The 1153433-nt window shown below is 40.8% G+C and overlaps 2 protein-coding genes and 2 long non-coding RNA genes across 21 annotated transcripts; 2 read left to right on the plus strand and 2 right to left on the minus strand.

Annotated features, from left to right (window-relative positions):
* The first annotated feature begins 165138 nt into the window (after window positions 1-165138).
* Window positions 165139-805788, plus strand: MAGI1 (membrane associated guanylate kinase, WW and PDZ domain containing 1). Of its 18 annotated transcripts, none has more exons than XM_019984506.2 (25): window positions 165139-166085; window positions 542571-542687; window positions 674108-674227; window positions 688147-688353; window positions 696287-696488; window positions 705330-705412; window positions 709324-709362; window positions 714891-714948; window positions 716758-716867; window positions 719596-719688; window positions 725392-725574; window positions 726102-726722; window positions 758522-758553; window positions 769025-769241; window positions 772834-772917; window positions 775731-775822; window positions 778126-778318; window positions 781259-781552; window positions 784566-784769; window positions 793469-793562; window positions 793702-793762; window positions 794739-794882; window positions 797992-798130; window positions 800188-800276; window positions 802187-802460. In XM_019984506.2, the coding sequence occupies exons 1-25, from the start codon at window positions 165773-165775 to the stop codon at window positions 802241-802243; spliced, it is 3846 nt and encodes a 1281-aa protein (XP_019840065.1). In that variant the 5' UTR covers window positions 165139-165772; the 3' UTR covers window positions 802244-802460. The 18 variants fall into 18 exon arrangements, with proteins under 18 accessions (XP_019840065.1, XP_019840067.1, XP_019840066.1 ...); XM_019984508.2 differs by having other exon boundaries at window positions 784569-784769; XM_019984507.2 differs by having other exon boundaries at window positions 709327-709362.
* LOC139178685 (uncharacterized) lies at window positions 267039-271221 on the minus strand. The gene is made up of 3 exons (XR_011563125.1): window positions 271132-271221; window positions 269825-269904; window positions 267039-267650 (listed from the first exon to the last, which is right to left on the minus strand). It is a non-coding gene; the product is annotated as an uncharacterized lncRNA (long non-coding RNA).
* A 101853-nt stretch (window positions 805789-907641) lies between the features above and the next one.
* Window positions 907642-922478, minus strand: LOC139178697 (uncharacterized). Its single transcript, XR_011563184.1, has 3 exons — window positions 922395-922478; window positions 910661-910759; window positions 907642-908017 (listed from the first exon to the last, which is right to left on the minus strand). It is a non-coding gene; the product is annotated as an uncharacterized lncRNA (long non-coding RNA).
* LOC109576006 (thymosin beta-4-like) lies at window positions 915478-915612 on the plus strand. The gene has a single exon (XM_070777265.1). It carries the CDS (start codon window positions 915478-915480, stop codon window positions 915610-915612), a length of 135 nt encoding a protein of 44 aa, XP_070633366.1.
* Window positions 922479-1153433: the final 230955 nt, after the last annotated feature.

Below are 1153433 nucleotides of genomic sequence, written 5' to 3' on the forward strand. Positions count from 1 at the left end.
TTGTTCAGTTTCTAAGTTGGATTGGACCCTTTTCGACCTTAGGGAATGTAGTCTGCCAGGCTCCTCTGTCCATGGGGATTTCTAGGGAAAAATAATGGAGTTGGTTGCCATTTCTTCCTCCAGGGGATTCTCCGGATTCAGGGATTGAACCGGGGTCTCCTGTGTTGGCAGGCAGATTCTTTACCACTGAGCCACCAGGGAAGCCCCTACTTCTCCTTACGGACAGTTTTTGCACTTAATATTATTCACGTGTTCAGTTATTCATTTGCTCATCTTGTTAGCTGTGGTACCAGTTGCACACCTCAAAGACCACTTTAAGTACATAATATAAACTTCTTGGAGCAGACAGTGACTTTACATTTTTTAAATAAATACCTTCTAAGTTTTCTTCTATTAAGGACCAACAACATCTCAGATAAGGTGCTCTGATACAGCTGCTTTGTAAGGTGAGCACCATTACAGAATCCCGGTTCTGCAACTGGTACAGAAGCTGGCCCAAACCTACAGAGAACACAGGCCACCCAGGCTTGAAATTTGACTGAATATGCCTTCATCATCTTTCCTCAAACCCTGTGCTACAGCCTTAGCAGGCTCTATCTGCCTTTCTTCACTGTGTCTTTCATACCACTGCTACAGTCTTTATTCTCGTCCAGTGGAAATGATCTAGAAATGATTAGCAGAATACCTTTAGCGTTTCAAATTCTGAACATCCAGGAATTTGAGCGTGGCTTACCTGAGCAGTTTTGTTACTGAAAATTGAAAAGAGGCCAGACAATAAATTCAGTTAAGCCTTTACTTGGACTCATGCTGTAGCACAAAGGAGTGAAAACAAGTAACAGGTGCCTTTGCTTGCTCCCTCACAGACAGTGGAGAGGGGAGCGGGGAGGAGAGCTGGTCCTTGGAGTGAGGGTGGGGGCAGATCCCAGGGTTGGGCTGGAGGGATGCTTTGGGTGCTTTGTGCACCTCCTTGGAGTTGCTGTCTGCAAAGACCATGTGCAGTACCCTGCTTTTGTTCCCAACTCCTCAGATGTGATAGTTGGGTGTTTGGTCTTTTTTATCTTGTTCATAATTTGCCCTGGCAGTGCATGCATAACTAGTGCATGCATCAGTTATTTTTAGTCCCTTATAATTTCTCTACTGCTTGATGAGATGTTTGTAAAGGTGCAAGCACTGCTGCAAAGAGTCCCAAGTCCCAGGTCCCAGCCAGTAACTGAGCAGGACCCTGCGAGGCCTTCCCAAGATAGAGCCCCCCACCCGTTTCGTCCATCTGCCTTCTGTCTGTACAAAAACTTTTCAAAGAATACATTTAATCAGAGAAGTGACAAAAGGCAGAAAGAAAGGAAAACGGTCAAGCAAGACAAGATAATAATACTTTGGCCATTAAACAGTCAAGAAAGGACCTTTAGTTCTTCCTCAAGGACTATAGATAATATCCTAAGTCATGTTCTTTGAGTTGTTTTGCAGATACTGAAACCCCCACCAGGTGGAAGAAGTTAACTGTGTGCTGCGCACAAACATGTAACCTCAGACCAATTAGAACCACAGGTTAGATACTGACTCCTAATTACCTCACTACCAATCAATCAGAAGAATGTCCACAAGCTGATCACGCCCTATTCCTTAAACATGATAAGGCTCCTCGCTACCCACTCCAGAGTGGGACTCACAGTCTTAAGGGCATTATTCTGCTGTTGCCCTTTTGCCTGGCAAAGCAATAACTATTTCACCCAAAGCTCTGTCTCTGAGATTTAATTCAGCACCAGTGGACAGAGGCTGAATTTCAGCAACAAGCCTGTCTCAGTTCAGACTCAGGGTCTCTCTGATAAGACTGCAGTCAAGGTATTGGCTAGGGCTATATCTGAAGAGTTGGTGAGGACTGGAGGATCCACCTCCAAAACGGCATCTTTCCATGGCTACCAAAGTAGTGCCAGCTTTTGGCAGGTGGTCTCAGTCCCTCACCTCATAGACCTCTCTCCAGGATTGCTTGAGTGTCCTCAGCTGGTGAGTAACCTAAGAGAGAGCAAGACAGAAATGTTACATTCTATTGTACAGAGGTAAAAGCTCCATCAGGTATTTCATGATGCCACTGGAAAGCCTTTAGGAAATACAGATAAAACAAACATGACCTGGGGCCCCTGTTCTGTGAAATGCTTACCAGAAGATCCATTACCAGTTGTGCATGCCTTTTAAATGGAAAATTACAATGCATTGTCATTGTCACCACATTGCAAGGAGAGTATATACTCAGATCTTCTATTTCAAAAAAAAAAATGGGAAATGCAATAACTACTGGTTTGCAGAAACATGTGAAATTATACTAATAATATTGTTTTCTTCCATTAAATCTACCTCTGTAAGCCAAGTTTACGTTTAAACAAGTTCTGAAATATTGAAAGTATTTATAAAAATAAGGAAGACATCAAAAACAATATATCAGAAAACAAATTAGGGGACTTTCCTGGTTGTCCAGTGCTTAAGATTCCATGCTCCCAATGCAGGGGGCCCAGGTTCAATCCCTGGTCAAGGAAGTAGATTCCACATGCCACGACTAAGAGCGATGCAGCCAAGTAAAAAAAACTTATATCCACATTAGGGGAAATAAAGGACATAATCTTTAACCAGAACTAGACCCAAGTTCTAAGTTCCTGTTACTGATCTTTATTGAAAGATAAAATAATAGAATCATTTTCAATACAAATATTCACATATCTTAACCCATATGCAAAGAAAATACAAAATGTAAAAATTCTGTTTTAAACGACAGTCTTCTTTTTGAGTGAAGTAAGTCAGAAAGAGAAGGAGAAATCTCATATGACATCCCTTATATGTAGAATCTGAAAAGAAATGATAAAAATGAAATTATAAAACAGAAAGATACTCACAGGCTTAGAGAATGAACTTAAGGTTTCCCAGAGGAAGGATGCGGGGAAGGAATAGTTATGCGGTTTGGGATGGACATGTACACACTGCTAAATTTAAAATGGATAACCAACAGGGACCTACACCTCTTTAGCTCGTAGAACTCTGCTCAACGTTATGTGGCAGCCTGGATGGGAGGGGAGTTTTGGGGAGAATAGATCCATGTATATATATGGCTGAGTCCCTTCCATGTTCACCTAAAACTGTCACAACATTGTTGATTGGGGTATACCCCAATACAAAATTAAAAGTTTAAAGAAAAAAAAGGACAGTCTTCTTTTAAGTAATAACAACAAGGTTATGCTTTCCATGTGGGTTTGTGTTTTCATTTCATATGAGTAAGGAAAAAAAAAAAAAAACAAGGCTGTCCTTTCAATAAATGGCTTTGAGACAGTTCAGTTCAGTCGCTCAGTCGTGTCCGACTCTTTGCGACCCCATGAATCACAGCACGCCAGGCCTCCCTGTCCATCACCAACTCCCACAGTTCACCCATACTCACGTCCATCGAGTCAGTGATGCCATCCAGCCATCTCATCCTCTGTCACCTGCTTCTCCTCCTGCCCCCAATCCCTCCCAGCAGCAGAGTCTTTTCCAGTGAGTCAACTCTTCGCATCAGGTGGCCAAAATACTGGAGTTTCAGCTTTAGCATCATTCCTTCCAAAGAAATCCTGGGGCTGATCTCCTTCAGAATGGACTGGTTGGATCTCCTTGCAGTCCAAGGGACTCTCAAGAGTCTTCTCCAACATCACAGTTCAAAAGCAACAATTCTTCGGCGTTCAGCCTTCTTCACAGTCTAACTCTCACATCCATACATGACCACAGGAAAAACCATAGCCTTGACTAGACGAACCTTTGTTGGCAAAGAAATGTCTCTGCTTTTGAATATGCTATCTAGGTTGGTCATAACTTTCCTTCCAAGGAGTAAGCGTCTTTTAATTTCATGGCTGCAGTCACCATCTGCAGTGATTTTGGAGCCCAAAAATATAAAGTCTGACACTGTTTCCACTGTTTCCCCATCTATTTCCCATGAAGTGATGGGACCGGATGCCATGATCTTCGTTTTCTGAATGTTGAGCTTTAAGCCCACTTTTTCACTGTCCTCTTTCACTTTCATCAAGAAGCTTTTTAGTTCCTCTTCAATTTCTGCCATAAGGGTGGTGTCATCTGCATATCTGAGGTTATTGATATTTCTCCCGGCAATCTTGATTCCAGCTTGTGCTTCTTCCAGCCCAGCGTTTCTCATGATGTACTCTGCATAGAAGTTAAATAAGCAGGGTGACAATACACAGCCTTGATAAACTCCTTTTCCTATTTGGAACCAGTCTGTTGTTCCATGTCCAGTTCTAACTGTTGCTTCCTGACCTGCATACAAATTTCTCAAGAGGCAGGTCAGGTGGTCTGGTATTCCCATCTCTTTCAGAATTTTCCACAGTTTATTGTGATCCACACAGTCAAAGTCTTTGTCATAGTCAATAAAACAGAAATATATGTTTTTCTGGAACTCTCTTGCTTTTTCCATGATCCAGCGGATGCTGGCAATTTGAGACAGTTAGATGACCCTTTAGATGAAAATTATGTTTCATCCCTGTCTCATAATTTACCTCCAAAACCAGTTCCAAATGGGTTTAAAATTCTCACTTGACATAATTTGACTATTAAACTACTAGAAGGAAAAGGTAAATATTTTAATATTCTTAAGGTAAATAAACAGGTTTATGCATGAGTTTTTTTAACTAGGAAAAAATATTTGCAACACATATGACAAGAATGAATTCTTAATACTAAATAGCTCCTGTAAATTAAAAAGGGACTTCCCTGGTGGTCCAATGGCTAAGACCCCAAGCTCCCAATGCAGGGAGCCTGGGTTGGATCTCTGGTCAGGGAACTAGATCCCATATGCCACAACTAAGACCCAGAGCAGCCAAATAAATATACATTAAAAAAGAAAGAAAGAAAAACACCAATATCAATAGAAAGAAATGGAGAAAGTCACAAAGGAAGAAAAATAAGTAGCTAATGAACATGTGAAAATATTTTAAATTCCTTAATAACATTGAAATGAAAATTAAAACAATACATTTTTTAAACTTATCAAATAGGCAAAGACTTTTCTAGAGTGTGTGTTTGTTTAGTCGCTGAGTTGTGTCTGACTCTTTGCAACCCCATAGACTGTAGCCCACCAGGCTCCTCTGTTCATGGGATTCTCCAGGCAAGAATCCTGGAGTGGGTTGCCATTTCCTTCACCAGGGATATTCAAGACACAGGGATCAAACCCTCAGCTCCTGCCACATATCCTGCATTGCAGGAAGATCCTTTTACCACTGAGCCACCAGCGAACCCCAAGATTTTTCTAAGGGGAGCATCAAAGCAACTTTTCTGGTGAGTGATATGGCAAGATATCAAAACCCTAAAAAATGTTTTCTATTCCTCAATTTTTCTACTTATTCCATTGTACTCTAAGGAACTATTTTTTTTAATCCATAGAAATATGACTATAAGGATACTCATTTCACAGTTTTCCAGAGCAAAAGAAGAATTTTTCTACAACCAAAAATGTTCATCATTGCATGATTGAGATAATGTGGTTATAGTATCCATATGTATCTGTTTAAAGCCATGATGTAGAAGAATCTTTAATGATACAGAAGGATGGTAAACATAAAAACAGTTGCACAGGGACCTACCTGGTGGTCCAGTGGCTAAGATTCCGAGCTCCCTATGCAGGGGACTCAGGTTCGATCCCAGGGGATCAGGGAACTAACTAATTTCCACGTGCCTCAGCTAGGTGTTCATGTGCCACAGCTAAGACCTGACGTAGCCAAATAAATAAGTAAACAAATAAAAATATTTTTTTAGAAACGTTGCACAAGAGCACTTGCATATGTTGGTTTCTCTCTTTATGCCCCAGCAAATCCACTCTCTATTTTCTCTTCTCTAATTTTCTGTCCTAGAGAGCCGACCCTTAGGAATTGCTCCCTAGTTTCCAATATGGTTTGGCCAATGAAAGTCATGGACAGATGTGAAGATTGCTGGAGAAAGAGGTCAGGGTAATTCGTCTGTGCTCCCTCCCTGCGCCCACCCGGATCCCTCCCATGGAACAGCTTCCGCTCTCAGGCTCCCTTTCCCCTGCAGGTCTAGGGAGCATGATGGCTTCCCACTGTTGTAAGCACTGGCTCCCTCTTTGTACCTTATTGATTTTCCAACATTGCCCAAGTTTCTCTTCAAAATCCCAGTTGGGTGCCTTCTGTTTGCTGCTAGAACTCTGACTGACAGAAGACACTCTAATCCAGTTTTTTGAAACATTTACATAGTAATTATCTATTGCTACAATAACAAACTACCCTAATAACTTGGCAGCTTAGAAACATGTCCCACCTAAGAGTTTTTGTGGGTCTAAAATCCGGAAGTGGCATAGCTAGGCCAGGCTGCCTCAGAGTTTCCCATTACGCTGCAGTCAGCCAGGGCTGCAACCCCATCTGACGGCTCAAATGGAGACCTTCTTCCAAACTCACTCATATGGTTGTTGCCAAGATTCAGTCCTGCAAAGAATGTTGGAGTGAGTGGCTCAATTCCTCGACGTCTGTCAACTGGAGGCCTCCCTCAGTTTCTTGCCACGGGGGCTTTACATATGGGAGCTTTCGACATAGCCCCTGGCTTCCATCAGAGAGAGAGCACCCGAGACAGAAGCCACAATCTTTTATAATCTAATTACACTCAAAGGGAGGGGATTATACAAGGGTAGGCTATAAGGCAGCGACAATCAATGGGGACAATCTTCCAGGCAATATATCAATATAATTTACAAATGCACAGAAAAAATCTGTATGACGACTGGTTATCTTTGGGTACATTAAAAATGATTTCTATTTTCTTCCGGCGTGACTGGCCATTTCTAATGAATAAACATTACTGCTGCAAATTGTTACCATCATTGATTGTTTCTGACCCTCCAGCCAACAGCCACTCACATGATATTGCTTAATTTCTTTGCCTTTTGCATGGGCCAATTTATATAAACCTGCCTAGATTTCACCAAGCATGAATCAATTATCTCCCATTATTGGATTTTGTTTAGTATTTGACCCAAGAAGAAGCTCTAGCTATGTTTCTAAAACACACATTAAAATAATCAGGGTGAAATTTGCTCAGCTAATTTTTACATTTCTCTGACAAAGATCTCCACTTCGTTGGATGTGGGGAAAAAAAAGTTGTTCAGTCGTGTCCGACCCTTTGTGACCCTATGGACTATACAGTCCGTGGAATGCTCCAGGCCAGAATACTGGGAATGGGTAGCCTTTCCCTTCTCCGGGGGATCTTCCCAACCCAGGGATCAAACCCAGGTCTCCCGCATTGCAGGAGGATTCTTTACCAGCTGAGCCACAAATTATCCTAAAACCTTGTGCCTTGTGCATCTACTGCCCATCAATTTGGCAAGCCTGTCACACTGAAATACAACAAGGAAGTGCCTTTGCTGTAATTGCTCTCCTCTGTTCAAGTGGCAAGTGATAATTATGTCACCTGTGTGATCCCTGACACAGATGACAACAGCAGGTGATTTTTCTCAGCCACTCACTACTGAAATTCAAGGACAAATTGAGCTTTTTTTTTCTTTCTCTCTGCAGTAGAGGAAATAATGGGAATACAGAAATGAGGTCCATAATCTTCCCATTTTAGGAATTTAAAACAAAAATGTCCACCATTAAACCACAATCTTCTGGCTAATCACAAATAAGAACTTTATTAGTCTTCAAATTAATTCCATCAGCAAGTGCTAACCACATTGGTGTCCATAACAGACTTTCTTCTTTCTAAACATCTGATCTTCCCAACTTCATTTTTTATCATGGTGTTCCTTGATTCTTACAATCTGCTAGGCTAAGAAGCCTGCCTCTTGTCCAATTTCTTAATTATCCCTGATGCCTAAACCATTGCCTAATTCTTTAGAGGACTTCTTCCTCTCCTTTCTGCAAAACGACTTGGTTTAAGCCTTCATAAATCAAAACTTAATGACCGAAAAGATCATAAAGACCTTCTCCCAATTCCATATCCCCATTTCCAGTTCATCTGGACAACTATGCAAGAGTAAAGGAAAAAAAAAAAAAGAACCATCTTATCCCAGGCCTTATGTAGATGACTGATTTCCCTATCAATTTTCTCAGTTAATTTATGCTGCCGACACCTGTGACTTAGGTATTAAAATCAAGTCTGGGCTCCTGGTTTTTGAAAGGAAAACAGTAAAACCCAAAAGGAAGTCATTGACACTTTGAAGGACAGTTTGGCAGTTTCTTACAAATCCAAATGTAGTCTTAACATATAATCTGCGAATTGTGTTCCATGGTATTTATTTCGTGTATTTCAAATCAGTCAAAAACTTATGTCCATTCAAAAATCTGCAGATGGATGTTTGTAGCAGCTTTATTCATAACTGCCAAAACTTGGAAGTAACCAAGATGCCATTCAGTAAGTAAATGGATAAATAAACTGTGGTCTACCCAGATAATAGAATGGTATTCAGTGTTGAAGAAAAATGAGCTATCAAGCTGTGAAAAGACATGCTGGAACCTTAAACACGTGCTACCGTTTGAGAGACGTCAATCTGAAAATGGATTGATATATATATCAATGATGATATATACTGGATGATTTCCAACATTCTGGAAAAAGGCAAATCGAGACTCTTCTATGTGATGCTATAATGGTGGATATATGTCATTATGACTTGTCAAAACTGATAGAATGTACACTACTGAGTGATTCACCTAATGTAAAGTATGGATTTGGATGATAATAAAGTTTCAATGTAGACTTATCAGCTGTAACAAACACACGCCTCTCACGAGGGATGTTGATAGTGGGGGCAGCCGTGGGGTGTGGGCGGACAGGAACCAGGGAGCATATGGGAACTCCCCAGTGAGTACTGCAGATGGAGCACTCTCTGCTCAGCTTTGCTGTAATCTAAAACCGCTCTAAAAGATAAATTATATAGTAATAATTTTGTAAAAGGTAGTCATTGTACTATACCCTGAGATTCCCACTGAAAACAAACTTCAGTCAAATTCTATCCTCCTTCTACAGGGGTTGCAGCTTCCCTGGTGGCTCAGAGGATAAAGCGGCTGCCTGCAATGCGGGAGACCAGGGTTCGATCCGTGGGTTGGGAAGATCCCTTGGAGAAGGAAATGGCAACCCAGTCCAGTATTCTTGCCTGGACAATCCCATGGACAGAGGAGCCTGGTGGCCTACAGTCCACCGGGTTGCAAAGAGTCAGACTCCACTCGACTTCACGTCCACTTTCACTTTCTACAGGGGTTGGGATTAGCAAGGAAGGAGAGAAGGGAGGGATGGGAGAGAGGGAGGAAAGGGGGAAGGAAGCAAAGAGAGTGCAAAGAAAAAAGGGGATATAAAACTATATATGAAAAGAAAAATATGTTGTCTCTGCTCCATGGGCTGGAGATGCTTTTTCTCCACCCCAAAAGTTCATTGACACATGAATAAACAAAATGTGGTGCATACATACAGTGAAACCGCGTATGTATGCTCATTCACTAAGTCTTGACCGACTCTTTCACAACCCCATGGCCTGTAGCCCACCAGGCAAGAATACTAAAGTGGGTTGCCATTTCCTTCTCCAGGGGATCTTCCCAACCCAGGGATCAAACTCACGTCTCCTTCATTGATAGGCAGATTCTTTACCACTGAGCCACCTGGGAAGCCCATTTGCTTATTACCTTAGGTCAAACAAACAGCAGTCCTCCATTCAAAAGGACATGACCTTTTACTCTGGGTTACCAGCATGAGTCCTAAATGAACACTTTAGGCTTCGTGCTACACACTGAATAATCGTCTCCTTCCATCCCCAGGTGAACCAATTAGAGCTCAAAAAATCACTTTTAAAAGGTGACTTAATAGCTTTGTCATGTCTCAGGTCTAATGTTACTGACATTGCAAAATGGCCTCTGTTCCCCCAAATAATCACAAGAGAGCGTTGTGTCACTTAGGTGCAAGTCCCATGTACTCTTAATTTTTAGTTCCTCTTGCAGGTTTTATTCCTCAACAGACATTCCTCAACAGCAGCTGAAGCTACTGCTTCAAGCTCGTGGCCTGCCAGGCACCTTTCTCTGCTCTTGATCCCCCGGGGAAGTTGATCTTCTCCACACCTTCTGCCTCAGGGCTTGTGCACAAACTCAACCCCTACTTCCACACCTTTCCTTCTTACTTGACCTTTACTGACGGCTCAGCTTACTGTGGTTTCCTGACGCGTTGTCTTCTGTCACATCGCCCTCATCGTACTATATTTCTCCTGTAGCTTTTCCCCCGCACTTATCATAATTTGTAATTCTATGTTTGTATGCTCATATGTCTCCACCATTAGATTATAGAAGACATGAGTGGGGACTTCTCTCTCAGTCCAGAGATTAAGAATCTGCCTTGCAGTGCAAGAGATGCGGGTTCCATCCCTGGTCAGGGAACTAAGATCTCACATGCCATGGAGCAACTAAGCCTGCGCAGGACAACTAAGACCCGATGCAGCGTAATATATAAATAAGAATAAAATCCGTGAAGACAAGGTCCACGTCTATCAAGTTCACCACTGTACTCAGCACCAGACACATAGGAGGAGTTCAGTTGTTGGAAGAATGAAGGACAGACAGGAGAGAGGAAAGGAGGAAGGGAATGAAGGAGACCATAAGAAACAGATGCATCTTCAGGCATGTCGCAAAGCTGATGTGCATTGGGAAGATTCATGGGGAAGCCAAGACTTCTGGAGACCAATTCTAGAGGGTCTGTAATGCTATGTGAATCTTCAGGTGTCCTTTGCTCCAGAAAACTATTCCTCCTCTATGTCTGAGGGTTGGAAAGCAAAGGATGTCAATTCAGAGCATGTGGTCCTGACAAAGGAGCATATGTAATCCATACAGCAATCCCTAGCCTAATTTCCCTGATCCCTTCCCCTCCCAGAGTTCACTGTCATTGGCCTGCCATGGTATTCATTCAAAAAATGAGCTCTCCGGACTTCCCTGGTGGTTCAGTGGCTAAGACTCCGAGCTCCCAGTGCAAGGGGCCTGGGTTTGATCCTGGTCAGGGAACTAGATCCCACATGCTGCAACTAAAAAAGATATTGCATGCCATAACTAAGACCCACTGCAGCCAAAATAAATAATTTTTTTTTACAAAAAGAAATGAAACAAGCTCTTTCAGTAGCACAAGTGAATCCAACCAGTGCCATGAGAAACCAGTTGTGCTGTGACCTGGTTGGAAATATAGAATGGCCATTTCACAAAAGCAGGTAATCATCTCTCTTTTTAAAAGTCATTGAGATGATCGATGAGATTGTGTTGCTTGCAGATATTAAACATGAAGACTAAAGAAGAATCTAGATTTTATCTTAGTAAATCCAGAGAAAAATATCATTAAAAATAATCTTCAAAAAAGCTAGAATACAGTTGGCAAATCCCTCAGAAACAAAGTGATTTTTCTGTAGTGTTTTAATTATAAAGTCTTTTCCCATGCAATATATGGTTTACTCTCGGCAAGTACTCAGCGAGTACTCAACCTACACAAGTACTCACAGTATGCTTACTTTATGCTTGCATATAATGAATTTTCTAAAAAGTTTTAATTGAATTTGTTACAATATTGATTCTGTTTTATGTTTTGGTTTTTTGGCTGTGAGGCATGCAGGATCTTAGCTCTCCGACCAGGGATTAAGCCTGCATCCCTTGCATTGGAAGGTGAAGTCTTAACCACTGGACCACCAGGGAAGTCCCTACAATGAATTTTTAAATCATGAAAAATAGGCAGAACTACTGTTGTGCTGATAAACTGTTTCAACAATTGATCAATAGTAATCAGTTCAGTTCAGTTCAGTCTCTCAGTCATGTCCGACTCTTTGCGACCCCATGAGCATGCCAGGCCTCCCTGTCCATCAGCAACTCCCGGAGTCCACCCAAATCCACGTCCACTGTGTCAGTGATGCCATCCAACCATCTCATCCTCTATTGTCCCCTTCTTCTCCTGCCCTCAATCTTTCCCAGCATCAGGGTCTTTTCAAATGAGTCAGCTCTCCACATCAGGTGGCCAAAGTATTGGAGTTTCAGCTTCAACATCAGTCTCTCCAATGAACACCCAGGACTGATTTCCTTTAGGATGGACTGGTTGGATCTCCTTGCAGTCCATAATAGTGAAGAAGAAAAGTTAAAATTTTTACATAACCTCCTGCCCTTTCTGCCTCTGTAACTCAGCTTGCTCTTTGCAAAGTCTAGATCATATAGGTCTCAGAAAGTGGGGACTCACAATACTAGGAACTGGAGCTTATCTCATTCACTCTTGTCCTACTCTTTGCAATCGCCCTAGCCCCTACAAACCCGCAAACCCGCTTAATCATGCCTGTCTGTGTATAAAAACTCTGTAACCCCTTTGCGGCTCAGAGGTTGGCATGTTAACTCCTCTGGGCCTGCCGGCATAATAAACCTGAGTTCTCCAATTCTCCAAGTGTGGTGCTTGGTTTCCCAAGTACTGGTTTCTGCAATAATAGTAGATGATTATATCATACTGTCTTTCTTCTCTACTTGTATTTCTTCTCAGCTTCTAAAATAGTCCTCTAAAAGAAAGCTTAGATGGACAAGAAAATTGGGACAGTACTTATGATCAAGATTTAAAATTATAGCAAGACATATATTTCTAAAATGTGTATTATGTGCCTATCTTCTTTTCTAAATATTTTACAATTAATGATGAGACTCATTTGTAATTTTTTTAAAGGTTGATTTTAACTATGTATTTCTTTTAAATGAAAGTTTATATTGTTGTTGTTTAGTGGCTCAGTCATATCTGACTGCGACTCTGTGCACAGGATTTCCCAGGCAAGAATACTGGAGTGAGTTGCCATTTCCTTCTCCAGGGGATCTTCCCAACCCAGGGATCGAAACTGTGGCTCCTGCCAGGTCTCCTTCATTGCAAGTGGATTCTTTTAACTGCTGGGTCACCGGTGAAGCCCAAAGCCCATGAAAGTTTGTAGCATTTGTCAATTGCTTTAGGTAGGAATTTGAAGATGAGGGCCAAGTTTCATATGCATTGTATTCTTATTCATCAAAGAATCATGCAAAATATTGCAAGTGAATCATGCACAATATTGCATCGGGCCCTGGGCTGAACCAAGATCTGCCTTTGAAACCACTTCAGAGTGTGTCTTCTTGTAGTTCTGTCTCATTGGAAATGACAAACTAAGATACACATGGAAGGTTTTATCTGCCTTGTTTGCTGTGAAACATCTAATTGTTGGGACAATACCGGACTAGAATGGTCTAAAGGATTGGTAGAAAACTGAGACTGCAAACTCTCGGAGCTAATGTAACACACCTATACCTTGTACGCATGGCAGCTATGCCTGTCCATGTAGGTGAGGAAGGCCAGAGGACTGGGAATTTGAATAGCAGCTGGGTCCCTCAGTGAGGTGCAGATGCTGTGTGTGTGGTCTATATCCATCTAAAAAGCTAAGAAAAGATGCTGTTAGGCAAAGGTTTCTGGATCTCCAGAGTCTGACAGCCATTTAGAATCTGTAACTACCACTGGGCTGATACAATCATATTAACTGAAGTCCCTTTTTTCCTGAAATGTCTTCTGTCTGATGCTTTACAAAAATTTATTCACTCTTGCAAAAATAATATCTACCCTTCAGACTTTTTTTAATATAAAAGAAACTGTGTGGGGACTTCCCTGATTTAGTGGCTGACTCCACACTCCCAAAGCAGAGGGCTCAAGTTCGATCCCTGGTCAGGGAACTAGAACCCACGTGCTGTAACTAAGAGTTCAGAAGCTGCAACTAAAAATCCTGCATGCCACAACAACGATCAGGTGGGGTGGTGCAACTGAAACCTGGTGCAGCTAAATAAATACATACATACATAAATAAAGAGAAACTGAGTGCACAGCTTTGCAGGTTGTGTGCCGCATGGCTCCAAGAGGAGACAATCACAGAGTAGTTCTCGTGAACGTTTCACACAGTGCTCATTCATTGCACAGCTCTGGGAGACAAACATTACATTTCATTCCGTGTAACTGGCAAGCCTCGGAGCGGTAGTGCACAGCCTACCCAGCCTTACATGGCAGCCCTCGATCTACCTCAGTTTGATGTTTGTTAGTTCTAAAACTGGACCTGCCTTGGAGTAGAGAAAGTGAGGATTTTGCACTAAATGATACTGCTGCTTGGCCCCATATCTCTTTGGTTCGCCAGCAGTTGTAAACAGTCCCTGGCACAGTGACAACATCTCAACTCAGCAATCAGTGTCTCTTGTCCTCTATCTGAATGCTCTCCTGCTCCAAGAGCTTGGCGGGCACCATCAAGAAGTGTAGGTAAATCAGTGCTCCACCCTTCACTCTAACAGGGACATTTTGTACATGTTCTACATCATTTCTCAGAGGTTCCCCAGGATAACTGAGCCCTAGTAGCCCCTAGCCCTAACCGGCTATTTTATGCACACTTTGTCACTTTTTCCCCTTTCCTGTCTCACTTTTTCCACTTCCTCGTTTGTGCTTCCAGGAAGTGTCTCCCCCCAGAAACTACCTGCATCCAAGTCTTTGTCTTAGGGTCTGTTGTAGAAGAAACTGAAATTGAGACAGATGTCCTTAGGAACAGATGACCTTAGTTGGTTCTGTAACCTGAGTGCTGGTCTGGGGCAAAATGCTTATTGGATGAATGAATGAATAATTCTCACACAGGGCAATGGACTGACTCTACTCATCAGGAAGGTGCAAAGTGACAACAAATTAAGCAATGAGTTTTCAGGCCTCAAACTGCATCTGTGACAACGTAACGGGAAACTCAGCTGCCCATCACAGAGCCAACAAAGCGTGCTGCATTCCAGATGAAAATGACTGCTCCTTGAGCAAGCACTGACATAGTTCACCTTGTAATTTTGAGTGGGGAGAAGTATAAGACCCTTTGTATTTATGCTATAGAGGATCTTTCTCCACCTCTCAGATTCTCTTCAAGCTCTTAGTAAAATAGCTGCAGACACCCCTAGTCTGATCTGGGACACAAAGCCTTGAGATAATCTAGCTTTGGAAAAATGACAAGTGCATCTGCTTTCTAACCAGAGAAAGATATAAGACTCTGGGGATGAGGAATTATAAATCCATTTCTTTGTTCTTTAAAATCACTGCTTTATCTTTGAGCCTCAACAATGCTTTTTTTCTCCCTCTCTAATTCAGGAAGGAATACATGTGCAAAGAGTGTGAAATTAACAGAATGCATGCACAATCTTAATAAATAAACATGAAAACCTTTTCGTTGCACATCACTAGCTTCATTCAATTAGTATCATGTTAAAACACTGTTGCATTGCACAACCTTTTGATTTGTGGAAAAACTAAATAAAACAAACAAAAAGCTAGTGAATTAAAAAAAAGCCTAAAACTCTTCTATTTCCACCAGAGTACTCAGCCAAACATGGAAGCAGCAAAATCTGTCTTCCAGAATTCTCATTTCCATCTCAGAACCCCTTTAGTCCTCCTGGTTAATACACTTCTCCCATCCAGTACCACAGTCTTCCTCTTTGCAGTCACCTAACTGTCCAGAATGTTAGCTGATACCTAAGGCAAGGAGAGTGGTTTAACACATTCATGGCAAACATATTACAAAAATCCTCACTTTGCCTCGTTTTGTACATGCAGACATTGCTAATCTATTGCTGAAACAACATCACTCAGCTCAACGAATTGCTGCCAGCAGACAGCAGCTATTAATAAGAATTGGTACCAGAAAGTCACTCCTTCAACTAATCTTTACAGAACTCCAACTACGTTCCAGTCACTATTCTTACTCAAGGAATGAAAATGAAAATGAAAGAGCAGTGTCCTTGATGACATGATAGAGTGGTGAACACAACAGACAGTATGTGCCTGTCTGTTGAGTATGAGGCATCAGCATTTTAACAAGTGCTTTTGAAAACAGAAAACTCTGAATATCCAAAAGAGTGAACCTACAGGAGTAAATGTTATGGGTGCTTTCGGCTGCATACACCATCCTGACACTTTCATTAAAGCTTCCAGCTATATGACAAGCAATTCTAGTACTGTATCATTAGGTCAATTATCTCATATTGATTACAAATTCAGACACAAAGGAAGGAGGTACATAAACTGAGTGGAGTATCCCTTTTTTTCAGTTCTTCCCAACACGCTGCATGAGCACTATTTGCAGAGATGGTGATTGACAGGGAGGCCTGGCGTGCTGCACTTCATGGGATCGCAAAGAGCCGGACACGACTGAGCGACTGAACTGAAGTGAACTGAACTGAAACTATGCATGAGGATACAAAGATGACTAAGTTCCATTCTCTGCCATTGTACTGCTCACAGTGTCACAGGGGTTATGAGGACATCTTTACATTGTTTCTGACCTCCCCACCCTTGTAGCTTACTTGACATTCAACCTGGCTCTGACTCTAACTATACCCAGATCTTGACTCTGATGCTCACCCTAACCATCATACTACCTTCACCCTGGACCTGACCCTCACCCTACCTTGACTCTGATAATGACCCTGACCCTGATTATATACACCTTCACACTTGTGTCACACTGATACTAAATCTGACTCTGATCCTCACCCTGACTCTCCCCTAAACAGTGACCTTGCATTCCCACCTTTTCCTTGATCTTAATCCTCACCTTGTTTCTGAAGCTGAACTCAACTTTACCCCAGATTTGACCCTTATGTGGCCTCCCTCTGTTCCTGATTCCCACAGTGAACCCAAGAGTAACCTTGATCTCCACCTGCCCTCAACATCCTGACACTGACCTAACAGCACACTCGCCCTCAACCTGATTCTGATTTCTACTTTCACTCTGACTATAAACCCTTCATTGGTCATGACTCTTAGGTTGACCTCAACACACATTTTGACCCTGATTCTGAGCCTGATCCTTTCTGTGACCCGAAGCTCACACTCACCGTGACAGTGACCCTGAACCTCACCGTCAAGCCTGTCTGTGATCCTCTTCTTGACACAAAACTTGGTCCTGACCCTCATTATTAACCTCACTGTGACCTGAAACCTACCCTCATCCTGAGCCTGACAGCCTCTGTCATCATGAACCACTTAAACAATACCTTGACCCTTTCCAGAGCCTGATACTGACCCTCATTCTTATTATGACCTGTGCTCTGATGTGAGCCTTGCCTTCATCAGGAGGAATTTAAATATAAAATCTTGTACAATTATACTCTGGTTTTATCAAGATTCCTTGTAACTCAAGATAAGAATGTATTTTTGAAAACTATGTATATACACTTTTGAAGTTTTGAATTCATACTGCATGCTTTCAAATATGCTGTTTTGATTTGTGTTAAGATAGTCTACTTCAAAGTAAGAAAGTGCAGTTGAGAAGAACGTGTGGTCCTCATTGATTTGCCTCAGAGAATAGGCTCAGTTTTGTTAATTCTAACAGTCATTAAGAATTTTCTTTAGATATGAAGGTTTTCTTTTCCTTCAGCTAAATAAAAGTAAGTTTTTCTTTTTTGGTAGCATCAAGACCATCATCTTTATTAGAGATGAAACTTTGATTCTGAGCTTGATTTCTTCTTTACACCTTGTCTGAACACATATATACAGTTTTCAACTATGTTTGCTTTAACTTACAAAAAGAAGTTATTGTTGGAAACAATTCATAAATACGAGCTCTTTCACATACACAACTTGAGTTCAGTTCAGTTCAGTTCAGTCGCTCAGTCGTGTCCGACTCTTTGCGACCCCATGAATCCCAGCATGCCAGGCCTCCCTGTCCATCACCAACTCCCGGAGTTCACCCAGACTCACGTCCATCGAGTCAGTGATGCCATCCAGCCATCTCATCCTCTGTCGTCCCCTTCTCCTCCTGCCCCCAATCCCTCCCAGCAGCAGAGTCTTTTCCAATGAGTCAACTCTTCGCATCAGGTGGCCAAAGTACCGGAGTTTCAGCTTTGGCATCATTCCTTCCAAAGAAATCCCAGGGCTGATCTCCTTCAGAATGGACTGGTTGGATCTCCCGCAGTCCAAGGAACTCTCAAGAGTCTTCTCCAACACAACAGTTGAAAAGCATCAATTCTTCAGCACTCAGCCTTCTTCACAGTCCAACTCTCACATCCATACATGACCACAGGAAAAACCATAGCCTTGACTAGACGGACCTTTGTTGGCAAAGTAATGTCTCTGCTTTTGAATATGCTGTCTAGGTTAGGCAAGCCTTAAGCTTGAAGCTTGTTCAAACTTATAGGAAGAAAAAGCAGTTGAGATGAAATGCATTTGAGTTTTTTTGTTTTTTCCTCACATAAATCTTGCATATGTCTCAGTTTAGGCAAACAAGAAACAGTATTGAGAACAATTCATATTGGTGCAAATCAGCTCAGCCTCACACAATCCTTTCATAAGAAAGTCCTTATTTCTCCTTAGAGTAAACCGAGATAAACGTAAGGACAGCAAAACAGATTCATTTCAAAGGTACACGCTTCCCTGAAGAAAAAAAATATATAAAACATTGTTTATAAACCATAATGACCCCATATTAACTGACTCCATATTTCTTAAATTATCAGTGAGTTAAAATATGCACAAACTTTTGGGTGATAATACATATATATTTGTATTTGTCTTACCAAAATGTTTAATTAATATGAGATAATGCTGACACCAAAAAATTACCGGGATGGCTTTTAACTTTCTGTCCTCTAGGTGTCACTTATGACTACAGAAAAAGAAAGAAAAGAATGATTACTTCAATTAAAAATAATAATTAATGTAGTTGATTGAGAGATTCTATTCGATTTTCTATGTGTTTATTTTAAAAAGTTGCTGCAGTTCATTCACATAATAAATGTAATATGATCTATATATTGCTTTATTTAGTAAACTGGCAATTACATTACATTTTAGGGCTGTAAGTATAAAGTTTAAATTACTACCTAATTATGAGTTTGTGTATCCACAAAAATACTGGATTATAGAACTGGCCCCGTTTTCTAGCAACAGCCAGTCTACAGCAAAGCCTTCACTTCCCTGGGCCTTCCCCAAATCACCCAATAAAAGACCAAATTCTGTAAGAGTTGTTTGTACCAGTCTTCTACTGAGACGCCCTGTGGCACACCAGAGCTGTGCATTCTCCCTCCATGCAACCAGTAATAAGCCCAGGTTATTCAACAGCTATGTTCCCAGGAGTCACTGATTCAAGGGCACTGACAAATCAAATGCACGCATGGGCTCAGGCCTTGTGGGTCAGCCTGCGTAGAGTTAGAATACCTTTTTTCTTGTTTTCCTTAACATTCAAAAATGTTAAAATAATAGAAAATAAAGACTATTTTCAGAAAAAAAGCTGGATGGTTTTAAACTTTCTACCCTCTGGGTATCTTTAATATTTAAAGAAGAAAATAGGAGTTGCTTACTTTAATTAAAGATACTAAATAATTAACAGTATTAACTAATTGATGCTAATTTATATAAATTTCAATAGAAACTATACGAGGTATAACGATTTCACAGACTTACAGACCTACATATAGGGTAATTAAAGCTATTGCCAGAAACTTGAAATTATCTCCTATTTATATGTTTGCATATATGTGTGTGCTTGAATTCATACAAATAAATGTATATCAATAGACCCTTTACTAAAATGCATTACATAAATAATGTTAAGAAATAAATTTGAATTTAAGATTTTCGTGTAAAATTACTTTAATTCGGGATAAACAGAGGTTCCTTTTGTCACCAAATTATTGTTAATTCTCAATGCTTTATGCACACTCTTCAACTATTCTGTTGAGATTCCCTTGCATAGCCCTGACCTAATTTGACTTGTTAATGGTAAAAAAAAAAAAAAAATGCCATCGCAAACTTGAATCCTTGCCTAAAATATGGACCACAGACCTGCAGGTGGAGACACCCAGCGCGTGCCGTTGAAGCGAGCCCGCTGGCCTTCCCAGCGCAAGCGCACTTTCTCGAAAGAACAGGTAGTCACAATCTGATATTTATCTGAGCCTCGACCCTGCCTGCTGTGTCGTTCTTCCTTTTGAGGAAAGAGGAAGATGCAACAGATCTCCCTGTAAACCCTTATCCTTGCCGCTAACGGGCACTCCAGGGGCTGCGTAAGGGTTCCCTCGAGCTGGAATTTGCAAAGACCCAAGGGACAGAGGAACCTGGTGGGCTGCAGTGCATGGGGTCACAAAGAGTTGGACACGACTAAGTGACTCACACACACACACACACACACAAGGGTTTTTGAAACCTTAGTTAATTTCAGTTCTAAAATTCCTTTAGTCTTCTGGGTTGTTTGTGACTTGTAAGTGATAAGGACAGTGGAGTTTCTGTGTAAAAGCACTTAATCGCAGTGATAGTGAAATGAGTATCTCAGTCATTAAAGGAGTAAGTGGGAATTTCCCTGGTGGGAAAACAAAACCCACCCCCCGACCCCCGCTCCACCCCAAGTTTGGGCATAACTCTCCAGCAAGGAAAAGCTTAGATGCACTCTGACAGTAAATATACAATGTAAGCAACAAATTCCTAATTTACTTCAAAAAGTATTTGTATGAAGTCCATTCGGAAGTATTTAAAGGACCCTGGGGCTCTTGGTTCCTGTTCTGGATCCACCCACCTTGACAGTTTAAAGGTTGTATGATTGGCAAGTAAGACTTGTTTTGGAAACATCCCTGGTGTCTACTTGTAAAATTAGGCCACTGGTGTTGATCTGATACTGTTGCAGGTTTATCTTTGCTTCCTAGGCAACGTTATGAAGTACTGTTGTACAACTCCCTTCTGCAGTTGTTTATGGAGAAGGCAATGGCACCCCACTCCAGTACTCTTGCCTGGAAAATCCCATGGATGGAGGAGCCTGGAAGGCTGCAGTCCACGGGGTCGCTGAGGGTCGGACATGACAGCAACTTCACTTTCACTTGTCACTTTCATGCATTGGAGAAGGAAATAGCAACCCACTCCAGTGTTCTTGCCGGAGAATCCCAGGGACAGGGGAGCCTGGTGGGCTGCCGTCTATGGGGTCGCACAGAGTCGGACACGACTGAAGCGACTTAGCAGCAGCAGCAGCAGTAATTGTTTTGGCATAATCAGCCATCCAGAAATGTAATGAACATCTTAAGTTGAATTAGGGACGTGTTTCTGACATTTTTTGAATTTCTCAAAGATTTCTCTTGTCTGCATGATTATAAGAGTATTTATCTAGGTAAAAAAAAATTTTTTTAACATAGTAACGGTCTGCTGAAGCATTGCTATGAGATTATAAGTCTTATTCTTTGACCTTTTATTTTTCATTACAGCTATTTTCTTAGGTACTAACAAAGTACCTAAAAGTTCTTTAATGTGTTGTCCACTTTATTTAGATTTTCAAGGTTAGAAAAAACTTTTTTTTTTATATTTATTTAATTAATTTGTTTGGCTGCATTGGTTCTTAGCTTCAGCATGTGGAATGTTTGATCTTCACTGTGGAATCTTTTTGTTATGGCATGCAGGATCCTTTAGTCCCAACATGCAGAATCTTTGGTTGCAGAATGCAGTTATTTGTTCCCTGACCAGGGATTGAACCTGGGCCCCCTGCATTGGGACCAAGGAGTCCTAGCCACTGGACCACCAGGGAAATCCCAGAAACACCTTTGTTTCTAAGTAACTCTGAATTTGTGAGCTACCTCAAGAGCATATTTGTATAAATATTTGCACTTTTATTTTTTGAGAGCAGGCAATCACGAATGAGGACAATTATGCTAGTCACCTGAGCTCATTTATTTGTGGAAGCTGTCTGTCTAAAGGATGACTTAACTTTGTTAAAAAGGATGCTTTTTAACTTTCAACAAATTGGGTCAAGGCTATCCAAGGGGCTTGCCGAGAAAGTGGTTGAAGAGTATGCAAAAAACATAAGCGTTAATAATTAACCAACAGTTAACATTTGGTGACAAAAAGGAACTTCTGTTGATCTGGGCATAAAGTAATCATTTTACAGAAAAGTCTCAAATTTTAATATTATTCTTTGGGTACTTCACTTGTGTGACAAATTGTAGCAAAAGATCCATACCTATTCCGTATGCACCAAGACGTGTGCCTCTGTGTGCTCGGTCACTCGGTTGTGTCTGACTCTTTGCAACCCCTATGGACTGTAGCCTGCCAGGCTCCTCTGTCCATGACTTTTCTAGTCAAGAATATTGGAGTGAGTTGCCATTTCCTCCTTCAGGGGATCTTCCCAACCCAGGGATCAAACCCGCATCTCCGGGGTCTCCTGCTTTGGCAGGCAGATTCTTTACCCCTGAACCACCTGAGAAGCTCAAGAAATAAATAGATATAAAACATATGAGTAGATAATTTAAAGTTTTAAACTTTAAACTATAATTGTCAGTATACTAAATAAAATATCATCTTAAATTTATTATGTGAATGAAGTGCACAACTTTTAAAAATAAACAGAAAATCGCTTCTTATGCGTACACCTGTATCTCTGCAGTTCAGTAGCTGTCCACACCAAGTACTTTCTTTAAATAATCCTTCCTTTCTTTTCTCTCTAGACATAAGGGACACCTAAAGGACAGAAAGTTAAAAACCATGTAGGTAACTTTTTATAAGCATTTATGTCATATTAATTAAAGGCTCTGAGAAGGCATATACAAATAAAAATGTATTATTCATCAAAATATTTGCATATTTTTTAATCCATGGACATTTTAAGAATAAAGGATTAATTAAAAATTACTTAGTAAACAGTAAATTTTTATCTTTTTGTCTTTTTAATAAGAATGTGCCTTTTCAAGTGTTATGCTGTACTTATATTTATCTTGCTTTCCTCTGAAAAGCAATACAGAGTTATCTTTGAAAAGAATGTCTGAAACTGAGCTTGTTAATACAAATACGGACTCTTTTCCCTACTGCTGCTTAGACTCTTCCTCATTGGCTCTAAGGGTGTGCCTTTGAGACGAACATCCACACTTGTGTTCATCTTAGTTTACTCTAAGAAGCACCAAGGAGTTTATTTTTCGAGAAATACCTGAGACTGAGCTTTTTTTCCATTAATATGAATTTTTTTCCATTCTCCTTTCCGTTTGCCTACGCACAAACATATGTAAAATTTATATAAGCAAAAAACCCTCAGAAACTCACCCTCATCTTCACTGCATTTTCTTCCTGTGAGTTAGAACAAGATAAGAGGACTGTAACCCATATTTATGAAAATAAGTTCATATTTACACACTATTCTCTATAGTAACTTCTTATTGTGAGTTAAGGCATGTATCACTGAAAATCACATTTGTGTGAAGAAACTAGCAGTACAGAAATCAGATGTTAATCTCTAAAGAAAATTCTTATTGAGAAATCAATGAGAACCACACATTCTCAAAAGTAGACCCTATTAACACGTCAAAGCAGGACATTTGAAAACATACAATACAAATGTAAGAAAGTTCAGAACTATACAAAGTTCTCAAAAGTATGTTCTTGTTGCTAGTTGTAAGAAATCTAGGTGAAATTAGTATGAGAGTATACAAGATTTCATGTTCAGACCCAACTTGGTGATGGTAGGTAATTGTTAGGGTCAGAACCATTCTGAAAAGCATTATGAGAGTCAGAGTCACATTGAGGGTCAGGCAGGGTGAGGTTAGGGGTCAAAGTCACAATGACAGTGAGCTTTAGGATCATGACGAAGGTCAGGATAGGTGTTAGGATCTGGGTCAGGGTATACGTTGAGGTCAGGATCAGTGAGGGAGTTACTGTCAGGGTGACAGAAGAGAAGGTCTGGTACAAGTTCAGAGTGAGGGTGGGTGTACATTTCAGAGTCAGTGTCTGGGTGAGGGTCAGGTTGAGGATCAGTGATCACCATCAAGGTCAGGCTAAGGGTCCTAATAAGTGTTAGGGTAAATATGTGAATGAATTTCAGGGTCAAGGTGGAAGTGATGATGAAACGCAGAGTAATTGTCCTTCTTCATACGAGGGACAGGATGAAGATTTGCTCAGGTTGAGATTCCAGTCAGGTTCACTGTCAGTGTGAGGAAAAAGTCAAGGTATGATCAGGATTAGGGTCATGTTGAGGATCAAAAAGGTGACAAAAAAAGTCAGGGTCAACTTCAGGGTGAGAGTAAGCAAGGGTCAAGGTCAGGGTGCTAATCAAGTTCAGAACGATGAACAGGGTCAAGATCACCCAAGAGTAATACTGGGGGCTTAAGGAAGTCAGATAGAGTCAGGGTGACGTCAAGGTCAGAGTCAGTTTGAGGTAAATAAGGTAAATATGGGCATTAGGGTCAGAGTGAGGATCAAGTTGATGAAGCAGAGGTTCTGTGTATTTAGGGTCAAGTTTATCGAAATGGTGAGAATAAGGATGAAGTTCAGGGAGAGGGTCAGGGTCAGAGAGTCAGAGAAAGGGTTAAGTTCAAGCCACATTCAGAGAGAGGTAGATGGTCAGAGTAAAGGTTCATTGATGGTTCTGGTCAGAGTCAGCATGAGGGATATGTTAAAAGTCAGCGTAAAGCGTAGAATCAGGTCAAATCCAGTTTCTGGGTCGGTGTGAGAGTAGAGCCTGCATCAAGATCAGGGAAAAGGTTTTCAAAACAGGGTGATGATGCGGGTCCAGTTAAAGGCAGGGACAAGTTGAGAATCAATTCACGTAAGGCTCCGGGGTGGGAAAGTCAGGGGCAATGTGAAGGCTGACCTTAGAGTCAATTCCACTGAGAATGAGGGTCACAGTGAGGGTCAGGTTGAAGGTCAGTGTCAGGTCAGATCTGGGGACAAGGTCACTGTGGGGCTTGGGACTAGGGTCATTATTTATGCACAGAAAGCCGATAGCTACTTCATGATCCTCCACATTTTTACTGTCCAGTCCACCATGTCGGGTCTTTGGAAAGACCTACCTGAAAATCCGTGGCCTCTTAGGGCACATCTAGAATGGCAAGAAGTATCCGCAACCTCCATTGCAAAAGCTTCCATCACGCCCCTTGAGCCAGTGCCCTGGATGAGTCCTAGCCTCCTCCAGGCGTATTTTAATTCTCTGTCAAAGAATTAGAGCACGGCTGCTTGGAGGTTCCCTAGCTTTTCACCCACACTCCCCTCCCTGCAAGCGCTGGTGAGGCCCCGAAACCACTGGCCCTCCAGCCAGAGACTTCTCTCTGGGTCTTAGTTGCCTCACCTGTAAAATAAGGAATTGGATGGTCTTTTCAGACTCCACGCGATCCTTTCAGGTGCCGACTCCTAACTTTCAGGCCCTGCTTCTCTTCTGAAGACTGGAGAATAATGTCTCCCAGCTTTTAAAACTCCCATCCCACGCAGCCCAAAATACAGGGTGATTGTCTCACCTCACAATTCAGAGCCTACCTCCTACACAGTTTCAGGGGTCAAGGAGATTCGGCCGAGCTGTGATTTCTATAGTTTGTGTTGTGAGAATAAGAGAGATTTTTGACGTTTCCCCAAACATGAACATCATAATGTGAGATCTGCTTTTTCAAGCAACACCGCATCCCTCACTCCCTTAGAAGAGCCCAGCGAGCTCTCTCAGGCTGTCATTTTCAGCTCTCTTTTCAGCTCTCTTTTGGGAATCTCTGTTCTCAAATCACTGAAAGATATTGATTATCTGCTCTACCACTGCCGTGTTCTCCTTCTTTTTGTCCTGATTGCCACTGTTTGCTGTCAGTTTTCAGATAAGAAAAGAGAGTGCTGTTGAGGCTCTATTTATAATATGTCCTTGAAGACTGAGTGCCGACTTCTTTGAGCTAAAAACTGGCAGGTTAGCAGCAAAGACTCAAGGTGGAGGGTGGTCCTCAGGCAGGTGTGTGTGCACGCACACACACACAGCACACACTTAGCCTCCAGGTCAAAATGAATAAAGAGAAAAGAAATATAGATTCAGGGAAAGAGGGGAAATGCCAGAAGCATAATAGAAACTCCATACAAGTTTGGTGAAAAAAAGACCAGAAAAGAGAGAATGAGAGAGGAAGGGAAGAATTCAGAGAGATAGCAAATTTAGTTCAGAAAGCATGAAACTTGACGTCAGGGGACTTACATTCGAAGCCTTTAGATTAGATTTGTTAGGCAATCGAGCTTGGGAAAGTTTCTTGGCTTCTCTGAACTTGGGTATCCTCTTCCCTCAAGTGGGTGTAATGTTTCCTTTCCAACGAATCTTAGATCAGATCAGATCAGATCAGATCAGTCGCTCAGTCGTGTCCAACTCTTTGCGACCCCATGAATCGCAGCACGCCAGGCCTCCCTGTCCATCACCAACTCCCACAGTTCACCCAGACTCACGTCCATCGAGTCAGTGATGCCATCCCACCATCTCATCCTCTGTCATCCCCTTCTCCTCCTGCCCCCAATCCCTCCCAGCATCAGAGTCTTTTCCAATGAGTCAACTCTTCACTTGAGGTGGCCAAAGTACTGGAGTTTCAGCTTCAGCATCATTCCTTCCAAAGAAATCCCAGGGCTGATCTCCTTCAGAATGGACTGGTTGGATCTCTTTGCAGTCCAAGGGACTCTCAAGAGTCTTCTCCAACACCACAGTTCAAAAGCATCAATTCTTCAGATGGCTATAAAAACCAAATGTAATCATAGTTATGGAAGCTCTTTGTAAACTCAAAATATTGGGGGGAAAAAAAAGCAAAAAACCTGAAAATACACAAGGCTCCCACCCTCCTTGACAGAGCTGCGATTTAGTAGAGCAAATTTAGTAGCAGCCTTTATGACTTGCTCTGCATACATTAAAGCATCTAACCTCACAACCATCTTGCAGGTATAAAGTACTACTATTCCTCTTCGGCAGATGAGGAGCCGCCAGCCATACAGAGAAACGGTCTTTTGGTGGAGGTCACGCCCTTAGGGAGCCATTAACTAGGATTTGAACAAGACCCTAGTGCAGCAGCCACTTCCCTTAACCACAGGGCCGCCTCTCAGACCCTAACATGCATCCTGAGCTGTTTAACATCCCCTTACGTGCGCTTAGTCACTCAGTCGTTCTCTGTGTGACCCATGGACTGTAGCCTACCAGGCTCCTCTGTCCCTGGGGATTCTCCAGGCAAGAATACCGGAGTGTGTGGGGTCATGCCCTCCTCCAGAGGATCTTCCCAACCCAGGGATCGAACTCAGGTCTCCTGCATTGCAGGTGGATTCTTTACCATCTGAGCCACCAGGGAAGCCCTTAACATCCCCATTGAGAAGAAATCCATCTTCCAGTGTTAATTGACATTGACACTGTGTGAATTAGGGAGGGCCGCCACAACAGAACACCACAGGCCAGGTGGCTTCCACAATAGCAGTGTATTCTCTCACGGTTCTGGGGCTGGAACTCCAAGAGTGAGGCGCCAATGCGGCTGGTTTCTGGTGGGAGCTGTCTTCCTGGCTTGCAGATGGCTGCCTTGTGTCTGGGTCTGCACGTGACCTTTTCTCTGAGTTTGTGGAGAGACTGGGATCTGTGGTGTCTCTTCCTTTCTTCCAAGGACACCAGTCCCATAGGGTTAGGGACCCACCCTATGACCTCATTCAGTATCAGTTACCTTGCTGCTGCTACTGCTGCTAAGTCGCTTCAGTTGTGTCCGACTCTGTGCGACCCCATAGACGGCAGCCCACCAGGCTCCCCCATCCCTGGGATTCTCCAGACAAGAACACTGGATTGGGTTGCCATTTCCTTCTCCAGTGCATGAAAGTGAAAAGTGAAAGTGAAGTCGCTCAGTCATGTCTAACTCTTCACGATCCCATGGACTGCAGCCCACCAGGCTCCTCCATCCATGGGATTTTCCAGGCAAGAGTACTGGAGTGGGGTGCCATTGCCTTCTCAGTTACCTTACTAAAGGTCTTATCTCCAAATACTGTCACATTAATGGGAAAGGGACAGGATTTCAACATACGAATTGGGGGAGGACGTAATTCAGTCCACACTAGACACATACTCCAAAAAATAAATAAATACTCTGTCAACTTTTTCTCCCCAAGGAGGAAATTTTTTAATCCCATCAGCTCAACAGCAGCCACTGCAGTATAATTCTTGAGCTCTGAGTCCTGCTCAGATAACTCCCATAATGACAAGCAGCTCTGCTGTCAAAGGAATGAAGCGGGTTTCGTGAAAAATACTTAAAACATTCCAGCTCGCTCCCTCCCTCCTCTCCAGAGCATTCCACAGAAGTGAAAGGTCTGTCCCTTGTTCCCCTCTTGCCAGGAGTTCCTATTTATAGTTTCTGGCGCTGACTCGTCAGAAGAAGTCAAGAGTTTTCACATCACTTCCAAGGCTTTACAGCATGCCGCCCCTTCCCTATCCCCCAGGCCATTATAAATTATTATTCCTTGTTCCCACAGGGTAGGAGCTGGGGGGAGAAGGGAAACAGAGAGGTTTGCAGTATGCAAAGCTACAAGTTCTTTTAAAAAGCAAAGCAAAACAAAACCTAGAGGAAAAGGCATTCTGCTTTGTATCTCTATAGTGCTTTCTGTTGGCTGGCGGTGGTTTAGTCAAGTTGTGTCTGACTCTTGCGACCTCATGGACTATGAGTCCCATGGAGCCCTGCCAGGCTCCTCTGCCCATGGGATTTCCCAGGCAAGAATACTGGATTTCTATTTAGGTCTCTTCAGAACCAAGCCCTCCCCATCTGTTCCTTAAAACTTAGAGAAAAATTTCCTGTGGACTTCATCCTTGAATCCTACTTCAGAGAGATGCTGATGCATTCGAGGGGAGAGAGACAAAGGCCAGAAAGGTTTGTTGCCTGGAGGCCAGAAGCCATTAAAGCGTTTTACAACTCATCTCCCCACTTGTGCCTGCACATGATAAATTACCAGCATCCATCTATCTAACAGGATCAGACTTCAGAATTTGTGAGCCATATGCTCACGTCATTGCTTTGTGCAAATAGAGACTCTAAATATGCAACAACCTGGCACATTTCATGCGTATTTGTCAAAATGTTCTCTTGTCTCCCAACACGTATTAATATATTAATAAAAAATAATACTGAATAATTCCAAGTGGCAGCTGTGCACATGATTCCAAACTGGAAGTTCAGTTTGCACATTTAATGAAAGTTATTTTTAATCATTTGAAGGGGAAAAAAAATAGCCCAGCAACCAGAAGTCCTTATAGAAGATAGAATGAAGCTCATATGTTTACAGTTTTTATAGATGGCTGCAGTCCATGGGGTTGAAAAAAGCCGGACATGACTGAGCGACAGAACAGCAACAGAGGAAGGATAGAAATGTGGCTGAACTAGATTTATCCCCAGTAAAAATTCTGGATTGGGGGATCAGCTATGCGGGGCAATAGCAAACACTTTACTTTGGGAGCCTTATCCAGGTGACAGGGAAATCGATCACACCCCATCTTTACCCCCATAATGCTAATCTCACAAGATTCTGGAGAAGAAATTGATACATTTTTAAAAATTTGTCTGTTACCTGTGCTTCCCCCTTGGTCACCATAGTCAACAACAGAAGCTTTGGGCTTCTAAAGAAAGCAAGAAAGTTGCATTTCAAGGCAACAAATTATAAGTTAGAAAAAAAAAATCTGGAGGAAAATATATGGAATTGAGACTACAGGTTGTAGCTTTGAGCTGAATTTATGTAGGTCATTTTAAATCTTTTTTTAAAGTTTGAATTCACTGACTTACTGGGAAACATGTAATACTGCTTTAACTTTCTAATCAGGGAACATTTTAAAGTACATATTATGAGAAAATATAATAAATGCCTGCATACTTTGCAACCAAAATGAACAAATGTTAATATTCTGTCCACTTCAAATCTTTTCTTTAAAATACATAACAAAAGTTACAGATTAAGATGAAATCCTCTCTGGAGCCCTTGCAAGCTCCATTTTCCTGTTTACTTCCCCAGAGGTGGCCACCACTGTGAATTAAGAATGCATCCTTCAGCCATAAGCACAGGTAGCCCATCAATTACATATGATATTGTATGTCCTTTGACAATTGTATACACATCTTACTGTATCATTCTTCAACTTAATTTTGCGTTATTATACGCATACTTGGGCTTCTCTGGTGGCTAAGTGGTAAAGAATCCACCTGCAATGGAGGAGCCACAGGAGACTTGGGTACAGTCCCCGGATTGGGAAGATCCCCTGGAGCAGGGCATGGCAACCCACTCCAGTATTCTTGCATGGAAAATTCCATGGACAGAGGAGCCTGGAGAGTTACAGTCCATGGGGTAGCAAAGAGTTGGACACAACTGAGCAACTAACACTTCCACTTTCATGCATTCTTGAAGGCATTCCTCCTAATACTTGATGACATTTTTTTAAATGTTTAATAAAATTTTTTAACAATTTACATTTTTACTTTAATTTGCAGGAGGAGACATTTCATAAGCTCAATAAGTCTAAGTAATTGGGAGACACCTATATAGTTCCAGCACTTCACAGAATATTATCAGAGAACAGCACTCCCTCAATGATTTACTTTGGGAACCTCTAAGACAAAGATTTTGGGGCAATTAATCTCTTGAGAGTCCCTTAGACTGCAAGGAGATCCAACCAGTCCATTCTGAAGGAGATCAGCCCTGGGATTTCTTTGGAGGGAATGATGCTAAAGCTGAAACTCCAGTACTTTGGCCACCTCATGCGAAGAGTTAACTCATTGGAAAAGACTCTGATGCTGGGAGGGATTGGGGGCAGGAGGAGAAGGGGATGACAGAGGATGAGATGGCTGGATGGCATCACTGACTCCATGGACGTGAGTCTGGGTGAACTCCGGGAGTTGGTGATGGACAGGGAGGCCTGGCGTGCTGCGATTCATGGGGTCGCAAAGAGTCGGACACAACTGAGCGACTGAACTGAACTGAACGAATCTATTGAGAGAGTCCCAGGAAGCAAATGAATGAGAAAGTGTGGGATGAGAACATCAGTACCAATGAATATGACTGAAACTGCTTTGGGTGGGGCCACAGAACCTCAATACCACCAGGACCTCTTGTAAACACACGAAACACTGCCCAGGATTATCGGTCTAAAGGCGTGGCGGATGAGAAATTCAACCCTAAGTTCCTCTTCTCCACTGGTTGACGATGGGCTCCAGGGCATTAACTTCCCCCAAACTTCAGGGCTGCACCTTCCATGGATGGCGGGGGCATCAGGAACCACCCCAAAGGAGAATAAGACAGAAGCCCACCAGGATGCAGCCAGCCAAGGTGGAGCTGAGCTCACCCTGAATTGCTAGACCTTCTGAACCCCGACCTCCAGCCGCAAAAGCTAGAACACAGCTAGTGGCAGATCTTTTTGCCTTACAACTGAATCTGATTTCTCCACACAGAGTCGGCTTTGTCTGTCTTTAAACAATTAGAGAAGCATCTTACTGTGTCATTCTGCACCTTATTTTTGCATCCTCATTAGGCTTTCTTGAGGGCTTTCCTTCTATGTTACTTGCTCGGGCATTTTAAACATAGTTATTACATTTTAACAATTTACATATTTAAAATGTAATTAGCAGGAGAAGACAGTACATCACCTTAGTAAAGTCAAAGTAACTGAGAAACCCCCTCTATTACTTTGAAGTGAGCCTACTTGGAGAGAGTGGGCTGCTCCCGCAAATTCAACAAATATCAGGAAAATCAAATTTTTTAAGTCTAAAGAGCTGTCTCAAGTAGAAAATTCCACACAAGGGGTCACCATCTTTGAAGTCACCCATCTCCTATAGCCCAAAAGACAACCAAAGAAATAAATCAATTCTGTTTAGTTCACTCATTTTACCACTTTCTCTCACAGAAGTAGAATAAGAGAGCAGCTGTCCAACAGTGTGAGAAAGCCAACAACATCTTCCTCTTAGGCCTGTACTTGACTAAAGTTAAAGGGAATGAGCCACAGCGGTTCATAAAACTCCAGCACAGGGACTATCCTGGTCGTCCAGTGGATAAGAATCTGCATGCCGATGCAGCGGACACGGGTTCAGTCCCTAGTCGGGGAAGATTCCAAATGCAGTGGAGCAACTAAGCCCCGCGTGCCACAACTGACCATGCGCACCTAGAGCCTGTGCTCTGCAACAGGAGAAGCCCCTGCAATGAGAAGCCCACAGACTGCAACGAAAACCCAGCCCAGCCAAAAGTAATAAATAAATGAGTGAACTAACTACTTAAAAAAAAAACCTTCCAGCACATAATAAATGCTCAGTAAACATACTGTGAACCGTTGACCCCACTTTGTACCTAAAATGCCAACTTTACTTAGCATGATTCTTGAAGGAAGGACAAGTCCATACCCTGAGGGTTTCATACACCATCTGGGTCACCCAGCGATCTCACTGATCCCCATCTCCTGGACAATCACAGGACGGACAGAAGATGGGTACCTCAGAGACATACAGGGGACCATTGCATCTGTTCTATGTGGGGGCAAAACGTAGCATGTGGATTCTATCTGAGGTGGAGGGGACAAGAGATGCTTGCCAGGAAGGGTAGGAGCTTGAAGTGTGTTAATCGCTCAGTTGTGTCCAACTCTTTGTGCCCCCGTGGACTGTAGCCCTCCAGGTTCCTCTGTCCATGGGATTCTCCAAGCAAGAATACTGGGGTAGGTTGCCATGTCCTTCTCCAGGGGATCTTCCTGATCCAGAGACTGAAGCCAGATCTCCAGCATTGCAGGTGGATTCTTTACCATCTGAGCCACAAGGGAAGTCCTTGGTAGCTCAAAGCAGGAGAGCTGCTCACCAGGAAGTGTTGTGAATTTTTACTGAAAACAAGTTTCACTGGGGGTCCACTGTGATTCTCCTTTTGTCATTTATTCTAGTGGTTTTGGGAATAGTTGCTCTGTTCAGAGCCTCCTTGTTACTTATCATTATCACTAAGATTGCCGAAACCTAATCTACTGTGTTCAAGCCTGCTATGTCAGCACTTCCAAAATTCTGCAGGCTAGAGATCACATCATCTGATGTTCACTGTGGTACCCAGGGAACCGTCCATTCACTCAGTCAACAGGGCCCATCCTTCGATTAAACCTGCCAAGCTCCCAATGCCAAAGGGAAGCTGAGGATGACAGTAATTGACCGGATGACCCCCACCATCACCTCGCTTTTGCCAAAGTGTGATTCTTACATTAATTGCTTGATGACTGGAGAGAGACTTTATTCTTAGAATTATAAAATTATAAGACTAGAAAGAGATCTAAGAAGGTCATTTATCTCCAGGACAATGAGCTCAGTTATGTGGTACAAAAAGATGTAAAGAACAGACTGTTGGACTCTGTGGGAGAAGGCGAGGGTGGGATGATTTGAGAGAACAGCATTGAAACATGTATATTAACATATGTGAAATAGATTTCCAGTCCAGGTTCGATGCATGAGGCAGGGTGCTCAGGGCTGGTGCACTGGGATGACCCAGAGGGATGGGATGGAGAGGGTCAGGGTGGGGGACACACGTACACCCGTGGCTGATTCATGTGAATGTATGGCAAAACCACCTCAATATTGTAAAGTAATTAGCCTCCAATTAAAACTTTAAAAAATAATAATAATTTTAAAAAAACAATAAAAAAATAAAAATTGAAAAAACCAGAAAGATATGAGACACCTCTTCCTTTCCACGCGTAGTGGATGGGGGTTGGGGAGGGGAGAGATTTGTTACCCTCCCTGCCCTCATCCTTCCCAGGTGGCGCAGTAGTAAAGAGCCAGGAGATTCAAGAGATGCAAGTTTGATCCCTAGGTTGGGAAGATCCCCTGGAGAAGGAAATGGTAACCCACTCCAGTATTCTTGCCTGGGAAATTTCATGGACAGAGGAGCCTGGCGGGCGATAGTCCATGGCGTTGCAGAGTCCGACACAACTGAGCGCACGAGCATTGCTCTCGCTCTGTCTTACCAGCTTTCACGCCTTCCCCAACAAAAGCAACCAAAAATGAAGTCCTCAGCAGATCCTACAGATTCTGAAGTGTCCCTTAGGATCAAAGGATGATGCAGTTGAGGGGATGGGTGAAATGGGCGAGGGGGGGGTAGGAGGTACAAACTTAGAGCGATAAGTAAGTCACAGGGACGTGATGGACAACACAGGGAGCAAAGTTAAAAACGTTGCAGGAACTCTGGATGGTGATTGATGGCAACTAGACATAGTAATCATTTCATAATGTGTGAAGATATAAAAGCATTGTGGTATACACCTGAAACTAACATAATATTGTGTGTCAATTATAATTCAGTTAGAAAAAGGACAGGGACTTCCCCGATGGTTCAGGGGTTAAGACTGTGTGTTTCCACTATAGGAGGTGTAGGATCGATCCCTGGTCAGGGAACTAAAATCCCACAGGCTTCACGGCACAGACAGAAAAAAGAAAAAGGACAGTGTAAGCTGTCCTTTGACACCTGTCTTCAATGACCATTTATTTTGTTGGCTAGATATAAGGTGATGTTAGACTTGGAAATTGTGAATTTAAGTATACACAGATGCCTGAGAGCTTCTAAATTCCCACCCTCTGCTTTTGGCTGATATTTTTTCTTTAACAGTCTCAATTTTCCGGCAACATCCTGTAGCTGCAAATAGGTTTCAGAAGATTTGATTTCTTATTTAATCAATAAGGCTCAAATCTACTTTTGATTTACTGAGCTCCAAGGCATCCTCTGAATTTGTATTAGAGCAGCCTGCAACAGGCACAAGGACTGTCATTTGTAAACAATGCCACCATTCACCAGCTCTCTCTGTGTTTCCCTCTTCCGGCTGTAACAGCGTTCGTCATTTCCAATTTTGGGGGTTTTTATGGTTATAAACACCTCAGTCGGAGAAGGCAATGGCACCCCACTCCAGTACTCTTGCCTGGAAAATCCCATGGACAGAGGAGCCTGGCAGTCTGCAGTCCATGGGGTCTCGAAGAGTCGGACACAACTGGGCGACTTCACTTTCAGTTTTCACTTTCTTGCATTGGAGAAGGAAATGGCAACCCACTCCAGTGTTCTTGCCTGGAGAATCCCAGGGACGGGGGAGCCTGGTGGGCTGCCGTCTCTGGGATCGCACAGAGTCGGACACGACTGAAGCAACTTAGCAGCAGCAGCAACACATCAATACTTTTCTCAGGTTTGATGGAAGATGCCAGAATATTTGCTCCAGTTTTTCTCTCTTTCTTGAAGAACTCTATGTAAGCATAGACAGCTTTTCTAAACCATTAGGTGGAGGTGTAATACTCTTATACCACAAAGTAAAAACAGGATAAAACACTCCCTTTGACACGGCACCTCCTTAACGATGGGGAAAAAAAAAAATCCCGGTGTGGGTTTTCAAAGATTCCGTTTATCTAAACACCATATTCAAGCCAAAGATCAAGTGCACTTAGATATTCTAATGACTAAAGAAAATTTGCCTTTTTTTAACTTCATAGTGGTTGCCATTTTGCCAAGTGCTTTCCTTCGACACTGTGCCCTGTAATCTCACAGGTTAATTATTTAATCCTCAAAATGACCATAAGGGCCACATATATTTATTGCCATATTGTAGATGAAGAAACTGACGCTTAGAAGTCAGGTGTTCAGATAAACTGTATGCTCAGTGTACCAACTGTGTTTCATTCAACACAGAAACACAACTTACTTTCTGGATTAACTAAACCAATGCAACTTACTTTTGGAATTAACTAAAGTGGGAAGCCAGGTAAACTGAAATGGACCCTCTGAACCTGTAAAGCTTCGAGTGCTATGCTCTGCATAGCAATAGTTGGTGACTTTTCATAATGCATTTTCATATGTCTGACATCATTTCATTTTAGTTTTCATTTAGAAATAATGATGAATATTAATAAGTGCTCAAGGCACTGTCTTTTCTTATGAGAGCCTTATCACACGAGTGGGAGAGCGTCTAAAAGTTTGGTTCAAAATGGAAATGTGGATATAAACGCTGAAGTGCTGAGATGTGGGGATTCTGGGCTGCATAACTTAACTACAAGTCTGCAAACTGCTCCCTAGCCCTGATGAGTTTGGGGCGACTGTACTTTCCAGGGAGAGTCGTTTGTCGGCCATAACTTTATACAGAAGAGGAAAATAACTCAAATTTGGTTGAATACTGAACAATGGCATCCTATCTGTTTTCTGCTGCTTGTTATGTCAAAGACAAAGAAAGGCAGAAAACCACCTGGGCTGGGACAGCGGCAGCCTCAGGAGAAACCAAACCTGTTCAAACCTTGACCTTGGATTTCTACCCCCAAATCTGTGACAGTAAAGAACTTTGCTTTTGAACAAAAATGTCCACCAACAGATCAACGCACAAAGAAGTCGTGCTACACATATACAATGAACTATTACTCAGCCATAAAAAAGAAGAATGAAATAAAGTCATCGGCAGCAACATGTGGACACCGAGAATGATCATACACTAAATGAAGTAATTCAGGCAGAGAGGGACAAAGAGCCAATCACCTCACTTAAAAGTACAATGGGAAAAACAGATACAGCAGTTCATTTTGTAAAGAATAAATTTACAAAAAAGGAAACACACAAAGTTAAACCACCAACATAGGATTACACACTGGAAAGGTTAAGGAAAAAGAACACATTAGAAGGTCTGGATTCGCATGTACACAGAAATATAAAAGTAATAGGAATTCACGAGCAATTGACTTCAGACAAGAAAATCTACTCCACCTCCAGCTCTAACTGCTATGGGAAAATAATCAGAAAACTACTAGATGCACTGTGATATATGTATAAATGAAATTATTGGCCGTACATAGAAAAAGCACACCATTGAAAACCAATTATTTTCACGTCAAAACAAATATCAAGTTTCAAAAAAAAAATAATACAGGAATGGGAGGTATATTGGTTTCAGTCCTCGGGGACCTGGGCTGGAGACAGATCCCTGGACCCAGAGCAGCCTTGACTCCCAAGACTGGACTGGGCTGAATACAGGGTGCCAGGGGACAAGGGACTAGCAAAAGGAGCACAAATTTAAACAGAGAGCATTGAGGCCTGTGAACGGGACGTCAAACTACAGATCCTGGCAGTCTCTGCTGCTGCTGCCGCTGCTGCTAAGTCGCTTCAGTCGTGTCCGACTCTGTGCGACCCCATAGACGGCAGCCCACCAGGCTCCCCCGTCCCTGGGATTCTCCAGGCAAGAACACTGGAGTGGGTTGCCATTTCCTTCTCCAATGCAAGAAAGTGAAAACTGAAAGTGAAGACGCTCAGTCGTGTCCGACTCTTCACAACCCCATGGACTGCAGCCCACCAGGCTCCTCCATCCATGGGATTTTCCAGGCAAGAGTACTGGAGTGGGGTGCCCTTGCCTTCTCCTAGTGCACCCAAAAGACAGCGGGGCTTCTGGGCAGAGAGCTCCTTGAAAACTCCCCTGGCCTCCGAGACTCTCAGTCCCGGGCGTCCCCGCTGCAGCCTGTGTCTCCCGAGACTTCGGGCCCGTTCTGAAATTACCCTGAGCATCACTGTTTGGGCAGGACTTGGGAATCTTCCGGGGAGGTGGGGGGAAAGGTGCAGGGGAAGGAGAACAAATGTCAAAAGACACGAGCCTTGGCACAGGCTTCCCACTCGAACCCGGGAACGCAGCTCTCTGTAGAGATCCAGTTAGCCTAGGAGCCCCAGTAGCGTATGAGACAGTGCTGCCGCCTTGTGGACATTTCTGGTAACAGCAAGAGAAAAAACGGTGCTTTAGGGACACTTCCGGAGAAGGCAATGGCACCCCCACTCCAGTACTCTTGCCTGGAAAATCCCGTGGATGGAGGAGCCTGGTGGGTTGCAGTCCATGGGGTTGCGAAGAGTCGGACACGACTGAGCGTCTTCACTTTCACTTTTCACTTTCATGCATTGGAGAAGGAAATGGCAACCCACTCCAGTGTTCTTGCCTGGAGAATCCCAGAGTCAGGGGAGCCTGGTGGGCTGCCGTCAGTGGGGTCGCACAGAGTCGAACACGACTGAAGCGACTTAGCAGCAGCAGCAGCAGGGGCACTTCCGATGCACAAAGCCTGAAGAGCTGAAAAGGATACCTGACTTCAGGTAACTGTCCAGGGCAGATAGTTGAAACAAACTCAACAGAGCCCATCTTCAAGAATCCAATCTCAAGAGTTCAACTTAATAAAAGTTGTTTGTTTGTTTGTTTGTTTGTTTTTGAAAGCCCTTGTAAGGCTGATCCACGTCCCTAAATGTCAGAAAAATGAAAATGGAAATTGCAATGAGGCAACCCTCAGAACCACAGTCATCAAAAAATTAATAAGTTCTGTTTCAGGAAGAACGGATATATGGGAATGAACAACTGAGCCTCTGGCTCTTCACCTTATACTGTCACATTCACGCTAATCAGCTGCTCTCCACAGTAAAGTAAAAAGTTAAAAGAAAAAAAAAAAGGGCATTGGGGTACAAAGAGTAAATTCACAAGAGGGCATGGAGAACAGAACCGTACTACACTTCTTGGGAACCGTGTAATTGGCAACAGGACAGAGGACAGTATGGAGTTTCCTTAAAAAATGGAACATTGAGATGCCACGTGACTGGTCCTTTTCGTTCCAGGCCTCTTCCTAGAGAAAGCCGGGACGTGGGGATGACACAAGCACTCCAGCATTCACTGCAGCATTATTCACATTTAGCAAAAAGCGAAGCACCTACAAGTCCCAGGGAAGATGGATGGATCAAGAAGCTGTTTCGTATACCTAGAACAATATGCCTCAGCCATAGAAAATAGAGAGCTAAAGTCATTTCCAGAAGCATGGGCGGACGTGAGATGATTACACTGAGTGAAGACGGACTCCCGGAGGATGACAAGATTTCTGTGACACCCTGATGGGGGGAACATGAACAGCTATACAAATGAACTGGTTTTAAAAGGAAAAACCGACTCAGAGACTTGGAAATGAGATTTCTGGTTACCAAAGAAGAACGGTGGGGTTCAGGCAGGTTTCAATACAGAGCGTGGTTTGAACATCAACACAGTAATAGAGGCAATATAAATTATCCACAAGAAGCTAAGGCATAACTCAGTGAGCTCTACTCAACACTCTGTAATACCGCAGACGGAAAAAGAATCCAAAGAATACACGTTGACATCTCTATAACTGAATCAGGATACCGAACACCCAAGACAACACCACTTTGTTCATCAACTCTACCCCAGTAGGCAATGATATCTAAATAAAACAGAGAAGAAAAACTCAGAAACAAATGGTTTCCAAAGTTGGGATTTACTTCTGGGGTGAGGGGTTATGGTGAGGAAAGAACCCCTTGGGGTTTTTTTTTCCCCCTTTGGCTGCCTGGCAAATGGGATTCTAGTTCCCCCAAGAATTGATCCAGTTGCTGGATCAAATAGAAGCATGGAGTTTTCACCACTGGGCCACCAAGGAAGTCCCCTTGGGTACTTGTTCTAACACGTAACACTTGAATTTGCAACCCGGGAACGGAACTTTCCATAAAGCTCTTGTCTGAGTAACCAGAACTGGGTATGAAGAAATCCTGCCACCTTGTGGCCATTTCCCATAACAACAACCTTAAAACCGGGGCTTAGGGACACTTCGTGGTAACAAAGACCTTCCCTTGGTAGGCTCAGACGGTTAAGAATCTGCCTGCAATGCAGGAGACCCAGTTCGATTCCAGGGTCAGGAAGATCCCTTGGAGAAGGGTATGGCAATCTACTTCAGTATTCTTGCCTGGAGAATCCCATGGACAGAGGAGCCTGGCGGGCTACAGTCCATGGGGTTGCAAGAGAGTCGGACACAACTGAGCGACCAACACTTTCACTTCACAAGACCTGGGGGACTGTAAATGACCCCTGCCCTCAAGAAAGGTCCTGTGTGGTAGGGAATCAGAAAAGAATGTAAAACACACAGCCTGCGAAAAAGTCGATTTCAAGACGTAATTTTACTCACACTGTTTAAAAATAAAACACATGACATGATGCTCAACATTCGTAATTATTAGAGAGATGCAAATCAGAACTACAACGAGGTATCACCTTGCACCAGTCACAGTGGTCATTCTCAGAAATTCTACAAATAAAAGTAGCTGGAGAGGGTATGGAGAAAAGGGAGCCCTCCTAAGCTGCTGGTGGGAATGGAAACCGACAATCTCTGTAAAGAACAGTATGGCAGTTCCATAGAAAACTTGAAAGAACATTATCAGGTGATCTGACAGCTCCACCCCTGGGGTTTATCCAGAGAAAGCCAGTATTCAAAAAGACCCTCAACCCCAATGTCCATTGCAGCAGTTATTTACAAAAGACAAGACATGGAAGCAATGAAAATGTTCACAGACAGATGAACGGGTCAAGAACATGTGGTATATACGATGGAATACTACTCAGCCATTATAAAAGAATGAAATAATGCCATCTGCAGCAGCACGAATGGGCCCAGAGATTATCATACTAAGTGAAGTGAGTAGAAAGAGAAGGATGAATACTGTAAGATACCACTGATATGTGGGATCTAAAATATGACCCAAATAAACTTATCTATAAAACAGAAACAGACTCATAGGCATAGACAAGAGTTTTGTGGTTGCCTAGAGGGAGGGATGGATTGGGAATTTGGGGTTGGCAGATATAAACTATTAAATATCGAATGGAAAAACAGCAAGGTCCTACTGTATAGCACTATACAGGGAACTATATTCAATATCCTATAATAAACCATAACGGAAAAATACGAAAAGAATATACATACATATCTGAATCACTTTGTGGTATAGCAGAAATTAACACAATGTTGTAAATCAACTATACTTCAATAAAATAAATTAAATGGGTCTATATATATCTCTCTCTGTCTCTATACTTCTTGTTTAAAGCCATCCATCATGGAGGACTTTGTTAGGATAACCCTAACACATGCATACGGAGCCACTGACCAGTCTTGCCTGAACTTGATTTGCTAGAATTTTCAGTTTTCTGAGCCTGTGTGTGTGTGTGTATATATATATACACATATTTTTTACTTAATCCAATATGATTGAGTTTCTAACACTTGCTACTTAAGATTCCTCACACATACTCCACTGAACTCTTAGAGCATTGGTGGTGGGAGGCCTACAGAGAATAGGATGGTGTTGGACTAAAACTGTGTCAACTAGGCATGGTTGAAGAAGCTGGGGATATTTAATCAGCAGAATGACAGTGCAGGAAGGGAGTAAAGGAGGAGTGAGGCTATTTTACATGATCTCCAGGAGAGCAGGACCTTTTCCTGAGAGGCTCCGTGCTGTATCGCCAGTGCTTGCCACAAAGGAGTTGCTCTATAAATATGTGATGAACAAATGCCATGAAAATGGCAGAGGACTTAGTTGCAAGTAATAGCACATGTTTAACAACAATAAGGTGGGGCAGGGTTTATTAAAAGGCTACTGAATAAACCAAATAATTTCTGGGATGACTAGAGAATCTGATCAGAGGAAGCACACTGGGTCATAATCAAAATCATGCTACCAGGCACTTCCTGGTGGTCCAGTGGTTAAGAATCCACCTGCCACTGCAGGGGACACTGGTTGGATCCCTGGTCCAGGAAGACCCCACATGCCACGGAGCAACTATTGAGCCTGTGCCCCAGAGTCCATGAGCCACAACTACTGAACCCATGTACCGGGAGCCTGTGGCTCTGCAGTAAGAGAAGCCACTGCAATGAGAAGCCTGTGCTTTTTTGCATCCAGCTAATATTCTTTGAGTGTCTACCCTGCATCTGGCATAGTTTCTAGAAGCTGGTGATACAGATGTGAACAAGGCGAACAGGCCTGTGTCCTTGGGGAACTGAAATTCTAGGGGCAAGATTATAATAAATACAAAAAGCAAGATACAGAACGAGATGAGATACAGTAACCAAGAGTGACTAATAGGTGGCTGTTTTCATGGGTTGGGCAGGGTAGGTCCTTAGGAGTCTTTTGTGTTGATACCTAAATGGTAAGCCCAATGTTTAAAGAACTAAAAATTGTACTCCAAGGCAGAGGAAATACAAAGTGCAAAGGGTCTGTCTAGGTAATGTATGTTGTCTTAGAGGAATAGAGATGGGATCAGTGTAGGTGGCATATAGTAAATTAACACTGGATTTGAGGCCCCAGTAACTCAATAGTGCAATAAGCTTAGTTTCTGATCACTTCGTAACTATTTAATAGGCTTTTAGAAATAGACTCTGTGTGTACTAATGACAATTTAGGAAACCTAAAAGTCCTTGTAAAAATTCAAGAAAGGGCCAGCATTTTTAAAAATTATTAATTGCCATTTTAGGAAGACCTGTGGGCTATAGATCAATTTTTAGAAATTACTTGACCTACATGGGTTCTGAAGGGCTCCAAACCACCTCTATCAGTTGGAAGCTCTAATTCACCAAATTTTTAGATTCCACTGCAGCCCCTACTTTCACTTCAACCGTCGACTCTTCAACATCTCTAAATTATACTCCAAAATGTCCTACTTTTAGAGAAAAACACAAAGTCCCATGTTTCCAGCAGAGATATTTCAAGTTTGGAGGAAAAAATAAGACTAATTATGGTTCCGACTTGAAGTCAAGGCTCCAAAAGGACTCCCTAAAAATGCTTTAGAAATGCAAGCTTTTGTAAAGAGCTCCCCACTCCAAAAGAGAGAGAAGTTAATTTGAGAGAACATCTGCAAAAGTTTTTCCCTCCTTCAGAATTTCAGGAATGTCACTGTAATAGATTCATCTTAGTGCAGATAAAATCAAAGGCAGTGAATGTTGGAGTGTTCTATCATCCAAAATGGCAGCCATTTCACTGCAATTTAAGCAAAACATTAAGGGAGCAATGGTTTCCTTAAGGTTCTTGTTATGCAAAAAGCTGTTTGCACTTAACTCTGAGCAGCGAGGCATTTTTAACCCATACGGAAAGAAGACAGAGCTCTGTCAGGTTATTATGTAGTTCATTGAGAAATTCAATAAATGAAACACATTAGCCTAATATCAAAGGAGGGAAAATTGAACATTTTCTCCACCATCAGGGCAACACGACTGCAGGACTGTGTTGAAGGAATCACGTTTATTGTGCACTTAAGGACACCTGGAGAGATTAAAGGATCAGCTCCAGAGAACATTATGGCAGTTTTTACACTTTCTGCTGGACAAAAGGTTTTCAGATATTTTTCTTGTCCTCATAATAACTCTTAGAGTTTGCAGGCTAGTAAGGATTCTTTAGGTTGCAGATGAAAGACACATGTCTTAAGCATGCTTAAGCATAAGAGGGAATGTATTAGCATATATGTGTGTGTTAGTTGCTCAATCGTGTCTGACTCCTTGCAACCCCATAGACTATAGCCCGCAAAGCACCTCTGTCCATGGAATTCTCCAGGCAAGAATACTGAAATGGGTTCCATTCCCTTCTCCAGGGGATCTTCCTGACCCAGGGATTGAACCTGGGTCTCCTGCTTTGATTCAGATTCTGTACATCTGAGCTACCCGGAAGCCAATTGGCATATATAAAATGTATTATGTTCAGGTCTGGCTGGGTCCAGAGGTCAAACAACCTCTCTCCCTCCCTCTCTTTCATTCTCTCTTAACCCTTCCCTCATGTATCTTGGTTTCATTTTTCTTGAACACATTAGTGTGATCTTCTTCTGTTGCAGATGGCTTCCTACAAGCAGCTAAAGCTTATGTCATCCTTGTAGATCGTACCTCCACATGAAGCAGAAATCAGATCATGTGGGGAGATTCTAACGGGCCCTGCCTCAGTCATGTACCCATCCCTTGAGCCAACCTCTGTGAACACTGGAGCAGTTTGTCACCGTTAGCTGGGCTCACGTGTATGGTTACTATGGTGACCAGACAGTAAATGTGATTGACAGTCCAGCTACAGCCACATGGAATTAGGGCTGGGGGTACTATTTCTGCAATGGAAGGAGGCATGCTAAGCTGATAAAGGCTACAGATAGGCAGAGCCAATATCGTTAGTTCCATTTTGCCAATATACAAATTTTAACAGTGGACTTGCCCAAATTAAAACATGTCTGTTAATCATGACCTCGTTAAACTTCATTCCATAAGACAGATGAGGTTTAAAGTGTATGGTAACACAGATAAGTTAAACCAACATGGAAGAAAAAGTTCAAGATTCTGCTGAGAGTCAGTCTTATGTAGGAAGATGTATATAGTCTGTTTATGAAGGAGGAAGGAGGAAACACGGTAAAGAGAGTTATTTGAGTCCTTGTCACTTCCCCTCTAGACTGCAGACTTTTTTGAGGAAAGAGTCTGTGACTTCCCCCCTTTCCCCCATGTAGGTCTTGGCAAATAATCGCAAGCAGCAGTAAATGTGTGCCGAATAAACAGAAATAAATTAGCACCTTTCCTTGTCCTCTTTTCCTTGGTAAATTGATGTGAGTTCACTATATCAACCTCAGCACTATGTCCATCTGATAGACAAAGCTGACCTTCTACACTAGCAGGAACTGAAGGCGTTGACAGGGATCTAAGAGCAGTACAAAGAAGCTGGAAGCATGAATTTGCAGATTAGAGCTGAGTTTTAAATAGCCTATGATTCAATTCCTCCAATTTTACATATCAGAGAATGGATGCCAGAAAATGCATATCAAGCCCCAAGTTGCCTGTGGAGGGAAGTGGCAGAGGTGCACAGGCTACTGTCCTTGGTTCTGAACCATTGCTTTTCCTAATGGTGGACACTTGTATGCCAGTCCAACCTCTCCTGGTCCTATGGGTGCTTTTGTATTTCTATCTTTGAGATAAATGGGGAAAAAAGATAAGTTATTTACTGCCTCAGAGAAAATAACTGAGACTTGTATCACAATATATAGGTTATTCTACAAGCATTTGATAGTTCTCTCATTTTTTTTTCTGACAACTATACCCTCTTCTTCCAAGATGTGCTTATGTCATCCCAAGAAGTGAGTCAGTTTGCCTCAAAGTTCACAAATGAAGCAGAGATCCCAGGCTTCCTGAGTCCTAGTCTGTTGGGTTTCTACCCACCTCTCCCTATTACACCTTACTGTCTTACTAATATTTGAAAATTCCATTTCCAAAGTCTTAAGACTAAGGCTTGTGTAAACTAATCACCCCAAAACTAAGGGACTTAATCAATATGTATTGTCTTACGGTTCCTGTGGGTCGGGAATTCGGAAGCTGCTAGCTGAGTTCTGGCTCAGGATCTCTCATGAGGTTAAGATATGAATCAGAGCTGCAGGCAAGCCGAAGGGTGTCTGGGTCTGGAGGAGCTGCTTCCAGGGACATTCATCCACATGGCTGACAAGTTGGAGCTGGTCGTGGGTGGGAAGCCTCAGCTCCTCTCTTTGTGGGCCTCTCAACAGTTCCTTACATTGTTCTCACAACAAGGCAACTACTTTCCCCCAGAACGGGCACTTCAAGAGAATGAGGGAAAGGCAGCAGTGTCTTTTAGGACCTAGCCTCTAAAGACATATGCCGTCACTTCCATTAGTCAAAAAAACCAACCTAATACAAGCAGATAAATACTAGGAAGCAGGGATCATTGGGGCTCATCTAATGGCAAGAGCCTCTTTTATGCATTCTTATCACAGCACTTCTCCTGATGTGTTGTAATTACCTTTTATTTGCACACCCTTCTGTAGCATACACAGCTGTCTGCTTACCAAGAGTCTTTATTCCCATTCTCCTTGATAATAGAACGCTGCTTTTGTTCAGGTATTAGAAAGCAATTTTTCCAGGTATTAGCAAACTATGACCCATTGAGCTAAAGATAGTTTCAACAGTTATAAAAATTAAAAGAAGAATGAGCAACACAGACCGTATATTGCACTCAAAGCCTAGAATATTTTCTGTATGATCCTTTACAGAAAAAGTTTGCTAATTCCTGATGGTAATCTCATTCCCAACTTTCCCTGAAGGGTTTAAGGACAGGTAGGGGTCCCAATTCTAGTCTGAGGAATAAAGAGAAAGCCTACTGGGCTTGGGGAGCTTTTGGAAAGATTTTTTTCTTCTTCATAAGAAAGAAATGATATCACTAAAGGAGATCCCATATACTTTTCATCTATCCTGCTTTTGGGGTTGTTTTGCAGTCAGCAAAAACAAGACCGGTAGCTGACTGTGGCTCAGATCATGAACTCCTTATTGCCAAATTCAGACTTAAATTGAAGAAAGTGGGGAAAACCACTAGACCATTCAGGTATGACATAAATCAAATCCCTTATGTTTATACAGTGAAAGTGAGAAATAGATTCAAGGGACTAGATCTGATAGATAGAGTGCCTGATGAACTATGGACGGAGGTTCCTGACATTGTACAGGAGACGGAATCAAGACCATCCCCGAGAAAAAGAAATGCAAAAAACCAAAATGGCTGTCTGAGGAGGCCTTACAAATAGCTGTGAAAAGAAGAGAAGTGAAAAGCAAAGGAGAAAAGTAGAGATATAAGCATCTGAATGCAGACTTCCTAAGAATAGCAAGGAGAGATAAAGCCTTTCTCTGCGATCAATGCAAAGAAATAGAGGAAAACAATAGAATAAGAAAGACTAGAGATCTCTTCAAGAAAATCAGAGATACCGAGGGAACATTTCATGCAAAGATGGGCTCGATAAAGGACAGAAATGCTATGGACCTAACAGAAGCAGAAGATATTAAGAAGAGGTGGCAAGAATACACAGAAGAACTATACAAAAATGATCTTCATGACTCAGATAATCACGATGGAGTGATCACTCACCAGAGCCAGACATCCTGGAATGTGAAGTCAAGTGGGTCTTAGGAAGTATCACTACAAACAAAGCTACTGGAGGTGATGGAATTCCAGTTGAGCTATTTCAATTCCTAAAAGATGATGCTGTGAAAGTGCTGCACTCAGTATGTCAGGAAGTTTGGAAAACTCAGCAGTGGCCACAGGACTGGAAAAGGTCAGTTTTCATTCCAATCCCAAAGAAAGGCAATGCCAAAGAATGCTCAAACTACCGTGAAATGACACTCATCTCACAGGCTAGTAAAGTAATGCTCAAAATTCTCCAAGCCCGGCTTCAGCAATACATGAACCGTGAACTTCCAGATGTCCAAGCTGGTTTTAGAAAAGGCAGAGGAACCAGAGATCAGATTGCCAACATCCTCTGGATCATGGAAAAAGCAAGAGAGTTCCAGAAAAACATTTACTTCTGCTTTATTGACTATGCCAAAGCCTTTGACTGTGTGGATCGCAGTAAACTGTGGAAAATTCTGAAAGAGATGGGAATACCAGACCACCTGACCTGCCTCTTGAGAAACCTGTATGCAGGTCAGGAAGCAACAGTTAGAACTGGACATGGAACAACAGACTGGTTCCAAATAAGAAAAGGAGTACATCAATGCTGTATACTTTCACCCTGCTTATTTAACTTATATACAGAGTACATCATGAGAAATGCTGGGCTGGATGAAGCACAAGCTGGAATCAAGATTGCTGGGAGAAATATCAATAACCTCAGATATGCAGATGACACCACCCTTATGGCAGAAAGTGAAGAAGAACTAAAGAGCCTCTTGATGAAAGTGAAAGAAGAGAGTGAAAAAGTTGGCTTCAAGCTCAACATTCAGAAAATGAAGATCATGGCATCCAGTCCCATCACTTCATGGCAAATAGATGGGGAAACAGTGGAAACAGTGGCTGACTTTATTTTTTGGGGCTCCAAAATCACTGCAGATGGTGATTGTAGCCATGAAATTAAAAGACATGTACTCCTTGGAAGGAAAGTTATGACCAACCTAGACAGCATATTAAAAAGCAGAGACATTACTTTGTCAACAAAGTTCCGTCTAGTCAAGGCTATGGTTTTTCCAGTGGTCATGTATGGATGTGAGAGTTGGACTATAAAGAAAGCTGAGCACTGAAGAATTGATGCTTTTGAATTGTGGTGTTGGAGAAGACTCTTGAGAGTCCCTTGGACTGCAAGGAGATCCAACCAGTCCATCCTAAAGGAAATCAGTCCTGGTGTTCATTGGAAGGACAGATGCTGAAGCTGAAACTCCAGTATTTTGGCCACTTGATGTGAAGAGCTGACTCATTTGAAAAGACCCTGATGTTGGGAAAGATTGAAGGCAGGAGGAGAAGGGGACAACAGAGGATGAGATGGTTAGATGTCATCACCAACTCGATGGACATGAGTCTGAGTGAACTCTGGGAGTTGGTAATGGACAGGGAGGCCTGGCATGCTGAGGTTCATGGGGTCCCAAAGAGTTGGATACGACTGAGTGACTGAACTGAGTGACTGACTGTGAGAATGGTGCTGTGGCAGCCACTTTGTAAATATGAAAGGAAAGCCAAGAATATTCTGGAGAAGTTGACTCACACCTGACATTGTTGAGTTGCTTAGTTAACCAATCCTAAAACAACCTATTTCCATATTTTTGTTACATGAGAAAATTTAAACTATCTTTAAGCCAGTCCTTGGGATCGTGTTACTGGCGGCTTAAATCACACCAAATTATATATACCTTCCTCTAGACAGTGAATTTTTAGAGGGTAAAAATGCGTGCTTATCACCGCCGCCGCCGCCACCAAGTCGCTTCAGTCGTGTCCGACTCTGTGCGACCCCACGGACTACAGCCTACCAGGCTTCTCCGTCCATGGGATTCTCCAGGCAAGAACACTGGAGTGGGTTGCCATTTCCTTCTCCAATGCATGAAAGTGAAGTCACTCAGTCGTGTTTGACTCTTAGGGACCCCATGGACTGCAGCCTACCAGGCTCCTGCGTCCATGGGATTTGCCAGACAAGAGTACTGGAGTGGGGTGCCATTGGCTTCTGCCATGCTTATCACAAAATCTTTTATTTCTACAATAAGGCCTGGCATAAAGTCTAAAGTATCAGTTGTATAAATCACGGTTTCTCCACCTCAGCATGACTGACTCTGGGGACAGATAATTCTTTGTTGCAGAGGCTGTCATGTGGATTGTAGGATGCCTAGCAGCATCCCTGGCCACCACCCCACTAGATTTTTACTTTTTTTTTTATTTTGACAGCACCACTCAATATACAGGATCTTAGTTCCCCTACCAGGGATTGAACCCAAGACCCTTGCAGTAGAAGCACAGGGTCTTAACCACTGGTCCACCAAGGAAGTCTCTCTACCTACTAAATCTTACAAACAGCCCTTCCCTTATATTGTGACCAAAAAAATGTTCCCAGACATTTCCACATGCCCCCTGGGGAACAAAATCACTCCTGGTTGAGAATTACTGGTATTGTGGAATGATTCCTAGGATATTCGTTTCTAGTGTACGTGATGTATTATGCAAAACTTTAGATCAAGTGTGGGGTTCGGCAGAGAGGCCTTCAAGACAATGGGTACATTGAGAGAGGGTGATGGAACCATAAAAACAAAGGAAGAGGAGGGAGGTGGGCACAGTGGAAATCCTGGCTGTTCCTCAGGCTGGAGAGGGTACAGAGATAACCACTCCCATCTCCTCTTCTCATGCTTTTTTTTGTTGTTGTGTGGAAGTTATTGGGCATGATGACAAAGTTTCTTGGTCTGGGTCTTGGACAAAATGGTCCTGGGGACCACAAAATTTCTGATGATGAAGATGAAAAGAAAGAAATGTAATCTTGCTAACAGTACCCAGGCTTTAGGGAGGCCATGGCCCTTTGAGGCCAAGGTTTTGATAAAGGATGGGGTAGTGGGGTGGGGGGAGATTAAGTAGCACCCAGGACTTCCCTGGTGGTACACTGGATAATAATCCACCTGCCAATGCAAGGGAGATGGTTCGATCCCTGGTCCAGGAAGATTCCACATGCCTCTGAGCACCTAAAGGCTGTGCTCCACAACTACTGAGCCCAGGTGCTGCAAGTACTGAAGCTCGAGCACTCTATGGCCTGTGCTCCACACAAGAGAAGCCACTGCAGCGAGACGCCTATGCACGGCAACTGGAGAGTAGCCCACAGGCAGCAATGATGACCCAGTGCAACCAAAAATAAATAAATAAACCAATCAATTAAAAAATAAAGGAGGTAGCACCTAAAAGTGGTTGAGAAAACATAACTCAGCAATGAGAAAAATCATTGTATCAAGAGTGGTTCCCAGCAATATGCCTATCTCTTTTGAAAACACAACAGAAAAGCTTCCAACAAACTGTTTTCTGTCAAACGCTGGCCCCTGACAGATTGTGGCATATGGAGTGTGGTTTGTCTCTTAAGTCATTGGGGTTTTCTCATTCAACATCACCAAATGGCGGCTGTAATTATGGCAGTCAATGCTTCTCAAATGACAGCTTTCTTTCTCCCTTAAAAGGGTGAATGTTTTTAACAAGGCTGTGGAGTAGACCACAAAGAAATATGTGCTGCAGGGCTTTTTGGAAGGGCGGCTAGAGAATGCAGTTGATCACTCAGAAAGGAAGCTGGTTTCCTAGAAAGAGCCTTGGGTGAAGAGTGAGAGAGCAGAGTTCCAACCTGGATCGCGTCTCCGCCTCACAGGCCAGCTTGGTGACCTTGGCTGACAGGTCCCTCTGTCTCTCTGAGCCACGGTTTTCTCAGCTGTGACTTTGGAGGACTGAACAAAAACATCTTCATGAAAGAGCTTCTTTAACTGCACCTACATAAGCAAGGAGGATTATTCCTCTTATTACCTCCACAAATTGTATTCTACGAAAGGTGCGGGAGTTCTTCCCAGGTGGCACTTGTGGTAAAGAACCCAACGGCTGTGCAGGAGCCACAGGAGGCACAGGTTCAGTTCCTGGGTCAGGAAGATCCCTAGAGGAGGGTATGGCAATCCACTTTGGTATTCTTGCCTGGAGAATGCCATGGACAGAGGACCCTGGCCAGCTATGGGGCATGTGGTTGCAAAGAGTTGGACATGACTGAAGCAACTTGGCATGTGTGAAAGGTGAACAGCCTCCTGACTGCTTGTGCAAAGTCTTGCTACGTAAACATGCACTCTTGAGCAGCCTCTAGATACTACATTAATATAAATCTGGTGTTCAGCCTTTTGCTTAAAATCCTTCCCTGTACCTCATTGTCCCAATGTTACCTTGGATGGCTGGGCATAGTCTAGCCTTTCTTATGCTCCAGCCCCAAATCTTATTGCTTTCCATGTTACTTCTAGGCTCTAGCTACCCCAAAGGACATGCAGTTTCCTGCAGCTGCCATTTCCTCTAACTTGCCTTGATAAATAGATATATGCGTACCTTTGGCACAGAATGGTCTCCCTCTACCCAGCCCTTCACCTGACTGAATCCTACTTTTGGTTCAAGTCCCCGTTTAAAAGCCCCTTCTTCTGTGTTATGGGCTGAATTGTGTCAGCCCTCAAGTTCATGTGCTGAAGCCCTAACCCCCAGTATTCTGAATGTGAGTATGTAGAGATAGAGCCTTTTGGTGGTTCTGGGTGTTCATTGGAAGGACTGATGTTGAGGCTAAAACTCCAATACTTTGGCCACCTCATGCAAAGAGTTGACTCATTGGAAAAGACTCTGATGCTGGGAGGGATTGGGGGCAGGAGGAGAAGGGGACGACAGAGGATGAGATGGCCGGATGGCATCACCGACTCGATGGACGTGAGTTTGAGTGAACTCCGGGAGTTGGTGATGGACAGGGAGGCCTGGCGTGCTGCGATTCATGGGGTCGCAAAGAGTCAGACACGACTGAGTGACTGAACTGAACTGAACTGAAGGTGAAATGAGGTCTTATGGGTGTACCTGATCCAGTATGACTGGTGTTCTTATGAGAAGAGATTAGGACACAGATATACACAGAGGAAAGACCAGGTGAAGATGGCTGTCCAAAAGCCAGGGAGTGAGGCCTTGGGAGCAATCAGCCCTGCCCACATCCTGACTTTGGACTTCCAGCCTCTAGAACTGTGAGGAAATAAATTTCAGTTGTTTAAGCCACCTAGTCTAGGGTACTTCATTGTGCAGCCCAAGCAAACTAATATACCCTAGGAAGTCTTCCATGAATTCCAGAAGACCAGCTATGACCTTCTGTCGCCATCCTTTATTTTTCTTTTCCAAACACTTATCATATTGAAATGTTCTGTCTCCTTAGTGTCTGAGTGTGTGGGCGTTGATGGCCTTGAGTTGTGGGCCTTGAGGGGTGGATGACTGAAAGTCTTGAAATCGGGGATTATGTATCTTATGTATTATCAAGACCTCCCTGAATGCCTGCAGGCATATAGAAGGCATGCAATGCAGTATGTTTCCATAGATGAATGGATGGGTATGAATGGAAAACATCATGTCAGTTATCCAGTAATTTAGGTAAACAAAACCTCTCTCACTTAAGAAAAGACAGATTCGGAGCGGCATTTCCCAGTTCTTCTTCCCTTCCCTTCGCTCAGTCGTGTCCGACTTTTTGCGACCCCATGGACAGTAACCTACCAGGCTCCGCCATCCATGGGATTTTCCAGGCAAGAATACTGGAGTGGGCTGCCATTTCCTTCTCCAGGGGATCTTCCCAACCCAGGGATCAAACCCGGGTCTCCTGCATTGCAGACAGACGCTTTACCGTCTGAGCCAATAGTTTACCTAAATTCAGTAATTTCTAATCAAATTATCTATACCTCACTAGATCTATGAAGGTACACATTTCAAGTGTTCCCCAAATTTTGCCTGAGAATCATGAATAGTCAAAGAAAATTTTCTGGTGGGTTTTCCATTATTTATCTATTTATCTAGGTTCTGTGTCTCACCATGTCTGTTTCACTCACATTCCCCATAAGAGTAAGAGTAAGTGACGATGGGAGGAGAAGATGAAAGAGAGAAGAGTTTCTTGGTGCATTTGCTGCTGCTGCTGCTGCTAAGTCACTTCAGTTGTGTCTGACTCTGTGCGACCCCATAGACGGCAGCCCACCAGGCTCCTCCATCCCTGGGATTCTCCAGGTAAGAACACTGGAGTGGGTTGCCATTTCCTTCTCCAATGCATGCATGCATGCTGTCGCTTCAGTCGTGTCCGATTCTGTGCGACCCATGGACAGCAGCCCACCAGGCTCCTCTGTCCACGGAATTCTCTAGGCAAGAGTACTGGAGTGGGTTGCCACTTCCTTCTCCACTTGGTGCATTTAGGGATCCACAATCTGGAAGCATCTTAATATCTCCTGTGTGCTCAGTCACTCAGTTGTGTCTGACTCTTTGTGATCCCATGGACTAGCCCACCAGGCTCCTCTGTCCATGGGATTTCCCAGGACAGAATACTGGAATGGGTAGTGATTTCCTTCTCCAGGGGATCTTCCTGACCCAGGGATGGAACCCACATCTGTTGCATCTCCTGAACTTGCAGGTGGATTCGTTACCCACTGAGCCACCTCAGCAGCCCTAATACCTCCTGCTGCACCTCAAATCCACGTATGCTGATTCCATAGGAAAGCAATTGGCCTCCACTTTCTATGTAACCACCAATCATAGCTCAAAATGATAAGAGTTTAAAGGAATAAATACAAGACTGGAGAAATTCTTTAGAAAATAAAATCCTATTTTGCACTTTCAGTAATTAAAATCACCCAATAATACCCAGACAAGATCCGCTTTCTTGATATTTGGATAATGAACAACTGAAAGCCAAGACAGCCAGAGGGAGCAATTAGGGAGAAAAAGAAAATTAAGAACTTGCCAATACATTCTATCTGTCAACTTCATCAGTGAAGTGTTCCCTTTAATTGCTATTGATTTTCATAATAGTTTATTAACCCAATATGTTAATTTAAGTTTGTCACAGGCTATACATGTAGAATAATGCATTTTTTTGGTCTTGTTGTGGGGGGAGGGGGACTAGTGTAATGGGAATAAATTTATCCCCCTTACACTTTTGTGTCTGATTTTTAAAAATTGTTTTGCTTGGGCAGAACTTTATTTTATTTTGGGCAGAACTGACCCAAATGGATCAGTCATCCTGACAGTGTTTTGGTTTCCAGCATTAGCTTCTGAAGTACTCTATTTACTCGTTGGCTTTGGAGAGTGGTGGTGGTAGAGAAATGGGAGACAGACTGATTTGACAAATTAAGTCAATAAAACCATCTTATAACTTTCATTATTAATGTCTTATGAATGCAGCCTAGGACTTGTGTAGAACTGAGAGAATCCCTGTCAGAACTCATTTGTTTTGCCACTGAAGACACTTTGTAAACCTCATGAGTTAAAAAATGCGGCTTCATGAACTTCCTTGGTGGCAGAGTGGATTAGAATCTGCTGCCAGTGCAGGGGACATGGGTTTGATACCTGGTCTGGGAAGATCCCACATGCTGCTGGAGCCGCTAAGCCCAGGCACCGCAACTACTGAGCCTGTGCTCCTAGAGCCCGCGCTCTGTAACAAGAGAAGCCACCACGATGAGAAGTCGTGCACTGCAGCAAAGAGTACCCCTGCTCACCCCAACTAGAGAGAGCCTAAGTGCAGCGAGAAAGACCCAGCACAACCAAAAATAAATTTAAAATAAATTTATTTTTAAAAAATGGGCCTTCACGATACCTGCTTCATCCTACCTTCTCAAGTGGGCACAGGGCCCACATCAGGTCGTGGAAGGGCTTCTTAAAGGTAAGAACACAAAAAGAAAAGATGTTACAGGCTTCCTTGTTTACCAGAAAGTATCTTTAACCTCCAAACACTGAAGGACATAGCAGACTCTCAGAGCAAACGCCTGGAACCAGAAGCTTGCAAGATTTACCAATCTTGGCTAATAAAATAGAAATTAAACCCCGATTACTACAGAAGGGAAATCAGATTAATGGGGTGGTACCTTATCTGAATAATAATTATGAATTAGGAGATTCCATTACAAGGCCCAGGCAGGGCATGCTTTATTGGTTCATCAATAAGGCATGCATTCTAATGGACTGGCATAAAACATGCTCTGAGGATCTTCCCGCTCGATACCAGAAACTCAAAATAATTTACATGGTACAAAATCGCTTTTCTTCCAATCTGTAAAACACTCATGAGAAATACTGGGCTTTGTAGAAATATGAGGATTTAAAAGGTCACGGATGCTTCCATCTTTCCTTCCTTCAGTAGGATCACAGCTACTGTGCTTATACTTGTCAGGCCTAGAATTCCCTAAAAGGCAAAAAGCGACCGTGGATTTGCACAAGGGTCTTTGAGGTAGGGCCATGGGATGTGATCATGGTAGTTGTTAGCCTATGGGTTAAAGATTCATTCCCAGATCGGGCTGACACTTGCCCCCGAGCCCTTCCATGTGACAGTGCGTTCTCGCACCCAGGCCTCTTTGTGGAAGCCACTGCCCACCAGCTCATGTCCCTCAGCCACCTCCTTGTTGGCCCTCATTCCAGCATCAAAATGGGGACACAGTTCTCATCATATTGAACCCCATCCTTTGGGTCCCAAAGCATCCTGCTGGGGCACAGAGTATTATTACCAGGTGTTTCAGGAACTTCTTGAGCTCTTAACTATTTCCTCTCTTCCCTGAGACTCGAGATCAATTCATGAGACAAGGTTGTCTCTACCTTTCCCTTTTTCCCCTGCCTCTTCACATATAAAGAGATAACAAAAAACTACCTTATATAGTAATTGGTGAACAAAATACCTATAAGATACCAAAACACCCTATACCAACAAGAGAAACCTATAAAATACCTATAAAATACCAAAACACCCTATAACCAACAAGAGAAACAACAGCACTTAGGTTTGTACTTAAGGGAATTAAAAACAAGCATGCACAACACTTCTACGTACATGTTTCTTGGTGGCAATGTTATTCATAACAGCCAAAACGGAAAGCAACTCCAATGGCTATCAACTGATGAACAGACAAATAAAATGAATTACATCCACAAAATAGAACAGTATTAAGCTTTAAAAAGGAATGAAGTACAGATACGTGCTACAACACGGATGAACCTCAAACATATGTTAAGTGAAGGAAGCTGAACACAAAGACTGCATGCTGTCTGATTCCATTTATATGAAAAGTCCAGAACATGTAAAGTCAGAGAGACAGAAAGTCAGCAGGCAGTTGCCAGGAGCTAAGGGAAGAGGGGAATGGGGAGTGACTGTGGGTTGATTTCCTTAACTGTAAAATGGGGATTATAATTGTACCTCATAGTATAATTGTAGAAATTAATACATGTAGAGCTTTTAGAACATAGCTGTGATACTTCATTTTAGAACAAGAAATATATATTTGGTCTTCATCCCCATTTCTGGCACAGAGCTCCTAAAACCCTAAGTGATAAGTGTCAAAGGTGTCTTTTTATGTTAACAGGTGTGGGACTGAGTTCTTCACCTGTGGAACCTGGAGCTATCTCTCCTTAGAGACTGTCAGAATTGACTTGAATTGTAGGATACCCAGCTGACCGTGTAGAGTATCTTCTCTTACTCTGAAATTGTTGACCAGAATAGTTAATTGCTTCTTATAATTAAGTTTGCAGTAAACGTTATCTGTTGCTATTTCAAAGGATTCTGAGAGAATAGACTTGCCCATTGCTGCCTCCTTTCTGTGGAAGACACTGGGAAAAGTCCAAGATGACTTGAAGTTAAGATAAACAGATGAACGTCTCTCCCATGCACTCCCTCGGCTCCCCCCACCCTGCTGATGCCGGCACTAGGCAGGCCCCCAAAGAAAGCAAAGGTAGGTGGCTCTTCGAATATGGCTTGTCCTGAGCCATGGAGAGTTAGAGAAGGTGACTCCTGCACCTGGTTCTTCCTAAACCAGCCCAAACTCCATTCCTTGCCGCAGATTGTTCTTCATATCATGATAAGCACAGAGAGAATTGCAAGGAACATTTTGGACTCTACTCTTAAGTCCTTCTTCATAAATAGAACAACCAGATCCTGGCACTATTTTGGATATTTTGGGCCATAATGACAGACTAAAACACTGTAAGTAGCCATTAAAAATAACCACCTCACTCCTTGCCCCATCGTCTTACATTATATTGCCAGTTCCTCCATGCACTTATCTGAAGTTATCCTGCTAGTGTTCACATTTGCTGTAATGTACAATTGTTGGTCTTGTAGAATGAGGGTTCCGGGAGGACAAAGTTCCTGACTGTCTTCCTTGTCGCTGCTGGATCCCAGCACCTGGAATAAAGACCAGAACATGGCAGGCATTTAGCGGCTATTTCTAAAATAATAAATGAATGGTCATTGCCCCAGCACTCAACACAGTGCCGACGTTCCAGACACAATAATCTCTCTCCAAAATCACCGTTCAGCCTCCATTCCCGCTCTGAGAGAACCAGTCAGCGTTTGCCCTCTGCACCTCTGCTTCTGGGGCCCCTCCATACTGGGGGTGGCTCAGAGGACCTCCCTCACCACACACACTGCCTCTGCCATCATGGCTGGTTAGACCTGGGCTAGATTCCTTCTCTAAGCTGAGACATTCCTAATTTTGTTCTGGAAAATTTGGGCTTGGCACTCAGAGATTCCGATGAATAAGAGTTGGTGCTTAAAATGTGAAGCTGGAGAGGTCTGGATCTCAAATATATTCAAAGCAGAAGGAGCTAGTATGAAGGTAAAGAGAATAAAACTCACTGGCACCCCACTCCAGTACTCTTGCCTGGAAAATCCCATGGACAGAGGAGCCTGGTGGGCTGCAGTCTATGGGGTTGCTGAGAGTTGGACCTGACTCAGTGACTTCACTTTCACTTTTCCCTTTCATGCATTGGAGAAGGAAATGGCAACCCACTCCAGTGTTCTGGACTGGAGAATCCCAGGGATGGGGGAGCCTGGTGGGCTGCCGTCTATGGGGTCGCACAGAATTGGCCACGACTGAAGTGACTTAGCAGCAGCAGCAGCAGCAGAGAGGAAGTGAAGAGATGGGAGAAGAGTGAGGAAGAGAGAGGGAGAGCTAGTCCGGGCAAGTGAACTCATTGACTGGAGCATGCTGGTTTCCAGTTTTTCATCTTGCGCCTCAAGACTCGGCTGTGCTTCTAGCCTTGGTTATTTCTTTCACTTTACATTAGTTTGACTGGGTTTCTGTTTCTTGCCCACAAAAAACTCCTGACCACTAAACCCTACATGTGGGAGGCATCCTCAAAACCTTTGTTGACTTGACTTCATTTTTCATATATTCGTTCATTTGTTCACTTACCCAACAAGTATTTATCAAGCTGGGCACTGACCTAGAAAATAGAGGAAAACAGATGTGCAGAAAGTTAGACACTGCCTCTGCCTTGGTGGAATTAGGGCAGGGAGACAGCATTCATCAAATAAAGACAAGAAGAGAAACAGTGAATGTTTGCATCGTATACTGTCTGGTATGTGCCAGGAATGTGTTGGGCTTAGGTCATCATCAGTATTAAGGGGACCAGCATCTGCTTAGAATGGGGACCCACATACAGTTCTTTACCAACTAAAGAACCAAGCACTAATACACATTTTATCTGATTTGACCCTCAGACTGATCCCACATAATTGATTTTTAAAAGATGTCCATTTTATAGGCATGTTTGTAAAACTGAGCCCCACCCACAAGGGTTAAGTGACTTATCCAAAGTCAGTGAGGCTGGTCAGAGGCAGAGCCTGGACTTAACTGCTGTCTTCTGTCTCCAAAGCCCAGTAGGGTTCTTTAGCAGCCATCCTGCAAAATGCTGCCTCTACGAGGAGATGACAAGTGTGGCAGAACCATACACACTGCACAACCCTGAAGAAACATCGGGCAGAAGGTATCCAGGCAGGACTCTGCTCTGCTATTTTTAGGATAAATTCTGCTAAAACTATGCAAGCAGCAAAGGGAAGAGGCAGTTAGTTAGCTGTGGCTGCTGGAGCAGCATGTCTATGCCCAGTGCTGGGTCTCTGACAGAGGCCCAGGATCCCCCACCTCAGGAGGCAGGATGGATGGCTGAAGTTCACGAGGCCTCCTATCTCTTCCCTAAATCTCCGGGCAGCCAGGGTCTGGTACCTGGGGGTTTCACATGCAGGCATCACAGTGAGATGATAAACACAGTCCTGGCCACAGAGTTTCTAGGAGGCTCAGACTAGGCTCACTGCAACTACATTAAAAGACTCAAATAAACTGGATGTTCCTGTGGTGGGGTTGGCGGGGGGGTGGTATCTTGTTTTTCTTTCTGACTCATCTCTCAGCATTCTCAGAAAGGAGAGAATTTACCTCCTCAGAGCTATAAAAACGAATGTCAGTGAAACCTTCAGAACTTGCTTGCTGCACTGGAACCCTGTCTTCAGGCAATCTTTCCTCCAAAGAAGACGAGAGCTGGGTTTTTATTTGATTTTACAAGGACAAGCAACATTCTGTTATTGTTTCTCAAGGTGTGCTCTGTGGAACACTGACATTCAAATCAACTTTATCAGAGTAAGTGTTCGGCTAACTGGACTCTCATTTCAGATTGGATGAATTAATTCTTCAGAGCATGGGACCCAGGACGTTTCATTTTAAACAAGTACTCTTCCTAATCCTTAAGTACAATAAAGCTTGAAAACAACCATTCTACACTATATGTTCCCCTACCAGGGTGCCAGAACACGCTGCAAACAAATGACTGGTTCTAACATCTTGGCCCTCTAGGTCAAATGTTCTCCACTTCCATACTATCAACACCTGGGCCAGGTAGTTATTTTTGCAGATGGGGGTTTATCCTCTACATTATAGAATGTTTAGCACCATCCTATTAGATACCTATAATGACTTCCCTCCAGTTGCGGCAACCAGAAACAGCTCCAAATGTCAATAGAATGTCAATGACCAATGACAAGTGTCCCCTGGGGACAGAACCCCCCCCTTTACACCCTACTGAGAAGCACTGTTGTAGATAAGTGGGTTCCAATCCTGGGTGAACATTGGAGTCACTCAAGGATCTTTGTCAAACTTGGATTATTGAACTTAACCCTAAGAAAGTCTTGTTTGTTTGAGTTGGGGTGGAAGCTAGGCACCATTAAGTTTTCCCAGATGATTCAATATGGCAGAGTTGAGAATCCCTGCTCTAGGGAGATGCTGGAGGCATGAGTCTACACGTATGTTTGTGACTTCATGGGAGCTATAAACACTCAAGTCACATTGATGGCATTATCTGAGCACCTGTGTATCATCAGGACCAGGCACCCAGATAGGATGACAAAAGCCACCTCTTTTGAAACTAACAAACACAGAGCTTCAGCCAAATACATTATAAATTCCTCCCATCTCACCCCACATATGACCTAAATCAGAATTTAAAACAGAACTTTTCTTGATGGCTAGGAAAACAGATACACTTTTTTTCTACTGGACGGTAAAATATAGAGATATGACAGCTGAAAAAGCTGCAGTCATTTTGCTACTATCAAAGACGTGGACCAAATATGGAAAGGGTGCTCAGAGGAGGGCAGCACCAAAAGAATCACAGAGCAACAGAGCTATAGCCTTGATCCAATTGTACCTGAATTCCACCCTGCCAAGTTGTAATCAGTTACATGACAAGATAAACCATCTTTATTTTTTAAGTAAGCCAGCTTGAGTGGGTTTTCTGTTACCTGCAATCCAAAGCACTCTAACTGATATACCACTCCAGACCAGTATCCTCTTGCAATTATAGATGGTCCCCAAATTACAGTGGTTTGACTCACAATTTTCCAACTTTATGATGACATGAAAGAAACACACATTCAGTACAAACTGTACCTTAATTTTGAATGTTGATCTTTTCCAGTCTAGCAATATGATATTGTCTTGAGATGCCAGACAGGGCAGCGAGTGTAGCTGCCAGTCAATCATCAATCACAAGGTAAACAACTGATACACTTAGAACCATTCTGTACTCTGAGAACCACTCTGTTTTTCACTCTCAGTATAGCATTCAATAAATTACATGAGATAGTCAAGCTGCTGCTGCTGCTAAGTTGCTTCAGTCGTGTCCGACTCTGTGCGACCCCACAGACGGCAGCCCACTGGGCTCCTCTGTCCCTGGGATTCTCCAGGCAAGAATACTGGAGTGGGGTGCCATTTCCTTCTCCAATGCATGAAAGTGAAAAGTGAAAGTGAATTCACTTCAGTCGTGTCCGACTCTGTGCGACCCCATAGACAGCAGCCCACCAGGCTCCTCCGTCCATGGGATTTTCCAGGCAAGAGTACTGGAGTGGGTTGCCATTGCCTTCTCCGGAGATAGTCAAGACTTCATTATAAATTAGGGTTTGTGTTAGATGATCTTCCTCAACTTTAGGGTAATGTAGCTGGCACAGTGGTAAAGAATTTGCCTGCCAGCACAAGAGATGCAAGAGATTCGGGTTTGAATCCTGGGTCAGAAAGATCCTCTGGAGTAGAAAACAGCAACCCATTCCAGTATTCTCACCTGGAAAATTCCATAGACAGGGGAGCTTGGTGGGCTACAGTCCAGGGAGTCACAAAGAGTCAGACATGACTGAGTGACTGAGCACACACACATACAGGGTAATGTAAGTGTTCTGAGCACTTTAAGGTAGGCTAGGCCATGGTAGAACCATGGTATTCAGCAAGTTAGATACATTAAATGCATTTCCAACGTATAATATTTTTCAGTTATGATGGGCTTATCAGATATAAACTCATTATAAGTCAAGGAAGATCTATATAGTATATTGCTTAGAGCTAATGAAACGAAATAATTTTTAAGGTAGGGCAAGAAAAGAACTTAACATAAAATTTTCTCTATCTTTTGAGCTCCTAACCCTCTCCCTTTAGTGTGCATTGTACCTTAACTAGATCCCCTAAGAAGACTCAGGAATGCCTACTAGTCAAAAAAAAAAAAAGAAGAAGAAGAAGCAATTTCTTCCCCCAGCAAGGTAACACCCTTTAGGAGATGACATTCCTTTCTCAATTCTGTAAGGGGTTACAGTGACCCATTACTAGTTTTATTTTAATGTATAAAAATATACTAGTTTGTCTCAAAAACTTATATAAATGTGGTTTGACCTCTAATGGGTGGAACAGTCCTCAGAAGTTCCTGAACAACTGTCTCCTGGGTTATAATCCTCTGATTGGCCTGAATAAAATGTTCCATTTCTTTCTTAGATTGACTATCGATTAATTTTTTTTTTATCAACAAGCCTTGATGAAGAGTGGTCCTTGAACCAGCAGCCTCAACATCATCTAGGAACTTCTTAGAAATGCAGAATCACAGGCTCCTCTTCAGATCTAGTGAATCAGAAACTGTGCTGTAATAAGAACCCTGAGGGACTCATATGAACATTAAAGTTTAAGAAACCTGGACTTAGGTAACTGGTCTCTTAAGCACTGAGCTAGATAATAGGGAGCCAAGGATAAGCAAAAAACAGACTTGGTTACTTGGTTCTATGACTTGGTTAAATGCCCTGTTTTATACTTGCCAACACTTCAACTCCATCAGTTCATCCATTCTTTCACTCATTCAACAAATATATATTTAGCACTACCTTTATGAGTTAAGGGCCTCCCTGGTGGCTCAGTCAGTAAAGAATCCACCCGCAATGCAGGAGTCTACCTGCAATGCAGGGACAAAAGTAGCAGAAACATTAAAAAGTGTGCTCAGAGAAGAGAGAAGAGGCATACTCTGCCCTTTAAGAAGCCCCTTGTGCATTTGAGAAAACAGATACCGAAATCACACAGATAAATGTTAACGTGCCAATGATACAAGTGCTACCCTGGAGAGGTCCTGTGGGGGTTCCTCCCATCCGGTTCCTCCGTGGGGGATATTTGATTTTATCTGAGTGGTCAGGCAAGACTGCCCTGAGGAGATCTGAAGGGCGAGTAGAGAAGAGTGGGACACATAAAGAGGAGAATATTTGAGGCACAAGGGAAGACAATGTGTAAGCTTTTCAAGCTGGAAAAAGCGAGTGAACACAACAGTTGCCAGGAGCAGGGAGCAGGGAGGGTCAGAACGAGATCAGGTAACCAAGGGTCAGCGTCTTTAACAATATAAAAACCACGTTAAGGATTCCTCCCTTAATCCTCATAAACTAACAGCCACTGATGAATTTTAATATTTATTTCACTTTGATAGGAATACTTAACATGAAATCTACCCTCTTACCACATTTTTACATGTACATTATTCTTGACTTTAGGCTGACAATGTTATACAGCATTTCTAGAGCTTATTTATCTTCCCTAACTGAAAGTTAATGCCTGTTGATGAGTATTTCCCTGTATCCCTCACTCCCAGCCCCTAGCAACCACCCTTCTTTGATTTTATAAATTTGACTATTTTACATATCTCAAATAAGCAGGGTCATGTAGTATTTGTCTTTCTGTAGCTGGCTTATTTCATTTAGCATAATATCCTTGAGGTTCATCCATGCTGTTGCATATTGCAGAGTTTTTTTTTTTTTTATCAGTAGTATTCCCCCATGTGTATATACCACATTGATTTTATTCATTCATCCGTCAATGGACTTTTAGGTTGCTTCCACACCTTGTCTATTGTGAATACTGCTGTTTTGAACATGGAAATGTTAATTTCTCTTTGAGACTCTGATTGCAGTTCTTTGGATCAGATACCCAAAGTTGGGACTGCTGGATCACATAGTAGCTCTATTTTTTTTTTTTAACTTTTTTGAGGAATCTCTATACTGTTCTCCATAGTGGGTGCATCAGCTTGCATTCTCACCAGCAGTGTGCAAACCTTCCCATCCTGGCCACAACCTCCACCTCCTCGCCAACATTTGCTGCCTCTTTTGAAAACAGCCATCCTGGCAGGTGTGAGGTGAGACCTGATTATGGTTTTGATTTGCATTTCCCATGGCAACCCACTCCAGCGTTCTTGCCTGGAGAATCCCAGGGATGGCGGGGCCCGGTGGGCTGCCGTCTATGGGGTCGCACAGAGTCGGACACGACTGAAGCGACTTAGCAGCAGCAGCAGATAATTAGTGATGTTAAGCACTTGTTCATCTGCCTGTCAGTTGTCTGTTTGTCCTTCTTTGCAGAAAAGTGTCTTCAAGTCCTTAGCCCATTTAATCAAGTTTTCAGTTATCTTGCTATTGAGTTGAAGGAGTTTCTAATACACTTGGACATCAGATTTGTGGTTTCTATGTATTTTATCCCATCCCATAGGATAGCATCACCATGCTGATTCCTTTGCTGAGCAGGAAGTCATTGACATCTTTTAAATATAGTGCTTTCCCACGTAGCACAGTTTGTCAGCTGAGAGTGCACACAATCTGAGCCCTTGTCCCAACACCTTTCGTTTTTGTCTTCCCCCTCCTTGCCTTATCACCCAGCAGAGTAGACCAGCATGGCCCCTAGCGTGTTGACACCACACTTGTTATTTGGGGCTGACAGACAGAATGGAGCTGTGGGTCAGGCTGACTTGAACCCAGTCCGTTTCTATATCTTCGTTGCTGTGAGGGCCACAATGACAGTGATTACAGGTGACAGCATCACAGCATGCTCAGCACTCCACCACACACCTGGGCACAAAGAAGGGCAGACTAGGGACTTCTCTGGCGGCCCACTGGTTAACATTCCGTGCATCCAAGGCAGGAGGTATGGGTTCCATCTCTGGTTGGGGAACTAATGTTTAATGGTGAAGCCAGAAAAAAAAAGGACAGACTAAATAATCATTAGGTGAATGACGTAACCCAGGGAAGCTGCTGGGGGCTTCCTTAATCATCACCCCTAGTGACTGCTGGCATCAAGACTCCCTGGAGAGCTGGCTCTCTGTCTACTGAGGGAGGCGCCAGGTGGATGTACCAGTGGGGCACTCAGAAGGACCCCTGGCTTTGCAGAGGCAGCTCTGGAAGCCCAGGTCTATGGTCTAGGCCAGGAAGCCTTGAACTTGGGCCTGCTTGGTCAGGATGCATGTCCTGTCCCCAGGAGAACCTTCTTATGCAATGTTCTCCAGGTCTTTGCATGAGAGCCAGTCAGCCTGGTCCCCCATGGAGCGTGCCCGCACATGTGTGGTTTTGGAGCCGTGTGTAGAGCTGGTGTGCCGGGGACGTGTCTACTTCTGCAGCCAAGAGTGTCCTGAGCGGGATTGTCCTGAGTGTCCTGCTTTTGTAGACAGCTCTACGGTTTCAGAGGGCTCCCCAGGCGGCACTAGTGGTGAAGAGCCCCGTGCCAATGCAGAAGACATGAGAGATGTGGGTTTGATCTCTGGGTTGGGAAGATCCCCTGGAGAAGGGCATGGCAATCCACTCCAGTATTCTTGCCTGGAGAATCCCATGGACAGAGGAACCTGGCCAAGCTATAGTCCATGAGGTTACAAAGAGCCGGACATGACTGAAGTGACTTAACATAACATTGTTAAAAAAATGTGAAAATATAAAAAAGAAAAGAATCACACCTTATCTCACCCTTAGAGGTGATGATTACGTGCATTTTGGGATATACCCTTTCATAATTTATTTTTTGCAGGTAAATACATATGTACACAAGGCTGTGGTTCATGTGATTAGTTTGATTCAGTTCAGTTAAGCCGCTCAGTCATATCCGACTCTTTGCGACCCCATGGACTGCAGCACACCAGGCTTTCCTGTCCATCACCAACTCCCAGAGCTTGCTCAAACTCATGTCCATGGAGTCAGTGATGTCATCCAACCATCTCATCCTCTGTCGTCCCCTTCTCCTCCCACCTTCATTCTTTCCCAGCATCAGGTTTTTTCCCATGAGTCAGTTATTTGCATCACATGGCCAAAGTATTGGAGTTTCAGCTTCAGCATCAGTCCTTTCAATGAATATTCAGGACTGGTCTGCTTTTGGATGGACTGGTTGGACCTCCTTGCAGTCCAAGGGATTCTCAAGAGTCTTCTCCTTGCTTTTGGATCATCAAAAAAGCAAGAGAGTTCCAGAAAAACATCTACTTCTATTTTATTGACTATGCCTTTGACTGTGTGGATCACAACAAACTGTGGAAAATTCTTCAAGAGATGGGAATACCAGACCACCTGACCTGTCTCCTGAGAAATCTGTATGCAGGTCAAGAAGCAACAGTTAGAACTCGACATGGAACAACAGAATGGCTCCAAATTGGGGAAGGAGTACGTCAAGGCTGTATATTGTCACTGTGCTTATTTAACTTCTATGCAGAGTACATCATGAGAAACGCTGGGCTGGAAGAAGCTGGAATCAAGATTGCCGGGAGAAATAGCAATAACCTCAGATATGCAGATGACACCACCGTTATGGCAGAAAGTGAAGAGGAACTAAAGAGCCTCTTGATGAAGGTGAAAGAGGAGAGTGAAAAAGCTGGCCTAAAACTCAATATTCAAAAAACTAAGATCATGGCATCCAGTCCCATCACTTCATGGCAAATAGATGGGAAAACAATAGAAAGTGAGAGACTTTATTTTCTTGGGCTCCAAAATCACTGCAGAGACATTACTTTGCTGACAAAAGTCCATCTAGTCAAAGCTATGGTTTTTCCAGTGGTCATGTATAGATGTGAGAGTTGGACTATAAAGAAAGCTGAGCGCCAAAGAATTGATGCTTTTGAACTGTGGTGTTGGAGAAGACTCTTGAGAGTCCCTTGGACTGCAAGGAGATCCAACCAGTCCATCCTAAAGGAAATCAGTCCTGAATATTCATTGGAAGGACTGATGCTGAAGCTGAAACTCCAATACTTTGGCCACGTGACGCAAAGAACTGACTCATGGGAAAAAACCCTGATGTTGGGAAAGAATGAATGCAGGAGGAGAAGGGGACAACAGAGGATGAGATGGTTGGATGGCATCACCAACTCAATGGACATGAGTTTGAGCAAGCTCTAGGAGTTGGTGATGGACAGGAAAGCCTGGTGTGCTACAGTCCATGGGGTCAGAAAAGGTCGGAAATGACTGAGCGACTGAAGTGAATTGAACATATATACATATTTTTTAAAACAAAGGTGAAATTATTATTCAGTTTTTAAATTAAAAGTTCTCAGAAGTGAAAAGTGCATAATAGTCTACCTTTCCTATTAAAACAAATCATAGGAAGTTAATGTTCTCAGATTAAATTTCAATCATACAAAAGATAACGTTATCTTTGCAGAACATTATTATTATTATTATTATTATTATTATTATTATTATAACGTCACCTTTTCCCAAAACAATTACAAAAAATATATTTTCAGAGTTCTGGTTTATAAAGAAGTGACTTAACTTTCAAATTTTACTCAGGCTGGGAAAAATAAACGTGGGGAATATTTTTTTACTTAGCTGGTTTTCAGTGAATTTCTTCTATGATCATAGAGGAGAAAGGGGAAAAAAAGAATTAAAATAAGATAGCACATTTTCTAGTTTCAATTTCCATCTGGAGAGGTTATATTTAGCTTAAAATGAGAATATAACATTTTCCCTAGGTACCTCACTTTCAAAGGAAAAAAAAAAAAAACTGCCAAATGATGATGAGTATTAAAAAAAAAAAGGTATGTGTTTCACGATCTGAATGGAATGCTGAGTCAGCAATGCCTGTCAAAAAGGCAAGGGAATTTGGAATTTTGTATATTACCAAGGACCATCTTATAACTGGATGCCCGGACATGGCTGAAACCACGCAGAACATTCTCACTGGTTGGTACTTCCACAGATGTACTGAATATGATGTACACTTTGGAACCTGATATGGCCAGCAATGGGCTTCCCAAGCGGTTCAGTGGTAAAGAATCTGCCTGACAGTGTAAGAGATGTAGGTGGCACAGGTTCAACCCTTGGGTTGGGAAGATCCCTGGAGGATGAAATGGCAACACACTCCAGTATCCTTGCCTGGAGAATCCCATGGACAGAGGAGCCTGATGGGCTACAGTCCATGGGGTTGCAACGAGTCAGATGTGACTCAGTATGTACCTAAGGACATGATCAGCAATGAGCTACATTATTTGTATACTTTACACCCCACCACCCAATTCATATGTTGAAATTCTATCCTTAGTGTGATACTATTAGTTGGGGGAGGAGGGACTTTGGGAAGGTAATTAGTTCCCAAAGATGGAGCCCTCATGAATGAGATTAGCGTCCCATTTATTAGATCCTTTATAAAAGGGACCTGAGACAGCTCTCTCATCATCTTTCCACCATGTGAGGATACAGTGAAAAATCCATCTTTCCACCTAGAAGAAGGATCTCACCAAACCCAACCATGCTGGCACCCTGTCCCTAGAATTCCAGCCTCCAGAACTATGAGAAATAAATATTTGTTGTTTAAGACATCCAGTCTGCGGTAGTTTGTTACAACCACTTCAAATGACTGAAGCAGTGTCCTTTAAAATGAATATGATCACATTTATCTGTCCGTGCATGATCTAAGATAACAAAGTGTTTATCTAACCAAAAAGAACTAGGAAATATTTATTCATGAAAATCCTGTGAAGTGTTTATAGGGCCACATGATCGTTTCTGTGATCTGATATCTTCATTTTCTCCTCTTAGATGATACTCATTACTGTTCTCTCTCAGTTTCTAGTACTAGCATGCTATGGGAAGACTTGGCGCATACAGGTTTCCCACCACGCCCCCAGTCTCCAACTTTATTAGCTCAGTTTTTTAAACCACTGATTTTACAGTAATTCCTAAAATATTCCTTTTGGACTGCATCACCTCTCTGAGTCACCCATCCTGCCCTCATGGCTCCAGAAACTTCTTGGCTTGGGTGTAAACCCTACTTCTTGGGCCAGGGCTTCCCCAGTTGCAGAAAGAACTGCTAGGTCAGCCAGATGTCTGACTGTTTCACCTACTTAGCGCTTGTAAATGCTGTCTGGCATCATGTTCTCCACATTCTTCCCAGTTTCCAGAGTACTGAAGTTTTGAAGGCATGCTGTGAGGGATGAAGGGACACGGAAGCCCTCAGCAGTGATGGCAACGCAGCGTCCACTCCCGTGTCTGGGTGGTGCGTGCAAGAGTGTGCACAGAAGTCATTCTGTGCTCTTGGCCTCAGTTTAGCCTCCTTCCCCCCACGACTCTGCACTTAGAGACTCCTCTTCTAGTCCATCCCAGGAGATGGTCTTTGACCCTGGTTGGCATTATGGTATGCTTCTTAACATTGACTTGCATCACATTCTCCACACACACCACATCCGGCCACCCCTCAGCTCAGCACTCCTACAGACAACCACAAATTCTCTGTGAAGCAGAGTACATTTTACACATGCAGTGAAATCTGACCCCCACCCCGGCCCCCGCCGAGAAGGACCTGGGGAGCAGCGGTGTGCCACGTTCTGTTCATTGAGAATGATGGGTCCAGAGTCTAAAGTTACAAGCTTCACTGCCTTCACTCCAAAAACAGGTCCCAGTTTTTACTGAGTAGAATTGTAAAAACTCGGGGGCCCTCTTCCAGGAACGTATGGTTAGAAATCATACTTCAACACATGCTGAAGTCACAGGCTCCAGCCACAGTGGCCTGATTCTGTTGTTTTGGTTCTTTAACTACACCAAGAGCATTTACGCCTTGGGGCCTTTGTTCAGTCTATTCCATCTGCTTGGCTGCTCTGCCCTTAGATGGAGATAAACTGTTTCCTTTTTATCATCCAGGTCTGAGCTTGAATATAACCTCAGAAAGGCCCTTCCCCACCACCTATACTAAGTAGCTCACACATTCCTGCTTGTTGCTGCTCATCAAGTATCCCCATTTCATGTACTTGTGGGTGCTTGGCAGCTGAAATGACCATACTTATGTTTTTGTTGTCAGGATCAGCTTCAGCATGAGTGACACGTAAGTTCTCTTGGAATCCCGTGTTTATTCGGGTTCTCCATGTGGTTTAATGCTCTGCTGTCACTGTCTTGGGATTCTAATTTTTTTTTTTTTCCAAGAAGATCTTCATTTTCATTTTATACCACAAGTTATGCACCTCTCCAGCTTACTGTTTATTATCTCTTTGCTGGTAGGTACCCAGGAGAGCAGGGTATCTCCTAGGTTCAATATTGTGTTGTCAGTACTTAGGACATTACAGAGAATACTGTAGCTGCTCAATGAGTATTTGTTAAGTTAGATAGAGGATTATTATGTGACCCAGCAATTTCACTCCTAGGTATATACCCAAAAGAACTGAAAACAGATGTTCAAGCAAAAACTTGTATACCAATGTTATAGTGGCACTATAACCAAAAGGTGGAAACAACCCAAATTTCCATCAGCTGTTGAATGGATGAAGAAAATGTGCTATATCTGTAAAACAGAATATTATTTGACCAGGAAAAAGAATGAAACACTGATATGTGCTCTGATATGGATGAATGTTTTCCATAGCAAAATATTATGCTGAATCAGTCAGTTCAGTCACTCAGTTGTGTCCGACTCTGCGACCCCATGAATCGAAGCACTCCAGGCCTCCCTGTCCATCACCAACTCCCGGAGTTCACTCAAACTCACGTCCATCAAGTCCGTGACGCCATCCAGCCATCTCATCCTCTGTCGTCCCCTTCTCCTCCTGCGCCAATGCTATGTCAAATCAAATACAAAAGATCACATATTTATAATTCTGTCTTGTGAAGTATCCAGAAACAGTTAATCTGTAGAAATAGGAAGTAGATTGATGGTTGCCAGAGGCTAGAGGAGGCAGGGGAGGAAGGAGAGATGGAGAATAACTGCTTGACGAGTATGGGGTTTTATTTTGGTATAACAAACATGGATGGAGTTGGATAGAAATGGTGGTTGTGAAGTGAAGTGAAGTGAAAATTGCTCAGTCGTGTCTGACTCTTTGCGACCCCATGGACTATACAGTCCATGGAATTCTCCAGGCCAGAATACTGGAGTGGGTATCCTTTCCCTACTCCAGGGTATCTTCCCAACCCAGGGGTCGAAACCAGGTCTCCCGCATTGCAGGCAGATTCTTTATCAGCTGAGCCACAAGGGAAGCTGTTATCGCACAAGCTTATTATGAATGTATATTACTAAATGCTGCACAATTGTTTCTTTTTAAAAGGTTAGTTTTGTTTTAACTGTGTATTGTTTTAATTTTACCTTGTTTTTTTAAAAAAAGAAAACTGAAAAAAAATAAGTATTTGTTGAAAGAATACATATTTATAGAACTTGTGACCAAACTCTTTCCAAAACCAAGTATAGCGTATTCTTAACTTAGCCTAGGGCTTCAGTAATTTCAGTCCATGAAGATAAGGGCACATTCACACCTTTCTTTGAAAAAACATTTTAAGTACTTGCTTCCGTCAAGTAACCTTGAGAGAAGGTTAAGGTTACGTCCAACAGCAGACCTTGTTATCATTAAGATGCCAACTTTTTTCTATATTTTTTTTTTTTTGGTGGTTGTTTTGTTTGTTGGTCTTATGGTATCTTTATTTTAAAAAAAATTGTAAAAGAACTTTTTAGATAATTATAGATGCATATGCAGCTGTAAAAAATATTGTACAGAGAGATCCTGTGTTCCTCCTCCCAATGGTAATATCTTTCAAAATTATAGAACAATATCACAACCAGGAAATTGATATTTATACAATCCATCCATCTCATTCAGATTCAGTGGTTTTATCTGTACTCATTTGTGTGTGTGTGTTCTGTCTCTAGACTGAAATGTAACAACAGTTCCTTTTAGTATTTCTATAGTCTGTCAACGAATAAGACATTCCAGAGAGATTGTGGCACAACCAGAATAACCACAAGTAAATGACTCTGAGCACAAGTTAAAAGAAAGAAACATTTCCAAAGAAGTAACAGGGGCCTAGCAGTCTGGAACCTGTTAGGTCAGCCATGCCTTATTTACATTCAGTTGACCCTTTCAGCGCCAGGATTCTCAAAAGGGCTGGCACATATTTTGGTTAATTCAACAGACTGAGGGATGGGGTACTCTAAGATACTCCTCTTTCATTTGAGAAAATGGGAAATGTAAAAGCCAGCAAACATTGGTGGGAGCATAGAAAAGATGCCAGCAAGATTGTTTTTACCTGTTAAGAACACGTGTTATTTCGTCCTGGTAACAAACGTAATTTGGAACTCTGCAGGCAAATTCATAGACTTGAGGACATTTCCCAGTGTTGATGTAGGCTCCATCCTGTATATTAACTTAATTTATGTGAAGGTTCTAGTGAATGTTCCTTTCTACATTGCATTTGTTAAAGGGTCAGACATCTCTTTTGCCTTGTCAACATCCCTTCACCATCATCTGCTAATAGCATGTAGGTTTTCCCTTGAAGGGCCACTCACCTCCTCCCTGGTTTTGGTAGTGTTACGTACAAACACCTCACCTCTCTACTTGTTTTGGTAGTGCTACGTACAAACCCTGTTTTCTCCCGCTCTGCCCCTCTGTCACCTCCCCCACCCCTGCCCTGACACACACACACTCATGGCTCAGTGGAAGGACTCCATCAAAACATGTTTTTCTTCTGGACACAATGATTGGTTCAGAAAATGCACATATTCAAAACTGGTCAAAGAGATGTAATCCATGATCTTGCCCGATTATGGGCAATGATGAAGAATCTCTTTCCATTGGGTTTGAAGGTGTTAATACATGTGGAGACCGTCAGGGATGTCATGCTGGAAAGGAAGCCAACAGGGAAGGGAGCAGAATTGACAGCCTTATTGATGGTTCTAAGTGTCTAGAACCAGCTATATCTAAAGCTCTGAACTTCTTAGTTACATGAACTAATAAGATTAAAAAACTACATTTTGGGGTGTAGTTTAATTTTTGTTTTGGTTTGGTTTTTTGGTCACTTGCAACTCACTGAGTAGGATCAAAGTACATAACATTCATTAGGCTAAGCTTGGAGCCATAAATCCTTAAGCTAATTTTAGTCTCTGTCCTCTCATCGTTCAACAATCCCCTTATCTTCTCATGTGTCTGCATTACTGCCTGCAATAATTTGCCTGACCCAGGCTTTGGTGCTTACTGCAAAAGAAGGAACTCAAGTAGCGTGAATGAATGGCACTGGGAGTACATTAATTCTCCTGCCCCTACAATGCTGTCTTTTAAATAGGTTATGCATGCGTCATGCTGCAGCTGACCATCTGTACTGATTATTTAAGTTCTGTAATGAAATGGTCAGGTCTCTCATTGTTTATTTATGTGATGCAGACAGCCACTCTCTAAATCCTACTTCAATCTTCAGTCACTGTTTTGTAGGCTACGCGCTCTAATGACTGCAAAAGAAATGTTTGCTGCTTCAGATGGTGTTATTAAAAGAAAATTGTTCCCAAAGAAATTCTTATCTCCTGATGGGGGGAGCTAAATCACTATAAATTATGGAAAAGGAAATTGCAAATGTGTCTTGCTTTCTCTTTATTGGAGGCATTGTTTTATCACAACTGTCAAGGAGAGCGCACACCTATTTTGAAAGCTTTTTACAGCTTTGAATTAAGCCCAAATGGAGAAATAAGAGGCTGCACGATTAGAGCAGCTGACTGGAGTTGTGCTTTGCAAGGCAAAGGCAGGGTTTTACTTTCTTATTCACAAATGGCACCAGCGAGGGGGTGGGGCGGGGCAAGGCGGTGGAAAAGCCGAGAAAAGCAACAGCAAAATACAGTTAAGAAAAACAACCGAAGAGATCACCGGAGACCTGGCAGGAGGATAATAAGAATCTTGAAAAGAAAGGGGAGACCTTTAGAATTGCATTACTCTGGGGAGGAGACGGGAGGGGGGTTGCGGATTCTCATTTGTTTCAACCGAATAAGCACAATCAGTCAATCCATCAGTGTTGCTGTAAACTTTGTCCTTATAAAAATTGCATAAAGGGTGGCTGTTCCTCGTCTGTCCATCACAGGCGATTTCAATGGACTCGGCTCAAAGCATTACGCAGCGAATGTGTTCGCGGAGGCCAGCAGAGGGAGCGCGAGATTAATGGGTGGGCTCCCAGCGTCACCAAGGCGACCGGCTCCTCGCTCAGGACTGCCCAATCCAGTTTGTGCAGGTGAAGCTGTCTCCATGGCTCCTTTCCTACCCACCACCCTGCATCTCCTCTTCCTGACCTGCCCCCGAAAACAGCCATGAGCTCCCTCCAAGCTGTCTGATTGGTTCATCTGGGAACATTTCTACCCAAGGGTTCACAGGTTGACGTTCTCTCGGCAGATCCCACGATGAGCGCAAAAGCAAGGCCCTACTGCGGGGAAACATTAAAAATGGTGCTGAGGGAAAAGAATTCCGTAACACCAAGTAAAAGGCTGATGATCTAATGTTAAGTGAAGATAACTGGTTGCAAAACTGTGTATACAGTAGTAGCCTGGCGGGCTACAGTCCACAGAGTCGCAAAGAGCTGGACGAAACTGAGTGCACACGAGCACTCACACATATACATATATATATTTTTTTAATTATAGAAACACTGAGTTTTGACAAGTTAAGAATGATTGACTTTGATGCGTGATGTGTGTGTGTGTGTGTGTGTGTACAGGGAGGTGGAATTTGAGGGAGGCCTTTTTTATTTGCTTTATTGTCTTTTCGTATGTTTCAAATGTGTATTCTGGGCACAGCGTATACAATGTGTACACTGACCACATACAGCTTTGATAATTGTGGGGGAAATGAAAGACTGGAAATGCTTGTATGTATTTCATGTGTTCATATGGTATACTCTCTATAATAACACAGGGAATCATGTGACAACACCAAGTATCATCACAGAAAGAAAGAAGCAAACGAGGCTCTAATTAAGTCCTGTGTGCTAAGGACTGTGTGCGAAGCTGAAGGATTAAAAAGATAAGCTAGGTATACTCTGGGGAGCTTATAGTCACCTGTATCATCTTATTCCTTTGTCACAATGACTCTGGGAGGTGGATGGTAGTGTTCTCAGTTTGATGGCTAGGTTCCTAGAGGTGGTAATCGACCCAAGGCCACTTACTTAATACACAGCTGACTGTTTTTCATCTGGATTTTCACCTCCAAAGACTCTTCTCCATCCTAAATTTGAGGCCTCGTAAAACTCATTGGAAAAGACCCTGATGCTGAGAAAGATTGATGACAAAAGGAGAAGAGGGTGGCAGAGGATGAGATGGTTAGATAATTTCACCGATTCAATGGCCATGAATCTGAGCAATCTGGGAGATAGCGAAGGACAGGAGAGCCTGGCATGCTGCAGTTCATGGGGTCGCAAAGAGATTCGATTTAGTGATTGAACAACAATAAGAGTCATGGTATTTGCCATCTCCTAGTTCATCACTTCATGGTAAATAGATGGGGAAACAATGGAAATAGTGGCTGACTTTATTTTTGGGGGTTCCAAAATCACTGCAGATGGTGACCACAGCTGTGAAATTAAAAGACACTTGCTCCTTGGAAGAAAAGCTATGACCAACCTAGACAGCATATTAAAAAGCAGAGACATTACTTTGCTGATAAAGGTCCACCTAATCAATGCTATGGTTTTTCCAGTGATCATGTATGGATGTGAGAGTTGGACTATAAAAAAAGTTGAGCACCGAAGAATTGATGCTTTTGAACTGTGGTGTTGGAGAAGACTCTTGAGAGTCCCTTGGACTGCAAGAAGATCAAACCAGTTAATCCTAAAGGAAATCAGTCCTGAATGTTCACTGGAAAGACTGATGCTGAAGCTGAAACTCCAATACTTTGGCCACCTGATGTGAAGAACTGACTCATTGGAAAAGACCCTGATGCTGGGAAAGACTGAAGGTAGGAGGCGAAGGGGACGACAGAGGATGAGATGGTTGGATGGCATTACTGACTTGATGGACATGAATTTGAGCAAGCTCTGGGAGTTGGTGACGGACAGGGAAGCCTGGTGTGCTGCAGTCCACGGGATCACAAAGAGTCAGACACAACTGAGCAACTGAACTGAACTGAGTTCATAACTGTTATTGCAACCTATTTTTGACAGCAATCTATTTTAAGAGAAGTTTTATACTACTAAGGCAAATTCAAAACAGAATAATTTTCCATAAATAAAAGATAACCGTTAAATAAGCACAATAAAAACAAACAAAAATAATTAAGTACTGACCGTGCTGGGGAAGCTCTGAGGCTCTCTTTGTTGTAAGAGAGTAGCAAGAATGAGAGAGATGTGAAAGGCTCACAGCCACTACATTGAGGCTTTCTTCTCGAATAATCAGAAGACCTGAGCGAGAACTGAGAGGGAGTAGCCACGTATGCAATTTAATGCATACCTTAAATGAGACCAACCGAAGCTTTCAGAAATATGGTATCATTTGATGCAAAGCCAAGAAAAACATCCCCACCAAAGCAGAACAGAGAAACCTAGCAGTTAGAAAGACAAAGCTGAGGTGTGAGACTGTATAAATCAAATTTATTATGAATCTCAAGATTATGGGGTATCCTTTTTTTTTGATAACAAGTAATGACTTTGAATATCAGCATCAACTGGAACATAAAGCTAAAAGCAATCTTTTAATGCATAAAAATCTGTTTCTCAATAAGAAGGCAGTGCTAAGGGATAGAACAAAACAACAGTTTAGGAAGTGAGTGGACAGGATTCAAGTCCAGGTCGGCAGTTTATTGCCTGTATATAATACTCTGAGTTTCTGTGAGCCTAACTCTCTATCTATAAGCCTAGGGAGAATGATAAGAGGTTTTCTATGATTCAGTGGCCATTTGTATAATACCTTAGGTTAAAGGATAATTTTCACAAAAAGGTAAAGGCATGACTCTCCTTAGATACGAAGGGTTAAGTGAAAGTGGAAGTCACTCAGTAGTGTCTGACTCTTTGTGACCCCATGGACTATACAGTCCATGGAATTCTCCAGGCCAGAATACTGGAGTGGGTAGCCTTTCCCTTCTCCAGGGGATCTTCCCAACCCAGGGATTGAACCCAGGTCTCCTGCATTACAGGTGGATTCTTTACCAGCTGAGCCACAAGGAAAGGAATACCTTGTAAATATTTTATTTCACTATCAGTGAAATGTGACAACTCATTCAAAGAAGAAGTCAAAGAGAAGAGACATGTATAGATGGGAATGCTAAAATAAATTTACAAATGGATACAAAGCTGTCTTCTTCCACAACGAGAGGAAAATCAATAGACTGTTCACGGGACACTCTTTGCTTGTCTATGGACAAGAATTATTTGTATTACTAGAGTTTCCTCATCAAACTCTGAATTGTTCTGGTCAACTAAAATAGTTTTCAAGTTGAATTTTAGCTCAATGGACTTGTAAAATAGTTTAGTCACAGATAAAAATGTGTGTTCCTGTAGGGGTACGAGATCCCCAGAGGTATCAGTATTCTGCTGAAAGACTATCCAGTCATCTCTTTTTTAAAATTCCAAAGTCTTAAATATTTCTTTATGCTTATGTCAAGACCTGATGTGCAGAAGTTAACACCACTTTGAAAATAAATTTATAATACAAAATAGATGAAGTAGGGGGAAAAGTGTGCTCAGAAGCTCAGTGGTGTCTGACTTTTTGTGACCCCATAGACTGTAGCCCACCAGGCTCCTCAGTCCTGGAATTCTCCAGGCAAGAATACTAGAATAGGTTGCCATTTCCTTCTCCAGGGGATCTTCCTGACCCAGGGATGGAACCTAGATCTCCCGCATTGCAGGTAGATTCTCTAGTATCTGAGCCACCAGGGAGATGAGGTGGGAAACCTGGGGAGGGAAGAGGAAGGGCTTCCCCAGGTGGCTCAGTGGTAAAGAATCTGCCTGCCAATGCAGTAGACAGAAGAGACGCAGGTTCGATCCCTGGGTCAGGAAGATCCCCTGGAGGAGGAAATGGCAGTATTCTTGCCTGGGAAATCCCATTTCAGAGGGGCCTGGTGGGCTATGGTCCATGGGGCTGCAAAGAGTTGGACACGACTAGGTGACTGAGCACATAGTAATCATCTAACTAATGGAAAAGATGGGACAGAAAAGGCCCTTTCCAATTCTCAAATTTTAGGGTCCCATCACCTAGCAGTTTATTTACATTTTACAAAAAGCTAAGTTTTAAAAAGGCTGGGAGTAAATTGAAAATCATCCTGACACAGCCACTGTGGAAAGAAATATGGAGGTTTATTCAAAAACTAAAAGTAGAACATTCCAGCAATTCCACTCCTAGAATATACCAAACCCCCCCAAAAACACTAATTTGAAAAGACACATGCAATATCATCAAATTCACTTAAAAAAAATCAACTTGAAATAAAAATAATTGCTGAAATTAAAATGTAAGTCAAGAAAAAAGAACTGCTTATAGGAAAACAAAATTAAATAACTTTCAGTAAAAGGTGTTATATAATCCCAGACTTTTCCTTATTTAAGAAATACTGACAAAGAATGACACTATCAAAGATGAAAGGTGGCAGAAGCTCTAACTCAATGTTCTGATCAATACAGAAATTTATGGTAAAACAATTTCCGAGACTTTCTTCAAAGTGACCAACATAATGATTTTAAACTCATTCTTTTGCAAAGTTCTCTAACACTGTTTCAATAACAAAGAGTATCATTTTTTAATACAGTCAAAAAGGTAAACCAAGCTACATTTCCTAACCAAATTAAGGTAGCTTGTGAGCATCCGAAAGTTGATTTCCTAATTTCACTAATTTCTTAATTTTACTGTGAACTCCGATTTCCCAGGAAGCTCTGTAAGTCTCTGAAATAGTTCACCCCGGCCCCTAAATGGACTGGTTCTTATGGTCAGTGCAGGGGCCGTTCCCAATGACAGATCCACAATCCAATAATTCTCTCTAAGCCTCTTAAACCACCCAAGCCTTCAAATAAATTTAGTGAACAAAGCAAAGGAGTTCAAGTGACATTTCCTTCTATTCACAAAAACTTCAACTTTTATGTTCAGTAATTAATGGCACTGTTTAACCAGGAACGACACTACAAAATGAGGGCAGTTGTTATTTACCATCACCGTGAAATAGAGTGTCAAAGGTTATCACAACAGGATATCTGTGTTTAAATGGAAAGAGATAAAGAGACAAAGTCAAGCTAGTTATGCCTGTTTTGTTTTCCAACTGGAGGGAAATCTGCTAAAATAGACTTCTGAATACCTACAGCTGCCATCTCAGCACCAATGGTAATTTTGATGTTCTAGCCCTTCTTTCCTTTCAATTGGGGGTGACCGAAATGAACATTAGAATACAGCAATTCTGAGTGCCTGCAATGTGAATTATTTTACTGGCATCTTCTCTTGATCCGGATGGAGTACGCATTTTCATTCTCATATTATAGAAGGAGGGTAGGTAGGTTCTAGAAGCAGTCTGGAAACACTGATAGTGAGCCTGTGCTGATGTTGGTTTGGGGAGTGCAGACATCCCCATGTCTTCACTTTAACCGTGAGAGATTGTGCTTTCTCACAGATTCCTCTGCCATCTTCTTATTAGGATTCATTAACAACTGTCATTTTGACCCTTCATCTTTATTTTTATTGAAAAAGGCACAGCTTTAGAGAAACACTCTTCCCTCTCCCTGAACTTATCCAGGAGAGATGTTGAAGCTTAGAGGTTTAGCTTGCATGTGCAGTCAGTAACCCACTGGATTCAAACCCACATCTGCTCAGTTCCTAAGCTGATGTTCTTTCTTCTTCATGCACTCTGTCCTCGTTGAATGTGTATTCATTTAAAAATTGCTTTTAGGAAATTCCCTGGTGGTCCAGTGGTTAGGATTCTGTGCTTCCAGCGCAGGGAGCATGGGTTCGATCCCTGGTTGAGGAACGAAGACCCCACAAGCTTCAGTTCGGCAAAAAAAAAAGAAAAAACATTGCCTTTACCTGTTCCGTGTAAAAAGAACTTAAACTTTGCAAGTAAAAGCAAAATAAGAAAGTAAAAATAACTCAAACTTCTATCCTACAATGTTTAATACATAAATATGGTGTTTTCCTGGTTTTTTAATGCATCTTAGGAAACTGGAATCATTCGGTAATTACATTATTTCATATCTTCCATATTTTTATTCAAGACATACTGCTGCTACTGCTGCTGCTGCTAAGTCGCTTCAGTTGTGTCCGACTCTGTGCCACCCCATAGATGGCAGCCCACCAGGCTTCCCCTGTCCCTGAGATTCTCCAGGCAAGAATACTGGAGTGGGTTGCCATTTCCTTCTCCAATGCATGAAAGTGAAAAGGGAAAGTGAAGTCGCTCAGTCATGTCTGACTCTGCGACCCCATGGACCGCAGCCTACCAGGCTCCTCCGCCCATGGGATTTTCCAGGCAAGAGTACTGGAGTGGGTGCCATCGCCTTCTCCTCAAGACATGCTAACATCATATTAATGTTTTTTAGAAAGTGGTTGCTAGTACTTGCAAGTAATTCCTTTGTATTCGTGGACCAGTTTCTTCAAACCATTCAAGAAACATTTAAAAATCATTTTGATTATCAAAATCTTTCATCATAAATCTTTATCCTATAAGTAGAATTATTACATCAACAAGCTATGGAATTCAGAAATTGAGAGCATAGGGTTTTGTTGTCAGCAGTTTCAAATACAACTGAATAAGCAGCAGGGACTTCCTCTAAATAGATTATTAGCAAAAAAAGTTGTAGGTGATAAAAACATGAAAAGGTCTGAATCATTATAACTCAGATTTTTCACAATTAAAAAGAAAAACCTTTCACTTAGGCAGCATTTACACAGTACCAAAACATCCAGATAAAGAATGAAAAACCATCTTGACGTGGCAGTTTTGTAGAAGTGCTGAATCATCTGGGCAATCTTGGTAACATCAGGGGTAAAAGAAAGCAACACACAGCACAACACTGCAACCAAAAAGTGAGATGCAAGGGAAAGCCTTTTAAACATCTGTATGCAAAGTATAGGACTTCCCAGCGGGCTCAGTGGTAAAAAAATCTGTCTGCAATGCAGAAGACCCAGGTTCGATCCCTGGGTCAGGAAGATCCCCTGGAGAAGGGAATAGCTATCTATTCCAGTATTCTTGCCAGGAAAATCCCATAGACCAAGAAGCCTGGTAAGCTACTGTTCATGGGGTTACAGAGTTGGACACGACTGTGCAACTGAGCACACACACACACACACACACACACACACAAAGCATAAAAAGTCACTGGTGAAGGTAACGGAAGGTAGTATATTATATCCATGTTACAGTCCCAGTGCTCACTGACATTGTTCCACCTTTCTCCTTAATGATTCTCTTGAAAGTGGACTTGGATGCACCTGAGGATTTGGGTCTAGGAAAGAGTTTTAGGAACCATACTTGTCAATTTGCACAAAGGTGCTATTATAGCATAAAAGGATTGGGAGAAAAAGAACTGGCAGCAGGAGACCATACATTAGCCCAGTCTCAAGAAAAAATAAATCCGATAGCATTTGAATTTGCAATTATGGTCAACAAACTTTCTAGATGCAAAAATAACATATCTGTTGCCATTTCCTTCTCCAGGGGATCTTCCCAACCCAGGGATTGAACCCAGGTCTCCTGCATTGCAGGCAGACACTTTACCCTCTGAGCCACCAGGGAAGCCCATCTTATAACACCTGAGCACCTGAGAACCTTTCTAAGGCTGTGTGTGAATCAGAACATAACACAGAGTTTCACCCAACACGGCAGCCTCTTGACGCTAAAACATCAAGCTCTCAAAATGCATCTTCTTTAATATTAACCTACATTCAAGAGGATATATGTACACATATAACTGATTCACTTTGCTGTATTGCAGAAACTAACACAACAGTGTAAAGTCACTATACCCCAATAAAATTTTTTTAAAAATTAGTACATTTACCAGATGGGCTCATGATTGAACAGAATGTCTCTAAAATTACTCCCTCTCTTATAAATTGCCTGCATCCAGTTTATTTTCTGGAAACATTTTTTTCTTGCATTTGCCTATACCAAGCTTTAAAAACAAAACAAAACAATGCCCTCTGACCCCTCCATCTCATGATCATTTACCATTATTTCCAGGAACAATATCACTTTTGCTCTGTGTGTCAGGGAGAAGAGAGGAGAGAATTTTAAAAAGCATCAAAAAGGAGAAAAGGACTCATCACAGCTTTGAAAGAATGTTTAGGAAAACTAAGGATGATTTATCCCACTTCTTGAAAGCTGGATTTTATAGAACTAGGCAGACATGGTTATACTGCTTCCTTGTCCTGGATTAAATTATAACCAACAAAGGATCAGTAAAATTGCAATTGATCTTGGCAAGATTGCTTGTTTCCTCCTTGAGAATTCAGCTGAAATGTCACCTCTTTGGACAGCTGCTTCCCTGACTTCTAGGTACAATGTAGCGTCTGAGTCACTCTAATGTCTCCCCTTATTTTACTACTGCAGCTGTTTGGCATTGTTGGTTTCTGGCAAGTGGGTATGTATTTACCGATGGGTGTGTGTTTGCTTTCTGGTTTTCTGTTTGCCTTAACTACAGTGACAGGTCTGAGGGAGTATGGTTCTTAGAAGTCTCGGGGCAGCTGGCATTGCTAGCCGCTTACTCAAGGATGCCTTTAATTGTACTCTTTTCCCCAATTTTGTTTATGAAATAACACAGCTGACCAAAGAAAATGAAGTAAACAAAAAATGCTGTGTTTCTTAGTATTGCTGCTAGGTGGCCAAGAGATGGGTACGAAGAAGTAAGTGGAGATTGTGCGGGTAGAACTTTACAGGAAGAGATTGATCATAGGCTGAGGAGTCCTCTGGAACACACATTTTCCTTTGGCCGTTCCCCTGTTCCTGCCGGGAATGCAGACACTGACAGAGTTGAGGCAGCAAACTTGGGACCGCATGGAGAAGGCAGAAGCAGACAGGGTCCCTGGTGGCCCCTTGGAGCCACTGCACGAGCCCTGGACTGCCTTCGTCTAGACTTCTAATTATACGAGAAAAATAAAACCAACTCAGTTTAAGCCGTTGCTTCCGGTGTTTCTGCCTTCCAAAAGCCATTCCTAGCTACTATAAAGCGACGTTCCTAGTATTTAAACAGTGCCTGGTAGTTGACGGTCAACATTTTTGAGAGAGCATGAGGGCCGTTGAAGGCCATTCATAATCAGGTCCTAACGGGTATATGTTAGCATGTGTAGATGTCAATTAATCATATTTTTTCATCTCTTGGGGATTATAAGTCAATTGACATAGAGACACAGGACACTAATAGAGACTTTTTAAAATGACCTTTCATTCATTCATTTCATTCATAAATATTAAATCACTTTTCATTTTCATTTAATATTTATTGAACATCTACTATGTACCAGCCACCAGGCTAAGCATTGCAAGTAAAGCCACAAACATAACAGACCAAAATTCTGCCCTTGTGGTGCCTCTGTTAAATGGGGTGAGAAAGACAGTGAGCAAGATACACGTGTATGTTAGAAGTGGAGTGGCAATTTAAATACGGTGATCAGGTAAGGCCTCGCTGAAGAGTCATTTGAGCATAAACCTAAGAGGTTAAAACTCAGTCATCAAAGGGAAAAGCGTTCCAGGCAGAGCAAATGAGTGGGGCTGTCGTGGACATTTTCAGGGTCTTGCCCTTATGCCTCAGGCTTTATTAGTAGAGGGCCGGCCTGACGTCAAATTACCAGCATTTTTATCCTTTCTGCCTGTAGGCTTTCTCTGGGCGCTGGAGCCTTCTATGTTCACACAGGCAGATAGATGGACATACACGCACACGACTAGCTGGCAGTCCTGCAATCAACAGCTGCCAGAGACAGGAGAGAGTTGGGGCATCACCTCCAGGCCCCGTGCCTCTCGGGAGGGCTGACCCTGCCGTGTCCGTTCCCCACTGGCTCCCACACTTTGCCAGCGGAACTGAAATCAGTGGTCCACAGTGGCGGCTGCTTCAGTCACATTCCATATTAGGAGACTTTCCTTTCCAATCTCCCTTCCCAATGTCCTGTGGTATTTCCTTCACTTCCCCAGCTAAATAACTGACACTCAAATCCTTGTCTCTTGAGTCTGCTGCTGGGGGTGCGGGGGGACACAAACAGAAAGGCCCTGAGTGTGGGCACAGAAGGAGGCCTGGATTGTTGTATGGAAGGAGGCAGGGGAGTGACAGGAGAGAAACTCAGAGAACAAGACAAGATCACGCCACAAGGCCTGGAGGATGCTCAGATGTAGTAAAATGGGCTTCATGGGTGGCGCTAGTGGTTAAGAACCTGCCTGCCTATGCAGGAGACAGAAGAGATGCGAGTTCTATCACTGGGACATGAAGATCCCCTGGAGGAGGCCATGGCCACCAACTTTAGTATTCTTGCCTGGAGAATCCACACCCTGTAGGGTCACAGAGTCGGACACGACTGAAGTGACTTAGCACGCATAAGATGGGAAGCCATTGGAGTGTTTTATTTTTTGGCTGCACTTCACGACTTCTGGGATCTTAGTTCCCTGACCAGAGATAGAACTCACGCCCTCAGTAGTGAAAGTGTGAAGTCCTAACCCCTGGACTGCCAGGGAATTCCTGGGGTGACAAGTTCTGACTGATACTTTAAATGTTTGCTCCAGCTGCTGTGTGGGGAACAAATTGTAGGAAGAGACCATATTAGAAACAGGGAGACTTAGCAGGAAATTATTACAACTAACACAGATAATAGATGATGAGAGTTTGGACCAGAGTGGAAGTTTTATCGTCATTAAAGTTGGAGGGAAGAATACTGCCAACACAGAGCCAAAATAATCTTCCTGTCTCTCCTCGTCTCGGATGAATTTATTCTCCATGTAGAGCAGCTAGAAAACTGCAGACCTCCCAGCACCGGGCAGGTCAGCATTCAGTAAGCTCCACATCCCTGGGTTTGAGTCCTGGCTCCATCACTTGCTATCACTGCATACTGCACAAGTTACCCAATTTCTCCAGGGCTAAAGATATTACCTTCACAGCTGCTGTGAAGATCAAACTAAATGAGAGAATGTTTGAAAATTGCTGCAACTGCCTAGACCAATAAATTACAGTTTTAATATCATCATTCTAATTACCAGATTTCATCAAAATATAAGACACCATTATTGGTAAATGCATTGTTATTTATCTACCTCCAAGGAAAAGTAAGGATTTCCCAGGTGGTATTAGTGATAAAGAACCTGCCTTGCAATGCAGGAGACATAAGAGATGCGGGTTCAATCCCTGGGTGGGGAAGATCCCCTGGAGAAGGGAATGGCAACCCACTCCAGTATTCTTGCCTGGAGATCCCATGGACAGAAGAGTCTGGAGGGCTACAGTCCATGGGGTCAACAGTCCAGGAGTCAGATATGACTGAAGTGACATAGCATGTAAGGAAAAGTAAAAATGCTGCCAAATGACAACACAAGGCTTTAATGACAATCCTGCATGATGCCTGAACAAGGTAACACCGGCTTCTCGATGCTTTAAAATTTCTTTCATCTATTTTGTGGAATTTGGCCATTTCTCCTTCCTTCAGCTCCATGACTTGACATGAGATGAGAAATACTTTTGCACATACCTGAGAAACAGCATGAACTCAAGTATGATTGGCAGTTTCGTCTCCTTGAGGGAATCTGTGTTCTTGGGTTTCTTCTACAAATATTTAGAAGAACTGAAGTAATCCTCCCTAGGTGAATGTTTGTATCAATCACATTATTTGTACCCTGCTACTCTGTTTCTGAATTCCCTTGGTGGCTCAGCAGTAAAGAATCCTCCTGCCAATGTAGAAGACGCAAGATCGATCCTTGGGTTGGGAAGATGCCCTGCAAAAGGAAACGGCAACCCACTCCAGTATTTTTGCCTGGAAAATCTCATGGATGGAAGAGCCTGGCGGGCTACAGTCCACGGGGCTGCAAAAAAATCAGATATGACTTAGTGACCACCACCAACAACTCTTGTTTCTGTATCCATGAAAACTGTGGATATAACTTTCCATTTTAATGCTGAATCATTATGTTCTCTTTTCTCAAGTTTATCAAACATCAGTTAAACCCAATGTGTGTAATTTTAACAATGTACAAAATGTCATCGATACAACAAAGATGAACAGACATGACCAAGTTAATTAACAGATCCACAGGTAAAAACACCTGCATCACGACCCAAAAGAAATGCATACACATGTGCACCAAAACTCATATACTAAAATATTCACAGTCACCCTCTTCCTAAGAGCCTCCAGATGGAAACTTCCCAAAGATCTATCAGTGGTGGAATGGATAACGTTCAGTGTGTGCATACTGCGAAATACACAGCAATCAATAAGAATGAATAACCACTGTCAGCAATGACAAATATCAATCTCACAGACATAAGGTGGGGAAAAAGAAGGCAGATACAAAATGTAATTTTATTTATATCAAGTTTAAGAATAAGCAAACCTCACCTATGAGGCTATCAGAAGACAAGAGAGTTACTTGTTGAGGGGAGTATGGGGACGGTGGATGGCTGGATTTAACCATGAGACGAGCATTCAGGGTGCTAGCAAAGCTCCGTTCCTGGAGCTAGGTGCTGACTTCCTGGGTATGAAGAGTTTATGAAAATGAAAACTCATTGAGCTTTACACTTAAGGAGTTGTGCGCTTTTCTGTGAGTATATTATAGACCAGAAAAGTTTAAAGTATTGAAGCTCTGGATCATTACATACACACATACACAGGTATGCGTATACAAAAGCAAAACTGATCTTTTTTGTATTAGGCTAAAAAAGTGGCACTTGAGTTAAGGATGACGTGTCTTGCCCTTTATCATAAAATTTTATGTGTGAAAACTTTATGCCAAGCAAAACAATAAACACTTAATTCATTCTTTGCCTCTTGCATGTCGTTGCCATCAGAAACAACATTTTATCGAGTAAGAAATCATTTCTTTTTATAATTTCTTTCAAGGTCAAGTCCCGCTAAGCCTGCTCTCACACCAAACACACATCCACATTAAGCACTGAAGTTTGCACCTCATTTGAAGTTTTGATCCAGTGCCAGGGACCTCTTGTGAGCATAAAATACTACAGGGACACAGCAGGACAAACAACCAGTTCTGCCTGGAGGAATCTGGAAAGCATTTCCCGAGAAGTATATGTAACAGGGCTTCTGCACAAGGATCCGTAGGTCACCAGGTCAAGGCTCCTCAGTTATTAGATGAAATGAGAGTGATGAGCTGGAGGATGGGCCGTGCTCCGATGGGATTCTGGTTTCTTTGTATGTGAGTAAATTTGTCTCTTCTTATTTATGCTGCAATTTACCAAACGCCTGATCGCTCCTCCACCTTCTCTAACAGCCTTAGGGTCTGGGGAGGCTTCAGTCTTCTCTCCAAGACTGTCCATCCTGTCTTCCTGAAAAATACAGTGTCACTTATTTTTATCGGCTCTTAACCTGCTCTGCTGTGAGAGTCAATTTACATCTCTCCTCAATGAATGTATTAGTTTATCCCCTAGCTAATACCATGGATAGACCTCCAGCTACCCCCACAAGGATCAGAAGAACTACTCAGCCCATATTCTGCACCCACAAAACCAGGAGATATAACAAAATGTTGGGTTTTAAAAAACTTTTTACTGGAGAATAGTTGATTTACAATGGTATGTTAGTTTCAGGTGTGCGGCACAGTGAATCAGTTATATGTATATCTACTTGCCATTGTAGAGTATTGAGTAGAGTTCCCTGTGTTGTACAGTAGGTCTTTGTGAGTATTTGTTTATTTAATTTGGCAGCACCTGGTCTTAGTTTCAGCATGCGGCATCTTCAGTCTTCTTTGCAGCATGGGGGAACATTTAATTGCGGCATGAGGGATCTAGTTCCATGACCAGGGATCGAACTCAGGCCCCTTGCTTTGGGGGCACACAGTCTTACCACTGGACCACCAGGGAAGTCCCAGTAGGTCTTTGTTGATTATCTATTTTATATATAGTAGTGTGCAATGTCAATGCCAATTTATCCCTCCCCCTCTTCCCCCCTGGTAATCACAAGAATGTTTTATGTATCTATAACTCTAAATGCTGGTGTTTTATGCCACTCTTTTGGTGAAGCTTGGTATACAGCAAGAGATGACTGGAGCAGTAATAACTGGATTCAGACGATGAATAATTTAAAGGAAATACACTGAATTTGGGGAAAGATTGAGAAACTTATTAGCCCAAATGAAGATAACAGAATAAGACAATAGAAATGAAACTTAGAGAACCACTGGGACAAACTTTCACGTTTTGGTGGTCTTGAAGCTCAGTCCTTGGCCTTCTGCTTTTCTCTAAATAAATACTCCCTGAATGATTTCTTTCAGTCCCATGACTCTAAACATCATCTATATGCCAATAACTCCCCAGTGATATCTCTGGCTCAGATCTTTCTCCTAAAGTCCAGACTCACTGTTTCAACTACCTACTCAGTTGCTTCTCTTGGATGTATATCTAATAGACATGTGGAAATTAACACAGCCAAACTCTACACTCAATCCTCCACTCCACCCCTGACTTGTTCCCTTTGCAGTCTTCCGTATCTCAGCAAATTTCCACTTCCTCTCTCCAGTCGCTCTGGCCAAAAACCTGGGATTCATCCTCGTCTGCAATCTTTGTCTCACTTTCTGTATCCTATCCACCAGGAAATCCTGTTGGCTCTACCATCAAAATGAATCTATGCTCTGTGCTCTTTTATGAGACAGTCAGGCATGGCCATAAGAACAGACACAGGAGTGGCTCAGGCAAACAAGTTTTAATATCCTTACAGACCCTGGAAACAGGAGGCAGAACAGGTCACCTAGGGCCATATGAGGGACACCAGGTTGGGTCAGGGAAAGGAAGACAGGAAGGAGGGGAAAATCTAGGTCAACCTTTACTGAAGTTTCTGCAGGAACTGCAAAGCAAGGCACAGCTGGGTGAATGGTTTAGGACTGGCTACTTGGAATAATTCTTTGGAACTTAAGCTCTCAGGGTGGTCTCTAGTTACCTGGTCCCTGGCTTCAGGATGATTAAGGCAGAGGAATGGGAAGCAGAGGTCAAGGAGAGGATGTCTATCTCTGAATTGGTTAGTCTGCAAACCAAAGGCATGCTGAGCCCTTTCCTATCTCTAAGAATAGCCTTGTGAGGGGCAGTCTTTTCCTAGCCAGAAAGGTGTGTGTTTTTTTTTTTAAGACGTCGAAACATCACAACATAAAGAAAATTTAAAAACATAAACAATGCAATCCAGAATCTGATCCCCTGTAACACTTCTCCAGACAATACCATGGCCTAACTCATCATCTTCCCTCACCTGCATTAGTCCACGCTTGCAGCCGCTGGAGGACAGATAAAGGCGATCAGGCCAAGGCACCGGCAGTACCAATTGCAGGGACATCACACAGAGTTGCACTAATGACCCGTGTCATCTGGCTTTCCACGTTAGAGTGCTTCCAGCACAGACACATGCAGACACGTACTCATTCAATGAACGTATCATGAGCGCCTGCCCCATGCCATGCACTTTGCCAAGCACTGTGGACACAGTGGTGAGTAGGGCAGGCAAGTTTTGTAGAGCTCATAAATGCACCCCGTCTTGTTCCAGAGGAGGCAGTAACGAGCCTGAACTTGGCAGTGATCAGATTGATTCATTTCCTTTATTTAAGTATGACCAAGATTTAATTCAGATTCTTCCTTTATATATCCAATTGGTCTCCAATGGTGGGTCTTCCTACCTCAAAATATTTCAGGGACTCAGAGTGGATCCTAGCCTAGCCCACCATCTTTTCTTCTTCCTTCCTTTCTGATTACTTCTCCAGCTGATGTCACTCAGTGCCATGACTTTAAAATACACTTACTTATTTGTGGACCACCCTTGGTTAGAAAAAGAAAAAGAGGAAACACACTAAAGGAATTGCTTAATACTATGTTATTATGTACTGGCAGTAAAGGAGATTGCCAGCTCAGATTTCAGTCAGGACCACAATCTTAAAAGTACCCCTTGGTGAACTTAGAACAGAAATTATAAATTATAAAGCAAAGGCTCCACAAAGAACAAGAGGCCCAGAGTCTGAACCTGATTTCCTATCTTCTTCTATTACATATGGACATTTCCCATTGGAAGACTTTAAGAGTACAAATGTGCTCCCCACCCCACCATATTTAAAAACAGCATCTCCAGCCTAAGAAGCCTTTAGACTTCTGCATAGTAACAGAACCTCTAAACACCACTAAGGTGAGGGCCACTGTTCTCAGCTAAGGGCTATTTTGTTCCCAGGGGACATTTGGCAATATCTGGAGACATTTTTGGTTGCTGTGACAGCCAGAGGTTAGGTGCTAGAGGCATTTAGTAGGTAGAGGCCAAGCAGGCATCCTACAGGGCACAGGATGGTGCCTACAGCAAAGAATGATCCAGCCCCAAATCTCTAGAGTGCTGAGGCTAGGGATAAGTACCTTCCCTCCTTCCTCCTCACCCCGCCTCACTCTGTCCCTCTCTGCACCTCTCAGCCCTTCAACGATCAGCTAAATTCAATAGCTATGACTCTAGCAGCTTAGACCACCAGCCTTCACAGTCTGGGTCTCAGTTTCTGAGCAGTTAATACACACTGTCTCCAATAAAGCACACTTGCTGATGTGCATGCCCTTGGGTAATTCTCTACCCTTGAATCTAATTTAAATATATTGGCCATATGGGATGTGGGGATCTTAGTTCCCCAATCAGGAAATGAACCTGTGCCCCCTCCAGTGGAAGTGTGGAGTCTCAACCACCAGACCAGCAGGGAAGTCCCCTATCCGTGAATCTAAATGTCCCTGTAATTCACTGTCTCCAGTAGGTGCGTGCATACTCAGTCGCTTCAGCTGTGCCCGACTCTTTGCAACCCCATGGACCGTAGCCCACCTGGCTCCTCTGTCTGTGGGATTTTTCCAGGCAAATATACTGGAGTGAGTTGCCATGCCCTCCTCCCGGGTAACTTCCTAACACAATGATCGAACCTGTATCTACTGTGTCTCCTGCACTGTAGGCAGCTTCTTTGCACTGAGCCACTGGGGAAGCCCCATTGTCACCAGCAGAATGTGGCAAATGGGACACTATGCATGATATCAGCCTAAGCCTTGGGAAGGCCTGGGGGCATCTGCTTTTGTACTTGGGAATTCCTGAGGTGCCATGTAAGACATCCAGCTACCTGATTAGAGAGACCAAATGGACAGGCGACATGGAGATGGGGAGGGAGAGGCTCTGAGATGACATGTAAACAGAGAGCAGCCCAGTGTCCCAAGTGAGTCAAACTTACAGGCATTCCTGTCAAAAGAGACAAGCTCACTGAGCCCCCAGATAACTGTAGCCCCGGAGATGTCACTAGGAGCAGCAGAACTGCCTGGCTGAGCCCAGCCAGCTCACAGAATTGTAGGAGACAACAGAAAGGCCGTTGTGTGAAGCCTTTATGTTTGAAGGTACCCTGCTCTGCAATGATGCTGCTGCTAAGTCGTTTTAGTCATGTCCGACTCTGTGTGACCCCATAGACGGCAGCCCACCAGGCTCCCCCGTCCCTGGGATTCTCCAGGCAAGAACACTGGAGTGGGTTGCCATTTCCTCCTCCAATGCATGAAAATGAAAAGTGAAAGTGAAGTCGCTCAGTTGTGTCTGACTCTTAGCGACCCCATGGACTGCAGCCTACCAGGCTCCTCCATCCACGGGATTTTCCAGGCAAGAGTACTGGAGTGGGTTGCCACTGCCTTCTCCACTCTGCAATGATAGACAGTTACAACTTTTTCCTTATCTTTAAGATGAGAAGAGGAGACAAGATCATGGTGTTTCAAATTCTTTTTAGTCTCAGATTCCTGATCTAAACAAAATCTTACCTGGAAGCACCATGTTTGTATATCTGTCAGGAACGCCTTTTTGAATGCAAGTGAAACCCCTGGAGTAATAGGCACATTTGGCCTTGGAATACGGAATGAAGCAGGGCAAAGGCTAATAGAGTTTTGCCAAGAGAATGCACTGGTCATAGCAAACACCCTCTTCCAACAACACAAGAGAAGACTCTACACATGGACATCACCAGATGGTCAACACCGAAATCAGATTGATTATATACTTGTAGCCAAAGATGGAGAAGCTCTATACTGTCAGCAAAAATAAGACCGGGAGCTGACTGTGGCTCAGATCATGAATTCCTTATTGCCAAATTCAGACTTAAATTGAAGCAAGTGGGGAAAACCACTAGACCATTCAGGTATGACCTAAATCAAATCCCTTATGATTATACAGTGGAAGTGAGAAATAGATTTAAGGGACTAGATCTGATAGAGTGCCTGATGAACTATGGACGGAAGTTCGTGACACTGTACAGGAGACAGGGATCAAGACCATCCCCATGGAAAAGAAATGCAAAAAAGGAAAATGGCTGTCCGGGGAGGCCTTACAAATAGCTGTAAAAAGAAGAGAAGCAAAAAGCAAAGGAGATAAGGAAAGATATAAGCATCTGAATACAGTTCCAAAGAATAGCAAGAGATAAGAAAGCCTTCCCCAGTGATCAATGCAAAGAAATAGAGGAAAACAGAAGAACGGGAAAGACTAGAGATCTCTTCAAGATAATTAGAGATACCAAGGGAACATTTCATGCAAAGATGGGCTCGATAAAGGATAGAAATGGTATGGACCTAACAGAAGCAGAAGATATTAAGAAGAGGTGGCAAGAATACACAGAAGAACTGTACAAAAAAGATCTTCACGACCAAGATAATCATGATGGTGTGATCACTCACCTAGAGCCAGACATCCTGGAACGTGAAGTCAAGTGGGCCTTAGAAAGCATCACTATGAACAAAGCTAGTGGAGGTGATGGAATTCCAGTGGAGCTATTTCAAATCCTGAAAGATGATGATGTGAAAGTGCTGCACTCAATATGCCAGCAAATTTGGAAAACTCAGCAGTGGCCACAGGACTGGAAAAGGTCAGTTTTCATTCCAATCCCAAAGAAAGGCAATGCCAAAGAATGCTCAAACTACCACACAATTGCACTCATCTCACACGCTAGTAAAGTAATGCTCAAAATTTTCCAAACCAGGCTTCAGCAATACGTGAACTGTGAACTTCCAGATGTTCAAGCTGGTTTTAGAAAAGGCAGAGGAACCAGAGATCAAATTTCCAGCATCCGCTGGATCATGAAAAAGCAAGAGAGTTCCAGAAAAACATCTATTTCTGCTTTATTGACTATGCCAAAGCCTTTGACTGTGTGGATCACAATAAACTGTGGAAAATTCTTTAAGAGGTGGGAATACCAGACCACCTGACCTATATGCAGACCTATATGCAGGTCAGGAAGCAACAGTTAGAACTGGACATGGAACAACAGACTGGTTCCAAATAGGAAAAGGAGTATGTCAAGGCTATATATTATCACCCTGTTTATTTAACCTATATGCAGAGTACATCATGAGAAACGCTGGACTGGAAGAAGCACAAGCTGGAATCAAGATTGCAGGGAGAAATATCAATTACTTCAGATATGCAGATGACATCACCCTTATGGCAGAAAGTAAAGAGGAACTAAAAAGCCTCTTGATGAAAGTGAAAGAGGAAAGTGAAAAAGTTGGCTTAAAACTCAACATTCAGAAAACGAAGATCATGGCATCTGGTCCGATCACTTCACGGCAAATAGATGGGGAAACAGTGGAAACAGTGGCAGACTTTATTTTTCTGGGCTCCAAAATCACTGCAGATGGTGATTGCAGCCATGAAATTAAAAGACGCTTACTCCTTGGAAGGAAAGTTATGACCAACCTAGACAGCATATTCAAAAGCAGAGACATTACTTTGCCAACAAAGGTCCGTCTAGTCAAGGCTATGGTGTTTCCAGTAGTCATGTATCGATGTGAGAGTTGGACTGTGAAGAAAGCTGAGCCCCGAAGAACTGATGCTTTTGAACTGTGGTGTTGGAGAAGACTCTTGAGAGTCCCTTGGACTGCAAGGAGATCCAACCAGTCCTTTCTGAAGGAGATCAGTACTGGGTGTTCTTTGGAAGGAATGATGCTAAAGCTGAAATTCCAGTACTTTAGCCACCTCATGGGAAGAGTTGACTCATTGGAAAAGACTCATGCTGGGAGGGATTGGCGGCAGGAGGAAAGGGGGACGACAGAGGATGAGATGGCTGGATGGCATCACTGACTCGATGGACGTGAGTCTGAGTGAACTCCGGGAATTGGTGATGGACAGGGAGGCCTGGCATGCTGCGATTCATGGGGTCGCAAAGAGTCGGACACGACTGGGCAACTGAACTGAACTGAACTGAATGAAAGCCCAAATGAAGTAGCTTAGACAGTAAGGGGTTCCTTTCCTCACATGGCAAGAATTCTGGAGCCAGATGTTTGCTGGCATTGATTCAGTAACTCATTGATCAAATTCCATGTGTGCGATTCCAGGCTTTCCCATCATGCTTATGGACACATGGTGACAAGACTGCAAGTGGAGAAGCAGACACAATGCTGGCCATGAAGGGAGGCGGGGGAATAAAGGCAAGGTCAGAACCAGCCACACACGTCCCTACTACTAAGGAAATCAAAGTTTCCCCAAAGCTTCAGCATCACGGACTTCTCATGTTTCCATGAGAAGCCATAGTTGGGTCACGTGTCAATCCATAGCTCCCAGCCAGACAGGGACTGAGGGACAGGATTGTCGTGAATGACTCTGATCAGACCCCACAGCTTGAAGTTGGGCCCACTGCCACTGCACAGAAAATCAGGGTGTAGGAAGGAAGTGGGGGAAGAGGACTGAGCAGTAAATAGCTAGCTTCTGAAACAGGGCAAAAAGCATAAAAATGGAGTTGATCCGTCTGGACTGGGGAGGAAGGGCATGAATTCCTGTCACTTCAGTCTCCCATCTATTACAATTTCCCCTTTACCACTGTGAGACTCCAAGGGGGCTTCCAAGAAGACCCCAGGACTCTAGAAATCTGACTGTAAAACTCACTTGATTATAACTTGTCATTTATTTCTGCTTTAACTTTCTAGAATCTGTACAGTCAACTGATGTAACTTCTTAAGGTAGTAACTTCCATACTTTTTTTTTTTCTGAGTGGGATAAGCATCTTAAATTTTAATCATCTCAAGTGGTTAAGACTCTCCACTTTTAATAATATTTCATTCATCCATTCACTAACCAGGTCTTTTACAAAACCCTGGGATTTCTCCCATATGTAATGATAACAGGTTAAAAATATATTTTCAGGATCATTGTTTCAATGATCTTCACAGGTCCTCTGTGAGGTAAGTATTATTATTTCTTTTTACAGGTGAGGGACAGAGATCCAGGAAGATGGGGAAATGAGTTAAAGTTGTTCATTGTTGGAAATGCCACCCTAATCATCTGACCCCTTGTCAAGTGCTCTTTGCACCTAGTAAGTACCATGATCTTTTCCAGAAGCTGGGGATGGAGTGGTGAACAGGGCAAGTGAAGGTCTTGCTCTCATACACCTTATGTGGAAGATGAGAAAGACATAAAATAAGCCAACTTGTAGGGCATTCCCTGGCCTTCTCTGGTGGCTCAGTGGTAAAAAATCTGCCTGCAAAGCACTAAACTCAGGATCCATCCCTGGGTCGGGAAGATCCCCTGGTGAAAGAAATGGCAATCTACTCCAGTATTTTTGCCTGGGAAATTCTATGGCCAGAGGAGCCTGGAGGGCTACAGTCCACAGGGTTGCAAAAGAGTCAGAGAGGACTTAGTGATTAAACAACAGCAACAAGGGAATTCCCTGGTAGTCCAGTGGTTAGGACTCTGCACTTCCATTGCAAAGAGCACGGGTTTGACCCTTAGTCAGGGAACTAAGATCCCATAAGCTGCACAGTGCAACCAAACAAAAAAGAAAAGTGAACTGGTAAGTGAATAAGCAGTTATTTCAGAGTCCAAAGGATTAAGGAAACAATAAAATGGGGTGAAGTGTTGAAAGAATATTGCTGGAATAAGCTGGACGGGCTTCTTTCAGTGCAGTGATGAGGAAAGCTACTCTGAAGAAGTGATCCTTGAGCTGAGAAAGTGCCAAGCATGAGAAAATCTGGGAGGAAGAGCTCCACGTCATTATGGAAAAGCTTACACATTTGAGGGGTTGTGAGGAGACCACTGTGGTTGGACTGGAGGGTGGAAGAGGCATTGAGTCAAGAGGAGTGGTCTGAGAGAAGCCAGCCCACTTATTGGTCCATGACTTCATAAAGTCTCGAAATTCATCGTCCCCATCATTCTCTTTACAAGACTCTGGTTTCACTTTTGTCTTCTTTGAGGGTCAAAAGCTAGAAAAGTCAGATCCATTGATGTTGATTCTGGAACCCAGTGGCTTTATAAGAGTAGGCTTAGAGGAGAAATGGTGAGAGAGAGCCTACAGGTGAATCTCCCTAATGCTGTTTCTTTTTTTTTTCTTTTCATTTGGAAGCTGGCATTCACCTGACCAGATGAATCATGGTCTTTGCAGCTAAGAACTGCTGAGTCAAGAAAAGACGATGCTTTGCTTTATGGAACGTATGCTGTATCTGTAATATATCTATTCTGAAGTGGAGGGGTGGGGTGCCACTGTGGTGGTATATACTCCAAAATATGAAGGGACAGCCCTAATGTCCTTAGTTCCCCAGCTGCAGAATTTATGGGATAAGCCCTTGGTATCTGTTAGAAACCAATCAACAGATTTTATAACTGCCAAATTACCCTAGACCAAGTGTAAACAAATTGATTAATGACATCCGCCGGCAATGAACAGTTTCACAGGATTATTGCCCTAACAAACTTTGTTCACATGAGATAGGAGTTTTTGTTTTTAAATAAGATAAAGAGTGGAATTTGAATGTTAGGTGAGGTCCTGTTGAGCCTGAGCATCAGGAAGCTTCAGTGGACAAGGAGAATCTTTCACTGCGCAGGGATGATTTGGCATCTTCACAGAGTTTCAACAATCCCCAAGTACTATTTATAAGGCTTCCTAACAAGACAATGGGAAATAAACTTGAGGTAACTACATTTGCCCTTTGACATGAGAGCTAAAGTGACTTTTAAAAGAAGCTTAACATAATGGTAATATAATCTGTAACCAATCAACAACTGACTGAGGCTGCAAGCACCACCCTTACGTGCTTCGTGATTTATGACAGTGGCCATTATCCCTTTAACAGAATGAAAGGCCACTAACAAAACCTCAAATATTAACAACAAGGATATGTCAGTGAATGGAATAAGAATGAATCATACCATAAAATAATGTCGATAATGACAACGATGATGACCATGATAAATTTTGCCATTTATTAAGAGCATATTATGTGCCAGGAACTTGGCATGTTTTATCTCAGTTCTTACAACATCCCTGTGAGGTAGGTACTAGTGTAATGACAGCTACTGTCATAATACTGCTGCTGCTGCTAAGTCACTTCAGTCGTGTCCGACTCTGTGTGACCCCATAGACAGCAGCCCACCAGGCTCCCCATCCCTGGGATTCTCCAGGCAAGAACACTGGAGTGGGTTGCCATTTCCTTCTCCAATGCATGAAAGTGAAAAGTGAAAATGAAGTCGCTCAGTCGTGTCCGACTCTTAGCGACCCCATGGACTGCAGCCTACCAGGCTCCTCCATCCATGGGATTTTCCAGGCAAGAGTACTGGAATGGGTTGCCATTGCCTTCTCCTAGATGCTCATTAAACAGAAAATAAAACTAGTCTAAGAATTTGGTAACATGCACTGAGATACTTAATTCTAGGTGTTCTGATTCTACAAGAAGTGAACTTAACCACTAGGCATTCTGCCCCTTAAGCAGCGTTTGTGCCAATTAGATCAGATTTCTGTTTTTAAAGATCCTTTGAAAACAGGTGTTTCAAAACCCACTGAGCCTGTTTCTCCTCCGAGAGGGGGCTTTTAGTTATGTTTTGATTTGGCTGTATTTCTAAATTCACCGATTCACAGTAAACAAACATGTCGAGCTCAATCAAAGACAGCTTAAAATATATACTGGTTTGGTTGGCTAGCCATCCATGTTCTATGTCATTTGAAATGGTTGGTTTGCACACTTGCTTGTTTGCCAGGAAAAATTCCATGATGGAGTTGATTCCATGAAGGAGTTTAACCTTCTTAACACAACAAAGGTAGTCACACACAGATCTCCCTTTGGAAGGAAGGGAAGAGGAAAGAAAGGTGGAAGGACAGCCTCTCATCGCATCCTAATTGGTATCCATGAGGGGAGAAGAGCAAAGAGCAAATCATCCTTTAGGTTCCTGAGATGCCCAGCAAACACCATCCCTATGTCAGGAGAGTTACTGGCCGAAGATGAAGGGAGACTCCCCTCTCCCTACCAGCCTCTGATCAGTTAGTTTATTTTGTAAGGCAGCGAGCAACAGGTTCAGAACTCCAGGAGGCAGACTTCAGTTAGAATAGTTTTCCAAGAAGTTCCTTTTAGTGTCTACTCAAAATGACAGTAAATCATGTACTAAAACACACATTTCATAATTTTCTCAGATTTTAACTGCCCCCTTTTGTCTCCTGGTTAGTGCCTCATTCCTGTGTGGTCATTCTTCCACTTCATGGGCAGGGCACCTGCTTCCTGAGCAGTTGCCAGGGGTTGGGCGGTACAATAGGAAGAGACGCAAATTAGTTCTCCATGAGGGTAGACTTTGACAGTTGGGAATGGGAAGAGGGAGGGAGAAGAATAGATAAGTCCCCTTCCTTTTCTCCTTCCATGAACTACTCCCATGCACAATGCTTTCTTGCAACCCAGAGAAAAGCACAATGTGTAAAGCCTGAGGAGTGGTTCATGCATCTCTTCATGACTGACGGATAAAGCTAAGCATCACCCTGCTTCCCATCTTTCCTTGTCTGGCTACACTTTTTCCCTCACCATCACCTCCCTGGGTTTGAACATCCAAAATCAAAGTTTTAGTGCCGTACTCATGGCTTCACTGCGAGAGACCAAACTCTTGGATCTGGGTGTGGCTATTTGACTAAGTTCTTGCCAATGGGTTATGGGAAGTGGAATATACAAATTCTAGGTCTTGCCCTTAAAAACAATTTAGTAAACGCCTCCCTCCCGTCCTCTTTCTTTCTATCATCCCACTCACCACTGGCAGGGAAGTAGCACTTATCTGAACAGTTTTGAGGCTACAAATCAGCGATAGCTGAGCTGCCTCGCCAGTTCTGGACCATTCATCACCGGGTCTGCACATGAGAGAGAGAAACTTTGGTCTTTAGAATGAAAATGCATTGGGTGCCTCTATCTTTCCTTGGGTTCTACTTTCTGAAGAACTCAAGCCAAGGCCGGTAATAATCAGGTATTATCTGTATTCCATTTGCCAGCTTTCTTCTGGTAAATATTTTCCCCTGAATTATACGAAACATCCTGGCTAAAACAAAGGTGCTACTCCCACTCAGGAGGTTAGATACATCTGAGAAGAAATGCTTCCATGCTCAAGCATCGCAGCTGTTAACTTGGACCCAGCTTTTCCCCTGTAGGGTGACCTTCTTTTATACCTGAAATGATTGACAGATGACATCCAAATGCAAGCATTGATCTCTGGACCACTGAACAGTTGGTTTGCTTTATTCTCAAATATAAGTATGACAAAGATAGAAAGCATGCTCAAATTCTCATAATGTAGAGAAAGATAGAAAGACTCAAGAAGTTCCCAGGCTTGCATTCACGTCCCCAAGTAAAATCACTAAATTAACCCTTACAAATAAAATAGTCTGTGCCATAATCCTTAGTGCTCAACTCTTTGAACGTGAAGGAATGGTCACTGCAAGGCAAATAGCCGAGGTCTTGTCCTGCTGAGTCAGGGTCAACCAAGAGTCCTCTGACAAAATACCAAACCTAAGGACAATGTATCTGCAAGTAGACTAGAGGGATTTCAGAAATGAAACAGAAGGGAAAAAATGCCAAATATCTCTCCAAATATCAGCAATTCTACTTCTAGGAATTTACCTTAAGGAAATTACTCAGTATAGTAAGTGCTTTATGTTGTTGTTGTTTAGTCACTAAGTCGTGTCTGACTCTTTGTGACCGTATGGGCTGGGGCCTGCCATGGGATTCTCCAGGCAAGAATACTGGAGTGGGTTGCCATTCCCTACTCCAGAGGATCTTCCCCACCCAGGGATCAAACCCACATCTTTTATGTCTCCTGCATTACAGGTGGACTCTTTACTGCTGAGCCACTGGGGAGTGGCTACCAGATAGCCACTGGATAGTCAGGAATACCATAAAATGATATCTATGGCAGGATTGTGCATGTTAATAAAATAATACAACCCCCTGCTGAATAGAAGTATCTATTATTTTAGTATCTATCTATTAGTAGCATTGTTTTGCAAGTTCTGGTATAGCTGCACAATATATTACTAGGTAGTCACTCAAAAAGATGATAAAGGTCTGTACTCACTGACATGAAAAAGAAGTTCATGAAAGATTTGAGTCTTAAAAGCATGTTGCTAAATACAGTAAGATGGTGGGCTTTCTTGGTGGCTGAGTGGTAAAGAATCTGCCTGCCAATGCAGAGGATATAAGAGTTCGGTCATTGGTCATGGAAAATCCCACATAACTCGAAGCAAATAAGCCCGAGCATCACAACTATCGAGCCTGTGCTCTAGAGCCTGGGAGCCACAATTACGGCTGCAGCTACTGAAGCCCGCACACCCTAGAGCCCAGGCTCTGCAATAAGAGAGGCCACTGAGAAGCCTGAGCCCAGCAAGTAGAGAGAAGCCCCTGTTGGCCACAACTAGAGAAAAGCCCACAAAGCAATGAAGACCCACCACAGCCAAAAATAAATAAATAAATAAAATTTTTAAAAAGAAAATTAAAACAAATAGATACATGCAGTAAGATGGTGTCTAAATTCTAGAGCTGCTGCTGCTGCTGCTAAGTCGCTTCAGTCGTGTCCGACTCTGTGCGACCCCATAGATGGCAGCCCACCAGGCTCCCCCGTCCCTGGGATTCTCCAGGCAAGAACACTGGAGTGGGTTGCTATTTCCTTCTCCAATGCATGAAAGTGAAAAGGGAAAGTGAAGTCGCTCAGTCATGTCTGACTCTTAGCGACCCCATGGACCGCAGCCTACCAGGCTCCTCTGTCCATGGGATTTTCCAGGCAAGAGTACTGGAGTGGGGTGCCATTGCCTTCTCCGAATTCTAGAGCAACAGTTCTCAAAGAGTGGTCCCAGGGCCAGCAGCATCAGCACCATTTGGGAAAATGCCCTATTTCAGACCGACTGACTCAGAAGCTCTTTAATGAATTAAGGCAAGCCTTTTTAATAGCTTTGTAGGTGATTCTAACACATGCTAAATATTGAAAATAATTAGCATCCCTTTGTTATTTTAATACAGCTTAATACCAGGGCTATTAGTTATAGTGTCCAGTAAAAAATACTCAGCCAAATGGTCTTAAACAATATGTAAATTTATTACTTCACGTGAACTTGAATAGGGTAGGTTCTGAGACCTCTGTTTAAGGCTTCATCTCCGTTTCTTATGATTCTTTCACATATGTGCTTCATCTTCAGTCCTGGCAGTCAGGTGGCTATCGTAGTTCCATGTATCACACACCACATCCAGAGGCAAAATGGACAGTGTTTTCTGGAAGCTCCTTCTTAATAGTAAGGAAACTTTCCTAGGAGCTCCTGTTGCCCTCAGCAGACCTTTATTCCTTTCTCATTGACTAGACATGGTCACAAGCTTATTACTTAGTTAATTACTGGGGAAAGTAATAGGAAAACCAGGATTAACTTAGTAATGATTTGCCCCTGAGCTGGTCATCAGTTCACCTCTCCTGAAATATGGCCACTGAACAAAGTTGAGGTCCTGCTAGTAAGGAGGAAAAGGGGAAATGAATTTTGAGTTGAACAACAAACTGTATTCTACCCTAGGTCTGCATTAATAACTGCTTTTTCATATTTATTGGGCCAAATAGTTCATTCAGAAAAATCCAAATGAACTTGTGGGCCAGCACCATACTTTTCTACAAAACTAGAATGGGTTACCATTTACTTCTCCAGGGAATATTCCAGACTCAGGGGTTGAACCCCCGTCTTGTGCACTGCAGGCAGATTCCCTGCTGCTGAGCCACCAGGGAAGCCCCATCCACCACTCAAGTGAGTTAACTTGTCAGGTGTGATGAAAAATGGGGTCTGCTGTGTGTTTTTATTTTTTATTTCTAGGGTCTTCCTTGCTTTGGAAATGGCTCCTCAAGCTCCAAAAGAAGGATTTATATCATGCAAGGTTTTCCTTTTTTCTTTCTTTTCCTTTAAGACAACTTAAAAGACTAACAGTATCACAAGCTCTGTGGTTGTGGGGCAACTGGAAACCACATACATAGTTGGTAGGAGTATAAATTAGTACAAACACTTTGAAAAAAACAGTCTTATTCTTTGACCTAGCAACTTCATTCCTAGAAATCCCAAAGATATGTGTGTATAAACATGCATAAGAATATTCATAGAAGCTTTCAAACTGGAAACAACTTATATGTCTATCAACTAAGAAATGGATGAGACAATTGTGGTACAAGGCATACAATGCAATACTACATAGCAATGAAAATAAACAAGCTCCTGATACTAACAACTTCTGTGAATGCATCTCACAGATTTAAGATTTAATGAAAGAAATAAGACTCAAAGTAATATACACTGTATAGTTGTATATGAAGATTGAAAGCAGGCAAAATTAATCTAAGTGATGGAGTCAGAATAGTTTTTACCCACGCTAGAAAAGAAAAACTTCAAGTGTGGTCTTGGTCTATCAAATAAATAGCCTTTAAAATTAAAACAGTGTTGTATTTGCAAATGAAGACGCACTGACCTGTGCAATAGGAAGCCTCAAATTGACTCAAGGATATACAAGAATCTAGCATACGATAAAGGTGGCATCTCAAATCACACAAAGGACTATTCTTCAACCATAAAAAAGAAGGAAAAAACGCCATTTGTAGCAACATGGATAGACCCTAGAAATTATACTAAGTAAGTCAGAGAAAGACAAATATGTGATATTACTCATATGCGAAATCTAATTTTTAAAAAAATGATCAAATGAACTTATTTACAAAATAGACTCATAGATTTTGAAAACAAATTTATAGTTACCAGAGGGGAAATGTAGAGGAGGGGAGGGAGGGATAAACTAGGAGCTTGGGATTAACATAAACATGATGCCTGTGTGCGTGCTCAATGGTGTCTGACTCTGCAACCCCATGGACTGTAGCCCACCAGGCTCCTCTGTCCATACCATTTCCTACTCCAGGGGATCTTCCTGACCCAGGATTGAACCCAAGTCTCTTACGTCTCCTGGATTGGCAGGTGGATTCTTTAGCACTGAGCCACCTGGAAAGCCCATAAACATTGTACTATATATAAAATAGACAACCAACAAGGACCTACTATATAGCACGGGGAACACTACTTAATATTCTGTGATAACCTATATGATAAAAAAGAATCTGAAAAGGAATGAATATGTGTATAACTGAATCACTTGGCTGTACACCCGAAACTGAGACAATGTAAATCAACTCTACTCCAATAAAATTTTTTAAAAAGCAGATAATAAAAGGTCATGTTTAAAGGACACAGGAGGCAACAAGAAGGGACTTCCAATGGCCTAAATCTACCCAATGGACAATCTGAGAAAGAAATACTGATAGTAATGAATTATAATGCATAGAATAAAAGAAATCTCCATGAGTACAGACTAATATTAATAAATAATTAAGTGAAGAAATAAATGTAGGAGAAGGGACAGTTCTTCCTTACAGGAGAGTTTCAATTCATAAGTAGGAAAGGAATGGTAAAAATAGAAAGGCACCGGTTTGGCAAATAATGGATGCTAAAATTAGTCAGTAAATGCCTGATGAGTAATAAGGTATTTGCATGGTCTCAAAATATCTCCCAAGATAATTATTAATTAGAAAGGGGGGAAATATCTTTACATTTGAGAACTCTGGGAGCTATTACCTTCATCGTGTGATCAAAGCTAATGTCAACAATATCGAGATGTTATCATACGTCTCCAGTTAGAAAGCACTAAGCCAAGCACATCATTTCTGAAGCATTCTTGCCAAAATCACATAACCTGAATGTAATCTGGGGAAACATCACACGGACTAAATTGAGGGACTTTCTGCAAAATAGTGGAATGGTCTCTTAAAATGTCATGAAAGACAGGAAAGACAGAGGAACTGTCCCAGATTGGGATAGACTAAAGGGAGAAGAAACCAGGATACAGTGTGTGACCCTGGCTTGAATCCTGGATCAGAAAAAGAACTCTAGTGGAATAATTGAGATAAGGTCTGTAGAAGAGTTAGCAGTATTGTATCAATGTTACAATGTTCTCTGGGTTTTAAGGATTGTCAATGATTAAGAAATATGTCACCACTGGGGAAAAGTGGGTGATGGGTAGACAGAAATTTTTTGTCCTACTTTTGCAACTTTTTGTTTTTGGTAAAGATGAGATTATTTCATAATGCAATGTTACGAAAAAACAAAGGAATATTGTTCCCTTCCTGAGAAGTATCGACTAGGAGGGATATAAGGAAAGCTGGGGTATAGATATTCTCTGTCTTGATGCTGGTTGGGGGTACATGGGTGCATACATATTTAAATTTCCCTGTACATTATGCTCAAGATTTATGCATTTTGCTGTAGGCATGTTGTTTCTCAATTTTTAAAAAGTTTTTTAAAAAGGGATCAAATCAACTTAAAGTACAAAGTATGAGCAAGCTCAGCAATGCTCAACCCTGCATTAGGCTGGGCTCTTAATCTTTAAAGTATTAGTCGCTCAGTCATGTCTGACTCTTTGGCTCTTTAGCCTGCCAGGCTCCTCTGTTGATGGAATTCTCCAAGTAAGAATACTGGAGTGAGTAGCCATTCCCTTCTCCAGGGGATCTTCCCGACCCAGGGATCAAACCTGGGTCTCTCGCATTGCAGGCAGATTCTTTACCGTCTGAGCCACTATAAAAGTTCAGACATGTACTATTTATCGTCATGTTGCTCTCAATGACTATGGCAAATCCCAGAGAGACATCACATGTTAAATTCACAGCCCAATTCAGGTTTTCATAGGTGCTTGTAATTGGCAGAGATTATGTGACATGGTTTTTATTTCACCAATTTTTCACGACAAAACATTGAAGGAGATTTCAGGACCCACTTCCAGCCTTTTTAAAGATAAGGAAACCAGGTCTCAGAGAAACAAGAAGACATTGACCACTCAGGCAGAAACTGGCAAAGCCAGTCTTTAAAAGCCAGATCCATCTAAGTCTTAGGTGTTTCCTGTTATTCCATACTGCCTTAAACAGGAAGATTTTTTATTTGCATGTTAAATGGATGAATTCCAAGACATTTTATAGCTCTTAGCACCTGAATTATGGTCATGATTTTAGCTGCAGTCTAACCCCCACCTCCCCCACACACAGACAAAATAGCTAATTTAATAAGGGTTTGGACACTTGACACTTGATAAAGAAATGTGACTTCAAATGTTTAAGAAAGAAATTTTTCCAGTTTAGCTTTTTATCAGTTTGATTTATTTTCTCCTTTTGCTAACTTTCAGACTTCACTTCATTAACTTTCCCTTGAATTTAAGTTGAATGCCTATCACTATTTATAATAAAATGAAAGAACAAATTAAGACAGGCTCATCATCAAGTCAATGAACAAAGACTAAGTGCAGTAATGCCTTCTCACAGTGCTTCTTTGTATCTCTTTGCCACACATATTAAAGACAGGTCTGCTGCTGCTGCTGCTAAGTTGCTTCAGTCGTGTCCGACTCTGTGCGACCCCATAGATGGCAGCCCACCAGGCTCCCCCGTCCCTGGGATTCTCCAGGCAAGAATACTGGAGGGGGTTGCCATTTCCTTCTCCAAAGACAGGTCTGCTGCACCTCAAATACCTCTTATTCCCATGAGTCCAAGAAATCCTGAAATCATCTCTATCTAATCCACAGAATTCAGCAGGCCCCTCTGTGAGTAAAATAGGCATGCTAAGTTGCTTCAGTAGTGTCCAATTCTTTGCGACCCTATGGACTGTAGCCCACCAGGCTCCTCTGTCCATGGGAGTCTCCAGGCAAGAATACTGGAGTGAGTTGCCATGCCCTCCTCCAGGAGATCTTCCCCACCCAGGGATCGAACCTGCGTCTCTTATGTCTCCTGCATTGGCAGACGGGTTCTTTACCACTAGTGCCATCTAGGAAGCCCTCTGTGGATAATACAACCAGTGTTTGAGACTGAAAGAAAGTGTTAGTCACTCAGTGGTGTCCGACTGCTTTTGACCCCATGAACTGTAGCCCACCAGGCTCCTCAGTCCATGGAATTCTCCAGGCAAGGATACTGGAGAGAATAGCCATTTCCATCTCCAGGGGATCTTCCAGACCCAGGGAATGAACCTGGGTCTCCGCATTGTAGGCAGACTCTTTACTGACTGAGCCACCAGGGAAGAGCCCTTCAAATCTGAGATACCTGGGTCAAGTCCTCACTGTTTTTTCAGTGATATGACCTTGGGAAAGTTATTGAACTTCCCTGAAGTCCAGTTTTCTGATCATTAAGATGAGATTGACTGCTACCAATACTACCACTCATAGTCCTTGAATTTGGAGTAGGTGGAGGAGGTCAAACATGTAAAACACTTTGCATATCCTTCAGGACAAAATCATTGTTAACTATTATTATTTTCTGGCACGAACGCAAGCTGACAGATATTCTGTTCACGGTTCAAGCGTTCACTCTTGTTATTTGCGTTGATTACTTACTATGCACAAATCACTCTGAAAGACACAAAGATGAATCCTTTCAGTATGTCAAAGCTGAAATAATTTAACTCTGGAATACATTCTAAAGACAAGGAATGGGCATCTACAACATGCCAGCCATTGTATTAGGTACGGGACAAACAGTGGCAAATAAAGTCCCCAAACTCCTAAAGCTTGTATTCTATTGGGAGGAAACAGGCAATAAACAAAAAGATGAAAGATGATTGTAGCTTGTGCTGAAAGTAAAGCAAGTTCATGTGACACGGTGTGTACCTCAGGGGGTCACCGGGTGACTGTGCAAAGCCTCTTCTAACCCTTCCAGCCCCGACCTGACCTTTCTGATTGCTTAAATGCCCACAGAGCCAGAGCATCCCATGTGGGGCTGGACAACAGTGCAGAGACAGGGGACCCAGACAGAAGGAGCCTCCATCCTGGGTGCCCGGCTGCCCCTGCTGCTCTTCTCTGAGCTCCTGGGAGTCTGTGTTTTTGTCACTCGCAGCCAAAACAATGACTTCCTCTTGGCTGAGGATGTTTCTGCTTCCCATTTTATCAAATACATAAATCTGGAAGAAACTCATAATTTGATTCACGAAAGTAGAGAGAAGGACAGACTATAAACCAGTGACAATTTAGACTTATTTTGTACAATTTTTGTTTTTTTTTTTTAGTATTTACTGAGTACTAAAGAGCTTGGTGGAGAAGGCAATGGCACCCCACTCCAGTACTCTTGCCTGGAAAATCCCATGGACAGAGGAGCCTGGTAGGCTACAGTCTATGGGGTCACAAAGAGTCAGACATGACTGAGCGACTTCACTTTTCAAAGAGCTTCCCAAGTGACTCAGTGAGTAAAGAATATGCCTGAAATGCAGGAGACACAGGTTTGATCTCTCGGTCAGGAAGATCCCCTGGAGAAGGGTATGGCAACCCACTCCAGTATTCTTGCCTGGAGAATCCCATGGACAGAGGAAGCCTGGCAGGCTACTCATAGGGTCGCAAAGATTTGGACATGACTGAGGCAACTGAGCATGCATGCACTGAGTACTAATTTGTGAAGCTTCATTCATATTCACGTGTGAACATCACAGTAACTTTACTGATTATCTACATCAATCCTTATTTGAAAGATCCAAGCAAACACAATCCCCATAGTCAAGCACTTACACAGGTGACTGAGGCAAGAGTTAAATCCAGGTGTGAACTAGAGTCAAGGCCAAAATTTGACCTCCTCCCTTTGCCCTCTCCAAGGTCAGCCAGGAAAGGAGAGAAAGTAAACTGAGAAGATAGAGGCACGTGACAGAAGGGGGAAAATGAAGAATTGGTTTTAGACTCATCTCCAGAGTCCTCTTGATGGTTCAGATCAGTTCAGTTCAGTTCAGTCGCTCAGTCGTGTCCAACTCTTTGCGACTCCATGACTCGCAGCACGCCAGGCCTCCCTGTCCATCACCAACTACCGGAGTTCACTCAGACTCACGTCCATCACGTCAGTGTTGCCATCCAGCCATTTCATCCTCTGTCATCCCCTTCTCCTCCTGCCCCCAATGCCTCCCAGCAGCAGAGTCTTTTCCAATGAGTCAACTCTTCTCATGAGGTGGCCAAAGTACTGGAGTTTCAGCTTTAGCATCATTCCCTCCAAAGAAATCCCAGAGCTGATCTCCTTCAGAATGGAAGGGTTGGATCTCCTTGCAGTCCAAGGGACTCTCAAGAGTCTTCTCCAACATCACAGTTCAAAAGTATCAATTGTTCGGCACTCAGCCTTCTTCACAGTCCACCTCTCACATCCATACATGACCACAGGAAAAACCATAGCCTTGACTAGACGAACCTTTGTTGGCAAAGTAATGTCTCTGCTTTTGAATATGCTATCTAGGTTGGTCATAACTTTCCTTCCAAGGAGTAAGCGTCTTTTAATTTCATGGCTGCAGTCACCATCTGCAGTGATTTTGGGGCCCCCCAAAATAAAGTCTGCCACTGTTTCCACTGTTTCCCCATTTTTTTGCCATGAAGTGATGGGACCAGAAGCCATGATCTTCGTTTTCTGAATGTTGAGTTTTAAGCCAACTTTTTCACTCTCCACTTTCACTTTCACCAAGAGGCTTTTTAGTTCCTCTTCACTTTCTACCATAAGGGTGGTGTCATCTGCATATCTGAGGTTATTGATATTTCTCCCGGCAGTCTTGATTCCAGCTTGTGTTTCTTCCAGTCCAGCGTTTCTCATGATGTACTCTGCATATAAGTTAAATAAGCAGGGTGACAATATACAGCCTTGACGTACTCCTTTTCCTATTTGGAACCAGTCTGTTGTTCCATGTCCAGTTCTAACTGTTGCTTCCTGACCTGCATACAAATTTCTCAAGAGGCAGGTCAGGTGCTCTGGTATTCCCATCTCTTAAAGAAGTTTCCACAGTTTATTGTGATCCACACAGTCAAAGGCTTTGGCATAGTTAATAAAGCAGAAATAGATGTTTTTCTGGAACTCTCTTGCTTTTTCCATGATCCAGTGGATGTTGGCAATTTGATCTCTGGTTCCTCTGCATTTTCTAAAACCAGCTTGAACATCAGGAAGTTCATGGTTCACATATTGCTGAAGCCTGGCTTGGAGAATTTTGAGCATTACTTTACTAGCGTGTGAGATGAGTGCAATTGTGCGGTAGTTTGAGCATTCTTTGGCATTGCCTTTCTTTGGGATTGGAATGAAAACTGACCTTTTCCAGTCCTGTGGCCACTGCTGAGCCTTCCAAATTTGCTGGCATATTGAGTGCAACACTTTCACATCAACATCTTTCAGGATTTGAAATAGCTCCACTGGAATTCCATCACCGCCACTAGCTTTGTTTGTAGTGATGCTTTCTAAGGCACACTTGACTTCACATTCCAGGATGTCTGGCTCTATATGAGTGATCACACCATCGTGATTATCTGGGTCGTGAAGATCTTTTTTGTACAGTTCTTCTGTGTATTTTTGCCACCTCTTCTTAATATGTTCTGCTTCTGTTAGGTCCATACAATTTCTGTCCTTTATCGAGACCATCTTTGCATGAAATGTTCCTTTGGTATCTCTAATTTTCTTGAAGAGATCTCTAGTCTTTCCCATTCTGTTGTTTTCCTCTATTTCTTTGCATTGATTGCTGAGGAAGGCTTTCTTAGCTCTTCTGCTATTCTTAGGAACTCTGCATTCAGATGTTTATATCTTTCCTTTTCTCCTTTGCTTTTCGCTTCGCTTCTTTTCACAGCTATTTGTAAGGCCTCCCCAGACACCCATTTTGCTTTTTTGAATTTCTTTTCCATGGGGATGGTCTTGATCCCTGTCTCCTGCACAATGTCATGAACCTCCATCCATAGTTCATCAGGCACTCTATCTATCAGATCTAGGCCCTTAAATCTATTTCTCACTTCCACTGTATAATCATAAGGGATTTGATTTAGGTCATACCTAAATGGTCTAGTGGTTTTCCCTACTTTCTTCAATTTAAGTCTGAATTTGGTAATAAGGAGTTCATGATCTGAGCCCCAGTCAGCTCCTGGTCTTGTTTTTGTTGACTGTATAGAGCTTCTCCATCTTTGGCTGCAAAGAATATAATCAATCTGATTTCAGTGTTGACCATCTGGTGATGTCCATGTGTACAGTCTTCTCTTGTGTTGTTGGAAGAGGGTGTTTGCTATGATGGTATCCAGTACTAATTGCGGCAATCACGACTGAGGCCATCACACATTTACAAATTTTTATAACTTGAAGGTACTGCCCAGAGTAAGATTTCCCATGCAGGAGAAGAGAGTCCTCAGACTCTGCTTTTTGGCAAGCTTAGGTATGGCTCTCAGACCCAACCCTACTCATTGCCTGTTTTGTTTCGTTTTGTTTTTAATAAAGTTTTATTGATGTAGAGCCACTCTTGTTCATTCAGGTGTTGGTTTTGGCTATGACTGCTTTCATACCTCAAGTGACAGAGGTGAGAGGTTGTAACAGAGCCATTAAAGCCTTAAATATCCTCTACTCAATACTCTATAATGATCTGTGTGGAAAAGAATTTAAAACAGAGTGGCTATATGCCTATGTATAACTGATTCTCTTTGCTATAGAACAGAAAGTAACACAACATTGTAAATTACCTATACACTCCAATAAAAATTAAGTTTTAAAAAGCCTTAATATTGACAATCTGTCTTTTGTAAAATAAAATAAATAAGCAAACAGAAGTGAAGTGAAAGTGAAGTCGCTCAATCATGTCCGACTCTTTGCAACCCCATGGACTGTAGCCTACCAGGCTCCTCCGTCCATGAGATTTTCCAGGCAAGAATACTGGAGTGGGGTGCCATTGCCTTCTCCACGGGACCTCCCCCACTCAGGGATTGAAACCGGGTCTCCCGCATTGTAGGCAGACGCTTTACTGTCTGAGCCACAGGGAAGTAAACCTCAGTTAAATAGAATCAGGAGACCAGAAGGGGGAGCCCTCATGCCCTAGGAAGAAAGACTTTTCTTTCCTGGCAAGGACTCAGCCAATGAACAGTCATGGAGCCTTTGTTTACTCTAGCCCTCCCAACTTCCTTTTCCCCTCTATAAAAGCAGTTTCCTTCCCTGGATGTGCAAGGCTTGCTGGAGTTGCAGATTCAAATTGCAATTCTCTACTTATCCCAAATAAATGACCCCCACCTTTTTTTTTTTTTTTTTTTGCTGGAGAAATATCCAGCGGTCTACTTATTTCAGGTCAACACCCTTTACAGAAAAGTTTACCAACCTTTGCTCTCTGATGTGGCTACAGTTCAAAGATCTTCGTATTTATACCACACCAGTTCCGTTGTAACATCAAGCTGAAGCCTTGGGACCAAACACTAAAAATCTGTTTCCATGGATTTTTCCACTGCTGAACACATACATTCAGGGATAATGCTGGACCTCTGTATCATAATGAAAACTTTAATTAAATGCTCAGCAATGCAAAACCCATTCAGACTCCCACTCTTTCGTGTATGTGACCAGTCTGTACACCAGGAGACACCCCCGAACCTTGTTAACACATGCCCTTGTGCACGCCAGCTACCTCGACAAAAAAACGTGACAATAATCTTAATTAAGTTTAAATCCACTGGATTCATATTCTATCCAGTCACAATAAATGAATGTGAAAGAAAATGAAGAAAGTCGCCTTAGGGAAGATGACTTTTAGAACACGGTTGGGAAATAGAGGGAAAATGGGCATCCTGGCTGTCTTTTTGAACTGACAGAAAACTGTACTGATTACATTATTCAGCAAGTAATGAAATGTTCCTACACACTTATTCTCAGAGGGGAGAACCTGGGGTTTTAATCAGTTGGTAATGCACTTCCCTCAAATCTTGCAGATTTGTCAAATGCTGTAAATGAACCACAGTTTTCTCTCTTTTCGTCTCTGGGGCCCAGCTCTAGTTTTTCAATCAGCACAGGCAACTTTAAGCAGACAGGACAGCTGGGAAGGGAAACAACCCTTCCAAAGAAGGCTGAGCTCCACGTGCTGGCCCCAGCTGTGTGTGAAGGGCTGCTGACCCCACCGATCCCTCAGGTTTTTCTGAAGCCTCCTTTAAGGCGGCAGAGGCAGAAGGAGCTGCAATATTTAAAAATTTTCTGGTCTCCTAATGGGAAAGTACTCTTGGTAGGTAAAGCCTGGTTTCTATGCTCGGTTCACAGCGACCACACAACGTGCTTTGATGCCTGACTCGGCTTGATCCTTTTCCTGTCTAATTTCAGCCACTTGTCATTTCTGTTTCCTCTTGGCTTCAAATGCATCGTGGCAATCCTTTCCTGAGGGCGGGGGTGGGGGGCTGTACCATCAATCTTCCTGCGGATTATTCACTGGTTGGATTATAGGACGCATGTTTCTAATCCCAGCTGGGCTTCCACATGCCACCCAGCACGATCTCAGCCAAACCCTCCTCTGCCATCTTACATGCTGGGGAAAGGAAAGCCAGTTCGAATTAGTTAATTCTGGTCTCTGCCTAAGAGAAACAGTACTACCAGAGGATTAAGAGAAAAGGCTTTTGCAGGGAGATGAACTTGGATCTGAGCATCGGTTTTGCCTCTTCCTGGCTGTGTGGCCTGCGGTTAGTGTCTTAACTGTTCTGAATCTGTTTTCTCATTTTAAAATGGGGTGGCAATACCCAACTCCCAAGCTTGTTATGAGGATTAATTGAGTACATGTATAAAAAGGACTTAGATCCTTAAAATAAATGTTCACGAATAAGAGTAAATCCACCTAGAAACTGTGAAGGAGAAAAATATCAGCAAAGCAATAGAAATATGACTGGAACACTGACAGGTCACAGAAAAATAAATATAAATGGCTCTCACACATTTGAAAAGATGTTTGACCACCTCACTTATAATAGGAAAACTGCAAGTCAAAACTGCATAAGGATATCATTTTTCACCTATCAAGTTGGCAAAAATTCAATTCAAAAGTTTTACCCAGTACATTCTGTAATAAATAGTGGAATTGGGCATTTTCACACATTGCTGGCAAGAGTGAAAAATGGCCCACAACCCTTTGGGGAGCTTATTGGCAATCACTATTGAAGTTATGAATGCGTTTACTTTTTAACTCAGCAATTTCACTCCTGGGATTTTTTTTTTTTTTTTTTTTTACAGCTCTACTTAAACCAACGTGAAGTAAAGTGACAGATAAACCTCATTATTGATTGTAAGATTGTGAGCATGTGTGAGCAAGTGGCTGCAAATACCCAAGTGTCCATCTAAAGAGGAGTGGATAAATAATCCATGGTACTTCCATACAGTATCACGTGGCTGAGCAAAGGATGATGCAATTCTCCATGCCCTGTGGAAATATCTCAGGGAAACTATTAAGTGAGAGGGGAAGGATGTAGAGTAGTATATATAGCATTTCTATGTAAACAGGGGACGAATAAGACTATGTTTATATTTGCTTATATCTGGAGAAATACAAACACCAGAAGGTTATACAAGAAATTAATGAGTGGGTACATATAGGAGGCTGAAGGTGGAAAATTAGGTAGGTGGAGTCAGGAGATAGAATAAGACCTCTTTTGACTGCAATATATTTTTAAGTTGTGTGAATATATGACCAACTCCAATAATACAATCAAAATAAAGAAAATAATTAACATCTTCTAAAATGAATACAGACTTCCCAACTCAGATCCATATTTGACTTCTCTGTCATTTTGAAAACCCTAATGGTCCTGTGCAAGGTTGTACGCAGCGCCCATAAAACAGGTAGCCAGGTATGTCTCTTACTCTCAATCAGAGAGTTTAAGTCATACTTTTTCCTGAACAAATGAATAAATGAATGAGCTTGCTGCTTTCAACTGCAGAGAGAATGATCATTAGCTGACTCTGTCAGAAACTATCAAAGAACCAAGGAATGGCATGAAAACAATGAAGTTTTCATTTTTCAAATGGAAAGTAGAAAGCAGACCACTGAAGGAAGAGCTTAATGACCTTAGATAGAAAAAAGAAAACTATAAATGTATTCCTTCTCTGAACCTGATGGAAGGCTTTAGTCCAGCTTCCTTTTGGAGGATTTCCATTTGAAATTGAAACCCCAACGCGACAGTGGTGCTGTCTCTACAGGCCAGGAAAGCAGCACTCACCTACCCGGTCGTGTTAAACCTGGAGAGAGACTTGTTAGGTCAAAGAGGATGTTCCTCCACAGAACTTTCAACTTTTTCCTCATCATCAATCCTCCAGGAAAAATGGAGGGGAAGATCAGCTCAGACAGATGACCAGTAAAGTGACTTCTACGCCAAGAAGCCAGTAAAAATTTGTTCACCCATGATTTTCCTTCCTGGATCCACAATAATTTATACAAAAATGCCATCTCCTTACCGCAGGGTGCCTGATTTATAAGATGGGGCATCTGTTTCATATCAAGGGCCTCTGAATGGAACAACACTCCACGTTCTAACAAAACAGAGAACTCATTTCATAAATCACTTTCAACCTATCAGATATCTCACACTGAACTTCTTTTAAATCCAGGCACATTTTTCTTTGCCTCAGAGCTTGCCCTACATGTTGCTATTGAGAACACAAAAACACTTGAAGCTTTGAAAAGACTCCAGCAGAGCAATAGCAAACCTAGTTATCGGTCTATTTCTTTCGTTTGAGCTTAGAAGAAGAACCTGTTATAAATGTTTTCAGGAAGAAATATTTTTAAAAAGTTACTGTCCTCAGGGAGCCCAGAGAGTCCAGGAATTTGCAAACAAATGGAACTTATTTTGTCACTTCCTGTTCCTTTGCCCAGAGCAGACATTACTAATTGATCGACTACTTTCCACTGAGCTTGCTTGAAGTCCTGCTGTCCTTCTCAGGCCCCAAATGCCAGGAAACCTCTGTTAGGGAGCAGCAGTTAACATGCAGGGTGAAATAGTCCAATTCCATCACTTTAAACAAAAAAAACTTTTTAAATTTATTGTTGGCTGTGTGGGTCTTCGTTTCTGCACAGGCTTTTCTCTAGTTGTGGCAAGTGGGGGCTACACTCTAGCTGCAGTTCGAGGGCTTCTCCTTGCCGTGGCTTCTCTTGTTGTGGAGCACAGGCTCTAGGGCACTTGGACTTCAGTGGCTGCAGCACATGCGTTCAGTGGTGGTGGTTCCCAGGCCCTAAGAGCACAGGCTCAGTAGTTGTGGCACTTGGGCTTAGTTGCTCCGAGGCAAGTAGGATCCTCCCAGATGGGAGCTCAACCCTTGTCTCATACATTTGCAGGCAGACTCTACCTCTGTGCCTCCAGCAAAGCTCCTGATCACTTTCAAGATAATAGAACTGAACCCCAGAAGAGGAAAGAAATTTTGCTACAGTCGCATTGTGAATCAGTGATGCATCTGACACATAACCCTGAGTACTGAGCCCCAGAGATCGCCTTTATCTGCACCAACACATGACTTAAATTCAGAAGATCAAGTAGAATTTTGGTGTATGTGCAATGGGGAAGCAGTGTGGGTTTTGTTTTTCAACAGAGCTTTCTTCAGAAGAAGTCCTTTTACACCAAACCGATCCCAATTAGCCATGCTTTTCAGATAAAGAGTTTACTAATCATTCTAATACAAATGATTCAGAAGCTCCTGGAAGCCTGCTGCTCTAAATATTATTTTGTTTTAGCAATAATCGTCTTTTACCATCAAATATGCTTCCTCCTCAATGCAGAAGAGATAATTGTTATTAAACAGGAAATTACTTTTCATTTGGGCTAACACAAAGGACATTCTTCATCACAGTTACGCAAAGACATGGTGAATCTGCTATGCTAAGTCACTTCAGTCGTGTCCGACTCTGTGCAACCCCATAGACGGCAGCCCACCAGGCTCCCCCGTCCCTGGGATTCTCCAGGCAAGAACACTGGAGTGGGCTGCCATTTCCTTCTCCAATGCAGGAAAGTGAAAAGTGAAAGTGAAGTCTCTCAGTCGTGTCCGACTCTTAGAGACCTCATGGATTGCAGCCTACCAGGCTCCTCCATCCATGGGATTTTCCAAGCAAGAGTACTGGAGTGGGGTGCCATTGCCTTCTCCGGGTAAATCTGCAGTGGCTCTTTAATCAATTGATTACAGAGTTTATTAAATCTCAAGTGGGTTTTTTGTTTTGTTTGTTTTGTTTTGCTTCACTGAAATTTCTTAGAATTACAGAATGTCAGAGCCAGAGGGGACTTTACATTTCATCTGATGAGACAACTAGGAGAAAGCAGAAGGAGAGTCCTAGACATGACTTGCCCAGGGTAGCACAGTGAGGGCCCGGGTATCACAATTCCAAGCTCCCTTTAACCCAGCATCTCACAGGTCTGAGATCAAAACGAGCAATTCCCCATGTAGCAGACAATGCAAAACATGCTGAATTCTCTGATCAAGCTTCTGAAATTGTAATGTGTGTATAAATCCCTTGGTGATCTTGTTAGAATTATAGATTCCTCCTATGTAGGTCTGGGATAAAGCCTGAAATTCTGTAGTTCTGACAGGTCCCAGGGGACACTGATGCTGCTGATCCCTGGACCAGTCCTCTGTTTAGTCAAAGATAGCCATCTCAATAGAGAAACTTGACTTAATTCCAAATTTATAAGTCACATATAACTATTGGGTCAATCAGATTATCTCAGGTTGTAAAAACTGAATTACAGTTTACATAGTAATGAAGGTTTATGTGAGAAACTGGTTAATTAAATGAATTGAACTTGATAAGAGTTCCTTGATAAGGAAACAAATCAATTTCCCCCATTGCCATCTTCAGATCTTCTCTACTGTGTTTGTCTCCTCTACCCCAGGTCAATATCTAGGCCAGATTCCATGGCTTGTTCGGGAACATCTGAGATTAACAATCTCATTTTCAGGTATTAGAATGTCCAATGTAGTGTAAACTTCAGTTTCTCATCCATTCCAGCATTTTTTCCCAAGTAGCTCAGACCTGACCCTACATGGGAGAGCAAAATGCTTTGATGCTTCTCTCCTTGTTGTGCCTCCAATTTTAGCCACTTTTGGGTACTTCTGGATCACAAAGAGCTGAGGCTGGGAGAAAGGGAAGAGCTTATGGTCTTTACTGAACTTCAAATATGGTCCTGTCAATCCCTTCTTCGAACCTTTCCATTGTACTCCAGTAGGTGACATTTGCCTTTTTAAAAATACTCTTGACAACTATTATATGTATAATCTATGGACCTTAAATCCATAGAGGTGTATATTTGTGGACTAAAGCATGTTTTTGAATACAGATGGTTTTAAAGGTCTAATAAAATGGTGCTAATTCTACTAGCATAATGGTTGGCTAAAATGGCATTGAATATTTCTTCTACTTCCATTAATTATAGCAATTGAGCACCTACTAATTTCTAGGCACTCCTTGAAGACTTAAAATCCTAAAATTGCTATGAATTAATGATAAAAGTACTATTAGAATTCTAGTAAGTGACATTTTTTTTCTCCCCATGAAAAATGAATCATACAGAACCTTAAGCTCCTGGTACATTCACACAGTAAAATATCTATCAATGTATTTCTATAGAAAGACATCTATGATAGATTTAGTGAAAAAAATGTTTATAGAAGAGACTATACATAGTATGTATGTGTAATTACAGTTTACAAGGGTATAAACCATCATGTTAACAAAAATGATGATTCAGTTTGTGGGAGAGCTTTTATTTTCTAATTTATTCTTTCCTGTACTAACTTTTTTCTTTTTTACTGTAATCCATTTACAAACAGAAAAAAACATTATTAAGAACTAAATCTCCAGTTTTTCCCTTTCCAGGTATCTTTTGTGAGACTCTGTAATACGTTAAATTAGCCTACCCAATGGAAATAAATATATACGAGCTACAGATAAAATTTTATTCTGTTGACTAAAAAAGATGTACAACTTGAGAGTTGTGAGTTAAGTTTTATTTGTGGCAAAGTGAGAACTGCAGCCCGGGAGGCTGCATCTCAGATAGCCCTGAGAGTGCTCTAAAGTGGCAGTGGGGGGAAAGTCAATGTATATAAGGTTTTGGTGAAGGAGAGGTTCATGAAGCACTCATTTTACAAAAGGTTTTTGTTAGTCATGAAGATCTGATGTTACCTTGAAGGGATTTAGTGCTTCTCTAGATATGAGGAGATGCAAGGATTGAGATAATAAAATCTGTCCCTAAAAACATCCAACTATCTAAAGACCTGTCCCACGAGATTCCCTGGAGCACAGAGTGCCTCTCTCCATCCTGAACTCCCTCAGGGGTTGTTGAAGGTCAACAGCTACATCAGCATGGGTTTCAATTCCCGTAGAGGCAGATGGCAAGAGCCTTTGTGTTCAGCCATGGGCAGTGCTCTTGGTAAGTGCCACTTTGTAGTTGACATAGTAATAAAATATTTTACTTAATCTACTATATCGAAAAGATTGTCATTTTAATATATAATCAATATAATGCCATTGATATATTCTTTTTTTTCCTAAGCCTTTGAAATTCTCTGTATTTTACATAGGACATCTCAGTATGGCTAGAGTCTTGCTGTATAGAACAGAGTGGTTTTAGATGGGCATATGCCCTAATTCTCCATAACAATAGGGTAGCCAGTTCTGTTATTGGTAACTTTCCGCTTTTTTTTTTTTAATTTAAACTGATCATTAAAAAAAAAACCAAAGCAAAATAAAACAAAGACCTGCTCAAGAGTTAATGGTGTTTATTTTTAGAAGGAGAGTCTTTAATTTACAGGTTGTTTATGTTAAAATTCTATTGTTAAAATATTATTATTACATATTATATCAGTAATATTCATTTATTTCAACTTCCCTGGTGGCTCAGACCATAAAGAATCCACCTGCAATGCAGGAGACCCGGGTTCAGTCCCTGGGTTGGGAAGATGCCCTGGAGGAGGGCATGGCAACCCACTCCAGTATTCTTGCTTGGAGAATCCCAGGGATGGAGGAGCCTGGTGGGCTACAGTCCATGGGTTCACAAAGAGTCAGACACGACTGAGCAACTAACACTTTCACTTTCAATATATATTTATTTAAATAGAAAGGAAAATATGGGGACTTGCGCTGCGGCCCAGTGGTTAAACCTCTATGTTTCCACTGCAGAGGGCCTGGGTTCAATCCCTAGCCGGATAATGAAGTTCTCACATGCTGCTGGGTGCAGCCAAAAAGAAAAAAAAATATAAGAAAGGAAAATATGTATAACAGGTTTTAAAATTTTTATTAGAGTATAGTTATGTATCAGTTTAAAAGAGAGTTGGTGCTGGGTTATTTGTTTGAAGAAACTGCTGCTGTCAGGAATGCCTTTCCCTGCACTAACACACCTTGGGTGAAACCTCTCATCCTCGTCTCTACTTTCATTCTCTATTGTTGACAGGCAGAGTCAAAGCCAAAATCTTCACGAGCTACAATTTTTGCTAAGCCCTGGAGGAAGGAAGGGCAGGGAGATAGCAAGAAAAGGCCACACTTAGCAGAGATCACTCAACTGCACCATGAGAGAAGGACTGAAACTATCTTCAAGCTTCTCTGAATAATCGAAGTGACATTGCAAAGGTCTGATTCCTTCTAAAGAGTAATCCTGTTCTCTTTTTTGCAGTAACACCAATCCCATGGGGATATTTTCATTGCCTGATCATGAACAAAAGAGAATGGCTACAGTGTATCCAGGTAGGCCTGGGTTTGTATGTCTCTGGGCTTCCTCAACTGTAGACATCATAATATATAACTTACTTCATAAGACTGTACCATAATTTGATGACTCTTTCATAACATTATCTTGCTATTCTGTAACAATATACAAAATACAGGGACTTCCTTGGCAGCCCAGTGGTTAAGAATTTGTCTTCCAATGCAGGGGATGTGGGTGCAAGTCCTGGTCAAGGAACTAGGATCCCACATGCTGCAGGGCAACTAAGTCCACCCACTGCAACAAAAGATGCCACGATGAAGATCCCACGTGCCACAACTAAGACCCAACAGAACCAAAATAAATAAATAAAATAACATTTTAAAACACATATACAAAATACAAATAGAAAAGTGCATATATCCTAAGTATAAAGCACAATGAATCGTCACAACTTAACAATATACTGCTGTAGGAAATTCTCTGGAGATCCAGTGGTTAGGATTTGGTGCTTTCACTGCTGAGGCCCAGGTTCAATTCCTGGTTGGGGAACTAAGATCTTGCAAGCCTCAAAGCACAACCTACATATATATGAGTGAGTGAGTGAAAGTCGCTCAGTCATGTCCAACTCTTTGTGACCCCATGAACTATACAGTCCACGGAATTCTCCAGGCCAGCATATTTTTAGCCGTTCCCTTCTCCAGGGGATGTTCCCAACCCAGGGATCAAACCCAGGTCTCTTACACTGCAGGTAGCATCTTTAACAGCTGAGCCATCAGGGGAGCCCAAGAATACTGAAGTGGGTAGCCTGTCCCTTCTCCAGTGGATCTTCCTGATCCAGGAATCAAACCGGGGTCTCCTGCATTGGAGGCAGATTCTTTACCAACTGAGCTACCAGGGAAGCCTATATATACATACACACACACACACACACACACACACATAGAAGTGTAACCATCACTTTGATCAGAAAACAGAATACTTTCAGTGGCCCAGCAGCTCTTTCCAGTCTCTATGATCTATGTTAATTTTCTTTTGCTATGTAAAAATCCAGTTTAGTGCCTTAAAACAAGATACATTGATTACCTCAGCTTCCACAGGGCAGGAGTTGGGGTGTGGCTTGGCTAGATCCTCTGCTCAGGTCAGAGGTGAGAATCAAGGTGTCACACAATGCTTGGGTCTTATTTGTGACCTGAGCTCATTCATGTTGTTGTTGGAACTCAGTTTCTTATGGCTCAATAACTGAGGTCCCCTCTTTCTTGCTAGTTGCTGGCAGGATACCAGTCTCAGCTCCTACAGGTTGCCCACAGTTCTTGCCATGTGGCTTTCATCCAGTTAACCCTGTTGCTTTCTTTCAGTCTAGCAGTAGCTGATCTTTCTAATTTCTATCTCTGACCTTTAAATGCTCTTTCAAGAGCTCACCTGGTTAGTTCAAGCTACCCAGGTCAATCTCCTGGGTGATTAAGATCTTAGTCACAGGAATTATATCCCATCAAATCACAGGTTCCACTGTATTAAAGTGGCAGAGGTTATGCTAGGGAGTAATACTACTGGTACGGATCATGTGGCTGCCTTGGAATTCTCCTACCACACCCTTCTCTAAGGGTAGCTGCTCTCTGACATATATATAACACAGGAGTTTTACCTATTTTTGATCTTTATAAAAATGGAATCATACAGTATGCCTCTTGTGTCTTGTTTCCTGGATTCAACATTACAGTTGTGAAATACACTCATCCTTCTATATGTAATTGTAGATGGTTCATTTGCATTGCTGCGAGTGTGAATATAACACAATTTACTTACTCATTTAAAAGTTGATGGGTATTTGGGTACTTCTTCTTTTGGGGCTATTACTAACATTGCTCCTATGCATATTCTAGAAGATATCTTTTGGTAAGCACTTGTACACATCTGTGTTGGATATATTTTTACTAAGGAGTGGAATTGCTGGGTCATAGGGTATGCATGTGTTCAGCTTGGGAGAGAGTGCTAGTTTTCTAACGTGGCTTTACCAAGCTGTATACCCACCAACAATGTTAGAATATTCCATAAGCCTGTTTTGAAGAATGTAAAATATGATCATGATAAAGAACACAGGACAGGATCTGGGATATATTAATAGTAATAACTAAATAATAGTATTCCCAGTGGAAATTAATTAATGCCAGGTGTTATCTTCTGTTACACTATTTTTTGAGATATGTGTGTCCTGCTTATTGATGTACCCCTAGTGCCAAGCCAAAATGTATTAAATAACCTAAGGAACATATCTGTGTAGAGTAGTTTCCTGATCAGAAACAACTTCTTTAGATTTGCATTTACTTTCCTTTTCCTTGGTCCCTGCATCAAGGCACACAATAAGAAGATACTGAATCTCCATTGGTCAGATCTGAAAGTTGTACAGGACTCACTGAGAAGGTAGTTTCTTCAAACTACAAGCCAGCCAGCAAAATAAAGGACCACGGTGATTTTGCATACAGCATCTATCTCTAGAACAAAACTACTCAGATTGTGTCTTGCAGGACAAGATTTAAAGAAAGATAGCTCAGTTGGTGGGATCACTAAACGAAAAGAAATGTTTTGCTTTAAAACCTAGCCTAGGGACTTCCCTGGTGGTCCAGTGGTTAAGAATCCGCCTAGCAACGCAGAGGACAGGGGTTCCATCCCCCATCTGAGAGCTAAGGTCCTACATGCCAAGAGGGCCCTAAGCCACAACTAGAGAAATCTTGTGGGCCTCAGTGAAGAGTCCATACCTGGAAATAAAGACTCAGGGCAGCCAAAAAACGAAAAACAGAGCTTAGGGAAAGATTTTATCTCCCTTTGCACGGGATTAAGGGCTTCCCTGGTGGCTCAGACGGTAAAGCATCTGCTTGTAATGCGGGAGACCCAGGTTCGATCCCTGGGTCGGGAAGATCCCTGGGAGAAGGAAATGGCAACCCACTCCAGTATTCTGGCCTGGAGAATTCCATGGATTGAGGAGCCTGGTAGGCTACAGTCCATGGGGTCGCAAAGAGTTGGACACGACTGAGTGACTTCATTTCACTTCGCTTTGCAGCTTTGCTTGCATGGGATTAAGACTTGAAAGAGGACACTTAGCAGTAAAGAAATGCTAATCTTCTGTACTGGGTTACCTTTTTATCCAAGGGCTCAAGCATACCAGCTCCTCCTAATTGTTTGTTTGTCCTTACTCTACTCCTAATAGTCTTCTAAGGCTGCAATTGCATGCCTTAGAAGGCCAAGTCAAGTTAAAGGGAGTAGTATCAGTAATAACCAGCTCTGGAACACCAGCCTTGAAATTAAAGTTCTTGCCTAGACCAAAAACTCTTCAGAAATTGGTCTGACTTTAATTAGTGGTCACTTCGCTCCTCTAAACTTCTAATTCCTCATTTGTAAAATAGGGCAAATAAAGGCAACAACTTTAAATCACTGATTCAAGAAAGATTTCATTTCCATTATATGCTAGATTCTGCTTCAGGCAATGAATACGTTTATCAAATGGTAATCATAAATCAGCTACTGTTTAATAATTAATAGTAATAATAATTAAATAATTATTTGCAAATCAACTATCAACTTGGTGAAAATGTATCTGAAAAATGTGGAGTCTTATGTGCTGTGTGCTTAGTTGCTTCAGTCATGTCCAGCTCTTTGTGACCCCATAGACTCTAGCCCACCGCCTCCTCTGCCCATGGGATTCTCCAGGCAAGAATATTGGAGTGGGTTACCATTCTCTTCTCCAGGAGATCTTCCTGACCCAGGGATCAAACCTGCATCTCCTGGGTCTCCTGCATTGGCAGAAGGGTTCTTTACCACCAGCGCCACTTGGGAAGCCCATGGAGTCTTGGGCTGGCTTAATTATTATCAACAATTATTTGCATACCAACTCTTCACTGGGTGGGAAAGTATCTGAAACATCTAGAGTCTGAGGCTGGCTTCCTAACCCACCTAACCCCAAACTTACACCCACCCACAAAAATAAATCATATGCCCACTGACGACCACAGTTAAATCCAACTCCTCAAGCCTGTATCCTCCAATTATTGTGAACCAGGAATGACAACTGGGTTTATTGTCAGCCTAAGAGCTTCATAATTAAAAAAGGGAAATTTGCCACGTTTTAAAATCATAGAAAAATTGGGGGATTATCTGCCCCACATTTCCCCTCCCATGGGCTAAGAAGATTAGGGGGCAGATCATGAGATGGGTCTGAAGGCAGACAGATTCTCATTCTCCTCTATTTTCTTACCTTCCCCACCTTCTGTCCCCTCCTGAGTGCCATCCCCACCTCCTAGAACAGTACAAGAAACTACCAGTGAGAAAACGTTTCCAGAGTGTCTTTTTCTTTCCTATTAGAGAAGAGTTCAAATTTGCTTATGGCCTTATTCATATGATTAAAGAGTAAATACTAAATTAACATTGAAAGAAGAACAAAACCACAGGAAGAGTATGGTACTAAACAGAATATTCATCTCTGGAGGGACTTCCCTGGTGGTCCAGTGGCTGGGACTCCCGGCGCTTCCACTGCAGGGGGCATGGGTTCTATCCTAGCTGGGGAACTAGGATCCCAAATGCAGTGGGAAGTGGCCAAAAAATAAAAATAGAAATTGAAGCAAAAAAAAAATAAAATTCCATGATAAATAACAACAAAAAATAATCTCTGGAGCCAAAATTCTTAGGTTCAAATCCTGGCCACTTCATTTTAAGGCTGCCAGATAAAATACATGGCAGCCAGTTAAGTTTAATTCTTAGATAAACACCAAATGCCCATTTAGCAAAAATACAGAGATATTTGCATTTACACAGTGGCGCTAGTGGTAAAGAACTCACTTGCCAATACAGGAGATACAAGAGACGTGGGTTCAAATCTGGCCCAGGAAGATCCCCTGGAGGAGGGCACGGCAACCCACTCCGGTATTCTTGCCTGGAGCAATCTCATGGACAGAGGAGCCTGGAAGGCTACAGTCCATAGCGTTGAAAAGAGTCGGATGGGACTGAAGGTGACTTACACGCACACACACACTAAAAAATTATTTGTTGTTTGTCTGAAATTCAAATTGAACTAAGTGTCCTGTATTTTTATTTGCAAAACCTGGTCCTTCTACTCTGTTTACTGTTTTTGTGACCTGATGCAGGTTCCACAAATTCTCTATGCTTCAGCTTTCTCATCTGTAAAATGGATGAGAAATGGGTGTAGTAAAAGCACATTCTTCACAGAACAGTTGCAGAAGTTATTTTCCTTGTTCAATAAATATGTGTTTTTCTTCCTTCCAGAAACACGGGTAGGGCAGTACTTTCTTGCTCTCTTCAAATTAGGTGAGGCCTACAATCTGCTTTCAGTTCAGTTCAGTCGCTCAGTCCTGTCCGACTCTTTGCAACCCCATGAATCGCAGCACGCCAGGCCTCCCTGTCCATCACCAACTCCCGGAGTTCACTCAAACTCATGTCCATCGAGTCAGTGATGCCATCCAGCCATCTCATCCTCTGTCGTCCCCTTCTCCTCCTGCCCCCAATCCCTCCCAGCATCAGAGTCTTTTCCAATGAGTCAACTCTTCGCATGACGTGGCCAAAGTACTGGAGTTTCAGCTTTAGCATCATTCCCTCCAAAGAACACCCAGGGCTAATCTCCTTTAGAATGCACTGGTTGGATCTCCTTGCAGTCCAAGGGACTCTCAAGAGTCTTCTCCAACACTACAGTTCAAAAGCATCAGTTCTTCGGCGCTCAGCTTTCTTCACAGTCCAACTCTCACATCCATACATGACTACTGGAAAAACCACAGCCTTGACTAGATGGGCCTTTGTTGACAAAGTAATGTCTCTGCTTTTCAATATGCTATCTGCTAAGTCACTTCAGTCGTGTCCGACTCTGTGTGACCCCATAGACGGCAGCCCACCAGGCTCCCCCGTCCCTGGGATTCTCTGGGCAAGAACACTGGAGTGGGTTGCCATTTCCTTCTCCAATGTGTGAAAGTGAAAAGTGAAAATGAAGTCACTCAGTCGTGTCCGACTCTTAGCGACCCCATGGACTGCAGCCCACCAGGCTCCTCCGTGCGTGGGATTTCCCAGGCAAGAGTACTGGAGTGGGGTGCCATTGCTTCGGGTTACATGTGCTTTAATTTGCTTCCTGGGGGTCCCAGAGGCTGCTCTCCAGGCGGAGGCGCTAGGCTCGGCTCTCCTGCAGCGGGCCCCCCACGACAGCCCTGCAGACCCTCGGGAAGGGCCGTGTCCTCCTCCAGGCCGCCTGTGCCCTCCATGAACTCCTCGTAGGTGATATTCTCTGCAAACGGCCGCGGGCCGAGCAGCTCCACCATGTCGGCCCGCTCCAGCACCTCCTTCTCCAGCAGCCGCCTGCCCACCTTGTCCACCTGCTCGCGGCAGCGCGTGAGCAGGTCCAGGGTGCGCGCATGCGCGGAGCTGATGAGCCGCTGCACCTCCTTGTCTGTGAGCTGGGCCGTGGCTTCACTGAACGGCTTCTCCACCAGCGCCTCTCCTGGCCGCAGGAGATCGAAGGACACCTGGCCCAGTTTCTCGCTCATCCCGAACTGCACGATCTGGGCATAGGCACTCTGGGTGACCTTCCTCAGGTCGTCCTGGGCACCCGTGGTGACCCGCCCGAAGAACAGCTGCTCAGCCACGTGGCCGCCCAGCATGGCACACATGCGGTCAAAGAGCTGCTCCCGTGTGTACAGGTAGTGCTCCCTGGGCAGGCACTGGGCATGTTATCTAGGTTGGTCATAACTTTCCTTCCAAGGAGTAAGCGTCTTTTAATTTCATGGCTGCAGTCACCATCTGCAGTGATTTTGGAGCCCCCCAAAATAAAGTCTGACACTGTTTCCACTGTTTCCCCATCTATTTCCCATGAAGTGGTTGCTGCTGCTGCTGCTGCTACTAAGTTGTTTCAGTCGTGTCCAACTCTGTGCAACCCCATAGACGGCAGCTCACCAGGCTCCCCCATCCCTGGGATTCTCCAGGCAAGAACACAATCTGCTTTAGCCAATGAGAAGTGAGCAGAAGGAAGGTATTACTTCGAGCAGAAGTCTTAAGTACTGCTGCACAATTTGCCACCCTCTGTTTCCTAGTCAGAGGGGCCTGCAATTTTCCAGGTGCAGCCAAGGTAGACAGAGGATGATGTGGAGAGGAGCCTCCCACTTATACCCACAAGGACCCAGAAAAACTTAAGTGTGAAGGAGAAATGAACATATACAGTTTTTATTTTATGGAAGTATAGTTGGGAAAGGTCAGTTTTAATTCCAGGCCCAAAGAAGGACAATGCCAAAGAATGTTCAGACTACCACACAATTGCATTCATTTCACATGTTAGCAAGATAATGCTCAAAGTCCTTCAAGCTAGGTTTCAACAGTATGTGAACCGAAGACTTCCAGATGTACAAGCTGGATTTAGAAAAGGCAGAGAAACCAGAGATCAAATTGTCAACATCCGTTGGATCACAGAAAAACCAAGAGAACTCCAGAAAAAATTCTACTTCTGCTTCATTGACTACACTAAAGCTTTTACTGTGTGGATTACAACTAATTGTGGAAAATTCTTCAAGAGATGGGAATACCAGATCACCTTATCTGCCTTCTGAGAAATCTGTGTACAGGTCAAGAAGCAACCGTTAGAATCGGACATGGAACAATGGATTTTTTCCAAATTGGGAAAGGAGTACGTCAAGGTTGGATATCGTCAGCTTGCTTATTTAACTTATGTGCAGAGTACATCATGAGAAATGCCGGATTGGCTGGAGCACAAACTGGAATCAAGATTGCTGGGAGAAATATCAATAACCTCAGATAGGCAGATGATACCACCCTTATAACAGAAAGCAAAGAGGAACTAAAGAGCCTCTTGATGAAGTTGAAAGAGGAGAGTGAAAAATCTGGGTAAAACTCAACATTTAGAAAACTAAGATCATGGCATCTGGTCCCATTACTTCATGGCAAGTAGATGGGGAAAAAATGAAAGTAGTGACAGACTTCATTTTCTTGGGCTCCAAAATCACTGCAGACATTGACTGTAGCCATGAAATTAAAAGATCTTGCTCCATGAAAGAAAAGTTTTGACAAGCCTAAGGCAATGGCACCCCACTCCAGCACTCTTGCCTGGAAAATCCCATGGACGGAGGAGCCTGGTGGGCTGCAGTCCATGGGGTCACAAAGAGTCGGACACGACTGAGCGACTTCCCTTTCACTTTTCACTTTCCTGCATTGGAGAAGGAAATGGCAACCTACTCCAGTGTTCTTGCCTGGAGAATCCCAGGGACGATGAAGCCTGGTGGGCTGCCATCTATGGGGTCGCACAGAGTCAGACACGACTGAAGTGACTTAGCAGCAGTAGCAGTAGCAGTAGCAGACAGTGTATTAAAAAGCAGAGACATCACTTTGCCAACAAAAGTCCATCTAGTCAAAGCTACAGTTTTTCCAGTAGTCATGTACAGATGTGAGAGTTGGACCATAAAGAAGCCTGAGCACCAAACAATTGATGCTTTCAAACTGTGATTCTGGAGAAGACTCTTGAGAGTCCCTTGGACAGCAAAGAGATTAAACCAGTCAATCCTAAAGGAAATCGATTATTCATTGGAAGGACTGATGCTGAAGCTGAAGCTCCAATACTTAGGCCACTTGATGGGAAGATCAGATAATTGAAACAGACCCTGATCCTGGGAAAGATTGAAGGCAGGAGGAGAAGGGGACAGAGCATGAGATGGTTAGATGACATCACCGACTCAATGGACAAGAGTTTGAGCAAACTCAAGGAGATAGTGAAGGACAGGGAGGGCTGGTGTGCTGCAGTCCATGGGGTCAAAAAGTGTCAGACAGGACAGTGACTGAACAACAACAATAGTTGATTTACAATGTTGTGTTAATTTCTACTGTACAGCAAAGTGATTCACATATATATATATATATATATATGTATACATATTCTTTTAAAAATTATTTTCTATTATGGTTTATTCCAAGATACTGAATATAGTTTCCTATTCTATATAGTAGGACCTTGTTGCTTCAGATTTGCATCTGATAACCCACACTTGCAATCCATCCCTCCTTTGCCTCCCCTCCCACTTGTCAATTGCAAGTCTGTTCTCTATGTCTGTGAATCTGTTTCTGTTTGGTAGATAGGTTCATTTGTGTCTGTGTTTAGATTCCACGTATTTGTGTCATATGTTTAAATTCCGCACATAAGTGACATCATATGGTATTTGTTTTTCTCTTTCTGACTATTTCACTCCACTATTATTTCTCTTTAGGTTCACCCATGTTGTTGCAAATGGCATTATTTCATTCTTTCTTAGAGCTGAGTAATATTCCATTGTATATGTAAACAACATCTTCTTCAACCATTTATCTGTTGATTGACATTTAGGTTGTTTTGAAGTCTTGACTACTGTGAACAGTGCTTATATGAACATTGGGGTGCATTTTTCTTTTTGATTTGTAGGAGTTTGAGTAAACTCCGAGAGTTGGTGATGGGCAGGGAGGCCTGGCGTGCTGCAGTCCATGGGGTCACAAAGAGTTGGACACAAGTGAGTGAACTGAACTATTCAGATTTACATCCAGGAGTGGAATCACTAGATCATATGGCAACTCTATTTTAATGTTCTGAGGAGCCTCCATACTATTCTCCACAATGGCTGTACCACTTTACATTCTCATCAACAGTAAAGGAGGGTTCTTTTTTTTTTCAAACTGTCTGGAACTTTTGTTATTTGTAAACATTTTAATCATGGTCATCCTGACAAGGGTGAGGTGGTACCTCACTGTAGTTTTGTAAACACCTGTAGTTTTAAACACTGAAATGTGAGAGCTGTTCCTTAGCATCTCTGAACCCACCCTGACAGAGTCCATAGGAAGACTGCATGACATAGCAGTTAGCACTGGGAACATGAATGATATATAGCAACACTATGTAGGTAATTTGACTGTGCGGATCACAATAAACTGTGGAAAATTCTGAAAGAGGTTGGAATACCAGAACACCTGACCTGCCTCTTGAGAAACCTGTATGCAGGTCAGGAAGCAACAGTTAGAACTGGACATGGAACAACAGACTGGTTCCAAATAGGAAAAGGAGTATGCTGAGGTTGTATATTGTCACTGTGCTTATTTAACTTATATGAAGAGTACATCATGAGAAACATTGGTCTGAAAGAAGCACAAGCTGGAATCAAGATTGCTGGGAGAAATTTCAGTAGCCTCAGATATGCAGATGACACCACCCTTATGGCAGAAAGTGAAGAAGAGCTAAAGGGCCTCTTGATGAAAGTGAAAGAGGAGAGTGAAAAAGTTGGCTCAAAGCTCAACATTCAGAAAACTAAGATCATGGCATCCAGTCCCATCACTTCGTGGCAAATAGGTGGGGAAACAGGAAATAGTGGCTGACTTTATTTTTTGGGGCTTCAGAATCACTGCAGATGGTGACTGCAGCCATGAAATTAAAAGACGCTTACTCCTTGGAAGGAAAGTTATGACCAACCTAGACAGCATATTAAAAAGCAGAGACATTACTTTGCCAACAAAGGTCCGTCTAGTCAAGCCTATGGTTTTCCCAGTAGTCACGTATGGATGTTAGATTTGGACTATAAAGAAAGCTAAGCACCGAAGAATTGATGCTTTTAACTGTGGTGTTGGAGAAGACTCTTGAGAGTCCCTTGGACTGCAAGGAGATCCAACTAGTCCATCCTAAAGGAGATCAGTCCTGGATGTTCATTGGAAGGACTGATGTTGAAGCTGAAACTCCAATATTTTGGCCACCTGATGCAAAGAGCTGACTCATTTGAAAAGATCCTGATGCTGGGAAAGATTGAGGGCAGGAGGAAAAGGGGACAACAGAGGATCAGATAGTTGGATGGCGTCACCAACTCAATGGACATGAGTTTGGGTAGACTCTGGGAATCGGTGATGGACTGGGATGCCTGGTGTGCTGTGGTTCCGACACGACTGAGTGACTGAAGTGAACTGAACTGATGTAAGTAATTATTAGTTTAAAAAAAAGTGTGCAACACTCTTTCAGTACTAAACAGGGGTTGAGATAGGCCTTGATTGCTGTCCCAGTTTTGGTAATAAACATGTATTGTCCAATTTTCTGTCTCCAGGCCAAAGAAATCTAATCTACCCCTTCCCCACAGTGTTTGGTAATAAGCTCTGTAAAGTCAGCAGCATTGAGCTCAGGAAGTTTCTTTAATCATTAGACAGAATTTTCATGTCGAAAGCACTCCTGATATAGGTCCACTCAAATTGCAGCATCGGTTCTAACTGAACGGCGGACTGGATCGCAGATGACCCGGGCTGAGCAATCTGCGGAAGCCAACCATGTGCACAGTAATTCAGAGAGGGCAGAGCCGCAGGATCCAGGGGAGAAATCATGGGCAGTTAATGAGAATCAGATGCAGTGTAACTCCGACCGCAGCGCTCGTCCTGATCTCTGGGCACAGAGAATTACATCCATAAACAGACCAGACTTGATTTTATACAGCACTTTCATCCCCCAAAGAATTCCAAAAGCGTTCCAAAAGAATGCTCTGGTTGCTGGTAGCTCAGTGATGGGGAAGACAAACAGGGAAATTGTTGTGTTCACAACCCAGGCTCTGAACCTTTGTTAGAATCTCTGCCCTCCAGAATAGGCTAGCTTGGGAGACCAGGAACCCTTTCCTGTTATGAAAAACATACTCCCCCTGTCCCTTTCAAATATAAACATGCTTATAAAAGAAAGCCAAGCGTGCATTCAAGAGGCTTTCAAACTCTAAGAACCATAGTAGAAGCACATAGTTCATATCAGATTCAATGATTCACTATATTGATTTCTATGTATACTTGGATATATACATATTTTTAAATATACAACTTAAACGAAACTTCACTAAATACTACTTACTCTTCTCTTCTAACATGTGATGTATTCTGATGTTATCTATTCTATTTCATTTATAAAATGCTGACCACTCTCCATAAGTTAATACTGTTATTGTTTAGTCACTAAGTTCCATCCAACTCTTTGTAAACCCATGTAGTGTAGCCCTCCAGTCTTCTCTGTCCATGTGATTTCCCAGGCAAGAAAACTGGAGTGGGTTGCTATTTCCTTCTCTGGGGGATCTTTCTGACCCAGGGATCAAACCAGCGTGTCCTGAATTAGCAGATGGATTCTTTACCCACTAGCCTCCTGGGAAGCCCAAGTTGATGTTACAATCCACATATATGCAGGATCTTACATTTTGAAATTTGTTTCACTAAAAGATAGTGAAAGAGAGTGGAGGACTCTAACGTCACAGCCCTTTAGTTACACCACAACAGACAACCCTGGGACAGTTACTTCACCTTTTTAGGTCACAAACTTTCTGGGATTCTTTCTGGTTTAACTTGCGGAAATTTTTATGTATGGCACTTATGTAGAAAGTGAAAGTGAAAGTTGCTCAGTTGTGTCCGACTTTTTGCAACCCCATGGACTTACAGTCCATGGAATTCCCCAGGCCAGAATACTGGAGTGGGTGGCTTTTCCCTTCTCCAGGGGATTTTCCCAACCCAGAGATCAAACCCAGGTCTCCCACATTGCAGGCGGTATCTTTACCAGCTGAGTCACAAGAGAAGCTGAACCTAAATTCATATGCTGAGACTTTTCCCCAAATTCCTTTGTTGATTCAGAGTTGGGTTTAAGGTATGGAGAAAGTCCACTTTCTTTAGTACTAAACACAGTTTGGGGCGGCCCCTGAATCAGAATGGTGAGCTTTTTGTCGTCGTCGTTGTTGTTTTTCTACTGCAGGTAACAAAATCCTCCCTGTATCCAAACACACACAAAGGAAATTACTGGTTCAAATAGTAGACTAGTCTAGAAGCTATAGATTTTAGCACAGATGGACACTGTCTTCCCTCATCTCTGGGTTCTACTTCTCTCTCTCAGCTATTATTTTGTCCTGTTATAGATAGGATTGCTCCTTGAAACTAGTGAAGATATTTGTTTGTCAACACCTCTAGACTTAAATTCTTCCAGCCTAATAATCCAAAGGAAAGAGGGCACCTCTTTCCTGACTGTTTAAGCAAAGTTCTAGACTTCTCATCAGCCCAGCTTAGGAGGTCACATTCCCATTCTTGAACCCAATACTGTGGCCAGGTATATGCACTGTTCCAAATGGTCACGTCTGGACCGCGTGTCTACCCCCAGGGCACAGTGATGGTCTCAGAACAAGCAAAGTATGTGAACTTGAGAATCTCACACAGGAAAATGAATGGGCCATATCCAGAAGTCAGGGACACGAATTGTAAGTAGATGATGAAAAAGCAAAGGCCGTTACTGACCTCTGTGCAGATGTCCAGATATAACTCCAGTTTCTGCTTCCTATTCAGTCTTAAAGTACAGAGACAAAGCTGGCATTCTATCACTCCACTTGAAGAGTACTTTTCTCATCAAGAGAAATCCTGACATTTTCTCTCTCCAATCACTTTGAGAAGTTAGAAGCTGTGGCAAGGGATTCTCTTAGCTTTCAAATGGAAAACTTAATGTGCCATGAACTTCTGGTCATAAGCTAAGAAGTAAAAACTCTCTTTGGGCCTTTTAGAAATCAGCTCTCCAACTTTATGGCCATGGTTTGTAGTGTACTAATTACCTCCCTGGTTGTACAGCAGCTGCCTTCGCAAACAGAGTTGAAACCTGCAGGTCACCTTGGATTAACCAATGTATTGTGTGCACAACTGCCAGGGCCCAGAATATGTGCTCTGTCTTGAACAGAAAAGCACACGAAGAGGGAACACACACAGGCACACAAAACAACTTTGGCTAAATCTGACAAACAGGAAGAAAGCATATTGGAGAAAGATGGCTTGGGTATGATTATTTTCCTGCATTTTGCTAAACACCATTTATCTTCTGGGAAGAAGTACAAACAGAGCTGTGGCTTTCAGACTGTGCAAATATTATTGCTATGCATGCGAAGAGATTAACTCACTGAAACATAGAAAAACACAGACTCTAAGGAGTAGTACAGATTCTTTCTTTTGACTTGCGCCTTTCTCTTGTCAGATTATCATGGCCAGCATTTTGGTTTTTTGTTGGCTTGCCTTTTTAGGGTGTTTGTTCCTTGCTTTAGTTTGGGGTTTTTCTCTCTTTCTTCTTCTTTTTTAAATGATTTCTCACAGAGTAGTTCAAAACAAACTGAGAAAATGCAACCTTACTGTGATGTAGGCTCATTTATCACCTTCAAGAAATTGACAGTTTTTCTTCGATAACACTATTTTGCCTTGGGTTTAAGATGCAAAATACAATAGTTATTACTTTATAGGTATCCCATCAGGAATAAAGAAACTGGTGTTTTACCCACTGCCTAGAACACTGTCCCCTCCTTTTTCCTTGGCTGTTTCTTTTTTCATTTTCATATCTTTGCTTAAATGTCAGGACTTAGTTTCTTAAAAATTAAACATACTCAAAAGTAAACAAAATTACCACAACAACTGAGCAATTCTATTTTTAGGCATGTGCCCAAGAGAAATGAAAACATCTGCACAAAAACTTGTGCATGATTGTTCGTAGTGACATTATTCTTAAGAGCCCCAAACTGGGAAACATCCAAAGATTTGTCAACTGGCAAATGGATAAAATGGATAAACAAAAATGATATATCCACAGATCGAAATATTATTTAGCTGCAAAAAGTACTGATATATGCTACAACACTGATTAACCGAAAAACCTTTATGCTAAATAAAAGCAGTCAATACAAAAGATCACATATTGTGTGATTCCCCTTGTATGAAATCTCCAGAAAAAAGAAAATCTATAGGAAGTACTCAACAGATTGCTTGTGACTAGAGATAGAAACAGAAATTAACTGTACATGGGAATGAGGGAGCTTATAGGGGTGATGAGAATGTTATAAATATTGTATTTTGATGATAGTTATACAACTCAGTCAATTGAATGAAAATCACCAAATTATACAACAAAAAAATTTTAATAATAATAAAGCCAGGCCTTTTTTAGCCTGAGATTAAATAAAATGCCCTTGCTGTACCTTCCCTTGGCTCCTGCTTTAGATAGCCTCATTCCATGTGAAAGTACCTGGATTTGGTCTCAGATACACATGGATTCTATTCTCAACTGTGCTATTTACTGGTTTGATCTTGGACAAATCACTTCCCCTCCTTAAGATTTCAGGGTGCAGGTCTGTTTGTATTGAATTATTTGTCATAGCATCAGAATGTTTTTGTGTTTGTATCCTTTCTACCTAACTAGACCATGCACTTAGGGCCTGTTCTTCTGTCTCTCTTGTACTATGCCTGGTGACACAGCTGACATCTCTGGGCAGTGCAGTGTGGTGGGTAAAACCTCTGCAACCAGGGTGCTTGCATTTAATGACCCACTCCCTAGCTGTGTGACCGTGGCCAAGGTATTTAACCACACTGATTCACTATTCTTAAATGTTGGTTTTTTTGGTGTGTATATGTGTGTGAGTTATTAAAGTCTTCTGAAAATTAAATGAGATGATACAAATTACATGAGGTGAAGCATGCTGACACATATACAGTGATCAGAACAGTGCCTGGGGGCCCATTAGAAGTGCTACGTGCTAGGTATAATCTGTATACTCCATATCTGGACAGATACAAATAACACACATCTGCTTGGCTTTTCACTTCCCACAAGTGTTTGGATCCACTCTCGAAATGCATCACCACCAACCAGCCTTGGTAACACTCTTCAACAGAAAATGCTCACCTAGACCTCTGAACAGCCTGGGTGTTTATGGTTCTCCTTTAATCCTCCACCTCAGTTCCTCATCAAAGTAGGTTGTCCTTTAGTAAAAACTTAACAAATGCTTTTGTACTTGGATTTTGTACTAGCAAATTCCATTAATTTGAAGAATTGTGCACTTAGCATAGTAATTGAATGCTCACTGAGTATTGGAATTCTAGGAGGTGGAGACCGAAATACTTGTCCTTGAGAAGTTTGAGATCAGCATCAGAGATTCCCAAACTCCCTGGGTATCAGTGACCTCGAGAAACAGTAGGTGATAAAGTGTGGCAGGAGGAAGGAAGGATTAAAAAATCACTCCTCTACCCCATCACCTCCAGAAAGTTACATCTAACTAAAACAATTTTTTTAAGTAATGTAATATCTGCAGAAGACCATCTTTAGAAAACCTTGCTATTTTCATTGATCAGTAATATGCAATCAATATAAACATAACATATTTGCTATGCAAACACAGTCTCAGTTAAGTCCCCTATGAGATTGTTCCTCAAAACGAACTTCTGACTTACCCCTATGTTGAAATTTTGGAATTGTCATCCAAGTATAAAGTTTTGTTTGCTCATTTACTTATTTAAACCAGTATTCTGGTGGATTTAAAAAATACAGATCCACTGGACTTTCTGACTCAGAATCTCTAGAGGTAGAACCCAAGCATCTGTCCTGTTTACTGTCCCCCAGGGTTCAGTTAACAGATCTGTGTTGGGGAACCACTGCTCACAGGTGGCAGAAAGGGAGGATGGGTTACACTAAAGACAGGGAGACCAGTGAGGAGGTGAGAAGTGAGGAAAAGGTGAGCAAGGCAAGGATGTGGGGGGCTTAGCCCCTCAAGATGTCCATGTCCTCATCCCTCATCTGACATGGCAAAGGACTTTGCAGATGTGATTAGGGACCTTGAGAGAGGGAGGTTATCTGGGTGAGTTCTTAGTGTTATCACAGTATCCTTGTAAGACGAAAGGAGAGAGAGATTCAGTTGTACAAGAGGAAGAAGTCTTTGGATGGGTGACCATAGATGCAGGGAGAGGAAAACTGTTGTTCTTGTTGGAAGCAGCCATTAGGCTTGATCAACGCTGGTGTTAATCCACGTATAATTTACAGTTGGGCCTCCATGTCTATGCTTCTTCTGCAGCCATTGATTCAACCAACAGAGGACCATGTACTGCTATATTATTTACTATTGAGAAATATCCCCATATAAGTAGAAACATGCGGTTCAAACCTGTGTTGTTCAAGGGTCAACTGTACAGAAATATGTAGGAATGAAGCCATTAAGAGCTGGCAATTGTTAGATTATGCAAGGTTTAAAAACAGATCGAGAAGGAAGAATCAAAAAAGAGTCAAGATTTCTAATTGTTGATGGATGAATTGATTCCTGACCCCCTCAAAAAAAAAAAAAAAACCCAAAAACAAAAAAGGAGGTTATAAAAAAAAAAAATAGTGTTTGGGCTTTTACTCAGGGAAGGTACAGGTGAAGATGGCCAACAGATAGCTGGATATACAGGTTTAAGATTTGGGTTCTATCATCTGCAAAAGGGAAAGCTGAAATATAATCAATGTCTGCTGGTTGTGGGGACTAAAGGAGACAATGTATGTGGAAGTCTGGTGTGTGAAGGTATTCAACACACCAGAGGAAATACCTCCACCACAGCAGAGTTCCATGATCTGGGGTCTGTTTCCAGGCAAAGGAGGCCATGAGACTTTGTCCCTTATCCCCACGGTCACCCCATTAGTCTATTTGGCAGAATGCAAAATGCTAACTGGAGTGGTCATTAAAATAGTCACTAACATCAGCTAAGGTTTAAATGCCTGGTGAAAGGTACCTCTGTTGACCCCAGAGGAAGACGCAGGCTAATGCAGCCAGTCAATATTTCTTAATTGAGTAAAGCTTCATTAATTGGGGCACAGAAAGGCTCAACTCTTAACAGAGTTTATGTTTTCCTTCTTTTTAAAGAAAAGGGAAGCAAATGAAGAGTTTAACAAGATTTCCAGAGGGAATATTTAAACACCTTACAAAAGCAAACTGCTTTTAATCACCTTCAAACACTTGAGAAGCACCATTGGCCGTCCAGCTGATTTCTGAATGGCAAATCATTTCTAATTCTTTATTAAGCAAGTACTCGAGGGAAGATGAAGGAATAATTTTATAACCTGGTTCTATTTCTTGGAAATAGAGAAACTGTTTCCTTTAAAATATGTCACCATTCTGACCTCCACTCATTCTAATTGGCTTTCCTCTAACAAGGAGTAGGGGCGTCCCTGGTGGCTCAAATGGTAAAGAATCTGCCTGCAGTGCAGGAGATGTGGGTTCAATCCCTGGGTTGGGAAGATTCCCTGGAGAAGATTTAGTGAAAGCTATGGTTTTTCCAGTAGTCATGTACAGATGTGAGAGTTGGCCCATAAAGAAGGCTGAGAGTGAAGAATTAATGCTTTTGAGTTTTGGTGTTGGAGAAGACTCTTGAGAGTCCTTTGGACTGCAAGGAGATCAAACCAATCAATCCTAAAGGAAATCAACCCTGAATATTCATTGGAAGGACTGATGCTGAAGAGGAAGCTCCAATACTTTGGCCACCTGATGGGAAGAGCTGACTCATTTGAAAAAACCCTGATGCTGGGAGAGATTGAAGGTGGGAGGAGAAGGGGATGACAGAGGATGAGATGGTTGGATGGCGTCATTGATTCAGTGGACATGAGTTTGTGCATACTCCGGGAGATGTTGAAAGAAAGGGAGGCCTGGCATGCTGTAGTCCATGGGGTCACAAACAGTCGAACACGACTGAGTGACTGAACAACAAAAACAAGGAGTCAGATAAATGAGAGTTTCATAGATCTTCTCCAGAGCGCCTTCTCCACCACCTGTCTTAGCCATGTATTTTGAGGTTCCTGGACTCAATTCCAGTGTATGAGTGTGTGTATAGGGTTAGGGCTCCTTCCCATATCAACAAGCAATTCTCAGGACACCAGGTGGCGTCCTATGATTCAACTCAATTCTGACACTGCACACCCAGAGATAGCGTCAGGTTCCAGAGTCAGGGTTCAGTCCCATAGGAGTGCCCCATCTGCTCTCTGCTGTCCCACTTCAGTTATCTCCTGTGCTTGTGACCAGCTGGCTAGAGACTGGAGGTTCTGATGATTCTAATTCATGATGCCAAATGCAAGTCCAGGTTATCAGCTGTGCATCTGACCAACTAGCTATAGACTGAAGGTTCCCACAGCCTCCTCCCTTAATTTGCTGGAGCAGCTCGTAGAACTCAGAAACATTTATTTACTAGGTTACTGGTTTATTATAAATGGATTTAAAGTTAAAAGGATTTAACTTTAATAATAGCCAGATGGAAGTCAATAGCCCAAAATCAAAAAAATTCAATTAAAAAATAGGTTCAGTTCAGTTCAGTTGCTCAGTCATGTCTAACTCTTTGCGACCCCATAACTGCAGCACACCAGGCCTCCCTGTCCATCACCAACTCCTGGAGTTTACCCAGACTCATGTCCATTGAGTCGGTGATGCCATCCAGCCATCTCATCCTCTGTCGTCCCCTTCTCCTCCTGCCCTCAATCTTTCCCAGCATCAGGGTCTTTTCAAATGAGTCAGTTCTTCGCGTCAGGTGGCCAAAGTATTGGAGTTTCAGCTTCAACATCAGTCCTTCCAATGAACACCCAGGACTGATCTCCTTTAGGATGGACTGGTTGGATCTCCTTGCAGTCCAAGGGACTCTCAAGAGTCTTCTCCAACACCACAGTTCAAAAGCAGCAATTCTTCAGTGCTTAGCTTTCTTTATAGTCCAACTCTCATATCTGTACATGACCACTGGAAAAACCATAGCCTTGACTAGATGGACCTTTGTTGGCAAAGTAATGTCTCTGCTTTTCGATATGCTGTCTAGGTCATAACTTTCCTTCCAAGGAGTAAGCATCTTTCAATTTCAGATATGCTGAATAGATATTTTTCCAAAGAAGACTTACAAATAGCCAATAGGTGTACTAAAAGATACTCCATGTCACTAATCATAAGGGATATGCAAATCAAAACCACAATGAGATGTCCCCTCACACCTGTAAGTAGGCCTATTATCAAAAGACAAGAAATAGCAAGTGTTGGCAAGGATGTGGAGAAGTACTGGAGAGAATGTATATTAGTATAGCCACTATGGAAAACAGTGGGCTTTCCAGGTAGCCTAGCTGCTAAAGAATCCACTTGTAATTCAGGAGACCTCAGTTCGATTCCTGGATCAGGAAAATCCACTGGAGAAGGGATAGGCTACCCACTCGAGTATTCTTGGGCTTCCCTGGTAGCTCAGATGGTAAAGAATCAGCCTGCAATGCAGGAGACCTGGTTTCGATCCCTGAGCTGGGAAGATCCCCTGGAGAAGGGAATGGCTATCCACTCCAGTATTCTGGCCTGGAGCATTTAATGGACACAGGAGCCTGGCAGGCTACAGTCCATGGGATTGCAAAGAGTCAGACACAACTGAGTGACTTCCACACACATGGAAAACAACATGGGGGTTGCTCAAAAAATTAAAAATGCAGCCGTAATGTGATCCAGAAATTCTACTTCTGGATATTTATCTAAAGACCTCAAAAACACTAATTTGAAAAGAAAAATATGAGCCTCCATGTTTTGCACACACAGACACACACACATACAGTGGAACATTATTCCGCCATAAAAGAGAATTAAATCTGGCCATTTGCAACAACGTAAATGGACTTTGAGGGTATTACGCTAAGTGAATACTACATGATCTTACTTACATGGGGAATCTAAAAACAAAAAACCAAGATGATAGATATAGAGAAGAGCTGATTGGTGGTTGCCAGATGTGGCAGGTGAAGGATGGGAGGAACAGGTTAAAAGAAAGAAAAAATTAATTAAAAAAAGGTTTTTTTTTTTTCGTCCCAGCTCCCATCATCTTCTACCTGGACTCCTGCAACAGTTCTTCCTCTAGCTTGTTGAATCTACTCAACAGTCTTCTAATTTCCCCAGTGACAAGTGCCAGTGAGATCTACCCAAAACAAAGTGTAGTCTCTGGAGTCAGACTGAATGGGATCATTAACCCTGGGACTTTTGCTCCTGCATAGTGTTTCCTAACCTCATTGTCTTCATCTGCAAAACTGATAGCAGTCACTGCCTCTGAGGTTTCAGGTGAGGATTAGGTGAAGGTGAAGGGCTTTCCTTGGCACCTACAAATAACAACTGCTAAGTAAATCTAGGTTCCATGACTGTGACCACTTGGCCTGTCCACCAGCCAACCAGTTTAGACAATCTCACCCCAGTTATTACAAACTAGCACGTGTTTATTCTGCAATAGTCATTTATCAGTTTATGAAGTAAAGTGCAAAAGGAGGTTTATGCCTTGTTTTTTTTTCCCCATAATTTTTGAGAAGCATAATTAGGAGAATATGCATATAACTTAAATGAAACCAATCATGCTTATGAACGGTCTAAGTCATGGATATAAAAGGAGCATTTAAAATATGAGTAGATGGATTGTTTCATTATTCTTTCTTTAAAGTGAATACAATTCCTTTCATATGCCTAACAGACTCTTCCCACAACTTATCTCCTGTAGCTCCCAGTAAAAAGATCAAAAACATCTTTAAAGAAATTAAAAAAACAACTCTGAGTGAGCCATTAAATATTCAGAAGGGCACTTAATCTATGAAGAAAGAATGCAATCCGTAGCTGACCGGAGATAAACAAAGAAAAATTAGAAAATAATGCTACTCTGAAATCTTCATTGTAATTCTCTCTAGACACAAATAATGTGTTTTCTATCAGGTGATTCCTTTTTTCTTAGGAGCTGTTCTAATTGCTTAAAATTTGCTCTGAGTTGGGTAATTCAAAGTGTCTCACCATCATATTTTGTGGAAAAGCTCATTATTTTAATGTGAAGGAAGCTTTCTCTAAAATGATGAAAAGAATATATTTAAATGAAATGCCATTTTATTCTTTTTAAAGGACTTAGGGCTGCAGTTTGTACTTTAAGAGGCTCTAAAGACCGAAGACATTACAATGGCTACTCTCCACACCCAACCTCGTATTTCAAAATAAAAACAACTCTAAAATAAGTGGGGGAAAAGGCCAAAGTTCTACTTTTCCCACAAGGACTACATTGTTGATTTCCTTCAAATAGCATATACTTAAATTCTTCAAATTTTTTCTTGGTGAAGTTACCTGATCGGCTTAATTTGCCTAGTACAGACTCAGCGTAGTACGGACCCACAGGACTCGAACTATTTGCTAATTAAATAATAGTATAGAGCTCTTTGCAATTAACCCATCACTTGTACATAAACAGTACCTCAGCAAAGCACTACTGATTTCCTTAAGTAAACTAAATGGGCACCCTTACACTGTTTATTTTTAAAACTTGTTTAGCATGTTCAGACAGCAGAGAATATTTCAAAAACTCCACAGGTTTCAGTTTATCAGAATTTGAGTTAATGAGTTTTTGGTAGGTAGCCTAACATGTGGAGAGAAGGAATGAACAAAGAAGAGAAGAAAATTATGTACAATGGCTGTTAAAGATAACAGAACACAATCTTTTCAGTGGATTTTAAGCATTTGGGGAGTAAACAAAATATTCTTTTGTAGGAATATGCTTGACACCTGCTGGGAAACCCATTTTCCCGGGAAGGTGAAGGCTTTCAATACCTGCTCAATTACTTTGTGCCTTGTCACTTGTTAGGCGACTGAAATTTTAAAGAAAAAGATGGTACTAGTTAACACCTCATTGCTGCAGGAGTCATTCATTCAGCAAGCAAACTTTTTATTGAGTCTATTCAGTATCAACCTATGATCTTAGATAATTAGGATGAAATTACCAACAAGACTCATATATAACCCTCGTCACACAGAACATACATGTTTGGAGAGGGGAAGAAAGCTACCCTTGAGGACATTTATTTCCTAGTAACCATGTGCCAGGCACTCCTTTAGCACATTACATGTGAATGCATTTTTATGAATTTCACTGATAGGACTGAATTAGAAGCTATGCAATTCCTGTCTCTCCTTGCAGTTACCATCAAAAGTTGTTCAGCAGGAATAAATTAATGGTTAGGATTAATACACACACATTACTTTACATACACATATATCTATTATCTGTGTATATATACATAATAGATAACCAAACAAGATCTACTGTATAGCACAGGGAACTATACTTAATATTTTGTGATAACCTATAAGGGAAAAGAATTTGAAAAAGTATATATATATGTAAAACGGAATCACATGTATTTATATATATAACAATCACAGTATGGTGTGTGTATATATATATATATATATATATATGCATGAATGTTAAGTTGCTTCAGTCATGTCCAACTCTTTGCAACCCTATGGATTGTAGCCTGCCACCCTCCTCTGTCCATGGAATTCTCCAGGCAGTAATACTGGAGTGGGTTGCCATTTCTGCCTCCAGGATATATATATATACACACATACACATATACGTTAGATATAAACATGTATGTATAGGTTATATATATAATGCATATATGTTATATATATAACCTATACATATATGTTATATGTGTGTATATATATGTATGTATGTATATATAACACTGAATCACAGTGTCATACATATGAAACTAACACAGAATTGTAAATCAACTATACTTCAATTTTTAAAAATTTGTTAGCTGAAAAATTAAAACCACCATCATTAAACCTAAATTTCTCCAAAAATTTTTTCTATGTAATATATTTAAAAAGGGACCTATGTTCTTCAAAAATGTCACTGTTATGGAAAAAAAAAAAACGTGAAGAATTGATCAAAATTAAAGGAGACATAGTAACAGAATGTAATAAGCAATCTTGGTCTGAATCCTGTACTGTAGAAGAAAAATACAATAAAGATCCTTATTGGATCAGTCAGCAAAATTGGAATTTTGTTCCAAAAACAGTAGATTGAATAGAAATATTGATTAATTACCTGAAGTGGGTAACTATAGTGCAGTTATGTAAGAGAATGTTCTTATTCTTAGGAAGACACAGTAAAGAACTTAAGGTGGTATAATGAATGCAACATAACTGCAGATGGTTTGGGAAAAATATTCTATATATGACAAATGACAAAGTAAATAGGGCAAGACATTAACAATTGGTGAATCTAGGTGAAGGGCATTATGGAGTGTTTTTATACTATCTTGGTAATTTTTTTTTCTTGATGCTTGTAATTCCTTGCAAATAGAAGTTTAAAAATACTGTAAATCTAAAACGTAGGCTCCCTAATAACACAAAGGTAGGGATGAAAATTCCAAGTACATACTCTCTGCAGCTGGGGATCATTAAGAATGATGTCCTGTTGTGACCAGATATTAAAAGTCTGATCTACCATGGTGAATTTCTATGGATCTGGGCAATAAAATGGAACATTCTCCCAGCCTAGGATTTTATTATCATTCCTCTAAGGATGTATTCTTGGTTAGATATTCTTTATTTTGGCTCCAGATCACCTACAACTTCAGGATGTGTTTTGAAGTCAATTCATCTCCAAGGCCTTCCAAATATTGAAAATGTCATTAAAATATGAGGTAGAACTGAGCAGACTTTTGCGTTAAAATTCTCCCAACCTATTCCCATTTCCACTCATCACTGTGTGTGTGTGCGTGCGTGCACATCCACACGCACTCCATCATGTCCCACTCTTTGTGTTCCTTTGGACTGTAGCCTGCCAGGCTCCTCTGTCCGTGGAATTTTCCAGACAAGAATAAGAGAGTTGGTTGCCATTTCCTTCTCCAGGGGATCTTCCCAACCCAGGGATTGAACCTACGTCTCTTGTCTCCCGCACTGGCAGGTGGGTTCTTTACCAGCTGAGCCACTAGGGAAGCCCTGAGCCACCAGGGATGCCCACTGCGGAAGTTTTACTGAAATCTGAAATCCCTAAGTAGCTTAGTCTCTTGATAGCTCAAATATAACTTTTTGCCCTGATTTAAAGTTTTCTTTAACAATGTGATTTATGCGCTAACTTAGACATTTCTCAGGAGATGAGGGATTCAAAGAGCAGCCATGACTTGGGACCCAGGGAAGGAATAATTTTATGGAGGCTCAGTTATAATGGGGAAAATAATTCTTACCTCAGAGGGGATGATGTAAGAGATAATTGTCGTTTGCAAAATGCCTCAAGGTCTTGAGATAAAAGGGGTCATTTTGGTGTATCAGGCTGTCATTTTTATTATGTGCTTTCTTATTTTTCTTTTACAGATTATGGAGCAAAATCGTTTTAAATGAATTCAAAGCGGTTGCCTTACTTCACCGATTAAACCACCTACTTGCCCTTGGTCACGGGCAGAGTTCTTATCAATGGAATGAAGAATAAAGTAATTCCTAGCTTTGTTGCTTCTCCTTTTAATTTCACTGGCTTTCTAAATGAGCTACTTTATTTTCAATATATTATTCCACTTTAATTACTTCCATATTATTCTTCTAGTTTAAATTATACAAATGACGCTTGCCTTAGCACATTAATGGTAAGTGTACAGCCAGGGAAATTCAATTTCACCGTCTTAGTCTAATTGGGCTGCTCTAACAAAGCATCATAGACTGTGTGGCTTCTAAACAACATAAATGTGTTTCTCACAGTCTTGGGAGACTGGCAGTCTGAGACAAGGGTGCCAGTATGGTTGGGTTCTGACGAGCGTCCTCTTCCGGCTTGTAGATTGCCCTCTTCTCCTAGTGCCTTCACATGGAGGAAAGTGGACACAGGAGTACTCTAACCTCTTTTCATAAGGGCACTAATCGGTGGCTCAGACAGTAAAGGATCTGCCTGCAATGCAGGAGACCTGGGTTTGATCCTTGGGTTGGGAAGATCCCCTGGAGAAGACGACAACTACCGGTTCCAGTATTCTTGCCTGGAGAATTCCAGGGACAGAGGAGCCTAGCAGGCTATAGTCCATGGAGACACGAAGAGTCAGACAGGACTGAGCGACTTTCACTTTACTTCAATCCCATTTACCAAAGCTTCATCACATGACCTAATGACTTCCACCTCCAAATTCCATCACATTAGGAGTTAGAATTAGGGGTGGGGAACACAAACATTGAGTCCATAGCATCCACCAATATTTACTGAACACCTGTCATGTGTTAGGCACTGAGAGAAAACCGGTGGACTCACTTGCTGAGTTTATGAAGCTTGGAGTTTAGTGGTGCAGAAGCACAAGGAATAATCATAAAATAAATAGTCCATTTTAAGGTTTGACAAAAGACATAACCAGAGGCTTGATACTATTAGGATAGAGCCTGGTATAAACTTCTAATAGATCTTCCTAGTTCTGTTTGTAATAAATGTGATTGCAGATGTCCTCAGAGGTAAGACATTTTAATAACACACTAATTTGTCAGGAACAGTGTATCTAGGTCAAAGGAAGAGCTCAGTCTCAATTGTTAGTGATGATTTTGGTTTTCTCTGAGTTTTAATATTTTTGAGGATATGATGGAACATTGCAACTGTAGAAAAAAATTGCAGACACTGAGCCAAAACTGGTTCTTATATAATTGACTGTAAGCATCAAGAGGAAATTAAACATTTTTAAAAAGAAAAATACAAAATAAACAACACTGCAGTAATGAACTTAGGGACAAAATATTTATGAGTCATTGCAGTTCCCTAGTGGAACATCTAGTTATCATTTATTGAATGCTTTCTCTTTATACAGAGTAAGGACTCAAAAAATGATACCTATTACTGTGTTCTATTTTGGAGGCTCATATTGTGGTAAGGACTCACTCAGATTAGCTCAAATAATGTGGAGATGTCAAAAGGACCTGAAAATACAGGCAATCAGCAATTTCAGTTCTGTGGTAAATGATCTCACAGGGACCTAGAAAATGAAATGTTCTATCTAGTCTAAGAGTAAGAAGAGGACCCATCTTACTTTAAAGAGATTTGAATGCATGGAATATTTCTGTAGAGTGAAAGTGAAAGTGAAGTCGCTCAGTTGTGTCCGACTCTTTGCAACCCCGTGGACTGTAGCCCAAACCAGGCTCCTCTGTCCATGGGATTCTCCAGGCAAGAATACTGGAGTGGGTTGCCATTTCCTTCTCCAGGGGATCTTCCCAACACAGGGATCAAACCTATGTCTCCCACATTGCAGGCAGACGCTTTAACCTCTGAGCCACCAGGGAAGCCCTTCTGTAGAGTAGTGGTTCTCAAAGTTTGGTCCTTGGATCCACAGTATCAGCATCAACTAGGAATTTGTTAGCAATGCAAATTCTTGGTGCCTGAGACCCACTGTATCAGGAATTCGGATTTGGAACTAGTATCTCTATTTTAATAGGCCCTCCAGGCAAGGAGAGAAGATTGTTTCTAGATTTCCATCACCTTTACCATCCGGGATAATTGGGACATCAATCACCAATTAAACAGAAGTCTCAATTTAAACAATAAATGGAATTATGGACTGACCTAATTTACAGATATAGAAGCTGGGACTCTCTGCCCAAGTTTGAGGAAAACTGCCCTAGACCAGACCTGCCCTGGTTAAGTCTGGCTAGTCACTGGGTATGAAAACCTTGGCTACAGGATTTCATGACTTGACTATATGACTCAGCCTCTTCTCTCTTTTGGGTTTTGCTTCCTTAGCTAACACTTGTTTTATTTTCTCAGTATCTCAATTTGAGAGGGTCTGATTAGTGCCATATTGTAACAAATACTCCTATTGGACAGAGCTCTGGAGCCAGGCCAGCCTATCAGTCATCAATCAGCTTATAAAGTGGCTGTCTTAGGGTCCCATGCTCACTCCTGGTCCAGTCAGCCAAGGCCAGAGAGCTGGGCCTATAGGGAAGCCCCTGTAGGTGGGGCTACTGATGCATAATGAATGGCTTGGAACTGTTTATAGAAGTATTCTATGGAAGGCTCTTCATCAAAAGGGACTATTGGTCCTTTACTTTTATCACCTAGAAATATTGAATGACCTAGCATAGACATGACTTCTGATACAGGTCCAAAAATGAATTGGCTTGTACTGAAATAACTGTGAAGCTGTTATAATAAAGTCCCTTAAATACTAATGTGTCTAAATAACTACAGATGACTGGACATTCATCGGACCTACCACGTTTTTCTTCAATGAAGGTCCTTGAGGTAAGGATCAGTACCCAAAATACTCCCTGGCACATAGTGAGTACTCAGTAACTATTTATTGAATAAATGAATGGATGGATGGGTGAGTGAGAAAAAGGAATTTATCTGGACCTACAGATTACCATATGAAGTGAAGTAACCAGAGAAAGACATATATCATATGATATCACTTATATATGAAATCTAAACAAATGATACAAAGTCATTTACAAAATGGGAATAGACTCACAGACATATAAAACAAACTTAAGATAACCAAAAAGGATAAGATGGGGGAATAAACTGGGAGTAAGGGATTAACAGATACACACTATACATAAAGTAAACATTAAGGATTTACTGTACAGCACAGGGAACTATATTCAATATCTTGTAATAGCTTATAATGGACAAGAATCAAATAAAAATATGTGTAATATAATATAGTATAATATAATTTAAAACTGAATCACTTTGCAGTATACCTGAAAATATCCTAATATTGTAAATCAATTATGCTTCAATTTTAAACTCTTTGTCAAAGGCAAGGGTTAACACACACAAACAAAAAAGTCAACAAAAACAAATTTTTGAATTCTTGTATTCAGAGTCTCAAATTTAAAACTTTTGATTCAATAGCCTATATTTATACAGGGCTGTTGTTGAGAACATTTTACATAGCTTTCAAACATAGAAGCATACACAACAACATTTGCTGTAGCTTTATGTAAAATAGCTAAAGGTTATAGTCTAAATGATTCTCTAAAAGACCTTGGTTAAATAAATCACAGAACCAAAACAGAATAGTTTGGAGCTGTTTCATAATTTTAAATGAATTTCTTCAGAAATGTGCAACAGGTATTTGCCACAGTTGCTTCATTTCACTGATTAAACAAACAAACTAATTTACTCACCCTTGTTTGCAGGTAGCAGTGAAATAAAGAATGAAAAATTCCTAGCCGTGTTGTCGTATTTAAGAAGCAGTTTTCCCATCAAAAAAAAAAAAAACACAAAACACAAATATGGTTGTTGGTTGCCCATCAACCACATTTCAATTGAAATAAAAAAATAAAGAAGCAGCTTAAATATTTTCTGATATGGAACAACCTCTGAAAAATATTTGTAAGCAAAAAAAGCAAGATGCTGACAGCATATATTAAGTTTGCCAAAAGATTCATTTGTATTTTTCCATAATGTCTTATAGAAAAACTCAAACGAACTTTTAGGCCAACCCAATAGCACCATTTGTGTCAACTGAAAGGAAGATCTTTGTGCAGAATATCTTTAGAAGTATACTAAGAAGCCTGTAAAGGAATTAAGTGTTGCCTTTGAGGAGGAGAACTGAAGAAAATGGGATGGAGACACCCTCCTCACTGTCTATCCTTTCATACTGTTGCCATTTTTAAGAAAATACACGTATTCAAAATGTTATTAACATATTTAAGGTGTTAACACTTGGAAGATTTCACTTAAAAAAACTAAGAGAAAATAGATCTTGCAGCAATTACAGCTGCATTCTGATTTCCTATCAGATCAGACCAGATCAGTCGCTCAGTCGTGTCCGACTCTTTTCGACCCCATGAATCGCAGCACGCCAGGCCTCCCTGTCCATCACCAACTCCCGGAGTTCACTGAGACTCACGTCCATCGAGTCAGTGATGCCATCCAGCCATCTCATCCTCTGTCGTCCCCTTCTCCTCCTGCCCCCAATCCCTCCTAGCATCAGAGTCTTTTCCAATGAGTCAACTCTTCGCATGAGGTGGCCAAAGTACTGGAGTTTCAGCTTTAGCATCATTCCTTCCAAAGAAATCCCAGGGCTGATCTCCTTCAGAATGGACCGGTTGGATCTCCTTGCAGTCCAAGGGACTCTCAAGAGTCTTCTCCAACACCACAGTTCAAAAGCATCAGTTCTTAGGCGCTCAGCTTTCTTCACAGTCCAACTCTCACATCCATACATGACCACAGGAAAAACCATAGCCTTGACTAGACAAACCTTTGTTGGCAAAGTAATGTCTCTGCTTTCGAATATGCTATCTAGGTTGGTCATAACTTTCCTTCCAAGGAGTAAGCGTCTTTTAATTTCATGGCTGCAGTCACCATCTGTAGTGATTTTGGAGCCCAGAAAAATAAAGTCTGACACTGATTTCCTATACATACTACTATATTTGGCCAGCGAATCCAGAAGTTTCAGTTTGAGTAACAGAACATATAGACTTTGTGGAAGAGTCCAGAAACAGGGCCAGATTCAGTTGCTATCTGATTCATGTTATGGGGGCTCCGCTGCTCTTTCCACTCAGTTCTCTCATCTCTGGCCTCTGAATTAGCACTGGCCTCGGGCTGGCTTCCCCTATCAGTGGTAAAAAAAGGTCACTGCTGTTGCAGGGGTTGGCAGCACCACCACACAGCCCAGCATTAGGGGAGCCTCTGTCCCAGCATTCCAAGTGCAGCGCCCGAGGTTCATGCCTGGAACCAGCCTAGCTCACAGGTGCAGAGCCTGGCATCCGTGATTGTGGCCAGGTGAACCAAATGGGCCACACCTGGGTTCCCTGCTCCTACCCCTGGGACTACAGAATTCACTTCCGTGGTACCATGATGTAATGTGATGCATGCATGCTCAGTCATGTCTGACTCTTTTCAGCCCCCCCTGGACTGTAGCCCTGCCAGGCTCCTCTGTCTATGGAATTTTCCAGGTAAGAATGCTGGAATGGGTTGCCAGTCCCTTCTCCAGGGGATCTTCACCACCCAGGGATCCAACCCTCATGCCACCTGCTTTGGCAGGTAGGTTTTTTACCACTGAGTCACCAGGGAAGCCTCCCTGGTACCACAGGTGGCCTCAAATGCAAGATGAGAATTGTTGGGAAGCAGGAACTCAAGAGTGGAGGCTGATAAGAAATATCAGAAATTCTCCCCTGAAACTTGATTTCAAGTTTGGAAAAGGAGGGGTTGGCTAACTCTTTGCACTTTGTCCCAGACTCATGCTATACCTTTTGTTTGTTTGTGTGTTTGTTTCCTCGCAGATGAAATGCCTTGGCAATCCATCTACTGGATGGGCAGTGGTATCTTAGATAACACCACACGTTCTTGAAATAAAAGAACAATATTGTCTTCTCATCTGACAGTTTGATTCTTTAAGACTATGCAGTAAGCACCCATCGTAGACTGGAAGTGCACTATGGCTAAGTCAAGATGAGAATGTCATCTTGGTATGACAAAGGGAGAAAAGTGCCGCATGGACTCTTTCTCACTGGGAGGGGATCTTCAGGGTCACAGTCAGCTTTTATCTACGATTTTGAAACAGAAGTCACAGCTTTGAATACTACCGAATTTGCTGTGCTGTTCTAAACCCAGAATCTGGCATAGTCTACTCAAAAAACTCTAGTTGCCTGTTACCACTGAGGCTTTCAGCTGGTTGTAAGACTGCTGGAGCTGTTAACCAGTCAGCCAGCCAGTCCACAGATAAAACCCCTGCCCTTGGGACTTCTCAGCTTGTCCAATGGTTAAGAATCTGCCTTCCAATGCAGGGGACATGGGGCTCCATCCCTGGTTGGGGAACTAAGAGCCCACATGCTGCAGGGCAATTGAGCCCTCACACCACAGCTACAGAGCCTACATATGCTCTGAAACCAGCATGTACCACAACGGGAGAGAAGCCCATGTGTGTGCAGCTACTGTGCCCTTGAACTCTGGAGCCTGTGCTCCACAACAGATCCTGCGAAACTGGGGCTGGCGCACTGCAAATGGGAGCCATCTGCAGCCCTCTTACCTCAACGGAAAGATCCCATTTGACACAGGGATGATGCTGAGGGCTGCCTCCTTTCCCCTCAGTTCACCCTACTATTCCTAAGGGAACCCTGTGTTCAGATTTGATCAGGTATCTTTTCTATTTTTCTTTTGCAGGGGTGTGGGAAGGGGACATAGCAAACAAGCAGGATCTTCGTTTCTTGGCTGTGGCACTTTATTACTTTCTTTAAATACATGTATATAATTGAATTTGTTTATGTTATTTGGGGCTGTGCTGGTTCTTCGTTGCAGCTAAGGCTTTCTCTAGTTGCAGTGAGCAGGGGCTACTTCCTAGTTGTGGTTCGTGGTTGTGGTTCACGGTCTTCTCACCTCCGTGGCTTCTCTTGTGCGGAGGGCGGGCTTCCGGAGTCCTGGTGCAGGGGCTTAGTTGCGCTGAGGCAGGTGGAATCTTCCCGAACCGGGGATTCAACCCTTGTTTTCTGCATTGGCAGGTGAATTCTTAACCACTGGACCAGGGAAGTCCATTTCTTAAGATAACAATGACTCTTCCTTTCACAAATTATTTCTCTTTAGCATGCAATTTGATAGCATTACCCATAGTAGGACTTCTTTCAAATTACAGTCAACCATTTCCAACTCTGCTGCTCCTTTATCAACTAAGCTTATGTCATATTCTAAATCCTTTGTTGTCATTTCAATAATCTTTACAGCGTCTCCTCCAGGAGATGAAGGAAATAATGATCTCAAGAAACCATTTTCTTTGGTCGTCCACAAGAAGCAACTCCTCATTTGTTCATGTTTTATTCTGAGATTGCAGCAATTTAGCCACATCTTCAGGCTCCACTTCTAATTCTAGTTCTCTTGCTATTTCTACCATAGCTGTGGTTACTTTATTCACTGAAGTCTTGAAAGTTATATAGTTATATGTATATATATATATAAAAGTTATATGGGAGGGTTAGAATCGACTTCTTCCAAACTCCCGTTAATATTGACATTTTGACCTCTTCCTATGAATCTTGAATATTCTTAACAGCATCTAAAATGGTGAATCCTTTCCAGAAGGTTTTCAATTTCTTTTGCCTAGATTCATCAGAGGAATCACTGTCTGCAGAAGCTACAGCCTTAGGAAATATATTTCATAATAATAAGACTTGAAAGTAAATATGACTCCTTGATCCACAAGCTGCAGAATGGATAATGTTGCTAGCAGGCATGAAAACATTATCTCATTGTACATCTCCGTCAGAGTGGTTGGACGACAAGATTCACTGTCACTGAGCAGCCGTAATATTTATTTTTAAAAATAATTTATTTATTAATTTTTGGCTGTGCTGGGTCTTCATTGCTGTGTGGTCTTTTCTCTACTTGTGATGAGTGGGGGCTACTCTGTAGTTGTGGTGCGCAGACTTCTCATTGCTGTGGTTTGTCTTATTGGGGAGCGCAGGCTCTAGGGTGTGCGGGCTTCAGTAGTTACAGCACGTGGTCTCAGGAGTTGAGGTTTCTGGGCTCTAGAGCACAGGCTCAGTAGTTGTGGCACATGAATTTAATTGCTTCATGGCATGTGGGATCTTCCTGGACCAGGAATCAAACTCATGTCTCCTGCATTGGTGGGAGGATTCTTTACCACTGAGCCCCCCAGAAAAGCCCAGTGAACAGTAATATTTTACAAGGAGTTTTTTTTTTTTTTTTCCCCTGAGGAGTAGTTCTCAACAGTGGGCTTAAAATATCCAGTTAACCATGTTGTAAACAGATGTGCTGTCTGTCATCCAGGTTTTGTTGTTCCATTGACAACGCATAAGCAGAGTAGATTAAGCATAATTCTTAAGGGCCCTAAAATTCTCAGAATGGTAAACGAGCATTGGCTTCAACTGCAAATGACCAGCAGCAATAACCCCTCACAAAAGAATCAGCCAATCCTTTGAAGTTTTGAAGCTAGGCATCAACTTCTCCAGTCTAGCTACCTCTCTAGCTATCAAAGTCCTAGAGGACATCTTCTTTCAAAAGAACATTGTTTTATGTATATTGAAAATCTCAGGATAGTCACCTTCATAAATTATCTTAGCTAAATATTTTGTATACCTTGCTGCAGCTTCTACGTCAGCACTTGCTGCTTCTGTTTGCACTTTTATGTTACAGATATGGTTTCTTTCCTTAAGCCTCATGAACCAACCTCTGATAGCTTTAAATTCGTGTTCTATAGCTTGCTTACCTCTCTCAGTCTTCATAGAATAGAAGAGAGTTAGGAACTGGCTCTGGATTAGGCTTTGGCTTAAGGGAATGTTCTGGCTGGTTTGATCTTCTATCCAGACCACTAATATGTTCTCCATATCAGCAGTAAGGCTGCTTCACTTTCTTATCATTTCTGGGTTCACTGGAGCAGCACTTGTAATTTTCTCCAAGAACTTTTTCCCTCTGCGTTCACATCTTGACTAACTGGTGCAAGAGGCCTGACTTTTGGCCTGTCTAGGCTTTTGACATTCCTGCCTCACTAAGCTTCATCATTTCTAGTTTTTACTTAAAATTAGAGACATGAGACTCTTCCTTTCACTTGAAAACTTAGAGGCCATTTTAGGTTTATTAATTGGCCTAATGTCAATATCATTGCATCTCAGGGAATAGGACAGCAGGAGGAGAGGGGCCAAGACGGGGCCGGGGGAACGAGCTGTTTGTGGTGCAGTTGGAACACACACAGCATTTATCAGATGAGTTAACTATGTCCTTATACAAGCACAGTTTGTGGTGCTGGAAAACAATTACAATAGTAACATCAAAGATCACTGATCACACATCACCATAACAGATACAATGTTAATGAAAAAAATTGAAATACTGTAAGCATTACCAAAATGTGACACAGAGACCAGGAGTGAGCAAATGTTGATGGAAAAATGGAACCAGTAGATTTGCTTGAGGTGGGATTGCCACAAACCTTCAATTTATAAAAATATTAATACAATATCTGCGAAATGCAGGAAACTGAGGTATGCGTCAGTTAGACTTTGTTACATTTGTTGGTTAAGACTAGAATGTTTAAACAGGCACAGAAACTGTTAAACCTTTCCCTCCCCAAATACCCGTCAGACCCAGCTCCCTGCTCTTCACATAGTCACTCAGTTGGCAGTTTTGTTGGCCTGTAGTTTCTTGCCACAGAGGAGGCAATGGCACCCCACTCCAGTACTCCTGGACGGAGGAGCCTGGTGGGCTGCAGTTCAGGGGGTCGCGAAGATTCGACACGACTGAGCGACTTCACTTTCACTTTTCAGTTTCATGCGTTGGAGAAGGAAATGGCAACCCACTCCAGTGTTCTTGCCTGGAGAATCCCAGGGACAGGGGAGCCTGGTGGGCTGCTGTCTCTGGGGTCGCACAGAGTCGGACACGACTGAAGCGACTTAGCAGCAGCAGCAGCAGTTTCCTGCCAAGAATGGAGATCGAAAATCTCCCATAGAGCAATTAGCGTCAGGGTTGACCAACTAGAAGCCAAACCCTGCAGCTATTTTTCTCCCCACATTCCTTAACTCCCAGGAGAGCCCAAGAGGATGAGGAACAGGGGTTAGAGGGCAGGGTTCTAGAAGTTTCTTTTTCTTACTTTAGAAAGGCTGACTTGTGTGGCTGGAAGAATTGTGTACGGTGTAGAGCAGAGAGTGCTGTGTCTGAATCTTTGGGAGATGAATTTCCTCTACCTCTTTAAATTTGGCCTTTCAGTTATTAATGACACTAAAGGAGCTACATGGTTTCTTCCTGAGCTGTGTCAGGATTTGCTCCATAAATTACCTGGGAAGATGCCATATGCAAATTCACAAAGAAATAGCACTCTTGATATTCATGGTGACAGCTTAGTTATCCTCAAGGGGAAGGGAAGGAAACGTAGGTATCTTTTTTTTTTTCCTAATAAAGCCTTTCCTATCAACTCCGATTCCATGACGATTCTTTTGTAGTAACAGTTGGAAGCAGCCTAGAAATTTTAGTAATAGCAATTTAGCCTAAATTTCAATATAACCTCACAAAATAGTTTTAAAGATCTGTTCACGGGATACTTTTCCTGGGATGTAAAAAGTCACATATGGTGATAAAACTATGATTGTTATCTCCCCAAACCCAGATCACTTTCCTTTTAATGAAATTATCATTAGGAAGACTAGTAACACTCAATTCACATATATACAAAGGTGAACAAAAAAAAAGCATATATTAATCATCATTATTTTTAGGCTAGGTGACAACTTATATAAAAAGTATTTCATTATAACCAATAGCAATGACACACGGTTGACGAATGAGGACTCTGAGTCTCAGACAGGTTATAAAACTTGCCTAAGGATAACTAGTCATTATGTGAGAGCACTGGGCTTTGATTCTAGAGCTGCCAGTTTTGAAAGTCCATGCTCTAAATCAAGATGCTGTACTGAACGCTGGTATTTCATGTAATATTTACTTTTTTTCCTTTTTAAGTTGTATTGTATCTCCAAGCATATTCTGTTTCAGTATACTACCTTTTAAAAATGGTATCCCAGTGAGCTTTTAAATTGAGGTAGAATTCACTGAACATAAAGTTTGCTATTTTAAGCTTATTATTATTATTATTGACACATGGCTTTTGGGACCAGGGATTGAACCTGGGCCACTGCAATGAAAGCACCAAGCCCAACTACTGGACTGCAGGGAATTCCCTATCTTATCCATTTTAAAGTGTACAAGTCAGTAGCATTTAGTACATTCAAAGTACTGTGCAGCTATCACCATTATTTAGTTCCAGAACATTTTCATCATCCCAAAAGAAAATCCCATGATCATTACCTAGCACTCCTCCTTCTGCCTCCCCACAATTCTGATAACCCCCAATTTATTTCTTATCTCTATGGATTTGCCTGTTCTGGACGTTTCGTATAAATGGAATCACACATTATACGGTCTTTTGTATATGACTTCTTTCACTTAATATCATGTTTTCAGGGTTTTTTGCTTTATAGCATACGTCAGTCCTTTGTTCCTTTTTTACAGCTGAATACTATTCTACTGTATGGAAAGCTACATTTTCTTTAACATAATTTTTTGATGGATTTTTGGGTTATTCCCATCTTTGGCTATTATGACAATTGCCGCTATTAACATCCACATACAAGTTTTTGTTTGTACATCTGTGTTCAATCCTTTTGCATATATAGATATATACCTAGGAATTAAATTGCTGGGTGATATAGGAATTCAACATTTAGCTTATTGAAGAGCCATCAAACTGTTTTACAGTGTATGCATTATTTTATAGTTCCAGCAAAAATGCATAAGTGTTCTAATTTCTTTGCATCTGCATCAACACTTGTTATTTTCCATTAAAAGAAAAATTGTACCCATCCTAGTGGAGGTATAGTAGTATCTCATTGGGGTTTTCGTTTGCATTTCTCTAATGACTAATGAAATTAAACATTTTTCCATGTGCTTCATTGTGTTCTTAAAAAATATTTTAGAATAATTTTAGATTTATAGAACATTTGCAAAAAATATAACACAACATTTTAATAACAATTTCCATATCAAATGTACTGGAAGGCATTTCTTTGCCTCCTCTACTTCTTCCACCTTGAGTTTTTAACTTTTTGGTAGAGAAATATGTCATTGGAAAATACAGTTATTAATGATCGTTCTGATACATTATCTATTTTGGTTACAAAATTATAGGGGTAGGTAGTATTACAGTGATATTAGAAATTAATAAATGGAGGTACATAGCATAGAATTAAGAAGATCATCTGTCTTAGTCACACCAGATCTAACTATAATGGTCGTATCATCTTAGGCAATGTACTTAACCTCTTTGGACCTCAGTCCTTCCTTTTGTAAAACAGGAGTAGCATCTACCTCATAGTGTCCTTATGAGGGTTAATTGAGTAAAGATATTGAAAGCAATTACATAAAGTAGTTGGTGGTGGTGGTGGTGGTGGTGGTTTAATCACTAAGTCATTTTAGACTCTTGTGACTGTAGCCCGCCAGGCTCCTCTGTCCATGGGATTTTCCAGGCAAGAATATTGCAATAGATTACCATTTCCTTTTCCAGGTGATCTTTCTGACCCAGGGATTGAACCTGAGTTTCCTGCATCTCCTTCACTGCAGGTGCGTTTCTTTACTGCTGAGCCACCAGGAAAGCCCACATGAAGTATTTAGCACTTAATAAATGAAGGATTTACCTTGTTTATTTGTTTGGTTGGTTGCTTTTTAAAGCAACAAGCAATCACCTAATTTATCTGTATTCTCATAGTTGGTCAGGGTCTACGGGATACCATCAATCTATCTCTGGATCATTCATACATGTATTCACTCATTCTTCGAATATACATTGGGTCCATATTATGTATGAAGCTATGGTCAAGAAGGTGAAAACATCAATAGTATTAAGAACCAAAAGTTTGGAAGCAGAGAAACCTAGGATTAAATCCTAATTACCACTTCCTAGGTGTGTAACCCTGTGCGAGTGATATAGCCTCTGTTTTGTCATCTATTAAGTGTGACTACTAATATCCCCTGCCTCATAGAGTGAAAGAGAAAATGTTGGTCACTTAGTCATGTCCGACTCTTTGTGACTCCATGAGCTTGCCAGGCTCTCTATCCATGGAATTTTCCAGGCAATAATATTGGAGTGGGTTGCCATGCCCTTCTCCAGCGGATGTTCCCAACCCAGGAATTGAACCCAGGTCCCCCTCATAGCAGGCAGATTCTTTACCATTTGAGCTACCTGGGAAGCATCATTGAAAGCACTTACCAAAGCATCCTGCACACTGAGCACTCCCTCAAAATGTGTTAACCACTAAAGATTTAACAAGTCAATAAATGCAAAGGCTCAGAAGAGCACATGACATATTGTAAATGTGTCTCATTATAACTTGTTTGCTTTTTAACCACTGAAAAACATAAAACCTTTCTTAGCTTGTAGGTAGTACAGGGAAAGGTTAAGAAATATGGCTGTGGGCCATAACCCAAGGCATAGTACATGATATGCAGAAAGGATAAATATGGTTTCTTGAAATTTTTGTTTCAATCATATATATATGTGTGTGTTTATATGTTTATGTGCTGTTTCTTATTCTGAACAGCAATCAAAGAATTTGAAAACATTAATCTAGAGAACAGTCTCAGCTCTCTGGAGAGCAGTGTCAAAATACCAGCTTGCCTTAGCAGGTGGGTCACACAGCTTTACTAGTTTTAGGCTTTAGTGGTATCAATTCAAAGTATAAAGTCATACCAAGAGGATAGATTTAAATAAAATTAATAACTGAAAGGGAAGTTGGGTCTAGTTTAAAACAAAGTAGCCTAAGATTTAAGCAAATAAATAAATAAAAGAAAAAGAGAATTGCTATCTGTCTAGTTTTGCTCCCATCACTCAGCTGTGAGTGTTCCCAGGACTCTCAGGATTTTAGAGGAAAGGTCACAAGATCAAGGTCAAACATTTTAAAAATGCAGTTGCTGTGAGTTTGGAAACAGAAACATTCCCAAGCATATGCCAACTTGTGCATTCACTAAAGCAGGGGGCTAACTTAATAATTAAAACTGCAATGTCTTCCAACACTTAGCTTAATTCAGCAGTTCTCTGCTGCATGTAAAATCCTTGGGGTACCCAAACTTAGGCAAGCTGAATTTCTCAGCCAGAATTGTCAGGAATGTTCAGAATACAGGCACTCCAAATTTGGGAACTGACTTCCTAGGGGATGTTGCTCATAACTGTTTCTGGCTTGGCTAAGCCCCCCCTCACCTGGGCAACAGTCCATAAAAATGAGTTTAAAATTCTAGGAATGTGCTAAATCTGGAAAGTGAGTACCGCATCTTTGGGGGTCCTCGTTCATCTGGCTACAAGATTTTATAGGGAACAATTTTCCAAAGATAGTACAGTTCAAGGAGCAAGGCTGCTCAGATTCCAGATTGCTGAGTCATTTTCCAAAACTCCACCTAGTGTTTGCTGGATCACTTTGTGGCAAGACAGAGTTGTCCTTTATGGAAGCACATATTCACACTATATTCAACTGTAACCATCTGGGAACTCAGTGAATGGTTCCATAAAACATATCTTCAAGTATCATAACGTGATCATAAAACGACATTCTCTTTCACTTATTAAAATACTATTAAAATAAATTATAGGTGAAGGAGGCAAGAAGTTCTTCTAAAAATGGCACCTTTAATTTCTGAAGCCATGTTTGCAAATTATAATTTTCCTAAAGAGATGTCTACCAAGATGACCCTAGCTCCTTGTCACTGAACTTACCCAACACAGTTGAACTTGTATTTTTTTTTTTTTTTGTCTATGTATCCAATTAGGAGGTAACCTTCCTCCAGCCAAAAAAAAAACAAAACAAAGCCTAGTGGGTCTTTTAGTTCTATATCATCAGTGCCTAGTGCAAACTGACAAAATAAGTATTTAATCAGCATTTGTTGAAGGAACAAATGAATGAAAACAATCTAACAACCTACCAACTGTCACAGATCATCTTAAAATATTTAACTTTCTCTTTTTTAGTTTAGCTTCAGAAAAACTTAGGACTCATTTCAGAATATTTGAAATTGATGTTATGTAAATAATTTAACAAACCATCTGTATTAAATAAGTATAACACTTGACTGGCTTCCTTTGTAAAGGGTACAATCCTGCACTACTGCCAGCTTCAGAGTTTATTCATAATAGCTACCAATGTGTGGGCCAACCACTGCAGCTTTGATTGAAATCAAACTCCCACTGTATTTGTATTCTTGGAACTCTTGGTTAACTGCGTTAAGAGGCAACCACCATAGGAGCTTGTAGAGAAAAGTACCTTAATGACCTTTCCCTGAGTCTCAAGTCTATACACACACTGCCAGGCTTGATCAGGTAGCCAATCATGTTTGTGCCTCGCTTGTGTTTATTCTCAAAGCCGGTGAAAAGTACACCAACTCCATCTATACTCTCCACAATTGACACTGAAAGCTTTAATACAGAATGAAATTTCTCGCATTGCTTTTCCCATCTGTTAGTGAAAATCTTTCTTTTGGGATTACTAAACGTAGATGCACGTGGTTGTCTTTCCTGGATTTTGGAAGAAGGTCAATCCATATGTAGTATGAGAGGATGAGGGCAACTAAGGAAAAAAGAACCAAGAGATGGAGGGATAAAGCTGACAGCATTGCTTGAGCCTCTTAATCTAGGCTTGCTGAAAACTAGTTTCATCTCTAGTCTTGCCAGTTATAATGGATTAATACATTTCCTTTTATTCCTAAGTTAGTTCAACTAAGTTTCTGTCCCTGGCAACCAAAACATCCTAATACAAATAATTACTGTAGTCTCATGCAGAATCCTAAATGATCATGAATAGGGCATTGTTTTAATAAATTTTGGAACATTTAAAGAATGGAATATTATTGAGCTGGTAAAAGTGATAGATATAGGTTTATATTTAACAAATAGAAAATTGAGGATATATTGGTGAGTAATAAATTGGTGGCACAGTGGTAAAGAATTCACCGGCCAATGCAGGAGATGCAGATTTAGTCCCTGGGTCGGGAAGATCCCCTGGAGGAGGACATGGCAACCCACGTCAGTATTCTTGCCTGGGAAATCCCATGGACAGAGGAGCCTGATAGGCTACAGTTCATGGGGTCTCAAAGAGTTGGACACAACTGAGCAACTGAGCACACAAACACACACACAAATAAAAGGTATAAAGGATTATTTTATTCCATAAACTATAAATCCTAAATGAGGAGAGAGACAGCTAAAGAAAGTAGATTGTGTCAACGTGTGTATATTTGTATTGGCCAAAGTCCAGGAGGAGATAAACCCAAGTATAAAAGTAGGTAATACAATCTTGAATGATTTAATTCTGCCTTTTTATTTATCTATTTTTAAAGTTGTTCAGCAATAATTTATACTATGCAGTATTTTTAAAAATGCCCGTATTGCATCCTTGATTTCAATGTGTAATCTCCTCTTCTTTCATTCAGTTCTGCTTTAGTGCAATAAAAATTGTTAAATATATAATAAGACATACACAGAATGAACACCTTCACTAATCAAATTATTATTTAAGCATCTACCATGTTCCAATTACTGTATTTTCATAGAGTTGGTGGGAGATAAAATAGATACAAATATCTATTATGAAGAAAATTGCAAATATCCTGTTCATAAGGAAATTTACTGTCACCACGTATATTTTCAGTGGAATTATGCAGGATGATATACTTCAGTATAGCTGAATATTTGGGAAATTTTAGGAGAGATTTCCATAATAAATTCTTGGGTTTCTCTTGGTTCTTCACAGCCAATATTGAAATTTCAAATCTTCCAGTTACCAGTATTAATTTTTTCCCATGGAAGTGAACCAGAACATTAGCCAGGATTAAACTCTCTTCCTGGAGTTCTTCCTCTAGGATATGAAAATAATAGTTCACATGCGATTGCTTGGAAGATCACGAGAATTAACATTTTATTTTTTCTTCCCTAGCTGAAAGGACTAGAGGGGTACTGTGGTCAGAAAAAACCTGTCTGCCTCCCTGTGAGGAAACGAACATGTTATCAAGTGAATCATAAAAGTGCCTCCAGGAGGTGACTCAGAAAGTGGTCCTCACTATCTGTTTCCCTCTATCTGAAATAAGGGTTTTAACTTCCTTTGTTGATCTGCTCTAAATTACCAGTTTGGAGTCAGTTACCTTACTGAATATGAAGCATTTACCTTGATATCTATAATATATGCTTCTTGATGACATTCTTCAGAAACTAAAAGATAACCAATTTTTATGTCCTCTTTTGCCTCACAGTCAACCAACTTATCTCCTGTCTTCACATTTTCAAAAAAAGGAGGTAAGTTACCACTTTCGACTGCAGTAATGCTTTCTTTACTCACAACTAGAAACCTTTGAAAAGAAATGTCTTTGGAAGAAAGAAATGCACAGTTTTACATTTGTGGATTTTCTTCTTCCTTTGAGTGGAACTACCTATAGGAAAATAAGACCATCGTTTTTGCAGTTTATTATGTCACAGTTTACTTCTTAATCATGTTTATTAAGATTTTGTTGTTGAACTGCTTCTGCAGTAACAGTATATTGGCATATCACCTGTACCAGAGCCCACAGATCTCTAGACACTTCAGAAATGTTTGCAAATTAATCTCTCTACATTCCAGTAAATTATTTGATCTTCAGAGCCCACTGAAGGAGGACTGCAGATTGGATTCCAGAGTGGAACACTGTATTCTTTCAGTTTATAAGGAAGAGATGGGAGAGTGTCTTAACTGGTATGCATACACTATGTGGTGGATACTGGAGCCAAAATATGCTGGTACCCAAATATGCTAGATGGTGGATGGCCACATCCTACCCCTCCCATAGGGCTGTAGTTCTGAATGTGGGCTTTGGTTCGGGCCCCTGCGTTCACATCCTAGCTCTATCATTTCCAGGCTCTTGAGCAAATTTCTTTACTTAACTAGCTTTACTTTCCTCTAAAATCAAAGTCACTCATACAAAATCAAGGCCATACCTACCTCACACAATTGTTATAATGATTAAATAAAATAATGTACATAACTATCCTGGCACACATGGTAAACCTCAAAGTTAGGTATTTTATGGCATTATTTCCCCCACTAGAATGTATTGTCAAAGTCATAATGTAAGTGAGGGAAGCCAGAACACAGGGTTCTTCTTTATATATATTCAAGAAAAATCTACTTCAAGATAACTATAAACTCTTAAGAAAACAGTCTATAAATATCAGTTTTAGCCACCAAATCTAAATGGGTTTCATGTTTTTTTTTTTTATTTTTTACTTACTTAATTTTTTGGCCATGCCACAGGGAACTCATGCCCCCTGCAACAGAAATGTGTAGTCCTAACTAACCACTGAAAGGCCAGGGAATCTAAATGGGTTTCATGCTAAAGGTCACATACTACATAGTTTAAGGTCACACTTCACCCATGCATTCACACATTCATTCATCAAGTGTGTAAGTGCACACTCACCTCAAGGCATGGGTTTAGGTGCTGAGGATTCAAAGTTTGGATAGAATAAATATGATTTCTGCCCTGAAGCTCCTTCCAATCTGGGACACAGAAACTGAACCAGGAGAAATAGAACAAACAGAAAGGTTCAGAGGAGAGGCAGAGAGTTTGGGAACATCATAAACTTAATGTCTGGAAATTGGCAGTCTCAGCTGTTTTGAAAGCTCAAACTACTCCTTTTTAAATTCCTGGATTTTAATATGTCTCTGTATACCTCTCTCTACCCTGGTGTCTGTGCCCTCACTTTTCCCTTCTTTTTTGGGGGGGTTATTCCACACCTAGAATCTGAAGTAGGCGAAATTCCAAGTCCTTTCCTCTTCTCTGCTTCAGGGTCATGTGGAACCCTGGAGAGGGAAGATGGTGCTGCTGCCAGTGGAAGGAACTGCCGACCACTTGATCTTGTTTGGACTCCTCTAGGTAGGTGACCGCTGATTAGAGGCAAGTGGGAGAATTCCTGGCAAGTGGGCACCCACAGTTATAAAATATGGAGTGTGGGAGGTGGGAAGTATAGAAGGGCAAGCTTACCAATGATCTGTAGGGAAATCTGTGATTTCACTCTTAAGGTGGTATGCAAAAATGTGCATTTTGGGAAGAGGATTCACTCACCAAATACTTGAACATTAACAAGGTACCAGATACTGTTCTAAGAACTGGGACTACATCAGTAAACCAAACTGCCAAAATCCACTACCTTCCTGGAGTATATGCTGTCCAAGAAGATGTGGACATAGATTCTTACCCTAAAAGTGTCTGTGAGCTCAGGAATCAAGATGATAGACTGTGGTCCTCGGTGTTGTGTACTAGCACCATGCATGTAAAGGCAAGCTTAAACATCCGGAGGATAGAACCTATCCTTAAGATTCTGACTGGCTGGATCTTTATTTGGTTTTGGGACTGAAGCTTTTTAATTTCTCATTCATTTTGATCCAGTCAAGCTGGAGACAAATGGATATCTTCTGAGAAAAGAGGCTGAAGATGGTTTCCCTTACCAAGAAGAGCCATGGAAAACTGGCCACTTCCTTCTTTTACAAATACTAGAAGGCAATAGGATTTTTCAGTTTTGGATATCTCAAGAGAGAAGTAGCAACGTTCTTCTCTTATATTTATTGGCTTAGAAAAGTGCCCTATAAGCAGTGCTTTAAAATATTTAAATGTATGCCTATATATTTTAAGTTTTAGAGAGAAAAGGAGGAATTATCATGTAACTTGAAACCCCGAATGATTCCTATTTTCAAACTACTACTAGTAAGCTTTTTATTATATATCACTTTACAAGTGTCCTCCCCGTAATACTCCCCAAAATCTTGTCAGGTATTGTTACACTTACTTAAGAAACTCAGGCTCTGAGGGGTCCCAGCGCTTGGTCAAGATCACACGGACACTGGACCGGTGAGAACCTAAACCTCAGAGCCCGCCTCTCAACCCTGACCTCTGCGGCACCCCGTCCTTTCGGAGTCCTTTACACTCACTTCCCTTATTTAGCACTTGAAATCTCTCTTGTGACCCAAGATGGATAAATAAGTTATAAATCACTGAGGAAAAGAAAATGTTTAGGAGACTATCGCCCAGGCCGATTGGGGAGTATTTGGGGAGGGAAGCCTTGCCGGTGCAGGATATTCTTTTTGTCCGCAGCCCCCGAGCACGTTCCGAAACCTAGCAGGGACATTATTAGCTGGCTCTGCCCCCGCCCTCGGGCACCGCCCGAGGCAGAAGCAACTCCCGGCTGTGAATTCCGAGAGGTGGCTGCCGCGCCCACGCCCCCGCGGGCGCCAGGACTCGGGTGCAGATCCCTGACCCAGGAGTGATCCTTATCTCCTGGCCCCGGGGCGGGTCCAAAGGCTGCTTAGCTCAGCCAGGAACTTGAGTCCAGGACAGACGCCTGGTTCCAGAGGTCTCTAGCCGCAAGGGAGTTTTAAAGAGCTAGACCCTTTTCGGTTGAAGACCCCAAGCCCCTCTTGCTTTTTGGCTTCTTTCCCTCGCCTTATACTTTATCTGCGTCCAGAAAAGTTGGCCCTAAAGTTTAAGGATGCAGATAAATGTGTGTATACGTGTGTGAGCGTGTGACGGATCCCATTTGGGGGACCACCACAGCACCCCCCGCCCCCCTCCAGGGTCGCAGAGGCTGGAGCACACCCTGCTCCAAGACCAGAACCCGCCTGCACAGTGCAGGTTGGGGGGAAGCCGGGCAGGCGCACTCCTCTGGGTTGGGTTCAGGGTATTAGAGGGAATTGCGGCGGGGGGTGGGCTGGGTGACCGACAGCGTGGCCAGCCACTGGCCGAGGGCGGTAAGGAAGCTTAGGCCGGCGTGTGTGCGTGCGTGTGTGCGTGAGTGTGAGCGCAAGGGAGTGTGAGTCTCCCCAACCCCCACCTGTTTGAAATGGTTTTAAAATGCCCAAGCAGATTGCCTATGTTTTCAAAAGTTGCAGACAGTTGGAGTAAAACACTTGCTCGTCTCCCAGACCCCCGAAGGGCTATGCAGAGTCGTGAGCACTGAAATAAAAGTAGGAACGAGAAGGGCGTGTGAAGGGGGAGAAAAGTGGCTGATCCTGGAAGGGTCGGACTTAGGACCCAACGGGAAGCATATTGGAATCTCTCACTTCGGGAAGGCGGGGTGGGGCGGGCCGGCCGGCAGGCGGTCGCGGGGCGCATGCGCGCGCGTCTCCTCTTGCCGGCCGCTGCGCTCCGCGGCGCGGAATAGAATGAACTGTAACAAAACAAGCCGAGCCTTTGTATCTGCTTAAAGGGGACGCAGGCACTTCCCTCCTGTCCCCCCCCGCCCCCGCTCAGCTACCGCGTCTCCAGGGCTCCCAGCAACTGCCTGGAAGGGCTTCCCTCACCCTCAGAAACTGCCCGCCCGCGAGGAAAGGCGAACCAGACGGGAGGCAAAGAGGAGACACCGCATTTCTAAGAGGCAAGAAAGAAAGAAAGAAAGGAAGGAAAAAAAATAATCCAAGCGGCGCAGAGTGGACTCTGATCCCAGAGAGCACGGTCGGGCGCCGGAACGTGGACCGAGAAGCACCGGAATGCAAACAAAGCTCGCGGGCGCCTGTGCAGGGCTCGCGGGGAAGCCCAGAAAGTTTGTTTTATGATGGCTTGAGTGAGCGAGTGTGTGCAAGGGAGCGAGGCTGCCAAGTTTCTCTCTCCCGCTGCGTTGTTTGGGGGGGAGATGTCTCTCCCATGAACCAGTAGGGGCTTGGGGGCTTGTGCTGTGGGGGGCACCTGTCTCTCATTTTATCATTATTTTTTTTGGCGGAGGTAGGAGGGGTGTAACTCATCATGTCGAAGGTGATCCAGAAGAAGAACCACTGGACTAGCAGGGTTCACGAATGCACCGTAAAGCGGGGACCCCAGGGAGAGCTGGGGGTGACGGTGCTGGGGGGCGCGGAGAACGGAGAGTTTCCGTATGTTGGAGCAGTGACGGCTACCGAAGCGGCGGGGCTTCCCGGTGGCGGCGAGGGCCCTCGGCTGGGCGAGGGCGAGTTGCTTCTGGAGGTGCAGGGGATCCGGGTGTCCGGCTTGCCCCGCTATGACGTACTGGGAGTCATCGACAGCTGCAAGGAGGCCGTCACCTTCAAAGCCGTCAGACAAGGTAAGTCGGGACGCGCCTCTTGGAGGCGCCCCCAGAAAAGGGAACCCGGCTGAGAAGCCTCCTCCCGCCCCCCTTTCGATTTCCCGCTTTTCTCCTGCGAACGCGGTATAGGGGCGATGTTGAGGCCGTGTGCCCAGTGATGGTGAAATACACCAAGTTGTTGAGAGGCTGTGGATTGTTTGCCCACCTGCGTTGGGAAGAGGGGCTTGGGTTAGCTCGGGGAAGCGCAGAGATTTTTCCCTGGCCCGGTTTGCTAACCTGTTATCTCTGCCACCAAGTGCAGCAGTGGCTTGCCTGCACCGGGAGGAGAGTTGGGGAACTGAGGCAGGGGCAAAGTGGACGCTCTCCTGGTTCCCTGGGCGAGTGTTGCAGCGGGCGTAGCTACGGCGTTCTTTGATCTCTTAGCTGTTTTCAGACCTGGAGAATGGGTATGAAGGAGGTGAGGGTCTTTGATTGTTGGACCTCCTTAATCAGAAAATCAGCATCACCCCGTGACCGGCCAGGTGGGCTAGGGCATCACCACCTTTCAGTCCCAAAGCCTGCAGCCTGAAGATCTTGCATTCACCCCACAACTGGATGACTCATGTGTCTCTACCGTGTGGCCTGGCCCCAGACTTGTGGTTGGCGGTGGGGGGAGAGAATAGAGAGGGTATTTCAGCGCCATTCAAGCCCAAGTTTATACTACCACCAACATCACCACCATCCCCATCACTGCAACCATCGTTATCATCCCTGTGAAGATGATTATAGCTGCTATTTCTTGTCGCTTATTATGTGTCAGGTTCTGTGTAAAATGCTTTCCTTGCACTCTTTTGTTCTGATGCACAACAATTCTGAGAGCGAGTTTTTCTTATAAACCCCATGTTACGGATGAAGAAGGTGGGACTGACGTTGTTTCATTTACTGATGTTGGTTCAGTTACTTGCCCAAGGTCACACAGATACCAAGAGTGAGGGTTTGAAAATCCTTGTTGCAGAGCCTTAACCATCAAGGAGGAAGAGGTGGGGGATGAGTGTGGGAGACCTGAGGGGTGCACTTAAGAGAAGGGAGTGGAAGCAAATTCACCTCTCAGAAGCTTGGAGAGGAGTGATGACCCTTCTGATGGCTGCTGGCTAGGGGGAGTCCCTTGCGTCTTAGTTTGGTATAGGCTCAGGGCTGTCCCTGAGTAGAGAAGTAGAGAAGGAATGGATTCCGTTAAAGGGGTCCCTTGTATGATCAAACACCGTGATCCAGGTTCTTCCCTGCAAAAGCACCAGGTTGAGCCTTGGTGAAAAGTTCATACATGTGCCTGTGTGCTTGAAAGGGCAAGCAGCAGAGGAAAGGAGGGCTGGGCTGAGCTAGTCCTCTTTTGGAAACAGGCCTGTTCCAGATGATGTGGAGGAGGGGGACAGGGAGAAGAGACCGGCCTTTTGGTAGCTTTGGGAGCTGAGGGACTGACAGTTATGGAAATCTCCTTACATTTGTGTCCTCAGTATCTGATTGCACACCTCCTCCAAGAAGCCCCCAGGCATCCTGCCAGGATGAAGAAATCAGCCTTCTTCTGGATTCCCCTAAATGTGTGTCTTGTCAGTTTTTTACTTATTCTGAACTATGCGTTAGATCCCTTCCCTTCTTTCCATACAAGGTGATAAGCTCATTGAAAGGAGAGAATATGCCTCATTTACTGCATATCACCTCAGCTTTGCTTAAGGTCCAACACCTTGTCTCACCTGGAAATATGTCTCCCGAATCTCTGAACTGGCTGTTTTGTATTACATAAACTTATAAAGGGTGCAGAATAGTGCCTGACACATAATAAGTGCTCAATAAAGACTAGCTATTGTTACGTTTCAAGTGAAATTGGGGCAGTTATTTATTTCTGTGTCTAGCTTTTAAGTTTAGCTTTAAAAAAAAATGTGTTAGCACTTTATTAGATATTAGGTATAGAATGATAATAACCCAGTGTATTACCATTACTCCATTAAAACAGGTTCCACTTACTCCATATATCACCAAACATTTTGAGACATTTATGTGCTATGTACTGAGCTGGCAATGTTAGAGATAAAATGAAGTTTACAAAACAGTCCTCAATCTCTAGGAGCATCCAGTCTCAGGGAAGAAAATAATGCCTATGTACAAACAGGATCTTAAAGTGCAATATAAATGATACTTAAAAAAATGAGCATTGGCATTTAGGAAACTAGGAACTAACTTCCAGTTGTATGATCAGAGAAGGTTTCCTAGAGGACTTCGTTGTTGTTCAGTCTCTAAGTCATGTCTGACTTGGGTTTTTTTAGTGTCAGGAATCTGAATTATGAGGTTAACACCATAATTCAGGTTCCTGCATTACTAGGACTTGATACAACTGTAGAGAAAATACTGTCATAGCATTTGATGGGGTCGGCTGCAGGTCATCATGCAGGGGCATCTTGGAGACATGGCTGGTAGAGGATGGGCACGAGTTCCTGACTATCCTGGAGATTATGGGCGCAGGGAGCGTTTTACTAGTGTCTAATTGATCGATGGGAGCTCATTCTCAGTGTGTGAGATACTATAGGTGGCTGAGCCTCCCTCCACCAGTTACCAAACATTGGGATGCTTTGTCCCAATGCTGCATCATCGTGAAACTTTGGAAAGGTCAATCAGGTAACCCAAGTGTGTTTGGAATCAGAGGCCTCTGGGTTTGAAGGAAGCTAGTGTCTTCCCATCTTATTTCCTTTCACCCGGAATTATTCTGTGTGCTATGCAAGAATGCTCATAGAAAGTGTGTGTGCATGTGTGTGTATGCAAACCTACTTGTTCTTCTTATAGTGGAATAAAGTTATGGATGGGGACATTTGAATGGCCTGAAATCCACCGCAATGTGAAAGCTACTATTTCCTGTCATGATTACACAGGCGCAGGCAGCTCTTCTAACATCTTCATTACAGAAAGAAGGCACTGGAAAGCATTTCACCAGCCTTCTCTCTCTCTTTTTTTGGTAGCTTGAAACTTTTTATTTTGTATTGGGATATAGCCGACTTAACAGTGTTGTGGTAGTTTTAGGTAAACAGGGAAGGGACTCAGTCATACATATATATGTGTATCCATTCTCCCCAAACTCCCCTCCCATCCAGGCTTCACCATCACCAGCCTTCTCTTTCATATTGAGAATATGATTTAAATTATAGGACAAAATTGTTCTTCTTGTGTTTTTATTACTGTGTTTTAATCATATTAAATAGGCTCCTACTTGGTAAAGGAAAATAATGCTTTTGAGTTGTCTGCGCCTTAAACTAGCTACTCCCAGGGCCACGGGTCACTCTGGGTGCTGTCTGTATGGAAATGTCATGGTCCTCTTGTGGGAGAGAATTCTGCTCTATTTCACGGCAGCTCTCTGGAAAGTTGCACAGACTAAACTAGTCTGTTGTAAATGGTATATGAAATAGGACTGGTCTGTGAAAGAATCAAGCTAAATGGATCTACTTGGTTGGAGTTGGTTTATTTTAAATGAAGGATGACAGTTTTTTGTCATAAAAGTGCCTTAAGAAATTTACATATATATGCTATATAAAATAAATCACTTCATATATATAATAAGATATATATATACATGTACTATATATACTATAGGTTTATATTTACCTGTAGTAAAATGCACAGATCTTAAGTATATAGTTTGATGGGCTTTGACAAATGTATATGCTCATGTCTGCTTCACCCAGATCAAGATACAGAGCGTTTCCATTACCTCAGAAATTTCCCTCCTATACTTCTCCAGTCAGCTCCCTCCACCTCTTCCAGAGGCATTGACTCTTTGATTTCTCTCACTTTGGGTTAGTCTTGTCTATCATTGAAATTCATATCAATGAAATAATGCACAAAAGACACTCTTTTGTGTCTGGGTTTTTGCCCTCAACAAAATATTTTGGAGATTTCGTACTGTGTGTATCATGGTTGTTTTGAATTGGGGAGTAGTATCACATTGCATACATATACCAGATTGTTTATATTTTTGTTTCTCAATGGACATTTGGACTGTTTTTTTCTTTCACCTATTATGAATAAAGCTGCTATAAATGTTCCAGTTCTGCCATATCTTTTCCAATCTTTGATCTTATCTATCTTTTGAACTTTATTCTAGTGTATGTTGAAAAAGGAGAAAAGTGAAGTATTTTTGAATGGTATATTCCAAATTAGGCACAGTGAGAGATTAACAAAAACTTGAGAAAACCGAACAAATTATAACACTGTATACTGTAATAAAAGGTATGTGAATGTGGTCTCTCAAGATCCCTTACTGTACAAATTTAATGCCTTTTCTATCTTATCAATATCAAAGCATTTATCATGCACTGCAGCTGCAACTTTGCAATTTTAAGTATGAAAGCAAAACTAGCATGTATTTCTTTTTTCCTTCTTTATGATTTTACAGATAGAAAATTCATTCTTACTGTAGATCTTAGTATCCACAGCTTATGATTTTTTTTTGATTGTGCCATGTGGCATATGGGATCTTAGTTCCCAGATCAGGGATCAAAACCTTGCCTTCTGGGGTAGAAGTGCAGTCTTAACCAGGGAAGTCCCCACAGCATATGATTTTATTAAGTTGAGAACTTGTACCTTTTCACTTCAAGGAAGTACTTTATGGTTTCTCTTTGGCAGATCTGGACTACCAGCATCTCTCCTCTTGTGCTTTCTGGCCATTATTGATCACAGTAAGGGTCACTTGAATACAAGAACTGCTATACCTGGACAGTTGATTTGATAACGGGACTTCTAAGTGACTAATAGGCAGGATACCCTGGACAAAGGGATGATTCATGTCCTGGGCAGGACAGAGTGGGAAGGTGGGAACTTTCATCATGTTACTTGGTGCACAATTTAAAACGTGTGAATTGTGTATTTGTGGGATTTTCTGTTTAATATTTTCAGACTGGGGTTGACTGTAGGTAACTGAAATCACAGAAAGTGAAATAGCAGATAACGGGGAGCCATGATGATTAAGGAAACATTTCTGTAGGCTGTAACTAGTATTTTTTGAGCACTTGCTTCTAAAAGGCCTTGCCCTTGGCTGAGCTAGTGCTTTATGGGCATTTCTTTATTCCTCCCAACTGGACTTATGTGTCAGAGACTGAAGTCCAGAGGGTTTGGGTGGCTTTTCCAAGGGTCATACAAGTGGCTGAAGTGGAGCTGGAACTCAGCTGTGTTAGGTGGCAAAACCCATGCTTCCAGTTCTTGGATCAGTGAATTTCAAGTAGGGTCCCCAGACCAGTGGCATTGACATCACCAGGGAACCCGTTATATGTGCAGATTCCTGGCCCTTACCCCAGCCCTACAGATACCTAAACTCAGGAGTGTGCAGCCTGTGGGTGTTTTAAACAAGTCATCACGTGATTCTGATGCATGCTCAATTTTGAGCACCGCTGTCCTAGGATATAGAGTGACATTGAAAATATTGCATTGAACTTCCCTGGCAGTCTAGATGTTAAGACTCTGTGCTTCCAATGCAGAGGGCATGTGTTTGATCCCTGGTTGAGGAACTAAAATACCATATGCTGCACAGTGGGGCTGAAAAAAAGAAGAAGAAGAAAACAAATATGGCATCAAATGAAACAGATAATCGTGAACAAGCTAGGTGACTAGTGCTGTTATCTCCAGTATGTTACCTATTTGGACCTTTCTTTATACCTAAAATAAGTGGTTATGCCTCTTCAGTTCCTTTGCATTCATAAAATGCTAAGATTCCCTGAATAACCCAGACTCCAAAAGTTTAAAAGGGTGTGATTGTAGTTTCCCAAACTGGTAATATTATAGGTCACGCTTACATATTTTTGTAAGTGAATTTTGTGGTTTTGCAAATTACCCAGGAACCAAAACTGTCCCTCCACTTTTTTTTTTTTACAGACAGAATGGAGACAATAAATAAGACACAATTTAAAAACCACAACACCACCACCAGACCCTTCCCCTCGCTGTAATGAGGGACTTAGGACCATTACACAATTGAATATAGTTCTTTGTGCTTTTTTGAGTTCTGTTTTGACATTGCGTGTTTATTTTGACCAATTGGAATGTATTACAACATTTTAACAAAATAATTCTGTTCGTGTTTTAAAACACAGTGCTTTATCTTGCTTGGTTTCCTGTGAATTCTGCTTTTGGGGTCTCTGGGCTTGCTTCCTCCCCCACCCCCCGACCCCACCCAAGATGGTCACAAGATTGACTTGTCTATTTAGTGTCTCTTCAGAAAGACCTCCTCATCTGGTGGTGTGCTCCTAAAGGCTTAACAACTGGCTCTGGTGGCAGGGAGACACTGATTTGTTGCATCACTGGAGTTGGAAAGAGATGGATGTAATTGGTTCTCCAGAGCCAGTCTGAGCTGGCCCCTGTGTTCACACTGATCCCCATATAAGAGAGCTCCCTATATGACATGCCGTCTCCCCATTTTGGTTTGTGTTTTCATAGCCTTGATATAAATTCACATTATCTTCTTTTGTTGCTTCTTTATTGTCTGTCTCTCTTCCCATTGGAATGTAAGGCTCATGAAAATAAGAAATTTGTCTCATGTGTTCATGCCTCTGTTTCCCTAAAATAGTACCTGGCAAGTCATCAGTTTGGTACAGTCGCCCCGTCGTGTCTGTTTGCAACCCCATGGACTGCAGCATGCCAGGCTTCCCTATCCCCAGCTCCCAGAGCTTGCTCAAAGTCATGTCCATTGAGCTGGTGATGCCATCCAACCATCTCATCCTCTCTTGTCCCCTTCTCTTCCTGCCTTCAATCTTTCCCAGCATCAGGGTCTTTTCCAGTGAGTCAGTTCTTCTCATCAGGTGGCCAAAGTATTCGAGCTTCAGCTTCAGCATCAGTCCTTCCAGTAATTATTCAGGACTAATTTCCTTTAGAATGGACTGGTTGGATCTCCTTGCAGTCCAGGGTACTCTCAAGAGTCTTTTCCAACACCACAGTTCAAAAGCATCCATTCTTCAGTGCTGAGCTTTCTTTATAGTCCAACTCTCACATCCATACGTGACTCCTGGAAAAACCATAGCTTTGACTAGGCAGACCTTTGTGGGCAAAGTAATGTTTCTTTTTTTCAGTATGCTGTCTAGGTTTGTCATAGCTCTACTTCCAAGGACCAACCGTCTTTTAATTTCATGGCTGCAGTCGCCATGTGCAGTGATTTTGGAGCCCAAGAAGATAAAGTCTGTCACTGTTTCCACAGGTGCTCGCTAGAATTTGTTGGCTGCATGAATGAATTTTCTCTTCCTGCTTCTTATTAGGATGGTGAATGTAGATCAGGCCATCTACAACATGTTTCCTCCTTTCCTCTCTATTCCTCTTTGATTTCTTCTCAGTTTGGATCCTAATATGTTCATTTTCTCATCACTAGGCATTCTGATCAGCTGGTTCTCTAATAATTTATACTGAGCTATAAATAAATAAATAACTGACAAGGCTTCATGAATTGTACTTAAGTATTTCTGCCTGTGGACTCTAGGTGGGGTTTAAGAGGTGAAATTTCAGCTGTTCATTCAACAGGATGACAAGGAACTGTCCTGTTTTCTGTTTATGTGGGACCTGGTCTATGTCAGCATCCAGAAGAATGACACTTTACCTCTGTCTTCTTGTAGCCTTGTCCCTGGGTGCAGTTTTTCCAGCCAAGAGCGAATTGGATCTTTGCTGCAGAAAGCAGCCTGATTTTTGTCCTCTCTTGCTCTTAAACTGAGCTTTGTGTTTATGTCTTCTTTTTTTTAACTTAAACTTTCAAAAATCAATCTGTTTTTGTTCTTGGTGCCAAAAGACCACTCTCTGAAGGATATATTTAGGTTTTACTGTGGAACATTCTACAGCTTTTACAAAAAATAATGCAAGGACAGTGAACCCAACATGTCCACTGTTTCTGGTGGCTACTCTTTGCCAATGGCCGTGTTATTTAAAAATCGAATAACTTGACCTTATGATGCTGTGGCATACAGTGGGCTCACTGCATTTGTTGGCATTCATTACCCAGCTAGTTTCGGATGGCAGAATTGATGATATCCACCAAGGGGAATTAAGTGGTTTATAAGGGAAAACATTCTGACATCTCCTTACCACAAGGGTTTACATGAAGGATGTTGCTTTATAAACGATGATTATTTAATGCAAAACACCAGTCTGTGATGTCAGTGGTCCCTTCCTTAAGTTTGTATATACGTGTAACAGAATATACTGATTTTTGTATACACTGTGAATAAAGGCTGTCAAATTCGTTAAGGGCTGACATTCATATCCTAAAAAAAGGAGGTTACTGCCTTCCTGCCTGTCTTTATGGAGCTCATATGTGAGATCTATAACCTTGAAAAATCCTTGGTAAACACTGGAGCTTTGCTCTACTGCGCTCCTGTGGATGTCAACATCCATGTAGTATGTCTGGGGAATTTGTTTTGGTGTTTTTCGTAGCTGAACCTGCATGGATGTCAAGCACAAGCAAGTAATGCTGACTTTCGCTTTATGGTATAGCAGCCTGTGGAGGGTCCAGTGTGTTCTAGATGTTATCCTTTCTGAAAGCATGTAGCAACCCGAGAAGATGTAATTTGAACAATGTCTCTTATGATTAAATAGTAATCTCTTTTTATAGCTAAATAATTAAAGAATGGATAATCTATAACACAGTTGTTTCTCTAGTCCTTCTCTCTCTGAGTAAAAACTGAAATCCTCCTGGTGACTCACAAGACCCCCCACCCGCCAACGATCTGGCCTGTAACTTGTCCTCTGTCTCCCCGGCCGTGGCCTGGTGGTCCCCACCTGGTCACCTGGGAGGCTTACTCCCTCATGAACTTCAAATCTTTCCCACTTGTCTTTGTCATTCCCAATCCTGTCCTCTGCTTTATTTTACTTTATAATATGTGAAGTATTTCAGAATGACTAATTTCCTTACTTTGTCTCTCTCAAATATAAGCTCCAAGAGGGTAGGGTTGTTGTAGATCTGTTTCCTGCTGGATCCCCAATGCCAAGAATGGTGCCTAATGCATAGTAATTGCTCAAGTATTTCTTGAATGTCCACTGTCAACTTTAGAGTTAGAAGAATTCTCTCTGAGCTTGGTTGCCTCTGAAAATTCTGATATTTGAAAGTCTCTGAAAATGTAGGTACTTTATGATAAACTGCATTAAACTTGATTTAACTTTTGCTGTCTATAACTTGGGCTAAATAGAGCTTCACTGATTGATTTCAGAGTAACCTTGAAGACAGTGAGCCTTGTAGGCTGGTCTCAAATGGTCTTTATTTTAGGGATTTAGACCAGCACCGTGCTGAGTGTGCCAGATAACTTTGCACACTCTCTCACCCTTCAGTGGATGATGGTGGAGATGTTCCAGGCACCGTCAGTTGTGTGTATCGACTTTTCCTGTTCCATCTGCAATGTGGTGAGAATGAGTTACGTAAGAGAATTACATCCTCCCGGCTAAGGTGTCAGCCCTGTTCTTACTGCCAGCGGAGGCATTAGTGTGTGACTTTAATGGGATGCAGTTATGTTTTCCACAATAAGGCTAATCTTTCAGTCCATTGTGAGGAGAGACTCGAAGCTCTCTTTATGGACAGTGGCATGGTGGTGCAATTAAAAGGCCATTATGCCCTGATTTAAGCCATGTTTCACAGTTATTGCCATATACAGTGTTAACAGGACTGTATGCATTTATCAATGTGTTGTAGATTGGCAGGTTTTGGACTCAGGCTGGCCTGGGTTAGAAGTCAGGCTTTTCAGTATAATACCTGTGTGACTTAGGGCAAGATACTCTTCCTCACTGTGCCAGGATTTCCCCTTCTGAAAATGGGGATAATAATACCTACTACCTGAGGCTGATGGAAGGATCAAATTAGGAGACTGAGGTAAACCACATGGCCCAGGGCCTGGCACGTGGTGAGTGCTCACGAAATACCGGCTTCTGTTATTGTTTGAATGTTCCCTGTTGGAAAGCACGTGCGGGAGAAGAAAGGATCTCTTGAGAGATAGCAATTGTGGTACACAGTTCCCTAGAGAGCTTTTCAAGTCTAGAAAAAGCCCTCATTTTTCTGCCTGATTCAGATGCCACTATTTAAAAAGGCTGAGACTGGATTAGTGCAGACAAGGAAGAAGGAAACCTCTGGATCTCTGCCTGAATTTCTTCCGTGTTGTCACTGGTGAAGAATTAATTCTAATGAGTGTCCTCAGGACCCTGGTTCAGGAAGGTGTAGGGAGGATGATCCTCTCCCAGTTTCCTGGGGGTCCTGGGTAGGGCAGTACCAGCAAAAGTGATCCTTAAGAGCTTGACCCTGAGGTCCTCTGGCCTTCGTGGCACCATACCTAGACTCCTGAATCAAGAAAGGCTGGAGAGGCAGTGGGACTTGGTGGTACAAGCTTTTGAAGTCAGCCTGGTTGGGTCTGACTCCAGCTGAAGAGCCATAGGCATGTTAACCTCCCAGAACGTCAGTTGTTCCAGTTGAAAATGAGAATAATGCCTACCTCATGGGGGTGGTTGTGAGGATTAAATGAGAAAACATATGCAAAACAGTTTATCCTGTGCTTGGTGTGTATGGTATGTAGTCCTTACCGCCATACCTACCTAATAGCAGCCATGATAATTTTCAGTTCAGAAATGAAGACCCATCAACAAAGACCCAACAATCCATCCTCTGCAGAAGTGGTTTTTCAACTGAAGAGGATTTTGATCCCCAAGGGACATTTGGCCATGTCTGGAGATGTTGTTGGTTGTCTCAACTCTGCTGCTGCTGCTGCTAAGTCATGACAGTCGTGTCCGACTCTGTGCGACCCCATGGACGGCAGCCCACCAGGCTCCCCCGTCCCTGGGATTCTTCAGGCAAGAACACTGGAGTGGGTTGCCATTTCCTTCTCCAATGCATGAAAGTGAAAAGTGAAAGTGAAGTCGCTCAGTCGTGTCCGACTCTTCTCGACCCCATGGACTGCAGCCTATCAGGCTCCTCCATCCATGGGATTTTCCAGGCAAGAGTACTGGAGTGGGGTGCCATTGCCTTCTCCGTGTCTCAACTCAGGATGGGGCAATGCTAAGTGGCATTTAGAGAGCAGAGCCCAGAGATGTGACCAAACATCCTACAGTGCAGAATACGTCCACCTGATGTGAAGAGCTGTCTCGTTGGAAAAGACCCTGATGCTGGGAGAGATTGAGGGCAGGAGGAGAAGCGGGTGACAGAGGATGAGATGGTTACATAGGGTCACCAACTCAGTGGACATGAATTTGAGCAAACTCCAGGAGATAGTGGAGGGCAGAGGAACCTGGCGTGCTTAGTGACTGGACAGCAACAACCATCGCAGAGATATCCAGCCCCAGAGGGCCCTGAGACTGAGTCCAGAAGCTCTTCTCTCAGGTGTAGTTTCATGGTTGAGATTGGGAATCTGAATTAGAAGCAGTAAACTGATCATCATAATTACTATATATTCATCTTCTGCCATGTCTCTGAGACCCCGGTTAGGGTTTTGCCTGGGTGGATGATGTCATTCTCATTTTAGCTATGAGAAAAGTAGCTTGAGAGCTCAGGTAATTTATCCTGGTCCCCAGGTAGCTTACTTATACTAGGTAGATTCCAGCTCAGATCTGCCTGGTTCCAAAATTCTCGTCCTAGGTTTTTCCACACTAGAAGTGTGTTGACCTCTGTTAAGCTGTACCATTGCTGTCTGAGACAGCAAACCATGCCCGGTGACCTCACCTATCCCCAAAAAGAGTCCCAGAATTAATAATAATAATCATAAAATGGATTTGCAAAGTGTTTATTGGGCAGAACACAGGGTGCTGCTACAGAGTTTCAAACAATTCTGCTTATTTGCCTTCTCTTTTCACAGATCTCCATCACCAACACTGTTGATTATTTCCTCCTCTGTGCTCTGTCTTCCCGCATGCACATCATGATTTCAAGAGTCACAATAGTGTCTTGAACGCAGATTTGCTTGTCTGTCTCCTGCACTGGGTTATGTGCTTCTCACAGTCTTGAAGGCAGCATCCCTGTTTTATGTCTCTTTGTAATCTCTGCCCTCTCTAGGTTCTCAAGCAATCACCTTTGAATCGAAATCTTTTGAGGTAACGAGTAGGCATAACTTTTAAATAAATAAAAATTCTTGCCTAAGATCTCGTTGGCTCAAAAATCTGTGGCTTATTTTTAAAGCATATTAAATATACTTAGCCATATGTCTGACTTTTCCGTGATGATTTAAGATGGTTGTCTGCCAGTTGTCGTAGCATTTTGAACTGTCAGGAAAATATTGAATTAATTGTGTTGAAGGTCTTAGAGGGCCTTTATTCTGACCAGATGTGTGCAGCAGTGGAGCCTATTGCTTATGTAATGTGGCCACGGAAGGCATCACTTTGGCTTGATTTAAATAGAGTCAGTATTTTACCACCTGGATTCTTGGCTAAGCGTTGGAATTTACATCAGATAGGGAGAGCCTGTTCATTTCCTCCTCCAACTATCAGCCTGTTTAAGTCTGTGTGACTTGGTTAAGAATTCAAAACTCAAGATCAAGTTATTAAAAAATGACTTTCTCTGGTGTTGGAGCATGTAGTTTTTTTTCTTTTCCTCTTCCCAGAAAGCACAGGCATGTAGATTTTTTTGGTTTCTAATTTTTTAAAAACTCAAAGTTGTGATCTTGGATGACTGTCGATCACTCTCCATTGTTGTTCTGTGCTTCCATAGCTTATGGTTTTTTCATGGTGAAATTCAATTTGTTCCCTCATTTAAACAATGTGTACTATACAGAAAGATGTGACTGTATGAAAGGAAAATGTACCCACATTGCACATAATCCCGTCTCAGAGAAATACATGTGTTATTCTATTTTTACCCAGACATTTATATGTATATATAAACATATATAAATACACATACTTTTTTTTTTTGCTAGACTTTTTTGGAAGGGTCTTTTTCTTCTGAAAATTGAATAGTACTGCACATGTAGTTTTAGTGTGATTTTTCTTTGTGCCTAACGACATATCATAGACTTTTTTCTTACACTTATGTGTAGATCAACTTTACCATTTTGATGGCTGTGGAATCGGTTTTTAGTAGTGCTATAATATGTTAAATCATGTTTTCAGAGTGAACATTTAGGTTGTTTTTAGTTCTTGTTTTATACAACACATTGCTGAATATCCTTATATATACATTTCAGTGAACTTCTTCAGCTATTTTCTTTGGACAGATGTCTAGAACTTCTTGTCTCACTTGAATTTTATCTTTTTGAAACTAATGCCTTGAAAAAACCATTCAGGCTGCTTATCAACTTAACTCCCTGCCACCTGGATGTGACAGTCCTGTAGATTTCTTAACTTAGCTCAGTTAGAACAGATCCTACCTAGCACTGGAATTGTTCCTTTGCAATAGTCATCACAAACGCAGATAATGAGTGGACATTTTAAAGGGCATCAGGGAATGGTGGGGACTGGGGTAAATTGGAAGGAGCTGTTTTGTTCAAAGGGAGCAGTTGCCACTCAGCTTCAGCTGGTTGTTGACTTGTCAGGGCACTGCCCATCGTTGCCAGATTTTTTTAAGCTTTAAAGAGAAGTGCAGAATCTTTGATTGTTAAAAAAAAATGAACTTTGCCAATTTGAAAGTGTTAGTTCAAAAATTGTCTAAAGCATGGATAAACCAAGCAACACATCTGGGAGCCATATTTGGTCCTCAAGCAACAAGCTGCAGCCTCTGGTTGACCTGTTTGTCTCTCTCACTTGATGTCTCTCATACTGTTTCTTCAAGAACATTTATCACATTTCTTACTCATCTGTGTTTTCAGGGCCCAGAATAGCCACTGGCTCCCAGAGAGGGCCCACAAACGTGTGTTGAGGAGAATAAGAAGTTCCAGAAGTGGTCAGGTTTGTCTCTTTAGACCATGTTAGTTTATTGGTCGCTTGGCTGGTGACAGCTCTCCCATTCGAGTCACAAGGAGATGGGGAGAGGCTATATTTTGACAGCTGATCTTGAGTCTTGGACTATTTTATTTCAGGGTCCTGGTCTGCTGAGTCTTAGAACTGGGTGCAAAATAACATCTTGATGACATTTATGTGAGTATGTACTGGGAACAGTATATATTCTCTGCCCTGAGGTTATTGTACTCTAAAATGTGTAGTCTTCCAAATTAAAGAATGAATGACTTTTATGTGTATTTCTTAGGGAACTTCTAAATATGGCAGGAAAATCCCTAATAACATGTCTCGTTTGGCTATTCTACAGGTAAATCAGGACCCTGACCTTTAGTCCAAGAGCAGATGCTTTCAGAGCACGATTCACCTCTGTTCTCCAGGCCAGCATTATCTGGTAGAATTCTAGTTTTTTGAAAACCAGTGCAGCCCTTCTTGCTTTCCTGCCTGCATCATAGATCGTTTTGTGTTGCAGGATTCATGGTGGGCACCAGGCTTGCTGACCTAGGATGGGGAAGGGGACTTGTGTAAATCAGATTTGAAATTTAGGGAGTGCAGTTTTTCTGTCATGGAGCCAACCAAGGACGGGCCTCTGTAAAATGAAAACTGTAGAGTTGGCAGTGAGAACCCGGCATAGAGCTCAGATTGTGCCAGGTGTGGATGGGGACTGTGTTTCTATTCTCTTCTGCTCCCATTGCCTTCTTTCTCTCCATATCTGTATCATAGTGAGAACATTCCAAGAGACTGTCTAGGAATTCAGATTTTAGATAAGATATACTGTATGTAATTCAGGACTTTGAGTGTGAGACAAAACTAAGGAGTGTTTTCAAGTGGAGACTGCTGTATGCTCTGATCCGCCTCCTTCAGTATGATCACCACTTTTGGGGCACCCATGATTCCCCCAAGTTAGGATGAAATTTGGCTTCTGTCCTACTTTAAAATGCCCAAGGATAAGATGGAGCAGGAAAGGCTTATATTCTGCAGTGTTTTAACTGTTTTTATTTTTTTTTTTAATTTTAATTTATTTGCTGCCCTATGCCACATGCAGGATCTTCCCAGACCAGGGAATGAGCCTGTGCCCTCTGCAGTGGAGTCTTAACTACTGGACCACCAGGGAAGTCCTCTGCAGTGTTTTAGGCTGGACAGACATTGGTGAGCTTCCCGAGCTTTGGTATTTGGCAGAGAGAAGAGTCCAGCCATGAGGAATCATGCCACAGTGCAAAGTCACTGTTTAGTACCTACACAGGGTCTAGGAAGACTCTTTAGAAAGCACAAAGTGTTGTCTCAATATTGATGTATTGTACACATATCATGATTTGAAAAAGGAATGTCAGAGAGTTAGGATGCCCAGCAGAGGAAAACTCAGTGCAGCTCTTGGCTATTTCTGTCTCTGTCTGTGGGAAAATACTGCCATAAGGAAGAAAGGCCTAGGCTTTCTAAAGCAATGTGAATCTGTTTCTGAGACATTTTAGCTAAAAATGTAAGCTGAAGCTATTCTGCGTGAATTATCTCTGAGGAAGGCGATTGTTAGAAGACGGCATTACTGGGGAAGATGATAGCTGGTTGTCACTGCTGGAATCTGTTTTGGTGGAAGGAGCCCGTCCATGGGGTTTGATAAAACATGATGAGTCACCCTATTGCCTGGATTCCTGAGGGAAGAAAGACATTCTGGAAGGGCTGTGGGGGAAATTGGAAGCCCTGGGTACCTGTTACCAGGCACTTGTAGTCACCTGGTGGCTGCCAGCAGCTTGCAGGCAGAGCTGCTTGGAGAAAATAATCAACTTCAGAAACAGGGGCCCGCAAATTAGGTTTTGGATAAATGGAAAGTACATCAGAATTACCTGGGAGAGTTTGTGAGCTCTGGACATCTGCGGGCGAGTCCGTTGGTGCCGCTGACTCATGTCTCCCTGCCCAGTGGAATCCTGATAACCCCAATTCCAAAGAGTGGTTCATAAAACGGTCACCGATTCAGAATCATCCAGTGTTTATGAAACTCGGGGGTTACTTGGCCCCATCTCAGACCTGTGGAATCTAGAATCCTAGAGGGTGGACCCTGTGAATCCACACGTTTGTTTAAAAAAAATTTTTGGCTTGTTGTTGTAAGTTTAAAGCTTGAGACTCCAGGCCTTGAGACATCCTAGCCTTTTCAAATCCAGTTCCCTAATAAATGATGGTAGCAGACCCCACTCTACATTTAAATGAACATTGATTGGGGAATGGAGTCAAGAATAGAAATACTAATTGAGTTATTTGAGCTGCTGGTTCTTTTAGGGTGCACATACTGGCTGTGTGCAGATGCGTATGTGGAAGGTCATCTTTTTGCTTCAGGATCCTAGCATTAGCCTAGTAATTTAAGAGACCTCTTCCTCATCACCGTGCTTGCCTTTTTGTAAAATAGAAAGTAAACTCTGGAGAAGGAAAGTATTAATACAACCCAGTAGAGTTTTTTTTTGCAGTGATGGAGATGTTCTTCACCTGTGCTGTCTGCTGTTTTATACACTAGCATAAGGAGATTGTGTACTTGTCATGCGGTGGCGTGGCTACCTCTCACCAGCCATGCTATGAAAAAGGTTTTTTTTCCTTTTTATTTACATAGCATTAAATTAAATTTAGCCATAAGTAGCCACGCTGCTGGAGAAGGAAATGGCAACCCACTCCAGTGTTCTTGCCTGGAGAATCCCATGGAAGGAGAAGCCTGGTGGGCTGCAGTCCATGGGGTTGCACAGAGTCGGACACGACTGAAGCGACTTGGCAGCAGCAGCAGCAGCCACGCTGGAGAAGGCAATGGCACCCCACTCTAGTACTCTTGCCTGGAAAATCCCATGGATGGAGGAGCCTGGTGGGCTGCAGTCCATGGGGTCGCTAAGAGTTGGATACGACTGAGTGACTTCACTTTCTCTTTTCACTTTCATGCATTGGAGAAGGAAATGGCAACCCACTCCAGTGTTCTTGCCTGGAGAATCCCAGGGACGGGGGAGCCTGGTGGGCTGCTGTCTATGGGGTCGCACAGAGTCGGACACGACTGAAGTGACTTAGCAGTAGCAGCAGCCACTTGTGGCTAGAGTCTACCAGACTGAACAGCATGGGAGACGTTGCTATTACAAATGGTGAGGGCAGTCATATTTCTTTAGTGACACATTTATCTGTTCCAAGAAAAAGAGGCTGAAGTGACCCTTTGTGTTGATGTTTGTTAAGTGTGAAAGCCTGGGACAGGTAGATTTTAAGTGTCCTTTTGACCGTTTTATCAATATATTTACTGGTGGCACTTTTCTTGAAGAAGCTCGGTATGGCAGTGTGCTGCTTGTCTCAAATGGAGTGGTTTACATAGAACAGATAAATTCCATGAAGCTAGGGATGATGTTTTTCCTGTGGACTGCTCAGTCTCCAGCACCTAATATAACAGATGGTTGAATAAATTACTTCAATTTGAGTATTTTATGCAGGGAGGGAAACTCTTAAGTTACCTGGGAGTCGCATAAGCCATTTTATCACTTGATGCTTTTGGTTGCAAATCAAAGGAAAAAACAACTCAAATGGCTTAAACAGCAAAGAGGATTAACTGATATATGTAACCAAGGATTTCAGAATAAGAAGGGAGCTTCAGGTAGGGTTTGATCAGGGCATGGGCCATGTTTTTCTGATTTGCTTCGGAGCTGCCACTAGCCCATATGATGTCTTTGTTCAGAGTAGAAATTATATCTCTGCTGGGCAAACACATCCCTGCGTGGCGTGGAGAGCAGAGAATGGATTGGATTTCAGCCTATACTTACCAACTGTAGGGACACAGCCTAGATACTGTAAAGGGTAGCCTTGATTCTCTCAGTGCTCTCTTCACAATGCTGGCTTGACCTTAGGATGGCTTCTCTTGTTTGCAGACAGGTGACCGTGGCAAAAGGGGTGACAGGCCTGCTTATTTATAGCCAGGGGGAGAGAGATGGAGAAGAATGCCACATACTGTGTGTAAACCAGTCCTTGAGGCTTAAGCAGATCATTGGCCACTTGCAGTAGGACTGAGTTTAGTCATCTGGGTCCTTGGTATTGTACCAAGATTTAGAAATCCTGGTCTAGACTCGTGTTACCTTCTCGTAGAACCTTCCCCTCCTCCAGTCACTCACCACTGCATCACTCTACTTTTGCTTTTGCCCTCATCGCCATCTGAAATTAACCCCTTTATTATCTGTCCCACCAGAATGTGATTACCTTAAGGGCAGGAACTTGAATCATATACTTTGCTATTCGTCTTTTGGCTGCGCAGTGCAGCTTTCAGGATCTTAGTTCCCCAACCAGGGATCCAACCCAGGCCATGGCAGTGAAAGCACTAAGTCCTAAGCACTGGACCACCAGGGAATTCCCTGCTTTCTTATTCTTGTGGCCAGGCAGTTTCTGGCACTTGATAGCTGAGCAGAACAAACCAATGAATTGGTCCATTCATTCCATGGACCAGTGAATGAATGAAGCTGAATGGCTGCCTTCTCATGGTGGGTAGGTGCTTTCAGATATATGCATGGCTTAGGGAAGAGATGAAAATTATCCAGGAATTTTGATTGAGCAGTGCAGGAGAACTATGGAGACACACCATGGATTCCTGAAGGGCAGAGTGAGAGATGAGCAGACAAATTTTCAGTCTGCTGGCAAAGCTTGACAAGCATGGACTTGAAGAGAGAAATGGAATTAAGTAAGCAGAACAAGCATTGTGTTGTGCTGAGTGAGGTAACAGCCTGAGCACTCAAAATGCAAGGGATGTGAAGAAGGTCACCAGCCTCATTGGCTGTAGCGGGTATCGCTGGAATACATACAGAATCAGGCTATAGGGAACCATGAACTCTGTGAATCAAAAGAGCTAGGTGGTTACAGTGGGCTGCCCTGATTTCAGTTCCAGTCTACTCTTTACCTGCTGTATGGCCTTGGGCATGTGACTTCACTTCTCCGTGTCTCAGTTCCCTGTCTGTAAAATCCAGTGATAATTCTAGTTCCTGGCTGCAGGCCACATAGCTAGCTTCTTGCTTAAGAGTTTTGGAAATGCAGATTGGGTTCAAATGCTGGCTCTGAATACCCTGGTAGATGGGTGTAGGAGGGGGATGCCATCTTTAGGGAAAGATAGTGTGGCCAAATTCTGTTACCCAAGCATACCGTCTTTGGAGGAAAATAGTCTTCTTTTACGGCTCCCAAGTAGTGGTAACAGAAAGTTGCAAATGTGAGAAGATGCCTCGGTTGCTCCTGTGTGTATTGTGTGTATGAGAAGTACAGCCAGCAATAATTAGGGACCCCATCTCTGACCAAGATAAGAGGGGGAAAGTTAAATGAATCCCAGATAAGAAAGCAATTGGCAGATTTTTAACTCCCACAGAGGAGTAAGGATGCTTGCTTCTCCTTTATTAAGTTGGCTCCTGGCATTCTCACGGTTCAACTCTAATGCCTTTCTCCTGCTTTATTGTATGAGATCGTAAGTCCATCTTTCTTGTCAGAGTCGGGAAGCCTTCTGGCCCTCACCTCCTCATAGTTTGTCCTGTTGTCTGCCTTTTGGACTTCACGTATGGGAGTGAAAACCCAGCAGAGAAAGCTAGTACCAGTGATGCCCTCAAGAGCAGAACTAGGTTTAGTGCTGGGCAGGTCAGGCTTTGCTCTGAGGGCTGCACAAGCCTGATCTTTAATCCTCAGCACAAGCTGTGAAGTGTGTGTGGTGGTGGAGGTTGTGGTTTCATCGCTTAGTCATGTCTGACTCTTTGCGACCCCATGGACTGTAGCTCGCCAGGCTCCTCTGTCGGTGGAATTTCCCAGGCAAGAATACTGGAGTGGGTTGTCATTTCTTTCTCCAGGGGATCTTCCTGACCCAGGGATTAAACCTGGATCTCCTGCATTGCAGGCAGATTCTTTACCACCAGGTTCAGAACCACCAGGGAAGCCCATATATCCCCTCCTATCACCATCTGATTCAGCCTCAACACAGAAGTCACATCTGAACAGAAGACCGCTGCTGCTGCTAAGTCACTTCAGTCGTGTCCGACTCTGTGTGACCTCATAGACAACAGCCCACCAGGCTCCGCCGTCCCTGGGATTCTCCAGGCAAGAACACTGGAGTGGGTTGTCATTTCCTTCTCCAATGCATGAAAGTGAAAAAGTGAAAGTGAAGTCGCTCAGTCGTGTCCGACTCTTAGCGACCCCATGGACTGCAGCCCACCAGGCTCCTCCATCCATGGGATTTTCCAGGCAAGAGTACTGGAATGGGGTGCCATTGCCTTCTCCAGAACAGCAGACAGGCCCTGCCTAAAACTGAAGTGTGTATACCATCCTCCCATATTTAATTAATTAAATTAATTATTTTAAAAACTTTTAATTTTGTTTTGATTAACAATGTTGTGGTAGTTTCAGGTGAACAGTGAAGGGACTGAGCCATACATAGGCATGTATCCGTTTTCCCTCATACTCCCCTCCCATCTAGGCTGCCATATAACACTGAACAGAGTTCCCTGTGCTATATAGTAGGTCTTTGTTGGTTATCCATTTAAAATATAGTAGTGTGTACATGCCCATCCCAAACTCCCTAACTATCTTTCTAGTTTAGAGGTTGAAGCATTGAGGCTTGAGAGGTCATTACAATCCTAGGGTTCTCCTCAGATTAAGTGCCAGCGATGGCATTTCTGCAGGCTTCCACCAGGATGCTGCATTACTGCCTTGTGGGATCAGCTTCAGATGGCACCACACCACTGTGTGAATTCAGGGTATGGGGACTTCTGGAGTGTAGTCTGGAGAAGGCGGGGAAGGCCGGAAGCCAGGCACCCTTTCTTGTGTTCGGGGAGTCTACAGTCCTTGTTCCTCTCTAGGGAAGGAAATGTCAGTGCCTGGGAGGTAGTTTGCAGTGAGTTTGCTTGGACCATCGCAGCTCAGAGCTTCTGTTTATCTGTCTGTACCCGTGCCCTGCGTAGATCCCGACCCAAGTGCCTGCCTTTCCCAGCACTTAGCACGACTCTCTTCTTACGGTTCCAGGCAATGGGACTTGCTCTTTATGGCCATAGCAAGGTTGTATTTGACTTTTTGAAAAATGGTGGTAAAGTATGTGTAACATGAAATTAATTTAACCATTTAAAAAATGTACAGTTCAGTGGCTTTAAGTACATTCACATTGTTGCGCAATCATTAGTCATCTGACTCCAGAACTCATCCATCTTCCCAAACTCGGTGTCCATTAAGATCTCAGTCCCCATTCTCCCCTCCCCTAGTGCCTGGCAGCTACTATTCTAGTCTCTGTCTCTATAACTCAGACAACTCCAGGTACCTCATATGAGTGAATCATACAGAGTTTGACCTTTTGTGTCTTGCTTCTTTCACTTAGCATATTGTGCTCAAGGCTCATCCAGGTTGTAGCATGTGTCAGAATTTCCTTTTAATGGCTGAGTAATATTCCATTGTATGGGTATACCACCATCGTGTATCCATTCTGCTGCCAATGGGCATTTGGATTTTTACCTTTTTCTATCTGATTTTTCCCACTGCCATCAGAAGCAGGTGCAGTTAGATTTTCTTGAGATCTTGGCTGCATCTGTTCTGCTTTTTCTTCTTTCTCATAGCTTTGCCTGACCTTCCCAGGTGTGTCAGGAACACCATTTGCTTGATGTCTCTGGCTCAGAGGATGGGGAATTTGTTGTCTGGGTTTGCCAGCTTTGCCATCAATACTTCCTCATCATCTCTTTGGCACTTAGAGGGGTATGTATATTGGTCACCAGGTTTTTTTTTTTTTAAGCTGTCCCTGGTCAACTAGACTTGGAGGCGTCAATCTTACCATCAACTTTGATTTGGCCAACACTTCTTCCTGAGTTTGAGGCCATAAGCTTAGAAGTGATACTCACCAACTTTGCATTTCAGCTCTGTGTGTGCACTCAGTCTCTTTAGTTGTGTCTGACTCTTTGTGACACTATGGACTGTAGCCCGCCAGGCTCCTCTGTCCATGGAATTCTGCAGACAAGAATACTGGAGTGGGTTGCCATGCCTTCCTCTAGGGGATCTTTCTGACACAGGGATCAAACCTGGGTCTCCTGCATCTCCTGTATTGCACATGGATTCTTTACCCACTGGGTTCAAATCCAGTCCCACTGCTTGACTGCTGTGTGACCTTTGATGCATGGTTTTACTTCTGTGACCTTGTATGGTTGCTGCAAGGATTAAAAGAAATGTTGCAATGAAGCTCTTATTGTGGAACACAGAGCATTGAATGAATGATATTATTATATTACATTTGTCAGCTTCTCTCTTTTGAATCTGATTACTTTTGATTTTAGGTTTATGGAAGCACTGAATTTACTGCATAATTGACTTAAAACACTTCTGTTTAACACTCTGCATTTTTATATTCTTCCTTGGCACTAACACCTCGTCTTAGATTTTATGGAGCTGAATTTGTTGGACCAAATTATATGGAGCAGATTTGATAGAGACACATTCTAAGTATACTCTCTTTATGTCTTTATGTTATTTTTCTTAGATCTCTCTCTTGAGGTCTGAATTTAGTCACCACTCTGGAAGCTACAAATGATTACAGAGCAATTAAATGATTCCTGAGTCTTTAGAATTCTAGAATGATTGGTATAAAGATAGGCATTTTCCAATAAACTTGAGGCAAGAGCAGTTACCTAGTTCGGTCAGTTATTCTTGCAAATGTTTATTCCAGCTGTGAATGGGATCACGAGGGAACCACTAGACATTTATTGCTTATTAAATGTTTTGTATACTTTTCTCTCATTTAATGCTTCTTAAAAGTACTAGTTAGAGCCTGACTGTGTGCTATGCTTTGCTGTCAGTGCTCTATATTATTTTATTTACTCCTCAAACAATTCTGTGGAGTGTCGGTACTATAATCCTTCCCATTTTATGGAAGAAAAAAATTGAGGCTCAGAGGAGTTAAAAGTATTCTCTGCCATTGCTGTTAATCTCAGAACTGGAATACAAAGTGAGTCCAGGGATGATGGATGCCCTTCTGAGCACTGGGAGGTGGTTGGCATCTTTACTTGTTGATAAAGAAATGGACCTCTCTGAGGATCAGCAGAGCCCATAGAGGTCTTTTTTTTTTTTTCTTTTTAATTTAAGTATAGTTGATTTACAGTGATGTGCTATTTACAGCTGTACAGCAAAGTGACTCATATATATATATATATATATACACACACACACACACACACACACACATACACATACATTCATTTTCATAATTGTTTTTCATCGTGGTTTATCATAGGATATTAAATATAGTTTCACCCATCCAGGTCTTTGATGCTGTGTCTTGAGCTGATTTTGATTTATTATAGCAATCTCCATTATGTACATTACATCTTCCATTTTTCCAGGTCCAGAAAAACCACTGATATATGACAAGGGCAGTTTGGACAAACCCTGCGAATGATGTAACAGATCAGCAAGGTGGTTGAAGGGAAAAAACTCTGTACTTCCCAACTATTCCATTTTACTCCTACTTTCAAATGATCCAGGACTCTGCTACTTTGTACTGCCAATACCTCAGTTTCTTTGTCTGTAGAAAGAGTACTATGCTATATTTGTGGATGTCAAGACATATTTCTAGAATTCAGTGAGGTTATTGTTTGCGTGTCTGCCGAGGTTGAGTGTCTATCCTGAGCACATGGCTTCTTTGCCCCTTAAGTGCTAGCAGTGGCTTTGGCTGTGCACTCCTCCCCGGTGGAGCTCCAAGTTGCTCATATGGTGCAAGTCTCATTTTGGAATTGTTCCCCAAGCTTCTGCAGTGCCCAGTCGTGTTTGCTGTCTTGAGGCCGCAGGCTGCAGCAGGGCTATATGAATATGTCTTGGGCTTGCAGAGTGCAGCGTGGGGCAGCTCCGGGACTGGCGGGACTGAAAGAACCCTTGGCTGAGCCTGGGTTCAGAGACCTGGCATTCTCCATCCACAGAACTGTTTCATCTGTCCCTGCTTTATATTTAAAATAAATATTTGGTTTCATTGAAAGGGAGAGCTGGTGATGGATAGGTGATTCAAGGTCAGGAATACCTGAGTGGTGATTCCACTAAGTAGCAGGTTCCCCCCCCCCGCCTGAAAATCGAGGCCCCATGCATATAAAGATATTTTATAATCCAGGAAAGAATTCATATGTAACTAAGGCAAGGAGGTCTTGGGACTCTGTTGATTTCCCTCTCAAGTGGGATTTTAGGTGCAGCGTGGGGTACAACATAGGGACACAGGGCCACTGTGTTAGGTACAGACTCTGGGGTCAGGCAGTGGAGAGTCTCAACCCACTCCAGTGTTCTTGCCTGGAGAATCCCAGGGATGGGGGAGCCTGGTGGGCTGCAGTCCATGGGGTCGCACAGAGTCGGACACGACTGAAGCGACTTGGCAGCAGCAGGCAGTGGTGAGTCTGAATGTCTGATTCGCCTGTGGCTTTGGGTGAGATTTGTAACCTCTTCAAGTCTTAGTTTTCTTACATGTAAAGTACCTACCTTATAGAATTATATGTGAGGATTAAGTTATGATAATGGATGAGAAATATTCATCAGAATGCCTTGTACTTTGTAAGTGCTCAATTCATGTGAAATACCATTGTTATTAGTATAATTTGAATCCATTGAGCAATAACATTAAAGGCTCCATTCAACAAACGCATATATTATATGATTTCTATGTGCAATTGAATGTGCTAGATTCCAAAGGACTCACAGTCGAATGAAACTTAGCCCTCAAGGGTGTTCTCTCATTAAATAGTAATAAATTAAATTGTTAGCATTTCTTTCTGTTATCTTATATGTTAAGTATTTTCTATACATTTGCTCATATAATTTTCAAAATAAACCTTAGGGTAGTTACTATATAACATCCCCATTTTATGGATGCAGAAACTGAGGCCTGGAAATTGGGTTAGGGCAGGTCTTTTGCCTGTGTGTGCCCATTGACTCTTGTCTTTGAGTTCCTGTGATTTAGTGGTGATTGTGGACTCTAATTCAGGTTATGGGAAAGGGGTTACAGTGGGGGGAATTAGCATGGTGGGCTTTCGTAGGAGGAAAAGATGATGTGAAGACGGTTTGTAGTTAGTCTGGCTCAGGACAGGTCTTATGGAGGTTGTATTTATTGTTGGTAGCATATTTAAAGAGATGGGTAGAATGTTATTCTAAGTGGAGGGAGCAACAGAGTAGAGGCCTGGTGGCAGGAAAATTCCATATACACTCATGGCCCAGATTGTCTGGAATTGAGGGAACATATAAGGAAATCATGGAATGAGTTAACATCCTTTTTTGTTTGTTTGTTTTGTTTTCAATTTGGCACAGTTGATCAGGGTATGAGGATAGAAATACCTTTGACATCTCATCTTGGATCATTTGGTCAAGGCTTCTCGGGCATGGTCTCTGACCCCTACCAAAAGGTCACTTACTGCCTATTCTTTTTTTCTCTCTCTAATTTTGTATACATTTGCTTTAAAAAAAGATCAGAAGATTGTTTACATTCTGTAGTGCTTTACAGTTTTCAGAAGTATCCCACACATGATTTCACATAATTCCATAATAACCTTTTTCATCTCCCTTACCCCTATATTGTCCCTCTCACCACTGGCAACCTATTTCTCTATATCTCTGAGTCTTCTTCATTTTTGTTTTATTTGCTAGTTTTATTTATTTATTTTTAGATTCCCCATATAACTGATGTGGGGCTTCCCAGGTGGCTCAGGGGGTAAAGAATCCACCTGCAGGGCAGGAGATGCGGATTCAATCCCTGGGTCAGAAAGTTCCCTTGGAAGAGAGCATGGCAACCCATTCCGGTATTCCTGCCTGGAGAGTCCCATGGACAGAGGTGCCTGGTGGGCTACAGTTCACAGGGTCGCAGAGTTGGACACGACTTAAGAGTGAGCATGCACGCACATAAGTGATATCATACAGTATTTGCCTTTCTCTGACTTACTTCACTTAACAGAATGCTATCCAAGTCCATCCATGTTATAAACAGCAAAATGTCATTCTTTTTTATGCCTGAGCAATATTCTATTGCATATTTCTGGCCCATCTTCTTTATCCATTTGTCTGTTGACGGACACCTAGATTACTTCGATACTGTGGCAGTTGTAAATAATGCTGCTATGAACACTGGGGTACATTAGCATGCTTCCTTTATCAGCTTGGCAGAAACTCAAAAACTGTCAAGGAACTGTCTTGATATGACCCGGGAAAGCATTTGGGGAGATCCCTTCAAAAATTGTAGCCTTTGATTTAGCATTTTCACCACCAGAAGCCTATTCTCTGGAAATACTGCTGCTACTGCTGCTGCTAAGTTGCTTCAGTCGTGTCCGACTCTGTGCGACCCCATAGACGACTCTGCCGTCCCTGGGATTCTCCAGGCAAGAACACTGGAGCGGGTTGCCATTTCCTTCTCCATTGCGTGAAAGTGAAAAGTGAAAGTGAAGTCACTCAGTTGCATCCAACTCGTAGTGACCCCATGGACTGCAGCCCACCAGGCTCCTCCGTCCATGGGGTTTTCTAGGCAAGAGTACTGGAGTGGGGTGCCATTGCCTTCTCCGCTCCGGAAATACACAAGCCCATAAAAGATGTGTTTAAGGTTATGTTCCCTGTAGCACTACTTGTAATGATGAAAATATGAAGTTGCCTTACATGTGTTTGAAAAATTATGGTACCTTATACAGTAGTATATTCTGCATTAACAACAACCAAAAAAATGAGGTGATCTCTGTTTTCTGACATGTAGACACATCATATGTTAAATTAAAAAAAAAAAAAACACCCCACAGGAGACAGCAGAATTTATAGGCTCATCCCATTAGTGTGACTCATTCACAGTTGACCTCATGGGTGCCTGTGTGTGTCCCTTAAAATTGTGAATGACAGGTAACTATGAGCCATGGCTACCGCTGAGTGGGATGGCATCTGTCACACTTTGCTGCAGAAATGCCTGGTCCACACCTGTTAACTCAGTGTGATTATTCTCATGCTCCCTTTCAGCCTTAAGTGCCCTGGTTGGGATGATGAATTACATGGTTACTTTACCTTCCTCTGAGGATTAGAATTGGGGCAAGAGGAAAGGGAAAGTGGATGTCACACACAGGACTTGGTATAGTTTATAACAGGCAAGTATTATTTTTATAAGGTAAACTGAGGATATGCTCCTAAGATATTATGCAGTGGTGTTCTGCGTAGCCACAATGTGAGGCCATTACTAAAGGATAAGTTACCTTTTTTTGGTTTTGTCTGATATCTGAGCATCTACTTTGTTCTGCTTAAATAAGTCTTGGGTCCACTCATTGAAGATACTCCTTTGTCTGAGAAAAGTGCTTATAAGGCTTCCAACTAACAGCCTTTTTCATTGATCTAGTGGGGGTTTTTGCATTTCCTTCTTTCATTTGGCTCCTAGGCCATTAAATTGAAATTCTCTTTTGGAAAAACAACACACCTTAAAAAAAAAATGTAAAAATTGTGGGCTTCCTCATCCCTGGGTTTCTCAAACATAAAAGACACAATAGGAGTCAGAATTATTAAATGAGCTAGATGTAAACTCTTGACCTAGAGTGGGCTTCAAAGTTGGCTGGGTTCCTCTTTTCTTTGCTTCCCAGTAAAATCATAGAGGAAATAGAGATGGGTGGGAAGTAGCTGCAGTTAAAAAACAGCAGTGATTCAGACTGCCCAGACATCATGGGCACCTTTGATGTGCTGAGCCATTTTCTCACATGCCATCTCATGTGTTCCTTACCAAAACTCTTCAAGAGTGTTATAGGCCCTGTTTTAAGCCTTTGGAGACCAAGGCTCAGAAAAGCGAAGTTCCTGGCCCAGGTACGTGGGATTCTACTTGGGTTCCTTTGGGGATTCTAGAGCTCCCTCCACGCCACTAGGATTTCCCCTCCTCAGCACTATAAACATTTTGTGCTGGATAATTATTTGAGTGCCACTTTCTTGAGTAACTTGACCAAGAAGATACATCTGTAAAGTAGATGTGTTTGGATTTGAGTTCACACACAAAAATTACTTTTTATCTTTTGGCTGTGCCACTCATGTGAGATCATAGTTCCCCGACCAGGAGTGGAACCAGAGTCCCTTGTGTTGGAAGCTCAGCTTCTTAACCACTGGACCGCCAGGGAAGTCCCCTGAATTCACATTTGACTGGTCCCCAAACCTATACTGAGACAGCTTGCAATGAGAGTTGCCACAGAAAAGAATACCCATGGCAGTCTGTTTCATTTTCCATGTGGCTTTATATCTGCTGAGTGTGGGGACCCCCTTGAGGTCTCTGAATTGGCTTTCTCTGACACTTTTGTTACAGGGGGTGAAAGGAAAGGTAAAATCATTTGTCCTAAACGAATCATCAGTTGGAAAAAACAAGTCTGAACTCTATGCCTCTATTATGTTCCTCAGCCAGGGGTGACTTCAAACACATTGGTGTCCCTCCAGTTCCTCTGGGAAGCACTTGACTCACCAGGTCCTTTACCATTAAAATCCGGTGGGGAGCACTTGGCTTCCTTTCAGAAAGCTCTCAAGTCCTGGTGCTTGGCTTACAGCTGACTGGCATTCTGCTTGCCCCTGATCGCACTAGTACAGGACCAAAGATATAAAAGATTTCTTCTCCACTTTTGTCGATGCCTGGAAATCCTGATTGGTGGTGGCCATGGTGTGCAAAAAATTGGAAAATAAAGGTAGTTCAGTTTATGGTTGAATGAACCCAGAGTTGGAGCAATTCCTCTAAATACCCCAAACAGGAAATTCCGAGGAAAAAGTTACATTTTACCAAAATTCAGTCCTGAGGGATTTTCAGGTCACTGCCTGCTGAGGACATTGCAGTCCAGCCAAGACAGAGAGGTATAGTGAGGTGCTCCCGGTAAGTATACTTCTCTTCAGCCTTTCTTACTGTTTTCTTTTTACCTTTTCTTTTTTTGGCCTTGCCATATGGCATGTGGGATCTTAGTTCCCCAACCAGGGATGGATCCCATCCCCCTTGCATTGGAAGTGCGGGGTCTTAACCACTGGACCACCAGGGGAGTCCCCAACCTTTCTTACTCTTCACCTGACTCAGAGGGTCAGATTCTTTTAGCAGCAGCTTCCTTCATCCAAGCTTGTCACTCACCTGGAATTTGGGTGCATCAGGTCTCATTGGGAATTGGTGAATCTCATGCTGATTGCTTCAAGGAGTGGGAGAGCCCTTAGTGGGAACTGCCACCCTACCACTTGGTGTGTGCCCATAGGGAGCCCTCAGGATCCATGAGCCTGCTTAGAGCCTGGGCTCACACTTGGCACATGAGCCGGCAGCTTGTCCTCTTTGTGCTTTGTTGTGCAGTGGGCTTAATAAAAGTGTCCACTTTGTAGAGCTGTTGTGGTGACTTAATGAAATAATAAATGAGAGATGAGGGCTTTACATTGTGTCTAAGTATTTGCTTCTTGGTAATGAAGATGATTTTTTAATAGAGAAGAGTTAATGTGTTCATGGAGACAGGTTGAGAACCACAGTGATGTGTAAAGTAAGACATCTTTTGTTGAACACATACTACATGCTAAGGGCATTGCTTAGGGCTTGTAGACTCTGTTTCTGCTTTGTTCAAACCAGTCAGACCCCTGTGATGTAGGGATTATTATGGCCTTGAGTAAATGAAGGCTCAGAGATGTCCAGCAGTAGAACCAGGTCTGAATTCAGACATTCCTAGAGTCTCAAGTACTACTTAACATCCCTCCAACATTACAGGAAGCCATTTAGGCTCATTGACTAGCTTAACTGTGTGTTTCTCTCGCTTTAGCGTTGGGGCGCTTCTTGTATACTCTTCTGTAGGTAAGGGGCTCACTTTGTGTTGTGGGGTGGGTGGCAGGCAAGGTAGAGCCAAGGTGCAAAAGGAGGGAAGGTAAATGGTACAAAGAGGATTGTCTGAGATCTGAGTCTTGCTTCCAGAGTGAAATCTCTGCAATCTGTCCACTTGTCTTTTACTCTCTTTTTTTCTCACCTTGGGGAGCCTACCTAAAACCTGCCAGAGACTTCCCTCTGTTCTTAGGATCAAATCTTTCATGGATCTACAGGAGCCCGTGTGATCTGCCCTCTGCCTCTCTTGCCAGTCTCATTTTGTACGTATTGTGCCAATATAGTTCCTTTAATGTGTGGTGTTCCTTCAGGCCACAGGGCTTTTGCATGTCTTTCCTCTCTACCCGAATGCCATACCTTCTCCTTACCTAGTTAATGTCTAAGTCATCCTGCAGATCTCAGTTCTATCATCAGTTTCTCTACGGAGCCATCCTTGACAGGGTCTGATCTCCTTATTTTCTACTTTCGTAAGACCACACATTTTCCTTTGAAAGCATTCATCACACTTTTTATGTTGTACCTTTATATGTATTTGTGGTTGTATGAGTCTTATCTTCCCTCCACCGCTCCCCCTCCCCCCGCCCAGTGCTCAACTCAGCTGCATGAGGGCCAGTGACTTTCTGTTTATTTGTTTATTGCCTGCTCTGCATCTTCATTGCTGCGAGGGGACTTTCTCTAGTTGTGACAACTGGGGGCCACTCTCCAGTTGCATTATGGTGGCTTCTTTTGTTCTGGAGCACTGACTCTAGGGCACAGGCTTCAGTATTTGCAGAACATGGGCTTTGTTGCCCTGTGGCATGGTAAATCTTCCTGGACTAGGGATCAAACCCATGTCCCCTGCATTGGCAGGGGCATTCTTAACCGCTGGACCACCAAGAAAGTCCCAGCATGCTGTTTTTTATATCAGTTTTATATATCTACACGCCCTGCCAGAGATGGTGCCTGCATTCCATGGGTCTTCACATTTTGGAGACTAACTGAAGGAAGAGATGAAGAGAAGATGGGTGGTTCTTCTGGGTTCACCAGATGGTGTAGAGCCCAGCAGAGTAAACTTGAATATGTATATGAATCATATGGGGATGTCAATTCTGACTCAGTGGCCCAGGTTGGGCAGCTCTAACAAGCTGCCAGGTGATGCTGATGCGTTGAATAGTAAGAATCTGTGCGGCCAGGTAAGATCCAGAGAGCAGGTGTGGCTGGTGTGCACACCCCTCCCCCATTTGTACCTTTCATTCTCTGTTGCTCCCGAGGAAAGTAGAACAGATACACTGACATGGTTTCCTCTTCTCCGTGGCTTGTCACATTTAGTTGTTCTCTGTTTTCCTTCTTGTGTGCAGTGTATTTTGTCTTTTGTGTCAAGCTCATCCGTATCATGTTCCAACTCCTGTGATGAATGGTCCTGAAGTATTTCCTCTGAAACAACACTGCGGCAACAACAGACCTTACCGAAGGTGGCTGCTTGGGATGCAGTTAAGGGATTTCTCCTCCATGTAGCAATGTTCTTTTCCTTGTACATTTATGGAGCTGAGTTTCTTTGTCCGCTTTCCTCCTCCTCGTCAGGCTTGGTCTGTGCCTAAGACATGTGGTGCCAGAGGACTTGGAGGCAACTCCTGGTGTCTTAGGCACTGATTAGGTTCTGAGTGTGTGACCCAACTTTTCTGCTTCTTGTTTTTCTTATTCTCTTGTTTGCAGCTTGATTTTTGCCTGTTAATTAATTATATAGGAAAAGAGGCAGTGACTTATTGGGAAAATGGGAATGCCACCGTGACCAGGGGGCTTAGAAGAGATAATCAGATAGAGCTGATAATAACCTGAAGGTCTACCAGGATGGGACTGGGGACTCACCCTCCTCTCCTGACCCTCAAATCCGGCCTCTGCCCTGTGCTCTGAGCTTGGTAGAACTCAAATACATTTTATAGGAACTTTGTGCTTTAGATAAAACTGTTGAACTAAAAACAAACCAAACCAAAATTTAAAAATGTATAATCCCATTCTCCCTTAATATTTATGTGTCTGTTTAGATGTTTTTATATCATACTCTTTAAACAGTATAATATGTGACATCATTGGAAACTTCCTTAAGTCCTGATACCATAGGATGGTTAGCGTTAAGCAAATAAAAAAGCTTTATTTGGCATTTGCTGAAAGTAAATCACTTTAGTTTGACTTAGGCATACACACATACATACATACATATACCCAAATATATGCATGACTGTAGTTACATATAAACCCGTATACATACATGTGTGCACACATTTGTGTTGCAAGTTAAAAAAAATTACTTGATTGACATTATGAGAAGTTTCTAAGACTTTAAAACTGCAACTAAAATCCATGGCACTTTTCTCTTTTAGGTTGGAATTCCTTTTATTTTACATTTAACCACTGGCAGTAATTTCTCAGTCTCTAGTGAGTTAATTTTTCTTTGTTGATATTATTTGCATAGTAGCAACACAGATGCCTCCTTTCCTGGTTGCTTGTCCTGCCTGGTGAATAGTTCATGCTGAGGAACAATAGATGAATCTGTATGATTTCTATTTGCCTACTGTGTTGCTTGGTAAATCACGTTCTTAGGCAGAACTGAGTTGTCAGTTTTCCAATTAAGCCTCAACTTATTATGATTTTTTTTTGGCCCTGCTGTGCAGTTTGTGGGATCTTAGTTCCCTAACTAGGGATCAAACCTGGGCCCCCCTGCAGTAGAAGCGCTGAGCCCTAACCACGGGACAATCAGGGAATTCTCTCTAAGCCTCTCTAAGCCTTTTTATCAGCTGTGTGGACCCCATGAAAATCCATAGGTCCTGGTGCAGCTTCTCCTTCAAGGAAAGTCTAGGGCCAACCGTAGAAGTGATTCTCATCTTACATCTCTTGAAGAACGTTCAGAGGAACTCAGGCAACACTTGCATCCTCTTGACAGTTTGTCTTCAGTCCCATTCTTGGTACCTGGTAGATGCCTTGACGGTCTCCTCATTGTACATTCTTTATTCTCTAGCAAGTCTCTCCCTGACATCCTGTTGCCCTTCTTCTTGGTCTCTTCCTCCCTCTCTTTTTCTTTATCCTTCAGCTGCTATCTTCTAATCTCCCTTTGCATTTTACTCCTCCACCCACACACAGTGATTGCCTCAGTATGTTGAATAAGACACAAGGAGATTTAGGAATGGAGTAAGTGCTAAGTGGAAAAGGCCAAAGTTTTCTTAGGAGGTGAGGGGAGGCAAAGAGGCTGTGGATATTGATTACTGAACAAGTATCAGTAGGGCAGTTACTTACATAATAAGTATCCTAACCTAATATCAGATAGCGATGATGGTCCTGGTCGGTGATGGTACTAGAAATCTGAAAGATGAGTCTGTGTGTGTGTGTGTGTGTGTGTATGTGTGCACGCGCATATGCACTTTCAGTTGTGTCCCACTCTTTGTGACCCTGTGGACTGTGGCTTGCCAGGCTTCTCTCTCCATGGGATTTCCCAGGCAAGAATACTGGAGGGGGTTGCCATTTCCTCCTCCAGGGGATCTTCCCGACCCAGGATCTAACCTGGGTTTCTTGTGTCTCCTGCATTGGCAGGCAGATTCTTTACCACTGTACCACCCAGGAAGCCCAAAGATGTGTTTGTTACATGCTTAAAGAGGAAGAGGCATGAATAGGTATTTTAGGTTTAAAAAGGGGAAAGTTGCTGAAAAACCATGGGATAGTGTCGATCATCTCTGCTCTGCCTCTCCTTCTTGCCATCTTAGAGAGCAGACTTGCTTTGAATGCTACATTATCGAAGACTGAAGTCTCCCTTGCAGTACATCCAAAGATCTGTAGGTCACATCAGCTCTGAATTAAACCTCACCCATGGCTTTGCATGTGGGGCTGCTTTATAAACAGCTGCTCTCTGTGTTCCATTACAAATTGAAAAAAAAAATCTATTTAACATGGTGAATTCAGGGTTTCATAGATTTCGTCTCAATGTCATCTGAACTTTGGAATTGTAATTCAGCAGATGTTGTATTACTCTCGGACGTTTACATCATATGTCAATGGAATACAGAAGGAACCAAACTAATAAAACAGGGGAGGTACATATTGTATGTTGAGGACGCTTTTAATTGTTACCAGGGCCAGTGTTTGTAATCATGGCTTCAAAGGAAACTCAGTGGGCTTCTGTGGCTAAAAAGCCGTTCCTCTGGCTTTGGGCTGTGATCTTTTGCCTATCAAAGTGTTGGCTTTAAATTGACAATTGTCAAGGATACCTGAGATCCAGACTTTTGTACTTACCTTGGTCATGGGTTTCTTCTGTCAGGGGTCTGTCTGCATGGCAGACTGCATTTCCAAAGGTGGAGGCAAAACTCTGTCCCAATCCACAGGCTTATCTTATAACATGACTGTGACTCTTCTTCCATAGAGTAAGGAGGGGCTGTTTATATCTTCTCCTCTGGAACCTGGGCAGACCTTTGTGACCCTCTTGACCTACAGAGTATGATAAAAGTCATACTGTAACTTTTGAGGCAAGACCATAAAAATGCCATGTGTTTCTGCCTTACTCTTGGAACCCAGCCACCATGCTGTGAGGAAGCTCAAACTAACCCGTGCAGAGAGACCACATGGAGAGGCCATGTGTAGGTGTTCCAGCTAATGGCCAGTGTGAGCCTCCAGACATGTAAGTGAAGATGCCTTCAGACGTTCCAGTGCTTAGCTGTCAAGTCACCCCCAGCCAAAGCCCCAGACACTGTGGAGTCCAACTGTCTCCATTTTGCTCCATCTGAATTTCTGAATTCTAGAACCAGTGAGCCTAATAAAATGGTTATTTCGTACCACAGAGTTTGAGGGTGATTTGTTTCAGAGCATTAGTAATCAGAGAGAGAGGGAGTGAAACAAAAAGTGTTCCATTCAAGTGAATTTTGAGTGTTCTTCCCCCCCCCACATATGTATATTTATAACATGAAATAATTCAAAACCTCTTGAATTATTTAGCTTGCCTCCCAGGTATAAAGGAAGTAGCATTGTTAGCTCAAGAAAGAGTACAGGTAGATGCTGTGATGTACTCACCTTTTCTTGGTACTGTTCTGTTACTAAAACAAACTAACAAAAAGGTGAGAATGTACTCCAGGCAGTTACCAGGTTAGCCTTAAATTACCAGGTTAAGCCTTAAAAGCAATTGAGGTTTCTCTTTAATGTGAAATGTTTGAAAACTTTTGGTGTCCAGACATCCCATAGGATCTGCAGTTTTCTTGGTTTTGAGTTAATATCTTCCTATATAGCTCCCTGTCCATGATAACTTTTCTAAACCACATTTGACAAATATTTGGTGAAAGGCACTTTCTGGTAACGTGTGTCAAGGCTACAATGACCTTGGCAGTCACATGTCTGTTATCTTTATCTTTTGTATTTTTTTGGCCATACTGCTGAGCTTGGACATTATTAGTTTCTTGAGCAGGGCTCAAACCCATTCCCTCTGCAGTGGAAACGCGGTGTCCTAACCACTGGACCCTCTCTGTTATCTTTATCTTACAGAAGCTGATACCGAGAGAGAGATGACTTGGCTGGGGTCACACAGCCAGGATGTGGTAGAGCTTAGACTGGGGTTCTGGCCTCCTGGCTCTCAGGCCAGCACTATTCTTGGGACATCATGCTGTTTTCAGACAGAAATTGCCTAAAGGAGATTTTTAGAAAGTGTTACGCACTCAGTGTTGTCTGACTCTTTGTGACCCCATGGACTGTAGCCCGTCAGGCTCCTCTGTCCATGGAATTCTCCAGGCAAGAATACTGGAGTGAATTGCCATTTCCTTCTCCAGAAGGTGATTTTAGTGTCAATAAAAGCTGTTTGTATTCACAGGAGATGTCCTGAGGACTATTATGTTCCTTTTTTCCTGGTACATAAATAGGTAAATACATTTAAAAAATTTATCTGTCCATGAGTGATAGAAACAAATAATATGACAGGACATTTCCCCCTTTTCTGTAGTGGAGTAGTTTTCTCTCATGCCTACCCTCTTTTAACCTGAGGAGTCAACAAGCCAATTTACTTGCCGTTACACTGTGGCCAGACTGCCAGTGCACAGGGCCAATGCCAAAGAAAGGGGAGGGGAGGAAGGGAAGGGACGAAGAGTTTGAATGAGAGTTTATGGCACCGCCTGTCTGTGCCTCATCACTACATTATTAGGTACCAAAGTTATCATGTCTTCTTTTGTATGTTCATGGCGAACAGGTCTAAGTAGTTCAAGCAGAAGTTTTGCCTAATATTAATGAATATAGATCTAATACTGCCTGGATGGTGTGTGTATGTGTTTGTGTATATGTGTGTTTATTGTTAATTCCACCCCTGCATTAATTCTCCTGTTGGGTCAGTCATTAATTTACCTGCATAAGCTAATGGTCCTTCTTACGCCCATTGTACCTGGAAATATTAGAGGCCGGCTCTGAAATGTAGTGAATCAGAAGCACTGCTTGGGACATGCAAGTGTTAAGTAGTCCTCATTCGTTTTGGAGAAAACACGGATCATCTTTTCCTCTCTGAAATGTCTTAAAAATAGTCTCCAATTCTTGCCTAAGACCTATGTCCTTTCACATAAAGTAGGGGCGGTAGCGTTGTCTGCTGTATGATTGCATAAAAAGGAAACAAAATGTCAAGTGGTTAAAGTGGATAGGTAGGGAATTTTTTTATTATAGAGATGTTTTAAAATAGTGAGATCTCACTTCTGCAGCCAGACTTATTTTTTTTCTTTTCTGCAAATTGACCCTTTGTTTTGAAAAGTGCTAATTTAAAATGCTTTATTTATAAGCATTGATTAGAAGTTGATTGTAAGCATGATTATAAGTATGGTTATGGAAGTTAGTGTTTTTGTCTGAGGAAAATGAATGCCAGGGCCTTTACTGGCAAGAGATTTCCGTGTTGACCAGTTGTTTTTGTTTATAAGGCTCACTCCATGGAATTGAAGCAGCAAGCGTGTCAGGTGACTTCAGAGGGTCTGAAGTCTAGAGGCAGGAAGTAGTTTGTCAAAACTGAGCTTTCTGTTGGGAGGGATCAAGTATAGAAGCCGGGGAAATATCTGGACCTTGACAGTCATCACAGAGGATAGCTTTTTTTTGGCCACACTTCCCAGCACATCAGATTTTTGATTCCCATTCAGGGATTGAACCCTCACTCCCTGAATTTGGAGTGCAGTCTTAACCACTGGACTGCCAGGGAAGGCCCCAGGGTAGCTTTTCGTTTTATATACAGGAGAGCTTTCAACGTCCATCTCTTTCTAAGGGCTTTCATAGCTTGGCCTGTGGGCAAGCAGTTATTTCATTGAATTTGGCATAAATGTCCAAGATTTTCCATTGTTTTTCAGATTATTTGTGTTTTGATTAGGCAGACATATTGTTATGAACTGCAGAGGAAGCAAAGTCTGAAGGGCAAGTAGGAACAGTTTTTAAGGCCTCAGTCATGTACATTTCTGTATTGTATTGGAATGGAGTCCAATCAGTTATTTTCCTTGTTACTCAAACCCTCATTGAGGCTCAATTTTCCCTTCTGTAATATAGGGCTCATTATAGGAACTTCTTTTAGTAGTCATGAGGATTTAAGAGAGATCCTGCCTGTTAGGCCTTTATGACAATGCCTGGCACATAATAATCACAATTATTTTTAGATATTGTGCATGTTTTTTGGAGTATTCAATGTTTATTTCAAGATTTTCCTTTTAAAACCCCATTGGGGTGAATTCTTTCTTTTTTTAAATGTATTTTTTGAATTTAAAATTTTATAATTGAAGTATAGTTGATTTACAGTGTTGTGTTGGTTTCAGGTGTAGAGCAAAGTGATTCAGCAGAGTCATTCAGTTATGTATACATGTGTGCTCAGTCACTTCAGTCATGTACAGCTCTTTGCAATCCCATGGACTGTAGCCCATCAGGCTTGTCTGTCTATGGGATTTTCTCAGCAAGAGTATTGGAGCAGGTTGCCATGCCCTCCTCCAGGGGATCTCCTTGACCCAGGGAGCAAACCTGTGTCTTAGGGGCCTCCTCTGAACCCTTGTATTTGCTTCTTATTGAAATATTCAGTTATTGTCTGAAAACTTTTATATTTCTTCTGTTTGATAAGCAGGTACCTTAAAAAAAATTACATTTCTCCATTTCACCACCTCCAGTACCAGGACAAGGTATCTTCCTATTGTCTTAGTACATGCTGACTGCGGCTCTTGGAGCCTCAGTTTCCTTATTGCTCACTAGATCACTGGGGTGGTTAAATGAAATAATGTGTGTGAAACACTTTAGACAGGGTTTAGCCTGGCGTGGATTGTCACTGAGGTTGGTGGACTGAGAGTAAATAATTCCCACCCTTTCATAAACTCTGATAGAGAAGATTGAACCCATGATCCAGGGGATTGCATTCCTTAAGTGCCCACTCTGGGCCCAGCCTTTGTGCTAAGTGCTGACCACCCCGACATCAGCCCCCAGCTCTCCTGTCCCCCCAGGAAGCATAGGGCCTAAGCCAAGTTCTTAGCCCACCTGCTTACTTTTTGAGATACTACAGATTGCAATACCTTTCATCTTGTGTGGTGCCATTGGATAGTCTTCATTTTTAATCCCTACCATTACTTGGTAAATAACCGGAGTTGAATCATCAAAGTATGTGTATATAGGAAGTAGTTTTTGCCTTAATTATATATATATATACACACACACACACATATATATATATGTATATATATATATATATATACACATTTTTTGTAAGCCTGTTTTCTTCAGTAAGAAAATTTAATTGGGATAGGAAGAAAGAGAAGGGAAATTATAGATTAAAACCACATACTATCTCTCAACCTGGTTTCCTGTGTCACAGAGTTCTTAAAAAAAACCTTTGGGGAGGGGGAATCTCAAGTTTTTTTCCTTGTTAAATGAGAACAAAACCTACTGGACTAGAGTTTGTTTTCTAAAGATATGGTTACGTAGGTTAACTAAAATGTCAAGTTTCTTAAAAGTTGGAATTATCTCACCTCTGTTGGTTTCATTGGCTATCTTGGGAACAGATAAGTTTCTCATTAGTTCGTAAGTGCAGCTGGGGAGCTCAGGCTTCTCATGACTGGGCTGTATTTGCAAAGCATGATGCAGTTAGTTCTCTGGATGGCAAAAAGATAATGGACCACTGGTATATCCTACTGTGGCTCTGTTAGGTGCTTCTCCCCTATTTTTTCACACTTGGAAGGGACGAAGGCATCGATAGATTATACCCATCTGCACGTACAAAATTTTAGTATTTCATATGCTTGGCACATTCAAATTAAACATATCAGTACCATAGCTGGGAAACATATTGGTCTCAGATTTTATTGGTCCTTCCCCCTTTCTGTCTGTCTATCCTCCACCCCACTGAAATTGTATTTATGATTGTATTACAGAGGGGTTCTTTCATAGCTGTTGCATTGAGTAGTGAAGGGTCAAAATGAAAAGATACTTAGAGATTGTAATGTGGCTTTACTCCCATTTCAATGTGATTCTAGTCTCTGCTAAGAAATGAAGTAATTGTAAATACAGTATGTAAGTGAACTGTAAAACTACTTCCATTTAGTGTTCAAGTAATGGAAATAGATCAACAATAACCCTACAAAGCTATATGCCTTAAAAGTTTACAGCCTCAATTTTATGAGCTTCAAGGCTTTCTGCACTAGACGAAAGGGATAGTACCCCATTAAAGTTGGTATCTTATGAGCCTGAAGCCTTCACCAGCATTTTAGGAAAGGAGGAGGTTAAAAAAAAAATTCATGGTTTCAGAGTATAATCTATAAATGGAAGAAGTAGTTATTATCTTTTGGTTCTGGTTAAATAAGAAAGACCAAACTGTTGGTCTCTTTGGTCCCAGTTTCTGAATATGTATTCTTTATTACACAAAGGAAGCAAAACCAGGCTTAAAACTTGATGTGTTTAGAACTGTCACAAATAGTGGAGTTTTAGAAGGGCTAAGTGGAATGAAATTTTTTTCTTTAGTTACTTTAGCAAACGTACATGGGAAAAAGTGAAAAAAACATATCGAGAGGCTGCTGTATTAGTCATCTATCGGTACAAAAATGGTGTGTAACAAATCACTCCAAACTCCTTGGTATTCAACAGTAAGTTTTTATTCTCACACTTCCACGTCTGCAGGTTGGCCAAGGAGCTCTTTTCTGCAAGTCTCTTTCTGGGGACCAGGCTGGTGGGGGCATTGGTAATTTAGGGCAGGTTCTCCTTGTGGTGCAAGAACCCAAGCTCCTAGAAGGCAAGCAGGTATACATGTAGACAGATAAGTCTCGTCTTGGAAGTGACATGACACTGTCATTTAGACACATATCCAAGGCATGTTAATGAAGTTTTTCTCCCACCTTGGTTATAGGAGAAGGAGGGAGAGATATTTGCCAGGAAAAATTTGAATCCATACCCACTACTATTTGCTGTACCTTGTAAGTTCAGAGTTACAGTGATGAACAAGACTGATAAAGTCCTTGCACTCAAGGATCATTTATTCTTGTTTCAGGGGAGCAGGGGTGGAGGGAAAAGATCGTAAACACAACAGGAAATACTGGGACAAGATAGTTTAGGTAGTGGGTGAGATGATGAGGTAGGACATACTGCCTGAGATATCATATATGTGTATTTTACTTTGTCATTTGTTTAGAGTTCTTTAAGGCTGATAGTTTTTTCTTCCTAGTGTGATATCGCTATAGTTTTATAGGTCTTGGCAAATCTGAACAGTGGTCTGTGGTCAACGTGGTGGAGGTTTTCGTGGTTTGGCTCTTGTATGAAGTTTCGCACATGCTGGTCAGAGGAAGTGAGGAAGTTTGTTGCCAGACCACGTCCATCAAGGCCGAGGTGTGCACTCACACACATTTTTAAGTCGTCCCTGGAGCAGAAACTATTCTCTTGAGAGTGTCAAGGGCTGGAGGCAACAGAATCTGCGGGATGTAATCTAAAGAACCATCTATATCCCAATTAAATTTCTGCCTTCACTAAGCATATTTGGAGCCAGCAGGCTGTTTCCTTTTCAGGAGTGAGAAGTTGAAAGTTGAACACCCAGCAAGGTGTGTCCTGGTGATGATGTCATTTGATACTGCGTGTGGCCACACATGAGTTGCTTAAGCAGCAGGCATGTCCTTTGGTGATTAAATCTTTAACCCTGGCTGACTGGGGCCCTCTCTCAGATTAGGGTGCTTATACTATCAGAAACACCCCAGAAAGAATGGTAGAAAGCTTCCTGAGTTCCCAGCCCCTCCCCTGACTGTCCCAGCTGTCAACACAAACTGGAGTGTCTCTTGCTTTACCTGGCAGAGAGCTCCTGGCTCAGAACAGGAAATGTGGGAGTTCTCCACCCAACCTTGACAGACAGGAGTGGAAAGGAGCAAAGCTAGAGGAAGTCTAACTTCATTTTTGGTTTTCAGACCGGCAGACTGGGAGGGTGACTTGAAGTTGGGGATTTTTTTTTTTCTTAGTTTTTCATTTATAGTTATCACTAAATATATTCCAATGATGGAAAATTACGGCTTTTCACTTGCCATTTGGCAGCTGTGCCTGTATCTCTTTTTTAGTTTTTGGTGTATATTTGAAATTCAGTTAGACTTGAATGGGATGGAATTAGACTTAAAAAGAATGAAGTGTCTCACTGCTAATGTAGGGTTAGGTGTGGTATAAAAAGGCGAGTTATAATAGTAGCTAGCAATTATTGAGAGTTTATTGGGTGCTGTGTCCTGAGCAAAGCACTTGACGTATCATTTTTTTTCCCTAACTTCCTAACATCTTTATGAGGTGGGTGTTATAATTATTCTCTTATTATAGATGAGGAAACTGAGGCTTAGAGAAGTGCAGTAGTGGCCCAAGGTTACTGAGCTCATGACTGGTGGGTCCTAGATTCTGATCCACACTTGTATGTCTAGGACGCAAATTCATAGAACTCTGGTTATTATTAGGAAGCAGATAAAGAGCCTTTTGAATTGTTGTACAAACTCTCGTTACGAAGAACCTATTGCCAGGGTTCACACAGCATGGACTTGGTACTTGGATGTTGAGTACTATGGAAACCAGTGCGCTTGAATAATTACAGATGGGAATAGAAGGACCCAGTGGAGCAGTGCTCTCTCAGCTGGAAGAGATTATGGGAGGTTGTTAAGTTGGTGTTTTAGGAATGCGCTTGCTATTCCTTCATTTCCCCTGCTCCCCTGACTATAGCTGGAGTAGGATTTGAATTCGTTGTTTGGGGCCTGGAGACACACTTCGAATCTGACCCCTTTCTCAAAAAAAAAAAAAAAAGCCTGTAAGGAGCCATCATTCCCTAATTGCCTACAGGGAAAATGGGAGAAAAGATTGTGTCCTCTTGTTTCCATCAGCTGTATGGTTAAAAAAAATATTTTCAATTTCCAGTTAACTTGAGCTTTCAGGGGGACCAAACCTGTCTGCCTCTTATTATTTCTCGACTTCCCTGTGTTGGGTCAACTCAAGCCACTTACCTCCTAAAGACTCATTGTAGTAATTGGCCAAACCCTCTGGACAGGCACTGTCGAGTAGAAAATTCATCCTGAGACCAGATTGCTTGTGTTATTTATGCTGCTGCTTATCTCGGCGCCTTTATGGAAATGTGTTTCTTGTTGTCTGCACCAGGGAGATGCCAAAGCTGTGTGACTCATCAGAGGGTCATGGACGGTGCCTTCCGTGTTTGTCTGAGGCCTGCAGTGTGTGAGCCAGGGGCAGTCAGCGAGGAACAATACAGTGTTCTCCCCTCCGAATCTTGTATGTTGGTGGGGAGGCTTCTGGTCCAAGACTCTGTGCTCCTCACTTTTAGCACCTGATTTCTTAACGCTCTGTAAGCATTTCTAACCATTCAACCGTTCTTGTTGGGACCCCCAACTCGTGGGTGTACAAGGCGTCTCAGAGACCTCAGCTCTATTAGATAAGATACCACTTTGAAAATAATGAAATGGTTGTTGAATTTGTTCTAAGCCCCTAAGTTTTGGTTAATTTGGTTTTAAAAAGGTAATTGAAACATACGTTCAGGAGATAGTTCAGTCTCTCAGGTGTGTCCGACTCTGCAACCACATGGACTGCAGCACGCTGGGCTTCCCTGTCCATCACCAGCTCCCAGAGTTTGCTCAAACTCATGTCTACATAGTTGGTGATGTCGTCCAATCATCTCATCCTCTGTCATCCCCTTCTCCTCCTGCCTTCAATCTTTCCCAGCATCAGGGTCTTTTCAAACGAGTCAGTTCTTTGCATCAGGTGGCCAAAATATTGGAGCTTCAGCTTTAGCATCAGTCCTTCCAATGAATATTCAGGATTGATCTCCTGTAGAATGGACTGGTTGGATCTCTTTTGCAGTCCAAGGGACTCTCAAGAGTCTTCTCCAACACCACAGTTCAAAAGCATCAATTCTTCAGTGCTCAGCTTTCTTTATGGTCCAACTCTCACATCCATACATCACTACTGGAAAAACCATAGCCTTGAGTAGACGGACCTTTGTTGGCAAAGTAATGTCTCTGCTTTTTAATATGCTGTCTAGGCTTGTCATAGCTTTTCTTCCAAGGAGTAAGCGTCTTTTAATTTCATGGCTGCAGTCACCTTCTGCAGTGATTTTGCAGCCTAAGAAAATAAAGTCTGTCACTGTTTCCATTGTTTCTGCATCTATTTTCCTTGAAGTGATGGGACCAGATGCCATGATCTTTGTTTTTTGAATGTTGAGTTTTAAGCCATCTTTTTCACTCTCCTCTTTCACTTCATCAAGAGGCTCTTTAGTTCTTCTTCGCTTTCTGCCATCAGGGTGGTTTCATCTGCATATTTGAGGTTCTTGGTATTTCTCGTGGCAATCTTGATTCCAGCTTGTGCTTCATCCAGCCCAAGCATTAAAAATATCCAGGAGATATTTAGTCAGCACTAAGTGTGGGTGCCTCACTGGGCTGGTCTCTGTACCTCCTGGAGCTTAGTGTATGTGTGCGTGCTAAGTTGCTTTGTTTGTGTCTGACTCTTTGCCACCCTATGGACCATACATTGCATGTAAGGATCCTCTGTCCTTGAGATTTCCCAGGGAAGAATATTGGAGTGAGTTGCCATGCTCTTCTCCAGGGGATCTTCCCAACCCAGGGATTGAACCCATGTCTCTTATGTCTCCTGTATTGGCAGGTGGTTTCTTTACCACCGGTGCCAACTTGGAAGCCATATTGTATGGATGGGAAGAAATAGATTTGATATAGTTTCCCAAGTTAAAAGTATTTTGAAAAGGGCAATGAGTTGCTCATGGGATGCTGAGTTCTAGAGGATTTTGTGTTGGAAGTGTTCCCTTTGGCTTACCATTTACCATTTTCTGTGTTTGTTGAATTGCCTTCAGGCTGTGGGTTGTTCTCTATTTTTCGTGAGATGGTAAACTTCTTGAGGGCAGGCATGGAGTTGATTCTCCTCTGAGGAGGTAGAGCAGGCTCGAGATGGAGAGCATGGATCTTGGAGTCAGGCGGGATGTTGTTCCTTGGTATTTATTAGCTGTGTTGTGAGAAGTTTACTTAACCACCTGAGATGGGTATGTGTGTGTGTGATCTCTCTCTCTCTTTTTTTTTTGTCTATGCCATGTGGCATGTGGGATCTTAGTTCCCTAACCACGGATCAAACTGCTACCCCCTGCAGTGGTGGTGCAGAGTTTTAACCACTGGGTAGCCAGGGAATTCCCTGTGATCTCTTAACTACAGATAATGTTAACCTCCTGGAGTTCAAAAACTGTAAGATGATGTAGCAGGTAGTCTGATAAGATCTGATAAGATGGCGTTTGAACTGCTGAAGGCATAGGCTTGTTTTGATCAAATGTCATTCAATTTGATTAAAAAAAAAAAGAGAGAGAAGCTACCAAGGATTGTTAAGGGTACAGTTGTGAACAAATTTCTGAGTTCGGTCTGTGGAACCTAGAACAGGCTTGGCACACAGTGCCTCGCCAGCATTTGTTGAATGAATGACTAATGTGTGAAGTCTGTTTGGATGGAAGTTATTCTTGGTCAGTAGGTGTTCAGTAAGGGCTTGCTGGTTTTTGTAATTGACTCTCAATTTCTACAGCAACCCAGCCTCTAGCTACCTCGACATTTGTTCCACCAACGCAGGGCCACACCCTGTGGAATAATGGGCCAAAAAACTGTCAGTTTGAAGTGTCATTGGGGAATCTGACATCAGATGAGTTGCTGGTAAAATCATGCAAAGCAAGCAGATTAGCTTTGTGTCATTATAACCAGCACCTTAAGGCCTGATCCAATGATTCTCCATTAAGTGGGGGAATTGTTTTAGACATTTTCTGCTTGGAACATCTGAAGATAAAGCTGAATGACAGTCAGACTCTTGGAAAGAAAAGGAAATTTGTGAGAATCTGATAAGGTTCTTCCCTTGTGCTAAGTACTGGATCTGGAAGGTGATGATGTTGTCTGGGTTTTTGCTACCTAAAATGTAGTCTTTGGACTGACTGGCTGCTTCAGCATCTCCTGAGAGCTTATTAAGTATGGAATCTCAGTCCCCTTCCCAGTCCTATGAGATGAGAATCTGCATTTGAACAGGATCCTCAGGTGATGCCTTGGCCCATTGAACGGGTGATGGGAGGAGAATTGGAGAGTTTTGGTTAAATGGGCCTGGTATTGAAGGGAAGGCAAAACTAAAAGTGCTGTATAAAGGCAGACAGGATACACTGTTAATTGACAGTTAACTTTGGTCACAATTAACTTTGGTCTGTTTTTGGCTCAGTACAAACAGCATTCAATCCATGTATTTTTATTACAGAGAATGGAGAATATCACTCAGGGATCTGAGGAAGGAGAGCAAAATACTTGTCCTAAATTACTTATGGGCTGAATGTCTGTGTCAGGACATTGGTGAGGTCCTGATTCCTTAACTCTATAACTGGCTTTTTTTTTTTAAAAGAAAGGGAAAGCAGGCTGACATATGCCTATTATATGTCAGTTAGTACACGACCCGCCTTTTGTGCGTTGTTTCAGTTCATCATCTTACAGCTTCGGGAAGATGTGGAGGTTTGAGGAGATTAATTTGATTGTGAAAGTTAAAGTGAAGTTGCTCAGTTGTGTCTGACCCTTTGTGACCCCATGGATTGTAGCCTACCAAGCTCCTCTGTCCATGGGATTTTCCAGGCAAGGGTACTGGAGTGGGTTGCCATTTCCTTCTTGAGAGGATCTTCCTGACCCAGAGATCCAAGCCGGGTCTCCTGCACTGCAGGCAGACGCTTTGCCACCTGAGCTACCAGGAATTTGATTGCCCATGATCAAACTCTGCATCTCTCTGGCACGTAAACACGTCTGTGCCATCATCCTGCACACTTTTTTTCTCGTGGCTTTGGGATTTATTTTTTTTTTAAACTAAAATCAACATGACACTGGAAGGGTGAGGGTTTGATCCCTGGTTGAGGACAAAAGAAAAAAAAAAAAAAATCAACATGAAATTTAGGGAGGAATCTAAGCAAGAAAACCACGTCTTTGGTCAGTTAAAGTCTTAGTGTAGTAGTGGTTGGTAAATGTTTGAATTTTATTGCATCAGAAGCAGGCCAGGAGACAGCTAGGATGAGCTCATGTGAGCTATTTTTTTCAGTTTTCTGGGAACGAGAAAAAGTGATGTCTAGTTCTGCATTTCCAACACCTATGTCTCATAAATATACTGAAGCTGTAGAGACACACATATAATGCCATTGAAAGAGAACACTAAAACACATATCTGAAACAGAAGTCCTCAAATATGAGTCATTTGGAAACCACCTTCACAATTTCCCCCCTGTTTTTCTGTAACTATTAACCTGTTTTTCTGTAACTGAGTCACTTTTAAAGAATTAGATGTGTTTTAGGAGCAAGCTTTATATCAGTTTTCCGTGGAAACCCGCACTGTTTGCCATGAATGTAACCCATCTTAAATACAAGCTTCTGGGCCTGAGTCCCGCTGTCCATTCTTTAAAGAGTGACCTGGAGGAGTGGGGTGGGGGAGGGGAGCGAGGCCCAAGAAGGAGCTGTTATATGTGTAATTAGGGCTGATTTGCGCTGTTGTATGACGGAACCAACACAACAGTGTAAAGCAGAAAATGCGATTAATCAGTGTTAGATGGGAAAAACCCCATCTAGTTCTAAGCTCTGGCCTTCTGAGATCCAAAATTTGAAGAATTGAGAGAGAATTAGACAGGAGTAATTTTCTCAAAATGTGATTCACTCATTTCTGTGTCTGTCTACCATCGGAATTCTCCTCCTGTCTATTGGCACATATGACTGAAGATGAGTAAGTTTTCATGGTTGGAATTCTCTTCCTTGAGCCATCCCTGACCAAGTGGTTTGTAGACTTTAGGAACATTGTATTATACTGAGTTCATGCTCATCATTTACCCTGTGTGAGGAGGCAGACTGCCTCAAAGGAATATAGTGCCATGGCAGGAACTGAATTTGAAGAATGAAACTTGAAGCATGCGTGTGCCTGAGAATGGCTTGATAGCTATGCTCGGATGGTTTTAGAAACTTCAGCTAAATAAGGAGAGTCTCTTTTGCTCCAGGGCCGTTCTGTGGCAGGCTGCCATAGTAGGTGGCACCTTCCTCAAGGGACTTGTGGATCTTTCTAAGGCAGCTGGCCTGGGCATTTGGTTTAGATGTTGGTCTTCCATCAGCAACCTCCTTAATCTGTAATAACTTTTCCTTTTTCTGCCTGTGGTGGAATGCTTACTGAAACCCTCCCAGGTATTTATAGTACTTGGAGCAAGATAGAGAACTGAGAACTTGACTTCATTCTCCTGTACTTTGTCATGGTCCACTCTTGTTAACTCCTTCTGCCTCTTCCCGGCCACTTGCTGGTTCCTCATCCTGTGTCTACTTTCTCCTGTCTGCTTTCTCTCCATTCCCCTCCCCACCTCCATCTTTTATCATCAAAGATCTAGACTTGAACCATTCTTGAACCACCTTCATAATTTTTTTCTCTGTCTGTCTACCACCCGTACTATTTTTTACTTATATTTTTCTGTTGGTCAGAAACTTTTTACAAGATAGTCTGTTAAAGTCTGTAAAATCCTTGGTTTTATAGGATCACTAATGTTTTCCAAATATTCATAAAAATGAACATACAACTGTTAACACACAATGTGCCTGGTATGACAAAGTCATTTCACATACCATCCTGGCCCATGTATTTTGGGTACTGAGCTCTGACCTGTAGCAGCGGTTTTTCAGCTGAAGTACATTAGATTCATGTGGGAAGATATTTAAAAAAAAAAAAAAAAAACACAACAACCCAGCAAACTCCATGTCCCAAGCTTTATCAGTTAAATCAGAATTTCTGAGAATGGGTTACAAGTAGAACGTGTTTTTCTAAAAAGCGTCTGTGGTGAGTCTGTTGTGCAGCTGGAATTGAAAACCACTGAGCCTAGAATAGGGTCAAATAGTCTTACTATCTTTAGTCTCTACCTGTTTTAACTCATGTTTTATTTTATGTCTATGTTAATCTTCTCAACGCTGTGATTATCAAGGCTCACTGGTTGTATAGAAATAATTATAGTGCTTTGAATAGTATCTGCAGAGGGAACATTTTAGGTATAGTTTGGTGATACTGGAGTGAAAATGAGCAAACTTGGGTTCTAGGCTCAGGTCTGCCATGTTTTAACTTGAGGACTGTAGGTAAATGGCTGTATCTTTCTGAATTTTAGTTAAGTCAGTAGTCACATAGAGAGACTAATCCATAACCTGCATATCTCCCAACTCAGTAATGTTCAAACGAGAAAATGCATTCTTAACATGTGCCATCAGGATATATAATATAATTATGATTGATTCACGTTGGTATGACAGAAACCAACACAGCATTGTAAAGAAATTTTCCTTCAGTTAAAAAAAAAAATACCAAAAAAATGGGCCATCAAAAGTATTAAGGCTATCATGTCATGCAAGTATGATTAATTAGCAAGTCTGGGGAAAAATAAGAAATAGCATAGGAAGAGTATGAGGAGAGAATATTTCACATTAGTGGTGGATGATTTAAAAAAATGACTACTTGCTAATTATAATTATAGAACCTACCCTATATTTTTGCTCTCGGACTGTTCATAGTCCCCAAAATGGAACAGCTGGGCTCATCGTAGTGCTTGAAATGAACAGTGGCTGTTAATTACAACTAAAATAAAATATATATTTGGGTCTGAATTTGGTGTCTTGAAGTTAGACTCCCTTTCCTTGTATCTCATTGTGTTTACTTTGTTTTTACTGCAGTGGGTTAGCTCTGGATTTGCCCTCATTTGTGGTAGAGTCTTGGAAGTTGCGTGTTTCCACACTGGTGATAGAAGTCTTGCTTTGTTCCAGATGACAGCTCAGATGCAGGAGTGTGGGTGAAGAGAAACATCTACCTTCCCCATCTCCCAGGGGGCTTATGGGCGCTGTATGAATTCCTCCTCTTCCTAGGGACAGTTTCTAACATTATCAGGAACTCAATTATGCCTGATTTAACCTTCAACTCGAAAATTGCTGGCCTTCCTGGCTTCTGGGAGCCATAGGCTAAAGAAAAATTGGATCTTACAAACAAAAACGTTAAGTTTCAGGACAAGTGGACATCTGAGTGACTTGGAGAGGCTTCTGAATATTTCCATTACTTACTGATGTAGGTTTCTTTTTTGATTGGAATGTCCTAAGTCCCTATTAATAAGCTCTGAAAAGTTGAGAAGATTTTTGTTTTTCAAACTTTAAAAAAAAAGTATTCAGATAATAACTTACACCTGTTTTATATTTTCAGTGCATTTGCAGATCCCTGTTCTCATTTTAGCCTTATAACACACTATGAGGTAATCAGGAAAGGCATCAGCTTCGTTTGATAGAAGTAAATGGTGCTGGCAGTTAAAATCCAGCTTTAAGTAAGCTGGAGTCAGAAAGTAAGTGTTTTGAATTCTGGCTCCTATCACTTACAAGCTGTGTGACACTGGGCAAATTAGTTAGTTTCTCTGAGCCATATTATCATGGGCTGTAAGAATGTAGTACGTGGCTGTATGAAGAGTTAAAGGATAACACGTGGGAATCCTTGTGATTTAGCACAGAATTGCTGCTGCTGTTCAGTCGCTAAGTCGTGTCCGACACTTTGTGACCCCATGAAAGGCAGCACGCCCGTCTCCCTTGTCCTTCACCATCCCAGAGTTTGCTCAGACTTGTGTGTATTGTGTTGGTGATGCCATCCAACCGTTTTGTCTTAGTTAATAGCTAAGTTTCACAGTGGTTAAATGATGGGTATAGGTCAGAGAACTAGCTTGTACACAGAACTCCTGATGTTTGATACTGTGGGAAAGAGCACTGGCCTGAGAGTTTGAAAGTTTACTTACTAGTGCCAACCAGGCCATGGATCATCCATGTGCTCAAGAGCTTACCCTGTCCTATGTTCGTATTATTTACATTTATATAATTACAATTAAATGAATAGAAATCAAATAAAATAATACATTTAATTCCTTAGTTATACTAGCCTCATTTCAAGAACTCAGTAGCCATGTGTGGCTGGTGGCTCCTGTAATTGGATAGCTTAGCTGGACAACAGTGGTCCCCAACCTTTTTGGCACCACTGACCCGGTGTGGAGGAATGGTTTCAGGATGATTCAAGTGTGTTACACTTGACAGGAGGTGGAGCTCAGGCAGTAGTGTGAGAGATGGGGAGTGGCTGTAAATACAGATGAAGCTTTGCTTCCTTGCCCACCTCCTGCTGTGCAGCCTGGTTCCATGGAGCTGCCTATATCCTCTGTCCATGAGATTCCTACTATGCCACCTTGAGCCTCCCCCGACCCCACTGCACATAATCCCTGTACAGACTTGTAAATATTCTATGAGAAGTTTTATACACTAAGACTCAAAAGATGGTGTATATGTATTTTGCATGTAGAGGCAATGGCACCCCACTCCAGTACTCTTGCCTGGAAAATCCTATGGATGGAGGAGCCTGGAAGGCTGCAGTCCCTGGGGTCGCTGAGGGTCGGACATGACTAAGCGACTTCATTTCACTTTTCACTTTCATGCATTGGAGAAGGAAATGGCAACCCATTCCAGTGTTCTTGCCTGGAGAATCCCTGGGATGGGGGCGCCTGGTGGGCTGCCATCTGTGGGGTTGCAAAGAGTCGGACACGACTGAAGTGACTTAGCAGTAGCAGCAGCACTTACCCCTACTGTTGTAAGTGGGGACCTCTGGCTGCCTTCAGAGTTCAGATTAAAACAGCACTGCAGTGCAGCACCTTCTGACCTTGTAGGAGTGGACATCTTAATTATGTAACTTAAAATAGCAAAGCGATATTTTCCCTGCAGTGCTGTTTTGGCTGCAACTGGGTTTTATCTGAAGACAAGCTCCTTCAGTCTCTTGGCCTAGGCCCCCTGGGCATCTGACCTTTTCCTAGTGGCTCTGAAAAGAACCTAGTGATTTAGGGAGGGGATTTCTGTGAGCACTTCAGCCTGAGATTGGCTTGGGATTCAGTTCCCACCCTCTCCTTATCTCTGGGGCTAAACTTGGGCAGGCTCCCTGCTCCTTGTGTTGTGCTGGATATTCCTACACAAGGTGCAGCTTCCAGAATGAAGGCAGATCCCTGTTCTCATTTCCTCACTGTTGACATACTTCAGTCCCAGTCCTGGACAGAGGTTGGGAGACACTTGGGTACTTTCCACCGTGCATTCATAAAGGGAATAAGTGCCAAACAGGCTATAAAAATGATGGTATATTTTAAATATTTATGCCTAATAAATTTGTGCTTTTAATGCATACCTAATATGCCATGTGGAGTTACTGCCATTATTATATGGTTATGGTTTCATAAAAAATATTAATTACTAGTGTCTTAGAGGATGTGCGGTCTGATAATGGGGCTCATGTGTAAAGTTGTATTGACAGTGATGTAATTTCATTCCTGTCAGTAGATTATAGTCACGTATATCTAAACTCACTATGAGACAATGTTGCAAGACTGAATTTGAAGCTCCCTGTGACTAAGAGACCCTGGAACTAAGAGCTTGCAAAAGCCTTCATGATAGTTTTGGGACGGCACAGTCTAGCCTATAAAAATTTTAAAAAAGAAAAAGTTTTTTAACAGCAAGGAGCATGGCTTTTTTAATGCATGGGGTTTCTTAGAGAAGAAGAAAAATCCAGGCTACCTCATAAAGGAGAACTTGTTTGCTTTCTGACATAAATATTTGCTTCCTTTTCTTTATTATGTAGACTTACTTTATTTTTCTCCTCTTGCTTTCTGCTTCAATAGCTCCTGATTTATAGACTATTGTTTACTCGTGTTCCCCTTTGAAGTTGTGAAAATTAAATGAAGTTCTTTCATCCCAGTAATGCAGAGTACAGCGTGGTTCTCTGAGGTCTCTGTGAAGTGACTTTAAAACAACTGGTGAGCATGGCAACTGTAGGCTTTTCTGTCTTTTAAAATTTACTTACAGAATTTGGATTAAAAGAATTGGAATGAATGGGACTTCCCTGGCAGTCCAGTGGTTAAGACTCCATGCTTCCAGTGCAGGGGGCGTTGGCTCAATGCCTGGTCAGGGAATTAAGACCCTGCATACCAGTGCTGCATAGCCAAAAAAAGAAAAAAGAAAGAATTGGCACTGACAACGAGATTTAGATAGCATGATTTCAAATTTGAATGCTTTTTTCTAAGTACATTTTCTTTTTAGATAAATATTGTGTTTAAAAAAAAATCAAATTAAAGGGTTTGGTGGCCAGTCCTTTAAATAAATCATTTATCCGCCCCTCCCATATTCTTCTCTTCCTCCCAATTATCCTCTCATTATTCCCTCATGCCCTCATCTTTCCATCACTCAGCATTCCTAGAGTGGACAGAAACATTAGTTGGGAGCAGCTACTTTCTTGGGTAACTTTGCCAGGTTACTTAACCTTTCTGTGTCTCAGTTTTCCAGATTTGTAAAATAGGAATGGTGATATTACAGCCTCAGATGATAACTACCATAAGTACAGTATATAAATTAGTGGGAGGTTTAAATGAGTTAATGCATATAATGTACCTGGCACCCAGGAAGTACTAAGTACATTGTCATTAATATTACTTTTCTGATGTTATTATTAGTCATCATTATCATCATCCTTCAATTCACCTGCTCTCTCATTCATCCACTATGAGCTGAATGCCTTCTTAGAAGGGAGTATGTTAGTGGTTAATGGAAAAATGTGGTCTTGCATTCATGGATGCTTGAACTTAATATTTATTAAAAAAAAAAAAAATTCTGTTTATACCAGGGTGGGAATGCTTAATGGAATTGTCGTGGCCAATCTGTATGTTTATATCTTCCCCCTTTTAAAATATATAAATATAATAGACCATTATGTATTTTCAAAAGATAATGCCATTTTATTCTCAGATTGGGACTTCTCTGGTGGCTCAGATGGTAAAGAATCTGCCTGCAATGCCGGAGACCAGAGTTTGATCCCTGGGTCAGGAAGATCCCCTGGAGAAGGGAATGGCTTTCCTCTCCAGTATTCTTGCCTGGAGAATTCCATGGACAGAGGAGCCTGCTGGGCTACAGTCCATGGGATTGCAAAGAGTTGGACATGATTGAGCACCTAACACTTTTTTTTTCAGATTAATATTGTGGAGAGGAGGGGAGATTTTACTTTTGTTTTTCTTTGGAGTAATTTGAAGTTCTACCTTAGTCCAGTTCTTTGTAGCAGCCCTTGCAACCCACTTTTGGTACTGATGGCAAGCACATTTCCTCAGTTATTAACTATGTATTGTGAGCCTTTTGTAAGGCTGTTAGCCTCTCGAGTTCCATGATGAATTAGATAGCCATTCTCTTACTCTGAGCATGTAACTAGAAGTATGCTGAGTATTGGATGGAGTTCCCAGAGTTTCAGGAACATGTGAGAGAAGTTGTTCTTTACACCAACTGTATAGGGAGTGGCAAGTCAAGGACTTGGCAGAAGATAGCATTTAAGCTGAGACCTCGTTCTTGACTTGAGTCTTTTCTGAGAAGGGCCAAAATGATCACAGTGGCCTATTCGGTAGCCTGATTATTTTTGTCATATTCAAGGATATTGTCAATGGCTGATTGGATCTAGTTGATAAGTCAGTATTTAGGCTCTTCCTCATTGCAAATGTATGTGATAAACAATTGGGAAAAGTTTGAAATGTCTATCTATCTGTCTTGATCTCATTGAAAAGTCTTTACATATCACATTCTGAAAAGTTCAATAGGATTGAAGGTTATGGAAGGGAGTACAGGACTAATAAACTGTATAAAGCAATGAATCCCATGCCTTTTCCCCCTGGTACTTTGAGAGGCTAAAATAAACTTCATTTCCAGTATTTGATTGTTTATTTACTAACCACCTTTTTGGAGGAAATGTCATATTGTCTCAGAACAATGGGGGTATGATTTCAGACAGTGATTTGGGATAGACCCAATTTGGCTCAAGTGTTTTGCATCTGTGAGTTCAGGTGAAAAGGCTAGTGGCACTGCCGAAAATCCAAGAGAGCTGAAAATGGAAAACTAAAACAAAATAGTGTCCGTTTTGAGTCTACACCATGTCTCAATTTAGAACCATTAGTCAAGAGGGATGTGTTACATGCTGCAGACTTCTGCCCTAGTTGATAGATTGCTGTCTTTCACTGGCTTTTGGATGATCAACTCAAGGGCAAGGGTTTAGGATCAGAGTAGCAAATGGGTTAAGTCTATGTGGTCATTGTTTCCCCAAGCCCATGACAGACACAGCTGATCAATTTTGGCACCTTCTCCCACCAAACGCAGTTGTGGTTGCAGTTATTCTCAGGTTATTAGAATTGGCACATGAAATGAAACTGTGTGTTATTCATAATAATATGACATGATTTTTTTCTACTGATGTGTCCTAGATTTTACCCATATTAAATTAACTTAGAAAAAAAAGATCAAATTATCTTAGAAGCAGAGTTAATATTTGCAGAGATCCTTAGGTTCAGATGAAGACATAGGTTCTATAAATACATTTACAACCTATCCTAATTTTATCCATGGATGAGTTGGGGTGTGCATCTGAATCAGGGCCAACCTCTACGCTCTACTAGTATAAGTGTGTAATTAAGGTAAAGGGTTTGGAACACGCCAGCTAGTCCTAAAATTAGCTCTTGCTTTGATGTTCCCCAGGTGCAAATGCATACATCTCAGATTCTTTCACCCTTGATTTCATTGTCTAAGGCATGTGCGTGGCCTTACCAAGGTTGCAGCAATTTGGTTCTGGCTCAGATTAAGTAACTGAGGTTGTTTTTCTCTTATGGTACATAAGACATATTTGAAGTATCCATTGGACTTGCAGAAGCTTATATGCTTGTTTGTCTAAATATTCTTTTAAGGAAAAGTCTTACGTTGCTTGTATTTAGCTTGTGATAGTCCAGCACAAGCTATTTCAAGTTATTTTTGGTCTGATACATTGAGGGTTATGTTGTATTCCTTGGTATCTTTTAAGTGGAGGTAGGCAGTGCAATGCAGGAGGGGGTTTGAAGCTTACTTGTCAAGAGATACCAGTACAGCTACACATTCCCTCTGGCTCCTTTAGGAGGGAAGCCCTTGGACTCCCTGCAACCTTGGGCAAGTTATGTAACTTGTCTTGAGTAAAATGGGGATCATAACAGTACCTGCCTCATAGGGTTGTTATGAGGATTAAATCAAATGACATAACAGAGATGAGTAAATCCACTGACCTTGGTTGCAAAATTTCTGGGGTGCCAAAAGCTCAATAATCAAGGTGCTGCCGCTACTGCTGCTAAGTCGCTTCAGTCGTGTCCGACTCTGTGTGACCCCATAGACGGCAGCCCACCAGGCTCCCCTGTCCCTGGGATTCTCCAGGCAAGAACACTGGAGTGGGTTGCCATTTCCTTCCCCAAATAATCAAGGTAAATAATAACAAATGCAATACTTTTAAATTTATGCAAACATTTATGACAAATACTAAAATTGAAAATAAATTCAGGATCTGACCCTGCACACGGTGCCCCAGCCTCATTCTCCCCGTCTGCATCTGGCCCTGATGGTTGTTCAGATGTGCTCTCACCCAGGACCAAGGACTCAGCAGCTCTTTCAGGAATGGTGATCTGCTGTACTGACCCACTTTGCAGGTCAGTTCGTTTTGAGTCATTAGCACATACTTTCAAGATGGACTCTCTAAAGCCAAGAGTGCAGCCAAATCCTGAAATATTGCTGAGCTGTTTATCATGAGAGACTGACTTTGCATCCTTGGTCTCATAGCCTGGTGCTAGAAACGTCTGGGGCTTCCCTTGTAGCTCAGTTGGTAAAGAATCTGCCTGCAATTCAGGCAGATTCCTGGGTTCGATTCCGGGGTTGGGAAGATCCCCTGGAGAAGGAAATGGCAACCCACTCCAGTATTCTTGCTTGGGAAATCCCATGGACAGAGGAGCCTGGCAGGCTACAGTCCATGGGGTTGAAAGAGTTGGATATGACTTAACTAAACCAGCACCAGAAGCACCTGAATGATGGAGTCCCCAGACACTGGAGTAATCAGTATGTCCTATTATTGCATAAAATATTCACTCATAAAGATCTCTTTAGGACCCCGTATCTTCAAGTGTATCAACGCAGCTGTTCTTTAGAGAGTTGAAGTGTAAGTTCCAGTTCCTACTGCTGACCTGGTTTCTAAAAACAAAATGAGGAACAGGGAGAGACAAGATTCCGGAAGAGTCTTCAATTGTTGCTCATATGTCTCTGAATATTTTATGTAGTAAAACAGAGATTCTGCCATTCAGTTCCCTAAAGTAAAGAGAGCTAAGAGTTCTATAAGCACGTCCCCAAAGAAGCTAATCAGGGTTCCTTGGGGTTACTGGGCTACACTGCTTTGAGGAAAAATAGCACAGCCCTGCAGAGTACAAATAGCTGAAACCACACATCCCAGCCAAGTGCCCTTGAAGGAAACCGTAGTTAACTGCTGGGAAGGGTTTGTTGGATGGCATTTTGATTAAGCATCAGGCTACTTACTTCCCAGCCCTGGGAATGTGATCTCTTGAAGATAGAAATACTGTAGTCCACAAAGGAGTTAGAGGAGCAGCAAGGGCTTGTAGGCTGAGGTTGTGCATTGTGTGATAAATTACCGTAAAAGAAAATTGGACTGGATTTTTAATGTTCAATTCTTATTTATTCAGAGATCCTGAGATCTCTGTAAGTTGACTGCGGCAAAAACAATAAACAACAAAACATGAAAACCCCCAAACCTGGCTGTGCTCTCTAAAACTCTTTTTTTCTGGAATTAAAAAAAAAAATGAGTGAGTTGAGTAGCTATTTAGGCCCACTGGATGAAGAAAGAGATGCTCTCTGGGTACTTAAAATTGTTGCTCTGTGATTGAAGAAATTTATAGCTGAGTCACCCGTATTATATTATTTCAGATTGTACCTGGCAACAAAGAAGCTGAGTGCACTGGTGGAGGCTGGCAGTATTTGGGGGGATGGGGTAGGAGATGAATTAGCTCCCTTCTTCTAACCCTTTTCTTTCCAGCATCCGGCAGTGAGTAGAACAGAGAAGGTCTCTGCTCTGACGGGAGGGCAGCAGGATGTGATAGTTAAGAGTATGAATTCTGGACCCACACACTTCTGGATTTGAATCCTAGTTTTATCCCTGAGTAGCTGTGTGTCCTGGGCAAAGTATTTAACCTCAGTGTGTTTGGTGTTCCCATTTGTGAAATGAGGATGAAAGTATTGATTAGTTGCCTTATGTGGTTGTTGAGAGAACTAAGGTACTTGGAACTATGCCTGGCAACCTAATGCATTTTATATCCAACATCAGCCTTAGTTTTTTATCAACTGCTGTTATTACAGAGCTTGTTGCCTTATGTGTACCCACATGCCAGGCACTAGACATGTTAATGAGTAAATGCAGGTAAAAATAACAGCTAATGATAAGAGAGAATGGGATATGCAATATTAGTTTGGTTGCGGAGAGCTGTTCTGAGAAGTTGATACTTGAGGCAGGACCTGGATTCTAAGGAGTCTCCCTCGTGATCATCTGGGGGAAGAAGGAGCAGCACCACCAAAGGCCCTGAGACAGAAAAGAACCTAGTGAGCTTGAGGAAGAGCTGCAAGACCAGTGTGACTCAAAGATGAGGTAGTGGCCATTTCACGTAGAGCTTTGTAGACCTTGGAGGTGAACTTGAGTAAGGGTATTTGTAAGGTGGGTGTCCAAATGAGCAGGGTCTTGACTTGGTTTTGGAAAAGCTACTCTGGAACCTGTACCTGAGTGTGCTCTTAGAATGAAGTAAGTGAAGTTGCACACAGGTTGAAGGTGACCATGACACTGGCAGTGATGTTGACAACCTTTGAAGCATGTCATTGGATGGAGGAGAGGTCCTCAAGGGTTAGAGTCTATGATGACCTCTGGTCTCCTTTCCAAGGCTGAGATGCTTAAAGCACAAATTAAATGGAAGGAAAGCCATGCTCTTTTATAAATAAGTATTGAACATCACTAAAGAGGGCCAAGGTTAACTGTTTTAATTGACATTTAGGTTTCCTGAAATTAGAATTTGAATGATTGCTGGAGTGGTTTCCGTTTCTTATTAACTTAAAATATTCAAACGATTTCTGCTTGAAAATACCTGAAAGAGATACCACAGAGAATGAAGGTGTTTTTTTGAAATGCCTTCTGCCTTTGTTGCTTCTGAACAAAGCAGGTATGAAAGTGTGATCTGAATTAGGGCAGGTAATAAAGCTTCTACCAATTTAGTATTACAACTTCTAATGCCTTTTCGTGGTTTAACTGCCCTTTAAACTAAGTGTGTTTTGATTGACTCATGTATGTAATTGAGTTTGCTTCAAAAGACTGACAGAATCAAATTCAAGAGTAATTAACTCTAGAATATGGTACCATCAATAAACTTAGTGGTGAGAAATGTCTTTTATATATATATATATTTTTTTTTTAAAGCATTGAAGTATATAGTTAGTTGATTTTTGTGTTAGTTTCAGGTGTACAGCAAAGTGATTCAGTCATACATACATGCAAATACATGTGTGTTTATATTTGTATGTATATATTTTCCAGATTCTTTTCCATTATCGGTTATTACAAGGCACTGAATTTCGTTCCCTTTGTTGTATAACAGCAGTAGGTCTTTGTGGTTTAGCTGTTTTGTATATAGTCATGTATATCTGTTAATCTGATACTTCTAATTTATCCCTTCACCACCTTTCCCCTTTGGTTACCATACTTTATTTTCTATATGTGTGAGTCTGTTTCTGTTTTGCAAATAAGTTCATTTGTAACATTCTTTTTCAATTCCACATTTAAATAATATCATATGTTATTTGTCTTTCTCTCTCTGAGAGACCTGAAGAAAATTTTATCATTGCCTTGTGCATGGCCTATGTTTTAACCCCCCTTCTCACTTTGAAGAGCAATCATGAACAATAATTTCCATCATTTGAAGGTGTTGCTGATAATTTGCCTTACTTATGAATATCCTACTACTCAGCAGCTTTTACAGAATCATCTAGGGTCATATATGGGCTGAACTGGGAGGGGCAGCAAGGGGTTACAACCCACAGAAGAAGGACGATTGAGGTTACCAAATGCTTCTGGCTTTTTTAGCATTTGCAATAGAACTTTGATGTATGTGTGTGTGTGCGCGCTCAGTTGCTCAGTTGCATCTGAATCTTTGCAGCCCATGGACTGTAGCCCACGGGCTCCTCCGTCCATGGAAATTTTCCTGGCAAGAATACTGGAGTGGGCTGCCATGTCCTCCTCCAGGGGATCTTCCTGACCCAGGGACTGGACCCGCGTCTCTTGCATCAGCAGGTCGATTCTTTACCACTGTGCCACCTGGGAACTCTAGAATACTGATGAAATATTTGCAAAGGGCAGTTTTGAACATACCAGAAGAGGAAGCAGCCATAAAGACTGTCCTTTGGGAGAGAGACCATCTCCATCATTCAGCAGTAAAACTGAGTTCAGCCTGGTGTTTGTTTCTTCTTAATTCCAGATCCAGAGGGGGGAAAAAGATTTAAAGTACTTTGTATTAATGTATGCTGGCCACTGCCACCATCCTCTGGAAGCATTTAAAAAGAGGAAGAATGTGCCACATAAGGGTATGCAGGAGCTTGATCCAGTCACGGAAGAAGAGCTCAAAAACAAGAGTCAACATTGGTCAGTTATAACTTTATTTTAGTTCAAGTCTGAGTGATGTCTGATTACAGACAAAGAAATAGAGGGAAACAGGTGCAAAGCTTTCGGTGATGTAAAAACCATCTTCCAATTCAGACTTGGGTAATAAGGCATTCTAAAAAAGTGTTTCCTTCTATTTTATGCCTTACTTAAAATGTAACTTATTTATACAAGGGCTCAAAATGACAGCTCGTTTTGTGGTCTAGATTGTTTCTTCATTTATATCTAACCTGTGCTCCAGAAAGAGCGAGATGTGATTTTAGAGATTTGCCTTTTTGGCATTGATGTGTTTGCTAAGTTAAGTTTTGAATTTTTAGAGTGTAAACCACTATTGCCATGAGTTGGGAGTTAGACAGCAGGAGCACTTTGGTCATTTTTGGATCAGGAAGAAAATTAAAGTTGACATTGCTCATAGATGGTTACTTTGCTTTTATAAAACCAAAAAGGTATTTCCCTTTTTGGTTTTATAACATAATATGAATGCTTTGTGTAAGCTTTTGCTACTGTACAAAAAGAAATCTGCCTCTGATGCTGTGTTACTTTGTCAGCATCTGAGCTTGGCTCAGAGATTTAGAAGAGTTGATGATTTCAAACTTTACAGCCTTTAGAGTGGTCCTCCATGATTCCAGGTATTCACACCCTTGTGCAGGACTGGCCTGTGTGACCCCTAGCAGACTTGATGGTGCATCTTTATAGAAGCCTGCCTTCTTTCCTCAGCACTTTTTCTCTTTCCCTCTCTCTTGGGATCCCTCACTCTGGGGAAAAATCCATGTTGTGAGCAGCCGTGTGGAGAGGAACATGCAAACAGACATATGCATGAGCTTGGAAGAGTATCTCCAGACCCAGTCAAGCTGTAGATGACTGCAGTCCTATTAATGTTTTGACTCCACGACTGTGAGAGATCCTAACCCAGGACCACCCAACTGAGCCATTTCTGGTTTCCTGACCTGCAGAAACTGCGAGATAATAAAATTTTATTGTTTGAAGCCAGTGCATTTGGGGTAATTTGTTATACACAAAAAGAAAATAAATACAGTCTAGTAATATAAGATTGGTTAATTTATCCACTCATGCATCTACCCTTCCATTCATCCATCCATCTACCCTCCCCACCCATTCCACCTACTTTATCCATACATTCATCCATCTATCCAACTCTCTGCTTTCAACAAATATTTGAGGAATTACTCTTTCCTATGAACTATACTCAATGATTAGAAAGCTGAAGTGAATGCCACAATCAGTGTTCTCAAGGACTAAAAATATCTACTTTTCCCCATTAAATCAGAGTGGAATACTACCTTTCCACTTTCCTAGGATTAATTTTTTTAAAGGTAGAATTAAATATGACTTTAATAACTGAATAAATATTTAAAGGAAATTCTTGTTTTGTTCTCTGTCTTTCCTTTTTTATATTCTTTATGCTACTCAAAACAGGTAACAATAAACATTGCATGCTAAGTCAGTTCAGTCTGTTCCTACTCTGTGTGACCCCATAGACTGTAGCCTTCCAGGCTCCTATATCCATGGGATTTCCTAGGCAAGAATACTGAATGGGTTGCTCTTTCCTCCTCCAGGAGATCTTTCTGACCCAGGGATTGAACCTGAGTCTTTATGTCTCCTGCTTGGCAGGTGGATTCTTTTAGCGCCACCTGGGAAGCCCATAATAAACATTACTTTAAATCTTACTTGGTTTACATGATAAAAATGAATTTTAGATGAAATTAATGCAAAATATATGGCATCAGTATTTATAAGTTGTATATAATGCTTTGATTGAATTCTTGATATTCATTGTTTATAATTTTCCCCTGATTATATGAATGATTCCAAAAATAAAAAGTTACTAAGGAATTTCAGGAAGAAAATGTGATTTGAGCCAGATTAATGCATGGGTACATGCTCTGTCATGTCTGACTCTTTGAGACCCCATAGACTGTAGCCCACCATGCTCTTCTATCTATGGAATTCTCTAGACAAGAATACTGAAGTGGGTTGTCATTTCTTCCTCCAGAGCATGCCAGACTCGGGGATCAAACCCACGTTTCCTATGTCTCCCGCATTGACAGGTGGATTCTTTACCACTGAGCCACCTGGAAAGCCCCAATTAATACTTAATTGTAAATACTATTAATAATATTTATTGGGGTGCTTTCTCTATGCCAGATTCTGTGCTAAGCAGTTTATTTACATATTTTCTTTTAGTCCTCAAAAGGTATTATAATTATTATCCCTATTTTGTGGATATGAAACTAAGATTTAGAACAATTAATCAGCACAGAGTCCAAAAATTAGTAAGGGTTGGAGGTGATTTTCAAGCTCGGGTCTCAAGATCTTCGCTACTCTGTTCCACGTCGATGTATGTGCTTGTATACCGATACGCAGTGCCATACAAGATGTTTCAGGAGTTTGTAGTTTTTGCAGGGTACTCTCAGTTGTCCTGTTTTTTATGTGTAAACAGAGCCCTTAAAGCATGAGTTGGCCAAATTTGTATCAGAATATCCTGGGGGCTGTAATAGTCAGAACTGTAAATAGAGGTTTTGTATTAAGTCCTGTGCAGCCTAAAGGAACTCTTCCTTCGTAAAGATGCTGAAATTGGGGGAAAAAGGGAAAGAAACATAGATTACAGTTCTTATGAAAACTTACTTTATCTCATTAAATTTTGATCACTGTTAAGAGAGGAGGCCGAGATGAGTTGACTTATGCCTCCTGGAGGAGAACAAGTCCCCTTTCCTTTGGTCTTTAGAAAGCCGTGTTTGTCACCCACCTCGAGGGCAGTGCACTTGGGAAGGTGTTCCGAGATCAGGACTGGAATTAATTGGCCCTGGCTTTAACCCAAGCACCACTATTTACCAAGGGTATGACTTAAGTCAGAGGCCTAAGCATTTTTTAGCATATTTCCATATATAGAATTAGAATAATATTAGCATACTATTATGTTGTTCTGAGGATTGAGTAAATGCATATATATGTGTGTTTAATAAACGTTGACTATTAATAGTTTAATATAGGGTCGCTCTTCTTTTCCCTTTCTTCCTCTCTTCATCATCATCATCCTCATCATTAGCAATGATTTTACCAGGAATACCTGAGATTTTAGGCTGGCTAGAAACTTCAAATAAAAATTAAGGAACAAAATGGTTCCAGCCAAGTGAAGGTCATATGGTGCTGACTACCCAGGAGGTTACATAATAAAAACTGAGTTAAGAGGAATACTTTTAGTTAATTTACAATTTAAATAAAAGAAGAAATGTGTATGCATATGGCATACACATAGGGGAGTGGAACATTACTGCATCAGGAAATATTCAAAATTGCCAGCAAACCTCCCTCCCACCCAACTAAAAACCAAAAAACTTCTAAAAATAAAAATAGAAAAATAAATTTGTCAGCGAAATTTCATCTTTTGGTAAACATCTTTCTAAAGTATTTCTATTCTGTCTTTTTTTTTTTTAGCACTAATGTTTTGGATTTAAAACAATATGCTTTGGGTCACAAATTCCTCTTGTAATAGTTTTCTCCTTTCCACTCTTTTCTCTGCTGCGAGTGTGTGTTTCTCTTCCCTGCTGTCTTGTATCCCTGGTGGTTTTCCAAATAAGAAATGGATGCTGCTTTGCCATGTGACGTGACCGAATTTGGAACCTGCTAGAGGCTGTGAGGATGGAGGGGGTGGGTGTGAGAAAACTTTGTCTTCATGCATTCTCTCTTGTGCCCCAGGTCAGTCTTCTCCTAGGTGCTGTTCCTCTTATTATCCCTGGATCGAATCTTTTTCCATTTGCCCTTGGATTCTTCTTCTGCTCCTTCTTGTATTGGTGCAGTATGATTATTGAATATGCCCCAAGGGTGAGCTTGGGGCATAGAAGCATTAGAAGTTTGCCTCTTGGAGAAAAAAATCCAAACCATTCTTCCTCCTTTAGGCACTTAGTGCAGAGGTGAAGGGAGGCTGGAGCTCTTGAAAGCCCAGGGAAGCACATCAGGCAAGAAACAGAAAAACTTCCTCCCAGCAAGATGCAGGAAGGCATCTCTGTGTTGTGGACATGATGGAGCATTGGAGTTGGCTTCACCGATCTTTGTGGATGTTGACAGGGCTCCTGTGAGCCTTCCGATGGTTCAAGGTTTGGTTTCTTTGACTTGGATCAAAACATGCACTTGACTTGATGTGAATTTTATTTCCTCCATGGGTGAAGGGTCTCGGATAGTATAGTCTGTTGGCTGCCAGCTTGGAGTGACTACCAGGGACTGCTGAAAGGAGAAATTTTGAAAGGAGAGTGCTAAATGAAGCTTGTGCTTCAGGGAGCAGTGCAAATTAGATCCTTTCTGAATCAGATGGTCTTCTCGGATGATAATGCATTATGAGAGGTGCCAGAATTTGTTTTCTTCAGATTTAACACCATTTAAGACTATAAGCCACCGGCCCTTAAGAAATGAAGCACACTTCTACATTGGACTTACCTTCTGCAAAACTCTGAGGCCTAGTGGGCCTCCTAAATAATTCATAAAAGTTTATAGTTCAGGGCATTACATTTAAAATAACCTATACACATATAATTCTAGAATGCAACTCCTAAGATACTTGTGGCAGGTACTCATTGATGATTCTCTTGGTGGTAAAACCATGACCACTAAAACTCTTTGTATCAGATAGCTTTTGGTATAAACATACTGTGTAACAAACTGCTCACATATCCCATAGCCTGTAATAATAACATGTCTTTCTCTCAGTCACAGGTTGGTGAAATGGCTTTAAGGCAGGCTGTGGGTTAATAGATCTTGGCTTCAGAGTATGGGGTTGGGTTTGGATCTGTTCTGTTTATTTCCTCTTTCTTTGACTAGCAGCTACTCTGGCATTTTCTTCTGATGGTGCATCAATCGAGTGTGAAAAGGCAAACCAGACTGCAGAGTACATGGAAACCTCTGTGTCTTGTCATCCTGCCCAAAGCAGATCATGTGGTTAGATCCAACATTAATGGTACAGGGAAATATACTGTATCCATATCAGAGAAAAGAAAACTATAAATTTACAGGGGAAAAGGGCATGGATGTATAATTTTTATGCAGAGATAGCATGAAGAATCATGAGGCATGGTTTAGTCTACCATACTGTGTTAGGTTTTATAGGTCCAACCATCCATTCATCCATCCATCTGCCCTCCCTCCTTCTCTTTCTTTCTTTCTTTTTCTTTTGTGGTAAAATATACATAAATCCGGGCTTCCTGGGTAGCTCAACTTGTAAGAAATCTGCCTGCAATGCAGGAGACCCCAGTTCTATTCCTGGGTTGAAAAGTTCCCTGGAGAAGGGATAGGCTACCCACTCCTGTATTCTTGGGCTTCCCTGGTGGCTCAGCTGGTAAAGAATCTGCCTGCCATGCGGGAGACCTGGGTTCCATCCCTGGGTTGAGGAAATCCCCTGGAGGAGGGCATGGCAACCCACTTCAGTATTCTTGCCTGGAGAATCAGCATGGATAGAGGAGCCTGGTGGACTACAGTCCATGGGGTCACAAAGAGTCGGACACGACTGAGCGGCTAAGCACAGCACAACACGTACATAAATCCATAGTTCTTTATGTGGCATTAACTACATTCATGTTTTTGTGAAGCCATCACTATCACCCAGAACTTTTCATCTTCCCCAAGTGAAAGTCTGTGCCCATTAAACACCAACACCCCATTTCTTCTTTCCCCCAGCCCCTATCAACTTCCCTTCTATATAATGTCTCTATGAATTTGATAATTCTAGGAACCTCATGTAAGTAAAATCACCTAATATTTGTTATTTTGTGACTGGCTTATTTTACTTGGCATAATGTCTTCAAGATTCATTCATGTGGTAGCATGTGTCAAATTTTCCTTTCTTTTTCGGGCTGAATAATATACATATACCATATTTTGTTTATCTAATCATCTTTCAGTGGATACTTGGATTAATTTCATTTTTCTGATTCTTTCTCACTGATTTTCCATTTTTCCCTATGGCTGGAGTCATCTGGCTTTGCCTAATAATCCTTTCCACTCCAGACCCTGTGTTCATTCTTGTTCATTCATTTATTCATTAATTCAACAAATATTGAGCGCCAGTATGTGCCAGCAGTTTTCCTCAAGCACCCTAAAATTTCTCAATAGACAGAGTTGTGCTCTCCTTTTTGGTAGCCAGTAGTTACATGTGGCTATTTAAATATAAATCAAAGTGAAACAAAATTTTAAAATGTGTTTCTTCACTTGCAGTAGCTGCCTTTCAAAGGATTAATAGCCACATGTGGTTAGTGACTACTGTATTGAATGATGCAGATATAAAACAGCTCTCTCCTTCTGGAAACTTTCTTCTTCTAAACCACAGACCTGTCAAAGTCACCTTTTGAGTGCAAGATGGCCATATTTTATTTGTCTAGATCTGAGCAACCAGCTAGCCAATCAGAGCCCTTCCTCAGCATTTAGGAAAGTAAACTGAGCAAATAATTTAGGTTTCTCTAGATCAGTGGTAATTTTACCCACAGGAGGCATTTGGCAATGTTGGGCAAGAGTTTTGGTTGTCACAGCTGCAGGGAGAGGGAGGTGCTACTGGCATCTCATCTGGAGGGTGGAGGCCAGGGATGCTGATAAACCTCTTACAATGCACAGGGCGGTCCCTGCACCACAAAAGTATATGGCCCCAAATGCTAATGATTCCAAACTAGAGATATGTTCCTGCTCCTGGTGAACTGTTTACAGATGATAACCGATATCTGAGAGACATGGTTTCTGGTATGTAGAAGAGGTGGAGACCCCTGACCAGGATCCAGTTTCCTTGTTTCTGAGACCAGCCTCTTTCCTTTGTTGGGGTTCTGTATAGGACCTCAGTGTTATAAAACTTTCTTCTTTCACCTGAATTCTTTTGAGTTGGGTTTTTAGCCTTTTGCTGCATGTTCCTAATAAGGCAAGTTATTTAGTAGTTCCTTATCTTAATTCCACCCTGTGTAAACTGGCTCAGAGGGTAAAGCATCTGTCTGCAGTTGTATGAGACCTGGGTTCCATCCCTGGGTTGGGAAAATCCCCTGGAGGAGGGCAGAGCAACAACCCACTCCAGTATTCTTGCCTGGAGAATCCCATGGACAAAAGGAGCCTGGTGGGTTATAGTCCATGCGGTCGGAAAGAGTCGGACATGACCGAGCGACTAATACTCTCTTACTCTTATGTCTACACAGAGTAGGGATTCACTGCAGTAATTTTATGGAGATGTTTTAACTACATTCCAAAGGGAATATCTCATTCCCTATGAATGAAGTATTATTTTACATAAGCAAATCGTGGGACCTCATCATACTTTACTAGTGGCCTTTGGGTTGGTGATAATCTTTAGCCCTACTTGTCAAATCAAAGGGCATCAGTAAAATGCTTATTTAAGATTTTATCAACTCAGCAGGCAGTGGTGGCACCTGAGGATTTTCTGTCTTACATCACCTGTATGGACCGAAAGACCTGTATGTACTTAGTGAAAGTGTTAGACGCTCAGTTGTGTCTGACTCTTTGAGACCCCATGGACTGCAGCCCACTAAGCTCCTCTGGCAATGGGATTTTTGAGGCAAGAAGACTGCTTTATTCTCTTCTCCAGGGGATCTTCCTGACCTAGGATTTTTGAGGCAAGAAGACTGCTGTATTCTCTTCTCCAAGGGATCTTCCTGACCCAGGATTGAACCTGGGTCTCCTTCATTGCAGGTGTATTCTTTACCATCTGAGCCACCAGAGAAGCCCATATGTACTTTAAGGGGGACCTATTTTTTATGGACATGCTGCAAGGCAAGTAGGATCTTAATTCCCTGACTAGGGGTTGAACTCATGCTCCTTGCATTTAAAGTGCAGAGTCTTAACCACTGGACCACCAGGGATGTCCCAGGACCTGTGATTTTTGAAGAAGACTTGAATTTTAATCACTTGGAAACTGTATGAATTAACATGATTTCCCCAAATTGATAGCCCCTGAGATACTTTGATTTTATCCCTGAAAAAAATCCATGGCAGAACGTCCATGGAAGTGACACATTTTTGACCTGGATATTTTAATCAACAGCAGTTAATTAGACACATGCATACTTTTTTCCCATTTATCACTTTGCTGTACAGCAGAAATTAACACATTATAAATCTTTAATAAGAATATATAGAAAAATATATAGAAAAGAAAATTTACATAAATACATATACATGCATAGACTCGATGTAATTTTTTATGTTCTGTTCCTTATTGTTTTCACTTAATATTTACAACTTTGTCTCAGAGCTGTTTTTCCATCAGTAGTGAAACTGGCTTCATTCTTTTCAGTGACTTGGAGTTCGCCCTCCTGTCAGTGTTCCATACATAATTTATTGAACCAGTCTCCTGCTAATGTGCATTACAGTCCTCTCCAGCCTTTGGGTTTTATAAATGCTGCAATGAACAATACACTCTTGTATCTTAGTCTTTATGCATATATAATTATATTTGTAAAATAAAATCCCAGTAGTGGACATTCTGGTTCAAAAGGTAGGTACATTTTATGTTTCTGTGACATATTGCCAGTTTGCCTTTTAAAAAGATGCACCGTTTTCTACCTTAACCTGTTTATGGACGTGCCTAAAATTTCGTCCTTGTACTTCGTTATAGTCTTTACCACCCTGTTTCCCTCTCCCACTCTGCTTCCTGCCCCCAGACCCAGTCTAGAAGTTGAGAAGCCTTCAGTGAAAGGGTTTATGTTATTGAAGTCTGTAGAACACAACCTGCAGGAGCTTTCATGAAGGACACAGACCTGTCCCCTGTATGAGCCCTGCCCCGATTTCCTTCCCGGCGGGGTAGGCAATGCCGCCGGCCAGCGGCCCCCTTCCCCTTCGTTTGCTGGCTCAGCCTCATCGGTGTGAATCCCTTTCCTCACTCTTCTCTCTTCATTCCTTTGGGAAGCTTTTAAGAGCTGGTATTCGTCGCTAGCACCCCGAAAGTCCAAATCTGCTCACTTGTCCTGGGCGCGTGCCAGCACTTAAAGATGGGCATGGTTGGACCACTGCATTCTTTGCCCTTTCGGACGAAGATGTGTCTTGTTTTATGTACAGTGTCAAGAAACGATTTCCAGATGACTTCTTCGGCCTGGCATCTCCATTAACGCTTTCAGTGGGGAGATGGTTTCTCTAGTGAAGCTGGCAGAAGACCAAGCTTTTCATCCCCCCAGCTCCTCTGTTTCCCAGCCCTCCATCCCATTTGGGGTTACCTGTAACTTGATTCTGTGGCTTCTGGAATTTAATGGGGACACTTAAAGAAAAGGGGATTAAAAAAGTCCTTTCAACATGACATCATTGGCAAATCCTTTTTTTCAGTGTTCTTCCATTTTTGAGCAAGAAAACAACATCCTGGGCTCATCCTCACTCTCCTTCCAGTATTTTATTATGAGAAATTCTAAACATCTAGCAAAGTTATAAAAATTTTATAGCGAACACTCATATGTCTGCTAATAGATTTTGTCCTAAACATTTTACTATACTTGTATTATTATATCGCTGTCTCCCCATTCATCATTTGAGGCTTTATTAGTGATACCTCTGACATTTCAGAGGCATCATGGCATGAGTGTGGTTTGGAGTGTGAGCTGTGGGTTTGAATCCTGGCTCCTCTGTTTAAAGCCTGTGACCTTAGGTAAGTTACCAAACCTCTCTGTCGCCTCGGTGTTCTCATCTGCAAAATGGAAATAATAATAGTGCCTACTTCAGGGGGTTTGTGAGATTAAATGCATCAGTACATGTCTAGCATGTAGAACAGGACATAACATATCAGTCACTTAGTACATGCCATAAAGTAAGTGCTAAGTTAAGTTTGATTTCCTGGATTAAAAAAAGAAGCAATAAATTTCCTGGATTTTAAGGAGAAGCAACTGTGTACCTGATATTGGGTCAGACATTGTATGTACATTGCCTCATTTGAGCCTCAAAATAACCTTCAACAGGTTATCCTATTTGTGGATGAGCTAACTGAGGCCAGAAAGTGGCAGGGATTTAGTCACAAGTACATCCTACTCCAATGGTCATTATCTCCATGCTTTGTTCTTTCTTTTTTAATCACAAGATGGAGACATTGCTGGATTGTATAAGGTGGCAGAGATTTCTATGGCTAAAGAAAAAACTTTTCTTTGAATGCCAGAAGCAGGCACCAGCACTCAGGTTTTACCACTTTGGTTTGACCTTGAGCTGCTGAAGGTCAGTCTTGCAGAAGAAAGAACTTGCTGTTTTTTTGTGTCTTGTTAAAATTCTTTGCCTTCCTATTCACACTTCCAGTTCTGGGTCCTCCTGCTGCCTGGTGTGCTGATTGACCTTGTGGGTAGGAACTACCTTGAGGGTGTTTTGGAGTACCATTGTATGTCACCTGTTTAACATCTCAAATGCTAGCTTGCCTGCTAAGTGGCTTCAGTTGTGTCCAACTCTTTGCAACCCTATGGACTGTAGGTTTTTTAATCCAGGAGATCCTGGTCCATCAGGCTCCTTTGTCCATGGGATTCTCCAGGCAAGAACACTGGAGTGTGTTGCTATGCCCTCCTTCAGGGGATCTTCCCTACCCCAGGGATCAAAGCACTTGGTGTTAGTGGCAGGATCTGCCTGCCAATGCAAGAGACAAAAGAGAGGCAGGTTCCATCCCTCTGTTGGGAAGATCCCCTGGAGGAGAGGAAGTCTGCAGTAAGCGGTGTTATGCACACACCTCAGGTAGTAAAGACCAGATTGAAATAAAGCCCCTAGGCATTTTTTGTCTTCTCCCTGGAGTTCCTGCCTCCATTCAGATTCAATCTTTTCCCCTGTTCCTCTTAATTCTAGTTGCTAATATGTCTTTAATACCCTTTAACATTTGCTAATCTCCCTTTCTGTTGCTTAGGTAGAGCAACGGTAAAGAATCTGCCTGCCAGTGTTGGGAGACATACGTTCAGTCCCTGGGTCTGGAAGATTCCCCTGGGGTAGGAAATGGCAACTCACTTAAGTATTCTTGTCTGGAGAATCCCTTGGACGGATGAGCCTGGTGGGCTACAGTCCATGCCAAGAGTCTGACACGATTGAGCGTGCACACGTGCACAAATCTCCCTTTCTAGTTGAGAGGCCCTAGTTTTTAATGACATCATTTTGCCTTGCTTGTATTTGCTTTTGGAATTACCTTATTTTTATGGCAACTGATTCTATATGTCTGCTTATAGAAGTGATAAAGTTTCCATATAAGATATGTTTATTTACATAAATATAAGCTGGGTTTTTTTTGGAAAGTGAAGATGGAATAATAAAATGGTACTCAATTGTGACCAGATTTGTCAGAATGAGTATACAGATGATGGTGTTTAAAGAAATACTGACCAGTCCTCAAGGTTTTTTGTCCTGTCTCTTGACAGTAAATGCTTTGGGCAGAGTGAACATTTATCAGGAAGTTGCTTCTGTTTTGAAGATACTCAGTGGAAAATGCTCACCCTACATCTGTCTCTTGGCTGAGAAGACATGTGCAGTAGGTTTTGGCCTTTCTGGAAGTTTTCAGAGCAAGGCTAATTAAAATTATGCCTTGGAGCTCTGGGCAAGCACACTTGTTTTTATAAGACAGCCCTTGGTATCATTGGTACCTAGAGTGGTTGAGTTGGATGCTGATGTTTTTAACTTCTCCTTGAATTTCTTTGCATTTCTTATGTGTCCGGACACCCAGGAAATGGTTACTATATGTCTTGTTATTCTTGGGGCGACTTCATAAGGCCAAGGGACATCAAAAAGGGTGTTCTCAGAGAGTGCCTGAAAGGGAGTCCAGGATAAGCCTCAGGATTGGCATGGTTCTCAGTGATTCTGTTCAGGAGGATAAATGTGTACCCCTGCTCTCAGAATCTGTCTGAGCTGGGTTAGTGCTAAATTATTGGATCATCCTTTGGAAAGGAGGGAAGGTAAGGACAGGATCTAACCTCAGAAATAGAAGCAGATGCTCACTGATAAGAACTTGTTCCAATTCATGGACCCTTGAGAAAGGTGCAAATGAAAAAGAGAGAAACCGATTGATTGATTGGGAGAGACCGAGAGATTTCTAGGTATATAAAGGAGAACTCCTTTTCTTTGCATCACTTGGTAAAAGGGGAAACCATGACTCATGCCATTGTTCTGTGAAGAGTTTTCTTTCCCTTTGATTCACTTGCTGACACAGGGATTGGGGGCCCATTCAGATTGTCTGGGTGATTTCAGATGAGCTCCCTCTACCCTTTGCTTTCTCCTTCTTCTTGGTACTGATTTTGACATTAGTACAGAAGTGACTTTCTCCCACAGGGGCTATGGTATCCACAGGTCCATGGTTTGGCTTCTCCTGAGTTCTGGTGGTCTTCACTTCCCCACGTAGCTGTGCACGTGTGCTAGGTTGCTTCAGTTGTGTACGACTCTTTGTGACCCCATGGACTGTAGCCCGCCAGGCTCCTCTGTCCACAGGATTTCCCAGGCAAGAATACTGGAGTGGGTTGCCATTTCTTCCTCCAGGGAGCTTCTTGACCCAGGGATCTATCCCAGTCTCTTGTGTCTCCTGCATTGTCAGGTGGGTTTTTTTTTTTTTTTTAAACCACTGGGGCCACCTGGGAAGATCCTGTGGAGCTGTGGTGATGGTGGTTTAGTTGCTAAGTTGTGTCTGACTCTTGCAACTCTGTGGACTATAGCCCACAAGGATTCTTCTCCAGGCAAGAATACTGGAGTGGGTTGCCATTTCTTCCTCCAGGGAGCTTCTTGACCCAGGGATCTATCCCAGTCTCTTGTGTCTCCTGCATTGTCAGGTGGGTTTTTTTTTTTTTTTTTTTTTAACCACTGGGGCCACCTGGGAAGATCCTGTGGAGCTGTGATGATGGTGGTTTAGTTGCTAAGTTGTGTCTGACTCTTGCAACTCTGTGGACTATAGCCCACAAGGATTCTTCTCCAGGCAAGAATACTGGAGTGGGTTGCCATTTCTTTCTCCATGGAGCTGTAACTCTAAAGTAATTCTTGGGAGTCAGGTTTCCCGAAAGAGACTGGAAGGAGAGTGAAATTCATGGGCAGGGCAGTTACTGGGTTAATGGATTAAAAATATGTTTGTTTCTCATTCTACAGGATAGTGTCTTGTAGCTGCCTTGCAGGGGTATGATGTGATCTTAAAAGTGCTAGAAGTCGATTCTCTTTGTCTGAATCTCTATTCCCGGACTTGTGGACACAAGGGAAGGGAAGGGGAGGTGTGACAAATTGAGATAGTAGCATTGTCCTATATACAGAATAAAATAGATAGCTAGTAGGAAGCTACTGTATAACACCGGGAGCTCAGCCTTGTGCTCTGTGATGACCTAGAGGGGTGGGATGGAGTGTGTGTGTGTGAGGGAGTTTCAGAGGAAGGGGATATATGTATACATATAGCTGATTCATGTTGTTGTACAGAGAAACTAACAATAGTGTAAAGCAATTATACTCCAGTTAAAAAAAATTTTTTTTAATGGCATTAAAAGGACCAGTCCTGCCAGGACTCAGGAATCCCACCACCTTTCATTGGGAGCCTGGCTCAGCCACTTCCTAGTCTTCTTCTGGTCTCCGACAAGGTGCTTGAGATTTTTGAGCTTCATTGTCTAACATATGACTTTAGTCAACAGATTTCATTATATACCTACTGTGCACCAGAGACCATGTCAGCTCTTAAGATAAATGAGTGAAAAAGCAGGCAAAGCTTTCTGCCCTCACAGAATTTTTTTTCCCCTTCTCACTTAAGATTATTGTGAAATTTAAATAAATTAGTGCCTGTAAAAGGGTATAAGGCTCTTGTTAAAATTAGAAAATAACTGTTATCGAGAAGTGATGAGCTGCCCATTCTACACTGGGGTGTCATTATTTAACAATAGAATTATTGAAAAATGACTTCATTATTCTACACACAGTATTTTTTTAAAATTTGTTTTCTTTTAATGTTCTTTTTTCTTTTTTTTTTTTTTTTGCCTGTATGAGAGAAACCAAATTTCTTTGTCCCTGTGTCTTGACTTTTTAATCACTATTTTGATGTAACAAAGTCCATCTTTTTTTTTACATTAATTTTTATGGGAGTATAGTTGATTTACAGTATTGTGAAAATGTATCTTCTTAAACAACTCAGTAGGAAAGTGCATTTATTTGGTGTGTGTATGCACACGTTTGTGCATGTGTATAACTCTTGGAAAAACTTGAATACATTTGAATAATACAGTTGAGTAGTGTCTGTGAGGAAAAAAAATAAAACTGGGTATGCTTCCTTCTTATCTTGAACCTACTGATTATGAGAAAGGTAGTAGAAGAAAAAGAACCTGCTGTTGAATATTATTCCAAGTGGGTCATTGAAAAGTGTCCCAATTGGAAATAACCTCTTCCGAAAGACCTTAACTGATTTGCTCAGGTGGCTCCTAAGTGTTTAGTTCAAACCAAGCAACTTGATGTGAGCTTCTTTCTTCTTGGCACAATGGAATATTCATGATGTTTATCAGGGAGAAACTTCATTAAGGGAAGCCTGACAAGAAGGTCATGGGAAAGAGGAATGAGTCTGTTGCTACTGGAAAGCTTGATTTTTGAAACATGTAGAATTACATAAACAGATGTACTTCTGTATGATCTTTTTGGCTCCTGACTGTATTGAAAATGAGGATACTTATTCTTCGTAAAGTGTTTTTTGAGGCACAGTCTAGGTGCTAGGTCTTCCTTACTTCATTGTTAACTCCAAAGGAGCTCCATTAATATTATTGCTTTGTGGTAAGTTGAGTTGTATATTGAGGGTCCACCATGTGCTGTATATGGCTCAGGTAGCCCATCATGTGGGCCCTGTGGTCTGAACCACAAGGGGAGGGAGGCAACTGTTCCATCCATGGTGGAAGGACTAGATGGCCCTCTTGCAGATGGAATTTTGCCTCTTTGAGAATGCAGTGTGAGGTTCCCAGCATCTATTGGTAATACAAGGATTTCATGTTTTTTTTAGTAATATGGTGGGCATATGTATGTGAGTTTTTAGAATTGGTACTAGGACGGTCTTCCCAGGTGGTGCAGTGGTAAAGAATCTGTCTGCCAAGGCAGGAGATGTAAGAGATGTGGGTTTGATCCCTGAGTCAGGAAGATCCCCTGGAGTAGGAAATGACAACTCATTTCAGTATTCTTACCTGGAAGATTCCATGGACAGAGGAACCTGGCGGGCTGCAGTCCATTGGGTCCCAAAGAGTTGGACACAACCGAGTGACCGAGCACCCATGGTAACAGCAGAGCACGTATACAAAGGTATTTCAGCTGCAAAAGACGACCATACAGTTCGCACGTTATTTTTCAATGTACTTTTTTAGTTTTATATTTTTTCTCAATTTACATAAGGAATCTTCAAGACCCTAGTAATTTATTCAGTGCTGACAGTATACAGTTCATTTGCACACGTTCAGGAGCTTAAGCAACTCTCTCTTAGGAAGGGATGGGCTGAGTCACTCAGTGAATTCAAAGAGGTAAGGGGAAATGAATGCTGGGCAAGTAGCACTAAGATCAAGGTGACTTTTGTTTCTACAGATCTGTATTGAATAAGTTTCTGATTTGATCAAGAGTAGTTTTCTATCGTTTTCCTTCTGATGTATCTTAACACATGGGGATAGCCTTATGCAGGTTGCAAACAGCAGTAATCTTACCCTTCTTCATTCACAGAAGTCTGGTGTCAGGGAAGTTCAAAAGGTTATTCTGGAATTTCGTGTATTTCAAAGCAGAAAAGGAGCCTAACTTATCCATCTAGCCTATCAGCCTTTGCATGCCTGCTATGCCGACATATAGGGTGTACTCTGTGCTGAGAGTATGGAAAAGATGGATCAGTCCCTGTCTATCAACAGCTTAGAGCTTAGAGTCAAGGTACAGAAAGTCAGCAAGGGTTACAGGTTATTAACAAACAAGGAAGGAATGCATGTATCTAGAGCATGAAACTCATTTCTTACAATTTTTTCCCTCATGGCCATATAGGAGGAAGGATAAGGAAATTGTATGTAAACTAAGGTGGGGACATTTTAGGGGAGAAGTGAGAGAATGGATATGGGTGAAGAGTACCCAAAACCCACTGCCCGGCACAGTTCTGCTCCCCGGCAGTCTTGTGTATTAACATATGTATATGGGCACTGAGATCCACAATTCTAGCTTGAAACCTGGGAGATTTTCCCCTGTGGTTTCAGCATAAAAGATTGTAATTAGCTCATGATTAAGCACATTTTCACTGTTTTGGAGCCACTCCATAGGACAGGCCTTCTTTTTTGTTCAGCAACCGCAGGGACCAGTGACATCCTAGCCTTTTAGAATTGTTTGTACTTACTGGTTTGTTGGAAACCACTCTAAAGACTGCAGTCTGTCCACCCATCCCCCAACTCTCTTCTCCAGAGATGTCAAAACCCTCTTGTGGAATCTGTGAAATGTGAACTATGACTTGGTTATATGAGGTTCAGTGAAATAGCTGGAGGTTTTCCCAGCAGAAGGCTAAGCGGAATCGTCTAGACATCGCCTTCTCCTTATCTCGGCAAGCCTTTCTGGGAGCTTTTCCACATGGGGAATCTAGGCAGAAAGGAAAATGAACTTGACTGTCTAAAAACCCCTCTGACTTTTAGATCTCTCCTGAAACTTACCAGGCTGCAGTTTGTTGTTTTGAATAGAACAGGAAGATATTTGCCTTTGTTGTTATTACGAGAGAGATTTTTCATTTATCCATTAAGACTTTATCAAGCACCCACTGTGCACAGATATTTTGCCGTAAGCAATCAAAGATGGACAGAAAAGTGATGTTCTTTGCAGCAAATGAAATTAAGTAGATAAGGATATATGACAGTTTGAGTAAAGGGCTGATTGGAAAAGAATAACATTCTAAGGGTCTAGAAGATGAAAGGACCCACAGGGGAAGGGGAGGTCAGAGGAAGCTTGGAAGCAGCAAGCTTGAGGCAGGTCTGAAAAATATCTGAGAGTTAACCAAATGAAGGGACCAGACAAACAAACCACTTCAGAGTCCCAGGATCTGTATCTCTTGGAGGTACCATACCTTCAGGGGCTCTTGGAGAGTTTGAAAATTTTTTTAAAAAATGTGGTTTTATTTTTATTTAGTTATTTAATGACTGCACTAAGTTTTTGTTGCTGTACGCAGACTTTTTCTAGTTGCAGCAAGTGGCCGGGGGGCAGAGGGTGCTCCTCTCTAGTTTTGCTGGATGGTTTCTCCTTGCGGTGGCTTCTGCTGTTGCCAAGCAAGGCTCTAGGGCATGAGTTTCAGTAGTTGCTACGCATGGTTCTAGTGTACAGGGTCAGTGGTTATGGCCCATGGGCTTACTTGTTCCACAGTGTGTGGAATCTCCCCGGACCAGGGATCGAACCTGTGTCTTCTGCGTTGGTAGACGGATTCTTAACTGCTGGACCACCAGGGAAGTTCAAGTTTGAAATCTTATTTGTCCTTTGGCAGGTTGAGAAGCAGTGCAATTCTTTCTATACTGGCCAAGGGGCATAGTGAGTATTTTTCCTCACTAGGAGCATCAAGATTTTTTTTTAAAATCTCAGATATACGGGCCATATCATACTTAGCCCTGTTGTCTTATAGGATTGCTGAAGTAAGTCTGCCATGGTAAAGATGACATTTAAGACCAGGCTGGTCCTTTGTTTTCTCTTGGTAGCTGATGTTGAGAATGCTCAGTTTTTCCCCTGGCATAGAGGATTTTGTACCAAAATACCAAATGACTTCATCATTGCAATAGGAGAGTTATACTTTCGAACCCCTGGCACTGTGTGTGTGTGCGCATGCGTGTGTGCCCCTTCCTGAGATGGATCACTATTGTGTCTCTTTGATGCCACAATAAGCAGGTCTTTATTGAATACAAACATGGTTTACAATACTGCTGAGAAGATTTCTCTGTAGAGCTTTTCCTGTGTGTTAAGATCATTGAACTTGATTTAGAATGTCTTATACAGTACCTACCCCTGCCCTCCCAGTACAGATCTTAAAAACCTGGTTTATTTTTCAAGGTTTTATAAATTTCCTTACTTTGTTTGTTTGTTTGTTTTGGAGGGAAGGGAGAGGAAGGTCATCTGAAAGAGAGTCACATAAGTCTTAAGCGGACAGCGGATAAGTTTACCCCGAAGGCTGGATCTGAAATTAGAACTTGGCAATAACCAAGAAGCTCCTTCTTAGGACTTGCTTCCTTCTCCCCGAAAGTAAGCGCTGTCCTGACTTTGCTCCCCACTGATGAGTTGTGCTTGTTTTGGAACTCTGTATAAATGGATTCATTCAGTGTTGTGTTCTTTTGCTTTCATTTCCTCACCATTATCCTGAGGTTTGTCTGTGTATAGCTGTGGTTCATTCATTTTCATTTTGGTATGGTATTACAATGTGGAGACAGCAACGTTTACAGGCATGCTTTACTTTTGGTGACATTTATGTTGCTTGCAATTTGGGACTCCTTTGAATAATATTACTGTCAACTGTGACCATCGATGACCATCCATGTCTTGGTGCACATGCAAAGTACTTGCATGTCTCAGGGGTGAACCCTGGGATGCAATTGCAGGATTGGGGCATAGGATATGCATTTATCTAATTCTACTAGATAAGTTTAAATAGTGTTCCAAGGTGGTGGTGCCAGTCCACATTCCCACCAGCAGTATATGAATTTCTGTTGTTTAACATTCTCACCTACACTTGGTATTGCCATTCTTTTCATTTTAGACATAGAACAAGTATGCCTACTTTAAATTTTAAAAATTGGTCATTGTAGAGTCTAGGTGTTTTTGGTGAAAAGAATGAGATTTGGAGCCCAGAAACCTTGAATGAATTTCGCTTAAACCCTTGTTGAGGGACACTGAGGTACTGTCTGAGCCAATTTTCTTAAAGTTTGACCTCCAGAATCTCACAGACCAGGGTCCAAAAGCCAATGGCAAACTTTGTGAACCTACACCGTGGCTTGACCTCCATGAGCCTCAGTCTTCTCGCCTACAAAATGGGAATAATTTCGAATTCATCACAGCGCTGGTATGAAGAGTCTGTGGGTCAGTCCACCAAAGAGCATGTCATTCCTGGCCCATGGTCATTACAAAAAAGAAGCTATGAGATCGTTGTGAGTCACAGGAAGAAGTGGCTGCTGACTACAATGCTTTGGAACACTCCTGTATTTGTTTTAGTTTACCTATTTTTAGGGGAAACAAAGTTATTTCACTCGGCGCGTTGGACGTCAAAACCCAATATATCCTTTCTGGAACATCCTCGCTTGTTTGATGTTGGGTGGCTCTGTGCGTTGTTTTGAAGGATGGCGTGTTTATAGCTCCGCGGGACTATAAACACTCCTTGAGCCCAGGGCAGCTCTGAATTTGTTTGCAGTTGACACCAGGGCAGCAGAGAAGGAAATCATCTTCAGCTTGTGTTTTGACACAGAGGAGTTTTTGTTTTTCCTTTGTCAAGTCTCAGCATCCTCCACCGAAAACTAACAAAACATTCCAGCCCTGGTAAATATTGTGACGAGCAGCCCTGTGTGGTTGTTTTTTTCCTTTCCTTGCCATCACGGGTGAGCGAGGGTGGCATTTTGAAAGATCAGTCATTGTCATGCTGATATTTGAAGGACAACCAACTGTAGCAATTCCAGAGATGAAAAAGTGATAATAAAGAAAAATAGGAACCTTAAGGTAAATATTTCTTTCGAGGGAAACTGGGAGACTTCTCAAGGAGGAAAAAGCAGAGGATAGTTATGTGGGTTGTTTGCATTCCCTTCCCTAAGCGCCTGGATTTATCATGCTGCCTCTCTTGAGCCTTAGGAGAGATTTTTCCAAGAAAGTTGAGCTGTGGTTAATTGAGTCTCTTCCCTGTGAGCATGGCCTTCCTCTGCTCTATTTGCCTGGCTGGGGAAGATCAACTACAATTGGGGTGCAAGCCAGGCCAAGAGGGCAGGAGAAGAGTAGCCCCTTATCTCTCAGCCTCCAAGAGTTTGACTTGGTGGAATTTCATGTCATAAAGATTATTTTTATTAATTAAAAAAGTATAATATACCCTATTTTTTTTAAACTTCCCCTATCATTTTCTTTTTTTTAAGAGAGAAATAAGTCAGTAAAGAAAAGCCAGACAAGAGACCAAAGAGACCTGCTGGGTTGTGAGTTGACACCACTGGTGTGCATCCCTCCACATGGTCTCTTATTAACTCCATGATGTAGAGCAAATTCTGTAATTTCTCTAAGCCTCTGTGCTTTCATCTCTGCATGGAGAAAGTAGTCCTACCTTTTGTTAGAAAGGTTGTGGCAAATGGGACAAATGTTACCAAATAACATGTGAGAATTGCAGTTACCTTAAGTACTTGGTATATATACGTTCATTAATTCTTACCACAACCGTGTGGGTTGTGGGCTCTAATCTACAGAGGAGGAAACTGAGGCAGAGAGTGTCTAAGTAACTTGACCAAGCATCACTCAGGTAAGAAGTAGCCGAGCTGGGATTTGCACAGGAGACAGTTTGGTTCCAGAGTTTATGTCTTTGTTACAATATTGCCAGTTTTCCACCATCCCTCCAACCAGGGTATCCCCATCCTTCACTCTTATCTAGAGATAGGCATTTCACAGGTTGGCATAACTCCTCCTATGTAATTTGAAGCAAGAAAGCAGATCCAAGAAACCGGGTCCGTGTTGCTTGTTCCCTGACACACTGTCATAAACATTTTTCCAGGTCAGTACCTATAGCTCTACCTGGGTCAAAATTTAACCGCCTTGGCGAGAGCTGGCCATTTTAGCCCAGCCTTGGCGGGGGCTGGCTGGCTTTCAGAGAAACCCAGTTCTAGCTGGCTTGTTGCCTAGGAACTGGCTTTCTTTCCCACAAAGTAGCTTCTGAGAAAAACTGTGGGAAACAAATGACTTCAGAGGTTTTGAGAAACAAAAGTGCAAACTCTAACAAATTTCATCTGGCCCCAAAATGTTATTACCCCAAATCTTGAAAATATTTTCTTATAGGATTATTCCCCTAAGGTTGTTAATCTGAGAACGGGCCAGGCCTATTAGGCCTGACTTTTTGCCCCCTGATATTGAAATCCTGTGTATTTGAGTGCCGGAGTGCGGGGGTCGAGGTAAAAATATTTCTCTGGAGGAAATGAAGTCATTTTATTTAATATTATAGTTACCACTGGGCCTCCATCATTTCAGCAAGGGGATGGCGGTTAACATAGCCAAGAAGAAGCTTTTGTATTAGTCCAAGAAATCTTTTAAAAGAGAGCAGTGGGTTTTCAGAGCCACAAATATTGATCGATTGTATCTGCCCTAAAGATTCTTGATGTAGTTAAATTTTACCTAAGAAGCCTTGTCTATCTAGATGAATGTTATTGTAACATTATCAGACTCTTTCTTTTAGTGGATGGCATTCAAAGCTTTTTACTTTAGTGTTACAGAGTGGCAGCGTGCTAAAATGTTTCTGTGTTGAGATTACTGTGTGTATTTTTGTGGGGCTGTTATCTGGCTCTGGGAGCCTAGCACAGCCTGGAGACAATTCTGCGTTTGTTCACAGAAGGCAAGAATGTGGCCCTTGTACACCTGCCTCCCTGGATACACCTGTAGGGCTGGTTTCTCTGGTGGAAGCTTATGGCTGAGCGCCTGACACAGGCGGAGTTCGTGTGGTCCTGGCAACAGTGTCAATAGTGACTGGACACCTAGGAACTAAGGTTTCTGGGTCATTCTCCTGCTAGTTCAGTCCCATGAGCATATGTGTAATCTCTCTTGAGCTGGTGTGGTGAAGTCGAAACTTGGCTTATCACAGGCCTCAGTTCTCCTGGAATGTATTTCAGATAAGAGTTGGAAGAAATGGCAGGCCTAGCATTCTCTGTGCTGAGATACAGAGGAGCTTATTTTTCATCACAGACAAAGAAAGGCATTTGGTTTAATTTTGAAACCTGGTTGTGAATAGGCTGCAAGGTATAAAGGTGGCCTTTATTATATACAGGTGGCCTTTCTTACCTCATCTAGCTTTACTTTTTCAACGAGTGATTAAGAAGCAAGAATGAAGATGGTAAAACAAAACAAAACAAAACCCTTAGCTCACTTTTAATGAGCAGTCTTGAGGTTCCATTGTTTGGTGTTGACCTCACCTTGAAGAATACAATAGGCAGCTGGTTTCTCTTGGAAGCCCAGCTGTGTGACCTTGGGAAAGTTATTTAACATCTCTCTGAGCCTCAGTTTTCTCATTTTTATTAGGGGATAATACTGATAATACTTAAGTCATAGGATTGTGTTAAGGATTTAGGAGTTATTACTTGGAGTCCTTAGAACAGTACCTCACAGACAATAGGTATAGGAGAAGTGTTTGTAAATTAAAATAAACTGGGAGATACTTTGTGCAATTATATTTAGTTGCTTAGTTGTGTCCGACTCTTTGTGACCCCCATGGACTGCAGCATGCCAGACTTCTCTGTCCATCACCAGCTCCTGGAGCTTGCTCAAACTCATGTCCATCGCATTGGTGATGCCATCCAACCATCTCATCCTGTCGTCCCCTTCTCCTGCCTTCAGTCTTTCCCAGCATCAGGGTCTTTTCCATTGAGTCAGTTCTCTGCATCAGGTGGCCAAAATACTGGAGCTTCAGCTTCAGCATCAGTCCTTCCAATGAATATTCAGGACTGATTTCCTTTGGGGTGACTGGTTGGATCTCCTTGCAGTCCAAGGTACTCTCAAGAGTCTTCTCTAACACCACAGATCAAAAGCATCCATTCTTTGGTGCTCAACTTTCTTTATAGTCCAATTCTTAAGTTCATATATGGCCCCTGGGAAAACCATAGCTTTGACTAGATGAACCTTTGTCGGTAAAGTAATGTTTCTGTTTTTTAATATGCTGTCTAGGTTGGTCAAAGCTTTTCTTCCAAGGAACACGCATCTTAATTTCATGGCTGCAGTCACCATCTGCAATGATTCTGGAGCCAAAAAAAAGTCTCTCACAGTTTCTATTGTTTCCGTATCTATTTGCTATGAAGTGATGGGACTGGATGCCATGATCTTCATTTTTTTTGAATGTTGAGTTTTAAGCCAACTTTTTCACTTTCCTCTTTTACTTTCATCAAGAGGCTCTTTAGTTCCTCTTGCTTTCTGCCATAAGGGTGGTGTCATCTCATATCTGAGGTTATTGATATTTGGTCCGAAATGCAGTAATTGGGTGTAATCTCAAAAATGACAGAATGATTTCTGTTTATTTCCATTCAGTATCAAACCATTCAGTATCACAGTAATCCAAGTCTATGCTCCAACTTCTAATGCCGAAGAAGCTAAAGTTGAACAGTTCTATGATGACCTATAAGACCTCCTAGAACCAACACCAAAAAAAGATGTCCTTTTCATCACAGGGGACTGGAATGCAAAAGTAGGAAGTCAAGAGATACCAGGAGTAACAGCTAAATTTGACCTTGGAGTACAAAATGAAGCAGGGCATGGGCTAACAGAGTTTTGCCAAGAGAATGCACTGGTCAGAGGAAACACCCTCCTCCAACAACACAAGAGATGACTCTACACATGGACATCACCAGGTAGTCAGTTATATTAAGTGCCACTGAAATTTCTGTGGTTTTTGTGGTTGCTGAATATTCTGACACACAGAAATTAATCATTAGGTCAAAAGACTATTTTTTGATACTATGCACTTAAAAATTTTTTTCTTTCCTTTTAAATATACATTCTTCAACAAGGTTCTCCTGTATAGGATAGGAAATTATATGCAGTATCCTGTGATATATTATAATAGAAAAGAATATGAAAAATATATGTGTATAACTGAGTCATTTGGCTGTACAGCAGAAAATAACACATTGTAAGTCAACTATACTTCAATAAAATTAAAATATATACATTCTGAACTGCTCTTCCTGTTCCCTTTGGAGAGCAAAAGTATCGGAAAAACACAAGTGCAAGCGTTTCCTTATAATATTGGTTTGGTTGTGGTCAAAAACAGGAATTGTGAGTCATGACCTCCAAATGAACAGGAATGAGCCAAGGTAAAATGACATCCTAGGGATAGGGGTCATTTTTGACAAACAGATTCAGGAATTCACCAGGTATTAAAACAGTCCTTTTAACCTGGAGTCCATGGATCCCCACGGGGATCTATGAGTAAATATTAAGGGGTTTATACATTTGGGTGGAGTAAAAAGTAAGTACATCCACATTTCCCCCCCTCACCCTGAACTGCACTTGAGCATTTCCTTCAATTATAAATGTAGGCAACAAACCTCAGCAGCATAAACAATACCCATAACTTTGCCATCAATAGAAATCTTGGAAAATTTAATATGGCATGACAGATTCATTTATGCTTATCTCTAGTAAGAAATTTTACTAGTCATTAGACTCATCACTATTTATTTATGGTTTTTCAGTTCTTTAATTATGAAAAGTACAATTAAAAAAAGAAAAGCACAATTATAAAATTATTTTTGAAGTGTTTGGGCAACAGTATTTTAGTATAATTGGTTTCATTTGTGAAACCAATTTATTTTATTGTATTCATTTAATAAAATAAACCACTCATTTTATTTATTTATAAGCATCATTCTTAGAAGGGTCCATAGGTTTTATCTGACTGCCAAAGTCCAGACACAGAAAAGGTTAAGAGGGAGTTTTAAAGCTGAAAGTTTAGGCTGATTTAAATCTGAAGAGTGGTGCTGTGCAATTAAATATAATGTGAACCACAAGTAGTTAAAAATTTTTAATAGCTACTTTAAAAGAATAAAATGAGTATATATAATTACTGTTAATAATACAGTTTTATTATTGTATAAATAAAGTTAATTTCAATTGGTAAATTAATTATAATAAGTTAATTTTAATGATACTCATTTTGACTGAGTCCATTCAGAATATTATCATTTCAACAAGTAGTCAATATTAAGTTACTAATGAGATTTTTACCTTTGTTTTCATACCGGTCTTTGAAATCAAGTGTATCTTTTACGTTTAGAGTACATCTCGGTTTAGATGCTATGATTTCATTGGAAATACTTGCTGTGTGTGTGTGTCTCCATACTTGAGTATATACGTTTAAAAGAATTTAGTTGGAAAAGTAGATTCAGGTGGTTTAAAATAAAATGAAAAGTTTTCCATTAACTGCACTATCTTTTTAAATCAGTGAAGATGAAATTAAAAATAAAGTTTCTCTGCCACACTCGCTCGCCTTATAGGTATGTAAGCAGTCCTGTGCGTGGCCTGTATTCATTCTGTTAGCCCATCTTGGGAGCCAGACTAGATATGAAGGCCTGGGCAAGGAGAAGCAGGAATAGGACTCCAGGGAGACTTCCTTAAGATAACATGCGCTCTTTTGCTACTTTGTTTAGTGAACCAAGTGCTTGTTTTGTCCTCTCCTTGAAGTCTCCCCAGCACTCTGTCTTCCAATAGACGCTCATCCTTCCTGTTCCCCACTAGACCTATACAGAATGCAGAACTCTGCCTGGAGCTTTGTGTATTACAGGGTAGACATTTCCATTCAAGTGTTGGCTTTTGAAGATCAGTGCGAGCTGGCATTTTGTAATTTCCATTCCAACTGGTAGAAGAGGGATTTACAAATTCTTGGAGAGGAGAGATTCTAATTATTTTCCTTGAGCAATCCTTTGGCATAATAAGGGAATTAATTTACATATGAATTTATAGTAGTTATATCTGTGTTTTGCAGGACTCAGTTTCATCATTTAGTCTTTTACTTTAGTCCTTACTTTTTGGATTCAAAGCCTATCTTCTTTGACTATCATTCACGAGGTTGGGCAGGTGCAAGCCTAGTGTTTTGGTTTTGTGCCCGTGAGTGTGTGTGTGTGTGTGTGTGTGTGTGTGTACTGAGATATAGTTGGTGTATAATATTATATGTTTCAGGTGTCCAACATAGTGATTCACAGTTTTTAAAGATTGTACTCCATTTATAGTTATTGCAAAATAATGGATATATTCCCTATGCTGTACAGTATATACTTTTAGCTTATTTTATACATAGTACTTTGTATCTCTTAATCCTCTGTCTTTATCCTGCCCCTTCTCCCCTCTCTCTTCTCACTGGTAACCACTAGTTCTCTATATCTTTAAGTCTGTTTCTTTTTTTGTTGTATTCACTCATTTTAGTTTTTAGATTCACATATAACTAATAACACAGAGTATGTATCCTGACCTGCTTATTTCACTAAGCATGAAACCCTCCAGGTCCATCCATGCTGTTGCAAAAGGCAAAATTTCATGCTTTTTTATGACTGAGTGGTATCCGAGCCTAGTGTTTTTCAGTCTTAGCAGGGCTGAGAGGAGATGTAAATCCATGTGGAGTTCCTTTACCAGGAAGGTTAAGTGAGGCTCCACATTTTCCACAATTGACTGCAGTTGTTCATGTCTTTCCCTTCCAGGAATGGATCTCTGAATTAAGCTAGGTAATTTCAGCCAAGACTAAGCTCTCCACAAGACTAAGCTCTCCACTTGGGCGGTCTAGCTCTATTTTTATATCCTAACGTGTGTGTCTAATTTTTGATCCTGAATGTGGCCTTTTCATTTCTTCTGCTTAAAATTGACAAGCTGTGAAAACATTATGAACCAATAGAGTAGCTAGTCCCAATCCGGTTTATTGTTTCCTAGACATAAAAGTTTAAACATTTGAGGTTTAGATGGATATGGAAGGCAGTCAGATGCTGTTGGTAAATGAATTCTATACTCCTGGGTGTATTTGGCTCTTTGACAGAATGTTGAACTCTTTGGGACCTTAGAAACCTAGAAGCATGTCCCACCCTTCAGCTGAACTCTGGGCCTGCATGTTGATTGTCATGGTGTTTCTAGGGCTTCTGAAAGAGAACCAAAGGCACATTTCCTGCTCTTGGGGACTTGGAGTCGTTAGTCTTGGTAAAACTAAGCTGTGAATTTGGATAAGCCTGAATGATGATTGAGACAGAAGGTACAATTGTCAGTGGATTCTGTTTTGTTTATTTAATCGCACACCTAACAGAAACTTAGGAATTTCCAGCTAAGCAGCAGTAATAACATCAGAAACAACAGTGGGCATTTACTGGTTCATTCAACAAGTGTTTAGTGGGTGCTTCCTGTGTGTCAAGCACTGTTCTAAAATATAGCTACCCACACAATGGATGCAGAGTTCTCTTGGGTTTATTGTGCAGATGTTGGGGACGTATCAGATGTGACACAGGCACACTTGTACTTTAACGAGTTGGGTGACTAAAAATTTATAGCTGAATGTTCCACTGCTATGGAAGTGTGCTCAGGAAGTGACAAATGCTTGGAAGAATATGGAGCAGTTAGTCTGCTGAGTGCATTTGAAGGAGTGACATTTGCCTTCTTTTCTCTTCACTTCTTCACTCTGCTCTTGTCATCTTTTTAGGTTGGTTACTGGGCAGTTGAAGGAGGCTGGGTGAGTCAGTTCAGTCCTTTTGCTTTGGGACATAAAAATTCAGCTGCATGGTTCCCAGTGTATCTCTGCAGTAGCTTCTTCATGCATTGCAGCATTTGTTTCTTAATAAATCTCTTGTGAGATTTTATGATGCTAAAATGAAAACAGGTTTTAAATTGTTCAAACAATTTGAAGCAGTTTAAATTTTAGATAATTTAAATAGTTGCTTAGACATTATACATTGGTATGAATGAAGTTTGAAATGCTTGAGTTGAAGAGGAATGTCTTTGCTTGTGATATTAAGGGATTTGTTTTACAAATCTATTGAATAAGCTGAGCCAGTATGAATTATATTCTTATCGTTTAAAGGAAAGATGTCCAAAGTTCAAACATGGGTTTTGAGGTTTTGAGTTAGTCCGACTGAACTTTCCAAGAATTTTCAACCTCTTGGGTTTAACACAAACTGAAGTTTAATGAGGCTTGCCCAGGTGACTTCTAATCCTGTTTCAAAGTTTACCATAGCTCTGCTTGAACACTTTGAATTTTATTACAATGAAAGGGAAAATTACTGAGCATTTTATTCAGGCTGCTGCAGTAGGGAAAACTTTCATTAATGAGGAAAGTCTCAAAGTAGAGAGAGAAAACTCGACATTTTATAGAACAAGAGAATCCCTGAGAGAGGGCCAAGGGAGGTGGGTCTCATCTCAGAATATTCCAGGTCTTGTCCTTTTGCCCTTAAAGAGGGAATTATTGAACTGGTCTTCTTTTCTTGGGCTTAAAGTTCCACACTGTCTTAGCCACACTGGGCAAAGTAGTTTTAAAAAGGTACCACTGGTAAAAGCTTCAATAGTTAATCAAAGATGTGCAGTTTATAATTAGTGTTATTTGATCACAATAATTTCATGATAGCTTGTCTCAGTGTAGTCTTTTGGTGATTTTAAGATATAAATACAGAATTTTTTTATATGGGCTTCTCTGGTGGATCAGCTGGTAAAGAATCCACCTGCAATGCAGGAGACCTTGGTTTGATCCCTGGGTTGGGAAGATCCCCTGGAGAAGGGAGTAGATACCCATTCCAGTATTCTGGCCTAGAGAATCCCATGGACTGTATAGTCCATGGGGTTGCAAAGAGTTGGACACGACTGAGCGACATTCATTTTTCACTTTCACAGGATTTTAAAATGCTTGCATATTATCTTAAGCCTGAATTTAGAGAAATGTTGTTTATTCTCCCCCTTGTCCCATTTTAGGTTGAGCATACATTTTTCTAGGTACTTAAGCCTTTGTGGGGTATAGTTGCATCTTGCAGTTATGTTTGGGAGTTTTACAAATTTCAATCCCAGCCTTAGTATGGATACAGGTATAAATATAAAAGGACAGAGGCTGACTCTCTTAGCATTTTGCTGGTCTGCTTTCAGAAACTGTTTACTGTGGCTTATAGATCTAATTCTCTTGTAACACTGGAATTCTGTTTCCTTTAGGGACTGCAGGAAGTGCAAGCTGGGAAATTATTTTACATAACAGTCAGGAGAAAATGTTATTTATTTATAAGCTACTCAGGGCCTGAAGGCCTTAGGGCACCAAACATAATGCCCTGTAGAAAGCAAACCAGTTTTCCTTGACATTTAGCTGTAAATTGAAATTAATTCATATAAAATACCTGAGATGAAACACTTTAGTAGTGGAATTTTGGGTACTGCTTGGCTTTCCTGGTTTTGTCATTTAACTTCAGAAGTATGCTGTATCAACTTATTAGTTGGATAAAATTCTCCAGCTATCCGCATTTTATTCTGTACTTTCTCTGTAGCTGAAAAAAATCTTTGTGTATTGAAAAATTTTATGTGTTTTGTTGCATGTGGATTTTATCTTTTTTGTTTTTGTTCCCTTTTGTCTGGCCCTGCTTCTTTTGAAAGGCACTGGAAAGGTGGTATACCCTGGATATGTGTGTGTGTGTGTGTGTGTGTGTGTGTGTGTGTGTGTGTGGTCAGGATACCATTTTTGGGAAATGGATAACTGCAAAACAGTCAGGCCTGCCTACTTGTGGGTGAATGACATAACCAGCAGCTTACTGAATGCCTTGCCAAGACAAATAGGACTGAGTTGTCCTCTTTGGTGGCTGATCCTGCCCAGGGTGAATTTCATACCCCCATTGAGTCTGTCTTTCTCTAACCTGGAGATGCTTTTGCTGAAATTTGGAACCAAAGGGGATGGGTGGAGGACCAGAAATAGAACCTAGTGAAGCTTTAATAGTTTAAATCAGGAAGTAAATGATAAAATGCAGAAAAGGGAGGGAGCAAATTCTAACTGCACTGAGTTCAGAGGTCAGCATCAGTAACCAGAAGGAGGAAGAGGAGGACTTGGAGCTTTGAAAGTCCTTTAACTGGGGCTTGTTGGCAAGAGAGCGGACATATTTTTTTGCTTCCTCTCTATCAGCATCCTTTCTGTTCTCCAGTGATTCTCCCATGGTCCCAGGGAGAGGGCATACACAGGACTGGCAGGAAAGGCTGGAGCCTCCTTTGTAGACCCTCTCCAGGTGGCTGCTAGCCCTTGTGGTCAGCCTACTCCACTCCTTCCCAGTCTCTACATCTGAGACCGACCCTTGGGTCAGCCCCAGACGGCTGCCTAATGGCTTTTTCCTCTAATGTAATAAATAAATTACAGCAGGGAAATTCTGGTTCCTGAATTATTTTTTCGAATTTATTTGAGGAATACTATATTACTTTAAAATAATTTTTAAAAAGTTATTACCACCTGAATGCTTGTTTCTCATGTGTGCTTTTCTCACTGATTGGATTTTAGCACCTCAAACTGGAATCACCATGTATTAGGTACCCACTGAGGTTTCACTGAAAGAATGTGTGGTCTACAGACCACCGCCTCAGAAGCTGCTGCGTGGTTGTTAGAAATGCAGATTCTCAGGCACAGCACAGGCCTCAAGAATCAGAATGTCTGGAGAGTGGCCAGAATATCTGCATCTTAAGATTGATTTCTCCAGCAGACTCCTGTTGAGAACTGATGCCCTAATACACCAGCTATCTTCAGTTTTTCCTGTTGTAACGTGAGGATGTTAGTTCCTGTTCTCCAGTCCAGACTGCCTGCCTCTCCACAGCAATATCATATAAGGAATATCCCCTGTGTAACAGATGAGTGCTGATATTATATAATTCATATTTACCCAGTTACACATTTTGGTGTTATCCAGCGAACCGACAAGTCTCTATATTGCCTAAACAATTCCCTGTTTTTACCTTACCCCCCCCCCCCCCCCCGCCCCCGCATTTTTCATTGTTTCTTGTTTTGTTTTTTGCCTTGCTTTTTCACTTTTCCATTTTAATACTCTGGCAGACTAGAATTTAATAAACATTCGATGAGTGAATCAATGAATGAATGAATGGGTATGTGAATGGCACACATACATGTGTGTGTGCGTGCACGCATACCCTGTTGCTCAGTAGTGTCTGACTCTCTGTGACCCCATGGACTCTAGCCAGCCAGACTCTTCTGTGGAATTTTCCAGGCAAGAATACTGGAGCGGGTTGTTATTTCCTCCTCCAGTGGATCTTCCAGACACAGGAATTGAATTCAGTCTCTGGCATCTCCTGCATTGGCCGGGGTGTTCTTTACCACTGGCGCTTCCTGGGAAGCCCTCTGTTATTCTTTAATGCTACAAAGAATAATTTAGGCATCAGTTCAGTTCAGTTCAGTTCAGTTGCTCAGTGATGTCCGACTCTTTGCGACCCCATGAATCACAGCACGCCATGCCTCCCTGTCCATCACCAACTCCCGGAGTTCACTCAGACTCACGTCCATTGAGTCAGTGATGCCATCCAGACATCTCATCCTCTGTCGTCCCCTTCTCCTGCTGCCCCCAATCCCTCCCAGCATCAGAATCTTTTTCCAATGAGTCAACTCTTTGCATGAGGTGGCCAAAGTACTGGAGTTTCAGCTTTAGCATCATTCCTTCCAAAGAAATCCCAGGGCTGATCTCCTTTAGAATGGACTGGTTGGATCTCCTTACAGTCCAAGGGACTCTCAAGAGTCTTCTCCAACACCACAGTTCAAAAGCATCAATTCTTCAGCACTTAGCCTTCTTCACAGTTCAACTCTGGTGAGCTAGTGGTTCTTTCTAGAAGTATCTTGTAGAGAGGAGATAGACTATCCAAAGGATTTTCTTCATGGTCTTAAAATGTTTTATTTATTTAAAAGACTGTATTAAAAAATTGCTAACTCTGTAAAGTAATAGATGTTAACTAAACTTACTATGGTAATCATTCAGAATATATATATATATATCAAATTATTATTGTTGTATATTGTAATACAACATTATATGTCAATTATATCTCATTTAAACTAGGAAAAGAAATGCCAACTCCTTCACGCTAAAACATTTATGTCTATATATTATATAATTATTATATTAATAATATACAATTAATATAATTATATGCACACACATACACACATATATATAGGCACCTAGTGTAGTGCTTGTACATAAACATTTGCTGGGTAGAATACTGCATAGATGGATGAATGAGCACCTTCCCCCAAAAAAAGACTTTGAAAGCTTTTAGCATCTATATAGCAGTTTTAATCTCATTTAATCTTACTTATACAAAAAAGATCTTCATGACCTAGATAACCACGATGGTGTGATCACTTATCTAGAGCCAGACATCCTGGAATGTGAAGTCAAGTGGGCCATAGAAAGCATCACTATGAACAAAGCTAGTGGAGGTGATGGAATTCCAGATGAGCTATTTCAAATCCTAAATGATGATGCTGTGAAAGTGCTGCACTCAATGTACCAGCAAATCTGGAAAACTCAACAGTGGCCACAGGACTGAGAAAGGTCAGTTTTCATTCCAATCCCAAGGAAAGGCAATGCCAAAGAATGCTCAAACTACCGCACAATTGCCTCATCTTAGATGCTAGCAAAATAATGCTCAAAATTCTCCAATCCAGGCTTCAACAGTACGTGAACCATGAACTTCCAGATGGTCAAACTGGATTTAGAAAAGGGAGAGGAACCAGAGATCAAATTGGTAACATTGGCTGGATCATGGAAAAAGCAAGAGAGTTCCAGAAAAACATCTACTTTTGCTTTATTGACTATGCCAAAGCCTTGGACTGTGTGGATCACAACAAGCTGTGGAAAATTCTTAAAGAGATGGAAATACCAGACTACCTCACCTGCCTCCTGAGAAATCTGTATGCAGGTCAAGAAGCAACAGTTAGTACTGGACATGGAACAACAGACTGGTTCCAAATTGGGAAAGTAGTACATCAAGGCTGTATATTGTCACCCTGCTTATTTAACTTCTATGCAGAGTACATCATGAGAAACGCTGGGCTGGAAGAAGCACAAACTGGAATCAAGATTGCAGGGAGAAAGATCAATAACCTCAGATATGCAGATGACACCACCCTTATGGCAGAAAGTGAAGAAGAACTAAAGAGCCTCTTGATGAAAGTGAAAGAGCAGAGTGAAAAAGGTGACTTGAAACTCAACATTCAGAAAACTAAGATCATGTCATCTGGTCCCTTCACTTCATGGCAAATAGATGGGGAATCAGTGGAAACAGTGAGAGACTGTTTCTTGGACTTCAAAATCCCTGCAGATGGTGAATGCAGTCATAAAATTAAAAAATGCTTGCTCCTTGGAAGAAAACCTATGACCAACCTAGACTGCATATTAAAAAGCAGAGATATTACTTTACCAACAAAGGTCTGTCTAGTCAAATCTATGGTTTTTCCAGTGGTCATGTATGGATGTGAGAGTTGGATTATAAAGAAAGCTGAGCGCTGAAGAATTAATGGTTTTGAACTGTGGTGTTGGAGAAGACTCTTGAGAGTTCCTTGGACTGCAAGGAGATCCAACCAGTCCACCCTAAAGGAAATCAGTCCTGAATATTCATTGGGGAGACTGATCCTAAAGCTGAAACTCCAATACTTTGGCCACCTGATGAGAAGAACCGACTAATTGGAAAAGACCCTGATGCTGGGAAAAATTGAAGAAGGGAGGAGAACGGGATAACAGAGGATGAGATTGTTGGATGGCCACCTGATGTCTATCACTGACTTGATAGACATGAGTTTGAGAAATTTCCAGGAGTTGATGATGGACAGGGAAGCCTGTCGTGCTGCAGTCCATGGGGTTGCAGAGTCGGATACGGCTGAGTGACGGAACTGAAGTGAACTGAATTTTACTTACTCAATTAGGACATTCCTTTATAAGGGAAGAGGAATTCAGGATCAGTTCAGTTCAGTTCAGTTGCTCAGTTGTGTCCGACTCTTTGCCACCCCATGAACTGCAGCACGCCAGGCCTCTCTGCCCATCACCAATTCCCGAAGTCCACCCAGACCCATGTCCATTGAGTCAGTGATGCCATCCAACCATCTCATCCTCTGTCATCCCCTTCTCCTCCTGACCTCAATCTTTCCCAGCATCAGAGTATTTTCTAATGAGTCAGCTCTTTGCCTCAGGTGGCCAAAGTATTGGAGTTTCAGCTTCAACATCTGTCCTTCCAGTGAACACCCAGGACTGATCTCCTTTAGGATGGACTGGTTGGATCTCCTTGCAGTCCAAGGGACTCTCAAGAGTCTTCTCCAACACCACAGTTCAAAAGCATCAATTCTTCGGCGCTCAGCCTTCTTCACAGTCCAACTCTCACATCCATACATGACCACAGGAAAAACCATAGCCTTGACTAGAAGAACCTTTGTTGGCAAAGTAATGTCTCTGCTTTTGAATGTGCTATCTAGGTTGGTCATAACTTTCCTTCCAAGGAGTAAGCGTCTTTTAATTTCATGGCTGCAGTCACCATCTGTAGTGATTTTGGAGCCCAGAAAAATAAAGTCTGCCACTGTTTCCACTGTTTCCCCACATATTTGCCATGAAGTGATGGGACTGGATGCCATGATCTTAGTTTTCTGAATGTTGAGCTTTAAGCCAGCTTTTTCACTCTCCACTTTCACTTTCATCAAGAGGCTTTTGAGTTCCTCTTCACTTTCTGCCATAAGGGTGGTGTCATCTGCATATCTGAGGTTATTGCTATTTCTCCTGGCAATCTTGATTCCAGCTTGTGTTTCCTCCAGCCCAGCGTTTCTCATGATGTACTCTGCATAGAAGTTAAATAAGCAGGGTGACAATATACAGCCTTGACGTACTCCTTTTCCTATTTGGAACCAGTCTGTTGTTCCATGTCCAGTTCTAACTGTTGCTTCCTGACGTGCATACAGGTTTCTCAAGAGGCAGGTCAGCCTCTTTCATATCTTTCAGAATTTTCCACAATTTGTTGTGATCTACACAGTCAAAGGCTTTGGGATAGTCAATAAAGCAGAAATAGATGTTTTTCTGGAATTCTCTTGCTTTTTCGATGATCCAGCGGATGTTAGCAATTTGATCTCTGGTTCCTCTGCCTTTTCTAAAACCAACTTGAACATCTGGAAGTTCACGGTTTATGTATTGCTGCAGCCTGGCTTGGAGAATTTTAAGCATTACTTTACTAGCGTGTGAGATGAGTGCAATTGTGCAGTAGTTTGAGCATTCTGTGGCATTGCCTTTCTTTGGCATTCAGGATCACTTGTCATTAACTCATCTTTAGAGACTGCAAAATGCTTAACAGAATTGAGTGAGAATTCCTAAGCACCTCCCTTCAGTTAGTCACAGGTTCAAGGCATTTGTAGGCTGCGTCACGAAGAATGCCTCTCTGAGGCTTTGTTTTCCTTCCATTTAAGAAATATGAGAATTAGCTATGATTCCTCAAGCTTTGTAGTACTACATTTTTTTACCATGGAAGAAAAAATATTCCCAGTCCATAAATAAATTTGAGGTCTTTTGAGTTCTACAGAATGAATCCATTTCTTAATTTAGAATTTCTTGGCTTGCATTGTGTTTGAGGTATATGACATAAACTGTTTCCCAAACTTATTTGACTACAGAACCCCTTCTTTAATGCCTGCTGGTCTTACCTCTCTACAGGGCACCTCTGGCACATATGGTCCTGAAGTGGTGTTTTCAAATGGTAGGACAAGGTTCATAAATGATGGTAGGGAAATTTATGTAGTAGGTTGCAATCAATTTACATGTAGGAATATGTATGTACATAGGATTAGTACATCACATATAGTGGGGTGTTGTTTTCTAGGAAAAATAATATGACTTTTCCCCCAAGGTGTGAGTGTGTCCTAAAAGTCAGAGATAGAAAGGGACACTTCAAAACAGTGCTCCTACCAGAAGAAAAACAAAAGAACACAAAAATAACAGCCAATTTAACATGAAGAATGCCAGCATATAAACATTAAAATATCATGTTCAAATAACCAGGCCACATTAACTTTATTTAGCAATCACTTACGTTGATTCCTATGTTGCAACACTATTGTGAACCTTTTATAAATATTAATTAATTTGATCCTCATAACAACCCCGTGCTATCATTATTCCGTTTTATGGATGAGAAAAGTGAGGTGCTTGCTAGCATTCTGTGTGATACAATGAACTGTAAAGTCAGAAAGTGGCAGTAATCATTTCTCCAGTATGTATTACTTTGACCTCTTGTTTAATAGTGGTCATTAAAAGCCAAAAAGAGAAGTCAACCATATAATATTGGAGTGGGTATCATGCCAAGTATTCTTTCTGGCCCCATAGTAATGAAGTTGAGGGACATAGCAAGTTATGCTCAGCTGCTGGAATGATCAACTGTCTGCTTGATAGCTCTTAAAATATGACAGCTGTCCAAAACATCGATGAAACTTCTTCAGATACTGTTTGCCAGCCATCCTTAGTAAGAAATATTTTTGTTTGATAATAAAGTGTTTCACTAATGTCAGGATTACTCCTCTTGTTGGTTTTGTATCTGTCTTCTCTGAAAGCAGGATAAAGCTTTGATGAAAGGAACGGTTCTCACAAACTCCACTGTGTACATAGTGGCATGCTGAGTTGGCCACAGGTGAAGAAGAAAACAGTGTTCAGGACATACTACCCCGAAGTATGACCCTTGGCATGTTGGATATTCTTTTTATTGAAGTATAGGGGTTGGAAAGATCTCCTGGAGGAGGGAATGGCTACCCACTCCAGTATCCTTGCCTAGAGAATTCCATGGACAGAGGATCCTGGCTGGCCACAGTCCCTAGGATCGCAAAAAGTCCGACATGACTGAGCGACTACCACTACTACTACTACTATAGTTGATTTACGCGGCTTCTCAGTTGGCTCTGTGGTAAAGAAATCGCCTGCTAGTGCAGGAGATGCGAGTTTTGATCCCTGGGTCGGAAAGATCCCCTGGAGAAGTAAATGGCAACCCACTCCAGTATGCTTGCCTGAGAAATCCCACAGACAGAGGATCCTGGTGGGCTACAGACTCAACAACAACAGCTGATTTACAGTGTTGTGTTAATTTCTACTATACAGCAAAGTGACTCAGGTTTTCATGCATATATATTCTTTTTCATATTGTTTTCCATTCTGGTTGATCACAGGATATTGAGTGTTGTTCCATGTGCTATATAGTAGGACATTTGTTGTTGGCATTTGACTGTTTTGAACTGAAGGAGTTTGAGAAGTGGCATTGGCATGAAGGGCTCTCTGACCGCCCCCTGAAGCAGGCTCATGACCTTTGTGTGCCCTGGAGGAAAGGAGCATCCTTGCTTCTCCTAAGACACCACATGTGTGCTCATTTGCTCAGTCATCTCTGGCTCTCTGTCAGCCTTTGGACTGTGTAGCCTGCCAGGCTCCTCTTTCCATGAGATTTTTCAGGCAAGAATACTGGAGTGGGTTGCCTTTTTCCTCCTCTCAGGGATCTTCCCAGCCTAGGAATCAAACCTGCGTCTCCTGTACCTCCTGCATTGTAGACGGGTATTTACCCACTGAGCTGTTAAGACACCAGGAGAAATCTGAATTAAGAGGTTTTGCCAGGCTTCCCCCAGTTCACTACCCTTGCCTCACGTCCTTCTGTCCTGTCAGCTTTTTCATGACTTTGTGCTCTTCATCAAACAGTATAAAAAAATGCTCAGATACTACTTTGGTCTTCATTTCCTTATGAAGGCTTCTGTGTCATGTAAAACTTATATTAAATAAATCTGTGCTTCTCTCTTGTTAATCTGTCTGTTGATATAGAGTCCTGGCTGAGAATTGAGCAGGACAAAGGAAAAAAGACGTTTTCCCCCCTCCTCAACAAAGGAAACTGGCATTCTCTAAGAAAGTTAATATTTTTTCCTCGACTGCCCCAGAGCTGTTGAGAACTACTTTTTTATTTCTAAAGCAGTTATTTGATTCACTTAGGAGAGAAGCTAAACTCATGAGCCTTGTGACTTTATACTAGAGTTGTGGTTCTCATTTCAGTGATGTTAACCTAGCAGTGGTTCTCCACAGGGTTCATGGTATCTCCCAGGAGACATTTGGCAATATCTGGACACAGTTTTGATTGTCACACCTGGGAGGGTGCTGTTGGCACCTAGAGGGTAGAGGCCAGGGATGCTGCTTAAACGTGCTGCAATGCACAGTATAGTTCCTCAGAGGAAAGAATTTACTAGCTGTGAGAGCAAACATTGCTACAGTTGAGAAAGCCTGCTTTGGAGAAATTAGATGCAGTTTAGTATTAGTGAACCATCTTGGGTTTAACTAAGGACAGTAGAATTCAACTCCTTTGCACCTTGATTATATTAATTTTTTTTTTCCCTTCGCTACAGTTTCATATGCAGTTGCAGATTTTAGTTGGCAGGGAATAGAATCCTGCAGTGGTGAGGAGAGGTGAAAAACAATGGCAGTTGCCTGGAACATCATAGTATTTATAGAGTTTCTCTAATTGTTGAACTTTGGAATAACAGGAGGTTGTTTGGGGTTTGGAATTTGTATGTTGGTAGAGATCTTCTGCTGAAATACATGCTACAAACAAACTAAATCATGATTAAAAATTTCAGGTTGTCCCTGTGTTAGGTAGTGTGACAAGTGCTTTGCATATATTATTTTGCTTACTCATGATAGTCAATAAAATTTAAAATCTTAGTCACTTTAATGATGAAAAAAGAATCTCAGTAGTAAAATAACTGGATCCCCTAATTCTTTCTTTAAGCATGATGCAAGGTCTTTGGCATCACGGACTTGATGGACATGAATTTGGGCAAGCTCCGGGTATCGGTGATGGACAGGGAAGCCTGGCGTGCTGCAGTTCACGGGGTCGCAAGGAGCCGGACACGACTGAGCGACTGAACTGAACTGAAAGTCTTTGAGTGGGCATTCCTAAGAGTTGCTTTCCTTGTGAGCTTTGCTTTGTTTGGGATAAAGAGAAGTTGGATGTAGAGAACTTCGTGAGTGTGACTCTGGTACTGTGAAACCTTTCCTCCCTGATGATCTCCTAGCCTACCTCCGGGTACTTGATTACCAGTAATGTGAAAGTTCTCTTACTAAGGGGCAAAAGGGTAGAACTGACAACAGGCAAGTTACAGCTTGTACTGCACTGATATTTCAAAATTCTTCTTTTTTTTAATTTCACTAAAAATTTGTCTTTCTCATTTTTTCTTCCTTTATCTGAGAAACTATAAATTGATCCAGAAACTAGGTAATATTTTGAGTGGACATTTATCAAGTGGCCACAGTGTGCATACTAATGTTCAAAGAATATGAGGAATGTCAGTTTTGCTTCCAAATCCTCATTAGCCCTGAACTACTTGATATCGTGACTGCTTCAGTCTTTTTACTCCCCAAATCAATCACCCTTTCCTTTCTTGTAGGGTCTGGGATGTGGATGATACATTCTAGGGAAGATCAGAGGGGCTAGTCTGAGTGATGGAGAAGTAGGAGTTGGTGTTTTATATGGCCCTTGTTACTCCTACTTAATAATTTAAATGGGCTCATCTTTGAACATCCACCATTGAAACATTTTCTCAGAAACTAGAAAATGAACCATCTTTAAGACCCTTTGACGGTGTTTCATTGCTATACTTTCACATTACTTAGTCTGTGAGTAATTCAAGATCAGTTGTCTACATTTAGCTGTTTGTAATTTGTTTAGAATTAGCATTGGTGATCCGTCTGGTTATTGATCCCCGCCACCAACCCAGTGTTTAAATATGAAATACTGTGAAATACAGATAGTAAAATGTAGTTTGTATATATTTTTAATAGTAAAGATTACACAGTTTGCTGTATATAGGTCTTTGTGCTGATAGTCATAAAATGTGGAAGCCTGCAGGACTTGAAAAAGGAAATTTAAAAAAACAGAGGAAATAAAAAGACTTCATGTCCAACTAGGGGGCCACCGTAAGTTCAAAAGAGAATATTTCATGGATGATCTGAGTGTTCTAGTTTCTGCGTAAACAGTCTACTTATTTTAAATTAATCTACATTAATTTAAAATATAAGTAGATTGATTTATGTTTTTCTCTTTAGCTGTATAATCAATCACAAAGGAATTACTAATGCTAGTGTTCACTCTATAAGCATAGGGTCTCCTAAATTAATGAGTTAAACAGGACAGGATGTAATAGCCTGAGAGTGTTCTTGCTGTTTACCTCCAATGGCTGCATCCTCTGTTCGTTTTTTTTTTTTTTTTTAATGCCCCTCCCCCTGCTACAAAGGCTGAGCTCTGGCAGCCTACCACAATAAAATGATTTCAGTGATGTGGTCTCATTTCAGGAAATGTTTAATGAGTCTCAGGAAAACTATAAATAAATCTTATGTCACTGTTACACCAAAGAACAAGGACATCTTGAGGCCTGAGATAATTAGGATGTCCTACCTACGTACATTACAAGCACTCTGCATTTAAGGGGTGTGTGTTTGACACTTGTTTTAATTTATTCCATTCTGGGCTTTAAATTGTTTTGTCTAAATGCTGAAAGGGGAAAAATAACAAGTCTCCATGAATAATGGCTAGTAGTGAGGTTTTCCTTTTGAACAATGTCAAAGGAACAACATCCTTAAGAATGTTGTTCAACAACATCTTAAGAATGAAGGAGACATTCAGAGATTGTCCCTCCTGTCCCAGCCTCTATGTAGTGCTTGAATCACCTGGAGCAGGTAAGTGAGAGCAGAGCCTTTGTGTTGTACAGTTTCCCCCAAGTAACACTTCAGTTAACTAAGCTAAATTGGAAGATAGTGCATCTTTCCATGGATCAAGTTCTTTATTTCTCATGGTAGCTCTATTTTTATTTGTACCATGGATAATTGAAAAAACATTGGCAGTAGCTTGTAGATTGTCTTCCTTGTATGTATTTGAAGTTGAGCGCAAGGATGATCATATTGATATTTAATGTGAAATATATTCTCTTAAGGTAAATAAAATATCTGATAAAGACTTAAAAAAATATTCTCTTGAGGTCACGTGTGTGTGTGCTCTGTCGTGTCTGACTTTTTGTGGCCCCGTGGATTGTAGCCTTCCAGGCTCCTCTGTCCATGGAATTTTCTAGGCAAGAATACTGGACTGGGTTGCCATTTCCTACTTCAGGAGATCTTCCTGACCCAGGGATCAAAGTCATGTCTTTTGCATCTTCTACATTAGCGGGTGGATTCTTTACCACTGCACCACTTGGGAAGCCCCCTTAAGGTCTCAGGTGTGTAGTTAAATAGTTCATCCTTAGAAAAATGTTATTTTGGCCATATTCCTTTGATTCTGGCAATTGCTGTTAAAAAAACTAAATACATAAATAAAATTAAATAAAAAGTAAAGAGCTGCCATATTCTTTTTTCATTGAATTGATTGGGAGGCTTACTTCCCCTGTTTAAAACTCTTTCGGGCTAAAGTAATCATCAAACTGAAGAATGTCCTTTAGGGAAAATTCTTATTTAATTTTGATGTAATTTCATTACCTCTCTCTTTACCCTTCTTGGATTGAGAGGTCACCCTTTGCAATAGCACTCCTATTTATCAGAAGTGAAGTTGGGGGAGAAAAAAAAAAAAAACATGAAAATTTATGACTTAAAAGTTCTATTAAGCAGGTGAGGGATAGTGAGTCCTGGGTGGTGCTTATTTGAAGCAGTCCATACAGCAGACACTCATGCAGACAGGTAATTCACACTGCAGAGGCTGCCTGAAGCCAGGTGGTTAGCCCAACATCCACAAGTTGACCAGCCCGGGGAGACAGCTCCAGAGACAGTCTCCCTCTCTCCCTGTAGGCAGTCAGGCCACCTTCAGGAAAAAGCTGACTTCTAAACAATTTCCTGGTGAGCCAGCTGGGGAAGGAGGGGATTTCCTTAGCTGAACACTGTGCCCTGCCATTCAAAACAGACAAAGCTGGGGAGCCTGGGAAATAGGAGGGAAAGGGCAAAGGAGATGTGACAGGGAGGGGCAGACTGAGGTCCACAAATTGGTTGAAAGCATTTTCAAGGTATTTGGCTGCCATCCTTTTGACAGCTCTTGGTGATCTCCAGCGGTCATAACTTGCTGTTGGAATTTAGATTCCAGAAAATAGGCCTTCTTCTCTTTTGCTAGTTTACTTCCCTGATGAGATTCTCTGCCTGGTATAAGCACACGGGTATCAATTTGCTTTTGGTCATCTGTACAAACTGGCTCTTCATTGGGATGAAAGATACCATCTATAGAGAAAGTTAGGGAGAGAATTGTTTTTTTTAAGCAGTTTGACTCAAATTTTGCTAAATTTTTGGCCTGCAAGATAGATAAAATTTCTTTGCTGTATTTATGAGTTGGCACCATGGTGTGGTAAGCCTTTTGGTGTCTCTGATCACTACTTTCACTTCTGAGACCTTCTCTTTGTTCCCATATTTGCCATTTAAAGACAAGGCTTTTTGGAAAGCTCTTCTTCTGTGGCTAGTCTAACAGGTTAAAATGAACCCATCTCCCAGATAAAAAATAATGTATGTAACTATCTAAGAATTAATTTGTAGTCATCCTGCTGCAGATTGTAGACAATCTAATGAAACATGAATGAGCTCAGATTCTGCCCCTTTTTTGTTTTTGTTTTATGTTCTTTTGCATTTCATAATCCATTCTGTCTCTCCTTTAACTTTACAAGATTTTTCAGCTCCTGGAAATCTTGTTGGCCTGGGCACTGTGTCTATGGTACTCATAGATTATGTTACTATATTCTAAAAACCCATCCATGTCTTGCCATTGATTTCAGGATGAATTTCAAAGTCTTGTACCTGGTCCTGTACAATTTGGCTTCTTTCTATTTGCTAACAAAATCCCCAAAGCATAGTAACTTAAAAAAAAATAAAAAAAATAAGAATTTTTTATTTCTTATGATTTTTTGAGTTGACCAGATGGTAGTTGGGCTAATTTCACCTGGGTTCATGAGTCAGTTGGAGGGGTAACTGAGCTCTAGAAGGTCCAAGCTCATCTCCATCATGTGTTTGGTCTTTGGTTCTGGTTGTCTGCTGGGGCACCTTGCTTCTCTTCCAGGTGGTCCCTTTGCCTCCATTAGCCTAGACTGGTTTCCTTACCTGGTGGTTTTGGGACAGCATTCCAAAGGAGTGAAAGAGGATATGGCAAGGTCTCTTGGGGCCCAAACTAATAGAGATCACACAGTGTTACCTTCACCACATTTATTGGTCAAAGCACATCCCAGGCTGGCCAGAATTTAAAGGGTGAGGAAATAGACTTCTCTTCTTGCTGGAACTTGCTGCACAGAATTTACTCTGCTAAACCATTCCTTTCTCGTTTTCCACTTGCCCCCTTTCATTGCACCTTTTAGTCTCTTACTTCTTTCAGTTCCTTAAATTCATCTTGTTTTCTAGCTTTTGGCCTTCAAACATGTATGTCTCTCCACCTGGAATATACTTTCTTGCCTAACTCTCTCCGCCCCCCCTGCCCCCCTCCCCCATTAATGTATACACACAGTTTAGTTTTTAATTTCATTATCCTTACTAGAGTTTTAAAAAAAAAAAAAAAAAAAGTTTTTTTTTTTTTTTTTTTTTTACCTTTCCTGGTAAACTGGAAACTATCAGAGATCAGGATTGGTGTCTATCTTGTTCTTACTTTGTGTCTAGTACCCAGCACAGTGACTGGCTTATAATAGCTACCGTTAGATAAATACTTATGGAATCCCAAGATCAAATTGGTGTAGATTCGTTATTGTTGTTTGCTCACAAGATGATTTTGAAGTTCCCCTTGGAATACTACCTCCTAGCCACTCTAAAAGTTTTTTTTTCCCCCCTTCTCAGCCCAGCAATCTAGCATCAAGATGATAGCCCAGTTGAAGAGGTACTTGGTTGTGGAGTAATTAAGGTGGAACCTTTTTCTTGGATTTAATGAGTCATTAGAGCTGTTAAATCACTTGCTAGCCTCAAATGAGTGTTTGGAAGAAGTCCTACCTGTAATCCCTAAAATAGGTGGTTAAAAATGTGAAGTTAAGCTAAGCTTTTGTTTGTAAAGGGTGGAGAATGGCTTTCCAGTAGCTCAGCCACCCTATTAGTTCTTCCTTTTCTGAGTCTGTATTATACTTAGAATCAGTACACTCTAATTGCTCTCTAATTATGCCATGTGCAAATCTAAACCTCTCACCTAGAATCAACTTTTTGAAGGAATAGAAGTGTATTTCATACCTCATTTATTTTCTTCGCAGGGCATACTATCATAAATAATTAATAGACTCTGGCTCAGCCAAAACATCCTCCTTCTTTCTTCTTTTGCTCCAAGCATTAGATTTACTGTTAAGAGTTTCAGCGAATATGTTTTCTAATCTAGTCATTTGTGGTAGCTAGTCTCTAAGACAGCCCTCCCCCCTCCCCCCGACCTCAGCAGTTCTTACCTCCTTGTATTTATGTCCATGTATAGTCTCTTCCGGAGAAGGCATATTTCTTTTCCAGGTGGAACTTTTCAAACAAAGCTCTAAAAACAATAAAACAATGACATCTGCCATTCATTGAGCTTTTGTTTCATGCTAGGCCATATACTCGGAGAAGGCAATGGCACCCCACTCCAGTACTCTTGCCTGGAAAGTCCCATGGACGGAGGGGCCTGGTAGGCTGCAGTCCATGAGGTCACTAAGAGTCGGACATGACTGAGCGACTTCACTTTGACTTTTCACTTTCATGCATTGGAGAAGGAAATGGCAACCCACTCCAGTGTTCTTGCCTGGAGAATCCCAGGGACGGTGGAGCCTGGTGGGCTGCCGTCTCTGGGGTCGCACAGAGTCGGACACGACTGAAGCGACTTAGCAGCAGCATAGTCTCTTCCCATACCAAATTATACCGACATTTGAGCCGGTCCAGTATGGTGGAATAAAAGACATTGTGGCTTCTGGTATGCTTTTTTTGATCATTTGCTGTGAGGTAAGCCAGATGCCACTTTAGGATATGCAAGCAGCCTTTGAGAATTGTCCATGTGGTCAATTGGACTATGATGTGAGGAACCCAGGTCTCTTGCCAACAACCATATGAGTTAGCATCTTAGAAGCAGATCCTCTAGCCTCCACATGACTGGTCAAAATCCTGACTGCACAAACATGAGGGACTGAGCCAGAGCCACGTAGCTATTTCCAAATCCTGACCAACAGAAATAGTAAATATAGAGATAATTCATGACTCTTGTTATTTTAGGCTTGTTACATGTTGAGTAGTATGTTACATGGAAATAGAGAAGTATATATTGGCCATTTTGCATTCTCTCTGGATTCTAAGAAATAAATGTGGCCTTTGTCTGTGACAAGATTGACTGAGCTTTGCCCTGGAAAAGATACATATTACATAATATATCTATTTATTGGGAGAAACATAACTATAACTTTTCCTGGATACCCAGATTTCAGTGGAACATTGGGTTAGATGCTACCTAGAGACAGATGAGAAAATTGTGTCATCTTTCATATCATTCATACCTTATATGATTAAAACTTTGAAAAGATAGAAATGTTAAGTAAGTTAAGTCTGGTACAGGGTAGTATAGCAGAGTGCTTTATTTAAACTTACAAATTGGCTTTGGTTTAAAGTAACAGCATGAGCAGAAAGGAGATTTATTATATAGAAAGAGAAATGTTTCATGGAGCCCCAGGTTAAGGATGGAGGCAGGTCTCATAAAGGATCTAGAACTGGAGTAGAAAATTATAAGGACTCTTACTTCATCTCTTCTTGCTCTAGATACCTTTTTCTCCAGCTGGACTTTCTCTGATTTTCCATTTACGAGGTGCAATTTGGAACTACAGCTCCCTTTATTATGTGAGAGTTTTAGTCACACAGAGACTCCATTCAAGTTTCCCCCAAAGAGAGAATTTGATTGGTAGAGTCTCAGCCAGATGCCCATTCCTGAGCCAATCAGCCATTGCCCTAGGGGAGGAGCTGGAGTTGGGGGGCGGGACTATGGGACTGCTTGTAGCGTTTTCCTGTTGATGGTATAGGTATGTTGGGTGGGAGTTGGGTGGGGAGAGTAAGGATACTGTAGGGGGCGTTAGGTTCTAAAGGAGCCTGTGGGACAGACAGAAATCTCAGAGGTATTTGCTCAGATAAGAGAACCAGTTTTAGAAAACATGATGTATTATCTAAACTTTTGTGCTGCTTTGAGGCAGCACATTCTCAGCCTGTCGTTCTTTAAAATGGCAGTTGATGATAAAACCCTAAATATCATTTCCCTTCTCTCCCTTATTCCCACTTAGATCCTGGGTTATAAATGTTACTACCAAGAACTTTAGTGAGAATGTAGTTTATTACCCATGTTAAAGGTCAAAATCAGAGACTGGTATCAATAATGTACTTTTATGACACCTATGAGGAAAGTCAGTGTTCTTGGCCATTCCAAATCATCACTTGGAAATATACATTTGAAAGAGTGGGAGGAGTGAAAACAAACACCCTTCTTCTAGTCCATGTACACTTAAGCTTTGTCTGGGAATTTGGGCAAAATACATGTGGCAGTTCTGATGTTCTTAATTTGCCACATACATCTTAGAGTCAGGATGTCTGAAATACTTCCTCCTTGAACAATATAATGAAATAATTGGGATATGGCACTAGTTTCCAACAGGGCTTTCTCTGTGTTGTTTTAAACAGAATGGAAGAGAAAAATGAACAAGAAACTGACGTACTAGTCAGATTAAAAAGAGCAAGTCTGACGCATTCCTCGCTGAAAAAAATAGTTCACTGAACTCTTCTGAAATGTTTCTAAGCATTTGTGTCTTCACAAGTTTACTTTACTGCATTTTTTTTTCTATTCAAAAATGCTTGCATTCATCAATCTCTTGATTTATCTGTGGAATATTTGGCATTTCCCAGTTTCAGTGAAGTATTTGGAATAATGTATGTGATGGTAGGGCTTTCCTGGTGGCTCTGATGGTAAAGAATCTGCCTGCAATGCAGGAGACGAGGTTTGATCCCTGGATCAGGAAGATCCCTTGGAGATGGGAATGGCTACCCATTCCAGTATTCTTGCCCGGAGAATTCCATGGACAGAGGAGCCTGGTGGGCTACAGTCCAGTTCACAAAAGAGTCAGATATGACTTAGGAACTATTGTAATATTCCAATGGGAAGGGGGTATTTTAAAACACGTGTTTTAGTTAGTGTCATAAGGCTTTTCTTTAAGTGTACATATCCGCATACGCTAGGTATAATACTATTACAGTAAGCGGGAGCCCTTCCCAGGGCTCTAGAGATCCTGTGTAACACTCAGAAATGCACGTGCTGATAAAGCAAGACTTCTGTTGGGAAGGGGCGCCTGTGCAGAGAACAGTAAGGCAAGGGAATCCAGGAGAACTCCTCTGCAATGTGGCTCGAAGTCTCAGGTTTTGTAGTAATGGGGTTACTTTCTGGATGGTCATCTTGCTTGGCTCATGTCTGTCTTCTTGGTGGCACATGTGTCTCTCAGCCAAGATGAATCAGTGAAAAGGACTCTGGAAGGTTGGTCATCTCCTTCTTTTGGCCTCTCCCAAATTCTCATGGCTAGTGTTCTTTATTGGGACCTCCTGTTGTGGGACAGCTCAGGCAAGTAGTTATCAGTTGCTTGGCCAAGTTGTGTGGTTCCCTAACAGTACAATGAAAAGTCAGTTGCAAGAAAATATAGGTGGGGATTTTCCCTGTGCCATACATAAAATTGGGTTCAAATCCTTTTTTAATGGTAGTATTTTTTGTGCCCTTGGGAATAATGCATAACTTGTTTCTTATCCTATAATATTGGAGAAGGAAATGGCAACCCACTCCAGTGTTCTTACCTGGAAAATCACATGGACAGAGGAGCTTGGCGAGGTACACACCCCATGGGGTTGCAAAGAGTCGGACACGACTAAGTGACTAACACACACATCCTGTAATATAACTTGAAAAGAAGTTGAGCAAACACAAGAATGCACGTCATCTTTTCGATAAATACTTGGAGAAGCTGAAGGCCGAGACATAATCGGAAGAACCTAATGCTTATTTTAGATACAATATACATTTTTGTTATTCAGAATTTGCTTTTAAAGAGTTTACATTGACATACTTTTAAGGGATTTACCCTGTAGGAAAGGTGTGAGGTCCCCACAGAACTAACTTCATTTAATTGCTTGCCCAAAGCCATGAAGGTATTATTACATCAAAGAATGAACTAGAACCCTGGATTTCTGACTGAGTACACCTCCCATGCTACATCCCCTCAGCTTCTCATCCTAAATAATTCCCCTGACTTGGTTTCTGGACCAGGCCTCCTGGTTTGTGGTTTATGGTACCTTATTTGTAAGGATTTGTTTTCATTTTTTACTTTATAACTTTGACAGCATGAAAGGATCTCAGTTAAAGAACAGGTGAAATTGTCCAGTATCTTACACAGATTGCATTACATTCTTGCTTTAAATATTTTGATTCCATTTCTTTGTAATGGTGGAGTTTTTGTCACCATTTTGTTACCACCAAGGGTGGAGAGGGTACTTGTGTAAATGAGTTTTGAATCAGAATGAGGAGAAAGGATGAATGAAGTAGAGATAGCTTTCAGGACAGAGGCGCTACAAAACAGGTTCATTGTCACAGGCTTTTTTCATTGAATGCTCTGCGCACTCATTATCATTGCATCTCTGAAAACTGCTAATTGCATCATTTTCAGGGTGTGGGGGGGTGGTGGTGGTGGGAGATGTCCTTTTCATTGTTTTGCCTGTAGGCTAGAATGGTAACACTGCAAGCTATTCCTTGTGAAACAGCTCATTGTAACTTTCTTATTTGGAAGGTAGGTTTTAAAAGGTGAAACTGTACCTTTTATATTTAAAGGAAGGCATTGGCTGCTTTTCTGTTGACATCAGGACCATGGAAATCAGATCTAATGTAATTTGACATGTATTACAGAATTTTAGAATCTTGAGGGAGAAGGAAGCATACAGCCAACTTATGCAGCATGCTTGCTCCTGTGGCAGTGTTGGAGGTACGGAGATGGGGACAGTGGAGATTCCCGTGCGCACAGAGCTGAGTCAGTGGGAAAACAATGCATTGATTGCATTTCATGTACTTCTGACAAATGATGTCCATTTTCTGTTTAAACATGCTCCTGGGGCCACTTTGGAAAACTCTCTCACTGAAAGTTTGTCCTTAAGTTGCTCTTGCCCTGAATTCTGTCCTCAAATGTAATTAGTGGTATGCTGGTTAATGGTTATCAACCTGCTCAGGGCAGGGAGTGCTGATTTGTAGTGTTTGCCAGTTTCCACTGTGTAAATACTCACACTTTGGCCAATGTTAAGTCACTAATGAAAAGACACTGAGCACAGGATTGGGAAGAGTTGCACACAATTGGCTCCTTGGTGTTAATATGAGTGGTTTCTGCCACCACTGAGCTCTATACACAGTAAATTATCATGGCTGTTAATATAATAACTGTAAATGAGAATGGATAACAGTTTATTGGGAACAAGAGTTTTAAAAGCTCTTTTACACACACACACACACACACACACACACATTACCTTATTTGAGCACCATGATAACTGGGAAATAAGTGTTATTACTCACCTCATTTTAATATAGTCTCTATTCCCAAATACTTGGATTCTCAACTTATTTATAGTTATCTCTGTGAAACTTGAGGTTATCCAAATATTTAGAGTGTAATTGCTTGTAAGTGGCAGATTCAAACCCATGTCTTTCTGATACCAGAATCTTCACAGAGAATCACTGTAAAATACAAAATTAAAAGCTGATTGCATTTCATCTAAGCATTTCCTTTCTGGTTGTATGCACCCACAATTCTAATAAAATAGCTCTTTCATTGATTGAGTTTACTGAGCACCTGTGTGTGTTAGTCATTGTTCTGGGCACTCCTGGTGCATCTGTTAACAAAACAGTAAATATCCTCCCCTTTATGGAGGGAGATAGACAACAGACTCATGTAAAAGCAAGCAATTTGCATGTTAGGAGGTGAAAATGCTGTGAAACAAAATAGAAGAGAACGAAGAGGATTTATGTATATTGGAGAGACTTGGGTTGCTGTTTTAAATATGGGGATAATATTCCTCACATGCCTTAATTTTCAGACCTTTCACGATTGCTCATTGCCTTTTCTCAAAAGGACATGCTGTGTTAAGTTGTGTGTCCTGAGCCCCAGGTGTCATAGTGCAAACTGGTCCCTAATAGGTTAAGAATGCAGCCTGAGAGGCCCTTCTGTCTCCAAGGACCCAAGTCCCATTCTTGGCTGCTGTTGTCTTGCGGTCAGTGCAAGCCACAGGTCCCTAACCACAGGAATGCCTGCCAGCCATATTAGCTTTCCCTCATCAGATCGTTTTACCATTGACTGATGGAACCTAGAGGCAGTACTTTTGATTTCTGTGGTTTCTCATTATGCAAAATAACTACAGGGGCAGCTTAATTTATTGGCAGATGAATTTGCATTTGTGACATCTCTAGGTCTTAATGCTCCTTGAGGCAATGTTTTCCAAAGTGTGGAATCACTCATGAAAAGTGAGGGGATTGGCACTGACTGACGTTGAGTCTTAAAGAGAGTTGCTCCCCTTGTAGTTCACTGTCAGTGAGTGCGATGCAGTTGAGGATACAGTCTCATTTTGGTGCCAGTGAGTCTTTAATATCTTGTATCAGTTGGAAAGAGTTGGACACAACTGAGCAACTGAACAAAAACAACAATCAGTTGCTGATGTACCTTTTCTCAAAAGAGAAAGGAGACAGGGAGAAGAGGGTGTGTAGGAACTTTAGAGTCTCCTCAGATGACTGGTTTAGCTAGAAATGAACATTCCTTTAGTTACAATATATTGTATTTATTTATCTTTAGGGTTGTCTTATAGTAGATGATATTGATTTTCTTTCAAATTGAAACAGCTGCTGCTGCTGCTGCGTCTGCTGCTAAGTTGCTTCAGTCGTGTCCGACTCTGTGCGACCCCATAGACGGCAGCCCACCAGGCTCTCCCGTCCCTGGAATTCTCCAGGCAAGAATACTGGAGTGGGTTGCCATTTCCTTCTCCAGTGCATGAAAGTGAAAAGTTAAAGTGAAGTCGCTCAGTCGTGTCCAACTCTTCGCTACCCCGTGGACTGCAGCCTACCAGGCTCCTCCATCCATGGGATTTTCCAGGCAAGAGTACTGGACTGGGGTGCCATTGCCTTCTCCGCAAATTGAAACTATTCATGTTAAAATGTGTTTAAAGAAATTTGAAATAAATAGCAGATGGTTTTTAAGTTTGACACATGATGAAGGTAAATCTTCAAGTTCTTAAGTTTGGTTAATGTTTGAACTGAATGTTTGTCTAAACAATGCTGCAAGATCAGAAGTGGATACAAAGCTCTTTAAGAGGTCAGATCATAAAATAAGCAACACTTTAGAATCTAAGAACATTTCCTCATAATCATGGGTGTGTATAGCAGTCAGGAGTGTGAACCATAAGTCTCTTGACTTGAATTCCTCTCTTACTAGTTGTGTGATCTTGGGTAAGGTTCTTAATGCTTGGTGCATCCTCAGTGTGCTCATCTGAAAAATGGGGATAAAAGCCCTTATGTCAAAGGGTAGTAGTGAGGATTAAATGAGTTAAATACGTTAAAGACAGTTATGGCTATGTAAGTGTGAACTATTATAATTATTTTAAGAGAGTGATGTTCTTCATGGGAATTCTTCATGTTTATCAGTCTAACCCATACGTTCTAGTTCTTAAAGGAGTGTTACGTAGGGTTCTAGGTTATGTAAACAGAAAAAAGAATGAGCCACATTGTGTTAATATTATGAACAAAAGTTCTTATTGTTTTCCTCCCAGCTCCACTTTGGGAAATTATGTTTTCACTGGCCCTGGGTTGTTTATAATTGTCCTTGTTGAGTCAAGGTGGGCGTTTTTACACTAAGTCTGGGCAAGATGCCCTTTATTGTCATTTCATGTGACCTCTCAGCCAATTTCTGATGTATAAATAACACATAAAAACACCACCTGGATTGAGGCCTTTTATTACTTTGGAATTAAATTTCAACGGAAATATCAAGGACGATGCAATAGATGAGGAACTGGAAATTTAAAGGTGGCCTAAATATGGGTCTGCTTTTTCTTCTGCCATCTCGTGACTTCTGTTATAAATAAAATTTCCTTCTGGATTCCTGAATGAGCAGCTGCGTGTCCCATGGTGAGCTCTGTAGGACTTGAGCTCCCCTAGTGATAGAAAGTGTTTAACAGGTAGAAAAAAGGATCTGCTGGCCAGACAAGTTTGGGAAAGACTGGGACATGTAAAGCTCAATGGATTTATCTGCTCTTATGTTTGTTCACACGGTTTTATGCATGGAAACCCATCATGATGCTTTAAAAATGAAAACAGCAGTAACAGTTAACTTTTATTTAGCACTTACTATGTGCCATATGTGGTTCTGAGCACTTCACGTGTATTACCTTGTAAATCTTCAGAGTGGCTCTAGGAGGTAATAAGCATGACTGTTATTCTCATTTGATATGTGAGGAAACTGAATCCTAGATTGGAGAATGTAGGATTTTTTAAATGTTATCTGACCAGAGACAAGTTTTTTGACTCACCTTATGTAATGAGAGCCGTGGGAAGCTTGGTCTAACGCTCTAAACACACTAATTCACATGTAGATAATTTTGGATGTCAGATGACCTTTTTCTGACCTCACGTTTCTAGGCCTTCTGGTTTCTGTGGAGGAAATGATGGCTTCTCTTAAAATCCCCATGTTATATAGATTTGTTTCCCAAAGATTTTCTTGCTTGCTTTGATGCTTTAAGTTCTGAAAGTGCAGGACTCATACATCTTAAAGTGACAGATTTAATTTTCCAACTTGACAGTCTCCTGGATGGAGAGAATAGATCCCTTTTCTGCAGACTGAAAAGGGATCTTCTTCATTTGAGCATTTTAGTAGCATCTCTTGAAGGTGAGAACTTGCTGTGTGGAAATGGAAGATAGCTTTGCATAGGGCTTGTGATCTTACTGGAGTCAAATGAAAGTACATCTGATTAATAAAGGGTTTATATCCTCCTGAAGTTAAAAGAATGAAAAAAAGCTATATTTTTCATCCTAGTTTTAAATGCACATCAGCTGGTAAAATGCCAAAATGGCATTTTGACAAATGGTCTTCACTTCAATTATTTATACATTTCCCTGAATTATTTCAATATTACACAAGTGATGAAATCATCTTGAGTAAATTACTGCCTCTGCTCCCATAGACAGTTGAGTCTAGTATGTACAGAATTCTTCCATTATTTCCCATCACTCTTAATATACAATCCAAATTTATTATTGCTACCTACAAGACCTAACCCCTGTCCTCTGCAGCTTCAGGGCTGATGCTAGTTTGAATCGCCTCTTTGTGGTAATGAGGAAATAATGCTCTTCTGGTCAGGCTCTACATATGGATAGGGCTACACATGTTCCTTGGCCATGTGCCCTTGTGCAGTGCACAGCCCGTACAGCTGCACATAACTGACCATCTCATAATGTATTGCCCGTAACATCTTTTATGTTTCCTCGGTAATTGTTATCTCACTTAAAATGACTGATTGAATGTCTCTCATTTTTGCTAGAGGGTAAACTCTCTGTAAACTGTGTCTGTATTTGTCATTTTTACCACTGTATTGTTAAGAACAAGCAAAATGCCAGGTACCCAGTATGCTTTTTATGATGTTTATTGTTTATGATGTTTATTGAAGGCAGGCTTGACAATTGCATCCATGGCTGGGGCCATGGATGTCTATGGAATGAATAGAGAAAGCATAGGTCTAACATGGAAGGATTAGAAATCTTTTGACTGAGGTGTATGAACCTGGGATTTAGAATCAAACTTGATGGTATAGAACAATCAAGTTTTATCTAGGTACTTTTCAGCCCTTAGGGAGGCTATATTTTGCACATATCTTCTGTTGTGAATCTCTTATATTTGACATAACCAGATGTTCCTGCTATCAAGAAGCAATGGGGTGTTTTCTCATTATGTGCTGTGTTAACAGAGCTCATCTTAGGTGTATGTAGTAGTAATAGAGTTGGGCAGTACACAGCCCTTAGCATGCGGCTGTTGCTCTATGCCATTACAGCACAACTTCTTACCAGGCAACGGTTACCGTGAAACCACTAACGGGAGACCACTGATGTGAGATGGTTAGAGGTCCCTGCTCAGCCATTGGTTGGTGACACAGTGGGCTCCTCCCCCAAGTGAGCAACTGTCAATTGTCAAAGAGCGACTGTTAGTGATCCTGCTCAGACATTGGTTGGTGCTGCAGTGGGCCCCTCCCCCAGGTGAGCACCTGTCAAGAGTGACCGTTGGTGGCCTGTTCAGCCAGCAGTCAGTGGAGTGTTGGAGAACGAGGTAAGAGGTGGATCCCAGCCTTATCCCATGGCTCCTCGGTTCACCTGGCCTTGGGCTGGCACGTGAATTGGGGGCCCAGGGAACAGGCTGGGGCCTTTGTCCTGCAGGGCTTCAGAGCCCACATCAAGGCTGCCCACTAGCCAAGCCCGGGCCTTGAGGCAGCGGTGAACCTCTCTTCCCTTTCCCTCTTCCTCGACCCGATGGCAGTGGCTGTCTGCTGTTCTTTATTTGACTTTGTGCATGTCATGTCCTGTATTAGATACTCAGTTTCAGTCGAAGGGCACCAGTGATAGTACTTGTGTCTTAGGAGGTTTTCAGCATTAAATGTGATAATGCAGATAGTGTAATACACAGCCAGTACAGGGTAAAGCATTTAATACTCTCTTCTTGTTCTTTTCTTTCGTATTTAACCTGAACCTAAAATTACTTTCTAAAAAGAATTTTTTTTGTTAACTTTTTCCAAATCAGTTCTGATTTTCTTCTTTGTTTCTCTGACTTTTGTTAGTAGGTTGCATACAATTATCATTCTTTTTAATTCATTCTTCTACGATTTCAGGACAAAATGATCATTCCTTGGGGATCAGGGAAATGGAGAGTGGAGAGTGTATACAAGAGAGGTAATGGTGTCTGTGTTGATTGGAGATTATTCTGATCTGGAGGTAGAGTTTTTAAGAAAGTTGTTAAGTTGAGGCTAAAATACATACTTTAAAAAAATTGTCTTTTCAAGTCAGTTTTTTTTATGATTGCACATTGGCTTGAGCAGATATGTGATAGGGTTCTTTCAACTTGGTGAAACCATGTTAAATAATTTCTGCAGTGGGTTGAAATGGTAATAAAAAGTCAAAATCGTACGTTTGCACTTTTAGTGCAATTATCACTTTTTACTGAACTTATTTTGGCAGTGGAGTAGATTATAAGTATAAAATTGCAACCTAATTCTATTTTGTACTTAGTGAATGTAAATATAGTATAAATTAAAATCCATGTATAAATAATCACAAGGGATAATTTAACATTAATTTTCTTCTGAAATGTGAAATTGAATAAATGTTGTTAAGAGTCTTTTTGAGAAGTGGCAGAATGGACTAAACTTAATTATACTGTATTGTTTAAAAAATATGTAAGTTCCAGGAGAGAATGAAGTTTATAAATATGGAGTGCCTTGAGATGATTGAATCTAAGAGAAGTTAGGTTTTCTTCTGACTCATGTATTATGGCTTAAAATGAGATGGTTCAGGATTAGAAATTCATGTGGTGTTTGCATGTGACTGTCAGAATTTGATTGAAGATCCAATATGTTTTGTTCCACACAGCTTAAAACTGGAAGGAAAGTAATTTTAGAACAACTTGTTCTTGAATATTACCGTCTTTAATGACTATTAACAGAGGCCTTAGAGAAAATGAGGGCAGAACTCGAGGAAATAATACAACAGAAAGGAGGTGGAGACCAACACTTTGAATAAGTGAACAACTGATATTTGTAAATGAACTTCCGTTTGTTTTCTGTGATGTGAACAGGACCATGGCCGTAACTGGTGACGTGTGAAGTGCCCTAAAACAAGATGTGGCCGCCTTGAAAGGTGGCTCGTTCATTGGCATCTGAGCTCTCCAAACCCACCCTGGGTCATTCTAAGCAGAAGCTGTGAATGGACTCAGACATTAGATGAGAAGTTGGGCCAGGTGACCACTTAGATTCCTGTCATTCTTGCATTTCCAGAAATTTTAAACTGAGGACCACTGGATACAATTGAAAAATTTAAAGGCGGCAACATGATTGAAGGTCTAGAATGTGTGTGTGTGTTTCTTTCTGTTTAACTGCTCTTGATTATCCTAAATCTGTTCCCTTACTCAGCTTAAATGTCCTCCCTTTGGAGAGGCCATGCCTAGCTAAAGATTTGTTCTTGTTTAGTCGGTAAGTCATGTCTCATTCTTAGTGACCCCGTGGATTGTAGCCCTCCAGGCTCCTCTGTCCATGGAATTTCCCAGGCAAGAATACTGGAGTGGGTTGCCATGTCTTTCTCCAGGAGATCTTCCCGACCCAGGGATTGAACCTGCGCCTCTTGTGTCTCCCTCATTGGCAGGCGACACTGCCTGTTGCAGGCAACACTGCAACACCAGGAAGGTCCTTGAAGGTCTAGAATATTTAGTTGAGAAGTAGACTTTTGATACACAAATGAGTATCTGGCTATTAATGATACATTAGAGTATCATTAATACTCTAATGGCTAAGAGTATGTATGAGCAAAATTTTTCCAACAGTATTTAGTGTTCATTGTCAGCAAGGCCTCAAATGGTGGAAAATTGCCTTTTTCTCACTTGGCACAATGTGAGAGGTGTAGAGGATGGAGGGAGGAGAATAAATATGAATGAGAATATATCCAAATTCCCTCTTGGATGCCTTCTCTTGTGTAAGCATTTTGGGGATTAAGAAATAGCAAATCTGTATAAAAACATTGAATTCTTATGTTGTATACCTGAAACTAGTATAATGTTATATATCAATTTTAACTCAAAGAGAAAAGAAATGGAAAGCTGTGTTGTTTTTACATATATAGTTTCAGAATGAGAAGTCAGCATTTTATCTTCTGGGTGGGAAAAAAAGAACTCCAAAACCAGTTATATTAATTCACTCTTCTCCAAAATAAATGGTGATGAAATTCTCTTGAGTAGGGTCATGAAAACTGATCTTCTCAAATCAATGCTTAGCTTATTTCCTGGTTCCACGTACTCTGAATCCCCAGTAGACATGCTGTTGTTGTCTGCCAGAATAATATAGGACTCAGATTTTATGCCCTTTTGGCTGGTGTTCATTTTGTAGTGGTTGTTCTATTTATTTTTATTTTTTGGAAAATGAGGATTATCATCTTTCCTTCAGAAAATCAGGTCTCTCTGGGTTTAACTGTTCAGCACTTTTTATAAGCATTTTCCATATGAGACATTTGTTTATGGGGATGGGGAGTAATCTGAAGTAAAGAAAAATATTTGAAATATTTCAGACATAAATACCTTGATTTTCAATTCACCTGCCTAGCCCCTAAGCAGTAGGATGAAAACAATTTATTTATTGTAAATAGATCAGTTGAAGAATGTTGTGGAGCTAGATATTTCTATAGATTCTCAAAAGAATACATTGTACAGGTAAAAATTTCCTACTCTAGATTTTTAATCAAGATAAGCTAAGTAAAGAATGCATAGGGGAAAAAAGAGGTTATTATATGAAATCATGTGTATCAAACTTTTGAAAATTGTAAAGAACTGTAGAATATAAATTCTTTCATTCAATAAAAAATAGAATTTTATATTAAATATCACACTGTGATTAAACTCAGAGTAATTACAAAATACATTGGAAGCCCAGTTGCTGCCAACAGTCAAATGATATATAAACTATTTGAGGGGGAGAAGCATCTTAATTTTAAGTACTTTTTAATTGTAAGTGCAGAAGATCTGTAATGAAGAAATAGGAATATTCCTATATAGTAAGTTAAATCTGGAAGATAAAAAAAGAATGCAGAAAATTAACCTGATATAATTAAGTCCCTGTTTAAACTACAGTTGTCCTGAGCATTTAATAAAAATGCTTAAAGATAACAATTTATTTGTTAGGATTCTGACCCTACCTCAGTATGTAGCTATTCTCTTTATAAAATTAACTCAGTCTTATTCTGACATTTTTCTGTGTAGCTTAAAAAAAAATAGATTTTGTTTTTTAGAGCAGTTTTAAGTTCATAGCAAAACTGAGAGTAAAGTACAGAGATTTGCCCTATACCCTCTGTCCCGACATGCGCACAACCTTGTGTGTTATCAACATGCTTCACCAGAGTGATAACGTTTGTTATAATTGATGAACCTACACTGACACATTGTTATCACGCAAAGTTCATAGTTTCCATTAGGGTTACCTCTTGATATAATGTAGTCTGTTCAGTTCAGTTCAGTCCCTCAGTCCTGTCCTAATCTTTGCAACCCCATGAATCGCAGCACGCCAGGCCTCTCTGTCCATCACCAACTCCCGGAGTCTACTCAGACTCATGTCCATCGAGTCGGTGATGCCATCCAGCCATCTCATCCTCTGTCGTCCCCTTCTCTTCCTGCCCCCAATCCCTCCCAGCATCAGGGTCTTTTCCAATGAGTCAATCTTCGCATGAGGTGGCCAAAGTACTGGAGTTTCAGCTTTAGCATCATTCCTTCCAAAGAAATCCCAGGGCTGATCTCCTTCAGAATGGACCGGTTGGATCTCCTTGCAGTCCAAGGGACTCTCAAGAGTCTTCTCCAACACCACAGTTCAAAAGCATCAATTCTTCGGCACTTAACTTTCTTCACAGTCCAACTCTAACATCCATACGTGACCACTGGAAAAACCATAGCCTTGACTAGACGGACCTTTGTTGGCAAAGTAACGTCTCTGCTTTTGAATATGCTATCTAGGTTGGGCATAACTTTCCTTTCAAGGAGTAAGCGTCTTTTAATTTCATGGCTGCATTCACCATCTGCAGTGATTTTGGAGCCCCCAAAAATAAAGTCTGCCACTGTTTCCCCTGTTTCCCCATTTATTTCCCATGAAGTGATGGGACCAGATGCCATGATCTTCATTTTCTGAATGTTGAGTTTTAAGCCAACTTTTTCACTCTCCTCTTTCACTTTCATCAAGAGGCTCTTTAGTTCTTCTTCACTTTCTGCCATAAGGGTCGTGTCACCTGCACCTGAGGTTATTGATATTTCTCCTGGCAATCTTGGTTCCAGTTTGTGATTCCTCCAGCCCAGCGTTTCTCATGATGTACTCTGCATACAAGTTAAATAAGCAGGGTGACAATATACAGCCTTGATGTACTCCTTTTCCTATTTGGAACCAGTCTGTTGTTCCATGTCCAGTTCTAACTGTTGCTTCCTGACCTGCATACGGGTTTCTCAAGAGGCAGGTCAGGTGGTCTGGTATTCCCATCTTTTCAGAATTGTCCACAGTTTATTGTGATCCACACAGTCAAAGGCTTTGGCATAGTCAATAAAGTAGAAACAGATGTTTTTCTGGAACACTGTTGCTTTTTCAATGATCCAGCGGATGTTGGCAATTTTATCTCTGGTTCCTCTGCCTTTTCTAAAACCAGCTTGAACATCTGGAAGTTCACGATTCACGTATTGCTGAAGCCTGGCTTGGAGAATTTTGAGCATTACTTTACTAGCGTGTGAGATGAGTGCAATTGTGTGGTAGTTTGAGCATTCTTTGGCATTGCCTTTCTTTGGGATTGGAATGAAAACTGACCTTTTCCAGTCCTGTGGCCACTGCTGAGTTTTCCAAATTTGCTGGCATGTTGAGTGCAGCACTTTTACAGCATCATCTTGTAGTCTGTGGGTATCAACAAATGTTTAAAGACTTATATTCTTGGTTATGGTATCATACAGAGTATTTTCTCTGCCCTAAAAATTATCTGTGTTCCTCTAGTCATCCTTCCTGCTGCTCTAACCTCTGGCAACCACTGATCTTTATACTCTTTGAGTAACTTTGCAGTTTCCAGAATGTTATATAGTTGAAGTTATATAGTATAGCCTTTTAAGATTGGTTTTTCATTTAGTCATATGCATGTAACATTCCTCCATGCCCTTTCATGTCTTCATGGCTCATTTCTTTTTAGTGCTGAAAAATATGGTCCAGGTTTACCACAGGTTATTTATCCATTCTCTTACTGAAGGACATCTTGGTTACTTCCAGATTTTTACGATTGTGAATAAAGCTGCTCTAAACATCTGTGCATAGGTTTTTCTGTGAATGTAAGGTTTTTCCTCCTGTGGGTGAATACCAAGAAGCACAACTGTGTGGTAGCACTGTTTAGTTTTGTAAGAAACCACCAAAATGGCTTCCAGAGTGGCTGTACCATTCTTTGTTCCCACCAGAATGAATGAGAGTTCCTGCTGCTTCTATATCCTTGTCAGCATTTGGTCTTGTCAGTTCTGAATTGTGGCCATCTGTTCTAATAGATGTGGAAGTGGTATCTCTTTGTTTACCCTCTGAATTCAGTTCATTTCAGTTGCTCAGTCGTGTCCAACTCTTTGCGACCCCATGAATCTCAGCACGCCAGGCCTCCCTGTCCATCACCAACTCCCGGAGTTCACTCAGACTCATGTCCATCAAGTCAGTGATGCCAACCAACCATCTCATCCTCTGTTGTCTGCTTTTCCTCCTGCCTTAATTTTTCCTAGCATCAGGGTCTTTTCCAGTGAGTCAGTTCTTCACATCAAGTGGCTAAAGTATTGGAGTTTCAGCTTCAGCATCAGTCCTTCCAGTGAATATTCAGGACTGATTTCCTTTAGGATTGACTGGTTTGATCGGCTTTTACTTTATTATTATTATTTTTAAATTTTAAAGGTGACACTGTTACAGAAGGCTAGACAAAAAAGCGAACCTTCTAGTCACTTCTGCTTAGAGTTAGTGGTCTGATGTATGCCTTTCTAGATACTTTATTTATGTGTGAAAAAGAGAAATATCCATAGGTAAATTTTAGTTAAAAACAGATTAGTGTAAACTTCTTTTTTCATAGTTCTTTGATATGTAAGAAACACCTGGCAGTCCAGATGAAATTTTTAAAAGTCAAAGGTACATTTTAACTAAGAAAACTAACTAAGTCACTTCGGTCGTGTCTGACTCTGTGTGACCCCATAGACGGCAGCCCAGCAGGCTCCCCCGACCCTGGGATTCTCCAGGCAAGAACACTGGAGTGGGTTGCCATTTCCTTCTCCAATGCAGGAAAGTGAAAAGTGAAAGTGAAGTCGCTCAGTCGTGTCCAACTCTTAGCGACCCATGGATTGCAGCCTACCAGGCTCCTCCGTCTGTAGGATTTTCCAGGCAAGAGTACTGGAGTGGGGTGCCATTGCCTTCTCCAAGGTACATTTTGGGGGCTATTAATATATTCATCAGGTGTATAATTTCAGAAGGTAAGAGGGTGTACGATGAAACCCCTAATCAACGTGGTTCCCCTCAGCTCCCTTGGTGGGTTCTCCTGGGTTAATGACAAGGTATGCGTAGGTGTATATTGTGAAACACAAATGGTAACTTTATAGTCATTTTACATCTAGCTTTTTTATTTTTTTTTAATTTTTTTTTTTAGCACTGACAGTACACTTTAATTTAAAATAAATTAAAGCTTGATTTACTAAGCGCTGAGCCTCTTGCTTCATGGTTACTTAATTATTTTTAGAATTAAGGAAATACAAATGAACTGAGATGTCCATAGGGAGGAAAGCCAGGAAGCAGAAAATACCATTAGTTACCTGATAGTCATCATTTTACCAAAGCTAAGAGACGGCAGTTTTCAGGAAAGCATATGGAATATGGCTCTTGATGGAGCTACGTGCCACTTGAAGGATATGTGTGGATAATCCACAGGGATGATTCACTATGGTGCAGCTGTAAACTTCTTTTAATTAGGTAGGAAGCACCTGGGTGTTATTACTTCATCATTTTTCCTCTTCCCAGTCCATTTTCTTCAGGGATTAAAAAAAGAAAAAAGCTCAACAAGTTAGAATTTAAATTTTTTGTAGGGGAAAGTGTTCAGTGTCCTAAAAAGGGGAATTATACTGATCATCTGCTGGAAGACGAGGTGAGAACAGTAACATTAATCTGTGTGAATTATAGAGGGAAGATGACTGTGTATATTGCAAAGTGTTTGACAGGGAGCTGTGTATTAGCATCCTATGTGTATTTGGATTTGCACTTCTGATTTGTGTTTAAAAATATTTAATAGAATTAATGCTAAATGTGTACAAACTACTGTTCAAGTTTGAATGGCACTAGTATTTTTTAATCTTCTCTGGGTTCTGAGCATTTCCATGAGGTGGCACTGGCATCTTTCCATGACTTCTGGAAAGTGACTGATGTTGGTCACAAGATAAGTAGCTTCTCCCAAGGGATTGATCAAGGTTGTTTACCTATGAAATTTACTGTGTCCTCCAGTGAATCATTCTGTACATCATGAGTAGTAGTAACTAACATATCAGTTCAGTTCAGTCACTCAGTTGTGTCCGACTCTTTGCAACCCCATGAATCGCAGCATGCCAAGCCTCCCTGTCCATCGCCAACTCCCAGAGTTCACTCAGACTCACGTCCATGGAGTCGGTGATGCCATCCAGCCATCTCATCCTCTATCGTCCCCTGCTCTTCCTGCCCCCAATCCCTCCCAACATCAGAGTCTTTTCCAGTGAGTCAACTCTTCGCATGAGGTGGCCAAAGTACTGGAGTTTCAGCTTTAGCATCATTCCCTCCAAAGAAATCCCGGGGCTGATCTCCTTCAGAATTGACTGGTTGGATCTCCTTGCAGTCCAAGGGACTCTCAAGAGTCTTCTCCAACACCACAGTTCAAAAGCATCAATTCTTTGGCGCTCAGCTTTCTTCACAGTCCAACTCTCACATCCATACATGACCACTGGAAAAACCATAGCCTTGACTAGTCGGACTTTTGTTGGCAAAGTAATGTCTCTGCTTTTGAATATGCTATCTAGGTTGGTCATAACTTTCCTTCCAAGGAGTACGCATCTTTTAATTTCATGGCTGCAGTCACCATCTGTAGTGATTTTGGAGCCCAGAAAAATAAAGTCTGACACTGTTTCCACTGTTTCCCCATTTATTTCCCATGAAGTGATGGGACTGGATGCCATGATCTTCGTTTTCTGAATGTTGAGTTTTAAGCCAACTTTTTCACTCTCCTCTTTCACGTTCATCAAGAGGGTTTTCAGTTCCTCTTCACTTTGTGCCATAAGGGTGGTGTCATCTGCATATCTGAGGTTATTGATATTTCTCCCGGCAATCTTGATTCCAACTTGTGCTTCTTCCAGCCCTGCATTTCTCATGATGTACTCTGCATATAAGTTAAATAAGCATGGTGACAATATACAGCCTTGACATACTCCTTTTCCTATTTGGAAACAGTCTGTTGTTCCATGTCCAGTTCTAACTGTTACTTCCTGACCTGCATACAAATTTCTCAAGAGGCAGGTCAGGTGGTCTGGTGTTCCCATCTCTTTCAGAATTTTCCACAGTTTATTGTGATCCACACAGTCAAAGGCTTTGGCATAGTCAATAAAGTAGAAATAGATGTTTTTCTGGAACTCTCTTGCTTTTTCCATGATTCAACGGATGTTGGCAGTTTGGTCTCTGGTTCCTCTGCCTTTTCTAAAACGAGCTTGAACAACTTGAAATTCACGGTTCACGTATTGCTGAAGCCTGGCTTGAGGAATTTTGAGCATTACTTTACTAGCGTGTGAGATGAGTGCAATTGTGTGGTAGTTTGAGCATTCTTTGGCAATGCCTTTCTTTGGGATTGGAATGAAAACTGACCTTTTCCAGTCCTGTGGCCACTGCTGAGTTTTCCAAATTTGCTGGCATATTGAGTGCAGCACTTTCACAGCATTATCTTTCAGGATTTGAAATAGCTCAACTGGAATTCCATCACCTCTACTAGCTTTGTTCGTAGTGATGCTCTCTAAGGCCCACTTCACTTCACATTCCAGGATCTGGCTCTAGATGAGTGATCACACCATCGTGATTATCTGGGTCGTGAAGATCTTTTTTGTACAGTTTTTCTGTGTATTCTTGCCACCTCTTCTTAATATCTTCTGCTTCTGTTAGGTCCATACCATTTCTGTCCTTTATCGAGCCCGTGTTTGCATTAAATGTTCCCTTGGTATCTCTAATTTTCTTGAAGAGATCTCTAGTCTTTCCCATTCTGTTGTTTTCCTCTATTTCTTTGATTTGATTGCTGAGGAAGGCTTTCTTATCTCTCCTTGCTATTCTTTGGAACTCTGCATTCAGATGCTTATATCTTTCCTTTTGTCCTTTGCTTCTTGCTTCTCTTCTTTTCACAGCTATTTGTAAGGCCTCCCCAGACAGCCATTTTGCTTTTTTGCATTTCTTTTCCATGGGGATGGTCTGATCCCTGTCTCCTGTACAGTGTCTCGAACCTCAGTCCATAGTTCATCAGGCACTTTATCTATCAGATCTAGGTCTTTAAATCTATTTCTCACTTCCATTGTATAATCATAAGGGATTTGATTTAGGTCATACCTGAATGGTCTAGTGGTTTTCCCTACTTTCTTCAATTTAAGTCTGAATTTGGCAATAAGGAGTTCATGATCTGAGCCACAGTCTGCTCCTGGTCTTGTTTTTGTTGACTGTATAGAGCTTCTCCATCTTTGGCTGCAAAAACATAATCAATCTGATTTCAGTGTTGACCATCTGGTGATATCCATGTGTAGAGTCTTCTCTTGTGTTGTTGGAAGAGGGTGTTTGTTATGACCAGTGCATTTTCTTGGCAAAACTCTATTAGTCTTTGCCCTGCTTCATATACTTCATAATAAAAATTAACTATTGTTTAATTGTGTGTGTAGGTCTGCAGTAAATAGATTGCCAGAAACTTCTCCAGCAAAAATATTTGGGATCAGCAGAGAATCAAAGTTTGATAGTCTGCAACCTTGGCAAGTCACCTGCAAGTTCCTTCTTTGGCAAGGGAAGGAGACCACTTTAGCAGAGAGGAAAAGGAAATTGGAGGAGGGCTATAGTAAACAGAGACCCTGGCTTTTCATTGGCTGAGTCCTTGCCAGTTTCTTCCTCCCATTGGGTTCTTCTATCATAGCAGGTATTGACCCAGCTGTATTTAATTGAAATTTCTTTTTATTAATATTCTTAACAAATGCCTGCTATCTGCTAAAAGTGTTACAAATGTATTCTTGTGTAATCTGTACTGCAGTACAGAGGGCTTGATATTATCATCTTTATTTTATAAATGAGCAGACTCAGGCTCAGAGAGGTGACATATATTGCCTGAAGTCACTCAAGAGTTGATTGTAAGGCGTTCAACTCACTTGTACAGTGTTGAAAATCTGGTATGTTTGTATGTACACCTTGCAAATAGTCATCCACCATAAGCAAATGTATTTGACACATCTGGGTTGACACTGTATTCTCAACTTGGCAATTTGTGAGTTTAATGTGCTCATCAGGCATTTGCAGAGGAGTTGGGTCAAATCCTCTTAAGAATGGTGGGTCTCCAGAGGTCTCAAGCCAGAAGCCTGTAGGCTGAATGTGGACTGCGCCTGTTATGTTTTGTTTTGGAGAGGGGAGGAAGGGAGAAGCCAGTACTGTGTTTTAATTGAATGGAGCATGAAGGCCTTGAGGCTTATATGTGCTCTCAAGCTCCGCCTTAGTCCCCATAACTCTTATTTCCTTAGGCCCTGCCTGCTTCACTCATTAAGGTTATCTACATGGGCCCTGATAGCATCCACATTTGCAATTGCAGAAACCATTAAATCAGGAAGTATGCTTGTTAGGATGTGTTCATTTGTGGGTTCAGATTTATTTACATTACTCTCTGTAAAACAATGGGTCGACTTCATTACCAATTTACCGTTAACATGTTTCACAGAAGGCCTTTGGTAGGTAGAATTTCCTGCCTAACTTCTGTCTGCTGACCTGTGGTAGAGTCAAATGTTGCATCCCCTGAAGACTGATGTTTGGTTGATTAGAATAATATACCCCGAGGTGAATTTTTTTGTAAGTCTAAATCTCTTGACTGAAAAAAAGGTGAAAGCAAGTTTGTTCATCATCATTAGGAGAGAAAGAAGAGTCTGATTTTTTTGTTTTCCTTTCCTTCCCTTTCTTCCTTCATTCCTTCCTTCCTCCCATCCTTCCTAATTGACTCTCCAGTTTTAGATGACTTGCATTTTGGCCCCATATGAATGTTTTCTAAGTTATTAATAATGTTCAAGGAACCTTAGTACTCCTTGAATAGTAGGAAGGGAACTTGGGATACTGAGTCAGCAGTAGAACTCCCCTCCCATGCTGCTATTTATGTGCATTGCTATGTTTTGAAAAGAGGTCTGTTTCATGTATTTCCATCTTTAAATATTTTCTACCATATTTTCAATGTGTCTCGCATTAAATACTTACCTGTAGGATGCTCAGTACAAATGTTTGGGAAATGTTTTTCATTCCAGCATTTACTCAGGAACTTAAAGTGCGTACTATATTAGAGTATGTGGGCAGTACCATATTTAAGGAATATACTTAGTTTACCAGAGAACTCCCCTGGAACCCATGCTTTCTGTACATCACCTCCTTGTCCTCCAAAACTGCACATACCTATCAGCTTTCTACAGAACATACATTGAGATCGCCTCTTAATAGAAGTTACCTAAAAACCATGAACCATGGTTTTTGTTGGTTTCTTTGGCTTTGTTTGGGCAGGGGGAGGGGGAGGGTGAGAGCATGATCCCAATTCCATTTCATTGGATTTATTTTGTGAAATTCAAGTTTGTCAAGTCTGAATAATTTTTAATGAAGCATTGAACTTCATAGCTTTGTTGCATTTTAAATGATTAGACTAAATAAAGCCTATGTCATTCTTCATGATGTCTGTGGGTGGATTGCTTGATGACATGGGAACTGCATTTCTTTCTGTTTTGGTGACTGGCAACTACTCTTATCCTGCAGTTTGTAACACATTGGACAAATTTGACCAGAAGTCGACTCAGGTGGACCTGCTTTGCTTCTCCTGGTCATGTTTGTTAATATCTTGTCTTGGTCGTAAATCTTTCCTGAACAAAATACTTTCCTTTGATTCTTAAAATAATCCTGTGAGATTACTATAGGAAACATATTTCCCCATTTTATTAAGGAAGCTAGTTCTAGAAAATCAAGTCACTTGCCCAGGGTCTCATGGTGAGTTGATTCAGTGACTTAGTCTTTCTAGCTGGAGAAGGAAATGGCAACCCACTCCAGTGTTCTTGCCTGGAGAATCCCAGGGACAGAGAAGCCTGGTAGGCTGCAGTCCATGGGGTCGCACAGAGTCGGACACGACTGAAGCGACTTAGCAGCAGCAGCAGTCTTTCTAGCTGTATGTCTGCATTCCCAAAACTAACCCTGCTTTGCGTATGACTTGAAAAAAATACCTTTGTGTTAACTTGATTTTTTTTTTTTAAGCCCAAAATGAGAATTCCTTACATTTTGGCACTTGTTTATTAGACAAAACAGGGAGTCCAAATAAAACCAGATGTGAGCTGTTTTTAACTGTGCCTGAATCCTAATGATCCATATGTAAATTACCACTTGTAGCTAATTTTTAATCCACTGATGGATTCTTCCCAGCTTCTCTCTTGGCTGTTCTGTCACCCTGTCCCTGCCTTGGTTTTGTCAGAGCTGCTTATAAAGCAACTCTAAAGTCTGTGGACATTACTTTGCCAACAAAGGTCCATCTAGTCAAAGCTATGGTTTTTCTAGTAGTCATGTATGGATGGGAGAGTTGGACTATAAAGAAAACTGAAGAATTGATGCTTTTGAACTGTGGTGTTGGAGAAAACTCCTGAAAGTCCCTTGGACTGCAAGGAGATCCAACCTGTCCATCCTAAAGGAGATCAGTCCTGAATATTCATTGGAAGAATTGATGCTGAAACTGAAACTCCAATACTTTGGCCACCTGTTGCAGAGCTGACTCATTTGAAAAGACCCTGATGCTGGGAAAGATTGAAGGCGGGAGGAGAAGGAGACAACAGAGGATGAGGTGGCTGGATGGCATCACCGACTTGATGGACATGAGTCTGAGTGAACTCTGGGAGTTGGTGATGGTAGGGAGGCCTGGCGTGCTGCAGTCCCTGGGGTCGCAAAGAGTTGGACACGACTGAGCGACTGAACTGAACTGAACTGAAAGTCTGTGGACATGGCATGTGTGATTTAGGATGCTGACATTTTTCTTAAGAGAACAGCACTTTTTTTTTTTTTCTGTTTAGATGGAATAATGGATTGTTTCATTTAACTCTGAATAGTTTTCAAGACAGGGCTTGTGGACATTCAGATTGGCAGAGTTTTTAAATGAGACCCAAGGGAAGATATGGGTTGGTCATCTGCAACCAGTTAACAAAATAAAAATCGCCAAGGTACAATTAGTTTCATACCCATTTCCTCCATCCCAGTCAAATGTTATCATTGGTGGTTGGGAATTGAGGTTTTTGAGGGTATACTTGGATTTAAATCCTGGCTTGTTTTTTCCAGAGCAGTGTATGTATAGTCTTCGGCAAGATAATCTCTTTTCAGCCTTAGTATACTTGTCTGTTAAAGGGGATTGCACCACCTATCCTGTGTAGATTAGGTGAAATAAGGTATGGTGAGAGTAAACACCTAGGGATGGGTAGATAAAATAACTTTATCACCTTGTTAGCAAATTCAGTGCTGGAAAATTACAAGTTAGTGGGCTATAAAATTATGGTTTTGTATTTGTTTGAGAAAGCAGAGTACATAAAAAAGTAAGAGTACAGGATAGGAGTCATAAAAACTTTGAGGAAGGAGGTTCATGGTGTTGGGATGTAACATTGAGGGTCTTGAAAATTATCTGTGATTGGGTTTTGGTACCAAGCTGTCAGAATGATCTTGTCAAGCATGTGGGCTTTGTGTGTTTTGGGTGCAAGTAGCAGATTATCTGCCCTGCATACACTTTAAGCAGAAGATGCATTTATTAAAAACCAACAGTAGAGACATGGAGGAAGTAGCCTATGGAGTCTGAGGGTCACCTGAAAAATGGAATCAGAGTGGTTAGAAACTGGACACCTCCAGGGTTGCTGGGTGAAGGAACTGATGCAACCATCTCTGTCAAATGCCCCCTGTAGATTGATTGCCCCCTGGCCTTTTTTAGCCTTTTTCTGCTGGAACAAATGGTCCAGTTTGGGAAAGTGTCCACACAAAGTGCTTTGACTCTCACTCAACCAGAGCCAGTGAAGAAAGGATTTTGTCTTTTGAAAAAATTGCGTTACTCCTACCAGATGCAGGGGAAATGCATGTTGGGTCGCAAAATTTTACCATGTACGGAAGAGACCTGAAGGTAGAAATCAATCAGTGATGTTGCATAGGTGATGAACAGAGATTTGATGAGACCAAGGCCTTTGCCTCAGGAAGATATTGGGAAGGAAAGCTGGAGCCATTGTAATATTTTGGTGAAGGTTGAAAGTCATGTCTTGTTTTTACAGCAAAATATTATAAGTAAATAGTTCTTATTTACTTATAATAATTCTTTACAAACCATCACTGACTCTTTCCTTAGATTAATTTCTAATTTTTCCTGGCTACCTCATACCTCCATCATTATAGTTTTTGGCATGTGCTGACCCAGCAACCACTTTAACATATAAATAAGAAAAACACTGACTAATGGTGACATGCTTTTTTGGTTGTTTTCAACTGTCTTATTTTCTAGGACATTTGATTTTCCTCTGGAATGTGTTTTTGACAGATTTGTATATTGTCAACACAGGATTTATCATCATTTTCTATATATCTGCTTTGAACTAACTGGTATAGTTAGCTCTCTGTATCCACGGGTTTTGCATCCATGGATTGAACCAACCACAGATTAAAAATATTTGAAAAAATTTTCCATAAATTTCCAAAAAGCAAAACTTTAATTTGCAGCACATTGGCAACTATTTACATAGCACTTACAATATATTTTACAACTATTTATGTGATATTTACTTTGTATTAGGTATTATACCTCATGTAGAGATGATTTAAAATATGTGGGAGGATATGCACAGCTTATAAGCAAATAGTGTACAATTTTATATAAGGGACCTGAACACCTGCGGAATTTGATTTCCACGGGGAATCCTGGAACCAGTTTCCCTGGCAGATATTAGAGGGATCACTGTATATTCTTTTCATGGGGATAAAAAAATCTCATAAATTTGACATTCCTAGCTCATGACATATCTAGCTCATAACAAAGATGCTCTTTAAGTCTTTAAATTAATAGCCCAAGCTACTTAAACTACTTATTATTTTGTATTCAGTTATTCAGTATAATGTTTTCTAAACAGACATATGGTTATGAACTAACATTGTATTGATATTATTTGTGTTTGCTTATATTTGGAATCCCCAAACCTCTGAAATAAAGCTGGCAGCAGCTACTTTGGGAAGATGTGGGCTGTAGAACATAATATTGACACTCGCACTTCATTGATGGTGTCAGTGTAGGAAGAGGGATTTTATACTTGTGATTATAACTTGAGAGTCGCCTCCTGGAGCTGGGAGGCACTGTGAGCAGAAAGCACCCTCTAAAAAGAATTCAAATACTGTTCTTGGAAGTAGTTTCACTTTTGAGTCCCAGTTGTGTATAGGGTTGGCACTGCAAAATGAGTTAATTCCTCATAGCTGGGAGGAAATATTTTAAAACCATAAATGTACCATTTTTATTACTAAATTGATCTTCATCAGCATAACATGCTAGGGAATGAAAAGTCTTCTGAGTAGCAGGCCCACTGTGTTACAGATGGAAATGAGGGGACTGTGAATAGCCCTTATAGCTAATGACCAAGAAAATCCTCTGATGAGGTACATGGGAAGGTTGCCCTGCATTGGTGTTGGAAAGACTGATCAATGTTTTTTGGAGGGGCAGGTGGCCAGAGAATCCTGATCTACTTTATTTTGGACAGGTTAGTCAGTTTTTTCTTAGCTGATTGTTGTATCCTAACCTATTTCTTGGCAACCCACTAGAGTATTCTTGCCTGGAGTATCCCATGGACAAAGGAACCTGGTGGGCTACAGTCCATAGGGTTGCAAAGAGTTGGGCATGATGTAATCCTCGTAGGCCTCTTGGAGGAAGTAATGTTTGAGTTGCAATATTGAGCCAAGCTAGGCACATGTATATTGGGGAAAGAGAGTTCCCTGCAGAGAGAATGGCAAGTGTCAAGGGCCTCAGGCAGGAACAAGTCTGAATAAACTATTGGATGTTTGAGGAAGGAAGTGAGATGGAGAAGGAATAGTTAGAAACAGGTTCCAATGACATGACAGTGAAGTTTCCCAGGAGGATTAATGGTGACTAAATGAGGATTCTGGGTCAGGCAACATGAAAAGCCAGGTCTACTGAAGGCTTCTACCTGAAAAATGTCAAGCCTTTGATTGGCCAGTTCTGGAGAGCAGAGTCTTCCAGATTTTAAAACAATTTGTCCTTTTGCTTTTAACCCGATTCTTTGCTTTCATAATTCCTTATGTTTCAGTAGTGGAAGCTTGACTGATTGAGCTGTTATAAGATCCAGGACAGAGGTGGGAGTGGAAGCATTTTGCAGGTGGTAACCTTCAAAGTGTTTGGAACCGGAGACCTGGGTCTGAGTCTTAACTCTGTCACTGACAATCTATAGGACGCTGGGCAAATAACTTCATCTCACTAGGCCTCAGTCTGTGAAAAGATAGTGATATTCACCCACTAGAGTTTTCTGAAGGATCAATGGGTATAACATATATAGAATGTTTATTATTATTAATACATATGACATCATATTTGAAACCAAAGAGAGGTAAGCAGTAAGATTCTTAGGATTTAAAAACTCTAATTAAAGGGCTTTTTAGGCAGTAGCATGACTAAAACTAATGTTACTGTTGTAACTGAGCTATTTCTTTTTGAAAATCCTTAACCTGCACCAAGATGAGCTTATTCCAGTGGTTATTGTTTTAAGTAAATAAGAAGCAAGATTTTTCTCACTGAATGTATGGATCCATGCTAGATCCAATGGGCTTCCCAGGTGGCTCAGTGCTAAAGAATATGCCTACTAATACAGGAGACATGAGGTTGATCCCTGGGTCAGAAAGATCCCCTTGGATGAGGAAATGGCAACCCACTCCAGTATTCTTGCCTGAAAAGCCTCATGGACAAAGGAGCCTGGTGGGCCACAGTCCATAAGATCACAAAGAGTTGGACATGACTGACCATGCACACTAGATCCAATAGGGAGATCTCATTTTTCTCACCCAACTCAGATGCAGAAGTACATTCTTAATTTCTTTTTAAAACTTCTTGGGAAGACCATGGACTTTGTTTTAGATTTAGACTTTTAATTGTCTTTCCCTTGAGAGTTTAATGAAGGCATTGACTTTCATGGATACTGATGACAAGAAAGGTCTGGGAGCCTGGGGGCTGTTTCCCTCTAGGAAAAGATGTATACTCACTGTACACCTCCTCTCCCCGCATGGCACAGCTCTTGTGCTGCAATTAGCTGCTTGTCTTGGCTGTTCTTCATACTGGGCTGAAATCCTTCCTTGCTTCTGTGTGCCTGCATAATCCTAACCCTCTACAAGTCCCACCCCCAGTCTTTGAGCCACCTTAATCTCTCCAATCCTTTTATTAGACCATGAGTCTCCCTTTACTCTCTTAGTCCTGATTCAAGTCCTCCATTCTCTTTATGGTTAACTGCTATCGTTGTGAACATGTGCTTTCATGATAGCAGCATATTTTCAGGCAGAAGAATGACACACCTCTCCATTATTAGGTAATGCAAAACACATGTTCCAGTACAGAGATGTTAAAATAAAAAGTGAACAAATGCAAAGTTATTTTTTAAAAAAAGGAATACTTTAATTGTATATAAACCACCCCAGAGATTCCATTCTTTTAGCATTCTGAAAACTCTGGAGAATGCTTCCTTGTACCCAGAAACAGCACACACACAAAAATCTATCAGAGGACAAGTCTGTCTTGATCTTTATGGCACTGCCCTCTGGTTTAGATATATTATTTTTCCCTGCTGTGTAGTATAAGTTGAATGGTGTACAGTCCTCAACTGAATTGTTAGACTATATTTTCTCCCATTTCTGTACTCTTTGGGTAAGTGCCACTCTGAACATGGGTATTATAGACTCATGTTGCCTCATGTTGGGTGCAAATGGTGTTTTAATTCCTGGTGCACAATTATTGATACAATTCAACTTTTAGAGATGTAACAAGGGCCTTGAGATTGGATGACTTTAATGCCTCTATCAATCCTGAGAATCTGCATTCAGTCAAGTAGGGGAAATAGAAAATGAATCGCGGTTGGTCAATGTAGGTAACTCTGGCCTTCACCAGCTCTCCTCACCTCATAGATTGTAGATCTATCAGCCATGAATGTGATGGTGTTTCTGCACTGTCTAGAATTAGTTTGAAAGGTGAGTACTGAATCAAAAAGTTATTACATAATCTAGATGATTTCCCCAAAGATGACATATTCTGTGTTCCAACCTAATTTGCTAGGTTTGAGTGTTTTCAAGGAATTTAAAATTTTCTGTGCCTGATTTCCAGCACATTGTAAACTGGGCCATTTGTAAAAGGTACTTAGGAATTTTGATTAAAGTAAACCAATTGGCAAGGAATAAAAACAAAAACCTTTCAGGAAGTATCTTCTTTTCTTTCTTTTCAAGAAACTGGTCTTGAAGGTATGGGTGTGTGGGTGTGTGTACATACTCCTCTGTTCATTACCCTTAATAATGACATTTCGTAAGTGCTTTTTGTGTGTTCAGAATTTAATTCTCACCGCACCCTATGAAGTTTAGGCACTGCTGTTATCGCTGTTCTGTAGATGTAGAAACTTTACCCCAGAGAGGAGCGACTTGTCCAAGGTGGACAAGTTCCAACTAGGAACTGGCGGAGTCAGGATATAAACCAGGGTTGCATAGCTGGAGCTTTTATCTTCTGCTCTCCCACTGCATGAAGACTAAGAACTTCTGGCTGAGTGTGGACAAATTCCATGGCTCCTTTTTGAAGGGTTGGCCCTGTGCCTAATTTCAGCCATTTGATTGACACTCATGATCTCTTTTGTTCTCTTCCTTTGATCTTTCATTTTTGATTCTGTTAAAGCTCCTTAGGGCAATTTTGGTTTCCTGAGACTAATAGTAATGTTGGAAGGTCAGTGCTAGTGTCCTGGTCTTGCTCTGAAGCTCCAGATGAAGGTGGTATCCTTGCCCTGGCATCTTCCTTGGGAGGGAGCATGATCAGTTTCCTGCACGCAGGTGTGAGCAGTCATTCTAGCAGCCCCGCCCCTTTCTCGGAGTTGCTGGGAGAGCCCTGATAGCCTGTCCCAAATTGGAATAAGGGGGAGGGAGCCGCAGGCTGGTACAGGTAAGAGAGCCCGAGCTCGTTCTGTTGTTTTACAGCTAAAACTCAGCCCTTCTGCTTGTGACTCCAGCAGGGCCGTGGGTGCTTTCTGTAGGAACGAATGACTCCATATGGGGGTTTATTTTTACACTTTCAAGGGGCTGGGGCTATCCCTGCCTCTGAAATCAGTTTTGGTGGGTGGCTGTCTTCCTGCATTGCTGGAATTTCAGTGTGAAGGAGCCATCTTGGCTCTTTTTATTTTCATTACACTCTTGGAAGCTGGGCTTCATGTTGAGGGCTGCCAGTCTGTGACTTCCCTCCTGGAGGGAGAGGCAGTGTTCCTGGGACCAGCTGTTTGGGAAGACAGAGCTCAGAGATGTGGGAAGTCCTTTCTCCTTCCACTTTGCTTGTGTGCCTCCCTTTCATTTGTGTAATGCTAACATCCCAACCTGTACAATTGTTTAGGAAGCAGAAGCAAATCCAGCTGTCTATTCCTTATTCTTACTGTATTAGAAGATATCATTGGTTTATAGCAGAGAATGCTCACAGAGGTTTTATTGTTACATTTTTTGATGTTTAGTATCATGGGGAAAAATTAAGTTATGTTTGTTCTTTTGCAGAAAACAGTCCTGGAAGGTTTTTGTTTGTTTGTTTGTTTGGTATGGTGAAAGGGGTGTATTTTAATAATAATGATTTTTTTTGAACCTGGCAGGTGTCTTCTGAAGCAGAATGAGCATGTTCTAGTAAAAGTGAAGACTATTGGAACTCTGTGGGATAGCAGGCATTTGGGGGATTTTTTAGCCATTCTTGGCTATTTCAGCCCAAGTGTGTGGAAATGAGAACAGTAGAATTAGTCTCTACAAAATTTGCCTTTTTCCCAGAATCTGGGGATTGGACAGAATCTTCCTGTAGCTTAAGCAGAAGTTATTTTTGTTTGTAGATAAATGATTTTCATCCTTCTGAAGCTTAGGAAAAATAGTTTTCGATAGAAACCCCCTCTTGTCACTGCAGTTCTTTCTTTTCCACAGCGGTAGCAAGTGGTGAATGAGAGAATGTTTCTAACTGAAATCACAAAACTTCATCTCAGCCAGCTTTCAATTGCATCCCCTGTGTAGATTTGCCAGAGTTTCAAACAAGACTGTACAAGAAAGGAAAAGAATGTGGTATTCACAGATACTAAAACATTGTAAAAACAGCGCTGATATCTGTAGCCAGTGGGATCACTGTCTTTCCCCAGCCCTTACTCAGTGGATGAACAGAACTGCAGTTCATCTGCTTGCTCTGAGCTCTCCGGGCTCGGTCTTGGTTCTGTGTGGTGGATTCTTCTTCTGTTCAAGTGCCACCTTGGATCATTTGCCCTTCCCTTTCTCGCCTTTCTTATCTGTTGATTATTTTTGTTAATCTTTCATGTAAGGCTGAGTTGCAAGTAGTATAATGCTTTTTAGCAAAAGCAAAACGAAGGTATGTATTTGTAGGAAATAAGGTGCCTAAGAGATAAGGTAAGGCATGTAGTCAAGGTAAGACATGAAGTCAAGCCTTTAAAATACCCCAGGACTTGGGGCTTTGAACCTTATTTGGTTTTGCTATAAGTATCTGCCCTTTCCCCCTTAATATGCTGTTGCTTTAGTCTTCTGTTTCATAAAAATAGACTCATCTCCCTTCCATACCAGAACGTGATTCCCTGCAGTTCCCAGCATACATTTCTAAACTCTCACTGGCTCAGCCAGACTGAGGTTGGAATCATGTAGTCCCTGTTGAGAATTCCAGGGAGAGGAGCTCTGATTGAGAGAGTTGGGTCCATAAGAGCCTTGATCCATAAACGGTGCAATGGCGTTCTATGCAGCTGTGGTAGCTGGAAGTGTGTCTGCTGAAACCAGTAAATAGGAGTATAACAATGCCTAGATAATTGGTGGCAGAGTATTTCCCAGGCTTCCCGGTGGTATACACCACAGTTGGACTTTATGCTTGTCCACTGGACCTTGTACGACCTCTTGCTAATTCCCTCTCCATCCTAACTTCAGCTTTATCAGAACTTAAACACTGGTATTTATATGTGTGGTGTTGGACAGACAGATATGGCAAAGTAATTATGTCTAGAATATTATTATTATTTAGTGAGCATTTGAGTGTCTACTGTGTTACACTTTGTTTCAAGTCTGGTATTAGACATTAATTACATGACTCATTTTATTTTTGTCCATATCTTTACTACCTCTTCCCAATTTTAACTGTTTTTTTCTGTCTGCTTGTCACGCATCATGTTGATTATAGTGAACAGCAAGTTATTTTGAGAGTTAGGTAGTGATGTTTGATATGTATCTTTTATGTTCTGGTGGTGGTTGTGATTTTAAATAGTTAATGAATTCAAAGATGCCCGATAAAGGCAAGATAAAATCTGTAAGTAACTGCATATGTTCTTGAAGGAAGCTGCATGTATCTTTGAAGAAATATCCATGGCATGAAGATTGGATATCTGCTGCCCATCACTTGTCCCAAAGACACTCAAAGAATAATTTACCAGTAGGTAAGAAAGCTCATTATATTCTGGGTCTAGGTAATTGAGGCTAGATGTGCATTTGCATGGGCTTAAGGCCATTTTAGTACTCTCACTTTGGACTTGACCAAGACTTCTGTTTTCTCTGGAAAAGGAATGCATCAGGGAGAGTTTGTTTTAATTTGCATTCCTTAATCCAATTTTAACTTTAATCCCCCTTTGCACATCTAATTCAAAATGTAAGCAAGTTACCTGAAGTATATTAGAAATTATATTAAAAATCTCTAGGGGTTTTTGGTGCATGTATGGAAAATTAACATCGATGCCAAGGTCCTTGCTCTAAATTAATTTTCCAGCATAAAAGTGAAAACAACTCATAAGTGTTCTATTCCCAGTCCTCTTATTTTATTTCTCTGGTATTGTTGTCTACAAAGGATTTTAGTCCAGTCATGGCACAGGGGTTGGTAGTTTTTGGCATGGGTGATATTTCCATTATCTGTCAGCACCTCTGAAAGGTTCTCTCTCTCTCTTTTTTATGAAGTTGACATTCCTCCTCTGCCTTCCTGTGATCTGTTTTCATTTCATGATAAGCCTGATTTTTTTCAGATGAATGATCATGAAGGTACATGTTGTTAGTAAGAGTTATAGAGAGAAAATAGACCTGAGTAAGTGGGAATTTCCTGCCTCTGGTGACTGTTTTCATGGACCTGAATCCTCTTGGTGTAGATTTCACAGTGTGAATGCATTTTTTTACAGTGTATTGCTTTGTCATTGATTTCTGTTGTTTTTATTTGTTGCTCTAAGTCAGTTTTTTGAAGGACTTTGTATAATAAGCATTTCAAAATGGTAATAGAAACTTTTGCTGAAATGAATCATAGGAATGAATGAGCCATCAACTAACTTCTATTGTTTGTACTTGCCAAAATTTGAATTTCAGATTATATTTTTTGTTTGATATGTGTATGTGTGGGTAACTATACACACATACACATATAGATCCATAATACAAACAAATATGTATATTCAATTTTTACAAACAAATGACTACATTATATGTTGTGGCCACACTAAATTCTGCTATGTCACTACTTTTTCTTAAGGTATTAAAAAATAATACTTTTTCCTGCACCCCTTACCCCCACCCCATTTGTATTTAAAGTTTTCAGTGGAATATCATTTGGTAAGACTCAGAATTTGATTCTTTATAATTAATGTTGGACTTCTGGGTGAAAATACCTAGCAAAAATAGATAAATTGAAAAAAGTTATTTTGAGCACTGATTCTATTGAAAGAATTATTAAACTTGTGGCATATCAAATGTTCTGGCTGGCATATTAAATGTTATCTCAAGCATTTATCTTAAGAATTGTACAGAGAAAAAACAGCTAATTATGAAATTATCTTGAGTTAAATATTTGGATTTGGGCTACAAGTTAATTTTAGGGGCAAATATCTCTTTGAGAACAATATGCCTTTAAAAATGCTCCATTTAAAGGCATAGAATGTGGGAAACTGCTTATATGATTTCCATTAACTTTCTGATGCAAAAGAATGCTCTGTGTTTGTTAGAGTAACATTAGAATAGATTTAAAAAAACCTTCCACCAATGTTATCCTTTTGTGATATGTTACTCTAGTATATTTGTATATAAAATTAAGATTTATATTGAAGTGTGTACAGGTTGCTACTTGAATTTTCACTTTGCAATAAATTGTGAATATTTTGTTCTGCCAAAAACATCCCCATATGATTTTTACACTGTCACTTTAAGGTTTACTCAGTATGCACCGTGCGTGCGTGCGTGCGTGCATGCATGCGTGTGTGTGTGTGTGTGTGTGTGTGTGTGTGTGTGTGTGTGTTGTCGCTTCAGTCCTGCTCGACTTTTTGCGACCCTGTGGACTGTAGCCCGCTAGGCTCCTATGACCATGGGATTCTCTAGGCAAGAATATTAGAGTGAGTTGTCATTTCCTTCTCCAGGGGATCGTCCCAATCCAAGGATCAAACTTGCATCTCCTGCATTGACAGGCAGGTTCTTTATCACTAGCACCACCTAGGAAACCCACACTGTGTGTGTGTGTGTGTGTGTGTGTGTGTGTGTGTGTGGTTTCCTTATTGTCAGACGTCTTGGTTGTGTCCCCCTTTTCACATTTTAAACAACTCTGTGATAAAACATCTTTATACTTAAATCTTTGCCTGACCAATGAATGTTTTTCCTGGAAGGGCTTTCCAGATACAGAACAGCTGAGTCCAAGGTGTTTATTGTTTACTGTTTCTAGCCCTTTTCTTTTTGACTCACATATAATAACCAAGTTTTCTGCTATTGATCACCTTCGCATTGTTGTGACTACTGCTGCTATTGTTGTTGTGATGATAATGATGGTGATTTCACATCCTGGTGGTTTCTGTTTTAACTAGGACTTCAGTTTTCTTCCTTGCCCAAGTATGTCTACTCATGCCTGAATTTGAGGTTTTGTAACATTTTACTTTTGGCCTCAGCCTGTAAGAGGGAAAATAACCACAGCTGGTAGAGATGTGATCTGTCTTGGACTTTCTCAGCCAGGCTGTTGGATGTTATTGATAGGATCCTCTTTGAGCATCCTTCAGCAGTGTGGCCCAGACGCAGTAAGAGTGAATCTGTAGTCCTCTCCTTGCTGGAGGAATGCTAGGAAGTGTTTCCATTGCAGAGCAATCAGGGTACCTCTTGGTGTCTAGGCAGCTAAGGAATGTTGAATAATTAATTGGTTTCCAGAGAGATGTTAATTTCTGTCATTGAATATTATTTTGGGCTTAATGGCAATTATAGTTTGATTATTGGAGAATCCAGTTAGAAGAGAAAAGCATTTAGAAGTAAGTATGTTGATGACATAAATATGCACTGTTTTCCAACATTAATATGGAGGTTGACTTGGTATAATTTTGGATGAGGCTTCTCCATCGAGATGGTTTGTTTTGATGTGAGCCATTAACTATGCAATTGGCACTTTGAACTACAGTTTAAATATGTGATTCCCTTTGATAAAGCTCCAGGATAGGTAGATAGTCATTAGTCATTTCAAAATTTATGGTGGGGGTTTGGAAAGAAAAATTGTGATTATTGTTTGAAGGCAGAGGTAGTGTCTCTGCTGTGCCTTGCATTCTGGAATGACGGACAGTAATTTTGAGAATTCTGGCCTCTGACTCTGGAGCATTAGTTTGATTCTGAACTCTTAAAATGTCACTGATTAAACTCAGACCAGGAAATACTGTGTGTATTTCACATGTTATATTCTTGGGTGGAGAGAAGAGGGATTGAAAAAACAATAATTTTTAAAACCAGGCATTCTATGCTTCCGTGATGTCTCAGTGGTAAAGAATTCGCTGCCAGTGCAGGAGACACGGGATTGATTCCTGATCTGGGAAAATCTCACATGCCATGGAGTAACCAAGCCCATGTGCCACAACTATTGAGCCTGTGCTCTGGAGCATGGGAACTGCCATGACTGAAGCCTGCACTCACTAGAGTCCTTGCTCCACAGCGAGAGAAGTCACTGCAATGAGAAACTCACACACTGCAACTAGAGAAAAGCCCCCACTTGCCACAACTAGAGAAAAGCCCATGCAGCAGTGAAGACACAACAGAGCCAAAAAAAAAGATATAGTGATTAAATAAAATAAGGCATTCTGCTTATTACACTTGATATGAACCCATCACGGAACAAGTGCTGACCCTGCCCACTGGAAAGATGCATTTGTCACATTCATGCCTGGCATTTCCTCAACCCAATGATCCAGTGGAGGATGGATGGATTTATTGTCAGGTTATGCAAGACCATGTGCAGATTTTTAAGTCTCCCGCAAACATCCCAGACCCCTATAAAAGAGAAATCTTGAATTGTTTTAATAGATAACATGAAGTGTTTTCATTTCTGATCCTTGTTGTATCGTTCAGTCCTCTTTGGAAGCGTCACAGTAATGGGTGTGTGTTATCTTTGCCTCATGTGAGGGTGCTATGACAACAGTAAACATTCACATTACAGTTTTCATAAGGCAGTGACTGGGGATGATGCAGGCAGCCTTGGCTTGTAATAAAGATGTGTTGTGAAATTTCCCATGCCAGAAGAGTCACTCATTGCTGGGCTTGGCACTTTCATGGCTGTGGATGGTGATGACTAAGGATTCCTTTCTTGACTTGACCTCAGGTGAAGATGGTAGCTCACTGGGTTCTCTGTGTTGCCTGGGTCTGTCCTATGTAGGCTTCTCTGGATGGTGGCATAGCTGCCCTAGGTGGCTCCTGTTCTTCTCAAGGACTGTCTTTACAGAATGCTCTTGGTACTCCATTTCTCTTAACACTAATCTTAACCCAATTAAAAACAAGCTCTAGTATTCAACATGCTTGACAAGGCTAAAAATATAATAGGATTTTTACTTGCCACCTTTCCAAAATCTGATAATTCTATATTTGGATCATCTTTTAGCATAATTTTTATGAGATGCTTTGCTTTTTAAAAATTTTTTTTCAAAAACACAGGTATGCTACCTTTTGCCAAAGAATAGCACAATTTCAGTGGTGGTTTTACAAGTAATGGTAAATTGTATAGGTTTTGGAATCACCATAGCCTGTTTTAGCATCTTAATATAGTTTATTAGTTATGTCAACTTAGGAAGGTCACAGAGCCTTTCTGAAACTTAGTTTTTCAGTCTAGTTAGGAATCATAATACTCGTCCCTTGGGGATTATGGCACCAATTGCCTGTTGTGATAGCTCCCATTCGACTGGACACTGTTTCCATGGGGAGGAAGCAGGCAGTGGAGTCTATGTTGCTTCTCTTTTGAGTCAAGAGGAATTTGTGGTGATGATGGGAGTGGTGCTGTGAGAATTCCAAGACAGTGTCCTGAAAACAGAGCTATTTGCTGAGTTGTCTTGGGACATTTGCCTTTGGAATCCAGCCAGCAGGCTGTGAGGAACCTCAGGCAACCACTTGGAGGTGCTCCCACTGGTGTTGTAGTGGACAGCCCCACTTGAGCTAGGGGGATACTGCATGAGTTACCCCTCGCTGTTGAGTCACCCTCAGTCTTACCAGCGGAAGCTCCAGGAGTCAAGAAGCAGAGACAAGACATTTCCACTGTGCTATGTGTAAAACTCTGATGCACCACAGCTGTAAAAGGTAATACATGTCTGGTTGTTGTCTGAAGTCATGATATTTTGGGGTGATTTGCCATGTGGCAGTAAGTAACCAGAACAAGTTAATTGCGAGATTCAAATGAAGCAGTCCTTCTTCTAGATTTGAATCCTGTCTCCACTTTGTATTTGTTTCTTTAAGTATAAATGGGACTCCCTCTAGACTTATCATGATATTTAGTGTTTTAATACTTGTGAGATGTCAAATAAATGATAGTGGTTATTTCCTATGAAACTATATTGTTGGAGTTTGAGAATGTGTGGAGGGATTTATGTTGATTGTTGTGATTTTTAAAGGAGTTACGTAAATGTTGTTTAAGCACTTTTAGGTAAGAAACCAGGGGGGCTTTTGGATATCAAAGTTTGAATGTAATTTTTGTGAAATGAAAAAAATCTTTTACTAATATCTGTCAAAACATTTATTTTACACATCTTGCTAAGATTGTACATGTCCAAGAACCTTTGGTTTCAGTGGGTAGAAAGAGGAATACATATTCCATTATAGAAGATCAGATGAAGAAAAGGGCAGCAGAAGGAAATCTTACTTTACTCGTGTTACATACCAAAAACTGTGCTATAGGCTTTTATTTACTGTGGCTTTCGTAGGTACTTTGAGGCAAATAATTGTAGAAGAATCTTACTAAATCTTTGCTCTCACTGAAATTGAGTTCGTTACTGTCCTTCTTTGTTGTGTTTTGGGGAAAGAGGAGTTTGTTTAAAGTCACTGATAGTATTCAACTAAGGGTAGTCAAGAATAGTCATTACTATGGCTCATTGTGTTGCAGAGTAGCTGAGAAGACAGAGAATATGACTCTGGATTGAAAATGTTGAGCTCATTGCTAAGCCCAGAAGAGAAGGATTTGTGCTGATTCAAAATCTGTGGAAGCAGTGGGACCTTTCCAAGGACTCCCAGAAACAGAAAGGAGTTCTTGGCTTTTTCAGCTGATAGATCTCAGGTTGGATGATTGGGTCTTTTTGCTTAGTTACTTCAGCCATTTCAGTCTGACCCAGGTCTGATTTAGTAACTCTCCCTGGCTATCAGACAGTATATTACCCAGGTTAATTGAAAGATCACTCTGGCTAAGGATGTGGTTTCTATTTTTTTAGAGTCTGTATTAAAAAAAAAAAATTAGACACTTACTTAATATTAGTTATACTTTTAGGATCTGGTAGTTTTGGAAAGCTACTATGAATCTGGTAGTGCCTATTTATTATACATTGCATCTCTGTATTACCGTATCTGTTACATATGTGTGTAATGGAAAATATTTAGTTTATATTATTTATTATACAGATAATATAGAGTACCAAACCTCTTGGAATAACTGTTTTCCATCTATCAGATTTTGTCACCTGAAGTTCATAGCAGCATTGGATTGAAATGTCTTGAACATCTGGGCAATCTTTATGCTTTCTCTTTCTTTTAGAATGGGAGAATGAAAGGCTTTTAGTTTTTTATAATCAATATTTTGTTTTTGAGAGTTTGTTTTTAATTGTAAAGAATATTGTTTTAGCATTTTAAAATTTAATATCTGTGTGTGTATGTAAGACTGTAGTGAATCAATTTTCCAGTTTCAGGTTCACAATCTGAATCGTTATTATAAATTTTATCCCATTTATTATTTGAATACTTTGATTTTCTTAACTTCTGCCAGTAATAACTTGCAATAAACACCAACTTTTTTTTTTTTACTTCTCAGCTTAGCCTCATAAGAGTTCATTTGGACCTTGAGAGTTATAATGAGTCTCTTAAAACTTTGGCTGACTGTATTAGACAGTCAACATGATGTATGCTCAACAGTTTTCCTTGATTCTGGCCATGAGGATGAAAGACAGTCCTTTTCTCCAGCTCTCTTTGAATACCCCTGGGCTTTTGTAAAGTTGTTTAGGTGAATTCTAGATGCTTAATATTTAATTCTAGATACTCTAATATTTGCTAACATTCAGTGTGTGTGATGTTACTCTGTTTGGTGTGTTACTCTGTTTGGTAGTGTAGCTGTGCTCTTACGTGAGAATAAGTACTTGGCAATGGATAGTATACCAGTGCCCAGGTTGGGTAACAGCAGCCTACCACACTCTCACAAGGTCTTGATAGCCTTCACACACTGATCCATGTTCAAAGATGTACTGATTTAACATTCAGATTGAAAATACTGTGCCTTAGATCCAGGGATGCCCTTTGATTGTTAGTTTATTAATATCTTAACCAGATATAGAATGTGTGTATTTCTGTTCCTTTAATTTTATGTGTTTCTTTTTTTTCCTGTTTACTGTATTAGTCTGAGATAAATTATGTCCATTAAAGGAAAGAAAGTTTAAAAAATAGGTTTAAGTTTTGTGGTGTGCTGTATTTATTTTAATGTACAGTAGAACTTATATGAATGTATGTATTTACTTGATTGACTTCAGAAAGCTGTGGTTTTATTTGTAGATAGAAATTTCATTGCCTCCTCTTGCCTCTGCATTTTCTTTTTTAATTGGTGTAACTTACAGAGTTCTAATATATGCTTTATTTTTGAAGTTTTTGTATATTATTAAAGTAGTACACATTTATTATAAAAATTCTAATAAAACATAGATTTTTTTAGGAAGAAAACTACATTTTTTTCCTGTTACCTACCTCCTTCTTTCTCCAACCCAAATGTCCAGATCTATAGAGGTAAACCAATTTCACTTTTATTTATTCTGCACATATAAAGTATGTAGATAATCTTTAGAATTTAAAAAATTTAGATGATTTTTAAATAAGCTGCTGCTTTGCTGCTAAATCACTTCAGTCGTGTCTGACTCTGTGCGACCCCATAGATGTCAGCCCACCAGGCTCCCCCATCCATGGGATTATCCAGGCAAGGACACTGGAGTGGGTTGTCATTTCCTTCTCCAATGCATGAAAGTGAAGTTGCTCAGTTGTGTACAACTCTTAGCGACCCCATGGACTACAGCCCACCAGGCTTCTCCATCCATGGGATTTTCCAGGCAAGAGTACTGGAGTGGGTGCCATTTTTCTTGTTCGTTTAAATAAGCAGATATACTTATTTAATTCTTGTTTGAAAATCTGGCTTTCAACTTAGACTATCCTTAATATTTTATTATAGCTATACTTAGTATTTCACGTGTTGGCTCAGAAGTCTTGTGTCCAAGGCTACTGACTAGATTAGTACTCTAATCTATTAGAAATCTATTAGAAATTAGATACTCTGTTTTCTTAAATGATTAAGAAGCTACAAGCGTTATGTACAGCTTCTCAACTATTTTTTGAAGAAGAGATATGTAAGATCAAGTTCGAGAAATCAAACAGCCAGTTCACTGCTTCCACTGGATTCTAAGAACAGGTTTCAGTCAGTTCAGTTCAGTTACTAAGTCATGTCTAACCCTTCGTGACCCTATGAACTGCTGCACACCAGGCTTCCCTGTCCATCACCAACTCCCAGAGCTTGCTCAAATTCGTGTCCATCGAGTCGGTGATGCCATGCAATCATCTCATCCTCTGTCGTCCCCTTCTCCTCCCGCCTTCAATCTTTGCCAGCATCAGAGTATTTTCCAATGAGTCAGTTCTTCGCATCATCTGGCCAAAGTATTGGAGCTTCAACTTCAGCACCAGTCCTTCCAGATCCTTAAAGGATCAATTTCCTTTAAGATCGACTCGTTTGATCTCCTGGCAGTCCAGGGGACTCTCAATGGTCTCCCAACACCACAGCTCAAAAATATCAGTTCTTTGGTGTTCAACTTTCTTAATGGTCCAACTCTCACATCAATATATGACTACTGGAAAGACCATAGCTTTGACTAGATGGACCTTTGCTGGCAAAGTAATGTCTCTGCTTTTTCATATGCTGTCTAGGTTGGTCATAGCTTTTCTTCCAAGGAGCAAGCATCTTTAATTATTTCATGGCTGCAGTCACCATCTGCAGTGATTTTGGAGCCCAAGAAAATAAAGTCTGTCACTGTTCCCATTGTTTCTGCATCTATTTGCCATGAAGTGATGGGACTGGATGCCATGATCTTCATTTTCTGAATGTTGAGTTTTAAGACACCCTTTTCACTCTCCTCTTTAAATTTCATTAAGAGGCTCTTTAGTTACTATTTGCTTTCTGCCATAAGGGTGGTGACATCTGCATATCTGAGGTTATTGATATTTCTCTCAGCAATCTTGATTCCAGCTTGTGGTTCATCAGTCTGCCATTTTGCATGATGTACACTGAATATAAGTTAAATAAGCAGGGTGACAGTATACAGCCTTGATGTACCCCTTTCTTAATTTGGAACTAGTCTAATCTTCCACGTACAGTTTTAACTCCTTGACATACGGGTTTCTCTGTATACAGAGAAAAATAAAATCTGCATACAGATTTCTCAGGAGGCAGGTAAGGTGGTCTGGCATTCTCATCTCTATAAGAATTTTCCACAGTATGTTGTGATCCACACAGTCAAAGGCTTTAGCACAGTTAATAAAGCAGATGTTTTTCTGAAACTCTCTGGATTTTTCAGTGATCCAGCGGATGTTGGCAGTTTGGTCTCTGACTCTTCTGCCCTTCCTAAATCCGACTTGAACATCTGGAAGTTCACAGTTCATGTACTGTTGAAGTCTAGCTTGGAGAATTTTGAGCGTTACTCTGCTAGCACGAGAGTTGAGTACAATTGTGTGGTAGTTTGAACATTCTTTTCCATTATCTTTCTTTGGGATTGGGATGAAAACTGACCTTTTCCAGTCCTGTGGCCACTGCTGAGTTGTCCAAATTTTCTGGCATATTGAGTGTAGCACTTTAAAAATATCATCTTTTACAGTTTGAAATAGCTCAACTAGAATTCCATCACCTCCACTAGTTTTGTTTGTAGTAATGCTTCTTAAGGCCCACTTGACTTTGCATTCCAGGATATCTGGCTCTAGGTGAGTGATGACACCATCGTGGTTATCTTGGTCATGAAGATCTCTTTTTATAGAGTTCTTCTGTGTATTCTTGCCACCTCTTCTTAATATCTTCTGCTTCTGTTAGGTCCATACTATTTCCGTCCTTTATTGTGTCCATCTTTGCATGAAATATTTCCTTGGTATCTCTAATTTTCTTGACGAGATCTTTAGTCTGTTACATTTTATTGTTTTCCTCTATTTCTTTGTATTGATCACCGAGGAAGGCTTTCTTATCTCTCTTTGCTATTCTTTGGAACTCTGCATTCAGATGGATATATCTTTCCTTTTCTCCTTTGCCTTTCTCTTCTCTCCTTTTCCCAGCTATTTGTAAGGCCTCCTCAGACAACCATTTTGCCTTTTTGCATTTCTTTTTCTTGGGAATGATCTTGATCATGGCCTCCTGTACAGTATCATGAACCTCCATCCATAGTTCTTCAGGCACTTTGTCTGTCAGATCTAATCCCTTCGATCAATTTGTCACTTCCACTGTACAATTGTAAGGGATTTGGTTTAGGTCATGCCTGAATGGTCTAGCGGTTTTCCCTACTTTCTTCAATTTACATCTGAATTTGGCAAGAAGGAGCTCATGATCTGAGCACAGTAAGCTCCTGGTCTTGGTTTTGCTGAGTGTATATAGAGCTTCTTCATCATTGGCTGCAAAGAATATAATAGTCTGATTTTGGTATTGACCATCTGGTGATTTCTATGTGTAGAACCGTCTATTGTATTGTTGGAAAAGGGCTTTTCCTATGACTTCAGTATTCTTGCCTTGAGAACCCCATGAACAATATGAAGAGTATGAGAAGACTAGGTTTAGTTAGATTATTAGCTGCACTTAGTCACTCTTGTCTGACTCTTTATGACCCCATGGATGGTAGCCTGCCAGACTCCTCTGTCCATGGGATGTCCCAGGCAAGAAAACTGGAATGGGTTGCCATTTTTTTCTCCAGGAGATCTTCCCAACCCAAGATCAAACCTACATCTCCTGTGTCTCCTCTTCTCTTGCATTGTAGGTGGATTCTTTACCCACTGAGCCATTGTAGTTGCACATGCTCTCAAATGATAGTGGTTTTAGTATCACAGAAGTTCATTTCTGTCTCATCTAATGGTCAAACCCTATAACAGTTCAGGGTTAATGTGGTGCTTCTGTGGGGTTGTGAAGTTGGGTTCATTTCATTTATTACTCTGCTGTTTGCAACATTTTGTTCTCCATAGCATTCCTGCTAGTGGTCAGGGGACCATGGGAGTGCAGGGCTCTGCTTTTTGTAGACATGTCTTAGAAATTACACACTCCACTTCTGCTCACATCTCATTAGCCAGACCTCATCATATGGTCATAAGCAGATGCAGTAGAGCACTTTAATCAGAGCAGCCATATGCTCAGCTCAGAAATTTGGAGCATGTGGGGAACAGGTATTTTAGAAGGCATCTCACAGTCTTTGTGATGAGTATAACTTTATCATTTTGTTTAAAAGGAATCTTGAGACATAAACATTTTTTTGAGATTAAGTGAAAAATCCCCTTGATGGTACCAAATATAAGTTAACCAAATAGTTTTCTCTTTTAAGTATTTTCCTTGTTATTAATCATTTATGTAGTTTGACTGTCAAAAAGTATTACATATAATTTTGCTGATAATGAAACCTTTTTGTTGTTTTTTTTGGTAGTTGCTAAGTTGTTTCTGACATTTGTGACCCCATGGAGTATAACCTGCCAGGCTTCTGTGTCCTTGGGACTTTCCAGGCAAGAAAATTGGAGTTGGTTGTCATTTCCTCTTCAGGGGCATCTTCCTGACCCATGGATCGAACTCATTTTCTCCTGCATCTTCTGCATTGACAGGCAGATTCTTTACCTTTGAGCTACTTGGGAAGTTCAATGAAACTTTACATATGAATATTCTCTACAGAATAAGTATAAAGCTAAAATTAGGAAACTATGTAAAAAATAGGGAGTTTTGGAGTATAATAGTTCATTTCTCAGTCTAACGGAAAGTTGGCTCGTTACATACATAATATGCCTAATCTTTAAGAAAGCATACCACCTTATTCTTGTAGAGTTACTTTTACTTGAATTTATCAAACTTGTTTGCTATACTCAGAAAATATAGACAAATAAAACTGTAATACCTCTTCTCAGAGATTACTGCTGTACAACATTTGATTTTTAAATAGTATTATATATATGTGAATATATCTGTATATAGAAATATATACACATAATACCCACAATTACATAAGCATTTGACTCAGAGATGTTAACTGCTTCATAGCCTGAATTTTTCCCACGTGATCTATATTTGATAATGTAGGATGTTCACGCTTCTATTGTGTTGTTGGAAGAGGGTGTTTGTTGTGACCAGTGTGTTCTCTTGGCAAAACTCTGTTAGCCTTTGACCTGCTTCGTTTTGTACTCCAAGGCCAGCCTGATTTGCCTGTTACTCCAGGTGTCTCCTGACTTCCTACTTTTGCATTCCAGTCCCCTTTAATGAAAAGGGCATCATTTTGGGATGTTAGTTCTATAAGGTCTTGTAGGTCTTCATAGAACCGTTCAACTTCAGCTTTTCCAGCACTACTGATCAGGACATAGATGTGGATTACTGTGATATTGAATGGTTTGCTTTGGAAACGAACAGAGATCATTCTGTTGTTTTAGAGATTGCGTCCAAATACTGCATTTTGGACTCTTTTGTTAACTCCATTTCTTCTAAGGGATTCCTGCCCACAGTAGTAGATATAATGGTCATCTGAGTTAAATTCACCCATTCCAGCCCATTTTAGTTTGCTGATTCCTAAAATGTCGACGTTCACTCTTGCCAGCTCCTGTTTGACCACTTCCGATTTGCCTTGATTCATGGACATAACATTCCAGGTTCCTATGCAATATTGCTCTTTACAGCATCAGACATTGCTTCCAAAACCAGTCACATCCACAACTGGGTGTTGTTTTTGCTTTGGCTCCGTCTCTTCATTCTTTCTCGAGTTATTTCTCCATTGATCTACAGTAGTGTATGGGCACCTACTGACCCAGGGAGCTCATCTTTCAGTGTCCTTTTTGCCTTGTCATACTGTTCATGGGGTTCTCAAGGCAAGAACTCTGAAGTGGTTTGCCATTCCCTTCTCCAGTGGACCACATTTTGTCACAACTCTCCACCATGACCCATCCATCTTGGGTGGCCCTACACGGCATGGGTCAAAGTTTTATTGAGTTAAACAAGGCTGTGGTCCATGTGATCAGTGTGGTTAGTTTTCTGTGATTGTGATTTTCATTCTACCTGCCCTCTGATGGAGAAGGATAAGAGGCTTATGGAAGCTTCCTGATGGGAGAGACTGACTGAGGAGAAAACTGGGTCCTATTCTGATGAGTGAGGCCTTGTTCAGGAAATCTTTAATTCAATTTTCTATTGACCGGCTGGGCTGTGTTTTCTCCCTGTTGTTTGACCTGAGGCCAAAGTATGGTGGAGCTAATGTGGACATCACCAGATGGTCAATACTGAAATCAGATTGATTATATTCTTTGCAGCCAAAGATGGAGAAGCTCTATACAGTCAGCAGAAACAAGACTGGGAGCTGACTGTGGCTCAGATCATGAACTCCTTATTGCCAAATTCAGACTTAAACTGAAGAAAGTAGGGAAAACCACTAGACCTTTCAGGTATGACCTAAATCAAATCCCTTACGATTATACAGTGGAAGTAACAATAGATCGAAGGGATTAGATCTGACAGACAGAGTGCCTGAAGAACTATGGTCGGAGGTTCGTGACATTGTACAGGACACAGGTATCAAGACCATCCCCAAGAAAAAGAAATGCAAAAAGGCAAAATGGTTGTCTGAGGAGGCCTTACAAATAGCTGAGAAAAGAAGAGAAGTGAAAGGCAAAGGAAAAAAGGAAAGATACATCCAACTGAATGCAGAGTTCCAAAGAATAACAAGGAGAGACAAGAAAGCCTTCCTCAGCGATCAGTGCAAAGAAATACAGAAAAACGGTAGAATGGGAAAGACGAGAGACTCTTCAAGAAAATTAGAGATACCAAGGGAATACTTCATGCAAAGATGGGCTTGATTAAGGAGAGAAATGGTATGGACCTAACAGAAGCAGAAGATACTAAGAAGAGGTGGCAAGAATACACAGAAGATCTATAGAGAAAAGATCTTCACCACCCAGATAATCATGATAGTGTGATTGCTCATCTAGAGCCAGACATCCTGAAATGTGAAGTCAGGTGGGCCTTATGAAGCATCACTATGAACAAATCTAGTAGAGGTGATGGAATTCCAGTTGAGCTATTTCAAATCCTAAAAGATGATGCTGTGAAAATGCAGCACTCAATATGCCACCAAATTTGGAAAACTCAACAGTGGCCACAGGGCTGGAAAAGTTTAGTTTTCATTTCAATCTCAAAAAAGGATAATTTGAAAGAATGTTTAAACTACCGCACAGTTGCACTCATCTCACACACTAGGAAAGTAATGCTCAAAATTCTCCAATCGAGGCTTCAACAGTACGTGAACTGTGAACTTCCGGATGTTCAAGCTGGATGTAGAAAAGGCAGAGGAATCAGAAATTGAATTGCCAACATCCGCTGGATCATCAAAAAAGGAAGAGAGCTCCAGAAAAACATCTATTTCTGCTTTATTGACTGTGCCAAAGCCTTTGACTCTGTGAGTCACAACAAACTGTGGAAAATTCTTAAAGAGATGGAAATACCAGTCCATCTGACCTGCCTCTTGAGAAATCTGTATACCCGTCAAGGAACAACAAACTGATTCCAAATCGAGAAAGAAGTACATCAAGGCTGATATTATCACTCTGCTTATTTAACTTATATGCAGAACACATCATGTGAAATGCCGGGCTGATGAAGCATAAGCTGAATCACGATTGCCAGAGTAAATATCAGTAACCTCAGATATGCAGATGTCACCACCCTTATGTCAGAAATCGAATAATAACTAAAGAGCCTCTTGATGAAAACGAAAAGGAGAGTGAAAAAGATGGCTTAAAACTCAACATTTAGAAAACTGAATCATGGCATCCTGTCCCATCACTTTTTGGGAAATAGAGGCTGAAGAAATGGAAACAGTGAAAGACTTTATTTTTCGGGGCTCCAAAATCACTGCAGATGGTGACTGCAGCTGTGAAATTAAAAGATGCTTGCTCCTTGGAAGGATAGCTATGACCAATCTAGACAGCATATTAAAAAGCAGAGACATTACTTTGCCAACAAACGTCCGTCTAGTCAAAGCTTTGATTTTTCCAGTAGTCATGTATAGATGTGAGAATTGGACCGTAAAGATAACCGAGTGCCAAAGAATTGATACTTTTGAGCTGTGGTGTTGGAGAAGACTCTGGAGAGTCCCTTGGACTGCCAGGAGGTCAAATCAGTTAATCCTAAAGGACATCAGTCCTGAGTAATCATTGGAAGGACTGATGTTGAAGCTGCAACTCCAATACTTTGGCCACCTGATGCGAAGAACTGACTCATTGGAGAAGACCCTGATGCTGGTAAAGATTGAAGGCATGAGGAGAAGGGGATGACAGAGGATAAGATGGTTGGATGGCATCACTGACCCGATGGACATGACTTTGAGTAAGCTCTGGGCATTGGTGATGGACAGGGAAGCCTGGTGTGCTGCAGTTCTTTGGGTTGCAGAGAGTTAAACATGACTGAGCGACTAAAGTGAACTTAACTGTCATTCATGCTACATGTAAAAACCATTTTGTACCACTATTAAGGTACCTATTTTATGGATATTTTAGAATCGATATAATGAGTTCCAATTTTGAATATTTAGGCTGTGTCTGCACTTCTGCTGTTCTAAACAATACCATGATGAATATTTTTGTGTACATAATGTTGTATATTTTTCTGAATATTTACTTGAGACAGGTATTACATGCAGAACTGTTTGGTGATGGGATTTATACTTTTTTAAGGTTTTTGATAAATATCATGTTAATACAAATTTCCTTGTATCCTACTGAACGCTCGAGTTTTATCTTTCACTTAAATCTGTGATAATCTGATAATAAATATAGTTAATTGTTTTAGTAATTGGGAAATTGATTCTAGTTATTAAAATTTTTTTTTCTCCTTTGATTTTATCCCTCACTTGGAAATAGTGTCTCTTTGTATTCGAGGGGGTTATTTTTATTCATGGTTTGCTTATGTTGTGTGTTTGTAGATGGTGGTATAATTGAGTTCTCCCTTTATTCTTCCACTCCATGTGGTACAATTTATCCTTTCTTATTGGTAATGAGTCTGCACTTGGATACCTCATGTTCTGTGCTTTCTGTCAATAGCTCCCTGTTGTATCTAAGGATAGGCAGCAATTGGTTGGCCATAGGGAATGGAGATTGGTAAGCTTTGTGTGGGCCTGCAATTCTTTTTGTTAGATTGTGAGTTTGGGAATCACATTAGTGGACCATCACTTTAGATCGCTTTAATATATCCATCTGTTGGTGAACTACCTCTATTTATCTTCCTCTTTTCATTCTTGTTCTTTTCCATAACTTGTTTTTCAATTAGAATCTCTGTGTCTTTCTTTCTTTTTTTAACCTACTGGAGTATGATTCTGAAAGAATTCCTGTCTTCTTTCTTTTTGGTAAACTTGGGGAATTAAGACTGAAATGCTTTTTTTTTTCCCTAATGAACAAGAAATATAGTAGCCCTGGTAGTTTATTTGGGAGAGTCACAGTTTATTGAATGCCTGTAGGCAATTCACATATACATAAAGCTCAAGATAAACCATTGTAATTTTTGCAGTTTCCTCTCTCTTTCTTTCTCAGGGTAAGAGACAGGGAAAATAAGACCCTAGAGTAGGTTAGAACAGTGGCTGTCCTGAAATACATCATTTGTCTCACAACTGGATATTCTGATGCCAGTGTTTAGAGTAACAATTTCTGTCAAAGAATATCTTTTGAAAACTGTCAATATTAGTAATTCAGTAATTCACACATTCCATCTTAACTGGGTGGTCTTCCAGCAGTAGAATCTTAGTGCAAATTGCCATTTTCAGTGGAACTCCACAAATATGTCTTTACTGTAATTGTTGCAGAGTTATTTATCTTAACAAGTATGAAGTTCTTTGCTATGATCCATCCTGCTTATAAACAAGATACTGTTTTTCATTCTTGAGAATTACATTTCAGAATTTTTTCGACTATTTTTTTTAGGCAAGAAGTTTCTAGTGCAACTTCTGCATGCTTATGCTTTTTTAAATTGACTTTTAATTGGAAAATGATTGCTTTACAATGTTGTTGTTGCTTTCTGCCATGCTTCTGCTAAGTCACTTCAGTCATGTCCGACTCCATAGACAGCAGCCCACCAACAACATAAATCAGCCATAAGTATACGTATGTCCTCTCCCTCTTGAACCTCCCTCCAATGCATATGTTTTTGAAACACTATTTCCAGCTTGTTTGGTTAACACAAAATCCAGCTTCAAAAACGATTGTATGATGAGGTACATCATAAAAAATTATTTCTTATGATTTTCACTGACTTTGGGGCTCCTTTTTAATATATATGTTTTACTTGTGCTCTTCTCATGAGAGTCCCTTGTTATATTCGTACCCAGTCTTCCACTTTTTTAGTGTAGCTAGGCCCATGAAAAGACTGGCATTTTAAAGAAATTGGAGAGATCGGCAGTTGTGTAAGCTGCTGCTGTGGGCTTCCTAACTGCACTTGAGATGACTTTGGGCATTTTCTTCACGGAGGTGATTGGCCCACATTTTCTTTGATCATTTTTTCCTCGTTCTTTTGCTTCCTTTTTCTCCCCTCCCCCCTTTTTTGCCCATTGGGGAACATCTCATTTAGTTTTAATGGTTTGGACAGCCAAAGTTCTCTGACTTCTGCTGGGAGAATATGTGACTTAAGCTAAACCCATAAGACCCTTCCAAAAGTTAAATACAGAACTGAGTGATGTGAAAACTTATTCACCCAGAGGTGAGAAGAGACCGTGGCCCCTGCTTCCTAGATCTTTAGAGTTATTTTGTTACCTGTTCTTCCTAAGGCTGTTTCTTCAGCCTTTTATTTTTTGGTCACATAATAAATTGCTTTTTTTCTTTTACATTAGCCAGAGTTGGTTTCTGTTGCTAACCAAAGAAGCCTATTTGAAATGTACAATGTACAATTGTACAAATGTACAATGAACAATTTCACAGTGGCTCAAGGGCAGCTAGTACAGCAGCCGGGGAGCCTCCAAGGAGGGTATTTACCTAGCTGCCAGGAGCAAATTCACATTAGTTCATTTCACAGAACACCTGAGTTAGAATGAACACATATGAATTTATAAAAAGAAAGGCTGCTGTCAACGTGCAAGCTTAATATGACATTTTAATGCTTGCCTATTGGCAAGCCATGTGGAATTCAGGAATTTCCCAGATAGAAGACTGCTTGATGAATAGGGTAAGATAGTTTAATGATCCAGGATAGAAACCTGATTTCCTCTTGATAGTGCTTGAATGGACTCTGTCAACCCATAGCCCTTTTCTCTGCTAGATTTCCAGAGTGTCCCATGCCTTTTTAACCACTGTCTACTGTGAGGAAGAGAACTTTGAATTTCCTCTCCTACCCAGGTCACCTGCAAGGAAAGTTACAACTAATTTAGAAAGATGTGAAGAGCTGAGGTGCTCCACCATAAAATTGAGAGCACTTTCTTCTTTAAATTTATACTTTCTTAAGGCTAAGTCGTATCATTTTATAAAGCTACTCCAAATGTTAAGATGAGCTTAATACAGCTGCATTATGTTCTCAAGTTCCTGGGACTTAAACCATGCTACCTGGATTGGACTCTAAATGCTTCTGAATTCTTCAGTGTATGTTAGAGAAAACCTCATGTTCATGCTCTAATGTGGCCATTCACAGTTGCTGGCCCAGAGGAACAGCTTTAGTCTCTACCTCCTTCTTATCCTATTTTCCTCTCAAGATCTTGGAGGAAACTTGACAATAACACCTCTAGATTAGCGGCTGAAAAAGGACCCAGCCTTCCCAGAAAGATAGCTAGACTTGATTTCCCCAGATGTTTTATGTGTCCAAGACTAGAACGTCTTAGGACTGTTGCTGCCCCTGATGTTTATTTTTCTTTTCTGTCACCTTCCCTTCCCTAAGGATTGTTATAATAAGTTTACCTGGTTTCCCTGACTTTAATCTCATCCTTTTACTTAATTTTGTTGATGTCATCAGAATAACTTTTCCAAGAAATTACTTTGATCCTTCTGGTTTCCGTATGCTTTCTGTCTGTAGAGGGGCTGTATAGCACACTGGTCTGGAGCACAGGTTCTTGAGTTTAAATGCTTGGGCTGACTGATTCTTCTCTTGGGTAAATTACTTCCCCTCACAGTGGCATGATTTCTTCATCTGTAGAGTGGGGGATAGTTATAGTACTTAGTGACTATTGAGAGGATTAAATATGTTTGATATTAAATATCAAAATGGCCTTTGTTCTACTTTTTAAGGCTAAAGTTGATTACCGTTTCTTAATCACTGGTATATGCCATGTACTGTGCTAAATTTTGTTAATATGTTGTGAAATAGCTATCCTCCAAGGTAGTCTTCAGCTCCGTTTTTCATGTAGGAAAATGAGACTTGGAAAGGTTAGGGCCTGAAGTCAGATTACTTAGCTGGTGAGGTGGTAGAAGAAAAATTCAGAGCACGAACTGCCCTATCCACACTGTTGCTCTTGGTTCCTCTTGGAAACTGCACTGTATGAAGTTCTGACACACCTGGCCGTGGTCATCCAGCCAGTAGTGTGCCTGCTTGTGACTTTCAGTGTTGCATGCTCAAGAATTGTGCCATATATTATTTTTCTAATCAATGGAAATGCTCTAGCACAGATTTTTAAACTACTTAGGAAAAAAAAAAAGACATAATTTCTTAGAATAGAATTCCTCCATATCAAAAGACCAAACAATGTTTAAATACTTTAAAATAATTTGTAAAGTTGACTCTCTTATTGAATCATTTTAAAGCAGATTCAGTGGTACATCTTGGCAGTTCTCATAAAATTTCAGTGTATTTAGAAAAGAGGGTCATTCTGGATAATGATTTTGTAGATAGAGAATTGAAGACAGAAGGTTGTTTATTGACTTGCCAAAGGCCACCTGGTAAATTAACAACAAAACTTGCTTTACAACCGTGTTTTCCAGCTCCTTCTGTGCAGTTTTCTACCCTGAGACCATCTTGTCCTTTACGGCAAGAGAGTAATTTAAAATTTATATGTGATGCTTCCTGGGAAACCAAATCTGTTTGAAATTTATTTGGGAGGAATTGACACATCTGCCAGGCAACATCCGTGTGTGGATTTCAGTGATGAAGGACGAAGACATATAGGTGCCTAGAAATTGGTTATTAATATTTTTTAAGTGTTGGGATGTCTATAGTGTGCTGGTTATTTGTAATCTTGACTTCAGGCTTGATATGAATCTGCTGTTCCTTCCACCTGGGAGAATCCACACCATTTCTGTTTCTCATCCTTCTCAACACACCTATTCTTGTCATAGTCCTAGTTTAGGTCTCAGTGTCAAACTCTTTCTCAGAAAATCCAACCCTTATTCACTGCTCTGATTCTTCCTCATCTGACCTCACTTCTGTTCTTCAAATTTCCCCCAATTCCCATTTCAGTTTCTTCCTCCCTTTTAGGGGCCAATGTGTCAGAACTTGACTTTGAATCATGCCTATGGATTCTCCTGCCCAAAACATATTGTCCTTGGTGAAATCATGGTCATCAGAATCTTCAGATTCAGTACATTCTACTACTGGCTACAAAACATCCAGTGTTCCAAAATAATAAGCACCTTCATTCACATGGAGAACCTCTCACAAGAATCATTTTTTTTTAACTTGTTACTTATCCCAACCATTCCTAATCATGTAAACATAGGACACTTTTCTCCTGATCAGTACTACCCATCTGTATTATATAATTAATTCTGTAATATGATTCTTCATTTTTAAGAGTGAAGACTGCATGGCGAAAGGTTCAGTTCCTGTCTTGGTCATTGATACATCCGCAGGGAAGTGTGTAACACAAAGGAGAAGCTTAGTAAATATTTGTTGTATAAATGCACATTTTGATGAGTATGTGCAAATGGGCAGTGGTTGAGAGATTAAGGGTGAACGGGAGGGTAGCATGATGAATCTGGGCATCAAGGAGCTTCCAGTCCAGAGGAAGAGAAAAATGATGAATGATAAAATTCATTTACAGGATCACTGAACTGAGGGTTAATTGGCAGATCAAGGAAAGGGATGACTTGATAAGAGAATGAGAAGTAATTGGTCCTAATTGGGCTGAGGAAAGATAAGGTAGAGCTCACAAAGTAGATGAAATTTAATTTGGCCTTGAAAGATAAACTGATTTAGGAGGGTGGGAAGGGTTCGAAAGCATGACAAATTGCTGTTGTATTTACGCATCCCTGGATCCCTCGTATGATTTCTCTCCTGTCAGGATAGGAGACAGATCCTACGGTTGGGAATCAGGGAACCTGAGTTTGTTGCTGTTTATCGTGGGACCTTGCTCACTGCTCTGTATTTCAGTTTATTTGTAACAGAAAGGTATTACACATGAGGTTGAAGGACTCTTTCTCCTCTAGAATTCTAGGATGCCACTTTGTCCTCTGACTCACCTGAGAAATGTGCCTTTCTATTGTGACCTTTCTTTTCTGCACGTCATGGAAAATGTCAGTGAGGAATTAGGGTTGTGTCATGGTCCTCTTTGTGGCTTGCTGAGTGCGGACCTATTCTAGTGTTTCTCTGGTTTTGTTTTAATAGATGAGGTGTGCAGTTAGAGCACAGAGTGGGTAGTGGGATTACAACCTCTTGGGTTCTCCTTGGATCGCCCCAGGTCTCCAGGTCAGGGTTTTGTCAGGCTGAGTTGGGTCCACTTGACTTAGTGGAATACTGATGGTGAGCAACCCCATTGATACAGACTTGGTCATTCTCACTTCCTACATGTGGATTTGGAAATGCACGGCCTTTTGACCCATAGCTGCTGAAATTCCTTCTTGCACATGAGTTCCTGGGAGAGGTGTCAAGTTATGAAACAAGTGGAAGGCAGGGGTCTGAAGAAAGGAATAAGGCTGGAGTTGAGCCCAAACTGCAAATATTTACAGGGTATCTGTGGCCTTTGCAGATCTAAAATTATCTTATGTTAATTATACTATAGTTTGAGAACATCGAATGTCCTGAGTGTGATTTTGTTTTCATATGAAATTACTACATTTCTACTCTTCTTCCATGGTAAATTGAGAAGTTTGTTCATTAGATAATCTTTGATACTTCTTAAGTTATAACATGCTATGAATTTTTTAATGAAGGTAGGTGTAAGAGTGAATAGGTAACAGAAAAACTGGGATAGGGGAAGCATCTCCTGTTTGTTAAAACATCATTACCCTGGCACTTCCCTGGCAGTCCCGTGATTAAGACTCTGCAGTTCCAATGCAGGAGGCATGGGTTTGATCCCTGGATCAGGAAGAAAGTAGTAATCTTGCATTTCTCTCTTCTTCACTTTTTGCCCTCGAGAAATTTGCTTTCTGGTGCAAAGAGAGGAATCAACAAAGATGAACTTCCAGGTTGTGAAAACAATAGTGCCATCTGGTTAATTACCTTTTTTGCTGTGTGGATTTCTTCTGTATTTTCTGGGAAGGAAGTGTTCAATATATACACAATAAATTGTAGGAGTTGTGTGTCTGTGTATCCATGATTCAGTTTGATTTAATCCCTCGTTTATGATGGCAGGGATCTGTTTGTGAAATGATGAATTGCAAATGTTCATCTTTTTTCTTCATTTCTGAGATATTAATGAACTTTGCATGTAAGGCTTGCAAACTGTGAGATCCAGAGAAATAGATTAATCCTTTTGTAGAGGAAAACAGAAAATATTAATAATCAGATACCATTAATTTAGTGAGTCCTTAGTGTTTGCCTGCTAAGAGATTTCGAGATATCATTTATGCATTCAGCAAATATTTAATATCTGCTTAGTTTGTGCCCAGGTACTGTTATAAGGTATTGGCTGTTTACTGGTGAACATGACTCAGTCCCTGTCCTTATAGACATTAGGGTGAAGAAGAATTAAAATCAGATCCAGAGATGTTTCATTGTTCAAGAAAATGATGAAAATGTGGAAGATGAAAGTGATGTGACATTGTTGAGATGTGTCCTGGACCAAGAGTACTTTCCTAATCGTTAGTTCAGGAGTTACAACGATTTCGCCAACTTGTCTTTGATTTTCTCTATTGAAGAAAAATTAAGGCCATTTCCTCCCTGCTTAACCTGCTGAGATGGTTTAGTATGGACACCTCCCTGTGATCTGTGACTGTCAGCTGTTCTTCAAGTTCTCACTTGTGAGGTGTGTAATGCTTACTTTTATGGCACAAGCATTTGATCCTCCCACCCCGTCTGTTATAAAGATCCTTGTTTGGGTACCATTCTCCAGTATTTCTTGTCCATAATTGTCCCGCCAAAGCATAGCTCCCTTTCTGTGATACGACTTCCAGATCCCTGATGTTTTAGCTCATATGTAACCCTTGGATTCTCTGCTGACAGAAAAGGTGAGATATTGTACATACACACTTTAGTCCGCAGTGGCACGCAGAGGGTCACTGAGGACTGCTATGATGGTGATAAGCACTGTCAACACCACCCCTGCCCCTATTGTTAGTACTGTATGGGCTTGCTAGGGAATTTTAATTTTTCTTCTAAGTTTTTTCTTTTTTTTTTTTTTTTATCATATGGACAGGCCAACAGCTGATCTCATGTATCTGTTGCGGTTGATAAGGGGAAGGGTATAGGGGAGAGGAGGGAGGGTGATAAAATGTGAGATCTGGGGCCCATCAGACCCACTTCTGCAACTTATCAGGTGTGTAATGTTAAGACAAGTTTTGTATGCCTTCTAAGCTGGTTTCCTTATCTGTAAAATGGGAATAATAATAACCATGAAATGATGTTGATTACTTATTATGAATCAGACATTTTACTCAGATGGTCTACTTCGAACCTTTTAAATAACTCCTCTTTGGGTTGTAGGAATCGTTATTATTTCCAATTTACATATGATTCTTAGCATGGAGAGATTAAGAGCTTTGTGGACACACAGCCAGCGTGAACTGGGGCTGGGATCGGAACACAGGCAGTCTGGTTGCTCAGGTTGCTGTAATACATGAGACTTTGTACATCACTTCCCTTGGTACATTGTCATGTTTATTCAAAGTGTAGTATCACGACCACAGACTGGGCTTTCAGCATCAAATAAAGCTTCTTCTTCCCTCATGGAGGTGGCCTTGACCGCTCTCTCAGTTCAGTTCAGTTGTTCAGTTGTGTCTGACCTTTGCGACCCCACGGACTGCAGTACGCCAGGCTTCCCTGTCCATCACCAACTCCTGGAGCTTGCTCAAACTCATGTTCATCAAGTCGGTGATGCCATCTGGTCATCCTCTGTCGTCCCTTTCTCCTCCTGCCTTCAGTCTTTCCCAGGTAAACTGCTCCCTACCCAGAACCCTTATTCCCAACTTGGAGTTCTTTCTGCCGGCTGCAGGTGGAGGTGGGTCTGATGTTCCAAATTCCTTAACGCAAAGGAAGAATGATTACTTATCCAGTGTTTAACTGTTCATCCTGGGACTTCCTGGTGAACTTAGTCACTTCTTTTCACTCTCTGCTTCCACTTCAATTTCTGGTTTGGCATCAGCATGTTGAGAAATGTTAGAGGAGCTTTGCAGCTAGCCTCTGGTGCCTCGATGAGCTTTTGCACCCACAACTAGGTGTCAGACCTGCCAGGTGGGCATACTTTTTGTTTACTGAGAAGCATTTCTTTCTTTCTTTCTTTTTTTTTTTTCTTAAGGTGGCTTGATGGCATGGAAGTTACTCCAAAGTAAGATCTGTATTGACTTTGATCACTTCACCCCCAGCTGGAGGAGTTCTGGCCCCAGGGGCAGCTGAAACCAGCTCCGGTGGGGTCAATGATGAGGATTTGGGGGAAGAAACTCTCTAGTGCAAAAGTCAGTTCCCACCTTAGCACCTCTGTTCATCCCCCAACCTGTTGCCTACATCAACTGGAGGTGGCTTCTGGTCTGAGCTGGTCACCAAATCAATCCAGGCAGCTTTCCTTTTGGGCTGTGACAAGGAGCTGGGTTCTGGACTATTTGTAAACAGGTTGACAGCATCGAAACAGTGTAATATTTAAACCAAAACACAGAACATGCAGTCATGGTGGCAAGCCTGTCCCATCTCTGGTGTGATTTGTCCTTTACTTTTATTTTTTCCTTCTCATCTTGTGGTAAAGATGTACTCATTTGAAGACTGGAGAGAATGATTATTTTGTCTTTATTTGGATAATTAAAGGATGGATATACACTCTCACATCTAAAATTTTGATTTGCAATGTGAACCCTATGACCTGAGTATTTCATCCAACGCCAGAGTGGTTTGGCTATGGACCGTGGTTTGTTTTTGTTCTGTTTTTTTGTAGGTGATTAGATTCTTCTTTAAAAAACAAAAACAAAAACAGTTTATTTATTTAAAAAATATTTTGGCTGCGTGGTATAGCATGTAGATCTTAGTTCTCTGAGCAGGAATTGAACCCACATCCCTTTCAGTGGAAGCTTGGAGTCTTAACCACTGGACCGCTAGGGAAGTCTCTGATCGGGTTCTTTTCTGATGCTCAAAAAGCTTCAGCACATAAGTTAACTGAAAATTCAGGTTTGTATATTTGGTGGGAAACACTTTCTCTGTCTTTTTCTTACCATACTCATTCTGTTCCTGAGAGCTAAGACACTTTCTCCCTGGTTGAGGCCCTGTTCACTGCAGTTGGATGCAAGCTGAGATCATCTCTAGGGAACCAGCCCTCATGGGTGGAAGTGGAGAAAAACACATTAAAATATCTCTGGGCTTTTGAGAGCTCCTCATTTTTATAAGGAGGCTGCCGATGTTTATGGCCCTGACTAATTACTGGTGTTACTCATCTCAGTTAAGCGTTAGAAGACAAGGAGTTGAACTGTGGAGGGTTTCATCTCTTCTGTGGAATGAATAAACTCATATTGGTGGTTATGTCAAAATGTCTTAAAGATGTTTTCTAAGACATCTCCAAGATAATTTTTTTAATAAATTTCAGAGGGAAAAAGGCCCCGTAGGTTGGGCCACAGAGTGTGTTGATCGCAGCATGAATTTTGAATTGAGACCTCCTTTTGAATCTCAGCTCAAACTTGAAGAGGGATTTTGGGTTTAACTTAATTTTTATTTTAAAAAATTAATAAAGCAGTACACATAGATAATTTTAAGAAGCTCGAAGATTTATAACAATAACTTTAGAGTCCCCAACATCACTCCTCCCTACCCTTCAATGGGATCCCCCAGAGGGTACCATTTTTAACTGTAAGTTTTTCTTTTGAAATTTCCCTTTATATTTAGAACTCATATGTTTGTGTCTGTTTTGTAAAGTTTCAAATGTAGGTATCTTGTCTTGTTATGTCTTATTATCCCTTGAAAGGACCCTGAGGTTTGTTTTCTCACTCCATCTAAAAACGCAAAATTCTTCCTCTGCCCTCCTAAAATCTGCATAGTAGTATCAGTGTATCAGCATTTTTGGATGAGCATTCACAGTGAAGTCTTATAGTGTACTATAATTACGTGTTTTTTTTATGGCACAAGTGCTTTGCTTTTTCTGTTGCTTGTTTTTCTTTGTATCCTAATTCTTCTTCAAACTCTCTACCAGAACTGAAAAATCCTCCCAACATGGTCAAACCAATCAAATTCTTCAGTTCCTTTAAAAATTTTCTTTGGAGTCCTGTCTCATGTTGTTTACTGTCTTTCTGCCCTAATCGTAACTGGGTGTTTTCTGTGTCTGTCCCATAGTGTCATCTTGGAATTTCTCTTCCTAAAGTCTTTGAAAGGGAAAGTGTCTTAACCCTTCTCAGCCATGGTTCTTCCATCTGTGAAATGGGGATAATATTAACTATCACAGGGAGTTATTGTGAGAACTTAATAAGCTGAGAGAACTGGAAGGCAGTGGCATGAAATAAAAACTTAATCAGTGTTAGTTACTGTTATTCGTGTTAAAGAAAAACTTTCTCCTCTTCTTTATCATGTTAAATTATGCTCACTAATCTGCAATGCATCTTTAAGAATCAGGTGTATTTTTATAGCTGGAAAAGACCTGAGATATAACCTTTCATTTTGCAGGGAGACCCAGAGTAGATAATGTGTCTTTAACAAGGTCATGGGTCTAGTCAGTACAGAGAAGTGGAGCCGTAAGTAGATCCCTGTATCTCTAACATTAGTTATAGTCATGTGTTCTTTCCATTTTCTCATGTAGCCCAGTAGCTTGCAGGGTTTTTAATTTTGTTTTTATTGTGTTATGTCTTAGCCACTTCTTCTTCCTTTGCCTAATTTCTTAATTTAAAACAAATAAGTTGTAGCTTTATTGAAATACAGTTTGAATATCAATCACTCACTTAAAGTTTGTAATTCAATAGTTTTAGCATATTTACAGAATTGTATGCCATTGCCAAAATCTGACTTAACATTTTCACCATCTCAAAAAGAAATCTTGGAATTTTGCTATTACTCCCCTGACCCTTAACCCTCAGTTCAGTTCAGTCGCTCAGTCGTTTCCGACTCTTTGCAATCCCATGAATTGCAGCACACCAGCCTCCCTGTCCATCACCAACTCCCAGAGTTCACTCAAACTCATGTCCATCGAGTCAGTGATGCCATCCAACCATCTCATCCTCTGTCGTCCCCTTCTCCTCCTGCCCCCAATCCCTCCCAGCATCAGAGTCTTTTCCAATGAGTCAACTCTTCACACGAGGTGGCCAAAGTATTGGAATTTCAGCTTCAGCATCAGTCCTTCCAGTGATAACCCAGGACTGATCTCCTTTAGCAGTATTAAACACAAGTACTTCATCCAGGATTTTCTGGAGTAGTTCAAGAAGGAACAATGATTGTATGGAGTGAAGGACAAAGGAGAGTTGGCGGATCTCTTTCCATAATATTTAGCCTCATCTTCATGGCAAGTTTTTGAGTTTCTTTTCCAGCATTCACTAGAAACTTTGCGTGAGGGTAATGATAATGGTCCAGATCACGCCTTCCTGCCACTTCTTTCTGAAGTCTCATCCCTCAGTCTGGTCCCAGGTAAAAGTGCCTTCTTATTGTATTTTCTTCTGGCTCTACCTGCCATGTTTTGTGCTCTGTCGGCCTTACACCATGTTTCTGTTGCTTTCTAAGATCCTGCATTTGCCTCCTGGGAAGCACCCAGGGTTCCACAGATATTTTTGTTCCTCTTCCCGTCCATAATTCCCCCATTGTCTTCTCTCGGTGCTGTGCTCTTAGCTGGATGGCTCTGCGGTATTTCCGTAACCCCAGTACTGGAGCAAGTCACGTATTACAGAGGTGCAGGAAAGAAATGTTAACCTCCCTCCTTCCCCCTCCAAACTCACCCTTCCGTCAGCCCCACTCCAGCCAGCCAATGATGCCAGATTGATTAGCTTTTTGTACTTGTAGGAACATATAAAAGCCTTAAGACCATAGTCTGTCTTCCTTTCTTTACTAAAATGGTAGGGCCTCACTGTGCACACAGTCCAGTTTTCTCCTTCTCTCTCCTTTCCTCTTTCTTGTGATTTTTCCTCCTTCCCTCTCTCGCTCTCTCCTTTCTGCCTGCTTCCCTGCAGATCCATGCTCTCTCCTTTTCTGGCTCCTTTCCCCTTCATTTCCCCCTCTCGCCTTCCTAATTTGAGTTGCTTGCTTCGTTCAGTCATCGTGTAGGGACCAGGGGGTTTAAAGATGCCCTGAGACAAGGCCATCACTTTCTAGGAGACCAAGATCTTGTGAGGAGATCAGAATATGAATAGTTTATTGTTATAAAAGCTTTCTGTCTTTTGGACAGTCCTCCTTACACACTCAGAATGCAATTGAAGAACCATTGGCGACCCAAACTCCCTTCTCCAGTATTGAATTGACCTTGGGTCCTGAGAATTAAAAAAGAAATCATATCCCAGTGCTCAGGCAGCCTATTAAATTAAGTCCATTCCTATCCTTCCCATGTTTGTTTACATTATAGATATTTGTCAACATTATAGGCTTCTGTCTACAGTAGAAATAAACTCTCAGCATCGTTGGTAGAATAAATAGGTCTTTCTAAGAGGAATTGCATTTAATGAAGAATGGCTTTCCCAACCTCAGAAGTAACTTGATCCATTGTAAGGGTAGCAATCAGTGATTCAATCTGTACAGCCAGCTATTGGAATGCAATGCAGATTTCATTTTCTGGGTTGAAGAATAGGGGAGATATATTGACACTTTATTACTCTGTGCCCAGTCTTATACTGCATGGTCCACACCTCTCACCCTCTCATTCTCACTCTCAGACATGAAATAGCCGGCAGTGGAATTGTTTAATTGCAGACAAGAAATGTGAGGTGCTAAACAGTAAGCATCTCTATTTCAGTTTAGCTCACTTAGAAGTATTCATTGGGTGCCTATTGTGTGCCAGGCTCTGTTGTAAGACACTTGGAATACAGCATTAAAAAACAAAGAGGCTCGCCCTTAGGCAGTGTACATTCTAAAAAGGGTAGGTAGGTAGGGTAGGATGGATACAAAAGTATGAGCATAATCAATTATAAAATTATAGAATACAGTAGAAGTTGGTAAGAACTGTGGGGGAAAATAAAGTAGAGCAAGGTAAGGGAATTGAAAGTGGTCAGGGTTTAGCAGATTATTGTAGTAAATGAAATAGTCAGGGTAGACTTCATGGAGAAGCCAAGAATTGAGTAAAATATGCAAAATATTACCTATTATCTCATTAAGAGTTGGAAAACTCATCTACCAAGTCTTTGTGGAGCTGGGCAATGCAGGAATGGTTCATCCTGTTACCCATGCCCCTTAATGGCTTATAGTTTCTCTAGGGAGATCCATTAGCCCCAGCAAGTGACTGGGTGGCGGAAGGAATAGAGCAGACAGTTTTTCAGAAGAGTTCAGAGGATGTGAGACTGTATGTCGGTGGCACCTCCTGCAGGTAAATACTTAGCACATGTTATGTGGAGACTTTGTGACCGACTTCCAGAGATTTTGAGCCATTTTTCCGGAAGACTAGGAACCTCTCTGGGATTTTAAGTGATGGAGCTCTGTGTTCAGAGTCATATTGCCTTTTGAATGTGAGTTTTACCATTTGACAATGATGATTGTGTTCCTTCACCTCTTTCAGCTTTGCTTTCTTCCTCTGTAAAACAGGAAAATTGATACTTAGCTCAAAAGTTGTTGTAAAGCTGATATAAGTGTTATTGACAGTGTTTAGTATGGGGTCTGACACATTGTCACAGTGGTGATTATTCTTATCCATTCTCATCTGTAGAAACATCTAAGGTTTTGTTTCAAGAAAGGAATCGTTGGCAAGATGGTTTAGATAACAATTAGTCTTGCAAGGCCCCTTGTCTAGGCCAGGTGAGAAGCCCAGAGTAGGGAGGCCCTGGCACTTCTCACTTCTGCTTCCTAACACGGGGCCAACTTTTCAGAACAGCATATGGACCAAAAGAACTCACGGGGATTTTTCTCAGCAGGTAGACTCGTAAACAAATGACAGGACAGAGAGAAGTGACTTGTGGAGTCTTGACAGATCAGCAGTTACAAGGAGTCACCCCTGGGACCACCATCTGTTCCCAGTCCTCCCCTGGCTGAGGTTAGCTTTACGTGGTAGCTGTTTTCTGTGCAGCCCATTTACATCCTTTAAGATGAGGTGGGTTCTCGATTAGTGATACAGAAAGGAATTCTGGACCTTAGCTCTTGGGGAAATATTCTAGGCCTGCTTCATGTATTCAGAAAGCATTGCTGCCATCAGTGTGTGAGACACTGCACTAGGGGTTGTGTAACCAAAACTAGTGGAGGCACAGGCCCTGCTCTCAGGGGGCTTCTGACATAGTGGTTCTTTGGGGTGACCATGGGAGCGTGGGTGGATGATGGTTGGATGATGATAAACACTGGGTGTTTATTTTGGGCCAGGTAAGGGCTGATTCACACAAAGCACTTCTAGGTCTAAAGTCATTTATATGTCACAAAAGCCTTGGGGGAGATACTGTTGTTATCTCCAATTTACAGATGAGAAAACTGTGCTGGAGAATGGACACTTAAAATATCAGATTTCCCAGATGTCCGTGTTTTCAGCTTCTCCTTAAAAAGACCTGCAGATGGATGGACGTGGATGGGCTTGCATCCTGCTCAGTGACGGCCGGCAGCAATTGTGTGGCTGCTCATCCTGTTGGCTGGCTTGTCCTTACTGCTCCATAATCTCTCACCCTCTTCCCTGTGCTGACTACCTGACCTCCTCCACACTTGGTGAGCAACCCTAAGTTATGCTGTTATTCAAGTTTATTTGATTAATATGGCAGCACCTCAGTTGTGGAAAATGGTCAGCCTTAGAAAGAAGTGAAGTTCAGATGCCTGGGGAAGGAGAAGGGAACGGGGACAGAGGAAAGGTGTAGGAGGCAGTGCCCACGGTGGAAACGCTATCTTGCCTCTATATGCATATAATTGAGACACTGCCTCTCTTTAGTTCTAGAGCACATATTACATAGGTTATTCTGTCATAACCTGGCCTTGATGCTGAAACCTGACTTCTGTGCACTGTTGCAGGATTGATTTTCAGGGACAGAGTGTTGGGTGAAGTAGAAAAGAATAGCTTTAGTGCTTTGCCAGTCAGACCGGGATATAGTGGGCTAATGCCCTCAAAACTGTGTGTCCCAACCCAGGAGGATTGGGTGAGGAGTTTTATAGCAGTGGTTCAAGGGGAGTTGCTGATAGGGATTAAGGTATGTGAAGGGCCTGCACTCCTTTAATCTGGTTTCAGGTGGTCTCCTGATCAGCCTCTGTGGTTTTTCACGTTATCAGACTGTGGCCTTCTTCTCTGGAATGAAGAATGCTTCATCAAGTAGTTAGCATCTTCCATTCGTTGGGGGTTCTAGTTCTGTAGAAGAATTCAAAGATACTGTTCTGTGTATCCCTTGAAGAGGAAGCAGGATCCTGGCTCAAGGTTTCCATGCCCAGGAAACCCCCAGGGTCCTGCTCGGTTTCATTCTTTCTCAACTGGCTTTTCTGAACCCTTGTTTAGGTAGTCTTCCTTTTTGCTTTAGAGTTTTCTTTGTTCCCACCTTTTAAAAAAACCTGCATATCTCATTTTTAAAGAAAATACGGGAGAAAAACATAAAGAGGGTCAATATCAACAATCCCTCCCAAGCATATTATGCTATTCATGTGTAGTATAACTTCAGTTTATATATGACTCATATAGTTTTATATCCTATGTAATATTTATATTTTAATAGAATAATATAAATGTTTAGTTTATATATATGTTATGTGTTTATGTTAACAAAATTTGAATCAATATATGTAATATTTTGAAAACAATTACAGTATTTTGAAGTTTGTTTTTCATGTAATAATACATCATGAACATCATTCCCTGTCAGCAGATGTACCTGTGATTTTTAAAGTATGCAAAGTGATCCTTGTTTCAATGTACTAAAGTTACTGCTTTGGATATTTCCATATTTGCATTTTGGCACACATCCTAGATTATTTTTTGGCTGCACCACACAGCATTCAGGGATCTTAGTTCCCCGACCAGGGATTGAACCTTGGCCACTGCCTTGGAAGCATGAAATCTTAACTAGTGGACTAACAGGGAAGTTTCCCTAGATTATTTGTTTGACAAATTTCCAGAAACAAATTGTACCATCAAAGCGTGAAGAATATCAGTCTATGCTGTCTTAGTTTCCCCTACTTCTGATTTTTTAATTAGAACATTATCATATGTATACCTTCCACATACATAGTATATGTATGTGAGTATGCGTGCATGTATTGTATGTATAGGCATGGATGAGCATGTATATGTGTGTGTGTGCATATGTACGTGTGTGTGTGTGTAGCAGTACTGTAGATGTCCTTATCTAAAGTGTTGAAGGGCAGAGCTGCTTTTGTATATCCTTATGATAATGGTAGATATTTACATATATTCCTTTATCCCTGCCAGCTTTCCCTACAAAAATCTTCATTTCCCTTATTATGCAGCCTCATGAAATCTCCGTGTTGTGACTGAGGCTTGAGACTGAAGAGCAGAACAGTGACTAGGCAGAACTGTCCTATTAGTTCAGTATGTCCAGTGAATCACCTCGAAAAGCTACCTGGGTCTCCACCACAGCCTGGAGGCAGGTAGCGGGGAAAGGGCGCCAGTGCTTCCCTCCTTCTGTAACTCATCCAGTGTCCATAGTGAGCCTGCTCAACCTGGGAAACTGAAAATGCAAAGTGCTGTTTTTTCCAGTTTGATGTGCAGCTGGCAACACAGTAGCAGGCCCGGTGGTCTCACTGCTCAGCTTGTGCCCTGGGCCCTGTTGTGGTGCTGTGGCTGATGGATGGCCTGGACCATCCACACTTGCTCATCACAGCTGCTGTTTTCTCAGTTGGCGAGCAAAGCAGGGAAGCAAGCCACCTCTTCCACCTGCTCACAGAAGTGGTCCATTCCATCCATTGCTCAGGAGGAAACTCGATTGGACTGGACCAGGAAAAAGAAAGAGAAAGGGCCTGGAATCTTCTGATCAGGATTATAATGCCCTACAGACATTTCATCTTGGGTAGAAAAGCCCATTTTTGGCATTTTGGTTAAAGATCTTCCATAGGTTCCTTACTGTGTGTGTGTGTGTGTGTGTGTGTGTGGTCAGGCGGATGTAAAATTTTTCTTTTGCAAAACAGGACTATGTTGAATATGCTCTTCTGTAACCTAAATTTTTAAATTTAGAAGTATATTATTTTTTCATGTCAGTATTCTGTTGAATATTCATTTATGTATTTATTTATTCACTAACTTTTAAAAATTACACGAAAGAACATGCTTTCCACCATCATTCAATATCATTGGGAGAGACAGATAATAGTCAAATAATTGTAGCAATGAATGTGAAGGAACTCTGAAGGAAAGTTACTTGGTGGGCATTTAGCAGAGAGGACCCAATCCCCAAGGAACTGTCACTGCAGTTGCCATCTGAGGTCTGCATCTATTTTTATAGCTGTGTAATAATTCCATTTATGGATATGTCATAGATTATATCGGAGAAGGCAATGGCAACCCACTCCAGTACTCTTGCCTGGAAAATCCCATGGATGGAGGGGCCTGGTGGGCTGCAGTCCATGGGGTAGCTAGGAGTTGGATACGACTGAGCGACTTCACTTTCACTTTTCACTTTCATGCATTGGGGAAGGAAATGGCAACCCACTCCAGTGTTCTTGCCTGGAGAATCCCAGGGATGGGGGAGCCTGGTGGGCTGCCGTCTATGGGGTCGTACAGAGTTGGATACGACTGAAGCGACTTAGCAGCAGCAGCAGCAGCATAGATTATATAACATTGTTGGGCTTTTTTTTTTTTTCCAGCTTTATTGATGTATGTGGTGGCATTTAGATTATTCTGATTTTTCATCCATTGTGTTCATTTTTTATGGATGGATTAGAGCTTTGAGCTCTTGGTCTGGCAGTGGAATGAATTTGCATGTATTTACCAACATCCTTATCTGGCTTCTGATACTCAGTGGTCCAAGTTTCCAAAGCTCAGACTGGACTGTAGACAAAGGTAATAGACCTGCCAAGGAACTGCACAACGAAGTGGCCTCATTTGGTAACTGGACTATGCCCCTTTTCCTTTGTGCCTCTATGAATCTACTTGTGTAACATTTACCAGGGCCCTGCTCCTGCCAAAGAGTATGTTAAGGGTTGAGAACATGAAGTTGGGAAGCTCTTAGCCTCTTCCTTCAAGTACACCCAGTATATGTGATGATTTAGAGGCTGTTCACTCTATAGTATTATAAGGCAGCTTCATGTAGTAAAGGATTGAACCTAGTCTGTTCCATCTGTTCTGGAAGCCCGAGGACATGGTCACCAGCTCCACATGGGTGGCTCAGTGGAGGTTGTATATGAACTAATCCTTGAAGGCTGATTGGAATTTTGTCAGGTATTGAGGGATTTGGGCTTCTGATAGAAGGAACCCTAAGAGGAACAATATCAAGGATTACAGAGGCCTGGCAATACCTGGTACTTAATGGAAAGTAGTAGGTGTATCACTGGCGTTTTGGTGGGAAATGGGCTTGTAGAATATTTGGGGCTGGATCGGCAGAGACCTTGAATGCTGTGCTAGGAAGGTTACATCTCATTCTGTAGGTAGTGAGGAGAGAATCGTTTCATCATGATTATGTTGGGGAATATTAGCTGATTTAGCAGATTAACTCCAGAGCCTCTGTGACTTCACACCATAGAAATTAATTTCTCCTTCACATAATGTCCAAAAGCAGTGTTTGTAATTGACATGCAGCTCTCTTTCAAGTGCTGATTCAGGACCCCAGTCTTTTCCATTTCGGGGACTCTGCATCTTCAGTCTGTGGCTTCCATGTCATATCTGCAACAAGCTGGTGGAAGAAGAAAAAGCACAGAGCAGCCTGAAGTTTTTGTATGCCAAGTTTATAAATGGTCTCATGTCATATTTGTGCACATTTCATTGGTTATAACTAAGTTCCAAGGCACCCTCAAGCTGGACATGGGCTTGGGAGTGGAGCCTAGGTGTAAACGTTGCTGCATCGCTGTTTTAGTTGTGGTGGATTGAGTGTGATCTAGAGGAGAAGGAGCCCAAAGACAGGGAGGGCAAAGGGCTCAGCATGAAGGCATGAATAATTAAGGCTAACATTTTTTTGTTAGTAAATGTGAACAGATGTCACTGTAAGACTGGAGCTAAGTTACTTCATAAGCACCAACCCTGTGAGGCAGTTTGGAGAAGAAAATGGCAACCCACTCCAGTATTCTTCCCTGGAGAATCCCATGGGCACAAGAGCCTAGTGGGCTGCAGTCCATGGGGTCACAGCAAGTCAGACACGACTGAGCGACTAGCATGAGGTGGTCACTGTTGTTGCCCCCATTTTACAGAAGAAAAATCTCAGCCTGGGGATGGCTTGTTGAGAACTGGAAGAACCAGGGTTCAGAACGAGGCAGATCTTAGTCTAGCATCTGAGTTTTTAGTCTAGACTGACTCTTGCTGGGCTGTGCTGCCTTCCTAGAATGTAGGAGGAAGGGGAAGGTGAGCATTTGGACCAGGTGTGCACAGAGGTGGCCAGTGCCTCATGAGATGTGAGGATAAGAAAGAAGTCCAAGCTGAACAAGATGTCAGGCTTGGGGGCCCAGGGCTGCCCATTAGAAACAGGGCATGCTCTGTGTGACTCTGTGTGAGAGACCTTACCGGTTGTTCCAGATCCATCTCACAATGCCTGACCCTGTTGTTCGCACATGGACTGTACATGCCTGTTCACATCTTGACAAGTTGCCTTGTAAGTAGTTTTATTGGTTTTTATTGGTTGCTCTGTAGTAAGGGAAAGTTTGATGCACTTTTAGATGGGACAGTGGAGGCACAGTCCCTGTGACTCAGCCCTTGAGTCATTCTGATCTTCATTCTCTCAGGCTGCCTCTCCCCTCTGCCACCTTCCAGTCATCTTCAAGACCAAGGTCAGATGGCCTCTCCTTGGGAAGCTTTCTCTAACTTCCATAGTCAGAGGCAGTTTTCTCTCTTTTCTGTTCACGCTTTGACGTTATCTCTCTTTATGTTTATTTTTTGTAATAATCTATTCTGGACTCTTTCCTTTGTGAGGATATTAATTAACATCCCCAGTTTCTGGGGTTTATATACAAATGGGGTTGCAGGGGGCATACTTTTTGTGGACATGAGGTTTGTTCTTTTCCTCTTATGAATATATAAAATGGAGGTTGCAACAGAAAATGTTTAGGGGCCAGGGAGGTGACATAAGAGTGACCCTCACCTGTCTGGGACAGTCAGTTGGTGGGGTGGTAGCTCAATGAGAGAGTGCACACGTGGTCTGTAAAACTGCCTAAACTTAAACTTAGCTAAACTTAAGAACAAAGCAAAATATCGTTTTGGCAAACAAAATAGTTACATGAGATATGATCAGCCCTTTGGTTTTTTATTTGTGATCTCTGATAAAGAATATAGCTCTTTGGAGAAATCATAGAAAACAGGGATTATTAACATCAAGAGCATATAGCCAAGCCTACCTAGCCCCCTGCCCATCCCCCAAAGCTGAAAACTAGTGTGAGGAGACCTTGTTTTCTGTCACTCTTAAATTTGGCCTTGTGGTCACAGGGTATGCCATCAGCTGACCCGCTGACATCCTTTGAAATACTGCTGAAATCAAGACCTTCACTGAGACACGAGCTGCTGCTGCTGCTAAGTCGCTTCAGTCGTGTCTGACTCTGTGTGACCCCATTGATGGCAGCCCACCAGGCTTCCCCGTCCCTGGGATTCTCCAGGCAAGAACACTGGAGTGGGTTGCCATTTCCCTCTTATTTGAATTCTGCATGTTACTTTGGAAGTAATGAGAAAACAAGGGAAGGTAATGAATGTTGTTTGTTATTTTGAAATGGCTCAAAAGCGTAATTTGTCATGTCAAACCCAGTTGAAATCTATGAAGGGCAGTCTCTTCTCAAAGGAGATGGTGGAAATGGAAGAAGAGGGAAAATTACTCACGATGAGTTTACTGTACACACATCCTGCTTTTCTCTCCTGAGGACGCCTTTCAGAGGCACCAGCTGCCTTGGTGGAGGGCAGCTCAAATCACAATCCCAGAGGGATGTTCTCTGTAGCATCTGACTGAGGATGCCATCACCATGGCAGATCCCCACAGGTCCTGTTAGAGATGTACCCAGAGATCCCTGTGACCTCCCACAAGGACGTCTTTCTTTTTGGAACCGGAGGGAAGGGAGCAGGGCACAACCTTTGAAAGATGACATAGCCCAAGGAGGCAACATAAGCTGATTAGAATCAGATGGGTCTAAGATGGCAGTCAACTTTGACTAGAACTTGATCCTCAGTATACACTCATCGTAACACATTAGAAAGCTAAATGACACACTCAGAGGTGCCATGACAGTTCAATGACTGACCATCAAGGACCAAAAGTGGGAGGTGGCCCAGTTCCTGGAAATCTCTACCTCTTCCCCCAAATAGTGGGAATAATCCTCCCACTGATGGAGAAGGATAAGAGGCTTATGGAAGCTTTACTGAGGGGGAAACTGGATCTTTCCCAAATTGGGAAAGGAGTACATCAAGGCTGTATATTGTCACCCTGTTTTTTTAACTTATATGCAGAGTACATCATTAGAAATGCTTGACTGGATGAAGCACAAGCTGGAATCAAGATTGCTTGGAGAAATATCAATAACTTCATATATGCAGATGATACCGCTCTTATGGCAGAAAGCAAAGTAGAACTAAAGAGCCTCTTGATTAAAGTGAAAGAGCAGAGTGAAAAAGTTGGCTTAAAACTCAACATTCAAATAACGAAGATCCTGGCATTTGGTCCCATCACTTCATGGCAAATAGATGGGGAAACAATGGAAACAGAGACTTTATTTTCTTGGGTTCCAAAATCACTGCAGATGTTGACTGAAGCCATGAAATTAAAAGACAATTTTCCCTTGGAAGAAAAGCTATGACCAACCTAGACAGCATATTAAAAAGCAGAGACATTACTTTGCCGACAAAGGTCCATCTAGTCAAAGCTATGGTTTTTCCAGTAGTCATGTATGGATGTGAGAATTGGACAATAAAGAAGGCTGAGCTCTGAAGAAGGGATGCTTTTGAACTATGGTGTTGGAGAAGACTCTTGAGAGTCCTTTGGACAGCAAGGAGATCAAACTAGTTCATCCTAAAAGAAATCAGTCCTGAATATTCATTGGAAAGACTGATGCTGAAGCTGAAACTCCAGTACTTTGGCCACCTGATGCGAAGAACTGACTGGAAAACACCGTGATGCTGGGAAGGATAGAAGGTGGGAGGAGAAGGGGTGACAGAGGATGAAATGGTTGGATGGCATCACTGACTTGATGGACATGAGTTTGAGTAAGCTCCGGGAATGGACAAGGAAGCCTGGTGTGCTGCAGTCCATGGGGTTGCAAAAGTTGGACATGACTGAGTGACTGGACTGGACTGAGGTCCTGAAACCAGGTGTTGTGATCTCAGTTGACAGATTGTGGGTTTTGGCTAGGTTTGAGTCCCAACCAGATGTGTTCAAGTCCCAGAGTGGGTTTTGGCTGGGTCCGAGTCCCAATCTGAGGTGAACTGTTTCATTTTGAGTAGTGTGGAGGGAGGGAGGGGAAGCACCAGCTCTCTCACTGCCCATCTGTGAAGCTCTGGTTCATCCTTGATCCACTGTTTGTGTCCATTTTTGACGATGGCTCTGTTAGTATGCTTGTTTACAATTCTGGTATAAGGAAAAAAGAAAATCATATATTTAAAGCACATGCCACAGTAGTGGTGCTGAAATCTCAGCTTCTCTGTACATCAGTGCTAAACCAAATCTTGGAGACAGGATTTTGGGTGAAGCATAAGAGTAGCTTTATTGTTTTGTCAGATAAAGGGGGCCACAGCTGGCTAATACCCTCAAAAGCATGTGTCCCAACTTGGGGGAGATAGTGAGCAGTTTTATAGCAGTTCTTCAAAGAGGGCGTGATCAGCTTGTGGACATTCTTTTCATGGATTGGTGGTGAGGTAGGTAGCAGTCAACATCATTAACCTTCAGGTCCAACTGGTCTGGGGTCTGCATTCTTGTGGGCAGCATACCATCATTAATTGTTCCCTTCTCCTCCTTTCCTGCCCATGGTAAGAATTTTCTTGCTCTTTAAGTTTGAAGATTCTGCTTGTATTTATAGTTGATACAGAGGAACTTGGTGTTAGCTCATTCAGGAGTGAAGATGAGTTAACTTTGAATTACTAATGAAATCAGTGATAAAATGCAATTTGTTTTATTGCTATTGCAATTACATGTAGTTGGAGAGTATGTATTTTTCTAAAATAATTCTTGAAAATTGCAGTGTTGTTTTACCTCATGTAATCACACAGGTGGAGTTTCTTGCAGAAATGAGAAATACAGGTCCTCGGTGGGTTTTTTTTTTTTTTGAGTGAGTCATTAAACATTTATTTTCAACTTTCTCAGTGTTTTTACAAAGCAAACTTTTAGGGTCATAATGCTACCCATGACCCCTTACTTCTTCCCAAAAGAGGGAGAAAGTCAGAATTGTAGCACATGAAGAGGTAAGGAGTAGAATGGAGTTAAAAGAATTTTAAGTTCCTCCTGGGAAAAAGCAATGATTTAGTGATCTCTTATTAGAATTTTGAAATCCTGCTTCTCATCTTTTCAAATTTATAAATAGCATTTCCCATCCAAACAGAGTCACAAATCCACAAGGTTAAAAATTTGTAGAGTTCACGGACCCACTGATGTATTGTCTCCACAACAACTGGCTTGTGTTGTGAGTATTAGGCATGGAACTTTCTTTTTGCTAATCACGCTGTTTTAGAAACATCCCTTCATGTTATGTCAATGTGGAGCAGAGACTTCTGAAGTCATCTGGAAGCTTCATTTTGTCGTGAATTTTTGTTCAATGCAATGATAACGTTTAAGATTATACCATTATTAAGGTATTAAACTTATTATTATAATTTTGCAGTTAATACTGTTGAAAACACTAGGTTTTTATGAATCTTTACTTAATAGTGTAAATGTTATATCGCTTGGTCAATGCATTCCTTCCCTCTTCCCGGTCGTGTATCCTTTTAAATGCCTAAGGGATGTTTTCAGGGTTTCCCTCCAGAAAGGATGAAATACAGGTAAAGCAGGACCCACCTGTGACTGTCCCATATATAGTCTGACAGACTATAGCACCATCTAACCAGCTTCCTAGGGCATAGCACTTTTCAGGATTTCAAGAAAGGCAGCATCTCAGGTGTGCACATTTTTAGCTTTTTAGGGAAGGGAAAGTAATATTATCTTTACCCTGTTGGTTTTAGCTGAGACACAACCCCCACCACCCTCTTAGTAATAAATGAAAGATTCACAGGAGGAAAACAAATAGAGATTTAATAACATCTTTACCTCTTGTATACAGGAAATATACCTAGGAAAACTGAATAAAATTCCCTGAAATAACCCAAACCATATCTTAAATGCCATCTCCAGTAAAAGACAAAAGAAGATGTTAGGGATGAAATAGGGGCTAGTCAGTTATGGGAGATTCCTAGAAAACCACAGTCAACCAGAGTATGGTTAATATGCAGCTTTAAATCCTTTATTCTCTGTTGATAAGAATTTCTTATTCATGTTCCTCTTCCTGGGACAGACAGGAAGATACCCTTACAAATGGAAATTTCTCTTATCAAGTAAATGTCTCTTAGAAAAGGTAACTCTTACTCACTTTTCAGAGCTTCACCCTGTCGGCTGTTTCTTAAAAATGATCAGCCCTAAAACAGTGTTTTTGTCTGAGAGACATGACATATTTTGGGGTGGCAAATTCTGCTTCCCTTCAGGTTCTTCCTTTAGGGGAATACTGGGCAGAAGAGCCAAAAAAATCACAGCCTTGCTGATCAGCTCCTTGTAGCATATCCCTGAGGGGAAGAAGATCAGAGATGCTGAACTCCGAACTGTGTGATCTGGCAGGAAACTCGACCTCCGTCAGTTGGGTTCCAAGATCTCTGCTCTGGCCCGAGTAATGTGAGGCTTAACCTGTGTAAATTTACAGAATAGCCATGAAAACACTAATTTTCAATGATTCCTGGGTGATAATTACACAGTTTTCATCAATTTTAATGTTGTTAAAATGTGAAAAGTAGGACATAGCTGAAATCATAGATGACTTGGCTTCATTTTTGTGTTTTGCTGGTTTGTAAAATCTACAACAGTCTCAGACTTTGGGCAGGCCTCGTATGTTTCCTCCCTCCAGAAAACCACTTGCCAGTCCTCATAAAGACCAGTTCTGTTTCCTGTTCTGAATACCTCTGACCATGACTCTAGCAGCTGCCCCTAGGAAAAAGGCCAGCTCCTATGGAGAAATAAGGTCTGCCTTTCTGCCAGGTGTGCTTGTGTGTGTGTGCGGTGGCCATGAATCCCGCTAAGCACCATTACCTCTGTTTGAGCTGGCTGATTCCTGTCAAGTGAATAGGGCAGTTAGGTTATATTGGCTTTCATACGGTTCCTGCATTTTGAGGAGACTGGTTGACAGTTTTTCATATGCCACTCAATTAAGAAAAAAGGAAGTCTGGTGCAGTTTGAGGTCCACTTCCATTTGGCATCCTATAAACTTGAGCATGTATCAAGCCTCCCAGAGAAGAGAAGATCCTGTTCCTTCGTGTGCTGACTGCAGTCAAAATCATGTTCCCTTGCCAAGTTGATGATTAACCTCTCTCTATTGAACTGTGGTGTTGGAGAAGACTCTTGAGAGTCCCTTGGACTGCAAGGAGATCCAACCAGTCCATTCTGAAGGAGATCAGCTCTGGGATTTCTTTGGCAGGAATGATGCTAAAGCTGAAACTCCAGTACTTTGGCTACCTCATGCGAAGAGTTGACTCATTGGAACAGACTCTGATGCTGGAAGGGATTGGGGGCAGGAGGAGAAGGGGACGACAGAGGATGAGATGGCTGGATGGCATCACTGACTCGATGGACGTGAGTCTGAGTGAATTCCGGGAGTTGGTGATGGACAGGGAGGCCTGGCGTGCTGCGATTCATGGGGTTGCAAAGAGTTGGACATGACTGAGCGACTGATCTGATCTGATTGAAAACTGCAAGCCGTTCAAACCTGTATCATTTAAGATTAATTGTATTATATCATTTAGGATTAATTGAATTAATGTCATTTAGGATTAATTATATTGGGATGATAGTGCAGAGACCCTAAAATGGTAGCCTATACAAGATTGACTTTTTTCCCCAGGAAATGAAAAGTCTAGGCAAAGGTGATCTAGGGTGTTAACAGCCCATTGTAATATCATAATTTTTGTTTTCTATTCTGCTGTTCCTGAGTCAGGCTCTTATCCTCACCTTGAATGAGAGAGACTCCTTTGTCAAATTCCAGGTAGGAGGGAGCAAGAAGGATGAGAAGGAGGGTAAGATTAGATGACAGCTGTCTGTCCTGTTTTAAGGACGTTTTTGGAAGTTCCACCCAGTGACTCTGCTGGCACCTCCTTGACTTTCCCTCACTGCAGGGGAAGCTGGGACATGTAGTCTTTCATCTGAACATCCTTTCCCTAGTGACATTGACCTTCTGCCCACAAGTGCTAAGGGAAGAATGAGTATTAGGTAGGCACCCTGTAGCCTGGCTCAACCCCATGCTTTTATTTCCATTTTAGAGGTTGTGAATGCATATTCCATGGATGTGGGCAGGTTCTATTCTATAAGCCCAGACCTTAACTATTTATTTTTATCCTTAAGGATAAGGCATACCCTCTCCAGCTGCAGTCAGCACACCCCCTCTTGTGTAATGCCCAGCACATGTGCTTGTTTATGGTCACTTTCCTGGTTTCTGCAGACACTTGAGTCTCCAGCCCCTGATCAGAGGATGCTATTCCCATCTTTCAGGTGCCACACTTTTCCCTAGATTGTGGGGTTTTGTTGTTTTCTTTGCAGTACCAAGCAGCTTGTGGGATCTTAGTTCCCCTGCTGCTGCTGCTGCTAAGTCGCTTCAGTCATGTCTGATTCTGTGCGATCCCATAGACAGCAGCCCACCAGGCTCCCCCGTCCCTGGTATTCTCCAGGCAAGAACACCAGAGTGGGTTGCCATTCCCTTCTCCAGTGCGTGAAAAGTGAAAATGAAGTTGCTCAGTCATGTCCGACTCTTTGCGACCCCATGGACTGCAGCCTACCAGGCTCCTCCGCCCATGGAATTTTCCAGGCAAGAGTACTGGAGTGGGTTGCCATTGCCTTCTCTGCTTTGTTCCCCTACCAAGGATTAAACCCAAGTCCTTGGTAGTGATAGCACGGCGTCCTAACATCGGGGCTGTCGTGGAATTCTCATTGTGGGCTTTTAACAGGCATTTCCCTTTTCAGGGACGTGACCATCTGTCATGGCTTATCATCCAGGGGGTATGTGGGAACTGCCCTTCATAGTGCAACCTAAAGAGCCAGGTGACACAGCAGATAGCTTGATTTGTAGATCTCTGCTTTTTTTGTGGCACAGAGCACCGTCTGGGGGGATGTTGCAAATTACCCTGAATAGGATTTCCTGGAGTGGTGTTTTTAAGACTAACTTTAAGCTTTTCTATGAATATATTTGAAAGTTACCCATGTTGTAGAGAAGATGGTTCTCCTAAATCTAGCCTTTGAAACCACTTTTATTTATATGGTGGGCTTTTTGTATGAATCATATGGAAACGGCGATTCCTACAGTATAGGAATTACAGTATGGGAATTCCTGAGCTTTTTGAGTGGAGAGTGGATGCATGTGATTCACTTCATTCTTTGAACCATCCATCCATCCATCCACCCATCCCTCATTCACCCATCCAAAGATCTGATATTTTGTATGTACAAAGCACACTCTAAGTTACTGGGTTTACAAAATCCTTGAGTGCAAGAAAGCATATTGCATTTGTTTATGTTTCTTTGTTTTTATCTGCTTAATTTTTCCCCCCCAAATGAAAGGTTAGACTTTTCATACAATCGATCTATTTTTGTCAAGGGCATTTCTGAGAGTTCTTGGTTTAGAAGACCATTTTCTTCCATAAAGATTTCTGCTTTTAGTATTAGCTACAAGATATGCCAGGGAAATCATTTTATCTCAATTTCATAAAATATGTTCTTGTATAGATAGAGACTGCTTTTCTTTCCTTGTCATCCAGTTACCCTTTTTGGACACATCTTAAGATTTATTTATTGATTCAGAAATTCATTGTATGTTTCTTTAATATTAAGCTGATGGGGGAGGACAGTATGGACAGAGCAGATTAATGAGTAAGTTTTAGATGTATCAGAACTTGCCAGCAGCCAAGAAAAGTGTAGTGTTCGAAACTTTTGATAGTAAGGCATTTGAGGGCTGGAGTGTGTGTTAAAAATATTATTAGCACAGGGTATGCATAGAAAAATGAGCTAAGATCTTGCTGCTGCCAGGAACTCACTTATCTGTATCTTAAACATGCACTCATAGGACTGTTCATATCACACAAGTAAGGTAATGCTCACAGTTTCCCCTGAGCTGTTCACTACATCCATGTTGTGTTGGGCTAGCTAGAGATTGTCATCAATATTAAGACACTTCCTTTTGAATCTTGGGTTACAAATCAACAGAGGATCTGGTGGTGTGCCTCAGAGTAGAGACCACAAATATTTTCTCATAGTTTGCCATTTATTTAAAATATGGGTGTAAGGCATGTCTTCTGTACCGCTCCCTTTGTAATGGACATGTGTGTGAACACACCTGTAGTGTTGGTTTTTACTTATTAGGTATGAGCGCCACACTTCTACCCACCATCCTAAATGTGTTTGATCACTGTCCTCCTCTTACTTTTCTGGGCAGGCTCAAACCTGATGCTGACCAGGGGCGGGAATTCCATCCCTGTCAGCCTGCTGTTCCCCTGACTGGGTGCTGTGTCACCTCATGGAAGCCACCAGGAGAAATGCCTTGGTCGGGATCTCTTCCTTGTGCTGGGGTGAAAAAGAGGGCAGTTGTAGGTAGTGCTGACCCACGGACACTTGATACATAGGCCAGTCGTAATCCCAGCTGGTAGAAGAATCGACTACTTGGCTTGGGCCCTTGTGCTCTTGAGCCCCCAGGTCGATTTATTCTCTTTTAAAACCTTAGAAACCTTCTCTATAGGATCTCAGCGTTTGGCCTTCATCCACATTGCTCTCAAATTCTTCCCCTTTTCCTCTTTCTCTTGTAGATCAAAACTCTGCAGCTTCTTCTTTCTTTTGATGCTTTTGTTTTCATACTTTTTCACTTAAACTTTGTTTTTTTTTTTTTTTTAAATTACTGAGTATAAACACATGATTTCTGCCAGCATAATATATTTTAGAAAATATTCCCGAACATATGTGGCCATGTCAGTATAGATATATATATAACTTCGCCTAACAGATTTCCCCCAACTTAAGTTTACAAATATACACCCCATCACTACTACCCAACAAAATCCAAATCAAGCAATAACATAATATTTATAAATCACTGAAGTGGGAGAAAATAAGATAAAGAAATTTACAAAAATAAATGAGATCACTTTCATACAGCTATTACTAGTATGCTTCTGTAAATATGATCATCTTTGATAGTTTCGCAAGGGTGGTAGTTTTATCTCTGACTGGAGATTTAGCTACTCATTTAGTGAAACATTGCAGAGTGAGCCCTTCCTGTGTGCCAGGCCTAGTTCTAGATGCCAGGCACACAGGACATCATTAACAAAGCAAAGTCCCGGCCTTCTAGTGGGGGTTGTTTGAAAATAAAGGAAGTGTGGTTGTGCCTTTGCGGGGTTCAAGGCCTCGCCTAGGTTCATGTAGCAAGTTAGGGAGGGTGTGAACGTTGCATCCTAGATGTTTCTACGTCAGCAGTTTTTCTTCTGTAGTCTTGTTTATCAGTTCTTTCCACCTGTGCACCTCTGTAAAAACAGAGCATGAAAAACTCAACTACTTTGACTGCTTGAGTTTTGTTTTTTCCTGAAAGTTCATCCAGAGTTTATGTAGTATTCTATTTTATATCTTTGTTTTCATATGATGTAATGTCCCTCCTTTTATCTTTACATTCCAGGAAGATGTTTCTTGTTTACTTGATGCTTCAAGGATGTCTTTTCTTTACTGCGTGGCCCAGCTTCCTGGTTTGTCCTGGATTGAGGGGACTCTTGGGATGTGTGACTTTCTTAACATAGAGACAGCGCTGGACCATCCTCCTGGTTTGCCTGGGACTGAGTGGTTTCCTGGGTCTGTGGGACTTCCAGTGCTTAAACTGGGCAGGTGTCAGGCAAAACGGTACTTGTTGGTCATCCTTGATTGCATACCGGAAGTGGGAGGGGACTACATTTATCTCAGTTTGTAGCACATCACAGACATGCTGGTACATACTCTTAGAATGTTCTACAAATAGTTACATTTAAATTAGCATTATTATTATTTTTTTAAATAGAGAAGGAAGTTTAGCTGCTGATATTCTATCTTGCTTCTTGTTGTTGTTCAATTGCTAAGTTGTGTCCTGTTCTTTGTGATCCCGTGGACACAGCACACCAGGCTTCTCTGCCCTTCACCATCTCCCAGAGCTTGCTCAAACTCATGTCTATTGAGTCAGTGATGCCATCCAACCATCTCATCCTCTGTTGTCCCCTTCTCCTCCTGCCTTCAATCTTTCCCAGCATCAGGGTCTTTTCTAATGAGTCAGCTGTTTGCATCAGGTGACCAGAGTATTGGGGCTTCAGTTTCAGCATCAGCCCTTCCAATGAATATTCAGGGTTGATTTCCTTTAGGATTGACTGGTTTGATCATTATTTTTTAAGCAGAGAAACCGGGTATCTAAATAAGTTTGGCTGGTGATATTTTGTCTCACTTCTAATGTTAGTTATTTTGGAGAAAAATATACGGCCTTTAAACTATGATAGTGCATAATTGATAAATTGATTTTAGGTATGTATACATGTTTTGTACCTTGCTAGCCAAGTATCTTATTTATCTGTACTGCAGAGAAAGGCTCTACAGTCTATGTGTGTTTGTATTTGTGTGTATTTTCCTTCTTGTGCTGAGAATTTTCAATGAAGGGAAGAAAATGAACTTAAATTTATAAAGAGATAAATACAGTTTGTAGTAGTGGGCGAAGAATAGCAGCTGTGTAATTTAGTGTCGAGGCTTGGGTTGCTGGACCCTGACAGTCCTGAGTTTTACCCCTGCCCATGTCAGCAAGATGCTCTTGGTTGAGTTGCTTAAACTCTCTTAGAAGCTGACTCTGGAGGAAAGAGTTTATTTCTTTGGGATTAAATTTCTGTAGGTTTCCAAACACCAACATCAAATCTTTAGTGGAACCTGGAAAGAAGGAAAAAAAAAATGTTTATTGGTTTATATTTTAGTTCTGTTAAATCTCTTCTGTGTTAGGTGTGAAGAAAAAAATATACCTCCAGTATACCCTCTGAGAAGGCAGTGGCACCCCACTCCAGTACTCTTGCCTGGAAAATCCCATGGATGGAGGAGCCTGGTAGGCTGCAGTCCATGGGGTCGCAAAGAATCGGGCATGACTGAGCGACTTCACTTTCACTTTCACGCATTGGAGAAGGAAATGGCAACCCACTCCAGTGTTCTTGCCTCTAGAATCCCAGGGACGGAGGAGCCTGGTGGGCTGCCGTCTATGGGGTCGCACAGAGTCGGACACGACTGAAGTGATGCAGCAGCAGCAGCAGTAGCAGCAGCAGCAGCAGCAATACACCCTGGGAACACCATTTAACCATTTGTACGAGTTTGGCAAAAATGTGTATTTCTTACCAAACAATCAAATGACAACAAACACAACAACAAAAAATCAGTTATTCATTGACTACTTAGGGACATCTTAACTTTACTCTTTATAATTAACTTATAAAAGTGGTCTATCAGTTGGTATTGTCCAAAGTAACAGATGCAACCAATTCCCCAAATACCAGTGCTACCAAAAAAAAAAAAAAACAACAACAAAAAAAACACAAAAAAGAAAGAAAAAAGACTTGCTTTTTTCTCAGCGTACTTATGCATCAGTTGAGTCAATGAGTGGGGAGTGGTCCTTCCCACTGTAGTCACTCAGAGCCATGGAGAACTCACCCTTCCTGGGTGGTTTTGAATCTGGGGTTCAGAGTTTGGAGTGGACACAGTACAGTTGATTTCTACATACATCTGATGGGCTAGAACCAAACATATGCTCTCCTACCCACCTCTCACTTATAAAAGAGGAGACCAGGTAGTTAACCCTTTCATGTCTTCACTGGCAAAAGGCAAAAAATGGTGAACTGCTCTGATGTCCACCACATGTGGAAATCTCTATTTGAAGATGAGGGACAAGAGACTAAGAAAATTTAAGTAACTTGATCTAGAGCATCCTGCTTGCAGGTGATAGGACTCAGTGCAGATTTTTTTTGGGGGGGAGGGTTCTGTTTATTTGGCCATGAAACTTCCCTATTAGCTCAGACAGTAAAGAATCTGCCTGCAGTGCAGGAGATGTAGGTTTGATCCCTGGGTCCGGAAGATCCCCTGGGGAAGGGAATGTCTACCCACTCAGTGTTCTTGCCTTGAGAGTTCCATGGATAGAAGAGCCTGGCGAGCTACAGTCCATGGGGTCACACAGTCAGACATGACTAAGCGACTAACACTTAATGTTTTCATTTGCCAACACCATATGGTATGTGGGATCTTAGTTCTTCCCCAGGAATTGAACCCACACCTCCTGCAGTGGAAGTTCAGAGTCTTAACCACTGGACCACCAGGGAAGTCCCTGTCTCTGTATAAATTATCGTTTTTTCCCTTTATTGAAAACTCTCAGAAGAGAAGGAACACACACACAAATACAACGTAAGTTGAGTAACTCTACCAAAAAAGTAATTTTCTTTGTACAAAGTATGCCTCAAGTTATTTTCAATGTATTTTAATTAAAATTTGCCTGTCAGCTCTTTGTAAGTGTTACTGTAAGCTGAGCACTAGTAGGTCTGTGGGACCAGGGGTAAATGTATTTAAGTGCTGAAGTAGATTCTCAGTTCATCGGACTTCAATGTGAGCATCTTATTAAGGTTGTTCAAGCCTAGCATGGGATGTGAAACATTCTAGGTCACTTGACTTTGCTTCATCCACCTCTTTAATTCTCCCGTATATTTCCCATTTGGTTTTCTAATGCTCGAGACCATTCAGGATAACACACAGTTCTCATGGTCACCATACTTTCAGTTACTTAGAGAGACAGAGTTGGACAGAGTGGATTTCTTCAGACTTGTGTCTCCTTATTGATGCTTAGTTTAAGTTTACCAAACATCCTTCCTATCCTTTAGGTAATTCTTACCCTCTGGTTATCTCTTTTGTGCTTCTACTGGGCAAAGGTATTTAGGACTTTAGAGCTATCAAAGGTGTACTGAACTTTTAATTATTTAGCTAATGTTTGAGCACTTGTGTGTCCAGTATAATTACACCTATACTTAGTAGATTTCCAGCCAAGGACAATTTCAACTTGACTGCAGTTAGTTAATAGGATTTAAAGATAGAACTCTTAAAACAGAACTGGAACTTCTCCATTTTCATGCACATATATTTGGATGAATCATCATTGTGGTCATCATGACAAAGCAAATCATAGTATAGCAGTGAGGACCATTAAAGACAGGTAAAACAGTATTTAAATCCCTAGTTCTGGGAAAAGTTTTTAATTCAGGCTGAGCCTCATTTTTCTTACCTGTAAAATGATGACATGGACAGTACCCAGTGGAGTCACATTATCAGAAGCACATTTACCTTAGAGGAAACTGTCTCCCCATCCTCAGCATGAATGAATGTTGTGGGTGGTTCCCCATGCTATATGGTTTCAGAAGTGCTCCAGCTGAGCCGGGCGTGAGTCTTTTCAACTCATGTATTTTGATAGAAGTTCTGTATTTAAGAGAATGCTCTGGAGGTGAGTGTTTCCATGTAGATAAAAACTAAATTCGTTCAACACTTTAGTTAGAATTATGTGAATGAAATATAAAGATTGCCTTCTTTCTTCCGTGGATAACCCTGACAGAATATCTTCCAGGTCTTAGTTTCCTGGTTCGGTGGAATTTAGGTTTTAGAGGAGGAAGAAAGCCACCAGGTGGTGCCAGCCATTTTCTGATGCAGAAAGAAGACAACTCAGCTAAGGAATTTCATCCGGGATAACCTTAATAGTTTGGGATCTCTTAAGGCACTCAGCCATCTGCCTCAGATTTAATGTTATTAAGTACTTTGAAATTCTTGCGCTTTAAATCCCTATGGAGAAGACTGTGTCTCTGGCTTGTGATCTGTCATGCTATACTCTTAGCTGATTGGAGTTTTGTATTTACAAAGGAAAAGTAGTTGCCTGTAGTGATCAGCTGTTGCTTTTTTGCATAGCCATTTCATTATGCAGCAATGTTTAAGTACCTATTCTCAGGGTAGTAAAAATTTGGTTCAGCAAATTATTGTGTTAAAATCAGTACAAACAAATAATGCTTGGTATTTAGTAAGATAATTCTATCTGTAATCTGTAGGGAGAACAAATCAATGTTGCCCTCTTTTACTTTGGAAGGGGAAAAAAAGGCCCTGGAGGATGAAAAGATCAGATGATTGTATTAATTAACCCATCCATCCTTTCACATATTAAATGCTTCCTTACGGAAGCGATGTGGTCTGCTGGCTGTAACCTCAGATCCTGAAGGCAGATTGCCTGGGTTTGAATCCTTGCTCCAGCATTTCCTAGCTGCCTTGGATAGAAGTCCCTTGACCTCTCAGTCTACAGTTATCCCATCTGTTTTGGGGGTAAGAGGACCTAGTTTGGGGTTGTTGTGAGCTACAAATATGAAACATTTTTTTTTTAACAGAATAAATGCTCAAAAGACATTGGTGACCATGAATATTGGTACTTTGATCCCAGTTGCTACCTAGGATTATTACAAGGACTTTCAGGGAGCCAGAGACCCCATCCCACTTTCACTGCTCTACTGTGCCATTGGTGGCAGAGTGTCATCTAACAACCCAGAACATCCAGAGCGTGATCCCCATTTTGCAGATGAGGAAATGTTGCTCAGAGTGGTTAAGTGACTTACGAGACCAAGCTGCATCCAGCGACTCAGTGTTGCTGTAGGTGTACAGTGCTGCACAGTCTAGGGTGAAGTTTACCTTTTCATCTGTTGTTCACTTGAAACTGTATTGTATCAGGGCTTGTTGCATCCTAGAATGACACCAGTGTTCAGTCAGCCCCTAGTCAGCTTTGGAGCTTCCTGTGAGCGTCTTGAAAATAACACTTTTACATGAACACTACCTTCTGTTCCTGTTAGGATGAGGCTAGCAGTTGCTGCATTTATAGCTGCCTGATCTCCTGTGCCCTCGTTCTCTGTGTATGCCCGCAGCCCAAGTCAGTTTCTTTGGGTTCAGAACTGGCCAAATGAAGGGCTTAAGGTTAGTACTTCTGATTTGTAGCTTTGATTCCCAAATTTTTCATAAGGAAGATTTTTGTTTGTTTGTTTGTTTGTTTGTTTTAATCACAGCCTTCTACTTACTTTTTATCTTTTAATTCAATAAGGAGGGCAAAAGGATTGGATAGGTTTTGCATGTAGTCTGTCTCTAGGTCATAAGGTCAGTAACATACTGGGTGATATCATGAATGATCTTGGAAGTAAGATAGCAAAGCTTACTCTTTGTAAAACACGGTGAGCTCTGAAGCTTGCTAGAAGGAAGGAAGGGTGGAATTATGGAGAAGCGTTTTGCTGTAGTCCAAATATTTCTTTCAGCAGGAAAAAAATATTAGGTTAAAAGTACACATGTATAAAATTCAAGGGAAAGAGAATGAAAAAGAGGCGAAAACAGGTGTGAATTTGTTTACTTGATTAAATAACCTTTTATACTTCCTCTCTTAGAAGAGTATAAATTGTGATGTTACAAATGCTGATATTATTTATTTGTTATCTCTTAAGAAACCCAGGAGGGAAAAATCAATTGCTTCCTCCTCTCTGGGAAGCAGCTCCATAACTCAGGGCTGTGACATCTGTTTTGATGTTAGGGAAATGGTAATAAAAATTTGATTGAGGCAAGACATTTCTGTGGGTGGTGGGGAAGGTATGGGGCAAGATCTAGAAAGGTAGAAATAATAAAACATTCTGCTGCTGATGTTTAAATACAGAGTTGTTTAAATACTAATTACCAGGATTGGCTTCCTTTATGTCTATATTATCACCCTAGATAATGATCCTGTTTTTGAAATGAGCCCCCGATGTCACTCAGGCGTTTTGAGTTGGCTCCCTTCAAGCCAGTTGTAATATGGATCGTTTGTTTTCCATATGTGAAAACCCTCTTCACCTCCTCCCTCACTCACTCCTGGATAATGTCTGGACACATTTTTGATGAACTTGGTGGTGGTGGGAGATGCTCCTGACAGAGGCGAAGAATGCTGCTAAACATCCCACAGTGCACAGCAAAGCCACAGCAGTAGAGAATTATCCAACCCCAAACGTCAACGGTGTGAGGGTCGCAGAGTCGGATACAACTGAGTGACTGAGCACGCACACAGCGCATAAGGAAGTGTGAGATTTGGGGTTATGCCTTTAAGTAACCAGAGAGCAATATCAGATAGGAGCAACATAGCAAAGACCATCATAGATTAGCATGCGGACAAAAACCACTCATATCTCTAAAGGAGAAAACAGTATAGCAAAAGAGAAGGAAAATGACAACATGTTTTGAGTTATTTTGTGCTTTACAGTCACCTGTGGTTTTTAGGCCACAGGTAAATGCTCATTGTTGCCAAGCAGCAGGAGCTTGGCTGGAGCTTGGGTGAGCAGCTGGTTGCAGGAGCTGCAGATTTCATACAAGCAAAGGATGAAGACCCTGCTAGTGTGGTATTCCCTTGTGGTGAGCTGGAGGAATAGAGACAAGGGTGGTCTGACTTTACAGGTGTGTGCGTGTTGGAGAATGGGGCTGGAAGAAATCCAGGGGCCCTGTCTCACCTATGGGAGGTTGTTGCATTTCCCACCTCTTTCCGCTTCAGTGTTGTGCTCTGTCTTCTCTCAGCAGGCACTGCAGCTCGTGTTGACCCGAGGCTTGTTCAGCCAGCTGCTGCAGAAACACCAGACAGGTCCTGGGATGGAGGAGGCAGGAACAGGGAGGCACACATCTGCCTTGGAAACTACATTTGCCTGGGATTATTCCTAGTAGGAAGTGGTTCCCATATCCCACCTGTGCTGCCTTGGAGCTGAGATATCATGGTTGTTTCACAAGGAAACTGGTCTGATTCCATTTTCCTGTGTGTGTGTTTTTAAAGATTTCATTTTGTTCATCATTTTTTTTTTATCAAAGTATAGTTAGTATATTAGTGATCTTAATTTTTTCTTTGTTGACATCCTCAACCTCTGTTGCATTTTAGAGATCCTTTAAGGAACTAGAAAAACTGCAAGAGCACTGCGCTATGCCTGCAGAATTAGATTAGTCTCTTGGTTACTTAGGGCTAATCAAGGTAACTATCAGTACCTAAGGTTGTTTACTGTCCTGATTGTAATCTCTAATGCAGAGTTTTCAGATTTTCCAATGAAAAAGTTATCCTTCTTTGGCTTTGTGATGTTGTGTATTGCTCCTTTTACCTCTTACACGGGGCTGGATTCCCTCACTTCAATCCTGGATCCCACAGCCTGCTCTAGGCAACACTGAGCTGGTAAACCAAAGGAATATGTACCCGACACTGCGTGGGTGATGTGGCAGAAGCCACCCAACTAGAGTGTCCTGATACTGGGCCCTCAGGGTGAGCAGCCTGGTTGTATGCAATGATGTGGACTTCAGTTTGCCTTTCTTCTCTTCTTCATGATACCAATTTCGTTATTAAAGCAGAAATAAGCAAGAAGCCTAATACAGTCTACAAGGGAAGAAAAAGCATGGTTGAACAGAAGGGCTGCATTTTGGTTTCAGGCCAAGGTGGGAGAGCCTATGTATGGTGCAGTGGGTGCTGAAATTGTAAATATAAATCATTAAATCTGCCAAATAATGGTCTATAAATACCTAGTGTAAAAGATGATTCTCATTTACATTTAAATAGTGTAGATTTCTTAGGTTTTACTATAAAAATGTAATATTAATGCAAATATTATTTGGCAGTGAAAGTAAATATACTACACAGAGTTATTAATTTGTTATACACAGTCATCTATTTTTAAATATTGGCTTATCATGAATGGTCTTTATCATACTTATGAGCCCGATTTGTTAAAGTGGCAAGAACTAGAGACAGGAAATGGAGATTCACGGAATTAGAAAATGCATTAGGTTTGGATTGAAAGTGAATCTTTTTTGTATTTGTTTGATATAAACTAGCTTCCTGGTACATTTGTCATTGCTATTAAGAGGCCCATCTAACACTTTTCTCTTCCTGTCAAACATACCTGAACTAGTGAATTTTAGAAAAGTTATGACCAACCTAGATAGCATATTGAAAAGCAGAGACATTACTTTGCCAACAAAGGTCCATCTAGTCAAGGCTATGGTTTTTCCTGTGATCATGTATGGATGTGAGAGTTGGACTGTGAAGAAAGCTGAGCGCCAAAGAATTGATGCTTTTGAACTGTGGTGTTGGAGAAGACTCTTGAGAGTCCCTCAAGGACTCCAACCAGTCCATCCTAAAGGAAATCAGTTGTGAATATTCATTGGAAGGGCTGATGTTGAAGCTGAAACTCCAATACTTTAGCCACCTGATGCAAAGAGCTGACTCATTAGAAAAGACCCTGATGCTGGGAAAGATTGAAGGCAGGAGGAGAAGGGGACGACAGAGGATGAGATGGTTGGATGGCATCACCGACTCATTGGACATGAGTTTGTGTAAGCTCCAGGAACTCACTTCAATTAATATGAAATAGGCAGGCTCAATGTAAAAGGATGGAAAAGTGTATCATGGAAACAGTAATCAAAAGAAAGCAAAGGTGGCTATATTAATATCAGATAAGGTAGGCTTCATAGCAAATAAAATAACTACAGATAGAGAGAGACAGTTTATAATAAAAGGATCGTTCACCAAGTTGATATAGGAATTCTACATGTCTGTGCACCAAACAACAAAGCAGCCAACTATGTGAAGCAAAAACTTATAGATGAAAGGAAAAATAGACAAATCCATAGTTATGGTAGGAGACTTCAACACCTCTGTTTGAGCAATCGTGAGAACAAGTGAGAAGATGAGCAAAGATATTGAAGAATACAGCAGCACCATCAACCATCAGGCTGGCATTTATAGATCACTCCACCCATCAAAAGTAGAACATGCATTCAAGTACCCACAGACCATATACCAAGATGGGCTGTATCTTAAGCCATAAAACAAGCCTCACCAAGTTTGAATGAATTGAGATTGTCCTTTGACCACGATGGAATCAAAAGTAGAAATCAGTAAGGGAATGAGAGCTCCAGCTATTTGGGCTTTCTGTTTTGTTTCTCTAACATATTAAACCCATCCACACCACTTGAGGTCTCTGTCTAGATGTCTTTCCTCAGGTTTTCTGCCGACTTATTCATCTAAACTCTAAATTCATCACCATCTCAGAAACTTTGGTAGTTACCTTATCTAAAGAAAATTTGGGTTTCCCTGGTGGGTCAGTCAGTAAAGAATCTGCCTGCAATGAGGAGACCTGGGTTCCATCCCTGGATTGAGAAGATCCCCTGGAGGAGTACATGGCAGCCCACTCTAGTATTCTCCCCTGGAGAATCCCCATGGAGAGTGGAGCCTGACAGGCTACAGTCCTTGCAGTTGCAAAGAGTCTTACCTGACTGAGTGACTAAGCACACAAAGAAATTTTGCACAACATCGTCTGGCTACTATCTTCTTGACTTCACCACCCTCCATCAACTTTTGTATTAGTCTGCATTTTCTTAGTACCAGGTGGCTTAGTGGTAAAGAATTTGCCTGAAAAATCCCATGGACAGAGGAGCCTGATGGACCACAGTTCATAGGGTTGCAAAGAATTGGACACGACTGAACATGCATGCATGCACTTATTAATATCTGAAATTACCTTTTCTGCTGTTTACTTATTTATGAGCCAGTATTATACACAAGAATATTAGCTTCAGGAGACTTCCCTGGCAATCCAGTGGTTAAAACTCCATGCTTCCACTGCAAGGGTGTGGGTTTGTTCCCTAGTTGGAGAACTAAGATCATGTATGCTGCATGATGCAGCCAAATAAATATATGTGTAAGTTTCAGAAAAGTAGGGATTACACTTGCTGTATCACCAGTCCCAGCCTCTGGGGCAGTAAGTGCTGAGTAAGAATTTGTTGAATGGATTGTAGATTTCAATCACCTAGGTAGCCACATATACTAGTTATCCAAAGATACTCTCTCTGTCACAGAAAGCCACTAGGGGTCTTGTGAAAGTTAATAAATAAACTCTTTACTGCATGCAAATGAGACAAAGAGAACTAGCCTCTCTCTGTTTAGCTAACCTTTGGTTCATATATTTGTTTTCCCAGCTAAGGAAACTCTTAGGGGAGCTTGGGTTGAAATAGGAGAAATGCTTATAAGCATTCAGAAGCCTGCAGAGTTAACTTGTGGAACAAGGCTGGTGGTTCCCTGAAGCTGATTGTAATAATGAAGTAAAAATGGAATTTAAAAATTAATATTCTCTATTTTATAGAGCATTGCCAAGACTTGAAAATAGGTAAATGATTACCAAACAGCGGTTACCCTATCAAATAGATAGTTGAACATACACATGCATATTAAGTGAAAAATCATTGTCAAATTTTTGTTCCTTCTATTTTGGAGTTGGACATGTGCTGTTGGGTAAATTGAAGAGATCATAGTGCATAGGTTTGGGAGTTTGATAGATCTAGGGACCCAGTCCTTGGTTTGTCACTGGTTTTTCTGGGAGATACTTGGAAAGTCATTTTACTCTTTCAAGACTTAGTTACCTCAACCACAAGAAGGGGAATGGCAAAAGCACCACTGTAGAGTTGCTGTATGTACTTTAATAAGAAAAAAAAATAATGCATTTTTAATTTGTTCCCTTGACACTGTCATATACTGGGTGAAAGTAGTGAAGTAGTAAGTAGAGGTCAAGTTATCTCCCTCCCTCTGTCCCCAACCACATAAAAATAATCAGACTTGCAAACTCAACAGTATCCTTGATGGTGTGTCATTTCCGTCAAAGTGGATGGAGACCTAGATGGTTATATTTGAGGCACATCCTTTTCTTGATTGACAGTCATGGTAGTGAATGTCAAGTACCACTTGTATGTCTGGGGTGGGGCTAGGCTGTTGAGGTACAGAAATGAACAAAAAAATTAGGTCTTGGGAGAGAGATGGTCAGAAAAAAAGGACCAGCTACAAGGCATATAGTAATTGCTGGAACTGACGCTGTGGGCTGGGCTCTTTTGTACCGGAGACAAAGGAACATGCACCTTCCCTCAGCATTCTCCAAGGCTGAGTGACTCTTCAGCCGACAAAGGTAGAGGAATCAGGCGGAGTTTACTTGCAGAGCAGAGAGGTATGGAAGAACACACATTCAGAGATTTGCTAGCAGTCTGGCTATGAAGAATTGCCATAAACTTTTTAGTTTTGTGATTTCCCAATCCCTAGGAATTTTATTTTCAATAGGTTTAGTTTTATTACATGTACTGAAAACACACTGAAAGTCTTTCCCCATTGTTAAAAAAAAAAAAAAATATCTGTTTGCTTCTCCCTTGGCATAATTTTTTGAAGGCTTAACCAAATTATAAGGCATGAGGACCCTACAGAACCAGCTGCATTTGCAGGCACTGATGTGAGAGACATCAGTTCTGCCAATTAAATGTGGCAGATAGTGGATCTGCAGCGTGATTTATGCTGATGGCTGTGTGGTTGTTCCTTTTCTGTACACGATTAAACATTCCTCTGGACAGACGAGAGAGGTGCTCTCGAAAAGAGAGATGGTTGAGAACAACAGAGACCAAAAGGCATTCGGGAGTGATGACAAGAAAGTGGTAGAGACTTCTTGATAAATAACGGTATGAAGTCTCTCAAGAGAGTATGGGCACTATTACTGAAAGCAAGGTCCCCACAATTATTAGTCACCATTCACTAAGTCCAGGAGGGGATAAATGACATAAATTAGAATTCTGAGGATGTTCTCCTCACTGTAACCTTGTGTCTCACATTGTGGTGGCAGGATTCAGATTTGCCTTTTTCAATTTCATATATGCAGTGAAGACTGATTACCTGCCACCTTTCTTCCCTCCCTCTCTTCCTTTCTTTAAAGTCCTTGCCGTTCAAGTGGGGCATTTAATCTAAAAGTCCCATTCTTGCAAGTAGGTTGTCTTTAGTAGGTGCTTTTAAAATTCTCTCTTGCAAAAAATATTTGTGGAATTCTGTTTTGTTTCATTTTGCTTTCCTGCCCAAATCTTAAGACTAGGAGTCATTTAGCCTGATTTTTTTTTTTTTTTTTTTGGTTCAGAAACTTGGCATTCTTTATTGTGGTTGCATGCCAACTGTCAGGAGTTAGAGGCCAGTCTTCAAGTCTATTTTATGGATTAAGCATTCTATTTTGTGTGCTTTGGAAGAAGAATGGCCAAGTCCAACAGTTTGGTCCCAATGAGATGCTCTCCCTTTTTTATTTTTCCACTCCACACACTCCATTCTTAAAATTATAAAGGAAGTGGAACTCACTAGCTTGGAATTTAATCTGAGCATTGTTTAGTTTTTATAAACAGGGATGCTACTTTGATTGTATAGGAATTTCTCCCCAGGTAGCCCTATTCTCTTCACAGTTAGAAAAGGAAGCTTTTAGCAAAGGAGAAGCTGAGGCTTGCTGGGAAATCCACACTTGCTTGAGGTTGCTCATCAAATCAGGGTTCAGAGCAATGGGCTGACTGACTCCTAGCTCAGTCTTAGACGGAACATCCTCAGAACCTGACGACAATAGGAACACTGCTATTCCACTTTGCACTTGTGAATTTAGAGTGCAGAATCAAATGATAACCAACCTCATCATTTTACACGAGGGGGAAAATCTTGAGGCCCGATTATTTGTCTAAAGATGTACATCAGATTATTGGCAGAGTCTAAATGCCAGCCTTGTTGTCACTTTAAAAATTTCATATAACCATCCTAAAACCATCAAATGCTGCCTTCTCTGTGGTTTTACGCACTTGTTTGGTTCAATTTAATATTATAAATCTCTTCATTGGTTATCACCAGATGTCACATTTGGGATTTGTGATAAACCATGGAATTATTTTCATCTATTTATATGTTACTTACCCATAGTATTGAAGTAAGATTATATTCTAACCTTGATAAACTTTGGGCAAGTGTTCTGGTATTTGATTACATGGGCATATCTAATTATTTTTAATGGATTGTGCAACAACATACTGTCACGTCGAGTGAACTCTGGGAGTTGGTGATGGACAGGGAGGCCTGGTGTGCTGTGATTCATGGGGTTGCAAAGAGTCGGGCACGACTGAGCGACTGAACTGAACTGAACTGAACTGATAAATTATATTGGAACTTGATTGTGTTTGTCAAGTCAGCCTTGTATTATTTGAGGTTGGTTGCTGGATCTCATATTGATATAAAGTCTGCCTTTGGGAGTCTTGTGGACATAATGTCTACTGCTGGAAAATGAGTATAGCAGCATATTCTCCAAGTATTGGTTTTGTGTGATTTAATATTTAGAAATATAATTGAATCATTTTTCTGTTTTAAAACATTTTCTGTTTGTCTTAAGAACTTAGTTGAACCAAGTTATGGGTTGGTGAAAAACGGAAAGTGCCAACATGCTGCCACATGTATTTTTGGGGAAGTGATTTTTGTTAGGGGAGAGGATAGTCATTCTGTTTATAGTATCTTTCCCAGGTGTGGTTTTACCAGTGTATAAAATAACTTCAGGTGGATTTGTGATTATTAAAAAATTCCTTAAAATGTTAAGAGAATTAAAAATTCTTAGATAGTAAAAATATCTTAAGACTTATCCATAAGATAGAATTTGGAAATCCTGCGATGCCTCTAACAGAGGTACCCTCTGACACATATGTGCCAAGACTAATGGTGGTATTTAGCCCATGATGCTGGTTTTCATTTTATGGGTCTGAGCAGTGCTGGTGGCCAGGACCCAGAAGAATCTTTACCCCTCTCTGTGTACCAAGCTTTGTATAAATAATTTTCTCCTTTGTGTATGGGATGCAGTTTTTCACCTGTGTGTAGATTCTGTTGTGGTTAATAAGATGCAAAGTCATTTACAAGCATTAATGAATCCAAACTAGATTTGGGGGATTATGTCAATATATACTTTACTAAAAGCATAACTATTCATGTAGGAGCCCATGCCATTTATTGCTTCTATAATAGCTCCTTATACTTGAAAAAAACTTGGAATTTCTGGTCAAAGTTAATTATCTTTGCTTTTGAGGATAATCTGGGTTGATTTAATATTTTTGGTAATAATCTTTCAGAGACTTTGCTGAACACCAACAGCTGTTTTTGGTATTGCAAATGTGGTTCTACAGCCGCTCTCACTTACTGAAGAACATTTGTAAACAATGTACTATGTAATTTGTTCCTTGTGATTTTAAAGACTGAAATCCTAGAAGATATTCTGTCTCACAAGGCTTCGTTTTGCCTGAGCTCATGTATTAGTTTTCTCTTGCTGCTATAACAAATTGTCATGAACCTAGTCTCTTATGACAACACAAATTTATTTTATATTTCTGACACAGAATTTACTAGGCTAGTATCAAGGTGTTGGCAGAGCTGCATTCTTTTCTGGAGGCTCTTGGGAGAGATCTGTTTCCTTGATTGTTTGGGTTGTTGGCAAAATTCATTTCGTTGTCATTGTAGTAATGAGATCTCCATTTTCTTGCTGGCTGAGAGCCATTCTTAGCTTCTAAGGACCCTCCATTTTCACTAGCTGGTTACTATATAATCTTCCATCTTTAAGCCAGCAACAGTGGTTGTGTTCCTTTTGCTTTTGAAATCTGTCCTCCTCCTCCTATCCTATCTCTCTGACCAGGACTTGTTCTCAGTTTTTAAGGACTCATATGATTTATATTGCACCTACTGGATAATCCAGGATAGCCTTCACATCTAAAGGACCGTGTGTGTGTGTGCATGTGCTCAGTTGCACAGTTGTGTCTGACTTTTTGCAGCCCCATGGACTGTAGTCTGCCAGACTCCTCTGTCCATGGGATTTCCCAGGCAAGAATGCCAGGGTGGGTTGCCATTTGCTACTCCAGGGGATCTTCCTGACCCAGAGATTGAACCCATATCTTTTGAATCTCCTACATTTCAGGCAGATTCTTCACTGCTGATCAACCAGGAAAGCCCCTAGAGGACCATACCTTTTCTTTATCCTCCCTGCCAAGTCCTTTAATGTAACATAACATAATATCTGGGCATTAGGATGTGGACATCCAACGGAATACTATCCTGCCTACATAGCCTAACATGACTTTAAAATTTGAAACCATGTTAGTTTGCTTAGATTTCTGCCTTCAGGATTTGGTGATCAGAGTATTAATCATTAACCATAGGGTAACATTGTAGTTCTTGCTCCCTTTCCTCTAGGCCCCATATTAAAGAGTCATTCAGAGAAATCTGGCCATATATCTAAGATTAGACTACCTCAGAGAATAGCCACAATGCAGAAGCTAGATTTAACTGTAGAGAAGTGGAGAGAAGTTTTGGTGGTGGAAAATCTTATTGCTGTGGGATGACCCTTCTTTCTCCTATCAAAGTTCAGCCCCAGAGTTAGCCTGTGATGCTGATGTTTGATGTTCACTCACCTTGTGATGGAACTTGATAAAGAAATAGTCCTCCTCTGGCCTTGAGATATGTTAAGATGTGCTGAGTTAAGACAGTGAAAAGTAGACCTAGAGGAGAACTTTCGGTTTCAAGTACAGATAGAAACATCCGAGACTCAGATCTTCCTTAAACTGACTTAAAATCCATCTCCTCTACACTGCCAGGAAAGCAGATGGGGTCTTGTCATTGCAGAGTGAAGCAGTGTTAATTAATATATTATGAAACTGACTCCAGTTGAACATGCACTTTATATGAATGAGTGGTTACGGATTCCTCTGAAAGGAGGTGCTCAGGGAATTTTTTGGATGGATATTAAGTCTCAGCATCGTCATGATTGATGTAAAGATGCTATTTATTTTTACACATAACTTTTTATTGTACTGCAGGCAGTTGAAAGGACTTGATGGGATATAACTTACATACTACATAAATATGAGAGCTGTATTTTTCAGTACTGAAGTGATATCAGAGAAAGCTTATCTTTCTCTGTGATAATTATCTCAGTAATGTTATACAACTTCCTCCATGCTAATGTGCATAGCTGGGGAACTAGAAATTTAGTGTGTGGTGGAGGGAATGTAGGTGCATAGGGCTTGAAGAAAAGATGCACCCGAAAATGCTGTGGTTTGCCCCCTTCACTCAGGCATCCTGGGTCAAAAACATAGTAAAATTTAGATCCTGGCTTGCTTGGAGGTAGAAGGTTATAGTGCTCAAGATAAAGAGTTTTGGACAAGGGTGATTTGACTTCATAGTTAACCAACTTTGCTGTGTGTGACTTTGGTATTGTCTTATTTTACTGAGTACGATCTGGATGTTAGTCTCCAGAAGGGATTTTTGAGCATTGAGAGACTTTTTCTTTTTAAGTAATATGTTGGTACTGTGCTTGGCATGAGATGAAATGATCAATAAATGGAAATAGTTGCTTTCTTCTTCCCTTGCACCCCCACTTGCTGTCTGACATTCCAGTTCATCATTAACTTTCTCAAGTTCTGCAGATCTCTTATGCTTCTGGTCATGGGTATTCCTGTTTTGCTGCTGTATCAGGGAAACTAGTGGAATATAGAAAGGAAAGGAAAGAGTTACCCAGTGATTAGTGGTGAAGATAACAGGAATTCTCTCTCTCTCTGTGTATGTGTGTGTGCGTGTGAGTGACCAGTATCCCTCTGGGGCTATGCAGTGTGGTAGTTCTCAAGATGGCATACATTTGTAGACCAAATCTCAGATTCCTGGTACTATGGAACAACCACTGAAGCTGTGAAAATGTAACTGTAAGATAAACGAAATATTTCTATGTAACATAGCTGATGAGAAGATCCCAGATCTCAATTTCTCAAAAAATTGTGCAGGTTAAAAGTATAAATAGCAACAAAACAAATGATAACATTGAATTGTAGGCCAAAGAATAAAATGATTATCCATGAGCCCACAATGAGCCCTTCACTCTTAGAAGGGGGAGCTAAATTTACCTCCTATGAAGTGTGGTGTGAACTCAGTAACTTGCTTTCAAAGAATATAAGGTAGGGAATGGAAAATAGTGACTTTACCATGGAGAAACCTGGTAGACACAACTTTACTAAGTGAATATGGTCAACATCACCATTGATAAATCAGCCATGCTAACATCATGTGCCCCTAATATGGTATGATTAGAAGCGTACCTCACCTGTTCGTATTTTTCCCACAAGTTTATAACCCTAGTCTAATGAGAAATACATCAAAGAGAAATGGAAGGTTGTTCTATAAAATACCAAATCAGTATTCTTCAGAAGTGTCAAAGTCATGAAGAAAAGGCAAGTCTGAAAAACTTGAAGAAAAGAAGGAAGTCCTTATTTTAGGAGCCTTATAATCATCTGATTACTCTGGATTATGGAAATTGAACTCCCACGGGAGATGCTGTATCTCCTGAGATCTCTTTCCTGGAGTAGGATACAGGCGCTGGTGGTACAAATTCATATTAGATTCGAATAACTCAAGTAATGTGAGAAGAACCTGGAGGATGTTGCTAAGCACAGTGCTAGTAGGATGGATTAATTTCCTCTTATTCGTTTTTAAAGACTTTCTCATTCCTCTCACTAATGTTATCGTTTGCATTATGTTTGATAAAATGTTTAAAGGCATTGGAAAATACTCACATTTGAAATAGGAAATGGGTCATGTTTCTGCCTTCAAAACCTACTGCAGACGGTTTTGGAGAATCTTAGATTACTAGAGCATCCGAATGGCGAAACTGTTGATTTCTCAATACAATGATGTCTTTGTGGTAATTAGAAAGTTAAAAAAAAAATACGTGCTGGTATATGTCATGTTGGCCTGGTCTTCTGAGTTGGGCACAAAATTTTCCAAGTGTTGAATGCTATGGACCAGTGTATGCAGTGATAGGAAAGGTTCACTAAGAAAAGAATTCTTAATTATATGCTAGTTTTTTTTCAAAGTTTCATCAGACTATCTATTCTTAATTAGTCTGGAAGCAGGTAAAGGTGCATTTAGGCCAAAACAACTTCTCAGAATTTACAGGGAACTCTGATACCTAATTCATTTCAATATTTTTTAAAAAATAAATAAAATGAAAAGGAGAGAATACTCCCCTCTACTTCTTACCCCAGTCATCTTCACATACAGGTGGTTCATGATTCTAGCATTGAAATTTGTATACTTGGGCCAGTATCATAACACTAATTTCTTTTCATTTAAGTTTTATTGTAGTCCCCTGCCCAGTTTGAAATTATAGCCATTTATTCCAAAAACTTTGGAAAATTCAGAAAAGTTAGATAAACTAGAATTTACTCATACTCTTACCAGCCATTGATAGTGTGTTTTACATATTTTTCCAGATTTTTCTCCCTTTGTTTGTGTATGTATATGTATTTATACATATGTAAGTTACTAAAATGGGATCCCATGTGAAAATACATATATATATATATGTAGTTTTAAAATTACCTCTAATATATAGTTGTAACTTTAAAATACTGTGGACACCTTTCTTTCTCCATCAATATATAGTTCAGCATTACTTTTCAAGGTGTTTTGGAATTCTTTTGTATAGTTTTGCCCTAATTTATTAAATCTGTCAAAAAAATTTTTTTTAATTTTTAAAGTTTTGGCTCTGCTGGGTCTTGGTTGCTGTACAAGCTTTTCTCTACTTGTGGTGAGCAGGGACTATTTTCTAATTGTGGTGCATGGTCTTCTCAGTGTGCTGGCTTCCCTTGTGCTACACGGGCTCTGGGGTGCACGGTCTCCAGTAGTTGCGACACACGGGTCAGGAATTGCAGCTCTCGGGCTCCTGAGCACAGGCTCAATAGTTGTAGCACACAGGCTTAGTTGCTTTGAGGCATGTGGGATCTCCCCCGACCGGGGATCAAACCCATATCTCCTGCATTGGCAGGCAAATTCTTTACCACTGAGCCACCAGGGAAGCCCAAACCAGTCCCTTTTGGATGGCTATTTTGCTCTGTTGGTGTGCTGGAAAAGAAAAGACTTCTGATTTGTAGCACTTGGTGATTTCCAAGGTGTAAACGTAGCCACCGTGACTGATTTCAGCCTATTAACATGAATGTCACTGAACCTGCAATTGAAAAGAGATACTGCAAGCCAGCTTCAGCTACCTAGTGCTAGGGTTCAAAGTTTTATACAATTGATGTTAAGAACAGTTTTTTAAATAAAAATACTGTTTAAAAGCAAGGCCCTCAGGTAGAGAAAAGACAGTACCATTGGCCAAAATGGTTAATTGGTGAGCTATAAAGTATGTTGCTTCTCTTAGATTTCCCAAAACTAACCTCAGGCTTATGTTTTCAAAAATAATACATTAAAATGTCTTAAACCAAGATGCTCTTTACAAATGGTTCATTCATTGTCTGCTCTACTTTTTGAAGATAATTCTTTCTCCACTTTGTACTTCAAGGATCTTTTCCCTTAAGCTGCTTGTGTGTGCATGTTTGATTGTTTGAGGTAGGCAGTGCAGATCATGCTTCTCACAGGGAGCATTTGTAAATATTTAGTATCCATGTAATCTTTAAATATTTTTGAATATTGCCACAGATTCGTTGTTGTGTGGCAGCAGAAGAGTTTATGATGGAAAGTAACATGGTGCTTTTCAGCAAGCAGATGTTTCCTGTAATTTACTGAGAGGTTAAATAATTGATAGGAAGAGAAAATCCACGGCTTCGAGCAATACTGGCTGCTTTCCTGACGTTTTTAAAAACCCAAACCCTAGATGCTGCTATAGATTCCAAAGGTATTTAGGTGGCCACTTTCAGGAGGAAGTGGAGGGCTATTGTGTCTCGTTTCTTTGTTGGTGAGTCCATTAATGATGGAAAGAGGTTGAGTCGGCTGAGAGCAGTGGATGGATTTATTTTTGAAGATGGTGAAACTCATGCAAAATCCTTTCAACAACTCATTTGGCTTGTACATGCTGCTTTCTAAGGGTCTCCCTCACCATTCCTGTATATTTTAACAGCTCAAAGCTAGGGAATTAACTTTGGGCCTTCAAGACCTGCTGACCCCATCCCTTGTTTGCCTTCATCCATGCAGTGGAGTATGGCTCATTTGCCTCATGCAGCAAGTGTACAAATAATACTTAAAACTTTGGAACTTGTGAAGTTCCAAAAAATTGGAACTTGGCCACCAAGGAGTTGGAGAGAAGTCCAGATGTGATGAGCAGCCAAGTCCTGTTATCTGCATTTCTGCAGCTCTGGCACTTGTTAGGTCTTTCATCTTAGACTCCCCAAGGGCTTAGGAAAAGAACGGGATGGGGATTCTCAAAATCATGTGCAATTCCAAGTTAGCAGGGGTAGTGAGTAGATGTGGGTAACTTGGCCAAACAGCCTTTAATCCTCTTTTAATTAAAACAAGTTAATCTTCAGACTTTTCCTGGGAATAAACCTGATATGACAACCAGTAGCCATAGTCATTATTTTAGCTAGGTATTGTGATAGCCATTTTGTGTTTAATTCCAACAACTCTAGGAAGTAGAATTTTAAATATTCTCTGTTTTACCAGTGAGGACACTGAGGCAAAGAGAGTTTAAAGGATTCATCTAGTGTCCCACCATCTGGTCAGGGGCAAAGCCAAGATTTAGACACACGCTTAAATTCTAGAGCCTTCCTGTGCATTGCTGCCTCCCATGGTGACATTGGGGAGGGGGTGTGCCGGGCATGTGTCCATGCTTCAAAATGAAAGCCCCGTGAAAGGCTTATCATCCTCAGGATCTAGATCAGTACAGGTGCAGTAAATACCATTTTTCAAAAGAAAAAAAAATTAGATTCCTTTGGGTTGGACTTTTCTCACTGTTATTGCATTCTAGTAATCATGGAAATGATGTGCCAAGCTGTGAGTACTGAAGGAGAAGCCCCCTGGAAGCACAACAGAAGTGGTAGACGGGAGGGGATGCTGTTGACAACAGCGGTGCATACAGCGTATGGAAATAACAGTAGAAGAAGGCTGGGAAAGGTTTTATTCAGATTTATGTAGGCCTCACCAGTTGCCACTAGCCTTAGGACTAGTGAAGTGAGTAATGTGAACCAAATGAATAATATGAACTAGTGGGGATACCTCTACATTCATTTCTTTTTTTTCTCTCTCTTTTTTTTTTGGTTGAAATGTAATTGATGTACAATATTATGTTAGTTTCAGCTGTACTGCATAATGATTTGACATTTCACACATTATGAAAAGATTACAGTAAGTCTAGTAACCATCTGTCTCCATATAGTTATTAAAATAGTTTTGACCATATTCGGTATGCTGTATTTGACATCCTTGTGGATAATTTATTTTATTGATACAGTTGGAGGTTTGTACCTCTTAGGGCTTCCCAGGCGGTGGTAGTGGTAAAGAATCTGTCTGCCAGTGCAGGAGACACGGGAGACACGGGTTTGATCCCTGGGTCGGGAATGGCAACCCACTCCAGTGTATTCTTGCCTGGGAAATCCCATGGACAGAGGAACCTGGTGGGATACAGTCTGTGGGGTTCCCAAAGAGTCAAACATGACTGAGCATGCATGCACCTTGTACCTCTTAATTCTCTTCACCTATTTTGCCCTCCCACCCTCTGCCTTCCCCACTTCTGGCAGCTACTCTTGTTCTCTGTATCTGTAAGTCTGTTTTCATTTTTTTTTTAATTACACATATAACTGAGATCATATGGTATTTGTCTTTCCCTTACTTTCCAGCATAGTACCCTCTAGATTTACCCATGTTGTTGCAAATCACAGTATTTCTTTTCTTTAAAAAATCACTAAGTTTTATTCTTCTGTATGGGGGGTGTGTGTGTGTGTGTGTGTGTGTGTGTGTGTGTGTACCACATGTTCTTCATCCATCCATCTATTGATGAACGCTTAGGTTGCGTCATACCTTCGCTATTGTAAATAATGCTGCTGTGAATATTATTATGCATATGTCTTTTGAATTAGTATTTAACCCTCTCTTTCATTTAACAAATATTTATTATGCTTTTTCTTCTTTTTTAATTACTGCAGTAAGGTTATTAAACATCCAACATTTTATATATATATATATATGATGCATATATATATATATGCATGTAACATTGCATATGTATATGGAATGTTAAATGAAACAAAGTTTTTTCCTTGTATGAGAACTCTCCTATGATACACTCTCTTAACAACTTTTATATGTAACATACAACAATGTTAAGTATATTTGTCATGCTGTACATTACATCCATAATACCTATTAGGCTAAAAGGTTAAGGACCCTTGGTGCAGCTGTGTTTAAATCAGAGTTGAAGGCATACTTCTTGACTTAAATGGAAGAGATTGTACTCTGTCACTGGGTTTCCCAGTTGGCGCTAGTGATAAAGAACCTGTCTGCCAATGCAGGGGACAAAAGAGACACAGGTTTGGTCTCTGGGTTGGGAAGATCCTCTGGAGAAGGAAATGACAATCTCCTGCAGTATTCTTGCCTGGAAAATTCCATGGACAAGAGTCGGACAGGACTGAGCAATTCAGCACGTAAGCGTGCACTCTGTCACTACCATTCTACCCGCTGGCCCCTCGAAATGGAGGATGATGTCACTGATGTAACTGGAGATGGGCTGTAAATAGCAAGAAAACCATGGAGAAATCTCAAATGCTAAAGAGCAGACTTCTAAACCTGTTCGCATTTGTGGTAAGAGCACCAGAGACTCATCTCCAGGGATCTCCCAGAAAATGGTAATTTTATGCGGTGCAAGCTGAAAGGCAGAAAAAAATATATGCTACAATAAATAACACTATTCAAGTATGGTGATTTTTTTTTTTTTTCCTCTCACTTTGAAATACTTGCTTCTGTAGCAGTAAAGACTTGTTTCTCTTTGGGTACTAATTTTTGGGTATTCTAGAAAGTCAGCTTAAAGGTCACTTAGCTAATTTATAAATTGCTGGGATAATGCCTAGTATGGTCCAGTGGGATGCTTCTTGAGTGCAAATGCAGCATATTTGCTTGATATACAGGTATATAATTCTGCTCAACAATTTCTGGATGGATACGTTTATCCTTCAACTTTGGTTTTTATTGGTTTAATGCTGGGTGGACTGTATTATATTGGTAGAATCAACACTGTGTAAAAAAGAAATTACTTCAGTTCAGGGGAGGATCTATGTCTTAACTGTGACCTGCTGCTATGCAGGTGTATCCATTGATCACTAGAATGACTGATGTGAAGGTGGTGGGAAGAAGATAGAGTACCTAAAATTTGGGGGAAGCTAATTTAGTAATTATGAAACAGCTTAAACTCCATATCCTTACCACCTATGGATGGTAAGCACATACCTTGTTAGTAAAGAATGATAGAAATATGTATTTGGGGCGTGAATAGGTAAATAGATAGGTTTTCCAGCATGAATTAAGTTGAATCAATGCTGTCAATTGATCTTGCATTGAATCCTGTTAAAACTGCCTTCTGAGAGACAGTCATCAGGAGTCTTATGTACATTGGCCTCCTCCACACTCCAGTTTCTTTTCTCCAAGGCTACCAGGATAATTGTCCTATAAAACTCAAATCTGGCACCTCCAGGCTGTTAAGGATAGAAGCTGAGACTCCTTAATGTGATGTATAAATCCTTCACTGGTTACCTCTGCTCATTCTCGGGCCATGTCTTGAACCCACTTTTTTCTTGAGCTTAGTGAGCATTGCCTTCTCCTTCATTCAGTGCCCTGCTCTCCACTGAACTGTTGTACATGTTAATTCTTTGGATAGTGATGCTCTTAACATCCCATATTCTCTGCTCCTCCATTGGTTCTGTTTTCCAACTTAGATCACATCTTCTGGAAGGCGTTTTCTCACTTCCATATGTGGGCTGGATCCACCCTTCTCTATGTTCTGACAGCATCCTGATTGTGCTCCTATTAGAGCACTTATCAGCTCTTTTTTATCCATAAATTTATGTTGTTCCATCAGACCATTGAACTTACCATGTTCATTGTCAGATTGCCAGTGTCTGATATGGCACTTGGCATATGGAGCCTCAATAAGTATTTTTTGAATTAGATATTGAAGATAGATGTGCAAACAAAAATAGTACAGTGAATACTTTGATAGGAAAATGTATAAGATATCCCATGGAGGATCAGTTAACCAACTTTTTTTCAGGCCAGGGTAGTGTTTGAATTATATGGAATATTGTCTTTAAAGAAAAAAAGGACTATAAGCTTTAAAACAAATTCTTTTTAAAAAGATAAAGTGAGATATATTCATATATTTCACTCGTCCTTTGCTGCAGCTAATGTGTTATGTCTTTGACTTTCACTGTGTAATTGGAAAGGAGCAATTAGTAGATATCATGGTCTCTTCAGTCCTGGGTGTACATTGGAAGGACTGATGTTGAAGCTGAAACTCCAATATTTTGGCCACCTGATGTGAAGAGCTGACTCATTTGAAATGACCCTGATGTTGGGAAAGATTGAAGACAGGAGGAGAAGGGGACAACAGATGATGAGGTAGTTAAATGGCATCACTGACTCAATGGACATGAGTTTGGGTAAACTCCGGGAGTTGTGATGACAGGGAGGCCTGGGATGCTGTGGTTCATGGAGTTGCAAAGAGTCGGACGTGACTGAGCAACTGAACTGAACTGATGGTCTCTTGCATTGGAAATGACTGTTTTAGGCCATTATTATAGTCCAAATTTCTTTTAAGATTTGCTTTTCCTTTTTATTGGACCATTGTGTCTTGTATTACATTTGTATGTCATTTTCTTGGAAACAAAGGCAATCTCTTTCTTTTCATTGCTGTCATAAAAGGGGGGTTACAAAGGCCAGAATAGTAGTTGTTACTTAGATGATATAGAGTAGAATAGGAATGGTCCAAAGGAACTGTACCCGGAAAGCAGCTGATGATCTTGGATCTTGGATACATTCAACACATTTTCAGTGTTACTAATCCCTCTTCCTCTCTCTTTTCTAGCAGCTCTTAGTCGTTAGCCTGTCTTGATTTTGGAAATTGGACATTCAAATATATTATCAAGTTAATAAGAAGTGTATCAGGAAGTTTTTGGTGTTTATCTCCAGACAGTTTAATTTACCAGATGAAGTTCCTGGTTTTGTGTAGATTGGTATTATGCTCAGGTTTTGCACGACTGCATTATAAAGGTAAATACAGAGCCATAGAGGATGTTTCTTTTTGAAAGTCCCATTCAGAATATAGTAAATAGTTTTAAATAATTGAGGTATTCATATATATAATTAAACGTTAAGTTTTAAATTCAGATATAAAATATTTTAACATTTGATATGCAAAGTGCAAATAATCTGAACTTTTGAAAAACCCTCTCACTTGATGGCAAAATTTAGGGAAATACACACATCTCTAGAATGACTACTGACATTTAGTCTTGTAGCCCAAATTAAGGAAAGTTAACACACAGGCATGTTTCTTATCAGAGAATTTTTAGAATTCTTATTGAAGTAGAAGTGAGGCTTTTTGGTAGACTGTGGATATTTTTTTGACTTTTCAGGTGGTTCAGTGGTAAAGAATCCACCTGCCAATGCAGAAGATTTGAGTTCCATCTCTGGGTTGGGAAGATTACCTGGAGGAGGAAATAGCAACACAGTCCAGTATTCTTGTATGGAAAATCCCACGGACAGATGAGCCCATGGGCTACAGTCTACAGGGTTGCAAAGAGTTGAACACGACTTAGCGACTGAGCACATATATTTTTAGACTGTAACTTGTGTCTAAGCTTTTATATTCCTCAAGTGTTATTAGCTACAATATTCACGATATTAGATAAATGTATTTATATTTTCTACACTATTACTAATCAATCCATGGAATATGTGTGTGTGTGTGTGTGTGTATATATATATGTATATATACTTTAGTAGATGCCAAAGATATGAAGATGCAGTTTCTTCACATCCTTAACTGTCTTCATTTCTTTGCATTATCTGTATGATATGGTGTATATAACAGCCATGGCTTGCAGGTGGTACTTGCTTTATACAGAGCAAATAAAGAATGATTCTGAAGACTTGTGTCCTCAAAGCATATTTGGCTGGACATACTTTCTATGGCATTGATTTTTTTTTTTTTCCTGTAAGGTACTCAGAGCATCTGAATTGTTAACAAAGCTCCATTTTGGGAAATTGGTCCTGATGGATATGAACAGTAAGGCCTTATCTACCTTGCCTTGTGGCTTACAGTCCATATCCCTCTTTTTAGCTGTTGCAAACCAAGGATGCTGAGATGCATTGAGGGACCTCTGGAGCTATGTTATCCATTATAGTAGCATCTATTCTCGATTAAATGAAAAATAATTGAAATTAAATGTTAAATTGACTTCTTCAGTCACTCTAGCCACTGTAGCTAGTAGCTACCATACTAGACAAGGCAGATTATAGATTATTTTGAACATGGACAACACTGTGCTAGAGTATTCTAAAACTTCGTTTGGTCACTTAGCTCCTTTTTATTAACATTTAATTTCCACGCTGCATCATTCCAGATGGTAGTTTGACCTGTACTCTCTGTGTAAATCACCTGTGGAAGTATATAAAAATTCTGATGTAGAAACTTAATTGGAATCAGAATAGGGATCAAGGCCTGGGGCCTGGGCACCAGCATTAAAAAAAAAAAAAAAAATTCCCTGAGCCAGTCCAGTCAGCTGCTGACATTAAGAGCCAGCATCTAGACAAAAAACATTTTGTTTTTTAATGGGACAAATCAGTGTCCTTTGTACTTGCTACCTCTGTCTTTTGTTAACCAGCCTCCTTTGGAACGTGGCTGGAGAGAAATGTAGATATAATGTTAGAGTTCGCATTTAGAGTCAAATGACCCTGGGTTGTTCTGCTTCTTTACTTGTTGCTTGACTTTTGGCCAGTTACTAAACCTGGCCAGACTAAGGTTTCGTAACTAAAATATAGATAATAATAGAATTTGCCTTGAAGCATATGAGGATTAAGATAAGGTATACAAAACACTCCTATATAAACTGCATATAATCACAGTTCCTGGCACAAAATCCCTTTATAAATATTAATATATCTTATAATAGAATATATTTTACAACATAAAATGGATTTTATAATTTAAAAATATAATATAAAATTCATGCTAAGATAATACTACAGGATTTATCTTCATGGGTTTTGCCTTTTCTGACAGGGAAATTTTAAGTATTTCCTTACTATATCTCATGGTAACTCAAGGTAAGAATTTAGGCATGCCTGTCAAGTGAGTAGGGAGATATTTTGCAACAGGAAGGTTCCTTTCTTTCTTTTAATAACAGACATTTATTTCTCACAAATGTACATGTTTGGAATCTCAGATCAAGGTCCCAGCATTTTTGGCTTTTAATGAGAACTCTTTTCCTGGCTTTTCCATAGGAAGGTTTCTGTAGAGTCTGCTGTACCTACTAGAAGTTGCTTGCTCAGCTTTTCTGGTTCACAACATAAAATTGCTGAGCAGGCTTGAATTTGAGTGTTCTTAGCAGGTGTTCGGAGAAGGCAATGGCACCCCACTCCAGTACTCTTGCCTGGAAAATCCTATGGACGGAGGAGCCTGGTAGGCTGCAGTCCATGGGGTCGCTGAGGGTCGGACACGACTGAGCGACTTCACTTTGACTTTTCACTTTCATGCATTGGAGAAGGAAATGGCAACCCACTCCAGTATTCTTGCCTGGAGAATCCCAGGGTCGGGGGAGCCTGGTGGGCTGCCGTCTCTGGGGTTGCACAGAGTCGGACACGACTGAAGTGACTTAGCAGCAGCAGCAGCAGGTGTTCTCTCTTGAGACTTGACTGGATTTGGTATTGCCTCCATGCTTAGAGCAGTCAGGGCTTCACTGGTGGATCAGATGGTAAAGAATCTGCCTGCAATGCAGGAGACCTGGGTTCATTCTATCCTGGGTTGAGAAGATTCCCTGGAGATGGGAATGGCTACCTACTCCAGTGTTTTTGCATGGAGAATTCCAGGGACAGAGGAGCTTGACTGGCTACAGTCAGTGGAGTTGCAAAGAGTCAGACATAACTGAGCAACTAACAATTTTCACTTTTTAGAGCAGTCAACAACCAGTTGGCGGCCCTGGTTTGGATTAGGCTGGACCAATTTATTCCCAGACATCAGGCCCAGACATGTCAGATTTTGAGGAAAGAAACTCCCTTCTAGTTCTCTGAGTCCTTGAGCCTTTCATGAGGTTACATGTAGAAGTGGTGATGGAGGAGCACATGTCAGCTCTGCTGTTCGCTGTCGGCTCCTGGAACCCTTTAGACAAGGGACGCTCATTGCAGCAGCTGGCTGGGAATGTACCAGGTAGGACTTAGCAGTATATCAGTGGATCTATAGATTGAGTTTCCCAATGGATGATCTTGCAGCTTTCCCAAGTCAAAACTAAAATGCAGTTTAGTTTTATGAGCTTCATCCATCCTTTTCCTCTCTGTAGACACTAGTAATTTCTTTCAATAGGTATGTTTTCATAAGCTGCCTATTAAAATGCCAAGACTCTTAGCAGCTGGTTATATAAATGAACCATTCTATGAGTGAATTTTAAAATGATCAAATCAAATTACTATAGAAGTGAAACCTGAATTATCGCCGTTTCTCAAAGACATAAAAACACAACAGCCATACTTTTCTAGATAAAAGACTTTTGTAATGTTCTGTGATGCTCTGAGTGTTCTTTGAATTGTCCTTTGGCTGTGGGGGAAGGCAACCTGTTGAGTTGTTAGTGAGGATATGCAGTTGTTTTAAGAAAATGAAATGCTTGCTTTGTTAGCTGCAAATGTCCCTGCCCCTGCCAACGCCTGTACAGTTCAGATTGGAGTCCTTAAGGTGAGATTTTTGACTATGTAAAAGACATGGCTTTGAACTATCTATAATGTGAAACATGCCATTTTAAAAAGCTTTGTTATCCTTTGTTGGGGAGGGGCTTTGAAAAAAATTGCTTCTATATTTGCTTTTGTTACTTATAAATGTATTATCCATTATTCCAGTTATCCATAAAGTTATTATATTTTAATAGAACAGCCAATAGAATCGAAACGTATGCATTCAGTTCAGTTCAGTTCAGTCTCTCAGTCCTGTCTGACTCTTTGCGACTTCATGGACTGCAGCATGCCAGGGCTCCCTGTCCATCACCAACTCCCGGAGTTTACTCATACTCATGTCCATTGAGTCGGTGATGCAATCCAACCATCTCATCCTCTGTCATCCCCTTCTCTTCCCGCGTTCAGTCTTTCCCAGCATCAGGGTCTTTTCACATGAGTCAGTTCTTCGCATCAGGTGGCCAAAAGTACTGGAATTTCAGCTTCAGCATCAGTCCTTCCAATGAATATTCAGGAATGATTTCCTTTAGGATGGACTGGTTGGATCTCTTTGCAGTCCAAGGAACTCTCAAGAGTCTTCTCCAATACCACAGTTCAAAAGCATCAGTTCTTTGGCGCTCAGCTTTCTTTATAGTCCAGCTCTCACATCCATACATGACTACTGGAAAAACCACAGCCTTGACTAGACGTACCTTTGTTGGCATAGTAATGTCTCTGCTTTTTAGTATGCTGTCTAGGTTGGTCATAACTTTTCTCCTGAGGAGTAAGTGTCTTTTAATTTCATGGGTGCAGTCACCATCTGCAGTGATTTTGGAGCCCCCCAAAATAAAGTCTCTCAGTGTTTCCACTGTTTCCCCACCTATTTGCCATGAAGTAATGGGACCAGATGCCATAATCTTAGTTTTCTGAATGTTGAGCTTTAAGCCAACTTTTTCACTCTCCTCTTTCACTTTCATCAAGAGGCTCTTTAGTTCTTATTTGCTTTCTGCATAAGTTTGGTGTCATCTGCATATCTGAGGTTATCTATATTTCTTTTGGCAGTCTTGATTCCAGCTTGTGCTTCATCCAGTCCAGCATTTCTCATGATGTACTCTACATACAAGTTAAATAAGCAGGGTGACAGCATGCAACCTTGACATACTCCTTTCCCTATTTGGAACCAGTGTATTGTTCCATGTCCAGTTCTAACCATTGCTTCCTGACCTGCATACGATTTCTCAAGAGGCAGGTCAGGTGTTCTGGTATTCCATCTCTTTAAGAATTTTCCACAGTTTATTGTGATCCACACAGTCAAGCCTTTGGTATAGTCAATAAAGTAGAAATAGATGTTTTTCTGGAGCTCTGTTGCTTTTTTTAGGATCCAGAAGATGTTGACAATTTGATCTCTGGTTGCTCTGCCTTTTCTAAATCCAGCTGAAACATCTGGAATTTCGCGGTTCATATATTGTTCAAGCCTGGCTTGGAGAATTTTGAGCATTACTTTACTAGCGTATGAGATGAATGCCATTGTGCGGTAGTATGAGCATTCTTTGGCATTGCCTTTGGGATTGGAATGAAAACCGACTTTGTCCAGTCCTGTGGCCACTGCTGAGTTTTCCAAATTTGCTGGCATACTGAGTGCAGCACTTTCACAGCATCATCTTTCAGGATTTGAAATAGCTCAACTGGAATTCCATCACCTCCACTAGCTTTGTTCATAGTGATGCTTCCTAAGGCCCACTTGACTTCACATTCCAGGATGTCTGGCTCTAGGTGAGTGATCATACCATTGTGAATATCTTGGTCATGAAGATCTTTTTTGTATAGATCTTCTATGTATTCTTGCTACCTCTTCTTAATATCTTCTGCTTCTGTTAAGTCCATACAATTTCTGTGCTTTAGTGAGCCCATCTTTGCATGAAATGTTCCATTGGTATCTCTGATTTTCTTGAAGAAATCTCTAGTCTTTCCCATTTTATTGTTTTCCTCTGTTTCTTTGCACTGATCACTGAGGAAGGCTTTCTTACCTCTCCTGGTATTCGTTGGAAGTCTGCATTCAAATGGGTGTATCTTTCCTTTCTTCCTTTGCTTTTCACTTCTCTTCTTTTCTAAGCTATTTGTAAGACCTCCTCAGACAGCCGTTTTGCATTTTTGCATTTCTTTTTCTTGGGGATGGTCTTGATCCCTCTCTCCTGTACAATGTCAGAAACCTGTGTCCATAGATCTTCAGACACTCTGTCTATCAGATCTAATCCTTTGAATCTATTTGTCACTTCTACTGTATAATCGTAAGGGTTTATATTCGTTAGGCATTTTTACTGAAGATAGTTTGCATTCTATTAAAATTTCACAGAAATAAAATATCTTTCATTACCAGGAAAAGAAAAGACTTGATTTTATGGGTGCCTTCTAGAAGGACTGAGCTGCTGATGATTTTAATTGCTACATTAATGGAAAGTGAAGGTTGAACACTGGCTAAAGTAAACTTCTAAGCTTTAGGCTGACGTGTAGGAAAAGGGCTTCCATTGTGGATTCTTGTGTACCAGACACTGAGGCAAAAACTTTTCTATCATCTTAATTAAATTTCCTCACCATCTTAAAGATGAATTTTATCTTAATTGCCTTATGCAGATAAAGTTAAAGAGCATGTTAGAAGTACATTTATGTATTTTCTTTTAAAAGATGTAAGCCAATTTTAACTAGTCATTTTGTGTCATTAATTTTAAGTCATCTAGAATTCCTTTAAAACATAGCATGCCAAGTGTCATTGCTAAATCTTTTAATTATCCTGTAATTTTATTCAATCCTTGCTAGGAAAAGATGTTTTTACAGTTCTGGACCACAGCAAAAATGTGCCCCCATCTCACACATCCTACTGGGGAGCACTGGGTCAGAAACAGATAATTAATAATAGCAACAATAACAGCTATTAACATTCCTAAAATACCCACTTTGTGGCAGCTTTTATGTTGTACCTACACTGAGTCAGAAATACCATGAGAGTCCAACTTGGTGGGGCATTCTTATATTCCCTCTCTACTTAAAGAAATTATCATTTGTCTAGGAAAATATGTTTCCTGAAAACTATTTACATGGCTTGTCTTTGAGCTTCATAAAGCAAAAAAAACAAACAAACAGTTTCGTGCTGAATTAATTTAGAGATGGTGTGATTCGGAGTTTTTGTGGGAGTTTGCAGTAAAAGAAAAAGTTTCATATTCATAGCCTGTTGTATGCCTGTTCCCATGCATATGTATATAAATACATAAAAGGTTTTCATTTTCTTGGGGTATGTAAATATACATATTGGATTGTATTCAGTTAATTAGCTAGCAACATAAGTAGCTCAAGTAAAAGAAGAAAAAGAGGGTGTCTCTTATACCAGGGTGTTACATGGTGTTCACCGTCACACGTGAGCTGGTACTTGGGAATGAATGGGCTGTCTTCTGGACCTGAAAAACTACTAGGACATTGTCTGGCTCTCTTGCCTCTGCTTTTTAGTTTTTGCTGCATTCTGCTGAGCAGCTTTCTTATTGAAGAAAACATGAATAACCCCTAGCCACTTCTACAATTCCAGCCACCCACGGAGACTGGCTGGCTGGCTCTCATTCACAGTTCCAATTTCCCTGGAAAGTTAGATTCTGCTTTGCCAAGCCTGGGTCATGTGACTGCTTTTGGCCAATGAGTGCAGCCTGGATTCACTGTCCAAACATGGCTGCCTGGGGCTCCCTTGGAGATCTGGCAAGAAGCTTCCCAAGAAGATGATTGGCTTCTGGGCTTGGCAGACAATCCAAAAGATGTCCAATATAATAAGAAAAAAGCTACCCAGGATTCAGCCACTAATCTCGTAGACTCTAACCAGGAAATGTTAGCAACTGTAGTCTTCATTGTTTGTTCATGTCAGTACTGTCTGAATTATAAGACCAAGGAAAGTTATCATAACAGAAAGATGTTCTGTTAACATTGAGGGGCCAAGATGCAAAGAGTTTTTTCTGTGAAACGACATGCAGATAAATAATGAAGTATGTATGCCAACTTTTTGCTTTCTTGTGTACTTGCTTTGGTATTATAGAATATTTTCTATTGTTAACTTGCAGAAGCTAAAAGTCTATGATGAATCAAGCAAAAAATCATTCTTTCCTTCTTCCATATGTGTTATGGACTGAATGTTTCCATCCCCTCCAAATTCATATGTGGCAGCCCTACTTGCTAATGTGATGATATTGGAGGTAGTGTCTTTGGGAAGTAATTAGATTTTGGTGAGGTCATGACCTTGTAGCCCCCTTGTTGGGAATAATGTCCTTATAAGAAGATAAACAGACCAGAGTGCTCCATTTTGTCACCATGTGAGAAGAGAGTGAGAACGTGGCCCATCTGGAAGCTAGGAAAGAGCTCTCCCCAGGAACCAAATCAGTTGGCGCCTGAATCTTCCACTTCCAAATTTTATTAACTCTGAGAACAAAATTTCTGATGTGTAAGCCACCCAGTATTTTGTTATATTTCTAGCTGATTGGGGCAGTATGTAGCAATTCATTAAATTATTCATCAGTCTTTTGTTTAAAACCAATGGATTAATTATGCCAAAAAATATGTATTAAGTGTTTATACTAGGTCAGGAACTTACAAGGTAATGAAGATACTGCCAGAAGCCTTCCTGAAACATGTGGTCTTGCATGGGAGAATGGGGAGAGAGACTGAACGCGTACATACATAACAAAACAAGTGCAATATCAAAAGTATGTAGGTGCTTTGAAGCACAGAAATAGGTTGCTGAAAATGAGAGTCTGTGGAACTGAGGATGAAACAGGGCTGTTTCCATACCATTAATTTTAAGTCATGAAAAAGATGCATAGGCTTGAGACTGGAGGAATGGGAAGAATTGGGCAAAGACTCCTCCAGATAGAGGGAAAGACAGTCTTTCGGCTGGGTCATAATGAGCTAGGCAGATCCGGTGTGCCTGATCCTGGGTCATGAAGGCCTGGTAGATGGTGAGTTTTTATTTTTTAACAAGTCTGCGTGGTTTCTAGTCCTTTTTTGGAATATATGACGGATATGACAACAAGCAAATACATCTGGGAATGAGAGGTCCAGAGAACTGTGGGGCCACGGTAAATGCAGCATCTAGATTTCTCAGGAGCGAGGAAAGAAAGTAGGGAAAACTTCTTACCATCCCAGGCTGAGTGAGGTGTGTCAGTGTAAGGTCTAGAGGCTAGATATTTTTGTTTCATCTCAAGGATCTGGACACATGGGGTGTCTTATCCCTACATTCAGAGGTGTGAGTTGAGAAAGTCGCTGAACAGGGAATGCCGTTGAAACTGGAAGACAGATCTCAAGGTTGCCATTAAAAAAAAAAGAAAATCTTTATCTGGTCTTCCCTAAAATACCTTTAGCAGATATTTAATGAAATTACTAAGAAGGCAAACCTATCCTTCTGGTAGTAACATTATTTGTGAGTCATTCTGCAGTTTGATTAACTGCATCATTATGTGTTTTTGTACATATGTATGTTGTGTAAGTAGCAGAGGAATGAGATTTGAACTTGTATCGCCTGTATTTTGTGGAAATGTAGAAACCTATTTGTTGCCATATGTTGACACTGGTCTGTGCCCCTTTGGCTGACTGAGGAACACAAGATATCCAACAGAAGCCTGCCATCATCTTCCCTGTGACTAACCTCTGAGCATCACTGACAGACAAGGAACCTTTGTTGGATTTTCAGAAATTAGAGAAGGAAAATACCCATCTGTTCATTCAGTTCTCTCCAGGGAGCCAAATTGGAACTCATTTTCCATTTGTTGTTGTGGTTACTATTTTCTTGTCTGGAGTAGTTTCTGCCTTGTGTTCGTAATCAACACTCTAATGGAATTACTCATGTTTCATTTAACAGTCTGTTTTGAAATAACCTTTTGGAAGTATTACTTTTCTGGGTGAAGACGTTACTAGCCATGCATATCCTTTTAGGTGGATGGAGCAGAAACTGGATAAAGAGAGAGGCCTCCTGTGGGCTATCTTTGTGGCTTGTCTATCTCTGTGGCATGATTTGAAACCCATTTGGAAGAAAGGTCTTCTTGGTCTCCCCAAAAGTGTCACAGTATCTGAAATTCCACCATTAGCATGCATGCCTTCAAGTTAAAATAACTTTATGTACAGGGACATTACAGGCAAAGAGGAATATGACAGCACCTTTTGGTGAATTAATTCTTATACTGGCTCATGTTTGTACTGTAGATTAAATTATAAGATACTTGTAATAAGTGGAGATCCTGAAATGGAGAAAAATGGCAGATAATGGAGAGAAGTTTGTGTGTGTTGAGTGGGGGATCAGAAGGGGGACTCAGACGAGCACACAGAAGAAGTAGGAGTACAGTTAAAGGAGGGGTGGTCAAACTGGGGATGTGTAGTAGGGCAGTAGAGATGAAAGGAACATAAATGAGTTTGAAAGACTGTCAGTTTTTCTAGAAAGAAGAGCTGTGCAGTATTTCGCATTATATGTACATGATACATGATTGGAATGTGCAGTATATGTTTTGCCTGCATCATCTCCATTCCCCTTACTTGATAACTGGCTACCACCTCCCACCCTTTTCTCCCTGGAGCTTCCAGGCTCCAGGGCTGGGCATGTCACTAGGTCAACAGGTGAGAGTGTCCCCGTCTTCAGCTTCAGTTGGGTTTTCTGTCGTAACTGAAAGGGTTTTGTTTTTTTAATTGTTTGGGATTTTTGCGTTGTGGTAGAACTGAGCCACCATAGTGTCAGAACTAAGTGAACAGCCCAGTGCAAGGTGTTCCTGAAAGACCCCTAATGTAAGTTGTCCTTTCCTGCTCCGTAGTTGTCGCTTCTCCGCCACCTTTAACGCCTCCAGTTGTCTGGCTTGTGTAAGCTCTCCTTTGCCTATTGCAAAAGAACTTAAGATGGATGACATCTGAGAACTGAATTTCTGTGATCCTGAAAAATTATATAAAATTCTTTAACCTACTTATTTCACTTCCCTTTGGAAACAGTTGTTGCTATATTCTAATGGCCTTACATGTAAATTTATCTTCCACATGTGAGCTGCTGAAGTGTCCAGAAACAAGCGTAGGATCCCAGTGTGGTCAATTATCCTAGCTTTTAGATCATCTCATCACTGCCTGTGATGGGAGGGCTCTGTGAAACCTCAAACAATGCTTTTTAACTGGTGTGTGTAGGTAGAATAGTCTCTCACTTAATAACAATCCCTGGGCCCTTTTAAACCATAATCATGGCCTCAATTCTCCTGTGTTATTCCCAATATCCAAATATTTCTCTCAGATTAAATATCTGTACTGTAGATTATTTCCTCCTTGAGTGTTGCTCTCGTTTTCCCACCATAAATCTCCCTTTGTGTCTTTCCTCCCCTTTTGGATTATCCGCCAGACACATTGTTCATGGACCTCACATGTCCCAGCTGACCTTCAACTGTGAAGTTAATATCCTGGTAAAGGGAAATTTCACTTAGAAAAAAAACCCAAAATATCTGGTTCTACTTAAAATTGAAAAAGCCAATACCTAAATGGAGCCTGAGGTGGTCCAGAGGGACAGGATACCGGAACAGTCCCCAGTTTGTGAGGTGGTTGGATCATGAGTGAGTTCTGTTGGTCTTCTCAAGATCTCACCACAAAGTGGGACCCAAGGGGATTTCACCTGCATCGGTTACTGCCCATGGTATGTGTGCTGTTTATATTATTATTCTTTCTCAACCCATAAAATCATTGTATCCCTAGCAGTTGAAGCTCAGTTGTCAGAACAATCTCATTTTAAGTCTTGGCTCTATTCTGAAAGTCAGTTATGTGACCTTGAATTATTTATTCAAGTCTCTCCGGATGTAGTTTTTTTGTTTTCTTTTTTTTCTTTTTGTTTTTACCTGTAACATAGGAATGCTGGTGTCTATCTTGAGGGGTTGCTCTGAGGATGATCAAGATGGTATGTAAAGCATATGTTATTAACAGGAGCCTCCCAGGAGTTTCCTGGCCAGTGATGCCCTGCTTCACCTGCCTCTCCACAAAGTCTGTTGTATTCTTTGGGTACCACACTATACATTCACCTCTCTTTGCAATAGCCTATTAGTGTTGCATTAAAAAACACACTCATGATTCTCCTTGGGGAGATGGCAGTATGTAGCATGGTGGTTAAACTTACTGATTTAGAAATTGAACCCTTGTCACCCCCTTAATAATTAGACTTTGAATAAGGCACTTAACTTTTTAAAACTTCAGTTCCTATATCTATAATATGTGGAAAATTGTAGTAACTATCTCATAGGGTTGTTTTATAGGATAAAGTATAGATAAAGTCCCTAGTACAATATCTGATGTAGAATACTAAGTTGAAATTGTTTTGATCTGCTATTATTACTGCTTTTTTACTATCTTCATCATCATCATTATCATCATCTGTGTCATTGTTGTTTCTTAGTGTTTCTCACCCAAGGGCTGTTTCAGCCCCCAGGAGATATCGGGAATGTCTGGAGATTTTTTTTTTTCGGTTGTTGTGACTTGGGTGTTGGCATCTAGTGGGCAGAAACTTGGTATGTGATTAAGCATCCTGCAATGCACAGTCGCCTATAAAAAATAATTGTCTAGTCCCAAGTGCCAAGAGTGTTGGGGTAAGAAACTGATGTAAATAAATTGTCCATAGCAGTCAGTGATGTCATCTGGAAATCTTTCTTCTGTTTTGATATTCTGGAATTACTGTGTCTCTTTTGCTAAGCCATCTGAAAAATGCTCTGTTTTGAAGCATGATGAATTCTTTGGAACTTTCTGCCTTGCTTGTATTCTGCGCCAAGCAGAGTCTGTGCCAGGCTGTGTCAAGGAGCTAATGGTGTGATCCTTCTCTGGGTTTCTACATTGCTAAGACAAATGTTTGTTTTTCAAACTTCTTGAAGGTTACAAATGGGACTTGAATGTCCTTGGAGTTGTCCCAGGGAGAGATGGAGAGTGGATTTTAGAGATTCCTTAAACAGTTTGTGCTAGATTCATGTTATCATTATTATCTTAAAGATTTAAGTTGTTTTTATGGACCTTCTTTAAGAAAATTTTGAGGCCTTCATGTTATCATTCCTGTGTGAAAGAAGGTATGAGGTATTTTGTCCTTAGCAAAATTTATTTAACAAAATATTTTACCTTCGAACATTCAAGTGATGGGTGGAATAAGGTTTCCAAAGGGAACAATTTTAAGATGAGAAGTTTGAAGGGACACATTGTGTCACCTCTGAATATTTCCTTAGTGTATCTTTTAGTTTTAGTCAACAAGCATATGAATAGAAAATTATTTAAGCATTGACTATTGAGAATAAAAGTAATTTTCAAATAGAAATGTTTAATGCATTCTTATTTGCAGAATACCCTTTATAATATCACATATGTAGTTTAGATCCCAACAGTGTTAAATTTTCACCTCCTAACAGAATGCTGTTAGATTCCTCATACTATTTTTGGTCTATATCACTGCTAGATTAGAGATATTTTCTCTAATACAAAAGAAAAAAAAATCAACTTGTTTAATCATTGTCTTATTCAAAACCTGTTTCACTTTCCAAGTAGCAGAAAACAAACAAAAAGTGGAGGAAGATGTTACTAAAAACATAAAAGGAGGACCTACTGAGGGGGTCTGTTGGGATTGTTTACAATGTTGTCTCTGTCTTTATCTGCTTGATGGTTTCGTGGAATTAGCCATCAGCAGAAGACATCTACGTACAGGCCAAAATTTGCTCCTCACGGCAGCTAGGCTGTGCTCTGCTTAGTAGTGTCCCACTCTCTGCGACCCCACGAACTGGAGCCTGTCAGGCTCCTCTGTCCATGGCGATTCTCCAGGCAAGAGCAGTGGAGTGTTTTGCCATGCCCTCCTCCAGGGGATCTTCCCAACCCATGGATTGAATCCAGGTGTCCTGCATTGCAGGCTGATTCTTTACCATTTGAGCCACCAGGGAAGCCCAAGAATACTGGAGTGGGTAGCCTAGCTCTTCTCCAGGGGATCTTCCTGACCCAGAAATCAACCCGGGGTCTCTTGAATTGCAGGCAGATTCTTTACTATCTGAGCTACCAGAGAAACCCAGCGAGTAAGCTAGCTGTCAACAAAATACAGACACTTAGGAGTGATCCTTTGAGGGGAGTCTTGGATAGTGGGCTGAAGTCACCAAGGAAGGAAAAATGATCAGCATTCAGTCCTTAAGACATGACCCTGGAGTTTCTTCAGGCACTTATTCTTTCAGCAAGCCATTTGATAAGTACATAATTCAGTGTTGGTTGTATGCCAGTCACTGTGTACTTGATGGGCTTTACAGGGACCAACAAAAGAAAGAGGATTCTTGCTTGAGTGTTGCCAGTTTGCTAATTCTCATTGATGTGAACAACTGCGGAGAGCCACTGGTTTCTCATCTCAACATGCAGTGTAGAGTTGGCTAGTCTTGTATGCTGAGGATGGCAAGGGCGAGGAAGGCTTAAAGTAGTTGCAAAGGACTGTTTACTTTTTCTAGGTATCTCTTAGTGTTAGTGTTAGTAACTCAGTCATGCCCGACTCTTTGCGACCCCATGGACTGCAGTCCACCAGGCTCCTCTGTCCGTGAGATTTTCCAGGCAAGGATACTGGAGTGGGTTGCCATTTCCTTCTCCAGGGGATCTTCCCAACCCAGGGATCGAACCCGGGTCTCCTGCACTGCAGGCAGATTCTTTACCGACTGAGCTACAAGGGAAGCTATCTCTTACATAATTATTTTACCCCCTCCCATTATGTTTAGTTTCATGACTAATTCATGAATACATGCAGGTAGTCAAAAATTAAAACACCAAAGATAAAGGAAAAATTACCTCCATCTCTTTCTCTTCCCTCCTTCCCTCAACCAAATAAAATTCAGAATTCTTCTGTCAGAAGAAGCCATTTTGTTCAGACCTCTTTTGAGACAGAGAGGTCTAGGAAGGAGGGAGAGAAGGAATGAGAAGTTTTGAGGGGCAAAATTTGTGTCTCAAGTTCTGTGAACAGTGTCTAGCACATAATAGGGTGTCAAATATCAGTGGAATGACTTGTTTTTAAGTGAATGCAGATACTTTGGGGATTAATAAAATACAAACTCTCTTGGTTTTTAAATGTTTTTAAAAACATGTTTGTTGGGGGTATAGTTGATTTACAAAGTTGTGTAAGTTTCACTTGTACATCAAAGTGAAACTGCCATACATGTACATATATCAACTCTTATTTTGATTCTTTTCCTATATCGGCCATTACAGGGTATTAACTAGAGTTCCCTGTGCTATAACAGTAGGTCCTTTTTAGTTATCAATTTTATATATAGCAACGTGTATGTGTCAATCCCAATCTTCCAATTTATTCTTCCTCCCTTGGTGAATTTCTTAATGGTTTTTAAAATATGTATTTTCTTAAGCAACATATTAATAACTGAATACTTAGTCATTCCACTGAAGTTTAAAACCTGTCTACATTGTTGGAAAAGTTGGAGCCACTGAGTTGGAGTGCTGGACAAGCAGTGGGTGGGCAAGTTGCTGGAAAGTGAGACAGGCTTCCAGGATGATGGTTCCTCAGATTTTTAGAGATCTTCCTCAGACCTTGATAATGTGAAACTTTTTTCAGGCCAAGTTTGTCTAAGATGGTAACTTCAGTGAAGTTACTCAAGTGAAGAGTTTTTTTCTACAGAGTTTGCAGTCATCTTGATGGAATCTAAAATCTAAGGGGTCTGTCATTTTTCTATAATGTTATGACTTTGCGTCTGATCTCAAGACATTGGTACTTTTATCAGTTCAGAGCTTCCAATTGTTTTTTCTTTTTTTTAAACCCATCCTTTGAATGTATAGGATTAGATCTGGAAATCCTCAAGCTGTTGATATTGACTCCATCAGTGTTTTTGTATAACTGGAAGCTAAACACCTGCTGTTTAGGAAATCTGTATTCCCTCCCCCTCCTGACTGTGGTTGTCTCTTGCCATTTCTACAATGAATATTCTCCTGGAATTTTTAGCACCATGGTGTGAGTCTAAAGAATGTTACCCAGAGTTGTTCTTTATCTCTCATTTTCATAAACATCTAACATAGAAACCAGTGTTGCTTGGCAGTTTGCAAAGAAACATAAGGTGACTGAGAAGGAGAGTTAAGTAAGAACTTGCAGAGAAAATTGCTTGTACTCACTCATTTCATCCCACCCTCTTGTCTCCAAGAAAAACTTAAAAACTATGTAACAAATAGCCTCATTCTAAGGCAAAGAAAGTATATATGCTGTGGAATTTCTGGTAGAATATAAGAATACTGAAGTGCTTGAAAACCATAGCAATGGACACATTTTTATTTTTTCAGTTTTTATTTCTCTTTCCCAGAAGTGCCAATTCTGCCAGTTTCTTGTATGGCAATTTTTTCTTGCTTATTTAAAAATATGTCTCATGGTGGGTGTTACCTCTTTCAGTGAATACATTTCACACATTTGAAGCAGTTCCTGGTTTGCTCACAGAGCTCCTGTTTTCTGGGCTGTCTGGTGGATGATCAGGAGGCTGTGATAGTGTTGAGTTGGTCTCACTGACCCTCATGTCTGGCCTTCTCTAAAGATCCCTCTATTTCCTCCTGGGGATAAGAGAGAAGTTCAGAATTACTAAAGGCTGGTCTTCAATTTTAAATAAACTAAGTAATGGACGGTTGACTGTATTTAACAGTTAATGCGTGTGCCACGCCGCCCCCCCCCCCCCCCCATTTTAATCTACTTGTACATTTAACTTTTATGGGACCTTTAAATGAGAGTACCAAAAATTGATGAAGAAAAAGATGATAATGGTGGTGATGATGATGATTAGCGCTTACTAAAGGCTTGCTATCTGCCAGGTATTTTCCTAAATACTTTACATGCATTGAGTCATCTTTCTTCCTTAGAGCCCAGTATGGGGGCAACATTATTAAGATCTCCATTTCCAAAACAGAAAACAGAGGTTTTGGGAGATGAAGTAACATCCTTAAAGGTGGTTCAACTAGTAAATGCTTGACCTGGAATTATGTAGCCTGAATATTCATTCATGGTATCAAAAAAAATCTGGAAACACATTATAAGATTATTTTTGACCATTATGTTAGCTGTTTGTTCAAATAATATGCTCACTTTTTTAACTACTAGGCAGGCATCTTTTCAACTGAAGAACATTGAAACGTTCTTTGGGTCCACTTACTCATCTGGAAAAGAATGTACAAAATGCTACAGCATTTCCAAATATTTTTTTTAAACACGAATCAAAAGAATATACTTTAAAAAATATTTAAATATGGGTTTTATTATGCTTAGTCCTTTCAGATGCTTTGTGACCCTATGAACTGTAGCCTACCAGGCTCCTCTGTCCACAGGATTCTCCAGGCAAGAATACTGTAGTGGGTTGCCATTTCCTCCTCTAAGGGATCTTCCCAATCCAGGGATCGAATCCATGCCTCCTGCATCTCCTGCATTGCAAGCAGATTCTTTATGCTGAGCCGCACATTAAAACTACAGTTGTCTGATTTGTGAATCAGTCTTTAATATAGTTGTAGCATTTCTGTAAGTGTTTTAATTAAAAGAAACCTCAGTTCACAATGAGGTTCTCAGTGAAGATTGCTTTAGATCTTGGAACTATTTATTTTGATTGCAATCTTCCTGAGTGTTGAGCTTAACGAAACTCAAGGCATTCTTCTGAAGCCACAGTAGAGACATAAAAGCCGTAGCAGCTCTACACTCATCTTGATGGGAGTCCTACCACTGATGTCTTTCTTTGAAACCTAAAGGTGACGTCTTTAATGTTCAGAATGATGTCAGCTCTCTGGGCTCTGATGACTCCGTTTCCTGTGAGGAAGAAGGACATGGAAGGGTGGGGAGGTCATTGTTCAAAGCACCTGTGGCTGTGTTTTTAAAAGGAAGAATTGAAGGTATGTTTTAGCAATTCAGGCAAGTTAAATCCCTGTCAAGAGTTGTACTGCCCATATACGAACATTCCAGGTTTATCTAATCCAGGGATGTACTTACTCATAGCACTGTAATCATAACATACCTTCTAATGTGCTGAATCAAATTTGTATCTTTTTTCCCATGTCTCTATTTTGGACTCTTCTAAGTTCCTGATTATTAATATTGGTTAAAATGCTAAATTTATAGAAAATAGGTTTTTGTTGTTTTTCTACTTCAAATCTATTTCATCAGAAGAAGAAATTGAATTCTTATATCGCAGTAATTAAAAAGCTTTTCCAGAATAATACAGTTAGTCCTAGACTCTCTCAAGGCATCATGACTCCATTAGATGACTCCTTAGAAGCTTCTTCCCTGTTGACTGTGCTACAGTGTTTATCTGGCTCCACTTATTCTTTTGAAAACTTGAAAGACCATTGAAGCTGGGTAATGGCTTGTATTGTCCATGCTAATTACACTTGCTTTCTGTCTCAGAGAATGAGGCTTTTAATCATTTTTCCTTACAGTTAAAAAACTGCCAGCGGATAGTAATAACTCAAGATTCAACGTACAACAAGTAATCATGACTCCTGAGGCATAGCCAAAGTTTTCTAGATGAATAGCAAGTGCTCTTAAAAAAAAGAGAAGTATGATTAGATTCACTTTAAGATCACACCCTGAAAAGTTGAAGGGGAGAATGAAAAATTCTTGAAAATCTGTTGGTAATAGCTAGGGCAAGGATCTTCAAACTGTGGCCCTCAGACCAAATCTGCCCTGTGATCTGTTTTATAAGTAATGTATGTCCCCCCCCCCCCCCACCCCCCCACCATGTGGCATGCAGGATCTTAGTTCCCTGACCAGGAATTGAACCCATGCTCCCTGCAGTGTGTAACCCCTGGACCAGAAGGGAAGTCCCTATAAGTAAAATTTTGATGGAACACAATCATTCTTATTCGTTTCTGTGTAGTCTAAGGCTGCTCTTCCAATACAACAGCAGACTTGAGAGGTTAGGGTAGAGAATGTATATCCTGCAGTGCATAAAATACTTACCAGTCCTTTCTTATACATATTAAGGTGAAAAGTGAAATTAGTCACTCAGTGGTGTCCAGTTCTTTGTGACCCCATGGGCTATAGCCCATGAGGCTCCTCTGTTCATGGAATTCTCCAGACAAGAATCCTGGAATGGCCAGAAAAATAAACAATCCAATAAAAAAAATGGGCCAAAGAACTAAACAGACATTTCTCCAAAAGAAGATATACAGATGGCTAACAAACACATGAAAAGATGCTCAACATCACTCATTATCAGAGAAATGCAAATCAAAACCACAATGAGGTACCATCTCACACCCGTCAGAATGGCTGCTATCCAAAAGTCTACAAACAATAAATGCTGGAGAGGGTGTGGAGAAAAGGGAACCCTCTTACACTGTTGGTGGGAATGCAAACTAGTACAGCCACTATGGAGAACAGTGTGGAGATTCCTTAAAAAACTGGAAATAGAACTGCCTTATGACCCAGCAATCCCACTGCTGGGCATACACACCGAGGAAACCAGAAGGGAAAGAGACACGTGTACCCCAATGTTCATCGCAGCACTGTTTCTAATAGCCAGGACATGGAAGCAACCTAGATGCCCATCAGCAGATGAATGGATAAGAAAGCTGTGGTACATATACACAATGGATTATTATTCAGCCATTAAAAAGAATACATTTGAATCAGTTCTAATGAGGTGGATGAAACTGGAGCCTATTATACAGAGTGAATAAGTCAGAAAGAAAAACACCAATACAGTATATTAACGCATATATATGGAATTTAGGACGATGCATTGCAGGCGGATGTTTTTACCATCTGAGCCACCTGTGAAGCCCTTTCACATACATAAGATATGCCAACCCCTTAGTTAGAGCATCAGAATCAGTGTAACTATTATTCATTAGGTTTAAGCTTTAAGTATTCAAACTGAATGAATAAAAATACCTTAATTCTGTTTCATGGAAAAGCTGAACTTACTAACAGCTTGCTTGCCCCACTTAGATGTCACGGTGCTCAGAGCCAATTCCTGTGAGAGGCGAATGCCCCAGTCCCTCCATGTTCTGTTTAGTAGTTGAACACCGAAGAGACAAGTGCAGGATGAGGGCCAGGTTGATGCAGGCAAGCCTGGGGACAGAAACGGTGGGGAAACCATGAAGTGAAAGTCTCCCCAAGGTGGCCTTTGCTTCCCCAGTAGGACTGAGCACTGTAGCGGCAGCTGAGGAAAAGAAAGGGTTGAGTTTTGAGAGTTGCCTATATATTCTGGGTCCTAGTCCAGTATCAGATACATGATTTGCAAATATTTCCTCCCAGTCTGTAGCTTGTCCTTCCGATGAGCAAAAGTTTTACATTTTATATCTCATTCACGGTTTCCCTTTCCATGGATGGTGCTGTTAGCCCTTCCAGATCTTCTGTCCATGGCTTTCCTCTCATCTTTTTACTGTTACTGTACCTCCTAGTTTGAGGATGTGGTCCAAGAAGGGGAAAACCTGGGACCCAACATGTATTTTTTATCGTGGATGTGCAGTAAATTCAAGATACTGTGGTTTCTATGTCCCAGGAGAAAAGAAGGGGATGCGTTTGCAGGCTCGCTGGAGTGCATTGTGAGGAGGAGGTTGGATAACTTCTCAGCCACTGGGAGCTTTAAGTATCATCTGGGTCCACAAGGTGCCAGCATCACATAGTGGAAAATAGACTTGTTTCTGTTTGTGTGGTATGGATGCAAAAATATATCCGTGTAATAATGTATTTATCGTTTCCATAACTAGAGTCTCTGTTGAGTATGGAGAAGACAAAGCAAGGAGAAGAACCAGGGGCACAGTGCTCTTGAAAGGCAGTTCTTCTGGACCAAACAGCTCAGATATCTGCTTCAGTTATTCTCTCTGAAATCATAATCTCTTCTAGATACCACTCCAGATTCTTAGGCTAACCACCTTGAAGTTAACTCAGTGGTTATTTTGATTCTCTAACTTGTCCATGGTCTCTTTTTGGATAAATACTTTGATATGCATAGCCCATGCCTCAGGGTGGGTTTTTTTTTGATACTCCTTTTCTGATCTGCTTTGTGTAATTTCTCAGTTCCATCTCATATCTATCATTCTGTGATTCTGTGATTCACAGTGGGAAACAATTGGTTTCTTTATCTCAGGCTCTATTGGTGAGAACTCTTTTCATTAGTACCATTGTATATAATTAACCAACTTATGTATCAATCATTTTATCCTTTACCAGGGCCAGTAATTTTATTAAAGATGATTGCAAATAGATTCATCCCATGTACAATCTGTCACAACTAAACTGGCTTTTTCCCTTCAGCAGAGCCCAGAGAACCTAAATGGTCTGAATCCAGTTGAATATGACCAAGCCCTGCCAGTAATTGCCACCTTGGCTTCATGGCTCTGCCTTCCAGATTCCCTTCTTTCTGAGGTTGGCTCCCCCAGAGACAGCCTTCAAAGGGTTTCTCAGCAAGAAAAGAAACCTATTCAGCTTAGCTGGTTGCCTGAACAAATCATTTGGATCAGAATTTAGCCTTATAATAAACCAATTTTTAAAACTCAGAGACAGTATTTCTCCTACATTGATGTGCTTTAGAGTAAATCACTGAGAGAGACTTAAAGTACAAATTCTAGGACTGCCTCAGAAGTTCTGATTTAAAAGAATGGAGTGGAGGTAAGAACACTATTTTGAAAAGATACTCACAGGCAGTCGTGTTGCTTGTGGTTCCACAAGCCATACTATTATACTATTATAAAGGCCTTAAAGAAACATCAAAGGGTAGGTTTGTGTGTGTAGGTATATATGTATATACATATACATATGTTTTTCTTTTTTATAAATTATGGTCCAGTGGTCTTATAGTTGTTCCTAATTCTTTAATATTGTATCTTGATTTTTACATGTTGGGTTTGTTTAGTGAAATTCAGTTCAGTTCAGTTCAGTCGCTCAGTCGTGTCCGACTCTGCGACCCCAATGAATCGCAGCACACCAGGCCTCCCTGTCCATCACCAACTCCCGGAGTTCACTCAAACTCACTTCCGTCAAGTTGGTGTTGCCATCCAGCCATCTCATCCTCTGTCGTCCCCTTTAATTACTTTGTAAGGTTTTTGGTTTGACCTCAAAGAAATTTAGAAGAGTCTAGAAAATATGGAGGAAAGGAAAAGTGCAGCTTCCAGACATGCAGCCCATTGTAGCCATGGCTCCCGTAGGATCTAGCCTAAATAAATTTTTTTTTTTTTTGTGATTGGCTCCTCTTTACCTCCTTCATCCTTGTCAGCCTCTGTTCCATAGTTGGTTTCAACTATATTAAACCCTGTTATTTCTTGAACTTGCTAAGCTATTCTGCTCCCAAGTTTTTGTACAGGCTTTTTGTTTTCCTGCCTGGGCTATTTTTCTATTTATGTCAGTGGTTAGATTCTTCTCTTAAACTTCAGCTATATTATCACATCCAGATATAGTTCTTAGTAACCACCCAAAGTTAAATTAGGTGTTCAACCTCTGTGTTCCCACACCACCTGCCTACCCTGACATTCCTGTCTCTTTGGTTAGCACCGCTTTATATCTGTTCATCAGCTCTACTAGGCTCTGTGCTTCCAGAGGGCCAAAAGGGAATGTGACCTTTTTGGCCCTTTTTGCTGTTATGTCTCCAAGCACCTAATATAGCCCCGAGTTACATGGAATAATTTTTAGGTATATAAATGAATGACGTGTGAGAGTTAGTTTCCTTGTCGCTCAAGTACAATGTGTTTTGGCGTTCTATTTAAAGTTTCTGGGCTGCCTAGAACTGGCTAAACATAACATCTTTGTTTTGACAATACACTCTTCACTAAAAAATGGCAGAGGAAGACTTTTCAAGTTGAGTTTATCGTTTGGTGATCCAGTTTCTTGCAAAGTGTGTTGCTATGAAAGTGTTTGAGTGCCTGATGAATTCAAGGTACCTTAAAGATGACCAGTGTCTGTGTCTGCAGCAGCTCATCCTCTACCCATTTGTTAATCCCAAATGAAAAAGCAATCTAAAAAATCATGCCTAATTTTTATTGTAGTTGAGCCTAGGGGGTAATAGAATTTTTGCAACTACACCTGGCTTCTGGGTAGGAAGTAGGGCCAGTATTATTATTGCTTTAGATGCTATTCTGATGTCAAACTGTTTGAAATATGAGAGGGATGGATAGGAATATGATTTCTGATGAAATGTTTTGTGCTTGTGGTTTATTGAGAGGTGCATTGATTGAGGAACTTTAAATAGGAAGACCAGAGACAATGCATTGAGAGAGAGACGTCAGTCAGTATTAAAGGATTCCTTGGACAAAGAAATTATATTTAACACCACAGAATGTCTCTGAGAACTTGTTTGGGAGATACTTATTCGATGAAATGACTGTAATGTTTTATTCATTTTTGGTATGAATCAAGGGAAATATTTTGATCTTGCTTCCAAGGCATAGGTAAAACTTTTTTTTTCTTATAAATTTAAGAACTGTGGATTTCACTCAGTCATTCGTTTCTCTGATTCATTTAATGAATATTTATTGAGTGCCACTTATACCAGGCATTGTTCCGACGGAAATAAATAACAAAGAACTGGAGACCAAGTATTTATAACATGTTTCATTTCTTTTTTTTTTTGTTGTTTCATTTCTTGTAAGGATTTTTTATTTTATGCTAAATAAATAACTTTATATAATGTTATATAATGTACAGCTAGAAGGGAAAAAAAGAATGAGACACAATGTCATCCATAGTTTCTCTGAAGGAGGTTAATGTTAAACGTTTACTTTTTATCTGTGTTTAAGTCATGATTTTCTAAACCTGTCACCATCTCTGCTCACACTATTGGCTTAAATGTACTGGATGAAATATACTCTAGCATTAACTCCAACAAAATTTGGAGAAGGAGATCAAACTGGTAAATATTATCCAGGTGATGTAAAATTGGTCTTCCCCTGGTGGCTCAGATGGTAGAGAATCTGGCCGCAATGCGGGAGCCCTGGGTTCAATCCCTGGGTCGGGAACATCCCCGGAGGAGGGTATGGCAATCCAATGCAGTATTCTTGCGTGGAGAATCCCCATGGACAGAGGCTGGCGGGCTACAGTCCTTGGGGTCGCAAAGAGTCTGACGCAACTGAGCTACTAATGCTAAGCACAGTGTAGAATCTCCTGAGTCTGAAGCTATGAAGAAAGCGCCCTCTTGTGGCTGCCTGTGGTTTTAAATTGTTTTTCAAATTGCTTCCTTATTTAAAACTATGGAGCAGTTCATAAATACATATGGAGAACAGAATAGTATATTAATTATGTCTCAGTAAAGCTGTTTACAATGTAATTTAACTTCTGTACCCCATATGGTTTTTTTCCTCTTGTGTATATACCTAGGAATGGAATTGCTAGGTTATAGGGTAATTCCGTGTTTAACTTCTGAAAACTACAGGACAGTTTTTCAAAGTGACTGACAGGTCTTAATTTCTCCACATCCTCACCAAAACTTGTTATTATGCCTTTTTAATTTAAGCCACTCCAGGGAATGTGAAGTGGTGTTTCATTGTAGCTTTGATTCACAAGTCCTTAGTGAGTAATAATGTTGAGCATCTTACATGCTTAGTGGCCACTATGTATCTTCTTTGAAGAAATGAGTATTTAAATTCTTAGTGAAAGTCTTCTCAGTCGTTGCCAACTCTTTGCAACCCCATGGACGATACAGTCCATGGAATTCTCCAGGCCAGAATACTGTAATGGGTAGCCTTTCCCTTCTCCAGGGGATCTTCCCAACCCAGGGATTGAAACCAGGTCTCCTGCATTGCAGGTGGATTCTTCACCAGCTGAGCCACCAGGGAAGCCCTTAAATTCTTAAGCCAGTTTTTTAATTGGACTGTTTTTTTACTGTTGAGCTTCAGGTTTTTTTTCCATCTTATAGAAGATAATGGACCCTAATCACTATATGGTTTCCAAATATTTTCCCCATTCTTCAGGTGTCTCTTCCCTTTCTTAATGGCATTGTTTACAGCCCCTAATTTTACTTTTAATGTAGTCCATTCTGTCTGCTTTTTTCTTTCTTTGCTTATGCTTTTGGTCACACCTAAAAAACATATTTTGGTTAAAGGTCATGGAATTTACTTCTGTTTTCTTTTAAGAGTTTTAAAGTTTTAGCCCTTAAATTTCGGCTTATGATCCCTTAAATCAGTTTTTGCCAGCGGCCCAACTGTATTTGCCTCATAGGTTGTGAGAACTTAATGAGGTTGTATTTGCCTCACAGGTGGTGAGAACTTATACCTAGAACATAGCCAACACTCAGCCAATATTAATGGTTGCTATTGAACTTGAAAACAGATCAATTTTACTAAAATAGAATCCTCCACCTATTAAGATCGTACACTAAAACTATAATAAAAGTGAACTTCAATTACTCTGGAAGGCAGATATCGTGAGGAAAATAATACTAATAATAAACAACTGTTCATCTAACTTGTGATTTTTTTTCTTTTGATAAAAATAATCCATGTAATTCTTTTAAAAAGAGTTTATATTATTCTTTGTTTAAAGAGGTCTAGACAAAAGTTCAGTAATTACTCCCTGTATTAATTTCCTTTTTACTACTGTTAAAAATTAAACAAATTTATGACTTATTATACTTTTTTAGGTTAGAAATCTGACAAGGGTCTCATGGGGATAAAATCAGGTTATCTGCAGGGTTGTGTTCCATTCAAATCTCTAGGATTCCTTGACTTCTCAGTTCATTTTGGTTCAGTCACAGTCGTGTCCAACTCTTTGTGACCCCATGGACTGCAGCACGCCAGGCTTCCCTTTCCATCACCAACTCCTGGAGCCTACTCAAACTCATGTCCATCAAGTTGGTGTGATTGCAGAGTATTTCCCTTTGATAGCCATGAGTTTCTAGACATGGTACCTGTGAGAAACTGACATGCAAGGCATCTCATTCCAAGCTGTGTGAGATAGTCTGCCCAGGAGGATGCTCTTCTCACGTGTCTCTGTTTTTACAGAACCATTTGCAATGAGGGGCTCTCCAGTCATATGGTTCAGCCTCCCCCTGACCCTGTGAGGAAAGCTACCTCAACTGTGTTTTTGTAGCCTCAGAGGGAGAGGCAGAGTGATAGAGATTAATCAGAATTGACTTCAAACTGTTACCAGTTTGACAGCCTCATGGAGGCTGTTTTCATTATGGTTATTGCCAGTATGGCCCCCAAAGCTGTTATGATCCTATAACAGCATCTCAGTCATGAGATGAAACTGAATTATCTATAATATGACTTTAATGTCAAGTCAATTTCATTATATCCTTCTTTTTAGAAAAGCTGTAACTGTATATAATTTGTATAATAATTATTTTAATGAAACCGTTTCTATGAAACAAACTGTTTACTTAAAAAAATAAGACTCCATTCCCTGATCAGGGTTGATGAGGAAGTTAGGACAAAGAGAAAACCAAATGCTAGTAGCATCGAGAGAAACCCTTAGCTTAGTGCCTGGCACATGGATGTGCTCAGTGGATACTATGAACTAGCTTATGGAAGTGAAAGTGAAAATTGCTCATTCATGTCTGACTCTTTGCGACCCCATGGACTATACAGTCCGTGAAATTCTCCAGACCAGAATACCAGAAGGGAAAGCAGCCTTTCCCTTCTCCAAGGGATCTTCCCAACTCAGGGATCAAACCCAGGTCTCCTGCATTGCAGGTGGTTTCTCTACTAGTTGAGCAACAAGGGAAGCCCAATAATGCCGGAGTGGGTAGACTATCCCTTCTGCAGCGAATCTTCCTGACCCAAGAATCGAACCAGAATCTCCTACATTGCAGGTGGATTCTTTACCAACTGAGCTGTCAGGGAAGCCCGAATGAATTATCTTATGACGATGCACACCAGTATTTGTTTTTGAGGATTCTATTTGCAGGCGTTGTTCTCTTTTCCTTCCAAATTTTAAAAATATAAATACAGAAGTATTACAACATAAAAACTTAAAAGCACTGAAAAAATAAAATTCATCCATAAACAGAGCCCTGAAAAGGTATAAGTGGTGCTAATACCTCCTTCTGCCCTCAGTGAGCTAGATTTTTTTCCTCTTCTCTCATCAGCCCCCCTCTGTGGACCACTGTTAATAATTTGATACCCATCCTTCCTTAATTTTTTTAAGTTTTACACACAAATCCACATTTGCCCTTAAAACACACAGTGGGTTATTCATCTAATTGATCAAAATGGTGATTTATTTTAATGTTAGGATCATGTTGTTTTAGAAAAAAAAGAGGAACTTTAGTTCAACTGTTAACACTTTCTGACCTTGTGTAATCTTGAATATGAATATAAAAACTATTTGAAAATTAGCCTTCCCAGATTCTTCTTCATTTTAAAATTTCATTTACTTATTTGTGACTGCACTGGGTCTGCACCGCTGCTCACGGGCTCTTTTCTAGTTGTGGTGAGCAGGGGCTACTCTCTGTATTTGCCCTGTGAGGGCTTTTCATTGCAGGGGCCTCTTTTGTTGTGGATCATGAGTTCAGGTTCTAGGGCTAAGTCCTCTGTATCTGAGGCGGGTGGACTTGGTTGCTTAGTTTCATGTGGTATCTTCCCAGACTGGGGATCAAACTTGAACTTGCATCCCCTGCATTGGCAGGCACATTTTTAACTACTGGACCACCAGGGAAGTCCAAATGGTTTCAGATCTGCTTGTTCATCCTTTGGGGAAAGGGAAGTCGCTCAGTCGTGTCTGACCCTCTTCGACCCCATGGACTGTAGCCTACCAGGGTCCTCTGTCCATGGGATTTTCCAGGCAAGACTACCGGAGTGGGTTGCCACCTCCTTCTCCAGGGGATCCTCCCAACCCAGGGATTGAACCCGGGTCTCCTGCGTTGAGGGCAGACGCTTTACCATCTGAGCCACCAAACTGGATGAGAACAAATCAAATTAAATTTGTGGCTTTCTTATTTTCTGGAATTAAAATACCTTGAAATTAAAAGCACCTATGTTTAAATCAGTGCAGTTATTACTAATTTAACATTAATCAAAGAAAATCAACCTGTATAATCATAAATGGATGGATAAAGTTAGAAAGAAACTGTGTTCAGTAAATAACTATTACGTACATCTGTTGAAACAGTGTCCCTTTCGGTCAGCTTCTCATTTTAAAAATTATCAAGGTCTTCTCTCTCTCTTTTTTGGTCACGCCTTGGCATTTGGGATCTTGATTTCCCAATCAGGGAAGAATCCAGTGCCCCCTGCGGTGGAAGCTGGAGTCCTAACCACTGGACTGGGACTTCCAGGGAATTCCCGGGTCTTCTCTTTCTAAATTACAAGTCCAGTTTAAAAATATGTCAGTTGGGTGTTAGTAATTTAGCATTAAGTGTTGATTTAAAGTACTCTGTGTAAGTTTGCTGCTGCTGCTTCTAAGTCACTTCAGTCGTGTCTGACTCTGTGCGACCCCATAGACGGAAGCCCACCAGGCTCCCCTGTCCCTGGGATTCTCCAGGCAAGAACACTGGAGTGGGTTGCCATTTCCTTCTCCAGTGCATGAAAGTGAAAAGTGAAAGTGAAAGTTGCTCAGTCGTGTCCGACTCCTAGCGACCCCATGAACTGCAGCCATCAGGCTCCTCCATCCATGGGATTTGCCAGACAAGCGTACTGGAGTGGGGTGCCATTGACTTCTTCGGTGTAAGTTTGCTAGGGAGAGTATTTTTGCCATCCTGCTTACATGTTAGATGGCCATGGCCTTGAGTAAATCTTTCCTTTTTCCTGCTTCTTATTGTGACACATTAAGTTGACAGCATCATCTCACAAGGCACCACCTCTTTTTCAGGTTGTCAGAAGTGCTACATCTGTCATCCCACCCCCTTCTTAAATGCTGTGATTTGCGTGACAATTCAGATACCCATCACAAGTGATCTGTAACAGATCTAGCCAGTAAGAAGGTGGTTAGAATTACTTGCTACTGTCGTGGCTTAACAACATACTTGTTACTTTCAAAAGATGGGTCTTGGAGACCTTAAGATATCAAGATCTTTTTCTTTATGATGTGAGAAAAGTTCATTAGACTGTGACTTTACAAAAAGGCTTGTGTTCCCACGGGAGAACTATCCATTCAACTAGACCCATAAATCTTAAGTTGAATTTTTCTGGGAAGGGGCAGAGGCTATCCAATTAAGGGATAAATCTATCAAGTGACTATGTGGTTCCTGCCATTAGAAAGCAGATTTAACTTTGCCCTTGCAAAGTTTAATTTAAAATTTTTCCACAATTTCTTAGGCTGGAAAACACAGGCAGAGGAGACCTTATCACTAGGGTGAGGATGTATTATATCTGGAAAAAATTTTAAGTGTGAAAATGAATGTCATCTGAAAAAGCCTGCCCCTGACCTTCCTTACTTTGGGCTGAGTCCTTCCAGAAGCTAATTGAGAACCTTCTGTATCAACTTGAATCCAACCTCGGTCCATTTGTTGCCATCTACATGGAGAAGAGGGCCATGAACACGAATGCTGGCCAAGCCCAGGATGTGATGGATGAGGTCATATTGCCAGTAAGCTGAAGCAGAAACTTAATAGTGAAGAAAAAATGAGTATATTAAGTGGTTATTTGGAGAAGGCAATGGCACCCCACTCCAGTACTCTTGCCTGGAGAATCCCATGGACGGAGGGGCCTGGAAGGCTGCAGTCCATGGGGTCGCTGAGGGTCAGACACGACTGAGCGACTTCACTTTCACTTTTCATTTTCATGCACTGGAGAAGGAAATGGCAACCCACTCCAGTGTTCTTGCCTGGAGAATCCCAGGGACGGGGGAGCCTGGTGGGCTGCCGTCTATGGGGTCGCACATAGTCGGATAGGACTGAAGTGACTTAGCAGCAAGTGGTTTATTCCTGTGGAATTGTGGAGCATGACCAAGCACAAGCACAGTACAACTGTTTGGAGAGTCAAAGATTTTTACTTAATTGATTAATACAGGATTTCTTAACCTCTGCTCTATTGATGTTTGGACTGGATAATCCCTTACTGTGTATAGAAGGGCTGTTTGGGCTATTTTATGTATTGTTGTATATTTATCCACGTTGTTGGCCTCTACCTGTAGGCACCAGTAGTACCTCAGTCATCGTGACAACCATTAATGTCACTGGACAGTGACAGGGTCCCTGGGAGCATCGTCACCCCTGTAGAGAGCTTTTGGAAATCATTGCCATCTTTGGAAATTTGTTAATAATAAGACCATGAGCTGAGATGAAGAGTTGTCTTTATAAAAGTTACTAAATATAAAGATAAATTCTGATTATTTGGCTTTATTCATCTCTGTTTATTTTTCTGTTTATGAAATTTAAAAAGAGAAGGGCATGAAGTTGGGTGGATCTGAGTTTGAGTTCTGGTCATTTCTGGTCCTGTGTGGTCTTGGCAAGTGGCTTAACTGCTGTGTTTCCTCACCTGTGCAGGTGAAATGATGGTATTAATCTTCTTGGTATGCAGTGAGGAAGAAATTAGATCATATATGTGAAGGGCTGTATAGAGGGCCTGGAACGTGCTGGATATTCAGCAAATGTATCTCTTGTTCTCACCTACATTCCCCCCAAGTTTGTTTTTTTTTTTTTTTTTTTTCTTTTCTTTTTAATGCTTTGTCTTTAATGAAGTTAGTGCTGTAAACTCTCTCGTTTGGCTCTTGTGGGACTTTTCAGAATATGGATCTAAAATTTCTTTGTATGCTGTAAGTTCTCATAAGTATGAGTAAATGATACACAACATATAAATTATTGTACAAGATCTGTTTAATCGTGATGTTGAAAAAATGAAAGGGAAAGTCACTCAGTGATGTCTGACTCTTTCTGAGCTCCTGGACCATACAGTCCTTGGAATTCTCCAGGCCAGAATACTAGAGTGGGTAGCTTTTCCCTTCTCCAGGGGATCTTCCCAACCCATATTACTAGGTCCTCAAATAGCACTCTTGTAGTGTAGCTGAAATGTATTGCTTGTTAACTTTGTGCCAGGGATCTTGCTAAATTCCTTACAATACTATTAATTTAATCTTCACAAAAACCCTATGAGACGGGAACACAAAAACTTACCATCTCCATATAGAGATTGTTTACACAGACGCCCATAGATTATATTAATACAGCACCCTGACCAAATAGGCAGGATTCAAAGCCAGCTGTGTGTATATGATCCTCATTTTTTAAGGAGACTGAACATATTTTTCATATTCATTTGATATTATACTAAGGATGGCCCCTTGAGTTTTAATAAACTAGTGATAGTGAACTTGGTGTTTATTTGCTTCTAGTTACTTTTCCCCCTTGACTTCTATTCTGCAATCCTCATCCTGTTCCAGTTACAAGCAGTAGCTAATTTAACCCTTTCATGACAACCCCCTGAGACAGATACTATTACTCTTTGTTTTCCAGATGAGGAAACCAAGGCACAGAGGCTAAGGGATTTACCTGAGGTCACATAGCTATTGAGCACAGTATCTGTGTATCTGCTTCTGAACTTAGAATAAGGATCCTCAAAGACTTAAAAATAGAACTACCCTATGATCTAGCAAATCCACTTCTAGGTATGTAACCAAAGGAAACAAAAAGATTAACTTGAAAAGATATCTGCACCCCCATATTCATAGCAGTGTTATTTACAATAGCCTAGACATGACAGCATGCCAAATGTCTACTGAAGGATGGATGAATGAAGAAATTGATATATATACATACGATGGAGTGTTATCCATAAGAAATGAGGAAAACCTGCCGTTTGCAGCAACATGGATGAAGCTTGACTGCATTATGTTAAATGAAATGTCAAATGGGAAGAGACAAATATGATCTCACTTATATGTGGAATCTAAAATAACCATCTAAAATAACCAACCAACCCCCGCCCGCGCCCCCGCCAAACTCGTAGAAAAGGAGAGTACATTTGTAGTTGTCGGAGGTTGGGGTGGAAAGAGGGAGAATTTGAGGAAGGTGGTCAACAAGCTTCTGGCTATAAGGTAAATAAGTACTAGGAATTTAACATATAACATGATGACAGAAGGTAACACTGCTGTGTAAGATGTAGAAAAAAATGTTACAGGTGTAAATCCTAAGAGTTCTCATCACAAAGAGAAAAAATTATTTTTGCTCTTTCTTTTCTTTTTATTCTGTCTATATGAGATGATGGATGCTAACTAATTGTGATTATTTCACAATATATATAAGCCAGACCATTATGCTATGTACCTTAAGCTTAAACAGTGATATATAATAGTTATGTCTTGTCAACTGAAAAAGATGCACGTTGTGAGAACTGTAGCACTTTTATTCGGGGACCTGACTGTAGCCTGGGAGACAGCCTCTCAGATAGCTCTGAGGAATCACTTCAAAGAGACAGGAGGAGATGCCAGTCTTTATACCGTTCTGGTGAAGGAGTACATGCAACCCAGCATACATCTCAGTTACTGTCTTTCAGGAGAAACAGATGGCTCAGGGAGTTTAGTGCTTGTCAAACTATGGAAAGATGCAAGAATCCAGATTCATAAAAAATGTTTTCCCCTGAAGTATTACTAAGGACCTGTTTTGCTTGTTTTTCCAGAGCAGAGAGTGCCTCACCCTGTTTTTCATCGTGAATTCCTTTCAGGGTGGACTGTAAGTCAGCAACTGCAGTGGCTAATAACTTAATCCTTGTAGAACTGGATGGCAGGCAACACTGTTTTTTAATCTCAAGAAAACTAGAAAAAACTTTAAACAATAGGAAATTTTGTTTTTATAAATTTGTAAATGTTACAAAGTTTTAAAATTTTTATTTGTGAATAGTTTTAGAATCAGGAATGTGTTTTAGTGTTCAGTGCTTGCTTTTGGTACACATTCTTTATTTTAAAAAATTATTTTATTGACATATAGTTGATTTGCAGTGTTGTATTAATTCCTGCTTTAAATTTTAGTGACTGGTTATACATATATATACATTTTTTTAATTCTCTTTTCCATTATGGTTTATCACAGACTACTGAACATAGTTCTCCGGGGGATACAGTAGGTCCTTGGTAGAAAGCTTCGTATCTTTCTGTGTATAATGGTTTGTGTCTGCTGATGCCAAATCCCCAGTCCTTCCCTCCCCTACCTTCCTTCCCTTATTAACCATAGTCTTTCTTTACGTCTGTGAATCTGTTTCTGTTTTGTGTTCGGTTCATTTGCGTCATATTTTATACTCTACAATAAAGGGATTCATATGGTGTTTGTCATTCTCTTTCTGACTTACTTTACTTAGTATGATAATCTCTAATTGCACCCATGTTGCTGCTTATGGCATTATTTCATTCTTTTTAATGGCTGAGTAATCTTCTGTTAGGGCTTCCTTGGTGGCTCAGTGGTGAAGAATGTACCTGCCAATGCAGGAGACGCAGGTGTGATCCCTGGGTCAGGAGCATCCACTGGAGCGGGAAATGGCAACTCACTCCAGTATTCTTGTCTGGGAAATCTCATGGACAGAGGAGCCTGTTGGTCTGCAGTCCATGGGGACACAACTTAGTGACTAAACAACACCAGCAAATTTTCCATCGTGTATATGCGTACCACATCTTCTTTGTTCATTCATCTGTTGATGGACATATATGTTGTTTTCCATGTCTTGACTGTTGTAAATAGTTCTGCTCTGAATATAGTGATGCATGTATCTTTTTGAATTATACTCTTGTCTGGATATATGCCCAAGAGTGGAATTGCTGGATCATCTGGTAGTTCTGTTCTTAGTTTTTTGAGGAATCTCTACGCTGTTCTCCATACTGGCTATACACATTTACATTTGCACTAACAGTGAAGATGGATTCCCTTTCCTCCACGTTTTGGTGCACATTCTTGATCTGTGCGTTCATTTGCCACCCAGCCTGTCAATCCACGGCCTCTCATTGAGCATCTGCTGTGTTCTTGGCACTGTGCGAGCCCTTGAAGCCCCTCAGGGCTGGAGGCAGATGTAAAATGAGGAGAAAATAAAGGCCTTGTTGGAATCAGTGATAGAAGCCACAAGTGGTGTTCAACCCAGAGATAATCTGGGTATGAATGAAGCAGCCAGTGATGGGAGTCAACAAGAGTAGCTGAAATGCAGAAAAGGTCTGATGGAAGAGATCAAATCACTCTTTGTTCATGAATGACACAAATGTCTTTCAGCTGTTCTAGGCTAGAAGCCCTGTGGATTCATGTTTTACATTAAATCTGTGGTTATTGGGGCGGGGAGGGGGAGCGGGTGTACCGTTTTTTGTTGCTGTCAGGATTTTTTTTTTTCATTATGATGCCTGAAAGCTGGCATTAATTATTGTAGCGGTGAGTCTGCCCAGAGATTTCTTGCAACTGCCAAGAAAACCAAATATTCGCAAAGTCAAAATCACCCCAGATGTGTTCTATTATAATTTAGAAATCAGCCTTTACAAAACTGATGTCCAATTTATCGTTTAATGTGTTTGACAAGGAGATCTTTGTGTATGTTTTAAAAAGCATTACCGTTTAAAAAATTATGTTTTCTGGGACTCAGAAACCTTAAAAATTCTTGGGAAGTATATCTTTCCTTCATTCACTTCATCTCTTTGGAAGTATATCTTTCATTCTTTCACTTCATCACTTTTTTTTTTTTTTTGATATTAATGTTCGTGTGCTGTTTTAAAAAGAAAAATTGAAAGGAGGATTTAATTAATGGAAGGTAAAACATTCCAAAGCCATAAAAAAACCCCAGCTGTCTAATGCCAGTAGTGTTTCATGCAGAAGGTAGTAAAGAATGCTTCATTAATTTCATTTATTCTTTCTGTACCACCTATGGAGAAGACAGAGGAATGAGTATTTATACCTCAAGGAACTGGTAAAAATTGCCAACTGGGTAGCAAGGGTGACCAAAAAAATGCATTCATGTAATATATTCACCTGTACTTTGAACACTTTGTAAGCTGGTGGTTTTTGTTTTCTTTCTTTTATAGAAGCCCATTTTCATTTCTTTATTTCATAAGTAATATTTGTTCATTGAACAGCAGTAAGAAAATGCTGTTAGAAAGCCCTATGGTTTTACCATTTTTTATAACCTTGGCTGATACTCCTGTGTCGATTAGTACAGATATTTTCTGTGTATGTCCGTCAGCACACAGTCTTTGTTGTTTAGTTGCTCAGTCGTGTCCGACTCTTGCTACCCCATGGATTGTAGCTTGCCAGGCTCCCCTGTCCATGGGATTTCCCAGGCAAGAATACTGGGGTGTATTGCCAGTTCCATCTCCAGGGGATCTTCCTGACCCAGGGACTAAGCCTGTGTCGCCTGCATTGCAGACAGATTCTTCACCACTGAGGCACCAGGGAAGCTATGCTTTCTTTGAAGAATAGATACTTTCAAATTGTGGTGCTGGAGAAGGCTCCTGAAGGTCCCCTGGACATCAAGGATATCAAACCAACCAGTCAGTCCTAAAGGAAATCAACCCTGAATAGTCATTGGAAGGATTGTTGCCAAAATAGAAGCTCTGATACTTTGGCCACTTGATGTGAAGAGCCAACTCATTGAAAAAGATCCTGGTGCTCGGAAAGATAGAAGTCAGGAGAAGGGGACGACAGAGGATGAGATGGTTAGATGGCATCACCGATTCAGTGGACATGAGTTTGAGCAAACTCCAAGAGATAGTGGAGGATGGAGGAGCCTGGGGTGTGGCAGTCCATGGGGTCACAAAGAGTAAGACGTGACTCAGCAGCTGAACAACAATGACAGCAGCTTTTACAATGTCTGTCATTTTCCCCCAAAGTAAGCAGCAGTGTTTTTGCAGAGTGGTGGGGGGAAAGGTGAAACTTTTTTATATAACATGATTTCAGAAAATTTAGAAAAATACATTTGAGATTAATGTGTATCTATATTGTGTTAATGTGAGTCTCCTGTATTTAAGAATATAATGATGATAAAATTGTAGCCAATCTTACTGACCTCTCTTTCTCAGTACCAGGCACTATGAACTTAATGTATATTGTTCTATCATATTTTCACGACTACCTTGTCATGACGGTAAAATTTTATCCTACATTTGTAGACAGATGAGGAAACCGAAGCTTAGAAAGGCTAGATAATTGGCTCATGTAGCTAATCAACTGCAGAGGCAGCAATCAACCCAGTCCTACCTGGTGCCAAACACATGACCTCTTAATATGGTCTCCCACTGGCCAAGGCCAGGAACGCCTTGCTAGGCACAGAACACCTGCTCATCTCCGTTTGGCTCTTTGTTTCAATTTCTTGACTGTCTTACTGTGATTTTAAGTTCCACATAGTTGTTCTTCAGCAAATGGGAAAGTATTGTGAGTGTGCTGTTTCTCTTAGCAGAATAGTTGAATATCAAGATGAAGAATGAGTACACAGCGCAGTCGTACGCTGTATGAACAGTAGCTTGACTGACTCTTGAGCTTTAGAGGACACCTGCCAGTGACGTTCTAAGGAAAATATGTGAGCACTTACTCTAAGTCCTTTTCTACCAAAACCTGGGTATTCAAAATAAGAAGGAACCTTTTGCTCCAAGAAGATTTTAAATGGAGGGCAAATTTGGCCTTTGGAAACTAATTATTCTAGAAGTGTTTGCAGGACAGAAGTTGTGCTCATTTCAAATGTATTTACAGTAAGTTTGTTGGGTGGGAAGAAAATCACAGGGAGATTTTAGAGGCAACAATAATATTATCTTGGTAATATCACTGATAAATGCCTTCTGTGCCTTTGATGGCAGCAGCATAGGTGATAACCACCGTTTCGTCCTGCTCAGGACTTCTGTGCTTGTCAAAAACAGCATTTTACTTCAGCTGGAATTATATTAATGTCATAAACAGAAATTCATAATAATGAAAATTTTCATTCAGTATTAGGATAAAACGGAGAAGGCAACGGCACCCCACTCCAGTACTCTTGCCTGGAGAATCCCATGGATGGAGGAGCCTGGTGGGCTGTAGTCCATGGGGTCGTTGGGAGTCGGACATGACTGAGAGACTTCCCTTTCACTTTTCACTTTCATTCATTGGAGAGGGAAATGGCAACCCATTCCAGTGTTCTTGCCTGGAGAATCCCAAGGATGGGGGAGCCTGGTGGGCTTCCGTCTCTGCGGTCGCACAGAGTCAGACATGACTGAAGCGACTTAGCAGCAGCAGCATTAGGATAAAATGTTATACTCTTTTGGTTTTCAACTTTTTTTTATTAGCTAGAGAATCTGAGGCAATGAAAACAAATATCCTGTGCCACTTAATTATTGAGTTGGTTTCATTTGGGATTCCGTAGTGTGTAATTTTTACAACAGAGCTATGAACCCTTTGGAATTTTCTCTCTTCCTGTGAATTCTTCCTCTTTGTTCGTTGTTCAGAATTATTCTAATTTGTAACTTGTTCAGCAACCACAAGTAATTCATATTAAATTGAAAGTACAATGGGATATAAAAATTCTAATCTTTGTATCTAATTACAAAAAATGTCATTAAAATTAATGACTTAAGTATAATTAAAGCATAGCCAGCCTAGTCAAGGAGATCTGAGGCCTGAGAAAAGCAAATTAGAACAGTTATATTTTCCTTCTGAATTGACCGTACTCTCCAGAAGGCAGTCTTGTGCACTTCTTAATCATAGAGGAAATTCAAAGGTGATTGTAACTTAGAATTCCAAGTCCTGTCTACCAGCACCACAGCCTGTGTAACTTTCTAAGCCAGTGTTTGACTTTGTACATTCAGAATGGTGTTTTCAGACCTGGTGTCAGAATATTATGAGTTCATCTGCCAGCAATCCTTACCCAAACCCCATCCTGTTAGGTCATTAGTCTTCAGAAGGCGTTGACTCGTGTTTTAATGTGTCAGTCCTTGGTCATTGTGATTCAGGGTCAGTGAGAACATGAGAGTTCGTGTTTTTTCTTTAACTTTGCATTTTATGGTGGTTAAAGTAGTAATAGCTAATATTAATGGAGAGCCACCATATTTGAAGAAGTCTGGTTATATCTCATTTTAATAGCCAGTTTTTTTTAAATTGCAGTATGTAATATGATAATTGTGATTTTATATTATACAGTTATGAAATTTTCCTTGTGGTTTATGACACTATCTCTTCTCTGCCACCTGAAAACACTGAGAACCACATTTAAGATTTATTTTTCCCACTTTCACATATTACCTGTGCTGATATTTGCCTAATAATAGGGCGCTAGTGGACTGCAAGGAGATCCAACCAGTCAGTCCTACAGGAAATCAATCCTGAATATTCATTGGAAGAACTGATGCTGAAGCTGAAACTCCAATACTTTGACTACTTGATGCGAAGAACTGACTGTTGGAGAAGACTGATACTGGGAAAGTTTGAAGGCAGGAGGAGAAGGGGACGACAGAGGATGAGATGGTTGGATGGCATCACCGACTTGATGGACATGAGTTTGAACAAGCTCTGGGAGTTGGTGAAGGACAGGGAAGCCTCGTGTGCTGCAGTCCATGGGGTCGCAGAGAGTCAGACATGGCTGAACGACTGAACTGAACTGAATTGAGTGGTTAAGAACCCACCTGCAAATGCAGGAGACATAAAAGATGTGGTTCGATCCCTCGATTGGGAAGAGCCCCTGGAGGAGGGCATGGCAACTCACTCCAGTATTGCCTGGAGAATCCCATGGACAGAGAAGCCTGGTGGGCTATAGTCCCTAGGTCGCAAACAGTCAGACATGACCGAAGCAACATCGACTTCCTTAAAAATTGGGGAAAAAAAATTACTAATGAAAGAAAACTCACCTGTATACGAACCGCTCATTTTTTGAATGCTTATTACTTATTAAAAAGCATCTTTCATAACCCTTTCCCACCCCTCTGTGCAAAGTGCACCACACTTTGAAAAACACTTGAGTCGAATAAGTGTCTTTTACCCATTTGAGCTGAGGCACACAGAGTGACTTGCTTCTGGGAAGGGCTAGTGTGTATGGTCAGAACAAGAACTGACCAGTGGAGTTTTGCCCAGCTCTGGTTCTTTTCACATCTGGCAAGATGAATGGCAGATTAACTTTACTAAGTGATGTCCTGTGGTATTGAAAAGGGTAGAGAAAAATGCATGTTAGCATTTTAAACACTAGTAATGGTGCTTGGCCAATTTTGATATAAGGACAGGAATGACAGTTTTCTAGGAGGCATCCTCTTTAGAACGGGGCCCAGATAGAGAATCCCAGCGAACAGTTGAATGGCCTGAAAGCTTTTGTCCCAGTGGATGCATTTCTGTAGGCAGAAAATTCAAATAAGCCTGTGGAAAACAGAGAGCAGTTAGCATTATGGTATATTTTCCTCTCTATCCCTCACTTGCCCTGTATCCTCAGTAATAAGGTACATGAGAGCTATATCATGTCAGGGACCCAAGATAGCAGTCTTCCAGATGGCATATAGATCTGCCAGTTGAGACTTTCAGTGGTGAATTTTGGACACGAACATCTTTGCGCAAGAACCCTGTTGGGTGCATTGACTTTCATTAGAAGTTGTGACAGCAGAAGCCGTCTCATTCATTATGTTTAAGTGACTTTATTGGAGAAGTGATGCAAGCTGGGCAAACTGTTCCCAAATACCCTTCACCCCTCCCAAAACCTGAACTTTAAGGGTCTTTTAACATCTTTCTGCTTCACTTTCCTTTGTGTCAAACAAGTACATGAAATTTATTGCACCAAGATTAAATGAGATGGATAATGAGATTAGGTAGTTGCTTACAGTGGTTCTGAAATGGTTTTTAAATTGTGCTTTTGTTTTCACAACAGTTTAGAGGTAAATAAGACACATTATCATCATCTGTGGGTCCATTCTAGAAAAATCAGATCGTGCTATTTTTTTTAAGACATTGTTATATAGAGATGGTAGCAACACTTTTAAAACAAGGTGCATATTTATTTCCTTGGTGTCCCGGGGTATGTGTTATCAGTGTCTGGATCTGGATCTTCTCCCCACAGAAGAACAGAGAATAGTGCTTTAGAATCCCCTTACAGCCCAGGGCTTCTTCAACTTTCTTTTACATACGAATCCCCTTGAATATCCTTAAAATACAGCTAGGACCTGGGGTGGTGCCTGTCACTGTGTATTTTTAATAAGCTTCCTGTGATGCTAATGGCCTTTGAGCAGTAAAACCGAGGAAGGGCAAGTGCAATGTGAGCCCATGTTTGTAAAAAGATTGTTGCAAGAAGGGGACTCCTTCCAGGGCCCAAGAGTGTGTTCTTGTCTAACACTGGGAAATGAATTGTTCGAGACACATGTGCTGACAAAGCAAGGGACTTTATTGGGAAGGGGCGCCTGGGTGGAGAGCAGCAGGGTAAGGGAACCAAGGAGAACTGCTCTGCCACGTGGCTTGCAGTCTCAGTTTTTACGGTAATGGGGTTAGTTTCCCGGTTGTCTCTGACCTATATTCTGACTCAAGGTCCTCCCTGGTGGCACACGCATCACTCAGCCAGGATGGCTTCCAGGGAGGAGGTTTCCAGGAGGTTGGTAGGACATGTGGACTTGTGTTTCCTCTCTCCTTACAACATGTCCTGAATTATTCCAGTTGGTGGTGGTGTGAGTTCCACGTTCCTTCCTAGGACCTCCTGTTGTAAAATAACTCGTGCAGACGGTTGCTGTCAGGTCTGGCCAGCGCGGTCAATTTTGGTCAGTGGTTCTCCTGAGAAGATCATGAAACAACCTTTAAATACACACATTGATTAGAATTATATACATTAAAATAACCATTTTGCCTTGCTTACTTGGATTCCTTTGTCATTAAAAAAAAGATTGATGACTTTTGAAGAATATTTTCCTGATTCTTTTCTTTGATGATAAAGCAGACAATGAGTTCAGACTTTGCAAAAAAATATTTTAAGTCACTGCTTCTTATTAAGGAGATGTTGACTTTAAAACTGAAGTACTTCGATTGAAGTTACCAAGATCTATTTGCTAGTTTTACATTTCCTGAATTCTTGCCACTGAGTTTGGGATAGGAAGGCTTACTCAGAATCCCAGCGGGCTGCAGTAAGGTGGCACTGGAAAAATTTACCTTGTCCCTGGGGCTTAAAGGGGAAAATATTATTCTCTATGTGGTGCGGTTTTTATCTTTTAAGAACATATTTCTCACATTTTATAAAAGATAATGATTTCTTTAAAGTAATGCCACCATAGAGTTGTCTAAAGCAGAGATACTAAAAATTAAATTTTAGGAAGGTTCACACGCACAGTCATGTGTGCTTTACCTTAACTGGAAAAAATGGGCCTTGACTGCTGCATTTCATCTTTGTCATTTATTTAATAGACGTGAATAAAGTCATTCCACCCCACAGCTGGCTCTATTATGTAAACCCCGCAGGAGTGATTAGTTTTTCAGAAACCATTCTAACTTTCTGCTCTTAGATTTCAGTAGTTTTTGTAAGCATGCGTGTGCACTTTAGTCAAGCAAAAATGATTAAAAAAACTTAATTGAGGCAAGTGACCTTTGTTTTACCAGTTCTTGAATTTGATATGGTAGAACCAATATCCTTAAAAAAATGTTTTTTTTTTTTTTTTCCCTGCAGTTTGTTTAGAGGATTTCCATTAGGAAAAGGATGCTTGCCTTATTCTGTTGTCAGAGCTTCATCCTGGGATGTTCTGTCCTTCACAGAAGAGGATGGCTTTGTGCTTAATTAATTTTTTCCTTTTCTTTTTTCCTTTTAGCTGCCCTTGGTCTTTGTTGCTGTGCACGGGCGTTCTCTAGTTGTGGCATCAGGTGCCACCCTCTCGTTGTGGTGTGAGGGCTTCTTACTGCAGTGGCTTCTGCGAGCCTGGGCTCCAGGGCGCACAGGCTCAGCACTTGTGGCTCCCAGGCTCTGGAGTGCTAGCTCAGTAGCTGTGGTGCCTGGACTTGGTTGCCCCAAGGCATGTGGAATCTTCCTGTATCAGGGATCAAACCCTTGTCCCCTGCATTGGTAGGTAGATTATTAACCATACGACCAGCAGGAAAGTCTAGCTTTTGCTTTTTAAGTGCTATAAAAATATTCTCCAATTTAGGATGGTGGGGATTTTGGAAATGCGTTGAGGAAAGTCTTCATTAACCAAACAAAATTATGAGTGACTCAGAAAGAGAAAGCATATATATTTTTGGATCATACAGGGGTTAGGAAGGAACGTTAAAAGTGTGAATAGGTGATTATTGATAAGATGGAGAGGCAACAGTGTGAGGATCTGAGGAATTCTTACTGACCAAATGGAACCTCTGTGCTGGTTGATTTTGCATGCCATAGTTCTACCATTTCTGCTAGATAATCGAGACCAAGCACATAGAAGATAAAAAGAAACTGCAAGTCAAAGAGAGGCATATGACTTGCTCAGGATAGTGGTCTGCTATCAACCGTTAGGACAAGAACCAGGCATTTTCCCCCCACGCTGGTGTATTTTGTATTGCTCCATCACACTAATGGCTGTGGTGAAGGTGTTCCTTTCACTTCAGCAGACCGTGTTTCCCACTCTCGCCATTTTATTGAACTTGCCAATTTGTCTTTACAGGTGTCTTGAAGCTCTTGTCAGTAGCTGATGTCTCAGCTTTTTTTTTTTTTTTTTTTTAAGGGGGAAAAAAGCCTTTAGCATCTCTTCCCTAAATGTGTCCCTAAATGCTAAGAATGTTAGTATTTTTTTTTTATCTCCAGTAGGAAGATATTATGGTATCGTATCATTTCCAACTGTTTTGACATACAACCCCCCCACCTTGTTTTTGTTTTTTAGTGTATCCTATTAAACTCTTGTTTTGACCTAATATAAGGAACATTTTTTCTTAGGTATATACCTCCCGTAGAATCCTTTTCAACCTGGTTTCAAATCTCTCTTACTTACATTTCCTTTGGGCAGAGTTTGGTTTGTGTCCCTCTTAAGGTGTGGCACCCAGGCTGAATTACAGTAACTTGGGTGTTTTGTCAGTACCATTGATCTCCACTTATCCATGGTTTCACATTCTGTGGTTTCATTTATCCCAGGTCTACTGCGGTCTGAGAACATTAAGTGGAAACTTCCAGAAATAAACAGTTCATAGGTTTTAAATCATGTACCCCTCTGAGCAGCACGGTGGAATCTGCTGACCTGCCCTAGGAGAGCATCATCCCTCTGTACGTCATGTCCACCTGGTAGTCACAGGAGCAGATCAGATCTACTGTATTCACAGTCCTTGTGTTCTAGTGGCCTTTATTTTACTTAATGACCCCAAACGGCAGGAGTAGTAGTAACACTGGCAGTTTAGGTTTGCCAGCGAGAAGTCCCAGAGTGCTTCCTTGAAGGGAGTCCATGAGAGTTCTTGACTTAATGAGGAAAGAAAAAACTGTGTGCAGAGGTTGCTGAGATCTCTGGTAAGATTGAATCTTCTATCCGTGAAATTGTGAAAAAGGAAAAAGACATCCATGCTAGTTTTGTTGTTGCATCTCAAAGTGCAAAAGGTGTGGCCACAGTGAGTGATAGCTACTTAGTTAAGATGGAAAAGGCATTAAATTTGGTATTGAATATGGTATTTTAAAAGACAGATAATATTCACATAACTCTCATTACATTATATTGTTATAGTTGTTCCATTTTCTTATTAATTATTTTAGTCTCTTACTGTGCCTACTTTGTATATTAAACTTTACCATGGGTATGTACATCTAGGGAAAAACATAGTATACATAGGGCTGGGTATTATGTCCAGTTTTAGGTATCCACTGGAGGGGGAGTCGTAGCACATATCCCCTAGCAATAAGCGGGAACTGTTATATTGCCTGCTAGAGCAGGATGCCTCCTTTTTTAATTTTTTATTGAAGCATAGTTGATTTACAATGTTGTGTGAATTTCTGTTATACCGCAAAGAGACTCGGTTATACGTGTGTGTGTGATTCTTTTTCATATTCTTTCCCATTATGGTTTATCACAGGATATTTAATACAGTTTCCCGTTGTTTATCTATTCCACATATACTAAATTGCATCTGCTAATCCCATAGTCCCAGTCTACCACCTACCCTCAACCGCAACTGTTCTCTAGGTCTGTGAGGACACCTCCCTTCTTCTAGATCATGTGCTACATTGAATACCACCAAAACTCATTAAAATCTCTACTTCTGAGCTGAAGCAGATTCTTCACACTTATACCAATTTTCTGAGCATTAATTTGTTAACTTGTGCTGTGCCTTGTAGAAAGAGCTGTGCTAAATCTGTGAAGCTTAATTAGTACTAAATATGTTAGGAAGGCAAATGCAAATAGCCATAGTTGTTAATTAAATAAGCAGGGAAATGTTAGGTGTAGTTCATTCCTACCTCTTTATCTCAGGTTAGTAAGTAGCAAGAATAAAGCCACAGGTGGGACTGGTGTTTGGGATGGTCAAGTAATCAAGTTATTATTTAGTTAAGGGCAGCAAGTATTTTGGTTATATTAAGCAGAGTTATGTTCATATTAACAGGTTAGGCAGATTTTGAAGAAATGAGAATATTGTCCAGGAAAAATCATTACCTTGCTTAGAAACAAGTTTAAGAAGGACAGGAAATCTGAAAATGTTAACCCATGTGAAGATTGTCCATTGACTTGCTTACAGAAACAAAGGAATTGATTCCATAGGGAAGGAACCACTGGCATTCACCAGCTAGTGATAAATTCTCTACAAAATTAATTCCAAAATGCTGTATAAGCTCTGGTTGAATACTTCTAAAGGCTAGTGTCACACTTTTTTTTTTTTTAGTGTCACACTTTTTAAGGCAAGGTAACGATGGAGGAAAGGCACTATAGGCTAGTGAATTTGGGGTTAGGCTATGCTGAGCTTGATTCCTGACTTGTCCAGATCTCTAGTTGAATGACGTGGGTTTATTACTTAAATCCTTTAAAATTCAATTTTCTTTATTATGTAAGATAGAGTTAATCAGACACACTTTCTAAGATTGTTAAGAGCACTAATGAGACTCTTGTGTTTTACAGTTCTCAAATATTAGTACCTTTATAGTTGTCATTGCCATGACCAGTTATTGAAGGAGAACCAAATACTTGGCACTAAATAAAAATCGAGCCCCATATTAGCTATCTTGTTGTAGTTGGGTGGCTTTTACCTTTAGTATTAGCCCATTCCTAACACCAGTACTGTAAATGGGATTCATTGTGTTTGCTAGAGATTTTCATTCTATAGGAGCTGACTGCATGTATTATACTTTTAAAATAGAACAGATCAGTCAGAGATAGTGTTAATCACATAACATTAGCTTTTGAGTTCTGTAGGACTGAGGACACTATGGCAAGAGCCATCCATTGACCTCTAAGATGGAAAGTATGCACTGCATCCCCAGGGACATAGCCCCTTAGGAAAGCCAACCTCACTGTTTGGTTGACTTAATTTATTTCCTATGATTTCTTTGATGATTGAGTGTTCACTTTTCTGCCATAATCTTGGTTTAGTGTTGAAACTGCAAGGAGATAGTACACAGTGTGCTGCCAGGGTACTTTGAGTCAAATGAAAAAGACATGAAAGTGGACAAAACAGGAGTTGCTGTTCTTAAATGTCTGGCAGAAATCAGGAAACCCCAGGCATGAACTGTATCTGTTGTGTAGGCGCCACTAGTTCATGTCAGAAGTGAATGAATTTCCGAAATTCCATTCAAAAAGTCATGTTAATTGATACTTTTTTTCCCCACATCTTGTGCTTTTTGTAAAAAAGAAAACGGTAGATATAAATATATATATATCTCGATAATTCAGTATCATACCATTTTTGACATCTCTTTTTTTTTTTTGGCAGAGGAGGGGTTGAGTTCTGGAAATTCTGCTAACTGTATGAAGTATTTTGTTATAAAATGAAAGAGAAAACTTTTAAAATACCCTATTATAATTTTTTTTTTGAACAATCGGGGTTTTTTCTTTATTAAAAAATGTGTGTATAAGTAATAAAATACGGAATATACATACATTCCCAAAAAGGAGATTGTGTTGTTTTGTAACGATTAATATAGGGTTCTGCTTAAGAACATACACTTTGGGCTGACAGCCTGGATTGGATCCCTAGCTTTTGAACTTAGCAGTCACGTGATTGGGTGCTTTGTCTGTCTGTGTCTCAGTTGTCTGAAGTGGTTGAGAGGATTAAATGAGCTAATAGGTGGAAAATATCTGACAGACAGTGAGTGCTATGTAAATGTTGCTGTCATCCTTTGCATATATTACATCGTATGACTTGATCACAATTTTGTGACCCAGCCCTACTTGGGGGATAGATGATATTTTCATTTTTTGGTTTTACTCTGTTGCAGTGAATATCCTTGTATGTACACCAATGCCTGCATTTAGTAGACCATGTCCTGAAGGTGATAGAATGATGTATACATTTAAACCATATAGAAAATGCTGCTCTATTTCTTTTTCTAAGTGCAGACCAGAGTTTAAATCCTATCTCAAGCCACTTACTAGCTATATGACTGGTAAGTTATTCAGCCTCTAAGGACCTGTTTCCTCTTTGATAAAATAAGAGGAACCAATAGTATCTACTTCAATGCTGTTTATAAGGATTATATGGAAAAAGCATGTAAAACACTTAGGGAAGTGGTTGGGCCATTATAAACGCATCAGACATGATGTAACCAAAGGAACAAATAGAAACAGGATCATTATTGTTAATGATAGCATTCTTGCTTCCCCAGAGTCCTGTTCACGATTCTCCAGTAAATGAATAAATGAAGAATGAGTGGTTCACTACTTTCATGGGATTATTATAAAGTAGAATAATGATGGTGTCTGTCTGAGAGCTTGTGCATTTTTGCTTTTTTTTCTTCCCCTTCCTACTCTTTGTTACCTCACTGTCTATCTGCTCTGCAATACTGAGATTCCTAAAAGAGGCTAGGTTTTAGAGAATGAATAGGTGCTTTGAAAGTACCTCTGCTGCAAAGATCTCTTTTCCATCATCAGAGAGGTCTATACAAAATTTCTGATTTGGAGAAGAGCGAAATGGATTTTTAAGGAGGTGCCAATGGAACCCCTTCCCAGGATACGTTTGTGGTTTTTGTTGGAAAGGAAAGTGAAACCAGATGAGCTGCGATTGTTTACGGCTTGCCTGCCTGAAAGGACCTGGGCATTTGAAGTGGTTTTTACCTGTTGAAATGCAATTGTTCTGGAGTATGTGAATGCTGGATACAGAAGACTGAGTTACAGAAACAAGAAAGGAAAGTGCTTGCCCTCACTGCCCTCTGGCCTCCTGAAACATTGTGGGTTTCTTTCACCATCTGCTCTTGAGAGGCTTGGATCTCCAAGGGTTAACAGTCCTCGCTTTGTGTCCATTGAGTCCTGTATACAAACAGGATGGAAAATGCAACTTCATCTTGTCAGGGCCATTTTTCATTTCTCTCAGCAGCTGACTTGTTTTCACAGACACCTGGAAGCCCAGCAATCCTCCCCTTGGAGGGGAAATAAAACCGATCGCATTCCCTACTATGTGGTCCTGAGAGGCAAGACCCGTCAGGTTTACCTGCAGTCGTCACTAGCCTCTCTTTGCTGTGACTGCCATGAAATTGTGCATTCCAGGCTCATTCTTGGCTGGTTAATGAGGAGCAGGCTGGCTGACAGAATAAAGACTTCTTTTGCGGCTTTGTGCATTCAGTTTGTGGCTTGTTTGAAACAAAATTGTTCTCTCCTCTTAACCTTTCTGCCTTTGCCACTGTAGACAAGAGACAGACATAAAAGCGTTTGGAGAGGTTAGGAATGAAACCTCATGTAATTACTGTAGGAAAAGGCTTAACAACGTTGGGATTTGGTATTCTGTTGTAGTTCTTTACAGTCCTTACTTGACAAGATTACGCCTAGGACTATTGGAAATGCTTTATTCTTCATAGAAATGTCTATAATGGTTTTCTTAAATTGACTCTATTTGCCTTCTCTGGCTGTGTTGGTATCTCCAGTTACAGTCTTGAGTTGAATAATTATTCCTCTGAATTTGGTTGGTGATCATATGGTGAAGTTGTATAGGTTTATGATGCCTGAAGGCTGTTTTCCTCCAAATATCCCATCTTTTGCCTTCTACATCTCAGGGACACTCTGGGAATTGGACTTGCTTGATGAGAGTCAAGATTGAGGGTTTAAAATAACATATGTTATTTTACTTCATCTGCCATGTGGAAAGGCTTCATTTTTTCCTTCTTCAATATCTGCCTTTTTCAGGGATCCTTGATCGTGCCTTTAGGTCATCTGTCCGTATACACTAAATATGTTTAATGACAAGCAAGCTCACTGCACTCAAATACAGTTTCCCACCTACCTCAATCCCTTATGTCAAAGGTGTGTTTCCAGAAGCTTCCCTCTACAGGCCAGCTCAGACATGTAGTTTCTCTTCATGGTCTTGAGGTGAAGCTCGTGTGTTGAAATTTTAGGTTCATGAGAAATTTCTCAGCCTCAGTTTCACTGTTCCTCTTTTTTTTTCCCCTCGCCATGCCTCATGCATCATGCGAGATCATAGTTCCCTTATCAGGGATTGAGCCCGCACCCCATGCAGTGGAAGCCCGGAGTCCTAACCACTGGATCTCCAGGAAAGTCCCCACTGTTACTTTATTTTAAAACAGGGTGTCAGGTGGGTAAGGACTTAGACTTTGAAGCCTGACAGCCTGGGCTCCAATTTCAGCTCTGTTGCTTCCCAGCTGTGTGACCCTGAGCAAGTTTCTTAACCTCTCTGATGGCCAATTTCTTCCCTTTTCAAAGGGGATGGTAATAGTAACTACCTCATAGTACAGTGTTTGGCATGTAGTACACCATCATGAAATGTTTGCAATTGTTAATCAGTAGACATTCAAAATTGTGAGCCTGCTGTGAGCCTGGTCTTCCGGATGATGATGGTGTTGATGACAGTCATTGTGATGATAACAGAAAGCAACATCAGTAATGATGGTTAGCATTTATTCTGCATGTACTGTATGTTAAGAGTTCAACATGTGCTTTTTCATTTCAATCTCAAAGTAGTTCTATGAGGGAGAGGTACTGTTGTCATGTCCAAATTTGACAAGAAAGCTGAATTGTTACCAGTATTATGTAACTTTCTACTGATCAGAGCTAGAAAGTCGTAGAGCCAGGATTTGAATCTGGGTTGTATGATTTGAGTTGGGCTTGATTTTAATTTCAGTGCCACATCAGTCATGTTAAAATGAGCTTCATTTTGAGTCTGTTTGACCTATCCCTTTCAATAGGGAGATTAGATTCAGATCAGTTTTACTGGACAAAGATATTTATGATAGGTGCTGCTTATGGTGGCTTTCCTCTCCTTCCATTGGGTTGCTGGCTTAAATATTATTCTGCTATAATTACACACTTGATCTGGAGTCCCACTTCATGCAAAGAACAATAGCAGCTGTTTGTTCTTCAGAGAGCTTGTTCTGTGCCAAGTTCAGATTTTTTTCCAAGTGTTTCACGAGTGCCTTTCTTGGGTACAAGCTCCACATGATTAAAAGAAAAAAAACAGTGAGACAGACTGTCCAATATGTGGAATGTTTTGAGTATAATAAAATCAGCTGCTAGATCTTTAAAGACAATGAATACCTTTCTTTCCCTCTCTCCTCTTGGTTTTGTCAGTTTTAGTCTGCCCCAGTCTTGACTTGGGAAGGTGATTAGTTTAACAATGTGTGTCTCTCGTTTTCCTTTTTTTGGTGTGTGTGTGTGTGTTCCTCTCTGTGCTTCTTTGAGACACTCAACTAGAAGTCAGAGATTTATCTCCTAGAGGGTCAGTCAGTACACTCTTGAAGTCAGCAAGTGTCCTTTTTTTGGGTTTGAACCACTTAATTAGGCTCTAGGATTTCAGGTGCCTTTAAGCTGTGTGTAACACACTGAGATATCACAGAAATGGGCCTCTCATGTTATCTCTTCCTTGGAGAAGTTCCTGGCAAGAGAAGAAATACTCCTAAATGTCTCCCTGGAGCAGAATGTCTTTCAGTATTTTTCAGAGGAAATTAGGTGCTTCATTTAGTTAAAATTTAAGTGTGTCTTACTTTCTATATCAAAAGATGGAAATCTTAACTTTAAACCAGGGAAAGCAGAAATGAGTATTTTTTTCTTTTTAATTTCTTTAAGAATCCATTTTAGAGTTCCAGTTTAATGAATCAGACTGTAAAGAAGCTGGCAGAGAAACCTCAAACTGAAGTTGTTATTTGTCCCTACATCTTCTGAGAAGATGGTTTAAGTAACTAAGTGGTTATGGTTTTATTTATAGAAATTTAATTTACACTATATTTTAAAAAAATCAACTGGTTATATAGCTACAGTAGAGTCCGTTTGTTTTCATGTTCAGAAAATCTCTTTTCTGTAAATGCCCTCCAAAATGGTTATAAGTCAATGGTTATAAGTCACTTAATGGTTATAAGTCGCTTATTTATAAAAAAGAGTCCATATAGATAGTCAAATATAGTTTTTCTCCAGGTTTCTGGTTAAAAAAAATTAGCTAATGGAAATCTACATAATTTGGGAAAGGCTTTTGAATGATTTTATGAATTTTGCATTCAAAACTGTAATAACCTAAGGCTATGATATATTACAAGATTCTGAAGTATATTTTAAGTGTCTGAAAGTGAATTATTTCTTCACGGTTTTAGAGTTATTTTCTTGAACTGAAAGCTTTCAAACTTCGCCATCTATGTAAAAGTTTAAATATAAGTTCCAAAGGAATTCTATTTTTTATCAAGGTTCAGTTCAGTTCAGAGTACTCTGCACTGATAATAAGAATGTCTGCCATTAACCTCACACAGAATGTGTCACTTGGGAATATTACCATAATTTTCCATACATGTAGTTTATAAGAAAAAGACTGCCACCATAATTCACATTTGAGCATGTCCAGTGGGCAAAGGGCATATTTCAGGATGTCCAGATACCATGAAAGGCTTGTTGTTGTGGACACCTCTGCAAATAGCAGGTCCTGGAGGCTGGCGTGCACACATCATGTTTATAACTCTGTACTCACCCTGTCCAGTCCCAGAGCTGTGTTGCATTTAAAGAAGCATAGTCCCATGTGAATTTTGATCTTCACTCATGTTTTTACAAAGAACCCAGGTGGTACCTGTAAAGAATTTGCCTGCCAATGCTGGAGAGGTAAGAGATGCAGGTTTGACTCTGGGTGGGGAAGATCCCCTTCATGGCAACCCACTCCAGTATTCTTGCCTGGAGAATCCCATGGATGGAGGATTCTGGTGGCTTACAATCTGTGGGGTCGCAGAGAGTCAGAAACAACTGACGCAACTTCACGTGTACGCATGTTTTTACGAGGTATTGAAGGTTGTCCAAAACCACTGACTATATGACAGCTCTTACTGAAATTTTCTCGCGGCTCTTTTCTCTAGCTACTCAGTGCTTGAGAACTTGGCTTTCACTTACACCATCATGTACCACCATTCAGTTCCTTAGCTGTGCTGCAGAGAAATGTGTACAGTTTCTTCCTAACAGACTTTGTTTCCCCAGCGGTAGGCAGCCTCCATTCTAACTCTGATGTGGAAACTCATCAGATTGTCCCTTTCCTTTTCATCCAGTGGGGGTCAGGGAGGAAACCCAGTTGGGAAAGAGAAGAAGAAATCCAGGAATTCTCCTGTATTAATGTTTTCATCACCTGCATATTGTGTCGTTGTTCCCAGATTCAGAATATTTTTGGATATTCAGAATATTTTTAGATTCTTTCATTGTGAAAGTTTAAAGTATTTTAAAAATTTAAAGTGAGAGCTTATTCATAAGTGGAGAAGTAAAAATAGTAATGCTGTATGAATGTAACATGTAAGAGATCAGAAAGGACAGATTTTGAATTATCCAGGTTCAAAGGTGATTCATTATTTGTATTATAACATAATAATGCAGAAAGTTGCCTCCGGCGTAACAGTTTCCTCGAATGGGCACTATTTTAAATAAGTTGGCGCAGGGTTAATGAGATTTTATTTTAATAATTATGGTAACTTTGAAGAATAGCTGTTGCCTTAATTTTTTTCTAGACTTGATTGTGGTAAGTTAATTTCATTATTCACATGAGAAAATATTAAAGCATTATACTAACTTTCCTGTAGGTCATCAATATATATAGTCATATCCTTGGGTCTCATTTACATTTTTTAGAAGATATTTATTTTGTATGCTTATATGCCTACCATCCTCATGCTGAATTCCATCACATACGGTGTGGAAGAAATTAATTCTGATATTGCCCACGCTCTTTCCCTGCCTCGTCTACAACTCTGCACAAAATACTGATTTTTATTTCAAATAAACTCCCCTGTGTTTGTGTAAATGTCCTGCTCTTAGAGACTGCAGGTATAGGGCACAAGAATATGGGCTGCATCTGGTCAGAAATGACCATGAACCCAGACAAGTCAATTAAGTTTTCTAAGCCCTTTCCTTAATTGTCAAAAGAAGGTAACTACCTTCTTGGGTGAATTGTTTAAGCATTCATTTGAGAGAATATGTAAGTTGGTATAGCTACTGTGGAAAATGTTACAGAGGTTCGTCAAAAAATTAGAAATAGAACTACCATAGAATCTAACAATTCAAATATATCTCAAGGAAATGAAATCACTGTGTCAAAGAGATATTTGCATCCCCCTCCCCACCATGTTCAGAGAAAAGTATTATTTATAATAGCCAAGACACAGAAGCAACCTGTGTTTCCATCAGCAGATGACTGGAAGAAAAAAATGTGGTGTATGCATACACAATGAAATGCTGTTCAGTCATAAAAAGGAAACTGTGATTTGTAACAACAGAGATAGGCCTCGATGCTACCAGGAAAGATAAATATTATATGATCTCACTTATGTATGAGAACTCATAGAAGCAAAGTAAAAATTGGTGTTTTCCAAAAGCCAGGAGCGGGGATGGGGTGGGGTGGGAAATGGGTGAAAAAATTGAAATATTCTAAATATACTGTGTTTTGGGGGATAGTAGGTGTTGAACTGGCCCTTCTTCTACCCTCCTTTAATTGGAAGGTACTCAAATCTTTTAAACATGGAAAATAGCAATCAACTGATATGGATTTAACCTCTAAGATATAGATTTAACCTCTAATATTCAAATCAGTTGACTAGGAGTTTGCCATGTGTTTATCTGTAACTTGCATATTTGGTTTCAAATAATGAGAAGATAGAACTTAAAACCTAATAGGGCTTTTCCAAAGTTTTACTTCTTTTAGCTTCCTGGAGCTAACACTGCCTTTGGGGGGTAAAACTGGTTTATATAAAGCTGTTTTCCTTAAGGTATTTCCTTTCACAGTAGCACTGCTAAAAAGGTAGACTCAGCAATAAAAAAATTACATCATAAAATACAGTTAATAAAATGCTTGTCTTGGAAACCTGTGAAATAACTTACTTATTACTCTTGAAAAAATGATGAGGGTAAAAACCTGGGGACTAGAACAAGTGAGTAAGCATCAAATTGGTTGAACATGTTTTTGAGTGCCCATAATGTTAATAAGTCTTTGATAGATATTTTAAATAGTTAACTGTTTCATTTTGTTATTACCAATTAGCTGTTTATTTTTTTTTCCTTCTTGCAACTGTCACTTGAATAGAGACAAATTAATTTTTAATATGCCATTGTTTTTACATCAGATACTGGCATATTTGCTTGATTTACTGTTTGTGGTAATCATCAAAATTCTGTCTCTCATCAGTAACTAGGACATAACAGTTTTGCTTTTATGCCTTAAAATAATTGGTAAAAAGTTAGTTTTTCCAGCAGGAGCCATCATGTGTTAGATTTCAAGTGACTAGGAAGGAGAAGTAAGGTTTTCTAGGATAAATTTTGGAAAAACAATGAGAAAGATTTTGTGTGATTATAGCTAACGTTGAGGCAAACTAACTTGCTTCTTCTGTAAGACTTTGTGTCTATCAAAAATTGCCTGCATCCACATGGTCCGCTAACAGGATTGCGGCTGAAGGCAAGTCAAAGTAATTAGGTATCAAGGAGGGGAGAGTTATTATGATTTGTTAAAATGGAGCTAGGCAGGCCAAAAGTGGGATGAGGAACAAGGCCAAGAAGAAAGCTTAGAGGAGCCCAGCTGAAGTTTGGTCTAAGAGAAAGTCTTTGTCAACACACAGGGATACAGGAAGGTCTGTCCCCTTAGTCGCTTGGCTCTTTCTGGATGCTTAAAAATCACACCTCTGAGATTGCACTTATATCTTTACAAAATCATTTCTAAAATTTTATGGAGAGAAACCATTTTAGATTAAATATGTGATTCATTTTGACTTTAAATTTTCTTTATGAGCTGGGTTGCCATTTGTAAAGCACTTTCCTATACATTATTTCATTTATGCCTCACAAGAAACCTAAGTAGGCATCTTAAAGACAAAAATTAAAGCTTAAAGAGATTAAGTGACTTGGCTGACATCATACTAAAGTAAACTTCAAAACCTGAGGTTTGAATCTCGATCTTAAAAATATCTTTAAGTATCTTTAGAAACAGCTTTAAAGGTAAATACCTTTAAAAATTTCTTCTGTAAGGAATTCTGTATTTGCAAAAGACTGAACAGAACAAAGAAGGAAATTAAGAAAATTAGTGATCAAGTCTTTCAATTATTCTGTTTTCTTTTAAGCTGTAAAAATGTTACATGAACTTAATTGTCGAATTCGTATATATTTCAGTGAAGGAGAAAAATATGTTTAATATATAGGTGCATATACAAATTCACATGAACACATATTCTTGCAATACCTACCGTCCACATTTGCCTCAGTGATACGTACAAAGAACATTCTTCAGTGACATTTGGAAATCACTTTTGTCATTGGTGTCTTTTTCCTAAGGCTACTATTAAATGACACAATTGTCGTCTTGTCCTCTTGGTAAGAAGTGTTGCTAGCGTCTAGGAAGTGTTTTTTAGAAAGCAGCTTATCAGAACTGTGTAGAACAGTGCCCTTTTCTCTAAAGGTTAGTGCGACATCATAATCTGAGACTGAAAAGAGACATCAAAGTAGACAAGGAGAGACACTGTTTGCTCTTTGAAGCTGACCCTGCCACACAGTGAAACCACTCTGGCCTGACTGATGCTGCAGACGTCTCATTCTTTCTCTCTCTGTGTTAATAACCCGTTGCCCAGCAGGGGGCAGGACAGTTTCTTTCTTTGTGAGAAGAGGGCAGCCGAAGGCTCCTTGTACTTCAGGGAGTCTCAGGGCTAAGGGCAGAAATGTAATTGGCACTTCCCTCCTCTTTTAAATGCAGACCTAGCTATCTGATTTTAAGCAAATATTTTATCCAGATAATTATAGCTTGTAACCATTAGGCACTTGCTCTCTGCCAGGCGCTGTGCACATGATGAATGTATTAGCTGGGTAAGTTCTCTTAAGATTTATGACATTATTTTTAATACCCGTTTTAAAGATGAATAAAGTGAGGTTCTGAGAGGTTAAATAGCTTGCCCACTGCAGCTTTTTTTGGAGGAGGGTTCAGGATTGGGAACACGTGTACACCCGTGGCGGATTCATGTTGATGTATGGCAAAACCAATACAATATTGTAAAGTAATTAGCCTCTAATTAAAATAAATAAATTTAACAACAACAACAAAAAAACAAAAAATAAAAATAAAATTAAATAAAAAAAAAAGCTGGCATTGAGTCGTTTGTAAGTCATTAGTTGATTTACAATATTAAGTGTTTCAGTTGTGTAACTTAGTGATTTGCAATTTTTAAGTTATACTCCATTTATAGTTATTATAAAACATGGGCTATATTCCCGGTGCAATACAGTGTATCTTGGTAGCGTATTTATTTATTTTGCCCATAGCACTTTCTTAATCCTCTGCCCTGTCTTGTTCCTCCTCCGTTCCCTCTCCCTACTGGCAACCTCTAGTTTGTTCTCTGTATCCCTGAGTTTGTTTCTTTTTTGTTATGTTCACTCTTACGTTTTGACTGCATCTTATATAAAGGAAGGTTCAGAGATTTTTTTATAAGCTGCTGCTTCTTTGGTAATTCATTTCAGTATCCAAAGACACCTCCTGTTGTAAAACTCTTTGACTACAAAAACTCCAAGTAGTATTTTATTTCTTACGTTCATTGAGGACAGTTCACTGAGGACAGTTGCGTATGTAACAACCCGTCCTTCAAGGTCTACTTCCTTTCCTCTGGGGCTTTCAGATTTCACTGTTTGTAAAATTCTTCGGGGGAGCTTGTGAAAACTTCGTATTCCTGTGACCTGAAGATTCCAATGAAATGAATCTGACTTGAGTCCTAAAGTGTGCTTTTTTTGTTGTTGTTGTTTTTTTACAAATATCTCTAGTGAGAAAGCACTAGGTTTGGAAAATTCTAATCTAAATAGCAAATTTTGAACTTAAGTCTGATTCTCATAGTCACTACATGACATTAAATAGGTTGTCTAAATGTATATAAACCAGTATTTGTGAAATAAATCTCAATTTAGAGGACCTATGTTGTGAGATCTTTTATAAAATTTGTGAGTTCATCTTCTTCATTCATCTCGTTTGTTAATGCCAGATTTTGTCTTAGAGGGAGATGCATCTCTACATGAGAAGCAGCATTAAAGATTTCTTTCCTACCTCTCTGCTTATAAATCCCAGCTCCTCAGTCACTTTTTAAAAAGCCTGTTCTCCCAACCCCTCTGTGACATGTGTACCTCCCTTTTGAACTCTCAGGTTTCACATATTTTCATCCCTGTCTCCATTAGCACACTTGGCAGAATTACAGGATGCTTCCTCGATGGTCCCCGACCATCATTTTACTGATTACCCACTCGTCTTGTTCTCCTGTTTGCCTGAGGGCTTTGATTTTTCTGATTTTAATTTATGGCATGTATCTAAGCTTTAGCAGCAACTGGACCCCATCCTGTTTTGCCTGCCCTTAACCAGAGCTTTGCCCTCCAGGAAGTTGGATTTTCCTCATTTGTGCTGTAGTCTTTCTGACCTGTCTTCCATTGCATCATTATTTTGACTTTAAATCCCACCCTCAAGGTTATGGAGCCTGGTGGAAAGAGGATGCTCTGTCTGTATCACCTGGACTTTGCCGGAGGAGGCTCAAACAAAGTATGTATTTTAGAATAAAGATTCCAGAACATGGCTGGAGGCCTTCCCTTTGTTTGCTTGGCCACGATTTGATTCTGTAATATCAGCTCTTTCTGAATATAACTTTCAACTTCACTCACATAATAAATGATAAGCCTGCAGCACAGTGTAATAGCTGATTTTGGTCTATGTTTTATGTATAACAGAATCAAATTCATCTTTATTTGTCCTGATGCTCAGTTACAAGGAGAACTCCAGTAATAGCAGTAACAACAGTTATTATGAATCACATTTTTCAGACACTTCCAGGGCTTCCTTTCATTTCACGTTCCTTACAATCTTGGCTACAGTTTGCTGGCCACCACCAAATGCTTTCCACTCCTCTGTGACCAAGTCTTAGATGCCTGTCAGCTCTTCCACTAGAGAGAATTGGCTGTTTGTGCTGTTTTCCTCTCTTTAATTTTGTGCATCCTGTCATTTGCAGAGTCCTGGGCTTCCCTGGTGGCTTAGATGGTAAAGAATCTGCCTGCAATTCAGGAGACCTGAGTTTGATCCCTGGGTCAGGAAGATCCCCTGAGGAAGGGATTCGCAACCCTCTCCAGGATTCTTGCCTAGAGAATTCCATGGACAGAGGAGCCTAATAGGCTACAGTCCATGGGGTCACAAAGAGTTGGACACCACTAAGCAACTAACACTTTTACTTCATTTTCATCAATGGTATTCCAAAGTATCTCTGTATCCATCTCCTTCTATCACTGTTCCTAACTGGCCAAGCTGACGACGCCAATCACGCCCACTGTCATCACTCCTCTGTCTTCTCCAGCATTTAGTTTAATCCCCTTTCCCAGAGTTGCTTTGGGATCCTGTGTTGCTTCTGCCTTTTGTACGTGTGTTCCCCCCAAGTTTCAACATGGTTGGACCTTTCATTTCCTCACCTGGCCAAATACTACTTGTTAACCAGACTTCAATTTTGACAACGTCTCCTCCAGAAAGATATGTTCTTCTTATTGTCCTTCCTTTGGGTGCCTATAGTATCCTTTCTTTATCTTTTAACATATATCAGACTCTATAATTCTGGTCTTTTTTTAAAAAAAAAATCAGTTCATCAACTTGATCACCAGGTCCTGGATGTCAGGTCTGACACACAGTTGGTGTTTAATAGGGGTCAGTTGAAAGAATTAATGGACAGCTGAACCTAGCCTGTCCTGTACTGAGTAGCAGCACAAAGCAGTAGCTATAAATTTACATCATCCTGTGTCTGAAAATTGCATATCTTTAATTGCCTTTCCCTAGCATCCTGTACTCTCTGGGGGTTACTGCTCGGTTTTTAAAAACCCTAACCCAGAAGAGAGCTCAAAGATCTAAAGGCTCACATCCTTCCCCTAGCTTTACGTTAAGCATGTCCAGAAGATTTGAACTTGAGAAGTGGAATGTCTGTACAGTCTTTGCCTAAGTTTCCTTCTCTTTGCCACAGGAGAAAGTGACTTTAGTCACTTTAGTCTATGATGACATTTTCAAGTTACCTGGTATATATTAAAACAAGAAAATCTTAATTCTTCTAATCTTGATAAGAACGGACCTGAAAAGTCTTAATAGCTAAATTCTGCTACTATGGTGCCTACAGCCATTGGTTGTAGCTTGATTGTCTCTGAGACTTTTTGTGTTCATAGTCCCTCTTAGCTGTCATTAGAGAGAGGAGGTGTTCTGTTTCAGGCAATCATGCTGGGAAGCATTTATCTTATCCATAGCATTCTTCAGAGTCACACCTTAGTTCTAGTCACCATCGCCTCTCATCCTGGTTGCCAAGCACTCCGTTTACAGGTTTCTCTGCCCACCTCCTTCAGTAGCTTCAATTCTTCTTTTTTATAGGTCAGTGGTTCTCAAACCATTTGATCTCAGCATTCTTAATCCCCCCTCTTTCTTTTGTAAGGAATAATTGATTTACAGTATTATTTTCAGGGGTACAACATAGTGATTCAGAATGTTTATAGATTATACTTCATTTATAGTTATAAAATATTGGCTACATTCTCTCTGCTGTACAATATGTCTATGTTGCTTGTCTACTGTATATATAATTGTTTCTGCTTATTAATCCTCCACCTCTATCTTGCCCTTTTCCACCTTTCCTCTCCCCACTGGTAACCTCTAACTTGTTCTCTGTCTGAGTCTGTTTCTTTTTTCTTATATTCATTCAGTTCATTTCACTGACTCAGTCATGTCTGACTCTTTGTGACCCCATGGACTTCAGCACACCAGGTTTCCCTGTCCTTCACCAACTCCTGGAGCTTGCTCACACTCATGTCCTTCAAGTTGGTGATGCCATCCAACCATCTCATCCCCTGTCATCCCTTTCTCTTGCCTTTAGTCTTTCCCAGCATCAGGATCTTTTCCAGTGAGTCACTTCTTCGCATCAGGTGGCCAAAGTATTAGAGCTTCAGCTTCAGCATTAATCCTTCCAATGAATATTCAGGACTGATTTCCTTTAGGATGGACTGGTTTGATCTCCTTGCAGTCCAAGGGGCTCTCAGGAGTCTTCTCCAACACCACAGTTCAAAAGCATCAATTCTGCGGCACTCAGCTTTCTTCACGGTCCAACTCTCATATCCACACGTGACTACTGGAAAAGCCATAGCTTTGACTAGATGGACTTTTGTCAACAAAGTAACGTGTCTGCTTTTTAATATGCTGTCTAGTTTGATCATATATTCATATATATGCTGTCTAGGTTGGCTTACATTCATTACTTTTATTTTTAAGGTTCCAAATATACATGATAACCTATAGTAACTATCTTTCTCTGACTTACTTCACTAAGTATAATATACTCTGGTTCCATCCATGTTGTTGCAAATGGCAACATTTCATTTTGATGGCTGAGTCATATTCCATGGAATGTGTGTGTGTGTGTAATGTCCTTGTCTATTCATCTGTTGTTGGACACGTAGGTTGTTTCCATATCTTGGCTACCATAAATACTGCTGTTGTGGACATTAGGTGCATGTGTCTTTCTGAATTATTGTTTTTGTTTTCTTCAGATCTTTCATATGGTAATTCTATATTTAGTTTTATGAAGAATCTTCGTACTTTTTTCCACAGTGGTTTCACCAATTTATGTTCCCACCAACAGCGTTCAAGGGTTCCTTTTTTTTTCCACATCCTTGGCAATATTTGTTATTTGTGTTTCTCTTGATGATAGCCATTCTGACAGATCTGAACTGATATATTATTGTGGTTTTGATTTGCATTTCTCTGATGATTAATGATGTTGAACATCTCTTCATATGCCTGTTGATCATCTGTGTGTCTTCTTTGGAAAAGATAGCTGTTTAGGTCTTCTGTCCGTGTTTTTAGTCATGTGGTTTGTTATTTTGATGCTGAGTTGTATGAACTGTGTATACACTTTGATTATTTACTCCTTCTCAGTCACATCGTTTACACATATTTTCTCCCATTCAGTAGTTTGTCTTTTTGTTTTGCCGGTGACATCCTTTGCTGTGCCAAAGCTTTTAAGTTTAATTAGGTCCTGTTTGTTTCTGTTTTCTTTGCCTTAGGAGACAGATATTTAAAAAAAAAAATAGCTGCAATTTATGTCAAAGAGCATTTTACTTTTTTTTTTTCTTCTAGGAGTTTTACAATTTCTGGTATTACATTTAGCTCTTTTATCCATTTTGAGTTTATTTTTTCATATTGGATATGAATCTCTCTCTTTTTAATAGACTTTAGTTTTTAGAGGAGCTTTGGGTTTACTGAAAAATGGCACAGAAAATGTATAGAGTTCCCACATACCCTTTTCCCTTTACCTCATAGTTTCTCTTATTAATAACTTCTTGCGTTGCTGCTGAACAGTCACTAAGTCATGTCCAACTCTGTATTTTTATACAGTTTTTCTGTAAACCCAAAGCTGCTTTAAAAATCTCTTGTGTTAGTGTGTATTTTTGTTAGCATCGATGAACCAATGTCAATATATTATTTAATCAAAGTCCATAGTTTGATTCACTGAGTGAATGGATGGATATTCAACTAGTGAACAGGTGAATTCAGGGATTAGATGGGATTTTGAGTGAGAGTGGAGGACTTATTTCATTATGTAATTATTGTGTCCTGGAAATGACTAACTGCCCCATTAATAATATAATTGCTGTCAACTCTGAGTTAAGTTTGATGCAATGGTTTCATATATTTGTGTTAGGAGCGCTTATCAAATATACGTTCTAGATGGAAACGTTTCCATCAAAACAGTCTTGAGTTGGTGGGAACAATGCACTTTGAATTAAGACTTCAGTATTCCCTTACCTTTGCCAGTCTTCCGTGAGAAGAAGAAATAATTGATTAAACATGTAGCTTAAATGACTAAGAAAGACATAAAATTATGCCAGTTGAATTTTAATATGTGTTATGTGTTTATGTTTTTCAGGTAAGGAATTATATTTCGTTCTGCCTGGTTTCCTAAGGAGCCTGACAGGTGCTGTCTTCTCGTGTTCATTTGTACCCTGCCAAGTCATGCAAAATGTGCTTGCCTGCAAAATTAGAGCCTCAGTTGTAAGTAAGATGCTCTGTGCTTTTGTCAGTGGGGTGAACCCGGAGGTAAGAGCTCTGCAAGACACTCTGCGTTGCATTTGCTCTCTCTTAGGCTGATGTCAGCGTGCCAGTCAGATTCATAACCTCTGATCGTAAGCTCCTCTCCCTACACCAATGTGTAGACCATCTGTCCTCATACCGTTCCTGCTATATTCTTCCTTCTTGGGGCGGCTTCCTTTTTCCCTTCTGCTTCATTGTTTATCATTCATTATTAAAACGCAAAGCCTGATGATTTCCTATATATAACAGTTCCACTGTAGTACAAAATTCAAATATGAAAATACAAATTTTAAAAAATTATCGGTTGTAGAGGAACCTCGAAAGCATTGTGGTACTTGAAAGAAGCCAGAGACAAAGGCAGCAATATTATATGATGCCATTTATATGAATTCTTTAGACAACTTCATAGAAACGGGGAGTGGACTAGAGGTTACCAGGGATGGGAGGAGGGAGGCAGAGAGTATGAAGTTATTGCTTAATAATTACAGAACTTTTATTTGAGTTGATGACTAAGGTTTTTTTCCCTCCCTGTGTTATTGAAATATAACTGAAAAAGTTTTGTAAATAAATAGTGATGATGGTTGTATACCTGTGAATGTAAGTAATGCTGCCCAATTACTCATTTAAAAATGGCTAAAATGACTAATATAGTGTGTGTATATTTTTATATACACACACAAATCTATATGTAATCACAGTTTTTAAAATGTGGAAAAATAAATCAACGATAATCCTACCCCTCTGAGATATCACTCAGGCACGTTTTTCTTACCTTTTACATTTTTAACAATTTTCTTGATAATGTTTCTTATTACTGAAGTTAAACTCATGTAGTATAGTAAATTCTACATCACTTCAGTATTTTTTCCATACCTTTGGAGCCTTCGCATCTATACTGTCAACTACATAAGATTTCATCCTAATCAGGGACATTGATCCAAGACCAAGTGCTGTTCATCCCATTCCTGGTCACGCGATCTGTCCGTTTTGTTCGTTCAGCATGCAGCTCTTGAGCACTCACCGTGTGCCAGTCATTCTTCTGGGCCCTCTGAACCCAGAGGGTTCATCTGACCTATGCAAACTACTTGTGTGGGATATATTTCGAGTGACACTGGGCTGAATGTTCTAGGATTCTGTCCCCTTCCTGGGGTCTGAGATTCTCTGATATAGGGCATTTAATTTTGACACTTTAAGTGCAGGTAACCTGGCCATGAACAAGCAATTATGAGCATTTTCCAAAGTAAGCTCTATTGGACATTCCCTGGTGGTCCAGTGGTTAGGACTCTGCAGTCTCATTGCTGAGGGCCGCGGTTCAATCCCTGGTCAGGGAACTAAAATCCCACAAGCATATGCTCCAGCCAAAAACCAAACAAACAAAACAAAGTCAGCTAGCTCTTCTTTCTTATTCAGTGGATGCTCGACAGACATGCTTTAGGCCTTTCCTCAAAACTGATTTGTAATATAATAGCTCACTTTCCTAGAATGCTAATGAAGGAGGGTGTAGTCTCATATTTTAAGAATGAGAAGGACAGAGCTCGCACACAATAGTGGAGTCTTGGTGAATACGTGTCTATCTTAACGTGTAAATGAATTCTCCTCAGGCTTTCTTTTCTTCTATTAAAATATATCCCATTCAAGATTAGAGAATCAACACAGGAAAAATGAATATATTTTAAAAATACGACAGGGACAGGGGAAAAATACACATTTTCACAAAAGCCTTAATGAAGTGCATTGAAGTGTTTTTTAGCATTTTTAAATGCTGGTGGAAACTAGGTTTGCTTCAGAAACATTTATCTTGGTTGATTTATAAGTGAGATGGTGGAGTAAGAATAATTGGAGAAACTGTTTGGGATCTTCTGGACTATCTTATCATTGTGTATAACGGTACCAGGCGTATAGTAGGAACTTGATATGCAGCTAGATGAATGAGGGGATTTTTGAAAGGACAGAACTTTTTAACATTAGACCATGAATGTTATCACCACAGGGTCAAAGATATATTTTAACACATGATCTCAGGGAGATTGGAGAGGTGATCGTGGGATGGTATGACTCCTGTTTGTATTGTTATGAGCATCTGGCAGTAAGAACTCTGTGCTGATGCCTTTCTAGATAGAAAGCAGATAGCATTGCTTTTCCTAGAGATTGATAAAAATAGGGCTTGTTTTACCCTACCTCCTATTATCCCCTTCAGAAGCTAAGTATCCTGTCTGTTTTCAGGCTTGTATGTGGGCAGATGTTTCAGAGTCTGTTTACAAACATTTCCCAGACATATTGTCGATCAGCAGGTTTCCTCAATTAACATGCAGCTTCTTCAGTCTGTTTTCTGTGTTCTGATTGTATGACAAATGCTATAGGGTTTTGTAGATGCAGGGACAGAGAAGTTTACCAACTCAGCAGAGTCCAGGGAAGCCTGATAAGGAGTCTGAGGGCGAAGTGTACAGCATGGAATTCATTAAAATTGCACAGGAAGCAGTTTGGTTGCAGTCTTGACTTGAGTAAGAACATGGCCAGTTGCTGTGTGCCTATCCTACCGGGTCCCGGGAGTGCACACACACATTCACTCACATGTGGTGTCTTATGGCATCCTCTGAAGAGTTTGGAAGAGAGACTGGAACCTTTATTTCACAGATGAGGACAGAGTGGCTCAGAGGCCATAGAATTGACCGCAGTTTGGACAAATTCTCAGTGCCCCCCAAGTCATACTCTGTTGTGTCAGGCTCCAAAGCCCTACCTGCTCGTATAAACAAGGAATTATTGAATGAGAAGCGTGTTCTGGGGTGTGTTGGATTTTTGTGAAAGGAAAAAGATATGGATGCATTGTCTCAAAACACGAGCACAGAGATTCTGAGAGTCATCTCTTAAATATGAGAGACAATGTAAAATTTTGACATGGTCCCTGATACCCTGTAAGTCATGAGTTCTATTGCTGCTGTTTTTGTTATTGATACAGAATAGCGGAAGACTGTGTAGACAGCCTCTGTTCTTGTACTTAATATGGTGGGCATGGTTTTGAGAAACACGGGTTGGAGTCAGGCTCTCCAGGTTCAGATCTCAGGGTTGTAATTTCCTGGATTGGTAACCCGTGGCCAGCTCATTAACGTGCCTAAGCGCTGCTCTTTGTCTTTGCACATTGGGGATAGTAATTGCACTAACCTCCTAGGATCCATTCAAGGATTAAATGTTAAAGTCATGTGCGAACTGTACCTTGTACATCTGGCACTCAGAAAATGTGATTAATGTTATTATCAGTCATTAGTGTCATTGTCAGTTGATCATTATAAAACCCTAAAAGGCACCCCCATTGGAAGCTGATCCATGGTATTTCCTAGCAGAAATGTGAATCTAGGTTGCTGATTTGATATGTGAGTGGTGTGTGTGTGTGTGTATTGAGTATACATTCTTATCAGATGCTTCAGCTGAACTAGCACAAGAGAACCAATTATAAGTCTCCTTGGAGGCAGTGGGGAGGATGGGTGCTCGTTTCATTGTAAACCTATGATTGAAAACACTTTGGGACTGGAGTGAGAAGATGTGGCCTGAAGCCATTGGCACAAAGTGGAAAGAAAGCTGGGAGCTTTGGAAAGCACTCTTGCTTACAGTGAGCCTTTTTATGTTAGAAAATTGTAAGAGGATACAGAATCTAATTTTAGGAGACCTAATGAGGCTGGTTTCACAGGCTAATGCTATGTGTGGTTGGGTGTGTGTATTCAGTCAGTGGAGAAGTGGAACCTCAATCTTGCCTTGTCACCCACTTCTGACCCATTTGCCAGAGGTAGCTGGCTGGAGTGATGCTGATGAAGTGGAATCTGATGGCCTCAATTTTTGAAGCCTTTCATTGATTCTAATTTGACAGGACTTACTTGGCTTTTGGTGACCTGGCCCTGGCCACCTGCTCATCGAAAGTCTTTATTTCCTGCTTGCAGCAGAGTTGGAAGGGCTGATAGTAGGTGGTGGCGGTTGGTCGTCAGTGAGAAGTGGCTGAAGCCCTTAGACCAAGCTTTCAGGCCCCACAGCTTACTAATGGCACTTGCCTGACATCTGTAGACACTTGCCTGGTGCTACAGACATTTGTCACCTGTGGACAAAGATGACTGTGGTGTCTTTAGTATAGGAATTTATCTCCCCATTGCTATGTTCCCATAAAACTTTCTTCTGCTTACCCTCATTGAGACATTTACACAATTGGAGCATTCCAGTGTCTACCATGTTAGATTCTGACTCAGGGCACACTTGGTGAATGAATAAATTCGTTCCAAAGATTGACTAGGGGGCTTCCCTGGTGGCTCAGACAGTAAAGCGTCTGTCTGCAATGCAGGAGACCCGGGTTCGATCCCTGGGCTGGGAAGATTCCCTGGAGAAGGAAACGGCAGCCCACTCCAGGATTCTTGCCTGGAAAATCCCGTGGACGGTGGAGCCTGGTAGGCTACTGTCCATGGGATCACAAAGAGTCAGACACGACTGAGTGAAGGGAAGAAGAAGAAGAAGAAGAAAGATTGACTGGTCTCTTACCTGAGACCAGTAGAAATTGCTTTTATCATTAATTTTGGGGCAGATCTCTGTCAAGCTAGACATCCATCCATCCATCCATCCACCCACCCACCCACCCATCTATTCCTTTTACTTTTATTTCTTAAATTTTAACAATTTAGAAGTCCTTCCAATTCAGTTGGTTCATTTATTTATTTATTTTGGCTGTGCAGTACGGCATTTGGAATCTTAGTTTCCCAACTGGGGATTGAACCCATGCCCCCTGCAGTGGAAGCACAGAGTCCTAACTTCTGGACTGCCAGAGAATTTCCCTCATCCCTCGTTTTAAAAAACTTGAAGTAGATAGTATTAATGTTCAGTTTTGGCAGGTGAGGATACAGGGATTTGTCATATTTGATGAACGTTGTTGTCTTTGAAATTAATAGTATTCCCTTAAACAAGGCCCCTGGAGCATTATTCATCTAAAAGTAACCACTGTCAAATCCTAAATAAGTCTGCTGCTGTGTCTGGGAACTTTTCATACGTGTTCGCGATCCACAGATAGAATTGAAAGACCCTTTGAAGTGAGACACATATAAAGCTATAGGTGAGTTAAATGATGGAAACAGAGAATGAGGGGTGGGTAGCCAACCATTTCCTCACTGAATTCATTTTAACAAATATCCGTGTTGTTTCTGAAAAGGCTATGTCTGGGAATTTTAGTTGTTAGAGCTTCTTAGGTAAGATAGATAGCTTTGGATCTGGGTTTGGGCTATAGCTTGTGTACTCACTGGTGGGATGACCCTGAGTGGGCCATCTAATCTCCATGGGTGTCGTGAACCCTGACTATAGAGATAAGAATGGCAAGTCTCACAAAGACACCTTCAGAATTCATTGACACAGTGCCTGTTAAGTGCTTGGCATAGTGCCTGGCATGGTCTATACATTTAATGGATGGTGGCAGTTATCATTGTTAAACTGTTCATATTGAAATGCCTGATTTCTTCAGTTGTAAATGAGAATTAGCAGAGGAAAAAATCTTTGCTTGTGGAGCTCTTTGGTTACCATGTGTTGCATTTTGTTTGGTCTTTAATAGGCTGTTGATAATAATCACTATCTATGCTGCTCTGGGACCTGGGGGTTGCATTTTTACACAGTTTCCGCTGACTTTGATCCACAGCAAGAGTTATGTATACTCAATTTCAGTGCTATCTGAGCATGAGTGGAGTCTTCAGATTGCCCTTGACCCTTTGACAACATGACTGATTATTCTGATTTATAGTCTCCAAATGATAAAGCAAGTCCACAGAATCTCACTGATCCCACTTATTCTTCAGTTCAGTTCAGTTCAGTTCAGTCGCTCAGTTGTGTTCGACTCTTTGCGACCCCATGAATCACAGCATGCCAGGCGTCCCTGTCTATCACCAACTCCCGGAGTTCACCCAGACTTAATGTCCATCGAGTCGGTGATGCCATCCAGCCATCTCATCCTCTGTCGTCCCCTTCTCCTCCTGCCCCCAATCCCTCCCAGCATCAGACTCTTTTCCAATGAGTCAACTCTTCGCACGAGGTGGCCAAAGTACTGGTGTTTCAGCTTTAGCATCATTCCTTCCAAAGAACATCCAGGGCTGATCTCCTTTAAAATGGACTGGTTGGATCTCCTTGCAGTCCAAGGGACTCTCAAGAGTCTTCTCCAACACCACAGTTCAAAAGCATCAATTCTTCGGCGCTCAGCCTTCTTCACAGTCCAACTCTCACATCCATACATGACCACAGGAAAAACCATAGCCTTGACTAGACGAACCTTTGTTGGCAAAGTAATGTCTCTGCTTTTGAATCTGCTATCTAGGTTGGGCATAACTTTCCTTCCAAGGAGTAAGCGTCTTTTAATTTCATGGCTGCAGTCACCATCTGCAGTGATTTTGGAGCCCAAAAAAATAAAGTCTGACACTGTTTCCACTGTTTCCCCATCTATTTCCCATGAAGTGGTGGAACCGGATGCCATGATCTTTGTTTTCTGAATGTTGAGCTTTAAGCCAACTTTTTCACTCTCCTCTTTCACTTTCATCAAGTTCCTCTTCACTTTCTGCCGTAAGGGTGGTGTCATCTGCATATCTGAGGTTATTGATATTTCTCCCGGCAATCTTGATTCCAGCTTGTGCTTCTTCCAGTCCAGCGTTTCTCATGATGTACCCTGCATAGAAGTTAAACAATCAGGGTGACAATATACAGCCTTGACGTACTCCTTTTCCTATTTGGAACCAGTCTGTTGTTCCATGTCCAGTTCTAACTGTTGCTTCCTGACCTGCATACAGATTTCTCAAGAGGCAGGTCAGGTGGTCTGGTATTCCCATCTCTTTCAGAATTTTCCGCAGTTTATTGTGATCCACACAGTCAAAGGCTTCCTGATGTTCAAGCTGATTTTAGAAAAGGCAGAGGAACCAGAGATCAAATTGCCAACATCCGCTGGATCATGGAAAAAGCAAGAGAATTCCAGAAAAACACTTATTCTTACATTACCTCAATTATCACATCAGCATTTGTTAAAAAAACCAAATGATAAAAAGCATTTGATAAAAAAAAAAACTTAAAAATTTGATATCAAAAACATTTGATTAAAAAAACAAACTTAAAAAAATCAGCCTTATCCAGGGGAGAGGGGAGCAGAGGGTGAGATGTATGGAGAGAGTAACATGGAAACTTACATTATCATATGCAAAATAGATAGCCAATGGGAATTTCCTGTATGTCTCAGGAAACTCAAACAGAATCTCTGTATCAATCTAGCGGGGTGGGGTGGGGAGGAAGAAGGGAGGGAGGTTCAAAAGGGAGTGAATATATGTATACCTGTGGCTGATTCATGTTGAAGTTTGACAGAAAACAACAAAATTCTGTAAAGCAGTTATCCTTCAATTTAAAAATAAGTAAATTTAAAAAAATAAGGGAAAAAACCTCAACATTCAAACAACGAACAAAAAATCAACCTTACTCACTTTTAAAATGAGAGACCTAAAACAATGCATTCTGCTTTCATTTGTCTATTATTAGAACACTTGCAGGGAGCAATCAATACAGTGAAATTGTAAACGAAGCAGTCTGCATGACTCTCGTACATTCATTTTCATGGGAAAAATTAAGTGCTACGAATATAATACAATTCCAGTAGGGATTTGAAGCAGTGTTTGGAAATGAAATGACATCCATTGGTCTTTAAATGCAACTTTGCATCTCCTTCAGGAATAATTTGCTTTTAAATGATCAATAAAGATTTGGCGAGCTTTTCGAGTAACTTAACTGTATGTACAGGTTCAAACATTGTTTAATATATAGAGAGAGACTCTCATGTGAATCACAGTGGTCAGTAGGATAATTTTAGGGTCTGTTCTCTTGCTCTCTATCTCTTTCTCACTTACTCACTCTGTCTCTTGTCCAGAGCTGTTAATCCAGATATGATACTGGATTTAGGCTCCCTGGGAACTCCTGGTAAATGCATAAATATATTGAGAGATTGCGTCTTTTTATTAAATTTTAGCAACTCTGCTTCCTTCAGAAATCTTCAAAGGTTATGTATCTGAGTGGAGAACAGTCACTGAGGAGATTTCAGTGCTGCTTGCTGAAATAGAGATTTGACTAATGATAGTAAAGGTTATATAGATAAGATAGTGTATTTAACCCTCAAATGAAAATGAGTTGGCACGTTTCCAGCTCATCCTCATTTGCTAAATCTTTTCTCATATGCCTTGGTCTGTCAGCTCTGGAGAAAATGGACTGAGAGTTTGTACTCATTTTTGAAAAGGATAAATGGAAGTGAGGAAGGGCCATTATGCTGATAGGAAGGGTAGATTGGAATTTAAATCAGACCGAAGATGAGGAAAGGTAACAGTAGGAGTTAAGGCTAGAAATTTTGTTTCAGCAGCCCTGCATTGCCCTTCCACGGGGGACAGCAACTGACAGCAGGGGTGCCTCGGCCTCCTGCAAACATGAAGGCTGTCCCGTTGCCTCCACTTCCTCCTTGGGGGATGACCTGCTGACTACCTGTCCTCTGAGCTTTTGGACTAAGCAGGCAGGAGAAGAAATAGCCCAAACTGGGAGTGATTTATTTTTGTTTTAATATGCCATATAAAGCTACTTTGTTTCAAAATTAAGTTGAAAAACCCAAGAAAGGGACTAGCTGAAGATTTAAGCAGTCTTCAAATTACCACATCTGCTACATCTGTCCCTATTAACCAGATGGTTTTTTGATAGGCTGAATCTCATTGCAGGAGAGATGGATGAGTTTTCCTTGTCTGGTTTGTCTCTTGGTTTGTAGTTGCCATTGACAGATGATGTTACAGCAGAGATATCTGCCCTGGTGGGCAAATCCAATTTATTGTTGTGATTTCTTTTACCCAGTATATAGTGTTTTGTGGTAATTTAAACATCAGAATCATGGACATTTTATATATATATTTGGGGACTTTTCTGTAGGAAAAAATCAAGTTTTTTTGCAACCCTGGGCCCAGGAACGAAGTAGATCCTCACCCCTAGAAGGGGCATGAGTTTTCCAGTTTGTCACAGTACTCACCATTCCTTAAGTTTTTATACCCAGCTTATTTCTGATTTGCATTTCTAATCAATGAATTCTAGAATCACCGAGTCACCATAAAAAAGAATAAAATAATGCCATTTGCAGCAACATGGATGGAACCTAGATGTTATATTAAGTGAAGTAAACCAGACAAAGACAAATATATGATACTGCTTATTTGTGGAATCTTTTTTAAAAAAGAGAAACTATACAAATGCACTTACTTATAAAACAAAAATAGACCCACTGCATAGAAAACAAATTTATGGTTATCAAAAGGGAAGGGGATGAGGGATAAATTAGTAGGAGTATGGGATTAACAGGTACATACTATACTGAATAACTTATGCTTAAATGTTGATGTACAGTCAATCTATGACAAGATTTTTGCATGATTTCCTCAGGTAGTCAAAATGGAAAAACCTAAGTCTCAGAAGAGTTTTGAATGTTATATTGAAGAAATCCTCATTTTAAATCAATTTCACATTCTTGTTTTTAAGTCATCAGAAATAAATGAATAAAAAGTATGTAGTGATGTGAAAACTTTAGCAGTCTGGTCTTTTTTTTTTTTTTTTTTTTGGTAATTCAGTTTTAACATTTTATTGGGTAAATGATTTTAAAGGTAATAACAATAGTGTCAAAACTACTACAATATCTTTCCTCAGCCATACCTTACAGACCCACATAAACCTTCTCATTTTTCTTTTTCTTCATTTATAATATTTTAAAGCCATACATGTCATATAAAATGCCCATTTCCAATAGTTTCTTCAAACTATTAAGCAATTAAATGTGGAAGGAAGGAGGATCTAGTTATACTTGAAGGGGTTACAGATAATTGGTGATGTCTTACTGTAATCAAAAAACAGGGTACTAAGAAAGGGAGGACGAGAGAGCTACTCCAGGTAGCTTTGCTCATTACAAGTCTCACCACTGCATCACCAAGAACTCATTATGCTGGTGACTGATTCAAAGTAATTTTGGGGAACATATAAAACACTAAAATAACTTAGAAACTTTCCTGCTGTAATATTCAGCTCCTTTAGAAGGCAGTATAGAGCAGTTTAATGTTAGAGTCTGGGGCAGGGTCACCAGTTTGGAATAATTCTGAAACCTTCTATCTTTCTTGCATGTAAATTCTGGGAGTACAAGGAGTTCTTGGAGATGTGAGAAAAGGGATGAAGGTTAGATTTTCTGCTAGGTATTGTTTAGTATCATCCCTAGGAATCAAATAAGAAATGTGTATGTACAAAGTATTGGCAAGTTTTTGTGTCTTTTATTTTTTTGTGTGTGTCTTTTAAATCATTCTGGCCAAATATTGTCTTCATGTCTGTTTTGTTTGACTACTAAGTGCCAAAGAACTGGACTGTAATCCTAGCACAGAGACAATGAAAAGAAAGCCAGAAGCTCTTCCTCTTTAGTTTCTGTTGTCTCAGATTTCTGGCCTCTATCTTTAGACTAAGACTGAATTCATTTTATTCCTGAACAGGTTGGCAAGAGCTATTTTGCTTAATTGATTTACATGGTTATTTTCTACTAGGAAGCAAAGTAATTTAAAGGGGAAATTTTCCACAGGACTTAGAATTGTTTAATTTGACATTTTATTATCATCTTTATACCATATCTGAACCCCAGATAATCACTTTAACAATATTACATCTGGTGGTTTCTAAAATTTGCAGACCCTGTGCTTAAAACTTAGCAAGAATAGAGACTGCATCTTACTTTCCAATCTTGGCGACTACTAACATTTAATGTTTATCTTAGTCCTTGATTCCTGGGGATACATGTACACAGTTTGCTTATTGGCTGAGTTTTAGGAAATACTGTTGACTGTTTAAAACACTAAAAATTGCTAATTTATGTGTAATAATGTAAATTTCTTTATATGCTACTGGAATTCAGTTTTAGCCAGACTGCAACCAAATGTTAAGGTTGGCTGTGCAATAGTGTTTTTAGCTATAACATAGAAATTACTTGTATATGTGCCTGACTTGGCAGAGAAACATCCTCATGTTTCCTTTGGAGCTCTGTATTCTGACAACAGATTGCCTCCAAGTTTCACCTTTTCTTTATATACTACTTGTTATATCACTGGAGTATGTGTTGTACATTTAAAATGGACATTTCAATCACCTTCCAGGGATAGTGGATGAAATAACCTGTTGTATTTTTGTTACCCTTGGAGTTATCCGATCACTGTATTTGGAGGGGTGGGAAGATATTTCCAGAGACGATTTGATCCTGCTTCTTTGCAGAGGATATGGTAAAACTTGGTATGGAGATGACCATCTCTCTTATTAAGAACAATCCTCAGAAAATCCAAGGAGGAGAGTTAGATAATAACTCACCTGCTTTTATAGTTCTGACCCATTTCAGTTTCCCACAATATTCAGGCTTAACAGGAGATGGAAGATATACTATTATATTTTTTTCTTTAATGGCCATGTGTTTATGTGGTTTTTCATAGATCCCTCCATTCTGTGAAACACTTGTGGCATAAACAACTATTTTTGCCTAACTAGCACCTATCCCCTCAGTTTTGTTTGTAGTCAGCTTGGTCTCAAGCAAAGCCGGTTGACTCCAGTAATCCTTGATGAATTGTGATTGGTCTAAGCCAGTCTAGTCAGTCCATTCTGCTTCAGCAGTGATTGGTATAAAGATGTGCATTTGACTCAGTCCTAACCAATGAGGCTTAAGGGGAAGTGGGAGAGATTCCCTTCCTGAATAAAAATGACTCCCATGAAGGTAAATCCTTTTGCCCTTGTCTCTCTTGCTTTCTGCTTTAATAGAGGATATGTTGCTTGGAAAGGTAGCAGCCAACTTGAAAAATGAGGAGACAGGCTTGAAGAAGAAAACTCACATGCTGAGGATGGTAGACTAGAAAGGGAGAGCTGTGTCTTCATCAGCATTGTGGAATAGCTGAATCACTCCCAGGGACCACCTCTCTCCAGATTTCTAGGCAAAAAATAAACTGCTAATTATTGAAGCCACTGTTATTTAAGGATTCTCTTATTTGCACTCAAAAGTATTCCTAATTGATATACCATGTAAAGGTAACATGCAGTGCAGAAGTTCAGCAACTCAACTAGATGAAAAGACAGCAGTATATTTTATCTCAATCTGCTATTCTGTAAATATTATTTTCTTTTGGCCTGGAATGAAAGACAGATGTTGAGAAATGTAGACTCCCGGTATTTGTGGCCAAGTTTTAATTTTTAATTGAACATGAGGTCCCAAAGTATTTGGCAACAGAAAGAAAATAATCTAGCATTTCTTTTTTAATTAAATCATCCTGTACTACTGTATAACTGAAGATCAGAGCTAGCAGGGTTGCATGTCACGGTGATTTTAGTGTTGCTGTCTTTTATTGCAAACTACTTGTTTTAAAATCTAGTCCAGTCTGCTGCTTAGGCTATAGTACTGTATTTACAGTAGACTGACCCAGAGTTTGCCTCCAGAGACTCTGAGTATGACTGTATTCCTGAAACAGCTGAAGAGGTCAGGAGGTGGAGTTTACTTTCATTAGTGATAGGAGCCTCCAGGATGGGTTCCCAGGGAGGGCAGGCACAGGTCTACTCAAGGAACCTGGGCTTGTTGGGGAGTTGCTGTAATATGTAGATAGAGCAAGATTAGTAGTGTCTCTTCTGATTCAGCTTCATTTCTAAACCTAAAGAGCTGTAGGTTACTGCACTTAGAAATTCAGGTAAAACCAAATCTACAAGGGACCAGACGGAATATGTCTGTTGTTTATTAAGTATTGTGCAAAATGTTATACCTGGAATATTAAAATGCACTGATTGTGTGTGATTCAAACCAACCTCAATGTTTAGCTAGAATTACTGAGAATTTTCATCTAGGAAATATTTTGAAATAAATACATTTGTTTGCTAATATATAGATGTAAGAAACGTCAAAGTAGCCTATAAATGTAATAGTAATCTTTAAGTGGCCTGCATGAATGAGTAATTGAACAGTTTGTAATCAGTGCTTGGTTCAGTATAAATATATTTCTGTATAGTTTGTTCTCTTCAGATTGAATACCCTCCTCCCTATAATAATTTGTTAATCCCTAATTTGTAGAACAGAATTTGAAAAAATTGGATAAAGCAGAATACTGATTCAGATTATCCAGGTCCAGATTTTCACAGAATCCCATTTAATAGGACCAGAATTAATCAGATTTTGTCATATGCCAAGGTTTTCTCTTTTAAATCTCAAGAGTTATTAAACATGGTAAGTTATCATTTTGTGAGGCAATGTCATGTGGGTATTGATTAAAAATCAAGGTAAAGCCTTACTATTTTTAAAAAATAATTGGCTTCAGTACACACTTGGGCTCTACTAGAGGAATAATGCTTATGTAGGTAAAAAAAAGTTTTATCCTTGAGTTCTTTCTCTTTTTTTCCCTTTCATTTACAATTCAAAAGAAGGTTGTTAAGAATAAATGATGCTGTAGACAAGCTAACATGAAAGCAAATTTTTTTATTTCTTTGTGTCACTTCTTTGGCATGACTGTATCTCCTCTGACAATAGTGCAGTGCCCCCGTGTGACAGAATATCTTAACTGGTCCTTCTTGCTGCTGCTGCTGCTGCTGCTAAGTCACTTCAGTTGTGTCCGACTCTGTGCAACCCTGTAGACGGCAGCCCACCAGTCTCCCCCGTCCCTGGGATTCTCCAGGCAAGAACACTGGAGTGGGTTGCCATTTCCTTCTCCAATGCATGAAAGTGAAAAGTGAAAGTGAAGTCTCTCAGTCTTGTCTGACTCTTAGCAACCCCATGGACTGCAGCTCACCAGGCTCCTCCCTGCAGCTCACCAGGCTCCTCCACCCATGGGATTTTCCAGGCAAGAGTACTGGAGTGGGGTGCCATTGCCTTCTCCACTGGCCCTCCTTAGTTGGATGAAAATCCCTGCAGAATTTGGACTTTAGGCCCTAAGATTTGAGGAGGTAACCTACTATCAGTTCAGTTGCTCAGTCGTGTCCGACTCTTTGCGACCCCATGAATCGCAGCGCGCCAGGCCTCCCTGTCCATCACCAACTCCCGGAGTTCACTCAAAGTCATGTCCATCGAGTCGGTGATGCCATCCAGCCATCTTATCCTCTGTTGTCCCCTTCTCCTCCTGCCCCCAATCCCTCCCAGCATCAGAGTCTTTTCCAATGAGTCAGCTCTTCGCATGACGTGGTCAAAGTACTGGAGTTTCAGCTTTAGCATCATTCCTTCCAAAGAACATCCAGGGCTGATCTCCTTCAGAATGGACTGGTTGGATCTCCTTGCAATCCAAGGGACTCTCAAGAGTCTTCTCCAACACCACAGTTCAAAAGCATCAATTCTTCGGCGCTCAGCTTATAATTATTCTATTTCATTTCTTTAGTTTTTCCTATCACTGTTTCCCACACAACAGCACCCAACTTTATTTTAAAGAAAAATTTATTTATTTACTGATTTTTGACTGTGCTGGGTCTTTGTTAAGGCTTCCCTGGTGGCTCAGATGATAAAGAATCTGCCTGCCAGTGCAGGAGACATGGGTTCGATTGCTAGGTCTGGAAGATCCCCTGGAGAAGGAAATGGCAACCCACTCCAGTAGTCTTGCCTGGGAAACACCATGGACAGAGGAGGCTGGAGGGCTACAGTCTATGGATTTGCAAAGCGCTGGACACGGCTTAGCAACTCGACAACAACAGGGTGTTTGTTGCTGCTCAGGCTTTTCTCCAGTTGGAGTGAGCTGGGGCTGCTCTTCAGTTGAGGTGCTTGGGCTTCGCATTGCAGGGGCGGAGCACGGGCTCTAGGGTGAGGGGCTTCAGTAGTTGAGGCTTGTGGGCTCGGTAGCTGCGGCTCATGGCCCTAGAACACAGGCTCAGGAGTTGTGGCGCACAGACTTAGTTGCTCTGCAGCTTGTGGAATCTTCTCAGATTAGGGATCAAAACTGTGTCTCCTGCATTTGCAAGTGGATTCTTTACCAGGAAGCCACCAGGGATGCCCTAACAGCACCCATTTTTAATGACAGAAATCATGTCAGGGCTTTTACTGTTAAAAAGTGCTGAGTTCCTTTCCTTAGATGTGCATCTGGATTCTTTACCCTGGGTTCTGTGGTCGCATGTGATCTGTTCCCTTCCTTGGTCTACAGGCTCATCTTTTGCCACCTTCTCCCTCATAGGAAGTTTTCTAACTGCACTTACTGTCTTTACCCCAAACTCACTTCTGTCTCTAAGCACTTGCATCTGTTGTTTGTCTAGTAAGGGAAATCTCTTTTCAGATCTTTGCTTGACTGACTTACTCTCCTGGTTACAGACTCCAGTCCTGTGTCACCCCAATCTTTCTTGCTATGTCACATCACCCAGGTTGATGAGTCCCGCTTTCAAGTCTGAATTTATTTTGTATATCAGTATTTCTATTGTCCGTCTCCCTTTCTGTGGATGGAAGTTCCATGTGGCCCACTGTAGGTATTTCTAAGGACCATGGGATCGCCCAGTGCCTAAGGCACATAGTAGGCACTCATTGATGCTCCTCAAATGGAGCAAAAGGAAGCAAACAATGTAAAAAATATACCTGGAATATTTTAGAAGTAAAATGGCAGAATTAATTGAGGCCATTGGAGAAGGCAATGGCACCCCACTCCAGTACTCTTGCCTGGAAAATCCCATGGATGGAGGAGCCTGGTAGGCTGCAGTCCATGGGGTCGCAAAGAGTCGGACACAACTGAATCGACTTAGCAGCAGCAGCAGCAGCATCCAAATATATTCTTACTCTCTTCTTCCAGATCACATTCTGTCCTTTGTATCATAAAATGTCTATGTCATCAGGAACTCCATCTGGAATAATACCTCCTTTCTTTTTTTATTTATTTTAAAAACAATTCAGATGTAACTCAAATGCTTATTGAAGCCCCTTCATCCAGTCACAAGCTAAATACTCAGAGCAGCAGTTCTCACACTGTGTTCTGTTCTTAATCCAGATGAAACACCATTAAAACGTGAGTGCTGTCAAATAAGTTGGTGAAATCCAGCAGTATCGTATTCCTTTAGCATATTCCAATAGCATATCAAGGGTTTTTCAAAGTCTGTAGTAGAGAAACCCCTTATTCCTTTGTGTTACTATTCACTATACTTACTTAGCCATGGAGTGCCCATCCCAGTATATTTTGCTTTCTTCCAAACTCCTGTTAAGATTGTACGGAACTATAGCCTGTCCTTCTGCCTACAACCTTTGGCATATCATGGCTGAAATAGCCAGTGGTATTATTAGCATGACATTTCAGAGAGAATTTAGAGCTCTAATAAAATGCATATAGGATGAGTTCATCCTGGGGCTCTCATCTCCCCAAATCCCCACTGAGGCCCCAAGGGCTGAGGGTATCAATTTTCCTAGGAACCCTAGTTGAGAAGCTATAATTTCTAGCACATTTATGAATGGAGTCCTAGATAACATAGACTATGGCCTTTCAAATCACTATGTGTAGAAGATCACTGGAGAGAATCACATTCTCTCCAGCTATTTCCTAGATGTCATCTGTGAAGTAAAAATGGCATCATTCAGAGATTTTTGGACTTTCTGAATGCTGCAGAAGTTTGGTTCCCCAACAAGAAAGTATGGTAGTACATGCCTGTGGTATAGTTGTTAAAGATTGGTAGAGTTTTAAAATCTACTTCCCAATCATAAGAAAATATACATTGCAATAGTTCTCCAATGTCAGAGACTCAGTGTCTTTACCAGATTGAATGGTTTAGCATCACACATAGTAAATTTTCTCTTCTGCTAGACTCCCATTTTGGCATAATTTAATTCAAAAGCAAGGTTTCTTATTGTGAAATATTAAGCCAAGGTGTTTTATATAAAAAGTGTTGAATTATTTTATTCTCCGGGTGGCAGAGTTTAAATAAGATAAAAGTGTAAATCTAATCAACTACAAGACCATGTCTATTTTATGCTGTATAGATTCTTGAAAAAAGACTGATTCATATGCAACAGTAATTCATTTAATCTCAACAAGTCTTTGCATAATTTTATATTTCTTCACTCTACAGAGTCTGCCAAGAATTTGTTCATATAAATCTCTTTTCCCCTGCTAAATTGGCTTCAGAAAATATTTGAAAAGCAACCAGACTATTAACCCCAGACTATTAACCCTTTAAATCATAGTTTCTTTCCCCCTTTTCTTTCCTTTTTTTTTTTTTTTGCTAGTTAGATTATCTGAAACCAGGTTTTCTGAGAGGTTGAGTTTCCACGTTTTTCTTGTTATGCACAGAATTTTCTAATATTGGAGCAGCCAGCTTGGAGTGTCTCAGCTAACCTCTAGATTTTTTGGTCTATGATTGGTTGAGGCTGGCTCCTTCCACTTTTTTAGTTGGCTGGAATCAAATGTGTTGCCAGTCATTCTGCAGTTATGGTGGAGTGTAGATGGAGGAGATCATAGTTCTTTTCTTTCAACCCCTTGGCGTCAATGAAGTCCCTCACGTTCCTTCTTTTTTGTGCTGTGGATCAAAAAGCAAGCCCACATGTTTAGTTTCCAGTCTTAGTTTCTGAATAGCGGTTGGAAATTAAAAGCATCTATTCATTGTGACCTTCAGAGATTTGGTAGAGTTTCTAAGTCCACTCCCCAACTGTAGGAAAATGTCCACCAGTTTTTGCATAGTTGGGGTAGTGGAAGGCTGTCTCATGATTGTCCTTCTGCCTCCTGGTGGGGAGAGTTAAACATGTAGCCAGATATATAATATCTGCTGCTGTTGTAAGAACATGGGGATATTTTAGTCATTTTTTTATCTATAGTGTGTGCTGAATGGTAATAGCCAACATTTGATGCCTGTTTCTCACTGTCTTTCTCAGATGGAAACACTGAGGCACACGCAGATTAGCTGATCGCTTTAAAGTCACTTGGTGATAGAGTCAGAATTCAAACCCAGGCTTCTTGGTCCCAGAGTCCATCTACTTCACCATTGTACTCCTGTGTCTGTTGAATGAGTTCATTATAAATGGAAGAGATAAAGAATAAAGCTTAAGGAATCTTGTTTGGATTTCTTCTGATCAGATTGAAAAATTGAGTACTCTTGACTCCAAACCTGGGCCTTTTGATTTTACAAGACTGTGGAGTTTTACACTGTGGTTCTCCTTAGTGCTGTGTTTTTCATTATGATCTGTCATTTAACATATATTTATTGAGCACTTAGCATGTGCCAGGCATTATCTTAGTTAATGCTGTTTCAGCAAAAAGTAAAACGGTGGAGAAACCCTACTTTCATGTAGCAGACATGCTACTGGGCAGTGCTGCCTATTTTTTTGAGCCAGGTTTGCAGTAAAATTTCCTGTCCAGAGACTTTGTAGTTATGGCCACACTCAGGTAATTCAGAACAGAGTCCTGTGCCTAAGGGACTTTCTTCTGGATGGCTGAAAGATAACTTGAGCAAGTCATTCTGGTAAGAACCTGAGAGATGAGACAGAATCACTTAGGTATCTTCAGTATGGTGGCGATTTTTGTTGCTATGGTAACCACTTCTCTTAGCATCCCTCTCCACTGCTACATCATAATTTTGACAGGACAGTGTGAGTGAGTTTATGAACACACAAATGTGCTTTTTACAGAACCTGGTTGGGACAGAGGAAATCTGTAATACCTGTGTTGTCTTTATAAAGATCTTCCATGTTCAGGGTAATTAAACCTGTCTGTGCAGGCTTCTAATTGCCCCTGCCTCGCCTGGAATATCAGATTGCTTTGTTTGTAATGATAGTCTGCCTACAAGCAATGGGCTTTTTAAAATATATATGTTCACAGGTACACCTAGCAGATTCTCACTTTTTCTAATCCAGAAAACATGCTAATTTTCACACAAAGCTCTCTGAAGCTCATGCTACATCTCAGTGAAGATGAAATACTTGAGGCTCTAATGAGGCCCTCCTCTGTGATTCAGATTTCATTGCTCTCACTTTAGCATAAGTTCTCCACCAAAACTGTGATTATGATGTGCAGTTTACATGTCAGAATGACTGACTGTATCATCTTTTGTTGTTGTTGCTGCTGGTTTCCTGAGATTAATGAGGGAGCACTACTTAAAGAGGAGTTGTGTGTTCAAGAGGCATAGATGCCAGCCTGTTTTGAATGGTGGCACAAGTTACATCTGAGGAATCTAGTCACCATCCTGGGGAACCCTGTGAGCAGGAGAAAGGCCTTGGCAGAATGATTTAGGAAAATATAAAGAAGTCCTGAGACCTTGAGTAGTTTCCACAACCAGAGATACCAAGATAAGACTCTCTGCTCTTGTCTCTGCCATCTGGAGGGTCTCTGTTTCCTTCTTGAGCTACCTTGGGGTTGGGGGGGTGTCAGATCAAGACATTCTGTGTGAAAACCCCAGTAGTGAACTTTTGATGAGGTAGCTCCTTTTTTCTCCCATACACCCACCCATTTTCCTCAGTACAGTGTATCCACAGTGACAGAGGGATTTCACTGCTGGCCATACCCCGTCCCCCTCCTAGGGCCATCATTTTCTCATTCATGTATTGACAGTGATGTCATAGGGGAATATGAATTCCTATGAAGCAGTGTTCAAAGTATTTGTTACTGATAGTATTTGTTCATCTGGGAGAAACAAAGTTACAAAATAGCACATAATGTTCCATTGTTTATTAAAAGTTATTTGTATAGTCAATATAGGGCTTCCCAGATGACTCATGATAAAGAATCCGCCTGCCAGGGCAGGAGATGAGGGGTTGGGAAGATCCTCTGGAGGAGGAAATGGTAATCCACTCCAGTATTCTTGCCTGGGAAATCTCATGGACAGAGGACCGTGAAGGGCTACAGTTGTTGGGGTCACAAAAGAGTCGGACACGAATGAGCACACGCACAACAACAATGGATATAGTCAATGTAGTTTAATACAGAAATCTGTACAGTAAATATGGTATAATATCCATACAATAAATGTAGTGTATTATCTATGCTTTACAAAAATGAAGTTGTATATAGTAATACATGAGGACTGTATGTGTGCATGCATGCTAAGTCGCTTCAGTCATGTCCAATTCTGCGACGCTGTGGACCGTAGCCCACCAGGGTCCTCAGTTGATGGGATTCTCTAGGCAAGAATACTGGAGTGGGTCGCCATGCCCTCCCTCAGAGGATCTTGCCAACCCAGGTATCAAACCCAGGTCTCCTGCGTTGGCAGGCGAGTTCTTTACCACTAGTGCCACTGGGAAGGCCATATGTACCGTGTATGTATGTATACATTCTGTGTAGTTCATATGTGTTTGTATAAAGGCACACATTTATGTACAGTTTGAACAAATCTAAAGCAGTATGTTTATACTGATTATCTTTGTGTGGACAGACTGCTGCTTGTAGATTTCTTGGTATTTGTGTCTCCTGGTGTTTTGCAATGAATATGTAATTTTTTGGTTCAGATGTTATTTTTTGAAAGGGCATTTACTCTGTGTCCTTTTGTTTGTCGGGCTGTGTGCTGCTGGTTGGAGATTCTGGAAGACAGCTCGTAGGATGGGGTGAGGAGCAGAGAGAGGGCAGGGTGGAGTTGGCAAGGACTCTTAGTGAGTTTTGAAAGGAAGGAATGATGGAAGGGAATAAGGAAGGAAAGGAAGAAATGAGAAATGAAGGAGGGAAAAGTACTGTGCTCTAGTTTGAAAGGAAGGGACACATCTGTAAAGGATGCTTAGTGATGCTTGACTTGGGAAGCACGAGTCCAAACAGGACAAATACATTGTTCATGGGAGATTCATATGCAAAAAGAGGAGCTTATTCATCTTACTTTTATGTTGCCCTCCTTAGTGTTTTATCAACTTCTAGGTTCACATTCTCATGTTTGTATGTGACTCTTATAATAAGTTGACTTCACTTATGCTCAGAAATCTATATCATCCTTGATCACAGGCTACTTATGACTTTTTATAAAAGAGTTATGAAAAGGTAAGAAAATTTTAAGGCAGGGCACGTGACCAGTGCTTAACTAAAGTGAACCACTTATGCTTTGCAGATAAAAGAAGTGTGAGAGAAGAGGTCCGTTTGAAAAGATAAAGCAAATACTCAGCATTGCCACGTTTGGGCTGGGACACGAAGGTCATCTTCCTTTCTCCTGTCTGTTGCTGTTACTGATCAAAAATTCGTTCGTCTTTGTCTTGGTCTAGAAATGTGTGCTGTGAAGAGAATTGCATCAAGTTCTGAGACTAATCCTCTTTTCATCATCTTAGGCAGTTAGGTGTTAGATCCAGCCACAGTGCTTCTGGCAGTTTTGTAGAGTTTACTTCTACTGTGAGAGTGCCCGGTCATAGCTTTCTTAAAAAGAAAGTCTTCTTGACCAAACCGTGTCATGTTAACCTGAGACAACACAGCCTACCGGTTGTGTGTCGTTTTGACCCTTCAGAAACACTTTGATGGAGAGCTAGGGAGACAATTCAGAGGCCCAAGGAGAGATGTGGAGCCAACAGATTCCTGTTCATGGAAGATGTTGTTAGTGGTTATAGAACCCTCCAGAATCACTGTTGATCCACTCGATGAGACAGACTCTGCCTCAGCAGCAGACATTTAAGATTCTTTCTTACGTTGTTTCCTTCTGATGGTCGTCTTCTGCCACTGCATAATGGTTTATGTGGGGCTGGAGCGGACTCGGCCCTTCTGGGCCTAGGGGAGGGCATGTAACTCAGCTTGGCCCATCAGAATAGTACTTCATCCTCATAGCCGCTGAGATTAATTTACGTTGTTGTTCAGTCACTCAGTCACGTCCGACTTTGCAACCCTGTGGACTGCAGTATGCCAGGCTTCTCTCTCCTTCATTGTCTCTCGGAGCTTGCTCAAACTCATGTCCATTGAGTCAATGATGCCATTCAACCATCTCACCCTCTGTCGTCCCCTTCTCCTCCTACCCTCAATCTTTCCCAGCATCAGGGTCTTTTCCAATGAGTCAGCTCTTTGCATCAGGTGGCCAAAGTATTGGAGCTTCAGTTTCAGCATCAGTCCTTCCAGTGATTCAGGATTGATTTCCTTTAATCCTGGTTTGATCTCCTTGCTGTCTCTCAAGAGTTTAGGAGTCGGGATAAATCAAGATGGGCCAATCAGAATCACCCGCAGGACTTTGCCAGACCCATCAAAGAAGGGATTTTGGGGGTTGAAAGCAGTGGGCTTGAAGCTGTGTGCAGCCACTTTGCTACCATGTGGGGAGATCTTACCTAAGAATAAAACTAAACAAAGCCAAGACATACAGAGAAATGTGTCAGTATAATGTTAGGACAGAGCACTGTTGATGTTTTGGGCTGGGTGATCTTTGTTGATGGGGGCTGTGTTACACCTCATAGGACGTTTGACACCATGCTTGACCTCTACCCAGAGATGCCAATTGCACAGTCCCTGAACTTTAGGTTTGATAACTGGACATGTTTCCAGGTTTTCCCAGATGTCCTCTGAAGGACAAAATTGCCTCTAGGTGAAAACTACTGGTTGAAGCAACAGGGTCTAATTGGGTTTGAAGAGAACGCGTGAAATTTTGGTTGTTTGTACTGTATCAGTTTTCTGTTGCTGTTGTCTATATGACTGTGTTTCTGTCTTCGTATCTGTGACTAAAGCCAGAAAGTATTCTTCTCTTTTAAGGAGTCATATGATTAGATTGGCCCATCCAGGTAATCCAGAATAGCCTCCCCATCTTGGTCCTTAATTTCCTCTGCTAAGTCATTTTGCCATGTAAGGTGACGTATTCATGAGTTCAGGGAGTTGGGGTGGACATTTTTCTGCCTCCTGCGTGCACTGATTAATTTCTTTTTTTTTTTTTTAAATTTCTTTTTTGCTTGAACTAGATTGACGTCAGTGACTACAGCCAAAAATTAACAATAAAATGTTTGAGATCTAGTATTGGAAACCTCTTTTTAATCATGGTACAGTTTATAAACTCAGTTTTTTTAAACTGCCAGCACCTAACACAAAGCCTGTTACACAGTGGGCCCTCCCTGTGGACTCAGTAAATGTGAGTTTATTCTTTCCATTCGTCTTGGGTGCCATGAAGAAGAGTTATTAGAAACTTTACCACGTGAATTGTTAGACAGGACTCTGGGAGAGAAAATGAAGAGAAGGGAAGTAAACATTCCCTGCAAAGAGAAGCAATTAAGTGATTTTAAAGAGCTGGGATTTCAGAGTCAGGTAGCAAAGAACGAATTGCAGTTCCCCACTGTTCCTACCACTCTGTGAAATAAGATAGTCAGTCTTCATGGTAGCCTAATTGCTGCTCTTCCTTACCTTCATTTTTTGTGTGCCTTTAAATCAACCTGGGTGGATAAGAATTTATTACTTTTATTTTCCTTCTCAGAGCAGTTTCTCAAACTGCTCAGACTCAGAGCAGTTTCTCAAACATATATTTATGTTCTCAGCTGTGTGTTCTGGAGTCTGTGAATTTTCTAACAGGGAGATTACACAAATCCCTTTGGAATTACCATTTACCAGCCTGGAGCACATCCAGTGGTCCTTTCAATGCCTTGCATGTCCTCAGAGACTCTCCTGGCTTCTCAGGTTGGTCCTGCCTCTGATGTCGTTCCTCACTCCACAAGAGATGCTGTCTGGTGCATCAGCCCCCAAGGTGACGCCCAGGGATGCCTTTCATTTAAAGCGATCCAAGGGAGCCTGACTGCTTTAGTAGAGCACGTGCCCTCTTGGAGGCTAATTTTTTGTTTTCAAAGGCCTCAGGGAACAGAGAGACCTGAATCTCACATCCCTTGACTTAATGACAGGGAACTGGGAACTTTTTGAAAACTCCATTCTCATGAACTGCTTCCAGCACCTCTGATTGTTCAAAGGACAGCTGATATGGGAGTGTCCTGGCCTTACCGTGCTCAATTTGTAAATCCCAAACAGAATGAATTTAACAACCTAAACTCTTCCTGATTTTTTATTTCAGCAGAAAGCCTTGGTTATAAAATGCAATGTTTTCCTATAATGAGTGTGCATAAATATTTCATTAATGCAATTATCTTTGACGTGAAATAATTCTGCAGCTTGGCTAGTGCCTGGGAGAAATGATCAACCTACTTCCTTCCCCTGAGTGATTTCTTTTTTAAATAAACAAAATGTGCGTCTGAAACGGCGGTTCATGTGTGTGCGTGTCTCTCTGTACCTGCCATTTCCTTCCCTGGAATTTGCATGTGACTTCTAAGAGGAAGTTGTAATGAGATAGGAAAGCAGTGGGTTTTTTTTTTTTTTTTTCTTCTTTTGTTTTTGGCAGTCACAATGAAATAGTCAATGGCTGGTCCAGTTGCAGTTTCCAGACTCCTAGCAGTATCCTTATTTGAAAATGCATTTCAGATTCTGAGCTTTTGCCATATATAATAAGAGGTAGTGAATTCAACTTACACCTTTGCACTTAAAAATAAAATGGCTTGGAGAGAAGAAAGAAAATACAATAATAAGAGTCTGGGAAAAGCTTCTGACCCTTCAAAAATAATAACTGCTGCCTGTCCATTTTTTACTTTTACTTGAGATAGAGGAAATTGTTACATACCATTTTTACCATCTGATACAAGTGATATGCCCTTTTGCTGATTAAAACTTACTTGTCTAAGCTCATTTTTCTTCCTAGATAGGTCTCCATTTGAGAGCAAATCTGTGTGCTTTATCTCATTTGCAAATTTGCCACCTTCTTTGTTTTTATGATTCTTTGGCGTTCCCTCTTTCCCTGTCTTTTTTCATAATTTCATCACTGTACTATATGCTGATTCTAAAGTTGTGTCTCTATAGGGTCTCTGGTCTTTCTGACTTGCTAGAGGAAGAAAAAAAAGCCATCGTTCATACAATAGTTCTCTAGTGATGAGGAATAAAAGAAACTGCCCTGCTTAGTGGTGGTGGGAAAAGAAATTGGAGATGATTTAGACTGGGGCTGTGTGATGTGTGTATATTTTGTGATGATGGTATCTGAAAACCATCATTAAGAGAGCCTGCTGTGTCAGGGAGGAAGTGACTGAGGACTTATCTATAGAAAACTAAGTTAAAGGTGACTGGTGATTTTGGAAGGATGCTATCAGGATTGGAGATTCTACCCTGCATATGAACTAGAATGGCCTATTATGGTATCATGCATGCTTCCAGAAAACATAAGGCTCCTGGGCCAGATAAAGAACTTAATCAGTCACAGCACAATAGGCACCAGGAGCATCACGTATATATCAGCTCCCCCACATCTCACGCAGGCGATGTGAAGGGGCCTCAGGGAATACTGTGTGCACTGGGTTTGCTGCAAAGCCAAGGAATTGGGAGCTTGGGGGATCCATCTCATTTATGCAAACCTGCTTTTTGCTCTGGAAGCAGACAAGACTTTTCCCCTCAAGATTGCTCTCTGCAGACAAAGACCTGTTGGTGGCCTTGGCAAAGAGTGGTCAGGACTTAGCATTCTTTGCTGGGACTCTCAGGGCTCATGGCCTGTGGTGAAATGCTACTCCCAAGGTACTTTGATGTGTCATATTAATCATACAACTAGCTGCCATTTACCGAGCATCATCGTGCTCCAATCACAGCATATGTACTCAGGGTAGTTTAATTTGCATCCCTGTGACAACTCCAGTGCAGTGTATGACTGTTTGCTGCTGCTGCTGCTAAGTTGCTTCAGTCGTGTCCGACTCTGTGCGACCCTATAGACAGCAGCCCTCCAGGTTCCACCATCCTTGGGGTTCTCCAGGCAAGAACACTGGAGTGGGTTGCCATTTCCTTCTCTAATGCATGAAAGTGAAAAGTGAAAGCGAAGTTGCTTGGACTTGTCCGACTCTCACGACCCCATGGACTGCAGCCCACAAGGCTCCTCCACCCATGGGATTTTCCAGGCAAGAGTACTGGAGTGGGGTGCCATTGCATGCAAACTCACATGTAAAGAGTTGAAACAGCATTACCTGCACTAAGGTGAAACTGTTATTTTGTTTTAGCTTCTTATATGTCTCTTTCCTGGCTCCTATCACAACATGTCCTTTTGTTTAAATGTTTTTCTCTGTCTTCACTGCTAGAATGAAAGCACCTTAATGTCAAGGATTTCATCTCATTCACCTTTGTTTTCCCTGCAGCTAGATTATGTGCCTAGTGGTGTGTTAGGCATGAGGTAGATATTTCTGGAGTATGTCTGTTTTGTATCCCAAGGGTTTTCTCAAAGCTACTGTGACCTAGTAGATACCTCAAATATTTGTTGAATGAATATATAAATGAGCAAATGGACTTGCCCAGCTACTTAGTAATGGAGTCAGGACTGGAAATGAGGTCTTTCTGAGTCGGAGTTAATTCTGATTAGTCTCTGCCCTTCTCAATTAGTGGTGGAAGCAGCCTGATGCACAACCATCCTTGGAGCTTACGGTTCTGTATCACTTGTTTTAGTAGTTCCCACAAGGTAGACAGTAAGTATAATTTTGGAAGTCAGTTACAAATGAGTTTCATTTGTTTTTATTTTTGGAATCTCTCTTACAGCTTCATAGGGAGAAAACAATGGGAGAAAGCAATAGGTGCCTCTCAGAATTTGAAACAACCATTTTTACTGAAGTATGAGCTTCTCCTTCCAGAGCTTTCTGTGAGTGATAGCATAGAGGGCTTGCCCAAGAATGTTGAGCTTCTTCCTGGGCTGGTTTCCATGGTAATGGTTGCAGCTTTGGGCTGGGGCGCAGAGAGAGGAAGCAGCAGACAAGGTGATACTGCATCGTGAGGAATCCCAGATCCTTATGACCACAAATAGTACAGTCTGCAGCCAGTGACAGTGGGCAGAAACTGGCTCGTAATGTTCGAGGAATGGGTTCTGAAAAGCTGTTTTTGTCTTTGGAAGAGAGGTTTGCCTGTATTCAGGGTCAAGACTTAACAGTAGGATTACTTTTCTAACTAAGATTTGCCTCAATACTTAGTAAGTTGGAGATTTTACCTGTGAGGGAATAAAGGTAGAATGGTGCTCTTGTGGTAAGGTTCCCAGAGGCATCCCAAAGCACTATGGGCAAGATTTATAGGAATAAGTCAGAAAGAATTTCATGGAGAACATATTTAAAGAGTGCTGTTTGAGTAATCTCTTGCTGCATAACCTTTCCAAAGCAACACAGTTTAGCATAACAACTTTATATTATCTGCCCTGGTTTGGGGGGTTGCTCTTGTTCTGGTCTCTTGTGTGGTTGCAGTTCAGGTGGGAACTGCAGCTGTATTCATCCTGGGGGTTCCTAATTCATGTTCTGGCTGATGCTGGCTCATAGTTGGGACCTCCCCTTGAACTGTCAGCCAGCACATGTGCTGGTGGTCTCTCTACCTGGCCTGGTTTCATCACCCTGTGCTGACTGGGGTGCAGGAGTGCGTGTCCAGGAGAAAGGAACTGGAAGTCTCTTAAGCCCTCAGCCTGAAAACCGGCACAACATTGCTTCTGCCATATTCTGCATGGTCATGTTGTCTAAAAGCCCACATTAAAGGGAGGAGACATAGACCCTACCTGCCAATGGAAAGAGTGTGAAAAATGTTTAGGTTGTCTTTTAAGCCATCACAAGTGGCAGCTCTCCCCTCTTGCTATCCTTCTGAAGTTCGTAGACAAAACAGTACTAAGTAGTCTTCCCAGGTGTAGCAGTAGTAGTAAAAATCCTTCCTACTGTATAGGATCATAAGAGACCAGAGTTTGATCCCTGGGTCAGGAAGATGCCCTTCAGGAAGCAATGGCTACCTGCTCCAGTATTCTTGACTGGAGAATCCCATGGACAAAGGAGCCTGGTGGGCTACAGTCCACGGAGTCACAAAGAGTCGGACTCATCTAAAGCGACTGAGTACATAAGCACTCTTGAAATTTAAGGGGAGACATGATACTCAAAATCAAGGGTCTTCTAAACTTGCCCATTTTAAGCCTGTGTTTGTCCGTTATGGACTTCCCTGACAACTCAGATGGTAAAGAATCTGCCTGCTATGCAGGAGACCCAGGTTCAGTCCCTGCATCAGGAAGATCCCCTAGAGAAGGGATTGGCTACGCACTCCAGTATTCTTGCCTGGAGAACCCCATGGACAGAGGAGCCCGGCGAGCTACAGTCCACGGAGTCACAGAGAGTTGGACACAACTGAGTAACGAACATTTTCGCTTTTTCACTTATGCCTAAACTGTCTCCTTCCTGTAGTATTTTGCTTTTCTAAATCAACTCTAAAGGATTGTGAAGTCTTAGGGAATAACTTCTTCAGTTCAGTTCAGTCACTCAGTCATGTCCAACTCTTTGCGAGCACATGGACTGCAGCACACTAGGCTTCCATGTCCGTCGCCAACTCCCAGAGCTTGCTCAAACTCATGTCCATTGAGGCGGTGATGCCATCCAACCATCTCATCCTCTGTCATCCCCTTCTCCTCCCACCTTCAATCTTTCCCAGCATCAGGGTCTTTTCCAATGAGTCATTCTTTGCATCACGTGGCCAAAGTATTGGAGTTTCAGCTTCAGCATCAGTCCTTCCAATGAATATTAGGTGATCTCCAAAAGAGTACTTTCAAAAGCCAAAAACTTAGACTTCTGTGTTCTTCTATGTTCACTCTTTTCTCCTTGAGTAGGCTTTTTGGAGGACATATGGCCATAAGGTCACTGATTTTGGAGACAGTTATTCCCCATAACTTACAGCATACCAGACACTTCTACGCATATCAAGCATTGTCTGATTTACACCAGTTATAGTTTGCATTTCAATTAATATAGAGGCTGGTGTCATATGTATATTACAGCTACTCATTTTCTTTTCAAATTGCTTGACAAAAGCATGTCTTGAGTTTTTAACCTGTTACATATGACACATAAAGTGAGCACTTTTATGTACTGATGGAGGTGACAGAATTGGATGTCAGCTTGCTTAAACACAACTCTAATGGATAAGAAACAGAAAGGAAGGTATTAAATGTATCCTGTCTTGCTGGAAGCTCGTGTTAGCAAAAATGTGCTGATATCCTTGCTTTGTCTATAGTTCACATCTTCATTTTCCCAAACCTCAACTATGATGTTTCTAAAAGAGATTTAAATATTTTGTCCTCCAATCTGTTTTTTTTTTCCAGTAGATCTTAAAAGTGAAGGGAAACCTCAGAAGTATTAACAGAGGTGGTTGAATTGACTCACTTTAAAAGGCAAAGTCTTGGCAAAAGACACAGCCTCAAAGATGAATTTTCTCAAAACTTTTGAGGACTCTGTAATCCAGTGTGCTAAGCATTGGACTGGAAACAAAGAGATAGAGGGTTTTCATTTCTGATGTGTCACTAACCACGTCTACCTTGGAAATTGGTTTAAGAAATGTGTCAGGCTGCATATCTTTCTTTCCTCCTCAACTCTTTTTATACTTGTAAAAAACTGAGTGATACTGATGTGAATATAGAGCGCATTTCCGTCACACAAAAGGGAACAGAGATCTCATATATATAACATATATGTGCATCCGTCCATCTTTATTGGAAAATGGCTGACTAGTTTTAAACTTACTTTCTACCCTGCAAAAGCTGGGATGTGGGGTCTGTCCCATTTTCTGAGGTCTAGTTAAATTAGAACAATTTGTTAACTCTTTTGAAACCTCAGATTTCCCTCTCTGAGCCACAGAGCCAGTGTAGAATTGGGAGAATATAATAGGGTGAGAGTGGGAAATTACTCCGCTTCTTGGCTGGATTTCTCCTTTTATCAGCTACCTTAGCAGTAAGGGGGGTAATAAGGGGAATGCTAATTGATATGAACGCAAGTTCTCTGTAAGCTGTCAGAAGACGTGGAGTGTTATCTTTTGTCTGTTCTTTCTCCTTTTTCCTTCCTCTTCTTTTTCTTTCTTTTTGTTGATCATACCGTATGGCATGTGGGATCATAGTTCCCCGACCAGGAATTGAACTCACTCCTCCTCTGGTGGAAATGGGACAGCTTAACCACTGGACTGCCAGGAAATGCCCCCTCCATCTCTTCTTTCTTCTTTAGCCTTCTTCCCCACCCCCATGCATCAACTCTTCTCTCCTCCTGTCTTGTTTTCTCAATTTCTGTTCAGTTCAGTCACTCAGTCGTGTCTGACTCTTTGCGACCCCATGAATCGCAGTTGGTTACTTTGGTCAATAAGTTGTATGTAGAAGTACGTCCAACTTCATGCTCTTTGATGATGAAATGCCATTTTAGTATGTGTACATTAATGCTCTATCTAATGATGCATAGCTCTTTGTACCTATTCAGTTGTATATTCTTCACACAGTCACAGCCTCAGGTGGGACTGGCATGGTCATCACTTGGGTTTTGACACACCTTCTAATTGTCAGTATTTTATTGATCACTTTTCCTCTGGTTCGACTATTGATGAAGTTTAAAGGCTTTATGGAGAAAGAAACTTGAGAGGGAAGTTTTGATACCCTTGACTGGCAAAATATCTTTTATCTCTGTGGCTTAGTAACTCTCTCTTCTCCACAGGTGCCTTTTCCTTCTTGATTGCATATTTTGATTATTTACAAAGTGCTTCCATGTGGCATAACATCAAACCTGAAGCATATGAGTCATGAAATATTTAATTTGTAAGTGTGAAATGTCAGGTTTAGTTTGAAAGTTATACCTTAGGAGCCTTGCTAATCAGCCCTGAAGAATGTTTCCTACATCTAAGGTTTGGTCAGACTTTGGGGATAGAAGTTCCTATACTGTTTACAGTAACTATGGCATACACATTCATGTTTGATCAATGAGCTGTCACCTCTCTAAGTTCTTTGCCAAGGCTTTAGTTTATCCTGCTGCCTCCTGAAAGAGTGGCTCATTGGAGATGATGGATGAAACCCACAGGTGGTTTTGGTATGAAAATTTTTTATGCCTCCCAAAGATGGAATTATAGGGCTGGATTTAAAGCAAATTGAGCATCCTAAATAAATGTCTTCAGTGTCTTCCTGCTGAAATGAGAATAAGGTGCAGAAACTTATTACCATGGCCAACCAAGCCCTGTGGTGTCTGGCCCCTCCCTGCTTTTTCAGTTCCATCCCATGCTACCCAGCCCTGTTTTCATTTGTCTGAAATCAACAGAAATGCCATAGTGCTGTCATAATTACTTTGTTTTAGAATCTTTGCATTTCCCTATCTTCTTTCTGAATCTCTCCCTTCTCCTCCCATGCGTGCTAGGTTGCTTCAATTGTGTCTGACCCTTTGCAACACTATGGACTGTAGCCTGCGAGGCTCCTCTGTCCTTGGGATTCTGCAGGCAGGAATACTGGAGTGGGTTGCCATGCCCTCCTCCAGGGGATCTCCCCTACCCAGGGATTGAACCCTGCTCTCTTGTGTCTCCTGTGTTGGCAGGCAGGTTCTTTACCACTACTACCACCTGGGAAGTCCTCCTCATCTTTTACCCCAGTCAGGAGCATCCTGGGTTTCCTCCCAACATCCCAAGCTTCCCTATGCCCTTTTTATTTGGCAGATTCTATTGTAAGTAAGTATAAGTGTTAGTCGCTCAGTCGTGCCCAGCTCTTTGCGACCCCATGGACTGCAGCTCACCAGACTCTTCTGTCCATGAGATTTTCCAGGCAAGGATACTGGAGTGGGTTGCCATTTCCTTCTCCAGGGGATCTTTCCAACCCAGGGATCAAACCCCGGGCCTCCACTGCAGGCAGATTCCTTACCGACTGAGCTACAAGGGAAGCCAATAGAAAAGATTCTATTGTAGTGTTATCTGTTTCCCAGCTCATTGAAACAGGGGACCTTGGCTCATTTTTAACCGTTTTCCCATGTGTTGGCTTGTGGTTCGTACCTAGGATATGCTCAATCTATACTTGTTGAACCAGTGAATGGAGTTTGAGAGGATGGGGGAAGAATTTGTTAACTCATGGACTTAGACTAAGTTTATGCTAAAAATCCAGTTCCTCCACAGAAATATACAGCAGGTAAGGAAATGATCTTTCTACTATAAGAGTTTTCCTTCATTAATAAAATTATCAGTACTAACTTCTTGTTTGATTCTGTAATGTGAGGACAGATGCTCTGAAACCTGAAGAATCTTGGAACTTTTGTTCTGTGGCATTGAACTTAAAGGTCAATAGTTATTTAATTTTAAAATTAACTTTTTCATATGGAAGTAATCTTTGAAATGGGATGAGTGAAGGTCTCATCATTGAGGGGAGTGTGAAGATGTCCAGGATCAATTATAATTCAGAGACTTATAGCCATAGATTTCAAGAATTGGGTGTATAATTAGTCTTTCTTCTCTTAAGGGTCTAGTTGGAATTTTAGTAAATTCCTAGAGAACCTCATAGATGGCCTTGGTTTGCCACTGAATGGTAACCACTTTCTAAAACTTCACAGGGCAGAAAAAATACTCAGTTAAGCTGCTGCTGCTATTGCTAAGTCGCTTCAGTCGTGTCCGACTCTGTGCGACCCCATAGATGGCAGCCCACCAGGCTCCACCGCCCCTGGGATTCTCCAAGCAAGAACACTGGAGTGGGTTGCCATTTCCTTCTCCAATGCATGAAAGTGAAAAGTGAAAGTGAAGTTGCTCAGTCATATCCGACTCCCAGCGACTCCATGGACCGTAGCCCACCAGGCTCCTCTGTCCATGGGATTTTCCAGGCAAGAGTACTGGAGTGGAAGCTAACACACTCAAAATTTTTTTAATTAGCTAGAATAGCACTTTATTATCCAAATGTAAGCTTACAAAATTTCTCTTACTTCAAATGAACCTTGATACGAGCATATCTTGACTTATCATATCTTGACTTAACACCATGAAAATGAGAGTTTTTATAAAATCTTCCAAAATTCTTGGCATCAGTGTCCTATCTAGTATTTGTATGAAAGTAATATGTGATGAATTGTGACTGATCCTTCACATCAGCAAAATTCTCCAAAGATTCAGCCAGGCAGAGCCATTTTTAATTGATTGGAGATTTGGGAAAGCCACTAAGGAGTTTGTGCAGCAGTAGAAAGCCATATTTTGAGTCTAGAAGGAAAGTAGGGATTAATTGAAAGAGTAGGTAAATATGAGACATACCTCACAGGGCACATCTATTGCAGAATGGAATGAGATGGGGTCTTGTGCATGACTACGACAGAGGAGAAATATTTAGCTCATTAGATAGGTGCATGTCTGCATAGGGTTAGTGTTGATGCTATGTGTCATTAGAAAAAAAAAGAATCTAAAAAAAGTCAGTCTTTACAAGTCAAGGCATTCAGTTCTCAGGAATTGATGAAAATAAATGTTGAAAAAGAAACTGATCTACAATAACATCCCTAAACTTAAAAATCCACTTCAACTCCATTGATTCTGTTGTAAAATGTGCAAGTTCTTGGTGCCAACTCAGATGAGGGGGATTAAAAAAAAAGCCACACATTCAATTAAAAATAATCTGTCTGGACATAGATAATCGGAAACAGAGAATATCAAGGGCAGGAGAAATCTGGCAAGGGGTAATGTCCAAAAACTCTCAAGGCAGCATGTGGAGAGTGGGTAGCACAGGCGGTCTGACCTGAGCATCTCCCTGGGCAGCATAGATGTTCGGCCCTGGGCACACTGGCTGAGGCGAACCTGAGGCAGGTGCACATTTGGTAACAACCGCGTCAAAGAAAATTGGAAAGAGTTGAAGCTTGGGAGCAAGCTGCAAATGAAACTGTGTCTTTTGAAAAGAACAGCACTCTGTTCAAGGATGTTGCTAACTAAGACTGTGTTGCTGAACAAAAACATAAAAGCAATGAGGCAGAACACTAGACTGGCTGGACTTGCATGGTGTTGCTCAAGAAACGGTATTTTCCTAAGAGGATTGTAAAAAGAGAACAGTGGATTGATGATCTCCATCCTCTTTCACTCCTTCTCATCTCCTGTCCTGGGAGATCCTTCATTAACTGAGACACCTTAAAAGCTAAGTAAGCAATAAAGGGCTATTAGGTTGTACCTGCTTCCCTGTAAACCTTCCCTGCACTTAATTCTAGGCAAGTGAATTTCTTACAGCAACTGTAAGGCCATCATTGTCTAAGAAATCCCCAGCTAACACTGTCGTTTACAATTGCCAGGTTAATGGGAGGTTGGGTAGCATTTTATTGACAGTGTTCACTGCCATTTGTGCTGTAGAATTCATTTCCCTGAGGTTCATTTACCCAAGCAAATCAGTTCAGTGGCATCCTCCCTACAGGCATCCCCATCCATGAGAGGGAAAGACTGTGTATAGTCTTTTGTGTCATCTGAACCTGAAATGAACCTGCCACTTTCTATCAGCATGACCTTAGGCAAGTTTTGCACGTTATGAATTTGAGATGCCTGCAAGATATCCAAGTAGCCATGTCCAAGAGGCAGTTGGCCATATGGGAGAAGCTCAAGAGAAAGGTCCAGCCTGGAAGACTCATTAGCATTGAGAGAGTAATTGAAGACTTGAGCTCAGATTGAATTGCCTAAGGGCAACATGTCTAATGGAATGGGAAAGGGCACCAGGAGTGTATTTAAATTTTCTTGAGCAAGTTTTTATTGGGTCTTTATACTAATGAGCCAGAAAAGTTGTCCAGGGCAGTCTTGCTAGCATTTGAATAGATAATTGATTCACCAGTCTCTGGTCCTCACTTATACCTCATTCCTGGGTTCAGTGTATGCGCTCCTGGTGTTCATTACTCTAGTTAAGTTCACTCAGCCATTGGGGCAGCTGTCAGATGTGCTCATCTTCTGGTTGAGTAGCCATAAAACACATATAGCAGCAAAGGCTGAAAAGCCAGCCACCCTCTGCCCAAACAGTAGGGAAAAGTACATCATGCCTTGAAGCCCAAGTGAGGCAGATTGGCAAGTGCTGCATGGATCTCCTGAACTTGGAGGGTGCCCTGACTCCCTAGGCCCCTACCTCAGTGTTTCTGCTCCAGATTCTACTTGAAAGTGTTCTATGAAGGCAAATACCTTCCATTATCGTTAGCAGGGGGATAGCCCTGGCTCTCTGATGTCTAAGGAAGAAAGTTCCTCAGTGCCATATGTGGAGCTCAAGCTTTTAGGAGTGGAAATTTTAAAAGCGAGCTGCATATTTATTTATTTACTTGGCAAGCATGCATTAAAAGCCTCTGCGTTTGAGATACCCTATTGTCAATACAAAGTCTCTGCTTTTAAGGAATTCACATTCTAGAAGAGAGATACATAGATAAAATAAATGAAATAATTATAAGTGATTAATATTCTGGTAGAAAATAATTGAGTAATCTTCTTAGCTTCCCCAGTGGGTCAGCAGTAAAAATGTCCCTCTACAGTGCAGGAGACAGAGGTTTGATCCTGGGTTGGGAGGATCCCCTGGAAGAGGTCATGGCAACCCACTCCAGTATTCTTGCCTGGGAAATCCCATGGACAGAGGAGCCTGCAGTTTGGACTGGTAGGTTACAGTCCATGGGATTGCAAAAGAGTTGGACACAACTTAGTGACTTAGTGACTAAACAACAAGAAATGTTTAGTCTAGGGATGGCCTCTTCAAAGAGTGGACATTTAAGCTGAGTCCTGAAGGATGCAAAGGGGATAGATTTAGGACAATCAAGGGCAGTTAAATAGTTACAAAGGCCATGCTGGAGAGGCTTTGGTAATTCTAGGCAGTGGGAGGTGTATGCATGTGTGAGATGTCTCCCAGGCTGGTGACCCTATGACAGACGACAGCAGTGACTCAGAGAGTAGTGATGGCATTGAGCTTTCCTGGGTTTCCATTTGATTTCTCATTTCAAAGGCATTGGGTTCAACTGTGAAAAACTTTCTGCCTAATGAGTCCATCAAAGAGGTGGTTTGTTGTGTGTGTGTGTGGATTTTTAAAGAAGCAGGGTGGCAAGAGTCTGCCTGTAACTAGGCTGAGACCTTTGAAATTGACACTTAAAAAATGTGTGTATACAAATTCTTCTAGACGTTTGGATTTAGTGCTGCCATTGTAGGAGACCAGTGAACGTAGGTACAGAATACCGATCAGAAACTTCCCTCAGATTTGTCATCTCCACTGCAGCAAATATTCCATACAGAGCACTGAGCTAAGAGGACAGTCACAGTTCCATTGTTTTTACTTGGATTTCCTGAGGGCCGAGTCCAGGGGAGGGCAGAGCACAAAAAAAAAAAAAAGGCAGGGAGGGAGGAGGAGGGACAGAGAGAGAGAGAGAGAGAGAGAGAGAGAGAGGTGGGAATATGTGCAGGCATTGTGGAGGAGAAGGCAATGGCACCCCATTCCAGTACTCTTGCCTGGAAAATTCCATGGACAGGAGAGCCTGGTGGGCTGCAGTCCATGGGGTCACTAAGAGTCGGACAAGACTGAGCGACTTCACTTTCACTTTTCACTTTCATGCACTGGAGAAGGAAATGGCAACCCACTCCAGTGTGCTTGCCTGGAGAATCCCAGGGATAGGGGAGCCTGATGGGCTGCCATCTATGGGGTCGCACAGAGTCGGACACAACTGAAGCGACTTAGCAGCAGCAGCAGGCATTGTGGGGGATTTGCATGGGATTTACATAGCACTTGATAAGCTGAAATCTGGTCTCCGAAAATGTTCAAATTAAAATTTTATAACGGCTACCAATGTAGCCATTTCTTACTATTTCCCTCTCTATTTCATTCTTTCCCTCACATTGTCTGTGATGCATGTATCTTTTTGTTAGAAATGTACAGCTGTGATTCAGAGAATCTAAGAAGGAAAAACGGGGAAAATCTGAGTCTGCCAGAGACCATTTCTTGGCAAATGAAGTTTGCATTCAAGTGCTTCAAGTCTAGTCACATCTTCCTCTGTCCTTTAGTGGAAGTGCCTTTATTTGGGAAGCTCAAGGAAGCCATATGTGTGATAGGGAAAAAAGGAAGTCTTGTGTAGAAAGCTACTTGGATTCCAGTTCAGGCTTTGGTCTTTGTGTTGTACAATTTTAGATAAGTTACTTTGTCTGTTGGGACCTCAGTTCCTTTGTTTGTAACTGAGGATAAATACAAATGTCCGAGGGCCATTGTGAAAATGAAACACCATGTACTATGAATGTAGCACTTAGTGTAAGGCTAGCAATTCTTATCGCTAACTTGTTTATATAAACTGTCCTCAAGCCATATCATGGGCATGGTTTTTGTCTCTGAAATTTGATAATGAACACTGTTGTGGTGGCTGCAGAATGTCAACTGCAGTGATTTGGGGACCCCAACACTGTGTTCTCTAGAGTTGGGGAGTGACTTAAGCACTTTGGTTTTCTGAAGAGCCGTGCGCAGCTTATAAATACTCACATTTGCACTTAATATTTAATTAACACATGCACTGACTTCATTAGAAGCAATTAGAGAAACAACTTCAGGTAAAGACAATTTGTGAAATTTCTGGACATGGGGCCAATAGACACTCATGTTCTCAGTCCTTCGAGGATTTCTTACAGGACCTTTTGCAGTCATTTTTTAATTTGCTGATGCCTCAGAGAAGGCAATGGCAACCCACTCCAGTACTCTTGTCTGGAAAATCCCGTGGACAGAAGAGCCTGGTGCGCCTCAGTCCATGGAGTTGCTAAGAGTCAGACACGACTGACCGACTTCACTTTCACTTTTCACTTGCATGCATTGGAGAAGGAAATGGCAACCCACTCCAGTGTTCTTGCCTGGAGAATCCCAGGGACGGTGGAGCCTGGTGGGCTGCCGTCTATGGGGTTGCACAGAGTCGGACACGACTGAAGCGACTTAGCAGCAGCAGCTAATTATCAGAACTTCTACCTGAAACAGTCACAACAGTGGCATAAGGTTAGATGTGCTTGTTCCATTTTATTTTTAAGTAGATCTGGGGCAGATATGGAATATGAAGCTTGATTCTTAAAAATGCTGAAAACATTGACTCTATTTTGTACAACTTTTTGTGAAAATTACAATCCCATTAAGGTGATAAGATCAAGTTTGCTATTATTTAAGAACTATCTTATTCACCTTATAAGGAATCATGTTTTTAATTTACAAGACAAAAGAGTAAAGTTTTGCCTAGTTAAAGTTTGAAAAAGTTCACATCCATTTGGGGGCAGCAGTTATGAAACTGGAATGTACACCAGAATCGTTTAGAAGGCTTGTTAAAGGGCCCCTATTTCTGGGTCTTTACCTTTAGAGTTTTTGATTCAGGGTATGTAGAGTCAGGCCCAAGACTTTGCATTTTGAGCTTGGAAGGAGGGGGCCTGATGCTGAGCTTAGGGACTGCATTTTGAGAATCACTGCTTTAGGGAAAACCCATATTGGGTTATGCAGGGGCCTTTCCCCATCTTGTTTCCTTGTTACATGTGTGTCATGGTTGGGTGCATTGCTTTTTGCTGAGAATGTGTGTTTATGTTTGACTTCTGTCTAGAATTTTTTCAAATTGGGAAATTGGATTTATGGTATTTGGTAGCAAGATATGAAATCCATATATGTTGCAGGAAAGGGGACCCCTTCCAGGACCCAAGAGTGAGCTCTTGTCTGACACTCGGAAGTGAATTGTCCGAGGAGACAACACGAGCTGACAAAGCAAGAGACTTTATTGGAAAGGGGCGCCTGGGTGGAGAGCAGTAAGGCGAGGAAACCCAGGAGAACTGCTCTGCCACGTAGCTTGCAGTCACAGTAATGGGTTTAGTTTCCAGGTTGTCTCTGACCAATCGTCATGCTTGGCCTATGGTTGTTCTGACTCAGGTCCTTCCTGGTGGCACGAGCCTCTCTCACCCAAGGTGGATTCCAGGAGGTTGGTAGGATATATTGTGGGCTGGCGTCTCCTCCCTCCTTTTGGCCCCTCCCAATTTTTCCAGTTAGTTTTTAGCACCAGCACCATGTTCCTTTTTCAGACCTCCTGTTGCGAGACCACTCATGCAAGCAGTGACCATTGTGCCAGGCCAAGGTGGGCAGTTTCAGTCAACAGTTCCCTAACGTATAGACAGGCTTTCATGGGTGAATAAGCTATTCTTTCAATGAAAATAGGCTTTAATCATTTTAATTATCAGTGGGAATTTATTTATTTATTATTCATTCATTCAGCATATATGTTTGGGGGACTCTCCTTATGTACCCAGTATTATTCTCAGCGTTCTGGATACTTCTTGAATAAGGAAGACAAAATCACTTTTCTAATGGAGTTTAGGCATTTAGGTGGCACATGGGAAGGGATGGAGGGAGCAAACAGACAATAAATGATGTCAAGTAAGAAATATCCTAAAGAAGAATAAAGCTAATGGGATTACAAAAAGTGGTGGTGAGGGAGGGCAATTTTACAAAGGGGAAAAGCCATTGAATACCAGACCACCTGACTTGCCTCTTGAGAAATATGTATGCAAGTCAGGAAGTAACAGCACCAGACATGGAACAACAGACTAGTTCCAAATAGGAAAAGGAGTCAAGGCTGTATATTGTCACCCTGCTTATTTAACTTATATGCAGAGTACATCATGAGAAACGCTGTGCTGGAATCAAGATTGCTGGGAGAAATATACCAGAAATAACCTCAGATATGCAGATGACACCACCCTATGGCAGAAAGTGAAGAAAAACTAAAGAGCCTCTTGATGAAAGTGAAAGAGGAGAGTGAAAAAGTTGGCTTAAAGCTCAGCATTCAGAAAACGAAGATCATGGCATCTGGTCCCATCACTTCATGGCAAATAGATGGGGACACAGTGGGAACAGTGGCTGACTTTATTTTTGGGGGGCTCCAAAATCACTGCAGATGGTGACTGCAGCCATGAAATTAAAAAGACACTTACCTCTTGGAAGGAAAGTTATGACCAACCTAGGCATATTAAAAAACAGAGACATTACTTTGCTAACAAAGGTCTGTCTAGTCAAGGCTATGGTTTTTCCAGTAGAATGTATGTATGTATGTATGTGATGTATGGATGTGAGAGTTGGACTATAAAGAAAGCTGAATGCCAAGAATTGATGCTTTTGAACTGTGGTGTTGGAGAAGACTCTTGAGAGTCCCTTGGACTGCAAGGAAATCCAACCAGTCCATCCTAAAGGAAACCCAACCAGTCCATCCTAAAGGAAACCAGTCATGAATATTCCTTGGAAGAACTGATGCTGAAGCTGAAACTCCAGTACTTTGGCCACCTGATGTGAAGAACTGACTCATGGGAAAAGACCATGATGCTGGGAAAGATTGAAGGTGGGAGGAAAAGGGGATGACAGAGGATGAGATGGTTGGATGGTATCACTGACTCAATGGACATGAGTTTGGGTAAATTCTGGGAGCTGGTGATGAACAGGGAGGCCTGGCATGCTGCAGTCCATGGGGTCCCAAAGAGTCAGACATGACTGAGCGACTAAACTGAATTGAACTGAAAAGCCATTGAGATGGCTTCCAACATAACATGCTCAGAACAGAACTCTTGGTGTCTGCACATGAAATGAAGTCTCTTTCTCTCTCTCCCAACAGTTCACATAGCAAATGACTTTCCAGTGCTGTATCTATCCTTCAAAGAGGTCTGGACACCTGCTTCAGTGACATTCATTCATTAACACTATATACTGAGTGTTGTGAGGCAGACAATAAGAAGCCTATAAGTAGATGGACTTGACAATTTCAGATCATAAGTGCTTCAAAGAAGAACTTGATTGAGTCCTGAAAAATGAGGCTATTTACATAATAGGGGATGCAGAAGAGCAGCAGGTACAGGGTTCCATGGCAAGATGGACTGAAGGAGAATGTGTGTTGGGCTCAGATCCTGTTTTTTCTTAGTTCACATGTATCCTTCTGGTCCATGCATCCTGTGATGGGGGTGATGGATGCCTGAGTCCGTTCTGGGCTTTCCCTTTAATATCCCCCACCATCCCACTCTCTTGCTCTCATTTCCATTTTGTCTTCCTTTCTGAAATTCTTTTATTTCTTATCCTCTTTTTTTTTCATTTTTCCATTACTTATGTTGATGAGGATTGTGTGGGGGACTCTATTAGGTGGATTTCACATGGCATTTATGTATTAATAAGCTTATTAGTTTGGGGACTTCCTTTCTTCTTTGCTTCCATAATTATTTTTTGTAATAAGTGCCTGTTTCATTTTCTATATTTTCCCTTGAGCCCAGGAGACCTTATATACAAAAGGTATTTCTCATCCTGTACCTTGATATAGTGTTTGCTCAAATATACACACAGAAAAAAAGTCATTCAACAGGAAAAATAAAACAAAAGGAAACCAGTTGTTTCATCTGTTCAGAGAGGCAGCCAGCCAGAGTAGTGAGTAGTAATTACAGTATTTTGTCATGGAAGTTTTTGGTTGTAAATAATAGATGTCTGTTTTTTGGCTTACTTTTGTCTTATTGCCCATTGGAGGGCCTTGCTTTGAAAAGTGCAGCTGAGGGCTTGCTTAGTCACGCGAGCGTGAGTTAGCAAGAAGTATGGGGCAGCTGCTCTTTGCTGTGTAAGAGTTTCCAGGTGTGGTTGGTGCAGAACTGAGGCTCAGCCAGAACCGACCGTGTTGTCAGAGTGTGTCTTGATTAAGGGACTCTACAGTGAGCCCTTTTTGCTCTCCAACCTTGAAGATGGCTCACTATGCTTTGGTATACTCATCTGTAAAATGGAGTTAATTGGGCCCACCTTATTGGGTTTCTGTGGGGATTAACTCACAATGGTGATGAGAAGAGTTCACATTTTGAGTGCTTGAAATCCACCAGGCAGATGCCAGAGCACTTTCCCACGTTTCTGTTGATCCTTGCAGTAGCTGCTGAGATCAGCACTGCTGCCCTCATGCCCCTCTTGGGGAAAGGACGGCATGGAAGGTTAGGTGAACCGCTCAAGGGCACCCAGGTTAGTGCAGTGCCTGATACACATGGAGCGTTTCTGGAAAGGAAATAGCTGCTGCTGCTGTTCTTTAGATTTAACAAAAGAGAGACATAGTTTGAATATATTACAGAGTATAAGAGATCTGATACCTAATATGTGTTGTTTTCTGTTTATGTGGTTGTCTGACTCCATTTCATAACACTAATTTTCATCTTTGTTTTTCTACTGATAAAAAATCAGTTTAAATCTTTTGTTTTTACCAATTTTTTTTCCTCCTCTAAATGCTCTGAATATGGACATCCTATCAGAACACAATATCTTTTGGTCCTCTTGGATCAAGCCTTCTTTGTGTCATCTAGGAAGACTCTTCTTGACTCCCCTTTGGGGATAGGGGAATAGACATTTTGTATAAGTCAATGAAGATCCTCCAGGAAATTATGACTGTGGGCATTCCTTCTACTTCTTCTAATTTTTAGCATCTTCAGAATCTCATTTGGCTTACTTGGAAACAGAGCCAATTTGTACACTACTTTTTATGTTTCTGGTGGGTTGGACACAAGAGTGTGAGGGCAGGAAAGACGAGTCTATATCTGAGCTCTGTTTATAAAAGTTGCCTGATCTTAGGAAAGTCTCTCAGTGTTTCAGCATCTCAGCCCTCATAACCCCAAATGGGGCTGGTAGGGATGATGACATGATGATGATGCTAGTGAACTGTCCATCTTGTAGGGTTACCTTAGTTAAATACAACTTTGTAGGTTAAGGCTGCTGTAGGCTTTTATTCCTCCTCTCAAATTATATATTCCATTCTCTGTGTGTTCTACTTTTCCCTCATCTTCTGTTTGCTTTACAATGTTCCTTCCTACCTTCCGTACCCTTTCTTCCATTCTTTCCATCCTTCCATCTGTCCAATAGTCTATCCACTCACCCACCCACCCATTCTTACTTCCATACACCCATCCATCCATGCATCTGTCTATCCATCCATCATCTATCCATCTGTCTATTCATCTGTCCATCCAGCCAGCCATTCAGCTATCCCCCACCCCCTCTTCAACTTTGAGTTTCAGTTTTACCAAATGCCCCTTTGCACCTTGGGCCTACATCAGTGAACAAATTGTTGCCAGTTACAGTGCCGTGGCCACATAGATGTTAATCTATACCATGATCTTTAGATAATATGCTTTTCTTATCTTATTGTGTTTATTTTCTGTTCTCCCCTCCACCCACTAGATTTTTTACTTAATGCTCTAAGTGTAGCTGTATCCCCAGTGTCTAGAACAGTTCCTGGCATGGAGTGAATTCTCAACAAATACTTTTGAATAAACAAATGGATCCCTACTGAAACTTAACATTCAGGCAAGTTGAGATATAGATGAGCTTGCTTTTTCTAAAGATTTTTTTAAATTTTTTTTAAGAGGTTTTGGTAGTTTCAGAATTGTTGTAGCAGAAGAGAACTATGAACAGTTTGCAAATGATGGCCTTTGTAGATTTGGGAGTTTCTTTAAAGTGTGTTGAAATTGATTTTCTGGGAGAAGAGAGAAATGCTGAGCTGATGTGATTCTGGCTTCCCACACCCAGCTTTAGTCAGACTGGTTTTGCTTTTCTCTGATTTATGTATCTGGCTTCTACTTAAGATCTGATTTGAAGAATGGTTTCCCCTACTGAAAAGTTTTATTTTAGATTAGAAAATTCTTCAAATGCAACACTGCCCTGGAAGTCTCCTGTTTTGGACACTTTCTGACCTCCTTCAGGCATTTTCCACATCAGAGCCAAGATGGTATTCTGAAGTATAAACCTGACCACCATGTCACTCCCTCAAAACACTACAATGGATTCATGTTAATAATAAAAGCAATATCTGCTGTTTATTAAGGCTTACTAAGTCCATTCTGAGTGTTTTCTGTGTATTGACTCATTGGATCCTGTGTACTATAGAGAGAGTCTTCTAAATCCCCATTTTGCAGATGAGAGAACCAGGTTTCAGAGATGTTAGAACTTGCCCAAGTGACACAGCTGGCAATTAAAATTAGAAGAGAGACAAAATAAAGATATTAAAAGTTCCTAAACTTTTTTTTTTTTTTGTTCCTAAACTTTTTTTGCCTGGACCCTTTCTGGCACTCTGGTAAAACCTATGGAAACTGTCTCAGCATATTATTTTTTAACTGTATAAATTAGTATTACAAAGGAAACAATTGCATTTAAATATAATGTGCAAAACATTTTAAATAAACTTGGAGCTTATGGATCATAGAAGTAATATATGAACTTCTTCAAATGTATTAAGTTACGAGATCCAGAGCTAGGCACAGTAACTCCATAATTTGTAAGTAGGGATAAATGTATATGAATTTCATGGTGTCTGCAAAACCCTAACAAGATAGGAAAATGGATTCTAATTTCTATTGCTGAGAAAGTGGCAGCTATTGCTATAATAGCATCATGATTTGTTGCCTACGCTCATAATAGAAGGAAATGCTGAATTTTAGTCAAAAGAGAATAAAGATAGAAATGTAATTTTTACCCATCCAAGTTCTGAGACCCTTGGAATATAATCTTAACAGTAGGTCCTTCCCTGTCTTGTACCCTACGGCTTGGCCTCTGGTTACCTTGCCAGACATGTATCTCCTTCCACATTAGCTTCCTCTTTGCTCCCAGTCACACTGCCGACTCTTGGTCCCTCATATGCCTCTCCGTGAGACCTTCGCACATACTGGATCTCCTGCCTGGAATGTACACCCTCTCCTTTCTCACTCTGTTCTTTCCTCCCCATGTTGGTACAGTGTCTCTTCCCCAAGGAAAATCTCCTTAGTCTCCTCTCCAGGTCACAGAACCTCTATTGGAATCTCCATGCTCCCACTCAGAACTCCAGGTTGGGGATTCTTTTTGTGATCATTTGAGCAAAGTCTGCCTCTATATAGAGTTTAAGCTTTCTGAGTGTATTTGTTTGCTAACATCACCAAATATTGACTAGGTGGCTTCAGCAACAGAAATTTATTCCCTCACAATTCTGGAGGCTAGAAGTTGGTTTCCAGCAGGATTGGCTTCTTCTGAAGTTTCATTCCTTGCCTTATAGATGGCCACCGTCCTTCTGTGTTTTCACATGGTCTTGCCTCTGTGCATGTCTGTGTCCTAATTTCTTCTTCATATAAAGATACCCTTTGTATTGGATTAGGACCACTCTTATGACCTCATTTTAACTTAATCACCTTTTTTAGGACCTTATCTCCAAATACAGTCACATTCTGAGAATGCTGGGAGTTAGAACTTAAATGAATTTGACCTGCATGGAGATGGAGCACAGTTCAGCCAATAACACGAGTGAAGGGAGAAAGTGTGTTTCATTCGCCACACTTTCCCATCATCTAGCATCTAGCACCTAACCCAGAGTTGACCGATAAATATCTCATGGGCTTCCTTGGTAGCTCAGCTGATAAAGAATCGGCCTGCAATGCAGGAGACCCTGGTTCAATTCCTGGGTTGGCGAAGATCCCCTGGAGAAGGGATAGGCTACCCACTCCAGTATTCTTGGGCTTCCCTGGTGGCTCGAATGGTAAAGAACCAGCTTGCAGTGCTGGAGACCTGGGTTTGATCCCTGGGTTGGGAAGATCTGCTGGAGCAGGAAATGGTAACTCACCCCAGTATTCTTGCCTGGAGAATCCCCAGGGACAGAGGGAAGACTGGTGGGCTCCATGGAGTCACAAAGAGTGGGACATGACTGAGTGACTAACACACACACAAATATCTATTAAATGAATGAATATGGATACAAGTATAAATGAATGAAATATACTTTGTTGACTACTGAAACATTAAAAACATGCCTTTTTATCTCATGTTCTAACATTGAGCTTATTCTTTGGATTCTATTTTTCACTGTTCTGAAGTGAGTCCATCTGATCTAGGAATGTCCAAATCACATTAAATGGAAAATCTCATGTGCCTATACTTGTCTACTTGATTCAGCTCAAGTAGCGTTACTCATGTAATTAAATCACAGACTCAGAATATTTAAATTTCAATTCTGGGCTGATTAGTTATAACCTGAATGTTACTCTGTTCTGACATGCAGCACGTTGACTTTGGTTGTTAAATCGAATCGCTATGTGGTTGTAGAAAGCAGGGTGTTAGCTTCTATGAGAAACTAATTAGATTGGAATTGGTTGAAGCAGCTATTTTCTGGGATGATTGCAGTCCCTGTACGCATGCCTTTTTCTTTTTGCTCCCATGTAAGTACAGGTGGCCACAGCAGTCTCACATACAAAATTGAAAAATGTAACACAGTGCTGAGAGTATAACTTCTAGAAGTACATTATCATGTGATAGGCTGTGATAGTGGGATTTAAATTCTGTTGGATTTCAAAAATCAAGGTTCTTAGCATTTTTATCAATGTAGCAGCAAACTGGGAAGAATGAGCTGAGGGATGTACTTAACATGGGACTGGTGGGTTCTTTATTTTTTTTTTAAGGTTTTGCATGTGTAAGTCACTTCAGTTGTGCCCGACTCTTTGTGATCCCGTGGACTGTAGCCCTCCAGGCTCCTCTGTCCATGGACTTCTCCAGGCAAGAATACTGGAGTGGGTTGCCATTCCCTTCTCCATGTGTAACATAGGCAAAAATATTTAAGTCAATAAATTTTTAAGGAATTTCCTATATTTTGATTCTTTCCACTGCCAGTCACTTTAGTTCTACCAAAGTCATGATCTTCTAGATAAGATAGGCCTTTCAAAAAGTTTTGTTCAATCCACAGCTGTCATTTTAGTCAGCCCACAGTTCTTGTAGTTGGACCTCTTTGATCTCCAGTGGAATACGGACACACTTCAAAATTCCCCATCTGTACTCTTTGGGATCCAGTTTCCTCAAGCAGTTTACTGTAGGACCATGTTTAGGGTCAGAAGATGGATCTGCCTGAATTTGACACCCTCTAAAAGTATTAAGTTCATATCATATTCACTCCTAAGTTGTCACACCCTAGATAGTACACATTGTTGGGATATGCCAAGACCTTTGTAAAATCCAGATACTGTGTTTTCAAGATAAAAGGCTAAAAAAAGAAGCCATCTTTGTTTCATGTCAACATTAAAATTAGAGTACTCAATCAATACAGCTGATGATTTAAATGTAGCTGATGGGATCTTGAGTGTAGTGTTTTCCCTAATGTTCCTGCTGCTGCTTCTAAGTCACTTCAGTCGTGTCTGACTCTGTGTGACCCCATAGACAGCAGCCCACCAGCCTCCCCCATCCCTGGAATTCTCCAGGCAAGAACACTGGAGTGGGTTGCCATTTCCTTCTCCAGTGCATGCAAGTGAAAAGTGAAAATGAAGTCGCTCAGTCATGTCTGACTCTTAGCGACCCCATGGACTGCAGCCTACCAGGCTCCTCCATCCATGGGATTCTCCAGGCTGGAGTACTGGAGTGGGGTGCCATTGCCTTCTCCAATGTTCCTGAGTACTGCTAAAAATAAATTAAAAATAAATAAATAAAAACATAATAATAAATGAAAGTTTTTTTGGTCAAAGAGCACAACCACTCTTAAAATGCTGATATTCGTTGTGACTTTCCAGGTCAGAAATACAGTGTGTACACTTGCACACATTCCCCCCCCCCTCCCCCGACTCTTTTTTTCTTAAGGGACTGGTATCCTGAGAAACATACTTTGAGGGTGGTCTCTGTAGACAGTCTGAAATTAGTTCACACATTTTGTTGCTTTGGGGATATTTCTTAGAATTTCATCTTTTACCATTTAAGATATCAGAATTATATGTTGGTATTTCACAGGCATCATTCTAAATATGTTTTTAATGCAGACCATTACAGTGGTTAAAGTGTAAGTTTTAAAACTATATTTAGCAATTAAAAAAAAAAAACTCCTCAAAGTTTCCTTGTTTATTGTTGCAAGTGTCAGAAAATCAACTCCAACTGGCTTTAACAAAAAATTGTGTGAAAGTGTCTGGACAGGGATTTTTAACTGCTAAAGAGTATGTCATCAGGATTCAGCCCAGTTCTGTCTGCAGAATTTTCTCTCCCTCTGCAGTCACTTGAACGTTAAGGAAGATCTTTTCCTGTCTAAGGAGAATGACTCTTGTAGGTCTGCTCACTTAGTGTGTGCAGTGGCTGTTTCCTTTCTTCCAACAGAGTCCTAGATTTAATTCTCATTGGTCTGGTTTGAGTCCTGTGACTCCCTGCCTCCTACTTCCTCCTAGTCCTGTGTGGGCAAAACTGGATTGTGTACCCTGTCTTATGCTGAGGGGTGGGGGCTACCCCATTAAAAGTCCATGCACAGAGCAAGGAAGAGGACGTGGGGTATGGATCCCTAGGGGAAAATGGAAGTACAGTGGCCCAAAGAAGCAGAAATGTATGCCTGGCAGGTGAACTGCCTTCAGGCTTGTGAATACCTCTTTTCCTGTAAATCCAATGAAAAAGATTTCAGTTAATTAAGTTTCTAGTTAGTTAAACTGCAGCTGATTAAGTTTGTTAGCTAACTAGGTACTGATGAAGTAAACAAATAGAAGAAATGTCACAGAAATAAAATCAACATATCCTGACAATTGATTCTGTGTGGGAAGCAAGTGAGAGGGAGGATTCAAGGATGACTTTATTCCAGATGAGATGACTGTTGACTATGAGGATTTCTTGTCTGTGAGCTTGACCACCTGGGGTACCATGTTTGTCCCATCTTGGTGTCACTGTAGCCTGGCATATAGTTAATTGTCAGTGACTTTTTTCACTGTTACAGGATTAGAGGATTGGGATTATTTATTTATTTATTTATTCTTGGTGAGAAGTCATGAGCTGAAATAAGGGAGCGTAGGGGAAAAAGCAGATTAAGGAGAAAAGATGCTGAGTGTGAATTTGGAAGTGAGACTCACTTGACCTATTAGTGGAACAGTGGCAGTTGGGAGCATGGAATCAGGTCCATTTGGTTGTATCCTGGGAAAATTCAATTTTAGCTGTAACTTCAGTTTAAAGCAAATTTTCCCTGGTAAAAGGGTAGGCATATTTCCTCATGAGATGCAGGAGGTGGGGTGCTGTATTAAGGAAAAAGACTATTCAAGGGAAGTATTTATGGGGCATTTTCTCTTAACTGCACTGATATGTTTCCCAGTGTTTCCATTTGTGAGTGGCAAATTGTGTTCCTGCCACGTTTTAGTAACATTAACATCTCACTGCCTCAATGAAGACAGTTTGGGGTACAAAAATTATAGTCAAGGAAAAATTCACATTTGTTTCTACTGTAGTCAGCTGAACTTCAACTCTTTTCCTAGGGCTAGAAAAATAATACTACAAACAGAGCTGGAAATGGGTAAATAGTTTCTTCAGTAGTTCTCAACGCTGAGACTCCCTATTTTATATTTAATAATAAATGTTTTAGTATTCCCTTTAGTTTCCAAAAATAAAACTAGTAGATAATATATTTTTAAATATGCCTGATTCTTCTCTCTCTGTTTATTATTTTTTGTTGAAGTATCATTGATTTATAATGTTTTGTTTCAAGTATATAGCAAAGTGCTTCAGTTATTACATTTATAAGATAATTGCATATGGTTCCCTGTGCTATAAAGTAGGTGATTGCTGTTTATCGATTTTATATATAGCACTGTGTATCTGTGAACCCCAAATTCTTAATTTAACTTTAATTCATCTCATTCTTTAAAATCATGTACTTAAGTAACCCTAGAAAATAAAAATGGAAGTAATTTATAACAAATGATACATGTTGCAGTATGTGAGTGATGCTTCAGCACAGGTTTTCTAGAGCATCACTTCTCTTGAGAATTTTCTAAAATGCATATTCTGATTCTGCGGCTCTGGTGTGGGGCCTGAGATTATTCATTTCTAACAACCTACAAGGAAATGCTGGTACCAATGAGTTTGATCCCCATTTTGGACAAGAAGACTCTGAAGGACATAATAAGATATCAGATGCTTGCGCGTATACACAAATTCTTTATGAATGCTGCAGCTATGAAACCCGCTGCTACAGATGCATTGAATGGGCTACTGTTGCTGTGGGTGATGCCATTTTTGAAATGGTAAACAATCCTTAGTAAAGTTCCTAGCAAAGCGGAATAGCAGTTTCTTCTCATTTTACACAATTTTACATGCTGAGCATATTAAGACTATAAAGCAAAAACAGAAACAAAAAATTATTATTTGCATTTTTGTGAACTGAAGGAGGTTTCTCTGTTTGGAGGCTTGGCATTTTGTTTCCTACCCGCTAGGGGAGCCCTGTATATTGGGCTGTATATTGTCACCCTGCTTATTTAACTTATATGCACAGTACATCATGAGAAATGCTGGGCTGGAAGAAGCACAAGTTGGAATCAAGATTGCCAGGAGAAATATCAATAACCTCAGATATGCAGATGATACCACCCTTATGGCAGAAAATGAAGAACAACTAAAGAGCCTCTTGATGAAAATGAAAGTGGAGAGTGAAAAAGTTGGCTTAAAGCTCAACATTTAGAAAACTAAGATCATGGCATCTGGTCCCATCACTTCATGGGAAATAGATGGGGAAACAGTGGAAACAGTGTCAGACTTTATTTTTCTGGGCTCCAAAATCACTGCAGATGATGATTGCAGCCACCATCTTAAATGGAATTAAATTAAATTAAATTTATTTTAATTAAAAGCATCTTAATTAAAAGACGCTTGCTCCTTGGAAGGAAAGTTATGACCAACCTAGACAGCATATTCAAAAGCAGAGGCATTACTTTTGCCAACAAAGGTCCATTTAGTCAAGGCTATGGTTTTTCCAGTAGTCATGTATGGATGTGAAAGTTGGACTATAAAGAAAGCTGAGTGCTGAAGAATTGATGCTTTTGAACTGAGGTGTTGGAGAAGACTCTTGAGAGTCCCTTGGACTGAAAGGAGATCCAACCAGTCCATCCTAAAGGAAATCAGTCCTGAATATTCACTGAGAGTACTGATGTTGAAGCTGAAACTCTAATACTTTGGCCACCTGCTGCAAAGAACTACTCATTAGAAAAGACTGTGATGCTGGGAAAGATTGAAGGCATGAGGAGAAGGGGACGACAGAGGATGAGATGGTTGGATGGCATCACCGACTCAACAGACATGAGTTTGAGTAAACTCCGGGAGTTGGTGATGGACAGGGAGGCCTGACGTGCTGCAGTCCATGAGGTCGCAAAGAGTCGGACATGACTGAACGACTGAACTGAACTGAACTGAGGGCAGTCCCGAGTTATACACAATCCTGGGAGACACTCTACCCATCAGATCCCACTCCTGCCTCTCAATTGCTCCCTTTCCCTCTGGATTCAGAAAACACCCCGTAGAGTTCTAAGATGCTCCCTGGGAGCAAGTACCATCTGTTGAGGACTGATGAACCCAAAGACCAATAGACGGGAACAGGCCACAGGGACAGTCACACGTGTGCTGTCACTCCCTATAGTTTATTTAGGCACATTGTCCCATAATCCAGGCCGGTGGTTAATAGAGAGATGGAAGTCCTTGCACAGCGCATGACAGCTGAAGGGCACATTCTTTTCGGAGGTGTTTTCCCTGCTGTTCACTTTGTTACCCTGGTAATTGGGGGAAGTTGCTATGGCCGTATTTGCCGCTGACAGATTTGTTTTGCAGTGCGTTGTGAGAGGGTGTTAAATGCAGGCCTGTGAAGAAACTGACGCAACTGGAGATAATTTGGGGGGTGGGGTGGAAATAAGCAATTGTGACTTCCTGGTAAGCACAGACTGAATTGTTTTTCCAGCTTAGTTTTTACCTCTCCCCATGGCCCTGTATTTCCAGTGTCAGAGACCATGGGTATCCTCCTGACACAGAAAAGGAAAGAGCAGTTATTCAGGGTGATGTAATCCTCTGAAGTCCTACCTTTGTACCATACAGTTCTGCTGAGTCTTATTCCTTGGTTTTAATAGTTGTATTGCAAGAAAGATTTATTTTCAAGGAACCACCACTTCTGGATTCAACGTTACTGCCTCAAATAGGTTCTTACCTTAAAAAATCTTAACACCTTAATCCTCAGACAAGTTGCCTTCTCTCTCATTGTGCTGGGTAAGAAATATATACAATGAGGATGATTTTTTTCCTCCTTTTGATATCAAGCATTTTTAATACCATTGGAGTATAAGAACCATTGGATTATATACATTTTAGAGTATTTGAAAAATAAATTACAAATTTGAGAGAAAAATTAAACAGCAAGTAACCGTGTGCCTCATCTCACCATCAGAAATGACAGCTGCAGACTTAATCCTTTTTTAATATAAAAATAGTGTAGGCACATGTTCACATTTTAACAGAATCAGAATAGTTCCACTCATTTTGTATGCTAGTATTTTTATTTAGTGTTATAAAGTATGAATCTTAATGATGCTTCATATTAGCACTAATTTTTTATTAATAGAAAACTTAGAGATACTCATAGGTTTGCAGGCAGTTTCATGAGATAGATACCTTTGACACTTGGCCCAGTTTCATCCAATGGTTACATTTTGCAAAACTCAAGTCTAGAAACAGAAACACTGAGAACAGACCTGTGGTTGCCAAGGGGGAGGGGGTGGGGAGGGGTGGAGTGGAGATGGGGTTTAGCAGATGGAAACCATTATGTATAGAATGGATAAACCGCAAGGTTGTGCTGTACCTAGCAAGGGGAAATGTATTCAATATCTTGTGATAAGACAAAATGGAAAAAGGATAAAAAACGGATGTATATATGTGTATGTACATTTATGTACACATTATATACATATATATGTATAACTGAATCAGTTTGCTGTACTGCACAAATCAACTCAACATTGTAAATCAACTATATTTCAATTAAAAAAAAAAGGAAAGGCTCGAGTGATTAGAGGGTTGGCAATTTCATACTGTGCCACTGACTTTCAGGGAGAAAGAAGTAGCTGGAGATGAACTCTATGAAAACTTTTGAACCACAAGATTTGGGGAACTTCCCTGTTAGTGAAAACATCAGCACGACACACTACCAGCGGGCATGGAAGCCCCCCCCACACACCCTCTTCTCTTTGGCTGTTCCTTAGTTGCATCTCTTTGTATTTAACCAGTAGCAGTAAGTAAAAACAAAAAAAACAACAAAAAACACCTCTAGTGTAATAGCCCACCACAGATATTGACACGGATACAGTCTACCAGTTTTGTTACAGTTTCTCCTGTTGTGCTTGTACTCATTCGTGTGGATACATGTACTGGGTTTTGTAAAGTTCAGTCACCTGCATACGTTTGTGTGTCCACCGCCACAGTCAAATATGAACAGTTTTGACATCACAGCTAGCCCTCCTGTTTCCCTTTTACAGCCACACTCATCTCCCTCCTGGCTCCACTTCTAACCCCCGATAACCACTCCTCTGGCTCAATTTCTAAAATTTTGTCTTTTCAAAAATTTTGTTACTGCAATATTACATATTAACATTTTGGGGTGCCCATCCTAATTCTCTGGAGATTAATCCACATTGTTAGTATCAATATTCTGTTGCTTTTCAATTGCTGAGTAGTATATCATGATACATACACACATACTATATATATATACAATATATATGTGTGTCCATCAATATATTATTACATATATATATATTTAGATGTATGTATGTATACGTGTATAATTCTGTGTATTCCACAGTTTGCTTAATCACTCACCTGTTGAAAGACACTTTGGCTGGATCCAGCTTTTAGCTGTGAGAAAGCTGCCGTGAACATTCATGTACAGTTTTTTTGTTTGGTTTCTTGTTTTGAATAAAAATTTTCATGTTTTTCCCCCCTGGAATAAACACACATGAGTGCAATTGCTGATAAAATGTTTAGTTTTATAAGAAACTGACCAACCATTTTCCAGACTTGTATCATCCTCCCCAGCAGTATACGAGTATAATCCAGTTTTGTCGCATCCTCACTAGCACATGCTGTTGTCACTGTTTTAATTTTATCCATTCTGATAGGTGTGAAATGATCTCATTGTAGTTTAAATTGGCATTTCCCTAGTGCCTTATTATTGGTTCTTTATTACTGCTTATAAGGGCTTCCCTGGTTGCATAGTGGTAAAGAATCCTCCTGCCAATGCAGGAGACGTGGGTTCGATCCCTGGGTTGGGAAGATCCCCCGGAGAGGAAATACTTTTGAGATGGCAACCCACTCCAGTATACTTGCCTCAGAAATCCCATGGACAGAGGAGCCTGGCAGGCTACAGTCCATGGGGTCACAAGTTGGACACAACTGATCAGCTACACAATAGCAATAATGCCTAATAATGTTGAACATCTCTTCATGTGCTTGCCGTCTGCAGATCTTCAGTCAGATATCTATTCAGGCCTTTTGCTCATTTTTTTAAATTGGACTTTTTGTTTCTGATGTTGATGTTTGAGAGTTCTTTATATGTTATAGATACTAGTCACATATGTGATATGAAATATTTTCTCCCAGTCTGTAGGTTGTCTTTTTCTTTTTCTTCACTTGGGTTTTCATAGAGCAAAAGTTTTAAATTGATTAGGTTCAAATCATCAATTTTTTTGTTTTATGAATCAATATTTTGGTATCAAGTCTAATAATTATAGTAGCAAATAGCACTTGCTCTAGATCTAAAGATTTTTGCATTTATTCCCCTCTAAAAGTGTAAAAGTTTTACATCTTACATTTTAATCCTTGTTCCGTCCTGAGTAAAGTTTTGTGTGTGGTGTGAGATTATGTCAGTAGTCTTTTTTTTTTTTTTTGCCAGTGAATATCTACTTGTTCTAGTACCATTTGTTAAAAGGTCTAATCCTCTGTTTGAATGCTTTTTGTACCTTTGTCAGTCAGTCAGGCATGTTTGTGTAGGTCTGTGTCTGGGTTCTAGATTATGTCCCATTGATTTTTGTGTTTTTCCCTCTGTCCTCATTACTGTAGCTCTGTAACAAACCTTAAATATTAGATAGAGTGATTCCTTCCACCTATTCTTTGTCAGGATTGTTGCAGCTCTTCTAGGGCTGCTTGTTGTGGGTGGGTCCTCTTTTCTGCTTTTGCATACCTGTCCTTGATGTTCATTTTCAACCCTGGACTCAGTGTTCTAATTTTCTCTCCAGAGATTATTTTGTTTTACCGAGGGAACATTTCCTTTTCCCAGGAAATCCTGTCTTTTATTTTTCCTTACTCAGTTTTCCAATTAAAATTGTAGATGTCAACGATTTTATTTATGTGTACCTAAACCTGCTGGACTTTTCAAGGACATTGCCGTATACTCATTCTGGCCCTTTTTTTTTTTTTTTTTTTTACCATCATCTAATTAGATACTTGGGTATCTAACTTCTTTCGATTTTGTTCAAGTTTATCTACGTGATTGGGAATGGGGATGAAGAGTGGAAATTAGCCACTGACATTCTCACAGTATTATGTTCAAAAGCAAGAGGGTTTTGCACTGGAATCTCGGTGAACTTGAGCATAAATATAAGTGCTCAGGGTCTGCCAGTGTTTATTTAAACAGAAAGTTTTTTGGCGTTATCTTCTTTGGAAAATGTTTCCAAACAATATGACAGCAAAATGATAGTGTAAATTGTAATGTCTGTCTCAGTTAGATTTATAAACATAGGAAGAGTCTTTTTCTGAAAAATGTTTGAGTTGTTCATTAAGAGTGAAAATGATATAACTCATATTATGAAATAAGGGCAGGATGAAATAATGATTTTTATCTTTGAGAGTCATAGGTCCTTTGTTACTTGGAAGGGAGTTGAAGGGAACAGCTTGTTTGGGGCAGATGGTTTTAGACTGTGATCTGTGAGTAAATCCCAGATGTTTGGAAGAGAGAAGGAATACATTCAGGTAGAGATGATTTAGAATTATTCTTAGTTCATAAATAATGAAATGGGTGCTCTCAAGTGTCTCTGATCATGCTGTAGCCAATAAACCATGGAGTACCTAAGCTCTCTTCTCAAAGTTCCTGAGACACTTGTGCACAGAAGATGAATCAGAGTGCAAGCACGTAGAAGGCTTTGTCCCCATGCCCCACTGCAGACCTTGGTTAAGCACGTCTGGACCTATGGACCTGTGGGGAACACCTTTCCTGAGCCCTGTCAGGCAAACCAGGAATCAGTTCTTCGGCGCTCAGCTTTCTTTATGGTCCAGCTCTGATACCCATACATGACTATTGGAAAAACCATAGCTTTGATTAGATGGACCTTTGTTGGCAAAGTAATGTCTCTGCTTTTTAATATACTGTCTAGGTTGGTCATAGCTTTCCTTCCAATGAGTAAGCGTCTTTTAATTTCATGGCTGCAGTCACCGTCTGCAGTGATTTTGGAGCCCAAGAAAATAAAGTCTCTCACTGTTTCCATTTTTTTCCCCATCTATTTGCCTGAAGTGATGGGACTGTGATCTTCATTTTTTGAATGTTAAGTTTTAAGCCAACTTTTTCACTCTCCTCTTTCACTTTCATCAAGAGGCCCTTTAGTTCCTTTTTGCTTTCTGCCTTAAGGGTAATGTCATCTGCATATCTGAGGTTATTGAGATTTCTCTCAGCAATCTTGAGTCTAGCTTGTGCTTCATCCAGCTTGACATTTCTCATGATGCATATAAGTTAAATAAGCAGGGTGACAATAAACAGCCTTGATGTATTTATTTCTTTCCCGATTTGAAACCAGTCCATTGTTACATGTCTGGTTCTAACTGTTGCTTCTTGACCTGCATACAGATTTCTCAGGAGGCAGGTAAAGTGGTCTGGTACTCCCATCTGTTTAAGAATTTTCCACAGTATGTTGTGATCCACACAATCTCAGGCTTTGGCATAGTCAATAAAGCAGAAGTAGTTGTTTTTCTGGAACTCTCTTGCTTTTTCTGTGATCCAAGGGATGTTGGCAATTTGATCTCTGGTTCCTCTGGCTTTTCTAAATCCAGCTTGAACATCTGTAAGTTCTCACGGTTCACGTACTGTTGAAGCCTCACTTGGAGAATTTTGAGCATTACTTTGCTAGCATGTAAGATCAGTGCAGTTGTGTGGTAGTTTGAACATTCTTTGGCATGTCACATGCTTGTGACAATTCTAATATATATCCCTGGTTGTCCCAGTATAATTAACTATTTAAAGTACTCCCTTTCACTCTGAAGAGGGTCCGTGTCTGGATGATATTACAGGCCCCATAGGCTTAGCACACTTAAGTCCTAAACAAATCTAAAGGAAAGTATTGATGACAGCACGAGGTGACCTCCCTTAAAGCCTGGAGGAGGCTGCCCGAGGCTTCTGTCCACTAATGTGCCTCGACTGAGATGAGTTAGGTACAGCGCATGGGAATCTAATGGAAATACTTGCAGATCTGTTCTACTTTTTCTCATGAAGGAATAGGAAGCATACAAAGAAAAAAGTATGAAATGTCAGGGCTTTTCCTATGCATGCCTTTCCACCTTTTCTACCCATGTTTCAAAGGGGGGAATCTTTGAGGTCAAGGGAGAAAAAGGTTCTGTCTCCTTCATCCCCCTTCATCAAGAGAAGAGTCAATGCCAGAGTATCAGCAGCATCTTGCCATACTCTTTCCTAGAGCCTTAACCATGTTACTGCCCAAGAGCCATGGAAACTTGGAAGATGGGCAAGATTCTGCAGCCCTATGCAGTCAGACTTCTGACTGGCAGAAAGCAACCCCCACCCAGTCATTGAAAACACCAGAATGACCTTTGCCCTCTCCGACCATGGCAGTCCTCTTACTGGATGGTAGAATGAAGGTGGGAGATATGAGGGGTTTTCTTAAAGCCACATCTGTCTCCTGCTCTTCATGAATAGTCCCCAGTTCTTATCATTATTTTGCCTCTAAGGAATGGGGTGACATGATGCAACTTTTCCACAAGGTAAGGGTAGCATCGGTGCCTCCAGTCTTCTTAGGTATAGCATGCTTAACAGTATTTTTTAAACACATAAGTAGTGATGCCAACAATTTATATATCTCAAAAAGTCTCATCTTAGCAGGAAATGAAACTGGTATCTTAAACATTTCATTAGAAAGTATTTGTTACTATTAATGGCACTATCAGTAAGGAATGCATACAATATTTGACATTTGAGCAGTAAAATTCACACATTTCTCACTGAACTAAAGAAGATAGAGTAGAATGCAGATATGGGAGGACTACCTTTTTTGTGACTGTGCCTCTAATTCATACTAGTTTATGTGAAAAAGAGAAGAAAATAATTAGCAAACCTGAAGGCTTGATTGTTAAGTTCCTTGTTTCATTCTTTCTACCCTTTTGGGAAGTATACTGGAGTGTTTGAGGACCTCTGAGCAAGAGTGGGGACATTAAACAGCTACAGGCCTTACGTCATCTGTCCAGGTAACATGTAGAACCCTCTGAAGGCAGCACCCTCTGTAAGGTCTTGTGGGTTTGATTTATTCTCCTTTCTTTTTTTTTAAAATTATTTATTCAATTTTGACTGCACTGGGTCTTCATTGCTACACATAGGATTTCTCACTGTGGTGGCTTCTCTTGTGGAGCACACGCTCTAGCACACGGGCTCCAGTTGTTGTAGCACAGAGGCTCAGTAGTTCCTGCTCATGGGCTCTAGAATGCAGGCTCACTAGTTGTGCTCTCGGGCTTAGTTGCTCTGAGACCTGTGGGATCTTCCCAGACCGGGGGTTGAACCCACTGTCCCTTGCATTGGGAGGCGGATCCTTATCCACTGCATCACCAGGGAAGTCTTCTCCTTTCTTTTTGATGGATTTTCTGATTAGTCCAGGGGAGGCTTTCATTAGGCCGTGGGAATGCTGTTAAGGAAACAGTAAGACTTATCCAAAAAATCCCCAGGGAAACATTGATCACAGTTCTTATCACCATAGATACCTGTACAGGGATGGTCCTAAAATGAAGTAATCACTGGCTCACTGTGTGTAATTCATGTATCAAACACAATGCAATTGCAGAATACTTGAGATAGTTGAGTATTTACCACATTCAGGTTTTTGAGCTGAAGGAGGTAGGCAGGTAAATGGCAAGCTCTTCCTGCAGAAATGGCACATGCAAGGGGAAAATTGATTTATTAGTCCAAAGATATGCTTAGCTGACGAGTAATTAAACAACATGATTGAGGAGGAAAAGCTAAGTAGGTAGAACATGGAAATAACAAAGAATTTTGTCACCATCTAGGCCATTATTCATGTTTGGAGATTAGATAGCTCTTAATTATTCATTTGGGTCTCCATGAGGATAGAGAACATCTATCTTTGAAGAAAAAAAGGATATGTTGAAATGAACAAGAGATTCACAAGATAAGTATGTGTGGAATTTTGTAGCTGTTCAGAAATCTGTTGAGTTTCGGAATAGGAGAGCCATGCTCCACTGATCGGAGAAGGTGATGGCACCCCACTCCAGTACTCTTGCCTGGAAAATCCCATGGATGGAGGAGCCTGGTAGGCTGCAGTCCATGGGGTCGGGAAGAGTCAGACGCGACTGAGCGACTTCACTTTCACTTTTCACTTTCATGCATTGGAGAAGGAAATGGCAACCCACTCTTGCCTGGAGAATCCCAGGGATGGGGGAGCCTGGTGGGCTGCCGTCTATGGGGTCGCACAGAGTTGGACACGACTTAGCAGCAGCAGCAGCAGCAGCAGCTCCACTGCTGGACAGTATTGTTTGAAGGGCATTAGCACAACAAGCTGACAACAAGCACAGCACTGATAAGCAAAGGAATGAAAAGATGACTCTGAGGTTTTTGCATGAAAAAGGCAAGCTGTGTGTTAGTATCAGTGCAACCAAATCCAACTACACTTCCTTGAATCTTCAGAAAGTCTAAAAAGACAGAGTGGACATGATATAGCCTGGATTATCCATTCCTTCCATTTTTAGGACCAGAAAGTCTTCTGTGCATTTCCCTTAATCCCATTGTGCTGTTACTTGATCTGGTAGTAGTGCTCACATTTATTTTGTTGGCAAAGGGATTTGATTTAATTTTTGGTCTGCATGGTAGATACATAAAGAAAACACAAAAATACTGCCACTTAGTAGATTTTTTCTTTTTTTAGGGAATGGAAACACAGCCTACCAATGGTTAATAGTGTTGCATTTTTGTCCTCACCTGTGGCACATGCCCTGGTATCTGTTCTTTAGTGTATTTCTTTGTGTTTTTGCATTAGGCAGAGGTGGGTCCTTGGTATATGAAGAGTTTTACCTTTTGTCATGGATACAAAAGATCAAGCAGGAGAAGTTGCCACTGAGCTTTCATGGCAACTACAGAAAGCTGCAAGCTGTAGAAAGTATGGAGGCAATGAAAGTGCTCCTTTTCCTAAAGGATAAATCTGGATCCAAATTTGACTTTTTAAACTGCTTTCCTGTTTCCACAAACTGATGTGAATTCTTTTTCATTTTGTTAAGTACTCTTCTCGAATTCAACATCTTTCTTCCTGCTTGTGTCAGTTATTGGAACAACCCCCCATTGCTGTTTATGACACTACCAGACCTTGCTCATTTGTCACCAAGCCAGGTCATATATTCTTTGATGGTCATTACCCTTAACTCAGCTGGCACTGCTGAATGGCTTATGGCTATGGAAGGCTCTTTCTTACTCTTTATGCCTTCAACTTGCTGTATGGCCTGACCAGAGCTTCAGTGTACTCTTTTCCGAAGCTTATCTGATCTTGCTGGCGAATAGTAAATACCAAAGCAAGACAAAACCAAAAACTTAAGAAGGAAAACAAAATAAAATAGTAAAAATTTAAAAAGTCCATTAAATAGTTTTCTGCTTACCCTATTTAGCCTAGTCTCAACTCTATAAAGATCTTGTTTATGCTATAATATTAATGATCATAATTAATGATGATGATGGAATGCAGTCTCCTAGTTCATCTTAAACTACTCTGAATTGTTTATCTTCTTTCCTATTAAGAAGTTTTAAATTTGTAAAGTTCCCTCCCCTGCTCGTAATAAAATATCAGTGCATGGGAGACACTGAATTAATATTTGTTGAATTAAGTTAAAAACATCTGGTGAAATCCCTTTGAATAGCTCATTAGTAATGAAGTCTGGTAAGTTCCTGTATGAGCAGCAAACTGGGGTATGTCATTCTGTATTGTCAAACATGATATTGTCCCTCCAGAAAAACATTGTTGGTTTTGTGTGATTTCATTGACAAATTCAAAGGATGGGGTGACCATCTGTTTTCTATAGCTCCTGAGGAAAGAACAAAAAGACTGGGCTCTGAGCTGAGAAGAAGAAGAAGAGGGTAGATAAAAGGAAGAATTTTTTTTTTTCACTGTTCATGTTATATAACCATTGACTGGATTATCTAGGAACTCTGCCATCTTCTTCCCTAGAGTCTTCATAAAAAGGAATGTCCTCTTTGATGGAGATGATGGGCACAGTTTTTCCAGATGACCTCTCTGGGCTGATTCCAATTCTGTGGTTTCTGGTTCAAGTGTTTCCCCCTCTTATTCTCCAGATTTTTTTTTTTAATTATAAGGGAGATTTGTTTGTTTAAAAATACATGAGATTTCAGAAACATATAACATAAAAAAAAATGCAACCTCTGCTCCACTTTCTTTCCCCAGAACTAACCACTATTATTAATGGTTTATGCTATGCTAAGTCGCTTCAGTCGTGTCCGACTCTGTGTGACTCCAGAGATGGCAGCCCACCAGGCTCCCCCATTCCTGGGATTTTCCAGGCAAGAACACTGGAGTGGGTTGCCATTTCCTTCTCCAGTGCATGAAAGTGAAAAGTGAAAGTGAAGTCGCTCAGTCGTGTCCGATCCTCAGCGACCCCATGGACTGCAGCCCAGCAGGCTCCTCCATCCATGGGATTTTCCAGGCAAGAGTACTGGAGTGGGGTGCCATTGCCTTCTCCGTATTAATGGTTTAGTGCCTGTCTTTTTCTGCTTTTTACTTTAAATATAAAAACATATATACATGCATATATGACAAAACATGTCGTGACTTTTATAAAAGACGATTATAGTTTTTATTCTTTCTAATTTGCATATTTTCTTTCATTACTGTGTATGCACATTTCCTTCTTTTAATGATTTTGTAGGATTTCAATATATATTTGTCATAATTCTGTAACTGCTCTCAAATAGATACATGTTGGGGTTGTTTCCAGAATTAAATATTGAATCCAATGCTGCAAATATCCTTGTACTTTACCAAAGCGTAATTTTTTGCTCAATTTTATCAGAGGCTTTCTTTATATTATATGCTCAGGTAATCATATGGTTTTTTTTCTCTAAATTATTGATATGTCTAGGGTATTAATGTTGAAGGGTTTCACAGGTGGTTCAGTGTTAAAGAATCTGCCTGCCAGTGCCGGAGACATGGGTTCAGTCCCTGGATTGGGGAGATCACCTGGAGAAGGAAATGACAACCCACTCCAGTATTCTTGTATTCCAGTATTGGGGAAAACCCCAAAGACAGAGGAGCCTGGTGGGCTATAGTCCATGCAGTCATGAAAGAGTCAGACGTGACTTAGCAACTAAACAACAAAACAAATTAATGTTGAAAGTTAATAAACAAGGTGAAAATTGTACAGACATTCCCTGACTTATCATGGTTTGACTTATGATTTTTTGGCAAAAGTGTTCTGTATCCAGTAGACACCATGCCTTGAAGTTTTATCTTTTCCTTGATTAGTGGCACATAGGGTGATCCTCTCCTGTGATGCTGGGCGGTGGCCGCCACTGCAGCTCCGCGTCGGCCATGTGAGCGCAAGGGTAAACAACCTTTAGGATTGCAACCGTTCAGTACCCAGACAGCCATTCTGTTTTCACTTTGAATGCAGTGGACAACAAGTTACATGGGATATCAAGACTGCATTATAAAACCTTCTTTGTGCTAGATGGTTGTGTCCAACCACAGGCCAAGTATTCTGAGCATATTTAAGGTATGCCGACTAAGCCATGATGTTTGCTACCATTTAGACTTAATGGTTGGAGAAGGTGATGGCACCCCACTCCAGTACTCTTGCCTGGAAAATCCCATGGACGGAGGAGCCTGGTAGGCTGCAGTCCATGGGGTCTCGAAGAGTCGGATAGGACTGAGTGACTTCACTTTAACTTTTCACTTTCACACACTGGAGAAGGAAATGGCAACCCACTCCAGTGTTCTTGCCTGGAGAATCCCAGGGACGGGGAAGCCTGAGAAGCTGCCATCTGTGGGGTCGCAAAGAGTCGGACATGACTGAAGCGACTTAGCAGCAGCAGACTTAATGGTATTTTCCACTTATGATGGGTTTGTCAGGACATAATCACATTGTAAGTCAGGAAGTTTTGTACAATACTGTCATGATTTTTTTTGAAAATCTGTCAAACCATTCCCACTTCTGCTCTAGTATTTCTCAGTGAGAACAGCTCAGCTAATTTTTCCTCTGAGGTTGAAATAGATCATTGTTTCTTTGAATGAATCTCATGAACTGACTGGCTTGTGTTAAAGAACCATCTTTTATCAAAGACAGTTGTTCTTGGTTTTGTTGCTATTGTTTTGTTTTGAGCTAAGTAATACAGTTTAAATTCCTAAGTCAGATGTGGATATGAGACTCTACCATTGTAATGAACTCTGCAATAGATCTTTCTGTTGTTTTTCCATTTAGTTTTGGGGTCAAGCCCCACTTGGTTCATGGTGGATTTGCTTTTGTTTTAAATACACTGTTGAATTCACTGTGCTCTATTTGTGTGTGAGTTTGTATGAGCTTATCTCTTTATGTTTTTCATAGGTTCCTTAATGGGTAACCTTTGTACATGTTCTATCATGTACTGTTAGTACACTTTTTCAAGTAGTATTTTTCTGGCACCTTTAAAAATTTTTCTTGTGTTTAAGTTGCCATTTATGCTTTGGCAGAGATTACTTTGAGACTGATGACTGCAGCTTTCCAAACTGATTTATTCAAAGCAAGCATCTTCCTTCCTCCTTGAAGTTTGGAGGCCATGGGGGTTCCATTTTTAAGGCTGTTACGTTGCTGTTTTAAATTATACCGAAAACTCTAAACATATGGAGCTTTTCATTTACCCTTCCATCACACAAGTTAATGAATGTCATGATTTTATTTTTATTTGGCCTCATGAATCTCAGTGCCCACATGATGTGATTAAGAGTGATGATATGGTGGAAGTTTTGTTAGGAAGATTAGAGAGCATCAGGTCAGAATGTTTCTCCCCCTCTAATTTCTGAATCTTTTATCTTGTGAAATACAGCAGAGTCGGCTGCTTGCATCCTTGGGTACTGCACCCTTAGAATATCAATGGCGCTCTCCCCTCTTCTCTGTTGGGAACCTGATACAAAAGCAAAATTGGGAATGCACTTTACAGTGTCTGCAGGAAGTTTGAAGTTTATTTATTAACACTAAATGCATCTGTTGGGCTGCGGTGATGAGTTTAATCCTCTATTTTAATATTTGGTTTGCAACTGATTAATAGCTTGAAGCCTTCACTGTCATACAAATGTAGACTACTGATGTGACTGGGAAGTGTACCGACAGCAAGTTGTGTGGTGGGCAGCTCTCAAACCACAGAACACCTGGATCTAGGTTGGAGTGGAAATAGTGACAAGGTGAAGGGGTGCATTGGAATTTTTTTTTTTCGCAGTGACTAGAGAATGAACCTTGTCTAAAAACATAAAATCTGGGAAATAGCTGCTGTAGGAATGAGGGAAAGCTGAACCGTGTCAGTAGAAGAGATGAACATGACTGAGTATCTCTTTCCAAGCCCATGGACTGTAGCTCCCCAGGCTCTTCTGTCCATGGGATTCTTCAGGCAAGAATACTGGAGTGGGTTGCCATTTCCTCTTCCATGGAATTTTCCCCACCCAGGGATCGAATTCCCATTTCCTGCATCTCCTGCATTGGCAGGCGGATTCTTTACCACTGAGCTCCCAGGGAAGCTCAAAAGAGAGGGAGGGTATTCTTTAACTTGTGCACTAGTGTTCTCCTTGGAAGGAAAGTTATGACCAACCTAGATAGCATATTCAGAAGCAGAGACATTACTTTGCCAACAAAGGTTCATCTAGTCAAGGCTATGGTTTTTCCAGTGGTCATGAAGAAAGCTGAGCGCCGAAGAATTGATGCTTTTGAACTGTGGTGTTGGAGAAGACTCTTGAGAGTCCCTTGGACTGCAAGGAGATCCAACCAGTCCATCCTAAAGGAGGTCAGTCCTGGTGGAAGGACTAATGTTGAAGCTGAAACTACAATACTTTGGTCACCTGATGTGAAGAGCTGACTCATTTGAAAAGACCCTGATGCTGGGAAAGATTGAGGGCAGGAGGAGAAGGGGACGACAGAGGATGGGATGGTTGTATGGCATCACTGACTCAATGGACATGAGTTTGGGTAAATTCTGGGAGTTGGTGATGGACAGGGAGGCCTGACATGCTGCGGTTCATGGGGTTGCAAAGAGTCAGACACGACTGTGCGACTGAACTGAACTGAACTGAAATCAATTAGCATTTCAACCTGAATATTTGGCGATAAAATATAAGAAGTTGAAGTGTAAGTAACCTTAAATATTTTTATGTGGACCAGGAGTGGATTACTCTGGTGCTGAACATAAAATTCTTACGAAATTTTAATATGAATATATAAAACATCAGGAAATTTGAGGCAACTTTACCTCCAGGTCACTACAGGGAATTCATTCAATGTCCACATACGTAAGGGGTGCAGATATTGGGCAAAATGTTTAAGGACTTCTGTACCACACCATTAAGGATAGTATAAAGTTGCTCCTCCACATGCAAAATTTCAATTAAGGAACCTTGAACCAAAGTGAATAAAGAAACTGTGAACCAGAGTAAAAGTGCAACTCTACCAACCACCAACAGATGGCGGTAGTGGTCATTTAGTTGACACCCCTCTAGGCTTGAGCACAAGTATTTTTTAGCACTCATCTCTGTATAACCTATTGTATACATCAGTTTAGAAGCTTGTATAGAAGAAAGCAATTTTTGATACTTGTTTATGGCCTGGTGGCATGACACTTATGTTCAGTTGATTGCCTTCTGTAATTCCATACTTGGCCAAGAAAGTTGAAATAGTTTCTTTCACACTTTAATATTGATAAGACCTACCTTGATAGAGTGGCCTTGGTAGTATATATTTAAAGGAATGGATTTGAAACTACAGTTACAAGTCTGTTTTCTGTGAGATCAGTTTCTCGTAAGTTGGTTTAGTGATATATGATCTTTTCTTAAGTGATAGCATGCAATTAATTTCTGGGCAGAAGACTGTATCCTGGTGTTTTAATTCAAGAAGTCTCTCCTTTCCTCTTGACCCCCTGCATATTCCCTTCTATTCAACATTCTTGCAGGAATTCTTTTCTTCCCCGTCCTATTTGAAGAATGAAAGAACGGTTATTCTCTCTTTCACTTTGGCCACTCCAGACACTTTCAAGTATAACCCCTTTCACTTCATTTCTACACATGGGCATATAAAGTAAAAGTGAGCTAAACTGATGTAGCATGCCGATTATATACAAATTTTTACAAGCAAACAAATGTGTCTTCTTTTAACTCTGTTTGTATAATCCCTCAGCAATTGTTTCCTTACGCTCCTAAAAGTGAGCTAAACTGATGTAACATGCCGATTATATACGAATTTTTACAAGCAAACAAACGTGGCTTCTTTTAACTCTGTTTGTATAATCCCTCAGCAGTTGTTTCCTTACACTCCTAAAAGTGAGCTAAACTGATATAACATGCCGATTATATACGAATTTTTACAAGCAAACAAACGTGGCTTCTTTTAACTCTGTTTGTATAATCCCATAGCAGTTGTTTCCTTACGCTCCTAACTAGTACATACAGATAGAGCAATGACAGTTTGAGGCTCTAAAGTACTTTTTTTCAGTCATGGAATGAATTTTGTTGAGTTGGGATAAAAACTGGGACTTTCAGACTAAAGCCTTCATGTTTATAGTGGAGATAATGTCCACTTTTTTTTTGCATTCTTTTACGTAAGTGACATGGACATATTTCATGAATCCAAAAGTGTGAGCACATTTCCCAGTGTTTCTTCAAATCGGAGATTTCTGGTGAATATGGTTCATGGCAATGCTGGTTTGGGGGATGGTTTTTTTCAGGGATGCAGTAGATACTTTGCTTAATGCCAAGCGGCGTTTCTAATTTGAGATTAAATTTCACTTTCCCTCAAATGTGAAGTGGAAATTAGCCTTTTTCCAGCAGTGATTCCTTACCAGTTTTGTGTCTGCAGTGAATAGATTGTGTTTCTATTAAGAAATCTGTCTTTGGCCAGATTGTCTCATAGCTCCATGATGGAGTTGTTCAAACTTTTCTGTTTGGGGAATTTGACCCACTTTGTGCAGCATGGCATAGAAATCGGGCTGGAGTGGAACACTGGTTGTCGGACGGTTTCACCAAGTGGATGGTTAACTGTGGAGAGGTCTCCACATCGTCTAGCTGTGTCTACTCAACTTACCAATAAGGGATTTGAGACTCTGAGAAGGCAAGTAGTTCCTCCAGATGCAACTAATGGGGCCAGGGACAAATGTCTCCTCCTCCTCTTAAGTTTCTCCTGAGCCATTTTGCTGGATCCCTAGCAATTGGAAGCTCTGGTAGGGCTTGGTGCCTGCAATTCTAATCTTATTTTTAAAAGCATCTAATTCATAGTCAGGTTGAGGAATTCCTCTACTCTGTTTCTCTTAATTTGCAACACTGCTGCTCAATAAGGGCAGTTTTGACTCACAGAGGTCATTTGGCAAGCTCATTGGAATGAGTTTTGTTCTTACCAGAGCCACTTTTAATTGTCACAAATGGAAATGGCTCCTGGTATCCAGTCGGTGGTGGCTAGAGATGCTGCTAAACACCTGTGATGCACAGCACGGAAGTATTGAGTCCTGTGTCCAAATTGAGAAACCTGATTACAGTAATTAATAGCACAGGGTCTCAAGTCTGCCAGACTCCAGATTGAATCTTACTAGCTCTGTGACCCTAGGCAAGTTACTTAATTCCTTGAAGCTTAGTTTTCCCATCTGTAAAATGGGGATACTTCACAACAGGGCACACTTAACAAAAACTTAGAAGCATGCATGGCTGGTAGCAAATTCTCAATAAACATTTGGTGTTATGACTAAATTATCATTACAGTGCATGATTTTTAGTTTTGATATAATATCGTTAAGACATGGCTGAAAACAGTGAATGAATGACCTTCAAAGGTGAAAACTTACAAAAAGCACTTTGGCAAATTCTGGGGGCTTGATGCATGCTTGTTGATTTTTATTAAGTTAAAAATCTGAATGAGAGTGAAAGAGTGTGAGTGTGTGTGTGTGTGAGTGTGTGTGTGTGTGTGTGTTTGTGTGTGTGTGTGTGTGTGTGTATGTACCATCACTGTTTTTCTGTACGTATCTAGTAGGAATGATGAGCCCCCAGTATGCATAGCCTCAGGCTATACTGATCCATATCAACTGTGGAGGGAGCTGAGGTTTCTGGAGGAAGAACGGAAGACAGATAATGGTACTTAAAAGGACCCAGGGAAGGCGATGATCACTGACTACTTGGGGCCAGATTCCTGCTTGCTCTTCCTTTAATCCTATGAGAGAAGAGATTGAGTTTTACTTCTGGCATTTTCTTTGCAAACACTTTTAGCTAGGTGGTAAACTCTTTGTGGGCAAAGACCTTTGTTATGCCTCTTCTGTAGCCCATAATGACTAGGCCTGTGCACATACACACGTGTGTGTGTGTGTGTGTGTGTGTGTGTGTGTACATATGTAGATATGGATATAGATATAGATATGATGTTCTGGGAAATGTTTAACACTGACTGCTTTTTCAGAGGATGACAGATGTCATTGAATATGGAGTTGGAAAAGAATTTTACTCTGAGCCAGTACAAGTGAACTCTAGTACACAGCTATTAATACTCCTTGTGTGTGCCAGGTACTGTGCTAAGTATTATAAGTATATTAATTCATTTACATACTTATGTATATAAGTATATAACTTCATGTCAGCCCTTTTGAGGTAGATGTACTAGTAACATCCCCATTTTGCAGGTGAGAAAACTGAGCACAGAAAGGTTAAACAAAGAACCTAAGGTCACAAAGCCGGTAAATGTCAGAGTTGGGGTGGGGACCCAGGCAGCCTAGTTTCAGAGTGTGTGTCCTGCACCTCAGCATTATATTGTTATCACTCAGAAAACTCTAACAGGTCCAGAATTACTTCTGAAAGACACCCCTTCCTCCTGGCTGTCTCCTTTTCGCTCACATGCAGCCCTCCCTTCCGTCACCAGTGCCAAGCACACATCACGCTTCTCATGTAGGCATGTCTCTGATGGCTTCAGAAAGCATAATTAAGTTTTACCTTCTGGCTGCTTTTCTCGTAGGAGCTAGCCACTGTGGAATTCTGAAGAACCAAACTCTATTCTGCATAACATTTGTTCATCCTGTTTAAACCACCCTTTCATGTTCTCAAAAGACTCCAGTACTTGTCCATTTGGAATTGTCCCTCAAGGCCTAGCCCATTGCTTACTTCTTTATGGACTCTCTCCTGATGCCACCGAATTATTTACATAAAGGCCTTTTGAAAATGAACATATCTTAATTTGAAGACTTTCTCCTCTGTTCTTATTCAAGACAGAAGGAAGGCCATTTTCACTCCATGTGGACAAACAGGAAACTGTCAGTTTTCTTCTTTAAGAGCATTCTTTTGTCATGCTCGTCTCTCCCAGTGGGTTAGTTGTAGCTATTTGTAAAAGACTTAACTTGGATTGTATTGTCTGGTTTGGGATGGATGTTGTCATGGAGAAAAAAGAAGTGAAGCCCAATCTTTGTCTCCCACTAAGGACCCTTAACTGTGGCATGCCACCATGAGGCAAATGGTGCAGCCCTGGAATTTCTGAAGGGATCCAAAACTGTATAGAGAGGGATCTGTGATGAGTCCTTACATTTAGGAAAGGAGAGTGAGGAGTCACAGAGGACCCGTGAGAGCAGTGAAGGGCCCATTGGTGGCAGATGGTTTTATCTTTCTCTGTGGCCTCTGCCAGTAATATAGTCAAACAATATTTCTCAGTGTTGTTCCCTGGAGTTTATAGGTGCTTAAAAGAAGTCCCTCATCATCTAAGTCTGAGAACTGCTTTTTGAAACATGTTTCAGACATGTTTCATTCCCTTTAGGGAGTCTCTGAGCTTTCATTATATTTTATGTGATGGAATGTCTGCAAGGTTTACCTAGCAATTTTCCTAGTCTCACCTGCCATAGAATTCTTTCTTCTCGAATAATTTTATGGGATTTGTGTTCAGTAGAATATCTTCTGGGGAATTTTGTATTGAAGATAAAAATTGTTTGACATTTGAGGATGACCATGAGATCCACACTGAGCAGGAGTCAGTCATTGAACTCTTAAGAAAATACATTTCCAAGTCATTCATAATCCTGTTAATGTCTCTGATGATTACTTAACGTTTTAAAATAATTCTGTTTATTTATTTTTGGCTGTGCTGGGTCTTGGTCACTGTACGGGCTTTTCTCTAGCCACCGGGGCTGCTCTCTAATTGTGGTGCACAGGCTTCTCACCGTGATGGCTTCTCTTGGTGTGGAGCATGGACTCTAGCGGGCACGGACTTCAGCAGTTGTGGCTCCTTGAGCTTCGTTGCTCCATGGCATGTGGTATCTTCCTGGATTAGGGATCAGACCCGTGTCTCCTGCATTAGCAGGTGGACTCTTTACCAATGAGCCACCAGGGAAGCCCACTGTGATGATTTTTTAATGCTATTTGTCTATTGCTCTGATTATTAATGTAATAGTTCATGGTAAACAAAGGCACAAATGTGAAGTTTTCAAGAGGTGGGGAATTTAAATTTGCTGAGAGTGACCAGGAGTCGATGATGAACTCCTATTATATACTGATGAACATGAGTGACAGATGATTGCATGGCATTACCAAGTCAATGGGCATGAGTTTGAGCAAACTCTGGGAGATAGTAAAGGATAAGGAAGCCTGGCGTACTGCAGTCCACGAGGTTGCAAATGGTCAGGCATGATTTGGTGACTGAACACCCTCACCACCATGGGTTAGTGTAACTGTGGTTAGTATAGAAAGCCTTCTGCCTCAGTGAGTACACTTTTGGCTGGAATTTTAGGTGGGGTTACTTTTTAAATAACCCCATGAAGGTGTTGGATTTTTTTTTTTTCCCCTCTGGTGGTTTTAGGTAAATTGTTGACTGGAAGCAAAGATATAATCCAGATACTTTCACGACATCAGCTTGTATTTCTGGCTCCACACATTTAATTCAGGGTTATGCCAGATTCTGGGATGAATAGTTAAATTTTGTTAGGGAGCATAGTATGCCCCAGATATTCATAGACACAGGTCTGTGGATAAAGAACATTCAGATTTATGGACGCTTGTGCTGAAATTTTAATTCAGAGCACCAAGGTAAGTTTAGAAACGTGTGATTTCTATGGGTAGTCTAAGAGGAGTTGGTGCTTGTTATTTGCAGTACTTATGTTCTGTAGGGCTGCCAGAATGCTGAGTTTGCAAATACTGAGCTATTACTCCTAGGGTAAATACAGGATTAGGTTCCTGCAAGCTTTTGGTCACATTTTCGTCCGTTACTCAGTGCGTGTCTTTGTTTTATTTCTGTTTCTGTTTACGGACATTTTATGTAACATGTACTTCTAAAAATCATACATTCAGAATTTCTTTATAATGAAACAGGAAATAAGAAAGATTTAATATTTTCCTGACCCTGCATAATGTGACCATAAATTTCTTTGACTTTCAGTCTCACAGTGCTGTCTACTATGCTGTTTTTTAAAAAATCAGTTGTCATCTCAAGAGCTCACAAATGTAGCCACTTTTCTATTTTTTTTTCTGTAGCTTCATCATGTGCTATAAATGTTACTTTTAGCACTTTCTGGAGCAGCCTCATGTACAGATGGGCAAATTTTCTATTCCTTTTTCTGGGTGTACCTACTATTGAACTCATGGCACTATATAGCCTCTTAATATCTGAGACTGATTGGTTCCAGGACCCCTGCCCCAGGGATACAAAAATCTAAGGATTTTTATATAAAGTGGTTTAGTATTTGCGTATAACCTAGGCTCATCCTATATGTGTATTGTGAATCATCTCTGGATGATTATAATACTGGATACAATGTAAATGCCATGTAAATAGTTGCTGGTGCATAGGGAAATCAAGTTTTGCTTCTTGGAACTTCCCGGAAATTTTTTTTTAATCTTTTTGATCTGAGATTGATTAAATATGCAGATGATGAAAGCCACCTGTAGTTCATGCCTAAATGAAACTTATCTAATGCGTATTTTTTCTGTAAGGCACATCACAACCTTCTTGCACTTTGGGACACTAACAGCATTTTAGCAGTTTATTTGAGGGTTACTTTCAATAGAGAAATCACAACAAAAAGCACAAAAGTGTGAAAACATGGCACTTAATAGATCATGAGAAAAATGCTTGTTTACACTGTGAAACCTACAAAAAGAAGATAGAGCCTCACCTTCTTTAATCTCCTGTAATGTGATGTTGGTCAATGAAAATTTTTCACTGATTGTCATGTGTCTGTGAATTATTGGGAAAGTGCCGCAAATGTTGATTTAGGGGTTACATATAGGTGAATTCAGAAATACCTACTCCGTGGATAATCAGTATGAGGAACCACCTCTGGAGAAGAATTCAAAATCCCTCTTCTGACAGTTTGTGTCAGAGTGCCGTAACTTCAGACTCATTATTTAGTTTCTCTTATCCTCATGTTATTTTTTGGTACAAAATGTGACAGTATCAGATGATCTCTCATAGGCCGTCATGACCATTACTTGAGATAATGGTCAGAACAAGTTTGTATATGTGCATACTCCATAAATGTGAAACGTTCTGTGTTGGTGGCCGTTATGATCTTAGACTTGGAGTAAACTGGCCTACTTCATGCTAAAGGTTTAATTTAAGTATATCTGTTTACTTTCCCTTGCAAGCAGACTATAATAATTACAGTTGACTGTGTACAATGCTGGGATTAGGGAGAGTAACCTTCTGTGCCATTGAAAATCCATTTATAACTTTATAGTATTTGTGGTTCCACATCCACAGATTCAACCAGATTATGCAGTAATGTAGTAAATTACTGTAGAAAAAAAAATTTGTGTGTGAGTGGATCCACCCTGTTCACCCTGTGTTGTTCAAGGTTCATCTGTGCTTAAGAGGGCTGCAGTGTGCACTTTATCGACATACCATTGGTGACAGAATTTGGTTAGCTCTGAAGGCCAACAGAACAGTTACAGTCTGATGAAGCAGTATGAATGCAGTCTACCATTTTCCCAGTAGTCATAAATATCACTTAGTCAGCATTTACAGTATTTTTTCCCCGAGGTTTTAACATTTGGGGGTAAAGCCCCTTTCTCACCACTTAGCATATTATAGTTCCCGTCAACTATGATTATCATTCTTTTGCTTTCCACCAGTGGTTCACAGTGGAAGTGATTTTGCTTATCAGGGGCATTTGGCAGTGTCTGAAGATCTTTGTGGGTTGTTATAACTGGAGGTGCCACTGGCATCTAGTGGGTAGACGCCAGGGTTGCTGCTAAGTTTCTTACAGACACAGGACACCTAGCTGCCCACAGCAAAGAACTCTCTGGTTCAAAATGGCCATTGGGCCAAGGGAGAAAAACCCTGAATGAAACTGAAAGCTTCCTGAGCTCAGGCACTGACTTACTCACCCTCCTGAACTCTGGCACAGGAGTGGATACTCAGTGGGCCCTCAAGGGATACTTGTAGATTGAAGGAATTTACAAATGCACAGACCTTTGGTTTGGCATGTCCGCAGGTGGGCTTCATGACCTCTAATCTTAAGAGTTAATCTTTGACTTTTCTCCTCCTTTTTCATTTTATTATTTATAAAATTTCAACTGTGCCATATTTCAAACATACGGAAAAAAAAACAGAAAATAGTATAAACAGAGCTCACAGTGTGGTCTGTGGAGTGGTGCCAGTCTGCAAACTGTTATCAGTCCAGAAGGAGGCCAGTAGAGAATGTGGGAGTAAGAGTTTAGGCATTTTGAGAGCAATTGGCCAATCCTGTGATGTTTCTGTTGAATATACAGTATTATTGGACTGCAGCAGGTTGGAAATTTAAAAGCCTGATTCTTCACTTCTGCTAGTTTGAGAAGTATAGATAACCAATGCTCAGATTCTGACTTTCTGACAATGCTCAGATTTCACAAATGTTGACAGTTTGGTATCTTTTTCTTTTTTTAAGTTGGCCAAGCCGCTTGTCTTTCAGGATCTTAGGCCCTTGAGCAGGGATCAAATCCATGCCCCCTGCTGTGGAAATGGGGAGTCCTAACCCCTGGATCGCCAGGGAATTCCTGACACTGCTATCTCAAGCTTGTATTTGTTATCTCCCTTTCAGCCTCACTCTGTCGCCTTTTCTCTGTTTGTTAAAGAGGTACAACATTGCTGACACTGAGCACCCAGTCCGTGCTTGGGCGCAGGTAGGGTGCCATTCTCTGGAACAGGTGTTGCAGCGCTCTGCTCAGCATGCTGCCTCTCCACTCCGCTCAGAACCCTGTCTTCGCCCACCCCAGCCCCATCCAGAACCACAGCGAGTCGACAGAACCAGCTGCTGGAAAAACAGTAAGCACATACGTACCATACTGACTTCTCAAACTTCCATTTAGGTCAGAGATTGGCAAGCTACTCCCATTTCATAAAAGTTTTATTGGAACACAGCCATATCCATGCATTGTCTGTGGCTGCTTGCACACTAACAAGCTGAATTGAGTGGTTGCTACAGAGTGTGTATGGTCTGCAAACTGTAAGATAATCAGTGTGGTCTTTTATAGAAAATGTTTGGTGATTCCTAATTTAGACAAGCACTTTTTCATGTAAAACCAGGCTAGGTGCTCATTTGCATATCTGATCTAAACAATTTGATTTCTCTTTGAACTAAATAGGTCCCACTTGTTATGATGGGGGTGAGAGAAAGTGGTTCCAGTCAAATGATGATTTTTATTTTTATTTTTTTCTCCTTTAATGCACCTTTTGGTTTGTTTTGATAAAGCTTCTATCCTGAATTTGTTAGTGGAGTTCTTGGTAATTCCTGTTTTTTCAGTATGTCCATGGTCTGCTCTTTTGGTGGTCATAATAAAGAGATAAAGATGAAACTATGGTTTTCCAGTAGTCATGTATGGATGTGAGAGTTGGACCATAAAGAAGGCTGAGGGCTGAAGAACTGATGCTTTTGAATTGTGGTGCCAGAGAAAATGATTGAGAGTGCCCTGGATAGCAAGATAAAACTAGTCCATCCTAAAGGAAATCAAGCCTGCATATTCATTGAAAGGACTGCTGCTAAAGCTGAAACTCCAATATTTTGGCCACCTGTTGCAAAGAGCTGACTCATTGGAAAACACCCTGATGCTGGGAAAGATTGAGGGCGGAAGAGGGCGACAGAAGATGAGATGGTTGGATGGCATCACCCATTCAGTGGACATGGAATGGAATGGAATGAACTCAATGGACATGAGTTTGAACAAATTCTGGGAGATCATGAAGGACAGGGAAGCCTGGCATGCTGTAGTCCATGGGGTCGCAGAGTCTGATGTGACTTAGTGACTGAACAACAATAACATAAGAAATAACATAGAAATAACAGGTGATGATTACTAGTACACAGTACCAGGGTATGTACTTTGTATGCCTTACATCATAGCATATATGCCCCTATTTTCATATGGGGAACCCAAGGCCCAGATATGAGACACCCAAGGTCTTCTAGCTTACAAGGAGCAGGACAGGGTTTCCAACACAAATATCTTGACCTGAGTCTAGGCATAACCCTTATACATCAGAGGCTTTTGTTTATTGATGTGTTGCTGTGGTTTCTGTTTTCCCCATATGTTTTAGAATGTTAATTTTCCAGCTCTTTTTCTGAAAAACCAAGATGTCATTTTAAATGGCTGTTTTCCACTGAATTTGTCCTTGTTTAATTATGAAAATGACTTGTGCATTTAATAAGATGCCACTTCCAAAACAACCTACAGGATTCATTTTGTTGACAGGAAATCATTTATTCTGTAATTTACATAGGATAATGGGGGTATGCTTTGACATTTGCTTTTCTCCCCACTCATTCTAGATTGAGACTAGGGATCTGAAACGGCTAGTTCTGCCCCCTGGGGAGAACATATACCCACAATTAATCTAGTTGCAAACCATCTGCTGAGCAAATGTCTAGAAGATAGACATTTGGGCTTTTCAAGTTTGTTTGTTTGTTTGTTTCTAGAGCTCTCAACTAATGTTAGATAATTCTGTGTCCTGAAGGGTGCCTGATTTGCTCGGAAAATGAGTATTGGTGCTGGAATCCTGGGGTGTAGTTTAGTGTTTTGTCTGATATGCCTTTGAGGTGCCAGTTTGATGAGTGTGTTTTTATTTGAACTTGATGCTTTTCTGCCTACCACTTTTATTCCCAGAATTAACTTCTAGTAATAACTGGTCCTCTGGCACCGTGTAGTTGACTTCAATGTGTTGTAATAGCTTGCCATGGAAGACTGGACCCTGTGGCCTCCCATGGAGATGATGTTCCTTGTTAGTCTTGTTTCATTATAGCAAAATTTGTCTAATCTGAAAGTGAAAAGAATAATTAGAAGACAGATGTCAGGAAACTTTTTGACACCCCTGCTTTCTGTGATTTTAAGCCTAGTTTGAAGTAATCATGTGATAAGAGCAGAAATCTGGCGCATTTTCCTCTAATGAGATCTGGAAACTTTCAAAAGACAATAATGTCCTTTGTTCCCCATGAATGTGTAGATTTCAGAGTTGTCAAGGGGCAATCACTTTGTATAGCTAGACCACTCCCTCAAAGGTGGCTAAATATTGGTGTTTGAGTATTTATCTTAACCTTGCTTGAGTTTTTTAGAATGTAATGTCTGTGGCCCTACACAAGACCACGTCTCCCCCAGCATTTTGTACTTGACTATTGTTCCACTCATCACAATTCTGATTATTTATATAATTTCACATTTAATGTGTATTTCTACTGCTTGACTATGAACTCAGGGTGAAACCGTTGTCTGACAGCTCTGCAGAGTGGGTGACATGGGATAATCACAGAGTGAATATTTGTGAAATGAATGAGTCAAATCAATAAAAGTTTTACCTCACCAAATATACTGGGTTCCTTTGGAGGCTGAAACCATGCCTTCTCTTTCTTGTATGTACGTAACAACAAAGCAAGAGGAGTCATTTTCTAAATAGCTGTTAAATTGGACAGCTGAGTGATTTCTGTGTGGCTGATTTATAATCTGTGACTATTTAGTATTGTTCTCGGCAGGCTATAAAGCACAGACTCAGTCTATCACATGGAGAGACCCAACCAAACTCTGGGAACCTGTTCTCTTCACCATCCACTCATTCGGAAATTCTAGGGATGAGAAAGGTAGCACTTGAGGCCAACATCACTGTGACACAGGGAGTGATTTGGTGCTGAATTTTTCCGGAAGCAGAATTGGCAGTTCTGGGATAATTGTGCATCATGGCATAGTGTTTATGAGCATGGACTTGGTAGTCAGACACACTATACTTCCTGTCTGGCGACATTGGGCAAATTATTTAATCTGGCTGAGCCTCACTTTCCTCTTGTATAGAGTAGAGTAAATACAGGACCTACCTGGTAGTTCCTTTTCATAGTGTTCATGGAAATGCCAGACTGGATGAAGCACAAGCTGGAATCAAGATTGCAGGGAGAAATATCAATAACCTCAGATATGCAGATAACACCACCCTTATGACAGAAAGTGAAGAGGAACTAAAGAACCTCTTGATGAAAGTGAAAGAGGAGGGTGAAAAAGCTGGCTTGAAACTCAGCATTCAAAAAACTTAAGATTATGGCATCTGGTCCCATCACTTCATGGCAAATAGATCATGGCAAATGAAAACAGTGAGAGACTTTATTTTTGGGGGCTCCAAAATCATTGCAGATGGTGACTGCAGCCATGAAATTAAAAGACGCTTGCTCCTTGGAAGAAAAGCCATGACCAACCTAGACAGCATATTAAAAAGCAGAGACATTAGTTTGTCAATGATGGTCCATCTAGTCAAAGCTATGGTTTCCCCAGTAGTCATGTATGGATGTGAGAGCTGGTCTATAAAGAAAGCTGAACCCTGAAGAACTGATGCTTTTGAACTGTGGTGTTGGAGAAGACTCTTGAGAGTCCCTTGGACTGCCAGGAGATCCAACCAGTCCATCCTAAAGGAAATCAGTCCTGAATGTTCATTGGAAGGACTGATGCTGAAGCTGAAGCTCCAATACTTTGGCCACCTGATTCGAAGAGCTGACTCCTTGGAAAAGACCTTGATGCCGGGAAAGATTGACGGCAGGAGGAGAAGGGGACGACAGAGGATGAGATGGTTGGATGGCATCACCAACGTGATGGACATGAGTTTGAATAGGCTTCGGGAGTCGGTGATGGACAGGGAAGCCTGGTGTGCTGCAGTCCATGGGGTTGCAAAGAGTCAGACACGACTGAGGGACTGAACTGACTGACTGACTGACCTGGTGGTTGCTGAGATGAGGTGACTGTAGAGGACTGGCATGAAACACGTGAGGAGGGAGGCACCATCACTGATCCTTAAAAGAAGGAATTGTGGATATGCTGCTGCTAAGTCACTTCAGTCTTGTCCGACTCTGTGTGACCCCAGAGACGGCAGCCACCAGGCTCCCCCATCCCTGGGATTCTCCAGGCAAGAACACTGGAGTGGGTTGCCATTTCCTTCTCCAGTGCATGAAAGTGAAAAGTGAAAGTGAAGTCGCTTAGTCGTGTCCGACTCTTCTTGACCCCATGGACTGCAGCCTACCAGGCTCCTCCATCCATGGGATTTTCCAGGCAAAGTACTGGAGTGGGGTGCCATTGCCTTCTCCAATTGTGGATATAAGTTCTGGTTAATTCCTAGTATTTACTATCTTCATCCTTGTGTAGTTATATTATGGCACTGGGAAAGAAAACCCTCAAATTTAGACCCACTGTACTTTTGTACTTTGTATATATTTTATTTGGTTTTGGCATTGGACAGAAACTTAGGGTAGGAGCACAGAATGTTGCTTATGAGCTGATAACTCTTTTTTTCAAAGCTGGACTTATGAGAGAGAGAGCATGCGTGCACATGTGCGTGATGGTTGCCTTGTGGCCCACAACCTTGCTACTCAAAGTGTGATCCGTGCACCAGCAGCACTGGCATCACCTGTGAGTTTGTTAGAAATGCAGAACTTCATGGCTCACGTCAGTCCAGTCAGTCCGGAGGAACCAGATCAACATTGTAACCAAATTCCTAGATAATTGAAAAAAAGGCGCATTAACATCTGAGAAGATACATCTGCTAGAGTTCCTTCATTTGGTCACTAGCAAATGGGGATCTTGGTGCTTATAGATGGCATTGGAGGACAGAAAAGTTAAAAATCGTTTTTTAAATTAAATGTTTAATTTAATTTAATTGTTAAAATAGCAGCATTTTCCTTGACCACTGAATTTTGACTCAATAACTAACTGGAGCTTTCATTTCTTTACTGACATATTGATATTTGGTTTGTCACATCCTTACGGAAAGTCAACAGTGATATTTATAGAGATCTGTGTAGTTCTCTGGAGTCCAAAAGAAAGATTTTGTAAGTGATTTTGAGTCAGAAAGACTATAATAAATAAATGTTAAGAAACCCTCACCTCATTCCACCTTTGCAATACAGATTATTCTTTTTGGCATTCAATCTCTTTCCCCAAGGAACATAACAGTTAAGTCACTGATTTTCCCTAGTGTGACTTCCACATCATTTGAAAGTCCTCACATACTCATTGACGTTAAATCCCAAATTGCTTTCTGTGTACACACTTAATGCTTCACTGATAAATATATCAGATGTGATGCAAACATTTCACATGCATTATCTCAATTGACAAAGACCCGCACGGGAAGATACTGCTCCACTAGTTTGATAGATGAGGAAATTTCACTCAGAATATTGGTGACCTTCCCAGTAGCAGGTGGTCATTCAGTGGCAGAATCAAGATTTAAACGAAGATCTTAGTACTATCGCCTCTATCGGAGGTTTTTTCCAAGTTCGTTTGATTTTTATTGGGCTTTGCTCCAGACATGGGAGCAAGTGTCATTGCTATCATGTTTTGGCTGCACAAAGCTCAGGCTAATTAGGATGCATGCAGATAGAGGTTTTTATAGAAAGCAAAGTTTAACCAGACTGATCGTTGAAGCAGGTAGGAGGTAGGCAGGGGTGTTCAATTCCCCAATTGCTTGGGGGATCCTGCTTTGTGTTCCCTTTGACAGGGGAATTCATTTAGGAAATAACTGCAACTTTCTCCCTCAATAACTAGCTACATATGTCTATTGTACATATTAAATAGAGAGACTTTCCCCTACCTCTCTTAATTCAAAGGCATCTTTTCTGTTTGTTTTACCTGGGAGGCATTGCCACTACAGGCCCTGGAGGTGGATCTCAGCCCCACATTTGCTGTGCACCTTCGGCAATGTACTTAGCCTGTCTGTGTTTCTGTTTCCTTCTCTTTAAATCGGAACTAACAGTAGTATTTACTTTTTAGAGATGTTGTGGCTTTGAAAGGGGTGTGTGTGTGTGTGTGTGTCTGTGTGTGTGCCCTAAACATGTGTGTGCATGTTCAGTCATGTCTGACTCTTTACCAACCCCATTGTAGCCCATGGACTAGCTAGCCCACCAGGCTCCTCTGCCCATGGAACTTTCCAGGCAAAAATACTGGAATGAGTTGAGATTTCCTCCTCCAGGGGATCTTCCCCACCCAGGGATTGAACCCATGTTCCTGCATTAACTGGTGGATTCTTTACCACTGTGCCACCTGGGAAGTCCCGGGAGGCTTATCAGGTTCTTAGCCCAATACTTGGCAGCTATTAGGCATTCCATAATATTAACTATTGATATCATTATCCTTAGCCTCTTTATCATCATGTTTGCTATTGTCTCTCTTTTTTGATACCTCCAGATATAGCCTATGTTTGGTGTGGAACACCGTAGATATTCTTCCATTTATTCCCTTTTTTTTAAATTTCTTTTTTTGTTAGATAGCCCTTCTTCATTTCCCCCATGGAATAAGAAGTTTGTACCAAAAGATTCCTTTATATTTTTACCTATGATGATTATCTTAAGTCCATTAGCCTCTTTTATATTCCGTAATATTTTATATTATGGAATGCATAATATAAATGATGAAATGCATATAATAACATATTATGAAATGCATAAGATTTAGAATTGAAAATTACTTAAAAGATGCATGTTATTCTGTGTTTAAGGATGGTTTGCCATATAGAATTTGATCTTCTTTGGATGTGAGATCTAGTTTGAAAATTGATACCAGACTTCACCTCATTTCTAATATTAAGCCTTCTGGGAGGCCAACTGGAAAAGAGAAAGAGAGTTAACATCATAGCAGTGTTATATGTAGTTTGAGATACAGTAAAATGCATCAGAGGCAAAGGGGCTTTGAGACGGATGCAAGTTTTCTTTTGATCAAGAATGAATTTTCTCAATATATGGCCTGGAATTTTTGTGGTGATATTGAGGTAAACTTTTTTTAAATTTAGCACTTCTGAAACTTCATTTCTCTTTTCCTGATGCAGACTTGATGAGATTGGAGGATTATGTTTTTATACTGAAATCTGGAATGGTTAGCAAGAAGACCCATGCGTGCATGCTCGGACAGTTCCAGTGTCTTTGGCACTAGAGCTTTCCAGGTTGTCAGTGAACTCAAGGTACAGTCCACCTTTGAGAAGAAACTAAACGATAAAAACCAAACAAATCCCCCAAACTTAGAAAGATGATTTCTTGCTAAACAGCATGACTTTTCGCAAGAGTGTGAAAGAGCCCTGGGAATTGGCTCTTACTAAGCTGTTTGAACTTGGGCAGCTTTCTCAACTTGTCTGTGCTTCCGTTTTTGTTTCCGAAAACAGAGATAATGATAGTTCCCATTTCGAAATGTGGTGAGGATTGAATTTAATAATGTATGTAAGCACTTACCACAGTCCTGCAATAAATTGCAGTCAGCTTGGTGATGGATGAGGATGATTCAGAATTCTCCTCTACATGTCAAAGTGAGCAACATGGAAAAACTCTTTGAGTTAACACATCTATAGGCATTGTACCATCAGTGGAATGAAAACCAGAAAAGCTCTTCATTTTCTCATGTGTGTTTTGCTAGAGTTTGGGTTCTATTTCCAAAGTCACAGTTGACTGTATAATAATCTGTACCATAACTCTGTGTGGCTGGATGTAGATTTTTTTCCCCCCTTTTAATTAGTGCATTGCTTTATATTTTCTAAAGCCTTCATGGGTTTTCGGTGAAGAGTTTTCCAGTGCCATCTGGGATTACAGGTGGTGAGATGCTGATTTTTCCCCCTCTCTTCTCTCTGTGTCTGTATTCCCAGTCATCATACTGTTAGAATGCCAGGGAGTTGAATGAGACCCCCCCGCTGGCCTTCATACTGGTAGGAAAATGCATTGTGTGTAATAAAGAGAGCTTATAAAGGCTCCTGTAATGATTGCAACTGTGCTAAGGCAAGAGACAATTTTCACTTTTTGAAATTGATCTGAAAGAAATGCAAGAGGCATTTTCATGTTGAAATTTAGGTTTTTTGACAGTTACAAAATACGTAGTTCACTCCACATGTACTTTATGCTTACCGTTTTGCATTTCTCAAACTACTGGACAATGAAGTCAATGTAGTTTGTATTCTTATAAGTTGGGACCCTCAACACTCAGAAACTTGGAAAAAGAAATGCAGTAGACAGAAGGAGTCAGTGTGGAACGTGGTCCCTACACAAAGGTGCGTTTCTTGCCCTGACCAAAGTTCACACTGTTGCTTTGGGGCAAGAAGAGATAAAAGCAGGTAAAGTTAGGCAGATTGGCATGTCATCTTGCCCAGAATGAAAAGAGACATTCTTCAGGGCAAAAAGTAGGCAGTCACTGCCCATGTCACTAGCACAGAGAACAAGACTCAGCAGTGTGTGTTGAATTAAGCTGTGAATTTGAAGCTTTTTACTCTGCATGAAAGCGGCGAGGAAACCTTTTCACTGATCATTATCAGGCACTCATACTTCAAAACCACGCTTTTCCTTTTGCTTATATTCCCGGTGGGTCAGCGTTCCACAGCTTTCTCTGTACCTTTAACTGGTGCACTAGTGTTCTCCTGCCACCGTTTAACAATGTTACAGCACATTTCCCTGCCCTCGATTTTGTGTATCTTACTGTGTGTTTGTCAAAAAGCTTAGGGCTGAAGGAATTGAGGGGATAACTCTGGACACACCAGACCACAACAGTTTCTATTCTGTGCCCCGTTATCTGGGCACAGAGATCTGCAGCTTAGCAGAATAAGGGCAAGTGATAAATCTTTACATTCCAGAATAATTTGATGCTACCTTTGCCATCTGTTCTGTATCTTAGCAGATATATAAAGGCATACTTTTTTTTATTAATTAATTTTTTACTGAAGGATAATTGCTTTATAGAATTTTGTTTCCTATCAAAGCTCAACATGAAGCAAAGGCTTACTTCAAGTTACCTTTTAGAGTTTTTGTTTACTTTTCCTATTCTGTTATTGATAGTGGAAACCACATGAAAGTATGGAAAATCAAATGAATCATCTCTAATCTCAGCATCCAGAGATATTCCTGTTAACATATGGCTGTATTTCTTTCTGGTTCATTTGCCTTGCTTAGAACTCTCTCTGTAACAGCTTCCTCTACCCCATGGAAATATACCACGTGTGTGTATGTATATTTTGAACATAGCTGGAGTTGTGTTTTATATTCCAGAATCACATTCTAAATAATGTTTATCACCAATTTAACTTCCCCAAACCTTCACCCCTGCCACATTTAAACTAATCTTGGCCTAACCCCCTCACTGTCTCAGGGAAAAGGAAGGCACAACAGAAATTCAAAGAAAAACTAAGGTTGATTCTTGGCCTTTGAGCTTCCAAAAGCCCAGGTTCTGGCAGCTTAGTGGGATTTTTAGATATAATTTAGATTACCAGTAATTCTGGCTTTTTAAACTTTTAGTACCAGACTCAGCTTAAGGTCTGATTCCATTGCATGTGATACTGATTTTTTTTATATATATATCCCTCCCCTGCACCCACATTGATGGTCCAGATAATGTAGAAGCATAAGGATGTTTGGATTTCATTTAAGAACAGTGGGACACAAGTGAAGAAATACAAGCTGGAGAAAGGCAATCAGATTTGTGTATTTGAAAAATTGTTTTATGTCCCATGGGAGAGGCCAAGACTAGAAGCTCAGTATTTGGTTAGGAGGTGTCTGTAGTAACTCAGCAGTGAAATGTATGATGGAAAGAAGTGGGCCTATTCAAGAGAGACACAGAGGTGGAATTGGGAGAACTTGGCAACTATTGTGGTATGGGGGATGTGGGAAATAGAAAGAGTCAAAGATGCCTTTCAGGTATAAGAAGGTGCCTTTTCCTGTTCACCAGGTTGTGAGTTGAGTGGAGATTTTCATTGGGAAAGAAATGGAAAAATAACATACAGAGTTGCTTACCTCTTTGAATGTATTTGTTAAACACTAGTGACCTCTGTGGATGAGTTAGTTCACCTTGTGCCCTTCTCCTAACTATTCAGTGTTCCTGGACTCCAGCAATTTAGGCTAATAGGCGGTCATATTTTGATGATAACTTTGGCCAGGACTGCAGTCTACTTGCCCATAGTTTTGGGCATAGTGACCATTTCAGGTATGCCTCACAATAATTCTAGTCACTGGCTTCAGCCTTCAAAATATACATATATTCAGTCTCTAGAAAATCAGTGAGCAGTTGACACCACCATTATTTCAATCCCAGTAAAGCTGAGGCCTCTTCATGCATGGACTTGCATTGCATGCCCTCTGCTAATACTTGATGATTCCTCAAATGCAGTCATAGGAGGTTGAATGGTGGCAGTCATTCTGTTGTGTTGGCAAACCACTAAGCCACAGAGGCCAAGAGAGAGTTCAGTTACATTTAGGATTCACTAGGCTACTCTGTTGCTTAAGCAGTGGTGCTCAGTCGAGGACAGTTAATTCCCCAGGAGAAATTTGGCAATGTCTAGAGATGTGTTTGGTTTTCACAACTGGCCACAAATGAGTTTTGGCATCTCGTGGGTAGATACCAGGGATGCTGCTGAACATCCCACAATACACAGCACAGCCCCCACAACAAAGAATTATCTCACCCTGGATGTCAGTAGTGCTAAGGGTAAAAGTCCTGAATTAAAGTAAAACTTTTATTTGTTCTAGTTGTTATGGCTCTCTTACTGTCTTTGAGTGACTGTGAATCACCCTTCCTTTTTGAAATCTTTAAAAAATGACCAGTGACTTCATATTTAAAAGTAAAAACCAATTTTCTTACAAGAGTGTTTATTTATCTACCCTTTGATAATCAGAGTTTAAAAATACTTAAGTAATGATTTCATAGCATGAGTGTGACTAGTATAGAAACAGTAATAAAGCTCCTTTAGTTTTCATTTTGGATGGCATGTGTATAAATAATTGTTGAAGTTTGAAAGTAGATATTGTTTTGTTCAGCCAGTGTAGCATTATCCCTTTAATTACAGTGTTTTTTTTTTCCCCCTTCAGTGTAATAGTTAAGGAATATAGGGTTTTAGATGTTTACATATAAATATTCCCAGAACATGTTTGAACTGGGTCACTACATACAGAGTTTATCTGAAATGTAGTCATTTTGAGATGAGGTGGGGAAAGTTGGCTTGTAGTAAAAAATCATTTGAAGAATTAACTTTGGGGTTAAGTTAAGCATATAGTTTTTTTCAACTGTGGGACACGGATTATCTCTTGGATCCTTTGAAAATCTGGTGGTGTTTTCTTGGTGCCATTTACAAGGATGACATGCTTGGGATTCTGCCTGCAGTGAGGAAAAAAAGGAAACAAAGAATTTAAAAGTTGACTCACTGATGAGCAGTCAGTTGCTTTCTTTGTCTGGTGCTGATGCCATGTGTCTGGAGGAGTGGGTTTAATGTACAGTCTCAGAGACCGTAATGTCCAGGCATACAGCTAGCCACCATCACAGTCAGGACATTGTGTATTTCTGGTGAGTGTTGGGCTCTCGCTGCCATATCTGCATCCTGAAGCCAGTGTAGATCCAAAGACTTTGGACCTGCAGGGAGTGTTACTCTACCGACAAGTTGGACCTTATGTCTAGGGCATATTTGAGCTGCTTTGGGTGTGCCTTCAAATGAGAGTCCTTTGGACCACTCTTTGTTCTTTTTGCAGGTAGTTAAACTGGCTAAAACCAAGCCAGGGCCCTTGCAGATCTGGTTGTTCATGAGCCTGGGTAACCTCAAGTATGTGGGGTTTCATTCTACCAGGCCGTCATGATCTTAGGAAAGCAGCAAGCCAGAAAGTAAAAAGTGTTGATCCTCATACATTGGCCCTGGCATCTTGTCATGTAACATATTAGCAGGATTTTAAGTGTTAAGAACAAAGTGGGGGACTTGGTGGGGAAAGAGTCATAACCCCTCTGCCCCCAAACCGCTCTTTTTATGTTGTGCTCATTTCCTGCCAGGCACACACAAATTTCACTGGCATTAAGGAATTTCAGATGTGTCCCCTGCTTATTTTGCTTATGGGGATATAATACATACATTCCATGTTGGTACAAAGTCATCACTATGGTGAATTAAGAATTGTGTAGTAGGGAATTCCCTGGTGGTTCAGTGGTCAGGACTCTGTGCTTTCACTGCTAAAGGCCTGGGTTATCTCTGGATGAGGAACTAAGATCCCATAAGCTGTGTGGTCTCCATCTTCCCAATCATGTAATAGTTCATATCAGTGCCCCTCAAACTTTATTTGCATGTTCATCACTTGGCAACATTTATTTTTTTGAATGTTTATTTGTATTTATTTATTTGCCCGCACCAGGTCTTAATTACGGCACGTAAGATCTTTCATTGCAGCATACAGAATCTTTTAGTTGTGGCGTGTAACTTCTCGGTTGCAGCCTGTGAACTCTTAGTTGATTTATGTGAGATCTCGTTCCGTGACTAGGGATCAAACCCAGGCCCCACTGCCTTGAACCTATTACCTGGTTCTTTAGGTAGAGAGAACAGACTTTTGTTGGACTCTTGTCATCTGCACCTATTGACATTTACTTGTTGTCAGCGTCTTCTGCTGCGATGCTGGGTTATATGGGACATAAAGAAAGAGAACTCATCTGCATGCTGAGATCTTTCCTGAGAGTCCTAAGAGGTGTGCCTCTGTTCACATTTCAGAGCCTTCTTGTCAGTTTCATAGATGACATTGGAGGTCTGCTGTTGTGATCCGTGGGAGGATGAGGGAAATGCACATCTGCATTATCGTCCCAGAAGAGGAGGTGTTACTCCTTTACTGTTTATAGACAGCAGATGTGACATTGACTTGGCTCTGTAAGCCAGAACATTTATTAATGAGAGCTGTCGAGTTGGCATGAGATGTTTGATAAAGGCATGGTTTTAAAGGAGATAATAATTCCCCAGAAAACTGGTTATATGCATTTATCCAGTTCTTGTCTTTCCAACCCTTGTAAGGCACCCTCACCTGGAGAGGCTCTATTGTAAGGGCAGAGATGATGAGAAGCTGAGAAATGAATAACCTACCCCACCATCTGGCCTGTTGCAGTTCCAAAAGTCACATGGCATAGCCAAGTTAGTTCTTCTCTGTGTTTATTTGAGGTGCCAAATGCTAGATTTAAGCCAAGAACCGATTTTGAAAATATTTTTCTACTTCTGTTTTGTCAAACGTGTTCCTTGGCATATTATGTTAGGGCTTGTTCTGCTAAAGCTTAGCAGAGCCTTCTGTTTCTTCAAGCTGATTTGGCTTGCACAATTTAAACATTAGACCCTGGTTTTGGAACAGAATTCTTCTCTAGAGATAGCACGAAGTGTTTTAATTTCCAATCAGGTAATGCCTATCAAATGAAGGATGGAGCTTTTATTCTTTAATTGTTATTCTTTTGTATATGGGGCTTCTATTTTAGCTATTTTCTGCTCAAGCCTGTTTGACTACATTTTCTCTTCTCTTTCCATAATCTTTCTAATTATGGGGGGAAACGCAAATGTTAAGCTAGAATTCTTTTAACAAGAAAAAGAAGTGAAAGTGTAACTGCTTTACTTTCATAATTTGATTTTGCTTGAACTTTTAAGATACCAGTGTGACTTTAATATAAAGAAATAAAGACTACACATGAGGGTTTTGGGGAGTATACATGTCTAGGTATGATAGTACAGAAATACCTCAAGGAAAATTTTAATATACAGATGAGGAAAAGGTTTTCTGCTGGGGTTAAATATATGTAGTTGCTGATGAAAAAGCTTTAAAGCCTTTTCACTTATTCCCTGGGCGTCTTTTGGAGAGAGGGATGATTGTAGTAGCTTCTATATCTCTGACTAGTGGCAGAATAATATTTCATTAAAGGAAATTGATTGTTTGTGAGCACTGAACAGCTTGATTGAGAGCTGAGGGTGGCTGAAAGCATCACTTGGTGTTGGTACTTGAAGAAATGAAGTAGCCCATGGTTCAGTGTCAGCTTAAGTGTAGAATCCATCAACAGAATAATTACCAATTCACAGCAGTTACATTTGTGCTGTGTTTAATTTAGGGGAGACTTCTGTTTGTTCTTCCATCGTCTCTGTTTCTTCCTAAGTGTGTCGGTGCTTTCTTCAGCTCCAGAAGTCAGCCTGTACCACTTTTCAGACATCAGCATTATTGTGTTCATGTGGGAAAGCCCTGCATTTGTACTCGCAGTACACCCTGTCCCACCTTGTTCTTTGTCATTGATTGTAGCCCCTTTCCCACCTTTTCACTTGATATGTGTTCTTCAAACTAAATATATGTAACTTATTACTTTTCTCAGGAATTGGTCAGAAAGCCAAAGGAATGGCTGAGCTGCAGTGAGAGACATCAAAGTCCAAGTCACCCAGCATCCCCAGAGCCTTTGAAATGAATTTTCTACCTGGCTAATTTGAGTTTTCTTCCCTAGTCAGAGCAGGCAGAAACCCAATTTAATTTCCCAGGGCCATGGCTCTAAGAGGTGTTAGATTTTGTTTGTTTGTTTGTTTTAAGCTCTCTTTCCTCTTGGTGTTCTTCACTCCACCCATCCCACCCTGCTCCTGGTTCAGAGTCTGATTTCACCTTTGAAGCTCAGGGCACTTCATCTTAGGAGATCCTACAGGATTCTCTCTACACAGAAGGTTCTGCATAGATATTCTCACAATTAGTGACTTCACTAAGTATCCAGAATCAGAGAAGTAGGCTAGGCTTAGAATGCTGACTGCACACTGCAATCCCTAGGGAAGATGAAAAACCAAAACAACCCACCACTGTCCAGTCTCTACTCATAGATTCTTATTTAGTTGCTCAGAGATGGGAGATTGGACACTGGTATTATTTCAGCTGTGCCCTAGTGATTCTAATGTTCATCAAGGTTCATAACCCTCCCTTCCAGGTAATATCCAGTTACCTCTTCCATTCTGAGTGAGCCTGGCTGGTTGCTTGTCATTAGGACATTCCAGGCCCCAAGGAGAGACCAGTTCCCTGCTTTTGCTGTTAGAGACATGTGAGGGAAGCCAGATGGACTCCATTCCTTCAGGTTCTTACGGTGACCCTAAATCATTATCACCTAATTTTCTTATTTAATATGGCTTATTCTAAAGCAGGAATTCTCAAATGTGGCTTGACATCTCCCTGGGGTGTAGGCTGGTCTCAAAAGGCGTCGCAAAATTTATTTAAGATCCCTTTAATTTCTAAAGAAAATTTTCTGTCTCCTGTGAACTGGTCTGAAATCAAGCAATGGAAAAGAGGGTGTCAGAGGTTCCCAAAGGCTGAGGTGTTGACATACTTCTGTTTGTTCCTCTGACAAATGTTAGACCCCCTTCTATGTTTTGGTACCTCTGGAGTGTCACCTGTGACTTGCTTGCCTCATAACAACAATCAGTAATTAGATTTATTGCCTCATTTGGTGACTTTGTTGCAGTTTTTAAAATGTCAGTTTAGAAGTCTTGTGAGTATGTCTGTGTATCAGTAATTTTTTTATTTATTGGTTTTTGGTTTGTTTTAGCATACTGGGTTTTTTTAATTGAAACATAGTTGATTTACAATGCTGTTTTAGTTGCAAGTGCATAGCCATGATTCAGTTATACATATATATATGAATCAGTTATATATATATATATATATATGATTCTATTTTAGATTAATTTAGATTAACATTCTTTTTTAGATTCTTTCCCATTGTAGGTTATTACAAGATCTTGAGTAGAGTTCCCTGTGCTATTAAGAATTCGGCTGCTGTAACCTCTATGATGTGTAAATACTCAAATAACTTTGAACTGTCTGAACTCCTTAGCTAGCACTCTGCTTCCTCAAAGTGGGGGCAAACAAGCCAGAACAGGTTTACATGTAGCAGGGCCTGTTAAGAGTGACTGCTGAGCTGATGAGCCAAGAGAATGGTTTGTCACTTTTTCTGAGAGGCATAGCTGGATTAATTTTGCGAGAGGACACCCGAGGGAGGAGCCCTTGCTGGAATAGAAAGGAGAGATCAAGATAAGTATCAGAATGGGAGAGAACTCTGGGATTGTCAAATCTAGCCTTACAGGTATGTGAACCAAGCTGATTTATTAGGGATTTCAGCAAGATTCATTAAGTGCCTGTTAGAATACTGCATGTTGTGTTGGAACTACAAGAGGCAGTTAATGTATTTGGGTTCTGCAGAGAAACAGAACCAATAGGAAGTCTTTTCTATTTATGGATATTTATGATAAGAAATTGGGCTTCCCTTGTGGCTCAGCTGGGAAAGAATATGCCTGCAATGCAGGAGACCTTGGTTTGATCCCTGGGTTGGGAAGATCCCTTGGAGAAGGGAACAGCTATCCACTCCAATATTCTTGTCTGGAGAATTCCGTGATCTGTATAGTCCATGGGATCGCAAAGACACATGACTGAGCGACTTTTCTTTACTTACTTTACCGTAAGAAATTGGTTTATGCAGTTATGTAGGCTGACAAGCCCCAAGGTCTATAGTTGGTAAGCTGGAGGCCCAGAAATACTGATGGTATGAGTCTAGAGGCTTGAGATCTGGGAGAGCTGATGGTGTAAGTTCTAGTCTGAAGGCTGCAGGCTTGTGACAAGGAGAGCTGATGTTTTGGTTTAGTATGAAATCTGGAAAGCTGATGTCTTAGCTTCAAGGTTGAGGCAGGAGCGCTTATTCATGGGCAAGTCAGCTTGCCCTCAACTGATTGGGTGAGGCCCACTTATATTAGAGATGGTGATCTGCTTTACTCAGTATATTAGTTGAAACATGAAAGTCATACAGTAGGATTCTCATAAGAAGCATGCTAAATAATACTTGACTAGATACATAGATATCTAGACACCTTGTGGTCCAGTCAGGCTGATGCATAAAGTCAGCCCTTACCCATGACTTTTCCAAAACATATGGCACAGATGTAGGTCTCAAATCAACATCTCCTGACCCTTGCTCAGAGTTCTGTCTGCTTCATGTTCCTATTTTATGACTCATCTGTAACAAATGAACAATAAAGACAAAAGTAGCCGTAAAAATCAATAAATGAGGCTTCATCAACTATCAAAACTTCCACTCATCAAAAGATATCCCTAACAAAGTGAATAGACGAGTCACAGGCTAGGAGAAGGGGTCTGCAAAATTTATTTCTGACAAAGGACTGATATGCAGGATGTGTAAGGAACTCTTAAAGTCAATATTAAGAAGATAAACTAATAAAAAGAAGTTAAACAATTCGAATAGAAATTTCACAAATGCATAGAAGATACTTTATATCCTTATCCATCAGGATAATACAAATTAAAGTAATGAAGAAGCAATATAACACATATATGAAGAACATTGAAATAAATAGTAAAGTGAAAAATGAATGCCAGATTTCCTGATAACTGGTGCTGGACTGAAGGGTGTTTGATACTCTGCACTGTCATTCATATTCCATACAAACCTAAAAGTCCTGTCTCTGCTCGCACACCTTTGGCCATAGGGTGTGCCATGGATGCACTATTTGTAAGTGTCGGTGTGTGAAAGCAGTCCAGTGACCGCATCCAAGCTTTAGTTAGTTTTCAGCCTAGTAATATGGAAAGCTTGACTTGTTTAACTTGTTTTATACATTTTGTCATAAGCATTAATCATTAAAAAAACTCTCCTTGAGGACAAACAACTCCACAAAAGGTACGTTTTAGAATATGATACTGATACTTCCAAGTCAAGGGGAGGGTAGCTAGGGGAGGGTAAATGCATGTTTTCATTTAATAATCTTGACCACCCTGTTGTATGTACTGTCATTATCCCCGTTTTCCTAATAAGGAAACAGAGACCCAGAGTGATTAAGGAACTTGCCTAAGAACACAGAGGTAGCAAATGGCAAAGTCAGGATGGGAATGTAGTTCTGCTTAGTCCTTCTTTAGTCACTAGTGTTATTTTAAGTAGTGTTTTCATCCTTCATCCACTCATTTAATCATCGCTAGGTCTATGCCAATTTCTCCTCTAAGCTGAGAGGGTCTCAGCTCTCATGTGAAACTATCATGGTGGTGGAGGACACATAATAAACAAGGTAAAGAAATATATTGATAAACCACCTCAGATGGCTCAGTGGGTAAGAAAATCATCACTTTAAGTGGCTCAGTGGGTGAAAAATTCACCTGCAGTGCAGGAGATGCAGGAGACAAGGGTTCTATTCCCAGGTCAGGAAGAGCCGCTAGAGGAGGGCATGGCAACCTACTGCAGTATTCTTGCCTGGAGAATCCCTTGGACAGAGGAGCCTGGTGGGCTACAGTCCATAGGGACACAAAGAGTTGGACATAACTGAAGCAACTGAGCAGTCATGCAAAGCCTGTGAACACAATAAACCAGAACGATGGGCTAGACACTGGTGGAGGGGCTTTCGGTTGAGAGCCTTGCCCGAGACTATCTCTGCTGCATCATTGTTAAGACTAGCACAAACCTCTGGTCTCAGCATTAAGCTCTGATTCCTCTTTGCCAGCATCCCTGCACTAGAAGATAGATATGTTTATGTAAGTATGTGCAGAGGAGATCTTAGCTGTTTGAAATCATCCCCAGTATGAGGGTTTTTCCCCCAGTATTCTTCTAATATGCTCTTAGATCTAAATGGAGAAAAGAAAGAAAGCTCAACAGGAATTATTGTTCCTGATTGCTCTTCATTTATCCGTCTCCCAGGGTGGTACTGCCTCACTGGGCTTGTTGCAGTGACTGGAGATCACTTCAGGCATTTATTTGGAAGCTGCCAAGAACCGGGCTGCTGAGGTTCAGAGAGTAAACCCACAACAAAGAATTTTCTTGTCCAAGATGCCAGTGGCACTCCTGTAAGAAACCCTTGGTGAATCGTGCCATGAGCTTAAGCTTGTATCTCTTAAAGTCTTGTGTATCAAGGGGGTGAGATTTGACCAGCTAGGTCTGAGTTCTTTCATCCGTGGATTTCCTTAAGGTCTTTCCCATTCTGTGACAAAGGCCAGGATTCTGACCAGATCCAGTTGATGATGTTCTGTGCTTTTCCTCTGGTTATCTGGATCCATGAGATGGCAAGACAGAGAATGGTTTATTGAGTCTGTTTTTCTTTACTTGTATATAAAATTTTAAATGCTGTAGCACTTTGGCTTGAAAGTCAGTGCTCTAGTTAAGAAAAAGATGACTATTAAGAGCCATGTTTTCATCTGCAATTGGAGAGTTCGTCAGAGAGAAACCAGCTTGGCAGATGTGCTGGGGTTTCCTTACATAAATCACCTCCCACTGTCGGGGTGGGCATATGGCCAGTGAGTGTCCTAATTATTGAATGGCTTTTATAGCCCCATTATTTATAATCACTTTTGAATAACAGCTGAAAGATGGTGATGGAATGAAAACAGTAGTGTGAAAATGATAATCACTTATGGAATTACAGGAATTAGAAATATCTTGTGACCACCTATGAATTAAGAACTCTTTCTCCCAAATAATTTTTAGCCACATATACTGTATATCATACTCTCTATAAATGAGAACTGTGCTCAGTCCCTGTAAGAATTCTTACCTACTGGTTTCACGAAAGTAAAACAGCCCGAGAACCCTGCACATAGGCACATTCACATAGGTGCATTATGTACATTTTTTTAGAAATAAATTCTGTTTTGGAACATTTTAGATGCAAAAAGCTGCAAAGATAGTACAGAGCATTCTGGAATCTCCTTTACCTAATTTTCCCCAGTGCCAACATCTTGCATAGTCATGATACATCTGACCTAAGTTGCTTTTACCAGTGTCTATTTTCTGTCTATGTTGTGTTTAGTTGTCATGTCTTAAACTCCTCTAGTCTGTACAAGGTTCTTAATCTTTTCTTGTTTTTCCATGACCTTGACAGTTGCGATAAATACCAGTATATGTTTTCAACAAAAAGTTTCACCCTCCACTGCTGGATAAACACCTGGTTTAGAATCACAGAGATGAAAGGGGGAAAGTGTAGAGGTTTGGAGTTAGGATATCTGAGTTCTGGTCCTACCTCCATCTGATCCCTTCAGTACCTGAGAGTCTCACTTTCTTCATCTGTTTTGAAGTGGGAACAATATTACCATTCTCCCTGGGTTTTATGAGGTTTAAATGAGATAAAGTTCATGAAAGAGATTTATGATAAAGCATCAAACATATGATCGTCAAAGGGAAATTCTTATTTATAATGTCTGAGTTTTTCTATCCTGCAGATCTGTATAGAGTGGAGATTGACACCAGTAACATTCCATTCTAGGAAACATTTAGTACATTTCTCAGAAGGCTCTTTAAATGTGTAAAATTGTTCTGCTTTGTAGAGGCCATGAGAATGGGTTATGTTTAAGCCATTGAGTTTTTTTATGAAAGCCCCACCAGTGCAGATCTGTGGCTCACCCTCCTACTCTTTTTCTAAGGCAGTTGTTTGTACACCAGAGCTACCTGTATACACACAGATGCACAGTCATGTAAAGCCTGGCAAGCTTAGGCAAACATCACGTTTTTGAGAGAGAGACAATCCTTGGAATGGGGTGGTGGCAAACTACAGCTTGCGGGCCAAGTCCAGGCTACTGTATGTTTTTGTAATAAAGTTTTATTAGAACATAGCCAGGCACAATTGTTTACATCTTGTTTAGAGTTGATTTACTGGTAAAACAGAGCTGAAGAGTTGGAACACAGACCTTACAGCCTACGAAGCCTAAAATATTTACTATCTGACCTTGCAGAAAAGTTTTGCCTGCATCTGCTGTAGAATCTTACTGATGCAAGATGTCTTTCTTTCCATTCTCACCTGTCTGGGACCATATACTTGTGATTCTCTTATTTGTTCTCAGTTCTGAAACATTTTTAAAGAGGAGTACTGTGCAAAGCATAGACTTATTAGGATGCTTTGCTCAGGGAAAATGGTCTCACCTTTTTCAGACCCATCAAATAATGTGTAGATATTGTTGGTGGGCTCTATTCTCACAATCCAGCAGAAATTGGAGTGGCATGTGCTAATGTAATCCTTGTTGTTCAGTCACTCAGTAGTGTCTGACTCTTTGCAATCCCGTGGCCTGCAGCATAACAGGCTTCTCTGTCCTTCACTATCCCCTGGAGTTTGCTCAAACTCACGTCCATTGAGCTGATGATGCCGTCCAGCAATTTCATCCTCTGCCACCTCCTCCTCCTCCTGCCTTCAGTCTTTCCCAGCACCGTTTGTATGGCTTGGTGGCTTCCCTGGTGACTCAGACGGTAAAGCATCTGCCCACAATGCAGACCTGGGTTCAGTCCCTGGGTCAGGAAGATCCCCTGGAGAAGGAAATGACAATCCATTCCAGTACTGTTGCCTGGAAAATCCCATGGACGGAGGAGCCTGGTAGGCTACAGTCCGTGGGGTCCCAAAGAGTTGGAACACGACTGAGTGAATTCACTTTAACTTTATGCTTCTATGATATTTCCTTGTGTAGGTCAGAGGACCTGGAACTCTAGTCCTAGTCTGCTGTTGCTTGAATGATATCAGACCATATTAGAATATAGTTTACCACCTGCATTATCTATTCTTATCTGAGAATAAATTGGAGTGAGATTGGGACGGTAGGGGAACAGCTGTGTTAATTACTATGGATGTTCAAACTATGGAATGCCAATGGCATCTCAGTTTGTATTTGCCTTCAGAGCCATGTCCATCCAGTGTTCACTGTTAGCACTTGAGTCCTGCAGGTTGGTTGAGCACAGTTCTGTTAGATCCTAATGTCTTTTTAAGAATTTAGTGTCTTCTTGAAGGACGCACACACACTATCGTCAGATTCCACTCGTGGTTCTGATTGTAGAGACATTTGACTTCAACTTTACATGAGGTCATGCAGCTGTTTATTGATTAGGGTTGGGCAGAAGCTCATATCAGCTATATAGTGTTGCCAGCAGGGGACCATTGTCTTTTCTGCTCTCAGTAAACCTTTTATTTATTCATTTTTCTGAGCAGGTGTTATTCTACTACCCTGTTTAACTAGAACGAATATAAGAAGCACAAAAGGCTGGAAATAATGAGAAAAATAGAGATGATGGAATTTGAACCTTGTTTTCTTTTCCATGCTTAATTCAGGTTTCTTCTTGCTGTGGGATGAAATTTATCAAAAGATTGACCAGGAGAAAAAGAACCGAAAAAACAGGCAGGATAATAATAATAAAGCAGCTATCCTGAAGTGCTAGCAAAATGTTTCATGCTTGTCCATGTGGGGAGTTAAATGTAGATAGTAATTTCTGGAGCTTCATCAGCATACAGAAATCTATCCTGCAGCCTCTGTTTCACATCACAGACTCACCATGTATTTTTCTTTTCTGTTTTTTAAGTTCTGCAGAAACAAGATTGTAAGGATAGCAGTCTTTGTACCACTAGGGGAAAGGATTCAATCTCTGCTGGTCTAATGAGATACCACCTGCCTGGAGTCATGTGTGCTGTGCCTCTTATTATAAAGTGTTATTACTGGCTCACTAGTGGAGTGGCAGCGTCTCTTGAGGTTTGCAAGAGATGGGAGAAATAGGGAAAAGCTCATTCTTAGAACCTAGTTCCCCAAGTTTTATTAAGGAACTTTGCTGGACTTAGACCTTTAATTTGAAGACTTTAGCATGTATAAAATCACTTGAAGATTTGTTAAACCATAGATTGGTGAACCTGACTTTCAGAGATTTTAGTTCAGTAGATCCTGAGTACAATGTAGTAATCTGAATTTCAGTAACTTTCTGAGTAGAGCCGCTTAGGCTAATGTTAGAGATGATGACTATCCTGTACCCCAAGTATTACACAAGAATTGCTCACCTGGAGATGCAGAACCAACATCTGGACCAAGAGTTAGCCAAATGTGGCCCCTGGGCCGAATCTGCTGCCTACGTTTGTAAATAAGTTCTATTGGAAAACAACTTTTTTTACATATAATCTATGGCTGTTTTCATACTACAAAGGCAGAGTTGACCAGTTGGACTGAGTCCATGCGTGCCCCCAAAGCTGAAAAATATGTGCTGTCTGGCTGTTGGCCCTTTACAGAAAAATTTTGCTGACCCCTGACCTAGACCAGTGCTTCCATGCCATTTGGGGGAAGGCGGCTTGGAAGTAATTCTGTAACTGGCACACTGAGTGTTACCAATTTCTGTATTTTTTAGACACAAGGGTTCTTTTGTTTTTATTTTTATTTTTTTACTTAAATACATATGATAATGGAATTCATTTGTTATTTCTCAACAAGCCATTCTCCAAATCAGTTTTCTCATTGGAACCAACAGTTTCTCAGAATTAAAGGAAACATAGTTTTAGTAGCCATGCTTCCTCTCTTAATACAGAGCTTTGAATTAGAATTATTTGAATTATTGGTGGAAACTTTTTTTATAATTGCATAATTTTAAGGAGAAAAATCATTCTCATATGGACTCTGTAATTGTCAGATGTGTGTTAGTTGCTCAGTCATGTCTGACTCTTAGTGACCCCATGGACTGCCCACCAGGCTCCTCTGTCCATGGAATTCTTCAGGCAAGAATACTGGAGTGGGTAGCCATTCTCTTCTCCAGGGGATCTTCCTGACCCAGGGATTGAACTCAGGTCTCCTACATTACAGGCAGATTCTTTACCTTGTGAGCCACCAGGGAAGCCCCCAGTTGTCAGATCAGTGATACTATATTTCCTTCAAAAACTGCTGTATGGAAGGCAGTTTGTCAATATGTTATCAAAAATCTTTAATGTTCATACTCATTGCTCTATTCACTCTACTTCCAGGAAATTTCAGCAAAAATTCATATTTAATGTTTTCCATTACAGCACTATTTATATTTTTTTTTTTAAGAAAAAAAAAACATCTAATTGACTGTTAATGTGAAGCTAATAATATTAAGGTGAACCCACACTGCTATTTTGGGACCATTTAAAATCAAGCTGGAAGGAAATGCCCTGGCTGTTCAGTGGTTGAGACTCCGTGTTTGTACTGCAGGGGGCATAGATTTGATCTCTGGTTGGGGAACTAAGATCCCACATGCCTTGTGATGTGGTAAAAATAAATGAAATCAAGCTGGATGAAGTGATGCTGATACAATCTTTTTGGAGAGGATTTTCTGTCAAGAACCTTGAACGTTTTTATACCTTTTGTACCAACATTTTCACTTAAGAATCATGAGAAAGTAATAAGAAATACAGATAGATTTTGTATAAGGAAGATAAGCGCAGTGGAAACAATTTGTATGCTTAATAATTGGTAATGATTACATAGGTTGTGATAAATTGATAAGCTAAAGTACTATGTAAATTAAAAGTATATTTTGAGCTCTAATAGTATATTGGAAATGCTTATGAATTATTAGAATATTTGGGTATGAATCATGTATATCACACGATCTTACGCATCCCATGTTAAATAGGTACTCATGGAACTCTTAGTTCCACTCAGACCTGTTCATCACAGCTTAACTGAAGCTCAGACACCAAAGTCATTTTTGAGTCCTCTCTTGTATTTGGTATTTTCCTCCATCACATAGGTGAACTCTATCAGTTTCAGCTTTAAATTGCACCTCCTCTGTCCCCTCTGCCCTTCTATTTGGTCATTTCCTTAATCCAGGTCATCTCAGGTCTCGTTGGGTCAGCTTCATCCCATTTTCTCCCTGTACTCTTCACCCACTGCATGGCTGCAAGAGTCATCTCAAAATTTAGACCAGACCTTCCCACCTCCCTGACTAAAATCCCTTGAGTGGATTCCTACTGAGCTTGGAATAAAGTGCAGACTCTTATGGTCTGCAAGGTACAAAATTATCTGGTCCCTGCTTATCTTTGGAACCTCAATATGAGCCTAGGCCTTGTCTGAGCTTTATGCTGTTTCTCTAAATTTTTAACCTCTTTTCCGCTTCTGGAACTTTTACACATGCTGTCCCTCTGCCTACAGTGCTTTACCCCACACTGAGCAAAACTAACCGGCTTCTCGTCTTCCTTTTCATCTTACTATTATCTCAGACCCGAGGCCTGCTTTTTGCTTCCCGAAACGGGTGTGTCAGTCCTGACTCAGGAACTCAGTGTTTTCATGCCCTCTCTTCTGGGCCCACAGGGTATCTGGCTGAAGGCACTTAAGAAAGATTTGTTGAGTGAATCAACGAATCTGCTCCAATATTTAAGCATATTATAAGTATATATGTATATGCATACTCAGGGCATATAGGACTAAATGTTAATGGTGATGCAAATTAAATAACAGTTTATTTTTAAACTTTTGGCAGAAAACAACAAAATTCTGTAAAGCAGTTATCTTTCAATTAAAAATAAATAAACTTTCTTTGGGAAGTTTTGTATATTTTTTAAATCTTGTAATTAATTTATATTGCTTCTTTATTGTGGTAAGATATACATAATATAAAATATATCATTTTAACCATTTTTAAGTATACAGGTCTGTGGCATTAAGTACATTCACTTTGTTGTACAGCCATCAACACCATACATTTCCAGAATTTTTTTCGTCCTTCCCAGGTGAAACTCTGTACCCATTAAATATTAAATTTCACCAGTAACTTATCTTATTTTCACAATAAGAAAAACATTAGGAAAAATATGTTATGACAAAACAGATAGCGAACATATTTTTCGGACAAAGCTCATTTAAACATATATCAGATTGTAAGTCTGAGTGACTACAAAGCTAGTACATTTGTTCTTCACCTTATAATTTTGTATTAGAAAAGCCTATCCTGTATATAGTTCATATATACAGATGTATATATATATATATAAAGGTGTGTGTGTGTGTGTGTGTGTGTGTATATATATATATATATATACACATATATATATATACATACATACATCTAAAGAATATATATATTCTTTTCAGATTCTTTTCTGTTATAGTTTATTATAAGATATTGAATATAATTATTTGTGCTATACAGTAAGTTCTTATTGTTTATTTAGAATAGTGTGTATCTGTTAACCCAAACCTCTAAATTTATTACCCCTCCCTTTTCCTTTGGTAACCATAAGTTTGTTTTCTATGTCTATGAGCCTATTTCTGTTTTGTAAATAAGTTCATTTGTATCATTCTTTAGATTCCACATATAAGTGGTATCATATAGCATTTGCCTTTCTCAGTCTGACTTCACTTAATATAATATTCTCTAGGTCCATCCATTTTGTTGCAAATGACAGTATTTTATTCTTTTTTATGGCTGAGTAATATTTCAGGTTGTTTTTTTTTTTTTGAGTGTATGTGCACATGCCTGCGTGTATACACACACATACACTGTATCTTCTTTAGTCATTGATCTACCGCTGGACACTTAGGTTGCTTCCATGACTTGGCTATTGTTAATATTTCTGCTATGAGCATAGGAGTTCACATATCTTTTTGAATTAGAGTTTTCACCTTTTCCAAGTATATGCCCAGAAGTGGGGTTGGTGGATCATATGGTAGCTTTATTTTTTGTTTTTTTAAGGAACCTCTATACTATTCTCCGTAGTGCTTGCACAGATTTACTTTTTCCCATCAACGATGTAGGAGAGTTCTCTTTTCTCCACATGCTCTTCAGCATTTATTAATTGTAGACTTTTTGATGGTGGCAGTTCTGGTTGATATAAGGTGATATCTCATTGTAGTTTTGATTTGCATTTCTCTAATAATTAGCAATGTTGAGCATATTTTCATGTGTTTCTTGGCTGTCTGTGTATCTTCTTTGGAAAAATATCTACCTAGGTCTTCTGTCCATTTTTTGATTGAGTTTTTTTGGGTTTTTTTGTTGTTGGGCTGCATGAGCTGTTTCTATATTTTGGAAATAAATCCGAAATAGGTTGCATCGTTTGTACATACTGAATATTTTCTCCCATTCCGTAGGTACTTTTGTTTATGTGGAAAACTAATTTCTTGACCGTGCAGATTTCTACTGACTAGCATTCCTGCTTAGAATCTATATTCTAGGAGATAGAGATCAGAGCAGAGTTCCCTCATAATCCCTCATAGAGACCAGAGCAGAAAATGATGCTCTGGTTGAGTTGGTAGAAAACTATCTAGCATGGGAGAGCAATAGTTGGAGAATAGCACAACGCAGTTATTTTGGGAATTGTTTCATGTTTAAATAATAATAGGCAAGGTTTGTAACGTAAATACTTGATGAAGGAATCATACCCAGAATATATAAATAGCATCTTATCAAGAATAACAAGACAACCTATTAGGAAAATACACAAAGACTATGAACAGGCAAGTTACAGGAGAAGAAATGTTAAAAAGAAAAAAAGAAGGTCCAATTTCATTAATACATGGTTTGTAAATAAATTAGTGTAATGTATCAAATAAATTGATAAAATATCAATTCATCTTTATTAGATCAGGAAGATTTTTTAAAAAGATGGGTGGTTTGTATATGCTCAGTTATGTGTGACTCTTTGCCCTCCCATGGACTGTGTAGCCCACCAGGCTCCTCTGTCCATGGAATTTTCTAGGCAAGAATACTGGAGTGGGTTGCCATTTCCTACTCCAGGGGATCATCCTGACCCAGGGATTGAATCCTTGTCTCTTGCATCTCCTGCATTGGCAGGTGGAGTCTTTACCATTGCACCACCTGGGAAACACCATGGACAGTGCAGAAAAGAGTTGCTGGTTAGTTTGAATGCCAGCGTACCAAATTGGCTCTTGGCTCGGGTCTGGGAAATTGCATTTCCAGAGGGTTCTGTCCATTCCCAGAACTAATAGCAGCTTATTGTGCTTTAACTGTTGATGCAAAAGATACATTTTATCCTTTCCTTCTGAGAGTTTGGAACTTGATTTTATGCCAGGCAGAGGCTGCCTACATGGTTAGTTCCTAATACAAATTCTGCGCCCTTATGTGTAATGAGCTGCCTTGAGTGTCTAAAGGGCACATTTCACACTGTTGCCCTGGGAGTTAGAGTGACTTCACCGGGGAAGGGGCTCTCAGAAGCTTGTACCTGATTTCCTTTGGACTTTACTGCCCCTGGAACCTTTTCCCTTTGCTGCACTTGAGTTGTACCCTTTTTCCATAATGAAATATAGCTTTGAGTACAAGTATATTCTGAGTCATGTGAATCTTCCTAGCAAATCTTCAAATCTGGGACTAGTCCCAGGACCCTACATACACAAATAATGGCAAATGTTGGCCTAAGTGTGGGGAAATGGGACTTCCCAGCCTTTTGGTAGAAAAGCAAGTTGGCCCCAATGATTTTGAGAATTTAGAGATACCTAGGTAAGTTAGAAGGTGACTACATCTATTTCCAGGTTTAGATATTTTAAGAGTAAAAAAATACACAGTTTTGCTTTTTTTTTTTAAAGTATTTTAATGACACTTACTGCAGCATTGTTGAATTGTCAGCAACATTGGAAATAGCCTAATTATCTCTGAAGGAGAAATAAAATTACTGTATTTTAAAAATGGAATATTATACAGCATTTAAATAATTCAAAAGTACACTGATTGACATGGTTAAATTTCTGTCAAGTAATGGTAATCAAAAGAGCAGAGCTATATTGTTGTACATTTAAAACCACAGAATTCCAGATATATACATATGAAAATATGAAATAGTGGCTAATCCAAGACAGGGTCTAAAGTCCCCCTTTTGCTATTTAAATAATAAAATTATCTTAAAATCAGCTCTGAAACCTTTTGTTGGAAAAAGTTCTGTATGTTGCTGACCTGTGTTCTCTTTTCCATTTGCAAAACAAATCTTGAATTTCACAGAGAGCGAAGATGCTATGACAAACCCTTCCTCTAACAATTATTATTTCATTGGCTCACTGCCCTTGACAATTAGGAGAAGATTTATAGACATGTTCCCCTGAATAATTGGCAATTAATTTGAGATTAGATGCCCAAAAAGTACAGTATTTCTAATGTAATGCGAAGGTTGAGGCTTTTGGCTTATAAATGTCATGGAACACAGAGTAAATGTTAACCGGCAGCGAAGTTAACCTTGCCCTTTTGCACATCCGCAGTAGGGAGGAGTTTTAGTTTGATGATCATAAACTTTAGCTAGCTTGGCTAGTTTGATTGTAAAGCTCAAGTGTCAACAAAGAGTGTCTATGAATTAAGAATGCTTCCAGTCTCAGTGCCCCAGGTTCATCTTGATAGGTATTGAATATGATTCATAAGGATCTATGTGGGATAAAGGAACACTCTATCCTGAGTCTTCTTTGGATTTTTGTTTTGGACTCGTAAGGACCTATATGAAATAAAGAGATACTGAATCCCGAGTCTTCGGAATTGCTTTTGACTTAGGCAGTGGTACATTTGGATCCCATAACATCTTTACAACTTACAGATCAAATGTTAGCTGTCAGTGTGTTTTTATTGCACAGAACTCTGGTCTCCTAGGGGAAGATAAATACTAGGTTCTAGGCAATGGGGATTTTGCTGATAAACTTTCTTTTCCTTGTGGTCAAATTCAAGAACGTTTAGACCTAGAAGTAGAGTTGACCAGCATGACTATCACATGTCAGTAATTTACTAGTTGATTTTATTTTCTGAACAATTCCAGTGCAGTGCCAGTTCAGTTCAGTCCAGTCGCTCAATCGTGTCCAGTTCTTTGCGACCCCATGGGCTATAGCACACCAGGCAGGGGTCCATCACCAACTCCTGGAGCTTGCTTAAGCTCATGTCTATCAAGTTGGTGGCACAGTGCCAGGAGTATATTAAATCTGTGTGAAATGTTAACCAGTTTACACATGTCCAGAAAATTTTAGTGCAGTAGAGTTTTATTAGAGTGCTGAATATTCATTGGAAGGACTGATGCTGAAGCTGAAACTCCAATACTTTGGCCACCCAATGTGAAGAACTGATTCTCTGGAAAAGACCCTAATGCTGGGAAAGATTGAAGGCAGGAGGAGAAGGGGATGACAGAGGATGAGATGGTTGGATGGCATCACCAACGCGATGGACATGAGTTTGAGTAGGCTCCGTGAGTTGGTGATGGACAGGAAAGCCTAGTGTGCTGCAGTCCATGGGGTCTCTAAGAGTCAGACACAGCTGAGCGACTGAACTAAACTGAGAGTTTTATTCCCTTCTGGAAACTCTAGAAGTAGCCTTTATTCCAGATTTCCCTGTGCCTGTATTTTGTTTCTGGCCGTGTAAGTCAAAAGTTTTATGTGCATTTTTTAAAAGCTCGTTTTAATTATAATTTCTTATATATCTAATTCATAGTTAGTGTTTTGTGTGTGTGTGTGTGTTTGGCCACTCTGTGTGGCTTTTTAGGATCTTGGTTCCTTAACCAGTGATTGAACTGAGGGAGGCCCTTGGCAGCGAGAGCTTGGTGTCCTGAGCATTGGACCACCAGGGAATTTCCTCTGTGTATTTTTAAAAGGAATAGCAGTCCGTTTTTGGACTGATCTCAGCTCTTTCTTCACTTGCTTCAATGGTGGCCCACTCTAGTGATGATCTCCATCTTTTATTAAGTGCTTTCTCTTCGCCAAGTACTGTTTGAATCTCCTTTAATCTTTACAAGTCTTGTATTAGAGCTACTGTTACGTCAGTGCTCTGTTTTCATAAATGAGAAAAGTGAGGTTCAGAGAGTAAGCAAGGCACTTGGGTTCACCAGCTAATAAAGAGTAGAACCAGGATTCACACACAAACCTGTCTGTCTCAACCACCAAGATTTACTCCACTCTTCTTTCAGTTTCTCTCTTTAATGAGAAATTGAAAACTAAGCATTTAGAACAGTGCCTACCATATAGTCTTTCGATACTTATGTACAGTTTAAATTTTTGAAATTGATTTTATGATAGTACAATTTCTATACTATAAAATGTCTCCATTTAGATATACTATTCTGTAAGGTTTGATAAATGTGTAAACCTGTTTTATCACTAATACAATTGAGATATACTGCATTGGAATCTCTGCCACCCGTCCCCCGCCACCACCCCCGCCGCCCAAGTTTCCTTTTGATTTCCCTGTTTAAAAAAGTTTTTGTCTTGATATCCGTGTTGGCTCTCAGGAAGTCATAAAAAATAGTTCAGACTTCTTGCTTATCCTTCACTCTGCCTCTTCCAGTGGTAGCATTCTTATGTAGCTATATAGTACAGTTGCAAAACCAGGAAATTACAGGTATACTCTATAGATTTTGTTCCCTGTGTGTTAATCTCTGCCTGTTCTCACTCCAGGTAACTGCTGAACTGTTTGCTGTCATTGTAGATAGGCCTGCTGTGAAGCTTTATATATAAATGGAATCAGATAATATGTTGTCTTTTGTGTCTGGCTTCTTTTGCTCAGCATAATGTATTTGATATTCATCAATATTCGTGGTTTGTATCTTTTAATTGTTGTGTAGCATCCTGTTGTTTGAATATAATACAGTTCCCTTATCCATTCAGTGTTGATAATCATTTGGATTGTTTCCAATTTGGGGCTAGTATATAATGAATGAAGTTGCTGTGATGATTCATCTATAAGTTTTGTGTTTATATGTGTGTACTTGTTTTCACGTCTCTTGCATAAATAACAGTGGAATTGGGTCATTTGGTTAGTGAAGATTAGTTTATAAAATACTGTCAAGTTGTTTTCCCATTTTAGACGCCCACTAGCAGTATATTGCCTGGAAAATCCCATGGACAGAGGAGCCTGGTAGGCTATAGTCCATGGGGTCACAAAGAGTCAGACACAACTGAGCGACTTCACTTTCACTTTCACTTAGCAGTATATAGGAGTTCCTGTTGCTTCACAGTCTTGCTAAAACCTAATATTGATTTTTTCCATTGTGGCAGGTATGTAGCAGGATCTCACTATGACTTTAATTTGCCTTTCTCTAATAATTAGCGGTATTGAATATCTTTTCATATGCTTAATGCACAATTGTATATATTTTATAAACTATATATTCAGACCATTGTGGGGAGGTGGGAAATGTGTGTGTGTGTGTGTGTGTGTGTGTGTCTTCTTAATAAATATTTGATGAATAATTGAATGACCTGAGATAGAGCTATGCATTTTTCTTTTGGCCACTTGAAATCTTAGGTGTACTACAACTCAAATAAAGTAGTTCAAATTGAGTTTCATTAGTCTATTCTAAAATGATCAGCTATAGTAGGAAATCTGGTTTAGAATATGATACTAAAATAAAGATCAGTAATTCCTCTCCTAGGAATCATAGCATCTTCTTAACCATCAAACTTTCATGCTCATAACTTGCTCTTTTTGACTATGGGAAAATTATCTTCTGAAGACGTGAATTCTGTGGTTCACACGGATACTGCATTGTTTCTCTAATGCTAAAAATGCTCTTACCTAATTTTTATCTTGTCTAAAAACAGAAGGACAATCTTAGCCTTGTTATTTTTAGCTGTCACTGAAGCAGTTTTCTCCATTAAGAATAAGTGTTAGCTATGTTGATCTATAACCCATCTGATCATGTAGACTATAATTTGTGTTTATAATTTTTTTAAAAAGTTTGGTTACCTTCTTCTTTCTGTGATACATTTTGTAATAATATATTTTTTAAGCTTTTGTTTAGGTCTGTTAACTGTAGAGAATTAAAAAGAAATAAACACATAGACCAGCCCAGATAACTATTGGTTAAGCAACACCAATTAAAAAAAAAAAAATGTGTTCAGTGATTATAAATCAACACAGAATAGTAAGATCTATATATCTCTTTCTGTCTGTATAATGAAGAGTGACGTATCCTCTTATTTCCCAAACTCAAGTCCTTCTTCCTAAAGGAGACTGTTGTTAAAACTTTTTGGTGGTTCCTTCCATTAATACATGTCTCTCCTTTTCTTTATTCTTCTCACATAAAAGGTCAGATGGTAGTTACCATTCCACATATTTTCCTGCAGTTCCAATACATGAAGATCTAGCTTTTGTACAGTAGTTATTATGCAGATGATAGTTTTACTTAGTTGATTCCTGATGGTTGTTTCCAGGGTTTTTTTGTGATTATTTTTATTTATTCACTGCTACAAAAATGTTTCAGTGAACAATACTGGAGATTTGGGCAGACTTTTGCAAGTATAGCCATAGAGTAAATTTATTCCAGTTGAATCCCTAGTCAAAGAGCATTTTATAATTTGTCAGCTATTGATAGATTGTCCTCTGTAAGATTTCAGCCATCCACTTTCCATCTAATAATGTTTGCAAGTGTCTACAATACATATTTTAAATGTAATAGCTTCTTTTGAATTCTTTGTTGTTTGATTCTCCTAGTATTATGTGAATTGGGATCCCCAAATTAATACTGTTTCAGTGCTGTTTTATCTTTATTACATTCCTGCTTGCTTTTTCCCCTGCATAGGAAAACCAAAACTTAAGTCTTCCTGATGACAGAGGGTAGCAGACTAGAATGGCTTCTTGTGGCTTTCCTATACATGGCTCTCAGGCTGCTCAGTCTCTAGGAAACCTGATGTTTGATGCCTTCTGTTTTATATATTTCCTGTAGGAGGAAAGCTGAACAAAGACCTGCGACATTTTCTCAATCAGAGGTTCCAGAAAGGGTCGCCTGATCATGAGCTCCAGCAGACCATAAGAGATAACCTTTACCGCCATGCTGTGCCTTGTAAGTAGCCAGTTTGGGACATCTTACTGCTGGTGGGTGTGTGAAAAGTTGAGGGAAGACAAACAATAGCTGGTTCTGGAGTACTTGGCAGTTTGCTCATTTAGTGACTCCCTAAGTGCAGGGAGTCCAAATTGACAGTGTGGGACTAGCAATCCAGTGGTTAAGACTCTGCGCTTCCAATGTAGGGGGTGTGAGTTCTATCCCTAGTTAGGACACTAAGACCCCACATACTGCAAGGGGAGGCCCCAAAATGGCGAAACAATTTAAAAACAAGCAAAAAAATTGACAGTGAGACAGAGTACCTAACCAGGTGAATTACTTAGTTTTTCAAGTTCTGGCTTGAATATGCCAGGCAAATTATTTATCCTTTGTAAGGGCATGTTTTCACAGTAGTGAAAAAGACATCTCACTCTTACTAACTTCACAGAACTGTTAGAAAGTCAGAGGAGTGACATTTGTCATGTGTTTGTATCGTATGGGCACGGTGTAAGCCTCATAAATGTTAACCATTTTTGTTATGAGTGGAGAGGACCAGGCCAGAGGCCTTCAAACTGACCTCTGAGGATTTCAGTAGGTCTCTGGTGGCCCTCAGCAAAGGGAATGCCTCAGTGAACTCTCTCTTCCCACCTTAATGAGATTCATAAATCATGATTTCATGTATGATTTCCTTTGAAGAAAGCCTCTGTGATTCCACAGATTAAAAATCCCAAAGTTCCAAACCTATTCAGTTCAGTTCAGTTCAGTTCAGTCTCTCAGTCGTGTCCGACTCTTTGCGATACCATGAATTGCAGCACGCCAGGCCTCCCTGTCCATCGCCAACTCCTGGAGTTCACTCAAACTCACGTCCATTGAGTCGATGATGCCATCCAGCCATCTCATCCTCTGTCGTCCCCTTCTCCCCCTGCCCCAAGTCCCTCCCAGCATCAGACTCTTTTCCAATGAGTCAACTCTTCACATGAGGTGGCCAAAGTACTGGAGTTTCAGCTTTAGCATCATTCCTTCCAAAGAACACCCAGGACTGATCTCCTTTAGAATGGACTGGTTGGATCTCCTTGCAGTCCAAGGGACCTATTAGATAAGACCAAATCTGAGAAAGCAAGATAATAGAACATAGGGACTATGACATTGGGAATTTTGTGGTTAAGGGAAAGAAGGAAGGGAGGAGGGAATCAGCCTACCAGATCATGAGGTTTAACCATGCTCTATCAGTCTACATTCTCATCCAGCTCATTATGAGATGAGAATCCTGGGAAGATGTGTGATTATTTACCTTCATTCAAAATAGGAAGAGAAAAAGAAGAAAATAAGAAGAAAGAATGATTTTTATTTTATTACTTGGGAGTTTTCTTTTTTCCTGTTATCCAGTCCTTCAAAATTTTATAATTAAAAAAATTTTTTTTAATCACCTAAAAAAAGGAGGACAAATTTGAAGTTCAAGGTACTCTGCCTATTGTTCTAATTCATTTGCTATGGATGGTTTTTTTTAAAAGAAGTAATATTTTTCCAGTGATGTGCTTGAGTGCTAGTGTTTCCTCATACTACTGAAAATGATGAACAGAATTGATTTCAGGCATGCCGTGGTTCTGCAGGGACTTAGACTGGAAGCGTAGCTGGGGACCTTTGGCGATCAGATTTTAGAACAGACCCTGCCTTCCATTTCACCTATTCATAAAGCCAAGAGTAAGAGACTGGGTTGACTGCAAGTGACTTGGGCCAGTGCCCCAAAGTTGCCTCTTTCTGCTGAGTGGAAGAGCCACATTTATTTATTTTCAGAGCTGCATTTGACAGAGAAAATATGATCATGCATTAATGTGAATCTCTGGCCCCCAGTTCTTTTAATTTTGTATTATTAGTATTGAAAGCCATAATCCTAATAGTATCCTAACTGTTCCTTACACTTGGATTAATAATAATAATGATGATAATACCTATGGTTACTCACATGAATGGGCAGGGATTGCCTTTCTATTTTTATAGAAATAAAGAAAGAAATCAAGACAGGAAGGTAAGCCAATTAAAGTAAGGCCAAAGGTGACTAGGGTTTCAAGCCATTGTCCTACCTCTGATATACTGTCCCATTTTACACTTAGAATAGCAGCCCTTTGAGGTTGAGGTTTCCAGTACCCATTTTCCAGATGAGGAAACACAGAGCAATCAAGTAACTGTTACATGGCAGATCCAGGGTTTTGGGACTTGTAAGCCATCCAGGGCTATTTCTGTAGCTCGACCGTTGCTGCCTCCAAAGTTCTAGTAAGCAGGTTGGATGCAATTTTGCATAATTCAGTAATTGCAGAATCATGATTGTTCTCTGTGTAATTTTTCCCCTACTCAGATTCCAATTTAAGAAATGGGGAATGAAGCAAATGAGCACACCATTTCTTGATGCATCTGTGGTGTTACTATGGTTACATTTTGGCAAGATTTTCCATTTATTTTTTCCAGTGATTTATTGGACCTGACTGTGAGCTAAATGGCTTGATTTTAAGCTTATCACTCTGTAGGAATTGGGGCAAAAATGACCTCAGCCTTTTAAAAAACAGTGGAAAATAATATTTTGTCTTTGCTTATATAGAGCCATTGGTATTGATGTTTCATGTCTATGAAACCAATAAATCAGAAATTGAGAATGTGGAGAGAGATTTTTTTTTCACTAAAGAGAAAACAGGTAACATTTCATTTTATATTTCCTGCATAAAACAGGAAGGAAACTTGGAAGAGGTCTGTTTCTGAATCTGGCGCCGTGTGTGTGCCTTGGAACAGGGGTCCCGTGGGATTTGGTTATAGGCTTAGATGACTGGGGCCACACGTGTGTTTATTTTGGTTCTTTGGCCCATGTGACTGATAGAGCAGAGCTCAGTACCAAGCTGTCGTGCTCATGGGTGAGGAAGCCCTGGACCGAGTCACGGATCTTCCCAGTGATGTTGTTGACTGTGCCACAGGGAAATGAACTCCTGCAATCTATATTTTCCAGAACTTCCTGCTGCCGGTATTTCAGTACCTTTGGTCTTTTGAGAAGGGATGATCTCATGAGCAGGTGCTTGCGAGCTGGGGTAGACTTCCCTTTCTGTACATTTTAGGAGGCTCACATGTCACAAGAAATGAACAGATAAGGCTGTTTGTTCTCAAGTTTGTTTTAGTGTCACCATAGTGTAGTAGAACCTTCTGGGCACCATGATGGGTTTTGCCATTCAGAATTCCATTTTATCCTAGTTTTTTGGCAAAGACAGTGGAAGTTTTGCATCCGTATTTTCGGGTAAAAAAATGAAGTAACAAATGTAGTTTCCTCAAAATCATACCAGTTCTAATGCCGCATTACTCACTTCTCATCCAGAATTTACCCAGTTAAATTGTTCATTTAGTGCTATTTTTGCTATAGTCATTATTATTTTCTACTCCTCTTTTGTTTTGATTCAAAAACATTTTATTCCATAGTATGAAAAGGGTCATCATAGATAAAATTTAATTATATTATCATTGAAAATTATTCATTTCAGTTCATTTGCTCAGTTGTGTTTGACTCTTTGTGACCCCACAGACTGCAGCACACCAGGCTTTCCTGTCCATCACCAACTTCTAGAGCTTTCTTAAACTCATGTCCATGGAGTCGATGATGCCATCCAACCATCTCATCCTCTGTCATCCCCCTTCTCCTCCTGCCTTCAATCTTTCCTAGCATCACAGTCTTTTCTAATGAGTCAGTTTTTGACATCAGGTGGCTAAAGTATTGGAGCTTCAGCTTCAGCAACAGTCCTTCCAATGAGTATTCATGAGGAGTTCATGATCTGAGCCACAGTCAGCTCCCAGTCTTGTTTTTACTGACTGTATAGAGCTTCTCTATCTTTGGCTGCAAAGAATATAATCAGTCTGATTTTGGTATTGACCATTTGGTGATGTCCATGTGTAGAGTTGTCTCTTGTATTGTTGGAAGAGGGTATTTGCTATGACCAGTGTGTTCTCTTGGCAAAACTCTATTTGCCGTTGCCGTGCTTCATTCTGTCCTCCAAGACCAAACTTCCCTGTTACACCAGATATTTCTTGACTTCCTACTTTTGCATTCCAGTCCCCTATGAGGAAAGGACATCTTTTTTGGGTGTTAGTTCTAGAAGGTCTTATAGGTCATCATAGAACCGTTCAACTTCAGCTTTGTCAGCGTTAGTGGTTGGGGCGTAGACTTGAATTGCTGTTATACTGAATGGCTTGCCTTGGAAATGAACAGAGATCATTCTGTCATTTTTCAGATTGCTCCCAAGCACTGCATTTCAGACTCTTGTTGAGTATAAGGGCTACTCCATTTGTTCTAAGGGATTCTTGCCCACAATGGTAGATAGAATGGTCATCTGAATTAAATTCACCCATTCCGGTCCATTTTAGTTCGCTGATTCCTAAAATGTCAATGTTCACTCTTAAAATGTCCTGTTTGACCACTTTCAATTTATCTTGATTCATGGACCTAACATTCCAGGTTTCTATGCAATATTGTTCTTTACAGTATTGGACTTTATTTCCATCACTAATCACATCCACAACTGGGCATTGTTTTCGCTTTGGTTCTGTTTCTTCATTCTTTCTGGAGTTATTTTTCCACTCTTCTCCAGTAGCATATTGGGCACCTACCGACCTGGGGAGTTCATCTTTCAGTATCATATATTTTTTTTGCCTTTTCATACTGAAAATTACTACCACCTCCCCCCCCCACCCCAAATTACTGTGGAAAAAGAGAGAACTAGATGCAGAATGAGTCAGAAGCCTTGGTGTAAAATATGAGGGCTGTTCTATAACTGGTCAGCTTGGTCAGATAGCCTCTCTGAGTCTCTCTCTCTCTCTCTTTTTTTTTTTTTTTCTTAAATCTCTAGTAAAATGGAACTAGAAATATCTATCTCCAACATTGTCTCACCAAACACTGACAGCAGCCCCAAGAGATGGATCCATTGGAGGAGACAGAGGCTCAGAGAGATTGCTTCGAATCACACAGTTAGCAAGAGCATGGACAGGGTTTAACCAATTCTCTAACTCCTGTACTGGGTATAATTGACAGTAATGTGATTAGAGAAACCTGTTTGCAGTTCAAGAAGCAACCATTAGAACTGGACATGGAACAATAAACTGGTTCAAAATTAGGAAAGAGGAGAAGGAAATGGCAACCCACTCCAGTATTCTTGCCTAGAGAATCCCATGGACGGAGGAGCCTGGTTGAGGGACACAGGAGCCCTCTATGTTTCCCCCTTTGCCTGACAAAGCAATAAAGCTATTCTTAAAAAAAAAAAAAAATTTGGAAAGAGTATGTATGTCAAGGCTGTGTATTGTTACCCTGCTTATTTAACTTATATGCAGAGTACATCATGTGAAATGCTGGGCTGAATGAAGCACAAACTGGAATCCAGATTGCAGGGAGAAATATAAATAATCCCCAATATGCAGATGATACCACCCTTATGGCTGGAAAGTGAAGAGGAACTAACTAAAGAGCCTTTGATGAGGGTGAAAGAGGAGAGTGAAAAAGCTGGCTTAAAACTCAACAATCAGAAAAATAAGATCATGGCATCCGGTCCTACCACTTCATCACTTCATGGCAAATAGATGGGGAAACAATGACACTGTTATTTTCTTGGGCTCCAAAAGCACTGCAGATAGTGACTGCAGCCTTGAAATTAAAAAACACTTGCTCCTTGTAAGAAAAGCTATGGCAAGCCAGAACAGCATATTAAAAAGCAGAGGCATTAATTTACCAACAAATGTTTGTCTAGTCAGCGCCATAGTTTTTTTAATAGTCATGTATGGATGTGAGAGTTGGACTATAAAGAAAGCTGAGCCCTGAAGCATTGGTGCTTTTGAACTGTGGTGTTGGAGAAGACTGTTGAGAGTCTGTTGGACTGCAAGGAGTTCAAACCAGTCAACCCTAAAGGAAATCAATCCTGAATATTCATTGTAAGGACTGATCTGAAGCTGCAACTCCAATACTTTGGCCACCTGATGCGAAAAGCTGACTCATTAGAAAAGACCCTGATGCTGGGAAAGATTGAGGCCGGAGGAGAAGAGAATGACAGAGGACCTAATGGTTGGATGGAATCTCTGATTCAATGGACATGAGTTTGAGCAAGCTCCTGGAGATGGCGGTGAACAGGAAAGCCTGGCATGCTGCAGTCTATGGGGTCGCAAAGAGTCAGACACGACTGAGAGACTAAACAACAATGATGTGATTAGAGCAGTATACCATGGACCACTGAGATTGAAAGAAGAAAGAAAGAAAAACCTCACTGTTGAATTATAAATGTTTAAAATCATAGAGTTTTATGTCTTGGGGGTGGGAAGCTAGATAAGTCATTGTATCTAAGAAATAAGCGTCTTCTCTCTGATTTTCATGTATTTCACTGATGTGTAGTATTGAATTTTAATAACTGCTTAATGATTATTTAGCTTTTAAAAAATCACTGTAGGAATCTCTTGAGATATATCAGTGGTCTACTCATGGAAAACCACCTTAAGATAAATGGATCTTTTAAAAAAGAATTTTAAAAATTTTCAGCTGTCTTGGGTCTTCCTTGCTGCATGAGCTTGTCTCTAGTTGCAGTGAATGGGGGCTATTCTGTAGTTGCAATGAGCAGGCTTCATTGGTTTTATCTCAGTAATTGTGGTTCCCGGGCTCTAGGGCACAGGCTCAATGGTTGTGGTGCACAGGCTTAGTTGCTCCTCAGCATGTGGGATCTTCCTGAACCAGGAATCCAATCCGCAGGCAGATTCTTTACCACTGAGCTCCAGGGGGATCCCCAATAAGTGGATTTCAAATGCATGTAAACATCATCAGTGTTGCTGACTTCTGTCATTCCTCAGAATCATCTGGTTAATATTTCTGTCTCCTGCCCCTCAAATCCTGCTTACATTCCCAATCCCCTTCCCCTAAATTCTTTAGTCATACAAACTTTGTCCATTTCTCAAATATGCTTGATATCTTCTTATAACTGGGTATAAATTATTGTCTCTTTTCTCTCCATCTTTCCATCTAACCAGTTCATAAGCTTCTTGTAAGCTCTAGTCTAGATGCTGCTACCTCCAGGAAGGCCTCCGTAGATTGTGCCCACCGCCTTCCTCACTGCTCCCCCAGCCCCGCCACCCCATTTGACCACGTACCCTGCCTGCTGTATATCTATCTGTTCTTTTAGAATCCTACTCTTCTGAGGCCAGCGACTGGATCTACCTCAGTGATCAGCCCACACCTGGCTGGCTGAGTTTCTGGAACATGGGATAAATATCTATTGATTGAAAGAACTAGTGAAGAGATGGATAGAGACCCACTTTGTTTTTCTTGTTTTATTATTTTTTTTCTTCATTACTTAACATTTTGGGGAATCAGCAGAGCTACTCTTGCCATAAAACTCTCAGAATAAAGGGCAGCTCAGCGGCTTGAGCTCTGAGTTGGCTGATGAAGACTCCACTGATTACATGACTGAGAATCTAAACCCAGAAAGTCCAGGCTCCTGGTGAGCTTGGAGCTGGAGTGCCCATTCACAGCCCCTCCTAATTACAGTCTAGATATCACTGCACTTCCTGCAATGATAGCCATTCTGCTTTATGACTTCTTGTCTTAGCTGATGTGACAACATCTGAGATTCTTGTTTTGGAATGGCTGCTTTGCCCGTGAAGATAAATGCGTTACCTGACAGGGCTTGTCATTTACTCTACTGCTGCTGTCAAAACGAGATACAACTCATCTAGGAGTCTCAGGGCTCTGGAATGCCGAAGTCCACCCCTCCTGTTCCTTCTCCCTTCTCTGGGCTCAATAGAGATTGAACACCTCTTTCTTTTCAAGCAGAGGTCATTTGAAAGAGGAAAGGATAAGTCAGTTTTTTCTGTAGCTTAACATGTTGATCAAGGCTCTCCCTGATACTGAGATCATTGCAACCTGTAAGAGGCATTGATCATTGACTTAAAGGAGTTTACAAAGGAATTAAACATCTTTGATCTCTAAGATTATTTAAATCTAATGTGGTAAACATAGGTGATCCTGCTTTTTATTTGTAGTGGTGGTAGATTTTAATGGGCATGTTAGCATCTGCTAACCAACAGTTGATGTGTTTATTATTTTGAATGTGACTGTGATGTCAGGACCATAAGTTACCCTTGGTGTTATTCAAATGTGTTAGTTTCTCTTAAGCATAGCTGTTTCCAGTACTTCTTGCCTGGAACTAACTCATTTTTCATTTACAGCTGATGATACTAACTAGACCAGTTTATCAGCAAGAGGCCAGGATAAAGAACTGGGTATAGGAACTTTGCTTCTTTCTTGGACTGTACATCTCTGTGTTTAGGTTGTGTTTGACACAAGTAGAAGGCTTCAGATTTTCATTCATGATGTAGACAGTTCTGTAAGCAACCCCAGGACTAATTAGATGAAAGTCACTAGAAATGTTCTCACTGTGACTATTTCCCTTTTCCTCTTACCAGTTAGTGATGGCTGATATTGAAGGATCACTTTAGTCTTTACCAAGCCCAGCCTTGTTGCAAAACTCTGACTAGTAACAGTTATAACAGCTCTCCAAGTGCTCTCTTTTGTGCTCATACTGTGTCCCACAAGCCTTGCCATAATGCTGATACATAGGCTGTCTCTCACTCTGGGCTCAAAAAAAAAAAAAAACCAGTCTACTGAGGACCTGAACTCAAGCTCACTGCACTGGTAGACCCTCCCCCTTTTCTATTCAGTTGCAAATGTTTGTTGCCCACAATCTTATCAGTGTATGTCCTCATCCCTTCTCCATCACTTCCCCACTTTTTTTCTCCTCTTCCATTCTACCCATCAGTCCTGTATTTTACCATGTGCTCCTAGCTGGTCTGAGGTCTGGAGACTCCCATTACCCACTGGCCCATCCCTTACTGCCTATGCCTGTCCTTTCTTTCTTTCTCCATCAGATCTTACTTGTTCTACATTGGTTTCCCATGGGGCTGTCCAATAAGAAGCCAAGAATTATAATAAAGAAGTGAATGGTTCATATGATGGTACAGAGTTCTCTCTTACATAATACTTATATCTTAACACATATAAGTTTAAACTGATGCTTCTGTAAACATCCTATAAAATGGGATATTCTGGCAACAAGGGATGTTCATAGGTAGGGATGAATTCTTAGGGTTTTGATTTGTTTTTGTACTTTTTCTAGGTTTAACACAGTATGGTATACACAGAAGATATTTTAAACATAGGCTTGTCTATGTCAAGGGGATTTCCCCCACTGCTGGCTGTTTCACTTCTCAGATGTATGAATTTTCCCATTTCATCAAGTACAAGCTGAGAAGGTAAAGCAATAGTAGGCAAGGAGTTTTGTGCCAAATTAAAAGCTGGCTTAAAGCTCAACATTCAGAAAACTAAGATCATGGCATCTGGTCCCATCACTTTGTGGCAAATAGATGGGGAAACAGTGGAAACAGTGGCTGACTTTATTTTTTGGGCTCCAAAATCACTGCAGATGGTGATTGCAGCCATGAAATTAATATATGCTTACTTCTTGGAAGGAAAGTTATGACCAACCTAGATAGCTTATTAAAAAGCAGAGACATTACTTTGCCAACAAAGGTCCGTCTAGTCAAGGCTATGGTTTTTCCAGTGGTCATGTATGGATGTGAGGGTTGGACTATAAAGAAAGCTGAGCACTGAAGAATTGATGCTTTTGAACTGTAGTGTTGGAGAAGACTCTTGAGAGTCCCTTGGACTGCAAGAAGTTCCAACCAGTCCATCCTAAAGGAGATCAGTCTTGGGTGTTCATTGGAAGGACTGATGTTGAAGCTGAAACTCCAATACTTTGGCCACCTGATGTGAAGAGCTGACTCATTGGAAAAGACCCTGATGCTGGGAAAGATTGACGGCAGGAGGAGAAGGGGACGACAGAGGATGAGATGGTTGGATGGCATCACCGACTTGATGGATATGTGTTTAGGTGAACTCCGGGAGTTGGTGATGGACAGGGAGGCCTGGCGTGCTGCGGTTCATGGTGTCGCAAAGAGTCGGACACGACTGAATGACTGAACTGATTAGGGAAAAAACAAAAACAAAAAACTTGTTTCTTAGGTGTAATCTAGATTTAGAGTTATCCCATCAGTGAGTTCATGAGAAAAACTTGGACATTCCTGATCTGGATGTTCTCTCTTCTTCTTGGGGCTAGATCTTCACGTGTGCTGGGCTTTCTGCTATGCCGGACCAGAGAGGCTGGCAGGACCCTAACCAGTGCTGTTGACTTGGGTTCTTTGAGACTCCGTTTCCTCATTACCTGTGTTGATGTTTCTGAGGTACCTAAGCCCCCCGCAGTGATCATGGCAGTTCATAGATCCTCTATTTAAGGGTCCTCTTTGTATAAGTTTTTTGTTTTGTTTTGGTTGTACCGTGTGGCTTGCAAGATCTGTTTCCCCACCAGGGATGGAACCTGGGCCATGATAGTGAAAGACCAGAATTCTAACCCCTGGGCCACCAGGGAAGTACCAAAGGTCCTCTGTGTAAAGTAGTCTTCTTTCTTCCAGACCCTTTTCCCTTTCCTTTCTAACATGACTCTTCAAGTTCAGCTGTTTTCCCTTTTCTCATGTTGTCATTAGACTTTGGGCTTTATGTATATGGTTCTCTGTTTTATGATTTTTATAATTTTTTTTGCAGGGTGGGGGGTGGAGAACAAGCTAAGTTTAAAGAAAAAAGATTCTCCAATGTTTGTTGAGTAACAACCCAATATTCAGTGTTAGGTAAGAACATAGTGGAGATTAATGATTGGCTCATTTAGCCTATAATAGGCACACTTGAAATAGCACATTCTCTGCATATCCCCAGCATCAGCTAGTTCCCTAATGTTCTTTCTTCTTTGTATTTATTATTATATGTTGTTAACTGTAATTGCCATTGCATATTTGGTGAGTGGATGGAGTCATATTGGAAAAAAAAAATGAAAAACTATGAACTTAAAGGCTCATTACACTAGATTTGATTTATATGTGTCTGTTAATAGACTCATATAAACATGGTTTGGCTGGTGTTCTTTATTCTAAGGTTCTCAGGAGTGTAGAACAAGGAAAAGCCATAGGAGTTTAGATTTAAGTTTAATTACAGTTGATGGAATTTCTGATCTTCTTGTGAAAACATGTTAGACCAACCTTATTGCTTAATAATAACATCTGTCATTAATCGAGTATTTACCATTACGTACCAGGTACTGTGCCCAGTGATTTACAAGTTTTGTCTCTTTTATCCTTCACCAGACTCTGAAAGGCATGATGTTACCATCCCTGTTTTAGGAGCATGGAACGAGGAGCTTATAAGTGACTTGTTCAAGATAAGCAGTTTAATAATGATGGAACCCAGATTCAAATCCAGTACTAACCTCCCTTGAGAGGCCATGCTCTTGGTTTATATCTCTGGGTTCAGTCACCTTAAAGACCAGTTTTTAAATTAATGTATTGAATTTAAAAGAGTCTTAATAACATATAGATTAGTCCTTGGCTGGATGTAGGATGCTAGCATATCTGTTTGGCAGCCATGTTAATTTATTTAATTGCTTCATAATTTTAGCTGACATTTTTCATCAAGATTTGTTGAAATTATAAAGCAATTTCCATAGAAACTTATGTAGGGACAGGGAAGTTTCACAGTATCCTTACCACTTAGTTATTTTAAGAATAGATCTGATGAAATTTTAGTAATTTTAGATTTAGGAAGAATCATTTAAGAGAATGACATACAATATATATTTAAAGAAATCTTGTATCAAAAGTGTTTTATAAAACTATGTACAAATAAAATTTCTAGCTTCTCTAATGGATAATGGGCACTTATGATGAGATCCAAGTAAGAACACTTCACCAGTTATGCTATGTTAAGGTTACCTAAAGTCTCTATGAAATGAGCTACCCACAGTTTAAACAATAAGAAAATGTCACTTTTGTTAGTTTCATTCATGATAAGAATAAAGTAGACTTATGACCTGCTTGACATATTGCCTATTGCATTTAAATTTTAACCAAATATACATCTCTATTTTGGGAAAATACACTGTAATGTTTTTAGGGATATAGGGCCATGGTGAATGCAGCTTACTTTCACATGGCTACAAAACATTAGAAATGGTTAAAATTTTGTATTATTCTTATTCTTACAAATTTCTATAAATATGCAATTATTTCCAAATAAAAGTATTTTTAAAACAGTTCAGTTCAGTCACTCATTTGTGTCCGACTCTTTGTGACCCCATAGACTGCAGCACACCAGGCTTTCCTGTCCATCACCAAGTCCCGGGGCCTACTGAAACTCATGTCCATCACGTTGGTGACGCCATCAACCGTCTCATCCTTTGTCATCCCCTTCTCCTCCCACCTTCATCTTTCCCAGCATCAGGGTCTTTTCCAAAAGTCAGTTCTTTGCATCAGGTGGCCAAAGTATTGGAGCTTCAGGTTCAGCATCAGTCCTTCCAATGAATATTCAGAACCGATTTCCTTTAGGATGGATCTCCTTGCAATCCAAGGGACTCTCAAGAGTCTTCTCCAACACCACAGTTCAAAAGCATCAGTTTTTCGGTACTCAGCTTTCTTTATGGTCCAACTCTCACATCCATACACGGCTACTGGAAAAACCATAGCTTTGACTAGATGGACCTTTGTCGGCAAAGTAATGTCTCTGTTTTTTAATATGCTGTCTAGGTTTGTCGTAGCTTTTCTTCCAAGGAGCAAGTGTCATGGTTTCATGGTTGCAGTCACCATCTGCAGTGATTTTGGAGCCCCCCAAAATAAAGTCTCTGTTTCCAGTGTTTCCCCATCTATTTACCCATACCAAAAGTTTTTTTAAAAAAACAAATGTAGTTTTTGGAAAAGGGGATTATATATTAGTGTTATATTTTTGTTTTTCCAGATTATTAATGTTTTTAACATAACATTGAGATTTTGTTAGTACTTTGATAGATCTTATTTATTAAACTATAGCGGGACTAGCCTGAGACATTGTGCATATATTAAAACAAAAACCCAACACTTACGGAATACCAAATACATGCTAGGTGTTGTAGTTTTAGTTTCTTATTTAACCTTTGCGGAAAAACTGTGGGTATAAAGTAATTGTTATTGTAAATAACAATTTACGTAAATGAGTTTCCTCATTTACGGATGAGGAAACTGAGACTTGGTAAGGTTAATACTTTGTCTTAAAATTGTCGAGTCGAACTGCAACCGAGGCACTCGCCATGGATGCTAATGCTGCCAGTAGTAGCCACCACATTTTCTTCACTCAGACTGTGTGCATAGATTCATATACACAGACTCAATATATTTAGGAAATAAGCTAGGAAGAATTCTTTTAAATGGATCCTAAGTATCTGCTAATGGCATTCTAGATTACTATGAGTATAATTATCATCATTAGAATTCTTACCGTATATTGAGCGCTTGCAAGGTGCTAGGTATTATCTTATATTTGTGTAATAGCTCATTTAATCCTCACAGTAGCCTTGTATGTATATGTTATTACTCTCCACATTTAGGGAAACTGAGGAACAAGGTGATTGGCTACCTTGCTGAAGATGTCATGGTGAAGGTAGAACGGTGTTGTCTTGTTCTAAAAGTTTCCTTCTTAGCCCGTGGCTCATATTGCCTGCTATTTATAAAACCTGGAGAACATTAGAAAAAAAAAAAGGAAAATAATCAGTAATTCAACATACTCCTTCTTTTTTGGAGAACAGAGGAACTATTTTTTCATACTCTTTTTTTGGTGGGGGAATGGGGGTATTAGGTCCATGACCAGGAATTGATCTCACTCCACAACAGTGAAAGTGTGGAGTCCTAATCACTGAACTGACAGGAAACTCCCTGTTTTTCAAGAAAATATGTCTTAGTCTTATATTCGATCAAAGCTACCACATTATACAATTCCAGGGGGCACTATTCAGTTTATAATCTATGTAAATGGTGCCCTGGGTTGTGGGCAGCACCCTGACTGCCTGGCTTTATGTCGTGGTTGAGTTCCAGTAGTAGATACTCAGCTAGCCTGAAAGAGAACCAGTTGCCATTCATTTGGGATGCATGCGTCTCATTCATGGTAAAACGGTACCTTACTCCTATGAGGGTAATACCCACCAGATACTTGAACACCAGAAGCCTAATCCAGTCCAATTACAAGATCTCTTCATCCTTAATTCTGCTAATTAAAGGTTTGAGACAGTACTGGAATTGAATCTTTTAGGGTAGAAGCTGATATTTCTTTCATTTATCCTGCCTTCATTCATTTGCTCTAACTATTCACACAGCCATTCTCCATTTATTTCATGTATCTGTCTATTCAGCAAGCATGTATTGAATACTACTGTGAGCAGGTCACCATGATAGACGCTCAACATTTAGGGGGGAAACTGGTTACCTTTCCTGCTTTCAGGGAGTTTATAGCATAGTGGGCAACCACTGTAACAAAGAGACAGCTGTAAGAGAGTGAAGTAAATCCCATGGTAGGGTAAGCCCAGGACTACATGACATACAAGGACAGACACCAAGCTCAGTCTTGAGACCAATGAATCGGTGTGACCAGGACGTGAAATAAATCCCCAAACTGAAGACATAAGGAAAAGGAGTGGAATACCTTTCCTAGGAAGAATCAGGAAATATCGACTCATGTAACCACGGGCAAGTGACTAACATCTCCGGGCTTAATTCCTCTTTAAAAAGGAGTATGTTTATTAGGGGTATAATTGACTTGTTAAGCATCTTAATATCCCAGGCCCAGTCTCAAGATAATATAGTCCTTTGTACAGTGCTCTCTCCTGAGGACTCTTCAAGAATAGACTGCTTAGAGTTTTGTTTCTTCTGAAATGTTTAAAAGTAACAACAACAAAACCCAGTGCCACAGTAAAAGATAGGACGTGGTTTTAATGCTTGCATTTACTTAATCCTTTTAGCATACACATAACAATGCAGTATGATAGGGCCGTTCACTAACTGCAAGATGCATAAAACATTAACTCAAGGTATATTAAAGGCAGTAGAGTCTAGTAAAAGACTCCAAGTCCAAATACATTTCTTTTAGTGTATCTTTGTCACTGTAGACATAACTTTATTTGATGATAACAAAAGTCTAATTTTAAGGCCCTTTGTGAATAGTAGACGTGGATTAAAGACCTTGCCCCTTTGCCTCCTTGGCAATCCCAGTAGATATAGGATGCTATGAGATGAGATAGGGGCATCCCTGATAGCTCGGTTGGTAAAGAATCTGCTGCAGTGCAAGAGACTATGGTTTGACTCTTGTGTCGGGAAGATCCGCTGGAGAAGGAGTAGACCACCCACTCCAGTATTCTTGGGCTTCCCTTGTGGTTCAGCTGGTAGAGAATCCACCTGCAATGCAGGAGACCTGGGTTTGATCCATGGGTTGGGAAGATCTCCCAGAGAAGGGAAAAGCTACCCACTCCAGTATTCTGGCCTGAAGAATTCCAAGGACCGCATAGTCCATGGAGTCACAAAGAGTGGGACACAACTGAGCGACTTTCTAAAACCAGTTTGAACATCTGGAAGTTCACGGTTCACGTACTGCTGAAGCCTGGCTTGGAGAATTTTGAGCATTACTTTACTAGCATGTGAGATGAGTGCAATTGTGCGGTAGTTTGAGCATTCTTTGACATTGCCTTTCTTTGGGATTCGAATGAAAACTGACCTTTTCCAGTCCTGTGGCCACTGCTGAGTTTTCCAAATTTGTTGGCATATTGAGTGCAGCACTTTCACAGCATCATCTTTCAGGATTTGAAATAGCTCCACTGGAATTCCATCGCCTCCACTAGCTTTGTTTGTAGTGAAGCTTTCTAAGGCCCACTTGACTTCACATTCCAGGATGTCTGGCTGTAGGTGACTTATCACACTATCGTGATTATCTTGGTCGTGAAGCTCTTTTTTGTACAGATCTTCTGTGTATTCTTGCCACCTCTTAATATGTTCTGCTTCTGTTAGGTCCATACCATTTCTGTCCTTTATTGTGCCCATCTTTGCATGAAATGTTCCCTTGGTATCTCTGATTCTCTTGAAGAGATCTCTAGTCTTCCCCATTCTGTTGTTTTCCTCTATTTCTTTGCATTGATCACTGAGGAAGGCTTTCTTATCTCTCCTTGCTATTCTTTGAAACTCTGCATTCAGATGCTTATATCTTTCCTTTTCTCCTTTGCTTTTCGCTACTCTTCTTTTCACAGCTATTTGTAAGTCCTCCTCAGACAGCCATTTTGGTTTTTTTGCATTTCTTTTCCATGGGGATGGTCTTGATCCCTGTCTCCTGTACAGTGTCAGGAACCTCTGTCCATAGTTCATCAGGCACTCTGTCTATCAGATCTAGTCCCTTAAATCTATTTCTCACTTCCACTGTATAATCATAAGGGATTTGATTTAGGTCATACCTGAATGGTCTAGTGGTTTTCCCCACTTTCTTCAATTTAAGTCTGAATTTGGCAATAAGGAGTTCATGATCTGAGCCACAGTCAGCTCCTGGTCTTGTTTTTGCTCCATCTTTGGCTCCAAAGAATATAATCAGTCTGATTTCAGAGGAACCAGAGATCAAATTGCCAACATCTGCTGGATCATGGAAAAAGCAAGAGAGTTCCAGAAAAACATCTATTTCTGCTTTATTGACTATGCCAAAGCCTTTGACTGTGTGGATCACAGTAAACTGTGGAAAATTCTGAAAGAGATGGGAATACCAGACCATCTGACCTGCCTCTTGAGAAACCTATATGCAGGTCAGGAAGCAACAGTTAGAACTGGACAGGAAACAACTGAGTGGTTCCAAATAGGAAAAGGAATACGTCAAGGCTGTATATTGTCACCCTGCTTATTTAAATTATATGCAGAGTACATCATGAGAAATGCTGGGCTTGAAGAAGCATCCTATAAAACCATCCTATAAAAGAAACATCCTATAAAACCATCAGATGCACTGAAATTTGGCCTAAGTTCTGATGGTTTGGTGCATGACTGTAAATAAGTCTGAGGATCTACATGTTTTTGCCCTAGTGAATAGAAGTTTGTGACTAATAGAGGTTCTGTTGAATTTCAAGTTTGCTGCTTAATGTGGTCCTCCCATGCAGGCCACCTGCTAGAAGGTGGGCATTCAGCTTCCTTCATTACACTGGAATCAGACACCCCGTGCAAATCCACCATCATCTGGGATCCTTTGGAAGAATTTCGTACCTTCTGACTGTAGATGTGGATGATTTGCAGAAGCAAACTGTTCGGTTCGGTTCAGTTCAGTCGCTCAGTCGTGTCCGACTCTTAGCGACCCCATGAATCGCAGCACACCAGGCCTCCCTGTCCATCACCAACTCCCGGAGTTCACTGAGACTCACCTCCATCGAGTTGTGATGCCATCCAGCCATCTCATCCTCTGTCGTCCCCTTCTCTTCCTGCCCCCAATCCCTCCCATCATCAGACTCTTTTCCAATGAGTCAACTCTTCGCATGAGGTGGCCAAAGTACTGGAGTTTCAGCTTTAGCATCATTCCTTCCAAAGAAATCCCAGGGCTGATCTCCTTTAGAATGGACTGGTTGGATCTCCTTGCAGTCCAAGGGACTCTCAAGAGTCTTCTCCAACACCACAGTTCAAAAGCATCAATTCTTCAGTGCTCAGCCTTCTTCACAGTCCAACTCTCACATCCATACATGACCACTGAAAAAACCATAGCCTTGACTAGACGGACCTTTGTTGGCAAAATTATGTCTCTGCTTTTGAATATGCTATCTAGGTTGGTCATAGCCTTCCTTCCAAGGAGTAAGCGTCTTTTAATTTCATGGCTGCAATCACCATCTGCAGTGATTTTGGAGCCCCCAAAAATAAAGTCTGACACTGTTTCCACTGTTCCCCATCTACTTCCCATGAAGTGATGGGACCGGATGCCATGATCTTCGTTTTCTGAATGTTGAGCTTTAAGCCAACTTTTTCACTCTCCACTTTCACTTTCATCAAGAGGCTTTTTAGTTCCTCTTCACTTTCTGCCATAAGTGTGGTGTCATCTGCATATCTGAGGTTATTGATATTTCTCCCGGCAATCTTGATTCCAGCTTGTGCTTCTTCCAGTCCAGCGTTTCTCATGATGTACTCTGCATATAAGTTAAATAAGCAGGGTGACAATATACAGCCTTGATGTATTCCTTTTCCTGTTTGGAACCAGTCTGTTGTTCCATGTCCAGTTCTAACTGTTGCTTCCTGACCTGCACACAGATTTCTCAAGAGGCAGGTCAGGTGGTCTGGTATTCCCATCTCTTTCAGAATTTTCCACAGTTTATTGTGATCCACACAGTCAAAGTTGTCTGGGGAGGCCTTACAAATAGCTGTGAAAAGAAGAGAAGCCAAAAGCAAAGGAGAAAAGGAAAGATATAAGCATCTGAATGCAGAGTTCCAAAGAATAGCAAGAAGAGATAAGAAAGCAAGCTATTAGATACAACTAAAAAAATGATATCTTTAGAGAACATGGAGCAGTTAAAAAAAATAATTTGATATAATACTTGCTGTTGTGTTCTGAATTCATGTTGTATACTTCAGGGGCCTGGCCTGCCATGACCTGTCAGCCTTCTTTCTCCTTTCCTCTGTTCTTTCCTTCCCTCCATTGTCCTTCCCACCCTCCATTTCCTACCCCCTCTTTCTTTTCTTTCCTTCTACCACAAACTGTCTTATTTCTTCCCCTTGTTCCAAACTCTGACAGTAGAGCAGTCCATAGCCATTATTGGAGCTATGTGTACATGGGTTCTAACAGAGACCCTAAAAAAAAGTTAAGGTAGAAAACAAATAAAACATCTATAATAAATTATATAAATCCTAAATTCATAGCTCGCTGAATTTTTGTGCACATTCACGTTCATACCCCCACCCCCATGTCTATGCAACCATTACACAGATCAACATGGAGAGCACTGAGCGTTCCAGCAGGTCCCTCATGTCTCCTCTCATGATTGTGACTTAAGTGCCCTGGATTGTTTGGTCTGTTGTTGAATTTCCTATAAACAGAATCATACAATGTGTATTATTTTGTTCTAACTCCTTTTTCTTCCGTAGTGTTTGCATGTAACAGCAGCAGTAGTTTGGGTTTTTGTTGTTTTTGTGCTGAGTCTTGCATTGTGTGACTATAGCACCATCTTTATCCATTTTTCTGTTGATTTAAACTATCTCCCAGTTTTAGCTTACTTACTGCTGGGAACATTCTTATGTAAGGGGATGTGTGTACTCATTTCACACCCAGAATTGTTGGCATATGTGTAGGCATATGCAGCCATAAGCAGTTCCCTGTAACAGAGATCGTCACAGTTTCCAAAGTGATTGTTCCGATTTGCACCAGTACTTCCATGCGTGAGAGCTCCAGTTGCTCCTCATCCTCGCTGACATTTCCTATTGTCAGTCTTTTAGATTTTTCATCCTCCTGGTAGATGTGCCATGGTATTTCATTATCATTTGAATTTTCATTTTTTTTAAATATATAATGATATTAAGCATATTTTCAAATGTTTATTGTCTACTTGGGGACCTTCTTTTGTGAAATACAATTGAAATCCTTTCCCATTTTTCTTTTTAATTGGGTAGTTTGTCTTTTTATTGCTGATTGGTAGAAGAAGCTGGGTTTTAAACCCTGACTCTGCTGCTTATTAGATGTGCTTGGAAAGGTTGCCTCACCTTTTTGAGTTTCATCTATAGGATTGGGCCAGTAACACCTATTTTATAGGTTGAGGTGAGAGTGACTTGAAGAATTGTATGTTAATTTCTAGTAATATACATTAGTATGCCTGTGTTTCCAAGCACAGAAAAGGCATGGGTGACTTATACCTAAACTGAAAAAAAGTCTGTTCTGCTATCAGGTGAACAGCCTATTGAGATATTTTAAATACCTTTCTTTTTCTTTCCCAGTATTCTGTTCTATTTTTTATACTTACATAACAAAAGGGAAGACAGTGCCCATGTGCATAATACACTATAGGCCAAAGTGACTTATCTCCTACAAAAGAACACTGGAAGTTGTATCTGTTCTCCTAAGAAGTCTGTGCTTGCAACTGGGACAAGTGAGAACCAAGAGAGTTTCTGAAAAGGAGAGAATAAGATAAAATGCAGATGTAGGACCCAATTAAAGAAATCTGCCTGCCCCGGGTAGTGGTGGGAAGCATGTCTTTTATTTCCTTTTTCTTCCTAGTCAGCCAGTTTCTTGAGACTTTGCTTTCTCATTTGCAAAATAGGAATAACAATACTTTTCTTAAAGGGTGATTCAGGTGGCCTGGAGCCATCTTGATCTCCTGTAAGCACTTCACATCTGGACAAAGCGGGGATGGGTCATGGGCTTGGTGATTGTGCTGGCCATGATGGGGATAGTGGTGATGGTATTAAAGATACTGAAGGGATGACTTATATTAGCAGACTTGTTTACAGCCCACGTGAAAGGCTGTTTTGGGGCAGACAATAGCAGTTTCAGGAAGTAGGTGGGAAGGCTAGAAAAGAGCAAAGAATCCTCTGTTCTGAGAGGAATTAGCATAGGTTGCCCATTTGTACACCAGATTTGTGTGTGTTGAAGATGACCTGGGCATCCCAAACCATATTACTGTGATAGATTATTTATTCCTAAAAATATCAAAATCAGAATATCCTAATGGTATAGGCAGTTATTGAAACTCGCCTTGAATACCTGTGTCAACATTGAGCAGACCTTATTTCAAGGGAACTTCCTGGAAAATCAGTCCTCTTCAGTTTTCAGGATGCTGAAGAGGCACAGGGTTGTGACTGCTTAGTCAACATGAGCTTCGGTTGTGGATGGAACTGGTTTGACTCACCACCCCTCCACTCTGTGGCTCTGTGATCTCAGATAAATTACTTGCCTGAGATTTCCTAGTTTATAAAATTGGGACAGTAGTATCATCCCAATAGAACTGTGGTGAGAGTTATGTGACATAAGACATAAGAAGCACCAAGAGAGGTCCTGGCAAGTAATAGTTGCTCAAACTGCAGAAATATATTCATGTATCTGATGAGTAGATGTGCATGCTTTATTTCTATACAACTGTTTAGTGAGCAGAGTGGAGTGGTGCAGAGGAGGACGAAAGGGTCTTTCGATGTAACTACTCTGCTGTACAAGAGGACTTGCTAGACCTCATCTCTGGGTTGTGGACAAAAATGGGCTTTCTTTTTTAAAAAAAAAAAAAAAAAGGCTTTCTTGCAAGGTTTGGTCTCTATAATTCTTCCACTATAATGTTTGATGTTAGAGCAATTACCATTGAGAAAAGTCTACCGTATAACTCACCTACTATCGAGGAGGCCATGTTGGACAATTTATACATAAGGCCCACTGATAGGTACTTTCAAATGCTGCATAGTGTAAGCTTAATTTATTCTCTCCTCCTCATTAACTCTGATCTGCTGAAAGCCCTTCAGCAGACTCTAAAGGTAGGATAGGCACCCTGCAAAGGACTAGTTGGCCTCCAAGGGCTAGTTTTTCTTTTATTGCCAGCTCTTGGGCTCTCCATCTCTGAGTCATTGCATATCTGCAAGAAGATAAGCACTCCCTGCAGTGGTGCATGGTCCCCAAGAAGCACAGTTGTCTTTCACAACAGACTCTCTGCAAAGTATCGAATCTGTATTTCATGCCCCCTTTACTCATTCACCGTGACAGATTTATTCAGAAGCCTTTTTGGCTGGTATATGAATGTAGTGAAAGGTTCTAACATGCACATGGTGAATATACTCTTGGGAGTCCTAATTTGTATCCTGAAGGCAGCAGGAGTCAAAAGACACAAAGATGATACTGTAGGTTCAATGTAAGTTTCGCAGTTTAAAGGAGGGAGAGATGTGGTCTTGTAAAGCAGGTCATTTGTAGAGAAATCTGGTCATAAAAATGTAAAGAGTCAGTTTTGACACCATCCTTTGTGCAGTTAAAGTCTGAAGTTCCTGAAACTTTGATCTTTGATAGCACCATTGCAGGATCCTTCTCCTATTAATTATCTTAAATTGTGTATTTTCATTGCATGAGCCATTTTCTTGTGTAATAGCTGGAAGCCTGATTTTTTTTTTTTTTTTTTTTGCATTTTTTTGGAAAACCTGTAAAAAATCTCGTTTGAGTCCCATCCAAGAATATGATCATCTTTCACACCTTGAAGAGAAGTAATGCTAGAATTATGACACTTTAATGTAAATGTTCAATGTCTATCCTATTTCCATTTCTTGTTGAAATTTACAGCCATAAGAATTCTATATATTTCCCCTTTGCTATTTGGCTCCTCCGTTGACTAACAAAAGCCAGAAAATTGTCAGTGGAGTTTTTGCTTCATAAAGGGTCTCTTCCTCACACTTCCGTGGAAATTTGAGTTAAATATCCAGCTGGAAAATACTATCTCAAGTTGATCTATATATTTTTTAATGCTGGAAATCCAAGTTTATTATAAGGAAAATACCCATTTCTTTGGGTATGTAAATACTCAAAGCTAAGTGATATGTCATTTGTCTTTGACATATGAAAGTTGTTATCTTTCATCCATAAGTCATGAAAAAACATGAACAATATAAACTCCAGTATCACTCTTATAAGTTGATCTTATATTCAGGCCCCTTGGTCACTTTAAAAAGCATCAGATATAATGAGATGCTTCTGATTTCCTTCCTAACCAATGCTGTTTTCCTTAATAACCAAAATATTTGTTATTTCTTATAATTAATGTCCATATCTGATTAAATATCATTTTCCAAACCGAACTTGGCTACAGAGTCTAAACAACACAGATTAAATTATTATCATTTGAAGAATATTTTTCATTTTTATCAGCATCTCACTTGGTTAGATAGCACCATTATTTCTTGATTCTCAAACAGTAAGAAATCAATATTTTTTTCTGTGATTGGCTGTTGTCGAACACAGATGTAGATGTTTATTGTGGTAGTTTTTTTTTTTTTTTTTTTTCTGGAAAGCTGTTAATTCAAAGATGTATTTTATAATTAATGATATCTTAGAAGTAAGAAAATTTTGGTATTATAAAAATTACCAGGCTACTGCTTTAACATTCTGGTCAGGCTTGCAAATCCAGCATTCAGAGACTATTTATTTAGTTCCTTAGGGATTTTTGCCTGCAATTAGAATACATTGCCATAAGGTGGCAATAATGGTACCCTCTTATCTACCCTCCATGTTCCAGTCAGAGAGACAGAAAATTTAGTCTCCAGTGAACACTTTAATTTTTTTTCACTTCAAATTCCTTTTTCTATTATGTAAGTGATGCATCTCAATTTTTTCATTAAAAACAAAAGCATCACAATGACTGTCAGCATCCTCTGTGACCATCCCACCCTCATGCTGTTTTCTTTTGTTTTCCCCAAAGGCAACCACAGATCACCATTTAAAACTGTCCTCTGGGATAGTTTCCTAATCATTCATAAATATATATACAAATCCACAGAAAATGGATAATACATAGTTGTGTGTGTGTGTTGATTACCATAAAGGGTACCACATTCTTCTTTGAAAGTCTTTATAAAATCTGCCCATAAAGCATCCTGGCCTGGGACATGTTTTTTCCCTTATAAATGCTAGGAAAAGGGAACAAGGAGATAATTCTTTAACATCATTTCATTTTAGTTAAAGCCGTTGTTCTACTTAGGATTCCTATTGCTTCTTGAGGTAGTTCCATTAATTTATTGCCCTGGAAAATGATCTGTTCCTACTAGATTTTGAAATTAAACTGGTATAAAGCTGTACATGGTATTCTCTTATACATGAAAATAAATCTCTTTTATCTATTTTTAATGCCACCTCTTTTGTGCTAAAGTAGATTTTTTTTTTTTTTTTTTTGAGTGTGTGTCATTTCTCCTCCCTACTCCATACCCACCCATGGTCATAATTGCCAAAGGCTTTTCAGTTTTATTAATAAAACAGCTTTTTTTTTTTTTCCTCTTGATTTTTTTTTCTTTGTTGCCTCCAGTTACTTATCTATATTTCCACCTTAATTTCATTATTCCTTCTTTCTACATTTTTAGAACAACTTTATGGAAATGTAATTCACATACTATGTAGTTTACCCGCTTTTCAAAAATTCAGTGTTTTTTAGTATACTCACAAGGTTGTGAGGGTATCACCACAATCAAATTTTAGGGTGTTTTAATCTTCCCCACACGGAATTCTTGACTAATTAACAGTTATGCCCCATTTCCTCCCAAATCCCAAAGCTTTAGGTAACTATAATACTAGTCTATTCTCCGTCTATAAATTTGCCTGCTCTTGGACATTTCATATCAATGAAATCATACACTATGCAGCATTTTGTGTCTAGTTTCTTTAACTTAGCACAATGTTTTCAAGGTTCATCCAAGTTGCAGCATCTATCAGTACTTAATTCCTTTTTATTGCTGAGTAATATCCCATTGTACGGATACACCACATTTATGAATTCATTTGTTAGTTGATGGACCTTTGGTTTATTTCCTCTTTGGGTTGTTATGAATAATGTTGCTAGCAACATTCAATTAAAAGTTTTGTGTAGAAGTAGTTTTAATTTCTCTTGGCCATAGATCTAGGAATAGAGTTGCTGAGTTTTCAATGATAGCCACCCAAGTGAGTTTGAAGTGGTATCTCGTCTTGGTTTTGATTGACATTTCCCTAATGACTAATGATGTTGTACTTCTAACATGCTTATTGGCCACCTGTGTTTTGTCTTTGGAGAAATATCTAAGTACTTTCTCTTTTTTTAATTGGGCTATTTGTCTTTATTGTTAAGTTGGAGGGATTCTTTGTACAGTCTAGATGCAAGTCCCTTATCAGGTATATGATTCACAACTATCCTCTTCCATTTTGTGGATTGTCATTAAAAAAAAAAAATGTTGGACTATAGTTGATTTATAATGTTGTGTTAGTTTCAGATATGCAGCAGAGTGAATCTGTTATACGTGTACATATATCCTCCATATATTGTCATTTCACATTATTGGTAATATTGTTCTTAGCACAAAACATAGATTTTGATGTAGTATAACCTACCTATTTTTTCTTTTGTGATTTGTGCTTTTGTTGTCATTATCTAATGCAAATTTACTCCTGTGTTTTCTTCTAAGAGCAGTATAGTTTTAGGTCTTACACTTAGGCCTATGATTCATTTTGAGTTACTTTTCATGTACAGTATGAGGTGGGTTTCCAACTTGATTCATTTGTATGTGGATATTCAATTGTCTCAACTCAAATTTTCTTTGGCTTCTTTTAAAAATTCATTTCATTTTTATTTTATAGCTTCATGAGTATAAAGCATAAGACATTAATTTTCTGTCTCTCTTGTTCTCTAATAAATGCATTTAAAGCTATAATTTCCTTCTGTTTAGGAATCTAGGTACATCCCACAGATTTTATTGTTATTATTGATAATTTTTCTTCTTTTTCTATTAATTTTTTTCTGTTTTTGTTGCATTTTACTCCACAAAGGTAGCCTGTATTATTAATGTCACATAAAAAAATCAATATAATTTTATCCAAAGTATATTTCTATTAAAAAATAAAGTTTTTTTCAACTCTATCATGTACTACTTATTACATGCAAATGCTGTGTACTTGGTATGTGCTAATACATATTTATGGGAAGACATATGTAGAGCAACCTAAATGTTAGAAGTGATTGATGTCACAGTAATAACACTTACTAAGTACTTTTCTCTGCCCCAGCCACTCATGTAAGTGCCTTGCCCAGTATGTACTCAGTCTTTGTAACAATCCTGTGAGGCAGGAACGCTTTATTCCCACTTTATAGGTGAGAAAGTGAAGGTGTAGCAAGGTGATGTCTCTTACCCAATGATTCATACCAAGAGAGAGCCAGAGGCGGGTTTTCAACCCAGCTAGTCTGGCCCCAAATGCCACTCTGATAATTACTACATTCTATCGCCTCCTAAGTGGTCACTTTCCCACATTTAATTGGTCTGATTTATAATTATTTCTGTAATTGCTTTGAACACAGTCAGTGGAGGAAATTCTTGGCCCTTTTCGTTCCGTTGTTAGTTAAATATTGTCATAAAGGCATATCTACATTTCACTACAACTCTGAACTGTGCTGTGGAGACACTGCATAGCTCACCCTTAAGTTTCAGAAGTTAGACATCCAGGAAGAAAGGCTAGTTCAGGACCTACTGGTTTTCATTTGTGTGTGTGTGTGACAAAAAGAAACTCAGAAGAAATGCAGTGAAGCATCTCTCCTGGCTTATGCTGGAGACCACACAAGCTCAGAGAGCCAGTTTTTGAGATCAAGTGTGTACTCTGATAAAAACCAAGTAGATTTTCATGGAATCTTTTCCTTGTGCTTCATTAGACATAGAGAAACCTGGTTTTTGGAGCTCTGATTGAAAATAATTTGTTATTGTTAGGGACATTTCCAAACCAAATGAGGGCTATTTTTCTCCCCCTATTGAAGATTGGAAAGCTACATCCTTGAATACTTATTGAATAAAAGTTCCCTTCTTTCTTTCATAAGGAGAATGGCTTTTGTATGTTTGTTCCCATCAGTGCAGTCTCTAAGCAGATTCCTTGCAAAAGAGCAATTTAATTTGTACTGCACAATCATTTTCTTGTGGAAAACTAATAATACACAAATTCCATTTTTCAGCATTGGGTTGTAGCTAAAGGCTTTTAAAAGTTTTGTGTAGAATCTTCTTTCCTTTTTGTTTCTTCTTTTTTGATGATGATCAAGAGGGGAAATGATGTAAATGTTCACATGTTTTATGTACATGATTGATAAAGAAACCATCCCCTTAAGTTTTTATTGTTTCTTGCAAACCAAAAATGTAATCTAATACTCCTCATTCACCTCTCAAGGCCTTTCCAGCTTCCTCAAAGTAGATGTGAGACAAGAATGAAGCAGATGAAACTGCTTTTTCTTCCAGGGTATCTATTTCTGACCAGGTGACATCAGGGTGCTGCTGTGTGCCTTTTGCTAAGCCTGGGGAGCTGTCCCAGTTTGTAGGTGTCCACAGAAGTAGAGGATGGAGGTTTTCATGTTGTGAGGACTCTTTACATAGAGATAAAGTCATAATAATAATCATAGGTGACATTTAGTAAGCACCGTTTTTTTGTGTGGTGAACTGTGCCAGGCACTTGGTATATATTATCCAACAAGTAGATAGTTTTAGTACCTTTTACATGTGGAGAAAAACAGATGCAGACCTAGCAAGTAAGTTACCCTCTGCCCCACAGCAGAAAGCTAGAGAGAATAGGGAGAACCCAATGAGTGTGACTCCAGAGTTGAGGGTTTTGACCATCATGAATGACTAGAAGGACAAGGAGCTTTAGCAGTGCTGTCCGTCCACATCCCGGTTAGTCAGGGAGCAGATAGCAAGATGGATGTGCACACAGACTGTTTACTGGGTAGCAAATATCGAAGGAACACATTTTGTTTTCTCATCTGGTGCGAAATGCAACTGACGCTGCCTTCAAGGGTGAAGTCTCTGTTACCCTGTGATTTGAATGTCTCTGCTGCCCTCTCACCTTTCCCTCCATCATCCTGCTTTACCATCACATGAAATCTGGTCTTCTGTCCATGTTGAATATAGGTTCTGCATTGTCCTTGTCCACCCTAACCCCCAGGAATAGACATGTCTCTTGCTTCCTCCCTCCCTTTTCTTATATTCTTCTCACTTGTCCCCCTGAAATATTTCTCCTGCCCCCTTATCTCCTCCTGTCCCAACTGACTCAGGAATTTTCAGAGGCTGCTTACATAGGGCTCTGTCACACCTGGGTGAGGGGAAGGCAGGCAGTGGATTGTCTCCCTCCTTTGACAGTCTGTGGGCGTTCTCTGCCTTACAAGTGGTTTCAGCAGTTTCTAAGGACTGACCATTTGACAATAGAGGGAAAAAATGTACCTCTTTAGAGCCAGATGGCTTTCAATAAAGTTTTCTCTGTAAGGAGGGTGAGGGCCCCTAAGGAGGGGAGGGATGCCTCTTTGGAAGCAGAGGCGAGATAACACCACTAGTCTCTTAGGTTTAAAGAGTGGATTTGAATGACACAGAGATAAGCCCTAAAGAAACAGCTTGATTCTGAGCCCACTTCTGCTCTGAGTTCTTGAAGTGGCTGTTCCTTGAAAGTAGATTTCACAAATTAATATGCTAAGCTTCTCCATCCACCTCTAACTCCAGGGAAAACTATTATTTCAAACATCAGAGTTATTATCTTTGAAGTTCCCTCCAGAGTTGGGGACAAGGCAGAAGGACAGAAATGAGTCCCACCTGAAGGTGCTTGGAAGCCGGCTGCCCCTTCCTCTTGGGAAGTCAGGGTTGCATCCTTAGCCAAGAGAATCACCACCTCCCCCCGTCTTTCCTTCCCCCAGCCTTCTGCGTCTTGCAAATGGAGCAGCCTTATATCCCGCCTTTCCTTGGCCAGGGTCTCCCCCAGGACCTCACGGCGACGGGGACCTGACACGCCTGGCGGGAGAGAGAGGCCGTGCCTGCTTCGCTTGGCTCTTGGCTTCCGCCCTCTCCGCAGGTGCGGCCCTAATCCCACTGGCCTAGATATCCGGCAGCCTCTAGGAACCCGGGCTCTGTGATGTAATGCTCTTTTTTCACACTCCCGGCTTAAATACAGATGGAAATTGTTGTCATGTGTTAGAAATGTCGCCTGTAATATAAAAGGCGCAAGCTTGGGCATCTTCGTTTCCTTCTCGCACCGTCAGCTGCTCCTGCCGCCAGCGCCTGCTTCCCTCGCAAAACCTCTCCATGGTCAGGTGGCCGAGGCGCCCCCAGCTCGCCTAGGAAGGGGTTCGGATCCCACCCCACCCCCTCAACCCCCGCCTCTCTTTACAGCCGCTGCAGAGCCGAGGACCAGCGTGGTGGGAGGCTCTTTCTGGCTCACAAAGGGAAGGATTAATCTTGGCGATTGGGCTGGGGTTTGCAGGCAAGTACAAGAGGTCCACGATCGCCCGCTCTTCGCCCCCGCCGCCCCCTGCCCACCTCTGGATTCGAACGCTCCGCTGCGGGAGGAAGCCTGGGCACAGGCAGTCGTCGGCAGAGGCGCACCGTCGCCCGAGGTTTGCGCTTGGGTTGTGGGAACATCCATGGAGGTGAAGATGCCCTGTGTGGTGTGTGGACCAGGGAGGAGGGGCGGGGAGAAACCGGGCCAGCTTGGGAGGGCCAGATGGCTGCGGCTGCGTTCTAATTCACCGGACAGGCCCGTTTGGCCCGGCAGGGCGGGCGGGAGGCGGTGGGGGGAGAAAAAAAAATCAGGGGTCAGTGGGTAGGGAGAGGCCGGGCTCTGGAGCAGATGCCTGGCGAACAATGGGGCTTTTGAAGGGGATGCTGGAGGAAGTGTGGCGCGCGCTTTGTATCGCCTCCTCCGCATTGCAGGTTGGAATCGGGCAGCTAAATTTTAATGAAGTGCATTCCAAAGTGTGCTCGTCAGCCTGGGCTTTCGAGAGAGGGGCTCGGCTGAATGGGAACCGGCGGTGGGAGGGGGAAGGGGGCGCCGAAATGAGTTCCTGATGGATGGTAAAGGAGGAGATGAAAGCCTGCTCAGTGTGGAGGGCAGGGGAAGGGACGGGGGAAAAATCAATAGGTCCCCGTGCATATTAATAGGCTCCAGCAGGTGTTGGGAAATGTATGTTACTGCATTGTTCCGGCGCCCAGGCTGGGGTGGGCGGGGAAGAGGGTGAGCTACTTCGCCCGGGCACTGGTGGGCAAATGTCTTTGCACTTTGGAGGGCTTTGCAAGCTCCCGGGGAAATGAAAGGAGGAAAGAGCTGCCATCCCTTCCTCCCGTTTTACCCATTTTTAAAAGTAAGAGAGTACCTGCAGGTGCAGGCGGCTTTTTAAGTTTCCTGGAAATTAACATGTGTGTATCAGAGCACTGTCTTATCTAGGTAAGATATGGATGTCTGTGGGCAACCAGAAAATAGCAATCAGAATCTAGAGTCTGTGGCTTGCTGAGTGCTTGGGAGCTGAAAGGCTCTTCTCGCTGTCTGGTTCTTCTAAGTGAGTGGGCCAAGCAAGGAAGGCTGGGAGGGTTTTAGAGAGGCATGAAGGCTGGCCCTTCCCCTTCCCAAGTCGTGAGTCTGTCTGACCTGAGTGCCAGGCAACAGTGGAGTGTGCATGGAAGCTGTCATGTCGTGGTGTTGAAACACAGACTTTTGCCTGGAACACAGAGGGAATGGATTTGTGCCTGAGCCAAATTATTTGAGGGTATGTGTAGCATATTTATAAGGATTAGGAGGTATGTAGTGTCCTTTTCTCTTTCCTAGAGTTTACCGAGCTCATGCTTTGTCAGTTGAGAATCATTGAGGAGGCTACTTACTCATGAGCGTGTGCTGACCAAAAAAGCCTTGCTGGTTTTTGTTGTGGTCTGTTTGTTTGTTTTATTATTCATCTTGAATAATTCTTCAGTGCTTTCAAAACGTTCAGACATGTTTGTTGGGGGAGCCAATAAAACTGGAAGCTTTTGCATGAGGTCATCGTGACTTTTTCATTTTAAAAATACTTGAGAGTGGGTATGTATACAACGCAGATGAATCCATGTATGAACTCGGTAACCCCAATAATAACATACTGTCTTTCTGGTTCTGGGAAAATACATTTCTTTAGTTGAGAAAAAGCTTGTCTTGTATCACCTGTAAGGCTATTACCTTCTAAAAATTGGTGTTTTTGATAACTTTGCAAGCGCTCAAGTATTGATTGGATATGCCTGTAGGTTCTTTTCTTGATTTAACTTGCACTGGAACTTGTCAACAAGATGCAGCTCATCAGTTGCCCATGAATTTTAGTGCTGTTGAAAGCTTTAGCAGATTAATGGTATCAACAGGGTCTTGATTCCTCCATTTCTCAACTGAGCAAACAGAAGCAGTCTGCCCTGGCCTCCCAGTGTCTTTCCTTTTACGTTTTGGAGAAGGGGATGGGCCAGAGGGAAAAGCTCCCTGCTGAGGACACTGGTCTCTACTCCTGAAGCCCACCTCACCACTCCTGGACCTCACCAAATGAAATACTGAATGTATAGGTTTGCATCCCTATGTAGTTTTTTTCGTAGGCTATATTTCTGTGGCAGCATTATAAAAAAAACAAGTTTGGGTTTTGGTATTTGAATTTGCTGTGCATGTAATAAAGATATGTGGGATCAGTTTTTTGTTCTTTTCACTTACTATATCTCCTGAATGGATCTGTATTTCCTTTAGACTTGAGTCTTACCTGCTGGTTTGTGCTGAGCAAAAACATGGAGAGTTGTGTTTATCTTGACACCTCCCACAGGGGAGTCCAGAGCCTCACTACCTTTTAAGTTAACTGTGGTCACAGGAGCAGTTTGTGATGGAGCCTCTGGTGTGTTTCCTAGAGCTACCAATCATGGAACTTGGGTTCTCTGAAAACTTGCAGGTAACAATTTCATTAACAGAAAGGACCACCTCAAACCAGTATATTTTTTCCGACAGCAGGACTGTTTTTGTAGTCAACAGCTGTAGCTCTTTGACATGCATAAGTGTGAAAACAGAAACGGTGCCCGTACATTAAAGGCACCACAGAAGCCATGACAATAGCTGATGTTACTAAGACTCATGTAGCAGAGGCTTCTGATGAGACACTCCTTCTCTCCCCCTTGTTTCCATTCTCTCATAGCATCTGGATGTGGGTAGAGGAGAGGAAAAAGAGGAGAGAGAGAGAGAGAATGAGACTCCCATATTCACAGAGGAGCCAATCTCCATGATTACGTGATACCAGTGATAGAAAAATTAAACTGTAATTTCTGTTTGATCCTCTGTTGTGTCACTTAAAGCAGGTGATGTAATACCAACAGAGATTGCTGATTTACTGATCCCAAGAAGTACATAGATCCATGATGCTGGCTGATTATAGAGTTGCTGTAGGGAAAAGAATTTGGGAGACACCTATAACTAAAAGTAAAAGAATTTCTAAAAGGAGAAGTAAACACAGAGATGATAGTGTTAGAAAGAGGGAAATCACAGGAATCCCTCAGCTCCCTCAAATACACAGCAAGTGTTTTTTTTTCCCCGTGTAACTATAATTTCATGGCAAAATCCAGTTAGTTTGGTGATCACCATTTTCATATTATGTTTGCTTCTTCTTTTTAAAATTGTTTTTATGTTGATAATCAGACCCCAAATATTTGACTGTAAGCACATCCCTTGCAGTCATACTGACACCCTCTGGCACCAGAAAAACTGTCAGAAAAAATTTGAGAATTCTGGTGGGAAGAAGAGAGAGCAGTGCCAACCATTAATTCAGTAACTCTTCTGATGGCTGTCTGACAGCCGGTCGGCTCTGGGTGACTTTTAGAGCATTATAAACACTAAGTGCAGAGATCTTGCTGGCTTGTTGGGTCTTGATGACAATTTTCGGCCCCTGGGGATCTCTGGCACAACTGATCAATTTAGGATGCTCACAGCCAGGAAAATTATGCCCAAACAGTACCTCTGAAAGAGTGTGGTATGCCGTTTTCACTGATAAACCTACTTGATATGTGGTGCCATGGTGATAAAAATTGCCACACTGAACCCATTCACTTCCCCATAGTCTATTGAGTTGATGACTGAATGTGATCTAGATACCTGTTTTTGTTTTTTGTTGATGCAGTTCTGGAGCTGCTGTTAATGATTTTTATTCTTTGTTCCAATGAGGTTGACATCCATTAAAGTTTGAATCGACTATCAGACTTAACAGAATGGTAGAAATATTGCCTAGTATTTACTAAGATGTTTGAGAAGATTGTAAGCATGAGAGTAGAAGAGGTCTTAGAAACGAATTAATAGGCTGAAAGTTCTTGAATGAAAAGATTTTGAATGTGTTGACATTTACGTTTACCTAACCTGAAAGGACAGCAAAAAAGCATAGTGCACATAACTCTGCTTTGTGAGGCTCAGCATTTTTGTCCCTGGAGGGTTTTGCTATTCCTTTTTCTGTGTATGAGTTCTAAGCCCAACACTTAACCTATCACATGTGTTCAACAAGCAGTTGAATGAGTGGTTGCATCGAGAACGTAGACCAGTCACTGTGAAAAAGTTTGAGTTATTTCCTGGAGTGGAATTACTCAGCAAAACAGCAAAAAGCACAATTTTATCAAATGTTGTTTTAAAAATAGAAAAAGGAAACAACACTTTTTATCAAATTTAAAAACATTATTCTTTCCCACAAGCCAGTTTTTCCTGTTGTTCTATTGGAAATTTAAAAATCATTTAGGTTTCTACTAATTGGTTAATTGATCTTAAATGCTCAGCTATTCTCTTTATTAGAGAGTCTCCTTTTTCCATGACCTGTCCCACTGTAGTTGACCTTGGGTCTGAATTATTGCACTGGGTATTCTTCGTTGCCGCCATGAATATTAGATCAGTGGGAATCTACACATTTGACAATTACCATATGAAGTAACTTGCCTATGAGACAATAAATGCCATAATTTTCAAGTTGTGGAGCAGTGCCAAAGAGAGTTGCTCTAAAAATACACAATGATTGTGAGAGAGACCTGAAAGGGAGCAAAAATGTCTAAAACGTTTTAACTCCTTATTTGGAGGCTTAATACTCTAGTTTATGGAGGCCTTTGATATTTCTTTTTGAACTGTTTCATTCATTGCTTATATTTTTACCTGGAGGTGGTCTCATATTAGAACCAATTTACTTTATAAATATTTAAGAGCCTACTATGTGCCAGACACTTCCTGAGTATTAGCACAGTGACCAAATCAGACAGTTTCCCTGCCCTCCTCGAGCTTGTATTAGAATCTGTATTAATTTAGTCCTAATAAGATCAGGGAATAGGGAATAAGGTTGAAATGATTAGTTAAAATGAAATCTTTCAGCTGTGAGAAGCTTGTTCCTAAAAATGTCTGTGGTTGGTAAAACTGAGGTTTGCTTGATTCCTTGTACAATGAAACAATGCAGTATAAAATTACACAGGAGCCTTCTTTCTCTCCTCAACTTCACTCCTCAAAAATAACTTATTTTAAAATATGTCTTTCAAATATAAAAACTATAGAAATTTGGTTTCCCTCCTTTTTTGCTTTAATATTTATACACACAACTTCTTTTCTTTTTTTTTTTAATTTCAAAGTAAATGGTTCAGTTCAGTTCAGTTCAGTCGCTCAGTCGTGTCCGACTCTTTGCGACACCATGAACTGCAGCACGCCAGGCCTCCCTGTCCATCACCAACTCCCGGAGTTCACCCAGACTCATGTCCATCGAGTCAGTGATGCCGTCCAGCCATCTCATCCTCTGTCGTCCCCTTCTCCTCCTGCCCCCAATCCCTCCCAGCATCAGAGTCTTTTCCAATGAGTCAACTCTTCACATGAGATGGCCAAAGTAATGGAGTTTCAGCTTTAGCATCATTCCTTCCAAAGAAATCCCAGGGCTGATCTCCTTCAGAATGGACTGGTTGGATCTCCTTGCAGTCCAAGGGACTCTCAAGAGTCTTCTCCAACACCACAGTTCAAAAGCATCAATTCTTCAGCGCTCAGCTTTCTTCACAGTCCAACTCTCACATCCATACATGACCACTGGAAAAACCATAGCCTTGACTAGATGGACCTTTGTTGGCAAAGTCATGTCTCTGCTTCTGGATATGCTATCTAGGTTGGTCATAACTTTCCTTCCAAGGAGTAAGCGTCTTTTAATTTCATGGCTGCAGTCACCATCTGCAGTGATTTTGGAGCCCCCAAAAATAGTCTGACACTGTTTCCACTGTTTCCCCATCTATTTCCCATGAAGTGATGGGACCGGATGCCATGATCTTCATTTTCTGAATGTTGAGTTTTAAGCCAACTTTTTCACTCTCCTCTTTCACCTTCATCAAGAGGCTTTTTAGTTCCTCTTCACTTTCTGCCATAAGGGTGGTGTCATCTGCATATCTGAGGTTATTGATATTTCTCCCGGCAATCTTGATTCCAGCTTGTCTGTTTAGTCGATAACAACTTTTTTCCCGTAGCTGAAATTGATATCTTAATATGATAAAGTAAGTATTCATACATAGTTCTTGGTAACGACTGTGGTATCCAAAGCATGACTTGAGGATTGGCATAATCTATTTAAATATTACCTGGGTAAAGAGATTTTAGATTGTTTCTGTTTGTCTTTTTTTTTTTTTTTTTTTTCAGTATTGCTAATAGTGCTGTGATAACTATCTTTGCATACTAGTAACTTGGCTTTTATTATTGTCGTTATGACTGGCCAACCTTCCACATCAGTACCTGTATGCTTACTTCATTCTTTCTAATAACTGGAACCCATATTTATCAGATGACTATTTGCTAGGGCTGGTTCATTTTCTTCTCACAAAATCATTAAGATTTTCATTCAGCAAATACTTATTAAACAACCTTCATGTGCTAGAAACTGTTCTAGGTGCTTGGGATATTATTGATCAAAAGAGATAAAGATTCTTCTTGGGGGTTTATGTTCTAGTCAGGGAAACAGACAATAAACAGTTAATGTACTCAAATAAGTAAATTATTTTGTATATTAGAAGGTGGTATGCAGGAGGGGAAGCAATGCAGAGTAACATTGTCAAGACTGTGGAAATGGGGCATGTTGTAATTTTAAACAGGGTTATCAGGGTAGACCTCTCTGGGAAAGTAGCATTTAAGCAGAAATTTGAAAGAGTGAACTGAGGGGCCATGTGTATATCTGGCTGAAGTACAGATGTCCTTTGGTGGAGGTGCAAAGGCCCTGAGACAGAAGTAGTACCTGCGTTGTGACAAGAGTGGCTGGAATAAAGAGAGCAGAGGCTAGAAATGTGGAAAGAGAGGTCAAATTGTAAGGGACAGCAGACAGGTCATGCCAAGCATTGTGGATCCTTTTAATTACTTGACTCCGAGTGCAGCGGTAGTCATTGCAGGGTCTTGATTGGGATAATGACATGTCTCAATTAACATAGGAGAAGTCTCACTTTGGTTAATGCATTAAGGATTTATGGAAGGGTAGAAGCAGGGAGCACAGCTAGGAATCTGTTATCGAAATCCTAGTGCAAGATGGTAGTGGTTAGACCAGAGTAGCAGTAGGAGTAAAGGTGGTATAAGTGGTTGGGTGATTTTGAAAGCATCCCCAAAGCAATTGCCTGATGGCTTAGATGAGGGATGTGAGAATGACTACAAAATTTTGTTTGTTTGTTTGTTTGTTTAAATGGAGCACCTTAAAAGACGGAGTTGCTCTTTACTGGATGGGGAGAGCTAGGGCTGTGTCAGAAAGTGAAAAGTGAAAGTGTTAGTCTCTAAGTCATGTCTGACCCTTTGCGATCCCGTGGACTGTAGTCTGTCACGCTGCTCTGTCCATGGTATTTTCCAGGCAAGAATACTGGAGTGGGTTGCCATTCCCTTTTCCAGTTAGATCTTCCCAACCCAGAGATTGAACCTGGGTATCCTGCACTGCAGACGGATTCTTAACGGTCTGGGCCCCACCAGGGAGGCCATGTGGCTGGGTCATCTCTTGTTGTAAGATCTGGAGTTTCATTTTGGACTTACTGAATTTGAGATGTTCATTAGACACGGACGTGGGCTGTCAGGAACTCAATGGGTGAATTCATGGAGAACATGGCTGTACCATCATCCCGCAGTTGTGGAAAGGTAGAAACAGTGCTGAAAAAGAGCATCTTGCACATACACCTGGGCGCCCACCTGTGAATCCTAATGAAAGCTAAACTGAAGCTGGCCTCACTGAGTTTCAGAGTGTGTGCATTTTAGGATTTGAAAGTACTTCCAAATTACTCTACCAAAAGGATTGTATGATTTACATTCCCATCAGTGTGTACAAGAGTATTTATTTCGCTTCATCTTTGCTGAAACTTAACATAGTTTTTTAAAGTTTTGCAACTTCAATAGGTCAAAGACTTTTTATGGGCTTTTACTTTGAGCTCACATGTCCTCTGATCTCAGAAGCTCTGTCCAGCTCTGGAACACATAGGACTGTTCCCTGTTCTGTGAAGGTTTGCACAGGGGTAATGCAGGTCATACTTGGTAGCTTGAGGACTAATTGCTTGAGGATTTAGCTCTCTGGAAGAGGATGCAACCTATTCAGCATTGTTCAAGCAGCTAATTAAAGACTAATGGGGAGACAGCTAAGTAGCAGTTTTAAAGTACATCTCTTTTAAAAGGGGAAATGTTGAATTATATCCTCTTGAAAAAGAACAGTTCATACTGACATTTGGACAACTTTTAATAGCGAGTGTTGAATTCAAATCATTGACATCACCAAGATAGTTAGAACTTTGAGAGAATTGCAGTCTCTCTATTTAAAGTTAGGCCAAGTCAAATGAGCACCAAGTTAGAAGTTTTGTGACTTCCTTTTACTAATTAAATAGTTGCTATGACACAGCTAAGTTCTAGATACTATGTTAGATCTAGAGGATGCAAAGATATATGAAACACAACCTTTATCCTCACAGAGGGTCCATTGGAGTTGGGGGGGGAAGACACATATACAACCAGACGTTCCAGTGTGCCATGGGCTATAAAAGAATTATGTAAAAGTTCTTGGGGAATAAAGACATTGGCCTGAATTTTGTCCAGAATTCAGGTCAGGGAATTTTCATGAAAGAAACATTGGTTATGGGTTTGAAGGACAGATGTAATGTACTAGAGACGTGATGTATTAGAGGATGTGTGTAGCCAGTTATACTAGAGGAGACATTGCAGAAAGAGGACCCAAGCATGTGCAAATCATGGCGTGAGAGGTTGGTATTTCTGGGAAGCATCAAGTCATTGATTGCTGAATGTGCAGTCTTAAGAGCTGTGAGGGACTGGCGAGGGGAGAGACACAGAGGCCCTTGTATGTCCTGCCAAGGAGCCTGGAACTTCTCCTGAGGGCAGTGGGAGACTTAGAGTTTAGGGTGGGGAATAATATGGTCTTATTTGTATTTTGAAAGCCACTCTGGCAGACATCTAAGACAGGGTTCATCAAACTATGATCCTCAGGCCACTGCCTGTTTTTGTTAAAGATGTTTTAGTGGAACACAGTCCTGTGTTTATGTATTGTTTGTGGCTGCTTTTGTGCTACAGTGGCATTGTTGAGTAGTTGAATCAGAGACTGTACGGTCTCCAAAGCCTGAGCTATTCACTCTCTGGCCCTTTACAGAAATAGTTTGTCAACCCTTAATTTATGGGATGAAATTAATGTGGGTGGTGAGGAGTAGAGTGGAAACAGAGAAGCTAAAGTGAAAACTTAAGGCAAAGGAGGCCAGGAGGAGGGGAGACTCAGGAGGTATTCAGGGGAGAGAATTTAGTGAGTCATGGGATGGGAGGTGTAGAAAGAGGGAGGAGGCCAAGATTGTGTGCAGGGTCCTGGGAAGAGTGACCAGGCTGACCAGAAGGTCATAAGGGACATCTGAATGGAAATGTCCAGCTGAATGAGGAATAAATGAGCCTAATGTGGTAGAAACGGGTGTTCAAAATGGTGAGTTTGAACCTGTGTTCAAAGTATCTTGTTATCATGTAAAAGTCCAGAACCATCTAATCCCACTGCCCCATCAAACATCATATTCTGGAAATGAGTCCATTCTTTGACATTTTTGATCTTTCTTGACCAGTCAATGCTTGTTGTCGTGTGTGTGCCCTTCAGGAGGCCTTGTTTGCAGACTACAGGATGTCCGTGCTGACTCTCCCTTCTCTGATCCTTTTATGTGGATTCAGTGGAAACACTTTACTGCCTATGTGGTTCTTATATCAAATAATCATTTCTTGTTTCCCTATCTAGATCGTAAGTTCAAGGATACACTCTGTGTCTCATGCATGTTTGTGTGTGTGCTAGGTCTACCATGAAGTCTCAAATTAGGTGTATAAATGTTTGTTTCTAATTTACAGAACCCAATTGTCAAATGATGGGACAAAAGCATTCTTATCTTACCTCTAATATCATTCATTCAGTTGTTCAACAATTTATTGAGCACATTGTACATATATGCCACTCGGCTAGGTATCGGTTCAGTTCAGTCACTCATTCGTGTCCGACTCTTAGAGACCCCCATGGACCGCAGCACGCCAGGCCACCCTCTACATCACCAACTCCGGGAGTTTACTCAAACTCATGTCCATTGAGTTGGTGATGCCATCGAACCATCTCATCCTCTGTCATCCCCTTCTTCTCCCACCTTCAATCTTTTCCAGCATCAGGGTCTTTTCAGATGAGTCAGTTCTTTGCATCAGGTGGCCTAAGTATTGGAGTTGCAGCTTCAGCATCAGTCTTTCCAATGAATATTCAGGACTGATGTCCTTTAGGATGGACTCGTTGTATCTCCTTGCAGTCCAAGGGACTCTCAAGAGTCTTCTCCAACACCACAGTTCAAAAGCATCAGTTCTTTACCACTCAGTTTTCTTTATAGTCCAACTCTCACATCCATACATGACTACTGGAAAAACCATAGCTTTGACTAGACGGACCTTTGTTGGCAAAGTAATGTCTCTGCTTTTTAATATGCTGTCTAGGTTGGTCATAATTTTTTTTCCAAGGAGGATGCGTCTTTTAATTTCATGGCCGCAATCACCATCTGCAGTGATTTTGGAGCCCAAAAAAATAAAGTCTGTCACTGTTTCCACTGTTTCCCCATCTGTTTGCCATGAAGTGATGGGACCAGATGCCATGATCTTAGCTTTCTGAATGTTGAGTTTTAAGCCAACTTTTTCACTCTCCTCTTTTACTTTCATCAAGAGGCTCTTTAGTTCCTCTTTGCTTTCTGCCATAAGTGTGGTGTCATCTGCATATTTGAGGTTATTGATATTTCTCCCAGCAATCTTGATTCCAGCTTATGCTTCATCCAGTACTCCATTTCCTATAATGTACTCTGCATATAAGTTAAATAAGCAGGGTGACAATATACAACCTTGATACACTTCTTTCCTGGTTTGGAACCAGTCTGTTGTTCCATGTCCAGTTCTAACTGTTGCTTCATGACCTGCATACAGATTTCTCAGGAGGCAGGTCAGGTGGTCTGCTATTCCCATCTCTTTCAGAAATTTCCACAGTTTATTGTGATCCACACAGTCAAAGGCTTTGACGTAGTCAGTAAAGCAGAAGCAGACACTTTTCTAGAACTCTCTTGCTTTTTCTATGATCCAGTGGATGTTGGAAATTTGATCTCTGGTTCCTCTGCCTTTTCTAAATCCAGCTTGAACATCTGGAATTTCACGGTTCATGTACTGTTGAAGCCTGGCTTGGAGAATTTTGAGCATTACTTTCCTAGCATGTGAGATGAGTGTGCAATTGTGCGGTAGTATGAGCATTCTTTGGCATTGCCTTTCTTTGGGATTGGAATAAAAATTGACCTTTTTGAGTCCTGTGGCCACTGCTGAGGTTTTGAAATTTGCTGGTATACTGAGTGCAGCACTTTCACAACATCATCTTTTAGGATTTGAAATAGCTCAGCTGAAATTCCATCACCTCCATTAGCTTTGTTCATAGTGATGCTTCCTAAGGCCCACTCGACTTCACATTCCAGTATGTCTGGCTCTAGGTGAGTGATCACACCATTGTGATTATCTGGCTTGTGAAGATCTTTTTTGTACAGTTCTTTTGTGTATTCTTGCCACCTCTTCTTAATATGTTCTGCTTCTGTTAGGTCCATACCATTTCTGTCCTTTATTGTGCCCATCTTTGCATGAAATGTTCCCTTGGTATCTCTAATTTCTTGAAGAGAACTCTAGTCTTTCCCATTCTATTGTTTTTCTCTATTTCTTTGCATTGATCACTGAAGAAGGCTTTCTTGTCTCTCCTTGGTAATCTTTGGAACTCGGCATTGAAATGGGTGTATCTTTCCTTTTCTCCTTTGCCTTTTGCTTCTTTTCTTTTCATAGCTATTTGTAAGGCCTCCTTAGACAACCATTTTGCTTTTTGCCTTTATTTTTCATGGGGATGGTCTTGATCACTGCCTCCTGTACAATGTCAGGAACCTCCAACCATAGATCTTCAGGCACTCTATCAGATCTAATCCCTTGAATCTATTTCTCACTTCCACTGGATAATCATAAGGTATTTGATTTAGGTCATGCCTGAATGGTCTAGTGGTTTTCCCTACTTTTGTCAATTTAAGTCTGAATTTGGCAATAAGGAGTTCATGATCTGAGCCACAGTCTGCTCCCAATCTTGTTTTTACTAACTGTATACAGCTTTTCCATCTTTGACTTCAAAGAATATAATCAATCTGATTTTGGTGTTAACCATATGGTGATGTCCATGTGTAGAGTCTTCTCTTGTGTTGTTGGAAGAGGGTGTTTGCTATGACCAGTGCATTCTCTTGGCAAAACTCTATTAGCCTTTGCCCTGCTTCATTCTGTCCTCCATGGCCGAATTTGCCTGTTACTTGAGGTGTTTCTTGACTTCCTACTTTTGCATTCCAGTCCCCTATATTGAAAAGGACATCTTTTTGGGTGTTAGTTCTAGAAGGTCTTTTGGGTCTTCATAGAACCATTCAACTTCAACTTCTTGAGCATTACTGGTTGGGGCATAGACCTGGATTACTGTGATACTGAATGGTTTGCCTTGAAAATGACAAGAGATCCTTCTGTTATTTTTAAGATTGCATCTGAGTACTGCATTTTGTGCTCTTTCGTTGACTATGATGGCTACTCCATTTCTTCTAAGGGATTCTTGCCCACAGTAGTTGATATAATGGTCTTCTGAGGTAAATTCACCCATTCCAGTTCATTTTAGTACGCTGATTCCTAGAATGTTGATGTTCACTCTTGCCATCTCCTGTTTGACCACTTCCAATTTGCCTTGATTCATGGACCTAACATTCCAGGTTCCTATGCAGTATTGCTCTTTACAGCACCTGACTTTCCTTCCATCACAAGTCACATCCACAGCTGGGTGTTGTTTTTGCTTTGGCTCCATCTCTTCATTCTTTCTGGAGTTATTTCTCCACTGATCTCCAGTAGCATATTGGGCACCTACCTACTGACCTGGGGAGTTCATCTTTCACTGTCTTATCTTTTTGTCTTTCCATACTGTTCAGGGGATTCTCAAGACAAGAATACTGAAGTGGTTTGCTAGGTATCAAGGATACAATGATTGCCCTGATGAAACTTAAATTTTAATAGAAGACAGAAAAGATGTTACCCTCTACGCTTTTCTTAAAAGTATAGAATATAATATTGCAAGAGAACACTGAGATTGCATTCTTGCTCAGTTGTCTTATTTTACATATGTTTAAATTGTGCATATGTAGAACTTGAACTGCCCATTTCAGAAGTAGAGTGACGAGGCTTTCATTCATGTTGTTCAGATTGAACAGTGTGATTTGATTTCCATTCAAGAACATTGCAATTCATTGTTTCAATGCACTTTTGTATACAGGGAGTTGCTTGTTATATTTACTCTGGTGAGTGTCCATTCTGAAGTGTCAGGGTTTTATTTTTGTTTTTTTTCTGCTTTCAGACTTGTGTTTTCCTGCAAAATCTCTGCCATACTGGGGTCAAATGTAGGGAGGAATGCTTCACCCTGGTTCCCATTTTATTCTCATGTAACATGCGATATCTGTATTCTTGGAAACTGACATGGAAAATGAAGGAACATGGAGTCTCTGGCGGCTTCCCGTTTTCATCATTATAGGAGTTGAAAGCATCAATTTTCATTTCATGCTTTGAATTGCTTGTAATATAGGTTTTTAACAAGTCTTTGGTAGGCAGATGAGCCAGAGCTCGGGGGCTGTTCATGAAAGGATCCTCTAAGGAAAGCAAGAGAATAAGCTCTCGAGCCCCAGGGAGGGAACCATATGTGTGCTGGGGAATTGAGCCATGAGTGTTACTCTCCCAAAACTGCCAAGCAGAGCTGCTCTGGCTTGCCAGAGACTTCATTTATACTTACTGATTGAGAGCCTCTGTTAGGTCTCTTTGTGTTTGATGAGTCTTGCAAAAAAGTGGGATGGAGAGTGTGGCTAATATTCTAGTGATAGTAAGAAAAACATCAGGGGAAGGAGAGACTTGGGGCCCAAAGATAACTTATTGGAGAATGGCACAAGATGTCAAAAGGAGATAACCGTGAGTTTGACAGCAGAGCATTTACCCAGCAGTAGCTGAGGATGGAAACTCCTGGGACAGTTGACCAGGTTATTCTTATGGTGCATCTTCCCTAATGGGAAACCAGCAAGCCTTTGGGAAATTACAGCTTTGTGACAGTTTCTGTCTTGTAAAGACATACATTAGTTACAGCAGATTTTATGACATTACAGACTGAGGAGAAACCTGTCTCCCCTGGCCCAGGAGCTCCCCTGTACCACATTTTTGTATTTTCCAGCATTCAGAGTGAAGGTACTGGAGGGAACTGTTCTACTTGCCAACCAGAGGGAAGGTGTTAAGGAAAAAAAGTCTGTTACTTGCCAGTAGGAAAGTATGTGTGGTCCAACATTTTGTCTTTAAGAAAATTACTTGTAATTTGAGATGGCTATAATCAAGATGAGTTTCCAGCATCGTAATGCATCTATGAGAGGTGTTTAATTTGTCATGTTAAAAAAGCACAATTTTTTGAAGTGAGCTTTATTCACCTTTCAGAGTGTACTTGCAATAAAGTTTGCTCTTCTTGCTAAACTATTCTCTGAGTTTTGGTAAATGCATACAATCTTGTGACCATCATTTCATTCAAGATACAGAACAGTCTCACCCCTTCCGTCTGCAAAATTCTTTCCTCTTACTCTTTTGTTCTTAGTCTCTTCCCCATCACTTGGCAACCACAGCTGTTTTCTGTTCTTAATAATTTTGCCTTTTTCCGAATGTTGTATAAATGAAATCATATAGTATGAAGCTTTTGGGTTTAGCTTCTTTCACTTACTAAGAGGATTTCAGGTTCATTCATTTTGTTGCTTCTATCACATTTGTTCATTTTTCTCACTGCTTCATATTCCACTTTATGGACATACCAGAGTGTGTTTATTCTTTTGCTAGTTAAAGGACAGTTGAGTTGTTGCTGGTTTTAGGGGATTATGAGCTTCCAAAGGAATGAGCTTCCAAAGGAAGCAAGAGAATAGACTTAAGCCCTAGGGAAAGAATCAAAGATATAGTAGAGAGGTTTTGTGTAAATACACATTCTCAGTTTGCTTGGGTAGATCCCTAGGAGTGAGATCACTGGTTATGGTGAATATGTACAACTTTATAAGAAACTGCCAGTCTTTTGCAAAAAGCTGAACCATTTTGCATTCTTTCTTAGCAATGTTTAAAAGTTCCAGTTGCTCTGCATCTTCACAGGCAGTTGGTGTTGTCAATTAAAAATAAGTTTCCCTCACCTCCAGACAAATACATAATATGGGGGTATTTCTTTGTGATTTTAACTTGCATTTTCCAAATGATTAAAATGTTGAATATGTTTTCATGTGTATATTTGACATCAATGTTTTTGGTGAAGTGTCTTTTATCCATTTTTTAAAGTGGAATTTTTTTCAATTACACAGTTTAAGAGAAAAACTATCACTCTATCACTCTATGTACAAACTATCACTCAATCCTGCTCATGTTTGGCTTGCCTGATTTTTTTCAATACAAAATAACACTTTCAAGCATTATTTATAAACATTTTATTTTTTAAAACTTAGAGTTGACTTACAATAGTTATTAGTTTCAAGTGTACAGCAAAGTGGTTAAAGTATATATGTGCATATATATGGAAAAGGATCTATATATAAGGATGTATCCATACACATGTATTCTTTAGAATATATTTAGATTCTTTTCCATTATAAGTTATTATAAGATATTGAATAAAGTTTCCTGTGCTATACAGTATAAACACTTTATTTTCAAACATTAAGCTTATGACAGGAATCAGACAAATCTGGACATCTTGGCTCTGTCATTGACTATCTGATTGACCTTGGCAAGACATTTGACCTCTTCAGCATTCAGTTACATCGTCTGTAAAATGGTCTCAATGCCTACTTACTGATGGTTGTTAGGACTGAGTGCCTTGCATAGAACATAACACATAGTAGGTATTCACCAAATACCAGTTCTCATAAATATCAGCGTCACTGACTCAGGTGAACTTAGGTAGACAGGTCTGTGTCAACCATTGCCGTGTCAGTGTCTAGCATGGTGCCCAGTGAAGTGATTGAATGAAGATGTGAAGTGATTGAATGAAGAGATGAGTCAAGGAAAGCATATTTATGCTTAACTCACCGAGAATATCACGCATATGGTTTTGTGAGACAGTGTCGTGAATCTAGGAGTATTTGTTGAGTTGTAGCCCTGTTACATTTTACATTTATTTTAGTGTGTAGTTATTGATATCTTTTTACCCACACACTTCAGATTTATTTTTAGGGAGGCTGAGGGTGGAAGCATTTGGGATGCTGCATGATTTTCTTTTTCTTCTCTCTGCTTTTATATGCTTTCTCAAGGGCCAAAGAACCATGACCCATGACTCATTCTTAGGTGTCTCTCCCACTTGAATGGGATGCTAGCAAATAATTGCAGATAGATCAATGGCTTCCCAGCTTTGCTGAACACTGCTTATCACTCAGCTCTGCTAGAGGTTGCTGCCAGTTCGTTTTGGCTGTTTTCTGGCTAGTGGGTGTGTGTAGGCTGGTCTTTGCCTTTTCCAAGAAAGAAGGCCGGTAGATAGAGCATCTGAGTTCCTGTGTCCTGACCCCATTTTGAAGAAATCGCTGATTTTGGCAGGGTGATTTCAGAGCTTCACCAACTCCAGAAATGGTCTGGAAAACCGTTTTTTCAGCTGGTCGCTGCTGAGTCAGCCGTTAGAAGTGGGCCTGAATGTCTCATTCTGTAGGCAGAACAATACTGGAAACTAGCCTTCCACCCTCAAAGGAGGCAGTTAGCATTCAACCAGTATGTTCTGTTTTGCAGAAGTAACTTTTTTTTAGGTCGTGGTAGATGGAAATAAGGGTGGGGAATGTCTGAGTCTGGATGCTCGGTGATGTGTTAATTCTTTTAGGTCCATTGTGCTACAGACTTCACACCACTGTCGCTGTGGAAAGTTCTGCAAATTGAACTGCCTCTCATATTCTGGTAATCCATTTCACCTTTGAGAGGCTAGTAGAAGCTCTAATCTCATCTTTGAGGAGAAAATGACAGAGCTCTTCTTGGTATAGATTTTCAAAGCAACTTTCTCACCTGGTAAATTCCCTCCTAACCTGAATATGTTTAAAGTTCTTCTTCATTAAAAAGGTGGTTAGAGCATTCCTTTGAGTTCTCAGAGTCCTGTCCTGTTCTTCTTAAGCCTCATCTTGGTTTTATCTATTGGATCACAAAGAGCTGACTTACAGGCATGCAATTACAATGAGAAGGTAAATGCCCTTGAACTTGGCCCTGTTTTAACTTCTTTTCTGTTGCTGTGCATTTGTTTGTTGTTGGGGATGTTGGCATGCTGTTTCAAGAAACCTTGCAGTCAGCACAGACTTGCCCTTGCTATCCATAAGGAACTCCACTATAAGAAACTTAAGGAACCTGATGAAATTAACTGAAATGGGTTCTAGTTAGAGGTCAGAGAAACACACATACTATTTTCAAATGAGGGACAGGTTATCTCTTACTCACCTGTCCTTTCATGCTGTGATATTGCTTCATTTAACTGCCTTGCAAGGAACATGTTTTTGAACCTGAGAATAATGAAAGTGATGTCATTATAGGTTAGGAGACATTTTAAAATCAGTTGTAAAATCTTGAAATGGTGCTAGTCTGAGAGTAACACTAACATCCTGAAAGAGAAAGAACTTAACATACAGACTTGGCTGCCCACTCTGGTAGCCTCTAGCCATTCGTGACTTGGAGCGTTTCTTATGTGACCAGGTTGCACTGAAGTAAGCTGTTCATGCAAAATATATACTAGATTTTGAAGAATTGGTATGAAAAAGACATTTTCATTAACATTTCGTTGTTGACTTCATGTTATAATTACAGTATTTTGGATATATCCGGTTAGGATAAAAATTTAAACAGTATTAAATTAATTTCACTTGTTTATTTTTACTTTTTTAAAAATAATTTTAAATTGAAGTATAATTATAATGCTGTGTTAGTTCAGATATACAGCAAAGTGATTCAGCTTTATATGCACATACATACATTTTATATATATGTATATATTTCAGGTTCTTTTCCATTATTGGTTATTATAAGAATGTAGTTTCTTGTGCTATACAATGGATCCTTAATGTCTGTTTTATATGTGTATATGTATATACACACACATGTATATATAGTATATATGTTAATCGTAAACTTATTTTTAATGTTATGCATGTAATTTAACATTGCATGTGTGGTTCACATTATGTCTTTATTAGACAGTGCTGAAAGACTGAGTATGAAAATGGTACCCTTCATCCCAAAGGCTGGAGACATTGTAGTCCTGTCTCATAGCAGTGTTCATTTGCTTAAGAGGTCTATCCATCTTTGGAACATTCACATTCATGAAGTAGAGCCTGTGAGAATTGTGATAGATCAGACACAGGTGATGATCGAGGTTTCTTCCCTGGATAGTTGGGCTCATGGCAGGGAATATCACCTGAGTGGTGACATTCAAGATGAGAGAAGTGGTCACAAGGTGAGAATATGAAGGGCAACCCCAGCAATTTCCCTAGTGAAGCTTGCTTTCCACAAGAGTCTTACTTGACCTCGTTTTTGTGTTCAGCATCCTCACGTACGTCAGCACTGGTGAGGCTCTCTCTGCTGTGATGTAATAGGAATTCCAAAGGGCTGTCACCTGACGTGAAATGCTTCTGTGCCATGTTTACAATCATCCCTTTTGCTAATATTCCCAGGAATAATGAGAGAGGCCCCTGTGTGTAGTGCTGCCACCTGGTTTGTTTGTTTTTTTCTTTCATCTAGTCATTACCCAGAGCTGAGCCTCTGTGTCTGGTGTGACTTCTGTGTCTGGGTAGGATCAGACACTCAGAACCAAAAGAGCTGTATTTCATGTCCACAGGGAGCTTACAGCATGCCACATGTTATCTGGGTTTGAGGATGCAGCAGTGAGAAAGCAGATTTAAGTTCCTACCTATAGGGAGCTTACATTCTGGTGGAGCCTGTGGTATAGTTTAAAACCTCAACTGGAATAAATTTGTGAGCTGGGGAGGAGGGTTGCCTTGGGGATTATGTAGCCCAACCCATTTATTTAACAGAATAACTGATATTTTACATGTTAAATGTATCATAGGGGTTAGTGCGATACCTCACACACGGCAGGCTCCAGTTGTGTATATTCATTTATTCCACAGGTATTTATTAAATGCCTGCTACATTCTAGGCACTTTTCTAAGCATTGGGAATATATTGGTAAGTAGAAGAAAGATTAGTGTTCTCAAGGAACTTTGATTCCATCTGAGTGTAGATAATGGGGTATCTGACAATGGCATAAGATAAAGTAAGTTATATGGCATGTCTGTAATTGATAAAAATGTATGAAAGGAAAAAGACAAGTATAGCAGGGTAGTAGTGGGTATTGGGAATGCTGGTGGGAGATGGGTTGCAACTTTCAATAGAGCCTAATTTGAGAGGTATCTGCTGTGCAAGAGTTGGTGTGGAGGATATTAAGGACTGGCAGGGATGAGGGGCTAGAGGGGTTGGGTTACATTCCAGGTAAAGGGAAGAAACTGGTACAAAGTTGCCAAGGCAGGAGCCTACCTAATCTGTTTGAGGAGTAGTCAGAGGGCTAGTGTGACTGGACCACAATGTGCCAGAGGAGAAAGAATATTAGAAGATGAAGTCAGGGAGGTGAATAGGCAATTGGATCAAAGGGTAATTTCACTTTTACAATCCAGGATTTTGAACAGAGAACTTCACTGGTCTGACTTAACATTTTTCATTAAAATTTTTTTAAACATACCTTTTTTGGTGTACAGTTCTCTGAGCTTTGATAAATGCACACAGTCATATGACCGCAACCACAGTCAAAGCACACAGTCAGTCTTCCCATCACTTCAGAAACGTCCCTCGTTCTACCACTTTGCTAATAACTTAATACTTGAGAGGACAGTTTTGGATGCTCTGTGGATTGTAGACTATGGGAGAGCACCTGAGATGCAGGAAGACCAGTAGGGACACTTATGCAGTTATTAAGGTGAGTAGTGATGGAGGGTTGCCTGGAGCAAGTGAGGACTGGTCTTTTCTGAAGGTAGAGGTTTGGTAGGTGTAAAAGAAAGCGAGCAGAAAATCATGACATGATTTTTGCCCTGAGCCAAAAGGAAAACTGGTGTCATTTATTGAGATAGGACAAGTTGTAGGTTTGAAGGGGAAGAATATTGTGCAGCTTTGGACATTTTTGATTTCATTAGCTATCCAAGTAGAGATATCAGTTGGAAAGTCAGATGAATTGAAATGCACAAATAATTTTTAGAAACCAATTTTTTAATATCATGAAACAGTTGGGGAAAATGTGCAATTCTTAAAGGAATCCACTTGTAAGTCTTTAGCATTCAAAAGTTCTTGAGTAATCTGATACCCAGGATTTTTGTGTGCACAACTTTATGGTCCTTCAATTCGTTCTCTTTCTTATTTTTTTCTATTTTTGCCTATGCCACACTGCATGTAGGAACTTAGTTTCCCAACCAGGGATCAAACCCACGCCCCCTGCAGTGGAAGTGGGGCATCTTGTCCCCTGGACCACCAGGGAAGTCCTTCAGTTCGTTTCTTTATCTGTTCTTTGGTAGACAGACCTACATCCTTTCTGTGCAGAGAATACCACAGAGTTCAATATGATGATAATGGTCCTGGTGTTTGCTTAACTTAATTGAAAACATGACCTGTGTTGGTAGTGAGGAAGAACTAGTTCAGAAGAACTCTTTTTATTCCACCAAAGATGTTTAACTCCAGGAAGAACTTCCAGTGTTTGACTTTAGGTCACCGTGTATTGACTGACTCATTTCTGGTGCCTTTAGCTGCCAATGTACTTGAGTTGAAGAAGAGAGAACCGAAGGGAAGGCTAAAAATAAAAGCAAGATATGATGTTAGTTGGCAAAGAAAAGTAGAATGCAAAATTCTATATATGGTCTAATCTCAAACTAGATTGAAAGCTTGTATGTACATGTACAGAATACATTCTGAACAGAATATTCTGAAATAGAACAGCCACTATCTCTCTGTTGTGAAATGATGGGAGAGTTTTATTTCATTTAAAGTATTTTTTGGGGGGAATTTCAATAAGTAGATATATTTTTCTTTTTTAAAAAAGTATTCAGGAAATGTTTATTCAATATTAGATTCAGACACAGATGAAGGCAGATCGGTGAATAAGACAGGAAGAGGTTTTGCAGCTTCAGGGAGCTAATAGCCTTGTGAGATCATTGTAGTTTTATAATTAGAAGAAAGATACACTAATTAATGAAGAAAGAATGCAAGTGAACTTGTCTAGTTTCATTGGCTTTTTTATACACATGGACTGAGCGAGTTTTTTATGAATCACTCTCTGTCCACGTTCCTTCCTGTGATGGTCTCAAAGAAGTGAGCCTTGGCTCTGTGTGACTCTTGGCTGAATTTCTGAAGCCACTCGTATAATACGGCATATCTTGTAGTAGTGGGTTGAAGGGTCTATCTCGCTTTACCATGGTGAGGGGCTACATAATGCCTGGACATGTAACAGCCTTGGGCTTAAGTGATCCTGCCACAGGGCAGCTACAAAGATCATACTTCCTTGACGGAAGCTTTGGGGAAAAGTCAAACTTGCTGTTGCCTTCCCAGGGGGCTCAGTGGTAAAGAATCTGCCAATGCAGGAGATTCAGGAGACACAGGTTCGACCCCTGGGTTGGGAAGATAGCCTGGAGGGGGAAATGACAACCCACTCCAGTATTCTTGCCTGGGAAATCTATGGACAGATGAGCCTGGCGGGCTACAATCTATGGGGTCGCAAAGAGTCAGACGTGACTGAGCATGCACACATACATACCTGCTGTCAGTATGATCTAAAATGAGTTACCCAGCCTTGCTAAGCAAGCTTCTGCTACCTCATTTGAATCATATCTGGGACTAGTTGAATCTGATCCTCTGCGAGTCCAGAATTTACACAATGGTGGTGCTGGACAATGCCTGATTTGAATGTGAAGAACATTCACCTCATGGATATTTACATGAATATAATTATCCAGCCTCCCTTCTGTTAAGAGATGTCCTGTGCCAAATCCATGCTTTGTTTCAGTGACCCAAAAAATGGAGCTGATTGCGGAGAGCTCACAGAGAATACCCATTCTCACTGAGAGACTTAGATCAGGGAGGTTTCATTTTCCCCCATGACTGTCTTTCCATTTAGACTCAAATACATTGAATAGAATTGGCATCCAGCTCTTAGATTAGTGACTGGCTAGATGCCACAAGGAGGAACAAAGAGAAATAGGAGGGGTTATTTTGTACCTGAGGATTTGAAATCTGCAAGACACATTTGCTCTTATCTTCTCTGTACTGGATTTTGTAGCTGGTTGAGTTTTGCTTTCCTCCTTTTTTTCTCTCTTGTGTGAAAATGTTGATATGGTGACTTTCTTCTAATTTTATCAAATACAGTATGTCCAGAAACAAAACAGAACCATGTTTCCGTGTGTGATTCCTGGCAGAAATGGTGCGATTTCATCTCAGGATAAAACTGTGAATTTGTGAGAAGCAATATGGTACGGGTACTTAGGGAAAGCAAAAGGAATACAGAGCCTGGCTGCCAGTCGCCTTTGTCTTGGTGACTGGAGGAAAACACTCGTGATTTGTAGGAGCTGAGGCCCCTGAGGATAGAGTCAGTCAATGAGCAGGCAAGCCGGGTAAGGCCAAGGCTCAGGCAGTATTATGTTTCCAGTAGAGCCATATAATTCATGCATTCACATTGCACAAGTGTGTGTGTTTATGTGCATGTGAGAGAGAGAAAGAGAAAAAGACAGAAATGGAGAGAAAGAGGCACAGAGGGAAAGAAAGAACACAAATGAAAACACATATGGACAGAAGAGCATAACTGGGTCCAGCTGCCTTGGAGGCTGTGCCTGGAGTCGGGGTGACATGGAAGACAAGATTCTGTTGATCTCAGTTCCCAGGGACCTCACACAGCATCAGCACCTCGAGCTGAGTGTGACAGTGCTAAAGACACATTTCGTGTATGGTGAGGCTCTTTAAATATAAGCCAGCATCTTCACGCAGGGCTTATCTGGAGAAGCAGTAAGCTGTTCCAACACTGGCGACAAATGAACTGGGTTGAATGTGTGGAGAGGAGAATTTATTTCATAGACAGTCTAAGGGATTTTTCAAGGTCAATTTTGATAGTCAAGCAGAGCTGGGGTTAGGTGAAGCCAATGAGCCACTCACCTTCAGCACAAAATTAATGCAGGTGCTAAAAAAAAAATTCATAATCATGAGAAATAATGTTTTTTAAAAGTCAAAAATTTTTTTAAATAAATGTAGAATCGGTGTAACTGTTTTTTTTCCTTTTGCCTCAGGCTTCAATACGACTCAGCATGACACTATTAACTGATTTCATCTTTATTTAAAACTGATGCTTGGCTCATCAGGGATTTGTTTGCATTAATTTTGATTTGAAAAAATGTTACATGAAAATAACTATTTCTCCCAGTTACTGAATTCTGGGGGCAGTTCAGTGAAATTTGCACTCAAGTGATGTGGCTTAGTTGTTTCACTATAGTCCAGCTCTGTTCATGACATTTGCATTAGTTTTTAACTTTAGAAGCCCTGAGTAAAAAATGATTCCAAGGGACAAATAAAGCACACAGGGTGACTATCTTCAAGAACCTCAGTATTTATAGAATATTATCTATGTATATGAATTGAAGTCTTTTTAATATGCCATGATATGGGAAAGGCTATTTACACATTCATTTATTTAGTAGCTCTTTATTCAGCACTTAGTATGTGCTTGGCACTATTTTAGGTGCTGGAGTTACAGTGATACACCAATTAGACAAAATGTCAGTATTTGTAGAGCTCACATCCCATTGGTAACCGTATATCATCTCTAGTTTTCACAACTCTGTAATATAGATAACAGTTTCACCATTTCACAGGTGAGAAAAATGATGCTCAAACATAACTCTAACTACAAATAACTATGGCATTGTCTAGTACAGAATCTAGTGTTGAAAGGATTCAGAGAAAGCCATAGTTACTGTGATACGGGCTTAGTCAATAGGAAACTTCTGGAATGAGTCTTAAATTGATTCTTAGAGGAGAACATTATGGAAACATATTTAAACACAAGACTTAATGTCAGCAATAATACCAAGCCCATTTCCCTTGATTTTAGTAAAGCAATAAATGGCACACTGAAAGCCAGGCAAGAAAATGAAGATAGAAAAGTGTTTACCTACCTTAATCAGCAGCACCCTCTAGACATCTGGAGTGGCATGAGGGTTAACCTTTTGTACCAGCTGCAAGCTGTTAGAACTGGAATCCTTTATCCAGGCTTAGAGAGGAAGAGTATAGTGATTGGTTAGTCATATCTCCATGGATCACCACTAGTTTTATTCTAGTATGTTACATACATTATGATATTGGTGCCACTATGTTGATTATCCTAGTGTCTCAAGGTAAATTTCCAGATTGTCAGTGTTGAGATACATCAAAATTATTGTTGAATGGGTTATTAATAAGTGTCACTGTATAGGAGAGTTTGTCTATTTCTACAAAAAGGCATGGTGGGATTTTGATTGTGATTACATTGACTATAGAGAGATCAATTTAGGGGAGAATTGACATTTTAAAAACATTTGATCATGAAAGGAATACATCTTTTAAAATATTTCACAGTACATTTTTAATAGTATTTATATAGGTCATTCAAATTTTTAGTCAGTTATCCCTGAGTATTTTTTATTTTTAATGCTATTATAAGTATGATTTTAAATATGCAATTTCTGATTACCAAGGACAACTATGCTGCTGCTGCTGCTAAGTCACTTCAGTCGTGTCCGACTCTGTGCGACCCCATAGACAGCAGCCCACCAGGCTCCCCCGTCCCTGGGATTCTCTAGGCAAGAACACTGGAGTGGGTTGCCATTTCCTTCTCCAACGCGTGAAAGTGAAAAGTGAAAGTGAAGTTGCTCAGTCGCATCTGACCCTCAGTGACCCCGTGGACTGCAGCCCACCAGGCTCCTCCATCCATGGGATTTCAGGCAAGAGTACTGGAGTGGGGTGCCATTGCCTTCTCTGAAGGACAAGTATAGGTATACTTTATTGCAATAATGCGCCCCACACAAATTTTTTAGTTTCCCAATATGTATTTGCTTTTTCTTATTCTTTATGAATGTGTGAACCCAAAGTGAAATTCATAGTAACTCCTGGGAAATTCTTTGGGGAGTGTGTAAGTGGGAGAGAAATCATCTGGGTTTAGGTGAGAGATCCTTCCTAAAACTGTTGAACAAATCAGGTGTTTCTATGATCTGGTTGCTCTTTTGGGAAGAAAATATTATAGGTAGGCATGGGTTTTTGTAACTAGACGGATCTGACCTTGAATCTCTGTCCGGTTAACTGACGTGCCTGTGGGCTTTTACTTTTTCTGTTTTTAAAATGGGCATAATATCTACCAGGCAATATTGTTACAATGATACAGGGTACTATAAAAAAAAAAAAAAACTAACATAGAACATTTAAACTAAATGGTAATAAATGGTCATCTCTACTAAAACTGTTATTGCTGGTCCATTTATATGATCAAAGAAACACAAGGTCTGTCTCAAATCTACCTTTACACTCAGTGCCTACATTATCTTCATGTTTGACAGGTGATCTCCTACTTCTGCTTAACTACTTTGAAGGATAGATGTTTATGACTTTATAGTCTTTTAATTCTTCTGCTGCAATGGTCAGCAGTGTCTACCTGATTGGTTGTCCAGTCTCCCCTCATATTGTGCCACACATCATGGGCTAGCAGCACTGGCTTTCTTTCTGTCCCTCTAATATCTTTAGCTTGTCCTTAGCTTGAGGTGGTTACATTACCTGCTCTCTTAGCCTGGGATATAAATCCAGATTGCCTCACTGAAAGTAATGTGATCTTGGACCATCCTTTGAGTCTTAATTTAATTATCCATGAAAATGGGATAGTAAGGATACCCTCCTTGTTAGTGATATTGATGAAATATAACTTGTAAAATATTCAGAACTAACGACAGACTGGTTCCAAATAGGAAAAGGAGTACGTCAAGGCTGTGTATTGTCACCCTGCTTATTTAAGTTATATGCAGAGTACATCATGAGAAACGCTGGGCTGCAAGAAACACAAGCTGGAATCAAGATTGCTGGGAGAAATATCAATAACCTCAGATATGCAGATGACACCACCCTTATGGCAGAAAGTAAAGAGGAACTAAAAAGCCTCTTGATGAAGGTGAAAGTGGAGAGTGAAAAGGTTGGCTTAAAGCTCAACATTCAGAAAACGAAGATCATGGCATCCGGTCCCATCACTTCATGGGAAATAGATGGGGAACAGTGGAAACAGTGTCAGACTTTATTTTTTGGGGCTCCAAAATCACTGCAGATGGTGACTGCAGCCATGAAATTAAAAGACGCTTATTCCTTGGAAGGAAAGCTATGACCAACCTAGATAGCATATTCAAAGCAGAGACATTACTTTGCCAACAAAGGTCCGTCTAGTCAAGGCTATGGTTTCTTCTGTGGTCACGTATGGATGTGAGAGTTGGACTGTGAAGAAGGCTGAGCGCTGAAGAATGGATGCTTTTGAACTGTGGTGTTGGAGAAGACTCTTGAGAGTCCCTTGGACTGCAAGGAGATCCAACCAGTCCATTCTGAAGGAAATCAGCCTTGGGATTTCTTGGGAAGGAATGATGCTAAAGCTGAAACTCCAGTACTTTGGCCACCTCATGTGAAGAGTTGATTCATTGGAAAAGACTCTGATGTTGGGAGGGATTGGGAGCAAGAGAAGGGGACGACAGAGGATGAGATGGCTGGATGGCATCACTGACTCGATGGACGTGAGTCTGAGTGAACTCCGGGAGTTGGTGATGGACAGGGAGGCCTGGCGTGCTGGGATTCATGGGGTCACAAAGAGTCAGACGCGACTGAGCGACTGAACTGAACTGAACTGAACGGTGCTTGACACACACTAAGTGTTCAGTATTGTCAACCAGTCTGATCTGCCTCACTCTCATTAATCACAAGGTAGTAGGATTAGTTCCTCCCATGTTTTTCACATGACTTCTCTGTTAAAGGATAAATTCTTCCTGTCCCTGTCTCCTAAATGCCCTACCCCCATTGTTATATATGTGATATATACATACAGAATGGGTAGCCTTTCCCTTCTCCAGGGGATTTTCCCAACCCAAGGATCAAATCTGGGTCTCCCACATTGCAGGCAGGTTATTTACCATCTGATCCACCAGGGAGGTCCCATATATATGAGCATAATACACCACTTGGGGGGGTGGGAGGGGACATTTAGGAAAGTATACAAATATATAAATATATTTGTCTGACTGACCAAGTGATTTTAAACCTTTTAAAATGCAGCAAATTATCAACATTATCTTGGAGCTATTTTTGATCAGCATGCCATTTGAGTTTTCATCATAGATAAGCACACATCACTGAATGGGACAGAGTCAAATATGGAATTTGTTTATATCTCTCAAAATTGAGCCATCAATGAAAACTCTTGTCCAGTTACTTTTGGCTCCTCCCTTGTCAAGGATGTCATAGGTAAACCCTCAGTTCAGCTCAGTTCAGTCGCTCAGTTGTGTCCAACTCTTTGTGACCCCATGGATTCCAGCATGCCAGGCCTTCCTGTCCATTACCGACTCCCGGAGTTCACTCGGACTCACGTCCATCGAGTTGGTTATGCCATCCAGCCATCTCATCCTCTGTCATCCCCTTCTCCTCCTGCCCCCAATCCCTCCCAGCATCAGAGTCTTTTCCGATGAGTCAACTCTACCCATGAGATGGCCAAAGTACTGGAGTTTCTGCTTTAGCATCATTCCTTCCAAAGAACACCCAGGACTGATCTCCTTTAGAATGGACTGGTTGGATCTCCTTGCAATTCAAGGGACTCTCAAGAGTCTTCTCTAACACCAAAGTTCAAAAGCATCCATTCTTTGGCGCTTAGCCTTCTTCACAGTCCAACTCTCACATCCATACGTGACCACAGGAAAAACTATAGCCTTCACTAGAGAGACCTTTGTTGGCAAAGTAATGTCTCTGCTTTTCAATATGCTATCTAGGTTGGTCATAACTTTCCTTCCAAGGAATAAGCGTCTTTTAATTTCATGGCTGTAGTCACCACGTGCAGTGATTTTGGAGCCCCCAAAAATAAAGTCTGACACTGTTTCCACTGTTCCCCATCTATTTCCCATGAAGTGATGGGACCAGATGCCATAATCTTAGCTTTCTGAATGTTGAGCTTTATTTTTATTTTTTTTTTTTTGGCTTATAAACAACACATTTATTTCTCACAATTCTGGAATCTGGGGAATCTAAAATCAAGCCCTCACTGGATTTTGGGCCTGGTGAGAACCTGATTGTGAGTTTATAACTGGCCATCTTTTTTATATTTTCTCAAAAGACTGAACAGCGGAGAGAGATCTCTGGAGTATCTGTTTTTCTTTTTTTCTCTTTTGGTGGGTATTTATCTGGGATTGAAGCTCAAAGCATCATACACAAGGAAATGTCTCTTGGATCTTTGGTGAATGCTTAATATCACATAGGGATTTCTTTCTAACTTTTTATTTTCTGTTGGGGCATAGCCGATTAAAAACGTTGTGATAGTTTCAGGTGAATAGCGAAGGGACTCAGCCATACATACACATGTATCCATTCCCCGCTAAGGGCTTCGCAGGTGGCTCAGTGGTAAAGAATCTGCCTGCTGATGCAGGAGACATGGGCTTGATCCCTGAGTAGGGAAGATCCCCTGGAGGAGGAACTGGCAATTCACCCCAGCGTTCTTATCTCTAAAATCCCATGGACAGAGGAGCCTGGGGGGCTTCCGTCCACAGGATCACAAAGAGTCAAGACCCAACCAAGCATGCATGCTTACATTCTCCCCCAAACTCCTGTCCCATTCAGGCTTCCATAGAACATTGGTTCTCTAAGTTGGAGCCTCTTTTATAAGAGTACTAATCACATTCACAAGTGCTCTGCCCTTTTGACCTAGTTACCTCCAAGAGTCCCCACCTCCCCACCTCCAAATACCATTAGAGTGGGATTAGGTTTCAGGACAGTTTTTTGGGAGGACCCTAACCATTCATTCTGCAGCAAATATTGTATCTAATTTAATCTGCAAAATATTTTCTATAGCTATGAAGAAATCAGTTGTTCTTTGTGTTTGTATTGTTGTGTATGCTAACAGGTATAGAAAATACTGAAAAACAAAATTCCAAAACACACCTGGCATTGTTTTGTACCTGGAGTTTCTACCAAAAATAAATTATCTTAAAGTCAAGAAGTTTCAGCCATATCATAGACACAGGAAATAGCAAGCAGAAATGTCTTTTTTTTTTTAATTATCATGTTTCCTAATTTTAAATGTAAATGCAAATAATTTTTAAATGTTACTGTTTTACTATAAATTAATCTTTTCTTGAGTGATGCCAAAAGAGAAGAATATGTGGTGAGCACTGAAATCAACAGCTAATGTTCAGCTTGCAAAAATATAGTTGAGATTATTAGGCCTAAACCAATGGAGAGGAAGAACATGCATGAACTGAGTTCTTTCTAAAGCTTTAAGCCAACTTTTTCACTCTCCTCTTTCACTTTCATCAAGAGGCTTTTTAGTTCCTCTTCACTTTCTGCCATAAGGGTGGTGTCATCTGCATATCTGAGGTTATTTATATTTTTCCCAGCAATCTTGATTCCAGCTTCTGCTTCTTGCAGCCCAGCGTTTCTCATGATGTACTCTGCATATAAATTAAATAAGCAGGGTGACAATATACAGCCTTGACGTACTCCTTTTCCTATCTGGAACCAGTCTGTCGTTCTATTTCCAGTTCTGACTGCTGCTTCCTTACCAAATGGCTTTTGAAGTCCCGATGCACTTTGCTATATTCTTTGACCTATACTCTCTAATAACGAACCCTAAGAATTATTGAAAGAAGCTGATTGGTTATGATTTTCTCTTGCTGATCCCATGGTTATATCATTATGTACTTTTGAAGGGTGCATTTTTTTAAAAGCAGCCTTTACAAATTGCTTACTTATTTATGGCTGTGCTGGGTCTTCAGTGCTGTGCATGGGCTTTCCCCAGTTGCATTGTGTGGGCTTCTCATTGCAAGGGCTTCTCTCATTGTGGAGGACAGGCTGTAGTCTGCCCAGGCTTCGGTAGTTGTGGCTCCTGGGCTCTCGAGCACAGGTTCAGTAGTTGTGGCACACGGGCTTAGTTGCTCTGAGGCATGTAGAAACTTCCTAGACCAGGGAACTGGACCTACGTCCCCTGCACTGGCAAGCAGTTTCCCACTGTACCGCCAGGGAAATGCTTGGATACGTTTCACAAATTTATGAAATACAAAAGTCTGTTTAAGAAAGTCTTCTGAAAATTTCATTTAAGGATTCATTTGAAGATCATCTGGACACTTTTTAAGAATAACACTGTACAACTTCCTTTTAGTGATAGGCCTTTATTACATGTGTTCATGATGTTTAAAATCATGTAAAGAACACTTGTTTTCTTTTGCATTTTCCATGGTACAAAATTTGAGAAATAGTTTCTTTTAGATATTTGTATTGCTCAATAGAAAAGTTCTACGATATAATTCACATGTAGTTGAGTGATGGGGGCAGTGCACCTTAGTTTCAACCACTGCAGTTTTTAAAATGGAATTTTCCAAGCATTTAAAGCCTAATGTGGGCAGGTGCATTTGGGTTTTTCATTTGCCGGAACATATTTCATGTTTAAAATTTTAATGAAAAACAATAAAAAGGAAACTGGTTTATAGGTTTCTGGAAAAAGAGATGAACTTTCTGTCTGCCCTCTTCAAGGTAAAAATATTAAAATAGTAAATATACCTGATTTTAAAAAACACTGAAGGCCATTTTCTTCAGATACAGTGGCAAAACTGAATATGTTATACTGTAATTGACAGTTTGCTTTGGTTTCCTTTTTATATATATATATATTTCTTTTGAATCATTAAATTAAAAAAAGACCCAAAACCACTTGACAGCTAAAGGTTGAGCAGTGCACTGGGGGAAAAAAAGTTATTTTATCTGTTTTCATTGCTTATTCTGTTTTCTATTTTTAACTTGATTTTCTCCCCAGAAATGAGATAGACTATTATAATAAATCTAGATATACCCAACACCTTGTTTTTATAGTTATCAACTCTTGGCAAATCTTGTCTTATCTATGCACTTATATCCTCTGACACTGGATTAATTTGAAGCAAATTTTTGACATTGAATAATTTCACTTGTTCAGTTCAGTTCAGTTGCTCAGTCATGTCGGACTCTTTGCGACCCCATGGACTGCAGCACGCCAGGCCTCCCTGTCCATCACCAACTTCCAGAGTTTACTCAGAATCATATCCATTGAGTCGGTGATGCCATACAACCATCTCATCCTCTGTCGTCCCCATCTCCTCCTGCCCTCAATCTTTCCCAGCATCAGGGTCTTTTCAAATGAGTTAGTTCTTCGCATCAGGTGGCCAAAGTATTGGAGTTTCAGCTTCAGCATCAGTCCTTCCAATGACCACCCAGGACTGATCCCCTTTAGGATGGACTGGTTGGATCTCCTTGCAGTCCAAGGGGCTCTCAAGAGTCTTCTCCAACACCACAGTTCAAAAGCATCAATTCTTCGGTGCTCAGCTTTCTTTATAGTCTAACTCTCGCATTCATACATGACTACTGGAAAAACCATAGCTTTGACTAGACAGACCTTTGTTGGCAAAGTAATGTCTCTGCTTTTGAATATGCTCTCTAGGTTGGTCATAACTTTTCTTCCAAGGAGGAAGCGTCTTTTAATTTCATGGCTACAGTCACCATCTGCAGTGATTTTGGAGCCCCGAAAAAGAAAGTCTGTCACTGCTTCCACTGTTTCCCCTTCTATTTGCCATAAAGTGATGGGACCAGATGCCATCATCTTAGCTTTCTGAATGTTGAGTTTTAAGCCAACTTTTTCACTCTCCTCTTTCACTTTCATCAAGAGGCTCTGTAGTTCTTTGCTTTCTGCCATAAGTGTGGTGTCATCTGCAAATCTGAGATTATGGATATTTCTCCCAGCAATCTTGATTCCAGCTTGTGCTCATCCAGCCCAGCATTTCTCATAATGTACTCTGCATATAAATTAAATAAGCAGGGTAACAATTTACAGCCTTGACATACTCATTTCCCTATTTGGAACCAGTGTGTTGTTCCATGTCCAGTTCTAACTGTTGCTTCATGATCTGTATACAGATTTCTCAGGAGGCAGGTCAGGTGGTCTGCTATTCCCATCTCTTTAAGAATTTCCCACAGTTTGTTGTGATCCACACAGTCAAAGGCTTTGACATAGTCAATAAAGCAGAAGTAGACATTTTTCTGGACCTTGCTTGCTTGCTTTCTCAATGATCCAACGGTTATTGGCAGTTTGTTTTCTGGTTCTTCTGCCTTTTCTAAATCCAGCTTGAACATCTGGAATTTCACGGTTCACATACTGTTGAAGCCTGGCGTGGAGAATTTTGAGCATTACTTTGCTAGCATGTGAGATGAGTGCAATTGTGGAGTAGTTTGAGCATTCTTTGGCATTGCTTCTCTTTGGGATTGGAATAAAGACTGACCTTGTCTATTCCTGCTGTGGCCACTGCTGAGTTTTCCAAATTTGCTGGCATATTGAGTGCAGCACTTTCACAGCATCATCTTTTAGGATTTGAAATAGCTCAGCTAAAATTCCATCACCTCCATTAGCTTTGTTCGTAGTGATGCTTCCTAAGGCCCACTTGACTTCACATTCCAGGATGTCTGGCTCTAGGTGAGTGATCACACCATTGTGATTATCTGGCTCGTGAAGATCTTTTTTGTACAGTTCTTCTGTGTATACTTGCCACCTCTTCTTAATATCTTTCGTTTCTGTTAGGCCCATACTATTTCTGTCCTTTATTGTGCCCATCTTTTTATGAAATGTTCCCTTGGTATCTCTAATTTTCTTGAAGAAATCTCTAGTCTTTCCCATTCTATTGTTTTCCTCTATTTCTTTGCATTGATCACTGAGGAAGGCATTCTTATCTCTCCTTGGTATTCTTTGGAACTCTGCATTCAAATAGGTATATCTTTCGTTTTCTCCTTTGCCTTTCACTTCTCTTCTTTTCTCAGCTATTTGTAAGACCGCCTCAGACAACCATTTTGCCTTCTTGCATTTCTATTTCATGGGGATGGTCTTGATCACTGCCTCCTGTACAGTGTCACAAACCTCCAACCATAGTTCTTCAGGCACTCTCTCTATCAGGTCTAATCCCTTGGATTTATTTCTCACTTCCACTGGATAAATCTAAGGGGTTTGATTTAGGTCATACCTGAACGGTCTAGTGGTTTTCCCTACTTTCTTCAATTTAAGTCTGAATTTGGCAATAAGGAGTTCATGATCTGAGCCAGAGTCAGCTCCCGGTCTTGTTTTTGCTAACTATATAGAGCTTCTCCATCTTTGGCTGCAAAGAATATAATAGGTCTGATATCGGTATTGATCATCTGGTGATGTCTATGTGTAGTATCTCCTCTTGTGTTGTTGCAAGAGAGTGTTTGCTATGACCAGTGTGTTCTCTTGGCAAAACTCTATTAGCCTTTGCCCTGCTTCATTCTGTCCTCCATGGCCAAATTTGCCTATTACTCCAGGTATTTCTTGATTTCCTACTTTTGCATTCCAGTCCCGTATAATGAAAAGGATGTCTTTTTGGGTGTTAGCTCTAGAAGATCTTGTGGGTCTTCATAGAGTCGTTCACCTTCAGCTTCTTGAGCATTACTGGTTGGGGCATAGACCTGGATTACTGTGATATTGAATGGTTTGCCTTGAAAATGACCAGAGATCCTTCTGTCGTTTTTAAGATTGCATCCAAGTACTGCATTTTGTGCTCTTTTGTTGACTATGATGGCTACTCCATTTCTTCTAAGGGATTCTTGCCCACTGTAATACATATAGTGGTCTTCTGAGTTAAATTCACCCATTCCAGTCCATTTTAGTTTGCTGATTCCTAGAATGTCGACGTTCACTCTTGCCATCTCCTGTTTGACCACTTCCAATTTGCCTTGATTCATTGACCTAACATTCCGGGTTCCTATGCAATATTGCTCTTTATTGCATCTGACTTTACTTCCATCACTAGTCACATCCACAACTGGGTATTGTTTTTGGTTTGGCTCCGTCTCTTCATTGTTTCTGAAGTTATTTTTCCACTGATCTCCAGTGGCGTTTTGAGCACCTACCGACCTGGGGAATTCCTCTTTCAGTGTCCTATCTTTTTGCCTTTCCATATTGTTCATGGGGTTCTCAAGGCAAGAAGTTTGAAGTGGTTTACAAATTTCGTTTGTAAATATTTCAGTACCTTTGATCTGATGATCATAGGTTTTACAGATAGTGGACTTTTCTTGATGTTTGGTATTCTTTTTTAGTACAGTATTAAATTTCTAATCAACTTATAATTTTTTTCTTTCATTGTTACATTTTAATGTGATCAGATTAAGCATATATTCTTTAAAATTTTGTAGAAATGAAGGAAGCTTACTTATATGTTGAGGGAAAGTGTTGCCTGTCACCTTCCTTCTCATTCTGCAAATTCCTCAATTGCTTCATCCCAACTGAGTATTTCAGTAAAAATAGTGTAAGTCTCAACAATCAGCAGTTAAGGTTCTCTTGAAAATTATTCATCTTAGATCATTAATAGAAAAAGTCCTGAGGTGGATTTATACCAAAATAGTGAGCATGGTTATTTCTGCATTGTGCAAGGAGTTATATTTTCGTATCCGCATTTTTGATTCTACAATGCACATATATTCATTTTTATAAATGAGTATGGTTTTTTAATATTTAAAATTATAGCTAAATATACATAACAAAATTTAACATTTTGACTATTTTAAAGTATGCGGTTCATTTCTGTGAAGTACATTTGCACTGTTACACAACCACTACCATCATCCGTCTCCAGATCTTTTTCATCCTCTCACACTGAAACTGTGTGGTCTCCAAAGTATAATTTCCTATCCCATCCTTTCCCCAGCAGATGGTAACCATGTTTCTTCTTTTTTTTTTGTAAATTTAATTTTTTAAGATATCTCATATAAGTGAAATTATATAATATTTGTATCTGGCTTATTTTACTGCACGTGTCTTCAGAGTTCATCCTTTGATGTGTATCACATTTTAAAATTAAAAACTTTTTTTCACAGTCAGACTTTAATTGTGCCCTTTGTTTTATAGTTGCAGAAACTGTTTGACACTCATGCAAACCTCCAGAAAACTGGAAGGTGAATGGGGGTCACAGGACTCTTTTTGCAGATGCAGAAACTGAGATTCTGAAAGCCTGTATAGGCTTGCAAGGAGTACATGGTGTTCATATCCTCAGACAGACCTTGGGACTCTGGGTGTACTTATTCTCTATTTGAATCACTTGGTGAAAGGCCTATTGATGGCAAGAAGTTAACATAAATCAACATTTCGTCTTATTTTAATGGCTTTATTGGCCCTGTGGGTGGCACAGTTCCCTTGTGTGACGTTGTCTCAGGTATCAGAGACCATTTCACATCTCTGCCTCTGCACAGTGCCCATCCCTTAATGTGTGACAACCAAAATCACATCCATGCATTTTCTAAAAGTTTCCTGGTAAAGAGGGGTTGGTTATGGTGGTGGTAGGCATTACCCTCTGTCAGATGTATAGGGTCTGAGATATGCAAACCACTTTACATTCATTTCCCATGATTAAGCATAAAATAATATGGAAACTGCCCAGAAGTAAAAAATCAAGGATTACTATTGTTATATAATTCACAGTAATAGAGAATCTACCTGCAGTGCAAGAGACACACATTTGATCCCTGGGTCAAGAAGATCCCCTGTGAAAGGAAATGGCAACCCACTCTAGTATTCTTACCTCGAGCATCCCATGAATAGAGGAGCCTGGTGGGCTACAGTCCATGGAGTTGCAAAAGAGTTGAATATGACTTAGTGACTGAGCACACACAGCAAATTGTTGCCTAACATAAAATGAATCTACCCAAACGAAATCTTCCTAAGAATACACATCACACTGACGTTCCTTCAGGTGGGGTGGCCTATCACAGGGCATTCGGTCTAAGTGGGTGTCTGCAGTGGGCCATTAGTCACTTTGGAGAAGGAGAAGGATCTTTGTGTTACCAGTGACCAGAGAGGACATCACTATGAGTTGAGTCTGATTTTTTGCTCTCAACAGAGAGAGATTGACAATCTCTGCTGAGAGGCTGAACCTCTCAGTAGTGGGAGAGTGAAGGGCTGCATTCATCCCTGCAGAGAGACTGAATGTCATTGAGCTATGGAAGCTCAGGGCTTTTCGTCTTTAGCGGATCCGTTTATTGGTCTTTGTTATAGCTCTTACACATGCTTTCTTACTTTTATCCATTTAATTTTAGGCTTTATACCGGACTGGATAAGATTCTCTGGATACACCCAGAATATTATGAATATAATATGTGGGTATCTTAAGGGTACTGTGGCTAGAACTGAAACTAAGCACCATTATTCATACACGCAAAGCATTCTGCATGCCCCATGTTGGGAACTCTTGCCATAACTAAATGAAATGGGCTGTGCAGGTTGACGACAGGGAGGGTAGGGAATTTGAGAAGCTAGGGCACATAAAGGGTATATTCTCCTCTGCTCCAGCCTCCATGCCAGGCACAATGCAGGCCCCATGCTGTCACATCTTCTCCGTTTTTTCTAAGGCAAGCTAGAAATGTGGATTTTTTTTTTCTATGACTTCTCCCAGTTTTTAAATTTATTTTTAAACTTTTACTTGGATGATAATTACTTTACAATACTGTGATGGTTTCTACTATATATCAGCATGAATCAGCCATGAGTATGTATGGGGGAGGTATGCCCCCGCACTTAAACCTCCCTCCCACCTGCCTCCCCATCCCACTCCTCCGGGTTGTCACAGACCACTGGCTTTGGGTTCCCTGTGTCATACAGCAAATTCCCACTGGCTATCTACTTTACATACGGTAATGTGTATGTTTCAGTGCTACTCTCTTAAATCATTCCATCTTCTCTCTCCCCCGAGCTGTGTCCAAAAGTCTGTTCTCTATGTCTGCATCTTCATTGCTGCTCTATAGGTAGGTTCATCAGTACTATCTATTGGCAATATTTTAAATTGTGCTAAAATACATATAAAACTTACCATCTCACACAGTTTTAAGTGTATAGCTCAGTTGCACTACATGCACACTGTCGTGCAGCCAGTCTCCAGAACTTTCTTTTCCTTGTGAAACTGAAACTGTACCCATTAAACAACTCCCCGTTGCCCCTCCCCCAGCCCTTGACGACCGTCCTTCTACTTTCCATCTCTGAGTTTGACTACTTTAGGGACCTCATATAAGTGTGTGTGTGTGTGTGTGTGTGTGTGTGTGTGTGTGTGTGGCTGTAGCACACAGAATGTAGTATCTTGTTCCCTGACCAAGGAACAAACTTGAACCCTCTGCATTGGAAGCGTGTAGTCTTAAGCACTGGATCTCCAGGGAAGTCCTCTCAAATAAGTGGAATCATAGACAATGCTTGTTTTTTTGTGATGGGCTTGTTTCACTTAGTATAATGTCTTCAAGGTTCCATCTATGTTGTAGCATGTGTCAGAACTTCCTTTTTAAGGCTGAATCATATTCCTTTGTATGTGTAGGCCACCTTTTATTTACCCATTCATCCGTTGATCAGTACTTGGGTTGCTCAGCAACTAATTTATCAAAGGAATTGGAAGCACAGTGTGACAAAAAAAATTTCAGGTGTCTGGATTTAGGACATGGGCTGCCATTTGCATCAGCTGCCCTACACAGATAATAAAATTACACATGGACGTTTTTATGCACTCATTGCTATCGGTCACGGAAACCTTGAAAGTGCAGAGGATAAAGTAACCCCGGAAATCACACTAATGGGTCAGGCCTCCATCTACTTAAAGGCTTGATTTGTTCTGTAAGTGAAATTTATGGAGCATTATCAGAGACTTTTCAGGACACCCTGCACTTATATTTAATACTGAATGTGGTTAAAGTCCTAAAGCAGACTTGGCAGCAGTTCTTTGGGAACCAGCACACAACACCTTGCATGGAGCTTAGCCCAACAGCAGGCACTAGTAAGTGCAGGATGAATGAATAAATTTCAGACCCAAGTTGCACTCAGTCCCTGTTATCTGGTACACTGCTAGAGAAATGAAATCTTTTGCCAAAGCAGCCAACCTGAGCACAGCCTGAGGGCTAATCAAGTGAAAGCTTCCTGCCCATGTGCAGTGGCTGCCTGACTCGGAGTTTCACAGAGATGTCTCCTTTCTGTGCCTGGATTTGCTTGTGGTTAAGGACTGATGACAGACCATGCAGCACATCACCTGGATTCCTTGAATGCATGTAACAAGGCCTCTCTACACTCATGTGGACAACAAACAAAAGCCCCAAATACATGTTTCCCAGTCAGTTATTATTTTACTTTCATTGCCACAAAGCTTGGTTTATAAACCAGAGAAGATGAGGGAATGAGCTGCGGAAACAATTCCTGCTTCTCTCCCAATATGAACAGTGCCTATGATTTACTCAGAGATGTGAAGAATTTGTGAACAGTCGGTCTTAAAGTAGTGGCTTGGCTCTTTAGCAGTCTTCCGTGTCACTCCCCCCTCTGGTTGGGTCCTTCCCCTGGTAAATATGTTCCCTTAGGACCGTGCTTTTTAAGGTTTCTGTGTTGGTGTTGACATAGATGCTGATAAAAGGATTTATGTTCTAAGATTCCTTTGAAGGAAACATTGAGTGACTAAGATTTACTAGAGACCTGTTCAGCCTCAATTAAGTGTGAATATCACCTGCCTGTGGGGTACGTGATAGCAGTATATGAGGAGTGCCTGCAGCTTCCCCTCCTCTTTTTTTTCCTTATTTCAATTTGATGAAATGGTAATGGACACAGTTATAGGGCTTTCCATCAAATACTTTGGACATTAATTTTTAAAAATTTAATTAACTGATTTTTGGCTGCTCTGGGTTTTCGTTGCTGTGCACAGCCTTTGTGGATCATGGGCTTTAGTTACTCGGGCTTCAGCAGTTGCACTGTGTGGGCTCTAGAGCATGGGCTCAGTAATTATGGGACACAGGCTTAGTTGATCCATGGCATGTGGGATCTTCCCAGACTAGGGATCGAACCGCATCCTCTGTATTGGCAGGTGGATTCTTCACCACTGACCATGTTAATTTTTTTTAAAGTTACTTTTTCCACCAAATGCTTAGGACATTATTTTTTTTAAGTATTAGTAGCTCTCCTTCTTGGAGAAGGCAATGGCACCTCACTCCAGTACTCTTGCCTGGAAAATCCCATGGACGGAGGAGCCTGGTGGGCTGTAGTCCATGGGGTCACGAAGAGTCGGACACGACCAAGCGACTTCACTTTCACTTCTCACTTTCACGCATTGGAGAAGGAAATGGCACCCACTCCAGTGTTCTTGCCTGGAGAATCTCAGGGACGGGGGAGCCTGGTGGGCTGCCATCTATGGGGTTGCACAGAGTTGGGCACGACTGAAGCGACTTAGCAGCAGCAGCAGCAGCAGCTCTCCTTCCATAGAATCATTTGACGGGGGGCATTTCTTTTCATCCTTCACAGGGTTGGAATAGTTATCAAGGGAGGAAGAATGGCCCCAAATTTAGACTTTTGACATCATCTGCAAATGAAGGGTGACATAGATTCATATAGATACATTCACAAGATTTTAACTAGTATTGTTTCTAAACAACTAGTATTGTTGCTAAGTATTGTTGCTAAACAACTAGTATTGTTGCTAAGCAACTAAACTATGTTTAGTTGCTAAGTCACGGCCAACTCTTGTGACCCCATGGACTGAAGCCCACCAGGCTTCTCTGCCATGGGATTTCCCAGAGAAAAATGCCAAAGTGGGTTGCCATTCCCTTCTCCAGATCTTCCCAACCCAGGGATCGAACCTATGTCTCCTGCATTGGCAGGCGGATTCTTCACCACTTAGCCACCAGGGAGGCTGTTAACTAGTCTATGTAAAGATAAATCATAATTTTTATAAGAATTTCTGTGTGTTTGTACAAAAGGCCTCAAAAAACCAGAAGCTTCCTGGGCTTCTTCTGACACGGAAGAGACCCTGTTGATTTTGCCTGCTTTTAGAGAAGTACTACTAATTAAAGCTGTATTGTACCTTGGATTGCTTTTTGCAAAATGCCTAAACTCTTGAGCAGAAGCATGTGCTTCTTATTGCAAAGCAAAACAAACCAAACCTCAGTAGTATTGACTTGGGAAAACTGACCTTTATGTTAACATGTCATGTTAACCAAAGCCTTAAGAAACTCTGAAAACAAATGTCCCCAGGTTATGAGTATGAAGTGTGTACTTCAGCTTTTTCTACCATTTGCAGTTCATGTAACTATCACAGATCATTTGTGTTAATTGTGGAAAGAAAAGACAGATAAACAAAAGGGGGAAACGAAAATCATCCAAATTTCCTTCCTATCTTTTTTCTGTGAGTGTATACATGAAGTTTGTAGATGTGTAACACAACTGAGCGACTTCACTTTCACTTTTCACTTTCATGCATTGGAGAAGGAAATGGCACTCCACTGTTCTTGCCTGGAGAATCCCAGGGACGGGGGAGCCTGGTGGGCTGCCGTCTATGGGGTCACACGGAGTCGGACTCGACTGAAGTGACTTAGCAGCAGCAGCAACATGTGTGCATATGTTAACCAGACTTGCTTTTTATCCTTTTTTCCTACTTCAAATGTTGTGCCATTTTTCTCTTCCAGTTCCTATACCTGGCACTTAAGTGGTAAAAGCTCTTTCTGAGTCCATTGAGTGGTGGATTTTTCCTTAGCTGCTACTTGGTGCCCGCTTAGGGGCATGTAGATTGCTGCAGAAATATTTTTTAATAAGAGTAGTTTTACCCAAACTGAACCACGTTGTTTAGCTGAAGAGGGTTAGAATCTGAGATACTAAACCAACCAAAACACTTTGACTTAACAGTCATGAGTGCAGGTGGCCGCTGCATGTTTTTATTTAAAACTTCTCCTACAGTTCTACTCTTACAGTCTTCTACAGTCTTATGAAATATTTGTTGTCCGTTACTGTGCCTGCATATTTTCTAATTAGTACAGACATGCTAGATTTGGCTACATACTGTGGGTTCACAGCAAGGAATATGATAGGCCATTGATAAGAATAATAGAGTTAGTCTGTATCTGATACAGGCAACAGCATTTAATAATGAGAAATAAAGAGAAAAGATGTCTTAAATCATGTACACTTCTTTCCTCTTGCTTTTGATCACTAGAACCGTGTTTAATCGTTTCATGAATTGCTTGTACATTCATGTTTATGTGTGTATGTGTGTGTGTGAGTCGCTCAGTCGTGTCCAACTCTTTGCGGCCCCATGGACTGTAGCCCACCAAGCTCCTCTGTCCATGGAGTTCTTCAGGCAAGAATCCTGGAGTGGGTTGCCATGCCCTTCTCCAGGGGATCTTTCTGACCCAGGGATCGAACCTGGGCATCCTGCATTGCTGGCAGATTCTTTACTGTCTGAGCCATGAGGGGAGCCCAGTATATATACCCCTATGTGTGCATGTGTGCATATGGGCTTGCGTTGGTGCCTGTTGGTGAGCATCTAGGTTTGGGCAGAAGTTACTGTTAGTATCCATAGTATCGTGGCAGTTCAGCTGGTCTCAATTGAAGTTTTACTGCATTTGTCTTCTCTGGGGTACCTGTAGGCTGAATATGTAGCCTGCTGGCTCATCTCTATTTTTAAGTGGTATCCCACTTGGTCTGAAGCCTTTGGAAACACACTGTATTTCTGCCATGGATGGATTGGTTGGCAGTGAGAGAGCAGTAAACTTATTCTCTCATAGGCATTTAATGACGTTCAAACATTGGTGATGCCATTTAAGAGCAGTTTTGACAATTAGTCTCTCTGCTAAAGACCCTGGCTGCAGGTTAGAATACTGTTAGACCATCAAAATGTTAAGCAAATAAATCTTGAGTTTGCTATTGAACATGAGATGAGGCTGTGCCTATTTTTAATTTCCTGGGGGATTCAGGAATAGCTATTACATGGCCCGCTATTTTTTTCTTTTTTTTTTTTTGTCTACTTGTTGTTAGTATTGTAAATTAGATGACAACTCTTGTCCACAGTTATTTCAAGATTTCTGCAGGGAGTTATTTATAAGGGATTTTTAAAATAAAATCTCATTCATTCTTACGCCATCTAATCATCTCTTTGCCTTGGCTAGATCTAGTCAGTGAAAAAGAAAAATCAGAATTAGATGTGGAAGGAGGCCAGAAGCAGGGGCAGAACATGGCAGTGGAAATATCAAAATCAGGGCATTTGTGAAGCACATTGTGATTGTAAAGGGAAGGAAAGAATCTTTAAAATAGATCTGTTCTGACGTTCTATTTTTTATTTTTTTCCTTAAAAGATTTGTTATCTATTTTTGTAGCCTTGTCTAAGGCAGGGTCCAGGATCCATGAGGTCACCTGCCAGCCCTGCACTCCATTCTGATCAGTTTTTCTGACCTAGTGAGGAAGCCCCTTTAATAGGAGAGAAGGAATGGAGAACAGTGAATCCAGGAGCTCAGGTGGTCCATTTGGCCTGAGGGGACCTGTGTCTTGTTTCCCTGGAGCCCAGCCTCTGAGTGCTGGAGTGCTTCCTTATCATATGTCCTTTTGCTGGAAGCTGCATCTTTGATGTATTTTCCAAGTGCCACACTCTAGTACCTACCTTAGTGAGAAAGTAAGGATGAAGAAGGCTTATGGATCACCATAAGAAGGCTTATGATCACCGTAATATGACTACACACATTAAGGCTTGGTTTGATGTAAGTTTGCATTCGGTTACCATTAGCTGTTGGCAGTATTTGTACTGAATTTATAACAACTCCTGATAACAACCCAGTGAATTCGCATGAATGTCAATCCCATTTTATTGATGAGAATATTGAGTCTTAGGAGAGTGGAGTACCTCACTTACCGAGCTATCAGTGGCTGCATCTGGGTTTGAATCCAGGTCGGAAAGATGACAAAACTTATTCTCATAAGCACTGATTATATTAGAGATCAGTATCATGTATGTAATGGGTGTTTGCTGTTGTCAGTTATTTTGTAGACATTCTTATGTAATCTTTATGAAACCCAGTGATGTTGGTCTGATCTGACTCACCCAAGATCACAGAGCTTACAAGAGGTAAGGTGAAGTTGTGAATTCTATCCTTGATTTTGTTTTCTGTGCTGTCAAACTGATTTCAGTCGTGGAGGCAAAGAAACTATAGGAATTATCTATGTTTTTACCAAAATTAGGCTCTTACTTTTGAGCTGGAGTTCAGCTCTTTCTGCAGCCTCTCTACCCTTCTTGTACGATGATGTTGGGGATAGTTAGAGGGAACCCACCACCATCCCAGAGAGTGAACATCTGGAGTGCCCTTGCTCTGACCAGTGCTAATGGAAGAAGGGACCAGGAGAGTCACATCTGTGCATTAGCTTCCCCATCTTAGTTTAGAGCAAGGGAAGTGGGTACTCACTGTGTGATTTGGGGTAAATTCTTAATCCCCATGACTTGAAATGTTTCCTTATCTGTAAAATTTATAGGATAATTATAAGAAAGTATATTCAGGACACATGAGAACCATGGTATCTATTTCTGTTTTTGCCAGTCGGAGTCTCCTCTTGCCCTTCTCTGAATTTTGAGGTCTTAAAAGCCAGCTTCATCTAATACATGCTTCTATGTTAGCCTCCTTTGTATTTCATAAAACAGATTTATTTAGCTAAGGCTTGACCATGAGGATTTAAATAAGACATCAGTAGTTTCTGCTAATTGATTTTCTTTGCATATAAAGAGGGACTGGATTGGCTATACTGAAATGTAGGTATTTTCTAGATCACTTACTTCTGGGTTTTTTTCTGCCCCAGATTTTGTTTTTTATAAAAGAGATTTATATGTGGGCTTCAGAGACCTACTTTTTCAAGCTTGGCTATTCCAAGGACCGATGACTCCCCAGTGTAGACCTTCAGAAGTATAGTGCAGTGCAGGAGAAGAAAGCAGACAGAATTGAGGTTTTGGCCAGGAGCCACTTGCAGGTGTTAAGGATGGGTAGCAGGCAGTGGACACTGGTTTGACATCATGAAGGCACCAAGCAAGCACAGAGTGGATTGGATTTTCCCAGATCCTCTTTTTTCCCCAACTTCCATTTGTTACAGGGCTCAGCCACCTTTACTCCAACCCTCTTGCTTACTGGTACCCTTGTTACCATCTCTTAATTTATTACTTATCTTTGATTCAGTACCATTCTGGGGAATTAGGAAAGAAGACTGCCATGTGGTAAGTCACTTCAATCATATCCGACTCTTTGTGACCCTATGGACTGTAGCCCACCAGGCTCCTCTGTTCATGGGATTCTCCAGACAAGCATACTGGAGTGGGTTGCCATTCCCTCCTCTAGGGGATCTTCCCGACCCAGGGATTGAACCCGCATCTCCTGCATTGGAAGGCGGATTCTTTACCCCCGAGTCACCAGGGAGGCCTGGAACGGAGACTAGAGCCTCACATATAAAAGGGGTATTTGGTAGCCTCCAGTAGTACAGAAGTGCTTCCCTGTGGTTCAGCTGGTAAACAATCCACCTGCAATGACGGAGACCTGGGTTCAATCCCTGGGTTGGGAAGATCCCCTGGAAAAGGGAAAGGCTACCCACTCCAGTATTCTGGCCTGGAGAATTCCATGGACTGTATAGTCCATGGGGTCACAAAGAGTCGGACACAGTTGAGCCGCTTTCACTTTCAGTAATATAGAAATTCAGAGAACTTGTAGGAAGCTTCACTTAATCAATTCACTCTTCATTCTGAAAGGTGCCCTCAGCCTGCTAACTGCCTACGTTGTTTAGAAGGCTGCTGTATTTGTTATTACTTTTATGTGACAAACTACCCACAGACTTTGTGACTTAAAACAATGGATGGCTTCATATAGTTCCTGTAGAAGGGGAAACTGGGAGTGCCTTAGCTGGGCTGTTCTGGGCCAATGTCATCTCAGTGGATATCAGCCTAGGTGGCTGAATCCTCCAAAGGCTTGGCTGGGGCTGGATGATCTATTTCCTAGCTGTCTCACTTGCATACCTGGTTACTGGGTGTTGGTTGTGGGCAGGTTGTTAAATTAGGTGTTGGAATAACTGCAAAATGTAAAGAGAAGTCATTAAAAGAAAATCTAAAACATTCACGTTGCTTTGCAAGTGTCTTTACATTATTACTCCATTTCAACTGAACCCAAATGGGAAATCATAGACTCTAAATTGTAAGTGTTTATATCAAGAAAGAGCCTATAGAATCCTAAACTGGTAACATATGTCCAAAAATAGTTCTCAATCTACTTTAAAAGATGGATGAAGGAATGAACACCCTGTGTGTTAAAATAAGATACTTGACGTATGTATGAATAATTTTGTATGATTTCTTCTCTTGTGATTAACTCAGTATGTGCTAGTCTCAAACATGGTGAAAAGAGGACTCAAGTTTCACAGGCTTTCTCTTACAGTTTAATTTTTACAAAAGGAAGTTTAATACATTCTGTTCCTCCAAGAGTCATATAAATCAAGGCATTACTTTTTTTGCAATATTGCATTTCATCAAATCTGAGATGCAGAGTTTTAGAAATGCAAATACATTCAACCATCTTGTTATTTAACTGGCAGTATATTTCCTGCCTTATTGCTTCATAAATTACAATTGTTATCTTACATTTGGTGAAGCATGGTATGTCTTATGATTTTATTTTCTAGAAAACATGTTAAATACTTGTTAATGCTCATTGTAGTTGAGGTGGCATATCTGCCCAGCTGTGGTTTGGCCAAGTCTGTCTAAATGTATTAATAAAGTTTTATAAAGCAATGGTTTCTTTTAAAAAGTGAAAAACTCATATTTTATCTTCTTTGAGTGAAAGTAATCATCACATCTGTGTGTCTCATTTTTCTCATGTGTCAAATAAGAGTGGCCATAAATTAGGTCTAAAAAGTCTCTGTCAGTTTGATTATCCTAAGATTCTGGATCTTTTCTAGAAGAAAACAGAACTTAATTCTTCATCTGCGTGGTTGGGGGAGAGTCAGAAATTTTTTATAGTAGGATGAAATCCATCAATCCTCTCCAACAAATAGTGCTCATGAGAGCATAGTATCAGAGTTTCTGATTTCAGGAGGGTCATGAACTCTTGGGCTTCCCACATGGCTCTAGTTGGCTCTCTGCCAATGCAGGAGATACGGGTTCAATCCCTGGGTCAGGAAGATCCCCTGGAGAAGGGCATGGCAATCCACTGCAGTCTTCATGCCTAGAGAATTCCATGGACAGAGGAGTCTGGCGGGCTACAGTCCATCGGGTCGCAAAGAGTCAGACACTACTGAAGTGACTTAGCATGCACCACACATGGACCCCTGCCTCAGAGCCCTTTCCTAAACATCTCAGGGTTCTTTGACCTCCAGCTAAGCAGATACTAGGATTTTGCTTCTTGAGTTTAGACTTTTCTGTGTGGTGGTTTTTTCCTTTGTGAAAAACAGGTGAAATAGAACTTTTTTGAATTATTAGTTTATCTGTTGCTAATATCCTCCACTTTAATCTGGCTAGAATCCTTACTTTTCCTTTGCCCCAACCATAGATACTGTAAACGGGGCCCTGGTACTGAGGATAAAGGACTGAATACATGTATGGAGGGGGGAAAAAAGCTCTCAAAATACTTTTATGAAATGAGATCTTTATAACTCAAAGCTATGCCAAATAGGGAAGTGTTACTAAAAAAAAAAAATCATTGTTATATGTTCTGAGTTTTATTAATCATGTTTGAAGATCTGTGAAATATTTTTCTATATAGAGGTACAAAGTCTTGATAAAACCCTAAGGTATAGAGCCTGTTACCGAAATAAGGAGAGCACCAGGTTTGACACTGAAGTGCCTCAAACAGGTTGTTTTTATTTCCTCTCCAGTCTTTATTGGGACTTTCCTGGTGGCTCAGTGGTAAAGAATTTGTTTGCAATGTAGGAAATGCGGGTCCTATCCTTGGGTTGGGAAAATGTAGAGAAGGAAATGGCAAGCCACTCCAGTATTATTGCCTGGGAAATCCCGTGGACAGAGGAGCCTGGGGGGCTACAGTCCATAGGGTCACAAGAGTCAGACACAACTTAGCAACTAAACCACCACTACATCCAATCTTTATTTCCTTCCTTCTGCTGACTTTAGGTTTTATTTGTTCTTCTTTTTCTCACTCTTTTAGGTGGTGGGTTAGGTTGTTTATCTGAGATTTTTCTTGCTTTTTGAGGAAGGCTTGTATCACTATGAACTTCCCTCTAAGAACTGCTTTTGCTACATCTCATAGATCAAACAACTTTTTCTCTTTCTCTGTATATCTGTCATACTGGTTGTGTTGTTGCAGTAAGACTACTGATAGAAGGATGCTTTGCCTGTAACGTTTTCAAAAAGTGGACTGCATCTGTACTGATGCAAAAATTTATTCCAATGGATCACCTTTTATGCCTTTTATGAGCTTTTATGCCTGGCAGTAGAGTCCATTTCTTCAGTTACTTATTAAAAAGGCTGATTCCAAGGCTCTTTCTCTGGAAATTCTGACTGAATGTATCGAGATGGGGTCAAAAATCCAGGTTTTTGTTTTTGTTTTTGTTTTTTTTTTAAAGCAAGCACCCCTGTTGAAAGTATGTATTCAAGAAAGGCTGCACAACCCTAGCTTCCACATGCAACCCACTGGAAGTGATGGCTAAAGCCCTGTGTTTCTTGGAAGTGAATCGTGGGCCTTGTGTTCCCCTTGTCTACCCATAAGACCTTAAGTGGGGAAGTAGCTGAAGGTGCATTGTGCAAGGAGAGAATAAAATATATCATCAGCTTTCAATTAACACTGGGTATTGATGGCCTGTCACATCTCTTTGGGGTACCACTGGCTGTATTTTACTTCAAAGATGATTCCGTTTATGACCAGCAGTCTTAATGTTACAGAGGGGAGACCAACAGTGTAGTTTTCATCTTTGGTTGAATGAAAATCAACCAATTAAAAATAGAAACAAGTCAGGGCACTTAGTCCCCTGGTTGGGTATTGAGAACATTTACCTCTAGTTCTTAGGAAGACATTGTGCTTAACATGCAGTACTCTTGATAATTATCCTTCAAGGGTGAGAAAGTCTATTAGTGCCCCGGACTTCCATAGATCTCCATGACAGTGACAGGAGGGAGAGTGCAATCTGGCCAGATCGGGATCAGATGCTATTTTATTGTTATGATTAGCCTCTTGGGTTTGACAGCCAGTGTTCCCTGTTGAAGTTATGCTGCAGAGTGACAGTAATGGTGGATGAGGCTGTGTTTGGATACTTGTTTACATGGATCTCTCATATTACTGACTACATCTAGGGCTCATGTTATGTATGAAAGTTAAAGTGAAGTTGCTCAGTCCTGTCCGACTCTTTTGCGACCCATTGGACTGTAGCCTACCAGGCTTCTCCGTCCATGGGATTCTCCAGGCAAGAATACTGGAGTGGGTTACCATTTCCTTCTCCAGGGGATCTTCCTGACCCAGGGATCAACCCCGGGTCTTCCACATTGGAGGCAGACGCTTTAACCTCTGAGCCACCAGGGAAGCCCCATGTTATGTATAGTGACTCCCTACCAAAAGCAAGTTTAGCAAGGTGATTACATTGATGAAGGAAAATCTTCCCGGTATATGACTCTGAAAATAGAATCACCTAATGTCAGAAAGTGAAGAGGAACTAAAAAGCCTCTAGTTGAAAGTGAAAGAAGAGAATGAAAAAGTTGGCTTAAAGCTCAACATTCAGAAAACGAAGATCATGGCATCTGGTCCCGTCACTTCATGGCAAATAGATGGGGAAACAGTGGAAACAGTGTCAGACTTTATTTTTCTGGGCTCCAAAATCACTGCAGATGGTGACGGCAGCCTTGAAATTAAAAGACACTTATTCCTTGGAAGGAAAGTTATGACCAACCTAGATAGCATATTCAAAAGCAGAGACATTACTTTGCCAACAAAGGTCCGTGTAGTCAAGGCTATTGTTTTTCCAGTGGTTATGTATGGATGTGACAGTTGGACTGTGAAGAAAGGCAGAGGAAAAGAGCCATATGCCTGTATGCAACTTACACTCCCAGCATGGGTCATGGCACGAGCACACGGATGGCACAGCAGTAGCAGCAAGATTTGGCCCATAGGTGTTGCCCCATAGCTATACTCAGAAAGGGTGAAATCCCTAAAATATAGAATAATATCCATGGCATTAGGAATTTTTGTTTTGCTTGGTTCATTGCTGATTACCAGCCTCTGGGCACACTTGTTGCAAGAATGAATGAACAAATCATCATCTTTCTTAAATTTACTATTTCAAAATCATTTAAATTTGGAGAAAAGTTGCAGAAATAGGATGAAGTTTTGCCATAACCAGCTTCCCCTAATGTTAGCCTCTTACGTAACCATGTATAATGATCAAAACTGAGAAATTAACATTGACACAATACTGTTAACTAAGGACTCTTTGGATTTCACTGTTTTTTTCCCACTAAAGTCTTTTGCTGTTTCAGGGTCTGTCTAGGGTACCATATTGTACTTAGATGTCTTGTCCTCTCCAATTTGGGGGATTTCCTCCTCAACCAATCCTAGTCTTTCATGACCTCAACATTTTTTTTAATAAACTGTAATAAGTTATTCTGTAAATTGTCCTTCAGCTTAGATTTATGTGATGACTGAAACCTGGAAAAGCCTTTGTACTGAAAAAGACATCATGAGGAATTGGTGCTTTGGGTGGACTTGATGGAGGAGTGAGACTTGGATGGACAGAAAAGTGGAAAGTGGAGTTTTCGGGCCAGAAAAAACTCTGTGCCCACATCTCTAACTGGGAGCACCTTGGTACTGTCTTGGTTCTTTTCTGCATGTGTAAGTGATGGGTAACCTGAGTTGACTGATTAAGAGTTGTAAGCACACCTTGTCTAGCTGCCCTGCTTCTTTGCATCTTGCCTTTTTCTCATCAGCAAGAAGATCTTCTGATTCCGGCTCAACTCTAGCTTCCAGATGCTGCTGGCTGTGATACTGGATTTGGGCTTTGGTTCCCTGGATAACAGAGCTGATGGGCTTTTTGCTATCTTTTTATCAGACTTCATGCTCTTCTGTAGTCTGGTGACACAGGGCCTTCTATTTATTTTTACTATGACTATTATATTGGTTAAGACTCAGCAAGCACTGTGCCAGGCTCTAAGCCAACTTTTCTCAATGGGGAGCAATATCACCCGTAAGGGGAAAAAACATTGGTTTTTTGGGAAGTGAAAAAAAAATTCTTCTTGTGTATAAGTACACAGTACCAAAACAGCCATATGAGATATCTGTGGTATTAAAATTTCACTGAAGGAGGGGGTGTGTTGATTAGGGGAAAAGAAATCTTAAAAAACTTACTGATAGGATCAATGAGGGAGAAAAAAGGTTGAGATATGTTGATTTAGGCCAGATGACTTGGCTTATGTCATCTCATTTTAATTCTCAACATTATCTCAAGGGACATATTATTCCCATTAAAAAATACGAATGGGGAAATTGTGAATTAACAGAATTGAGTACCTTCCTCAAGGTCACAGAGCCAAGTGTAGATTGCTGCTGCTACTGCTGCTAAGTCGCTTCAGTCGTGTCCGACTCTGTGCGACCCCACAGACAGCAGCCCACCAGGCTCCCCGATCCCTGGGATTCTCCAGGCAAGAACACTGGAGTGGGTTGCCATTTCCTTCTTCAATGCATGAAAATGAAAAGTGAAAGTGAAGTCGCTCAGTTGTGTGCAACTCGTAGTGACCTCATGGACTTCAGCCTACCAGGCTCCTCCGCCCATGGGATTTTCCAGGCAAGAGTACTGGAGTCGGGTGCCATATTAGGCATATCCATTCAGGACAGGTAGGCTCCAAGGTCAAGGTCTAAACAGTGATCATCCTTGTCAATTTGTAGCCTTATTCATGAAAACCAGTAAAAAAGAAAGTCAATAGAATAAAACCATAACATATCCTAAGGAAAAGTTTTCTAGGCTTACTCAGTAATTAGAATTTCCTGTTATATTATTTCCCCATGATTAAGGTTAATAATTGTGGGTCAGTTCTGCATACATTTACAGTGTTGATATTAGGAGTCCAGTCAGCTACAGGAATATAATTGCAGGAAGGCAGGTTTTTTGTCTGTCCACTGTTGTATCTCCAATGCTGAGAACAATGCAACACATACTAAGTGCTCAAAAAATACGTGTTGAATAAATCAAAACAAAAGGTTATTGTATTTTAAGAAAAAAAAATTCAAAGCCGAACTCAATTACATCTGTTTGATGTTAATGCTGTGATGCTTCCTCTTAAAAAAATAAACAGCAACCACCAAAGTGTATGACAAGATGCATACCTACCACAGAGAAAATAAGTTCTGGGTGGCCATTTGAGTTTGATGTAGAAACTGCCTCCAGCTACTCAAACTCCAAACATATGACTTAATATTGTTATACCATGCAGAGCTAAGAGAGATTAAATCAGACTTAATTTTTCCATCCATTTTGAGGGGTTAAAAAAAAAAAACAACCAGTATTATTGTTTGAGACAGAATATTGATAATACAATTGGCTGAACTATACAGTGTCATCTTTTCTTTTTCAATTGAATGTCAAGACCAGCTATTTCTGTTTTGGGGTAGGGACTAAACCTATCTGAGATGTAGTATAGTCATGGACAGATGAACGCAAACCCCAAGTTGTATGGGATGTAATTTCTTCCCCTTGAGAAACTTTACATTTACCATCTGTGAACAGGAAACATAAATTAGGTTATTACACACAACGCATCTCATAAACCTTACCAAGTGGAAGCACATGCATTTCCTTGAGATACTGCAAAGGTTCAGGAGTGACTATAGAATTAAGCTGGATTTGCCAGACTATCCCTTCCAGACAAATGCAAATTTCAGTTTTTCACAGACCCTTCCTGAAATAAGTAATTCAGAGGATCAGGGCCCAAGAAAGGCTTGGTTGGCTCAGAAGAAGCCCATTTTCATATATATGAGTCGAGATAGACAAAAAGGTGGTGACTTCACCACCAATCCTCATTTTCTTATTCTCAGTGGCATATACCCGCAGCATTGAGAGGGCTTCTAAGAAGGTTTACCATGAGTGCAAATGAAATAGGAAGTCATGAAGGTCAGAATCTGAGAGTGGGGAGGAATTTTGCTGGCTGCTTCAAAGGCTAAGCCACTCTCCTGCCCCCATGTTAGATGAGCTGCTTTTGGATGTGGGTTCAAATATCTCTTTCTCTAACTCACATTTTTTTTAGGGTCCTGTTAAGTGGCTTTTTTTGTTTCCCTTTGTTTTTATTTCTTTTTTCCCCACCACTGGAAACTTATAAACCTTGGTATTATATGCTAATTAGATGGGGATGCTGGGAAATGGAGACTGAGGACACACACTCTCTCACTCTCTCTCACTCTTACAAAGACACACTCACCCTCAAACCCTATTACCTGGGCAGGCTGCCCTCCAGTCTTCATGGAGAGGTGGGGACTTCAGGGCTTCTAATTACAGGCTTTCTGCCTTTGAGAACCCTCTCAGCAGGAACACCGTGTACTACAGACACTCCTTTCTACACACTGAAAGCCCTAGCATAATTGTTTGAAATGGAAAGTCACTTTCACTTCAACCTGCACCCACCCGCTTACCTTTCTGGAGTTATTAGCATAGACATTCCTTTACTGCATCTTTTCACAATCAGGCTTATCTAGTCTTGTAATGAGCTCCACTAGAGAAATTGTCGGAGAAGGCAATGGCACCCCACTCCAGTACTCTTGCCTGGAAAATCCCATAGGTGGAGGACCCTGGTGAGCTGCAGGGAGGAGCCTGGTGAGCTGCAGTCCATAGGGTTGCTAAGAGTCAGACAAGACTGAGAGACTTCACTTTCACTTTTCACTTTCATGCATTGGAGAAGGAAATGGCAACCCACTCCAGTGTTCTTGCCTTGAGAATCCCAGGGACGGCGGAGCCTGGTGGGCTGCCATCTATGGGGTCGCACAGAGTCGGACACGAGTGAAGCAACTTAGCAGCAGCAGCAGAGAAATTGTGCTAGGTTCACTCTGGGAAACCCCTCATGTCAAATCCTTCTCCTGTGGCTGCTGGGGGGAAAAAAAGACACAGGAGTAAATGGGTTGTGGTGTTTGCTCTTTTGGCTAATATTTTTCCACACGTTGGAAGGGAGTCCCACTCAGACCGTCGATGTGGATTTTATTGTCCTCCGCTTCTATAACTCACATGGAAACTTCATTTTAACATTATGTAAAGTGTTTCAAATAACTGCATTAGGGCTTCTTCCTTGGGAGATGCTTTGGGGTCCCAGGCAGTGAGATGCATATGCTGGGGACCAACCCCAGTGTTGTCAAATTGATGACTTCCCGTGAATGCTCCACTCACTACCGCCACACTCCACCTGAAATTAGAACTAAAATTCTATATGAATCGAAAGGAAATGCTGAGGTGAGGTGATAGATTCAAAGGGAGCTGAGTGTTTTTTTTTTTCCCCCTCTTAGCCCAGGGAACTCACCTTTTTCAGGTTTTTTTCACCAGAGAAAAGGTGAAGTATTTTCCAGAGTTCAAAAGGCATGCCTCTTGACCTTAAAAGTTCACAAAAGGCAGAAGCATAGGGAGACCAAGATTCAGGACTTTGAACTTGGACTGACCCGAGACATTGCTCCAAGCTCTTAGCTGAGTGACCTTTGACTGTTACTTAACCTCTTTGAGCTTCATCCTTTTCATCTTTCAGAGGCCAGACAAATAGTTCCCTCTTTCCAGGGCTGCATGATGATGAGATGGATTGGCTTTGCAACTAGAGAGTAGGGGTCTTTTTTAGGATTTTTTTTTTTTTAAGGGACCTTGAATGCTAAGCTCAGGTGTTTGGCTTTTATTCTATGGATTGGGGCCAATCTAAGTTTCCTGAAGAGTGAAGAGACGATTTGTATTAACCAAAGGGTCACAGTGGTATACTGGAACACCAGCACAGTACTTTCAGAATCGTCTGTACGAGGAGAGAATAAAAGGCTCCTCATAGTCATTAGTAAAAGAGCAGGTGCTATTTAAGAATTGTTATTTTAAATAAAATAATGATGAGGAAGGAAGGTTCAACTTTATTCCTGATATATTTTAAAGTATATCTGACTCTCCTGTTTGACCACCGTCTCCACATCCGTTTCCAAGGTTGCAACTCTTCGTGGGCCCATATTTCCTTGGTTACCCTGGACCGGGACCACGTGACCTCCCCTCCCACGCTGGGTACCGTGAAAGCCCTGCTTATCCACACCCCACCCCCTCCGCACCCCTACCCAGGCCCTGTGGATGGGGGTGGGCGGGAGGCCGCCGCTCACTACCGGGGACCCAGCAGCGGCCCCTGAGTGTGAATAGCGCACATTGACGACGCTGCCGCCCAAGAGGGCTGGGGACGCCAGGGCACTGCCTCTGCCTGCGGGCCCCATAAAAGGAGCAGCTGCCGCTGGGGCCGCTCAGATGCGCGGGGATGAGGCGGGCGGCGGCTGAGTGCGCGCCTGGACTCCGGCAGTGACCGAGGCAGACCTTGGGGCCACTCTAAGGGCCCGCAGGTAACTGCGGGCGGGCGGGTTTTGTCCCCGGGCTTGGGAGGGACAGCAGGAGGAGGGCAGGGACGAGGGTCAGGGTGGCAGGAAGGAGGCTGGGCAGGGATGAAGAAGGGAGGAAGCCAGGAAGACGGGAAGGAGGAGGAAAGGGAAGGAGGGAGAGGGAGGGAGGAAGGAAGGAGCCACGCCAAGGAGCAGCTGGCACGCGCTGCACTTGCCTCCAGCCCAAGCGTTCAAGTTCCCCACCTCCGACCTCTCCCAGCTGCGGGGCCGGGCGCCCGGCGCATCCCTCCCCAAAACGCTCCCGCGTCGCGCGCGCCTCGCGGATACTCAGCCATGTTTTCTGCGCGAGCATCTCCGGCGGCACAGCTGAGCGGCAAGGCCCCCACGCGGGGACAGCCTTGGCTGCGGCGTGGGGGCAGGTGGAAGGGGATGAGAGCGGTCGCTCTGCTCCAGGCTCGCGCTGCTTAGGGCAGAGGGCCCGCTGGATGATGCTTTACTTTGCTTCCAGTTGGGTAAAAGCCAGGGTTGCCCCCCGCCCCCCGCTGCCTCCCGTTCCTGCAAACCCCACTTCACTGGCCTGCTGCCACTCTCTGAACTGTTGGCTCCCCCACCCTGTTCTTCCTCAGCCATCCAGCAGCCTGTATTTTGAGCTTCTTTTAGAGCGTTGTTTGCATATAACTGGGCTCAGCTGGAGAAAAAGGAGAGGGACTGAAAAGGAGGAGGGCCTTTTGTGCTGAGCCCCATTGTAAAGCCCTCTTCCCCCCACCCCAACTCTGAGCCGCTGAAGGTTCCCAACAGAGAAGGATGGATGCTAAGGCACCCCAGAAGTCCTTGGCTTGCTGTCTGTCAACTGCCCTTCTCCTCTATTGGGCTTCTTCTTATGTGGGTAAAAGGTCGCTCTGAAGCTGTGAGGGCTCCATTTCACCTGGGATGCCCCCAGACATCCCGTGGCTCTAGTTGCCATGGCTTCGCTGCCCACTCACAGGAAATGCAACTCCTGGCAATCACGCCTGTCTGCCAAAGGCAGAGTTTCTTCCTCCAGCCCGAAGTAGATCCACGTTAGCAGGCTCTGCGAATTCTCAGCAGGGTTTGGTGGTTATTACAGATGCTTGCTTGAGGAGCTCTTGGATGGGAGTTCAGGAGTTCCTCAGTGACTCCTCAGTTGAATATTGTCCTTAATTTTCTCCTAATAATGAATTTTCACAGTTGGCCTTTTCTACAACATATGATGTGTTTCAACCCCAGGCTGTGCTCCCTGAGGTAGTTTTGTGGTTGTTTGTATTTTGTTGTTTGGTTGCTCAGACTCTTTGCGATCCATGGCTGCAGCACGCCAGGCTTCCCTGTCCCTCACCATCTCCCGGAGTTTGCTCAGACTCATGTCCATTGAGTTGGTGATGCCATCCAACCATCTCATCCTCTGTCATCTGTATGTAAGATAGGTGATTGTAGCTCTATTCTAGAATGAGTAATGGCAGTGTTGTCATAGTGGTGAGCTGTCTAGAGAGCCTAAGCATTGACTGGACACAGTTCTCAGCTATATTATCCTCTTTGATACATAGAGCTACCAAGAATCTCTAATAGATAAACGGAAACATGGAGAGATTAATTTATCCAGTGTCCACAGTAACCACTTGCTGGGATTTGAATCTAGGCAGTATTAGTCCAGAGCTGATGCCCTTAACTCTTCTTCTTTGAGGAAGGTGGGCAGTAAAATCTGTCCATGGCGTCATCATTCTGAGGTTCCACCAGGTGGATTCAAGAAGACTCACTGTAGAGTCAGATAGACTGGGGTTGAATCTTGGATCCAACATATGTAGAATTGTGAGTTAACCTTTATCACTCCTCCATGGTTTGTCATTTTAAATGACTGGTACATAAGTGATAAACAATTGTTAAATGGATTTTGTAGTTGCAGGAGCACAGTGTCATAACCAGTTACAGGTTTTAAAGCCAAGGATGTCCATGTTTATGTTCAGTCCTATCACGTAGGGGCTGAATGAACTTGGCAAAATATCTAAACTTCTCTTAAGCCTCAGTTTTCACATATGTAGAGGGGTTCTCCTGCAACCAAATGAGAAGATGTACTTAAAATCCTTGACACAGGGTCTGGCATACATGGTACTCAAGAAATGTCATTGTTGGAGTTTGTTGTTTGGTTTGGTTTGATTGTGTCTTTTTGTGAATCTGTGCAGGTTCCTGTATTGGGTTTGTTTTTATTTTGTCATTTCTGAATTTGTCTGGTTCAGCAATTACTCCTTGGGCTGCAGTGCATAATGTGCTTAGTCTTTCAGTTGTGTCTGACTCTTTGCGACCCCATGGACTGTAGCCCACCAGGCTCCTCTGTCCATGAGGATACTCCAGGCAAGAACACTGGAGTGGATGCATCATAGACCCTTTGCAAATGTTGTGGGACACACACACACACACACCCAGAACATGTACATTTGAATGATAAGTACTAAGTGAATTCTGTCTTGTTCAGTAAGAACTCTGTTTCTCTTGGCGAAGCAGTCACTCTGACTTTTAAGGGTTAGGGAAACTTCAAAGTTAATTTTAAAGCTGTCTGAAAACCAGCTGGAAGAATTAGCAACTGCACCTAACAGTTGTAAGGGGGGAGAAATGGATTGGCAATGACATTTGCTTTCTTCCTGGGTTCTGAAAAACTGTAACATATTCTGCTAAACTGTTACAAATAATCAACTGGAATTTTAACTTAGTTAAACAATTCTAGGAGAATATCTTCTCCCATGTGGTTTTATAGATACTGGTTAAATGAAAAGAACTTAATGAATAAAACATTTTCAAGATACAATGTTGATGTAAATTAACTGGTTTTAAATGGCTGTTTAGAATTTGGCCCAAATATTTGTTTATAAATGAAGAGAATGCTATAAGATCAACATTTATTAAAAAAAAATAAAGCATGCATTAACTGGAAAAGAACCTAAAAGCCCATCAGTAAGGGATTGGTTAAAGGCATAGTAGCATATACTTACAGTGGGTGAGTACAGCCCCTTGAGAGAATGAAGTATGGTTTCTATGCTAAGAGAAGGCAATGGCACCCCACTCCAGTACTCTTTCTTGCCTGGAAAATCCCATGGATGGAAGAGCCTGGTAGGCTGCAGTCCAATGGGGTCTCGAAGAGTCGGACACTTTCACTTTTCACTTTCCTGCATTGGAGAAGGAAATGGCAACCCACTCCAGTGTTCTTGCCTGGAGAATCCCAGGGATGGGGGAGCCTGGTGGGCTGCTGTCTATGGGTTCGCACAGAGTCGGACACGACTGAAGCGACTTAGCAGCAGCATAGAATGTAATACTGCAGTATCAACTCCATGAATTTAAGGATTTCATCCATTTTGATCAGCTCTCTAGCACCTGTACAATAGTGCTTGCTATGTAATAGATGCTTAGTAAACACTGACTGAATAAATGAATGTGTTCATTGAGGCAAAACAAGGTATTGAACAGAGTTTATAGTTCAATGCCATGTATGTTTTTAAATGAGTGAATATATGTAGGGCTGGGGGTGGGAGGCAATTTTTGTGTTTGCTGGTTGATTGATTGTTGTCTTGTTTTATTTTTTAAACCCTTCCGCATTTTGTACATGTACTAGTCAAAAACTGAAAAGTTAAGAGTACCTAATTTTCCCCAGTGTTCTATTTAACTAACCCTTTCTGTTATTCTTTGATTATATGCTGTTTAATTTCTTTGCCTTGTTTAAGTACTTGTAACCCTTTGATAGGACTTCCCAGGTGGAGCTAGTGGTAGAGAACTCACCTGCCAATGCAGGAGACATAAGAGACTCAAGTTTGATCCCTGGGTTGGGAAGATCCCCTGAAGGAGGAAATGGCAATCCACTCCAGTATTCTTGCCTGGAGAATCCCATGGACATGGGGGCCTGGCAGGCTATGGTCCATGGGGTTGTAAAGAGTTGGACATTACTGAAGTGACTTAGCAAGTCACACATACAACTCTTTGGATCTGATGATAGGACTGGATTTTTTTTTTTTTTTTTTTTTGAGAGTTGTCTACTGGATGTAATTCCTACATTGATTCATTGTCCTGCCTTTGGAGTTGCTCATAAGGGAGACCCTTTTTTTGTCTATTAGAACAGGTTTCATGCACCTTCATGCCTTATACAAAGCATGGTCCCTCTCAGGAACCCCATAAATTATTTTGTAATGAATGGATAGCTAAAGTATGAGTCACATCAGTTCAGTTCAGTCACTCAGTCATGTCCGACTCTTTGCGACACCATGGACTACAGCATGCTAGGCTTCCCTGTCCATCACCATCTCCCAGAACTTGCTCAAACTCATGTCCATAGAGTCATTGATGCCGTCCAACCATCTCATCCTCTGTCATCCCCTTCTCCTCCTGTCTTCCATCTTTCCCAGCATCAGGGTCTTTTCCAATGAGTACGTTCTTCCCATCAGGCCAAAATACTGGGGCTTCAGGTTCAGCATCAGTCCTTCCAATGAATATTCAGGACTGATTTCCTTTAGGATGGACTGGTTTGATCTCCTTGCAGTCCAAGGGACTCTCAAGAGTCTTCTCCAACACCACAGTTCAAAAGCATCAATTCTTCGGCACTGAGCTTTGTTTACGGTCCAACTGTCACATCCATACATGACTACTGGAAAAACCAAAACTTTGACTATATGGAACTTGTCAGTAATGTCTCTGCTTTTTTAATATGCTGTCTAGAGGTTGGTCATAGCTTTTCTTCCAAGGAGCGAGTGTCTTTTAATTTCAAGGCTGCAGTCAGCATCTGTTGTGATTTTGGAGCCCAAAAAAATAAAGTCTGTCACTGCTTCCACTGTTTCCTCATCTATTTGCCATGAAGTGTTGGGACCAGATGCCATGATCTTAGTTTTCTGAATGTTGAGTTTTAAGCAAAAATTTTCACTCTCCTCTTTCACTTCCATCAAGAGACTCTTTAGTTCTTCTTCACTTTCTGCCATAATAAGAATTTTAGTTTCATAACAATAAGGGCTAGTCTCATTAAGCAGTTTTTGCTTCAGGACAAGTACTTCCTAATTTTTGAAAAACATCATATATGTACTTTGAGAATTCCGACCCTTATGTAGGTTCTAGAAGGAGGTAGTCTCCAAAATATGAGATGCCCCAGGAGAATGCAGGAAGAAACTCTCAAGAGTTCTGTATCTTTTTAATACTGTTTGCTGGCTCAGATGTTGATAGTGTGGGATACCTGCTTTCTCTCATTGCTTTGTTTTGTTTCTGACCAGACCATTGAAAGTTTGTTGCACATATCATACTCTCACCTTTGCTCCTCTTCCCCCTCAATCTTTCTTTTAGTTACTATATTTGGGGATAGGTATTACACTTCTTTCTTTCTTATGCATTTTTAAGGATACATGTTACAGTTAAGAAATAGATGTTTTAAAAGTTGTCTTAATATTTAGTATCTATCCTTTTTAAAGATCTGGGCCTTAATTTTTACCATCCTTAACCATCTTGGTAGAGTAATACCAATGTACAAGTTTCCATTGCTGACCTCTAAAAGAATACTGATTCTTATGTCTTAGAAGAGATTGTTACAGATACATGTTCTTGAACCACCCACAAACCTCAAAGTGTGCACTCTCCCTGTTGCAATGAGGAATAAACCAACTCGTTCAACTATAAGTATTTTCCTGATTGTTTTGAAAGCGTTTGGTATTTAGTTGTGAATAAACCACATTTTGTCAGACCTCTCCACCATGACCCGCCCGTCTTGGGTGGCCCCACATGGCATGGCTTAGTTTCATTGAATTAGACAAGACTGTGGTCCGTGTGATTAGATAGTTTTCTGTGATTATGGTTTAGTGTTTCTGCCCTCTGATGCCCTCTCACAACACCTACCATCTTACTTGGGTTTCTCTTACCTTGGATGTGGGATATCTCATCACAGCTGCTCCAGCAAAGCGCAGCTGCTGCTCCTTACCTTGGACGAGGGGTATCTCCTCACCACTGCCCCTCCTGACCTTGAATGTGGAGTAGCTCCTCTCAGCCCTCCTGCACCCCTGCAGCCACTGCTCCTTGGATGTGGGGTTGCTCCTCTCGGCTGCCACCCCTGACCTTGGGCATGGGTTAGCTCCTCCTGGCCACCGCCCCTGGTTTTGAACTGTGGTGTTGGAGAAGACTCTTGAGAGTCCCTTGGACTACAAGGATATCCAACCAGTCCATCCTAAAGGAGATCAGTCCTGGGTGTTCATTGGAAGGAGTGATGCTGAAGCTGAAACTCCAGTAATTTGGCCACCTCATGCGAAGAGTTGACTCATTGGAAAAGACTCTGATGCTGGGAGGGATTGGGGGCAGGAGGAGAAGGGGACGACAGAGGATGAGATGGCTGGATGGCATCACCGACTCGATGGACGTGACTTTGAGTGAATTCCGGAAGTTGGTGATGGATAGGGAGGCCTGGCGTGCTGCAATTCATGGGATCGCAAAGAGTTGGACACGACTGAGCGACAACTGAACTGAACTGTGAATAAACAGAATATTTCAGAAGTGCTTGAGTAATATTCTAAAGTAAAGTACAGCATTTTGTCTGAAAATTACGAAAAGAAACTGAGAAGTACAAAAAGATATCAAGAATAAATGGTTCTTAATTACATAAACTAGGAATCATCATTTTGAATACAGCTATATTTTCTTTACCTATATCCACTTCTATATCTTTCTTTCCATATGTATACATACTCTCTCTTCATGTGTGTCTGTATAAATAATGTGTATAAATATGTGTGTATATATATGTGTATATATGTATTTATATTATTTTGATCAGAAAATTCATTCAGGATTTCCTGTAACATCTAATGTACTTTTGTATCCTGCTTTTTACATTTAACATGAAATCATGAATATGACCTTATATAAATCTGATTTTGCTCAAGTACTTATTTTTTTATTATTAAATAGTATCTTGACATTAGATAGTTGCTCATTCATTATCCTCCATAAAATTATCAGCTTTTACTTTTGAACTGGCTGTGAGCCACATCTTCATGTTTTAATGTATGTTTAGATTTCTGTTTATTTCTTTAGCCTAGTTTTCCCTAGAAAGGTATATACTGTAAAGAAGTTCTTCTTATCTAGTGCCTAATTATTCCCCACCACCCCCGCCCCCTCAGAATTGTTGATTCTTGTACCACCCAGAGATTTGGTGCCAGTTGGAAACTGGGACTGGCAGCACTGTGGGGAGCCCTGAAGTCCTCTTTCAGCTCTGCTGCATCTCTGTACATCTGCTTCCTTCATCCTTCTCCCTGCACACTTGTTGTTACTTACATTTTACCCATGTGGCTGCCTTTGCTTTCATCACATAGGAGGATGGCGAAGGGCAGTTCTAGTGAAAGAAGAATTACTGTACATTGATGCACCCCAGGGCTTCCTCAATAGCTCCATTGGTAAAGAATCCTCTGGAATCCAGTGCAGGAAACCCCGGTTCAATTCCTGGGTCAGGAAGATCCGCTGGAAAAGGGATAGGCTTCCCACTCCAGTATTCTTAGGCTTCCTTTGTGGCTCAGCTGGTAACGAATCTGCCTGCACTGCGGGAGACCTGGGTTCAATCCATGGGTTGGGAGGACCCCCTCGAGAAGGGAAAAACTACCCACTCCAGTATTCTGGCCTGGAGAATTCCATAGTCCGTATAGTCCATGGGGTTGAATAGAGTTGGATACGACTGAGTGACTTTCAGTTTCACTTTGATGCACCCCAGTGTATGGAAACCAGATTATTCTAAAACTTCTTTAAGGTCAGGATCTGATTAATCATTAGCTCTTCGTCCATGCCTAGGAGGTAACATTGTAAAATGTACTCTCCAATAAATATTTCTTGCCTAAGTAGAGGATAATCCTGTTTGACTTAAAATAACCTGCAATATTAAAAATACTTTTTATCAAAGACAGCCTTCTCCCCAGAACAAATACATAAATTTATAACCCTTATACTTTTTGACTTCACTTCATTCTATCATCCTCCAGATTTTTATTCAGGGCCTCTTTTTATCCAGACACTGTTATGGGAACTGGGAGGTATAGCAGTGAGCTCAACTAACCTTACATTATGGAGTGTGGATACAGAAAATAAACCCCTAATAAATATACAATGCCAGGGAGTGGTACATGTTTTGATATGAAATAATAAAGCAGAATGAGAAGATAGAGTATAGTTATTCACAGTTTCGTGTTCCTTGGTTTCAGTTACCTGAGATCAACCATGGTCCAGAAATGTCAAATGGAAAATTCTAGAAGTAAACAATGTACTAGTTTTAAATTGTGCACCATTCTGTGTTGCATGAAGAAGTCTCAGGCCATCCTGTTCTGTCCCACCTGGATGTGAATCATCCCTTTGTCCAGCGAGTTCTGTCCATTTGTCACTTAATAATAGTAGCCCTCTTGGTTATCAGGCTGGCTGTCCTGCTATCAAAGTGTTTGTGTTCGAATGATCCTTATTTTACTCAAAGCACAAGAGGAGTGATACTGGCAGTTCAAAAGTGCTAAAGAGAAGCCATGAAGTGTTTCCTTTAAGTGAAAAGAGTAAAGTCCTTGTCTTAATTAAAAAAAAAAACAACATGCTGAGGTTGCTAAGATCTATAGGAAGAACAAATCTTCTATCCATGAAATTATGAAGAATGAAAAAGAATTCATATTTGTTTTGCTCTTACACCTCATACTGCAAAAGTTATGGTCATAGCTTATGATAAGCATTTTTTTAAGATGGAAAAGGCATTAAATTTGTTCAGTAAGATATTTTGAGAGATCACATTCACATAACTCCTGTTACATTATATTGTGATTGTTGTTCTACTTTTTGCTAGTTATTGTTGTTAATCTGTTACTGAATCTAATTTATAGATTAAATTTTATCATAAATATATATGATGAGAAAAAATGTAGTGTGTGTGTGTGTGTGTGTGTGTGTGTGTGTGTGTGTGTGTGTGTATAGATTCTGTATTATCTGTAGTTTTAAATGTCCACGTCCACTGGCATTGTTGAAAGGTTTCCTCCTGGGATAAGGAGGGACTACTTTAAAGGGATTTAGAAAAGGCAGAACTAGAGATCAAATTGCCAACATCTGCTCCATCATCAAAAAAGCCAGAGTTCCAGAAAAGCATCTACTTCTCCTCTATTGACCATGCCAAAGCCTTTGTGTGGATCACAACAAACTGTGGAAAATTCTTAAAGAGATGGGAATACCAGACCACCTGACCTGCCTCCTGAGAAATCTATATGCAGGTCAAGAAGCAACAGTTAGAACCAGACATGGAAGAAAAGACTGGCTCCAGATTGGGAAAGGAGTACGTCAAGGCTGTGTATTGTCACCCTGCTTATTTAACTTATATGCAGACTACATCATGAGAAATGCTGGGTTGGATGAAGCACAAGCTGGAATCAAGATTGCCGGGAGAAATATCAGTAACCTCAGATACGCAGATGACACCACCCTTATGGCAGAAAGTGAAGAGGTACTAAAAAGCTTCTTGATGAAAGTGAAAGAGGAGAGTGAAAAAGTTGGCTTAAAGCTCAACATTCAGAAAGCTAAGATCATGGCATCCAGTCCCATCACTTCATGGGAAATAGATGGGGAAACAGTGGAAGCAATGACAGACTTTATTTTTTTGGGCTGCAAAATCACTGCAGACGGTGACTGCAGCCATGAAATTAAAAGACTCTTGCTCCTTGGAAGAAAAGTTATGACCAACCTAGACAGCATATTGAAGACCAGAGACATTACTTTGCCAACAAAGGTCCGTCTAATCAAAGCTATGGTTTTTCCAGTGGTCATGCATGTATGGATGTGAGAGTTGGATTATAAAGAAAGCTGAGCACCAAAGAATTGATCTTTTTGAATTGTGGTTTGGAGGAGATTCCTGAGAGTCCCTTGGAGTGCAAGCAGATCCAACCTACGATCCTTTAGGAGTCCATCCTAAAGGAAATCAGTCCTGAGTATTCATTGGAAGGACTGATACTGAAGCTGAAACTCCAATACTTTGGCCACCTGATGCGAAGAACTGACTCATGGGAAAAGACCCTGATTCTGGGAAAGACTGAAGACGGGAGGAGAAGGGGATGACAGAGGATGAGATGGTTGGATGGCATCACTGACTCAATGGACGTGAGTTTGAGTAAACTCTGGGAGTTGGTGATGGACAGGGAGGCCTGGCATGCTGCATTCCATGGGGTCACAGGAATAGGACACTACTCAGCAAATGAACTGAATTTCAAAGAGATCTGTATTTCTTCAGGGTAGAGTGGTCCAGGAAGTCAAATCTAAATTAAGAAGCCTCTTCTGTTGTCTGTGATAGTTGATCTAGAATAGTTATCATAACATAGCTGTTACTGAACGTCTAACTACCAGCTGTCACTGTGTGTGCTTTGTGAGTCTCCCTTAAGCACTTCATGGTGACAGGCACTTCCATCCATTATTTAACCTCATATTCTCACTGGTCTTATGAGAGAGCTATTATGCCTTTTCTAAGTATATGGCAAAGCAAGAGAAGTTAAGTTACTGACCCAAGTTCACACAGCTCCTAAGTAGCAGAGGTGATACTCAAATCCAGAATTGAAATCCCTTTAAAACCAAAGGCTATGAGTCTAGAGTTAGTCCTCTGGCTCCTGAGGCTCAGAAGGAAAAGGCCTTGTGGTCAAAACCACTGGTGAAAGGTTAATTAGAAACTATTGGTATGTAAACTATTTGTATTGATGACAGACTGCTTTTATTTCCAGAAAGTGGGTATGGGCACAGGGCCTCTCTTCATATGCTAACTAGTTGTACACAAGCTGCTGAAGTTCTGAGGACGCCAGCTCCCTTTGTGTCTTGCAATAGCATTGCAAGGTTTGCTCTGCTTTTGATCCCGAGTTGTGCTGTAGTGAGTTATTTAACATATGTTTCCTTACACCGCTATTATTGAGCACATATGCTTTGGCCCATGATCACAAATGCGGGTCCAGGTTAAAAGGACACAGGCATCTTTTTTTGGTTGTTGTTCGTATTCCTCAGAGAACGGGGATATCCATTTCAGATGGCCCCTTGGCAATAGCGGGAGAGAATTTGCTGTTTGATGGTAGTTGGTGCGTCTGTCTTATTTCACAAAAGAAAAATATTGAGGACCAAATGGAGAGAAAGTGGCTGCTCTGGGTCTGGCTGCTGCCTTTCACATCCATCTGGTTCTGACATGAATCTTGTTCAATGAGATTGAGATGATAGTGCAGTGTCTAGCAAATCTTACCAATTGAAGAGAATTACATTGAGGCTGTAATTAATTTTTCAGCTCAATTACATGCTTCTCTTGATAGCCTTAATGTTTTCTTTTCCTGATTTCAAAGAGCTTTGGTAATTTTACAGTTAAACCCAGCCTAACGTGCGGTGCATCTACCTGTAGGAGATTTCTGGATGTATGTATTTCTTTCCAACAATGCTTAACACAAGACAAATATTTTTGGATGAGAGAAGGAGAGAGATCAGTGTCACACTGTGCTAAAAGTGTGATGTGTACTTTTCTGTCTGGGCGACCAATTTCCCGTTGAGTCCACCCCTGTTAAAGGATTATTTGTAGCTGAGGCAGTTTGTTGCCTGTACTGAGAGTAGGTGGCCTTGAAGCCATTGCTTTCCTGAAATCCGTATTTCTGCCTTATGATTTCATTCTTATGCTCTAACCTGTACATTATGGAAAATGTGAGAGGCAGATCCACAGTTGTGATTACATTTAACTTCATTAAGTTTGTTCTCTGTCTCTTTAAACGTAGTTCTCAGAAGTTAGTGGGGAGAACATGGAATCCTAATTTGACTATAGCAGTGATTGTTTCTAGTGATTCTTCAGTGTAAGGAGGAAGACGGGAAGGTTATTTTGGAAATATTTGAATCGAATACTGATCTCCTGATTTTTGCTTTTATTACAAGTTGTTTTCAGGTCCTCGAGAATCTTGTTCAGAAAATATCCTTTTCCTCTACCTCTCATCCGTTTTTCCTTCATACAGTCATTTAGTCAACATTAAACTGTGAGGAAACAAAAGTGAGTAAGTTCACTTTCTTGAATATGGACTGTTGAACAGGAGGAGAGATAAAGGAACATTTAATAGTAGTCCAGTGTGGTAAATGCCATCACATGCCATATTGTAGGAGGAAATACAAAGGAGGCATAGAGAAGGGAGTTGTTGTTTCTGCTAATGAGTCTTGGGAGATGGTTATAGAAAAATGGGCTTTGTAGTATAAATAGTTTGCCAGGCAAAGAAAGGAGGAAGGATCTCGTGAAGAGAGCTAATATCACGAGCAAAGGCATGTTGGCATAAATGTGCCTGGTCTTTTCATGCACAGTTGATAATGGAGGGCATCTAATATTTAAATGCATGAAATGAATGGTAGATGATGGCAGGTGAGGTTAGAGAAAGTAGATTGGGATATATTGTGAAGAATCTGAGAGTTGCAAACCTGTGGTAATCCTCAGAAACACCCATATTTCACTTAGAACTCTTTTCCATTACCATAGTTAGAATCTGAAATTAGTCCTGACTTAATTAGAAAAGAATTTATTGGCTTATCTAATGGGAAAAAGTCTGAAGATACAGCTGCCTTCAGGAATGACTGGATCCAGGTACCCAGAATTTGTTACCATGAATCTGTACCTCAGCTCTGCTCTGTGCTGTGTTGGTTGAATTCACAGGCTAGTCTTTGATGGGAATGATATTGTTCCTCACAGCTGTAGACTCCCATCCTTGCAGCTTAGCAATCTCCCAGAAAAGTGAGTTTCTTTTTCTTAATGGTTGCAATCATAAGTAAGTCCTGAGATTGAATCCAGTCGGATTAACTTGGATCATATGACCACTGCTGAACACTTTGGCTAGAGAATGGACCACGCTGATAGCTAGATCAGGGTCACTCACCAGACTGTAGGAAAATAGGGAATGGAGAGTAGATAGAACAAAACAGTACGTTCTCAATGCAAATTCTACTCTGTAAATTAAAAGGATTGTCTTCTTTGAAAAGACTGTGAAATCCTTTCGGATGCCTTTTTACCTTCCTTACTGTTGTAAGGAGGCCAGCCAGAAGGCATAGTATCCTTTTTGGTGCGTTGGGACAACCCTGAGGGATGGGATGGGGAGAGAGGTTGGAGGGGGGTTCAGGATGGGGGACACATGTACACCCATGGCTGATTCATGTGAATGTATGGCAAAAACCACTACAATGTTGTAAAGTAATTAGCCTTCAATTAAAATAAATTAATTTACAAAAAAATAAATTAAAAAAATTTCTAGAAAAGATAAGATGTAGCAACATTTTCATACCTTCCATTTAAAAAAATCATATTTCACTAGCACATCATTTTTCCCCCATTACTATTATCCAGTATAAGGTTCCTGAAAACCTCCTGTGTGGAAAGTACTAGAAGCTAGGAACCTGAAGTGTCCTAGGAGTTATTACACAAAGATGAACTCCACCTTCACAGAAGTTACAGCTTGTTAGGGGAGAGAAGATTAGAACAAAAAGAATAAAATAATAAGTAGTGAAATGTGAGTCTATGTAAAAAACTAAATCAAAATCAAAATTTATAAGGAAAAACATACATATAATACAGTCCATGTCAGCTGCCTTTCAATACTGTGGGTAAAATCTCCAGAGTGAGCAGAAATTGAGGCATGAATCTTTTTCATTTGTTCTCAGTTTTCATGTGCCCCTTATGGTGTGAGCATCTGACCAAGTAGGTATGAATCTAGTGCTTTTCTTTATTTTTTTTTAAACGTGGTCCTCAGAGGGAAGGGATGGGGAGGGAGGTGGGAGGGGGGGCTCAGGATGGGGAGCACACGTACACTCGTGGCTGATTCATGTCAAGTATGGCAAAACCACTACAGTATTGTAAAGTAATTAGCCTCCAATTTAAAAAAAATAAACACATAAACGTGGTCGTTGAATTCAAGCCAGCTTGCTCAGCTGCTGTTTAACCAAAGCAGCAGCCATGAAGGGTGATTTTGACTGTAAGCTGTCAAGAAAAAAATATTGAGGTGTCATAATTAAGAAAGAGATGACCTAACTGATCTCTGTTTTAAGAAATGTTAGTTTTCATTTTGTCAAGTACAGCCATTTGCCGTTTTTCTTTGAATCATCCCTCATAGTCAAAGGCATAAAATAGCTTTCAGTTGAATGAAATGTATGTGCATGTCATTGATAGTTTCATTCTATTAAAAGAGAAACGATATTTGCATTACTTTCTGGATTGAAAAGATCACCGTGTTCGTTTTTCTGGTGTGATACATACGTGTATACTCATAGAAATACACGTGAGCTCACATTCTTATGGATCCTATTTCAGTGTTCCCTGCCCTTTTCCTTTGAAGATGAACTTTACTCCCAGAGACTGGTGGGATCCGTCTCCACAGCTTCCTTCCTCCTCTCCCCTTTGCCATCTCTGGCACATGACCTCAGAAACTTATTTCAGAGCTACAAGAGATGAGCCATCTCATCTAGTTCACCTGCTTTTTTTTTTTTTAACAGAGGAGAGTGAGGTCGTTAAGCTTCCTCAAAGTTAACAATGATCTTCCCTTTGAAGAGTTATTGATGCACCAGGCTTATAGGAAAGGGGAAAATTGTTTTAATGGCCTGGCCTTAGAAATATCTGCTGTCATCAGTTTTCCTTTTCATCTTTCAGTTCCTTTTCAAATTCATCACAAATCAGTAAAATCTTTTGGGGAACAAGAACAGCCCCAAGAAGGAGCTGACCTGGGCCAACATCTCCTACCAGCCGTTTTGGATTTCGCCAGGGTTATTTTTGCTCTTGGCAGTCTAATTCCTCCCTAATTGCAGGGCCATATGGTGCCTTGTCCCCCATGTGGAGCATTGGCACTTCCCCTTCAGTCTCTGTCCTTCCTGCTGCACAGATTACCTGCCATGGTGAAGGGGTTGAACAGACTCATCCTGCAGAGATTTTGCCTCTTCTACACCTTAAGAACCAGAGCTGAATGCTTGTCTTGATGCTCTAGATTGGAGACCATAGTTGAAAAAAGTTGTACAACAGATAGTAAAATGAGATTGAGTTTCAGAGGCAATCAGACCTGGATTCCAATTCTGGCTCACTCTTGCTGTCATTATCGTCATACTCACTTATGTCATAGTGCTCGTTTATGCCAGGAGCTGTCATCTCATTTCCTGATCTCATTTATTTGTCACCTCAGGCCTTGTGGAACTGAGGCTTGAAGTAGTTACTGAGGCACTTGTCCACATCACATAGCTCAGGCCAATTTCAGACTCTGGTCTTTCTTTTTCCTAACCCCACACTCCTAACCAATAGTCCTTTTTAACTCTAAAATAGTATCTAATTTTGTGCTTTATACTGCCTTCTTTGTCATGATGTAATCTGGAAGTGGAACCATTAGTGGTCATTTTTTGAAAAACTATCCCAAGGTAACATTTACAAAAGTGATAAAAAGCTTTCACAAGCAATCTTAGATAGTAGTGGAAAATCTGAGACTGGATGGAGGTAGTGAGTGAGATGATTTTATAAGACTTTGTAGACTGAATTTTCAAGGCTTCTTCCTTGCATTGAATTAAATCAAGAAACCGTCTTAACCATGAGGATAATTCCTTACTCATATGCACAGAAAATGTTTTGAGATGGGTGGTCTGTTTGGAATTGCCTTTTTTTGAGAATATTTGGTCTCTTTAAAAGCACTTCGTAAAATCCTATTTGTTACTATTCTCAGGGGGGTAATCAAAGTCTTTGAATTCTGGAGAGTGATTTTGAAGAGAGGACGGAGCAATGACAGAACTTTTCAATAATTGAGTGTTTTGTGACATTTCTAAAGCTATCTTTTGGAAGATATCCATGTTTTGTTGATAGAACACTACACAAGTGATTCCAACGTTCTCCAAAATTAGATCCAAAGATGAAAATAATGGGTTATGTCTAAGCTCCTCTTTAAGTATACACTGAGCAAAAGTTACCATCAACTTACCATTTACTTCTTGAATATTTAATGGTGCTCTAAGGAATGAGGAAAACAGTATTGTCACACCATGAAGTCACTGGGGACAGTGACTGTGTCAGCTGTCTTTGTTTCGCCAGTGTTTCCACCCTGTGGGTGCTGAGTTACTGTTTATTTTACATTAAATCTACCAATACTGAGATTAGTTATTAACTAGCACCTGCCCTTTTAATCCTTCTAATAACTCTGTCCTATAGGTGCTATTTATTCTCATTTTACAGATGACAATACCGAAGTAAGGGAAGGTCAGGTCATTTGTCTAAGGTCATTTGGCTGGAAACTGGAGGAGCCAGGATGATGCCTGATTGCTTCCCTTCCATTAGGTGCACCGTGGTTCTTTTATTGAGATGGCTAGGGAATTTAGAGGTAGAGAGCAAACCTATACTCGTTCAGTTTGGGCCAGGTTAGTTTTAGTAATCATTAATGACTTAAAAATCATTAATGACTTTTACTCTGAAAATAGTGTGACTCACATAAAGTTGCAAATATAGTACAGAGAGTTTCTGTGTTTCCTTCCCCCAGCTTCTACCAATAATAATTTCTTAGGCATGCACTATATTAATTCTGAGATGCTTCAGTGATCTGAGTGAAGATTTCACATAGACTTTTGGATAATAGACAAATCTGCAGCTCACACTGCAGCTATAAATTTAAAATCCATCAGTATGTATATGTAGAACCATGGGTCTGGATTGAAACAGTTAGGGTTAATGTTCCCAGAGATTCTGGTGTGTCCTGGGAGACTTTAGGCTTCGCAGGTGGCTCTGGGGTGAAGAATCTGCCTGTTAGTGCAGAAGACTCAGGAAACGTGAGTTTGATCCCTGAGTCAGGGAAGATCCCCTAGAGGAAGAAATGACAACCCACTCCAGTATTCTTGCCTGGATAATCCCGTGGACACAGGAGCCTGACGGGCTACAGCCCATGGGGTTGCAAAGAGTTGGGCATGATTGAGTGACTGAGCACGCCCATGTGGGAGACTTTAGTGTAAGAGGAGAGTTTTGGCACAGACTTGGAATCTACTTAATTAATGGTTAGAGGTACACTTCATGTGAATTATGTCATTCACTTCTCTTAGCGACTCAAAGACATGTGAATTATTTTCCTTGTTTCTTAGACAGGCAAATGGAAGCTTACAGGAACTGTAGATAGCAACATGGCCGGTAGAGATTCCAGTAGTGATCTGTCTCCAAACCTATATTTTTAATTGTTATGCCCAACCATTTGGAGGAGTTTTGTGATAGACGAGAGAAATCAAGGTCAGCTTTAGCACTTGCCTAATTAAATAAAATGGGTGAATGGTAACAGGTATTCTGAAACTGAAAATCAGAGTAGTACTCTGAGCACTGAAGGCTGCTCTTTATTTTAACCTTGAATATTGATTATGGGGTCAATTTTCCTTCAGGTGCTCACTTTATCTTTGCTCTACACAAGGTACTACTTCATTCATTCAGTTCAGTTGCTCAGTTCTGTCCGACTCTTTGCGACCCCATGGACTGCAGCATGCCAGGCCTCCCTGTCCATCACCAACTCCAGGAGTTTACTCAAATTCATGTCCATTGAGTTGGTGATGCCATCCAACCGTCTCATCCTCTGTCGTCCCCTTCTCCTCCTGCCTTCAGTCTTTCCCAGCATCAGGATCTTATCAAATGAGTTAGTTCTTTGCATCTGGTGGCCAAAGTATTGGAGTTTCAGCTTCAGCATCAGTCCTTCCAGTGAATATTCAGGACTGATTTCCTTTAGCATCGACTGGTTGGATCTCCTTGCAATCCAAGGGACTCTCAAGAGTCTTCTTCAACACCGTAGTTCAAAAACATCAATTCTTCGGCACTCAGCTTTCTTTATAGTTCACCTCTCACATTCATACATAGCATCCATTCATTCAGCAGACATTAATGGAACAGCTAGTACATGCTAGGAACTCTGCTAGATATAAGGGTAATACATAAGCAGGGGGTATGGAAAGGACATAAAATTGTTTTAGGAGATTGCAATTTGAAAGTGAGAGTTGGTCAAAATCAGCTAGTGATGGAGCTGCTGCTGCCGCTGCTGCTAAGTCGCTTCAGTCGTGTCCGACTCTGTGCGACCCCATAGACGGCAGCCCACCAGGCTTCCCCGTCCCTGGGATTCTCCAGGCAAGAACACTGTAGTGGGTTGCCATTTCCTTCTCCAACGCATGAAAGTAAAAAGTGAAAGTAAAGGCGCTCAGTCGTGTCCGACTCTTAGCGACCCCATGGACTGCAGCCTACCAGGCTCCCCTGTCCATGGATTTTCCAGGCAAGAGTACTGGAGTGGGGTGCCATTGCCTTCTCCGCAATGATGGAGCAGGGAATAGGAAAGGTCTTAACTGAACAAGTATAACAGGATTATTACAGAAGGTGTGTGCTGTATGTATGTACATATTTAGTGTAACTACATATTAATTATATCTACGTATATGTAACAGATGTGTATATTTATATGTATTATTTTATGTATGTGTGTGTGTTTCATATATATGATATATTTAACATATTTAAAACCCATTCTACTCCTAGGTATATACTCAATATAGTTGCAAACAGATGCTCAAACAAAAACTTGTTCAGAAATGTTCATAGCAGCTTGCTGTTCACAAGAGCTAAAAGGTAGAAACAACTCAGACATCCCTCAACTGTAGATAAAGAAAATGCGGGGTGTGCACACAACAGAATATTATTCAGGAATGAAAAGAAATGAAGTGCTGACATATGCTACAATATAAGTGAACCTTGAACACTTTATGCTCAGTGCAGGAAGCCAGGCAGAAAAGGCCTCATTTTGTACAGTTGCGTTTATATGCGAAGAACCAACTCACTGTAAAAGACCCTGATGCTGGGAAAGATTAAAGGCAGGAGGAGAAGGGGACAACAGAGGATAAAATGGTTGGATGGCATCACTGACTCAGTGGACATGAGTTTGAGCAAACTTGGGGAAATAGTGAAGGAATAAAGAGTCTGACACGGCGTATCAACTGAACAACAATAAATTTATATGAAATGTCCATAACAGGCAAGCCCATAGCAGTTACTGGGAGTTGGGGTAGAGGGGAATAGGAGTAAATGCTTAATGGGTATGGAATTTCCATTTGGGGTAACAAATGTTTTGGAATCAGATTACGATGATGGTTGCACAGCATTGTGAATGTACTAAACACACTGAATTTATACAGTAAAATGATTTGAATGGTGAATTGTATATTTTTTCTATTTTACCTCTATAAAAATAAGTATTCAAAACCTTCCACTTTTAAAATGGAACAGAACTTCCAGGATTTCTTTTTTTATTTTTAGAGCAGAAAACATTCTCATTAGACATTAATTAATGGCAATATTTTGAATAGCTGCAAGTACTGTATTGGCACAGTGGTGAATTTTTACCTTGGAAAGAAGGAAAAGAAAGGTGTGTTGACATTTGCTGTGTGTGTGCTCTCTTTTTAGACCCTGTGCAAAATGTTTAACCAGGTTATCAAGTTTAAATAGCTCTTTGTTGAGGGTGGGGTGGATGTGTTTTCTCCGTGTTACAGATTCAGAAGTAGAGGTGTAGGTGTTCTGTAACCTGCCCAGCGTTGCGCAGAGAGGTGTAGTCTCTGTGAGTGCTGGGGTCCTTGGATGTTCCGCTACATGGGGCCAGGTACCGATCTCCGGCCCTGACTCCTGGCCCACCATGGCAAATGTATTCAGTCTGGTCAATGAATGGACATAGGTCTTTAGCTACATAAAGCAGCTCCATTTTTGATGACAAGTGGACCACTTTTGGGGGAGGGGGGGAATCATTCCTGAGAAAACAGATGAATTTTGCACCATTAGATGAATCTCTACTGATTGACATGGAATAAAAGTGAAGTGCAAACATGGTGTTTCTGATTGGTTTTAAAAGTCTTGAGTTTGAAGTCACGCTTTTCAAGGTGTTTGAATTCTTCCTGATGTAAATGATTGAAGTGGAACAAGAAGGACTTAATAAGTAATTTAGAATTACTTTATTGTCCTTTTAAAGTCTTGATATTCTTTTCAGTCAACCAAAAAAGGCAGTCTATAAAATTAACTTTAAGTAAAGCTCAGTATTCTACACTTCTTGTGAACTTGCCAGTTGGTACTTATAATCTCTCTGAAATGTAATTGACTTTGAAAACAGTATTGCAAATATGTATCTGTGAGATGATGCTGAGGGTCTTCATGGTAGCATCCCCAGCAGCCGTGTAAGTGCTGGTTCTGCTGGCTGCATCTTGGCCTCCTTGGATGTAGACTGCTGGAGTGACCAAGGGATGCTTACTTTTACTCTGCAGGTTTAGCCTAAAAGCAATGATTCAGAACGGCTATTTGAGAAATCAAGAAAATACCAGAGAAAGAGAAAATGTATGATTGTTAGCCTTCCTGAAATTTAATGGCCCTTGTCAATGGGTTAAGCCTGCATTCTTGCTTTTATGCATGGTTTCAAGCCTGGAAATAAGGACTGAATATTCTTTTTTCCTTTCTCACTCCTACCTTCTGATAGCCTTTACAATTTATAGGAAAACCTAAGGCTGAACACCTGTGAGTTTGATGGCTGTTTAATTTTTTAATCTTTAGAGGACTGTGGAATTACTTAATCACCCAGTTACCCATATTGTTAATTGAGGGAGCATTCCCATCACAGGATTGAAGAAGACAGGTCTGTGAAAGGTAGCCTGGAGATTTACCCCCCTTGGCTGTTGCACTTATTTAAAGCACTGTAGAGGTGGGTTAAATGCAGGGTCCCACGTGCTGGAAGGTGGTTAGTTAGGCCTTTGGTTGGTAAACTATTGTGGGTATATGCAGTGGGTTATTAGAGTAATTGAACTGTGCTTCCATAAAGAGGAGAGTTTCATTATCAGATTCTTGTTTGAATACTGTCATAATAGCAGCTGTGGCACATATGACCTAATTTGCATGCAGATAAGAATTCTAGACAGCTTGGTAGCATAATTACTACATAACATACGTTGCTAGTAAGAACTGGGGCTTTTACCGGAGGTGTGCTCCTGGGACGCATCTCCCTGACTTTGTTAAGTTTCTAATGATAGACAAGTAGGAAGTGGCCATTTCAGTGATGCCCTACTTGTTTTACAGCATCCTAATTTGAGCAGCCTTTTTGGTGTAATATGGTAGTGGTGTCAACACCACCTTCCCAATGAACCAAATCGCAGGAGGGCAGGGAAAATAAGAGTGGGTTGCCCTTTCCTACTCCATGGGATCTTCTGACCCAGGGATCAAACCTGCATCTCCTGAATTAGCAGGCAGATTCTTTACCACTGCACCACCAGGAAAGCCCGAAAGGCACAATAGATGTTACTAACTAGAAAGTCTGATGAATTGGGGCAATGTAAATTATGATGAAAATAGAGACTATAAGATTAATTCTTTGAAAATCTAACAATAAGTAACAGGTTTTTTGTTGTCTTTGCAAAGATCAGGAAGCCTTTTTTTCTGTGCACATTGTGTAAAAACTTTCATCTTCCTGTGGCTGTGATTCGGTGAAGTCACTGAGGTCCCCAGGGGAGTGAGCACCTGTTTGCATGCAAGCAAGAGACTGTTTGCATCCCTTACACTGGGCATGGTGATTATAGTATGTGCTCAGTAAATAATTATAGAATGAAGAATTAGATTTTTTTTATTATCATCAAAAAGTCTACATGTGGGACTTCGCTGATGGTCCAGTGGTTGAGACCTTGCCATCCAATACAGGAGATACAGGTTTTATCCCTGGTCCTGGAGCTAAGTTCCTACATGTCTCATAGCCAAAAACAAAAAGCATATCTTAAAGAAAAAACAATATTGTAACAAATTCAATAAAGACTTTAAAGATGGTCCTCATCAAAAAGAAAAAAGTCCACACATAGTGATTGTTGGAGAAGATAGAAGAAGAGGTTACCTTTGTACACTGTTAGTGGGAAATTAAATTGGTGCAACTGCTATGGAAAACAGAATGAAGCTTCCTTAAAAAATTCAACATAGAACCACCATATGATACAGCAATTCCACTCCTGGGTGTATATCTGGAAAAAAAAGAAAACACCAATTCACAGAGATACATGTATCCCAGTATTTAGAGCAGGATTATTTATAGTATGATATCACTTATATGTGGACTCTAAAAAATAAAACAAATGTATACACAAAAGAGAAACAGACTCATGGGTATAGAATACAAACTTGTGGTTACCAAAGGGAAGAAGGGAAGGGGACAGGGACACATTAGGGGTATGGGATTAGCAGATACCAACTACCATATATAGTAGTAGGTTCACAGTATTGTAAATCAACTATAGTTCAATTTTTCAAAGATACCATTTTATTTTACCTTTCTCAAGCTACTCTATTGGACTTGAAGACTCAATATCCTTAAACTTAATGTTTACATTTCTGATTACCACTGGTTCTTTAGTGAAAATCTTTGGGTATCATGAATTTATCTTAAATACTTGATTGTTAAAAGCATTCCAAACATTAGTTATTTCTCTGCAGATTGCCTCAGTATAGCAGATGATAACCAATAATATGCTTGGTTATAAAGAGTCTAAGGAGAAGAAAGCAAACAGAACGACTAAGTGTTGATGGGATTTGTGGGGCTCAGTTGAAGCTGTTGATTTGAGGAAGGTGTTCTGTTCAGTGCTTGCTGGAATTTTCCCAGGACGCTTGTCTAGAAATGAGGCAGCCTTGACATCAGGACAGAGGGATGGCTGCATCTGGGGAACATGCTGATTGATCATTGTGAGCTAAAAGGGGGGACCACAGACTCGTTCTAGGGAGATGAGAATGTTTACAATTTGAGTCTAGAAATGCAGCTAAGTAGGTATTAAAATTCTGGCTGAGGTAAGTGGAGCAGGAGGGAGTGGAGAATCTAGCGAACTACACAAATGAACCTCTGTTTTAAAGTAATTGTTTCTGGAAGACATATGTGAGGCTGCACCTCCAAGCTCTGTGGTCTTGAGTGCTTGATCTGAGGGGCACAGTTTGCCAATTATTAATGGGCTAGCCTGGGAGCTTTGCCAGTTTTCCTATTACATTTTTCTGGATCACAGCCAGAACCTTGTGGATGAGCTCCCACCTTCAGAGAGAGCCCCATGGAGCTGAGAGAGCTGGAATGTGAGTGGCCGCAAGGAATTCTGCCTGGCCCTACTGACCAGAGATCCCCCTGCTGTCATCCATCGTGTGCCTCATCCTGGTTCTGTGGTGAGGACTGCACACTTACTTGCTTACTGCTCGCTCGTCTGCACACTCCCCCAGCAGGCCGGAGGAGCAGGCTGTGTTCACACCCTGTAGGGTGTGCTGCGTTTGCTTCGTTTTTCTTTGTTTCCTGTGTTGCCCGACCCTACTCCATTCTAGCATGATCAGTCTGGAACTGAGTGATGCCCTGAAACACCTGAGCAGTTGCTCTGGAAATTGGTCAAAAAACAACTAAATGCCTCTGTCTTTTCTGTAAGCAAGAAGAGAACGAGAGAAGAGCTATGGGCTCACATTCATTAAATCCTGTGAAAGGCCAAGCCTTGTATATACAAGAGTTCTACCAGTTATCTCAGAACTTTCAGAATAGAGCAGTGAGCTGTGATGAGAAATGAGCACTACTGCTTTATTGGGGTCCTTTGTCTTCTTATGGAGTCTATCAGAGACTCCATTGTTTCTAGATAGAACATGTTGGAAGTTTTCCACTGGGTAGCATCCATTTTCATTGTATACCAAGGCTCGTGGTTTGAGAGTATCGGTTACTATTTTGGTTGTCCCACATTGCTGTGGAATTACAGAAATATCCTAAAGGCCAAAACCAACTTGCCTTGTTTCTTTCACTCCCTCTTTACTTTTCTTCCTCATTCTTTCTGTTGTTCCTCTTTTCCTTCCTTCCCTCCTCTTTGTCCTCCCTTCCTTTCTTCCCACCCTTTCTCAAAATTTTACTGAGCAAAATTTTACTGGAGTAACTTGAGGGCAGTGTTTTCTGAGATCTCTAAATTTGAGTTTCTGTTGCTGTCAGGAGCTTCATTGACTCTTCTGTAGTGAGATCTCCCAGGATGTGCACTCTGGAAATATTAATGTTTGTCCAAATGACACAAAATTAAGAAAAGGGTTTTTTTCAGCTTGGTGTCTAATTTGTGTCTTCTTCTCAGTTCTCACCACTATTTCTAATTCGTGCTGGCACTGAAAAGAGTCCTTTGTTAGAATGCTTAGGCAGTTGAGTTTTAACTTAGGATGAGTTCATTTTCAAGCACATGATGCAAATGAAACAGCTTTAAGGTCTAATTTTCCATTGAAATTTTCGTGTTTGGTGAAGTGTCTAACTTCACCGTGGGGCAAGATGCTTGCTTTGAGATGCACAGGAAGCAGAGACCACTGGGAGAGCAGCCTTTCATTTCCTGGTTACTCAAAGACAGAAGGTCATGTAAATGGAGTAACAAGAGCACTCTCCCTTGTTTTTCTGTCTTTTGTGTTTATTTTTTTTCCTCCTCCATCTCTCTCCTTTTTTCTGATGTCACTCATAAAGTTTGCTCACATCAGGTGACATTTATAATGATTGCCCTGTAATGCTCTCTTGGACTTTATAGTGTGTAGACTAGAACATCGTCTCATTCAGCATTCCTAGCATCTGAAGTAGAATTTTCTCCTCTTGAGATTAAATGGCAGGGATACAATGGTTCAAAAACCATTTGTTTAGTGATTCTTACGGGCTAGCACACCTCTGAGCAACTGCCTGTGCTTTATTGATTGATTGCGGTGTAAAAGACTCCTTAGTAGACATGACATGTGTGCCCAAACGCTACAGTTACTAACAGCACCCAGGGCATGGACGTTGCTGGTTGAGGAAACAGCCGAGTTCTTTGACTGCAGAGTGGTAAGTGGCTGTGGTGTGGCCGAGGACCGGGTACTGTGAGAATCCACAGTAATGATACCCAGCCCAGTCTCTGTGTGTCAGGCTAGGATTCCTGGAAGAGTTGGCATCTGCCCTGAGAATTACACTGGAGGAGCACATGGGGTGCAGTAGGGATTGGTAGTGTAAGTGTTGTGTGAGAGGGAAACAGCAAGCGTGGGGTTTCCACGTGTAGACAGTTACAGTAGGTGCCACATTCAGAAGTTAGCCAAGACTGCCCTGCCTTTGGAGCAATTGCTTGGCTGGGGGTTCCAGGGCACCGGAAGCAGCAAAACTGAGATCCTCAGCGCCGACGGATGTGACCGGAGGAGAAAGCTCGAGCCAGTCATGGGAAGCTTCCAGGAACGCTACAGAAACTGAGTTTTATGTTTGTAGACTTTGGCAAGCTTCAAACAGGTGAATGATGTAATTACATTTGAATTTGCTGTTCTTGTCTCCTGAGCCTAGAAGGTATAATCTGTATAATTAATTGTTGTCAGATTTTTATCCTAAACTTAGCTTTATGTGGTAGATGAGGCGTCATTTCTTCATACTGAGATCCTCTAAAACCATGAGTAAGCTTCATAGGAAGTTAAGGATAGTGGTACTCAAATTTTGCTTGCTTCTGTTAGTATTTCTCAACGTGTGTGTCAAGGAATACTAGTCCTGTGAAATGCCCACTGAAGAAAGAGTTGGGTAAACAGAAGTCTTGCAGTAAAGAATTCTGTTGAATTGGACTAAACCTGGTGCTTTCCAAAATCATTTGACTTAGATTTCTTTACGGCTGAAAAATCTGTTAACATTTGCAGGCTATGCTGTGGGAGAAAGCATTGTTCTTAATGAAGGATATTGAATGAAATATTCAGTATTCAGTGAGGAATGAAACTGGTTTTTCCTTTCTCTGTGATATGTTCTCTTGATTGCTACCTGTCTATAGCAGTTAAGGGAATCAGGAACCCATTGCTAACTTAAGCTAGTGTAGTTGTAAAGAAGAACATTAGAAATTGTAGAGAAACACATCTTCAGTAAATTGAATCTTGTTAAACTAAAGCATAAGGTTAATATCCATTGCAGGCTTTTTGTTTCTTTTTGCTTTGGGCCACATCCCACCATTTGTGAGATCTTAGTTCCCCAATCAGGGTTTGAACCTGGATTCTCTGCAGTGAAAGCACAGAGTCAAGTGGTTACACTTGACCACCAGAGAATTCCCCGAAAGTCTTTTTAAATAGCAGACCTTTGGTTTCTGCTTTAGCAGATACATGGTGACTTCTCTGTAAAAATGAAAAGTTTTAGAACTGTTAGTTTGTAATGACTTTCTAATGCATTTCACCATTTGGCAGTTTAAAATGATTACTTGAGTCTTCATAAAGCTCTTATGCCTTAAATTACTCTTTAACATATGGTAAGAGGTATAATGTTTATCATAATCTAACAACCACCAAATAGGAAACTAAATCACTCAGAAACTCAGGTATGCATATTTAGATTAAAACAGTGAATTTTCGTCATTCATGAATATTCATTGTGCTTTGTATTTACTCGGTAAGTAGTACAGGCCTCATGTCAATATTTTCTGAAGTCTGTATTTCACAAACTAATGGCGCATCAGCATGCATGTTTAAATATTTATTAAACTAGTTCTAAATGTCTGTCATACTTGCTCCTAAATCACGGACTGCTGATGTTTTTTAAGAAATATTCGTTTCTAATGTCCTTCCAGTGATGTATCTTGAAGGCTGATTATTTAATGTAGAGATATGTGACAATAGGTTTTTCTGTTTTGTTATAGTTGTTAGGTCAGAATTTTATTGCTCATGGCTAAATGCCATGGAAAGACTTCTACTGTTAAAAGCAACTCTCTGTTCAGTGTAATCTCTGTGATAAAGTGGAAATGGAATGTGAGTCTCAAACAGTGATCTGTTATCAAACCCAGGTTAATAAAGTGGTCAAGCGATGCTTCTGTTTAAGTCTCTCCCACTGTTTGTGGTGAATGTTACAGTGTATGTCTTGGGTTTTATGATGAAGTTTGCACTAATTATCAGCAGCAAGATTCTGGATAGAATGATAGAATCATTCTTTCTTTTATGAACTTACAGAACCTCATAAGTTGGTGTCATGATGGTTTGCCCTCCCCTGGGTTGGCTAAAACTTAAATAGATTTGGTGGTCTTAAATTTTGGTAAGGGTTATTATGCCGAGGTATTTAGTTAGCTTCGTTACCGCCATGCTTCTTCAGTCACAAGAGGCTTCTGAAAGGAAGTTTGACAGATCATAATAAGACAAATAAGACATCTTAATAAACACTGTTCACGCTTAGAAGATGGGTAGTCAACTGTGGTTGCTCATTCCCCTGGGGCTAATTCCTTTTGTAGTTCAGCTCTTAATGTAATGGAAATCAGGGAGTCATGCCACACAAGTTTCCATTTTGAAAATGTTCCGTGATAATGCCATTTTTTAAAAAGGTGAAAACCAATTCTTTTGCTAGCATACTTTTTTTGGGGCGGGGGTGGGGAGGGTCGGGAAGAGCACTCATCATGGGTCAGGCACTTGCTGAGTATTTTATGAACATTATCTCAATGTAACCTCACAATATTTTTAGAAACTAGGCCCTATTATTAATCTCATTTACAGACAGGGAAGCTGAAGTTCAGAAAAATCAATGAATTTGCCTTGGGTCACCTGTTAAGCAGCTTACCTGAGTTTAAATACAAATCTTTCTGACTCCAAAACTCAAGTTCTTAACTGTATTAATGTAATATCTCCCACATAAGTGCTTCGGAACTTTTTTTTCCCCTTTTGGCTGATCCAATCCCCAGTGAATTGTTTGTTAGCCACCTCTGTGTCACAGATCACTCCATCACTCCAAAATTCAGCGGCTTAAAAACAATAGCAAGCATTTATCTTGTTCGTGAATCTGCAGTTAGGCTTAGTCTCAGTGGGGTGTCTTCACTAAGGGTAGGCTGGGTGGTTCAAGTGAAGTTCGAGGGTTTACTTCTTGTAGCTGCAGAGTTGTGTGGACTGTTGATTGGGAGCCCAACCGGGACTGTTGGAGGGAACTTTGGTTCCTCTCTGTTGTCTGTCCAGCTCCCTCCTAGCATGGCTGCTGTGTTACAAAAGCCTATTAGCAAGTATAAGAGGCCACATCACAAGCTACAAGAGTTCTTTTGACTGGGCTCAGTAATAGCATAGCATCACTTTCTCTATATTCTCTTGGCCAAGCAAGTTATTGGTGATGGTTTAGTCGCTCAGTCATGTCTGACTCTTTGTGACCCCATGGACTGTAGCCCGTCAGGCTCCTCTGTCCATGGGACTTCCCCAGCAAGAATACTGGAGTGGGTTGCCATTTCCTTCGCCAGGGGATCTTCCTGACACAGGGATCAAAGCTGGGTCCCCTGCATTGCAGGCAGATTTCTTTACCAGCTGAGCCACCACGGAAGCCCAAGCAAGTTAATAAGCAGATTCAAATTCAAGAGGAGTAGAGTTGGGCACCGTGTTTTAATGGGCAGGATTAGTAGCTCTTTTCCATTCTCACAATCTATTACTTCAGTTGCTATAATATCCTCTTAACTATTGTTCCTCTTCCTTTTCTAGTCCAGCATGGAGTTTGTTCTCAACCCAGTAGACAGAGTGACCTACTTAAAATCAGTCTGTAAAACCTCTTGACCCTGCTCTGGTGAAAACCCTCTAACTGCTTCCCTTCTTATTTGAAGTAATAAACAAAGTCCTCATGGGGGCCTGCATCTCTTTGTGTTATCAGATCTTTGTCCTCTCTGCTCTAATGTTTGTCTGTCTCTGTTCCATGTTCTCATTCAAACACCAAGTATGTTCCTGCCTCAGGGCAGTTGTATTTGGTGTTGCATGCTGTGTATGCCTAGAATACTCTCTCGGATTTTTTATGTCACTCCCACCTTCCTTTCCTCTAGACCTCTGTGCGTTTTATCTCCTCAGTGAAGCATCCGCTGACCAGAGAAGATTGAATGCCGCTTCACCATCCACAATTTGCTTTCACTCTTATTCCACTTTTTCTCCCTTGCACTGAGTGTCACGTGACATTTTTATTAACTTATTTATTGTGTTATCTCCACACATTAGAATATAATCTCCATGAGGACAGAGACTGGTTTATTTTGTTGCTGGATCCCAGTAACTTGCACAATGCAATACCTGGCATGTAGTAGGTGTTCGGTGAATATTTGTCAGATGCACAGAGGAACTTGATTTCAACACAGATTTAAATTTTTCATGGCATTAATGTTTATGAAGTATTTTAATTTATGAGTATAACTTTGTGTCTCATAATGCTGTGGGATTAAGTCTGGTTTAACAACAGCCATTTGGAATTTCAGGTCTTATCGAGGAGATCCACAATGAAATCTCTGCTTATTCCAATCTCCTCCTCCTTTTTCTTTTTGTAAACATTCATGGAGATTATCATCTTGTGAAGTTTTCTAAGCCCCAATGTACCTTTCTTTCAATAAATACTTGTACAACTGCTGCATGCCCAGTCTGTGCTAGTCACTGAGGATATAGTAGGACAGGCACAGCCCTGTCCTTACAATGTTAACCTCATGATGAAAGAGAAAGACAGTAAATAATTGTACATATATACCAAGTCATTACAGAGTCTTTAAAAAGCACTCTGAAAGCTATGCAGCGGTCTGTGAAGGGGAGTTAGGCAGGATTTGCTTTAGATATAGACAGGGAGAAACTGGGTACAAGGAGGTCTTTAGGCTGAAATGTAGACAGTGGTTTTTGGTTAGTTTTAAGCTACCAACCAGAGGGATATGTTTATTCAACTAATGTGAATTTAGCACCTACCATGTGCCAGATGTTTTTCCACACAGTAGGGATTCTGCTTTAACAGGACAGAAAAACCCTCTATTTTCATGGATTTTACATTCCACTATGAGAAGATACTAAAAAAATTTTTTTATAATCTAACATTAAAATTACTGTAATACTTTACAGTATATTCAGCAGGGTCAAGTCAGGAAGACAGAAGCAATACTAGGTATTTCAGCAGAGAGAATCTAGTAATGTAGGGTCTGAAAGAGCTAAAGGAGAGCTCAGTGTTACTCAAAGAGAAAACAATAAGGTCATGAAGCGGCTCACACTGTTAGGGAGGGAGAGTCCAATGAAAGGGGGGAATGTTAGGAGAGGGACTTCATGGCTGAGAGCTCAAGAGACCTCTAAGGAGGCAGCACTGGCCTGGGGTATAGGTACCTCTCGGATGGCTTGGGGAAAGTGCAAAGGCCCTGAGGCAGGAACCTGCCTGGAGTGTTGTGGGAACAAGGAGACCAACGTGGCTGACACAGAGGGAGACATCAAGATATCTGGTATCAGACTTAATGCTCCAGTGTCAGGAAACCCCAAATTTTAATACCAGTTCAGCTCCCTCTTTAACTGACCATCAAAAGCAAGTAATACATGCTTTCCAATGCTCAGTTTGCCCATTTGGGAAACGGGGATACAAACACTATGTCCTATGGTTATGATGACGTTTCAAGCGGAAAAATGTACTTTACACAGTGGCTGACACATAGTAAGTGCTTCATAAATGCTTGGTTGTGGTGGTGATAATAGTAGACCTATATTACTATTTTATACAGCTCTACTACTACAGAGAATTCCAGAAAAACACCTACTTCTGCTTCATTGACTGTGCTAAAGCCTTTGACTATATATGATAAGAAAAAAATGTAGTGTGTATATATATACATATATATATATATACACATACACACACACACACACACACACACACATACACATATATATATGGATTCTGTATTATCTGTAGCTTTAAGCATCCACCGGGGTTGTTGAAAGGTATCCTCCTAGGCTAAGGAGGGACTACTTTAAAGGGATTTAGAAAAGGCAGAGGAACCAGAGATCAAATTGCCAACATCCAATGGATCATCAAAAAAGCGAGAGAGTTCCAGAAAAACATTTACTTCTGCCTTATTGATTATGCCAAAGCCTTTAAATATGTGGATCACAACAAACTGTGGAAAATTCTGAAAGAGATGGGAATACCAGACCACCTGACCTGCCTCCTGAGAAATCTGTATGCAGGTCAAGAAGCAACAGTTAGAACTGGACATGGAACAACAGACTGGTTCCAAATTGGGAAAGGGGTATGTCAAGGCTGTATATTGTCACCTTGCTTATTTAACTTAAATAAATTAGTTATTTATTTAACTATAAAAATTCAGTTATATAACTAACTTATTTAACTTATATCGTGTGAAAGCCAAGCTGGTTGAAGCACAAGATGGAATTAAAATTGTTGGGAAAAATATCAATAACCTCAGCTATGCAGATGACACCACCCTTATGGCAGAAAGCGAAGTGAAACTAAAGAACCTCTTGATGAAAGTGAAAGAGGAAAGTGAAAAAGTTGGCTTAAAACTCAACATTCCAAAAACAAACGTCATGGCATCCGGTCCCATCACTTCATGGCAAATAGATGAGAAGCAATGAAAACAGTGAGAGACTTTATTTTCTTGGGCTCCAAAATCACTGCAGCCATGAAATTAAAAGACACTTACTCTTTGGAAGAAAAGCTATCGTCAACCTAGATAGCATACTAAAAAAGTAGAGAAAGTACAGACAAGTTCCATCTAGTCAAAGCTTTGATTTTTGCAGTAGTCATGTATGGATGTGAGAGTTGGACCGTAAACAAAGCTGAGGGCCAAAGGATTGATGCTTCTCCAACACTGTGGTGTTGGAGAAGACTCTTGAGAGTCCCTTGGACTGCAAGGAAATCAAACCAGTGAATCCTAAAGGTTGGAAGGACAGATGCTGAACCTGAAGCTCCAGTAATTTGGCCACCTGATGTGAAGAAGTGACTCATAGGAAAAGACCCTGATGCTGGGAAAGATTGAAGGCAGAAGGAGAAGGGGACGACCGAGGATGAGATGGTTGGATAGTACCACTGACTCGATGGCCATGAGTTTGAGCAAACTCCCAGCAATAGTGAAGGACAGGGAAGACTGGTGTGCTACTGTCCATGGGGTCCCAAAGAGTTGGACAGGACGGAGCAACTGACCTGATCTGATTATTATGTTAACACCTGCTGTCAGAAATGCTGCTGCTTCTCTTCCTTTTCTTCTTGATCCTGACTGCTACTGCTGTGAAACTTCTTTCATGACCCGGAGCCTGGAGCCCAGGACAAGACATTGCGTTTAATCAATTTCGAAATGTTTAGAACAGGTTTCTGAGTTGTGCATCAGTCAGTACTGCTTCCTACAGTAAACTTTGTGATGTGTCCTCCCTCTCAGTTTTAGAATTTGTGTAATTGAAGCATTACAGCGGTAGGTGTGCTGGTGTGTTTAGAAAAACAAAAAACAGTTGTTTCCCTCTGTCCAATATTGGCCACGGTTATTACGCTGATTGTAGTGGAGGCTGCAGTAGTTAGGGATGATTCTGACGACTGAGAGTTTACCTCACAATGCCAGGACTCAGTGGTGACTGGGGACTTAAGGTCCTTGAATATTGATACATTGACATGTTCCTTTCCGGATGGTGGAGAGGCTTGTTTTCTTTATGCTTTTTATGGGTTTGACATATTCTAGAGCATGTACTTTTTATCTCTGAAAAGATGAAAAATCTTATCTCTGAAGAGAGAAATAAGAGAGTAAAAGTTATTGATTTTTAAGCTAGCCACTTCTTCCTCAATTTTGATCAGGCCCTATTTTATGAATGTCCTATAGCACTTTTATTTTGTTGTAAATGTCATTCACTGACCTTAGTTGCTCATTTAAAGGTTTAGGAAAGCACTCTTCCCTTTTAAATGTCTCATTTCCTGTTTTACATATGTACAACAAAAATCTTCTGTACAGATTGGTAAAAAGTCCCTAACTTTAAAAATTAATCGCTTTAGTCTCTTACTACTCTTTTCAGATGTAACATGTATGGCATGTTGAGAGTAAAATAAGCTTTCTGGATTTCCCAGCTGGCTCAATCAAATACCTATACCATTTTTTGTTTATTTATTTTGTTGTGTGAAACCAAATCTGTGGATGGCCATGGTGGTAGCTTTTGGATAAAACTCAGTTTTTATGCTTTTTGGATTTATTGAAGATGTTGACTCTTTGCTCCCTCCGGGCAAAAATGTGGGTTTCCTAGAAAATGAAAGTGTAAGTGCTGGGTAAATAGGTTAAGAGGTAGGTATCTGGTGAAAACTCCTTGTAAGAGCTTCGGGATCATCTATCACGTCCTCAGGTCTTCACCTGCTGACAGGAAGCTAATGGCAGTGGTACCCATGCTGCCAGATCAAGGAAATAAAGATTGCCTCTCCCTGCTCCTTGCCCTTGATCAGCAGGCGCTGTCAATAGGGCTGATGAATGAGAGAAACTCAAGAGTGAGGACCAGGAAGCATTGTGCAATATGACATTTAATTACTAGGTGTGAAATAAACCAGAAACAAATGAAACCACTCGATTTTTTTCTAAAGATAGATTGTTCATATGTCAGAGCTAAGATGTCATTGCCTTTTAATGAATTGGTTTATAAAATGCTGTCCTTAATAGTCATTGATTTGATCCTTGACCTGATTTTATCTGGACACATATTAGGTCTAGTTTGTGTTAAGGACACGGGCATAATTTGCTTTCTTGAGGTAAGGAGAAGCCTGTGGACTGAAAATGATGTGGCTGTTTTTGAAGGCAGCTCTTTCACTCACCTGACATCTCTGAAATAAGGTTTCTTTGAAAAGGGCCAATTTCTATTAGAAAGCATAGAATAATTTAGAGTTTTATGTAGTAATTATTATAAGTAACTCACAATAACATTTCTACTTGATTTTACTTATTCAAAACTGGCCACTCACTTCCTAATAATACCTTTGCTATCTCATACACTATTCTAATGAAATCATTTCTTTCAAAGTCAGTGTAGGTGATATCATATGAACTCAGGCTTCCGTTCATTACTGTCTGCATTTTTCCTAGCAGATGTTTAGAAGCATTAATAATTTGTGTTTAATTTCAACTCTGAAAGATACTTCATTTGGCTTACCAGGCAGAGTGAAAAATAATAATTTATATGAGTCATCTATCTAGGAAGTGTAGTCTATAACATAAAATGACCCAGAGCTGTGACAAGAGAAGTACTGCATAATGTGAGACTATAATTGCTCATTGAGAAATGAATTAAGCAAAAGAAGGGCAATAACAGTTCATCAGCTGGATCTCTACATCATTTTGCAGTTGTTCCCAGTCCATATTTTTTTGGAATGTGACTTAGAGTTGGAGAGGTAGTTGGCAAGAATTAGATACGGTAATGTATGGTCCCAGGGTGGGGGAAGTCAAGGCTGTAATTCAGTTTTCTGGGAATCTGCTGATGTCATCATTTATGGGGAAAAGCATAAGTAGCTTATGAACAATAGCAGAGTCCCAGGAGTGAATTCAGCTGCCTGGGATCCCATCCTTATGTGATGTTCACATGTTCATATTTCTCAGACTTGGCTCATAAGACACTTTTTGAATGTTAGAGTTTTGAGTGCCAATATAGTCTTCTCAAGGTGAAGGGTGGTATTAAGGGAAATTTAAAAGGCAGAGAAGGACATGCTAAAAAATAGAAATACTCAGTTTTTATGCTTTTTGCTCAGTTTTAACACTTTTGAAACATAATCCTAGAAATTTTACTGTTCACATCATGTTTTCCTTTATTATAAAGGCCATACTCTGGTGTTTAAGTAAGGAAACACATAAACAGTGCCATAACATGTATGTCTTTGGTATATGCTTAATGTTGTTCAGTTCAGTTCAGTTCAGTTGCTCAGTCGTATCTGACTCTTTGTGACCCCATGAATCGCAGCACACCAGGCCTCCCTGTCTATCACCAACTCCTGGAGTTCACTCAGACTCACGTCCATGGAGTCAGTGATGCCATCTAGCCATCTCATCCTCTGTCGTCCCCTTCTCCTCTTGCCCCCAATCCCTCCCAGCGTCAGAGTCTTTTCCAATCAGTCAACTCTTCGCATGAGGTGGCCAAAGTACTGGAGTTTCAGCTTTAGCATCTTTCCTTCCAAAGAAATCCCAGGGCTGATCTCCTTCAGAATGGACTGGTTGGATCTCCTTGCAGTCCAAGGGACTCTCAAGAGTCTTCTCCAACACCACAGTTCAAAAGCATCAATTCTTCGGCGCTCAGCCTTCTTCACAGTCCGACTCTCACATCCATACATGACCACGGGAAAAACCATAGCCTTGACTAGACGAACCTTTATTGGCAAAGTCATGTCTCTGCTTCTGAATATGCTATCTAGGTTGGTCATAACTTTCCTTCCAAGGAGTAAGCGTCTTTTAATTTCATGGCTGTAGTCACCATCTGCAGTGATTTTGGAGCCCCCCAAAAATAAAGTCTGACACAGTTTCTACTGTCCCCATCTATTTCCCATGAAGTGATGGGACTGGATGCCATGATCTTCGTTTTCTGAATGTTGAGCTTTAAGCCAACTTTTTCACTCTCCTCTTTCACTTTCATCAAGAGGCTTTTTAGTACCTCTTCACTTTCTGCCGTAAGGGTGGTGTCATCTGCATATCTGAGGTTATTGATATTTCTCCCAGCAATCTTGATCCCAGCTTGTGTTTCTTGCAGCCCAGCATTTCTCATGATGTACTCTGCATAGAAGTTAAATAAGCAGGGCGACTATATACAACCTTGATGTACTCCGTTTCCTATTTGGAACCAGTCTGTGGTTCCATGTCCAGTTCTAACTGTTGCTTCCTGACCTGCATACAGATTTCTCAAGAGGCAGGTCAGGTGGTCTGGTATTCCCATCTCTTTCAGAATTTCCCACAGTTTATTGTGATCCACACAGTCAAAGGCTTTGGCATAGTCAATAAAGCAGAAATAGATGTTTTTCTGGAACTCTCTTGCTTTTCCCAAACTGCTTTATTCTTTTAGCATCTCATATTGTGTGTCACACAGTATTTCCTTCTGTTTTCTTTGACAGAGCAGTTATACACTTGACAAGAGCCAAAGTAAAATTTACATGGTGATGAGTGTTAGTCTGAATACTTGAGAAGACTTTAAGAATTGTCATGCCTAGGTCAACAGAGAACCAGTGTATTAATTAAATCAATGCAAACTCTTTTTTTCTTATGTCCATCTCGACTTGCTCTTGTAACTGTTCTCTCTTGGTGTTAGATATAAATTGTTTTCTCTCTTTATATCCAGGTTTATGGTATTTCTTTAGTAAGTCTATATTTACCCTTTCCATGAGAAGGAGTTAATTGTATGAAGAATAGCATGATAACATGAAATTATGGGACTTGAGGGCCTCACATTCAGACATACTGTATTCCAGCAAATAGGCATCTATCTATCCTTATAGATACATGCTAGTGCTTAATGACAATGATCATTTAAAATTATGGTATTTACAGAACAAGTTGACTTTATGATTTCTTAGCAAAATACAGTCCACAAAGTTGTGGCTGGGAGTTGTTTGCTTTTGTATGAGAGGTTTTGACAAATAATAATTAAAAATAGAAAATTTTGTGTGATGTGAAACTTGTGGGAAAAGAATGCCACTCTTGGGATAATTAAATTAGGCGTTATGTACAGAAAACCTGTGTTCCACAATAGCAGTGTAATGAAGGGGCAGTAGTTACTTTCTTTTCTTTTAAAGGGAAATGGTTGGAGAGAGAGAAGAGGGCGTTGTGGTGGTGATGGTGATGATGCTTTTGTTGTTACAGTCAGTGTTCATTGAATGCAGATTATGACCAGACCTAGCAGGTTATATGTATTGTCTTAATCCTTACACAAGTTTATGAGGCAGGTATTATTGTTCCCATTTTGGAGATGAAGAAGTCATGGCCCAAAATGTTTAACTTGGCTATGGTTACACAGTCAGTATCAGAGCTGGAGTTTGAAACTCACCAAGTCTGATTTTAGATCTTGTAACAATTTCTGTCTATATGGCTGTTCTGGGAGAATTTCAGACCCCTGCAGTTTTTAGGAAGATATAACATAACATGGTCAATAATTTCTGATCTCACGCTTACACTTGATTCATATATTAGAAGAACTAATGAAAGCAGGTTACTGTTGAAGAAGAAATTTATGCCATGCACGTATTATTCACAGAAATGTTAACAACTCCTCTACTGAATAGTCATATCCTTGGAGACAGAGACTACCTTCTGTTTATCTCTGCATATCTATAGTTTAGTATTATTTTTAACAGTGTTATTGATAGTGTAAACTCCATAAAAGTCAGCATTTTTATTATATTCCTTAAACTGTGAAACCAGCTATCTAATTTCAGGACATTCTTTTTACCCCTGAAAGAAACCATCTACCCATTGGCAGTCAGTCTTATTTTTTTTTTAAACTAAAGAAATAAAGCTGCCAGAGATTAGCAGCATTTAGCATTGGCTTGCAGTCACCTAATTTATGAAAACTTGACATTCTCCATTAATTATAGCTTTTCACCGAAATAACCATTTTCTTTCACATGCTTTTGAAATTACCTGGTTGAAATCATTGGCATTAGTTCATTCCATTTTATACAAACAATTGCTGTCATTAATTCAGAGAAAGTAAAATGTATAAACTGTCATAATACTGAAAGTCTATCTGATCTAATCCCTTCTTATCATAGACAGCCTTTAGTACTAAACTATGGCATTACTGATTTTCAGAATTCCTTTCTGAGCAAAAAAATGCCTCAAGATAATCCCCCCAAAGTTGATTTTTGATAAGCGTGTATGGAGTGTTGGAAATTCTTTTTGTTCATTGCCTGAATGCTGAATGTTTGCAATGAATCTGTGACAGCTTGAAAATTTTCCCTTTCCTGTTTTTAATGAACGCAGGATTTCCATGACTATATTTGCCTCTCCCCCGCATCAAAGAGGAAGAATGGTTAATATGCATGTTCAAGTTATTGCTTGACTTGCCTATTCAGTGATTCTGGCCTGAATTACCTCATTATTCTGATTAAGAGGTAGTAAAACATATTTCCTGGGAGCTCAGGGTTTGGATTAAGGAAGTCATAGAGGGTGAGGCTGAGCATTCTCCCCCAGGCTTAACTCCATCAGCACCCCTTCGTTTTGTTTGATGAGGACAGAGATGAAGAGCTATGAAAACTAAGCTGTCTCCCTCCTCCCACTAGTTTGTTCCTGTACCCAGTGCTTTCTTCATATACAGGGGTATTTGCTGCCCTGTGGAAATAAAGTCTTGAGTTCAAATCCTGGCTCTGCCACTTAGCAACTGTGTAATTTTTGGCAAGTCACTTCATCTCTATGTGCCTATTCTGTCACCTGTGAAGTGGGGACAATAATAATAACTATAGGGTTGTTTTTGTTTGACTATTTATTGGATTTAAAAGGACACAAGCAGGGCACTTGTTTTAAATATTTTGTTCTTTTCCTGATTATTAAAAATTGAGGTATAGTTGATTTACGATGTTTAGGTATACAGCAAAGCGATTTTGTTATACATATATATATCTGTAAGTATGTATATGTATGTATGCATTCTTTCTCAGATTCTTCTCCGTTATAGGTTATTGTGAGACATTGAATATAGTTATAGTTCCCTGTGCTATACAGTAGGTCCTTGTTGTTTATCTGCTTTATATATAGTATTTATATATATAAATACTTTATATATAGTATATATACTGTAAATGTTAATCTCAGATTCCTAATTTATTTCCCTCCACCAACCCCAATTCTCCTTTGGTAACCATAAGTTTGTTTTCTATGCCTCTGAATTAATTTCTGCTTTATAAATAAATTTATTTGTATAATTTTTTTAGGTCCCACATGTGAGAGAGATCATGTGATATTTGTCTTTCTCTGTCTGATTTACTCCACTGGAGAATGTCTAGGTCCATCCTTCTTAGTGCAAATGGCATTATTTCATTCCTTTTTATGACTGAGTAGTATTCCATTTTATGTATATATACCACATTTTCTTTAGCCATTCATCTGTTGATGGACTGACTTTAAACATGAACACATTCTCTTAGGAGAAAAGGTCTATTGGTCTTCTGTCCTCAGTTCTCTATTCCTGCCTCCTGTTCACTGGCAGCCCTGGTAATACAAAAGTTTCAGTAAAAGCAAGTGCTTTTTATCCAGGAGGAAACACCCACTAGCTATTCAAGGGGCTCCACATTTGGGTGCCTAAAGCCATGATTAAGGTGCCATAGAAAAGTCACTAGTGTTTTGAGTCTATTAGACATGCAAGGCTTTGTGGTCAGTATTAGTAGATACATTGTTTCTAAATCTCTGGGGAGGAAGGGGATTTACACCCTTGTGGTTGGTCAGGCTCCCTAGAAAAGGGCATGTACTCATAGAAAAATGTTTGTTATGGTACATGCTACAAGATTTGTATTTCTGAGATGGTGACAAGAGGACACGAGCATTCATGAATTGGAGCCAAAGAGTTAGGACTTATCCCTACAGGGTAAAAACATAATGATCGCTTAGTTGTAGGACATACCTTCCTTCCATTTTTAAAAAACATAAAGATCGCTTAGTTGTAGGACATTTTCCTTTCCTTTCCTAACTGTAGGATAGTTCCTTTCATTTTTATGTTGAAATGAAATAGATGGGGTTGACATGGTAAATAGGCAGATGATCTTCTAGCCGGGGTAAAGAAGGTTGCATTAACTGAGGGCCAGAAATGATGCAGGTTTGACTGTGAGAATATCTAGTAGGAAAACAAAATAATATGTAATGTATTTAAATCATATGCAGAGAGGTTTTTCTCCTTGAACATATCTCCAAGAGTGTTGATGAAACTCACCTCCGAGTTTCCAAGCTAGCCAAATCCAAGTCAGCTGCTCATCACCTACTTGTTTGTTTCGGGTACTCTGTCCCCGCTGGACACCATGATGGGAGTGGCACATACCTTATCTCCCTTTGTACCTGCACAAAGCCCAGAGGTATAGGTGTTTTTAGTACTTAAAATTATTGTCTTAAATTTTGATGGTTTTATTTTTTTCCACCCTCAATGTAGGTGAGGAAGCTGAGACTTAGATGGATCAACCTAAATTCTTTAGAGAGTAAGGTGATGGAGTAGGACTCTGAAACTGCTGTTTTCCACCTTAAAAACTAGAGGCTCTAATGTCTGTCCTGGGTTTTCCTGGTTGGTAGAGAACTAGTCCTAGTGGTTCCCAGCATGACTTCCGTGATGAAGTGAGATGATTTTAAGCAGTGTTCTTGATGCTACTTAAAGATCTAATCTAATACTGAGCATATGACTCTCTGTAATTAAAAATAAAATGCTTGTAATTGTGTTAAGGAGAAAGTCTCAGTTTGGAGCTAATAAATCTCTAATGTTTGTTAATCTCCCTTTGTAATGAGAGAATGTGGACTTCAGGCTCAGAGCCTAAGACTCTAGATAAAATGAACCAATTTTATTTTTGTTGTATTTATTTTTAGTTGTTTATGACAGGCTGGAACTGATTGTTCATTGTAGGTAATGCTAAGTGTTTCCTTTTTGAAGTTTTATAACAGTAAAATCTGCTCTTTGTCGTGTACAGTTCTATAGGTTTTGAGAAGTACATTGTCCTTCACCTTCCACCGCAATCAGGATACAGAACTTTTCTGCCTCCTCAAACCCTCTCCACTCCTCCCATTCCCTGGTGCTGCCCCCTTGCAGTCAACGTCAACCATACACTTGGCAACAGCTGGTTTATTCTCCATCTCTATTGTAGTTTTGCCTTTTATAGACTATCACTGAAATGGAATATGCAGTATCTAACCTTTTGAGTCTGGCTTTTTTTTTTTTTACACTTATTAAAATGTATTTGGGATTAATCCACATTGTTGTGTACATTTAAACTGTTGTTGAGTTCATTGTAAGGACTTTACACTGTGTATCCAATTGTCAATTGAAGCACATTCAGGTTGTCTGTCTGTTTTGGGCTGATTATGTGTAGAGCTGCTTAAACATTTGTATATAGGTTTTTGTATAAACGTGAGTTTTCATTTATTGAGGATAAATATTTAGGAGTATGATTTGGGGGTCCTATGTAGATTTGTGTTTAACTTTTTAACAAGCTGCCAAACTCTTTTTCAAGTGGCTGTACCATTTTGCATCCTTACCAACAATGTATTAAAAAGTTCCAGTTGCTCCATGTTTTCACTAGCATCTGGTACTGTAAGTTTTTTTTTAAAAGCCCATTCTAATAGGTATATAGCAGTTAAGCATTTCTTTTGATCTCAAGATATGGCACAAACCGTGTGCGTGCATGCCAAGTCACTTCAGTCGTTTTCAACTCTTAGTGACCCCAGGGACTGTAGCCTGCAAGGTTCCTCTGTCCATGGGACTCTCCAGGCAAGAATACTGGAGTGAGTAGCCATGCCCTCCCTGAGGGGATCTTTCCGACCTAGGGATCGATCCTGTGGCTCCTGCATTGCAGGCAGATTTTTTACACTGAGCCACTGGGGAAAAATTGTGTGAGTGGTAGGTAACTTAGTGAATTTGGGGAAAAAACATGTTCTACTCTACTGTATCTCTGGCAATTAAAGAATAAAGACTATGAGGTTATCTTGGATATCTAATGAATTTCAAGCAACGTAAACACTTGTTTTCTTAACCTGTAAGCAGATGGAGTGACTATGATTTTTGAAAGTCTGGTTACATTTAGATAAGCAAAACCCAGATGAAGTTAACATCAGATGATCCCATTGAGTATTAACAGTTTACTCTTAGTAATGATCCCTCTACTAGCAGTCTGGCCTTGAGGCCAGTTGGAGTGATGACTTGCCTTGAAACTTAATGGTATTGGGAACACTTAGCAGTAGGAAATAGCATATTAGTGTTTCATTTCTAAAATTTTTTTTCTGGCTTGAACTGGATATTTCAAAAGAAATTCTAGAAATAAGGTGAGAATGCAGATGAGCTCCAAATCTGGTTTTGTTTCTGTAGCCATTTGTTGTTCAGTCACTGTTGTGTGAGATTCTGCCCCCCCATGGACTGCAGCACACCAGGCTTCCCTGTCCTTCACTGTCTCTCAGTTTGCTTAAACTCGAATCCATGGATTCGGTAATGCTATCCAACCATCTCGTTCTCTGTAGCCGTAGTTTGTGGAGCTTGATGATAAGGAAGGTAGTTTTTTGATTTCCTCATCAAGATTCCCTCGTGCCAGGCACACTGAAAGTTTATGAACCATACAATGTGCCCAAGAAGCAAGCAGCCACTCAAGCTTTGGAGGCAAACTTTTTTGGGTACTGCTAATTCATACTGAGACAGTCAGCAGGGCAGAGCTCAAATTCATTTATCTGGTGCAGAAAAGGCTGATAGTATTCACTTCTCTGGTGCACATTTTGTTAAATTTTAACACTTAAAAAAGACTCTGTGTAAGTGATGAATGATTTGAAATTTAAAAACCAAAATCAGGCAGAAAAATATTGCCACCTTCTCCTAACTTTAGGTCGCAAAGTGTCGGATACGACTGAGCGACTGAACAACCACAACCTATTCATAGCTAAAGGCAAGTAGTGAGGACCTTGATGCTAGCTTTCTATAGTTGGAAACCTTGGGACGTATTATGTGTTGATTCAGTTGGAGCCTCTATTCTTTGGCATGTTCTTGCAAGGATTAAGCTAATATCGAAGTTGTTTGAGTAGGATGCCTAACAATCAGGACTTTCAGGATTATTTTATTATTTTATTCGATTTATAAAATACCAAAACAGCTAACTACAAGCACAGTGGTACAATTCAGAGGGATGTAAAGAAACAATTTTTTTTTCTCCTCCCATTTCTGCACCCACCCTCTTCTGGTTACCGCTGTTAAGGATTTATTCCATCCATTTGCTGCTGCTACGTCACTTCAGTCATGTCCAACTCTGTGCGACCCCATAGACGGCAGCCCACCAGGCTCCCCCGTCCCCGGGATTCTCCAGGCAAGAACACTGGAGTGGGTTGCCATTTCCTCCTCCAATGCATGAAAGTGAAAAGTGAAAGGGAAGTCGCTCAGTCATGTCCGACCCTTAGCGACTACATGGACTGCAGCCCACCAGGCTCCTCCGTCCATGGGATTCTCCAGGCAAGAGTACTGGAGTGGGGTGCCATTGCCTTCTCCGTCCATTTAACTATTTATTAACTCAGAAAACATGTAGCACCCATAGGGCTTTCTTTTCTCTTTTTCAGTAAAATGCAGTGATTATTTTTATACTTTATGTTACTTAACTGTATATTATAGATATTCTTTCTCATAACTGCTTGGGCATCTAACTAGTACTTCTTTACAGAGGAAAAAAAAAATTTCCTAAGGGCAGATCTACCATATTTCATTTACTCATTCCTATGTTCACAGGAACTCACTTTGTGTGTGTGTATGTATTTTGGAGGACTGCTTTTGTTTTGATCTTGTTGCTTTTGGTTTTTGTTTTGGCTGCCAAAAGTGATGGCACAAATATCTAGGAAGACTTTTTTCCCAAGATACCATATCCAAAAGAAACATAAAGCTTGACTGTCATTTTTCAAAGCAGATAAGAGGCTTTTAAAGGATGAGTTTCCTGTGTGAGGACAAGATTCTGCCGTTTGACTGTTGTTGTTAAGTCGGTAAGTCATGTCTGACTCTCTGTGACCCTGTGGACTGTTGTTTGCCAGGCTCCTGTGTCCATGGCATTTCCCAGACAAGAATACTGGAGTGGGTTGCCATTTCCTTCTCAAGCAATTTGATATGGTTCTTATTTTTATTTCAAAAGCTGAACGTGCTTTGCGGGCATGGTAGTGAACATAGGACTGGAAACGCCCTCCTGGTTTAGAAATGCACTGGCCAATCCAGTTGCCGCTAGCCACGTGTGCCTCTTTAAATCTAAAGTAATTAACATTAGATAAAATTTCCGTTCAGTTCCTCTGTCACGTTAGCCACATATCAATAGCTACATGTGTACACGTGTTGAACTTTAATGCTGTGCACCTGAAATGTATTTAATAAAAATAATAATAATAACCAGATGTGGCTCGTGGCTACCATCTTAGACTCACGTCTATGAAACATTTCCCATACGGCAGAACGTTCTTTTGGACAACAATGATTTCAAATGACTAAAGTCAGATTGCCTAACTTTCAAATCATAGCTTTCCCCAGCTGAATTATATGTGACCTTGGGAAGGTTACTTTGCTTCTCTAGGTGTCAGCTTCCTCATCTTTAAAAAAGTGAGTATAATAGCAATCCTTCTGTGTTTCTGAGAAAGATTAGCTATAGCACTGTTGATTAACTGTTGAACACTTTACCTAAGATATAGGTAAGCATCAAATAAGTGGAAGCTGTTCTTTTTTCCTAGTGTTCGATTATCTCTTCTTTCTTTTGGAAGGCCAGGGGTGAGCTCTGTTTGTTTGTTCAGACATGGTAGCTGCAAGATATTGTTGCCCTGGTTTCTAGCTGGACCAACGAAAGACGGTATAGTAAGCCGGAAGCAACCTCCATTTGTCAGCCTGGTGGTTTTTTTTAAATACGTTGTCCCTGAGAAACATGGTAGAATTTGTTTTACTTCTCTTCTGCCAGGAAGTAACCCTTCTGGCTTTGTTAGAAGTGTGGTTTGTAATAATTGTACCCACCCCAGATGGCTCCTGAAAAACCTTTGAAATGCCATCTGCCAGGCGTGTGTCCAGCAGGCAGCCTGTCATTCTGCTGAAAGAAAAGAGAGGGCGGGGTCCCCTCCCAGGCCCTTTCTCCCTAGCATCTCTGAATGGGAGCCTGATCATGTGGACCAGGCCCAGGGCCGGTTGCTCAGAGGATAACTCCAGTAAGCTCCTGCTGGCCTGCAGAGAGGAAAGGTTTTGTCTGGGTAGTAAACCCTGAAGGTTTTGTGGGTGGAGATGAATCCTCCCCCACCCCCTTCCCCTGCTGTTTAAAGGCCATTCTAAGCGTATTTATTTCCAAGGGAAAATGGTGTCTGCATGTTTTCATTTTTCCTCTACAATGTACCATTTTCCCCCAAGTTCTTGATTATTTTCAATCCTTTCAGGAAATTAAGTCCCAGAGGTTAATGTTGTCTCAACAGTTACTCTGACAGATTGTTTCAGAAAACATGACTGGAAGAAATGTCAACGATAAGATGATTATAGGAAGGGGAGAAAAAACCAAAATATTGTCTGGTGTGGAAGACTTTAAAAAAACAAACAAACAGATCTTCTGTTTGGTCTTCCTCATTTACCCGCATTTGGGGAGCTGGGAATGGAGGGATGGATTTAGTTAATAGAATTTTGGTATGGAGACTTGAGTGTGAGAGTTGCCATATAGAACATATTTAAGACAGATTCTTTCACAGCAAGTTTCAAAGAGATTCTGTTCTTGCCCTAGACGGGAATTTCCCAGTATGATGCATGCAGACTTCGTGTTTTCCAAATAGCTGGCTGAACAGCTTCTGCACTTGGCTCTGAGACATCACACCCTCCTCCTCTGCTCCTGCTTTGTTGACAGCTGCCTCTTCATCTCCTCTGAGGATCTTTTCCTCTTCTTAGTTTCCAAAAATTGTAAAGTTTTTGTGTTTAAGTCAGACTTCTTGACTGCTTTTTCTATACTGTCTCTCCCCTAGATTCTCTCTCTTGCCTTCAAATGCCAGTGGTTTAGTGATAACTCTCAAATTTAGGGCCCAGCCACCCATCTGTTTTTTGGTTTACATATTCAGCTGTCCAGAGCTCTCTACACCCAAGGTGTCTGATAGGCATCTCAAGCTTTCACATATTCAGAAGTGAACTCTTAATTTTTTTTCCCTTATACACCATTTCCCCATCTTCTTGATGTCTGTAAGTAGCACATCCCGTTTGCCCAGGGATGTGCTACTTATTCTTCTGTTTTTCTTACACACTCCATCAGAGGTTTCTGTCTTTAAAATCTAAACCTAGCCTGGCCTGATGAGTTGATGTACTTTGAACACATCTATCCTGTATACTCTATTACAGCTGTTTAAAGTGTTCACCATTCATAATAGAAATCTCATGGCTTCTTATCACCTCCGTCCTATTGTTCTTGTCTATGCCTTGATTTTTTTTCTCAACTGGACAATGAAAAGAGTGAAAGTGTTAGTCTCTCAGTCATGTCTGACTCTTTGCCACCCCATGGACTATAGCTCGCCAAGCTTCTCGTTCATGGCAAGTTTCTAGGCAAGAGTACTGGAGTGTATTGCCATTCCCTTCTTCAGGGGATCTTTCCCAACCAGGGATCAAAGCAGGGTCTTCTGCATTGCATGCAGATTCTATACCATCTGAGCCACCAGGGAAGCTCAATTATGTATATAATTTGAACTATAATACCAACTCATTTCATTCTATAATAACATAAACTGTGTATCTGTTAGCAGGTACTGAGCTAGGCCTTTTAAAAGCCTTGTCTTATTCAATACACACAACAAACTTATAGGTAGTTTATTGTCCTTATTTCACAGATTAGGAAACGGAGAAACAGCAGAAGCTCAGGAACCAGACAGACCATGAATTCATCATTCCCTTTCTATGTGTACCTCCTCCACAGCAGTATACGGTACTCTTTATGCTTCTGGAGTACCCACTGTATGCCTGACACCCGAGATGTAAATTTAAACATTGTAAAGTACCTCAAGGGTGTCATAGTCTGCCAGGGAAGCAAGAAATGGAAACAACTTAGGAAACAGTTTAAGAATAGACTTTTGGACACTACACAAGCAGGCTTCTATACCAGAAAGTCCTGGTGTGCTGAGCATGACAAGCAAACATTTGTAACATAACTGGTACTATGGGCAATTTGCAGCTTTTTGTAACACTCAGACTTCAGATATTAGAAAAATTGGACTTGTTTAAAAATGTTTTGCTTGAGTAAAATATGTAAGAAGTGTTGACTTCTTGACGTAAGAGAATTCTGGATATCCATTGTAGATGCATGGGAATTCACATGGGCAGGTAACCAGAGACTGTGTTCTGCCATGAACACTGGAGACAACATAAGTTGGTTATGTAATTGCTTTTTAGGGAGAATTAGAACTAGGAGTAAGGGGAAAAATTCCTACTTATTATATTTTTAAAAATGACTTAAAAGCACTATGGGTAAGTGTGCCTTGCAGAGTGAACCCATGTTGGTTGTATGCCTTACCTAACTTAAATGTTGGAGCAGAAATCATGAATTTTGCTTTTTTTTTTTTTAATCTCCCCTACCATTTAATGTAGATTTCTAGTATGTACTCCGAAATTGCTTATGGTTTCTTTTCTTTTTTTGGTTTGAGTGTAAACCACACTCCTTCACTTTTGATCGAGGTTGAGTGGGCTAAAATGACAGGTCTTTCGCCCAGCACCTCAGCTGGGTGACTTAAATATTCTAGAGGGTCTGTGTTATTTCATAAGAAGAATTGTTATATTTATGAGTCTTTGAATGCATGATGAGATTAATTCAGGGGGAGAATTTTCTACCAAAAGCAGTGTCCTTTTTCTCCTGTCAGAACTTACGGGTGGCCTCTTTTTGCCAAACATATTAATTACATGGAGACACAGCAACATTTTGATCCCTGGGAGGTATCCAGCCACAGATCTTGGGCAATTGAATTTCTCTAGTGATGTGTTTATGCAGCGGGTGTCATTTTCTTCAAAGGGCTTATTACATTGGAAGTTGCCGGATATATTGAGGAACACAAGAATTTCAAGGCCTGTGATAAAAATATAAACCCCTTAGGCTGAGCTTAAGGTGGATAATGTTTTTAGAATTTACTGGAGCCCTAAAAGCTGCTGATTGTGAATGTTGTCTGTATAAAATACAGTTCACCCTTTTCATTCAGTGCATTCATCATTTTTTTCAGTGATAAAAATCTCCCTGGGCTGCCTTGCTGTGTTTGGTTTTCTCTTTCTGGTATTTGAGGGGCCCAGGCTCGAGAGGATGAAAGTCAGGATGCTTTTCTGCTAGAAAGACATTACCTTTGCCAGCTCCCTGTCTCAGTAGGTGGGTCTGTCAGCTTAGGTACTTACTGAACTGGTTATTTTAATTACACCTGGATGGGGCGCTTCCTCTTTCAGTGGACTGATGTTTTCTTGTGCCTTTTGTCTTGTCTGCCACAGGCACAACCCGGTCTCCCAGAGAAGGAGAGGTGCCTGGCGTGGACTATAACTTTCTGACTGTGAAGGAGTTCTTGGACCTCGAGCAGAGCGGGACTCTTCTAGAAGTTGGCACCTATGAAGGTGAGCTGATCTGTATGGCAGCAATGAGTGTGCCTCTCTGCTGGGCACCGCAGAGGATCCTGGGCCATTGAGGCAGAGATGTTCTGTGGACTAGTGAAGTCTAAACATCTGTAGGAGATGGCAGTTCACCTTAATGGGATTAATAATAACAAAATATATGGAATAAGGCTTTGTGGAACTCTTTAAAAATACTTTTGATTTTTTTTTTCCTCCAGGATTTTTCTCCTTTAATTTGTTGATTTAAATGCGGGCACGTGTGAGTGTGGGCGTGTGTGTGTGTGTTTAATATGGGTATGTATGGTATTAGAAAGAAGAGGAAGAAGACTCATAGCATAAAATGTGACGTTATAGGTGGTGGTGTTTTAGTCTCAAAAGGACTGGAATGTCATTTGTACCACCAATTGATGTTTAATATATTTTGGAATAGATGATACATTTTCATGGAATATTTCAAAGCAGAATATTTCAGAAGTATTCAGTAAGTAAGCTCTTTCCTAGATCTATCTTCCACCTGCCTAATTTCCATTTCTCTTTTCCCCAGATACTAAAACCGGTGTTATTCATTTCTGATTACTCTTCTGAAGTTTTTTTTTTTTTTTTTTTTAATGTAAATACAAACACATATATGCAAGTGTCCACATACATGTATTTGTTTCATACATGTGTTCTCATATCTTCCCTTATAGAAGGTATATATGCTAGTTGGCATCTTACTCTTTTATATCATGAAAGTATGTCTTCTGAGTCTTTGAGGTTCAGTACTAGAGTGCTTTTTGTTTTCTTTTTTAAGTGAGTAAGTAATCTCCTGAATACGTGGACCATAATTTATTTAACTAGGTCTTTTTGAATAAACATTTTTTAATATTTCAAAACATGACTGTGTTGAATAACATGAGTATAAATCATTTCACATAGGTGAAAGTAAATCTGTAGGATGGGATCAAAGCCTAATGTGGGGAGAAAATTAAACTTACATCTTCTGAAGACAGTGTTATAGCTTGATTGTTTTGTTGAGTGTCATTATTTGAGACAGAAGGATATACTATGATACTGTTAATAACTGGATCAAGTTATTAAGTTTTGTGTACTTTTTAGAAACTCTCAAAATCTGGATTTATGGGACGAACACAGTGGCATTTTGCAGATGAGATTTAAAAACAAAGGATGAATACAAAATAGACTAATTTTCTTAGGGGCATTATAACTCTGACGTGATAATTGCTCTGTTTCAGGGGCACTTTTTGCAGTGGGGACAGGGAAGAATGTTAACTTTGTGCCTACTGTTCATGTCCAAATTTTGAATATACATTTAACATTAGGTAGATATTAATGAGATTCCTGATTGTGAATACAAGAAGATTTGCTTTGAGTATTGCTGGTTATCCATTGTTGTGAAAGTCGCTCAGTCATGTCCAGCCCTTTGCAACTCCATGGACTGTAGCCTGTCAGGCTTCTCTGTCCATGGAATTCTCCAGATCAGAATACTGGAGTGAGTAGCCATTCCCTTCTCCAGGGGGTCTTCCCACCCCAGGGATCGAACCCAGGTCTCCTGCATTGCAGGCAGATTCTTTATCGTCTGAGCCATCGTTATCCATTGTTGTAGTTTCCTTGAAGTATTGGGATTTGACTGGGGGTTGGTGGGCTGGGAGATCTGAGAGTGCCCCAAGGAAGAATGATTTGTTCAGACTGGTTCATATATACAATGGAATATTACTCAGCAATAAAAAGAAATGCATTTGAGTCCGTTCTAATGAAATGGATGAAGAGTGAAGTAATGACATGGATGAAGAGTGAAGTAAGTCAGAAAGAGTGAGACTAATATCGTATATTAATGCACATATATGGAATCTAGACAGATAATACCTCTGATCCTATTTGCAGGGTAGCAAAGGAGACGCAGACATAAAGGACAGACTTTTGGAAAAACTGAGGGAAGGAGAGGGTGGGATGATTTGAGAAAGTAGCATTGAAACATATACATTATCATATGGAAAATAGATAGCCAGTGGTATGACACAGGGAACCCAAAGCTGGTGCTCTGTGACAACCTAGAGGGCTGGGATGGGAAGGGAGATGGAAAGGCGGTTTAAGAGGAAGGGGACCTATGTATACCTATGGCTGATTCATGTTGATGAATGGCAGAAGCCATCACAATATTGTAAAGTATTTATCCTCCAATAAAAAGAATTGACCTAGTTGTGAGGTTAGAAAAGGGATGGGGGCTCAGTGGATATACCAAGAGCTTCTTCAGTGTGTTCTTTTGTAAATGTGAATATGGTTAAAAATTCACGTGGCTAAGAAGAGAGCAAGTGTTGGATCCTCTTTGCTGTAAGAAAGTGAGTTGTCCTGTCTGAAATCACTTATTATGACCATCAGAGGAGCTTTAATCCAGAATATAAAAAATATTCATTTGCATGTTTGGAGAGGTTAAGGGTCGGAGTGGCTGTGCAAAGCCAAAGAGTACTTTGTTGAAAAAGAAAAGCATGTGATTAGGTAACAGCATATCAGGGACAAAAAAGAAAATCAACTCATTTTATTGAGGTGTTTATGTTACAAGTGGTACGTAGGTGGAGTCACTTTTTTCCCCATTAGTTTTATCGCTTTGACAGAGGTAGCTATTATCCCCAGCTTTTTCGATGAGGATGCTTAGACCAGATAGCACTTTGGGACTTTGTTAAGGTTGTGCAGCTGGTTCCAGAAGGCGAGAGCCAGGAAACAGACCCGGCTGTTGGATTTTTAGATCCCATGCTCTTTCCTGGAAATGCCAAGATGATACTGATGTAACTAAAAAGTTGTGATAATAGACCCTTAGTACTTTCACCCGACTTCTTGCTGGGCAACAACAGGAAAAAGTTTTTCAGAAAATGTCTAGTCATCCGTCTTTCTGTGAATGTCATTCAGTTATTTTAGAGTTGAAATTCTCATGCTGCATATGGGTCCAGTGTCTTTTAGCCTTTTACCTGTGTTCTTCAGCATTTTGACCTTTTGGCTGTATGATTTCCCTGCTGTACAAGACGGCTCCTAATTTTTTGGTAGCAATTGGAATGTATTGTATTGACTTTCATAAGGTGAAAGCAAAATGGAATTTTTATGATATGCCAGATAGTGTTACAGGAATAGGGCTGGAGAGATCTTTGTGAGCCCCTCTGGGCCCCCTTAATGGGGATTCTGTCAATTGGACACTAACAAGCCTGCAGGCTGGGCTGTGGCCTTGCCAGAGTTTAAGTGTCAGCCCCTTTGCTGCTGAGCTGTGTGCCCTCTGGCAAGTTACTTAATGCTCCATGTCTCCTTTTTCCCTTCGGTAAAATGAGGATAATAATAGTGCTTTCTCATAGGTAGGATTAAATGAGACAATAATTGGAAAGGGCTGAGCACAGCGTCTGACACACGTAAGCTCTCCGTCAGCGTTAGCTCTTATATTTACACACACGACTGGCCCCAAATTGCCACCCTGTTGGATGGATTCTCTTCTCCTTCTCCTAGTCAGTAAACTAGTGGATTTACCAGTAAAATATCTTTATTTACTTCCCTAGGTACTCACTGTCTATATCCCTTGCTCACATTTTTTCCCTCTTGTCCTGACCTGGCTCCAAAGAGGAAAACACCGCAACGCAAATCACTCTTCAAAGCAAGACTTTTAAACAGCTTGAAGTAAAAGTAATGAATATACACTATGAAATTCTTTCTAGAGTAAAGAACTTAAACATCTTTAAGTCTGAGTTGATTCTCCTCCTTCTCACAGGAAACCTCTGTTAAGGGTCTGGTGCAAAGATTCAGAAAACGTAGACATAAATGGCATAAACCTAAGTATTGTTGTCCGTCGACTTAACACATCCTGGAGATCTTTCCAGTTACCCCACGCAGTTCCACCTCATTCTTTATAAATGCTGCAAAATATCCCATTGTATGAATTTATATAGTTGATTTAACTAGCCCCCTGCAGGTGGACATTTAATATGCCTCCTTCCCCCACCTTTTAATGTTTTGTAAACAATACTGCTGCGAACACCTCTGTACAAATGTCTCACTGTACTGTTTTGAATGGATTTATAGAGGAAATTCCTGGCAGTGCAGTTTTAAAGGCAGCCCTTCTGTGCCTACATGGTTCATTTCAACATTTTCCATGGCATAGGGTGTGATGTATGGGGCAGAAGATCAAAGTAGCTCTGCCTTTGAAGGTGCTTATGCTTCATAGTGATTTATTTCTGACAGTGTTTGTTCAGTATATACATGATGAGTGCTTTTCAAAGTGCATTATGTATAACAACTCACTTAATTATCCAGTAATCCTATGAGCTGAGGACAGTTTGTCCCCATTTTACAGAAGAAGGGTATGAGGCCCAGAGATGCCCACTGTCTTTTTTAACTCCACATGGTGAGCCCAAGATAGAGCTGGCATTCAAACCCAGGCTTATCTGGCTCTAGGGTCTCTACAGCTCCTCAGTCTTGGGAGGCAAAATAATTTAAACAGCTTCTAGAGAAGTGATGAGTGCTCAGAGAAGAGAACTACAAGAGTGCTCCATTGACGCTAACATTAGGGTCAGTCCCCTTGAAGAAATGGACTTTGATCTGAAGCTTGTCAGAGTATCTCATGAGTTCAGGTGTGTTAGCACCGACCCTAAAGCCTGAATCTCGAGAAAGCAAATGCAGTGTGAACCAAGAAAAGGTCAGAACGTGTGTGCTAGAGATGGAAGATCAGGGAATCATTTCTTGCTTCCTGTACAACCAATGCCATCCAACAGGACTTTCTTCAGTGATGAAAATGTTCAATATTCCGAGCTGTCCAACACAGTAGTCACGGACCACATGTGATTTTTGTGACTGAGAAGCTGCATTTTAAAATTAATTTAGTTTAAACTAATTTAGCCTTAAATAGTCCCATGTGTCTGATGACTGCCATATTTTCTAGGGCAGTTCTAGAATGAAAGCTTCTGCAAGGATGGTTGAGGACCTACTCAAGAAGATCTTTCTCTTCTCCGTCATCTGACTTCAGAGAGCTAAGGTCATCTTTAAGAGCTAATCTCCTTTTGGAAAACATAGTTTTAAATCCTCCCAAAGAGGATGTCACTACAGAGGAGAGGTGATCTTCTTTATGTACATTCTGTGACATATATAGGGCAGACAAGTAGAGTGAACCAATAAAGCCTCAAGGCCTGATAACCTTCTGAATATTCTTTCAGGTCCAGTATTTGTTTGGGGTTTAGAATTTCAGGGTTGTAAAAGTTTAAACTGAAAGGCAGTAGAGCTCATCTCTTCAGAAAACAAAACCGAGGTCCAGAAAGAGAATGTCTAAGACACTAAAGGGAATTGGGGACCAAATCTGGCCAAATGCCTTTCACTAAGGTCATGTCCCAGGCAGGACTGAAATGCTCATCTTGCCTGAGTCTGCTGCTTGGAAATGGATACTCTTCCTGTAGACTCTCTTACTAGTTTGTGCATGCATCCATTTAACCATTAATGATAAAATGTTTAGCAAAACCAGACATGATTGTTGTCCTTAGAGGGCTAACAGTAGTCTGTAGCTCCTAGTAGACTGTAGCCTGCCAGGCACCTCTGTCCATGGGATTCTTCAGGCAAGAATACTGGAGTGGGTTGCCATTCCCTTCTCCAGGGGATCTTCCCAACCCAGGGATCGAACCTAGATCTCCCACAGGCAGATTCTTTACCATCTGAGCCACCATTTTTAAGGCAGTGTCGCATTATTATATCAACGGTATGAAAAGTTTATGTGGACTTGCTAATGTATTAGTTATTAGAAGAAGAGATAAAAGATTCAGGTGATGATATTCCACCTAGGATGACTCCTGCTTCTGTTGGAAAGATGTTGGTACTGTTTGCTTAGATTAGAAACACTGGGAAAAGCCAGGATTGGTGTGGGGTGTCAGGGGCTCCATGATGGAATTTTCCACCCCCATCAGCTGTAATGCTGGCATATTATGTGTATCCTCCAACAGAGTAGATGCCCTTTGTGACTGTTTAAGAAACCTAAGTATTACCCCTCACAAAGGCATACGAGTTATGAGTAGAGTTCATAATTGGTCTCAGCTCTGCAGTTTGAGCCAACTCCTCATTCTGTCACTGGCTGCAGTCAACATCAAGGCAAGACACAGAAGACAAGACTAAACGTGTCTTTCCTCCTTGGCCCAGCTTAATTGCGACACTGAGCTCATTTATTGGATGGCATTCTTGAAATAAATCAGAAGCACCATCTCCTTTTTTCCTTGCTTTTTTTTTTTTTCTCCTGTTGACATTTTTGCTCAATACGACAGGTCACTGCCTCAGCCAGCCCTTGGGACTTCTCTGGGAGAGAGTTTGTAAGGGCGGAATGTTCAATGAGGGTGGTTCCAAACATGCCTGTTTTACAAATGCCTCTGGGTAGAAGAGGCTGATTGATTATACACTCTGAGCTTGCAAAGCTTTTCCCTCAGCATGGAAGTGCAGTCCCAATGTGACATTTCCAGTTGTAGTTATGTGTTGCATATCTCTTCATGCTAATTAGGAAGGGAGTATGTCTGTCAGCCTTCAATAATGGTACTGTTCTGCTTCTTAGAAGGTCTGCAAAAAGGCAGTTGCCAAGGGTCTGCTTTGGGGGGACATAGTAATAAAGGTGGGGTGAAGAGAGTTCTTGTTTGTCATTGAAGAAGACGAGACCGTCTGGAGTCCTGTTCTTTGGCAGGCCTCAGCAGCCGTCTGTTGTGATAAGCTCTGTTGGCAAACTCCACTGTGGAGTGTTCTCTGTTGATAATGAAAGAACCAAAGGAAATCTGTATGACAATTGTATGTTCCTCTGCCTTTCAAGACAAGGAAGCCAAGCCCAGGGACGTTTTGGTTAACTTTCTGCTCAGAGATCCCCAACCATTCCTGGAGTCGAGAGCATAGACAGTGAAGACAGATCCATGTTTAAATGCCAGCTGTCATTAAGCAGTGTGTGAATGTCAGTTTCTTCGTCTGAAAATGGGAATTTTTTTTTTTTTTCTGTAGAATTGTTAATGATTAGAATAAGTGAGGGAGAAGGCAATGGCACCCCACTCCAGTACTCTTGCCTGGAAAATCCCATGGATGGTGGAGCCTGGTAGGCTGTAGTCCATGGGGTCGCTAAGAGTCAGACACGACTGAGCAATTTCACTTTCACTTTTCATTTTCATGCGTTGGAGAAGGAAATGGCAACCCACTCCAGTATTCTTGCCTGGAGAATCCCAGGGACGGGGGAGCCTGGTGGGCTGCCATCTACGGGGTCGCACAGAGTCGGACACGACTTAAGTGACTTAGCAGCAGCAGCAGAATAAGTGAATGTGTAGGTAGCAACATATGGTAGATGCACAATAAAGGTAACTTTTTGTTAACGTTCTTTAAATATGTGCTTTGATAACAATACCCAATTTTACATCTTAGAGCTGCTTAGAGTATCAGGAACAACTGATGCTGGGGTTTATTACATGCTCATATTGTGCCAAGCACAGTACTGAGTGCTTTATATATGTGATCCAGTTTAATCTGGCAAAAACTCTGTTTCACGAGTACTGGTCTTTCTACATGAGAACCGAGGCTGGAAAGAAAGCGGTCCCTTACCTTGCTCAGGATCACAACACTGTTAACTTACTTTGCCCTTTCTGGTCTTAAATTCAAAGCCAAATGGCACTAGTAAGAACAAACCTCTACTTACAGAGCATGGGCTTCTTATCCTTCTGTGCATGCAGATCATAGATTTGTAGAGTGGAGCAGGTCAGTCAAGAAAGAATAAATAGAAAGTGATGGGCGTTTTATGAATGATACCATCATGTGTTGAGTAAGCAAGTGGCAAAGTGAAGTGATGTGGATCTGAGATAATTCAGATAGAATTGATGGCCTGAAAAGAAACTGCCATGAGTCATGCTCTTAAAAACCAGATCCGCAGTATAGGTATTGAGCATCCTGGGCTGGGCTTTGTGTGTGCTGTCTCCACTTGATTCAGTTACTCATTCTGCAGAGAATCACCGAGTGGCACCGTGTGCCCGGCACCATGTTTGTTTTGGGAATGCCGTAGTGCACAAAACACATGTGGATCCTGCCTTCATGGAGCTTACAGTTTAGAGGTAAAGACAGATATCATTTCATTAAATAGCCTGATAAACTGAGCAAAGGGACTTGGGAAGGAAGAGATACAAGCTTCCCTAAAAACATATACTGGAGACTTTGATCTAGTTGGTGGGGACAGAGGATCAGCAGGTGGTATTGGGATGAGAAGCAGAGGAAAGAAAGTTAAACAGAGAGAAGAATGAGTGCAAGAGCTGTGAGGTGAGTGGGGGCACAGATTGCATATGAGGCCTGAAAGAAAACCAGTGAGATTTGAGCAGAGACAGCAAGGGGTTCAACTGTGAAGCTTGCCTGCAGAGCCTGCAAGGGTCAAACATGCATGACCTTGAGACCAAGACAAAATCAGATATGCTGGATCTATGTCCTTAAGTACTGTATACATATTTGTGCTTTACAAAGAGCAAGAGTAAGGTTTTTGGACCCCACACATCTTACCCTGGGCTTCCCAGGTGGCTCAGTGGTAATGAATCTTCCTGTCAATGCAGGAGACGCAGGAGACTCGAGTTCGATCCCTGGGTTGGAAAGATCCTCTTGAAGAAGAAATGGTAACCCACTCCAGTATTCTTGCCTGAAAACGTCCACGGACAAAGGAGCCTGATGAGCTATAGTCCATGGTGTCACAAAGAGTTGGACACAACTGAGCACACACTCAACTTTTGCCCCTTGGGTATAGTATTGCCCCTTTGATAATAATATGCTCTAGATTTCCAGCCATTCGTGGTCACTGTCATCCTGTCCTGCTGTTTATTTTCAAAGCTTGTTCTGTTTGGAAAAAGACAAGCAAGCCATCTCTCCCTTCATCTCCCCCACCCCTGCCACCTCCCAGTTCTAAAGAAACATAGGACTACAGGACAAAGGACCTAAATGTGAATTCTTTTCTCTGATTTCTTCACCTTTGCTGCACAGAAGGTGGTCCATGGACCAGTATTATCAGCATCACCTGAGTCCTTGTTAGAAATTCAAAATTTCAAGCCCCACCTTGACCTTTTAAAAGAGAATCTTCATTTGATGTAACTATTATTTGTACAGAGTTTTAAAAAGTGATGTATACCATGCAGAGCATTTGTGAAAATCATGTTCTAGTTCCATTTCTGCCTTTCCAGCATAGTGCCTAGCATAACAAGAGGTTCTCTGTAAGGAAATGAATGAATGAATATTAAATTTATACAAAGTGAAAGGCTTTAAAGATTTGATTCATTCTGGCTTAAAACTCAGGGTTGCAGTCCTCCTTCAATATTTTATCAAGCTCTAAAAATTTATTTGCAGTCCCCATTAATTTTTAACTGTGTGTCAGAAAATATTTTCTTTGGCTTGGTCATGGCCAAAGAATGTGCCTGTTAATTATGGCCATTGGTGGCTTCCTCTTGCGTCTTCCCTGCCCTCCTCTCCCTCCCCAGCCGTCATCCCTGCTGAGTTGTGTTGTGGAGCCAGTTCTGAAAATAGCAGCTGGGACATGCACAATTGTCACTTGGGAGGGAGCCCAGTCACCTCAGGAAGTGTGTGTTGGCTAACATGGGGACTGTGGGATGGTCAGGCTCCTGTCTTTTAGAAACTGTGCAGCCTGCCAAGTGATAACCTAAATTAATCTTTTATTCATGTATAATTCTTCAAGTGATTTTTACTTAGTACCATTAAGTGATCCATATAGTCTTCACAGAAAGTCTCTTGTGCATATTCTATGTAAGGTTCGTGTTTCTGGATAGGCTTGACTTGATGCTGACCAGAGTGGAAATGATTGATGAGGTGGAGAGTTTCCTGGAAGGGCAAGGTTTTGAATTTAAATGCCTGGAGGTCAAAATGAGTGGAGTGAGTGTTCCTTTATGTCAGTAAAGTTGTGGTACTCTGTTACCGTGTGGCAAGCACTTCAGACACATTGTCTCATTCATCCTACTAAGGTGTAAAGAGCTTCCTTTTAAAGATTCGAAACATACACTGTTAACATTAAGTATTATAGCATGTATCAAGCCTTGTAATGAAGTCTTTTGCAAGTGCTAAAAGCATTAAATGGACTGTCTCATTGTATCCTCTTAATAGGATGAGTCGGCTCTTCACATCAGGTAGCCAAAGTATTGGAGCTTCAGCTTCAGCATCAGTCCTTCCAGTGAATATTCACTGTTGATTTCCTTTAGGATTGACTATTTTGCTCTCCATGCAGACCAAGGAACTCATGAGTTTTCTCCAGTACCACAATTCGAAAGCATTATTTCTTTAGCACTCAGCCTTCTTTATGGTCCAACTGTCACATTCATATATGACTACTGGAAAACGGAGCTTTGACTACATGGACCTTTGTCAGCAAAGTAATATCTGCTTTTTAATATGTTATCTAGGTTTGTCATAGCTTTCCTTCCAAGGAGCAGGCATCTTTTAATTTTATGGCTACAGTCACCATCCATAATGACTTTGGAGACCAATAAAATAAAATCTGTCACTACTTCCACTTTTACCCCTTCTATTTGTCATAAAGTGATGGGACCAGATGCCGTGATCTTAGTTTTTTTAATGTTGAGTTTTAAGCCAGCTTTTTCAACCTCATCAAGAGGATCTTTAGTTCCTTTTCACTTCCTACCATTATAGTGGTATCATCTGCATATCTGAGGTTGTTGATATTCCTCCCTGCAATCCTGATTCTAACTTGTGATCCAGCCTGGTATTTTTGCACAATGTACTCTCCATATAAGTAAATAAACAGGGTGACAGTATGCAGCCTTGTCATATTCCTTTCCCGATTTTGGACAAATCATTCTATGTAAGGTTCTCACTGTGGCTTTCTGACTCACATACTGGTTTCTCAGGAGACAGGTCAGGTGGTCTGGTACTCTCATCTCTTTAAGAATTTTCCACAGTTTGTTGTGATCCACATGATCAAAGGCTTTAACATAGTCAGTGAAGCAGAAGTAGATGTTTTTCTGGAACTCTCTTGCTTTTTCTGTGATCCAGTGATTGTTGAGCATACATTAATCTGTACTTTGCTGCTGCTAAGTCACTTCAGTCATGTCTGACTCTGTTGACCCCATAGATGGCAGCCCACCAGGCTCCCCCATCCCTGGGATTCTCTAGGCAAGAACACTGGAGTGGGTTGCCATTTCCTTCTCCAATGCACGAAAGTGAAAAGTGAAAGTGAAGTCGCTCAGTCGTGTCCGACTCTTAGCGACCCCATGGACTTCAGCCCACCAGGCTCCTCCATCCATGGGATTTTCCAGGCAAGAGTACTGGAGTGGGGTGCCATCGCCTTCTCCGTGTCTATACTTTAGATTAACCCAAATGAAATTTCTGATATTTGACAGTTTGCCTTCTACATCAACAGTTGCATATGGTTCAGTCTAATAATATGTACTTTATCTGTCTCTAATCAATCTTATACTGATTTCCAGAAGCAGGAAACAACTATGAATAAGTGGGTTGTTTGGGGGGAATTTGTAATTGTGTTGAGAAACGTGCTAATCATTTACTAACTTAAGAAAGACCCTGACCTCCCTTGAAAACTGAGGAAAATCCACATAAATTTGTCAAATTTAGGTAGAACATTTCTTTTCCAGACATTTATTTCTGTCATAAACAAGGATGTCTAAGTTTTAATTGATTTTTAAATGACAATAGCTTCATGTATGTTATAAAATTGTAATTATAAAACTATGAATCAAGAGTTTTTTAAATCACATCCTTTAGTGGAAGATTCTTATTTGTAGACATTGGCCTTACTTTAATCTCTAACTCAAAAATGTACACTATGTTTTGGTATGATAAAGATCATAAAGAATTCGGTAGAGCTTTGTCTTTATTTCTTGTTCACCATGAAAATTACTTTTTAAATAGTCAACTGTTTTATTTATCTAAACCCCACTTAGAATCTTCAGTTAGTGAAAATAGTCAATGCTGCGGCCTTCAACTTAAGAAAGATCCTTAAGACCCTCGTCAACTGCGAGTTTCAACTTCATCAAATGGGCAGCCTTTGGTGTAACCTGTTGAGAAACACACGCTGAGTCTTGGCTTATGCGTGTGTGCATTTTCCCTGCACTTGTGTTAGTCCCTAGAAACACACACGGATGCCGTTTCTTCACGCTGGTTCCACTCTGTCTCTGTACCTTTGAGTCAGAAAGCTGAATGAAGGTTTTGAAGAGGTCCAGATAGCACCTTGTGTGAGAGAAGTGATTGAATTGAGTGTAAGCCACCAGAATGTGCTCATCGGCTTCTGTGTGGTTTCCTTTAAGTTCAAACATGGTGCCCTTTAGTCTGCTGCTCTTTTTAATATGTGTGTCCAAGATTTCCCTGCTGACACATGCTGTTTACACCACTCTCAAAGAAAGTGGATGCATATGTTCATAAATTCGATGATTCAAAAAATAGTTTAAAGAAATAATGTTCATAAAGAAAATTTAATATAAAGATAAAGCAATGTGTATAAATTCTGTAATATCTGTGTGTCTCATACAGAGAATCATACTCCTTCTTCTCTGCTTCTGTGCTTGTATCATTAAAATGTGTATTTTATATGATTTAATTATGTGGTGAGGTTCGACAATGGGATATGATTCTTGGGAAGAAACAGCGTGTATAGGATTTGTTATTATTTACAAATTTTACTTTAGCAAGCACAAAACTAGAGACATTACATAGGATTTTTTGTAGGGCTTAATAAGATCTGTCTATCTGGCGTTACTCTAAAAGATGTGAGATGGTAAGTGGACGGTTGGCAATCTGATGTTGATGCTTTTGGTCATATGGTCACTGGATATTATTGATTTTAAGCTGTCGTTTTCAAATGTTGCCCATTCGTGAATTACCTTCAAGATTTTGTCTGTATCTTGTTACAGTGTCCATTATTTTCTTGACACTTTCTTTAAAATAACTTAATTGTTAACTTGTGTTCAAAAGGAACATCATTGCTACCATTGTTATTATGTACTCAATTAATTTCTTATTAAATATATATGCTTTTTTTAAACTTGAAGTTTAATCTTTACATTTTAAAAAGTCAATTTTATAAAGTATTGCTTTATCACTTAACTTTTTAAAGTAAATATTTTATTTTACTAGTTAGATTTCTGTACTGCACACTAAAAATATACACATTTTAAATTAAAAAAAAAAAAAATTAAGACATAAAAGCCTATCCTGGTCCTGCCCAGAGTCACTTTGCATATGAGAGTCAGAGCTGAGCCAAACTCTAGAGGGAAGTGGCTAAAAATGAAAATGGGCACTGACCAAACAAGTGACCCGTGAAGGGTGCCACTCTGCCACTGCTGACCCAGAGTTTCCTGTGAAAGCTAGGCAAGGGTTTGTTCCAGCCACACATGGCTGTGCCAGTCAGACCTGCCATTCAGTTAAAGAGGTGCCACGTGGTGTTCACGCTCTTTTTTTAAAAAAAGTACTGCTTGGGTTCCCTCTTGAGGAGTTTCCTTATTAAGGGAGGGTGACCTCCACTGTGTCAGCTTGTAAGGGTGCTGGCGGTAATGAATTTGTTATTTTGTGTGCCACTCACTCCAAATTGGATTCTGCATTATGCTAGTGCATATATGTGAAACGGTGACCAATTGAAATTCAAATGTAATGAGGATGAAGCTTTTCCATTCTGCACAGCCGCTTTTGTTTTCATCCCTAGTAGGTTCTTTCCCCACCACAATGCAGCTTTCCTCCTGGCTTCTGAAATCTCCATGTCTAACTGGGTAGGACCAACATGTTTTCTTACCCATTCCAGAAATGAAATACAGTTTGTTCTGGTTTTCTAATCTAAAAAAAAAAAAAAAAATTTTTTTTTTGAATGGGCTAAGAGATTTGGATTTGCAGACTTGAGAAAAACAAAGTATTCTTTCTAAAACATGCAAATGTGTCTCTCCATCACCTAGGAAACTATTATGGGACACCCAAACCTCCTAGCCAGCCAGTCAGTGGGAAAGTGATCACGACGGATGCCTTGCAAAACCTTCACTCTGGCTCCAAGCAGTCGACCCCAAAGCGAACCAAGTCCTACAATGATATGCAAAATGCTGGCATAGTCCACGCGGAGAATGAGGAAGAGGATGATGTTCCTGAAATGAACAGTAGCTTTACAGGTAAAGACCAGATGATGCTCCCCCTCAGTGGACTTGGGAAAGGAGGGCGGGGGGAAGATTTACAAGGAGTTCTGAGGAGGTTTCTGTTCTCAGCAAGAATTTGGAAGGATCACCAAAATTCAAACTCTGACCACACAGTGCTTATGGAAGAGATGGTCTTTTTATCTTTTTCCTGTGCCCAGAAATTTTTTTTTCTTTTTTAAATTTTATTAATTTTTTAATTGAAGGATCATTGCTTTACAGAATTTTGTTGTTTTCTGTCAAACATCAACATGAATCAGCCATAGGTATACATATGTCCCCTTCCTTTTGAACCTCCCTCCCATCTCCCTTTTTTTTAAAATTTTTATTTTTAATTGAAGGGTAATTGCTTTACAATACGGTTTTGGTTACTGCCATACATTAATGTGAATCGGCCATAGGTATACATATGTCCCCTCCCTTTTGAACCTCCCTCCCACTAGGTTGTCAGAATACTGGCTTGAGCTCCCTGGGTCATACAGCAAATTCCCACAGGCTGTCTGTTTCACATGTGTTCGCGGGTATGTCTCCATGCTACGCTCTCCGTTCGTCCCACCCTCCCTTCCACCACTGTGTCCGCAAGTCTGCTCTGTATGTCTGAGTCTTCCACTGTTGCCCTGTGATGGTTCATCAGTACCGTCTTTCTAGATTCCACATATATGCGTTAATATACATTTGTGTTTCTCTTTCTGACTTACTTCGCTCTGTATAATAGCTGATCTTTTCCCTGGTTTTTTTTTCATGCTTCTTGTCAAGAATCTTTTAACTTCACCCAGCTATCTTAAAGGGACAGGAGGGAAGTGTTTGTAGAAGGAAATAAAAAATAATCGGCATCCTTTCTCTCTCTTCAAAATGATACCTATAAGAATCACTATTTTGTTCATTTATTACTTGGCCTTGACACTGCTCCATAATTATGGCTGATTGTTTATAAAGAAAAGTAGGAGAATTTGTTTAATATCACTTTGATGCTATATGGAATGCATCCTTTTATCTCATACCTTTGTAGATAGAGATACAGTGGAAGTAAATCATGTTTTCAGTTAATTAATGCAAAGTTTACTACATTCCATAAGAAATAAAAAATGGAAAAATAATAAATATTCTAAGATTATATTTTGTATATGTATTTTATATTGCATAGCATATATTAGTCATTGCAGTATAATTTTTAATATACAGTCAGAGCTATCTATGCTCAAGCTTAGTAGGCTGTATTTTATGAAAGGCTCTTCAAGGACAAACCCTCTGCATAAAGCTATGCAGATTAGGAAGTGCACATTCCTGGGAGGCACTGTTCACTGAGGCCATGATATATGCTCTGTAGGTTAGCACAGTGACCCAGAATGGGTCAATAATATTTTTGGCTTTGTGGGGGTTTAATACACAGAGTAACTCAAAATTTAACAAATGCGTAAGACATGAGTTACTCCAGTCTATAAGGTTGTGACTTTGAAGACCATCTTGTTTCTTCTGTTTTTCCTGTACTTGTTTTCTTTGATATTTTAGAATATTTTCCTCCTTGTGCTGTCAAGTCTAACAGTCTTTCAGAAAAACAGCTTCTATTAGTTGAGTGCTTTCTACTGCCTGTATGGACCTCTCTGAAGCTTTCTCATTCATTGAACACAGAAGTCTAAAATTTTTCAAGTTAACAATTAAAAAAAAAATGTTTTTGGTGGCTTATCATCATAACAGTAGCCCAGCCATTCTGCAAGAAGCACTAGAGAAAGGAGGAGACCCGGTTTGCTACCCTAGCTTTGTTCTTGGTAGCTGTCTTGTTATGAACTTAGTATCTAACTTCTCTAATTACTGATTAGGGTTCAATCACATCAGGTTCCCCCTTCCAGCTTTAAGGATTCAAGTTCATGAAAATTTCCATTTTCTTCATTAGGCCGGTCACTGACCTATTGTTAACAGTATCTAGGAGAAATTTACCTGTTTTTACTTAGGCATTTATTGAAATCAGCTAATTTCACCTACTTCAAAATATTTTATCCATATATAGTAGCTGTCACCAAAATGAAAGCACATTATGGATAAAAAAAAAGGGTCTTGATTTTTCAGCAAGTAAGATTAGCAAATCATGATATAACCCCAAAATATAGACGTGTACCTTTGTATGTCCTCCATTGACTAAGTAGATTTGTTGGTACAAAGCATGAACAGAGCAGGGATAGCTGATTGTAGGTCTGGGTGTTTCCTAATTTCTAACTGCTAAAAATCTCTGTTGTAGAAGCCAAGCCTCAGAAAATCTGACCTTGTAACACCCCTATTTGAAATCCTGGTGTCAAAAAAAACCAAAAATCTGGCCCCAGGTCATCATTGCTAAAAGCAGTCTAAACATTCATCTATGCACAAAGAAAGAAAGCTGATTGTCACCTGATCAGATGTACAGGGAGAGAATTGATCTTGAGATAGACAAGCAATCGGGCATCTTCAGTATGCAAGGGATATGTTGAATATGGCTTCTTATTTACCAGACTGCAAGTATGACAGCTGAGAAGCTGTCATACTCTCACCCGTGTGAATTCTTCGAAATAATTGACACTGCCCAGTCTGTGAGATGTGTACCATGCCAGCTGTGTCAAAGCATATTGCATTCTGAACCACTGATAAGTAGCAATCCACCAGCCGCTTCGAGGTCTTGGCTCCTGGTTGGGCCAGTTGTGATGAAGGGTACCGGATTCAAATGTAGAAACACAATACCGCTATTTAAAATGATATTTAACTAGGATGTTTTTAAATAATGGGCTGTTGGTACGATTTCAGCTGACATCTGCTTGGGTCTTTTGAAAGGAACACAGGATATCTAAATAACACGCCTAAATAATATTGGCGCTGTCTGCTGCCAGAAGAACAGGCTACTGAAGGCCTGGAGCATCCTGGGGAGGTTGTGCCTTCCTTTCTGAAAGCGAAGATGGAGGCAGGAGCTGAGTAATGAGCAGTCATCCCAGGTTCATTACCACAGAACTTACTGTCGAACACAAGGCAGAAGGAGAATCGTCCTCAAATAATGCCCAAATTATAGATTTAAAGGAGGCCCTAGAGAGAGAATACTGTATGTGCTTCACGAAGATAGATGTAAGCTTAAATTGTTGGGCAAAACACACAGTTATTTACATAATAAATTAAAACTTTTTTTTAAAAGATTTTGTTCACTAATGAAAAACTTGGAAAATATATAACAAACCACTACAACTAAAAAGTAGTTGATGCATCCATCAACCGTATCTAAGTGACACCAAAAGTGTTATTTAATTGTCTTCCAAAGCTTGTTTCCTCAACGGCTTCCCTATTGTTCAACATTAGGCTGCCGATGCTTCTTTTCATTAGTGATTAATGATAAAATACTGCTTTGGAATGTCAAGAGATAACGATATTACCAAAAGAGCTAATGTTTCCCAGTGCTCTGTGGCAGGCATTTTGGTAAGCTCTCATGCATATTACTGGGGAGTCCTAACCACTTGTCCAGTATTACTCAGCCAGTGAGGGTCAAAGCTGTCATTTCAACCCAAAAACCTTGACTCCAGAATCTATATGGCTTTGTGTTTTAAGTTAAGTTTGTTAGCCCTTTGCAGCATCAAAGGTTTTGACTGGTTATGTACACAGTGAGTGTACACATAAATCTAAATGCATGTGTAATTTAAAATAAGCTCCAGAATGTGTGTTTGACATGAGCTTATGTTCTCAAAGTCATCTTCAAAATCTCCCGAGTGTGTGTGTGTGTGTGTGATGTAAATACTGGGAAGTGTCTGCAAATGAAAATGTTTTCTGTGTTTGTTTATGGTTTATGAGTCTTTTTCACATGTATATTATAAACCTTTTGGAAATTTTGAGAAATAAGCAGTCTAACTATTATCTTCCCCATTTTGTAGACAGAAACCCTGAGAAATAGTGTTATCAATCCCACTGGGCAGTTGGAGCATGTAGCTTCTTATTTACTTGCCAGTCTCAGTATTCCAGTAATCCATTCTACCTGTCCTCTTTGGATACATTGGCAATCTTTAGTAATAATTTAGTAATCTAATCGTTAGAGCATGATAGCAGTGCTCTTAAATGTTTGTAAATTAAATGAAAGAGTTTTTGAAGTCAGAGCATGTGTCAGGGTCAAAGCTGTGATAAGGAGTATGAATTTTTAAAATCTGCCCCACTCTCTCATTTTTGAACTTCTCATTTTCTTTCAGAGAATGAGAATGTTTAAGGTTCTATTGAAAAAAGAAACAGAAAACTAAACATATCAAGCTGTATGTGTTTAATATCTATCTTTTTTTTTTCCCCAAAAAAATTAACTAGATGGAAGGAATCCTTGGGTAACACATGTCAAATTGTCATGATGTACATTTTAAATATCTTACAGTTTTGTCAGTTATACCTCAAAGCTGAGAAATTAATATCTGTAACTTTTCGTATGTCAGTTATATGTAAATAAAGTGGTTTTAAAACAGGAAGACACTGAGACCCTATAAAATAAATAATTGGATAATTTAAAATAAGGATTCATTGCTAGAGGAATTTCTTTTTTCTCTAGGAAGTTACAATTTACATATATGTATTTCCAGTGAGCTAATATTCCCTTCATGTAGTCGAGATTTTGGAATGCTGGCAGGACTTTCTTCCTCTCCCTCCTCTCTCTTCTTCTCAGCATAAATTGTATACATTAGGTATTAAATCACATTATTTCTCTTTTCATCTGTAGTGAGCTACCTATGGCTACCATCCTTTTCCTGATACACCTAGTTTCTATTAAAATGGGTTAATTAAGATTTTTCAGTCAAATTATTCAGTGTCTACTATTGTCCCAGCATTTCTCTGACTCTTAAATGTCATATTAAGAGATAACCACTGACTTTGGCCCTGGGTATTTCTGGTAGCCAGTCCTGGTCCTGAGCTCTCTGGAGCACTCTGAGCGCCAGGTGCTTTGGCAGCTGCTTTGCGTGTATTGAAAACGTTCCATTCTTATAGTGCATGTGTTATGCCCATTTTACAGATGAGAAAACAGATGCCCAGAAAGGTAAAGTCTCTTTCAAAGATACACAGCTAGAAACAGGCACACTGTGATTTGATCTGTGGTTTGATGTCTAATCCATCCTTTTCTGCCTATTTGTTATGAATCTGCAGCCTATGGGCCAGCTCTGGCCAGGAAGAAAAGATTAATAATAACGACTTTAATGAGAAAGATGAGGTTTATTGTATATTAAAAACTGTTCTGAGTGCTTTACATAAACTAATCCTCCCTACAATCTTATAAGGTAGGTACTGTTACTATTCTGACTGTAAAGATAAGGAAACTCAAGCACGTAAAGGTTGAGTAAACCCAGTAAACATAAAGCCAAGATTCAGACTCAAGTAGACTGGCCTCACAGTCAGTGCTTATAGTCACTACCTTTCTTTTTTTTTTTGCTTGAGCCAGACACACTGCTTTATTTTGTTAAGGAATTATGATTGGTAGATTGGTAATTTTTGCATCGAAATATAAATTTCCACCTTCTCGTAAAGAGTCAGAGATCTGGAAACCCTGAGTCCACTTTTTTCAGGATGTTAATTGCCTGGCACAGAGTTCTCTACTTCCTTCTGATAGGATGTAGTGTTCTGGATATCCATTATTTGTACCATGTGGCTGCACCGTACTCTGGCACATTGCCAGCTGACTAAACCTATCTGAGAAACTAAAGATTCCAGTGAATTTTTCTTTCTTTTTTTTTTTTTTTTTAGTACTTTTTGTATCTCAGTCTTCAAAATGTAATGCTTGTACTTGAATCTCAATCACCTGGGTGCTCTCAAAGTATGTATTTTGAACCTAATTCCAAATCTATTCTCTGAAGTAGGGAGCCATGCCTGAAGGAGGGAATGGCATCCCACTGCAGTATTCTTGCCTGAAGAATCCCATAAACAGATGAGCCTAGAGGGCTACAGTCCATGTGGTCACAAAGAGTCAGACATGACTGAGGAGACTTAGCACACATGCATGCTTTTAATTCTTGCCAACTTTTGAATTTTTGTTATTCATTACCAATTTCAAGGGCTTTTCTGGTGGCTCAGCTGTGAAGTGTCTGCCTACAGTGCAGGAGACAGAGGAGACACAGGTTCAGTACCTGGTTAGGGAAGATCCCCTGGAGTAGGGCATGGCAACCCACTCCAGTATCCTTGCATGGAGAATCTCATGGACAGAAGAGCCTGGTGGGCTACAGTCCTAGGGTTGCAAAGAGTCGATCACGACTGAAGCAACTGAACACATACGCTCACACCAGTTTCAAACTGTTTCTCCCATGGTGGCCTAATTTCCTCTTTTTTTCTTCTAACTTAAAATTTTACTAATCGCCACTCATGGGTGCAAATTGTAAAAGCAGTTCAGATTGGTTTAAGCAGGAGAGGGAGTTGAGGGGATCAAGCAATCGGAGAAGCCAGGAGTACATGTAATCAGAGAGGCTTCATCAGGGGTTTTGGGTGACTTTCTCATATTTCATCTTTTCTCCATGAGGGTTTAGTTCTCAGATAAGCCTTGCCAAGGTTCATCAAGATGGCCATCAGCACCATCAGCATTCTCATCTCACAACATGAGACTCTACCAGCTTATTAATTTTAGCATCAAGAGGCTACCTCTTGCCTGATAGTTCAGCAAGCACTTGTATGCTGAACCATCAGTAGTTTGCTAGGGATCATGTGCCTGATCCAACCGTAAAGGCAAGAGTGAAATGGGTGTGACTTGAGCCTCCTGCGTGAGCTTGGAGTGGGCATGGGTCAGTGTCCACCCGGACCACACAAACCTCCGATGAAGGAGAAGATTTCCAAATGCAGATCCGAGTGGTTGGTGCCAGAGGAAGAGGTTATAGATGCAGGGCATTGAAAGACCCCAGGCTTCCTTCTCCGAGGCAGTGGGTATTTGGTGGAGGTAGTTGTTTAATAGGCTTGACGCATCCTCCATCCAGCTTTTGGATTGCCTTTATTCTCATGTGTGTCATTGGGAGCTACTCATCAGAGAAAGATTTGAAAGCAACCTTTTATTATTCCTCAGCTGGCTTTGAGTAAATCAGAAATGTCTGTAGGAGAACTATTGTGGGAGACAGAAAATGACTACATCCCCCGATTAATGTTTTAAAGTCCCATAGAGATTGACATTTAATATCATCAGCCTCTATAAAAATTCAACCAGAATGTCAACAATGCCGTTTGTGGAAACTCTGATGACATCCCCTCTGGATATTTCTAGTTAACAAGAAGGCAAAGAGATTCAGAAACTTAGAGCCTTCAAGACCCAAGTCAAATCAGTCCACCCACAGGATACTTTTTGGGGGTAACTGTCTTGGTTTTCACAGGAACATTCTACTCACTTTTCCAAAAGAGGCTAGACTGACTCATTGGTGGAGCTGTCTCTATATTCTAAACCTTTGTAGACTTGTTAGTTTGATTTGTCATTCTTTGATATTCACCACCATCTACCAAAAATATTTTAGATAAATTTTTACAAATGGATGATAATGTCACTATCTCTGTGTTTTCAGCATGGACTTTTTCCTTGCCCCAGAAGTCCTTTTGAGTCATGAAGCCAAATGATACCTAAGTAATGAGAGTTCAGCTCAGTCTGTGACTTGATGGCCTTCTTAAAGTTAGAGGGACTTGAGGGTTTGAGTCATGAATATGTTTCTTCTTTGACATTTCCGGGATTGTGAGTAATGCATTATTTGAGCGTATTTTCTCCTTTTCTTCTTTTTCAGTAAAATAAATTTGGTTCATCATGTCAGTGTTTTCTATTAAAAGAACTTTCATCTAAGTAAGACAGAATATAGTTGATGTCCTGCAGTTAGGAAAGGATTTTAAGAACATAAGTGTGCACAATAATGATCACCCTGGTTTGGAGTATGATTGATGAATTTTTTTGTTTTCCTCTCTCTTTCTCTCTCTGGTGAATAAATAGCCGATTCTGGTGACCAAGAAGAGCACAGTCTCCAAGAAGCAGCACACCCACCTGTGAATAGTAGCATCATCGCTGCTCCCATCACGGACCCTTCTCAGAAGTTCCCTCAATACCTACCTCTTTCTGCAGAGGATAATTTAGGTCCTCTACCTGAAAACTGGGAGATGGCCTATACCGAAAATGGAGAAGTCTATTTTATAGAGTAAAGTACCATTATTTCTACTTGAATCTCTCCCTTTTTCCCCCCTATTTCCTTTCTCTTTCTCTAGCAGCTACAGATGTAAATTAACTCTAAAAGGATTGATCACATGCTGTTGGTCTTCTCTCCTACAATTTAACAAGCCTTGTACAAAAAAAGCAATTAGCATAACATCCTAACCATTGCATCTGAAGAGCTGGAGGAAGCATAAGAATAATTATTTCCCTAAAGAGTCAAACAACTAAATTATGGTGCATATATAAATTATGATATTATATATTAATATGAAGAATATATCTAGCTCCTTAGAAGAGGTAAATCCTTTGCTTTTTTTTTTTTTCTTAATTGGGTTACAGTTTCCTTTGAGTGTTAAAGAGTTCTTCACATATTTTTGATTCAGTTTCTTAATTACATTTGTGATTTGCAAACATTTTGTCCAAATTTGATTTTTCATTCTTAACTGCATCTTTTAAAGAGCCAGAAGTTCTTAATTTTTATGAACTCTAATCACTTTCTTTTTTCCTTTGTGAATTGTGCTTTTATTGTGGAACCTAAGAAATCGTTACCTGACTTGAAGTCAAAATTCAGTCATTTTCTGCTATATTTGTTTTAGAAGTTTTACAGCTTACATTTTACATTTTGGTATATGATATATTTTTAGTTAATTTTTTTACATGGTGCAAGGCAAATGGGTTAAAGTTTGAGAATATAAAGATGTGAAAAGTCTTTTAAAATTAAAAACTTAAATATTATATAGTTAAACATTAGCAACCAATACTGGAAAGGAACAAAAAAATTTATAAAATTGAAACCTTTCTAGAAAATCTGAGCTAATATAATTTCTTAACCATGACAGTCAATTTTTAAAATTTTTTGTCCCTCCTTTTGAGATTTCCTGTTAACATTCACCATAGTATTATGAACCTGTAAAAAATAAAAATAAAAAGACCAATTAAACTTTGAAACAATTCAAAACGTAGGTAAATCTGTTCTACTCAGATGGATTAATGTTACAGGTCTGCTGTTCATGGAACAATAACAACAGAGGACATTTCTGAACAACATGAAGTATCTTATTTTGTAAAATACATGGGTATATACACTTATGTACTGTGCTGTGTGTATATTTGTTTTCTGTGAAAATGTAGATACAATTCTATGTGAAGAAAATTCCAGAAATATCTATTAACACTTGAGTTTAAGTAAGGAATTTAAGGAATTTATTTTCTTAACTACATTATACATTTCTGTGGGGTTTGAATACATATTCCCACTTAGAAAGATATTCCAGCATACATTCTGTAATCAGAAAAATCAGCAAGGATAAGAAAGTACAATTTTCTTAAAGATTTGGGAATAAGGGAGAAGGCTTGGGTCTCAAAACATCCTTTCTCAGAACTAACCTAGGAAATCAGAGATGAGTGAGCTATTGCTCCTGGGTTATTTTCCAGCCTGAAGGAGATGCCAGTCCACATTTGTGTCTTCATGTTAATAACAAATGCTTGTTGAAGACATGGGTGGACAGTGAAGTCTTTGCCTTGGATTTAGGAAAGTACAGTGGTTAAGAACTCCCCAAAGTTCATTATCTGTGTGACCTTGAGTTTGCCTCTCCGCATCTCAGTTTTCCCTATCTGTAGAAGGACATGAGTGTTATTGATCACGCCTACCCTGTCAGATTTTCGTGAGAGTTAGATGAGAGAAGGGATATAAAACTTGGGCTTGTGCCAATTAGTGAGTATTATTGTTACTGTTACCATGTTTATCTTCATCATGTGGTTATTACAGAGAAACATAAATGTTATGAAAACGGATGTCAGCTATAAGCTTAGAATTTTGTACTTAGCTTTTGTGAGAAGTTGTCCTTTAAATTATGTCTGTTAGTAAGGAAGAATTGTATGGAGCAAAGGAAAATAACAACAGAGGAATTCCTAATACAGTAATATGTGAAACTCAAACTTTTGGAAAAGAATGTGTTAATAGTTTTGCTCAAGACTGACTTGATAAATTTGAAAAAAAAATTGGTTATTTTGAGGGTTAGTGAGGACTGTGGTTAGTAAAAATAGTTAATGAAGATCCAAGACTTTGAGTTCTTTAGAGGAGAGTATGCTGATTTGCTTACTTTTTATAACCTAGTTTAGCTTTTAATCAGTGCTAGAGTTGGAGTGTGAAGAAAGCTGAGTGCTGAAGAATTGATGCTTTTGAATTGTGGTGTTGGAGAAGACTCTTGAGAGTCCCTTGGACTGCAAGGAGATCCAACCAGTCCATTCTAAAGGAGATCAGCCCTGGGAGTTCTTTGGAAGGAATGATGCTAAAGCTGAAACTCCTGTACTTTGGCCACCTCATGCGAATTGACTCATTGGAAAAGACCCTGACGCTGGGAGGGATTGGGGGCAGGGGGAGAAGGGGACGACAGAGGATGAGATGGCTGGATGGCATCACCAACTCGATGGACATGAGCTTGAGTGAAATCCAGGAGATGGTGATGGACAGGGAGGCCTGGCGTGCTGCGATTCATGGGGTCGCAAAGAACCAGACACGACTGAGCAACTGAACTGAACTGAGGCCAATCTTTTGTCTGTTGTTTAATAGAAAATTTATGCAAAAGTATAGCTTATGATGACAACTCTGTGATTTGGTCTGCAGCAGCCCAATTCCATACACATTAAATTATTAGATGCACACATTTGGGCTTCCCTCATGGCTCAGTGTTACAGACTCCACCTGCCAATGAAGGATATGTAGGTTCAACCCCTAGGTTGGGAAAATCCCCTGTAAATGGAAATAGCGACCCACTCCAGTATTCTTGCCTGGGAAATTCCATGGACAGAGGAGCCTGGCAGGCTACAATCCATGGGGTCACTAAAGAGTCAGATACAACTGAGCAACTAAACAACAGCAGTGTATCCTGTTTGATGAGTTTTCCAGTGTCCCGCGTCCTGAAAACTTCATCTTAGACTGTCTTACATCGAATAGCAAGTTAAATTTCTATAGACTCAGATCTACCTTGTTTTACTTATACACATGTAAGTCTATGTTAGCTCTACAGTTTTATGGGAAATCGAAGAAATACTGGAACATTAAAAATTAAGCATAAACTTGCAGACCCTGGATATTGTATAGGAAATGAACATAAGAGGACTTGAAAAGGAAATAAAAATAATGCAGATTGGCTAGGGAACTTGGGATCACAGAAATGACAAGTCATAAATTCCCTGAATTTTCTTTTTACCTCATATATCCCAGATTTAGAGCTGTAGAAGCCAGTAATCCAGAAACACCAACAAACGGACACCAAAAAACAAAACCCTCATGAAAGGAAATAAAAGGTATATAGACTGGTTGTCTAACTGGAAAATCACCAGAAATATATAAGAAGTTCTAGAATAAATGAGTTCAGCAAGATAGAAGCTAATCATACAAATATCCATGGTATATCTATATACTAACAATGAACAAGCAGATAACAAAATTCAAAATAAAATATAATTTACATTTACTTTAAAAAATCAATTAGGTATAAATATAATGAAATATGTACAGTATTTGTATTCTGTAAACTACAAAATGCTGATGAAAGAAATAAATGAAAGTTTAAGTAAATTGAGAGACCTACTCTATTCATGGATTGAAAGACTCAGAATTGGTATAGTAAAGATGTCAGTTATCCCCAAATGTGTGTACAGGTTTAATATAAATCCTGTCAAAAATCTCAGTGAGGCATTTTGTTAGTATTGACAAGTTTATTCTAAAATTTATTATCGAAAGGAAAAGGAACTAGACTAGTTAAAACAGTTTTGAAAAGGAGAATAAAGTCATAGTAATCGGTCTACCCAATATCAGGCTTATTATAAATCTACTGTCATAAAGGTTGAATGCTACTGATGAAGAAAAAGACCCATAGATCAAAGGAACGCACAAACAGACCCACAAATGTGTCCAACTTTCAGTAGAGAATGCAAAAGCAGTTCAATGCACGGAAGGTAACCTTTTCAATAAAATGGTACTCTAAGCAGCTCTACAGCCAAAGGCAAATAAATTAACCTGAAACTAGACCTCTTGCCTTATTTAAAAAAAAAAAAAAAACAAACTCAAATCATCATAAAGTATAAAATGTAAAGTAATAGAATTTTTAAGGGGAAGAAAAATAGAAATTCTTTGAGACCTAGTAATAGGTAAAGGGTTCTCAGATGTGACATCAAAAGCATAATCCTAAAAGGAATAATTGGTCAACACAGCTTTATCAAAATGAAAAAATTTCACTTTGCAAAGACTGGTCAGTAAATGAAAGGACAATCTATACACAGGGAAAACATATTTATAAAGCTTGTATCTCAAAATGGACTGGTATCTAGAATATGTAAAAGTGAAGTCACTCAGTTGTGTCTGACTCTTTGTAACCCCATGGATTGTAGCCTACTAGGCTTCTCTGTCCATGGGATTTTCCAGGCAAGAGTACTCAAGTGGGTCGGCATTTCCTTCTCCAGGGGATCTTCCTGACCCAGGGATCGAACTCAGGTCTCCCACATTGTAGGCAGACGCTTTTACCATCTGAACCACTCTCAAAACTCAACAGTAAAAAGAAAAAAAAATCCAATTAGAGAATGAACTAAAAAACACTAAATGATGGTAAAGATGCAGAGAAGCTGTATCACTAACACATTGCTGGTGGGTATGTAAAATTCTGTGGTATTCCAAAAAGCAGTTTGGCACTTTTTTAAACTAAACATTTCAATTAGCATAGAACCCAGCCATTGCACATTTGTCCAGAGAAGAGAATACTTTGTTGTGGTTGTTTAATCACCAAGTTGTGTTGGACTCTTTTGCAACCCCATGAACTGTAGCCTGCCAGGCTCCTCTGTCCGTGGGATTTTCCAGGCACGAATACTGGAGTGGGTTGGCATTTCCTTCTCCAGGGGATTTTTCCAACCTAAAAATCATACTTGTGTCTCCTGCATTGACAGGCAGATTCTTTACCTCTGAGCCATCTAGGAAGCCCAAGTGAACACTTACATTCACATAAAAGCTTGTGCATAGATGTTTATAGTAGTCCGTTCAGTCACTCCGTTATGTCCGACTCTTTGCAACCCCGTGAACTGCATGTAACACACCAGGCTTCCCTGTCCATCACCACCTCCTAGTGCTTGCTCAAACTTGTGTCCATCGAGTCAGTGATGCCATCCAACCGTCTTATCCTCTGTCGTCCCTTCTCCTCCTGCCTTCAGTCTTACCCAGCAACAGGGTCTTTTCCAGTGAGTCAGTTCTTCACATCAGGTGGCCAAAGTATTGGAGCTTCAGTATTAGTCCTTCCAATGAATACTCAGGATTGATTTCCTTTAGAATTGACTGGTTTGATCTCTTTGCAATTCAAGGGACTCTTAAGAGTCTTCTCCAACACCACAGTTCAAAAGCATCAATTCTTGGGTGCTCAGCTTTCTTTATGGTCCAACTCACACATCCATACATGATTACTGGAAAAACAATAGCTTTGACTAGATGAACCTTTGTTGGTAAAGCAATGTCTCTGCTTTTTAATATGCTGTTTAGGTTAGTCATAGCTTTTCTTTCAAAGAGCAAGTGTCTTTTAATTTCATGGCTGCAGTCACTCTCTTCTGTGATTTTGGAGCCCAAGAAAATAAAGTCTCTCACTGTTTCCATTGTTTCTGCATCTATTTGCCATGAAGTGATGGGACCGGATGCCATGATCTTTGTTTTTTGGCTTGTTGAGTTTTAAGCCAGCTTTTTCACTCTCCTATTTCACCTTCATCAAGAGGCTCTTTAGTTCCTCATTGCTTTCTGCCATAAGGGTGGCGTCATTTGCATGTCTGAGGTTATTGATATTTCTCGCAGCAATCTTGATTCCAGCTTGTGCTTCATCCAGCCCGGCATTTCACATAATGTTCTCTGCATATAAGTTAAATAAGCAGGGTGACACTATATATCCTTGACTTACTCCTTTCCCAATTTGAAACCAGTCCATTGTTCCATGTCCAGTTCTAATTGTTGCTTCTTGACCTGTATACAGATTTTACAGGAGGCAGGTTAGGTGGTCTGGTATTCCCATCTCTTTAAGAATTTTCCGCAGTTTGTTGTGATCCACACAGTCAAAGGCTTTAGCATAGTCAGTGAAGCAGAAGTAGATGTTTTTTCTGGAATTCTCTTGCTTTTTCTATGATCCAGTGGATGTCTTTCCCTTCTCCAGGGGATCTTCCCAACCAGGGGTCGAACCCAGGTCCCCCACATTGCAGGTGGATTCTTTATCAGCTGAGCCACCAGGAAAGCCTGTTTATAATAGGTTTTCTTCTAAATAACCCAAAGCTAGAAGCCACTCAGGTGTCCTTCAGTGGTTAAACTGTAGTACATTCATGCCATGAAACACTGCTGACAATAAAAACAGTTACTGATGTATGCAACAATCTTGAGGAGAGTTATGCTGAATGAAAAATGCAAATCCCCAAAGATTCTATACCCTATGATTTCATTTATATAACAATTTTGATATGACAAAAGTACGGAAATGGAGAACAGATTAGAGGTCGCCATGGAGAAGAAAATGGCAACCCACTCCAGTGTTCTTGCCTGGAGAATCCCAGGAACGGAGGAGCCTGGTTGGCTGCCTTCTGTGGGGTCGCACAGAATCGGACACGACTGAAGTGACTTAGCAGCAGCAGGGATTAACAGTGGGTTTTTTGTAGGTAAGGGTTGGAAGGGAACCGAGTGTGGCTATCAAAGGGCGACATGAGGGATCCTGTGATGATGGAAGCCTTCCATATATTGACTGGCTGTTAGTATCCCAGTTGTGACTTTGTACTATAGTTCTGCAAGATGTTACCTTTGGTGGTATCTTGGTAAGGTGAATGTAGGCTCTCTCTTTGTTCATTCTTACAACTGCATGTGAATCTACAATTATCTTGAGATACTAGTGTTTTTTTAAAATATCACACCTAATATTCCCTCCCGTCATTCTCCATTTTTGCTCTCTTATTTGTAAGATTAGCACAGACCATGGTTTCTAGTGTGGGACTCCTTGGATTTGATTCCGTGTGTCAGCAGGATGTCCTTTGCAGGTTTCTTCACATCTCTGTCCTCAGTTTTCTCATGTGTAAAATAGGGAGTCATCATTTTAATACTAATGATACTCCTCTCACAGGGCTAAGGATTAAGTAAATTGTAATTTATATGTAAATGACAAAGCAGGTTAAGATAGTTTTAATTGGGCTTTTGGTTATTCTAGAGGTCCTGCTTCATGATAAAGATAATGGTTCCCCAGCTCCCTCTCTCTTCCCCTTCAGCTTTCTTTGCTTATTGGACCCCGTCTCCCAAGAGCTCTGTCTCTGCCCAGACTTTCCTGCAGGCATCTCAGCCAGGCCCTGGGTTATACCCTGTTCTCTGAGCCAGTTATTTCTCTTCCTTCATCTCCAGGTCCAAACTGTTCTGAGCACTAGTCTTGTATATTCTCCACATACCCTTCCCAAATATACCCTCCAGTTTCTTCTCCACTCCCCACCTTCCACCCCCCACCTACACTGGTGCTTAAAACCTTCAGAAAGTTCTCCTTGTTCTGAGGATAAAACCCCCAAATTCTTAACATGCCTGCAAAAGTATGCATGATTGGCAAAATTAGGACAGATTAGATTCGGATAGTTCTACATAGACAAGTAAGTATTGTTGGTTGAGATACTTGTAACTGTATTACCTTTCATTTGTTTTATTTTATTTGAACACATTTTAGACAATGTTTGTAGGCTTTTGCATATTCTGTTTTTCACTTAAGCCTTAAGTTTTTCCCATCAATTAATAAGATTTGAATTAGAATTAAAAACTGTGACAGTTTTTTCAACATTACTCCTTGGAAGGAAAGTTATGTCCAACCTAGATAGCATATTGAAAAGCAGAGACATTACTTTGTCAACAAAGGTCCGTCTAGTCAAGGCTATGGTTTTTCCTGTGGTCATATATGGATGTGAGAGTTAGACTGTGAAGAAGGCTGAGCGCCGAAGAACTGATGCTTTTGAGCTGTGGTGCTGGAGAAGACTCTTGAGAACCCCTTGGACTGCAAGGAGATCCAACCAGTCCATTCTGAAGGAGATCAGCCCTGGGATTTCTTTGGAAGGAATGATGCTAAAGCTGAAAGTCCAGTACTTTGGCCACCTCATGCGAAGAGTTGACTCATTGGAAATGACTCTGATGCTGGGAGGGATTGGGGGCAGGAGGAGAAGGGGACGACAGAGGATGAGGTGGCTGGATGGCATCACTGACTCGATGGACATGAGTCTGAGTGAACTCCGGGAGTTGGTGATGGACAGGGAGGCCTAGCATGCTGCGATTCATGGGGTCGCAAAGAGTCGGACACGACTGAGCAACTGAACTGAACTAAGCTGAACTGAAACTTAAGACTTCACTACCTACACTTGCGGAAAAAAAATTTTTTTTCTTTGTTTCATTTTTGGTTTGCAGCTTGAACTGTTGGACTTGTAGCTCTTTGATCCTCTTGTTTAGTTTGCATAGAATGGACTGGTTGCTCAAGCAGAATTTTGTCCCAAATCTACTTCAGGTCAATCAGCCCAGTCATTTGCCTATCATCTGTCTCTTGATCGAAGGAAAACGGTGTCTATTGAAACACTTCTCTGGTTGGGCTCGACCCTCCTGAAGGAAGTAGGGTTTCATGTCCAGCCTCTCCAAGCTTCTTATTCCAGGGCTCTCTTTTGCCCTCAGTTGACTGTTGACAGTATCTTTGCTTTAGTGAAGAGTAAATATTCAAGACTGTTTAAATCTTTTGTCATTGAGTTTTTACATTCCACCCCCCACCCCACCCTTTCAAACGTATTTCTTGTTTCTGAATTTCAGCCACAACACAAAAACAACATCTTGGTTAGACCCTCGGTGCCTGAACAAGCAGCAGAAGCCTCTGGAGGAGTGTGAAGATGATGGTAAGGGGCTAAGAAAGTCTGGGTTTAAGTGGGGTTGTTCACACATGCAAATTTTATTTTATTTTTTATCCTTTTCCTGTACTGTATGGCATGTGGGATCTTAGTTCACCAACCAGATTGAACCTGTGCCCCTTGCAGTGGAAGTGCAGAGTTGTAGCAAGGTCAGCCAGGTTTCTAACAAAGAGTTTTTGAAAGGTAATCCAGTTTCTAGTAAGTGCATTATGGTTTTCAAAAGCAGGAGAGAAATCTCTACAATTGTTTTAGAAGAACAGTTTGTTTAAACATAAAGACGTACTCAGCTCTCTCTTAGAGACAGAGCTGCAGCACAGCCAGGAAGGATTCAGATGTGGATGCAACCGAAGCCCTTCAGGAACTTGGAGAAAACTCTAGAAAGTCTCTACAAATTTAGAACCCAAAAATGCTTTGGTCACTTACCTACTGAACTGTAATCATATATTGTGACAGTATTAGAGAAAAAAATATTAGAAACTTTTCTTGAAGTGTTCATGCTTCATAATTTGAGTGTTTCTCCAGGTTTAGCATTAAGAAAGCAGATCTTATTATGTTTGGGAATCTCTGTGTGGCTTAGAGTGTATCTTAAATACGAGAAAGTACATTCTTCCACAAAAGAGGCTGAGGTGTTACCCTTAGCCCCACTCTTCCTGTTAATTTAAAGAAAAAAGGTTCAGCTGTCAATAAAGTCTAATTCAAGGCTTTGGAATTTCTAGTTACTTTCGCAAAAGTGAAGAAGAAATTAAGGTTGAACAAGTGTGTTCCCTTTTGATTTGTCCTGTTTTACCAAAATTGCTCTTTGACACGGACAAATTAAAAGGGAAATGGAGTGATTTACTACTCATTATTCATTCCTGGCATTTGAATTAGTAGTATAATTATTGAATATACATTTTACTGTAAGTTAGTGAAACTTTATTATTCTATGGGGCAGAATTATTGCCTGTATAAACTTTATATTTGTTTGAAAATATAAGCCAGTAAAGTATGATTATGATCCTGTGAAAGCTTTAAACTACAGGATATATGTGGATTGTAAGATTGCATGAAATGAACATAGAATTGTGTGTTCATGTTTATCTGAGTAACTTCAAGTGGAAATACAAATCCTTCTGACTGAGGAGGCATAACTGAGAGACCCGTTTTATTCTGATTGCTTAGTCGTAAAGAAGAAAAGAAATAGGCATGGGCAAATGCATTATTTTGCATGCTTAAGGATAATGGGCTATCATGATCGTTCACACATTCTCTTAAACATGTGATACAGAAGTGACCAGTTTTCAAAGATAAGAACATAAAATACATCCAACCATAAAACTTCTTGGAACAGAATGTAATCTTCATTTGATGCCTGAGATTTTGAAACTGTTTTAGGCCCTCTTATTACCATCAGATCTTCAGTTTCACTATCCATTATAATTATACTGGGAATGTATGAACATGCCTGTTAGTATAATTTGATAGATAATAGAAGACTCCAATAGCTTTTACTGAGAAAAATGATACAATTTTGATACAATTACTGAATTTTCTTTTTAGCCATTCTAATAATTTTTAATTCTTAGAGTTCATGTCACTGGTGTGAACATTATTCCCTTTGGAGCAAGTATGTATTCATATCCAGTGCAGTTCACTTAGTGATGGTCGCTTCACCGTTAGAATTCATATGTTCTTTTTCTGGTAGAAACTATATGTATGTCCGTGTGCCTGTAAAACCGCAAATGGTTTTAGTATATACAGGCAGATTCTACCACAGTGGCAAGTATCCATTCCCACATCTGCCTTTTCTCCTGCCAATTACCACAAAACCGGCTTGTGTTGTTTATATCAGGTCACAAGAATCACATTGTTCTTTTGCAGTACTGTTGCTGTGTTTCTTTCTGCTCTCTAGAGGTCATATGCATGTTGAATGTAACAGTATAACATTATATAAAAAACATTCTGTTATCTTTTTCCTGTCTCAAAAAAGCATAAACTAATTTGGGATTTTGATATTCAGTGTATAACCCTTGTTGTGATTTCTGTGTTTTACTAGTTCCATTCGATTTCTCCCTTGCTTGTGAGCTCCGGGCCAGTATTGTAATATTTAATAATGCTTTTTGTCCTAAAGAGAGTTTACATTCATTTTGATTAAAACCCAACTAATGATTCCCATCAACCCAAATGTGGTCTTCTAAAAGTATTCCCTGTCAGTACTACCAGCTGAGTTCACCTTGCCTCCCTGGCGTCTCTGGAATTCATTCTCCATTTTCCTCACCCTGTATACCATCCTAGTCAAGGTCATGCCGATCTTCGACCCACACTCTTGCCCACTCTCCTTCTTGCACTGTATTCAGAGCAGTCTGTTAAAATGTGTTTGCTTTATCACCACTGCCTCAAGCCCTGTTTAATGCTGTAGCTCTCCAGTCTGTTCAGTGAATGCCAGGTTCAAAGCTTGTCTTTCCAAGTTCTCTGTGGTTCAGCCTCTAAGCTTGTCTGACTCTAGTTCCATCGCACATTCTGTCCATCACCCCCAGTCCTTACTGAGTTCCCGCTCTGTGATAGTTAGATGTGCAGTTCTCCCTTCTTAGAATGCTCTTACATTCCACGAATAATTGTTGAATGCTTTTTGTATGTCACGTGCATTCTGGGAATGTCAGTTGTATCGTTGAACACAATAAACGAGAAGCCCCACTCTAGCCGAGCTTGAATTCTAGCCATTTTTCACTCTAAGTCTTTTCCTTAAATTTTACATAACGTTCAGATGACGGCTCAGGGACTTGCACATAGTAAATCTCGTTAAAGAATTTTTAAGGGAATGAATGAGTGCCCCAAAAGATATTTTAAATAATATCCTAATGAGGATTTTCATGAAAGATTTTATGTAACTAAGATTCCCTTCTTAGGGAACAGTGCCAGCGACCACCTTATTACCTTATTGTTGGCAGTTGGTGACTAAAGTCAATAATCGATTCATTTGTTTGTTTGTTTATTCATCCATTTGAGAAATATTTGGTGCCTGTTATATATCCAGGGCTCCAGTGGGCACTGAGCGCTGCAGTAGTGAAAGCTGCCTTGATCCCATGCTTGTTTAGCTCATGGTGGAGGGGACAACCATAACTGTGTATGAAGTGACTTGTTGTATGGTATCCTATGTTCTCTTTGCAGTTATCACAAAATGTTTTACTGACAGCAAGAGATGGTCAGGAGTGAAAAGGATCTTGACTTGTTTTGCTTATTGAAATTACAGAGAACATTTTCATTCTAATATTTCTGAGCTGCTTGACTTAGAAATCTTACACAAAGTAAACTCTGCTTCCCAATCGTCCTTTCAGGGCAGCCTTCAAGCCTCACCCCCCGATGTATATCATCCTGACATAGTTCATTTTTCTAACTGCTTTTGAAAGATAAAAGTATAGCTTATCTTAGAATCTTTGTTCTCAGTTTGACCTCACCTTCCGTTTTTCAGGCAGTAGTATTACTTATAGGTTAAGTAATTTTTTAATTGTGAGTATAATTGCCTCGCAGATTAGAGGATCATAGAAGGATTAAAAGGACTAATATTGAAAGGTCTAGCAGCTTTGTTTGCTCGAAATAAGGTCTGTAATAAGTGACTTCCCACGTAAGAACACCAAAAACCGCAAAGGTGTTTGTCATCTTTTACAACCAATCAAACCTTATTTTGACTTGCAAGGAAATGAGCCATGTAATTATGTTGCCAGTATCAGCTCTTCCCGTTTTGTGATTTACACTGAGGTCTCGAGTTGAGTAGCCAAGCCAATGAAATAGCCACAATGCAGGTAAGGACAAAATAAAGTGATGTGTTTGCTGTTTTTCTTGAAGGGAGTTTCTTTCCTTGGTGCTGGTGTCTGAATTTTTCTTTCTCTCTTTTCTGTCTCATTCCTGCTATTCCTTTGGAGAAGAAGGGATCCATACGGAGGAGCTGGACAGTGAACTAGGTAAACCCTCCCAGCCTGCATGACTTGCTCTGGTGCTTTGGTTTCCAGTGACTTGCTTAATCCCTCTGTTTCTTTAGTTTGAACTTCTTCAATTACGATTTTCATTCCGGCTTAGCCACGAAAGGTCAGTCGTATACAACTCATGTGTCTGACTGCAGACATCATACAGAGTTGTAATAAATTGTGTCTACAAAGAAAATGTCTGAGGGAATTGGGGCTAGAATGAGAGTTAGCAGATCAGTACTCTCGTAAATTAAGGATTAAGAAAAAACCGAGGGATAGATGCTTGCCATGTCCCCTGAACTCTCCTATAGTCTATCTCAGTCTCAATTATTTATTTGGTATGAGTGGTTTTCTCCGTGGGGAATATAGAAAAGCAAAACAAACAAAAATCTACCAGACGAATTAAAAGATCGTAGGGAGAGTAACAGCAGTACAACAGTTGCACTGATAAACTGAATGGTTGCTAAGTCCTAGTGTAATATTGTTAGTCACAGGCTACTTGTTGAGTTTGTAACTGTAGTGAATGGCTTGAAAACCAGATGCTGGTTTCTGTGTTACTGTCCTTCGAATGTGTATGTCAGTAGAAATCAAGTCTGACTGCTCGGAGTTCTTGCAGTTTGGGAATAATTTACATTAGTTGATCATCCCAAACTCTTATCTTTGCTGTTGGAACATATTGAATTATGTTCCCTGGTAAGTTAAACGTTTAATGTTCATCTTTGAACGGTATAAAACTTAGTTTGCTTTCCATCTGATGCATGTATGAAACGATAGATGGGAAAGCACAAGTTTTGGCTAAATTGCACTTGAAAGCCTTGGCTGATGGAAAATTGACAATAATATATTTTTAAAACAAGATTATTTAACATCAGTATGAATAGAACTGTCCTGAGATTATTCAATCAGGCTAGCATTTTTAAGTTTGCCTTAAAAACCGATAATATAAATATTTAATACAGATTATTGGGTTTTGTTCAGTTTGATGTTTTATTATCTAAATAAAGATGATTTATCATGGTTGGCTCAGGATATAATAGAATTTTGCTCTATCTTTGTTAATGTTTGGAACGTATCCTGTTGTTTTTGGTGGATATGTCAACAGTGGTCAATAACTGTTGAAAGATATATTTTTAAAGACATACAGTAAGTTGTCATTGTGGTAGGAATGATTTGAGATTCAGCCTGTGTAATAGAACAATTTGAAACTCATTTCGTAAGTTAAAAAATATATTAATCTAGTGATATTAATTATTGTTGAAAAAGACAGAACTAGGTTTTCCAGATGAAAAATGAGCGCCTCAGTCCTTCGTGGAACCAGTTTAAACTACTCTGTGTGTGTGCTCAGTCGTGTCTGACTCTCTGCAACTCCATGGACTGTAGCCCCTGGCTGCCTGACTGATGTGTGTGAGCGCCCACCACCATGTGTAGCTGGCTGGTGAGATAATTCCACTGTGCACAGGGGTGCAGCCTATTTGCTTCTTGGAAGCTTGAATGTTGACATTTTTAGGGAAAAATCAATTGTCCTCTTTTTTGGTATACCTGTAACATTGTGGAAACATTCCTGTGCTGTTAAAGACTGCAAAGTAAGTGTTACTGGCTGCATAGTATCCCTTTTCATGTTCAGAGCCACAGTTCTGGGAGATGGTTTGGTAAAGCAGAAGCTGTCTCAGGGGTCAAGGCACATTGCCTGGCTTCATTTCTGGGCTCTCCCACCTACTGACTCTGTCACCTTGGGGAAGTCATTCACCTTCTCTTAGCTTCCTATTCCTAACCTGTAAAGACGAGCTCCTATGGGGCTTAAGAGAAAACTTAATGATATTGTATCTTACTATGTATTTGTCCCTGTGATCACATATTGTTTTTGCCAATTTTCTGATTTATTAACCAGTTCTTCCCTGTTGGACATTTTTCTTCTTCCTTGTGATACTTTTTGTGTCTAATATGGGACAGGAGAGCAACATGTATACTACAGAGTTGGCCCAAATGTGTCCTTGTGGGTAGAGATAGGACTCCCTGGTTTTTGTCTGTATGTGTCCTCTGTATAACACACACACACTTTTTCCTTGCATTCACTTCAGGTTCTTTTGACAAGCTCACTGCCCATTTTCTTAATAAGAGGATCCTAATTTCAGACAATAGCAACTGTCAAGGTTTTCATTGGAAAATATGATTCTAGATGTGACAAGGACACCCTCTCTATAATCTGCGTCTGAGAAGTAGGGGTTGTGGGCTTGAGTATTGGACCCAGATCATTTGCTTACAGAGTTGTCATTTCTGAGCTCTGTTGTTTGTGCTGAATCGGTAGCTCCATTATGCACTTTGGGTTTGTAGAATTTATCACATCTTCTGTAGTAAACTCCCCAGAATCAAAAAGCACTTGGACAGGCTTCTTTTTGAATTACAGAGTATTCATGTGCTGCAGCCAATTAGGAGGCAGAGACAGAGAAGTGAGGTCCCCTCTCAGCCAACACTGAATCACAGTTTAGAAATTTATCTCTGTTTGTGAACATGACTTTTAATCTGTGTGTTGACAAAACTCTGGGAACATTAGTCTGCTCCATATTCGCTTCCATGGTGATGATTAGTACAGCGTGAATTTTTTAGTGGTAGGAACAGCAAGCTAACAGGCCACGTGGATCTGTCCTGCTCCTTTTGGCCTTTCTTACAATTGCCATTAGCTAAGCTTAGGTGCCAGGTGCTATGTAAAAGGTTTTCAAACCTTATTTAATCTACATTTGACCTTCGAGGTAAATCTAGGGGAAAGGTGTGGTTTCAAGATGTTAGTAAGTAGCTGAACATGAGGCAGATAGAAAAGAGAATGGCTAAGGTTCATACCTTAGATCTGGACAACCCCAAAAGGATCTTCGCCACCTTCAGTCTCAGTGATATCTTGTCCAGACTGGTCTGAGGTCTGACAGTTGTTAGACACGAGGGCGTGGCTCTCTTAAGTAACTTTAGAGTAAGAAAAAAATTTTAATGTCATCATTTTTTAGGCTTCAGTATTTTCTCCCATTTTCAACTTTTTAGACCCAAATGGCACACTGCAAGACAAGCATCCTGTTTTAAATCGATGACCAATTTCTATTTTAAGCTTTCAGAAATGAATTCCTATTATTAAGTTAATCACCACATTGGAAGTGAGAGATCTATCTTTTCAGTGTTAAATGAGCTTTATCTTGAAAAGCTGGACCATTTTTGGAGTTTGTTCATCTGTCCCAGAAGAGCAAATGTCCAAGTACCAGTTGGCCAACGTCGTGTCTCAACCCTAGTATGTAAGTTGTCGAGTAGGTGACACGGCTAAGTCAAGGGTGGCTTCTCTTCTTGAAGCCCTCTTGGACCTCCATTAGAGCACTCCCTGTGCCATATTTGAATTGTCTGCCCAAACGGTGCCCTTGTAATTATCTCTGTGTCCTTGGTGTCTAGCACACCCTCAGGCACTCAACAAATGTTTGAGTAGGCACTCAGCAAATGTTTGACAAGTAATGGAATGGATCGAATTCTTAATTTTTTCCCTATGTTAGCCAAAGATGATCAGGCCATATATATCTTTTTAAGTTTTTTTTTTTTTCTTTCCCCAAATGTGGACCATTTTTTAAAAAAGAGTCTTTGTTGAATTTGTTACAATGTTGCTTCTCTTTTTTATGTTTTGGTTTTTTGGCTCAGAGTCTTATGGGATCTTAGCTCCCCAACCACCAGGGATAGAACTCGGACCCTCTGCACTGGGAGACAAAGTCTTAACCACTGGACTGCCAGCGAAGTCCCTAGGTCATACATTAAGGCTGCCGAATTTGAAAAGAAGTTTGATTCATTAAACAAGGTGCAGTCAGTCCCCTAATACCCACTCACTCTTCTGCCCTGTGCCAGCACAAACATATGCCTGGGCACCAATTTGCATTTTTCTAATCTTCAGATTTCCCAGCTCTTTGGAAATATTTTTCCTGGTTCGTTTTCATTTAAATGGTAATTTCCAGCATTGTAAGGGGAAACCACTTCCCAGGCATTTGATTCGCATCACTTCACAAGACACTGCGTATAAAAAAGCCAAGTTGTGTCAACATCTGCACATTGGACCTGCCTTGCATTTTAGTAGCTGTGTCTCCCAGTATTCAGACTTCTTTAGAACCTGCTAAGTGTTCCCCACGCCTGTGAAGAAAGGGGGAGGGGAAAACATGTCTCTGTTTGCAAACAAATAACATGTGGAGCAAAACCCATAAAATTAATGTCTCTTGATGTGCAGCCAAATCTGAGCAAAATGTAAACTTTGAGTAATTAGCCTGTGTGTGTGTGTGTGTGTGTGTGTGTGTGTGTGTCTGTGTATCTGTGTCTGCACATGTGTGTGTGTGCATGCACGACTCCATTTTAGTGTAGAACTGTTTGTGTCTTATGGAAAACCTAAGCCCTGATGAAATGGTCACTATTTTCAAATGGTGACCACAAAATCATGGATTGTTTTTTTAAAGTCTTGTTTTTCAATCAAGTGTAATGTTCAGTTCAAGTCAGTCCTAACGTGTCCTTCTAGGAATAAAGGTTCGCTTTGGAGTACAGTGTTCTATACCACCTTGCCTCAACTACACACAGAGCAGAGTGGCTTTGAAATTAAGTTGAGAATTGCAGCTCTGCCTGAAAAATTGTTCAGTGACACAAAATACCACGTAGCTGCTCTTTCACAGGGTCATCTGGTGCAGTGGGCTTTTGGAAATAAGCTCTTGTTATGACAGAACCCTCTGTTACCTCGTTAACGGAGTTGCAACTTTCGATATGAAACTTTATGAAGTGAAGTTCAGTGGAGCACAGAGGAGTTTTCCGAAAGGCATGCATATTCCCCAGCACCATTTTACCACTAGCATTTAAAGGAATGAAGTATACCCAGTTATGTGGAGAGTTTTGGGAGAGCAGGACCGATGTTTCTGCTTTCATAGGCACAGCCTGGTGAAGATTTGGGCCTGTCCAGATGTAGCCAGTTGAGTGATAGGTGTGTACAACTCAAGAACTCAACTCCAGGTGGGCATTTTTATTTACTTAGTAGCATTTTAATTAGGAACAAGGAGAAAATTAGATGCAAGTTTTAATGTATTCTAGGGAGAGCAAAAATGGGACTTGCATTGAAAATGAAAAGGAACATTTATTTTCATCCATTTTTGCTTGTGTGGTAAGGCAGTCTAGCAATAGAATGAGAACACTGCAGATATTTAGGATGGGAACCAGGCATTCAAGGCAAAATTTAAATATATTTTCATTAAAATCTAGTTTAATAGTTGATTTAGAATGAAGGCACTTAAGACTGCATTATATTAAGTTTCCTTTGCTTATACAAAATATCAGTAAAGAATTGTTCTTTGTGTGGAAAAACACTGATAATATAATGCTCACTTTTTAATTGAACTTTAGACAGTATTTTTATTTGGACTTAAGACAGTATTTTTATGACTCTTTTTTTTTTTTTTTTTGACTAAGTTGGTTGTTGAAAATCTCTAGGCTCTTCAGGAATATCTTCTTCTTGCTCTGAATGTTCTTTTATTTTTCAGAACTGCCTGCTGGTTGGGAAAAGATTGAAGACCCTGTCTATGGTATCTACTATGTAGAGTAAGTGCCTATTAAGACACATTTTAGTTTGCATTCTTCTGTAATTATATACATTTATGCTGAATAGAATTTGCCATTGTGATAAGGTAAAAACAAGTACTAATAGTAGCATTATATTAATCTTATAATGAAAAAAATAATGAATAAGAAAATATTCAGCAAATCTGATGATGATATAGAATAAAATCCCTGAGGGCAACATGTCTTCTGTTTACTACGGTATTGCCAGAGCCAAACATAGTCCTGGTCTATGGCAGGTACTTAATAATAGGTATTATTTGAATGAATGCGAAAAGCAACTACTCAATAGACCATATGAGTATGAGTTGTTTATCTTCAGGAAGAGCATCAGCTTTGCCTATTGTTTTGCCCTGTTTTGCTCAGGTCTGAGATTCTCAGTGATTACTTATTCATTTAAACTTTCTAAATTCTCCAGTACCAGAAGGTAGCCGTTTCCTTCTCCAGGGGATCTTCCCAACCCAGGGATCGAACCCAGGTCTCCCGCATTGCAGGTGGATTCTTTAGCAGCTGAGCTTCCAGGGAAACTGTTAAAAAATAAAGCCTGGCTTGAAAACAGTATTTTGAGTTCTAAATAATCACAGAGTAGGAATATTTCTAAACTTCTTATGAAATATGATTTTGATGAGGTAAAAAATATGTGTAGGCCTGTATATATATGTGTTGATGTAATATGTGTATATATACATATATCGTAATCGTTGCTTAGTTTCTCAGTTGTGTCTGACTCTTTTGTGTCCGCATGGACTGTAACCTGCCAGGCTCCTCTGTCCATGGGATTTCCCAGGCAAGAATAGTGGTGTCGGTTGCCATGTCCTTCTCCAGGGGATCTTTTTGACCCAGGGATCAAGCCCAGGTCTCCTGCATTGGCAGACGAATTCTTTACTGCTGAGCCAACAGGGGAGCCTACATATATATACACTGAATAAGAATGGCAAAAAAAAAAGTGCTTTGGATTCATATATATATTTGTAATGTATGTGTGTGTATTTTTATGTTTCCTTGCCCTTATTCATTTTGGAGCCATCTGAAGTATCTGGGTCTTTGTCACTTTGAACACATCACATTTGCTTAGGTTAGCTGCATTTGGATGAAATCTTTTTGCCTAGGGCTTATACTTTGAATCCTGACTCCATGCCTATTGATCAAAATAGTTGACAGATGTTGGTATAGTCCTTCTTTTAACTTGATCTTTGGGGGGCAGGGTGCTTATGGTTCCATGAACTGTATTGTAGAAAGTTACACGCAGTTTCTGGCACTACATGTTACAGACAACACCACATATCCACTTTCAGCTCCATTTTAAAATAATTCTGTAACTGACTTCTTGTTGAATTAAAGAAATGTCCTTTGTCACGTGATTCTTTGGACATTTGGGAGAGTCGGTGTTTACAGTCCTGGGACTTGAGAGCTGACCATGCTGAGCTTGAAGCCTCCTTAGTGCTGACTAGCTCTGTTTTGTTAGGTCAACTGTTACTTAACTGCTCAGAAACTTATTTTCCTTATCCACAAAATAACAATAAAAATAGGACCTTCATCTTGGCATTTACTGGAGATTTTTAAAATAAATCACATGTAAAACTGGTTGTACAATACTTGGTACAGATAAGCAGTCAATGTGTGGAAACCATTCATTTTTATTTTTATTGTATCTTCCTAACTGTGCTTTTTGACACAAAATGCTCAACCACCTGCTTTGCTCAGGTCCAATCAAGGGAACTTGGCCTGATTGGCATTTTGCTTGTGGGACAAAATGTTTCCTAACTGAGTGCAATATGCCTTCTGTTCCAGCCACATCAACAGGAAGACACAATATGAGAACCCAGTTCTAGAAGCCAAACGGAAGAAGCAGCTGGAGCAGCAGCAACAACAACAACAGCAACAGCAACAGCAGCCAGAAGGTTGGCTTTCCCTCTATCTGTGGGCCAGAAGCTCCAGGCAAAGCCTGGGCACTGACACCCCCGTGTGGTCAGAAGAGGCCACGAGGATCATGTCCTGTGTGGTGCTAGGAACTCAATGTCCTGGAAGCGTGGGGAGTGATGCAGAACCTCTGCTAGAGTCCACACCCTGAACCCAGACAGCTAAAGTGGGGGGCCCAGTTTAAAAGCACCCAATCTCCACTCGGATTTAGAAAGGGGCTGTTGTTAGATTGGAGAACATTTCTGATGGTGACAAAATTCCCTTGTCCCCGGGAGCTTTTGCACAGCTGCTGCTGCTAAGTCACTTCAGTCGTGTCCGACTCTGTGCGACCCCATAGACGGCAGCCCACCAGGCCCCACCATCCCTGGTATTCTCCAGGCAAGAATGCTGGAGTGGGTTGCCATTTCCTCCTCCAGTGCATGAAAGTGAAAAGTGAAAGTGAAGTCGCTCAGTCGTGTCCTGTATCTAAATCCAAACCACTGCTAGCACTTTAAGAAGATGTGCAGGGTATGGAACTAACTTTTAATTGTAGGCATGTAGGCATCAGGGACGGAGAAGGCAATGGCACCCCACTCCAGTACTCTTGCCTGGAAAATCCCATGGACAGAGGAGCCTGGTAGGCTGCAGGCCATGGGGTCACTAGGAGTCAGACACGACCGAGCGACTTCACTTTGACTTTTCACTTTCATGCATTGGAGAAGGAAATGGCAACCCACTCCAGTGTTCTTGCCTGGAGAATCCCGGGGACAGGGGAGCCTGGTGGGCTGCCGTCTCTGGGGTCGCACAGAGTTGGACACTACTGGAGCGACTTAGCAGCAGCAGCAGCAGGCATCAGACAAAGCTGGTAATTTTCGGGGCTCTCAAAAAAGTAAAAGTTACTTCGTGCTCTTCACAAAAACATGAACAGTTCAGAAGTGGAGAACATTTGCATCTCCCTGCTGGCTCCCATTCTATTCTCAGCAATAAGCAATGTGCAGAAATTTTCTGGGGATATACAAATATGCAGATTTTAACAAACACCAGGTCATAATTTATGTATATGAATACATTCTGTATTTACATACATATTAGTTTTCTGGCCTATTTTTCTCAGTTAAATATATCTCTTGCACCTTTTCAAGGATGCTTAATATAGATTTACCTTGGGATTTTTAATGACTGCATAATATTCCTTTTATGAATCTCTTTACTTCATTTAGCCATCTGTGTATTAGCAGATGCTTAGATTGTTCTTCATTTTTCATTGCAGTCTTTAAAAATATTAGGTTTACTGCTCCTTTTATATGAATATAAAATTCAGTACTTCTCTTATTATCATATTGAACTTAATAAATATAGACCATAGCATGGAAGTTGGCAAACTTTTTTGTAAATGACCAGATAATAAACACTTTAGGCTTTTCTATTCTTACAGCATCTATTACAGCTACTCATCTCTGCCCTTATGGTATGAAATATGTTATAGACTGTAAACGAATGTATGTGGCTGAAACACTGAACCCTGAAATTTGAGTGTCATGTAATTTATGTGTCAACAAAATATTCTTCTGAATCATTTAGAAAGCCGTTCTTGACTTGCAAGCTTGATAGAAATAGGCATGGGGGCCAATTTGGCCTGTAAGCCATAGTTTGCCAACCACGGCCATAGGCTGTATTTTAGAGAGTGTGTGTGTGTGTGTGTGTGTGTGTGTGTGTGTGCATACGCGCGCGCGCGCGCGCGCGCGCGCCCTCAGCTATTGAGAAGTTCTCCTTTCTACCTTAATCTCTTTTCTATTTAAAAATTTTAAGAAATATTTTTATGAATTTGGGGAATGAGAATGTACAATTGAAAAATGAGTATAAAATTGACTATATGTACACAGTTGACTGTGTACATAAACTCACAAATGAATCTTAATGATTCTTAAGATTCATTCACAGTGAGTTATTTCTTGGTCTTCAAAGTGAACGAGACTACCCTTAGTTCGTAAACTTAGACTAGTTAGGACTCGGGGGTTTTTGTAATGGGTCCCCCTCGGGTTTTAGATATGATAGGGGACAGCACCTTACCAAACTCCTGAAACCTACCTTTACTGCCCCAGCCAAGCAGACTTCAGCTGCCCAGCCAAGTCTCAGATGAATTATAGAAGTTTCTGCCTTATTGGGCCTGCTTTAGTTTACTGTATATCTTTTCTGATATTTTTTTACTTGATCTCACTTTGAACTCTGCAGCCAGAGAGAACTGGAGATATTATTGGTTGTATTTTTATTGGTTTTAGTTCTGTCCTCAGAGGTCTTAGGAGAAAGAGACAAAAACGCACACACACACAGGGAGGGACCTTAACACAGAGTAGGTGTGCTAAGTGGTGTCCTACTCTGTGCAGCCATATGGGCTGTAGCCCGCCAGGCTCCTCTGTCCATGGGATTCTCCACACAAGAACGCTGGAGCAGGTTGCCAGTGCCCTTCTCTAGGGGATCTTCCTGATCCAGGGATCGAACCCACATCTATCTCTTATGTCTCCTGCATTGGCAGGGGGGTTCTTTACCACTAGCGCCACCTGGGAAGCCCTACATAGAATAGCATCAGATACCAATTTCTTTTCAAGTGAAGCTCTCTGCTTCTGGTTTTATTGGTTTGGGTAGTTTTATAATGAAGAAGGTGGTGAATCCTGAGTAAGGTGACCAGTGATTGGAAGGAAAACAGTAAACTGTTTCTTGTTTTCATTGTAGAATGGACAGAAGATCATTCATCGCTTGTGCCTCCTGCTATTCCAAACCACCCCCCAAGTAATCCGGAGCCAGCCAGAGAAGCTCCACTTCAGGGTAAAGTGTTTTTATAATTGCATCCTAGTTTGACTCAAAAGTTTAATTTTTTTCAAGAAACTTTAAAAAATGAAATCTGATAATTCCCAGATCTTTCCAAAGGGTTGTTCCAAGATAGTTCTTTGTTGTGGGGCTGACCTGTATATATGGTAGGGAATGAGCAATGTTCCCAGCCTCTCTACCCACTCAGTGCCAGGAGAAACCCTCCCCCAATGTGACAAACAAAGCTGTCTCCAGATATTGCCAAATGCTGCTGGGAGTGGGGGGATGGTGGTATGCAAAATCATGTTGAGTTGTGAACCCTAAATTTAGAAGACACACACATTTAATACTGTGTTAAATAAGATACATTGAAAATTCAGCACTGCATGTTTTAAGATTCTAGTCAATGTATTTGCTTTTGAGTAAGATTTTCTTGTAAATGTAAAATGGTTTGATATTACTGTGTTTTACACTCTAACCTCTGTTCTTGTTGCAGTTTGGGCATTTATGCATGTATTCCAACGTTTCATTGGCTCTCACTTATTTACATTCACAAACAGTATGCATCCCTACTGAGCTTCATTACAGAAAATTGGAAGCTCAGAATCTTGCTACTTTCAGGCCTCATTACTTTTAAAGGATAGAAAAGATTTGGGGATTTTTTTTCTTTAGCTTTTTTCTTTTAGATAAAAAAATAGAATAAACATCATATTTAATAGTGTTGGGGAGTATGTTACAGAACCAATAAAAAGCTGTAAAATTTGTCTTTTCTTCTCTCTACATTTTTAAAGATATAAATGTGTTAGATATTAAAAGATAGGGAAGATACCCCTTTTCCCTAATTTTCATTCCTCCATTTTTTTATAAGAAAAATTATTTCCCTTTTAGCTGATATTATCATGAGATTAGTGTTAATATCAACTTGTATAAAATAGTTTGATACCATTTAATGGTGGTAATGTTTTTAATACAGACAAAACATAGAAGATAATGATATATAAATTAATATCAACAGGATTGTGGTCTCCTCTGTATTTTTAAAGTATAAAATTCCTTCTTCAACTTCATGTTGTCTTCTTTCTTTCTCTCATGGTAAGTTAACTACACCAACTTTTCAGTTCCTTGAGCCTCTTGTTAATTCCTTGAATCCTTGAAACTGTGGACCACATTAGGGTCTTTGCATATGCTGTTCTCTGTTTGCAGCTGTCTTTTCCTCCCACTCTTTGCTTTGCCAACTTCTGCTCATCTAAGGTTTTTGTTGGATTCTGTCCTATTCACTCTTCCCATGTCAAACTTCTCATTTATAGAATTTAACAGTTGGTAATTAGTGTTCATTTGAGTTCAGTTATTTAGCAAGTTTCCTCTTCAGACTTTAAATCCCATGGAGGTATGAGACTGTGTTTTGTTTTGTTTTGTTTTTCCACTGTAGGATATCCTGAACTAGATCTCATCCTCTCTGCTAAATTTATTATTGTGTGAAATAACGTATGTACACCCATGATAAACAGCCTGGCTTCCTTAAAGGATTGTCTTAGAGATTAAATAAATTAGAGCTTTAAAGTTTCAGATTCTGAGTGTCAAATGCTTTGTGCACCAACTGAGTTAAGAGTCCAGACAGTATTGATCTGTATGAGGAACTTTATTTCAGATTCTTCTCTTTCTTTCCCCCCCTCCCCTTTCTTCTTTAATCTTCTTGGGTTCCCTAGTGGTTGAAGTTTGGGAGAGGCTCACTGAACTCCCTGTGGGAAATAGTCTATTCTTAAAACTTTCTACTCTATAGTCTCTGTATTGATTGTTGTCTTTCAAGCATAATCGTAATCTTCAAAGTATAACCAATACCATAGAAGCCAGTTTAAATCCATACTCTCTGACTCCAAGCTACAGTTGTAAGAAACATTAAGTTGGGCTTTATCACCATAGGTTACAACTCTGAGTTCCCTGTGTACCTGTTAAGCATCCTGGTCTGTGTTCCTGACAGTACTCTCAGGAAGAAGCTGTGTAGCTAATAGGGTTAGATTTGTTTGGTATTAATTTTGCCGAGTTCATTGCTCAACTGAACTTTCCTCTGATCAAGAGAGTATCCTTCTCAAACTCAGAAAATGTTAACTTTAAAGAGATTTGCTCTTGGGAAGTCTCTCCAGCTTCCAGCTTTATGCTCAGAGATTTTGCAGCTACCCCTTCACCCTACCCATTTCACCACCACCATCAACAAAATAATAACCTACATTGATAACCTCTTTTTATGCATCAGGGCACCTCCTTGAGCACTTCAGCTATGTTACCTGTCACCGTTCCTTCTTACAACTATCGTGTAAATAGTGAGGTTAGTACCCTCATTATCTCCACTTATACACCCGACACTCAGGCAGAGAGAGGTTTAGTAATTCACACACAGCCAGGAAGTAGTAGAGCACAGATTTGAACCCTGGGTGTCCTTAGGAACAGTTTAACTTCTGACTTAAACCTTTTTGTTGTGTTTTTTTTTTTTTTTTATTTTGTGGGATACCTCATCGTCTTAATGTATGCCATTCAGTTTGGATGCTACTGGGTACATGTTACCTTTTAAATACAAGTTAATTCCAGTTTTAAAAAATAAAAAAGTTAGTTTCTTGTTTCCACTGGCCACATTTCAAGGGGTCAGGAAAGCCTCGTTTTTGACTAGCGGCTGCTGTATTGGATAGTATAGATACCGAGCATTTCCTGTGTCACAGGAAGTACTCTGGGGCAACACTGTTCTATGGTATTCACACACTAGTTCAAAGAATAGTGCCAACTTGGCGGAGAAGCAGGCAGCTACAGGTTGTTCATGAGTAGATGTTTTTGGGCCGAGACCCAGAAGTTCCAGATTCAGTGAATCCAGGGCAGGCCCTAGAAATGAATACATAAAAAAAAAGCTACCCAGGTGATCCTTCCACCTCACCAGATCTTACAACTGGTGACTAGTCAGCAGATTAGCCTGTCTTAGAAAATTACATGTGCCACCAGGCTGCAGCAGAGAGCTCCTCATTCCACTGCTTGTATATAGAAAAGCACTTCTCCAAAGCTACAGTAACTGATGACCTACCTGTAAATAAAACGTAATAAAATGTGCATAAATGTGGAACCCTCTGATCTTCCCTCCCTAGTTAAATGTTGAAACAGAAAGTCAGTGTGTAATTTCAAAGTCCTCTTCATGTCTCTTTTAAGCTGAAAGCATTCTCAACTCAAAATATGCTAATGGCTTTTTAAAATATTCATTTAGATAAACTGCCAGATTTTTACATTTTCTAACTTTGCTATAATCAGGGTGAAAAACTTACACACCCAGCCACCTCTTGCAGCCTTCTCAAAGACACGTTAAATTCCATTTCTTTGTGTTCTTATTCGTTCATTCAACACACATTTTTGGAGCACACGCAATGAAACAGGCCATGTTTTATTTACACTCTGGACGTGCAATCAGGAATCCTTGTGGAGTTGGTTCTAGTGTTGTACGTGTGAGCATGTGCTGTGCCTCTCCTGCAGTGGGGTATGGGGGAGAGGGAGAAAAAACTCCCAATCAGTGAGTAAGCTGTATCCCATGTAGGATGGTGATAAATGCTGAGATCAATAATAAAGCAGGTAGGGGGGATTGTGAATGCTGGAGGAGATATTGCAGTATTTAATAAGGGGTCAGAGAGTGTCTCACTGAAAAGTTGATGGTTATTGATGTCTTTGCCTAAGTGAAATATGTGTTTTCCTTAAAGCTTTCCCTAGTAGCCTCTGCTTCAAGAATAGCTGTTATTCGCATATCCCATAAAGGGAAATTCGGGGGTTATCTGAATGGTTCTCAATTTTCCATCTAGTCATTGCCATGGCAACTCTTTCAGTACAATCCCTGACTGAGCTTGACATCCCTTCCCTGGTGCTTTGGCAGATGCCTTCACATGGTGAATCCAGCTCGGTCTTGCCATGGTGACAAGACTGTAGTTTGTCGTGCTTCCAGCCAGCCTTGGGACTACAGTAGAGGGGAGGAGGTTAGTGAGCAGACCTGTGACTCCAGGCAATTTAAAAAAGCCTTCTTAAGAGCCAGAGACTTTTGAAATGTGCAATTAAAAATTGTATGTGTTCCCAGAGACCTTTTTAAAAAGACCTTTTAGATGTAGCTAACCAAAAATAACTTGCCTTCCTGTGTGCCAGCCTCCTAGTGCAGGGGTATATGGAGACATGGAGATTCTTTTCTCCTTTTTTTAGATAGCATTTTTGGTAGTAAAGTAATAGGGCATATGGGGAAGCTGTGTCAAGGGCAGGAGACAGGAAGTATAATAGGAGAGCTGAAAGAGTCTGAGCCCAGAATGATGTTCACTACTTTGGAATAATCAGGAAAATTCAATTGAGCTTCTCAATTACAGAGAAAGGCCCAAACTCAAAATAAAATATTGGGTTTGTGTATAAAATGTTGTTTGTGAATGTTATCAAGAGAATTCACTAAATGTTTAGAAGCTATTTAGCTGTATATGTGTTAATTTATTTTTAATGAGACAACTGATTTTGGACATACCTAGGCTATTTCACAAATTGTTAAATGATGCAAATGGACAGGAAAAATCAGTTGAATTTAGAATTCAATTCAAAATAGTGACTCCTTTTAATTTTTAAAATAGCGATGCTCTGTTTATTTATTTATTTATTTTTGGTTGTGCTGGATCTTCATTGATGTGCATGGGCTTTCTCGCGTTGCATCGAGCGGGGGCCTGCTCTCTAGTTGCGATTTGTGGGCTCCTTATTGTGGTGGTGTCTCCTGTCCTGGAGCACGGGCTCTAGGTTGTTCAGGCTTCAGTGATTTGTTGCATGGTCTCAGCCGTTGTGGTGCACAGGCTTAGTTGTGCTGGGGCGTGTACAATCTTCTCAGACACCCGGGCATGCGGGATGAACCCAGGCCCCTGCACTGGAAGGTGAAGTCTTAGAGAGTGTGTATTAGTCACTCAGTTGTTTCTGGCTCTTGGTGACCCTGTGGACTGTAGTCCACCAGGCTCCTCCATCCATGGGATTCCCCATGACAAGAATACTGGAGTGGGTTGTCATTTCCTTCTCCAGGGGATCTTCCCGACCCAGGGATTGAACCCGGGTCTCCTGCATTGCAGGCAGACTCTTTACCAACTGAGCCACAGGGAAGACCTCCTAACCAGTGGACAAACAGGGAAGTCCCATGATTCTCCATTTTTTATTTATATGAGTTATTCTTTGTGACCATACTATGTCTCCTGGTATCATCTGTTTATTTTCAGAATGAGTTTTCTCTTTGAAAAGTTATTGTGTAATTGACTCTACAAATGGGAGCCAAACTCAAAACAATACACTGGAAGCCATAGTAGAAAATATAATCTGTAACAAAACAAAAGACACAAAGCAAAGACCCACTCCATTTTTTTTTTTGAAGGGCCTCATAGCAGATCAGTTGCTATCAAACTACATGAAACAAGACCAAGGATCTGTGTCAGACAGTGGACACCAATGTCATCCTTCTGTTATATTTTCTTTTGATCTTTGTGCTGACACACAGTGAACCCTAGCCCCCTCCTTACACTAAAGGGTCTGGGAATTCCCTTATAACTGAAATCAAGAAGGGCTTTATTGAAACACCTCTGTGCCCCCATGCCCCAGCACAGGAGTTTGGAGAGAGATCTCTAACTTGTATCATTTCTTATTTACTTCATCTTTTCACTCATGGTGACCTTCCTTCCACATCTTGTTTTGATGCAGGCAAACCCTTTTTTACACGAAACCCTTCAGAGTTGAAAGGCAAATTCATTCACACAAAGCTGCGGAAAAGCAGTCGTGGCTTTGGCTTCACAGTTGTTGGAGGGGATGAACCTGACGAGTTTCTACAAATCAAGAGCTTGGTCCTAGATGGTCCTGCCGCCCTGGATGGCAAGATGGAAACAGGTATGAGACACCACATGGTCCTCTGTGGTCAGGACCAGACAACACCATGATTTCTTGAGCTTGTCATTGTCCTTTAAAAACTTGGCGAATGAGCAAGCTTACTGTACTACGTAAATGTGTTCCCTGGTATAGATGAAAACCTTTGAAGCTGCTTTAACATTTTCCCTTTTGGGTAACTGTTAGGGTGCTGATGAGTATAGTAAAGGAGTAATTTACTAAAAATGCAGATCCATTTGAATGAATGAATTCTCAACTTGGTATTCTGCAGTGATTTTTTTTTTTTTTTTTTTTTAACGAAAAAGCTCAAATGTTCTTTCAATGATCATTATACTCCCATTAGCAGGGAAGCCGGTAAATGCTACAAGAATGCCTTATTAGCATAAACAAAGTAGTAGCAGCTGTCTTTTCGTGCCTTGCAGTATCACCCCCTAATCCAATTTCAGTTCAACTTCTTATTGGTAGGATTTTATAGTATAAAATCGATAGACTTTCCTGGGCAGTGTTCTTAATCCCCAACTCTTTTGCAGGAGACGTAATTGTGAGCGTGAATGACACCTGTGTTTTGGGACACACGCATGCACAAGTTGTGAAAATCTTCCAGTCCATTCCCATCGGTGCCAGCGTGGACCTTGAACTCTGCCGAGGTTATCCACTACCCTTTGACCCAGATGACCCCAACACGAGTTTAGTGACTTCGGTGGCCATTCTGGATAAAGAACCAATTATTGTGAATGGGCAAGAGACCTATGACTCGCCAGCTAGTCACAGTAGTAAAACAGGCAAAGTCAGCAGTATGAAGGATGCCAGGCCAAGCAGCCCTGCGGATGTGGCTTCAAATGGTTCCCATGGTTACCCCACTGACACTGTCTCTTTGGCTTCCTCCATAGCCACTCAGCCAGAACTCATAACTGTTCATATAGTGAAAGGGCCAATGGGTTTTGGTTTTACTATCGCGGACAGTCCTGGGGGTGGCGGCCAAAGAGTGAAACAGATTGTTGACAGTCCAAGGTGCCGAGGCCTGAAAGAAGGGGATCTTATAGTGGAAGTTAATAAGAAGAATGTGCAGGCCCTAACTCACAACCAAGTCGTGGACATGCTCATCGAATGTCCAAAGGGAAGTGAGGTCACATTATTGGTGCAACGAGGAGGTATGTAGATTTATTTTGTTTCATTTTTTTAAAACCTTACATCCATTGTTATATATACTGCTTATCAGGTGGCTCTTTGGGGCTTTCTAAATGTCTACTCCTTTAAGATCATTTTTATTTAAATACTGGGAAATGCATTCAAAATGCCTTCTGATTTCTCCAAATGCTAGCCTCTTTAGACTAAAGGTTATGTTTATACATTATGTGTTTATACAAAGGGCATGCACATGGGGTAATACTGTTGCTGAGAGTGGGATCCAGCTGCTCGAGACTCAAAAGCCAATAAAAATGCAAGGCTGGTGGAAAGGAAAATTTGCTTTGTTTTGGAGGCGGGCAAGCTGAGGGAGGGTGGACTCAAGTCCAGAGGCCGAGTCCCACCTGCCCCTCCCCCACTGACATTCAGTGGGCCAGAACTTTTATAGCAGGAGGAGGAGGTGTATAGGCAGAGAGAAGAGGCTACATGTGGAAATAGCACTGTCGTCTTAAAATTGGTCATGCAGCGGTCTGATCAGTGTCATCTTGATTGTTTCAAAGGCAGTTAGTTTTCAGTTCCAGGGTCAGTTTATTCCCGTTTTTTTGAGGCCGGTTCTCAGAATTGTGGCAGCCTATGTCATGGCTACATTCTGATCATCAGGTAGTTAGCTTATTCCATCTGATGAGGGTTTCAGTGTTTATAAAACAGCTCAAAGGATATGGCTCCAAATGCTATTTGTAGCCATTGAGGAAGACCTCAAGGTCCCTGATTTTGCTTAGTGACTAAACTAATATTTTTTGGTTCTGTTTGATTGTTTTCATTTGCTTCTGCATTTTCTCACTTCTCCAATTAAACTTAATCTTTGACTAAAGTTTTTCTATGGACAAAAGACAGGTGGAAGACCTGGAGGGAAAGAACCATAGTATCCTGCTCTGTTTCAATTTCCTTTAAACGTAAATCAAACTGTGCCTTTTAAAACCCGTTAAGATTTGAAAACCTTTATCCTGTAAGTCTCCTGAACCTGGTCTGCACAGCGTGCATGTGAAATGTAGCTCTTGTCCACTCTTCCAGCCTCATCTCACACTCCTCTCCCTTCCTCAGTGTGCTTGGCCACCTGGCTTCTCTGTGATGCCTTCAGTTCTCTAAGCCCTTCTGTGTCAGGGCCTTTGCACTTTCTGTTTCCATTGCTTGGAAAACTTTTCCCCAACTCTTCACTTGGCTGGCTCAGTCTCACTCAAGTCTCCTCCTGAGAGAGGGATTCTCTGATTATTTCTCTAAAGTAGCCCCCAGCAATCCTGTGTAATCCCTGTTGCATCACTCCATTTCTTGTTAGCTTTTATCATAGTCATTATTATCGCAAGCCGTTGTTTTGTACATTTTCTTATTTTTCTTTGTTGCTTTCCCTTTTTCATTAGAATCTAATATCCTTAAAGCCAGGGCCCATGTCTGCATGTTGACAGTTGTCCCTGGCATTTAACATAGTACCTGACTCCTGCTAGGTGTTCATGCATGAACAGATAATAAATGAATGGACACGTGATTATTATTTCCCTTGGTGGGAGCAACAGTTCCATGAATCATATTAAAAACATCTCAGCATACCCACATTTTGATGAAGTGGTTAAGAATCTCAGAGAAGTGAGGTATTCGAAATAAATCTTGAGACAGTTGACTTTCTTCTTTTTCCCCTGTCAGCACCCCCATCCCCCCACCCCTGTCCCACCAGAACTTCCAGGACCTCACACTGAGAAATATTTCCTGGGTCAGTGTTTGTGGCCAATCTTGACTGATTACCCCCCACAATGGGCAGGAGATTGGTAGTTCCCCTGACTCTTGCCAACATGATGTGTTTATGCACAGAGTATTCTGACCCTCTGAAAAAAGATCAGGACCAGACTTCTACTTTCTCTCTGTTTCACTGAGATGGAAAAGCTTGTGTATGTTGCAACAGCGATGATCTTGGGCTCTCATGAAACTGTGTGTTCTGTGATCAAAATGATTGGGGTTGTTGGAAGGGAATCCAGAATTCAGAACTGTCTTTGTGAATCACAGTGCTCAGTTCACCATTCTTAAACAGGTATAAAAGCCATTTGCACATTTTTTCAAAGAGTTATTTCTACCAATAATATTTTGAAGTGTCTTCTTGTACCCAGATCACTTGATTTCACAGATGTGTTTTAAACAGTGACCAAAATGTAACAGGAAGTGACCTGAGGTTAAGGATGAGGAGGGGGAGAGGGTGGAGGATGGTAGTACCTGGCACTCAAAAGCAGGAGAGCAGTTTACAAAGTGCTTTTCAAACCTACATGCGCCTCTCAGGCCATGTTTACCATGTCCCTGAAAAGGTAGGCAGGTACCAACCAAGAGCAGGATTGAGAAGTTCACCTGGATTCTTGGGTTTCCAGTCCAGTATTCTGCTTTACTTAACTCTGAATACCACTGATTTTTGCATATTTGCTGGTTTTAGTGGCCAGCAAGTTGGAAACTTGTAAATAGTTTTTGGTACATTAGGGCATCTCTGATTCAGCCACTGCTCATTTGACATTACAAATCACACTGTTCTCCTTCTTCATTTATTTGCCCCTCCATTTCTTTTGTCATTTCGTTCAGTTTTTCTTTTCCATTCAATTTAATTTTGAAGGGACGAAAAACAAAGTATCATTGTAATCTACTAAACCACGATGGTTAATGGAACCATTTTGTAATGAATCTGCCCAAGCCAGCAAACAACTCATTATAAAAACATATCCCTAGCTGATTCACTTTGTTGTACAGCAGAAACTAACACAACATTGTAAAGCAATTATACTCCAATAATAAAATTAAAAAGTTTTTTTAAAGAGTGTACAGGGAAGCATATTAAAGAATCTTAACCACAGCGAAATACAATGGAAATGATCAGACTATTCATCAATAAAGTATGGGTTAAAAATAAAATACCCTTGATTTCAAATATGTTTATTTTCTCACTTAATTCCTCAGACCGTCTTTCAGTTAATGCCATTACCTTATAACATTAAATTAACAAGAGAAGCTCCAGAATACATTACCACATTAGTCAAGATCTGCATAGTTTATTCCAGAACCTGAGTAATTTAAAATCACTGTAACATCAGCAGTCTTTAAAATATGCTATATGCTTTGCGTTTGATTTATGTATCGGATAGAACGTTTGTACATCCTCCCGTGGCAAGCCAGCACCAGCTACTATTAATCTTTCTAGAAAGCATAGAAATATATTTGTTTCTGCCATATATCAGTTATTTGAATCAGGGCTGGCATTTTAATCATTCTTCTTGTATGATGGGAGTGTAAATGAGAAGGTTTGATGATCAATAAGGATAGCAGCTAGGTTAAATGAGAAAGCAAATGGCCACTTCACTGATTCTTTCTAATGAATCTCATTTGTGTCTTAATTCCTGGTAAGCAGATTGATAAACTCATTAAGTCCACACTTGGCTTGATTCTCAGGATTTTATATCTCAAGGATGGTACTTTCTGTGCTTTAAAGAAGTTGTCTTTCTACTTTGGGGCAAAACTTAGCTACATTTGCATTTTGGTTTTCACTCTTAGTCTCCTAAACTCATTTTTTATTTTTGTTCTGGTTGAGATCAGGTGTGTTTTGTTTTTCTTTCCATCTCCCTCCTGCCAACCTGAAAATAAGCAGAGGTTGAAATATTGTTTGTAAATTTCTGGAGACAGTTCTCTGGGTCAGGCTTGGGCTTGCTGGGGGTGTCCATCCATAGCTTGTCAGTTGGGATCGTTACTGATTTGTTTATAGGTGTCTTCTCCGTAAACAAGGCCGTGTCTGTGGCCAGCAGTCAAGCTCTATAAAGGGCAGCCCCTTCTTCCTTAGCCTGGCTTCCCATCGTCCCATGGCCAGTCCATTCCTCCTTCTCCCTCTGCTGTCCAGTCAGGAGAATGCCTTTTATTTTTCTTAATTTTTCACAGAGCATTTGCATTCAGAAGACCCATCACCTGACACCAGTGTGAGTCTAGAGTCTTTTTTATGTTTGGAAAATGGTGCTACAAGGTTATTACTATTGTTTTGAATAATTTTTTTTAATTTACAAAAGATGAAGAATTTGTTTCATAAAGGTTTTTTACTTTTAAAAAGGGATTATACTATATGTAGCATAACTACCTGTGCCCCCTGTGTATTTTGTGTATTTGGCTAATTTCTACCTAGTAGGAAGTGCGATGCTTTGATACCATTGGGGGTGGAGTCAGAATACTCTTGTTTCAAGAGACAACTTGGAATATTTTTTGAAAGAGAAGAATGTGTGTTTTACTTGGACAGAATATGTGTATTGAAAAAGCTGAACTGAGGACTTCCCTGGTGGTCCAGTGGTTAAGACTCTGAGTTCCCAATGAAGAGGCCTGACTTCATTCCCTGGTCAGGGAACTAGATCCCACATGCCACAACTAAGATTCAGCGTGGCCAAATTAAAAAAAAAAGAAAGTACATACCATTTTGTGTTTGTTGTTGTTCGGTCACTAGGTCATGTCCGACTCTTTGCAACCCCATGGACTGTAGCGTGCCAGGCCTCTCTGTCCTGTACTATCTGCTGGAGTTGGCTCAAACCCCTGGCCATTGAGTTCTTGATGCCATCCAACCATCTCACCCTCTGTCGCCCTCTTCTCCTCCTGCCCTCAGACCTTCACAGCATCAGGGCCTTTTCAACGAGTCAGCTCTTTGCATCAAGTGGCCAAAGTATTGGAACTTCAGCTTTGGCATCAGTGCTTCCTATGAATATTCAGAGTTAATGTCCTTTAAAATTGACTGGTTTGACCTCCTTGCAATCCAAGGGACTCTCAGGAATCTTCTCTAGCACCACAGTTAGAAAACATCAGTTCTTTGGTGCTCAGCCTTCTTTATGGTCCAACTCTCACATCTATCCATGACTACTGAAAAAACCATAGCTTTGACTGTAATGGACCTTTGTTGACTAAGTGACATCTTTGATTTTTATGCACTAAGTTTGCTACAGCTTCTCTTCCAAGGAGTAAGCGTGTTTTAATCATCTTGTTTTAAGTGTTATTTAAAAGAAAAAGCTAAACTAGGGTTCCAGGAGTCTGCCTCTAGTTCAACCTCTGCCTGTAACTCCTCTATAACTCTGACTGGGTTACAACTCCTGCCCTGAGACTCATTTCTTTATCTTAAAAAAAAAAAGGAAAGAAAAGAATATTTTGAACTAGATCATCTTTAGGATAACCGCTCTAATTTTATGCCAGTACTTTCATTGACGTGTAGAGGAAAGAAAGATTTGAGAGTCGGATGATGCAAGTTTAAATTCCAACTCCTGCCTTTATTCCCTTTGTGACTTTAGGCAAGTCATCTGAAAAAAGTAGCACTTGCGCCAGTTCCGGACCTAGAAGCAGTCACGTGATGAGTAGTGTGTTACTGATCTTATCTAGTATCAGAAGCCCCTGAGTGTGGTAGCTTACTTTTTCTCTTTTTAAAAAGAGTTTTATCCTTTATCTGCAGAATCTTAATCTGAGTACACGATGTGCAGGCACCTGTGTTTTTTTTTTAGAAGCTCTACCAGCAATTCTGATATAAAATCAGAATTGGAATCAGTCTTAGGCTCCTGCCCTCCTGATTCCTTCTCATTTAGATTCTGTGACATATAAATGGAAGTTAAATAAGTTTATAAAGTTTAACAGTTGTTTTCATTTCTAAGTAATATTCTTCTTCTAAAGTCTACTTTCTAAGCAACAGATTTCTCCATCTTTGCTAAGGTGCATTGCAGCTCCCAAATTTGATATTTTTCTACTTTAGAGGAGGTTAGAAAGGAGGACTTGGTCTCAGAGATGCTTCTTTTGAGCTTATCCCCCGAGTGGCTTTAGCTGATCAAAACGGAATTAGAAGTGATGCTTTGTTTACTGAGTGCTCTTGTCAGGACACTGAGTAATTTTAGGATCTGAATGTAAAGTAATGAAATGCTAGGATTCCTGGAGGGCAAGACTCTATCCAACTTGTACTTTTGTATCTCTGGACATCATGGGGAACCTTGTATGTAGTAAGGTCTCAGTTAAATACCAACTGGATAAATTTAACTTCCTCTGCAAGTCACATTAGAAAATTAATTTCTTAGCTTCACAGTCACTCTTCATAACTTCTGAAACATAAGAGAGAGATGTTAAAAGACAATAAATTAGATATAAAAATGGTGGTAGTGATAGTAATGATCGTGTTAAAAACATTATTGGTTATACTATGTACCAGAATTGTTACCGTGGTACAAGCGATACATACACACTTAAATAAACCTCTTAGCATCCCGTTGTCACGACCATAGTGGAAGCATCCATTTGGAGTGTGATTCTGAACAGGGCTCTGTGGGAAATGAAGGCAGTGATTGGTAGGGGGAAAAAAAGGAATTGCTTTTGCTGTAGGTGTTGCGACTCCACAGTTAAAATTGCTTAGTATATAAAGCAAAAGGGAAATTTCTGGTTTAGTTGGTATGTATAAGACACTCCCTTGCTTAAAGCTTCTGTAATAAAAACACTAAACGCTTCCACAGTGTGCCAGGCTGACTTGGTTCTAAACATTTTACATGTCTAGCCCTCTGAAGTGATTAAAACCTGGTTGTTGTTTAGTCGCTAAGTAGTGTCTAACTCTTGTGACCACATGGACTGTAGCGCATCAGGCTCCTCTGCCCATGGGATTTTCCAGGTAAGAATACTGGAGTGGGTTGCCATTTCCTTCTCCAGAGGATCTTCCTGACTCAGGGATCGAACATGCATCTCCTGCATTGGCAGGCGGATTCTTGACTGCTGAGCCACCAGGGGAGCCTGATTAAAACCTTATCTCCCCTTTAACGATTTTTTAAATAGGAAATCATTTACATTTTTATTTGTTTATCTTTGAGGTCTTTATTGAATTTGTTGCAATATTGCTTCTGTTTTATGTTTTGTTTTTTTGGCCCCAAGGCATGTGGAATCTTAGTTCCCTGACCAGGGATCAAACCTACACCCCAAGAATTGGAAGGCAGAGTCTTAACCACTGGAGCAGCAGGGAAGTCTCTACCTCCACTTAAGAGGAGAGGATCCTGAGGCCCAGAGAAGCTCACTGATTTACCCGGAATCACACAGCTGAATTTGAACCCAGCGATTCTACTTCCAAAGACAAATGTCTTACCCACTATGTTAAGCAGCCTCCTGGCTTTTAGATGAGAAGCTCCAATACCGTAACTGTTGAGCAGTACGCCTTATACATAAAGGAATGAATGAGGTCTGAAGTCCGTGGCAAATTAATGCAACTTAATTTTCATACAAATTAATGATGATATTTAGTTGATTAAATCGTCATCGATCCACATAGGGAAAGCAATATCTAATCTCATCATCCAAGCACATGATTAGCATTAGCTCTTCTTTGTGTGTGTTTTTCCTCTGTCTGAAACGATGTAGAACCATCATAATTAGAACTGCAGTGAGCTGTGCCCTGCCTCAGAGTTAAACCCCAGTTATCTGGCGCCTCTGTTCTCTTTGCCCTCTGGTCACGGACTGGAGAATGAATTGCAAATTGCACCACTTAAGGTTTGACTGCCAGAATCTCTTCAGTTGAGCTGCTGGGCCTCGGAAAGGAAAATTCAGGTTGCTGGCTGAGTGATACCCTAATAGAGGTGGAGAGTCCTGTGTATTCACATCAGCACAACCCATCCCGTCCCCCTCCTCTGTCCTGTCATCCTCCCCTGTCTTCCCCGGCCTCTGCTATCCATCATGTGGCACCTGGCCTTGCCGTGGCCTTGCAACAGGTCTCGAAGCTTCCTGTAGTCCATTCTCCAGCTAGAGTGATTTAAAGTCAATTGGCTCCAGTCACTGCTAGTGTCAGGATGACGTCCCATCATTCAGAGGAAACTCCAAAGTCCTGTGTCACAGCCGAGAGCTGCTGTTTTTTCTGTTTGTGTATTTCTTCTTGCAGAGAGCCACGGGGCTCTCTCCCTGCTGTCCTTCAGGCTTCTGCTCTGATTGCTACATAGCAAACAGTGTCCACCGCCATCATGCTCTGCCCTTTCCTCCGTGAGAGCAAAGACTGGGTCTCAATCACGATTGGATCCTCACCACCTAAAATTGTGCCTGGCACATTGTAGGTCTTCAGAAAATTCTCTATACTGAAAGAAAAATAGAAATTAATGTCAGGCCATTTGTTTTCATAAGTCCTCATCATCTTGGACAGAACTTTCTGGGATGAGCGCTTATCATTAGAGCTGGGAAGATGGGCAGCAGGAGATGGACCACCTCAGAAATCACAGAGCATGAAGGTGACCTAGCCTGACTTCCAACCCAGGCTTCTTGGCCTACAAAACCCATCCCTCTATCATGGGCTGTTCTAAATGGCAAGGGAAACATGGTAGAAATGAACTTATATACAAGATAGAAATAGACCCACAGACAGTAGATAACAAACTGATGGTTACCAAAGGGAAGGGATAAATTAGGAGTTTGGCATTAATAGATACACACTGCTATGTATATAATAGATAAACGACAAAGACCCACGGTATAGCATAGGAAATGTTTTATAATAACCTATAAGAGAAAAGAGTCTGAAAAATATTACACACACACATACACACACACACGTGTGTGTGTATGTGTGTGCTTAGTCACTCAGCCATGCCTGACTCTTATGTGACCCCATGGACTGTAGCCTGCTAGGCTCCTCTGTGGGATTTTCCAGGCAGGAATACTGGAGCAGGGTGCCATTTCCTACTCGAGGGGATCTTCCCGACCCAGGAATCGAACCCATATTTCTTGAGTCTCCTGCATTGGCAGGTGGATTCTTTACCACTGCGCTACCTGGGAAGCCTGTGTGTGTGTGTGTGTGTGTGTGTGTGTGTATGTAACTGAATCACTGTGCTATGTACCTAGAACTAACACAACATTGTAAATCAACTCTACTTCATGTAAATAAATAAATGACAAAGAAATACATTACATGACAGTGAATCATGGTCCAATTAAGCCTGTTCTCCAGGTCCAGTGCAGTTGTTACTATCCACATGTGGCTATTTAATTAAAGTTAAATACAATGGAAAATGTAGTCTGATGGACCACATTTCAAGAACTGAAGAGCCATATGTGGCCCATGGCTACCATATTGGACAGTGCAGTTTTAGAATCTTTGCATCCTCGTAGAAAATGCTGTTGGACAGTGTTGCTTTAGAGATTTTGATTATTTTGCCCTCAAAAGTGCTATGTTGATTATCCTTCATTTTACCTTTTCTCTTGTTTTTAATGCCTTTTAAAGCAGAAAAATATGAAATTGAAGGCAACTTCATGGTTAATGTACTTCTTTTATACAGATGATAATAATAATAGGTCCTATTTATTAAATTCTTTCCATGTGTAGGTACTGCTCTCAGCTGTCTACATGTGTTAACTGGATGTTAGGGGGTCACAAGGAATTGAGACTCAGAGAACATGAAACACTTGAAACATATTAGTGCTTGGGCGATCTGCTGTGTTCCAGTCCTGAGATAGCTTATCAGCTTTTAACCTGGCCACGAAGCATCTCATGTGTTATACTGGACTGCTGTTAAGGAGTTTAATTTACATTATTATATTATGTAAAGTATCTTTACCCCAAAAAGGGAAGAAACTTTAACACAAAAATTCACCTTAAATTCTTATATATAAAATAGTATATAATCTGCTGCATGAACTATCAGCAATTTACAGTTTGTCAGACCTCTACTTAAAAAAGGAAGGTGTAGATGTCATCTTGGTGTGTTTATCTGGTTTGGTATCTCAAACTAATTGACCTCCCCGCTTACCTGTGATGCTTGGTTTTTCTAGTAATTTTGAAAGTCAAGTCCTCTTATTAAATCCAGTGTGCTACCTAATAATTTCTTAGTGATTAAATGTAAACTTAATGCACCAAGTTATTTGCTTTTGTGCATTATTTATTATAAATGTATATGTGATTTATAATCTTCATTAAGGAGTGGTGACGTTGTCTCCCCTTTCTGGAAGAGTGTAGGAATTTCAAGTTAGAATTATTGCATTGGTCTGTGGGCTGTAGAGAAGGCAATGGCACCCCACTCCAGTACTCTTGCCTGGAAAATCGCATGGACAGAGGAGCCTGGAAGGCTGCAGTCCATGGGGTTGCTAAGATTTGGGCATGACAGAGTGACTTCACATTCACTTTTCACTTTCATGCATTGGAGAAGGAAATGGCAACCCACTCCAGTGTTCTTGCCTGGAGAATCCCAGGGACGGGGGAGCCTGGTGGGCTGCCGTCTATGGGGTCGCACAGAGTCGGACACGACTGAAGTGACTTAGCAGCAGCAGCAGCAGTGGGCTGTAGAATACTCATTCTACCTACAGGTCTGCATTTAAATGTAAAGAGGTTCTTTTGTTTTCCCTTTTGGGGGGGACAAATTCCTAAACATTGTGGGCCAGGCATTGTCTAGGTGCTGGGAATGAAACAGATCATCCACAAACCAAACAAGTTTACTGCAGATTTCATGACCCTTTTATTCTACAGGAAGGAGAAAAAGGGCAGAAATATTCAGATGAGCAAGAAAATATCATCCAGAGAGAAGTGCTGTGAGGAAACTGGATGAAGTGGTGTGGGAGTGACAGAGGAGTAGGGCTGCTTTCAATTAGGTGACAAGATTTGAGTGACCACAAGGAAGGAAACAGCATTCCAGGAACAAGGGACAGTTAATGCCAAGGCCCCAAGAAGGAACTAGAATGGGGGACAGTGTGGCTGAAGAAAGGTGAGCAAGGGGAGTGGTGATGAGCTTCAGAGACCAGCAACCAGGGTCTAGAATTTGGATTTTATTTTTTGTGTGATGTCTGGTTTTAAGAAATGCAAGGATGAGATCTCGTTAACATTTTAAACAATCCCTCTGGCATATTTGTTGAGAATATATTTTAGAGGAATTGATGTGGAAGGGGAGACCCAGTAGGGCCATTGTGGTGGTTGGAGAAGGGTGTTTGCAGTGTAAACTCTTGTGATGGCCATGGAGACAGAAGGAAGTTGGGGGTCGGGGGTGGTGTTTAAGGAGTGTTAAGGAGTGCTCAGGAGAGTTGACAGCACTGGGTAGGTTGACTCAAGATAAGGCTTGGCCAACTCTTGTCTCTGAAGGACCAGATGGTCTGTATTTTCACTTTGTGGGCCACATTCTCTGTTACCACTACTCTCCTCTGCCATTGTAGCAGATGACGTGAACACAAATGGATTGGTTGTGTTCCAAGAAAACATTATTTGGTCCTGGGGCTACAGTTTGCTGAGCCCTGCTGAAGAAGGAAAGGAAAGGAGAGGAACCAGGAATGACCCCCAAGTTTCTTGCTGGGGCAGGTAGATAGACAGAGGGACCATTTGTTGAGATGTGTGTACTGAGGTAGGAGTGGATGGGCCTTGAACTCAGGCATCAAGGGTGCCTTCTCAGACATGGTAACTGTGAAATGCCCATCTGACATCCAAGTGGAGCAGAAACACAGGCAGTTGTCTGGGACCTGGAGTTCATTACTGGCAAGTTAGGACAGGCGAGATAAACACTTAGGAGCCATTATCTTAGTAAGTTTGCTGCATACCACAAGCCATGGCCTGTTACTAGGTCCTGAAACTACTGTACTGGGCTATGACCAGTGTTTTTCTCAAAAGCAAAATAAAATAGAAACAGTAATAATATGTCTTCCTCAGTAAAGATAAGCACATGTTCATGAAACTTTGACTTATATGTGTGCATACACATATACACTCACATATGAACACATGTATGTATGTGTGTGTCAATCTGTTACCAAGTGCATTTCTCACTGTGGACTATGTTCACTACCATTTGTCAAACACACATGTAGATAGTATATAGAGCCATGAGGGTGAATGAAATTAGGAAAAGAGTAGAAAGGAAAGAAAGAGCCAGGACAGAGGCCTGGGGCACATCATCTTGCAGGGATCAAGCTGAGGAAGAGGGACTGGTAACGGAGATCATGGGGCACCCAGTGCAAACAGGAAGTGTGGTGTTACGAGTCCCAGAGAAAAAAGTATCTCAAGTGTATTCCTTCCACATCAGGAAGTGGAGGCATGTGAGGGTGGAAACATTGTGTGTGGCGTTGGTCATCTCTGAGAGCGGAGTTCATGATGTGTCTATAAGCAGCAGCCTGGAGTGGGGCATAGAAGGCAGGAGTGGGGTGGGGATTTGATCAAGTGGTCCAAGAATTCTCCCTGTGAAATGGAGCAGAGAAAAGAGCTACTGGCTAGAGAGGTCGAGAGGGCTGTGCAGTTGAGAGAATTTGCCTTGGTTTTTTACATGGGAGACCGTGCAACATGTATGTCGATAGAAACAACCCAGAGGATAGAGAAACTGGATATGCAGAGGAGAAAGGGGCATCATTGTAGGAGTGAGGGCTTTAAGAAGGGAAGGAAGTAGGACCCAGCGTCAGAGAGGAGGGGTTGGCCTTTCGAACAGTATTTGTAAGTTGCAGAAAACAGAACTAGATTTGGTGACTCCCTTTTCTCCTAAAATTAAGCTAGTGAAATTTCTGTGTATTTGAGGTTTTCTGTTTGTAGAATCAGTTGAGCTTATATATTGTAGCTGTTCTTCCTCTCTCTTTCGCATCCTTGTTCTAAACTGGTGACAAGCCTTTTTCCAGTTGACCCATCGTGTAATCGAGGTCTGAGTGCATTCCATGTGCACAGCCCTAGGATAAGGGGAGAGGAACCAAGGTACCCGCAACCCAGATACAGAAACAAGACTAACCTGTGAATGTAACCAGCAGTAATCTGTAGTCTGAATCTGTGCCTACAGATTGGGGTAAGAGGTGCATCAAGGAGGAAAGGGGTGACAAATGGCACCTTTTAAATGACATGAGGCCACAGCGGAGTGTCTCAGCCTCAGTACTATTGACATTTAGGGTCAGATTTTTTTTTTTTTAATTGGAGTTTAGTTGATTTACCGTGTTGTGTTACTTTCAGGTGTGTAGCAAAGTGACTTGGTTATACAAGCGTCTATTCTTTTTCAAATTCTTTTCCCATAGAAACCATTATAGAGTACTGAGTAGAGTTCCCTATGGTATACAGTAGGTCTTTATTAGTTATCTGTTTTGTATATAATAGTGTGTATATGTCAATTCCAGTCTCATAATCCCCGCCTTCCGCCCCCACACTTAGGGCCAGATAATTGTTGCAAGGGTTCATCCTGTGCGTTGCCAGATGTTGAGCAACTTCCCTGGTCTCTGCCCAGTGTGTGCCTGCCTCCACATTCCCTCCCCGAATGTCTTCAGACATGACAGATGACCAATGGGAATGGGACACAATTACCATTTGCTGAGAACTGCTAGTTCTACTAGTAGTTCTACTAGAACTACTACTGAAGTACCTGAAGAATTGAGAGTTGTGAGTGGGTGGTCCATGAGTAGTATTTGGCATGACCCACTCATGTATTTTTTAGTAGTCTCTTTAAAAAGTATTTTTAAATTTACATGCCTTTGGTTGGTGCCAACAATTCCAATTTGCCACAGCCTGCCATTTCCTTTTTTATCCCATCTGGCCTCACACACTCCTGTGCTTTTCCTGCCCACTGCTCATACACAGTGGACTTTGAGACCCCAAAACAGCATGTGTGCAGGCACTGTGAGGAGGACCTGTTTCCTAGGAATTTCTTTTTACCATCCTTATCTCAAAATTTCAGGAACTGGCTGCTTTTCTTTTCTTTTGGATTTAATTTATACTTTTTTTTTGGTGACGAAAGATGACATCCTCAGACTTTTTTTTTTTCTTGACATTGAAGTTTATTTTCTTCCTTTACTTTGGTTCTATATGAAAATTAGTTAGTGATCACCTCTTTGGAATGGGGGCTGTGGTGTGAGAGGCATCTGATACAAGGAACATTATGTTGTTTTTTTTAATTACTATTCTCCCTTATTTGATACTAGTTTTGTGACTTCACTTCATTAAGCTTCTCTTTATTGGAAGAGGTATCTTCCTAGCCTTTCCTCTAAGCATTTTGCAGTTCTGAACATTTTCAAAACAGTTATTGAGGCAGAGAGTTTACTCAGGGTAATATTTTTCCACCTTCCTTCATTTTCCTTAAATTAAATCACACATTCTTTACCACCATCTGGAGTTAAGTGTCTGCTATGGTTTTTATTGAGTCTGTCTTTGCATTGCACCTGCAAATTTTAAAACATTCCCCAACTTGTATCCTGCCTGGTATTTCACATGTTTGTATTCCTGCTCAAAGATTAGTCATGTCCTTCATTTATGAACATAATCCTTTTTGGTTCCAAAATCATGTTGGTAGAATTTTAACATCTTTGAAAATAGCACTGGGTCGTTAGAAGTGTTGTTTCCACTGGCAGCGTGGAACCTGCCTTTTTGTATGCCAAGTTGCTGCCTGGGTTTATGTGACAATCCTGTTTAGTGTGTGTGTGTTTCTAATGTTCTTTATGTGTTTCATTTCTCACCACACGCAACAAATGCTGTTCAGCCTTTCTTTTATGCAGTGGGCTTTCAGCACTGTGATAATCTCTCATTATAGATGAATGACATGTGAGTAAACATCTAAAATACAGTGTGGTTAATCATATCCTCTCCATTTCCTTATGCTCAGTTCCTTTTCTAGAAATTCCATTTAGCATATCACCTTTGCCATGAAAACTTCTCATATCCTAGTTTTGTAATTTTAACACTTGAGGCAGAGTTATTCAAAAGATCCTTTTGCACTGTATCTTTTTTTTTTTCAAAAGTTTTAAATTTTATTTTATTTTTAAACTTTACAATATTGTATTAGTTTGCCAAATATCGAAATGAATCCGCCACAGGTATACCTATGTTCCCCATCCTGAACCCTCCTCCCTCCTCCCTCCCCATACCCTCCCTCTGGGTCGTCCCAGTGCACCAGCCCCAAGCATCCAGTATCGTGCATCGAACCTGGACTGGCGACTCGTTTCATACATGATATTATCTTAGGATAGCAGTCAAAATAGCTAGGAAACTGCAGCGTGGAGCAATTTTAAGATCCTGTAATAGAGGGAATTCCTTTCCTCTCAGGTGTTGGGTATCAGCATGCCTTATTCAGCCACCTGTTTTGTTTTGTCTTTTGATATGGTTTGTTTATTTATTTGGCTGTCCACGTCTTAGCTGTGGCCTGTCTAATCTAGTTCTCTGACCAGGGATCAGACCCAGGGCCCCTGCATTGGGAGCACAGAGTCTTAGCCACTGGACCACCAGGGAAGTGCCTTCTGTTTTTATGAGACATTTATTTTAACAGTTGGTGTGTTCAGGGTCCATGGCATGAGGAATCCATCAAAAAAAAACCCTATATTTTAAAAATCTTTCTTATGGTTGCATAATACAAAGCAGTTTATTTTAATCATTTGGAGACAGTTGGAATTAGATCTATGCTTCCTGAGATATTTATATTGTTTCTAAACTGAAGAATGTTCTCTGTGATTACTTTTGCCATAGATACCAATGACCAAAGTGGGAAATGTTTGTGTCGGAAAAATAATAACAGTGCACATGAATTCATGGAGTCTTTGTTTTTGTAGTTTGCCCCTGCAAAATAACTGTCACTTTGACTTTGGTGATGAAACAGGAAGGTGCAGTTGTTTTTTTATCCCAAAGTTTCTCAAACCGGGCCCTATTGATATCATGGACCAGGCAGTTCTTTGTTAGGGGGGCTGCCCTGTGCATCATGGGATGTGTCACAGCGTCCTTTGCCTCTGTCCTCTAGATGCCAGCAGCACTCTCCTCCTCCTCCCCAGCAATGATACCCGACAGTGTATTCAGACATGGCCGATGTCCACTGAAGGGCAGTAGCAACCTGGAATGAGACTCCTTAGACACCCTTTATTTTTACTTCTTGGAAATGGTGTCTTATTTTTTTTTTAAGATGTAAATGGAATTAGTTTATGGACTTTTGTGTGTTGAATTTGGATGGAAGAGAGTTCATGGGAGAAGTCCCCGTTCGTTCTCAATCGTTGCTTCTATATTGATGCAATCAGCTGCATCGATCAGCTCACTGATGGAAGTGACCCATTGGCCCACATCATGTTCTCCGTTCAGTCCTCCTCTCTGCCACTTGCCAGCAGTTCTGCCTGGGCCAGCCATGGGCAATGTCCCTGAGCCTCGCACTGTCATCCGAAATACGAGGGGATCTGTACCTTCCTCAGTATTTCAGTGAGGATGGAACGAGACGAGGACTCGTCTTACTCACCCTGCGGCCTGGTTCTGATGGAGGGTTGACTGCTCTGTATGATTGGATGGGGCTTCAAGCCATCCAGGAGAAAGAGGGTGGATGAAATATTCAGGTGGTCCTCCCGTTTTCAATACTTCAGGAGAAGTTTTCTGGGGGAGAGACAAGAGAAGGCAAAAAAGAGTCACCTCAAGAAAAAATGTGGCCGGAGATGTTTCTTATTCTACTCTGTGATGACAGTGATTTTCTGTAAACAGTGAAATGAGAATAAAGCAGGATAGAGAAGTAGGTTATTCGTGAAGTTTTATAAGCTCTCAAAGACTCTCTTTGGGAGATTATATCCCTCTATCTTTTTTTTTTTTCTTTTGAAGTATCCTTTTACTTATGGAATAGTAGTTGGTTGTTACCTTTCCACCCCCTTTTTAATGTTTCTAGTTTGCAAAATAAGGAATTGGCACTTTGTGGTCAGTTGCTCAAATCCATTTAGTGAAAAATTGCTGGTTCCTAAAATCTGAAATGCAGGAATCACTGCTGTAGAAAAGGAGGCTGTCAGGATGTTAGAGAGAGCAGAGGAAAGGAGGTGGGATTCTTGGAAGTAATGTATGAGTGGGGAGTCTAGAATCCAAGCCACAGGAAGAGCAGTGGGAACCTCCTTGGTCTTAACCAGGGCTTCCACAGTCTCTTAATTTAGGGAGAAAGTGAGTGAGAAGTTCAAGGCCAGGGGTGGATTCATCTGTCTGCCCTGTGTTGCCCTTACAAAATACTACCTTTATTGGTTAGACTCTTTCAGAAATTCTTTCGTCATGTATAAGTTATTAAGGTAACTCAGAGAATGTTAAATCCAAAAGCTAGAGAAAAATTGGATGAACTATACACATTCATGATGCATGAGGCATGCCAAAATATCTGTGGCTAATTCCACGTATATAAAAAAGTGTCAAAAACTTAATGATAGCTTTTTTAAAAAAATCCATTTTCAGTGGGTCCGTTTGCATTAAGTTCTCCCTCTGCATTAACTCTAAACCTGATTAGAGCTTTATTTACTAAGAAAAAAAAAAAACTGCCAAAATCAGATAGGGGAGGGAGCAAAAGGATTCTGGCATTTGATCTCCACCATGAGAAATGTGTTGAGTGCCTTCTTCAGTGTAAATGCTTACTGGGGATCATCTGTGTCATTTCCAATATGAATTTATGCTACTTACTCTTCCTTGCCATAAATGCAATGTACTTCTTGAAGGCAAATGCCCTGTTGTACATCTTGTTCCCAGCTGAAATATTTCATTAAAAGGACTTGCAGTCCTTGAATTTCCCTGCATCTTAAATGTACTTGACCTATAAAAGTTCTTTCTAATTGAGATTCATCCTGAGTGGGGCATTATGTGTGTTGGGGTGTGTGTGGGTGAAACCGATTCCCATATTCTGCCTTTAAGCAAATCCAATTCGCAAAATGAGTATTGACTCACTGAAACCTGCAATCTAATAGTTGAACAAAGCATGAGCTTCTACTGCTTCCCATGGCCGTATGAAGCAGCTGTCATTAGAAATTGACAAAGTCAAGGTAACAGCTTTTTTCCCTCTGCAGTTCACATAATCACTTAGACCAGGGCAGATATTGTTTCAGCAAGAGGATTTTGAAGACATTTAATATCTCCATGGGAGAAGAATGGGGCTGCTCATCATATGTCCTTTGCCCGTTGGAAAAACATGACCCGTTAGTAAATGGCTCTTTGGGTCTGACTGCCAGACACTTTGAATAATGCAGTGCTATTGGACTCATAAGTTGGATCTCCTTGCCTTTGTTAACATGACCCATGCTTTCCAAAAGCTAATATGATTTTCTAAATTTAAGAGATTGGAGTCAGGTTTGATACAGTGCCAGGGGTGGCTTCCGTCGCAATTAAGCAGTTTGGTAATGAAGTTAATTGAAATGGCTGAATAATAGGTGCCCTTACAGAGCAGACGGGAAAATTGCCCTCCTATTTGGCAAAAGTACACTGTGACAGAAAAGTGATTGTCACACCCAATCAAGGCTGTTAAAACTGCTCAAGAGATTCATGGATTTGACGAAGAAAAGAACGTGAAATAGTTTTCTTCCTCCCGTGTTTGCCTTTTGTCAGGAAGGGTGAAGCATTTGGAGCTTTTTAACTCAGTGTTGTCATAAGAAGTTGCTTTTCTAAGGAAAGGGATGAAGCTGTCCTTAACTGAAAATGTGTTTAGATTCTCCAGGAGTCCCTGAGAACACACTCCTCTGATGAGACCAATAACTGTCAGGCTTGGGGTTGCTTTGTGAGCCTCCCGTTAATCCTGGGACTTGAGCGATTCCCATTCGTTGTGATAAGGAATTTAGAACACCAGGTGGCACAGTGGAACCTTGCTCTCCGCGCAGAGGGAGGCAGCGGTGAGTCAAGCTGAGCCTGGCAGCTCACCAATAAATCAAGGAGCAGCCCAAGGATCAAGAGCTGTTAAGCAGTCACAGCAGAGATGATGGTGATCAAAAGAAAGGCCAAGTCGCCCTCCCCTTTGCCTCATCAGCTCTTCTTGCAACCCTCAAGACATTTACTCACTTTCTGAGTTCCCAGCAATCATGCATTCATTCCAAAGATACTTGTTGAACTGGGACCAGATACCCTCAAGAGCTGGGGGACTAACTTTAGTATAACATGCAAAGTCCCTGAAACAGAGACAATAAACAAGTAAATGGTAATAAACAATATAAACAGTAAACAAATAAATATATAAGTCACAGGGTCTATGAAAACAAACTGAGCTATGTGAATATAGTGGGACAAGAAGGATCTTTTCTTCTGCTGGCCAGGGTTCCTAAATAGCTTCTCTGAGGAAGTGACATTTAAGGAGAGCCCTGAGTAATGGGAAAAAGCTGCCCCATGTAGATCTGCAGGAACAGTGTTCCAGACAGAGGGAACAGCCAGTGAAAGTGCCCAGAGGAATGAAAGGAAAAGAGCCCAGAAGCCGAGAGAGTACACCTCTGGCTGTGGTGCATGGTCAAGGGGAAGAGTGGTGGGATTTAAAGAAGCAAGCAGGCTCACAGCAAGGAGGGCTTTGTGGGACACAGAGTTTGTGTTTTGTTGAAACTGTGTTGGGAAGCCATAGGGATGTGTAGTCAGGAGTCCATGTAATCTGATTTATGCTGTAGAAAGATGTCTCTGGCCTCTTTGTGGACAATGAATTAAAGTGGATGAAGAATAAAACAGGGAGACCAGGTTTTTGGCCCTTGTGGTCACACAAGCAAGAAAAGGTGGTGGCAGTGGAGATGGACAGATGTTTCAGAAAACATTTAGGAGATGGACATGGTAAGAAAGATAAATAAGCCTCAAGAAGGGCCTCAAATTTTAGAGGTTTGAGGTCTAGTAAGGTTAAGAATGGCACCCCACTCCAGTACTCTTGCCTGGAAAATCCCATGGACAGAGGAGCCTGGTGTGCTGCAGTCCATGGGGTCGCTAAGAGTTGGACACGACTGAGCGACTTCACTTTCACTTTTCACTTTCACGCATTGGAAAAGAAAATGGCAACCCACTCCAGTGTTCTTGCCTGGAGAATCCCAGGGACAGGGAGCCTGGTGGCTGCCATCTATGGGGTCACACAGTCGGACATGACTGAAGCGACTTAGCAGCAGCAGCAGCAGCAAGGTTAAGACTGGGGATACCCTCATAGATATCATACCTGGTCCTGTGTCCAACTTACATTGCTAAAAATAGGCAGGCAGGATAAGAATCATCCTCAAGGTCAATAATCCTAAAGAAAAAGATTCTGGCATGTATTTTTTTTTTTTTAACCTAGAAACATCTCAGCACCAATTACAGTACTATTTGTGATAGGTTTCCCTTTGGGCCAGTGACCTTAATTTAAAATAAGGACTCACACAGCATCCTGTTTTTCACCCCAGGAAAGGAATTCTTATCAGTTTTTTCTTTCAGTGAGCTGTTTTGGGCTATTGTTTCATGATCCCCCCATATACTTTATGCAGCTGAAAGTCAAACTTAACTTTGGAGGCACTGCCCTGGAGACAAGTTTTCTCTCCTATCCCTTGGAGACCTTGATGAACTATTGGTAAGGAGAATGGGTGTAACAGGGCCAACCCTTAAGCGTTTGCTCAACAAGTATTTCAGATTTGAAATATAGGTGGTAGGAAAGCCAGCTGGGTAGTCCTCCTTGGAGGCAGAAGCATTTGTAAACTAAGGTAAGATCTTATGCCCAAATACCCATATTAGAGACATTTCCAGTCCACATTGAGAGGTTTCCTGGAACCACTTGAAAAACTGGGTTAATTCCATTGTTTTAAGTAGATCTTGGTAGGAATATTCCCTAGAGAAGAAAGATTGGTCCCCATAGTACACCATGAGCAATTAGTGGACTTTTTAAGTTGACTGTTTAGTTACTTTTCTTTTCCTACCTGGAGAGATGGTGCCACAACCCACTCTCCTTCTGACTCTCTCCATCTTTTTTCCCTGTTGTTTTCCCAATAGCAATAACAACAAAAATCTGTTACCAAGTAGTGTCAGAATGCATTTTCAAGCTAGAAAAAAGCAGAAACTTTTAAAAGTATATCACAGGACTTGGTGTCCAGGCAACCTATTAGTTATATAGCTTAAAAGACTGGCTTCATTGCCTTCAAATCAGAGACCCAGATTATTAGCATGTGTAGCTTTAGATGGCCAATGATTTCCATACTGTGACCTGGAGTAAAATATCACAGACATCTTAGGGATTTGATTGACCATACATGGACTCTCATGCTGTTTGTACAAAGGAAGCTCTCTTTCTAGATTCACATTACAATTATGGGTCCAAGATACCTCTACCCATTGACCTATAGGTTGATATTCATATATTCCATGAAGCTATGTGCCACATTTGCTATGAATACATTTTGATGCACAAACACTGTCATTCTAATCACTTCATGATGGGCTATGGTCCAAATAGATGAAGCACCTTTAAATGAGACTGTACAGTTCAATGTTTAAATGCATAAACCTGACATTAGACCAGATCTTCAGACCACTGCTCACCTAACTGTGTGACCTTGGCCATGTTATTTACCCATCACTGTCTCAATATTCTCATCTGTAATCACAGAGATGCTATTAGTACTTGGATAACAGTTATGAAGAATAAGTGTATGTCAGAGGCAAGCTCTCAGTTCTTGTTATTTTTGCATTTAGCTCTTACTTTTAAAGACCCCCTTTGTGTTTATTTCTTAACAAATAGGAAGCTGAGTCAGAGACCCTTCAAAGTGTTTTTTATATTTTCAAAAGTCAACAGTAGGACTATCCATGTTACTTCAGTGACACTCTATCTGAAGTGACCATTTATCTTTCAAGAATTGCACGAGGACAATCCATCCATCTTACCCAGATTTTGGAGCAGCTCAGAGTATTATTGACTCTGGGTCTTTCCTCACCTGTGCCAGTTCAAGGCTTATGACTTTGAGGTGAAAGGCCCTGTAAACCATTAGCAATCACCAGCCTTGCAAGCCATTTATTTCTCTTCAGGACATATTTATTAGGCTATATGTACTGTGTAATTGAAGCAGACTTCTCCATGGCTGTAAAGCTGTACAACTGTATTCTTAATCTTCCTAACAAAATGCCACCTGACGTAGCATTGGGAGCTCACTTAGTCCAAACGTCAGAAGTCTAAGCATCTCTTTAAATTATGGTGGCTGTACTATTTAATAATGACCATTATGAGGTCCCCAAAGGAAAGAATGTCTTCATCTTTTTAGAGACATTGAGTCTGATGCTCCTGTTCTTGGCAGCTGGTATCATATTTGCTTTCAAAAATTATGCTGCAGGGTTGATGATGGTATTTGGCTAGAAGAAGGAGATAAAAATCAAACATAGCTAAATTAGTACCATTTTTCATTTTGCTTTATGGATTCAGTTTTGTGATACATTGTGTTTATAAGGTCCTTCAGTGGAAATGTACTCTAGTTTTAACTTGGCATTGAGTTTATGCTGGCACACTAACTTTGTTTGAAGGGACGGTAACTTTTTTAAAAAAGGTCATCATTATTATTCAATCAGGAATCAGTTATTGCATGTTGCTTCCAACGTCTTGACCTCATGTTTAGATGCTTCAGTGGTCATTGTCCCCTCTGCTCCCTTCTTCACATTGGATTTGCTTTTTTCTCTCATACTTCCAAGAGCAGTGGAGCTCCCTCTTATCACAGCACTTAGTACTGATCACATTGCATCATAACTGTTATTTTGCATCTTTCTCTCTTTAAAAAAAAGAAAATTATTGTTTTGGCTGTACTAAGTCTCATTTGTGGCATGTGGGGTCTAGTTCCCTGACCAGTGATTGAACCCAGGCCCTGTCTTAAAAGAGAAAGAGGTGGGACTTCCCTCATGGTCCCCTGCATTGGGAGCTCAGAGACTTAGCCATGGGACCTCCAGGGAAGTCTCACCTCTTTCTCTTTTAAGACAGACTATAAACTTGTCCAGGTCAGGGCCATGTCTGATTTACCTTTCATGCTTCAATAGGCACTTGGCAGAGCTCAATAAATCTTGAATGGATGAATAGGTACATGGACAGTCTCATCTCATGATTCAGGTCTTATTTTAAATACTCTGTTTAAGAAAGAGATGCTTGGCCACTGAGTATAAAGTAGCCATGCATGCCAGGCACTGCATGTTCCATCATCCTGCTTCAGTTCAGTTCACTCGCTCAGTCGTGTCCGACTCTGCGAGCCCATGAATTGCAGCACACCAGGCCTCCCTGTCCATCACCAACTCCCGGAGTCCACCCAAACTCATGTACATCAAGTCGGTGATGCCATCCAGCCATCTCATCCTCTGTCATCCTCTTCTCCTCCTGCCCCCAATCCCTCCCAGCATCAGAGTCTTTTCCAGTGATTTCAACTCTTTGCATGAGGTGGCCAAAGTATTGGAGTTTCAGCTTCAGCATCAGTCCTTCCAATGAACACCCAGGACTGGTCTCCTTTAGGATGGACTGGTTGGATCTCCTTGCAGTCCAAGGGACTCTCAAGAGTCTTCTCCAACACCACAGTTCAAAAGCATCAATTCTTTGGTGCTCAGCTTTCTTCACAGTCCAACTCTCACATCCATACATGACCACTGGAAAAACCATAGCCTTGACTAGACGGACCTTAGTTGGCAAAGTAATATCTCTGCTTTTTAATATGCTGTCTAGGTTGGTCATAACTTTCTTTCCAAGGAGTAAGCGTCTTTTAATTTCATGGCTGCAGTCACCATCTGCAGTGATTTTGGAGCCCCAAAAAATAAAGCCTGCCAGTGTTTCCACTGTTTCCCCATCTATTTGCCATGAAGTGATGGGACCAGATGCCATGATCTTAGTTTTCTGAATGTTGAGCTTTAAGCCAACTGTTTCACTCTCCTCTTTCACTTTCAACAAGAGGCTTTTTAGCTCCTCTTCCCTTTCTGCCATAAGGGTGGTGTCATCTGCATATCTGAGGTTATTGATATTTCTCCCGGCAATCTTGATTCTAGCTTGTGCTTCTTCCAGCCCAGCGTTTCTCATGATGTACTCTGCATATAAGTTAAATAAGCAGGGTGACAATACACAGCCTTGACGTACTCCTTTTCCTATTTGGAACCAGTCTGTTGTTCCATGTCCAGTTCTAACTGTTGCTTTCTGACCTGCATATAGGTTTGTCAAGAGGCAGGTCATGTGGTCTGGTATTCCCATCTGTTTCAGAATTTTCCACAGCTTATTGTGATCCACACAGTCAAAGGCTTTGGCATAGTCAATAAAGCAGAAACATGTTTTTCTGGAACTCTCTTGCTTTTTCCATGATCCAGCGGATGTTGGCAATGTGATCTCTGGTTCCTCTGCCTTTTCTAAAACTAGCTTGAACATCTGGAAGTTCACGGTTCACGTATTACTGAAGCCTGGCTTGGAGAATTTTGAGCATTACTTTACTAGTGTGTGAGATGAGTGCAATTGTGCGGTAGTTTGTGCATTCTTTGGCATTGCCTTTCTTTGGGATTGGAATGAAAACTGACCTTTTCCAGTCCTGTGGCCACTGCTGAGTTTTCCAAATTTGCTGGCATATTGAGTGCAGCACTTTCAGAACATCATCTTTCAGGATTTGAAATCTCAAAAACGAAAGAATGATCTCCGTTCGTTTCCAAGGCAAACCATTCAATATCACGATGATCCAAGCCTGTGCCCCAACCAGTAACGCTGAAGAAGCTGAAGTTGAACGGTTCTATGAAGACATACAAGACCTTTTAGAACTAACACCCAAAAAAGATGTCCTTTTCATTATAGGGGACTGGAATGCAAAAGGAGGAAGTCAAGAAACACCTGGAGTAACAGGCAAATTTGGCCTTGGGGTATGAAATGAAGCAGGACAAAGGCTAATAGAGTTTTGCCAAGAGAACGCACTGGTCATGGCAAACACCCTCTTCCAACAACACAAGAGAAGACACTACACATGGACATCACCAGATGGTCAACAGTAAAATCAGATTGATTATATTATTCTTTGCAGCCAAAGATGGAGAAGCTCTATACAGTCAGCAAAAACAAGACCTGGAGCTGAATGTGGCTCAGATAATGAACTCCTTTTTATTCTGCTTAATTTCCTTTAAAAAAAAAAAAAAAAAGTTAAGTGATTTATTTGTTTATTGGCTGCACTGGGTCTTCACTGCTGCACACCCGCTCTCTCTAGTTCTGGCAAGTGGGGGCTACTGTGTTGCAGTGTTTAGGGTTCTCACTGTGATAGTTTCTCCTTGTGGGCCATGTGCTGTAGAGCGCAGGCTCAGTAGTTGTGGCATATGGGCTTAGCTGCCCTGAGGCATGTGGAATCTTCCCAGACCAGGGATCAAACCGTGTTCCCTGCATTGGCAGGAAGATTCTTATGCACTGACCACAAGGGGAGTCCTATCCTGCTTCATTTTCTTCACCAAAATTATCACTCTGAAATTATTTGTGGATTTTGTTTCTCTATTTCCCCACAGAATGTGAACACTGCAAAAACAGGTTCAGTTAAATGCTGTATCTCATGCCAGCTCTTGGCACCTAGCAGGCCCTTAGCCCACTTTGCTTAAATGAGTGAGTGCATTTTCCCTAATTTCCTTCCTGCCTTTAGTGAAAAAAGTTAGGGCCAACTGTACCTACCTTTTTCAGTTTTCTGGACTGTCCTTATTAGCATTTCACTGGTAAGGTGAGGGCAAATTAAATTTGTTTTGTGGTTTATATATTATGTATTGAACAAAACAAATGAAATACTAATTGATAGAGAATGGTGCAGATGGCTTTTTTCCAGAAAGGTTACTGGCCATTAATGTTAATTGTTCAGAGCCATTGGTTTGCAATCGAATGATCATCACATCTGCATTACCAGGAACATCACAGATTTTCTCACTCCCTTGCCCTGTACCTCTTCCCATCTGGATCTTAATGATCTCTTGGTATTTGGCTCCCTCAGCATACTACTCTATCCTCCACCAGTAAAAGCATTACCTGCTAGTTTCATAATTTTTTCATGCAGCAGCATTTTTGCACATAAGTATTAGTGTTCTGGTGTGTTCTTTAATGCAGTATCGCTCCTCAAATTTTTTTCTTAGCTGTGCCCTTTAGATCTTCCCAAGAAAGAAGGAGAGGAAAGCAGTGAAACCCTCCCCTTTCTGCTTGATTCTTCTCATTGTCCCCTCTATTTGCAGATGAAGTGTTTTGCATACCCTGTTCTTAGAGACACAAACTCAGCAGAAATGAACTTCATTCTAGGAATTGCTTCTAACACCATACTCATGTGCTTGAACAAGATGATTTAACCTGCAGATCATATACCCCAACAGAAGGGGCTTCTCAGGCTCCCTGGTCAAGGTTTCAGACGCTCCTTGAATTTGTATGCAAAACTGTGTGCTTCTCTGCAGCTTTGCTTCAGAAAGGCTCAACAGCTTTGTATCCCATTTTCAATCGAGGCCATGGCCCATAATTTAGCAGTACAGACACTTGAGTAGAAATGGCATCATTGAATCAAGAGAGAGCTAAAACAAACTCCAGTTATTTTTTAATCTAGCAGTGCACTAAAGCCAGTAGGTATATCCCACTGTCCAAGTGCATTCAGTGTGGCTAAATGTTCAATAAAAATTAACTCTTTATGATTCTAGTTGTAGTGTATATAAATTATTGGAAAACACCAAAAATAAGATGAATCACCTATTCATCCTAGCAGTCTGGAAGGATATTTTAATACATCTTTCTGTAGTCTTTGGGTGTGTGATGTATGTGTATGATATAACATTTTTTAAAAACGAATTTATATTGTCTGGCAGGTTTTAATCTGCTTTTCATGTCTTGTCCCATGTTGCTTGATAGTCTTCACTTTTACAATCCATTCGTTTTTAATCAATTCATAATTTTCCATCTTGTTGATATAACAATATGCTTGCTCATTCCTCGGTTCTTGGAAGTTCAATTTGTTTCCATTTCTGCCTTCTTTAAATAACACTGTGTGGAACATCTTTTCTATGTATATCTGTGTGAGACTCTTTGTGTTCCCTTAATACAAATCCTAATGATAAGTTTACTGAGTTAAAGTCAGTTGTAATCTTTGAATCCTGCATTTAGCGTTATGCATTGTTAAGTCTTAGAATAAGAAAGAAAACTTGTAGGGTCTGAAATGAAAATGTGCTCAAAAGTAGTCTTATTCTCTTTGAATTCTATCTAAGACTAGCCTCTGACCAAGTTCTTAGTCTTCTTTCTGTGGCTTTTCTGTGAGCTACCTCTGTCTTTCTGAATATATATAAGTTCCTTGCTCCTTACACATGGCATTACCATGTTCAGCAGTGGTAAATGCATCATTTTGCTCTGCACACTTCTAAGGAATCCCTTGTGTTTGATGATGTAAATTAGTGACATAGCATATGTTAGAATACTGAGGCGGAAACCAAATGTTTCCATTAAAATTCTCAAATCTAGAGACTAGGTGAAAAGGGGAATGACTATCACAATGAAAAAAAAAAGGAAATTGATGACCCAGTACATTTTTCTTATTTGAAGATCCACTTTGCTTTTGACAATGACTTTAGCATTCCCCCCTTTCAGACCCTTTGTGCAATTTTTCTTGGTTCTTTCAGAGAGTAAGGTTGGTAGACATTCTCACTTCCTTTCAGCCTAGAGGAAATTAGGTCCAGCGAAGTCCAATCTCTTTCCCAGCATCTCAGGTTTTATTTATCTTGGTGACAAAATGGGAAAGAGATTGACTTCTGTTTGGCTTGCCTGATACCCAGCTGAGCTATCCAGTGTCTTCCCTATTTCCATCTAGTCAGTAGGACAAACACAAGTCTTAATCTCAACAGGATGTTTAAAGAAACTCAACGTGTATGTATTCATTTGGGGAAAAAGTAAGCAACTCTTGGAGAAGTCAGTAGTGGCTCTAGAGATTTAAAAATGTAATAAAATGTTCTGAAATTTGCTGCATTTATCTTACTTAAAGAGGCAGTATAGACCTTATTGTGGGATCTGTGAGTATGTATATGTTCATAAGTAAATAAAGCTTTTCTTGTTGTGGAAGATTCTAAAATAGGTAATAAAGCCATCCATGATATCATTGGCCCAAGAACACACGGTTTTAACGTATAAATTTCTGTGCTTTATTCCCAAATGCTTTGTATTCTGTTATATTTTTACTTTTTTCATATAAACTTTCATGTACAACCATTTTAAAAATTCACCAAGAATAACACTTGCCATTTAGTTGTATGAGAACACGTTCAGTAGCATAGTTTATGGCCTTGATAGCTAAAGGAAAGAGATTCCTCCTCCTCCTCATGTTAATTGGTCATTTATCAGTCACTAGCAGATCATTTGCCATTTGTTTTCTCCAGAGGCACACCTTGTTCATTGGAAACTTTAGAAATTCAGGCCCCCAGGTTTTCTCACTTCTGTAGATCACACCCAGAGTGACACTTTGAAGGTACACTTTCCTGTGAAATTTCCTGGGATCCCTTTGAAGTTCCAGGCTCTAAGAGCAGATGGTGCTGTCCATGGATTTTTTCTTCTGCCTCTTCTCAAAATCCCCCTTCCTTTCCCTGAAGGGAGCAGATGAGCCCATTAAAACAGGTGCTCTTTCTGCCCATATGCCTCCTATGTAGTATGTGACATGATTTCTACAAGACGGGCTTCCTGCTTCCCCTGGGAACACAAAGTTTACCTTTGTCCTAAGGAAAACCACTGACATGCTGTTGGTATGGGATGGTTCTGCTTTCTGTGGCCCATCCAAGGTAGGATGGCCTGCAGTCACCTCCAGCTAAAGCAGAGCCACCTAGCAGGATTTCTCAGTCTTGGAAAATTCTGCCGAAAAGGGATCTCTTTTAGTGCTTTCCATTAGGTCTTCACAGCTATTTTCAGCCCATCTGAATAGCTTTGGTTGAAATAAATTATAAATTGTCATCAGGAGCTTGGTTCCAACATTCATATTCATTAGATTTTAAGGTTTAATGATGATGTGGACCTAAAACAAATCTTTGATTTCTTCTTTTTTTAGCAGTCAAATGGAGTCTCTTGATTTTTGACTTTTTAAATACTGTTTTGTGGGCACATTTGGCTCCTGTCAATGGTGTGGCTTTTTTAAAAAGAAGAGTTTTGGCAACTAGCCAGCACAGAAGAGCAAATCCCTCTTTATTTGTAAAACAACTTGCTGGGTCACTTGAGCCTGGGATTTTTTAGAAGAGTCCATGGACTGCTTCTTCAGAGCAAACAGACTAACTGGTTACCACAATATGCTTTAGACTGGTTGATTTTGCACAGTTAATGGAAGGGCCATTAATTAATGTTTAGTTTATTGCCTCAACAAGATGTGAATATGTTGTTGTGGAAAGAATTCTAGATTAAGTCTGAAGCCTGCTTAAAATAGTCCATCCACTCCCTGCCCCTTATTTCCCCACTGGAAATACTTCACTTGCCAATATTTGTGTGTGACAGTCAAGAGCACGGAGGTGTCTGAATCTGTATAATACCCATCTCTTATGCCTTCCCTTCAGCTTCATGCTGTTCTCATTCAGCATTATAGTTTGGAGACCATTCATGCTGTCACTAATAGAGATAGCTTGTACCTTTTAACCTCTGCTTCATAGGTTGGCTGTCCCTGAGTTTATCTAGAACTTCCAGTCGTTTCCAGATTCTTTTTGTACTAGTCACGCTGCAGTGAGCAGCATGTACCTGTAAAACTTTGAATGTGGGTGTGAATATTTCACTATGATAGAGGATCCAAAGTACCCTTTATTTTATATATGAAAATCGTAAGAGATTGAGGATTTGAGATGGTCAGAGTTTCAGAACTGATAAGCAGAGTGTAAATTGAAGTCGTTTTCCCTGACTCCTCCAAACTAGTTGTAGATTCTTTACAAAGTTTTGTAGAGGGTTGTTGGAATCCTGGGCGATGACAAGTCTAGCAAAAGCTCACTCCTGTGAAGTATTGTTTATTCCAATGCACTAAGATCAGTCTGAATTAGAGAAAAATCTATATTTAAAGATGTAATATTAGACCATTTTAATGTGTACACAGTGACTCAAAACTAATATCACTTGATAAAATTCCTTAAGGGAATCTCATTAATGAACAAATCAAAGCACCTAATGATTATTTTTAAGAAAAAATGACACATCTAAATTGCTCAAGACAGTTATTCTCATCCATAGGCAAAATATTTCCCCTAGCATGTTAAAATGCAATATATATATATTGCATTTTATATATATAAATTGTTACAAATAATAAATATTAATATAGTCTATAAATATAAAGAAATATATATTTTTATATATTGCATTTTAACATGCGAGGCAAATGCTTTCTCCTAATTAGATAGAGTAAGATAACCATAACCATTTATTTTTCCTCCTGAATGGTGTAAATTAGCAAAGAAGGGTAAAAGGGTTGACATTTGAGGTCCCACCTGCTCTATGCCAGGTTTGAGGCTTTTAAACATTTTGTCTATTAAATTACCCCAAATGGGCACAAAGAGTCTTTAGTCTCTCCATTTCCTAAACTGAGGAATGAAGGACGGTAAAGCAACTGACTGAAATTAGCCTACGCAGATTTGCCAGAATTGAGAGAGTGGTAATCCTTGTCCTACAGTGGCATAGTTCCCTTAAAAGAGTCCTCAGACCTTCTGTGTCAAAATCTCCTGGGATATATTTTCATTCTGCAGGTTCCTGGGCCCCTGACGGTGGGCCCTGGGATTCTGCTCTGGTAAGAAGTTGCCAGGTCCTCCATGTGTGCTCTGAAGTCCCAGAGCCACTGTGCCAGACCGTGCTGACCTCCTTTCAGTGAGATGACAGTCCATCCCAGAAGAGTGGCCCCGCTGCCCATGGGGCTGAGCAGCCCCGCCACGCCCTCTTGCAGGCCCCATTAGCAGTGCTCCTCTGCACTTCCGCCTACTCACCCACTTCCGCCGCCTCCCCCTACTTGCATTGGACTTAGCACGCCTCGTGGTTTGACAAGTCACTTCTAAGTAGAGGTGAAATCATCACTACCTACAGATCGTGTTCCAAAAAAGGTTGACATTTCCGGTGCAAAGTCATCAGATCCCAATACATCAGGACCTGTATTGTGCCTAACACAGGTGGAATCTGCGTTTTGCAATCTAACCTTGGCTCAAACCAAAAATTAAAAAAAGAAAAAAAGAGAGAGGACAGCTTGCAGAAATGATTACTTTTTAAACACCGATAAACGCTGTGCTTTTCCTTTCCAGCCCTCCTTGGCCACACTCTTCTTGGTGACAGTTTTCCCATAAGTCTGCCCCTAATGGCTGCTGAGTTTCCCAGAAGTGAGAGCAACGGTCCCTTTCAGCTCTCCCTCTCCCAGTAAAGACAGTGGGGGGGTTTGGAAGAGCCTGCTAGGATCTGTGAGCACCTTTTCTCCTCTGCCTTTCTCTTTCTACATTATTATCTTTTTCTCTCAGCACCATGAAATTTCTCTTTTTACTTCCTAACCATCTGCTTTCGAGGGGCTGGTCCTGGGAAACTGAATAGGAGTGTACTTGCACGAGTGACGTGTGGAGAGGTGTGCCATGATCCAGAGGGGTTCCTAGACTGGCTTAGGTTTGTGATCTGTATGTGCTGGCAAAAGAGGATCTGTCTTTGTTTTGGTATTCAGCTCATCCAAATAAAGAAGGCATTTCCTCTCCTAAAAGGCAGGGGGGAAAAAAAGACTGAGAAAAAAATTTCTTTTTTAATTTTAACCATGGACTCCTCTGAAACTAAATATACACCCCCTTCCTCTGTCCTGATTGGTCCTCATCAACTGACAAGTGGATCGTGTGGAAAGGAAATATCTTGGACTTAATTGTAAGTTAAGTCTCTCTTAATCCAGAAGAGCATTTGAGATTCTGTCCAAGTGTTCAATTTCCCAGGCCGCTGAGGTCTGTGAATTTCTTTTCCCAGCCTCCAGGCTGCTGCAGTACAAGTCAGCATAGCTAATGCAGATAGATCTCCTGCCTCTCGCTCTCCTCCTCCCTCTGCTTTGATTCGATATGAACAGCCTGGTAACTCCGATGCTGGGGAGAAATCTGACATAACTCTGCAGATGGCTAGGTTGCCATGAAACACCTGGGGATTGTTCTTTAAGGAAAAGGTAACATTTATATGCTAATGATCTCTTCCCCCCCTCCCCCCAACCCCTTCCCTCCTTGTTGCATTTTTTCCAGGACTGCCAGTTCCCAAGAAGAGCCCAAAGTCGGTAAGGACTTGTCAGTTACTTGGTACTGGTTTTTTGGGGGGTGGAGGGTGGGAGGCTGGTGGTGGGAGGAGATGCTATCTGGCTGGACTTCACTAAATGTGTTTTAGAGTGGGTGGAGGAGACAAGAACCAAGGCTCATTTTATTAAGTTCTGGAGCTCCATTTGGTATAGAAGGTATTATCTGGGTTTGTCTTTAACTGTCCAGTGATTTGTAGGCAGGGTGCAGAAGCCTGGATAAAGAATGCACGTTTGTAATCTTCTCTGTATAAATGCTTCACAACTCTCATTCCAATGCATGAGTCTCTTAGATGTTTTAACTTGATATAAATGCTATTGTTTCTTTTGGGAGGAGGGAAAAAAAACCCTCCACCTGCTTCCTGAATAGCATTGCTCTCAACTGGTGTTTCCAGCCATTCACATGGGTGGATTCCCTCCCTAAGCTTTCTTATGCACTGGATGATAAATTATTTAAAAATTGTAAAGCCTGTAGGTTTACGGAGGAATAACTCTGTCCTGTGTATATGCCCATGCTCACATGGAAAATGCCCCAGAACTGAGAATAAGACATTTTCCCCTCTGTGGAAATGTCCTTTGTTGTTTTTCCGGCTTTAGCGGCATTATGCTGCAGGTATAGGATTCTTTAAAAAAAAAAAAATCAATGTTATGCTGTCCTTTCTAATCTGGTTTCCCTGAAGATGCATTACCTAGTTGACATGTTAGCTAATAGCTTAGAGGCTCTAGTGTTTTGCTTGGTGGTGGTGAGCTTCTACTCCCAGGGCACTGACAACAAATTAAAATGCTACTTAAAAACTCAAAATCTGGAACTCCGGTGCCTGTGCAATTGATCCAGGTGAAAGAACTTTTCCCAAATCTTTAACACCAAGATACAGAGAGAGGGGTGTGCTTCCTTGTGGCTTAGAATATTAGGGGGCGGGGGAGGGAAAATTGACAACCTTCTGCCATCCGGGAGCGGAGAACCCTTAAAAACTTTGCAGCTTATGTGCTGCAGCTGAATTTTTCCACCTGTCTCCAAGACTGGCAGCGAGAGGCAGAAGTTTATTCATGAGATGAGAGAGGGGGCTTCCTGCATTCATAAGCCCTGCTCCTAAGTTCTCCAAAGAGAAAAACCTGCAATAATTGATGTGATTCCAGTGGCATGATGCTATGGTGATGGGAACATGTGACTTTGTCTGCCTCCCTTGTCATTTTGTGTTAATGTCCAAGCTGAGAAGGGCTGGTCGGTGTCCGTGTTGGAACTATGGAGATTCCAAAGCCTCTGTGCGTGTGTGCATGTGCACACGTGTGTGCGTGTATGTGCATGCATATGTGTCTCCCCATCCCTGGGTCATAGTCCAGAAACCTTTTCAGCCTTCAGAAAAAAATAGAAGCACAACTGAGAGAGGTGTCACATGAGCTTGAGTTATCAGGAGTCATCCTTTTTTCTCCCCCGCCCCCTGGCATGCTGCGTGATGCATGGACTTACTTTATGCACTCCACATGAAATGGAGTCTTGACATGGAGCGTACTGGGGGAGAGAGCAGTTTGGCACAGGCAGGATGACATCAGTAGCAAGGTGTTCTGTGTTGTTTTGCATTCCATTTAAACTTGCTGTGCAAAAGGATCTTTGTAGATTCATTTGCATCTTTTTTTCCCCCAACACATTGTGGAATTTCCTGCTGAACTTAAAGGATATCAAACAGGTATAGGGGCCCGCATTCACCAAGTCAGTTAAGAATTCCCCATGACCGTTTATTTTTATGGAAGCCGTGTCATTAGCAAGCAGCAAACCAATTACTCAGGCTACATTCCTAGGGAAAAAGCCTCTCTTAACTGCTTTGCCCACAGTCTGCTGGCTCTTAATTACCACAAGCTAAGAGACTGGTGTGTTGCTGGGTTAGAAAAGAGCCAGCCCCCAGCCTGGGGCTTGTCCTTCCCTGGTTTCTCTGCCAGGACAGGGATGGTGGTTTTCACAGCATTGCTGGCACCCTCTGGCAGCTGCTGCACAAAACTGGGGGGGCTATCAGCCAAGGTCTGCTGTTGCCAGTTAGAGCCTTGCTAACATCTGTGATCAGTAGGAGTTCTGTACAGGTGGGTTGAAAGCTGTTCCCCTTTCCCAGTATGAATTTTGATGAAGTCCTGCCAGAGAGACAGATGACGATGAGATTTTTTTGGGTAGGATGGGAGGAAATCTGTGGGGAAGTTGAATGTCCTGGTTCCAGAACGCCATTCCCATAGTGACAGACAGACAGGCTGCAGAATGAAATGTACACTGTCTGTGCCTGGGTTATGATACGCTGAGAGTTACTGTTAGTTCTGAGATACACTGTCTGAACTGAGGATGGTGTCTGTTCTTTATTCATAGAGGCTCCTGATATTGTTGACTTGCTCATGTGACTGACAGCTTCCTTTGCCCTCATATCTTTTTTCCCCTAAAATTTCAATAATTAAGTAGTTGGGGTTTTTTTAGAACGGAAGGACTTCTCTTGTTTATCTCATTTCCCCTCCTGGATAGTCTCTGTAACTTACTCTCAATCAGCAATTTCACCTACTAGGTTTAGTGTAAATGTTAAATTTATGGTTTATATACTCATGGGGGACAATGGTGGTGTCTTAATAAAATCTTTCTAATTTAATACCTGGACATCCATATAGCATCAGGGATTTTTCTGCCAAATGGCAGAGACAAAAATAAGACATATTTGCTGTCAGGTTTTAGTCCTCACTGGGAAACATTTGGTGGCCCAATTTAATCATCTTGACTGGAAACTTGTTTAACAGAGACTCTGTCAAAATCGCACACAAGGATTTTGTGTGTGAGAATTGAAAACTCTCAGTATCACACTAAACCCTGAATTTGAAGTCAGTGTTCACCTAGGTTTGTTCGATAGTTCATTTCCCAACCGTTGCTTTCTTTTCTCTCTTCTTTCATCTGCCCATCTAGCCATACATTTCTCTTTTATCTACTCATCCTTTCATCCATCCATTCAGCAAGCTGGTGTTGAAAAACTACCAAGTGTCAGGGTTGGTGTGAGCCACTGGAAATGATGTAATAAATAAGATGGTGCCTTCTTGGAGCCTACAAATGATTTATTGATTGCTCCTTTCAAAAAAAGGATGCCCTGTCACAGATCAGTAAAAACTTTCATGCATTTGTTCCATCAATGGGTATTTATTGGGTATCTCCTATGAGCCAGACCCAGACCCAGGAACTAAAACAGAAAACATTCAAGCCCTCATACAACTGGAGAGAGAGAAAAAGACAAATCTATACTCACCGTCTTCATGAGGCCTAAAGTCTGATGAGCATGTATTTTTAAAAGGTAGCCAAGCAGATATACAACATTGAACAAGTATACACGTAATAAAAGTCATTGAGCGCTTAATGATGATAACCTTAGTGAAGTAGTCATCCAAAGCCATAAAAAGCCATTTGAAAAATTGAGTTAGATGCTGTGATGGGGCTATGAAACTCTTCTGAGTTCCCCAGCAGCCTATGCAATGTAGGTAACCACATTATTTACTTATCTTTTATTTTCAAATTAAAAAAAAAAAGCATAATGTGTTCACTAAAGAGACAGTATGTTTCTAGTTTTGAAAAAAAGTTCTCGCACAAAGTTTTCCTGCTACTGCTGTTGCTAAGTTGCTTCAGTCGTGTCCGACTCTGTGCGACTCCATAGACGGCAGCCCACCAGGCTCCCCCGTCCCTGGGATTCTCCAGGCAAGAACACTGGAGTGGGTTGCCATTTCCTTCTCCAATGCATGAAAGTGAAAAGTGAAAGTGAAGTCGTGCAGTTGTATCCAACTCTTCGCAACCCCATGGACTGCAGCCTACCAGGCTCCTCTGTCCATGGGATTTTCCAGGCAAGAGTACTGGAGTGGGGTGCCATTGCCTTCTCCAAAGTTTTCCTAAAGGACGCCAAATGATGGGCAAAGAAGTATCTTCAGTGAACACAATGGATGAAAGTAGCAACAACAACAGGTTTCTGTTCCACTGTTCTCTGTCCCTTACTCCTGGAAGGACTGCCAAAGACATAGTTGACAGCTAGTCATTAAAAAATACAAGAGAGAGATGTTAGGCAATGTACACAGTTAAGTAACCCAGCCTGAATCCGCCTGAATGCCGCCTCTTTCTCACATTCTCCGTTGCCTTAGTGCCCCGAATGCCACCTGACCCAGAACCAGGACAGTGGTACAGCCCACCTAAGTCCAAGCTGCAAGGAAAAGCAGTGGGAGAAGCAGATGGTAGAAGGCCTAGGGTTGCTTACGTAAGTCTTCTTGCCTCTCATTGCTCACAGTAGCTCAGACCCTCAGCCCTTTGGAGCCCTACAAAATAGACTTTGCTGTTGTATTTGACTCCATTAAAACATGCGTAATTCATTTTCATATTAATCAATACTTCCCTTTTCTTCTCCATTAACTCCTTCCTCTTTCTTGCTTTTTGGAAAAAAATCATTTGACTTAGACCCATAAATGATAAAAGAAAGAGAAAAAAGGACCGTCCTCTGCTTTGGCTTGTATTTGAGACTGATTTTGGAGCAACCTTTAATGACATTGGCCTAATACCTCATCAGCACTTGGAGTTTTTCCTGTTGTCCATGTAAATCACTGCAGTGGCCTTCAGTCTTGGCAGATACATGAACTGTAAATAATTTTGCTTTAAAAATGGATCAATTTGTCATTTTTAAGCCACATGAATTCTTTTCATCATTTAAGCACCTAAGTGCTGTCTGTATTAGTTTGCTCTTCTGAGCAAATATTTTCAGCTCACTTTATAAGTACCTCGACTTTGAAATCATTCTGTGAAATACTAATGAGCTGACTTTTTCCCCCGTTCCCATTTGTAAAATCCATTGCATCTTTCCAATTTCCCTGGCCTGTCAGTAATAAGGAAATCATTTGTTTTAGGGGGATTGGATCAGTGTTATTTTCAAAGGTCTTATGACACAAGTTCAAGGCTAGTGTGTGGCCAAGGACTTCCAAGGAGTTTTCAAAATTGAACCCGTTTCTTTCTTCCTAGTTGGCCCTGATGTGATACTCAGAAATAAAAAGTCTTGCTCCAAAAGTGTCCACCTAGTGATAACAGCTTGTGTTGGAGATATTCAGCTCAATATGTGGTACTCCTTTCCAATCGTTTATTTAAGCTGGAGACCTAAAGGTAGATATCCATGTCTCTAGGATCTCCTTTTCCTCTGCCTAACCATTCCTCCTCCCCTCTGCTCCTCCTCCTCCTCTTCTCCTCCTTTCAAGCTTTCAGCAATGCCTGTCAATCTGGCACCAAAGCGTCTTTTGACTTTACCTGTCCCTCCCCTTTGTCGCTGCTTTTCCCCTGGGGTAAACCACCCTCGGTCCTTCACCTGTTCTGTACAGTAGCCTCCTGACTGGTGTTATGCTTTTACTCCCATCCCCGCCCACATATTCTCCAGGTAGAAGCCAGACCAAACTTTCTGGAAATAAGTTGGCTCTTGGCACATCCCTGCTTTAATTTGTTAATGGAGTCTTCCTCCCCAGAACTGAGAGTGAACCCAGACTCCTTAGAGTAGCCCACAAGGCCCTTGCATTATTTGGTCTCCAAGTTCATCTCAGGCCACCTCTGCACCCCGCCTGCCCCCCAACCCCAGTGTGCCTCCATAGCCGTCTCTCAGTTCTTCTAACAGTTTAGGCTCCGTTTTGCTTTGCAGACTTAGCACATGCTGCTTTTAGCAATGGAATATTCTTCCAGAAGCCACCCCTTACTATTTTCCTAAAGGATGTTGCAGTATGTTGTCATCAGTCTGTGTTGATTATTTGATTACTGTCCATCTACATGCACATGTACACACGCACACACACGTACCTCCCCTAATAACTTCTCAGATAATATCTCTTTCTTACTTATACATTATATCTTTCAGAATCTGGCTCACAGCAGGCGATCAGTATATATTTATTGGATGAGGGAATAAATGTATGGCAGGTATTTACTCAAGAGGGGCTGTTCTGGGTGTTCTGTCATTGATGTTCTGGGTGTTTGCACCATCCATGTTCTTAGCATGCACAGAACTACTTCAGCATGTATGCATGTGTGGGTGCCAAGTAGCTTCAATCGTGTCCAATTCTTTGCAACCACGTGGACTGTAGCCCACCAGACTCTTCTGTCCATGGGATTCTCCTGGCAAGAATAATGGGGAGGATTACCATGCCCTTCTACAGGGGATCTTCCAGACCCAGGGAATCCAACCCATGTCTCTTATGTTTTCTGCAATGACAGGCAGGTTCTTTACCACTGATGCTACCTGGGAAGCCCTTGAAAGTATATCTTTAACTATTAATGCTTATTTGGGGGCCAGTTTCTCACCTAGAAAAATGAGGTGAAAGATAGTCATACTATCTTTGCATTTTTCTGATGCAAGTCAGATCCTGTGTTATAACAAGTTCAGAAGTAAATCTGTTCTTATGCCCCAAGTCTTCTGGGAGGTAATGCAGACTGTTGAAAGGCATACAAGATGACTTTAATTTGAGAGCTATATAAACATTGGTTTTCTCCTGGACAGTTCTGGACCTTAACCAAATAAAAGACAATGTCACAGCTAATTAACATGTTCTCAGAAAATAAAAAGGTGTATTTTGAACTTCTCTACACCCACCGAACATAGCTTCAGAAAGTTTAGGTGCCAAGATATTAAATACAGAATGCATCTTCCAATTAAGTCATTTTTATAATTGAACTTGAGAAGAAACATAAAGCAAGGTTAAATCTTATCAGGGAAAAGTCCAAAAAGCTTCCAGATGCTCATATGTTTAGCCCCTGAGGGTAGGTTAGAATTATTCCAATTAGTGATAGGTTAGTGGTGGCATAGTTTTTAAAGCATATTCTCAGGATGCTGCTTTGCTTTGATTTTCCACATTTAGGAACAAAGTTTAGATGGGATTCAAAGGGGATGCAGAGGTGCAGTTTGATGGAGAGGCAGGTTTGCAAACTCAGTCTGGATCATATCTGTCATTTTGTGATAAATTGGACCTAAATGTGTCCTTTATGGGAAAGTTGAGAAAAGGTGATAAAAATTTTTAAATGGCCTAAGCCATTTCCAGTAAACTTCATTTACACTCTTTGGTTATGGTGAGGCTGTCTCTTTAGTTAAACACAAGATTTCCAGGTCCTCCATGTCAGATCTGTTACACTGGGATAGCCATCAGAGTGTCTTGGAAACCCCTGAGGTGACAGACAGAATCTCTGTGCATGCCTTTGTGGGCATGTGTGTGAGAGCACATGTGTTCTCTGTTGGAGAAATGTCCAAACTCTTTCAGTGGGACAGGGCTGTCGGAAGAAGGGTGTGAGGTTTCCCTCAGGTAATCCTGTAGTGGCCCTCACAGGGTCCCAGAGGCTTCATGAAGAGGAGCCTCTGTACAAAGGATGTGAGAGCTTCCAGAGTCTGAGTCCGACTTTAACCGTAAACTGAACTTAGTGATAATGGTCGGAACCCACATCTGTCATTTGCTACTCGTTTGAAAAGCTGGGAAAGGGAGGGCATTTGAAGAGAAGGATGCAACTCTCATGGTAAACCCAGAGGTTCTTCATCTATTGAATTGTTTGCTTTCACTTTTATTTATTTATTTTAAGTTTTTCACTTTTTTATTAATTCAGCTATTTATTTTATTTTTTAAAATTTTAAAAAATTAAGTTTATTTTAAATAATTTTAAATTATTTTAATTGGACACTACTTTACGGTATTGTAGTGGTTTTTGCCATACATTGACATGAATCAGCCATGGGTGTATATGTGCCCCCCATTCTAAACGCCCCTCCTGCCTCGCTCCCCATCCCATCCCTCAGGGCTGTTCCCGTGCACTGGCTTTGAGTGCCCTGTTTCATGCATGGAACTTGGACTGGTCGTCTTTTTCACATATGGTAATATACATGTTGCTTTCACTTTTAAAATATCATTTTCCTCCTCGTCCACGTGGTAGTCACTTAGTTCTGTCCAGTTCTTTGCAACACTATGGACTATAGTCCACCAGGTTCCTCTGACCACGGGGATTCTCCAGGCAAGAATACTGGAGTGGGTTGCCATGCCCTTCTCCAAGGGATCTTCCCAACGTAGGGATCAAACCCCATCTCCTGAATTACAGGCAGATCTTTACCATTTGAGCCACCAGGGAAGCCCCCTCCCCCACTCCTTTCTAGGCGGGCGGAAACAAAACGCTTCCAAATTGTAAAAAGTAGAAAGTTACAGCCCCATTAATTCTCCTTACTAAGGTTCATTTCTAAATGAAAACAGGTTTACATTTGGTCTGGATTATAAAAACATTCTCTGTGCATTATGCAAGTAAGAAGTAGGCAGTACAGGAAAATACAAGAGGGGGAAAATTCCCCCCTAACCCAATATATTTTCTGTTTGTGCTGGGATGTTTACACACCCAAAATGGGCTGACACTGCACATATTTGTTTATAACGGAGACCCTTGTAAAGACTGCAGTGAAGAGAAAAACAAATTCCCATATATGTGTATAAGGGGGTAGGAGTGTATCCGTCATTAACATTTTTCTGACTCTGAACATCTTCAGCATGTCTCTAGGGGAAGCAAGAAGGCAGTATTGACCTTCTTAGGAAATAGAAAGGGGATACCTGGCCCTGAGAGCTGAATTCACCTTGGTGGGGGGCATTGTTGGAAGTTGGCAGAACCAGGTTCTGTCCCAAGTCTTGGAATGCTGATCCATCCAGGTCTGAACTGAGCCCCTGGTCCTCCAAAGGGAACGTGGTGATGTGGGGTAATGGTGATGGTTGTCCTTGCCGGTGTGTTTTCCTGACCTCTTCGTCAGCTTTTCCCTTGCGTCTGAGTGCGTTAAGCCTCTCATACCATTGATTACCAAGACTTCTTTGCTAGTTTAGAGTACGTTCCTCAAGTTTCTCCCACAGGCCACACCGAGTATAATTTTAAAGCATGTATTTTACCTTCATGAAACGCGTGCCCCATTTTCCTCAACTTTGAATCCTTGCTAAAACCTATATTCAGATCTGTAATCTGGAACAGTCAAGGGAAAATTAAGTTTTTGTCCTCCTTGACCTTACTTTGATGTTTATTTCAAAGCAAGGACTGGAAAGGGAAGGAGTAGAGGGACCTAAGAAGTAAATGAGAGGGACCTTGGAAATTTCCGTTGAGGTGGGAATAAAAGTTGGAGGCTACCTGGGGAGAGAGCAAGGAAGAATGATGTGATAGGACTGATCGTGAGGCCAAGGGCAAGAGTTTGATACTATAAAGAACATTAGGGAACTGGAATGTCTAGGTCAGAGATCTTATAAGCTACTTGATAGGCTACACAGAATCTATAACACAAGCTGGAGATGCCCTTTTACTATAACTGTAGGGATAGTGTGCTGTAAGAGACAGGACTCCAGGATTTTTCTTTTGAATGAGGAGAACACACACCTGGGCTTACCACATCTTTCGCTGGAGAAAATAAGAGCAGAAATTATTTTATTTCCCATCCAGTATTTTTCCTCCCACTAGATTTTGCTCTCCCTTCAGTGGTCCTTTCTACAAAGAGCATCTCATAAAATGGGAAGGGTCTTTTGCTGAGCATATTTTAAGGAACAGGAATTTGCTTATTCTAACTGAAATTCTAGTGAAACTCTGTGCCTTTGACTACTGCTTGGAGTTTGAACAAGTCAGTGCACATCTAAGAAGGCTTAGCCCTGGAGGTCAACCCATATATAAAGTTGGATCTTGGTTTTCAACCAACAGTAGTTATCAGGAGATCAGAGGTGAAATGTGATGCCTGCAAAACTGATTCACTAAGAATTATGAGAGCTCTTCAGATAGTAGTTATTTATATAGTTGTAAGTACAAGCGCACACATAATGCTAGGCATGGGTTGTTTTTTTTAAAGATCTGATCCTTATTTCTTACAGACTAGAAAGACTGATAGTAAACCCTTAACTAGAGGTTGGGTATTTTATTATTGAAAGATGGAAAATGCAGGATCTGAAGGAACCTTGTTAACCCTGATTTACTTTCTTGGATATTTTAGCCTTCTGTTTAAACCATGCATGATATTTTCTGTTAGATATTTGATTTTAAAATGACAATGTTTATGCAAGTATTAAGATGGAAGGATTTAACTCCTGAATAAAATTCTTTGTAATTAGAAAAAAAGAAGATGTTAAAACAGATACATCTCATAATAAACAAGCCTGGTGTCTTAGCTGAGAACCTGTGATGAAAATTGGATTTGTTTTCTGCTCCAGCCCTGAAAGCAGTATGTTTTGTGATGATGTCCTTCTATCTGGCCCACCCCTCTATCTGTCTGTCAATCACCTGGAGATTTATCTGCATTCAACATGAGCCCGACGAAGGTGGAAGCCAAAATGTTGTTGATAAATTTATGTATGTGTGCACAGAAGTGATGAACAAAAAGTGAGCTGATGGAAAACACCCACTCAGGGAACCAATAATAATCTTCTCTTCTTGCCCCTCTCACTTGCTTCCTTTCAGCAACCACTGGAAAGAAAAGACAGCCAGAATAGTTCCCAGCATAGTGTCGCCAGCCACCGAAGCCTGCACACTGCCTCCCCCAGCCACAGCACACAGGTGCTGCCCGAGCTCCCACCCGCCGAGGCCCCGGCTCCAGATCAGACCGACAATTCTGGGCAGAAAAAACCAGATCCTTTTAAAATCTGGGCCCAGTCCAGGAGCATGTATGAAAATCGACGTAAGTAGCACCCTGGCTCCTGTCTTGCCTGGACCCCATCTTGGTGCTCCAACTCTGTCTTGAGGGTTGTTGAGAATAGATTGTCAGTGTGTGAACAGGAGAGAGGTGAATCCGGGTGAAAGGTGACAGCATCTCAGAGCAGTGATAGAATCTGCTGGACATTCATGGAGGCTCTGTTCTGTCATCTCTTTGGGCGGGGTGGGGTAGTCATGGATGGTCATCAGATGAAGGGCCTGGGGGAAAAATGGCTTTATTTTTCCTTTCTGTTAGAAGAAGTGGCAGATAAGAACTACTGCCTCATTAATGCTTCCCTGCGTGGAGACGGTGGCCTCCTTCGAGCTCCTGTCTAGTGAAAGGGCTCTCATATACAATAGAACATAAATACGATTGGTGTGGATTACAAGAGTAATAAGAAGAAATTCAGTGCTTTTTTAGTGGTCTCTTGGTTTTTAAGAATACTTATAATGTTTTAAACTGTTATTAATCTTTCTAAACATTCCTTTCAAAAAGGAAAAAAACAAGCAGTGGGTATTTGTGCTTTAATTGTTCATGCTGTAGTTTTGTGTATTCCTTCAGCTTCACCTTTTTGATAAATATGAACTACTGTTGTCTTATTGGCTCTGATAAACTGAATAGTCCCTGGACTTTTTTTTTTTGCTTTTTATTATGAGATGATTTCCAAAGACTGTTCACCACAAATAATATTCATTTATCTTACTAAATCCATGTTCCTAAAAATGCTTTAATCTTAGGGCGTGCAAATAGACACCCCTTCTCCTTTTTTTTTTAGCTGTTGATTTTACTGACGTTTTTTCGTACGTGTGGTCAGGACAAAGTAACTATAAAGTACATGCACTTTAGATTGTCATGGGATAGGAGAGCATGTTTAATGAGGGTCTGCTAAAGGGTCTGATTAAAATTGGGATAGAGAAAGGAATCACTCTGTCCATCCTCATGGCCCCCACTCCCCTCAGCATAAGTGTCCTTTGGAGTCACAGCTGGGGTTCTCTCCGTACAGCCCTCTGGAGAGGCGAGACGCAGAGGTGATGGGGGCTGTGGGAAGTGCTACAGCCTGCTGCCCACCCACTTGGACTTGGCCAGGAGGCAGTCCCTGGCTGGCTGAAGCAGCTCCTCTGTGACCCAAACCGGACAGGAGAGTGAACCCAGCAACCTGTCTGAAAGCAGGCCACACTGCTGGGTGAAAGTCAGCACTTAGGGGACACAAGGCCTGTCTGCAGTCTTGGTGATGGTCAAGTGTTAGAAGTTACCCAGAGGTTTGTCTGTCTCCTTTTCCTCTCCAAGGGAGAGACATCATTACCTTCTCACTACAGTAGTATGTGGAATTAAGTACAGTCTTTTGGCTAAGGTTTCACTATGCTGGCAAAAGCCCGATAATTTGTGAAGGATTTATTTAGTCTCTGGACTAGAAAGACCCCTGGAGTATGCCTGACTTCAGGCCAGAAGAAATGAAGTTCCATTTGGAGCATCCCTTGTAAGCAGTTTTGCTAAACATGAACCTGGCGTCTGTTTTCACTGGGACTTCTCATTGATTGTAATTATTTCATTGAAGAAAAGTTTTTCAAAGAGTATGTTCACATTCCCTTCACATTTCCAAGCACACGGCTCCTCCAATCAATGACCCAACTTCAGCTGATGTGAAGATACTGCTTTATTGACCATGTCCCTGCTCTTCTCAGTTAGTACATATTTATGACTGAGTTTCCCATGTATGAATCTTTTTGCAGTAAAACAAATTGTGTTCTGAAGTGCTGGTGAGGGCTACATGGATTGACAGACAATTCTAACACACCCGAGGAACACAAGGCTGTAGCTCAGATGCCATTTTTACCTTGATGGAAATGGTATTTCTGTTATATCAAGCGGTATTTCTATTATATCAAGACTTTGGTATTTACTTTTTTAAAAGTTTTCACCAGGAAAAAAAAAAAAAACTAATTCTGCCATAGCCAGCTGCTCTAAACCTAGAATGAGAAGCAGACCGAAACATTTGGAATGGTGCCTCTTTAGGCCTTGACTTTCTAGGACATCTAAGGAACAGGATCTAGCAGCACAAATGAGAAGCAATTTTTTTGTGTGTGTGTGATTAGAGGCTCCATAATTGAGTGATCGTAGAACCTAATTGATGTTAAAATTCACACGGATTTCTTCCTCACAACTAAATGAGGATAATGATAAGATTTCTCTCTCCATGTTATTCAGTATCTATCACAGATTTTTTTTTTCTTCACAATATCTATTGAATGAACCTACATTAGTCTTGTCTTTTAATCAGTATTTTGCTTTATTCCAGATCAGTTTCTGCCATTCCCACAGGCTGTTTCTTAATCTGCTTTTTTGAAAAAAAGAAAAATTGCAACATGTAGCCGCATTAAGTGTGATTCCCTGCCCCTCCCTGCAAGGCAAAGTACTCCAGGAAAAACAGGAAAATTAAAGTCAACGGGAGCACCTTCATTGTACCCTTAATTTATCCCCCTTTTGAGGGGGAAATATATTTTCCTTATATTTCATTTTATTGTGAAGGGCGGTGTGAAGATTCTTAACCAAGTCTCTGATCCAGTTCCTTCACATGGTATGAATGCCATGAATACCGCATTCTTTATATGGCCATCTGTCAAAACAGCAGTGTCCAGATGAATCAATCTGAATTACAGATGTGTTAATAAATCCCTTTGATAAACTTAAATGTTCAGTTAAAAACAAGCATGGAAGTCCCTTAAAAGTCACATTGACTGTTTTGTATTTTTTCTAGATTACATGGCAGTTGTGCATATCTTTAAAAAATGACATTGATGAAGTCAGTTATTTGTAAATGTTCAGGAAGAGCAGCTGGTATCCACTAGTGTTTACTACAAAAGAAAATCTAAAGCTTTCACTTGAAACTTTACCTGTTCGCAAGAGAGTTGGGAAAGAAAAAATGACAAAGCTGTCATATTAACCGGCTTACACCTGTCCCTTGAGAGACATGCTTACTGATCTCGAATTGGTGTACAGCTCCTTTATCATGGTTTAAGAAGCTTGGAAGCTCTAGATTCTAAGAGCTATTGTGACAGTTCTTACTTGTGTATTTGTTCAACTCTTGGCCAGATGTGATGACTTGTGTCACTAAATAACATAGTATTTTGGTTGAACTGCCAAGAATACATCTGAACAGGTATTAGTCAAAGAATTAATCGCATCAGAAACTTGATACTATTTTAAATGACAAAAGCATGCTTACATTTTTCTCAAAAGGAAATAAGTGGTTTAGATAAATCTCAGGTTCATGACATGATTCAAACAAGGTCGTATGAGAATGGGTACTTTAGAGTATAATTAAATAGGAAGAGTCTTAAGATGGTAATGCTGGTTCAATGAAATTCTCAATGGTACTGTTGTAAATTCTAGCTTTTTGACGAGAAAAGTACCATGAAAAAGAAAAGACTCAAACTATAGTCTTTTAAAATCCACAGCAGCCTTGACCTTTACTGTGAAAGCTTAACTGCACATTCCTTATCAATCAAAACTAAATTAAAATGAAGTAAGAGAAAGCACATACATTAAGCTTTGCAAAATTGTGACATTAATATTCCAGCTATGTCACCTTCGCCTGCATCGGGATTGAGCAAGGGTGAAAGAGAGAGAGAAATCAATTCCACGAATTTTGGAGAATGTCAGAGTAAGGATCCGCTGAAAACTTTCATTTCTGTATTATTACTCATCCTGTTTGATGTTCCCATTGGTCTGGGGGTGGGAAGAAACTCAGAAAAAGGAGGGAAGAAAGAGGGATGCCAGGAACAGAAGTGTTTGGGACTTTCTTGTTGACCAAGCCTAGATCAAAGACAAGGTGAAGTAAAAAAGTGATAGGCATGTTGTAACCAAGTCTGCAAATATGTTGTGTGTCTGTAGTAATGGAGACACCAGGAGGGTTCTCTGCAAACCTGGTGATCCCATTGTCTCTAACGATCAAAGGAAGTCTTTTGACTGCTCTGTCGGGTTGTTGATGGCATTACAAAGGAAACGAGCTACTCTTCCTGTCCCCTGTACCAGTGCTTAGAATAAAGAGAGCTGGATGAGATTTTCTTAGCTCTTCTTGATTTAGACTGGGAAAAATAAAAAGGCGATAGTAATATCAGAAAGTTGGTTCTACCCTGCTACCTCCTAAAAACTTAATTCTAATAAAATCTTCCTGAAATGAAGAAGAGAACAAAAACAAACATTTGGGGGGAGTAGTTTAGAAACTGTAATGCCATTGGGAATAAGTGGCAGCAGAGGACAGAGAAGATAAAATAATTCTGTAATGTGTTTCGGTACTGATTGATCACCAAAGTTCTATATTTGGTACATGGTATTTGGTTGGTGGAAGAATATAATTGTCAAAATACTCAAGTTCAAGGGCCAAAAGACTTTCTTTGTAACTTATCTGTGTTTGTGTGTGTTTTCCTGAAGGTTCATTGTTTGCATCTTCTGCACCCTTGGGGTCTGTCACTGGGCATCTTCATTTTCAATCGGAAGCTCTTTAAGTAAATTTGCCGTTTGCTTATTTCTGAGAAGAATTTTTTTTCCCCAATGGGCTAAGCTGTTTGATAAGCCTAAGTCTGTTGCTACATTTGGTGTCACTATAGAATGGACAAGTGTTCTGGTGTTACATGATGCTGTGATAAAAATAAAAATTGGTCTGGGCTGGAGGTCTCTGCAGAGGTCTTTGCTTGTTCACAGAAAAGTTCAGCTATTTTCAGGCAGACTCTGCCAAGAACCTTGTGTTGGCTGGAAAGCACCCATGGTCTATTTTGGTAATAATTCTCCTGCTTGAGTGAACCTAAGACGGAGACTCAAGTTGATTTAATTTGTTGTTTCAATGAGGCTATTACAGCAAATACCCTTTAGCCAGCTACTCAAACAGAAAGAAAATATTGTTACCTTAGCACGCTCAAGAAAATACCATTCTCAAATTGTGTTTCTGGGAGTACTGTGATGTAGCTTAACTCCATGTACCATGGCGTCTGACAGCTTAGCCCAGGCAATTATAATGAAATGTGTTGGATAAGAAGATTCATTGAAAGCACAGCATTAAGATAGCTCAAGCACAAATATTGGATTCAGGCTCCTCTGACTTGGATTTACCTGTTCATTTAGTTTCTTTTCTCTTGACATATTCATTCACTGTCATTTTAAGCTTATGGGTGAGTCCCCAAAGTGGGACATCTGTCACCTGCTTGAAATCTGAAAAGCCACCTTCTTCTTCCCATTGCCATTGTACAAAATCAGAGAAGGTGGAAACTAAATTCTTAGTATCTACACACTCCTTTAGCCCCAAAGCCAAGGAATTAAAGAAACCAGAAATTCTGCAGAGCAGTATTTGAAAATCTCTTTTAGGATTCACAGCCACTAAATTATTTTTTTTCTCTTTAAATAAAAGATTGGTCATCTTATAGACTATAAAACACACTACAAATACACTAAAATATTAAGTAAGAATTAAATAGGAATAACCCTTTTTTATTACCTTAGTTAAGTCATAATGGTGTATAGGACAGTCTCATGTACAGTAAGCATGGTCTTACGGAAATTTCTTTAAACAAAAAATGAGATTTCCATTTCAAAACCCTGAACTGTTACTGCATTTTGAAAGTAAAATATCAAGTTATTGGCTAATAAATTAGTACTTACAATGTTGAAATATAGGCAAATCATGGAGTAAAAAACTCATTTAGTGATGAAATATGGTTCATTTTCATAGAACAATTTGTTGTTGCAAATTGTAAATTGTTCATTTACATAGAACAATTGATCTTAAGGATATAGAAGGCTGGCTACTTTTTGGTAATAGTAGTGAAATCATAGTAAATGTTCTAAATTGGGAAATATTAGGATGTTTGAGAGTAACTAGTTTGGCAAAAATGACCTAACAGATCATATTATCAGTGTGCTAGTCTTGGTTACTTTAAGGAAAAACAGAAGCGGTGTTGTTTTTTTAATAGTTTTTGCCATAAGCTGTTTTTTTTCATCTTGTAGTTTATAACATCGGCACTTAACAGGTCTCCTGACTCCTCGTCCCCAGCCTCCGCATCAGAGGTCAGTCTGACTTAGCATGAACTCCTTCCTCAGATATGGGCACCCACTTTGTGGTGCAGAGCATGATAATTTTAATTTACTAAATTCCTCTTGCAACAATACCCAGGAGAGTGGCGAGCACTGACTGCAGCCTTCATCAGGGATAATTTCTTGATGAGGAACTATCAAACAGTGATTAGTCCTTTGGAAAAAAGAAACAAAAAACAACACTTCAGGCTCAATGACTGTCCCCACCATTTATTTTCGCTCACCGTCCTCTTTTATTTCACCTGTCCAGATTATTTTGTTTGCTTGTCTGTGTTTGAAAACTGTCATCCATTCAAGCACGGTCAGTATTGGTCCTGTGACTATGTTCGCCTTAGGGCTCTGATTCCTTTTATCACAGAAATAATCTCTCTTCCTCTCTCTTCTCTGCAGTTCCAGATTATCAAGAACAGGACATCTTCCTCTGGAGAAAAGAGACCGGATTTGGATTTAGGATTCTGGGTGGCAATGAACCAGGGGAACCTGTGAGTCTCTTGTCTCCCTGCCCCATCCTGTCCCTCACAGTACTAATTTCTAAGAATTCAAACCCAATTGGCAGCAGTGACAGATCACCAAGATTCGAGTTCCACTAGGTGCACCCAAAACTCTTTCCATCTTTTGAAAAAAAAAGTTTGATTTACAATGTTGGTGTTAATTTCTGCTATTCAGCAAAGTGACTCAGTTATATATATATGTATCTTCTCTGGCTCTTTCATCTTAACCAGTGGGAGTTATTCTTTGGGTTTTGTGGAGCTCTTTCTGTCTTGAGGAAGAAGAGACTAGATCCTTTCTAAAGAGTGTGTATTCATGTTTGTGGAGGGCGGCAGCTGCAGCATCTGTAGCTCCCTATCAAAGAAACAGAAACCAAAAAAAGCAAAACAGGAATAGACATCAACTGAGAACACAATGGCCTGATCCTTCTGGGCAATTCTGTTAAATCTGCCAGCAGGTCGTTGGCTTTGTATATTGAGTAGCTAGGACATAGAAGGCACTTCACAAGGCATTATGAGAGATTAGAGAAAGTAGGAGCACTCTCTTTACAAAATTAGAGAAAGAACCCTGAACAAGGATCAGGAGACATTTAATCTCTCCGGGCCTCATCTTTAGAGTACATTGAGGAGACCACCGTGAGATTCTTTTGAAAGGGGAAAAAAGAACTAAAGATAAGTATTGTTCAAATTTTCCTCATCACAGTAAAAATAGTTATCATTTCTTGTCTGCTTACTATGTGCCAGTTGCTATGCCAAAGGCTTTTAACGTACATCCTTCTCATGTATGCATCAAATCTATGAATTTACCCCCATTTTCAAATCATGAAATAAAGACACAGAAAGATTAATGTGATCTTGCCTGGGATCACAGAGTTAGTAAATGGAGGGCCTGGAAAGGCTGTGATTCCAGAGTCCGTATTCTTAACCGCTCTTCTACCAAAGTTCTTTGTAAAAGATACATGTCATGTAAAGACCGTTGTGCATTATTACCTAGTGAGAAGGCAAGGAAAACAGATGTTTTAGCTAAAGTTTGTAATGTGCTCAGTCACTCAGTTGTGTCTGACTCTTAGCAACTCCACAGACTGTAGCCTGCCAGCCTCCTCTGTCCGTGGTATTTTCCAGGCAAGAATACTGGAGTGGGTTGTCATTTCTTTATCTTGGGGATCTTCCCGACCCAGGGATCGAACCTGTGTCTCTTGTATCTCCTGCATTGCAGGCAGATTCTTTACCACTGTGCCACCTGTGAAGTTTAGTGACCGGTTAATATAACAATACCAAGACACTAAAAATAAAGACCTGTTCTGCATGCCAATGCTATAGACTATGGAAATAGGGATGCCCAACCAGACTTTGCTTGATTCACCCTTTCATTTAACAGTATTTATCATGCATTCCCTATTGCTAGGCACATGCTGACCTTTAAAGAAAAGTTGTATTACTGTTATACTTAGCAGAATTTTCTGAATAGAAGGCTTATAGAAAAGGAGAAAAGGTTTTGCCCATGAAGGGAGTAAAATGATTGATTTCTGCAAAGGGGAAAAAAGAATGAGTCATCAGCAAACCACAGATAAATGTCAAGGAAGCAAACAACAAAAGGTTATTTTTTTGCACCACTTAAGAATTATTGTACCACCTAGCACAGCAGCTAGAACCCAGTGAAGGGCACGGATACAGACACAAATGAATGGGCTGAATTTTGCTCAGAGATGTGAAGGCCATCATTACACAGACAAGCCTTGTTTTATTAAGCTTTGCAAAAATTACATTTTTTTGCAAGTTGGAGTTTGGTGCCAACTTTCCATTGTCAGATGATGGTTAGCATTTTTTACCACTTAAGTTTTTTTTTTTTTTTTTTAAATTAAGGTATGTAATACCTTAATTTTTAGACATACTATTGCACACTTACTAAACTACAGTATCTGTGTTTGTTTGAGCAGTTAGTCGTGTCCAACTCTTTGTGACCCCATTGTCTGTAGCCCACCAGGCTCCCATGACCATGGAATTTCCCAGGCAAGAATACTGGAGCAGGTTGCCATTTTTATCTCTAGGGGGTCTGTCTGACCCAGGGATTGAATCCGTCTCTCTTGGGTCTCCTGAATTGGCAGGCAGATTCTTTACCACCAGCGCCGGGTAAACATAACTTGTATGCATTGGGGAGAAAAATCATGTGACTCACTTTGTGGTGATACTTGCTTTATTGCGGTGATCCAGAACTGAACCCACAATGTCACCAAGGTGTGCCTGTAATAGTCAACCAAAAAGGTTAGTGTTTCATCTATCATCTAATTACTCAACAGATTTATATTGGTCACATCGTACCACTGGGTGCTGCTGATACAGACGGCCGTCTGAGGTCTGGGGATGAATTAATCTGTGTGGATGGGACACCAGTCATTGGAAAATCACACCAGCTTGTGGTCCAGCTTATGCAACAAGCCGCCAAGCAAGGCCACGTCAATCTAACGGTGCGGCGTAAAGTGGTGTTTGCGGGTATGTTTTTCATTCATTCCTTTAGACATTGCCTTGTCACTTTATGCACAGAAGAGGCCCCCTTCCTGTGTCTGCCTCCTCAAGCATCTATTTTAGCAAATATTTGCAAATGTGATTAAGCACAGAATTTCCAGATGGTTTGCTTCTCTCAAACCCTGCAAAACCACTGTCACTCAAAAGTACTGTAATGTGCCAGCCGTGCATATCCAACAAAGGCTTTTAGAGCAAAGCTAGTTGAATATATGGTTACGTCCCTCCATCCCCTTGCCAACCAGAACTTAGTCGTTGTCTTCATTTGATGAGGATTCTCAACAAAAGAGGTCACTGTGACAGGTGAATTGTAGCACCCAAATAAGAGAGCAAAAATCAGTCTCATGCTGCCAAATAAGCTTATAAAAAGTTACTCTATTGTTGACAGTCATATGTATTAAACTATTTTAATTTTTTACTTTTTCTCTATAAGAAAGCCGTATGGCTAGCCAGTTTTAGGTACTCTTTGATTTCTTCCTCTACACCCAGAAGTCCTATACGTTCTTAACTCAAATATAACCTGTTTTGTAAAACCCTTGGCAATTCTCTACTCCCTCCAACTGCCTGCTGATTTTAGCCTTCCTTTCTTGCCATACTTGGCAATCATGGTTTACTTCTGTGTTAGAATCTGCCATTTTGAGACAGTCCATGGAGTGTCTTCCTTTCGCATTCATTCATCACCTTTGTTGGCAGCCCCTACCTCCAGGTATTCAAGACAACCCAGAATGCTGAAGAAAGAAATTCCATGTTATATCAGTGGAATTACTGAAAAAGTATGACATGAAATTTTATGAATTCTCCATAGCTATGGTACTAGTGAAACAGCTACTTACCAAATAAAATCAACTGGCTCCTTGTTTAGGAAAAATTAGTAGAACTCACTTCAATGGTATATAATTAATTTCAAAAAAATTAAGACATCAGGGTCCAGTGTGAAAGCCCTGCTACCTGTTGCCGCCATGGAAAGCAGTGTTAATCATTTATGTCCTGAGAGCTCGTTTATGGTGTCAGGATAACATGGTGTCCCGTGTAGCCAGAAGCAATCAGAAATGATTTTAGAGATGAGTTGAAAACTTTTTATTTCACTGGTCCAGATAAAAATAATAGAACAATGAGATGTTTGTTTCAGATTTATTTTTTTAAATTTTAAATATTGGGGTTTTTAAGCTCTTGGGTAAAAAGGCATATTAAATCTTTGAAGAGACATAAGGCTCAGTGAAATAAGCCAGTCACAAAAGGACAAAAATGGTATGCTTATACCTCTATGAGGTGCCTAGAGTAGTCAATGTATAGACAGAAAGAATGGTGGCTGCCAGGGGTTGGTGATTAGTGATTAGTTGCCAGGGAAAGTGATTAGTGTTTAAAAGATAACAAAACTTCAGTTTCAGAAGATGAAAATTTCTGGAGATAGCTGGTGGGGATGGTTGGACAACAGTGTTTCTGTACTTCGTGCCACTGAAGGATACATCTAAATGGTTACAATAATAAGTTTTAGGTTCTGTATATTCTACTACTATAAAATGAAATCTATGAAAGGAGATGCTTTAGGGAATAAATTTAGTAGTCCTATCCAAAATCTGAACCCATATTTTGCTTTTGGCATGAAAAATGAGTGGTCCCACCTACTTTTGTGGCTATCTAGGAGTGGTTTACCCTGCCACTTGATAAAGCAATAAAACTGGAATTTGATAAAATGAATTCTGAGGGAGGTTAATGTATCCAATTCTGTGATCAGAGTGGATCACTGACATCTGGAATCTGGGAAGAAAAGTGAAGTATACCTCTGACAGGTGTTGTCAGGAATCCTGCAGTAGGGAGGTCATAATGGTGCTGTCAACTTACAGTCTCTCTGATGGAAAAAGCAGAAGCAGAGCTGAGCAGAAATGTGACTTGAGGGTAATGACAACTTGAATGCAGATATGTCTCTGAGGCAAAGATGGTGGGCCACATCTTATGCTTCCTTCAATGGGTCGTTTCTGTTTGTTTCATTGAAGTCTTACTGCTGTACAATATCACATATGTTACAAGTGTATAATACAGTGATTCACAATTTTTAAAGGTTATACTCTGTTTGTGAAATGAAGTGAAAAATCGCTTAGTCATGTCCAACTCTTTGCAACCTCATGGACTGTAGCCTGCCAGGCTCCTCTGTCATGGAATTCTCCAGGCAAGAATACCAGAGTGGGTAGCCATTCCCTTCTCCAGGGGATCTTCCCAACCCAGAGATCAAACTCAAGTCTTCTGCATTGCAGGCAGATTCTTTTCCATCTGAACCACCAGGGAAGCCCATTTATAGTTATTATAAAATACTGGCTATATTGCAACATTGTAGAATATATCTTTATAGCTCATTTTATACCTAATAGTTTGTACCTCTTACTCCCCTACCCCTATCCTGCCCCTCCGCCCATCTTCTGCCCTCCGATAACTGCTAGTTTGTTCTCTGTACGTTTGTCTGCTTCTTTTTTGTTAATCCACTAGTTGGGTGTATTTTTTAGATTCTACACATAAGTGATGCCATGCAATATTTGTTTTCTCTGTCTGACTTATTTCACTTAGCATAATGCCAAGGGGTCATTTTTCGATCTGTGAGGCAGGAAATATTTCAGAATGGGCCAGTCTTGCTGCAGATTTGAGTCCAAATACAGATGCTGAGACACAGTATGCCCTAAATGTAACAGACTCTGGGTGTCCCCTTTGTTCTCCCATGGTATCGATGTCTGCAGATCCTGAATGTAAATACTAATGAGAGTGGTTTTCAGTTCCTGTGTCTCAGTTATGTGAGGCCAGGTGCTGTCATAGCTGTCACTCTCTTGGTTTGATTGTGGAGTGGATGGGGGAAGGAGGAAGGGGTTGACAGGGCACATTTCTTGCAAAGGCGGGTAACCAAGAGGTACGTCTCTTGCACAGCCCCCAAAACCGAGAACGAGGTACCCTCGCCAGCCTCATCCCATCACAGTAGCAACCAGCCGGCCTCGCTGACGGAGGAGAAGCGGACCCCGCAGGGCAGCCAGAACTCCCTGAACACGGTGAGCTCAGGCAGTGGCAGCACCAGTGGCATCGGCAGTGGCGGCGGTGGCGGCAGCGGTGTGGTGAGCACCGTGGTCCAGCCCTATGACGTGGAGATCCGGCGCGGCGAGAACGAGGGCTTCGGCTTTGTCATCGTGTCATCGGTGAGCAGGCCCGAGGCCGGCACGACGTTCGGTGAGTGTGGTCACTTCTGCTCCCCAGCGTTTCCTGGGGTGACTGTTCTCTGGAGAGGGAAAGACGAGCCAGAATCTCATTAACAGAAATGCTTGTCATGCTTTCCGCTTCAGGTAATGAAAGTCTTAATTGGGGACGGACTTTATTGGGTAGCTTTTCCCCTCCTGAAGGTTGGGATTTTTTTTTTAACTCTTCAGCTTCCATTCTGGTGGCACGTTCACAGGCAGACAACGTCATGCATAGGTGAAATTTGCAAAGAAGCCCCTTGACAGGATAAACTGTGAGAAATTCTTGCCAGAGAGAGACCTTTGCAAGGTCCTGAGCAGGGTATCAATCATAGCAGTTGTCTCAGAAGGTCTCCGCATTTTTAAAAGAAGCATATGGTTTTAGAAATAAATGCCTGGGGGGAAAAATAGAGGTGTGAGGAGTAAAAAATATACATGCAATGCCCTTTCCATCTTATCTGTGTCCTTCCTCTACTCTACCTATCTCCATCTGAAATTTTAAAATTTTAATTTAAAATAATATGTTTACTGTTGCCTGGTGGAGAATCTAATTAAAATCTGAGTGCAGAGCTGTTTGTCTTCACTGCCCTTGAATTCTAGCAGGGGTGGTTGTCCTGTCTCATCCAGATGTTGGGGGTTTCAGCAGAGAGTGGAGAAGCGCAACTGTCACCCTCTCACAAGGTCAGCTCTCTGCAGGGTGCATGGGCTGAGACAATAGGAAGCCAGGTGATTCTAGGAACTAGGAATCACGAGTCTTCCTACTAGAATGGATCATAAGTATGTACTCCAGAACTGATCCACCTTCTTCATTAAATAAAATGTCATTTGTTGTTTTCCCCAAGCACATTTGTTAGTTAATATGGAATATGATGGGAGATGGGAAGGGCTGTGAAACATGCTTCAGCTCTGTCTCCAAATGGCCTACCCACAAGGAGTCTGAGGACCAGTGGTCCAGGTCGCTTGCTGGCTAACATCAGCTAGGTGCTCCATCCTGTTGGATTTCTGCTCTGGTACAACTCTGTTTGTCTCCATTTAGTCTTGGTACTTTGCTTCCTGCTAAAGTCATGTCCCTTTAAGGTGCAAACTTCAGGGGACAGTGCGTCAAGCCAGGTCTGTGCATGTGTGGCTGCAATAACAAACACGCATTACTAACAGTGCCTCTCTGAGCTCTGTTAATAGCATTATCACAGCATGTTGTGGGTATTGGGTGACTTGACCTCAAGGCAGGGTGGTTTTCTGGCTTGTTTCTCCATTAGTTTTGAAGACTTTTCAGTCCAATTTGAAAAGAAAAGAAAAGCAGAGGGGACAAAGACATCTCAAGTTATTTTCTTCAGATCTGCAATTTGTCCCTATGCACCCGGTGATATTCTCAGAATTTGAGTTCTCAGTTTCTCCTTCTAGAATGAAACAACAGATATGTCTGGTGGGAGGTTTTGTGTTGTTAACAAATATCGAATGTCTTCACTCACAGTTTGGTGTCTGATTGTTTTCCTCCAACTTCTACAATGAGCAAATTAAACTGTCCCTAATACCTTGCATGTGAGCTCTCTCCTGAGCTATGCAGACTTTCCTCCCACCTGCTGTATGATACCTTTCCCATGGACTTGTCCTTGGGGATGGGCTAAACTTAATCAAGACCTTGAATTTGAGTGTGGAGGCTTTCCACCACACCTGCTTGTTGCTTTCCAGAAGACTGTTTAACTCTCTTTTGAAAAATTCTTTAACTTTAACCTTAACATCCAGTGATACAGACTCAGGCAAATATGCTGAAATTCAAAGCAATTGCAGCTCATTTCCCATACATTTTATCCTTACGCTCTGAATTAGGATGGAAGAGCCTTCTCTTTCAGGGTTTCCCATGTTAGTTTTGTCACCCTTTCCCAAAGATGGCTCAACTACCTAACTATCTTTACAGAAAGACAAACTCTCAAAATCAGTGGACGTGCCCAAGGAAGTTTACAACTCAGTATGCAAGTATCTGGAAACACTAGATCAGGCCTCAAAGCCTATTTTCCACCTCTCTTCTAAAAGTTACCAGTCACTCTTGGTTGTGACATGAAGTGCCTCAGAGCACACAGTAAACTTTCTTCTTCAAATGCACTTTTCCTGATTTTTCCCGTCAGAGCTGTGTAGTAACTGAGGAGGACAAAGGAAATGATTAAAGAAAAAGGGTTGAGGAATGATTTGAACCTAGCTTCAGATCACTGTCCTCCATCTGAGTATGTACTAGATTTTCTTATGGCTTTGAGGGGATTTCTTTGAGGAAGAAGGAGGATTTCAGAGCTAATGAGCCATTTGGGCCCTTCTCTGAAAGCCCGCGAGAGCAGCTGATTGAGCAAAGGTCATAAAAGGAAAAACGCGTGTCAAGGTTGGGTGCTTTCTTGGCTCGTCTCGTAATTACGCCCCTTTGCTAAAGCTTTCCTCATGCTGGATAGCAGGCAGAAAGTCTACGTGTTCGCCTCTGCGGTGTTTTCAGATTGGATTTTTGGCACTGTTGGACTCTCTGACCTCACTAGACACCCAGGGGTTGTGTTTTCTAAATGGAGGAAGAACAAAACATTGGCAGAAGCGTAAGCAACAGCTGGCAAAAAGGAAGTGACATGAACACAGAATGTGCGAAAGCTTCCACCCCAGCTCTGGGTTTCATGTTTGAAGTCCCCACATAAGCCCACAGCAAGTTACTTTGGGGGCTCTTGAGAATCTTTGGAAATGGCTAAAGATCCCAAATTTTGCCACTGATAGAGGAAAGCTGGGGTGTCCCCCTCATTTTTAATCGGGAAAGGACTGCAGCGATGAACTATCATTTAGGGTTGTAACTCTTTACACAAACGCCTGAAACTTTGCCAATGTTTTGACCCTCGGCACAGAGTTCTCCTTTAATAACATTTGCTTAATGCTTTAATTAATTAACACTTAACCTTCTCTTTCCCTTTTCAACCCTTTTTCTCCTCCCTTCACTCTATTCCCATGTAACGTTAAAAAAAAAAAATTAAAACTGACTATCAAAGCAGGCAATGCATGTGTGGCCATGCCTCACAAAATAGGTCGGATTATTGAGGGGAGCCCTGCTGACCGATGCGGCAAGCTGAAAGTGGGAGACCGGATCTTGGCAGTAAATGGATGTTCCATCACCAACAAATCCCACTCTGACATTGTCAACCTCATCAAGGAAGCGGGCAACACAGTCACCCTCCGCATCATCCCTGGGGATGGTAAAGTATACCTCTCGCGTGTGTCTCTGTCTCTCTCTCTCTCTTCGTTCTTATTCTGTCTTTGGTGTTCATGTAATTGAATAGTGTTGACTTAGAGACAGTCCTCTCCGACCCTCTCTGAGTATACCCATCAAGCACTCATGAGCCACTGTTACTAAATCTTACCTCACCGTCTTGACTTTATCCTCTTGCCCAGGGACCCTGTCTTGCTACAGAGATAAACATATCAGAAAATTTTTAACTCTCTCCAATTTATTTTGGCTGTGGTGCCCTTGTCTTTAAAACAACAGAATAGTTTGGGTATAGGTGGTAAAACTTGCCTGATATTCTACCTGGAAATTATAGACTTTTTTAAAAAAACAGGAATGTAAAATCTGAGTGTACAGTATGATGATATCATAAAACCTATGTAAGGACAGTGGAGAGCCAATGCTGGTGTTTTTTTGTTTTTGTTTTGTTTTCGATCAGACTAAGTGAATGTATCCATGTTTTTTATTTAATAGGAGGTTATTAGAATTTGTGCTATATGATTTGTCTCTACTTTTTGCATGTGGATGAAGAAAGAATAAAATCTCAGTATTTTCAGTATTTTGACAGGCTTCCATTAAACTAGGCCTGTTCATATTTATTTGGTTTATATGGTTCAATTCAGATCTTTGATTCTTTTATAACAGTGGTGATTCTGCCCCTTGAGGGACATTTGACATTGTCTGGAGTAGGTACCAAATGATAATCTAGCGGGTAGAGACCAAGGACACTTCTAAACATCCTGCAGTACACAGGACAGCCCCCACTACCAAACGTTTTCCAGCAAAAAATATCAGTACTTACTTTATTATTCTTGCTGCTAAGTCACTTCAGTCGTGTCCGACTCTTTGTGACCCCATAGACAGCAGCCCACAAGGCTCCCCCGTCCTTGGGATTCTCCAGGCAAGAACACTGGAGTGGGTTGCCATTTCCTTCTCCAAGGCAGGAAAGTGAAAAGTGAGAGTGAAGTCGCTCAGTCATGTCTAACTCTTAGCAACCCCCTGGACTGCAGCCTACCAGGCTCCTCCATCCATGAGATTTTCTAGGCAAGAGTACTGGAGTGGGGTGCCATTGCCTTCTCCAAATTACTCTTACATACTATATTATTATAGTATATAATACTTATTATATTATAGTTACTTATTTTATTATTATTTAATAAAAATGGAGTTGATACACTAATGTCTCTAAGAACCTTCAGAGAATTAAGTCCTGTATACTGACTTCCTTCTAAGCAGATTTTGCCCTTGGGAAAAAAGTGATATTTTTCCCAGAATGTTTCAGTGCCTTTTTTTTTTTTTTTCATTCTTACTATATATTTATAAAATAAAATATATTCCAAAGTCAGTGGTTATTTCTCGAGAGACAACTGTGGTTTATGGTTATAGTGTGATAAAATTCTATGCCACTGATCTGTAAAATAAGAAAATCAGAAGTTTTATCTGAAAGTAATTCACCAGATCAACATTTTTATCTACTAATTGCTAGAAAGTGAGCCATGTTAGTTTAAAATTTGAGTACTATAGCCTGTGCATTTCAGAAGATGTAAGTCTAAAACCAAACAATAAATATTTGAAAATTGTTCATTCTAAGAACAGGGATATTTCACTGTACCAGAAATACCCGCTGCCAAATGTGGAGGGAAAAAATAGCTCCTTGAATGATGGTCTATTTCAGCCTGCCTCAAATGCATGGTTAGTAATTTACCATCTGGTCTAGAGTCCATTCTACCAAATCACCACTCTGGAAAGCTATTAGAATTTAGGAAAGTGGTCACAAGATGATATAACCTAGGTTCCTAATGGAAAAGATGAAGGAAGCTAGGAAAATTTGGTGACAAATGGTGGAGAGAGCCTAATGTAGTATATAAATTTAGATACATTTATCTCCATACTGTGGTGAGATTTCAGAAAATTAATTCAAAAGAAATGAACACAGGATATAACGTGCTGAGTCTATGTTGGTTAGTCTGTGGGAATGAAAATTTCCAAAAAGGAAGGAAGGAGAGAAAGAGCTCCTTGAGGGAAGAGCTTAGAAAAGAATTCACAATCAGGAAAGATAAATATGCAGAAGCAACTTATACTCCTGTGCACGTACTTGTTGACTTAAATTAATATTGGGCAAGGGAAAGTATTTTTTGAGAACCTGAACACCAACAACTGGAGAGCAAGATAGATTATCCAATAACATTTGTCAATAAAAAGATGTTTTTTAAAACCACAGTCCTTCAAAAGTGTAAAATTTGAACAGAGCTATCACAGGCTGTCTTGGTGAGAAGAAAGTAGATGTTAAAGTTGATACAGTGTAGTTAAGGATTGATGTGCTGCTGAGGATGTGATTTCATCACAAGATATTTCAGGAATTCACCACCATGATAATAAAACTCTTCACCAATTACTTTGTCATTTTCAAAGTGCAGGTAAAGGGAATCAAGTCTGACAGAAAGTGGATTTCTAATACTCATCTTTGTGCAGGTAAAGGGAATCAAGTCTGGCAGAGGGTGGATTTCTAATACTCATCTTTAAAGTGGGGCCAAAAATTGCCATCTTGGAAGTTAGAATGAAGGCAGTAGGGTTAGATTTCTGGAGAGATGCTGAAGCAATCCATGAGGATTTTACAAGAACCTATAGAACAGAGAGTGACCTTTGCAATCTGATGAAGAGAAAATCATGCTGGATCCACTTCCTCTCCATAAAAGTGTGCTGGACATGGTAGATTGTAAGGTAAAAGGAAGGCATTCTCTCCATGTCAGAAAGTTCTGGTCTCCTTCAGTCTCTTACTCTAGTGTTTAATGGACTAGCCCAGAGACATTTTGTTGAGTGATCTTCATAAAAAAACTGAAGTCCTTCATCGGAGTGGCTCAGGAGCTCTTAGAAATCCATCTTGTTCAGGGTACTGTTCTCAGAAACACAAGGAGCCACTTCAGGAAGAGGCACTCTTATGAGCCAGACAGAAAGAGATAAGCTGACCAAACTTGGAGGAGATGAGGCTAAACACTTTATATTAGTTTCTGGGCTAGTTACTTGTTCATTATGGAGTTGAAGACTAACTCATCCTTTCTTTGCACAGCTCCTCAAAGGGGAACTTAAAAAGCAAAGTAGTCTTGAAATAATATCACAACGTGGTTGAGCAATTTTAACAGTTCTTAGCGGTTATTTTTATCAGACAAGGATTGAACTGCAGTCATCATTTTCACACTGTCATTGAATACTTGTGTTTTCTGATTTTATCCTGTCATGTCAGTCATATTTCAATTCAGGATAAATGTTTGCAAAATGTATATTCAAAGATGCCTCTAATAGATAACCCATTTACTATTAATGGAGTCATGAATTAAGGAGAGATCACATATACTTAATGACTGAGAATGGCCCTAAATGAAATTCACAACCAAAATATTAATATATGGTTTAAAGGAATAAACCATACCTGGCATTAGTCCCCAAGTGACTTTTATATATATATTTTTCCCTTCTATTTTACATAAGGCATCATAACCATTTAAAAAATTTTCTTACTACAACTGTTTTAGTTTTCTCACTAAAAAATGATCAAATTAAAAAAAAGAGGACGATGCACCCTTGATTGGGCCATGCTGGGAACTTACTCCGTATCCATTGGCTGTGCCTTGTGGCAATTCTTCCCCAACCAGGAACCATACCCATGCCTCCTGCAATGGAAGCATGGGATCAAGATCGACTGTTTTCCAGGGAAGCAGCATGCTCATGTTCGTTCCTCTTGTCATCAGTCACCTGATTTCTCCAGCTTCACTTCTCTCCTCACTCTCTTTCTCCCATTCCCCTCTCACCGTTCTGTCTCTGCTAGCCCCCTCCAACAAAAGCTTTGAAACATGACCCCCCTTGATTTGGGCACTATTGTGTCATTCACAGTTCTCAGACAGGCATGTTCAGGGGGGTTCTCACCATCCTAGGCTTTTACGACCTTTGGGAAGAGGCTGGGAGGTGGAGTGAGGGCAGAGCCTCTTCCCCTGTGAGAGGTGGACAGCTGGATAGGAAATTTATCATGGCAACACAGAAAGGCCCACAGACTGGCTTACGTACTGAATTTGAACTTGAATTCTGGCAAGTCAGAGCACACATGCCTCCTACTACTGGAGTGTATAGAGATACCCTGTGAAGTCTGTGAGTGAGACTAATCAGACAGAGCAGATCCTGACTGAGCCAGGCTCTCATGGAATCATCAGATTGAGTCAAGTTCAAACTAATGAAAATATTTATGAAATTAAAAATACATTATTTAGGGACTTACTTGGAGGTCCAGTGGTTAAGTATCCATGCTTCCGCTGCATGGGGCGTGGGTTTGATCCCTGGTTGGGGAACTAAGGTCCTGCTTGCCCCATGGTGCACCCTAAATAAATAAATGATAAAAATAAAAGACATTATTTAAATATAGTCTCTTTTCCCTGAAGTCTTTTTAGTTTTTAATTTTTTCTTTTTATTGACGTATAGTTAGTTAACAACGCTGTGTTAGTTTCTGGTGCACAACAAAGTGACTCAGTTATACGTGTTTATGTATCTGTTTCTGTACTTCACATCTCTCTGACTTAAAGTATTTACTTGTATAGGAAGTAAGGCTTGGTGACACAGGTAATGCCATTTCCTTGGCAAAGGTAGATATGATAGCTAACATATACTCAGGCAAGAAGAACAGAGTTTCTATCATACACATTTTAAAAGCCTCCCCAAACTTTTCAAATATTTATGGGATTTAAATTTTCAAATGCTTCCTTCAGGTGTTTATTACATATGTGTTTATGCATTAAAATATTTATGAATAGAATGATTGTATCCATTGTCTATTTGCTTGGCCTTGTAATGTGGTTCTGTAAGGGCAGCTAAGGTTATTAACATGGGAGCAAGGTTAGAATGGTAATCACTTGTCACGGAGATAAGTTGAAACCCAAGATAGAAGGTCCTTTCAGAAGTTAGTGCCCTGGTTTAGCACAGCACCGTGACGGTGCCTTGAGAGGTAGGATATGCTCCTCTCGATACGTGATTGCTGTGGAAACGGTAGTAATATCCATTTTCATTCTCCCAGGAGAGTTAAAGCAGGTATAAACACTGTTTAAGAAAGCACATAGGGCACTTGCTGGAATTTATCATGAAAACAGTCAACCTGTCCACCTGCCTTAAGAGTTCCACAAGTCAAATACATTGACAGTCCTTTTTAAAACCGTTGCTAGGGTGTATATTATATCAGACCCGTCTTTTGTGTTTATTCTTTTATATGGGGGACATTTTACTTTGGACTAGAGATAGAAATTTGTGAGGATGGGCTTCAACTCCGTAGTTTTAAAAGCTGGAGAGAATTTCAGCACACACTGTCTTGGTTTGATTCTAAATGAAGACTTAAAAGCTCATTTAAATATATATATATAACATTATAGATCTTTTAAAAAGCATCCTGGAAATTGAGGATATGCTAAAAGTTAATAGTGCTTGAAAATGACCCAGGAAATCTAGAAGTCAAAACCAGAGTGTTTTGTATTTTAATTCATCTGTGATACAACTTAGTGAAGTTGGTATTTATACAGAAAGGTAAAAGTACTTGCTTGTTAAGAAGGAAATGTACCAATCACATCCAATTTCCTTGACCCCTGAATAATTCCCTTGTAAACAGAGTGAAACTAAAAGTTAACTATCAGGCAGGCCCTGGGTTTAATTGCCAGTGCCTCCACTTGCTCTCTGGATGACCTTGGACATATTGCCTACTTTTTGTAAGCCTCAGCGTCTTCAGCTTTAAAATGGGCATAATTAATCGCACCTATTTCTTTGAGTTATGAGGATGAAATGAAACAGTGCATGTGGGAAGGAACCGTACACGGTGTGTGGCACATTGGAAATTATTGAAATATGGTGGTTGTTCATAGATTAAGAAAAACAAAGGAGAAAAAATTCAGTGGGCTCGCTCAAATAGGCACTTGCATACCAAATGTTAATTTCCGAAATGCTTAACGTTAAGCTTCAACTCAGAACAGATTTGCATATAAATATTTGAAAATAGCAAAGGAATGATGGGAGGAAAATGAATAAAAGAATTCTACTTATACGTATGTTGAGTGGTTATCTGTTGCATCTCATCAAACCTTGAAAATGGCAGAAGTACTAAAAAGGCTTGAGAATAGGATCTGATCTGCCTAGAAAACTCTGGCTACCAAAAACACCCAAGAACTCTAAAGGGGAACCTCTGCACAATTCAGTAATTATAATCACTCTAATTACAAGGAAACTTTCTTTTTGGTATCCTGATGGTGATTTCCCCATGGCCCAAGCAATCTTGTGATTTCCCAGAGAGTCTCCATAAAATTAATTACAGTACATAATATGAAGTTTTTTTAAAGGACCAATACATGTTTATGAAACTTCTGGCAAGTCACATTGACAGGCTTTGCAGTCTACTAGTCCTAGGTAGGGGCACAGCAGGTAGACTTTATGAAATACCACTTCAGTTTATCACCTTGGTTGTGCCGGTTAACTGCGGTCATAAAAACAGACTAATATTATGCTCTTAATATTGTGATAACGGTAATAAATACATGCCACCCATAAAAAAGATGGTCTTCAATTTTTGAGCAGTTTTTATGTGCCGGGCACGAGCCCAAACACTTTTCCTCCCAGGTGGTCTTTGCATCAGTGTTCTTAGATACTTCTGTTATTCTGTATGTGTAGATGAGGAAACTCAAGCATAGAAGGTCTAAGTAACTTTCCTTCAAGTCCCAGCTAGTAAATTGCAAAGTTTGGGTTGCAAAGCCAGGTAGTCTGAGTCTAGTCTCTGACCTTGTAACCAGAACACCCGACGAGCTTGAGAAGCACCACGTCCCCCTCTTGGAGGGTCCCAAGGTATACTGGCACCATTAAGGGTCCATAGGGAACACAAAACACAGACATGCAAAAACACTTCTGTCTCATCCACTGGTTTTCACCCCTGCTTGACCATAGATTACTGTTCCCTCAGATTCTGGTGCAGCAGTTGGTAGAACAGGTTCTGTGGGAGACATCGTTCTGAAGCATGAACTGGATTCACAGTTTTTGTTCACCTGATTGCGTTACATTTTCTTACTAATCTTGCACCACCACTATCCAGATCATAAGCTTTAGGGCTGGAATAGAAACTGTTAAAGTCATATTTCAACTGTCTCATTTTGCAGAGAGTTTAAAAAACTTAAACCCATTTCCACAGTAATAAATACAGAATAGAAACAGTAGCAAGGGCACTGGCTGCAGTCAGTGTATGTTGAGTGCTTACTATATGTCAGATACAGTGCTACGCGTTTCATATACTTTACTCCAAGGAAAGGGATGATGATTGTCATCATCCCTTTCAAGGAAAAGAAGACATACAGATAGTGAGTCAAGGACAAAGAGGTTTGAACCCGGGTCTGATCTCCAGCCCTTTGCCTTTAACAGCTATTTGTAATGAAAATAGAATAACGGAAAGTCAGATCTAAGCTGAGTAGCATTTTTAGCAAAGTACAATGGAAGATAGAGCACAAATAAGTGGGATTAGTGAGATATCCATAGAAACTCCGTTATATGTGGTGGGTAGATACATGTATTCCACAAACTATGGAGTGCCTACTGCAAACCTCAGAACTCCTAGAAACTTCTAGACTTCATGGTACACTGTGAAGTAAAGGGGTAGTTTACAGGCTAATCTAAGAACTTCACCCCCACATTTAGCATTTTCTTGATTAGAAAATGTGTGGCAGGTTCCAAAGTGTCAATCTAAAAATAAATTCAAATAGTGCAGCTTACTCATCATTGTTTATTATCTGCCTTGATCTTAATGGAGAAATAATTAGTAAAAGAACATAAGACTGATACTATGTAAATTATTTTAATATATTTTTATATATGCACGTCGGTTAGCAGTCTGTAGGCATGTTCATGAGTGTTTTCAAATCCTAGGTTTCCAAGCTCCCAGAGATTAATGAAGATGTTTATGAATGTGTTTAGTGAAGAAGAAAGTCAATTTACATAAGAATACAATCATATTTGTTACATTAGGGTGGCTTCCTGATTCATACAACTTAGATTTACATACTGGCTCTGACTAATCCAAGTTTTAAAAATAACTCTTCATGAGTGATACTAGGCAAGATCTCACAAGAATTCCACATTTTTAGTTGTGTTTCATTAAAAGCTTTGGGGAAGAAAGTAGATGTTCTCTGTATGTATATTTATTAGTAGCAAGAAGTTAGAACACTGACTATTCACATGAGAAAATCAAGCAGACTCACTAAAGATCACCGATAAATTGCAGGGACATTAGCAGAGACATTTATTATTAGCCTGTAAAAGTCTGGGAAATAATTTTGCAGTGATTTGATGGGACTGCCCTTTTCAAGTGATGGGGGAAGAGTGAAAGGCACCTACCTTGGCTATGATTTTTAAAGTACCATTTTCTTGGCAAACTCTTTATTTCATTTGTGGAGATACCTAGTTGGAGGAGTGTCATGGGGGTGTACATGGCTCACATCATAGAAGATCTTAGAACGGTTCTTTACACTCTTGTTTAGAAATTCAAGTCAGAACATTTTGAAATGGTGACAGAGAATTCAGATGTCATTCAGGTGTGGGGCTTCTGCACACCTGATTTGATGATGTCTTCTCCAGGGCCTTCATTTCATGATGTTCTCTCTTACCCTGCAGAGTCTTCAAATGCCACTCTGCTGACCAATGCGGAGAAGATAGCCACCATCACCACCACACACACCCCTTCGCAGCAAGGAGCCCAGGAGACCAGGTCAGACATGACTTTGGCTTCTTTTGTTACTTTCAGGGGAAAAAAGTAACTCTTGGTGGTGTGATGATACTGCTCTTTGATTCTTTCTCAGGCTCTCCACGGCTTGCTCTTATATATATTTTTTCTCTTGCTTTGGCAGGAATACCACCAAACCAAAGCCAGAATCTCAGTTTGAATTCAAAGCACCCCAGGCAACACAGGTGAGGACTGTTTCTCTTTTTGCCTTATTGGCTTTGTGCATTTCCTTCCAATTTCCTGAAGCTCTTTTTACCAGGTATCTTATAAGGTACTTGCAATTAACATAAATAACCTTTTATGTACTAAATATATACTAAACATAAACTCACATTGGGTTATCAAGTAAATAACATTACTTTACTACCTTTGAAAAATATCCCTAGACATCCTTTTTCTGGAGGCAGGGGACAAGGAGGACCAAACAAAATAAAATGCTACCAATTATCTCAATAATAGGTGATCAGAGAAAGCAAAACAGGAGATAGCTGGTCTTGGTATTCATAAAGGCGTTTATGTCAAGAAAATGTCTTTTGGTTAAGCTGTTTCTCAGACTTGTGAATTTCAGGTGAGGCTCCTAAAGCTACCTACCTGTCCCACAAGGTGGTAATGGAGGGTGCACACGTGATAATAAGTGAAGCAGATTTGGGAAACATTGGGTGATACAGAGTTAAGTAGGTTTTTTTTTGTTCTTCCTCCCCCTCACTGGCCTTCTCAAAGCCTTTCCTAATCTTTTCCCAATTCTCCTAACCAGCATAGGAACCACTGTCAGGATGTGTGGGGCTTGCCGTTGCTATCCAAATGATGAGATATTTTAGGGCCTTGGGCAGGGAGGCTAAAACACCAGCGATGTGCAGGATGGTATTATTTAATGAAGGATTTTTCTTGCCACAAATGCAAGTCACAGCCTCACTGATTAAATTTTAATATATGCATGTTGGTATGCAATCTGTATGCACACTCATGAATGTTTTCACATTCTGGATCTCCAAACTCCTAAGGTTAATTGATATTAATAAACAATTAGAAACCACCAAGAAGGGGATACAAATTGTGCCTTTGGGTCAAATGAGCCATAATGGAGAGTGTTTGGGGAAAGAGAGAGAAATGTGTGTCAATTTAAGTCCTCCCAGAATAACTGCGTTTAATTTCTTTGAATAGGAGCAAGATTTTTACACTGTGGAGCTGGAAAGAGGAGCCAAGGGATTTGGTTTCAGTCTTCGAGGAGGTCGAGAGTATAACATGGACCTCTACGTTCTGCGCTTAGCAGAGGATGGTCCTGCTGAAAGGTGTGGGAAGATGAAGGTAAGTAAGGGAGAGGCATCTGGGATGGACGTGAATAAGTCATCTGCAGTGACTTCTTGACATCTTATGATTAGGGCCTGCACGCTCGTGAGCATTACATGTTTCTACAGCTTTTCATCTCTCCCTCAAGCTTAGATGTATCTACCAGAATTAGGTGAGCTCTTCCAACTCTGGCATTGAATAAAGGATTAAATTCACCCATGAACTTAATAAAGTGGATATTGTCTGAATCCCATTTCCAAATCCCAATCCCATTTTCCATCTCTTATACTTAATCTCATATTCAGTTCAGTTCAGTTCAGTCTCTCAGTCGTGTCCGACTCTTTGCGACCCCATGAATTGCAGCACCAACTCCTGGAGTTCACTCAAACTCATGTCCATGGAGTCGGTGATGCCATCCATCCATCTCATCCTCTGTCGTCCCCTTCTCCTCCTGCCCCCAATCCCTCCTAGCATCAGAGTGTTTTCCAATGAGTTAACTCTTCCCATGAGGTGGCCAAAGTATTGGCGTTTCAGCCTCAGCATCATTCCTTCCAGAGAACACCCAGGACTGATCCCCTTTAGAATGGACTGGTTGGATCTCCTTGCAGTCCAAGGGACTCTCAAGAGTCTTCTCCAACACCACAGTTCAAAAGCATCAATTCTTTGGCGCTCAGCCTTCTTCACAGTCCAACTCTCACATCCATACATGACCACGGGAAAAACCATAGCCTTGACTAGACGGACCTTTGTTGGCAAAGTAATGTCTCTGCTTTTGAATATGCTATCTAGGTTGGTCATAACTTTCCTTCCAAGGAATAAGCATCTTTTAATTTCATGGCTGCAATCACCATCTGCAGTGATTCTGGAGCCCCAAAAAATAAAGTCAGCCACTGTTTCCCGATCTATTTCTTATGCAGTGATGGGACCAGATGCCATGATCTTAGTTTTCTGAATGTTGAGCTTTAAGCCACCTTTTCGACTCTCCTCTTTCACTTTCATCAAGAGGCTTTTTAGTTCCTCTTCACTTTCTGCCATAAGGGTGGTGTCATCTGCATATCTGAGGTTATGATATTTCTCCCAGCAATCTTGATTCCAGCTTGTGCTTCTTCCAGCCTTACTTCCCTGGAATTCCTGGGTATCCCAGCATGCTTTGAGAGCAGGAAGCCATGTGGTTCTGTAGGTTCTGGGTGGTGAGCTCCGTTCAGTCTCTCACTACTCACTGCCACATTTCCCTGGCCTCAGGAATGAGTTAACTGTCTTTCTTAACAGTGGACCAAGGACACCATAGCATGAATATTCAAGATCATTTGGTATTACTCAGTAATGCAAATTTTAAATGCACACATGCCAAAAAAACCACTGTGTTCTATTTCGATATCTAATATCTCCTACCACGTATGAATATGTTGCTCTTCTGGGCAGATCAAATGATTTTTAAAAAATCATTTGTTCATTATATCTAGGGGGCATAGATTGAGACATACATAGGGAGCAGTTTGGAAGGAATTAAAAGAAATCAAGAGTCAGATCAGGAAAGGAAAAAAGTGAATAAAATTAGTCCTGAGCAGAAAGGGCGGAAAGTGACCAAAGATAAGGAATTTAATACTTGTAACTTAAGACAGAATCTTGAAGTTTATATTTCTGAAGACTGAATTTTTTAATAAGATTTTTTTAATTGAGAAAGTAGACCAGGAATGTGATTTTTTAGAATTAGATAAAAAAATGATGCATAGTAAGAATATAATTTCCAAGGTCAAATTATGTACCAGTTTCTTATATATCCTTCCTCTATATATACACATGCATAATTTGTGCATATATAGTGGTATATAGTCCTTTTGTTCATATTTCAAACACATGGATTTTGCTTTTAGCACCCCACTCCAGTATTCTTGCCTAGAAAATCCCATGGACAGAGGGGCCTGGTGGGCTGCAGTCCATGGGGTCGCTAGGAGTCGGACACGACTGAGCGACCTCACTTTATTTTTTCGCTTTCATGCATTGGAGAAGGAAATGGCAACCCACTCCAGTGTTCTTGCCTGGAGAATCCCAGGGACAGGGGAACCTGGTGGGCTGCCATCTATGGGGTCGCACAGAGTCAGACATGACTGAAGCAACTTAGCAGCAGTTACTCATTTAAAAAAGTTTCTGATTGAAAGAAATACCATTATTATATTTTGTATCATGTTATCTAGTTCACATGACATACTGTAACATTTAATTGGACCTCAACATGAAAGGCATGAGTTGTTATCCTCCCCTTACTCAGATAGGAAATGAACTGCAAAAAAGTAGAGAACTTAGCCAAGATCACTTAGCTAACAAGTGATAGGACTCAAATTCAGTGCCTTAAACTCCAGCACCAGTCTTTTTCTCTTCTGCCTTCTAGAATATGTGCTTCTTGAGAGGAAGTATCTGGCCTGTCTTGTTCACTCCTTTACCTCCAGCGTATTAGCAGTCAGTGTATCAGCCCGGAGTGTGGTCTCATCTGAAGGCTCCTCTAGGGAAGGATTTGCCTCTAAAGCTTCATGGTTGTTGTCAGGATCAGTGCAGCTTGGGCTGTTGGCCCAAGCCCTCTCTCGTTTCAGTACCATAGGCTCTGTCACAACGTGCATCAGAATAGACAAGTGAGACGACAAATGAGGGCCAGTAAGGCAAAAGCCAAAGTTGTTTTGTAACCTTATCTTTGACCTCTCATCACATTTACCATGTTCTGTTCGTGAAAAGCAAGTCATTCATTCCAGCCCACATCCAAAGGAAAGGAGTTTACACAGGGTTTGAATTCAAGTAGGCAAGGATCACTGGGGGCCATTCTAGAAGCTGTCAACCACATCCTCTTCCTTCAGCAACTTATATTTCCCTCTGCTTTATTTTTTTACCTTAGCGCTTACACGATCTAGCATACCATGTATTTTTTTAAGTTGCCTGTTGTATTATATTTCCCATATTAGAATGTCATCTCCTTGAGGACAGAGAGTTTGGGGGTGTTTTTTTTTTTTTTTTTTTCATTTCTGTCTCCTAAGTAATAGAAGATTTTTCTGGAACATGTCCAATGAAATCATAAAGCATCTCCATAGCTGATGAAACCCTTTGGTGATCTTCTCACTTGGCTCTCTCTTTCTGGCAGGTTGGTGATGAAATTTTAGAGATCAATGGTGAGACCACCAAAAACATGAAGCATTCTCGGGCTATAGAACTGATTAAGAATGGTGGCCGCAGAGTGCGTCTGTTTCTGAAGCGGGGAGACGGCTCGGTCCCAGAATATGGTGGGTCAAACTATGAAAACATTCCTTCCTTCCCTGGCATGACTCCATGAATTTGTCTCCAGAACTGCAGCAGGAAAGTCTTTGTTTCCCCTATTCACCAGTGTCTTACCAGCCTCTCGCACCATGTGATTATTTGCCTCGCTTGTTCTGAAATCTCTACACATTTCATCCTTTTGCTTGCTCACGTGGACTGGGGCATGGTCTAAGACGAGATCTTTATATAGCCCCCTTTCTGATAATCAGAGAGAACATTTTGTCTAGTCCGACCAAGAGCGAAGGAATGTTTGTTTGAACTGTGCCAAACCGTTTCTCAGATCCAATTGTTAGCACAAAATGACTCTACTCCTTTTAAGAAGCAGGAAAGCAGGTTTCCTGAGTGATAATGTTGAGGCACAATTTTTTTTCTCCTCTCTTGTTTTTGATTACTTGATATCTTTATTTAAGAGGCATGAATTTTGGAGATGATTTGGGGGCCTTGCTCAGCATCAAGGAGGTGGATACAGTTCTTCTGCATCCCCTCCCACTGGTCCCTACCCCAAATCAGACCACCTGAGCCCACAACTCAAACAAACAAACAAACAAAACTGTTGAAACTTTAGCCATATGTTTTTAGATGATAAAGGATGAAATCAATTCCCAGTGCCCATCATGAGGGAAACATGTTACTATACCTTTCCTGTGAGGAAAGCCAGCTTATGCATAGAGTTCCTTTGTCATATCTGTAGACATGATTTGACCAAACAGCAATGATCTTTACATAGCTTAGTGTTCTGATGGTGAAATATTGTATATTATAATAATTGTGTCCTATTTGAGATTCTTGTTTAAAATTTAAAGGAAAAAAAAAAAAAGCTATGCCCTAGATGTAGGGCTCTTCTTCCCAACCAAAGGTCTACAAAAGTTTCTATAGAAACTGTGATTGAATGGTCCCCATATACATTGGTCCCCTTTATTAGGGATTTATCTGTTATTACCCTCTTTTCTGAAAGTCATTTGGCACAATTCCCAGTTGCGTTTTGGACTTGATGAGATCCTTAATTCAGGTGCAGGTCAAGGAGAACGAGAACTCCTTTGAAGGACTGTCTTCCCAGGTGTTGGACATCCATACAGGTGCAAAATATGAGGGGCCCGTGGTGGGGGAGGGGTGGGTATCTGATGAGGCCCCTTTAGACATGCCCAACCACAGGGGAAGTATTTTGACAACATTACGATGCCACAACTGTGCGCTGTACTAAACCTTGACTATAGGTGTACTGATGCCACTGAAACTGTGTAACACTGTCTCCCTTTTCTGTCTTCCCTATGCTTCTGTTGGATGTGATCTTTCATTTGCGAGTCATCATCAGTAACCTGTGTACCTTCTCAAAACCTATGTCTGTTGCACTGAGGATGAAAATCCAACACTAACCAATGTTCTTTGGGCTAAAAATAAAGATCATTTCAATACACCGTTTTTTTTTTTTTTCCAAAAAGGGTTGAATGTGCCAGGGTTGTGCTACTGTAACGTCTCCATGTGTCATTGGGACTAAATTTCTCTAATTCTATTGATTAGAGTCACAAATGGGTTATAATATGTTAAGTTCCAATATTTTTCTGACTTGATTGGAACCTGCTTCTCTGTGAGGCTATTTTTGTAATGAGTTTTTTGTACTTAATTTAACTGCCGCGGTCTTGGGGGCGGGGAGGGGGAGGGAGGGAACTTTGTTTTTCTGTTGTTTATTGTTAATGCTCTCCTATGCCAGCCTGTCATTGTTCCAGTTGTTTGAAAAAGAAAGAAAGTAAAAGAAAAAAAAAGGATGCATCCATTGTCTGGGTTCTCTCACCTTATCTGGCTGTCTGAAAACGTCACTGTTCTGATTTTGGTCTCTGCAGCCTTATTTGAGTGTTGCCTTAGACTGTCTGACTGGACAAATAAACTCTCTTTACCCTATGTTAACAAATGCAGATTTTTTTTTCTTTCCTCTTTGTTATAGGGAATCTAAATGTTCAACTTTTTCTCTTTCTCTCTTTCTCTCTCTTCTCTGACTGTTCTTGGTGCTGGGCCCTCCCTTCTACAGCGATGATACCTCCTAATATCGCTGCATGTATGAGAAATGAAAAGCTCGGGGAGGCTTGCTTCTACCTTATGGGCCATAATCAAACTACGGTTTGTAGCTCAATCAATACTAGGTGTTTCTGTGCTGTGGCCTAATTTCCTCATTGCTTCTGCTTTAGCTCTGTTTTGATATGTTTGGCAATTCATTCTGAGCACCCTGCGTTCTTTGAATTGTAAGTACACCACTGACTCTGTGGAAGCCTTACTCTCCCTTCTCTTAAATATAGGTGTAAAAAACCCCAAGGTTAGATTTAGGATGGTCACTGAAGCCCCTTCCCTCACCTAGATCTTAAAATGACTTCATAAGCTTCTGTGTGTGTTATTTCTAGACACCTCCCCAGCCATTCCAAAACAACAAATCTCAGATCGCAAAGCTCTCACCTCAAGAGATAAGACTCTGCTAAAACAGGAAGATGAGATTTCCTACTTAGTTATCTCTTGTCGAATGACAGTCCAGGGGCCAAATCTATCCACAGCCTGTTTTTGAATTGATAAGTAAAGTTTTATTGGCACATAACCATGGCCATTTCTTGAATGTGTTGTCTATGGCTGCGTTTGCCATATAGTGGCAGATGAACAGTTGTGACAAAGTATGTGGCATGCAAAAACCATAAATATTTTACTCTTTGGCCCTTTACAGAAAAAAGTTTACTGATTCCTGCTTTAGGCTATGTTCCTGTTTTTGTTAAAACTCACCCTAGGTTTTGGGAGATCATTCATGAAAGATTAATTGCCTAATGTTGACCTTGTTGACTCATTAAAGATCCTTAAAGAGCACCAATGATTTCTTAGTCTCTGTGACTGTGGCCCTGGTTTGTCCTCTATGATACAGCACATCATGTCTGGTGCTGAGCCTGGAATGGGATAGTATGTATGACTTACTGGGTTTAGGTATGACAAAGCTTTGAAAAGAACTCTCCTAAATCCAGGATGCTATTTAATGTTTTTGCAGTGTCATTTCAGATAGTTTAACAATAAAAACAGGAGCCTTTATAGGGCTCCCCTGCTTTTTAATCTACAGATGTCTTAAGGTTATAAAAAGTCACCCAGTGAATCCACACCTTAGATGTAATTCTGGCTGCTTTTATAGCATCAAGAAGAGTGCCTCTGTGCAAACGCCATGTAATGTCAAATATGCACTTGACAACCTCTCTTCCACTTCCTTTTATCTGTCCAATGACTCCACAGTTTCAAAACAGCTCCTTAAACATATGCAAAAATAAAGAAAATAGTTGCACAGCACTCACACAGGTAGAGAGATGTTTAATGGACCCTCCCATAATGTCACGTTTGCCTGTCGTCAACATCTGGCTGTGTTGCCTCTGTCATCACCAGCCTGGATGTTTTTTTTTTTTTTTAATGAAAGTATACTTTGCTTACAGTAACATTCATAAAGCCTGAGGGTCCAGAGCAGTGAATTTCTACCTCTCTATGAACCCATTTAATCCCTACTCAGATCAAAACATAGATTCTTTCCATTCCCTTACAAAGTTCCCTCATGCCCCTCTAGTTCAACAGCCCAGATTTTTGTAAGCAAATTAAAACAATCTTTAAACAAAGGAATATTATCTGTCATGGAGTAGGGGGAGATGTCAGGGAGGAAGGGTGATGGCTGGGGAAAAAAGAAAGGGAGATACTAAGGGGGAGGGCCATTTTGATACTTCTAGACAGATTACTTGGGTTATACCTTTAAAGACTAAACTCATGACTGATGTTACAAGTTGAATGATCTATATGAGTATAAAGATAGTAGGCTAGATACCAAAAGCCACAAGTACCAGTTTTTAACCATGGCTAGTTGCAATTATACTTAAATTAACTCAGAGTCAGTTTGGCTTTGATTCTGACTGCTTTTAACAGTTGTTTGTTTGTTGTGACTAATGGGGTCTCAAGAGGGCGGGTGGGGACAGGAGCCAAGGTCCTTGATACCAAACTGTTGCTCTCGTTTCTCTTCCTGGCAGACCCCGGCAGCGACGGGAACGGCCCCCCCACCGGTCCACAAGGTGTTCCGGAAATGAGGGCTGGGCCCCCGGACCGCCGACAGCATCCATCATTGGAGTCCAGCTACCCACCCGATCTTCACAAATCATCACCACATGGGGAAAAGCGGGCACACGTGAGAGATCCCAAAGGCAGCAGAGAGTATAGCAGACAACCCAATGAACATCACACGTGGAACGGAACTTCTAGAAAACCCGACAGTGGGGCTTGCCGACCCAAGGACCGGGCACCCGAGGGACGAAGAGACGCCCAACCCGAGCGGATGGTGACCAATGGCCCCAAGAGGAGGTCTCCGGACAAGCGGAGGGAAGGCACGCGCAGTGCTGACAACACTTTGGAGAGAAGGGAGAAGCAGGAGAAGAGGAAGGAGGTTTCCCCGGAGAGGAGGCGAGAGCGGTCCCCGACCCGCCGGAGGGATGGCTCTCCAGGCCGGCGGCGGCGGTCTCTGGAGAGACTCTTGGATCAGAGAAGATCGCCCGAGCGCAAGAGAGGAAGCTCGCCCGAAAGGAGAGCCAAATCCACCGACCGGAGGCGGACCAAGTCCCCCGAGCGGAGGAGAGAGCGGTCCCTGGAGAAAAGGAACAAAGAGGACAGAGGCAGCCACCGGGAGAGGGACGAGACGAGTCTAAGACAGGACACCGGCCGGAGTTCCAGACATCCCCCGGAGCAGCGGAGAAGACCTTACAAAGAATGCAGCACCGACCTCAGTATCTGAGAGCCTGCGTCACATTTCCAGCCTTTACCATGTCAAAGGTTCGAAGAGGAAGCTCACAAACCTGAAATCATTTAGTTTCTTACCTAATGAAGCATCTGACGTCAGCTTGATGATCCTCTGACTAGCGACATTTGATGCATTTGAAATCTTATAAGAAAAAAATATATATATGAAAAGTGTTGTGCCTGATGTATCATATTAAAGAAAGTATTTTTAAATGCATACTTTTTTGGGAAATTATTTGCTAAATGCTTCCCCAAAGGGATATAAATTTTGTTTCTACATAAACTGTAGAATTGTTAAGAATTGTTCCCTTTGGGGGTGGGGGTGATCTTTTTCTCTCCTGGTTAATTGCGGCTATTGATCATTTTCTCTAAGTAAGGAAAATTATTGATCAAATTTAATTAATTTGATGGAGACTGTTATGTACTGATGTAGTGCTGTAGTGTAGTTAGGAGTTTGGTTGTTGTTGTTGTTGTTTTTTGATAAAAGCAAAAAGGCAAAAGTTATATTTGTAAAAGCTGAGGACTCTGGAATAAATGAGGATTACTGATGATCCTAAAGTTAAGCAAACTGTATGAAGAGACTACTGTTGCAAATGAAGGATATTTATAGCTAAAGGACACAGCACAAAGCACAAAGAAATGTTATGTTCTCAAGTTATTCTCCATTCAGAAAACAGTTTGTACTCTCCCTGGCTATAGAAAGGTGCAGAGAGGAGAAGGTTGGTCGCCATTACCTAAACGCAGCCCAAGCACAGATGGTCAGGTTCGTTAGCATCACCAACACTGAATGAGAATCTCATTAAGGCAGTGCCATGAAAGTTTTGCTCACCTACTAGAAGGAACGCACAGCAAACACCTTTGGTGTTGTCTTGCCTGATTTGAGACTGAATAGTAAATGGCATGGGAGACAATGTGCTGGTGTGAGGAGCCCGAAGAATCACTAGTACAGAAAGTTAAGTTTCCCCTTTTTATCATGAGCCTGTGGTTGCCCTTTGCCAAACTGGGGAGGAGGGAGTAAGCCTTGGTAGAAGGAACTTCTCTGTTGATATTTAAAGACATGAGGGTTGGGCATGCTCATTCTTCGAAATGCCAGTTTTCTTTGGAACCATAATAAAAATCTCCAAAATGGTTGAAAGAGAAGGATTCAATCTCATTGGTTCTAGATCTGGTTGACAAACATCTGCACTTATGACCCTGTCCTTTTAATCTTTGGACAGAACAAAGTATAGAAATTTTTCTTTAATAGAAGACATTCTTTTGCTATCTCACAGGAGGTTGGTTGGGTCGGCTGTAGCCCCGGCTTGTGGTTGAAATGAATTACTGCCTAGCTGAGCCAAAACCTTAGCTCGTACCTGTTGGATCACTACAACAAATCGCTGCTTATGATGCATTGCGTATTTCCGTAGTACTGTTTTGCATTTTCCATACAGACACAAAACTTTGCAAGTCAATCACTGTTGTTCTCATGGTACTGTTTAAAAAAAAAAAAAAGGATAAAGAAAAAAAATGGAGAAAACCAGCCAATTATCTTGTGTACAGAGTTAAAAATTGTAATTAATAGAGCCTGTTTTAAAAACAAACAACTGTTGCCTTTTTTTCTTGTATAAAAGAGAATTTATGACAAAAAAATTAGCTGTGAGGAATGTGACATGTGTTTATATTTCTGAATATGGAACAAATTGATTCATTGGGATATATTTTACTGTAAACTAAATCAGGTATGTAAAGCTGTTTTAAAAATGGGAGACTATATAAGTAATTCTCTAAAGCTTTAGTTGGTTTGAATATCATCATTTCCTCCATGGTGAGCCTGCTTGTGAATTATTAAGCACTTGTTTGCATTTCTGTTCTTCATTCATTTCTTGCGGTGTGCTGTGGACTTAATGCTCTTTCTGTATTGATGAAAAGCAGTATGTGGGCCAATCTTTTTATAAAACACTATGCATATATAAATATAACATTGTTCATAGCTTTATTTGACTTATGGGTTTATACAACATTACAATGAGTAGCTGTCCTTCTGTGGATATGCACAAACCAAGTTCATTTCCTGGAACAGACACAATGTACATTCTATAGCTAAAAAAGAGGAAAAAGTCTGAGACTGCTATTTTTATCTTCAGAGTTTTCCATACAGAGCATACATTGAGCTACAGTAGTATGGTGAGGGAGAACGCAACTGAATAATGATGTTCTTTTTTCATCAATTGCCTAAGAGCCAACTGGGGATTTTATTCCTAAGGCTCCACTACTAGGAATTCTCTCACTCATTCTAGCCAAATCCATGATATTAAATGATCGATGCTCTCGATTGTGGTCCAGAGTTTTAAATAAATGAAATCAAGAGGTGGTTTTTGGAGTGGATCGTGACGTTAACATCTCAGTGTCTCTCTTGTTGTCAGAGATGTTTGACATGTTAAAATCTATGTGCTGCCCACCTGGGCTTGGCTTTATCCGTGAAGACTTAGTGTGGCAGTGTCATCTGAGTTTCATAGTTTGAAAATACCGTACTTTACAGGGACTGTACATTAAGCAGAAAGATACGAGTTTTTCTCTGAACTACTGTAACCTTAAATTGGAGACTGATTCTTTTGAGCCTACTTTCCCTAGTTCCCCACTTCATGTAAATGTCTTGATGAGAGATGATATGAATGAGTATTTTGTATGATTAAATCAAACCCTTTAGGAACTCCCCTCCCACCCATGAGACAGTTGATGCTGGAAAGAATGTTGTGGGGAGGACTTAACACCCTACTTGTATTTTTTAAGTTTCTTTTGTGAAAGATTTTTTAATGCATTTTTACTGTAAAAATACATGGAAATGTATGCATTCCATAACCACGATTGCTTCTGGATTGATATCTTTCTTGTCTCTGTGTTGTCTCAAATATATCAGGGTCACGTAACCAAGTAAGAGTGTCTGGCTCCTAATGCAATGAACTATCATAACATTCTGTTGAAAGGGAAGAGATGATGGTCTTTCAGTAGTATAGTTAGTGCCTTGCTACTCAAAATCCAGTCTGTAGACCAACTGCCATCTCGTCACTGGAGAGCATATTAGAAATGCAAAGTTTCAAACCCCACTCTTGACCTACTGAGTCAGAATGTGCCTTTAGCAAGATCCCCATCTAATATGAATGCACATGAAAGTCTGAGCTGCATGGTCTTGCACAGAACCCTGGTGATAAAGCACAACCTGCTAAGCCAAGAACTTCATTGCCTCCTGACTGAGTAATATTGGGCCAGTTCCTTAACCTCTTTTAAAGAATCAGTTTCCTCATCTTTGAAGGGGCAGATGTCATAGAGTTGGTGAAAGGAAATGCAAAGTGATTAGCACACCTCTGACAATCAGAAAAATCCTCAGTAAATAACACTAAACCTTTTTTTTTTTAAGGAGGATTTTCTGCATTCCAGTCAGTATTCTACTCCTTTGTATTGTCCTGGTTTATTTTCCAATCAAAACGAAGAAGTATTTTCTCGATTAAAATGGGGAAGAAGGCCTTCTATTTTAATTGTAAAGTTAGCAAATAATGTGGTTCATACTACTTCACAAGTATAAAAATTACAGTGACCAGTGTTTTAAAATAGGAATCCAAAATGCCATGCTGTGAAAGTTAAGATGAAAATAGCCTCAAAACTTATGTTTTGGTGATAGAGATGTATGTGAAGTTACACATACTTGAAACTTGATGAAAAGGCTAACCAGTCAGTGAGTGACTCTGCATGTATTCTGGCTGATCATGTAGTTTGTAATCCTTTCCAATTTCCTTACAGTTTTTGGATTGTTCTTTCAGATGACTTAGTAGTTAGGATTTTCCTACAGAACCTGAGTTCCTAGGCACTCAAAAAGTATCGTGTGTGATAGTATATTGCTTTATTTTGTCACCAACATGGTGATTGTAGACACTGCTCACTTCCCAAAACTCTTTTGCTAAAGATGCTATCTAGATTGGTCCTTGGCTTAACTGACAATGGAAACTGTTTGTGAAACCCTTACATTGCACAAGTTCTTTGCCTGTCATAAATGGTCACACCACAAAGAAGGAAGGTGCTGAGGGTCAATTAGAGCTCTCAGGATTTTTCCTGCTGGGGGGCCAGTGTGAGACCACCTCAGGTGGTCTGCATCAATTGGGAAAGGTCCTTCCGAGTTCTTGCAGGAGACTTTTCTTACCATCCCTCAGCATCATCAGCATGAGGTATTTAGCACAGTAAGATGCAGTGCTCTTGCACTATGTGTAATTACAAACTTTTAAGAAAAATAACGAAGCTGGCCCCTTCCAGTACGGTTATTTGTTTTTGTTTTTGCAGGAGTGTACCTTCTGTGAAAATGTTTTGACAGTTTCCTCTAGTGATGTCTTTAATCATTGTGCTCATTGTCAGGGGCAGGAGTGGTGTGGTTTTACTTCTCCACACCACACAAGACATCAGGTGTTCCCTCAAGCCAAAGGGCAAGGCCTTTTTGAAAGCACATAGATCTCAGCAAGGTGGTGGAACTGCACAACTCAGATTGGAACTTGAACCCACTGTCTTTGAATTGAGATCACATACCGGGCCTCAGAACTTTATAAAACTCAGACTCTTTGTGTCTCATCGCAGAAAGAATTCAGTGGGAGACAAAGTGATAGGTAAGAAGTGGACTTCTTTAGAGCCATACACATTCCATAGACAGAATGCAGTCTGTCTCAGAAGACAAGAGAGACCCTAAGGCATGGTCATCTCAGAAAGTGAGAGCAGCCAAGGCCGAAACACACACTACAGTGTGGAGTGTGGGCAGGCTCCATAGGTGAGAGACCCTGAAATACGGGGTGGTGAGTTTTTATGCCCTGGATAATTTTTTTTTTTTTTGGCCATGTCCGTGCGCTTCCCAAGTTGCACTCGCGCTACCTGTCAGTGCAGGAGACGTGCAGTGTAAGAGATGCATGTTCAATCCGTGGGTCCGGAAGATCCCCTGGAGAGGGGCGTGGCAACCCACTCCAGTGTTCTTGCCTGAAGAATTCCAAGGACAGTGGAACCTGGCAGACTACAGTCCATAGGGTCACACAGAGTCAGACAGGAGTGAAGCGACTTAGCACGCACACACTCACAGGCACAGGCCATAGCATGCACACACTCACAGTCACAGGCCACGGCAGTGGAAGTGCAGCGTCCTAACCACTAGACTGCCAGAAAATTCCCTGGGGTGGGTAAGTTCATATGCTAATGAGCAGGAGGATTATTCCAACTATTTGAGGGGGTTGGTGCTGGGAAGGGCTGGAATTTCTAGGAACTGTCATGGTGCTGGCGGGCAAGTCATTTAGCTAATTATTATAATGAGTGAGTAAGGAGGCGCAAGGTACACTGGAGGTTGAGGCTTCCGCCATCTTGGACCTAGGCAGTTCTAACCAGTTCAGCAGTGTCCTCTGGCTTCAGTTGTCCCCTGGCCGCTTCCCTCCACATTCTGTGGTATTAACAGTAAATACTGGAGTTTTGCATGTGACTGCTGCCTTTCCACCTAACTGCTAAGTGTGCTTTGTCATGTTGAGGAAATAATAACTTGGTCTGCACAGCAGGGCCCTCTAAATGCCACACCATACTGGTAAGCATTGACTTTCTAAGTATATTTATCTGTCAGGGAAGAAATTCCCTTTGATTGCCTAGGATCCTACAGATGAAGGGAAAAGAGCTCAAAAAGGCTGCTAATTCCTACATGTGTCATAGTCAAGGCTGTGACACATTCATTCTTTCAACACATTGAGGACCACTGTGGGCCAGGTACAGCCTGCGACTAGAAACACCTGCTCCCGGTCTTGAACACATATAGCTTAGTGGGGGAAAGTGAATGGTCAAATACTTATAAACTCCATTTCAAGCAGAAGCACAGGGTATTGTGAGAGAAAGTAATTGGGGTTTTAGGCAGACTGAGGAAGGTTATGTTTCCATAAGGAAGAGGGGTTAACTGGTCAAAGGGAGAGAACATGGTTCAAAATGGAAAAGAGAGCGCTTTGAAGGGCCGTGGGGCCGGGAGGGTGGTTATTTTGAATTTTAGACTTTGTTGTAATAAGTGACCACAGGAGAGTGTAATGGACCCCCTCACCCCACCCACCCAACCCGGCTCCGCAAGCTATATGTGTGCTGGGGAGGGGCTGGTGACCAGCTCAGGTTTGAACTTAACAAAGATGGCCTTGGATCTGCACAGAGAGCAGATGAGAGGAGGGTGGAGGTGAATCTTCAGAGAGCATCGCTTATCGTAAAACAGCATCCTGGTCAAGACAGGAGTTCTCTTAGGCGTGTTTATCATCCTCTTGTGAGGAGAATTCGTTTCCTTTCCAACCTAATCCTGCTGCCCCACCCCACCCCCACCCCTACTGCCTTCACTAGACGTTTGTTAAGACATGCAGAACACTCTGTACCTGGTTTCTTTCTTTTTTTTAATAGATGATTTTGTATTTTATGTATGTATTTATTTTTGGATGTGCTGAGTCCTTGTTGCTGCGCAAGGGCTTTCTTTGGTTGCCATGAGTGGGGGCCGCTCTCTTGTGGAGCACCCGCTCTAGAGCATGGGCTCCATGGTGTGGCACACAGGCTTAGCTGCTCCATGGCACATGGAATCTCACCAGACCAGGGATCAAAACCAGATCCCTCATTGGCAGGCGGATTGTTAACCACTGACCAACAGTAAAATCCTACATCCTGTTTCTTGCGTTAAAGTCAGTCATTCACTATTCTACCCGGTTTTCTTCAGGTTTCTTCCCACCTCACTACCTTTTTTTTTTTTTTCAGCTTTTGGTTTAAAACCTTGTAATCCTGTTTTCTTTTTGAGATCATCTGTAATACATCTTTCTTAAACTATAGAAGCTCAGTTGAGTATTACCCCATCTTTGTTAAACATCCCCATATTTGTATTCAGAAAGGAACTGCTCCTAGAATATCGCACTTGGAAAAGTAGTGTGTTTGGGGGTTTATTTTTTTGGCTGTGTCACATGGCATATGGGACCTGAGAACCTGAACCCCATGCAGTGGAAGCACGGAGTCCTAACTGCTAAACTTCCAGGCAATTCCCAGCAGTGGAATTTTTTTTTAAATTTTACAAAACTAACTTATTCTTAAAATATTCATGTGTCGGAAGAGTATAAAATAAAATATGACATTGTTCCTTACTATCTGTCATTCCCAATCCCGAGAAATTATTATTAACAGCATAGTTTATGACATTTACAATCTTTTTCTACGTAAGTATGTGTGTATACATACATATATATACATATATATGTGTATATATATATATATACACCACACACACACACTTGGGAGTTTGATTTTATACAACAAAAATGGGCCATTGGGACTTTCCAGGTGGTCCAATGGTTAAGAATCCATCTTACAATGCAGGGAACGTGGGTTCAGTCCCTGGTTGGGGAACTAAGATCTCACATGCCCCAGGGGGGTGGAAGGCACCTCAGCACAACTGATATATGTATCAGTTCAGTTCAGTCGCTCAGTCCTGTCCAACTCTGTGATCTCATGGACTGCAGCACACCAGGCTTCCCTGTCCATCACCAACTCCCGGAGCTTACTCAAACTCACGTCCATTGAGTCCGAGATGCCATCCAACCATCTCATCCTCTGTCATCCCCTTCTCTTCCCACCTTCAATCTTTCCCAGAATCAGGATCTTTCCTAGTGAGTCAGTTCTTCACATCAGATGGCCAAAGTATTGGAGTTTCAGCTTCAGCATCAGTCCTTCCAATGAATATTCAGGACTGATTTCCTTCAGGATGGACTGGTTGGACCTCCTTGCAGTCCAAGGGACTCTCAAGAGTCTTCTCCAACACCACAGTTCAAAAGCATCAATTCTTTGGCGCTCAGCTTTCTTTATAGTCCAACTCTCACATCCGTACATGACCACTGGAAAAACCATTGCTTTGACTAGACAGACCTTTGTTGGCAAAGTAATGTCTCTGCTTTTAAATATGCTGTCTAGGTTGGTCATAGCTTTTCTTCCAAAGAGTAAGTGTCTTTTAATTTCATGGCTGCAGTCACCATCTGCAGTGATTTTGGCGCCAAAAAAATAAAAGTCTCTCACGTTTTCCATTGTTTCCTCATCTATTTGCAATGAAGTGATGGGACCAGATGCCATGATCTTAGTTTTCTGAATGTTGAGTTTTAAGCCACCTTTTTCACTCTCCTCTTTCACTTTCATCAAGAGGCTCTTTGGTTCTTCTTTGCTTTCTGCCATAAGAGTGTTGTCATCTGCCTATTCGAGGTTGTTGGTATTTCTCCCAGCAATCTTGATTCCAGTTTGTGCTTCATCCAGCCTGGCATTTCGCATGATGTACTCTGCGTATAAGTTAAATAAACAGGGTGACAATATACAGCCTTGACGTATTCCTTTCCCGATTTGGAACCAGTCTGTCATTCCATGTCCAGTTCTAATTGTTGCTTCTTGACTATGTGTGTGTGTGTATATATATACACACACACATATATATATGTACATATATATATATATACACATACACAGAATTAGAGTGTGTGTGTATATATATATGTATATATATATGTATATAAAATACACATATCTGTCCTTCATCCCGAGTTACTTCAATAGCTTTCTTCTTGTTTTTCTTGCCCACCTACAGACTGTCTCCACACAGCAAACCTTTCAAAATCCCAAGTGAAGGGCCAGAGTCCTTACAGCAGACTCTAAAGCGCTGTGTGACCCAGCCTTTCCTTCTCTCCTGATGGTACCTCTCCAGTTCTGCTCCATCCACACTCCAGGCATGCTCCTAGCCTCACTTACTACCTTTGCTCTAGCTAGACCTTCATCTGGAAAGCTCTTTCCCCAAGGATTCACAATGGACTCCCTCATTTCATTCATTCTGCTCAAATCTCCCCCTTCCAACGGGGCTTATCCTGGCCATTTCCGTTTACAACTTGATTCCCTTTCTTAGTTCTCTTTTCCCCTCCATGGCACTTAGCAGCTTCTAACATGTTGTACACTGTATGTACTTATTATCTTTATTGTGTATCACCTGTCTCCCTCCTTTAGAAACTAGGTTGACTTTATGTATGTGCAGTCCTGCACATCCGTGGATCCCATACTTGATTTAATGCTCTGCCATCACCATCTTAAAATTTAGTAATTCTTGAGCAAGGAGCAGCACATTTGCGGTTTGCACTGAGCCCTGCAAATGATGTAGCTTGCCTTGTACAGAATACAAGATTCACAAGATCTTGGTGCTGAACGCTGATGTATTTCAAGTTCCCGTGATAGGATCATATTTATAGTAGATGCACATAATATTTGCTCAGTAAGTAGAAGTATTATATTTCTTAGTTTTTTAGTTTTCTGAAGTTGAACATTTACTTAACTAGTTGAGTCACAAAAACACGCTGCTGCGAACAACCTAATACGAAAACTCAGTACTCTTGAGTAGTTTGAACACTTTTAAAGGGATACATTGTGAGTGCTAGTTCTTTTTATTTTTGGTAATACTAGTATTGTTGAGACTTTGCCTGCTTTCATTGGAAATAGCTGTCTTGAGAAAAGTGCTTGCAGACTGGAGACCTATATCTTATCAGGGAGAGTTACCAAACACAGTGTAGCCACTAAACCACCAGTTCAAGGAAATCACCCAGAAGCTTTCAAAATGCCTGGACCCACCCTCAGAGATCCTGGCATAATTAGTTTGGGTTGCGACCTGGCTTTTCTTAAGTTCCCAGAGGATTCCAATTGGCTGCAGTTGCATTCTTCATTTACTTTAACCTCATAGACTGTGTGGGATTTTCTTTCTGCTTTATCGTATCTACTATTGTCATTTTTAGTTTGCAATATAGCAACAGCTCAAAGGAAAGATGGTTAGAGAATATTTTCCCAAAGTAAACTAATGGCCTATACAGTCCATGTAATTCTCTAAGCCAGAATACTGGAGTGGGTAGCCTTTACTTCTCCAGGGGATCTGCCCAACCCAGGGATCAAACCCAGGTCTCCCACATTGCAGACAGATTCTTTACCAGTTGAACCACCAAGGAAGCCCAAAGTAAACTAAAATGCCTTTCAATTCCAAGAAGCTAGTAGTCAAATAAAAAGATAATAAGTGTATATATTTCCATTGTGAGTTCTGTTTAATATTCCTGCCACTGCTAAACTTATTCATTAGTAAGGATAATGGAGAGACGGCTACATCCTGAACAAGAGATCCGAACACTATCATTTAAACCAAAATTTAGCTGGTGTACTTCCACTTAAATTAGTTTGAGAAATACTTTAATGATCTTACAAAATGGAGCAATACAATGCAATGCTAAGTCGCTTCAGTCATGTCCAACTCTGTGCTACCCTCTGGACTGTAGCCCACCAGGCTTCTCTGTCCATGGGATTCTCCAGGCAAGAATACTGGAGTGGGTTGCCATTCCCTTCTCCAGGGGATCTTCCCAACCCAGGGGTCGAACCAGCTTCTCTTACACCTAACCCGTGCTGGCAGGTGGGTTGTTTACCTCTAGCGCCACCTGGGAAGCCCATGAAATGGGACATGTGGTATGTTAAATAAAACCTAATGAAATAACGAGAATACTGAATAATTAGCAATTAGCAATCATGATGATGAACCATTGTTTTCTAACAAGTTCTTCCAAAGTATTTATCATTCTTCTTCCCTCAACCCCCTACACAGCTATTGTACTTTTAGCAGATAACTTTGGGGCTGGAAAGTAATTATTCCGTGGCTGAATAAGAGGAATGTGACATTCCTATGACCAAAACAACATCCATACTTTAAAATCCAAGGGGTATAAAATTCTTGGGAAAACAGTGCTGGGAATAAGTGCCATTTACATAGATTAACATAAAAGACTCTAACATTTATCTAGGCCACTGGTGTGGGATCCACCATTGAGATGACCAGCCCTAACTCTGAACCAAAGGGAAATATATTTGAAATAGTCATAGTGTCTAGACGGAGGCAGGATACATCTTTCATTGACTGATGAATGTGGCAAGACCAGTGAAAATTTCATCTGTCTATCCAACACATCAACTTGGTAGCCCTCCCTGTAGTCACCCTTTATGTAAGGAATTTTATCAGGCAAATTCTCCATATATCCTTGGAATAATAACTTAGTTGACTTTAACTCCTCCGTTGTCTCCTGAAAATAGAGCTTTGTTCAAAGCAGTTTGTTAGCAAGTATGTAGTGACTACTGTTTTCCAGGCACAGTGCTCATTGTCAAAGGCAACAAAAACCCCAACCTTCCTGAAGTTTAGAGTCTGACAGGGTGGATGGACATTCAGTGATGAACTTAAATTGTGGTAAGAGCTATAGATGTGGCTGCAGTGCTCATAACTGTCTGTAAGAAGGCAACTTACTCTGGACAGTGCAAAGAAAGGCAAAGAGGAAGAAGGGCTTGCCAAAGAGAAAGGAGAGCTGGGCAGAGGCCTCATGGCAGAGGGAGTGCAGCTTGTTCCAGGAGTGAATCCAGAGACCCATGGGACTAGAAATCTAGGCCAACAAGAGAGGAAGAGGGAGGAGCAAGACTTGGAATGTGTCTGTAAGCCATAGGGAGAGAGCCTTACTGGGTGAGAAAAGAGAGCCCAAAGGAGCAATTAACAAGGGATCAAGTGATTCCCCCATCACTAAAATGTCACACACACACACAAAAGCTGTGAGAATGGAGGACATTTGACATCTCTATAATCCTGAAATCTGCTAGAGTAACCACAAATATTTGAAAGAAAAATCATGTATTAATCTCCTTTTTACAAAGAAGCAAATATTGTGTGTATTCTTGCTGTAAAAGCCAACCTTTAGGTTATAGAAAATGCACTGAGGTTGGGTGTACCTCTGCCCTTGGTCACTTTTTTTGTTTATTTTAAACCAAGTAGGTCTTACTGGAAATGTGTAGTAGGAAACATTTCCTGCAGATAGATGGGAAAAATTATTGAGCAAGGTTACAAATCCTGTGAAATCACCCAGTCTGATTTATGATGTCTTTTCCCCTCGGCCTGTTTTGGTTTTATTTTAGAAATGTATTTCATGGGGGTTTATTTTTATTACTTGGATGTATTATGTTTGGATGGCTCTTGTTTTGGTCTTTCTTACTAAAAATTTGTTTTCTTTCTCTCTCTGACTTCAACTGATATGAACTGAATAAGAAATTCCAAAGGTGCGTGCCTGGAGAATGAAAATGTTTTAATTGTACCCCATATTAGTGAACTTTAATTTGGATTTGAGAAAGAGTTAGTGCCTCTGTGTGCCCCGCCCCCCCATGATGGCATGAACAGTGACATTCAAAGATTGGCAAGAGATCTGCTCCATTCATAGGATTTAGACCAAAAAGGATTCCCTATTCTCTTACTGTTTTTAATACTGTTAGAAAGAGCCAGGTGTGAGCATCACTGAGAGTATGACTCAGGCTTTGAAAATACCCCAAGGACAGGTGTGACAAAAACCTTAACTTTTTATTTGTTTTGTGACACAAATAATAGATACTACATTAGCTTTGTTTAAAAATAATCTAAATAGCGTAAAATAAAAGACCCTGTTGATGACACCCCCACCCCCAATTCCAGTCATACCCCACAGCTAGCCACTGTTATCACATCGGGTCTGTCCATTGAGACACATCACTGTACATACGTAAATGTGTGTGTGTGTGTGTATATATACACACATATATACAGAATAGAGAATATAGAATAGAATAGGCAATAGAGATGGGGAGTTTTTGTGGAATTCTAAAATAAGTGCATGATAATATACATATTGCTTGGCAGTGTTATTTGTTTTTTCTCACATAATATATTTTGTAGATCTTACCAGTTTAGCTAGTGTTCTCACACTTTTTTTCTTGTTTTTAAACTGCTGAATAGTATTCTGTAGTCTACTAGTCTGCTCATGCTGCTGTAACGGAACACCATAGATTCAGTGATTTAGAGAACAGCAGTTTATTTTCTCATCTTTTTCTAGGCTAGAAGTCCAGAATTAAACTCCTTGGATTGGTTCCTGGTGACTACCCTTCCTGGCTTACAGATGGTTGTCTTCTCTTTCTGTTCTCATATAGTCTTTTCTCTGGGCATAAGCCCTGCTGCTGTCTCTCCCTCCTCTTGTAAGGACACTAATCCTTCCTGATTAGGGCCCACCCTTATAACCTCATTTAAGCGTAGTTATATCCTTAAAGACTATCTCCGCAGTCACACAGGGATTAGAGCTTCAACATAAGAATTTCAAGGAAATGTAATTCTGCCCATAGCATTTATATGGATGTATTATACTTTCTTTAATCTCTTTAACTGTATCTGCCATGTAGAAATTCCTTTACATTTTTTTGAAGTTTCACTACAGCACGATTTTGTCCTCTTAATCTAAGAGACTGAGATTTCCTTCGCCTCTGGGGGTATGGAAGTCGAGTGAGAGGGAATAGAGATAGGGAGGGATAGGAAGTAAGAGATTGATTTCTAAAAGGCTGATTCCCCAATTACTCATTATCACTTTGCCCAAGAAGTTTTCAGCTGCTTCTCTCCCTGCAAAGAAAGTGGGAGAATATGGCATTTGAGGATGCAAAGTTGGAGGAGGCTGGCAAGGCCAGAAATGTCCTCTGTGGGCTGCACACCTTCCGTAAAAATGAGCATTGCCAGTGGGAAACCTTGGAGGACCAGAAAAAGCTCCAGGCCACAGGCAGACACCCCCAGCTTAGTTCCCAGCCACTATTCAGACAGGTTGCCCAGGGGGATTTGCATCCAGTTACCAAAGGCTGCATTCACTATTCTGTGCATCTTTAGGAACCCTCTGCATGCATCCACACCCAAGTCCCTGATGCATGGGAAAGTCTGGAATTCCCTGTTCATTTAGATGAAAGAGTAATAACCCAGGGAAGATAAAAACTGTTTTTTTCTGGTAAATCTACCAAGGCCCTCTGGAGGTGAGCACTACTGGAGAGAAACACTTTGACCTCTTGCTTAAGACAACGATTCTCAGTTTTGCCCCCAGGGCACAGTTATCAGCATCTGGAGACACTTGCTGTGTCATAACTAGGGGAGGGGGAAGGGTGCTGGCTACTACATTTAGAGGGTAGAGGCCAGGGATGCTGCTGAACATTCTCCAAAGTACACGACAGGAACAACGAACTATCTAGCCTCCAGTGTCAGCAGTGCCAAGGTTGAGAAAAACTGGTTTAACCCAAATGATAGAAATTTGCTGGGGACTTGCAGCTGGGGACTTGTATCTTTTTTTATTGAAGTATAGTTGACTTAAAATGTTGTGTCAGTTTCAGGTATACAGCAAAGTGATTCTGTTTTATATATATAAATATATATGTATATTATTTTTTATTACCTTATACTGCATAGGTTATTGCAAGATACTGACTATACTTCCCTGTGCTATGCAGTGGGTCCTTGCTGTTTATCTCTTTTATATATAGTATTATGTATCTGTTAATCCCAAACTCCTAATTTATCCCTTCTGCCCCTTTCTCCTTTGGAGACCTTAAGTTTGTTTTCTGTCTGTGAGTCTGTTTCTATTTTGTAAATAAATTCATTTGCACTAACTTTTAGATTCCACGTATAAGTGATATCATATAATATTTGTCTTTGACTTACGTCACTTAGTATGATAATCTCTGGCTCCATCCATGTTGCTGCAAATGACATTATTTCATTGCTTTTTAATGGCTGAGTAATATTCCATTGTGTGTATATATGAAAGTGAAGTCGCTCAGTCATGTCCGACTCTTTGTGACCCCATGGACTGTAGCCTATCAGGCTCCTCCATCCATGGGATTTTCCTGGCAAGAGTGCTGGAGTGGATTGCCATTTCCTTCTCCAGGGGATCTTCCCGACCCAGGAATCGAACCCGGGTCTCTCACATTGCAGGCAGACGCTTTTACCATCTGAGCCACCAGTGTATATATATATATATATGTATATGTATATATACCATATCATCTTTATTCATTCATCTGTTGATGGACACTTAGGTTGCTTCCATTTCTTGGCTTTTTTGAATAGTGTTGCTGTGAACATTGGGATACATGTATCTTTTTGAATTACAGTTTGCATTTTCTCTGGATATATGCCCAAGAGGGAGACGACAGGATCATACAGTAATTCCATTTTTAGGTTTTAAGGCACCTCCATGATATTTTTCATAATGCTTGCACTAATATACATTCCCAACAGTGTAGGAGGGTTCCCTTTTCTCCACACTCTCTCCAGATTGATTATTTGTAGAATTTTTTATGATGGCCAGTCTGATCCAGTGTGAGATGATACCTCATTGTGCTTTTGATTTATATTTCTCTAGTGTTGAGTACTTTTTTATGTGCCTGTTGGCCATCTCTCTGTCTTCTTTGGAGAAATATGTTGGGGTCTTCTGCCACTTTTTGAATAGGTTGTTGGGGTTTTTTTTTATATTGAGCTGAATGAGCTGTTATGTATTTTGGAAATTAAATCTTTGTCAGTTATATTGTTTGAAAATATTTTCTCCAGTTTGTCTTTTTGTTTTGTTTATGGTATCCTCTACTGTGCAAAGTCTTATGTGTGATTGGGTCTCATTTGTTTAGTTTTGCTTTTATTTCTATTGTTTTGGGAGACTGACCTAAGAGGATATATTTATATTTAAAGAATGTATTGCTTATGTTCTCTTGTAGGATTTTTATGGTATCATGTCTTGTATTTAAGTCTTTAAGCCATTTTGAGTTTATGTTTGTATATGTCAGCAATTTATATGTGGAGTGTTTTAACGTTAGCAATTTATATGTGGCTGACCAGATTTCCCAAAACCACTTGCTGAAGAGATTCACTTTCCTCCATTGTGTATTCTTGCCTCCTTTGTTGAAGATTACTCGACCATCTGTGTGGGGTGTTACTTCTGTCCTCTCTTTTCTGTTCCTCTGATCTATGTCTGCTTTTGCAGCAATACCACACTCTTGTGGTTACTGTAGTTTGTAGTATTGCCTGAAATCAGAAAAGGTTATGCCTTCAGCTTTGTTCTTTTTCCTCAGGATTGCTTTGGCAATTCTGGGTCTTTTGTGGTTCAATATATATTTTAGGATTATTTGTTCCAGTTCTATGAACAATGTCATGAGTAATTTGATAGAGATCTCATTAAATCTGTAGACTGCTTTGAGTTTTATTGCCATTTTAGCTCTATTAATTATTCCAATCCAAGAGCATGGGATATCTTTCCATTTCTTTGAATCATCTTCAGTTTCCTTCATCAGTGTTTTATAGCTCTTAGCATATAAGTCACCTCCTCCTTGGTCAGGTTACTTCCAAGGTTTGGGGTTTTTTTTAATTTATTTTAATGCAATTTTAAATGGGATTTTAAAAAACTGTCAGTGTAAAGAAATACATCAGATTTCTGCATATTAATCTTGTATCCTGCTACCATGCTGAATTCATTCATCAGTTCTAATAGTTTTTGTGTGAAGTCTGTAGGGTTTTCTATAGAGTATCATTTCATTTGCTTACGATGTCAATTTAACCACTTCCAGGGATTCCCTGGTGGCTCAGACTGTAAAGACCCAGGTTTGATCCCTGGGTTGGGAAAGTCCCAAGGAGAAGGGAAGATCCCCTAGAGGAGGGCATGGCAGTCTAGTTTTCTTTCCTGGAGAATTCCATGGGCAGAGGAGCCTGGCAGGTTATAGTCCATGGGGTTGCAAAAAAGTCAGACACAACTGAGCAACTTCACTTTTACTTTTCCAATTTGGATACCTTTTATTTCTTTTTCTTTTGTGATTGGACTTCCAATACAATGTTGCATAGAAATGGTTGGAGTGAGCATCCTTGTCCTGTTAGCAAGAAGGCTTTCAGCTTTTTGTCATAACTGGCTTTTATTTTGTTGAGATATGTTTCCTCTGTATTCACTTTGGTGAGAGTTTTATGGATGTTGAATTTTATCCAATGCTTTTCCTGTACCTATTGAGGTGTTCATGTGGTTTTTGTCTTTTCTTGGTGTGTTATATCACACTGATTGATGTGTATATGCCAAACTATCTTTGTGACCTAGAACAACTCCAACTTGATCATAATATGATCCTTTTTATGTGTTTGCTAATTTTGTTGAAGGTTTTTGCATCTATATTCATAAAGACATTGACCTATATCTTTCTTTTTTGATATCGTCTTTGTCTGATTTTGGTATCAAGGTGATGGTGGCTTCATAGAATGACTGAGAGTATTCCCTCTTCTTTGATCTTTTGGAAGAGTTCAAAAAGGATAGTTATAAATTCTTCTTTGTAGTTTTGGTAGAACTTAGGGAAATAGTTTTAAAGAATATTGACATCTTAATTTTGCAGAAGATACAATTTTTAGACGAGCCTCCAAAATTGGTAATTTGAATGTTTCCTTGAAATGGTAGACATCTCAGTGAACAGTTTCCTTTTATTTATTTATTTTCAGATAGCTACTGAAGCAGTCTGTTAAATTTCTTAGTTGTAACATACAGGTTTCTTAGGAGGGCTGACATCTACAGCCCTCCTAAGTTTGGTTACATATTCAGTTGCATTATTTCTCACTATCAAGTGGCCTTGATCTGAATTTCAACCACCAACTGAGGCTTCACCTTGAATTAAATAGTAATGCATGCATCAGAAGGTGTTATGGGAATTAATTAGTTAACTTTTGTAAGGTTCTTTAAAGATAAAAAATCCTGCTTTTGAGTTCTCCGTTTTATAAATAGGCAGGTTAGGCATTTTTTAGCCATTAGGAGTAGCTTTGATTCTGTCTGGTTCTTCCTTGCCCAAGCAGTTAGTTTGCTGTGAGGAAGGATATTGGAATAAGCAGTAGTGACCCACGGTGGAAAAACGCTAACCTCGTTTGTGATGGCTATTTTCAGATTCTCTTTTAGTGGCAAGATGAGGAGAAAAAACATCCCCAAGGGAAATTAACATCCCTTAGTAGTGATGGGAGACTTCAAGGCAGTACTTCTGAAACACCGATAAGTAAATTCGAGAAATGGTGTGTGTTCTCTTATGTACTTTATCCATTCCCGCTGTGTCCCCTACTCCCTGTCCCTTATAAAATGGAAAATATGACGGAGTCTGCTAAAATCTTTCAAGTAAACCACAGCCTATATTAGGGAATCTTTATTTCCTATGCAGACTCTTATCTTTTAACCCCTCTGGTGTTTGTCTCTTTCTTCCCTTATAATGATCAGCTGATCAGCTTTGTCATTTTCGTCATTAACTTTTATTTGTACAACCTTTTGTAGTTTGGAAAAAAGTTGTAGTCCGAATGTGCCAAGCTCTGTCCTTGCCTGCAGCACACCCCATCTAATCGTCACAACACCTACTGAGGTGGGTACCACTGTCCCCAGTTCACAGATGCCATAACTGAGGCTCACAGAAGTGCTCTCATGACCCTGGACACATCTGGGAAGCGGTGATGCTGAGACTGATTGTTTCAGTGTTGTATTCTTTCCAGCACCTCATGCAAAAGAATTTTCATTGCACCTTTTCTTTTCCACTCTGGCTTTTGACTCCCTGTGAGTCTAGTAGGAAAGGTGGTATTTTCTCTGTTCTTCAGATTAAAGAGACAGGAAATAAAGGATTTGCCTACAAATGCCAACAAATGTTGTTGAGTTCATTTGCTCACCTCACAGGTACTCTGCAGCCCCTGCAGTTCAGACTGTGTATTGACCCCTGGTGACCCAAGCCCATAAAGGCTAATAGACAAGTCTTAAGAGACAAGTTCAATGCCCGTTTCCTGCTTTCCCTCTCTTCCCTTTCTGCAGCACTGCGCACACAGCTGACCGCCCTCTCCTTGGCTCTCCACCTGGGCTGTTCCCTTCCTTTCCTCTGACCTATACTGTCCACCCATCTTCATTGTCTCCTTGCCCCTGTGTCCTTTTAGATGCTAATAGCTTCCCATGGGACCATCCTGGGTATTCTTCTCTACTTTGGTGTTTCCACCTATGTTCATAATCAATGTGTCCTAAATTTTGCTGCCATTTTAGAATTACCTGAGGATGCATTTAAACATCCCAGTGCCCAGACTGCACTGTAGATCAATTAAAACAGAGTTTCTAATCACTGGTGTTTTTAAAAATCTCTCTAGATGATTCCCAAGCGCAGCCAAGTACAAGAAGCAGAAGTGCGAATCATTTCCCAAAAGTGATTCTCAGGTATCTACTTCTAGCCTCAACCTCTCCTCTCAATATGAGACCTAGGTCTCCATCTGCTCTCCATGTCCCATTGACACCTCAAACTCAGTACATCCAAAACCTAGGGTTACCAAACTTAGCAAGAAAAGTACAGAAGGCTTCATTACATGTATATTTCAGATAAACAATGAATAACTTTTTAGGTTAAGTATGTTCTAAGTTTTGCATGGGATATGCTTATCCTAAAAACGTATCCATTGTTTTTCTTGTATTCATATGTAACTGGGCCTCCTGTATTTTATCTGGCAATCCACCCTAGAGAAAAACTATCTCTGCTGTTGAATTCCCTTAGCTTGGGAGAGAGCTTGCCCGTGTTCCCTGTTGACCTAAAGTCAAAGTCAGAGCTTTCTTTCTTTGACCCAGTTCTTCCAACTTCACGTCCTAGCTCCAGCTCTCCTGAGCAGTCCTGAAATGCTCCCCAAGTGTCTTCTCACTTCTTTGCCAGTGTGTCTCCCTCAGCCTGTCTCAAGTTGCCTCAAGACTTCTTCTTATCCTTTCAGGAGTATGTCAGTTTTGTAGCTGGACCCCTTTGCATCTATACTCTTCCCTCAAGTAATGTGATTCCCTTGATTTGCCAAAAGAACTTTATAAAACACAGATCTCATTATGTCACTCTTCCCTATAAAAGCCTACTTACCAGGGTCACTCACTGCTGAAGACAAGGCAGTGCTCCTCCAAATTAGACCCCAACCTAACTTTCTAACAGCTCCCCTACCTCCATCCTAGACCCCCAAGCATACAGTCTTAGAAAACATTGTAGTCTGGCACTTGCCTACACTTCAGTTGCTGCTTGGCCTTGGATGCCTTCCCCTTCCTAACAAAATTATAACAAACAAAAAATGTACTTTGAGGCCACTCTTGTGACTTTCTAATCTATCAGTAATTCATGTAGACTTGACCTTCTAACTCTTACCAGCCGTCAGCCACTTCTCCCCAGCCTCACCATTCATGCTCTTTCAAGATACTAGCATCTGAAGCCTGGACTAATGTAGAACTTACTTATTGGTCTCATTTGCCCCCTTCTAAGTGTGAACCTTTTTAGAAGTAGGTCAGATGCTGCCTGGGTGCCCCCTCCCTGCTTCATCACACCCTCTCCCCTGGTTGGTTAGGTCAGTGCACATCAGCTGGACTTCCAATGGCTAGAATCTGAATTTTGAAGCCTATGAGCGATCTCTGGCCATTGGAACCATTCTTACTATGTAAGCAGCAGACTGGCAGGACCAGGGATTAAATAATCCAGTCCTAACAGCCCTCAACCAGTGCTTGACAAGTCTTATGTGTGTGACCAACACTGCTTCTTAAGAGTTTCCCAGCAGGATTAAGTGTTAATTGCTCACCATGATAATTTGTTAATTCATAACTTGTTATTTCACCATTAATTTGTTCCTTCTGGTCTCTGGTTTTCCTCACTCCTGTGTTGACTTTTCCTGGGATTACCTCCCAAATAAGCTGAAAAGTGAAAGTGAAATTGTTCTGTCGTGTCTGACTCTTTGCAATTCCATGGATTGCCTGCCAGCCATGTTGCTCTGTCCATGGGATTCTCCAGGCAAGAATATTGGAGTGGGTTGCCATTTCCTTCTCCAGGGATCTTCCCGTCTCAGGGATTGAACCCGGGTCTCCCACACTGCAGGCAGACTCTTTATTGTCTGAGCCACTTAGGAAGCTCCCAAAGAAGCTAATTGCCCTTAAATCTTTGACTCAGAGTCTGTTGCTAGGGATCCCTCAAACTCAAACTAAAACTAAAATACTTCTCTTAAGCATGGTTAGATACAGGAAAATAAGCAATGCCATTTTTCAGCTATTCTAAAAATTTAATATATCAGAACACAGATTTTCAAAGAACCAAAATGAATAAATGAATTTCTATGATATCACAAGATTGACTTCTTTCCCTCCTTATTGAAACCCCTTCCTAAAGCTGGGGAGAATTATTGTCATCAACACTTTAGAGGTATGCCTATGCAACCTCTTAAGTGCCTCCCTCACCCATGAAACAAGGGGCCCTGGGAACCATTTTTATAGTCTCTAACCCTGGTCATATATGGTTGGACAAGTGTGGCCCTCTGACCCAAGCTGGACCAATAAAATCTACCTTATCAGGAATATGAAGTTAGGACTTAGACTTTCTGGATCAGTTTGAGCTGAGAAAAATAAACCATAGGAAAAACAGGACAGCCATTTTCCACCCTGTATTCTCTACCATGTGGGTTAAGGAACAGAAAAAACTAGTTTGCAGAGAGAGGAAAATAAAGTCAGCAGAGATGAGAGAAAGACTGTCTTGTTTCCTGGCTGCTTTTCAGCCTCTTCTGGAAACTGCTGCATCTTTGTCCATCAATTCTGAGAAACAACCTCTATCCTCTTAAGTCTCTCTCTCTCTTTTTTTTTTTCAATGCCTTAGCCAATTCAAGTTGGTTTCTGTTACTTGCAACCAAAAGATTCAAATGAATACAGTTTCCATGGAGCTTGCAACAAAAGAAGGAAAACATCTTTGATGTGTTTTCTTGGTGGAAGATTTTTGTTCAGATCACTCAGGCGGCTAAACAGAAAGCACCCTGTGCCCACAGGAGAACAGTCTGGATGAAGGTAGGGAGCACAGTGCTCTGTGTTTTTGTTTCCTGACAGGCTTTTTTTGTTTGTTTTAGTTTGCCTCTCTAACCAGAGTATTTTGATGCTATTTTACTTCTTAAGACTTCTTGTCTCTGTTAAGTCTTAACTTTGGGGGAAAGTATATTTGAAAATAATCACCACTGAAATTATAAAAGACTTCTTTTCAGCATGGTTAAGTAGAGAAAAGAAGCAGTACTGTCTTTCAGCTATTCTAAAATTTTGAAACGTAGATTTTCAGAGAATCAGAATCAGTTGATTTCTCCCACTCTTTCCCCTGGTTGAGTGATAGCATGATGTGTTCCAATCCCAGAGAATGCGTGGCTGTATGGAGCTGATATTGGGGTGGCCACAGGGATGGGCCAGCTGCACTGATGACCTCAAATCATTGTCTGTCTGGATTTATTCCTTTTGCCCTGAAACTTTATAGTTTCCATTTCAGTATGATTCTTGGCCAGCTTTGTGATTTGCATTAGCCAAGAGAATGTGTTGGAAATGATGACACAACGGTTTGGGGCCTAGGTCTCAAGAGGGCTCACATGTTCCACCTGTTCTCTTGCATAATTGGTCTCGCTCATGTTTGGACTCCAGCCATGGCATGAGAACCAGCCCTGGCTAGTGTTCTAGAGGACGAAGACCTTAGGCAGAAGAGCTAAGTCATCCTAGTCAAGGCCATCCAAGGCCACCCAGCCCCAGCCGACCCACTGGCTGACTGCAGACATATGCAAATCCAGCCAAGATCAGCAAATCAGGCCCAGTGTAGCAGAACCATCCAGGGGATCACTAGATGTTGGAGAAATGACAGATCGGTGTTGTATTCAGTTACTGAATTTGGGGATGATTTGTTTAATAGCCTCACTGTAGTAATAGATACAGCATATAGACCACCTGATTTTTCTTCTATTGGAATTAAAATGCTTAAATCCCTGACACTTGAAAGAGAAAGATATTATAAGTCTGTTCATTTGTGTTATTATTTGCTTTTCAACAGATTAGGAGGCTATACTCTGTATGATTGTCTTAATATGGGCCCCACTGTGTACATGAAAAGTCACTTGAGGGTTGACTGGGATGTCATCTGCAAGAGATTAATCCTACAGAGCAGCGCTCTGTAACCCATGGACCAAATCCCACCTGTGGCCAGTTTTTGTCAAGTTTTATTGGGACACACTCATACTCACTTGTTCACATGTTATCTGTGGTTGCTTTTGGGCTACTTGATAGAGCTGTATACTTTTGACAGACACTATATGGTCTGCAAAGCCTAGAATATATATTTTCTGGCCTTTATAGGAAAAAATTTGCTGATCCTTACTCCAGAGAATCTAAAACTAAGGTTCCATGTCCTAATGATTGGAAGAGAGGTGCCATATGGGTTAAGACTACAAGGGCAGAGAAATCAGCAGTGACAAATCACAAGCTAAAAACCTGAAGTCTCAGAGATAGAAGCTGCAAATGGCAACCACCCACTGGTGCTTTTCACGGGAACACACGCATGCACACGCTCCATGGAGAGACACAGCAGGGGTTTGTTTAATTAATGACCAGTAGCAGTTTCTCGACTCAACCCCAGAAGGCCCAGCTTGTTCTAAATATAAACGTCACCCTTAAACTCCTTAAAAATCACTTTTGTCTGTAGTCAACATCTGAGTCTGTAATCCTTCTCTCTGGAGTGCAACTTATTTTTTTTTTTTTCAGTGTAAGAAACCATAGAGAAAAATATTGTAAAGAGATTGGTCCCAAAGAACCCTGCCACTGATTTACCATCTAACAAATAAATGAAGGGAGAGTCAGGAAAATTAACCCAACTTCTCATGGATGATGGATCCCAGTTACTCAAATCATTCCTCCTATCAACTATCAACTATCCTATTTCAGCAAGAAAAACTATTCTATTTTAGCAAATGGGAATGAAAGGTATGGGTAAGTGACATGGATACAATTTTCTTCACAAATTTGTCTTAACTGAAATGTCTGCAGGAAACACATAATTTAAATAGCAGTTCAGAGGCTTTCATAAAGAATTCTAGGCTATGATTATTCAGCTGTGTCTGCTTTCCCCCTCTCTTTTTCTCGCCCCATTGATAGAGCTCTCGCTATGTGCCAGGCGTTGTGCAGACCCTCTCCCCACCCCCTACCTTCATGTCAGAGGAGAACCATGTCAAAGGCAGCAAGTCCAAGTTGACACTATTGATTCCTCCATCCGAACTCACTCCTGCTGTCTTGCCCAGCCACGTGAAATTTCAGCAGCCCCACCCGGATGTTCACACCCCAAGTTAAGCATTTCTTTGGCTTCTGTTCCCTTTGTTTCTCCCTTCTGATATATCTCCTGATTCTAACAGTTCTTCCATCAACATATAACATTTTTTGACAACTGCTCCATGTGCACATTGCTATCATCACAGTCTCCACACCAGCATCTCTCCTTGGGTGCCTGAGTGAGCCTCTGTAAGTGGACCCATTTCTTCTATTCTACCCTTGAGGGTCAGTTCTCCCCATGGTAGCCAGTGATCTCTTCAAGAGGAAAACAAAGGCAAATTCTTTTCAAAACTTCTCTCAGCTTCTCTTGCCACTCACATTCCAAATCTCTTACTACCATCTCTGAGGACCTGCGTGATCTAGTCCCTCACTGATCCCGACTCAACGTCTTCTTCCTTTTGACATCAGCGTTTTAGACATCTACACTCCTTCCTGTTCTTCCAAACCACTGGCTGATTCTCACCCTAAGGGTAGGTGCATTTATACTTGCGCTTCCTTCTCCCTGTAAGACTCTGCCCTTGAACAGCCACATCCCTCTCCCCCTTACTGTTCTCTTAGTGCTTCTCACCTGGGGCAGTTGCACCCAACAGAGGACATCTGACAGCTGCCTGGAAACATATTTGATTGTCACAACTGAGGAAGATGCTAGTACATCTAGTGGGTAGAATCCAGGGGTGCTGCTAGGCTTCCTACATACACAGGGCAGCCCCCATGTTGGGAGTTACCTGGCCCCAGACGTCAGTAATGCTGCCAAGGATGAGAATCCCTGCCCTCCTCAGTCCTTTGCCCCATTATTTTCTCCTTGAGAAAAGAGAAAACTTTGATGCTCACTCCCTGAAACAGTGTTTCCCCTCTTCTGATTCCAATTCAGTTAAGTCACTCAGTCGTGTCCGACTCTTTGCAACCCCATGGACTGCAGCACGCCAGGCTTCCCTGTCCATCACCAACTCCCAGAGCTTACTCAAACTCCAGCCATCTCATCCTCTGTCATCACCTTCTCCTCCCGCCTTCAATCTTTCCCAGCATCAGGGTCTTTCGCAATGAGTCAGTTCTTAATATCAGGTGGCCAAAGTATTGGAGTTTCAGCTTCAACATCAGTACTTCCAATGAATATTCAGGACTTCCTTTAGGATGGACTGGCTGGATCTCCTTGCTGACCAAGGAGCTCTCAAGAGTCTTCTCCAACACCACAGTTCAAAAGCATCAATTCTTTACCGCTAGCTTTCTTTACGTTCCAATTCTCACATCCGTACAGGACTACTGGAAAAAACCATAGCTTTGACTAGACAGACCTTTGTCAGCAAAGTAATGTCTCTGCTTTTTAATATGCTGTCTAGGTTGGTCATAGCTTTTCTTCCAAGGAGCAGTTCAGTTTAGTTCAGTTGCCCAGTCGTGTCTGACTCTTTGCGACCCCATGGACTGCAGCATGCCAGGCCTCCCTGTCCATCACCAACTCCCAGAGTTTACTCAAGCTCATGTCCATTGAGTTGTTGATGCCATCCAACCATCTCATCCTCTGTCGTCCCCTTCTCCTCCTGCCTTCAATCTTTCCCAGCATCAGCAAGTGTCTTTTAATTTCATGGCTGCAGTCACCATCTGCAGTGATTTTGGAGCCCCCCAATATAGTCTCACTTTTTCCACTGTTTCCCCATCTATTTTCCATGAAGTGATGGGACCAGATGCCATGATCTTAGTTTTCTGAATGTTGCATTTTAAGCCAACTTTTTCACTCTCTTCTTTCACTTTCATTAAGAGGCTCTTTAGTTCTTTGCTTTTTGCCATAAGTGTGGTGTCATCTGCATATCTGAGGTTATTGATATTTCTCCCAGCAATCTTGATTCCAGCTTGTGCCTCATCGAGCCTGGCATTTCACATGATGTACTCTGCATATAAGTTAAATAAGCAGGGTGACAATAAGCAGCCTTGATGTACTCCTTTCCCGATTTGGAACCAGTCTGTTGTTCCATGTCCATTTCTAACTATTGCTCCTTGACCTGCATACAGATTTCTCAGGAGGCAGGTCAGGTGGTCTGGTATTCTCATCTCTAAGAATTTTCCATAGTTTGTTGTGATCGACACAGTCAAAGGCTTTGGCATAGTCAATAAAGCAGAAGTAGATTTTTATCTGGAACTCTTTTGGTTTTTTGATGATCCAGTGGATGCTGGCAATTTGATCTCTGGTTCCTCTGCCTTTCTAAATCCAGCTTGAACATCTGGAAGTCCATGGTTCACATATTGCTGAAGCCTGGCTTGGAGAATTTTGAGCACTACTTTGCTAGCATGTGAGATGAGTGCAGTTGTGCAGTAGTTTGAACATTCTTTGGCATTGCCTTTCTTTGGGATTGGAATGAAAACTGACCTTTTCCAGTCATGTGGCCACTGCTGAGTTTTCCAAATTTGCTGGTATATTGAGTGCAGCACTTTCACAGCATCATCTTTTAGGATTTGAAATAGCTCAACTGGAATTCCATCACCTCCACTAGCTTTGTTTGTAGTGATGCTTCCTAAGACCCATTTGACTTCACATTCCAGGATGTCTGGCTCTCGGTGAGTGATCATACCATCATGATTGTCTTGGTCGTGAAGATCTATTTTGTACAGTTCTTCTGTGTATTCTTGCCACCTCTTCGTAATATCTTCTGCTTCTGTTAGGTCCATACCATTTCTGTCTTTTATTGTGTCCATCTTTGCATGAGAAGTTCCCTTGGTATCTCTAATTTTCTTGAAGAGATCTAGTCTTTCCCAATCTATTGTTTTCCTCTATTTCTTTGCATTGATCACCGAGGAAGTCTTTCTTATCTCTCCTTGCTATTCTTTGGAACTCTGCATTCAAATGGGTATATCTTTCCTTTTCTCCTTTACTTTTTGCTTCTCTTCTTTTCTCAGCTATTTGTAAGGCCTCCTCAGACAACCATTTTGCCTTTTTGCAATTCTTTTTCTTGGGAATGGTCTTGATCACTGCCTCCTGTAGAATGTCACAAACCTTCACGAATCTTCTGATTTCACTCACTCCTTATTCTCTTATTCAGCTTAACAACCACCTGGAATCAGAGTTCCATTTAGGTTTTGTGTCTTTCATCCCTTAAATTTCAGTTTCCTGAGGGCAGGAGCTCGTCTGCTTTACCACTGGTTCTTAAGTGTCCGTGGCCAATGCCTGGCACACAGTAAGCCTTCAGTACATGTTGATGGATCTCTGAGGTTTGGAAAGGTTAGTAATTTGCCAAAGATCACATGTGGCTAGGAAGAAGCAAAGTCACCCATGTGTCTATCACTCCCTTAAAGGCCCCGCACAGACACATACAATCCAAGGGAACAGCTTTATGCTGGTTATGTAAATGTAGCTTTAAGACAGTTTTCTCAGCTTTCCCTTTTCAATTTCCCATAGTCTTCCCATGCCCTATTGCAAGTTGCTCCTATGTAGAAATTCTCAATTCATTAAAACCCAGATCCTCTGACAAACAGTTCTTGAACCTTCTCTTCCTAATCCAAAAAATGGCTAATGAAAGTGAGATGGAAATGCCAGGCAGCTGGGAGCCAGATAAGTCTATCAGCAAGTCCCACTGTCAATATTGCATTAATTGCTTGTTTAACCTTGAGATCTCTGTAGCTTTTCGCTCCCAGACAAAAATTACCAGTCCCCTTTAGTACCAACTTGGCAGCGACAGAGGAAGATTTGAAACGATTATCCCCATTTAAAGATACCATGAATTTCTGGCTCTTTTTTTAAGTGAACGTATTATAGTGTCTTTTGTTCTTGCAAAAGTGAAGAGCTTAGAAAAAGTCATTTATTGTCCCTTCTTGACTTTTCTGTAGTCAAGAAGGGACAATAAATGTCTTCATATTTTATTCCTCAAAGACTTGGCATTTCTGTAGTTTAACATTGAACATTGTCATTTTAGGCTTGGCCCATTTCCCTAGATTTTCTTCCATCCTGCCTATGTTCTCCCAGTCTCTTCTGCCCCCCAACACATCATTTCTAATGATGAATAAATAGCCATTCTAACCATGGAAAGAGTTGACTCATTGGAAAAGACTCTGATGCTGGGAGGGATTGGGGGCAGGAGGAGAAGGGACGACAGAGGATGAGATGGCTGGATGACATCACTGACTCGATGGACGTGAGTCTGGGTGAACTCCGGGAGTTGGTGATGGACAGAGAGGGCTGGCGTGCTGCGATTCATGGGGTCGCAAAGAGTCGGACACGACTGAGCAGTCGACTGATCTGATCTGATCTGAACCATGGAAATGACCTTGACCTGGAGAGCCAGTTGTTTAAGGGAGCCCCCAGCTGGACACCACCAAGGTTGCAAAATGGATTGAGCCATTTCCTTATTTACAAGGAGGTTCCCAGGCCTTTGGCTGTGTGCTTGCCTTTCTGTCTTATCAAAAGCTGTGTGCTTTCCATGGCACTGGAGCCTGTTTCTTTAGTGAATCAATTTCTTGGCAGCCTTCTTGGTGTACAGCTGAGCACTTCATTTTCTCATTTGGGATTTCCTGTCAACCTTGACCTTGGCTGGCTCTGGCTGGGAAAGTAGCCTGCAGACTGGCTTCGCTTAGACTGAATTACCGCTTTTTTAGGAGACAAGTTGCATGTGTTCCCCCTCCATAATCCCTCTGAGGTCTTCAACTTGAGAGGACCCTGAAGCTCTTTGAATTACATTCAAACAGCTGTTGTGTTGGCTGCAAAATTTAAATTAGCCAAGCTCAGGAGAAAGCTACTAAGACAATTCATGTTTCAAGGAGGTAGTATATATTGAACATGCGGCAGGATGTCACAGAGCGCCTAGAACTCAGGCTTTGGGGAATGAACTGGTTCGCATTTTATTCCAGTGTGTACATGTTGTGTGACCCAGGCTAAATCACTGAACCTCTCTGGGCTTTAATTGCCCCACAAAATGGGATTTCCTATATATATTTAATATCATTTTAGAGTTTGGGGGAAGATTGAAAATAGCATATGTATAGTGACTAATAAAGTGACTGACATGTAGTGGGTCTATTTGTATCTTTACTGAAAAATAAATAGCTATGGAATTTTTATTTTCTGTGAAAAGCTCAGTGCCTTTTGTTTCTGTTGAGAGACAGTCTGAATGATGACCCTCTGCACTCGTGTGTTGGGGAGGGCAGATGAAAGACTGAGTTTTCTGAGGTTGGGAATTTCCGTTTGAAGAATACATGGGGAGAGGGAGGTTTTTAAGGGAGAAGAAAAGCAGTGTGCTCTATCTGCTGGCAGAGTTATGGGTATGAGATTCTGGTTGTGCTGTGGGACCATCCATAGAAGGGGTCTGGTGACTTTGCCATTGCCTGACAGTCTGACCCGGAGATATGCCAGGCAACTGGAACTTAAGGTTCTCTAGTCTGTGTAACTTCCAATGACCAGTTTGTACTTTCTGATTCAACTCTCCGTAATGCCCAGATTGTATTTAAATGCTCTGAAAGCAGTGTGTTTTGTTTTATACTGATTTTTTCCTGTTATATTATCTTTCCTTTTCCCCTCCTTTTCAAACAAGTGTTTGATATGTGAGTGTCTTAGGTTGTGCTCCTCTAGAAGCAAACCGCAAGGGAAACCATTGAATGCAAATTGTTGCTTTGGAAGGTGATTCTAGGATGCACTGGGAAGGTGACGGGGGAAGTGAGACAGGAAAAGAAGGAAGCCCACCCAAGGTAGCTTGGTTGTTAGATACCTCCGGGGGCTGCTGGGGCTCAGTCCCACAAGCAGTTCCCTGGGAGACAGTGGGCAGCATCCTCAGGGATGTTCCACCAGAAGCTAGGACATAAGCCAAGCAGCAGATGCTGAGAGGTGGTGGCTGGGGCATTGGTAGCAACCGAGAAGTGGGATTAGGTAAAGACAACAGCACCTAAAAATGAGGAGGAGACCAGTTTGATGTTGTTAAAGGAACCCTAGACCAGGAAATGAGGAGAACCAGTTTTGAATCCTCTGACTCTACCCAGGTGGGTAAGCTTGGGCAAGTGACTTCCCCTCTCTGGGTCTCAGATTTTCTCATCTGTGGAGAAAGGACCATGGGCTAAATGATCCTGGAGGCATCTGGCAGCTTAGAAAGTCACTGGTCCTTTGAATCAGAGTACCATGATGGACTCAAAGGAACATGTTGATGTTCCCCACGAGCTTGTTTGATTGCTCAATCATATCTGACTCTTTGCAGCCCCATGGAATACAGCCCACCAGGCTCCTCTGTCCATGGAATTTTTCAGGCAGGAACACTGGAGTGGGTTGCCATTTCGTCCTCCAGGGGATCTTCCCAATCCAGGGATTGAACTCTGTCTCCTGCATTGGCAGGTGGGTTCTTTACCACCAGCGCCACCTGGGAGGCACTTGTCCTTGCTGCATAGATATTAAGTGATAGATGTGAGCTTTGAGATCATGCCCGTCTGACTTGTAACCGCTATTTTCTACTGCCTCCCACTTTTGTGGTGATGGCCCAGAACATCCGTGCTATAGAATCCTCTCACATGTGGACCCATCTGTGCACATTCAGTGAGACCCCCCCTTCCTCTGTCGTATCTTAGCACCTCTAGATTATGAACACAACCTAGATCTGTCCATAATATAAGCTTTTAGAATGGAATGGAATCTCTACTTACAATACACTTTTCTCAACATCATCGTTGTTGTCATCATAGATCAATCAACTTCTTGGTGAGTGACTACTTTCCTGGTACTTTTGGCGCTTTATGTTTGTCAACTTTCTCAATCTGTACAAGGCTGTGAAATTGGTGCAATTATTATTCCTGTTTTAGATACAGGAAAACTGAAGCCCAGAGATGTTCAGTAACTTGACTGGGTCTCTTGGTCACATATGATCGGATAAGGGCAAAGCTAGGGGTCTGGCTGAGAGCCTACACTCATTTTTCTACCACTAGTTGGTCTTTGCAGTCTCTCATACTTACCACCTTGGCATTTGCATTTGCAGGGTGTCCCGCCAAGTTGGAGCTCAGACTGCATTTCCCTGTGCCACCTAGAAATCAACAGAGGAGTGACTGAGAGCCATCTCAGCCAAGATGATCCAGGTGCCAGTATGTGACTTGAAACCCTTTCGTGTTGTCTTTGTTCCCTGGTACGTTCTACTTACTGTAAATGCTGTTACCCTGAAAGAAGTGGGTTAAGTCCAAAGAGACTTTTTCTTCTTGAACCCATTTAGGAACACGGCATCTGCCTGGGTCCTTATTACTGTTTGAAAACCATGTTGCCTCCCAGTGTTCTCACAGTATCTGTCCTTCATCTGTCCCCAGTTGCTCCTGAGCTAGCGTAAGCACGGTTATTCTGCACAACAGCCAAGTTCCACTGGTGAAAGTGCTTCTGGTTGCAGGCTCCAGAGCATTCTGCAAGTGAAGACGCACAGGCAAGACTGGCTGTGCCACAGGCACCTGTGGTGGCTTTTGTTTTTTCTTTGATTGAATGAAAGATTCTTTAATTTCTAAACAGGATTGGATATAATCCCTAATAAACTCCCCCCTCACACTGTGCCTTCCCTGTCCCCACTGGTAACTGCTTGCTTGTTCTCTGTATCTGTGAGTCTGCTTCTCTTTTGTTCTATTCACGAGTTTGTTGTGAAAGTGAAGGTCGCTCAGTCGTGTCCAAATCTTTGCAACCCCTTGGACTGTACAGTTCATGGAATTCTCCAGGCTAGAATACTGAAGTGGGTAGCCTTTCCCTTCTCCAGGGGATCTTTCCAGCTCCAGAGGATCAAACCCAGGTCTCCCACAGATTCTTTACCCAGCTGAGCCACAAGGGAAGCCCAAGAATACTGGAGTGAATAGCCTATCCCTTCTCCAGCAGATCTTCCTGATCCAGGAATCAAACCGGGGTCTCCTGCACTGCAGGCAGATTCTTTACCAACTGAGATATAGGGGATAGTTTTTAAAATTTCACACAGGAGTGATATCATACAGTATTTGTCTTTCTCTGTCTGAATTATTTCATTTAGCAGAATGCCCTCCATTATATATATGCACTGCTGCTTCTAAGTCACTTCAGTCGTGTCTGACTCTGTGCGACCCCATAGACGGCAGCCCATCAGGCTCCCCTATCCCTGGGATTCTCCAGGCAAGAATACTGGAGTGGGTTGCCATTTCCTTCTCCAATGCATGAAAGGGAAAAGGGAAAGTGACGACTCTTAGCGACCCCATGGACTTCAGCCTACCAGGCTCCTCCATCCATAGGATTTTCCAGGCAAGAGTACTGGAGTGGGGTGCCATTGCCTTCTCCAATACACACACACACACACACACACACACACACACACACACATATGCCACACACATCTTCTTTTTCCATTCTTCTGTTGATGACACTTAGGTTGCTTCCATACCTTGGTAATTGCAGACAATGTTGCTATGAACATTGGGGTGCATGTTTCTTTCTGAATTAGTGTTTTTGCTTTTTTTTCGGGTACCTACCCAGGAGTGGAATTGCTATGTCATATGGTCTTTTGATTTTTAGTTTTTAAAGAGACCTCCATATTGTTTTCCACAGTGGCTGCACCAATTTACATTCGTACCCACAGTACACGAGGGCTCCCTTTTCTCCACATCTTCTGCGACATTGGTTATTTGTGGTCTTTTTGATGATAACCGTTCTGACAGGTATGAGGCGATTATCTCGCTGTGATTTTGATCCACATTCCCCTGATGATTAGTGTTGGTGATAGTGCGATGACTTCTTTACCTACTTGCTCTGCATTCATTCATTTGTACATTCATTCAAGAATCCCACACCAATTCATGATCAGATTCTCTACGAGGTACCATGAGGAACACAACAGGTGAATAAGACTTATTCAGAATCCTCAGAGGTCTACTGGTCAGCTTTCTAAAATACAGAGTGGAGGTATAGATAAGGAAAGAACCAGTTAATCATGGAATGAAATTAGGACACTATCATGAAAAAAACATTAACTAGTGAAAAGTCACCACCTTAAATATTTGAAAATACCTACTTCCTTCAGAAAATGATAGGAACATTTTGGCTGGGAAATAGCAAGCATTCCTCAAGTTAGAAAAAGCAAGGGGATAAGACATGGCATATTTTCAAAATAAATTAATTTTAATTGCAAATTATAAAATGTCAAGCTCTTTTTAAAAGCTTGCTTAATTTTTTTTTTTTTTCCGTTAGTTATTTAGCAATGTTAAAAGTAGATCAGATTGTGCTGGTAGCTCATTTGAACTTAACCTCTGATCTTAGCTCTGAGGGATCTCGAGGCTTGCTGTCCACCAGGGTTAGGTACAGTTCCTTAGATGGATATGAAAGCAGTTTGTAATTAGACAGGAAGATGGAGAGAGACTGCAGTTGTTCCCGAAGGTGGTGGTTACAGGTGCTGAAGTGTGGACTTTCTTTAGCAGTGACAGATCCATTTGTCCTCAGGAGAGGAGAGAGCTGAAGGCAGGAGGAGAAAAACACTTCATTTTGAAGGATAGTTGCCCATCGTAATCTCTGCAGGGGGCTTGCTGGATTATTTAGAGAGCACGGGTAAGATGTCCATGGGAGGTATCAGTGAGGATGCAGAATGTGGATCCCATGGTCTCCTGAAACAAAAACTGGTGATGGGCACTTCTTCCTGGGTAATCAAAATCCTTAAGCTGTAAATAACTAGTGTAAACCATGCTGTTCTCCTCTAAAGAGACTCGTTGGCTATTGTGAAGTAACCAAAGCATTATAGGATAAGGCCTATAGTGTAGGGACAAAGAGGCTCCTAAAATACCAACAGTTGCTGAGCTTCATTGAATTTTGTCCCCAGTCATGCATTTGCCTATTCTCTTCACTAGATAAATATTTATTAAGCAGCTACCATGTACTTGCAATGTTCTAGGTGCTGGGACTTAATAGTGAATGGACAGAAGAAATCTTTGTCTTTATGCAGTGTATATTTTAGTGGAGTGATATATCCACTGCCTCTTGAGAAACCAGCATGCAGGTCAGGAAGCAACAGTTAGAACTGGACATGGAACAACAGACTGGTTCCAAATAGGAAAAGGAGTATGTCAAGGCTGTATATTGTCACCCTGCTTATTTAACTTATATGCAGAGTACGTCATGAGAAATGCTGGGCTGGAAGAAGCACAAGCTGGAATCAAGATTGCCAGGAGAAATACCAGTAACCTCAGATATGCAGATGACACCACCCTTATGGCAGAAAGTGAAGAGGAACTAAAAAGCCTCTTGATGAAAGTGAAAGTGGAGAGTGAAAAAGTTGGTTTAAAGCTCAACATTCAGAAAACTAAGATCATGGCATCCAGTCCCATCACTTCATGGGAAATAGATGGAGAAACAGTGGACACAGTGGCTGACTTTATTTTTTGGGGCTCCAAAATCACTGCAGATGGTGATTGCAGCCATGAAATTAAAAGATGCTTACTCCTTGGAAGGAAAATTATGACCAAGCTAGACAGCATCATGTATGGCAAAACCACTACAATATTGTAAAGTAATTAGCCTCCAATAAAGATAAATAAATAAATAAAAAGCAGAGACATTACTTTGTTAACAAAGGTCCGTCTAGGGAAGGCTATGGTTCTTCCAGTACTCATGTATGGATGTGAGAGTTGGACTATAAACAAGGCTGAGCCAAAGAATTGATGCTTTGAACTGTGGTGTTGGAGAAGACTCTTGAGAGTCCCTTGGACTGCAAGGAGATCCAACCAGTCCATCCTAAAGGAGATCAGTCCTGGGTGTTCATTGGAAGGATTGATGTTGAAGCTGAAACTCCAATTCTTTGGCCACCTGATGCAAAGAGCTGACTATTTGAAAAGACCCGGATGCTGGAAAAGATTGAGGGCAGGAGGAGAAGGGGATGACAGAGGATGAGATGATTAGACGGCATCACCGACTCAGTGGACATGAGTTTGGGTAAACTTCGGGAGTTGGTGATAGACAGGGAGGCCTGGCGTGCTGCAGTTCATGGGGTTGCAAAGAGTTGGACATGACTGAGCGACTGAACTGAACTGATATATCCACTAAATAAGTAAGTAATAAAATTATGCAGGATGTCAACTGATGATGAATGATATGTACAAGTGAGGGACAAGGGTTGGAAAGAGGGGATGTGGGAGCTGCAATTATAGATTTTTATTTTTAGCCATTGTTGTTGTTTAGTTGCTAAGTTGTGTCTGCCTCTTTGTGACCCCATGGACCAGACCACCAGGCTTCTCTCTCCATGGGATTTCCCAGGCAAGAAAACTAGAGTGGGTTACCATTTGCTTCTCCAGGGGATCTTCCCCACCCAGGGATTGAACTCACATCTCCTGCATTGGCAGGCAGATTCCTTACCACTGAGCCACCTGGAAAGCCTACAGGTATAAACAGGAAGGTGTATAAGGTCTCACTGAGAAGGTGAAGGAGGCGGGCCAAGCTGTGCTTATCTGGTGACAGAGCAGAGGTCAAAGCTGCGGAGAACTAGAAACTCAAAAGTCCTGAGTTGGGTGGGTTCCTGTCCAGTTCAAGGAGTAAGAGTGAGATTGCTATGGTGCAAAGGAGAGTAGTAGGAGATATAAAGAGATGGAAGCAGTGGAGGTGAATACACTTTGCTAGTAGAGCCACTGGTATTTACTGACAAATTAGATGTGGCCTGGAAGAGTGAACTGGGAGTCCAGAATGATTCCAAGGATGTTGGTCCAAGCAAATCAGATGATGGAGTTGCCATTTACTGACATGGTGGACCATATTTACAATATAATGTTGACTTACAGTAAGAGGTTAAGTGAGAGATGGTCAGTCACCATTTCTTCATGCTGGATCCATGGGAGACATTAAGTATGGGTTTGAATGTGATCTCAGAACAATTTTTAACATAGTTCTCCTGGAAGCCAATATGTGTCAAAGTTGGCATTCAGGATGAAACCACTGCTGTGTTTCCTATGATTCAGGTACAGGGGTGAGAAAATATGTGACCTACTTCAGGAAGAGTTCTAGCCAAGAATGATTTAATTTCTATAAAATATAGTTTATTAATATGCTTCATAATATAGTTGATTAATACTCTTCAATTCCTTACCCTGGAAGTCCATTCAAGGAAAAGATTGGCAGAAGCGTGCAGAATTATCCTCAGAAACTCTGCCATCCTGACTATAACATCTTTCATTGTAGAGTGGAATTTCATATGGCATGGAGCTGATTGATGCCACTATAGCGTGACTCTTTGAAGGACAGGAGTCGTGTTCCATTCATTTCCATCTGTTTAGTACTTGGATCACTACAAATGATCAATAAAGTTGATTACCTTGAACATTTTTGGATTAGCACGGGGCCTGATTTTAAAGTGACCTTACCACATTATGTAAAACTATCAAGCATTTATTAAGTACCTGCCTTGTACTGATTATATGAGGTCTAGTGGAGCCAGTCAAGAGAAGGACAGTGTGGGCTGTCTAAGCCAATATGTATGGAGAACTTACTGCATGTCACACACTGGGCTTGATTCCATCTGGCCCTCAAGTAGCCCTGAGTTTCACAAGGATGCTCTCAATCTATTTTAATGGCTTCATTAAGGATCACAAATTCACATAAGCATAGAACTTGCACAGAGATGTCAGAGAATCATGTCATCCAACTTCCTATCCTTAAGGCACATAGAATAATGTTATCCACACTGTTGGTGTGAACAACAAAAGGCCAGAGAAGCCTGGCCAAGGGCATACACCTGAGCCTTTCTGGAAACTGTTCTCAACTGGGGCATTTTGTCCTCTAAAGGACATTTGGCAATGTTTGTATTGCCAAAAGAGACACTTTTGTCTGTATTAAAAAACAGGAAGGTTCTATTGGCATCTAGTGAGTAGAGGCTGGGGATGCTATTACTCATCCGCTAGCATACAGAATAGCCCCATAGCAAGGAGTTTTACGGGTCAGAATGTCAAGAGTGCCAAGGCTGAGAAACCACTATGCCTATGCTAGACAGCATCAGAGCTTTGGGTCTGCTTACCATAATCTGAAGGAGAGGATGAAACAAGAAGTATAGTTTTAGAAATATATAATATATGGCACAGAGTCTCTTTAAACTGCGAGGCCCCCTGTGTGTGCTGGACAGTGTGGGAGTGTTTGCTTACACAGATACTCAGCCTTGTCTTCATCTAATGGGGCTCTGGACTTCATTTTAACTAGTGTTTGTGTGTTCTCAGTCGAATTGGGTAGTGTTTGTTTGGAGAAAAATCAAGAGGTTTGCTTAGAAATAAAAAATAAAAAATATTTCTGTGGTTCTGTTGGCAATTTGCTGTTGATCTTTCCAATGCAGCCAAGGAGAGAACAGGGGCAAAAGCTCTGATGTATGGCGATGAGGTTGATGATGGTGAACCGTGGTGTGTGGGTATATCATATGCTGATGATTTGTAAACTCTCCCCACTTTGAAACAGGTGAAAGAAAAACTGTCAAAGTCAGGATGATATTAAGAGTCAGAAAGTAGCCTAAAAATACTTCGTTCTCTTACTGTATGACATGGACTTGAAAAGTAAAATTTAACCCTACACTGGCTTCTTGACACCTTTCAAGCAAAGCACCAAAATTCTTACCCTGATCTACAAGGCCTTGCCTATGTCTCTGACCATCTCTCTTGGTTGTTCACTTCCCTGGCTTCCTTTCCGTGCCTTAAGCACACAAGGCATGGTCCTACCTCAGGGCCTTTGCATTCCCTGTTCCTTCTTCTTGGAACTTTCTTCTGCATTTCCCCCACTCCTTCATGTCTCCATTCAGAGTGGCTGTCTTCGAACATTACCTCCCTCAATGTCTCTCTTTATTCAAGAGAATACCATGTTAATATCTGATATAAGTTTTTAATTGAAGTAGAGTTGATTTGTAATGTATTAGCTGCAGGTGTACAGCAAAGTGATTCAGTTATACACACACACACACACACACACACACTTTCTTTTTCAGATTCTTTTCCCTCGTAGGTAATTATAAAATATTGAGTACAGGTCCCTGTGCTATACAATAGCTCCTTGTTGTTTATATATTTTATGTAGAGTGGTCCCAAACTCCTAATATATCCCTCCCCCTCTTTCCCCTTTGGTAACCATAAGTTTGTTTTCTACGACTATAGGTCTATGTGTGTTTTGTAAATAATTTCATTTGTATCATTTTTTTTAGATTCCACATGTAAGTGATATCATATGATATTTGTCTTTGGCTTACTTCAGTTAGTTTGATAATCTTTAGGTCCATCTGTGCTGCTGGAAATGGCGTTATTTCACTTTTCATGTCTTAATATTCCATTGTGTATGTATACTCTACCTTCTTTATCCATTCATCTACTGATAGACATTTAGGCTGTTTACATGTCTTGGCTGTTGTAAATAATGGTGCAATGAACACTGGGGTGTGTGTATCTTTTCGTGTTAGAGTTTTCTCTGGATATATGTCCAAGAGTGGGATTGCTGGATCAAATGGTAGCTCTTTCTTTCATTTTTTAGGGAACCTCCGTACTGTTCTCCATAGTGGCAGCACCAATTTACATTCCCACTAATAGTGTCAGAGGGTTCCTTTTTCTCCTCTCCAGCACTTCTCATCTCACATAGCATATCATTTGGTATAGCTTTTCAGTTTGCTTGTCCATTCCCTGCCATCCTTCAACACCTGCCCCACCCCTCTTTAAACCTGCAACTGCTCATCTCTCCTCCATTTCTATTATTTTATGATTCCAAGAATGTTACATAAATGGCATGTCACAGTGTGTAATCTTTTGTGATCGATTCTTTTCAGTCAGTGTAATTCTCTGGAGGTTTGTTTACATTTTCACATGTATTCAGAGTTCCTTTTTTTGCTGAATCATATTCCATAGTATGGATGTACCACACATGTAATTTTTCACCCATGGAAGGTCAGCTTGGCTGTTTCCATTTGGGGACCATTAAGAATGTTGTAAACCTTTGTGTACAAGTTGGATTTTGGCTTCTTTGGCTTCATTTGGGGATATACAAGGCAAACAGAAAATCCAAGATATTTAGCACCGTTTCATTCCTTTGATCTCAGATCCCTAGCTGAACTGCCTTCTTCATTCCTTTTAGAGTTTCCTTATGCTTGGCACCCCACTCCAGTACTCTTGCCTGGAAAATCCCATGGACGGAGGAACCTGGTGGGCTGCAGTCCATGGGGTTGCTAAGAGTCGGACACGACTGAGCGACTTCACTTTCACTTTTCACTTTCATGCATTGGAGAAGGAAATGGCAACCCATTCCAGTGTTCTTGCCTGGAGAATCCCGGGACGGGGAAGCCTGGTGGGCTGCCATCTATGGGGTCACACAGAGTCGGACACAACTGAAGTGACTTAGCAGCAGCAGCAGCAGCTTGTTTCATATACAACACCCAGGGTTTTAGTTATACTTAGCAGAAAGACTACTGAAAAGTACATTCTCTTCTCCCAGAAGCAGCAGCCCTGGCATTCTTTTTCATTGGTGAGTGCCACCCTGTAGTATGAGTGCATGGGTATATCATAGTACAGGTCATCCAACGTAACATTTTCCCACATTTTTATTCAAAAAACCATGCTCCCCAGAATGGCCTAGTGCACATCTATTTGTGCTCCTGTGAAGATGCTTTTCTGTGATATTAACCAGAGTGCAATTTCTTGATCAAAGGGTATAAACCCTTTTGTTATTATGTAAGTTTCAGGTGTACAGCATTGTCATCTGACACGTATAAAAGGGTATAAACTCATATTTTGATAGATGCTCCAAATTCTTTTACAAAAACGCCTTCCTATTATACGTCCCCAGCCACCCTAATAGTCACTGGGTAATGTCTGATGGACGTGGAAGGCCGACTCTGTCCTCACTTGATGTGTAGTAGGTGCAGGTGAGGTAAAGTGGGGCAGATCCATTGTGACCTGGAAGTGGGCTCAAACATGGGATCATCTGTTCCTGCATCTGAGTGTTGAGTGCTTATTTATTTTTTACATAACAACTTAAAAGATTTATTGTTGGAGGATAATTGCTATAAATTGTTATGTTAGTCTCTGTACAACATAGTGAATCAGCTATGTGTACATAGATCCCCTCCCTCTAGAGCCTCCCCCGCCCATCCCATCCCTCTAGGTGATCACTGAGCACTGAGCTGAGCTCCCTGTGCTATAGCAGCTTCCTCCTAGTTACCCATTTTACACGTGGTAGTATATACATGTCAGTGCTTGAGTGTTAAGAATTTAAAAAGCTGGTCAGATGACTGATAAGAAGCTGGTCCCACAGCTCTTAGTTCCAGTGTATCGGTGGTGAGGGCCTCATTGAACTGATCAGAGAGCTGTGTTTTACAATGGGATGATTCCTCACTGAGCCCTTCTCAAGCTCGTGAGAGAGTTTGGTTGGCTGGAGAAATCAGCCTGGGCTCAGAGTCAAGAAGGAACCAACTTACAGCTCTAAAGGTAGGTGTGTGTGTGTGTGTGTGTGTGTGTGTGTGTCACTAAAGTTCAGGAAGATGCTAGGGGTTGTCTTTGTTGTAGGGAGAGGAAGAGAGCCAAGTGGTGAGAAAAGGAAAAGTGATGGAGCCAGGAAAGCAGGACTACAGAACCACGAAGGTCTTACAGGTGGAGGGAATCGACTGAGTTGGATATATCTGAAGTTATGGTGATCTGTGTGGACATAGGCAGAGAAATCCCTGTAAGAAGATAGGCCCAGAGTCACCCCTGTGGGAAAGGGATATTGAGAAGAGGCTAAAAACCAAACTACTAGGGAGGCCCTGGGACACACGTGAGGAGATAGCAGAGGAGAAATTTTGGATATGATTCTTTACAAAAGAACAGGATTTCAAAGACAAGGGAGAGCATTCTCGAAAGACAGCACAGTACTTACTATATTAATTTTCCCTGCTGTGTAACAAACTTAGCAGCTTGAAATAACACACAATTATTTCACCCTTTTTGTGGGTCAGACATTTGGGCAAAGCTTGGCTGAGTTCTATATGCAAAATCTCACAAGGCTTTAATGAAGGTGTTAACTAGGGTTGGTTCTCATCAGAGGCTCAACTGGGGTAGGGTCCACTTCTAAGTTTCATTAAATTGGTGGCAGAATTAATTTCCTCGACATTGTAGAGTTCAGGGCAGCTTGCTTCATTAAAATGAGCAATCGAGAGAGAGAGAGAGAGAGAGATTCTAGAATGAATATGCTAGCAATAGAGAATGTTATATAACATGATCAGGGGGTTTCATCCCATCCTTTTGGTCATATTCTGTTGATCAAAAGCAGACACTCAAGGGGATTGGATGACACAAAGATGTGAATGCACCAGGCATGTTGGGGATGGTGGTTGCCCATTTGTATTTGGTCTGTCACAGTAGCAAAACACTGGAGGTTATTAGAATATTGGTTTCAACTACTGGACACAAAGCTAGATCTGAAGTTTCCTGCTACGTTTTATTTTTTTTTATTATTATTTTTTAAATTTTATTTTATTTTTAAACTTCATATAATTGTATTAGTTTTGCCAAATATCAAAATGAATCCGCCACAGGTATACATGTGTTCCCCATCCCGAACCCTCCTCCCTCCTCCCTCCCCATACAATCCCTCTGGGCCGTCCCAGTGCACCAGCCCCAAGCATCCAGCATCGTGCATCAAACCTGGACTGGCGACTCGTTTCATACATGATATTATACATGTTTCAATGCCATTCTCCCAAATCTTCCCACCCTCTCCCTCTGCAACAGAGTCCATAAGACTGTTCTATACATCAGTGTCTCTTTTGCTGTCTCGTACACAGGGTTATTGTTAGCATCTTTCTAAATTCCATATATATGCGTTAGTATACTGTATTGGTGTTTTTCTTTCTGGCTTACTTCACTCTATATAATAGGCTCCAGTTTCATCCACCTCATCAGAACTGATTCAAATGTATTCTTTTTGATGGCTGAGTAATACTCCATTGTGTATATGTACCCCAGCTTTCTTATCCATTCATCTGCTGATGGACATCTAGGTTGCTTCAAACACTCTCTGACATACATCACAGCAGGATCCTGCTACATTTTAAAAATTACTTTATTTTAATTGGAGAATAATTGCAATACTGTGAAGGTTTTTGCCATACATCAAAATGAATCAGCCACAGGTATTCATATGTTCCCCACCTTCCTGAACCCCTCTCACTTCTCTCCACACACTACATTTTCAGGATCCTTGAAAGACAGTTTGAGAGATTTGCCCTTTGGGCATTATGGAATTCTTAAAGGACCTTTCCATCCTTGGCCTCATGGTGCTTCCTGAAGCCAGCATCCTTGCTAAACAACCCATTTTTAAAATTTCAGTTCTGTGCTTTGATACTCATTTCCCAAGCAATCATTTCTTTTTAGAAGTGTTGTAGAAATGAAATGACAATTGCATTTCAAGTGCAGTATCTACATTAAAATTAACCTTGACCATTTCCTGTGGTTTCATTATTTATACAGTTGTTGAAGCCAAATACACAAACTCATCCTGCATTGAGAAGGAAAACAATAGGTAACCTTTTCTACCTTTTCTCTACCTTGACTACTCTGTGGGACTAATTGTGGAGAATAGAATGTGCTACCCACTCAATGCTTCATATCTTTATTCTCTCCTGTGAGTGTCTGTTTAAGGAGATTTGTGAGAAAAGAAAAGATTCTTTGGAAGTGTTCAGGAAGGTAAAAATTTATGGAGATGTAGCTCGTTTGGACTATGTCATAAATAGTTCTCAAATATCATAGAAAAGATTGAAATATAACAGTAGCACCAAATAAAAATGTTCCCTGTAGGCGGAATTTATAAGCCTCTAAAATAGTGTTTTGCACTGTTTTAATTATCAAAATGTTTTGTGAACTTCATATGATGTATATTTGACCAAAAGTAAAATCTTTATAATGTATTTATACCTTATTGAAAATGACAATCTCATTGGTGATTAATTTTTTGCTTGTGTATGATGAGGATTAAAAAAAAATCTTGTTGAAAAGTGTGGACTTTTTTTCCTGAAAGATGCTTATAGGCAGAACATGAGTGCTTGTAGTGTTCATGGACACCCCCATCCCCAAACCACCTGTTGTGGACATCCGTGGTCTCTACATTAAGAAACTCTGAGTTGCATATATTTGGGAAAAATCAGATCAGATCAGTCGCTCAGTCATGTCCGACTCTTTGCGACCCCATGAATCACAGCACGCCAGGCCTCCCTGTCCATCACCAACTCCAGGAGTTCACTCAGACTCACGTCCATCAAGTCGGTGATGCCATCCAGCCATCTCATCCTCTGTCGTCCCCTTCTCCTCTTGCCCCCAACCCCTCCCAGCAGAGTCTTTTCCAATGAGTCAACTCTTCACATGAGGTGGCCAAAGTACTGGAGTTTAAGCTTCAGCATCATTCCTTCCAAAGAAATCCCAGGGTTGATCTCCTTCAGAATGGACTGGTTGGATCTCCTTGCAGTCCAAGGGACTCTCAACAGACTTCTCCAACACCACAGTTCAAAAGCATCAATTCTTCGGCGCTCAGCCTTCTTCACAGTCCAACTCTCACATCCATACATGACCACAGGAAAAACCATAGCCTTGACTAGACGAACCTTTGTCTCTGCTTTTGAATATGCTATCTAGGTTGGTCATAACTTTCCTTCAAAGGAGTAAGCGTCTTTTAATTTCATGGCTGCAGTCACCATCTGTAGTGATTTTGGAGCCCAGAAAAATAAAGTCTGACACTGTTTCCACTGTTTCCCCATCTATTTCCCATGAAGTGATGGGACCGGATGCCATGATCTTCGTTTTCTGAATGTTGAGCTTTAAGCCAACTTTTTCACTCTCTACTTTCACTTTCATCAAGAGGCTTTTGAGTTCCTCTTCACTTTCTGCCATAAGGGTGGTGTCATCTGCATATCTGAGGTTATTGATATTTCTCCCGGCAATCTTGACTCCAGCTTGTGCTTCCTCCAGTCCAGCGCTTCTCATGATGTACTCTGCATATAAGTTAAATAAACAGGGTGACAATATACAGCCTTGACGTACTCCTTTTCCTATTTGGAACCAAAAATAGTAAATTCAGATATAAAATATATAACATATTTAGTCTATACCTGGTGATTTTTGTTGTTGTTCAGTTGCTCAGTTGTGTCTGACTCTGTGCGACCCCATGAACTGCAGTATGCTAGGCTTCCCTGTCCTTCATCATCTCCCAGAGTTTGCTCAAACTCATGTCCGTTGAGTTGGTGATGCCATCCAACCATCTCATCCTCTGTCATCCCCTTCTCCTCCTGCTTTCAGTCTTTCCCAGCATCAGGGAAAGATTTGGCTTTTCTAATGATTTGGCTCTTTGTATCAGTTGGTCAAAGTATTGGAGCTTCCGTTTCAGCATCAGTCCTTCCAATGAATAGTCTGGGTTGATTTCCTTTAGGACTGACTGGTTTGATCTCCTTACTGTCAAGGGACTCTCAAAAGTCTTCTCCAACACCCCAGTTCACAAGCATCAATTCTTCGGCACTCAGCCTAGGTACCTATAGACTTGAGGATATCTGTGGACATATTTTGGACTACTGATCTAAGTGACAAGAAGGAGCCTTCATTAAATGTTTGGGTCCTCGTGGGAAATCCTGGATGCTGAGGATAATGAAGACCCTGCCCTGTGTTTGTATTGAGACTTTGTTTTAGTAATGAATGACAGTTCTCTGCAGGGAAACATTGTTTTCCATTGTGCTAGTGTGGGAGACATGTAACAGTTTATTGGGGTTAATAGTGAGGAGAAAACAGGAATGCCATTGGTTGTTTGTGTATGCAGGAACAGGTATGAGAGAGTGAGAGACGGAGAAAGAGAGAGGGGGGAAAGGCACACACATACACACACATACAGAAACAGAGACACACACACAGAGACACACTGCTGCTTTCGCTCTATAGAGAGCCAGAGGGGGAGAGACGAAGGAGCAAGGAAAAGAGAGAGACTGAGACAAATAGAAAGACACAGAGAAATACACATAGAGAGGAACATAAAGAGAGAGACGGACAAACAGAGAGGCATGTGGAGACAGAAATTAAGTTAGGGAGGGAGAAAGAATAAGAGGTAGAGACAGAGCCAGGGACAGAGTCTGTCAGATTGCTGTCAAGACTAACAGACAAGCATGACACGGGCAGAATGAGAGGCAGAGAATTTCTTAGCCTGTGAACTCCCAGGGGTGCTCTTATCTGCTGACCAGCAGCTGGGTACCAGCGATGTGCTTTATCTCCACGGCTATACTGTGAAGGGGCTGCTGGATGATTGAACAGAGGCAAGGCCCTTCTGGGTGAGTTACTTCCTGGGTAAAATTAGGCGATTGAGAAAGGACATCAATATGGACCTTGCTCTACCACTTGTTAAGCCCTTGGCTGGGACTGTGCTGCTGGGCTGGAAGGAATTGATCAATACCTCTTAGCTTTCCAGGAGATTTTTGTTGAATTTCTGAAAAAGTTTAGCTGAACTTCTGGAAATGTGTTTATCTCATCTCTCCATGAATGCGAGAACGTCTAAAACAAAACATGCTTTCAACTCTTCCCAGAAATTTGCTAAGTTTTTTTCCCCCTGAATGCCTGGTCCGTGAATGTTACATAAGGCAAAAAAAAGTTATTTACAAAGACATTATACTAGTCTTTCATGGGGGATCAGTCAGGGCAAGCATTAACGTCCACAGAGAGATGGAAAATTTGCTGGCAGCATCTTTTGATGTGCAGAGAATTGCCCACTGGTTCCCCACACAGTAAATGGCTGTAATTCATGCAGTGACTGTTCAGTGCCTTTAATGTCTTGTAACATGAAAGACTTGGATTTTAAAAATCTTGCTTGGAAAAATGATAGGTCATGTCTTCGTGCATATGTCCCTGATAAACATATGCTTTGAGTAGGTATTCAATCTCTCCTACCTGCTGAGTTGATGAAAACTCTAGAGAATTTACCAGAAAAACCTCCTTTTCATATGTCATCATCACATTGCATTAGGACCTCATTTGTGTCAGAGGAATGACTTATTGTTCAATCAAACCTTGACACGAGCACTTTTCCAACCACCAAAATTAAGCATCAATATTTCTGTCCATCCTGGGACCCACTAACTTGAAAAAGTATGGGTGAGAGAATAGAAGTGGAAATCAAAATCACCCTGATGAATTGTAGCCTATAAATAAAGATGGGAGTTTAGTGGATACTTATATCATAGACCATCTTTAAAGGATGACATTTTACAATGAGTGGCCAGGAAAGTGCATGGTGTGAAAGAAAGACATTTTAGAACAGCAGCCTTGACTAAAATAGCTGGGATTAGGAACTGTGTCTATCTTGGTGATTTTGTGTTACATTCAGAACAGTGTCTAGCTCTTTAGGAGATGCCCAAATAATATTTTTAATGAATTAAGTGAACAAATGAATAAAAATAGTGTTGTTAGAAATATGCATATGTTAGAAAGGAGGACCTAGAAAATCATGCTTAGTAATACACAACTGTTCATTTTAAAGAGAAGATGGAGACAGGAATTTTAGAAGACCGTTGATTGATAATGCAAAGCAGATGTAGCTGATTCTACAACTGGCAAAAGCATTTAAAGTGTTGTTTTTAGTCACTCAGTTGTGGCCTACTCTTTGCGACCGCATAAACTGTAGTCTGCCAGGCTCCTCTGTCCGTGGAATTCTCCAGGCAAGAATACTGGAACGGATTGCCATTTTCTTCTCCAGGGGATCTTCCTGCCCCAGGTATCGAACCTTGGCCTCCTGCATGGCAGGCTGATTCTTTACCATCTGAATCAATGTAGTTTCTTCTCATACTTTCCACCCCCATATTCTTTTCTTCAATAAGACGTTTTGCTTTGGTGAGAACTGAGTCATTAGGGACAGATCAGGGACCCTGGCTCTTTGGTGGAAAAAAGGTAAGTCTGTGAAATTGCCACATAACATAGTATGTAAAGCCTTTACCTTCCTAGTGATATTAATATTGTTTAGGTGATTGTCATATTGTAGGAGCAGCTATTAAAAGTACTTTCTATTTAAGCTGTGCTGGACATTGTGCTATATATTTTATATGCTGTTATTTAATCATCAGAGAATCTGCAATGTTAGATGTTATTAGCTTTGTTTACTCATGAGGAGAATGAGGCTCACAGAGGCTCTGCAATTGGCCCAAGTTTGCTCAACTAGATTGGGAATAGAAGTTTATGCAAAAACATTTTCATTACACATCCAGTTACTCTTAGTTGCAAACATTAACTTCAATGCTAAGCTCTTTGTCTGTGACACAAATACTTCACTGTCTGGGAATGTCCCAGATTAATTCTTTTATTCTGTTGCCATAAGGTCTGTGTCTGTCTATCAGTGTGAGTATTAGATTATTTATTAACTCTTAGAGCACAGAGTTGGCTTCTTAAATCTCTACACAAAGTACCTGGCTTTGTGTCCCCAGAGTCGGCCACTTAGAAAGCACTCACTAATTTATCCAACAAGTCACCGAATGAGTGAGCAAGTGTCACATGTGAATTAGGACCTTTCCTTTGGGCTCACTTTTAATGCATAAATAAGTTTGTGCTTTACATGCTCATTATACACAAATTCTAAAGTATCAGGGAAAATGATCAAACAGAATGTTGAATTTTACATCAAGAAAGCTTTTGTGATGCTGATGAGGTATGTGGTCCTGTTCTCTCTCCTGGGGCTAGAGGTGGGACTGGTGGCTCATGACTCATTTTCTAGGTTGAGAGCACTGGTGATTTCAAAGTTCCTTTGTGGGCAGTTATGAGGAACTCCATGTGGAAGGGGCTGGCGCATTTTCTCTCCATATCCCTTAGACTTCTACTGCTGCTGCTGCTGCTGCTGCTAAGTCGCTTCAGTCATGTCCGACTCTGTGCGACCCCATAGACGGCAGCCCACCAGGCTCCCCCATCCCTGGGATTCTCCAGGCAAGACTTCTGGAGTGGGTTGCCATTTCCTTCTGCAATGCATGAAAGTGAAAAGTGAAAGTGAAGTCACTCAGTCGTGTCCAACTCTTAGCGACCCCATGGACTGCAGCCCACCAGGCTCCTCCATCCATGGGAGGATGGAGTACTGGGATTTTCCAGGCAAGAGTACTGGAGTGGGGTGCCATTGCCTTCTCTGAGACTTCTAGTATAGGTATTCTTTCAGGGCTAGTTAATACTAAGCCACAATTACCAGTTTTCCTCACTATCCTTAACTCCCTTAATATTCATGTTTGTGTTCTACTACCCTTCCTGTGGATTTTCTATTTTTAAACAATTTATTTATGTATTAAAAAAAATTATTTATGTATGTATTTGACTGTACTGAGTCTTAGTTATGCTATGTGGTATTTGATTCCTTGACCAGGGATCAAATCCGGGCCCCCTACTTTGGGAGAGTGGAGTCTTAGCCACTGGATCTCCCTGTGGATTTTCTAAATGTCAAATTCTGGGGGGTAGAGACACCTCATAAAAAACTTACTCATAAAGGAAGCCTTGGGTTTTCTTTTCTAGTTGCCCAAGAGCTGGTCCTGACTCATGTTTCAGGATTGTATCTGACTGCTGTGTGCTGGTTCAACTTGGGTGTCCACTTGACTGGGTCACAGGGTGCCCAGATATTTGGTAAAATGTTCTTTTGGGTGTGTCTTTGAGTGTGCTTTTGGATAAGGTTAATATTTGAATGGTAGACTGAGAAAAGCAGATTGCTCTACCTAATGTGGATGGCCCTCAGCCAATCCACTGAAGGCCTCAATAGAACATAAAAGCTGACTTTCCCATGATGAAGGGATAAACTCCTCCTGCCAGACTGCGGAGCTGGGACGTCGCTTTTTTCCTGGCTTTAAACTTGAAACATTGGCTGTTCTTAAGTCTCGAGCCTGCTGGCTTTTGGACTGGGGTTTATTCCATCGGTTCTCCTGTTTCTCAGGCCTTTGGATTTAGCCTGGACTTAGATCATTGGTTCTGTTGAGTCTCCAGCTTGCTGACTGCAGCTCTTATGACTTCTCAGTCTCCCAAATCACATAAGTCAATTCCTTACAAATAAGAATCTCTTTATATCTTCATTTATCCTGTTGGTTCTGTTTCTCTGGAGAACCCCAAGTAATACAGCTTGTTATGATAAAGCCTGTAAAACTTGTATGAAAAAGAGGTCTAATTGTCTCAGAGAAGAAGGAAAGGTCTGGCAGTAGGCAGTACTGGGTCAACACGTAGCCCGCTGATCAAGTATCCAGGCTTGCTCTCTCCTCTTTCTTTGCCTTTCTGTGTGACTTTTTCTCATACTCATAAGGTGGTTGCTACACATCTAAGGGTTCTTCTTACCTTCCAGGCAGGAAGGAAGTCCAGGGACAAAAGCTAAAGGGCTCGTGGGAATGCTCATGTGGTAGCTAATACCTCATTGGCCAGACTTACAGGTGTCACATGGACACTCTTCTTCCAAGGAGTTGGGAGATAAAGCCTTAGGTCATTATGTTACTGCTACAAATAAATTTTGGGTTCTGTTAGGAAGAAGTGAAAGTGAAAGTGTTAGCTGCTCAGTCATGTCCAACTCTGCGACTCCATGGACTGTGGCCCTCCAGTCTCCTCTGTCCATGGAATTCTCCAGGTAAGAATACTGAAGTTGGTTGGCATCCCTCTCTCAAAGGGGTCTTCCCAACCCAGGGATTGAACCCAGGTCTCCTGTATTACAGGCAGATTGTTTACTGTCTGAGCCACCAGGGAAGCCCATTAGAAAGAAAAGGGGATGGATATATATATATATATATTTTTTTTTTTTTTTGCTAGGTCACTAAGTCACTAGCAATATTCTCCACAAATTGTTGGGTAACTATGCCATAAGCATATCGTTAGGTAACTGTGACAATCAAAAAGAGATTTCAGTATTTCTTTGGCTTTGGAGATTATGTGAATTCACAATTCATTTGAAATTAAATATTATATATAAGTTTCTCCAAATTCAGTGCATGATTAAATGTTTCTAGTTAATGAGAGAAGATAGTTACATTTACTGAGCAGATACTATATACCATGAGCAAAGCCATTGCTTTCTATAATACCTTTTTGTTTCTATTGTCCCTATCTTAAAAATAGAGTAAACGAGCCTCAGGGAGATTTTACCTAAGTCGTCTAAAACTGCAAAGCAAGGCAGTAGAAAAGTCAGGTTAGAACTCATAAAACTCTTGTTCTTATAAGAAAGAACATATAAATTACATGTAGCAACATAGGTATTTTTAATTCTGCTCAGCACAGTGTTTTGCATTTAGTAAGCTCTCAGTAAATGTCTGTTGATCATATCAATTTTTTTTTTCAGTTGCAGCCACTGACATTGATACTTCTTTTACAAGATCCTTTCTAAGTCCCAATCTAGAAGAGCCAGCTCACATCTGAAGCCAGAAAATAATCTCATCAGTAAAATTAGAGTGCCGTTGGTTTTCAGAGCATCCAGCAACCATTTGTTGAATACCTGTTCTAAGCCAGTCCCCTGTAAAGCCTCTCTTATTTTTCTAGCTGTTTGTTTTGTGTGCTGCATTCTGGATAAGTGCCTTCTCTCTTCTGTTCCACTTATTCTCTTGTTATGTGATCTCCTGCTCAATTTATTGTTTCAACTTTCAGTTGTTGTATTTTTAATTTATGCAAGTTTAATTTGGTTCTTTTTTCAATCTGCTGGAACACTTTCAGAGTTTCCTATACCCTTCATTTTCAAATTTATCTCATTTCCTTAAGCAAAGAAGCATAGCTTTTTAAAAATGCTCCATGTCTTATAATTGCAGTATCTGAAGTATTTAAGTGTCTGTTATATCTGCTGTTTCTCACTCATGGTATATTATTTCCTTAGGTAATTTTTGTCACCTTTGTGGCTCACTGACCTTAAGCAACTGTGTGTGTGTGTGTGTGTGTGTGTGTGTGTGTGTGGAGGGGCACTTCCTGATGACCAGAGAACTATTTTAAGCTAAAACCATCGTGTATAGTTTTTTGATTGCTTAGGTGCTGCAAAATTGAGACAGTAAGCCCTAGAGAGCTTATCCATGGTTTACACCCTCTCAAGGACAATTCTCTTTACTTTTCCTTTCCTTTCTTTACTCCTGCTCTGCTCAGCAACAAGGTACATTTCCCCAAAAACTACCGGGAGGGAGGGAGTGGGGTGGAAAAACTGTCGGTTGATCCTTTCTCTGTTGCTGTAACCCTTTGAGATCTCAGCTTAGTGCATACCCTGTGAGGTGGTTTACCAGACACACAACAATGAACGGGCCCCATACTTTTGTAGCCTTCGTCCCACTAGGCCATCAAAACACAATTTCGTTTCTTCCAGATTGACAAATGCCTTCAGAGCTAAAGCAACTCATAAGTTTTCCATTTACCTTTCTTATTTTAGTATTGTACTTATTCGGTATTTCCTCTCTATTTTGTCAGCTCTTTGATGCTGCTAAAAGGATTACAAATGTTTAATGCAGCAGTTTCAGCTGTTTTCAGTAGGAGAGCTAGTCCAAATAACTTGGTCTGTCATTGTCACCTCATCAGCCTTTTAAAGAATCATCCTTAATAACCTTTCTCCTTTTATAATTAGGGGAAAAAAACTAAGAAATTCAGCAATTTTTCTTTCCTTTTGTTGGACTTATGTTCTATTCTTTTCCTTCTTTTAAATTTTGAGATTATTTCTAACTTTCTGGGATTTATTATTTTTTTCCAATTGTACCATCAGCTTCAGAGTGCTGAGGGGAAATGGAGTGAGCATATGGTAACTACAGCAATGAAATTTGGTTCTTTACTCATGTCTCTATAGGATGTGGTATTAGGCACAGAATCACCATTTCTTTATAAAATTGACCAAATTGGCTAATTTCCTTAATGTATTTAACATATTTCCATAATGAACGTGATCTGAGCTGAATTATCCTGGTAGAAAAATGAGTTATGCATGAAGACATAAATTGGGAGGGGGAAGTATGAACCATTTCATTCACTTCTTTAACATGAATGCAACTTCAGATTACATGGATTTTACAGATCTGGCCACTAACTTCATTCACTTGCACTTTTCATTAACCTTTAGCTGGTTTATTTCTTTTTTCTTTCATGCTTCATGAAGTGCACTTAAGAACTCTGTTTTGTTCTTATGGGAATGTGACATAAGATGTATCATCCCCTGTTGAATGAGTTTTTTCAGATTATGAATTCCTCTCTCCCTCCTTATTATAAATGTCTTTTTTTCTTTCTTTTGAAAAAACATTCTCTGTAGTTCTATGTAGACTTTTTATGTTTATTACTCACTTAACTTTTCTAAATGGAGATAGTTCCACTTTTGTATTCTCATTGTTTGAGTAATACATCTCTGTAAAAATGCAGAAAATCAAAACCTTTGGGGGATGCTGCAATGGCACCCCACTCCAGTACTCTTGCCTGGAAAATCCTATGGATGGAGGAGCCTGGTAGGCTGCAGTCCATGGGGTCGCTAAGAGTCAGACATGACTGAGCGACTTCACTTTGACTTTTCACTTTCATGCATTGGAGGAGGAAATGGCAGCCCACTCCAGTGTTCTTGCCTGGAGAATCCCATGGACAGAGGAGCCTGGTGGGCTGCCGTCTATGGGGTCGCACAGAGTCGGACACGACCAGCAGCAGCAGCAGCAAAAGCTTTATTATTTTCACATCCTGGGAAAGGGATCCAAGGCTGTTAAAAACCTGCCTAGTGGCTGCAGAAAGGAGCTTCAAGAAGAAGCTCTGACACCAAAGAGGCTCCTCAAAGTCCACTCGGCTTCCGAGGCTGCTAGTCAAGCTTGAGGGTGAGCCTTTCAATGAGATGCTGGCCCAGCCTCACCTGCGGACCAGTCATCCTGCGGAGGTTAGTCACATGGTCATACATTGTCTCGATGCGCTTCACCTGCTCCTGTGAGAAGCTGCTTTCTGTAAGTCACAGACGTGTGGGTTTGCCTGGGCAAAACCAGGGTGTGCAGGCCCACCAGCTCGTAGTTCAGGTTCTTTTCCATAAGAATGACTGCTTCCACAGCACTCTGGTTTTGCCCCACCTGTCTTGGGACGGCTACTGGATGTTCTGGAAGAGAGGGGCTGCTGCCACAGTGGTTTTGCGTTTTCAAGAGGTGCTGGGTGCCCTCTTATTTCTCCCTGGCCGATTGCTGGAAAAAGCCGGCACACACCTTCTGGAGACATTGTGGAGGTGGAAATAGAAGCCAGAGAGAGGCAGGTATAGGAGGCCCACAGATGCATGGTGGTTGATGACAGCTTCCATGTTAGTAAAATAACTCTGACAAACCCGGGAGCTTGTGGTTGATCCCTAATAAGGAGTAAAGCTCAAAAAATGGTATTGGCTGGCCCCAGTGACTGAGGATAGTTGAGAGGCTGGTTCCAAAGGTTGTGACTGGAAACCTCTGAGACACTGTCCAAAGCTCTTCTTTTTTTTGAAGATAGTATATTCTTTGCTATTATATTATTGGTGGTGGTTTAGTTGCTAAGACGTGTCTGATTCTTGCGACCCCATGGACTGTGGCCCACGAGGCTTGTCTATCCATGGGATTTTCCAGGCAAGAATACTGCAGTGGGATGCCATTTCCTTCTCCAGGGGATATTCCTGACCCAGGGGTTGAATCTGGGTCTCCTGCACTGCAGGCAGATTCTTTACTCACTGAGCTACCTAGGAATTCCCCATTATTATTATTGCTTGGGTTATTGTTTTAATCTTTTTTATTTTTTAACTGGAGGATAATTGCTTTGCAATATTGTGTTGGCTTCTGACATACATCAACATGAATCAGCCATAGGTATATGTATGTCCCCCTGCACCCGGAACCTCCCTCCCACCTCCCACCCCATCCCACCCCTCTAGGTTGCCACAGAGCACTGACTTTCCAGAATTAATTTCTCTGATGGTTGATTAAGAGTTTTGGTAAATATAATTCCAAATTTCTCTTTCTCTATCTGCTACTGCTGCTAAGTCACTTCAGTCATGTTTGACTCTGTGCGACCCCATAGACGGCAGCCCACCAGGCTCCCTCATCCCTGAGATTCTCCAGGTAAGAACACTGGAGTGGGTTGCCATTTCCTTCTCCAATGCATGAAAGTGAAAAGTGAAAGTGAAGTCGCTCAGTCGTGTCTGACTCTTAGCGACCCCATGGATTGCAGCCTACCAGGCTCCTCCATCCATGGGATTTTCCAGGCAAGAATATTGGAGTGGGGTGCCATTTCCTCTCCAACATGTCTAAATTTGTGTGTATAGTATATACATGTATGCATGTATATGAAGTGTATGTGTATATGTGCATACACACATACGTATTTATAAAAATGTGACCACACCATACAGCTATAAGAAGGTGTGAGGAAAATAAAACTGTTCTTCTAATGACACAGGTACATCCACATCTGTCTCTTTAAGGGGTGGCAGCATTTCTTTCTGCATCAGATAACTTTTGGCTTAGCAAAATACATGAATAGGCTATTTATCCACAAAACGATGGTCTCTGTAGATGTCTTAAAAGTAGAAAATTGAAACAAAGGAATTAAATTCCTCTCATAAAAAAAGAATGTGAGCGCTCTCCAGGAACCACCGTGGAAAGGGGCAGAGGGGCTCTGGAGGAAAGACAGCTAGCTAGCAAATTAGCTAGAGACAAACTAAAAGCCAGTGGCAGTTAGAGAGGGATTTGAAAGAAATGATGGCCAAGATCCAATCCTTAGTCAATTGCTATAAAAGTGTTGAGACTCCCCCCTTCCCTGCCTCTGGCCCGTAACTGTTTTCTAAACCATCTATAGGTGGTTTAGAAATCTCTTTTGTCTGGGGCACTTTCTGGAGTGAAGGCACTGGGATAGTGTTCAACATGGCCTGATATTGTGCCGAAACACACAAGAAGGGAGAGATTCAGAGTGGTGATGGGGAATTCAGTATGAGATAGAAACTGGATCCAGAGCTGATGAGACGCTATTAAGCTGGGACTACACCCTGGATCCCTGTTCTTAACCACTGGAGTCCTGAGCATGGTAGCCTCCCTCCTTCCCACGCGCTAGCCTTTACTGTCCTCAGGTATAGACCAGTATCATTTTTATTTCTCAACTAGTATTACATCCCTAGTCATTTTAGGATTTCTTAACTCCATTTATTACTCTATCCTCACCCCATACCTGTTGTCAAATTCTCCAATACAGCTTCAATAGACAGTTAGCAAATGCCATCTTTTCCTTTTCAACATGTATAAGTTAGAACCTTTTAGAGTCATTCTTATCATGATTAAAAAAGCAATATTTGAGGAGATGATTTGGTTGAAAAAGTGAAAGTTAGTCACAGTCATGTCTGGCTCTTTGTGACCCCATGGACTGTAGCCCACCAGTCTTCTCTGTGCATGGAATTCTCCAGGCAAGAACACTGGAATGGGTTGCCATTTCCTTCTACAGGGGATCTTCCTGGCCCAGAGATCAAACCCAGGTCTCTCGCCTTGCGGGCAGACTCTATACTGACCGAGCCACCAGGGAAGCCCCTGATTTGGTTGATGGCAGCCTCAAATGTTAGAAATAGACCTTTTTAAAATTTGATAAAGTGTCTGGTACATACTGTCCCTAACATTAGTAACTTTTTTTTCTCATTTGTATTCAAAAAAGCTATAACTAAGGGCAGGGTAATGAATATGGCTAAAGAAACAGATGGGTTAGAAAAGAAAATAATATGGAGCTCTTAATGCCAAGATTCCCCATTCCACTCTTTTCAGCCAGTAGACTACCCTTCCCTGTGCACTCCTAACAAGAGACAGGATATTTATTTTCTGGGGAGATGACTCTTTCATGCTTGCAAAGACTTAAAATGTATTCATAGTATCCTGCCCTACGAAGATTCTGGAGGTTGTACTCCTATAAACAATTGGGTAGAAAACAGCAAAAAAGCAAACGTAGAATTCAGGAATGGGCACTCTAATACAAAGGAAAAGACCTAGAATGACCATTGAGTAGCAGGCCTAGAAATGAAGGTCCAGAATGGAGCAAAAGTGGGTGGAGATCTTTGGTGAAGAAAGAAAATAGAACTGATGTGTGTGGGTAAGTGGAAAATATTATTCACAGGTGTGTAGTAGAGATGTTGAAGCATATGAAATTTTTAACAAATTGTACTCAGAAAATCAGGCTAAAACAAGAAAATAAACCCAAGGCAGTGATTGACTCCAAAAACTATGAAGGACTGTCCAAAGAAGGCATGGTCAGAAAATACAGACTGGCTCAGAAGTATCATAAAATGTGTAGATAATATCTAAAATGGGTGAGTTAGGAAAGAATAGTACAGCCCTATTATTTATAAATATGGAAACAAATATTAATTTAAGGAAAGCAATAGAAGAGTTTGCATGTTTGTTGCCTGTGGGGAGTTGGTCTGAAGGATGCAGAAGAATCTGGATATGTCATTAAAATAAGTGCACTGTTGGCAACCCACTCCAGTATTCTTGCCTGGAGAATTCCATAGACAAAGGAGCCCGGAAGGCTACATTCCATGGGGTCACAGAGTCAGACACAACTGAGCGATTCGTTGGTTGCTTGGCAGGCATTTAAAACCATGCACCTGTAATTTTTTGATAAACATTAACTTTAAAAGTCAGACTTTATTTATTTATACAACAGGGCCCATAAACACAACCCAAAGACTTCATTTGGTGTTCAACTGAGAATTTGTCAACACTGGGAGAAAAATGGTCTGTTTGGAATCACTGAGAGATAGTACACTGATACAAAATCAAGTAGATTAAGACTGTGGCGGATTCATTTTGATATTTGGCAAAACTAATACAATTATGTAAAGTTTAAAAATAAAATCAATCAATGCAAAAAAAAAAAAAAACTCTATGTACTATTCAGAAACGTGCCCTTAATTGTTTAATTTGTGGTATTGTAGTTGCATGAATGTTTCCCCTGTGGTAACTTGGGAGGCTTATGGTTTGTTTGTCATTCTTCCAGCGGTTGCCTTTATGCCATTGTTGAATATGCATAAATACTGTTATTGCTTTAGCTACTATAGATGGTCTCTACTAACTCCCTGCTGGGAAAATGGAAAAATTATTAAACTATGTCTTTTCTTTAAAAAAAAAAAAAAAAACAAAGACTTGGAGTGATTTAAATCATTTTTCTTGATATTTTTAAAGCCAGGCAATTTTTCCTTTATCACCATGTGAGTTGGGACCCTACATGAACAGAGACTAAGGTGCCAGACTTAGCAAAAACAAGCAAACAAGCAAAAGAAAAATATATCAAACCAAACTAAAGTGATTAGTTACATTTGAATTTCAGATAAACGATACCTTTTTAAGTACAAGTATATTTCAAATACTGTATGGGATATCCTTACACTAAAAATCTCTGAAACTTAAATTGAATTGGGTGTCATGAATTTTATGTGGAGACCCTATATGATGCCCAAAAGATAATTGTTGGGTCTCTCTTTTCTTCATGACCCGTTATTATCTGACATCTAAGAATTATGAAAACCTGCTTGTAATCTATCTCTATTTTCAAGCTCTATCAGCTTTGGGGATTAATGAGTTCCATAAGGTCACTAACCCACCTATAAGTTTAGAAGAATGAGTCTATCTGTACCTCTCTGTCATAAATTTGTCTGTAACTTTACAATGGCCAAACTAATGACTTGGATGCAAAACCTTAAGAACAAATCCAGGTACAAGTCATGTTAAGCAAATCTGATAGCAGTTTTTAAAACTTTGGTGGTTAAAGAAAGGATGTATGACATGGAATGACATATCTGAATAAGCTGACTTATACTTGATAGAAGGTGGTGACCTTGTTTTAAGACTGTCAGACATAAAGTTGATCTTGTCCTCTCTTTGAACTCAAGCCCAACATGTTAATAGTCATGGCTGTTACCAATCAAGCTTTTATCCCAAGTCAGTCCATTTTTCTGGTTAGAATTTTTCTCTGAGACCTCTTTCACCTTTAATATAATTGCAGAGTAATTCATTTTTCTTCATTGGCAATTAGCTGGTCAGAGTTCCAGCGCCCAGTTTTCAAATCCTTTCCAGAATTCAACTCTTCAAACAGCTTGGAGAAATCAAAGAAGCCATAAAGTGGTCTATTGCATGCCTCTGCTTTTCAATTATTTCCAGCATGGTAAAGATTCTATCTGTAATGGACTTAGGAGTATTAAGTCCCTAACTTTATAATGTGGCATTTTCTGGTTATCAAAGAAATTTTCTGAAACTAAATGTATCTTACTATAATTACTTCCCTAGCTTGTACTGCTCTTTTTTCCCTGTCCTTCTTCTCATTTATAAAAGGCAGAATAATTTTCTCCTCATAATTCCCATCTCTTTGATTTTCTGTATCTAGCCAAAATGTCAATAAGCCTCTTTGTTTGAAGATTATTGGCTTCTATAAGTGTGGTTGCTTCAGCAATTTTATTCCTTTCATTTTTTCAACTTAATCTGTATCAGTCATTTTATTCATCGTCTGATAATTCACCCCAAACTGCAAGATCTAAAATGGATTGTGTTATCTGTGTGTATGCTCACATATGTGTTTGTTTCAAAAAAAGCAGATATGTCTAGGGAAGATGGGATACTAGAGTAAGTTGTTGAGCTTCATCTGAAGATTCTAAAATATTATCTTGGGCAGACCTGACGGACAGTGAGATGTTTTGGAAAATAGACAAGACTAGAGAATACGACTACAACAATCACAGTCACTGAATGTATGTATGTGTGTGTTTGTGGGCAAGAGAGAGAGACTCTAAATAAAAAAAAAACATAATAATAATCCTGTAATGGATGGAGCCATACAGATCCACAATTGAATCCAAGCCCTATGATTTTCTGTCTGTGTCATAAGACTAAGTCACTATAGTTCCTCCTATCCCCAATTTTATCACCTCTAAAGCAGTAACAGCATCTACCATGTAGATGGGGCTCCAATGAGATGAGAGTAAAGTTTGCATGGGCTCTGCCACAAACTTGTCTCATAATAAAATGTAGCTATCCAGAAAGCATTTTCACACAAAATGCCATTTTTGGGGAGTCAACCCCAGATCCACCCCCTCAACCTGTGTGTTTTGCAGAAAATATCTCAGTGTCAGCATAAATGAATTGCTTCGTGCCTCAGGGCTTCTAGCTAGACGAACAGGGCTTAGAATGTAGGAATTCTGATGCTCTCTGTTCTGTCTAACACACCACACTGCCTCATGGTTTCAGTGGTACGGAGATTCTTTAGAAGCATCTGCTTTCCCTGAGTTAATTTAAAAAGTTCTCTGCATCGTGGTTTCATTAGATTATTTGAGGACGAATCATTGTTTTTCAAGGCTGTCTTGTACTTTTATGAGCTTTTGGAAAATTTTCATTGTAGACTCTGCCTCCGGGGGCTCTCTGGCCCCACAAAGAATGGAGAATGGTGACAAAAATCATCAAATACAAAAAATAATGAAAAAGGAGATTTGTTCTATGTGATGTGTATAATGTCTGTGATTTGGAGCTGTGAGAACATTTGTTGCTACCTACCAGGAGCAGGAGTAGTATCCTGAAGTACCTCAGAAGGGAGCACAGGGCTGTGCAGACACTGGCAAGGACAGTAAGGGCAGACGGTATTTAGCAGTGACAACCTCGTTTGGCTCAGTTGCCGAGGGGTTATATTGTTTGCTGTCCTTTAAGAGCCTTTGCTAAGTTGAAGTCAGCTTTGTCTCACCTGCCACTGAGAGATGCTGTAAACAGAACTAGATGTTTCCAAGGAGCCATTTGCCCAGTGGCTTTTCTTCAGTTTTTTTTTTTTTTTAATTTATTATTTCTTTGCTTTTGGCTGTGCTGGGTCTTCATTGCTGCACACGGGCTTCCTCTAGTTGAGGTGAGTAGGGAGCTGGTCTTCACTGTGGTGTGAGGGCTTCTCATTATAGTGCCTTCTCATGTCGCAGAGCATGGACTCTAGGCGTGAAGGCTTCAGTGGTTGTGGTGCATGGGCTTAGTTGCTCCATGGCGTGTGGTATCTTCCCAGACCAGGGATCGAACCCATGTCCCCTGGATTGGCAGGTGGATTCTTAACCAGTGGACCACCAGGGAAGTCCTCTTCTGCAGTTTTTTATCTCTGACATAGAAGCTACAAAATTATGATAACTCTTCTCAGTTATTATGAAAGGATTTGCATAGATTTCACCTGAAAAGTGTGGAACACATGATCGTGCTTGGTGGGTGCTTTTCTCTTGGGGAATCCACTTGAGTATGGAGGAATTTGTCACTTGTCTGCAGGAGACACAGCCATTTCTTTTTTTCCAAGAACAGAACACAGATTTTTCTTGGACAGTAATGTGTCTAGGTCTGCAGGTGAGTCATGATTGGTCGAAGTCTAGCGTTTGCCACCTACCCCTGTACTAGGGAGCTGCTGATACAGCTCTTGCTGATTAGGTGTAAATAAAAGTCAGCTGAGGCATCTTGGAAAGCAGAGGTTGTGCGTACCACCCCTCTCTCTTCCTGAATTGTCAATGTGATGCCAGAAGCTACAAGAGTCATCTTGTAACTATGAAACAAGAAACATGAAGACAAAAGGCCAAAAGGTAACCATCAGAATGAAAGCTAGTGATTATTGACCTTCATACTCCTTGTGGAAGCCACAGAGAGTTGGGTTTTCTATTGCTTTAAGCCAAAAAGCACTCCTAATAGCTTATTGCTGGTTATTGCTGGTGGAGTAGGTTTTGAGTCTTTTTGTCTTTCTTTCCTCATATAACTTTAATTTTCTTATTCTTGCTTTGGAATAATCGTCAGATCTTTATCTATCCTTTCCAAGGTATCTATGAGGTGTGTGTTAGTCTCTCAGTCATGTCCGTTAGTCGTTAGTCTCTTTGCAACCCCATGGACTGTAGCCCACCAGGCTCCTTTGTCCATGGGATTCTCCAGGCAAGAATACTGGAGTGGGTTGCCATTTCCATCTCCAAACCTATGAGGTAGTAAAGTAAAGAAAGAAGCTATTGAATTCAGAAAGTTTGAATATGATTATCATTTGTTTCAGGGACATGACCATCAAGGAGGATTTAAATATTTTTCTTGGACAAAGATTTTATTTTATTTTATTATTTATTTTTTCTTATTTTTTTTAAATTTTATTTTATTTTTTAATTTTATAATATTGTATTGGTTTTGCCATATATCAACATGAATCTGCCACAGGACAACTATTTCATTGATTTTTATCAGAGTATAGTTGCTTTAGAGGATTTAAATCTTGAAGGCTCAGTTTTCTCATCTGTAAAATGAGGATGATGATAACCACATCAACAGTAATGATAATAGCTGACTGACATGTGATGCTCGTTTATGAAATGCCAGGCTCTGAGCCAAAGAAATTTGTTGATATTATCAAAGACTTCTCAACATGGTGACAATGTAGATATTTTAAACATTTCTAGTGTATTGAGAAAACGAAATTTATAAAAATTAAGTTATTCATCTGAAGGTTTATGTCTTTGAACTCATCTCTTTCAGGTATTTATTCAATCTCAGTGTTAGCCAGCCTCCAAGGAAGCCCCCAGGGGTCCTGGCATCCTAATAGCCACACACTGGTAGTCTCCCACAGTGTCCCAGGTTTCATATGTGTGAACATGGGAATACAGCAGAAGGATTGGTCTGTCACTTCTGGGATGAGATTATAAAAGCCTGTGGCTTGCATGAGTTCTCTCTCTCATCACTTGCTCTGGGGGATGGAGTAGCTAACTGCCAGGTTGCAAATACTTTCAGAAGCACACAGAGACATTCACACAGAAATGAACTGAGGTTTGCCAAACTGTGGATTCCTCAGCCCCAGGCCACTCTCAGATGCCTGCAGCCCCAGCTGACATCATCTTTATGAGAGACCTTGAGTCAGAACCACCCAGCTTAGCTGCTCTTGAATTCCTGACCCATAGAAATTATGGGATAATAAATGTTTGTTGTTTTAAGATGCAAAGTTAAGGAATATTTTTCTACTGGAGCAACAGATAATGAATACAGTCACCTTCTCAGGGCGTCTTTCCCTGATTCTCCTATTTAAAACTGACTCCCTCCCTTGCTATCCCAGAACTCCCCAACCTCCTTACACTTTTTCTTCTTAGCTCTTATTACCACCTGAAGCCTCTAAAGACAGGGGTTTCTTGTCCATTTCATTTAACACTATATCCTTAGCAAGTAGAGTGGCTCACGGCGCATAGTAAGGGCAATCACTAGGAAATGAACAAATACTCAGCTCCACAGTCTCCACTCTTAAATATGTTTCCTGTCTCATTTGCAAAATAATGCATGAAAATGCCTCCTGGAATGTCTGGTGTTTGTTTTCAAATTTGAATGACCTTTTGCAGTAGGAGGCTATCAATCTTAAGCCATATTTCTGTTAGGACTTATCCCTACTGTAAGTCTTCTCAGTCTGTGAATCAATACATAGAAGGAATTTTAAGTAAGATGTCTATTAGAACAAGTAGACCCCACTTCTAATTCCATCTCTACCTCTCATTTGTTTGTAACCATGAAGAATGAACTTTCTTCCAACTTCTTTTTTCTCATCTTTGCAGTTTCCTTTTTATTCAAACACGTTGTCTTATTCATCTTCGTTATCTTAGAAAAAAGCAAACTATTTTAATAATTTGCTAATAATTGTGCCTATTTCATCTTCATTTATATTAAAAGTTTTGCCTAGCAACTTTTTGATGATGATCTTAGGGAAAATAAAGGCCAGAAGGCTTGTACTTGCTTGGTCTTGTCATCAGAGCCCAGAGTTAAAGAAGCTTAGATAACATACTTGGAAATTTACAAAGCTGTGTTCAAGGACTTGCACTGACCACCACAGTGGAATATTTGAAGAGTTAAGGCCAGGGGCATCTACCCAAGTCTTTGATCTACAATAGTTGCTAACTTAATGAAGCTTTTAGGTTTAAGGCATCATCTCACCTACCAAAGTCTTTTCTATGGAAGAGGGTGGAGTAAAGAGTGATTTCACAGTAGAGTTTAATACCCACTACCTAGTTTGGGAAAGAATTATTTAGAACATACTTGTTGACTGCTCAGTACCAGCTCTTCTTTGTCATGTATCCTTTGTTCTGAGTTTTGGTAGTATTTGGGTCATCTGCTCTTGTTGATATTCAACACTTCCATTTTCATTTATATCCTCCCTGTTTCTGAAGGTAACTTTGGTCAAGGTTTTGTGTTAATGATAATTTCTCATCTTTCAGTATTTACCTTGGCCTTTCTTCCCATCTCTTTCTCTGTCCCTGTCTCATTCTGTATCTTAGGATGTTTTGATTGAAAATAAGAACATTTCAGTTCAAGCTCTTTTGGAAAATATGGACAATCTACAGAGGTGACATAAATGAAAACTGTGAAGATAGAGCTTCAGATGTGGTTTGATCCAGAATTTTATGATGTTACTAGATATCTAGATACTTTTTTCTGGGATTTGCTTGATTCCACTTGGCAGCTTCATCCTATTACTGGTTTCCTTATGGTTTCAAAAATTGGTACTGTCAGGGAGCTCCCACTTCAGCAAACCATACATCCAGAAAAAGAATATGCACCTGTTTTCTTGGGTTCCAGGCTAAAACATGAGGACCTGCAAGAGTTCAATTCACAGGCCAGGAAGAGGCTACTGGTTGACCCCTAATATCTATTCTTCTTTCCTAGTAACGTAATTGTAGCCAGGCACATATATGCCTAGAAAAAAAAAAAAAAAACACAAAACTGTTTTCCATCTTCCTTTGCTGTTAGTGTGACTGTGTGACTGAGTTCTAGCCAATGAGAAGTAAGTGAAACTATTGTGTACAGTTTTGCTGTTTTTTCCCTGGAGTAAAAAGAGGAAATGAGTGCTTTTTCATTGCAAGCACTCTTGGAAATATGCAGATAAGAGCAGAACTTGAGGAAGAGAAGAGTAACAAGACAGAAAGAGCTTGGGCCCCTGCTGCTGGCACAGAGCAGAATTATTATACCAGCTTGAGTTGTATCTGATAGAGAAATAAACTTTGATCTTGTTTAAGTCACTGCTGGGGCTTCCCCCATAGCTCAGTCGGTAAAGAATCTGCCTGCAATGCAGGTGACCCAGGTTCAATTCCTGGGTTGGGAAGATCCCCCGGAGAAGGAAATGGCAACCCACTCCAGTATTCTTGCCTGGAGACTCCCCTGGGCAGAGGAGCCTGGTAGACTACAGTCCATGGGGTTGCAAGAGTCAGACACAATTTAGCAACTACACCACCACCACCACTCCCCCAAGTCACTGCTCATTTGGAGTCTCTGTCCCATTCACAGCTGCATCCTTTTAAAAACACCTGCCTAATACTGACACAATCACTGACCTAAGGGGTGAAATGCAAGGATGGGTTCAGCTGAGGTCACACATTCCCCTGCTGAGTTTGGGGTGGAGTCGGCTGATCTCCAAATACAAATTGAAGACTGTTTAGAACAAAGAGGGAAACTACCACCAATTATTCAGTAAGCCTTAGTTTCCTTTCTCTACCTCTATTTATTCTGGTTTTGGCTTTCATAACTAGTTTGCTTACAACTCAGAGATTGCTGTTGGCTTTAAGCAGCCCAAACAGATAAATAAACAACAAAACCAGGAGGTTGTCACGACATCTTAGAAAATGGTGGTACTCAAACCAGGGTCTGGTGACCGCCGTGAAGGGCATGCTACCCCTTTGCAAAGATGACAGAAGATTGAGATGCACGTCTTCCTTTGATTTTCATTTTTTGTCAGGAAAGGCTGTGTCTTTATCATGAAGAATATGCTCAGTACTTGTTTGTCACTTGAATGTGTTTAATCACCGCAGCACAGAGAATTAAACAGGCTCTCCAAAGAGAATCCTGAATGTGCCATTAACCAAGAAAAATGGGGGTAAGAAATAGATTGTAAAAATACGGAAATAGCTCTAAAGGAAAATACATTTCCCCAGTGGCACCAAAGAATAAGTTTTAGGATATATGAATAACGGCACAGTGATATGTACCACAATTATGGAGAGGAATCAGAAATAGGGAGAGAAAAATCTTAGAGTAGACGTTTGCCAAGTTCACCTGCTTTCATTTAATTTCATGGTTTGCTTGTTCATCTGGTAATTCATGGATGGGGATTCAGAACTTAGCATGCTGAGAATTTGTTTTCACTGTGTATACGTGGGAGGAAGTTAAGGGTTGGGTGAGCTGGAAAGCAATTCACTGTTCTGCTTGTCCAGATTTACCTGGAAGACCCATTTCACAGATTGAAGTCAACTGCCAGCAAGTAGTATTGTTTACCCTTATAATTTCTCTTGTGTAAAAAATAAAGTCTTTTTGGATTTCAAAAGACATTGCCCCAGACTTTTTGAACAGAGTTAATCAATTTATCTTTAATAAAGTAGAAATCAATTTATCTTTAATAGAGTTAAAAATCTGTATTAAAAATGCATGAAAGTCAGTGGAAGAAGTCCCCACAGTACTCTGGCAAGGAGGATAGAGCAAACACAAGAGTGCAGAAAAACCACCAGCAGATAATGAGGAAATTGCTGTGAAGGTTCTTGTGCTTGCATTTGCATAAGAGCTCCAGCTATGTGCATTGTTTCACCTAAATATTTTATATTATGTCACCTTAGGCTGTATCACACATCAGTCAAAGCTCGGAGCTTTTGCTCAGTCTCTCTCTTTCCATTGTTGTGTGAACAATGTGCTTCAAACACTTGTCTAAACAAGGTCTATTGCTGCTGTAGGCGGCAGCAGTGACTGCTGGGATATCGAACGAGAAGAGTGGGAGAGGAGTTGAGCTGTTGGTTGGTTCCACCGCGTGCAAATGCCTGGCCTGGATTAAACCCAGACTTGGTGCCCATTGATTCTGGCTGTTATTGGATATATTTGCCTGGGTTATTGTACTGTAGCCTGCCAGGTTCCTCTATCCATGGGATTCTCCAGGCAAGAACACTGGAGTGGGTTGCCATTTTCTTCTCCAGGAGATCTTCTGAACCCAGGAATCTCACCCAGGTCTCTAGCATTGCAGTCAGATTCTTTACCGACTGAGCTATGAGGGAAGCTCATGGGTATGGGCACCACATGTCTTTAAAGACTTTCCAGGATAGTATGGTGAAAGTGATTGCTTTGTTTGGGCCGAATGGACAGTCACATGTATACAGCCCTCAGTTCTGGTGTTTTTTATAGACTTAAAGGAACAACTTCCCGTCCTAGTTAAGTGGCCTGTGGAGAGTATCATTCATTCTCAATGTTTCCGGAAAATCAGATAGAGCTTTTCCTTGTTTGCTGAGTCTGTGCCAAGAATGTACCAAGACCACTTAAGCATCTAACTCCTCTGCTCCAGGCTTGCACACAAGCTCATGGTGGGACCTTGTGGCTCAGAATTAGATGGAGAATGTTCGATATCTCTTGGCAATGACTGAGGGGATGGTTCCTGTCCGTGATCTGGGGGACCAGGATGGCCATTAATGGACAGCATAACATTCTGGGAGAGAGTGGGATAAATAGAGGGAGAGTGGAACACAGAATTCGTCAGTCTAGGGAGCTCAAAATGTTTTCAAGAACAGTGGGCACGGGCCACAACTTGTGATTTATAATGGAATTGAAATTGATATTTGAGTGACTCTTAAGTCTGAGCAAAGAAAGCTCTTGATTTTGATGTAGGGAGTTGACACCTGGAATGAGTCCCTGCCTGCTGAGCTATACTGGTCCCAACTGAGTTAAGCTCTGCAGGAAAACACTTCTGTCATGTTGGCGCATGATGCTACATTGTCTATTGTAGAGACCATGGTGCTGGAGGCAGGGGACCGCTAAAGTTAACTCCCTGCCAGGGTCATCAGTGTCCTGGTCCTCTAAAGCCAGAGTTTCTAAAGTCCTTTGATCTTCAGAATCCCCCGGAGAGCTTTAAGCATTCTGATTTTAGGTCCACCTTGACTTACTGATTGGGACCCTTTGGTATGAGTCCTGAGATGAAGTCTTTGAAAAAAAAAGTCTCTGCAGGAGGTTTTGAGGATTGCCTAGAATTAAGAATTGCCTTGAGCAGCACTGCATCATGGTGAAGTGTGGATACTTAGAATCAGACTGTACAGGGTTAACCCCTGTGTTGCTACTTCTGAGCTCTGAGCCTAGACTAGCAACTTCTCTGTATTTCAGTGCTGTCACCTGTAGACAAGGGGAATGATAGTACTTCCCCACTATGCATGAGTGAGGAATAATGTGTGAAGAACTTAGCATAATGTCTGGCATGCAGTCAATACTCTCTATAAATTAACTGCTGCTATTAGCTATTAGGACATGTTAGTCTTTAAGAGCCAGATCTAGTCATAGCTTCTCCATGCATCAAAGACCAGAACAATGATAATAGCAAAGCGTTATGCAGTGAGGAGGCAATGGTGACCCACTCCAGTATTCTTGCCTGGAAAATCCCATGGATGGAGGAGCTTGGTGGGCTGCAGTTCATGGGGTCGTTAAGAGTCGGACATGACTGAGTGACTTCACTTTCACTTTTCACTTTCATGCATTGGAGAAGGAAATGGCAGCCCACTCCAGTGTTCTTGCCTGGAGAATCCCAGGGACAGGGGAGTCTGGTGGGCTGCCGTCTATGGGGTAGCACAGAGTTGGACACAACTGAAGTGCCTTAGCAGCAGCAGCAGCAGCATGCAATATTTGTTTTGTGTCAGAAAGCACAAGGTTTTTCCCAACAATTATACCATCTCGTCATCACAAGTTCTCCCTAAAGTAGGCTGTGTTAGTATCTCTGTTATTTAAAGGAGGTATCTGATATTCAGAAAAGTGAGGTCCTATAACCAGAGTCCCATTCCTTACAGCTAGTGAGTGGCAGTGCTGGGGTTTGAACTCGGGTCTAACTGACCCCAAAGCCCTCGTACCTAATAAGGGCTATCTTCTTCTGCTGTTGTACCTACCATAAACCTCTCCTTTATCTGAAAAAATTATAGAACTGAAAAAAAAAACCCATGTTCACTCAATACTCCTCCCTGTCTTCTGTGTGTCTGTACCAGCCACAAACTTATTTAATAAAGCCTTATGTTTTTACAGTGTTGAATGTTTTCTCAAATATCTAACACCTTCTTCCTCTCTGCTGAGAATGACTGTCCTTGAACATGGTTTAATCTGCTTCACACAACTATGATCTTGGATAAGCCAGCTTATTGTTTCCGTATGAACACTGTGAGCATTTTAAGGACAACGAGAGTATTTATTGTCCTTCTTTTACCATCCTCAGGGCCCAGCCCAGTGCAGATGAAATAAGATATCATGGGCAGATGCTCAAAGAGCCTTTGCTGAAAGCAGACTGACCAAGTTTGGGTTCATATACGATTTTTCTTTCTGAAATCTCTCCATTGGAAGTTGAGACTATATTCCCTGCTCTGGAACACTTAAAATTTCTTATTCTCAATTCCATATCCACAGTCTATCTTGGGGAGCCTTAAAAAGATCCAAAAGAATCGAAATTAAGCTTTTGGAGAGATATCTGTACTCCCATATTCATTGGAGCTTTATGCATAAAGGCCAAAAGTGGACATAGTGTAAACGCCTGTCACAGATGAACAGATGATGAAAATGTGGTGTATACATACAAGGGATTATGACTCAGCCTTCAGAAAGAAGGCAGTCCTGCTATTTCCAGGTCCTTCAGGACATTGTGGACATTGTGTCAAGTGAAATAAGTCAGTCACAGGAGGGCAAATACTGCATGATTCCACTTTCATGAGGGGTATGAGCCCGTGAAATGCACAGAAGCAGAGAGTAGAATGGTGGTTGCCAGGGGTTGGGGAAGGCGAACTGAGGAGTTACTGTTCACCAGGTATAAAATTACAGCTTTTCTAGATGACTAAGTTCTTGAGATCTGCTGTATAATATTGCACCTATAGTTACCAACACTGTACTGTGTACTTAAACAGTTGAGTAGATCTCATCTTAAGTATTATTTCCATAATTAAAAAAAAACACAGGGTTACTCACATGAAGTGGGAGTGAAACTGCCTTTCCTGTCAGGTTAGATCTGTCTCTCATTTGCCTTTGTCTCTCCTGCCTCTTTACTGCTCCCTGACACCAGCATCCTCTCTACTTGTGGACATTTCACGGTCTCTTTTGTGTTCAGGGAGTAGTCAGATAGACCTTCATTATAGCCTTGAAGGGCTCTGTATTTTCCTTCTTAGCATGTTTTCCTAGCATATTGTCCTTTCAAAGACTTTTTTTCTTTTTTAAAAGATGCTGACTTAAATTTATGTTTTCATTTTTTGGCCACGTTGCATGGGATCTTAGTTCTCCGACCAGGGATCGAACCTGTGTCCCCTGCAATGGAAGTATGCAGTCTTAACCACTGGAAAACCAGGGAAGTCCCTCAAAGCCTATTTATCTGTGCCTTTACTTGACTCATGTCTCCACTCTCAGAATGAAGTGCCTATTTTGCACACAATATTTTCCCTTATCAGAGTGCCTGGTCCTCACAAGATATTTTATGAATGAGTGGATGGATTTATTATTCTTATATTTGTGAAAAATAAGCATGGAGAGTAATACAAGTCAAATGGTCTCAGTCACAAAAAGGGAATAATTGACTCACATAATTGAACACATCAGGTTTCGATTCAGGAATGGAGGCAAAAGGAGGCAGATGCTTAAACAGTGAGCATCAAAATCTGCTTTTCTACATGTCTCAGCTTCACTTATATTACCTTCATGATTAGGAAGTCTATTATCTCATGGTGAATAGGCTGCCACCTGCTACAGGCAAGTATACTCACAATTTCATCATCTCACTGAAAAAAAAGCTGTTTTCTTCTCCATTCTTCCATCAGAAGTCCTGGACTTGAATGTCACTTGGCCAACTTGAATAACATACTCATGTCCTGAACCAATCACTGTTGCCTGGAGGGAGGATCATGTGAATGGTCCAGGCTTTGATCATGCCCATGCCAAGATCTGGGGAGGGTGCACTCAGCCCCACTAGCAAAGTGTATTCTGAGAGTTGGGGAGGTATTTTCCCCTTGCTAGGACCTAGATGTTATCCCTGGAAGGAAGAAGATGGGGTCCTGGAGAGACAAAACTCACAATTATTCACTGTGGTTCAAACTACATCTAAGTCTGATGAGTGTCCCTGAAATTAAGAAGTAGAAAAGCTCTTAGAAAGAAAAAGCTCATTGACTAAAAGAACTCTCTAGATGACTAAATGAGGCCCTCAACGGCAAATTTCAAAGTAAAGGCAAAAATTATCTGTACCAGCGTACTCTTCACTTCTTTGCTAGTAAGAACCTTCACTGTGATTTATTATGGTGAAGAGGTGAACCCTGAGCCAGGCGGAGCACACTGTGGATGAAAGACAGCGCAGGATGTAGCAGGGCTTAACCAACACAATGATCTGTACACGTGTGCTTCCTTGAGTGGAAATTACAGAGCCTCCTTCCACCCATATCTCACCAAGTCAGCCAGGCTTTCTAGGCTTCTGTATGTCCTACTAGCTTCTGTTTTCACTACGTTATTCCAGGGACCCCAAGAATGGTCCAAATGGGAAATGGTCTAGCTGTCTATAGTAAGGCTTTAACTTCCTAGTGAAATTCTCTTGGATAATATATTTATCTCTAACCTGAGGTAGCAAGTGCTTGACTTTCATTTGGGGCTCAGCAATCATTCATCTTCTTAATGCCATCAGTTTTTTTTTCCCCCTGGAGAACTAGCCCTCCTGCAGTGAATGTGGGCTTGCATGTACCACTCTCCTGCTACAGAAACTGAAAGGTGAGGAGAGGAGAGCAGACTCCTCCTCTGCCAGTTCTTTGAAAGAGCCAGGGGCTGGATGTGTGGCTTGAGTTCAGCCAGTCAGATGCTCTCTCTTGTGACTTAATTCTTGAAACAGTGATACAAGCCTAAAAATTTGGAGGAATTTCCATGGCTGTTGGTGGCAATGGTAGTGACAAGAGTGGTATCACCTGTAATACACTTGACTAGACTATTTCCGAAGAGAGTTACTATGCGTCCTGTTTCTATCAAAATCACCCCTGCAGAGCCCTGGCTGTTCCCCACACCCTACTTCCCAGCTGCTTATTGGAACTGAGCCATTTAAATCGTTCCAATGAATCCTTCTTGCTAAAGGTCATCCCAGTTTGTTTATCTTCCTTGAAGCCAGGAATCCTAACTGATGCCTTTTTTTTTAATTGCTTAAACTGTATTTTATAGGTAAGTAATTCTAATTCCAAATTCATCCACCTTCTGGAAAAGCTTGCACCTTAGGGTGAAGCCACTGGGCTGGGACTCAGAAGCACTAAATTTAACCCTCAGTGCTGTAGCCATTTAGGTGTAGGATTTCAGTAAGTTATTTAATGTCCATCTCAGTTTCTTCATGAAATGGGAATAGAAAGACTTTCTGAGCATAAGGATATTGTGAGTGCCAGAAAGAATGTGTAGCAGAGTCCTGAAAAGATAAAAGGCCATGTAAACTATCAATGTGAGATAGAATTATGTGGATCATCCATGAGTGGATGAATTTAATCGAATTCTTCAGGGTTGCAACTTTATTCTACCTCCACTCAGCACATGCTAATTACTGACATTGGGATTCATGTATTCATTCCAGAGACTTTTATTAAGTGCCCACTATGTGCCAGTCACCAGTTTCTAATTAGCATTTTTATAAGGAATTTATCATTTGCTACGTGTCTGTCATCTTCTTCCACTTCTACAGAATACATGAGTCAGATCTCCATGCCTGCAGGAGGAAATCACTGACTAGTTTCCAGATGTCCTGCCTCCATTGCTGAGTATCTTTTTCCTCCTAAGAAAGCCTTGATGAAACAAGGGCAGCCAGGAAGCAGCCTTTCTTTCCTGCAATGCTTTTACTTTCCCCAACCAAAAAAAAATTTTTTTTTCAATGTGTAAGTCTTGGTGCTATATCCCCCACCTCTACATACACCTGCCCCAGCATTTCTCAAGTTGTCCCTGCTGGCAAGGGGAGAAGACCCTGATTAGCAAGCATTAAGACTTTGATATCAGTAAGTTCTGGCAGAACAAGCAAGGAGGCAGGTGATAATGTTCCCAACTAAAGAAATATTATTTTCTGACAAGAATCAAAAAGTAAAGAAAAAAGGTGAGATCTTCAGTTCAGTAACTGAGTGCAGTGCACAAGTCTTGAAATGAAATGTATGTGATATGCACTGAAAGCTACATTGTGTGATCAGCAGGGCAAAATTTCAGAAAATGGTCGCAGGTAATAGTGATGACTTGGAAACCTTGACAAATGGAGTTTACCTGAAATGAGCTAAGGGTTTGCTTATTCTTGTAGGAACCTAAGTAGACCCTTCTTTCCTGCAAAGTATTATAGAATCAGTTTTTCTTGGAGATTTATTTGTCTACTGTAATAGAGCTACAAAATGATGCTAGCCGCAATTACTATCTAGCTAATTCCAATGATGTAGGGGGTGAGACCTGAGGTGAAGTTGACATTTTTAATGTCAACTATTCATAATTCTTAAAGGAACGCAAAGAAGAAAAAATTTGGCTGCCACCTATTTATTCATGGTGATTCAATATTTCTGGAGCGCCAGCTCTACCAAGGGCACATGAGAGTGAGCACAAGAGCACATTTCGAGAGGGGCCCTTTGCTTTTGTTCCTCAAAGCTGCTTGTTTTACTGAGGCGGACAGGCCTCCCTCTGCTGGGACTGGCTTCTGTTTACCACTTAAAAGCAAGCCTTTGCAAGAGGTGACCCATAGGAATGTGGATTCTCAAAATGTGGGACCTTAAAGGGACCTTGGAAATCATCACATTCAACCTCCCCTCCCTGCTCCTGCCACATTTCCCCCCCAGAAACTCAAGCTGTAGGACCTAAGGGAGTTGTAAGATGGTGACACATGTCATACTGGAATAGAAAACTAAGAACTTTGAAATCCTTCCACCAGCTATATTGTCTCTCCATTTTTGAAAAACAGAACCAATTTGAAGATATAGCACAGTTTATATACCAGGTTATAAATGGCTCTATCAATCTATGAGATAGGGTCTTTGCATCCCCTTTCTTAGGGATTATTTTGTTCATTTTAAATAGATTGTTTTCTAAACTCTTGTGGAGTGGAGGAAGGGAGAGGCAGATGTCAATTTCCAGAAAACATCTTCTGTGAGAGCAAACAGAGAAGACTGGAGAGTGTGAGAAATTCAGCTTCCAGAGAGAGGCTCAGTGGGCTTGATGACCTTGATGTTCATGCTATAGTTGTTATGGCAACAGGAAAGTGAAATGATGGTTGCTAAGGGACACCGAACTGAAGCAATCTCCATTACTTACTGGTCACTCCACTTTGAAACTCAGAAATCCACCCCAAGCTGGAATGAGTCAGCAAAACAAATTTTTAAAGATGGAGTTAAAATCGGGTTACATTTAGTACTTTTTGTTCTTGAAGAAGGTCCCAAGATTTGGTCATGGTTGGAGCAATTGTTTTAAAGGCCTCAGATGACTTAAATGCGGTAAAATCTTCCAAATGGGAGGCATTCTCATGTGGCCACGTCTGCAAACCTTTGCAGGCACCATGCCACCGTTTCATTTACAAACAGATGAGTTTTGAAACAGGTAATATATTCACAGTGTCAATCTTTGCCTCAAGAAAGGTCAATATAATTAGTGAAGAGAAAGCTCAGGCTGTACCTGAAAATGACTAATGAGTCATTGAGTGGAATGTTGCCCTGTGCCATCTTGGGGGAACTGTCAGTGACATCAAAGTTCATTTTCCCGAGCGATGACTCTCACCCTCCCTCAAAAATTTCCCGGTGTACGGAGGATACTTTGTTGATCAAGTAATGCTGGGAAACAGTTACCACAGTGGAATTAAATGCCCTGTGTTGTGATGCTCAGGTCGGAGACCACATGCATGAGTCATGTGGAGATGTCCTCTCTCCATCTGGTACACAGTAGGCACTCAATATATATTTGATAAGTTGTGTGTGTGACAAGAAGGGACAGACGACTGTATGCATGCAGCCTGTGGATGAACATTTTTGGACATGTGCAGAGATACATGAAAAATGGTTCCTGTCCTTTAACCCTTCTTCTTTCATTCTTTCCCTCCTGCCTGAGCATCTTTCTTTCTTTATGCGTACATTTCCTGAACATTTCCTATCTGCCAGGTGCTGGAGATACAGTGATAAGTAAGGGTATGCACTTAGCCTTCAAGAGGCATGTTCACAGTAGGATCGTGGACTTGTAAACAACTGTGACAGGCTGCAAAGTGTGATCATGGAGGTATGAGTGATGCAATGGGAATAGAGAAGAGCCAGCACTGTCTGGGGGTGTCAGGTGGGCGCTGAGAGAGGCATCCTCGTGCAGCATCCTTAACCATGGGTGTGCGTGCTCATGCATGTCCTCTCTCGCATGGGTGTGTGCGAGAACTTGTTTGTGGGTGGTGTTGGTGATTTGTGCCAGGGAGGTTCCTTGGGAAGCAGATACCAAGTTAGAGGTAGGCATGGAAGAGGGTTAATACCAGTGGAGGATGAGAGGAAGGGAGGAAGAGTGGGCAGGGAAAGCCTTCAGACCATGAAGTAGGGCTGGCACCTAGGACCGGTAAGGTGAAAGGAAGGCCTAGGAGCCTCACATTGTAGGATAGACCTGAGAGAGTCTCGGCTCGTCCAAAGGGAGCCCTGGTGTGAAGGTTACCTGCAGAGGCATTTCAGTACATGTCAGGCCTGTACCATGCTGTGCTTCAGTCTTGGCTGGAGTGTACCTGGGACTGGGGGGCCTCCGCTAAAAATTGAAGCAGATTCTGAAACAACCATGGTGGAGACTGAGAGCTAACTGCACTCTCTGTTTCTGTCTCTCTCATTTTTCTTTCTCCTTCCCTCCACCCACCCACTATTGTGGTAAAAAAACACACAACATAAAATTTACCATGTTAGCCATTTTCAAGTGTACAGTCATGTTAAGAATATGCACATTGTTGTATAACAGTCTCTGGAACTGTTTCATCTTGTACAACAGAAATTTGATATCTCCCAAACAACTTTCCTTTCTCCCCTCTCACAGTCCTCCAGTGACCACCATTCTATTTGCTGTTGCTAAGAGTTTGATTCTATTCTGCTTTCTGTGACTGGCTTATTTCACTAAGCATACTGTCCTTAAGGTTCATCCCTGTTGTAGCATGTGTCAGAATTTCATTCTTTTCTCAGGCTGAGTAGTGTTCCCTTGTAGGTATGGATCACACTTTTTTATTCATTCATCTGTTGATGGACACTTAGGTTGATTCTACCTGTTGCGTATTGTGACTACTCAAGATGAACATAGCTGTGAAGATATTCCGTCAAGATGCCATTGTCTTTTGAAGGAGATGTGAGTGGTATACCCCCATGACTTTGGCACTGTTAGAGGTCACATCTCTTTTTGGATGGATTGCCACAATGCATAAATGGAGATGCCCATCATCCAGATGTTTGGGAGTAGCCGGATGATTGATACCAGGCTACTGTTTTAATATCCATGTTTATTCTGATAGTTTCTTTTGGGCAACTCCTTCTCTGAGAAATTGTCCCTCTTTGCACACAAAGACATGCCACCTTGCAATCATGATTATTTTATGTAACTATACTTCTAAATGACTTCAGCAGTTTGGATGAAAATAGACTCCTGAGTAAAGTGAGTCTTTTCATTGGTTGGGCTCAGCTATGAGATGTTCTGACCTGGGAATTTGGAATTGGGACACAGGGATGAGAGGGAGCTGGTTGGTGGCACTGGATCTGGGAAGCAGTATGAGGAAGCATTGAGGTAGCTGTGTTTCACTAGCTGTTAAGAAGAAGCAGAGAAATCTGGGCTTGAGAAGAATGTGCACATGAGGAGTGAATAACTGAAAAGAGCAAGACAGAAAATAGCTTTGCCCCAGCTCTTCCAGTTTCAGTTTCTCAACAGCCTTAAAATTCCATGAGATATTCCTGACCCTTAGAAAAATTTCTCCTCTTAAGGCAGTCTGGGTGGGTTTCATTTTTGGTAACCAAATAATTCTGAACCTTTGTTAAAATGAAACTAACATTAATCTCTTCTGATATACCAGCCAGAGTTTTCACCCTGTGGCTGAGAGCAAGCTAACCTGATAAGAAATAACCCTGCTAATCTGTGAACTAGAGAAGAGATGTTAGTCCTGGACTCAATTTTAGCTCCCATCCTGCTACTTTTTGACGGTGTGACCTTGGACAATTGCTTACTCTTTGGGCTGAAATTACTGCATTTGTAAAATGAGAATTGCTCCTGGCTTATAAAATACTGTGTTTTGGGAGTGTGTGTGATGTGATGGTCTGTGACAAGTACCCATGGCTGCCATGTTTTGGCTGCACAGTTGGTGGAAAGGCAGAGGGATTAGTTGGTGTTTTGTAAAAGATAATGAGACTAAAATATATATTTGGACTTGCATGTTGTGCACATTAAATATGTTGTTACTGTTTAGTAACTTATCAGGAGAATGATACCTGATGCTGTGAATCAAGTTTGGTGCACAAACTATCATCACTACAGTAGCTCATTGAAGGGCTACAGTGGGATGGAAGATTCTCAAAGGCCATGATGGGAGAATGGATCTGGATGAGTTATCTCATACTTCCAAGACAGGCCTCCCCATGGGGAAAATGGAAATAACAGTGCTCTGCTTTATTCATGGTGATTTTGTGAAATCAAGTCAGGTAAAGTGTATTAAAGCGCTGTGAATTCTCCGAGTGCTTTTCAAATGTGAGGACTTGGTTATACTTATTTATAAAATTTATTCACTTGTAATTTATTTTGAGTTTTGCTATCATAAATAAAATTCTTTTCTTATACAGTTGATTTATTTTTAACTTTTTTGTTTTATATGATAATATAGTTGATTAACAATGTTGTGTTAGTTTTAGGGGTACAGCAAGGTGATTTAATTATATATTCATGATTCTATTCTTTTCCAAGTTCTTTTCCCATTTAGGTTGTTATATAATATTGAACAGAGTTCCCTGTGCTGTATGGTAGGTACTCGTTGGTTATCTATTTTAAATATAATGCATACATGTTAATCCCAAACTCCCTGACTAAGGGATTGGTGTTATGAATAAGAATAGGTAGGATTTACACTAGCAGAGAAAGACAAGGAAAAGGAATTCCAGGAAGGGAGAAGATCATGAGGACAGATAGAAGTAAAATTGTATGTGATCTCTTGCTCTCTCTCTCATCTCTGTATCTCTCTCTATTACTACCCCTCTCTCTCCATGTCCATTCCTGTCATCTCCAGAGATAGAGATAGCTGTGTAGAAAGATACAGAAATATACAGAGATAAGGACAGGAATGAGGAAGGAGTTGATGGAGGAGGGTGGGGGAACAAAGCTCACCTGACCTCAAAGGAATTTCCTAGGATTTGAAGAATAGAACTATACATTGAGAACTATTTGCTAATGGAAGCATTTAATCTAACATGGAAAAGTATTGGGACATATTCCATGAATATTGGGACATATTCCATTTTCTTTGGTTACCCAGTATCCAAGCCCTGTTATACTTACAGCAAAACTCTCCTATCAAGGGTAGTTCTTTCTGGGAAACTGAGGGGGCCAACGTAGGTTGAAGATGACCCTGAGACAGACGTTTGTCTGTATGTGGTTCACTGGGATGCGCTCTTCGGAGAAATGCCTGTAAGGGAGACAGGAAAACAGGATGATGTTGAACTGTGTTGTAGTTTGTCAACCCACAGGAGCTCTGAGTCTGGGATGGTCCTTTGCTGCTGCTGCTGCTAAGTTGCTTCAGTCATGTCCGACTCTGTGTGACCCCAAAGACCGCAGCCCACCAGGCTCCCATCTCTGGGATTCTCCAGGCAAGAACACTGGAGTGGGTTGCCATTTCCTTTTCCAATGCATGAAACTGAAAAGTGAAAGTGAAGTCGCTCAGTCGCGTCCGACTCTTAGCGACCTCATGGACTGCAGCCCACCAGGCTCCTCTGTCCATGGGATTTTCCAGGCAAAAGTACTGGAGTGGGGTGCCATCACCTTCTCCGCTGGGATGGTCCTTTAATGATGTCCAAATTGAGGCATGGGGGCCAGACTTTAGTGTCCCTGTATCCATTGGCATTGATTATGGGCTGCCCCTAAAAGAGAATGTACCCCAGGGTGAGGCGACCCCTCCCACTGGAGGATGATTCCTTGGGAAGGGCATCAGTAGGTGACATCCCAAGGGGTGGGAGGAGCTGGCCGTGGATGACAGCATCCCCTCCTTGGGCCACTTTCCCTGTCTCTATGCTGCCTGGCTGCTCTGGCGTGTGCACTTGTGTGAGAGCAGCCCATCCTGGTCTCTCACTACAGAATTTAAATCTTGAGCAAAGGAAACAGAGAAGAAGGACCCATTAGTATTCACTTGGGGCCATGACAGCAGCTGCAGGCATGCTTGTCTTTTGAGGTTTGTGGAAGCAGTAACTAGCCCAAATATGTCTGATACCCGGCTTTCCAGTGTCTCATGGTTCCTTAGCATTTCCACGTCCTGGCTCTTGAATCTCTGATTGATACTGTCTTTCTAATATCCTTCCAGTAAATTTCTTTTTATCAGTTAACACTGAGAGTTCATTTTGGTTTCTTGGACTTAGGAATTCATGACTAGTTTATTTATTTATCTAGGGCTTCACTGGGTCTGTGTTGCGGCGTGTGGGCTTCTCGTGGTGGTGGCTTCTCTTGTGTGGAGTCCAGGCTCTAGGCAGCACAGGCTTCAGCAGTTGCAGCACAAGGACTCGGTAGTTGCAGCTCATGGGCGTAGCTGGCTCTGTGGCATGTGGAATCTTCCCAGACCAAGGATCGAACCTGTGTCCCCTGCATTGGCAGGTAGATTCTTATCCACTGTACTACTAAGGAAGTTTGGACTTAGGAATTCTGATTACTAAAAGCAATGAATGCCAAAAGAGAAAGAGGAAAGAAGGAAAACTAAATTCTGGAATAATGCTGATTATCTATACTAGTATTAAAGGAAGAAACTATCTTTTTAATAAGATATGACAATGGTAATAATAAGTTGACTATTATTTCCCCATCCCCTCAGACTTCACATCTTTAACCCCAGAGAAGGATAAAAAAGAGATATAATTTTGTTTCAAAAAATACATTTAAAAATAACTTTACAAAATGAGCAATTTGATGGGCTGTGTCAGAGGTGACGTACATTTGGTGACACAAGTTCAATCCTTGATCCGGGAAGATTCCACATGCCACAGAGCAACTAAGCCTGTGAACTGTAACTACTGAGTCCTTGCTGCCACTAATGAATCCCATGCCCCCTAGAGCCTGTACTCTGCAGCAAAGGTGGCATACACCTCCTCTGCATCACATTATCAAGCATATTTGCAAAAACAAGTGGATTTTCAGAAGATGGATCTGATTAAGTGGGTTAAGCTAATCAGTTGAGAAAAATGGGAAACTGCCACTTGACATATTAACATCTTCAGGGGCAGGACAGGCAAAGTCATATTAAGAAGTATAGAAGCTGGTTAAGACTTTGGTGGCAGTTCTGTGAAGGCCTCTCTGGCTAAATCAGAATTAAAGGTTGAAGGGTGTACATAGAACATGAGGTGAGTTGGGGATACCATTGGCTCTTGGGGCACATACTCAAGGTAGCAGCCCCTAGTAGACTTTCCAAGAAGTGGAAAAGAAAGGTGAGGGATAGGGTAGCTTAAGTATTAATGACAGCATGTTTGGGGTGTTGAAGTCTTTGACTAATGGCTTAATAAATCATGGATTAATAGAGAGGTCTCTGGTGGGGAAATCAAAGTTCTCAACCAATCAACTGATATGTAGATAGAATGCTCCCTGGGTTAGGTTATTAAAACTCTGTTAGAATGTACTTATCAAAGCAAGTGGTACTAAATGGGAGACTAAATTGCCTTTCCTTGTTGACTGGATTGAAAGCAAATCAGCTCAAGTGGGTCCCCCGCCATCTGCATGTTATCCCTTTTGGAGCGTGCCTGCTGATAGAGGAAATGGATCCCAGCAGGAACAGATCTTGAAGTGTTTAATCTCTTACTGATGCTGCTGCCTCGTTGACCGGCTTGAAAGAGCCTGGCTAAAAATTGGAATTTCTGTTTCTTAGACTCTTGAGAATGGGGATAATATGAAAACCCTAGCAGAAGGTATCAAACTTCCTTTCTGGGAAAATTGTGTTGCAAGGTGTTGGGCTTGGAAGAATAAAGAATACTCTTTGGGCAGGTTGGTCAGAAACCTCCTCAGTGAGGAGGTGATATTTCGGGCGAGACCAGTAAGATCAGAAGGAGCCAGCCATGCAAAAAGGTTGGGGATGAGGCTGGGTGTGGTAGGGAAGAATGTTTTAGGCAGAGGAAATTGCGCCAAGAGGAAAGAATTTGGTTTGGTGGGCAGTGTGGCTGAAATTAGTAAGTAGGGGAGGATAGTGGAAGGGGAGGGGGCAATTGGGTACTAGTCATTGTTAGAGAGGCAGGAAGGGCAACAGTGTACTTGGCCAAGTAGACTACGATACATAGTTTGGATTTTTGTGGCATCTAAGAAACTAAAACAAACTACTGATTATAATAAAAAAGAAACAGACTTATAGGTACAGAGAACAACCAATAGTTACCAGCGGAGGAGAGGGAAGGGGGAGGGGCAAGATAAGGGTAGAGGATGAAGAAGTACTAACTACTGTGTATAAAGTAAATAAGCTATAAGGATATATTGACAACACAGGGATTATAGTCAATCAGTTCAGTTCAGTCGCTCAGTCGTGTCCGACTCTTTGCAACCCCATGAATGGCAGCACATCAGGCCTCCCTGTCCATCACCAACTCCCGGAGTTCACTTAAACTCATGTCCATCGAGTCGGTGATGCCATCCAGCCATCTCATCCTCTGTCGTCCCTTTCTCCTCCTGCCCCCAGTCCCTCCTAGCATCAGAGTCTTTTCCAATGAGTCAACTCTTCTCATCAGGTGCCAAAGTTTGGAGTTTCAGCTTTAGCATCAGTCCTTCCAATGAACACCCAGGATTGATCTCCTTTAGAATGGACTGGTTGGATCTTCTTGGAGTCCAAGGGACTCTCAAGAGTCTTCTCCAACACCACAGTTCAAAAGCATCAATTCTTCGGCACTCAGCTTTCTTCACAGTCCAACTCTCACATCCATACATGACTACTGGGGAAAAACCATAGCCTTGACTAGACGGACCTTTGTTGGAAAGTAATGTCTCTGCTTTTCAATATACTATCTAGGTTGGTCATAACTTTTCTTCCAAGGAGTAAGCATCTTTTAATTTCATGGCTGCATTCACCATCTGCGGTGGTTTTGGAGCCCAGAAAAATAAAGTCTGACACTGTTTCCACTGTTTCCCCATGTATTTCCCATGAAGTGATGGGACCAGATGCCATGATCTTCGTTTTCTGAATGTTGAGCTTTAAACCAACTTTTTCACTCTCCTCTTTCACTTTCATCAAGAGGCTTTTTAGTTCCTCTTCACTTTCTGCCATAAGGGTGGTATCATCTGCATATCTGAGGTTATTGATATTTCTCCCGGCAATCTTGATTCCAGGTTGTGCTTCTTCCAGCACAGCGTTCTCATGATGTATGCTGCGTATAAGTTAAATAAGCAGGGTGACAATATGCAGCCTTGACGTATTCCTTTTCCTATTTGGAACCAGTCTGTTGTTCCATGTCCAGTTCTAACTGTTGCTTCCTGACCTGCATACAAATTTCTCAAGAGTCAGGTCAGGTGGTCTGGTATTCCCATCTCTTTCAGAATTTTCCACAGTTTATTGTGATCCACACAGTCAAAGCTTTGGCATAGTAAATAAAGCAGAAATAGATGTTTTTCTGGAACTCTCTTGCTTTTTCACAATATTTAATAATAATTATAAATAGAATATAACCTTTAAAATTGTGCATCACTGTTGTACACCTGAAGATTATTCAACATTGTACAACAACTATACCTCAATAAAAATGTTTGGATTTTACCCTAAGTTTAATGGTTTTTAAGGTATAATGTGATCAGATTTCTATTTATAAAAATCACTATGACTTCCACAAGGAGAATGGAGTAGGGGGAAAGGAGTGGAACCAGGCAATTACAGTACAGGAGACATGATAATGGCTTGGTCTAGGGTAGTGATGCCAGTGGAGGTCGAGAGAGACTGATGAATTAAGGGTATAATTATGTGGCAAAAAATGAGGATCGACTGATGGTTTGGCTGGTGGAGAGGGATCGTTAGAATGGGAGGCAGACAGTATAATACCCAGGTTTCTGTGTTGAGTTTATTGATGGTATGTGGTCTGTTGGGCAGTGTTATATTCTTACATTTTATTCTGTTGAGCTTTTGCTAAGTCAGGGTCTCAGTTGTTCCTTCTCCCCCATCATGCCTGTCCAGTGTCCAGAGACTGAAAAAAAAAAAAAAGAAGAAGAAAACCCAGCTTCTCTCCTATGCAAGCTATGCCTCTTGCCAATAGAAATGAAAAATGGAGCTCCTTTTGGGTTATCAGCACTGCATGACTCACCTTGTTCGCATGCAGTGCTAGATTCCTGAATGATTTAGAATCAGCTCTTCCTGCTCAGCCCTAATATGAATGCATTGCCTGTTGATTATTTCAGACACAACTTATTACCCTGAATTTAAGACTCCTTCAGCGTTGTTTCAATTAATGTGGCGATGAGTGTGCGCATTAGAATGGCCAAGCAATAGCTAGGATTTAATTGATTTAATTTGCATATCTCATTCTGAAAGAATTATATGTTATAAATTCACCCACTGGCAGGACCTGACCACTGCTGCCTCCTTTGTGAATGCAAAATTAGCTTCCCTGAAGGTTTTCCCAACCCTGGTTGCCTTTCGATCACTTAAATTCGTGGTGTTTGTTCCATCTTTTAAGAGGAGAGTACTGAACCCTCTTGGTAAATGAATGTGAGTTCAGGGGAAGCCTGTGAGTAAGGCTAGATTGCTTATGAGAGGACCAGTTGACAATGAGACTAGTCTCACTTTGGAGCCATCTCCAAGGGATCTTTCAGGAACTGTTTCTTTGGGAGCTGAAGTCAAAGCAGATGCTTCTTTGATGGAAAGAATAATGGGAAAGAGAGTTAATGTATCTTTCTGGGCAAAAGTATCTTTCTCAGATATCTGGATACTTGTGTGCATATCATTGGAAGTTAGAAAAGAGAATGTGTAAAATGCAAACTGTTGGAAATCTTATTTTTCATATGTATACCTGTATATAAATTATATTACACATATAAATACACACAAACACATATACAGCTGGTTAATCACCAAGAGTGCACCAGTATATTTATATTGGGCTTCCCTGGTGGCTCAACAATAAAGAATCTGCCTGTTAATGTAGGAGACATGAATTCAATCCCTAGATTGGGAAGATCCCCTGGAGAATGAATGGCAACCTACTTCAGTATTCCTGCCTGGGAAATCCCATGGACAGAGGAGCCTGGTGGTGGTGGTGGTATAGTCGCTAAGTTGTGTCCAACTCTTGAGACCCCATGGACTATAGCCTGCCAGGCTCCTCTGTCCATGGGATTCTCCAGGCAAGAATACTTCAGTGGGTTACCATTTCCTTCTCTACTAAATGGGGCTTAATGACATCCACCTTACTGGACCGTGAAGGGGCTCAAGAGAGACAAAGACTCCTAAAGTTCTCTCCACAAGGCTTGGTACCCAAGAAGTCTTCCATACACGGTAAGTTTGTTGTAAGCAGTGATCAGGAACACTCCCGGGGGCCTGCAGCATTCCCTGAGGGAAAGGAGTGGGGCACCCACCTCCCCAGTCTGATAGCACCAGGAAACACTGGCGCATGGCCCTCCTTGCGGAAGCAGCCTGACGGGTTGTAATCTATGGGGTCACAGAAGAGTTGGACTTGACTTAGTGACTAAACAACAACAAAGTTGTATTAGCTGATGAAGTACTGAAATACTTCCACAGCACTTGGTAAGTAGCTGCTGACTTCACATGCTTCTCTTGCCACCCCCGAAAACGCTGGTCTCCCCATGATAGAGCAGCTAAAGTGGCAAAACTTGGCCCTTGGAGGGTGCCTCCATGCCCCTGTCCCAGTCTTACGGCCAGCATCTGTTCTAAATGATCCATGAATTTACAGGTTGCTGACTATTTTGTATATTATCTGTGTGGAATGGGCATGTAATCAAGGTCTGGCTAAATGTGTCTCCTTTCCCCTTGATTGGTTCAGTGATGAACATAGGACCTCGGTTCAGTCCAGTAAGTTTCAGTCCCAAGATACATGGTGGACATGTTAGAAAAAGGAGGTTTCTCTCATTCTGCTGGTGTTGCTAAGCAGATCAGCATCTGGTTGTCAACTTGCTACTGTCAGGAGAGCTAGACCGTCTTGGAAAGCAGAGTCGAGCTATGAAAAGAAACCCAGATTCCTAATGGATACCATCTAGGCATTTGGATTCTGGCACGCTGATGCCTATAGAGAGAGACCTTGGCTCTTTTAGTTTTGTTGGCAGTAATACCCCTTTCAGCTTAACTCAGTCATGGTAAGGTCCTGCCATGTGTAAGTGAAGAGACCTGACTGGTACCTCTTACCCAGTAGAGTAACCCACTGGGACTCTTGGGAACAACACCAATTAAGAGGCAAGTGGATTTAGAGGACTTTGCCAAGGATGTAAAAATGGAAGTGTCAGAAAATGGGAGGAGAACCCACACAGTTGCTTGTACAAAGAGCTGTCGGTCAAGGTGAATATATTTTATTTTCTTAAGTAAGTCTGGGACCAGAAGTCACCTTTGCATACTGACCATGCATGCAGCCTCCTTTTTCTGTTGAACTTGCTCATATGCAATCCATATAATCTACTTTCCATCATTTTATTTGTTTTAAAACCACTTCTTAAAAATCAGCAGTTCAAAGGGAAATGCCAATAAGGCATTTTCCTTAACAGCACTGGATCTGAAGAAGTGAATTTTAATTTAAAGATGTTTTATCATAATGCCCTCAAGCACTGTATTCTTTTCCTCCTGGGCTTATATCAGTTTATTTGAAGACCACTTCATTTTGTCACTTGTACTTTTTGATTTCATAGTAAACTAACTTAATAATAATGTTGTAGCATCAATAATAATATTGATCACTTACTCCATGCTGAAGACTCCTTTAAGCTCTTTGTATGCAGCTAGCCTGTGAGGATGGCAACCATTGTTAACCCCATTTTAGAGATGAGTAAGCTAAGGTGTTGAAAGACTGAAATGTGCCCAAACTCATACAGCTAGTAAGTGACAAAGTCAGGTCATTGAGCTCACTTTTATAGGATTCTTTTTTTCTATTTTGTACACACATATGGAAAAAACTAACCTTCAAAGGCCTAGGTTTTATGCTCTCTGACATTCATTTTATGTGACTTTTAATTTCTTAGTCCTTCAATGATGTCTTACTTCTCTGTATATCACCTCTAAGTCAATAATTTACAAGACCTCTCATTAGCAACAGGTAATAACTCTTTTTTTCTGGGCAACTCTGATGACCAGTCTCTCTAGCCATCTCCCCTCCCTGTTAAAAGTGATTGCCTTCCATGCATCATTTTGTGTGATTTCTGAAACATCACAGCCAATATTTATCCTCGGTTGCTTAATAAATACAGTGAGCACAGCAGCCCTAAGTATTTTGTGAGAACCACTCCTTGATTTCTCAGCAGTAATGAATCTGTCGACCAGAGGAGCAGCCTGGAGGGATGCTATTTTTTGTAGAATGGGATGAAAAATTTTGCCCATAAAACAAAACCAGAAAATCTGGGGTTTCCCTCAGTGCTGTTGCCTGATTTTTCTCCACTCCGATGGCTTTAATCTCTATGATGGTTATCTCTCTGCACCATGACAGATGCAAATAATTTCTCAAGTGACTGTTAAGAGATCCAGGCTTAGACCAGTTCGGATTTTTGATAAGCATTAAAGTAGGCATACATTCCTTTACAGAAGTGTTTCTTACAAATGCCAAAGCAAGACATACAATAGATGATAAAGTCTCATATCTTTCAAATTTAAATTCTTTGTAAAACATGTGCAAGTCAAGCTCCCTCCTACTCACTGAGAGGAAATTGTTTTTACCCACAACACATCTTTTCTGAACTGCCAACTGAAAAATAAATATGACAAAAAAAAAAAAAAAAAAAACTTCATGGGAAAACTATCCTAGAACCTCTTAGCTTATTAGTAGTGAGGAGAAAGCAGAGCAGTTCTTGGTAATGAAGTCATTCTAGCAGTTGCTTCCTGTGTAAGACCTGCCTTTCTTAGCATATAACGAGTGTTCCTTGACAGAAGAGTTTTCAGTCACTGTCTGATTTTTTGGAGTGAAGACAGAAGTTTCTTGGCTGTTAATTTTCTCAAAATGATTGTTTCAACCCTTCAGTCCTGTCTGACTCTTTTGCAACCCCATGGACTGTAGCCCACCAGGCTCCTCTGACAATGGGATTTTCCAGGCAAATCCTGGAGTGGGTTGCCATTTCCTCCTCCAGGGGATCTTCCCAACTCAGGGCTTGAACCCATGTCTCCTGCATTGCAGGCGGATTCTTTACTGCTGAGCCACTGGGGAAGCCCCCTTTAAGTGGAGGCAGTCTGATTTTCTACCACTTAGGATAAAAGAGCTGGAATATTTTCCACCTAATTTTTGGTAGAGTCTCTCCATAATCTAACCTGAACTGACCAATTAAATGAACCTGTTTACCTAGACACCTGACTCAGAGGTTAAAGCGTCTGCCTGCTATGCGGGAGACCTGGGTTCGATCCCTGGGTTGGGAAGATCCCCTGGAGAAGGAAATGGCAACCCACTCCAGAATTCTTGCCTGGAGAATCCTATGGATGGAGGAGCCTGGTGGGCTACAGTCTGGGGTCGCAAAGAGTCGGATACGACTGAGCTTCTTCACTCACCTAGACACCATGATGGGTTTAGAGATGTGCTCTTGATCCATTTTAGTTCTGTTCCATAAAAGTCTTCCTTTCTCACCTCCCAAGGTTCCTCTTCTTTCCCCTCCCCAAGCTATGAAAAAAGGCTTAGTTTTACTACCAAGACTCCTAAACATGTAGGATATGAGTGGGGGCAGAAGATGACAATAATAAACATCTACATCTTAGGGAAATCAGTGAACTAAAGTAGATGGGAATGGGAAAATTTAATTCAGATGACCACTATATCTACTACTGTGGCAAGAATCTAATAGAAGAAATGGAGTAGCCCTCATAGTCAACAAAAGAGTCCAAAATGCAGTACTTGGGTGCAACCTCAAAAACAATAGAATGATCTCAGTTTGTTTTCCAGGCAAACCATTCAACATCACAGTAATCTAAGTCTATGCCCCAACCACTAATGCCAAAAAAGCTGAAGTTGATAATTTCCATGAAGACCTACAAGACCTCCTAGAACTAACACCAAAAAACATGTCCTATTCATCACAGGGGATTGGAGTGCAAACGTAAGAAGTCAAGAGATACCTGGAGTAACCAGCAAGTTTGGCCTTGAGGTACAAAATGAAGCAGGCTAACAAAATTCTGCCAAGAGAATGTAAACAGTTTTGTTCAACAACATAAGAGATGACCTAACACACAGACATAACCAAATGTTCAATACCAAAATCAGATTGATTACATTCTTTGTAGCTGGAGATGGAGAAGAGATGGAGAAGAGAAGCTGTATACAGGAACCAAAGACAAGACCAGGAGCTGACTGTGACTCAGAATCATCAGCTCCTTATAGCAAAATTCGGGCTTAAACTAATGAAAGTGGGGAAAACCACTAAGCTAGTCAGGTACAACTTAAATCAAATCCCCTATGAATATACAGTGGAGGTGACGAATAGATTCAAGGGATTAGATCTCCTAAACAGAGTGCCTGAAGAACTGTGGTTCATAATATTGTATAGGAGGCAGCAAACAAAACCATCCCAAAGAAAAAGAAATGCAAGAAGGCGAAGTGGTTGTCTGAGGAGGCTTTATAATACTGAGGAAAGAAGAGAAGTGAAAAGCAAGGGAGAAAAGGAAAGTTATACTCAACTAAATGCAGTTTCACAGAATAGCAAGGAGAAACAAAAAGGCTTTCTTCCATGAACAATGCAGAGAAATAGAGGAAAACAGTTGAAGGGGAAAGACTAGAGATCTCTTCAAGAAAGTTAGAAATATAAAAGGAACACTTCATCCAAAGATGGGCACAATAAAGGACAAAAATGGTAGAGAACTAACAGAAGCAGAAGAGATCAAAGAGAGATGGCAAGCACACACAGAAGAACTGTACAAAAAAGATCATAATGACCCGGATAAACACGATGGTGTGGTCACCCACCCAGAGCCAGACATGGTGGAGTGTGAAGTCAAGTGGGCCTTAGGAAGCATTGCTGCCAATAAAGCTAGTGGAGGTGATGGAATTCCAGCAGAGCTATTTAAAAATCCTAAAAGATGATGCTCTTAAAGTGCTGCATTCAGTGCATCAGCAAATTTGGAAAACTCAGCAGTGGCCACAGGACTGGAAAAGGTCAATCTTCATCCCAGTTCCCAAGAAGGGCAGTATTAAAGAATGTTCAAACTACCAGAAAACTGCACTCATCTTCCATGCTAATAAAGTTATGCTCAAAATCGTTCAAGTTAGACTTTAGCAGTGTATGAACTGAGAACTCCCAGATGGTCAAGCTGGATTTAGAAAAGGCAGAGATGATAGAGAAAGCAAGAGAATTCCAGAAAAAAAATCTACCTCTGGTTCATTGTCTCTGCTAAATTCTTTGACTGTGTGGATCATAACAAACTGTGGAAAACTCTTAAAGAGATGGGAATACCAGACCATCTAACCTGTCCTGAGAAACCTGTATACAGGTCAAGAAGCAACAGTTAGATCCTTATATGGAACGATGGACTGGTTCAAAATTGAGAAAGGAGTATGATGAGGCTGTTTCTTGTCACCCTTTTTATTTAACTTATACACTGATCACATCATGTGAAATGCTGGGCTGGTTGAGTTATAAGCTAGACTCAAGATTGCCGGGGGAAATATCAACAACCTCAGATATGCAGATGATATCATTTTGAAGGTAGAAAGTGAAAAGGAATTTAAGAGCCTCTTGATGAGTCTGAAATAGGAAAGGGAAAAAGTAAAACTCAATATTAAAAAAAAAAAAAACTAATATCATGGCATCTGGTCCCATCACTTCATGGCAAATAAAAGGGGAAAAGGTGGAAGCAGTGACAGACTTTCCCAGCCTATTATACAGAGTGAAGTAAGCAAGAAGGACAAACACCAATACAGTATACTAATGCATATATATGGAATTTAGAAAGATGGTAACGATAACCCTGTATACGAGACAGCAAAAGAGACACTGATGTATAGAACAGGCTTATGGACTCTGTGGGAGAGGGAGAGGGTGGGAAGATTTGGGAGAATGGCATTGATTTTTCTTTATTTTTTAAAAATTATTTAAAAATTATAAAAAAAATAAAATAAAATTGCATGTAATTTGAAAAAACAAACAAACAAAAAAATAATACACAAAACATACAGAGACAGAGGCAATACTGAAACGTATATTTCTAAGTGCAAACAAACACATCTGAGAAATGGATTGGAAGTGGAAACATACGTATCTTGTAGAAGTTTCAGTCTAGAGGTTCTGTTGATACCAATTCCCTCTGTATTACAGCCCTGGCTGAAGGTAGAATTTAAAAAAAAATAAAAATAAAAATAAAACCACTGAGTATGGTAACTGCAGCCATGAAATTAGATGATTGCTTCTTTGCAGGAAAACTATTACAAACCTAGACAGTGTGTTAAAAAGTGAAGACATCACTTTGATGAGTCAAGGCTGTGGTCTTTCCAGTAGTCTCATATGGATGTGAGCTGCTGCTGCTGCTGCTAAGTCGCTTCAATCCTGTCTGACTCTGTGTGACCCCATAGACGGCAGCCCACTAGGCTCCTCTGTCCCTGGGATTCTCCAGGCAAGAGTAGAGTTGGACCATAAAGAAGGCTGAGTGCCAAAGAACTGATGTTTTCAAACTGTGGTGCTGGAGAGGACTCTTGAGAGTCTCTTGGACAGCAAGGAGATCAAACCAGTCAATCCTAAAGGAAATCTACCCTTATTACTCATTGAAAGGACTGATGCTGAAGCTGAAGCTCCAATCCTTTGGCCACCTGATGCAAAGAGCTGACTCATTGGAAAAGACCTGGGGAGGATCAAAGGCAGGAGGAGAAGAGGACGACAGAGGATGAGATGGTTGGATGGCATCACTGACTCAATGGACATGAATTTGGACAAGCTCTGGAAGATGGTGAGGGACAGGGAAGCCTGGCATGCTGCAGTCCATGGGGTTGCAAAGAGTTGGACAGAACTTGGCAACTGAACAACAGGGCGGCTTGTGGTGGTTTGCAACCTTGAAGAGAGGACCTATCTAAAAAAAAAAAAAAAAAAAGCCAAAGGGATTCAGGAAGATACAAGAAATAAAGGGAGACACAGATTTCCTTTGACTTTACTTGGACCTCTGGGTCAAACTATACCTAAGTCTGTTATCCTTTTGATTCCTCAATTATATGATCTTATAGCTTCCCTTTTGCTTATACCAGTTGGGTTTCTGTCGCTTGTGATACAGAATTCTGACTCATAATTGTGTAATTTAACCTGATTTAAGTTTCCCCTTCTGAATTTATGCTTAGAAAACGTCTCTTTTTGTAAAACTGAGCATGCAGATTGTAGCATTGTGCTTGTCACAGAAACCCACATTTCATTGGTAAAAGAAAAACACATTTCATGGTGGGAGGGCTTCCCAGAGGCTCATTTTGGGCATACGTTGGAGCTCCTTGTGGTGGGAGTGTGGGCAGTTCAGCCCTTTGCGATAGTAGAATGGACACTGGATGAATGAGGTTGTGTCATTTAAAACTGATGTGATCATATCAACAATGAATGCTAGTTCATACAATATTTTGTACTTTTTAATAGTTACATTTTCAGGTGTAAGACTCATTTATCCATTCAACATTTTGAAATCTCAACTCCATGGATGAGAGTAGTTAACTTTAAACAAAGGAGTGGCTATACCTCTCAACTGTTTACAAAGTGTATTGGCTCCCTGTTGCCTAGAAAAAGAAAAGTCACATTTTGGTCCGTCTCAGTCAAAGCTTAACCTGCCTTTGAAGCCATAGTTCCTGCCATACTTTCTCAGAGAGTTTGTGTGACAGTCATGCTGTGTTATTGATCTCTTACCAAGCCTGGGCACCGCTACTCCCTGCAGCCGCCATTGCCTCTGCTCACCTGAATTCCTTGGATTGGATGCACTTCTTTGGGTACTCATTTTTCAAGATATGGATGAAGTGAAACTTAATCCATGACCTGCTGTTCACATTAAGATCAAACCCTCCTTTAAACCCTGAATGTATTTTTTTTTTCACATTCCTCTTACTAGACTTCTCAGATCATAAAAAAGTTGATTCGTATTTTCCCCTTTATTATGCTGTGAGGTGTATCTCTTTTATCTTCAGTGCCCCAGAGAAACTAACTAGGTCCATTCCTCTAGCATATTCTGTTGTGGCATCACTTATTTCTCTACAATATTTGTCACGATTGGAGTTTTATAGTTGTTTGTGTGACTTTTGGATTAATTTGTTTCTTCTTTACTACATCAAAAGCCTAAAAGGGTCAGGATCAAGATGAATTTTGTTTGCCAGTGTAACCCTCTGGCCTAACATAGTTCCTGACACGTGACGGGTGCTAAAAAATAATCATCGAATAGACGGGTAAAATTTTGTCAAATGAATGAATGAATATGTATTCTCCTTCAGGAATATTAGTAGTTAAAAAAGATAAACCAAAAGAAGATAATACTTTCATCTAGTGGAGACAGCTAGTAATGTCAATAATAGTGGAATTTTAGGATGAAGGGCTACTTAAAAAGAATGTTTGAATTTCTTCTTACAGAAAAATTGAAGAAACTACACAAAGAACTTTTTCCCCACCTGAATCACTGGAGAGTAAGTTGTAAACATAGAGGCCATTCATTCCCCAGAACTTTGGAGTATACTTGACCTAAATGAGGACATACTCCTATATAACTAGAATATAACCATCAGCATCACGAAGTTAACATTTATAAATGACTATCATTTAATTCATAGATCACATTCAAGTTTTGTTCATTGTTCCATTAATGTCATTTATAGTGAATGGATCTAATCTTGGATCACACGTTGCATTCGATTGTCCTATCTCCTTTTATTTATCTAAATACATTTAGTTAGCTTGACTTATAAAACAGATTACTGTAGTATGTAGATCTTCATTTGAACTCTTGCCCTAGGCTCTGCATATGTTACTGGTGGGATTTTCTCAGATTTCCCTATCTACACCACTCCTTATGTAAGTCCCCAAATTTATCATTATCTTGAACTCTAGAGACAGCTCAGAGATAATTTTCAAATTCTATGCATTGGAGAGGATTGGATGTGTTTGTCCATTTAGTAACCATTGCCATCTGCTTCATAATCACACAGCCTTGTGGATTGTCAGGGGACTCCTGTGTGCAGTGTCTTCTTTTGGTTCAGGTCTGATGGCAGTTGACAGTTAAAGCTTGGCTTTAAGCATGTTGCCTTTTCCTACTCCAGGGAATCTTCCCAACCCAGGGATTGAACCCATATCTCTTGCATCTACTGTACTGGCAGGCAGATTTTTTACTGGAGCCACCTGGGAAACCCCAAATAACAAAGTTAATACGGTTAAAAAATGAGTCTGATCATTTAGAGTTGCCCAGGTTATTGTTTAATTATCTGTTCACAAGTTGGTGTTGGTCTGCAGTATACAATGGTGTTTTGTGCCACTTCTTGCCTGGAGAATCCCAGGGACGGGGGAGCCTGGTGGGCTGCCGTCTATGGGGTCTCATAGAGTCGGACACGACTGAAGCGACTTAGCAGCAGCAGCAGCAGCTGCAGCAGCAGCCCTTCTAATGAGTTCTTGTGGAATCTCAATTTAGACAGTGTAGCATGTAAGTGTTTCCAGAATGGAAACTCTTCCCATTCCAGTAAGGAGCTAGCTGATGTTAAAGCACTGTCTCCACTCTACTCTCCTCCTGCTGTCCCTTTGATCATACAGTTTTTTTTTTCTTATCATAAAACCGATACATGTTTATAGAAGGAAAGAAAAAGATAAGCGAAGAAAAGAAAATAACAGCTCCAGAAATTCTACCAGGCAGACAGTCACTGATTACATATCAGTATATCTTTAGAATCACTTGGGGAGCTTTTAAGGAATAACAATGGCTATGTTTCCCTTCAAGAGATTCTGATTCCAGTGGTCAAGAGTGCACTTGGGCAGGGGTCATTGTATGGGTCTAATGTTCAGGCAAAAACAATAGATCTGGGCATTTAGTATGTATATAAAATGTATATTTTACCAAAATGGGCATTCTATAATGCAGTTTTATAACCTGATTTTATCATTCAACAGTTTATTACCAACATCTTGCCATAGAAGGATGAGTTATCTAAGCAGGATGTTTTCACCCAGGCCAAGGGACAGAGCGGGAGTGGGGATTGAGGATAGGGGAGGAAGCAGAAAATGCTTCAGAAAGCTCACTGGCGCCGAGAAAACAGAACCACACTTGGTTTGGATTATGACAAATGAAACAAAGACCGGAATTCTCTGGCTATAAAGCTGTGATTTTCAGTGGAACTGTCTCTAAATAATTGCTTATTAGCCATAGACATAACTGGAAATTCTTCCAATTATTTCTCATTCATTCCTTCTTTCAGTCAACATATACAGAACACTACTTAGGGTATACTACTAGAGATATAAAGATGGATAAGATTTTGTTCTTCAATTCAAGGAGTTTATAATCTCAGAAGAGCTGAGACATGTACAAACACTTTCATGTGTATTTATTGAACACTTATTCTGTTCCACCTCATGCGAAGAGTTCTGGGAGGGATTGGGGGCAGGAGGAAAAGGGGACGACAGAGGATGAGATGGCTGGATGGCATCACCGACTCGATGGATATGAGTTTGAGTGAACTCTGGGAGTTGGTGATGGACAGGGAGGCCTGGTGTGCTGCGATTCATGGGGTCGCAAAGAGTCGGACATGACTGAGTGACTGAACTGAACTGATTCTGTTCCACATACTCTTCTAGGCACACTAAATAAATTTCCTCAATAAATGTTCCTCACTACCTGATTAAATCAGTAGTATTATTACCCTTTTCTAACCACGAGGAGACTGAGGCCTGAGAGGTTACATTGTCTGGCTCCAGAGTTCAAGCTCTTAACCTGTATACTCTGCTACATCAAAGAATATGCCAAAGGACCATATGTACCATAGTAAGGTTCATAAAGGAGGAAATGATGAATTCTGATGTGAGGAATGAGGAAGAGCTTCAGGAAAGACTGTGGAGTCAGACAGATTATTTTATTTTATAAGGGAAAATATCATAAGTAGGGAAGATATGTAAATACTTGCCATATATAGCCATAGTGCTGTTTGTTGGGAATATTTTGTTTCTTCTCTATGTCTCCTATGTCTTCATAGCCCACAGAAGCTGCAGGAAGACCAACTGAGTTAGTCTGGTAGCCACTAGAGTGTGGATCCATTCATGCTTCAGTACCAGGTGGGGCAATGGAGCCCCCATGGATGCATTGGAACTCCTGCATGGGAGAAAAGTCACACTGGCGCCTTTTGATTAGGGGCAGATAAAAGTGTGCACAAAAGGAGGGTATCATCACCTCAAGGTCCTTCTCCTAAAGGAAGACCACTGAACCAAGAACTGAGAAGATGGTACTCAGGTGAAAATCCAATTTGTTGTGAGATCTGAGGAAACTGCTCGAGGAGTTCTGATCAATACACTTACTGAGAGAGAGATTCCAGAATGCCTGCTGCTACAACCCACATTGGTATAGGTGCCCTGGCTGTCTGGAAGAGGATACTGGTTAGAATTTACTGGACTGTCAAGCAGAAATAAGCACAGAAATATATCTTGCCAATAGAGGGGCAGAAAATCACATGGTGAGGATTAGAAAGTAGACTACTCCTGAAGAGTGTTCAAAGAGTTTTTACATACACTGATAATCTTCTTTAACAGGGTGAATCCTGGCCTTGGTTCTGTGAACATATAGATGGGTTTGTTTATGCATGTATAAAAGTAAGAACTGTAAAGATATGAGTTTCGCTGTTAAAATGCTTTGTATCAAAGGAAAAGCAAGATCTTGCCCCAAATAGGTTTAAAAATTAAAGAAAGCTTGGCTCATAAGAGTTCAAAGTCTAATATTAGAAAGACTTCAGGCTTGGTTGATTCAGTACCCAAGGAATTTGGTTATATTAATTAGTGTAGGAAATGCCGTGTGCCATGTCTTTGTCATTTGTGCCACTGTAACAGAATGTCATAAGCGGAATGACTTAAAATCAACAGAAATCTGGAGATTGCAAGTCCAAGATGAGGATTCCAGCATGGCTAGGTTCTGTTGAGGGGTCTTTTTTGGGGTTGCAGACTGCCAACTTCTTATACTTTCACAGTGTTGAAAGACAATGAGCTCTCTGGCCTCTTCTTATGAGGACACTAATCCTGTTCATGAGGGCTTCACCCTCATGACTTAATTACCTTGCAAAGACGTCACCTTGAGTACCATTACACTGGAAGTTAGATTTCAGCATATGAATTTGGGAAAGACACAAACATTCAGTCTATAATAGGCTACAACAAACTAGTTGTGAGATCTCAAGGGCATCATACAATACAGCAGTACTATTCTATGCAAGTGGAGGCTTCTACTACATCCATGGACCTTGCCTCCTTTTATGCTATAGTCCTGCCATCTTGAACATGGCTTCACACTCATCCTGGCACAATCTATTCTACAGTGGAGAAGCAGAAGGTTGTGAAGGATCAAGCAGGACATTTTCCAGCCCAGTCCCAGAAGCTGTAAACATCATTTCCATCCATAACCCACTAGTCAGGACTCAATTGTGTGGCACTGCCTAACTTCAGGAGAGGCTATCAACTATGGTTTCCTTGGTGCCTAGGAAGAAAATCAAATGAATTTGGTGAGTTTACCATCTCGATCTCATGAGTTCTTTCCATTTTTCTGCTTTGACATTCTCAAAGTCTTCTGGTAGCTACCTTCTCTGATAGCAACATGGCTGCAGCAGTTCCAGGTGTCACATCCTGTCGCCATGGCTGAGGAAAGAAAGGAAATTGTCTCTGTTTTCGGCTGTCTCCTTTGAATGAGTACACCTCTTCCAGAAACCTCCCAGCAAACCTTGCCTCACTTCTCATTGACCATCAGTTGCCCCTACCTGCATATATCACTCAGAGAAGGCAATGGCACCCCACTCCAGTACTCTTCCCTGGAAAATCCCATGGACGGAGGAGCCTGGTAGGCTGCAGTCCATGGGGTTGCTAGGAGTCGGACACGACTGAGCGACTTCACTTTCACTTTTCACTTTCATGCATTGCAGAAGGAAATGGCAGCCCACTCCAGTGTTCTTGCCTGGAGAATCCCAGGGACGGGGGAGCCTGGTGGGCTGCCATCTCTGGGGTCGCACAGAGTCAGACACGACTGAAGCTACTTAGCAGCAGCAGCAGCAGTATATATCACTGGAAGGTGAATGAGATTCCTCTTTGACAAATCAAGTCTGTTGTTGGAGCTGGTGAGAGGGGACGTGTCCTCTGAAGCATGGAGTTGCCTGTACAGTTGGATTGCTAAAAATTTCAGGGTTCTATTAGAATGCAAAAGAGGGAAATGTTGCTGATTACATGAACATCAGTGTCTGGTGTATTTATTCTGCATATTCGAGAGGGACTAGATAGGTTTCTCTGGGAAATGACTGAGAAGGGCAGTAAGGAGAAAGGTTAGTGATATGGAGTTCTGATGGGACTGTTCTCCTTGTCCCCTGCCCTCTAATAAATTCTTCCTTGCTTCCAGCATTGCTTTTGCAGAAACTGGCAAAGGACTGAATTTCTCATCTGGATTAACAAAGGGTAACAGAACACACATGGAAGCTGAGGCTATAGGAGAGATGGGAACGTGGCAGAAGACATTGGGAGGGCAATGTAATTGTGAGTTAAAGCTGAGGTTGTCTAAATCTCAGATGAAGACAAGTCTCATCAGCAGCCATGCAGGCAACAAGAGGACAGCTGTGGACTTTAGGGGTTTTTTTTTTTTTTTTTTTTTTTGGGCTGTGACTGGTCTTAATTGTGGCCCATGGGATCTTCAGTCTTTGTTGTGGCATATGAGATCTTTAGTTGTGGCACGTGGAATCTTCAGTCTTCATTGGGGCATGCAAACTCTTAATTGCATCAGGTAAGATCTAGTTCCATGCCCAGGGATTGAACATGCGTTGGGAGCATGGAGTCTTAGCCACTTGACTTGATCCACTTCCCTGGATCACCGGGGAAATTCCAGAAATTGAAAGTAACACTAAGGAAAACACCTTAGTGTTTTTAAGGAGGAGGCTTAGGATTTGTGGAAATCTTTGGGTAGTTTTAATGTGCCATTTACTAACTACAAGATACATGTTGATTCTCCACCACTACTTTAATAAAATAAGACACAAAAGTGAAGAAATTTAAGGTTGTCCAGGAGGGTGAATTTCCAAAGGTCTGGATGGGAGCTGTGGCTAAGTTGAGTGTAATTTACCCCCTAGGAACTAATGCAGTGATGTTCTTCTGTCAAGGAAATTTCAATGCTGAACACTTCCAATGGTCATCCAGTGAAGTGGTGACAAACCCAGAGTTCTCTCCAGACAAATGTCCCAAAGGCTTTGATGTGCCTGTGAGTGACCAAAGCATGTTCCTTGGGAGGTTCTGTGATGTAGAGGTTAAAAGTATGGTTTCTGAGGTCAGAGAGTCCCGGGTTCCAAGTTCCACTCTACTTCCAGCTCTTTGACCTTGGGTGGCTAACACAACCTCTTTAATCTCATCATGTATCCTCTAGTAGGGTCATTATACAGTTTCTAAGAGGTATTTAAAGTAAAAGCACTACAGCGTTCCTGGATGGTAAAAAGTGCTTAATAAATTCCAGCTGCTCTTGTTACTATAATTTAGTTTATAATACAGTAGCTACAGTGGTAGAAACAGAGATGCATTTTGTGGATTACATAAGGGTGAATAAAGTCACACATACAGCACAGTGGAAGAAGACACCCTCAAACAACTTTTTAAGAAGACTATATTGTCAGCTGTCTAGCATGGTTGGAAGCCAAAATAGAGGACATAGTGCCCTTCTTGGGAAGAGGAGCTCTGCTTTTAGAGATACTTGACATTTTTTGGTGTGGGATTTTAATGAGCACACATGGTGATTTTTGTCGCTATGCATTTAGCTAAATGTATTTTAAACAATTCCTAAGAATTTATTCAAGTAAAACTTCTATATGTGTCTAGATGAAAAGGTTGATCTACCCCTCATTCATTCATTCATTCATTCATTCTCTGTCTACCTGTCTATCTCTGTCCATCCATAAATTCATCCATCCTTTTATCTATCTCTGGCACTGAGTAATGTCCATGGTTTATAAATGAGAAAGAATTTCCTGACCTCACATTCCTTGCAAACTATGAGGGAGAAATGCAAGGATACTGAACATTAGGGTTAAAGTATTCATGGAGTGCTTGAAAGCAGCATAGGAGGGTATTCATTCCAGATTTGCCGTGGGCCTAGAGGCTTGGCATGCTCCTCAGAGAAAGCTGCAGTTCATTGCTCTTCAGAGTGTGGTCCTTGAAGTCAGCACCTCATCATCACCTGGGAGCTTGGAAGAAATGCAACATCTTAGACCCCACTCCTGATCTTCTGAATCAGAATCTGCATTTTGACAAGACCCTCAAGCAATGTGATGCCCATTAAAGTTTGTAAAAGATTTCTATGAGTTATTCATCAGGGTGCATGCATGCTCAGTCATATCCACCTTTTTGCGACCCCATGGACTATAGTCTGCCAGCCTCCTCTTGGCCATGGAATTTTTCAGGCAAGAATACTGGAGTGGGTTACCATTTTCTTCTTCCGGGGGATCTTTCCAACCCAGAGATTGAATCACATTTCTTCCATCCCCTGCATTGGCAGGTAAAAAAGCATTTTTTTAACCACTAGTGCCACCTGGGGAGCCCTATAGTACCTTGGTCAGGGGCAACCCTGTAAGTGGTCTTGTCAGTAATGGTCAGATCCTTAATCTAATAGGGTATGGCATGCCATGAAAAGATGTTCATTAGGGAGGTGGTGTGGTCACATTTGTTCTTTGTTTTATTTTCAGTATTTGTATGTTAGTATTTAATATATTTCTTTTCTAGTTGAAGTATGGTTGACATACATTAGTCTCAAGTGTACAACAAAGTCACAACTGGACAGCAATCTTGATTTCAGCTTGTGTTTCCAAATCGGGAAAGGAGTACATCAAGGCTATATATTGTCACCCTGCTTATTTAACTTATATACAGAGTACATCATGTGAATTGCTGGGCTGGATGAAGCACAAGCTGAAATCAAGATTGCTGGGAGAAATACCAATAACCTCAGATATGCAGGTGACACCACCCTTCTGGAAGAAAGTGAAGAACTAAAGAGCCTCTTAATGAAAGTGAAAGAGGAGAGTGAAAAAGGTGGCTTAAAACTCAACATTCAAAAAACTAAGATCATGGCATCCTGTCCCATCACTTCTTGGCAAATAGATGGGGAAACAATGGAAACAGTGAGAGACTTTATTTTTGGGGCTCCAAAGTCAATGCAGATGGTGACTGCAACCATGAAATTAAAAGATGCTTGCTCCTTGGAACAAAAGCTATGACAGCATATTAAAAAGCAGGGTCATTACTTTGCTGACAAAGGTCCGTCTAGTCAAAGCCATGGTTTTTCCAGTAGTCATGTATGAATGTGAGTTGGTCTAAGCCCCAAAGAATTGTTGCTTTTGAACTGTGATGTTGGAAAAGACTCTTGAGAGTCCCTTGGACAGCAAGGAGATCCAACCATTCCATCCTAAAGGAAATCATTCCTGACTATTCATTGGAAGGACCGATGCTGAGGCTGAAACTCCAATACTTTGGCCACCTGATGTGAAGAACTGATTCATTGGAAAAGACCCTGATGCTGGGAAAGATTGAAGGTGGGAGAAGGGGATGACAGAGGATGAGATAGTTGGATGGCATCACCGATTCAATGGACATGAGTTTGAGCAAGCTCCAGGAGTTGGTGATGGACAGGGAACCCAGGCATGCTGCAGTCCATGGGGTTGCAAGAGTCGGACATGATTGAGAGACTGAACTGAACTGATACATTACAAACAGATCACCGCAATAAGTCTAGTAGCCGTTTGTCACCACATAAAGTTATTACAGTGTTATTGACTTTATTTCCTATCTGCACATTACGTGGTTGTGACCCATTTGCTTTAAATATGAAGTTTTACTCTAGGCCCATTCATGTTATCAAAAATGGCGAAATTTCATTCTTTTAAATGACTGAAGAATATTCCATTGTATATATACTGCATCTTTCTTATCCATTCACTTATCAGTGGATATTTAGAGTGCTTCCACTTCTTGGCAGTTGTAAATAGTGCTGCAGTGAACATAGGGGGGCCTCTCTCTCTTCTAGTTAGTGTGTCTATTTTCTTCAGATAGATACCCAGAAGTGAAATTGCTATATAATACGGTAAAGTTCTATGTTTAGTTTTTCAAGAAATCTCCACACTGTTCTCCCTAGTGGCTACATATATTTACATTCTTAGCAAAAGTGCACAAAGATGCCCTGTTTTACATATACTTGCTAACACTTATATGTTGTCTTCTTAAAAATTATGTTGTCATTTTACTGATAGCCATTCTGATTTTCCTGATGATTAGTGATCCTGATAATCCTTTCAGGTCTCTCTTGATCATCTTTGTGTCTTCCTTTGAAAAATGTCTATTCAGATCCTCTGCCTCCTTTTTAATAGGATTTTTTGATATTGATTTATATGAGTTATTTGTGTATTTTCAATATTAACTGCTTCTTGAATGTATCATTTACAAGTATCTTCCATTCAGGAGGTTGCCTTTTTGTTTTGTTGATAGCCTCTTTCCCTGTGCAGAACTTTTTCCGTTTAATTTGATCCTACTTGTTAAGTTTTGTTTTTGTTGCCCTTGCCTGAGAAGGCGTATCAAAAATATTGCTGAGATCTGTGTCAAAGAACATGTTGCCTGTATTTTCTTCTAGGATTTTGAAGGTTTCATTTTATATTTAAGTCTTTGATCCATTTTGAGTTTATTTTTTATATATAATGCCAGAAAGTGGTCCAGTTTCAGTCTTTTGCATCTGTCCAGCTTTCTCTACACCATATATTAAAGAGACTCTTCCCTCACTGTATAGTTTTAGCACCTTCTCATAAATTAATTGACCATATAAATGTGGGTTTATTTCTGGGCTTTCTATTCTGTTCCAATGATCTGTGTCTGTTTTGGTGCCAATACTACAGTTTTATTATTATATCTTTGTCATATAGCTTGAAATCAGGCAGCATACTTCTAGCTTTGTTCTTCTAAAGATTTCTATGATTATTAAGGGTATTTTATGGTTCCATACAAATTTTAGAATTATTTGTTCCAGTTGTATTAAAAAATACAATTGGCATTTTGATAGGGATTGCCTTGAATCTGTAGATTGCTATGTGTAGTATAGACATTTTAAACATGAGTTTGAATAAACTTTGGGAGTTGGTGATGGACAGGGAGGCCTGGCATGCTGCAGTCCATGGGGTCACAAAGAGCTGGACATGACTGAACGACTGAGCTGAATTGAACTGAATTGATTTCTAGTATCCTCATTTTTTAACATTATTTTTTTCTTTTCTGCTACTACAGTTGTGTGATTTTAACTACCCCATCTTCCACATTGCTCATTGGTTTTTCTGCATCCTCTAATATACTGTTGGTTCCTTATAGAGTATCTTTCGTTTCGCTTATTGCATTCTTTAGATCAGATTAAAAAATATTTTTTAATCTCTTTGTTGATTTTCTCACTGAGTTTAGCGAACATCTTTGTGACTATGTGAATTCTTTGTTTCATAAATTGGTTATCTCCATTTTATTTAGTTCTTTTTCTGAGGTCTTTGTCTTATCCTTTCATTTGCAAGGTTTTCCTTTGTCTTCTCACTTTGCCTAACTCTCTATGTTTCTACGTATTAGGTATATTACCTACAATTTCCTAGTCTTGAAAGAGTGGCCTAAAATAGAGTGTGTCCTGTGGGGCCCGTTGGCATAATACCTCTTGGTCACCAGAGCCAGGCGCTCCAGGGGTGGCCCTTGTGTTTGCCTCTCCAGTGTGGTTTAGCCACAATTGCTGTGGGGACACTGGTGGGTGGGGTTGGTTCCCAGGCAAGGTGGCTGCAAACTCAGCCTTGACTGATACAGGTTTATGAAGTGTATCTTGCTTTGCTTCATGAGGTAGTAAGTCTGGTCTTTAGGTGTGCTGAGTTGGCGCTCTGCACACGACTCTGAGGTGAACAAAAGGCATATCCCCTTTCCAGCCCACTTGTACCTCAGATGCCACCACATCTGTTCTTTCTGCCTAAAGTTCTGTGCATAATTGAAATGCAAATAATGGCTAAGATTATTTTGCTGTGATGCGTTAGGTACTCTGCTAAGCAGTGTAACATCTTGGAAATCCTCACAAAAGCCTTGCCGGAAAGGTACTATATTAATACTTACATTTTACAGATGAGGAAACTGAAAGCCAGAGTGAAATACTGGATTTGACCTCGGGCCATCAACAGATGCCATGGCTTTTGTAGTCTATGAGACTTCGACTTGCTAGTCACTTCTCCATGCGACCGAGTTTTATCAGCTGTGTGACTGAGATGTAGTTTTGATAGGTAGAGGGAATTACTGGGTACAGAGCTCTGTGTGCTCTGAAAAGCAGAGGTACTTAAGATCAAGAAAGAGGAATGTGATAGTATAGTGATGATGAATTCTTATTCTTTCCTGAAAAATGGAGCAAAAAGAACCTTCCCATGCCTCAATTTGTGACATTGTTTATCTTCTGCTTATTTGATGATGTTAACTCTGTTTTAAAATTCTCTCAACACATCAAGCTTCCCTATTTATTATTTATTATGATTTTAACCTGTGCTGTACCTCTCTTTGGAAATGATCCTTCTTTTCTCTTCCTTTTCCTTACCCAGTCAGGGTATCTTTTCTCAGGGAGAGTAAAAGTCCTCAGGGAAGATTGTTCCCACCTGCTAACCTAGGTAACATGACCCTGTAATCACCTTTAAAAATACTTTTGCTTCTCTGTCATGCAACACTGATGGTGGTTCTGTGTGAAGGAGACCGGCAGGGGGCGTAATACTTAAAAACAAAAAAGTGGTAATACAAGATAAAGGGAAAGGGGGCGTCTTGGTCATTCAGGACATCAGGAATGTATCAACCCTTGGGCAAAACTGAAAATTCTGGACTAGATAAAAAGAGTTCATCAGAAAGCACAGGATAAGTAAGGCAGTGGAAAAGAAACACAAACTGGATTTTTTAGGCTTCCCTGCTGTGATGCAATCCTCAGACATCTGTCCTGGCCAAAGCGTTCATCTTCTTCATCCAGAGATGGATGCTGGAGTTAGAAAACCAGATGGAAATAGATCAATTCTTAGGAGCTCTGTCCCTGGAAGAGTGAAGAGCACACCTCCAGAGGTGTCTCTGCAGCCCCTTTCTGTTTCACCTTTTCTTAGAGGGCAGCTTGGTTGCATCCTTTTTGTTTCTGTGACTTAGAGAGAGTATCTGTGGCTTTCTGGATCATTTTCCTACCCATCATTATTTGCTCAGAGTGCTGACTGATCAAGAGAAAAATACTAAAACCCAATTTTTGTGCTAGGAATATGACTCAAAAATGGCAGTTTGTGTGTTATTTGATATTAGGTTCTGCCCTTACGTTACATATTCCTTACAAATAACCTTTTGTAAACTGGAACCACTGACTGTCAATTTTATGAGATACACTGCTCAGAAGTCTTTTGAGCATGCCACCATTTAAAAAAATTTTCTGATCTGTCTTACTGAGTTTAGTTTTAGGTTGTGATTGAAACTCTTAATTAATCTCTGCAAACATGGAGATGTGGAAAGGAACTCAGCAGAAAAGCAATTAAAGGACTCTCTCTGATTGTTTTTCCCATTAACCAAGTCTATTGAAATCACTAAGCCAGCTGTGGAGAGTCTATTTAATAACTTTCTTTTCATTTCCTGATTTCTTACTCAGTTTCTCCTGCACTCCTCATTCCTGGGCAGCCTGGCTTCATTGTTTGCTATTTCCGCCCATATGCTACTTTAAAATAATCACATGTGGATTTATGTTAAAGTCTGCCTTTAGAATTGATTTCCTTGGCCAGCAGTTATCATTGATGGAAACCAGTATAACAGAAGACTGGGATAAATGATGAAGGGAGATAAGAAATACATCTTCCCCTCTCCAGCATACAGTTCAATAAGGTACTGAAATTATAAATTTTATTATATATATATATATATATTTTTTTTTTTTTTTAATTAAAGATAATCTTTGCCCAAAAAGGGCCCTCGCATGGTGAGGCACAAGAGGGCAGTGTTACGTTAAATTACATTAAATTAAACTTCATGAAGATGTGATTAGTTGTGGAAACATGAGGGTATTAGATGAATCATGATGCTGGAAATGAGACTTTGGTGCTAATGGCAGTGAGAACTTGAATAATGCAAGAGGAGAGATCGGAATCCATCTCCCAGTGCTCAGGTCCACTGGCCATGCTCCATGGTATCAGCTAGTAGATTAATCTGAGAGGAGATGGGAAACTGGTCCTCTGCAACTTAGCCATAGCAGGGACTTTGCAGGCCATGCTAACTCTTGAATCTATTTTTAATTACCCTTGGGTTTTTAAAAGTCATGCTTATCTTTTTAATTTGATATTGCCTTAGAGAGCTCTGGAGAGAGCGTACAGCCAAGAAAAAGCTGGGGGGTGGGGAAGATTGACATGACAAGAAACTTTATTATTGCAAAGGTTTGTATCCCAGTATTCTGGAGTCAGTGGACTTCAGGCCTTCTTGTAACCTTATGGGCTGCTGAATATTTGACCTAAATATTTGACTCCAAAGCCAAGAAGTGTTTGTGTTTCAACTTCTATAAGGTGGTAGCCAAGGGATATGATTGTCCTTCAACGAAGCAGACTTCCTTGTCTTTGCTCTGTGCTCAGTTGCCAGCCTCTTTTTCTTTTAATAACTTCTGCATCTCCTCTGGATATCATGACTGTGTCTTCCTCCCACAGCATTGTTCCTCCCACCCCTGGTTGATTCCTCCACAAGCCGTTGCTCTGTGTCTTGCGCCTCATTTCCACATGTATAGAAACTGGTTAAAAATAAAACTGTAAAACTTACATGTGAAATAAAATCAGCAAATGACCATAATGACAAGTGAACTTGCTTTTTAATAAATGGTAAATAAATGCTTGTCACTATGATTCTACCAATCTATGACATGAATGATACTGAAAATGAGTCCAACTTCTCAGAATGTTAAGGTATCTTCAACATCAAAATACCCTTAGGCTTCTATTTTTTTCAAATTTTAGAGAGATTTACTAAAATTAGGTCGACTCCACACCTGAAACTAACACAACATTGTAAATCAACTATCAGGAATCAGTTCAGTCGCTCAGTCGTATCCAACTCTTTGCAACCCCATAGACTGCAGCATGCCAGGAAATCAACTATACTCCAATAAAAATTTAAAAACAAATTAGATTAACTGTATAAATGCATTTAGCATTCAAGCTCAGATACCTTTGCAAGTGAAAGGTAATGCTATTAATAACTACATCAGGACAACAGGAATAAAGCTGGACTATCATAACCAAATCAGGATGTATGGTCATGCTAATAAAATGTACATGCTTTGTTGAAGCAATAAATTCAGATTTGAAATGCAAGGAGACTGTCAAGTGAAGCTTTATGACATGAGCATGCAGTGAGAAATGATTGCAGAAGTTGTGAAGAGGAAAATAAAACAATTGGATTTCCCCAATTATATTAGAATAGAAGCTCTATTTTTATGCTTTTTGTTATCACTGTCTCCAGTACACAAACAAGAAAACCATGCCCATCTCAAGACCTCAGTTCCAATACCTTAGAATTTACTAATGTCTTCTGGAGCTCTTTCGTTCAGGCCAGTTTTCATAGCACTGAAATCTGGGTGGGGAGTTTTCCTTTAGTTTCTTAATACCTGTTGAGTGATGTTTGCAGGTCCTGTTTGGGATGTAGCTGGGCCTGGGAAGAGGGTAACCTTCAAATATCCCCTGTTCAGGGTAAGACCACCGGAACCCTCTTTCCTGGTGCCACAGCCTTTTTTCTGCACTACATTCTGATTGCATTGTCCTTTTGGAACAAAGAAATCTGTCTCATTCATCATTGTCAACAATCTGTAAGGACAGTGGCTGGCACATAATGCAATGCCCTTGAATTAAAGAGGGAAATAAAACAAAGGCTTCAACCCCTTAAAAAGTTAAAAAGGAAAGGGCTACGCAACACAGGTAGATGTTCCTACCAAGTTCCCACCAAGGAATACAGAAACATTTATTGAGCTCTGACTCTGTGCCAGGCCTTGCTAAGCTCTTTATATTTTGATTCCATTTAATCTTTACAACAGTCTTAGTCCTAATTTATAGATGGAGAAATTGAGGCTCAGAGATTTTAGATAACTAGCCAGAGATCATATGACCTCTAAGTCAACTTAGACAAAGGCAAAGGTTTCAGACACAGTTGCTGAAAGAATTGCTGAGTATTCCTCATATACATGAGGTGTGGACTCTCAAAGGTGAGTGAGGGCCATTGCTATGCTGTGCATGACAGGGAGCCATCATTAACCAGAAACTCTGTGATCCTTTCCTTCTAATAAAGACCTAAAAAATCCATCATGCCACTTACCTCGTCTTCCTCTGCTCTCAGAGAATCTTTGTTCCAGTCAGTATGGATTCCAGGTGACTTCTCCACTTTTAAACGATTTCTCCTTGGAGAGGTCACTTGAGCTACTTAAAAAAAAATCCAATACTGACCTTTCAAGTACCACTTGCCGCAACAAGTAACGCTTGTGGAGTTGGTGCAATGGGTTTTGAGTGGTTAAGAAAGATTTCCTCTAAGTGGTAGAAAGAAGCAGTTTACTTCTCTAGTTGGTACTGCTGGTGAATTCCAGTTGCCTGTGACAACCTCTCCATGGAAACTTCCTCAAGGCCAGGTACATTTGCCCCATTTCTTTGTCTCACTGTTAGATTTAATAGGCAGTGATCTGCCTTCCAAAGTGCTGGTTGCTCACACCCCCCTGCTGAGTCACAAGCAGCCAGCTAATAGGGCAGATTCTAGTTTTTTTGCAAAGGTTCTTGCCAGCTCCTTAGACACCATTCTGCAATATATTTTTGGCAGATAACAATGAAGGAAATACAGGAGTTGGAATGGTTTCTTCAATATGATATTTAACAGCACAGATATCTTAAAAGAATGAGCACAATGTGTTTGGTATTGGGCCACAACGAAATCGATTCTTTGAAACAATAACATCAGTATTTTTAGCCTGCTCTGAGTGTGTGTTTTTGAAACCCCCTATTTAGGAGGGGTCTATGCCACCTCAAGCGAAGAGCTGACTCATTGGAAAAGACCCTGATGCTGAGAGGGATTGGGAGCAGGACGAGAAGGGGACGACAGAGGATGAGATGGCTGGATGGCATCACCGACCCGATGCACATGAGTTTGGGTGAACTCTGGGAGTTGGTGATGGACAGGGAGGCCTGGCGTGCTGCAATTCATGGGGTCTCAAAGAGTCAGACATGACTGAGCGACTGAACTGAACTGAACTGAACTGAGGAGTTAAGATTTTATGGTTAAAGCTTCCTGTTATTTAGAGGATGAAGTGTTGATTTTCCTGTACAACATACATTCTCTTCCCCCTCAGGATGAGCTAGCTGCTGTAACAAACAGCCCCTCAGTCCTATTAAATGCTTACCTGCATGTCCACTGTGCTTTGACTGGGGCTTGTTCTCAAACAGTCTCTCAGAGACCCAAGATGAGGGAGGTTTCATCTTAACATATGCTTCCTTGATCACTGCAATAGTCAGGTGGGAACAAGCAGAATCACAAATAGGCCCCCACAGGTTCTTCCAGAAGCAACACTAGGTTACATTTCTAGGCCAAAGCAAGTCATTTGTCCACATCTAAATTCAAAGAGGATGGGAGGTACAAACTCATCCAATTCCCTGAAGTCAGAAAGCTAAAAATACTTGATGAATCGCACCCCATGCCTTCTTTTTTCAACAAACTTTTTATTATGAAAATGTCTACAGGAAGAAGTTGGCTTGGATCAGCTGCCCTTTTTGGATCAACTGATATTGCAGGGAAATCTGGAAATACTTTCTTTCATATGACCAGGGAAGGTAGTGGACACCATGGTTGACCACTCACAGAATAGGTGGTCATGGTTGTGGATCCCAATTCCAGAATTGAGGACACTAGGCAAAGGAAAGCACCTGGGTCCTCTCCATCCACCTACATAGTAAAAAAAAAAAAAGGTAGATGAATGAATGCCGGGCTGGATGAATCACAAGTCGGAATCAAGATTGCCCAGAGAAATGTCAACAACCTCGGATATGCCGATGATACCACTCTAATGGCATGAAGAGGAGCTAAAGTGCCTCTTGATGAGGGTGAAAGAGGAGGGGGAAAAAGCTGGCTTGAAACTCAACATGAAAAAACAAAGATCATGGCATCCAGTCCAATCACTTCATGGCAAATAGATGAGAAAAAAATGGAAGCAGTGACAGATTTCATTTTTTTTGGGGGGGGGACTCCAAAATCACTGTGGATGGTGACTGCAGCCGTGAAATTAAAAGACGCTTGCTCCTTGAAAGGAAAGTTATGACAAACCTAGACAATGTATTAAAAAGCAGAGACATCACTTTGCTGACAAAGGTCTGTATAGTCAAAGCTATGGTTTTTCCAGCTTTTTCTCACAGATGTGAGAGTTGGACCATAAAGAAGGGTGAGCACTGAAGAATTGATGCTTTTGAATTGTGGTGCTTGAGAAGACTCTTGAGAATCCTTTGGACTGCAAGGAGATCAAACCAGTCAATCCTAAAGGAAATCAATCCTGCATAGTCATTGGACAGACTGGTGCTAAAGCTCCAATACTTTGGCCACCTGATGTGAAGAGCTGACTCATTGGGGAAGACTCTGATGCTGGGGGAGATTGAAGGCAGGAGGAGATAAGAACAGAGGATGAGATGGTTGGATGGCATCACTGACTCAATGGACATGAATTTGAGCAAACTCCGGGAAATAGTGGAGGACACAGGAGCCTGGATCCTGCAGTCCATGAGGTTGCAGAGTTGGACATGACTTCATGATTGAACAACAGCAAGAAATTTTAAGTGTCCTAATGCCTGTATGAGACCCTGAGACCCTGAGGGATTGTTCAGCTCACTCAGGATAGGGCAAGGTCAGAAGTGCTAAGTAGGGTAAGAGAGAGAGAGTTGAAGGGTGTTACTTTTCAGATGAAGGAACTATTCCCTACAGCCAGGGAAAATTAGCAATGACTTTTCAGAGGTACTATTAACTTGATAATGAAATGCGCACAATACTGGCACTTAAAAGACTAGAGTTTGATTCTTGGCTGCTCTAGTTATCAGCTGTGTAACACTGGCACTGTCTAAACTCACTGTCTCCAAAATGGGAGTATGATAGTTTGTGCCTCCTCAGGACATGGCCTGGAAAAGAGGCACATTTTTAGTATAAGGCCCGCTGCTGCTGCTGCTAAGTTGCTTCAGTCGTGTCCGACTCTGTGCGACCCCAGAGACGGCAACCCACCAGGCTCCCCCGTCCCTTGGATTCTCCGGGCAAGAACACTGGAGTGTGTTGCCATTTCCTTCTCCAATACATGAAAGTGAAAAGTGAAAGTGAAGTCGCTCAGTCGTGTCCGACTCTTCGTGACCCCATGGACTGCAGCCTACCAGGCTCCTCCATCCATGGGATTTTCCAGGCAAGAGTACTGGAGTGGGGTGCCATTGCCTTCTCCGAGTATATGGCCTAGCATGAAACAAAAGCTCAATGAATGGCAGATGTCATTGTTTTATTGTTTTTAGAGCTTTGTTTGAAAAGTTCCACCTGGAAAAGAAATGTGACATCCTTAATGACATTTGTGAATGTGCTAAGGATACAGAAAGATGGTGTGACTATAAAGACACCAGTGTTAGTTCTGTGGAAATGGTGGAGGAAGGGGGGTCTCTGTTTTTGTGTGATGGGCAGTAGCCTCATGGTGGGTGGCAGCTGCATTGTGTCATAGCCAGTTGTGTGCCCAGAACTTTGTGTTTCCTATTGAAGAGGATAAAGAGACAACTAAGGAAAAATAGACATGAATTATAGGGGAAACGGCACTGAGTCTGTTTTGGATTAGTGGCAATGAAATGGGTGGAAAACATTTGGTTGTTTGATCATAAGAAGAGCTATTTAAGAAGTCCCAGGTTTATATGTTCTCCAGAATGCTGCTTCTAGTAATAATGCCAGGGGAGTCATGTAATGTAGGAAAGAAGTTGTAGGTTGGACTCAAAAGAATTAGTTTTAGTCTTAAGCTATCAGGTTCTGGTATGGGAACCTGGCCAGGCTCACCTCGAATTGTCAGCCTCTATTTCCTCATCTGCAAGTTAGGGTGATGCTCTGTCTTCCTTGCAAGGTTATTAGGGGGAAAATCAAGTAACACAACAAATTACGAGTCGTTAGCACTGCAGGGCAGTGTAAGTGTTGGCCTCAGGGTTCAAGAGACGTGTCTGGTTACGTCAACACAGCTTAGGATTCCCTATCACAATGTGGAACTTTTATAACTAGGGTGACTGCCCAAGCCTGGAATCCATAGCCCTGTCTTTAGGGAATGACTTGTTTTCTTCTTTTTTAAATCATTTAAAAAAATGTTTTTTAAATTGAAGTACAGTTGATTTATAATGTTGTGTTAATTACTGTTATACAGCAAAGTGATTCAATTATACATATGTACATTCTTTTTTCTTTAAATTATTTTCCATTACAGTTTATCATAGGATATTGAATATAATTCCTCATGCTATACAGGAGGACCTTGTTGTTTATCCATTCTATATATAAAAGCTTATATCTATTAACCCCCACTCCCTCTCCTTTGGCAATCACTGCTGCTGCTGCTACTGCTGCTAAGTTGCTTCAGTCGTGTCCGACTCTGTGTGACCCCACAGATGGCAGCCTACCAAGCTCCGCCGTCCCTAGGATTCTCCAGGCAAGAATACTGGAGTGGGTTGCCATTTCCTTCTCCAATGCATGAAAAGGAAAAGTGAAAGTGAAGTCGCTCAGTCATGCCGACTCTCAGCGACCCCGTGGACTGCAGCCCACCAGGCTCCTCCATCCATAGGAATCACAGTCTGTTCTTTATGTCCATGATTCTGTTTCTGTTTCATAGTTAAGTTCATTTGTTTTAGATTCCACCTGTTAGTGGTATCATATGGTATTTGTCTTTCCCTTTCTGACTTACTTCACTTAATATGATAATCTCTAGGTTCATCCAGGTTGCTGCAGATGGCATTATTTCATTCTTTTTTATAGTTCAGTAGTAGAGAATGTGGAGAAGGCAACGGCACCCCACTCCAGTACTCTTGCCTGGAAAATCCCATGGACAGAGGAGCCTGGTAGGCTGCAGTCTGTGGGGTCGTGAAGAGTCGGACACGACTGAGTGACTTCACTTTAACTTTTCACTTTCCTGCATTGGAGAAGGAAATGGCAACCCACTCCAGTGTTCTTGCCTGGAGAATTCCAGGGATGGCAGAGCCTGGTGGGCTGCCATCTATGGGGTCACACAGAGTTGGACACGACTGAAGCGACTTAGCAGCAGCAGCAGCAGCAGCAGCAGTAGCAGTAGAGAATGAGTTGTTGTCTATAAGGGTATTTCAGTGTTGTGTTTTTTTGTTTGTTTGTTTTGATGAAAATCTAACAAAAGCAATACATGCGTCTTCTGGATCATCTGTTTCTCCTTATAACCAAGTATTGCCACTCAATACCAAGGCCTACATTTGCATTGGTGTTTATGACTCTTTTGGAGCCAAGAAGAACTACTTCATCTCAGGCTAAAGAGTAAAGGCAGAACTTCCACAAAAATTCTTAATACATGCCAAGGGAGGGCCACATAATATCATGGCACACTGTATGAACAGTTCAAGTAAATTTGCAAGTGGTGATTTAGGGTCAGCAAGCAGCAGTATCTCTCTGACCATTGTTCATATTCTGTTTCATAGATGAGTTCATTTGTGCCGAATTTTGCTTAGATTTAGTCTTTAATTTTTATAGTCACATAAAATTAATAAGTAAAAGAAGTGTTTGCCTGATTTTATATTGGCACTTTATTAATATCGTAATAAAAATAGGAATTTCCCTGGCTGTCCAGTGGTTAGGACTCTGCGCTCCCAGTGCAGGGGGCACGGCTTTGATCCCGGGTCAGGGAACTAAGATCCCATAGGTCATATGGTGTGGCCAAAAACCACATATATAGGCACACACATAACAGTATAAAACTTATTTAAGTAAAGTTTAGGGATTGGTGTGATTTTATTTTTTTCATTTAAAAAGAATCACATTGTCTTGTTTGGGAAACAGTGATGTTGAATATAAAAGCTTGCATTTTAAAATAAGCACATGAAAAGATGTTCAACATCATTACTCACTGGGAAAATTCAAGTTAAAACCACATCAAGACTCCGCAGCTGCCACCACGGACTTGACTCACTCACAGCTTGCTTGGCTCCCTCTGCAGCCATGTCTTACAAGCCCGATACGGCTGAGATTGAGAAATTCGGTAAGTCGACGTTGAAGAAAGCAGAAATGCAAGAGAAAAATCCACTGCCTTCAAAAGAAATGATTGAAGAGGAGAGGCAAACAGGCGAGTCGTGATGAAGTGTGCGCTGCCAGTATGCACTATATATTCCACAAGCATCGCCTTATTTTACTTCTTTTAGCTGTTCAGCTTTGTAATATGCAAAGAGATTGGATCAAGTTTAAATGACTGTGCTACCCTTTTCAGATCAAAGAATGGAGAAATACTGACAACGTAGGCCGCGCCTGCCTCTCCCACCTGTCTGCTTGCCTGGCAGGGAAGGAAAAGAACTTGCTTGGTGGTGAAGGAGAAAGCTGGATGGAATGAGAGTGAAATCTGGAGTAAAAAGCAAGCTGGTCCAGGCTGACTTGTGGGCTGTAAAATGCACTTTAATCAGAGTGCCATTTTTTTGTTGTTCAGATGATTTTAATTATTGGAATGTACAGGTTTTTAATATGCAAATAAAAAGTTGTAAAACCTGAAAAAAACCCACAACAAGGTATCACCACGTATCCATTACAATTGTTAAAATTAAAAAGACTAGCCTATACTAAGTGTGGATGAGAACATGTAGTCACCAGAACCCTGTAACACTGCTGGTAAGAATGTAAAGTGGTGCAGTCACCTTGGAAGGAAATCTGGCCATTCCTCAAAAAGTTAAATGCAGCTAATATATGACCTGGTCATCCCACTCCTGCATATTTATCCAAGAGATATGAAAGCATATATTCCCACAAAGATATTACATGATTGCTCTTTGCAGTGTATTTGTAGTTGTCTCAAACTGGAAACAATCCAGTGTTCATTAACAGGTGAATGGATGAACAAATTGTGGAATATTCATAAAATGGAATATCACTTAGGAAAAAAATAAGAGGGAACTATTGACACCCCCGATAATGTGGATGAATCTCAAAATTTATATGCTGAGTAAAAGTAGGCAGCTGAGAAGGTACATAGTCTATAATTCCATTTAAATATAACTCTCAAAAACCAAAGTATAGTGACAAAAAAACCACTGGTCGTGTAGGGTTAGGGTAGCGATCAGGAGAGAGGGATGATACAAGAGCATGAGAAAGCTTTTAGGGGAGGTGGAATCACTTTTTTGGATCATGATGATGATTTTTTAGATGTAGACATATTTCAAAACTCATCAAATCATCCCCTTTATACGCAGTTAATTGTATGCCAGTTAGACCTCAATACAGCTGTTAAAGAAATAAAAAAGATGCACTGCTAAACCTTGCCTTCAGACTGTCTTGGTTTTGATCCCACCTTTGACTCTAGGATGTACCTGATGGCTCAGATGGTAAAGAATCCACCTGCAATGTGGGAGACCTGGGTTCAATCCCTGGGTTGGGAAGATTTTCTTGGAGGAGGGCATGGCAACCCACTCCAGTATTCTTGCCTGGGGAATCCTCATGCACAGAGGAGCCTGTGCATGCTCCTGGGCTGCAATCAATGGGGTCATAAAGAGTTGGACATGGGTGTCTGACTCTTTGTGACCCCATGGACTGCATCATGCCAGGCCTCCCTCTCCATCACCAACTCCCGGAGCTTACTCAAACTCATGTCCATTGAGTTGGTGATGCCATCCAACTATCTCATCCTCTGTCATCCCCTTCTTCTCCCGCCTTCAATCTTTCCCAGCATCAGGGTATTTTCCAATGAATCAGCTCTTTGCATCAAGTGGCCAAATTATTGGAGTTTTAGCTTCAGCATCAGTCCTTCCAATGAATATTCAGGACTGATCTCCTTTAGGATGGACTGGTTGGATCTCCTTGCAGTCCAAGGGACTCTCAAGAGTCTTCTCAAACACCACAGTTCAAAAGCATCAATTCTTCAGCACTCAGCTTTCTTTACAGTTCGACTTTCACATCCATACATCACTACTGGGAAAACCATAGCTTTGACTAGATGGACCTTTGTTGGCAAAGTAATGTCTCTGCTTATTAATATGCTGTTGGTTGGTCATAGCTTTTCTTCCAAGGAGCAAGTGTGTTTTAATTTCATGGCAGCAGTCACCATCTGCAGTGATTTTAGAGCCCCCCAAAATAAAGTCTGTCACTGTTTGCATTGTTTCCCCATCTATTCACCATTAAGTGAAGCTGTCTTAGCTGCAAGCTGTTTGACTCTTGGACAATTGGTTAATTTTTGAGTGTCACGTGAAATGGGTATGATAATACCTACCCTAGTAGGTTATCTTAGATCAAGTGAAATATATGTGCCTTCTAACAAAGGACTTGCTTCTTAGTAAATACCCAGTAAGTAGCAATCATACTTCAGTGGTATTCTACCTGAGAGAAAGCAATCTAGGCCATATGTCTACATAAATATTTTCTTTTTCCTGGAGATCATAGTATATTCTCTCCATTTATGACCTATGACAACTTCTATATAAATGTGCTACCATTTCCTTGTATGTAGCGGTACTAACAACAAAAATGCCCATTGCCTAGGGTACATCCTACATCTGCAAAATTAGAATCTATATGGGTGAAAACCCGGCAGCAGTATTTTAACAGCTTTGAAGTGAATCAGATATATGGGGAAGTTAAAGAAAGAGGACTCTGAGGCTGTGCTCCTCTCAGTGTGATCCCCAGACCAGCAGCGCCACATCACATGGGAGCATCTTAGAAATATAGCAGCTCAGGCCCAAACCCAGATCTGCTAAATCAGAAGCTGTGTTTGATTTATTCCAAACCTCAGGTTGATTTGTGTGCACCTTAAAGATGGAGGAGCAACAGGAGTCGTCGTCTCAGAGGGTCCTTCCTTCTTTCAAATGCTGTGCCAAATTTTTTGAGTATGATGTAACATAATATCTCATTTTAAATCTTGTTGGGAGGAATCACAGAGACCAGAAGATAATACCTCTGAGAGAAAGGCAGTTCAGAGAAATGTTTGCTAGAGGAGGTGCTTACTTCCCAGAACAGAAGGCGCTCCATCAGACCTGTATAAAATGATAATATGGGATGACTGGGGACAAATTGACCTCGATAGAAACTCAGCATTTATATACTTAGCAAATGGCTCTATTTATATGGTTCATTTTCAGACACTTTCCAAATGTTGCAGTTAACACAAAAAAATTTTATTTCAGGAATCTGGTTTGATGGGCCACTATTTCAGTTCAATTACAATCAATTGAACTAAAATTGTATGCTGGGTTTTGCTGAACTGTCTTATTTAATTTAACCCTCATGTTAACCCTATGAAACACTTACCATTGGTTAACCCATTTTTATAATGGAAGGAAACATGGTTTTGAGTTCTTGGTGATTTGCCCTAGATCCCATCCAGCTAGAAGCTGGCAGCATGGGGATTTGAACCCATGTCTGTAAAGATCAGAACTTGTTTGTGTGCCAAGGCTAGTTGGGCAAAGAGGAGAAGTGCTTGATTCTGGAGTTGGCCTGCTGGGGTTCGTGCCTGACTCACTGTTGAATGGAAGAATACATGAGTGGTTTTGCTGTATAACGTGACTGTGGGGTGGGGAAGAAGGTCCAGAACAGGAGGGAAGCATGTGGCAGTCAGCCTCTAACTCAGAAGGTTGGTGGTGGGGGACCGGCGACATAGAGTTGATAGGAAGGATGGAGTTGCGGGAGGATGGAGGTGTTGATCATGAAATGTACCTGTATCACGTCTTTGGCCAAATTAAGTGATACATGTAAGGTTTATATCTGGCGCATGGCCTGACATCTATTAGCACTTAAATGGTAACTATCTCTAGGCTCAAGGACAAATCTATTGTTACTGTTTTCTGTCAAACAAGAGTCTGTGCAGGAACCAGCTGCCTCATCTATTATTTCATTATCCTCCTTTCCTAAAGGTGATTACTGCAAACTGGAAATCCCACACAGCTCCATCCTAAAGGTCTATTTCAAAGATTACAAAATAATTCTTTGCAATTTCTCTCCTATATTATCTTCTTTAGTAATCTAACTTGATTTTTAATATTACTTAATTTAAAATATCTTAAATAAGAAATTGATTTTTTGTGAAAAAACAGAAAGCACATTTAAGCAAAAATATAAAACATATAACTCTAATCTTTTGTTCTTTAATATTTAGGTAATTGGCAATATCTTACCATTATAAAGAGGCTTCCATGGTGGCTCAGACAGTAGAGAATCTGCCTGAGACCCAGGTTCAAATCCGTGGGTTGGGAGGATCCCCTAGAGAAGGAAATGGCAACCCACTCCAGTATCTTTGCCTGGAGAATTCCATGGACAGAGAAGCCTGGCAGGTTGCAAAGAGCTGGACACAACTGAGCAACTAACATTTTCACACTTTCACTTTTTCCATTATAAATAATGCTGATATGACCATCCTTGTTTGCAAATCTTTGTGCATATCCTTTATTATTTCATTAAGATATATTTCGCAAGAAGAACCAACAAAGGTATTTGTCACCAGTGCTGGTTGTGATTTCCAGCCCTAGATTCAGGGTATAAGCCCCTAGAAACTTAGGTCTGTCACTAAGAAGAGAGACTTGCTAAGTGGAGAAAATTTGCCCTTCCTAATTTACATGTAGCTTCCCCTGAGATTGAGCCTGCTCTGGTGTGTTTCAGAGGTAACATTTCAAAATAATTAGGTGGGGAACTCACCTAATAAAAATCCCTGAGGACAGCATTTTCAATTCTGCAGATCTTTCCCCCAGGGTTTTCCTCTATCAGTTCACTTCAGTTCAGTCCCTCGGTCATGTCCGACTCTTTGCGATCCCATGAATCGCAGCTCGCCAGGCCTCCCTGTCCATCACCAACTCCCGGAGTTCACTCAGACTCATGTCTATCGAGTCAGTGATGCCATCCAGCCATCTCATCCTCTGTCGTCCCCTTCTCCTTCTGCCCCCAATCCCTCCCAGCATCAGGGTCTTTTCCAATGAGTCAACTCTTCGCATGAGGTGGCCAAAATACTGGAGTTTCAGCTTTAGCATCATTCCTTCCAAAGAAATCCCAGGGCTGATCTCCTTCAGAATGGACTGGTTGGATCTCCTTGCAGTCCAAGGGACTCTCAAGAGTCTTCTCCAACACCATAGTTCAAAAGCATCAATTCTTCGGCGCACAGCCTTCTTCACAGTCCAACTCTCCCATCCATACATGATGTGAGAAAAACCATAGCCTTGACTAGACGAACCTTTGTTGGCAAAGTAATGTCTCTGCTTTTCAATATGTTATCTAGGTTGGTCATAACTGTCCTTCCAAGGAGTAAGCGTCTTTTAATTTCATGGCTGCAGTCACTATCTGTAGTGATTTTGGAGCCCAAAACAATAAAGTCTGACACTGTTTCCACTGTTTCTCCATCTATTTCCCATGAAGTGATGGGACCAGATGCCATGATCTTTGTTTTCTGAATGTTGAGTTTTAAGCCAACTTTTTCACTCTCCACTTTCACTTTCATCAAGAGGCTTTTTAGTTCCTCTTCACTTTCTGCCATAAGAGTGGTGTCATCTGCATATCTAAGGTTATTGATATTTCTCCCAGCAATCTTGATTCCAGCTTGTGTTTCTTCCAGTCCAGCGTTTCTTATGACGTACTCAGCATATAAGTTAAATAAGCAGGGTGACAATATATAGCCTTGACGTACTCCTTTTCCTATTTGGAACCAGTCTAACCCAAGGTCTGAAATGCCAATAGGAATGGTAATCTCTCTGTTTAGTATAACACTTTCTTCACTCCTCAGGAGAACTCAAAGTACTATTTTAGGTATTTTTAGCACAGTCTGAATTCTGGAAAATTGCATCACTTTACCATCAACAAAGCCAAAATAGTTCAAATTGGTCATTCCAATGAACAGAGCATCGGTATGAACAGAAACCATATCTAAAGTAACCAATCATACTTATTGGAACAAAATATTTTCCCTGAAAGCAAAGTAAAAATTAGAAAGAAAAGCAATTCTTTTTACTAGGACAAGGAAGGATATAGAAGAACACTGCAGGGATTCACGGGGGGACAAAAAAACCTCATCTCCATGTATCAAAATAATCACTGATGGATGAGTTTCCTATGAGCTGAGAAAAGGAACCCTGAATCATTTGTGCTGCCTTCCCATTACTTATGAAAAGAGAGAGGGGCAAAGATGTGGCTGCTGAAATGGAAATGAAGGATTTAAAATGTTCTCCAACTGACTTCCAGGGGAATTCCACAGCCTGTTCGCCTCCACATATCCAGTTTTATGGCCCCAAATGGACCTCGAGCCTCAAGACTCAGCTCCCATATCTTTTTTCAAGACTTTCCTCTGTCCAACAAAAAAGGGAGGTGATCTAACCACATAGCAAGACAAAAATTTCTGTTCTTCTCAGACTCTTGTTTATAGTACTTGGCTTGCTGAAATGTTTATCATGTGATCTTTGTAAAATATTTACATGGAAAACCTTAAGCTAAAAATGTGTTCAAGTTGGCAACCAATTTTTTTTTTGTTAAATGGGAAGACTTATATAGGCACTTGACCAAAGAGAACAATCAATATTTGAAAATATTTGAAAGGTGCCCAACATTTTAATTACAACAGTAACACAAATGAAAACCACCATGAAATTGCCACTAAAAATCGATGAAAATAGCAAAAATTGTATATCAGAAATCTGAAAGTGTGTATGGATATCTAATGCCTTCATAATTCAACACTAACATGTTAACTATCCCAAAGGAAACGTTCGTATCTACACTGAGAGGCAGATAGGAAAATGTTCATAGAACGTTATTCCAATGTTGTGGCCACTAAACCCTAAATCAACAATACAGTTGATAATTAAATTATTATATTTACACAGAAATCCCAAACTACAAACTACCGTCTATGCAACAACATGGATAAATCTCAGAGATGTTGGCAAAACAAGCTGACATGGAATAAATACCGTGTGATTCCATTATATAATATTCAAAACAGGCCAAACTGATCGAAGATGTAGGTCAGGATGGTGGCTACCTCTCATGGAGGAGGAGTAGTGATTGGTGGAGAGACAGGGGAGAGGCTTCTAGAATGCTTATCAAGTTCTAGTTCTTTCTTGATTCCATGGGTATGAACAGTTCGAAAAATTCACCAAGCCACACAGCACGCAGGAAACGTTTCTACATGTAGGTTATACTTCAACGAACTAGTTTACTTTAAAACAAGATCAGAAGGGAGATGCCTAATAAATATGCAGCTCAGCTCTTTTTATGGGGTGAAGATAAGAACTGTAGTTGATTCCAGGACAACAGTTTTTATAATTGTATCTTATTCTGCTCACCAAGTGTGGGCTAAAAACTTGTGGGTAAACAAGTTATGCTAAATTGAATCTAGTTCTTTAAGGCAATCTTGTGCCAAATAATTTTGAGAAGGTCCTTGCTCTCTAATTCATCTTGTCTGTGAATTAAGAAATTTATTCATTAAGCATGTATGTCTCCAGAGAGGTACACCTATAATGCTTCAAATATGGGTCATTTGTAGTTGTTTTATTTAAGCTATAAGCTGTATTCTCAAACAGCATCTACATTCCCTGGTGGCCCTGATCTGCCTGCAGTGCAGGAGATGCAGATTTGATCCCTGGATCGGGAAGATCCCCTGGAGAAGGAAATGGTTACTCACTTCAGTATTCTTGCCTGGGAAATGCCCTGGACAGGGGAGCCTGGCAGGCTACGAATCCATGGGGTCATGAAGAGTCAGCTATGACTGAGCAACTAACACTTTTTCTCACTACTATATTTGATTCCTAGGGCTGCCATTACAAAGTACTACAAACTGGATAGCTTAAAACAACAGAAATGTGTTCTCTCACAGTTTTGGAGATCAGAAGTCTGGAATGGCTGTGTCAGTAGGGCTACATGCCTGACAAGGCTTTAGAGGGGAATCCTGGTCTCATCTAGGTTCTGGCGGCTACTGGCATTCCTTGGCTTATGGCATCATAACTCCAGGTTTCGCCCCTGCATCTGCACAGGGCCTTGCTCTCTGGGTTACTCTGTGTTCTCTCTTCTTCTTTAAAAGAGAAAGGGCCACCCTAAATTCTAGATGATTTTTATCTTTATTTTAGATTCTTAACTAGTGACATCAGCAGAAGATCCTATTTCCAGGTAGGTCACATGCTGAGGTTCTGGGTGCATATGAATTTGGGAGAACCGAGACCAATTTTAATGGACTCAGCCTACCCACAATCCTGTACTCCATGCTCTTGGCTTCATGGCCTGGAAGCTGTCAGGAGCTCCATCTCCCCGAACACTGATTTCCCTTTCAGTAATTCAACAAATATTTTTGAGCTACATGCCTGACATTACCCCAGACGTAGATGATCAAGAACATGGCAAGTAATGTTAAGAAGTGACTAGGTGCCAAGATTTTTATCATTTAATCCTCTGCACAATTCTATCATTTTATAGATGTTGCAACTGTGGTGACACAAATTGTTTAAGTAACTTTCTCAAGCTTAAACAATTATCATGTGATTAAGCTCAGGTCTGTCTGCTCCTAAGGGCATATACCTGTTCTTCTTCTTCTTTAAATTGGCTGCCTTGGGTCTCAGTTGTGGCATGTGGGCCCTTTCATTGTAGCACACAGATTCAGTTGTGGTGCACAGGCTTAGTTGCCTGTGGGCTATTTTGAAATAGCTTAGTTCCCTGCTGCTACTGCTGCTAAGTCACTTCAGTCGTGTCTGACTCTGTGCGACCCCATAGACGGCAGCCCACCAGGCTCCCCCATCCCTGGGATTCTCCAGGCAAGAACACTGGAGTGGGTTGCCATTTCCTTTCCAGGGATCAAAACCACACATCCTGCAAGGTAGATTCTTAACCACTGGACCACCGGGGAAGTTCCTACCTGTTTTCAGACACCTGTTTTATACTACATGGCACTGAACATTAATTGCATACTCAATTTGGGTCAAGGCCCTGAATTAGACAGTGGGCCATGGAAACAAATGAAACACATGCCCTGCCTCTGGGAAGCTCATGACCTAAATTCATACTTAAACCAAGAGTATGAATGGCAAACCGTTCATTCAACAAATATGGAATGAAAGCTTTGCATGTGTTGAGCATGGTTTTAGACGATGAATCACTAGCAAATGTGATACATAGAATCCTCTTTCTCTTGGAGCTTATAGTCTATTGGGGAGAACAGAATGATAATAAATAAGCCAAGAGGAAATAAATATGTCCACGTTGTGGTAGATATTATGAAGTGAACCAGGAAATCAGTAATGGTGTGGTGCCATCCCTTCTGGAGAAATAATAATTTAGCAGTGGCCTTGGAGAACAGACCCAAGTGTAAATACTTCAGGTGATCTAGCCTACACTTAGGGTATAAGGCTCTACATAAAACCTGGTAGAGCTACTCATGACATGGGTGACTCCATGGAAGTTACTAAAAACCCTCATCTGTATATTAGGGATAACAATAGTTTCCACTTCAGAGGGTTGTTTTATAAAGTGAATACACACATAAAGAACTTGGCATAGTGCTTGGCACATAGCAAAAGGCTCAGTAACAATTAGGACCCATAGTTTAGTGCAGGAGGGTGGAAAGGTTACTAGTTGCTAAACCTTTCCTGCCTCCCTCTTCCTCTGATACCTCTATGCACTGACTCATCTCCCCTGCACAGGGGGCTGGGACTGCCAGTAAGATCGCATTCGGTTTAGGGAGATAGTGGCTGACCATGGGGGAAGATGGATGCAGTGTGAAGATTCTCCCTCGTAGAATCCTGCTTTTATTCCTCCTGACAGTTTATAGCCTTCGAACCACGCCCACCTCTCGTTTTCCCTGCACTGAGCCTGTTTCCTCCTACATCAAAGTGGCTCTGTCCTGTGGAGCCTCACGTCCCTATTGGTCAGTGCTGTGCGCATGTGCAGATATTGCTGGTTGCATCTTATTAAGCGTCCAGGGGAAATTTGAATATTGACAGCTGTGACTGGTCGCTGGACGCAGCCCACAACTGCAGAGCTGATTTCTCTCTCTCCTCTTCCAGTGATATGATAGATTTCATTCCCGGAGAGCTTTATGGACAAGATTTACGTCTGTTTTTCCCTGCTGTGAGCCTGGAATAAAGTCTTTGCAGATTGCCGAAGCAGGTTTAGTGAATCACTCCCGCTTATTTACTCCTGCTCCTCATTCCTCCGCATGGAGGATACAACCTGATTTAATAAATGTCACTCTCCTCTTCTATCCATCACTAGCCTCAGACACACTGCCAGGCAGTGGCACTCAGTTGCAATGGTTCCTATCAGGGCATTACAGAAGAGCCTTTTCCCAATGCAATCTTTCAAATAGAAGATTGCCCTTCTGCAAGACCCAGAATGGCAACATGCCAGGGCCACTCTGTGGCCTAAGAAGCCAGTAATCCCTGGGACCAAATACAGAAACATCAGCTTTGGAAAAACCCTGTGTCAAAGCCGATGATAGCTTCTGTCAAGATGTAGAATTTTTTGTTGTTGGAGAGGCGGGCTGTCTGGATTGTTTGGACAAAATGTTTGCAGAAGATAAAACTGCTGGCTTAGGAATGATGAATGATGTGGCTCATGTTCGAATATACTAGTTACTATTTTGTAGCTGTGGGCAAGTTTTTGAACTTCTCTGATCCTCAGTTTGATTGTCTGTAGAACAGTACTTAATGTGGGGTTTTGTGATAGGGTATAATGTGTGAGAGTGTGGTACCTGATGCCTAGTAAATGTGAGATAGATACTATCTTCAGCTCCAGGTGACTCCAAACCCTTAGGTTTAACTACTGTCTGGTCAAATGAATTCATGTTTTTAAAGATGAAAAATCTTCTCAAACTCATTTTTTAAAGAAGACTTCTTCAATATCTTTTGGTGTCCTGAATCCTTTACATGGCATTTAAAGGCCTTTGAGGGCTAACCTAGGCCATGCTCCCATCCTCACGTCCTAGTGTTTCTGGGGGTCTATGCCTTCTCACTGTACCCATCATTTTCTTGCTATTTCCCAGAACTTGCCGTTCACATCGGCCTCTGAGCCTTTGGTGTCTGTTCCCTCTGACTATGATGTCCTTCTCCTGTCTGCTTGTTTACCTGAAAAAATTGTGGCTTTCTTTAGGCTCGGGATTGTTGACCTTCTCTATGATGCGTGATTCTGACCTCTCAGAGCCTGTTACCTTGTCCTTTGTGTTTTCAGGGCACCTGGCTCATGACACACGGCACGTTGTCACATCCTTCCAGGATTATCTATGAATCTGTCATTATCTCTGTTCAAAATGCTGGTTGGTATCACTAGCACCATTCACAGTACCTGGCATAAACTGTGTTTAATACATGCTTGTGGAATGGGTGAGTGGAATGTGCCTTGTAGGGGTTCTATCCCCTTTGCCTTATTGGTCTTCCCCTACTTGACAGGTGATGGGGAGGAGGCATTTCAGCTCAGTCATATGTTGAGCACTGCAGTATAGGCTAGGACAGGAGGTCATGCTGTTTAAAAAGGTTGGTTTGCCTTAGAGTTACTCTTCTCTTGTGCTAACACCTTGGGCAAATGGTTGTGGACTGGGCTGGGGCCAGGAAAACTTGGTGTTATGTGTATCACAAGAATATTCTTGATCACCAAATTCCATGTCTAGAAATTCATCCTGAAAATTTAATCACTGGTGAAAATATTTTATTGTTGTTCATGATTGTAATTATTTAATAGCAAACAATTTGAAAAAATTGAAATGTCTGCCAGTGTGTAATTGATTGACTATATTTTTGTATATCTGTATAATAGAATTCAAGTTATTGATTAAAAATAACATTGTAGATGAATATTTTTGATACAGGAAAATATGTTCACAGGTAGAGTAAGAAGAGCAGCTTACAAAACGGATGTATGGCATACTGCCTTATTTATAAAATTATCTTATATGTAATTTTATAATATTTCTCTAAAATATTTTTCATATGTATAATTCAAATCTGTGTGTGTGTGTGTGTACGTGTGACAGAGAGAGAGAGATAGAGACAGAGATACATTTAGGAAAAGGTTTGGAATGTTATATACCAAAATGTTAACAGTGTTTCTTTCTGGTTGGTAGAATTACAAGCATAAAAGTTATTTTTCTTGTAACAAAGATATTCTGAAGTTATGTTTAAAGTATATTTATATCCAAAGCCATGTTAAGTAGGGTTTGTTTTCTAAATGCTAGTATTTCCTTTATATTAAGACAAAAATTCTTTTACAGTAGTGTAGTAAAATGAAGCTAGCTACAAGTGATCAAAGTTTCCTTTTTATTATATATGACAAACTTTCTGAAAGTGATGGGTTTTTGGCAATTTACAATCCAATTGCTGGGGTGAAAAATTATTTTACCCCAGACAGAAGGAGAGGGTGAAGTATAATTGCTTCTTTAAATTTACTTTATGTTGGGAGGATTACCTGATTGCTTTATGGTAAAAACCAGGCTTTCAAGAAAGCTCCCCAGATATATCAGCTGACAAAAACAGTTAACCCATCCAGGCTCCAGGGATGGTAATATAATGAGACATTTAAAATAAAGATCATGAGACACTACTCAGTTGCAGGCAAGCTGCCATCTGCAAGGCTAATGTAATTATAGAGACCAAATCTTGTATAGTTTTTTTCTTCACTAAATTCCTTTGGCACTCAGGATCTTTTCTTCACAATGTAGCTCTTGATTACACAGTGTCTTTTATTCTTCCCTTGCTATTCGAAATAAATTCTGTTCTCCTTATCACTCTGTGAGTATCCTAAAATATATACTTTCCTAGCAAACTGAAGCAATGAGTATGAGTAACAAAGCAATGATGAATGAGTAGGGAGTAGTAGATGAGAAGCCTTGGGTGTTTCTAGTATTTCAAAATGCCAACCAGACAAGGTATATTTCCCCACCCTAAAGCCATTTAGGCCAACTAAAATGTTAGTTGTCCTTGCTCTTTGCTGGAATTATATAAACAAGGCAATAATCCTAGGTTTTTTTTTTTTTTTTTTTTTGCTCGATGTGCAAATTGGCTCTTGAGGATGTTATAGAAATTTTGGGGGTGTTTATGGGGGACTAGTTATCAGAGTCCTATGGTTTGATTATGGAAGAATGGCAAACCATTGGTTGAGGACACAGATGAGCACAATATTTATGCTTAGTATGTATTAGTTGGCTTGATTGAGGGAACATTTATTTCATCAAGATAATTATTCAATTTATTCAATTTATTTGACACTGAATCAAGCAGACAAAATAACAAGTTCTTGACTGAAATTTTGCTTGTTTGTGGCTGTGGTTCCCCACTGGTTGCATCAGCATCATGTAGAGAACTTGTGACACTACAGATTCTCCCATTTCCCTATTCTAAATTCTAGGATTCTAATTTAGCAGGTTTGGGCTGAATCAGGGGAATGTGAATTTTTGACAAACCTCTAGATGGTTACTATGCACATTTAAGTTTAAGAACGTCCAATGTAGATTAACATTAAATAACTTACAAAAGCTAAATAGGCGTAAAGTTTCAACAAACTTTGCATAAATGTATACAACAATAAGGATGCCTACGAATGACCTACCTAGGATGATTGCTAGAATGTTCTAGCTCTTGCTGACTCTTCTTTCTGCCGGCTGTAATCCCTAGGACAGCTTCTGTAGAATGTTCCCTGAATGAAATGCAGACTGTGTTACTTGCCATGAGGTTAATGAGATTCTCTGCTGATAAGATGATTCTTTCCCCTCTGGCTGGAAGGATGTGCAGACTCTATAAATAATTAAGGGAAGAAAACATATAACCAGATATAATTAGTGTAAACTCTTAATTCAGTAAGAAAACAAAAAAGACAGAGTGTGCTTCCAGATTATATTCCAATAGATACACATAACTTAACTATTATTCTCCTCTCCTTATAAGATCATTAGTGTTTCTAACACTGAATAAACAAGGTGGACTCGTAGCTTGGCTGGGTTTGAATCCAGAATATTTTCCACTTTGGAAGAAGAACCCCTGAGAATACTTTATTTACTATAATGATGCAGTAAGAAGCTCCACTGCTGTTAAGAAAATTCTATCTAAATTATCAAAACCAATATCATTTAATAGAAATAAATGCTCAATTAAATTGAAAATCAACCCATGGGAATCCATGTAAAGAATATTATTGAGAGTAAACACATTTTGGGGAAAGAATAATGACTTATAAAAATTATTTATTTTTAAGTGAAAGATAATTACTTTAAAATATTGTATTTTTTTTTGCCACACAGCAACATGAATCCACCATAGGTATACATATGTCCCCTGCCTCTTGCTCCTCCCTCCCAGAATGATGACTTTTAAAATGTTTAGGATATAGTGTTAAGTGATACAAACATTTAAAAAGATATATACTGGCATAGACCAACTTTGGGTAATCCAAATAGAAAAATAAATTGTTTAGTAAGGGACACCCCAAAAATATCATCAGTGGTTATCTTTGGTTGACATAATTAAAGTCATTTTTCTTTATTTTATTATAATTACTGTCATTTTCCCTTCATTTTATATATTTGCTACACAAAGTACATGATAACATTCTGATAGGAAAACAAATAAATTTATTTTAAAGCAATTGCCTGCATATATATTGGGTAGCGATCTAACTTTTATTGATCTATACCCATACAATAAAAGTTAGATCGCTACCCAATATAATCATGGCATCTGGTCCCATCACTTCACAGGAAATAGATGGGAAAACAGTGAAAACAGTGTCAGACTTTATTTTTTTGGGCTCTGAAATCACTGCAGATGGTGATTGCAGCCAGGAAATTAAAAGACGCTTGCTCCTTGGAAGAAAAGCTATGACAAACCTAGACAGCATATTCAAAAGCAGAGACGTTACTTTGCCAAAAAAGGTCTGTCTAGTCAAGGCTGTGGTTTTTGCAGTGATCATGTATGGATGTGAGAGTTGGACTGTGAAGAAAGCTGAGCACCAGAGAATTGATGCTTTTGAACTGTGGTGTTGGAGAAGACTCTTGAGAGTCCCTTGGACTGCAAGGAGATCCAACCAGTTCATCCTAAAGGAGATCAGTCCTGGGTGTTCATTGGAAGGACTCATGCTGAAGCTGAAACTCCAATACTTTGGCCACCTCATGTGAAGAGTTGACTCATTGGAAAAGCCTCTGATGCTGGGAGGGATTGGGGGCAGAAGGAGAAGGGGACGACAGAGGATGAGATGGCTGGATGGCATCACTGACTCGATGGACATGAGTTTGAGTGAACTCCGGGAGTTGATGAGGGACAGGGGGGCCTGGCATGCTGCGATTCATGGAGTCGCAGAGAGTCAGACACGACTGAGCGACTGAACTGAACTGAACCGATACCCATACAAAGATTAGAATCCTGGATAAAGAAAATAGATTGGTGTTTCATGAAAAACATGAAGCTCTTGTGTCAAATGAGAGGGGAGCTGGGGACTGGGTTGATGGGGGGACAAGGCAGATTAACTTGAGGTCACCCACTCCTGCCCTGTGAGACCCATGGCAGGCATGACCAATGACTTCAGCCTTCTTTCCCATAGAGCCCTGACATTAAACTTCCCAACATCCTACCAGTTCGTAGTACTTGATTGGAAATGGCACAAAGGGAGCTGGTCTTCACTGGCTTATGAAAGAGTCCATGTCCTCAAGTCATGGTATCTAACTGGGAGACAAAGCAAACATAAGACATGTTAAGTATAAAGATTTAATTCCTGGTTCAAAATAACCGAGAAAGAAGCATCACAAGGCAGTCCATGATTAATTACCAAATGAATCAGACAAGGAGGATGTTTTCTTTGAGGATGGTGAGAATATCAAATGTTCTCCAGTATGTTCGGGTTTTGTCCTTGTGACGTCAAAGTATGTGGAAGAAAATGTCTCTGCCTTCCACTTGGCAGGTCAGAATCCTTTCCACTCCTAGGTGATCAGAGTTGAGACATATCTAGTCAAACGATGAAACTGAACATGCTGATTTCACCCTATGGGTCTTAATTTTCTTTTTCTTTACAGTGAGCTAGAGTGACTTCACTTTCACTTTTCACTTTCATGCATTGGAGAAGGAAATGGCAACCCACTCCAGTGTTCTTGCCTGGAGAATCCCAGGGACGGGTGAGCCTGGTGGGCTGCCATCTATGGTGTCACACAGAGTTGGACACGACTGAAGTGACTTAGCAGCAGCAGCAGCAGGAGGCTTTGTCATCAGAGGTTGTGGCAAATGTGATAATATGTCAGTATTTTGAAACTGTAGCAGAAAAACATGAAGTTACTTAAGTATAGTAAAAGTTCCTTTCAGGATTTTATTTTCACAGACCCATATTATCCCATGTATCAAGCAATGACCTCCCTATGTTTCGTGTGATAAGGTACATTTTACACTTTACTCGGGAGCGTTTGAAAAACTGATTGGTTGTGATAATTAAACTTAACCTCCTTTTAGAATGTATGTATTACTTTTCATTTAATTACTGGTAGAGTCATAGAACAGGTTAAGGCACATAGGGGTTGGTGGCTACAAGATAGTTATGGAAAGAAGGAATGCAATTTTATTGCTTCCCTAAAATGGATGATGGCTGCTTCATTTTAACTTGTGAAAACAGCATTTTGTCATGAGTTTTCACACAGCAGAATGTTTCATATTTTTTTTTTTTTACACTTCTTAGCAGATAGAGGAAGAGTGCAAAAGCAGAGATAAATAGACCGTATTCCAGTGTGTGGAATGGTGTTTTCCAGTGCTGTGCTGGGGGTCAGAAGACCTGGGAGTTAGTCCCAACTTGGTCACTTACTGGTTTTCCCTGGTGCGTCAAATGGTAAAGAATCTGCCTGCAATATGAGAGACCTGGGTTCCATCCCTGGATTGGGAAGATCCCCTGGCAAAGAGAATGGCTACCCACTCCAGTATTCTTCCCTGGAGAATTCCATGGACAGAGAAGCCTGGTGGCCCACAATCCATGGGGTTGCAGAGTCTGACATGACTGAGTGACTAACACTTTCACTTCACTTTTTCACTGTGGTCATTTACTAGTTATATGTTCTTAGGTATTAAAGCCTGTTTTTTTTGGTGTGTGTTTTTTTTTTTTTTAATTTCCCCTGCCAAACTCCCACTTTACCCTTTTCAGAGCAGTGGTGCCTCAATTTTCCTTTGAATAACTGTCCTTTCTCCATTCAGTGCCAACCTGTGAATGAGGTATGCAGTGTAAACAAGCCTGGCTGATAAGGACAGCAGTGATCGCTTGAGAGATGGGCATGTGACCCAAACTGGACCAGTTAAAGTGAATCCTGAAATTTGCCAGAATTTCTGGGAAAGGAGAATTCTCTTTTACTTGGGAGACTGCTAACCCTCCACTCCCGCATCTTCTCACTGTTGGAATTACCTGCCTGAGAATGAAAGATAATTTCTACTACTTCTATTAGTAGTAGAAGAAATGAAGATATAAAAAGGAGAAAAATATTCAGACAAATATTTTGATCATCTAAATTCAGCTGTTACTGAAACTGGAGGCCTCAAAATCCTGTGAATCAGTAAGTTAGCTGATTTGCTGAAATTTTGAGTCAGATTTTTGCCACTTGTAGCCAGAGTTCTTGCCAGTTGGGCAATACCCCTTGAGGGTTTTAGTTTTCTTCTCTTTAGAAGGTGAGATACTTTAAAATTTTTAATTTTGCTTTAGAAAGCAATACATTTTTCTTATTGTAAAACTGTAACATTGTAGGAAGGGATTATCAGGTTGTATTCACTTAACCATTATGTGTTAGTCACTCAGTTATGTCCAACTCTTCAGGATCGCATAGACTGTAGGCTGCCAGGCTCCTTCTTCCAAGCAAGAATACTGGAGTAGGTATCCATTCCCATCTCCAGGGGATCTTCCCCACCCAGGGATTGACCCCGGGTCTCCTGTATTGCAGGCAGATTCCTTACCATCTGAACAACCAGGATGTCAGTTAACTATTACTATATAACAAATCTCACCTGAATCCAGTGGCTTGAAATAGTAAGTGTTTATATTGCTCATGACTTTAAATATTTGTTGGGTGGTTCTGCTGATCTGGTCCAAGCTTAGTAGATCATACCTGAACTGGCTTATCTGTCTGTGGTTAGCAAGTATGTTGGCTAGAGTAACTGGTTTAGGATAGCCTCATTTGCAAATCTGGTGGAGCTGGCTGTCAGTTGGGGCAATGGAGGTGTCTGGGTTGTGTGTTTTTTATCACCAGCAGGCTGGTCTCATGATGGCTGAGCAGGGCCCTACAAGAGCAAGTGGAAGCTTTTTGAGGCCTGGGTTTGTACTGGCATTCCCTTTTTCCTGCTTCTTCTATTGGCCAAAGCAGACTCATGGCCAGCCAAGATTCAAGTAGAGGAGAAATTTACTCCATATTTTGGTTGCAAAGTCACATTTTAAGCAGCATATATACAGAAAGGGGAAATAATGTGAGCTCTTATTGTAGTCACTGTATAACTTTATTCCCTCAAAAATAATCACTATTTGTATTTTAAAATTCTTCTGGATTTATCCAGAATATTTCTATCTATTTTTATTTTTCAGAACATATTTTTTTTCCAGAAAAGGTATATATATTTTTTTGCTCCTTATATTTATAAGGGCTTCTCTGGTGGTTCAGTGGTAAAGAATCTGCCTGCCAATGCAGGAGATGTGGGTTCAATCCCTGGGTTGGGAAGATGCCCTGGAAAAGAAAATGGCAACCCACTCCAGTGTTCTTGCTTGGGAAATCTTATGGGCAGAGGAGCCTCTTGGGCTATAGTCCATGGGGTCACAAAAGAGTCAGATATGACTTAGCAACTAAACAACGTCAGCAAATTTATAAAAATTGATATTATATATATATATTGTTTTGCAGTTTATTGTTTTCATTGACAGTATATTTTGAACATTTTCATGCTTATACATATCAATGTCTTATAAAGAAATTGAATATAGATGCTTTTCTTGGTTTTGACCTTTTGAGACTCTGGAATTCTATGACTCATTATGAACCAAATTTTCCAAATCCTCAAGCTCATTTCCTGAAAGTGGTAAGAAAACTGTTAGATTCCCAAGCAGCTAAGAAGTTGATCCTATAATTCTAACTGAGATTATGTGTCAATTTCAGTGTTGAGTGATTTCACCCTAGCTGGTTAGAAAATTACCTATATTATTATTATTAATTATAATGATAATTAAAAGACTATTTCTGTTGAAATTCCAGCAATTGTTCTCATTAGCCCACGGAACTATATGTTGATTATTCTGGATATACTGCTTGTCTTCTGGTCTGTACTGATTTAATAAATATGCTAAATATGGAAGAAGAACCTGCTACTAAGAATAGGTAACCGAGTTAAGTGCTCACCATGTGGTTTCCACAGTGTCAAGTTAAAAAAGAATGATGGACCGAGGTTTATTGGGCTCTGGCTTCTTTCTGGCCATTTGGTTTTGAGAACTCATGACGTCTTACGAGCTGTTTGTATTTCTTGTCCTCCTAGTTCTTAAGCAACTTCAGCCTGAGGACAGCTGACACTGTAGTAACTGGAAGAAATTCTTTCTGTATTATGATTAAGAACTTTGGGGAAATTTGAGCTAACAAATGTTAGCTAAAGACTGACAAAAGTGTTACTGATTCTATAAGTGACTCATCCCTGAAATAGTTGCTTCTAATCTTTTTTCTTTAATATGCTATCTAGCTTGGTCATAACTTTCCTTCCAAGGAGTAAGCGTCTTTTAATTTCATGGCTGCAATCACCATCTGCAGTGATTTTGGAGAATCACCCAAAAAATAAAGTCTGCCAGTGTGTCCACTGTTTCCCCATCTATTTCCCATGAAGTGATGGGACCAGTGATGGACTAAGATGCCATGATCTTCGTTTTCTGAATGTTGAGCTTTAAGCCAACTTTTTCACTCTCCTCTTTCACTTTCATCACGAGGCTTTTTAGTTCCTCTTCATTTTCTGCCATAAAGGTGGTGTCATCTGCATATCTGAGGTTATTGATATTTCTCCCAGCAATCTTCATTCCAGCTTGTGCTTCTTCCAGCCCAGCGTTTTTCATGATGTACTCTGCATATAAATAAGCAGGGTGACAATATATAGCCTTGACGTACTCCTTTTCCTATTTGGAACCAGTCTGTTTTTCCATGTCCAGTTCTAACTGTTGCTTCCTGACCTGCATATAGGTTTCTCAAGAGGCAGATCAGGTGGTCTGGTATTCCCAACTCTTTCAGAATTTTCCACAGTTTATTGTGATCCACACAGTCAAAGGCTTTGGCATAGTCAATAAAGCAGAAATAGATGTTTTTCTGGGACTCTCTTGCTTTTTCGATGATCCAGCAGATGTTGGCAATTTGATCTCTGGTTCCTCTGCCTTTTCTAAAACCAGCTTGAACATCTGGAAGTTCACAGTTCACGTATTGCTGAAGCCTGGCTTGGAGAATTTTGAGCATTATTTTACTAGCATGTGAGATGAGTGCAATTGTGTGGTAGTTTGAGCATTCCTTGGCATCGCCTTTCTTTGGGATTGGAATGAAAACTGACCTTTTCCAGTCCTGTGGCCACTGCTGAGTTTTCCAAATTTGCTGGCATATTGAGTGCAGCACTTTCACAGCATCATCTTTCAGGATTGGAAATAGTTCAACTGGAATTCCATCACTTCCACTAGCTTTGTTTGTAGTGATGCTCTCTAAGGCCCACTTGACTTCACATTCCAGGATGTCTGGCTCTAGGTCAGTGATCACACCACCGTGATTATCTTGGTCATGAAGATCTTTTTTGTACAGTTCTTCTGTGTATTCTTGCCACCTCTTCTTAATATCTTCTGCTTCTGTTAGATCCATACCATTTCTGTCCTTTATCGAGCCCATCTTTGCATGAAATGTTCCCTTGGTATCTCTAATTTTCTTGAAGAGATCTCTAGTCTTTCCCATTCTGTTGTTTTCCTCTATTTCTTTGCAGTGATGGCTGAGGAAGGCTTTCTTATCTCTCCTAGCTATTCTTTGGAACTCTGCATTCAGATGCTTATATCTCTCCTTTTCTCTTTTGCTTTTCACTTCTCTTCTTTTCACAGCTATTTGTAAGGCCTCCTCAGACAGCCATTTTGTTTTTTTACATTTCTTTTCCATGGGGATGGTCTTGATCCCTGTCTCCTCTGCAACGTCACGAACCTCCGTCTATAGTTCATCAGGCACTCTGTCTATCAAATGTAGTCCCTTAAGTCTATTTCTCACTTCCACTGTATAATCATAAGGGATTTGATTTAGGTCATACCTGTATGGCCTAGTGGTTTTCCCTACTTTCTTCAATTTAAGTCTGAATTTGGCAATAAGGTGTTCATGATCTGAGCCACAGTCAGCTCCCAGTCTTGTTTTTGCTGACTGTATAGAGCTTCTTCATCTTTGGAGATGGAGAAGCTCTATACAGCTCTATATAATCAATCTGATTTCGGTGTTGACCATCTGGTGATGTCCATGTGTAGAGTCTTCTCTTGTGTTGTTGGAAGAGGGTGTTTGCTATGACCAGTGTGTTCTCTTGGCAAAACTGTATTAGCCTTTGCCCTGCTTCATTCTGTATTCCAAGGCCAAATTTGCCTGTTACTCCAGGTTTTTCTTGACTTCCTACTTTTGCGTTCCAGTCCCCTATAATATTAAAAAGCAGAGACATTACTTTGCCAACAAAGGTCTGTTTAGTCAAGGCTATGGTTATTCCAGTGGTCATGTATGGATATGAGAGTTGGACTGTGAAGAAAGCTGAGCACCGAAGAATTGATGCTTTTGAACTGTGGTGTTGGAGAAGATTCTTGAGAGTTCCTTGGACTGCAAGGAGATCCAACCAGTCCATCCTAAAGGAGATCAGTCCTGGGTGTTCATTGGAAGGACTCATGCTGAAGCTGAAACTCCAATACTTTTGCCACCTCATGCGAAGAGTTGACTCATTGGAAAAGACTCTGATGCTGGGAGGGGCTGGGGGCAGGAGGAGAAGGGGATGACAGAGGATGAGATGGCTGGATGGCATCACCAACTCGATGGACATGAGTTTGAGTGAACTCCGGGAGTCGGTGATGGACAGGGAGGCCTGGCGTGCTGGGAATCATGGGGTCGCAAAGAGTCAGATATGACTGAGCGACTGAACTGAACTGAATCTCTTTTAGCATAACCTCAGGTTAGCCATCAGTTCCACTGACAGAACTGATCAGACTAATGTGACATGAGCTAAGAACAAGTTGATTTTTTGGATGCTTTGGGGCAGAATTTTTTCATCCATCCATTCATTTATTCATTAAAATATTTATTGATCATCTGTAATTTGTTAAGAAAATGTAAAGATTACTGCAAACAGTTTTTGTCCTTAAAGTCTTACATTTTAGTTAAGGAAGAGTCATACCTATAATGTGATTTACAGTGTTCCGTGAGTAGAAATTGATGTCATAGTTAAAAGGAAAATTGAGATGTCGTACAAAGATACAAAGCCCAAAGCCTTGACTGTGTAGATCACAACAAACTGTGGAAAATTCTTAAAAAGATGGGAATATCAGACCACCTGACCTGCCTCCTGAGAAATCTGTATGCAGGTCAAGAAGCAACAGTTAGAACCAGACATGGAACAACAGACTGATTCCAAATTGGGAAAGGAGTATGTCAAGGCTGTATATTGTCACCCTGCTTATTTAACTTCTATGCAGAGTACATCATGGGAAATGCTGGACTGGATGAAGAACAAGCTAGAATCAAGATTGCTGGGAGAAATATCAATAACCTCAGATATGCAGATGATACCACACTTATGGCAGAAAGTGAAGAGGAACTAAAGTGCCTCTTGATGAAAGTGAAAGAGGAGAGTGAAAAGCTGGCTTAAAGCTCAACATTCAGAAAACTAAGATCATGGCATCTGGTCCCATTACTTCATGGCAAATAAATGGGGAAATAGTGGAAACAATGAGAGACTTAATATTCTTGGGCTCCAAAATCACTCAGATGGTGACTGCGGCCATGAAATTAAAAGACGCTTGCTCCTTGGAAGAAAAGCTATGACAAACCTAGACAGCATATTCAAAAGCAGAGACGTTACTTTGCCAACAAAGGTCTGTCTAGTTAAAGATATAGTTTTCCCAGTAGTTATGTATGAATGTGAGAGTTGGGCTATAAAGAAAGCTGAGCGCCAAAGAACTGTGGTGTTGGAGAAGACTCTTGAGAGTCCCTTGGACTGCAAGGAGATCCAACCAGTCCATCCTAAAGGAAATCAGTCCTGAATATTCACTAGGAGGACTGATGCTGAAGCTGAAACTCCAGTACTCTGGTCACCTGATGCGAGGAACTGACTCACTGGAAAAGACCCTGATGCCAGGAAAGATAGAAGGCAGGAGGAGAAGGGGACGACAGAGGATGAGATGGTTGAATGGCATCACCGCCTCAATGGACATGAGCTTGAGCAAGCTCCAGGAGTTGGTGATGGACAGGGAAGGCTGGTGTGTTGCAGTCTGTGGGTTCCCAAAAAGTCAGACATGTCTGAGCAACTGAACGAAACTGAACAAATGAAGTACATTGTAATAATATATGGTAATAGAGTATGCTTGTGTAGTGTTCCTATCAGTCAGAGTTCTCCAGTGAAACAGAACCCATAGGAGTTCGACAAATAATCAATAAATGTTTTATCGTATTGGTAAGAGGGAGAGGGAGAAGGAGTGGGAGAGAAAAGGATGATGGTCAAAAGAAGACCGTTAGTGCACCTGCTCAGCTATTGGTTGGTGCTGCGGTGGGCCCCTCCCCCAAGTGAGCAACTGTCAAATGAGGACCGTTAGTGCACCTGCTCAGCTATTGGTTGGTGCTGCGGTGGGCCCCTCCCCCAAGTGAGCAACTGTCAAATGAGGACCGTTAGTGCACCTGCTCAGCTATTGGTTGGTGCTGCGGTGGGCCCCTCCCCCAAGTGAGCAACTGTCAAATGAGGACCGTTAGTGGACCTTCTCAGCTATTGGTTGGTGCTGCGGTGGGCCCCTCCCCCAAGTGAGCAACTGTCAAATGAGGACCGTTAGTGCACCTGCTCAGCTATTGGTTGGTGCTGCGGTGGGCCCCTCCCCCAAGTGAGCAACTGTCAAATGAGGACCGTTAGTGGACCTTCTCAGCTATTGGTTGGTGCTGCGGTGGGCCCCTCCCCCAAGTGAGCAACTGTCAAGCGAGGACCGTTAGTGGACCTTCTCAGCTATTGGTTGGTGCTGCAGTGTGCCCCTCTCCCAAGTGACCAGCTGTCAAAGGGCGACCCTTATTGGCTATTCCGCCAACAGTCAGTGGAATGGTGGTCCTCAGGCGGAGAGCGAGGTAAGAGTTGGATCCTGCCTTTCTCCTTAGGGCTCTTCTGGTCACTCGACCTGTGCCACTAGGTGAGCTGGGGGTCCCCAGGGAACAGGCTGGAACCTGCAGGGCTCCAGAGCCCTCGTCATGGCTGCTCACTGGCCAGTTCCAGGTCTTGAAGTGGCAGTGAACCTCTCCCCCGTCCCCACCTTGGCAACCTAATGACAGCAGCTGTCCAGGTATAATGCAGTCTGAGGGACCTGCCCCACTGTGTGGGCGGCCTGAGGAACCTGGGGGCCAGCTGTCTCTTGGCCACCTGGCTCCCTCAGCAATGACAGCTGGGTGGAAGTGACCCTGAGGAGCTGCCAACTGAGACCTGCCTCCTCTCAGTCAGGGTGAAAACTGTGCCTGGGGACCTTGCACTTTCTTCTCACAACAGAGAGTAACAATCTGTTTGGTGGAGATTTATAGGAACATCGTTACCTGACCATGATCTGACCTCAAGAACAAGACCTCTGACAAAGCTTACGAGGAGTTTGGGGTTTTAAAGACATGAAACACCCATTTCCTTCCACGGCCCTCAATAAAGCTTTCTCTCTTCCAGACTCTAATGTTTTGGTATAGTTTGGCCTCACTGTCCATTGGGCACACGGACTTCTGTTTCCATAACAGTTAAGTGAATAAGAGAGGGCAGAGAAAGATATTTGCTTAATACACACAGATTCACATTTGTAACAAAATGAGAAAACACTGATGACAACAACCTGTTTCTGAAACTGATCTCATGATCTTCGCTGGTGTTTATAACTACTTTCCTCTACTACCTGTTCTATGTCCTCACCTCAGGACAAAGAACAGGTACTTCTCTGTCCTCACCTTTACCTGGTGATGTGACCCAAACCTTCATTCCTGAAGACTCTTGGCCCTAAGTAGCCTTGCTTCAATTGAGTTTTTGTGATTTTCTATTGATTTTAACCACAAAGCAAAGAGTACATAACAAGAGACACCCTAAGAGCCCTTCTGTATTCCATGTACTCTTCTTTACCTCCAGTGGGAGCAGTCATCTAATTTCCCCTTGATAATCAGAATCAGTCACGCTAGCCAGTGTGGTAACTCTCTTCTTTGCCTACTAATTCAGAATCATGAGGAGCGCAAAGTGGCTGGGTGGCAGTCTTAACTTTCTGTTCAATGGAATCATTGTCATGGCTTCTGGTAAAGGATTGCTTTGGAACTAAGACCTGTAGATTTTCAGAAAAAAGTTTCCAGGAGTAAGAAGCAAAATTTGTTAGTGGATCATTAGAGTTATTTTCTAGTGAATCCCCTTTTGACTCCTGGATCCATCAGTTTCTTGACTGTGGGAGAAATGTTGGCTGTAGGGCGCTGAATCAGAGCATATATAGCTTCTTGGAGAATCTTGCTCCTGCCCTGCAAGGCATTGCCACTTAAATGACACTGTGACTGAGACATCAGATCATTCCACCAATCTATCAAGCCACCCACTTCAGGATGGTGGGGAACATGGCAGGACAAGTAAATTGCACAAATGTGGACTCATAGCCAGTTCATTCGCTGTGAAGCAAGTTCCTTGGTCAGAAGCAATGCTGTGTGGAATGGCATGAATGTGGATGAGGCATTCTGTAAACCTACAAATGGTGGTTTTGGCAGAATTTTTGACTGCTGGGAAGGCGAATCCATATTTAGATTAAGTGTCTGTTCCAGTAAGAGCAAAATGCTGCCCCTTCCATGATGGAAGTGGTCCAGTGTAATCAACATGTGCCCAGGGAATGGTGCCATATTGGGAACTCAGTGTTGGTCTCTGCTGCTGGGAGAAGTCAAGGTCACAAAGCTAGAAAGGGAATGTGGCCCCAGAGTCTGTGTCATAACTCTGCTCTCTATCTAGCCTGTCATAGTGAGAAACATCCCCAGAGTGTGCACAGGATGAAGTAGTTTTCAGGAAAACCCTGGTGTTGAGCATGACATACTAAAGTAAGCCTCTGGAGACCTGACTCTGATTACAAGTCAGCTAGTAACTTGACACGAGTAACCCCCTTTCTTCTGTGTGTTGTCTATAAAATCACAGTGTTAAATTACAGATCTTCAAATGGTGTTAATGATGTTTGGTCACTCAAAGTTTTGGCAGTGAGAGATCTCTGAGAGGCAGAGATGCTGAAGAGGTGGGTTTCTGGGTATCTTCCCACTACCAGCTCTGCTTCAAGTAGAGAAGCTCAGCTTTCATCTAGTTTCATCTATGGGAGGTTGAAACCCCCAGGACCAGAAGATTAGGTGTCTTCTGTCTTCAACATTATAGAGGAATAAGATTGAGCTTCAGTCAAAATGTGCTATATACTAAGTTTCTCTACTTAGGAGCTCTAAACCCCAAAACTGTTTTCAGCTATCACTTAGTGGCTTAACGTAACCCTGTGTTTTTTCTTACAACTCTGTCAGTGGGCTGCATGGTTCTTTTGCTCCAAGTGGTGTTGGCTGGGAGACCTCATGAAGTTTCATTCAGCTGGTGGCTGGGCTGGGCTGTAAGACTTCACCATCTTGTCTCACATGTCGGGGGTTTCAGTGCTGGCTAACGTTGGGAAGCCCATGCTCTCCACCTTGTGCCCTCTCTTCCTCCAGGACTTTCCTTGAGGCCTCTGTCACAGCAGGCTAGGCCAGACCTGTGCAGCAAGATATCCTCTTTAATGACCATTTCTGCTACATTTGTTTGGTCAGTGCAAGTTACAAGACATTCCCAATTAAGAGAGAAGAGAAATAGACCCCCATCTCTTGATGGGACGAATGGCGTGTGTGTACAGGGAAGGAGGCTTTGTTATTGACTTGTCTTTTGATTCACTGATTTTCTTTACTTTCTAACCCTTTATACTTCTATATGTTACAGGCCTAGGAATACAATTATGTGTGCATTTTTGGTACAGTTGCCTTTTAAATTAGTTAAGAAAAGAAAGTAAAAGAAACAAGAATTTGTACCATCTTTTATAATTACATAATTACCTTAACTGGTGTGTACTTTATTTTTTGGTTGGATTTGAATTACCACCTGGGAATGCTTTCTTTAAGCCTAATGAACTTCCTTTAGTATTTCTTGTAAGACGGATTAGTGACCATCTTAGATGATCTGCCATAAATCATAGAATTTAAGAAAGCCATACACTAGACCAAGTGCATATCATCACTACCCACCACCAACAGATGGCATTAGAGGTTGAAGCAATGGCATTATAAACACACTGATGATCACCTTGGTTGGAGCTTTAATTGTAAGTAGAGGACATTTCAATGATGCTGGGCAGTGTGCTAAACAAACCTTCTGGGGAGGGGCTCAGGAAGGTGGAGGATGCTCCTAGGCTTGGGTCAGGGCCTCAAAGTTGTCAAATAGTCTGCCTTGGTTGGTCTGACCCACAAAGCAGAAGAGAGGAAGCTTCCAACTCTGGCTCCTTCCCAAGGCAAAGAAAATATTCCCAATTATGCTGTGGCAGCTTAAAAATAGGTCACATCTACAGCCTCAGCTATTTTGTGGTGACTCTGTAATCTAAACCAGCTTCTTGTTCTCTATTTAATTTGGAAAATCATTAAAACAAAACAAAACAAGAGTCCAATTAGGAAAGACCTGCTGCATAACAGATAATCACTGGCTTTTCAGAAAATGAGTATCTTTGGGTATACCTGGATTTGGAGAGGCAGTGCCAAATGCCATGGACTGGACACTCTACTGGGCATTGTCAATAATTTCTCTCTAATGCGTCATGAAAAAACCCCGTGAGTCAGATGTTTCTATCTCCTGTTTATAAAAGCAGAATCTGGAGCCATGAGAGTTTAAGTAACTGGGTCCAGTCACATAGCTTGTAAGTGGAAGAGAGTCGAAATGTATGTCACTGTGTCTCAAGTCTTGTGACAGTTTTAAGGGTCAAAATGATAAATTCAGAGAGGTGAGAGCACCTTTAGTTCTCCTGGTCTAGCTTGAAGCAGTTTTGTTCATCATCATCTTCCTCGATCTGTCTGTACCAAGTTTGTGTTTCGTGCTGTGCTCTATTTTATGTATAGATTGATGCTCTAATGTAAGTACATTCTATTTGATGATTCAATGGTTTGATAATTTTAGCATTATGATATTTGCTTTCTGTTCTTCTCCCTGTTGGAAAGGAATTTGTGGGGCCATCAGTTCAGTTCGGTTCAATCGCTCAGTCATGTCCGACTCTTTGCGACACCATGAATCGCAGCACGCCAGGCCTCCCTGTCCATCACCAACTCCCGGAGTTCACCCAGACTTATGTCCATCAAGTCAGTGATGCCATCCAGCCATCTCATCCTCTGTCATCCCCTTCTCCTCCCGCCCGCAATCCCTCCCAACATCAGAGTCTTTTCCAATGAGTCAACTCTTTGCATGAGGTGGCCAAAGTACTGGAGTTTCAGCTTTAGCGTCATTCCTTCCAAGGAAATCCCAGGGCTAATCTCCCTCAGAATGGACTGGTTGGATCTCCTTGCAGGCCAAGGGACTGTCAAGAGTCTTCTCCAACACCACAGTTCAAAAGCATCAATTCTTTGGCGTTCAGCCTTCTTCACAGTCCAACTCTTACATCCGTACATGACCACAGGAAAAACCATAGCCTTGACTAGACGAACCTTTGTTGGCAAAGTAATGTCTCTGTTTTTGAATATGCTATCTAGATTGGTCATAACTTTCCTTCCAAGGAGTAAGCGTCTTTTAATTTCATGGCTGCAGTCACCATCTGCAGTGATTTTGGAGCCCCCCAAAATAAAGTCTGCCACTATTTCCACTGTTTCCCCATCTATTTCTCATGAAGTGATGGGACTGGATGCCATACTGACCTCTAATAAAAACTTAAACAGAAGTTTGTGTGTAAGGTTGACCTGCAGGTCATGACACTTTGAATACATTCATGATAGCATCATAATAAGAGCCAGTTGTAAAAATCAATTTTAAAAAGACATCAGAATAAATAAAATAGAGCTAATTAGATTCCTCTGGTTGATGGGTAAAAAATACTGGTGTTGGCTGTCATGAGATCTTAATGTATCACTACTTCTACCACAAACAAATTGCATGATTTTGGGCAAGTCATTTTATCTTGCTGGACCTCCATTTTTTCCATCTGTGAAATTAGAGGGTTGCACTTGATACTTCCAAATTTCTATGATTTTTGACTTAAGACTTCGTTATGGCCTCATCAGATGATTAGAGGTTGGGAGAGTAATTAGAAATGTGCATAAGCTTGTGTTTTCCATGTCCCACTATCATTCCAGCCACAGCAGCGCATACAAGCCAATTGCCCAGCTACTGGCGTGTTCACTCTCTCTCTTTCCCACTCGACTTGGAAGCCTGTGGATTGTTACTGTCTTGGTTTTCTGGTTTGAGAATGCAAAGACTCACTCTTTTCATAACCTTTGTCCCACCAGTACAGTGTTGGCGCTTGCTGCCTTCAGTTGAGTCCTGCTGTACTCCAATTCCCTGCCATTGTTTGAGCATCCACTATTTGTAGATTATCTCATTTAATCCTCACAACATGCCTGTAAAGTGGACACTATTATTATACCCAGTGAGATAGGATTTAGGGAAAAAAAAAGCCCAGAGAGAGTAAGTGGCAGAACTAGGATTAGAACTCAGACTCTCCAACACCTGAACCTGTGTGCTTAGCCACGAGGAAAAGTGAAAGACTGGGAAACCTCAGCACAACTCACCGGGAGTGTGGGTCCTAGATGTGAGGTCCACCTTCCCAAACTATGTGTCTTTTTTCCAGTGGGGAATGCATAGAATGAATATTTGGAGGTAACGACGATGTCTATTCTGGGGTTTTAGATAAACTTGCTAAATATAACTTACATTCAGATAGGAAGTTATCAGTAGTTCATAACTAAGTATCACCTGTCAAATAAGGGGGTTAAGATTACAGAAAAGACAAATGTGTTTTTCCCATGGGCAGATGGAAAGGACAGGACTCTCTCATCCAAGATGGAGGATCTGAGAATGAAGACCAATAAAACAAGTTTTTGGCTATCATGTCCACTGTTACATTTGCATCCAATGGAGTTATATATGTCAAGAAACCACTTCAAAATAGCTTCAAGGACCATTTCCACCTTGGAGTTCCTAGAAGTATATACCTATTATGTCCCTCCTCTAGCCACAAGTCCTGAGACTTCTAACCCAGCCATGTGAGATGCTTTTCATGGATAACACTGAATGAGACCACAAAGTGGAGATGCTTGTCCTTTCCAACCTCGTTTCTAGTCTTTGAGTTGAAAGGCATAGGAAGAGAGAGGAGCATTCAAGCCACTTCTCACAGAAAACTTTGAGTCTTAAACTTTGTGCTGTGATTGTTCATAACTGGTTTGGGAAGAAATGTTAAGAAGGGTTGATGACAATTTTGAAAGTCAGAACCAACTATAAAGTATCAATTATTATAATGATATTTTGGTGATGGGAAGTAGCTTTGTAGCAGAGCTCTCTACTGATGAGCAACATTTCTCTGTAGATCACGTATCTTGGTTTAAAAATTAGATGGCAGGTTATTTTTCGTTTCCTTGAATGAAATTGACCCATGCAAAACTTGAATCAAGATGAACAAATTTTCTGTTGTGGCTTTACTCTCAGTCTCACCCTAGTCTTCCCATATGGGAGCACAAGAAAGATCTTCAGCCTACCGGTTAGTGCCTGTGATTCTCTGGGGGCAATTTAACACTGTCTTCTACACAGCTGGGAAAAGGAAGATGCTTTTTCAAGAATAAGTAGGAAATATGCAAAATCTAGAAGTGCCAGTCTATGTGGAGAAAAAAGTAAGTAAAAAACTGCAAATAATTCCTTCTATACATACTTCTCTAGAAAGCAGTGAAACAGTTTTTAAAATAAAGCTCTCTGGAGTCTAAAACTTCTTTTAAAATGTATATTCAATAACTTTTGCCAATGATTTCATCCTTTTTTTTGGGTGCCAAATCTGAATAATGATAGTTCTTTTTCTAAAGCTTAACAGAGAGCTGTTTAATGGTGTCAGTTTGGTTTTACGGATTCATTTTGCTAGAGGAACATGTTAACAAAAGCAAATAGGATTTTATGGAGTAATTAGTGGTTAGAAAGGAGGAGCGAACATTTTTTTTTTAATGGAGGATGCCCAAGTGCTACTGATAACAGATAGCTTATGATGTACTTCCTATTCCACCAAAGTAATTTACTCTGAACTCTAGCTACATTCCTACAGACCCAGGTACACCTGTGTCCCTAAGCAGCTGAGAGTGACCTCAGTGGCTTGGATGGGAAAGCCTTGGTCCAAGGCCAGTCTTCCTTTAGACCAAGAAAGCTGTGGCTTTTGTGTTAATGATTTTTAAATATATCGTGATGGCACACCTGAGATTTGGAGAAGGTCTAGTACTGTATTTTGCATCTGTTAGTCTCACTCCTCAACCACTCACTGAGAAGCTAAAAGAAGAAAAATCTAGTTTCTACCTTCTAACAAGACTGTTGACCATAGTCCCCTAATATATAGTCATAGTAATTCTGAAATAGCCTTGGTTTTAGGGAACCCCACCCTTCAATTTCCTAAAAGGATTTTTTTTTTTGTTCATCACTAATTTCTGTACCAAGAACCCCATCATAACACACTTGTGACTTTAAGTTTGGCCTTAGAAGATACAGAAGACTTCAGTGAAGGAAGAACGTCCATGGAGAAATACTTAGTATCTAAAATGCTGCCCATTGACCCTCCCTTGCAGTCTTTGTATAAGAGTGGGCTGGACCTAGTACTTGCTTTTGTTGTTCTTCGGTTGCTAAAAGGAAAAAAAAATCTGAGCAGGTAAAAAATGAGCGATCATTCCAACTTGGTGGCATGAAATAATAATAATCACTCATTATTATCTTTCACAGTCCTGTTGGCTAGCAAGCTTTATGGTTTCTACTTGGGGTCGTTAAGGCAGTTGCAGTCAGATGGTGGCAAACCTAGAGTCATGTTAAGGGCATCATCACTCATACATTTGACACCTGGGCTGGGAAGATTTGAACAGCTAGAATTCCTGGCTCATCTCTCTCTCTTTGTTGTTTTGCCAGTATGGTGGCTCAGGGTTCCAGAGGTCTATGTCCCAAGACGCAAGAGAGCCAGGTGTCTTTTATGGGTCTAGCCCCAGAAGCCACACAGAAATCCATTGCTTCCTCTTCCTCAAAAGGGAGCTATATTCTAGGGAAATGGAATAAGAGTTCACTCTTGATGAGAAGAGCATAAGAGAATATATTTTAAATATCACTGGTGGATTAAAAAAGTTTTTTTTTCCCTTTCTGAATCAGCACTTACTTGTGAATTATTCCCAGATGAGACCAAGATTTGACTGAATCCTATGTGTATTTGACCAAGGATATCATCACTGAATCCAAGGACTGAGGTTTTTAATTTCCGGACTAGAAAAAAATTACATATATTTTCTTAATCAGAGCTCCAAATCTGAAAGAAATGTGGGATTTAATACTAAGAATTTATACACACACCGATATGTGTTTGCATTTTTATTTATTGACTTGAGCAATCCTCCTAGTGAAGGGAGGGTGTGTACCTGCTCAGCTATAAGCCATTGTATTTCCTGTGCATGCAGAGGGTCCTTGTTATCCTCAGGGTTTGCTTTCTTATGCACAGCATCATTTTTTTATTGAGGAAAGAGATTCTGAGTGGTAGAATTGCTTTTTGCTCTCTAAAAGTTGGTTAATCTCCTTCATGTCATTATTTGTTGTGTATTTCCCAAGGATTTCTAAATGTACAGTTGTGTTTGTGTGTGTGTGAATAAATGGTTTAAAATGTTTTATTAGTCAAACCAAAGTGAAGTAGCCATCCTTTTGAGAAAAATTTGAATGCCTGGCCTTACAAACTCTTTTTGCCACAGACTTGAATTGTATCTCTGGGCAAGTTGTTTCATCTTTCTGTGCCTCAGTTTCTTTGTTAGGCTACATTGGGCATGGAGTGTAATGCACTCAGAAGCTCATATCTAAAATTCATACACCTTTAAGCCTGGGGTTCTGGGCCTCACATACATAAAAAAAAGCCCTCCTGTATATGTATCTTAACAGATTCCTTCTAGATGTGCTTAAGCCCCATGAACCATAAAATGGACAAGTTCTTCCTCTCAGTAATTCTTCAGTGCCTCTCTGTCACTGCCACAAGCTTCTACCCTTCTCTTGATGATAAGATACAAGAAGAGATGGGATGCACAAAGTAGATTTTATGATTTCTCTATTCCTCTACTGGCATGGCTCAGGAAGAGGAGAAAAAGCAAGATGGATTTCATGAGATTATTTGGGATTTGGGGGTCACTTGCTATGGGAGCAGGAGACAATAAAATATGCATTTTTGACAAGCTTGTGGTGCTCCGTCCAGACTCCCTGTTAGTGTATCTCCAGGGGGAGGTGGGGATGGTTGGCGGGAACTCAACCAAAAAGGAGATGTACAAGTGAGCTCAGGCAGGATGTATCCGTGAATTGTGGTGGTGGGAGTCTTGGAGGTCAGAGACCCCTCTGAGAATCTCTGAGCACAGTTACCGCTCCTGACATTTTAGTAAAAGAATGTAATTTTCTCAGATTAGGAGATTCTTGTGATTCATTTCTTGGATAGTGAAACCAGTGAAGCCTTCTCTCAGTTCCTGAGTTGACCTTTGGAGTTTGTGGCCATAGCATAGGGAGAATCTTGAGGCAGGCTGACTCTTGGGAAGGAAATCCTCTTAACCCTTTTATCCATAAACACAGGGTCCAAGGTGTGGTCACGTTTGAGGCCTTTCCCAGCTTTTAGAATCTTATTCATCTTCTTCCTAGTACAGCGCCTAGCAGGCAATGGGAACTCATTGAATACTAAGTGAATGAATGGATTTATCTGAGCAGCATGAAGTAGTAGGAAAATATGGCTGTTGGATGCACACAGACTTGAATTTCAGCCCCAGCTCACCTTTTTTTTAACTGTGACCTTGGACATGTAAGGTATGGTCTCTGGTTCAGTTAGGAACCAACCAGAAAAAGACAACACTCTATTTGTTTAAAATCCTGCATTGACAGGCGGATTTTTTACTGCCTGTGGCACTTTACCACTAGTGCCACCTGGGAAGCCCGTGTTTAAATCAAGCGGATATAATGCAGAGAATCAGTTACATGGATCATCAAAGATGGGCTGAGTGGCCAGTGGGAATTGACAACCAGTCAGCCACTAAAGTAAGCATGTAGCATGCCAACAGGTCAGGGACAAAGAGGAAAGGTAGGATTATTGAAGCTTAAGGTCTAGAGTCAGATGTTGTAAGGCCACTAGCTAAGTAGTCTTTGGTTCAACTTTAGTTTATATAGTTTATAGCATGAAAATAATAAGAGTTATTACACACAGTTTTTTTCAAACCACTTGTATGCACTTCCCTCCCCCTCTCCCTAACCTAATTCTTATAGCCTCATTCTATTAAAAGCCACTGAAATAAGACAAGTTTAATCAGGGATCAGAAAGCCTTATTCATAGCAGATGGTTAATAAGTTTTTCAGCAAAATGAAATTGTAATGCAAACATCTGGGGGAGGTACCAGATTATGACACCTTCACCTTGGGATGAGGTAGATCATAAGATTTTTTTCCTGTTTACTGGGTGATGCATAGATGGGCCTGATATCCCTTGTGGCTCAAATTCAGAGGCACATAAACAGGTCAAGGGCTCCCTGATATCTCAGTTGGTAAAGAATTCACCTGCAATGCAGGAGACCCTGGTTCAATTCCTGAGTCAGAAAGATCTACTGGAGAAGGGATAGGCTACCCACTCCAGTATTCTTGAGCTTCCCTGGTGGCTCAGCTTGTAAAGAATCCACCTGCAATGTGGGAGACCTGGGTTTGATCCCTGGGTTCAGAAGATTCCCTGGAGAAGGGAAAGGCTACCCACTCCAGTATTCTGGCCTAGAGAATTCCATGGGCTGTATAGTCCATTGGGTCACAAAGAGTCAGACACAACTGAGCGACTTTCACTTTCACTTTCAAAGAGGTCAAAGTGTCTTAAAAAAATGACCAACTCAGAACTCAGATCTTTTGGCATAATGAAATTACAAATGTTTGCCCTAAATTCTTCAACCTACTCCAATGATATTATCTGGCAGGTAATTGTTTGCTCTAAACTAAGCTTTGGTATGTATGTCTTATATACATTTTAATGATTCACAGCATCTGAAATACTATTTCTTCCTAAAAAAAGAAAATATATCCATTATAACCATGAATTAGCCCTTAGCCTTTGGGAAGAAAGACCACTGGGCTGTCTTTTTAAACTCTTTTAGAAAATCAGGCTTTTGCCTGTTTGCTCTGTAAACCAGTCTTTTTCGGTATCAGTCAAGAAGCTCCAAAACTTTGGCCATCTGATTTGAAGAGCCAACTCATTGGAAAAGACCCTGATATTAGGAAAGATGGAGGGCATGATGAGGAAGGGGTGGCAGAAGATGAAATGGTTAGACAGCATCACCAACTCAATTAGTTCAGTTCAGTTCAGTCACTCAGTTGTGTCTGACTCTTTGAGACCCCATGGACTGCAGCATGCCTGGCTTCCCTGTCCATCACCAACTCCTGGAGCTTGCTCAAACTCATGTCCATTGAGTTGGTGATGCCATCTCATCCTCTCTTATCCCCTTCTCTTCCTGCCTTCGATCTTTCCCTCAGGGTCTTTTTCCAATGAGTCCGTTCTTCACAGAAGATAGTATGGCCAATGTATTGGAGTTTCAGCTTCAGCATCAGTCCTTCCAATGAATATTCAGGACTGATTTCCTTTAGAATGGACTGGTTTGATCTCCTTGCAGTCCAAGGGACTCTCAAGAGTCTTCTCCAACACCACAGTTCAAAAGCATCAATTCTTCAGCACTCAGCTTTCTTTACAGTCCAACTCTCACATCCATACATGACTACTAGAAAAACCATAGCTTTGACTAGATGGAACTTCGTTGGCAAAGTAATGTCTCTGCTTTAGAATATGCTCCCTAGGTTGGTCACAGCTTTTCTTCCAAGGAGCAAGCATCTTTTAATTTCATGGCTGGAGCCCAGGAATATAAAGTCTCTCACTGTTTCTGTTATTTCCTCATCTATTTGCCATAAAGTGATGGGACCAGATACCATGATCTTAGTTTTCTGAAGATTGAGTTTTAAGCCAGCTTTTTCACTCTCCTCTTTCACTTTCATCAAGAGTCTCTTTAGTTCTTTTTTGTTTTTTGCCATAAGGATGGTGTCATCTGTGTATGTGAGGTTATTGATATTTCTCCCAGCAATCTTGATTCTAGCTTGTGCTTCATCCAGCCTGGCATTTTGCCTGATGTACTCTGCATATAGGTTAAATAAGCAGGGTGACAATATACACCCTTGACATATTCCTTTCCCAATTTGGAACCAGTCTGTTGTTCCATGTCTGGTTCTAACTGTTGCTTCTTGACCTGCATACAGATTTCTCAGGAGGCAGGTCAGGTGGCCTGGTATTCCCATCTCTTTAAGATTTTTCCACAGTTTGTTGTGGTCCACACAGTCAAAGGCTTTGGCATAGTCAATAAAGCAGAAGTAGATGCTTTTCTGGAACTCTCTTTATTTATCAGTGATCCAATGGATGTTGGTCATTTGATCTCTGGTTCCTCTGCCTTTTCTAAATCCAGGTTGAACATCTGGAAGTTCATGATTAACATACTGTTGAGGCCTGGCTTGGAGAGTTTTGAGCATTACTTTGCTAGCATATGAGATGAGTACAACTGTGCAATAGTTTGAACATTTTTTGGCATTGCCTTTCTTTGGGATTGGAATGAAAACTGAACTTTTCCAGTCCTGTGGCCACTGCTGAGTTTTCCAAATTTGCTGGCATATTGAGTGCAGCACTTTCTCAGCATCATCTTTTAGGATTTGAAATGGCTCAACTGGAATTCCATCACCTCCACTAGCTTTGTTTGTAGTGATGCTTCCTAAGGCTCATTTGACTTCACATTCCAGGATGTCTGGCTCGAGGTGAGTGATCACATCATCATGGTTATCTGGGTCATAAAGATCTTTTCTGTATAGTTCTTCTGTGTATTCTTGCTACCTCTTCTTAATATCTTCTACTTCTGTTAGGTCCATACCATTTCTGTCCTTTATTGAGCCCATCATTGCATGAAATATTCCCTTGGTATCTCTAATTTTCTTGAAGAGATCTCTAGTCTAGACTCTAGTCAAGAGTCTTGAGTCTAGTTAACTCAATGTACATGAACAAACTCTGGGAGATACTGAAGGTCAGGTGAATCTGGTGTTTTATAGTCCATGTGTTACAAAGAGTTGGACATGACTTAGTGACTGAACAACAAACATTGTTTGCTTAATCCCTATTTTCTAAAAAGGTCAGAAATAAGCTCGTTAAAAGCATTTAAAAAGTCCAGATAAGAATCTCCATGGGGGCTAGTAGTGGGTTAGATTAGCAGTCCAACTTCTTTCCCCCCCGCAAGGTTCACCATGTTGCACAAAACACTAATTGGCCCCTCATTGTTGTTCAGCCACTCAGTTGTGTCTGACTCTTTGCAACCCCATGGACTGCAGCACATCAGGCTTCCCTGTCCTTCACCATCTCCTGGAGTTTGCTCAAATTCATGTCCGTAGAGTCTGTGATGCCATCCAACCATCTTGTCCTCTGTCGTCCCCTTCTCCTCCTGCCTTCAATCTTCACAGCATCAGAGTCTTTCCTAATGAGTCATCTTTTTGCATCAGGTGGCCAAAGTATTGGAGTTTCAGCTTCAACATCAGTCCTTCCAATGAATATTCAGGATTGATTTCCTTTAGGATGGACTGGTTTGACCTTTTTGCAGTCCAAGGGACTTGCAAGAGTCTTCAATACCACAGTTCAAAAGTATCAATTCTTTTCCCTCAATCTTCTTTATGGTTCAACTCTCCCATCCCCTCATATCTTACTTCAGAAAATGGTCATTCTCAGAGAAGAGAATTTGTAAATATATAAGAACACAAAGTCTTCATCTACTTCTATCAAATATAACAAATACCTTTGAAAAGGAAGTTTGTTTTTTCCAAAAAGAAAAGATGCCAACATTAAAAAATTACCATAAAATAATGGCAAAGCTGTTTTCCTTGTTTCTCAGCATGGCGAAGCTCCGTCTGGTCTCAGATTTGTTATGTTTGTGGCCTGACCAGTGCTGTCTTCACCCATCTTGATCCCTTATTTCATTCAGGGATCCCTGAGGTCTCTGCTTAAGTGTCATCTCTTCAGAGACGTCTTCCTTGATCATGCTGGTGACAGTGTCTCTGCTCTGATAGAGGGGGATGTCACATAAGCCAATTAATGCTTAATGTGACACAAAACCAGGGTAAAGGGCATTAGAGAATAAGCTGGTGGGAGGAGGGGATTTTATTGATCAGTCAGCAAAGGCCTTCCTGAAGAGTGGACATTTGTGCCCAGTAATGACAGGAGCTTGCTCTATATGTTCAAAGAAAAGAAAGCAAGCCAAAAGCCTGGATTGTTGTCCCTGAAAGTCACAGATAGGAAGTGAGATCCAACAGGTAGCAGATCACAGAGGCTGGAATAAACTTTGGACTTCATGGTTCTAAGTGGAGGGGTAACATGGCCAAATTTCCTTTGGTCATTCCAGTTACTTTATGGAAAATACACTGTTGTAGCTTAAGGGAGAACATAGAGAGACTAGGTAAGGGTTCCTTTTTGGCTTTTCTTTGGATGACTGAGTAAAGAGATCACGTGTGTGAATTCTCTTTTGGTTTTTGGACTGTGTTCCATTGACTGCCATTCTCTAAACTGTCACAAAAGTGGCTGTATTGGTCTGTGGGATTTATCTCCTTTACATGTACATGAAGTATTCCCAACATACCAGCCTCAGTGCCAAGCACCAGGGTAAGAACTTGCCAACCCACAGTTTTAGTTACTGCTGAAACCAAAGGATGACATGATCCTAAGCAGGGAACAAATTTTAGATGTGGATCTTTCAGCCGTTTTGGGGGGCTTATTTGACAGAAGAGTTGGGTAGGATAGGAGAATATAACATAGCTGCTATGTTTTCCCTTTTTTTACTCTCTGACTTGTAAAAATGTTTGTGAGACACGCACATGGCCTGAACTTCAGAAGGAAGATTAGTGGGAAGGAAGAAAAAAATCAGACTCATTGTTTGAGTCATCTGGCAGGGGCAGAGAGGTTTTGTGCTCAAAGGAGGCCCTCCTGCATGAAATAACTCATTCTGTCAGCTCAGTTTAGAGGCAGGAAGAGTATTCAAGGCCAAACTTGGGCCCAGGCTCCAATTCACTTGAGGGAAATCCCCAAAATTATTTCTATCAGGGATACAATGCTATAGGTTCAATTTGAGACCCCCAAATGCCAAGACAGAAGTGCCCATGTGGTGTGAATATCATTTCCAGGTCCCAGTGGCTGACAGCCAAACTAGTAATATCCTCTTGCCATGACAGTGAAAGTATCATACCTCCAATGACATCTGAGGTGGCAGGAGGCAACAGGACCCTGAGAAGACCAAGTATAAAACTTTTCAATGTTGTGTGTAACTCTGCAGAGCCTGCTGTCTTGAGTGTGAAACAAAATTTGCAGGTGTACTTGTATGGAGGAGTTCTGGAATCTTAGAACATTCTTGGGGCTCTTAGAACATTCCTTTCTCCCTCCCTCTTTACTTGTTATCAGCTGTTGATGACATGGCTCACATTTGTCCTACATATCGCCTTGAACTCACGCTGAAAGCATTCATAATTCTACCAGGGCCAACACTTGGGAGGATAAAAAGATCAGTGTGCCAAGACCAACACATGAATTAATGCAGTGTCACAGCTACTCTGTTTGCTAACACAACCTGATGCTCAGGTTAAAATTTCTTACGTGGAGCCTCTTAAGCTCTTTATTCTAACATAAGCCTCAACATTCCAATATTGAAAGAACTTTTGATTAAGAACTATTTTCCTTGGGGTAGAGGTGTCAGTGATTTGTGTTACAATGGGTTGAAAGACCTTGTGTTATATGATAGAAAGACATTTGGTAGAACAGGAATAATCTTTATCCTGTGAAAGAAACCAGACTAGTAACAAGACTTTACATCAACATCGAACTCAAGAGTTTATCTTTGTCATCTCCATGACTGCCTCTGTTTTCTGCTCTCCTTTTGAGAGATGGGAAATGGAGACCCTAGGATATAGCAGACAATAGATCTGATAGGGTGTGATGTAAACCAGACACTGCAAGGTGGTATCATTCGGGTGTTGGGTGGTTCTAGAAAAAATATGAACACGGCTCTCCATAAAGAGTGATTCGCTGGCTTTCACTGTGGTGTGGACTCCAGTGCAGTCAGGCCAGTGGGCAAATAAATGCTTTAGGGGCATCTCAAACCCCTCTGTTCTCATGGCAGCCATTCCTCTTTGATATGACTTATTTTGTTAGATCCCTGTTTTTATTCAAAGCCTTTTAGTAATGGATGGTTGGAGCAGGGCTGATGCCCTGCTGTCTTTCACGGGCTCCCCATTCTCATGTCACTGGTTTTCAGTTGGGGATGATTGTGCCCCCAGAGACATTTTCCAGTGTCTGGAGTCATTTGTGGTCATCACTACTGGGAAGGGGGTGCTTCTGACATGTAGTGTGTAGAGGAGGGATGCTAAACATCTTACAATGCACTGTACAGACCCCTTCAACAAGGAATGATCTGGCCCAAAATGTCTACAGTGAGAGGTGGAGAAACCCTTTGGTGTTATTTTTCAGATCAGTTCAGTTCAGTTCGGTCGCTCAGTCATGTCCGACTCTTTGCGACCCCATGAATCGCAGCACGCCAGGCCTCCCTGTCCATCACCAACTCCCGGAGTTCACTCAGACTCACATCCATCGAGTCTGTGATGCCATCCAGCCATCTCATCCTCTGTCATCCCCTTCTCTTCCTGCCCCCAATTCCTCCCAGCATCAGAGACTTTTCCAGTGAATCAACTCTTTGCATGAGGTGACCAAAGTCCTGGAGTTTCAACTTTAGCATCATTCCTCCCAAAGAAATCCCAGGGCTGATCTCCTTCAGAATGGACTGTTTGGATCTCCTTGCAGTCCCAGGGATTCTCAAGAGTCTTCTCCAACACCACATTTTAAAAGCATCAATTCTTTGTCGCTCAGCTTTCTTCACAGTCCAACTCTCATATCCATACATGACCACTGGAAAAACCATAGCCTTGACTAGACGGACCTTTGTTGGCAAAGTAATGTCTCTGATTTTCAATATGCTATCTAGGTTGGTCATAACTTTTCTTCCAAGGAGTAAGTGTCTTTTAATTTCATGGCTGCAGTCACCATCTGTAGTGATTTTGAAGTCTGACACTGTTTCCACTGTTTCTCCATCTATTTCCCATGAAGTGATGGGACCAGATGCCATGATCTTCGTTTTCGGAATGCTGAGCTTTAAAGCCAACTTTTTCACTCTCTACTTTCACTTTCATGAAGAGGCTTTTTAGTTCCTCTTCACTTTCTGCCATAAGGGTGGTGTCATCTGCATATCTGAGGTTATTGATATTTCTCCCGGCAATCTTGATTCCAGCTTGTGTTTCTTCCAGTCCAGCGTTTCTCATGATGTACTCTGAATATAAGTTAAATAAGCAGGGTGATAATATACAGGTTTGACGTACTCCTTTTCCTACTTGGAACCAGTCTGTTGTTCCATGTCTGTTGCTTCTTGACCTGCATACAGATTTCTCAAGAGGCAGATCAGGTAATCTGGTATTCCCATCTCTTTCAGAATTTTCCACAGTTTATCGTGATCCACACAGTCAAAGGCTTTGGCATAGTCAATAAAGCAGAAACAGATGTTTTTCTGGAACTCTCTTGCTTTTTCAATGATCCAGCAGATGTTGGCAATTTGGTCTCTGGTTCCTCTGCCTTTTCTAAAACCAGCTTGAACAACTGGAAGTTCACGGTTCACGTATTACTGAAGCCTGGCTTGGAGAATTTTGAGCATTACTTTACTAGCGTGTGAGATGAGTGCAATTGTGCAGTAGTTTGAGCATTCTTTGGCATTGCCTTTCTTTGGGATTGGAATGAAAACTGACCTCTTCCAGTCCTGTGGCCACTGCTGAGTTTTCCAAATTTGCTGGCATATTGAGTGCAGCACTTTCACAGCATCATCTTTCAGGATTTGAAATAGCTCAACTGGAATTCCATCACATCCACTAGCTTTGTTCATAATGATGCTCTCTAAGGCCCACTTGACTTCACATTCCAGAATGTCTGGCTCTAGGTCAGTGATCACACCACCGTGATTATCTTGGTCATGAAGATCTTTTTTGTACAGTTCTTCTGTGTATTCTTGCCACCTCTTCTTAATATCTTCTGCTTCTGTTAGGTCCATACCATTTCTGTCCTTTATCGAGCCCATCTTTGCATGAAATGTTCCCTTGGTATCTCTAATTTTCTTGAAGAGATCTCTAGTCTTTCCCATTCTGTTGTTTTCCTCTATTTCTTTGCACTGATCGCTGAGGAAGGCTTTCTTATCTCTCCTTGCTATTCTTTGGAACTCTGCATTCAAATGGGTATATCTTTCCCTTTCTCCTTTGCTTTTCACTTCTTTTCACAGCTATTTGTAAGGCCTCCCCAGACAACCATTTTGCTTTTTTGCATTTCTTTTCCATGGGGATGGTCTTGATCCCTGTCTCTTGTACAATGTCACGAACCTCCATCCATAGTTCATCAGGTACTCTATCTATGAGATCTAGGCCCTTAAATCTATTTCTCACTTCCACTGTATAATCATAAGGGATTTGATTTAGGTCATACCTGAATGGTCTAGTGGTTTTCCCTACTTTCTTCAATTTAATTCTGAATTTGGCAATAAGGAGTTCATGATCTGAGCCACAGTCAGCTCACGGTCTTGTACACCCAAAAAAGATGTCCTTTTCATTATAGGGGACTGGAATGCAAGTGTAGGAAGTCAAGAAACACCTGGAGTAACAGGCAAATTTGGCTTTGGAATACAGAATGAAGCAGGGCAAAGACTAATAGAGTTTTGCCAAGAAAATGCACTGGTCATAGCAAACACCCTCTTCTAACAACACAAGAGAAAACTCTACACATGGATATCACCAGATGGTCAACACCGAAATCAGATTGATTATATTCTTTGCAGCCAAAGGTGGAGAAGCTCTATACAGTCAGCAAAAACAAGACCAGGAGCTGACTGTGGCTCAGATCATGAACTCCTTATTGCCAAATTCAGGTGTTATTTTTACTCTTTTTTAAAAATTTTATTGGAGTATAATTGATTTACAATGTTGTGTTAATATCTGACATACAGCAAAGTGATTTAGTTATGCATATATGTATATATTCTTTTAAAACATTCTTTTAAATTATAGTTTATCACAGGATATTGAATATAGTTCCCTGTGCTGTACAGTAGAACCTTGTTGTTCATCCACTTTATATATAGTAGTTTGCATCTTGTTGTCCAGTCGTCCCGTTGTGTGTGACTCTGCGACCCCATAGACTGCAGCATTGCAGCACAGGTTGCAGCTGCTAAACTCCCACTTCATCCCCCCACCACTACCGTACACTGTTGGCAACCACAAGTGTACTCTCTATGTCTGTTAGTCTGTGAGAAATCCTGCTCTAAATGAATGATCTGATCCCCGGCCTCCCCACCCTCTACCCCATCTCATGTCTTTCAGCATGGTCCGTAGGAAGATTCCGAACAGAAGATAGGCCTGCATGTGTTTTGTGTTCAGATTTTGTTTAAAAGTCATGTGCTGTGCTGTGCTTAGTTGCTCAGTTGTGTCCGACTTTTTGCAGCCCCATGGACTGTAGCCCACCAGGCTCCTCTGTCCATGGGGATAAAAATCTATATTAAATAGTATTTTGTATTAATACTCTAAATGTTAATAATATAAATACTATCTGATAATCTCTATTATATTTAATAGCCTATATTCCACAATACAAATGCAAAGTTGCTGTTAAGAGCTCATAGACTTTGGAGTGAGAAAAACTGGGATTCCCTTTGGGTCTGCTACATGCAATCTGTGCTTAACTACTTGGAGCTCAGTTTTTTCATTTGTAAAGTGAAAGGACTATCTGTGGTGAGAATTTAGTGAAATTTAGGACATAGCAGTTCTATGAAGAAGACACAAGACTCCATGAGCTGAACTTGTAACGTGCTGCCTAAGCCTCTGTGCTAAGCTGACTGAATGATTGCTGCATTGATCGTTTTTATTATCTGTAGTTAGGAAAATATATATGGCAGTTTCTGTGTCAAATAAAGATTTCCTGACCACATCCCCTTTTCAGAAAAATGCTGCTTTTATGTACAGTGTAATCTTTGGTATGGAGGCCTCAGAATCAAAATAGAAAATACAACTACAAACAAAAGTAACTGAGGATAGAAGAAACATTGAACCCATACAGAATTAAACAATGAGTTGGATTTTGTGGTGATATCATTCTGAAAGAACTCTAATTGGGAAAAAAAATGCTATTTTTAGGAAAACGTTTCTCTATTCTTGAGTTATTTAGCTGAATGATTCTTGCCTGTACCTCCCACCCTAACTGTGACTCCCCAGAAATGTTTCTGAGTTACCAGAATTTCCAAGTGAGTGTCTCTGTGTTCACATGAGGAGGGCTTCTAATAGGATTCTGAGAATGCCTTCAACATGGCTTATGATGGATGTCTGTGATGGAAGGCCCCCGCGGTTTTCATTTTGGACTTGACTTAATCAAAAACAATCATGCTAACAAAAGAGGGTGGGAGGGAGTCTGCTTCTCCCAGTTTTTCTATTGTGTGGCCAATTTAATGTCGGACTTCTCAAAGGGCTTTAAAATATAAGATGGCAGGAAAAACAATTTAATATAGAAATGCCAGCATGGACTAAACTTAAGTAGAGTAAATCAAGCATGAAGTAGAGTGTCTTAAGGATATAGATTTTGCTTTTTTTTTTTTAATTTCAATGCTCAACTGCTCAGGGCCATGGAGTTTGCCTTTCCATGCATTAATATAACCATCAAGAGAAGACTTTAATCAGACACACCCCAGTCGGTATCAGAGCCCCTCTCATAGAGTCTTGAGCCAGTCTAATTTCCCTGTTGGTTAAGAAAGATGAGAATTTCAGACACAATGCTGGAAGATGGAAGAAGAAACTGATTCTATCAAGTGATACCCAAACAAAACCAAAATATTTCCTTTCCTCAGCTAGAGTTCTTGAAATTCCTCGTTGGCGTTAAAATCTTATAGACCCTTGATTACAGATATTCTATCTGGAACAGCAACCCAGTAGTTATCAAGCTCAGCTGCAATCAATTGGAGAGTCTTTAAGAATTACTGATGCTATTCAATATCTATAAGAAAATAACTTAACTGACATAGGGTAGAACTGGCCATCAGTATTTAAAAAAAAAAAAAAGCTCTTTCACATAATTTCCAACCTGCAGCCAGTCTTGAAAACCATTGCAATAACAATTGAAGCTCTGGTCCTTGGATTTTTTTTTTTTTTTTCTGAATCAAAATACCTAAAGATGAATACACATCTTCATTGATCACATTGACTCCCTTTGTCACTGATTCATGAGATAGAGTTTTGAATTTGGGTAAGGAGCAGAGAAACTGGAGGGAAGAGAAGGCATGACATACATACATACACACATATATATATGTATGTATAGACATGTTGCATGTGCAGGGTGGTGGTGGTGGTGTTAAAGTCTTTAACAGTGTGTCACAGGCCCTGAGCTGTTAGCACAGATGCTCCTTAATACCAGGTCTGTGCATTGACGTCCCTCTATTTTTGAGAATCTGGGTATTAGGACACTGGCAGCTCCTGACTCTTTCACATTGTGAATTCATCCTATCATTTTTGCAATCTTCTAGCAAAAATCCAAGTCAGGGGAGTGGAGAAGAAGTTGAATATTGGGGGACCACAGGTGCAGGGTGTCTGACTGCCTATTTAGTCAGGGAGAGGAGGATTTAATAATAGAGCAGCAATGGACAGAAGGCTGATAGTGTTGAGATGCAGAAACAGATATTACCTACTTCCCAGGGTTGCCTTGGTTCCGCCATGTTCTTGGGTGTTGAGATGTTTTATGAATATGATGCCCCTTATAAGAATTCTGGAGATGGGAACTATTAAAAACTTGGAACTTAAAAACATGTCTTCTAATTAGAATTAATGGTTCTCAATAAACCCCCTCAGGTCACATAACAATCAAACTATAAAACATAGAGCCTGAGACCTAAGTGAGGGGTCACCATGACATTGTGTACATCATTAAGTTAGTGACCCTTACTTGCCTGTTGGTGGCTGAGGACCTCTCTCCTGCAGCCTCAATCATCTGTGTTCTTTGTGAGTCCAAGAAATTCCTGGGAAAAGACCAGTCCTGGTTTCAACTGTACCTCCAACCCCAGTTTGGCTTACATCAGCACTTTTCCCCCTTAAACCATCCCTTTGGCAGTCCTGTTCTGTTGATAAAAGGGAAAAACTGGAAATTTAAGTTGGTATAGAATTGAAAATTCATAGTTTGGAAAAGGAAATGGCAACCCATTCCAGTATTCTTGCCTGGGAAATCCTGTGGACAAAGGAGCCTGGCAGACAATAGTCTGTGGGATCACAAAAGAGTTGAACACGACTTAGTGATTAAACAACATCTTGTGATTAAAAAAAAAGAAAGTTCATAGTTAAAACTCCAGTGTGTAATTATCCTGTGACTTGGGAAATATGCCTTGTTCCACATTTGTCAGAGATGCTCTTTGACTTTAGTCCACCTTTAACTCAATTCACATTGATTTGAAAAATGATGTGCATTGAAGTAGATCTGTTTTTGCAGATATCAAGCATGTTCAAACCGTTAAGATCAGAAATCTAAAAATCAATTTATGCCATGCACCTTTCAGACACATTTCCAAGCTGTGGTGATTTATTAAAACATTTGCCAGATACTGTCTTTTTCTTCATTCTCTACAAATGCTAAACTGCTCGTGGTCAAGATTTTTCTTGACAACAATGAAGCATTGCATTGCTGAGCTGTTATTTATGTGATTTTTGAGGTCAAGAGGATATTTGATCTTTCTATCACTACCACCTTCAAAGAAAAGATGAGTTAGTCTTATTTCCTAGCATCTCCTGGTAAGTGAAAAATATCCTGGTGGCAAAGATAAACTGTTATTTACAGGTCATTTCAGCTGCACTGTATAACAACCTTTATTTCTGGTTCAGAATCCATACAGATGATTAGTTATAGGTCTTCATATGCAGCTTAGAGGCTGTCTTCTCAGCCTGAGACCTCCCAATCTTTCTGAAACTGCAGTCATAAAAGTGTTTTATTTATTTATTTAAAATTTTATAGACAACCTATGGAATGGGGAAGAAAATATTTGCAAATGATGTGACCCAGCAAGGAGCCAGAGTGCAAAATATACAGACAACTCATATAACTCAATATCAAAATAACAAACAACCCAATCAAAGGCGACGTACAGTTGACTAAAAGGCATCTGAAAAGATGTTCAAGAAAGTTAATTATTAGAGAAATGCAAATCAAAACCACAATGAGGTATCACTTCATACCTGTCAGAATGGTGCGGCCAAAAAGAACACAAATAACAGATATTGGCAAGCATGTGGAGGAAAGGGAACCCTCCTACAGCCCTTCATGGGGATGTAAATTGGTGCAGCTACTGTGGAAAACTGTGGATGTTTCTCAAGAAACTAAAAACAAAACTACCATATGACCCAGCAATTCCACTCATGGGTATATATCCAAAAAACAAAACAAAAAGACTAATTCAGAAAGATACGTGCACCCCAATGTTCATAGCAGTGCTATTTATAATAGCCAAAGCATGAAAGCAACCCAAGTGCCCATCAACAGACTGTTGGCTTAAGAAGATGTGCTAGATATACACAATGGAATACTATTCAGCCATAAACAGAATGAAATAACAGCATTTGTAGCATCATGGAAGGACTAGAGAATATTATGGTTAGTGAAATAAGTCAAAGAAAGACAAACACTATATGATATCACTTATATGTGGAATCTAGAAAATAATACAAATGAATGTATATCTAAAACGGAAACAGAGTCATAGACATAGAAGACAAACTTGTGGTTAGCAAAGGGGAGAAGGAAGGGGGAGGGACAAATTAGGAGTATAGGATTAACCAATACAACTACTATACATAAAATAGGTAATCAATAAGAATTTACTGTGCAGCACAGGGAATTATACCCATTATCTTGTAATAGCCTAAAATGGAATATAAACTGCAAAAGTACCGAATCATTATCTTGCACACTTGAAGCTAACACATTATAAATGAACTACACTTTAAAAAAGGAAAAACAATTATTTGTTTGTGGTTGTTTTGGACCTCCAGGATAAAGCCTTTAGTTGGTTGTACATACCAGTTGCTGCCACGTTACCATCATTGTTCTGTGGAAGATCTCTTTTTGTTCCATTTATCATTCACCCCATTTCATTTGCACATCCCCCACTCCCATTTATGCCAATGGTACTCTTTATTATTTTATAGACATTTTTATATTAACTACCTTTTTTTCATTAAGCATTGTGTATTTCAGATTTGCAGTGACCAATAGGACGTCAATTGTAGGATCCAGCATCTCTTCCCATCAACTATAAATGAGCTGGCTGGTATTAGGATCTTCTTTCCTCTCTCCAGTAGGGATGGACTGTAGCCAGTCTCAGTTTCCCTAAAGTTCTGCAGATGCATTCAGCATTGCAACTACCCTGAAGCCAGTAGGTACAGCTTGGTTTCCCCGGTGGCTCAGACTTAAAGAGTCTGCCAGTCATGGGCAGATGACCCGGGTTTGATCCCTGGGTCCGAAAGGTCCCCTAGAAAGGAATGGCTACCCACTCCAGTATTCTTGCCTGGAGAATTTCATGGAGAGAGAAGCCTGGTGGGCTACAGCTATCACAAAGGGTCGGATACAACTGGGCAACTAACACTTGCACTTTTCTTTTCTCCAGCCTGGTTTGGCCCTGTGTTGCTGCATGCAAGGCAGCTCTCACAAACCTTATGAAAAGGAGTGGGTCTCCCTCCTTGTGCACAACCCACCATCCATCTGGCTACACTCTGACCTAAGAACTTCTCTCCAGGGGATGCCATGGTAAAGGACAACTATGTGTCCTACCTTGTGCTGTAGCTCTTCTCCCTGGGATTCCTGATCTGTCTCTAAGTAGCTTACACCATGAGTGACAAAGCCCCACACTCAACAAACATCTTCTATGTGCCACTGTGTAGTCCTTTGCTTCTATTTGCTGCATAATACTCTGCCATGTGCATCCACTGAATTTTACCTCACTTCCTCTTGCTGTGATAGACACACAACTTCTTGCCAATACAGTGTGCAAAGAATATCCTTATTCATGTCCCTTTATGAACCTGTGTAAATTTTCCTTGGAGTGGAGCTTCTAGGTCACAGGAAATGCATATACAGCATTTGCCTGAGTGGTTCTTCTACTAGGAGATTGTTCTTGTATGAGAACTTTCTCCTCTGTTGAAACCTGATTGGAGGTTGGATTTCATGTGGAAATTCAGAGTCAGGAAAAGTAGTCTGTCTAATCATTCAAATTCATTTCCGTTCAGTCGCTCAGTCATGTCCAACTCTTTGAGACCCCATGAACTGTAGCACTCCAGGCCTCCCTGTCCATCCCAGAGCTTACTCAAACTCATGTCCATTGAGTCAGAGAGGCCATCCAACCATCTCATTCTCTGTCGTCCCCGTCTCCTCCCGCCTTCAATCTTTCCCAGCATCAGGGTCTTTTCAGATGAGTCAGTTCTTTGCATCAGGTGGCCAAAGTATTGGAGTTTCAGCTTCAGCATCAGTCCTTCCAATGAATATTCAGGACTGATTTCCTTTAGGATGGACTGGTTGGATCTCCTTGCAGACCAAGGGACTCTCAAGAGTCTTCTCCAACACCACAGTTCAAAAACATAAATTCTTCAGTGCTCAGCTTTCCTTATAGTCCAACTCTCATATCTGTACATGACTGCTGGAAAAACCATAGCTTTGACTAGATGGACCTTTGTTGGCAAAGTAATGTCTCTGCCTTTTAATAACGCTGTCTAGGTTGATCATAGCTTTTCTTCCAAGGAGCATCTTTTAATTTCATGGCTGCAGTCACCATCTGCAGTGATTTTGGAGCCCAAGAAAAGAAAGTATGTCACTGTTTCTGCTGTTTCCCATCTATTTGCCATGAAGTGATGGGACCAGATGCCATGATCTTCGTTTTCGGAATGTTGAGCTTTAAGCCAACTTTTTCACTCTCCCCTGTCACTTTCATCAAGAGGCTCTTTAGTTCTTTTTTGCTTTCTGCCATAAGGGTGGTGTCATCTGCATATCTGAGGTTATTGATATTTCTCCCAGCAACCTTGATTCCAGTTTGTGCTTCATCCAGTCCAGCATTTCTCATGATGTACTCTGCATATAAGTTAAATAAGCAGGGTGACACTATATAGCCTTGATGTACTCCTTTCCCAATTTGGAACCAGTCTGTTGTTCCATGTCTGGTTCTAACTGTTGTTTCTTTGCCCGCATACAGATTTCTCAGGAAGCAGGTCAGGTGGCCTGGTATTCCCATCACTTGAAGAATTTTCCACAGTTTGTGTGATCCAAACAGTCAAAGCCTTTGGCATAGTCAATAAAATTATTCAAATTGGGGATCTGCAAAATTGTGAGTTGCAGGAATGGCCAGTTTCTGTCATGCATGACTGCAGTGGCAGAGGAAGCTATTTTACACAGAGAAGACTGAAATCGACTCCACAGATATGCAGAAATGACAGAATATCATGCAGGTAGATCAGGATTCAGAGACTGGCTGTCTAGATCTTGGTTCATGTCCAAGAACTATTCCCTGCCCTTGAGTTCTACAGTATATTCTGTTCATCTCCTATCCCAAAGCAAGATTCAAAGAATTTCTGTTACTGTGACCAAATGAGCTTTTAACACAAAAGGAATTCATCCTTCTAAAAATTGACAATAGCAACAACAAACATTCAGAAATTTTTTTTTAAGTTTGCTGAGAGTCATATTCTAGAGATTTTTGGAAATAAAGTTTTAGGTTGAAAATTAAGTTTTATCAGTGCCTTTTCTCATGAGAAGAGAAGGCAATGGCACCCCACTCCAGTACTCCTGCCTGGAAAATCCCATGGACGGAGGAGCCTGTTAGGCTGCAATCCATGGGGTCGCTAAGAGTAGGACACGACTGAGCGACTTCCCTTTCACTTTTCACTTTGATGCATTGGAGAAGGAAATGGCAACCCACTCCAGTATTCTTGCCTAGAGAATCCCAGGGATGGGGGAGCCTGGTTGGCTGCTGTCTATGGGGTCACACAGAGTCGGACACGACTGAAACGACTTAGCAGCAGCAGCAGTTACTCATGAGAAAGGTGGTTCTTCTATCAGATAAAGACTGTTCTTGAATTTCTACTGAGAGAATAAAAGAAGTAAGACCGTGGTATACATCAGAAAAGTTTTGCAGGACTAGGACCCTATAAAAATTAGATAGCAAGTCCCTAATGTGAAGATAGTTGTTTTCATGTATGATCTGTTTTTTGGTATCAGGTAGGCATAGTGTATGTGTTTAAGTATATATATATGTGTAGATTTATTTTCTATTTAAACATTTTGTGTCATGGTATAAATTGCTCTTCTGCCATTAATCTTGAATTTTAGCATAACTTTTAAGATTGCAGACACTTGTTCAATCAGTTGACTGTATTCTCACCTGTCTTGGAATGTTTGGATGGGCTAGATTTCAGTGGACCTTGATTTCCATAACATCTTTTTTCAAGGCTGGTTAAAGATGTCTGGTGAGTTTTGTTTCAGGAAGAATGCAATTTTCAGTCAGGAATATGGGAGTTGGAGGATTTAACATCACTGAACATGGTTGCTCTGTTTTATGACCACTAAGTATGCAGAGAGCAATGGAAACAAATCCTTTATGTCAGGATATTAAAATATGATGGATATAATGCCAAAGTATCTTCTCTCTTTCCAGGCTGCAATAACGCTTAAGGTGAATGCAGCTGTTTCTTCCGTTAAAAAAAAAATGTTTTTCTTCATTTAAAGGTAGTTATCAAATCTTTTGTTTTGTTAAGACTACCTCTTGCATCCTTGTTTTATCCTTTCTGAGAGCTGTTCTATCTTCTCTGTAGTTTTTGCCCAGTAATTTTATCTTTCCTTTCTTCCCATTTTATTTTTGTTGATTCATAGCCCATCTGTTGTGAATCTCAGATAAAATGTAGTAAAAATTCAGATTTATGGCAAGGGAAAATCAGAATCAGGTGGTTTTCAGTTAAAGAAAAACAGATTTGTAATGACAAAAATCGAGTAAAATCACATGTAAACCCAGAATATATTGAGTTCCCTTCACAGAAAAGTGTAAGAAAGATAAGTGAAAATGACCTTGATTTTTCATTTGAACATTTCTACATGATCAAGGCATAGATCATTTGAGGTCATGGGGAAGCAATACCCAGGGTCCTGTGAATTTACCAAAAGGAAACTTATTTTTTTCAGCTTGTAAACTTTTGCTTTTCCCATGAAGATAAAAAGCAGAATTTCAAAGCCACAAGTCTCCTTTTGCTCCTAGGAAATGTTTTTGTACTTATACTATTGTTACAAAGTTTAACATTTTTTTTCTTTTTAATTGAACAAATGAATTTCTGGGGTTATACCACATATTTGAATTTCAAACTTCTTTTAGTCATTTAAACTTTATGAAATGAGTCAGAATTAAGTAGATGTGAGAATTCTGGTCTCTGGCTTTCAAGTTATGGGATAGACTTCTTCACTGGGCTTGAATTAGTGTGGATACCCTTTGCTCCATGTGAACAGAACTTGCCTTCTGAAAGCAGAGGTCTTAGTGTGATGGTTGTTTGTGACCTCCAAAATTCTCTTTCTGTCTGAGAAGTGGTACTTCAAGTCTTCCAGTAGTTTCTTTCAGTGCTTTCTCTACTACTCCGTTTACTAATTCCCAGCACAATTCACACATTTATGCTATATGCTTGGTTCCTCAGGGGATTTTTGTAATGCTTGGCTTAGTTGATAAATAAATGGTACCTAAGACAGTTCACCCAACCATCTACCCATTCATCTATCCATGGAAGTTTATTTAGTGCCTCTATGGGCTAGGTCCTGTTACATGTTGAGAATGTAATGGCAAACATTAAAATACCAAGTCTCTGCTCTTCAGGAATTTAGAGTCTGGTAAAAAAGACAAATATTGCTCAAGTAGTCCAACTGGATGAATGCATAATTAGAAACATTTAGAGACATATCTAAATCCTGTAAAGGGGAGAAAAAAATCTGGCTTTAGACTAGGGTAGGAACTGTGTCCACAAAAGGCTCTCTGAAGCAGGACTGCTGAGCAGGAATCTGACAAATGAGCAGGGTTAATGGGGGAAAGAGCACTGCGGGCTGAGGGAGCCTTTGCTCAAGACCCTGTGAAACCAAGGGCCTGGTGTGGCCACAGGTCTGAAGATGGCCAGAATGGCTGAACATGTGGGGAACTGGCTCTAGTTGAGGTGAGTGAGGGGCACAGTGGTCATCTCTGTGAGGGCCTCGTAGACCAATTAAGGCTTTCATTTCCAGGCCCAAGAACAGTGGGAAGTCACTGAAAGCAGTGGTGTGGTGTGGCAGGTATTTCACCAGGACATTCTGCCTGCTAAGTGGAGAATAGAGGGGAGCAGGGGGAAAGGGAAGCAGTGGGACCAGATAGAAGAAGGCTGTTGCTAGAAGAGAATTGAAGAAGGGTTGGCAAGGGTGATAAAATCGATTGTCTTAAGTGACAGTGAGGGAGAGTTATGTCATTTTATGTCAGTGTGTGTATTCTCAGTCGTGTCCAATTCTGCATTGCCAAGGACTGTAGCCCACCAGAGTCCTCTGTACACATCCAGGCAAGAAAACTGGAATGGGTTGCCATTTCCTCCTCCAGGGGATCTTCTCTATCCAGGGATTGAACCCAAGTCTCTTGCATCCCCTGAATTCGCAGGCAGGCTTTTTACCACTGAGACAGGCTATTACAGAGGAGCGGCAACATTGCTGCATCTTGGTCCCTGATGTCTAACAGCCTCCCTCTGATCAACTGAGTTTCATTTCCAAGTCATTGTACACTGAGATACAACTTGGGAAAGAGGGTGCAGTGAGGTGGGGCGGAGTTTGAAAAGTGATAGCAAAAGGAGCAACAGATTTTTACTGAGCACTTACTATGTGCCAAGCAATGAGTTAATTGCTGGGATGCTAGGAGTAAGGAAAGTAGAATCATGTTCTTGCCTCCTTGGAATATCTACTCTAATAGGAGAGACAAAATGTATATAATTACTTCATTAATTATTTTTGCTTTTGTGATCAATATGATAAAGCAAATTAAACTAATCAGCTCTGGTTGGAGGTAGGGTGGGGAACAAGGTCAAGACAGGTGCTCAAAGGATGAGAAGACACAACCCAGGATTCCCACTGCTGGACATACACACTGAGGAAACCAGAATTGAAAGAGACACATGTACCCTATTGTTTATTGCATCACTGTTTACAATAGCTAGGACATGGAAGCAACCTATATGCCCATCAGCAGATGAATGGATAAGGAAGTTGTGGTACATGTACACAATGGAATACTACTCAGCTATAAAAAACAACGCATTTGAGTCAGTTCTCATGAGGTCGATGAAACTGGAGCCTATGATACAGAGTGAAGTAAGTCAGAGAAACACCAATACGGTATATTAATGTATATATGTGGAATTTAGAAAGATGGTAATGACAACCCTATATGTAAGACAGCAAAAGGGACAGATATACAGAACAGATGTTTGGACAATGTGGGAGAAGGTGAGGGTGGGATGATTTGAGAGAACAGCATTGAAACATGTATATTACCATATGTAAAATAGATGACGAGGGCAAGTTCAAAGCATGAAGCAGAACACTCAAAGCTGGTGCTCTGGTACAACCCAGAGGGATGGGATGGGGAGGGAGGTGGGAGGGGGTTTAGGATGGGGGGCCACTTGTGCACCCATGGCTGATTCATGTTGATGTATGGCAAAACCACCACATTATTGTAAGGTAATTAGCTTCCAATTAAAATAAATTAATTTTTACAAAAGAAGGCTGAGAAGAAAAAGAAACCAGTCCAGACAAGGGAATAAACATTTTTGAAGTTTCCAAGGAATCTATAGTATGGTGTGTTTAAAGAACCGAGAGAGAGGGACGTCCTTCTAGCTGGTGAAGGTGGAGGGTGCACTGTGACAATCCTGTGGACAGAAATGCAGTGCAGACATGATCCTGGCAAGTCACTGTGTCACTGCTTTCATTGACCCAGACATCTGAAAGCTGTTGTTTCTTTTCTTTTTTTGAAATAACTTCCCATCCTGAGAACTCAAGAGAGAAAAGAAAACTTTCGGTTGGGAGGTGTATGGTTCTTACGAAGTAGAACTTGGAGAAAGAAGGGGAAGGACTACATAGCAAGATAGGCAAAGAGACTGGGCTAGAGGAAGAATTTTGAATCTTTGTGTATTTCAGACTCAAGCTTAAATTCGTCCCCCCCCCCCGCCTTTGTTTTGCACTTCATTTCTTGGTCTGGGATGATTTTATTTTATTACCTTTTAGATCCCATTAGTTCCTGAGCTTACATCTTGATCATAGTTATGGAATATGTACCATCTGGTAACCAGTCTCTTCAAGGGACTCACAGAGGTGTTTTCCCTTTGGTACTTACCCAACAGCCTTCTCCAGAGAGTGTGGGTGCTGTTTTTATTCTGGATGAGAGGGGAGATTTAGAAGATTCATAAGGAAATAAGATGCGCAGTGAGACAGTCTTGTAGAACAATGTCCCCTGTCTGCTTTCTATTCTAATGTGTATTTTGGTATACATGTGTGCTTGCATGCTAATTCAGTTCAGTCGTGCCTGACTCTTCGTGCCCCCATGGACAGTAGCCAGCTAAGCTGCTCTGTCCATAGGATTCTCCAGATCAGAATACTAGAGTGGGCTGCCATGCCCTCCTCCAGGGGATCTTCCTGACCCAGGGATTGAACCAGCCTCTCTTACGTCTCCTGTCTGGGCAGGGGGATTCTTTACCACTAGCACCACCTGGGAAATCATTTGGGTATGAAGATACCTTATGATTCTCTCCTTATTTTTTCTGAAATTTTCTCTAGTCTCCTTTCTCAGTTTTAGTCTACTTTACCCTGTCTTTTATCATGTTGTAGTTCCTTCTGTGAGCTACCAGAAATATAGGCCTCACAAGGAGATCTGTCTCATTTAAGAACTTGCTTGAAAAAAAGAAAAGCATCATGGAACATTTTAATCTTTCCCATTTTCTAGATACACTCAGCTGAACATTAATTTGAGGCACTTCCTTTGAAAGGAGATCATGGCTTTCTTATCTCCATGGCTTTTCCTGATAATCTGAGTTGTGTGCATGTTCTGAGGTTGGGAGTTTCTTCTTGGGCAGCATTGGGGACAGCATGATTGGTTCTGTCTTGGGAATGAAATAATCTCTTGTACACTTCTGTTATCACGGATTTTTCAAGCAATAGTTTCTCTCTGACTCAAGACAGAATAATATAAATAGCTTTAAGATTTGTTTTGAAACAGATTAGACACCCTAGATTTCACTTGAATTGGTGTATGTGTGCGTGTGCCTGCATGGATATGAGTGTGTGTGTTTGTGTGGTGGAGAGAAGAGGAAACAATGCAATGGAAAGAACATAAGATAAGGAATTTGGAATTTCAAATCAGAATATTGGTTCTGTCTGTCCCCAGACTAAATTGTACAACCCCAGGTGAATCATTCTACTCCCTGACCACCATTTTTGAAATCCGAAAATGGAAATAATAATAATAATTTCCACCTCTCCTCAGCAAAATGCTGATTTGAGGACATGAACAAAGGCTTTATACATATGAGAACATTATTATTAGAATTGGTGCTTCTTCTCCTATGATTCTTCATTCATTCATTTGTTCATTCATTCAAAAATGATGGGGTGTGATGAGATGTGACTTGCTCGGTGAAGGGTGAGCTGAAGGGGAGCATGAGTAGAGGTGGGAGAACAGTAGGGTGACTGCAGTCCTCCAGGAAGGAATGGCCCAGACCTGGCGGTGGCTGGAGAAGTGGAAAGATGTGGATGGTTCATCATGATAGAGTGCACTGATTAGAATCTTTCTGCAGGAAATGAAACTTAAGCTTAGGTAACTGAAGAACAAGACGAGTACTTAGGAACAAATGTGTAGCAAAGTGTGTCCCAAGAAGGAAGAGGTCAATGAGGAATAGGTGGGAATATTCCGTTTTGTTTTTCTTTTAATTCTCAAAGTCATATATTCAGAAAGGAAAAGGAAAAAAAAAAAGTTGCTTTCCATGTAAAAGATCACAATCCATCAGATTGATGGTATGTCATTTTAAGTTCATATGGTGTGAATGATTTCTGTCTTTATTAACTTCCAATTACTTTAATTTCTCAGGGTGTGGCAATAGCAACCTCAAAACCCCAAAGAAACAAACTTTGTAGCATGGTTCAGAATGCCTTTTATGTTCTATTGAACAAGGCTGGCTTGTGGGAGAATCACAGCATCTGTGGAATGTGTCAAGACACAGAATCATGAGAGAGCCGCCGACACTTTAATTTGCTGTTACACAGTCATTGTTCACTGAATCAGAATCCACACATCCGTGCTAGTCTGTGCAATACAGTCTGCATTACACATCAGCATCATCAGCTGTTGCCTGACTCATTAATTCTTTTTTAGCATCACTGAGTAACAAATGTACAGCACGTGGATATAAGTTTTGTTGGTTGAAAATACCACAGTAGCAGACAACACTCTTTAGAGACTGTGATTGAATTAATTACGGTAGGTGTCAGTATGCCTATGTTCAATACATTCTCCATTTCTAGTTTGACCAGTGCGTGTGTCTTATGGAAATACACCATTATTATTCTATCTAAATAAATGAAGGACAGGAATGTGCATCATTTTTCACTCATGTAGCACTATGTATTATCTAGCTATATTTGGGGAGGATCATTTTTTTAACCTTTAAATTATTCATGCATTTGGTGAGCGTGTGTTTTACCATATGCTAGGAGAAGGCAATGGCACCCCACTCCAGTACTTTTGCATGGAAAATCCCATGGATGGAGGAGCCTAGTGGGCTGCAGTCCATGGGGTCGCTAAGAGTCGGACACAACTGAGCGACTTCGCTTTCACTTTTCACTTTCTTGCATTGGAGAAGGAAATGGCAACCCACTCCAGTGTTCTTGCCTGGAGAATCCCAGGGATGGGGGAGCCTGGTGGGCTGCAGTCCATGGGGTCGCTAAGAGTCGGACACAACTGAGCGACTTCACTTTCACTTTTCACTTTCATGCATTGGAGAAGGAAATGGCAACCCACTCCAGTGTTCTTGCCTGGAGAATCCCAGGGACAGGGGAGCCTGGTGGGCTGCCGTCTATGGGGTTGCACAGAGTCGGACACGACTGAAGTGACTTAGCATAGCATAGCATAGGCGTTGTTTTAGACATGGGGATACAGAGGACGGGCAGACATTATTCCTGCTCTTCTGAATGGGAAAGTCTGACACATACCCTGAAATGAAGAATTAAACATTGAATAATATTGAATATATTATAATGAAAATTACAAAATAAATATATGATAAATGTTGGATAATGATAATGTATTGTTCATTATTTTAGTAAATTAAAGTCAGTAAAATAATTTCAAATTAGTAATTTCAAGTTATAGTACTATGCACGGCCCAGTATGCTGTGGGAGGGATTTGGATTTTAGTCTAAGTGTAATGGGGTAACCTTGTAAAATTTTAGGCAAAGAAGTATTGAGACCTGGTGTAGGTTACAGACTATAATTTTGCTTCTGTGTGAAGAGTAGATTGAGCAGAAATAGAATAGCCAATATGTACAATAATAGATGCTCAACATAATTAGTTGTTAGGGTAAGGTAGATCAAACTATAATGAGGTACTATAATGAGATATCACTTCATATCCACTATGAAGACTATAATCAAAATGACAGATATAGTAAGAGTTGGTAAGGATGTAGAGGAACTGGCACCTCAAATATTGTTGGTGATAATGTAAAATAGTACAGCTACTTTGGAAAATAGGCCATTTCTCAAAAAATTAAAGGTCGAGTGAACCATATGACCCAACAATTCTACTCCTGTGTATACTGTTTTTGTTGCTCAGTCATTCAGTCATATCTGATTCTTTGCAACCCCAAGGACACCAGGCTCCCCTGTCCTTCACCATCTTCCGGAGTTTGCTCAAACTCATGTCCATTGAGTTGGTGATGCCATCCAACCATCTCATCTTCTATTGTCCCCTTCTCTTCCTGTCTTCAATCTTTCCCAGCATCAGGGTCTTTTCCAATGAATTGGTTTTTTGCATCAGGTGGCCAAAGTATTGGAGCTTCAGCTTCAGCATCAGTCCTTCCAATGAATATTCCTAGGTATATACCCAGGACAAATAAAAATATATACTCATGGAAGTACTTGTATATGAATATTGAGAGCAGCATCATTCATAATGGCCAAAAGGTGGAAATAATTCAAAGGTCCATAAGCTGATGAGTTGAGGAATGGATATATAAAATGTACTGTATCCATGCAATGCAATATTATTGAGCCATGAAAAGGAGTGAAGTACTGATACATGCTACAACAAAGTTGACTCTAGAAAACATTGTGCTAAGTAAGATAAGTCAGAGAAGACTAGATATTGTAGAATTCCTTTTATATGAAATCTCCAGAACTGGCAAATATGTAGAGACTGAAGTAGATTAATGTTTGCCTATGGGTGGAGTGTGGGGATGAGGGCTGATTTAGTGGGTATGAGGCTTCTTTTTGGGGGTGATGAAAATGTTCTGGAATTAGTGGTGATCGTTGTACAACTCAGTGACTATACTAAATCTATTGACTTGTACACTTAACACAGGTGAATTGGATAATATGTGTATTATATATTTGTAAAGATGTCAAAGAAAAGAAAAAAAAGAGAAAAACAAGAGAGGAATCTAGTAGGAACATGGGCTTTGTGGCTGGCCTTCTTGCTATGGTTCACAACTGGCATACTTGGGGAATGAATGTGCCAGATACATTCATACTAGCTGTCAGAATGACTTCTGACCGCCCTCCGTATTCATACACCAGCCCTGCAAAATGACCTTCATTTCTCTGAACCAGCCCTGCACTTTTGTTTCTGCTTACCTTTGATTATTGACTATGCCAAAGCCTTTGACTGTGTGGATCACAATAAGCTGTGGAAAATTCTGAAAGAGATGGGAATACCAGACCACCTGATCTGCCTCTTGAGAAATTTGTATGCAGGTCAGGAAGCAACAGTTAGAACTGGACATGGAACAACAGACTGGTTCCAAATGGGAAAAGGAGTTCATCAAGGCTATATATTGTCACCCTGTGTATTTAACTTCTATGCAGAGTACATCATGAGAAACGCTGGACTGGAAGAAACACAAGCTGGAATCAAGATTGCCGGGAGAAATATCAATAATCTCAGATATGCAGATGACACCACCCTTATGGCAGAAAGTGAAGAGGAACTAAAAAGCCTGTTGATGAAAGTGCAAGTGGAGAGTGAAAAAGTTGACTTAAAGCTCAACATTCAGAAAAGTAAGATCATGGCATCTGGTCCCATCACTTCATGGGAAATAGATGGGGAAACAGTGGAAACAGTGTCAGACTTTATTTTTCTGGGCTCCAAAATCACTGCAGATGGTGACTGCAGCCATGAAATTAAAAGACGCTTACTCCTTGGAAGGAAAGTTATGACCAACCTAGATAGCAATATTCAAAAGCAGAGACATTACTTTGCCAACAAAGGCTCGTCTAGTCAAAGCTATGGTTTTTCCTGTGGTCATGTATGGATGTGAGAGTTGGACTGTGAAGAAGGCTGAGTGCCGAAGAATTGATGCTTTTGAATTGTGGTGTTGGAGAAGACTCTCGAGAGTCCCTTGGACTGCAAGGAGATCCAACCAGTCCACTCTGAAGGAGATCAGCCCTGGGATTTCTTTGGGAGGAATGATGCTAAAGCTGAAACTCCAGTACTTTGGCCACATCATGCGAAGAGTTGACTGATTGGAAAAGACTCTGATGCTGGGAGGGATTGGGGGCAAGAGAAGAAGGGGACAACAGAGGATGAGATGGCTGGATGGCATCACTGACTCGATGGACGTGAGTCTGAGTGAACTCCGGGAGTTGGTGATGGTAGGGAGGCCTGGTGTGCTGTGATTCATGAGGTCGCAAAGAGTCGGACACGACTGAGCGACTGATCTGATCTGATGTTTTTCTTTTCCTTCTCTTTCTGTTAGGAAAAAAAAAAACGTTACTAAATCTACAAGTTTAATTCAAATTCCTCCTTGAAACTCACCTTGATTTCCCAGTAATATATTGTTCTTGTTTTTTGTGGGTGCATTTAATGTGGTTTGTGCCTCTGTAAGATCTTAACCACGTAGCATTTCAAGATCCATTTTGAATTCACTTTTTTTCTTCCTCTCTCTCTTATCTCTTTCCTTTCCTTCCTTTCATCTGCTCCAGCTTGTGTTCTCTCTCTCCTTACATTCCTTTTTGACAATCAGAAGGAAGTTTCCCTGATATTTTAAAGTCTCCAAATCTATCTTCTCGCATTTGATATCTGTAGATTTGCTTGGGCTTCCCTGATGGCTCAGTGGTAAGGAATCTGCCTGCCAATGCAGGAGACGCAGGTTCAATCCTTGGGTAGGGAAGATCCCTTGGAGAAGGATATGGCAACACACTCCAGTATTCTTGCCTAAAAAATTCCATGGACAGAGAAGCCTGCAAACTACATGCATAGGCTGGCAGTTTCAAACAGTATATAATAAGCAATTCTGAAAATAATCAATTCAATAAATGCTTATTAAACACCTCCTATGTGCCAGGCATCAGTTCCTAGGAATACAGCAGAGAACAACAGGTATCTTCTTTGAGATTATTTAAGATCAGAAAATGACAGCTGTACTGCAGAGACATACTGAGTAATAGGAGAAGGAATAAAGACATCTTAAGATATTCCCTGGCCATTTAATCTTAAGATGTCTTTATTCCTTCCCCTATTACTCAGTATAAGTCTTTGCAGTACAGCTGTCATTTTCTGATCTGAATGACAGAAAGGAGCAGAATATCCTCCCGGCAGAGGGAAAAGTTCATGTGTAGGCCCTAGGGTCAGGAGGTGCTTGGACCAAAAGAATGTTTCCTGTGATGAGAGTTTGGTGGGCAAAGGAATGAGAGAGGCAGCAACGCAGTTGGAGAACTCGCCAGGAGCTGGGTCTTCTGTTTCGCATTTCCGTGGAAGGAGTTTTGTTCTAATTTCAAAGAGAAACCGCTAAAGGAAATGTGTGTGCGTGTGTACCAGTTTCCAAATTTGTTGAAGTTGGGGATTTCATGTTTAAAACTTTCTATGGTCTATGGAAAAGTAACATTCCAGTCCAAAAAGTGTAAAAGAGAAGTGAAGAGATGGTCAGGAGAATGGAACTCACATAGCTAAGGCTCAAACTGGAAAAGAATGGAACTTACAAAATACTGGACTTCAAGTGATAAAGGACAACATTTAGAGATGCTGTTACCAGAGGTTGCACAACATGTATTGTGGGCTTTTTATTTTTGCATAATCCAATTCCAGCTTAAATGACAGAGGAAAGAATTATTTTCTATCAGAAAACTTTAAAAGCCTTTCTTACTGTCACACAGAAGAGTGTGTGTGTCCTGTAATGAAACTGAAAATAAGATGTGATTGGTTACCGAGACAAAGAAGTGTAGCATCACATTCTTAGCCAGAATTGTAAAGAACATTTTGAAAGGAAAAATGTATTCAAATAGAAATCCATTGAATATACCAGAAGGTTTCATAATGTTTATTCATTTTAGACATTGGAAACTTTACTTCTAGGAATTTATCTTAAGGAAGAGACCTTAAATCTGTGTAAACATTTACCAGCAAGTATGTTCAACAGTTTTGTAAAACTAATAAAAATTTGGAAACCTTCTAAATATCCAGTAATGGGACAATGGTTAAATAAATACTCTAAGCAATGCAATGCTAAGATTTTTTTTTCCATAAAGTATGGTTAAGTGAAAAATATGACATTTTCCAATTAGTGATGGTTATAAGCAAACAAATTAGGTAAAAAAATAACATCTGTACTTTATTTCTAGTTCTGAGATTGTATATTAAAAACTCAGGAAGGAAACTTTTCCAAAATGTTAACAGTGGTTATTTCTAAGAGACTACTACTACTACTAAGTTGCTTCAGTCATGTCTGACTCTGTGCTGGATAACAGAAAATTTTAAATCTTCTTCTTTTTATTTTTCTCCTTTTTAATTTATTTTCTGAAATTTCTAAAGCAAATATAAGTAAAAATTAATAGAAATTTATTAATCAAAAATTAATTAATAAAAATAGCTGAAGATTTATCTACTGCTTACCATGCTCTAAATGCTTTATCATAAGTTAAGTTGATTTAATGCTTACAATCATTTTTTGAAACAGGTAATCCCATTTAGTGTTGACAAAATTGAAGCACAGAGATGTTAGTAATATACCCAAATCACACATCTAGCAAACATTGATGCTGGATTTAGAATCCCAGGCATTTGGATACTATGCTTCTTGCAAATAGCTAAACATAAAGTAAAAAGTTTGTCTGTTACCAGACACAGAATGAGAACTGTTTCTTCAACTTTATTGTTGAGAGTTTGTCACCAGCTCCTTAGTGAGGAGTGGCTCAAGATTACATGTCATCTATTACCAATTTTATAGAACGTGAATTTTCTTATGGAATACAAATTCTAACATTTTCTATGAGCCTCTCAGATTTTTTAATTAAACACATCTCATTTGTAGGTACTTAGACAAGAGGCCACCTGACCTGCCTCTTGAGAAACCTATATGCAGGTCAGGAAGCAACAGTTAGAACTGGACATGGAACAACAGACTGGTTCCAAAGAGGAAAAGAAGTATGTCAAGGATGTATATTGTCACCCTACTTATTTAACTTATACGCAGAGTACAAGATGAGAAATGTTGGGCTGGAAGAAGCACAAGCTGGTATCAAGATTGCCGGGAGAAACATCAATAACCTCAGATATGCAGATCACACCACCCTTATGGCTGAAAGTGAAGAGGAACTAAAGAGCCTCTTGATGAAAGTGAAAGAGGAGAGTGAAAAAGTTGGCTTCAAGCTCAGCATTCAGAAAACAAAGATCATGGCATCTGGTCCCATCACTTCGTGGGAAATAGATGGGGAAACAGTGGAAACAGTGTCAGACTTTATTTTTTGGGCTCCAAAATCACTGCAGATGGTGATTGCAGCCGTGAAATTAAAAGACGCTTACTCCTTAGAAAGAAAGTTATGACCAACCTACATAGCATATTAAAAAGCACAGATATTAGTTTCCAACAAAGGTCCGTCTAGTCAAGGCTATGGTTTTTCCAGTGGTCATGTATGGATGTGAGAGTTGGACTATGAAGAAAGCTGAGCGCCGAAGAATTGATGCTTTTGAACTGTGGTGTTGGAGAAGACTCTCGAGAGTTCCTTGGACTGCAAGGAGATCCAACCAGTTCATCCTAAGGGAGATCAGTCCTGGATATTCATTGGAAGGACTGATGTTGAAGCTGAAACTCCAATACTTTGGCCACCTCATGCAAAGAGTTGACTCACTGGAAAAGACCCTGATGCTGGGAGGGATTGAGGGCAGGAGGAGAAGGGGATGACAGAGGATGAGATGGCTGGATGGCATCTCCGACTCGATGGACATGAGTTTGAGTGAACTCTGGGAGTTGGTGATGGACAGGGAGGCCTGGCGTGCTGCGATTCATGGGGTCACAAAGAGTCGGACACGAATGAGCGACTGCAGTGAACTGAGACAAGAGGCTTATATCAGACTTCATGAGTCAAGATTCTGATGTCTCTCCAATGAGAAAAACCAGGTAAGCTTATTTTGCATAATGTCTTTGGACTCTAATTTCACTGGATTTGCAATGGACTATCCCCCTTCCACTTATTGTGGCCTTGTGTCAGATGGCTTGGACTGGCCCTTGTCATGTACACCTTTTATACGGTTAGACTATATTTTAGCAAAAAGAGGACACAATAAGAAACATGAAAAAGTAGACTTTACACTAGGAATGAAACTGGAATAAGATGTCAAATGAGACTGTGATGAGAACTGCCCGTAACTATGACACTAGCATGTATCACATAATAGATATAATTATTATTATTAATTGAAGTATGCTGATTTATAATATTGTATTAGTTTCAAGTTTATAGCAAAGTGATTCAGTTATATATATTAATATATGTATGCTGCTGCTACTGCTTAGTCGCTTCAGTCGTGTCCGACTCTGTGCAACCCCATAGACGGCAGCCCACCAGGCTCCCCCGTCCCTGGGATTCTCCAGGCAAGAACACTGGAGTGGGTTGCCATTTCCTTCTCCAACACATGAAAGTAAAAAGTGAAAGTAAAGTCGCTCAGTTGTGTCCGACTCTTAGCAACCCCATGGACTGCAGCCCACCAGGCTCCTCCGTCCATGGATTTTCCAGGCAAGAGTACTGGAGTGGGGTGCCATTGCCTTCTCCAAATATATGTATAGATAGAAGGACCTACTATATAGCACAGGGAACTATATTCAATATGTTGTAATAAGCTATAATGGAAAAGAATCTTAGATATTAATAGATATTCTTTTTCAGATTCTTTTCCATTATAGCTTATTACAACATATTGAATATAGTTCCCTGTGCTATATTGAAGGTCCTTGTTTTTTATCTATTTTATATGTACTGGTGTTTATCTGTTCACTCCATACTCCTAATTTATTACCTGTGCCTTTCCCCCCTAATAACTTTAGGTTTATTTTCTTTGTCTGTGAGTCTGTTTCATAAGATAGATTTTATTAATAAGTGCTTGCTAAGTGCATATAACGTCTGTGAGTCTTTCATACAGCAGCAGCACCAAGTGCATACAATACATGTAATCCCCCCTACTCAAAGCCGTCTGTGAGATGGGTGTCGTCTTTCTCCCGCTCACGCAGAGAGAGGTAAATTGCCCGAGGCCACGCAGCCTGCCCTAGTGCTCTCATCACAAGTCTACTTTTGCTTCCGCAAAAGCAAAGGTCATCTTTCACAGCCAGCACGCTATCTTTCTGTTCCTTCTTCAAATAGAAATCCTTAAAGTACTATTTTCATTATTGTTTTACTTCTACTAAGTGATAAAGAAATGAAAGATTTTCTTTTGGTGGGCTTTCGATGTTCTTTGTGAGAGATCTTTTCTCTCCTATTATTAAAACTCTTTGCTGAAATGTTATGTGTTCCTTCAGCTGCCCCTGGGGATTCATGATCCTGAGTTGTGCTGGCAGAGAATGTGATGGTTCACTGTACGGGGCTCTGGGAATAGGCCCATCATCATGAAATGATTTCAGTAGGCACTGAGTCAGGATGGCTAGAAGCCTTTGGAATCTAACAAATTCACACCCTTCTTTATTCACCTGTCACTGTGCTTTACTCTGGGTGTTCCTGGGCAAAAGGGCTGACAGCCCTGTTACTCTGGTGTCTGAACATGACTGAGTAACAGGGCTGTCAGGCCTTTTGCTCAGGAACACCCAGAGTAAAGCACAGTGATAGGTAAATAAAGAAGGGTGTGGTTTTCTTGCTTTTGCATCTGTGTCTAGCCTGTCTGCTGTACAGCATCTTAGGCTGCCTCTGGAAGAGCCTGCCATTGTCAGAGGACTGGGCTCACTCTTGGCCAGCTGGGAGATCAGAGCCATGTTTCGGTCACAGCCCTTCTGTCTCTGCCAGCTGCTTGCCAGAAATCCTTAACTGGTTGTCAGCAGTTATGCTCTGGCCCTTCAGATTGGACACTCCCATTTGGACGCATCATCACTTCAGTTTGGATCATTTTTCAACTAGTTTTAAACATGGCACCTTTTTCCCATTGGCATTCGATACTGACTTCCATTCTCCTGTCTTGAAAAAGACACTCCCTTTCACCTTGCTGTTTAGCACACACTCTATGTGTTACAGTGTTTATAACCTCACTTTCAGTGTTGCCTTTCTCTTCTATTCCATTCTTCAATGAATTATAATGCATCTTTAAAGGATATTCACTTTTTCCCTTAAAACAACAACAAATGAAAATTATGTGCAATTAAGGTGCCCAGAGATTATTGCTATTGTCATTATGCAAGTGTCTTCCCTTTGTATTGGTGCCTGTGCCCTATACTTTACAGGCAGAGGTATGCTTACAGCTGAACAGCAATGAAAATTGTCTTCAAAATTTGCCTGCTGGTGAAAGAAGGTGGACATGTTTGTTTGAGATAATTGTTGTTTTGTTTAGGCTAATGCTGATTTTTCCCCTTTAAAGAAGTTATAACATGCATCCATTATAGTACACAAATATTCAGTGCATAATTTGTCTTGCATATGTGTATACCTGTGTAATAAGCCCCCAAGATTAAGACAGAATGTCTTCAGCACCCTTCACCTAAGAAGATCCCCTCATGGCCCATCCCAGTCAATAACCCCTCTTCCCTAAGAGGACTGTTCTGATCCTTATCACCTTAAATTAGTTTTGTCACTTCTTGAACTTTATATAAATGGAGTCATCCAGTCATTCCTTTGGTGTCTGATTTCTTTTGCTTAATATTATGTCTGTAAAAGTCATCCATGTTGTTGCATTAACAGTAGTTTGCTCTTTAGAAAAAACTAGCTGCATAGTATTCCTTGTCTGAATACACTGCAGTTGATTTTGTTGATGAACATTCTGGATTGTTTCCACTTTTAGGCTTCGATGAATAGAGATGCTATTTTGATTAAAGGTGAGAACTTTGTAGTGATTGCATTGGTAGTGATTGCATTGTTGCCCAACTTCTCCCTCTGCCCAGTCCAGCTCTCTTTCCTCCCAATCCCATTACCAATTTTGAAGGACTCCTTAATAATCTTCTCTGCTGCTGCTGCTAAGTCACTTCAGTCGTGTCCGACTCTGTGTGACTCCATAGACGGCAGCCCACCAGGCTCCCTTGTCCCTGCGATTCTCCAGGCAAAAACACTGGAGTGGGTTGCCATTTCCTTCTCCAATGCATGAAACTGAAAAGTGAAAGTGAAATCGCTCAGTCGTGTCCGACTCTTAGCGACCCCATGGACTGCAGCCTACCAGGCTCCTCTGTCCATGGGGTTTTCCATGCAAGAGTACTGGAGTGGGGTGCCATTGCCTTCTCCAAATAATCTTCTCTAATGGTGTTAATTCCATTTCACAGTTCACTTTCTGAAAACCTGACCCTCAACAGCAGCTTTGATGAATGTGTTATGTTATGTCATGTTGTTGGTGCTGGGTTTTTTTTTCCTCTAAGACTTGAAAATGCTGAACCTTAGAAGTCAAGTTTTCATAAGGTCCTGGTCATAAAAGGGACATAACTTGACATACCAGGTGCACTGTCAGATTGAATGTCATTGTCATGGTGAAAAGTAATTTCCCAAGCACAGATGAGAGTTCTTTAGATTTTTAGGCAAAAGCTTCATGTAAAATGAGAAAAGTGGTGTTGTAGGAGGTGTCATCTGGCTTTGACGTACAAAATGAATTGAGAAGAAATCTTTTCTGGACAATTACAAAAGTTCTGACATAAGGAAGCAATAATCATGGAGGGAGGAATGGATGGAAGGACCTTTGTGAAGGAAAGAGATCCAGCTTGAGGCATTGAGACTCTGTGTAGACTTGTCAGTGCAGAGGATGGGGAAGTTAATGATGACACCAGTGCTCTGGATTCAAATGGCTGGGATTACATTTCTCATTCCATTCATCTGGGCTTTGGGAAAGAGGAAAGAAGAGGGTAAAGGAGCATGCTTTTGAAAAAAAGAAAAAGCATGTATGTGGATAAGAAGATGCAGGGTTTAGCACATGCAGTTGGAACCATTTTATTCCATCAAAGGATAAAGATATGGGCCTTTTATGTACATGGGGATTCAAAACAGAGGGATAAAGATCTGGAGGTCATACCATATTCAGTTAACTATTGCTGCGTAACAGGTTACCCCAAGACTTATCAGCTGGTAAAAGACAAGATTTTTCTTATTTCACAGATCCTGTGGATCAGGAATCCAACTTAACTGGGTTTCTCATGGGGCGACTGTCATCTCAAGGCTTAACTGGGAAGGGTTTGCTTCCAAGATCACTCACATGTCTGTTGGCAAGATTCATTTCCATGTGGGTTGTTGGGCTAAGTTTCAGTTCCTTGTGAGCTCTTGACCACCATCAGTTGGTTTCCAGCTGGCCCTCTCCACAGGGCAACAGACAGCAATGCTAACAGGGGATCGAGAAGCTCAGAGAGAGTGCCAGCAGAAGAGAGAAAAAGTGAGAAAGATGCGAGTCTGACTTCTTTGTAACTTGATCATGGAAATGACATCCCATCACCTTTGTTATATTCTGCTTGTTACGAGTGAGTCCCTAGGTTCTGCAGGTACTCATGGAAAGTGGGGATCACAGAAAAGAGTGGGTCCAAGGAGGCAAAGATCATTGGGAACCCTGCCAAATGCTGCCTACCACATCTAGATAAAGTAATATTGGAGGACATGGTGCTGATACACTATGAAGAGACTCTCCAAGCATTGTTGACTTCTTATAACTTTGTAATTAGGAACTTCCAGAAGAACATTAGAAACATTTTCCTTCGATAGAAGGTCATATGTCAGTGGAGGTGTTCTGGACGTTTATTAGTGCACTAAGTAACCTGATTTGAAAAGTGAACTGTGCGATACTATAAAATATCAAACACTTTTCTAGCAAAAGCATATTACCTTTAATTACACTGATTTAAAGCTGTTAATATTTTTGTCAGAAATAATTTTTAAATGGATGTGTCAAGGTAAAAACAGCAGTTGTCAAGTGAAGAAAGAAGTAATTTGTGCCTATGCTGTCTGTTTTATGAGCAATTGAGTCTTTAAATACTGAGCATTTGTGCTTACCATTTCTTTTCTAGAAAGCCTTCTGACAGTGAGGGATTCTAACTGCTGGAATGCTATTGTTTGTGGTAAATATTTGTCCTATGACTAGGGAATTAAATTTGGTTTCTACCCTGTAATATAGACAAAAGCATCACTAAGAAGTGAAAGCATTTAAGCAATTCACCAATTGGTCAAACACATAGCATAAGCAAAGCGCTCTGGGTGATTACAGAGTGGAATAATAATAACAGTAATGATGACTACTCTTTGATGAGAGCAAATCAGGTGACTTAGAGCACTTGAAAAGGCTTGAATTCTATTTGCAGTCTTTTTAAGCTATTAATTTCTTTAGCAAGTCTTTGTTATTGGGCAGTGAAAAGGAGGGCTTTTGCTTGACCTCTATGGCAGGGTTTCATAGTAGTGGCTTTATTGACATTTTGAGTCATGTAATTCTTTGTTGTAGGGGGTGGCGGGGCTGTCCAGTGCACTGTAAGATGCTGAGCAGCATTCCTGGCTTCTATCCACTGGATGCCAATAGCTTTGCTCCTCCCACCCAAGTTGTGACAATGAAATATATTTCCAGACATTGCCACGTGTACCTGGGGGTGGAAGGAGAAAGGCAAAATCATCATATTATGGAAATTAACACAACTTTGCAATTAACATTCTGAACTAACAAGAGGTACTGTTATTTTACTTTTACCTGTTGCACTTATGAACAGGTTGTCTTTTCTCTTGATCCTCAAAAGCAAAATTCTATATGCTATATACAAGATAATTCATTCTTTTATTCATTGAGCCAATAAACATCCATTAGACACATCCATTGAGTGCCTATTGCATGCAATTAACTTTAGGCATTGTAAAGAATAAAGAAAAAAAAATACTAGATACAGATTTTTTTCCTCCAGAAGCTTGAGATCTTAGAGGAGGTGGAGTAGATATTTAGGCCATGAATGTGTATAGCTTTGGTGCAAGTAGGAAGCATTAAATTTGAAAAAAGAAAGAGATAAAATTTATGAAATGTTTTAAAGGAGGGGAACTCTTATTTTTCTTTTGCAGATCAGTGGTCGATGAGAAGCTCATTCCTGGGCTGGGATTCTGTGGTCTGAGTTTAATAGGGTGAGGTTGACCTACAGTTTGGAATATAAGAGTAGATTGGAGTTAGAACTAGACCTCAGGAATAAAACATCAAATCCAGAGAGAGAGACAGAGATGGAAACTCCCTCTGAAGCTTAATGTGGGTTCTCAGCCAGAAATGGCAAGATGGAGGAAGCATGCATGCATGCTAGGTCACTTCAGTCGTGTCCAACTCTTTGTGACGCTATGGACTGTAGCCCACCAGGCTCCTCTGTCCATGGGTTTCTCCAGGCAAGAATACTGATGATGCCATGCCCTCCTCCAGGGAATCTTCCCGACCCAGGGACTGGACCTGCATCTCTTTTGTCTCCTGCACTGGCAGGTGGGTCTTTACCACTAGTGCCTCCCGGGAAGCCTGAAAGAAGCACATGTGTGTTTGTTAGTTGCTCAGTTGTGTCTGACTCTTCTCAGCCCCATGGACTGTAGCCCACCAGCCTGCCAATGCAGGAGACCCAGGTCTGATCCCTGATCCCAGAAGATCCCACATGCCTTGGAGCAACTAAGCCCATGTGCCACAACTACTGAGCCTGTGCTCTAGAACTTGGGAAGGCAACTACTGAGCTCACATGCCTAGAGTCTGTGTGCCTAGAGTCCATGGAATTCTCCAGGCAAGAATACTGGAGTGGATTGCCATTTCCGTCTCCATGGGATCTTCCCAACCCAGGGACTGAACCCGGGTCTCCTGCATTGCAGGCAGATTCTTTACTTCTGAGCCAGCATATTTAAGACCAAAAATGTGAGGAACCAGGAGAACTTTTCCTACAATACTGTTAAACAACATTTAGTCCCCTTTGTACAAATCTGTTAATGGCCAATGTACAGAGGGAGCTGTAAGTGTACTAAACAGATTTGATGAGAGGGAGACCTCCCAGTGGGACCAAATTTATTTTTCTATTACTCATGGTATCCAATTACTCAGGACTGGTATATGGAGAGCAGTTCAAGTTGAATCCAGGAGTAGAAGTGTAGCCATTAGAAGGTACCAATCACCTTCCACTGACCAGCCATGTGCCCTCCATCTCCTTCATTAGAGGTGCATTGTTTGGATGAGCCTTCAAAGAAAAATTCTCCAGAGAGGATGTTATTAACCACAAATCTCATGGTGTTAAAATTCTTCAAGTCTATTCCAAGACTGTTAATAGGTATTACCTTAAAGAGTTTAATCCACAGATTTGTTTTTGAAATGCCACGTAAAGCAAATTAAACACATTTGTTTACTGCACAACTTGTCAGAGCCATTCAGATACATCATACATCTCAAATGGAGGGATATAAATAATATGAAACATTTCCAAATTATTTGATTGCTAACCTGTTTTGTCCTGTAGCATCTCATGAGAACAGGTCTAGGCTACACGCTTTGTAGAGCCCTGCCTGCTTATGAATGAGTTTGTGAAATGAGAGGCTGTTGAGGGTACAGTAGGGAAAATTCATCCGCATGTGAATATTCACGTGTCCCTCTCTTCTCCACTTGCTCAACAAGGATCTGGCTCTGCCAACATGGTTCCATCACTTCCATTCTACCAAACAGGTTTCTGTCTTGATCACTAGCTTCTTGATCTTTATAAAACATCACTGGACATAGTGAGGACGTCACTGGACATGGTGAGGTCTGGAGATACTAGTTAATTACTCTGAAAAGGTCAAAGAGCAAACGGTAGGAGAAAAATAATAGTGAGGGGAAAATGAAAAGTGGGACCAGTTTGAAAAGCAGGTGTTGGTGTTAGCTTTCATGCATCTTAGGGTTTGAGAAAGAGGGAATATTTGGCAAGAGACTTTTTCTGGATGTTACAAGATTAATTTTTGAAAGAGTTTTATCTATTTGTTTTTGGCTGTGCTGGGTCTTGGTTTCTGTGTGGGCTTTTCTCTAGTTGTAGCAAGTAGGGGCTACTCTAGTTGTGGTGCCTGGGCTTCTCACTGTGTTGGCTTCTCTCGTGAAGCATGGGCTCTCGGCACACAGACTCTAGGCCTGTGGGCTCAGTTGTTGCCTTCCCCAGTTCTAGAGCGCAGGCTCAGTAGTTGTGGGACCTGAGCTTAGTTGCTCTGAGTCATGTGGGATCTTCTGGGATCAGGGATCAGACCTGGGTCTCCCACATTGATATGCAGATTCTTTACTACTGAGCTGCCAGGGAAGTCTACAAAAGTAATTCTTAAGTTGACTTTTTTTCTTATCAAGCGGTAATAAGCATTTAAATTGCTTTTTATTTACTGGTTACTAGGATAAATTTCTTTAAATATAAAAATGAGTTGAAACGAAGCTTTTAAGATGGATCCAAAAAGCTTTTATAACCATTAAAATGTTATTACAGGGAGTATTTAATTGGAATCAGAGCTTGTGGGTTAAGGTGAAAGAGTGTCACAGTATATGGATATCCTGGAAATAAAGGCTTAATGGAATGAATTGATGAATATCTCTTATTTTTATTTTCCCACCCATGTTCTCAGAACAGCAAATATGCCCCATTTTCTAGGAACTGTTCCTCTTCTACTCCATGTGGTTCTGAGGAGCTGCTGATCCCAGGTCATAGCCTTGTGGCCACAGGAATGGACACATGAAAGAGTCCTGGCCAATCACCATCACCCATTCCCATAGCTGCAGGTATGAGCATGTGACTCAATCCAGGCCAATCAGAATCTTTCCCTGCAATTTTATATAGAGAGATGGTGAACTAAAGAAATGGTGATGGGATTAAGCAGGGGTGATGGAAACCTGGCATTGTCTGCATCCGCATTTCTGTTACCACTCCATCCCTCATGCTGGCCACCAGGAAAAAGCCAGTCTATAGACATGAAGGGAGGCACCAGCAGAATCTGAGTTGGGAAACAGGAGAAGATTATAAAACATCATTGCATTGTCTAAGTTACTGGGTTCCCTGTGACCAGTTACCTCTGGACTCTCTTGTTATCTGGACCAGTCATTCCAGTCTAGTTTAATTAATGTTAGTTTCTGTCCCTGGTAAACAAAGGCATCCTGGGGAATTATCCAGACATGTTCAGAGTGTTATGAGGACAGAAATGTATACATGACAGTGATAAAGTAGAAGGGTCTTGAAGATGGAGAGAGAAGAGATTGCTGTCAACTTTCTCATGAGCTCTGTTTGCTCAGAGCAGAGGCTGATAGGAGACTGAGGATATGAGGAGGGAGTGGCAATCATGAAGTGATCAAAAACTGAGAAACTAATTTCATCTCCTCCTTGAGTTTGCTGCCTAACTGAAGTGATAAGGCGAGATGAGCTGGATGCCCTGGATGGTGATTTGATTTTGAATTACCTAAGTTTACAATCTAAAGATTGATCTATCTTTTCTCTGATCTGTTTATCACTATAGTCACGGTATATTACCATAAAATACTTTTAGGGTGTATTATCATAACAAATAAATGGTATATTATCATAATATAATACAGACCCACACTTTTTATCATTTGCTTGTTTTAAGCGCATCTTTATGGTTTGAAGAGGCTGTAGGTACAAAGAAAATATGATACTTCTCCAGATTCATCTGGTGCAGTATTCAGGCTGTGGATGTGAGCAGAATGAAACTGTGGTAAAATCTACCCACATCTGGCTGGGCAGGGTTATTCACTCATCAATGCCAGGTGGCACCCACAGATCCTTCTCATATCCATTCCGTGTATATTTCTTTAGAAAATTCAGTTCTTCCTGTACAAATTCACATCTCACTTTGTGTCTTTGTGAAAGGCAGTAACTAAGCAGACGATATGCTTTGAAGTGGGAAGCATTTGAATTCTTGAAAGAAAACACAGAGACCATATTGATTTTTCACTGTGAACCCGAAACATAAATGAGAGCACCACATCAGGGTTTTTTTTTTTTTTTTTTCCCACCCACCTCGGCATTTACTTTATTTTATTCCTCTATCCGTCTATTAAAAAATAAAGTTCTTATGATGCTACCTCTGATCTTAGCGTGTCATTTTCCTTCTCTTCTATTGCCTGTGTACCTAGGATTGATACCTAGGATAAACTCAAATTGAATCAGAAATACATTTCCAAAGGCAACTAAACTGGGAAATTAATTCACCCTTTGGTCTGTGTGCATGCGCATGAGGTGTGGGCTTGGCTTAGTGGGAGGAGGTGGACAATAGGCCTGTGGTCCCGGTCAGCAAACACCTCATAAACTTGGCAGCAGGGCTAGGGAACCTCTAAACATAATGTAGGACCTTTTCTCCTCAGATAAAAAGGTCTTGGGATCTATGTCCTATGATGGCTCAATAAATGTTAGCTGACTTTTTTTAGCTAGTTAATACAATTATGCATTGCTTAAAGACACTTGGGGTGTGTAGCCAAGTGAATGGAAGGGATGTGGGGAAATGGATGATGATAATGCTGGAGACTAGTGTTTATTAAACCCACTCTGTGTAAAGGCACTACTGGAAGCGCTCTGTGCATGTTTTCATTTAATTGCTACAATGACCTTATGAGGTTGTCCATCTCTCACATGAGGAGACAGAAGATCTGAGACAGAGCTCATGTAGCTAGTGTGTAGTGGACCCAGATCTCTGTGACTCCAGAGGCTAAGTTATAAAAGAGCTAATTGTGAGTCAACTAGTGAATGGTAATTTGATGTCTAGCAAGGGAATGGCTGTCTTGTTGTAGCTGTTCCTAGAGATGCCCAATCCTAGGCTGAGGTTTATGGTCAAGGCTGTGGTAGAGAGGCATTCCATCCACTGTATAAAGAGGACAGGGTGAAAACTCAGAGGAGAAAGACAGCTTGTGGGGCAGTGACCTCAGAATCTGGACAGATGAGCCAGGGTCATATATTATTTATAAGGGTTTGATATCTTCATCCTAAAAGCCTTACAAAGGATTGGAGAGGCTTAATGCCAGAGTGGGCATTTTTATAAGATTTACACTTGTTTCACTACAAAATGGATCCAAGTGTCCAGATGGGGTCAGCAGGGACTTTTAGGAGGTCATTCCATTGATACCATTGGTATGGGAGAGCTAATCAAGGCTTGAATTAAGCTACTTGATTAAAATAAATCCAACTTGGGCAATATCATCCCAGATGTTTAGTCTGTCACATTCATACATTCCTCTTGCTTTGTAATTTGGTTACCACTTTCAGCTGAACAAGGAAACTTGGGGGATTTTGTGAAGAAGTTACTCATCAAATCTGGGTAGCGAAGGGGAGAAGTATAAATAAGTGACTAAATCTTGTTTCTGGGTAGAGGTGTTTGGATGAAGGAGGAATGTGGATCTGAAGGACAGGGTTTGCTGTTAGTGAGAGGTGGAAGAATTGAAGTTACTATTTGTTCCAAAGACAGGCAACTCAGGCAAGTACAAAAACCTGTGAACTGAGGATCAGGAGACTGCTACTTTTTATTCATTAAAAAAAAATTATTTCATTGAAATGTAGTTGATTTATAATGTTGTATTAATTTCTATTGTACCAGCAAAGTGATCCAGTTATACATATGTATACATTCTTTTTCTTATTGTTTTCCATCATGGTTTATAACAGAATATTGAATGTAAGCCCCTATGGTGGGACCTTGTTGTTTATCCATCCTATATGTAATAATTTGCATCTGCTAATTTAATCTGCTAATCCCAAATCACTCAATTGTGTCTGACATGGTAGCTATTACTATTTCAATGTGTTTTCAATTTTACAGGGCACTTTTCAGCTGCATTTTCTCATTTAATCATCCTTAACATTACTGATAAGGTGGTGGTGGTGGGGATGCATGATTATTATGCATCTTACACCATTTATCCACTTACAAAGGTTTTGCATGGATATGTGAATGATCTTCCCTGCCCTCCTTTCCCCATATTCCCTGGGAAATTCTCTAAGAGAGAGAATCAGTGGGAGAGGTTGGAGACAGCTTGTTAGAAGGGATAATGATGACAGCAAATGACATTAAGACTCAAGACATTCCCATGCCCCTGGGCACCTATAACACTGTATAGAGGTTCAGATCAGCCTTTGCATCATCAGTGACCTGCCTTCCCATCGACCCATGGGGGATCACGGTGGTGGTACACCCTGAGGTGATGCTGACGCATGGCCCCGCAATGTTCCAAACAGTTCTGGGGTGGTAGTGGGCACCCAGCCGAGCTGGAACTCATGATGTCACAGAGGAATCTTAGCACTTGGAAGGCTGACAGAGCCTGCCTTTGCCAGCTACACACTGCAAATCAGAAGGGAATTGGACCGCCACAAAGCACACTCTCACTCCAGCCTGGAGCCAGTCAAAATCAGAACAAGACTCTTCATGGTTATAGATTGATTTAGTTGAAAGTGAGGAGTAGCACCCACTAATCCTCTCTAAGATGACTGATTAAAAATTATTCCCATCCTTACAGGGCAAACACCTAGCTCCGCCTTCCTGCATCAGACCTGAATGTTCTCAACCTCCTTCCCTAAAGCCGAGGACCTGCAAGGAGCAAAGCTGTAGGGGGAGCTGTTTTGTTTTGAATGTGGAGTATAATCTTGCCTTTTTGAAAGATAGTCAAATTTTCTGAGTTTCTCCTGGAGAAAAAATTGTACTTTCTGAGACATTACAAAAATGTCATAGAAAGAAGTCTTCATCATTGTATAGGAAACCTCACTTGATATAGTTCAAGGCTGAGTCTGAATTAGGAAATGAGGCACATGCTCTTTGCAACAATACCAAATGAAATACGGACATTTTGGAGATAAGGAAAAAACACAGGCTTTGAAGTTGAAGAGACCTGGGTTCAGGTCCTAGCTCAACTGCTTACTAGCTAAGTGACCTAGGACATGTTGCCTCCTAACCCTGTGAAAAGGAAATAGAAGAGCATCAATCACCTACCCATGTTATTATTTGGATTTAATTTGACAAATGCATTTAAAGCTTGACCTGCAGAACAAGTGCTCAACGAATGATTTTTCTACGCTTCTCATTTCTTAAGAGTTTCAGACATGATACCCATACATCCCATCTATGAATTTTACCTCTCTAATTGGTATTTGGCTTTTCATATGAAAGATGTGATTAGGTTCACAAAACAGGGCACAGACTCAAAATTAGTGGTGCTATTAAGCTAGGCATCCTCCTTCCAGGATAGCTGGAGGATTGAGCCTCAGCAGAAGAGTGTTTGGTGCTGTGGGGAAATGTATTTGTGCTCAGGTCAGAGAGAAAATAATGACAGAATGGCATTTGCTTCTGTGGAAATGCCTGGGAAGTGACTTGAAAATGATTCTTGAACAAAAGCATATTTTCTAGCATGCTATGGATATCTGACTGTTGCAGCCTAGGGACTGCTTGGCTCCTCAGACGTAATATTCTGCTCAGGTTAAGCCTCCTTCAGAACCCAAAAGCCTAGAGGTCCAGCAAGCCAATTGCTCTGCCTGCAACAAAACAAAGATTGCTTTGGAATCCATCTTACAAATCACAAAGGGGCTTACTACCTGACCAAGAAAACTATGAGTAGTTAAGTAATAACTGGAATCAGGATGGCGGGGCGGGGAACAGTCCCACAAAAGACCAGCAACAGATTACAAGGGAAAGTGTTCTGCGTGTTCTCTTGTTCTGCCATGTTCGGACACAAGCATCTTAATGAGAAGCTCTGTTCTCTCAGGATATTACCTCAGAGAGTCTCTCAGAAGCCTTGCTAAGAGGTTGCTTTCTTAGATTTTTGTTCCTCCTGTCTCATGTATACAAGAGAATTCCATATTTGACAGTGTCCTGGTACTTCCTTTATTGAACAAAGGCATCTTAATTTTTCCATGACGGTAGCATTTAAGTTACCTCAGGTCCAGTCTTAAAATAGCTGTTACACTTAAGGGGTATTATTAGAATAAAGGTGGAAGGAAACATGGAGACAATTACTCCAATTCCCTCATTTTGTAGGTGACAATTTGGGTGCCCAAGTTTAGTGCCTTTTTAAAGCAACACAATGACTAAGGTCAGGGCTTAGTCAAGAACTCATTTGCATTTCTACACTGAAGCTCCTTTGACATATCGTCCTTTGGGTGATTAATTTAGAACGTTAAAAGGGATGCAAGTCTAAAAGGATAACACTACACAGGACCACTGTAGAAAATGGTAACACACAGAATGAAGGCACCACAGAGATCATGCGGTTTATGTTTTATACAGAAAATGTAGCAAAGATAAGGCAACAGGGCTAATGACCTATGGAGCCAAAATTTGAACTCATTGTGTCTGGTGCATCTGGTATCAGTTATAAATTAAGCTGGAGCTAGCCAAGGGTTTTACTGGACTAATCTGTGTTTGGAATATTCTGAAAGATTTGCTGATCCAACTTCAGTGGTGTGTGAAGAAGTTTGCACTTTGGAAGCACACAGAGGCTAGAAATGGGAATTCCCACTGAGCCTGAATGGAGAGAGTTTTCCAGTTGCATCTCCAGTCCTATACCACACAAGAGAGTAGGTTTGCTTCATAAGAAGAGCAGAAGTGACTTTGAAATGTGTGTGTGTGTATTCCCGGGGTGAGGGAGTCGGGGAGAGGCTGTGTTCTGCTTGAATACAATCTGTCATTTCCTTTTTTGCCTTTCAGCTCGTTTAGGGACTTTTACAGCCAGAAGAGCTTTCATGGTTTCACTGATTTGACAAGGTGTAGACACAGATGGCCCCTATGAAAGCCCCTCTCCAGGGTGCTTAAATTTGGGCATAGTGATTGAATTAGTCACCTTTGGAGAGATGAAAGTCATATAGACTTATGATTTGATGCCACAAGGGATGCCATGATCAGATATGTTTTTGAAAACAGAAAACAGCTAAGTGGAGAGACAAAGATAACCAGATGAATGAATGAACAAACAAATGAATGAATTGCATGTGCTGTATCATCTAGCTCTAAGGGGTACTTGACCTATGATTTTTCATTATGACCATTAAGGGTCTGACCATAAAGTCAACACAGTGGAAGGCAGAGTGGTGACAGGGAATAAAAATAGGTCAAGATAATATCATTTGGATCTGGAATCTAGTTGAGCCAAAGCCAACCTCTATTATGGACATTTCTGAAAAACAGGCCAATAGCTTCTCTCTTTTAACTTAATTCTGTTCAAGTCGAGTTTTCAGCTCCATGCAAAAGACAGTTGTAACTGACACATGAACTTCAATTGCCAGTAAATTGCTTTGTTTTGCAGGATGCCCAGCCAAGCTTTAAGAAAAAAGAAAAGAAGTGCTAGGTTGGCAGCTTACTTATTGCAGTTGCTTTATTTATTTTTTTCTTTTTATTATTTTTGTAAAGAACATGTTAAGAAACACTCCAACTGAATTCCACATGGTGCCTAGATCCTGATCCTTCTGAAGCAAAAAAATTTTTTTCCATTCTCTGGATGGTTCCTGGATACTGAGGTTCTAAAAGAATAAGAAACAAAAGAGTTGGTCAGAGTACAATTTTTTTTAAGAAGTCAGAGAACTGAAGGGGTGTAGAAATGATCAAAACAAAGGAAAACAAACAAAAAGGAGTGAAATATCCAAGTTTGAGCTTGATTTCATTTGCTAAATGTTCCTAGTAAATTGAGAAATTGGCCAAAAGCATCATAAAGGAAAAGCTTGTTTGGAAAGTTATGTATTAATCAAGTAACTCCCATAGAAACAGTAAGTATTTTTTTCCAAAGTAGTCTCCAGACATTGAAACTCATTGGCCTTAACCAGCCTAGATTGAGTTCCTTTGTTCATCCCTGAACTAATCGCTATGGTCCCAGGGATGAGATGCTGTGATCGGTTAGGCTCATATCTAGCTGGAGCTATGGAGTTGATGGATGCCACTCTATTGAGATGGTGGAAAGGCAGTACAAGGAAAATCAGGATGTGAAAGGTAAGTGAAGAGAGATTAGGCAGGTAACAGCCTAGAACATTCATACTAGAATTGTCTCTAAAGTGGCCACTGGGTCGAATCAAAACTCCTTTAATGGCATATTTCTAAGGAAACATTAGTGTCCAAGGTAAGTATTTCTGTGAGATTTATAATAAACATACCTGTTTCTGTATGTTGGCATTTTCACATTTACAGGAATAGTCCTCAAACACAGAGAAACTGCTAGGAACCTATAGAATACTTGGGGTTTATATAACAGTGAGAAAGTTGAGAACTGAACATTTGAAAATCATAAAGACTTCACTTTCAGTTACTTGTTATATCATCTTATTATAGACTCAAGATTTCCTTCAGAGCATATTAATATAAATAATTTCAGAGTCATAAAACTGTAATTTTTGTGAAACTATCAGCCTTGCGCTCTTTTATTGTAACACATTCAGAGCTTTCTCACTGATGCAGATGTACAGAAAGAATCCATTTGTTTGGGGTGACTAATTGGGGTGGCTAACCAAAATGATTTCTTGGAATTATTTGGCCCTCTTGTAAGAAGTTTCCTATGAAACAAAATCTATATATTGTGTCTTTTCATAGGGTTGGGTTTGGTGACTTTCTTATTGCACTTTTCATATTCCTTTCCCTCAGAATATTTGGTACATAAATAATTCACTAATTTAAAAACCTTCCCTCATACCTAGGAAATGTGTCTTATTCTGAGGGGAAGATGGATGCTTACAATAAAAATAAAGCAAGGGAAAGATGAATGGGCAGTGTTGGATAAATGCTGGAAGAAAATAAGATGGTGGTCATGTCATTCTGGCCTGAGTTTCCTCTGTTTGACTTGCTAGTCCACCTTCAGAAACAGGTGACTGTGCCATCCATCATATTCTCCATTTCCTTTGTAGTAGATTTCACTGGTTTTAATTACCATATGTCACTGACTGCATGTAACATGCAGTATTTGAGTTGAAAGGGGGCATGGACAACTAAAATGACATCTCATTTTTAAAGGAACCTCTGTTCTTAAATACAGGAAGTTGTAAAATCTCCAGTAGCAAATTTCATTAGTTCTTAGGCAGTACTATAAGTGATGGTATTCTATCGAGTCAATATCTTGAACATGAATCAGGAGTTTAACTTTTGTAACAAACTGTCAGTCTTCACTCTTAAATTATGGTGAGTAGTATTTTTTGTTTGTTTTAACTTTGAAGTTCAATTATTCTTTTTCCTCAGTTCTGTCAATCAGAAAGGAGATTTTTCTTCTCATTTGCGTTCTGCATGGTTTTCTGTAGATAATTAACATCTCTTCCCCCTCCTCCACTATGCCATTACTTTGTTATTATTCTCATTCATCAAGTTCTAAGTATTTCTTTAAAATTCTGAGGAGCTTGACAGGTAAAACTATATCCCATTATTTATGATATTAAAAAACACCTTCCGAAAACCCCTTTTCAGGCTTTCTGTCACATTTTTAGTAAAATGTCATTATATTTGTATCTTTATTTCTTTAAGAGAGAGACACACACAGAGAGAGGTCATTTCAGAACCATTTGCCAAAGCTCTCTGCAATATGATACTATCTGTGTCAACAGACCTATGAGCTTGACTGTTTACATATTGTGTCCAAAAGACTTTATTTCTGCCTTATTTTATTAGCTAAAAAACAAGAGTAAAAAAATGATCTAAATTTCCAAGTAGGTGAAACATCAAAAAAAACCATGTCACAACATAATGTTAGATAATATCAATAAAGGATAAAGTAGATTTACTTGGACTCACTTGAAATGAAGTTTATGGAGTATTATTAGAAATAAAACAATGAAACTAGAACACTTTCTAACACCATACACAAAAATAAACTCAAAATGGATTAAAGATCTCAACGTAAGACCAGAAACTATAAAACTCCTAGAGGAGAACATAGGCAAAACACTCTCCGACATACATCACAGCAGGATCCTCTGTGACCCACCTCCCAGAATATTGGAAATAAAAGCAAAAATAAACAAATGGGACCTAATTAAACTTAAAAGCTTCTGCACAACAAAGGAAACTATTAGCAAGGTGAAAAGGCAGCCTTCAGAATGGGAGAAAATAATAGCAAATGAAGCAACTGACAAACAACTAATCTCAAAAATATACAAGCAACTCCTACAGCTCAACTCCAGAAAAACAAATGACCCAATCAAAAAATGGGCCAAAAAACTAAATAGACATTTCTCCAAAGAAGACATACAGATGGCTAACAAACACATGAAAAGATGCTCAACATCACTCATTATCAGAGAAATGCAAATCAAAACCACTATGAGGTACCATTTCACACCAGTCAGAATGGCTGCGATCCAAAAGTCTACAAGCAATAAATGCTGGAGAGGGTGTGGAGAAAAGGGAACCCTCTTACACTGTTGGTGGGAATGCAAACTAGTACAGCCACTATGGAGAACAGTGTGGAGATTCCTTAAAAAACTGGAAATAGAACTGCCTTATGACCCAACAATCCCACTGCTGGGCATACACACTGAGGAAACCAGAGTTGAAAGAGACACGTGTACCCCAATGTTCATCGCAACACTGTTTATAATAGCCAGGACATGGAAGCAACCTAGATGTCCATCAGCAGATGAATGGATAAGAAAGCTGTGGTACATATACACAATGGAGTATTACTCAGCCATTAAAAAGAATACATTTGAATCAGTTCTAATGAGGTGGATGAAACTGGAACCTATTATACAGAGTGAAGTAAGCCAGAAAGAAAAACACCAATACAGTATACTAACACATATATATGGAATTTAGAAAGATGGTAACAATAATCCTGTGTATGAGACAGCAAAAGAGACACTGATGTATAGATCAGTCTTACGGACTCTGTGGGAGAGGGATAGGGAGAGGGTGGGGAGATTTGGGAGAATGGCATTGAAACATGTATACTATCATGTATGAAATGAGTCACCAGTCCAGGTTTGATGCACGATACTGGATGCTTGGGGCTGGTGCACTGGGACGACCCAGAGGGAGGGTATGGGGAGGGAGGAGGGAGGAGGGTTCAGGATGGGGAGCACGGGTATACCTGTGGCGGATTCATCTTGATGTTTGGCAAAACTAATACAATATTGTAAAGTTTAAAAATAAAATAAAATTAAAAAAAGAAAAAAAAAGTGAAAGTGAAAGTTAAAAAAAAAGAAATAAAAAAGCAATTGCATGATAGTCCATAGAGTAGAGTAATTTTTAAAATAAATATTTTTATCTCATGTATCTATGAATACATAGAAACTATCTTCTGTGGTTATCTTTGAGCAGTGAGAATTATGGCTAATCAATTGGAGAGGAGTGTTCCTGTTATGTTGACATACCCCTGCATTTTTTTGTATAAGAAAGTATAAAGATTCTAGAATGCACATAGATGGAAGAAAATACATTATCACACACCCTCATTTTATAAGTAAGAGAAATGAGAATGGAGGAATTAAATGACTTTCTCACAGTAACACTGCCCATTTGAGCCAGAGATGGACTTTGGATCCAAATCTTTGGACTTCAACTTCTGTATGATTATTCATGTATCAGATTGGCCTTCCTCATATGAACTAATTTTTAAAAATTAATCATCAATACTAATATCTTTAAAATCAAATAGAAACAAAACTTACAACTCCTACCACAAAAGCTTGGAATTTAAATTTTAAAAGTTTAGATTTTACTCTTCCTCATCTATAAGTGTACTTTTCCTGAATGAGTTAAAATTAAATGCTTCTCTTCATTTTTTCAAGTGAGCTTTATTATCATCTAATAGAAAGGATAACCCTTTCCTTTAAGGGAAGAAATATCTTAATTAACAGAAAAGTTAAATTGGGTCATCAAATCAATGTGTGAAATTAAGAGGAAGAGGGCAGAGGGAGGAAGGGAAGACTGCATTTGGGCTGCTTTGGGTAATAGTCTAATCTTCCAACACCAGGGAAAGTCTCCGTGCCTCAGCTCTTCCATCACAGATGCTCACTGGAATGATATCTGTGAATTGACTTTACAAAGACCATCTACACAGGTGAATTCTCTCTTTTTGAAATTGTTGTCTTTTGTATTTATGTATTTGGTCATACTGTGCAGCATGTGGGATCTTAGTTCCTCAACCAGGGATTAAATCTGGGCCTCCTGCATTGTCAGTGTGATGTCCATACTGGACCACCAGGTTAGTCCCCAGATGGGTTCTCAGTTGAGCTCAGCTTCTTTTACTCTTTCCTTGGTCTCATTCATTCTTTCCTCCCTGGCTGCCCACAAAAAGTTGCCCTGGATAGATGCTAAAGCACCTGAATTCACCTTGCTGAGTACTTTATTCGCTATTTTCTTGCTGCTATCTTTGACTTACAAATATTTAAATTTATCAGCGTGTTGATATTCTCTTTCTGTCTGGGTGATATAGATTCCTTGAGTTTTGAGGAAAGAACATTGTGAAAAAGAGAGAAAGGTGATAATCAAAAAGAGTTTCTGAGCTGAATTTTGATATGACCTTATCATGAGTGTTGTCTTCCTTACCAATTATCAATCACCACTATCATCAGTCGAATCCCTGTCTTCATCACAACTACTATTTGTTGAACACTGACTGGGAGCCAGGCATGGCAATAGGCATTTTATATAGCCTTCTGCTTCATACAACTCATGAGGGTAGGTGCTGTTATTATTCTTGTTTGTATGTAAGGAGAGTGAAGCCAATAAGGCTTACATGATTTGTAAGCCAAGGTCACATTGGTAGGACTGTCTTAGCTGTTTTGGAGTAAGAGATTTAGGGTAGGCAAATAGGCCAATGGAACATAGTAACACACTCATCACAGAAATGGAATCCTCCAACACTTTCCGCCTCTACTGTGTTCAGCTTCTTACTTTATAAGGGATCTCTTTGACTTTCTGAAAACGTCTATTGATTGCTTTGTGTGGGGAGATTTAAACAGACAATTTGTAGGTCTCAGATGCCATTCAAACATTCACTGCTTGGTTGTGGATAGGAAGGATGTTTGTAAAAGGAAGGCCAAGTAATGTCATCATTTGGCTTCATTTGTGCAATGGATGACTGTGTTCCTGGCACTGAGAGAGATGCCCCAAAGCCGTTTGAAAGATGAAAGTGCTTATCTTGAAGCAAGGTTTTCTGCAAGATCACAAACCAACCATCTAAAAGGCTGGTTCAAAAAAAAAAAAAAGAGCAAAGAACTATCAGACTCTTCAAATCGAAATTTCTAATTAGGATTTTAACAGCATGTAGGAAAATTATCTTTGCCCTGGTCTTTGATTCTTCTTATAGGATGGGGAGAAGGTTCTCTTATCCTTTGGTATTGAAACTTCAAAGACACATAGCAATTATGGAGTTTTCACTTGGCCTAACTTTGGTATCTGGGCATTCTTGCTGGATTCTATAGTCAAAATTCTTGTCTGCAGCTTGGGACCGATTTTTATATAAATAGTAGGTTTGTCCTATCTCGGGTGCTTATTAAAATGTCATTAAGTAATTAGCTGAATCAAAAAAGGATCATTGTACACCTATGTTCTGACTCAAAGCTTGTCCATATCTGAGTTGAGAATCTTACTTTACCCCCATTACATTGAAGCAACTGTTGAGTTGGGTGCCTGCGCTATTAATGGAGAAGGAACAAGTGCCACTCTTCAGTTATCTGAAGGAAACCATTTCTGTTACTCTCTCTGCTAACACCACCAACTAGTTTTGGAAGTGATAAGGGTACATGTCCTGAGGTCATCAGTGGCTATGTAACACATTATGAAAACAAATAATTGTATTGTAATGTTACTTCTTATAGCACTTTCCACAAATGTTTAGATTTTGTGTAATCTTGAAAGTTGGATATTAAACAGTGTTCTAAAAAAGTTTTTTTTTTTAAAGATTTACCCCTACATAATCTCAGACTGCAATAATGTAGTTATTACCAGTGGGATTTTGTTTTTTGTTTCCCTTCCAATAAATTTGGAAGAACTCCCTGAGATGTTGCTATCACACTAAATGGTTAAGTTTTTTTAGGGCAAGTCTGAAGCAATTTGATTTTCTCAATATTTTGCCTTATTTCTAGTATCTGCTAGAACATGCCTCATTTTGGTAGCAATATAGTTGAGACATACTTTGGGCATGGAAAAAGTAACAAAAATAGGGAATCTCCCCTCTATACTCTCCCTGGAGAGTACATAATATGTACATGGATGTTTGGTATGGTGAAATATTACTTCCAACTCTGCTTGATTCTGAGTTCATAGTAAGGATGAAGCTTATATGTACAAAGAACTTTGTCATTGAAAAAAAGATTTCCAAACCTTTTGGTCAACTGGCACATAACATTATTCTTCATTTTATTTCATTGATCTACATGTCTACCCTTATGCCAGTACTGCCCTGTCTTTATTAATGTAGATTTTTAAGAAGATTTGAAATCAGAAAGTGTGATTTCAAACAGCCTTGCACTGTGATAGCTAGCTACAAATACCAGCAGTCTACCAGCCACTGAAGGCAGAAAATGTGTTTGGAACTCCCCCGAAGCCCAGTCCCCAGAGAATTTCCACTATTTAGCTCATCTGGAAGCTTGCTGAAAAACTATTCTCAGAGCTTGCTCTTACCTTACCCGATTCAGAACTAACTCTGTATCAGCAGCATTTTCCTCTGGGTATTCGTTGGAAACAATAAGTGGCAATTATTTATAATGGCCAAAGTTGGCTTAAAATTCAACATTCAGAAAACTAAGATCATGGCACCTGGTCCCATCACTTCACGGCAAATAGATGGGGAAACAATGGAAACAGTGACAGATTTTATTTTGGGGAGCTTCAAAATCACTGCAGATTGTGATTGCAGCCATGAAATTAAAAGACGCTTGCTCCTTGGAAGAAAAGCTATGACCAACTTAGACAGCATATTAAAAAGCAGAGACAATAGTTTGTCAACAAAGGTCCATCTAGTCAAAGCTATGGAATTTCCAGTAGTCATGTATAGATGTGAGAGTTGGACTATAAAGAAAGCTGAGCACTGAAGAATTGATGCTTTTGAACTGTGGTGTTGGAGAAGACTCTTGAGAGTCCCTTGGGCATCAAGGAGATCCAATCAGTTCCAAATATTCATTGGAAGGACTGATGTTGTAGCTGAAACTCCAATACTTTGGCCACCTGATGCAAAGAACTGACTCATTTAAAAAGACCCTGATGCTGGGGAAGATTGAAGGAGGGGACCACAGAGGATGAGATGGTTGGATGGCATCACTGACATGATGGACATGAGTTTGAGTAGGCTCCGGGAGTTGGTGATGAACAGGGAAGCCTGGCATGCTGCAGTCCATGGGGTTGCAAAGAGTCAGACACAACTGAGTGACTGAACTGAACTGGTACCATTACCATTAGGGTTAACAAGAGGTTGACCAACAAATGAGGAAAAAATAAGGAACGGGAGACCCATAGTGGGTTTTGAAAGTTTCTGACATATTCCTAGGAATCTAAAAGACCATAGAAATTTTATGCAGAAAATCTTCAGGAACCCGCCTCCCCCCGACACACAAATGATTAGAGCTAATAAATGAGTTCAACAAGTTGCAGGACATAAGATCAGCATTCACTATCAATTGTATTTTCCAGTTTTATCAGTGAATAAATTGAAAATGAAATGAAAGCAATTCTATTTCCAATAGCATCAAAAAGAATGAAATACTTAAGAATAAAGTTAACAAAATAAATGTAAGACTTGTACCCTGAAAACTAAAAGAAATCATTGATTGAAGCTAAAGAATACTTAGATGAGTTGAAAAATATCCCAAGTCTATGGATTGGAAAATTAATAATATTAAGAAACAAAGCTTCCTCAATTAATCTACAGATCTAACACTATCTCTTTCAAAATCCAAGCTGCCTTTCTTTGCAAAAATGGACAAGCTGTTCTTAAAATTCATATGGAAAAATAAGGGACCCAGAGAAGAAAAAGCAAGCTTGAAAAAGGAGAACAAAGCTTAAAAATTCAAATTTGAAATTCAAATTTGAAAATTCAAATTTGAAATCACTTCCTGATTTCAAATCTTATTAAAAATCTACAATAATAAAGACAGGGTGGTACTGGCATGCTGCTGCTGCTGCTGCTAAGTTGCATCAGTTGTGTCCGACTCTTCGCAACCCCATGGACTGTAGCCCACCAGGCTCTTCCGTCCATGGGATTCTCCAGGCAAGAGTACTAGAGTGGGTTGCCATTGTCTTCTCTGGTACTGGCATAAGGGTAGACATATAGATCAATGGAATAAACTGAAATGTCCAGAGATAAACCCTGAAATTTATTTTAATTGATTTTTGGCAAGAGTGGTAAGAAAATTCAATAGGGAAAGCATAAACTTTTCAACAACTGCTACTGATACAACTGGATATCCACAGACAATAGAATGAATTTGTATCCCTATTCACCATTATATACAAAAATTACCTCAAAATGCATCATATCCCTAAATATAAGAACTTAATCTTAATGACATTTGATTAGGCATGGTTTCCTGGAAATTACAATAAAAGCAAAAACAGAAAGTATAGATAAGTCTGATATCCTCAGAATTTAAAACTTGTGTGCTTCAAAAGATCGTCAATAAAGTAAAAGTAAAGTCATCAGTAAAGTAAAAAGACCATCCAGATAATTGGAGAATATATTTTCAAATTATATGTCTAATAAGAATCTAGTATCCAGGATATATAAAGAATTCTTATAGCTCAACAATAAAAGGACAACCTAATTTAAAAATGAGCAAAGGATTTCAATAGACTTTTCTCAGGAAAATATACAAATAGTCCATAATCATATGAAAACATGCTGAATATCATTAGTCAATCAGTTCAGTTCAGTCACTCAGTCATATCCAACTCTTTGCGACCCCATGAACCGCAGCACGCCAGGCTTTCCTGTCCATCACTAACTCCCTGAGTTTACCCAAACTCATGTCCATTGAGTCGGTGATGCCATCCAACCATCTCATCCTCTGTCATCCCCTTCTCCTGCATTTAATCTTTCCCAAACTCAGGGTTTTTTCAAATGAACCAGCTCTTCGCATCAGGTGGACAAAATATTGGAGTTTCAGCTTCAGCATCAGTCCTTCCAATGAACACCAAGGACTGATTTCCTTTAGGATGGACTGATTGGATCTCCTTGCAGGCAAAGGGACTCTCAAGAGTCTTCTCCAACACCACAGTGCAAAAGCATCAGTTCTTCTGTGCTTGGCTTTCTTTATAGTCCAACTCTCACATCCATACATGACTACTGGAAAAACCATAGCCTTGACTAGATGGACTTTTGTTGACAAAGTAATGTCTCTGCTTTTGAATATGCTGTCTAGGTTGGTCATAACTTGCCTTCCAAGGAGTAAGCATCTTTTAATTTCATGGCTGCAATCACCATCTGCAGTGATTTGGAGCCCAACAAAATAGTCAGCCACCATTTCCACTGTTTCCCCATCTATTTGCCGTGAAGTGATGGGACTGGATGTCATGATCTTATAGGGAAATGCATTTCAAAACCACAATGAGATATCTATAATCAAACAGACAATGAACAGCCAATGTTTCCAGATCAGATCAGATCAGTCGCTCAGTCGTGTCCGACTCTTTGCGAACCCATGAATCACAGCACGCCAGGCCTCCCTGTCCAGCACCAACTCCTGGAGTTCACTCAGACTCACATCCATCGAGTCAGTGATGCCATCCAGCCATCTCATCCTCTGTTGTCCCCTTCTCCTCCTGCCCCCAATCCCTCCCAGCATCAGAGTCTTTTCCAATGAGTCAACTCTTCACATGAGGTGGCCAAAGTACTGGAGTTTCAGCTTTAGCATCATTTCTTCCAAAGAAATCCCAGGGCTGATCTCCTTCAGAATGGACTGGTTGGATCTCCTTGCAGTCCAAGGGACTCTCAGGAGTCTTCTCCAACACCACAGTTCAAGAACATCAATTCTTCGGCACTCAGCCTTCTTCACAGTCCAACTCTCACATCCATACATAACCACAGGAAAAACCATAACCTTGACTAGACGATCCTTTGTTGGCAAAGTAATGTCTTTGCTTTTGAGCATGCTATCTAGGTTGGTCATAACTTTCCTTCCAAGGAGTAAGCGTCTTTTAATTTCATGGCTGCAGTCACCATCTGCAGTGATTTTGGAGCCCAGAAAAATAAAGTCTGACACTGTTTCCGCTGTTTCCCCATCTATTTCCCTTTAAGTGGTGGGACCCGATGCCATGATCTTCATTTTCTGAATGTTGAGCTTTAAGCCAACTTTTTCACTCTCCACTTGCACTTTCATCAAGAGGCTTTTGAGTTCCTCTTCACTTTCTGCCATAAGGGTGGTGTCATCTGCATATTTGAGGTTATTGATATTTCTCCCGGCAATCTTGATTCCAGCTTGTGTTTCTTCCAGTCCAGCGTTTCTCATGATGTACTCTGCATATAAGTTAAATAAACAGGGTGACAATATACAGCCTTGACGAACTCATTTTCCTATTTGGAACCAGTCTGTTGTTCCATGTCCAGTTCTAACTGTTGCTTCCTGACCTGCATACAAATTTCTCAAGAGGCAGATCAGGTGGTCTGGTATTCCCATATCTTTCAGAATTTTCCACAGTTTATTGTGATCCACAATAGTCACACTAGGACCACAGCCTTGTCTAACTCAATGAAACTAAGCCATGCCCGTGGGGTAACCCAAGACGGGCGGGTCATGGTGGAAAGATCTGACAGAATGTGGTCCACTGGAGAAGGGAATGGCAAACCACTTCAGTATTCTTGCCTTGAGAACCCCATGAACAGTATGAAAAGGCAAAATGATAGGATACTGAAAGAGAAACTCCCCAGGTCAGTAGGTGCCCAATATGCTACTGGAGATCAGTGGAGAAATAACTCCAGAAAGAATGAAGGGATGGAGCTAAAGCAAAAAGAATACCCAGCTGTGGATATGACTGGTGATAGAAGCAAGATCCGATGCTGTAAAGAGCAATATTGCATAGGATCCTGGAATGTTAGGTCCATGAATCAAGGCAAATTGGAAGTGGTCAAACAAGAGATGGCAAGAGTGAATGTCGACATTCTAGGAATCAGCGAACTGAAATGGACTGGAATGTTTCCAAGAAACTGTAAATTTTTACTGGTAGGAATGTAAAATGGTGAGGCCACTTTGAAGAAAGTTTGGCAGTTTCTCAAAAATTCAACATAGGGTTATCATGGCCAAACATTTCCAACTTTAGGTATAAACTCTAGAGAATTGAAAATATGTTCACACAAAAACGTTTATTCAAATGTTCATGATAACATTATTCATAATAGCCAAAAGTTAAAGCAAGCCAAACATCCATCTATTAATGAATGGATAAACAAAACCTGATATATGTATATAATGGAATATTATTCAACCATACAAAAGTGAATACCACTATATGCTACAACGTGGGTGAACCTGAAACAAACACTAAGCTCAGTGAAAGAAGTCCATCACAAAAGGCCACATATTGTCACATTCTGTCTATATAAATTGCCTATAGGCAAATTTATGGAGTCATAAAGTAAATTAATGCAGCGCCTGAGTGGAGGAGGTGGTGAGGAATGACTTTTTAATGGGTATGGCGATTCTTTTGGACATAATGAAAATGTTTTGGAATTATATAGTGGTGATGATTGCACAATTTTGTGAATATACTGAAAACACTGAGTTGTATGTTTTAAAAAGGTCAATTTTATGCGATGTGAATTTTATCTCAATAAAGCTGTTTTTAAAAAGATAAAGGCTTTTCCCAGCTGCTCCCAAATAATTGCTCTCTGGTCTTTTGTGGATGAGTGACTCAGCAGAAGCCAGTAGTTTTTAACTTACATTTTTAAGAAAGCTAAACTGTTTTTGCAACACAGCAAACATGTATTAAACAAAATGTAATCATCACATCTCCCTGTTAAAAACTAGATAAACAAAGCTGATTTCTTCACAAACAACATATGTAAATGAGACTCATCCATCAATACATCCAGTTAGCTTTGGTCACTTTGCACTGAGCTTGTGCTGCAGAGAAAAAGAAAAGGGAAATTAAGACTGAATAACCTCAGCCTGATGATTCTGCTCTTCATCAAAAACAGTAAAAAGGTTTTGTTGGATCCTTACCTGTCCAGTCTGGCTCCCTATACTGATTATGTTCGACAGATAATAGTTTGTTGGCTAGGTACTGCTAATTATTTTAGATGGTGAGATTTCACTATGATTAAATTAATTAAAATCTGTCTCCTTGGCATACTAAATAAAGCCTGTAGGTCTCACGGTTTAAGTCTTTTTTTTTCCCTTAAATTAGAGAATAGTTAAAGAGAGATTGGTGTTTCCTTGAAAAAGAAAAAAGTCAGACTCTTCTGTGTTATGTGTTAGTTGCTCAGTCGTGTCCTACTCTTCGTGATCCATGGACTGTAGCCCACCAGGCGCCTCTGTCTGTGGGATTCTCCGGGCAAGAATACTGGAGTGGGTTGCCATTTCCTTCTCTAGACTCTTCTACTTGGTGTCATAATAAAAGCTGATAATCAAGTAAGAGTTGAGCCTTTTTGCAGTGAAGATGGCTTTAAACCTGAAACTCTCCTGTTGTATTTCTTCTTGGTCTCAGCATTTCCTTTCCGAGTCAGTATCTTTGTCTATTTAATGTCAGATTTTATTCTCACATTTTAATGTTAATATTTTAGTCCCAGAACCTTGGAAGCGTAAGAATTCAGTTCAGATCAGTCGCTCAGTCATGTCTGACTCTTTGCAACCCCATGGACTGCAGCATGCCAGGCTTCCCTGTCCATCACCAACTCCAGAAGCCTACTCAAACTCATGCCCATCATGTCGGTGATGCCATCCAAGCATCTCATCCTCTGTCATCCCCTTCTTCTCCCACCTTCAATCTTTCCCAGTATCAGGGTCTTTTCCAAGGAATCAGTTCTTTGCATCAGATGGCCAAAATATTGGAGTTTTAGCTTCAGCATCAGTTCTTCCAATGAATATTCAGGACTGATTTCCTTTAGGATGGACTGGTTGAATCTCCTTGCAGTCCCAGGGACTCTCAAGTTTTCTCCAACATCACAGTTCAAAAGCATCAATTCTTCAGCACTCAGCTTTCTTTATATTCCAACCCTCACACCTGTACATGACTGCTGGAATATCCTGCTAGGATTCTTTTAATTGCCATGAGAAATGACTAAGTGTATCCTAAAAAGAAGGGGCACATAAGAAATTTAAACAGTTTAAGTTTTGAGATTTTAGTTTTTAGTTGTTTGTATACATAGATATTTATATTTTGTTCTGTGTTTGCTAACATAAGTCTTACATGGTCATATGATCTTGGGTATAACCAAGGCCATACTCTTGAGGAAATGAAATTGTGACATTGTATTGCAATTTAAATATTCCGTGGGGACAATCTAAAGATACTGTTCATTTTATGGATTGACAATTTTTTTGGGGGGAGAGTTTGAAATATAGGTCATGCATAACTCTTCCTCCTGGTTAACCTCTTCAGCCACTTGACAATGAATCTACTTTGGACACATCTATCTTAAGTTTGTCACAAGAGGACAAAGAGGAGGGCTTTGAACTGTCATCTGCAAGCGAATTATCTGATATCATTTATACATTTTAAGGAACCTGGGGGCAGATCTTGTTTAGATTTGATATATACTGTGTAATTCTTATGTGGATATGAATATGGTAGTCTTGAAGGGTAATTTAGATTTTCTGTTGCTTTTTTGTAGTGACTGGTTTTTGCTAAAGAATGCATGTAAATTACAAATTAGAACAGCTTCTTTAGAATTTTGAACTTATATTGGTGATTGATGCAGTCTAACATTGCCATAAACAGTGGAGAGATCTGAAAATATTTCTAAATGAAGTGGAAAGTTATTGTCCCAGATCCACTCAGCAACACGAATCCCAAAAGGAAGAGTATATTAGTAGGAAAATGAAAGGTTGGCTTAATTTTGGAGCAGTTACATCCAAAATGGGAGTATGTTTTCAGAACCTGATCAGAATCTGCTGACTCTCTGAAAGTTTTGGAGATTAAAGATAAAAGGAATTTTAGGGTCCCAGCATGCATGCAAGAATGCATGATGGCGCTCTGATGGTCCATTCAGGGCAGAAATCACCAACAGAACAGAACCAACTTGGCTGATAAACCCTAAGATAAAGTATGACAGTCAGTCTACAAAATGTCTCCCAATGATCCTAGCCTCCCTGTGTATCCACTCCCTTGTGTAATTCCTTCCTATATTGCATAAAGCTGTCCTGTTTGAATCTTAGAATAGAGTGTAAGTGACAGTGTGTGACTTCTGAGACTAAGTCAAAAAGATGTTGTGACCTACTCCCTTTGTTCTCTTTTGGATCCTTTCTTGGGAGGGAGGCTAGCTGCCCTGTTGTGAGGAACCCTCAAGCAACACTGTGGAGAATTCCTTGTGGTGAGTCCTCCTGCTAATAGCCAGTAGAAACTTGCCAGTCTTCTGAGTGAGCCACCTGGGAAGTGGACCCTCCAGGTCCATCACGCCATCATTTGACTGCAACCTTGGGAGAGGCCCTGGGGCAGAACCATACAACTATGCTTTTCCTGACCTATAGAAACTATAAGAGATAGTAGGTATTCTTTATTGTCTCAAGCTGAATTTGGGGGCCATTTGTTACACAGCAGTAGATAACTAATGCATAATGTTTGAATGGTGATCCTAGGAAGCAGAAATGAAGGAGTGAGGAAAGTGAGTCAGGGGACAGAGAATAAAGGATACCTTAATATGGACAGTTGGGTTCAGTCCCATCAGCATATCATTGAGGATGATTTGTGACATACCTGAGAATTATGTAACCAAGACACAGGGCTTGTGTACTTTTCCACTGACTTCGATTTCTCATGGACACAAAGTTTCCCTGTGGGGGCATGAAATTGTTAATCTTTCAGGCTGCTCTGACCTTGGGCTCCTAGAATCAGAGAAAATCCTCAGAGAAGCAGAATGCTGTAGGTGGTTGAAATAGGAGGCTGTCAGCATGTAACAGAATTGTCCACTGAGGCTACAGGTGAACTCAAGGGTGGACAGAATTGAGGAAAAGTGGACCTTCAGTAACATCAGCCTCATAGCTTCATCGTGTTTTTCATTGCCACACTTGGAGCGACCACTCCCAGTCAATTAGCATTAGGATTTGAGATGAAGTCACTTGTTTTCACTAGTCTGGAATATACTCCTCACTCTTTGTTCTGTCTCCTCCACTCAACACTACTTTTCACCTGGTGAATTCTTACTTAATTCTCAAGGGTCAAGGGTTACCTACCCAATGACCCTTACCTAATAACACCCCTTTGCCTGACTAAATTAACCTTCCTTTCCTCATCAGTCGCCTGCTTTCAATAGTCACACAAATGGACTGTAATCATTTCTTTATGTGCTTATCTCCCTGACTTACCTCCTGGTGAATGTTTGCTCATCTTCATATATCCAATGTCTAGCATATATTAGGCCCTTAAAAAATGCAAGCTAAATGAGCAAGACTTAGAGGATTTGAAGTAAAGGTACAAATCTCCTAAGTGTTCCACAGCACCACAGTGCTCTCCCAGACTTTATTTTCTCTACCAAGGTACCCACAGATGTGTGTTTTACTATGGATAAAAGGAACATATTGACATGCTTTTAGATTACTTAGATTGCTCTGTATAAAAGGAACAAGCCAAGTGAGAATAAACAGCCTGGCAAACTGGGTTTGGGAAAATATAATTTTAAGCCTTAGGCTCTCCATTACCTGAATTTATTAATATATATACTACGTGTATTTTTTTCAAACTGTTGTCTTCTACTGATTTGGTAGTGAAACACTTTTATGCAGAAAAAAAATATGGACTCTCCATAGCAAAGTCATGGACTGGCTATGTTGCCATGTGAAGTGTGGTATAAAGTTTGGTTCTGATTATTAAAGTTTGAAGAATTCTGTTTATATGGGGTGGGGGGGAGGGGAAAGTGACCAGCACTATTTCAAAGCTGGCATTGTTTCTAAAGGTCCCTGGGGAATGTTTCCATCCCCAAACACTAACAGATGTCATTCTCCTGTCCTGGATTGACCTGAGGCCCTTACCCATGGTTCACTTGTGCAGCGATTCAGCCCATATGCATTTCGTCATATTTCCCTTCAGGGCAGGACAAGCAAAGAGAAGAGAAGTGATTTTCATTTTGGCTTATTTTGGGTTCTTTTTTTTTTGTCCCATCAGAGCCACTCCATGGCTTTGTTTAGAGCATCTAATACTTGCCGGACCTGGAGAATCCCTTCTTGTTGGATGCCAATAGTTAAATGGATTCAGTGTATTTTCCAGGGGGCTTGATGAAAGGTGCTAACAGATGTCGATTTCAGCTTTGTCATTCAAGTGCTTCTCAAAAACCACCTGATGTATCTGTGTTAGAGCTTTTCTTTCAGCCTTTTCTCATTACATTTTAGCTCTATTTTGTGACTAAAGCTTTGAAGAAATTTGAGAGCTATTTTGGAAACCTAAGGAGTAGAAAGCTTGAAATATCTAAGCTGTGAAATATGCATTTGACCTTATTCCCAATGCCCATAATCTAGGGAAGGCAACAGCAGATGCTCAGTATTTTTCTGTGCTCTGAAAAGATGATATTTCATTAAAAAATTAATCATTAATTCTATTATAATTATATATATACACATTCTACTTTTTCCACTGTGGTCTTTGTAAAAATCCTTTAAATTTGGTGTTGAAAAGTTCATATGTTTAGAACTTTGAAATGATTTTATTTATCCTAAAGGTGGATATAATAAAGCTTCATTCAAATACTTTTTTTTCTGTAGGAATCTGTAGTAGAGACAAGGATTACATGCCAGTATTAGGCTCAGGGTTTGCATTTTCAGAAGTAGTTTGGGACGCATTTGATTTTTAGGAAAATACAGAAGTCTTAATTCAGCTAATTTCCCTTCAGTTCTAGTTTAAGCCTGATTCAATTAGGACAGTAAACAGTGTTTGACTATTTACATGAGTGAATAGAAGTGTTAAGTGTATCTATGAGATGCCATTTCACATAAATAGTCCTACTTTCAGCAAGTTGGAAATGACCTGCCAGAGACATGCAATGTCAAGGATATGTCTTTTTTTTTTTTCTTTTTTTTCAGTTTTATTTATTTATTTACTTTACAATATTGTATTGGTTTTGCCATACATTGACATGAATCTGCCATGGGTGTACATGTGTTCCCCATCCTGAACCCCCCTCCAGCCTCCCTCCCATCCCATCCTTCTGGGTCATCCCAGTGCGCCAGCCCCAAGCACCCTGTATCATACATCAAACCTGGACTAGCAATCTGTTTCACATGTGATAATTTACATGTTTCAATGCCATTCTCCTATAACATCCCACCCTCGCCCTCTCCCACAGAGTCCAAAAGACTGTTCTATACATCTGTGTCTCTTTTGCTGTCTCACATACAGGGTTATCCTTACCATCTCTCTAAATTCTGTGTATATGCATTATTATACTGTATTGGTGTTTTTCTTTCTGGCTTACTTCACTCTGTATAATAGGCTCCAGTTTCATCCACCTCATTAGAACTGATTCAAATGTATGTGGTGGATTCATTTTGATATTTGGCAAAACTAATACAATTTGTAAAGTTTAAAAATAAAATAAAATTAAAAAAAACACAAATGTATTCTTTTTAATGGCTGAGTAATATTCCATTGTGTATATGTACCACAGCTTTCTTATCCACTCGTCTGCCGATGGACATCTAGGTTGCTTCCATGTTCTGGCTATTATAAACAGTGCTGCGATGAACATTGGGATACATGTGTCTCAATTCTGGTTTCCTCAGTGTGTATGCCCAGCAGTGGGATTGCTGGATCATAAGGCAGTTCTATTTCCAGATTTTTAAGGAATCTCCACACTGTTCTCCATAGTGGCTGTACTAGTTTGCATTCCCACCAACAGTGTTAGAGGGTTCCCTTTTCTTCACACCCTCTCCAGCATTTATTGCTTGTAGACTTTTGGATCGCACCCATTCTGACTGGCATGATGAAATGGTACCTCATTGTGGTTTTGATTTACATTTCTCTGATAATGAGTGATATTGAGCATCTTTTCATGTGTTTGTTATCCATCTGTATGTCTTCTTTGGAGAAATGTCTGTTTAGTTCTTTTGCCCACTTTTTGATTGGGTCGTTTATTTTTCTGGAATTGAGCTTCAGGAGTTGCTTGTATATTTTTGAGATTAATTCTTTGTCCATTGCTTCATTTGCTATTATTTTCTCCCTTTCTGAAGGCTGTCTTTTCACCTTGCTTATAGTTTCCTTTGTTGTGCAGAAGCCTTTAATTTTAATTAGGTCCCATTTGTTTATTTTTGCTTTTATTTCCAATATTCTGGGAGGTGGGTCATAGAGGATCCTGCTGTCGTTTATGTCGGAGTGTTTTTCCTATGTTTTCCTCTAGGACTTTTATAGTTTCTGGTCTTACATTTAGATCTTTACTCCACTTTGAGTTTCTTTTTGGGTATGGTGTTAGAAAGTGTTCTTGTTTAATTCTTTTACAAGTGGTTGACCAGTTTTCCCAGCACCACTTTTTGAAGAGTTGTCTTTTCTCCATTGTATATTCTTTCCTCCTTTGTCAAAGATAAGGGGTCCATAGGTGTGTGGATTTATCTCTGGGCTTTCTATTTTGTTCCCTTGATCTATATTTCTGTCTTTGTGCCAGTAGCATACTCTTTTGATGACTGTGGCTTTGTAGTAGAGCCTGAAGTCAGGCAGTTTGATTCCTCCAGTCCCATTCTTCTTTCTCAAGACTGCTTTGGCTATTAGAAGTTTTTTGTATTCCCATACAAGTTGTGAAAGTATTTGTTCTAATTCTCTGAAAAATACTGTTGGTAGCTTAATAGGGATTGCATTGAATCTATAGATTGCTTTGGGTAGTATACTCATTTTCACTATATTGATTCTTCCGATCCATGAACATGGTATATTTCTCCATCTATTAGTGTCCTCTTTGATTTCTTTCACCAGTGTTTTATAGTTTCTTTAGGTAGATATATTCCTAAGTATTTTATTATTTTCATTGCAATGATGAATGGAATTGTTTCCTTAATTTCTCTTTCTGTTTTTCTCATTGTTAGTATATAGGAATGCAAGGTTATGTCTTATATGTGCTGGCCAAGCACTCCTGCCCCTTTCCTAGAGAACAGCTGGTCAATTCCATTAGGAATTAGAGATCAGTTCTCTAATTCCTAGTCTCCCCCACCCACTAATCCCTAGATGTGGGAATGTTTCTACTTTGTTGACTCAAGATTCAGCCTGGGCCAGTTAGAAGATCACAGTTGCCCTGATCACAGTTATTGGTTCAGGCAGATCAAAGCCTTTCTGAAGACTTTTGCTGAAGCTGTAGTGCAACAGTTCCCCTTGTCTTCAAGGACATAGATGTCAAGAAATTTAAACTCAGACCTGTCAGTGGCCACACTGATGAAGAGATCTACCTTCGGTAAGAAGCATTTCAGAGGAAAACTGAAACAGGTGATGGTGAGAAAGAGTGCTTCTGAGATATTGCCATACCAGGAACAACTGACCTTAGTCTTCCCTTCTAAGTGAGCCAAAATGATCCACTTTTGTTGTTGTTGAAGTTCTTTGAGTTGAAATGCAAACTAATATACAGCACTCCCTGGGAGCTCCTTTGTAGGGTGGAGTTGGACTTCCTGAAGACTGGAGAGAGGGTCCTTGGAAGTGAAATGGGGTTCCATAAAGAGATGTACTCTGGCTGAACTTCACTTCTTCATCATGAACACTGCAATTTCTGGCAATCATTTTTAAAGCCATTTTTTTTTTGGTGGGGGGTGGAGTGGAGAAAGCCAGAGTGAATGCAGAACATGTGTCTGAGTTCATGCTCCTCTTCTGCACTAACACATAACTTTGTACCAATACTTACCATGGTAAAAGTTTTGACTTCCTTGCAGTAGACTGCAGTTTCTTGCAAAGTAAACCTAGGTTGGTAAATTTCAAACTACTATGCGAAGCTCTTGGAGGAAGAAGTAACCTTAGGAAATAGAGGAAATCAAGTCATCACAGTTTGGATTTCCCAACCATATTCCCCATCCTGTTCAATGTGCAATAATCTTTTACTTATTTTATGTTGAAAATTTCATTTGAAAAGGAGAAAAACCTTTTTTCTTAAAAAGCATTTGAAAACCACTTAAGAGTTCTCTGAGTAAGTTTCCTTCTAGCTTGTTTCTCTGTCATCCTCAAGACAGTCATCTCTGAGGACTTCATGTTGAAGGCTCTAGATAGAGTCTGGTCTGCATCCCAGTTGAGTTATATCTCTTGATTGATGTGCAGAGGCAAAGATCCTGTTTTTACCTCTTCCCTGTTTCTAAATTTTGAGTTTGCTTTCTTGGTGATGTTAGCAGTCTTTAGTTCATTGACCTTCTCTCCAAGAAGGGCTTGTTTGGTGGATAGTTTATTGTATTTATCTCTTTTTAAAGCGAGTTTAAAAAAAAGCTGTTTATCAATGGCATAACTATACTTGCTCATTTTAGAATTTTTAAAAATCTAAAAGTTAAGGGGGAAAATATCTTTCTTAGTCTCACTACCTGAAGAGAAGACATTGTTCTGCTGAAAATCTGCCTGATGCTTTCCAGTATATTAGAGATCAAATCCCCTCTTTCAAGCCTGCCCTCCTGCCAGGGCCTCCATCTGACCTAGACTGAGCCAAGTCTACCACTATACCTGGTGGCTCCTAGCATCTTATGACTTCTCCTACTTCTTTCTGTTCTTCGGAAGGACTCATTTCCTTTTACCTCCAAATCTTTGTACTGCTATTACACACCTCCTTCACAATGAAAGTTTCTCCTTGCATTGTGGATCTCAGCTGAGCTGGCCCAACCTGTAGGAAAGCTGCTTTTCACAATCAGGGGTTTGCTAGGCATATACTCCTGGAGCACCTTGTACTTTCCTGAGCACTCAGTTCAGTTCAGTTGCTCAGTCGTGTCCAACTCTTTGTGACCCCATGGACTGTAGCATGCCAGGCTTCCCTGTCCATCACCAAACCCTGGAGCTTACCCAAACTCACATCCATTGAGTTGGTGATGCCATCCAACCATCTCATCCTCTGCCATCCCTTTCTCCTCCGACGTTCAATCTTGCCTAGCATTAGGGTTTTTGCCAGTGAGTCAGTTCTTCACATCAGGTGGCCAAAGTATTGGATTTTCAGCTTCAACATCAGTCCTTCCAATGAATATTCAGGACTGATTTCCTTTGGAATTGACTGGTTGGATCTCCTTGCAGACCAAGGGACTCTCAAGAGTCTTCTCCAACACCACAGTTCAAAAGCATCAATTCTTCAGTGCTCAGCTTTCTTCACAGTCCAACTCTCATCTATACATGACTGCTGGAAAAACCATAGCCTTGACTAGATGGACCTTTGTTGGCAAAGTAATGTCTCTGCTTTTCAATATGCTATCTAGTTTGGTCATAACTTTTCTTTCAAGGAGTGAGAGTCTTTTAATTTCAGTCACCATCTGCAGTGGTCTTGGAGCTCCCCAAAGTAAAGTCTGTCACTGTTTCCACTGTTTCTCCATCTATTTGCCATGAAGTGATGGGACTGGATGCCATGATCTTAGTTTTCTGAATGTTGAGTTTGAAGCCAACTTTTTCACTCTCCTCTTTCACTTTCATCAAGAGACTCTTTCGTTCTTCTTTGCTTTCTGCCATAGTGTGATGTCATCTGCATATCTGAGGTTATTGATATTTCTGAGCACTATTGATATTTCCTGAGCACTACCATGATACAATATTGTCAGTAGTTTATTTACCTCCATCTCCCAGCAGTTTCATGATAACAGACATTAATTATGTCTTTTTCACCATTATATTGCTGCCCCCTCCCACTACCATATTTAGCCCTAATCTGATATAAAGTTGTTACCCAGTATAGATTGGCAGAATGAGTCAATGCCATTCAGTAACTGAATTTTTATTAAGACTTAATTTTTTTCAAGCAGTTTAGGTTCACAGTAAAATTGAATGGAAGGCACAGAGATATCCCATTTACATGCTTAGCCACATGCTTAGCCTCCCCCATTACCAACATGCCCCATAGTAGAGAACATTTGTTAAAATTGATGAACCTATGATGATACACTGTGGGGCTTCCCAGGTGGCTAAGTGGTAAAGAATGCACCTGACAATGCAGGAGACACTGGAGACATGGGTTCAATCCCTGTTCAGGAAGAGCTCTGGAGAAGGGAATGGCAACCCACTCCAGTATTCTTGCCTGGAAAACCCTGTGGACAGAGGAGCCTGGCAGTTTACAATCCATAGGGTTTCAAAGAGCTGGACAGGACTTAGTGACTTTCACTTCACACTTGTGAAAGATATAAGATCAATGTCTTGATGTATTTCTTTGTATGTGCCTGTCCAGTTGTTCTAGCACCATTGATTGAGAAGACTGTCTTTGCTCCGTTGTATTTTCTGTTTTCCTTTGTCAAAAATCAATTAACTATATTTATGGAAGTCTATTTTGGGGCCCTCTATTCTGTTCCATTGATTTGTTTATTTATTCTTTTGCCAGTGCCATAATGTTTTTGATTATAGCAGTTTTATAGTTAAGCCTTGAAATCAAGTATTATTATTAATAGTTTTCTAACTTTGTTCTTTCACTATGGTGTTGGCTAGTCTGTGTCTGTTGTCTCTCCATATAAACTTTAGAACTAGTTTGTTCATATCTATAAACAAGCTTTTGCAGAACTTCTTCTGTCATATGATTACTGTACTGACAAAGGTCACTATAGTCAAAGCTATGGTTTTTCCAGTAGTCGTGTATGGATGTGAGAACTGGACCATAAATAAAGCTGAGCACCAAAGAATTGATGCTTTTGAACTGTGGTGTTGGAGAAGACTCGTGAGAGTTCCTTGATCAGAGGGAGATCAAACCAGCCAATCCTAAAGGAAATCAGTCCTGAATATTCATTGGAAAGACTGATGCTAAAGTGGAAGCTCCGGTGTTTTGGCCACCTAATGCAAAGAACTGACTCATTGGAAAAGACCCCGATGCTGGGTAAGATTGAAGGCAGAAGGAGAAGGGGACAACAGAGGATGAGATGGTTGGATGGCATCATGGACTCGATGGACATAAGTTTGAGCAAGCTCTGGGAGTTGGTGATGGACAGGGAAGCCTGGTGTGCTGCAGTCCGTGGGGTTGCAGAGTCAGACATGACTGAGCAACAGAACTGACTGACTGATATCTATAAAACAACTTTCTGGGGTGCTTCCTGGGTAGTACTAGTGGTAAAGAACCCGCCTGTTAATGCAGGAGATGTAAGAGATGCAGGTTCGATCTCTGGATTGGGAAGATCCCTTGGAGGAGGGCATGGCAACCCACTCCAGTATTCTTGTCTGGAGAATCCTATGGTCAGGGGAGCCTGGCTGGCTACAATTCATGAGGTTGCAAAGAGTCGGACATGACTCAAGTGACTTGGCGTGCACACATGCATTGACTACAGATCAAAGGAAAGAACTGACATCTTGACAGTATTGAGTGTTCCTATTCAAGAACATGGGATATTTCTTTGTTTATTTAGTCTTTGTAAATTTCTTTTTGTTATGTATTTCCTTGGTCAATCCTTCTACCTCAAAATTTTCTTTCAAATATAACTCAAGGTTGACGCTTCCGCCGTACTCTGGATGTTCTGTTAAACATTGATACAGAAAGTGAGAGCCATCTCTCTTTGCTTTAACTGCTGTCTCTTCTGTGCCATGACGTCATTTTTGTTTTTGTGCCCTGACACTGCTCTGTGCCAGGTACTGTGCTGAGTGCTTGTCCATGTATTAGCTCTGAAGTGTTGCCTAGGGCCATGCAGAGTAGGGAGGCTTTATCACTCTCATTCTCTAGATTAGAATTTGAAAGCTTAAAGAAGTTAAATAACTTGCCCAAGGACACCAAAAAATTAAGTATCTTGACTTGAGGTCTGAACCGGGATTCAGGTATATCTGAATTCAAGTTATTGCTTGACTTCTATGATGGTTCCCTGGCCTGTGAACTCATATCACTCTGTAAAGAAGTTTTTGTTGACTATAATTAAATGAAGAATTTGAAAAAGTGAAAGTTTTCTACCAGTTAGCATATCTAGAGGATGAGGTTATACACAGTATAAATGTAATTCTAGGTAAAGTTCAGCCTGTTTTAATATGGAAAGTCTATTGTTGCTTCTGCTATGGAAGAGGTGATTTAGCCCATCTGAGAATGAGGTGTCTTCCTGAAGGATGGCAAGTAAATATTTCTTCTCACTTCTATGAATTGAAATTAAAGAATCTTATTTTAAAGACCAAGCCCTTCTTGTCCTCAAGGGAGTGGCAACCAAATTTTTGCTTGTTGATTTAGATTCTGCTTTCAATGGAGCTGTGAAAGTTTCCAAGTGGGCCAAACAAAGGAAATAAGAGGATTTCAGAGGGTGGTGTGAAGCTAAGTGATAATTTATGGGAAGGAAAGCACAGAGAAAGGAGCCTAAAGCCTGTGACTCTGGGCAGAAGGGATTTGGCAGTACCTCTGATCTGCTTAGGAAGTGCTTGGTTAAATGGCCCTGGAGAAAAAGTACTGGTCACAGCATATATTAACACACTGCTCAGTCCCACAAAATTAGTAACTCTACATGACCTCTGCCAAAAGGTCTGACTGATTGGCAGGCCAATCTTGACGCAAAGTTACTCTTAGCAATGACTGCCCAGCAGGAACAACACTTGGTCTAAGCCACAAGGCTTCCATCTGAGGACCGGTGTGTGTACCTTCCCACAGTTCTCCCAGAGCTACTGCAAATTCAAAGGGACCCCTTGAAGTGGTAGGGAAGCAAACACCCTCCTGGATGTGAAATGAGACCGAGCAAGAAGCAGATGTCTCTCTTATGCCTAGTTGGATGAAAGACCTTGCCTTGGGCAGTTTTGGATTTTGAGATTGGAATCAGAATATAAGATGCACACTTCAGACATCCTTTCATCCTGTGTAGCAAATGGCATCATCACCAAATCATTAGAGAGCTCCTGCTGTGTGTTCTGATAAGACCATGTTTAAGTTGAATCTCCTACAACTCAAGGAAGCTCTAAGCATTCTCCGTGATTTTGTAGCATTAGTACTTCTGCTTTTCACTTTCTGCTTCCTGAGTTTACTCAGCCTTCCAGACTTTGCCTTATGCTTGCTCTTAACAACTTCTGACTCTTCTTTTTCCATTAAAAAAAAAAGGTCTTTCTGAATACTTTGTGAAGCATTAGTAATTTTCCTAAAAAGTTGGGCATGTCATCCAAGGCTGACCATCTGTTACCTTCAGGTACTCACATTACCCTCCCCATCATGGCAGCCACCTGGGAAAGTAACCTTTTGTTCCCTCTTTACCCACCATTTTACTTTGGGGTTTTATAGTGTCTGGCACAGTGCCCAGAGCTTCATCGACATTTATTGAATGAATTAGTGAATTTGTCCAAAAATGCATGATTGGAAGGACTGATGCTCATGCTGAAACTCCAATACTTTGGCCACCTGATGCAAAGAACTAACTCACTGGAAAAGACCCTGATGCTGGGAAAGATTGAAGAAAGGAGGAAAAGGGGACAACAGAGTATGAGATGGTTGGATGGCATCACTGACTCAATGGACATGAGTTTGAGCAGGCTTCAGGAGTTGGTGATGGACAGGGAAGCCTGGCATGCTGTAGTCTTTGGGGCCACAAAGAGTCAGATATGACTGAGTAACTGAACTGAACTGAAAAACCTTTCTCCTGTGGATGACAAAGTGAAATCGAGCCACTTACAACATTGCAGAATGAAGAGTTACTGTCTCTTATCTGAAGAGTACATTCAATACAGTAATGAGAAGTACTAAAGTACTGTTGTGAGCTCCTTCTCAGGCTCCACAGATGGTCAAGTGTCTCATCTAGACCTGCTGCTGCTGCTGCTAAGTCGCTTCAGTCGTGTCCGACTCTGTGCAGCCCCATAGATGGCAGCCCACTAGGCTCCTCTGTCCCTGGGATTCTCCAGGCAAGAATACTGGAGTGGGTTGCCATTTCCTTCTCCACATCTAGACCTAGGCCAGTTCTTTTCTTTGTTATTCTATGCACAGGAAGAACTTGCTTAGGCAGCCTGTGAAACAGTGACAAGCTCATTTCTCACTACTGTGATAAAAAGTTTAATGCTTTACTGTCCTATCTGAGTTTTAAAACTTATGGAATCACAGTATCTAGCCTGGCCTCATATTTTTAAAATGTGCATACAGGGAGTAAGGTAGTATTACCAGTTCCATAACTAGAAATAGAAACACTTAATTTCACCTCTTGGTTCAGAATTCTTTCCTCTATAACACCCCCTTTCTTCTAAATAGGAGTCTACTTGCTCAAATGTGTTATGACATCCTAAGAGGGAATATAAGGGAAAGAAGTTGTGAGGTATAATACAATAGGGAGTGGTGGTGAGTATGGCAAACTAGATTATATGCTCCATTTCAAGGACAAGACCTACATTTTCGCTCTTGCTAGTGTTGCATGAGGAGAAGGCAGTGGCACCCCACTCCAGTACTCTTGCCTGGAAAATCCCATGGACAGTGGAGCCTGGTAGGCTGCAGTCCATGGGGTTGCTAAGATTTGGACACAACTGAGCGACTTCAATTTCCCTTTTCTCTTTCATGCATTGGAGAAGGAAATGGCAACCCACTCCAGTGTTCTTGCCTGGAGAATCCCAGGGATGGGGGAGCCTGCCAGGCTACGGTTCCTAGGGTCGCAGAGTTAGACATGACTGAGCGACCAAGACTTTCACACTTCCCTTCACATTTTTTATATTAATTTAAATAAATCACACTTTGTTTTTAAACAATATAAAAAGAGAAGTATCACTGGATGGCGAAAGGATCAGTGGTTTGGAAACCAGCTATGGCACCCCACCCCAGTACTCTTGCCTGGAAAATCCCATGGACGGAGGAGCCTGGAAGGCTGCAGTCCATGGGGTTGCTGAGGGTCGGACACAACTGAGCAGCTTCACTTTCACTTTTCACTTTCATGCATTGGAGAAGGAAATGGCAACCCACTCCAGTATTCTTGCCTGGAGAATCCCAGGGACGGGGGAGCCTGGTGGGCTGCTGTCTATGGGGTCGCACAGAGTCGGACACGACTGAAGTGACTTAGCAGCAGTAGCAGCAGTGTTGCATGAGGGAGCATTGATAAACCTGCTTATCCTAGAAAAGCCTAAAACCTGAATATTTATGTAAAAATGTTCAACCTTTACATTTTGACAAAACATTTTTTAAAACTTAAAGATATCATATAGACTGAGCAGAGCATATATTCAAAATTTGCCCAAGCAACTTCTGCTCTGTGCCTTCCAGTAAACGTGACCACAGAGCTAGGATAGAGAATTTTAAGTGTTGTCTCAAGTCATTTGACACTGGTCTGTGGTTCTCTATACCAATCTGAAATCTGAAATAAGCAATTTCCTGTTTAAAAGTATTTTTGTGTGAATTTAAAATTCTCTAAAGCTAATTCTTACTTTCTTTGCCTTTGGTGATGTTTTATGAAGAGGAGCGAAAAGGATGCAGTTACATTTCTGTTTCTTAACAGGTAGAGGAGATAGCAGTCAAGAGCAGAATCTGTGGAAGCTGTCTGCTTGGATATGTGACCTTGGGCAAGTTACTTAATCTTCCCATGTCTTGGTTTCTTCAAACTGACTCATTTGAAAAGACCCTGATGTTGGGAAAGATTGAACGGAGGATGAGATGATTAGGTGGTGTCACCGACTCAATGGATATGAGTTTGGGTAAACTCCAGGAGTTGGTGATAGACAGGGAGGCCTGGCGTACTGCAGCCCATGGGGTCGCAAAGAGTCGGACACAACTGAGTGACTGAACTGCCTGACTGCATAGGGTTGCTGCAAGGATTAATTGAGTTATATGTTAATTGCTTAGAATAGTGCCTAGGCACCCAGTAAGCACACAGCAATTTCTGGTGTTTTTAGGATTATTTTGCTAGTATTGCTAGTGAATTGTGCTTATCCTTGGATTTACTGCAAATCAGTTTTGTCCCTCATGTGGATCAGAGCTGAACAAAGGGTGGGTTTAAGCACTACTCTTTATGACATGTAGGCGGATGAAGGTTAAGAGTAGCAACACATAATCCCTAGGTCTTCTCATTTGGATAGCCTTTCAGAGGGATCAGGAAGCCATCAGGCTATGTAGACACTGGCAAAAATAAGGAATAAAGCTGAGGGTTGAGACTGTCCAGAGATGGCTGTGCTGAGAGAGCCCAGCTGATTTAAAACAGAGACCTCTTTAAAGTTAGTCTATTACCTATTTCTGATTTTGTCACAAATATGTCGTTAAAAATGACCACCTCTGTTGCTCTAATAGATTATTGGCTACTCACTGTTCTCAGAATTTCTACTAAAGCATTGTAATGTCTTTGCAGTCACTTTCTGATACTACTGCCTTTTATTAAACTTAACCTACTTCATTGAATTTATTTATTATCTTGGTCATTATTTTGCAACATTATTTTTCCACTTTTATTGATAAATAATTGATATGCATCACTTGTATAAGTTTAAGGTGTACAGCATGGTGGTTTGATTTTAGATATGTTGTGAGATGACCACAACACGAACAGTTGGTTTAGCTAACCATCTGTTCTTCTCATACAGACATAGTGTTAAGAAAAAGAAAAAGGGAAGGAAAATTCTTCTTTGTAATGAGGTCTTTTAGGATTCACTCTTTTAACAACTTTTTTATATATCATACAGAACGTTAGCTATAGTCATCACATTATACTTAGTATCCTCAGTTTGTATTAAAACTGGAAGTCTGTACATGTTGACTACCTTGGAGCATATATTTTCTAACTGGTTGAACAAGCTGGAATCTCTTGCTCAGGTAGAGGAAGAAGCTCATTTTATGTGGAGAGAGAGTGTCCAGAAAGAAATCATGTGATAGATTTCTTGTGTTTCTTAATAGTGCAGACAGCTGGAGTATGATAGGAGCAGTGCAAGATCTGACCTCATAAACATCTCAGAACCATACTCTGAGGCTTTCAACCAATAGCTTGCCTTTCACTTGACCCCACCTTGCCATGTGCAGAAACCCTCCAAGGAAAGGAGATGATCACATCTCTCCAGGTGGCAGACAAGTGTCATAAGAAAGGAATGTGGAGACTCCAGTGGGTTGTGGCCATGATGTGGAGATCACGGCCATTTCTCTTTGAGCTGTCAAAGAGTTCATAGTGAATGTGTATGGAGAGGGCTCCTCCTCCTTAAGAAAGGCTCTTTCTTCAGGTGTTCGTTCTCTGACCCCTTTCTTTGTGTGAATCATCAACTCTTTCATTAACCTTTTTTTTTCCAGGGAGAGGGCTCTATGTGACAGTGATGTCAGGAATATATTTTGGGGGCCTGCCCTACAGACCCTCCCACCTCCCATGTTGACATTTATGAGACAGAAAGAAGATAACCCGGAATCCATAAAAATTGGTGTGGATGCCTGAAGGCATGCCAGACTTATTTTCTGAGTCTGAGCAAGGCTCGACGGGGTGACTGTGGCAGGCATCCATGGATGGTCCCCTCTGTCTGTCCTAGAGACTCATTGGATGGTGAGTTATATGTGAGATAAGGCATGTTTGGCATGGCCAAACAAGAAAAGGGCTTGCCTGATGACCCTACTGGGGTTAATTCCAGTGAACGTGTACACTGTCTTATTCCTCTTGGACAGGCCTTTGCCTGGATGTAAAGGGCTCAGTGGTACATGGTCTCTGATTTATCCACCTCTCTGTTCCACAGAACCAAAGATCCTATCACCCCTTTATGCTTGGGATCAAGTGATTTCTTTAGAGTTTTGGGCTTTTATCCAAGAGTTCAAATGTCCTTTTCAATGTCATCTATGATTAGTAGGAAACTGAACTTTATTTCTCTATTTTGATTTGCTTTTTCTTGAACTGTGATTTCCCCATCTTGATTGAAGCAGGAATGATTTGCCTATTATACTCTTTCCCTGTCTGGAAATTGTATCAAGATTGGAGACATCATGGGCTGTCTCTTGAGCTATTCATTGCATAATGCCTTCTTGATAGGCCAATTACAGTGAACAAAGCATTTTAGGTGACATCTAACTGGTGACTTGTAAACTATAATTGTCACTTTGATTTCTGTTCTATCATTTAGTACTGTGTTTTCTCTGCTTTGGTTACAATCCCGCATGTGGTTTTTAATCCATCCCAGGTGCTGAACTTTAAAAATGTATTTGTGTGGTCAGCACATTGTACCAGAATAGCCTCTCTTAATCTGGCATGAGTTTGGGGTTCAGTTTACATGTGTTTGTACCAATTCTTGTTTCCAAAATTCAAAGCCCTTTTCATTTTTATGGATACTGCTGAGGGAGCTATTCATATCCCAGTATTTACATGATTAATCCACACCCCATATCATGGCTTCTAGCATCTCCAACTGTAGATGAAAAAGTCTTGGTAGCAGTACCTTCTATTTGAAGTTGTGATAAGAACTGACTTTTGTGTTTACTGATGATAAAGGGATTTTTAAAATGTCCATTTACTGATGCATCGTTGGAAATCTTTTATAAGTTGAAAAGAAAATACCACACCATTGACATCTTGGCCTCTGTCTCTGTAAAATCTTTACCTTAAAGGGTGGTGACATCAACATCCAACATATCTCCCTGCAATGCTGGAAATGTTCTATTCTGTGCCATCCAGTATGGTAGTCACTAGCTACATGTGACTGTTGAGCATTTGAAAGATAGCTAACATGCCTCAGAGACCGAAGTTTTCATTTCATTTTATAATTCAAATTTGAATAGCCACATGTGTCTAATAGCTCCCTTATTGGGCAAGTAGTAGTATATGTGAACTGAAGGTTGATTATTGAGACTAAGTTTGTGAATTATTCTTTTGTTGTTGTTGTTTTTTACCCCCTTCTGTTTAAATCTGCCTGAAAAATCAATAATGTTGATGGTAATGATAGTTTTGAGTCCTTATTCTGTGCTGTGTGTTATCTGTGCTTTGTGTTTTCACATGCTTTGCCTCATTTAATCTTTACCTCCAACTATAAGGGAACTATCAATACTGTCTTGTCTTTGTTGTTAAAAGAGAGACCAGGAAAAGAGAAACCACTTGTTCAAGGTCACACTGGAAACAGGAGTTGTAGCCCAAGGCCAAGTGATCCCAGGAGGGTACTTTTCTGTCTCTCTTCCAGACATTAAACTGTTTGTGCTTTTCCCTTGTTTATGGATTGTCTAAATGAGAGTGGAATTAATTCCCTGGGGCTGTCATAAAAAATACCACAAATTGGGTGGTTTAGGATGACACATATTTATTGTCTCACAGCTCTGGAGGCCAGTGCTCATAGTGCTGTGAATCTCTCGGAAACCTGCAGGGAAGAACCCCTCCCTGTCTCTTCCTGGCGTCTAACAATTTGCTGGCAATCTTTGGCATCCTGTCTTGTAAATGAGTGACCCCAAAACTCCTTACCACATGGTGGGCTCCTTTTGTGTTTCCATTCACATGGCTTCCTTCTTATAAGGACACTAGTCTTATTGCACTGTAGGCCCACCCTACCCCATGTGACCTCACCTTGACTAATTACATCTGCAATGATTATATTTCCAAAGAAGGTCACCTTCTGAGATCCTAGGGTTTAGGACCTCAACATATCTTTTGGGGGGACACAATTCAACCCATAGCAAGAACCTATCTTATTTTATTAGGATGGGGGCTTTTCTGCATTATTTGATAATTTTAGACTGAAAGCTTTCTGGTGAAGGAGGGAACAGACAGAACAGGCTCTATCTTGAAAGCAGGACTCCATCTTGGGCCAGACTGTGGACTTTGAGCTATATGCTCAGTATCTATGGAAACGGCATACCAACTGAAAAAGCAGGTCCACTGGATGGAAGAGCCCCAGGGCTCCTATCTAGACTCTCTGTTGCCTGAAAGAATACCCTAATTATCTGTGTAGCCGAATAGAATCATAAATTCTATTATGCTTATTGGGATATGACCACAGGCCTATTGATAATTGTCCACTGTTGACTACCTAGGCTTAAGGCATATGAATCACGGGTTAACTTTGATTGTATCTTTCTTTTCCTTTGTTCAGACTAGTTTCAGGGAATTTGGGGAGGTGGGTTTGGGCACGTACACTTAGGGTGTATAAGGTTTTCAGAAAAACTGGTCAGGGTCCTTGGCTAAGAAGAGACTCTGCCTTGGGCCCGCCGGTATAATAAACTGCAGTCCACTATCTGCATTGTCCTTCTGAGTGAGTTTGTTTCCCAGAACGCGTGGCTACAACATATGGCCCATGTCATACAACATTTGACATGTGTCAGGAAACTCCTCACTTTGAGAAGACAAATCCCATTTGGGACTACTGCGAGGACCTGTGGATCGAATCTTCTAGTGGGGAGAAGGTGCCTCGCCCTTCTGGAAGGATTCTGCTTCTCAATGCCCAGACCTTTCATGTTAGCAGGTAGTGGACGGCAGCAGGGGAACTGAGCGCTCAGGTGAGGAGGAACCCACCCAGTAGGGTGGAAGAGGGGCCTGATCACGCCCCTGGGAGGGATTAGAAGGGGCACAGACCTACAGGAGCCTGGAATAGGCAGGTGGCAACAATTGCTTGGTACACAGGTTGACGAGCGTGTTAGGGCATAGCGTGGAAATTTGTGAAGGTCATTTAGGACGTGGTGTCCATGCTGTCTCGGGGAAAATTATTACCAAGCAAATGCCAGGGGATTTTTAGGAGAAGAAACTTGGTTTTTGTGTGCTTGTATTCTACCCTCCCCAAGGTGATGTCCCAACTGCTATGAATTTCTTGACCCCCTCGGAATTGTCAGGCTAGAAGGAGGGGGATACATAAGTGAGTACAAATTGGCTTTTCCAGAGATGGCCTGGGATGTGGGATATTTAACCCATCTGTATTTTCATCCGGACCTGATCAAGCCCACCAAGGCAGAATGGACTTTAAAAGTTAAGGGAGAAACAGTCTTGGATCACGTGGTGTTCCGGTTCGGCTCTGCTGACTGGTAGGTGAAGACACGCCGATCCTCCTTCTCCCTCTGGGATCTGGCAGGTAAGGCCCTTCTCACCCCAATTAGGAAGGAGGCAAAATGGCAATTGAAGTGTCATTGAGTGGAAATATCAGAAGTACATAGGGTACCGAGAACTTCGTAGACAGAACAAAAAGGAAAAGTAGAAGAAGGTCTGAGAATGTAAGCAAGATCGGGGGAAGTTAATGTAAGGCAACTGTATTGGAGTGCATGATTAAAAATTTAAAGAAGGGATTTGGAGGAGACTGTGGGGTGAAGATGAAGCCTAACCACCTCCACATACTCTGTGAGGTCGAATGGCCCCCTATGGGAGTAGGATGGCCACCAGAGAACACCATGAACTTACAAATAGTGGAAGCAGTCTATACAGTAGTCACAGGAGAGCCAGGACACCTGGATCAATACCCATATACTGACTCATGGCTAGGATTAGCTCAAGACCCTCCTACTTGGACAAGGTTCTGTATCCAGAAGGGAAAGGGAAAAATATTAATGGCACAAAAACTGACTGATGATAAAAAAGGAAATTCTACAGGATTTGGACGGGGATGACCTGACCCCTCCCCTATACTGGATAATGACACGCCTGCCTCCCAGTGCTCCACCAAGACCAGAGGCCGCCTTAATGCCCAATCCAGGGCCAGGTGTAGTTCCTGCAGCAGCCACTGCTCTTCCACTAGCTCTCCCGGAGTTCATAGAGCTGCTGTTTCGGCAGGCTCCAATCCCAGCAATGGAGACCTCTGGTCAATGCCCCCAGAATTCCACCTCAGCTGGACCTCCTGGACTGTATCCACCTCTCCCGCTGAGTACTGACGGGAAGGGGAAAGAAAACACAGCAATTAGATAGAGGCTGCGCTCTGCCAAGGAACAGGGGGAAAGAACCCCACTACAGATGCCCCTCAGAGAGCTACAACAGCCTCCAGTTCAGGACGCATGGGACACTACCATCAGCCCCCTGTAGCCTATTGTTACCAGCCATTTTCCTCTGCGGATATATTAAACTGGCAGAGACATGCTCCACTGTACTCGGGGGAGCCACAAGCCATGATTAGGCTAATGGAGACTATTTGTCGAACCCACCGCCCTACATAGGATGACATAATCCAACTACTAGTCTCCCTTTTCAGCCCTGAGGAAAGACACAGGATCCTACCTGAGGCCAGAAAATGGTTAAGAGCAATGGCACCAGAGGGTACTGCAAACCCGCAGCGGTGGGCAGAACTAGCCACCCCCGATAAGAGGCCCAACTGGGACTGTAACACAGAGGAAGGGAGGGGCAACCTGGAGACCTACCAGGTGGCTATTTTACAAGGCCTCAAGAGGGGAGCCCGAAAAGCTATGAGTATCGCAAAACCCTCCAAAGTGATTCAAAGGGAAAGCGAATCACCCTCTGACTTCTGCGAAAGATTGTGCGAGGCCTATAGATTCTATACACCAGTAGACCCAGCCAGAGGCTGCTGGGTCTCAGGTGGTGATAAATGCAGCCTTTGTGTCTCTAGCCTACCCTGAAAATGTCAGATAGGGGGACACCAAGTGACTCGTGAATTTTTATACATCCCTGAATGCCCAGTACCTGTTAGGAAGAGACTTGCTGTCTAAACTTGGGGCACAAGTGGCCTTTCCCCCACGAAAGACCCACTGTTTGAGTGGCTCAACCTTCTGTTCACTCTTCCACTCAGTAATCCCTCACGATAAATGGAGGTTGCACAATCTCCCGGCAAGGAAACCGGACGGGCTAAACAGTCAAGAGAGAGAGTTAACAATTCCTCGAAGTCTGGGCGCAAGATAACCCCCACTCCCACCCCCACCCCCACCACCCCAGGCTTGCAAAACAAGTTCCACTGGTAATAGAACTCAAACCCCCTACAATTACGTCAGCACCCGCCTTGGGCCTGCCAGACCTTGCTAAGCCATTTACTGTTTACATGGCTGAAAAGGACAAGGTGGCTATGGGAGTGTTGTCCCAGACTATGGGGACATGGGACAGACCAGTGACTTATCTCTAATCAGCTGGACAATGTTGCCACTGGGATGCTGGAGGCTTACGGACAGTTGCTGCGGTTGCCTTACTGGTCCGGGAGGCAACCAAGCTGACTTTGGGCCAAGATTTTTTCGTAAAAGTCCCTCATGAGGTCAGCACTCTCCTGCGAGGGGACCCCCATAAATGGCTGTCAACATCCTGGACTACTCAATACCAGGGACTGTTATGTGAGAACCCCATGTCACTATTGAGCCTTCTCAGGCCCTGAATCTGGCCACTCTCTTTCTTATGGGAGAAGGTGGGCCCTCACATGATTGCAAGGAAATATGCCAGCAGACCTGACTTGAGAGACCAGCCAATCCCAGACCCAGAATTGGTCCTGTACACCAAGGGCACCAGCCTGGTGAAACAAGGACAATGACTGTCGGGATATGCAGTAGTCATGGAAGAAACCATCGTTGAGGCGAGCTCTCTGCCATCACACTGGTCCGCTCAACAGGCCGAACTATATGTTCTAATCCAGGCCCTCCAGCTGTCAAAAGGACAGAATCTCAGAACTGCACTGCCTGCTCACAGGTCAATGTTGCCTCGGCACAGACAGAAACCTCCAGGGATTCAGGTAAAAGGCACTCTGCCCTTCGAACACCTGGAATTGGACTTCACTGAAATGAAACCTCACCGACACTACCATTACCTGCTGGTCATAGTATGTACGTTCTCAGGATGGGTAGAAGCTTTTCCTACCCGGGCTGGAAGAGCATCAAAAGTAGCCTGGTGCCTGCTTAGGGAGATAGTTCCCAGATTTGGATTTCCTACCAGCATTGTATCAGACATTGGCCTGGCTTTTGTAGCTGATTTAGTATAACAAGTAAGCAAAACTTTAAACCTCAAGTGGAAAATACATAGGGCATACAGGCCCCAGAGTCCTGGGATGGTGGAAGGAACCAACTGGACACTTAAAGAGACACTCTCCAAGTGGTCTTAGACACTGACTGTTCCTGGGTGGGCTTTTTTCCCGACGATTCTGCTCAGACTCAGGATGACCCCACAGTCCTATGGCTCTTCTCTGTACAGAATTGTGTATGGGAGGTCCCCTCCCATAATAAAACAGGTGTCAACAATTTGCCTCAGATAAGGGGAGATGAGATTTCACAGCAGATGGAACAACTGGGTAAGGTAATAAATCAGGTAACTAAGCTTGTAGAGGAAAGGGTGCCGTTTCCCTTTGGTGAACAGATTCACAAATTTGTGCCCAGGGATCAGGTGTGGTCAAGGACTGGAAACACGACTCATTGGCCCCACATTGGAAGGGTCCATATACTGTTGTTCTAACCAGCCCTACTGCAGTTAAAGTGGCAGGTGTCACTCCCCGGATCTACCACATGAGAGTGAAGAGAGCATACCACGCAGACCCGGAGGACGCCTAGTGGACTACACAAAAGGACCCCACTGATGCCCGTGAAACCAAGATCATCTCAAAGAAGAAAAAGAGATGCAGCTCTATAATCAACTGCTCCTTCAAGGACTTGCTGGTATCCTCTTGAGACTAACCATAGTTTCAATACAAAGAGGGACCTGTGCTAGAATTAAAGTTGACTGTTGTGTATATATTCCTGATTTATCTGGCTATATATCAGCCACCCTAGATGACATGAAAGGTCAGGTAAAAGTTATGTCTGATGATAACCTTCCTTTTTGGACTTCGGTTCTACGTGGGTGAAGGGCGATTGGTGGAAACTATATTTACCATTGTTATAGATGCCTTGATAGCTCTGCTTTGTGGACCCTTTAGTTTACAATGTCTTATGAACTTAGTAACCCAAAGGTTGATGTTGTTCTCCCAAATTGGAGGTCGGAGAGTCAGGGTGCAATATATCCCTATGAATGATGCTCATACTATTAGTTAAGACATCAAAAGTGGGGAATGAAGGAAGAAACAGACAGAACAGGCTCCGTCTTCAAAACGGGACTCCATCTTGAGCCGGACTCCATCTGGAGCCAGACTGTGGGCTTTGAGCTATATTCCCAGTATCTATGGAAACGACATACCAACTAGAAAAGCAGGTCCACTGGAGGAAGAGCCCCAGGGCTCCTACCTAGACTCTCTGTTGCCTGAAAGAATACCCTAATTATCTGTGTAACCAAATAAAATCATAAATTCTATTATGCTTATTGGGGTATGACCACAGGCCTATTGATAATTGTCCACTGTTGACTACCTAGGCTTAAGGCATATGAATCATGGGTTAACTTTGATTTTATCTTTCTTTTCCTTTGTTCAGACTAGTTTCAGGGAATTTGGGGAGGTGGGTTTGGGCACGTACACTTAGGGTGTATAAGGTTTTCAGAAAAACTGGTCAGGGTCCTTGGCTAAGAAGAGACTCTGCCTTGGGCCCGCCGGTATAATAAACTGCAGTCCACTATCTGCATTGTCCTTCTGAGTGAGTTTGTTTCCCAGAACGCGTGGCTACAACATATGGCCCATGTCATACAACATTTGACATGTGTCAGGAAACTCCTCACTTTGAGAAGACAAATCCCATTTGGGACTACTGCGAGGACCTGTGGATCGAATCTTCTAGTGGGGAGAAGGTGCCTCGCCCTTCTGGAAGGATTCTGCTTCTCAATGCCCAGACCTTTCATGTTAGCAGGTAGTGGATGGCAGCAGGGGAACTGAGCGCTCAGGTGAGGAGGAACCCACCCAGTAGGGTGGAAGAGGGGCCTGATCACGCCCCTGGGAGGGATTAGAAGGGGCACAGACCCACAGGAGCCTGGAATAGGCAGGTGGCAACAATTGCTTGGTACACAGGTTGACGAGCGTGTTAGCGCATAGCGTGGAAATTTGTGAAGGTCATTTAGGACGTGGTGTCCATGCTGTCTTGGGGAAAATTATTACCAAGCAAATGCCAGGGGATTTTTAGGAGAAGAAACTTGGTTTTTGTGTGCTTGTATTCTACCCTCCCCAAGGTGGTGTCCCAACTGCTATGAATTTCTTGACCCCCTCGGAATTGTCAGGCTAGAAGGAGGGGGATACATAAGTGAGTACAAATTGGCTTTTCCAGAGATGGCCTGGGATGTGGGATATTTAACCCATCTGTATTTTCATCCGGACCTGATCAAGCCCACCAAGGCAGAATGGACTTTAAAAGTTAAGGGAGAAACAGTCTTGGATCACGTGGTGTTCCGGTTCGGCTCTGCTGACTGGTAGGTGAAGACACGCCGATCCTCCTTCTCCCTCTGGGATCTGGCAGGTAAGGCCCTTCTCACCCCAATTAGGAAGGAGGCAAAATGGCAATTGAAGTGTCATTGAGTGGAAATATCAGAAGTACATAGGGTACCGAGAACTTCGTAGACAGAACAAAAAGGAAAAGTAGAAGAAGGTCTGAGAATGTAAGCAAGATCGGGGGAAGTTAATGTAAGGCAACTGTATTGGAGTGCATGATTAAAAATTTAAAGAAGGGATTTGGAGGAGACTGTGGGGTGAAGATGAAGCCTAACCACCTCCACATACTCTGTGAGGTCGAATGGCCCCCTATGGGAGTAGGATGGCCACCAGAGAACACCATGAACTTACAAATAGTGGAAGCAGTCTATACAGTAGTCACAGGAGAGCCAGGACACCTGGATCAATACCCATATACTGACTCATGGCTAGGATTAGCTCAAGACCCTCCTACTTGGACAAGGTTCTGTATCCAGAAGGGAAAGGGAAAAATATTAATGGCACAAAAACTGACTGATGATAAAAAAGGAAATTCTACAGGATTTGGACGGGGATGACCTGACCCCTCCCCTATACTGGATAATGACACACCTGCCTCCCAGTGCTCCACCAAGACCAGAGGCCGCCTTAATGCCCAATCCAGGGCCAGGTGTAGTTCCTGCAGCAGCCACTGCTCTTCCACTAGCTCTCCCGGAGTTCATAGAGCTGCTGTTTCGGCAGGCTCCAATCCCAGCAATGGAGACCTCTGGTCAATGCCCCCAGAATTCCACCTCAGCTGGACCTCCTGGACTGTATCCACCTCTCCCGCTGAGTACTGACGGGAAGGGGAAAGAAAACACAGCAATTAGATAGAGGCTGCGCTCTGCCAAGGAACAGGGGGAAAGAACCCCACTACAGATGCCCCTCAGAGAGCTACAACAGCCTCCAGTTCAGGACGCATGGGGCACTACCATCAGCCCCCTGTAGCCTATTGTTACCAGCCATTTTCCTCTGCGGATATATTAAACTGGCAGAGACATGCTCCACTGTACTCGGGGGAGCCACAAGCCATGATTAGGCTAATGGAGACTATTTGTCGAACCCACCGCCCTACATAGGATGACATAATCCAACTACTAGTCTCCCTTTTCAGCCCTGAGGAAAGACACAGGATCCTACCTGAGGCCAGAAAATGGTTAAGAGCAATGGCACCAGAGGGTACTGCAAACCCGCAGCGGTGGGCAGAATTAGCCACCCCCGATAAGAGGCCCAACTGGGACTGTAACACAGAGGAAGGGAGGGGCCACCTGGAGACCTACCAGGTGGCTATTTTACAAGGCCTCAAGAGGGGAGCCCAAAAAGCTATGAGTATCGCAAAACCCTCCAAAGTGATTCAAAGGGAAAGCGAATCACCCTCTGACTTCTGCGAAAGATTGTGCGAGGCCTGTAGATTCTATAAGCCAGTAGACCCAGCCAGAGGCTGCTGGGTCTCAGATGGTGATAAATGCAGCCTTTGTGTCTCTAGCCTACCCTGAAAATGTCAGATAGGGGGACACCAAGTGACTCGTGAATTTTTATACATCCCTGAATGCCCAGTACCTGTTAGGAAGAGACTTGCTGTCTAAACTTGGGGCACAAGAGGCCTTTCCCCCACGAAAGACCCACTGTTCGAGTGGCTCAACCTTCTGTTCACTCTTCCACTCAGTAATCCCTCACGATAAATGGAGGTTGCACAATCTCCCGGCAAGGAAACCGGACGGGCTAAACAGTCAAGAGAGAGAGTTAACAATTCCTCGAGGTCTGGGCGCAAGATAACCCCCACTCCCACCCCCACCCCCACCACCCCAGGCTTGCAAAACAAGTTCCACTGGTAATAGAACTCAAACCCCCTACAATTACGTCAGCACCCGCCTTGGGCCTGCCAGACCTTGCTAAGCCATTTACTGTTTACATGGCTGAAAAGGACAAGGTGGCTATGGGAGTGTTGTCCCAGACTATGGGGACATGGGACAGACCAGTGACTTATCTCTAATCAGCTGGACAATGTTGCCACTGGGATGCTGGAGGCTTACGGACAGTTGCTGCGGTTGCCTTACTGGTCCGGGAGGCAACCAAGCTGACTTTGGGCCAAGATTTTTTTGTAAAAGTCCCTCATGAGGTCAGCACTCTCCTGCGAGGGGACCCCCATAAATGGCTGTCAACATCCTGGACTACTCAATACCAGGGACTGTTATGTGAGAACCCCATGTCACTACTGAGCCTTCTCAGGCCCTGAATCTGGCCACTCTCTTTCTTATGGGAGAAGGTGGGCCCTCACATGATTGCAAGGAAATATGCCAGCAGACCTGACTTGAGAGACCAGCCAATCCCAGACCCAGAATTGGTCCTGTACACCAAGGGCACCAGCCTGGTGAAACAAGGACAATGACTGTCGGGATATGCAGTAGTCATGGAAGAAACCATCGTTGAGGCGAGCTCTCTGCCATCACACTGGTCCGCTCAACAGACCGAACTATATGTTCTAATCCAGGCCCTCCAGCTGTCAAAAGGACAGAATCTCAGAACTGCACTGCCTGCTCACAGGTCAATGCTGCCTCTCGGCACAGACAGAAACCTCCAGGGATTCAGGTAAAAGGCACTCTGCCCTTCGAACACCTGGAATTGGACTTCACTGAAATGAAACCTCACCGACACTACCATTACCTGCTGGTCATAGTATGTACGTTCTCAGGATGGGTAGAAGCTTTTCCTACCCGGGCTGGAAGAGCATCAAAAGTAGCCTGGTGCCTGCTTAGGGAGATAGTTCCCAGATTTGGATTTCCTACCAGCATTGTATCAGACATTGACCTGGCTTTTGTAGCTGATTTAGTATAACAAGTAAGCAAAACTTTAAACCTCAAGTGGAAATTACATAGGGCATACAGGCCCCAGAGTCCTGGGATGGTGGACACTTAAAGAGACACTCTTCAAGTGGATCTTAGACACTCACTGTTCCTGAGTGGACTTGTTCCCGATGGCTCATCTCAGGCTAGGGATGACCCCACAGTCGCATGGCTCTTCTCCATACAAAATTGTGTATGGGAGGCCCCCTCCCATAATAAAAGAGGTGTTAACAAATTTGCCTCAGGTAAAGGGAGATGAGATTTCACAGCAGATGGAACAACTGGGTAAGGTAATAAATCAGGTAACTAAGCTTGTAGAAGAAAGGGTGCCGTTTCCCTTTGGTGAACAGATTCACAAATTTGTGCCCAGGGATCAGGTGTGGTCAAGGACTGGAAACACGACTCATTGGCCCCACATTGGAAGGGTCCATATACTGTTGTTCTAACCAGCCCTACTGCAGTTAAAGTGGCAGGTGTCACTCCCTGGATCTACCACATGAGAGTGAAGAGAGCATACCACGCAGACCCGGAGGACGCCTAGTGGACTACACAAAAGGACCCCACTGACCCCCATGAAACCAAGATCATCTTAAAGAAGAAAAAGAGATGCAGCTCTATAATCAACTGCTGCTACAAGAACTTGCTGGTATCCTCTTGAGACTAACCATAGTTTCAATACAAAGGGGGACCTGTGCTAGAATTAAAGTTGAATGTTGTGTATATATTCCTGGTTTATCTCGCTATATATCAGCCACCCTAGATGACATGAAAGGTCAGGTAAAAGTTATATCTGATGATATTCTTCCTTTTTGGGCTTCAGTCCTATCGTGGGTTGAAGGGCAATTGGTGGAAACTATATTTACCATTGTTATAGTTGCCTTGATAGCTCTACTTTGTGAACCCTTTAGTTTACAACGTATTATGAAATTTGTAGCCCAAAGGTTGATGTTGTTCTCCCAAATTGGAGGTCGGAGAGTCAGGGTGCAATTATATCCCTAAGAATGATGCTCATATTATGAGTTAAAATATCAAAAGTGGGGAATGAAGGAAGAAACAGACAGAACAGGCTCCGTCATCAAAGCTGGACTCCATCTTGAGCCGGACTCCAACTTGAGCCAGACTGTGGACTTTGAGCTGTATGCCCAATATCTATGGAAACGACATACCAAATGGAAAAGCAGGTCCACTGGATGGAAGAGCCCCAGGGCTCCTACCTAGACTCTCTGTTGCCTGAAAGAATACCCTAATTATCTGTGTAACCGAATAAAATCATAAATTCTATTATGCTTATTGGGGTGTGACCACAGGCCTATTGATAATTGTCCACTGTAGACTACCTAGGCTTAAGGCATATGAATTACGGGTTAACTTTGATTGTATCTTTCTTTTCCTTTGTTCAGACTAGTTTCAGGGAATTTGGGGAGGTGGGTTTGGCCTCGTACACTTAGGGTGTATAAGGTTTTCAGAAAAACTGGTCAGGGTCCTTGGCTAAGAAGAGACTCTGCCTTGGGCCCGCCGGTGTAATAAATTGCAGTCCACTATCCGCATTGTCCTTCTGAGTGAGTTTGTTTCCCAGAACGCATGGCTACAACATATGGCCCATGTCATACAACATTTGACATGTGTCAGGAAACTCCTCACTTTGAGGAGACAAGTCCCATTTGGGACTACTGCGAGGACCTGCGGATCAAATCTTCTAGAGGGGGGAAGGCGCCTCGCCCTTCTGGAAGGATTCTGCTTCTCAATACCTGGACCTTTCATGTTAGCAGGTAGTGGATGGCAGCAGGGGAACTGAGCACTCAGGTGAGGAGGAACCCACCCGGTAGGGTGGAAGAGGGGCCTGATCACCCCCCTGGGAGGGATTAGAAGGGGCACAGACCCACATGCACCTGGAATAGGCTGGTGGCAACAATTGCTTGGCTCACAGGTTGACGAGTGTGTTAGGGCTTAGGAAGGACATTTATGAAGGTCATTTAGGAGGTGGTGTCCATGCCGTCTCGGGGAAAATTATTACCAAGCAAACGCCAGGGGATTTTTAGGAGAAGAAACTTGGTTTTTGTGTGCTCATATTCTGCCCTCCCCAAGGTGGTGTCCCATCTGCTATGAAATCTTGACCCCCTCGGAATTGTAGGGATAGAACGAGGGGGATATATAAGTGAGTACGAATTGGCTTTTCCAGAGATGGCCTGGGACGTGGGATATTTAACCCATCTGTATTTTTATCCGCACATGATCAAGCCCACCAAGGCAGAACGGACTTTAAAAGTTAAGGGAGAAACAATCTTGAATCACGTGGTGTTCTGGTTCAGCTGTGCTGACCAGCAGGTGAAGACACACCGATCCTCCTTCTCCCTCTGGGATCTGGCAGGTAAGGCTCTTCTCACCCCAGTTAGGAAGGAGGCAAAATGGCAATTGAAGTGTCATTGAGTGGAAATATCAGAGGTATATAGGGTACCGAGAACTTCGTAGACAGAACAAAAAGGAAAAGTAGAAGAAGGTCTGAGAAGGTAAGCAAGATAGGGGGTAGTGAATCTAAGGCAACTGTATTGGAGTGCATGATTAAAATTTTAAAGAAGGGATTTGGAGGAGACTATGGGGTGAAGATGAAGCCTAACCACCTCCACACTCTGTGAGGTCGAATGGCCCCCTATGGGAGTAGGATGGCCACCAGAGAACACGATGAACTTACAAATAGTGGAAGCATACAATACAGTAGTCACAGGAGAGCCAGGACATCTGGATCAATATCCACATACTGACTCATGGCTAGGGTTAGCTCAAGACCCTCCTACTTGGACAAGGTTCTGTATCCAGAAGGGAAAGGGAAAAATATTAATGGCACAAAAATTGACTGATGATAAAAAAGGAAATTCTACAGGATTTGGACGGGGATCCCCTATACTGGGTAATGACACGCCTGCCTCCCAGTGCTCCACCAAGACCAGAGGCCGCCTTAATGCCCAATCCAGGGCCAGGTGAAGTTCCTGCAGAGGCCACTGCTCTTCTACCAGCTCTCCCGGAGTTCATAGAGCCGCCATTTCAGCAGGCTCCAATCCCAGCAATGGAGACCTCTGGTCAATGCCCCCAGAATTCCACCTCAGCTGGACCTCCTGGACTGTATCCACCTCTCCCGCTGAGTACTGACGGGAAGGGGAAAGAAAACACAGCAATTAGATAGAGGCTGCGCTCTGCCAAGGAACAGGGGGAAAGAACCCCACTACAGATGCCCCTCAGAGAGCTACAACAGCCTCCAGTTCAGGACGCATGGGACACTACCATCAGCCCCCTGTAGCCTATTGTTACCAGCCATTTTCCTCTGCGGATATATTAAACTGGCAGAGACATGCTCCACTGTACTCGGGGGAGCCACAAGCCATGATTAGGCTAATGGAGACTATTTGTCGAACCCACCGCCCTACATAGGATGACATAATCCAACTACTAGTCTCCCTTTTCAGCCCTGAGGAAAGACACAGGATCCTACCTGAGGCCAGAAAATGGTTAAGAGCAATGGCACCAGAGGGTACTGCAAACCCGCAGCGGTGGGCAGAACTAGCCACCCCCGATAAGAGGCCCAACTGGGACTGTAACACAGAGGAAGGGAGGGGCCACCTGGAGACCTACCAGGTGGCTATTTTACAAGGCCTCAAGAGGGGAGCCCGAAAAGCTATGAGTATCGCAAAACCCTCCAAAGTGATTCAAAGGGAAAGCGAATCACCCTCTGACTTCTGCAAAAGATTGTTCGAGGCCTATAGATTCTATACACCAGTAGACCCAGCCAGAGGCTGCTGGGTCTCAGGTGGTGATAAATGCAGCCTTTGTGTCTCTAGCCTACCCTGAAAATGTCAGATAGGGGGACACCAAGTGACTCATGAAGTTTTATACATCCCTGAGACTCCAGTACTTTGGCCACCTCATGGGAAGAGTTGACTCATTGGAAAAGACTCTGATGCTGGGAGGGATTGGGGGCAGGAGGAGGAGGGGATGACAGAGGATGAGATGGCTGGATGGCATCACTGACTTGATGGATGTGAGTCTGAGTGAACTCCGGGAGTTGGTGATGGACAGGGAGGCCTGGTGTGCTGCAATTCATGGGGTCGCAAAGAGTCGGACACGACTGAGCGGCTGATCTGATCTGAATGCCCAGTACCTTTGTTAGGAAGAGACTTGCTGTCTAAATTGGGGGTACAAGTGACCTTTCTCCCCACGAAAGACCCACTGTTCAAGTGGGCTCAACCACCTGTTTACTCTTCCACTCAGTAATCCCTCAAGATAAATGGAGGTTGCACAATCTCCTGGCAAGGAAACCGGACGGGCTAAACAGTCAAGAGAGAGAGTTAACAACAATTCCCCGAGGTCTGGGCGCAAGACAACCCGCCACTCCACCCCTCCCCAAGCTTGCAAAACAAGTCCTACTGGTAATAGAACTCAAACCCCGTACAATTATGTCAACACCGCCTTGGGCCTGCCGGACCTTGCTAAGCCGTTTACTCTTTACATGACTGAAAAGGACAAGGTGGCTATGGGAGTGTTGTCCCAGACTATGGGGACATGGGACAGACCAGTGACTTACCTCTAATCAGCTGGACAAAGTTGCCACTGGGATGTTGAAATGCTTATGGGCAGTTGCCGCAGTTGCCTTACTGTTCCGGGAGGCAACCAAGCTGATTTTGGGCCAAGATTTGTTTGTAAAAGTCCCTCATGAGGTCAACACTCTCCTGCGAGGGGACCCCCATAAATGGCTGTCAACATCCTGGACTACTCAATACCAGGGACTGTTATGTGAGAACCCCATGTCACTATTGAGCCTTCTCAGGCCCTGAATCTGGCCACTCTCTTTCTTATGGGAGAAGGTGGGCCCTCACATGATTGCAAGGAAATATGCCAGCAGACCTGACTTGAGAGACCAGCCAATCCCAGACCCAGAATTGGTCCTGTACACCAAGGGCACCAGCCTGGTGAAACAAGGACAATGACTGTCGGGATATGCAGTAGTCATGGAAGAAACCATCGTTGAGGCTAGCTCTCTGCCATCACACTGGTCCGCTCAACAGGCCGAACTATATGCTCTAATCCAGGCCCTCCAGCTGTCAAAAGGACAGAATCTCAGAACTGCACTGCCTGCTCACAGGTCAATGTTGCCTCGGCACAGACAGAAACCTCCAGGGATTCAGGTAAAAGGCACTCTGCCCTTCGAACACCTGGAATTGGACTTCACTGAAATGAAACCTCACCGACACTACCATTACCTGCTGGTCATAGTATGTACGTTCTCAGGATGGGTAGAAGCTTTTCCTACCCGGGCTGGAAGAGCATCAAAAGTAGCCTGGTGCCTGCTTAGGGAGATAGTTCCCAGATTTGGATTTCCTACCAGCATTGTATCAGACATTGGCCTGGCTTTTGTAGCTGATTTAGTATAACAAGTAAGCAAAACTTCAAACCTCAAGTGGAAATTACATAGGGCATACAGGCCCCAGAGTCCTGGGATGGTGGAAGGACCAACCGGACACTTAAAGAGACACTCTTCAAGTGGATCTTAGACACTCACTGTTCCTGAGTGGACTTGTTCCCGATGGCTCATCTCAGGCTAGGGATGACCCCACAGTCCTATGGCTCTTCTCCATACAAATTGTGTATGGGAGGCCCCCTCCCATAATAAAAGAGGTGTTAACAAATTTGCCTCAGGTAAAGGGAGATGAGATTTCACAGCAGATGGAACAACTGGGTAAGGTAATAAATCAGGTAACTAAGCTTGTAGAGGAAAGGGTGCCGTTTCCCTTTGGTGAACAGATTCACAAATTTGTGCCCAGGGATCAGGTGTGGTCAAGGACTGGAAACACGACTCATTGGCCCCACATTGGAAGGGTCCATATACTGTTGTTCTAACCAGCCCTACTGCAGTTAAAGTGGCAGGTGTCACTCCCTGGATCTACCACACGAGAGTGAAGAGAGCATACCACGCAGACCTGGAGGACGCCTAGTGGACTACACAAAAGGACCCCACTGATGCCCGTGAAACCAAGATCATCTTAAAGAAGAAAAAGAGATGCAGCTCTATAATCAACTGCTCCTTCAAGAACTTGCTGGTATCATCTTGAGACTAACCATAGTTTCAATACAAAGGGGGACCTGTGCTAGAATTAAAGTTGACTGTTGTGTATATATTCCTGATTTATCTGGCTATATATCAGCCACCCTAGATGACATGAAAGGTCAGGTAAAAGTTATGTCTGATGACAGTCTTCCTTTTTGGACTTCGGTCCTATCGTGGGTGAAGGGCGATTGGTGGAAACTATATTTACCATTATTATAGTTGCCTTGATAGCTCTGCTTTGTGGACCCTTTAGTTTACAACATCTTATGAACTTAGTAACCCAAAGGTTGATGTTGTTCTCCCAAATTGGAGGTCGGAGAGTCAGGGTGCAATATATCCCTATGAATGATGCTTATACTATTAGTTAAGACATCAAGAACGGGGAGTGAAGGAGGAAACAGACAGAACAGGCTCCGTCTTCAAAGCTGTACTCCATCTTGAGCTGGACTTGGACTTTTAGCTATATGCTCAGTATCTATGGAAACAACAAACCAAGTGGAAAAGCAAGCCCCCTGGATGGAGAGCCCCAGGGCTCATACCTAGACTCTCTGTTGTCTAAAAGAATACCCTAATTATCTGTGTAACCGAGTAGAATCATAAATTGTATTATTCTTATTGGGGTATGACCACAGGCCTATTGATAATTGTCCATTGTTAACTACCTAGGCTTAAGGCATATGAATCACGGGTTAACTTTGATTGTATCTTTCTTTTCCTTTGTTCAGACTAGTTTCAGGGAATTTGGGGAGTTTGGTTTGGACAAGTATGCTTAGGGTATATAAGGTTTTCAGAAAAACTGGTCAGGGTTCTTGGCTAAGAGGAGATTCCGCCTTTGGCCCACCAGTGTAATAAACTGCACTCCACTATCTACATTGTCCTTCTGAGTGAGTTTGTTTTCCAGAACACGTGGCTATGACACTGGGAGCAAATTGTCATAATGGGAAGAGCACTACAGTGGGAATCAGAAAGCCTGTGTTTGAATTCTGGGAACCCTTTAGTCTAACCTCCATTCCTTGGTTCTCTGTCTGTAAACTGTGCATGACATGAACCGTGGTCTGGTTGTCCATTTCTCTCCTCTTCCTCTGGCAGAGCTTGCTAAGCAGTGGAAAGCGTGCAGCCTTTCTCACCTGACAGAGCCTGCCAGTTAACGGTGATGGCTCTTTGTCCCATACCTCTCATCCCCATGCAGGTGTCAGGACACAGTCCTTCCCACAGGTTCAGGTGAAGACAGGGGAAGGGGGTGGCAGAAGATGGCATGACTTTGCACTCACACTGGTTCTCTGGATTCCTGAGGACACATTGGTATTGCACAATGAGTGGTCCTGGTGGAAGAGAAGGAAGCATATGGGAGTAGGGAGCACCACCACGTGCCGTGATGATGTGGAGAGATGGCTGAGTAGTCAGATGCATGCTTGGGATCTAGCTCTGTGGTCTCCATCTGTGTGACCACTGGGGAGAGATTTCCTCTCTGCATTCCAATCCTTTCTCCTACTGTGAGTGCAGGATTAGATTCCATGTTCACTGAGCCGTCCTCTTTCCCTAGATTTATTGATTGATGCAGACTTAAGCCAAAGACCAGCGAGGCCTTTAAAAAAAATTTGTTTAATCTGAAATCATTTCCTCCTTTTGCAGACTTGGATGTTTCTTTGGAATTATGGAAGCAAAGTTTGACCTTTCCTTATGCTGCATTCAACAGCTTAATACTGATATGGTCTCAGAAGGTAAGGAAGTTGCATTGTGTGCATGCTGCTCATACTTCACATATTAAAGGCTGAATTCTTAAATCTTTTGTGCTGCTGCTGTCTAAAAAATCTGGTGGTAATTCATCTGAATATCTCTTACTCAGTGTCTTTGCAGTACATTGTGTTTTATATTCTCCTTTTGACTCTCCATGGCTCAATCTTCTGATAGAATTCCTGGGTTCATTGACTGAAGTCTTACACTGTTCTTTTTCCTGTATTGGCTTATCAGGTAAGAAAGCACAGTCATCAGAGGGCAGGCAAATCAAGAAGAGTTTGGGACTATATCCGTTCTTGTCTCCTGATTAGCTGTACCTCAGATGATACCCAGAGACAGAATCTTGATCTTCCCCAAATTTCTCAGGTATTGAATAGACAGAAATTAAAGAAATGCCCACTGCTCTAGTCATGAGCTGTCATGGTCTGAGCAGATCTGGTTGCATTATTGGTCAATATCTATTTCCACCCTTTTAAAGTTAGTTTTTAAAGAAATTGACTTGCTTGGTAGTATCCAGTGATTTGAAGACTGTCTTTTAAAAAATGATTCTCTTTTAAATGGACATCTCAGCTTGTCAGGCAGTATTTCTTCTTAAAATATGGTTTTTACTTTCAAAGATTTTGTTCCACATATATACTAACCTTGCCCTTTGCTAAGATTTCTTGAGGGAACCTTTATTTTCCAGTTATGATTATGCCAATTTTGTACATTGTGTAATAACGTATTAGAGGAATTTAATAAATATTTTTTTAATAGTTAGCCCTGGGTTATACTTCAGTGGGAATAACAGAAAAAATTCCCCAATAGCCATGGTTTAATAAAAGGTTGAAGTGAATTTCTTTTTCATACTTAAGAAGTTAGAGGAAGTCCACCCAGGAATGCCACAATGGCATATGGCATCAGAGAGGAAGATTTCTTTCATCCTTTGCTTCTGTCAGGTGTATTTTTTGCTCCATGTATATCTCATTGTTCAAGACGGCTGCTTACTTGAAGCAATTGCCTGACTACTCTAACCAACACTAACAGAAACTAGCAGCAAATGGCACTTCCCGTCGCTTTAAGGAAAATTCATAAAAGTTGCACACACACTGGTTTTGCTTATATCCCATAAGTATATTTGAGCCAAGGTTATGATTAATTGTGAAGGGGTCTAGGGAGTGTAGAGTTTATTTCAGGTTGCTTTGTGCACAGCTAAAAAGCAAGTGTTCTTTTCTGTTTTTTAATTGAAGTAGAGTTGATTTGCAATGTTGTTTGCAAAATTTGTACTCTGTTTCTGGTGTATAGCAAAGTGATTCATTTGTATACGTGTATATGTGTGTGTGTGTGTGTGTGTGTGTATTCTTTTTCAAATTCTTTTCCCATTATAGGTTATTACAAGATAATGAATATAATCCCTTTGCTATACAGTGAGTCCTTGTTGGTTATCTACTTTATATACAGAAGTGTGTGTATGTTAATCCAAACCCCTAATTTGTCCCTTCTTCATCCTCTTTCCCCTTTGGTAACCATAAGTTTGTTTTCTGTATCTGTGAGTCTATTTCTGTTTTGTAAATAAGTTAATTTGTATCATTTTTTTAGATTCCACATATAAGTGATGTCATATGATACCTGTCTTACTTCACTTAGTATGATGATCTCTAGGTCCATTCATGTTGCTGTGAATGGTATTATTTCATTCTTTTTATCTCTGTGTAATATTTCATTGTGTGTATATGAAGCATCTTCTTTACTCATTCATCTGTTGATGGACATTTATGTTGCCTCTATGTCTTGGCTATTGTAAATGGTGCTACTGCAAACATTGGGCTGCAGGTATCTTTTCAAATTAGAGTTTTTATCTTTTCTGGATATATGCCCAGGAGTGGGAATGCTGGATCATATGGCTATGATATTTTCAGATAAAGTAACCTCCATACTGTTTTCCATAGTGGTTGCATCCATATACATTGCCACCAACAGTGTAAGAGGCTTCCCTTTTCTCTCCACCCTCTGCAGCATATATTATTTGTAAACTTTTTGATGATGGCCATTTTGACTGGAGTGAGGTGATACCTCATTGTCATTTTGATTTGCATTTGTCTAATAATTAGTAATTTTTTTAATTTACTTTTTTTGATTGGAGGAAAATTGCTTTATAATGTTATGTTGGTTTCTGCCACACAACAACACAAATCAGCCATAATTATACATATATCCTGTCCCTGTTGTACCTCCCTTCTCTCCCCATCCCATCCCACTAAGTTGTCACAGCGTACCAGGCTGGGCTCCCTGTGTTATGTAGCAACATCCTACCAGCTATTTAACACATGATAATGTATATATGTCAATGTTACTGTCTCCATTTGTCTCACCTGCTCCTTCCCCCGACTGTGTCTACTGAGATGTAGACCATTATCTGCATCTGCATCTCCATTCCTTCCCTGCAAATAGGTTCATCATACCACTTTTCTAGATTTCCATATAAATGCATTAATATACAATGTTTGCTTTTCTCTTTTTGGCTTGTTTACTCTGTATAACAGGCTCTAGGTTCATCCACCTCACTACCACTGACTCGAATTCATTCCTTCTTTTTGGCAGAGTATTATTCCTTTGTATAGATGGACCACATGTTCTTTATCCATTCTTCTGTCAATGGACATCTAGGTTGTTTCCATGTCCTGGCTATTGTAAATAGTGCTGCAATGAACATTGGAATACATGTGTCTTTTAGAATTGTGGTTTTCTCAGTATATATGCCCAGTAGTGGGATTGCTGGGTCATATGGTAAATTTATTCCTAGTTTTTTAAGGAATCTCTGTACTGTTTTCCATAATGACTGTATCAGTTTACATTCCCACCAATGGGGCAGGAGTGTTCCCTTTTTTCCACACCCTCTACAGCATTTATAGTTTGTACATTTTTTTGATGATGGCCTTTCTGATTGGTATGAAGTGATATCTCATAGTAATTTTGATTTATATTTCGCTAATGATTAGTGATGTTGAGCATCTTTTCATGTATTTATTGACCATCAGTATGTCTTCCTTGGAGAAATGTCTGTTTAGATCTGCCCATTTTTTATTTGGGCTGTTTGTTTTTCTGATACTGAATTGTATGCGCTGCTTATATATTTCGGAAACTAATCCTTTGTCAGTTGCTTCATTTGCAATTATTTTCTCCCATTCTGAGGGCTGTCTTTTCATCTTGTTAATAGTTTCCTTTGCTGTGCAAAAGCTTTTATGTTTAATTAGATCCAATTTATCTTAATTTTTATTTTCATTACTCTAGGAGGTGGGTCAAAGAGGATCTTGCTGTGATTTATGGCAAAGAGTGTATTGCCTATATTTTCCTGTAAGATCTTTATAGTTTCTGGCCTTATATTTAAGTCTTTAACCCATTTTGAGTTTATTTTTGTGTGTTGTATTAGGAAATGTTCTAGTTTCTTTCTTTTACATGTAGCTATTCAGTTTTCCTAGCATCACTTATTGAAGAGGCTGTCTTTTCTCCATTGTATATTCTTGCCTCCCTTGTCAAAGATAAGGTGCCCATAGGTGCATGGGTTTATCTCTGGGCTTTCTGTCATGTTCCATTGGTTTATATCTCTGCTTTTGTGCCAGTACCATACTGACTCAATGACTGTAACTTTGTAACATAGACTGACGTCTGGAAGGTAGGTTGATTTATTCAGCTTTGGCTATTCAGGGTCTTTTGTGTTCCTACACAAGTTGTGAAATCTTTTGTTCTAGTTCTGTGAAAAATACCATTGGTAGTTTGATATGGATTGCATTGCATTGTAGATTGTTTTGCAATCCAAAAACATGGTATGTCTCTCTGTTTTTGTTGCTGTATATTTCTTTCATTAGTGTCTGATAGTTTTCTGCATACAGGTGTTTTATCTCTTTTGGTCTGTTTATTCCTAGGTAATTGATATACAATCTTACAGCATTGTGATCAGGAAAAATGCTTGATACAATTCCAATTTTTAAAAATTTACCCAGGCTTGATTTGTGACCGAAAATGTGACATATCCTGAAAAACATTCCGTGTGCACTTGAGAAAAAGGTGAAATATACTCTTTTTGGATGAAATATCCTATAGATATCAATTAGATATTTTGGACATCTTTTCATGTTCCTGTTGGCCATTTGTGTATCTTTTTAGGAGAAATGTCCAGAAATGTCCAAACAAACCAATCAAAAGTACCCAATTTTTTATTGGTTTGTTTGTTTTGGTATTGAGCTGTCTGAGCTGTTTGCCTATTGAGAGAAGGTAGAGAGGATTTTAAGAGAAGAATCAGTAGCCTCTCATCAAGTGCTGTACCCCAAGCCATGTAGGATGCCAAATAATCAGAGAACATAGCCCAGTCTAAAATTCCTTCCCATACTTAGTCTCTGCTTATCTTTTGAGATTCATTTTTCAATCATCTCTTCATAAATATTCTAATCTCCTATACATTGACCTTCTCTCAGTTCATCCCATTACTCTTTCTTAGCATTGAATCTTTATGTTGTTTCTTTGGTCTAAACTGCTCTCCTCTTTTCCTACCCTCCATATAAAACACTGATTTTTTTTTTTCTAAATTTTCTCTCAAGTTCCATATCCTCAAGGAATATTTTGCTGGTTCTGTGTGTGTAAGGTTCTGTAGTCACATATTTTCATTGAACCATATTCCTTTAGAGCATTGATCACTGTCTTTAAATGTACTCCTATTCATGTCTTTATCTGATGACCATCCCTCCTCTCACTTAGACTGTAAGTGCTGCTTGAAGGTAGAGATGATGCCTGTGTTTTTCATTGCCAAACCTACTGTGACCATCAGAATCCTGAACATATGATTGACAATTAATAAATATACATTGAGCAAAATGAAATGTATCAATATATTTTGTGTGCTAAGATGCTCAGTTGACTCTGACTCTTTGTGACCCCATGGACTGTAGCCCACCAGGCTCCTCCACCCATGGGATTCTCCCAGCCAGAACACTGGAGTAGGGTACCATTTCCTCGTCCTGGGGGTCTTCCTGACCCAGGGATTGAACCTGCATCTCTGGTGTATCCTGCATAGGGAAGTGGATTCTTTACCACTAGTGCCACCTGGGAAGCTCTGAGCAAAAAAAAAAATAAGTTTTACTAGGGTAGTACAATGCAGAGTTTACTTAGTATATGCAAGAAATGCATGCAAATGGATAAATGAATTAAAAAATTAAGAGAGAGAGCAACCTAGTGAATCCAAGGCTTCCAGTTATGAAAAGTTCCATTTTTCCCTTCTGCTATGATTTTTTTTTGATTGGCATTTAGAATTAGCTTAATAGTAAATCTCATCTCCATATTAGGAAAAGCGGTGTTTTCTCTCAGTTGTCAGTTAGCTTTACAATGTTCCTATTGAGTATTTTGTTCCTGTTTTGATCTGATTTTGCAAGTAAGGGACTGTGGTTCTGTCTGTACCAGGTGTGAGTGACTTCACTCTCCATATTCTCAGATTCTGTACCCTCTGTTCTCTTAGATACTTCACTCTCAGAATCTCATTTTATTTTATTTTTTAATATAAATTTATTTATTTTAATTGGAGGCTAATTACTTTACAATATTTTATTGGTTTTGCCATACATTGATATGAATCCACATGGGTGTACATGTGTTCCCCACCCTGGACCCCCTCCCACCTCCCTCCCCATACCCTCCCTCTGGGTCGTCCCAGTGCACCAGCCCCAAGCATCCAGTATCGTGCATCAAACCTGGACTGGTGACTCATTTCATACATGATATTATACATGTTTCAATGCCATTCTCCCAAATCTCCCCACCCTTTCCCTATCCCTCTCCCACAGAGTCCAAAAGACTGTTCTATACATCCGTGTCTCTTTTGCTGTCTCACACACAGGGTTATCCTTACCATCTTTCTAAATTCCATATATATGTGTTAGTATACTGTATTGGTGTTTCTCTTTCTGGCTTACTTTACTCTGTATAATAGGCTCCAGTTTCATCCACTTCATTAGAACTGATTCAAATGTATTCTTTTTAATGGCTGAGTAATACTCCATTGTGTATATGTACCACAGCTTTCTTATCCATTCGTCTGCTGATAGACATCTAGGTTGCTTCCATGTCCTGGCTATTATAAACAGTGCTGCGATGGACATTGGGGTACACGTGTCTCTTTCAACTCTGGTTTCCTTGGGGTGTATTCCCAGAAGTGGGACTGCTGGGTCGTATGGCAGTTCTATTTCCAGATTTTTAAGGAATCTCTACACTGTTCTCCATAGTGGCTGTAATAGTTTGCATTCCCACCAACAGTGTAAGAGGGTTCCCTTTTCTCCACACCCTCTCCAGCATTTATTGCTTGTAGACTTTTGGATAGCAGCCATTCTGACTGGCGTGAAATGGTACCTCATTGTGCTTTTGATTTACATTTCTCTGATAATGAGTGATGTTGAGCATCTTTTCATGTGTTTGTTAGCCATCTGTATGTCTTCTTTGGAGAAATGTCTGTTTAGTTCTTTGGCCCACTTTTTGATTGGGTCATTTATTTTCCTGGAATTGAGCTGCAGGAGTTGCTTGTATATTTTTGAGATTAATTCTTTGTTCATTGCGTCATTTGCTATTATTTTCTCCCATTCCAAAGGCTGTCTTTTCACCTCGCTTATAGTTTCCTTTGTTGTGCAGAAGCTTTTAATTTTAATTAGGTCCCATTTGTTTATTTTTGCTTTTATTTCCAATATTCTGGGAGGTGGGTCATAGAGGATCCTGCTGTGGTTTATGTCAGAGAGTGTTTTGCCTATATTCTCCTCTAGGAGTTTTATAGTTTCTGGTCTTACGTTTAGATCTTTAATCCATTTTGAGTTTATTTTTGTGTATGGTGTTAGAAAGTGTTCTAATTTCATTCTTTTACAAGTGGTTAACTAGTTTTCCCATCACCATTTGTTAGAGATTGTCTTTTCTCCATTGCATATTCTTGCTTCCTTTATCAAAGATGAGGTGTCCATAGGTGCGTGGATTTATCTCTGGGCTTTCTATTTTGTTCCCTTGATCTGTATTTCTATCTTTGTGCCAGTACCATACTGTTTTGATGACTGTGGCTTTGTAGTAGAGCCTGAAGTCAGGCAGGCTGATTTCTCCAGTTCCATTCTTCTTTCTCAAGATTTCTTTGGCTATTAGAGGTTTTTTGTATTTCCGTACAAATTGTGAAATTATTTGTTCTAGTTCTCTGAAAAATACCATTGGTAGCTTGATAGGGATTGCATTGAATCTATAGATTTCTTTGGATAGTATACTCATTTTCACTATATTGATTCTTCTGATCCATGAACACGGTATATTTTTCCATCTATTAGTGTCCTCTTTGATTTCTTTCAAAAGTGTTTTATAGTTTTCTATATATAGGTCTTTTGTTTCTTTAGGTAGATATATTCCTAAGTATTTTATTCTTTTCATTGCAATGGTGAATGGAATTGTTTCCTTAATTTCTCTTCCTATTTTATCATTTATTAGTGTATAGGAATGCAAGGGATTTCTGTGTGTTGATTTTATATCCTGCAACTTTACTATATTCATTGATTAGCTCTAGTAATTTTCTGGTGGAGTCTTTAGGGTTTTCTATGTAGAGGATCATGTCATCTGCAAACAGTGAGAGTTTTACTTCTTCTTTTCCAATTTGGATTCCTTCTATTTCTTTTTCTGCTCTGATTGCTGTGGCCAAAACTTCCAAAACTATGTTGAATAGTAATGGTGAGAGTGGGCACCCTCGTCTTGTTCCAGATTTTAGGGGAATTGCTTTCAATTTTTCACCATTGAGGATAATGTTTGCTGTGGGTTTGTCATATATAGCTTTTATTATGTTGAGGTATATTCCTTCTATTCCTACTTTCTGGAGGGTTTTTGTCATAAATGGATATTGAATTTTGTCAAAGGCTTTCTCTGCATCTATTGAGATAATCCTATGGCTTTTAGTTTTCAATTTGTTAATGTGGTATATTACATTGATTGATTTGCAGATATTGAAGAACGCTTGCATCCCTGGGATAAAGCCCACTTGGTCATGATGTATGATCTTTTTAATGTGTTGTTAGATTCTGATTGCTAGAATTTTGTTAAGGAGTTTTGCATCTCTGTTCATCAGTGATATTGGCCTGTAGTTTTCTTTTTTTGTGTCATCTTTGTCAGGTTTTGGTATTAGGGTGATGGTGGCCTCATAGAATGAGTTTGGAAGTTTACCTTCCTCTGCAATTTTCTGGAAGAGTTTGAGTAGGATAGGTGTTAGCTCTTCTCTAAATTTTTGGTAGAATTCAGCTGTGAAGCTGTCTGGATCTGGGCTTTTGTTTGCTGGAATATTTCTGATTACAGTTTCAATTTCCATGCTTGTGATGAGTCTGTTAAGATTTTCTATTTCTTCCTGGTTCAGTTTTGGAAAGTTGTACTTTTCTAAGAATTTGTCCGTTTCTTCCACGTTGTCTATTTTATTGGCATGTAATTGCTGATAGTAGTCTCTTATGAGCCTTTGTATTTCTGTGTTGTCTGTTGTAGAATCTCATTTTAAAATGGGCTTGATACAGAAAGAAAAACACCAATACAGTGTACTAACACATATATATGGTATTTAGAAAGATGGTAATGATAACCCTATATGCGAGACAGCGAAAGAGACACAGATGTATAGAACAGTCTTTTGGACTCTGGAGGAGAAGGTGAGGGTGGGAAGATCTGAGAGAATAGCATTGAAACATGTATATTATTATATATGAAATAGATCACCAGTCCAGGTTCAATGCATGAGACAGGGTGCTCAGGGCTGGTGCACTGGGATGACCCAGAGGGATGGGATGGAGAGGGAGGTCGGAGGGGGGTTCAGGATGGGGAATACATGTAAACCCATGGCTGATTCATATCAATGTATGGCAAAAAAACATTACAATATTGTAAAGTAATTAGCCTCTGACTAAAATAAAAAAATAATGAAAATTAAAAAGTGAAAAAAAAATAAAATGGGCTTGATAAGAGTATCTAACTCTTAAGTATTACACTGATTTGGATGGGCCATGCTGCACTGACAAGTCCCCCAAAACTTTGGTGCTCAATCTGACAAAGCTTTATTTCTCATTTAAATCTCCCAAGAGTCAGGTAACTCCCCAGAGCAACTACTCTCCATTCACTGGCTTTGTGGTAATCTAGGTGACCTCAGTCTTGTGACATTGTCCTTTTAATGCAACTTCCAGGAATGGGAGAGGAAGCTGGAAGAAAAGGGGTCATCATTCCCCAGGCTTTAAATGCTTCAGGTGGGAGGGGAAACGTGACACATCTCCTCACAGCCCATTTATCAGAACTACTCCCATCACCTCCTCTAAAGCCAGAGGACAGCGAAGTGTGGGCAAGCACATGGATTTCAGTTCAGTTCAGTCGCTCAGTCATGTCTGACTCTTTGCGACCCCATGGACTGCAGCATACCAGGCATCCCTGTCCATCACCAACTCCTGGAGCTTACTCAAACTCTTGTCCATCAAGCCACTAATTCCATCCAACCATTGTCCCCTTCTCCTCCTGCCTTCAATCTTTCCCAGCATCAGTCTTTTCACATGAGTCAGTTCTTTGCATCAGGTGGCCAAAGTATTGGAGTTTCAGCTTCAGCATCAGTCCTTCCAATGAATATTCAGGACTGATTTCCTTTAGGATGGACTGGTTGGATCTCCTTGCAGTCCAAGGGACTCTCAAGAGTCTTCTCCAACACCGCAGTTCAAAAGCATCAATTCTTTGGTGCTCAGCTTTGCTTATGGTCCAACTCTCACATCTGTACATGACTACTGGAAAAACCATAGCTTTGACTAGACAGATCCTTGTCGGCAAAGTAAGGTTTTTAATATGCTGTCTAGGTTGGTCATAGCTTTTCTTCCAAGGAGCAAGCGTCTTTTAAATTCATGGCTGTAATCACTATCTGCAGTGATTTTGGAGCCCCCTCAAGAATAAAGTTTCTCACTGATACCATTGTTTCCCCATTTATTTGCCATGAAGTGATATGACTGGATGCCATGATCTTAGTTTTCTGAATGTTGAATTTTAAGCCAACTTTTTCACTCTCCTCTTTCAATTTCATCAACATGCTCTTTAGTCTTCTTTGCTTTCTGCCAGAAGGGTGGTGTCATCTGCGCGTCTGAGGTTACTAATATTTCTCCCAGCAATTTTGATTCCAGCTTATGCTTCATCCAGTCCAGCATTTTGCATGATGTACTCTGCATATAAGTTAAATAAGCAGGGTGACAATATGCAGCCGTGACATACTCCTATCCTGATTTTGAACCAGTCTGTTGTTCCATGTCCACTTCTAACTGTTGCTTCTTGACCTGCATACAGACTTCTCAGAAGGCAGGTCAGGTGGTCTAGTATTCCCATCTCTTGAAGAATTTTCTACAGTTTGTTGTGATTCACACAGTCAAAGGCCTTGGTGTAGTCCATAAAGCAGAAGTAGATATTTTTCCGGAACTCTTGTACTTTCTCAATGATCCAGCATGGGTTTCAGTGGGCAATAAATATATCAGCCATGGGGTAACACCAGGGGTTAATTAATTGATGATGATGATGACATTCTGATAGATATTTCATTAAGAGCACAAGTTTGATTTCTCTTTATCCCTCACACCCACCTTCCCACTTAGAAACAAGCAGCAATTAACACCACAAATACCCTAAATATTATGTTTGCTAAGTAACAGAACACTAAGGAAAAAATAGAAGCCAGCATTCATTGAGTGATGGCTGTGATGATGATGATGGGGTTCCTATGAGGGAGGAAGAAATGGCAGTTAATGCACTGGAAAATTTTTCAGGGCTTGTCCTGCTATGTAGAACAAGTAGGATTTGAGAAGTAGAGAAAGTAGTTGAGACGGAGGAAGTGGGGAGTTCCTAAAACATAAGCAGTGTCCCCAAGGTCTTACAATGCCATCTGTGACCACTGGGGAATTATATGTGGTGAGACCAATAGAAAGAGCTGAGATGGACATGAGGATCCTTGTGAGGGAAGTGTCTCAAGTATTAAGTGACTGATTATACAGTTGTCTTCAATTAGATGCTATGATTTTCCTTCACTCTATTCCTAGTTTTGTCCTCATGCTCTCTCTCTGCTCCTCCCACTTTCAACATATCAGATCCCAAAGACAGGAAAATAGTCACATTTTTGTGATCTGTTGGTCTGATGTGCAGTGAATGAAGAAAGCCTTTGCCTCCACTCCTCCAAACCTACTCTATAATTTTTGTACATTTTGTAATAAAATTATGGGGAAAGGCTTTGAAACAAAAATATCTTTGTATTTTTTTTTTATGCTTTCATCAGATCTCCTTGTTACTCTCTAACAGCTGACAGGGTTGGGTCAGCTTTAACTGGGCCTCTATTTTTCTCATCTATTTTAGGAAAATAGGTTTGTGAGGAGACTTCTGATTTGTCTTTTCATTTGTTGTTTTTCAAATTTTCATAGAGTGAGCAAATGTCATTTGACTTTGTTCCCTTTTCCTTTTGTGAGTAAAATGTCCTTTTTTGTCTCTATGGAAACCCTCTGGAAGTGCCACCAGTATTTCTGGTAGAAGCCACTGATGCTTTATGTTTGAATTATTTCTTCCTGCTGGAAATCTGAGGCATTATCATTTGATTGGGCAAAATCTCTGAGAGTGTCTCTTCTAAAAGTCAAGTTTCTCATGGAACCACAAGAAGAAGGCAAAGATACAAAACTCATGGTGGAACTTAAGGTGAGGGATGGTTTCCAGGGTGTCCTCACCAGAGGGTGAAGCTCCATGATGAGTCTGAAGAAGTTCAGAGTGGGAACAGCACCCCAGGTTGGACATGGTGGCTGCCAGCATTGCACATCATGGGCAGATCTTTCTGTATGTGATTAGGAGCACAAATGAAGGCTCTAGGGGGAGTGGATCAGTACATTCATCATAGGAATTGATCTTCTCATGCTTTCTTTATGCAGGCTGGAATATATTAAACTAAAAACCAATCCATCATGGCCACTCCAAGGTACAGGCACCTTGCCTAGAAAATGAAAAGGGAAGGAAAGGGATTACATCAGGTGGTAAAGGTTATTGCTCTCAGACCAGCCGAATTAATGAGTGCTTGGAAGAGGTCTGGCAGCCAAGTGGATTGTTGGCTTGTTGGTATCACTCTAGTGGTTGGGGATTTTGAGATAATGGGAAAAGTGGAGAGGACTGGGGCATTATAGGCTGAGAGAGGGCAGACTGTATCAGAAGCCCATGAGAGCAGAGAGCTTAGATGTCATTTAAAAAATGACCTGACTAGCCACAAAGATTGATTATAAGAAAAGAAAGAAAAGGAAAAGAGCTTTTGCCTCAATCAGGTGGTAATTTATTTACTGTTTAATATAATGAGAAATACAAATGAGATTTTGGGTTAGAAAGAGGGATTTCAGGTATGACCATCAATGGAACCTTAAAATAGAGCTTCCCAAATCCATTAGCCAAACAGGCATGGCAGCCTAGCAGTGTGTGCCTAAGCAGGAAATAGCCTACAGTGTTGTAGGAGAACCAACATCTGGTAGCTGTCACTGCACATAGACCTGGAGATAGAACTTGGAAGATTTGAAATCAAACAAAACAAAGTGTAGTGTCAAAGACATAAGGAGGAAGATCTCTGGGCCACCTTGTAGAGTAGACTTCCATCAAAATAGTATCTCTCATTTATTGAGATTTAACCATGAATAAATGTATTATTTGAATTAATCCTTGCAACAAATTATGAGTTAGACCAAACTGTTATATTCATTTTACAGATGGATAGACTAGGACTCTGAAGAAGGCAATGGCACCCCACTCCAGTACTCTTGCCTGGAAAATCCCATGGATGGAGGAGCCTGGTAGGCTGCAGTCCATGGGGCTGCGAAGAGTCGGACTCGACTGAGTGACTTCACTTTCACTTTTCACTTTTATTCATTGGAGAAGGAAATGGCAACCCACTCCAGTGTTCTTGCCTGGAGAATCCCAGGGACGGGGGAGCCTGGTGGGCTGCTGTCTATGGGGTCGCACAGAGTCGGACACGACTAAAGCGACTTAGCAGCAGCAGCAGCAGACTAGGGCTCACAGATGTTAAGTGATACAACCAGAACACAAAAGTAGGGTAGAGGGTTGAGTTGTTGTTTAGTCACTAAGTTGCATATGACTCTATTGCGACCCCATGGACTATAGCCCACTAGGCTTCCCTGTCCATGGGATTTCCCAGGCAAGAATACTGGAGTGGGTTGCCAATTCCTCTTCCAGGGGATCTTCTCAACCCAGAGGTCGAACCCGTGCCTCCTGCATTACAGGCAGATTCTTTACCATCTGAGCTGCCAGGAGAGCTTGAGAGTTAAAGAATACTGGAGTAGATAGCCATTCTCTTCTCCAGGGGCTCTTCCTGACCCAGGGATAGAGCCCAGGTCTCCTGCGTTGCAGGCAGATCCTTTACCATCTGAGCCACCAGGGGAGCTTGAGAGTTAAAGTTGAAGCTCTTAGCTGCTTTCCTCACAAGGGATTGTATATGGGACTCACAAAGTATCGTATATGTGTGTGAAGACCAAGGTAAATGTGTCCTGCTTCAGACAGGGGTTAAAAGGCAAAAATATGTGTTGGAAACCATTCTGTTTCTTATACACTTTCTTGCCTCTATTACCTCATATCCTTGGCCTGGTATTTTTAGTTTTGTTTCCTTTTCCCCTTCCTATATTTGTACCCATCTCTTAGACTGCAGCTTTGATCTGCCCTTTCATTCTACTTTGCTTTTGTTTATATCAAAACAGTCAACAAAGAATAGTGGTTGAAGGTATGACTTCTGATGCTGAGTAGCCTGGGTTCAAATCTTAAGTTTTGCTGCTTGATTAGCTATCACGGCCCTTTGTGATCCTGTTTTCTCATCAGTTTTGGTGGTGTTGGAGAAGACTCTTGAGAGTCCCTTGGACTGCAAGGAGATCCAACCAGTCCATTCTGAAGGAGATCAGCCATGGGATTTCTTTGGAAGGAATGATGCTAAAGCTGAAACTCCAGTACTTTGGCCACCTCATGTGAAGAGTTGACTCATTGGAAGAGACTCTGATGCTGGGACGGACTGGGGGCAGGAGGAGAAGGGGATGACAGAGGATGAGATGGCTGGATGGCATCACTGACTCGATGGACGTGAGTCTGGGTGAACTCCGGGAGTTGGTGTTGGACAGGGAGGCCTGGCGTGCTGTGATTCATGGGGTCACAAAGAGTCGGACACAACTGAGTGACTGATCTGATCTGATCTGATCTGATGGCTGTGTAACAACCCACCCCACAACTTAAGAGTTTTAAAATAATCATAACCATTTATTTGCTCACACATTGGCCAGAACTCGACATGGATGGCTCATCTCTGCTCCAAATAGTGCTGGCCTGCAGGGAGGCAGGGGTTTGACTGGTGATTGAGGAGCCACATGGCCTCATTCACGTGCCTAGGGCTTCAGGGATAGGGATGGATGGAACAGGAACAGCCCAGGGTTGACTGACTCTCTCCCTCTTGTCTCTCATCATTCAAAAGTCTAGTCCAAACTTTTAAACATGGTGGCTGGATCTCAAGACTGCAAATATAGAACCTACCAAGTCCCTTACAGTCTAGGTCCAAAAATACATTGGCTGCATTATATGGCCAAAGAGAGTCATGAGGTCACCCTAGTTTCAAGAGAAGGTGAAATATGCTCTACCTCCTGGTGGGAGGAACAGCATAGGTGGAACTGAGGGGGGCATGTTTTTCAGATCATCTACCATGGAGAGGTGAGTAGGTTGTTGAGGTAGTTGGTTCATATTGTCCTAACCACAACTTCTTGAGTTATCAGGAGAAAAATATCATAAAGTATAGACTCTTGGATTCTGTTTGAGATGAAATGCACACCTGTGCAAATTTGGAACAGGAAAAGAATTCACTGGCACTAAATCCTCATTAGAAGCCAAATGGATGTGCTAATGTAAAAAATTAAAACATCTACCATTCAGCTGACATTTTTGTTTCCTGAAAAGGCAGAGTCACGCTGAGCTTTTCCAGATAGTTCATTAATTATAGTCCTCTAAATAGTCATCTAAATTATAATTTGAATTTCATCGGGGTTTTGAAGAATTATTGTTAGAGGAACAGAAATGAAATAAGGCCAACTTCCCTAGTAAATCAGGAATTCACAAATTCTTGAAAGTAGCTAATTGAAGACACTGTGAAATATTTACTATCTACTGCTTTTAACAATGCCTGTATCACAGCATGTTGCGTTTGTCATGAATATGTGGACCCAGTCAGCAAAGGTATACCCATGACCATGACTGCTGAGATGTATCACAGCTTCTGAAGAGGAGCCCATGAGATATATAGAATTATCCAAGGCAGAAACAGACAGGAACCTTAGCAAATCCAGTAAGCTAAATATCTTGAATCTCACATCTTGTTGTCGACATGAAGAGATTGATTTTTTTTTTTCCTTTTATGTGGAATCTTGAGATTCTCTCTTCTGAAGTCTTCCATGCCCCTTTCAAGACACAAAGCTAAGCACTAAGTTCTCAAGGTCATCTCCATGCAGAACCATCATCTGCCCATCAGCTTATATGAGTTCAAGCACACACAAGAAGTGAGACCCCTGTTGCTTCACTTATCAACAGGCATAAATGAAATTAGTCTGAATGTGATTCAAGTATCATTGTATTGTCTTTTCTTGAATGTACATTTATGCTCATGTGTCTGTCTTAGAACATTAGTTCCATGAGAACAAGGATTAATTGTTTTAATCGATTCAGCAAAAGCTTATATGTAAATATAGCATACATACATATAATAGCTTATACAAGTTAGACATTCATCCATAGTCAACAAATGTTTACAAAGCACCTACTATGTGCCACACACTTTTCTAGGCTCTTTGGATATAAAAGAGAATGAGATTGATGTAATTCTTGACCTCTAGGATTTTTATCCAAGGTGGGATGGTAGATATTTAATAAATAATTGTTAATAGTTAAGTAAATAATTTTAAAAGCACATACTATCACAAAGGGAAAGTTCAGAGTGATATGGAGTATATATTAGGGAACCCAACTTGGTCTGGAGAGTAAGAGAGTCCTCCCTGAAGGAAGTCCATGTTTAAATTCAGTCAATCAGAGGATAGTTATTGAGTATTTACTATAATCTGGGTACTTTCCCAGGAATTGGGGATAGCAAAAGAACATGATAACACTAGGGAATACCTAGATGAATAGAGTGGGGAAGAATATCTCGCACAAAGGGAATAGCATGTGTAGTGACCTGGAGAGAGCCTAGAATATTCTAGGAATTGAGGAAAGTCAGCACAGCTGAAGCTGAAAGAGAGTGGGAACACTGGAGAGGTATATAGGACACAGGTCATACCAGTCTCTGGAGGCCCTGTTGAGGTTTTGGGTCTTCATCCTGCAAGCAGTGGAAAATCTTTGAGTGTGTAAAAGCCAAGGAAAGCAATTCATTCACTTATTTTCATCCAACAGATGGCTTTTGAGCCTTTTTAATTGGCAATCATTGGCCAGGTATTAGGTATAGAGCAGCAAATAGGACAAATGTGTCTGAGCCTGCTAATTGCATTCTGGTATTAGTTTTTCCTCTCTTCTTTAATAATAGAATCCCTGTTTTTTGTCTGAACCAGTTCAGAAACAAAGACTACATTTCCTAGCCTCCCTTGCAGAAAATATGACAATGTGATTTAGTATAGGCCAATGAGATGTAAACAGTAGTATATTTAAGGCAAGAAGGGCTTTGCTTCTTTTCACCTAGTCTTTCTTGCTACTCATTAGAAAATAGAAGCCATGACTGAACATTGAGGTGAAAGTTTGTTGAAGGCAAATTCAAAAGTTTGAAAGAATATGAGCCCCTTGAGGGTCTTGGATTATCCTTATCAGCCCTAGACTTCTTACTTCTGATCAACTTCAATGTGAAAGAAAAATGAGTTCTTATCTGGTTGATGAATTTCCATGAACAGCAGAGCAAACTCATCTTAATTGGAACAATAGTTAAGGCTCCAGTTCTCATGGAGTTTATACTCTGTTGTAGGGAAATAAGTCAGAAAAAAACTGGAAGGGAAAGTCATTTGGAGAGAGGCACTGGGAAGACAAATGTTGCCTGGCTACTTTAGATTAATGGTTCAAGATCTCTTTGAAGAAGTGTGAGTTAAGCTGTGGCAGTGACAGATGTTATGAAAGATTGCTGGCAGAAGTGTGGTGTGGCAAATCAGTTTTAAGAGGAGACATTCTCCTCTTCTTTGAACAACACAAAAGGATATGATTTATGGGAGTTGTCTAACATCTGTCCTATATACTTAGATTAAACTGTGCACGACATCCTCTTACATACAAATATCATCCTCTCACATGGTGGATACCTCAAATAAAAGTCCAAAGAAACGTCAACTCATTATGTCTGCACACCTGCCCTCATAACAGTTACCAAAGTATTGTTCTCATTTCCCAGCCATAGGGACAGGCTGCCCTGGGTCTGAATCAGTGATGAAATATGAGTGCATTTGTATTATATTGAATGATAGACCTTGTGGCTCACACTACCAATTTCCATTGGCAAATCGCAGATTTTAAATGAATTCAGTGGTTTACCCCATGTTGAAGCTGATGAACATTTTGGAAAGCATCTAATAGATACATGAGAAGAGAAAGCAGTGATCTGTGAGGCCCCCACTTTACAGAGAGGTTGCATTTCACCTACCAGTGAGGATACTCAACACTCCAAAATTAAGACTTTTGTTCTTGGACTAGAGGCCACATTTAGAGCAGTTGACATGTACACTTCCCCTCTCCTGACTTGGTTTTCTCCTTTTCCCAGAACCAGAGCATCATTTTGTCTCATTCACTGGGACTGACAGACTAAGATACTCTTTTAAGTTGTTGGGGAATGGATGTGGCAGAAGCAATCTTGTCCTGTGGACGCAGTGAAATCAAGTACTTTACTACAGTCTTCACCAAGATAGCAGGGAGTGTAAGAAGGACTACTGTAACCAGAATTTGGAAGGAGAGTTTAGATACCTGCCATGACTGTGGTCCTTGTCCACAACTTTTGACTTGTTTAACAACCATGGGAAAACTACCACAGTTCTCCCCTATTGGGTTTGCCCCTTTTTATCAATGTTAATATCACTTGCTGACATTTACTAGGGGGCCTTAAGGAGGTTACCTGGGTGATGAGAAGAACCCCTGAACTTTATGGGAGAATGGTTTGTATTCTAGATGGGAACTTTTTTTATCTATGAGAAGAGCTGTGGTCTAGGAGTCAGAAAACTCTGGTTTTAATTCTAGTTCAGTTCAGTTCAGTCACTCAGTCGTGTCTAACTCTTTGCGACCACATGAATCACAGCACGCCAGGCCTCCCTGTCCAACACCAACTCCCGGAGTTCACTCGAACTCACATCCATCAAGTCAGTGATGCCATCCAGCCATCTCATCCTCTGTCGTCCCCTTTTCCTCCTGCCCCCAATCCCTCCCAGCATCAGAGTCTCTTCCAATGAGTCAACTCTTCGCATGAGGTGGCCAAAGTACTGGAGTTTCAGCTTTAGCATCATTCCTTCCAAAGAACACCCAGGGCTGATCTCCTTTAATTCTAAGCTTCTGCCAATTCTAAGAGAGTTCCAGAAACACACATATTTCTGCTTTATTGACTATGCCAAAGCCTTTGACTGTGTGGATCACAACAACCTGTGGAAAATTTTCCAAGAGATGGGAATACCAGACCACCTGACCTGCCTCTTCAGAAATCTATATGCAGGTCAGGAAGCAACAGTTAGAACTGGACATGGAACAATAGACTGGTTTCAAATAGGAAAAGGGGTATGTCAAGGCTGTATATTGTTACCCTGCTGTTTAACTTATACACAGAGTGCATCATGAAAAATGCTGGGCTGGAAGAAGCACAAGCTGGAATCAAGATTGCTGGGAGAAATATCAATAACCTCAGATATGCAGATGACACCACCCTTATGGCAGAAAGTGAAGAAGAACTAAAGAGCCTCTTGATGAAAGTGAAAGAGGAGAGTGAAAAATTTGGCTTAAAGCTCAACATTCAGAAAATTAAGATCATGGCATCTGGTCCCATCACTTCATGGCAAATAGATGGGGAAACAGTGGCAGACCTTAACTGTGGGGCTCCAAAATCACTGCAGGTAGTGACTGGAGCCATGAATTTAAAATACACTCCTTGGAAGAAAAGTTATGACCAACCTAGACAGCATATTAAAAAGCAGAGACGTTACTTTGCCAACAAAGGTCTGTCTAGTCAAGGCCGTGGTTTTTCCAGTAGTCATGTATGGATGTGAGAGTTGGATTATAAAGAAAGCTGAATGTCAAAGAATTGATGCTTTTGAACTGTGGTGTTGGAGAAGACTTTTGAGAGTCCCTTGGACTGCAAGGAGATCCAACCAGTCCATCCTAAAGGAAATCAGTTGTGAATATTCACTGGAAGGACTGATGTTGAAGCTGAAACTCCAATACTTTGGCCACCTGATGCAAAGAGCTGACTCATTAGAAAAGACCCTGATTCTGGGAAAGATTGAAGGCAGGAGGAGAAGGGGACGACAGAGGATGAGATGGTTGGATGGCATCACCGACTCAGTGGACATGAGTTTGTGTAAGCTCTAGGAGTTGGTGATGGACAGGGAACCCTGATGTGCTACAGTCCATGGGGTTGCAAAGAGCTGGACATGACTGAGCAACTGAACTGAACTGAATTCTAAGCTCTTCCTCTGACTGACTCACCTAGTGACTTATACCCATGCTGCTAATGATCCCAGCCCATTCCTAGTTCTCAGGAACTCTGAGGATAGGGTATCATGATGTATATTTTCCTTGAGCTATGTAGAAGGCTGAAACTCTGAATAATTACAAACATGGAAATCAGTCAATGATTATTTTAACTTATTAACTATGGCTTCTAATCTGAGAGAAGATATCAAACAATGAGTAAGTGATTAGGCATGGGTCACGGAGTTAGATAAATCCAGGATGAAGGACCAGCTCTGCCACTTTTACTTGTGTGACTTTGAAAAAGTGCCTTACCTCTCTGGGGTTCAGTTTCTTTATCACAAAAGCATAAAATGATACCTTCCTCTGAAATACAATGATGGTCACATAAGTCTGCCTAGGAAGCATTTAGCACCATGCCTGGCATTTATTAACATTCAGTAAAAGGAAACTTTTAAACTTAAATTATTTTTCAGTTCAGCTCAGTCACTCAGTCGTGTCCAACTCTTTGCAACCCCATGGACTACAGCACAACAGGCTTCCCTGTCCATCACCAACCCCCGGAGTTTATTCAAACTCATGTCCATTGAGTCGGTGATGCCATCCAACCGTCTCATCCTCTGTCATCCCCTTCTCCTCCTGCCTTCAATCTTTCCCAGCATCAAGGTCTTTTCCAATGAGTCAGCTCTTTGCATCAGGTGGACAAAGTATTGGAGTCTCAGCTTCAACATCAGTCCTTCCAGTGAATATTCACAACTGATTTCCTTTAGGATGGACTGGTTGGATCTCCTTGCAGTCCAAGGGACTCTCAAAAGTCTTCTCCAACACCACAGTTCAAAAGCATCAATTCTTTGACATTCAGCTTTCTTTATAGTCCAACTCTCACGTCCATACATGACTACTGGAAAAACCACAGCCTTGACTAGACAGACCTTTGTTGGCAAAGTAACGTCTCTGCTTTTTAATATGCTGTCTAGTTTGGTCATAACTTTTTTCCCAAAGAGTAAACGTCTTTTAATTTCATGGCTCCAGTCACCATCTGCAGTGATTTTGGAACCCCCCAAAATAAAGTCTGTCACTGTTTCCACTGTTTGTCCATCTATTTGCCATGAAGTGATCTGCTGGATCATAGAAAAAGCAAGAGAGTTCCAGAAAAACATCTATTTCTGCTTTATTGACTATGCCAGAGCCTTTGACTGTGTGGATCACAATAAACTGTAGAAAATTCTGAAAGAGATGGGAATACCAGACCACCTGATCTGCCTCTTGAGAAATCTGTATGCAGGTCAGGAAGCAACAGTTAGAACTGGACATGGAACAACAGACTGGTTCCAAATAGGAAAAGGAGTACGTCAAGGCTGTATATTGTCACCCTGTTTATTTAACTTATATGCAGAGTACATCATGAGAAACGCTGGACTGGAAGAAACACAAGCTGGAATCAAGATTGCCGGGAGAAATATCAGTAACCTCAGATATGCAGATGACACCACCCTTATGGCAGAAAGTGAAGAGGAACTCAAAAGCCTCTTGATGAAAGTGCAAGTGGAGAGTGAAAAAGTTGACTTAAAGCTCAACATTCAGAAAACGAAAATCATGGCATCCGGTCCCACCACTTCATGGGAAATAGATGGGGAAACAGTGGAAACAGTGTCAGACTTTATTTTGGGGGGCTCCAAAATCACTGCAGATGGTGACTGCAGCCATGAAATTAAAAGACGCTTACTCCTTGGAAGGAAAGTTATGACCAACCTAGATAGCATATTCAAAAGCAGAGATATTACTTTGCCAACAAAGATACGTCTAGTCAAGGCTATGGTTTTTCCTGTGGTCATGTATGGATGTGAGAGTTGGACTGTGAAGAAGGCTGAGCACCGAAGAATTGATGCTTTTGAACTGTGGTGTTGGAGAAGACTCTTGAGAACCCCTTGGACTGCAAAGAGATCCAACCAGTCCATTCTGAAGGAGATCAGCCCTGGGATTTCTTTGGAAGGAAAGATGCTAAAGCTGAAACTCCAGTACTTTGGCCACCTCATGCGAAGAGTTGACTCATTGGAAAAGACTCTGATGCTGGGAGGGATTGGGGGCAAGAGGAGAAGGGGATGACAGAGGACGAGATGGCTGGATGGCATCACTGACTCGATGGACGTGAGTCTGAGTGAACTCTGGGAGTTGGTGATGGACAGGGAGGCCTGGCGTGCTATGATTCATGGGGTCACAAAGAGTCGGACATGACTGAGCGACTGATCTGATCTGATCTGATGGGACTGGATGCCATGATCTTAATTTTTTGAATGTTGAGCTTTAAGCCAACTTTTTCACTCTCTGCTTTTACTTTCATCAAGAGACTCTTTAGTTCTTCTTCACTTTCTGCCATCAGGGTGGTGTCATCTACATATCTGAGGTTATTGATATTTCTCCTGGCAATCTTAATTGCAGCTTGTGCTTCATCCAGCCCATTAACAATACATAAATAATAGTACTTTGCACTTTGAAGCACCCTATATGACCTTTCTTGGGAGTCCCAGTTAGAAGAGACTAAAGAGAACATTGTGTACAAGCAACAATGTAGAGGAGGCAAGAAATTATAAATGACACTATTGTATGGAAATGTATAAGTATGAAAATGCTTGAGAAATCCTTAAAATTAGAAAAGCTAAATGGTGAAAATTTCTTGGATAGCTTCTAGAAACCCTATATAACAGACAGTATTTATTGCCTTTGCTCCCATCCCCACCAAAAGTAAGCAAGCAAATAAACACAAACTAGCTCATTCCTTTTCAATAGAACTCCCTTCCTCCTCTGCCCCCACATATTCTCTTTAGCCAAAAGATCAATCCAGAGTCGATCAAGAATTTCCCTTCTCAATCAGTTGTTTTAGGTGTGAGCATGAAACCCAGCTCTGGCCAATGAGAAATGAGAGGTTGGCTCGGGACTTTTTGAAAGAACTTTCCCAAAGAAATTTCTGTCTCAGTCAAGTTCAGGAAGAGGTGGTCTCTTTTCTACTAGATGTTGTTTCATCACATGTGAAGCCTGGAACTGTGTGGCAGCCATTTTATGACCATGAGGAGAGCTAACCCAAAGTAGAGCTTCTGTGTTGAGGATGGTAGAGTCTAAAACTAGAGAAAAAGATTTTTCTAATGCACACCGTGAGTGATTCTCTTGAAATCATCTTCATATAAAAATTGTGTCCTGATGTCACACACATGTGTACCTGTCTACTCTTCTGACATTGTAAGTATAGCACTTGAATTATGCTACTACTCTTAGCTATTGCCTGCTTGAGGGCAATCATGGAAGTCAGAGAAATTATCTAGTCTTTACAGGAGGCAAATTATCGAAGGGACAGAAGGGTATTTTCTTGTAGATTATTGGTGGAATAGAAAGAACAAACTATTTGTAGCGTGAATATCTTGACAATGTTTATAGAATAATATGATACAGAAGATATATATGGATATATATACACCTACACACACACACACACACACATATATGGATACACACACACATATGGTATGTAAACGTCATTGATATCTTTAGCAAGTACGAAATCTCATTACATATCTACAGCTAAGCAGGAAGCATACTATTGATATATTGGAATGCTTTGTGTTTTTTGGTTTTATCCCTGTGATTTGTCATTGTTTAGTCACTGTTGTGTCCTACTCTTTTGTGATCCCATGGACTGTAACCCAACAGATTCCTCTGTCCATGGGATTTCTCAAGCAAGAATACTGGAGTGGGTTGCCAATTCCTTCTACAAAAGATCTTCCCGGACCAAGGTATCAAACTTGTGTCCCCTGCATTGGCAGGCAGATTCTTTACTGCTGAGTCACCAGGGAAGCCTATCTCTGTGATTTACCACAAGAGAAATTCCAACTGATTTTTATTCCAAGATAACTTAAGAAGACTCAGCGATAATAATTCATCCTTCTTTCTCTTGGTAATATTAAGACTAATAAAATATAATATTTCTCTGCGTGGGCTCTAAAATCCGCAGATGGTGACTGCAGTCATGAAATTAGAAGACAATTGCCTCTTGAAAGGAAAGCTATGACAAACCTAACAGTATATTAATAAGTGAAGACATCACTTTGCGACAAAGGTTCATGTAGTCAAGGCTGTGGTCTTACCAGTAGTCATGTGTGGATATGAGAGCTGGACCATAGAGAAGCAGAGTGCCAAAGGATTTATGGTTTTGACCTGTGGTGCTGGATAAGACTCTTGAGAATCCTTTGCACAGCAAGGAGATCAACCAGTCAATCCTAAAGAAAATCAACCCTGAATACTCATTGGAAGAACTGGTGCTGACGCTGAATTTCCAATACTTTGGCCACCTGATGTGCAGAGTCGATTCTTAGGAAAAGACCCTGATGCTGGGATAGATTGACGGCAGGAGAAGGGGACAACAGAGGATGAGATGGCTGGATGGCATCACTGATTCAGTGGACATGAACTTGGGCAAACTCCAGGAGATGGTGAGTGACAGGGAGGCCTGGCATGCTGCAATCCATGGGGTTGCAAAGAGTCAGTCATGACTTGCTGACTGACCAGCAACAACAAAAACCAGTATTAATAGAGAGAATTTCCTCACCAACTTGCAGAATAGGTGAGAGTATTTTCATCACCTCTAGTCCTCCATGTCATAGTGAGATACAAAGGAGTTCAAATTCTTTTACCCTTAGTAAAAGACAGAGTTCCATGTAGAATCCCAAGAATGATACTGTCCATTTTTGGACACTAGTAAGCTGCTTTCCAGACTCAGATAAAACCAGGGAGATGTCTTTTAAAGTTTCAGAGACCCAACTCAAGGGAAATAGAGAAAATCTATTTGCTTCTGCCTAAAAGACAAACCTCAGAATGTCTTTGGACTGGACTATTTTGGACTGGACTCTCTTTTCCCTCAGTTTGTGTTGTTTTCTTCTGTTGGTACTATCTTTGCAAGGCCATGGAATGAGACCAGTTTCTAAGCTTTGTTCATTAACATTGTAATGTTAGAGAATTGTACTCAGGGACAGAGATGAAAAAAACTTAAGGTTTGTGGTTCTAAATTCTCTTCGGTGGCTATGATGCTGTGAGCTTAAGAAAGCAGTAATATCAGAAAGAGATGATCAAACAAACCATTTAATATTGGAGAAACATGTACGTTTCAATAAAGGGAGGTTTCACCTCCCTTCACGGGTTATGTGGGAGTTACAGGTACAGTTTTGGTTGTTCCAAGGATTGGGAGTATTTGTAGCTTTTGTGCTCCTCTGCACAGATGAAATCTTCTGACTCTTTTATTTATGACTTTCAATGCCCAAACATGCAAATATTGTAATGCATAACATATAAAGATAAGTGGCTTTTCCCGCTCTAGATTACAGGCAGGGAATATTTATCTATCTTTTATTTAAATGATACGTTGGTATGTTATCTGTGACTTTTATTTCTGAAGACAGGTGTGGCAAAATGAATGGCTGCTAACCACTGGTTTACACAGAAGAAAACTTCCCTGTGGTTCAGCAGAAGTTTTCAACTTTATAACCAGTTGATTCGGGGTTGTATGAATAAAACCTGTCTCCTTGCCGAAAGCAAGAATGCATTTCATCAGTTTCAACTCCTTGCAGCACCCAAAGTGTTTGAAGACAAAACAAAAATCATTCACTGGCAAATAATTTAGTAATGAGTCATTGGAGAGCTAGGATGTTAGAAGAATAATTTAGAGGACAATTTTGTATGTTCTGGGTAATTGACTTATCTGTTTCATGATTTACAGTACTGACTATAAATGTGTATTTACTACATGTGATTGTTTCTCCCTCCTCCCAGGTTATTTTTGTATAGGAGGTTTATTTCTTTAGTTGTGTTTCTTGGTTACCAGTTCTTAAAAGAACTGAAATCTGCATGAGTATTTAATGTGGAATGTTGAGCTAGTTTTAATCAGCAAAGTGCACTGTAGTAAAAATTGCCACTCAAATCTTTTTTGTGTGGTTACAAAATACTGTCCATTCTGTGCATAGATTTACAGCTCACTTCTTATAGGACTTAAGTCCTGAGGTTATGAGACTCTCTTGTGCACTGTTTTAATGAGCAAAATAAAAATTGGAGTTATACCAGACCTGACATAATAAGGTGGGATTGGCCATTTGGGTATGATATGAGGAGCTGTAAAACACTGTGTACATGATGAGATGGATTCAAGTCTATTCTCTGGCTTTTTAAAGCCCCAAATTTGAGTAAAAATGTAAATGGGTAATGTGGGCAGCATAATTCATTTAAAAATTCTCATTTAGCCTTACTCTAATGCAAATTACTTATAAAATTAACCTGGAAACTGAAACACAAAGAATGAGTCATGTTGCAGGCAACTTGAGGTTAAATTGAGTGTCCAGGGTCTATTTCTCAAAGTCAGGGTAACCTGAAAAGAAAATGGACCAACATCTTTGGTTAAAAGACAAAAAAAAAAAAAAAAAACCAGAGGATTTCCCCACGATCCGGTGGTTAGGACTCCTTGCTTCCCCTGAGTGGAGCATGGGTTTAGTCCCTAGTTGGGGAACTAAGTCCCACAAGCCATGAAGTGATGGGATTAAGTGGACAGTTCAAGATGAAATCTATCAAAAGAAACACTCATTAGGGGACAGATTGTGGAAACGTAACTTGTGTCCCTATGCAGCTTGGTATTTTTATGGACACAGCCCTGATGATCTGGGCATTCATTCCTGTTAAGGGAAGATGTAGCCTCAGAATCATTTTAAAACCCAGAAGACACTACCAACCCATTCTTTGCACATGAAATGAAACATTTCTTTTTGTACATACTAGGGTATTCCTTTTCAGTGGTGGCAACATATAGTTAAACCCAAAGTATAAAAGAACCCAAACTTCATCTGGAGAAGTGCAAGAAGTTCCTTTAGTTCCTTTAGTTGATGCAGAGCATTGCCTACTGTGTGCAGAGGTTTAGCACTGAAAGTTCTCTAGTTAGCTGGTCACTAGAACCAACATCCTAAGATAGAGCTTTTCTTAAGCTGGAACAAATAGAAAGGGTTAAGAGAGGTAACTTTAAAATGTCCAAGATTTCTTTGATGGAAAAAAGCAGAGAGAGGAAAAATGATCTTTAAGTCTGTAGCCACACACGTAGACAGTGCAGTTAATCTCAGGGGAAACAGAAGTCAAAACAAAAATATGGAATCACTTTGCAGGTGAAATCATTTATCAGTTGTGCTCGCAGACAGGATATAATGATGCCTTTGATTTTGCAGGTACAATTGCCTAATCTATCATTTTGGATACAGGAAACTTTTCAGGTTTGCTGCTTAACAATTGGATTTTGTGAAAACGTACTGAAGATATCCAGCTTATTGGTAGCATTCCCTTGTAAACACTTTAAAATTTGGATTCTAATTGAGAACTTTCACCCTTACATAATTTCGTTAAAAAGTATTCATGGACACTGCATGTAGAAAAATCTCAACATTGCTCATTAGAGATGTGATTATAAGACGAGAAATATTCCCCTGGCTTTACTCTATTAGAAAACAAAACATCTCAAAGCATCTAAATATCTTATCTCTACAATGACTCCCCTTGGGTTTTCTGACTCATTTCCTGAAGTGCTTTAGTTTTCCTTCTGAGCTTTGCTGCATGAGATGCTCTGAAGGAGCTAAGTTTTGACATTGTATGTAATTCAATCTTTCAGGGCAGAGGCAATGGTGGATCAAACAGAGTCTATCTTGAGTCTTTTTAGGAGAGCAAATGGAAAATGCCACAAGTCTACCTACCCCCAGGCAGATTTATGGCTTGGTGTCTGGTGAATCTTTAGATTAACACTCTCCAACCCCTATTGTCTAGACCTGCCAAAGGCAAGAAGATTAATGTCAACAGGGAGGCAGTCTGCTCTAGATGTTGGAAACAGAGATCCTACCTTTGACTGGGCTATAGATCAAAGAAGCTTGCCATTTAGACAGCCCTTGGAAGGAGATTTGCAAATCAAGGAGAGGGATCTATGTCACAAGTGAAAATGCAAGCCTCAGAAAAGAAAAAGGAAGTGTGTGAAAACTTGAGTTAAGAGACCACAGCAATCTTGAATTTTAACTTGAACAACTTCTGTCTTATGGGTTAAAGTTAGTTGGAAATGGAGGTAAGAATGAAGGTGGAGATTTTGTCTATGTATTACAATCTTTGTTCAGTGATAACAGATACAAGAGTCCTCTCTGTGGTCTCATGGGCAGAAGCAGGGTGTTTGTTTACCACGCAGTCAAATGTGTGAGTTTGGAAATTTGCTTTCATCAAAAGAAGTTTAAAGGGGATGTTTGCAGAGAACATTTACCATCCCACCTCCCCTGAGTAAAATGTTTCAGTGATTTATTTCTATGGAAGTTAGGAGGATGAAGATAAATCATAAAATACACTCTCTCTGAAATGAGAGCACTGGGCTGCCTGACATCCAGAGCAGGAGTGGTCAGTGGTCCTGATTTCTGATGGGAAGGGTCACAAATGGACCCGGGGTGAGTTTCAGTGGGCTATAAGTCACCAATGGTTTTGACTCAGTCTTTGGTTCTGCTGTTTTAATTCTTCATTGTTTATTTGTTCATTCAACAATGAAGTATTACTCTGTCTTTAGTTTTGAGCTTGACATTGGGTTTTAAAGACCTACTGTCTATTAGAGTGGTTCTCACTTGCTGCCATTTTGGCTCCCTTACATTCCATTCTCTGCACAGAGCCAAAGTAAACTCTTCAAAAATGAGAATCACATGAGACCATACCTTAAGCAAGACCCCCCAAGTGGCTCCCCCTCTCCCACTTAAAACAGCATCCCAACTCCTTCCATTGACCTTTAAAGCCAGCAGGAGGTGGACCCCACCAAGTGCCACATTTATTGTGGATGAGTGACCCAGGACGGGTGAGGACACCACGGTGAATGTGTGTGTCGTGTTAATAAATATTAACTTGTAAGATAAAAATAAATGTAAAGGAAATGGACTGGAGAGTAATACAAGGTGAATTTACACAGAATGGTGAGACTTTTTAGGGTACGAGTAAAGAGTTATACTTTATCCTAACTGGAGGGAAAATCACTAAAAGTTGATTTGATCAGATGCATGCTTTAAAAGGTCCCTTGGGCTGATGTGTGAAAGTTGGATTGAAGACATAGAGAATATAAAGAGAAGCCTTATTAGGACACCATTGTAGTAGCTTAGAGAATGGGAAATGGGTGGATATGAAATGTATATTAGAAGTAAAATTCACGGGATTGGAGTTAGATTGGACTTAGAGTGGGGTGAGGGAAAGGGAGAATCTTGCTCAGTTAATGGTTCCCAGCTTCTCTGTGAGGTACTCTTCCTAAGACCCTCAAAGTGTCACTATTTTCTCATTGGTATCAATGTGGTTGGTAGCATCATTGGTATCATCCACTCCCATATGCAGAGTTTAGTTGGCTTTTATTTGCTTTTGGCAAAAATATGATGAATTATGTAAAAAAATCACTGGATTTGATTTAAGAGACAGTCAAACCAGATACTCCATCTTTTCTTAAACGTGAATGAAGCTCTCACTAAGAGATTTCATTAAGTTTCCTTTTTCTTCTCCAAAAAGTATATGATTGTGTACAAAAGTATGTGTCCTGAGATTTAAAAAAAACAAGGAGTTGAGACATGGTAACAATATACACTTCTTGTGAGAAGTTGACAGTGAGCAAATATATTGTGTTGGATGAATTAGTATAAATAAGAAGTGCAAACTATTGGATAATTGAAGACTTTCTGATGGAACCATCTATAGAGTAAAGCCCAATGCATTTTTAATACATCTTATAAAACTACAGAATATTAACACCAAAATATCTGCAACATGTAGTTGAAAGTTCTGGCATCACAGCAACTCATTGGGTGAAATTCTTTTAGCTAAAAGAATCAGAAGGCTGGCTTTATGCCATCTTGCAAAGTGCAATGTCTTTTCACGCTTTCAATTAAAATCAACGAATAATTTAGTCTAACAATCTGGTGCTGCCTAAGAAGTCCTCTTCAAGTCTGAGTTTTGCATATGAACAGTTAGTCATTGGTCTTCATTCTGTACCACTTACAGCTGGTCCTCATTTTATTCAAAGTAAGCAACATCACAAAACTTCCCAAGAATCATTGAGTGTGGTACTACATTGGTAATACATGGGTTTCTAACAATTTTTAAATTTGTATTTATTTATTTTAATTGGCAGATAATTGCCTTACAATATTGTGATAGCTGTTCTTATACATCAACATGAATTGGCCACAGGTATACATGTGTCCCACCCATTCTGAACCTCTGTCCCACCTCTGTTCCCACCTCATCCCTCCAGGTTGTCACAGAGCACTGAGGTTTCTAACAATTTAAAGTGCACTCTTATGTCCCACAGAAATTTTAACCTGAAGTCAAAATTATTAATAGTTCTGATCAGAACATGATCAGCAGGAATTTTAACCTTCTGTTTGTCTTTCTAAAATAACTTTTTCATCTTACTATTTATGATATGTCATCAACATGCCACATTTGTTTGGCATGCAGTCCAAAGGGTTGCATAAGCCTTTTCTTCTCCCAAAAGAAGGTTTTCATCATGAATTTTCTCTTATGTATGTACTAATATTCCATCTTACTTGTTTTAAGAACTTGCTAAAAGTTATCTTGATTACGACTGTCTTTTGCATCCTTAGAAACTCTATCCTTTATCGTTTTTCCTTTTCTCCCACATTTGTAGCTTTTCTCCTTCCTTCTTGTCATCCATCTCTGTCTCCATGTCTTCCTCCCTTTCTTTTCCAAGCAGTTTATCTTTAAGCTACTTTATATGTGTCAGTCCCTAAACTATGCATGAAGGCAGACAAAGACCTTAGCCTGAAGGTCACACAATTAAATAGGTAAGACAGATTCAGAAACTAGAAATTGCAATATTGGTAAAAGAGGCTCTTAGAAAAAATATGGATAAATTAGGTAGGTGGCTAATGGGATTACCTGACATATCTGTTCTTCATTTTATTCATTCATTCTGTTAACAAATATTTATTGAGCCGGAGAGAGCTTAAAGCCCAGGAGAACTGGCATTTTTGAAAAACTGCACTTGTAGCAGTATAATTGCAATTGTGGTATACATTATCATGGAAAAGTTTAGGATCCTGTGAGGTCACATTACAGAACATAGACTAGTAGTTGGAGTATGAATGGTGGACTTCTCCTGACAAATAGACTTTCACACTATGACTGACGGGTGGAAAGAAAGAGAAAATCAGGGGCAGGGGACAGTGGTCTCAGTGGAGACCCTATGGTGGAAGAAAGCCGATATAGTTGAAGACCAGTAAGCCTGGAAAGAGTGATGAGCAAGGACTAAGGAGTTGCCGGATTAGCCTAAAGACTTTGACCTTAATCCCAAGAGCCATAGAAAATGGTTAAGCAGAAGAGGGACAAGATCTTGTACTTCTCAACATTTAATTTTACCTTGCCTCTCCACCTTTGACTTTTGGCCAATTTCAACAATGGGTTTTGTAGCTGAAGAAGTGGAAATCAGTACCTAGGATTAGTGTCTAATGATAATTAGAATTCATATACTGACACCCCAAGCCAGAAAACACACTGACAACATGGCCTGGAGATGTAATAGTCTGTTAAGAGATACACTGCCCATTATCACAGAGGTTTAAACAGTGACCTTTGGGAGCAGCAATAATCCAGTGCAATTTTTTGCCTTTGCCATGTTTGTAAATAGTATAGCATATAACAACTTGAAATATGATAGCTTTGATAAGGTCTTTGGAAGGCACATTCAGGTGAGCAAGCTCCTCTTTTCTCACTCTTTCTTTTTTAAATCTGGAGAATTTTGGTGATATCCACACCAGCAATTAGTGATAATAAATCATAAAAACTGAGCACTCATACAATATTCTCATGAAGTTTAGCACTTTTCTCTCCATCTGGTATTTGTGTATATCTGTGTTATAGGCCTTTTCAGTTTCGTTAGTTAAGTATTAATTGGAAAAAAGAGCACTTAGTCTTGTGAGGATCTTTGTTCTGAAGTCACATACATGGTACTATATCTAAGTCAAGGAAGATCATGTGTTGCCATGTGTAGGTAATGTAACATCCAAGATTGTGCTTAAATTTAAACAAAATCCTTTATTTTTGTAATAAGAACCCCCAACCATGAGGTCAGATCAGACAGGCACCAAGAAGAGAAAAAGAGTCAGGAAGGGGTTCTCTCTGATTTTTCTTCCTGATCTGAAAATTTTTTTTTTGAAAATTATTTTTAAAAATAAAGGTTACAAGAGTTTGTTTTCCAAAGAGAGCCATCACTTTACCTTCAAAGACTCTTCATGACAGATTTTTTGGTTGTAGATATATTTTTTTGATTTGCACAAATTTTACCCAGGAGTCCCAAGGGCTGGGGTTATTGTATTCTACCACGCAGTTTATAAATTCCCTTTTGCACTGTCGCCTTTACTTATTTACATTCTAAAATCAATCTTCTGTTATGTGCATAGAAGGAATAATGGCTATAATGCATAGAAGGAATAATGGCTGTTGATGTTCTAGTAATTCACTTAAACAAAAACGAAGACAAAACTATTCTTATGGATAATTTAGTTCCACAAGTTGGAGATTATTTTAATTTATTTTCATTCACACTTGTCAGGAATATACAGCTAAATCCAGTGTTCAGCATCTGTCTTGTCTTTTCCTCTCTTACAAACTGCTAAATTATAGCTACGTGGGGATCTAGCTCTAATTTAGCATTATTAAATAATTCAGTGCAAAGATGGATGAACATCAACAAAAACATTGCAAAATAATGGAAAAAAACTTCTATTTTTGGAAATGATATAGAATGGTTACTGCATATTTATAGATTATAGGAGTTGTCTTGAATTCTTCTTGCCTTAGTCATCATCCTGCCTAAAAAAGATGAGAAAAGTCCGTAAATATGTAACTCATCTAAAGTCAGGGTCTCTCAGTTCAGTTCAGTCACTCAGTTGTGTCCGACTCTTTGCGACCCCATGAACTGCAGCACACCAGGCCTCCCTGTACATCACCAACTCCTGGAGTCCACCCAAACCCATGTTCACTGAGTCAGTGATGCCATCCAACCATCTCATCCTCTGTTGTGCCCTTCTCTTCCTGCCCTCAATCTTTCCCAGCATCAGGGTCTTTTCGAATGAGTCAGCTCTTTACATCAGGTGGACAAAGTATTGGAGTTTCAGCTTCAACATCAGTCCTTCCAATGAACACCCAGGATTGATCTCCTTTAGGATGGACTGGTTGGATCTCCTTGCAGTCCAAGGGACTCTCAAGAGTCTTCTCCAACACCACAGTTCAAAAGCATCAATTCTTCTGCAGTCAGCTTTCTTTATAGTCCAACTCTCACATCCATACATGACTACTGGAAAAACCATAGCCTTGACTAGACGGACCTTTGTTGGCAGAGTAACATCTCTGCTTTTTAATATGCTGTCTAGGTTGGTCATAACTTTTCTCCCAAAGAGTAAGCATCTTTTAATTTCATGGCTGCAGTCACTATCTGCAGTGATTTTGGAGCCCAGAAAAATAAAGTCTGCCACTGTTTCCACTGTTTCCCCATCTGATTGCCATGAAGTGATGGGACCGGATGCCATGATCTTTGTTTTCTGAATGTTGAACTTTAAGCCAACTTTTTCATTCTCCTCTTTCACTTTCATCAAGAGGCTCTTTAGTTCTTCTTCACTTTCTGCCATAAGAGTGGTGTCATCTGCCTATCTGAGGTTATTGATATTTCTCCCAGCAATCTTGATTCCAGCTTGTGCTTCCTCCAGCCCAGTGTTTCTCATGATCTCTAGTGGCCCCCTTTTATCCAGTTTCATGTAAAAAAAATCAGCAGTAATAACACCTAAAGATAGTGCAGAAAAATTTTTAAATTTTTGTGGGGTTCCTAAAAAAATGACAGATGGAAAACCATTTAACATTGTCCAGCAAGACTTTTCTCATCTTTCTGTATATTTATCTGTCATCTTTCTATATATTTATCTGTGATTGCCCTCCATTTCATTTTTGTGTCTCTACATTTTCCTAAAGTTCACCCACAAACTCACCCTGTCTGAATCTCTTTGCCTTTCCCTCTCTGCTTATTTATCTCATGATGAATGTCTGCTTCTCCTATCTCAGTTTTCCTTTCTATCCATTAGCCTTTCTAGGTGGCTCAGTGGTAAAGAATCTACCCGCCGATGCAGGATACATGGATTTGACCCCTGGGTCAGGCAGATTCCCCAGAGAAGGAAATGGCAACACACTCCAGTGTTCCTGCCTGGCAAATCCCATGGACAGAGGAGCCTGGAGGGCTACAGTTGATGGGGTTGCAAACAGCTGAATGACTGAGCGCATGCACACACAAACACACACACATCTATCCATTTTAGGCAAAATCAAAGGTGAGGAGACTGCAAAATAAGTAGGAAGACTTTCTCCTTAATAGAGTGGGTTGTAGGGTGGAGGTGGGGATGGAGGCAGATAGAACCTACACCCGTGGTTCTCATATTTGAATGTTCACATGAACCCTGGGGTGTAAAGTGTGAATGTGTTAGTCACTGAGTTGTGTCTGACTCTTTGCAACCCGTGGACTGTAGCCCACCAGGCTCCTCTGTCCACAGAACTTTCCAGGCAGAATTACTGGAGTATGTTGCCATTCCCTTCTCCAGGGGATCTTCCTGACCTGGGGATTGAACCTGGGTCTCCTGCCATTGCAGGCAGATTCTTTACCGTCAGGCTCAGACAGTAAAGAATCCTGCAGAACCTGTCCGAAAAGCGGATCCTGACTCACTGGGCCTGAGATGGGGCCTCAGATTCTGCACTTCCAGTCAGCTCCAGGACAGTCTGTTGCTTCTGGTTCCTGGACCACTCTGAATAGGAAGGCCTTAAAGAACAGTCAAGCTAGGTACCAAGGAAGAGAAGGCCTGGGTGTAAAGAAAGTAGCTAGACTGTACACCCCACAAAGACACTAATGGAGTCTGCTTTACTTGCCACTGTAGCACATGGCCTGATACAGTTACCATATTCTGTAAATGTGTATGTTTTCCCTGATGATCTTCAATCAGCATGCCCTGAAGGCTCCTATTTTTTTTTTTCAATCTGGTCTTATTTTAACAGTTAAAAAGCCTGAGCAGTATCCACATTTCTTGGAGCAACCCCATTTATTCCAGACATTTATCCATCTTCTAGTTCACACTGAATCCCGTGGCACTGAAGTAGTTTTGTCTGACCCTTACAGTCTTCAGAGATTCATTCTTCACTCCCAACTATGCTCACATCCCACCCTTGGCCATAGCTCACTTCTGACAGGCTGGTTTGGATCTTAATCACGGCTCCCAAAGTTAGTTAATACAGCTTTATCCGTAAACGTAATCAGCAAGCTCTCTACTTTATCATTTCAGCCATTGATCAAACAACAGCCACTAAATCATAGAGGGCCCTGGCTGATTCCTGAAAACTATGCCCATTCTTGACCCTGAGCCACTGATGGAAAGTACTTGTATGTTGCTTTTTAACCACTTATTTACAAGTTTCATTTCAACAGAATCACTCATAATTAGCAGTTTTAAAAATTTATTTATAAGCAAATGTGAAACTTGCTTTTTGTTTTAAAAATGTAAGAAACCAATCATAACCTCATACATCTACAGTTTTTTTTTTTTAAGATCAAACTATGGATATTGATCTGCCGCTTATTTTGCTCATTTAGTATTTCTAGGCAGCAATCCTTGTCAGTATTATCCTAAGATTATAAATGATACAACTGAATTTTAACATTTAAATAGCCATCCTTTTAACATCAAGTCTGATAAAATTTATGTATAAGGTAAATTTGACTATATGCTTATCTGTAAATATATATTTAAATATTTGCTTTGCCATTTAGTCATTTGTAAATGTGTTTTACAATAATTATGTATAATCTTATATGTAAAAATAATCTGGGAGACCTAAGTAGCATACTCATGAAGAAAAAATATTGAAAGCAATTTTATAAGATAAAATATTTAAGAATGTAATGAATAACAAGCCAGAAGCAACACCAACCAAATGAATAACAAAACTCCTTATCTTTAAAGTTAAGTGATATAGAAAACATCAGTTTGTTTCTACATGATAAACTTTAGTATAGCTAATTTTATAAAAGGGGAGGAGATAACAAAGCACATAAATGTAAAAACATAAATATAAAAACAACAGTATATGAAGGTATAGCTAATTTCAGTTTTCAGTAGATGATGTTTTCTCATTTTTAATGGAAAATTTGAGAAGTCAGAGTTCAGTTAATCTAAGGATTTTATTGTAGAAGCAGATTCACATCATAGGAAAGGTACATTGAGTTTTTATTTGCAGTCTTGATCTGAGGTTAGGTCAAGAGGGAAAAAAAAATATTTTCTGTTGTCTAAGCCTAGTTTATGGTATTTTGTTACAGCAGGCCTATCAAAGGAACACACTGGAAAATGTAGACTTTGATGTGGACCTGGATATTAATCCAATCTTTGCTCCATTACATACTAGCTTTTGACTTTTGACAAGTAATTTTAACATCCTCATGGTTTGTTGTTGTTCAGTTACTAGGTTGTGTCCGAGTCTGCAGTCCCATGGATTGCAGCATGCCAGGCTTAAGTCAGGGGAATTTTTCAAACCATCATTTATAAACTTTTTTTTTTTAATGCCTCTGCTTCTCAGCTTTCCTTCATTAAGTGATGAATAGTTAACATTTAATGCAAGATTGGACTAGTTCAGGGAATCACTTCTGTTGTGGACATTGGTTCATTAACTGTGTTTTGATTGCCCAGCATTACTTAACTTTTCTTCAGGCACTCTGATTTCCTTAGGCTGAGCCCATTGTAAACAATCTTATAACCGTACCTTTTGTGCAACCCCATTTTTTTGCTGTTTTGATGGGAAAGAAAATTAAGCTGTGCATCCTTCTTAACATGGAAGTGAGGGAGAACCTGGGAAGTATCTTCAGTCAGCTTTTTTTTTTCCATTGTGGTGTGACAGAAAGTAGGTAAGAGGAGAAAGTGAAGGTAGTGATGGATTAGACATTAAAAGACTGGTTCTTAACTTCTAAGATGTACCCTTGGAAGGATAGGGATACACATTAGACAACCTCTTCTGTTTCTCTTTCTCATCTCTCTTTTCTATTTCCATTCTTCTTTTTCTCCACAAACTTCTTTATCATTATTTATTTTCTTCTACTTCCTTGTCCCCTGACTTTTATTTCCTTTTTCTTGCTAGCCTATACTTTTTCTTCCTTTGGTACAAAAGGCATTCATGTCTGAAAATCTCTGTTATCCTATGTCTCTTTTCTGTCTAGTCATCCAACAGTGTTGGTGTTTTTAATAGTTTTCTCCTTTTTTTTATCCCCTCTCATATTCTTATCAACATACTCAAAGGAAGAAAAAAGTGACTGTGTTTTCCACCACTCAAATCAGATGTTATCCCATAGTTTGCTGAGAAAAGAATTTCATGTTACTTGCAGTGGTTTCCCTTATCTGCATGTCTCACTTATCACTGGCTACTCTGACTGTGAGGGATATATATGGGGCTCAAACTGTGTTCTTTTCCCAAACCTTTGCAATAGAGGTTGGTCCCAAGGTCTCCAGTCTTCTGCATGTAATGGTTGTTTTTCCAAGTTCTATGCATCTCATTTTTATGGTTTTTTCATTATTTCAAATGTATTCTAGCTGGAGCTTCACAACCCACAAAAATGTAAATGTTTCTGTCCACTGTGGACCACAGGCCAAATAGCTTCAGGCGTCTTCGAGCGCCCTCCACTGTAGCCTCTACTTCCTCTCTCTCATCACTTTTCTATCCTCTCCCTTCCCCCCAGCATACTCTCCCATTGTATTTTACAGTAACAGTACTGTTAGAAAAATAATACATAAAAGCATATTCTATTGGAAACTGTAAACCACTGAGCTGGTCACCAGAAGACCAGTTTCATTTGTATTATGCAAACATGTATTATTTTTCAGCAGAGAAGAAGATGGTGTCAGAAAGTCTGAATCTGTACACTCTGTAGAGACAATGAGGTTATACAAATGCATAGACTCCAGAAATATGCTCTTGTGGTTTGTGTGATCTCTTTCTGTGATGAATGGCAAGCCACTAAGCAGGATCAGTTAAAGTTGAAGGAGGAAACCTCAGGTTTATATTAGACCAAGGTCATTAAGGTCAGATGTAGATATTTTCTTGGGCATTTTATCATGAATCTGATTATTAGTTCTGCTCATGATGACATGTTTTGGCTGTCTCAGAGGAAATATTGGGGTGTATTATTATTTGATCCAAATAAATGGAAAGGAAGAAAATATATTTTAAAAGACCTTCTAATGCCAGAGAGAAGTTCAAGATGACTTGGTCCAACTCCTTTACTCTTCAACATAGAAGCCAAGGTCCAGAGAAATTAGAAATCTGCTTGAGTCACACAGGCATTTCTGGACAAAACCAGGTTCAGAATCATGGTCTCTGGTCTCTGTGATTGGTGCCCGTGCCTCTTCTTTGAATTTACATTTGTAAGGACTTAAGTCCTTTTGAATAGTTGTAGCAAGTTCAACAAATATATATTCATTCTTATCTTTACTCTTAAAAATGTCTGATACGCGTGCAAAGAATTGTACTTGTGGTTTGAATGGTTTGAATGTGTATGGGAGTAGTATTGTATTTGTTTTACATTGCTAATATAACAAACAGTTGACAAAGTTAGTGTCTTAAAACCGCAGAAATGCATGATCTTACAGTTCTGTAAGTCAGAAGTCTCATAATACTGGTTAAGAGTTTGGATTCTAGACCCCTAAATGGCTGTCTTTGAACAACAGATGTGTTACTGGACATCTTAACTGTTCACTGACTCAGTTTTCCTTTCTGTAAAATGTGCACATTGAGGGTATCTGATACTTAGACCTACTGTGAAGATTATAGGTGTTAATTCCATTAAACACAGTGGCACATTGTAAGCACAGGAGAGAGAAAGATTGATTCTTATTATTATAATTGTCATTACTACTAAGAAAATTGGGCAACAAAATTCTTCCTATTTAGGAGCTTACAGTTGAGATGCTAAGAAGTGTTTTACGATGAGTAGTGTTTTACACTATGAGTTACTCAGTTTTCTGGAATGGTTTTGATAATGTAGTAAGATGACTGTACTTGATGTTCAAGAGAACAGGAGGCATTTTGAGTGGGGGAAGGGGCAGGAAAAGAAAGGCTTAAATCCAAAATGTAGAATCTGAGCACTGTTGTATCCAGTATGTAAGCCAGACAAGTGTCATAAATGGAGTTACCTTGTTGGTTCACATTTGTTGAGATCATTCAGCAAGTATTGGTAGCCTCTGACAAGAAAAGCAGGGTGGGAAGTGGATGTCTCTTCCCCTGCATATATATTTTTCTATCAAGTCATTTGTCATTAATGAGGGCAAGACTTGAAAAAAGTTTCTGCCCAAAGTATGAACCTTTACTCATAGTTCTCTTCTGTGAACCTGTGGCTAACTCCGTTCTTGTTGTTTTAAGTTCTCTAAACAATACCTTGAGGGAAAGGGTCACTCTAAGACAGACACGGCCATGCTCTGATGGTGAGATTAACTAAGGTAGTTGTGCTGGGCCACAGATGCAGCTGTGATGTAGGCCTACCTATGGCTGAATGGCATTGTAGTAGAGTTGCTAGGCTGTTAGGCCCACCAGATTCCTAGATCCCATCTTTGTAAGGCTGAGAGGTCCTGGATAGCATTTAAAATCAACTACCTGTCTTGAGTATCATTCACTTGACCAATGGAAACACTACTTCCAACATCTGTTTTGCTCATTCATGGATCCACTATTAGGCCTTTTTAAAAAAAATTATCTATTTTTAACTGGAGTATAATTGCTTTACAATATTGTGTTGATTTCTGTCATACATCTGGCTGTTGTACATTTTTATGGAGTTATTTGAAATGCTTGCTGTAGAACTACTAGATTATGGGTTCCTGTTTGTCTTTTAAATGCTAACTAAACAGATTAGGATTCCACCTGACCCCAGATTCTATATTAGATTTAATTTATACATATGCGCCTATATATTACATGACCTATTAAAATATTTTCAAGTAAATTGCATACAAATGGCTACAGTTGAAGATTTGTGTTATGGACCTAGAAGCAGTAATATTACAAATGAGTTTTGGCTGTTTGGTGCTCAAGCTCTTCCTGACATTCCAAATTCTTTGTTGTAAATAAAGCTTCAGCATAAAAACATGTTCAGATCTCTTACAGTACTAAAATTTTCCTTTGAGTCCACCTCTCCTAGGGTTATACCTCATTTCTTTGCTTTCCTTCAGAAGCACACCATAATAATTCCAGTTCTCAATTCCCCTTTTTAACATTTTTTATGATAAAAAATATTTTTGAAACTATCAAATGTATCTTCCACATAAGAAGAGTGTATAAAATGCCTTTATGGCTAAAAGAATAAAAATAACATGCACATCACATGTACAGTCAAGAATCTCAGATGTTCTATCCTTGGATCGGAATAATCAACAACAGGTATGGTGATGGCAGGCTCAGATTTCCTGTTTCCTCAGTCACACTGATCCAATCTGGACTCACAGTCTTCTGGAAAATCTAGGACAATCTGTCTCATGTGATAGGGCTTTTTGTATTCATTTTTTTCTCTTCTTTTGATTTGTTTCTTATTTTTTACGGGGTTTATCCTTTGATAGCTTTTGAAGAAAGATTAGAGAGGCAGTACTACTTTTTAGGATATGTGTATTTAAATGTGGTCTTCCAACCCTCATATCTGACTCATAGCTTAGCTGAGTTTGGGATTTAGGTTGAAAATGATTTTCCTTGCTTCCAGGGCTGTGTTGAAAACCTCAAAATTGTTCTGATTTCTGATCTTTTGTTTCTGACATATTATTTTTTCATTTCTCTACGAAAAATTAGGGACTCTTATCTTTATCCATGAATAACAACCTGGTTCCAAACAGGAAAAAGAGTACATCAAGGCTGTATATTGTCACCCTGCTTATTTAACTTATATGCAGCATACATCACGAGAACGCTGGGCTGGAAGAAGCACAAGCTGGAATCAAGATTGCTGGGAGAAATATCAATAACCTCAGATATGCAGATGACACCACCCTTATGGCAGAAAGTGAAGAAGAACTAAAGAGCCTCTTGATGAAAGCAAAAGAGGAGAGTGAAAAATTTGGCTTAAAGTTCAACATTCAGAAAACAAAGATCATGGCATCCAGTCCCATCACTTCATGGCAAATAGATGGGGAAACAGTAGAAACAGTGTCAGACTTTATTTTTCTGGGCTCCAAGATAACTGCAGATGGTGACTGCAGCCATGAAATTAAAAGACTCTTGCTCCTTGGAAGAAAAGTCATGACCAACCTAGACAGCATATTAAAAAGCAGAGACATTACTTTGCCAACAAAGGTCCTTCTAGCTGAGGCTATGGTTTTTCCAGTAGTCATGTATGGATGTGAGAGTTGGACTATAAAGAAATCTGAGTGCTGAATAATTGATGCTTTTGAAGTGTGGTGTTGGAGAACACTCTTGAGAGTCTTGGACTGCAAGGAGATCCAACCAGTCCATCCTAAAGGAAATCAGTCCTGAATATTCATTGGAAGGACTGATGTTGAAGCTGAAACTCCAATACTTTGGCCACCTGATGCGAAGAGCTGACTCATTTGAAAAGACCCTGATGCTGGAAAAGACTGAAGGTGGGAGGAGAAGGGGATGATAGAGGATGAGATGGTTGGATGGCATCACTGACTCAATGGACATGAGCTCAAGTAAAATCCAGGAGTTGATGATGGACAGAGAGGCCTGGCACGCTGCAGTCCATGGGGTCACAAAGAGTCGGACACTCCTGAGTGACTGAACTAAACTGAACTGATCTTTATCCTCACTGATGTGTTTATTTTCATCTGTTATTTTAGGCACTCTGTGGGTCCTTTCAATCTGGTGACTAATGTCCTTCAGGAAATACTGCATCATTTTGTTGATGATTTCTACTCCTCTCTTTCCTTTGTTTATCATACCCTTATTTCTTGGACGGTAGACTTTCCGAACTTTTTTTTCTTGTCTATCTTTTCCTCTTCTGTTTTCTCCCCGTTTATTTATTTATTTAGCTTTCTTTTTGAGTGATTTCCTTAATTTTATCTTACAATTCTTGCGTTACATAATTTTTCAATTTGTTTTAATGTATTTAATTTTCAAGAGAATCTTGTTTTGCTTATGGGAGCATTATCTTTCTTTTACTATTTGGAAGGTATTCACATTGGTAATTTTGAAGTTATGTCTGTGGAGTGCTTGTTTCCTCCAAGTTTTTTTTTTTTTTCCCTCTTCGTATTGTAATAATTTCTGTCTTCCATGTTAGAGACTTTCTTCCACATGTCTGATGATGCTTGAGCATATACTCATGAAGAGTAGAGGGGAACGGAACTGTTGGGATGACCTGAGTACATGGGTGGGGCTTATCAACTTTGGACTCATTTTTGAACAAACCCTCAAAGTAAGTATCTTTAGCACCTTCTCCATGGATTTGATCAGGTTCCCCAGGGAAGTGTTTTCCCATCTCCTGGCTCAAAGAATAGGTTCTGAATCCTTGTTATTTTGGAGCCAAGTAGGAAAAGAGAGATAGGGTGCCTCTGTATTCATCACTGAATATTCATGCAATCATTTATGCTCTGGAAAATCTTTGGGCAGAAGAGCCTGTCAGGGTATAGTTCATGGAGCCACAAAGAGTCGGACAAAACTGAGCACACACAGGAAAAGAGAGATAGTGGATCTCTGTATTCAGCGTTGAATATTCACATAATCATTTAATCTGCCTTGTTTTCAGTATGTCATTCACTTTCTTGACTAATCCAGAGATTCTCTGTTTTACTTTCTTTAGGTAAAAAAATCCCCTAGACTTCTATGGGGTAGAAGAGGGACAGTTACGCAACAGAGTGAAATGGGGGAGGAATTGAGGAGTCTGTTTTTCAAACAATTTTCACCAAGTCCTTTTCATTTTGGTAAACTCCCCCAGCACCTAGTTCTCGAGTTACTGGCTGCTACTAATTCCTGTGTCTGTTGAGGACTTTGTGGTACAAATTGGCTTGTGCTCAGATTTCCTCATGACTAGCTTGGATTCAGCTTTCTTGAGTCTGCTAAGCCATTTGCCACTCATCCATCTGCTTTTAAGCTTCCAAAATTTTGTTACTTTTGTCTTTTTTCTTCCTCCTTGTCTCATCCTTGTAGTCCTGTGTCTTTCTTTCTTTTTTTTTTTTGATGGCTTTTTACTGAACTTTTGTGAGAACATGAATTAGATGTATGTTCAGTCTATTAACTTGGTCCAGACAGTCCCCATTCTTCTTCAACTTGTTTTGATCTGGTTTCTGCTTCTATTGTACCAATAAAAGTGATCATATTTGGGTCACTAGTGACTTCCGTGTCGCTCATTCAGCATCCATTTTGGGTACTCATTTCATTGGGCCTCTCCACATCACCTGATACTATTCCTTGGAACCACCAACTTGCCTTCTGTGGTATGGCTCTTATCTGACTTTTCCCCGATGTCTTTTCATTAGCCTTACTTTCTGGTTTCTCTACCTCAGAACCACACTCTAAGTCATAATGTTCTTTGGTTCCTTGTATCTTGTATTTATTCTGTCACCCTAGGTTAGCAATCTGTTGTCCATCACAGCATCAAGAAAAGACCTGTATGTTGATTATGCCCCACATTTCATCTCCATTATTAATCTCTCTTCTGAGTTTTCAGTCTTATATATCCAATTATTCATTTTCCTTATCACATGTTCCATTTTTCATTATGTAGTAATTTACATTGGAGAAGGAAATGGCAGCCCACTCTAGTATTCTTCCCTGGAGAATCCCAGGGATGGAGGAGCCTGGTGGGCTGCCATCTATGGGGTCGCATGGAGTCGGATACAACTGAAGCGACTTAGCAATAGCAGCAGCAGTAATTTACATATTTAATTATATCTTCATTTTCTTCCTAGACTCTGAAGCCTATTAAGGAAGAAACTTATCTGTGTGCTTACTATTATTTATCTAGTATTGCATCTGTCACATGGAAGGGTCTCGATAATGCATGTTGAATTAATTAGATATAAATATCTATGAATATGACTTTAGCCCCATATTTTCTATTCTCCAACATATTCTCCAACTCTTTGTCTAGGACTGAGCTATGGACTTTTCAGACTGTTAAAAACTGGCATGGATCACTGCCCTTGTTTTCTTTTATTTTCTGCATGTGCCCTTATCAAGCCTTAGAGAAAAGATTCAACCACATACATTTAAAATCAGACATCTTAAGAGAAGGTGGTGAATAATATGAGAGTTGAGTAAAATTTCTTTCTTTAAAAATACCTATTTAATTTGTAAAAAATAAACTCCAAATTATCAGCATTTAACTTCTTGCCAAAATTAACAACAACATAAAACCATGAGTTTCCCCCCTCCGCCCCCACCCCACTCAATTTTCATAGTCTTCCATTAGGGAAAAAGATACGATGAGATTTTCAGGCACTTAATCATGGCTTTTTACCTAGTTCTGGAGTCTCCATTAACTCCTGACATCTTTATTTGTTGAGATAACATTTTGGGGATCCAGGTAAAGTAGAATTGAAAAACAGGGGATTTCCATCAGCCTCCTGGCTGGAAGTTTCCCCTTTAGTTTTTCGCATTGCCTAAGGATGGTAAGCCAAAGATTATTGAAAAGAAAACAATGATTTGCCAGGTAATGTGATATGGAAAGCCAGTGTTGGCTGTTCCGGGAATTGCACCTCCCACACTGTTGAAACAGGCTTGCTTTATCATGTGTTAAAATCACATTTTAGATATTCTGCTATGCTTCTATGTCTCTGGTGGCTGAGCCTGTCTCTGAAGTGATTTCAACTGGGCCTAGATTAAAATCCAGTTTAGTTCAAAGAGCATTTGCACTGTATACTACGTATCCATGGCCAGTGAAATCACCCCTTAGGAGTCTTTTTTTTTTTTTTAATGTACAATTAGCTTGATAATGATTGATACAGTTCAGTCATTAAAGTAGTCTGCTGCTGCTGCTGCTGCTGCTGAGTTGCTTCAGTCATGTCTGACTCTGTGTGACCCCATGGACGGCAGCCCACCAGGCTTCCCCCGTCCCTGGGATTCTCCAGGCAAGAACATTGGAGAGGGTTGCCATTTCCTTCTCCAATGCATGAAAGTGAAAAGTGAAAGTGAAGTCGCTCAGTCGTGTCTGACTCCTAGTAACCCTATGGACTGCAGCCTACCAGGCTCCTCCATCCATGGGATTTTTCAGGCAAGAGTACTGGAGTGGGGTGCCATTGCCTTCTCCGATAAAGTAGTCTAAGACATTGTTTTTTACACACACATTTTGAAGGGCTGCTACACAATAGATGCTGTCTTAGGTACTATAGACATTGTAGCAAACAAGTTTGAAAGTTGGACGAAGATAGAAAATAAAGGATAAACAAATATATTGAAAACCCAAGTACCTTTCAATAAAAGAAAACAAGTAGTGTGGAGTGATTTTCTAATGCTTTGGAGTGGGTGCATGTGTTTGGGTTCTTTAGATCAAGGTGGTCATGGAAGACCTCTATGAGGAGGTACTTTCAAGCTAAAATTTAGACAATAACAAGAGGTCAGTCATTTAATGACCTGAAAAGAGCGTTTTGTGTCAGAAAAATAGGGTCAAAAATATATGTCATCAGAGATCTGGGTGATGGAATTCAAAGACCAGCTTGGCTGACTGCAGTGAGCAAAGTGGGATAGTGTTTGGTGATGAGTGTTTGGAGAAAGACTGAAGTTGGGGTAAGAATTCAGAGTAAACCTCTATTGGTGGTGCAGGCCTGGAGGAGGGAACAACAATTTCTGTGGGAAAGGCGTGAAGCCCAACCAAGTCCTTCAACTGGAACCATTGGACAAAGGATTTAAAATTAATTGAACGAGTATCTTATAGGTTCTAGTAAAACAGAAGATGACACACAATATCAGATGATGAACTTCAGCAGAGAGATGGAAATAACAGAAAATGATCAAACAGAAATGCTGTACTTGAAAAACAGAGATTAAAAAAAATGTCACTGAGAAGCTTATAAGTAGACTTAATCTGGCTGAGAAAAGAATCAGTGGAATTAAAAGTAGGCCAGTAGAAATTGCTCAGTATGAAACACAAATGGAAAAAATAATTTTTGGAAAAGAGATCTGAGCATTCAAGACCTGTGGAACAATATCAGATGATTCTACACACATGTGATTAGAATCCTAGGAAAAGAAGAGATAAAGAATAGGACAGAAGCAATGTTTGAAAAACTGGCTGAGAATTTTCTAACATTAATGAAAGATTCCAAGCCACAGATCTGAGAAGCTTGGAGACTACTACAGATTTAAAACAAAAGAACAAAACCAAATCCAGAAACCTGGACACCATATACTCAAACTTCCGAAAAACAAAGATAAAACCTTGAAGGCAGTATGAGAAAAAGGGACATTACATAAACAAGAACAAAGCTGAAAATTACAGGAGACACTTTTTCCAAACTCTTTAAACTGGAAGACAGGAGAGTGACATTTTTAAAGCATGGCAAACCAGAAGACAGGAGAGTGACATTTTTAAAGCATGGCAAAAAAAGTCAATGCAGATTTATATACCCCCCAAAAAAATCTTTCAAAAATGAAAGAGAAGTAGAGGCTTTTTCAGACCAATAAAAACTGAGTGATTCTTTACTATCAGATCTTTTTTATTAAAAATGTTAAAGGAATTCCTTCAGGCAGAATAATATAATACAATAAAAACTTGGATCTATATGAAGAAGTAAAGAGCACTGGAAATGGCATTAATGAAAGTAGATATAAAATTCATGCTTTTTATTTTTCACTTTGCTCTAAAAGATAACTTACTTTTCTAAGTATTAATATTTGTCTAAAGCAAGTAGTAGTATATTTACAACATATGTAAATAAAACGTATAAAATAATTACAAAAGTAGAGGACAGAAAAAGCAAGACTACTGTTTTGTTTCTTATACATCATGCAAAAGAGTATAATATTATTTGAAAGTAGATTGATTAAAGATAGAGTAAATTCTAGAGCAACCACTAATAGTTATACTAAAAGAGGCCTCAGTTCAGTCCAGTTCAGTCACTCAGTCGTGTTCGACTCTTTGCGATCCCATGAATCGCAGCACACCAGGCCTCCCTGTCCATCACCATCTCCCGGAGTTCACTCAAACTCACGTCCATCGAGTCGGAGATGCCATCCAGCCACCTCATCCTCTGTCATCCCCTTCTTCTCCTGCCCCCAATCCCTCCCAGCATCAGGATCTTTTCCAGAGTCAGCTCTTTGGCGTGAGGTGGCCAAAGTACTGGAGTTTCAGCTTCAGCATCAGTCCTTCCAATGAACACCCAGGACTGATCTCCTTTAGGATGGACTGGTTGGATCTCCTTGCAGTCCAAGGGACTCTCAAGAGTCTTCTCCAACACCACAGTTCAAAAGCATCAATTCTTTGGTGCTCAGCTTTCTTCACAGTCCAACTCTCTCATCCATACATGATCACTGGAAAAACCATAGCCTTGACTAGACGGACCTTTGTTGGCAAAGTAATGTCTCTGCTTTAGCTCCTCAATAAAAAATAAATTAGTTAATTAAATAAAAATACATTGTAATCACAAAAAATAAAAGAGGCGTAACAATATTTCAGCTTTAATTTCGAATACATGTAAGCATGATAGGTATAACCCAGCTTTTTGCATTTTTGTTAATTTTTAGGAGTGTAAAAGAATACAGAAACCAAAAAGTTTTACAGTTGATGTAACACCTTAAAGGCCTTGGAAGAAATGTCTCTTTATTTTTTTCTAAGTATGATTTGAAGCTCTTTGAAAAAATTTTAATTTATTTATTTTAAATTGGAGAATAGCTGCTTTACCATATTGTGTTGGTTTCTGCCATATATCAACATGGATCAGTCATAGGTATATGTTATGTTCCCTCCCTCTTGAACCTCCCTTCTACCTCCCATCCCATCCCACCCCTCTTGGTTGTCACAGAGCACTAGATTTGAGCTCCCTGTGTCATACAGAAAATTTCCACTGGCTATCTAAGTTTACGCGTGGTAATGTACATGTTTCGATGCCAATCCCTTGATTTGTCCCACCCTTTCCTCCCTGCCCCATGTCTACAAGTACTTTCTCTGTGTCTGTGTCTCCACTGCTGCCCTGCAGATAGGTTCATCAGTACCATCTTTCTAGATTCCATATATGTGCATTAATATGCAATATTTGTTTTTCTCTTTCTGACATTTCACTCTGTATAATAGGCTTTAGATTCATCTACCTTATTAGAACTGAGTCAAACGTGTTCCTTTTTATGGTTGAGTAATATTCCATTGTGTGTATGTATGTACCACAGTCTATCAATTCATCTGTCGATGGACATCTAGGTTGCTTCCATGTCCTAGCTATTGTAAACAGTGCTGTGATGAACATTGGGGTACATGTGATTTTTTTTCAGTTATGGTTTTCTCAGAGTATATGCCCAATAGTGGGATTTCTGGGTCATATGGTAGTTTTATTTCTACTTTTTTTTTTTTTTAAAGGAATCTCCATACCTTTGAAAGTTTTAAGTAAAGGCATAGGATGACCAACTGGATTTACATCATTAACCATTATTAACAGACATGGAGAAAAGAATAGAGGCAAAGACCACTCAAGAGTCATCCAGGCTACATGGACTGGTGACTTAGCCATAAGTGGTGGCAATGGAGAGGAGTGGATGGATTGGGCTGGTCTCATAAGATGCACTTAGAAGTTTGAGTTGAGAAAAAAGATTAATCAAGGATAACTTCTAGATTTTCAATCAACTTTATTGATTAAACTTTACCATTTTAAAGTGCTCAACTGGATGCAAGTAGACAGATGTATACACCTGTGAACAAACCACAGTATAGGAATACTGAATATTTCTACCAATCCTAAAGAATTCCTTCTGCCTCTTCCTAGGACTCCTAGATTTTTTACTTTAGCAACTAAAAGAATAATGGTGTAATTAGGTTCAATAAGGAAGAAATATGTTTGAAATGGGAGAGCTGCTGCTGCTGCTAAGTCGCTTCAGTAATGTCTGACTCTGTGCGACCCCATAGATGGCAACCCACCAGGCTCCCCTGTCCCTGGAATTCTCAAGGCAAGAACACCGGAGTGGGTTGCCATTTCCTTCTCCAATGCATGAAAGTGAAAAGTGAAAGTGAAGTCGTTCAGTCGTGTCTGACTCTTCGTGACCCCATGGACTGCAGCCTACCAGGCTTTTCCGTCCATGGGATTTTCCAGGCAAGAGTACTGGAGTGGGTTGCCATTGTCTTCTCCTGAAATGGGGAGAGGTGAGAATTAATAATTCTGGCACTAGATTGATGGACTTTTTTTTTTTTTGCCACACCATGTAGAACTTCCCTGACCAGGAATCAAGCCTGTGCCCCCTGCAGTAGAACCATGGAGTCTTAACCACTGGGCCATCAGGGAAATTCTGATAGACTCTTTTTAATGATCATGTTTAATATCCTCCAAAAAGACATCCATATCATTGCCTTTTAATCTTCTCCACCTGGGGGAGAGCCTTCCAATTCTACCCTGGAATGGTATTCTATAATTCCATTTATCGTACACTCACCATGTTGCTGGATTGTAATTGCTTGTGTATCTGCAACTACAGTGAGCTCTTAGGTGTTCCAACTGCTCTCCTGCACAAAGTTTGACAGATAATGAGCATGCAGTAAATGCTGGACTAATAAGTGCGTGTGGGCTATTCTCAGTTTGCTGGGATTTCCCATCATTATTAAGGTGGCATTCTTTATACCTGACTGGAATACAAAACATCCACCACCATTCTCCAGCTGCAATGTCAGTTGTAAGATACTATTTCATTGGTTAATATACCTCTTTTTGATGCGATTCTGGCATTTTTGAGCAACAGACAGCATCTGTAAGCTGGCTGGTTGGGATGGAAAAGCCTTTTAGGATTAGAGCAGAGAGATGATAACTGCTCCACAAAGACTCCAGCCCTTTGAGCTCTGAGTGTTGACACAGGAAGCCCAGACAGCCTCCAGAATATGCTCCATCCACATTTTCTTTAATGTGGTACTGCCTTCTGGAACAGCAATGATGAAGACTTAGAGTGGGCATCACATTTTAAACATTGGGTTATAACATACATATAATAAAGTACACACTGAATTTTTATATGTATATTCACCCTTGGAACCATCAACCAAATTGAAGAAATGGAACCCAGAATCTAACAGTAAAGGGAGGAAAAGTGAGTGGTCATTCATCATGCAAGAGATTGAAGTGTAGAGCATAACACATCCAACTGTATTTTCACTTCCACGTGTTATGTAAGGAAAGCAATTTAAATGCTATCTTACCTGCCATGTGAAGCAGTATAATATTATTTGAAGGCAGACTGAGGAACTAAACTTGTATATTGTGAACCTGTGGGCAAACACTGGACATTCTTTTCAAGAGGTTTAAAAGTTTAGGCAACATGTGATTGCTGCTATATAATCATTATTTTTCTTGATTTTTGCATCAGGAAGTATTCACAACTTAAAAAAATATCTTTTAAACTTTCTCCTCTGAACTCTTATTTTATTGATACTTTCATTCACCTTATGATTAGCTTCATCAGAGAGCTGAGAGAAAAACTTCAGCACAGATTAGGTTGAATAATTGAAATGTTTGAATTAGTGGGAGCTGACTGAAAAGGTTGTGCAGATAATAATAAAGGGTTATTTTCTGTATATCTTGTCCTAGTCAGATGTATCGCATAAAACTGGGGACAGTGTCTGGGCCGAGCAGACCACACCAGTGCGTTTGAGAGCCTTATGGATTCACTCACTGATTTGAAGTGTGTCAACACTCAGAAAATGGAAACAAGAGATACGAAAATCACATCTGTCTGTGTTTCATTTAAAGTCAGATTTACGGGAAGAATTTGAAAGGCATAACCCATTTCTCCAGGAGGATGCTGGATAAGAGATTGACATGCATTACATAACAAATGTTCTTCCAGTAATAACAATACTTGCATTTATAAGCAGCTTTTAACTTTTCACTGGGTTTTTAACACATATTATCTCATTTAAGATCATTTTATATGCCTCCTAAAATGCACATAAATGCTGGATTTCAAACATAGATGAAATTTGCAGTGGATTTTGAAGTAGTCATAGATGGCTGTGGAAGTACCCCCAAGAACATGCCTTCCGTAACAAGAACAGCGTGTATCTTTAAACCTCCGATGTTAAAAAGCTGACAGTTGATGTATTACTGTAAGAAGCAAGCTCTTTTCCAAGTCCCTCCCAGGAATCATTTGCACGTTTTTCAGATATGGAGCGTCCAGAATTGTTTTTAATTTGGAGCCAAGAACTTTTCAGCTGACTCCTTTTCTTGTTTTTACCTGTATCCCCTTAAGCTGAGATTGTAAGGAGAGTGATTAAAATCAAACAGATACCTCCTTTCTGTAGGCCGGGAGAGAATATTCTGTAAGACAGGAGAATTATTGGTAGAGGGAACAACAGATTTTAGGTAAAATCTTGTACAGTTAGATTTGAGGACAGAGGGGTGTTGCGTGAGGGTGTTAACAAAGTTGGGGAGACAGAAAAGTCTGTGATTTGAGAAACACTGCTCAAGGGAAAAAAATAGATAAAAGTTGGGTAGGTCTGTCTGGTGTTGTTCATGGTCAGTGCGTTGTCACACCAAAGCTGGAGCTAGCAGTATAATTGTTACTATAGGAGGGCTTGGGAGCCTGATTCTGGTTTAAGACTGAATTATGTCTGATTCCTACTTTAGTGATTTAGAGTGACTTACGCAACCTCTTTTGAGCCTCAGTGCTTGCCCTGTAAATTGGGGGTGATATGGTCCCAACATATCCTAGATTCATTCAAAGATTAATTGAAATAATGTACATGAAGCATTTAGCATTCCATTTGGCACACAAAAATTGCTTCATAAATGCTACGCTTCATCAGGGTTGAATTTTAACTAGCATTATCAGAGTGAATGCTCATAAATTGAAGAAGATAAAAGAATCAAAACTGTGGGAGAGAAAACAGGTTTTGAAGTGAAACCTAGAAATTTCATGTATTTCATGGGTAACCAGTTAAAGGATTACCTCATCATTTAGAGTTTCCTGTTTAAATAAAATGGTAGTGGTGGTTTAGTTGCTAAGTCGTGTCCAACTCTTGTGACCCCATGGACTGTAACCCGCCAGGCTCCTCTCTCCATGGGATTCTCTAGGCAAGAATACTGGAGTAGGTTGCCATTTCCTCCTCCAAGGGATCTTTCCAACCCAGGGACTGAACCTGGGTCTCCTGCATTGTAGGCGGATTCTTGACTAACTGAGCTACCAGGGAAGCCCCTCATAAATAAATAAATAAAATGGTAGCGCACTTAAGTTGAGATGCTGTTTCTACAAGGAAGAGAAATTTGTTTTTCCTAGAGTTTAGCTTTTCCCACAGTAATCTGGATTGTGGTACTATTACATTTATAAACATGATAACTGTAAGTTTTGTATCAGTAACTTAACTTCATATTTATTTAGGTAGCCACATCATTAAAAAAAAAAACTAGCAAGATTGGAAGTGATATTTTTGCTTGTCATATTCCATGAAGTGTTATGACACATTTTTTTTCTAGGAAAATTAATGTCTTTCTTTTTCCCATCTCTTCCGCTATACTCCTCTCAGCCATTTGCATTAAATACTTCTTAGGATTCCAGTCATAATATGTATACATGCATGACAGCACCTACTAAACTTATCATGATGATGATAATATTGTTGTTGTTCTTGACTGACTACTAGATGCCAGGCACTGTACTCAGATTTTAAAAATGAACTCCTTTCATCACTCCAGCAACTCTGTGAGGCAGATACTAACATTTCAAGTGGGGAAAACTCAGGAGAGTTTAAACAACCACAACCTGCCCACAGTCAGTGGGCAGCAGTCAGTCAGTAAGCAGCAGTATGAGTGTTTGAATCAGGGCGGTTGTCACCAGAGCCCTAATCTTAGCTTCGATGGCTTGACTAGGGCCTGTGTGTATGTGTATTAGTCACTCAGTTGTGTCCAACTCTTTGCAACCCCATGGACTGTAGCCCACCAGGCTCCTCTGTCCATGGAATTCTCCAGGCAAGAATACCAGAGTGGGTTGTCGTTTCCTCCTCCTGATCAGGGCCTACATGAAGCCAAAGCATGTTGGCTTTTGGTAGAGAATCTATATGTCCCGGGTTGCCCAAGGCAGTCCAGTTTACATGCTATGTTATTATTAACGGTGCCCATGTTTACTCCCCAAATAGTCCCAGCCTTGTTTGGATGATAAATTCTCCAGTCTCCCTAGTCTTTTGTCTCTTTTTATCCTCATCTCTCCTTAGGTCTCATATTTCCATTTATAATCTCTCCCCCAGGCACCAAGTGCCATGTGATGCACTGGGTTTTCTCCATTTCTCTGCAGTGGCAGCTTTTAGTAGCATGTTGCTACAAGTGTCAGCCGTGTTGGGTAGGCTCTTGGTGGGGCTGCAGACATTCGTCTTCACCATGATATCCTTCATTCATCTTTGGGTTTCTCTGCTTAAACACCTGGAATGACCTTGAATAACTTTTATTTTAAAAATTCAACCTAAAAGAAAAACTTGGAAAACTAGACGTTTCAAAAACCTTCACAGAGGGTTATGGGTGTCCTTTTTAGTTGTTGTTTATTGTTTTGCCTAAAGAAAGGTGAGCTAATATTTTGGAAAGATTCATCAGCTGGTGAACTTTATCTTGTCTCCACTTTACGTCTTTTAGCCCTTGAAAATGTCTTTTCAAAGCAGTGTTATCTGCCCATGGAGTATTTAAACAGGAGTCGTTGTCATTTTCTTCCAATTTCTTATTTTATTTATTTGTTTATTCTTGTGGCCACACCACAAGATAATACAGCCTCAGCTGATTCCTTTCCTCACTGCTAATGATGGGTTCTCGTGCTGGATCTCTTTGCACCCTTCGCTGAAACTTGATGACAATTTTTTTTTTTTTTCATTCTTCCCCACATGGTCTGAAAGGTTCTTTTTCTTTCTTAACACCTTGTCACTACACCTGTATTCTGACATAGTGCTTCTAGTTTGTGGGTGATCTCAGTCAACCCTTTGTATGTGACTTCTGACATTTGTTCCTGAGCTCCAAGGACCCATAACTCCCTGATTCCAGAAAATTCTCTACTTTGCTTTGAGGCACCTTAGCTTGGTTCTGTGACTGTGTTTCCTTTCATGAGAAGCTGATGAGCAAAAATTGCAGCCATTGTTCTCAAGTTGGGTGTCCCTTCTTAGAAATAGGCTGTCCACCTATTAGGAGGAAGGAAGACATTGAATACTATATATTCTCTGCTGAAAGGCTCATTTGTTGAGGACTTATTCTTTTACAAAACATGTTTTTCATATAAATGTATATGTGTACCAAAATAGGTTATGAAAAACGTGCCTGTGATGTGACAAACAAAAGAATGTTGACTAGATCAAGGAACCCATCATTTCAACTCAGTTAAGGGGGTAGAAATGGCCCCATTCAGCACCCTCATGTGTCCTCTGGGACCCCTGTAATGCCTGCAGCCCATCCTCCTCCCCTTTTCTGGGTGAACCTGCTCCATGTCCACACAGAGCCTGAGGCTGAGGATCCTGAGACAGGGAGACAGTGGGTAGTACTTTGCACTGCAGTCATCTTGAGATCTTGTCCAGAACCTCTGTTATTGTGTGAATGCAAAGACCCAAGAGTGACTGTGAGATCATAATAACTTAAGAAAGCAAGTGCTGTGTGCACAGTACATCCCTACATTTGTTCCTTTAAATAAGGTGGGGTTTAAGGCTCTTACTTGAAACTATTGCTAACAATCATCCAATACGTTCAAGACACTCTATCCCAGTGACAGTCTCATTATTACCTTACCCTGTGATGTGAATAATGTGATTTTCAGTTTCATCAAGCAGGTCTCACGTTTCATCAGACTCATGTCTGGCTCAAAGTCACATGACTAGCCAATGGGCACTCCAGGCCCAGATCAGATAGATACCATTTCCCCTATATTGAGCTTCCTTTGGATTTCTCTTCATTCCTCTACAACAGAAATCCTACATAGCCAAACAAAAGAGGTGGAAAATCCAGTGTGTGGAAAGGAGTATTTCTTTAGATAGCTTGTTCACAAAGCACATCCAGTACTACATTTAAATGAGCATCCTGGCTTTCATTTATATGCAGGCAATCTGATGTGCAGAAGTGAGAGGCAGAGCAGAGTATGACCGTAGTCATGCTGTGTCCATCTGATGCAGCTGGACAGCTTTAAAGCTACACACACAAAGAATCTGGCAAATGTAAATGTCCTCTGACATCTACTTGGTAGTAAACACAAGCATCTGACTTCCTCAGCCTTGTTTGCTTTCTTACTGAAAGTATCCCCTCTCCCTGTCTTTCTCCCACTCAGTTTAAAAAAAAATTAAACTACTTAATATCTTCTTTCATGGGTCAGAACACAATTTGGAGAGAACAATGGAACATCAAATTTAGCAAGAAATGTGGTTTATACCAATCAACTTGCTGAATGTAAAAATTTAGAAAGGAGGAAAGGGAAATAGAAAAAATATTAAAAGCTGAATCTTTATACTCAAAAGGATTTTTTGCATCAGTGAGCTTTATTTTTTAGAGCAATTTTGAGTTCATGGCAAAAGGAATCACCTTTGATGGTGTACATTTTATTGGTTTGAACAGATGTATAATGATAAATGTAAAATGATACCAATCCACCATTGTCATAGTTACAGGGTAGTTTCTCTGACCTCTGCATGCCATCTATTCATCTTCCCATCCCAGCCCCTGGTCACCACTGATCTTTTTTAATGTTTCTACTTGATCATGGGCTTTTAAGCCACAGAAGTGTCTCTGTGTCACACCCTCAGCCTCTAGTGAGGGCTCCCTCCTGGCCCAACATCTTGAACTTGTTCATTTCTGTCTTAAGGAGGGATGACTGGCTTCTATAAAAAGATACTCTCAAGTTCGTTCAAGTAAAGAAGGTAATTTAAGGATACAACAAGAAGTGTACAGTTGGGCTTAACAGTGAGAGCCTTAGAATCAGAAATGAACTTTACTACCATTTACATCATGAGGCAAATCACTATGTCTCTCAGCTTCACTCTGTCATCCATAAAATGGGAACAATAACAGTTCTTCCTAGGGTTGTTTGAGGATGTAATGAAACATCGTATGTATGTATGTATGTATAATGTCTTGTATGCTGCTGCTTCTGCTGAGTTGCTTCAGTCATGTCCGACTCTGTGTGACCCAAGAGATGGCAGCCCACCAGGCTCCGCCGTCCCTGAGATTCTCCAGGCAAGAATATGTGCTCAATAAAATTGACCGTTGTACCTTTGTCATGAATTTGGATACTGAGTCTTCATGAGACTGGAGGCGGCAAGTTGATAAGAAAGGAAGATACTTCTCTCTGGGGCTACCCATTCTGTCTTTTTCTTCCTTTCAGTTTGAATGCTAAGTTGCTTCAGTCGTGTCTGGCTCTTTGCAACCCTGTGGACAGTAGCCCACCAGGCTCCTCTGTCCTTAGGATTTCCAGGCAAGAATACTGGAGTGGATTGCCATGCCCTCCTCCAGGGGAATCTTCCCAACCCAGGAATCGAACCCACGTCTCTTATGTCTTACATTGGCAGACGGGTTCTCTAGCGCTAGCGCCACCTGGGAAACCCTGGTTTTGTGTCTTTTAATTTTTTCTCTTTCCTGACTGAGGTCCTCAGTTTTCTGTTTCTGTCTCTCAGTTATCGTGGCCTACCTGACCACCAGTCCTAAATCTGTTTGACTTTATGATCCAGTGTTCATCACCAGTTGACTATAGACTCTAAATAGCTTAGTTCAAATTCCCCATAATGACAATCTGATTGGTTGCTGGGTTGACACCTTGGTTCAATTTTCCACTCATAGTGTAATTAAGCTCATGGTCAAGTTGTTGACTCCCAGCATCAAATAAGTTCCACTTTTCATTCTACATTGAATCTCAGAGTGTTTTATGCCACCGTCCCTGACCCTCTGGCTTTAGATTCAAGGATTTGAGCAAAATGCTTTCCTTGTCTGAAATCTAAAAGATCTGTCACTTAATGTGTTCAGGCTTCTTGTAAGTTCTGCAGACCTTTCAAAGGGAAGTTTCGAAAGCTTCTCAACAAAGATAATTGTGTCAAAAGGGAAACAGCTGTCTCTGTATTTGCAGAGGAGAAGAAAATTAAACAAATAGCAAAGATGAGACTCACGTATAATTAAAATTGGATTATTTCAACATTTGACTCACCAGCTGGGAGCTCAATTCCTCTGCCTTGGTATCCAGTTCTGACCATTTCTTCATGCTTACCCTGCATTCCCATCTTTCATTCAGTATTTCCCTTTCATTTAGCTGGAATGCTTTTCTCCGTGCTTCATAGCACATTTCTCCATTCCTGTACTTCATCATCAATCCTTTCTTCCAGCTTCTTTTGTTCTTTGCTTCTTGTTTGTTTTGTCTGTTTTGGGTTTTGTTTTGTCTTTTTTTCATTTCTGAGAGAAGAATAAATGAAGGATATGATAAATTCTTACATTACTTCTCTTTATTTCTGAAAACAATCATTTCAGCTTATTGTGTGGTGAAATCTCACAGAACTCATTAAAATCAAAAGCACAGTATTAATCTCTTGCTGTTTACATGTAAGCAATTTCAGCCAGTTTTTTGAATGTTTAAATATGTGGTCAGAAGCTGTGGTTTACCTCCCGACTTTGTTTGGGAAAACCTAACTAAAACAGCTAGGCTTTTTCTCTTTAGCCTGGGTTCATGACCAGAGTTTCTTCCTTGAATCAATTGACAGTATTCTGTTGTGTCTTAAATGTTAAAAAGTCACAAAGTAACTTGTTCTGAAAAAATCTCTAAATTCATACCAATCAGAAAAGATATATATGTTATAAAGATACATTTTTACTTTCATTAAAATATCAACAACTTGTTGGTAGTATTTCCTTTTAACTGAAATATAGTTAGTTGACTTATTATATTAGTTTCAGGTATATGACCTGAAAGATGATTCAATATTTTTATAGATTATACTCCTTTTAAAGTTATTATAAAGTCATAGCTATATTCTCTGTGTTGTATAATATATCCTTGTTATTTATTTATTTTATACATAGCAGTTTGTACTGCTTAAACACATACCCTTGGCCCTCCCCTTTTCCTTCTCCCCACTAGTAACCACTAGCTTGTTTTCTATATCTGTGAATCTATTTCTGTTTTGTTTTTTATTCAGTATATTCATTTGTTTTAGTTTCTAGATTCCACGTGTGTAACAGTATTTGTCTTTCTTTGATTTATTTCACTAAGGATAAATGCTGCAGCATTTCATTTTTTAAGGCTGAGTAATATTCCACTGTAACTCTATACCACCTTTTCTTGATCCATTCATGTGTTTACGGACACTTAGGTTGCTTCCATCTCCTGGTTATTGTAACTAATGCTTCTGTGAACATTGGAGTACATTCACCTTTTCAGATTAGCGTTCCTGTTTTCTTTGAATATGTATCCAGCAGTGAAATTGCTGAATTATCTGGTAATTCTAATTTTAGTTTTTTGAGGAAACTCTATGTTGCTTTCCATAATGGCTGCACTAGTTTATGGATATACTCCCACCAACAGTATATTAGGATTCCCTTTTCTTCACATTCTTGTTGACATTTGTTAGTTGTTAGTTATTTGTAGGCTTTTTTTGGATGATAACCATTCTGGTGGATGTGTATGGCATTGTCTCATTGTGATTTTGATTTACATTTCTTAGATAATTGGCAATGTTGAACATATATTTATGTGCCTGTTAGCCATCTCTATGTTTTCTTTGGAAAAGTGTCTATTCAGGTTATCTGCCCATTAAAAAAATTTTTTTTATATACTGAGTTATATGAACTGTGTATATATTTTGAATATTAACCTCTTATCAGTCATATCATTTGCAAATATTTTTTCCCATTCTATAAGTTGTTTTTCATTTTGTTGGTGGTTTCCTTTGCTGTACAAAAACTTTTAAGTTCCATTTAATTAGGAACTTTGTTTAGTAGGTTCCATTTGCTCATTTTTGCTTTTGTTTCTTTTTCCTCAAGAGACAGAACCCCAGGAATATAGCTACATTTATGTCACATGGTGTTCTGCCCTTATTCTCTTCTGAGAGTTTTATGATTTCAGGCCTACATTTAGGTCTTTAATCCATTTTGAGTTTATTTTTGTATATGCTGTGAGGAAATGTTCTAATTTCATCCTTTTACATATAACTGTTCAATTTTCCCAGCACTATTTATTAAAGAAACTGTCTGTTTTTATTTGTACATTCTTTACTTCTTTGTCATAGGTTAATTGAACCTATGGGCTTAGGTTTATTTCTGGACTTTCTATTCTGTATCACTGATCTTTAAGTCTGCTTTTGTGCCAGTACCATCCTGTTTTGATTACTATACTTGGTAGTATAGTCTGACGGAGAAGGCAATGGCACCCCACTCCAGTACTTTTGCCTGGAAAATCCCATGGACGGAGGAGCCTGGTGGGCTGCAGTCCATGGGGTCACTAAGAGTCAGATATGACTGAGCGACTTCACTCTCACTTTTCACTTTCATGCATTGGAGAAGGAAATGGCAACCCACTCCAGTGTTCTTGCTTGGAGAATCCCAGGGATGGGGGAGCCTGGTGGGCTGCCGTCTATGGGGTCTCACAGAGTCGGACACGACTGAAGTGACTTAGTAGTAGTAGTATAGTCTGAAGTCAGGGAGCATGACACCTCCAGCTTTGTTCTTTTTTTCTCAAGATGACTTTAGCTATATGTGATCTTTTTGGTTCCATAAAAATTTTAGTATGACTTTTCACTTTTCTGTGAAAAGTCATGGGTATTTTGATAGGATTTGTGTTAAGTCCATCAACAGTATTTTTGTTTGGTTTGTTCCACAAATAATAGTTTAGTGCCTACTAAGAACTGGAAATAAAAAGAGGTAAAAGGGTACATGATAGATATATACTGGCAGCTGTTTACTGGAAGAGTCAAACAATATATAATAAATGGATAAATTGCACAGCTGTTTGAATTTCCCATGTTATTGTGGAATAACTATGCAAAGAATTATTAGAAACTCTTACAAACTGATATTATTTTGAGAAGGCAAAAATCACTAAGTAGAAGAGTTTGGGGTGCTTTTAATTTATTTTAAAAAACTAAATAAATTTTGATCTTAATCTGAAATCTCAGTTTAGGTCCACTTTATGTTTAATTACATATTTGACAGATCTTGTGTAGTACTGAGGCAGGTATTAGACAACTAATCACATATTTATATGTTTATTTACAAATTAAGTTCAATGGTATGAAGAAAAACTACAAGGGATTGCAAGAATATCCTTGGGAACCAAATTTAGTTTGTGGTGTTATGGTCTAGAGCAGAGTGTTTAGTTGTGGAGGAGCTGGAACCAGAGAGACCTAGGTACCAGTTTTGACTATACTGCCTACTAAGTGTATGACCATGTGATGTAACCTCTTTTAGCCCCTAGCTGTGAAATGGACACATATACAATACTTCCTGTTTCAAGGGTTTGTTGCAACAAGCACTTAGGCATAGAATAAGGACTTATAGAAAGTAGCTTTTACTGTAAATTCTAACAGAGACATTAAATACAAAGAACAGGAAGTAAGAAAATAAACAATTATTTGGAAACATTTACGTTCATAAAACCTCAGTGCAGCACAAAGCCAAGACATGACCATTTTTTCCAGAAATCCTGGGGATTATGTGTTATTGAGCTTTCCTTCATTCTGAAACTGTGTCCCTGTTTTGAATGTTGTGGCTCCATTTCCTCTCAATTCTGAAGTAGGTTGAAGGCTGTGTGTGGGCCTGGTCATGAGTCTACCTGAGGTTATGTTTTACATCCGTTTCCACTGTTATCTGTGTTTCATCGATCTCCATCCCTGACATGCCTTGAAATATGAGCTTTGCCTCCACCAGGCTGCTCTTCATGTCCTCCTCCCCAAAGCTAGAAGCAAAATAATTGCTTTTAAAGTGTGTTTAAGGCCTCAGGAAGCTAACACAGTGGACAGCCTGAGACCCAAATATCCTTTGATTTACAAAGTGTACAACTTAGAGGCAGACAAGCCAGCTGCTACACACTGCCCTTCATGGGGTCTAAGAGGCCATCCCTACTCTCCAATCCTAAGATAGTGTTTTCCAAAACATGAGCAAGGGTAAGGTAGCTTCTTCACCACTAAGTTTCTTTCTAGCTCTATGTCAGTGCTCTTAGTAAAGATGGGGGAAAATACATAGATGTGGAATTTTGTATATTTGTTGGATATTTATTCTGCCCTAGTTTATGGTTTAGGAATAAAGACAATATCGATAATCATCGCCAACAATTTTGAAGCACCTACAGTGTGCTAGAGACCATGTCAGAGGTTGTCCTGGCATGCACCTTTTTTGTCATTACAATAGCCTTATGGGGAAGGAACTACCATTGTCTGTGTTTCAAGGATTAAGAAACTGAGATTCAAAGAAAATCCAGCCTTGCTGAGTTCACTGACACTCAAAATATGAGCTTGTACCCATATATGTCTGTATTCACTCATTTACTCATTTGACATTGATTTGCTGAGTATGTACTACCTATCAGACAAAATTCTGGGCACCAGAGATAAAGGAGTAGGCAAAATTCCTACGCTCATGAAGCTTACTTACATTCTAGTAGAACACAGAAAGTAAAATATATAAATTTTATAGTGCAAAGTGATAAATGCCAAGGGGAGAAACTAAAGAGGGGGAGGTATAGTTTTAAACAGGGTGGTCAGCAAGGTCTCAATGAAAAGGTGACCTTTCACGTATCACAAACGTCAAGTGCGTCATTCAGGGTCTGGTACTGGGAATGTACTTGAGGTCAGTTCTTGTCTTTCTTTCCTTTCTTGTCTCGTCTTCCTTTCTTCCTCCAGGCAGTCTTCTTCAGGTTGTCTTCTTTTCCAGGATCTCTGAGCAAGCCGTCTGTAGAGTGACCCCAGCCAAAACACACAAGGACACTTGCAACCCTCCTGAACTAGTGTGTCCTTTTATAGGCACCTCACTCTTAAAAGTGACGGACGTGGAATTAAACAAGTGCTTTGGACTTGAAAATTCCGTTAAGATAACTTTTGGTTATGAGCTGCTGTTGAAATAGGTTTGGACGTGAATACTGTTCTCCTGTTCAACATACATTTAAGGACCAGATGCTGATAAAACATAGCTTCCAAATGAAGTCTTTATTAGTTCAAGAGTCATCAGAAAATGCATTAGTGAGGAAAGACCCTGGTCAATGTGTATAGAGCGTCCCAAATCACCCAAGGAGAAAAACCACAAAACAAACATTGGAGATCAGAGTTGCCTCCTAGAGTTCATTTTATTCCATCAAATATGCTATAGCAATATAGTAGACGGCAAGGTTAAGTTTTACATATGTAGGTGCCCACACTCACACACACTTATATAAATATACATACATATGTATGTTTTACTTTTCAGACTTTCCTCACTTGTAACAGCAAAAGCTTTTAAGATCATTTTTTGTTGATGTTTTTGTTGTTCAGCAGCTAAGTTGTGTCCAACTCTTCGTGACCCCATGGACTGTAGCACCACGCTAGGCCCTTCTGTCGTCCACTGTCTCCCAGAATTTGCTCACATTTGTGTCCACGGAGTTAGTTGGTGATGCTATCTAACCTTCTCACCCTCTGCTACCCTCTTCTCCTTTTGTCTTCCATCTTTCTCAGCATCAGGATTGGTTACCAATATTGTGAAATGTGTTCTTCAGAAAACAGCTTGGGCTCAAAGTTTTCTAGCATTCCTGAAGAAAAATGGTTGCATTAACAGCAAAGATAAGATAGAAGGAGATGGTTTAGCTTTTTAACATCAAACTGCTTTACAGTGATTGGTACACCCTGAATAGCATCCCTGCCCTCGAATAATTCTACCTCTTAGCAGCCCTAGCGGGACCTTGCCACCCTGAGAAAGTCATTCACTATTGGTCTTTCCTCTTGAAACAATACTGCTACATCTCCTTCATAATTCTCCACACTTAAGATTTCATAGTAATTCCAAGTGGCCATTACCCCAGTTATTCCTAATTAGTGAGATTTGCCACTTAGGAGCTTGCTGTGATTACATGTGAATGGTCACAGATTCTTAACATCACTGTTCCATTTCCTTTTAGGTTCTGGCTTCTAACCCCACCTTGCCTTTTACCAGTTCGCACAAGTCAGGTAAATAAGATTAATTCTGTTTCAGTATCTTCAGCTGTTTTCTGAATCAATTCTGCTTTTATTGCACTGTATTTCCTATGCATTACAGAATAAAAATGAACTTTCCTTGGGGCACTTTACATTCCTTCAGACTTTTCAGCTCTACTTTTTAGAAAGCCCACTCTGAATGTCCACAGATTTAGTGTGTTCTCTGGGGTAAGTCCTATCTGGTGGTGATAGGTTTGTTTTGCTAAAATCAAGTCATTTCCCAGTTTTGACTGGGAAATTTCATTTAATGAGTCCCAAATTTCTTTAGCTCAGTTCAGTTCAGTTGCTCAGTCGTGTCTGACTCTTTGCAACCCCATGGACTGCAGCACACCAGGCTTCCCTGTCCATCACCAACTCCTGGAGCTTACTCAAACTCATGTCCATTGAGTCGGTGATGCCATCCAACAATCTCATCATCCTCTGTCGTCCCCTTTTCCTTCCTCCTTTAGTCTTTCCCAGCATTAGGGTCTTTTCTAATGAGTCAGTTTTTCACATCAGGTTCCCTAACATCCCAAATTTCTAAGCCATTACAAAACAGATCAACAATCTGGACTAAACGTGAATCATATACAATGTAATTCTACACCTTTACTGAGAAACTTATTTCCTCCCAAAGTTTCATATAGTTTTATATCACTCACCGAAGATCAATTAAAATTCTTGTGGAAAAACCTATGCTTTCACTAGTAAAGTGAAAAAAAATGAGGTATAGTTAGAAATCATCAGAGAAGAATGCTAGAATTGAAGGGTGATTTTGTAAATTATACACCAGGGGTCAAAACCTCAAGTCTGCCCAGGGGATTGGTTGGTAACTTAAAGATGTCATCAGTCTAGGCAAGGACTACCTCCAGTATCTACATATTGGAAAAATGTCAGGACAAGGTTATACAGAAAGGAGCAAGAGTTCATTTTAGCCATTCATGTTCAATGTTTAAAGGCACAACAACAGGAACAAAATATACAGGTCAACAAATGGTATCTATTGGTCATATTTGGCCTGTGTGCTGTCATCTTAAACACTTGGTTATTGGCAAAACTAACTAGCTTTTCACAGTAATCCAAGTCTATGCCCCAACCAGTAATGCTGAAGAAGCTGAAGTTGAATGGTTCTATGAAGACCTACAAGACCTTTTAGAACTAACACCCAAAAAAGATGTCCTTTTCATTATAGGGGACTGGAATGCAAAAGTAGGTAGTCAAGAAACACCTGGAGTAACAGGCAAATTTGGCCTTGGAATATGGAATGAAGCAGGGCAAAGACTAATAGAGTTTTTCCAAGAAAATGCACTGGTCATAACAAACACCCTCTTCCAACAACACAAGAGAAGACTCTATACATGGACATCACCAGATGGTCAACACCGAAATCAGATTGATTATATTCTTTGCAGCCAAAGATGGAGAAGCTCTATACAGTCAGCAAAAACAAGACCAGGAGCTGACTGTGGCTCAGACCATGAACTCCTTATTGCCAAATTCAGACTTAAATTGAAGAAAGTAGGGAAAACCACTAGACCATTCAGGTATGACCTAAATAAAATCCCTTATGATTATGCAGTGGAAGTGAGAAATAGATTTAAGGGCCTAGATCTGATAGATAGAGTGCCTGATGAACTATGGAATGAGGTTCATGACATTGTACAGGAGACAGGGATCAAGACCATCCCCATGGAAAAGAAATGCAAAATAGCAAAATGGCTGTCTGGGGAAGCCTTGCAAATAGCTGGGAAAAGAAGAGAAGCGAAAAGCAAAGGAGAAAAGGGAAGATATAAACATCTGAATGCAGAGTTCCAAAGAATAGCAAGAAGAGATAAGAAAGCCTTCTTCAGCGATCAATGCAAAGAAATAGAGGAAAACAACAGAATGGGAAAGACTAGAGATCTCTTCAAGAAAATCAGAGATACCAAAGGAATATTTCATGCAAAGATAGGCTCGATAAAGGACAGAAATGGTATGGACCTAACAGAAGCAGAAGATATTAAGAAGAGATGGCAAGAATACACAGAAGAACTGTATAAAAAAGATCTTTACGACCCAGATAATCACGATGGTGTGATCGCTGGCCTAGAGCCAGACATCCTGGAATGTGAAGTCAACTGGGCCTTAGAAAGCATCACTACGAACAAAGCTAGTGGAGGTGATAGAATTCCAGTTGAGCTATTCCAAATCCTGAAAGATGATGCTGTGAAAGTGCTGCACTCAATATGCCAGCAAATTTGGAAAACTCAGCAATGGCCACAGGACTGGAGAAGGTCAGTTTTCATTCCAATCCCAAAGAAAGGCAATGCCAAAGAATGCTCAAACTACCACACAATTGCACTCATCTCACACGCTAGTAAAGTAATGGTCAAAATTCTCCAAGCCAGGCTTCAGCAATACGTGAACCGTGAACTTCCTGATGTTCAAGCTGGTTTTAGAAAGGGCAGAGGAACCAGAGATCAAATTGCCAACATCCGCTGGATCATGGAAAAAGCAAGAGAGTTCCAGAAAAACATCTATTTCTGCTTTATTGACTATGCCAAAGCCTTTGTTTGGATCACAATAAACTGTGGAAAATTCTGAAAGAGATGGGAATACCAGACCACCTGATCTGCCTCTTGAGAAATTTGTATGCAGGTGAGGAAGCAACAGTTAGAACTGGACATGGAACAACAGACTGGTTCCAAATAGGAAAAAGAGTACGTTGAGGCTGTATATTGTCACCCTGTTTATTTAACTTATATGCAGAGTACATCATGAGAAATGCTGGACTGGAAGAAATGCAAGCTGGAATCAAGATTGCCGGGAGAAATATCAATAACCTCAGATATGCAGATGATACCACCCTTATGGCAGAAAGTGAAGAGGAACTCAAAAATCTCTTGATGAAAGTGAAAGTGAAGAGTGAAAAAGTTGGCTTAAAGCTCAACATTCAGAAAACGAAGATCATGGCATCCGGTCCCACCACTTCATGGGAAATAGATGGGGAAACAGTGTCAGACTTTATTTTGGGGGGCTCCAAAATCACTGCAGATGGTGACTGCAGCCATGAAATTAAAAGACACTTACTCCTTGGAAGGAAAGTTATGACCAACCTAGATAGCATATTCAAAAGCAGAGACATTACTTTGCCAACAAAGGTCCGTCTAGTCAAGGCTGTGGTTTTTCCTGTGGTCATGTATGGATGTGAGAGTTGGACTGTGAAGAAGGCTGAGCTCCGAAGAATGGATGCTTTTGAACTGTGGTGTTGGAGAAGACTCTTGAGAGTCCCTTGGTCTGCAAGGAGATCCAACCAGTCCATTCTGAAGGAGATCAGCCCTGGGATTTCTTTGGAAGGAATGATGCTAAAGCTGAAACTCCAGTACTTTGGCCACCTCACACGAAGAGTTGACTCATTGGAAAAGACTCTGATGCTGGGAGGGATAGGGGGCAGGAGGAGAAGGGGACGACAGAGGATGAGATGGCTGGATGGCATTACTGACTCGATGGACGTGAGTCTGAGTGAACTCCGGGAGTTGGTGATGGACAGGGAGGCCTGGTGTGCTGCAATTCATGGGGTCACAAAGAGTCGGACACGACTGAGCGACTGATCTGATCTGATCTGATCTGAACTAGCTTTTAATTACCTGTGCCAAGACAAAGAATGAGCAACCAGATCGCTATGACTTTCCAGATCACTTGCATCTGTCTTTAAGGTTGGATGTTTATTTGCCCAACTAGTTAGTTTCCTTTGTGGCTTTAGCAGAAGACTGCAGAGCACAACAAAATGGCATCCCCAGTGTGAGCAGTTCATTCTACTTGGTCTGGAAGAAAGGTCAGCCAAATGCGAAAACTTGTGTTGCTCATTTCTGCTCCCTCCTATCCTGTAGTATTAAACTATCCACTCTTTTTTTGAAAAAAAAAAATAAATATATATATATATATATATACATATATAAAATTGTTCAGTTCACAGATAATGCCGCTTTTATATCCACATATGGTTTTCGAAGAAGTTGGCCTTTTCCCAATTTTTCTTTTCACTCTTGCCATGGATCTTTCCAATAGACAAGAAGGCCATGAATCTGGAAAGTCTCCCTTTTATAGACAAGGAATACTCAGGCTTTTTTTTTTTCCCCCTCTAATATATATTGAAACCAGATCCAGGAGACTGGAGGAAATTTGAATCATCATGTCAATTAAATGAGAGTGTATCATTATCTGTAAGAATGAAATGTTTCTTTGATTGGTGAGCAAAAATATTCCCCTTTAGTAGGTTCTCTTCCCATTAGCAGCCCATCAATATGTTAAATGCTACTTTCCCATTACTCAATAATGCACTCAAGACATCACACTCTGGCCTGATGTTTTACTTTTCATTTTGGCTCTGTGGTAGCTAAGCTTACCTAATGTATATCTTATTCTATTAAATCTTGTGTCAAGTGACTATTGGTGGCTGGATGTGTTACCCATGTTAGGGAACATGTTGATCTTTTAAGGCAGAGTGAGAGCTATTCCCAGCAGGCCACTAATTAGATCGATATAGTTCCTTGGCTCTTATTTCTAAGTTCAGAATTACCCTCTGCAGATCCACAGGACAACATGAAGAAATATTTCTCCCCCAGCTAAATAACCCTTACAGCAGTGGTTTCAAACCATGCCTCCTCCTCATGCATTGTTAGGAATGCAAATTCTTGGGCCTAAAATCAGATCTGGGAGAAGGCAATGGCAACCCACTCCAGTACTCTTGCCTGGCAAATCCCATGGATGGAGGAGCCTGGTAGGCTGCAGTCCATGGGGTCGCTAGGAGTCAGACACAACTGAGCAACTTCACTTTCACTTTTCACTTTCATGCATTGGAGAAGGAAATGGCAACCCACTCCAGTGTTCTTGCCTGGAGAATTCCAGGGACGGGGGAGCCTGGTGGGCTGCTGTCTATGGATCACACAGAGTCAGACACGACTGAAGCGACTTAGTAGCAGCAGCAGCAGCAAAATCAGATCTACTGAATCAGAAACTATGGGAATCAGGTCCAGCAATGCCTCTTTAATAAGCCCTCTTGGCAATTCTGACACATGTTAAAACTTCCAGACCCACTTGAATATTTGGATCTTCCCTCCAAAGCTTTGTAGGCAGCCTGGATTTTTCCACCAATCTCCCCAACCAGATTGTAAATTCCAAAACAACAAGAATCTCACCTGATTGTTTGTCATTAAATTCCCAGTCTCCAGTGGGAACACATGGCACATAGTAGGTGCTTCATATATATTTATTGAATGTGTGAGCAAATGCCTGAGTAGTTGGCTAATGCCTACTTCTGTAATGGTTGTTGTAGTTCAGCCGCTCAGTCATGTCTGACTGTTTGCAAACCCATGGGCTGCAGAATTCTAGGATTTCCTGTCCCTCACCATCTCCCAGAGCTTGCTCAAACTCATGCCTGTTGACTCAGTGATGCCATTCAATCACCTCATCTTCTGTTATCCCCTTCTCCTCCTGTCTTCAATCTTTCCCAGCATCAGGGTCTTTTCTGATGAGTCAGCTTTTTGCAACAGGTGGCCAAAATATTGGAGCTTCAACATCAGTCCTTCCAATGAATATTTAGGATTGACTGGTTTGATCTTGCTGTCTAAGGCACTCTAAAGAGTCTTCTCTAGCACCACAGTTCGAAGGTGCCGCTTCTTTGTCACTCAGCCTTTTTATCGTCCAGCTCTCACACCCATACATGACTACCGGGAAAACCATAACTTTGACTATACAGACCGTTATAGACAAAGTAATATCTCTGATTTTCAATACGCTGTCTAGGTTTGTCATAGCTTTTCTTCCAAGGAGCAAGTGTCTGTTAATTTCATGGTTGCAGTCATTGCCCACAGTGATTTTGGAGCCCAAGAAAAAGTCTGTCACTGTTTCCATTGTTTCCCCATCTATTTGCCATGAAGTGATGGAACCATAATCTTCATTTTTTGAATGATGAGTTTTAAGCCAGCTTTTTCACTATCCTCTTTCACATTCATCAAGAGGCTGTTTAGTTCCTCTTGGCTTTCTGCCATAAGCATGGTGTTATCTGCATATCTGAGGTCATTGATATTTCTCCTACATCTTGATTCCATCCAGTAACTCATCCAGCCTGGCATTTCTCATGATGTACTCTGCATATGAGTTGATAAGCAGGGTGACAATATACAGCCTCAAAGTACTCCTTTCCAAATTTTAAACCAGTCCATTGTTCCATGTCCAGTTCTAACTGTTGCCACAACTTTCCCAACCCATTCATGCCAACCTGAGAGTGAATTGAATAGAGAGATTTTTATGAGCTGCACTGCTTTGGTTTAAATCTTTGTTCCAACGTCTATCAGCTGTGCAACCTTTGGCAAATTGATTCAGCTCTCTTGATATACCTTGATTTTCTCATCTGTAATATGGGAATGAAAATAGTACATCAACCTCATTGGGTGCTTTTTTTTTTTTTTAAAGATTAGTCGTGGTGGTGGTGTTTTTTTCTTATTTTAGCATAATGTTTCTCCATTCCTGTATGGCAGCCTGGCCACCCTCCACCTTAACCTGCAGACATTCTGAAAAGATCTGGGTTGTGTTTGTCCCACACTTTCATTAGCATGATATTAAGAGAACTGGATCCTGCAGGCCTCAGTCTAACTCTTAGCTTTGTACTTTCCTCCTCAAGATTTTCTACATCATTTATTACTTCGATTAGTATTTGCATTGCGAATAATGCCTTGTGGGAATACTTGAATTGACTCTCAATCTGTTTGCATAAACAATGTCAATGACCTGATATGATTTCCATGATAAAGCTTCTCTCCAATCTTTTCCTACTTCTTGACAGGCCTGTGTTCCTATTACCTTTACAAAGACCTCAAACGGTCGTCATGGTTAAACCACTAAAATACAAACAAGTTATTTTTTGTTCTGCCACATGCAATAATGTGCTATTTATTATCTCCTTGTGACTAATCCCGATTTTGTTTTTAATGCTCAGCATTTTCCTTTCTGTTCAGAGCCCTAGACTGGCAGGAGTTCAAGGAAAGGCTGAAAATGCTTCTTAGAAACTATTTTAATCCCAAACGGTTAATGTTTGGGGAGCAGGTTGAAACATATGTAATATCGGCACCCAAATGTAGGCAATTATCTCCAAAGGGCAAAAGGGGACAGAGAAGAGAGAGAATAAAGGCCATGCTGCCCTGAGGTCGAGGGTAAAGCACTGAAGAAACGCCTTCTTTGGTTTTCCAAGTGTCACAATGTCAACTGAAGAATGAAATGGTAATACAAATGGAACAGCTTGATAACACCCAAATGAGTGTATTTATTCGCACAGTTCAAGCCTGATGATTGGAGCTCTTTTTCTGTCTGCTGACAGCAATTCTGAGCATTATAACAAGATCCAGAACTTAATGTCTAGAAACCCTTAATGATACTTTGTACAAAGTGGATGAAGGGTGACAGGGCAGAGGGGAGCGCGGATAGAAGTTTTGGGTCAAAAAACTTGTGGCTTTCAGAGGTTCTTTGTGTTGACTTGTACCTTTGAACAACACAAAGACAAGAGCTCACATTTCTGAAGGTGGAAAGGGATGTCCCAGAGTTAGAATTGCCTTCTCTTTCAATAATGCCATTTCTGCTATCCTTGAAGCTCTGCATGGGACAGGACGAGCTGCCTCTGGTCTTCCTTCCATAGTTTCAACTGCCGTTTAACCACGTATATTCAAAAGCATGCACACACACACACCACCCTTGGTAAAGCAATACAACTGCTGTTTAACCATGTATATTCACAAGCATGCACACGCACACACCATCCTCGGTAAAGTATTTACAACTGCTGTTTAACCATATATATTCATAAGCATGCACAGACACACACCATCCTTAGTAAAGCAATACACACTAGGGTATTCAACACAATAAGGTAGCACAATTACTTATTATTTGATACTTACCATGCAGCTATAATTCAAAATGATTTTCAGAGAGGAAATACACTGTTAAAAGCGTAACACCACCTTGCAGGATCAGTTAGAGGGAAAATATGAGCTAAGGAGCCGGAAATCCTTGTTTAGTATTACCGAGAAATTATGACAAGCCATGAAAAGTTCCATAGGCTTTTGTAGCACTCAAGCCATTCCTTTAAAACTGACTTCTATGAAAATCTCCTATGCCTGGAATTTGCCCTGTCAAAGCCAGACACATTTTTTTAATTGAATCTTGCTCTGAGAGTAGTAGTTTTTTTCCCCCCCTGCATCTGTAATTTGCTTTTTATGTGAATGGAGAGCTGTTCTGTTTCTCTTCTTTGGGGAGTTGTCATTTTCCTGTAAAAACAATCAATGATGGGCCATTTATCTCTTGCTGCATCAAACTGTGATGTGGGGTGGAAGTATGTGTACATTTGCAATATAGATTTTTCATTTCTGTATTTTATAGTCATATTATTGGCAAGTGGCCCTCATTTATTTTCCAGAACATTTCTAAGCTAATGACAACTCTTTAGTCTTTGTTAACTGTGTCTTACCTGTCTACCTTTTCATGTAATAGTTGCTTTCAGGGAATACAACAGAAATCGAGTATTGCTTTGTTGAAAAATTTTCAAATCAAATACACCATAGCACAACCATCTGTGAAAATACATTTCATCTTTCATCAAATTCTGCCAAGGTTTTTGGGGGATTAATAATCCCTTCCTGGGGGTGTGCATCTATGGCTAATGTAATATCGTTGGGTACAGACTAGGTTATACTTATGTTCAGACTCAGGGTAAAAAAGAAAAGGATGTGTTGAAGGGAGAATTATTGAATGTTTTCCCTTCTAAATTCTTGTTACTTGCAGGACAAATGCCTTTAAAATGGAAAATACAATTGAGAAACTGTTTGTGGCAGAGTGGGGAGAGAGATATAGAAGTAAAAGCCATATTCACTTTTCTTGTATGTAGAGTCCAGTTCTCTACCAACCAATCAGCCCCTAGGAGAGGTACATGCATAGTAACAGAACAAGAACTGCCTGATGCCCTTCAAAGGTTGATTCTGGGGAAAGGGGTGTATGTCTCTCTTGTTTTTTCTTGGCAATTGTGACCCTTGTGCTTCCTGCCTATCTTCGTGTCCCATACATTAATCTCTCCTTTCATTCTCCAGACCCCCATTAGTATAGAGCTCTTGCATGTAAGAGAAGATATGGTGGGGCAGGCTGTGGTGGGGACTATAAGATACTAAAGTACGTGAAGCAACTGGAATTCCATTAAGACACATCTCTGTCTCTGAAAGTTCCTTGGCAACTACTTATTTCTTTTCAGGTTCTGAACTCCTACTGTATTGCCAGAACCCTTGTCCACAGAATGCCCTTCCCCCTCTCTCTCTAGGTGTTACAATAAGAAACAGAAGACATAATTCACAATTAAATGTGATAACTGAGAAGAATATAGAAAAGGAACTATTATTTATAAGGTCATTCATAGGCCAGGTATTTTGGGGGCTCCCAAATCACCACAGATGGTGATTGCAGCCATAAAATTAAAAGATGCTTACTACTTGGAAGAAAAGTTATGACCAACCTAGATAGCATATTCAAAAGCAGAGACATTACTTTGCCAATAAAGGTCCATCTAGTCAAGGCTATGGTCTTTCCAGTAGTCATGTATGGGTGTGAGAGTTGGACTGTGAAGAAAGCTGATCACCGAAGAATTGATGCTTTTGGACTGTGGTGTTGGAGAAGACTCTTGAGAGTCCCTTGGACTGCAAGGAGATCCAACCAGTCCATTCTAAAGGAGATCAGTCCTGGGTGTTTTTTGGAAAGAATGATGCTAAAGCTGAAACTCCAATACTTTGGCCACCTCATGCGAAGAGTTGACTCATTGGCAAAGACTCTGATGCTGGGAGGGCTTGGGGGCAGGAGGAGAAGGGGACGACAGAAGACGAGATGGCTGGATGGCATCACTGACTCGATGGACGTAAGTCTGAGTGAACTCCGGGAGTTGGTGATGGACAGGGAGGCCTGGCGTGCTGTGATTCATGGAGTCACATAGAGTCAGACACGACTGAGCGACTGAACTGAACTGAGGCCAGGTATAGAAAAATGAACTATGTACAGTCAGTTACGTTTTAACAGTTGTTTTGAAAATTCAAATTTGTGCCAGTGTCCTTGATGTCTTTGGAAACAGCTTGAACCTAGGTTTACACTTGTTCTTATGTGATTTTGCCCATGAGAAAGTTAGGAGAACCCAGAAATTTGTATCTAGTTGAACCAAGTGTGTAGGAACCTATCAATGCATACCATCCCCCAAATACCCTCTGCCCACCTCAGGTGACTACACAGTTATGCACCACACCATCCCCATCTGGTGGGGCAGTTTTCTGTCCCCATTTCAGATAAGCTTCCTGATGCCGCTTCACAATAGCTTACAAGCTACAACTCTTTGGAAGCTTAATTCCACCAGCAAACTCCAAGGTCTTGTTCAAAGTAAAATGCAGTATTTATTGTATTTCTTAATCATGTGACAAGTGTAACACTGGCAACTGTTTTTGTTAGGGTCTTCTCTTTTTCAAATGTCATAGATAATAGTTTTTGTATGTGCGTGCCTTTAACCCCTTTTTCCCATAAGCACCATGTTTTTTATTGCACAGTTTTGTATTGCATGATGATTTTTAAGAACACATATGTTGCTTGTGGCAGAGCTGAATGTATGTTGAAGCTTTGTGTGGCTGGCAACAGTGGGGAGCTGTTACTAACTTTTAGCTGGAAGGACAAGGGCAGAGAAGCAGTCTCTGAAACCTTGAGGGAGGAGCCCCACTGTGGGAAAGAATTGCCTCGCTTCTGCTGGCCAGAGGCCCAGCACAGAGAGGGCTTCGGGAATAAACACCCTGACTTCACCCTCCAATCATCAGTAGTTATCCCCTGGTACAACCCAGTTGGAAACAAGTGGGTTAGGGAGTCTGTTTCATGCCTTCCGCAGGACAGGTTAAACATATCAGAGTAAAGTAGGATGGAGGAATAGATCACAAGGTATCTCTTGCCTTTGGGAAAATTACTTTTTAAGGAATTGTTTTTATTTCACTATGTAAGTCAGTTTTATTCTTCTCTTTCTGGATGGCTGTTATCTAGGCCAGGGGATAGGTAATAAGGCGACTCATACAGGTGTTTTTCTAAACAAAGAACATCTTTCTGCCAACAAAGAGAATCTGCACTTCTTTTAGTCCAATCAGTTCAAACAGTAGCTGCCTTAGAAAATAGCATATTTTTTCCCACTTCTCATTATGTATGTACACATATCTATATTCACAGCCCCTTGTATATGAATTTCTTTCTAAGGGCAATCATGTTTTCACCTTTAATACTTGAATATTGCCCCAATTGGCTGGATACTGTTAAATAATTTACTACCTTTTGTGATTGGTCAGGAAGAGAAATACAGAGGAGCTGGTGTAATTTACTTGCCTACATACCTCCCCTTTGATTAGGATATTAATTTCTTTTATAGGCCTATTACAAGACAGCTGGCCATTTCCTCTAATGTTTAAGTAATAGAGAGGAGAGGTGGGGACTGGCTTGAAATGAGCATCTGTAATAGGTTCTGCCGATTTTCCAGATGCCTCAGCTTGATCTGAAATTCAGAAGACACATTGAGCTCATAAGTTTCAGGGTAATTATGCAAAATGATGTTAAAACTGAAACGGGTCAATTTATCATTGATTAGTATTTGTCTTCCTTGCCCAGAAAGAACTTGAAACAAAGAGAGAGAGATAAATCGTATAGAGTTAAGTTGTTTATTTGAGGAAAAATATACAAAAAATTTGAAACTTCAAAAGAGAGTAAAATATGTATCTTAAAAAAATTTCCCCAGAGTTTCCTTTCTATGAAAGAAGAAACTCAAGTTTTATTCTTTCATAAGTAAAATTAATTTCTCCAACTCAAGTTTTATTCTTTCATAAGTAAAATTCACTTCATCATTGTCATAATTTGCTGTGTTTTATGCTAAAGTGGATAGCTCATACCTGTTAACCTGTGACTGAGGAAAGTAATACCATATTGACAATGTTAATAGGGATAATAGAGATGAAGATTTAGATCCTACTGGAGGCTCATGTACTTTTAAAACTGAGATAGAATACATTTACTACTAAATCTACCCTTTTAAAGTATACAATTTAGTGGTTGTTGTTTTTTTTTTTTTAAGCATACTGGCAAAATTTATAAAACCGTCACCACAATCTATGTCACCACATTTTCATCACCCCAGAAAGAAACCCCATACTCATTACGAGTCACTCTATATTCCTCCTCCCCTGGCAACTGCCAGATTGGCAGTAGATTACTTTCTGTTCTGTGTGTTGACCTATTCTGGACATTTCATATGAGTGGAATCATGCCATTGGCCTTTCGTATCTGACTTTCTCATTTAGTATTGTTCGAAAGGTTCATCCTTGCTGTTGCTTGTTTCTGTGTTTCATTCCTTTTGTGTTGTTGTTCCGTCACTCAGTTGTGTCTGACTCTTTGTGACCCCATGGACTGCAGCATGCCAGGCTTCCCTGTCCTTCACTGTCTTCTGAAGTTTGTTCAGACTTGTATCCACTGAATTGGTGATGCCATCCAACCATCTCATCCTCTGTCTTCCTCTTCTCCTCCTGCCCTCAGTCTTTCCCAGCATCCGGGATTTTTCCCATGAGTTGGCTCTTCATATCAGGTGGCCAAAGTATTGGAGCTTCAGCTTTAGCATCAGTTCTTCCAATGAATATTCAGGGTTGATTTTCCTGAGGATTGACTGGTTTGATCTCCTTGCTGTGCAAAGGACTCTCAGGAGTCTTCTCCAACACCACAGTTGAAAGCATCAATTCTTCAGGGCTCAGCCTTCTTTATGGTCCAGCTCTCACATCCATACATGACTACTGGAAAAACAAAGCTTTGACTATACAGACCTTTGTCAGCAAAGTGATGTCTCTGCTTTTTTAATATGCATTCTGGGTTTGTCATAGCTCTTCTTCCAAGGAGCAAGTGTCTTTTAATTTTGGCTGCAGTCTCTGTCTGCAGTGATTTTGGAGCCCAAGATAATAAAGTCTGTCACTGTTTTCATTTTTTCCCCTATCTATTTGCCATGAAGTGATGGGACCAGACACAGTGGCCTTAGCTTTTTGGATGTTGAGTTTTAAGTCAGCTTTTTCACTCTCCTCTTTCACCTTCATCAAGAGGTTCTTTAGTTCCTCTTCACTTTCTGCCATTAGGGTGGTGTCATCTGCATATCTGAGGTGTCATCTGCATATCTGAGGTTATTGATATTTCTCCTGGCAATCTTGAACCAGTCCATTCCAAACATTCCATGTTTGGTCCAACTCTTGCTTCTTGACCTGCCTCCAGGTTTCTCAGGAGGTAGGTAAGGTGTTCTGTCATTTCCTATCTCTTTCAGAATTTTCTAGTTTATTGCATTCATTTTTATTGCAAATGGATGGGCATCTGGTTGTTTCTGTATTTTGGTTATAGTGAATAATGCTGCTATAAACATTCATGTACAAGTTTTCCTTTGGACATATATTGTCACTTCCTTTGGGTATGTATCTAGTAGTGGAATTACTGGGTATATGGTAGTTTCACATTTAACCTTTTAATGAACTTTCAGACTGTTTTCAGAAGTGAGTACAAAATTTTACATTCCTACCAAAAATTTCTTCATATTTCTGTCAGCACTAGTTTGTATGTATCTTTTTGGTTATAGTCATTTTAGTGGGTATGAAGTTGTATTTCATTGTGGTTTTTATTTGCATTTCCCTGATAATGGTGAGCATCTTTTCATATGCTTTTTGACTATTTGCATATCTTTAGAGAAATGTTTATTCAGGTCCCTTACTTGTTTTCTAAGAGGGTTATTCATCATTTTATTATTGCATTATAACAACAAAATTCTTTATATACTCCATCTTACAGATCCCTTATCAGATACATGATTTGCAAATATTTTGTCTCATTCTGTGGGGTGTCTTTTTATTTTGTTAGGTATCCTTTGAAGCACAAATATTTTTAAAATTTTGATGAAGTCCAATTTATCTTTTTTCTTTCATCACTTGATCTTTTGGTGTCATATCTCAGACAACTTTGCCTAATCTAGGATCATGAAGATTTTTTCTATATTTTCTTCTAATAGTTTTATAGTTTGATCTCTTATATCTGGATCTATGATCCATCTTGATTTGTTATGTATATGAGGAAGGGGTCTAACTTCATTTAGTTGCATGGAGATATCAAGTTGTCTCAGGACCATTTGTTGAAAAGACTATTATTTTCTCATTGAGTTGTCTTGACACACTTACTGAAAAATCAATTGATAATGAATATAGATGGGTTTGTTTCTAGACTCTCAGTTTTATTCTAGTCTCACAGACCTTTAGAACTAGACAGACCCTTTGAGGTAATGAAGTGTAGGAGTCACACATTCACAGGCATAAATGAATGAAGTGGGTAACATATACCTGAAAAATATTTGCTTTGCCCAATGGCTGCCATATGGGAATACAGGATGAGGTTGTTTAATCTTTTGATTTTTCAAAGGAGCCAGAGAGTGTATTATTTTTCTGCCAAAATGTCTTGAGTTAAAGTTAAGCAACTAATTCAACTAGCCAAAGAAAACACATCTTTAAGCAGCACCTGGCTCATAAACCACCAGTTTTCAATCTGTGAAACACTTCAGTGCTTTCATTTGTATAGATAAGGTTGCCAGGTCACAGAGTGTTTAGGTGACTAATCCTAGGTTGTGTTGTTAGTTTATGTCAGACTCAGATCTGGAAATCAAAATCTGTGCTTTCTACCCACCCCCGGCCCGCCAGTTCCATATATCTGATATACTAACATTCTAAGAATTCTCTAATTTTCTAATTGTATTTTCTTATTACTGTGATCAGATAATGTGTTTTCCTTTAATATTAAAAAACTTTGAGGCCTAAACAAACGTTCAGTTAAGATATATGTCAGTAACAGTTTTGCACTGTAAGCAGATGGGGGAGCCTGGTGGGCTGCCGTCTATGGGGTCGCACAGAGTCGGACATGACTGAAGTGACTTAGCAGCAGCAGCGTTTAAAAGTAGAAATCTAACATGTTTTCAGAAGTGCAGTAGAAAACCTTTGTTTTTTGTCTGACAATAGATGAGAAAGAAGTGCACACCTCTGTCTCCTGGAACACAGATACACATGCGAGCACACACACACAGACACACACAACACTCCCTTTCCACACAACAACGAATAAGGCATGGTTTGTAGAGTCTTCCCACAGTTGGCATGGTTGTAAATATACTACATGTTGAAGGGTTATAACGCATCATTTTCAATTTGCTCTGCTCAGTTTTGTGTTTAAAGCCTTTGTTAGGAGCAGACATTTTCATCCCTGAGATTCTCAATGGCATATTTTCTCACTCTAATAACCACTCCTTGAGGGATGTTTCCAACTCCTGGGGGAACGTTCCTAATCTGTTGCATAAATGTTGGTCTCCAACAATATTAATGTACTCTATTTTCCAACTCTTTTATATTTACTTCAGTTCAGCAAATGTGCAATGATGACTGATAAAGAAAGTATGAGGAAGAATCAGGGGATTATTAAAATGAATAAAAAGTATGATGATCTCAGAGACAAATATATTTCCAGAAAGAAGTAAGTTATAATTAAAAGTGCAAATAGACTGAAGTGGGATCAACAGTGACAATAATTGGGGAAGTTAGACAAGGCTTCACCCTGTATGGATATTTGTACCTCTGGGCCAGGTGAATAGCACCCACCAAGGCAAAAACATGCAAACCTGCAGAAATTCAGAGCTAATGGACATTACCTATACTAGGTTCAATCAGGCCAAAGATGGATGAAATATTTAGTCAGCCTGAATCCTGTATGTGCTTACCACCAACCATCCTGCTGTTTGATACTTAAGCAAAGCAATTAGCTAATTGATAAAATTTTACTTCTCATTCATTTATTTGCAGTCAATAGTATGCAGTTTGCCATATCTTGAGAGAAAATTCTATTGCCCACATAATTTCTTTCCTAATAAGAGCAGATAATTTGGAAGTCAGCAGGAGGTTGTGTGGGGCAAGTAAGGTGTAAGATATCCAAGTCTGTTTCTTGTCCTGGAAAGTTACCTTGGGTTAATAGGCTTGTGACAAGACTGCTTTATTACTCAGTAAGATTCTTATGCCCTTATTTTGCCGGAAGTTCTCATTGTTCATGAACTTTTGAGAAAATGTGGTGTGTTAATCTGAAAAGAAGATGCCAAGATGGGATTAAATGAGTAGGAACTTAACTAGGGAAACACCTGAGAGAGAATATAGGGAAGGAAGAAACTGATACGGTTGGGAGCTCCATCACATGGTGAAACCACCCGCCCCAAGTGAAGGGAGAGTGAAGGAAGATTGACTGGAAGTATTGTAGACTGCTATACTATCTAAGGAGTTGCAGCAAAGCCACCGAGGAGTCCTTGAGTCATTTGGCTGTTAGAGGAGTCTTGGGTCTCCCCAAAATGAGAGTGCATCCCCACTACACTGAGATTATGGGAGCAGCTTACGGGAAGTGAGTGCTGGGTGCAGATGTGATGGTGAGTTTCAGATTGTAGCCTCTGGGTCTTGGTTAATTATACTCCCTATAGTCGCAAGCCTTTGAGTTGCAGCCTCGTGGCTGATGAAAATAGTAGTTTTGTTAAAATATAGATTAGCTACAATAAGAGAATCCAGAATAGTGGCTGACACAAGATAGAATTTTATATCTCTCTCAAATTGGGATTTTAAGGTAAATGTTGGGGACCCAGGCCCCTTCTGTCTTGTTGCTCCAACATCCTCCCATGTTACTGTTCACACAATGAGTGATGGTACAAGTTGGCTCACCAGCACTTCTTCACTGCAGCCACCTGGATAGAAGAGAGACGAAAGGGAAAGAAGCACCTTTCCTTTGAAGAGCATGAACTGGAAGCTGGACATCTCCTTTTCTGCTCATATTTTGTTTGTCAGAACTTAGTTAGATTAGTTACCTGTAACTGTTATAACAAATTACCCAAATGTAGTGGTTTAAAACAAGAGAAGTGTATACTCTAACAGTTGTTTCTTGGTCTCTCTGAGCTGAAATCAGGATGCCCAAATGGCTGCACTCCTTCTGGAGGCTTTTGGGAGAGTTTCCTTGCAGCTTTCAGCTTCTGGTGGCTGGCTGTGTCCCTGGGCTGGGACTGCGTCACCCCATTTCCGCCTATGTGGTCACATGACATTCTTCTCCTCTGTATGTCATACCTCTTGATCTCTATTTCATAAGGACATTTGTGATTGCCTTTGGGAATCACCCCGTAATCCAGAATAATCTCTCCATCTCGAGATCCTTAACTTAACCAAGTTGGCAAGAAGTCTGTTACCACATAGGGAATTTTCACACGTTCCAGGGATTAAGACTTGGATATCTTTGGAAGCCATAACTACAATTACCACATCAGTCCTGTGGTTGTATTTGGCTATAGGGAAGTGTGGGCAATAATACTCTTTTGCTGCCTGATGTGCACATATCCAAACTGAGATGGGGTGGGTAGGACAGGTTATTACTGAAAGTAGAGTAGGTTTTTCCAGTAGGATGTATGAGTTGGACCATAAAGAAGGCTGAGCACCAAAGAATTGATGCTTTTGAACTGTGGTGTTGGAGAACTCTTGAGAGTCTGTTGAACTTCAAGGAGATCAAACCAGTCAATCCTAAAGGAAATCAACCCTGAATATTCATTGGAAGGACTGATGCTGAAGCTGAAACTCCAGTACTTTGGCCACCTGATGTGAAGAGCCATCTTATTGGAAAGACCCTGATGCTGGGAAAGATTGAATGCAGGAAGAGAAGGGGAGGAGAGTGGATGAGATGGTTGGATGGTATCACCAAATCAATGCACATGAGTTTGAGCAAGCTCCAGGAGATGGTGAGGGACAGGGAGGCCTGGTGTGCTGCAGTCCATGGGGTCTTAAAGAGTCCATCGTGACTGAGCAACTGAATAACAAGAGTAGGAGAGTCAATATTAGGTTTCAGCCATCTCTTCCTCAAAAGATTCTTTGAAATACTGTAGTTTGAATCTTAGAGTAAACAGCTTTACATTATCAGCTCTAAATTCTGTATTTTATTGAGTACTTTGAAATCCAAGAGAGGTTGGGATGGAAGTGCATTTTTTTTTACTTATCCACTATTTATCATGCATTCCCCACTTTTTCTGGGAACAGTGTCCTGATTTGCCTGTGAACAAACACCCCATCTTAAATTTCAGTCCACGCAGTATGTGGGCCTATAGTCTGCTGCTGCTGCTAAGTCACTTCAGTCGTGTCCAACTCTGTGCCACCCCATAGACGGCAGCCCACTAGGCTCCCCCATCCCTAGGATTCTCCAGGCAAGAACACTGGAGTGGGTTGCCATTTCCTTCTCCAATGCATGAAAGTGAAAAGTGAAAGTGAAGTCTCTCAGTCATGTCCGACTCTTTGCGACCCCATGGACTGCAGCCTACCAGGCTCCTCCGTCCATGGGATTTTCCAGGCAAGAGTACTGGAGTGGGTTGCCATTGCCTTCTCAGGGCCTATAGTCTAGACCTGGCTAATTTACAGTTTTCATTGGTTCAAGGTAGGGCCTGAGACCTAAAGGTTCTCTCCAATGACCATGGGACTTTTATGAAAACAGAAAAAGTGGTGGTCTCCTGCCCCAAGGATTGCTGATAGACATAGCTAGAACTGCTAATAATAATCTTTTCATAGGGTGTGAAAATTCTATCTAAAAGTAAAGTCAGCTTATAGGAAAAGGGAGCTGGGGGCCAGGGAGAAACCTGTTCTTGATGACGTCTTTAAAACACCTGGATCCAGCCACGCCAAATATACTCCTGGACTTTTTATATGAGCTAGTGAGTGGCTCTTCTCTACCTCTGCTTTTATTTCTTGTTTTGCCAGTTGCCTTGAGTTCTGTTGCTTGAAACCAAGAGGCCTGGCTAATGCAAAGTGAGTGATGTGTGCTGAAGGAAATGGATCACATTATGGGCAAAGTCAAAGCTAAAATTAAGATGTCCTTCCTTCTAAGCTTTTCTATTTTGCTGCCTTTCCTTCTTTTCATATAATAGCTGTTTACCGATTTCTTTTGAGTCCACTATGAAGTGGAAGTCGTTTAGTCCTTTTAGTCAGTCTTGAATTTTACAAATGGTTTGAGTTTTTATGTGATTTCTTTTCATCTGGCCAATAAGTTTTGATAGTTTATCAAAGGAACATCACTGACAAATAGATTCTGTGACAACATTGAATACCGTGGTTTTGTTTGGGAAGTAGCAGAGAGGCAGGAAAAGACAGTAATTTCAAAATGCCAACAGAACGTGAGGAAGAGACTGATGACATTTTTCTGTTGTTTCTGGCAGATTTATATTGCAATATAAAATTTGTTCTGCAATCCTTCAGCACATGTGGTTGATATTATACTTTTTAGTCAAAATTGTTCATGTCTTCCAGAGGCTCTGAAGATTTTTATTTAAGTGAAGGATGCTGCTAAAATGTTGAACTCAACATTCCCCCTAAGTTCTTACAAAACTGTTATTATGAATAGTCTAGTTTTAAGAAATTCCAGATGAATTGTGCAAACCAAGATGAAAGACAAAGCTTATAAGCAGCTGTGCAGAGGAATTATGCAGAAGTATGCAAATTTTAACCCCGGTGATGATGGAAATGTTAACCTTATGTTTCAGTAATAATAATAACTTCACTGATCTAATGGTGAGCCAAAAGGTGCAAAGGGCACTGGGAGTCAAGAATTAATAAGAAGTAAAGAGAGCCTTCCCCCCCACAGTATCAGGTTATTTTTCTGAATACCTTATTGTTCAGTGCAGTTCACCTGGAAACAAATATTAGCAATGACATGTTCATGGCACAGGTACTTCTCATTAAATATAATCCTATTTTATAGAAATTTGATCCTTAAGCTTCCAAAAAACTGGGTACAGTAGTCTTTCCTTATCTGAGGGAGATGGACAAAATCACCAGTAGTACCAAACCCTATATATACTGTATTTTCTTCCCTACATTCATATCTATGATAAAGTTTAATTTACAAATTAGGCACAGTAAGAGATTAACAACTATAGCTAGTAATGAAATAGAACAATTATAACAATATACTATAATAAAAGATATGTGAATGTGGTTTTTCTTTTAAAATACCTTGCTCCCTCTATGCTGCTGCTGCTGCTGCTAAGTCGCGTCAGTCGTGTCCGACTCTGTGCGACCCCATAGACGGGTGCCCACCAGGCTCCCCTGTCCCTGGGATTCTCCAGGCAAGAACATATATATAATGCCTTTTTCATCTTAACTAAGCACTTATCCAGAGAAGGCAATGGCACCCCACTCTAGTACTCTTGCCTGGAAAATCCCATGGACAGAGGAGCCTGGTCGGCTGCAGTCCATGAGGTCGCTAAGAGTCAGGCATGACTGAGCGACTTCACTTTCATTTTTCACTTTCATGCATTGGAGAAGGAAATGGCAACCCACTCCAGTGTTCTTGCCTGGAGAATCCCAAGGACAGAGGAGCCTAGTGGGCTGCCGTCTATGGGGTCACACAGAGTCGGACACGACTGAAGCGTCAGCAGCAGCAGCAAGCACTTATCATGCAAGATGGCCATAACTTTTAGTTTAAGATACAACAGCAAAGTGAAAGTGAAAGTCGCTCAGTCATGTCCAACTCTTTTCGACTCCATGGACTATACAGTCCATGGAATTCTCCAGGCTAGAATACTGGAGTGGGTAGCCTTTTCCTTCTTCAGGGGATCTTCCCAACCCAGGGATCGAACCCAGGTCTCCCTCATTACAGGTGGAGTCTTTACCAGCTGAGCCACAAGGGAAACAAGCCCAAGAATACTGGAGTGGGTAGCCTATCCCTTCTCCATCGGATCTTCCAGACCCAGGAATCGAACTGGGGTCTCCTGCATTGCTGGCGGATTCTTTACCAACTGAGCTATGAGGGAAGCCCCAAACTAGCACTAATTTCTTTGTTCTTCTTCTTCTTGGATAGGAGATTTGTTCTTACTGTAGATCTTAGTAACCTCAGCATATGATTTGTTTCTCTCTTTACTTACTAAGTTGAGAACTTTCACCTTTTCACTTAAAGGAAACAATTTAAGGCTTCTCTTTTTGGCATCTGAACTGCCAGCATCACTACTGTTATGCTTCAGGGCCATTTTAAGTAAAATAAGGGTTACTTGAACCCAAGGAGTTTGTTATCAGGATAGATGATCTGTTAACTGAGAGGTTCCTATGTAAGGCACAGGACATGTTAGACGAAGATCACCTGGTGTCTCACAGTGCAGAGTGGGCTGATTGAAATTTCATCATAGTGTAGTGTGCAATTTAATATTGATGAGTTCTTTTCTTCTGGATTTTTCCACTTAATATGTTTGGATTGTGGTTAACCATGGGTAACTGAAACTGTGTAAAGAAAGCCCATGGATGAGGGGTAACTACTGTACATACTAATTTATTTTTTTCAGAAGCTAAATCCTTAAACCTTATAACACTATTAGAATTTGGGGGCAAGACTGAGTCATATTTCTATGTTTTGAAGGGGAAAAAGAGAAATGGGCTTTGGACAATGCTAACAAGAAGAATCCAGACCTGGGCAAGTGTTATAAAGTTCTGGCAACATGAAGGGCTGTCACTGAGTAAGCACTTTGTGCCAGATACCATATAATACTTTAAGGTTACAAGGTCATTAAAACCACAGAATAACCCTATGAATTAGGGAGAACAGAGACTTCCCTGGGATTTCGAAACTGAAACGAGGTGTGAATATGTGTGTGCTCAGTCATGTCCAAGTCTTTGCAACCCCACAGACTGTAGCCTGCCAGGCTCCTCAGTCCGTGGGATTCTCTAGGCACGAATATTGTAGTGGGTTGCCATGTTCTCCTCCAAGGGAGCTTCCTGACCTAGGGATTGAACTTGGGTCTCCAGCATCCCCTGCATTGCAGACGGATTCTTTACCACTGAGCCACTAGGGAAGCCAAGAAAAAGGTGGGGCAAAGCCTATTTAGGTGTATTAGAACTATATGTGGGTGCCCTCCAACCTTGTCCTGTAAAAGCATCATGCCACACATCAGGATGCTACATTTATCTTTTATATAACCAAATATATATAACCTTTTATCTCTTAGGTTGATGTTGAAAAGCTTTATTTCAAATATTTCTTGTTTAAGTTTTAAAAACCAGTGATTATTTTGTAATATCTGTATAACTAACTCTTCTCTAAAAAGTAAAATAAAACATTGCAGGTAAGGCTGAAGTTTGCTTTGCCTACCCCCAGTAATATTATTTCTTCCTTGCCTCTCTACTGGGACTGCACGATGACCAGCCATTTCTGTCTCTTGTACTTTTTCCTCTCTTTTATCTGTTCCTTTCTCTTTGTACTATTAAGTGAACCCTGTTCATTCCTTGAAAGTTCTTTGTCTAAGTCCTCAGAAATCTACACATTTATTTACCAAAGGAGGTATCCAGTGGTGTGATGGAGCCTACTTATACTAGAAAAAAGAATTCCTAGCAAATGAAAAATCTATAGCAAACATTATAGTTAATCAACATTAGAAGCATTACTTTTAAATTCAGGGAAATATCAATAAATATTGTCACTGACTGTTATTTGCATTTAATTTTAAGTAGACTTCTGTCTATTTCCCATAAAATGATGGGACCCAATGCCATGATCTTTGTTTTCTGAATGTTGAGCTTTAAGCCAACTTTTTCACTCTCCACTTTCACTTTCATCAAGAGGCTTTTGAGTTCCTCTTCACTTTCTGCCATAAGGGTGGTGTCATCTGCATAGCTGAGGGTATTGATATTTCTCCCGGCAATCTTGATTCCAGCTTGTGTTTCTTCCAGTCCAGCTTTTCTCATGATGTACTCTGCATATAAGTTAAATAAACAGGGTGACAATATACAGCCTTGATGTACTCCTTTTCCTATTTGGAACCAGTCTGTTGTTCCATGTCCAGTTCTAACTGTTGCTTCCTCACCTGCCTACAAATTTCTCAAGAGGCAGGTCAGATGCTCTGGTATTCCCATCTCTTGAAGAATTTTCCACAGTTTATTGTGATCCACACAGTCAAAGGCTTTGGCTTAGTCAATAAAGCAGAAAGAGATGCTTTTCTGGAACTCTCTTGCTTTTTCCATGATCCAGCGGATGTTGGCAATTTGATCTCTGGTTCCTCTGCCTTTTCTAAAACCAGCTTGAACATCAGGAAGTTCACGGTTCACATATTGCTGAAGCCTGGCTTGGAGAATTTTGAGCATTACTAGCGTGTGAGATGAGTGCAATTGTGCGGTAGTTTGAGCATTCTTTGGCATTGCCTTTCTTTGGGATTGGAATGAAAACTGACCTTTTCCAGTCCTGTGGCCACTGCTGAGTTTTCCAAATTTGCTGGCATATTGAGTGCAACACTTTCATAGCATCATCTTTCAGGATTTGAAATAGCTCAATTGGAATTCCATCACCTCCACTAGCTTTGTTCGTAGTGATGCTTTCTAAGGCCCACTTGACTTCACATTCCAGGATGTCTGGCTCTAGGTCAGTGATCACACCATTGTGATTATCTGGGTAGTGAAGATCTTTTTTGTACAGTTCTTCTGTGTATTCTTGCCATCTCGTTTTAATATCTTCTGCTTCTGTTAGGTCCATACCATTTCTGTCCTTTATCGAGCCCATCTTTGCATGAAATGTTCCTTTGGTATCTCTGATTTTCTTGAAGAGATCTCTCGTCTTTCCCATTCTGTTGTTTTCCTCTATTTCTTTGCATTGATCGCTGAAGAAGGCTTTCTTATCTCTTCTTGCTATTCTTTGGAACTCTGCATTCAGATACTTATATCTTTCCTTTTCTCCTTTGCTTTTCACTTCTCTTCTTTTCCCAGCTATTTGTAAGGCCTCCCCAGACAGCCATTTTGCTGTTTTGCATTTCTTTTCCGTGGGGATGGTCTTGATCCCTGTCTCCTGTACAATGTCACAAACCTCATTCCATAGTTCATCAGGCACTCTATCTATCAGATCTTGGCCCTTAAATCTATTTCTCACTTCCACTGTATAATCATAAGGGATTTGATTTAGGTTGTACCTGAATGGTCTAGTGGTTTTCCCTACTTTCTTCAATTTAAGTCTGAATTTGGCAATAAGGAGTTCAAGGTCTTAGCCACAGTCAGCTCCTGGTCTTGTTTTTGCTGACTGTATAGAGCTTCTCCATCTTTGGCTGCAAAGAATATAATCAATCTGATTTCGGTGTTGACCATCTGGTGATGTCCATGTATAGAGTCTTCTCTTGTGTTGTTGGAAGAGGGTGTTTGTTATGACCAGTGCATTTTCTTGGAAAAACTCTATTAGTCTTTGCCCTGCTTCATTCTGCATTCCAAGGCCAAATTTGCCTGTTAGTCCAGGTGTTTCTTGACTTCCTCCTTTTGCATTCCAGTCCCCTGTAATGAAAAGGACATCTTTTTTGGGTGTTAGTTCTAAAAGGTCTTGTAGGTCTTCATAGAACCATTCAACTTCAGCTTCTTCAGCGTTACTGGTTGGGGCATAGACTTGGATTTCTGTGATATTGAATGGTTTGCCTTGGAAATGAAGAGATTATTCTGTCGTTTTTGAGATTGCATCCAAGTACTGCATTTCGGCTTAAAGCTCAACATTCAGAAAACGAAGATCATGGCATCCAGCCCCATCACTTCGTGGGAAATAGATGGGGAAACAGTGGAAACAGTGTCAGACTATTTTTGGGGGCTCCAAAATCACTGCAGATGGTGACTGCAGCCATGAAATTAAAAGACGCTTACTCCTTGGAAGAAAGTTATGACCAACCTAGACAGCATATTCAAAAGCAGAGACATTACTTTGCCAACAAAGGTCCATCTAGTCAAGGCTGTGGTTTTTCCTGTGGTCATGTGTGGATGTGAGAGTTGGACTATGAAGAAGGCTGAGGGTCGAAGAACTGATGCTTTGAACTGTGGTGTTGGAGAAGACTCTTGAGAGTCCCTTGAACTGCAAGGAGATCCAACCAGTCCATTCTGAAGGAGATCAGCCCTGGGATTTCTTTGGAAGGAATGATGCTAAAGCTGAAACTCCAGTACTTTGGCCATCTCATGCAAAGAGTTGACTCATTGGAAAAGACTCTGATGCTGGGAGGGCTTGGGGGCAGGAGGAGAAGGGGACAACAGAGGATGAGATGGCTGGATGGCATCACTGACTCAATGGACGTGAGTCTGGGTGAACTCCGGGAGTTGGTGATGGACAGGGAGGCCTGGTGTGCTGTGATTCATGGGGTCGCAAAGAGTCAGACACGACTGAGTGACTGATCTGATCTGATTTATGTGCCAGTCAATATACTAAAAGCTTTGTGTAGCTTTTCTCGTTTTGACCTCAAACTAATATGGCATAACTAGTCTCAATTTATCAGTTAGGAAATCGAAATTCAGAAAAATAGGGAAATTAGTAAGGTCATCTAATACATAACCAATGGGTGGAGTAATGAGACATAAAAATAGACTTGGGCCCTTAGATACAAAGTGACATAGTCTTTTAATTGTGAGCTATTCATTCATGAACCAACAATTTACTGAATGCCTAATATGTGGGGGACATATTAGAGGTACTGAGAGGACACTATACTGAAGGACACTATTCCTTCACCCTCTATACTGAAGGAATCTAGAGTCCTTCAATAGTAGTTACTATTGTAGGCTCTGGAGAAAATTCTATTTAAGTCTTAAAACCCTACTTGTGTTTTCCTTAATGCACAAAACCTAATATGAGTGTCTCATTCTAAATGGTTAATACCTCTTTCTGTTGGGAGGGACAGAAATGAAAATTCTCAAGACACTTCCCATAGACTATATTAAGCATTCAAGACAAATGCACTGGTAATTCAGCTCAAGGTACATAATTATCACTCAGAGATTGTTTTGTAAAGCATGTCAGCAGATATATTTTTGAATTAGAATTGAGTGCAAAAATCTGGTTAAAACAGTGTTATATTATTGCCTTCCAGTTTTAGAGGAGTGGAGAGGGCAATGGCACCCCACTCCAGTATTCTTGCCTGGAGAATCCCATGGTTGGAGGAGTCTGGTAGGCTACAGTCCATGGGGTCGAGAAGAGTCGGGCATGACTGAGCAACTTCACTTTCACTTTTCACTTTCATGCATTGGAGAAGGAAATGGCAACCCACTCCAGTGTTCTTGCCTGGAGAGTCTCAGGGATGGGGGAGCCTGGTGGGCTGCTGTCTATGGGGTCACACAGTGTCGGACATGACTAAAGTGACTTAGCAGCTGCAGCAGTTTTAGAGGAGAGTGAAAATGTAGTTTTTTAGACTTTTGACAATGGAGATTTCCTTTCAAAAGAATGTGACAGCGAGTTTAATTCTAGAATTATCTTTCGATACCAAAAGAAAACACACACACACACACACACACATTTGGCTTACTTACATAACTGTAGACACAGAAAATTATGATTCCTTCATCCTAGTTAAGTCAATCCTGGTCATGGTACACATCATGCATTTGTGGAGTGGTTTCTGTCTGCAAGTCCTTATTATGAGGTTAGCTCATCCTTCTGGGCTAAGTTATTCTATGAGCTTCCTCTAAACAGAGTTTTATTTTGCCAGGTCAGTCATAGGCTACTGCTTGCTTACGGATCAGGGTAGGAAGGTACACTTACTTTTCTCACCAGACTTAAGACCACATTGGTATATTACAAACACCATGTTTCCACAAGTATTCTGTGTTGTATCTCCAGTAGATAAGGAATTTTCAAAAACACAACTACAATGCTATTAATACACATAGCAAAATTATAAATAATTCTCTTATCTCACTTATATCTTGTTGACCACTGAATCTGGCCCTTCCACAAGCCAATCAAGTTCCTTTTCTATTTAAGACAATTCTATTTATAGAAAGACTTCAATTTTAAGTTGAAGTTTCTAGTACTCATAACCAAAGTTATATGCTGAGTGCAATATCAGAAAAAGAGTTTAAATTATTTAAGTAGGATACAATTTTTTTTTCAGATGAACATTGATAGTGTACATTAACATATAAGTAATGACTGTACTGCATAAGAAACATTACATGAATAACGAATCCTTTATAGCTTTGTGTTTCATGGGTTGTAAAATGCTTTTGCATACATTCTATTCACTGTTCACAGATGCTGTATAAGCAGTGATTATCTCATCTCATGTGAGAAGTGATTATCATTCGTGATTTATATGAGGAAATTAAGATACACATGAATTAAGAGACTTCCAAAAATCAACAAAAGTGAGATGAAAGGTTGTAATCAGAAGCATCTTCCTCCTAACACTCCCCTTGGTTCCTGTGAGTCTCTGCAAGTCACTAGCTCCAGGCCAGTAGGGCTTCCCTGGTGGCTAAGATGGTAAAGAATCCACCTGCAATACGAGAGACCTGCGTTTGATTCCTGGGTTGGGAAGATTCCCTGGAGGAGGGCGTGGCAACACACTCTAGTATTCTTGCCTGGAGAATCCCCATGGACAGAGGAGCCTGGCGGGCTATAGTCCATAGGGTCGCAAAGAGTCAGACATGACTGAACAACTAAGCACAGCGCAGGAGCATCCAACAAAAGATGTAAGCAGGTTAATAAGGTGGATGAAGAACAATTCCAGTGTGTGTGTGTGTGGTGTGTTTCATGAATAGCTTCTATTTAAAAAGTCGGGCAAAATTTTCCAGCAGAAAGTAGTATTAGTTGTTTTAAAGAGGTACTTCCCTAGCAGCATTTAGCTTTGATCTAGTGATCCAAGGTAAAATCAACAAGTTTTCTTAAAAGACCAACATCCCAAAACCTTAAAATTAGACCTTTGCTTTCCAAAGTCTTAGCCAAGAAATCAGTGTGGTAAACTGTCTTCTCTGTTTATCTAATTTGGGAGGATGAAGGCCCATGCTGACCTGGCAGGATTTGAACTCATGGTTCCAGGAAGTCTAAATGAGCTAAAGATAATGCTTGGCCATGGATCATTACCCCTGTCGGAGAACAGGCAGAGCTTGAAGCTTGTTTACTCTGACAAAGTGTTTTAAGATAAGGAATTAAAATCCTCCCTAAAAGCAGAGTCTTGATGTCTGCCTTCATGCAATAGGTAGGTAGATCGTTCCAGAATATGTCTATAAAGTATTTGAGGTACTCTTCATAGGATGGAATAAGGAACTTATTTACCTGTGACAGAAAAAAAAATGACAAGCAAACTGTTCTTCCCTATCTTAAGAAGAGTAAGGCCTAGGGTGAGAGACGAGTTTCATACTACTCTAAGAAATCATTAAAAAGAAGTAATTTTCTCCTCCCTCAGGCTCTGCGGTAAAGTGGTTCCAGTCAGAACCTAAAACAAGACTAGCAGCTTCTGTTTGCAGCTTAGATAATCATTTCCTGCTTGTCCTTAGGCACATTGCCTCATCAGTTTGGGGAGCCTTGATTAAGAGTATCTCAATTTACCCATCTAAAATAATAGCTGCTTTATCAAGCATATTGTGGGATTTAATTAAAGCCTGTGAAGGGTAATGAGATCCTTAGATAAGACCCTGTGTAAACACTAAGTAAGGTATGTCTATACGTACTCACCATGTACAGATATAGGTCTGGTTCTAGCAAACTGAATTTTCTGGCAAAGTTGTTTCCTTCACCACATCAACATGCCTCACCCCGGCTTGTTGCCCCACACTTTAGAACATAAATTCCTCCAGGCCAGTATTCTCCAAGGATTGCCAAATGCTTAGGTAAGACACCTTGGTGAGGTGTTAAATGCCATAGCCAAGGTCAGGTCTGGCTGCAATATTTCCTAAATTTCGGGCATTCATTTCCCAGATTCACAATTTTACTCTTTCTGCTTACTATAGTTTACTTAATACCTTTAAACTGAGATAGTTTTTGTTGGAAAAGTTTATTTAAAACAAATACTTTATGTGATCTTTGTTTATAGAAAGCCAGTGTTTCCTAACATACACTAATCTACGTATGGCGGTGGTTTGGTCACTAAGTCATGTCTGACTCTTGTGACCACATGGGCGGTAGCCTGCCAGGCTCCTCTGTCCATAGAATTCTCCAGGCCAGAACACTGGAGTGGACTGCCATTTCCTTCTCCAAATCTATGTATATATCTATGAAAATTTTAAAGGTTTATTTGTGTTATTTTAAAATTATCTTGCATACCACTAGTTTATGCATATCACATTTTGATGAGGTCAAAAGTAAAGATAACTCAAAATTGCATATATATATATATATATGTGTGTGTGTGTGTGTGTATAGAATACACTTTGATGCTATTCTTTTAGGCAGCTTTATCAACAAGCTACTGGAGTATAACAAACTCGTCCAAAACTCAGAGGCTTGGAACAACACTCATTTATTATTACTGAAGTGTCCATGAGTCAACTGGACAGTTCTGATGGTCTAGGTCAGATGTCCCTGATTTGTCTGGCTGGCTTATGTGTTCCTGGCCAGCTGGCAGGTTGGCTGGGGCTGGATGGGCTAAGATGGCTTCATTCACATCTCTAGTGGTTGTCTGAGTTTTGCTTTGGAGTAAAGCACTGACTGGAGGGCTTGCCAGATTGCACAGTGGTAAAGAATTAAAAAATACATGGGTTCAATTCCTGGATCAGGAAGATCCCTTGGAGTAGGAAATGGCAACCCATTCCAGAATTCTTACCTGGAAAATTCCATGGACAGAGGAACCTGGAGGGCTACAGTCCATGAGGTCACAAAGAGATGGACATGACTGAGCAGAGTATACACACAATGCACTGACTAGACCACATATCTTTTCTCATCCAATAGGCTATACTAGATTTATTCCCAAGTTTCAAGGTTCCAAAAGAAAGCAGAGCCATGAGGCCTGTTGAGACGTAGCTGGGATCAAGAACAACTTTCCTTTCAGCACATTTTATTGACCATAGAAAACTGCAATTCCAGCCCACATTTAAGCAATAAGAAAATAGATTCTGCCTTCTCATAAGAAAAGGGAGTACGGAGTCAAAGAGGAGTAAAGACCTAGAGCCATTTTGGGGTAGCTTTAACGCTTGTTTGGTTTTAGCTTAGGAAAATATGAAAATGAGTGAGCCTTTCTTGGATTCACATGAAGTGATGGAGGAAAAATGACACAGATTTGGGAAACTTGGCTCATGGATTCACTGTATATAGTGTGTGACCTTGGCCAACTGTTCCCAAAAAAATAGAAGAAAAGAGAACATTTCCCAACTCAGTCTGACTCTAGGATTACTCTGATACCAAAACTTGACAAAGACATCACAAGAAAAGAAAACTGCAGCTTATATCTCCTATGGATAAGACACAAAATTCTCCATAAAATACCAGAAAACTGAATCCAGCAATACAAAAAAAGAAGACTATACATTATGATAAAATGGGATTTATCCCAAAAATGTAAGTTTGGTTTAACATCCAAAAATTTAATGTAATGTACTGTCAATATATCAACATAACCCAGGACAAAAAACGTGAGATCATCTTAGAAGGTCCAGAAAAAGCATTTGACAAAACTCAAAATGCTTTAGGACAAAACACTCAATAAACTAGGAGTAGAAGGGAATTCCTCAACCTGATTAAGGGCATCTACAAAAAATCAGAGAGAGCATAGTTAACATTATCCTTAAAGGAGAAAAACTGAAAGCTTTCCACTGAAAATCAGGAACAGGACAAGAATGTCCCTTTATGCCACTTTAAATAAAATATGTACTTGAGTTAGGAAATTAGGTGAGAAAAAGTCATTTAAATTGAACAGGATAGAGTAAAACTATGTCTATTTTCAGATGACATGATCTTATATGTAAAAAATTCTAAAGAATTAAAAAAACATTAAAACTAATAAATGAGTTCAACAAGTTTAAAGGACATAGATCAAGGTACAAAAATCATTCATATTTTTTATACAGTCAGTTCACTTCAGTCACTCAGTCATGTCCGATCATAGCGATCTGGTTGCCCATTCTTTGTCTTGGCACAGGTAATTAAAAGCTAGTTCAGATCAGATCAGATCAGATCAGTCGCTCAGTCATATCCGACTCTTTGCGACCCCATGACTTGCAACACACCAGGCCTCCCTGTCCATCACCAACTCCCGGAGTTCACTCAGACTCACGTCCATCGAGTCAGTGATGCCATCCAGCCATCTCATCCTCTGTTGTCCCCTTCTCCTCCTGCCCCCAATCCCTCCCAGCATCAGAGTCTTTTCCAGTGAGTCAACTCTTCGCATGAGGTGGCCAAAGTACTGGAGTTTCAGTTTTAGCATCATTCCTTCCAAAGAAATCCCAGGGCTGATCTCCTTCAGAATGGACTGGTTGGATCTCCTTGCAGTCCAAGGGACTCTCAAGAGTCTTCTCCAACACCACAGTTCAAAAGCATCAGTTCTTCAGTGCTCAGCTTTCTTCACAGTCCAACTCTCATATGACCACTGGAAAAAACCATAGCCTTGACTAGACGGACCTTTGTTGGCAAAGTAATGTCTCTGCTTTTCAATATGCTATCTAGGTTGGTCATAACTTTACTTCCAAGGAGTAAGCGTCTTTTAATTTCATGGCTGCACTCATCATCTGCAGTGATTTTGAAGCCCCCCAAAAATAAAGTCCAACACTGTTTCCACTGTTTCCCCATCTATTTCCCATGAAGTGATGGGACCAGATGCCATGATCTTCGTTTTCTGAATGTTGAGCTTTAAGTCAACTTTTTCACTCTCCTCTTTCACTTTCATCAAGAGGCTTTTGAGTTCCTCTTCACTTTCTGCCATAAGGGTGGTGTCATCTGCATGTCTGAGGTTATTGATATTTCTCCCAGCAATCTTGATTCCAGCTTGTGCTTCTTCCAGCAAGGGACAAAATGAAAATGACATTAAGAAATGAATTCCATTTTCATTAGCTTGTTCAAAAAGAATAAAACTCTTAGGAATAAATTTATCAAAGTAGTACAGAATTTACACTGAAAACTACAAAGCATTACTGAAAGAAATTTTAAAAGACATAAATAAATAAAAAGTTATTCCATATTCATGGGCTGGAAGATCTAATGTTATTAAGATGACAGTACTCCCCAAATTGATCCACAGACTCATTGCAATCCTATTCAAAAGCTGAGGTGTTTTTTTTTTCTTTCCCAGAAATTGAGAAGATGAACCTAATATTTATATTAAAAAATCAAGGAATTAATAGTAGACAAAACAACCTTGAAAATGAGAGCATATTTGAAGAATTCACATCAATTTAAAAATTTACTACAAAGCCTTTAATTAAGACAGTGTGGTACTAACATAAGTATAAATATATACATCAATAGAGAGGATTGAAAATCTGGAAAGAAACCCTCACAATCACAGTAAATGGTTTTCTACAATGGGACATAGAGAATTTAAGGAGGTAAAATGAATCTTTTCAACAAATGATACTAAGACAACTTGGTAGCCACATGTGAAAAAGTGAAGTTGGACCCCCTCTCTCACTCCATATACAAAAATTAACTGAAAATGGATCACACACTTAAATATGAGAGTTGAAACTGTAAAAGTTTTGGAAGAAAACATAGGAGTAGATCTTTTTGACTTGGTTAGACAATAGATTCTTAGATATGACATCAAAAGTACAAGTGACATTGGAAAACTAGATAACATGGGCTTAATCATAATTAAAGCTCTGTACTGAAAGAATACAATCAAGAAAAAGGAAAGATAATAACCCACAAACTGAGAGAAATCATATATTTGATAAGGGACTTGCATCTGAATTATAGAAACAAAAACTCTTACTATTCAAAAAATAAATGACAACCCAATTAAATAATGGATACAAGATCTGAATGGACATTTCTCTGAAGAAAATATGCAAGTACCAATGAGCATATGCAACGATCTTTAAATATTCAGTTCAGTTCAGTTCAGTCACTCAGTCGTGTCCGACTCTTTGCGACCCCATGAATCGCAGCACGCCAGGCCTCCCTGTCCCTCACCAACTCCCGGAGTTCACCCAGACTCATGTCAATCGAGTCAGTGATGCCATCCAGCCATCTCATCCTCTGTCGTCCCCTTCTCCTCTTGCCCCCAATCCCTCCCAGCATCAGAGTCTTTGCCAATGAATCAATTCGTCACATGAGGTGGCCAAAGTATTGGAGTTTCAGCTTTAGCATCATTCCCTCCAAAGAAATCCCAGGGCTGATCTCCTTCAGAATGGACTGGTTGGATCTCCTTGCAGTCCAAGGCACTCTCAAAAGTCTTCTCCAACACCACACTTCAAAAGCACCAATTCTTTGGCGCTCAGCCTTCTTCACAGTCCAACTCTCACATCCATACATGATCACAGGAAAAACCATAGCCTTGACTAGACAGACCTTTGTTGGCAAAGTAATGTCTCTGCTTTTGAATATGCTATCTAGGTTGGTCAAAACTTTCCTTCCAAGGAGTAAGCGTCTTTTAATTTCATGGCTGCAGTCACCATCTGCAGTGATTTTGGAGCCCCTAAAAATAAAGTCTGACACTGTTTCCACTGTTTCCCCATCTATTTCCCATGAAGTGATGGGACCGGATGCCATGATCTTCGTTTTCTGAATGTTGAGCTTTAAGCCAACTTTTTCACTCTCCACTTTCACTTTCATCAAGAGGCTTTTGAGTTCCTCTTCACTTTCTGCCATAAGGGTGGTGTCATCTGCATATCTGAGGTTACTGATATTTCTCCCGGCAATCTTGATTCCAGCTTGTGCTTCTTCCGGTCCTGCGTTTCTCATGATGTACTCTGCATATAAGTTAAATAAACAAGGTGACAATATACAGCCTTGACGTACTCCTTTTCATATTTGGAACCAGTCTGTTGTTCCATGTCCAGTTCTAACTGTTGCTTCCTGACCTGCATACAGATTTCTCAAGAGGCAGGTCAGGTGGTCTGGTATTCCCATCTCTTGAAGAATTTTCCACAGTTTATTGTGATCCACACAGTCAAAGGCTTTGGCATAGTCAATAAAGCAGAAATAGATGTTTTGCTGGAACTCTCTTGCTTTTTCCATGATCCAGCGGATGTTGGCAATTTGATCTCTGGTTCCTCTGCCTTTTCTAAAACCAGCTTGAACATCAGGAAGTTCACGGTTCACATATTGCTGAAGCCTGGCTTGGAGAATTTTGAGCATTACTTTACTAGCCTGTGAGATGAGTGCAATTGTGCAGTAGTTTGAGCATTCTTTGGCATTGCCTTTCTTTGGGATTGGAATGAAAACTAACCTTTTCCAGTCCTGTGGCCACTGCTGAGTTTTCCAAATTTGCTGGCATATTGAGTGCAACACTTTCACAGCATCATCTTTCAGGATTTGAAATAACTCTACTGGAATTCCATCACCTCCACTAGCTTTGTTTGTAGTGATGCTTTCTAAGGCCCACTTGACTTCGCATTCCAGGATGTCTGGCTCTAGGTGAGTGATCACACCATCGTGGTTATCTGGGTCATGAAGATCTTTTTTGTACAGTTCTTCTGTGTATTCTTGCCATCTCGTTTTAATATCTTCTGCTTCTGTTAGGTCCATACCATTTCTGTCCTTTATCGAGCCCATCTTTGCATGAAATGTTCCCTTGGTATCTCTGATTTTCTTGAAGAGATCTCTAGTCTTTCCCATTCTGTTGTTTTCCTCTATTTCTTTGCATTGATCGCTGAAGAAGGCTTTCTTATCTCTTCTTGCTATTCTTTGGAACTCTGCATTCAGATACTTATATCTTTCCTTTTCTCCTTTGCTTTTCACTTCTCTTCTTTTCCCAGCTATTTGTAAGGCCTCCCCAGACAGCCATTTTGCTGTTTTGCATTTCTTTTCTGTGGGGATGGTCTTGATCCCTGTCTCCTGTACAATGTCACAAACCTCATTCCATAGTTCATCGGGCACTCTATCTATCAGATCTTGGCCCTTAAATCTATTTCTCACTTCCACTGTATAATCATAAGGGATTTGATTTAGGTTATACCTGAATGGTCTAGTGGTTTTCCCTACTTTCTTCAATTTAAGTCTGAATTTGGCAATAAGGAGTTCATGGTCTGAGCCACAGTCAGCTCCTGGTCTTGTTTTTGCTGACTGTATAGAGCTTCTCCATCTTTGGCTGCAAAGAATATAATCAATCTGATTTTGGTGTTGACCATCTGGTGATGTCCATGTATAGAGTCTTCTCTTGTGTTGTTGGAAGAGGGTGTTTGCCATGACCAGTGCATTTTCTTGGCAAATCTCTATTAGTCTTTGCCCTGCTTCATTCCGTATTCCAAGGCCAAATTTGCCTGTTACTCCAGGTGTTTCTTGACTTCCTCCTTTTGCATTCCAGTCCCCTATAATGAAAAGGACATCTTTTTTGGGTGTTAGTCCTAAAAGGTCTTGTAGGTCTTCATAGAACTGTTGAACTTCAGCTTCTTCAGCATTACTGGTGGGAGCATAGACTTGGATTTCTGTGATATTGAATGGTTTGCCTTGGAAACGAACAGAGATCATTCTGTCGTTTTTGAGATTGCATCCAAGTACTGCATTTTGGACTCTTTTGTTGACCATGATGGCCACTCCATTTCTTCTGAGGGATTCCTGCCCGCAGTAGTAGATATATTGGTCATCTGAGTTAAATTCACCCATTCCAGTCCATTTCAGTTCGCTGATTCCTAGAATGTCGACATTCACTCTTGCCATCTCTTGTTTGACCACTTCCAATTTGCCTTGATTCATGGACCTGACATTCCAGGTTCCTATGCAATATTGCTCTTTACAGCATTGGACCTTGCTTCTATCACCAGTCACATCCACAGCTGGGTATTCTTTTTGCTTTGGCTCCATCCCTTCATTCTTTCTGGAGTTATTTCTCCACTGATCTCCAGTAGCATATTGGGCACCTACTGACCTGGGGAGTTTCTCTTTCAGTATCCTATCATTTTGCCTTTTCATACTGTTCATGGGGTTCTCAAGGCAAGAATACTGAAGTGGTTTGCCATTCCCTTCTCCAGTGGACCACATTCTGTCAGATCTCTCCACCATGACCCGCCCATCTTGGGTTGCCCAACCGGCATGGCTTAGTTTCATTGAGTTAGACAAGGCTGTGGTCCTAGTGTGATTAGATTGACTAGTTTTCTGTGATTATGGTTTCAGTGTGTCTGCCCTCTGATGCCCTCTTGCAACACCTACCCTCTTACTTGGGTTTCTCTTACCTTGGGCGTGGGGTATCTCTTCACGGCTGCTCCAGCAAAGCGCAGCCACTGCTCCTTACCTTGGACGAGGGATATCTCCTCACCGCCGCCCTTCCTAACCTTCAACGTGGGATAGCTCCTCTAGGCCCTCCTGTGCCCGCGCAGCCACGGCTCCTTGGACGTGGGGTTGGTCCTCCCTGCCGCTGCCCCTGGCCTTAGGCTTGGGGTTGCTCCTCCCGGCCGCTGCCCCTGGCCTTGGCATGGGTGCGTCGGGTAGCTTCTCCCAGCTGCAGCCCCTGACCTCCGACGCGAGGTAACTCCTCTCGTCGCTGCCCTGACTTCAGAGGCGGGTTAGCGCCCCTTGGCCACCCCCACTGACCTCAGACGCGGGGTAGCTCCTCTCAGCCGGTAAATGCAAATGAAAATTATACTGAGCTATCACTCAACACCCATTAAGACAGCTATAATAAAAAGACCAGACAATAACAAGTTGGCAAAGGCATGGAGAAGTGAGACTTCTTACGCACTACTGGTGAGAAATTAAAATTTTGAAGACACTCTGAAAAATGGTCTGGCAGTTAGTTCCTCAAATGATTAGGCAGAGTTACTATACTATGTGATCTTATAATTCCTCTCCTAGATACATACCCACAGAGAAGGCAATGGCACCCCACTCCAGTACTGTTCCTGGAAAATCCCATGGACAGAGGAGCCTGGTAGGAAACGACTGAGCAACTTCACTTTCACTTTTCACTTTCATGCATTGGAGAAGGAAATGGCAACCCACTCCAGTGTTCTTGCCTGGAGAATCCCAGGGACAGTGGAGCCTGGTGGGCTGCTGTCTATGGGGTCGCACAGAGTCGGACACGACTGAAGCGACTTAGCAGCAGCAGCAGATACATACAGAGAAATGAAAATATATGTTCACACTAAAATTTGTCTATCAGTGTTCATAGCAGCTTGTTTCTAATGGCCAAAAACCAGAAACAACTCATATGTCCATCAGCTGGTAAATGGATATGTAAAATGTGATATATCCATCCATAATATGAAATATTCCTGAGCCATAAAAAGAAATAATATATTACAGCATGAATAAACTTTGAAAACATTGTGCTAACAATGAAACAAGTGAAAGAAGTGAGTGAAATGACCAAGCGTTGTATAATCCCATGTATATGAAATGCCTAGAATAGGCAAATATATAGAGACAGAAATTAGATTAGTCATTGCTGAGAGGTGGAGGATTTTATTGTAGTGGGTGGAGAATAACTCTTCATTCATATTGATTTCTTTTGCGAGTGGTGAAGATGTGCTAAAATTGTGGCGATGGCTACAGACTTTTGAATACACTGAAAACCATGGAATTGTACCTTTTAAATGGGTGAATTGTGTTATATGTGAATTACATCTCAAGAAGTTTATATATAGAAGAGAATATGCTAGCTCTAAGAGGATGGTTGATCAACAGCTACAAGAATAACAAAACACGCCTGGGGTTACATTTAGCTCACATATCACCGATTTGTCCTTTAGGATTTTCATTTTATGTCAGAGAAGTCTCACTCAGAAACAAAGGGATTAATGTTCAGTATGTAGAACCAACATGTGACTGGAGTTGACTAGATAGCCATCTATCTGTCTAAGCTGATCAACATTGTGAGGAGATGGGAACAAAAGTTATGCCTAACTGACTCAGGTGGACAAGAAGAAAGAGTCGGTTGCTAATTCCAAACTTAACACAGTCTAAAGACTAAAACTGCCTCCTTAGCAAGGACACATGATCTTCTGAACTGAGAAGGAAAGAAGGTCTTGTGATGAGCAAGAAGTGTAGGCTTCAAATAGGATCGGGTACAAATTCAGGCTCTATCAACTGTCACTGTAACCTCAGAATTCCTCGGCCTCGATTGTCTTATCTATAAGGGAAGACAACATAGCTATCCTGAAAAATTTGGGAGGACTGTTAAAATATGGTTATAAAATGCCTAGCCTGTTAAAGGTACTCAGAAATTAATTTTTTTTCCTTTTATGTGGCAGGAAACCTAGCCAGAGTGTAAGATGATACAAAATACAAGAAAATATTTCTTTAAATTCATTAGCATAGACCCCAATATATCATACTGTTCTGTACTGGTATTCCTTCCTTTAAAAAAATTCACAAGTACACTCCTCCTATATTCTGCAGGAAGCATAGTTTACTATCAACATGATGGTATTTGATTGAGAAAATCATGTTATTAATATTTCATTTAAAGAGGAAAGGAAAACTCCCTACCACTGCTATTACTACTACCAAATAGCATCAACCCACAGCTTCTGGATTTCAAACTAAGTTGATTGGGAAGGATAAAGAAAATTATTTGCCCAGAAAAAAGTAAAATTCAGATTCAAACCTAAATGTGGTTCCAAACCCTGTGAGTGCAGTCAAACGCTGCAAAGGAGAGGAACAAGGTATTCCAGGAGAATACAGAACAAGAGGACCTCGCTTGGTCCAACTGGCTCTTAAAGTAGCTGCATTACTGTTTTTGCTTCCTCCAACCCCTCCCCACCAAATGGTTTGAAACTGGCCTTTGTGAAGTTGGTCTTTCAAACAATCATTTGCTGCCTCTAACACGTTTTAAATGGCTGTCTTGGTAAAAGTGAAATCAATATTCTTTCAGCCTGGGCTTTTAGCAGATAATGTCTCCCCATAAATCAGGGGCATAATGACACTGGAATAATTCATCATCTCATTACATTTACATATGATGTGCCACATTGTTCTGAGGCGAAGGTTATCTTCCCTGCCTGGGATTCCATCCAGAAACAAATAAAAACCAAGGAACCTGATGATTTCATGGTCCGTTTATAGATGCTATTGTGGATCAGTTTTCTGTCCATCAGCTACTTTTTCTTTACAGCCCTTCTGTGCACACACTGCAGGAATATATCCTTCCAGCCTAAGAATTTCAATAACATTTAAAACTTTGTGAAAATGCGTCTGTCTGGGTTGAAAATGTTTTCTGTACTCTGGACTTCTTTTTATATCTGTGCCAGTTCCAAGGTCATTAGTAAAAAATAGTCAAGTATTTATTGAGCACCTACTATGTTTCAAGTATGACCCTGGATGCTGGGGCTTATGTGTGTGTGTGTGTGTGTGTGTGTGTGTATATATGAATATGCTGCTGTCGTTGAGCTTAGCATAGTATGGGGAAAGATGACAAAGAACTCTTCACAAATATTCATACTATCTTTGCTAGTAGTAAGGATGCTATTGATGAAGGACCCTCTAGACTGGTGTAGTGGGGCATAGATTATGGAAGGCATCCCTGAGAGTGGTGTTTAGGGTAACACTTAACAGTTAGATATTGCAATCACAGCATTCCAGACAGAAGGAACATCATATCTCTTAATCAATAATATAAATAGGAGAAGGAGTGAATGAATGATAGGGCAATAACCAAAAAGTGGTCTAATAAATAAATAGCTCAGATAATGGCTATAAATTTTGAGGACCTACTCTTTTTCTACTCAAGGAGAATTGAATTAGTAAAACGTCAATGAAGGCGTGGGTAGGCCTGTGGCATTACCACTTCACCTCCAACTCTTACCAATTATACAGACTGCTGGAATCCTGACCTGGATAAAGTACTTAGAGAAAAACAGACTTGAGTGTGAATTTCAGAGTTACACCTTATGGATGACTTGGTCCAAGGTTTCCTTGGGTGAATTACTTTCTTAATCACAATTTCTTCCATTGTAAAATGGGAATTACATATGAGATCCTCTTAAGGCTGCTGTGAAGATAAGAGATCATGAATGTTCAAGTAGAAAAATACAGGAGTTAAGCGAGGCTGGGTTTCTGAGAAGATTGCATTTGAATATCTTCTGGGCCACCATTTAGCCATGTGACCTTGAGCAAATTTCATAATAGTTTTGCTATAACACAGCATGCTTGCTTGTGTGCATGCTATGTTGCTTCAGTCGTGTCTGACTCTTTGCGACCCCATGGACTGTAGCCTACCAGGCTCCTCTCTCTGTGGGATTCTTCAGGCAAGTATACTGCAGTGGGTTGCCATGCCCTCCTCCAGGGGATCTTCCTGACCTGGGGATCAAACCTGTGTTTTATACATCTCCTGCCTTGACGGATGGGTCCTTTACCACTATCACCGTCTGGGAAGCCCTATAACACAGCATGTGTGTTCCTAAAAATCATCGTGCTTTGCAAAAGTGGGCAAAAGACAAATCACGGAGCTTATGGAGAAAATCGAGGCTAGGGCCACAAGGCAAAAACTTGTCAGTGATACAGAAAACATAGTCTAACAACAGTAGACAGTTTACAGGCGTTCAGTAGCTAGGAAATACATTAATCCTATAAATACTGCACTTTGCCCTGAAAAGGATCAGGAGTTTGCTTGTGGGTGCTGAATGGGCTGCAGTCTTTGAACACTTATGAAGTGGTGGAAGCAGGTTTATCAGAAATGGGACAGAAAGTTGTAGCACCAGCTGTAGACAGAGTGGCTTGTAACACCTATGGTGAACTGAGATGAATGGGGAATACTTGAGAGATGTGCAGGTGTGTGTTTTGCATATTTCCTTGCAGTCCACTTCAACCAAGTGTAGGTTCTGCATTCACCCAATGTTTCGCCCAGTGAGAAGTGAGCATCTGCAAACACAAGCATCACAAATTCACATTAGGCTCAACCTGTCCCCTAAAGCTTCACTTAGGTTGAAACACATGCGCATGGTAGCAGAACTGAATGTGTGTATCCTTGCTCTGCCTCAGTTCTCCCATCTATATAAATGGGGATGATCCTAAAGCCAAACTCTGAGGGATAGTATGATCTTTTTGTGCAATGGTAGGTTAAAATGAAATTTTCTTTTCTTTAAAATTTTTAATGGAAGATAATTGGAGAAGGTAATGGCACCCCACTCCAGTACTCTTGCCTGGAAAATCCCATGGACGGAGGAGCCTGGTAGGCTGCAGTCCATGGGGTCACTAAGAGTTGGACACGACTGAGCGACTTCACTTTGACTTTTCACTTTCATGCACTGGAGGAGGAAATGGCAACCCACTCCAGTGTTCTTGCCTGGAGAATCCCATGGATGGGGGAGCCTGGTGGGCTGCCATCTATGGGGTCGCACAGAGTCGGACACGACTGAAGGGACTTAGCAGTAGCAGCAATTGGTTTACAATGTGTTTCTGCTGTACAACAACATGAATCAACTGTACGTTTATATATATCCCCTCCCTCTTGACCCTCCCTCCCGGATATAATGATCTTAACTACACCAGATGTTGCCATTATAAAATGCCCAGTATTGGGCCTGACATACAGGTATGGTGCCTTTTCCCTAAGCATTTGACATTTCATGTTGCATTAAATTTGATTTTGACTAGAAGCCAAGCATTGCTTCTGTTGAGTAAATGTTGACCTTGTTGTCAACAAAGCTTGACAGAAGCACATGCTCCTGAACCCCCAAGATACATGCATAGAGTCTTCCTGCTCCTCAAAGAAATAGGCCTGATGAGGGAGAGAGAGAATGGGAGAATGGCTTCTGTGGACTCGGGGAAGGGCCTCAGACCAGCAGGCGAGTGCTTCACAGCTCACCTCAAGGGGAATCCAGTTAGCTATGGCTTCAGCTCCAGCTGTTCTTGCCTGTGGGCTAGGGTGAGTCACCTAAGCACTCTTTCACTATAATCTGCTTCTTGGTGACTCTGTACACTGAGCTTGAGTTCCAGAGGTTTTCCTATCAATGATTACAGTTGGCTCAGCCTGTGCTGAAACCCAGATAGGTAATTTTATCTTTCATCTGTCCTCCTTTTGGGTAGTTGCAGACAGCTGGGTAGGAAGGAATATAAGGGACCATGATTCACAGGGTGTGGTGGGCTGAACTGGAAAACAGAGAGCACAGGCTTGCATGAGATGCATGCTGGTTGCAGGCCGGAAATTCACAAGGCATGGATACAGGCTGCTGTGTGCACTCGTTTCCTGGAGTTTGCATCGAGGTGCATCTCCTGCAAGCTCCTGAGTCATGAACACTGGCTGTTTCCACCCCCAGCTGTTTATGTTTAGGGGCCACAGAGCTGCCTCCTCCCTGGCCCCGATCCCCAGAATGCCATCTCTTAGTTGATATGTCCTGCTGTCCTTCCAGGAGTGACTTCAACCCCAACACCTCCATGCCTCTTTCTCTCATCACTTCTGACTCTGAAAGCATCCCCCAAACAGTTATTATCAGCTTCTCGATACTTTGTCTTGTTCATCTCTGTGACCTCCAGCTCTCTTTTTGTTGTGTTTTATTGTACCCATATCTCCTATCACCTCAACTCAGAACAGAATGGTGGTATGATTAAGAGCAACAGACTCTGGAGACAGACAGATCTGGGCTGGAATTCTACTACTTCTGCTTAGAAGTAGAAAGATTGTTCATTTTTCTAAATTTTAGTTCTCTTATCTACAAAATTGGAGAAGGAATACTTTTATCCTTAGTGTTGCTATAAGGATTAAGCAACATAGTATCTTTGAAACACTCAACACAGACTAAATACTCCATAAATATAGCTGTTGTGATCATCAGCAAGTTTTACTTCTTCCAAACAATGGGAGTGGCTTCATGGAGCTAAATCCACCCAGAAGGAAATGCACAAATATTTATCAAATGAATGAAATGATCACTTGTCATTAATGTTGAGTGTTCCACTTCATATATTTTTAGGTGAATGTTTCATTTATTCATTCTTATGAATTGTCCCATCTGTGTCAGACAAAAAAGTGGGGATAGGAATAAACAGGTAGATAGTCACTGCTCTTCCTGGAATCTTAAATGTAGCAGAAGAAATGAGTTACAGGAAATTACCTATCCTTGACTTCCCCCCCTAGGAAATTGTCTCTTGATGATTTTTGGCATTACTGTGCAAAAATCTATATTTTGGCTAGCAAAATGATGCATTACATAGGCAAAATATTGGTGAAATAATGTGCAAACACCAAATGATGAGCCCTGGAAATAAATTAGACAATATCACTAAAAGTCAACTGCCAAAACGGTCTGCATCTTGACCTTGGCTTTAATGAGGTTTACAGTCTGTAGGGTTTTACATTTTAATTAGAGGCTGCCTTAACCATTTTGACTGGATTCCCTATTTAACATAAAGGTCCTAGTCACATTCAAGAAACATAGATGAATGGTTTGGTAATGAAGGGATTAGCTGAAGTGAAAGGAGGTATATCATGTAGAACAGTGTGCCTCAAAGTATACATTCCTGGGGACTGTACCCAGTATTTTTTTTTTAAAGCAAGTATCTTCAGTTAATTCTAACATAGGTAGTATACATAGACCACAGTTTGAGATGTACTGCTTTAGAGAAAGTAGGTAAATTGGTTTCTGAGTTGTAAGTTATAAGTTCAAAATTGATATGAGTAAAAGTGCCAGGGACTAAGAACCGGGATCAGAGTAAATTTGTACTGTGGGAATATTCAGGTGACATAATGACTTGGAAGTTTGAATTACAATCTAGATTGCTCAAAATTTGCATTTTCACAAGTCCAGAAAAGTATTAAATCTACTTGCCTAGATTTTTACTTTATTAACTCAACCTCAATCCACAATGCCTCTATAAAACTTTCTTAACAGAAATACTGAAAAGACTGCCCTTAAGAAATTTACAGTTGATCTGGAACTTTGTTCATATGAAACTTTTAAATATCAGCATTTGCTGGTAGATAACTACTCGTTAATGTGAGCCCCAGAAATAATCCATGTAATGGGAATTCAGAAGTAGAAGGAATCTAGTCCAGCTAGAAGGGTTAGTATCAGTCCAAATATATATTATCATGTGTAAAATAGCTAGTGGGAAGTTGCTGTATAGCATAAGGAGCTTAGCCTGGTGCTCTGTGGTAACCTGCTGCTGCTAAGTCGCTTCAGTCGTGTCCGACTCTGTGTGACCCCATAGATGTTAGCCCACCAGGCTCCCCGCCCCTGGGATTCTCCAGGCAAGAACACTGGAGTGGGTTGCCATTTCCTTCTCCAGTGCATGCATGCATGCTAAGTCACTTCAGTTGTGTCCGACTCTGTGCGACCCCATGGACAGCAGCCCACCGGGCTCCTCTGTCCACGGAATTCTCTAGGCAAGAGTACTGGAGTGGGTTGCCATTTCCTTCTCCACTGCGGCAACCTAGAGGAGTGGAATAGGGGATGGAGGTGGGAGAGAGTTTCAAGAGGGAGGGGGTATACATATACTTCCAGCTGATTGATGTTGTACAGCAGAAACAAGAATAACATTGTAAAACAATTATCCTCTAATTAAAAATAAAGTTTAAAACAGATGAGGGAATGAGTTTACTAAGCTCTGAAAAAGGATTAAGTATGTATCTTTGAAGAAGGTGAGAACAGGGCATCCCAGATAGGAACCACAGTATGAACTGTGAGGAAATTCATAGGTATTTCCATTAGACTTTGGTTCTCAAAGGGAGCATAACCACTAGGAGGTTTTTTGAAAATTTGTGGGGACTATTTGGATTGTCACATTTGAGGGGATCAGATCAGATCAGTCAGTCGCTCAGTTGTGTCCGACTCTATGCGACCCCATGAATCGCAGCACGCCAGGCCTCCCTGTCCATCACCAACTCTACTGGCATTTAAGTGGGGGTGG

The sequence above is a fragment of the Bos indicus genome, chromosome 22 (assembly GCF_029378745.1).
Source record: "Bos indicus isolate NIAB-ARS_2022 breed Sahiwal x Tharparkar chromosome 22, NIAB-ARS_B.indTharparkar_mat_pri_1.0, whole genome shotgun sequence".
Classification (NCBI taxonomy): Eukaryota; Metazoa; Chordata; class Mammalia; order Artiodactyla; family Bovidae; genus Bos; species Bos indicus.

Bases quoted from the DNA above. Each gene is read 5' to 3' on its own strand.
- MAGI1 (XM_019984495.2), top strand. From the start codon at position 165,773: ATGTCGAAGGTGATCCAGAAGAAGAACCACTGGACTAGCAGGGTTCAC. The intron at 716,868-719,595 runs GTTGGCTTTCCC...TTTTCATTGTAG, and splicing joins ACAGCAACAGCAGCCAGAAG to AATGGACAGAAGATCATTCA. The intron at 772,918-775,730 runs GTAAGGATCCGC...TCTTCTCTGCAG, and splicing joins GAATTTTGGAGAATGTCAGA to TTCCAGATTATCAAGAACAG.
- LOC109576006 (XM_070777265.1), top strand. From the start codon at position 915,478: ATGTCTTACAAGCCCGATACGGCTGAGATTGAGAAATTCGGTAAGTCG.